Genomic DNA, 1,153,433 nt, shown 5'->3' with positions numbered 1-1,153,433 from the left:
TCTCTCTCTTAAAAATAAAGCAGAGATGTGGTAATGGCTTCACTCAGACATGCATTCCAGGGCTATAAAAGAATGCATGTGTAAAATTTAATATCTGGAAATTATTCCTTTAAAACCACTCATTCAGGGCTGGGGTTTTGGCTCAGCAGTAGAGTGCTCACCTAGCACGTGCAATCCTCAGTACCATATAAAAATAAATAAATAAAATAAAGGTATTGTGTCCAACTACAACTAAAAAATAAAAATATTTTTAAAATAAATAAATAAAACCACTCATTCCTATGTCTTCACATACTCTTGTGGTTTTAAAGGGAATATTAATTCTTTTTTTTTCAGTTCTACTGAATTTTAAATTTGGATAAAATGCTATTTATTTCTACTTGTTTTTTTCTGTCCATTTATCCGTTATGTTTTACATGTTAATTGACATTTTCCCCCATTAAATCTATCTGAATATTAATTGTTTTCCATATAAAAACTACTTTGACACCTACATCAGACTGTGATTTTTCTGTGTTTACTGAAGTCAGCCACAGATGTTTCTTATTCAGTGGCAGATTTAGGGGGCAATAAGAATGAAAACAAATTTTCAGTTGCTTGATGTCATTTAGAATCAGAAAGCTGCTTTCAAAGCTTCTATCAAAAAGTAAAATGGATTCATTATTCACCAAGTATTGAAAATGTCTACATATCTCATTTGTCAGGGGCCAACTTAATATTTTGGTATTTGCTTCAACTTCTGCTAAGGACAAAGATTTCATTCCTAATATTTGAGTACTAGGTCTTCTGGCTATTTTTTTAAATTGAAGTCACAACTTACTCTGCATGTCCACATTTTATTTTATTTCCACTATTTTGGCATTTGTTAGTGTTATTAAAAATAGTTTTGTTCAATATAATATACCCATGATATTTTTGGCCCAAGAGAGATATGATTTTTGTGTAACATTCAAAGGCCATCCTACTTTTTAGATGAATTTTTGAAACTGGATACCATGACTGTTTTGGTTAGCTTTTTGTCACTATGGCCAAAAGACCTGTAAAGAACAATGTAGAGAAAGAAACATTTATTTTGGCTGAATTTCAGTGGTCAGCCCATAGTTAGCTGACTCCATTGCTCTGGGGCATAGGTAAGGCAGAACTTGATGTTTTGATGTGTGAACAGAAGGGAAGCAAAAGGGCATGTGGAAGAAAGCAGCTCAGGACATTGCAAACACAAACAGTGGGTGAGGGGGGAGAGAGATCTGCTCACCATAGACAATATATAAACTTTAAAATCATGCACAAGCAACCTACATCCTCCAGTCACATCCTAATTGACTATAGTTACCAACCAATTAATCTTTAACCAAGAATCAATCCATGAATTAGGTTACAACTCTCATAACCCAATTATTTCAACCTGTGAATGTTCTTGCACTGTCTCATGCATGAATTTTTTGGGGTCACTTCATATCTAAACCATAGTAATGTTTATTGAGAAATTACATAAAATTCCATCTTGCTTTAAAGTCATAAATGTCACTTTATGTGTTTCTGAGACAAGAAGAAAGCTTGATCTTTTGATGTCTAAATATTATCTAACCTTCAAAAATATGTATTTAGTGTCAGAAGTTATGCTTCTCATAAAAATAAATTATAGGAAAAATGATAAAAATATATTTGTACTTGTACCCTAACTACATGTATGAAGACACAAATGTTGTGAATATACTTTGTATACAACGGGAGATCTGAACAATTGTGCTCTATATGTGTAATACGAATTGTAAAACTAAATAAAAATACTTTCAAAAAAAAAAACAAACATAGAAAGGGGATTGACTATGAAGAGTGACAGGGAAATATTTGAATGCAGGAAAAACATCTAGATCATTGTGATGAAGTTTTCAAAGTTGTATATTTTGTCAAAATCACATTGCACAAATCAGTGAATTTTACTGTTTTACATTAAGCTTTAAAATGTTTTCATAAGAATAAAGAACTTAATTTGAAAAAAAATGATAAATATATATTTGAAATAATGTTGACTAGAGATTTACTGTAGGAGTAGAATACATATTTTATGAAAACAGGAAAACAATACTATTATATATTCATATTTTAATTCTTAAGAAATTATATTTTAAGCATATCATCTTCAAATTCACAGACAATATTTGCTATCAAATATTGATTAGAAAAAATTTAAATGATAAATACTGAATCAAATAATTATTACCATTCTTTCTTTAGAAATTAAACAATGAGTTATACCTTGAAGTTGATTATCCATACTATTTCTAAAATATATTTCTAAATAATAGAATAATTTATTGTATACATTTTACAACTCATTTTTTCAGAATTATATAGATAAAATTATAATAATGCTTCATGTTTGAATACATTTGTAAAGTACTTCATCCATTTTATTATAAATCTAGTATAAAAAGTGATAAAGTTTAACATGTTCTTTTTACTTAAGATAAATGTGCAAGTCAGACTAGTCTATAAACAAGTTATTAATATTCAAACAGGATTACAAAACAAATGTTCTTAATAGATAATTTTATTTATTACTGTAATCTTAGATTATATTCAGAGTTTATTTTTTCCCTCATACTTCTATATTACTACTTTTCCCTTCTATCTTTTGAGGAACTGAATTTTTCTCCTTGAAATTTAGCAATATGGACTATAAAAGACCTATCATTCTTTTATTTGACACTGCCACCATAAAAGCCATTCATAGTAAAGGGATGAACCTTTAATCCAAATTGAGAGAAAGATGTGTGTGTGTGTGTGTGTGTGTGTGTGTGTGTGAGAGAGAGAGAGAGAGAGAGAGAAGATAGGTGGGTTATATCAAAATATCAATTAAGAAAATTAATAGCTCTTTCCATTTTGGTCACAAGATATAAGTATATATGTCTAGAGCTACTGATGGACATGATCCTTTTATAGAGAAAGTCATCATGTAGGACAAACCACACCAAATAAAGAAGACATAAAAGCTGAATATATCTCAGAAAGAATTAAAGCCCGTGGTGCTAGATTTTTCTGCCTTTCAAAAGGTTGTTTTCTTTTTAATCATTTACTTGAGGGTTTAGGTTTTTTTTTTTCCTTCAATAGCTATTTTTCTTCTTTTATTTTATACTGTGCTTAAACTTTCAAAGTTTGGTATTGTTACTTGGAAATCAAGAAGTCTAAATAACCTCCACAACAAATATACGTTTCTGTCTCTAAATATATTTGAAATTATTCACAGGGAGAGAAACTTTAAAAGCACTTCTTATGTTAGCTCCTGCCAATAACATAGGTTTGTCTGAAAAATTATGCTGTCATTCTATAACCAGCTTCATTTCAAAGAAGAAGCCCTAGGTTGTAATGCAGGGGTGCATTTTAACCAGCTCACTACCTGTCTTGAGCAGCACTGTTACTAATCATTTGGAGGTGGATTGTCTTTAATTCAAGCATATATTCCATCATACCACTCTTCAAACATAAGTAATTAATGCAAAAAGTGTTGGGTGTGCTGGTGTACCCCAACTAGCATTTAATGCACACTAATTAAACACTACAAGCAAATCACACACACAGTCTCAGGACAACCACAAGCCCCAAAATACCTACGATGCCACGTGACTTCTCTTAGCTGAAAAGCAGACATTGTCTTGTCTAGTTGTTCTCTCCAGCTGGCAGGTGGATGTCAGGGAATGGAGTTGATCTGGGTACAGACAGCAAGCCGGCTAGTCTTACTGATGTCTTCAGAGCAGCCTCCTTGATGTAGCAGGACAAGTGGTTTAAATATAGTTCCAGGTTGGTGATTTACGTTGGTGATTGGTTATACCCAGTTAAAGTCAATATCCATTGGCTATGTCTAGTTAAGTGATGTAATTGCAACTGGGCATGTTCCTTGTGCATGTCCACAGGGCTATGCTTCCTATCAATTGTATCCAGTCATTACTAAGCATGCCTATGGCTAGTGCCCCTTACAGCTACTTATCAATTGCAACCAGACATGACTGAGAATGCCTATGGCTTCTGTTCCTTATGGCCAGCAACTTAGTGAGTCCCAGCATGCCCCAACATGTCTATGGCAGATAATCTTTAAAGTGACCATACTCAGATGACCTAATCCTTGAGCTTCAGGCTCAAAAACAATCAATCCTCAGGGTCTGCAGTGACATAAACTTCTGATATGGAAATCTCTATCAAATTAGAGGCAATAAAATGTATTAAGTAAGGATACTCTAGAGGAAGAGAACCAACAGAATATATATATATATATATATATATATATATATATATATATTACATAATTAATGTATATAATGTAATATATACATAATCTGTAACATATAACATTTTATAATCATATAATATATATCATGTTAAAACACTATATAACAATATATGACATATATAATATATAAACATGTAATCATATATGTGACATTACAGATATATAATATATTACATATAGCACATGATATAAATATATACATAACATAATTAACATAAAATATATAGTGTATATTATATATAATATGTAACATAAAATTTAAAAATATTATATGATTAGAGATAGGGTAATTATTAAATTTGTTTATGTGACAAGAAGCTGGAGAGTCCCACATTGGCTGTCTGCAGACTGGAGAGCTGGAGGAACCAGTAGCTCCTCAGTCCAAGAAGATGGACCCTAAGAACAAGAGAAATCAATGAGGCAGGTGTGGTCACACACACCTGTAATGACAGTGGCTCTGGAGGCTGAGACAGGAGGACCATGAGATCAAAGCCAGCCTCAGCAACAGCAAGGCACTAAGCAACTCAGTAAGACCCTGTCTCTCAATAAAATACAAAATACGTCTGGGGATGTGGCTCAGCAGTCAAGTGCCCCTGAGTTCAGTCCCTGGTACCCTTGCCCCAACCCCCGCAAAAAAAAAAAAAAAAAAACAAAAAGAGGAACCAGTGATGAAACTCCAGTCTGGGACTAAAGGCCTGGAAAATCCCTAGAAAGTCACTGATCAGAGTCTGCTTTGGAAGAGTGAAGAATTTCAGGTGATCACTGAAGCAATTAAGGCACCCACCCAAGAAGCATTAAACTTCATGTCTTCTCCTGCTTCCTTGTTTTTCCAACTTTTTGTTCTGTCCTCCCAATCTACCAGACTGTTTCCAACACATAGGGACTACACATAGTTTCCTGTTTCACATGCCAATCATCCTTAGAAACACCCTCATTGAGATACCCAGAAGTCTCTTAGGTGTTTTTTAATTCAGGAGTGTTGCCAATTCAGGTTAACCATCATATAAACGAAGCATATCAGTTGCTGGCAAAAGGAAAGGTGATAGTGATTAATGGAAAAATCAAGTTATTAATAAACAGAAGCAGTAAGCAAAAAGATGCCATAGAAAAGATATAAAGCTAACAGATGTACAAAGTAGAGACTGAGAAAATTTGTTGGAGGTAAAAAGTTGTAGGAGAAGCAAACACAGAAGAATGTAAATGCCACAATGGAGAAATCATAATTAATTTATGCTGCAGGATTACAAATTAAATCATCTTGGGCATTTCAGTTGTTAAATTGCATTTCATCTTCACTTGTATAGCTGTAAACTTATTTTTTTGCAATTATACAAAATTGTTCTTTTCTGATATATGTGGCATTCATTATTTATCCCTAGGTAAATAATGGTAATTTGAGTGAGTTGGTTTTTTTACTAAAATTAACTAAATATCACAATTCTATATTTTTTCTTTATATCACACAATTATGAATTATGTAAAAATGCATTTTTTGACAAGATTTACTAAACCATAACAAGGAAGGAGATATCCATAAGCAATGTAACATACCAAATAGTTAAAGCATTATTTCTATTAGATGAAAAATTTTTATAGGTGAGAAAAGATTGTGTCTCTTCATTTTTAAGCATTTGTTTGCTTATAAAATCCATAAATATTGTTTGTATGTATTCCAATCTTGTTTCTGTTTCTTAATATATTATTTCAAAATGTGTATGTTCCATTGGACCATTGAATCTAAAAACTGCTTACTTTGGCCAAGAACATAGGTCCATGGGGACTTGTATTTGGGAATGTATTTGGGACATACTTTCATTGAAGGTTCATTAAAATAATCATGATGTCACTAATAGATAAAATTTTCACACAATTTACATACACGTGTTTACATATATTCACATATATATTCACATAATGTCTGAATGTGTTATGTATATTCATAAAGACCTTCACAAAAACTAATATAAAAGGACTACAAATGCATGGTTCAGAGCAAAATGAAAATAAGGAAACCAAAGACTAATAAATAACATGCATTATCATAAATGATTTTTCTTACAGAACATGGTTATTTTGACATACGTTTTAAAAGCAAGATAAAATTATTCTTACTTTCAGAGAATGACTGATAGAGTACTTGTTCTCCTGCTAGAAATAATAAGAAAACTGGGACATATAGATAAAATACTATGTTTTTAGACATTGGTCAACATAAAGTAAAGAACTGTGATCAGTGATGTTCCAGAGAGAGAAACGAGGAAGATGAGCCTAGGGAAGATGGGTACTCTCTCTACACTGAGAAGACAAAAACTGAATTTTAGTGAGGTTGAGATGGCTGAGATTTATACAGAAGTGTACCAGAGAGAAAGAAACAGCACAAAGGAAATGCTACAGGAATTTGTACAGAAAAGCCTTCTAGATTTTTTTTTAAAGCCATACATGCACAGGGGGAAATGTCATAAGGCTGAACAGACAACAAGTTTGGAAATTATGGTGTTAATGATTCTCAGAAATCATATTAGGTTTGGAGACATTTAAATTCTGACGATCCAGATTCACAAAATCTTATTGTACCATAGAATTAAAGTAACTTAACTAAATGTGTATATATAATTTAAAACACCTTAAGGTTGGGTCAAAACTATTGATACTCAAGAATATATTCACGGATGTCCATTTTATCATCAAAGATTAGTAGACATGTCAAGAAGCAAAATAATGTGACCAATAATAGGGGGTAAGTCTATCTATAGAAAAAGTAACATAAGTAATAGAGATAGTTCAATGATCAGAAAATACTTTTAAACAGCTGATACATATATATGTATATGTAAATATATATATATATATATATATATATATATATATATATGCTGAAGTGTAAATTAATAATAATTAACATAATGAGAGAAGCAAGGCAAATGCATAAAAGTAACAAAATTTCTAGGACTGAAATATATGTTAAATGAAACATTCTCTCAATGGACTAAATAGCAGAATAGACCCTGTTAAATAAAATAGCAAAAAAATTTAGTAAAAATCTTACTGAAAATATCCTCCATAATTCCTTTAATATATGAGTAAAATTGTAGTAATGTCCTTGAATAAGTTGATAAATTAGTTATGATAGATAGTAAATTTACTATTGCACTATATAATAAAGGGATTGTAAAGGGAAGAAGAGAAGGTAATGTGCAAAGACAGAAAAGAGAAGATAGAAAAATAATACTAGATAATATTAAAAGAAGAAAAATAGTGGGTGGATGGGGATTTGAGGCAGGAACAGGTAGGTAATGCAAGAGAGAAAACAGAGACTAAGAGAAGCAAGTATAAACCTGCTGTAGGAAAGCAAAGATAGAAGGAATAATTCCAGGCAATGTTTTAAAAAATAAAAAATACAATCAATTGATTTGGAGGCTATAATATTGAATAGGGGAATATGTATGGATCCAATACAAAAAGTAGTATTTGTAAAATCAAAATTGACATTAGAGCTATGTCAAGGTGCAGAGATTTCTTATTGAGTCTTCCTGATTTGGATTTCATCAGGATCTGGGACCTGTAGAAGATATCCACCACTCATCTGCTTTACCTCTACATTTCCTGCATAAGAAGATGGTGATCACACCAGTTCACCTGTGATAAAATTTGGGGAGGCCCACTCTGATTTTTGGTGTGCATAGGTACTTACTAGTGTTCTGGTGGGTCAAAGAAAACAGCTCTTAATTTTCTATAACTTTTTTTTTCTATAACTCACCAGAATACTCCCTGTTAGGGGTGCATGCAGCCTTTTGTCTTCTTCTGAAGGTTCTCTGTATCCCGTACTATCAAGTTTAATATGGGCACCCTATGTATATTTTGGAGTATGTGTAGTATGGCAATCTAAGTTAGAGGAATCATCTGGTTGGTGTGGTGGTAGGTGGTCCATGGAGTGGGGGGGGAAGGTGTAGGGCTTCTGCCTTCTCTTAAGTACAAACGTCACAGATCAGTGGGCTTGTATCTGGGCACATTGGACAGTGACTGGTGTCTGTGGGAAACACCTCTCTAAGCCCCTTTCTGGAGTGAAGTGATGTTGCATATGTGCTGAGGTTCTCCATTGGTTACTGGTGGTTATCCTCATGAAATTACATCTGTAGGGGCTGGGGATGTGGCTCAGGTGGTAGCGCGCTCGCCTGGCATGCGTGCGGCCCGGGTTCGATCCTCAGCACCACATACAAACAAAGATGTTGTGTCCACCGAAAAATAAATAAATAAATATTTTAAAAAAAAGAAATTACATCTGTAGATATACATTTCTGAATAACAATTGAGTTAGCTTGTAATTCTGAAAGTCATAGCTGTGGAACTTTCTAGAAGTGCTGGGGCACAAGATTTGTGGAATGTTGAACACCCATTCCCTTCTAAAGGGGCTTCTTTATAACAGCATAGAACTTGTGGCTGTCTGCAACTGTGGGGCCTGTGCATTGACTGTGCCATCGAAGCCTCCATTCGGACTTATGTAGATCACAATGGCATCATAGCTCTATCTGGGGTAGACTATCAGTTAGCCAGCTAATAATTGAGCACCTACAACTAGTGACTATGAATTGCTGAGTGCCAGTTCCCCTCCACTGCGACTTTGTTGCAGTTGTATCTAAGCTCTTGATGGCTGATTGCACCTGTGGAGCCTTTGTGAGTAGACTCTCTATTGGCAGTTTGTGACACAGAAGACATCACTGCATTTGATAAGTCAGTGTGAAAGAGATAGGGTGTTAGTTGTATTTGCTTGAGCTCCTGCACAGGGAGTTCTGGGTTGGGGTTAGCAGTACCTAGGAATGATTTGATCTTGGATCATCTCCACCCTTCCCAACTTTTCCTCAATTTGAGGGAGGGATGGATTTTGGTAACCTTCAGCTAGCAGCAATCCCTCTACAAGTTCCTTCTAGATGAATTATTGAGACAACATTTTTGAAAGTGTTCACCATGGTTTTATTTGTTACTCTCTGTAGATGGTGAGAATCTGTAGTGATTTAATTTCTACTATGGAGACTGACTAGCTGTGAACTCTACAAATGGATGCCCTAACTGGCACAGCTTTCAGCCCACAGTTTGAACAAAACTGTGTGATCTCCTTCTCTGTCTTTGCTGTTACTGTCCTGTTTTAACTTGGTCTGCTTTTCTTTATAATAGTTATTAAGGAAAAAACTTATGAGTTTTTCCGTCTCCCTCTTTCCATTACACCTCCCCCTGGGGCCCACCTTAGTCAGGGTTCAGTGTCAAGAAATTCTGTCCTTATTTACTGTTCCAGTAACAACATTATAAATTCCTCCAAGTCTCAAACTGTTCAATGTTGATTTTAGAGTTTTTACTCTGTCACTCACCTCTATTTTCAGCTGTTCTTTCATTGCTTCTCTTTTGGGCTGTGGAGAAGTTGAGGGTTACTGCCTAGATCTGCTCCATAATCTTCTGGGATCTCCAAATTAAAAAAAAAAAACAAATAAACAATTATTGTATGTATTTGTAATAATTTTTAGAAAGGTTGAAAGAAAACTAGTATGGTTATAGAATAGTTTAACAACCATGTCAACCAAATTGACATAATTTACATTTATAGAACACTACATTTAAAGTAGCAGACTACATATTCATTTCTATTACACCCTGATTTTTTTTTCCAAGACAGACATATTCCAGGACATAAAACAAAACACTAGTTGACACCTGGACTTGTATAACTAGAATTTTGGCTGCAAATGCCTTATAAACTGAGCTAGATATGGATGAACAAAGGCATTCATTTTTTACTCTATGAAATGTAGGTTAAATAGCATCCTCCATTAGTTAGCTTTTCACTTCTGTGACAAAATACCTGACAAGAGCTAGTTAGAGGAGAAGAGATTTACGTTGGCTTACAATTTCAGAGGTCTCTGCCCATGGTTGGCTGATTCATTGCATAAACACCATAGCAGAAGGTCATGACAGAGGAAAACTGTTCAGCTCATAGCAAACAGAAAGCAAAGGAGAGGTAGGGTAAAGGGGTTATGGACAAGACAAACCCTTTCAGGTTAGGCCTCTAATGACCTACTTCCTCCCAGTAGATGTGTGATCTCAGTATTCTATTCAGTTATCAATGGATTAATTCATTTGAAGAAGTCAGAGCACTTAGATCCAGTTATTAACTAAAATCCCCACCTCTGAGCCATGCTGCATTTGGGACCATGTTTTCTACATATAAGCTTTTCAGGAGATATTCTGGGTCCAAATTATAACATCTGCTTAAGTTAGGAATGCATATTTGTTGCTTCTTTGCTTTCTAATTTTCCCAGAGATGGAAAGATGACATAGATAAATTTTTCGAATGAAACATATTTGAGAAAGAAAAGATTTCTTCTAGAATAGTGAGTGTTTTTGAATTCCATGGGAAAAACACATACACATATAAATGAATTTTATCAAATGTCATGGCTTGGAAATTGAATATTCAAACAAATATTTATACACTAATATTTCAGAAAAATATCTGGGTAATGACAACATAATTCATTACTTTTATTTCATATGTAAATCATTAGTGTTGGTCTACTCTTTTTAATACACTATTTAAATACTTCTTTCTTCAGGTCAAAACTGTTTAACACAATGTCACCAAATCGAAGATTTTAGCTAAAAGTATTTTGATACTCATTTATAATTTTTTTTTGTGTTTTTTTCAGTAGTTTTGTATATGGATTCAAGAAGATGAAGTTATTTTGAAATAGTAGATTTAATGGCTCTGATTTTTAGTGCTCTGTTAAAATTATAAACCCACAGAAATAGACAGGGCACTAGGCTAAGTACCTTTTATATATGAACATAATTTCCTTTGACAAAAGATAAAGTTAAGAGGGTGTGCCAGAGAGAAAAGAAAAGATGAAACACTTCACAACACATTTTCTTAGGATGAAAAAGAATAGCACAATAAATGAAGAGGCTATAGTAGTTTTGCTATATATTATTGTCTGGACTGTGAACATCACTAAATTCCTATTCAGGGAAGGCTACTGGGATAGGAAACAGAATTCTGCCTTTAAATTTGAAGGGCAGAGTTGATGCATATCCCAAACTAAACCAACTGGATACACTAACAAGTAATTTGAAAATTGATTTACACAAAGATCCAAAGAGATTTAGAAATTATTCAGAGTACAGAATAGAGATTCCAGGCATATCAACAGTGATCAGAGGGGAAATCTTCAGGTAAGTTGTACTAACCAAACTTTAGTTAACTTCATTTTGCAACTTCTTAATTTCCTTTTGTTTCTTCTTCCTAAACCAGTTCGTTCATCTTCCTGTTCATTTTCTAACTTAGACATTTTCCTTCAAACAAGATAATTTTCTATGTAAGTTAACCAAAATACATGTCCATATGCAGCTTTAAAGCCATGCTTATAAAGTGAGCCTGGCATTATAGAATATGGACAGTAATTAATTTAATACGTTTTGGTGTGTTAAGAACTTACACTTTTCCTCGAGTATCATGTGTAAATTAGTGAAAGAGTAATGCCAATCTTGCCTCTTAAATAAAACTTCTCATATTTCCTTCTGCAAGTTCATTCAGCTTTATAATACATGGTGTCTATAACTATAAAATCGAGTGCCATGAAAAAGGCAGAGTAGGGAGCTCCAAGATTTGAGCAACCATGAACCTGGAAAAAAATTCAGAATCAATTTTTTGTAGTACTGAGATCCAAATAAAAAGTTATAGCAATATATATATATATATATATATATATATATATATATATATATAAAGAACAAGGCTGTTAAATTGCAGTAAGAATGCATGATAGTAATTTTGTTTATTCGTCTTTCTTATTCTCCATCTCAGTGGTGGCTATGGGTTGGTGGCCTACATTTCCACTTCAGCTTCCTGGTGCCAAAGAGGAGGTGGGGAGAAATATAGACCTTGTTCTCCAAAAAATTATGATTCTCTCTTCTGATTTCTTTGTCAGTTCTGTGAAAGACCAGAGCAGAAGCTTGCTTTCATCTCACTTACCCCCTCAATTTGGAACTATCTTGGAACTGAAACAGCTTTCTGATTGGCACCTATTAAAATAGGTTGAAGATACACACTACTTGCCAATTCCTGAAGCAAGGTATGACAGGCAAGAAAAGCAAGAGAGATACCCCCCAAAAAAAGGAAAACAGAAAGTTGAGGGGAAAGATATATGGGAAGGTAAATACTTTGAAGAATTCCTGCATATGTCACGGAGTCCTGATTTCAATATCTTTGCCCAGGTTCAGACACATATGGTCAGAGAAGATCATAGAGGAATGTCAGCTCATGTCTGGCTGAGGTTTAGGTTCCTGATGAGCAGTAGGTGAAGGATAAAAGAGAGTTGTAAGTAGTCTACTTAAGCACTGAGATGCTAACCAGAGAGCCAATCTGTAAAGAATGAAGTAGTATACATATATTCATAAATGTATGTTGTTTTTGGCAGCCTGCATTTAAGAAAATCTCCATCAGGGGCTGAGAGTGTAGCTCAGTGATAAAGCACTTGCCTAGTATGCATGAGAACCTGTCTTTGATTCACAACAATAACAACACATATAAATACATACACAAGCAAGGGTAAAGAAGAGAAATGAAAATTTCCATCAGGTCCCTGGATGACTAGTGAAATAATGGAATAGAAAGTTCAGTGACTTACAAGGCAAGGAATTCAGATCTAGCAAAAAGTACTTTCAGGATGCCACTAAGCAAATTTATGGCTGCAGCTCCCAACTGGCAACACAAGCCTGGAGTGGAAGAAAACATTCTAATTTTCAGAAATGCCACATTATAATATTCAAAATCCCTAATTTTCAACAAATAATTACAAGGAATACCAAAAAATTTGGGTTATTCACAGGAAAATGCCGAAACATTGACAGAAACTGTCTCTAAGAAATCTTAGAAAATGGATACACTAGATGAATAATTTTAATAACTGATTTAAATACATTTAACTAGTAAAGGAAAATATGGTTAAAATGAACAAATATAAAAGGACATAAGAACAATATTTCACTAAAATAAAATATCAATAAAGCTTAGAAATCATGTACATTTAAGTCCAATATTAATTCCACAGTGGAAACATAATAGCTTAAAATTTTAAAAAAATAACCAGCAGATGCAACAAAATTTTTGAGTGGGAAAATTAAAAAAAAATAGTGAATTTGAAGACAGAAAAATTTACAATATCTTATCTGAAGTACAGAATAAAATTAAAAATTAAAATTAAAAATTTAATGATTAAAAAATGAAATGATCCTTAGAGACCTGTGAGATACCATAAAGCACACCAACATATCTATATGAGAGTCCTAGAATGAGAAGAGTGAGAGAAGAGAAATGAATGAATATTTTAAGCCTAAACACTCAAATTTTAAGAACAACATGAATTTATACAATCAAGAAGTTCAAATAACTTCAATTAAGACATAGGCAAGGAAATGCACACTAACACACATGATAATCAAATTTTCAAAACAAAAGACATAGACTCTTGAAAACATTAACAGGAAAAAGGACAAAAAAAGAGAAAAAGGATTCTTCATATACACATTGTTTTCTATAAGATTTTTTTCCAGTTTCTCATCAGAAATTATGGAAACCTGATGTCAGTGAGAACACAGATATAAAATTTAAAAGGAAAAAATGTTCAAACAAGAATCTAATATACAGAAAAGCAATCCTTTAAACAAAAGTAGAAATTAAGACATCTCCAGCTACATGAAAAACTGAAGGAGAGTAACTCATAGCCAATAAAGTTAGTATGTAAAAACAGTAAATCAACTCCATATATTGAAATTAAGAACTCCAATACTAGTAACTACATAGGCAAGTAAAAAGCCAATATTGTTTCATTCATAGTTTGTAATATTTTTGTTTCTTCTATGATGTAAAATACAAAATGCATAAAATATTAATTATCAACCTAGGTTAATGGGTTCAGAGTATATAAAGATAAATTTGTAACAATAACAGCATTAAAGAGTGCATAACTCTGCAAATCCTGATGTACTGAGTGACTTACACAACATAAATGTATTGCTCCTGGCTATGGGGAATAGAATCCCCAGTTGAAGTTCTAGCAGGTCTTAGTTTCTGGCAGTCTCTTCCTTTATGATTTGCATATGGCTGAGTTATCCTTGCAGTCCTTTTATGACTTTTCATCTGAATACGCATGAAGAGAAAGGCATTCAATCTTATCATATTAGGGTCCCACCTGTATGACATATTTTAACCTTAGTTATTTCCTAAAGTCCTTATCTCTGAAATCAAACCAGACTTTGTCTTAAAGATTCATCATATGAATTTTAGAGGGACTCATTTCAGTCCATAGTATGAAGGTAGCATGATGGTGCAAAGCTTTATATACTAGACGTTTTTAATCTCTTAAATTATTATCAACTTATCCTAGACTTTTATAAATTTAAACCCACAAATATTGACAGCAATAAAGAAAAAGAAATTTCTAAAGTGCTAGACAATTCAGTGTTACACTTTTTTTAATATTTATTTTTAGTTGTAGTTGGACACAATACCTTTATTTTACTTACTTATTTTTATGTGGCGCTGAGGATCGAACCCAAGGCTTCACATGTGCTAGGCGAGCACACTACCACTGAGCCACAACCCCAGCCCTTACACTTTTGGTAATAGATAAAACATCTAAATAGGTGAATAAAGAAATGGAGGACTTGAACAACAGTAAACCAAATATCCAGAACAGAATTTAGAATAGTTCCAAATGTATATTGACAACACCAGGGAAAATACTAAAATTATTTTTTTAAATCATAATTGATATGCTAATCATGGAAAGAAAAATAATCACGTAAAATGATTAAGAACAGAAAGAGCTGAGTGTGGAACACAAGCAAACAAAAAACAAGGCAATGGGTGGAAAACAGAAATAATTTAGTGACTATTACAACTATATCAAATATCACTCTGAATATTCTAAATGCAATAGTTAAAAGAAATAGATTACTAAAGGGGATTTTTAAAAAGAAATCAACTATATATTGTTTACGTGATAATCACATTAAATATGAAGACACAGAGTAAAAGTAAAGTGGTAGAGAAAAATATACCATGCTAACAATATTAATCACAAGAAATCTGAATTAGATGTATTAATTTCAGGCAAAAGAGATTTCAGAGCAAAAAAAAAAAGTCATTGCTAAAGAGAGGGCTTACATAAATACAAAGGAGTAAATTATTCAAGAAGATATAATAATCCTTAATGTTCATGTGCTTAACACAAGAAAGAAAAATCAGTAAGGATATACTTGAATTGAACTATCAAATAAATTTATTTGACATTTATAGAACATTCAGCCCCCAAAAGCAGAATAAACATTTTCTCAAGCTGATATAGGATATTTACAAAATGCACAACATTCCAAGCCACAAAACACACTTTAATCAATTTAATGTGAGAGAAATCAGGCAAAGTGTGCTTTCAGATAATAAAGATACTAAACTAAAAATTGTTAACTTAAACATAGTTGAAGTAACCCCCAAATATTTTAATATTAAATGATACACAATAAAATAACATATGGATTAAAGGAGAGGTCTGGATATAAATTTTAAAATATTTTCAAAAAAATGAAAATGGAGCTTACTGAAATTTGTGTGCTGCAGTGAAAGCAGTACTTAGAGTGGAATGCATATACTGAATTCATATAATAAAAAAGAGAGTTTTAATATCTATCAAACTTTCAAATTGGTAAATTAGAGAAAGAAAAACAAATTATATACAATGTAATCAAGATAAAAGTAAAAATTATAAATTATATAAATAAAAATAATAAAGCTAGAACAGAAGGCAGTTAAATTGAAAACAGGAAATTAGTTGAAAATACTTCACATGTTACATGTTCTTATTACAGCATTTTTTTTATTAAGGATGAAATTGAACCTTGGATTTGATTATGTTTTCTGAGATATTACACTGAAACTATAACCAATAAATAATAAGCAAATCAAACCTCATCAAAATTAAAACTTTTGTGCATCATGGGAGAATCTCAAGAAAGTGCAAAGAAAACACACAAAATTGGGGAAAATATTTCTAAGTCATATATCTGGTATAAGACTTGCATTAAGAATATATATATATATATATATATATATATATATATATATATATATATATATATATATATATATTTACTAAAAAACTGAGCTACCAAATCATGAAGAGACATGGCAGACATTAAATGTATATTAGTAAGTAAAACAAGCCAGCCTTGATTCCAACTATATCACATTCTTAATGAGGCAAAACTGCAGAGACAATAGATCCATTATGTCATGGGCTCAGAGAGAGACAGATTGTGGATAAGCAAGTAAATAAAAGAGGATTTTTAAAGCAAGTCAGCCCTTCTGTATGATATTGTAATGTTGTGTATATGATATTATACCTTTGGAAAAACCCATAGAATCATACAACAACAAAAAGTAGCTTTAATATAGCCAGTGGTCTTGACTTAGTTTTAATGTACTAATATTGATTCATTGATTATAACAAATATACCACACACTGAAAAATATTAATAAGGAGACTGTGGTTGGGGGATAAGGTGTATAGAGCACCTCTCTATATTCTGTTCAGTTTTCCTGTAAACTCAAAATTTCTCTAAGAAATTGATTTAGTTTTAAAAAATAGGCAAAGCACTTGAATAAACATTTCCCTAAAGAAGATATACAAATAGCCAAATGCACACACAGAAAATGCTAAATATCATTAACAATTAGGTAAATACAAATCAGAATCACAATCAAATGTCAACTTGCACCACTAAGATAAAAAATAAGATAGAAAACAAAAAGTACTGGTAAATACTTGGAAATAATGCAAAACTTAATACATTGCTGACAGGTATGAAAATAATGTAGACTCTTTAAAAGCAATTTGGAAGGGGTGGGGGTATAGCTCAGTGGTAAATCACTTATCTAGCATGAGTGAGGCCCTCTGTTTTATTCCCAACAGCAGAAAAGACAAGTTTGACAGTTTTTCAGATAGTTAAACATGAAATAACTAGGATACAGCAATTAGTGGGAATGCACACAAAATGGTTGAAAACAGGTATTCTACAAAAAGTATTCCAAATCCTTTTCATAGAAACCCTATAAAAAACTGAAAACAATTCAAATGTTCATCAACTGAAAAACATAAAAATGTGCTATATATATATACACACACACAATGTAAATAAATGATACACTGATAGATACTCCATTTTTTGTGTTTGTTTCTTTTCTTTACTTCCTTATAATACTAGATACTAGGAATTGAACCCAGGGGCACTTTTTCTACTGAGCTACATAACACCATGTTCTTTCTTCTTTTCCTTTTTTTTTAGGGGGGAGGGACTCACTAAGTTGCTGAGGCTGGCTTCAAACTTGAGATCCTCTTGCCTTATTCTCCTGAGTCACTGACATTATACACATGTGCCATCATGCCTGGCTGTAGTACAATGTGAATGAACTGTAAAAACATTACACTAACTGAAAAACCCCAGATACAAAAGGTTACCTGATGTATGATCCCATTTACACGAAATATTTAGAGTTAGCAAATATATAGAAATGGAAAGCACACATATGATAGCCAAAGTTGTGGAGAATAGATCCTGGCTGGTTAATGGATATGGGTTTCCTTTGGGAATGCTAAATATTTTCTAGATAATGGTGATAGTCGCACAACACTGTGAATGTGTTAAATGACAATAATTATAAATTTATCATGTATTTTATCATACTGAAAAAAAATCAGACACCAATTATTTCCAACCCTCCTTTAAGTCTGAATGTTTATTGTAAATCCAGTCTGAAATTTTATATGTGTGAAATATATTGTAAACTGCTTATCTGAGCTCCCTTTAAAATATAGAAGCAATATTATCTTCAAATAAATTATTTAGAAAATAACTACTGTAAGTTCTATGAGCACATCTGTGATTGTTTTGTTCAATGTTATATTCCAAAGTACTTTGGGCAGGAAGTGCTCATTAAATATTGGTTTGGTAAAGAATGATCTATTTGTGCAGCCATATTCAATGGTATTTTGAAGGCAATATTTAGCTATGGAATACAAGAGTTGAATATTTAAATTAATGTCAATAAAGCCAATAAAATAGAAAGGTACCAAATAAATAAATACTCTAACACTACAAGTCTCTGGAAAATGAAGAACAAACTAATACCAAAATCAGAAGACAGGAAATTAAGTGCAGAGCTGAAATTAATGAAACTGAGAATAAAAAATACAAAGGATCACTAAAATAAAGATTTGGTTCTTTGAAAAGTTAAACAAGATTGATAAACCCTTAGCAAAACTAACCAAAAGAAAAAGAGTTAAGATCCAATTAAGAAAATCAGATGCATGACCTATGTTATTCTACAACATGTACACTAAAAAATGAGAAATTATATGCCATCTATGTATATCAAAGTACATAAATTTATCTTACTGTCATGTATAACTAATTAAAAGAAATAAAAATTTAAAAAAAGAAAATTAGAGTTGAAATAAAGGAATTATCACCACAGACACTATCCAGATCACTAGAAACTATTTTGAAAATAAATACTCCAATGAACTAGAAAATTTTGACGATATTGACACATTTCCAGAGACATTTGACCTACCCAAATTGGACCTTAATATATTGTAAAATATTTTACCTGCTAGTTTCTTCACCATATTTCAACAAGTCATAGAAAGAAAGGTGGGCTGATTTCATATAATTAACATATATCATTAAAGCTTCTTGGTTTAATTCCTAGGTCCTTGATACATTTTTAGTTAAGTTTTGTGCATGGTGAGAGATAGGGGTTCAATTTCATTTTCTTGCATATGAATTTTCAGTTTTCCCAGCACAATTTGTTGAAGGGGCTATCTTTTCTCCAGTGCTTGTTTTTGGCACCTTTGTCTAATATAAGATAATTGTAATTTTGTGGGTTAGTTTCTGTGTTCTTTATTCTGCACCATTGGTCTTCCTGTCTGTTTTGGTGCCAATACCATGCTTTTTTTGTTTCTATTGCTCTGTAGTATAGTCTAAGTTCTGGTATAGTGATGCCACCTGCTTCACTCTTCCTGCTTAGACTTGCTTTAGCTATTCTGGGTCTTATTTTTCCAGATGAATTTCATGATTACTTTTTCTATTTCTATGAAGAATTCCATTGGGATTTTGATGGAAATTGCATTAAACCTGTATAGTGCTTTTGGTAGTATGGTCATTTTGATAATATTAATTCTGCCTATCCATGAGAAAGGTAGATCTTTCCATCTTCTAAGGTCTTCCTTGATTTCTCTCTTTAGGGTTCTGTAGTTTTCATTGTATAGATCTTTCACCTCTTTTGTTTTAAGTTGATTCCAAAGTATCTTATTTTTTTGAGGATATTGTGAATGGGGCTAGGACCAGGTGTCCCCACACAAGTGGGCCCCAAAGGAAATTCTTGGGGTGCAGCCTTTAAACGGGGGCCAGAAGTGCTATATCCCACTTTCAGGAGTATACCTTCCTCTAGGACCAACCTTTCCACACTAATAAACTTCACCTCCCTGTGGGTGGAAATACCAGCAAATACCAGACAACCCCACCTACTGGATGAGAAGGGAAGAAGGGAAAATACTCAACTCCAACAGAAACAATCATTCAATTTTTCTTTGAGATTTTTTTCCTTTTCTTTTTCTTTTTTCTTTTATTTTTTCCCTCTCTCTTTTCCTGCCCTCACACCCCCAGCATTTGTGAAATCAAGTACTTTCCATGCATTTGGCTACTTAGGACTGAGATGTCTATTACAGTTTTGTTTTATATTTTATCTTTTATTGTCATATTTTTTCTCATTTTTTATTGTCATAATTTTGTTTGTATGTTTTTTGTACTCTCTCATTTCTTTTCCCAATTTTATGCCTCCCAAGAACCTCTTGCTCTCTTTTCCCCTAATAGCCAACTTCTTTTGATTCCTCATACACACACACTTCCTTAGATCTAATAGTTCTGTATCCTCACCTCTTTCCTCCTTAACATCTCATCCTACCCCGCCAGTTCTCTCTTTGTCAACCTTTAGAAACTGTAGACACTTTCAGAAACCTATTATTTGTATTGTAGATAATGATAGAATACATCATTTCTGTCTATTGTGACAAAATTGTTCACAATAGGAGCTATTTGGGTTAAGGCTGCATAATGTTTGCATTGAGACCTGTAAATTAATACTCCCCTCTAAAGGAAAGGAATTGGAAACCTGCAGGGACAGTTTAAGTCTATAGGGTAGAAACTGTAATACCTCAGGTCTGCACTGCTAGATGGGAAGACACACAACATAAAAAAAAAAAAAAACAAGGGAATAAAGTACCCCCAAACAAGCCAAGATAGTACATTAACTGAAACTATGGCCAGCACAGTAGAAGTCATGTCAGAGAAGAAGTTCAGGATATACATTATTAAAATGTTCTGTGAAGTAAAGGAAATACATAAAACAAAAGATCACTTTGATAAAGAATTATTGATCAAATACAGAAACAAAAGATTACTTTAATAAAGAGATAGAGATTCTGAAAAAAAAAAACAGGAATCCTTGAAATGAAGAAAACAATAAACAAAATTTAAAACTCAATAGAGAGTATCACCAAGAGACTTGATCACTTGGAAGACAGAACCTCAGACAATTAGGATAAAATGTATAATCTTGAAAATAAAGTTGATAAATCAGTAAAGATGGTAACAAACAATGAACAGAATATAAGTCAAAATTTAAGAATTATTGGGATATAGTAAGGCATAGAGATAGAAACCAAAGCAATGAACTATTTATTTAATAAAATAATTTCAGAATATTTCCCAAGCCTGAAGAATGAATGGGAAAATCAAGTACAAGAGGCTTATAAGACACAGATTATACAAAATCACAACAAATCTACACCAGGGATGTTATAATGAAAATGCCTAGCATACAGAATAAGGATAAAAATTTTAAAGGCCACAAGAGAAAGGAAGCAGATCACATATAGGAGGAGACCAATTCAGATCTCAACACATTTTTTTTTTCAGCAGAGACTCTCAAAGCTAGGAGGGCCTGGAATAACATGTACCAAACTCTGAATAAAAATGGATGCCAACCAAGAATTTTATATATGGTAAAATTAAGCTTTAAATTTGATGATTAAATAAAAACTTTCCATGACAAACAAAAGTTAAAAGAATTTACAACTAGAAAGCCTGCACTACAAAACATCCTCAGCAAAATATTCCATGAGGAGGAAATGAAAAGCAACAATGAAAATCAACAAGGGGAGGAAGAACACTAAAGGAAAAGCCTATCAAAGTCAAGTTTAAAACCAAAAGAAACCAAAACTACCAGAAATAAAAAAACATATATGAATAATAACCCTGGATGTGGATGACCTAAACCCATTAATCAAAAGATATTGACTGACAGGTTGGAATAAAAAAAAAAGACCCAACAATATGCTGCCTTCAACAGACTCATCTCATAGGAAAAGTCATCCACAGACTGAAGGTGAAAGGTTGGGAAAAAATAAATACCACTGGCATGGAATGCATAAACAAGCAGAAATTTACAGCCTTATATCAGATAAACTAGACTTCAAGCCAAAGTTAGTCAAAAGGGATAAAAAAAGACATTTCATATTGTAAATATATATGCCCCAAACAATGGACCATCTAAGTACAACAAAACACTCTTCTCAGTTTCAAGAATCAAATAGACCACAGCACAATACTACTGAGTGACTTTAACACACCCCTTTCACCACGTGATAGATCTTCCAAATTAAAACTAAACAAAGAAACTATAGATCTCAATAATAAAATCAATGTTAGACTTAACAGATATATGAATTTTTCATCCATCAAATGGTGAATAAATTTTCTTTTCAGCAGCACATGGATCCTTCTCGAAAATAGATCATATATTGGGCCACAAAGCTACTCATAGCAAAGAGAAAGAGAGAGAGAGAGAGAGAGAGAGAGAGAGATTACCTTACATTGTATCAGAACATAATGGAATGAAATTAGAAATCAATGGTAAAATAAACAATAGAAGCTACTCTAACATCTGGAGACTAAATAGCATGCAATTAAATGAAAAAAGGATACCAGAAGACATCAGATTGGAAACTAAAAAAATTGTAGAAGTAAATGAGAAGACTGATAAAAACATATCAAATCACTGGGGCACTATGAAGGCAGTAATAAGAGGAAAGATGATTGCATTGAGTCCATTTCTTAAAAGAATAAGAATGCAACAAATAAGTTATATGACATTATACCTCAAAACCCTAGAAAAAGAAGAACAAATCAACATCAAAAGTATCAGAAGACATAAAATAATTGAAATCAGAGATGAAATTAATGATGTTGAAACAAAAGTGACAATTTAAAATATTGACAGAAGAAAAAGTTGATTCTTTGAAAAAAGAAATAAAATTGATAAGCCCTTGGCCAGTCTAATGAAAAGAAGAGAGAATTTAAATTACTGAAATTCGTGATGAAAAAGGAAATATCACAATGGAAACTATTGAAATAGAGAAGATGATTAGGAAGTACTTTAAAAAATTATGCTCAAATAAAATAGAAAACCTTGAAAACATTGACAAATTTCTAGAGTCGTATGATCTACTCAATTAAAATGGAGCAATTTCAAGCAATGTAATAGAGGATGCCATCAAAAGCCCACCAACAAAGAAAAATCCAGGACCAGAAGGATTCTCAGCTGACTTTTCTAATATCTTCAAAGAAAATCTAACACCAATACTCTGCAAATCATTCCCTGAAATAAAAAGGAGGGATCCTTCCAAACTCATTATATGAGGCCAATAGCACTCTGATACCAAAACCAGACAAAGATACATCAAGGAAAGAAAAGTTCATACCACTATTTCTAATAAACATAGATGCAAAAAAGCTCAATAAAATTCTGGCAAATCAATTCAAAAACATATTAAAAAATATAGTGCACCACAATCAAGTGGGATTCATCCCAGGAATGCAAGTTTGGCTCAACATACGGAAATCAATAAACATAATTCATCACATCTATAGACTGAAAGATAAGAATCACATCATCATCTCAATGAATACAGAAAAAGCATTTGACAAAATAGAGCACCACTTCATGTTCAAAACACTAGAAAACTAGGAATACTAGGAACACCCCTCAACATTGTAAAATCTATCAATGCTAAGCCCAATGCCATATTTTTAAATGGAGAGAAATTTATAGAATTCCTCCTAAAGACTGAAATAAGACAGGGATAGTCTCTTTCACCACTTCTATTCAACATAGTCCTGGAAACTCTAGACAGAGCAATTAGATGAAGGAAATTAAAGGGATACAAATAGGAAAAAAAGAACTCAAACTATCACCATTTGCTGATGACATGATTCTATACCTAGAGAATCCAAAAAATTCCACGAGAAAACTTAGAGAACAAATAAATGAATTCAGCAAAGTAGCAGGATATAAAATCAGCACCCATAAATCAAATGCATTTTTGTATATCAGTGACAAATCTTCTGAAAGATAAATTGGGGAATCTACCCCATTTACAATAGCTAAAAAATTTAATTAAATACTTGGGAATCAATGTAACAAAAGAGGTGAAAAACCTCTACAGTGAAAACTACAGAACACTAAAGAAAGAAATTAAAGAAGACTTTAGAAGATGTAAAGATGTCCCTTGCTCTTGGATAGACAGAATTAATATTGTCAAAATAAGCATACTACCAAAAGCATTATATAGATTTAATGCAATTTCTATTAAAATCCCAAAGACATTCCTCATTGAAATAGAAAAATCAATATGAAATTTATTTGGACAAATAAGAGACTCAGAATAATCAAACAAATCCTTAGCAAAAAGAGTGAAGCAGGAGGCATCACAATACCAGACTGTAAACTATACTACAAAGCTACAGTAACAAAAATGGCCTGGTATTGGCAGCAAAACAGACATGTAGACCAATGGTACAGAATAGGAGACACAGAGAGAAACCCACATAAATACGTTTATTTCATACTAGACAAAGGTGTTAAAAACATACCTTGAAGAAAATGTTGCCTATTCAATAAATGGTACTGAGAAAATAGAGAGCCACATGTAACAAAATAAAATTAGACCTCTATCTCTCACCTAGCACAAAACTCAACTCAGACAGGATCAGAAACCTAGTAATTAGGCCAGAGACTCTGCTCCTAATAGAAAAATAACAGCAGTCCCAAATCTACACTATGTCTGGTTAGGACCTGACTTTCTTAACAAGACTCCTAAAGTGCAAGAAGTAAAATCAAGAATCGATAAATGAGATGAATTCCAACTAAAAAGCTTCTTCTCATCAAAAGAAACAATTAATAAAGTGAAGAGAGAGCCTACAGAATGGGAGCAAATTTTTATCACATGCACTTCAGATAGAGCACTAATCTCTAGGATATATAATGAACTCAAAAAACATAACACCAAAAACAAACAAACAAACAAACAAAAAAAGCAAATAACCCAATCAATAAATGGGTTAAGGAAATGAGCTGACAATTCACAGAAGAAAATATACAATTAATCAACTAATTTATAAAAAAAAAATGTTCAAAATCTCTAGCAATTAGAGAAATGCAAATTAAAACTAAGATTTCCTCTCACTCCATTCAGCATGGCAATTATCAAAAAATAAAGCAACAATGAATTTTGGTGAGAATGTAGGGGAAAAGGTACGATAATTCATTGCTGGTGTGATTGTAAAATGGTACAAGCACATTGGAAAGCAATATGGAGATACCTTAAAAAACTTGGAACATAGCTACCATTTGACCCAGGCATACCACTCCTTGGTCTATATCCAAAAGACTTAAAAGCAGCGTGCTACAGTGATGCAGCCACCTCAATGTTCATAGCAGCTCAATACACAAAAGCTAAACCATAGAAGCAGCCTAGAGTCCCTTAAATATATGAAAGAATAAGGAAACTGTGATATATATATATATAATGGAATACTGTGCAGCCTTAAAGAAGAATGGAATTATGGCATTTATGGGAAAATGGATGGAATTGGAGAACATCATGCTAAGTGAAGTAAGCCAATCCCCCCAAAAAAACAAATCAAAATGATTTCTCTAATAAGTGTATGCTGATCCATAATTAGTGGGGGGACAAGAGAAGAATGGATGAACTTTGGATTGAGCAGAGGGTAGAGAGGAGAGGGAGGAGAAGTGAGGAAGATGGTGTTGGGGGAAGATGGTAGAATAATATGGGCATTGTTACCATGATGTATGGGTAGGATTTCATAAATGGTGTAACTCTGCATCATGCACAACCAGACAAATGAAATTTTGTGCTACATTTATGAAAAAAAATAAAATTAATAATAAATTACAGAAACTGATTTTTATTGCCATCAAACAAAACTGTTCAAAACCTAACAGAAATGTTTTATATTCTTCAAAAATACATAAATTCTATTTTCTATTTGCTTTAAAAATACAAATTTTCATTTTCTGTTTTTAAATTAAAAAAATAGTTCCATTTAGGAATAAACTTATAGTATGAATAAAATAATTGCAATTTACGGAATATTAAACAGTATCCTCTTGGTTTTTTGAAGTAATTGCACTAATCAACCACAATAAGTAAGTAAATGCCATTTTAGAATTATTCCATAATAATTATATTCTTCAGGATTATCTTTAAAATCCTTTTAAAAACTCAACAATGAATTTGATAATCTTCAGAATATAATTTTATTACATTTTCAAAATGCATTCATCTTAATATTTATTTTTCTTAGATTAAACAACCATTTTATGCTTTGAATCTAATTTATTTGATATCTGTTGCTTAAGAAAGATGCATTTCAATGTTCTGTACATTTGCTACTCCAAATTTATTATTTATCATTTCATCTTCCCAGAATTCCAGACGCCATCATCTTTGTTTTTTCCTCTGTTGATGAAAATTATGTCACATTTCTGTTATAATGTACTGTTTCTTTTTGTGTGTGTGGGGGTTGCTATCTTTTATTTGTTCTACATGATAGTAGAATGTATTTATGCACTTTGATATATCATATACAAGTGGAGTATAATTTTTCTGATTGTATATTTTGTAGATTCACATCAGTTATTCCATCATATATGTACATAAGGTAATAATATCTGTTTCATTCTACCATCCTTCATAACTCTATTCTTCCCTGGTCCCCTTTCTTCTTGTGCATTAGATCCACATATTGCAGAAAAGTTTCAGCCTTTGGGATTTTGGAGGATTGGCTTATTTTGCTTAGCATGCGGTGTTCTCCAACTTCATCCATTTACCTAAAAATGACATAAATTTATTCTCTTTTAATGTTGAATAATGTTACATTGTGTATATATACCACAATTTCTTTATCCATTCATCAGTTGAAGGGCACCTAGGTTGGTTTCACAGTTTAGCTATTGTGAATTGAGCTGCTATAAACATTGAAGTGGCTGTGTCCCTGTAGTATGCTGAGTTTGAGTTCACTGAGTATAAACTGAAGAGTGGGCTGGCTGGGTCAAATAGTGGTTCCATTCCAAATTTTCTGAGGAATCTCCATACTACATTCCATAATGATTGCATCAATTTGCATTCCCACCAGCAATGTATAAGTGTACCTTTTTCCCCACATCTTTATCAACATTTATTGTTGTTTGTATTCTTCACAATTGCCATACTGACGGGAGTGAGATGAAATCTTATAGTAGTTTTTATTTGCATTTATCTAATTGCTAGAGATGTTGAACATTTTTTATATATTTGTTTAGCAATTGTATTTCTTCTTCTGTGAAGTGTTTGTTCAGTTCCATAGCCTATTTATTGATTATGTAATTTGTTTTTTTGCTGTTAAGTTTTTTGAGTTCTTTATATATCCTGGAGATTGATACTTTATCTCAGTACATATGGTAAAGATTTTCTCCCAATCTGTAGGCTCTTTCTTCAGTTAATTGATTGTTTCTTTTGGTGAAAATAGTTTTTAATTTGAATCCATCCCATTTATTGATTTTTTATTTTACTTCTTGCATTTTAGGGGTCTTGTTAGGCAAGTCAGTTCCTAAATTGACATAGTTAACATTTGAGACTACTTTTTCTTCTATTAGGGCAGGTCTCTGTTCTAGTGCCTAAGTCTTTGATACACTTTGCGTTGAGTTTCATGAAGTGTGAGAGATCGAGGTTTAATGTCATTTTGTTACATGTGGCTTTTCAATTTTCACAGTACCATTTGTAGAGTAGGCTATCTTTTCTCTAATGAATGTTTTTGTGCCTTTGTCTAGTATGAGATAACGGTATTTATATGGGTTTCTCTCTGTCTTTTATTCTATACCATTGGTTTACATGTCTGTTTGGTGCCAATACCATGCTGTTTTTGTTACTAGAGCTCTATAGTATAATTTAAGGTCTGGTATTGTGATACTTGCTGCTTCATTTTTCTTGCTAAGGATTGTTTTGGCTATTCTGGGTCTCTTATTTTTCCAAATGAATTTCATGATTGCTTTTTCAAGTTCTTTGAGGAATGTCATTGGGATTTAGTAGGAATTGCATATAATGCTTTTGGTAGTATGGTCATTTTGACAATATTAATTCTGTCTATCCAGGAGTATGAAAGGATTTTCTATCTTCTAAGGTCTTTTTCAGTTTCTTTCTTTAGTGGTCTGTAGTTTTAATTGTAGTTGCCTTTCACCTCTTTTTTAGATAGATTTTCTGGTATTTTTTTTTTCTTTTTTTAAGGCTATTATAGGCATTTTAAGGGTAATTTTCCTAATTTCTCTTTAAGTAGATTTATCACTGATGCATAGGAACACATTTGATTTATGGGTGTTAATTTTATATCCTGTTACCTTGCTGAATTCATTTATTAGTTCTAGAAATTTTCCTATGGAATTTTTTTGGATATTCAAGATAAAGAATCATGTAATTGGCAAATAGTGATAGTTTGTGTTCTTCTTTTCCTATTCATATCATTTAAATTTCTTTCTTCTGTCTAATTGCTCTAGCTAGATTTTCAAGGTTGATGTTGAATAAAAGTGGTGAAAGAGGGCATCCTTGTCTTGTTCCAGTTTTTAGAGGGAATGCTTTCAATATTTTCTCCATTTTGATTTATGTTTGCCTTTGCCTTTAGCATATATAATTTCCATTATGTTGAGGTTGGTTCCTACTATCCCTAGTTTTTATAATGTTTTGAGAATAAATGGGGTGCTGAATTTTGTCAAATGATTTTTCTGCATCTATTGAGATGATCTTATGATTTTTCTTTTTAAGTCTATTGATATGATGAATTATGTTTATTGATTTCCATATATTGAACCAACCCTGCATCCCTGGGATGAAACCCACTTGATCATGGTGCACTATCTTTTTAATGTGTTTTTGTATGCAATTTGACATAATTTTATTGAGGATTTTTGCATCTGTGTTCATCAGGGATATTGGTCTAAAGTTTTGTTTCCTTGATTTGTCTTTGTCTGGTTTTGGCATCAGAGTGATATTAGCCTCATAGAATGAGTTTGCAATTTCCTCTTCTTTTATAATGTACTGTTTTTAAAATCATCTTGAAAGTCATTGGAAGAGCAAAGGCTTTATGGATAGGATATATTTCAAAATGAGTAGAAATAAATTGAAGGAGCTCAGGAAGTTCAGAGATCCTCTGTGGTTAAGGCTTTGTACCAGGCATGTTTATATGAAGTATATTACATTGTCATTAACTTGTTGATTTCTCATCAATTTTTTTTATTAATTTATGGCCTCAAATTTTCTTACTACCTAAGTATAATAAGACTCTCATTAAGTGAAAATTATGTCTTATAAAATTTTAGTTATTATACCTTTTAAATACATACTTATATAAAATTTCAGAGTATTTTCCAGATGTGTATGGGTATAATGTTTTGTGTAGGTGATACATTCTAGCTTTTATCCAGGTTTAACTTAATAAAAAGGTTTAGTCATATTTTATATACTAAATATATTTTTCATAGTAATCTCGTGGTAATTAGAATTGTATACACACCTTCCTAAGTACCATAAACACAGAGATTCTTCACATATTTCCAACCCAAAATGTAAAAAGTAAATTTGACATTTTCTATCTCAATAACTCTTTTATTTACTCCTTTATCAGTGGTAACAAAATTCACTCATTTTCTCCATACTGGAACCCATCGTAGAATCCTCCATTTTTCTTTACCACCTACATTCATACAGTTATAAAATCTAATTTACATAAAATGTAACTCTTAAAAATTTTTCACACTAATTTTTGCCATCATCATCATTGCTTTTTCCTTAAATTGATGTATACCACATTTACACAAAATGATTATTTTCTGACAATTCTTCCAGTCTTAGCTCTTGACTACTATTTGTTCTTTTTAGAAAAATCACAATATATGTTTTATCATTCATCCCTTACTTTAATAATTTTGATAGCTAACCTTGCTATTCAGGATAAAATTCAACAAAATATATAAGGCACATTTTTATAGCTCCTATCTTCTTCAACACTTTTATTTCTGGAAACACACTCATAACAATTTTCTTTTCCTATATATATATATATATATATATATATATATATATATATATATATATCATAGTCTTTCTTACCTGTATGCTTTTGCCAGTGATATCCTCTCTTTATGAATTTCTTCCCCTTTCTCAGTCTCTTTTTGAATTATTCCTATTTGTCTCTCAAGACTCAACTGAAGTATCATATTCTCCAGGAAACATTTCCTGAGTTCTTCATGCTTTCATTCCCATCACAGACACATAGCTATATACATTTCTCATTTTTACATAGAATGTTTTATTTATCACCATAATATCTTGTGTTACACTGCATTTTAACTTTCAACTTCAGTTATCCTCTATCTTTGTTTCTGATATCCTTGAAGGGAGGAATTCTTCCTTATTTGTTGTTGTTTCTTAAGTACTTAAACTGGGTTAGCATAAAATATGTATTTAACAAGTATGTGTTGATGAATGAGTGAATTAAATATATTAACTGGAATAAGCAAAGTCTAATTATTAGAAATCTGAGCCTCTAGTTCTATTCTCTTACTGAATAATTTTGTAGCCAGAGACAAATAGACTAACCTTTGAACCTCAATTGTTTTATCTGTAATTTAAAAAGTTATATAAAATTTTTGAAGGCATCTTACACAAGGATACAGTACAATTTTCCCCATTTTTCCCAGATTTAACATACTATAATTAACTCATTGAAATTTCAGAGCTGAAACTTAGAGAAAAGAAAGTTTTCTATATATTAGGATGGTTTTAGTTACAAAGTAATGGTCAACTCTAAATCAAATTACTTTATAAAATAAAATAAAAATTATTGATTATTTCATGTATCTGAAATTCTCTAGGCAAGGTAAAATTCAGGGTTCATTGATTCAAAGATTCAATGTTTATTTTAGTACTGTTTGCTTCCACCTCTCCACATTGTCATCCTTACTGTGCCAACTGAATATTCTCATTGTTGCAAGATGACAGCCACAAAGAAGTGCTTAACAAACTTTCTTACTCTAATTTCACCAGGGAAGAGAAACTTCTTCAACTACTATGGTAATTCAATAACAATAGTTGAAAAACATCATCCAGGCATGATGGCACATGTTTATATTACTGATGACATTGGAGCGGAGGTAGGAGGATTGCAAGTTCGAGGCTAGCCTCAGAAATTTAGTTGGGACCTCAGCAACTTAGCATGACCCTATCTTGAAATAAAATTGAAAAAAAGTACTTGGGATGTATCTCAGTGGGAATTTGCCCTTTTATTCAATTCCCAGTACCCCCAAAACAAAATAAACAAACCACAATAGAGCCTTATAGGTGATTGATTCAGACTAACCAAGATACATAACTGGAGCTCTGGATGGGATTAACATCTTAAAATTATGTAGAAACAAAAGGCAGCATTTTGGTTTAGAAGGTAAAGGAAAATGGATGCTATTCAGACAATCAAGAAAAGTCATCATTGCATCTACATACTAGAAAAACTATTCTTTGTCCATCAATGAAACTCTTACACAAAAAAAGAGAGAGGCTGACAATGCTCCAAGCTAAAACACAAAGCACTTTCAAACAGTGGCAATGTGCTACAGGCTATATACATTGGTAAAATTCCAAGACACCATAAATATCATAGTTAAATAATAATGGTCATTATATTGACAAGATCATCTAGACTCATGGTTATATATGGTTGGCTTGCTGTCATTTCTTAATAAAGCATATTTGTATTTACAGATTCATTTCTAAATAATTAAGACACTCATTGCTGTAAGAGTTTGTTACCAGAAATACCAATATAATGAAATAGTCTATATGATCATTCTTATGATAAATCCTTGAATCTCAGAAAGTAGGCCTTAAAATTAGCAGAATTGCTTTCAGTATATATTCTAGGATCTAAAATCAATTTCCAAAATTGTGCTTTCATAATTCTATATACTTATTCTCTATATTTATTCCTGGTTGAAAACTATTTGTGCTATACGGTCCTTATGTGGGTTTAGTGTAATATTAAGCAACAAAGTTATTTTTACCCACCGCTCATATAGATATCTCAACACCTTTAACCACAATACTTTCATGACTCAAAATTGCCTACCAATGAAAAAATGAGAATTCATATTCTAGTAGGAAAAAAATGACTATTAAGGATATAGAACACATGATTTTTTTCTGCAAAAGGCTCAGAGCTCATTTTCTCTGTATGAACTAAACATGGAGACAATAGGCTAAATTCCTCTTATGATATCAGTTCTTATGGATTTTTAGCCAGATATTCGTTGAATTTTCTTTTCAAGAAGCAGAAAAGATGATTCAGAGAGACTATTAAAATTGTATTTTTCCTCTCAATTTTTTGGAAATTAAAATATAATGTGATTCTTTACAAAAACTCAATTAAATAGAATATTTCTAACAATATAAGAAAGCGATAGAGATGCATTTGTTAGATAGTTACCATGCATTTGGAAAGTATAAAGCTTTCTTTTTAATCTTATAAAAAATCCATATTTAAATATGAACTTGTAGTTTTAGCAAACAAATAATGTATAAAAAATCATTCTGCTTAGAGACTTAAGAAAGAAAAAAACTGCTTCTGAAAATCAATAGATACATGGTAAATTTAGAGTATGTGAATACTAGTGAAGTAAAGACAAATCAAAAGGTTTTCATCCTGTGAAAGTAATGTCTATCAAGAGTTAAGAAAAAAAAATGATGTTGATCTTTGGCGTCACATAAAAAAACAATATAAATTTCAGATTTTTTAAGCAAACACACAAATTTAATAGAATATAGTGCTAACAAGAAGTTTGAACCATTCTGAATATTTGATATATACTGCAAAATTCCTATTTTGCAACAAATATATGGATATTTAAATATAAAATCACTTTTATAAATTTTAAAGGAATATAATGACAGTCATCTTATTTTAGTTTACACTAAGATTCATTACAGAGGAATTATAAGTTAAGCAAAACATATATATGAATATGAATATATACATATATTCAAAAAGTTTTGTCTTATTTTGAGATAAAACTAATGAAGACAATAATTTTTCCTTGCACACTTTAAAAATCACATGTAAGGACACAGTGTGTTTCATTCACATTATATTGTTTAGATGCACTTATTTCTTACACAAAAAATCTGATATATTATGAATTATATAAGGTCACCAGATGATCTCATGAGACACTTACCTTTTTACAATAAGTGACTAGATAAGATATGATCCAAGTGTTTTAAATATTTAAAAGAAAATGGGTTTAATTTTCATGCTTTTTTCTCAGACTTCAAATCTGAACTCTATCACATATGATGATGAAGCCCTTGATGCTTAATATGGATAAGAGATTCCCTTGGCTATACATAAAAACAGGGTAATTTGAAAATATCTTACATGACAAGTCCTTCGAAAATGGCATTCAAATTGAACATCTCAAAAATACAATGAAAAAAATCAAAAACTTTTAAAATTACAGTTAGAATTTTTATCACTCATTTACATTTTTGTTGTTTATTATAGTAAAATATACACGACAGCACCATTTTAACCTTTATAACCATAAATTTCAATGGCATTTTTTATATTTGCAATGTGTACAACCATTACCACTGTTATGGCTTGAAAATTAAGTGTTCCCCCAAACCCCCTAAATTAATGCAGAAATGTTCAAAGGTGAAATGATTGGATTGTGATAGCTGCACTTAATCAGTCAATCCTAGTTTGGATGGACTAACTCCGTAGTGGCTATATGCAGGTGGGGTGTCGATGGAGCAGGTAATGTTCCTTGGAAGGGGTCATCTTCTCTGTGGCCCTTTCCCCTTTCTCTCTCTGCTTCCCATCTCTCATACATGGAGCAGCACTACTTCAGGATGCCCTTCTGCCATAATGTTCTGCCTCATATTGGGCTCAAAGCAATGGAGTTGTCCCACCATGAACTGAAGCCTGAAATTATGAGCCAAAATAAAATTTTCCTCTTCTAAGTTATTCTTGTCAGGTATTTTTGCCACAATATTGAAAAGTTGGCTAGCACAACCACTATTTACAAAAATCATTTTATTATATGAAATATAATCACTAATAATTAAGCAATAATTTCCTATTTTCATTTTCCTCTACCCTATTAATCTATGGTCTAATATCTTATGGTTCTTCTTCTAAGAACTTCAAATAGGTGTAGTCATGCTATTTTTGTATGTGTTTCTGCATTACTTCACTACTATAGCATATTTTACTCATTCATCTATCAATAGACACTTGAGTAATTCCACCTTTTGGCTTGTGTAGGTAAAGTTGCAATTAATATTCATTTCCAAACCTCACTCAAGTTTGTGCTTTCATTTTGGGGTACGCATGCTAAATCAAATGGTAATTCACCCAGCCCTAGACTCTTACAAAAAGAAACTCACTAAATAATCCCTTGCATAAAAGTATAAGTGATAATCACCTCAGCAGGTGGGTAGACATATAAGCAGTATAAAAAATGAAGGGAACAAACAAATGAAAATTTTTCAAAAACAGATCGATTGAGGGCTGGGGCTGTAGCTCAGTGGTAGAGTGCCTGCCTCACACATGTGAGGCACTGAGTTCAATCCTCAGCACCACATAATAATGAATAAAGATATTGTGTCCAACTATAACTAAAAAATAAATAAATGAAAAATAAACAGATCAGATTGACACCAAAGTGGATGAAATATCAGAGAGAGCATTGAGAACTCAGAAAGTTCATAGCTAAAATGTTCAATGAGCTAAAAAACGATGATGGAATGAACTTCGAGAAATAAAACAGGAAATGAAAAAAAAATAATTTCAATAAAGGGATAGAGGTTCTGAAAAAGAATCAAATGGAACCCTTGTAAATTAAGTATGTAATAAATCAAATTAAAAATTCAGTTGAAAGTGTCATCAATAGATTAGACCATTTTAAAGATAAATTCTCAGGCTTTATGACAAAATAAATAACCTTGAAAATAAAGCCAACAAAATAAATAACCTTGAAAATAAAACCAAAGGTGCTAAAAGATCATAATGGGAATACTCAAAAAATCTGGAATACCATTAGGAGACCAAATCTAAGAATCTTTGGCATAGATAAAGCTGTGAAAGACACTCTAAAGGAATGCACAAACTTTTGAATAAAATAATATTAGAAAATTTGCCAGATCTCAAGAAAAAGATGTAGGTTTATACACAAGAGGCTTATAGAACCCCAAATATGCATTATCAAAAAAAATATCCCCAGCAATATGCATTACAAATAAAATGCCTAATACCCAGAATAAGGATAAAATTTTAAAAGCTGTTTTAGATATAAAAATATATTTCTTTCTGGCCTTCAATTTTTCAGATAAGAAATAAACTGAAAACTTATTGAGCAAAACTTGCATGTCATGAGTCTCTTTCTATAACTGCTTTAAAGCTTCTCTCTGTCCTTGACTTTCAATAGTTTGATTATAATGTGTCTCAGTAAGGATTTTTTATTTCTACCCTTCTTGGAATTTTGTAAAATTTCTTTTATTTTCAAACACATGTTTTGCATTAAATTTCTTAAATTTTGTTATTATTCTTTCAGTAGTCTCTGTGTCCATTTCTGTCTCTCTCTCCCTCTCTCCCTCCCTCCTATCTCCTTTTGTAACACTAATAATTTATATGTTAGTCTGCTTTATATTGAATATGAATTCTTATTCTTACCTCTGTTAAGTTTTTTCAGACTTTTTTTTCTTTCTGCTTTTCAGAGTCAATAATTTCAAATTTGCTTATTCTTTCACCTGCTCAATCTTGCTGATAATTATTTATGGTGATTTAAAAAATTCAATTATTGCATATTGATCTCAACAATTTATTTGGTTCCTTCTTATGATTTCTACTTTTTTATCATTAATATTTTGTCCATGTAATTTTTCTTCCAATATCATTTCATTCTTTGTCAGTATATTCCTATAACTCTTTGTGCATATCTAAAACATTGCTTTGAAGTCTTTGCCTAGTAAATATGATACCTAGGATTAATCATGGATGGTTGTAGTGAGTATATTTTGTTCATTTAAATGGTCCAGGTGCTCCTGTTTCTTTGTATGCCTTGTGAATAATTTCTGGTTGAAGAGTGGGTATATTAAAAACACTCCTCTGCATATATGCAAAGGGCTTAAAATCAGCATCCTATAGTGACATGGCCACATCAATGTTTATAGCTGCTCAATTTACAATAGTTAACTATGGAACCAGTCTAGGTGCCCTTTAACAGATGAATAGATAAAGAAAATGTGGTATATATGCACAATGGAACATTACTGAGCCATAAAGAAGAAAGAAATTATGGCATTTCCAGTTAATATATGGAAGTGGAAATTATCATGCTAAGTAAAATGAGTCTATTCCCAAAACTCAAAGGCCAAATGTTCTCTCTGATATGGGGATGCTAACACAGTATAAGGGTGGGTAAAAGAATACTATAGGAATGAAGAGAAGGGAATGGTGATGGAAATAGGAAACATATTAGAATGAATCAGACATAACTTTCCTGTTTCTATATGAATACACTACCAGGGTAACTCTGTATCATGTACAATCACAAGAATGGGAAGCTACACTCCATGTATGTATAATATGTCAATAACATTCTACTTCCATGTATAACAAAACAAACAAACATTTAAAAAAATTCTTCTTTTAGTCTCTGCAGATTGGCTTGTTGCAGGGGAAATCATTCACAGATTAGCTTAATTTGCACTGAGCATAGTAACCAGCCTGAAACTAAAGTTTTCAGTGTTGTTTTCTGAACACACATATTACCTGGATCTTCATGTAGCTCTTTCAATATCTTGGTATATGTGACTGCTTTTTTATTTTTTTTAGTTGTAGATGGACACAATACCTTTATTTTATTTGTTTATTTTTATGTGGTGCCAGGGATCAAACTCAGTGCTTCACACATGCTAGGAAAGTGCTCTAACACTGAACCACAACTCCAGCTCATGTGTGACTGCTTTTTAATGTCTTACATTTTCTAATATTCTCTAGGCTCAACTATGATTTTCTTTGAAGCCATAGATGATCCTCTATAGGTCTCTATCCAAAAATGTCCTTTTTTCTTGCTTCTTCTCTTTCTCCCTCTTCCTCTTTCTTCTCCCTCTTTTCTCCTCTTCTTCCTCCTCCTCTTCCTCCTCCTCCTCCTTCCTTCTCTCTCTCTCTCTCTCTCTCTCTCTCTCTCTCTCTCTCTCTCTTTTATTTGAGTATATATATATATATATATATATATATATATATATATATATATATATATATATATATATATATATTACCAGAGATAGAACCCAGGGCCTCACACATAGTAATTAAGCATTCTATCACTGAACTACATACCGAACTACATTCCTAGCCCTTCATTTCATTTTTTGTTCTCAGTCAGACTGTTGCTAAGTTAATCAGGATCACCTGTAGCTTGCAATCCTCCTGCTTCAGCCTTCTGAATACCCGGGATTACATGTATGCTATCATGCCTGGCTAGCCATAATTTCTTTCCACAGGTTTATCCTGGTCTGTAGTCTTCTTGCAGGTTTCACAAACATTACCTGCCACATTTTCTGCCTAAATTTTAATGTCAGTAATACAGAGACCAGACATTTAGTACATCTCCACACATGTTAAAATGTAGCAAACAAGATGTGATCAATCCCCACATCGAATATAGTAAATCCACCAGTACAATAGCACAAACTGTGAATGAGGCTGAACAAATATTGATGCATATAGGTAAAAACTGGAATTTTCATACGTTGCTATCACAATGCAAGATGGGGCTAACACTTAGGAAAACAATTTGGCAGTTCCTTAACCATAAACTTGCCATATGAACCAGCAATTCCACTCTCAGTCACATACTTAAGAGACAGAAAAAAAAATAAGTATCTGCAATAAAATTTGTGCATAAATGTTCATACTTACATTCTTTATAGTAGATAGAAATTTAAAACATCCTAAATAGTTTTCTATTTATGATGATTAAACAAAATATTGCATATCTATTCAATGAAATACTTTTCAGCTATAAAAAGTGATGAAGTATTTTATATATGCTACAATATGAGTGAACCTTAAAAATATTGTAATAAGTGAGAGGTGCCAATCAAAAAAGTCAACATTATTTTGTTTCATTTTTATTTGCTGTACAGAAGAGAGAAATCTATAGAAGCATAAAGTATATTATAAATCTACAGTTGCAGGGAATGGGTAAAATGGAAGTGACTATAATGGATAGGAGTTTCTTTTGGAGTGATGAAAATTTTCTCTAATTAGATAGTAATAACTATTGTACTACTTTGTGATTATACTAAAGTATGCTGAATTGTATACTTGATGAAATTTTAATTACGTGAATTATAACAATAGTCCATTGTAAAAAAAAATCAATAAAACCAATGAAAATTGAAATGATTTTTTACTTTCCTTCAATGAATTCAATAGTAGGATATCATAAATGAAATTTGAAATTTGATGTATCACAAAATCTAATGTATTCCCTGATGATATAGTGTGAACGTCTAGAGCTTTTGGGTCCCTGGGTAAGGGTCGCGAAATAACCAGGACACAGGGGATGCAGAGCAAAGGCAGCAATTGAAACTGCATGCTGAGGTTTATTTGCAAGTTCCTTTTATATTCTTCTTCTAACAAAGCAAGCAATTCTTCAATAACACTTTACCCACATTGCCCAAATATCATGCCTCAGCGGATACACAGAGCTAAATTCAGATCTTTCCTGTTTATTTGATAAGTACCCTCTTAAAGTTCTTTGTAGACATTATCTAATCCCCTGAGGATGCATTTGTTTCTTTAGAATGTACTGTTCCCAGGACAAGTATGCAGGAAGCTTCTTCCTCTTGGCCAAATCATGCAGAACTTGTGACTTGCAATAAGGGGAAGAGAACTTTTCCTCCTCCTAACTGAGGTTTGCCTCAGCTGACCTAAATCACAGCCACAGCTCTTGCAAAATGTCAGGCCTGAGGGAGCTAAACTCTGCACACTCAAACCCCAACAATATAGGTAGAAAATAAGCAAGTTTTGAAAATAGGTAGAAGTTTACATGGGAAAAGGAACTGATATCATTGATAGGAATTATTCATGGAGGAGATTTTATTTGAGCAGTCTATGTTTCGGTGTTAACAAAAAACACTAGAATTCAGTGACTTAACAATAAACTTTAATTTCCTGCTCATGCAAAGTGTTCTACAGATCAATATGATGCCCAAGAACAACTGTCTTTTACATGGTGCATAGAGATCTATGTCACTTTTATTCTGTGGCCCTTTTTCTCATTACATGCTTTCAAGATAACTACAGCAGGGAAAGGAAGACAGACTTATGACTCACATAGACATTCATGCCTCAGTCTAGAAGTGGCACACATCATTTTCACCAACATCTTATAGAGCATATTTTTTTCTCCTGCCCCATCTAACCACAAGAAGGAAGATCATTACAGTTTTCCATGCATTGAGAGAAGGGGACCCAGATGTCAGTGAACACTGGTAGTATCTATCACAGTGAGTTATGCTGTAGGTCTTTTTTTCCTTTAACGTATTTCTGGGTCCTAACTTACCTCACTACAGGGTACAAACACATGAATCTCAATCCGTTTACACCCAGAGGTAGAAGCTAGTGCCACCGTCTGGCTTAAGTAGGAGATAAGTTAAAAGTGGATAAGATTAATCATGTACATTTCCTCCTCCTTCGTCTCTCTCACACAAACACCTCAAGAACTTCAAGAATTGGAAGTATTAGAAATTTCAATAAAGGAATGAGTTCTTTTTGTTTAGTGGGAGAGTGCATGGAAAAAGGGATAAAAAATACATAAATATGAAATACTAGAACTGAGAATATAACATTAGAGACTCTGTTATAAGGTATAAACTTCCCCTAAATTTCTTCAAGAAGGCCAGAGGCTAGGGCCTAAGCTTTAACTTGTATTTACACACATTATACAAGCAAGTATAATTCACATCTGAAGATATAGAGTGCTACATCTATAAAGGAAAATGAAAAATTAAGAATTATTTAATTAATCAAAAGAATTATTACAAAACCAAAAGAAATTAGAGTGTTGCTATTTCCTAGCTTCTCAATATTTTAATATACTAGTATATCAATTGCAGTATTCTAATTTATGCCTGGAGATAGGAAACTTGAGAAATAAAGCAGAGAAGTAGAAGAAGAAAGACAAAACATTTCTATTTTAAATGCTTTATTTTTATTTTTGTAGTGCCGGAGATCAAACTCAGGGCCTTGTCCATGCTAAGCAAATAGTCTACCACTGTGCTACATCCACAGTGCACCTATTTTAATTGTTATTGCTGGATTAGAATTATTTATGGCATTACTAATATGATTCCTCATGATCTAAAAATTGGTTATATCTCTACCTATTTTCATAGTGCTCCCTTTCCCTATACCAATAAATACATTTTACATACTCAACATATAATTTTGTGTGGGGGTTACTGGGGACTGAACTCAGGGGCACTCCACCAATGAGCCACATCCCCGGGCTTATTTTGTATTTTATTTAGAGACAGGGTCTCACTGGTTTGCTTAGTGCCTCACCATTTCTGAGGCTGTCTTTCAACTCTCAATTCTCCTGTCTCCGGCTCCCGAGCCACTGAGATTATAGGTGTGTGCCACCATGCCAGGCAACGTATAATTGTTTAACCATATAATCTTAAACACGTTATTTCCTTATTGAACCACCATTCATGTATTTCCTGTTTAAAAAAAATTATTTTTGCCCAAAATGTTCTGTGTGTTTTATATACAATTCCTTTGAAATCTTCAAGAATATATATGATCTGTCTGGAGTGTTATTAACTACCTTGATTTCAAAAAATAGAAATTCAATAAAATATCTTAGAAAAGAAATGTATATTTTTTATGTAATTTGGAAATCTTGGTCTACAGCTGGATTCAGGGACAGCTGATGCCATAGGCTCAAATAAATTCACTTGGCATCGGCTCTTGCTCAATCTTTCAAAATAGGCTTCCTCTAGATAGTGAACAATTTAGATGCCAGTGCCTTCAAACACATATCTTGCTAGTTTAACTGACTAGAAATGTTTTCTGGAATAAATCCAAGAGAATTTGCAAAATCAGGCCTAAGTCTTAGAGACATCCTTGTGTAAAAAAGGAAGGAGAGTAGTGGATATTAGTCTGATAACAAAATACAAAGTGAGTTCCACATTAGATATAAATATTCTTGTGTGACAAAACTTACATTTTGCTCCTCAGAGAAGGAATAGGGAATGGAGTGTTGAACAGACAAAACAGAGTCCCTCTTCACTATTCACCATGTTTCCTTTGCACAGAGTATATTTTTATGATATCAGCTACCCTTCTGTATTATAACTTTGTTTACCTATCTGTTTGATCCACAATACTTGAGATAAGAATGTGGTACAGATTTCTAGTGCATGCTGGTATCTAGTGGGAGTTTCTCTTTTTTCACACACATGGGAGGATTATGTCTTTTTTCCCCTTAGAATAAGGTAGAAGATGATGCCATAATTATAGCTAATGGTTTGTTTAAAAACAGCAGCAACAACAACAACAACAACAACAAAATAATTTGTAGTCTTTTCTTCCACTAGTATAGTAACAGACACATATTCTAAATTGTGTAGCTTCAAGACAGTGGAACATTTATCTGCCTGTATTCCTGGGTGATTGGGAAAATTACAGAAAGTTGGCAGTTTTGTAACTGCAACAAATTCCAACTTACTCTGACAAATACAAAAACTTCAACCTAATTTTGGGTGCAGCTGCAAAAAAGTAAAATAAAATAAAACATTATCATATAGCCTGGAAAGGTAACTAACTGAATTATGCAGTGACAAAATATTTGGAAAAAAAACTGTCATCCTTGATAAATTGTGAAGATGAACATAGAACAAATTAACTTGTAGCAAAGAAAAGATGTTGGGAAACAAAATAGAAAACCAAAGTGTTAGTAATCTTAGTTGTTATTTATTGTTTTAGATACAGAATTACAAGAAAAAGAGGAACTCTGGAGATAATTGGCAGTTTATAAGTAAAATAAGAATGGGAATAGAAGAGTCCAGAGATTCTAGACCTTTCAGTGTTTGAAAAGACTAGTGTTTCTGAGCTCCAAACATAGGAGTGATAAAGCTTTGAGGAGCAGAAGTCCAATAAAGCCTTTAATGTGATTTAAATTACCCCTGGGAAAAGTTCTATTTAAATATGTGACACTCAATAAAATCTTTTAATTGAATAAAGTAACTCCAACAAAGATCCCATTAAGTGTGTGGTCTTCCAAGAGAGGATAGACAGCCTCAAGGTGATCCCATTACATCATAAGAGAGAGAAGAGAGGATAGTGGAGAATCTTTCTCTCTCCCTTTTTTTTTTGTATATGTATATACAAACATATATACATAATAAAAATTAAAATAAATACAAATATATGACACAAATATATAAAATAATGTAATATGTAATATTAATATAACTTATATAATATTTGAGAATCTCCAGAAAAATTGAAAGGTATCACTATTGATTTTCTAAAACAATTTTAACCTTAGAAAGTCTCAAACATATAGTGAGGTACGGAGACCATATTTTAAAAATTTTTCATTCAACACCTATCATAGCATTTAAGCAATAAAGCTTCAGTATATGTATTTTAAAACTACATAAAATATTTTATTCCATATTTACAAATAAACATTTTAAATTTTTTAAGTTGTTGATAGACCTTTATCTTATTTATTTACATGTGATGCTTAGAATCAAACCCAGTGCCTCACACATGCTAGACAAGAGCTCTACCACTGAGCTATGACTTCAGCCTCCTACATATAAACATTAACAATAATTTCTAATATCAAGAATCATGAGCATATTTCTCCAATTTTTTCACATTTCTTTTCTTTTTTTTCCCCCAGTGGTTGATCCAAATCAGGATCCAAACAGCATGCATACATGCTGTTTAGCCACGATTCTTAAGTGTATGTTAATCTATAGTTTTTGCATATTTGTTAAGGAAGCCACTGGTTCTCCAAGTATAGTTCAAGGATCCGCAGCATCAGCATTTTGCTAGATATGCAAATTCTTGAGGCTTACCTATTGAATCAGAAATTCTGAGGGAGCAGCAACATGATCTTGTAAAGTTGGAGATCTACATAGTCAATATTCTGCAGGTTATAATTTCATGACATCATTGACTATGTTCATCAAGCTCCTGTATGTCATACAGATTGTGCATAGATCTAAAGACATCTTGGGCACCTTGGTTTGATAATAATATTTCATAGACAATGAACTTCTTTACCTTCCCATGAAATCCAAGGATTCATAAAATCCTATTGTCTTTTTTATAGTGATGCAAAGGTTGATCAGTAGATTAAATGTGTCAGGCTAATACATTAATTATAAAATTTTCCATCAACATTTCACAATATAGTTTCACCATTCATTACCCTAAACCATTATTTCTCTAGGTTTTGCCAAATGATAATGTGTTAATTCTGTCATTTATTCTTTTATTAGTTGAAGTAATTCTAAAGAATTCTTCTGCATTAGCTATTCAGTTACCCTGGGGTACAATTTGTATAATAGAAGCAGGAAAAGTGCTTTCTTGTTCTTTCCTTTTAGTTGCCATTTCCTAAGATTGTTTCCAAAAGAACTACAAAGTGAATTTAATTTTTAAATTAAAATAATTATTTCATGGATTTTAATATATTTGATGCTTCTATATATTGCAATTATTGATTTAGATACTCAAATGGTCCCAACCTTGCCTAGTAGAAAATATTTCAATCAGGCTCCTGCATCTTGTTAACATGATTCAAATATTTTTTCAACCTGGCTTTCTTATTTTCTGGCATGACAACATGCTTCAGGATCATTTTGTGCACCACACCTGTTACTGACTACTTCTCCAAGAATCTCTTGTTGTCTTAATTGATAAATCATATTTAAGATGACCATTTCAATATGAGGAACTCTTCTAACATCTAGGTTTGTTTTTATTTTCAATAAAAATCAAGGAAATATATGCATTTTAGTGAAAAATGCATTATAAATATTTACTGATCCTTGCAACTTAAAATTAGGAATTCTTTTATATCTCTGATCTTTTATGCAGCAAATATTGATTTCTAATGTTATTAAAATATTCATTTGCTTTGTCTTATAATGACTACATAGAAGTTTCTGAATAAAATATCTGTATTAATAAAAATACTATTATGAATCAATTTGAATGTTCTTTGCATGTTCTTTTGTCCTTAAGATGTATACTGAAGGTATACAGTTAATTACAACATTTTAAAACTAGTTGAAATGGTTCTTCTGAGTTTATGCAGCTAACAAGATAAATAATTCAGCTGATTTGATTTATTTCACTTTTATGTATTATTTTTTCATTTTGAATTAATTTATTATAATACGTAAGACATTTATATAATCCCAAGGTCAAATTTACAAACATGTTAGTCTAGCTTTCATTTCTCCACCCTATGCCCTCTCTACACTTCCTTTTGGTAAATTTTTGTTAGTATTTCAGTTTTATTTAACTTAAAATTCATATAAAAGATATATATATATATATATATATATATATATATATGTGTGTGTGTGTGTGTGTGTGTGTGTGTGTGTGTGTGTGTGTATGTATTTCAGGTATACTTTGGAAATCATTCCATATTGGTATATAGAAATTTTTCTTATTTCTGTTTATATCTATATAATATTTAATCATGTGATTTTTCAGTCCTTTTCTTAAACAGTTCCTTAATACTGGGAATTCAGATTGTTTCTGATTCTTTGCAATGACAAAAATAGTGATGCGAGGAATAATTGTGGCTATACATATATTCATCTTTGCTGGTGTAACTTTGAGATGGTCTCCTACAAGTGAGCTCTGAATCAAAAGTAAATAAATGTGTTTTGGCTATGAGACAAAGGTGCAAGAGAGTTATTTTATCAGTAGTGGACTTTTTCATACATAAGAGTGGCTTGAGAAAAGGGGAAAGGTACTGGCTCAGATTTTATGAGGCTAGAAGCTAGGCTAAGATAAGGGTTCCTGGGTGTAAGCTGACATTCATGTGGTCTGAACTTCTTTCATCTGGAACCAAAGGAGAAAGCAACAGAGTTTCTTATCTGCTTTAAATTATGTGCATAAAAAGTAAATAGTGGAATTTGAAAGATGTTTGGAGTCAACATCAAAAACTGAGTCACAGTTTTAAGAGAATAGTAAAAATGAATATGTGATTTTATTGGATTTGGACAAATTTTACCCAAAGTGGCTACTTTCCCATAGCTTTGTGGAAAAACAAAAGTTATGTTGTCAGACTTTTAAACTTATTATCTCTAAAAGAGAAATGGTATTTTAAAGTTACTTTAATTTTTTATTTATTCTAAGTGAGGTTGTATAATTTTATATGTTTAAGATGTGACCAATATGCTTTTATGCTTTTCTTACTTTTGGATGTTTGTTGTTATTTCCTTCATTTTAAAAGAAGTTCTTCATATGTTACTGATATTAACTTTTTTTTCCTTTCTTTGATATAGCTTACATGTATATTCTCTCTGCTTTTCAACTGATTTTTCTGTCTTATAGTTTTTTTCTTCTTGGTAAAATATTTTCTAGTTAAATATCAACAAATTTATCAATATTTTGTCTTATACTATCTGAATTTTAATTCACAGTGAAGAAACTATTTGTTACTGCAGTTACTATTTTAATTTATTCTTCTTTTCTTCTAATAATAGAAGAGTATTTGTTTTCACTTTTAAGTCTTTGATCTATTTCAAACATGTGTAAGGAGCAGATCTAATTTTGCCTTTTTTGGCACATGTTCTGGAGTTCTGCTGTTCTGCATTGAAAAAGTCCATTTTTCCCTCATTTTTTTGAGATGCCATAGTAATCATATACACTGTTTCCTAATTGCTTAAGTTTTGGGCCCATGGAACTGTATACCTTTTTATATGCTAGTACTCCACTGTTTTAATGAAATAAATATGATGATATATATTGGTGTTTGATAGGATTTGACAACATTGTTACCTTTTCAGGGTTCTCCTAGTATTCTTATCTGTTGATTTTACTAAGTGTACCATAAAACCCAGGTTCAGAAAAAATATTGGAATTACTTTAAAATTGGATAACATGGGGAAAACTCACATATTTATTATGTTGATTCCGACTAATTTTAAAAAAGAGTTTTACTGCCAAAGATATTCAGAAACTAGCATTACAAATGTCTACATTTTTGAGTTCCAAAATGTACTTTAGAAGCCACCTCTATTTAGGACAAAATCTGGAAAGGGCATATTTTTCTACAGTGACTTCACATGGGGTCAAGGAGGAAAATTGCAAATGTGGACATTACAAAGTATGGAGTTAGGGCTATAGAGAATGATGGACAAAGGAGCAGAAGAAGGACATAATTGAGCAACATTTTTTCTTTCTTAATGTTACTCTCCCCATTTCAAAATTTCAATATACCAATCACTTTTATTTGTATTTCATTATTTTCCATTCTTTCTCAGTGGGAATCTTTATTGCTGTTACAATTTATTGCTTAATTAATTTATGTTTTAATGTTAGATCACAAGAGAATGTTATGTGTTCCAAATGAGGAAAGGAGAATGAACTACACATTTGTTAATGAGAAGAAGGGGCTCCTTCATAGACTTATGTGACCAACCACCTATATTCAGTTTTTCTATGGTTTTGGCAATATAGAGTCTTTATATTTTTAATCTCTTATAGTAAAGTAATATCATCGATTACCATGACTTATTTATGTATTGTTACTAATACATAGGGACTGTGCATTTTCTGTTCTTTACCAATTGTAACGGGGACATTATAAAGACACTTAGAAAACACATATTAAAAGAATTAAGTTGTCATATCAGAAATTTTTCCAGCATAATTGCATGTACTTACACTTTTTGTAGATATAATTGATTTTCAAAGTTTTGTGATATCTTAATTTTACATAAACCTACAATTTTCTGAACATTGCTAAACATGCATTTAAGATGATTATTATACCATTTTCTGTACTCATCCTCTAGGAATTCTCATTGTCAATTAATTGTCTAGTCATGTCTAGGTATTGTATCATTATTTTGTTAAACAAAACTACATATAAAACTAAAGGACATTTCCAATCTTTAGCATATAAAAACACCAATAATTTTGCTAAGACAAGTCTAGAAATCATGTATAGCTCAGAAATAATTAGAAAATTGATTAATTGTGCCTATGTGGGTCATTGTATTTCAAATCTAATGATCTCCTTAATTAACCTGACAGGTAATACTTCCTTTAGGATGTTTTGAATGGAAATAAGTGTATTTTGAGCTTGACAAAGTGGTAATTGTATGACAGAGAAATTTAGATTCAACAGTTGTTAACTATATTTAAGGGAAGTGATTGCACATTCTCAAATTCTGTACTTATGGGAGATTCTATTCCCTAAAGTGAGTGTGGTAAAAGGAAGCTATCATTAAATCTTGTTGATCCAAGGACACCTGGAGTTATGTATCCTTCAAAGAACTACATAAGTAAGTAGTATTAAGTCTTTGGGGAAAATAAGGTGTTTTTTTTTTAATTCTTTGCACATACTTCTAAAGTAAACAACAACAATATACTTGCTCAAAGTACTCTTTCAGATGATCATGGCACTTATTATTTCAAAAATATTTTTTCTACAAACAAGATGCAGTATGTTTGTAAGCTCTAAAGTAAGCACTCAGTCATTTTTACATGGCATTATAAAAATCTACTTTTGTGTTATCTAGCTTCAGAAATCATCTGAAAAAAATTTGCATCTGAAAAACACATTGGCACAACTAAAGTGGGTTATTACATTACAGCAAAGCTTTTTACAAGCTTCTTTTCTAAAAGCAAGAAAGAAACCAAAGCTGACAATATGATTAAAAAGTTGCATATAGTACTTATGCTAAGGAACTCATGTAACAGCTTTCTATTACCCACAGTAATGGGTTCATGGAGAGCATACAATTAAACCACACAGATAATCATTTTAACCAGGAGTTTCAATCATATGAACTACTAGTAAATAGAAAATTTGTATTTCATTACTAATCTGACTTTCCTCAGTTGATGCGTTAAAAGAGACAGTCAATATTAACCAGGTGTCCCTTCCTTCCTCCCTCTCCCTTTTCTCCCTCTTTTATTCACCTGATCTTCCTTTCACACCTTTATTTATTTATTTTTTGATACTTTATATACAAAAAGTTATTTATGTATATAACATGATTCTATTCTATTCTAGTCATTCCACATTTCTTTCACTATCTTTTCCTTCCTCACTCACTCTCATCATTCAACTTCTACTCCAGTGATTTCCCTGTGTCCTTATGATATCTGACTTCCTTCCAGACTTCCTTCTTCCCCTTATTTTGCTTTAACCTCACATGTGAGAGAAAATATTCAACCTTTAATTTTCTGAGTCTGCATTATTTTACTTAACATTATTTTCTCCATTTTTATCCATTTACCTGCAAATGCCATTATTTCATTTCTTCTTTATGGCTGAATAAAACTATCGTATATATATGCCTCATCATCTTTACCCATTTGATGGATACCTGGACTGCCTTAAAAACTTAGTTAGCTATTGTAAATAGAAGTACATTAATGTGCCTGTATAGCCATAATATGCTAATTTTAGTTCTTTATGATAAATACCAAGGGCAGAAATTCTAGGTCATATATTGATTTCATTTCTAGGATTTCGAAGAATTTTAAAACTGATTTTCATAATAGTTGTACTAACTTAACAGACCTGCCAACAATGTATAAATATACGTTTTTCTCCACATCCTCACCAGTATTTATTATTATTTGTATTATTAATAATGTCATTCTGACTGGGGCGAAATGAAATCTTAGTGTGATTTTGATTTGCATTTTCCTGATTGTGAGAGAGGTTGAACTATTTTTTGTATATTTCTTGGAAATTTCTCTCTTCTTTTGAGAAGTGTCAGTTTAGTTTTGTTGCCCATTTATTGTTTCCATTTTTTGTGTTAAGGTTTTTGGCTTTTTATATATTGTGGATATTAATCCTTTGTCAGAGGAATAACAGGCAAAAATTCTCTCCCATTTTATAGGCTCACTCGTCACTCTGTTAGTTATTTGTTTGCAGGGCATACATGTTTTAATTTGATGCCATCCCACTTACTTATTCTTGGTTTTAATGCTTGGGCTTTAGAAATTCTGTTGAGGAAGTTGGTGCCTGCTCCTATGTGATGGAGTGTTAGCCCTATGTTTTCTTCTTGTAGCTTCAATGTTCCTGGCTTATTTCCTAAATCTTTAGTCCATTTGGATTTTATTTTTGTGAAGGTGAAAGATATGGATATAATTTCACTCTTCTACATTTCAATATTCAGTTTTCCACCAGAATTTGTTAAAAGGGCTGCTTTTCTCCAATATATATTTTTGTCACCATTGTGAAGAATTAGGTGGCTGTAAATATGTGACTTTGTATTTATGTCTTCAATCTATTCCTTTGGTCCTCATGTCTATTTTGATGCCAATGCCATGCTGGTTTTGATACTGTAGATTTGTAGTACAAATTGGGATCAGGTATTGTGATGCCTCCTACATTATTTTCTTATTGAGAATTGCTTGGGCTATTATGGGTTTCTTATTTTTACAAATGAATTGAAAGACATTTTTTTTCTAATTTTGTGAAGAATGTCATTGGTATTTTCATGTGGATTGCATTGAATGTACATATTGCTTTGGGTAGTATGGCCATTTTGACAATATTGATTTTACCTATCCAAGATCATGGGAGGTGTTTCCATTTTCTGAGGTCCTCTTCAATTTCTTTCTTCGGCATTCTGTAGTTTTCATTATAGAGATTTTTCTCTTCTTTGATTAGATTAAGTTCCAGGAATTTGATTTATTTATTTATTTTGTGGATATTGTGAAGGGGGTGATTTTCCTGTTTTATTTCTCAGATGAATCACCATTGAAATGTAGAATATCTATTTATTTATGAGTGTTTATCTAGTATACTGATACCTTGCTGTATTCATTCTGGTGGAACTTTTTGGGTCTTCTAGATATAGGATCATGTCCTCAGCAAACAGTAATAGTTGGCTTCTTACCATGTGCAGTGGCATACTCTTGTAATCTCAGTGGTTTGGGAGGCTGAGGTAGGAGGATCATGAGTTCAAAACAAGGCTGAGCAATTTAGCAAGGCTCTAAGCAACTTAGTGAGACCCTGTCTCTAAACAAAATATAAAAAGGGCTGAGGAAGTGGTTCAGCGGCTGAGTGCTCCTGGGTTCAATCCCTAGTACCAATTTTTAAAAAAAAAAGATAGTTGGCTTCTTTTCCTATTGATTTCCCTCTCTTGCCTGATGGCTAGAGTTTCAAGGACTGTATTGAAAAGAAGTGGAGAAAGTAAACATCATTGTCTGATTCCTGATTTTAGAGGAAATGCTTTCAGTTTTTCTGCATTCAGTATGATGGTGTCTTTGGTTTTTGTCATATATCTTCTTTATAATGATAAGGTCAATTCCTTCTTTCCTAAATTTCTTCAGTGTTTTTCACATGAATGGTTGCTCTATTTTATCAAAGGCTTTTCCTGCATTTATTGAGATGATCATATGACTCTTGTTCTTAATTCTATTTATGTTGTGAATTACATTTTTTTATTTGTGTATGTTGAATTACTTTGCATCCCTGGGATGAAGCCCCCAGGATCATGGTGTATTACCTTCTTAATATGGTTTTGAATGTAGTTTGTTAATATTTTATTAAGGATTTTTGCATCTATGTTCATTAGAGATATTGGTCTGTGGTATTCTTTCCTAGATTTTTTTTTAATTTTTATGTTCCGGTTTTAGTATCAGGTCATTATACTGGCTTCATAGAATGTATTTGGGAATGTTACCTCCCTTTCAATTTCATGGAATAATTTGAGAATGACTTGTGTTAAATCTTCTGTAAAGTCTGGTTGAACTTAGCTGAGAATCCATCTGGTCCTAGGTTTCTCTTTGTTGGTAGACTTTTAATTACTATTTCATTTTCAGTAGTTAATAGTGGTATGTTTAGATTTCATATATTGTCCAGGATCAATGTGGGCAGATCATATGTGTCTAGAAATTTGTTGATGTCTTCTAGATTTTGCATTTTAATGGAGTATAAATTTTAAAAATAAGTTCCAATGATCCCCTGGATTTCAGAGGTGTCTGTGGTGATTTTTCCTTTTTCTTCTCTAATTTTATTAATTTTCATCAACTCTCTTTTTCTTTTGGTTAGCTTTGCTTCAGGTTTTTTCAATCTATTAATATTTTTAAAGAATCAACACTTTGTTGCATTTATTCTAAATATCATTTTTTATTCTCCATATTATTGATTTGGCTTCTGATTTTTATAAATTTATACCTTCTACTGTTTGGGATATTAGCTTGCTCTTCCTATTCTAAGATCTTGAGGTAGAGTATAAGCTTAATTTTTGAATATATATTTTATATAGGATCTCAATGCAATAAATTTTACTCTCAGTACTTCTTTCATACTGTCCCAGAGATTTTGATATATTGTATCATTGCTTTCTAAAAATTTCTTGAATATTTTTGTCTCATTTCTTCTTTTACCTCCTCTTCATTTTAAGAGTATTTTTTCATCTCCACGTGTTTGGGTGGTTTCTATTTTTTTTCCTTGCTGTTAACTTCTAGATTTATTACATTATGGTCAGAAAGATGCATGGGATTATACCTATTTTTTGTATTTGCTAAGACATCCTGACCTAGAATATGGTGTATTATGGAAAAGTTTCTGTGAGCTGCTTACAAGAAGGTAAATTCAGTTATTTTGGAGTTATATATTCTGGAAATGTCTACTAGGAATATTTAATTTATAACATTATTTAGATTGCATATGGCTTTTTTTAATTTTATGATTTTTTGACCTGTCTATTGTTTACAGAGGTGTGTTGAGCTCACTATTATTGTATTGGAGTCTATCAGGAAATTAATGCCAAGAAGCTTTTGTTTGTTTGTTTGTTTTAATGCAATTGCTTGCACTGACAGTTGGGGCATATATGTTTACTACTGTTATTTCATCTTGTTGGATTATTCACTTTACTAAAATGTAATGACCTTTATGTCTCTTTTGATCAAAATTTGTTTGAAATCAACTTTGTTGGATATGAGGATATCTATTCTGGCTTATTTACAACTTTGAATCACATGGAATATTTTTTTTCCATTCATTTACATTCAGGTATAAGCATCTTTGCCTATGAGATGAGTCTCTCTTGCAGATAGCAAATAGCTGTATCTTGTTTTTTGAACAATTCTGCTAATCTATGACTTTAATAGGGGAGTTGAAATCATTTACATTCAATTATAATATGGATATGTAGATATATATTTGTTGTTGTTTACTGCCATTTTAATTTTTTGTTGTGTTTAATAATGACTTGAATTTCATTTACATAATTAGTCTTCTATTGATCTCCATGTATTTAGGAATTCTGGGATTTGCTTTTGGGTTCCTCTGTGTGCAGTTTATCTCTGATAATTCATTATAGTGATGGCTTAGTTGTCTTGAATTATTTAAATTTATCTTTGTCATAGACAATTTTTAATTTCCCCATCAAATATGAAGAAGACCTTTGCTGGGTATAATGATCTTGGGTGGCAAATCTTTTCTTTTAGAGCTTGAAATATCTCATTCTGGGTCCTCCTTGTTTTTAGTGTATGATTTAAGAAGTCAGAAGTTAACTTTACTGGTTTGCCTGTAAATATGACCTGATATTTCTCTCTTGTAACTTTTAATATTCTTTCCTTATTTTCTGTGTTAGGCATTTTGATTTTGATTATGATGTCTCTTGGAGAGCTTCTCTTCTGATTCAGTTCTACATGTGATTCTGTATGCCTCCTCTATGTGGATATCTATATCCTTGATGATGTGGAAAAAGTTTTATGTGACTATCATTAAAATGTCTGTAATACTTTTAGCTTCTATATCCATGTTCTCCTCTATCCCAATGATTCTCAGGTTGGTTCTCTCAATATTATCCTTGAATTCTTGTATATTCTGATCATGTTCGATTTTCTTCATTTATTTTGTTCTGTGTATTCAAATCCACATATCCTGTGATCAAGGAAGAAGGTTCTATATTGAAGTGTTGAAATGTCAATGCAATTTAATCTGTTGGTGATGCTTTTAAGTGGATTTTTTTAATTTGATTTTATTTTATTTGATTCACTGTGTCTTTCACTTACAGGAGTTCTAATTGTTTTTTTGATATTTATTTATTTATTGAAATGGTCTGTTATCTCCTGTATTTGCTCTCTTATCTCATTACTTAGATTTTAGTTCACTAAATATCTTAGCAATCATTTTTGTGTAATATTCCTCTGGAATTTCATTCATCCTCTTTCATATCTGTAGGGCTTATTGTTGGGGGATTGTAAATCTTGGTGATTGGTTTTTTTTGTGCTTTCATGTTTTCAGAGGTTCTGGACTTGCACAATAATTGAGATGAATTCAACTTAATCTTTTATATGAATTTTCTTACATGTATAGTTATTTTTTATTCCATAATTTCTCTCTAGTTTTGGTATATGAGTAGATATCAAGGGGTGGAACCTGAACTTCCCCTCTGTTTTTTCCTCCTTGTGGCCTGATTTTTTTGTGTGTGTGTTTGTGCTTTTTGTCCCCAATTCTGTGAGTTGAAGTAATATTTAGGCTCAAGTGGGGTTAGATCATGTATGGGGTGAGATTCATTTTAATGTGGCTGAGTTTACTTCTTAGGAGCAGGATCTCTACTCTGTGACCTTGACCTCACCCATCACTTCCAAACCCTGTTAGGTAGTGGGGAGCCAGAAGTAGCGCTAATGTTAGCCACAGATAATATAGTTTTGAGACATCTATAAAACTAATTGTTACCTACATAGAAATGGCAGGGTCAGCATTTAACATCACTGCCAGCAATACCAAATTGGACTAGTCAAGCATTCATTCAATATCAGATGTCTACTATGTCATCCACTATGTTAATAACCATAGCAACATTAATTGGCCATAAATTACATAAACTGTTTAATTTCATTAATTAGTGGGATTACACTTTTTTAAGCACAGAGAAAATAGTGTGGTAAACTGAAGGAAAGATAGAATTTTTTTAATGTGACCACAGGAGAAGCAAGTGATAGTTAGCAGATGCTTGCAGTGCAGATGAAGAAACAAAAGATTTATTGAAAGTAATACAATAAAGAAAAAAGTACATGGAAACAGGAAAATTTATTTGTTAGTGGGGAAAGAGAGTGATAAAAGAAAGGTACAGTGCCAAGAGTAGAGGTATAGACAAACCAATTGTGATATAGAAACAGTTTGATCTCTGAAACTGAATCCCACCTAAGATAAATCAAGGCTAAATGATAAATAGGTGCAGAGGGAAGCAATTAACATGAATATAAAATTACATGAGTACACATATTTTATAATCTATCCACAAAATCAGTACATATACTCCCTGACATACATACCTACATGCACACAAAATCAAACGAAGTGGAAAAAAAATATGAACTGTTTTAAACATTTTTTTAATTGTTAAATTTTTAAAAGGATTAAAATATGGATAAAAAGAAAAGAACAAAAATGAGGAAAAATGTAAAGAATAAATAAAATAATACAAAATGAAATATTGCTGAGAAATAAAAGGCTTATTTCTGCTAAGGTGGTCAAAACTGTTGGCAGTGAGGGATATTCATTCTTGTTATTTGTTTTTGACTTTTCAATCCTTATGTCAAGGATTGAAGTTATTAAACCTGACACCTTTGTATTTCACTCTTAGCTGCTGTTGGCTGTGAGGCAAAACAGGTTGTAGTAGATCTGGGCTTCCTGTTGCCTAGTATGCAATGCAATTAGTATAGTTTCAGGGTTGACAAATTGTGTTTTTCTGTGACAGGTGTGGTGCAGAGTTCTAAATTGGGAATTCTATAATTGGGTTAGTCTGAATCAAACTTTGGAACTCTGTGTTGGTTTTTTTTAACTTTATTTTGTTTATTTATTTTTTAACTGGTTCTGAAGATCATACCCATTGCCTCACATGTGCTAGGCAAGAGCTCTACCACTGAGCCATAATCCTAGCCCTGTAGATGGGTTTTTGAGACTTGCTCTATACTCTTTATTGGAGGGAAATGCTAATCTCAGCAGGATATCTGAAAATCTAGGGTCTCTGATAAAATCCACTTTTGGGTGATATGACAAAGGTCCACAGGTTTCACCCTCATCACTATGAATATAAAATTCTGGGTGTCTTCCCTGGAGTGTAAATGCCCCTGTGTAGCAACAGAGGGAGATATCTGTCTCTGGATCCAGAACCTGAATGGTCCAGACTAATTTTCATTGTGCCTATTTCAGTTTCTATGGTTCAAGTGTCTTCTGCAAATTTTGGTTAGCTGCAAGTATTCCCAATCTCTGCTTTCCTTGCTGTGGGAGTGGTGATGGTGGGGCTTTTGTAGGTGGTGGGAATGCAGTAAGGCCATGTGAGTACTGCTTTCCCCTTACCAGGAGTTTGCAAAGGGCCATCATTTTGGGGGCAGCTTGAGCACATGCTTTCCTCAGATGGAGGTTCAAGGTGGACAGCCTCCCTCTGGTTGCAAGGGCAAGAGTGCTCACGTTTTCCAGCCATGGGAACTCAGCAGTTAATCACTTTCTCCAGTGGGGTGATCACAATGAATGACCTCCTTCTCCAGTAGGGTGAATACTTCCATGGCAGTGAGAAGCTCTACTGGGAGCCCAGCAGCCTTTTACTTAGCCCAGAATACGTGCCTTCCCCAGGAGTTGTTTTTGAATTTGGTTTCACTGATTCACTTCCGCTACTGACTCTGTGTCTGTTAAACTCAGCCTTCCTCTCTAATCCACAGGTTACCACAAGTTGATTCTTTTTTTTTTTTTTTTAGTTTCTTCATTCATCAGTCACATTTCTTTCCTTTTTGTCTGTCTGTGATGCCCCTCCCCTTCCTACCACCACTGGCTGAGACATTTCTTTACTGAATTATTCCTTATATTCATGTTTCTGATTTCTGTGACTCAATAGAGTTTTAATTTTAATTTCGGTGTTAATTTTCAGTGAGATCCCTCAGTTACCCAGCTCACTGAGAAGACTTCTTCCCTCTTTTCATTCTGTATTGAGGCACTGTTGGGACTGTGCACTCTTCATCTAATATACTATCTTCTTAGCCACTAATATCCTATATTGCCACCTTGAAAATTAGTCATCACTTTTTGTCCATTTATTTTCTGCTGATTAAAATTTCAAATTGGCTCTCTTCCTATAACAAGTTAATCACCAAAAGAAACACTCAGCTTTCATTAGTAGCCTCTATTTAATTGTTCATGATAGTAAGTCAGAACATGATTTTCATTTTTATCTTCTGTTGTAGAAATGCAGTGAATGATAAAGATTATGTTAAACTAGACTTCACTCCAAACATTATGATTTCACTCCAATAATATAACTATTACTATGCTCCAGCTAATTATTCTCATTAAAAAATGTAAGTCCAGGTTTGTCAGATCTCCCTCTATTTCAGTAGAAGCCACTTAAAGCATTATTATAGTCACACAAACTAATATTTTCATCATTTATATGTTCTTATTGTCAGGAGCAGTGACTGAATTATGGTTCTTGAGCTGTCCTGCACCAGAGGAAATGTGTCTCCTAGAAACTTTCAGTATAAAGTTTCTGATTAAAGATTACCAGGTTACTATGGAGATCTCCTGGAAAAAAAGTAGGTTCTATGCCAGCCAAGGAGCTCTCAGTTCTTGACCTTGAAGTTCAGACCCCAGATGGCTAGGGGTAGAAAGTTATGGGCACAAGCTGATAATCATAATTGGGCCACTCATACCTATGACCTTGGTTCTGCTTGTTTTGAAGAAACATTTTCACAGTAAAACTTTAAAAAAAAAGATTGGGTATTTCTTTTTTTAACCTTTATTTTATTTATTTGTTTTTAAACGGTGCTGAGGATCAAACTCAGTGCCTCGCACATGCCAGGGGAGTGCTCTATCTCTGAGCCACAACACCAACCCTCACAGTAACACTTTTGATGTTGAAAACTATATAATAAATGTGCTGAGTTGGCTCTGGGTTGTCCACCCCTCATCAGGGGATGGAGAACCACTGGGCTGCAGCTTTTTCTCTATTTGTTTTTCTGTTTGTCTTTTCTTCATCCCTTTTTTGCCCCATTGGGTACCTGAATTAACAGCTGTGTAGTTTGTAAAACTTTACGCTTATGGAAGAAAGTGACATAGTAAAGGTAATCTAACCCTTAAATGTTTAATGAAAATTTTCATGTAGCTGCATAGTTTTCATACTTTGCAATATATATATATATATATATATATATATATATATATATATATTGCCCTTTGTCGTGGTTATTGCCAAATGCAGACTACATCAATTTACTAGGAAGATTTTACAAAACATAATAGTGCCATTTAAAATGATCTGATATACATTTCTCATTGTTCTACTCTATACACTTCTTTTTGTATAGTTATCTGTGCAACTAGAAAAAAATCACCAAAATAGAAAATAGAAATAAATAATTAACTAATATTTCTATGAAAATCTGGATAAATCCTATGATGTTAAGCAGAGGAAGTAAGCATATAATTTGTATGCTTTCTTTAGATTTATTGAGAAATACATATGCCTTTATCATCACGTAAGCTGACAAAAATTCAAAAACATGAAAAGTGGGAGTGTATGTGCCTATGTATGCATGTCAGAGAGAAAGAGAGACCTCTATTCTGAGATCAACACAAGATAAATATAAATTCCATCTTTTACATACAAACATATGTGTTTACACATATACATACACATAAATGTATAAACATCACCTTAGGTTCTTTTAATATCTGTTTAAAAAGGTTTTAGGAGAATACTAAATAATAGTACATTGATTTCCAGTTAGTCTCTGTTTGTAACAACATTATCAGTTCAGGATATAGGAGATCTAGGAGAAAATATTATAAGAAACATGTATTTTAAAATGTTGCTTTATAAAACCAGTTGCATATGCTTTACAGTAAGATGAGATTGCTTAGATAAACTTATCTCATTTAAACCTTGAAGAAAACCAAACATTAAAAATAAAGTGGACGTTGGGTGCCTTGGCACATGCTTGCAATTCCAGCAGCTCAGGAGGCTGAGGCAGGAGGATCATGAATTCAAAGCTAGCCTCAGCAAAAGTGGGGCACTAGGCAATTCAGTAAGACCCTGTCTCTAAATAAAATGCAAAATAAGGCTGAGGGTATGGCTCAATGTTCGAGTGCCCCTGAGTTCAATCCTTGGTACCCAAAAAGAATAAAATGAAAATAAAAAGTAAATAAAGTGTAGATTTCAAGTCTAGACAATACCATGATTTCTCTTCAAAATCCTTGCCCTTACGTAATGTATATGCTAGACATCATATTTTTGGAGGAAACATAGCAAAAAAAAAAAAACATGTCAATGTTCAAAATTAATTTTAAACTCCCATGAAACAGATTATTATAATGCCCATATGTGCATGTGTGTGCACACACAGGCACACACACACACACAGAGTGGAAATTAGGTTTTGATGCTGTAGGCTAACTGAATGCTAAGACCTAAGGAAAGCAGAAACCAAGAGAAAGATTTAAATGTTTAAAGGTGAACAGAAGGGAAGCAGTAGACCATTAGTACATGACAGCTATAAAAGTGAGAGAGTAAAAAAATACTTAAAAGCAATAGAGAAAAGAAAGAGAGGAAGATAGAACAGGAAAAAAAAAGTCTCAGTGGTGGAAGAAAGTGAAGAAGGGATAATATAGGGTCAAAGAACAAAGTATAAATTAACAAATTGAAAATCAAAAAAATTAAACACACATAAAATTTTAGACCACTAAAGTCGAGCCAAGGCTATGAAAAAGTATATGAACGTGTGTGTGTGTGTGTGCATGTACATTTTTTCTTCAAACATGCCCAAGCAGCAGAAACCCCCCCCACACACACACACACACTGTCAAGCAGAATTAAAAAAAAATACAAAGGATAAAATAGGTCTGGGGTTGTAGCTAAGTCGTAGAGCACTTGTGAAGCATGGGTGAGGCACTGGGTTTCATCCTCGGCACCATATGAAAAAAAATTAATAAAAAATGAAAGATTAAGGGCTGGGGTTGTGGCTCAGCCCTAGTGCACTTGCCTCACACACATAAGGCACTGGGTTCAATCCTCTGCACCACATAAAAATGAATAAACAAAACAAAGGTATTGTGTCCATCTACAACTAAAAAAATATTTAAAAAATGAAAGATAAAGGTTAAATTATTTTTAAAATGATAAAACAAAAATCAAAGAAATATAATTAAAATTAAAAAGATAGAAAAGTGGGTATAAGAAAAAGCATTCTTCTTTTTTTAAAGAGAGAGAGAGAGAGAGAGAGAGAGAGAGAGAGAGAGAATTTCAATATTTATTTTTCAGTTTTTGGTGGACACAACATCTTTGTTTGTATGTGGTGCTGAGGATCGAACCCGGGCCCACGCATGCCAGGCGAGCATGCTACCGCTTGAGCCACATCCCCAGCCAGGAAAAAGCATTCTTAACCAGAAATAAAGAGATTTTTTCCCACTGAGGTGCTTGAAATTTTTGGCTAGGATTGAGGATTCCTTGACTATGTTCTTGTGCCCTTCTTTGTATTTACTTTCAAGCTATGTAACACTGGGGAAAAGGGTTGGAGGTTGTTAAGTCTGACATATTGGTGTTTCTCATCTAGTTACTAGCCATTGTATCCAGGAGCCAAAACGTGTTTCAGTATCTCTCAGCTTCTCATCTCCCAGTATATAATATCCCAGACTGGGGTGTGCTGATAAGTGGTATATAGCAGAGCTGCTGCAGAGTTCTAAATTGAAAGTTCCAGTGGCTAAAGTTTGGTCTTTGTTGATCTTTGGAACTCTGTTGGAAGACATTTGAGTTTTGATCCATCATGTTCCCTGTTGCAGTGGAGATGCCAATCTCGGATGGATGTCTGGGTCTCAGAACCCTCCTAAAAATTCCACTTTTAGGGCAAGGATCCTAAAACTTGACAGGCTTTACAAATTCCATGTCCATGGATGTGGATTACCTAAGATCACAACTGGAGTGCAGATGCACCTGTCTGACTGGTTACTGACATTTTCCTTGATGCTTCTCTGGGATGTGACTATCAAAACAGGCTCTCTCTCTCTCCTTGTTATTTCCATTCTGTGCCATCCTAGGCACAATCCTCTCTGCACCTGTTTCAATTGTGCTTGCCCAGGCATGCTTTGAAACCCACAAAAAGTGACTGCTGGATCAGGCTTGCAATTTTCTTTATGACTTCCCAATCTCCCTCCTCTGCTCACTTTGGCGAGGCTACTCAATGTAGTTCCCGCCTTCATGACTCTGAATCCCGTTGGATTCCCCATCCTTCAGCCAAGTGATTTAAATCGCTTTTCACTCAACAACTCCCCCCCAACCATCTCTGGGTCAGTTAAGGTCAGCCTCCCTTGCTATTTCACAGGTTCTCAATAGCCAGTTTTGACCCATTTTCCTCTCTCTCTGCCTGTGCTTTGTCTCCCCACAGTGAAGCTGTGGGGCTAACATTGCAGCCAGCCAAGCTGGAACATCTCTAACATATTATTTTTTATATTACGTTAAAAGTTTCTGACTTTCTGTGTCTCTTTGATTATTTTGCTCTCCAATGTTGAATTTCAGTGAATTTCCTTAGACACACAGCTTGCTGAATTGTAGTCTGCTAATATTCATATATTGAGGAGAGAAACTGCTGGAGAATGCACATTTTTTTTTCTAATTTGCCTTGGAGTTGTGGCTTTTTCTTTAGTTTGTAAAATTTTTCTATATACATAGACAAAACACCTTTGTTCATAATATATAGGTCAAATTACATGTATTTCAAATGTTTAAGAACACTTTTTGGCTGGAATTTTCTTTTGCTTCATTATGCATTTTGCTTAAAAGAAGTTTTTATTTTTCTTTTTTTCTTTTCTTTTTCTTTTTTTTTTTTTTGGTACTGGGGATTGAACCCAGGGTGTTCAAACCACTGAGCCATATCCCAAATCCCTTTTTAAATATTTTTTTTTAAAGATGGGGTCTCACTGACTTGTTAAGTGCCTCTCTAAGTTGCTGAGGCTGGCTTTGAACATGCTATTCTCCTTCCTCAGCCTCCCAAGCTGTTGGTATTATAGGCAGGAACCATTGCACCCAGCAATTTTAATATAGTATAATTTATTGCTTACTTTATGGCTAATATTTATTTTTATTTTAATACATTTTTACCTATCACAAGATTATGAATAGATTTTTTTCCATGTTAATATTCAAAAAGATTCTAGTTTTGTATTTCCTAGAGCTTCTACACTGATATTAAGGATCACCAGGAATAGGCCTCTGATATGAAAAAATTAGATTTATTGAATCACTGCAAAGGAATGATATTTTAGAAGATCAGTGAAATGTCATTTAACAAGATGGAGGAGGGAAGTGTCTTTTCTAAGATTTGGATTATCATTGAAGGATTCCAAGGATAGTCTCAGAGAAGCATTGATTACTTCTGATGTATTTGCTCTTTCTGAGAATGGATTAAAAGTGCAAATCAACTAGAGATTGCTTACTGACAAGAAGTGAAAAAAGTTTACCAATTGGGGCTGTGGCTCAGTGGTAGAGTGCTCACCTAGCACGCATGAGGCCATGGGTTTGATCCTCAACACCACATTTTTAAAAAAAGTAAACAAATAAAGATATTCTGTCCAACTACAACTAAAAAATAAATTTAAAAAAAGTTTCTGCTTCGAATTAATCACATGAAAAAAGTTTATCAATTGGTCTCCCTAGTAACAAATAAGAATAGAAAAACTAGTCTGTGGATACCAATAGTAAGTAAGCTCCAATCATTTGAAGAAGTGGCTCTTATAGAATATTATAGTTGTTGTACGAACTTGAAAGAAATAAAGATTCCTTTTAAATACAGCTGACTATCCTGTCCTACCAAAGTAATTAACAGCAGAGCTGCTTTATTCTTCCCAATCCTGGACAAAGTTTTAATCTTTAGGGTCTTCACACACTTTTGGGTGGTATTTAAAAAGTATATTTTCCCCATAAGGATACCCTATTGATCCAGCATCATTTGTTGAAAGAAATTTTCTTTTCCCACAATTCAAACTTGTCATTTTTGAAGTAAATGACTACTTCCACTCTGTTTTGGGGCTCTGAGTTCTTTATTCAGTTTCCTTGGCCTGTTCTTTATATATTTTTAAGTACAACATTACCTTAATTATTATATTTTTAATAAAGCATGGATTTCTTTGTCAAATATTTTGGCTATTTTAGAATTTGCTAGTAAATATACATTTTACCTTTAATTAATTAATTAATTTATTAATTTATTAATTTATTCATTATGTGGTGCCAGGGATCAAGCCCAGAGCCTCATGCATGCTAGGCAAAGCCACTGAGCCACAACTCCAACCCCATAAATACACATTTATAATCATTTTTTTTTTCAATTTGATAAACAACTGGCTATGATTTTGATTAGGTTTTCTCTAAATTTATACACTGTTTTAGGAAGAAACAATAGTGAGCTAGAATTAGAAATGTCCCCAAAATTCCAGTAATTAGATATATACATATATATATATATATATATATATATATATATATATATATATATATTGCTTGGTTTGTATTGTTGACTCATCATCATTTTGCTATAGTGCCAGATCTGATAATGATGGGATCAAATTATTAGAGAATACCAAATAATGTGATACTGCAATTTCAGTTCAAAATGAAGATAATGACTTTAATCTAGAAATACTCTGCACTAAAGAAATTCCATAGTAAGACAACAGTACAAAATTCTTAGTATGAAAATGGAAATAGAAGCCACTGGAATAGGAAAATAAAAAATAGGTGACAACTCTGGAAAAGGTGGCCAGCTGATTATCAACTTAACAGGCAAACTAAGCATGTACAGATCATTTTGGACACTAGTAAATTAGAATTGGTCCTAAGAATCAGTCAAAATGGTGACAGAAAAATGATTATAAGATTTTCTCTGGCATCTGGTAAATAATAAAATATCTGTTTTAAGCCCTTTTCTGATTATTTAGAATATGGTCATTACCTCTTTTCCTCTATCTACATTTTTTTTCTAAATTTAACTTTCATCCTTACTTCCTTCCAGAAGAAAGCTCCTTTATCCCTACCCATTGGAATAACTTTTCAACAGTGTTTCACTAGGAATACTAAGACTCTTAGGAAAATTCTCATTAGATCATATAATAAATAACATTAAGAAATGTGAAATGTACCTAAGTATTTGCCCTATGTAACAAAAGGCAGGCTGTGAGACCAGTTAATTTTATGTGCTTATCTTATTTTTCTTCCTGCCTAATTAATGAAGTATTTTCTTATTGATAAAATAATTATAGTCCAATGTGATATTATTTATGATAAATCACAAAAACCAAAATCAGTCATGATCCTCCAGTTTTTCTTTGAATGGTAACTGAAGTATTTAGTGTAAGGTCAGATCAATGGTGGCAACCAAAAGGAGGCAGATTTAAAAAGACTGCTGAACAAGGCTTTATTAAGGCTTTATTGAGATTCCACTCCAGTGAAGAACTTTCTCTATCAAACCCACAGAGCAGATAGGAAGAGGATCTAAGGAGAAACCGCATAGGGGCTAGACTGGACAGGAAATTTAATGGGGCTTAAGGCAGGAAGGGAGGGCTTGGGACAGGAAAGGGGGTTTTTAGAGTCCCTTGTCCCACTGGAGTTGGTCAGGGGAACTGGCTAAGATCCAAAATTGGCCAGGAGACCCTGCTGATTGACAGGCAGTTCCATCTTGATTGAAGTTTCTTTCCTGTGCTGGTGCTGCTTGGTGCTTTGTTCCTAAGTCACCACCATTGACCTGACATTTAGTACCTTGTACATCTATCCCATTTCATGAAACAATGTTTGTTAGTATCTTCTTATGGTGAATTTCTTTTAAAAAATAAAACAAATTAGGGCTGGGATTGTGGCTCAGTGGTAGTGCATGTGTGAGGCACTGGGTTTGATCCTCAGCACCATATAAAAAGAAAATAAATAAATAAATAAATAAATAAATGAATTGTGTCCATCTACAATTTAAAAAAAATTAAAAAGTAATCCAAATTAAATGAATTCCTTCATTTCTCCAATACTATTTATTTGCAACTTTCCACTTCTAAATCTTCTAGGAAGTAAATTTCCTTAGTAAATATGATCAATTGCTTTGATCAATCATGGATAACAAAATTGACTTTCTTAAATTATTCAGAAAGAGAAGGGTTATTCAAGATCAGAGAAATGGATACTTTAATAATTCTAGCTCCAATTTAAGAAATCCAGAGGCAGATTTACTTTATATGATTATAAAATTTTGTGTAACAATATCTCCAAGGTGAGAAAAAGAAGGAAAACCAGCTCATTCTTATCCCAGTACATTCTGGGAAGGAAAATTGTGATGGAAGAAGTGTTAAGAGATCAGATATCGGAAGTTTCACAAACTCCTACTAGAACAAGCAGAAATGGATGGAGCAGCCAGGAAGACATACAGATTAGAACTTCTTGCACACTAGGCAGGGGTGGCAACCCTTTAAAAAAATCTCCATATGCCCCTTCCTTCAACACAACTGAAACTACGATGTTGAGTACTGCAAGTAATTTGATGAGCCTGAGGCAAAGTACCTATCTGCATGGCTTGACAATGGGGACCAGAATGCCTCATTGAGGGTGCTTATTTGTAGTTGATGAAACACTTTGGGAAAGCAGAAATCTGAGATTGCAATGAAGAGAGCTCATGATGGACTAGGATGTCCAGATCAGTGGCTTATATCTAAGAACATGAGCTGTAAAAGGTGCAGCATACCATGTAGCATATCACACCAGGGAAGGCAAATGAATCCAGTTTTGGATCAGCACTTTTCCAAGAAGTAGCATAATCTATTGAGCATTCAGAGAGACAAGAAGGTGTTCAAAGTGTTCCCTACAGATGCAAAAATTTCAGATATGTTGTTTAGTCTCCTGGGGCTTACATAAGTCTTGTTCACCTCCCTCACAAACATACTCACAAGCTGAATAAGAATCAAGATGAAGGATAGAGACCACTAGATTTTAAGCAGTTATTGATCATTCCAAAGAAAGACTGAATTACCAAAAGACACAGTTTAAGTTATGGCAGTGCATTGATTTATAGTGTAAGACGCCGCACCGCACTACGAATGGAAGATACCACATGAAACAAATCACCGGAGAGGTTCCGCTTTATTACAAAAGGCTGTGGGTTTATATAGATATAAGGAGAAGTAGCAGGGCTGAGGTAGATAACGGGTCACCTGTTTATTGGAAAGCTCTTCCATATGTCACTTCCGGAGCCCAAGAATTTAATTCTTATTGGGACTAAGGTTTCCCACCCACAGGATTTGAACATTGGCACTGGCGGGAACGTTTCGCGCCAGTGAAAGAAAAAAGAGGAGAAAGAGAGTCATTAGGTGCCATGTTGGGGTTTTTCTCTGGGGTGCTGCTGCCATCATATGTTTTCCCAACATTCCTTCCTTTTTGTTTTCTTAGGAATTGGGGCATCGTTGGTCAGATCTGGCTGCTTCCGGCTGTGTAGGGGCGGCATAGGGCCTAGAAGGGGAAATGGAGGAATGTTCTGGGGGCAGGTCTGGGGATATCATGGCAACCAGAAATAAAACCCAGTGGCTATAGACAGCTACTTCAGTAGGGGTGAAGTCTATAAAAGTTCCCTGAAACCACAAGTTGTCAATGGCATCAAACCAGTCCTGGATGGAGGAGATTGTTGGTATTAGCCACTGGTTCTGTAACAGAGACTCTAGGAAATATTGGAAGCGTTGCCTTGACATGGCATCACCAGCACCTGAAGAAGATCAGAGTGAACAAAAGCAGGATGAAGATAAAGATTAAAGCAAATGTCAGTTTTTGGCAGAAGTTCCATGTTGGGGGACTGACAGAGAAGAGGCCAAGGGCCATGAGGAGGCTTAAAAGGACATAAAGAGTCAAGAATCCAGAATGGCAGATTAAGAGGTTCTCCGGTCTCGTTGTCTCCCACTGTCCGATGTCTGTTGCATTCCATAGTGCCTGGCAGTGAGCTTCAGCAATGAGTAAGCTGTTCTCTTGAAGATGTTGGGGGTTCATTGGTCATCAGAGGCTGGTAGTGCCTAAGCAGAAGCTTGTTGAAAGTTTGATTAGAAATTTTCTGCAATTGGGTTTGAAAGAACTTCATTATGCAGGGCAAGAGAGTGCAAAAAAGGAACATCCCAATAAGGGGCCCCAAGAGAGGTAGCAAGTACGTGGTGAGAGAGGATTGGAAGAACCCCATTATGGGATTAGAGGAGGTGGGTTTGAGCAATTGGGTCGATAATTCCTGCAATTTAACAACATTTTGTTCTATTAGACCAGGTTCATTAATATAATCCCTGAGAAATAAGCAAGTACCTCCCTTTTCTGCTGTTAGAAGGTCAATTTGGTGTATGCTTGATTCTCATAGTGAGGCTTATCTAGAAAGCGTTTTTTGCATGAATTATAAGGGCATCTGCCATAGGTGTCAGGGATTCCTCAGTTTGATCTGCTATGAAGCATAGCTGTCGCGACCCCTTGCCCGCAAGGAAGACGCAACTCAGGAATCTTCTTTCAGCAGTTTATTCAGGCCCTTGATATTTCTTCTTCTTCCTCTCGGGTGCCCCTCCCAGCCTTAATAAAGCATCCCAAGCCCCAATGCAAAGCTGCCGCGTGGAACTTTCTCACAGGGTGGTGAAAAATCATGTGCCAACTTTCCCAGATAAGAAATTGTTTGTCACAGACCACAGCGGAGCCAGCGCCATCTTGTAATGGCGACCATAATCTGCAGAAACGGCAGAAGCGGCTCACCACAGTTCCCCCTTTTCTGTTTTATTAAAACAATACAGGCGAGAGTAGAGGTCCTATCCCACTGTGCAGAAGTGGCTGCATAGTATGGCTCAGTCCCAAGGAGGGCCCTTCCCCAGATCTGAGGCCATATCAGCCGACGCCTTTTTTCGTGGGGCGGGGCATGGACGCGTCTAACCCGCATGCAATAGGACATGCTCTCCTTGAGGTCCTCTTCAAGGATCACTCAAGTGCAGTGCCTTGCCTCGCATCCTGTATCGTGACGATGGTGGACGAAGGGGGATAGCTGAGGCTGAACTGTGGCTGTTTATAACGACAAACAAGTTGACAGCACCCTGAAAGAAAGGCACGAACTTCAAGGCGATAGAAAAGCACTAGTGTGGAAACCCATCTGCGTGCAATGGCAGTAAGACCGGCAGAGTGCAAGGGCTTTCCAACACTAAAAGAATAACAAGGAAAGTCATGTCGATCCCAGTGCAATGTTATAATAACTTGGGGTGTAACGACCATGACAAAGGTTTACTGCTTAAGATGCACAAGCCAGACTTGAGGTGAGTTGCCATTTTCTAAAGCTGCAAGAGCTTGTATGATCATAGCCTTTTCTTGTGCATGGCGAGTTTTAAGGCGACAGAGAAGCCACAAAGTACAACACCGAAGCAACACATTGCACCAAAAATGCCTACTCCCACCCACTCTTTGAAGAAGGAAAAAGCAGAAGATATCCAATCGGTGAATTGACCCAAAGTCACTGGTTCAACACGGGTACTATTCAAAACAGCAATCTGAGTTAGTTGAGACTGGATCAAATTTTCTGCTTCCATGGACCAGGTTCCGGATAAATACTCTCCAATGATGCGGGAGGCATTTCTGGAATCATAAAATCTGACAGAGGCTATACATAAATGTGCACGTTGATCAACACAACCCAAATGTACTAGGTCAGACAATTCCTCAACTTGAGCTTGAAGCAGATCTATCCTTTGATTAGCAGCCAGAATCCCAGATAAAATGTGTTGATTAATTCTACTTTGAGATTCAAGTATGGTGGATGTTTGTTGAATAACCTGATTAATAGTGGCAGCAGTTTGTACCTGGCTGGCCATGGCTACTCCAGCTGTAACTGCTGCAGCAGCAGATACCGCCACAGCTGTCACTATGGCTGCCGTAATTTCAAAATCTCTACGGGCTCTAATCAGTTCAACAATAGGAAATGACTCTGGATCTGCAGTAACCGGGATCGGGACAAAAGTTGGAATTTTCATAACCATTGCCGTAGTCCAGGAGCCATTCCAACACTCAGACAAATAACAGGTAATATTAGAACAATTAAGCATCCCCTGTAATGTAACATTAGCCAAAAGAAACAGGAACGGAGATTGGAGACAGACTGCTGTGGAGGGTAATGTAGCATTAGATAATTGTGAATTATTTGCAGAAATTTTAAGCCTCCTACCTCGCTCCGAGTCTTGGGTACTTCCAGAAACATTAAACAGCCAACTTTGGACTCCTAATATTTCCCTGGGGAAACACAAGCGCGGACTAGACTAGCCCAATCTGAGGGAGTCATGCAAAATCTAGTAAGTCCCTCCACCTGAGTGAGAGTGAAAGCGGCATCTATGCCATAAGTGCGGACAGATTCTGCCAAGGTTTTAATTATCTTAAAGTCTAAAGGCTCATGATATCTTCCCCTGTTATTGTCCTGAAATACAGGGTATGCAAGTCCCATATCTGTCTTAACTGTCCTCCAAACTTGTGCATGAAAAGATCTCCCGGAACCTTGGCTCCCCCCGACATACGGAGGTGGGGCAATCGGCACCATATCTTCTTCTAGATATTCTACCTCCTCCTCCTCAGAGTTTTGTTGACCGATGTTAACTCCCTTCCCCTTCTTACAGTAGGCCTGTGTGCCCTGTGTCTCCTTTTTCTTCTTTTTCATTTTTATCTTATGTAGTTGTTGTAACAATATATCAAGGTCCTCAGAACTCTCTGAGTCGCTTGTGTTCTCAGGCGTTTTTAATTCGGTCAAGTCTGGGTAGAGCCTTCTCCTATTTTTATCTTCAGGCTCTTTTGCCTTCTCACTACTGTTACTTTTAATACTCTCTGCCACTTCACTACATGATCCTTCAGATTTTTCCTCATGCAGTTGCTCGAGAATAGCTTGACCCTCACTCACAGCTTCCTGGCATTTACCATCTGTTATACATCCTCTAACTAACTTCCAAAGTGGTATAACGCCACCCTCTAAGGTGCCTTGCTCACGAGCGAAATCTAGATCTTTCCCTAATTTGTCCCAGCTGGGAACCGTAAGACTCCCTGAAAAAGCAAACCAAGGAGCCGCTATATCAGCTTCTCTTAAAAACATCTGCAAAGTACTCTGCTTTATCTTAAGTCCTTTTGAATGTAACAACCCATCTAGGGCCAACAAAATTGGGCTTGAAGAAGCAACACCCATAATATTTTTAGAACTATAAAGAAAGTGAAAGTACAAAAATCCCCGCTCTCTTCCTTTTACAGGGGAGCGTCCCTGTCGTCACAACAAAAGAAGCACAAAAAACAAAAGCGAAATGACACAGCAAAAGAAACACAGAAAACAAAAGCGAAAGTACACAGTGCAGCTGCAATAAAATGTAATGCTCTCTCTTTCTTTACAGAGGAGCTGCCCCGCTTTGGTCGCGGATCCCACTTACCTGGGACTAACCCCGCTTTGATAGCGGATCCCACTTATTGGGACTAACCCCGCTTTGGTCGCGGATCCCACTTACCTGGGACTAACCGGTGCACCACCCCTGACTGCTGAAAGTTCTGGTTCCCGGGTCTCAGCACCACTTGTCGCGACCCCTTGCCCGCAAGGAAGACGCAACTCAGGAATCTTCTTTCAGCAGTTTATTCAGGCCCTTGATATTTCTTCTTCTTCCTCTCGGGTGCCCCTCCCAGCCTTAATAAAGCATCCCAAGCCCCAATGCAAAGCTGCCGCGTGGAACTTTCTCACAGGGTGGTGAAAAATCATGTGCCAACTTTCCCAGATAAGAAATTGTTTGTCACAGACCACAGCGGAGCCAGCGCCATCTTGTAATGGCGACCATAATCTGCAGAAACGGCAGAAGCGGCTCACCACACATAGCATTGCTCAACATAAGTGGGATGAGGTGGCCTGATTGAATCCAGTAACATTAAGGGCCCAATTACAGCCAGTGAAAGGGCAATTGCTTTGACCCATAAACTGAGAGTGGATAGTGCCATCCTGTTGCCATGTCGCTTGAATGTAGAAGCTCCATCTGTGGGTTGGGATAGAAGCTTGAGAGAGATTCATGATTAGTAATAGGAGAGGTTTGGCAAGAAACTTTGAGTTTGGTGGGCCCCAGCATGGTGGAAATATGACTGTATGGGGTCCTGACAGCGAGGTTTCAATGACTGAGAATGTACCTCTAAAAGTAAGACTGCATCACCTGGTTGAAGAGGGTCCGATTTAATTCCTGGTTGTGCTGGAACAGAAGTAACAGATGGTGCAGGAAGACACCAGTCTGTGTGTTCTCTTAGGAGTTTGTATAGAACTATGAGATAGGGCAGGTAGGACACAAGGGGAGGAGGAGTGACAGGAAAGTTTTAGTTGATTAAGAAAGGCATCCATAGGATTCCTGGGAAAGCTGGGAATGGAACCACCATTTGACCCAGCTATTGCCCTTCTGGGACTTTTCCCTGAAGACCTTAAAAGAGCGTACTACAGGGATACTGCTACATCGATGTTCATAGCAGCACAATTCACAATTGCTAGACTGTGGAACCAACCCAGATGCCCTTCAATAGATGAATGGATAAAAAAAATGTGGCATTTATACACCATGGAGTATTACGCAGCACTTAAAAATGACAAAATCATAGAATTTGCAGGGAAATGGATGGCACTAGAGCAGATTATGCTTAGTGAAGCTAGCCAATCCCTAAAAAACAAATACCAAATGTCTTCTTTGATATAATGAGAGCAACTAAGAAGAGAGCAGGGAGGAAGAGCAGGAAGAAAGGATTAACATTAAACAATACATGAGGTGGGATGGAAAGGGAGAGAAAAGGGAAATTGCATGGTAATGGAGGGAGACCCTCATTGTTATACAAAATTACATATAAGAGGTTGTGAGGGGAATGGGAAAATAAACAAGGAGAGATATGAATTACAGTGGATGGGGTAGAGAGAGAGAAGATGGGAGGGGAGGGAGGGGGGATGGTAGAGGATAGGAAAGGTAGAAGAATACAACAGTTACTAATAGGGCATTATGTAAAAATGTGGATGTGTAACCGATGTGATTCTGCAATCTGTATTTGGGGTAAAATTGGGAGTTCATAACCAACAAGAATCTAATGTATGAAATATGATATGTCAAGAGCTCTATAATGTTTTGAACAACCAATAAAAAAAAAATTTTTTAAAAAGACAATAATATACACCATAAAGTAAAAAAAAAAAAAAAAAAGAAAAAAAAGAAAGGCATCCATAGAACAGCTCAAAGGGGCTAAGGCCTGAGGGAGCTCTAGGGGTTGCCCGAATTTGGGTAAGGGCCAAGGGCAAAATATTGGGCCAGGACAGTCTGAGTTCAATAGCAAGTTTAGTGAGATGATCCTTGAGAATGCCATTAGGCCTCTCAACCTTACCCGAGGATTGGGGTCAGTGGGGGATGTGGGGCCTCCAAGTGCTGTTAAGGCCTTTGGAAAATAGATAAACATTCTGAGAAGTGAAGGCTGGGCCATTGTCTGACTGGATGGAGGCAGGAAGTTCGAACCTAGGAATGATCTGCTCAATGAGGATTGAGGCGACAGTATCAGCAGTTTCCAATGGTGTCAGCAGTTTTCCTGGAGGTACGGAAGGCTTCTATCCAACTGTAAGAGAGTGCTATCCCCCAAATTACAAACAGTTAAATCCTGTATCAAGGCCTGACCAAAGTGGTAGGGACTGTCCCTGAGGCCTTGGGGTAGGCCTGTCCATGTCAGCTGTTGAAACCTAAAGAATGTAAGGTCTTCCTATGTGAAGGCAAAGAGGTAATAAGAGTCAGGATGCAGAGGCACTGTAAAGAAATCAGCTTTAAGATCCAGGACAGTAAAGCGAATGGTCAAAGGGGGATATGAGAAAGAAAAGCATGAGGGTTGGAAACCACCGAGTGGATGGGAATAACTGCCTCATTAATTAGATGGAGTTCCTGGACTAAGTGATAGGCTCCTAAGGGTTTGCATACCAGAAATATGGGAGTGTTGCAGGGGGAGTCTTAGGGACCCAAAGGAAATTTAGTTTGGGGTTTCAGCTGGATTTGGACTGGCTTGTGGTGGGAGGCTATGACCATCATGGAGATGTCCCAGATCTGGGGATCAACTAGGTCAGGGAGCAATGGCACAATAGGTACTGGCACGTTATTAGAGAGAGTAAGAATTAAAGAAAGAAGGAGTTGGGTGGTAGTATTCTTGGGGTGTAGTTGGAGGGTGGCTCCTAGTAATTGGAGAACATCTCTGCCTAGGAGAGGAACTGGACAGGATGGAATGACCAGAATAGTGAGTGAATGGGTGTTCCTCCAGGGCACAGGCCAGCTTTACAGTTCTGTTTGGGGGGGGAAGGTTTTGTCATTAATCCCCATAACTGAGACCTGGGAAGGAAACAGAGGCCTAGAATGGACAGGCAAGACAGAATAGGTAGCCCCTGTATCCACAAGGAAGGTTATGGTCTTACCCACTGCCTGGAGCATTACCCTGGGCTCAGAGAGGGCTGAGGGGGTCTTTGAATCTTGGCTTCTTCAGTCTTCTGCAAACCCTAAAAGTTCAGGAGAAGGGACTGCATGACTGGTCATACCCCTGCGTAGAGGCTCCGAGGAAGGGCCAGCCATGGGGCAATCTTCCAATGTCCTGTCTGCTTACAGGTGGGGCATGGCTTGGAAGGAGGCCGTGGGTTTGGGCATTGGCGAGCCCAGTGACCTTCACATCCATATTTGAGGCAAGCCTCTGGTGGAGAGGAATGCTGGTTCCCCTCTGAAACGTTTGCTGGAGATGTAGGCCTCAGGGCTGCTGTCAAAGGTGTTACCTTCTTTTCTGCGATGGAGCCTGCTTTAAAGGCCATTTTCACCAGATCTCAGATAGGGGTCTGAGAGTCCTCCTCAGCTCATTTTAGCTTTTTCTAATATCATGAGCCGATTGAGTAATGAAATGGGTTGCTAACACTGTAGCCCTGGTGGGAGACTAGAGATCCAGCTTAGTGTATTTGGTGAGAGCCTCTATAAGGCGGTTGAGAAATAAGGCTGGATTTTCATCAGGATTCTGGGTAATTTCCCTCAGTTTATCGAAGTTAACTACCTTATAAGAAACTGCTTGCATGCCTGCTATAAGATATTGGACCATGCCAGCACAGTGATGGCGACCTTGTTGGCCATCTTGATAGTCCCAGTTAGGTTCAGTTATGGGACGTGCACTCGGACTATCCCTTCAGTACCAGCTACTTCCCTGAGAGAACAAAGGAACTGTGAGTTATCTGATAAGAGGGATCAGTGGGACTGGTTGTGGGCACTGACAGGAGAAGAGAGGCATGAGTAGGGGGAGGGAAAGGGCTTATCAGTAGAAGAGGTGAGCAGAGTGGGGTGGGGAGGCTCGGAGGGATCCGGAGATCCCACCCATTGCAGCCAGGTGGGACCCATCCTGCCTGCCCCTTGGAACCCAGTGGCAAAAGGGAGGCGTGCGCGAGTCAAGGGCTAGTGCAAAAGCTGCCCTGGTGCAATGAAGGTGAAGGACGGCGGCTCACTTGCCAGCTGAGGTGGGATCCCGAGGCCTCTCCAGGCTGTCGAGGGCGCACTACCAGCCCGTTTTTCTTGCCGCACCGGGAAGGTGGAGCACCAGCGCACGTGTCTGGAGGCCAGGCAGACTGGAAGAGCGCAGACAGGGCCATGGGTGGCAGTGGCGGCGGATAGGAAGAAGAGGGAGGGGAGGGGGATGTCTCCACGGAGGAAGAGGAGGGGAAGGGTGCAGGCAGGGCCGCGGGCGGCAGCTGCAGCAGGGAGAGGGAGGGGACGCGGATGCAGTACCGCTGGGAGGGAGAGCAGACATGAAGAGGGGAGGGAAGGGCGCAGAAGGAAGATCGGGACCAGAGAGCAGAAGGCAGGACGGGAAGACCTGGGAACCTCCTTCTACCCTTTCAGGCACTGGCAATAGTTAAAAAGGTCCCGAAGGAGATTTGGATCTAATGAGCCTTCTGGAGGCCAATGATTGTCATTATCTAGCACATATGTGGGCCAATCTTGGGTACAGAATCTGATAAGAATTTTGGGCTTGAGATCTGGGGAAAGAGAGAGAGAGTAGCCAAATTCTTAAGGAGACACTTGAGTGGTGAGGTTTCGGGTATATATGAAGAGGCACCCATAGTTAAAGAATAGAGGAAGGGACAGCAAAGGGAGAAAAATAATTAACCCAGGCCGTAGGCGCTTCCTGGAAGCATAGAGCAGATGGAAGATCACATGGGCGTCCCCAAAGTGACCAGTCCACTGCGAGTAGGCACAGAGGGCACAGCTCGGTCTTCACCTATGAAGTGCAGTCTGTGTGACCCTGTAGGGTCGAGGCCATGGGCAACCTGACGTCAGGAAAGGTTTTTGACCGGAACAAGAGAGAGTCAAGAAAGGAAAGGGACAAAGCTGCAGCAGAATGCAGCTGCGGGCTGGAAGTTCAGCTCCGGGCTGAACACATCTCTGGTGGGGCGAGTTCCAGCAGGACGCGGCTTCCGTGGAGGAGGAAGAGACCAGGGAGCCTCTCATGTAAACCCAGAAGCCTCATGCCCCAAAGGGAAGCGGGTCGCCAGAGGGTCCACTGCGACCAGTGAAGGCCTTAGAGGGGTGCATTCCCTCCTCCCTACTGGGCGTCAGGAGAGTGCCGGACGATCACGGTCGTATTTCCTGCTGCTAGCCTGAAGGGAGTTGGTGAGCCGGGGAGGGGGAACTTACCTAAACCCGTTCAGTGGTGAGTGCAGGGAGCCAGCGCCCAAAAAGACAGACAAGGGCGAAATGTGTCGTTGGTGATGGCGGTGGCGGAGATGGGGCTCGGTTTGTCAAGCACACCATCTCCCGGGTTTTCGGCACCACTGTAAGACGCTGCACCACACTATGAATGGAAGATACCACACGACACAAATCACCGGAGAGGTTCCACTTTATTACAAAAGGCTGTGGGTTTATATAGGTCTAAGGAGAGGTCGCAGGGCTGAGGTAGATAACAGGTCACCCGTTTATTGGCAAGCTCTTCCATATGTCAGTTCCAGAGCCCAAGAAGTTAATTCTTATTGGGGCTAAGGTTTCCCACCCACAGGATTTGAACATTGGCACCGGTGGGAACGTTTCGCGCCAGTGAAAGAAAAAAGAGGAGAAAGAGGGTCGTTAGGCGCCATGTTGGGGTTTTTCTCTGGGGTGCTGCTGCTGTTATATGTTTTCCCAACATATAGCATTACACTCAATCTCTAGTGAAAGATACTTTATATTGTTTCTTTTCATTGCTATCCAATAGAGTCATGTATAGTCCCTGACTGAAAAAATTGAATATGCTCTGTATGATAACACTGGAATTTTATTTTAAATATTGTCTTTACATATCTAAAAATATTTTCAGACTGTTGGTAGAAAATTAAATATAAATTACATTATATCTCATAACCACACAAATTTTAAAATATTATATTGAATAACTATAACTGAACCAACATAATAGTGACAACCACATAAGGGAAATTCATATTCCATACAAGAGAATGAGGGCAACACACCTCACAGTGAATCAGCAGCAAAAGAATAAGGGAGATCAAAAAACAAACAAGAACCTTTAAATACCTTAGTTTAAGTATGCCTGAAACAAGGACTATTTTTAATTACCTCTATTACGCCAAATGATGCAGTTCCTGTCACTTGTTTGTAAGCTCTTTTGTGCTTGATTGTTTTCAATTATATTCAACAAAACTACAAATAATAAGGTGCTTTCATTTTCATAAATAAAATATTTTGAGACAGTGGGGATGCATGACAACATTAACTCTTGATGTTTATATGTATGTGTGTGTGTGTGTGTGTGTGTGTATATATATATATATATATATATATATATATATATATATATATATATAATTGCTGATCCTCAGCACCATGTAAAAATTATATATATCCACAAATTTTGGTGTCACTTTTACATGTGGACTTTTGGGATTTCTATATTTACTTACATACACATTTTCTCCTCAGTTGTATTGAGGCATAATTTAAAACAACTGAATATATTTAAGGTGTACAATGTGCTTTATCAATTTACATATATATTGGGAAATGAATACCACAATCAAGGTAAGGAACATCTCTATCACTTCAAAGTTACCTGTGTGTGTTTGTGTATGTGTGGTGGGAATATTTATTATTTACTCTTCGAAAATTTCAAGGACAAAAATGCAGTATTATTAGTGATAGTCACCAGAGTGTACTTTGGATCTCAAGAACTAATTCTTCCTGCATAACTGAAACTTTGTATACGTTGTCCAATGTCTCTTCCCATTTCCTCAAATAAAAAGCCCTTGAGAACAATTGATATAGTCATATGATAATCTATTCTATGATTATATTGTTTGGAAGGTCCAAAATATTTTTACACAGAGATTAAATATATATTCAACTAGAGTTTCTATATTTATTTTATATATTTGTTATGATAATAGTGAAATATTTGTTAAAGAAAATTTCAAGCATCACAATTACATTCCCCAATATTTTAGCATGAATTTCACAACTAAGAATACAACCACAATATACCATTGTAGCTAAAAGTACATTAGTAATCCTTGAAAGTGGTAAAATCCCAAGTCAATATGAAAATTTTTATTACTGATTCAATATGAACTTTTACAGTTGGTTTCTCTAGCCAAAATGCAAACAATGTGCATTTTATCAATATATAGCTTCACTTTATTATATTCAATTAGATTTCTATTTATGTTTCTACTATTTATCAATTGAACCAACAATTTGTTTTGTAGAATTTGCCATGTTCTGTATTTGCAGGATTGCATCATCTTGGTTTCCTTTAACATTAATTTGGTTTTAATTTTCTATAATCTGGCATATAGGTTTAAAAGCTTGATTAAAACTAGATTTGTCCTTTTCAAAAGATTGCTTTATGTGTGATGTTAAGTGCTTATATAATATCAAGAGTAACATAATATCTGGGGTTTTCGCTTTTATGTCACACGAAATTGGTTCGGGTGTTAAAGACCTCGTATATTCAGTATAAAATTACTTATCAGGTTAGTTATCTGATCTACTGATCAGCTAGATCAAGAGGACCCTAGAGGGGCCAGGGCTGTAGCTCAGTGGTAAAGTGCTTGCCTCGTATGTGTGAGGCACTGGGTTCGATCCTCAGCACCACATAAAAATAAATAAAGATACTATGTGTTCATCTACAACTAAAAAATAGTTTTTTAAACATATATTTGAAGAAAAAAAGAGGACCCTAGAGAACAGGAAGCCAACAAGTGCACATTCTGCAAAAAGGTGGGTCATTGGAGATGGAAATGCCCCTGATGCTTCCAAAAGAAGCTACATGAAGTCCATGGACTTCATTCTTTGAATTCACAAGACAAGAACTCTGAAAGAAGAAGAAATTAACAGTGAGCTGCAGGGTTCCCCTGCAACACTGGAGGGCATGGCCCACCATTAAATGCTGCAGCACTTCTCCACTGCAGAGGCCTGCAGCTTGCACAGAGAAAGGAAAATGTTCTGGGTTCTGAGAAAGTGTGATGCTTAATCTAGACTGTCAGCTTGGTTGGATTAAGAGATAGCCTAAGATTAAAAGACTTCTGGGTGTGTCGGGGCTGGGGATTCCAGAAGTCATCGGCCTGTGGGACAGCAAACTGAGGATGAGACCCACTCTGAATGTGGTGGCACCGTCCCACAGCTCAGGGGTCAGACAGAACAAAAAGCAGGAGAGGAAGCCCTGCAGACGCAAGCTCAATTCTTCTAGAACAGGTACCCTGATCACTGCTGCCATCGCCCAGGAACATGGGAGGACGGCTTCTGCACTCTTCCAACATGGATTTGATGCTATTCTCCAGGGAGTTTGCAGACCTTCAGTCTCTGACTGGGGCTGCATTATTGGTCCCTTTGGTTCTGAACCTCCAGCCTCTTGGACTGAGCACCTATGGGTTCCTCCAGGTCCTTAGCCTGCAGACAGCCATGGTGGGACAACCCAGCTTCCGATCCTGTAAGCCAGTTCCCCCTTTCTTTAAATACATGTGTGTGGATGAATGGATGAGTAGATAGATAGATAGATAGATAGATAGATAGATAGATAGATAGATAGGAGATAAATCGGTCAGTCCCATTGGTTCTGTTCCTCTAGACAGCCCTCACACAGATTTTGGACCCTGATTAAAACAGGAAGACGGTAATAAAAAAAATACTTTAAAACTCTTCTGCATTTGGTTAAAGGAACTGCTCAGTGGTGGATTCCTTGGACATGGCACAGCAGCAGAGCAAGAAGAATGTTGAAGAACCAATGCCAAGACCCGGGGTTCCCTGAGGCTGGAGCAGGGTCCCGGCCACTGGCTCACCTCACCTCCAAGATACCAGACAGCTACGTGCTTCAGCAGCATCTTCCTTGCTGTCCTGAGGCCAGTAACTCAACCAAGCTCCAAGGTCTGCAGCCCTTTCCTCTCAGCTCTACAGTCCACACAACAACCTGCCCTTCTCTGTCATGATGCAAATGCAAGACTAGCATAACTAGCCACTCCCAGTTTCAACGTCAGAAAAACTGAATGGCTTCAAGCAGAGGGTGGTCCCTAGTCCTCTTTCCACAACACACCATGGACACACACGCACTCTTTTGCTCCAAACAGCAATGTCACTCTGCCAGGATAAATCAGGATTCCAACACTGAACGACACTGTTGGGGTTGTGGCTCAGTGGTAGAGCACTTGTTGGAAGTGAGGATCTGTCTCTTGTGTTACAAATTCACACCTTGACACATATGGAAGTTTGTTATTCTGTTTCTACTGAAGAAGCTGAATTTAAACATTGCTATCCTAGGGATTATTAAAAAAAAACACTTCAATACTTTAAAAAAAAACAAAACAAAAAAAAAAAACAAAAGAAGCTACATATGGTCAGCAGGACCCTGACTCATCCTGGCAGATGGCACTGCTGATAGAGGAAAGCTAAAGGAGGCAAGAGGCTTCTCACACATTTTCAAGAGTGATAGCTGAGGAATCTTAGCTTACTCTTGAGAGTAGATATGAATAAGGTCAGTTTTGACCAACTTAGTTTTAAACACCTGGCAGGAGAGTATAGCCTAAGCACAGTCCTACATGGACATTTAAAAGGAAAAACAATGGTTTTATTAATGTAACTTAAGATATGAACTTGTGTCACCCTATCAAAAGCAAGTAAAGTGCAGGCTATAAAGGAAGGGTTCTTTGTGTGAGAGTGCCTAATAATAATGATCACAAAGTTCTCTAGAGTCAAATATTTGTCCTGAATTAATTTGAATCTGATCTCATAGACCTACAAATCTTCCTAAACCCCTACATTGATAAACTTGATCTGTTTTTCACTAATAAGATAATGAGTTACTATCCTCATGATTTTCAGAGACTGGCTGAAATACTAATTGCTTTTGTGCTAATTGTTTACAAAAAAAGTAATGTTTTTCTTTCTTCTTTATTGTTGTCTTAGCATGATCCCTGCCCTGTGTATGCTTTGTTCAGTCACCTGTCATCTGCAGTTGTGGACTTCTGGACTACTGTGATGCTGTATGCACTTAACTCTCCACACCCCATCTGATAGAGAACAAGGACTTAGGGTTACTTCCCCCAATTTTGCCCCCTTTCAGCAGGTAGAAGTTTGGAGATTCCATCACTCATTTTTCCATAGAAATGGAATGTACAAATTAACAGTAGAGAAATGTAATGGTAATCTATCTTATTCCTTGAATATATCCCTTGCTGCTGTGCCACTGCAACTTATTTTTAAAATAGATGTTTCTTTCTCCTCCTCTTTCCCTGCTCCTCCCTAATCTCTCCCACTTCCTAATCTCAGGGGAAACAGGTTTGACTTTCTTCTTCATCCTAGGCAGGTTTATCTGTCTTTTAGTACACACACATCATAGAAAAGAAGTAATCCAGACTTTAGGGATGGTACCAGAAAATCTCAGAAATCACTATCTCCCCAGTGAACAAGTGCATTACAGAGAAAACACAGAATGCAGTCTTTGCAAAACCTCTTTAAAAGTCCCATGTTGTTGATGGGCAGAATCACAGCCTCTGGGACAGGAGTCTGCTGTGTTTCTCCTTTGTTAGTGATAAACCTTCTTTTTCCTTTTGCTCAGAAAAAAAAAAAAAAAATTACTTACCAGCCTTTTACACTAACATTTTAGTGAACATTTATTATCTTTGCCTAAACTTATTATTTTTCTATTCTTCCACTGCCAAATTTTCTCTAATTTTAGGGTTTAGATGACCTTTCTTTAAAACAGTGTATAGATGAAATTTTTCTGATACTACTTTCTTTTCTATGTAGAGAATTTAATCCATTTATAATTTAAAAATAACCAACATATTTATGTTTTAACTAACTATATAGTTTTGTGGGGGTTTTTTCATACTGGGGATCAACCTCAGTGGAACTCAACCACTGAGCCACATCCCCAGCTCTATTTTGTATTTTATGTAGAGACAGGGACTCACTGAGTTGCTTAGTACCTTATTTTTTTTTAATACTTCAACAATATTTGTAAGACCCTTGCTTAGCATCTGGATGGCCATCTTAAATGACAGCCTGCATTTTAAGAAAATTTTGGCTTTCCTGCCCAAGGGCATTTCTGAGAAAAGCTCACCACTCCCTTATATCAACCCCACCCTTAACCACCTGCATTAGGACCCGCCTTACTCTAATCCCTGAGCCTGCCCCATAAAAATCCGGAGCCCCAAGCCTGTTTTTCCTTTATTTGTCTATGGAGAGATGGCCTTTATTTGTCAGCTCTGATAATAAACATTTGTATGTATCTTTGCCTTTCATTTTTTGCTTACCCATCTCCCGGATCCTTGCTTTCCTTTCAATCATCACAAGATATCAATAGCTAGAAGCTAACTCTAAATTTTTCCACTAACTCTAGAGTAAGTGGTTTTTCTCTGTGTACTCTAATTTGTATTAAAAATTGGTAAAGGGGGATATATTTAAAAAGATAATGTGAGCCACAAAATAATTTCATTTTCTGTTCTTTCCTCCTTTCCTCCTTTTTTTCTCTTTACCACCCCCCACCACCCCCACTTTAAAGAAGATCTTAGATTCAACAAGAGTTCCACTTAATGCAGTTCATTCTGTGTCTAGATAAGTGAAATAGGAAGTGAATGAATTTATTTTGCATGGGTAGAAGGCAGTGATTTTTATATGGTAAAAGTATTTCCCATTTTTAAACCAAACTCCAGATTTTATTTGGGTTTTGCTGTTATTTCCATTGATGTCATCTCTTTAAAATGGAATCTAGAATCTCACATTTGCATTTATCTGCCATGCCTATTTAGCATTTTCTGGTCACTGATAATTTCTCCATCTTTCCATGTTTTATGACCTTGATGGTTTTGAGGGGTCCTGGTCAGAGATTTTGTTGAATACCCTGAAATTTTGGATTGTTCTATGTTGATCTCATTTTGGTCTGAGTTCATGCTTTCTGAGGATGGATACAGGAGACATGAAGTGCACCTGTGACCTTGAAGCAGGAGTACTGATATCTACATGCCCTATCACATGATATTGTTCTTGCTCATTTGGCTGTAGTGCCCCACTTTTTCTGAGGCTGGCTTTGAACTCACAATCCTCTTGCTTTAGCTTCCCAAGCCACTAGGATTACAGGCATGTGCCACTGCATCTGGCATTAATAAACCACATTAACCTGTGCTTTCTTTATTGAAAGGTATTCTTTGTTTAATTGGTCTCTCTCTTTTGTTTTTGTTTTGTTTTGCCTTTCTTTATTGAAAGTACACTCATAGAGTCCACACCCTAGAATCTCATGCAAGAGATTTATTGTTGGTAACATGAGGCAAACCAACAAGGCTGCCCTCCGATAAGAGAAGCAGCATGTTGGCACTTATAGAGCAGCTTTATGGCCTGCAAGAGGAATTTCATAAGCTACTTAGGAGTTGCATCATAAACCAGTGTGGGGTTGATGTTAATCTGCTAGGAGTTTAAACTGGGGGGGGGGGGGCATTGATCATTTAGCAGGCACATGTTCTTACAGGAAGTTAAGCAGCATTGCCTCAGAATAGAAACTAGATAAAATGGCTCCTGACCTAAAATGGTGAATCTGATGCCAATATAGATCTGATGCCAATATTTATCCTTCAAGGTTTTCCTATTAATTTGAGAATTTTATTATTTTATGGTAACCTAGAAATTATATATGCCTACTTAATTAATTCTTAATATAATCACAATGTTTATTCATCCTTTTTGGTTAAACAAGAATCTCAATTTAATCACCTCCCAAAACATCTTTCATTTTTTCCATTTATTTTAATTCTCTATTTATATACACAAAATGTCATTTTTGTTGATAATTTATGGAGTGTTTATTTATATTTATCTATATTTTTGCCACTTTCCTTGTTCTTCACTTTTTCTTACATGCCAGACCTTCCATTACAGAATACTTTTCACCTGAAAAATAGCCTATAGAATATTTTTCATGAATTTTAATTAGTAAAAAATGCCAGGTTTTACGGCTTACAAAAGTCTTTGTTTTCTCTCATTTTTAAAATATATTTACTTAGTTAAAAATTGTGTTTTGAGAGCAAGTTTTTTTTTCATCAGTAAATGAAAGATGACATCCTGTAATCTTCTGAACATAATTCCAATTGAGTCAGATTTCCAATTACACTGTTACCTTTTAAAGGCAATCTGTTTTTTTTTTCCTCTAATTCCTTTAAAGCATTCTTCTCATCTTTGATGTTTAAAATCATATTAGAATGTCCCTAATGATGATTTATTTATATTTCCCATGCTTATACAATTCATTTGTTATCTTAAAATCTCTAAAAATATCTCAACTCCAGTCTTTTTTACTTTTTTTGAATTACATCCCTTGCTCCCTTAAAAGGAGGATGGAGATAAACATTTATTTAATGTCTTTTAAGGGATATATAGTTTCATAGATATGCCTCTTTATAGGATTGGTGTGAGAAGTTGATAAATTAATCCACATAAAACACTTAAAACCAGGTATGTTTTAGTAATTACATAATAAATTTTAATTATTCTTACCTCTTTGGATTCTTTCAAGAACTCAATGTTGGAACAATTGACATCCAATAAATACACTTGTTTGTTGGGGTGCTGAAGATTGAATTTGGGGCCTCCAACATGCTAAGCACTCACTCTACCACTGAATCACAACCCAGTCCTCAATAAAGTCTAGTCATTATAAACAGTTTAAGAAGCATTTTAAAATTATATTTAAGATCACACAAACACACAGAGGTGACTCCAACTTATGATAGCTCAAATCAATATTTATCAGTTTTACTATGGCTTAAAAGCAATATTGATTCAGTGGAAACCATACTTTAAGTTAGGAATTTTGATCTTTTTCTAAGCTACCTATTTGCTTTATTGTGATGCTGGCCAGAGCAGCAAACCACAGCTCCAAGTCAGTCATATAAGCATGAGGTTACTGTGAACTATTAAGAGTGTACTGTATTAATAAAATATTGTATTACTAAACTGTGATGTTAAGTAGTTTGGGTCTATTAAATCCCTATTTGATTTACAATATTTTAAATTTACAATGTGTTTATCCAGATGTAATCCTAAAGTAAGTCAAAAAGCATCTGGTCAGATAGATAATTTTATATATTTTCTGCAATATCTATATGACCATTACTGGAAATGGAAGACACAATTATCTGCTTCAATTTTGTCTTTTTGCCTTTAATACTTCATCTTCATTTTCTACTCATGACTGTAATCATTCCAATATTACAACTTCTCAGTCTACCTTTGACTTATTTAAGCCTCTTTTTCATGTTTTCCATCTTATATCTTTAACTCTGAACAGAATATATTATTGAAATATACTTTGTACTGCACTAATCATCTCTGCAAGACAACTGCTTTCTGCCATTTTATTCCACCATTGAGTTCTTATCATTTCAATGAATACCTAGTATTTCATTTCTGGAATTTTCATTTTTTTCAAATATGTCTATTGTTTCTTTTTAAAAAATATTTATTTTTTTTAGGTTTTTTAGATGGACACAATATCTTTATTTTTATGTGGTGCTGAGGATCAAACCCCAGTGCCTCATACATGCCAGGCGAGCGTGCTACCATTTGAGCCGCATCTCGAGCCCCCTATTTGTTTCTTGATATGTTTCTTGTTGAAATAATTTTGTAATTCTGCCCTTTATTTTTTGAAATATTTTATGTTTAAGTCTTCTATATTTCATGTCTGACAATGTATATCAATGAAGTTCTAAATAATTTTTCTTTTTCTCTGACTCAAAATTATAGCAACATATCTACTCAGGTGCTTGCTATTCTTTTAGAACTTGTGCATTCTGTTAATTATCTTATGTAGTAAAATATATACAATGTAAAATTTTCAATTTAATCTGGGAACCTCAAACCTGTAATCCCAGCTACTTGAAAGGCTGAGACATTTGGATGGCAGGTTTGAAACCAGCCTCAGCAACTTGGTGAGGTCCTGTCTTAAAATTTAAAAAAAATACTAAAAAAGAGCTGGGTATGTAGTCCAGTGGAAAAGCACTGCTTGCTTTATTCTCCAGTACAAAAACAATACAAACAGAAAACTAAAAAAAATAAAAACTTTCGATCTTAACTATTTTCAGATGTACAACTTAGTAGTATAACTTAATGTCATCAATTACATTCATAATGTTGTTTAGTTATTACCAGCATATATTTTTAGAAATTTTCATCACACCATAAAAAAAGCCCTATACCCATTTATCAATAAATACTGATTGCTTCTCCTAACAACCCCTGGTAAACTCTAATTTATTTTTCTATCAATATTCATTTGTATATTTTACATGTTTTATTTTTTGCCTTTTGTGTTTGTTTTGATTTATTTCGCAAATGCTTTTCAAGGTTTATCCATATTGCACCATGCATTTCAATATCATCTCTTGAGTCAGATAAAATTCCATTTTATGACTATAGTTTGAAAGATTTCATTTATCTGTTGATGAACATTTGAGTTATTTCCACCTATTGGCTATAATGAATGTTTATGACATAAGCATTCATACATTCTTATCTAAGTTAATTATGAGAATTTTACCCTTAATGTTTGGAGAATTCCCAAACAGTTTTACACAGAGACTGTACCATGTTTCATTCCCATTAGTAATGCCAAAATATTCCAATTATTCCATTTCTTGGATAATTTTTGCTACTTTGGTTAGTCATTCCAGTGTGTGAAAATGTATTTCTTATGACTATTGATATTGAGAATATTTTCATGTACTCGTAAGCCATTTTTATATATCTATTGAAGTTATTTGCCAATTTTAGCAGGTTGTTTTTCCCAAAAATCATGGCCCCAGTATGTAAAAACTGGCCACAAGATTCAGTGATACTGAAGAAAGGCAGACAGACCCAGGATTAAAGCTACACATACCAATCTAGTGTTTTTGTTTATTTATAGTAAGATTGGAAACTATGTGGAGAAAACCCAATAGGATTATTCAGGAGCAATCATAGCAGTTACAAATCAAGGTGGCTGTACTCTGATCAAGGTGAATCCCTAAATTTGTCTTTTTGTTGTTTAGATATAGGAATTCACTAGCACTATGTATATTAAATCTTTATTATTTATGCAATTTGCAGTTAATTTCTTCTGTAAGTCGTTTTTTTTTATTTTCTTGATAATGTCATTTGATATACAAAGTTCTTAATTTTAAGAGTTCTATCTTTTGTCAACTATATTCTTCATGTCACATTTAACAAAATGTTGCCATATATATTTACATGAAGATTTTCCCATTTATTTCTCTGTTTTAGAATTATAGTTTTTCAATTTAGATCATTCATCCATTTATCCATTCTTTTTTTTTGTATGTGTTGTAATGTAAGGATTCCGCTTCCTTATTTGTTTTAACACTGTTCTTCCATGTTGAATGCACTTATCACGTGGTTATAAATCAATAAACCCTAGATGTTGAAGCCAAATAGGCAAGGGTCAGAACCAGAGAATGGAGGAATTGAAACATTAATGTCTTCAGAGCCCTTCCTCCACCCTATAAAGATAACCTGTCCTTTCTCCAACCTGTTGCTAAGGTAACCTGTCCCAGGAATTACTTTTTCCAATAGGGAGATATAAAGTTAATTAATGTGTCCTTGGTTGCTCCATCCTGCCCTTCCCCCTTTAGTCCACCTATTTTCCACCTTTTAGCCATGGAGAGATAATGGGAAGAGAGCAGGAGAACAAAAGAAGCCTAGGACATATACAAAGGCAAAAGACCTTCACTTCTTGGGATACCAGGATACCAGCTATGGCCCTCTTCTCCCTCCCTGGAGAAGTCTATGTTACCCCTTTTTAAATAAGCCCTGCTTTATATGCTTGCCTTGGCGTGCTTCTCTAATGTGATACTTCAACATGTGAGGGAGCAGAACTCGTCACAGGTGAACATCAGTATCAATGTGAGGATTTACTTTTTGTGCTCTCATTTCTTTTTCATTGGTCTTTGTGTGTACTTCTATTTTCTTGCATAATTGTTCTGACTAAGACCTCCTGAACTATGCTGAGTAAAAGTAGCTTAAGCAGGCATCCTATCTTGTCCTTGATTTTAGGAGAAGACTCAGTATTTAGCAGTTATGATATTAGCTCAAGTTTTTTGTTATATAACCTTTATCGTGTTGAGGAATTTTCCTTTCATCCCTAGCTTGATGAGTGGCATTGTCCTAAAAGGGTAATGGATTTTATGAGGTATGTATTCTGTAAATCATATGGCTTTATTAATTCAGCCTATTAATGTAATGTATTACATTGACTAATTTCTTATGTTTGAATCACATCTTTATTTTGGGTTAAATAAATCCTGCAGTTTGGGACATCATGTGTAATCCCTTTAATAAGTTGCTGAATTAGAATGTTTAGTTTTTTGTTTTGAGTTTTTACATCTGTACTCATAAAGAAGCTAGTTTGTAGTTTTCTTGTCGTGTCATTATCCACTTTTCATATAAGATGAGATTGGCCTCATAAAAAGGCTTTGGAACTGATTCTATCTTTTCTAATTTTTGAAGAGATTAAAAAATTGATGTCAATGATTTCATCAAGGTTAGTCAAAGTGTGGGTGTAAAATTCCTCAGAGTATTGTATTTTATAACACAATTTCATTTTTTAAAGTAATTGGTAATGTTATAATTTTTATTTCTGAATTTGTTAATTTGAGTCATCCTTTTTTGTTAATCAATCTAGTTAGAGTTTAGTTAATTTTGTTAGCATTTTCAAAAACTAAGTTTTGGTCTCATTGATTTTTTTCTATTGTTTTTGCTCTATATTATATTGACTTCTCTTTTAATCTTTATTATTTCCTTCCTTTGCTATCTTTAGCTTTAGTTTGCTCCAATTTTTCAATGACAATATTAATTTGACACATTTTTGTTTTTAATTTTAGCCATATATTGTTATGAATTTCTTAGCACTGCTTTTTTCAGAATAGCAAATTTTGGCAGTGCCATGTTTACATTTCTCTTACTGTATTTCTAAATTTCTCTCATGATGTCTTCATTGATCCATTAGTTTTTTAAAATTTTTGCTTAATTTCCCCATTTTTAAAATTTTCCATTTTTGCTTCAGTTGGTGATGTCTCATTTTATTCCATTGTGAAGAGAAAATATATTTCATATAATTACATTGTTAATTTACTAATAACTATTTTGTGGCTTTATAAGTGGTCTGTTCTTTTGTACATTTCATGTACATTTGAGAAAAATTCATATTTTGTTCATTTTGACTGAATTTTTCAGTATATGTCTGTTAGGACTTATTGTATTATAAGGTTTCTCAAGTTGTCTCTTTTCTTATTGAAGTTATATTTACTAAATGTATAAAGTTTCCAAATATTGTAGGATTATTTTTTTCTTTAATTATTTTAATGGTACTTTGTATAATTTATGGCTCTCTTCTTAGTTGTATATATGTAAGAATTGCTATATCTTCTCAACATATTCAATCTTTCATCAATATAAATACTCTGTCTTTAGTACATTTTAGCTGATACTAATATGCCCATCCATCTCTCCTTTGCTTACTTCTTGGATTAAAAATAATATTCCATTTTAGTTTTAGTTCCAAACTCTTCATCTTTACATCTAAAATGGGTCTCTTATATTCAGAAGACAGATAAATTATGTCTCCTTATCCACGATGTTAATATATGATACTTAATTGGAGATTATAGTTCATTAGTATTTAAAGTAAATATTTATTAATATATTTAAAGTAAATTTAAATATTTAAAGTAAATATTTATTAATATAAAATCACTTAATTCTGACATCTATTTGTTTCTGTTTGTGTTATAAACTTTACCTATTACTGCTTTTTTCACATTTTTCATTTTTGTAATGCACGATTTTGATCCCCTTTTTCTTTCTTTTCTTCATATGTTTTGCTTATTTTCTTTTCGTTGTCCTGGGGGACTATAATTAGCATCTGAAACATATAACAACTTAGTTTCAATATACCAAATTAATTTCAATATTATGAAAACATTTATTCCTATGCATCTTTTTCACTATACCTTTATGTTTTTATTGTCACAGATACAATGTTTTCACATTGTATTACCATTAATGTAGGTTTATAATTAACATTTTATGAATTTATTTTCTAAATCATATGAGGAAAAAAGGAGTTAAAATCAAAAAGTATGATAATACTTCCTTTTATAATTATCTAAGTAGTTACTTTGATTAGTATTATTTATTTCCTCATATGCCTTAAAATTATTGTGTAGTATCTTTTTATTTCAGCTTTAGTTCTCCCTTTAGCATTTCTTCTAGGGACATTCTACTATTATTAAATTACCTGAGCTTTACTTATCTGACAATTTCTTAATTCAAATTCATTGTTTAAAGAGACTATTGTCAGATATAAAATTGTTTTCATTTCCTTTTATATCATCTCACTGCCTGCTTATCTTGATAGTGATTAATAAGAAATAATCTGTTAATCACATTGAGAATCTCCTACGTAGTAATGAATAATTTCTGACTTGCCATTTTCAAGAGTCTCTTTTGTTTTTTTTTTATTCCACAATTTTATTATAATAAGTCTAAATATAATATAATCTTATTTTATCTTGTTTGAGGTTTATTAGGCTTCTTGGATATTTAGATTTTTTTCTTTCATAAAATTTAGGTTTTCTCCTTTATTTATTTATTTATTTATCTATTTTAATTCGTAAATATTATATATTTTTAATATTGTTACTGCTTAATAAAAGGTAGCTATTAATATTTTAATTGCATAATAAAGAAACTCATTACATTAAAACTTGTAAGTTCATGTAGTCACACAGATAATACTTTGTGAATACACACAGGTAGCATGAAAAGATTTTGTTTACAATCTGTGATATTACCAAGAGTTGTAACAGTATTTCTTGAAAAATACTGAAAGTGTTTATACTTTTACAGGAATCATAGTGTCTTTCATTTAATCTGTACTATGTAGAATTTAATTATTCATTCTATAATAGAAGATATGCTTGCTTACCAACTGCTGACAGATTTCAAAATAGTTATATATTCATGATATTTACTTACATAGATATTTAATTAGTACTCAAAATGTCCAGATTATGAACTAGTACTTACAGCATCTAGTACTATGGTGAATCTTGTCTTTGTCAACATATTTGATAAAAATCATAAGTCTGGATAAACAAACTTCTGTAACCCATGTGCCTGAACCATGCTGTTAAATCAGTACAGATTTAACTTACATACATGCTAAGGAGTCCCATGTTAAATTTTTTTACCATAAACCTTTAGTGGGGCCTTCACACTACTAGGCAATCACATTATACACTGCAAATTCAGTCCCTCTCCCAATCTCTAACAACCATTTCAAATCTTTTCCTTTTTCCCAAATTCTCAACAACTCCCTCATCCTTACTCTCTAGTGATGACTTTATTTCTTGTTTTACTGGGAAAATGAAATAAATCATAGGTCAGATTGCAGAGCCTATCTTTTCACCCACCAGCATCTGTACATACCACAGTTGCCAGCATACCAACACCTGCATCTATCACACTTTCCCATCCACCAGCATCTGCACCCACCACACCTGCCCCCACACCAGTATCTGCATTCATCACACCTGCTGGCCTACCAACATCTGCACCCACACCTGTCCCCTCACCAGCATCCAAGTTCTGTCTTCTTGCCCAATACTGAGATAATCTCTCCATGGTCTTATCTAAAGTCAATTCCTCCTCTGTGCTCTAAAGATTTTCTTATCTCACCTCTTCAAGAGAACTTCAAAATTCTCCTGTCTGCCTCTGACATAATCACTTTTTACTTTGTTCAATCATTTCCATCACCATACAAATAGGCATTTATTCCTCCCATTTTAAAATTAAAATCAAAAGAAAATTATTTTTATCCTACTTCCATGTTACCCAGCCACTCCTTTCTTTAATTGGCTTCTGTGATACCACATTCTCTCTATTCCCTACCTTCCTCAGTGACCCTTTTCAGTCTTCTTTAGAAAAGGGAGAGGGACTTCATTGCATCCAGACTTCTTTTTTTTTTCTTTAATTTTTTTATTAGTTACTCAAAACATATCATACATTTGATTCAAATGGGCTACGTAATCTTATTTTTCCACATGTACAGATTGCAGGATCACATTGGTTATTTAGCCACATTTATACATAGGGCCATACTAGTGTCTATTGTATTCTGCTATTCTTTCTATCCCCCCTCCCCTACCCTCCCCTCCCATCACCTCTTTCTACCCAATCTACTGTGACACATTTCTCTCTACTTTCTTCCCCCTGACACCATTTTATATGTAACTTTGCATGACAATGAGGGTCTCCTATGATCTTCCATGCAATTCCCCTTCTCTCTCCCATTCCCACACACCTCTCGTCCCTATTTAATGCTAATCTTCTTCTCATGCTCCTCCTTCCTGCTCTGTTTTGAGTCGCCCCCTTATACCAAAGAAGACATTCTGCATTTGATTTTTAGGGATTGGCTAGCTTCACTTACCATAATCTGCTCTAATGTCATCCATTTCCCTGCAAATGCCATGATTTTGTCATTTTTTAGTGCTGAGTAATATTCCATTGTGTATATATGCCACATTTTTTTAATCCATTCATCTATTGAAGGGAATCTGGGTTGGTTCCATAGTCTAGCTATTGTGAATTGTGCTGCTATGAATATTGATGTAGCTGTGTCCCTGTTGTATGCTCTTTTAAAGTCTTTTGGGTATAGTCCGAGAAGGGGAATACCTGGGTCAAATGGTGGTTCCATTCACAGTTTTCCAAGGAATCTCCATACTGCTTTCCAAATTGGCTGCACCAATTTGCAGTCCCACAAGCAATGTACAAGTGTACACTTTTCCCCACATCCTCGCCAGCACTTGTTATTGTCTGACTTCATAATGGCTGCCATTCTTACTGGAGTGAGATGGTATCTTAGAGTGGTTTTAATTTGCATTTCTTTGATTGCTAGAGATGGTGAGCATTTTTTGGTGTACTTGTTGATTGATTGTATGTCCTCCTCTGAGAAGTGTCTGTTCAGGTCCTTGGCCCATTTGTTGATTGGGTTATTTGTTTTCTTGTTGTTTAATTTTTTGAGTTCTTTGTATACTCTAGAGATTAGAGCTCTATCTGAAGTGTGAGGGGTAAATATTTGTTCCCAGGATGTAGGCTCCCTATTTACCTCTCTTATTGTTTCTCTTGCTGAGAAAAAACTTTTTAGTTTGAATACATTCCATTACCATTTGTTGATTCTTGATTTTAACTCTTGTGCTATAGGTGTCCTATTAAAGAACTAGGAGCCCGACCCCAGGAGATGGAGATCAGGGCCAGCTTTATCTTCTATTAGATGCAGAGTCTCTGGTCTGATTTCTAGCTCCTTGATCCATTTTGAGTTCACTTTTGTGCATGGTGAGAGAAAGGGATTCAATTTCATTTTGTTGCATATGGATTTCCAGTTCTTCCAGCACCATTTGTTGAAGATGCTATCCTTTCTCCATTGCGTGCTTTTGGCACCTTTGTCTAATATAAGGTGGTTGTAATTTTGTGGATTGGCCTCTATGTCCTCTATTCTGTACCATTGGTCTACCCGTCTGTTTTGCTACCAGTACCATGCTGTTTTTGTTACTATTGCTCTGTAGTATAGTTTAAAATCTGGTATCGCTATACCGCCAGTTTCACTCTTCCTGCTTAGAATTGCTTTTGCTATTCTGGGTCTTTTATTTTTCCAGATGAATTTCATGATTGCTTTTTCTATTTCTGTGAGGAATGCCTTTGGGATTTTTATTGGCATTGCATTAAACCTATAGAGTACTTTTGGTAATATGGCCATTTTAATGATATTAGTTCTGCCTATTCATGAACCAGGTGTATCTTTCCATCTTCTAAAGTCTTATTCTATTTCTCTCTGTAGGGTACTGTATTTTTTTTTGTATAGTTCTTTCACCTCTTTTGTTAGGTTGATTCCCAAGTATTTAATTTTATTTTTTGGAGGATATTGTGAATGGGGTGGTTGTTCTCATTACCATTTCAGAGGATTTGTCACTGATATACAGGAATGCCTTTTACTTATGCATATTGATTTTGTATCCTGCCACTTTGCTGAATTCATTTACTAGCTCTAGAAGTTTCTTGGTAGAACCTTTTGGGTCTGCTAGACATAGGATCATGTCAACCGCAAATAGTGCTAATTTAAGTTCTTATTTTCCTATCTTTATGCATTTAATTTCTTTCATCTTTCTAATTGCTCTGGCCAGTGTTTTGAGAACTATGTTGAATAGAAGTGGTGAGAGAGGGCATCCCTGTCCTGTTCCAGATTTTAGAGGGAATGCCTTCAATTTTTCTCCATTCAGAATGATGCTAGCCTGAGGCTTAGCATAGATAGCTTTTACAATGTTGAGGTATGTTCCCATTATCCCTAGTTTTTCTAGTGTTTTGAACATAAAGGGATGCTGTACTTTGTCGAATGCTTTTTCTGCATCTATCGAGATGATCATATGGTTCTTATTTTTAAGTCTATTGATGTGGTGAATAACATTTATTGATTTCCGTATATTGAACCAGCCTTGCATCCCAGGGATGAATCCTACTTGATCATGGTGCACAATTTTTTGGATATGTTTTTGTATCTGATTCGCCAGAATTTTATTGAGGATTTTTGCATCTATGTTCATTAGAGATATTGGTCTGTAGTTTTCTTTCTTTAAAGTGTCTTTGTCTGGTTTAGGAATAAGGGTGATGTTGGCCTCATAGAATGAATTTGGAAGTGCTCACTCTTTTTCTATTTCCTTAAATAGCATGAAAAGTATTGGTATTATTTCTTCTAATTGATGTTCTTCTAATTGATTGCTTGATGTTGGGTGGTATATTCTATATATGTCAATTAAGTCTAGGTTATTAATTGTATTATTGAGTTCTATAGTTTCTTTATTCAACTTTTGTTTGGAAGATCTGTCCAGTGGCGAGAGAGGTGTGTTGAAGTCACCCATAATTATTGTATTGTGGTCTATTTGACTCTTGAACTTGAGACGAGTTTATGAACATAGCTGCACCATTGGGGGGGGCATATATATTTATGATTGTTATTTCTTGTTGGTGTATGGTTCCCTTGAGTAGTATGTAGTGTCCTTATTTATCCCTTTTGATTAAATATGGCTTGAAGTCTATTTTATTTGATATGAGTATGGACACTCCGGCTTGCTTCCAAGGTCCATATGAAGAATATGATTTTTCCCAACTTTTCACCTTCAGTCTATGTATGTCTTTTCCTATCAGATGTGTCTCCTGTAGGCAGCATATTGTTGGATTTTTTTTTTGATCCATTCTATTAGTCTGTGTCTCTTGATTGGTGAGTTTAAGCCATTAACATTTAGGGTTACTATTGAGGTATGGTTTGTACTTCCAGCCATATTTGTTTATTTTTGTTGCTTAACATGATTTGCTTTTCCTCTTTGATTATCAGTTTTTCCTTTACTGTACTACCTCCCACTGTTGGTTTTCATTGTTGTTTTTCATTTTCTCTTCGTGTAATGTTTTGCCAAGGATGTTTTGAAGCACTGTTTTTCTAGCTGCAAATTCTTTTAACTTTTGTTTATCATGGCAGGTTTTAACTTCATCTTCCATCCTGAAGCTTAATTTCACTGGATACATGATTCTTGGTTGGAACCCATTTTCTTTCAGCATTTGAAATATGTTGTTCCAGGATCTTCTAGCTTTCAGAGTCTGTGTTGAAAGATCAGCTGTTAACCTGATTGGTTTACCTCTAAATGTAATCTGTTTCCTTTCTCTTGTAGCTTTTAAAATTCTCTCCTTATTCTATATGTTGGGCATCTTCATTATAATGTGTCTTGGTGTGGATCTCTTGTGATTTCGCACATTCGGCGTCCTATAGCCTTCTAGGATTTGGAATTCTGTTTCATTCTTCAAGTCTGGGAAGTTTTCTAGTATTATTTCATTGAAAAGATTGCTCAATCCTTTGTTTTGGACCTCTATACCTTCCTGTATCCCAATAACTCTTAAGCTTGGTCTCTTTGTTAGTCCATATTTCTTGGATGTTCTGCCCATGGTTTCTTAACAGTCTCGCTAAGCTGTCTATGTTCTTTTCAAGTTGAAATACTTTGTCTTCATTGTCTGGTGTTCTGTCTTCTAAGTGTTCTACTCTGCTGGTAATACTCTCATTTGAGTTTTTAATTTGGTTTATTGTTTCTTGCATTCTACTCCCTATAGAGTTGATCTTTTGCTTCTTGGATTTGTTTATGTAATTCATTGTCAAAGTGATCTTTCATTGTCTGATTTTGCTGTCTAATGTCTTCCTTGAGACTCCGGATCATCTGAAGCATGTATATCCTGAACTCTTTATCTGACATTCCATCTGCTGCAGATATTACCTCTTCTAACGTTGAGTTGACCTGCAATGCTTGTGGTCCTTTCTTTCCTTGTCTTTTCATACTGTTCACATTTGTTTCCAGCTTTGTGAAACTGTTGTGTTATTGATTTTCCCCCTATATATTTATATTGCTCTTGTATAGTTCCAAAGTCTCTCTTTTGTGGAGAAAGACAATGTTAACAGTTCCCGATATCAATAGTACATCATCTAAGCACAAGGTTTTATTATTACTACATTTATAGCTAGACTCTATGTCTACAAATGTTGGCTTCAATTATCATTTAAAAATATAGTCATTAGTTTCATAAAGACATACTGTTTCTGGTAGCATGAAGAAAACTGAATTTCAGGTTTAGGATGTTATGTTTAGAGGAGAAGGAGTAAGGGTATGGGGTTAATCTAACTTAGTAACTTTGGAGAGCTCTAACCAATAGATGGGTAATTTATGGAAGAATGTATAGATTCAAACTCCTATCTGTATTTATAAGATTACCCTACTTATAAATAGTAAAATTTAGGGGCTTGCAAGTGGGATAGAGGGAGTAAGAAGGAGGATAAAATAACAAGGAAAGAAAGAGAAAAAAGAGAGTGGGAAAAAGAAAATAAAAGAAAAAAGAGAAAAAAGAAAAGAAAAAAGGGGGGGAGGGAGGTGGGGAATATGTAATTCCTCTATATTATATTCTGGTGATTTGGTTGTTAAAGACCTTTTTCATGCACAATTCTTGTTTCACATATGTTGAGGTTGTGAGGACCAGAGGGGGAAGGGTAGAGGAGACTTGATGAATGGATGAAAATAGAGAGAGAAGAGAAAGCAAAAAAAAAAAAATCTCTCAGAATTCTGTTTTCTTTTCTTCCAGTAGTTGGCATTGTCTATTCCTAGCTTGAGTCTCTGCATTCAGTGTGGTGGAGGTAGCCATTGTGAGAGGACTTAAGCTTCCACCTGTGGCCTCTCTACTCTTAGTCTCTGAGATATAAACCAGGTGCCTCATCCACTGCAGAACCAAGCTGGTAGCCACACCCACCAGTTGATGGGTTTTAAGGGTTGGTGGGAATTTCCAAGATGAGTTCCATCAGTTTTTCTTGTAAGGTGTTTGATGAGGTGGGGGATGTTGGGGAGACCTTATGTTTGTCCAGAGCTCCCGCAAGCCAAGCCTCTGCATTATGTGCCTCCTCTGGTCTGCACCCAGCGCCCCATGCCAGCCCCTCCTCCAGGTCTGCCATGGGCCAGCAGTGGCTGAGCCCCTCCTCTGGGTCGCGTGGTCTGTCTACCGCGCAGCCGGGCGGCTGGGCCCACCATTATTTATTTTTTAAGATATTTTTTTCTTCCCTTATGTTTTTTCTTCTGTTTGGTATTCCCCCATGATGTATATGTTGTTACTTTTCTTGCTATTCAACAGTGCCCTCAGTTTTTGTCCATTTTTAAGTTTTGTTTTTTCTTTATACTCATCAAATTTTAAATATCTGAGTTTCCTCAGAGATACTTTCTGTCAAATTTCTTTCTTCCTGTGAATGAGCTCTAATTTCCTGTTTCTTCTGTTTTGTGATTTTTTTATTTGTTTATTTCCATACATTTTAAGTACTATACTTTGGTGAAATATATTGGAAATTTTATAATGTACATATATAATTCAACTGGATATAGAATTATATTACTCCTAAGGAATTGCTGTTATTTGTTTGCTAAACGTTTTCATCATTTATTTGTGAGATTTTCAAACTATTTTTTTAAAGTTTGTATTTCTTGTAAACAATCTCTACCATTTCTGTTTCATTATCTATTAAGCTATTAATCTGACAGATGTTTATAGGTAATGTATATGTTACTTTTAAACCTATTTTTTTCTAGTGTCTGTTTAAGATCAAACAATTTGTATTTCTTTTTTTACTTACTTTTTTTGTGTATGTGATGTGAGTGATTGAAAACAGGGCATCATACTTCGCTAGGTAGGTACTGTACCAGTGAGCCACATCTCAGCCCAAGCTTATGCTTCTTAAATTTCCCATGATAGGTGATGGAAGGTGATGCCCAAGGTAGCTGAAACAAGGTCACATTATATGAACTAAATTCTCAAGGAACACCAGTCCAGCTGAAATGCATAACTTCAAATTTACAGAAGAAAAAGTTGTTATTTCTTTCTCTGGCACTGACCAGCTGCTCCCAATATGCAGGTCTCCATATTTGTGAGTGTCAAAGGGCTATGAGATAGTAACTATATGTGTTTCATATACTCTGATCTCTTTCCAAATTTCAGAATCATCTCCTTTCACTATTCTCTTTCATGGTAACTATAAGTGACTGATCTAGTTCCAGCATTTAAAAGGAGTTTATTCTGGTAATTTTAAAAGAACCACTTTAATGGTTATTTCCATGGAGGGAACAATTGCTTAGGCTTCCTACTTAGTTATTTATTATGTTATCCTCTTATAGTGCTTATTTTAAATTATAAGATACCCCATGGTTACAACTTACTGAATCTTTTCCCCAAATGAAAGTTTATTCTTTTTTATAGCTTACAGTGGAAATCTCCTATGTTACCTCAGCTAACCTTAAGGACTTGGATCAGAGTAAAAGTCTCAATATAAGAATTTGTAAGTCTGAGAATTTGCCTTTTTTAAAACATTCAAATCCAATCATAAACAGACAGCTGAACCACAAACCTATATTTCTCATATCAATAGCATTCTATCATGTTGGCTCTTCATTATAGTCATGAGTGAAAAATTTAATAAACTCTTTGTCACTGTATACAATGAACTAACAGTATTGTGTTTTCCAATAACAACAGGATTATACTTGCTTTTATACTCATGCTGGTAATACAACCAGTCCTAAATTCCTTATCTTGAAGTTTTGTTGCTTTCAATTACTTATAACATTAAACACACTATTAATCAGGGCTCAGTTTTAAGTAAAATAAACTTCTTTAAGCATTTTTAAGTAAATTCAGTATTTATGAGGTTATTGCAGAAATTGGAGAGTGCAGCTTAAGTTTGATCATTCAGTAACAAAATCTAGTGCCTCAAAAACTAGAGGTTGAATAATTTTATTTATAATTTCTGAAGATCTAATAGATAGCATGAGTAATGACAGAAGTGTTTATTTATTTGATTGCAATAATCATTATATAGTGTACACATCAAATCACATTCTACACCTTGAATATATATGATTTTTTCTTTTACTCTTTCTTTTTTTATTAATATATATATATATATATATATATATATATATATATATAAAATTTTTGAAAATTAAATATTTTAAAATTTATGAAAGACTTAATTGGGTCAGGTCCACCCAGATATTCATATGTTAACATCAACTGACTTGGGGCTTAAATTACATCTATAAAATAACTTCACAGCAATATTTATATTAATATTTTATTGAATTACCAAAGATGGGAATTGGCCAGATGGAACAGAGTACTCTGTATTACAGCTTCCATTTCTTAAGTTGCTACAGTTTTAAAATCAATTATAACATTACTGGTTAGGTATTATAGTGGCAAAATCCTCACCAGAATAAAATCTGAATTGTCTCATTTGAATATATGCAGCCTACAATGTTGGGAATAACTAAGATAATTTTTTAAAGTGGTATATTTAAGAAATTATAAAAAGTTCAGTGTGGTTAACTTGAAATATAATTACATAACAAAATTAAGAAGCAGAAAGTGAGCCTCTACATGTTAGATAAGGCAAATTGTGAAGAGGTGTATATATATATATACATATACCTCTTCACAATTTATATAAATTTATAAGAATTTTTAACTTTTTTCTGCAAGTGCTGGAAATGTGTTAAGATAGAATTTAAAATTATAAATACTGTGGTGATATTGAAGTTAATACACAATGTTTCACATCCTGATTTCATCACTTTCTTACTTTATGTACTTGCTCAAATTACTTGATTTTTTTTAGAATATCAGTATCCTTGTATATAGACGAGAATAATAATAACAATATATATGTTGAAAAAAATTCTAAAAAGACTTCACAGATTCTGTCAATAGCATATAGGTGTAAATTTTGAATGGTAAGTTTTATGAATATCCTGAAAAAGAAAGATATTATATTTTAGAAAGAAAAATACAAATCAATATATGCAATAGTTTAGAATGTAAAGAGACCAGAGCAGTGAAAAAAGTAGCAAAGTTCTAGGTAAGAGAAAAGAATGTGTAAAGTAAGACACTATTGATGAAAATCAAGAGGGAAAGACAGGAGTGGGAATTGTTTCATGAAGAGATTTTATGTGTATTAATGTACTTAATTCACAGGTGTTCTCAATCAGTCCATCATAGTGCCTACTAGATTATAGCCCACTCTATGGATTATTATAGTCACCAAGGCCCTTTCTGAAGAAATTACCCCTGGTTGTTTCTTAATTATGTACTTCCAAAAGGTTGTCTCACTATATGCTTCTGTATAACCAATACTCAGCTATGCTGAATTAGACTACAAATGGTCACTTGACCAAGATAAAGCATTCTGTAAACCAAACATCAGTGTATAAGCTGACAAACATGAATAATTCTTGACAAACATAGTAAACTTCATCACTTGGATTTGCTTTTAATGAAATTTAAACTAAGAATTTCAAAATGATGGCATAGTTAATTAGGGGAGCTAAAACTGAAAGCATGTACACAAAGTGGTGAAAAGAAAACTGGGGCCATGAAAAGGAAAAAAATGGCCTAAAGTTCATGAGTTTGTCAATATTTTAAGCAAGTAGAAAAGTTAAGTGGAGCTAGTGTTTTAGGATACCAATATTACAGACAAATAAAAAAAATGATAAAATTGCTTTTTACTATATTGGATTATGATGAGTTATGTGTAATAATACTGGTTAGCATCAGGGCAGAAAGAAAACATACTGAATAGAGGGTTAAATATTTAACTTACAGAAGAAAACTGAATAAAAATAAAGAAAACATTAAAAACAAAGAATAGTACTAGAATAAGTTCTAGATAGATTCCTAGAATAATCACTTATGGTCAATAACATACATTCATAATTATTTTTAGCTTCTGCATCTGTAAAACATACCTAGTATATAGTTTATGTTTTTAAATTTCTACAAAATTCCTACAATAACTTTTTACATATTTTTTCTTATAATATGCCTATAATGTGCACTAGTCTCTTGTTTGACGTAGAAGAGGCAGACATCTTCTCTGTTATTTGTATGCTGCTCTATTTATTATTCTATCACTTATATTTTAATATCTTAATATTTATGTTGCCAAGTATTGCTCATTTGTCTACAATCATTATTCAGCTATATTTAAACCCAAAACACATTTACATGTTCCCTTCTTATAATTAGTCTCTTAATAACAGTAAGCTACTGAAACTGGTTTATGAGCTATCACAAAGAACATTTTTGTTTCCAAATTCAATTGTTTTCTTGGATTAATTATTCTTGATGCTTCTGAATTATTTGAAGATGATAATGCCATACTTCTAGTCACTCTCCTTAGGCTTTTCTATTTGTTTGTTTGTTGTTCATATTTATTTTTTTAGTTCTAATCAGTTATACATTACAGTAAAAAGCCATTTATTGTACACATATGGAGCAGAAATTTTCATTTCTCTGGTTGTATATGGAGTATAGTCACACCATTCATGCAATCATACATGTACTGATGGTAATGATATCCATCTAATTCCACCAGCTTTCCTATCCCCTTAACCCATTCCCCTCTCCTGATTGCCCCATCCAAGTTCCTGTACTTATCCCAAATTCCCCCATTATGAATCAGCACCCACTTGTCAAAGAAAATATTCAGCCTTTGGTTTTCTGGGATTGGCCTATTTCACTTATCATGGTGTTCTCCAACTCCATTCATTTATCTGAAAAGGCCACTTTTTATTCTCTTTTAATGCTGAGTGATAGTCCATTGTGTATATGTACCACAGGTTCTTTATCTATTCACCTATTGAAGTACATATAGGTTGGTTCCACAGTTTAGCAATTGTGAATTATGCTTCTATAAACATTGAAGTGGCTGTATCACTATAGTATGCTGTTTTCAAGTACTTTGGGGATAGACCAAGGAGTGGGATAGCTGGGTCAAATGGTGGTTCTATTCCAAGTTTTCTAAGGAATCTCCATACTTCTTTCCAGATCGGTTTCATGAATTTGCAGTCCCACCAGTAATGTATGAATGTGCCTTTTTGCCCACATCCTCGCCAACACTTATTGTTGCTTCTATTCTCGATAACTGCCATTCTGACAGGAGTGAGATGAAATCTTAGTTTTGATTTGCATTTCTCTATTTATTAGAGATGTTGAATGTTTTTTTTTTTTCATATTTTGTTGATCGATTGTATATCTTCTTCTGAGAAGTGTCTGTTTAGCTCATTAGCCCATTGATTGTTTTTTTTTTTTTTTTATGGATGGGGTTTACATTTTTTGAGTTCTTTATATATCCAGGAGATTAATGCTCTGTCTGTGCATGTGACAAAAATTAACTTCCAAAATGTACACTCTCTCTTCACCTCATTGATTATTTCTTTTGCTAAGAAGAAGCCTTTTAGTTTGAATCCACTCCATTTACTGACTCTTGATTTTATTTCTTGTGCTTTAGGAGTTTTGTTAAGGAAGTCAGAGCCTAATCCAACATGATGAAGATGTGGACCTACTTTTTCCTCTATAAGGCATAGGGTTTCTGGTCTAATTCCTAGGTCCTTATCCAATTTAAGTTGAGTTTGATGCAAACGAGAGATAGGGGTTTAGTTTCATTTTGTGGATTTCCAGTTTTCCTAAGCAACATTTGTTGAAGAGGCTATCTTCTCCAATGCATGTTTTGGGCACCTTTGTCTAACATAAGATAATTGTAATTTTGTGGGTTAGTCTCTGTGTCCTATATTCTATACCATTGGTCTACCAATCTGTTTTGGTGCAAACACCATGATGTTTCTGTTACTATTGCTCTGTAGTATAGTATAAGGTCTGGTATAGTGATACCACCTGCTTCACTCTTCCTGCTAAGGATTGTTTTAGCTATTCTGGGTCTCTTATTTTTCCAGATGAATTTCATGATTACTTTTTCTATTTCTATGAGGAATGTCATTGGAATTTTGATCAGAATTTCATTAAATCTGTATAGCACTTTTGGTAGTATGGTAATTTTGATAATGATAATTCTGCCTATCCAAGAGCAAGGTAGATCCTTCCATTTTCAAAGGTCTTCTTTGATTTCTTTCTTCAGGGTTCTGTAATTTTTATTATATAGATCTTTCACCTTTTTCATTGATTCCCAAGTTTTTTTTTGAGGGTATTATAAATGGGGTAGTTTTCCTCATTTTCCTTTCTGAGAATTTGTCACTGATATACAGAAGTGCTTTTGGTTTATGGGTATTGATTTTATATCCAGCTACTTTATTAAATTCATTAACTAGTTCTAGAAGTTTTCTGGTGGAGCTTCTAGGTATAGAATCATATCATCAGCAAATAGTGCCAATTTGATTTCTTCTTTTCCTATGTATATCCCTTTAGTTTCTTTCATCTGGCTAATTTTTCTGGCCAGTATTTCAAGAACTATGTTAAATAGAAGTGGTAAAACAGGGCATCCCTGTCTTGTTCCAGGTTTTAGAGGGAATGCCTTAAATTTTTCTCCATTTAGAATGATGTTGTCCTGGGGCTTAGCATAGATAGCCTTTAAAATGCTGAGATATGTTCCTATTATCCATAGTTTTTCTAGTGTTTTGAACATAAAGGGGATCTGTATTTTGTCAAATGCTTTTTTTTTTTTTGGTTCTATTGAGATGATCGTATGATTCTTATCTTTAAGTCAACTGATGTGATGAATTACATCTATTGATTTCCATATGTTGAACCACCCTTGCATCCCTGGAATGAATCCCACTAAATCATGGTGCACAGTCTTTTTCATATGTGTTTGTATGCAATTTGCCAGAATTTTATTGAAAATTTTTGGATCTATGCTCATTAGAGATATTGGTCTGAAGTTTTCTCTTTTTTTAATGTGTCTTTGGTTTTGGAATCAGGGTGACATTGGCTTCATAGAATGAGTTTGGAAGTGCTGTCTCTTTTTCCATTTCCTGAAATAAATTAGAGAATATTGGAATTAATTCTTCTTTAAAGGTCTTGTAGAACTCTGCTGTGTATTCATTCCAACCTGGGCTTTTCTTGTTTGGTAGACTTTTGATGGTATCTGCTATTTTGTCACTTGAAATTGATCTGTTTAAATTGTGTATATCATTCTGATTCAATTCACATAAACTATATGAATCTAGAAATTATTCAAAGCCTTTGATATTTTCTATTTTATTGGAATACAAGTTTTTCAAAATAATTTCTAATTATCTTCTGTATTTTTGTAGTGTCTGTAGTGATATTTCCTTTTTCATCACATATGTTAGTAATTTGAGTTTTCTCTCTCCCTCTCTTCATTAGCATGGCTAAGGGTCGGCCAATTTTATTTATTTTTTCAAAGAACCAACTTTTTGTTCTGTCAATTTTTTCAATTGTTTATTCTGTTTCAAATTCATTGATTTCAGCTCTGATTTTACTTATTTCCTGTCCTCTGCTGCTTTAATGTTAATTTGTTCTTTTTCTAGGGCTTTGAGATCTACTATTAAGTCATTTATTTGTTAACTTTTTCTTCTTTTAAGGAATGAAATGCATGCAATAAACTTTCCTTTTAGAACTGCTTTCATAGTGTCACAGAGATTTTGATATGTTGTATCTGTGTTCTCATTAACCTCTAAAGATTTTTTAATCTCCTCCTTGATGTCTTCTGTCACCCATTGTTCATTCAGTAGCATATTATTTAGTCTCCAGGTGTTGGAGTGGATTTTATTTTTATTTTATCATTGATTTCTAATTTCATTCCATTATGATCTGATAGAATGCAGGGTAGTATCTCTACTTTTTTATATTTACTAAGAGTGGTTTTGTAGCATAATATATGTTCTATTTTAGAGAAGGATTTGTGGGATGGCTGAGAAGAAAGTGTATTCTCTCATTGAAGGTTGAAATATTCTATATATGTCACTTAAGTCTAAGTTATTGATTGTATTATTGAGTTCTATAGTTTCTTTGTTCAGCTTTTGTTTGGAAGATCTATCTTGTGATGAAACAGGTGTGTTAAAGTGACCCAAAATTATTGTGTTGTGGTCCCTTTGACTCTTGAACTTGGGAAGAGTTTGTTTGATAAATGTAGATGCTCCATTGTTTGGGGCATATATATTTATAATTGTTAAGTCTTGTTGGTGTATGCTTCCCTTGAACAGTATGTAGTGACCTTCTTTATCCTTTTTGATTGAATTTAGTTTGAAGTCTATTTAATAAGAGGATGGAAATCCCTGATTGCTTCCACAGTCCACGTGAGTGGTATGATTTTTCCCAACCCTTCACCTTCAGTCTGTGGATGTCTTTTCCTATGAGATGAATCTCTTCAAGGCAGCATATTGTTGTGTCTTTATTTTTGATATAATCTGCTAGTCTATGTCTTTTGATTGGTGAGTTTAGGACATTAACATTCAGGGTTATTATTGAGATATGATTTGTATTCCAGGGCCATTTTTGTTTATTTTTTGTATTTAATGTAATGTGGTTTCTCCTCTGATTAGATTTCCCTTTAGTGTAATACCTCCCTCTGCTGATTTTATCATTTTTTTTGGTTTCCTTTTCTTGGAATATTTTGCTGAGGAGGTTCTGTAGTGAATGCTTTCTAGTTGTAAATTCTTTTGACTTTTGGTTACCATGGAGGGTTTTTATTTTATCAACAAATCAAAAGTGTCATTTTGCTGGATATAGGATTCTTTGTTGACATCCATTTTCTTTCAGGGCTTAGGATATGTTGTTCCATGATCTCCTGGCATTGAGGGTCTGGGTTGAAAAATCTGCTGGGATATGAATTAGTGTCCACTATACATGATCTGATTCCTCTCTCTTGCAGCTATTAAGATTCTATCCTTATTCTGTGTGCTAGGTATTTTCATTATAATGTTTCTTGGTGTAAATCTGTTGTAATTTTGTACATTTGGTGACCTGTAAGCCTCTTGTATTGATTTTCCAATTCATTTATCATATTTGGGAAATATTATGACATTATTTTGTTGAAGAGATTGTGCATTTCTTTTGTTTGAATCTTTGTTTTTTCCTCTATCCTGATAAATCTTAGGTTTGGTCTTTTTGTGTTTTCCCACAACTCTTGGTTGTTCTGTTCATGGTTTCTTATCATCTTCATTTATTGGTCAACTTTATTTCAAGATTGTTTTTTGTTTGTTTGTTTGTTTGTTTTTATTTAATTGATTTTTTTAAATACATGACAGTGGAATGCATTACAATTCTTATTACACATATACAGCACAACTTTTCATATCTTTGTATATAAAGTATGTTCACACCAATTTATGTCTTTATACATGTACTTTGTTTTGTTTTGTTTTGCATTACAATTCTTATTACACATATATACCACAATATTTCATATCTCTCTTTGTATATAAAGTTGATTGACACCCAATTCATGTCTTCATATATGTACTTTGGATAATGATGTCCATCACATTCCACCATCTTTGCTAATTCCCTGCCTCTTCCCTTTCCCTCCCCCCTCTTCCCTATCTAGAATTCACTGATTCCTCCCCTGCTCCCCCTCCCTACCCCACTAGGAGTCATCCTCCTTATATCAGAGAGAACATTTGGCATTTGATTTTTGAGACTGGCTAACTTCACTTAGCATTATTTTCTCCAAAGCCATTCTTTTACCTGCAAATGCCATGATTTTATTCTCTTTTATTGCTGAGTAAAATTCTATTGTGTATATATGCCACACTTTTTTATCCATTTATCCACTGAAGGGCATCTAGGTTGGCACAACAGTTTAGTATTGTGAATTGTGCTGCTATAAACATTGATGTGGCTCTGTCCCTGTATTATGCTGTTTTTAAGTCCTTTGGATATAGTCTGAGGAGAGGGATATCTGGGTCAAATGGTGGTTCCATTCCTAGATTTCCAAGCAATCTCCATACTGATTTTCATATTGGCTGCAAGAATTTGAAGTCCCACCAGCAATATATGAGTGTGAATTTTTCCCCATATCCTCGCCAACACTTATTGTTGTTTGTCCTCATAATAGCTGCCATTCTAACTGGAGTGAGATGATATCTTAAAGATACTTGGGAATCAACATAAAGAAAGAGGTGAAAGATTTATACAATGAAAACTACAGAACCCTAAAGAGAGAAATCAAAGAAGACCTTAGAAGATGGAAAGATCTACCTTGCTCTTGGATAGGCAGAATTAATATTATCAAAATTGCAATACTTCAAAAAGCACTATATAGATTTAGTGCAATTCCAATCAAAATCCCAATGGAATTCCTCATAGAAATAGAAAAAGCAATCATGAAATTCATCTGGAAATATAAGAGACCCAGAATAGCTAAAGCAATTCTTAGCAGGAAGAGTGAAGCTGGTGGCATCCCAATACCAGAACTTAAACTATACTACAGAGCAATAGTAACAGAAACAGCATGCTATTAGAACCAAAGCAGACTAGTAAACCAATGATACAGAATAGAGGACCCAGAGACTAACCCATAAAATTACAATTATCTTATATAAGACAAAGTTTCTAAAAACACGCACTGGAGAAAAGATAGCATCTTCAACAAATGGTGCTGGGAAAACTGGAAATCCATATGCCAAAAAAAAATGAAATTAAATCCCTATCTCTCACCATGCACAAAACTTAACTCAAAATGTATCAAGGACCTAGGAATTAAACCAGAGATTCTGTGTCTAGTAGAAGAAAAAGTAGGCCCTATTCTTCATCATGTGGTATTAGGCCTCAACTTCCTTAATAAGACTCCTATAGTGCAAGAATTAAAACAAAGAATCAACAAATGGGATAGACTCAAACTAAAAAGTTTCTTCTCAGCAAAAGAAACAATCTGTGAAGTGAACAAAGAAAGCCTACATTCTGGGAGCAAATTTTCACTCCTCACACATCAGATAGAGCACTAATTTCTAGGGTATATAAAGAACTCAAAAAGCTAAGCACTGAAAAAATAAATAACCCAATCAACAAATGGGCCAAGGACCTGAACAGACACTTCTCAGATGAGGATATGCAATCAATCAACAATTATATGAAAAAATGCTCATCATCTCTAGAAATCAGAGAAATGCAAATTAAGATTGTATATTTTGTCTTTATTGTCTGAGGTTCTGTCTTCCAAGTGATCTAGTCTGTTGGTGATGCTTTCTATTGAGTTTTTAATTTGGTTTTTTGTTTCCCTTATTTCAAGAATTTCTGTTTTTTTTTTTTTTTCAGTATCTCTATCTCTTTCTTGAAGTAATCTTTTGTAACCTGCATTTGCTTTCTTATCTCTTTGTTGGAGTGATCAATTTTTGCCTGTTTTTGCTCTTAGGTCATTCTTTAATTCATAGGTCATTTTAGGTATGTACATTCTGAACTTCTTCTCTAACATTTCATCTACTAAACTGTCAATGGATTCTATTATTATTCTATTCTATATCTTGGTTTGTTTAGGGCACTTTTCTCATTTGTTTTTAATGTTGTCTATGTCTCTTGTTCTCTTGCAGTGTGATTCTGAGGCATAAAAATTTCTACCCTATAATCTTACAGTGTTCCTGCTGGTTACCCATACCTCACTTTAAGGGAGAGATTAATGCTTACAGCAGCCAATTGAACCAATATGCCTTCATAAATCAATTAGCTTCTGTTTAGACATTTACAGTTTTGTCACTATAAACCAAAATAATGAGTTCAGTTATCCTCTACCATATAGCCAGTAGGTTTGCATAGGTATTTACAGTTTGTAATTGTGGACAGAGAGAGAATGGGGTGGTGTAGCTTGTGATGTATATGAAGTAGGATGTAAGAATATAAAGGTATTATAGAATGAGTGAAAGGAGAATCCAAAGAAGTTGGCTGTTAGCAGGAAAAAAGAGAGAGGGAGGGAGAGAGAGAGAGAGAGAGAGAGAGAGAGAGAGAGAGAGAGGCAACTCCATGCAAGGCTTCATATTGCTTCTGCAATTGGAAGGTGCCTGTTAGTACACCTATTAGGGATACCTCTGGTGCAACTGAGCCCACAGGGACCTTGGTTACATTTTTCCCGGTTCTGGTTGTTGTCCCTAGATGGAAGCTCTCACATCCCTAATTGGTGGTGGTAGTAGTGTCAAGCCTGTAAGCACCTTTATGTTAGGCTTCCAGGCCCCAGTGTGTGTCCCAAGATGGAAGTTGCCCCAACCAAAGATGGCAGAAATGGTAGCAGAGGTAACCAAAGGTGGAGGTGGAGGTGTCCCAAGATGGAGGCAACCACTATCATAGATGGGGCTAGAAGGATGGGCTGTGCAATGGCACTGGGTGGCCTGTTTGGTGATGCTTCACTGTGTGCGGTGCTGCAATGAGCAGCTGCCTCCTGGCCCTGTCTGTTGTCCCAAGGTGGAGATTACCACAATGTCTCAAGATGGACGTGGTTTGGCTGGAGCCTCACATTGGTGGATAGGTATTCACAGCACATTGTTCCTATCCCTAGCAGGTGCGGTGTTCCTCTCCCTGGTAGGTGTAGTGTTCCATCCCCAGTGGGCAGGGCCTCCTTTGGCTTTTGTAAAACCATACTTTCCTCATTTCTCCCTGACTGATTTCCTGTCTCCTTTGTCAGCTTCTCTTTTTCTTCCAATTTACAAAATATATGCAACCCAAAATGTATTATCTTGTTATTACATGTGCTAACAAATCTAACTCTAGTCTGCTCTGATTAATTCTCATAGGCCATTAGGGCAATACCTTATATGTGCTCCACTTTCAAAGTATCTGCATTGTGCTATTAGGTGCTATAGTTACCCATGCTTCATTTAGGTAAAATAGCTTTAGTTTTGATGGCTGGCCCTCAGCCTAAGAGAACATGCATTGCTTTAATATCATAGATCATATGATTGCCTTTGACATGTCTCTGCTTTTTCTGAATACTGTAGTCTTTCTACTTGGTCTGCCAGGCACAACATTAATTTCTTCCAATACTAAATGTGAAAGGGTTTATGTTACAAAGTAATGGAGTGTAATTCCCTCTCCTTTATTTTACAATTTGTTCTAAAAATACCAAATAATCGATCTAGTACTCCATATCTTAAAGAATATTCAGTAAAACATTTCTCCATAGCTCTCAGGCAAATCACAGGATTAGAACCAGGAGTCTAAACATAATGAGTTGAGATCATTACTCTGAAAATCTAAAATTTTCCACAATGTGATATTTTTGAGTTCTGACCTAATGCTACAAGTAGAAAATTCCACACTTTCCTCAGATGATGGATAACAATCAAAATACAGGCATGGCAAAACTATTGTATAAATATATTTTCATGCTATGTTTAAGATATCATAAAACATAAAAATGTTTTGTATTTAGACTTGGTTCCCAACCCCAGTACATTTTATTATGTATATGCAAATACTTTAAGATCCAAAAATCCAAAATGAGGAGGCAGGTTTCCATTGCAGCATTGCACGTAATACAACATCACCCAACGGGCCACCCAATGCCATCACACAGCCCCTAGAATTTTGGACAAGGGATACTTACTGTGTAATAGCAACCATTTGTTGAACACTTCCTAAGTCTCCAGAACTGTACTATAAATTCATTGTATTTTTTAAAATTATTTCAACAAGTTTATGAGGTAGTATTCTTTTCTGAATTATACATTAGAAGATATGAGGAACAGAGAAGACACTTGCCAAAATCCACACAGCTAGTAAGTGTGTATTTTAAATGCATATTTTGACTCAAGAGACTATTTCTTAATCTCTAGACTTTTAAAGTCCATGTATGGACGTAGTATTTCTTTAGAGTGTGCTTTCCTAAATTAGCTAAGCTTTGTTACTGGGTCAGGCACAAAGGTTTTAAAACTCCCCACCAGGAAACTTCAGCTGCAAGAGCACACCAGTTGTCTGGACATGCCTAGCTATATCTGAATTGTTTGCCCAAATTCTCTTCACATAAATATTTTTCAGGGGAACATCACATGAATTATTTAGACATTTGCAGATATGCCCTAATCACTTTTAACTTTAAGCTGAATACCAGTATATTTATATATTTTTAAGATTCTATTCACATTCCTCTGATCATTTTTTCTTTTCTTTTCTTTTCTTTTTTTTTTAGAGAGAGAGGAGAGAGAGAGAGAAAAATTTTTTTATTTAATATTTATTTATTTATTTATTTTAGTTTTCAGTGGACACAACATCTTTGTATGTGGTGCTGAGGATCGAACCCGGGCTGCACACATGCCAGGCGAGCACGCTACCGCTTGAGCCACATCCCCAGCCCTCATTTTTCTTTTATAATGTATTTGTTGGAAAATACATCTATATTCATAGCTTTAACTATTGACTGTATGTAAGCATCCCTTATAAATATCTTCTCTCAAAAACAAAAAGAATTTCATAGCTAACTTCATTTTTTTTACATTTATACATCACTATACTAAAAATCTCACATTTTCAGAATTCAACTCATTTTATTGCTCAGGACAATTTATTGTCCTGATATTTCATTTACTCCAACAACTCTACTTGGCTTAAAATCTCTGTATCATTTTATTCTCCCACCATCTTATTCCCTATGGCCAATCATTTGCTGAATTATTTTGACTTTAGTTTCTCTATGGTACCTTTTATCCATTATTTTTTGTCTGCTTTATCTGCCAATGGTTAAGTTTAGGTTTTACTTACTTAATCTTTTTTTTTATTTAAATTTTAATACAAAACTTTCTTTTTTTTTCTTTTTCTATTAGCTACACATGACAGTACAATGATCTTGACATATCATACATTTGAATCAAATGGGGTGTAATTTCTCATTTTTCAGAGTGTACAGGTTGCAGAATCACATTGGTTATACAGTCACATGTAATCTTGTGCTAAGGAAAGTGCTTCTTAACTGGCCTTCATATCTTTAGTCACCTCAGTATAAATTAGCCTACAATGCTATAAGAGAAATGTTCCTTCAATAAACTTCCTATACTCTATAGCCCTACTGAAAATACTCAGCTATAAAATTATTTTGTAACTGTTCTTGACACTCACTATTTTGTTCCAAAGTACCTATTCATCTTATTATTTGTCTAATCTGCTAGATCCTCTACAAGGTATTACTTTGGATTGTACTTGGCTATGTGTTGCCTCTTGCTTTGTTTCTTCCATGCTCATTTCACTACATCTTTCTCGATTGACTTTGGTTCCCACCCTAAATTCCACATATCAAAATGCCACAATTATATATCACCACTTCATTAATGAAACTATTTTGATTCCCCTAACTAAATATATTTTTCCTTTGTTCCAATACAATTGTGTAAATATTTTAATATCACTCATACCAACTGATTTTTATTTTAGTTATTTTTTCACTTATCTACTTTCTAACACACCCTTTCCAGACCCACCTTCAATTTCATCTAAGCTAGTGTCTGATAAATTTAACAGTATGGATGAGCTTCCTCATGTTTGTGTTCCCTGTAGTGATTAACAGATTACACAAAAAGTACTCACTAAGATTATTTAGTTGAATTAAAATTTCAAATAAGTGAGACTTACTTACTTATAGGTTGGGGACATAAAACATCTCTTGCTGTTCATAGAGGGAGAAAGAAGTATACTAGTCTCCTGCTATACAATGGACTACTCCCTAGTGGTTTTCAGAGGACTTAAATGTATCAGTATATTAGGACTCACCAGAGAAACAGAGCCAATGGGCAATAGAGTATATATTGAATATATATATATATATATATATATATATATATATATATATATATATATATATATATATTCTATTAGTGATATTTACTGTGTAATAGCAACTACACACACAAATCTATTAATATATATGTTATATATGTATTAATTATGAAAATTGCTTTATTGATTATGAATTCTGAGAAGTCCTCTGATGTGCTACTGACAACCTGGGGAACCAGGGAAGCTTATGGTGTAACTTTCTGTCATTGTCTAAAAGTGTGATAATCTGGTACAAGTCTTAGAGTCCAAAGTCTAGAAACATGATGTACAAAGCCTGCATGAGATAAGATGGGTTTCCAAACTCCAGGAGAGAAACAAAATTTATTTTCCTCTGCCTTTTTTTTTTATCTAGGCCCTCAATGAATTGGATGATACCCAACCACATTACTTAAGGGCATATTTTTCATACTCAGTTTATTGATTAAAATGCCAAACTTATCCAGAAGCATCCTAATAGATACACTAAAAAATAATATTTTCCTAGATAAATTAGTACAGTTTAATCCATTCAGGTTGCTATTTCAAATTCTACATCACAGAGATGTTCATTGTACATAAATAAGAGGTTGTGAAGTAATATACAATCAATCATCTAGAATACTATGTGAAGCCCCTGAGGCCAGCATTTCTTTATTTTTCTCACTGTTGTGGCCTTCATAATAGAAGGACCACTTCTATTATGCATTCTTTACTTCAAATATTTATAGAGTGAATGAAGAAAAGTGAAAAAAATTGAATAAAGTGAGAGAACACTGTGAAGAAAGAGCCTTCCATTGTGGTACCCACTCAGATATTGCTCTTAGCTTATTGGAAATTTAGATTGGGGTAAGGAACTCTATGTAAAAAAAGGGTATAAAACAAAGATGTAAACAAATTTTAAACACAGTGGTTTGAGAACTTTGGAATTCAGTATTAAAGTTGGTAATCTCTATCAAAATAAATCATATTACTAAATTATAAATTATATTATAAATTTTTGTTGAAAATTATTAAAATTGCAAAACTTTGTTCAAAATGATTAATTTCACCAAATGTAGAAAAATGAAGGAAGACTTTTTCCCTGCCCCCCAAATCATATATCAAGTCTATAGAATTTGATAAACATGATACAATGAAACTAAACAGGAATTCTGCCTTAGACAATTAACAATTTTCAAGAATGCATTATTTTTTAAATAAATGTGGCACCTATAAAACTTACTTTTGGGGGGAGGTACCAGAAATTGAGCTCAGGGTCACTCAACCACTGAGCCACATCCCCAACCCTTATTTATATTTTATTTATAGATGGTGTATCACTGAGTTCCTTAGCACCTCTCTTTTGCTGAGGCTGGCTTTGAACTCAGTATCCTCCTGTCTCAGGCTCCCAAGCTGCTGGGATTCCAGGTGTGTGCCATCATGCCTGGATTAAAACTTACTTTTCAAATGTTGTAGAAAAATAAAATTAATTGTATTTCTTCTAAACAAGACAAAACATAATGTATCTATGTTTAAACATGGAAGAACCAGAAGAAATTACATTTTTTTATCAGTGCTTCTTCAGTTTATGCAGCCCTTTTGTCAAGGAAAAAATGAGTAAGTAAATATATTTAATGCTTTTCATTCAGGTTCAAAGTTGTAATTTTGATTTATGTGAAACTACTCAAGAGACAATTTATATGTAAAGTAAAATATGAAGAATCAGAAGTTTTTATTCCTGAGCCTTTTTGTGATTTATCAAAGGTTGAATCTCAATGTTACTTCAATACAAACTATTTATTTTTTAGATAAATTAAAGATGCATAAAATAGCAAATTTAAAATTTTCCTTTGGTGTGCTTAAATAGCTCTGTTAGTTATAGTTCAATGGAGAATGCAAAGAGAAAAAATATATATACACATATATATAGTGTGCATATATATATTATATTTATAATTATTGTGCATATTCATATATACATATAGTGCATATATATATGCACAATAATTAGCTGTTTAATTTTAATTTTGTTTTGTAATTGATCTTTTTGTTTTATTATATAAATACCAATCGACATTGTGAATTGAGTTGCCTTTTATCTAGAAATGCACTGGGTACTGCCCTTCCTCTTTGCAAAGATTAAAATAAGCTATAAATGATTTTTGTGTTTTTTCAAAGCCTAGGAAATTATTCAAATAAAGAAAGATCAGGAGCATTTTTTTCTATAAAGATGTTCCTGTGCAAAAATGAAATTGCCATTATACATGAAAATAAACATCTGTGAATGTGTATCCCCAATAATGCTTTGACCAAAAGAAAGGAGAAAGAAATGGCTTAGCTATAGATATCCATTGCAGCTGAGATGAGAACACAGGAATGAAAACCGTGTATCCATTGTATTGAATAGATCTGAATCCCTTTACAAGTTTGCCACAATAGAATTCTGACATACTTGAAAGACACAATTTAGTATTTCTTTTCCTTTCTTACTCCAGGATTTAGTGTAAATATATGATTTAGAACTGTGAAATTATGTTTTTGCTTTTGCTTTGTTTTGAGAGAGATGTTGAGTAAGAGTTAACTATGTTTTCTTAATTATTTAAATTTATGGTATACAAAATGTTTCCATATACATATAATGAAATAATTACTATAGGTAAGAAATTTAACATATTTCTCTTTCCTCACAGTTATCACGTGCATGTGTATGTGTGTGTATATTAAGAACAACAAAAATCTACTCTTAGAAAATTTCCAGAATACAACATAATAATATGAACTATAGTCCTCGTGCTATAATGCTTATGATTTCTACATTCAACTATTTGAATAATTACAATTTAATATTTTTGACTTATATCTCTCTACTGCTTCATTCACTATCTTCTCATACCACCTTAACCTCTGGTAAACACCATTCTATTTTTGTGTTCTATGTATTTAACATTTTTTATATTCTTCATGAAAGAAAAAAAAATAATGTAGTATTTTTTCTTTCTGTGCCTGTCTTACTGTACTCAGCATAATATACACTAATTTCACCCATGTTTTCACAAACAGCTAGATTTTCCTCTTATAAAGGTAGATATTTCATTAAGTGTGTATCACAATTTCTTCATCCAGTCATCCTTCAAAGTAAATTTAGAGTGGTTCCATATCTTGTATATTTTATATAATGCAATAAACATATAGGTACAGATAACGTTATCAGGTATTGATTTCCTTTCCTTTGGATATATACTCAGAATAGAGAGTACTGGATCATCTAATGATCCTTTTTTTTTGTTATTGTTGTTGTTTGGCTTTGTTTTGTTTTGTTTGGGTACCAGTGATTGAACTCAGGGGCACTCAACCACTGAGCCATATTCCCAGCCCTATTTTGCATTTTATTTAGAGACAGGGTCACTGAGTTTCTTAGCACCTCACCATTGCTGAGGTTGGCTTTGAACTCACAATACTCCTGTCTCAGCTTATAGAACCACTGGCATTACAGGCATGTGCCACCTTGCCCAGCTAGTATTCTTAATTCATTGAAGAATCTCCACATTGTTTTCCATAATAGCTATACCAATTTATATTCCAACCCACTTTTACAAGGATTCCCTGTTTCACACATACTCAACAACTGATACCAAAAGGTCAAAGCTTGCCCCAGATGCCAATCCAATAATGAGGACAAGTTTATGAGAAAAAGGAAAACAGAAGTTTTATTGTTTTGCTAGCAAAGGAGAAAGGCAACAGACTCATATCACAGAGAATGCCATTGGAATTTCCAGAGAGAATACAGGGCTTTAGAAAGATGAGTGCAAGGGCTATTTTCCAAGTACTGTTATAATTAGAACTAACTAATGTTTAAATTATGTCCTTAACAGAGCTTTTGTTTTATTTTCCAGGCCAGAGTGTTTTGGGGATTGAACCCACAGGCACTCCCCACTGAGCCACATCCCCAACTCTTCTTTTTTTTTTTTTTTGTATTCTATTTACAGACAGGGTCTCTCTGAGTTGCTCAGAGCCTTGCCAATTTGAGCCTGGCTTTGAACCCATGATCCTCCTGCCTCAGCCTCCCAAGCCACTGGGATTATAAGCATGTGCCACCCTGCCTAGCTCAGAGTTCTTTATTCTTGTGGACAGTGAGCAAAAGTCCAGATCACTAGGCTTATGGTAGGAAGAATGTTCTTCTTGCTTTCCCTGAAGTTGGATAGAGGAAGAGGAAGAGAAAGAAGAAAAAAATGTCAGTTTTCAAATAATTCACCAATGCCTTTTAATTTTATTTATTGTTTCCTTTAATGTACAGAAACTTTTAGATTTAATATTATCCCATTTGTATAATTTTGCTTTTTTGTGATATTGGTGTCTCTCTAAGGAATCATTTCTAACATTAAGGTCAAGCAGCTTCCTCTCTGTTTTCTTATACTAGTTTTATAATTTCTATTGTTATGTTTATGTTAATCAACTTTGTGTTTATTTTTGTATATGGATTAAGTTAATTTAAGGTTTCATTCTTTTGTGTGCATCCAACTTTCTCAGAACTATTTATTGAAGAAATAATCCTTTCTTCTTTTTGTGTTCTTGGGGTCCTTTACAAAAATTAGATGGCCATATAAGCTTGGAAATAAATCTGGGTCCTCTCTTTGTTGTTATCCATTAATCTATGTATCTGTTTTTATATCATTTCCACACTGTTTTGATAACTAAGCTTTGAAAGACCATTTTAAATCTCATAGTTGAATGTCTTCAAAAATTGTTTTTCATTCTCAGGATTACTTCAGTTTCTACATGTCTTTTGTGGTGCCATACAAATTTTGGAATTGTTTTTCTTTCTATTTCTATGAAAAGTGCCTTTGGACAATCATAAGAATCCCATTGAGTCTATAGTAGAATCTATGAGTAGAATGGACATTTTTATCATGTTGATTATTTAAACCCATAAAGATGTAATATATTTCCACTTAATTTGTGGAAAGATATGGTCTATTTTGGAGAAGGATCTGTGTGTTGCTAAGAAGAAAGTGCATTCACTCATTGATGGATGAAATATTCTATATATGACCATTAACTCTAAGTTATTGATTGTATTATTTAGTTCTAAAATTTCATTGTTTAATTTTTGTTTAGTAGATCTCTCCAGTAGTGAGAGAGGTATGTTAAAGTCATCCAGTATAATTGTGTTGTGGTCTATTTGATTCTTGAATTTGGGAAGGGGTTGTTTGATGTACATAGATGCTCCATTGTTTGGGTCATTAATATTCATAATTGTTATGTCTTGCTGATATATAATTCCCATAAGCAGTCTGAAATATCCTTCTTAGATCCTTCTGATTAACTTTGGCTTGAAATCCACTTTATCTCATATAAGGAGAAAAACCTCTGCTTGTGCACACAATCCATATGAGTAATGATTTTTCCCATCAATTCACCTTTGGTCTATGAATGTCTTTGCTTATGAGGTGAGTCTATTGGAAACAGCACAATAATGGGTCTTTTTTTTAAAATTCAATCTGCCAGTCTGTCTTTTGAATGATGTGTTTATGCTATTAACATTCAAGATTATTATTGAGATGTTATTAATTTTCATGTACTAGTTTCAGCCTGAAATTTGCAGATCTAAATACCTGTTTCAAGTGCACACACCACTTTTACATGGAGGTATATGAGTCTACATCCCTGTGCATGACTGGATGAGCTTTCCTTTTTGCTTACCAGTTTATTTGGCTGAATAGTCTCTGGATCTGCCCAGGATGGTTTGCACCTCCCACCCTGGGGTTCCCCACATCATAATATACCAGCACTTATAGATCACTTACTGCCCCCACCCCCCACACACACACACACAACTGAAGCCAGACTTAGGCAGATAGGCAAGGGTGGATCCTGAGAACGGAGGAATTAAAATGTTAATGCCTCCAGAGCCCTTCCTCCAGATAATCTGCACCTGCTCCAATCTTTTGCTAAGGTTACCAGTCCCAGGAATTGTCCCTCTCTATGGGGAATTGTAAAACTTGCTAATTATTCACCCCGGGCCCCTTTCCTGTCTGGATCACTCCTCCCTGGCCTCTCCAGCCCACCTACTTCCCACCTTTTGGCCATTCCACAGAGCTTTTCCTGGGCCTATTCATATAAGCTGGAAGGAGAGATAAGGGGAAGGGAGGAGAACAAAGGAAGACTGGAACCTATAGAAAGGCAGAACTCATGGGCTGGGGATATAATTTAGAGTGCTTGCCTTGCATGAACAAGGGCCTGGGTTCAATCCACACCGCTGCCAAAAAAAGAGAAAAAAAAAGGCAGAACTTCCTCACTTGGGGGGATACTGGGATACCAGGATACAAGCTATGGCCCTCTTCTCTCTACTGGGAGAAGTTTATGTTACCCATAACATTCCCGGCTCCTAAAGAGCTCTTTAGACTTATCTGGTGTACTCCAACTTTTTCAGTGTTCAAGGCTTTTTGTCCAATAGTGAGTATCAGTGTTTTCCCTCTGTTTCACTTACCACCCAGAAAAGTAATTTCTTCACTGAGTGTGTCCCAATTCACAAAGCTGTGCCAACTGCTACATTCCAGTAATCTGCCATCTTCCTCATTAGTCTCACCCTTATTTCTGAAGAGACTTATTGTCACAAGCTGTGCTATTAATAATTAATACTCGGAGGTGGGTTGTATTTAAATGCAAGTGTACATTCAACCACACCAATCATCAAATATGAACAATTAATACAAAAAAATTTTGGGTGTGCAAGATCACCCCAACTAGCATTAAATGCACACTAATTAAATCCTATAAGCAAATCACACAGTCCTAGGGCAACCACAAGTCCCAAAATACCTCCAATGCAACATGACTTTTTTTAGCCAAAAAGCAGACATTGCCCTTGTTTGGTGGTTCTCTCCAGCTGATGGCTGGATATCAGGGAATGGTGGAGTCAGTCCAGGGACCAACAGCAAGGCAGCCAGTCTCATCAATGTCCTTGGAGCAAAACTCTTCAATGTGTCAGGACCAGCAATTTAAATACATTTCCAAGTTGGTGGTGTACATTGGTGATTGAGTGCACACAGTGAAAGTCAATGTCCATTGTTGATGTCCAGTGAGGTGGTGTAATTGCACCTGGGCATGTTCTTTGTACGTGTCCATGGAGCTGGGCTCCCTGTCAGTTGTAACCAGTCATTGGTAAGCATGTCTATGGCTAGTGCCCCTAACAGCTCCTAATCAATTGCAAGTAGACATGATGAAGCAGTTCAGTGGCTGCTGTGTCTTATGGCCAGCAATTTAGTGAGTTCTAGTAAGTCCTAGCATGTATATGGCAGATTCTTCTTACACTTATAAAACAGAAAGTGGTGGATCTCTAGAGCCAAGTGAGTTTCCTCCTCAGGAGCTCCAGATTAGACAGAGGTACTCTTACCACTGTTTACCAGTGATGCGTCCTTGCATTCCCGAATGGTGAAGTATAACACCAGAGAAGCACACAGTGGGAAGAATGGAAAGTGGGAGGCTTTATTAAAGGATAGCAGAAAAGACTTCCTCCCTGGAGGAAGAAGGAGACCTGAAAGGGAAGGCAGAAGGCGGAATCCATGGAAGGGGGAGGTCTTCCCTTTTTTTTATATCTAAGGTCTTCTTATAGTCCTCTCACATTCCTGTCCTTTGTTTCCCTTTATCCTGCAGTAATAGAATGCAGGTGGGAAGGCCAAAAGATCAGAGATCTGTGGACTGGAGGACTAATCTGGGCAGGAAGGGCCTGGGGTGGTTTGATGAGCACCTTCCTGTTTGCTGGGAGCTACTTCATTAACAGTTCCTTAGGATAGGTTTGGGGCCTTGGGGACATTAATATTTCAATTTCCCCAGGTGCTGTTCTGGTTTCCTGGACTCCATTCTCTATAGTGGTCTCCATTTTCTTTATCTTACTCAATATTATACCCAATTTACTTAACTACACTAATTTACTTAACTACGTATCTTTAAATCTGGCTTCATTCCCCCCTCTAATTTTAGGAATTCCTTACTGCTGTAAGGAAAGGGGACAGCAACCTTTCTGGCTTCTTCAAGCTGGAAGGGGGCAGTGTGGAACAAGCAGTTTGGAAGTTCCTTTTTTAAAAACCTGGTCTATTGAGTGGTTCCTGATAGAAATCTGATAGAGAAGTAACAGGCTGGAGGGCCATTTGAGTGATGGGTGGTTCTATAAAAGAAACAAGAAGTTATTAGTACTGTGAGAAACTGATGTGACTCCACTTTTGAGAAACCAGACTCTACCTCAGAGCAAAACCTGTCCAATGGGGGGTGTGACCCTTGTCCTTGGAAAAACCCACAAAGAACTCCTAGGCACATAGCCACCCTGCTGAGTTGTTTGTCTGTAAATAACAGGAGATGTCTGAGGCGCCAGGTGTCCCTGACTCAGTTACCTAGGTGAGAACCCATAGCAACCCCCTAGAAACCACCAATCAGCATGAGACAGGGAAAATACCTGGGATGCCAGATAACTCACCCCCCCCAGTCTCGGTGATTGATAACATGTTAGGAAACCATGTAGTTTAGCATATACACCCCTCACAGATTAAACCAATCAGTTCAAATAAATCCCCCTCTTGTACTAACCAATCACCCCTACCCAACTTGTTCCCGCCAGTGAATGTGCTAATCAATATTAAGAGTTGTTGTTTGACTTTCCTGAAGTATGAAATGATTTGATGAGTGATGTTGTGACACATAGAATATCCCCCATAACCTATAAAATATCAATGAACAAAGGACCAGGACTCACAGTCCTCAGGACCACTACATCAGAAATGGTTGTGAGTCCAGGATCAAGCTTGCAATAAAGATTCTTGTGTGATTACATCTGATTTGGCTCCTAGAGGTCTATTGGGGTCCCATGAATCTTACATTACATCTGGGGGCACATCCTGGATCCCCCAGGCCCCAGGACTCCCAAACAGGAAAGTCTAACACCAGTGAGTCTTGTAATTCATGTGTCTGTTGTCTACTTTGTTCTGACTATGGCCCACAGACTCTGTATTCTGGGCTGGCAATTGGCCTTGGCAGACGCGCTGGAGAGTGACCAACTGGGGCTCCTGGGAGACATCACAGGCCCCTTCAGGGAGTCTTCTGACTCAATCTGAGGAGGATTCAGAGTCCCCCAATCTGTTTCTGTTTTTGATCTGACCCAGGAATCTGTGTTTTACCTTTTTTTCTGTGTTTCTGTTAAGTGTGATGGCATTGTTTTACTTTGGACTGACACAGTGTCCCAAGTCCTGATCTGCCTTAGATGTGTGGAGGTAACTTTAGCCAAATTTTAGCCTAAAAATGTCCCTAGTATGCTTCTCCTGCTTCCCTGTAAGAAACCAAAGGTCAATTTCCCCTCAAATAGAAATGACAACTTTTCTGTTCTCACCTCTTACACTCTTTTGAGCTGTGTTTTAAAGAGCTTTGATAAACTTTACCCCCCTTTGTTAAGTGGGATTTGGGAAGCAATGTTTTCTTTTCTTCCCCTAGTTGGCTGCCTTGAGTACAACCACTGCAGAGGGAAATGCCTGCTGGGGATCTAAGAACTGAATATCTCCTGAATTAACAAGTGAAACTCCTTTAAAACTCCCTTGTCCCTTCAGATCAAGAGAGTCACAACCTTTGGGACTGAGTCCCCTGTGTTTCTCCTTTGTTTTTCTTTTTCTCAAAACCCTGCCCTCATTATTAAATTGGCATTAATTGGCTTGGAGGACAGGAACCAAACTTTCAGTTACAAATTTTGATACCCCTGGGGGGACTCTAGAGGAGCCCCTGCTCCACTTTCTTGGGGAAGCCTAGCACTTCAAACAACTGCCTGCAGAGGATGTAAGATGAACTTTATGAGAGCTGACTACTGGAAAGTTAGGAGATATGTGAGCATGCCTGGGGTCAGACAGAACCAGAGGAGCTAATCCTGTAAGTAAAAGGAGGCACTGAGGGATTCCCAGCACCTGATGACTTCCCTTTTGCTTTGGGGAACTCCCACCATCCTTCCCTGCACTGTAAGAATTACTCCACCTCTATCTACTTAAAAAAGGGGGGCACTGAATGCATTAAAGTCGCCACACTGAGAACCTTGATTTTACACTTCTGGTTGCCCCTCTATGAGAAGATCTGGTCCACTCGTGGGGACATCTATGGTGACACTGATGTAGGAGTCATAATTAAATGGGATTTGAAAACTTTGGAAGATTTTTCTCTTATCTGGTCTGTCTGTTTTAAAGGTTCTTGTCTGTCAGCCATAGTCTGGAGCTCCTTTCTGTCTGTCTGTCATTGTGTCTTCGTATCTGTTTCTGGCCCTTTAAGACATGGGAAATAATGTGTTGATATTATAGATTGTTTCTTGGAAATGATCTTGGCAGAATGGGTACCTATAGATGTAAATGTGTCTAAAAGATGATGTTTTACTGTAACAATCTTGTATCTGAATGAGTTTTTGAAACATTGCACAGTCTTGCAGTTAAAAGTTGGGTTGTCAGAGATAAAATTAATAATAAGGAATGCATGATAGAAAATAAGGTATCATAATTTTCAACATCTAAACCTGTCCAATTACAGACTAAAAATGGTTAAAATGCCTTAGGCATGAGGTTTCTGCTCAGAATAGCAGTTTACCCTGCTCCTTCCAGACCTCAGCCAGGAGTTACATTGAAATGCAAATAGAAGAAGCCTGCGAGCTCAGTAGGAGACTGATCTGAGGCCTAAGGGGGGGGGGGGGGAAGTAAGAGTCTTTTACCTGAACTCAAAGAAGATTAAACAAAAAAGTAAATTGTATGATATTTACTAATTATTGGCCAGTCATTTTCTCCAGGACTCTTGCTTTTTCTTAAGTTCTGTATTTTTTTTAGTCATGATTTTGATCCTACAGACCTAGGCTAATGTTTTTCTGATCAGTTTTATTTTTATTCAACTGTGGAGTTTTTAAATATCGAAATGGAGATTTCACTTGCGAAAAGCTACACGGACTTTACTATTGTGTTATGTGTGCACGCTTGTGTTATATGTTGTATGCCTATATGTGTGTATGTCCATATATCATGTACATGATATAAAAATTGGCTAATATATAAGGCAATTGGCTCATGATTTTTTTTAAAATGGATCCAAATATCTTTAATTTACCTGATTTAAATTGTTCGATTTAAATTGAGTAAACAGATGAAAGTAAAGATTCTTTAAAATTAAGCTTACAAGTTTTTCTAGGTGTTCAAAAAAACTAATAAAATTTTGATGTCTATAAAATATCTGATATGCCTTGGTTCTAGGACTTTTCTTCAACAAGGAAGAAATGGCTAACACTGTTCAATATACTTGTCTGGTATTTTGATAAAATAAGTAAAGTTGGGGCTGGGGATGTGGCTCAAGTGGTAGCGCGCTCGCCTGGCATGCATGCGGCCCGAGTTGGATCCTCATCACCACATACAAACAAAGATGTTGTGTCTGCTGAAAACTAAAAAATAAATATTAAAAAAATTCTCTCTCTCTCTCTCTCTCTCTCTCTCTCTCTCTCTTCTCTCTCTTAAAAAAAATAAGTAAAGTAGATTTGACATGGGATTACTCGTTTATGAGTAATTTTGTTAGATATCTGATTGATTTATGAGGTTAAAATGCTAAATGTTAAATATACCATCGAGTACTCTTAACTCCTTGAATTGCATTGGGTAACATTATTGATGTTTTTGTAAGTTGGTAAATGAAGAAAAAAAAGTTGCTTTTTCATCACTGATACTTTGACATTATGTTTTCATGAATTGCTAAATAGATGTGATTCTATATTCAATGGTTTATAGAAGATTTCTATATACAAAGGCCCAAAAGTTTCAACTGTTCCAATTAAGACTACTGTAAGTAAAATCAAGTATTTCTTTTTATTAAAATGAAATAATTTGCCTAAATTCAGAAATTTACAAGGACTGTGACTCACTCCTCAAGACCGCTGTGTCGGCAATGGTTGTGAGTCCAGGCTTGAGCTTACAATAAAAACTCTTGTGTAATTGCATCAGATTCAGCTCCTGGAGGTCTATTGGGGTCCCACAAATCTGGCATTACACTGGAATGAGATTAATGCAACAATAATTGCCACAGCATAGGATTATGCCAATGAGTATGATGACAATGACAGAGACTAACAATGTTTTCCACAAGGAGGTACCATAGAACCAGGAGCTAAGACATTGTTCCCATGACAAGGTTGGTGAGGACATGGTTTCTATCTGAGCATGAAAATCTTTAAGGATATTTGTCACACTACCAGAATTGTCAGGGATGTAAACACAACATTTAGTTTTAATAATGGCACAAGTACCACTTTGGGCTTCAGTGAGGACATCTAAAGCCATCCAATTTTGTAAGATGGCCTTCCTCATAAGTGTCACTTCAGTGTTAAGGAGAGAGATGCTTCCCTCAACCTTGTGGAGGGCAGATTGAGTATAATTGTTTAAAGTTTATACATGCCACATTAAATCTTCTAAACCAATTTGTAGGATACACAGTGAAGCTAGATGATTATACCAATAAAACACAGATCATCCCCATCTATGTTTGAAATTGGGGAGGTTTTCTGGTTGTTCTATATTTGGGGACCATCTCCCCTGCATCCAGGGGTACCCAATAGTACATCTTTCTATCCACCCGGGGGGAAGCCAGGGCCATAAGTTAGTTCCACATATCCTTTGAGTCCCATTGGGTTGCTGGCCAAATAATTTTAGGTCTAGAGAGCCAATCTGTTCCAAACCAGTCATTGGCTTGTAAAAACCATAATTTGTTGGCATAGTGGCTCTGGGGTCCATCCTAATTCTCGAGTAGCATTAGACCATTTGTCATAGGTATAGTTTCATTGTTCCCAACAGATTGGGGCATCTTGATTTAAATGACCAGTAGTGGGATTTAAACGCCCAGTAGTGGGATTTAAACATAAATCTCTATCCCAAATCTGATAGTAACCACCCTTACACCTGTGACATACTGTCAGGATTGATGATAGAAGGTGAGAATTAGATGAGCCTATATGAGATTTAACAGTGGTAGAAATCTGAAGGTTGGTCTGTTCTAAAGTTAAAATCTTTCCATGACCTGGTTTTGATAAAGTTTCATTTATAGGCCATAAATTAACATCAGCATGAGAGGCATTTCATAAAGAGGTTCTTTATTTCTTTTGTTCTAACATAAAGGATTGTAAATTTATCCAATCATTTCCTTGGATAAAAACAGTCTAGAAGTGCTGTAAAGGGGTAATAGTCCACATATCCAGCAATTATCTTTCTGTAATGTAGTGGCATATTGCTGGGCCCACATTAGAAAAGAGTTAGTCTCAGTGGATCTGTTTATAGTAATAAAGAATGAGAGAAGGAAAAGTTTACATCTCATCATTCTTTCTGTGGAAGAGATATTTTAGGTCCTTTATTGGAGTACAGGAATATAATTCCTCAGTTCCTTGGGAAGAAGTCTCTTTGGGTATTGGCTCAGGATGGCAGGCTTTAATCAGAGAGTGATGGATCCAGTTCTCCTGTCCCAGCAATTTTACTGCAAAATGGGTGGATAAGATTACAGAAAAAAGTCCTTTACAAATGGGATCTAAGATTGGGGAGTTTGAAAGTATGGTCTTGATCATAACTAGATCTCCAGGCTCATATAGAGTTGGAGTAGGAACTGGCTCAGATATGGGATATTTACAAATTTCAGCTTGAAATTTGGCCAACTTTGTGATATGAGTCACAAACTCTGCAGTTTCCTGGTGTTTAAGTATATTATTTCTTAGGAATTGTCTCCTATATAAGAGCTCAAATGGGCTGAGCCCTAATGTTTTGGGGGTGTTTCTAATTCTGAGTAGTGCCAAAGGAAGCATGTTAGGCCATGGGTAGTGGGTTTCTTGAGTGAGTTTCCTTTAGATGTCTTTTTTAAATGCCATTAGTTTTCTCTACCCTTCCTGAGGATTGAAGTCTCCATGTACAATGGAGATGGTATTTGACACCTAAGGCTTTGGATATTCCCTGACTGACATTTGCCTTAAAGGCTGCTCCATTGTCACTCTCTAGACTTCAAGGCAACCCAAATCTTGGGATTATTTCCTGTAATAATGCTTTGACTACCTCTCCTGCCTATTCAGTTCGGGAAGGTTAGGCTTCAGTTCACCCAGTAAAAGTATCTATCATAACTAATAAATATTGGAATCCATTACTTTTGGGCATGTGGGTAAAATGAAGTTGCTAGTCTTCCCCAGGGAACTGTCCTGTCCTTTATAATCCTGGGGGCTTCTTGGCAGAATTGAGTGAATTATTTCTTTGGCATGTTTCACAGACTTTGACTATTTGGTGGATGGTCTTTGAAATATCTTTCCCTTCAATTATCTCTCAGGTTAATTTGAGAGTGTTTTCTTCTCCTAGGTGTAAAGATTGGTGTATATAAAAATCTTCCAAGGTCTTATCTCTGGGGGAGGGCCTGTCTATATCAAAGGTGCTAAGGTTATCATCAGTAAATTTCCCTTAGCGGCGTCTTTGGCTTATAGATCTGCTAGCCTGTTGCACTCTGTTATTTTATCTATCTCTTTTTGATGACCTTGACAGTGAATTACTGTTACCTCTTTGGGTAAATAAAGAGCTTCTAGAAGTTTTAAGATTTGTTCATAGTTCCTTATGGATGTTCCTCCAGTTGTTTGAAATCCTCTTTCCTTCCAAATTGCTGCATGTGCATGCAGGATTAGGTAGGTGTATTTAGAGTCAGTGTAAATATTAATTCTGTGTTGCTTCCCTATTTCAAGTGTTCTCCTTAGGGCTATCAATTCAGCTAGTTATGGGCTTGTGCTTGGGGGCAAATATTGTGTCTCTATGGTGTCATGTAAAGTCACCACAGTATATCCAGCTTTGCATTCTCCTTGTTCCATAGTAGAACTCCCATAAGTGAACATGGTGAGATCAGAATTGGACAGGGGAACATTTTGAAGGACCTTCTGCTCTGAGTAATTTATAGCTAGAACTTGTTGGCAGTCATGTTCAGGATTTCCTTCTAATTTTTCTGGGAGGAAGGTGGCTAGGTTTATTTGAGTTACAGGTCTTTATTTGAGTTACAGATTCATCTAAAAGTAAAGTTTGATATTATAGAAGGCAATTGTCTGAGAGCCATAGTTCTCCTTTTGTATTTAAAATCCCTGAGAGATTATGGGAGGTATAGACAATAAGGTCTCTTCCTAGAGTAATTTTAATTGCCTCAGGGACTAGTAGGGCTACTGCCTCTACTACTCTCAAACAGTGAGGCCATCCTCCAGACACTTGATCAAGCTCCTTATTGAGATAAGCTACTGGCTGTTGAGCAGGTCCCTTCTTTTGTGTGACCACTCCCAGGGCTATTCCTCCTCTCTCAGATACATATAGGTTGAATTTTTGTTCAGTAGGTAAGCTGAGGGCAGGGGCTTGGAGTAAGACCCCTGTTAATGCCTTAAAGCCTTTAATCTGTTCTGGTTTTCATGTCAGGGAAGTTATTCATTGGCATAGTGTCTCTCTGAGAAGGCTTTAAAGAGGCTTAGCTAATTCCCCATGTCCAGAGATCCAAAGCCTACAGTACCCAGTTATCCCTAGGAAGCCTCTAAGTTGCCTTATGGTTTGAGGTAGAAGATATTGTTCTACAGGGGTAATTCTTCCTGGTCCTAGTTTGTGGGTTCCTTGAGACAGCTGTAATCTTAAATATTGAACTTGTTTTTGGCACAATTGAGCTTTTTTCTTTGAGACTTTATAACTCTTATCAGTTAAGAAGTTTAAAAGTTCTTTAATGGCTTTTTAACATTTCTTTTGAGTGGAGGCACATAAAAGTATATCATTTACATATTGCAGGACAGTCAGAGATGTTTTTATCTCTGAATTCTGTTAAGTCCTTAGCTAGGGTTTGGCCAAACATAGGAGGGCTATCTCTGATTCCTTGGGGCAATACTGTCCAGGTTAATTGAGATCCGCTATCTGGTTCCTCAAAGGCAAAAGTACATTGCTATTGGGAGTCTAATGGTATACAGAAAAAGGCATCTTTTAAATTTAACACAGTAAACCAAGCAGTGGCTGCTGGAATCTCAGATAAGAGAGTGTATGTATTAGGAACTACAGGGTGGAGAGGAACAACTGCTTTGTTAATTATTCTGAGGTCCTAGACTAGACACCATTCCCCATTGTGTTTTTTAATTCCTAAGATGGGTGTGTTACACAGGCTGTTGCAGGGCACTAAAAGTTTCTGTCATTTGAGATTCTGAATGATCTTCAATAAGCCCTTTTTTGCTTCTGGGTGTAGGGGATATTGTCTCTGATGTGGAAAGAAAGAAGGATCTTTTAAGACTATTTTGATTGGAACTGTACTTTTTGACCATCCAATTTTGCCTTCAGTAGCCCACACTTCAGGGTTTATATTACATTCTAATAAAAGCAAACATAATGGTCCTTGCTGTCCCAAATTCATTGTAATGGGCGTCTGAAGTTTTGAAAGTAAGGCTCTTCCCAATAAAGAGGTAGGACATTCTGGGAAAATCAGAAATGCATGAGAAAACATCATCCCCTCCCACTCACAACTTAGTAGGGGAGTAAACTTTCTAGTAATAGGTCATCCAGACACTTCTTGCACCATTATAGTATTAGAGGAAAGAGGTCCAGGATAAGAAGTGAGCACAGAATAAATGGTGCTAGTATCTAAGAGGAAGTTGACTTCTTGGCTCCCTATGGAGAGGCATACATGGGGCTTATGTGTGGTGATAGGAATTATGGGAGCCAGAATTGACCCTGGGCCTATCAGACCTGTGTGAAGTAGTCTGGCTTCAAGGACCTATGCCCCTGAGCAGAGCCACTCTTCCAGTGATTGGCTTTACATTTAGCATAGGGGTTTGGGGGTGGTCACTTGGCTCGTGGGCAATCCCATTTGAAATGTTCTTCCTCTCCGCAATGGAAACAAGTCCCTTTTGTGGATTGAGGACCATTTTGTTTTCCTCCTTTTTCACCCTGGGAGTTTGCTCCTCTAAGAGCTAATACCAGTGCTTAGTTCTTTTTCTGTCTCTGCTCTCTTTCTTCTTCTTTTCCTCTTGATCTCTATTATAAAAAATGGAAGTAGCAAGTCGGAGGATGTCATCTAAAGATTGATCAGGGACATAAACTAATTTTTGTAACTTCTTCCAAGTGTCTGCGGCTGACTGAGTAATAAATTTTTCCTTTAAAAGTAGGTGGCACAGGCCAGAGTTGTAACTCAGTGGTAAGGTGCTTGCCTAGCATGTGTGAGGCACTGGGTTCAATCCCTGGCACCACATAAAAATAAATAAAATAAACATATAAAAATTTTTAAAAAGTAGGTGGCCCTCTGTGTATTTAGGATCCACAGTGGTGTGTTTTCTCATTGCCTTCCTGAGTTTCTTCATGAAAATAGTAGGGCTTTCCTGGGGGCCCTGACTAATTTCTGAAACCTTAGAATACTTAATGTGCTTTTGCTTGATTTTCTTGAGGGCCTCAAGACCAACATTTGGAAATGTCTAATTTTCCAAGCATCCTGTTCATCATTTGGGTCCCAGTCAGGATTGTTTCTGGGAACTGCCTGTACTCCAGATGGATAATTGGGTTTGCTCCTAGTCTGTGCTGCTGGGGCATGAGCAAAATGTAGGTCATCCCCAAACTCTTCAGCTGCTCTTAGGGCTGCTTTCTTCTCATTAGAGGTCAAAGTCTGGTTGAGTAATGGCATAATATCTTTCCAGGTGAGGTCAAACACCTGGCATAAGTTTTGAAAATACCTCAATATATTTATCTGGATCCTCCAAAAATATCCCTAAGTCTATTTTTATCTGTCTTAGGTCTTGAATGGAGAAGGGAGGATGTACTTTGATTGGTCCAAATTCTCCTGCTGGCATCCCCTGGATGGGTAATATATTTGATTTGTCTACTGGGAAAAATGGAGAGAGGCAAGGGTATGGGGGACAGGAGGGCTGCTGTCGCACATCAACAGGGGATGGAAATTTTGTGGGTCCACCTGATTCTTACTCCTCAGTAGGTGATCCCTTAAGATTTTCTCTCTTCATGGCAGATATCATAGCGAAGTCTACTTTTTTAAAAAAAATATTTTTTTTAGTTATACATGAACACAATATCTTAGTTTTGTTTATTTTTATTTTTATGTTGTGCTGAGGATTGAACCCAGGGTCCCACACATGCGAGGTGAGCATTCTACAGCTGAGCCACAACCCCAGCCCTAGCTAAGTCTACTTTACATTGTGGGCATAATTTGGGGTTTTCCCATAGAGCAAAGAAAACCTGGATATATGGCACCTCACACCATTTTCCTTCCCTTTTGCAAAATTTATCAAGCTGTAAAATTGTATTAAAATTGATATTTTCCTCTGGTAGCCAGGATTCCCCACCAGGGAGTTTGTATTGAGGCCAGGCCTGGTGGCAGAAGAAAATGAGGCACTTTTTCTTGAGCATCTGTGGGTCAAATTTATCCCAATTTTTCAATATGCAGGTAAGTGGTGTATAGAGCATATTGGAGAGAGAAGCTCCCATCTGAGTGAAAAAAAGAAAAAACTGGACTCGGGTGCCTGTGCCGGAAAAAACTGTTCTCATTAGGGATGTTTCCCTAAGTTTGGACTTCCTTATGGTCCAGAAAACCCATCTCTCATCTTGCTATGCCAAGGTTGTTTCTGGTCTCCTTTGGCAAAGTGCTAGATCCCAATTTGCCCTATGCCAGAGACCCTGGAGCATTCAGACTTAAGGGCATTACTACTTTCCTCCCTGTCACTATAAAACCCTCAACAAAAGAAAATTGCCCACTCTTCTTGTTTGCCTTTTTGCTCCATAGACTAAAGGAATCTCCTGAGGGTGAGGGATATCTACCAGTTGTAAGGCATATAGCACTTTCTATCAGAGCTTGGAAAGGTTGATTTTAAATTGCCTCCCTCTGGCAGCGTAAAGCACATTTCTAAGCATTGGAATGGTAATGGGAAATTTTTAAACAGACTAGTGAAAGTTATCTATGTGCATGAGGGGAACCTGGGCACCTTTTTACTAATTATCCCATGTCTTTCTCTCAGTCCTACAACCTAAATTGCTAATGTTTCTGACCAGCAAAGGAAGGGGAGCATCGAGGAGTGAATGGATGTGGGATTGGGAGTGTTGTATAGAGCACACAGAGGCAAATGTAATTGGGGCTTTCCCTCAGTGCCATTTATCTACTGATCACCCTAGAACAGGAACAGAGATAGATCGCCAAATGGTAAATAGCCTAGAGGGCCAAAGCAACTGCTCCCTCCAGACTTCTTAGTACTGATTCAATGTCCTTTCCTGTTATTGAACTGTTTAGATGTACATTGTATTTGTCTAGAAATTTACATTTTTTCTAGGTTGCCAAATATTTTGGTGTATAATTGTTAATAGTAGCCATTTATTATCCTTTGTTTTTTGGTGCTATCCACTTCAGTGTCCCTTCTTTAATTTCTGATGTATTTTAAGGACTTTATCTTTTATTTTTCCTAATTAAACTAACAAAGGCTTGTTGATTACATTTATATTTTCAAAACAGTTTTGTTGCTATTTTTCTTTTTTTAAAAAAAAATTGTAGTTGTAAATGGACAGAATGCCTTTATTTTATTTGTTTATTTTTATGTGGTGCTGAGGATCCAACATAGTGCCTCATACATGCTAGGCAAGCATTCTGCAGCTAAGCTACAGCCCCTGTTGATTTTTTTCTATGATCTTTCTAGTTTGTATTTCATTTATTTTTGCTCTAATCTGTTCTATTTCCTTCCTTCTGCTTACTTGGGATTGGCTTACTTTATCTAGTTCTTTAAGTTATAATATTAAATTATTGTAATCTTTTCTGATATAGGTACTTATTGTTCTAATTTTTCTTCTTAGGACTACATTTGTGTATCCTATAAGTTTGGTATGTTTTATTTCCATTTTAATTAATTTCACATATTTTAATTCCCTTTGATTTGTTTATTGACCAGTTGTGTTTTTAGGAATATATTGTTTAATTTTCTTCTATTTTTACACTTTTCAAGATTTCTACTGTGATTGATTTCTAGGTTCATGCCACTATGATGTGAAAGGATACTTGATATGGTTTCAATCCTCATAAATTCTTTTAAGTTTTGTTTTGTGGATTAAAATTGATCAATCCTGGAAAATATTTTGTGTAAATGTGAAAAGAATGTGTATTCAGTTTCTACTAGGTGAGTGTTCTGTATGTTTGTTAGGTCCTTTTGGTCCACAATATAATTTCAGTCCAAAGTTTCCTTGTTTGTTTTCTGTCTAAATGATCTTTTCATCATTGAAAGTGGGATATTGAGGTACCATTGAGATCATTCAGTAGTTGCTTTATATATTTGCTTCTATGTTGTGTGTATATACATTTGTATCATTAAATGTTCTGGTGGGAGGTATAGAGAGGGATAAGGTCAAAGCCTGAAGGCTCAGGAATAAGCTCCAATCTCTGAAGGGAGGAGAGGATGAATGTTTCAGCACAAAAAGAGTGAGTGAATTAGGGGCTAGTGTTGTGACTCAGCAATAGAACGCTTGCCTAGCATGTATGAGGCACTGGGTTCAATTCTCTGCACCACATATAAATAAATGAAATGAATGTCGATTGACAACTAAAAAATATTTTCAAAAAAGAACATTTGTATCATTAAAAAAAAAAAAAGAAAAATGTGAGCGAATTAAATCTATCCTCCACTGTTTTTTCTATTAAACCCTCAAAGACTGGTTGATGTTCACACATAACTGGTGTCAATCTTCTTTATGCAGTCGACCAATTCATTGTTGATATCTTTTGGAAACATTCTCACAGTCACAGGCAGATATAATGCTTTAAAAATTAGTTATCTGTGCATACCTTAACTCAATCAAGTTGATACATAAAATTAAACACACCCATTTTTGTCTGACTATTTTTATATTTGTGTCTTACTGTTCTGGGCTAGGTCATATAGCCATAATTATCTGAAATGAAATATGAGAGTGTAAGTGTTTTAGGTTTCTAGATAATACAGTAAATAAAGGTTGATAATGTGCTTTAAATGATGTTGCACAATTTTTTATATATTTGTTGGCCATTTGTTATTTATCTTTTGATAAATATCTGTTTAGCTATTTCACCCATTTACTAAGTGGGTTTTTGGTTTGGGTTTTTTTTTTTTTTTTTTTTTTTGGTACCGATATGAACCCCAATATTGTGTATAATTATAATTCACTAAAACACATTAAAAATGATTTTGAGCAGTAATTCTGCACTATCAGCATAATATAATAAATAGAATCTATTTGCAGTTCAGAGTATTTTACTAGGTTTATATTGTCTCGGATTACTATCTGAAATGTTAATTTTACTTGGAAAAATTTTAATCATTCTGGAATTTCTGGTCAGGTTATTTTAAAGTGTTAAAGAAAAAGACTCTTTTAAAAATCATAATAAATTATGTAGATCTAAGTAGAGCAAGCATTTCATTTTTAGCTTTTGAACACTAGAAAAATAAGAAAATGATGTGCAGAAAGACATGGGAATACTTAGAAATTTTGTGATAAAAACAAATTATAATAATAAATAGGGAATTTTGTAAGAGTTTGCTTGTGATTGTTTTACTTTAGGACAGACATGAAGAAGAACAAACTAAAATATATGACCTGAAATTGTTATAACAAAGTAAAATAAACACCTTGCATTAGTCAGTGACCTAAGGAATCTTTTGGTTAGTAATATTATTAAACTTACTTCACTAATCAGCATACAATAATTGAATCTTTAAGAACTGAGAACCCGTTTGTACTCAGGGCAATTTAAATTTAAGTAGTCCTATGTTAACTTAGTCCTTGAATCTGATGTAACAACATTTGGGTTTATGAATCAAGGAGAAGTAGGCCTTACTCTAGTAAAAGGAGCAGAGGAAAGAGGGGAGACAACCTGAAAAGACTGGCATTATTTTAGTCAGCTTTGTATCACTGTGACCGAATAGTGTATCACTGTAACAAGAACAATTTAGAAGCAGAAACTTTATTTTGGCTCAGCGATTCAGAGGTTCAGTCTATGGTTAGCTGACTCCATAGATTTGGGCCCAAGATAAAAGCAAACATTGTGACAAAGGGACATGGTGGAGAAAAGCAGTTCAGGGCATAACAACCAGGAAGCACAGAGAGTTCTGTGCTCACTATGGACAAAATATCAAAACAAAGTGAACTGCTTCCTTCAGTTATACCCTACCTGCCTACAGTTACTGCCCAATTAGTTCAAATTAGTGGATTAATCCACTGAGGAGGTTACAACTCTCATAATCTAATAATGTCATCTCTGAATATTCTTGTATTGTCTCAACACATGAGCTCTTAGGGGACAACACATATGGAAACCATAACAGGCATCTAGTGTGTGGTAGGGCCCTTTGAAGACACCTATCCTATTAGTTTGCACAACACATTGAAGCCTAAAGGAAACTCTTAGCTTTTCTATTTTGTATGAGAAACTAAAGATGGGAATGTAGCTATAGCTAAGATTGCTCCAAGATGATTTAATATTATAACAATAGCTAGAAACATCAATCTAAGAGTAGAAGACATAAATATACATCAATTGTGCCTGTGGTCAAAGGTGGAAGAATATGGGACAGGAAGTTTTGGCATAGTATCATTTTTCTTGCCTAACTTGCTTGGAGTATTTTATTTTATTAAGAGTATTTAGAGTATTAGAGTATTAGTATTATTAGTATTATTAGACTATTTACAGTATTAGTATTAGAGTATTTTATTTATTAACATTGCATGCTCATTTTGAAGAGCCAGGTTGGATGAGTCGTAAATGACCATGTAATTCTCTCCTTAATTATTCTGAGTAAATCAAAAATCAGCTAGAATGGTCACTAATCAAAATCATATCCAATCTTGCTTAGGACAAGAATTATAAATATACATATTCTGTTTTGATTTAGTAGATACATTATATTTGACTCAAATATAATAATTTTCATATATATATATATATATATATATATATATATATATATATGAAGATAAACAGGGCATTAAATAACATTGTATATCTAATGCAAAATAAGAGATGGAAAAGTGGAAATACAGCTTTAGATGTATCAGAAAATAAAAGAGATGTGGAAATTGAGAGTTTTGTTCAAACTTTGTCATTATCATTGTTCAGAATTACTTTTAACCTGATGAGAAAGCAATACTCCATGAAACAAAACAAGTGACTTAAATTTTAACACTACTAAAAAGCCACTAATTTAGTCTACTAAATTTATTTTTATATGTTCTTCTTTTTCCCCCAAGGTAGAGCTTATTTTTGTGTGATAGTTACACAAAGTATTAGAATAAATACTAACGCTTTTATTGTTTTTACCTTTTTCTCTCCCATTTTAAAACAAGCCCATTCTTTCTCTATGCAAGTTTCAGTATTTTTCAGTACTATTAAACCTTAGGAACACTTTGTGCACACAAGATAACAGTTGAAGAAAATATTCAAATAAAGTCCAGAAGTACTATAGTGATCTATAAAATAACATTTTGAAATACAATTGAGAGAAGGAGGAGAAGAGCTAGGAATTCAAAACCCTGTAGCAATACTTAATACAGTTGGGTTATAAGTGAGTATATAGGAGTTTACAAAGCAAAATTATAAAAAGTGAGATGTTTCAGCTGAGCAAGGAACAATTTTAGTACATTTGGAAGTCTATAATCCAAAATTAATGACACTGAAATCTTCAGTGGTTATTTACTTATATTTCTGGATTTTGTTTAATTTGTTAATCCTATTTAATTTCAAAACACAGTAGAGCTGACCATAGTGACAGATTTGGATTATGCACATTTAAATTTGTGTGTGTGTGTATGTGTGTGTGTTTTCTCTAAGTATGAAAATTATACCTCTTTATTTGACTAAATGAAATTAATATAGAAATGCAAAAAATCAAAATTGAAGAAAATATGTATTTTCATATAATTCTGAAAGCAGTGTAAAATGTTACAACAACTTTTGAATACTTAACATGGTGAAAATGGTTACACAGATTGTACTACACAATGCTTAAATGATATGTTGACATGAATAAATCAATAAAATATGAGACAAATTTGCAGAAAGTTGTATGAAAATTATGGTAGATGGCCAGTAAGATTGCCATTGATGACTCCCACCTTATGTAAAGCACTTATGTAATCCCCTCCAGAGTATACTCTGAACTTACTAGTAGTATTCTAATGAATAGAATATGGAAAATTAATAAGGTATTAGAATAGACTACTAAAATAACCTGGCTTTGGTCTTGCTCACATTTTCCTTTTCTCTCACCCAGTTTTCTGATGGAAATCAGCTACTGTTTCTGAGCTGCCATATAAAAAGTCAATGGGGTACAACCTTAAGGAGGTTTCTGATCAACAACAACTAGTAAATAACCAAGGCCTTTAGTCCAACAACTCACAAAGAATAGAATCCTGCTAACAACCATGTGAGGGAAATTGAAAGCCTGCTGTCCCCCTTTTGAACCTTCAGATGAAGATGCAACTGTGATCAATATCTTGTGAGAAGCCTTGAGGCAAAGGTCCCAAACTAAACCTGGGATGCTGATGCCCAGAAACTGAGATAATGTACAGCAACAGATTATGTAAAATTTTAAAATATTAAATTATATTGTTTATGTATGTGAAAAGAAAACATGAATCGGTATAAAATCAACTTTTGACTAATGCTGAATTCTCAGAATAAAGGAGAGAACAAGTTATTTGGGGATGATTGGCAAAACAAATAATTTCAAACTGTACCTGTAATATTTAAATACTTAAAGTGTTTCACTAGTACATATATTAAAGCTGAATGATAGGTAATTAGGTTTTTCTAACTTTCTGTTTTTCTTGTAATTTGGAAATATTTTATAAGTTTATAGGGCAATAATTATAATGAAACTTTATTTTGAAGATTCTCATGTATTATAGATGCTACTTTTCTTTCAGACATATACATTTATATATGTATTTTTCTTTTTCTTACTCATCAATTTGTGTATTATTTCATTGTCACGTAGATTTTAAAATATTTGCATTAATTCCTAAATTTCATCATTGAATTTCTAAACTTTGAATCATATTTATGTACATATTATCTAATATCTTAAGAATTTAAAAAATATACCATATTTTGTTTACACTCAAATCTTTTCTCCATTTGGAATCTATCTCGGTAAATGGTGATGTGAACAAAATATCTGACTTTATCCATTTTACAAATGATTCATTAGTTTAACAAAATTTATTAAATAATTCATTAATTTTAATTGCTTGAAATAATGCATGCTCTATATAAATTCCCATACACTTTTATTATATTTCTGGAAAATATTCTGCTAGTCAGTTTGCCTATCATTTTTTCTAAAATATTTACATATTCCCAAACTTTCATTTATCTAGTAATTTAATATATATTTGCTTAATCTGTAAAAGGCACTGTTTTATGTAGTGGAAATAAAATAGTGAACAAGCTACGAGTGGGGATGGATATATATATATATATATATATATATATATATATATATATATTTAATATATAAATATTTAATAAAATATCTATGTGAAAAAATAATAATATATATACCCATCCATATATTATATATATATATATATATATATATATATATATATATATATATATATATAGTAGTTGTTGATAGACCTTTATTTATTTATATGTGGTGCTGAGATCAAACCCAGTCCCTCACACATTCCAGGCAAGTGCAATATCACTGAGCCACAGCCACAGTCCACATGTGGGGACTTTTATGTAGTTATTTGCCAAATATGACATTAACAAAAGATTTTTTTTTGTATTTTTATATCGAGCATAATGTCTTTCACATCCAAGACTGTGAAATATGGGTCAAAAAGCCAGGCATGGTGGTGCACACTTATAATTCCAATAACTGAGACAGGAGGGTTGCAAGTTCAGGGTCAATCTCAGCAACTTAGCAAGGCCCTAAGAAACTTAGTGAGGTCCTGTCTCAAACTAAAAATTAAAATGGCTGGGATGTTTCACAGTGGTAAATTAACCTTGGGTGAAATTTGCAATATATATATATATATATATATATATATATATATATATATATATATATATATATTGCAATTTTATATATATATATATATATTGCAATTATATATATATGTATATGTATATGTATATATATGTATATTTTTTTAACCTAACGAAGATAGAACTTCTCTTCAGAAGTGAGTAAATCCTATTGTTAATTATTATTTTCTAAATGCATAATGTGTTATTATCAGTATTAGGATAGATTCATTAAAAAATTTGATTTGTTTCCTTATCTGTCTATGCTATAAAATGGTTTTAATAAAATATAACATTATTTATTACTTAAAAATTTGGTAAAACTTTATTCAAAGCAATCTGTCCATAAAACTTCAGTTTTTGAGGTAAATCTTTAAAACTTTTTCAATATTACACCTTGGGAAACATTCAAAACTGAATAAATTATTTATTGATGCTGTGTCCCACCATAAGTATTTTTAAAAAGTATTTCTAAAATGTAGAGAATAACAATACCAAACTTACAGAGTTATTGTGAGGATTTAATAAGATAATGTGTGAAAAGCACTTAACAAGTATTGGAGAATAGTAATTTTCTCTGTGGCTTAAATACATGACAACTACTTACAGTGTGCCATGAACACTTGAAGACAATATACTTTTTTCTTTTAAAACAAACTAGAGAGATAGATAGATAGATGATTTTGGTGATCTGTTTTCCATAACAGAATTCATATACTTATATACTTGTTCACAATTGAAAATCCCTAGAACACTAAGAAATTATTTCTTCTTTAAGAAAATCTGTATGTGTCCCCACATCCAGTACATTTCAGAATATATGACCCAGAATATTTTTAAAGCTTTCTCCTCTTTTCTCTATGAAACACCTTGCCACATTGGCCCTTTTGCCCTAAGTTGCCATATGAATCACTTTTTAAAATTACTGATACATGCAATGATTTTAATTTTGTGGTCCAATCCAGCTCAATAATCCCTAAACTGGAATCCTTTAGTTTGATACAACAGATATTGTTTATAGTTCACCATAGCCCTTATTTCACCTAATGTCTTCCATCCAAAGAATTTCACATACTTTCATTTCTTACTAATTCTCTAATGAGTTTGTTACTACTGGATTAAGTAAATCAGCATCATTAGTGGGTAGAAGTTCCTTCAAAACATATATGAATTTGCTTTTCTTATGTGCCCTGAAATAGATAAGCAGTAGATAAAGTATCTTACCTATTCCCTCAAGAATCAGTGTGTAATAACTTGACTAGGGTGAATGGAAGCTTTAAAGTTGTTTTATGCAGGTAGTGCCGTGATAGCATGATTCCTTCAAAATCTGTAGTCTTTTCCAGAAAATGAAGATAAACTTCTATCAATTACTAAATCAGCAAGGTAAGTGGGTGGCATGAGTCATTTCCAAATATGTGTATGAGCTTTGGGGTGTAGTACTATACATAAATTCTAGGAGGAGGAAGGAATAGTGGCTCATAGGTCCCCTCTCTGTATATACTTGGGTAAGAAATTTCCAGAATTTTCTCAAATGACAGGGTTCTAAGAGGGTCCATCATGTCACTTCTGTAGCATCCTGATTTAGAAGGGCTGCCATCAGCAGCCTGAGAGGACCCCTTCAAGCTCTCTAAGTTACATAATCATAATTTATTCTGCTCCATTCCCAGAATAGCTAACGACAAGTGTGCAGAAATATTTCCTGTTTTCTATTGGCTACAGGAGTAGAAATCTCTATAGCTGCTGTTCACTCTGAAAAATAGATTCTGAGGACTATGAATAAGAAAATGAGTTTGTTAAGTTATTCTAAAAGACAAGATTACCTATAGAGGTATCAACCATATGCTATATACATACACACACATATGCATGCAGAGAATTTGAGATTACAGTTTTTCTTCAGTATAACCAAATCAAATTCTTAGATGGGACTACCCTTATACTGGATAACTTTGTGTTTTTTTTCCTTATTCAGAAAATACCCCAATGGTGATGCTTTGTTTTCAAATGTTACATAATTAAAGATATACACAGGAATGTGTAGGTATAGAGATAGAGATATAGGCACAGAGCCAACTCTGTACATCTTCCTTATCTAAAAAAAAAAAAATCCGAAGTAAATTGAAACGGATCAAAATACATGACTGCTTAGCATATGTTATTGTCTCCTAAGCAGCTTTAAAAATAATGCAGGCAGAAGGTCGTGGATGTTCACTTGCCCCTTAAGCCACAGTAAATAAACTGCACAATACACAAGCAAGGATCTGTAAACATAGCTCCAGGGTCCTCCATTGTGTTAGCTCCTAATTCCTTGTCCCTCTTCTACACTTTAGGATAAATGTTGGTTCTATGAAAGGACACTATAACTGCTGAGATAATTTTAAAACAGCAGTATTTTAACTATTTCTAACCTGTTTTATTTTATTTTTTATTGTTTCTTTATAGTTATAAGAGACAATAGGAGTCATCTTGACATAATCATAAAAGCATAGGATATAATTTGTTCTAATTCAGTCCCCAGTACTTCCTCGTCCCCTTGCCTCCTCCTTCCCTGTGTTCCCATCCCTCTACTTAAATAATCTTTCTGATATATACTTACAGTGTTGTTGTTTTCAATTAGTGTCCTCTTGATATACATGATGGTGAGATCACTGTGATATATTATATATGTACATAGGAAAGTCAGGTCAGTTTCTTTTTTTTTATTTTTTTATTGGTTGTTCAAAACATTACAAAGCTCTTGACATATCATATTTCATACATTTGATTCAGGTGGGTTTTGAACTCCCAATTTTACCCCAAATACAGATTGCAGAATCATGTCGGTTACACATCTACATTTTTACATAATGCCCTATTAGTAACTGTTGTATTCTGCTACCTTTCCTATCCTCTACTATCTCCCCTCCCCTCCCCTCCCATCTTCTCTCTCTACCCCATCTACTGTAATTCATTTCTCTCCTTGTTTATTTTCCCATTCCCCTCACAACCTCTTATATGTAATTTTGTATAACAATGAGGATCTCCCTCCATTACCATGCAATTTCCCTTTTCTCTCCCTTTCCCTCCCACCTCATGTCTCTGTTTAACGTTAATCTTTTCTTCCTGCTCTTCCTCCCTGCTTTGTTCTTAGTTGCTCTCATTATATCAAAGAAGATATTTGGTATCTGTTTTTTAGGGATTGGCTAGCTTCACTAAGCATAATCTGCTCTAGTGCCATCCATTTCCCTGCAAATTCCATGATTTTGTCATTTTTTAGTGCTGTATAATACTCCATTGTGTATAAATGCCACATTTTTTTTATCCATTCATCTATTGAAGGGCATCTGGGTTGGTTCCACAGTCTAGCGATTGTGAATTGTGCTGCTATGAACATTGATGTAGCAGTATCCCTGTAGTACGCTCTTTTAAGGTCTTCAGGGAATAGTCCGAGAAGGGCAATAGCTGGGTCAAATGGTGGTTCCATTCCCAGCTTTCCCAGGAATCTCCATACTGCTTTCCAAATTGGCCACACCAGTTTGCAGTCCCACCAGCAATGTACAAGAGTACCCTTTTCCCCACATCCTCTCCAGCACTTGTTGTTGTTTGACTTCATAATGGCTGCCAATCTTACTGGAGTGAGATGGTATCTTAGGGTGGTTTTGATTTGCATTTCTCTGACTGCTAGTGATGGTGAGCATTTTTTCATGTACATGTTGATTGATTGTATGTCCTCCTCTGTGAAGTGTCTGTTCCGGTCCTTGGCCCATTTGTCGATTGGGTTATTTGTTTTCTTATTGTTTAATTTTTTGAGTTCTTTGTATACTCTGGATATTAGGGCTCTATCTGAAGTGTGAGGAGTAAAAATTTGTTCCCATGATGTAGGCTCCCTATTTACCTCTCGTATTGTTTCTCTTGCTGAGAAAAAACTTTTCAGTTTAAGTAGGTCCCATTTGTTGATTCTTGTTATTAACTTTTGTGCTATGGGTGTCCTATTAAGGAATTTGGAGCCCAACCCCACAATATGTAGATCGGAGCCAACTTTTTCTTCTATCAGACGTAGAGTCTCTGATTTGATATCTAGCTCCTTGATCCACTTTGAGTTAACTTTTGTGCATGGCGAGAGGAGGGGATTCAGTTTCATTTTGTTGCATATGGATTTCCAGTTTTCCCAACACCATTTGTTGAAGATGCAGTCCTTCCTCCATTGCATGCTTTTAGCTCCTTTATCAAATATAAGATAGCTGTAGCTTTGTGGATTAGTCTCTGTGTCCTCTATTCTGTACCTTTGGTCCACCCGCCTGTTTGGTACCAGTACCATGCTGTTTTTGTTACTATTGCTCTGTAATATAGTTTTAAATCCGGTATCGCTATACCACCTGATTCACACTTCCTGCTTAGAATTGCTTTTGCTATTCTTGGTCTTTTATTTTTCCATATGAATTTCATGATTGCTTTATCTATTTCTACAAGAAATGCCATTGGGATTTTGATTGGCATTGCATTAAACCTATAGAGAACTTTTGGTAATATCGCCATTTTGATGATGTTAGTTCTGACTATCCATGAACAGGGTATATTTTTCCATCTTCTAATATATTCTTCTACTTCTCTTTTTAGGGTTTTGTAGTTTTCATTGTATAAGTCCTTCACCTCTTTTGTTAGGTTGATTCCCAAGTATTTTATTTTTTTTGAGGATATTGTGAATGGAGTGTTTTTCCTCATTTCCGTTTCAGAGGTTTTGTCGCTGATATACAGAAATGCCTTTGATTTATGCGTGTTGATTTTATATCCTGCCACTTTGCTGAATTCATTTATTAGTTCTAGTAGTTTTTTTGTAGACCCTTTTGGGTCTTCTAGGTATAGAATCATGTCATCTGCAAATAATGATAATTTAAGTTCTTCCTTTCCTATTTTTATGCCTTTAAATTCTTTCGTCTGTCTAATTGCTCTGGCCAGTGTTTCGAGAACTATATTGAATAGAAGTGGTGATAGAGGGCATCCCTGTCTTGTTCCAGATTTTAGGGGGAATGCCTTCAATTTTTCTCCATTGAGAATGATGCTAGCCTGTGGCTTAGCATAGATAGCTTTTACAATGTTGAGGTATGTTCCTGTTATTCCTAGTTTTTCTAATATTTTGAACATAAAGGGATGCTGTACTTCGTCGAATGTTTTTTCTGCGTCTATTGAGATGATCATATGGTTCTTATCTTTAAGTCTATTGATGTGGTGAATAACATTTATTGATTTCCGTATATTGAACCATCCTTGCATCCCAGGGATGAATCCTACTTGATCATGGTGCACAATTTTTTTGATGTGCCTTTGTATCTGATTCGCCAGAATTTTATTGAGGATTTTTGCATCTAGGTTCATCAGAGATATTGGTCTGTAGTTTTCTTTCTTTGAGGTGTCTTTGTCTGGTTTCGGAATCAGGGTGATGTTGGCCTCATAGAATGAATTTGACAGAGCTCCCTCTTTTTCTATTTCCTGAAATAGCTTGAGAAGTATTGGTATTAATTCTTACTTAAAGGTTTTGTAAAACTCCGCTGTATACCCATCCGGTCCTGGGCTTTTCTTGCTTGGAAGTCTTTTGATTGCTTCTTCTATTTCATCTATTGATATTGGTCTGTTTAAGCTGTGAGTATCCTCCTGACTCAGTTTGGGCAAATCATATGACTTAAGGAATTTGTCGATGTCTTCACTATCTTCTATTTTAATGGAATATAGGTTTTCAAAATAATTTCTAATTGTCTTCTGTATTTCTGTAGCGTCTGTTGTGATATTGCCTTTTTCATCCCGTATGTTAGTAATTTGAGTTCTCTCTCTTCTTCTCTTCTTTAGCATGGCTAAGGGTCTGTCGATCTTATTTATTTTTTCAAAGAACCAACTTTTAGTTTTGTTAATTTTTTCAATAGTTTCTTTTGTTTCAATTTCGTTGATTTCCGCTCTGATTTTAATTATTTCTTGCCTTCTGCTACATTTGCTGTTGTTTTGCTCTTCCTTTTCTAGGGCTTTGAGATGAAGTGTGAGCTCATTTATTTGTTGGTTTTTCCTTTTTTTGAGGAATGACCTCCAGGCGATGAATTTCCCTCTTAAAACTGCTTTCATTGTGTCCCATAGATTCCGATATGTTGTGTCTGTATTTTCATTTATCTCTAAGAATTTTTTGATTTCCTCCTTTATGTCTTCTGTAACCCATTGATCATTCAGTAACATATTGTTCATTTTCCATGTGATGTAGGATTTTTCCTTCCTTCTTTTATCATTGATTTCCAGTTTCATTCCATTATGATCAGATAAAATGCATGGGATTATCTCCACCCCTGTATATTTACTGAGGGTTGCCCTATGGCATAATATATGGTCTATTTTTGAGAAGGATCCATGTGCTGCTGAGAAAAAAGTATATCCACTTGATGATGGTTGATATATTCTATATATGTCAGTTAAGTCTAGGTTGTTGATTGTGATATTGAGTTCTATAGTTTCTTTATTCAACTTTTGTTTGGAGGATCTGTCAAATGGTGAGAGAGGTGTGTTGAAGTCACCCATAATTATTGTGTTGTGGTCTATTTGATTCTTGAACTTGAGGAGAATTTGTTTTATGAACGTCGCAGCACCATTATTTGGTGCATAAATATTGATAATTGTTATGTCTTGTTGGTGAATGGTTCCTTTTAACAGTATATAATGTCCTTCCTTATCCCTTTTGATTAACTTAGTCTTGAAGTTGATTTTATTCGATATGAGGATGGCCACCCCTGCTTGCTTACGAGGACCATGTGCATGGTATATTTTTTCCCAACCTTTCACCTTCAGCCTGTGTATGTCTTTTGCAATCAGATGTGTCTCCTGGAGGCAGCATATTGTTGGATTTGTTTTTTTAATCCATGTTACCAGCCTATATCGCTTTATTGGAGAGTTTAAGCCATTAACGTTTAGAGTTACTATTGATATATGGTTTGTACTTCCAGCCATGTTTGATTATTTATCTTCTTTTTTTTAATTTAATTTAGTTTGTTTCTCCATGGTTAGCTTTCCCCCCGCCCTCTGTTTTTATAGAGGCACTTCCCACTAATGGTTTTGGTTATTGTTTTTCATTTCTTCCTCGTGTAGTGTTTTGCTCAAGATGCTTTGCAATGCTGGTTTTCTGGCTGCAAATTCTTTTAGCTTTTGTTTATCATGAAAGATTTTTATTTCATTGTCATACCTGAAGCTTAATTTTGCTGGATACAGAATTCTTGGTTGGCATCCATTGTCTTTCAGTGTTTGAAATACGTTGTTCCAGGATCTTCTCGCTTTCAGCATCTGTGATGAAAAATCCATTGTTAACCTTATTGGTTTACCCCTCAATGTAATCTGCCTCCTTTCTCTTGTAGCTTTTAATATTTTCTCTTTGTTCTGTATATTGGATATCTTCATAACAATGTGTCTTGGCGTTGGTCTACTGTGATTTTGTGTGCTCTGTGTCCTGTATGCATCTAAAATTTGTATATCCATTCCCTTTTTTATTTCTGGAAAGTTTTATGTAATTATTTCATTCAGCAGGCTACTCATTCCCTTGGTTTGAATCTCTGTACCTTCTTCTATCCCGATGACTCGTAGGTTTGGTTTTTTTATGTTATCCCATATCTCTTGGATGTTTCTCTCGTGATTTTTAACCAGCCTTTCTGAGTTGGCTAGGCTCTTTTCAAGATGATATATTTTGTCTTCATTATCTGACGTTCTGGCTTCTACTTGCTCCACTCTGTTGGTGATACTCTCAATTGAGTTTTTAATTTGGTTTATCGTTTCCTTCATTTCTAGAATTATTGTTTGATTTTTTTAAATAATCTCTATCTCCTGATAAAGATGCTTAACTTCTTCTTTTATCTGTTTATGTAATTGATTTTCAAAGTGTTCTTTCACTGTTTGGATTTGCTGTCTCGTATCCTCTTTAAGGTTCCATTCCATCTGTCTAAGGTGTTCCTTGAGTTCTTTATATGACCATTTTTCTGCTGACTCTAGGTCCTCCTGAATATTTAGGCTGTCCTTCATTGTTTGTACCCCTTTTCTTCCTTGCTTTTTTATGCTGCTCATGTTACTTCTTGTTCTGCTTGACTGCTGAGTTACTGTTTACTCTTATAAATTTATTTGATGCTTGGGAGGAAAGATATTAGAAGGGAAGGGAAGAAGTCACTAAAGAGAATGAGAGTAGGAAGGTAGAATTCAAGGAAGGGGGAATAAGAAAATTGAAAAGAAATGAAAAGACAAAAGAAACAAAAACAAAACACACACAAAAAAGTTAGAAAATAAAGAAAGAAAGAAAAGAAAAAAAATTTTTACAAAAATAATAATGATAATAAAAATAATGAAAATTAAAATTAAAAAAATTATAATAATAATTAAAAAAAATTAGAAACATTAAAAAAAGTTAAAGAACAACAATAAAAATTGAAAATGAAAGAAAAAAAAGAAAAAAATGATAATAATAATAATAATAAATGCAGTCATAGAGTTCGATTAATTTCTCTTCCAGTAGGTGGAGCTGTGCCCACTGGGTCAAGCTTCTCCTCTCACTAAGTGGGAACCAATCACTGTGTAGCAGCTCTTCCTCACAGACTGGGCAGGTCTCCAATCCTGAGTGCCTAGGGCCTTCTCTTGTGTTTCCTCAAGCCAGGCCGCGCTCACCTGTGACGCTCACCACAATACTGGCTACACGCCATGTCTGCTGCTCCTGGGAGCCCTGTTGTGCTGATTTCAATGCAGTTATCTCCTCCGCCCGTGACGTCAGATCTCTGCCAAGGTGGTATCACATGTAAATGGTGACCGTTCGTTCCCTTTGCCGGGTGACCAGTGCAACGGGTGGGTCCTGACTGTCTCTCCCAATCCCCGTTTCAATCCTGTGGCCACTGCCTATGAAGGCTCTGTTGGTTTTTACCTCTGAAAGTTCCTAAGGGCCAACCAGTTATTTCAGCGGGATTGTTAGTGCTGAGTCACGAGAAGCAGGCGAACCGGAGCTTGGATGCAGCCGATCCGGGCTCGGTGTGTGTGTTTTGAGGGGCCCAGACTGTACACCCCAGATCCACGTCAGCTCAGCATTGCCTAGTGATCCTGGGCAAACAGCATTTATACAGTTTACAGCTCCCTATGCCGGCGCAGTTGAAGAGGTCAGAGACTTGATCTCTCCCCGCCCGCTGCCATGTTAGATCTCCTCAATGATATTCATGTTGCCCTTACAGCTTCCAGGCATAAGCAAGTTCTTGGGATTATACAAACTGCTGCTTCTGTTTCCAGTCCAGATTTCTAGAAATTAAACCCTGTCGCCGTTGCCTCTTCCCCGGGGCCACGCTCAGGGGCGCCGCGCTCGTCCGCGACCGTAGCTGCGCCAAAGAACCGGTGCCCAGCCCCCGGGGCCCAAGCGGCTGCCGCCTCGGCTCTCCGGCTCCCTCCTCTGAAGCACAGGTCCCCTCGCAGGGGCATGCAGAACGACCCCAGAGCAGGCTCTGCCCGAGGGTGCAGCGGCGAACAGGTGACCCAGGCGCTCAAGGCTGCGGTCCAGCCTTTGGAGGACAGGGCTCGGCATGCAGCCCAGCTCCAACCTCTAGGTGCGGCTGCCGGACAATGTAGCCATAGCCATCAAGACAGCCGGCAGAAAGCAAATGGCGGCTCCCGCGGAGTGGATTTTCGGCACAGAAACCGCAGCCCAGCCAAGGATCCCAATCCACAAACTCTCCCTGTATAAAAAATATTCAAAAAAAAAAAAGGGGGCAGGGCGCACTGAGCTTTCTTTGCCTAGGGTACTTACAATCCACTGCTGATTACACATTCACCTTTTCTGCCCTGAGCGAAGAGAAAGAGCTCAGGTCAGTTTCTTACCACTGTCTTTCCCTAACCCATCATTCTTCCCTTCCCTTCATTCCCCTTTGTCTAATCCATTGATCTTTCTTCTATTCTTTATTCATCCCCCCATTTGGGATTTATATTGTTGGTGGGACTGCAAACTGGTGCAACCACTATTTAAAGAAGTATAGTGATTCCTCAATAACAGAAATGGAGCCAGGTGTGATGGTGCATGCCTGTAGTCCCAGCCACTTGGGAGGTTGAGACAGGATCCTGAGTTCAAAGCCAGCCTCAGCAAATTAGCAAGGCCGTAAACAACTTAGAACCTGTACCAGAATAAAAAAATTAAAAAATGGCTGGGGATGTGGCTCAGTGGTTAAGTGCCCCTGGGTTCAATCCCTGGTACAAATACAAAACAACCATATAGTCTAGCTATCCCACTCCTTGGTATACATCCAGAGAATTTAAAATCACCTTATGACAGTGACACAGTTACATTTTGATTCTAGAATATATGGATGTGATGAATTTTTAACCATATACAATGATATCAGTATTTACAGCAGCATGAATCACAAAAGCCAAGCTATGAAGTCAACCTAGATGACCTTCAACAGATGAATAGATAGAGAAAATGTGGTAAAAATACATAATAGAGTATTACTCAAACATAAAGAAGAATTACTTTATAGCATTTGCTTGTAAATGGAAATTACTGGAGACTATAATGCTAAGTAAAATAAGACAGTCCAAAAAATCAAAGATCATATGATTTATCTGATATGTGGAAGCTAAATCTCCACGCCAACAGTTATTAGATTTTAAGAGAGCACAATTGGAAATAGAATGATGTTGCTTAGTTTGATCTTTTCCCCAGTTCTCCAAGAACTGATCAAGTTGGAAAGAAAGAATTATTCATTTTCAAAAGTTGATTTTAGCAAATTTTTACCTCCCAAAAAGGAACTCTAGAAAATGATTATCCTTCTAAAAATAAATCAACATTTAAAAAGTTAATATCTTTTCTAGATATAAAATGAACACATTTCAGTGCAATTTGATTCTAGAATATATGGATATGATGAATTTTTAGCCATATACATTGACTATGCTTCATATATCTTTGAAAAAGTTATCATTTATGTTGTACAATGTTTTATATTTATTCATTAAAAAGGGTTAAATATAATTGCATTAACATTTAAACATAAAAAATATTTTTCATGTTTGGAAGTAATGCAAATAACAAAACATATATAACAAACAAAATGAATAAATTAAAAGAAGTCTAATGTATGAAATTCCAATATGGCAAAATGTAACAAAATGTGCAAGGTACTCAGGAAACACTTTTACTTGAATAGAATTCATCTTTGTCAATAGTTTTATTTATTCATATAATTAAAAATTACTTCGACCTTTAAATGCCAGTACTACAAAATAAGAGAGTATAGAAGGGATTAATTACCTACTTACCTGTTTATTTGTTGCTCTCAGTGCATCAATAAACAAAGCACACAAACACCGATTACTTGGCTAAGATAAAGATGTTTGCATAATTTGCTTGAACATGCATTTTTTAATGATCTATTATTATCCCTTATGGTTCAAACAATATATTTAGATAGGTAAATAGTGATTTTGTGGGTCTCCCATGTGTCTGGTGCTTTTTTACTTGTGTGTGGCAATTGATTCTGGCTCCTACCTGAAGCCTCAGTAATGGATGTCAACTAGAATATATAGACATGGCTTCTCCATGTGATCTGGGTTTCTTCCCAGCCTGGAAGCTGACTTTAAGAAACTAGTGTCACAAGAGGGATCCAGGTAGAAGTTCTATTGTCTTGTCAAGAACATAACATTATCAATGATATGAGCAATGTTTAAACCATATATAACATTAATTACACTGTAAAATCATTTCCATTGGGACTATAACATCATTTCAAGGGTGCTGTAACAGAGGACCACCCATGTTCAAGAAGATACCTCTTTTTAAAATTTTGTGTTAGTGGTGTATAGACAGAATGCCTTTATTTTATTTATTTTTATGCAGTGCTGAGGATTGAACCTAGTACCTCACACATGCTAGGCAAGCACTCTACCAGTGAGCTACAGCCCCAGTGAGAAAATGCCTCATTATAGGGTAGTAGCAAGGATCTGGAAAAGTATAGTGGTCTTAAATATTGTTGCAGTCATTGTGGAAAAACACAATTTGTCACAGGCATGTATAGAAAGCAATATTAGAGTAGTTAACTACAGTATAGTATCTGATACTTACTATGAGTTTAGGAGGGTAAATTGCTTTATCTTTCTAATATTTGGCACCTTCACCTATGAACTACACATAATAACCCCTAATTTATAATGATAATATGTGGAGATTAAATAATATAACATATTTACAGAACTCATACATTTGAATATTTACTAAATAGTAGCTCCATTATTTTTATTATACATTATTATTGCTATTATATATTGTACAGCTGTGGAAGTATGCTGAGCTTTACCTGGCTTCTTTCTGCCTAAGCTGATGCCAAGAAGCTTTCAAAAGGAAGTAAGCTGGGGAAACCAGAGGGATTACCTCATTTGTTTTTCATCTCTAAGGAATTACTGTCATGACTGTCCTGGATTCCAATGTTTTGAAAGCTCTTCTTTTCATACATTTTATCCAGTTCTGAGTTGTTTCAGCCAAGGAGATAAATATGGTCTCTATTACTTCATCAGGGTTAGATGGAGTGTTTAATTTGTTTTATTGCTATTTATTTATTGATATTTTATGTTCTAGTTTTCATAAAGAGTCAAAATTGATGTCCATGGTTAAGAATGAAAAATTAAAAACTTCTTTGAAATTCTACCTAGGTACATGAGGCTTGCTTACTGGTGAGTTTACAGAGTGTTCACTTTGATTTGACTAAGATGAGGCCATTAGGTTGGTGGATACGGAATTGCTAGAACTCAGAAATTTTCACTCTGCAATAGCTCAATTTTCATTGATTAGGACAATTTATTGTATCTGGAAGCTAGATATTGAGAGGCAGCAATTACTTTTTTTAGGATAGGAGGGTAAATTCATACTTAAATCAATTCTGTGTTCCAACCAAATGTTTCTAAAACTCTCTTATCTATTAGAAAAAGTACCAGTAAGTATTGTGACACTCCAATAAGACTTATTTCTTGAAAGTCCATATATGATTGATGGAAACTTGTCTGCTTGGCAGAATAATAGAAAGCTCTGCCCACAGTTACTTCAATAACTTCTTTAGGTATGGAGGTGAGTATAGGCATTCCAGGATATTTTAAAAATGATACGGTGATACTATTGTGAGTTTCAGGATTGGCTATTAAAGAGGAAGATTTTTTATATAATTGGAAAAATAAATAAATAAGTCAGAGGAAGTGCACCCTTACAGAAATGAATTTCCAGTCCAGCAAGAAATAGTGTAACCATGTCCTGTAAGGTACCTATGGCAAATCTTTTGAAGGATGAAAGAACAGTTTTATACAATATAGATGAGGGACTTATAAAAACATTATTTTTAAAGCACTGTGATTTGCATGTTCCAAATAATTTAATCTCTACAACAACACTTTAACACAATAAGATTTTATTTTTATATGCTATTTTTTAAAAAAAATATTTTTCATGATACATAAAAATTATACATATTAAATGGGCATCATAATGTTTTGATACATGTATACATTGCATAATTTTAAACAGATAAAACATCTTCTGAAATATCTGTCATTTTTTTATGGTGAATGTTTAAAATCCTTTCTTCTAGATTTTTGAAATGTTCAATTCATTGTTAATGTTTACAGTCACCCTATTATACAACACACCAGAACTTCTTGCTCCTGTATGCATCTTAGGACCAGTGATCAACCTTCTTCATCCTTTGCACTCCTTTCTTTCCCCAGGCTCTGGTAACCACTATTCTCAAAACTTTTATGAGATCAACTTTTTTATAGTCCACATACAAATGAGATCATGTGGTATAGGACTTTCTGTGTCTGATTTGTTTCACTTAACCTGATGATCTCTACGTCCATTCATATTGTTGCAAATGACAGGATTTCATTATTAAATAGCTTGATAGTGTTTTTTTTATTTATATGTACCACATTTAAAGATCTATTCATCAGTTGACATACACTGAGGTTGTTTCCATTTCTTGGTTATTGTGAATAGTGCTGTAATATTGGAGAAAAGATAGCCTCTTCAAGAAATGAAGCTGGGAAAACTAGAAAAACATATGCAGAAAATGAAATTAAGCCCCTATATCTCTCCATGCACAAAACTCAATTCAATGTGGATCAAGGACCAAGGAATTAGACCAGAGACCCTACGCCTAATATAAGACAAAGTAGGCCCAAATCTTCATCATGTCTGATTAGGCCCCAACTTCCTTAACAAGACTCCTAAAGCACAAGAAATAATATCAAGAATCAATAAATGGTATGGAGTCAAACTAAAAAGCTTCTTCTCAGCAAAAGAAACAACCAGTGAGATGAATATAGAGCCTACAGAATGGGAGAAAATTTTAACCACACACATCAGGTAGAGCACTAATCTCCAGGATATATAAAGAACTCAACAAACTTAACATTTCATTTCACTCTAGTAGGAATGGTAGTTATTAAGAATACAAACAGGGCCTGGGGTTGTGGCTCAGTGGAAGAGCACTCATCTAGCACATGCAAGGCGCTGGGTTTGATCTTCGGTACCACATGAAAATAAGTAAGTAAAATGCAGTGTTGTGTTCAACTACTACTAAAAAAAATATTTTTTTAAAAAAAGAGTACAAACAACAATAAGTGTGAGCGAGGATGTGGTGAGACAGGTACACTCATACATTGCTGGTTGGACTATAAATTGGTGCAATCAATCTGGAAAGCAGTATGGATATTCCTTTAAAAACATGGAATGGAACCACCATTTGACCCAGCTATCCCACTCTTAAGTCTATACACAAAGGATTTAAAAACAGCATACTATAGTGTCACAGTCACATCAATGTTTATAGCACCACAATTCACAATAGCTAAATTATGGAGCCAACCTAGGTACCCTTCTTTTGATGAATGGATAAAGAATCTGTGGTATATTTACCCAATGGAATATTACTCAGCATTTAGAGAGAATAAAATCATGGCATTTGTAGGTAAATGGATGGAGTTGAAGAATATTATGCAAAGTGAGTAAGCCAATCCCCAAAAAACAAAGGCTGAATGTTTCCTCTGATATGAGGATGCCTATCAATAATAGGGATGGGAGAGATCATGAGAGGAATGGAGGAACTTTTGATAGGGCAAAGGTGAAGGAGGGGAAGGGAGGGGCAGGGGGCAGAAAAGAGAGTGGAATAAGATGGATAATATTATCCTAACTACATGTATGAAAATACAAATGGTGTGTCTTTACATTGTGTACAACCAGAGACATGAAAAATTTGCTGTATATGTGTACTGTGAATTGAATGCATTCTGCTGTCATATATAACAAATTAGAATAAATATTTTTTTTAAAAAAAGGCTAAAGACAACAAGTGCTAGAGAGGATATGGATAAAGGAGAACACTTTCACACTGTTGGTGGAAATGAGAATTAGTACAGCCATTATGAAAAACAGCATGCTGTTTCCTTAACAAAATAAAACAGAATTATCATATGATCCAGAAATTCCACTTCTGGGTAAATATCTGAAGGAAATTAAATCATTATGTTGTACAGACCCCTGCACTCCTTGTTCATTGCAGCGCTATTCACAATAAGCTTTTAATTTTAATGTTATCTCTGTTTTCAGAATACTAGGATTAAACTAATTTTTTAACTAAAACAGATTAACCAATTAACCAAAACCATTAATATACATTTAGCATACCCATTCGACAGACTGAAAGCCTGGGACAAAATAAAGACTGGACATTATGAATCTAGGTTTGCTCTAACCCTAGATTCCAACAGCCCAAAGTAGTTATAGTATAAGCCTAGTACTCTCTCATAAGTATATGTGTTAGTCAGCTTTTTGTTTCTGTGAAAAATACATGGGAGAAACAACCAGAAGGATAAAAATATTATGAACTCATAATTTCAGAGATTTCAGTACATGGTCTGCTGGTTCCAAGGCAGAAGCATCATGACAGAAGGGCATGGCAGAGGATGATGCTTAGCTTTTCTCAGCCAGGAAACAAAGAAAGAAAGGGGCCAGGAACAAGATAAACCCTCCCAGGGTGTGACCCCAGGGACTCATGTTTGCCAACTAGGTCCTACATCCTCCATTTCTAATATCTCTCCAGAGTCCATTCAGCCATGATTGATTAATCATTTAGTGAGTTAAGCACTGTCATGATCCAATCACCATCTCAACATTGTTGCATTGGGGACCAAGACATTGATCTCTGGAAGATGCTTCATACCCAAACTGTTATGATCTCTGGAAGATGCTTCATACCCAAACTATAACAGTGTGAGAGATTTAATAAAGGTATTATTCTTTTTTGCATTTACATAAGTTCATATTTCAAGTAGTCATTGAGACTCACCAAAAGTAATAACCATCACTTACTATGGAAAGCTATCACATTATCATGGCAACCTTGATTGAAGTTTGGATGAAGGTATGGAATGGGAAGCTTTGGAATCTGACTTCTTCGGGTTCATCCTAGTATATAACCTTATAATGTCAAGATTACTGATTTTCTATTCTGTATTTCATGCAAATTTTCTAATTTATAAGATATTCTTTTCATTATAATTCATAAAGAATACACTGTTAAATGTTTCATGTAAGAAACTGACTGGTACCTTGTAAAAAAGTACAGGTTAATGTGAAGACTGTTCCCTTTTGTTACATTTTGAATAGAATATTCAAAATATTCAATTTGAGTACAATTTGTATAATTTTAGGTTCTTTGATGCATTCATTTATTCTTGATTAGCGAATCAAGATCTTAAAAAGAATGTATTTTACTTTATGACATGTGGCATTAATAATTTATTCCCTCACTCACAAATCTCTCTTTTAGGAAATCAGTGGGAAACATTCAGGGAAAGTAATTCTCAAAATCATAGATGTATTAATTCTAGGTAGCCACAGCATGATATGAAGAGCAATCTTGTTGGATTTGACAAGAGATTTTGGTGTTCTGACAAGCACAGCTCTATAAAAATGCATTTTTATATGAATTTAGAATGAGATCTTGTCTTTAGGATTATCTAGGTAACTGTATCTAGGTAAAATATCTTCTAATTATGGTTTATTCTTATAGTAGTCTCAGAGAATTTTCAATGTTACTATGCTTTTTAAAATCTTTTTAATATGATTATACGATGACTGAACAGATACACCAAAATGAAAATGACCCATTTTTTGCTCCAAAACACCTTATTAAACAACCACTGGATCTATGCAATGAAAAAATTGTGTTAAGCTCCATCATTATGACATAGATAATCAGTCATGTGTGCCATAAACCCTTTCCAATGTGTTGTCAAAGGCTTGTCAAAGTGTAACTTTTTTTGTTATAATTGAGCATACATACTTTTTATGACAAAGTCTGTCAGAAGAAATACTGAGTTGAGCAATGTGAGAAGGAAGTACAGAAAAACATCAAGCTGCTATTAAAGAGAAAAACTTGTGTTCAGTGAACCACTAGAGGAGTTTGCCTCATGGGTTTATGAGAGGGTAAAATAAAATCAATAAAAGAACAGTAATGATTTCACCAAAAATAAAAGTGAATAAATAGTGTGAAAAATATGAATGATATTGTAGACACTATAAAACAAATTTATAGTGTAGTGATGATTGTTTTAGAACTATTGTTTACTTGTGTCTTAGTCAGTTTTGTGATGCTATAACAAAATACCATAGACTGGGTAATTTATTAAAAAAAAACAGAAATTTATTTATTTATAGATGAAGGGACTGGTATCTGGAAAGATTCTTATTGCTGTGTTATCTCAGGGTGGAAGGTTAAATAGAGGGTGATAAAAAGAAAGAGATGAAATCTGAGCCTTAATTTATTTTATAATCTGCATTCATCTATTTTTAAGCATGGAATTCTCATTACCCAAATATCCATTAGACCTCACTTCCCAGTACTGTTGAATTGTGATTAAATTCCCAACATAAACTTTTTGTTGAAAACACACCATATCAAATGTTTAGTTATTATTTCAATGTTCTTAATTTCTATAACACTATCAAGTGTATTTTGTGAACAAAAATTATATATCAAGTGTATTTTGTGAAGCTTCCAAATCAAAACAGTGAACTAAACATATGTGTTTGTCAATTTGTTCTCCTTAGCAAATGCTACCATGGTTTTCATGGCTCTCTGAAAGTCTTTAAAATTCTTCATTAAAGATATTGTCAGTGAAAGGTTTGGAATGCTGGAAAGGATGCTATGCACAACATAAGGCAGAATATTTCCACACATGATGGTTTCCCTTGAAAATATCCTAATACTAAATCTATAAGAACCATTCTTTTCTTTAAAATTTAGTAAAAACTGAACTACTTCCATATTTTTTCATTATGGAAAGCTTAAATCCTATAGAAAAGTAAAGAGAATTTAATAATAAAGCCACATGGTGTCATTACCAGGTCTAAAATTAGCAAAAACTTGTCGTATCTTATACTACCTTTATGTTCACCCAATGTTTAAAGTTGGACTCATTTTAAAGCAAAAATATAAGTATATTATGCCCTATTTTATTGTATGTTTATACAACAGAAGAACTGTTTTTATACATACCCACAATGCAATCATCACTTTTATAATCAGTAATAAATCCTTAATATTATCAAATATCTATTAATATTAAATTTTCCTTCATAGTCATTTAAACGATACAGTGGGCATTTAAAGTATTTTTAAATTAAAAGTTGGGACTCTTTAGAGCTTAATTTTAGGTACCTTTTAGTATGAACAAAATCAAACATTTTTTTCTTTTACTACTGCTTCTTTGCACAGATGAATTAAATGACCCAGATGAAATAATTTCATGGGATGGGTGGAAATGATAAAGCAAAGAGACAAAAACATCATTCTGAGAGTTAAAGAAATAACTGGGGATAAAGAAAAAAAATAAAATGATATTTCTATAGTGTTACTTTTATCTTGTTTTAGCAGGCATAAAAGTATCTATACCCAAAATAAGAGCCATATAAGTAATACTCAACAACAACAAAATAGATTTCCATTTGCTTTTTAATTCACTAACTCCTTAATTCCCACAGTTACTGGAGTATAAATCCTGTGACAGTGTTTGAAATGAAAATGAAGGCAGCATGGGGGACAAAGTAAAGCCAAAATGTTTTTGAGAGAGATAGAGAGAGAAATCTTTTTTGTAGATGGACACAGCACAATGTCTTAATTTATTTGTGGTGCTGAGAATCGAACCCAGGTCGCGCCCGTGCTAGGAGAGCACTCTACCACTGAGCCACAATCCCAGCCCAGCCAAAATGTTTTGATCAGATTCCACTCTTTCCAAGCTAGATTTGGTCCTCAAACTTGACTTCAGCTACTTGAATTCAAAAATTTTGTCCTATTGTTTTCATGCCACAGCTAATATCTGAAATTGTTGCCTTCATATAAATGGATTTAAGCACACACATCTATAATTAGGAAATGGACAGAATATTTAATTTTTTAAAAAATTATACACATAGGAAAATTAAATTTTGAAAAGATTGATATGCTTTTAAAAGTCTTCATGTGAAGTATTCTTACCATCACATTAACACCCCACACTTAAAACAATGGCCTGTTAAATATGAATGAGTCTTTTAAAAGTTAAAGTGAGTGTAGGAGTAGGATTTATTGAAAAATAGAAATATGCTGAGAGCCATAGCCAAGTAGGAATTACGCATGGCAATTTCCTTGTCAGCCTACCCAATGTTGCTTAGAGGGAGGACTCTCCATTGTGGAAATGGGCTTGCCTTGGACCCAGGTCATTTGCAGTGACATTGCATGAATGTTTGAGAAAGGTTACCCAGCTCAAGGACCAGGGCGGATCCGGGTTTAGGGCGGTTCCAGGTTTAAGGTGGATCCTGCTGGGAATAGGGCGTATCCTGCTGCCTTGGGCGCCTGCTCCTTGAGTTCCCATTGAGTTCTCGCGGGATCCAGAGAGTATTTGGTATGCAGAGCCCGGTGGAGTGTGTGGATTTTTCCCCAGAACGTGCATGTAGAGTGCCGGTGACAGTTTGGGAATAAAGAGCTGCTGTTTGAATCTACAAGGCTTTTGTGATGGCTCGGTTATTTTGTGCCTAGCCAGACTGCGGCAGAAATAGAACTATTTCAGAGCAAGAAGAGACTCAACAACAGAATTTCTCCATGTGAGTGTGCTAGTCTAAGGGTTTATATAGCACTTGGGTCATTGCTATTGTTCAAAACATACACTAATTAGGGTTTGGAAAAGTACTAATAAAGCTATTAGTCCAAATTTATGCTAATTAGGGTTTGAAAATATACTAAGGCCTTCTGGTCAAATCTTGAATCCCAACTTCCATTCAGGTCTGTGCCATTTCTATTTTCTCTTTAGAGGTAAGGAAGCAGTGGTTGAGGTAGCTGGATGGTCCGTGCCTAATGGTTCCAGGCTGCAATGGTGCGTGGAGTGGGCTCATGGCTCCAAAGGGTGACTGGTCATGATGCTTTGGCTTGCAGCACCTCAGGACCTCCACACCTGCTTGATGGGCACCAACTGGTCAGAAGCCACGCTTGCTGCCCTTGATCCAACCTACCAGGGCTGCCACTATACTGTTGGCAGGGACCAGTAGGCCAGCTGAGGCTTGGCAGTCAGGGAACCATGTCACTTTTAAACTTTACCCATTCTTTTAATATTAAAAGAAAGGAATTGACCTTTCTTTTCTGAAAAGTTGCTTGAATTCATATTTTTTATTTGTTGTTTTTAAATATGCATAATAGTAGGATGTATTTTGACATATTATACATGCATGGAGAGCAACCCATTCCAATTTGGACCTGATTCTTGTGGCTGTACATGATGTGAAGTTACACTGGTTGTGTAACTTTCATATATGAGCATAGGAAAGTTATGTCCAATTCATTCTAATGTCTTTCCTATTCTCATCCCCACTCCTTATCCTTCATTCCCCTTTGTCTAATCCAAAGAACTTCTATATTTCCCTCCCTATGCTCCCTTGTTATGGGTTAACCTCCATATATCAGAGAGAGCATTCAGCCTTTTGTTTCTTGAGAATGTCTTATTTTACTTAGCATGATAGGCTCCAGTTATTTCCATTTACCAGCAAATGCCATAAAGTAATTCTTCTTTACAGTTGGGTAATACTCCATTATGTATATATACCACATTTTCTTTATCCATTCTTCTGTTGAAGGGCACCTAGGTTGGTTCCATAGCTTGGCTACTATAAATTGAGCTGCTATAAATATTGATGTGGCTGCATCAATACATAATTCATTGACATCAAATTTTCATCCCTCTGCATATATAAGAAAAATGGGGACAAGAAAAAATATCTGTAGCAGAAGCATTAAACAAAACCAACATTAAGGTTAATAATTTTAATGCTGTGTTCTTAACTATATCATTCATCTCCCCTTCTTCCCTCATGTCCTTGTATAAAAAGAGAAGGTGAAATTAACTTAGTTTGGAAATTATAAACTCTAAAGTTTACATCCCACTTAGAATGCTTTATAAGCTAAAACTTCCCAGTCTAATTTTTTTAGCCTGAAATTTGTTTTCTCTTTTTTCTTTTTCTTTTCTTTTATTTTTATTTATGTATTTATTTTAATTGCTTTTATCTTTAAATACATACACCAAAATGCATCACAATTCTTATTATACATATAGAATACAATTTTTCATATCTCTGTATATAAAGTATGTTCACACCAATTCACATCTTTATACATGTACTTTGTATAATGATGTCTATCATATACCTCCATCATTGCCCACTCCCTTCCCCTCCCACACCTCTGCCCTATCTAGAGTTTATCTATTCCTTCCATGCTCCCTCTCCCTACCCAACTATGAGTCAGTCACCTTATATCAGAGAAAACGTTTGCCATTTGTTTTTTTGGGATTGGCTAACTTCCTTTAGCATTATCTTCTCCAACTCCATCCATTTACCTGAAAATGCCATGATTTTATTCTATTTTATTGCTAAGTAATATTTCACTGTGTATATATGCCACATTTTTTAACCCATTCATCTACTGAAGGACATTTATGTTGGTTCCAACAATTTAGCTATTGTGAATTGTGTTGCTATAAACATTGATGTGGCTGTGTCCCTATAGTATGCTGTTTTTAAGTATTTTGGGTATAGATCAATCAGAGGGATAGCTGGTTCTATTCCAAGTTTTCTAAGGAAGTTCCATACTGTCTTCCATATTGGCTGCACTAATTTGCCATCCCACCAGCAATTTATGAGTGTGCCTTTTTCCCCACATCCTTGCCAACACATTTTGTTGTTTGTCTTCATAATACCTGCCATTCGAACTGGAGTGAGATAGTATCTTAGAGTAGTTTTGATTTGCATTTATCTAATTGGTAGAGATGATGAACATTTTTTCATATATTTGTTGATTTATTGAATATCCTCTTCTGAGAAGTTTCTGTTCATGTCCTTGACCCATTTGTTGATTGGGTTGTTTGTTTTTTCAGTGCTTAGCTTTTTGAGTTCTTTATATATCCTAGAGATTAGTGCTCTATCTGATGTGTGAGGGGTGAAAATTTGCTCCCAAGATGTAGGCTCTCTGTTCACCTTACAGATTGATTCTTTTGCTGAGAAGAAACTTTTTAGTTTGAGTCATCCCATTTGTTGATTCTTGGTTTCAATTCTTGCACTATAGAGTCTTATTAAGGAAGTCGGGGCCTAATCCCACATGATGAAGAATAGGGCCTACTTTTTCTTCTATTAGACGGAGAGTCTCTGGTTTAATTCCTAGGTTTTTGATCCACTTTGGGTTGAGTTTGAAATCAAAGAAGACCTCAGAAGATGGAAAGATCTACCTTGCTCTTGGATAGGCAGAATTAATATTATCAAAATGACCATACTTCAAAAAGCACTATACAGATTTAATGCAATTCTGATCAAAATCCTAATGGCATTCCTCATAGAAATAGAAAAAGCAGTCATGAAATTCATCTTAAAAAATAAGAGACCCAGAATAGCTAAAACAATCCTTAGCAGGAAGAGTGAAGCAGGTGGCATCACTATACCAGTCCTTAAACTACACTACAGAGCAATAGTAACAAAAACAGCATGGTATTGGAAGCAAAACTGACTGGTAGACCAATGGTACAGAATAGAGGACAAAGAGACTAACCCGCAAAATTACAAGTATCTGGGCTGGGGATGTGGCTCAAGCGGTAGCGCGCTCGCCTGGCATGCGTGCGGCCCGGGTTCGATCCTCAGCACCACATACAAAGATGTTGTGTCCGCAGAGAACTAAAGAATAAATATTAAAAATAAAAAATTTTCAAAAAAAAAAATTACAAGTATCTTATATTAGACAAAGGTGCCAAAAACATGCTTTGGATAAAAGGTAGCCTCTTCAACAAATGGTGCTGGGAAAACTGGAAATCCATATGCAACAACATGAAATTAAACCTCTATTTTCTTTTTTATACAAACTGTATAAACATATATCAAGGCATCACACAGTACCCCATAAATGACATTTTATTTGATGTTTCTCAACATGTAGGCCAAATGTATAAAGGACTAAAAAATACTAGGAACATTTCAAAGCATTTTTTAAAATTTTTAATTGACAAAATAAATATAACATATACATAATATAAAATTTACAATCTTACCCATTTCGAGTGTACATATCTGGTATTAAGTACATTCATATTGTGCCACTGTTAACTACATTCATCTCTAGAAATTTTTCCTTCTGCAAAACTGAATCTATGCCTATTACATAAAAACTTCCAATTCCCCGGTCTCCTTTGGCCCAGGCAACAAAAATTCTCCATCTCACCTCTATAAATTTGTTCTAGGTGCATTATATCATTGTAATCAAATGTGCAGACATGCATCACTTAACAATAAGAATATGTTGTTAGAAATGTGTCATTAGACAAGTTTATTATTTTATAAATAGCATAAAGTATACTTACAAAAACTAAGCTAGCTATGTTTTCACTGGGCTATATAATCTTAAGGTACTCAACAAATATTTGCAGTCTGTAACTAACGGTAACATCATTATATGATAAATATATTCCTTTGGTGTTACTGGTTTATTTCATTTAATATGTTATCAAGGTCCACCAATGTTACAATATGGTCAGAAATTCCTTCCTTTAGTGGGCTTAGTATGATTTCTTTCCAAGGATAGTCTACATCTTGTTTATGCATTTACACATTAATGGTCATGGGTTGTTTCCACAATTTTAGCCATTATGAATTATGGTGCTATTAACATGGAAGCACAAATACCTCTTTTAAGCCCTTGGTTTTGGTTCCAGGAGTGGAACCTGTGGATCAGATGGTCGTTTTATATTTATTTACCTGAGAAATTTCATGCTGTTATCCACAGTATCTACAGTATTTTACACTTCCATCAACAGGGAAGAGTTCCAGTTTATCCACATTCTTACCAATACTTTATATTTGCTGGTTTTGTTATTTATGTGTTGCTTTTATTATAGTAATAACCCTGCTAGTGAATATAAGGTAATATACAATTGTGGTTTTGATTTTCATTTCTCTAGTGATTAATTATACTGGTTATAAAGTCCCTTTTCCAATATTTAATTATGTTTTGTTGTTTTTGTTGATTTGCAGGAGTTCTTTATATATTCTACATATTAACACCTTATGAGACATAAAAATTTGAAGGATTTCTCCCCTTCTGTTGGCTGCATTTTTCCTATTGACTGTGTCTTTTGTGCCGTAGGTTTTAATATTGTATAGTAAAAGTTACCTAACTTTTATTTTGTCTATTTTTGGTGTCATACCCCCCAAAATAATCACCAAATCTAATATTTATAATAAAGCAATTACCATGTGTTTTTCTAAGAGTTTTGTAGTATTATTTTTTTTAATATTTATGACCTTGGTCCATTTTGAATAAATTTTATCTGTGGTATAAAAGGAGGGTTCACATTTACACATTACCAAAAGTTACATACATATTCATTGCAATACCCATCAAAATGCCAATTATATTCCTCACAGAACTAGAAAAAGCAATCCTAAAATTTGTATGGAAGGGCAAAAGACCCAGAATAGTCAAGGTAATCCTCTGCCAAAAGAACAATGATGAACACATCACCATACCCAATTCCAAATTATACTACAGAACCATAGTAACAAAAATAGCATGATACTAGAACAAATACAGACAAATAGGCCATGAGAATAAAATAGAAGTCACAGAGACAAATCCACACAGTTAAAGTCATCTAATAATTGACAAAGGTGCTAAAAATACATGTTGAAGAAAAGCCATCCTTCATAAAAAATGGTGCTGGGAAAAATGAATATCTACATATAGAAAAAGGAACCTAGATCCCCATCTCTCACTGCACAAAGGTCAATTCAAAATGGGTCAAACACCTAAATTAAAAAAAAAAAAAACAGAAACTCAGCAACTGCAAAAAGAAAACAACAACCTTCTGAGTAGGACTTATATAGTTCAGGATATATTACCAAGAATAGATAAATGAAATGGCATCAAATTAAAAAACAAAACAAAACAAAAGCATTCTTCACAGCACAGGAATCAAGAGTGTGAAAAGATAGCATATATATGGCGTGGTAGAAACTCTTTGCCAGTTTCTTTTCCAACAGAGGATTAATATACAGAATATATAAAGAATAAATACAAATTCAATATCCCAAAACCAAGTAACCCATTTGATAAATTGGCAAATGAACTTGACAGACACATTTCAAAATGAGAAGTACATATGGCCAATAATTTTATGAAAAAAAATGTTCAGTGCCTTTAGTCATCAGGGAAACGCAAATCAAAAGTTTATTGATATTCCATCTAATCCCTGTCAAAATGGCAATCATAAAGAATACAACTAAATATACACTGGTGAGGATGAAGAGGAAAGGAACTCTCTCTGAAACACTATTGTTAGGAAAGTAAATTCATTCAGCCATTATGAAAATCAGTATGGAGGTACCTCAAAAAACTAAAATTAGAACTATCATATAATCCAGATATACCACTCATTGGTATTTATGCAAAAGAATTGAAGTCAGTATATTTTAGATATACATTCACACCCATGTCCATCACAGCACAATTCACAATAACTAAGTTATGTAATCATCCTAGTTGTCCATCAGCATGTGAATAGATGTAAATAAAATTTAAATACACACACACAAAGGAGTTTTATTCAGCTATAAATTTCAGGAAAAATATCATTTGCAAGAAAATATTTTATTTTGAGCAAAATAAGTCAGGCTCTGAATATTACATGTTTTCTGTTATATGTGAGAGCTAGAAGAAAAAAAACAGGAAAAAAAGGGATACTATGAAAGTAGAAGAGAGATCATTAGGGCAGAGGAAGAAAATCAGGGGGAAAGAGAAGGGAAGGAGGTTTTGAGGACTGAAATTGATCAAAATGCATGTTTATTTATATATTATATACCACAATTAAACTCACCATTCAGTATGAATAAAATTCACCCTTCCAAAAAAACTAAATTAAAAAAAAATAAAGTGGAAGAAAAAAGGCTGTACTGTATGTAGCATGTGATATCCAGTTTTTAATGCACTATTTGTTTAAAAGACTGTCTTTTCCCCATGTAGTGGTGTTGGTACTGTGTCAAAATTCATTTGGCCATGCATGCTAGTGTTTATTTCTGAGTTCTGTATTATAATACATTGGTATAGCTGCCTGATAACTAGCTTTGTAATAAATTTGAAATTAGGAAATGTGAGAATTCGACTTGTTTCTTTACAAAAATTAATTTCACTGTTTAGAGTCCTTTGAAATTCCAGATGAATATTAGGGTGAACATTTATTTCTGAAATATACTGTGAGAATTTTGACAGAAATTGTATTGAATCTATACCCTTTAGGTATAACTGACATGTGAACAATATTATGTCTTCCAAGCTATGAACATGGATGTCAGTGTATAATTTATTATCCTCCTTGGTTAAACCTATTCAGTTTAAATATATCTATCTCCTCAAATATCTATCACTTCTTTATGGTGAAAATATTCATTCTTTTTTATAGCCAAGTAGTATTCCATTTGCATATGTGCCTTGTTTTCTTTTTGAGTTCACCAGTTGGTGGGCACTTAAGTTGTTTTCATTTCTTGGCTGTTGTGAAGAGTGCTAAAATGAACTCAGGAAAGCAGATGTCTCACCAACATAATGATTTCATTTCTTTGTATATGTACGTAGTAGTGACATTGATGGGACATATGGTAATCCCATTTTTTTATTTTTTGAGAAACTTTTATACTGTTTTCTATAATGGCTGTGCAAACTTAACATTCTCACTATTAGTGTGCAAAACTTCTCTTTTCTCTACATCTTCTCTTGCACTCCTTTTGTTTTGTCTTTTTCGTAATAGGAACTTTTACTGGAGTGAGGTGATACCACAGTATTACATTTTATTTCCTCAGAGACTGCCTTGTGACCAGTAATTCTGGAATTCCACCAGAGTGTGGGCAAAATCACCATGGATAAACCATCCTCATGGTCCTATCTTAAATCTGTGGTCACTGACACTGCCAAGCTAAGTCACACCTTGAAGCCACAGCTAACCAAGGACAGCAGAGCACTGGGATATGACTAGGGTCCTCAATGATATTTGCTGCTATTGCTTAGGTGGGCTTGTGGATAAATACTGCTACAACTGGCATTAGGAGATGCTGGCCAGAAGACTCAAGTCACATGTCTCTATTTGACACTGGGGCTGTTCCAGAGTCTCCATATGCAGTCACTAGTGTGAAGATGGGGAAGCGTTACTAGTATCTTCCTAATATGAAGTTTCACCACCACTCACTGAGTTCCAAGGCAAAGTCCTGTGCTTACTGCCCTTTCTGATCCTCAGTAAGCAAAGTTCTGCTCAGTACTATTGGTGAAGGCCGTCTCATGGCCACCAATGCCGACACTGAGTGGGGTCACACCTTAGTTTCACAGTCACAAGGACCAGCATAATTTCAGGGGTGCAGCCAAACTCATGCTACAGCTGGCAAGCAGGCCAAAACATAAGTCATCCCACCAGGTTGCAGTTTTCCTGTCTAGTTTGGGAAAGGTCTAGAACTCCACTTGAAAGCACTAGCTTAGGAATAACTGCACTTTTCAAGGTTGAGGGAAAGTTCATGGATATTATCCATTGGCCATCCATTTGGATGCTAATGCAAGTCACATCTGAGTCTCACAGCTACAGGGACTTGTATGGTTGGGTTTAGGTACCAAAGGTCCATTCCAAGGATGTCAAAGAAAATATATAGGCCAAAACTCAAGTCTGTTTTACTGGGATACAGGTCTCACCCATACTGTGGGAAATCTAAAGGCTCTGTCTCTGAGTTATGGCCTGGGTATGGGACCTCGGGTTTCTGCCTTGTTTTGGTTCTCTTTATAGTAGTCACATCACTGAGTTTCAAATGAAGTCCTATGCAACTTTCATGCCTAGTGAATGTAGTCTTGCTGCTCTCTGCTGCCTGAGATTTTGGTAAGGGATGTACTCGGACACCTGACTAACAGGTCACTGTAGGATCTTACTGAGTCACCTTGTTGCACTTCCTTGGGATGCAAATTCTCTAAATTTTGTTGTGAATTTTTGCATCAGTATTCATCAGGGTTTGGTCTATAATTTTCTTTTCTTCAATGTCTTTTCATGGTTTTGGTATAAGAGTAATGCTAGCCTCATAGAATATATTTATAAGTGTTCCCTGCACTTCAAAATTCTGTAAGAATATAGGGAGTGTTTCTATTATTTTTCTTTAAAGTTTCTTAGAATTCATCAATGAAATTACATTCTCCAGAACTTCTCATTTGGGGGAGATTTTGTATTATTTATTAAATCATCTTACTAGTTTCTAACAATTCTTCATAACTCTGTCCTGCTTTTGTGGTTTTTAAACAAATTTGTACATAATCTAGTTTGATTTGACAACTTACAGAAGTTCATAATAGGGCTGGGAATTTAATTCCACGATAAAGTGCTTATCTAACATTGTCAAGGTCCTGGTTCAATACCCAGTACTGCAAACCCCAACCTACACTCAAAACAGTTCATAACATTCTCTTTTAATGTGTTTTATGACTGTAAGATTATTCATAATGTTACTTGTTTCATTTATTTTTTTATTTATTTGAATCTCTTCTATTTTTTCTTAGTCAATCTAGCCAAAGTTTTGTACCTAACAGAAACATCAGAATACTCTATTCAATAAGAGAAGCGCACATTTTTCTCAAGCATGCCAGAAATAATATTTAGGATAGATTATATGTTAGATGACTAAATAAGTCAGGAACCTACTCTTGATTTCACTTTTTTTTTCTATTATTTTTCAACTTCACACTGTTTGTCATTGTTCTAACCCTTGTGATATCCATCCTTCTGCTAGCTTTGGATTAATTTTGTTCTTTTTTTCCTTATTCTTTGTGCTATAAATTTACTTTGTACATTTAATATTATTCATTATTAATATAAGCATTTGCAGCTGTAATTTTGTTTTTAGCACTGCTTTCATTACATACTATAAATTTTATTATAGTGTTTTCTTTGCCATTTTTTTCATGATATCTTCTTATTTCTCTTGTGATTTTTTTCTTTCATCCATTTATTTTTATTAGACTGGGTTGCTTAATTTCCACCCATTTGAAGACTCTAAAATTTTCTTTCTTATTTTGATTTCTAGTTCTATTCCATTATGAATTGAAAGAGATACCTGGCATAGTTTAACTATTTTAAAATGTATTAAGACTTGCTTTGTCACCTAACATTAAATCTATTTTGAAGAATAGTCCTGATATACTTGTTGCTATTGTTGGATGGAGTGTTCTGGCATTTCTTTTAGTTCCAATAGGTCTGTAGTTTATTTGCCTATTCTATTTCCACGTTAAAGCTCTGTCTGCTTGTTCTGTGTAACATGTCAGGCAGAGTACTAAAATTTCCTACTACTAATGCAGAACTCTCTATTTCTCCCTTCAGTTCCAGTCAACATATGTTTTATATCTTTGGGACCTCTTATATGCTGTTACATATATTTCTAATTATTTTATTATTTTGTCAAACTGTTTCATATAGCTATGTATTATACTTCTTTCTCTCCTATAATAGATTTTGACTAAATGTCTATTTTTTTTTCTGATATTAGAATAGTCACCTCCACTCTCTTTTGATTACTATTAGCATGGGATACTCCTTTCCATCTTTCCATTTCCAACCTGTGTTTTACCTTGGATATAAAATGATAACTTATAGATAGCATAAAATTAGATTCTTGCTTTTTAACTCATTATTCCATTCTATGCCTTTGCTTGAGGAATTTAATCTGTATATATTTTAATTAATTACTGATAATAAAAACTTCTAATTGCCATTTTGTTATTCATTTTCTGTATGACTTGTGAAATTTTTAGCCCTTAATTTTCTCCTCCACTACCTTTCCTTCTGGTTAATTGATTTTTTTGTAGCAAAATATTTTGATAACACTATCATTTATTTTTGTGTATATTCCATGGAAATTATCTTTGTGCTTTACCACAGTAATTATATAAAACATCCTAAAATTACATTAACTGTTTTATATTGATAATAATTTAAGCTTAATCATATATACAAACTTTGGGGATTTTTTATATATTTTCACCAGCCCTCTAAATTTAATTCTTATCACAAAATTATATTTCATATAATTTTTACGTGTGTTTGCATGTGTTTATAATTCTTATATGATTTTGTCTTCTAAATTCTCTAAAAGAATAAGAAATAAAATTACATGTGAAAATTATAATAATATATGTTTTAATATCTGTACATGTATTTACCTTTAAGGTGAACTTTATGGTTTCAAGTTACTATGTAGTAACTGTTCATTTCAACTTGCAGAACTTCTTTTAGCCCTTTTCCAGGGCAAGTCCAGTGACATTTAATTCCCTCAGCTACTATATATCTAAGAAGGTCTTTATTTATCCCTCATTGTTGAATGACAGTTTTGACAAAATAGAACTCTCAGATGACAGTGTTTTCTTTTCACACTTCAAATATATCATCCCAGTAACTTCTGCCTGCAAGATTTCTTCTGAGAAATCCACAGATAACCTAATTGAGGTTTCCATTTATACAATGAAGGATTTCTAATTTTGAGAATACCTCTTAGATTCACGGAGATGCAACTCAGTGGTAAACACATGTGACCAGCATGTACAAAGGTGTAAATTCCTGGATATGATCTTCAGCACTACACACACACACATACACACACACAAACACACACCAAGATTATATCTTTGTTTTTGAATTGCAACATTTTGATTGTGTATTCATATTTTATTTTTGGTGTGAGTCTATTTTATTTTATCCTATTATCAGCTCAATAAACTTCTAATTATGCATAGCCATGCTTTTCTTCAATTTGGGAAGTTTTTGCCCATTATTTCTTCAAATAATTCCTCAATGCATATTTTTCTTTCTTCTACTTCTGAAACTCCCACAAAATTTTAATTGGTTGTCTTAATGAGAATTTAAAAGTAACTTAGGCTTTCTTCCTTTCATTATTTCTTTTTCTTCTATTCATCTCATACAATAATTAAAACATCAATTTTACTTATTCTTGGAGATTGAACGCAGTGCCTAGCATATACTAGGTAAGTGTTCTATCACTGGGGTATAATTCCAGCCCCTTATTTTTTCTGCCAGTTTTGTTTATAGTTGAAACTCTTTAGTTAATCATTCAATTTAGTTATTATATATTTCATCTCCAGAATTTCTGTTTCATTTTTTATAGTTTTTATCTCTTTTTGATCTTCTGGTTTTAGTGTCATATTATTTTCCTGTAATTTATTTCTCTCTGCACTTTTTTCTCATATTCATTGAACATATTTAGAATTTTGAAGTCTTTATTAACTTAATTTTGAAATCTAGATTTATTTAGCCTGTGTTTAAAGAGACTTATTTTGTTCCTTTGGATGAGTCATGTTTTTTCTATTTTTTTCTGTTTTATTATCTTTTGTTGAATATTGGCATATGAAAAGTCAGTTTCTTCTCTCAATATTTTCCAAATGGCTCCATGCAAGGGATGAACTTCATTAATCAGCCTGGGATGAAAACTTAATGTCTTTTCTGGCTGTTTTAGGGCCCACATCTTCCAGTGTAAATGATTATTTTTCCCAATTCTCTCATAGATATTTGATACTTAATATCTACGAGTTCAACCAAATTTGGAATGAACATATATCTTAAACTGCATATGGTCTGAGCATGTAAAATCTTTTTGCCTTGTCATTATTCTTTAAACAGTGTAATAAAACAATAATTTATACAGTATTTACATTTTGTTTGTTATTCTAAGCAATTTGAAGATCAATTATAGCACAGTATATGCAATAGGTTGAGTTTTGGTTTCAATTTTTACTGTTCCTTGAAAAGCTTATGTATTAATGCAGAAATTTTCAGAGTTGTAACCTCATAAGTGGATTAATCCATTTGATAGGTTAATATTTTTAAGGGACTACTGGGTGGTAACCATATGTGCTTGGAGCATAGCTGGGAGAAGTTGGTCACTGGGGAACAGGTTTTTAGGTTTGTTGGGATTACAGTTTGTCCCTGCTCCCCCGCTTTTCCCTCTTCCTCTCCCTCTTCCTCTCTCTCTTTCCTATGTGCCATGAGCTGAGATTTCTACACCACATATCTCCACTATGATATTCTGCTTTAACTGAATCATCCAAACATGTACTGAAAACTCTGAAACAGTGAACCCAAAATAAATTTTTCCTTGTCAAGTGTTTTAGTCAGAGTGACAAAGAATTAATGCAAAAAAATTAGTACAGGGCTGGGGATGTGGCTCAAGTGGTAGTGTGCTCACCTGGCATGTGCAGGGCGCTGGGTTCGATCCTCAGCACCACATAAAAATAAAATAAAGATGTTGTGTCCACCGAAAAACTGAAAAATAAATATTAAAAAATTATCTCTCTCTCTCTCTCTCTCTCTCTCTCTCTCTCTCTCTCTCTCTCTCTCTCTTTCTTTAAAAAAATAGTACAAACAACTGGGGTCATTGCTGTGACTAATCTGACTATGTGGTTCAAAAGCCTTTGGAAATGGTTTGTGGTAGGATTAGAGAGGTTTGCAGATGTAGGCTTAAACAGTCTAAGAGTTTAGTAAGCAAAGCTTAATGGGTGATTTTAGCATGAGCTCAGAAGATCACAAGGTTGATAGTAAAGATCATGCTCATGAAGTTTCAGATGGTTTCAGATGAAAATGAGGGAATTGAACTAGAGACCTAATATTCCTTTCAGGCAAAGGACTTCAAAGAACTTTATATATATATATATATATATATATATATATATATATATATATATATATATATATATATATATATATATATATTTGTCATTAAACTTTGTGTGAGGCCAAATTGAAAGATTGGTGGGGCCTGGTGGTTCACATTTATAATGAAGAGGACTAGAGTTTTATAAGTGGTAGAGCACTCTTGGGTTCAATCTCTTGTCTGTCTCTCTCTCTCTCTCTCTCTCTCTCTCTCTCTCTCTCTCTCTCTCACACACACACACACACTGTAATGGACTAATTGAACTGGTAGAGAAAATTTTAAGGCAGCACAACACTCAGATGTTAGCATGGGTATGGCTGGTAGTTTTAGCCAGTTTTGCTGTTAGAATTGTGAGCATTCTCCAGAAAGCAGAGAATGTAGTTTTAAAACTTGCAGCTTGGACAAAAATGCAAAAGACAAACTGGGGCCAAGGAAGGTATGATTGCTGAAGCAATTACTGCCATTAAAGAGAAGCTAAGTACTTTGTATAGAGACAATAGGAAAGAGGATTTGAAGACATCTTAGGAACTAGCAAAACCACACCAACAACAGGCTCAAGGGTACTAAAGTTAAAACTAATTTCAGAGATGGTGTAGGCACTCTACTTCCATAAGCGCCCCAGGAAGTTGTTTCCCCAAGATTTAGTTCACCAAGCTCTGCTGCCCAAGCACTTGGAGGCTGCTGTATTCATGGTGCATGGGAGCACTGCTACTGTTCAAGCTAGCAGCAGAAATTGAAATCATCCAAATGGTGCTGAGTTCTGCAGGATAGCAGAATTCTTGAATTTGAGAGTTAACAACGGCTTCCACCAAGATTTCCAAGAAAGCCTGAAAGTTTAGGCAAAGTATTAGATTATAATAATCCCTGCATACAACCCCTGATAGGGTGATAAGTGAAAATATGAGAATGAAGCCAAAATTGCAGTACATATCCCAGTAATGAAGATATGCCAGTAATGTGAAATATTTGCTGAGGAAAGCTGAAGGAGGTGAACAGAGCCAGACTGAGAGAAATACCATGTGGACTACAAATGCAAAGTCAAGGGACAAGATTGTTCAAGCCCTTTGAAGACCACATGTCACTGCCACATGTCTCAGATGTTGATGTGGAGCTACAGGACTTGTTTGCCCTTCTGGGTTTAGTCTTGTTTGGGTTCCATCCTGCAGCCCCTGACCTGCACAGGCAACTGAACTTAAGATCGCTCATGTGAATTTTCAGGGACACCAAATAAAACACAGACACACTTTACCTTTAAACAAGCTTCAGGATGGCTTCTCCACTCTCAGCCCCAGATTCCCCAAAGGGGAGAGCAAGAAAATTTCACGAGAGTCTGGGGAGAGAGAGCAAGCACATTCGGAAGTGAGCTTTTATTGGGGGAACACTTGTTCTTAGAAAGTTCTATCCCAAAAAGGCCAGAAGTGGGGGCTGGGGTTGTGACTCAGTGGTAGTGTGTTTGCCTAGCACTCGTGAGGCACTGGGTTCAATCCTCAGTACCACATAAAGAAAAAATGAAATAAAGATATTGTGTCCGCCTACAACTAAAAAATAAATATTAAAAAAAGGCCAGATGGGGCAAGGTTACAAGCGACACATGAGTATAACTCAACCCTCGTAGGTAACAAACACATCTGAAGACCCAACTTTGCTATCCAAGCTGGGATAATGCCCAAGTCACCACAAATGTAGTGATTGGTCAGAGCCCCTTGCTTCAGGACTGGAAGATGTGGGGCATTCAGAGAGGCTTGCCACACCATCCCTTACTTCTTTTTTTTTAATATTTGTTTTTCAATTGTAGTTGGACACAATACCTTTATTTTATTTATTCATTTTTATATTGTGCTGAGGATCGAACTCAGGGCCTCGCACATGTGAGGCTACCACTGAACCACAACCCCAGCCTCACCATCCCTTACTTCTATGCCACTACTTCTCCCTTTTAGAATGAGAATGTTTGCATATTTCCATATACAATGGAAATATGGGTGGTGTAACATGCTTTTGATTTTTATAGGGGCCCATGGGCAAGAGTTTTCCTTGAGTCTTGGAGGGCACTTTGGACATGGACTTTTGAGCAATGATGGAACTGTTAAGAATATATGGACTCTTGGAGTTGGGCTGAATGCCTTTTTCATTGTGAGACTGGAATGAGGTTGTGGGTGCCAACAGTGAGATATTATGGTTTGCATCAATGTCCCCTGAAAAAGTTCATGTGTTAATGCAGGAATGGTTGGATGTTAACTGATTAGATTCCATAATGGGGGAGAGGGGCTTGGGAAGATTGTAGGAACTTTGGATTGGGCAAATGGAGGGCATGTGGGTAGGAAAGATGGTGGAATGAAAAGGACATAGTTACCATAAGTACACGTATGTTTGCACAAATGGCGACTTTACATCGTACAACCAGAGAAATGAAAAGTTGTGCTCCATTTGTGTACAATGAAAAGAAATGTATTTTGTGTCATATATAAATAATTAGAACAAAAATATGTTTAAAAAAATTCCAATAGGGCCATATTGACTCAATAGATAGAAGTATTTCCCCAACCTTCCCATGAAAAATTCTCAAAGATTTTTCCCTTTATTTGAAGCATTATTTCTTTAATTTGGGGAAGCGCTTTACATAATTTCTCATTTTTTATATTCTCAAATTTTATCAGTCTCATGTTTTGTGATATGGAAGCATGTGGATATTACATAATTCTTGAGCTCTTTTACAAACCAAAAGTAACTTTTGGAATCTTAAAAGAATACAAACAAACTAGCATATCTCAAACATTTTCAAAAATAATAAACCATTAATAATAAAAAACTGTATTAATTTGATAAATTATTTGATTGGACTACTGGATGGAAACTCTAGGCAAGTGGCACATGGCTGCAGGAAGTGGGTCAATGGAGGCATGATGTTGGGAATTATCCCTGGCTCCTTGCATTCTCTCTGCTTCCTGGCTACCATATGATGAGTAGCATTTTCCTGCCACATCTTTACACCATGATGTTCTGCTTATCCTCATGTCCAGAGCAATGGAGTAGGCTTACTATGAACTGAACCTGTGAAATAGCGCACCCAAAATAAACTTTTATTTCTCCAAATTGATCTTATTAGATATTTTGTTCTCAGCGACAAAAAGCTCACTAACACACCTTATATGGAAATATTGTGCCAGCTTATATAAGGGACTTGATCATCTGCTGATTTTTTTCACCTAGCAGAACTGATCCCCATGGATACAAAATAACAACTACCCATCACTATTTAAAAATGTCTTAATTTTCCTAAGAGTCTCACTCCTATTTCTTCTCAGCTCTAGACACTCTATTGCATTTTTCTACCTATAATCTCTTGCTCCCAGATGGCCATAGGTCTGCACTGCCCTTGAAGCTTACATAATGGCACTTTGACTCTGTTTTCAGTGGCCTAATATGGTATCCTAAGGTGCTATGCTCATTCACTTGTTTGAGTCAATCGAGACAACATCAGTTTCCTTGACAGCTTCCAAATAAGCTAGAAAGTTGCAAATAATTACAACTTTTCCCCTTCCTTCCTAAGAGAACCAGTGGGAATGTGGTGAATTTGTCTTGAATTTTCCATAAAATGCCATACAGAGAATTGAACAAGACTGAGCAAAATCTCTACAGTATTTCCTATTATTTTGAGTGTGACTTTTTCTTGGTTTGTTGTTCACTTGGTTGCTACAGATTCATAACTGGCTTTTAGCATTACTACATTAACTTAGATCTGTATCTTCTTGTTTATTCATTATTGCCATAGGGTAGGAAAGATCTAGAGCTTCTTAATCCATTATTTTGTTAACATTTTGAGTATTTTGCTTTTGTATTACTATTTACTCAATCTCTCTATTCATTTTAGATGGTCCTACCTATCTAATCTCATGTGTAAAGCCTTGTTTGTTGGTTATTCTTATCCTTATTGAACTTATATTTATATTTGGAATGTTTTTTCCCTGCCATTTCATTAAGCTACATATTGTATTTTCAAAGAACTCATCAGAATCCAATGACAATTTATCCTTCTACAGCACTTTTTACCCAAATTATTAAAACAGGATATTGCTAGTTTTCCTACTTTTATTCCAGACCAACGATAGTCTGTTTTCAACATAGGAACCAAATTAATAATGCATGATAATTTGATTTTTTTATTACCTGTTTCTCATATTCAGGTAAGTATAAATTTTTCCCACCTAAAATATAAATTTTTATTGGATTATCCACTGCCATATAACATTGAGAACAGCAAGAGCTGTCATATATTGAATATTTAGATTACCTAGGCATTATTTATGTCTAAATAGTCACAAAAGAGATCATCATTATTCCCCTTTAATAAATGAAGACCAAAACCCACAGATAAAATATCCTCTCTGATGTTACCAACCTCATAAATGTTAAAGCCATATCAGAAAAAAAAAAAGCCATATCAGAAATATGAGTTTCATTGACTCTACTAAATATACCATATTATTTTCAGAATCATATTGAGTTCTTAATAAATATTTATTAGAGATAAAAAATCAGTGACTTGTTAGCTTAGAGTTCTTCAAACTTCAGTAAATTAATTCCACTATTTTTTTAAAATAATGTCTTACCAAGTGACTAGGGAGGTTGAGACAGGAGGATTTTAAGTTTGAAACTAGCCTTGGCAACTTAGTAAGACCCTGTCTCAACATAAAACATTTTTTAAAAGGAGCTAGATATGTTTCTCAGTGGTTAAGTATCCCTAAGGTCAATCCCCTGCACTCAACATGTATAAATATATAAAATAAAAATAATGTTTTATTGGAACAAACCATATGAGACTTTTACAAGGGCAAACTTACCTGTGAAAGTGACTTGACTATTTTGTGTATATGGCTTTGGATGATGTATGGCTTAGGCTTTGGGAATTACACTTTCATTATAGTATGCTCTCAACAAATGATAGATTTATTATTTTTATAAGTAGATAGTCTGAAGTACAAGGTAGTAGCTGACATAAAAGTAGATAAAATAAGCCAAAAAAGAAGATAAATTACAAGATAATTAACCCAGAAAATGTGAAATGAGAAATGGATATAAAACTTAGTAACATATATAGCAAATTGGTAGGAAACGGAATAAGAGAAAGAAAAAAAAGTAATTTAAGTCTGTAGCAGATGAAACCACAGCTATCAGACAAAAACCTTGTATAATAAGCAAGAAAGAAATGAGGGAAAGAAAGAAAATGTGCACTATTTGCCACATTTCTGGAAAAACATAGCTCTTTGCTGCTGTAGGAGTCTTCCATTTCATAAAATTATTCCTATAAATGCAAGTGTTGACATATGACCACAAGGCTAAAGGAATAGCAGAATGTTACAGTACAGAATGTGGGTACCATTCTTATAGTGCACAGGCAAAGCTACCTGACCAGGGTATAGAAAGGTAAAGTGACAAAGTTAAAACATAATGAAAATCCAAGGATAAAAAGAGGCATAACTTAGATAAAGGAAAATAATGAGAAAGATACATTTTGAAAGAAATAGTATAAGAAAAAATATCAGATAAAATGTGGACAAAATGAAAAGTAGGTATGACAAAAGAAGGTGAAAAAGGTTAAGTACACAACAGTGGTAGCAAATGAGAAACAGACAATATTAAGCAAGTTGCAATTACTTATATTTTATATACATTATCAAATATATCTTATTATATATAATATTATATATATATAATTATAATTAATTACATTTTTTGTGGATCAATTGTTTAGTTCCAAATGGTAGCACTAATGGAAAAACAAATAATGATAGAAAATTAATTCAAAATTCCATCCAAAACCAAAAAACTATACTCAATTTCCCATGTTACCCAAAAATATTTATACATACTTATGTGGTATAGATAGGTAGCTAGATGGTAGATGGATAGATCATCAAATAATATATTTAATAATAATTATTTTTACTTTTTGTATGTCCATCATGTATATGTTAGCATATTTCAATACAGCTTTTATAATTATATATTTAAATAAATGTCTCCTTGGGTTTGAAATAAAACCTTTCATTAATTCTCCTGGTCACTCTTGCCCTCCAACAATCACCACCACTGATTCTGCTTGTATATAAAAATGATAATCTTTGCAAATGTTAACACATATTGTACAAAAGTATGTATAAAATGTATCCATTGTTTCCTGCTATAAGTGTATAATCATCTTTGTTAAATATGCACCTAATAATTGTTAATAACCCTTAACCAGTAGAGCTAAGGTTAGGTTCTGGTACAATTGAAGATACTTACCTTTTGTCCAATACCAGGTTTTTCCCTCCCAGAGTGTGTCTAATGTCTCCTTGCTTCAGGGCATTTGTGAACTAATTCTTTGTTTTCTTTATTAAGTACTTAACATTTGGACTTTATATATAGAATGTTTTATTGAATGTATCCTTCTCTTTTTCCCCCTCATCCCTATTGTTATACATTTAACTCCCTGCATCTACCTGCAAGTATCTCCTTTAGATAACCAATAATCACAACCTGGTTTATATTCTTCCGTACATTTGTCTACATTCATATTGATCATATACAAACATGTATTTATGTATGTACATTTTATAAATAAATAATATCTTATTACATTTATTTCTCTGCATATTTCTTTTTTCATCAGTCCAAACACATTGTAGAAATTATGCGAAATCTGTTAGTGTAGTACCAACTTATTTTTTGAATGGCCACATAATATAACATGTTTGATCTAAATTATATATCTTTTTTTCAATATTTGCCAATACAAAGAGTGCTGCAATTTTTCCTATGTATATTTATTTGTTGAATATATTTCTTCATGTTGGATTGAAGAAATATGCTAAATGAAGAGGATAGACCAAGAGAGCGAGAGAAGGAAGAGAATGGTGGAACTGGAAAAAAAGGGTCAGAAAGAAATGAGACAGAGAACCACATATATTAAGAGCAATAGAATACAAGGAGTATTTTCATTTTTTATATCTCATGTAATTACTTTCCAAGCAGAGTATAACAATTCACAAATCACTGGCAATGTAAAGAGTATTATGTTCCACAGCCACTTGGGAGAAATGTTTTAAGAGCTTTAGTTAATCTACCGGGTAAAAGCAATAGCTCACTATTATTTTAATTTTAATTTCTCTACTAAGGCAATAATCTATATATGTCTTGGCCATTTGGATTTGTCCTTGTGTTAATTTTCTAATTATAACTTTTTTCATTTTTCTATTCAAATTTTTTCTTTTGTTTTCAACTTGAAAAATGTGTACCTTTTGGGTATCAGTGTTTATATGTCAGCTGACTTACATGTATTTTTCCTAATATACCTTTTATTTTTTGATTTTGTACATTGTTCTCAGAAACATGTTAATTTCCAGAATGAAGTGTTTCTTTTTTTGTTACACCTTTTATATATCCTGTCCTAGAAAATTCTCCCAAAATTATTAATTGGATATATAATATAAAGTATCAAAATATTATTGTTTCAAAATTTACACTTACATATTTAATGTATCTGGGTTTAACCTCTTAATATTATGTTTTATAGAAGTCAAATTTTGTTTTCTTTCAGTTGGATAATAAGTTTATGCCAATTTTATTTATGGAATGATATGTATTTTACTATTTGAATAAAATATTTTTTCATGATATATTTATACATAATGGGATCTATCTCTGAGCCTTTTTTATTAGTAGTAGGGATTGAAATCAGGGGTGCTTTATGACTGAGTACATCCCTGGTCTTTTATTTTTATTTTTGAGATAGTATCTCCCTAAGTTGCTGAGGCTGGCCTCCAATTTGAGATCCTCTTGACTCAGTCCCCCAAGTCACTGGGATTACAGATCTGTACCACTGTGCCCAATTCTGAGCTGTTCTTCTGTCTCAATGATCTATTAATTCATATTTTGCCAGTATCATACCATTTTTCTATCAGAAATCTAAGTTCCTCCTTAGTTTTTCCATGTTTTTATATTTCTATAATTTTGGCTATTCTAAGTTACTTGATTTTCCAATAAATGTTAAGAAATTTCCTCTTAGAACTGCTTTCATAGTTTCACAGAGATTTCAATATGTTGTATCTGTGTTCTCATTCAACTCTAATTTTTTTTTAATTTCCTCCTTGATGTCTTCTGCAACCCATTGTTTACTCAATAGCATATTGTTTAGTCTCCAGGTGTTGGAGTAGCTTTTATTTTATTTCTTATTTTATCATTGATTTCTAATTTTATTTTATTATGATCTAATAGAATGCAGGTAGTATCTCTACTTTTTTATATTTGCTAAGAGTTGCTTTGTGGCATAATATATAGTGTATTTTTAGATAAGGTTCCATATGCTGCTGCAAAGAAAGTGTATTCTCTCATTAAAGGATGAAATATTATATATATATATATATATATATATATATATATATATATATATATGTATATATATATCAGTTAAGTCTAAGTTATTGATTGTATGATTGAGTTCAATATTTTGTTTGTTCAGATTTTGTTTTGAAGATCTATCTAGTAATGAAAGAGGTGTGTTAAGGACTGGGGTTGTAGCTCAGTGGAAGAGCACTTGCCTCGCACGCTTGAGGCTCTGGGTTCAATTTTAAGCACCACATAACAATAAACAAATAAAAATATTTTAAAAATTTACCAAAAATTTTGTCTATTTTGACTCTTGAACTTGAGAAGAGTTTGTTTGATGAATGTAGATGCTCCACTGTTTGGGGATTATATATTTATAACTGTTAAGTCTTGTTGGTGTATGGTTTCCTTGAGCAGTATGTAGTGTCCTTCTTTATCCTTTGTCATTGACTTCAGCTTGAAGTCTACTTTATTTGATATGATGATGGAAATCCCTGCTTGCTTCTGCAGTTCATAGGAGTAGTATGATTTTTCCCAACCTTTCACCTTCAGTCTGTGGATGTCTTTTCCTATAAGATGAGTCTCTTCAAGGCAGTATATTGTTGGGTCTTTGTTTTAATCCAGTCTGCTAGTCTGTGACTTTTGACTGGTGAGTTTAGGCCATTAACATTCAGGTTTATTATTGAGACATGATTTGTATTCCAGGCCATTTTTGTTTAGTTTTGGTATTTAATGTGACTTGGTCTCTCCTCTCATTAGATTTTCATTTAGTGTAATCCCTCCCTCTGCTTATTTTTATCATTGTTTTGCATTTCCTCTTCTTGAATATTTTACTTAGGGTGTTCTGTAGTGCAGGCTTTCTAGTTGTAAATTCTTTTACAACTATCATGAAAGGTTTTTATTTCATCATTAAATCTAAAGCTTAGTTTGCTGGATATAAGATTTTTGGTTGACATCTATTTTCTTTCAAATCTTGGGATATGTTGTTCCACAATCTCCTGGCATTGAGGATCTGGGTTGAAAAATCTGCTGAGATATGAATTTGTCTCCCCCTATATGTGATCTGATTCCTCTCTCTTGCAGCTTTTAAGATTCTATTCTTATTTTGTATACTAGACATTTTATTTATAATGTGTCTTGGTGTAGATCTGCTGTAATTCTGTACATTTGGTGTCCTGTAAGCCTCTGGTATTTGGTTTTTCAATTCATTCTTCATGCTTGGGAAATTTTCTGATATTATCTCATTGAAGAGATTGTGCATTCCTTTGGTTTGAAACTGTGCCTTCTTTTATCCAAATAACTCTTAGATCTGTCTTTTGATGCTGTCCTATAATTCTTGGATGTTCTGTTCATGGTTTCCTACCTTTCTTCACTGGGTGGTCAATTTTGTTTTCCAGATTTGTACTTTGTCTTTAATATCTGATGGTCTTTCTTCCAAGTGATCTAGTCTCTTGGTTATGCTTTCTATGGAATTTTTTATTTGGTTTATTGTATTCTTCATTTCACATATTTCTAATTTTTTTAGAATTTCTATCCCTCTCTTTAAGTAATCTTTTGATACTTGTATTTGTTCTCTTATTGTTGGAGTGATCAATTTTTGCCTGTATTTGCTCATTTAGGTCATTCTTCAATTCACAGATCATTTTAATTATGAACCTTCTGAACTCCTTCTCTGACATTTCATCAACTTCACTGTCCATAACTTCTGTTATTATAGTGTCCTGGTTTGTTTGGGGCACATTCCTCCTTTGTTTTTTTCATGTTGTCTGTGTGTCTTTTTTTCCTGCAGTGTGGATCTGAGATATTACAGGTTCTACCCTATGTTGTTGTAGTACCTGTGCAGACTGTGTGAACCTTACCTTGTTGGGCTTCCAGACCCAGCTGATGTCCCTCAATGTATGTTACTGCATCTAAAGGTGGTGGCGGCAATAGCCTAACTAGAGATAATGGTTGAGCTGCCCCAAGATGCAAACAATATCTTACAAAATGTGGCTGAAAGGGTGGGGCTCAAACTCTCTTTGGGATTCCTGCTGAGATGCAGCTGCTTCTAGGCCCTGTCTGTTGTTAAAAAGTTAGGACTATTGTATGGGGAAGGCTATGGCAATGTCTGCAGTGTCCCAAGATGGAAGTGGGTTAGGCTTAGGCTCCCAAGTGGGGGGAGACGCAAACATGGACCTATCATGGACCTGGGTCCTGTGCAAGGCAAATTGGTGTGGGCAGATCTGGGCCACGCCTGGGCTCCCGCAGTAGTCTGCTGGTTGGAAGACATGGTACTGTGCTAGAGGCTGAGCTCTGACTAGTGCCTGCCAGTCAGTCGAGGGGTGGACCTGGGCCTACTGTAAGCCTGGGTCCTAGGCAGGCCAGTGTGGGTGAATCTGGGCACTGGGCTTGATCTCCTATGGTAGTCTGCTAGTTGAAAGGGGTGGTCCTGTGCCAGAGGCTGGGGTCTGGCTGGTGCCTGAAGGTTGAGGGGTGGACCTGGGCCTACTATAATCCTGTGTCCCACACAGGCTGGTGTGGGCAGATCTGGGCTGGGCCTGGCCTCCTGGAGAAGTCTGATGTTTGGAAGAGGTTGTCCTGTGCCTGAGTCTGGGCTCCAGCGGATGTCTGCCCCGCCAGTGGAGGGGATGGACCTGGGCCTACTGTGAGCCTGGGTCCCATGAAGGCTGGTGTGGGTGAACCAGCCAAATGGTGTAATTTAGTACAAAAATAACTTGCGAAAAGTGGGATTGTCCAGAATTTCAGGTACTGTTTTTTTTTTTTCCTTTAAAAAATAAAAGTTATATACATTTAAGATTTACAATGTGATGTTTGACATACATAGTGAAATGTTTACTTCTGTCAAGCTAATTAACTTATCCATCTCTTCACATGATGAGAGTAACTGAAATTTATTTTTGGCAAATTTCCTCTATATACTACAATATTATTATTTATAATCATCATACTGTACACTAGATATCTGTAATTTTTCAGCCTATATAACTGCAACTTTGTACCCTTTGACCTATATATGCACATTTAGTCACTTCCCCACCCTGTAACTTTAATAATTGCTTCCATGAGATCAACTTCTTTAGTTCACCATGCAATACAGACATTGCAGCATTGCAGTACTTTTTATTGGGGGGGGGGGGCATCTGACTTGTTATACTTAACATAATGCCCTCCAGTTTTATCCATATTTTTGAAAATGGCAAGACCTTCTTTTTGAAGGCTTAATTTTGTCTATCTATCTATCCATCTATCTATCTATCTATCTGTCTGATTTATATATGATTTCTTTAGCCTCTCATCATTCAGTAGACAGGCCATTTCCATATCTTGATTACTGTGAAGAATGCTGCACTAAGCCTGGGAATGTAGATACCTCTACAAGGTGCTGATATTTCATGAATATCTCCAGCAGAGGGATTGCTAGGTCATATAGTAGTTATACTTTTTAAAAATTTTTGAGGAATAATCTCCATACTGTTTCTCCCTAATGGCTATACCAAAATAAAAAAAAAAAAACACCAAGATTGTACAAAGATTCTCATTTCTCTACAATCACCTCATTTATTTATTACCTCATCTTTTTTGATAATAGGCATTCTGACAGTTGTGAGGTCATATAACCTTGTTTTTCACTTGCATTTCCTTTCATATGCCTGTTGGCTATTTCTATGGTTTCTTTACAGAAATAGCTATGGACATTTTTTTGCCCATTATTTCATCAGGTTTTGCTATTGAGCTGTGTAAGTGCTTTATATAGTTTTATATTAACTCCTTGTCTATGTTTTGCAATAACTTTCTCCCAATGAATATCTTGCAGCTGTCTCTAATCAAAACAATTCTAAATAAAGCTTACAGCTGAGGAATATCTATGTCAAAACTCTTATTAGCTGTGTTATCACTTTTCTTAAAAGGAACCAGAGTGAACATTACCATGTCCACAGCAGAGTTCAACTTTATATTTCTGGAAATCCAAGACCAGATTGCGAACAAATTCCTTTTATCATGAATAGTATTTCAACCTTTACCTGTCGTCTGACACTTGGAAGTGTCTTTTCCAGTTATTTTTCATATTTTTCTATAATCTGTGTATGCCTAATTTCCTTATGATTAAATTTAGATTAAACATTTAAGTCAAGACTATTTTGCTATTATTTGAATATGTACTCCAAATTTTATGTGTTAAAACCCTAATTAATGCAACAGTGTTGAAATGTGGGGTCTTTAAGGAGTGATTAGGTAATGAGGGCTCTTTATTCATGAATAAATATATGCTGTTATTTCAGGAATGGGTTCCTTGTCAAATTGTAAATTGAGACCCCTGCTTTCTCTCTTACCCATGTGATAGCTTTTACCATGGGATGATTCAACTGTTTAACTTATACAACTTATTGAATTTTGAAATTATGAAGAAAATAAAATTTTAGTAAAGCTAAAAATAGATATTGATCAAATAATTTTATCACACAATTCATTTATAACAAATAAACAGCATAAATTTTACTCTCCACACATTGGGAGTTTAAATGTATCTGAACTCAGCTTAGGTGTCTGTCAACAGATAAATAAAGAAATAAAATGTATATATACACAATGGAATTTTATTCAGCCATAAAGAAGAATGAAATAATGGCATGTTTAGGAAAATAAATGAAACTTGAGAGAATTTTTAAGTGAAATGAGACTAATACAGAAAGTTACTAGTCATTTCTCACATATAGAAGTAGAGAAAAAAAAGAAAACAGTAAAGGAGGTGATCAAATGAAAATAGGGAATGGAAAGGGGAAGTTCCATTTACCAAATTATATTGTTATATTGTGTGCATGTATAAATGAGAAAATTTACACTATTAATTGTTAATTATCAATGACTATCCATTATTATATTTAATGGATTTCACTCTAATTTATAATTATAATGCATCCAAAAATAAATAAATGTGTCTGCTCTCCATTGCTTAGTTGTGTTTGGAGTAGATAACAGCACTCAAACTTCACTTCCATGGACTTTAAACTCTGCAGAGAATTTCTGGTTTATGGTATTAGTGAAGAAAATAACTATTGTGACTCTTTTTTATGACATCCTTCCTAGTCAAATTCTTTTAATACCACTTTTTCCTATTTTGAAAGTGTTGATATGTTTGCTTTGATTTTTAGGAGCAATATGTATATTAATGTGATTGAATCTTACTCTGTTATTTGATTTTCAAATATTTATTCTCAATTATTCATAAGTTGACTTCAAGATATCTTTACAAAATGACTTTAATCAAAATTTTCATGTTTTGGTGTATAGATAATGAATTCATTTACTAGATTAATAAATTCTCCCTCATTCTAAATTTATGCAAATATTTTACTAAATTTTCTCCTATTATTAACATTTGCTACTATTACTACACATTTGCTATTATAATTATTAATATTACTACTATTATCTATTACATGTATTGCTGTATCATAATTATTACTTTTTATATTTAATTGTGAAACATAATAAATTCATGTACATCATTTTCTGTATTACAAGGAAATAAATGGCATTGTCAATTCAACTGATAACAAATTTTTATCACTTATAATTTGTAACTTTTATTTTATTCCATAAGGTGTCTAAATATTAATTTATACATAGATTTTATACTATATCCCATTGTACATGCATAATAAAGGAAACATTGACAAAAGTACCACTAACATCCCTTTATTCCTGAAATCATTTTATACTGATAATGGAATTGTGTTGAGTCTTTCTCAACAACAACAACAAAAACAGATTTATGATTTTTTTCCACATAATATTGACTCCAATGTATTCTACCAGATTTTCTTGGTAAACTCAAGTAAGTTTAAATGAGTTATTTTCCTGACCTTACCAGTGGGGGTCAATGGATGCATATTCTAATATCAAATGGTTTTCATAATCCTTATTGAATGAAGCACTAACAAATACAGCTGTTACAATTTGGGTATGATTTTTAAAAATTTATTTTTTATTTGTTCTAATTAGTTATACATTACACCAGAAGGTATTTTAATTCAGAGTACTCAAATGGAGCACAATTTTTCAATTCTCTGGTTGTACACAAAGTCACACCATTCGTGTCATCATATATGTACCTATGGTGATGATGTCCATCTCATTCCACCATCTTTCCTTCTTCCATGTGCCCTCCCTTTCCCACCCTCCCCTTGACCTCTTTGGAGTTCCCCCATTCCTCCCATGCTCTCCCCCACCTCCATTATGGATTAGCATCCACTGATAAGAGAAAACATTTGGCATTTGATTTTTGGGGGATTGGCTTACTTCACTTACATGATATTCTCCAACTCCATCCATTTTATTCTCTTTGAATGCCAAGTAATATTCCATTGTGTATATATACCACAGTTTTTTTTATCCATTTATCTATCGAAGGGCATCTATGTTGGTTCCACAATTTAGCTACTATAAATTGTGCTCCTATAAACATTGATGTGGTTGTGTCCCTGTAGTATGCTGTTTTTAAGTCCTTTGGGTATAGACCTAGGAGTGGGATACCAGGGTCAAATGATGGTTGCTTTCCAAGTTTTCTAAGAAATGTTCATACTGCTTTCCAGATTTATTACACTAATTTGCAGTCCCACCAAAAATGTAAGAATGTGCCTTTCCCCCATATTCTCACCATCACTTATTGTTGTTTCTATTCTTAATAGCTGCCATTCCAACTGGAGTGAGATAAAATCTTAAGAGTAGTTTTGATTTGCATTGCTCTAATTGCTAGAGATGTTGACCTTTTTTTCATATATTCTTTGATCAATTGTATATATTAAAAAGTGTTCATTCAGTTCCATAGCCCATTTATTGATTGGTTTATTTGTTTTTTTGCTGTTGTTAAGTTCTTTATATATCCTGGAGATTAGTGCTCTATCTGATGTCCGTTTGGTAAAAATTTGCTCCCATTCTGTAGGTTCTCTCTTCACCTCATTGATTGTTTCTTTTTCTGAGAAGAAGTTTCTTAGTTTGACTTCATCCCATTTATTGATTCTTGACTTTATTTCTTGCAATTTAGGAGTCTGTTAAGGAAGTCAGGGCCTAATCTGACATGATGAAGATTTGGGCCTACTTTTTCTTATATTAGGCTCAGATTCTCTTGTATAATTCCTCGGTCTTTGATCCACTGTGAGTTGAGTTTTGTGCAGTGTGAAAGATAGGGGTTTATTTTCCTTTTGCTGCATATATATTCCCAGTTTTCCCAGCATCATTGATAAGAGGCTATCATTTCTCCAATATATGTTTTTGACACCTTTGTCTAGTACGAGATAACAGTATTTACATGAGTTTATCTCTATGTCCTCCATTCTGTACCATAGTTCTACAAGTCTACTTTGGTGCCAGTACCATGCCATTTTTGTTATTTTTACTCAGTAGTATACTTTAAGGTCTGGTATTGTGATGCCACCTGCTTCAATTTTCTTGCTAACAATTGCTTTGGCTATTCTGTGTCTCTTATTTTTCCAGATAAATTTCATGATTCTTTTTTCTATTTATATGAGGAATGTCATTGGGATTTTGATTGAGATTGCATTAAATCTGTACAAAGCTTTTGATAGTATGGTCATTTTGACAATATTAATTCTGCCTATCCAAGAACAAGGGAGATCTTTCTGTCTTCTAAGGTCTTCTTCAATTGCCTTCTTTAGTGTTCTGTGGTTTTCATTGTAGAGGTCTTTCACCTCTTTTGTTAATTTGATCCCCAAGTGTTGTTTTTTTTTTTTTTGAAGCTATTGTGAATGGGGTAGTTTTTTTAATTTCTCTTTCAGAGGATTTGTCACTAATCTACAGAAATGCATTTTATTCATGAGTGTTGATTTTATATCCTGCTACTTTTGTAAATTCATTTATTAGATCTAAAAGTTTTCTGGTGCAATTTTTGGATCTTCTATGTATAGATTCTTGTTGTTGGCAAATAGTAATATTTTGAATTCTTCTTTTTCTATTCATATCCCTTTAATTTCTTTTGTCTGTCTGGTTCATCTAGCTAGAGTTTCAAGGACTATGTTAAATAGAATTGTTGAAAGAGGTCATCCTTTTCTTGTTCCAGTTTGTAGAGAGAATACTTTCAATTTTTCTCTATTTAGAATGATGTTCACCTTGGGCTTAGCATAGGTAGCATTTAGAATGTTGAGATATATTCCTATTATCCCTAGTTTTTCTAGGGTTTTGAACATGAAGGGGTGCTGTATTTTTGTCAAATGTCTTTTCTTCCTCAATTGATATAATCATGATTCTTATATTTATGTCTACTGATGTAATGAATTTTGTTTAGTGATTTCCATATGTTGAACCAACCTTGCATCCCTGGAATGAACACAGGTATAATGGTGCACTATTTTTGTAATATGTTTTTGTATGTGATTTGCCAAAATTCTGTGGAGATTTTTCACATCTAGGTTCATTAGGTATATTGATCTGAAATTTTCTTTCTTTTATATGTCTTTGGCTTTAGCATCAGGATGACACTAGCCTCACAGAATGAGTTTGGAAGTGTTCCCTCATTTTCTATTTCATGGAATAATTTGAGGAGCATTGTATTCGTTATTCTTTGAATGTCTTATAGAACTAAACTGTGAATCTGTCTGGTCCTGGGCTTGTCTTGGTTGGTAGGGTTTTCATGGCATATTTTATTGCATTGCTTGAAATTGATCTGTTTAACTAGTAGACACTGTTCTGATTCAGTTTGGGTAAATCATATGGCTCTAGAAATTTGTTGATGTCTTAAATATTTTCTATTTTATTGGAGTATAAATTTTCAAAATAATTTCTGATTATCTTCTGTATTTCAGTATTGTTCATCATGGATTTTAGTAATTTGAGTTTTTTTCTCTCCTTCTCTTCATTAGAGTGACTAAGGGTTTATTAATTTTATTTATTTATTTATTTAAGGTAACAGAGATTTTGATATACTGTATTGGAGTTCTCATTTACTTGTAAGAATTTTTTTAATCTCCTCTCTTATGTCTTCTGCTATTCATTGTTCATTCATTGGCATATTGATTAGTTTCCAGGTGTTTGAATAGCTTCTATTATTTATTTTATCATTTATTTCTAATTTTATTCCACTATGATTGAGTATGATTTTAGTGCCCTCAAATTCTTCATTGTGATAAAGTTTGGTTCTTAAGTTGATGCTCTTGGGAGGTAATAGAGCTGTTAAGGGGTGGGGCCTACCGGGTGGGCCTTAAGTCACTGGGGCCTTAACCCCAAACCTTGGAACTTTGTTTGCATGTGACTCTGGTAGTTCTCCCTCAAAATTACAATAAAAGTCTGAATTTGGGAACACCCAGATCACTCTTATTTGCTCTTGTGCGCTCTCTCTCTCTTCTCTCTTCTCTTCTCTCTCTCTTTCTCTCTCTCTCTCTCTCTCTCTCTCTCTCTCTCTCTCTCCCCCCCCTTTTAATTTAAGATGTAATCTTTTTTACTCCCACATGTGTTCTTCCCATTAGTATCCATACCATAAGGTGATGGAACCAAGTGGTGGCCCTTTCGATACAGCCTGCCTTTGGACTTTTTGACTGCAAAACTGTGAGCTAAGTAAATCTCTTTTTCTTCATATGTATCCTGTGTCAGACATTTTGTTATAATGACAAAAGACTGAATAATACAGAAAATTGTCATGAGGAGTGGGGTCATTAACTATACTTGAAAATGTCTTAGTGTTTTTGGAAATAGTTTAGTGGAAGAGATTAGTAGGATTTGGAGGAGTAAGTTATAAAAGCATAGAATTCTATATAAATGGAATATTACCTTCTGATGAAGCCTTGTAATAAAGGCTCAGAATATCAGAAGGCTGAAATAAATATGGACAGTAAAATCTATGCTAATGAGATCCCATATGGAAATGAGAATTCCACTGGAAATCAGGGAAAAGGCCACTCTTGTTATATTATGGAAAATAATCTGCAAATATTGTGTTCATGCCCCAAGATGTTATAGAAAGACAAAGTTAAGAATGATGGACAAGTTTATTTGGTGGAGGATATTTCTAAACAGCAAGGAATTCAAGCTACAGCAAGGTATTATTGGCTACTTTTGGTCCGTTTAACAAGGAAAATGAAAGGCAAATGGGAGCAGAACAGTATGATTAGGAAAAATCAGTCTGACAAGGGAAAGAACAAAACATCATATAAGAATGTGGCTATGGAGGGCAGGGCAGATTGGCTACTAGCTAAAGTAATTAGGGTAGATAAAAAATAAGTCAAGAGGTTTACATTATAATATTAGGAAAGATGCCTCAAGGGAATCTCAATAATGTTTTAGGGTTCATTGTTTCAGGAAATTGCCCAGAGCACCTTGTATGCTCAGGGTCAATTCAGGATTCTAGCTTGCTCGTGAAGTGCTCCATGGCTTCTATGACAATAATTTAAGCCGGCCCACACATTGCTTAAGCTGGTGGCAAATTTTGGCACCATCCCCTTGATGTTGGTTTTTCTGGTGTACAAAATGCAGAAGTGATGATGGCAGCTTCCACCATAATTTCAAAGGAATGCTGTGAGGCTAGGCAGTATGTCACAGGATCACATTTCCTACAGGGAGCCCCTAATGGGGTGATGCCTAGTATTTTGGTGTAAAGCCAAGGTGGAGATTCCAGAAAAGCAGAGAAAAAATTTATTTGCCACAGCAATATTGGAGAGCATTAAAAAAAGCTGCATCTATTTGTCAATTCCCTCTTCTCCATTTCTCAGGGGTGACGTTCAGGGTAGGCCTGTTTTGTAGAGTTGAGCTTGACTAAGGGATCTGGTCATAAGCTCACTCAGGTTGGTATCAGAATTCAATGCCAATGCCCCAAGGTTGTGAGGCATCAGTTCACCAAAAGAAGAAACAAGATGTTAAGGAATTCTGTAGATTTAAAGGGTTTAAAAGATAAGACAAAGACATGCAATGCTTGATTACTAATTGGTTACTGGTTTTTAAAAACACACTCATGCTGCTTAGTCTGGATGGTGTCAGATAGTGACGTCTCCACTCACTGGGTGGGTACTTAGTTTACAATGATGGAAATGCTCTTTATTTTTATTTTCCTGTATTGTATCATCTAGCCATATTTAGCTATTGAACACTAGAAATATGGCTAGTGTGAATAAATAATAGATTTTTTTAAATCAAGGATTAAACTCACGTGTGTTTGACCACTGAACCACACACCTAGTGCCTCTTATTTATTTTGAGACAAGGTCTTGCTGAGTAGCTTAGGGTCTTGCTAAGTTGCTGGCTTTGAACTTGCAATCTCTTGCCTTAACCTCCTGATCCACTGGGATTACAGGTGTGTGCCACCATGTAAGGCTAAATTTTTAATTTAATTAAATTGAACCTAATTGAAATATAAATAGTGAATACTGTACTGATAGTTCAGGCCTAATTTATGACATTGACTCTATTCAATTAATAATTATGGACTAATTGATCTCATCCACCAAGTAACTATCTTTTCTTAAGAAAAAAGCATAAAATTAATGGATGGAGACTAGATTTTTTCCCTATTTGAGGGTCCACAACATGAAATCAATACATAGCAACTTGAGGCCAAAGAGAAATGAGGATTCCTTTATTATGCATAAGCAGGAGTTCTAGTGAGATAAGAAGGTAGACCACCAATATGTAGCCAGGAAAAGGATCTAGGAGAAGAAAAGGAGGAAGACAAGATTGATAAATTGAGCCTCTGGCCCCAACTGGTCCTAGCCAAAAAGATAGTTCATTAATGATCCATAGCTATGATCTACTACAAAATATTCCCTAAAAGGCACTTCTTCTTACAAACCACCACCCCTTCCCTTGTGCTGATAAAGACTTATAAATCACTTTTCTCCAGATTTGTTAAAGAAGAAAAAATAGAGAAAGCTGATTGGTCCCTTTCTGAATCCTACTTTTATATATCATCTCACTAGTCACCTATAACAACAGATCAAGTCCATAAAACCCCTAAACATAAGACAGTCAGAAGTACCCTCCCTTGGGATCCCTCCTGTACTGTGGGTATTTTTCCCTGCTTTAATTACATCTTACTATTCTACCCTCCACTTATTCATGGATCTCATTCTTTGAATTCACAAGACAAAGAACCCACCTGAGATCTATGGTCCCTATTACCCTAGTGCAATTTGTTAAATAAATCAGTAAACCTCACATACTAGTAGTATCAACATCAACTTGCGTAATTTAATTGTAAATTAATATGTCCTTATAGGCCGTCAGGTAAAGAGCCTTAATATTTTCTGGTTTTCAATCAGAGAACAACTTTAGTTCTCTCCCATGTGGCCCTTTCCAAAGGGAAGCTCACAACATGGAAACTTGCTTCTTAAGCCAATAACAGAAAGTTACATTCTGTGTAACACAATCATATGCACATAATCATATATTCCATGACTTTTGCTATATTCTATTGAATAGAAACAAAAATCACAGCTCCAGACTCCATTAGTAAGATGGAATTTTACAAAAGAAAGAATAATAAGTGGTGGGCATAATGAGGTATATCTTAAAGTCTTTCTATCTTATTATGGATTGTGTTACAAATTCAAATTCATGGAAACTTTCTTATACCTCAATCAGAAACTCCAGTGGTTGATTCCAGAAATTCATGATTTAACAAGTCTTTCACATGATTCTAGTGCATGTTCAATATTTAGAATCATTGAAATAACCCATATTTTTCCCAGTGAGTTGAATTTTTTACTTTGTCATATATGCATAAGAGATCACTGATTGTCTACTAACATGTTTTTCCCTTCCTTTTCAGTGGAGACACACGGTTGTCTAAAATAAATATTTCATTTTTGGCTTATCTTGCATTAGACATGGCCAGGGGGCCAAATTCCCTGGTAAGTGGAGGTGATATATAGACTTGTTAGAAAGTTCCCTTACAAGGAGTGGTTTTACAATTATTTTTCATTTTATCTTTCTAACTGAAACCATTGAAGGATGACTAGAGTTGAAGCAGCCAGTTTGGGTCATGAATGACATTGTATGGCACTATGAAACAATAAGAGAGAATGACAACATGAAATGATAGGAGGAGTCAATATTGCTGACAATAGTTTTTTTATAACAGAAATTAATTCCTTCAGATGAATTAGATAAATTAAATTGACTCTTCTAAATCCTGTTACTTAGAATCTTTTGCAGTTAAGCTTAACATAATGTGTCTACTTGTATCTATTAATCCAAACATTTTATATACACTTGTATCTATTTCTGGACTTTCTAATCTCTCCCTTTCAAAGATCTATTTTTTTCTATTTCTGTCTCAAACTTATAATACATGGACCATGAGAAGAAAATTTTAACATCTGGTGAGGCAAGTCTCTCCCATTATTATTCTTATTTTTTTAAATTACTTATTTAAACTTTAAAATAATTCTATGTAGACTCCACAAATAATAACTTCATGGGAATGATTAGTGAGTGCTGTACAGAGATGTATTCACTTATGATGTACTAATATTTTGATATTATTTATGTCTTCTCACTTGGGAATATGAATTGTGTCTCCATTTATAGATTTGTTTTTGCCCTTCTATGAAATTTCAAAGTCTTTTTCAAATAGTTTTGTTCCATTCCTTTTCTATATGACCCCAAATATTTTATGGTGATAGCATTAGTGTGAATTATTTTTTTTTTTTTACTTTTAATTGGGTGGGCTATAGAAAAAACTATTGATTATCAAATATTTAATTATAATTATAATTGAATTGTATTATTTCTAATAGATTTTTAGAACATAATCTGAAAATCCTAGAATAGTTTTCTTGTGGAATATAATTATTTAAATGTAAAATATTTATATTAAATGTTTGATTTTCTCATTGTATTAGCTAAACTCTCCAAAAATAATGTTGGCTAATAATTAGAATGGCAAATATGGTCCTTTTATGATTGTAATGGAAATAAATATGTAATTAATAACTATTTTTGCTTTGTGTTTTTCTGCAAAATGTATTTATACCATGCTTTATACTTCTCTTTTATGTCTCTTTATCTGCTTTTTTGGGGGGTGCATACCTGGGATTGAACTCAGAGGCACTTGATCACTGAGCCACACCCCCAGACTATTTTGTATTTTATTTAGAAACAGGATCTTACTGGGTTGCTTAGCACCTTGCTTTTGCTGAGGCTGGCTTTGAACTCTTGATCCTCTGTCTCAGCCTCCCAAGCCGCTGGGATTATAGGCATGTACCACCTTGCCTGGTTCATTACCTACATTTTATTTCAGTAAAGTTTTTTTTATCATTTTTCAGTTGCTGATAGATCTTTATTTTTTTAATACATGGTGCTGAGAATCGAACCCAGTGCCCCACACATATCAGGAACGTGCGCTACCACTGAGCCACAGCCACAGCCCCTAGTAAATGTTCAATTTTGATGTATTTTGTTGCAATCAGATACATATCACCTTTAATCCATTGATAAAGTAATTCATGTTGACAATTATATAAATATGAACAAATTTTGCATTTATGTAATAAAACATACCTAGTTATCATAATGTATCATTCTTTTAATTTAATACTCAATTTGGTTAATTTTTAATTCTTATTTGTACTTATAATTTAAATTTGTTTATTTTATGTTTTTATGCTTTTTTTGGTACTGGGAATTTAACCTAGGTGCCACATCCACAGCCTTTTTTAATATATATATATTAAAATTTAATATATATATTATATATATATATATATATATATATATATTATATATATATATATATATATATAGAGAGAGAGAGAGAGAGAGAGGGTCTTGCTAAGTTGCTTAGGGCCTCATAAAGTTGCTGAGTCTGGCTTGAATGTGTAAGTATTCTGACCCTGGAAATGTACAGGGAAGCATTCCTCTGGTGAGCAAACTGCCAGGAGGTAACAGGCACTCTGTTTCCTATACTTAGAATGCTCAGCAGTTTCTCCTTGAAGCAGTATCTAGTTACTATGGTAATATCCTTGCAGAAAAGGGCTCTGTGTAATAATTAGCCTGGACTTTGATCTCAGTTATCTAGTACCTGGGATTAAAAGAATATTAAATAATAATATAGTCATGGTACTAACGACCTAATATAACTTTTATTATAAATAAACATGGCTGCTTGGAGGGGCAGCCACTCTTTATTTCCCTTCTCTGCTTCTGCATCTTGTCTCTGTGTCTCCTTTTATTTTCCTTACATGAACTGGCAATTCTTCTCAGATACTCCCCAGCCACAGGTATTACAATCATGCACCACTATGATCAGCTATTTTATGCTATTTTCTAAATTGTATGGTACTTTGCCAGTTTTAGTTAGTAAGGTTTTTCAGGTTTCATAAAATTAATTTCAAAGCTTTTCAGGTTTTTCTATAGATGAAAAAGTATGAAAAATGTGGGAAAACATAGGGAGGAGGTTTCTTGACATTGATTTGTTGGCTACAAAACTAAAGGCATAGGCAAAAATAAATGAATAAATAAGCAAATGAAACTATAAAACCAAAAATGTTTCTACATAACAATGAACAAAATAAACTGGCAGCCTATAGATTGGAGGAAATATGTGCAAATGATCTGGTGATGGTTTAACATCCAAAATATATAAGAAACTCTTATAGATTAATGGAAGGTTATTACCTGGAACTTGGTGATGAAGGAGAGATGTCTTCAAAAGAATTGTGAGTCATTGTCATGATAGCAATTTCAGGAGAAGGGGCTCAATGATTTTGCATGAGGAGAAATGGAAGTCCTAAAAACAGAAATCTATAAAGCTCATTCCAAATTATCAGACTATATTTAGAACAGACTCCAGGGAAATTAAAGTTTACAAATCTGCTGAGCAATAGATATTTTAGTTACTGTAATGAAGAGGGACTGTTGGCTCCACAAAAGCAACAAGACAAACTCTAGACAACACAGAACTTTATCAGAAACAACAGGGAATGATTCAGCTAAAAGACATCTCCAGGGCTTATAAAAACATTAAAGACTACCACTGAAATGTACTTCTGCAAAGAGGCCAGCATTTAATTTCATTGGTCTGTGGAGCAATTGCTTTCCCAGAGTATTGTTAAAACCAATAAAGGAATAAGATGACAAGTTGATACTTAGTTGCCATCTTTGATGAAAAAACATTAGTTTTCATATTCAAGAAGCTCAGTGTACTCTAAGTAAACATAAAGATTACCACACATACACATAGCAGTAAAACTATCAAAAGCCCAACACAAAGAGGAAATCCTGAAAAGGCATAAGAACCGTAAGTCTTCATATGTGATAAGATTAACAACTGATCTCTTTGAGTGAAGTGGTAAAAGTAAAAAGAAAGGAGGAAGGAAGCAGGCAAGCAAGCAGGCAAGATTGTGTGTCAAGAAAATCATGTTGGGGCTGGGGATGTGGCTCAAGTGGTAACGTGCTCCCCTGGCATGTGTGAGGCTGGGGTTCGATCCTCAGCACCACATACAAACAAAGATGTTGTGTCCGCCGAAAACTGAAAAATAAATATTAAAAAAAAATTCTCTCTCTCTCTCTCTCTCTCTCTCTCTCAAAAAAAAAAAAAAAAGAAAAAGAAAATCATGTCATAACAAATCTACCTTATAAAAACAAAGGCAAAGCAAAGGGATTACCAGAAAATCAAAAAACAAAACAAAAAAATAGTTGCTGCTAGTAGACCCACCTAAAAGAAAATACTAAAAGAAATGTTTCAACCTGAAAGGACGTAACAACAGGTAGGAAGGAAAATCTGCATAAAATCAAAAAGAAGGCCAGTAAGTTTAAGGTAGTCATAAAAATATAATTACATTTTTCTTCTTAATGACTGTAAAAAACAATTTCATAAAGCAACATGTATATAATTTACAGTTTTATCTGTGATATATAGAAATTCAATCTATTTTAGAATAACAGCACAAAGCAGATAAACAGGAGCAAAGCTATGTTGGACTAAGGAAATTTCACTAGATGGTAACTCATATCTTAAAAACAAATGAGGATATCAGACATTTAAATAATAAAGTTAATAAACAAACTCTAAAAAGTAAATTTTACTATTCTATCTTCTCTCAATCTTAAGATAATATTATATAAAGTAATAATTATTGCCACATATTCTTAGATTTATAACATGTAGATATATTATGTATAATAATAATTATAATATAAAATCTAATATTTTATGTCAGGAATTAATTTATCATAAGTTTGAATTACATTTTGATAGGTTGAGAAATATAGCAAATTCTAGTATCCTTACTAAGAAAATAACTCAAAAAATATAGTGAAAAAAATTATTAAAATGCTACATGAGAATATATTTACTTAGTCCAAAACAAAATGGTAAAAAGAAAAACAGAAACAAAAACAAGAAGAGAAGAAGAAAACACAAAGTTAAATATACTCCTTGTGTGTATAATACATCAAAATATATTCTACTGTAATTTACAATCAATTAGAACAAGTTTTAAACATATACATATATATGTGTGTGTGTGTGTATAAATATATATATGCATATGTATTCAAATTATATAAATATATATACATGTATATATATATATATATATATATATATATATATATATATATATATTCTTGAAAAAATCCAATTAGGTGAATAATTCATTACATTCAAATGAACTAAACAATAAAATAAAATGCAAAGAAATCATTGGAAAAAAAGCAAATACAACTATTTGTTATTTAAAGGAGAGAACAATTAGATTTAAAGATGAAAAGAGTTTGTATGGAAAATATACATTATGTGAATCACAACCATGATAAAGTTGCAGTATTGAAACAAACATTAGAGAAATTTTACTTTGAGCCAAAATGCTAAGTGTTACTAGGGACAAAAAAATTACATTACATGAAGATAGCAGGCTCCATTCTATTAGGAAGATAAAATTATAAACATCAAAAAAAAATAAAAAAGAAGAAAAAGAAGAAGCAGAAGTAGCAAATCCTGAGAGAATATATGGGAGAAATGGACAACTTGATCATGAGTTGGAGATTTCAATACACTATATTAAAATAATTTTTAATTCTATACAATAACAGGATATATCCTGATATAATCATAAAAGAATGGAACACAACCAGCTCCAATTCAGTCCCTAGCACTTCCCAATTCATCAATTCCCCTCCTTTCACTCCAACAATCCCTATTCAGACCATTTACAGTTTCCTTTTAAAAAGTGTCCTTACACTGTTTTAATAATAAATAGAATAAGTAGGCAGAATGTCCACAAGAAAATAAAAGAGTTGATCAATAACTTGAAACAAACTGCTTCTCAAAGATCTATGGAACATTTACCACTTCTTTTTAAGTGTTCATAGAATATGCTTTAGTACAATCCATAGTCTGCTCCATTAAAAACAATCTTCAGTAAATATACAGAATTGAAATCATATGAAATATATTAACTAATCACAAAGTTAAAAAAAATAGAAATTAATAACAAAAGGGAATTTAGGAAATTCACATACAAATGGAAATTAATAATAATAATTCTAAATGACCAATGTATCAAGGAAAAAAATCACAATGAAAATTAGAATATACTTGATAGTGAAAGATCAAATAGTCTTTCTTTTAGTTAATGAACAAGACAAGTATATTCACTTTTGCCACTTCTATTCAATATTCTGTTGAAGGTTGCAAGCCAATGTTATCAGCTAAATTGTATAACCTGAAAATGCATATATTGAATTCCTACCCCTGAGTACTTCAGAATACAACTATATTTGGATTTAGAACTTTAAAAGTATTTAAGTAACAAAGAGATTAGAGTTAATCCTGTCCAACAACAAGAATCTATACATAGTGGATCCAAAAAATTGCACCAGAAATGTTCTAGATCTAATAAATGAATTTACAAAAGTAGCAGGATATAAAATCAACACTCAGGAATAAAATACATTTCTGTAGATCAGTGACAAATCCTCTGAAAGAGAAATTAGAAAAACTACCCCATTCACAATAGTCTCAAAAATGTGACTTCTTATTGGAATGGTGTTTGTTTTGGGGGTTAAGAAAATGTTCTGGAATTAAATAGTGGTATTGTTGCATAAATTTTTTAACAACTTACGAACATTAAATTGTTCAACTCAAAAAGGTATAATTTATGCTGTATGAATTATATGTCAAGAAAAACAAACTGTATAATTCAAAAATAAAGCTTGTGGACATGATGAGAACTCAGTTGAAGTAACAAAAGAAACAATTAGAAAAATATGAGGAAAATTATATGTGTATGATGGCATGCAATTCAAAGCATTCAAGGTAGAGAGCTTGAACAATTATATACAATTGAAAAAGTTTTGGTTGGAGAACTTGCTATTGTATTTAGAAGCATGGTATAGTTGTGGGACAAACACATGTTTAGAAAGAGTTAATGGCTTTATTTGGAATTATTGATTACAAATTGCTCTCTTGAAGAGATTTGGTAGAAGGGGAAGGATAGAAAGGAGATACTAACTGAAGAATGAAATGAGGTGAAAAGTGCATTTGCTTTTTTTTTTTAACCAGGGATTGAACCCAGGGGTGCTTTTACCACTGAACCACATCCCCAGCCGTGTTTATGTTTTATTTAGAGACAGGATCTTGCTGACTTGCTTAGGTTCTCATTAAGTTGCTGAGGTTGGCTTTGAACTTACAGTCCTCCTGCCTCAGCCTCCTGAGCCATTAGGATTATAGGCATGTGCTACCACACCCAGCTAAGAAAGATTTTTTAAATAGCAAAAGAATTGTACATTCTATGCTGAAGGGAATCATACACTAGAAAAGGAAAGATAATGATGCAAGGTAGAGTGGGTAAGATTGTTGAAGAAACATGCTTTAGGCAAGAAAAGATTAGCCTAATGCACATCTGTGATAACTGACCTTAATTCAGAGTTTGAACAGTTTATTGATGCTACCAGAAGAATAGGAAAACTATATGGTCATAGATATAGGTACTGGGAAGTAGGAATTGGTAGAATCTCACAGAAATACTGTTGGGTCACTCCAATATTATCATAGGAAGCAAGATTATCAACTGTGAGTGTATGAATGACCTAAAAGAGTATGAGAGGAAATAAACTAATATAGTATGATTGTAGAGTATCATTAATGTTCATTTGATGTATTAGATTCTCATGATTGGTCCAAAATACCTGAAAAAATAGAGGAGGAAAGATTGATTTTTGTTTCAGTTTTGTTGGATCCAGAATTATAGAAATGAAAAATGGACCCAGGAAAAATTTGAACAAAGGCAAGACTTTATTAAGGACTTTTACTTGAGCCAAAAGGGAGACATCATTTGGGGTACAAGGATTCCAGGCTCACTCAAACAAAAGACAAAAGGGAATATTATTATGGCAACTGGGATAAGCAGGAATTCTGTCCCTTGATTTCATTACATATAGAGATAGGACTTTAAATATGCCTGTGCTCTTCTTCATCACACTGCTTCATGTGACACGTTTTAAAACACATTACCATCAAAGTCTCCACCTATGAGTGTACATTTTATTATGCTAAAGTTTACAGATAACTGTGTGTTTCTTTAATGGCTATTCTACACATGCATTTATGCCTCACCATCTAGAGTGCTCTTTATTTTCTAGGAATGTCTCTGATGCCATTATTTTCAAAATAGTTCAGACCCTGCTTTGTCTGATTTTAGCTAGAAGTTTTGCTGACCACATAATCTCAGAAGGTTTGGCTGATTTTCTGAGCTTTCCATTTTCTGGTGTGTTATCTCATTCCCGCAGCCTTGAAAACTAGTCCACCTTTTAATTCCTAATTTAGACGAATGGTTATTAACCCTATAAAACTGAGAGGTATGGGGGCTGCCTTATTTCTCTAAGAACTGTTTATCCCTTAGTCCTGGGGGCCCTCTTTTTGTGGGGCAGTTTCATGTTGGCTAGCTATATTGCTTTGAGCCTGGCAGAAGGCAGAATATCATGACAGAAGCACATAGCACAGCAAAGCTGATGAACGTACAGCAGACAGAGAGCAGAGAGAACAAGTGTTGAATATATGAGCCTTCAGGGACATTCCAGACCTAAACCATAATACTGATCCCAATTTATCACGTTTTTAATTTATAGATTAGGCTTTTAAAGGCATAGTTAGCAATGCTGCCTAATCCAAAATCACAAAATATTTAACATTTGCTAATAGGAGTATTACAGTTTTACATTTTATATTTATGTATTTGATTGATTCTGTGTTAATGCTTTTTGTTTATGCAACTGTGATTATTTCAACAGCGTTTGTTGAAAAGTCTACATTTTCTCTATCAAATTCAAAACACTTAGTATAAAATCACTTTAATACATTTCTATTGATCTATTCCCGTATTGACTATGCTCTTCTATTGATCTATGTGTTTTTCATGCTGCTAATATTGCAACATTATGATTAGTGCTATTAGAGAGTAAATCTTGAAATTATATCATAAGAGTTTCCCCAAATTCTCTCATTTGTCAAATATTTTAACTATTCTAATTCATTTGCCTTTCCATTCAAATTATAGAATCATCTTGTTGATATACAACAACAAAAATGCATAAGGGATGTATTTGAGATTACATCTGGGAATTGTGTGGCTATATTTTATTCAATTACATTGAATCTGCATATCAATTTTGGGAGCACAGACATTATAACAACATTGAATCTTCCAAGCAGTGAATATGATATACCTTTCCATTTTTGGATAGTTATTAATTTCTTTCATCAGGGCTTTATTTTCAGCACACAGATGTTGTACATATTTTGTTAGTTTTGAGCAAAATGTGTCTGTGAATAGACAGTTATATTTCCTTCATTCCAATCTGTATGCCTTTCATTTCTTTTTCTTATTTTGTTGCCATATATAAGCCTTATAACACTACATTAAGTTAGAATTGTCAGAGTGGTCAACTACACTGTGTTTCCAATTTGGTGGGGGGTACCTTCAGTGTTTTGTGTTTAAGTAGGATGTGGCTCTTTTTTTTTTTTTTCCTTTTGATGCTCTGTGTCAGTTTGAGAAAGCTCCTTTGTTTCTAAATTTCTGAGAATGTAATTTCCTACAAATATCAATTTTAATCAAATTGAGGATACTCTTCAAGCCTTCTGTATGCTTATTAATTTTCTATTGTTCTACAAGTTCTGAGGAATTATGTGTTCTCCAATTTTTGTGGATGTATGCATTTCTGCTTTCTAACTGATTTCATTTCTTATAAATTGAAGTTTTCTTGTTAAGTTTATACACCTGTAAGATTGATACGTCTTCTTGGTCAATTGATCTTTTTATCTTTATAACAATGTTCTTAGTTATACTTGATAACATTCCTTGCTCTGAAGTCAACTTTTATATGCTTACCTTGACTCCATTTTATTTTTTTAGTCTTTCAGTGGTATACTTATTGCATCTTGATATATGAACATTTTTACACAAGCCTGTAAAAGTTTTAGAAGATATTATAGTTCACACCTGAATACCTTAGTTCTATAGTTTATGATGTAGCTAACCTCTGATTTATCATGATTTAAAAAAGAAGAAAAAGAATGTATAAATCAATTATCTTTAAAATCAGAGTGACTATATATCATCCTTAAAAGTAAAAGGCACAACTGAAGCTTCAATAAATTACATTCCCAAATTAATGAAATTTATTCTTAGCTAAATATTTGGTTAGCCACAATAGGTTAGTACTTTACATGTACTAACCTATTTTGATTTGTTTTCCCATTAATTTTATTTTTATGACCCATGTTAGTTTTCAGCCATATTTCAACTGACTTATATGTAAGAAATAGTGACACTTGTTTCCATTTAAAGTCACAAATCCTATTGAAAATATATATCATTATATTAGGCAAAAGGATCTTGAGAGAACTTCAACTTCAAATTCTGGCATTTAATACAATCAAATATTTACAATTTTTTGATAGTATTTTCTTCTTTGGCTTCCAGAAAATTACTCTTGCTAATTCTAAAATGATTGGCTTTTATAGATATATATGACCTCATTTTGATGAACAAAATTATTACCCAGGAGGTTCCTGAGAAATATTTTTTATTCTCAAAAAATGACATATCTTCTTTAGATGTATGGTGCTCTGTTTAGATGTGATAATGAAATAGCAACAGACTTCTATCATCATGAATATGAATCCAATATTATGTAAAATTTTTAAAAAATTATGTAAAAACTAATGGAATCACAAGCAGAGTCTGATCTTGATTATAAATCATGTCTGAAAATTTCTTACATTAGAAAATAAATAATACATAAAATAATGAAATTCCTAATCTTGGACCTGTGTTAAGTTGAAGTTTTTCTGTTGCTTTGAGTTAAAAACATCTTATTTACTATGCATCCTAGAAAAATAGCCTATACTATTTCATCTTGCTTAATTTTCCTTGCTCACTTATTTTAATAAGTTACTTCATATTCTTTTTTATTGTGTTTTGTCAACTGCATATCATTAGATTATGTGCTCCTAAAAAGCAGAATCTGATTTTCTTGACATAATTTTATTTTAGTGACTATAATGGTGCTTGCAATACTCTCACAGCCTGTCTATGTCCCAAATTATCAGTGAATTTGTGAATATTCTTATTTAGGCCTCTATGCTTTTCTTCCTTTCTTCAATATCTTTGGCCTAAAGTGTCGCGACCCCTTGCCCGCAAGGAAGACGCAACTCGGGAATCTTCTTTCAACAGTTTATTCAGGCCCTGGATATTTCTTCTTCTCCCTCTCGGATGCCCCTCCCAGCCTTAATAAAGCATCCCAAGCCCCAATGCAAAGCTGCCGCGTGGAGCTTTCTCACAGGGTGATGAAAAATCATGTGCCAACTTTCCCAGATAAGAAGTTGTTTGTCACAGACCACAGCGGAGCCAGCGTCATCTTGTAATGGCGACCATAATCTGCAGAAACGGCAGAAGCGGCTCACCACAGTTCCCCCTTTCTGTTTTCTTAAAACAACACAGGCGAGAGTAGAGGTCCTATCCCACTGTGCAGAAGTGGCTGCATAGTGTGGCTCAGTCCCAAGGAGGGCCCTTCCCCAGATCTGAAGCCATATCAGCCGATGCCTTTTTTCGTGGGGCGGGGCGTGGACGCGTCGAACCCCCATGCAATAGGACATGCTCTCCTTGAGGTCCACGTCAAGGATCACTCAAGTGCAGTGCCTTGCCTCGCATCCTGTATCGTGACGATGGTGGACGAAGGGGGATAGCTGAGGCTGAACTGTGGCTGTTTATAACTACAAACAAGTTGACAGCACCCTGAAAGAAAGGCACGAACTTCAAGGCGATAGAAAAGTACTAGTGTGGAAACCCATCTGCGTGCAATGGCAGTAAGACCGGCAGAGTGCAAGGGCTTTCCAACACTAAGAGAATAACAAGGAAAGTCATGTCGATCCCAGTGCAATGTTATAATAACTTGGGGTGTAACGACCATGACAAAGGTTTACTGCTTAAGATGCGCAAGCCAGACTTGAGGTGAGTTGCCATTTTCTAAAGCTGCAAGAGCTTGTATGATCATAGCCTTTTCTTGTGCATGGCGAGTTTTAAGGCGACAGAGAAGCCACAAACAAAGCACAACACTGAAGCAACACATTGCACCAAAAATGCCTACTCCCACCCACTCTTTGAAGAAGGAAAAAGCAGAAGATATCCAATCGGTGAATTGACCCAAAGTCACTGGTTCAACACGGGTACTATTCAAAACAGCAATCTGAGTTAGTTGAGACTGGATCAAGTTTTCTGCTTCCATGGACCAGGTTCTGGATAGATACTCCCCGATGATGCAGGAGGCATTTCTGGAATCATAAAATCTGACAGAGGTTATACATAAATGTGCACGTTGATCAATACAACCCAAACGTACTAGATCAGACAATTCCTCAACTTGAGCTTGAAGTAGATCTATCCTTTGATTAGCAGCCAGAATCCCAGATAAAATGTGTTGATTAATTCTACTTTGAGATTCAAGTATGGTGGATGTTTGTTGAATAACCTGATTAATAGTGGCAGCAGTTTGTACCTGGCTGGCCATGGCTACTCCAGCTATAACTGCTGCAGCAGCAGATACCGCCACAGCTGTCACTATAGCTGCCATAATTCCAAAATCTCTACGGGCTCTAATCAGTTCAACAATAGGAAAAGACTCTGTATCTGCAGTAACCGGGATCGAGACAAAAGTTGGAATTTTCATAACCACTGCCATAGGCCAGGATCCATTCCAACACTCAGACAAGTAACAGGTAATATTAGAACAATTAAGCATCCCCTGTAATGTAACATTAGCCAAAAGAAACAGGAACGGAGATTGGAGACAGACTGCTGCGGAGGGTAATGTAGCATTAGATAATTGTGAATTATTTGCAGAAATTTTAAGTCTCCTACCTCGCTCAGAGTCTTGGGTACTGCCAGAAACATTAAACAGCCAACTTTGGACTCCTAATATTTCCCTGGGGAAACACAAGCGCAGACTAGACTAGCCCAATCTGAGGGAGTCATGCAAAATCTAGTAAGTCCCTCCACCTGAGTGAGAGTGAAAGCGGCATCTATGCCATAAGTGCGGACAGATTCTGCCAAGGTTTTAATTATCTTAAAGTCTAAAGGCTCATGATATCTTCCCCTGGTATTGTCCTGAAATACAGGGTATGCAAGTCCCATATCTGTATTAACTGTCCTCCAAACTTGTGCATGAAAAGATCTCCCGGAACCTTGGCTCCCCCCACATACGGAGGTGGGGCAATCGGCACCATATCTTCTTCTAGATATTCTACCTCCTCCTCCTCAGAGTTTTGTTGACCGATGTTAACTCCCTTCCCCTTCTTACAGTAGGCCTGCATGCCCTGTGTCTCCTTTTTCTTCTTTTTCATTTTTATCTTATGTAGTTGTTGTAACAATATATCAAGGTCCTCAGAACTCTCTGAGTCGCTTGTGTTCTCAGGCGTTTTTAATTCGGTCAAGTCTGGGTAGAGCCTTCTCCTATTTTTATCTTCAGGCTCTTTTGCCTTCTCACTACTGTTACTTTTAATACTCTCTGCCACTTCACTACATGATCCTTCAGATTTTTCCTCATGCAGTTGCTCAAGAATAGCTTGACCCTCACTCACAGCTTCCTGGCATTTACCATCTGTTATACATCCTCTAACTAACTTCCAAAGTGGTATAATGCCACCCTGCAAGGTACCTTGCTCATGAGCGAAATCTAGATCTTTCCCTAATTTGTCCCAGCTGGGAACCGTAAGACTCCCTGAAAAAGCAAACCAAGGAGCCGTTATATCAGCTTCTCTTAAAAACATCTGCAAAGTACTCTGCTTTATCTTAAGTCCTTTTGAATGTAACAACCCATCTAGGGCCAACAAAATTGGGCTTGAAGAAGCAACACCCATAATGTTTTTAGAGCTATAAAGAAAGTGAAAGTACAAAAGTCCCCGCTCTCTTCCTTTTACAGGGGAGCGTTCCTGTCGTAACAACAACAAAAGAAGCACAAAAAACAAAAGCGAAAGTAGAAGCGAAAGTACACAGTGCAGCTGCAATAAAATGTAAGGCTCTCTCTGTGTTTACAGAGGAGCTGCCCCGCTTTGGTCGCGGATCCCACTTACCTGGGACTAACCCCGCTTTGATCGCGGATCCCACTTACCTGGGACTAACCGGTGCACCACCCCTGACTGTTGAAAGTTCTGGTTCCCGGGTTTCGGCACCACTTGTCGCGACCCCTTGCCCGCAAGGAAGACGCAACTCGGGAATCTTCTTTCAACAGTTTATTCAGGCCCTGGATATTTCTTCTTCTCCCTCTCGGATGCCCCTCCCAGCCTTAATAAAGCATCCCAAGCCCCAATGCAAAGCTGCCGCGTGGAGCTTTCTCACAGGGTGATGAAAAATCATGTGCCAACTTTCCCAGATAAGAAGTTGTTTGTCACAGACCACAGCGGAGCCAGCGTCATCTTGTAATGGCGACCATAATCTGCAGAAACGGCAGAAGCGGCTCACCACACTAAAGTATAAGTTTCCATAAGTTCTTTCCTAGGCTGCTTCCTCCACTAGTAATGTCACAAATGTAAAAGTTTGGCAAAATTAAAATGAACGTGGTCTGCTCAGGTATTTAAAAAGTTCCCATAAGGATTTCTTCAAGGTGCATGAGCTGAGATGCTCTTGGTTCTTCAGGTGATACTAGAGGATGAATGTTTTTATCTCCACAAAATTCACTTATTGAAACCCAATCACCAAGGTAACAGTATAAGAAGTGTAGCCCTTAATAGGTGATTAGATCATGAGAGTTCTGTCCTCATGAATGGGATTAGTGCTATTGTAAAATAGTCTTTAAGGAGACTTTTTGTCCCTTCTGTCATGTGAGAATATGTAGAAAGAACTATGAGGAACAGGTTCTTACCAAGCACAAAATCTGCTGGTGCCTCAATAGTGGATTTCCAAGCCTCCAGAAATATGAGCAATAAATTTCCATTGTTTGTAATTTATACAATTTAAGGAGTTGTGTTATAGCACCTAGCACCACAAATTGTCTGAGATTGAAACTGGTACCAAAAAATGAGATACTTCTAAAAATACCTAAAAATGTGGAAACAGTTTCAATGGGTAAAAGTATAGGTTGGTAGAATTTTTTGTTTGTTTGTTTTTGTTTTTGTTTATTTGTTTTTCCCCTTGATATTGGGGATTGAACTCCAGGGGTATGATACAACTGAGTTACAACTTCAGCCCTTTTTATTTTGAGACAGGGTCTCACTAAGTTGCTTAAATGTTTACTAAGTTGCTGAGGCTGGCCTTCAACTTCCTTATGTCTCAGCCTCCTGAATCACAGGATGATAGTTGTGCACCACCACATCCTTTTTAAGTTGGAAGAGTTTTGAAATGCATACTATAAAACATATATTTTGCTGTGAATGCAGCATAAAAGGTGATTCTGGCAAATGTTTTGAAGAAAAGGAGATCTACAGAAAAATCCTTGGTTTTCATAGAAATTAAAATAATGAAATTCCTAACCTTGGACCTGTGTTAAATTGAAGTTTTTCTGTTGCTTAAAATGGTCATCATTAAAATGTTGGTAGAAATATGGACAGTGAAGTTTATTACGATGAGTTATAAGATGGAAATGAGGATTATATTATTGGCAACTGATGTAAGGAACTTGATATGCAGTTTCAAAGAACTTGACTAATTGTGTTCATTTTCTCGTACTCTGTGAATGGAAAAAATTATGAATGATGAAAATAAGATATTTGGTGGAAAAATCTATAAACAGTGTTTAGGGTGAAATTCTTCTTTACTGGACTACTTACAGTAAAATCTGAGGAAAAAATGAATTAGACTTGATTCAAAATGACAGATTAAAGAAGGTTGCCTTCCTAGTTGCTTTGTGGTATGAATCCAAGAATACAGACATATAGCTTCTCAGCAAGGTGAGAAGGGGGATATTTTCTGGGAATTAAGTCTGGACGTTCAAAGCAGATCAGGGGCTCAGGTCATTGGATATGACAAAATAAAGAAGAAATCCCGAGTGCTGCTGCCTCCAGGAGTGGCATGAGTGGATGCAGTCTTCCCTGTGCTAAAATAGTGGAGTGATACATAAATCAAAGGAACCCACATTTTTAGATGGTCTGAGGCTTGTCTGGATGCAGAGAGATCATAGACACTGCCCAAGTGATCTGAAAAGTGTCCTGCACAGTATCTTGTACAGGAAATAAGCTGCATCTCCCATGGCTGCCAAGGAAATAAGAGGAACGAACCATTTTGCTATTCCCATGAAGGGAACTGCATCTGGGTGAACCCAATACTGACAACTGTGCATAACCAGAAATACAGGTCTGGGAAAATCACACTGCATGACATAGTGTATGCCTAAGTGGCCAGTAGAAAATCAAAGGTGGAGAGGAGTTTATACAGGGGAATACTGGTCATATAAACATACCCAGCTTCCCCCACCCCCTTCCAGACTGGTTGCTTGAAAGATCAGCTAGTAGAGAAATCCCAGCTGAGAATTCAAAAGAGTGTGATTGAAATTGATTGAGTTTGGAGTCTGAACCTGAGAGTCCAAAAACCACAAACTTCAAAAGTGACTGAGGGGAATTAGGATTGGACCCTCTACCACATTAGTGAAATCCAGGGTTCTTTCCTAGAGCACAGTCTCCCAGTGGGGTCCAGCAAATGCCTGGCCCTAGAGGTGCACTGATTCAATATCTTCAGTACAATCACCACTCAAAGAAGAACATGGAAGCTACCAAAGACTAAACCCTGCTGTTTAGAGTTCTGCATATGGGATCTCCCTTCACACTCCAGCAACCAAAAATAACACACCTGAGAATGGAGGCTGAGAACTTTTTGAACTCCAATAGAAACAATTAACTTCTCATCAAGATCCTTTTTTTTCTTTTTTCTTCTCTATGTTCAGTCATAACTAATGGTTCCTGGAAACCTATACATACTCATACTGTTTCTTTTTCTTATTCCTAGCATTTTTTTGAAGGCAGTTATTTTTCATAGATTATTATTTTGAGGACTAAGATGTTTGAATAGAATATATCAGTTTCATTCTTGTAGTGTTTTCTTTTTCTTTTTTTACTATTTTTTAAGAATTTTTATTTAATACACTTTTTTCTCACTCAACTTTTCCTTTGATTCTTTCTCTAATTGCCTCTACCAGAAGCCAATCATTATTGATTTCTCTTTCACTTTTCCTTTATTTTTTACATCTATTTTCTCTTCTCTCACAACTTACATCACTTTTTTTCTATCCATGTTTACACTTAATGTTGTAAACCCTTATGCGAACTTAATGTTTTTACCATGGGTAATAATTAATTATATCATTTCTGTTTTGTGATTATTATTTTATACATATATATTTATTTATATGTATTTTATTTTATTCACATATATATTTATATATTTACATATTTATTTATATATGACATTACAATTTTTATTACACATATACAGCCCAATTTTTCATATCTCTGGTTGTATACAAAGTATATTCACACCAATTTTTGCCTTTATACATGTACTTTGGATAATAATGAACATTATGTTTCACCATCATTTATAACCTCATACCCCCTCCCTTTTCCTCCAATCCCTCTGCCCTATCTAGTGTTTTTCTATTCCTCCCATGCTCCTCTTCCTATAACACTATGAATCAACCTCCTTATATCAAAGAAAACATTCAGCATTTGTTTTTTTGGGGGGATTGGCTAACCTCACTTAGCATTATCTTCTCTAACTCCATCCATTTACCTGCAAATGTCATGATGTATCCTCTTTTATTGCTGAGTAATATTCCATTGTGTATATATGCCACATTTATTTGTATACATTCATCTATTGAAGGGCATCTAGGTTGGTTCCACAGTTTAGCTATTGTGAATTGTGCTGCTATAAACATTGATGAGGCTGTGTCCCTGAAGTATGCTGTTTTTAAGTCCTTTGGGTATAGACAGAGGAGAGGGATAACTGGGTCAAATGGTGGTTTCATTTCCAATTTTCCAAGAAATCTCCATACTGCTTTCCATATTGGCTGCACCAATTTGCAGTCCCACCAGCAATGTATGAGTGTACCTTTTTCCCCACATCCTCGCCAACACTTATTGTTGTTTGTCTTCATAATACCTGCCATTCTGGCTAGAGATGAAATCTTAGAGTGGTTTTGATTTGCATTTTTCTAATTGCTAGTGATGATGAACATTTTTTCATATATTTGTTGATGGATTCTACATCCTCTTCTGAGAAGTGTCCCTTCAGGTCCTTGGCCTATTTATTGATTGGGTTATTTGTTTTTCTGGTGTTTAGCTTTTGGAGTTTTATATATATATATATATATATATATATATATATATATATATATATATATATATATATATACCCTAGAGATTAGTGCTCTATCTGATTGTGAAGGGTAAAGATTAGCTCTCAAGATGTAGGCTCTCTATTCACCTCACAGATTGTTTATTTTCCTGAGAAGAACTTTTTAGTTTGAGTTTATCCCATTTATTGATTCTTGATTTTAATTCTTGTGCCACAGGAGTCTTATTAAGGAAGTTGGGGCCTAATACCACATGATGGAGTTTAGGGCCTACTTTTTTTTCTATTAGACACAGGGTCTCTGGTTGTATTCCTAAGTCCTTGATCCATTTTGAGTTGAGTTTTGAGCATAGTGAGAGATGGGGTTTTAATTTCATTTTGTTGCATATGGATTTCCAGTTTTCCCAGCACCATTTGTTGAAGAGGCTACCTTTTATCCAATGCATGTTTTTGGCATCTTTGTCTAATATACTTGTAATTTTGTGGGTTAGTCTCTGTGTCCTCTATTCTGTACCATCGGTCTACCAGTCAGTTTTGCTTCCAATACCATGCTGTTTTTGTTACTATTGCTCTATAGTTTAGTTTAAGGTCTAGTATAGTGATACCACCTGCTTCACTCTTCCTGCTAAGGATTGTTTTAGCTATTCTGGGTCTCTTATTTTTCCAGATGAAATTCATAATTGCTTTTTCTACTATTTCTATGAGGAATGCCATTAGGATTTTGATCAGAATTGCATTAAATCTGTATAGTGCTTTTTGAACTATGGTAATTTTTTTTCTTTTTTTTTAATTTTTTATTGTTGGTTGTTCAAAACATTACATATTTCTTGATATATCATATTTCACACTTTGATTCAAGTGGGTTATGAGCTCCCATTTTTACCCCATATACAGATTGCAGAATCACATCAGTTACACATCCATTGATTTACATATTGCCATACTAGTGTCTGTTGTGTTCTGCTGCCTTTCCTATCCTCTACTATCCCCCCTCCCCTCCCCTCCCCTCTTCTCTCTCTGCCCCCTCTACTGACATTCATTTGTCCCCCCTTGTATTATTTTTCCCTTTCCCCTAATATTAATTCTGCCTAACCAAGAGCAAGGTAGATCTTTCCATCTTCTAAGGTCTTCCTTGATTTCTTTCTTTAGGGTTCTGTAATTTTCATTATGTAGATCTTTCACATATTTCATTAAGTTTATTCTGTAGTGGTTTTTTTTTAGGATATTTTAAGTGAGATAGTTTTCCTGATATACAGAAATGCCTTTGATTTATTGGTGATGGTTTTATATCCTGCTACTTTGCTGAATTTATATACTAGTTCTAGAAGTTTTCTGGCAAAACTTTTAGGGTCTTCTAGGTATAGAATAGTGCCAATTTGAGTTCTTCTTTTCTTGTGTGTATCACTTTATTTTTTTTCATCTGTCTAATTGTGCTGGCTAGTGTTTCAAGAACTATATTAAAGGGAAGTGGTGAAATAGGGCATCCCTTTCCTGTTCAGTTTTTAGAGGGAATGCCTTCAATTTTTCTCCATTTAGAATGACATTGGCCTGAGTCTTAGAATAGTTAGTCTTGATGGTGTTGTGATATGTTCCTGTTATCCCTAGTTTTTCTAGTGTTTTGAACATAAAGGGGTGCTGTGCTTTGTCAAATGCTTTTTTTGCATCTATTCAGATGATCATATGTGTATTGATGTGATGACTTACATTTATTGAACCAACCTTGCATCCCTGGGATGAATCCCACTTGATCATGGTGCATGACCTTTTTGATTTATTTTTGTATTCGATTTGCCAGAATTTTATTTAGAATTTTGTCATCTATGAAGTTTTCATTTTTTTATGTGTCTTTGCCTGGTTTTAGAATCAGAGTGATATTGGCCTCATAGAATGAGTTTGGAAGTGCTTCCTCTTTCTCTTTCTTGAAATAATTTGGAGAGTATTGGTATTAGTTTTTCTTTAAAGGTCTTGCAGAACTTGGCTGTGTATGTGTATGGTCCTGGGATTTTCTTGGTTGGTAGACCTTTGATGGCATCTTATATTTCATCACTTGAAATTGATCTGTGTAAATTGAGTATAACATCCTGATTCAATTTGGGAAAATTATATGACTTTAGAAATTTGTCAATGCCTTTGATATTTTCTATCTTACTGGAGTACAAGTTTTCAAAATAATTTCTAATTATCTTCTGTATTTTTGTAGTGTCTGTTGTGATATTTCCTTTTTCATCACATATGCTAATGATTAGAGTTTTATCTCTCCTTCTCTTCATTAGCCTGGCTAAGGGTCTGTCAAATTTATTTATTTTATCAAAGAACCAACTTTTTGTTCTGTCAATTTTTTCAATTGTTTATTTTGTTACCATTTTATCAATTTAAGCTCTGATTTTAATTATTTTCTGTCTTCTGCTGCTTTTGGTGTTGATTTGTTATTTTTTTTGTAGGGCTTTGAGATGTAATGTTAAGTCATTTATATGTTAACTTTTTCTTCTTTTAAGGAATGAACTGCATGCAATGAACTTTCCTTGAGCAGTATGTAGTGTCCTTCTTTATTCTTTTTGATTGACTTATTTTGAAGTCTCCTTTATTTGATATGAGGATGGAAACCCCTGCTTGCTTCTGCAGTCCAGGTGAGTGGTATGATTTTTCCCAACTCTTCACCTTCAGTCTGTGAATTTCTATTTCTATGAGATGAGTCTCTTGGAGGTAGCATATTGCTGGGTCTTTTTTTTCTTCCAATCTGCTAGTGTGTTCCTTTTTCTTGGGAAGTTTAGGCCATTAACATTCGGGGTTATTATTGAGACATGATTTTTATTCCCAGGCATTTTTGTTTATTTTTGGTATTTAATGTGACTTGGTTTCTCCTCGGATTAGATTTTCCTTTAGTGTAATCCTTCCCTCTGTGTATTTTCATCATTGTTTTACTATTCTTGGAATATTTTGCTGAGGATGTTCTGTAGTGCAGGCTTTCTAGGTGTAAATTCTTTTGACTATTTCATCATCAAATCTAAAGCTTAGTTTTGCTGGATATAAGATTCTTGGTTGACATCTATTTTCTTTTTATGATCTCCTGGTTTTGAGGGTCTGAGTTGAAAAATCTACTGAGATATGAATTGGTCTCCCCTTATATGTGGTCTGATTTCTGTCTCTTGTAACTTTTTAGATTCTATCCTTATTTTGTATACTAGACATTTTTATTATAATGTGCCTTGGTATTGATCTGTTGTAATTCTGTACATTTGGTGTCCTGTAAGCCTCTTGTATTTGGTTCTCCAATTTGTTCTTCATGCTTGGGAAATTTTCTGATATTATCTCATTGAAAATATTGTACATTCCTTTGGTTTGAAAATCTGTGCCTTCCTCTATTCCAATAACTCTTAGATCTGTCTTTCGATGCTATCTTATGATTCTTGGATGTTCTGTTCATGGTTTCTACCTTTCTTCACTGTGTGGTCAACTTTATTTTCCAGATTGTATACTTTGTCTTCATTATCTGACATTCTTTCTTCCAAGTGATCTAGTCTGTTGGTTATGCTTTCTATGGAGTTTTTTATTTGGTTTATGGTATCCTTCATTTCAAGGATTTCTGACTTTTTTTTCAGAGTCTCTATCTCTCACGTGAAGGTATCTTTTGCTACCTGTATTTGTTCTCTTATTTCATTGTTGGAGTGATCAATTTTTGTGTGTACTTGCACATTTAGGTCATTCTTAAATTCACAAATTATTTTAATTATGAACCTTCTGAACTTTTTCTCTGACATTTCATCAACTTTGCTGTTGGTTTGTTCTGTTATTATAATGTCCTGGTTTGTTTGGGGCCCTTCCTCCCTTGTTTTTTCATCTTGTCTGTGTGTCTTCCTTTCTTTCAATGTGGATCTGAGATATTACAGTTTATTTCCTATATTCTTGTAGTACCTGTGCAAATTGTGTGTACCTCACCTTGATGTTGGGCTTGCAGACCCTGCTGGTGTCCCTCAATGAATGCTACTGCTTCCTGGATCTGGGTTCTGCGTAATTTGGAGTGGGTGGATCTGGGCCACTGGGCTTGACCTCCCGTGGTAGTCTGCTATCTGCTGATTGAAAGTGGCAGTGTTTTGCCAGAGGCTAGGTTCAGGCAGGTGTCTGTCCCTCACGGGGAGTGGTGAACCAGGCCTACTGAGAGCCTGGATCCTGTGTGTCCTGGTGTGGACAGTCTGTAATGGATCTTGTCTCCCATGGTAGTTCACTGGTCAGACAGGGCAGTACTGCACCAGAATCTAGGCTCTGGTGTGTGTCTACCCCACTGGGGTTGGAGTGGACTGGTCCTGCTGTGTGCCTGGGAACCAAACAGGCCATTTGGGTGGATCTTGTTTATGTGATTATTAACATAGTAGATGTCCAAAAAAGTAACTGTTTCATTTAATGCTATAAATTGTTTGTATTGTTATTATCTGTCTCCTCCTAAATTGTGAAGTACTAGAAACATTCAAGGACACTCTAAGCCTCCAGGGTGGAAATTCTACTGCCTCAAAAATCATACAGTTGTATGGGTAGACACACAAACAACATGAAAAAGCAAGGGAACAAATCACCTAAAACAAAATTCAAGAAAAGAATCCACTGATGCCACAGTGGAAGAAATGTCAGAGAAGGTGTTTAGAATACTCATAGTTAAATTGATCTGTGAGATAAAACATAATGTAAGAAATGACTTTAGGCAGAAAATACAGGAAGCAAGATATCACTTCAATAAAGAGATAGATATTTTTTAAAAAATCAAATGGAAATACTTGAAATGAAGGAATCAATATGCCAAATAAAAAAATCATTGGAAACCATTATCAGAAGACTAGACCACATGGGAAATAGTTTTGGGCAATGAAGACAACATTTATAATCTTGAAAATAAGGTTGACCATGGAGAAAAGATGTTTAGAGGCCATGAATAGAATTTCCATGAAATATGGGACAACATGAAAAGACCAAACTTAAGATATATTGGGATAGATAAAGGCTAAGGGATATAAACCAAAGGAATGCACAATCTTTTCAAAGAAATAATATGTGAAAATTTCAAAATACTTAAATATAATATAGAAAACCAAATTTAGGAGGCCTACAGGACCCCAAATATACAAAATTACAACAGACTCACACCAAGGCACATTATTATAAAAATGCCTTAGATACAGAATAAAGATAGAATTTTAAAGGCTGCCGGAGAAAACAACAGGTCATAATTGGAAACCAATCTGGATTTCAGGTGATTTCTCAGTCCCTCAAAGTTAGCAGGTCTTGGAATAATATATTCCAAGCTGTAAAAAAAAAAAATGGATACCAACCCAGAGTACTATATCCAGCAAAATTAAGAATTGATAATGAATTAACCTTCCATGATAAACAAAAGTTAAAAAATTCACATATAGAAAGCCTACAGTATAAAACATATTCATTAAGATATTTCATGAGGGGCTGAGGCTGTGGTTCAGCGGTAACACACTTGCCTGGCATGTGTAAAGTTCTGGGTTCAATTCTCAGCACTATGTATAAATAAAGATTTATTAACAAAATAAAGATTTATCAACTAAAAAATAAAATAATTTTTAAAAAGATATTTCATGAAGAAAAAAGTGAAACATAAAAGTGAAAACCAGCAAAGAGATGAACTATGTTACAAGAATAGTCAATCAAAAGAGAGATGTGGACATCTATTTCATTCTTGAAATTGTTAAGTGTTTGTTTGCTATATGTAGATGCTCCATTGCTTCATGCATGAATATTTATGACTGTTAATGTCTTGTTGATAAATACTTCCCTTAAGCATTAAGTAATAACCTGAAATAAATCAAAATGACATGGAATAAGAATTATATCTCAATAATAACATTAAATGTAAATGGCCTAAACTCATCAATCAAATGACATAGACTGGCACATTGAAGTGTGAGCTAGCTGGCAAATTAAAAGTTTGAAATAATATTTAGAAATACAGACAAAAGACCCAGAAAATGGGTTCACAGCTAGGGCCTGGTGGGTTGAAGGATCTCATGGATCTGATCTCTAACAAAGATAGAAAGCCCACTAACCTTTATTTTATAGGGGAACACATCAAACATATTAATTGTTAGGAAAGGTTCTTTAAGATAAACAAGAGGTGAGAAGCTTTGGGAAATTTCTGGGTCGGGGCCTTATCACTTTCACAGTAATTCTTCCTCCTCCAGGCAGCTGGTGCCTCAAGGCTGTTCAGACTAGGTGCACACAGATATCTCTTTTACCCAAGGCAAGGAGGCATCTATATTTAAAGCTGATAAACTTTCCATGCCAGGCATTCCATGCCACCCCATTAACAACAGTTGCCTCCTAATGGGTATGTCTGTCTACACCTTCACATGGAACGATTCCCAGATTTGGCAGTCAAGCTGTCCAAGGTTATGGAGTTCAAAGCAATAATTTATTTGCCACTCCTACAACATATCAAAATTTCTGAAACAAAATGAAGGCAGTTCTAAGAGGAAAGTTTGGTGCATTGAGTGCATTCTTTAAAAGAACTGAAATTCACCAAATAAATAACGTAACATTAAACACCAAAGCACTAGAAAAAGAACAAATCAACACCAAAAGCAGTAGAAAACAGGAAATAATAAAAATCAGAGACAAAATGAATGAAATTGAAATACATAATACAGTTAAAATATTTGATGAAACAATTTTGTTCTTTGAGAAAATAAATAATATTGGTAAATCCTTATCCAAGCTTATAAAAATAAGAAAAGAAACTCAAATTTCTAAAATTGTGATTAAAAAAGGAAATATCAACTTGGACATTATTGAAATACAGATGATAATCAGAAATTGTTTTGAAAATCTATACTCCAAAAAAATAGAAAATCATTAAGACATCAAAAAATTTCTAGAGACATATGACCTACCTAAATTGAAACAGAAATACATACACAATTTAAACAGATCAATTTAACCAATGAAATTGACAACACCATAAAAAGCTACCAACAATGAAAAGCTCAAGACTAGATGGATTCTCACCTGAGTTCTACCAGACCATCAAACAAGAACTTACACCCATACTCCTCAAATTATTTCATGAAATAGAAAAGGAGGGAAACCTTCCAAACTCATTATATGGAGCTAGTATCACCCCCATACCAAAACCAGACAAAGACACATCAAGAAAAGAAAACTTTAGACTAATATCCCTGATGAAAATAGATGCAAAAATTCTTAATAAAATACTGGCAAATTGCATATAAAAACATATTAAAAAGATAGTGCACCATGATCAAATGAGGTTCATCCCAGGGATGCAAGGTTGGTTCAACATATGGAAATCAATAAACATAATTCATCACATTTATATACTTAAAAAAATCATAAGATCATCTGAATAGATGCAGAAAAGGCTTTTGACAAAATACAACACCCCTTCATGTTCAAAACACTGGAAAATCTAGGGATAGTAGGAATATATCTCAACATTGTAAAATGTATATATGTTAAACCCAAGGCCAATATAATTCTAAATAGAGGAAAATTAAAATAATTCCCTCTAAAACTGGAACAGAACAAGGATGTCATCTTTCAACATATTCAATATAGTTCTTGAAACTCTAGCCAGAGGAATTAGGCAAAAGAAAGAAATTAAAGGGATACGAATAGGAAAAGATGAGCTCAAGTTATCCCTATTTGCCAATGACATGATTATATATTTAAAAGAGCCCAAAACTCTACCAGAAAACTTCTACAACTTATAAGTGCATTCATCAAAATAACAGGATATAAAATTAACACCCATAAATCAATTGTGTTCCTACACACTAATGATGACTCAACTGAATGAGAAAATAGCAAAACTACCCTGTTCACAATAGTTTCAAAAATAAAAAAAAAAATACTTGAGAATCAATCAAACACAGTAGGTGAAAGACCTCTACAATGAAAACTAGACAACACTAAAGAAAGAAATTTAAGAAAACCTCAGAAAATGGAAAGATCTCCTATATTCTTGGTTAGGCAGGATTAATATAAAAAAATGGGCCATACTACTAAATTTGGTACACACATTCAGTGAGATTCTAATTAAAGTTCTCATGTTGTTCTTCGTGAAAATAGAAAAAGCAGTCATGAAATTCATTTGGAAAAACAAGAGGCAGAATAATAAAAGCAATATTTAGCAAGAAAAGTGAAGCTGGAAGCATCACAATAACTGACCTTAAATTATATTACAGGGCTTATAGTAACAAAAATGACATGGTATTAGCATAGTAACAGACATGAAGACCAATGGAACACAATAGAAGACACACTGACAAATCCATATAAATAGTTATCTCATCCTAGACAAAGGCACCATAAACATACATTGATAGCCATACATTCAATAAATGGTGCTGGGAAAACTGGCAATCTATATGTAGTAGAAAGAAATTTAACCCCTATCTCTCACCCTGCACAAAATTCAACTCAAAGTGGATTAATGACCTAGGCATTAGACTAGAGACCCAGCACCTACTACAAGAAAATGTAGGCCTAACCCTCCATCATGTTGGCTTAGGAGTAACTTCCTCAAAAAGACTCCTAAAATGCAAGAAGTAAAATCAAGAATCAATAAATGGGATGGTATCAGACTAAAAAGCTTCTTCCCAGAAAAAAACAAACAAACAACAACTACAACAACAACAAACAATCCAGATCATGAAGAAAGAGCCAACAGAATAGCAGAAAATCTTTGCCACCACCTCAGAAAGAGCCTTAATCTACAAGATATATGAAGGACTATAAAAAAATCCCAAAAACAAAACCAAATAATCTAATCAATAAATGGGCAAAAGAACTGAACAGGTATATTCAAAGAAGAAGTATGATTGGTCAATAAATATATGAAAAAATGTTCAGTATCTCTAGCAATTAGAGAAATGCAAAGGAAAACTATACTGAGATTCCCTCTAATTCCAGTCAGAATGGCAATTATCAAGAATACAAGTTACAATAAAAGTGGGTGAGTATGTGAAGGAAAAAGTTCACTCATATATTGAGAGTGGGAATGCTAATTGGTGCAACGACTATAGAAAACAGTATGGATATTCCTCAGGAATCTTCGAGTGGATCCACGATTTAACCAAGTTATCTCACTCCTCAGTATATATCGAAAGGATTTAAACTTAGCATACTACAGTGGCACAGCCATGTCAATATTTATAGCAGCTCAATTCACAATAGCTACACTATGGAACCAACCTAGGTACTCTTCAACAGATGGATTAAAAAAATATGGTGTACATACACAATGGAATTATACTCAGCCATAAAGAAGAATAAAATTATGCCATTTGCCAGTAAATTGATGAAACTAGAGACTATCATGCTAAGTGAAATAAGACAATCCCCCAAACTAAAGGTCAAAGGTTGTCTCTGTTGTGTTGATGCTGATACACAATAATGGGGGGGGGTAAAATTTCCTTGGATTAGAGAAAGGAAAATGAAGGGAAAGTTAGGGGACAGGAATTGGAAAGACAGTACAATGAATCAGACAGAACTTTCCTATATGCATACATGAATATACAACCAGTGAAACTACCCAACATGTACAACAAGAATTTGATCCTACTTAGAATAAGTCATACTCTATGTATGTATAATATGCTAAAATACACTCTACTGTCATATGTGTCTAAAAAGAATAAATAAATAATGAAATAAAGACAGATTTTTTTAGTAAAAAATAAGAATATAAAGACCTGGAAAATACTCAACCTGCCCATGTCACAAAGAATGGAAAGGGATTTTTATAAACAAACACCAAAATTGTAGCTAGGAAAATTTGTTGAGGATATTAGTATGAATAGAAGAAAATCAGTTGATATTTATTAAGACAATGGGAGAATGAACCCAAAAGGTATTTTAGAGACCTCTAAATTTGTTCCATATTTCACCAGTCCAGAATGCTAGGGCTTTGGGGCAGAATTGTTTCAAGACTTTGCTTTCCAAATTCCATTTCAATTTTCCTTGACTAACAACTGTGTCACAAACAGGTAGAGGTATGATTTGGAAGACATATGTAGTAAACCATGGATGCATCCACGCAGTGCCATTGCTAGGAGTAAACAGTGTACATATGGCTAACTGCATGTAAATTTAAAATGGTGTCCTATAGGCTGGGGTTGTAGCTCAGTGGTAGAGCTCTTGCCTAACATGTGTGATTCATTGGGTTTGTTCCTCATCACCAGATAAAAATAAATAAATAAATGTCCATCAACAACAACAAAAATATTTCACAAAAATAGTGTTCTAGAGAGTCTGGGGGTAGAGGCATAGAACTGCCATAGAGACAGTATCACAAAAGAGAACTGATTCAGTAAAAAATTTAGTATGTGTATATTCCAGGTGCTTTAGGGCCAAGATGGTCTCTCTAAGAGTAGATTAGGGCTGTTCAACTGATTTTCTTCTATTCATTCTTTTCATCTTACTCTCTATTGAATTACAAATTAAATCTAATGAGGTGAATTATATGTAGGTATTACTTCAGAGAAAACTTTTTCTCATTTTCTTCTTCACCATTTAGTACTTCCAACCAAAGTTCATAAATCAACATTGTCAATATTTTTCAAAACATTCAGAATATTAGCCTTATTTTTAAAATATGGAAAAGATATTTCAAAGTTCAAAAATTTCTCTATACTAACCTAGATTTCATGTGGAAGAACTGATATTTGAGTACAGATTTCTATGATTTTAAACCCTAAGAATTCAGTCACTTAGCAATTCTGCAGAAAGATAATTCTAGCTATGCCAAATTATGTACTGAAAGAACATACCTCTGTCAGAACAAGAATGCTCCATGGAACACTACTTTATTAAGCCTGATCATATTTAGGAAGAATTGTTTAAGATGTTTTATGCTTTATTAAATTGAAATCTGTATCAGTCTGGGTTCTCTGGGGAGAACAGAATAAAAGGAGAGAGAGAGAGAGAGAGAGAGAGAGATTGAGATTTTAAGGAATTGATTTACAAGCTTGTGAAGGCTGGCAAGTTCAAAATATGAATAGTAGACCCAGGGTAGAATTGATGCTATAGCTCAAATGGGAAGGCAATTGTTGAGGGCCACAGACAAGTCAAGATGGCGCCTGGCACTTTGCCAGGAGGAGTGGTTTGAGAAGTAATGCCAGCGAGCCATTAAGATGATGGAGATTCCTTAATGACTGACTGCTATGTCTAGATTATGTCAATTAAGTTAAGCTCTGTGTAATTATTAAGATGATGAGGATTCCTTAATGACTGATTGCTGTAACTGGATGATGCTAAATTGAGTCAAGCTGTGTATTCAGTTATGTATATATACCTCTGCTGTCCTACAATAAAGAGGCTCCCTCTGTTTCAATCTTCACAAGTTGCTTGTCACTGCCCCCCCACCCCACCCCACCCCACCCCACCCCCGGTTATTTTGCCCAGCCAGACTGAGGCAGGCAATTTGTTGGCAAACTTTTCTTTGGAGAAGGTCATTTTCTCTAAAGTTTTAAATTAATTTGATAACCCCATGCCCCCATACACATTAAGAACAATAATTCACGTTACCCAAAATGTGTTAATTGATAAGTTAATCTCAACTAAAAAATAAATACGTTTACAAGAACATCAGGACCTGTGGGTCAGCAAATATCTGGCACTGAAGCCTACTCAAGTTAAAATGTTAAACTAACCATCATGAGATCAGTACATTTGACTTTACTACAAATAATAGTGTGACATTTTTTATCTCAGAGAAAATAAGAGTTTATGAATTAAAAAATCTATTCCCTGAATTTATCCATTTGTTTCATAGTACACATAGTACACATATAGTTTTGGAGGTTCCAGTCCATGGTTCACCCTATCATTTGGGGCCTGTGACAAGGGAACAAAACACAGTGGGAGTGTTGCAGAGCAAAACTGCTCATATCATAAGCCAAGGGCCAGAGCTGCATTATACCCTGTGAGTGCAAACCCCCATTGACCTAAAGACCTCCCACTCAGGCCCACCTCTCAAACTTTTTACCACCTCCCAACAGTTTCACATTGGGAACCATGCCTTTAGCACATAGGTCTTTGGGGGGACATTCAAGATCCAAACTATAACCCAAATGAACTTCATGTCCTTGCTCTTTATAATTAAAGTTCAATTCCTTCAGTGTCATTCCTGGGCAAGAAACAGGCATGTTTATGCTAAAATTTTTGACACTTTAGTGAGCACAAGTGAGTAAGCTAAAACTAATCAGAGAGCTAAGAATTTTTTCTTTAAACAAATTCTCCTTTCCAGGCATGTAAATGAATTGTAATCTGTAGGAGAATGACTTTCAGTATTGGTAAAAGAGCAGCATATGTCTAAGGATTTTAGTTTCATTGTGTTTGAACACATGAATGCTTTTAGAGAAAAATATACTGTGACACAAATTATCATTTTGATACTCATATAAGTCATGCAGTAATTTATTTTTTCTAGTCTTATGAATAAATGATGCAATGGGAAATTTGAAGGGGGCTCTTGAAGTGTAATTTGCTCTATAAATATGAGCTGTTCTTATGGAGACATTATAAAGGCCACAAAGTCTTTCTTTCATGAAAAATTTCTACCCTCTCCTATCTTTAGAATTTTGTTTTCATAGTAAATTTTTATAATTTCCAGATATGTGGTATCAAAGGGTCAATTAGGCACAAACTGAAAAAAGAGTTAAGGAATCAGTGAATAGTTGTCTCTCAGTCATATCTTCAAAAGTATTTATTTCTTGACAAATCCAGTGATTACCTTCTAATAGAGAAAGTGCAACTTCATCAACATATCACATAATAATAAATCATTTCTGCACCACTCTGAAGAAAGTAAAACATGTCAGACTCTAACAAATTTTGTCTCCAACTTCAGAAATAATGAAAATTAACTTTTTGGATTGTATTTGTCTCCGTATCACCAGTTTCTCTGAATCTCCCTCTACTTGATAAGATTCCTGAATAGGAAGTTAATGGTGTTCCACATGAAACCAAGTGAAATTTAACCTATGCATTGGATTAATTGCTTTCTTATTTGCTAAAATCTTATACAATTAATCTGGGGAACATTAGTAAAATACCAGTAACTTGTTATTTTTTAAAATATTTTTGGTTATAGATGGACACAATACCTCTATTTTATCTATCTATGTATCTATGTATCTATCTATCTGTTTGTTTATTTTATGTGATGTTGAAGATTGAACCCAGTGCCCCACACGTGCTAGGCAAGGGTTCTACCACTGAGCTACAACTCCAGCACTCACTTTCTTATTTTTTAAAGATGAGAAGGGGAGCACATTTGCTTAATATTTTCTATTAAGATTTTAGTATAATCTATCTATTAGAGAACAGGAAAAAAGCACTAGAATATGCATTTTGTAATCCTTAATCAAATTTCAGGGTTAATAAAAATGCCATATAAATTGCATATTTAGTGATATTGTACCGTTTGAGAAATTTCAGTATTCTAGGATTCTCTCCATTAAGCCAGAGGGAAAATGAAACAAGGAGTGAAGTTATTTTGTTTCACAAATATTACTACCATTCTCCAGAAACTTATATAACCTGGATCTCCTCAGATTGCACAGATAAGTCCTTAGGTGGCTTTTATATTAAATGGGACTAATGTGGAATAAATAAATACCTCTTTCGTTTTACATGGAAGATGCAAAATAAATGTTTGAAAACATTACACTATTGTTCAACATTAAAAAGTGACTGAAATGAGGTTTAATAATAGAATTATATTAAATGCGTTGTAAGAGTAAATAAGAAAGTAATAAATCTCACAGAACTTTACCAGCAAAAATTGTATTTTGCTCTATATAAATTTAAAAACCAATTTAACATAAAATAAAACTTTTGCTTTTTGGTTAATGAACATACACATTAAAATGCATTCTTATTTCTCATAATTATTTTATTATTATCTATATTAATGAATAAGAAAACATGCAATACAGAACCTGAAATAGAACATTAATACACATTTGCCGCTGGACTACATACTGCCATCCTGGGCCATAGAATATCCAACCATCTCACGTCCAAAGCATGTTTAGAGCTGCCTTGAGATACTGTTCACTTTCAGATACTGTATGATGTCATAGAGGAGGAATCTTCCAAAAACACAAACATAAATACATATTTCATAAAATTCCAAATATTTTAAGTAGGGACAGCATAAATTTTACACATTTTATTCCTAAAAGCATCACATATAATCACTACACAATTGCCTTCATTTTTTTCATTTGTGCACACACATTTTTTTTGAGCAGCCTTTTCATTTCTACTCCTGCTGTTGTCAACTTTCACTGATTTTAAAAATCATATCTATGAAAAGCAGAAGGATGGTTAGTATAAGAAATCTAGTGTGAATGAATACTTTAAGGCCTCTGCATGAAATTTCTCCAGTGTGGCAATTGGCACATAATATAAATGGTTCGTATCTAAATATAGCTCATTTTCTCTTGCTTCCATGTTTTCTAGGCAAATTGAGCTAGTTGAAAATAGCCAAAATTATATCTAGTAATTGTGAGAAAAATTTACCTTAACATAGCTATAAATTTGGTTGGCAAAAAATATGAAAGATGAAAAACAAGAAATTATAATCACAGTGGAAAACAAAATGAAGAGAATAAATAAATAAAAACCTAAACTTGTAGATTTTTACAAGTGTATTTAGGAAATATATGCACATTTCAGCCTTAATACAGACAAAAAAAAAATAATGTTAAAATGTTTGTGAGTAAAACCCACTGAATTTCTAAATTTACCCAAGACTGAAAAGGTGTTTTTGAGTGCGATGTGATTACATTTTAAGGACTGCCCAATCTGCAATTTCTTTTTAGTCCATTTTCCCCATTTTAATGAAAGTGTGTGACAAATATGAGTTTGGGAAGGCAGATGTTCTTCATAACTGTCACCATTACACAATAGCACTAATCATTTTATAATAATTTTTCTAATCAAATTTACATAATTAAAAGTAAAATGTTAAATTATAAAATGAGACTATGCAAAATGTACTCTCTAAGTTTATTACATGGTTGGTATTATATGTAAAAGCTAGTTTTAATACACTGACACAATATTAGTAGAACTTGTTCAAGAAATTAATGTGTCTATATTTAGCATATGAGATACAGTGACAGCATACTTACAAATGTGGTATATTAATGCTATAACTAGAAAATTAATGATCAAAATGTAGGTGAATATGGCCACAAAACAGAATAACCAATATGGCTGAACATTTATTACAGTATCAAATCATTCAAATTGAAATTCTAATTTTAAACCAAATTGGATCTTCCTTTTTCTGAGGGAAACATTTCTTGATTGATAGTAAACTAAGACATTTTGCAGTTTTATAACTAGATATTTTGCATATCAGAAGAGCCACCTGTGAGCTTTGTCAACTTACAGCTCTATCCATCCAAAGAAAAAAATTGTAAGGTGATGAGAAAGATCTCATCAAATCTGAAGCCCCAGAAGTTACAGTTCTCCAAGGCCAGACTTAGTGGAAGCTTAGAAAGAGAATGCATAGGGGAGAATAACTGGGCTCACACCCCTTGCCTCTTTGGCTATTTCCAGCCTGCTTCCATTCAATTCCTCTCTGGTACAAACCCAGAAGAGGGTGCCCAGTTGTTTAATATTCTAAACACAATCTAAGTCTGATTACAAAATCAGAGTTAGAAAGGGTAATAAAAGCATATTTGTTCATTCCTATATTTCTAGGAAAGGTATCAAAACTTTACACCTTTTTAGACATGAGCTTTTAAGAGCCTTCCTAGTAAATCCATACTTTGCACTATCAGAAAAATTTCCCAAGTTATACAACTTTGATTTCTGTTTTTCATTAACAAGAGAGTAATCATTAGGATTAACAATAAAATTTTAATAATTTTTCAGCTTCTCTTTTTATCTACTTTAAAATTTGAGCATGTATAGATCACAACTAAAGTAAATAGAGAGGAAAATGTGGAAGTATTTGAAATACAAGAAAAAAAATTCTCACACAATCTGCAATTTTTGAAAGAAAAAAAAAATGTTCTAAAATCTACTGGAAGCACTGATTTTGTCATTCTGGGTTTCTTTATCTTCCCCAGGTTTAGATTCTTCATCAACAATAGCAATAGCAACAACAATATCAACACATACACTTAATCATATTTCAATAAACTTTCAAATATTCATGTGCACCTGGAAAACCAATATGCTCCAAATCACTTGGAACACTAACACACACAAAGGAGGAAAAAATAGTTCTAATTAATTTGAAAATTCACTAATTAAACTCTATTAGTTAAAAGTTAAGAGGTTATTCTATACACCAACTCAAATACAATTTAAACTGTTTCACAATGGGAACAATATATATTCTCAAAACGCTACTTAACCTGCTGGGCACATGAAGAGAAGCTTTCTCAACATCCAGTAGAATCCTTCACCAATGAAATTATACATTTACCACAGTTTATATTACAACATTTACACACTGTTTAATCATAAATTACATATCTTCAAGTTACACATTACAAAGTCTACATCTAATTTAATCAACAAGAAATATTGACCCTCCCCCCCATAAAAGATTAATGATCTCTTGGTTTAGTGTGATACTGAAACAAGACATTTTCTTGCTTTTGTTATGGAGGAAAGTTAACTTGGTGATGTTTCTGTTAATTTATGAAATGTGCACATAGAAGATAATGATCAGCTGAGCAGGTAAAACACAGAAAAATAAAGAATAGACAACAGAAGAAAACTACTGTTTCCTATGAATACTACTGTATTCTTTGCTTAGAAGGACATATTCTGTTTCATATGAGATTTTGTTGGATTTTTTTTTTGTGTGTGTGTGTGTGTGTTATTGGAGTATTTCTTATTTACCCCAAGTAGCAGTCATGAACTTTATTTCTCCCTCTGCACATCTGCTGGAAATTCTCTAATGTAATACTATCAATGTAGATTTATAATTACGTATATTGAAAAGTTCCTTTCTGACTTTCATCTTGTTAATCAGTGGTTTTCTTCAGTAAATTGAGCTAGAATGACAAAAATCCCTTAGTCTTATATGTTTAGTAGAGGGTTTTATCTACAGTTTCCTTTGTTTGTCTTTTGTACTGTACATCTTTTGGAACAGCCTATTGAGCTGTCAGATCATCATTTAAATCTTTCTGATTGTTTCTACCAAAGAGTAGTTTACAACAACAGCTGTAAATCAACCATGCATTGAATGCATCTACCTTCCTTATGATTTTTATATACAAATTCCAATTAATGATGGAATATAGGCTTAAAATGGCAGATATGATATTATTTCTGATGTACATTACACTACCTACAAAGATACACATTTTCTCTTTTTAAAAAAAAAATAAGCCCTTTTTGGCAAATAGTTGCCTAATATGGGCATATTATTGCACTTTAATGTCTCGAACTCTACTAAAGAGTAGAGAAATAGGTTTATAGATCTGTACAGATTATAAGTTCTGTTTGGAAAATGTGTGTACAAATTATATCAATATATTCTTGAAATAAAGGTAGAAAACATAAGAAAAACAGTGACAGACAAAACTGTAAGAGCTATTTACACTACCTAGTGTAGATTTTTGAAGATAGAAACACTAATAACAAAATATTAGAGACAAAAAATTAACAAAAATCAAATTAAAATGCAAACAAAAATTCTATAGTACTTATACCTTTTAATGTTATCTGAACCAATGTTTAGATAAACTAAAGATAAACTTGGAAAATAAGATATTTTCTAGTTTTCCATTTGCTACTTACTGAGTCCATGAAAATCAGAAAGGAAGAAATCAGTAATATTGCACATGGTAAAAAATGAAAAAAAAAACAGTACATCAGAAATAGTATACACTACATATTAATTTTTGTCATGATAAGCCTTGCTGTACAAAGGGATGTGAATTTTTAAATTTTGTTTCATTTTAAAACACATTCTCAATTAAAAATTTTAAATATATTTTTTAACTTTTGACTAAGGGTCTAGCTCTAGTCTTTTTCTGGTATCTGTTTCTATTTACAGAGCTATTTACAAACCTAGCAATTTGGAATATTCCTTGAAATTGGATCTTCAACTTTGAATATATACATCTGTCTGAAAATGTGAAATAGCTATTTTAACTTTACAAGGGATGTTCTTCCATAATGGGGGAATCACCCCTAGAGGGTCTGGCCTGTTGGCCTGGTGTGAAGGTTGTCAAGGGAATGACTTTAATTGAATCATCATTGGGATGAAGTCTTTCAGACATAGTGTAAAACTGAGATCTAGCACTACCTTGCACTCCCTGATCAAGAGAATGCAGTCCATCAGCTCCAGCACCTTGCACCCAACCTTGCTGCAAACCCATTGGTGGCTGGACTTGGCTGCGGTGGAGAGAGGCAGCCTGTGGCAGAGGCGGGCTGCGGCGAATTGCAGTAGCCTGAGCCAAGGGAGGGCTGTAACGGAGGGCTGAGGCCTGTGTGGGGGGTGGGCTGTGGTGAAGTCCAGTGGCCTGTGCTAGAGGAGGACTGTGGTGGAGAGCAGAGGCCTGTACTGTTGGAGGACTGTGGCACAAAGCGATAGCTTGGGTCACTGGAGGACTGTGGCAGAGAGCAATGGTCTGTGTCACTGGAGGGCTGAGGTGGTGAGCAGATGCCTGTGTCAGGGGTGGGCTGTGGCATAGAGCAGAGGTCTGTGCCTGTGAAGGGCTGGAATGGGTCAGAGAAGCTGGCATCCAGCAGGCATCAGAATGGCCCAAGATGAGACATTCTTGAGTGCAGTTGTCAGAAGCCTCTTCCACAGTTGGTTGCACAGTTATTTCTGCAGCTGTTGGGGTGGGGGAAACAAAAAAATAAAATTTATATTCCAAAAGCATATTTTTATTATCTACTTAAATCATATTGTTACATGAAAACTTAGCAATCTTTATATAAATACATCAGAGACTTCCAGTATTTTCACAGTTGTTACCTAATTTGTCAGGAAATAATTCATAGAGAAACATAAATATCAGAGAGTGGGTGGATGGGATTTCATTTTTATAATTATATTTGCTCTGTAAAATCAATGTAAAGAATGTAAAGACAAGATAAGGCACATACTAAGTGAAATAATTTACAAATCTTTTGACAATGAATTTGTGCATATAAAAGAAAAAAATCACCAATAGTAAGAAAACAGAGGATTCAACAAATGGGCAAAAGATATTTATAGACACATCACTATGGAAGATGTAAATATGTTTGATAAGCATATAAAAGGGGGCCTTACAGTATTGGATGCTAAAGCAATTCAAATTAAAACTACAAAGAAATATGCTTACAAATCTGTTAGAGTGATTAGAAAAAGAAACTAATAATACCGAGTGCTAATAGGAATACTCCAAGATTGCTGGTTGAAATGCAGAATGGCATAAGAAATTTGGATCACAATCTGTCAGTTTCTGATAAAGGAAAACATACACTTTTCAAAATAAGAACAAGCTGAGCACATGTGGCACTCGCCTATAAACCCAGAGACTGGGGTGGCTGAGGCAGGAGGATCACAAATTCAAGGCCAGCCTCAGCAAATTAGGAAGAACCTGTCTCAAAATAAAAAAGAGAAAGTGCTGGGAATGTAGCTCAGTTGTATAGAATAGTAAAACTATGGAATATGGGATTGGTTTATTTACATACTATTTACATACTATAACAATCCAATAAATTAAAAGTTATATATGACATTCAATCTTATACATTTTTAACTCTACAACATTTAAAAAGCGCAATTTTTGTTTTGGTACATGATATGAGGAGAAGAATAGCGTAGGGAGGTTGAATTTGGTTTATTAGAGAAAGAAACTATCCATTTATTTCTTCTTATTTTCTTAATTTCTAGTTGCAACAATATAGTTAATTAAATTTGACTAAAATTAGTTATACTAAATATTAAAATCAGATAATATCTAATTAAATTCAACTAATAGTTAATTAGAAATAACTTCAAAAATGATGAATATAATTTCTTTTCAGACTCTGATCCCAGAAAAAAAATACTTTTCAATTTTTTCTGTCTTTGCATGTGTGCTGAGTGATAAAAGCAATTCAGATTCTTGTGCAGAGTTTTAAAATTTAAAGATAAAGGTACAAGTTCCCATAAGTTCTCAACAAAATATGAAGTCCAGTTGGTGTCATTACACTTATTGTACTTAAAATCAAAACACAGAAATTATGAATGTAATGCACTCCACTATTGTCATGTATGTAAGAAATAATAATAAATAAAAAATTACATCATAAATAAAAGAATGAATTTTCAAAAAATAAATAAAATAAAATAAAAACACAGGGCCATAAAGAACTGAATCTCATTTAAGATTAATTTTCTCCATTAGACAGCCATTTACTTTCCTTTTAGAGAATACTACAAAAAGGGTCCTGATGCAATTAACATTTAAAAATGTTCTATACTCTTGCACAATTATGTCTGATAAATATTTGGGAGGGTGGAGTTTTATTCAATTTAGATGATATTAAATCATAAAAGCAAGCATGGAAATATATGAACATACGCATTACTATACTTTAAAACACAATTTAGTTTCTTGTTTATCAGAAAAGCAACTCATCTGGTACCATTAAATTTTACAACATAATACATCATAGTCTCCACATTAAGCAACTTGCCTACATATGATAAATAAATTGATTAAAATTTTATTATCACTAGCAGAGTGAATGATTTATCATCATTAGATTTATTGAAATATAATTCATATCTAAAAATGCACCCATTTAAAATGAATAGTCCAATGGTTTTTAGTATATTCATTGAGTTATAAAACCATCACCATAATCAATTTTGGGACATCCTTAAGATCTCCAAAATATCCCTAATATCCATAAGCAGTCACTGCCCATATCCTCCCCAACTGGTAGCCCTATGCAACCAAGAATTTACCTCTGTCTCTATAGATTTGTCTTTCTGAATATGTAATTTAAATGGGAATTTTTTCAGATTCTTTGATGACTGATCTGTTATATAATGCTTTTAAGATTAATCCATATTGTAGTAGTATGCATTAGTAATTCAGTTCTTCCAGTTGCTCAATATTTTCCTTTTTATGGAGATATCACATTTTATTTATCCATTCATCAGTTGATAGACATATGTGTTGTTTCCACTTTTGGACTATCATGAATAATGCTGCTATGAATATTATGTGAAAGTTTTGTGTGCTGGGTCATATGTCAACTCTGTTTAACTTTTGAGGAAATGTTCAATGTTTCCCCAAATGGGCTGCACCATTTTACATAAACATCAGAAACACATGAGGGCTCCAATTCATCTAAATATTTGACAACACTTGTTATTGAATTATTTTTTATTTATAGTCATCCTAGTGACTAAGAAATAGTATCTAATTATGGTTTTGATTTACATTTCACTGACTGCTAATGAAATTGAACATCTTGTCATGCACTTATTTGTCATTTATCATCTTTGGAGAAATGTCTATTCATATTTTTACCCATGTTAAATTAAGTTGACCTTTTTATTGTTGAGTTGTGCAATATATTTCTAGATATAAGTCCCTTATATAAAATTTGCAAATAGTTTCCCGCATTCTATTATTTATTTTTTTCAGTTTTTTTATGATGTTCTTTTGTACTAAAGTACAAAACTCTTGAAGTTAACAAAGATTAATTCATCTTTATGTTGTTTCTTGTACTTTTGTGTCAGATCTAAAAAAAAAAAAAATACTTAACGTGAGGACACAAAAACTTACCCCTGTGTTTTCCTTAATAATTTTAAAGTTTCAGCTCTTAAAACTGATTTCCATTTGGAATGACTTTTTTAGTGCATATTGTAAGGAAGGGGTTCAAAATCATTCTTTTGCATGTTGATAGACAGTTTTCACAATGCCATTTGTTAAAAGGTGATTCATTTCCCATTGTTTTTATTGGCATGCTTGTTGAAAATCAATTGACCATATATAGGAAAGTTTATTCATGAAATGTTAAGTCTATTGCACTGATACATATGTATTTCATTATGCTTTCATCATACTTACTCAGATGTTACAGTCTTGTGAGATGTTTTAAAATCAGAATGGTTGAGTCATCCAACTTTGTACTTATTTGTTTAAAAAATTCTGGCTATTCTAGTTCCCTTGAATTCTCATATTTTTTGGATCAGTTCCTCACTTTCTACAAAAATCCAGATAGAATGTTGATAAGGATATGTTGACTCCTAAGATGAATTTGTGGAGGACTATATCTTACAATATTAAAACTTCCAATCTATGGACATAGCTGTTTTTCCACTTATTTAGATTTTAATATATTTTACCAGTATCATGGAAGTTTCATACTAAAAGATATCTATTTTTTAAAAAATGTATTCCAAAGTATTTTATTTCACTTTATCCTATAAGAAATAAGATTGTTTTTTAAATTTATTTTTAGGAATTTTTATTGTTAGAGGATAGCAATACATTAGATTGTTTACATATTGCTTTCAACAGCCTACAATCTACTAAATTCAATCAATAGTATCTATAAGTTTTTAGTGTATTTCTTAGAATTTTTATATACAAGGTTATAACATGCAAACATATATAGTTTAAGTTCTTTCTTTGCAATTTGAGTGCTTTTTTATCTTTTTCCTGCCTAATTTTCATTGCTAAAATCTCTAATATATTGTTTAATAAATGTGGTGAGAGCAAACATCCTATCCAGGGATTTTGACAATTATTTCCTAATGTCTCTTATGGTTTCTTCTTTGATGGATTTATAATTTTGGGGAGTTATTTAATTTCCATGTATTTACTAATTTTCTAAGTTTCTTTTAGCTGTTAATTTAGAATTTTATTTTTTGTGGTCAAAGGAAATATTCTGGATGATTTTGATTCTTTCAGTATTTTAAGACTTTTTTTTATCCTGGAATATAGTCTATCCTGGAGAATTCATGTGCATACTTGCAGAGAACGTATGTTCTTCTCTTGTTGGATAAGTGTCTATTAGGTCTAGTTGGTTTAGTATGCTATTCAAGTCTATTTCTTTGTTGATCTGCATAGTTGTTCAATTTATTATCAACATTGCGAAATTGATATCCTTATTATTGAATTGTTAATTTCTTTTTTCAGTTCGCTCGATGTAATGTTTGCTTCATGAATTTTAGGGCACATTTTTTAAGTATATAGATGTTTGTAACTGTTATATATTCCTGATAGCTTTATCAGATTGTTTTGCCATAATAAAATGTTCTTTTTTATTTTTAGAAACCTTTAATGTCTTTCTTGTCTGGTATTGTGTTCAGCTATCTTCAGGTTACTGTTTGCACAATGTATCTTTTTGCATCATTTTACATTCAATGTATATGTATATTTGAATCTAAGGTGTATATAACATAAGGATATATTTGGATCTTTTTATTCATTCAATCTCACAATATATTCTTTGTTTTGAGGTGATTAGCCTACTCAATTTTTAACATTAAATATATATATATATATATATATTTGTAGATGGATAGCATGCCTTTATTCGTTCAGCTTTTTTTTTTTTTTTTTGCAGTGCTAAGGCTTGAACCTGGTGCCTCACACATGCTAGGCAAGAACTCCCACTGAGCTGCAACCCCAGCCCAATCCATTTACTTATTATTACAATTGCTATAGAAGATTTGTTTCATATTTTTGCCCTCTCTATTCCCCCAATATAGCTTTCTTTAACATTGGATAACTATTTTCTAATATAATATTTTAATTCTCTTAAAGTTTTTTTTCATTATTTATGTGTGTATGACTGGATGGTAATTTTCTTATTGGTTTCTAGTGCTTAAAATTTCAATTATCAGAATTAATTCATATTTCTTATAAATTAATTTATTAATTAATATACATTATGAAAAACTTTATGCTATTATTGATAAATTTTTATTTATTATAAAATAATACAATCTGCACTCACTATTTCTTTTTTGTAAAATATGTTAAAATTAAACAATGCACCAGGTGCAGTGGCCCATGTCTGTAATCCCAGGAGGCTGAGGCAGGAGTTTTGAGAGTTCAAAGTCAGCCTCAGCAAAAGTGAGGAGTTAAGCAACTTAGTGAGACTCTTTTTCTAAATAAAATACAAAATAAGACTGGGGATGTAGCTCAGTGGCCAAATACCCCTGAGTTCAATCCTTGGTACCAAGAAAAAAAATTAAACAATGCATTGCTATAACCATTACTTTATGTATTTGTCTTAATGAAATTGTGATAAGAAAAGGTGAATAAGTATATAATTATAGACGGTTTTTTTAACCTTTCTGTTTGCAATTTCTGGTTCCCTTAAATTTTCCTGTGAATTAGAGTTACTATCTGGTTCCATTTCCTTATATTAATGCTTTGTTTCTCTATCTACCATTTTGCAATTACTTCTGTAATAGGCCCAATTGATATTCTGCATATCAGTCCTTCATCAGATATATGATTTGCAAATATTTTTCCAACTCTGGAGGTTGTCATTTTACTTTGTTTACAGTGCCCTTCATGAATAAACTTTTTAATTGTGATGCAATCCGACTTATTTATTTTATCTATTTCCCAAAGAGAAATTGTGAAACTAGTAGAGATTAATTTAGTATAAGTTCAAAATAATAAGCATAGCAAAATAATGGGGTTCAAATTATCTACATTAAGAAAAATTCTCTGGGGCTGGAGATGTGACTCAAGTGGTAGTGTGCTCACCTAGCATGCGTGAGGCACTGGGTTTGATTCTCAGCACCACATAAAAATAAAATGAAGATATTGTGTCCACCTAAAACTAAAAAAAAGAAAATTCTCTGAAGGCTCCTGTAACTTATTAATAACAATTAACCTTAAAGAAATGACATTATCCTCACACAGTACCAAAATACCCTGTGGATATTATAGCAATGTTTCTGTAGGAAAATTGTGATGCATTCATATAGTTGATCATTTTATTATGCTGAAGGGGAAATTTAAACCAAAATTTAGATTTAAATAATGATACAAATTTTGACAACATGCACATCAGTGGCATACACTAAGAAGATGGAATATACCTGTGTAATAAATATTGATACTGAAAAAGAATATGTTTCAGAGAAGACTACCCCAATATCTCTCTTTGGAAACCATTTACAAGTTAACTGTTATAATCTACAGATGTTGATAAGGAGTAAGACAAAAAGATAATAAATTGATTATATTTTAGCACAATGAAATGAAGATTACTGTCAGATTATAATTCATCTGTTTTGGCTCAGAGAAAAAATGCATTCTCATGCTGTTAAATTCATTTGGACCAAATGATGAACTCTCATACAAACGAATGAAATATTGTTGCAAGTTTATCATTGATCTCCCTTTCTCTTTTACTTTCAGTAGATTTCAATTGCAGAACTGAATGTATGTAATGTCGTCTTTTAGGTAAATGTTGGATCATAACCAATAAACTAATTTCAGCTAAAATTTAATGTCCTGAAGAACTCATCATTTGGTTTTCCCAATTCAGTAACTGAGAAATATATGACTCAAATAATGATTTGACATGATAGAGTTTGGTTTAATATATTTCAAATGTATAGCAGAGGAATTTTAAGTACTCAATCTATATTTTAACCTTTTATTTTGCAATTTGTTTGATTTTAAGTTACACTTATATTGTGGAGGATAATGTGTCCATATTGATAACTTCAATTCGTTTGCATAGGCAAGCTAGCTGGAATTGCAGAAGAATATACTACAAACCAATATCATAAGATGATATTTCTACAATATATTGGAATTTGCTGTGAACATATTGAATAACGTGGGGGGTGCTTTACAAAGCTGGGGATCTAGTGAGAAGATGGATAAGCAAACAATTATAAAATAGTATGAAAGGGGCTGGAGTTGTGGCTCAGTGGTAGAGCACTTGCTTAGCATGTGTGAGGCCCTGGGTTTGGTTCTCAGCACCACATATAAATAAATGAATAAATCAACATCTTAAAAAAAAACATATTGAATAAAGTGATCATCACCAAAGATAGTAATTTGGACCCTACATTGGTAGGTAAATATAAGGAATTGAGTGCAGCTTGGGCCTTACTATGAATGAATCCTTATATTTGGTTACTTTATAGCTCTAAATATACCAACATTTTATGTTTTAGTTATTCTTGTTCTACTCAGAATTTTATGATTTAATAATCAATTTTAGGTTCAATTGTTAGAGTTCCTAGTGTTTTACTCATATATAACATAAAGGTTAAATTAAATGTTACCTAACTTAACAAAGACTAGGTTTAAGTAATGATATAGTTTGAATCTCAATGTCTCCCAAAGGTCCATATGTTAAAGGCTTGGTCCTAAGCTTGGTGTTGTGGGAAGTGGTGGAACCTCAAAGAGGTGGGGCTCAATGGGAGGTTTAAAGTCTTTGGGGTATGTCTTCCAAGCGGATTAGAGAACCCAGGTCTCTTTCTCTTTTTTTTTTTTTTTAACATCCTGGTCATTAAATGAATGTCTTTGCTATGGTACAGGCTCCCCACCATGATACACTGCTTCACTACAGATCCAAAAGCAATGGAGCCAACCAACTGTGGACTGAAACCTCCATGTCTGCAATAAATTGATTATCTCGTTGTTGTTTTTTTTAAGATGGACACAATATCTTTATTTATTTTATTTGTTTATTTTTATGTGGTGCTGAGGATCGAACCCAGTACCTCACAAGTATAAGACAAGCACTCTACCGCTGAGCTATAACCCCAGCCCCTCAGTAATTTTTTTTATAGAAATAGAAAGCTAACAGGCAAATTCTTTTTTGTTTATTTATTTATTTATTTGGTACCACAGTTTGCATTCAGGGGCACTAGACCACTAAGCCACATCCCCAACCCTATTTTGTATTTTATTTAGGGACAGGGTCTCACTGAGTTGCTTAGTGCCTTGCTTTCTCTGAGGTTGGCTTTGAACTCTTGATCTTCCTATCTCAGCCTCTTGAGCTCCTGGGATTATAGGCATGCACCCCTGTGCCTGGCCAGGCAAATTCTTAATAATAATCATTTAGAATAAAATTATGGAAAAAGCACAATTTCACACAATGAAACAAACTGTCCATAATTGCACCAAGATAGTTTTCAGATTTAAAAATAGTATACGTATTGGGCTGGGTATGTGGCTCAAGCGGTAGCACGCTCGCCTGGCATGTGTGCAGCCCGGGTTTGATCCTCAGCACCACATACAAAAAAACAAAGATGTTGTGTCCACTGAAAACTGAAAAATAAACATTAAAAAATTCTCTCTCTCTCTCTCTCTCTCTCTCTCTTTAAAAAAAATACTATACATACATAAATACGTAGCTTGTGGCATCATTACCCATCAAATTATGAGAAGTTCATTTGTAGAAGCATTTCTAATTAACTGACATATGTAGTATTTTCTATATGATCAGGTTATTAAGACCTTAACAAATTAACACACTTAATCAAATGATTCTGTTAGTGATAGTCACTAAGAAGATTGTTTGACCTCCCTTTAAATGTAGTATTTGATGAAAGTAGCAATTACACCCTGGTATAAGAAAAAATAAGGCATTTTGACTATCTCAACCAAAAATAACTCCATAGATAATATTATTCAATTTTTTGACATATTTTGTATAATAAGACTTGAAGTTTAATTTAGTTATTTATTTTGTGATGGTGGAGATAGAACCCAAGGCCTTGCATGTGCTAGGCAAGTACTCTACCACTGAGATATTTGAGCCCTATAAAATACTTTCAAATACATAAATGTATCCAATACTAAAAAGAAAAGTACATAAAGTCCCACTATTAATTTTCTTTGTCTTCTCATACTGTGGATATGGTTGAAATAGTGTACACATATTTGATTTAGAGACAATGAAAGGTACAAAATAATATCATGCTAGAGGTATTGTGATTCAGTCTTCTTACAAAGCCATTATTTGTATTTGGATCCTGAAATTGAAAAGCGCAATATTTTCCCTTTGTTGTATTTTTTGTTTTTGTTTTTGTGGTGCTAGGGATTGAACCCTGGGCCCTGTGCATGCAAGGCAGGCAATCTACCAATTGAGCTATATCCCCAGCCCTATTTTATTTTTTGGGGGGTGCGTTTAAAAAAAATCTGTGGTAAATTCAGTTTGTAACTGGGACCTAGAATTTACTAAAGTCCAGATCAGAACAAGGATATTGCTCTTTGGTTTGCCTTTCAACTTTGTTTAGTTTAATGGAGAGTTTCTCAGGCTAAATTCATCTTTAGGGTTATAGAGAAAGTGCTTTTTGATCTATGGCCACCAATAAAACAAATAGAATAAATTAATGATCAATTAATTGTTTTGTGGAAGAAAACAAGGGCACTAGACCACTAAGCCACATCCCCAACCCCATTTTGTATTTTATTTAGAGACAGGGTCACTGAGTTGCTTAGCACCTTGCTGTTGCTAAGGCTGGCTTTGAACTCTTGATCTTCCTGTCTCAGCCTCTTGAGCTCCTGGAATTACAGGCATTCACCACTGTACTCTGGAAGACAATTTATAAATATTTCAAAGGGAGAAAGAACTGGAAAGAATTTTCATGATTTCCAGAGTATAGTTGTGCAAGTACTATTTATGTTTACATATTTTATACTAATTGAACATGATATTCAATGATTTTTATTTAACTTTGTGAACCATCAGATATATTATCACTCATTCATGATTTTATATTTTAATTCATGAAACTAATATATTCCTATTTTCAGTACACAAATTGATTTTGAGTCAAAGGGAAAGCAATGTTATCTTTCCATTTTGAAGTAGAGAATGCCTGGTACATGTTTGACTGGTTGGTTCATATATATTTGAGATATATAGCATTGAAAATAATAAAACTTTTACAATTTTGTACTAGTACCATAAGTTCATTTTAATTGATCGAAAGATAAAGTTAATTGTTTCTCGTTCTTGAACTGTAAATATCATGTGACGATATTATTTTCTTTCAAATTAGTCTTTTAGGAATGACAATTGATTTCCAGATATACTAAGCATATTATATATTCAATATGCTCTTTGAAGTTTTGTAATGAGGAGGCATTAATCTGTTTTTTAAAATGTAAAATAGACAAGAACCGAATTCAGCATATATGTGCATGTGTGTGTGTGTTATTAGGCTGGACATTTATATATATATATATATATATACACATACATACATACATATACATATGTATATCGGCAGTGGGGATTAAGCCCAGGGGCACTTAACCATTGAGCTTGATGCTCAGACATTTTTACCTTTTATTTTGAAACAGGGTCTCACTAATTTTTTTAGGCTGGCCTTGAATTTAGGATTCTCCTGCTTTAGCCTCCTGAGTTGCTAGGATAACAGACATGCACCACCATGACTGGCTAATGACCCAAAACTTTTATGTTTGCTCAGATGACACCTTATAGTTTAATTACCTTATTCAAGATGTCAAAGGGTAATTGGCCAATCATATAGTACTTTAAAATGACTGAAAAACGATTGAGGGAAAGAAAATAAGATTCACCGAAATTTGTTTGACCCAAAGATTTGTAGGTAATTCATTCGTGACAACCAATTTCCTCCATACAAGAAGATGCTGAATAAGGTATGAGTATGTGTTAACAAATGTAAAAGATGTGTGTGTGTGTGCGTGCGCGCACGCGCGCACATGCACACGCGTCAAGAGGGTATTATAGTGTTAATGGTGGAAAAAGCCAATGTCCAGAGAGGATTGGAGATGGTGGAAATAAGGGAAGGATAGGAGAGAAATAAGTAAGTGGCAATTTACAGTATGCTAGTGTGTACAGCCTTTTGGACAGTTAATTGGGACTTCAAATGCAAAGAGAGTCCCAGAGACAGTATTCCTTCTCAATCTAGGGAAGTGAACCCAAAATAATCCTTGATATATTGGAACCGAAATAGATGAAACATGTGAATTGGGCACTGGCAGATTAAGAGTGAATATAAGGGGGTTGGGGTTGTTACTCAGAGGTAGCATGCTTGCCTAGCATGTGCAAGGCACTGGGTCCGATCCTTAGCACCACATAAAAATAAATAAAGGTATTGTGTCCATCTACAACTAAAAAAAAAATAGACTGAATATAAGGAAACATTCCCTGAATTGAGTAGAATAATTCTTTCATTATATTTTATTTCCTGAGATTGCCTTTTCTCACTATTTAAATTCATCCAAACTATGAATTTTATTATATATACATATATACATAATTCAACTTAAGTGCAATTCAGTATATATGCATGTACTTTCTTTTATTAAGAATGACTTCTCATTAACTTCACATTTTTATCCTTTCTATAACTTGTTAAGTTTCTTAGTGATATAATTTTTGAGTCTGTTTTGATGGATTTCCTCTAACTCACTATGGCAATAAAACTTTGGTTTTAAAATATTCACAGATGAACCAGGTTAATGATACTGCTTTTTCTTTTACCCCCACAAGGTGTTAATAGGGTGAGTTACAAATACATAATTTTTAAAGGTTAAAACAATCATGAATTCCTGGGATAAATCTCATCATCTCATCCTTCTCTCTCTCTCTCTCTCTCTCTCTCTCTCGTGTGTGTGTGTGTGTGTGTGTGTGTATCTAGATTACATTTGTTAGGATTTATGGACTATTTTCCTTAAAATTTGTTTTATATTTTTGAAGGATGTTATCCCTGTAGTTCTTTTTTTTATCTTTTGTCTTTATTTCTTAATATCTTTTCTTGAGTTTTGTATCAAAATAATGTTAGAAGTATAAATGAGTTGTAAGTCATCCCTTCCTCATATTTTCTGAAACTGTCTGTGTAGAATTTTGTTGTTTTCTATTCTTTTTAAAATATTTGCTAAAATTCACCTGTGAAGCAACCTGGGTATGGAACTTTCTTTGGGTGAAATTTTTAACAACTTAAATTTATTCAAAAATCATATAGTTGTTAAGAAGTATTTTCTTGAGAATGTTTGGTAGGCTATTTTTCAATGTTTTGTCTATATATTCTACATTGTTAAATACATTGAAAAATGTTTATTATGATTCTCTTAAAATTTTACTGTCTAGAATCTGTGAAGATGTGCTGTATTTTATTCTTAATGTTGGGGATGTTGGTTTCCAAGTCTTTCTTTCTTGATCAGTGTAGCTAAGGTATATTAGTAAATATTTCAAGCAATGGATATTTGGCTAATTAATGTTCTCAAATGTTGATTTTCTATTTTATTGAGAGTTATACTTTTATCTTTATTTTTTCTTTCTACTTGCTTTGGGTTTACTTTGCACATGTTTCTCTTGCTTCCTAAAGCATAGTCTTAGAGCATTATTTTTTTTACTTCTTTTTTTTTTTTTTTTTGTTACTTCTTCTCATCTAAAGCTATAATGCTTCCAAGGCCAATTTTAGTTGATTGCATCACATAAAGTTCTATATACTGTATTTTCATTAAAATTCAGTTTAAAATATTTTCTTTTTTTTTTCTTTGTATAGTGTTTATTTTCCAAGTATTGTGACTTTTTTCTATATAGCTTATTGTTATTCATGATATAGTTTCCTTGAGGTCAAAGAACATATTATTTGCACTTTTCATCTTTTTAAATTTATTAAGAATTATTTTAGAGTCAGCAAATTAACTTTTATGTACAATTAACACAAAACAGCATGCCTCATAATCTAAGGATGTAGTGTTCTTTAAGTATGTAGTTATCAAGTTAGATCAATATAGCTGATTGTATTGTTTGGGTCTTCTATTTTTCACTGATTTAAAAAATATATTTATCCCATCATTTGCAAAGGGAATTATGTTAAAAATATCCCATTATTTGTGGGGTTGTTCATTTCTCAATTTAATTTTATCATTTTTGCTTCATGTATTTTGAAGCAATAAGAAACAGACATTTGTGACTGACATATCTTCCTAATATTTTCTTTATCATTAAAATGTCTTTTTTATTTTTGGCTTTCCTATTTGGAAATATTTTTAATAATATTAATAGAGCCACTCTGGCTTTCTCCACACTTGCTTTTTGCATGATATATCTTTTTCATCAATTTATTTATATCTTCTCTTTTCTTTATTCAAAGTTCTCTCTTTGTGCACCATGATCAAGTGGGATTCATCTCAGGGATGCAAGATTGATTTAACATACAGAAATCAATAAATGTAATTCATCACATCAATAGACTTAAAGATAAGAATCATATGATCATCTCAATAGATGCAGAAAAAGCATTTGACAAAATACCACACCCCTTTATGTTCAAAACACTAGTAAAACTAGGGATAACAGGAACATATGTCAACATCATAAAGGCATTTATGCTAAGCCTCAGGTCAATATCATTCTAAATGGAGGAAAAATTGAAGGCATACCCTCTAAAAACTGCAACTACAGGAATGCCCTCTTTTCTTTTAGATAGCATAAAGAGGGATCATGCTTTCAGCCTTTATTTGAAGTGTTGAATCCAACATTTAATGTAATTACTGATATGATTTAATTCAGTTCCTCATTTTATTATTAATTTCTGGTCCATCACCTCTTCATGTTTTACCATCTGTTCTCCTTTGCCCTTTTTATGGTTATTTATTTTTTTTTACATTTTGATTTTATTGTTTCCTGGTTCATTTGCTAAATATCTGCAATTTTTAAAAGAGTGTTCTAGGAATTACTATACATACACACACACACACACACACATTTAAAATTAATGTTGTATTATTAAAGAAATATATTCTGATGCTTGTTAAAATGGTAAGAAAGAATTTACTCAGGACTACCCTGATAGGTAGTCTAATGCAATAGGGGGGAGAAAAAAGGGCTGAACATTGAAAGCAATGAAGAAAGATGGTTATTTATAACCAATTAGCAGAGTATATGTGGTAGGGATGCTGAGGAGCTGATGGATGGAAAATTATTAAGCGGCGATATCAAATATATGAGGATTCTTGCCAAACAAAGCTAACGTGTTTCTTGCTGAAGACTGGCCAGCATGATCAGATATTGATGTTGGGGATTGTCTTTTAATTGGCTAAACATGATTCTTGCTAACCTGGACTGAAGACAGTGACTTAGCCCAAGGTCTGGCTAAACTCTGATTAAAAGGAAGTCATTGTCAATACATGTTTAAATAAAATATAGTAACTTCCTGTGGTTAATATGACAGAATTCAGAAAACAGATACCAAAATACAAAACATTTAGCAAGAATTTGGAAGCCCTTTTCCATAACAATATTTTCAACTACTCACTTTTCTATAATGCACAAGTATACACACATACACACACACACACACACACACACACCTTGGGTAATAAAATATGAAAAATATGCCTATACTTTGTTTCTATCACTTTTCTGGGCAAATTGAACAATAATTCATAAATACCAACTGTGTTATTGAAATTTGCACATATACTAAGAAAGATATTATAATATTATTTTAGTTAATGCAAATATGAAATCAACATAGTATTCCAAGTCCACATTGTTAGGCTCAACACAAAGAAATTTGAAGGATGCTTCTTAACTGCAGCTGACAGATTTGTCATAAAAACAATGCACAGAATACCTAGCTAAATTAGAATTTCAAATAATTAAAACTAAAGTTTTAGTATAACTATGCCTCATGTAATATTTGAAATATTTTTTTAAATGCTATTTACATGAAATCTAAATTTAGCTGGACAACCTATATTCTTGACATTGATGTCCCAAGAAAATCTATGAATATTCTGAGTATACAACAAATGTAGAATAACAATGGTAATTTATTTACTTTTAATCATATGTTTTAGAGATTACTTAAAATAACCTCTCTATATGCATAGTTTGTATTTATATTTATGAATAAATTTATTATATTACTTATATACAATACACATCCTAACATTACATACTCTATTTTTGTGGTTGGAAGTAGAAATACATTCATAAAAAAAAATCTTTAATTTTTATACCTTGATGAAAACTCATTTTTCAACTTATCAAATTTGACTATCCCTCATCCTGATTCTCAAAAAAATGACTTAAGACTCCTGCAAGGTAGGCGGGCCTGCGACCCACCGGCAGAAGAGGAGCAGCGACCTGCTGAGAGGCAGAGCCGCCCCCTCCCCCTGCACTGGCAAGGTAGAGGGAACTGTGACCACGCACAGAGCAGGCCCAGCGGCCTGCTGAGGGGCAGAGCTGCCCCCCACCCCCCGCACCTGCCAGGTAGGGGAACTGTGACCACGGACAGAAAAGGCCCAGTGGCCCGTGGCGGGACAGAGCTTCCAATCACTCCTGCAAGGTATGCGGGCCTGCGATCCACCGGCAGAAGAGGAGCAGCGACCTGCTGAGAGGCAGAGCCGCCCCCTCCCCCTGCACCAGCAAGGTAGAGGGAACTGTGACCACGCACAGAGCAGGCCCAGCGGCCTGCTGAGGGGCAGAGCCACCCCCCACCCCCCGCGCCTGCCAGGTGACCACCGACAGAAAAGGCCCAGTGGCCCGTGGTGGGACAGAGCTTCCAATCACTCCTGCAAGGTAGGCGGGCCTGCGACCCACCAGCAGAAGAGGAGCAGCGGCCTGCTGATAGGCAGAGCCACCCCCTCCCCCTGCACCGGCAAGGTAGAGGGAACTGTGACCACGCACAGAGCAGGCCCAGCGGCCTGCTGAGGGGCAGAGCCGCCCCCCACCCCCCGCGCCTGCCAGGTAGGTGGAACTGTGACCACCGACAGAAAAGGCCCAGTGGCCCGCGGCGGGACAGAGCTTCCAATCACTCCTGCAAGGTAGGGGGGCCTGCGACCCACCGGCAGAAGAGGAGCAGCGACCTGCTGAGAGGCAGAGCCGCCCCCTCCCCCTGCACCGGCAAGGTAGAGGGAACTGTGACCACCCACAGAACAGGCCCAGCGGCCTGCTAAGGGGCAGAGCCGCCCCCCACCCCCCACGCCTGTCAGGTAGGCAGAACTGTGACCACTGACAGAAAAGGCCCAGTGGCCCGCAGAGTGGCAGAGCTTCCAATCACTCCTGCAAGGTAGGCGGGCCTGCGACCCACAGGCAGAAGAGGAGCAGCGGCCTGCTGAGAGGCAGAGCCGCCCCCTCCCCCCCGCGCCTGCAAGGTAGACGGAACTGTGACCACCATCAGAATAGGCCAGACCTGCAACCGAGAGACAGAACAGGCCCAGTGGCCTGAGGAAGGGTAGAGCCGCCCCCCCCGCGCCTGCAAGGTAGGCGCACCTGCGACCCACTGGCAGTACAGCCCCAGAGGCCTGCAGAGGGGCAGTGCCGCTGCCTGCACCTGCAAAGTAGACAGAACTGTGACCACCGACAGAACAAGCCTAGCGGCCCGCAGAGGGACAGAGCCGCCGCCCGCGCCTGCGAGGGAGACGTTGCAACTATACAAGACCAATATAAATATATAGGGGGAAAATTCAATAGCACAACAGTTTCACCAAGTAGAAAGGAACGCGAACAGTAAGAAGAGACAAGGAAAGAAAGGACCACAAGCATTGCAGGTCAACTCAACGTTAGAAGAGGTAATAGCTGCAGCAGATGGAATGTCAGATAAAGAATTCAGGATATACATGCTTCAGATGATCTGGAGCTTCAAGGAAGACATCAGACAGCAAAATCAGACAATGAAATATCACTTCAACAATGAATTACATAAACAAATCCAAGAAGCAAAAGATCAACTATACAGGGAAATAGAGGTTATAAAAAACAAACAAACAGAAATCCTAGAAATGCAGGAAGCAATAAGCCAACTTAAAAACTCAATTGAGAATACTACCAGCAGAGTAGAACACTTAGAAGACAGAACATCAGACAATGAAGATAAAGTATTTCAACTTGAAAAGAACATAGACAGCTCAGCAAGACTGTTAAGAAACCATGAGCAGAACATCCAAGAAATATGGGATAACATCAAGAGACCAAATTTAAGAGTCATTGGGATACAGGAAGGGACAGAGTTTCAAACCAAAGGAATGAGCAATCTATTCAATGAAATAATACGAGAAAACTTCCCAGACTTGAAGAATGAGACAGAACCCCAAATCCTAGAAGCCTACAGGACGCTGAATGTGCAAAATCATAAGAGACCCACACCTAGACACATTATAATGAAGATGCCCAACATACAGAATAAGGAGAGAATTTTAAAAGCTACAAGAGAAAGGAAGCAGATTACATTTAGGGGCAAGCCAATCAGGATAACAGCTGATCTTTCAACACAGACTCTGAAAGCTAGAAGATCCTGGAATAACATATTTCAAACACTGAAAGAAAATGGGTTCCAACCAAGAATTGTGTTTCCAGCGAAATTAAGCTTCAGGATGGAAGATGAAATTAAAACCTTCCACGATAAACAAAAGTTAAAAGAATTTGCAGCTGGAAAACCATCTCTTCAAAACATCCTTGGCAAAACATTACAGGAAGAGGAAATGGAAAATAACAATGAAAACCAACAGTGGGAGGTAGGACACTAAAGGTGGGAAAATAATCAAAGAGGAAAACAAACCATGTTTAGTAACAGAAATAAAGAAATATGGCTGGAAGAACAACCCATATCTCAATAATAACCCTAAATGTTAATGGCTTAAACTCACCAATCAAGAGACACAGGCTAGTAGAATGGATCACAAAACAAGACCCAACAATATGCTGCCTACAGGAGAGGCATTTGATAGGAAAAGACATACATAGGCTGAAGGTGAAAGGTTGGGAAAAATCATATCACTCATATGGACTTCGGAAACAAGCAGGAGTATCCATACTCATATCAAATAAAATAGATTTCAAGCCAAAGTTAATCAAAAGGGATAAAGAGGGACACTACATACTGCTCAAGGGAACCATACACCAACAAGACATAACAATCATAAATATTTATGCCCCAAACAATGGTGCAGCTATGTTCATCAAACAAACTCTTCTCAAGTTCAAGAGTCTAATAGACCACCATACAATAATCATGGGAGACTTCAACACACCTCTATCACCACTGGACAGATCTTCCAAACAAAAGTTGAATAAGGAAACTATAGAACTCAATAACACAATTAATAACCTAGACTTAATTGACATATATAGAATATACCACCCAACATCAAGCAGTTACACTTTTTTCTCAGCAGCACATGGATCCTTCTCAAAAATAGATCATATATTATGTCACAGGGAAACTCTTAGACAATATAAAGGAGTAGAGATAATACCATGCATCCTATCTGATCATAATGGAATGGAACTGAAAATCAACGATAAAAGAAGGAAGGGAAAAGAATACATCACTTGGAGAATGAACAATAGGTTACTGAATGATCAATGGGTTATAGAAGACATCAAGGAAGAAATTAAAAAATTCTTAGAGATTAATGAAAACACAGACACAACATATCGGAATCTATGGGACACATTGAAAGCAGTTCTAAGAGGAAAATTCACTGCTTGGAGTTCATTCCTTAAAAAAAGAAAAAACCAACAAATAAATGATCTCATACTTCATCTCAAAATCCTAGAAAAAGAAGAGCAAAACAACAGCAAAAGAAGTAGAAGGCAAGAAATAATTAAAATCAGAGCTGAAATTAATGAAATCGAAACAAAAGAAACAATTGAAAAAATTGACAAAGCTAAAAGTTGGTTCTTTGAAAAAATAAACAAAATTGACAGACCCTTAGCCATGCTAGCGAAGAGAAGAAGAGAGAGAACTCAAATTACTAACATACGGGATGAAAGAGGCAATATCACAACAGACACTTCAGAAATACAGAAGATAATCAAAAATTATTTTGAATCCTTATACTCCAATAAATTAGAAGATAGTGAAGGCATAGATAAATTTCTTAAGTCATATGATCTGCCCAGATTGAGTCAGGAGGATATAGACAACCTAAACAGACCAATATCAATTGAGGAAATAGAAGAAACCATCAAAAGACTACCAACTAAGAAAAGCCCAGGACCGGATGGGTATACAGCAGAGTTTTACAAAACCTTTAAAGAGGAACTAATACCAATACTTTTCAAGCTACTTCGGGAAATAGAAAAAGAGGGAGAACTTCCAAATTCATTCTACGAGGCCAACATCACCCTGATACCTAAACCAGACAAAGACACTTCAAAGAAAGAAAACTACAGACCAATATCTCTAATGAACCTAGATGCAAAAATCCTCAATAAAATTCTGGCCACTCGGATACAAAAACTTATCAAAAAAATTGTGCACCATGATCAAGTAGGATTCATCCCTGGGATGCAAGGCTGGTTCAATATACGGAAATCAATAAATGTTATTCACCACATCAATAGACTTAAAAATAAGAATCATATGATCATCTCGATAGATGCGGAAAAAGCATTTGACAAAGTACAGCATCCCTTTATGTTCAAAACTCTAGAAAAACTAGGGATAATAGGAACATACCTCAATATTGTAAAAGCAATCTATGCTAAGCCTCAGGCTAGCATCATTCTGAATGGAGAAAAATTGAAGGCATTCCCTCTAAAATCTGGAACAAGACAGGGATGCCCTCTCTCACCACTTCTGTTCAACATAGTTCTCGAAACACTGGCCAGAGCAATTAGACAGACGAAAGAAATTAAAGGCATCAAAATAGGAAAAGAAGAACTTAAATTATCACTATTTGCAGATGACATGATTCTATACCTAGCAGACCCAAAAGGGTCTACAAAGAAACTATTAGAGCTAATAAATGAATTCAGCAAAGTGGCAGGATATAAAATCAACATGCATAAATCAAAGGCATTCCTGTATATCAGCGACAAATCCTCTGAAATGGAAATGAGGACAACCACTCCATTCACAATATCTTCAAAAAAAATAAAATACTTGGGAATCAACCTAACAAAAGAGGTGAAAGACTTATACAATGAAAACTACAGAACCCTAAAGAGAGAAATAGAAGAAGATCTTAGAAGATGGAAAAATATACCCTGTTCATGGATAGGCAGAACTAACATCATCAAAATGGCGATATTACCAAAAGTTCTCTATAGGTTTAATGCAATGCCAATCAAAATCCCAACGGCATTTCTTGTAGAAATAGAGAAAGCAATCATGAAATTCATATGGAAAAACAAAAGACCCAGAATAGCAAAAACAATGCTAAGCAGGAAGTGTGAATCAGGCGGTATAGCGATACCAGACTTCAAACTATACTACAGAGCAATAGTAACAAAAACAGCATGGTACTGGTACCAAAACAGGCGGGTGGACCAATGGTACAGAATAGAGGATACAGAAACCAATCCACAAAACTACAACTACCTTATATTTGATAAAGGGGCTAAAAGCATGCAATGGAGGAAGGATAGCATCTTCAACAAATGGTGCTGGGAAAACTGGAAATCCATATGCAACAAAATGAAACTGAATCCCTTTCTCTCGCCATGCACAAAAGTGAATTCAAAATGGATCAAGGAGCTTGATATCAAATCAGAGACACGCCGTCTGATAGAAGAAAAAGTTGGCTACGATCTACATACTGTGGGGTCGGGCTCCAAGTTCCTCAATAGGACACCCATAGCACAAAAGTTAATAACTAGAATCAACAAATGGGACTTACTCAAACTAAAAAGTTTTTTCTCAGCAAAAGATACAATAAGAGAGGTAAATAGAGAGCCTACATCCTGGGAACAAATCTTTACTCCTCACACTTCAGATAGAGCCCTAATATCCAGAGTATACAAAGAACTCAAAAAATTAGACAATAAGAGAACAAACAACCCAATCAACAAATGGGCCAAGGACCTGAACAGACACTTCTCAGAGGAGGACATACAATCAATCAACAAGTACATGAAAAAATGCTCACCATCTTTAGCAGTCAGAGAAATGCAAATCAAAACCACCCTAAGATACCATCTCACTCCAGTAAGATTGGCAGCCATTATGAAGTCAAACAACAACAAGTGCTGGCGAGGATGTGGGGAAAAGGGTACACTTGTACATTGCTGGTGGGACTGCAAATTGGTGCAGCCAATTTGGAAAGCAGTATGGAGATTTCTTGGAAAGCTGGGAATGGAGCTACCATTTGACCCAGCTATTCCCCTTCTCGGTCTATTCCCTAAAGACCTAAAAAGAGCATGCTACAGGGACACTGCTACATTGATGTTCATAGCAGCACAATTCATAATAGCTAGACTGTGGAACCAACCTAGATGCCCTTCAATGGATGAATGGATAAAAAAAATGTGGCATTTATACATAATGGAGTATTACTCTGCATTAAAAAATGACAAAATCATAGAATTTACAGGGAAATGGATGGCATTAGAGCAGATTATGCTAAGTGAAGCTAGCCAATCCCTAAAAAACAAATGCCAAATGTCTTCTTTGATATAAGGAGAGTAACTAACAACAGAGTAGGGTCGAAGAGCATGAGAAGAAGATTAACATTAAACAGGGATGAGAGGTGGGAGGGAAAGGGAGAGAGAAGGGAAAATGCATGGAAATGGAAGGAGACCCTCAGAGTTATACAAAGTACATACAAGAGGAAGTGAGGGGAAGGGGAAAAATAATATAAGGGGGACAAATGAATGTCAGTAGAGGGAGCAGAGAGAGAAGAGGGGAGGGGAGGGGAGGGGGGGGGAGGGGAAGGGGGATAGTAGAGGATAGGAAAGGCAGCAGAATACAACAGACACTAGTATGGCAATATGTAAATCAATGGATGTGTAACTGATGTGATTCTGCAATCTGTATATGGGGTAAAAATGGGAGCTCATAACCCACTTGAATCAAATTGTGAAATATGATATATCAAGAACTATGTAATGTTTTGAACAGCCAACAATAAAAAATTTAAAAAAAATGGTTAAAATGACAGATTTTGTTATATATTTTACCACAACTTTGAAAAATGGAATATATTAAAATCCACTGAATTGTATACTATAAATGGGCAAATTATATGGTATGTGAATTATATATCATTAAATATGCTTTTAGAAAACCTCTATATGAAACCTCAGGAATTATGTAGTCCCCAAATTTCATTTTATAGTTGAGAAAATAGAGGCCCCAGAAAGGGGTAGGACTCCACAAAAGTTGTGCACTTTTTTCCTATTAAAAATACTTCACTTTAATTTGATGTCACGTATACTTTACCACAATAAGAAAGAAATACTTCATTTTGTATTTTGCCATGAGACTTGTAGAAATTCATTGCATCTTAATGAATCTCAGTGAATAAAATTGTAAGCTGTGACTGACTTATTAAGATTTTCCTGATGCCTAGACTGCTGAAGATATCTTAAATGAAATGTAGCTGAAGAATTTCTCTTTAATAATAAACTGTGAGACAACTGGAACTCCACGACCAAGGAGAGAAAGCACAGTTCCCCAGGAAGAAAGAAAAAAAATGCCCACCTATACCCTAACTTACACAGTCTTTTGGGGACCATCACAAAAGAACTCTGAGGTTTTTTGGCCTTTGGACCTTTGCCAAATGAATGTCACTAGACCCCATATGGTGTTGGCCCAAAAGAAGTCAATCACATCCCACGAACAATTTACATAATCGATTTTGAGTCAGAAACTAAAGAGATTATGGACCAAGTGAAGAATTTAGAAAACTTCCTCTATAATTCAAGCTAAAAATAAATGTTCCACCACTATAGAAATCAGTATGGAATTTCCTCAAAACACTAAAAAATAAAACTGCCATATGATCCTGCTATTCTACTCCTTGGTGTATACCTGAAGGAAGTAAAGTCAGCATACTACAGAAATACCTGTATGCCCATGTTTATTATGGCACAATTCCCAATAACCAAATTATGGAATCAGTCCAGATGCCTATCAATAGATGATAAATAAAGAAAATGTGGTGTGTAATATACACAGTGGAGCAGTATTCAGCCCTAAGGAAGAATTAAATCATGGCATTTGCAAGAAAATGGAACTAGAGATCATTGTGTTAAGTGAAACAAAGGAGACTCACAAAGACAAGATTGCATGTTTTCTCTTATATGTGGAATCTGGAAGAAAAGATGACATAAAGTAGAATAGAGACTCTTAAAGAAGAGAAAGGAGATGCAGGAGGGGTGGGTGGAGTAAAAGAGAGAAATAAAGGGGTTGAAATATGATCAAAGTATGTTATATGCATCTATAAATATGCTACAATGAAACACATTATTCTGTGTAAATCAATATGCATTAATAAAAATATGTTTAAAAATAAATGTTTATGTGGAAAAATAAAACAGAAAGTTTAACTAAAAAAAAAACAAAAAAAAACAAAAAACAAAACAAAAAAAAAAAGACTTAAATTTTCTGAGGGACATATGGATTTATTTTAGCAAAATCATATTCATTAATATTCATTGTTTCTAGTATTTTTTATATTTATGTAGGCTAGACCACACAGAATAACGCTAAATGTGCTGCTTTATATTTTGTGATCTCTTCTACCTCAGATCATATCTTAAAAGTGTTTTTCATAAATACATTCATTCTGATCATCTTAATTCCAACAAATAAATTATTATTAATTTATGTAAATAACTCTACTGATTCAAATATGATAGGAAAGACTAATTTTATTTTTGATGGGAGTCATAAATTATACCGTGATATTTATACTTTCTTCCTTGTCCTGTGATGAGGATTCACATTTTAAGAAAAGACTAATCTAACTTTGACTTTCTACCATTGAATGTTAACAAGCTGCAGGGGAAATTTTAGAGCTTTTGCACACTAAAATCTATTTAGACACAAGTGATATTATATTCCTATACTACTTGTTCTTACCAAAGCCATTAAAGGTAAAATTACATCTAAAGAATTCTAGACATAAAATCTATGTCTATGGTTTTGTATTTATCCCTAACATATTTCAACATAAAACAAGAATATATTTTTCCCAAGATTTAGTTCATCTATCAATTTCATAGAGTAATCATTATAAAATTGAAATAAACCCATGTTTAAATTAGCCACTTCATGATATTGTGTGGGGTTTTGTAAATTATAAAATGAAAATTACTCATTAAGACTACTTAAATATTTTATCAAATTCATTTAAGACATAGTTAATATACTGTTTTAGTACTCCCATTGAAAATATGCTTTATATACCAATGAATGCACATTTAAATACTTATTATAACTTTGTGGTAATGCATGCAATTTGTATATATGTAGTATATATTTCAAAACACAATTTGCCCTGATAATATCATACCTCTAAGAACAATATAAATCATTTAGTTTATAATATTTGACTATTGTATTTATTCCCTGATAGTCTTGCTAATTATTTATAATATATATAGCATTAGTAAAATATAATTGAAATTTATTATGTCTCTAAAGACATTCTGAATAGCATACCTTTTAGGAAATTTATTACATCCCATTGATAATATTCCAAAGAATATGAACATAACTAGTACAACACATGAATATTTAGTAAATACAATAAGAGTACATTATATTCATACCATTCAAAATAGTGATTTGATATTTTACATATGTATGTATACATGCATATATGTGTTCACAATTAATTTACACTTTGTAATTAATATACATAATTACCATGGGGTTCTTAATGTATGTCTTATGAATATTTTGAATGTTAACTGCACATATTATCAAATACAATAGGAATTTAATCTCATTTAAAAACAGATAAACTTCATTTTTCACAGATAATTTAAATAATTCTCATTTAAGTATAAATATATTCATTATTTATATAGGCATATGAGTATGAATAGGTCTAAGTAGGTATGAGTGTTGCATTTATTTATACAGGAGTGTGAGTATAAATAATAGGTAGGTATGAATATTTTAAATATATGATAATGCTATACAATACAATGGGAATACTGCATGACATATTTTTATTAGTATATCTTAGTATATCATCATACCTTACAGCATAAACATAAAATGAAAAATGCTTTGAAATAACAATTTAGTATTTTAAATTAAGGAAAAATTTCTAGTCAAATTGACAAATAGTAGTAATATGTGCTACAATTTTTTCACAAATCTGAACTAAAAATGTTTTGAATTATTGTCATTTTAATCCTATTTGGTAAAGAACATTATTTCAAATGTGTAATAATTTTAGATTTCATTGTGCCTCTATCAAAGGTTACATTATAAAAGTGTGTTTCTGAGTAATGTATAGTACCTTGCATTTCTGCATCATAGTTCAGATGCTCTGTGTTTAGTGCATTTGTGTACATTATTTGCATACTTGCATCCTTATTATCATAAGTAACTTTTTGCAGGATAGTTTTCATTTAATATATCAAACATTTTGCCAGTTATAAAGGTAAATAATTTGAACTTACATATATAGAAGCTTACCTGTGCTAATTATCAGTATTATACATTGTACTATGACAAAATAAGCAATGATAAATGCATAAGATTGACAAGATTGTGATAATGTAAAATGTATAAACAAATATTCCTCTTCATTATATAATTGCAGAGTTTGCCCGACAATTACTGTATACCTCCCCAGACACTCTGCAAATTTTTCTTCTGGAGATAGTTGGACTAAAGAGATTGATAAAATTTAACTGTGAAGTCTATTTGCTTCTTTTTCATACAGATAATAACTAAACACCTGGAGGAGGCTGATTCCTTAATTGTGTTCTGAAAATGTAGGAATTTGAGAGGCACAATGAGATTGAGTTAATAAGTGAATATAGTAATAATTTAAATTGTATTTAAACTAGAGGTATATTGTCTCATCTTAGTCATAACTCTACACATGCAGAGTAAAAATCAATTTCTTAATAGTAAGTAAATACTTTGATAATGAAATTATAATAATATATTATTCCATAAACCATAACCTAAGATAAAAGAAGAAAATGAAAATACTATGAAGTCTATTTTTGCACATGACCTTACTGTCAATGATTTCTATATTTCCTTCAACTTTCACAATCATTAGAAATTAAAAACAAACTGAAAATTTTAAAGATGGTTTGGCAAAAGCAGAGGTGGAAGTGTAGAATTTAATTTATAACCAAAGAGAAATAAAATAATCACTGTGATACTAGTTAGTTAGAATGGCATAGATAACATTGTTTAGGCAAATTAGCTATGAATTATTCAAATTATACATTCATTATTTGCATACTCATATATCATAATGCAATCTTAAAAATTACTTTCCACATGCATATTTCCAAATTTAAGTAATAATTTCATATATATAAACACAGAAACACATACATATATATGTATATATGTAAATATGTATATATGTTATGCTTGATTATTTGTAGATAGATTACTTGATCAAACTAACTAAAAAGATGAACTGATGTAAATAAAACTATGTCTGACTTTCTTATATTTTAAGCAATATGGAATATTTAACATATAAACTACAAAAAAAGTTTTAGCAGTCATATTAGAGGCATTGCTATATACTTAAAGATATTTTTATCAATACTTTCCCAGGTTTGAAATTAATATTCATGTTAGCTGCTGAACCAAATTTCTAAGCATTAAAAGAAATAACTACCAATTAAATACTGGATAATTTTATAGCAATCTTCAACAGAAAACCTGCTTATGAGGGTACCTAATACAATGAACAAACACAAACTTTTGTAAATTTATAAGCACTCACAGAAATCATATAAACAGCTATTCAGTAGTTAGAGCATCTGTTCACTCACACCTGAGCAATTGACATGGGAAAGAACAATCATATCAATTGTATTGGATGGTAATACAAATTGAAGAGTATTTCAATAATTGAAAATTAACTGAAGGGTTTGCTGTGTTAGTTTGAGAGAAGGAATTAATGTTCTCCTGTGTTCTAAATATATTCCATGCATGAGTTGGGAGAATATAAGTGGATTCTACAAGCATAATTTGAATTTTGGCTAAGGATTTTCATATCCCTTCTCTATGAAACCCCAATAAATACCTTAATTAACTTGGCACTTGGGTATTATCAGGCTGAGCTAATGCAATATAATGAAGGCATTTTGTATTTATATATTTTGATAAATTGAATATAAATCATCATGTTGAGCAGTTTCTGTCTTATATAAAGAAAATGTAAGGATTTCTCTCCAAAATAACTTGTAGATGAATTAGTCTGATCACCTTTTGTCAAATTCATTGAAACTTATAGTACTGAGTTTCATAAAAAGAAACCTCTTCATATTCAATATAACAGGACAGTTAAAAGCACTGGAAATGTGCTTCCCAGGCCATGACAATAATGCTTTTAGCACCGAAAAGTGAATCTCTTTTCAAAAGAAAACGATTTACATTAACTTTCTACTTTATGGTGTAAATAATTTAGAAGTTATTAGTATCCTAAAGTTGGTATCAACTGCACTGTTTGCAATATAGGAATGATTTCATGCACTCAAAATACTACAATTGTATCAGGAAAAGAAACTTAAAATCTTAAATGAGACACATAAATTACATTCAGTGTAATAACTACATTATTTTCCATGAACATGAATTTAAACTTTAGTTTTTCCTTTGGAATTTGGAATGCTCAATTTTAAATAAGATAAATCTTTGTAAAAGAACATAAATTTTTATTCTTCTGATGATTTCTGTTATTCTGTTCTTAAGCACATGCTTAAAATCAAAGAAAACCTACTTGGTTTTCTTTTATATTAGAATCCTAAAGAAATTTACCTTACTCCCTTATTATGTTCTATTCGTATTATTTCTAAGACAATATAAACATTTAAGGGCAAAATGGGTATTTGTAAAATACAGTTGTACTTGTAACTGAATTTATTTAAAGGATTTTGATGAAAATCTCTTTTTTTTATTGGTTGTTCAAAACATTACAAAGCTCATGACATATCATCTTTCATACATTTGATTCAAGTGGGTTATGAACTCCCATTTTTTACCCCAAATACAAGTTGCAGAATCACATCGGTTACTCATCCACATTTTTACATAATACCATATTAATGACTGTTGTATTCTGCTACCTTTCCTATCCCCTACTATCCACCCTCCCCTTCCCTCTCATCTTCCCTCTCTACCCCATCTGCTGTTGTTTAATTCTCTCCCTTGTTTTTTTTCCCCCTTTCCCCTCACAAACTCTTATATGCAAAATCGCATATAAGAGTTTGTGAAAATCTCTTTTGATTTCTTTTCATACATAATAATTTCAGAGTTCCTTTTTGACTAGAAGTGTAAATATGTATCAATATCATTCCATAAATGTTGCATGTGTTTTCAATATATTTTGAAATAAATACCATTTTAGATATCAAGGATGAATTTGTCTATTTTACTTTATAAAGATTGTTCAATCAATGCCAGGTCAGGTCCTGTCCTTGAACTCCAATTTCCCTGAATGAAATAGTAGCTTTTTCCCCCTTGTTTTCACAATGAATTGAAGACACCTTAAAGATCCACTAGTCTAGTAATTATTGCATAATAGGAAATCAAGGTCAAGAAAAGTTAAATGAACTGCCCATGTTTACAGATCTAGTTAGTTATAAGGACAGACTTAGAACCCAGTTCTTATTCTCAATCCAGTGTTTTTCTCCCTTGTGATACATTGTATTATATTAGCCATTCAAAACATTTGATTCACATTTTGAAAATGAAGAATGATTTTTAGAATTCATATTAGAATACAATATTCAAAATAACATCAAAACTTGCAGTCCAAGCTTTTGGAAAATAAGGTTAATTAATTCTCTAAATTCTTTAACTTTTTTTTTAATAATTACACTCAACTTTCTTATTTCCCATTATTCAACAAGAGATTAAATGATAATTAAGATACAAGTAAAATAGTATAATATATAATCTGCTGAAAAATGCCCTTGTATATTTCAGATATAAATTCATAAAATTCAATCATTCTTGAAATTGGTACTCACCATTCAGTCAAGCAACCTATTGCTTCTCTGACCAATGTAAGCCAAAACTGGCTAAATTTAAGTTGTATTTGCCAGTTCTCTGCTGTTCATGTCTACCGTATATGAAAGAAGTTTATATTGATAACTGCTCTCAACTCTCATAGAATCTAGAAATATGATAGGCAAACTTCTAATTTATAATCTTCAACAAGAAGTTTAATATTGAAATGACTTCAATTTAAGCTTTAACTCTAACACTATCTCATAGTACACATAATTATTAGAGTGTTGAGGATAACTGTTTTCCTTAATTTTTTATTTTGGCAGTGCTGGGATTGAACCCAGGGTCTTCAACATGCTAAGCACACGCTCTACCACTGAGCTATATACTTACCTTGAGGATGACTTTTAGGACATATTTTAACACTTATTTACATTTAAGAGTTTATCTACATATATACAGTCAAGTTTAATTGAAGATTAAATTTAGTCCTTTATTCACATGATGTCAAAATGCATTTGACTGAGATTTTTTTTTTGTTTCATTGTTCATTTGTTTGATATCAAGGTTTCCAAATATTCTATTAAACCCAATTTATTTATATTGGTCCCATTCCACATTGGTCATCTATAATGATCATTAAGGTCATTGAATTACTTTTTCTTACAGTGAAGAATTATAGTTTTATAATGTTTTCTTTTCATATGATTTTCAGTTATGGAAAAATATATTACATACAATTTAATTACATGTTATTATAATATCAAAAATCATATTCATAATTTCCACCAAATATATACCTTAATGCTGATTTAACATTTAGTTACTAAATATAATTTTTTATTCATTTTTTAAATTATGAAGAAAATTTTAACTAAAATGTAAACCATAGAAATTTATAATTTAATGGAGAATTACAGCTAGGTTTGTATACCCTAGAAAAAGCCATAAATTAAAACTAAACATACATTGCTCCTTATAAACATAAATAGAAATTGTAAGTTTCTGATGAAACACCATAGGAACAAAATGGGAGCTGATGTACTTATAACACTCATTCTGTGCAAGCTCACCATATGTGCTTGGGAATAAAAAGAGAAATTCTGACTTTATAAAACTTTAAATTAACTATACCATAAATCTGGAAAATGTGAGCCAGTTTATGTAAGTTCTAAAATTTTCTCAAAGAAATTCTTTATTATCTCTATTATTCCATTAAAATGTGAATTTAAAAAATACCTTAAAAGCGATATTATCCAACTGTTTATTATTTGTTCTCTGTTCTTATTTACCTTCCAATCTAAAAAATCTTCCCAAAATACCCTTTATATGTCTATCATTAATTTATTACAGCCCAATAGTTCCATTGAAGCATGCATAAAAATGTATCCAATATGCAAAGATGAATTTTATTTTATTTTTATTTGTAGATGGACACAATACACTTATATTATTTATTTATTTTTACGTGGTGCTGAGGATCAAACTCAATGTTTCACACTTGCCAGGCAAGTGTTCTACCATTGGTCTATGACCAAAGCCCCTCCTATATTTTGATTCTTTTAGGGAATAATTTATCATAGTTATGAGTAGCTTCCCACCAAATGGCCTGTTCAAAAGTTGGAAGATTGCAAAAATATATTAGGCTGCAGTACTCTGGGTAAGGACAATTAGAAAATTTGACAGAAATGAAATTAATAGGTTTCAGGTTGAATTTGAATACATTTTTTAAAATTATCCCCTCTGTACCCCCTATCATGAATCTATAATGATCATTAATGTCACTGAATTAATTTTGCATACAGTGAAGTATTATAGCCTTGTAATGTCACCTCAAAGGAACAACTTGATTGACAGTGAGTCATTTAGCTGTTCAAAAATACAATTGATTCACAGGGAGTTACAAGCTATTAATCAATAGACTAACACAGTCAAATGATTCACATTGGATGATACATCTTTTCTCTCTTGATATAATATCTATAATTGTATTTCATAAAATATGTATTAATATAAATCTAAGAAATGACAATTATGTCTACCAACTAAGGTTTCTAAGTAGGTATGCCAATAAGAATATATACATGTATACTGCTCTAAAGAAAACATTTTTATTGCATATTGCAAAAGGCAAAATTTAAACTCCTTTATTGAAAAACAAAAGTACATTCATGTAAGTTTATTGATGAGCTGTGGTTCCTGAAAAACTTTAATGATTTCCACTAGAGTTAAACTTATGTGGTACATGTGAACACACCACAAAATATTGCAATATTTTTAATGAATATAAAATTTGAAATAATAACTTACTGAAAAGGAAGCAAAATTCAGTGAAATGCATACAATGGAAGAGAGACTTAAAATCTGCATTTAAAAGCATACTTAATGACATTGGAAGAGCTCATGGTATAATGTTAAGTAAAAAAGAAGTGAAGATGTCAATACTATATTATCCCAATGTATCAAATCCAACCTCCCCCGACAAAAAATGCATTCTGTTATAAAAAATATTTGAATAAGTCAGTTTCACAGTAACATTTTAGCAGTAGTTATGTTTAAAAGATTTTTATTTTCAATGTTTTTACCAGCTTAATATCTTCTACAATACTACCAATGAACATGCACTAATGCATTAAACAAATAAATAAAAATTTAGTAGATATTTTTGTATGTAGAGGTGTGGCACAATATTCAACATGTAGTTGGCCCTCAATAAAAGATTAATAGCATTTATTAAGAATCAACTAAATGTCAAACACAGTGTCTGGAACATTTCATGTGATATTTCATTTAATCATTACAATAACCCTGTAAAATAAGTTTTTTTCTCAATCTATTAGATGGGAAAACTGAAATGAGAAGGTTAAATACATTTCGAAGGCCAAATAGCTTATTAAATGATAGAGACAGGAATTAAATCTCATTGCTTTTTACTCAAAATATTGTGCTCTTGGCATTTTAGCAAAATGCTGGCTCAATGATTACAAATCAATTGTACTAGGACCATACAACATTTCACTCTTTCTTTCCTTTGAAATTAAAGATTGATATTGAACCTGAAGAAAAAAATTAACTAGTGAAAATTCCCTGAGTAAAGGGTTGAAATACTTTATTTTCACTATCTTCCACTATGAGAGTGTGAGTAAATCACTGAAAATTGAATGCAATTTTAATTTTTAATCATCCTATTATAATAGGATTTTAAAACAATGCACAATTTTATAAACCTGCTTTTCTTACATTGGAAGCTTAGAAATTGATAACCAGCATTAACATACGTAAGGATGTAAAATAACTTGTCCTATATCTGTCGAATTTTCTCTGAAGGTTTTATTATTTATTGTTTCTCAGTTTTATTATAAAATACATTGCACAATTATGATTTTAAACAGTGCATGATATTTCCAGTATGATAACAAAATGATGCTGGCAGTAATATAATTATATTTAAAGATTCTATATAATTAAATATATTCTGTAAACAGTTTCATAGCCCTTTAAAATCACTATGTCACTCAAAAAGGCAGAGTTTTATCTGGAGCTCATTTATGGCTTACTTTATTATTTCTCATATATAGGTCTTAGCTCTGGTGAAGGTTGGTTCCCAAATCTGACTTTAAAATCTAGTGTAATTATAGTTATTTAATCAAACATCATTGAAATTTATAAAATACTCTACATGGCATTATAGGAAACCATAGAAAATCCAGTGGCATATGGTGCCGTAACTCAAGAAAATGTTGAAATTACATTTTTTAAATGGCAAGAAGGGGGATACTTAATGCTAACAGAAACTAAATGCTCAGTTGCCTTAAAAATACTTACTTTAAAAATATGAAATGATAATGTGTAAGTAGCCGATTTACACTTTTTATGCAGTTGAAATGTAGGCATATTTTGGAGGTAATAAATAAGGTGTCATCAAAGCATTAGTTTTACCATAATCCTCTGAGTAACAATGTATGTAATGTAGAAAACATTCATTTCATTTTTGCTTCAGAGCTAATATTTCTTTATTACATTTAGTTCATCAAAATGTGCTTAGACAGATGTGGATGCATATGTTTGTTTAAATAACTGAATATCCATGTGTACTTATATTTTGCATTTCTTTCTGCATTAATTACAATTCTAAAATATGTCAAGCTAACTCAATGTTTTAAATTAAATATTAATAGAACAAATTCATTGGTCATGCTTCGATATTGATTTAGTCCTTGTCTATTCTTAAATATATTTCACTTCACTTTTTAATGTTTAAATGACATAAAATTAGAGTTAATAACACCACATTCTTATATCTCCTAGAGTTAAATATTTTAATAGCTTATTATGGTTTTCTGGATTAATTTCAATTTTGTATAGCTGATTATTTGGTAACATTTCGATTAAAACAACTACCACAAAAAGTTAACTTGCTTTTGTTTAAATGATCATTTCCTGTGGAATCCTGTTGTCATTATTTGAATATAGATATTTTGTACAAAGTGATATTCACCAGATTAACTTTTCCAAAGATCTCTAGAATATGTGACATTAAAATTCATCCTTGGCTAATACAAGCTAAGCATATTGTTTATATTTTTTAAATGATATATTTAATAAGCTGCGATATTTAGTCATGAACATTTAGCTACACAGGTCACATTACATAGCATTACAAAACTGCTTTTCTTAATTGTGTAAATGATTGTTTTTCATAAATTTCCCAACACACTTCTTTTAATTAAACCAGAATACAATTTGCAAACAATTCGTTGATAAGTTTTGATGGAAAATCCTCCTAATTCTTTGCAAAATACCAAAATGTTCTCATACATAAATCCTAAATTACTTCTTATCACTTTGGATTAATGACAAGTAAAATAAACTACCTTCCCAATGTACAATTTGGCAAGGAGTATACAATTTAGATTTTAGTTGGCTTAAAAATTAAATTTTATAGGTGTTTACACAGTCTATGTTCTAAGCAGAATTTAATAATATGACTTGTAGTATCTCAAAAGTTCAGTGCACGACTGTAATCCCAACAGTTTGGGAGGCTGAGGCAGGAGGAGTTCAAAGTCAGCCTTAGCAATGGCAAAGCACTTTGCAACTGAATGAGACCCTGTCTTTAAATAAAATACAAAATAGGGCTGGGGATGTGGTTCAGTGGTCAAGCACCCCTGAGTTCAAACCCTGGTAACAACCCGCCAAAAAAAAAAAAAAAGAAGTTCAGTGCTGGAAATAAATCATAATACCAATCAAAGATATTTATGCTTGACTATTATTTATATGGCAATTCACAAATAAAACATACACACGATTAGCTAATTAAGAACTACTAATCAAGTTGTGTATCATTGAGTTCTCCCAAAGCTATCAATAATTCTTATATCAATAAGACACAAATACAAACAAAATACAGGTCTCTAGAACATCCAAATTTAAAAGTTAATCATCTCGAGTCAATTTCCATCTTTTCTACATATACTGTGGAAAAAAGACTTTTTATTATGAATATTCAGTATGGTTTCTGATTCTATAAAATGAACTAGACCAGTAAAGCAAACCAAGTCACTCAAGTTGAGTGCAATGGTGGATGTCCTTAATTTTTTGATTGTTGTTTCCATAGAGTAAGTTCTTGAGCCTTGATCTAACATACTCTTTAAGTAGTCGCTTCCCTGTGAACTGTATATAGTATTTTCAAATAGTTTGAAAACTATTTAGCATATTTTCATACTTGATATAATATCAAAATTCATAATAATATATGTATTTTTTTAAAGATAGTATATTATCCAGTAAGCAAATTAATTTATTTCCTGTATTATGAAGAAGTTCATAGGAAATGTACAGGTAAGAAATGATTCAATTTGTGTTATAATAGAAGTATAAACAAGTACAATGCCATGATTAAGGAGTGACAGATTAAATAGACCATATTCACATATTGAGTCTTCTAGGATATATGTATGTTTCTTCTGGCAAAGGGAAATGTCAAGGATTTCTAATGTAATAACTTATTAATTAAGATTTCTCATTAATAATTATTCTAACTATGAGGATAAAATCTTGCTAAAACCAAATAAAGGTTATGTTACTGCAAATGTTATGAAAACAGCCAGCAGTTGTACTATAAGGGAAATTATGGCTATAAAAACAAAATGCAATAACACTACTTTCTGAATACTTGAGTGTTTTCATTTAAGATGTCAGACTTCTCCACATCAGAAATGCTACCCAGAATGAGTCTTAAAATAAGCTATTAAAGTCTCCAAACCATATAATTCACATTCCCTTTGGTTATATCAAAATAATAGTACTACCATATCCAAGAAAATACCTGACATTTTTTGTAAAAATTACAAATCAGTTGATAAGTAGGTGAAGCATAAAATATTTATCTCCCCATTATGAACCTAATGTTTTTATCTGAATGCTTAGATACCATCATGAGAAATCCTACATGGATCTCTAAAACATATGGTTAAAGGCAAATATTTCTTCCATATTTTAGACAGTAAACTTGAATTAGAGAATCCTTTCCATACCAAATAATGTCTTAACCTTACAATCTGGGCAAATCACTTCTGCTGTCTGGTCCTCAACTTTCTTTTAAAAAAAAATATAGTACCAGTTGATCTCTTATATTTCTTTTTGACACTAATATTATTCAGCATGGCTTTTATAAAGCTATGAAGCTGCTGTCTTGCATCAAATATTGTGCTTATCATTGAAGAAAGAAAGATAAACATCAAACACTACTATTAAGGTTCTGATATTCTCATGAAAAACACAAATATTGTAAAAAAGTAATTATATTATAAAGAGTTTATTTGAGAATTGAGGTGTCTTTTAGTTTAAGATAATAAGTGAAGATGGAAACAGTATGGAAGTTTTGTTGGAAAGTGGGTCATTGGCAGTGGGAAGGACTGACCTCTATAAAGGCCCACAGGCAAGAAAGCACAGTTGGTTCCTTTGGAGCAACATAAAGTATAAAAGAAGAGACAAGGAAAAGAAAATCATAGGACACTAGGTACAGATAATAAAATACATGAAGGTATTTCAATAACTATTTAATGGAAATTTAAGAATAGAGAAGTGCTTTAGGTTAAACAATAGTCAGTTTACCTGAAATGGAAGATAACTAAAGGGGTGATTGTTGGATATCCATGTTTTAATTATGTAATTAATATAATCCCTCCTGCACTAAAGGTTTTTTAAGGTTTTAACCAAGATAGTTCTAGATGGAAGAAGGCCTTGAATGCCAGCCTAAATTTGAATAATCATATGTAAATAATGCAAGAAATTCGATGCTAATTAAAGGAAAGCAAAATGCATAAAATGTGGCATAAAATGGTTGTGCTCATTTGTTAATGCATAATAAACTTCGAGAAATATGAAGAATATCCTTCCTTGTTTATCAACAACTTAAAACATGACATTTAAATGAAATACTACATTTTTAGGGACTCTCATATTCTCAAACTGGTGGATTCACTCTCCTTTGTTGATGGAGTTACTTTGATGCAATATGTGAAGAATCAGGGTAGCTGATGTTCAAGAAATATTCTAATTTTAATACAGATTGATCTAGAATTGCAGGACTCTTCCTTGTTCTTTAACAATAATGTTGTTTGCTTTTACACTGGGTTTAAATAGATTCTTGATCAAGAAGAAATTCTGTCTACTATAGCAGAATGAGATAATAAATGTATCAAGTTTCTACTATTTATTCTTTGTCAGTTCTACAACACATACATAATACCTGTTTTGAATAATGCAAAAGGTTGCTTTGGAAGTTTATGTAGAATTCCAGAATGTATACTAAAGCAGTCATGCCTACTTCTTTGCAACTATATGAATCAGAAAAAAACCTAGATGTTCAGGAAAGATATTTATTATATTATTATTTCACAACTAATTTACACACGTTAAGAAACTGAGCTGAAGGGCAATGTAAACACTGTATAGAGTCATTTCATTTCAAATAGTATAGATAACACCCTTATATTGACCACAAATTAAATACTGTCTAAATAAGCAGACAATGAAATGAAATGAAAATCCATTTCATGCTCAAGATGAGATAAGTTAATGTATATAAAAGTCTTTACAAACTATAAATGATTCTTTCACAATAAGGCAATGCAAGGTATTAAATTTTAAATTAAGAAAGCAAAGTCAAACATGTACACACACACACACACACACGTGTGTGTGTGTGTGTGTGAGAGAGAGAGAGAGAGAGAGAGAAAGAGAGAAGCTCTGCAGTAAACAGTAGTATGATATTTGGCCTGGTGGGGAGGTGCACACCTGTAATCCCAATGGCTCAGGAGGCTGAGGCAGGAAGATTGAAAGTTCAAAGCCAACCTCAGCAACTTAGAGAGGGCCTAAGCCATTTAACAAGATCTTGTCTCTAAATAAAAAAAATAAAAATGTCTGGGGATATGTGTCCATAAGTTCATTCCTAAGTACCAATAGAAAAAAATAATAAACAAACAAACAAACAAAGATAAAGCAGTAAAATATTTGACAATCACAGCTTTGTGTCCCTCATAAAGTACTAAAAGCAGTATTTTAGTACTCTGTAATATTCTTTGTGAAAATATATGATGAGGGATTTTTAACACAGTATCTTATTCCATTGTAGTCAAATATATGTTGTATGTGCTTTAAAAGAGAATGTTCACTATTAGTCTGATTTTAATTAATTACAATTACAGTCTGTTTTTTTCCACACATTAAGGAAATCGACTAGACATTTCTAAAGACATCCTGACATTTTGGTTTATGTTTTGACTATTGCTTCATCTCACATAATTTGAATAACCCTAGTAATTCTTGCAGTATTCTCTAACAATGGATCAATCAAGTCAATGAAAGAAAGTGTACTTGTTCCTTCTTTGCTCTTATGAATAAGCAGTTCAAATAAAATTTATGACATTTGGTTTTGGTTCTGTCACCTTTTTTAAATTTATTTTTCTTAGTTGTTGATAGATCTTTATTTTATTTATTTATATGTGGTGCTGAGAATTGAACCCAATGCCTCACACTTGCCAGGTAAGTGCGCTACCACTGAGCCACCGTCCCAGCCCCACTCTCATCTTTCAAGGAGACTGCTTTCCATAGCATTCTTGGGACAAGGGAATGGCTAAAAGGAAAACTTGACACTGATATATTGAATTTGATTCACCTTCCAGAAGTGAAAAAAGCTACTTCTTTTTTGATAGGCTTCCCTAAAGGTTCAATAAATATGTCCATGCTGAAGAGGAATATAATATAAGGTTAAGTGAAATTAATTTGAGAATGTTCATCGTGCTATCACAGGTTAAACAACATCATCAAATGTCATTTTGAACACTGGTAATAAGATGCCAGGAGGCTAGAGAAAAGAGTAAAGAAATAAAACTTTAGGAGGAGACTGAGCTGCTCCCTTCAACAGTGTTCCATAGATTTAAAACTGGATTATGGAGGAGGAAGAAAACAGATCATATCTTTTAATCAAAGGCTTTAGTTTTAATCATATTTTATATGTATTGAAAATGTTGATGCTTTACACATATAGAATAAGAATTTTAATGTAATTTCTATGCTGCCAAAATGATATTTTAAAGGATGCTAAAAATCTTGCAGAGTTTACTGCCCATACAATGATGGTGAAATAAAATATTTTTCAAGGATTTGTCTAATTTATAGTATTATTTATATGTAGACCTGGTAAAATTATGCAGCAAAGAGAGAATTTGTTTAATATCAAGGAAAAAAGTAAAAGACTAACTATTATATTTTATGGAAAGGTAAGTGCATACTTTTTTAAAGCCTTGATAGGGAATAACAACACTAAATGTTAATTATCTTTATAGTATAAGGGAAGTTGCTAGCAGCATTTACAATGTTAAGGGGGGGACAGAGGAGGAAGGGAGATACAAAAGGAGGGAAACAAGGAGGGATATAAGGAAGGAAGGAAAGATATTTTCACTCACATTTCTTCTTGAGATCACAATTTAATTTTCCTTTGTGTGAAGTAGAATCTAGAATCTGCAGTTTAATATCATTTTTTTTCCAAAATAAATATTGCCATAAGCAACATTACATTACAAAAGATCTGCTGCTATTTCACTATGCTTTATTTTGTAACTTATTTCATTTATCACTAATTCTTATGATTCATGTCATATTTTTAAATAGTTTATCCAGGAATCTTGACAGTTATGAACCAATAAAGAAATCAACCACTAATTTTCATGGCTCTTGACAAACCACCACAAGTTACTATGATACACAGAAATGGTTAACAATTCCTAAAAGGAGAATTATGTAGAATTTCTGGTTGCAATAGTGTTTTCTAAGAGATCTATCTAGAAGCTACTGCTTTTTTGATAGGCTTCCCTAAAGGTTCAATAAATATGTCCATGCTGAAGAGGAATATAATTTCTTCCTGTCGTAGTGAATGATATTGGTACTCCAAGGAGGACTGTAAGACACTGTTTTGAAACATTGCAGAGAGAGTGAAGAGAACAACAGGTCAGCTTTTTGCCATCTGTTCAACATGCCCTTATAATATAATAATTAAATACTGAGTTGATGATCCAGGGTCTATGTGCTCCTAAAGTCATATATACAATATTAAGGGAAGTACTTAAAGGTCACTTTCAATTTTTTTTCAGAGAGAAGCAATATATTTGTGTAAATGGAAGATAGTAATAGAATAAATGTGCCATCTGAAATTATGCAAGGAAATATAAAATTTCATCGGTCACCTACAAATTTTACATAGTTCCTAATATATAAATAAATATGGATTCTGTTCATCATTTAAAATACTTTGTTACTATATAGCATCTGCAGTTATATTGAAGTAACATCTGTGATTTGTAAGAGAGGAAAATGGGGAATTGACATTATCTTATTTTTTGTGTAACATGAAAACTATTATTTCCTAGTTATTTATTATTCATTCTTAAGAATCGATAGCAAGAATAACACTAGTAATGTCATTTAGAATATTTATTGAAAGTATCATTTCTCATACATATTGTGGAAATGAGAATTTTCTAAGATCCCTCCTTCGTATGTGTTGACGGAAAATATTATTTGAATTTCATAATAATGTAGTCTTCACTGATAGTAGATAGTTTAATGTGAATGTAGCCAGTTTCATAGTTGAATATTAATATGTCCCATAATTTCTTTTCATTTCAATTGCTTATTTCACAACTAAATAAGTGTGTGATTGTTAGTAAGCTATATTCTCTCTAGGACTCTTTTCTCATTTATAAAATAAGGAATTTGAATTCTATTATTCTCAAGATTCTTTCAAATATAAAACTTTATTATTTTCCTTTTGTGTGTCTTTTTCTTTAAGAAAGAAAAGACTCTTACATATGAAAGGATCAGCCCTTCACATAATATCTTAAATTGACTCTAAAGGAATTTGTTTAAGTGAAGCAAATAGACATCAATAGGGCCTGAAGGCTAGTGATAATAATTTCTCTACTCTCTGTCATATAATTTAGGAGAAAAAGCTAACAGAAAAAATATAACCTTTAAACCAATGCCATTAAGTGTGAGCATGATTTTAAATTCCTTTTTGTTTGTTTGTTTGTTTGCTTATTTGTTTTTAGTTGTAGTTGGACACAATACCTTTATTTTATTTTTATGTGGTGCTGAGGATCAAACCCATCATCCTGCACGTGCTAGGCAAGGGCTCTACCACTGAGCCACAAACCCAGCCCTAAATTTATATGCTTAAATGTTAGAATGCAATAATACCTCTAAACTCATCCTACTGATTTTTTATCAGATTGTGATGCAAGAATGTTATTTAAAATTATACTAATGAACAGAGAACCCTAAGCATAAGTGGATTATAAATTCAATAATTTAACCCTTAGATTCTGTGATACTAGAATGCAGTTTTACAAAGATCCTTATCTGATAGGCTACATACCTCTTATGTGGTAATTTTTACTTGTCTTTCAAATAATAAATCCTCTAAATTGTAAATTAATATGGTAAAAAATAAATAATATGTGCTGAAGTAAATCATTATATGCTCCCCTAGTGGTCATCCCAAGCACAAAACTCACATATTTATTATCAAGATATCCCTCTCTCTTAATCATAATGGCCTTTTTAATCCATACCACCACATGGAAGACTGCTTTTGGGTAGCAGAATTTTCCCAATAACTTGTTAAAAACTACACTACTCGATGCCTAATCTGTCCATTTCAGAGTGTCTTAGTATCTGGGTGAAAGCAATAGGAAGAGACAGGTAACCATGCAGTCTGCGCAGAGTTTGAGGAATATGAATCTGGATGTCTAAACCTTGTAGTTCGGACAATAAGTAAAGACATGAAATCAAAATTGATTTTGAAAACTTTGCATCAGTTTTTCTTGCTTTTTAAAAATCACACCCATTATTTATACATATCAGTAAATTTTCTGTATTAGAGAAACACTAGAACATGGTATTATGGTGTTTTTATTTCAGCCAGACATATTCTACTTCATGAATTAAAATAAAACCACTAAGGATTATGCTGTTCTGATATTTAGAATAGTTAAGGAGTGAATTTATAATTAAAAAAAAAAAACAGAACCCTTTTAAATACTAATACAAATCAGATAATTTCACCAGCTTCTTATATTCTAAATTAAAAAGTACAAATGAGTGTTTTTAGAATCTAAATTTACAGAATATGTTTTTTTTAAGATGAAATTGTATGCTGTGGAATGTTGATGCCTTATGATGAATAATCCTGTTCAGGATCATTAATAACAGAATTGGTTGAAAGACTTCATTTTTCTTCTGCACTATGAAGTATCTAGAAATATGGCTCTCCAGAGAGTAAAATGATATTTTCTTTATTGCATCTTTAAAGAATATCATGTATTCTTTTCATTAAAACTACAATGAACTTTGTAGATTTTTGCCTCTAGAGAGGCTTTTACATTTTTCAGAAAATATACCAGTCACCAAAAAAATAAATTGCAATCTATTTTAATGTTAAAAATATTTCATTTGTTGAAGTTATTTTTTTATAATTTCTTAGAAAATAATGTTTTAGTTTTTCATCTGAAAGGACAATATTCTGTGTCTCACATATTATTTGACTTGAAATCATTTTCTCCTTCCAGATTATTTTTTAAGAATCATACATTGATAGTATACTATTAGCCCATAAAACTGTGTCTTTTAATATGAGCTTTTTAGAAAAAAGTATGAAAATATTATATTTAATGTAATTTTATTAAAATTTGTGGGAAATTTATAAGGTAATAATAGTCTTATTATTTATCAATAAAATATAGAGTATGGCATTACAGAAAGCTTTTAATGTCACATGAAGTTTGGGAACCATCAGAACTAATATTTATATTTGCTAACGTAACTATAGTCAAGTCACACAGCTTCTGTCTAACCTAATGAGCAACTATATTAGGAGTTTTTAATCTACTGCAAAATTTATAATTAATGTTTTTTTTCAAAGAGAAGGTTTATTTCAGCAATGTTTATATACTTATTAAGTAAAGGACAATTCATTTGAATAGGTATTGAATTTCACATTTTTCAGTTCAGGTATTTTTCAGCTAAATTTAATCACACTCATGTTTCACATAATTACATAGTGTGAGGATACACTATTTAAGAATTACATAAAATATAGTTGAACACAAGCTCTCTGACATAGAAATAAAAAACTGTAAAATAGTTTAAATTAAAAGACATTATGAAAATAATTTTACATGTGGTATTGTATAGCTTTGTCATAGTGAAAAGAAGTCTTTTATTTTTAAAAAGTCCTTTTATATAAGAACTTTAAAATAGAGGGGCTGGGGATGTGGCTCAAGCGATAGCAAGCTCGCTTGGCATGCGTGCGGCCCGGGTTCGATCCTCAGCACCACATACAAACAAAGATGTTGTGTCCACCAAAAACTGAAAAATAAATATTGAAATTCTCTCTCTCTCTCTCTCTCTCTCTCTCTCTCTCTCTCTTAAAAAAATAGAAATAAAATGTACAAGGAAATAAACTCTAAGAATTAATCTTAGAAAACTGAAAGTTTCATATTGGAAAATAACTTTGCATTTGAGCATTAAGTGGTATCACAAGAATAGGCAGTTACATACACAAACTACACAAACAGCCACAGATTATTTTTTATTGCAAATATTCAGTAAAAATCTGCTTAAATTCAAATACAATTGCAATGGTAAGTATGTGTTGTGTTACAAAATTTTGGCTTGTGGTCTGGATATATAATTTTCATAGGGTAATTTATTTTAAATAGATTTATTGGGTCCAAAAAACAACTTACAATGAAATTATAAAGTTAAAAATAAATTAGATAATAGTAAAATATTATTCAAATAGAAACTGATGCAAAAATATAAATGATTCCATATTAAGTTGTATTATGGGATCATATTCTTATTTATTTTCATATTTGAGAACACTCCCCTTACCTAGAATGATCTTAACTTCACAAATTTTTTTCTCAAGGTTTCTCACTTTATAACTATTTTGTATTAAACTGACAAATGATTTTAAAAGGCATAATCACTTTCTCAAATATTTCAGGTTGGATGGGTGAATAAAATAACATGTCAGAATTTTTCCTTTGACTTCGTATTCAGTCACTATAATGTATTTTGTTGTATGTGCTTGATATTCAATCTGTCCAGTAAGTTTGTGTTTCTCGTAATCTTTTGTTAACATGTCATTTTCCCCAAGGGAGTTTTATTTCCATGATTCACTGATTGTGAAGTTAAAGCAGGTGCCTTGAATTTTTTTAAAATGTAATAGTAGAATATGGTAGATTAGTTATTTCAACTAAGGCTTTAGGTAGTCTCACTTCTCTTCAATATCAGTACTTAACATTTTTCTGAAATTATCTGAACAATTAAAATTTTAGATATCACTATTAAATAAACAATCTATATATAGTAGTATGTTAATGTGAACAAACCATACTCTTCCTACAATATAATCAATATACTTTTAGAAACCATGGCAGCTCTCAGAATACAATTTTTATCTTCACATAGTAACCAAGAGTCATATTTGGAATATTCACTCTAAATTTCAACTGTTATAATCATTTTGCATGTCCTAATATTTTCACATTGGAGTTTGGCTTTTGCTGTTCAGCTTCATAAAGAAAGATATATAGTCTGCAGTCTCTTGATCAATGACACCCAATAACATTTAATGATAAATTTCTTATAAAATACTATCTATTATTGTTAGCTGAAATGTTACTCTTTAAGCACTACCATCCTACAATATAGCTTCTAATAAGCTCATACAATCTTTATATTTATATTATAGAGACTATTGTACTACTTGACTTAAATACCATCCAAGAAGTTCAGGAATGTTTGGAAATATAGTATTAATACCTTTGTTTAAAAATTAGTTATAAATGTTCTACTACCAGAGTTTGATAACTTATTATATTTTCAACAGTTGCATAGACTAAATAAATGTCAAATTTATGAACTATATTTAACAGATATGATCATCTACCCAGACAGAGCAGACCTATCCCTAAAAAAAAATCAACTCACAATCCTTTTTCCTTTGCACAACTTTTTTTCCACAGCACCTATCAAATTCTGCCATATTACAAAATTTACTTATTTCTTATATTATTTTCTCTCTCACTCATTCCAACTAATTACATTTTGTCCATTTTCATATATGTGTAGGCACAGTATAGACTTAGTTGATGATAACAATAATACAGTATACGTTAATGTATTAAGTATAAGGAAAATATTCTGTACAAAATCAAGGAAAATTAGAGCTTTTAACTTAAATAATGAATATATACCATTATGTCACCAATTTCTTAAGAGAAAAAGAGTATTAGAAATTTAGGTTGATTCAATAATCACTGTCTTGATAGAATTTAATATTGATGTCCTCCCTCCCCTTCTATTGGCCACTTGGGAAAAATGAGCACTATATTTATCAATAGTAATTCTTTATAGGTCATCTAAATAATGGACACTTGAAAGAGAAAAAAAGGCAGACCAAGTACCTTTAAGGTAGCATAGGTTTTACACATTTAAAATTGTATTTCTATGGGTATGCCTTTCTTTTCATGAAATTCCATATAGTAGACCTCATATTCCCCAGTGTCTACTTTGTCCCTATAGTAGGTTAACATGATTATTAAGGTGGCTGTATGGTATAATTACTAATATATTACTGTAGCATGACAGAAAAATCTCATTTATCCTCACAATGCCAGTGAAAAGTAGGTATTGTATTATCCACATAAGTGAAATTAATGAACTCAAAGATCTTTTCATTTCCAGTCCCTTAGGCATACTATTAGGCCATGATCTTTCATGATTTTCTCTCTGAAAAAGATAATTGACTTAATTTTTATGATAATATAAGGTTTTTGCTAAACTCAGAAAAGCTCAGAGCTAAGCAAGATTATATAAGTGGGTCAGTCACTTAATATTTTTCATGTCAAGCTCTCAGGTATATAAAATATTGTTAAAATTAATGTTATTTTCCATCTTAGTATCACTATTTACCTGCTTATTTTATTTTTCATAAAAATTTTCTAAGTCACTTTTTCATAAAATCTGGCTGAGCAATTTTTCAGAGTATGATACATATAATATGTTAATACTAAATTGCTTAATCAAATCATATGCAGGAATATATTTATGAATTAAACAAGTAAATTAACTAAAGGTATGCACATAGAGTTTATATCTTCTGCAGAAAACAGCAAACTTCATTCAGTGATTTATATCACAGGAAATTATATTCACTTATGGGAGAAATAATTTTGACATCTAAGATGATTTTTAAAATAGAACACTGTTAACAGGGGTAGGTTAGGCATTTTTTATAGTATCTATGAATGCCTTACCTATTCCCCTAGGTATATAGGCAATAGGGTTTTATTTTTAGTGTTGATTTTAATTTACGACATCATATTTAATCTAAAATCTTTGGAAGCATCCTCAAAGGAGTTGATAGACTTTCTGTGCATGCACTTTTAAATGCAATTTTAAATCATTGCTATACTACTATTGAACTGATTTTTTTTTTCCAATCCAAAGAAGCCTTTTCATTTCTAGTGTTTTTTTCACATATGGGAGTAGCACAGAAATGTTTCTCCCAGTAGAAGAAAAATAATTTTGGGGATAATGCATTAACTTGAAAATCACACGTATACACACACTCACACACACACACACAGAGTGAGTGAACACACACACACACATAATCTATACATACACTTATGTCCAATGAACTTTAAGACATACTGATATTGTCTCCATCTATAGTAATGTCCATCTAGAAAGGAAAAATTTAAAATTCTTGGAGTCTTCTGAAAAACCTTATTATTAAATCAGATACCTCCATGACTAATACAAACATTTCTATAGTAATCAGTTTCAAGAGAGATTTTTTAAAAAATAACTGAGCTAAAAAGAGTTGATTCACATATTCATCACCCAAGTGATATCACATTCTATCTTTGGAAACTTGTGGCAGAGACATTTTTTTATATACCCTTTTTAAAGTTTGTGATCTTATTGTTACAACAGAATCACCATGGAGTATTATTGTAATTTTTGTACTAAGAGGTTAAGGAGTCTTTGAAAGGACATGCTGCGTGACTAATTAGGAAAATGTTAAACATGCTGATAGCATTGCTGGTACACATTCCTGAGATTTTTCTTGCCTGATAGCTATACACTGAATCTGTCACTGGGGAAAAGCTTAATACTCTATAACTTGTACAACAATCATACAAGGCCATTTTTGTTTGGGGAAGATACTTTCTTCCCCATGTTTTAAGAAGTTTTGAATTCACAAACTTTACAAGTAAAATGAGGAGTGAGCCAAGATAAGCTTGTAAAATAGATAATGTTAATGGATTTTGAATCTCATTGGAACAATTTTCACTCCCTCACCTCAGATGAAGATTAGAGGGCTAATATGTGCCTTGAATTTGGGGTTGAAGAAAAAAGAAAAAACATACTAATCTTTTAAAAGTATTTTTTTATCTTTGAGGATCATCAACATTGGATGCTAATTTTCATGTTGAAACATTATTTTTCCTTATTAGAAAACATGGTGTTGTAAGGGTAAAAGAAATTGAAGTTAGCGTAAAAGTTAAAGGGTAAAAGACTGGGTGTTGTAAAGTTTCTAAGCTGCGAGGTCTGAGTTAAAATGTAAAGGATTAGGTATTGTTAGGTATCTATGCTACCTGCAAAACCTGAAATTTCTGTAGCTGTTGAGACAATGCTTGGAACTGCCCAGTAAATATTTCCCCTGACTATTGGTTGTTTAATAAGGGCTCTGTGTGGTCGCACGTAGGCATTGCAGGGCCTGGACCAATCAGTTTAAATGTAACCCCCTCCTTAGGAATGACCTATCACTCCAGCCTGACCTGTTCCCGCCAATGAATGAACCAATCATGTTTAGGAGTTGTTATTCAATTTTCCCGCGCCTAATGATGATTTGTTCTGATGTATACAAAGCCCTCCGCCCTCCCTAAAAAGTGTACTTAAGCAGTGCTCAGCCCCTGCTCGGGGCTCTGGGCTGCTTTCCCTTCTTGAGTGGGCACGAGCCCCAGCATGCTGGTTCAATAAATCTTCCTTCTGCCAATTGCATGAGTGGTCACTTGGTGGTCTCTTTCTCCGACATTTCGCGGGATCCTTACAGTGTCTGAGTACTTTAATCACTTGTTTTAATATCCTTAAGTCTATCATATTTTTTTTACAGTATTGTTTGACAAACAAGAGGTCAGACCTCTGTGAAGAATGGAATCTTATAAAGAAGCTCTTTGGCTATATATTTCCACTAAATATGGGAATAAGGTAACTTTAAATTATAATTTCTACCAAACCTAGAGAAGAACTATTATCAATGATGTGCTCCATTATTGACTCAGGCCATGTATAATTTTAGTTTTCAGTTTTAATTCCTAAACATAATAGACCAGACAACTGTTATTTATTCATTTTTACCTTTGAGATTGTCTCTTTCTATTAGCATCCCATAGAAAATTCTTTAGGAAATGCTGGTCTTGTCTTATAGGCCTTTGAGGAAACTTATTCTTTTTTTTTTCCTCAGCCAACAAAACATAAAGAACAAGTATGTGTGATCTATTCTTGGCTACTAATATCTAATTATTCATAATTTTAAATTCCTTAATCCTTGGCACATTCAGTCTTATCCCAATGCTGCTTTGGGCAAGAGCCACAACTGGCTATTGCTCATGTATTTGTTCTTTATTATCACAGTGTAAAGTCTACAATGCATTACCAAGTTTCATGAACACAAAAAAATAACAGAGAAATAAAAACCTGAGACGCTTTTGAAGCCAGATTTAAAGTTAGGTAGTCAGTGTAGTTAGGTAGATCGGGTCTAATGCCGAGTGAAATCTAAAATGGAGGCCATGCTGAGAATGATTCCGGGAAACGCAGGACAACTCATGGAATGTTAATGAAGTCCCGAAAAGGCCCTAGGCCAAAGTCCACCTCAAAGAAATGTTAATGAACAGCCCCCAGCAAAAAGGTGCTGACTCAGAAGTCCTTCCTGACCAGATTACTTCTTTGGCCCACCTGTGTCCCACCCCTCGGGCCTTCCAACCTACATTCCATCACCAAAACTATAAAAAGGGGAAACAACCGCACTTCCACGGATTCCACCTCTTGGGTCCCCTTCTTCCTCCGGGAGAAGTCTTTTCTGCTATCCTTTAATAATCTTCTAATTTCTACTCTGACCTTGCCTCGGCGTGCTTCTTTGGTGTTATTCTTCAACATTGGGGAAGCAAGGACTCATCACCGGTCAACAGCGGTAACACTTTGAGAGTAGTAATGACACTAAATAATACATACAGATTCAGTGGACTGTGATTAGCATTTCTCTGAAATGTATCACAGCCGTGTTCTGCTGTTAGAACAACATTTACAGGCATGGAATAAATCAAAATTAACACTGGAAACTCTAACTAATGCATATACCATGAATAACCCATCCAGAAACAAGCAATAGTGCTGTGCTTGTTACATCAACACAGATTGCACTCTAATAACTGCCTATTCTGTAAACATCAATCCTACTGTGTTCTTTTTTCCTGGTTTTCTTTTTAAAAAAATCAACCTCTAAAGCTATAAGAAGGGCAGCTTTCCACAGTGTGAAATATAATGCTTCAGGAAAAACTGGTATATTAAAAAGTTCTACCCTTCAGTTCAGCTAGCAATCTAAATCTAACATAGGTCTTTTTTGTTGCCTTCGCTTTTAGGTATATGAATATGATTGTGTCATGCAGTGATTCTCTCTGTGACCTTTATCAATCTTGCACTTATCTTTCATCAATTAATAATGCAACAAATACTAGGGCTTAATTTGGATCTCATTTCCTATATCTAAGTGATGATACCCATATTTCTTCAGTCAAGTTAGGGTATATATTCCTAGGTAGTGTTTCAAGGATAAAGACAACTGAATATTCTTTCTTTGAAACTCAAAAATATATAAAAATTTTACCTTTCCTTTTCCCAGAGTTTCTAACTATATAATAATTCAAATTCTTACAAAAATTGATATGGTCCTTCCAGGGTTATTGGAAATAAAGTGAACTGAAATTTCACTGAAGAATCCTGTCACAACCTAGGACTCATTAAAAATAAATGTGGAATGTGCATGTGTTTGTGGGAGTATGCAATTTTAATTTTCCTAAGAAAAGTTTCTTTTTAATTTGCTACCTGCATTATATAACTTTTGGTTCTTCGGGAGTTCCTTTAGCAAAACAAAGAGACAGCTTTCATTACTAGTTCCCCTCTTATCAATTTCATTTTGCTTTTGATTAGTATCTAAGGCTAGAAGTGCATTTCACTTCCATCAGTTCATCTGGGAATAGAGAATGTTTTTCACACTAAAACAGCTATTTGGAATTCTGTTAGATCACGGTCTGTTTAACTCACTCTTGCACTTTTTTATTACTTCATTATAAATCAATAATTTGCTTTTAAGTGTACTTACTTACTGAATGAAAGAAAAGAAGCTAGTTCTCTAAATGAAGTGCAATTCAAATATCTGGGTTAAACAATTTATTTGAACCTTGAAAGAATGAATCAATGTCCTTCTCATGGAATACTTAATTATATTAGGCACATTTTTATGCCCAAGATTCCTGAACTGGTAAATATATTTTATAATTTAATCTTGAAAAAGTCCTTCCACTTTAAATTTAGATCAGGACATGTTTTTAAAGTAAATTAATTTTGGTACTAATTTCCATTAACATTAAATAAACTGTTCAATTTGTGAAAGTGTTCTACACTTTAAAACATGCTTATTATAAAAATATGATAATACCATGTGTAATTTAAAAAGTATAAATGTGTCCAGTGATTTCAAATATACTTTATGGGAAATTGTACTCATAATACATGTATTGATTTCATTTTTATATATTAGATTAATTTTTAAAATGGAATCTTCATTTATGCATGTCATTTGTCAGAGGTATTTCTATGATTTATGAGTTATGATAAAAATACTTCAATCTTGTATTTCTCTCTAATCAGGCACTAAATGAAACTCCTTTATAAACTTTATACTTGTCAAAAACATTGCATCAGCTATTACACTGCTTGTTTAGTTAAATATATAAAGATTTCAATAACGATGAAATTATGATCATAATCATAATAATGTAAATATTTAGAAATTATGCATGTAAAATTAGCCACAAGTAAAAAAATCAAAAGTTCAGCTTTCACTATTAGAACAAAACACATATACATTTATACTGGCTGGGTAAAATCTACCCATTTTACATTTTTACAGATAACTTCAGGATTTTCCAGTAAAATATTTTTCTCTGTCACCAATTCTAGAGCATATAATCTCTCATTTTCAGGAAATGAAAGTTTTGTTTTAAAGTACGATGGTGTACTTTTATGAACTAGAACAAAGAATAATATGACCAAAACAATGACTCCCTAATGTAAATATGAGCTCTTAAGCAAGCAAGTGGAGCAGGACTCATAAAAAACTCAATTCACCTAAAGACTCAACTCCATGAAACAATTACAGATTTCTACTTTTCCCACCTGTCTTCCACTACCTACTGTACTCCAAAAACCACTAATGATCATAGAACTGGGACTATATATCAAATGTTACAGGTGGTGAAAGAAGAAAGGAAGGAAATGCTAAAGTCAGTCTACAAGGACATAAAACACTTGTGATGAATTAAGGATGGCTTTTATTTCAAGGACAGGTTCTCTTCCAAATTCAGATGCTGACCCATTATATTCTGACATCTGAGAAATATTTGGCTACAGGGAACAGCAGGGAATTTGCAGTCCAAGTACTGAGTTCTGTTTCTTAGTCTTGTACCCCAATTAACTCCTAGGTCACTTTGTAACACTTTATCTTCTCAGTTTAAAAAAAATGGAACAAAGGATTTGGAAATGACTCAAGGAATGAAGTCTATGTTCTACTCAAGCTGCATTACCAATCAAGTATTTTTCTTTTAGATAATTATTCATTAAAACTTAACAGACTAGCCTCAAGAATGGATATTTTGATTTTTTTCAAGGCAAAGTTGATAAATAATGTATGAAGCTTTTAATAAGCAGGTGTATACCAGTTTGGCAAAAAACTTATAATGAGTTCATGTTCAAAAAAGGCTTATTTTGGTAATGTCAAGTAGTAGCACTTTTCTGAATACCTTGAATTATTTTTATCTTCTTCTTGACATCTTGCCTGTGTCTATAAAGGATAAAAACAGGCAGTTTCTAAGCAAGTAATAAAGGAAGACATAATTCCAAAAGGAAGTTCTAAGTTATAAAAAGAGAATTCAAAATGGATAATAAGGATATGCTAATATTAATCATAACACCACAGAGATACTAAGTTTAAGTTCATTTTAGTGGGTTGATTGAAGACATGTAATAGTTTTGAATATTCTCCTCAGTTTCCATTTAAGGACTCCTTTCTGGCACTGTTTTACATTAATTGAGTGAGAAAAAGCTTTATAAGGTTGTTTCCCACTGTCAGATTTATATTTTGATAAGTTGGAGATCAAGTATGAGAAGTCATGGAGTTCCTCATAGCAGAAAAAACAGCATAATGGTCAGAAACATGAGCACAAATCCTGTACATACTAGACTGTAGGCATTACCATGTGCACTTGTAAAAATGATAGTTTCTGAGTTTCTATCCAGCTAATAAGTTATTTTTTGTAAGTAATTAGATCTCAAAGGAATGCATGACAAAAAAGCAAGAGTCTGAAACATGTATTTTTTGCAGGGAGGGAAAAAAAAAACCCAAAACCAGAGGACAAATTTGATAAGTATTCAGTCCTATTAAAAAAAAAGGGTCAAAATGACCCTGAAAACTACTGTTTGAATAAAAACTAAATACAAATCTTTCTGTAAGGATATTAAAATGGGAATGAGGCAACTGGTATTTGGGAGTTGCTATCCATATTGGATGGCAACATGTCAGAAGTCAGAGGATAAGTCAGATAAATACTATTGCTTCATTTACACTATAATATGTATTTGTAGGAGCCCCACCTTGGAAATGAGTAGGTAAACAATTCAGATTTGGAATAAAAGACAAAAAGCAAAATTTGGACATCAGAGAATTCTATACAGGATAAAAATGTAACAATGGTTCACTTTATGCTTTGAATAGCCTTTTCTGCTTTGCCACTGCAACTTATTTTTTAAATGGACAAGTTTCTTTCTCTTCCTCTCTCCTTCTTTCTCCCTAATCTCTACCCCTCCCTAATCTCAGGGGAAACAGGATTACCTTTCTTCCCCATTTTAGAAGGATTTATCTGTCCTTGAGTACACCTGCACCAATAAGTAATCCAGATGTTGGAGATGGTATCAAAAGATTTCAGGAATGACAATCTCCTAAATTAACAAGTAAATTATAACTCCAACAGAGAATACTGGGAATGCAGCCTTTGAATCACCTCTTTAAAAAAAACCCTGTTCCTGCTGATGGACAGAATCAAAGCCTCTGGGATAGAAGTCCCCTGTGTTTTTCCTTTGTTAGCAAAGCAATACCTTCTTTTTCCTTTTTCTCAAAATCATATCCTCATTATTGAATTGGCATGGGGGACAAGAACCAAGCTTTTGGCAACAGAGTCAATCTGGATTTGACCATATTAGCTCAATTTGATTTATAGCTTTTTGTGTTTGCTCCATATTATAAATGTCAATTCACAATTCCAGATCAACTTAAAGACAAAAGATAGAAAAGATATATATCTCAGAACATAAATTAGGCAAAAGTGAGTGAGATAAAGGAAAAAGCTGATACTGATGAAGTAAGATTTAAAGATAGGTGGTTAGTGTAGTTAGGTAAGCCGGGTCTAATATCCAGTAAGATGAAGATGAAATGGAGGCTATTATTGAGAAAGGAATCCAGGAAACCAGAGTAGCATTTGGGGGAACTGAAAAATGTTGCCAAGGCCCAGAGCCCATCCCAAGGAAATGTTAATGAAGCAGCTCCCAGCAAACAAGGAGATGTTAATCCAAAAATCCTTCCTGCCCAGATTACACCTTTGGCCCACCTGTCCCCCACCCTTTGGGCCTTCCCACCTACATTCCATCACTGCAAGATAACAGAACAAAGGACAGGAATGAGACAGGAATGTGGGAAAGCTGAAAGTAGACCTTAGCTATAAGAGAGGAAAGATTTCCTCCTTCCATGGACTCCATCTCTTGGGTCCTCAAGAAGTCTTTTCTGTTGTCCTTCTACTTTCCACTCTAAACTTGCCTCGGTGTGCTTCTCTGGTGTTATACTTCAGCATTGGGGAAGCAAGTAAACAGCGGTAACACTGAGACATTGCTATGGTTTGGATATGCATCCTCCCACACCGAAAAAAGCCTTGGGTTAGTGTTGCTTTCTGGGGTGGTGTTATTGGGAGGTGGTAGAACCTTTAAGAAGTGTGGCCTAATGGGAAGTCTCTAGGTCATGTGGGAGTGTATCCATAAGGGTTTTATGGGACCCCAGTCCCCTAGACTAGTTGTCTTCAGTTTCCCACCCATGAAGTGACAACCTCTAAAACTGAGCCAAAATAAATCCTTTATCTCACATATTTGGTGTAGTATCAAATATCTGGATAATACAGAAAATTTGGACTAGAAATGGGATTTACTATGACTATATACATGATGATGTAGAGAAGCTTTTAGATTTTGTTTGTAGGATGAATTTGCAAAAGTTTAGAGATGTGGTCTAGAAAAAGCTTAGAATATTGTAAGTGAAGCTGAATAGATGATTCTGGTGGATGCTCAGAAGACCAGAATGCTGTTAAGAACGCAGATAGGAAAGGCCAGGCTGATGAAGTTTCATATAGGAATGAGGACACTCAGAAATTGGACTGAAGGATATCTTGTCATACCATAGCAAAAATAACTGAATGCACTTTGTCCATGCCCTGATACCTTGTGATAGGATGAGCTTAAAAATGTGATGTACTCGTTTGCCTGGTGGAGGATTTTTCAAGGCAGCAAAACATTTATTCTGTGGCCTGGCTATTATTACTGGCTGCCTTTTGCCAAATTTAACTGAGAGAAAAAAAAAGAGCAGACCAGAAAGATTTTTAAATTTCACATTTTGCCCAGAAAAGTAGCGTGTAAATTTTTTTCTAAGAAGGGTGTGATTATTAGCACTAAGAAAAGAAACCCAAGTGCTTTTCACTAAAAGAGTAAGAAAGATGCCTCAAGGGCATTGAAGGAATCTAAAGCCCACTCTAACATCATAGGCTCAAAGGTGTAGAAATGCAAATTAGTTTCAAAGGAATTCCATTGAAAAGAGAGCCTTGAGATGTTCTGCATACTTAAAAGCAATCTTTTCTCCCTGTTGAGCTGGCTGGACACTCATGACAATGGCTGAAGTAGGTCCTGGAACAGCACACACATCTGGTCATCATCACCCACATGATATTCATTTTACATGCATGCAGAATGCGAGAGTTATGGGGGCATGATGGTTTCCACCAAAATTTCAAAGGAAAGCTTGGAAGCAAAGACAGATCTTTCAGGGGTCCAAGTCCTAAAAAGTAGGTCCCAGCAGAGCTGTACTTGAAACTTCAGGAGTGAAAACAAAGCTGCAATAGAGACTACAGAAATTTAGAGGTGTCGGGAATATGGAACACCCAAGTTATGATTTATATATTAGGTGACCCCAACAGCTCATTTGTAAGATAATACAAGAACATTCAGAGGTGAAATGATTAGATTTTGAGAGTTTTAACCTAAACAGTGGATTAATCCAATTATATAGATTAACTGGATGTCAGGAAGGGTGTAGCTGGAGGAGGTAGGTCACCTATCATGTGCCTTTGAATCTACATTTCTCTCTCTCTCTCTCTCTCTCTCTCTCTCTCTCTCTCTCTCTCTCTCTCCATTTCCTCATCCCCTCTTTCCTTTCTGATGTCTGTGTTCTGAGCTACTTTCTTCTACCATGCCTTTCTGCTTCCCCTTGGATCTAGAGCTATGGAATTGTTCATCTAGGGACTAAGACATCTGAAACCATAAGCCAAAATAAACTTTTCATCCTCTAATGGTTATTGTCAGGTCTTTTGCTCACAGTGACATAGTGACACAAAGTTGACTAAAACAACTTGTCAAGGGAAGCTATAAAGTAGCATGCAAAATTATCCAAAGCCCATATTCTTACATAGTGTGCCTGGATACTGGACAGAAAGACTGGGGATTTAATTTTTGCCTTGCTTGGTTTGCATTTTGCTTTGATATGATCCTTCCTTAATATTTTCCTATTTCTTCTTTTATAAGAATATTTACCATGTGCCTGTTGTACCATTATATCTTAAAAGTATATAATTTGGATTTTTTGTTTCTTGAAGGGGCTCACAGCTCAGAGTTTGCCTTCAGCATCAGAGGAGACTTTGAATATGAGCAATGTTGAAACAGTTAAGATTTTGGAGACTCCTAGGGATGCACTGAATGCATTTTATCCTGGAAGATGAGCATGATATTTTAGAGGTCAACAAGGAATGCTATGGTTTGGATTAGTATCCTCCAAAGATTCATTTGTTCCCAGAGTAGCACTGTTGGGAATTTGTGGAAACTTTAAGTGGTCAGAGGCCTATCAAGAGGTCTTTAGGTCTGTGGGGACATGCCCTCAATGGGAATTGTGAGACCTCAATTCTCTGTACTAGCTGTCTTTTGATTCCCAGCCATGAGGTAAGTGGTTTTGATCTTCCATGTGCTCCCTGCCATTGCCATTCAGTACTCCACCAGAATCCTAAAATCAGTGGTTCCACCTGATCATGGACTGAATACTCTAATACCATGGTCAAAATAAGCATTTTTTCTTTATCAGTTGATTATTAGAGGCATTTGTTATAACAGAAAGCTGACTAACATGACATTTTAAAGCCTTTTCCTTCAGAACAACATCACAGTAAAAGGCAACCTATTTTGAAATTGCTCTCTAATGTCATATAAACTTTTCTCAATGATTCACTACTTTTGAACAAAGTGATGATAATTATGTAATTATTTGTTCGGATGGGTTATGGGATGCAAACAAAACAAAACAAAAACAAATACTTCCCCCCAAAATAACAGTTATTTCAATTGAAAAACAGATATCAAAAAATATAAAGGAAAATAATTGAATGATGAATTGTGAAACAAAGGATAATAAAAAGAGAATAAAGAGTAAGGGCAAGCATTAGATTTGGATTTGGAAATTTAAAAAAAAATTGATCATGAGTTAAAAATAAGCAAATAAAAAACAACTTTGTGGTTATGTGAGCTGTTAAGTACCTGAAAGATTAGTTTACTGCTGCAAAATCTCTGTCCTGGGAAGTGTTTAAAAGAGAAGTTACATACCACTATGGTATATTAGCCCTCCCTTCAGGAGGCCCTATGAACTTTATGGGGAAGAGTGCCCAAATTAGAGAAGAGAAAGATGGAGAAAATGCCTGACACTGAGTCTGGAAGTGAATTTTGGTAGTTGGATATTTAAGATTGTGATAACGTTTATTTTCGTCAAACATCCATCTTCATTCAATACATCTTTTCCTCTGAGATGTAAGAAACAAGTAATATTAGACTTACTAATTATAGGAAGGAAGTGTAGCTCACAGTTATCTAGCAAATTATGAGAGAAAATAATGAGGAAATAAGTAGATAAAGCATTTGTGGAAAAGAGGAGGTCAATATTTTATTATGTTTTGATGCAGATGATAAATTTGAATTTGAAGCAAATTCCCTATATATCTAGAAAAGAATTTTATAAAGACTGTGGGAAGAATAGTAAGCAAAAATGGTGACTCAAACTAATAAACATCATTATTTTGGTCAAAAAAGCAGTGTGGCATTGAAAAAAGTTTATATGACATTAGATAGCAATGACAAAATGTATTGCCTATTGCTATGGTATTATTCTGAAGGAAAAGACTTTGAAATGAGACACCTTTTAAAGAATATGCATATTTATAAAATGTCTATGTGAACTGAATAATCATGTCAAAACAAATTTATAGTTTTCTAAAGCAGTGTTAGAGAACTTTAATTTTGCTACCTTCAGCCATATTATCTCTAAACACAACTTTTAATTAATGGTCATTAAAATAGTGCAGAAGGACTGTTTCCTTTCTTATATATTTAGCTCATTCTCTAAGTGGCCTATCTATGACTTACGTATCAGAAAGCCTGTCTTTCAGAATGGCTGAATTTTAACTGCTGACAAAAACTCTTGGATACATTTCATCCAAGTGTTGACGATTTCTGAGAAAAGCATTAGTATTTGCATCAGGGAGAACTTGAATCTATATATTTTATAATATAGAATAAAATTTTATAGATCCAACTCTAATTATATTTCATAATTTGTCATCATGGGAAAGTTAATTATATCTTTCAGAATACCTTACTCCCTTTCTCTTAAATTTTTTCTTAAACAGTGATTTTGTAATCCTTATTCTTGGATGAACTGTTTGGAAAATATGACGAAATGTGGGTAAATTGTTTATCAAAGGATCTAGTAAATACAATAAACTAACATTAACTCTAGCTAACTAACTAAATAAATACTAATGTTGATTAATTTCTATCTCTTTTCCCCATCCCTTAAAAGATCTGTACTTCTTAGAATTTATTTTTCTGCACTGAATCTTTTTCCAATTTGTACATAATTGCCAAATGTATCCCCTCTGTCATTTGTAATTAAAAGACAATCAGCCATTCCTCTATCCTATCCTACAGGGCAGAGAAAGTGTTCAATACTTGTCAGTATTATATCCCAACCACTAAGGTACAAACTTGAATCTACAAAAATATAGCTAATGATATCATCATCTCTGGTGGCAAAATCTCAATACCCCCCAAAATCAAGTAACGAAACAAGTACTTACTATTAAAAGGTCTTTGAAGGGGATGGTTTAAAGGTAAAGAGTGAGACTGATAAAGTGATAACATATCACTGTAATTACAACATGCTGAAGAAAAGTATACTACGTGAATGTACTGGAACTATTAAAAATTAATGATAGAAATATAGTTCGGATATCTTTTCCTGTTATAAATTTTAAAAACACAATATTATGGCATTATGGCATTTCCGCTTCCAGATTCTGACTATAAATTGAACAATTATAACTTAAAAGTCTTTTTGATATATGAGTCTATAGTCATTAATGACATTTTTATCTCTAGAAAGGAAAGACCAATAATAGTTGTACTTGAACACGTAACAATATAGGAAGTAGTATTATCTTAGAATGTAAAATAAAGACAGTGCACATTTTAGCTGGTATTCAAGGAAAAGAGGAGGTCAATATTTTATTATGTTTTGATGGAGATGATAAAGAAGCCTATTTTCTACTATAATAGAAAAATAAATACAAGTTTGGCTTCAATTATGAATGTGATAACCCTCAGTTCCACTACTTTCTATCTCTATGAGCTTCAGTGAGTATCCTAGCTTCTATGTACATATTTCTTTATCTGCCAATAAGTTGTATGAAGTGGTTTGTATGTGGTATTTTATGTATGATTATGAAAATAAAGTAGTTACTATTAAGGTCCTCATTTTATAGATGAGAAAATTGATTTCAGAGTGTACAATAACTTGTCAAAGGCCACACAGTAAGCAGCAGAACCAGGACTTGAAAGAGCTTTTTAATTGTAAGCCATATTGAATGTTCTTTAAAACATTTACTCTGTATCTAAAAAAAAAAAAAGTGTGCTTTTGTTAACATGGTCACAGAAAATCTTCAATAGATCAATTTAGGATATAATCATGAGGGGCTTGATCATTTTACTTTTTGTAATACTGAGAAATAAAACTTATACAAGCAAGTAAACTATATGACTTGACCAAGTGGAGCATATAAAACATAAATTCCTTCATATAATTAAGAGGGGTATGTTAAAATACCTGCCTAAGAAGGTAATCCAACGCAATTTAATTGATACAAATCAGACTCTCTAGTAATAACTGAACTGAATTTATAGAGTCTAATAGAGTTCAGAATAACTGAACTTAGTATTATTGGGTACATAGTCTATAATATCTATATGGTAAGTAAAAATGTAAACAAAAGTCATTGGAAATTTTTGACAAACATGAAAAGAAAGATATATCAAAAAAGATAAAATATGTCTCAGCATTTTAGTTCTCAATTTGGATGAGTTAATAGATATTTTTAAAGCCAAAAGTCCAGTTGAATTCAAATAGTTATAATGAACATATTTAAGGCAGATATTAAATAAATTCACCTTTGCTTTTGAAAAATATTGATATGATGATGACAGCTTTCACATACTAGTTGTTTTAAAACAACCAGGAGAGTGCAGGGGGTGGACAATGAGGAAAGAACAAGAACATGGAATTAATCTATCATCTTAGTATCTTAGTACAAGCAACATTCACAAAAGCAACAACAGAGCTGTACCCTAGTGAATAGATTATTATTGTACCCTGATAACATATTTTTTAAAAAACATAGTACTCAATGATTATATGATACACTTTAAATGAATTTAACATATTACAAGGATTACAAATAGAGAAAGTCTATGGAATCAGGTAGCATTGCTCAAGAACAATTGATTTGCCCAAAGTTTTATGGCAATAATTTTTCATGGTAGAAAGTATAGTTGGTAAAAAAGATGTAAATTTAATTTTATTAATTTCCAAATATTTTAATCAGTATATATTTACACATTAAAATAAAATTCCTGAGAGATCAATTTAATAAAAACACAATTGTCACTTAAAATGAGCAGTGTTTTTCATACAGCTGGCTATTCCTTGTGTTAGATATTTGGGACTAGTATTCTGGAGTAGTATATTTCACTTGAAAACTAATTGTTATTAATTTTTACCTACACATTTTTTTTCATTATGCATAAAGCAATCCATATTTGTATTATCAAAAAGGCTAAGGAAAGTTTATACCAAAAGTATGGTAATACAATGTAGTTATATCATGATTATCCATAATTGTTCTCAAGAGCCTTAATTGATCTGCAGAAAGATCTCTGATGCTATTAAAATTCACTTTTAAAACTTGGTGTACACACATGTACTCACATACATACATTTGAATTTTCCTTTTTAGGAATTTTGGATTTTTAAAAAAAATATACAGAAAATTTTAAAAAGGCAGGAGGAAAGTTATGGAATAGACAGGAATGATAGGAAAGAATTCAAATCATTGAGATTATTGTATGAGTTTTCCAATTTGCCCTTGAAAGAAAACAGAGTTAACAGAATCCCTGATAGTGTAAAGGATTATTTAGTTTATACTCTGGACAATAACTCATATAAATCAATCCAGGATTAGGTTCTCACAGTCCTTCACAAAAGGTCATTCCCTTATTCAGCAAGAGTCACTGTCAGAAAACACCCAGTCATCCCTAACATAGATCCCCTTATCTTGAGTTTATCTTGCCAAGTCAGTCCCTATCTTCTCCCTCAGTCCTGAGGATAGCAGATGGGAAATGTGACAAAGTTACTGTTCTCTGAAATGAATAGTAACTAGATAATTGTGTCTTTGATATAGATTGTTGTCATTTTTGTTTTATTTTTGTGTCTTTTGTTTTATATCAAGTAAGGAATTAAGAAAATAGTTGGAACATATAATTATAAGACAGAAATTTATTATATTCATTAAGAGAATGCAAACGCATGTTTCAAAAAGGGAATCACTGGTAAACATGGGATTCTAAACAAAGTATTTATAATGAACTGATTATATAAAATATAGCATAATTATATGATTCAATACTTTTTATTTCCATTCAGAATTTTTTATCAGTGTAAACACTGTGTGTTTTAAAAAGTTTTTGTTGTTGTTGTTGTTGTTAAACTATGTGAACTGGAAGGTTTTTTTTCAAAATACTTTTTTCCCTTGGAAGGTAAATCATATTCTCCTCATGATCCACTTCTGTTAACAACAACAACAACAACAAAAATGCTCATAAGTCAAACTCTAATCAAAGTGAAAGATTTCAATTTTATTTCTTCATCTCCCCAGGGGGTACACCAGTATATTTCACAGAATCTTTTATTTTCTAAATTTTTCCACATCAAGACTTTTGTTTAGACATCTTTTTTTTTATATTTAGAATCACCATCTTCTTCCTGTTTCTATTCTAAAATTTACATGCATTTTCAACCTCCTGCGACTAGAAATATTTTGAGCTCAGCAAACAGGTTGACACAAACATGTTGCCAAGGATTAACAACCACCCAATACAATAGGAATATATTCATGTAGCTGAGAAGATATGAATCAATCACTTCTCTAATTGTGTTCCAAGGCTGATGAAATTCTCACGATCTCACCCAGCAAAGAGATAAATTTATAGGAATATATATGTATCTGACTCTTTCCTCTTTATTTAAACATGATTTGAGCTATACACATTTACTAAAAGATGAACTATATAACAATCTGCAAGAGAACATTTTTTTTTTAAATTTGGTCTGTTGCTTTTCTAGGTATAATTTCAAAAGAAAGAAATTTTTCAATGGAAAATATCAGACATATGTACCCAAGATAAATATGTAATATTTATTTAAAGGGTGTATTATTACTATGGTACAGAAAAAATCAGTATTCCTTTTAATATGGTGGGTAAAGAGATTTCAACTCCACTTATTATCCTTTCTTTAAATACACATTAGAACATTTGGACATTAAATTGTGAACTCATTAACTTCAAACATTTGCAAAGATCTTCTTTATAAAATAATGAGAAACAAGGACTAAATGAAAGAAAATGTTCATCATGTATTTCACTGAAATACTTGCCATAATGGCTGTATTTTCCATTAATTGATAATATTTATTTGATAATATCACTTGAGGATTCTTTTTTTTTCCATGTAAGATAAAGCTATGACCCTGGCAAGAGTTAAAATCAATTTTGAAGGAAAAAGGTGATTTATAAATATTAATTTTTCACTTCAGTTAAGCAAGATGTTCTTTAATAATTATAAATAAAACAAATTTGATAAAACTAAACCTTCTCTAATCTTATTCAGCTTCTTTTTTCACAATATGCTAATGGGAATATAAAAATGGTACAGCTGCTTTGGAAAGAAATTTTATTTTCTCAAAATGTTAACATTAGTGCTATCTTATACCCAGGTATTCCTCTCCTGGGTTTATATCCAAGAGAAATTAAAACACAAGTTTCTAAACATAGGACCTTGTGCATAAATGTTTATACCAGCATTACTTATAGTAGCCCAAAAGTGGAAACAACCTAAATGACCATCAATTGATGGCATATACATATGATGGAATATTATTCTGTCTTAGAAATGGAGTGTGACTGATGCATGCTCCAACATGGATGAACCTTAAAAACATATTAAGTGAAACCAGATCACATATTGTGTGACTCTACTATATTAAATGATCAGAATAGGTCTACAGAAACACAAAGCAGATTGTTACTTTCCTGGATTTAAGAGCAGGCAAAAAGAATGTTGGAGGAGGTGATAAAAATACACTAAAATTGGATCAAGGTGATAGTTGTTCAATTATATAAATTTACTTAAAAATCATTGAATTGTACAACTAAAATAGGTTAATTTTATGACATGAAAATTATACTTCAATTAATCTGTAAAATATAAAAATCAAAATATTCAAAATTTAATGTGAGGAACTTTATGAGAACAAGAATACAAAAGGAAAAAAATTACGTTTTAAACTGGAAAATTCAAGTGAAAAGAATAAAAATATTTAAATAAGCCAACATTCAGAAGCTTCTCTCATATTTCAAGGCTGAGTTTTTAAGACCTTTAATAGATAAAATAATTATATATTAGAATTTTTTATTGCCACAAAGTCCTTATGAAATTTTATATTATTTGGTAGCCATATTTTCCCGTTATACAAAACATTAAGAAATTCCTTATTGTGCATTATTTTTGTTAGTTCCACAAACTATTTCTGTTTTTACTTCCAATGTTCCTTTAGTATTTTTGTACTAATATTTTAATCTAATTTTTAATGAAAAATGTTTTTTTTCTTATCATCCTCCATAAAAGAGCAATTTACTTTGTATATGTTTTTTAATGAAAGGATGGGCAATATCTCAAGTTGCAAGGGATGTGTGTCTACATGTATGTTCAAAATGCACTCACTAATTTTTTGGAATCTTAACAAAAATAGTAAGAATATACATATACTGTTCGTATACTTTATAATTATAAAAGAACCAACTCGTGTGGAATAAGCACTTTCCTAAGTGCTTTACAAACATTCCATCTCAATTAATCCTCAATGTAAATACAGCTGAAACTTAATGATGACCTAATATAGGCCAGGTACATTTCTAAACACATTATAATCCATCACCTCTAATTTAATCCCCAAAGCATTCTCATGAGAAAAGTATTAATATTATCTCTATTCTACAGATGGAAAAGTTGACACACAATTAAGTAACTTGTCTATCACCACACAGCTAATAATTGCATTGATAAGAGTAACAATTCAGTAACTTAGACTGTAGACCCATGGTCATAACCACCATACAATGTTTTCTAACTTTGTATTAAATTTTCAAGATCACATGTCAAAATAATCCGAAATACTTTGGTTTAATAAATTTACTCAAAAATCACTTTTTCAGAACTTTATACATCCACTATGAAGTGATGGTTTCATTTTGTGGCCTATATATAGAAAGGTAATAACTATGGTTTTAATTAAACATTTTTCTTTCTTTCATTTATCATCATTTAAACATTCCACTAGTCATTTCATCCTAGCTAAATAATTTAGTTCTCAAGAGAAACTTGTCTCAATTCCATATTTCATAAACCCAGTTTCCCCAAGACATTTTTAGTTGGCTCTCTAAAAATATTTTAACATGAGGAAGAACATTCTGATGAATTTAATATAATTATACTTAGCTTCTAAATAGTTTCTAGAATTAATATGTGAGCTACCATCTAATAATCTTGGAAATGCTGTAGTCATAAAAAGCTGCTACACATTCCAGTGATGTGTCTATCTTTTTATCACAAAAGGAAGCACTGATTCAATTCAGCAAACCATGTTGAAAATATTATTTTGCTTTCCAGTGCAGAGTTAGAAGGACAGGTATATGCATGAATGTGATGATGCCTTAGATAAATATACTATTATGTCAGTATGTCCTTCACATAGCAGATGGTATGTGAAATCAGCTTCAGGGATAATGAGGCTTCTAAAGATTCTGATTTGTAATCTATTGCTTTAACAGCAAGTAATAATACATACTCAAAGAAGAGGTTCCTCACAGCATATTATAATGATGCATATTTCAAGGAATATCGTTAAGCAGATGCACAGAGAAGCAATAGATATTATTATGTGATGCCACAGATAAAGGCCTTATTGAATTTCTGCAAAACTTGCCATCAAGGAGCTAGAGCTGTCAGACTCTTAGGCATGCCTTCATCTTCCAAGAGTGTGGAAGTTGCTTGATAGCTTTTGATAACAGTATGCACAACATCAAGAAGTGAAGAATGCAATGTGGAAGTTCAGGATTTTTTCTACTATGCTAAATTATGTCTTTAAAAACACAGGGAAAGCTGATTGCAGTGCCCAGCTTTGTTCTCTGTCACCAAAATACATCAAGTTGCAACTATACTGTATTGGAACTGGATTTCAGATCCATCGAGTTCAGTTAATTTCTCTGTGCTTCATTTTTGTCTATCTATAGAATAATAATGCTAACAGCAGCAATAACAATAGCTGCAATAAATTTGGAAAGCATTCTGTAACAAGCACGGCACTTAATGTTTTAACACACATTATTTCATTAAAATTGGTAGAATTATATCCACTTTGCATTGCTACAAAGTAGGCTAACAACTAATGAATACAATGTGCAAACTCAGACTAGACCCAGTTATCTGAAGCAACAATCTCCCAGCCACATTAATATTGCTTATTTGTCCCTTTATGACCTACAAATGTGATCATGAGCTTTAAGAGTTTTTGTTTTCCCTTTTGAGGTAAGTAACTGTCGGTAACATGTTCTAAAGGCTTTTTGGTACTGTCTCTTCCTGGGGTCAATATATTTTACTGAAAATCCTAAAATCATACAACTGCCATGGAAATGACTCTCTGACACGTATCACAAATTGTAGAAATTTTCATCTGCCCTAAGAGATTGCACAGGAATGTATGCTGGCCACATGCAAAGAGAGAAAGTCCAGTGAGAAACAGGAATTACTACCAACTATCCTTTTCTACTCCTAAATTACATCTTGGGAAATTGGCCTATAGCACCACCAACCACATTCAGTATTGCTGTCTGTGGTCTGATCATTCAGCAACTTTAAAAGGTATTGCTAAATGTGCACTTCTTAGAGATAAACACTTAAGATAATTGAAAGCCTGAGAATGGATTTCCATAATTTCAGAATACCTTTCATGCATGGTAATTGAAAAGCGGAATGAATCTGATGTATTTGGGGATGGTATATTTAAAAACCCAGAGATGAGTTAAGATAATGCAAACTGAATTTTTGCATTCTAATAAAAAGCACAAATGTATAAGAATTATATTAAGAGAGTGCATCTTCTAGAAATACCCAACAAGCTATAGTATGTTAACCCATTATGTCCCATCATCCTTTACAGAATTGAAAATGTGGTAATTAATTAATACAGGGAGGCACTGTTAGAAATATTAAACCAAATACCTGTACCATTCCCAAGTAATAAAAGTTAGGTTGTTCTGGCAGCATAGTACTCTTCTTAAGGCCTTTTCAGGACAATTTAGTGCCTTGAAAATTGGCAGTAATGCACTAAATGGCCTCAGGTTGTGTCTTAATATTTTAAGCAGAGTAGAGATTTGAGAAATTATTATATCAGTATAATACAGACAGTGCCTTTCCCTAATTTATATCAGTGTAATTCAGACAATGCCTTTCCCCTAATTTATAATGGTAGTTACTTTAAATGATTCAGGAACTGGCATTGGCAAGATTGCTGCCCTTTTATTTAATTCTTTTGATCATGTTGACATAGCCCCACTGCTTATCTTATTGACAAGTTTTTTAAAAGTTAAGGGAGAGGAGAAAACAACATTTAATATATATTACTAAGGAATGAAAGTACTCAGCTTAGGGCACCTGTACAGACAAGATATAAAAGCCTGGAGACGGTCACTAATAGTGAAATATCTCAATGCTGTCCTCAATAAGTTATAAATTCCAATAACATCAAGATTTAAGTTTTTGTGTATCAAGGAAATATTTGAACTCATTCAGTCTCAAATTGTATACTGCATCTTTACTTTCACACAACCAGAACAATTATAAGCTTTTATATTAAAATGTCTGAAAGGACAATATATTGTTACATTATTCTTTTGGACTCTGATTATAATGCTATGTTGTTATTTTAAATTGTAAAATTTTAAATTACTTTAATTTTAGGGGAAAGAGAGAGGGGAAATTGTAAGGCTACAATGAGCATATAGTTAAGAAAATTAAAAGGTTATCTCAAAGATTTTAGAGGATGTGAATTAATGGCTATTAAGCATTTCCTATGTACCCAAATATAAACTACAAATCAGATAACCTAACACCCAGCCCTGTAGTTTAGTTTTATTTATGTTTCGTTTTCCTTTAAACACGTTTCCTTTTGTGAAATAAGAAAAATTAAATAAACAAAATATTGTTCAGGCTATATTAGCTCTTCTAATGCATAACTAGGAAGGTGTCATTAATAAGAATGTAGACTGCTCTTAAATAATATTTATCTAGAAAGAAGAAGAAAATCTGAAGCAGAAACTATTTTGTAGTATTACAACAAGAAAAAAAGGTCTTAAAATATAAAAAAAAGATATTTCTTGTCACTATTAATGGCATTTTCTTTTATTTGACCTTTTTGTCCTTAAATAATCAGAATATCCAGAATCTCAAGTTATAATTTGTTTGAAGAAACAATACATCTAGTCACTGAGTGTCAATCATCATAGGAGTTAACATATGGACAAATCTGATACACCCATTCTTCATCACCCTCACCCTAACCTTAGATACACTATACAAATTCTATCCCTTCATTTCAGCTAAGAAGTAAATCTGACAATTTATTATAGCTCTTCTGCACCAGATAATGGTCCAATTGATGGTATGTGACAGAGCAGCTTAACTTCAAGAATTACTGCCACTTTCTGTAACTGCTGTTGCTTTTGCTTTCTTCAGTTTCACCTTAGTAAATTATTTCTTTGCTGCTGTTTTAATTGGATGTCTTGTTTCCTTGCAAAATTGCTATAAAAGTGAATAAAAATAGGTGGCTATGAAGTGTTTTTCTCCATATGAGCTGCAGTTTGTGTCTAACATAATCATAGTAGCAGAGCAGTAGCCAACATTAATAACATACATATATATATATATATATATATATATATATATATATATATATATATGGTTATATGTTATATTCAGAGTTATATATGTGTGCTATATATATGGTTATATGTATATTATCATATATGTATATTTTATATATTATATGTATATTACTGCCAATATGAATAAATGACCAGTGTCTCATCTTGGCAAATCTCTCATCTCATATTCCAGGTGATATATAATCTATTGAGGCAGAAAAAAAAAGTTTTAAGATTGTGTTTTTTGCTCTTAATAATAAATAAGAAAATTATATGTTCTTTATGTAACTTAAAATCTGTTTCAAGTTTTAAATGCAAAATTATTTTCAGTAAACTGTTATTTTTTAATTTTTCTGTCATTTTACTTTCTTTATTCTTGTATTGATTTATAATAAAGTGTTTTATTTAAATTTTAGCTTTATATCATTTGTAAAATATCAAGAAAATGTTGAGAAGGTTGATATATGTTGGTGGAAAGGATGTCTTATAGATCAATGTTAATATTCTTATTTCCTTTGGAATTCTTTTTCCTGTTTAGTTTCATTTTAATCCTGAAGCTCTTAGGATCATGCTAGCTCACAGAAATGCTTCCTCAGTAAAGGCTTTTGTCTAATCTTGCCTCTTAACTTGAATGACGCTATCTGTTAAACATCAGTTTATACATAAGTGTTTTTAGGTATGAGTCAAATATTTAATACCTATATTAAAAGTAGATGATTCAACTGCATTTGTGCAGGGAGTCTTGTTTGTAAATGAATAAATGTGAGTTTCTTAAGGAACTAATCTCAATTAAATAGGTATATTTCTGCTGTATGCAATGGTACATGCCTGTAATCCCAGCAATTTGTTAGGCTGCAACAGAGGGCTTGCAAGTTCAAGTCCAGCCTTACAATTCAGGGAGACTTTGTCTCAAAATAAAATTTGAAAAGGGTTGAAAATATAGCTCAGTGGTAGATCACTTGCTTTGTATGTATGAAGTCCTTGGTTCAATACCCAGTGCTATACACACAAACATGCACACAACACAAAGAAATGTGTATTTCTTATTGAAAAATAATTGAACTAGACAGCTCTCACAAATTTGGACCAACATTGAAGGATAATAACAATAATAAACCATAAAATAAAGGAAAAGATTTAATTTCAGAATGTAATTTTGACAATTTTTTTTTTTTTTTTTGCATTTGAGTGTTTTCTGATTTAGGGCATTTAATTCCAGCCATCATTTAGAGATATTATGAAGACCCAACCATGAAACTGCTAAATATCTACTCTGATCTGGATTCCCAGAATCCTTCCCCAGCCCACCTGATGGTCATATCAAATTTCTTCCTAAATCCTCCCTACATTGCTCAGGTACCTATGATTTCACAAGTTTCTGATATTGCCTCTTGAAGTTATAAGATCTTCCTTTAATGCATCCCTGACAGTTAAAAAAAAGGTGGATTTATGCTACTTTTCCTCAAGGATAACCAAGAAGATATATATTTACCCTCTCTGTTATATTTTATACCTTTTCAGGTAGAGGATAGAAATTGATATTTTGTACAGAATAATAAAAAGAAGAAGATATAATCTTCCTTTTTAGATTAAAGCATTTATTTTTTTCAAAATTAAACACTATCAACTACACTCAACTACAGATATCTACAAGAGAATCTTCATTCCTGTGGTACTCCCATTTGAAACATTAAAAAAAAAAACATTGTAAGGAGAAGTATGAGAAAGAGGAATAAAGCACATTAAAACATTTTCATTTTTATGTTTTAAGTCTAATTTTCAATTTTTGTCTCAAAGAACATTTTATTTGAGTATCAGTTATAAGAAAAGCTGTATAAACTGTAGAAACTATCATCAACAGATAACCTCTCTAGAGGTAAAATGTCTGCACTAGGAACATGTCTTACAAAATAAATACACTAAAGAATTGGATTCACAATTGAAAAATTAACCACATTAGAGGAACAACTAGCATATTGCAAAAGCCAGAGTATAATTGGAATTATGTATTCCTCTCTTTCTCAGTATTTTTAAAGTGCATTATTCATGGCAATGGCAATAACTGCATAGTGGTTTTTTGAAACTGTAAATGAAGAGAGGTATTTTATTGTATTCTTTTTTTCTTTTCTTACAACCTCTATCTAGGCAAAAAAGTACTGCAACAAATTTATGAATACAGAAAAATATATTTATTCTTTTCATATTTATTTGTGTAATCTCAAGTGAAATCTAAATTAATCAGGTGCCATATTGATAATGAGTAAATTTTCTTCTAAGTGGACATAGATACAGTGACAAGTTATACAGAACTACTAAATTTTGAATTTAGAAGGTTTTTACAGTATATTAAAGTAATTTAGATATTTAAGTAAAATGATAAGACATAAATGTAATTATAAAAAACTTATCAGGGAACATTTTATAAATGAAGGAAAAAAATTTATGGTATTAAAGGAATGTAAGTGTCTATAAACTTCTTTTCAGGAAAATTTAAAATAATCAGCTAGAAAAATTATGCTGATTCTCAGCATTGTCAACATACTGAAGAATATAGCACACTTTTTCAAGTTTTGGTATATCTAATATACCAATATCTAATATTGCTAATGACAATATGAGTAGAATAAAAATTAGGCTACCTAGCTGCCATGTAGCTTAATAGTAGAACAGTGATATAACATACATGAGGCCCTGAGTTCAATTTCCAACAAAGAAAGTAAGAAGAAAAAATTAAAAAAAAAACAAAGAAAGAGAAATAGAGAGAGAGAGAGAGAGAGAGAGAGAGAGAGAGAGAGAAGAAAGAAGGATAGGTGCTACTATTGAAGTTAAGGAAATTTATCTTCCATTGTGAATTTTGTAGTTACTGTGTCATATTTATATTTCATTTCTTATTTTAGAGTTGCATTTTATGTAGAAGAGTGTGATTACAGCTTTTCAACATTTCAAGAGTTTTACTTGCTGTATGTTATACAAGTATGAAGTACAATTACTGTTTGCAAATTTCATAATTACTACATTGTTTTATTTGTTTATCAGTGTACTTTAAGGATAAGTGTATGACTAATGAATAAATAGGATATAAGTTTCATTCTAGTGTCATGGCTGTTTATGTTTATAATAAATTAGGCAGTGGAATATTTGAGGAAAAAAACCCTCTAGTATACAAATGTAGCAGATTTGTTTTAAACTATAAAATGTCTGTATATTTAGCAGTAATCCAGCACATTCTGTTAGTGAACCACAGGTGTCTGTAAAGAGTGAGTAATTTGGCATACCATATGTGATGCCATGCTGTCTGAATAGGATAGTATCTTTGCTACAGAAAATTTGCAATTTACCATTATGCTTTTGATACTTTTGTAAATGGACTAATTTAACTCAAGTTAATATGAACTAAGCAATGTCTTTTAAAGAATATTCCTTTATAATATAACTTCAAAAGAATAAAAAGGAATATATTGCAGGGTACACTTAAATGAAAATATGTGATATAATGATGTAATTACAGAATTACCATTAGATTCTACTGAAAACTTGTTTTATTTTGTAGTTTAAGAAGTAACATGTTGTTATGCATGAATAAATAATTGAATGATGAACAATTAATTGAAAAAAGTTTACTGGGCATTTAACTTTTCCCACACTGTACAAATTAATCATATTTTTTGTCATTATGCAGATATTACTCTTAAATGAACAATATCTGTATGGAGCAATGAAGGTCATAGCAACATTTTAAATAATATTGGAGAAAATTTTGATAAGGTGGAATACTGGCATATTTGGCAAATAACTAGGGATATCTATTGAGTCCAAATAGCCTTGTTTGTCGTGTAAACAAGATCATTCTGTTATGAAAATTATTTGAAACAAAGCAGTCCTAAAAATTTTAGTATGTCACATAATTGATTAAACAGTTCCCATTATTCGTTTATTTATTTTATTTATAGTTTCCATTTTAATTACTAATGTGAATACACATAAAAATTGAGTCAAATGTTTATACTTGGAATTATTTATTATTTGATTATAGAATTCTAGCATCTAATTCTTAATGCATATCTGCCACTAAAGCTATAGTTGTGGGAAAATAGTAGCTTACATTTTTTATGCTCTGTACTTTAAAATTAATTTTAGATTAGCAATTATTGATCGAATGTACTAAATATTGTGTTATTTGATAATATTGAATGCAGAATATCTATCTTCCTGAAGCATTTTGTCTAGTGAGAAATGAAAAAAAACACCAAAAAACCTTTTAAAAATGTTATTTCAGTGGAGTGATGACTGTTATGATAATATTGAAGACTGTCACTTTGACCAAATTTTAGTCACACCTAAGTCCTCTTTTCAACTAGACCTAATGGTTGGGCCTTGTGTTCAGTCCTGATTACTCAACTTTCAGCAAGAATTACCCATCCTTCATTTCTGATCACCTGGTTTGCAAATATACTATTATGTCAATTTAGCAAAACTTTCCACTATGTTTGATGTCTCCTTTTAGTAATTTTCTATTCATGAACCCCCACCCTACTATAACCTGCTATGAATGCCTGATTATCTTTGATGTATTTAAAACAGCCCAGTTCTCAACTGAGTTCTGTGTTCTTCTATTGACACAGTTCCTGAATAAAATCTGTTTTTGCTACTGCTTTAATATCACCTGACTGTGTTTTTCTTTAACTATAATACTTCTGATTTCTACAGTGCACAAAGGTGAGGCTCCCAAATTGTTCATCCAGAAATGTCTTTTTATAACAGATAACTTCAAAATTAGAGATGAAGTCTGAAAGTTAATTAGGCAAAGAGATTTGAGTATGGGAGGGAAAATGTTCTAGAGAAGTTTGTGGCAAAGTCATATAAGGCCAGAATATAGCAGTTCTTAGAATTCTTATTTATTTAAAATACCTGGACTGTAACATGTTAGGGACTCAGTTGAAAGGTGAACATAGGTATGAAATGTGTTTCTATGTCTGGGCCTACTCTCAGAGAGGAAAAAATTACTTAAATAACTACATTAATATACCTTTATTCTTACCATATTCTAAGATCCATTGTCACCCTCTTGGAATATTTTTTAAAGCAGGTATACCTTATATAAGTGCCAAAGTCAAAGAGTACACATATCTGAAGGAAAAGCTTCTACATTTACCTTCACCTATTTGGTTGCTGACTGCTTTGTATAATACAACCTGAGTTTATTAAGGAAGCTCTGAAACCTAAGAATTATTTTTTTTCCAACAGTTAATTCCTAGATGCCCTGACTATAAGACTCATTTAATCTTCATTCATCACCACATTTTAGATTATAAAGTTATCTTATAATTAATCAGCCTGTTTAAAAAAAACTAAATTCCTCAGTTCAGGCTCAAATGCTGGGATATTTGAGGAATTCTTGATTTTTAATGTAGAAGAAATATATGGATAATTTGTCTCCTGTGCTTCCTAATTTTCAGAGATTCTTTTACAAGTTGTCATATTTGTAGGTATTAAAACCAATCTAAACTATACCATGGACCATAAAATTCTATATTATATATGCTACAAAATTATATGCTTAGGGCTGGGGTTGTGGCTCAGTGGTAGAGCACTCGCCTAGCACCTGTGAGGCTCTGGGTTTGATCCTCAGCACCACATAAAAATAAATAAATAAAATAAAAGGTATTGTGTCCAACTACAACTAAGAAATACATATCAAAAATATATTGCCTAAACTTACTACTTGTAGTCAGTGTATATTTACTGATAAATTGTTAGAATCAATGTAGTAGATGCTGGGAACATGAGTACACTTTGGGGAAAGACAAATATGTTCACTATTTTAATTACGATGATGGTTTCAAGTATATGCAAATATGTTTAAACTTATTGTCATGGTTTAGATGTGATATGTTCAGAAAAGATCATATGTAAGACAATACTAGAACGTTCAGAGGTGAAATATTGGGTTATGAAAACCTTAGCCTAATCAGTGGGTTAATTCACCGATAGGTATTAACTATAGGAAGGGAGGATATAACTAGAGGAGGTTGGTGACTGGGGGCATGACTTTGGAGTATGTATTTGTCTTTGTTGAGCAGAGCTCTCTCTCTGCTTACTGATTGTCATGTCCTGAGTTGCCTTCCTGTCTTACTTTTCTGCCTTGATGTTTTGTCTCACCTTGGGCCCAGAGTTATGCAGTTGGCTAAAGATGGATTGAGAACTCTGAAACCATGAGCACCAAATAAACTTTTTGTCTTCTAAATTGTTCTTGTCATGTCTTTTTTTCCCCCACAGCTGCAAAAAAAGCTGACTAAAAGAATAGATTGCACATAATACATCTGGACCATATGCAATGTGTCAATTATTTCTCAATAAAATTGTTAAAATATATAACAAAATGTTACCTTGTATGACAGGAGTCCATATAGCATATAGTGGGGTCACAATGGAGGAGTGCTCAATTCTAATTGGAAAAGGAGTCATAGAAAGAATTACAGAGATATTGACTCCAATTGTGTGTTGAAAGATGAGAAGTGTTTTCAAACTACTTTCAAATATAGTAGAATAGTAGCATACATAGGAAGTTACATGAATCATTAAGGAACTTTAAATTATTTGTATTATTTAAAGAATTGGGACTGAGGGACAAGAGAAAAAATGAGTATGGAGAAATAGGATGCAGATCATGGAAGACTTGTTATGCTAAGCAATTTGCATTAGTTGATGCAAGATAATATCAACTAGAGAAACGAGCTGCATGAATAAATAAAGAATTTATACAAATTTTAAAGGAAACTTACTAATAAATGTAGTTGGTATAATGAAAAAGAGCTTGGACAGAGCATAACAAAACAGGGTTTAAATATCAGTTTTTCTATTTAACAACTGTTTATAAGCAATTTATTTAACATCCTTAAACTCCTTTCCATAGTATCAAGTTATATTACATATTTATTGGGAATACTATATATTGTAATGGTATTTTTGTATCCATTGTAGAGTTATCAACAAAAAAAATGATACCCTGTGACTATATATACACCATAAAATAAGAAGCTAGCAGTGTAAATTGTTACTTCTGGTGTACTGACAATACCAGTGAACCATTCAAAAGTCTTAAGCATTTACTGATGCTTCATGTTAGATAAAAAATGCTCCCACCACTATTCAGCTCTGATGCCTTATTCCAGAAAGAGTACATAAATGTAGATCAATTCATTCTCTTGAATGCATTATGTAAATTCAGTATTGTCAGTGAGAAAGTATGGATTACACTGGTGCTGGCCTATAAAATTCACTGGAGAAAACAGACTAGGTTAAAAAAATCAAATGTCAGCCTCTCTCTCCTGAAAAAAGTGAAAGGTGAACTGTTTATACATATGTTATGACAGCCCCACTAACATATACTTCATTTTTTATAGGATAAACTGACAATGACATTTAATACTCATAACAGGGGCTAGATGTTCTGATCTATAAAACTGCTTGACAGTTCATGCAGAGAAGACAAAGGTGCACTGATATCCTTTGAGAGGCCAGGAGAAAATACATTTCTTGAATCATAAATGACATGGAAAGAACTTAGGAATGACTGTATTTACATGATATTCAGGTCATTTTATAATAAAAGGGTCTGAACAATATATACCATTTTACTATTTTATATCCAATACTTTGATCCTGATTTCAGTTAAGCGAATTGTTGAATTGTGTATGAGTTCAGGGTGTGGTTGTCCTAACTACCTTTGGAATATATAATGTGTAAAATTGCAAAACAAATTTTTTGATAAGGATTTGTGTTTGAGTGGTTGATTATTTAGCGGATGCCTCCCATTTTACTTTGCATTATATTATTTAGCTTGGGAAAAGAAAATGATATAAAAAACTGTTGGCATAACAGGGTTGTAAAAAATCAAGGGACAAACGTAGCTTTTACTATTTAAGTCCCCAGTTTATTATGTTATATGGAATCTAAGTATTGAATAAACCTTTCTTCAACTTCTTTGGCCCTATAAATGGATTTTGTACTGGAAATGAGCACACTAGATGTCTGTATTACTGGCTTAGTAAGACTTGAAAAGGACAAATATGTTAACTATCTTATTTACTATGTTAGTGTGCCAATACTGTCATTTATTTATGACATAATAATTTTTTTGTTTATTATGTGGTGCTGAGGATTGAGCCCAGTGCCTCATATGTGCTGGGCAAGTGCTCTACCACTGAGCCACAACCCAGCTCTAACAATTTTTTTTTAGTTATTTTATTGTGGTCAAAACACTTAACTTGAGATCTACTCTCTCAACAAACTTTTAGGTGTATATTATCACTCATTGATTGACTGTAGGCAAAATATTGTACAGCAGATACTACTCATCTTTTCTTGACATTCTAACTGAAATGATACTTCAGAAGTTTTTATTTTTCAAAAAAATAGCATCATGGGCCAGGGTTGTGGCTCAGTGGTAAAGTGCTTGCTTAGCATGTGTGAGGCACTAGGTTCAATCCTGGGCACCACATAAAAATAAACAAATAAAATAAAGGTGTTATGTCCAAAAAATAGCCTCACAATCAAAATAAAATATTTCACTGAACACTATTGTAGTCTTATTCAGTGTGATCTGCATTTATGACCATGTAGCTTATGTAATATGCAACCACATAGCCATATCACAAATAATTTAAAATACTTAGAAAACAAATGTTTGTTTCATGTGATTCTCTTCTTGAATGAAAACATAGATCAATTATCTGCATATTTTTAGAGAAATCACACACTATTCACTATCAAATAATGGGCTTTTAAGTGTGCTTTATAAGGTTGTTTGCATATTCTAGAACTTTTTCCCACTTTATAAATTATTACATAGTAACATGGTGGATAAGTTACAAAAATTCACATTAGACCTACTGGCAAATGAGTAAAATTTATATTAAAATTTAATCCCCCCAATACATGATTCAGAAGTTCCATTTATCTTCCATCCCAATGCTTTCTGTATTTTCATGTAAACTATTTAACAAATAACATGTAAATTGATAAATGTGTTTCTATGTCCCTTCTCTACATCTTTACACAGTGATATGATATATAAAATGTTATTTTTAGGTGCCTTAATTAATGACATTCTGCAGGCTCATTTTTCAGATGAAACTAAGCCAGGTTAAGGACTGTACATAAGGGCACACATTGCACATGAGCTAGTTACTGAGATTTAAATACTTAAATATTCTGCCTAGCCCACTAACTTATTTTGGCTCCCCAGGGAAGCAATTCTTAAGACACCATTAATACATGTGGAGGGCATCAAGGTGGTTGTATGCAGATAATTTTCAGAGGGCGTGGCTGTACTCAAAGTGAAAACCTACTGGTTGGTCCTTATTTTCATGTTAATGAACCAGCTCCATTACCCTTTTAGTATACCAATATGTAAAATGAACTGAAAATTTAAAAATATGAAGGGTTAGAAAAAACTTAAATATCTTTACAACTGAGTCACCTGAGAAATATAGCTATATTCATAATGATTTCAACTTTCATAATGAGTCTTTTGCCTCCTGTGTGAGTCTCACAACAATCCAGGCAATGAATCTAGGAAATCTAAGGTGATCTTCCTCTTCTGACAGAAGAGTAATTTAACCACATACAATCTGGAAGACTTTTTCTAAAACTATATGGTATAAAAAAAGAACTAGAATGCATATATCTAGGTTTCCTGCCCAGGCACAGTGAAGTTTGTGAAAAGTTGATGTAGTTATCTTGCCAATCTGTTATCAGGGCAAAAGAATTAATTGTCTTAAAATACATAGCTGCTTCAAATAATTAAAACACCTTTGTTTACTTTTATCAGGATAACAGACTTAATTTTAAACAAGAGAAAAGCTCATGGTTTAACTGAAACACGAATGGATTGATCTGGTCATATTTGTCATGTTTTCTGTGGGAAGAATTTAAAAGAAGGTGTGATGCCTCCCTAGTAGTGTTAGCCTGTGTAGTTAGCACTAATGATCTGAACAAAGTACTTTCCGTTCCTTTTTATGAACAGAATTAGATCTAAAACACACTTTCTCCCAAATTATGCATCCAGATGAGGGAAAATTTTGTTTCCAGAATTTCTAATCAATGAGACAATGAAATTTTGCATTCAACTTACCAATGCATAGGAAAGACAGCTTTCTCCAAAGTATGTCTAACTTTGAGAAATTCTGAGATACAGCAAAATGAAATGATCATCTGAAGTGAAAAAAATGAAAATATATATTTTTTGATATTTGGCATCTAGCTATTGTGAAGGGAAGATAATGTCACAGTGAAGTTGTTATGCTTGCAAATGCATATTTGAACTAATGTAATCATAGCAACTTATTTGTATAGACTACTAATGTAAAAATATTGTGTCATAATATGTTGTAGGTTATCTTAAAGTTTAAGTAGCTTATTATTTTTACATAGAAATATAAGTATTTTCTATATTTTGAGTTGTACCAAGAGACTCAGAACCAATTAGCAAAAATAAATAAATACACAAATACATGAAAATTAAAAGCTAATTAAAACAACTCAGTTAATACAAGAACCCAAAGGAACTTACATTTGAGGGCAAAAAGCAAACTTAAAATGAGTATGACTTGTCACTGCTAAAGCTGCAATTTTCTAATTAGTGAGCATTTTGCTGTACTAAATTCAAACACAAAGAGTTCTTTCACATTTGGGTACAGATATTGCAAGCATAAACTATATTATTCATGATAATAATAAGTTGAGACTTAATAGTCATGATATTATTCAGCATAAAAAGTATATATTATTATTTTCAGCAATATAGGTCAAACTGAAGGATATTTTGTGAGATAAAATAAGCTAAACACATGAAGAAATATATGCTGGGTATGGTGGCACATGCCTCACCTATAATCCCAGCAACTCCAGAGACGGAGGCAGAAGGATTGTAAGTTAAAGACCAGTTGTAAGTAACTTAGCAAGAGCCATATCAAAAAAAAAATAATAATAATAAAATAAAATAAATAAAAATTAAAAAAAAGAAAAAGAAAAAGAAAGTTCTGCAGTATAGCTCAGTGGTAAAGCACTCTTAGATTCAATCCTCAGTGCCAAGATAAATAATTAATAAATAAAAAATAAAAATACAAAGAAATATATCTTATGCACATATGAAATGTAAAAATAAATTGAATACATAGAAAGTAGAGACGAACAGTGGTTATCAGGGGGTAAGGCAGGGAGAAAATGGGGAGATATGAGCCAAAATGCAAACTGTTACAGTTCTGTGGAATGTGTAAGTCTAGAGAGCTAATGTATAACATGCAGACTACAGTTAACAAAACTGTATAGTATGCTAAAATTTTTCTAAGACAAGAGATTTTAAATGACTTTTCACAAACAAATATAATGATGGAATTGCATAAGAGGTTGATTTACTTGAATTACTGACATAATCATTTTGATTGATATATATATATATATATATATATATATATATATATATATATATATATATACATATACACACACCCACACATCTATACATATCTGTTGGATACCTTATATATTTGTATATATAGGGTATACATATCATGTTGTATATCTTAATACATATAAAATAAAACAAATAAATAAAATTAATTAATTAATTAATTAAATTGACTTAATAAATGATGTTTCTTCTGGACTATACAACATAGTCCTAGAATTACAGCACAAAAAGGAATGCACATTATTTGCTCCATTTCACTTATTGACAATATTATACTAGAGGGATTATGGGATATTTGAAGTATAATTTATTTTGTAGCATGTAAGCATATATTCCTAGGGCTTTCTTTCTCTTTCTAGTTCCTTTTTAAAATTTTTTTAATGACATTCAAAATAGGATTGTAAGAAGAACTGATATGACATTTTTGATGAATTTGAATAGACAAAATGTGCTCATTCATATTTTACTCAACTCTTTCTTCCTTTTGAAAGTAAGACCTGTTTCTGCTCATATAAAAATAGATCACAAGAGAAGCTTAACAAGAGCCTCCTGAAAGCCTGTGTCTTGTTTTCATATTTGATATTTTTATAGTTAATTATAGTCATTCAACTGTCAAAATTCCCAGCTTAAAATTCCCTAAGACTGCATCAAAAATCACTGTTGTCCTTAATTTCTCTCCTAGTTGTCATTTCAGTAAGTGTGCCAAAGACTGAATGGCTCAAAGGAGACTGAATTTTTGTGTGTCTCCTACAGCAAGGTCTCCAGGGCAAGCATGATAATGAGACAATGCACACAATTTCAGTGCCACTATGTCATTTCCATTCTATATCTTGTATAGAGAATTGTGATTTCTGGGCTCTCTCTCTCTCTGTGACATCTAACTTAAGTTCTATTAGTGACAGGTTCATTACAAATACATAGATCTTCCATGATGATTGAAATGGAATGTAGCCATTTACTTTCTAGAAGTGCACAATGTCAAACCTCATCCAACTTGATACTCTAGGTTTTGTTAATTGTAAATACCTATTACTGACATAAATCTGATGACTTCAGCACTCTAAAAATAAGGAGGAAAAATTAAGAAAAAATACATAGAGGAAAAAAATCTATAAATGCTTAGGATTCATAAACTACATTTGAAGTTTAGTGCTGTAAATACTATGATTAATAGATATGCTTCAAAGATAATTCATGTCTTTACCTCTCTACTAATTTGTCTCTAATATCATTATTACTCTTTGAGAACATGTAACTCTTCTCTTTTGTTCTAATTTTTAGCATCAGACACACTAATAATATATTGACTATCACTTCATTTATTAGCATCAGTTATAAGAATTGTTTCTATTCATCAGCAAAATAATTTTCTGTTTCATTTGTAAAATTTATTATATTATTTTTGTCACCAATATTAGAGGGAGCATTTTATTATTACTACAGAATTACATGTATTAAAATAACATTCCAGAGTTAATAATTATTGGGACCAAATATAATCAAATTGTTTAGTTTAGTAACCTATATGAGAATATTATCAATTTGAAGGATATATATGTTTGTGTTCATATAGTTACATAAATTTTGTAGCATAATTTCTATTACTTCAATAAGTGAAATGGCCCAAAGTAGGGAGAGTTAAAGAGTGTAGATATAGATTATAATTTAAGAAATTTTTTGATAGGTGCTGCATGTGGTGACAACCACTGTAATTCCAGCAACTTGGGAGGCTGAGGAAGAAGGACTGCAGGTTAAAAACCAGTCTCAGGCTGGGGATATAGCTCAGTTGGTAGAGTGCTTGCCTCAAATGCACAAAGCCCTGAATTCAATCCCTAGCACCACAAAAGAAACAAAAATAGTCTCAGCAATTTACAAAGCCCTAAGAAAATTAGTGAGACCCTGTCTCAAAATAAGAAATAATAAAAAAAAAATCCTGGGGATATAGAACAGTGGTTAAAGGCCCCTGGATTTAACCCCTGGTTCAAAAAATATATTTGTGATAGAAAAGAGTCAGAAAGAAGATGTATGAGATACTTAAGAGTATATTAAGTATTTCCAAATATTTGCAGATCCTTGAATTTTTTTGTTAAAAAGTTTTAAGAGTTATTTCTTTCTCATCTTAAGTATCTCATAGGTCAAATACAAAATCACAATGAAGTTTTGAAAGACTTTTGAATTAATTATTGACAAACATATGACATATCAAAGCTTATGTGATTTAGCTAAGGCAATGCTTAGAAGGATAGTAAATGTATGTATTTAAAATGGAAGACTGAGAAATCAATGATTCAAGCTTTCATATCAAGAAACTGCAGGAAAAAATCTAACTGAAACCAAGTAAGAAGTGGAGTCATAATAATGAGTAGGAATCAATAAAACAGAAAAGAAATATACAGAAAGGAAAAATTGACAAAATAATAAAAAATTATTTCTTAAGATCAATAAAATAGGATGTAATAATTTTTTGATTAATAATTAGAAACCATACAAATAAAAATACAAATATTCTCTATGTATTAAATAACTGTGTTGTTAAAAAAAAAAGAAGATGTATGCTATGTCCTCATTTTATCTGCATGACAATTTCAAAGGAAAAAGTGGAGTGGACATGTACAAAAATTACCCATTTAATCAGTAATCTCACATAATTTGGTTGTATCCAAGAAGAAAAATAAAGAAATGTTGTCAGAGAAGTGATAGACAAATAAATTCTGTGGTAAATGAGCATGCAGATATAAATATTTCTGGGATCTTAGGTGGAAGTCTCTATGAAGTCACCATCTTCCCTAAGCCTAATTTCTTTTTTAAGGCAGTGGTAGACATTTTGTCTCACAGATGATAATGCATGACTTTCACCAACCTATTGTCAGGGGCTAGAAGGAAATTCTCCTTCAAAGAATAGCCTGACAGCCCCCTGGGAGACATCCTGCCTGGGAGACATTCTGCAGCTACCTATCTCCCTGGAACATCCTGTGGTTATCAGGATCATCAGATATCTTGCAGCTGGCAGTTTTACCACCCACATCCAGCAATTGCTGATTAGAGAGCTTCCCCATCCCCAGCATATAAATACCCCTCTGTGAACAATAAAAGTTTGCAGCTTGATCAGAATTCCTGTCTTGCTGTCATCCCTTGTGTCTCTTGTCCCTTCATTCCTCCCCATCTAGGTTCGCTGCCCACGTTGATGTGTCCTGCCGGTCGGGACATTTGGCGCCCAATATGGGGCTCGAGCCTTTGACTGAGAAGGAACGCCGTCCTCCGGGAAGACTTGGCCAAGCGGAGCTCGCGATTGCCTCGGCAGACACGACCGGCAGACACGACCGAGAGACAGATCCAGGAGGAGAGTGGGGACGACGCACGATGAGTGACCCACCATGGGACAAGCAGTTTCATCACATGATTTGTTTTTGTCAGGCCTCAAGGAGGTCCTCAAGACACGGGGGCGCGTGTTAAGAAAAAGGAGTTAAAATTATTCTTTTCATACATAGGAGAATTGTGTCCGTGGTTTCCCCTTGAAGGGACCATTGATGGTAAAAGATGGCTTAGAGTAGGAGACTGTTTAAAAGATTATTATGAATCCGTTGGCCCAGAAAAGGTGCCTGTTCCCACCTTTTCTTACTGGAACTTAATTAATGAAATTCTTAAAAGTTCACCTTTTGACAATGGTACCTTAAAACTTGTCAGGATTGGGGAAGAGGCTATGCAAAAACCTCTCGTCCCCCTTCAGTTAGTATAGCATAGACTCTTCTCAGTCTCCCCAGGACCCTGGGAACCTTCTTGGTCCCCCTCAAAATCCCACCCTAATGAATAAGGCTCCAATGGTTACCAACCGCCTTTATCCAGTTTTAAATCCTGGAGACACATTGACCCCTGGGGAGGAGGCTACCTTGGAGAAAGAAGCAGCTTGCTACCATTCAGAAGACCCGCCACCTCTCAGGACCCTGCCACAGCCTATAGGACTTACACATCAACCTCCCTCCTATATCCCTCCTGCCTTTTGTGCTCCAGCCCTTCAGGGGCCAACTGCCCCCTCAGATATTGTTTCCCCACTTCCCTTGCCTAACCTGGCTCCCTTGCGAGAGTCTCTCCAACATAGACGGGAACAGATCCAACTTTTAAAAGAATTAAGATCCCTTGACTCTGAGCTCCCCTCATTAGCCTTAGGCATGGAGTCAACCCGAGCTGGCCCAAGGCGGTCTAATACAAAGGCTAAGCGGTGCCTTCCCAGTCACCCACAGTCAGATAGATAAGCCCGCCCAGGCTGAGAACAAAGACTCAGAGGAGGATCAAGAGGAGGAAGTGGGGGTAACGGATCAAGGGGACGAAGCGGGGTAATGGCAAGAGGAAGATCAGGACTCAGAGGATGAGGAGTTCACCCCTAGGCAGGAAGGCACCCAGAGTGTCTACAAATAATTAAGCCTACGTTTTCTTGAAAAACTTAAAAAGGCTTGTGCTCACTATGGCCCCACTGCACCTTACACATTGGCTTTATTAGAAAGCCACAGCTCACAATGGCTTACTCCTAATGATTGGAAATTTTTAGCCCGAGCTACCCTCAGTGCCGGAGACTTCCTGTTATGGAATGCAGATTTCAAAGAGCACTGTCAGGAAACTGCTCAAAAAAATTTTACTAAGGCCTCCTCTAAATCCTGGACTTATGTTAAGCTAGTGGGCAATATGCCTTTTGACACTAACCCTAAACAGGCGCGTTTCCTTGCTGGACTTTTGGCGCAGATTCAGACGGCTGGCTTACATGCTTGGAGACGCCTCCCTCAAAAGGGCTCGGCTACCACTTCCCTGGCAAAAATCCAACAAGGGCCTGAGGAGCCTTATAGCGACTTAACCTAGCCGGGGAACGCCTACTTGGACCAAGCGAAAGTGAAAGCACCTTTGTAAAACATCTTGCCTTTGAAAATGCCAACCCGGCATGTCAGGATGTTCTTTGACCCATAAGGATAAAGGGGAACTTTCTGACTTTATTAGACTCTGTGCCGGGGTGGGTGCAGCCCATGCCATGGGTCTAGCCATAGGTGCTGCCTTTACCAAGGCCTTGCGCAATCCTGGCTCAGGTACTTGCTTTATTTGTAAACAACCTGGCCATTTTGCACGCGAGTGTCCGACAAGCAAACAATGCCTAGGGATAGCATCTCCTCAAACCGGGACTAAATCACCCCCAGCCACCCTTTGCCCTAGATGTGGTAAAGGTCGTCACTGGGCCAATGAGTGTAGATCTAAGACAAATGCCCTTGGACAGCCTATTTCTTCCCGCTTCTTGGGAAACTCCTTTCGGGGCCAGCCCCCCAGGACAAACCCAGGGGCAATAAGGTTTGTTCCCTCCCAAACTCCCTCCTTGCTTAATAATTCCAACCCCAGCCTTGCTGGTGATTGCTGGCTCTGCATGACAACAGGGGCAATCATGCCTATGGCAGTTCCTATTAATTCTATCATAGACATGATAATACATGCCAACCCGGATTTCCTTTTAAAGTACAGCCTATAGGCACTTTTACATCATCTCTTTTAGGCGCGATGCAGAATAATACCTATGATATTGATGTTGGAGTTACTTCCTTTGGAAATTGCTCAACAGTACAAAATTATTCCTCACCCACCCCATCTCTTTGTCCCCCAATGGCACAGTTTTTATGTGTGGAGGAAACTCAGCCTTCCCCAGGCTTCCAGCGAATTGGACCCGTGGCTGTGTTCTTGCCTTATTACTCCCTGATATAACTATTGTCCCAGGAGATGAACCTCTACCCATTCCTAGCCTAGACACCTTAGTCAAAAGACACAGGCGGGCAATACAGGCCTTACCACTCCTTGCCAGCCTTGGAATAACAGCTGCTGTGGGCACAGGTACAGCTGGCTTAGGCACGGCTATACACTCTTACCATCGCCTATCTCAACAACTTATAGATGATGTACAAACTCTATCAGGAACCATTAAAGATTTACAGGACCAAATAGACTCCCTGGCAGAAGTGGTCCTTCAAAACAGATGAGGCTTAGATTTGCTGACAGCTAACCAGGGAGGTATTTGCTTGGCCCTAGGGGAAAGATGCTGCTTTTATGCCAATAAATCAGGCATAGTACACACTAAAATTAAGCAGATTCAAGAAGATTTAGAAAAGAGATGAAGGGAACTATTTGAAAATCCCCTCTGGACTGGGCTTAATGGATTTTTACCCTACCTTCTTCCACTATTAGGCCCTTTGTTGGGTTTACTTTTAATGGTGTCCATAGGACGCTGCATTATCACCCCCTAAAAACATGGCTGGTAAGGTATGGTCAAATATTTTATATAAGAAAGGGGGAGATGTCAGGGGCTAGATGGAAATTCTCCTTCAAAGAATAGCCTGACAGCCCCCTGGGAGACATCCTGCCTGGGAGACATTCTGCAGCTACCTATCTCCCTGGAACATCCTGTGGTTATCAGGATCATCAGACATCTTGCAGCTGGCAGTTTTACCACCCACATCCAGCAATTGCTGATTAGAGAGCTTCCCCATTGCCAACATATAAATACCCCTGTGTGAACAATAAAAGTTTGCAGCTTGATCAGAATTCCTGTCTTGTTGTCATCCTTCGTGTCTCTTGTCCCTTCATTCCTCCCCATCTAGGTTCGCTGCCCACGTTGATGTGTCCTGCCGGTCGGGACAACCTATTATGCCAGAAATATCATAGTTTTACCCCCCTCCCCCCACTTTTATTCAGGCATATGAGTAAACCAGCCAAGGCCAAAAGTGAGTAAAATGTCTCTCATTCACATTTATCTTTCTGATAGTGTAATACCTCTATAACTATCCTTAAGAATGTCAATCTAATCTATTATAATGCTAAAAATTAAATGAATGGTTCTGATGATTGTAGGTTAGAATTGTGAGTCAAGGAAGCTAAATCATCAGTTTGGATATAATCTTCAGCTATTAGCATATTTAAAAATGATGACTATGGGTTTGTACCCTTATTCAGGGTCAGGGTGCATCTGGCTATTTGGAAAAAGTACAAATTAGATCATGAATGAAATCATCTAGAAAAGATGCACATTTTACTTTCTTAAAAGTTGAACTAGAATAAGAATCTAAATAGCCATCTTGAAATTTGGTTATTTCATCCATGCTTATTCCTTCTATTTTCTTGTTCATGTAATGATAGAATCTAGATGAACCCATATATCATGGCTTTTGAATCAATTGAAATTTCTGAAGATGAGAATTTGCATGGTGTCTATCTGCTTTTTTGCAATAAGAATTATTTTGTTGTATCTAGATTTAGAACAATTTGGCCTTTTTTTTGTAGACCAGATTTTGAATATGAATTCTAAAATATAAGCAACAGCCTCCTTAAGTTTGAATGATATATATATATATATATATATATATATATATATATATATATATATATACACACACACACACACACACACACAAATATAAAATAAATATATATGTGTGTTTAAATAGAGAGAAAATAACATTTATGAATATATATTTAATACTTAGAGATTTTTACTAGGTAAATTAGCTCAAAAATTAAAACAAAACTTTAGTTATCATGCATATCCCTTTTATATATTTGATATTATGATAGCTATAATTAGGTAGAAATTCAACAGATGAATATTTATTGAAAATCTTCTATGTACTAGGTTATAGGCACTTGGGAAACATAAGTGAAAATCCTAGACAAGACCTCTGCTGTCATAGTTTATAATTTAGTGAGCTTACATTCAAGTAATTCTAGAAAAAAAATTACTTGAAATTAGCAAAGAAATTTCTTTGTTAATACTCGGGTCACTAAACAAAACCTTCCTACCAATACAACTTCCTAACATTTCTCACAACCTGCAGATGCTCCTTCACTTTAAAACGAAGTTACTTCTGCTAAGAGATTAACCAAGAAGAAGATTATGCTATGTGGCTCTAATAATAAATTAACTGAATCTGTCTCTCCCTGATAGTCAGGATTTGAGATTAATTGCAAGGTCACTCAATCACATCATGACAAGGTGTTCATTGAAAGATAAAGTATTCTTGTCAGTAGTATACACACATCATTAGTTTGTCAATATTAAAGATACAAAAAGAAAAAAAAAATAGTTGTCTGGGCTAGGAGTCAAAATAATCTTATTTTTACAGAGAACAAAGTCCTTTACATACATCTTCACTTACTATATTGTTTTGAAATTGTCAGTGTATGATCCTAAATCTCCCCTAAAGTCAGAGATTACAGTATATGTATTTCTGAACCTTAATTCCTACCATAATGTCTGATACATAGTAAGGGCTCAGAATTTTTAACTGGACTATTATTGGACAACAGACATACTCTCTTTCATAATTTAAGAGTTAAATACCCTTCATAAACAACTGTCTTCCTTTGCCATTTTTCTCTATATACACTAGTTAGGCATGCTAATGCACTAAATATTTAATAATGTATAACTGAATATTAGAAAATTGTATTATAATCTTGTATGATTTCAAAAACAAGATAAATGAGGCACTCTATCAGTCGTCCTTATAGAAGGCAACTGGAACTCAAGGAGACATGTAGCAGTGTCTGGATACATTTTGGTAGTCACAATTTGGGGGTGGTATGATGGTTTTACTGGTGTTACTCAGTAGAGGATAGAAACCAGGTATGCTACTTATCCTAAAATGTGTAGGAAAACTCCTCACAACAAGCAATTATCCAGTCCACAATAAAAATAGTACAAAGGATGATAAACACTGAATTAGATAAATTCAGGCTAACTTTGTAGAAAACAAAATACTAACATGATACTTTGTAGACATCCTGATTATGATGATAAGTAAACAGTCCAGTGAATATTATTAGTAAAAAAAATACTGGTAAGATAGGTAAAAGCTTTGCTTTATTTTTGACAGTCATTTTAAATGTTTACAGTTAAGTTTCAAAAAGCAGTTAATTTGCCTACTTACTGCAAAATGGTGGCAATGTATTCTAGCAGAAAGAACTCTGGGGAAAAGATTACTAAGCACTTTTTTCTTCTAAGTGAAAAACTTTTTTATTTTTCATAGTTTATATTAGGGCTTACTCTTGGTATTATACATTGTATGAGTTTGTACCAATTTATAATGACATGTACCCTCCATTATGGTATCATACACAGTATTTTTATTGCCCTAAACCTCTGTGTTCTGTCTTTTTCCCTCTTGAAGCCTCAAACCTCTGGCAACCACTGATATATTTTAATGTCTATAACTTTGCCTATTCCTGAATTTCATATATTTGGAACCATACTATGTGGAAAAATATAAGTTTCTTCTTTTTTTAATTTGATGCCTTTGATAGAGCTTTTCTTTTTCATGATGAGTAGTATGTCATTTGTAAACATACAACTTATTTAACAATTTACCTACTGAAGTACATCTTTGTTGCTTCTAGTTTGGACTACTATAATTAAAGCTGCTATGAACAACCATGTGCAAGTTTCTGGGTAGACAAATGTCATTATCTTTGGTTAAATATCAAGGATTATCATTGCTGGATTATATGGTAAGTGTATATTTAATTTTATAAGAAACTGCTAAACTGTCTTCCAGAGTGGCTGTACCATTTTGCCTTCCCAGCATTGAAGGAAAGCTCGTCTTGCTGCCTGTCCTCCTTAGCATTTAATGTTGTCAGTGTTCCAGATTTGGGGCATTCTTGAGTGCATTCTTCTGTGTAGAAACACTCTTAAGATCACAGTGAGGTCAGGTAGTTTCTAGGTTTGTTTCTGGGGTACGTCCTGATTTTGATCAATTAGTCCTCACTATCCCATCCTTTCCTCTGCAATAGCATTATTCAATAATAATATAATGAAATCTACACATACAAATCACACATATAACTTAAAATTTCAGGGCAGCCACATTTAAGAAGAGTTAAAATAAATAGGTGAAATTAATTTTAATAGTAGATATTAATATATCATATACAAAAAAGTCATCATTTCAAAATGGAACCAATAAAAAAATTATGAGTGAGGTACTTTACATACTTAAAATCTTATGTGCTTTTTAAAAATCCCATATGTATATTATAGCTAAAGAACACATAAATTCAAACTAACTTAATATTTCAAAGATTCAGTAACTACATGTGGCTGGCAGTTATCATTTTAGACAAATAGACTTTGATATTGAAACTTGAATTTTTTTCAGTGTTAGGAATCAAACCCAGGGCCGTATACAAGCTAATTAAGTCCTGTACCATTGAGCTATACCTGAGTCCAAATCTGAATCTTAAATTTGCCCATGAAGGCCTGAAGAAAAAAGAAACAAAAAAATAGGAAACATCATGCTATTATCACTATTAAAACGTCTTTTTTTTATGGGGCATTACTAGATAGTATAGGTAATTACTAGATAGTGAAAGGTAATCTGGAATTTTATGATTGAGCATCTGAAAGAAGTTACAATGGGCAGGTTCATATAGAACTCTGTTTTGAAGATATTCTCAGGTAATGGTTGCCAGAGACATTAAATAAACAAATAGGAACTGAGCCACAAGTCGTTAAGGAAAAAAGCTAATATTAAGTAGTAGCTCTGTGATCCTTTCCATCTTATATCCTTTACAAATGTTTAATAGCATAACCCAATAGAAAAATCTTGTGTTTTTTCTTTTTAAGTTCAAGTTTAAAAAAATAGTATATTTCTCAGAGTTGAAAAATTTGTAGATTACTCATGTCATTGAAGCTTTGCTAAGGAAAGCACTTTATCTAAAATCATATGGCATTCCATGGCTACACAATATAATGTTTCCATTTAAAATATAACGCTGGATTTGTATGACAATTGGAAAATTACTATACAATATCTCTAAGAGGATATACTGAAATCCTTCACTACAAGATGTCCTTAACCATTACTCAAAGACATGTTGAAAGTGTTGTTGTCAATTTGTGCAATTAATTGAGTAGGCAGTTATAAATAAAATTTACATAATATTTGGTAAGTTTATTTGCTATACTGGTATGTTTTCATAAGAAAAATATTTCTAAGGAAAGAAAATGGATTAGGATGGAAAAATAAATCAGTTATAAGCCATGATTCTATTTTGCTTAAAACAGATGGAATAAAATTAGAATATTTTCTTTTAAAATGGAAAATTGAATGTAGCAGTGTAGGGTGTATTAATTTGGGGATTGATATTCATTTCACTTTTAAGTAGCTTTTTATTGTATAATCATGAACTTTTGCTTTTATAATTATGTATCTATTTGTTATAATGAATAACTAATACATATTGAGAATTTGTGATGTAAATTTTTACAGATATAGTTCTAACATATCAGTATCTAATATTTTCTCATGAAGAAGATATATGGGAAAGAATTAGGGTCTGGAATATTATCCTGCTTATTATTTAATGTGTTTCACAGAGTTATTTCCATTAAAGCCTATTTTCAAACATTGTGAGGATGTTCATAAATTAGATGTTGATGAATATACCTTTTGTATCATTAAATCAATTGAATATTCCTCATCTTCACAGTACAATTAATATTTAAAGAAAGTAATATACATTATCTTATACTTTGTTTATTTGGGGGAAATAATAGTTTAACCTGATTGGGAAGCCATGTGTATGTTTTATTTTTAAATTGAAGTTAAACAAAAACTATAAAACATATTTCTCAAGATTTGAATATATATATATATATATATATATATATATATATATATATATATATATATATTCCACATGTTGTTTTATTTAATTATAGTAACAATTGGAATATTTCATTTTCTTGGTGTCAAGCTGGTGAAAATGCATCTAGATAACTAGCATTTGGTTTCTATACTCTGTTGTACATTCTGACAGTACTATTTAGTCTGTTGTCAAAGGAAAAGGAAGTTCTTTTCAAAATCTTTTTGGTACCAGGGATTGAACACAGGGTGCTATGTCACTGAGCTACATCCCCAGAGCTTTTTATTTGTTTTATTTTGAGATTGGGTCTTGCGAGGTTACTTAGGGCCTCACTGAATTGCTTAGGCTAGCCTCAAACTTGCTATCCCCTTTACCTTAGCCTCCTGATTCACTGGGATTACAGGCATGTGCCACCACTCCAGGCAAAAAGGCAGTTCTTGAGGCCAAGTCTCAGCCTTGGGTTCCTCTACATAAAGAATTAACACTTATCCTCATCATCCAAACCAGCTTTAATAAAACCACCCAAATCCTCTTAGCTGACTGGCTAGGCATTATCAATCAAAGTACTTGATGTTGCACTTGCTAATTCAATAGGGAGCATGAAAAGTCTTTCAGCTATTCATTTAATAGGATAATAAGGCCTTTTTTACATATTTTTAAATATTTTTGCTGTGTTCACTGAGTTTCAACAATTATGAGACTTTCTTCTCCAATAATAAATTTTCTTCAAAGTTGAACCTAATTGACCATTTCTTCAATCTTTCTATTATTATCCAAGTTTATTTCTTTGGAGAAAATAATATCAACTGTATTATCACAAGTAATTTAAACTTTATTGATTTTTTTATTTTTTGTTTGTTTTTTTAAAGTTTTTCTTTATTTAAAAATAAATGACAGCAGAATGCATTACAATTCTTATTACATGTATACAGCACAATTTTTCATATCTCTGGTTATATATAAAGTATGTTGACACCAATTTATAGATTGTCTCAGGTAGATAATGTGTTCTTTCAGGCCTTAAAATAGCTTTAATTGTTATGACTAATTATGCCATAGTGTTACACTATTAACATTTCTCTTATTACTAAAGATGAGATTATTCTTTTTTATAAATTTGCTTATGACATGAAAAAATATGAACAGTTTTAGATGAAATGTAAACTTTTCTTATATCATAATCATTAATCACTAATCTTTTTCTGAGGTAAATTAACTACTATATGTCTGTGTCCATTATCTTTTAAAATATTAACAAATTTTGTCACTTAACCAATGAGAAATTGTTGCAATTATGTATTTCTATAATATTTATAACTTTTACTCATATAATTATAACATAGGCACAAAATGTAAAATTATTTGCAAGATCTCAGACATATCTTTATAAGCAAATATACCTAAATAATTTTTAAAAGACAACACTGAAAATTTGCATTGGCCTTTGATGAAAATACGGAAGTTAAAATGTGCTTCAGAGATGCATATTTACAGTCTTAAATCATACGTTTGTTTTTTTAAAATATTGTTTCTATTTTATCAAACAATCTCTTTTTAAAGTTTAATTCATAAAAATTTATGAAAGATTTCCTAATGCATATTATTTATATGCATATCAATATAAGCAATAAACTCAAAGTTTTAATCTTTATTGATCTTAAAGGTGTGATTATCTAAGGTTGAACTTTTTATAGGTATATATAAAAATTGTGCTATACTGTTATAGCTAAATAGCTTTGTGAACTTGAATATGATGGCCAAGGTAAAAAAGCCAACTAAAACTTGTTCTTATCAAATTAACACCAGTTATTGTTAGTAAGAGCTACTGATTTGATGTCAAGTAGATATAGCTTATATGTGAATGAAGATTAAGTTCACCAAAATAGATTATCTACAAATCCTAGTACTTTTCTTTTTAAGTAAAATAATCAGTATGTAGGATGTGGGAATGGAAAAAGCAAAAACAGAAATATTATTTTAATGTTACTATGCATTTTGGTATCTGGGCACCGTAAAAATTTATCTGCAGGGTGTGGTGGTGTAAGCCTGCAATTCCAGCAACCTGGGAAGCTAATGCAGGAAGATTGTAATTCAGACATCTCCCTCAGCAATTTAGTGAGATCCTCAGCAACTGAGCAATACCCTGTCTTAAAATAAAAATTAAAAAGTACTGGGTGGTATTTCAATGGTAAAGTACCCCTAGATTCCATTCTTAGTAGCAATAAAAAAGAAAAACCTTGCCTAACAAAATATTAAGTCAATCATCTCCAATTTCTTTTATTTAATATTGCTTTGTGGCTTGTACATTACTTTTACAAGTATAAAAACACACTCTGATAGTCCAACTGTATTCTTTTTTAAGTTTTATTTATTCATTTATTTATTTTTTGTGGTGCTAAGGATTGAACACATTGCTTCACACAAGCTAGACAAGTGCTCTGCCACTGAGCAACAACCATTGTCAAAGTTTATTCTTAATTTCACTTCAAGCCATAATCTCTGAAATTAAAATTTAGTATTCTTTCTGGTGAATCAAGATGCTCCCCTAAACAATAATGCTTAGAAGATGTAGAGTTGGATCTTATAATATTTTGTTATTGTATCCTTAGGAGTTCACATTCTTTAACAAAAATCATATAAAATCAGAAATAATTTTATACTGGATTAAAAAATATGTCAAGTACCAAATACAGCTTACAAGTTTAACACAAATTTCTACCTATAAAGAAATAATTTCTCCCATGAAGTGGGTAAAGTAGGAATATAATAAAAGATAAACTTGCTTATAAAGGGAGGGGTTTAAAATTAACTAATGTTTATATACACAAAATGATAAAGATGTTGCAATGAAGAGTCTGAACTCCTTTTAATTACATGCTTCCTAGAGTTTACTTGTCATCTCTACTGGCTTTGAACAAGAATAACTGGAACTAAACACAGCAATGCAGACTGATTTCACAAAATTACCTGAAAATCAATATCTTTGACAAATCTGATTATAAATGGAACAATATTTAAATGGATCATGACTTATATAATGCTGTAATTGAAAAAATATGTTGTTAAGGGATGATTATCTACATAGCCAGTAAGCTTTTAAAAAGACAAGTAAAGAGAACCTATGGCTTTTTAGATTCCATCCACAATACATAAAAACAAACAAACAAACAAAAAAAGACCCCAAAAAACAGAAAAGCAATAAATTTCAATAAAAGGATGGGGAAAGACTCCATGACTTCAGCTTCTAAACACTAAATGAAATTAGCATTATATGGAATAAAACCCTCTTAAGTTAAAAGATGTGTGTTATGGTTTAGATGTGATATCCCCCAAAAGCTCACGTGTGAGACAATGCAAGAAGATTCAGAGGAGAAATTATTGGGTTATGAGAGCATTAACTCAATCAGTGAATTAATCCCCTGGTAGGGATTAACTGAGTGGTATTTGAAGTTGTATGGTGTGTCTGGAGAGGTGGGAATTGAGTCATGGCTTTGGGTTATATATTTGTTATCTAGCAAATGGAGTCTCTCTCTCTCTCTCTCTCTCTCTCTCTCTCTCTCTCTCTCTCTCTCTCTCTCTCTCCCTCCCTCTCTCCTTTGTGAAAACCATGTGACCAGCTTCCCTCTGCCACACTCTTCCACCACAATGTTCTCCCTCACCTGGAGCATGATGAATGCAGCCAGCCTTCAAAGGACTTAAACCTCTGAAATGATGAGCTCCCAAATAAACTTTTCATCCTCTAAAATTATTCTGGTCAAATCATTTAGTCACAAAAGCAAAAAAGCTAACTAAACACTGTGCTTCCATGTAAGTCTAAATTTAAGTAAAAAGAGTTTTAGAGATATTCTTTAAAGTTCATGTTACTGTGTGAAAGTAAAATGAATAAAATGTGTATAGAAATGTATGCTGAATCATATTCTGATAAAATGAAAGAGGATTATATTAAAATATACTATTGTAAAGTGTGAGCAGCATTTGACTCAAAAATTCTGAATCTTATTCTAAATCATCTATAGGTTAAGATATCATTGATCAATAATATATTCATTTTATAATATATATGTGTATATTGTTTAGTTGTTGATGGACCTTAATTAATTAATTTATTTATTTATACATGGTGCTGAGAATCGAACCCAGTGCCTCATACATGCTAGGCAAGCACTTTACCACTAAGCCACAATCCCAGACCAATAATATATTAATTTTTAATATCACCAAGTGCCCTAATACAAAAAATACAAAAAAAACCCCACAAAAAACCAAAGAGAGAAAGAAAAAACTACACACATATATTCTTCATGATTGTAAGTGCAAAATTCCTCAACAAAATACTAGCAAGCTGAATACAACAGGACCATAAAAATTGTTCAACACAATCAAGTGAGATTCAGGGATGCAAAGATGGTTCAATAAAGCCAAATCAATAAACATGATAAACCATATCAAAATAGTGAAGGAAAAAAAATGGTCATCTCAATTAAAGCAAAAATGGTATTTGAAAAATCCTGCATAATTCACTATAAAAATGCTGAACAAATTAGGCATATAAGGAACACTTCTCAACATAATAAGGACCATTTATAATAGGTCATCAGCTAACATATTGAAGGGTGAAAGCTGAAAGCCTTTTAAGATTAGGAAGAAGAAAAAGATTCCACTTTTACCACTTTCCCAGCTGGAAGGAAGTCCTAGCCAGAGCAATCACGCAAAAGAAAGAAATAAAGAACAAATAAACTGGAAAGGATGGAATTGAATTGACATTGTTTCCAGATGACATGATCTTCTGTATAAAAATCCCCCAAAACTCCAACAAAAATTATTAGAACTAATAAACAATTCAGGAAACTTGCAGAACACAAAGTCAACATTCAAAAATCAATAGTATTGGGGCTGGGGCTGGGGCTCAGCGGCAGAGCGCTCGCCTTGCATGTGTGAGGCCCTGGGTTCGATCCTCAGCACCACATAAAAATGGGTAAATAAAATAAAGGTATTGTGTCCAACTACAACTAAAAAATAAATATTTTAAAAAAATCAATAGTATTGCTATATGTCAATAGCAACTTTTCTGAAATGCAAATAAAAAACTAGCCCATTTATAATAACAATTAAAAATACTTTGGAATAAATTTAACCAAAGAAGTGAAAGATCTCTACAATGAAAATTAGAAAGGCCTAGTGAAAGAAATTGAATAGGACACAAAATTTGTAAAACATCCTGTGTTCATGGGCTGAAAGAAGTAACACTGCTAAAATGTCAATACTGCCCAAAGCAACTTACAAATTCCATGCAAATCCTAACATATAGCAATGGCATCTTTCACAAAACTAGGGAAAATGATAAAAGTTATATAAAACAATAAAAAACCTTGAATAACTGGAGCCATTTTGAGCAAAATAAACAAACCAGGAGGTATTATGCTACCTGACTCCAAAACATGCTACTTAACTATAATAACCATAGCAGCCTGGTATTGTGTTAAAAACAGACCAATGAAACAGAATAGAGAGTCTAGAAGTACACGCGTGCATCTACACCCCAATAATTTTTGACAAAAATGTTAAGAACATTCTTTGACAATGGACATTCACTTTAATAAAGATTTTGGGAAAATTACATATCCATATGCGGAAGAATGACAGTAGATCCCTAACTCTCACCAAAGATCAACTCAAAATACATTAAAGATTTAATTGTGTTACCTAAAATTATAAAACAGACAAAAGAAAACATAGGTAAAATTCTTCAGGATTTTGGAATGGGCTAGGGTATTTTAGAAAAAACCCAAAAGCACAGGAAACAACAAAAAACAATTGGCAAATGGCATTATATCCAACTAAAATGCTTCTGCATGGCAAAGGAAACCATGATTAGACAACTTAAGCATGGGATAAACTCTCTGCAATGTATATATCTGACAAGGGGTTGATATGCAGAATATATAAAGGTCTCCAAAAACTCAATAGAAATAATAATAATAATAATAATAATAATAATAATAATACCTGATTTAAAAGTGGGCAATAGAATTAAATAGTCATTTATCAAAAGAATGCATAGAAATAGCCAACAGATGACTGAAGAAATGCTCAATATCACTAATCATCAGGGAAATGCAAAAGAAGAACCATAATGAATATTATCTTACCCTGGTAAGAATGGCTAATATTAAAAGGGGCTGGGGTTGTCACTCAGTGGTAGAGCACTTGCCTAGCACATGTGAGGCACTGGGTTCAATCCTCAGTACCACATTAAAATAAATAAATGAAATAAAGGTATTGTGTTTATCTACAAGTAAAAAAATATTTAAAAAATATAACAAATGTGTCAAGGATGTGGAGAAAAGGGAACACCTTTACATTGTTAGTGGGAATGTAAATTAGTACAGAAATTAGATAAAACAGTATGGGCATTCCTCAAATTCTTAAAAATTGCACAACCTTATATTATCCAAAAATTCTACAATTAGATATATTTCTGAAGGAGAAAAATTCAGCATATTGAAGTGACATCTGCACTTCCATGTTCATTGCAGTCTTATTCACAATAGCCAAAGACAGATGAATGAATAAAGAAAATATGGCACATTTACAAAATGGACAACTATTTAACCATACAAATAATAAAATCCTATAGTTTGAGACAGAATGGATGGAAGTACAAGATCATTATATTTAAGTGAAATAAATGAGGTATAGAAACACAGTTACAATCTGACCTCCTTCATATGTGGAAATTAGAAATTTGGTTTCATAGAAATTGAGAATAGAATAATGTTTACCAAATTCTGGGAAAAATGAGGGTTGGGGTAGATGGAAAAAAGTTGATCAATGAACACTAGAGTTAGATAAGAGCAAGAATTTCCAGTGTGCTATTACAGAGTGTGATGACTATAGATATAAATTTTATACTGTACATTTCATAAAGCTAGAAGAAAGGATTTTGATAGTTTTTACCACAACAAAATAATAAATGATTTAAGAGATAAATATATTTAACCTGATTTAAACAGTGTACAATATATTCATGTATCAAATCACTTTGGAAATTGTTAATGTATACAATTTTATATTTTATATTCTTTTAAAATCAAAATAAAAAGGAAAAAGTAAAAATGCAAATAAAGATTAAAAATCAAAAACAAAACCATCAAATTAAAGTTTATTTTTTTCCTCAACAACAGAAATTTATTATATCAGAGTTATATAGGCTTGAAGTTTGAGATCAGGGGTTAGTAGGGTAGGTTATTTTTTTTTTAATTAGGTATATGTAACAGCAGAATGCATTTTGACTCATTGTACACAACTGCAACACAACTTTACATTTCTATGGTTGCACATGATGTAGCCTTGTACCATATGTGCAGACATACATGTACCTAGGGTAGCGATGTCCATCTCATTCCACCATCTTTCCTACCCCCATACCCTCCAAATTAAAGTTTTAATGTGAGGGATCACCTCTGATGACAACACAGAAATGATTCCAACTATATAATAGTTTTCTTACTATAGGCTCCCCACCTCCTCATCCCTTTACCTACTCAAATTTTTACTGCAGTTCCTGAAAGAGATTTGTTTCAGATACTCTCATTATGTCCAAAGTGCTGTAGTTCTACTTTAAGCTCAGAACACATTCCAAGTTCACACCCACATGTGCTATAACTTCACAGTAGTATAGTCATCTAACCCACTCATCTAACTCTGACTCAGAATTTCCATAGATACTTGGCATATGAATTTACACAAAACTGTAAATTAGAAACAGTAAAAATAACTCAATCTGTTTTTTTTTTCTGAAGCTATAAGCAATGGTAAAATGAAATATTGCATGTATAAGTTTTTTTATGCAAAGATAGTTCTTATTCTGTGTGATAAAACATAGAATAAAATTTTTCTTAAGTTTAAAATGATTAAAAGTATCTTAAATAAGTTAAAAATCAGGTGAATTTTATTTGTCCAATGTAGGGCATGATGTAACATATGGGGCATGTTGCATCAGAAAAGAGGAAACCTAACTTGCTAACTTGCTACCTGCTTCCTGGTCCTGGGGCCACGTGTGGCTAAGATGGCGCCTGGAATCAACCAGGAGGCGGTGCTGTGGGTGGTGACGAAAAATCAGATGACCTCTAGGATAGGCTCAGAACCCTTCTGATAGGCTCAGAACCCTTCCGCCCTGGTGGACAGCTCTGTCACCCATTATGGCCTGTAGGATGGGTGTACACATGAACTCTCCCCACCCTGCTGACCTTTATCCTGATTGGCTCCTGTACATTATATTAGCTGTGTGTGTTTTCTCAATAAGCTGAGATCCTGCTTTGACTGGTCTCCCTGGCGCGTCTGATTGTCCTTCTGCGAGGAAGGGCTGGGTGCCCGCGGCCAGTCAACCTTTGCCTTTCTTGGCTCTTCCTGATCGGGTGGGCGTGCTTTCTCCATCTCTCCTGCAGGTCAGGAGGAAAGGGGGGGGGCTAACCCCCCCACACACAGTCTTAGAAAAAAAATTGCTTTGCAAATTACCACAATATTTACATTCTATCATTTATTGTATCTTTTGGAAAGGGTATCATTGAATAGGAAGGGGAGTTCTAATAAAGTAGACTGATTTTGAACTATGAGATTGCTACTTAAAAACTGGAAGCATAGAGTAAGTGATTCATTCCCAAGACAAAGAATGTATAGCATTATCTATAGATTATTATTGCCATTAACTAGTTTAAGTTATAGAATTATTATATTTTTATTTCTTAGATATGGTTAATATTCTTAAAACTAAAAAGTAATATGTCTTTCTCTGTTAAATTCTTAATATCTACCACTTCACACTTCCAAATGTATTATATCCATGTATTCATAACATGGAACTATGCAAACTATATAACAATGTACCTGACAGATAAAAGGAGTTATAAATATTAGGCACTACAGTATTATATCGAAAGTTGTATATGTGAAGAATTCTGATCAGAAAGTAAAGAATAGAATGAAAGAAAATAAACAAAATTCCTAATTTTATATTGGTTAGGTCATGGGGTGTATTCACTTTCTCTTCATATTACTATTAGAGGTCGTACGAATATGTCACTGATAGTCACTGCATTTTCCCTTGCCTAATGCCCTAGAATACCAGGCAAGATAATTGTTCTGTCCTGATTGTTTTTAACACTATTTGCATCCAATAATATAAGTTTCAAATGTGTAAAATCATGTACTAACAAATGTTGAGGTAGAATTCTAGAAATTTTAAGCTTAATTAATTTATAAATATATTTAAAATATAATTTTATTTCTATATAATTCAATTCGGATAATGAACAGTCTTTATAACAAATTCTGCTGAGACAACCACACAAGAAAAGGAATGCAAATGGACCCTACCTCATGCCATATTCAAAATGCTCTCAAAGTGGATCATAGTCCTAAGTCTAAAACCTAATCATAAATTGAGTTCTGAAACAGAGAAAGAACATTATCAGAAAGAATGATTTAATCTGAATGGGGTCTATAGTTAAAGTTATAGTTTCAGATAAGATCTTGAAAAGCTACTTTCTATTTATGTACTCTGACCACACTTTCAATGCAAAATTATTTATATGCATAGTGACCATTAAAAAGCAATACCTGCATCACATGTGAAAGGGCTGAGGCAATTTGTTGACCAAGTGGCAACACAGCCATATCACTCACTGAAGGAACTCTGTCTTTAAGGAATAATTCAAATTCCAAAGCATGGAGAAAATACCACTTTCCTAGCAGTCCTTCACTACCTCTGACTGTAATCTGTGTAAAAAGTAATAAATTATTTGGCTATAAGAAATGTCAAACCATTTTCTAAAATTGTAAAAATTCTCTTTGTCTTCATAAAATTATGGTAACTCATGTTTCTTTGTTAATTTATAAATTTGTCCAATTATAATTTAAAAAAACAAATCTAGATTATCACAGTGTCATGTAAAAACCCCACAAAACCAGATTATTCATTTAATTTGAGATTAGTTATGTGTTATAAAACTTTAGGGAATTCAATATGTAACCTGATTATTTTTGAAGGATAAAAAGAAAAAAATAAATTGTGTGTAATCCTGGAAGAGGGAGGGGGGGAAGAAATCAAACATTCATCTCTTTTCAGGACAATGGATCCTGAATGGGGGAGGAAAATACTAAGCACTGTCACCCTTTCCCAGGGCCCATAATTCCTAGTGGAAAAAAGCAAACAGTGAGCTTGGGTATGATGGATCCCAGAGCAAGAAGATAAACAATGAGCTCTGGCAGGCTATGGATTTTCATCCCTTCCCAGTAACAATGAGTTTTGGACTTTCACGCCTTTTTTCCTGACTGCCCAAAGCAACATGTTCTACTTAAGTCTCCAATGATTAATTCACCTTCATTGTAACCTATAATGAACAGACCCCTTCTGTAACCAGCCGCCATTTTCTACCCTGAAAATGTGAACTTCCAGTGCCTGACTGATTGACTCCACACTTAATAAATGGTGTCCCTGCAACCTTTGAGGTCTGATCCCACCTTGGTTATTTGTTCTTACACTATGTTTAATGTTTAATCTTAAGTTAACATTAGATACATAAATCAGACAGACTACACATGGATGTAAATTGCAAATATTATTGCCTGATTGTGAAAGTGATACTTATTTTTTATTATTAAAAATCAGACTGAAAACAGCAAGGTGGTGCATGCTTGTAATTCCAGCTGTTTGAGAGGCTGAGGCAGGAGGATCGTGAGTTCAAAGCCAGCCTCAGCAAAAGCAACTCAGTGAGACTCTGTCTCTAAATAAAATACATAATAGGGCTGGGGATGTGGCTTAGTGGCTGAGTACCCCTGAATTCAATCCCTAGAACCCCCATGCCAAAAAAATTATATTGAAGGCTTGGGGCTGTAACTTGGTGGCATGTATGGCATGTGTGAGGCATTGGGTTTGATCCTTAGCATAACATAAAAAATAAGCAAATAAAATAAAAGCATACTGTCCATCTACAGCTACAAAAAAATTAAAACTCAGATTCAGACTAATAGGAATCTACACATAGAAATTTGAAGATTAAGAGAAAACATAGTAATCCAAGTATGTGCCCAATTATTTTAATAAAACATATGTGGGTAAGAAATGAAGATAATATAACCATAGATAAGATATCATTGATGAATATGCAAAGTCCATCAAGATTTTGCTTATTTTTTAAAAAATAAAAAGTAAACATTGCTACCTGGCTAATCTTCACAGTTGCACGTTAACAAGGAAGATGGTTTAGTTAAAGATAAAGGCAAATCTGGACTTAGTCCTTGGAATAGAGTATTGAAAACATATTTAACAATTACAAGCTTCTTCAATAAACACATAAAAAGCATTTCCCCTGTTTCTAAAACTAAAACATATATGTCTGAGAATAATAAGAATGATAAAATAACAATTATACTCACCACTATATTTTAAAAATTAATAGAAAAAAGTATTTAACATGTTAATGAAAATAAGGCACTTTTATTTATATTTGAAATAAAAATAAAATGAGATTTATCTTGCATCAGGGGCAAGCAGGTATACAGTAAAAATTCCATCAATGTAAGTGACAATAGGAAATGGTATTAATATATATTAGCACGATATTAAACATTTACAATATTCTAATGAGAATGCTAAATTTTTGCATACATAGATCCATTAATTTATCACCACAATATGAGACAGTTACTATTCCAATTTATATTTTACAAATATGAAAATTGAGAAATTAAAATCTTAAATGTATCCCTAAAATTAAAGGATCTTTATCTGTAATTGCAAATGATAAAGCAAGGAAAAATTTTTATAACTCAGTTATAATTTGCTGGAATGAGTCATTAAAAATTACTCAGGATTTAATATCCTGAAATTTGAGAGAACTTGGAATGTCAGAAATTATACTAATCCATAAGATAATTCTTGGATATATTTCTTAAAAACAAAAATTATTTAAAATCCTCTATAAACATAAATTTTGATTTCTTTTAAGCAACGTTACAGTACCAAAAATTGCTTCTCAAAGTATATTTAAAAGATGTTGCAGTAGGCAGAACAATGCCCTCACAAATATATATATATATATAATATAATATATATATATATATATATATATATATATATTATATATATATATATTAATCCTTAAAATATTTGAATATGGTTTAGATAAGTTGTTACATGGTGAGGCAAATTTAAGATTTCTGGAATTCATATTATTAATCAGATTACTTTAATTAAGAAATTTATCGCATAATATATCCATGGGACTAACCTAGTCAGAGAGGTCCTTCAAGGGAAGAGAAAGGAAGAAAAGTCACAACTAAATAGATGCAGAAACAATGCAGATGGACTCTAATCTTACACCACATAAATAATGAACTTAAAATTGATAAAAGCTCCAAGCGTAAGAGCAAAAAATAAAAATTCTTAGAGAAAAGGTATGAGTGTGAATCTTGAAGACCTTGCATTAAACAGTTATTTCTTGACATGAAAACTAAAGAATAAAAACAATTTAAAATGTATAAATCAGGCTTCATAAAAATATAAAAACTTTTGTTCTTCAAACAACATCAATAAGATGAAAAGACAATGTATATAGAGAGAGGAATTGTTTGTAGATCATATATATCATAAGGAACTGATATGTAGAATGTACAAAAAATTCTACAACTCAATAATAAAAAGACAAAAAGCCTAAGTAGAACTTAGCAAATTATTTAAATAGACTTTTCTCCAAAGATCATATATAAGTGGCCAATAAGAACATTTAAAGCTGTTTAACATTCTTAATTAGGGAAATGTAAATCAAATGAAAATGATATAATATTTCATATCTACTAGGATGGCTGCAATTAAAAAGACAGATATCAGCAAGTATTGATGGAATTGTAGAGATACTGGAAACCTGATGCAGTGCTGATGGGAATGTATAATGATGCAGTAACTTGAAAGGTTGACTATTTCTGAAAATTTTACACACATGGAAATTGATATGTGTGTGTGTATATATATATATATACATATACACACACACATATATATATGCATATGTACATACACATATATGTATATGTACACCCATGGAAATTGATATTTTATATATATATATATATATATATATATTTGTATATGAAAGTTTATAGCACTCTTACAGTAGTCAAAAGGTAGAAATGACCAAATGTATTAACTGATGTGCAGATAAACAAAAGATAAACAAGGTCTGGTATATCCTACAGTGGTGTGTAAAAGTTATGTAAATTTATGAATATATTAATAAAAGCATAGAATTTTATATTTACAAAGGGTAATTGTATGGTGTGTGAATTATATCTCAATAAACATGATGAATCAAAGTTTTATAGTATTCCTGCTCTATACACATTCAAAGAGAAAACATTTATACTGTTATATTCCAGTGAAAACACAGAAAGTTTGAATAAATTGTAACTAGCACTGCCACTAAATTTTACAACATTATAGCAAATCCTTAAAAATAGGATTTGTTAATGCTCTAGTAGAAAAGTGTCTCAGAGTAGCCATTAAAGGGTCTTTACAAATATTACTTATCTCAATTAATTGGACATATTTGTTAAGTAAACTTCAGGAAAAAAGCAAGTTTTTGTTATATAGTGCTCATTTTGAATTACTATCAGATTGTAAATAAGAATCATTATTATAATATTAGCATAAATGAAATGAAAATTTGAAGTTCTTGCATAGAAACCTAAAAGAAATAAATAAAAGCCTTGGTAGTATTTATTCTTTATAGCTATGCTGCCTTTTTTTGAGCATTTGCTACAGGAAAATATTAAGTTTAGGAGAGTCATAACACAAATTTCAAAAAATAAATTAAAGCATTTAAAAATGACTAAAGAAAGCAAATGACTGTACACTTGAACAATTAGATTAGGAAATTAAGCAGTTTTAAAAAAAATCCTGATGATTTTAGGAGCCTCAGGTAAAATAAGATGGACATCATTACCCTAGGTACATGTATGATTGCATATATAGTGAGACTCTACATCATGTACAACCAGAGAAATGAAAACTTGTGCTCCATTTGTGCAATGAATCAAAATGCATTCTGTTGTCATGTATAATTAAATAGAACAAATAAAAATTTAAAAAAAATAAAAATGTGGAAGAATGTGTTTATTATTAAAAAGTAGTTGTGTTTAAAATTGTAATATTACAATTTTTCATGAAGGAGTTATTCATATACTTTTTTATTATTTCTTACATACATGACAATAATGGAGTGCATTACATTTATAATTTTTGGCATTACAATTCTTAATACACCTTTATACCACAATTTATCAAATCTCTGTTTGTATATATGGTATGTTGAAAGCAGGCACGCAAGAGTGCATTCTCAAAATGGTTCACTCAGCCAGATTCTTGCTTTTATACTGTCCCTCTGAATGTATCGAGTGAATGTTTAAAATTATTATACAATTTTACTAGAAATCACATTCAAGATTCATCTTTATGTTATCCTGAGACATGGTTATAATATATCAAACATATTATAAGAGGGAATGGAAGGGAGAAATAAGTAGGACTGTGCAAAGATTCTAGGAAATGTTTTGCATTCAAGGTTCATTAACACTAAGAGAACAAAACGCCTACATCTACAAATTCTAACAAATTTGATCAAATATTGTTTGAAGAGATCATGTAAACATTTATTTTAAAAAAGCCTGATTTTTCAAAGTGCCTACATACATCTGTTGATGCTTTGAAATGTGAAAAATGAGGAATGTTTTATACCTGCTCATTGAAAGTTAATTATCATTAACATAAATATTCCTAAAAGTGAAAAGAGAATAATTATTACTTGGTTTAGAATAGCCTAACTTTTATAGTCTTTCAAGAGCTATATCTAAATTAATGACAACAAAATTACTCTAAAATTGAAACTTTTGGCAAAAAAACCAAAATTAACAATAATTTTTGTATCATCACCATGAGAACTAATTTCAGTAATTCAACTCAACAAACTATTTTAGATCTATTCTAGAACAATTTTGACATTAACTTTACAGATACTCATAAAATTTTAAAAATTCACCATCTTTTCATTGGTTAGTATTTCTTCTAAATTTTATGGCCTGAGGTCTTAGTCAGCTTTTAAATTTAATTTTCTTGGACCTGTATTTTATAGTGATTATCTTTTAAAAATATCTTGTCAATTTTCACAATGCTACTTAGTAATTCATAAGATTATTTCAAGTTTAGATTATTTTTAAATTATATGTCAAATTCATGTAAGTTTTATGTTGGGCTTCAGTTCAATTTTACCACATTGATCTCTCAGTTTCCTTACAGATGACATACATTAACTGGTTTTTATTGTCATAGGTTTACATATTCTGATATTCACTGACAGGAATACCTCCCCTTTTTCTTATTTTACAAAGTATTCATTTTTCCTTATCACACTGGGGATTGAACTCAGGGCTCCACACATGGTAGGCATATGTTTTACCTCTAAGTTACATGCTCAGCAATATTGTCATTATTAACATTTTATGTATGTTACAGTAAGCTTAATAAGGCACAAGTGAATATAATTTGATAATTTTTAATACAAGTTCTATAAACTTCTGCATTTTTTCCTTCTCATCTTTTAGTTTATTAAATTTGGAGCACAGAAACAAATAGTGACTGCAAAGAAAATATAACTTTGTTAATCTGGTGTAAATTCAAACTGTGTAAAGCACTCAACAGCTGCTTTCTTCAAGCAGCAAACTGTTAAAATGTATTTTCTAAATCTCACTGGGATCTGAATAATAGTTAAATCCTGACTTCTCCATTTTTCTCAATTAGCAATGTTATAATTAGATTTGATTGTGTTTAAGAATATAAAGCATTATCAATTTTCTTGAATGTGAACCTAATAAAAATAATTGCATTTCATCATTTTGCAGGGTATTTCCTGTTTTAGTTTGTTGATATTTTGGACCATTAATAAGTGATTATTAAGAGAAGAAATAAATACCTTAATCTATCTCTTATACACAGCATTATTTAATACCATAATTAGTAAGTCTACTAAATACATCCTGTGAACTTGATCACCATGAACACTACATAGATACGTAATTATATAATTAGATTTGCTTAAGATATAGGCTTTTATTTAACATTCCCAGAAATTCATGTACTTTACACTCATGTTAACATGTTAAATTATATAATAATATATTAACATTGAAATGTAACATTTTATATGAATAGGAGGAAATTTTAAAGACTTCTGGCTCCAAATTCTGGTAATGATACAAATCAGCTATTATAAAACACTGGACAGTATACTTTCTAAAATACATGCTTCTGTAAACTCCAGATTAACTAGTGCCATTCAGAGTTCTTTACCCAGGGCTCCTCTTGTAATCTATTCAAGTATTTCAAAGAGAGCAAAATAAATGAATCGTGGTTCTTAAGAGCCTCAAAGATATAACACAAAGTCTGCAATTGAAAGTGTCAACTTTGATCTATGCAGCCCTTTCTCCTTCACATTCAATATTTCTTTCTACCATCATTCATGGTAAGGAAAAACAAACCAGAGTTTACTGGGGATGTAGTTCAGTGGTAGAATGTGCATGTGTGAGACCCTAGATTGAAGCCTAGCACTTTTTCAAAATTTTTTTTTCTTGCAACTATGATAAGCCAGAAAGGGTAATGTTGATGGGCAAGCATAAATTCAAGGATTTCAAGGTTTCATTTGTTTGTTTTTTTCTTCCAGATATAATATCAAAGCAATGTATAACAAATTCAAACCCAACAGTTGATCCTTAATAATTGAAAAGAATCAAAAGCGAATACAGTAGCCATTGGTCATATATAGCTGCTTGAGAACATAACATATGAATAGCTGGAATTAAGATGTGTTATTATGTGTAAAATACATACCACATTTCAAGACTCACTATGTAAAAGAATAGAAAATCTATCTTTAACAATTTTATATATTAATTGCATGTTGGAATGGTAATATTTTAGATATATTATATAAAATAAAATATTTTATTGAACTTAATATCATCTAATTCTTTTTACATTTAAAAATGTGGTCACTGGGCAATACAAAATTACACATGTGGCTTCCATTATATTCCCATTTGATGATGGTGAGCAAAATCAATAGTAATAAATAAGCTGAAATACAATACTCCTGGCTCAGATTAATGAAAAAGTTACCTTTTCAATAATCAATTCTTCGTGTGATCCTAGGGAAAAAATATCCATTTGTAAAGTTCATTTCAAACAAATAAATCTGCTTCATAGTAGGCCCAGATAATAAGCAAAAAGTGATTAATTTTATGATTATTTCCAATCAAACAGAAAATTAATTAACATTCTTCTGGATGCTAATTTATCATTTGAAACTAACTTTAAAGCAAGATAAATAATAATAATTACCAAAAAGGATCGAAATGAAGAAAAAACGTAAGATTAAATTGATAAATAAGCACTGAATCTGTCATTTTTTTTTACTTAAAGTTTAACAACTAGGGATATGGTTCAGTGGTAGAGCACTTGCCTAGAATGAGAAGGCCTTGGGTTCAACCCCAAGACTGCAAAAGAAAAAGGAAAAGATTAAACTTTAAATATTCTTGAAAAGCATTTATTATACAACTTCTTCATGAATGAAAGCAATTCAGCCTTTAGCAATGCTTGAAATGGTTATTTGTTGTTGGTGATGGTTTGTTTGGTTTGCTACTTTTGGTTTTATAGATATGTTAAAAAATCAAAATATAATTGATCTCTTGCTTTTTGTTGATTGTTTTGCCTTTGTCTGCAGCTATATTTGGTTTTAGTGTTTTAATTTTGTAAGAACAAATGTTAAGAATATAAAATATGGATAAACCTTTTTAAAATGTAAACAAATGTAGCAATTAAAACAAGTCTTAATATTCTGTTAGTTTAGTTAAACAGCACAAATGAACAGTGGCATTTTCCAGAATTGTGAAAGATATATTTTAAGAATTGGGAAGGGGATACATATTCTGTCAATTGTATATATAGTATGTTAAAAATTAATAGATTTGACAATCGCTTACTTATAATGTTTTAAAAATGCAACCCAGATGCCCTTCAATAGATGAATGGATTAAAAAACTGTGGCATTTATACACAATGGAGTATTACGCAGCACTAAAAATGACAAAATCATGGATTTTGCAGGGAAATGGATGGCATTAGAGCAGATTATGCTAAGTGAAGCTAGCCAATCCTTAAAAAACAAATTCCAAATGTCTTCTTTGATATAAAGAGAGCAACTAAGATCAGAACAGGGAAGAAGAGCATGAGGAAAAGATTAACATTAAACAGAGACGAGTGGGGGGAGAGAAAGGGAGAGAGAAGGGAAACTATGGAAATGGAAGGAGACCCTCATTGTTACACAAAATTACATATAAGAGTTTGTGAGGGGAAAGGGGAAAAAAAACAAGGGAGAGAATTAAACAACAGCAGATGGGGTAGAGAGGGAAGATGAGAGGGAAGGGGAGGGGGGATAGTAGGGGATAGGAAAGGTAGCAGAATACAACAGTCATTAATATGGTATTATGTAAAAATGTGGATGTGTAACCGATGTGATTCTGCAACTTGTATTTGGGGTAAAAAAATGGGAGTTTATAACCCACTTGAGTCAAATGTATGGAAGATGATATGTCATGAGCTTTGTAATGTTTTGAACAACCAATTAAAAAAAATGCTGAGTTACAAGAAAATAAAATTGACAATATTTGAAACAATGAAAAATGTAAGATAATCAACCAATTTGGGGGAAGTCTCACAAAATATATGCAAAATGATTAGTATTTACAGTGTTTGATACTCTAAAATGTAATACAAATAATATCAGTAGCAAAGTATAACTAAATTTTCATAGAATGGGTCTTATTTTATGACTAGTAATACTAGTCATGATTCACTAATTAATTGACCAGTTAATTACTCTGAGCACATTTTTTTTCACTTCATAAATGCTTGTTGAGTACCTATAAGTTGCAAACAAGTGTAAGAAATGGTCTCCACTCTAGTTTCCTAGTTGTACATATATAAATAGCATAAAGTCATACATAAAATATGTGAACTAGAAATCTTGTACATGAAATTGACACTTGGACCAAGATAGCACTTCAGCTGGGTAATAATTGAAGCTTTACTCTATTAGGCCATGAGAGATGTATGGTATTTCAATAAATATGGAGAAGCAAAATGTTAATATATGGGGAGTGAAATAATAAAAACAGGTAACTTCTTGTAGAAAACAAAGTGCTTAGCCTATCATGGGTTAGCAAATAGGCCAGAGATTTTTAAATTATATACTCTATTCTATTTTATCTTGGCATGCTGCAAGTATTATACCTTCATAATTCTAGATTTTAAAAAAGGCCAATTCTTCATTAACTCCACTTAAAGGCTCATATTATTAACATGAGTTTTTGTATAAGAAAACTAAGAATACTGTATAAATAGTTTAAGCAAATTTTATGGGAGGATATGTTTTTATAATAGAATATATCAGTTGTGTTTCATTGTGACACTAATATTTTTCTGACATAGGAGATGTACTGATAAGCCACACAGTTTTTCTTGATATTTATAAGGGGGAAAAATAGCTTTTAATGTGATACCAGCAAAAAAGTGAGCAAATGTAATATTTTGTATTTTTTACCATGTCAGCCAAATAGAGTCAATCAAAACAATAAAAGCAGAAAATGATGTATATTAAAATTATGCTTTATAAAATGAGCATTACCATTCTAATTTGTAGCTAATGTAAGTATTTAGAAATTACACAATGTTTATGCTTCATTTAAACTTTTGCTAACAAGCAGCTGACTGTTAATTATAATGCCACTTATTTCAGGTACATGAAGAAACAAAAAAAGATGACAAGCATAAGTCCAAATCATGAAGTTTGAAGAACAAATTTTATCTTCAAACTTTATATACTAGTTTAAAGCAATGCCAAATGTTTTATCAGAATTAAAATACTACTAAGTACTGCAACCATTTTGTAACTTCAATAACTTTGCATTATACCAAAAATATAATTATTTTCCTCTAGTCCACTTTTGGATGATAAATAATATCAAATTTACTTTTCTCTTTTTAAAGAAAAAATTAGAAGGCAAGATAATTTTATTATGAAGCACATTTTTCATCTCCTTTTGTCAATGTATAATATGTAATGAAAATGGCAGAATTAACTTGTCATATATTATGTGAAGAAAGCAATTTTATATGTTAAAATATCTAAGTGCTAATACTTTATAAGACTTAATTCCTTTCGAAAATATTTTATATGATATTTTATAGCTTACTATTTGTAATATAAAATAAAACTAACAAAACCTCATACTGGTTTGGTCCCTTGGTGTGAGAATTTGGGGATATACAAAATTAGCATGAAGGAATTAATATTATTTTCATTAACTCCTGGTCATGTAAAAACTACTCTGTAAAAAGACATTATTTTTCTTACTAATTGACATACGGAAAACTCTGTATCTATCCTTCACAAAAATGAATTATGTTTGTGTTCACAAATTCTTATTAACTAAGTAGTCAAATGAAGATAAGTAGGTGATTCATTTGATCCAAGGAAAAATCAATTTCCCATAGTCTTCCTTATGTCTTTTCACCTCACCCTAATCCTCCCCCTTACACACACACTCTCTTGTTACTCAACAGTTATCCCCAGCTCAAATTCAACATTTAAAGTCTAAAGTAATGAACACCTAAATCACAGCAGACTCATGAATACTAACAATTATGGGAATGTAATTCAAGAACAGGACCCTTGTGGGTTAAGTGAGAGCCAAAGGGAAAGGTTTTCTGTTAAAACACTGTAAGAATGTGCTAAAAATCAGCTTGGGCAATTGAAATATTATTATAGAGAACACAAAAAAATGACTTCAGGTAGACAAACCAGTTAACATTCTACTGCTTGAAAACCATAACTCAAAGACAGCAGTAAGGACAAATCTAAAACTCTTGCTCTCGTGTTCAAACGTACAAAAAAAGCACTTGCAAGCAAATACAATAAAATATCAATTTATCAATGTATCTTAATATATTTTTACTAAAAAGCAGGTACTAGTGTATTTTCCCTGGATAAGTTTGAAAGTATATATCTGCAATTTTTTCTTTGGGGACAAATAAGGTATCCTGAAGTAGAAATCATACTCTTACTTCTAAGCATTTGCCTGCATATATCTAATTTACCATGAGAGAAAAAAGCACACATATTTTGAAATATTGTTTAATTTCATCCTTGGATGTCAGTCAGTCCTCAATGCAAATCTGAATGAATGAAATGATCCTACATTAATATTACCATTAGGGTCAGAGATGACTTTTCCTATTAAGATAAAATTTCATTATATGAGAAAATAGTACCAAGTGTACCAAAAATGAATTGAAGATGGAAGTTGTATATACAAAAATTGATATAAAAATTATCACAAAATAAAATACTATTGTTTTTAGTATAGTTCTGAGTCTGAGCCCAACTATATTACGAAGATACTAAACATATATTATTAAATAAACCAATTTTTAGTTATGAGTTTAATTGCAATTGTCATTACTCAGTGGTGTATTGATGATATTTCAAAGAATCTAAGTAATAGTATTCTAAAGTAGGTGTCATGCTTTAGAGATTATAGCATGGATTCTTATATTAACTTTTAATATAATACATATTATATTAACTTTGCATTGCTTTGGTTTCCATCTCTGAAAAAAAATGTGAATAACAATAGATCTACACCAAAATATGCTATAAGTTTTAAAAATATACATAGATTTAGCTACCAAGTCTAGAATATTGTACATATTAAAATAATAGCTATTGTTGGGTTTTATTATTATTATTATTATTATTATTATTATTATTATTCTATTATCATGTTTCAAATACATGATTTCCACAATTTTTAAAATGAGGAACAAAGAAAGTAGAGATTCTGTGAGTTTAAAAACTTTGCTAAATATGTACATATAGCTAGGTATAAGACTGTCATTAGAGTTTATGGTGTCCTGAGTCACCTTCAAATGCTCTTTGCACTGTAACTCTAAATAATTATGATTCAAACACTTTGCACCATAAACAGAAATAAGTTCCCATTACTATTAGATATCTATAGTTCTATGGTTCCTGAATAGTATCTGGTATCTAAAATTCTTTGAGAAGTGGTAAGACAAAATGAAAATCACATTAATGATAGCCAAAAATTTATTATGGAAATTAGAACTGAATATATAAGATCACAAGAGAAATACTCCAACTCACTTTAAAAAGTCTAAAGCAACATTTTTAATCATTTAAAATAACAACAAAAAAATACAGCGTATTCTTCGTGTAGTTCTTTCAAAATTAATGATTAAAGGTAAGGTTTGTTACAAAACAATTCAGATTTATGACTGATTTCAAGATGATTTATTCTATAAGTGCTATTTCTGTGTGATCAAAATAGCAATGGATTACAAATTGCAGTTGAAAAATATACAAAGTGAAATAAATTACTGTTTTAAATAGCAATGAAACAACATGAAGGTGAATCCCCAAATATGAAGTGGACAATAAAGAATTGCATGCAATACATAATTAATATAAAGGTATTTGGAAAATTCAGATTATCCTGTAGCATGAAAAATTTTATCAGCACAATAAAATTATACACATTTTAACTGATTGCTTAAACTCCATGTTTAAAGAAATCTGCTCTCAACCTTAACTTATTATGTATTCACATATAAACTATACATTAAAATTTGGCAAAGTAAATGCATCTTACATATTATATATGATTCACAAAGAATTTAAACTTAGATTATTTTGTTTAGTATGTATATAGCACATTCAATCTATAGATCAAATTGGAATAAAAATACAGAAAAGTAGAATTTTATCACACAAAATGCTGAAAATGCTTTCATTGTCAGTGGAAAAAAATGAATAATTAAGTCCATGGTGTAATTTGAAAGCAACTATGATAGATCAAATAAATGGCTATAGGATGATATTAATTTTGCTATCTAAAGACTGATGACATACAATTTGGAAAAGCATCCAGGTATGCAAGATATCCAACTGACTGTGCGCGCTTCCCACATATTTGTTCATTTGAAAAATATTAGAAATGTGTTTGAAGCAAACAGTTGAAATTGCAATGTTTTATGACAAGTGAAAAGGTCAAGAGTTTTTAAAACAAACACAAATCAGCAGTCCATTTTAAAATGAAACATGCATCATGGTTATGGTTTGTATTATTTTGTACTGTACCTTTCTTTAATCCAGGAATGAAAGCTAAAACGAGATTTTGATAAAGTTAGACACAATTAATAGCTCTCTTATTCACAACATATTATATTAGCATAACAAAATAATGTATTTTGTTACATATTGCATTATATTTTCAACCTTACTTTACAGAGGGCATGTTGACTGAGTTAGATAAGGATGCATAGTCCATGAAATTTGTCTTCTGTAATTTGTTTTTCTAAATTCACATCAAGCCAATGCCATATGCTGGCCTCTTGGGAGTAACTGTTGGTCCTTTCCCTAAAGGCAGTGTGTTTCATGTATTTTAGGGGCTCAACATTTTGTAAGAACTCAATACAATTTCTAGCTTCATTGCCTGTGATGGTGAAATACAGACCTCTATTGAGATATGAGTTTCTCTTATGGAACTTGCTACTTACTGGAAATGTAGTAAAAGGAAAAACAATGTGTTTGATTAACAGATTGCTCTGTCTCCAAATTATTATGGGGGAAAAATAATGGAAATGACCTTAACACAATAAGTGTCTTAATAGAATTAATCTTATCATGGATTAAGAAACTTTTGCTATGATAGAGCTGTCTTCACAAATAAAAAATTATTTTGTTTTATCACAATTAAAATATCAGAGATTAAGGGTCATTATCATTATTTTCTAGATAAATTCAGGAATTCCACTGCTAAGTGACTTCTATCAAACAGATCATGCTTGATCTGGAATTAAGTAGCCAAGTCTATTTTTAAACAAATCATATAGATGTCTATTTAAACCTGGATTTATATCAGTCTGGATGGATGGTTCAGATGTTCATTCTTTGTAAAATTTTAAAGTCAATCATAAAATTATTTCTTAATCATTTTTAAAATCTTAGTATACATTTAATAACATTCATATAAGGATGAAAGCTTAAACGATAAACACTTTGAACTTGTTTTAAATACACTTTGAATAAAATTGAACTATTATGAAACCAAAGATGTATGAAATGTTAATAGAAAATTAATAGGTCAGCAAGACAAAAACAGGAGTAAAAATATGAAAGTAATGTTTCTATACAATCATAAGCATTAATAAAAAGAACACTGTTGAATGTTTTTAAGTGTCATTGACATACACAGCACCTTTTATTTTTCATCACAAAGTGTTTCTTCTGTTAGCAATGCAATTTAACACTAATGAAAACTAAAGTAGAAGAGAAAAAATAACAGTACTTTCATATGACACTTGTGGTAGAATTGATCTTCTAAATAAAATTATACAATCATCTACTCCTTCAATGATATTCCCACCAGCACACAATATTTCAGTTATTTCAACAAATAATTAACTCTTGTAAAATTTAAATGTAATTGTCAAATATATTTAAATGAAAAGAGAAAGACTATTTTAGACAGATAAGCAATAAAGTACTTGCTTTTCATTTTTAAAACTCCAATTTCAGTCTGATATAGAACATAGAGATCAAAATTCTTTCTAATTTAATAACAGAAAAGGTCAAAAAATGGATGTGATGGGTATGGACTTATTTTTAATGATATGGAAATACAAATAAAAGAAACAAAACAAGTGTCATGAGAATAATAAAAATAAACCAACCACATTTACAAAACCTGTTTAAGACCTTTAGTTCCCAAGCTAAAAAGTGAAAATTGTCTTATGAATGACTAAAATCAAATATTGATCAATTTTCCTTAAAATTTGGGACAATAAGCAAATTCTGCACAAACTTTTCAAGATTGTCTCTGAGGAAACACTTAAATTCATCACTTAAACATGGCCAAAAAAATGGAACCATTTCTCCCATATAAGGCAGAATATATATTATTATATTTCAAGACAGTTATTCATAGATGCATTTATCATTAGTGAGTGTTCAAAAATAATTTCAGCATGTATAACTTACTTATCTTATTTGGTAAATAATAGAAATAATTGGGTTTTTGTACTAAAACATTAAGGCAACACATAATTTAAATTAAAAAGAGGCTTATATTTAAGTCATAAGTATCACAAAAAATTATAAAAAGAACAATACAAAAACATGCTACATTATCCAACGTACATATTTTAATATGTATTTCATAACCTAACACAAATATTTAAATACTCAATGTGCATTAGTAAAACCTGGCTCAATGTTCAAAATAATTACTGATAAGCAGATAATGCTTGAATAATTCAAATGTCACAGAGTACTACATAAAAATTGGTAATTCTGATATAATATTTGTTGATCAAATATCATGCATCAGTGTATAATTGCCATTTACTTCAATATAGAAATAAAATTATAGTTGTTTTGTTATGTACAATTTTTAAGGTTGTGTGATACATCTAATAAAGTCTTTCTTGAAATAAGGGTCATCATCTCTTAGGGCAAAGAAGAATTGAAATTTTTAAATTCTTTTTTAAAAAAATCATATATCTGCCACTACAATAAACAGAAAGAGAATATTTTATGTAAGTATTTATCTCTATGCATATACATATATCTATTTCCTCCTCAATTCAGAAAAAATTCCTTTATACTTCCTAGAACAGAGAAAAATCTAATAAATCAAGATTCAATTAATCTGAAACTTAACAGGTATTGTAAATTATTCTGGGCCAATTTTTGAGAACAATTTTGTCATTTATTTTCTTATAACAAGGCACTCCGTGGTTTGTATTGAAGGTCACAGAATAGAACAGAATTGGTACAGAAAAAATAAAAACTATGTACTCAAATACTGTAATGCCAAATTAATAGACCAAGACATGGTTTTGAGTATTGCTAAATTTAAAATATTCTATACTTTGTGCAAAAAAGATTAAATTCTTCTTGATATAAAATGCAAATCATCCCAGTGCTTTTCCTGATGATTACAAAACTAAAAAGCGTGGAGTTATTGTACTTATGTAGATTGCAGAGACTCTGAACTATAAAAATATTGAAGCTGAAATAAAATCTTTTATTAAAATTGTGTGAAAGGTTAAGTCCACAAAAGGAAATGCTGTTTGGTGATTAATATAATGAGCATCTTATTTACAATAAAAGAAATATTGCAAACATAAAATAACTTCTTCATTCTTGTATATTAAATTTCAGATTTATATCATATCCCTCTCTGTCAGAATTTGTCATAAGAGATAGGATACTACTGACTCAAAGTAGTCATTTCAATATTGAGAACAGCTAAAGTCATGGTGCTCACTTTATTACAGAGGTAATTAAAACCTGAAGAATTAAAACATTTTCAGTAAATATGCAATTACCATTTTCTACATTAACAATTTTGGTTGGCAATACTCATGCATAAAATCAAATGGCTTCTCTATCTTCACAGCCTAGATTCATACAGCTCCAATTCTTGAAATTAGCTTATTTTTCCCAGTGATCACACCAATTTTTAGTGCAATAGCTACTGGTTGTACTTTATGCCTTTTTATTTAGAGAAAATCTTTTGTACCACCATAAAAATATAAGCACTTTCAAAAGTCTTTTTTTTTTAATGTTGACAGTGTTCACATGCTTCAAAGATCATAAGAATACATTGCATTTTATCTAGAATACAAAAGACATACAGGCAAATGACCAGAATCATTTAGAAAGTCATCTGATTTAGCATCCTCAGTATATATATTAAGAAATAAGGTCAAGAGAAATGAAACAACCTTTCTAAGACCCACACAATTATTTAGCATTAGAATTAGAATTCAAGTTTTCGCTAGCAAAGAAGTCACTGTGAAACATTTATTGATCATTTTGAAGATATGGGAACAATGTGTGTACACACACCTATTTGCCCAGAACAACTCTTTATTTCAGGAAGGATCAAAATATCAGTGTTTTTAGAATATATATTTTAAGAAATTCCAACTTGATATTAGCTAGATGAAGTGATGCACACCTGCAATTCCAGCAGCTTGGGAGGCTGAGGAAGAGGACTGAGAGTTCAAAGCCACCCTCAGCAATTTAAGGAGGCCCTAAACAACTTACTGAGACCTTGTCTCTAAATAAAATATTCAAAAAGGGCTGGGGAAATTGCTCAGTGTTTAGGCACCCATGGTTTCAATCCCCAGTACCAAAAAAAATATATAATAATAATAAATGTAACAACTCCTCACATAACACACTAACTGCTAAGGAAAGAATAAAAGAAGAGCATACTTTAAGAATTAAAATATTGTGGGGCTGGGGATGTGGCTCAAGTAGTAGCGTGCTCGCCTGGCATGCGCGTGTCGCTGGGCTCGATCCTCAGCACCATATACAAATAAAAAAAATAAAGATGTTGTGTCCACCGAAAACTAAAAAATAAATATTAAAAAAAATTCTCTCTCTCTCTCTCTCTAAAAAAAAAAAAACAATTAAAATATTGTTTTGGCAAATTGAAAAAAATAATGCCTCTAAAAAAGTGAGAAGTCCTAACATAGCTATGTCAGGAGGAAAAGCAGAATGTAAACTCCTAAATTTTCATACAAATTTAAGGTGAAAAATTCAACCTCAAAATACAGACTTAGTGTTTTTTTTTTTTAATTGTAGTTGTAAATGGACAGAATGCCTTTATTTTATTTGTTTTTTATTTTTATGCAGTGCTGAGGTTCAAACCCAGTGCCTCATGCATGCTAGGCAATTGCTCTGCCACTGAGCTACAGCCCCAGTCCATAGCCTTAGTGTTTTAAATGGTTCATAGTCATATGGAGCAAATCTTAGCTATTCATAATTAATTCTGACAATAAAAACAAAGAAAAATTTTGTGAATACACAACTGAATAGGTTTATAAAAAAAGACTTATGTGATAGTGTTATTTTCTCAACTATTTTTCTGCAATCTAACTTTATTAATCATTGAAAAATTGTTATATTCTTGTGATTTAGTTCAAGTATTTAAGTGAGAAATTTCTTTTTTAAAGAATGTGTTTATGATATAAGGAGAGTAACTAAGAACAGAGTAGGGACGAAGAGCATGAGAAGAAGATTAACATTAAACAGGGATGAGAGGTGGGAGGGAAAGGGAGAGAGAAGGGAAAGTGCATGGAAATGGAAGGAGACCCTCAGAGTTATACAAAAGTACATACAAGAGGAAGTGAGGGGAAAGGGAAAAATAATACAAGGGGGAGAAATGAAGGTCAGTAGAGGGGGTAGAGAGAGAAGAGGGGAGGGGAAGGGAGGGGAGGGGGGATAGTAGAGGATAGGAAAGGCAGCAGAACACCACAGACACTAGTATGGCAATATGTAAATCAGTGGATGTGTAACTGATGTGATTCTGCAATCTGTATATGGGGTAAAAATGGGAGTTCATAACCCACTTGAATCAAAGTGTGAAATATGATATATCAAGAACTATGTAATGTTTTGAACAACCAACAATAAAAAATTAAAAAAAAAAAATAAAGAATGTGTTTATTTCCAAAAAGGAACTTAAGAAAAGTGATTCATAAAGGACTCTGCGTGTTTTAGAAATGTGAATTAGGGAATATAAATGCTTTCATCCTCTACAGAAAAGTTCCACCTAAGGCCCTGATAACACTGTTTTAGGAGGTGCATGAAGCAGTTATGATAATATATAAATTTTAATGACATTGTGAAATTCCAAAAGCAAAATATTGAGGGCTAGACCCTTAGTTATTTTAGAATGGCAAAGAAAATATTAGGAAACCGATATTTCTAAAATCTGCCACTAAGCTACTCAAAATGTTTGAAACAATTGTAGCTCTTAAACATTTCACAGTTTTTAATAATCTATTCTTGAGTGTATGAATTCTAATTTAAGACATTTTTAAAATTGGACTTGGTGGTATATCTGATCTTCCAGTCCATAGAGAGACTAATTTTTAAAGTATGCTCCTTTGCATGATTTAATGCTGATACAATACATACTTCAAAAGTAACAGCATACAATCTGCACTCTGTTACAATGGTTTAACTTTTAGAATCTCTTCCCTGTGAAATTTGGTACGATTTTCTTTTATCAGTTTACCCAGTATTAGCTCTGGATGGCTTGTCAATACACATTTTTGGGCTATTCACAGAAAAAAAAAAAAGCAGAAGTAAATATTTATTTATATATTTACTTACTTACTTACTTACTTACTTACTTAATTTTTTACTTGAGATTGAACACAGGGGCCCTTTAGCACTGAGCCACTTCCCCAGTTTTATTTATTTATTTTTATTTTGAGGTAGGGTCTTTCTAAGATTCCCAGGGATTCCTTAAGTTGCAAAGGCTGGCTTTAAACTTAAGATCATCCTGCCTTAGCCCCTAGAGTCTCTCAGTTTGCAGGCATCTGTCATTAATATTGGCTGGGAAACTTTAATTATAACTACAGAAATAAAGTACAAATCTCTAAAAAGCAACTTTTTTTTTTGCTTTTATTGATACATTATGGTTGTACATAATAGTTGTGAAGGGTTATTTTTAAAATAAATATTTTTAACTTTTCCCTCATATTCTTACCAATCTATTTATTCTGTTTCAAACTAATTTAATGATCCACTTTAATTTAAAAACAGATAATTTAAAAACTTTAAAGCATAAGTAGGCATGAGATTAATATAATACTTTTACTAAAACACTTGAGGTTATTTTGCCCATGTGGATGACTATAGGACTCCCTAAAAATATTAGGCTTTACACAGAACATAGGGCATAGCTTGAAGACAAAGAGATTCCATTTGAGAAGGATTTATAATACATTATATGCAGATCTACATTTATATTAAAACTATACTATATGTATTTCTATTACATATAGCATACATATTATAAAGAGAAATAGATGATATAATTTTTCTTTAAAAATATCTATATCAAGTCTATAGTTGCAAAAATTGATATATTTTTACAAACGAAATCCTTAGGATACATGAACTAGTTTTAATAACTGTCTTTCACTGTCATAAATATATTTCTCCCAAAACAATGTACTATCAATTTCAATTTGCAATTTACTACAAAATGAAAAGTATATTGTGAATTTTTCTGTTAATGTTTAATTTAGATACATGTATCTTTATGGATGACTTATAAAATTCCAAACAGATTCATTATTTTATGATATACATCTTAATATTTTTGTTTTACACATTTAAGCAGATAAATTGTGGAAAAGGAAAGTTTAATGTTGGAAGTAAAATCTGAATTGATAATTCTCTTTATGATTTTTTTTTCATATTTTCATTTGCTAGGTTAGTATCAACTAAAATTGTGATTTCTTTTAATCTCAGTGAACTAATGCCAGTTTAATGGTAGCGTTACTCTCTGATATTTTTAATGACTGAAGATTTTTAACTTATTTTCCAATATTTTATATTTTTTCTCTTTAATATATAATTTATTGGGAATTCTGTGACAGAGTTTGAACATAAGTTTGTGGGAAATTTTCATTTTAAAACCAATTGATTATGTGTTTTATTTTATCATTTGGGGAAAGGAATGGACCTCAAAATGATAGGCCACATCCAAAAATATAGTCTTAGGCTAACGTTGTTTAACAATTCTGACATTATTTTGAAGTAATATTAAAAACAACTATTGGACACTTATTTTTCCATTTTGATAATTATATGGATGAAATAAATTCCAAGTCCATGTTTTCTTGATATATAAAACAAGTATAGCATTTCTTTAGTTTAGATCTAAATGACTTTAAAATTCAGTATTGAATGGCAGTAGTCACACATAATTTTATGCATAAAATCATTTAATTTTACATTTCAAATATCAATGAACAAACCCAACATATGGGAATGTGGCTATAGATTTTAGAAATAAACAAGAAGAGACATTTTCCATGTGGTGAAACATATTGGGTATCTACTGTGGAGAACCGATCTTCCTAGATGATATGTTGATAAATATTTTATGTCAGCAAAGAACAAAGCATAGAAGACAGTGCTACAAACATGAAGAAGAAATAAAAAGTAGAAGCAAGCTATTTCAAACTGAATTAAATAAAAGCTTATATGCACAGCAAGAGGAGGAGTAGAGAGAACTTATTTTATCAGTCTGACAGATTAACTGACTGCACAAGACATGTTAAAAGGTTTTTTGAATAAACCAAATGCTATCTGCCTTAGAAATCATATGCACTTCATGATTAAAAGACAGAGATTCAAAGTAATGGCTCTTTGGATGCTCAAAATATAAATATTATATTTTTGGTATTTATAAAAGGAAAGCTTACCACTAAGAGATAAAATGTTGCTCAAGGTCTACTTTTTACATAACAAGGGAGAAGGTATAAATTTTTTATATACTATAAATTTGTTTCTGTATTTGCTTGAATTTCTAAGTATTAATCTCTCCTTTTACTTCTCTACTATCTTCAAACATAAAATGATATTTCTTCTAGCCAGTTTGAAGAATCCATATAATATTAACTCAAATATGCAGGTTAATATGACTAAGAATCTGACTGAAAATTAGCCCAAGAATCTAAACTATGACAAAACAATACATTTATTAAAAATGAAATGGACGTCGTTACCCTAAGTACATGTATGAAGATACAAATGGTGTGAATATACTTTGTATATAACCAGAGATATGAAAAAGTGTGCTCTAATATGTGTAATATGAACTAAAATACATTTTGCTGGGGCTGGGGTTGTGGCTCAGAGGTAGAGCGCTCGCCTAGCATGTGCAAGGCCCTGGGTTCGATTCTCAGCACCACATAAAAAAATAAATGAACAAAATAAAGATATTGTGTCCAACTACAACTAAAAATAAATAAAAAAATAATAAAATACATTTTGCTGTCATATAAATCAAATTAGAATAAACAAAATGCCAGTCTTATTCAGTCCTCTAATGTTTACTACATTTGGATGAAATATAACATGAGGATGTATTCCTGTTCCCAAGTAGCAATAGTTTCCTATTCAGTTTAAATATTTCTACTGTACCATGAAGAGATATTACCATTGTTCATCTATTTTGCATCATCACAACTCACTAAAAACTTCCCCAATGATTCTTTTTTTTAAGTAAAATTAACTTTCAGCTCAACATGTACTTTTGTTTACAGAAATTAGAAGAGAATTTTTTTTAATTCCGCTAAATACCCAAAATAAAATGTGAGTTTCCTAATGTACAACAATCAATTATTCTAATCTTCTCCCAGTACTCTGAAATTGTATAAGAGAATTGTCAAATGTCAGAAAGAAATATGCTCATATGATAAATACTATTTAAATAAAATCAAAGAATTATTTTTTTCCCTACTGGGGGAGATTTTTTTTTTTTTAAAGAATATCAACTAAGTTAAAAGAATATGCTATGTAAAAAAATAAATAAATAAAAGAATATGCGATGTGATTTTGAATTAGATAAGCATGAATGTCCTAATTACCTTATATTCTTTCCATTAAATATTTGCTACTCCTAAAATGGTCAGATGGATCACATAAAAAAGAACTAAATGTAATGCATCATTATTCATTCAACATAAAACTATATGCAAGTATCACTATTTTCTGAGAACTTATTATAAGCCCTCTCAATTAAAAAAATGAGCTCCTTTAACCATATACACATAATATTCTCAGCAATCGCTTTTCCCTTTGGTTCAAAATTTTTGAATGAGAGACACTGAAATATATAATTTATAATTAATTATATAACCTAAATAAAGGATTTAGGTGTCTTAAAATTATATAGAATGTAGCATTAACAATGCTAAACCTAAATTGCTAAAAAGTATATATGTTTTCTAGACAACAGATGTGAGAACAAAACATATTATAGTGAAAACATTTTTAGGCCATTAATAATCAAAAGCCAATCATAGTCTGAGGAAAAAATGATACATTGTAAGCAGGAGTATATAATTCAATAATAAATCCCCTCACAATAATTTTTGTCAAAACTTTTTGTTCAGAACTGATGGATTCTAGTACATTCAGGAAATTTTTATGTTAAAATAGATTAAATAGTGTCTAGTATGTCTAGTACCCTTCAGCACTTGATAAATACTTTTTGAATGAGTGAATATATGTGCCACAATTACCTTGCAGCTTTCATTCTAGTCCAGTAAAAAAGAAATAAAACCAAACCTAAGAACAAAAACAAGAAATATCTTTAGCCCATTTCTACATCTAGCCACTGTTCCATTTACATGGCTTGCTTGTTAGACTTTTGTGTTTACTCATTTCTTTCATAGAAAACATCCTTCAGTAGCATTATCTTTGTTTTCCAAACTATGAATTTTCTACCAATGAGAGCACCTGAAATCCTGTCCTGTTCATCATGTAGCAATGCCAATGCTACATTCTATATAACTTTAAGACACCTAAATCCTTTATTTAGGTAATATAAAAGAAAGAATTCTTTTATTTACTCTACCTTGTCTGGACAGAATTTCCAAACCTAAAACAGCAAAATAAAGCATTTCTGATATTCGATGAACTAACATACAATCATTGATTATTTATTATGTTTCAGGCCTTGCTACGCATTGGGAACACTGTAGTGAATAGAGGAAATGGTCCCAGATCATTTTTTAACAGTCTTGTCTTTGGTATGCTGTCTAAATGATTTTATTTCAGAAGCCATTTTTTTTTTCAGTATTGGGGAATGAACGCAGGGTTGCTCTGCCACTGAGCTACATTCCCATCCAGTTATTTATTTAGGTACTGGGGATGGAATCCAGGAACTCTTAACCACTGAGCAACATCCCCAGCCAATTTTATTTATACTTTATTTTGAGACAGGGTCTTGCGAAGTAGCTGAAGTCCTTACTAAGATGCTGAGACTGGCTGAATTTGCGATACTCCTACCTCAGCCTCTGGAGTCTCTGAGATTACATGCTACAGGCTTGCACCACCTCACCCAGCATTTATTTTGAGACATGGTTTTGCCAAATTGTTGAGGCTGGCCTTAAAGTTGCAATTCACCTGCACCAGCCTCCTGAGTCGCAGGGATTACAGGCATATGCCATCCTGCCAGCTACAAATTCCTTTTTTTCTAAATTGCCAATTGAGTTGGTATTTTCCAACAGGTGACTGATCCAAATTAATGTATGTATAAGTAAATTTGCCTATTCATTATATTTCACATAAATAAAATTTTACAATAAAAGAGATACAGAACATAAAACATCAGGCTATTAAATTATTGTTGATATTTAAAATTTAAGAAGAAGCTTAAACACCCTACATAAACATACATAAATATTACAAGTAGGTAAGGCTGTAATTGAAAATGTTATTAATATAACTATAACAAGAGTAAAAGGACCATAAAATTAGACCTGATTTGAAGATACATGCAATCATTTTATAAACTTGAACTTTAAGAAAGTGAATAATCTGAACACTATGTCAAACAGAAAAGTACCTTCTATGGTTTTCAAAAAACATAGATCATAAACTATCTTAGCAGGAAAAAATATTGAAAAATAATTCATTGGACAATTGAGGAAAGTAAAAAACAATATTATTTGTAGTGTCATAAGCAAGAAAAATAATTTAATTCTGTTGAGTAAATAATTGATGTAGATTCCATTTATATGACTGAATTTGACAGCAATTTTAAGTGCATAAATTTGACTATGGATTAGAAAGATAACTCATAGAGTTTACAATCATCTACCATCACATTACTTATTTGTAATGTAATCTCCACAACTTAATGTAACTTTTAAGATCCATGCATGTGTGTGTGTGTGTGTGTGTTTTATAGCCCTTTTGAATATTTTATTTAGAGACAGCATCTTGCTGAGTTGCTAAGTGCTTCACTAAGTTGCTGAGGCTGGCTTTGAACTCATGATCCTCCTGCCTCAGCCTCCAGAGTAGCTGAAATTACAGGCATGTGCCACTGTACTTGGCATCAGTACATATTTATACTTCAAATATCTAAGACAATAATTTACCCTCTTATATTTTTCATAGAACAATATTAATTAAGATCAAATTCAGAATAGTTAATCATGATTGTAATACTTGCTATGTTTTTCCATGTTTTTGTGCTGTAGAATGTAGTGGTCCAATTGAAATGTTTATCATCCAATAAGACAACAAAATAAACCACTTTACTAGTTCACATTGACTTAGCAATCAAGGAAGTCAGTTGGTCTATATCATTAATGTATAATCCCAAATTAATATTTCATACTGCATAAACAGTAGCATTAACATTTGCATAAATACAATAGGTTTAGGAGACGAACTGGTCTTCCTCAAACACTGTTATAAATATTGACATATCCATAAAAAGGCAACATAATTATAATTCTATATGTGTCATTCACTGTGTATATAACCTAATTTGTAAGAAAGGGACAGAAGAAAATAACTTCTATACTTCTACAAAAATATAGAAGTAAAAGAAGACAAATAATCCATTATTTTATTGTAATAGTTTGTTATATATATGTGTGTGTGTGTGTGTGTGTGTGTGTGTGTATATATTCATTGTATCTTTAGATATTTTCAGCTTTGAACTCTGCTATTCAATACCATTTCTTCTCCTTTTTCTCCCCCTCTCCCTCCCTTCTTCTTCTCTTCCTTCTCCTTCTTCTTGTACCAAGGATTGAACCCAGGGGTCATTGACCACTGATCTACATCCTCAGGCCATTTTAATTTTATTTTCAGACAGGGCCTTGCTAAGTTGCTTAGATACTGGCTGAATTGCTGAGGCTGGCTTTGAACTTATGATCCTTCTGCCTCAGCCTCCCCAACCACTGGTATTATAGGCATGCACTACCGTGTCCAGCTCTCAATACCATTTCTGTACTCATACTATCAGAGTGAGAGCTTAAACTTCTTTTCATTATTACGAAAGCTTTCACTTTAAATGGTAGAAAACTTAGAAAATGAGTGATTAAGAGAGGAGGAAAAGAGGTATCATTGGGGACTGAAATGGAGTAAATTAAATTCCATGCATATATGGTTTTGTCAAAATGAACCAAACTATTGTTTAACTATAACACACTAACAAAAAAAGAAAAAGACAGAAAATGAGTGATTAAATTTGCCCAAGTTTTCAAAGCTATTAGTATTTAGATCCAGACCATTTGGATCTGAGAGTGGTCTTTTGATATTTTTTTTTTGTTTTGCTAAATGAGTCTATACATAAATAAATAAGCTCTGAAAGCATTAATGCTGAATACAATATACATCTATCTCTATCCATCTGTGTATCCATTGACGTGTCTATCCATATTCACACTTAGATATTATTAATAAACAGAATTCACACAAATATGTGCACTAAAATATCATTTCTAACAGTCCTTCAGCTTTCATCTCAGTTCTTTTATAAATACATGTAGATTAATAAAATATTATGATGTAATTAAGCAGTTCATATTTTAATACCCATTCAAATAATTACTGATTGTCTCTTTGTTTCCTACATGTTAACCCTTAAAAATTATTGAATTTAGCCTAAGAAGAACTTGATATAATTAAAGAAAAATTTTTGTTTCAATGCATCCACTTAGTTTTATTTTGTGATTATCAAAAAAATGTTGTTAAGGCCTGATATTGTGGCTCAGTGGTACAGTGCTTGCATAGTATGTGTGAGGCACTGGGCTAAATTTCCAGCACCACATATAAATAAATAAAATAAAAGTTCATCAACAACTAATAAAAATTTTTAACAGGTTGTTAAAATTTTAATTATAAAAAATAGAAGGTTAGAAGTTTGTGGTTTTTTTACTATACCAATCCAATTAATCAGATTTCTTTGCTTTTCTTATCATGAAAATATTTCTAAATTATATTGAGTGCAACAAAATTTAAAGAATATATCTCTAAGCAAATATATATCATTTTCCCTATTAACAAAAATTGATGGAATCCAAGATAGAACTTTATTTTGTCCTAACCAGAATTCAAATGGTGAATAATTAGAAAATATTTGAAATTTTCCATTGCGATCAGTAGTTTCTAATTTTCCAATACTTAGAAAAAAATTGGATAACTTTACAAAAACTCATTTCCAGGCTCTACTCTCAGAGTAAAGATTATATTGATAGGATATGTCATCTATATATTCTTTGTATTTTACTGTGAAAAAATACACATAATATTTAGTAAATCAGAGCCTGAATTTTAACAAAATCCCAGAGGTAATTTATCTACACATAAGGACCCAAGGTGCTCTGATTTTAACTGTTTTAAAACCATGCATAACACTTTTTTTCATTCAAATTTGTAACTGTGATTACAGACTCATGCTGCTGTCATGTAGCAGTCAGATAACTGTGAATGTTTTGCACAGACTGCAAATACAATTATTGAGATATTAGAATGATCAAAAATTGAAAATTTTCACAACTGTATATCTTATTCTGATGTTGCAAATTCCACCATATTAACAAATTAGAAACTTTTGATGGACCTGTACTTAATCAACCCACTAGATTAAACAAATCACATTATTCACACAGTGAATAAAACATATTGACTAAATGAAGTCAGTGTGCTGGATGACCTCAAGTAGGATGCTGCCTTCTATGTATGATCACTTACTTCTGCTGCCAAAATGAGTTTTTTTTAATATTTATTTATTTTTTTAGTTATCTGCAGACACAACATCTTTGTTGGTATGTGGTGCTGAGGATCGAACCCGGGCAGCACGCATGCCAGGCGAGCGCGCTACCACTTGAGCCACATCCCCAGCCCCCAAAGTGAGTTTTATGCTTATGAAAAAGTAGATGTTTATATCAGCTGATCTTGCTATTGAAATTATTTAATTTATTTAAAATCTTATGTTAATTAACAAAATATAATTTATTATCTATATTATATATATATATATATATATATATATATATTAGATGGCATTGAATTTTACAGAAAGTCTTGTAAAGAGCAAAGTACAAAAAGACTTATCACAAAGAGAAATGCAGAAGGTTCAGGAAAAGCGCTATAAAATTCTAGAAGCATCCCATAATCAGAAAGCAGTTTAAGAGTGTTTAATTACATATTCCATTTTATGGGAATAAGAACTGGAAATAACAGACTGTACTATGGATGTGGTTTATAGAATAAAAATGGGGCATGGTTCTAATTAGTTAATGTGTATAAGACAAAGGCCCTATATCAAAATAAAGGGAGATAAATGTGCACTACTTTATTTCAAGTATTTATATATCTGATATATATATATATGTTTATATGCACATGAATATGTATATACATGTATATATACATATACACATATGTGGTATATATGAATTTTAAAATTATTTATGTCTTCATTCTGATTTCTTTAATGCACCATTCTATAACTTTTCCACTGTACTTGTTACTCCTATTGGAATATAATAAGGTTATGTACTTGTAAATAAAACCCTAATGTTCTATTTCTAACCCAAGAACGTTAACCTTCTGAATGAAATTTACGTCTAATTTCTGGTCTGTGCTATTGTATTCTTGGTGTGATTGTATGAGTGTGTTCTTGTATGGAAAAAAAATATTTCCAATAATCTAGAATGGCTATAAACTAGTAGACTTTTCTTTGTCATTTTCTAAACTCTATAATAAATATTTTATTCAATATAATATGAAATGTTATCTTTAAAAAATAACACAATTGTATAATTTCAATTTTTAGAAAAACTCTATAATATATTAATGTTTGTTATACATAGACTGTATCAAGAACTCTCTTTTTTCATGAATTATCCCTTCAACAACTCCATGACATGCCTTTAATTTCTGTTTAGTACATGAGAAAACTGAGGTTCAGATAGGACATAAAATAATAGAGCTGAAATTCAAACAAGATTATGACTCCAGAGCTCTTTGTGGGCTTAACCATTGAATGACAACAGCCCTCCTGAATATTTCTAGGCAGAATGGATGGAGTGCAATATAAATTGAGGTCTTATGCAAAATTTAAATGTAATTCTGAGACTGGGTTTTAGTCCATGTCCAATTATTACATTTGTGTATAAACTGTGCAAGTAATATATCCTTGTTTAATCCTCAATTTCCACAATTGTGAAATATTATATTTGTATATATTATTCAACATGTACATTCATTGAAAACCGAATATTTACACTCTCATATTACGGAATAAATATTGAATTAGTAGGTTGACAAGAGATCCAATTTCTCCCTTTTCTCTTGTTTGATGGCTCTTGTGCTTCTACATCTGGTGAGAATTAATATCTAAGACTAGTATGGAGTAAAACAAATTCAATTTAATAGCTTAATATAATCTATTATAGAGAAGATTCAAACTACTATATCAGAAATTGATTTAAAAGTTAGTACATTTCAAATATGTGCTTTGTCCTAATTCTGTTTTGTTGACTGTGATTATATGTTCATATTTTCAACACAAGAAATGCCAAAAGAAAATGCCTATGCTATGTAATAAGATTTTCCTCAAAAATGAAATTCCATACTTCACTTAGAGGCAAATGATCATGTTAATCAAGAATGGGCAAAAAAAAAAAATAAGATTATGCCTATGTTGATCTTTCTGTTCTCAACCAATTTTGTTCATTGAAGAATGTCAAACATTTACTGTTAAAGCTTGGGAAATAACAGTGATAACTTATATTTTATTTGAAGACAAGTTTTTAAAAATCCTATTTGCTATAGCATATTTAATTGGTGCTTCTCTGCAAAATGTCAAGGCCATCTGCAAAAGACCAGATTAACTTATGTGAATCATTCTAAAATGATATGAAAATCTGTTGCTATATATTTTTAAGTGCACTGTTTTTTTCTAGCTAATAATTCTCCAGAAGCTCTTGGTCTTGGAATAGGGTAGTACCATTGATCCTTCTTGTTCTGGAGCTTTAGCTTCTTGGACTGAGCAGCTACTGGTTCTTCCAGCTTTCCAGCCTACAGACAGCCATTGTGGACTATCCAGCTTCTAGTCTCATAAGCCAACCTAATAAATCTCCCTTTCATAAATGTACTTCCTGTTGATTCTGTTCCTCTAGAAAACCCTAATACAATATTGTGTAATGGAAATTTCCAAAGACTGTAGATTTATGTGCTCTTACCACACACAAAAAGCAACTATGTGAGATGATGGCTATTTTAATTTGGTACCTATAGTAACCATTTAACGATGTATATCATTGTCAAAATATCATGTGTACACTTTAAATTTATACAATAAGAAATGAATAAAAATATAGGGTGATATTCAGGGAGAAAATAGTATCCTTCTGTATTCTTTCTTTTGTTAATTCTGCTTTTTGATACTTTGAAGACGACTCTCAAATGTTAAATATAGGTGTTATTAAGTAATAATAAAGAAATTGAAATCTGGCTTGGCTTTAGCAAAACATACAACATGACAAAAAAAATGAGGGTAAATTAAAAACTTCCGTGAATTGAAGGCTTTTGATAACATGTTTTACTCTTTCAGAATTGTCATGCAATCAAAGGATAGAAACAAACATGAAATTATCCTAATCCTTCTCTTTCTTCACTGCAGGACTGAATTTCAGTCATTTGTGACAATGCTTCAAGTCCTACATTCAATTATATTTGGAAGAGATGACTCCATAACCTACTAAGCATATTTTTCCCAGTGGTCTATCTTACTATAAAGAATCAATTCCTCTCCCTACCCCACATGAGTCAGCCTCCTTATATCAGAGAAAACATTCGGCATTTGTTTTTTTGGGATTGGCTAACATCACTTAGCATTTTCTTCTCCAATGCCATCCATTTACCTGCAAATGCCATGATTTTATTCTCTTTTATTGCTGAGTAAAATTCCATTATGTATATATGCCACATTTTTTATCCACTCATCCACTGAAGGACATCTAATTTGGCTCTACAGTTTAGTTATTGTGAATTGTGCTGCTATAAACATTGATGTGGCTGTGTCCCTGTAGTATGCTGGTTTTTAGTCCTTTGGGTATAGGAGAATTAGATGAATTCTAGATAGGGAAGAGGGGTGGGAGGAAAAGTAATTGGGCAGGGGATTAGCAAGGGCAGTGGAATGTGATAGACATCATTATCCAAAGTACATGCATGAAGACTAGAATTGGGTGTCAGCATACTTTATATATAAACAGACATATGAAAAATTGTAGTATATATGTGCAATAAAAATTATAATGCAAAAAAACCCCAAAGTACAAGTTTAAAAGCATGAATTGGTGTGATCATACTTTATATACAATACTTTGTATTACACATATATACCACTGTATGTATAATAAGAATTGTAATACATTCTGCTGTCGTGTATTTAAAAATAAAATAAAATTAAATTAAATAAAAACCCCAGTTCTCTAGAGATAAAAGATACGAAAGATCTTCTGTTCAATATAATTTGTTATTTATAAATTTAAACCTTTCTAACTTAGTCCAAAGTATATGAACCTAATTCTTTATTGCCAGATGAATTTGAGGCATTATTCAAATCTATGCTATAATTTGTTGATATTTAAATAAGGTTACCTGTAGAATCATTCATTTTAACACATTGGAGAAGATAAATTAGATTTATCACACATGACTGGTGGATGAAAAAATCATGTTAGCTGGGGTGTCCTGTGCTGCGCTAAAAAATAAACAAAAATTCACTAACTTGAATCATATCTAATTTAATTATTTCTTCATTTATCTAAGTTTCTATATAGTTAGTACATTAAGGTTATATTTAGTGATAAGCACTTTGAGGATCTCTATCCAAGATCTGAATATTATATCTTTCATTCTGACAGTCTCTAAAATATTAATGGATTTACTGTTAAAATTTAAATATTTTAGAGTTCATATTATCCAACTTTATAAAGTAGCTTCCAAGCAATCTCTTCATTGATACACTTTGAAGTTAATTCTCAGAATTTTACTGATGGGAATTATTGAAATCCATGTTGGGATTAATTGGTATTTTTTATCCTTTTTTCTAAGCAATTTGTTATATTTAAAAATATAATATTGTGCATATTATAAATCATTGGGAGAATGGATTATAAAAGAAAAGTTAATCATTAACATTTTTGATGCTAAAATGATATTCACTCTGGAGAATCCAAAAGGGAAAAGCAAATTAGCATTCCATAATAAAAGAGAATGAAATTAAACTTAAAAAAAACTAGCTATCACAGGATGATGATTAAATATAATTATTAAGAAGAAATGTCTCTGAAAGGTAACTTTTTGCACTCAATGGTGTTATACAATATCCTGTAATTAACAACATCTTTTGATTTATTGTTTTAAAAATCTTTAATCTTCCAATGTTTCTGAGTGTATCATTCTGTTGGGACTCATTTTGCTTAAAATGTCTTTAGTACATCAGTAGATGAAACGAAAAGAAGGGGAAGAGGTAGAGGGAGGAGTTAGGGAAAGAGTTGAATTTCTTCACTGATGCCTCTTTACCTATATCAACCTGAACTCTCAAGAAATTCACAGAATGTTTAAAAATGCTTCAAGAAATTATTAAAGAGCATGTGTCTTTAAATGTAATGTGTGGGGTGTCCTGTGCTACACTAAAAAATAAACAAAAATTCACTAACTGGCATCATATCTAATTTAACTGTCTCTTCATTTACCTAAAATCCTATGTCCTGCCTTCATTTTTTAACTCAAGTACTTTTTTTATACTTTCCCATATACATATTTCTATGCTATGTTTTTATACCATATGCAAGTTGACTTGATTCACAGTCTTCCAGAAAAACTGCATTTTGGGGTCATCATATGGAGGAAGATCTTATGTCTCTGAATCAATGTGTCATCTGTCTATATTCCTTCAAGTTTAGGTCACATTTCTTTGTCCTTTTAAGTGCTAGACTCCTATTTTAATATACTAGAATTGGCCATAAAACAAGGAGATTGCTAGGACAATACAAGAGATAAATTATTTTTATTATTGTAGCCCACCTGGTGTTATTAGCTTCAGATATATGATCCTAAAGACACTCCTCTTTTCTTTATTTTTATGCCAGTTCATAACCTCTGTTTTATTACATAAGTGCTATTAATTCACAATCGCATCTAATACCCAGATTAATTCTCAGTTATGTATTTATGCATAGCTTGATATTCATTGAAAAGCCAGGTTTCTTCTTTGTGTTTTTCAAACACAAAAGCATTAAAAATCCCATGCATGTCTACCTACAATGTCACAACACAGAAGTATAAATATATCAGGTTTATCCTGTAGAAGAGGAGAAACATCTTTTCTTCATCCATTTTAGGATCATGACAAAGCACATATAAAAATGTCATATTAACAAGAGAAATACATACAGATTAACTTAATATAAGTGACACTGAAGACAATAATAAGGAGATGAAGGAATAAGTAAATGTATACTTTTATATTTAGGTCTGATGAAAAGTGGATATTTGTGGAGAAACGTGATTGGACAAAGGGAATATGATCTAATGGCAATAAACTGGAGGGAACAGTGAAGTTCATTTGTTCAGAGTCTTCTCTGTGACACTTTGTTTTCTGAGATAAACATGTTCTTTTCCTCTGGGTATATAATGGGATACTTCTCTAATGAATATCTTATGACCTGATTCAGGGGACAGACAGAAAATTGTCTTGACTTTCATGACCTGCTTCATGTGAGAAATGGGAGAGTGGTTAAGAATGATTTTCCTGCTTCTTCTGTTTCTCATATTTTTTCAGCTTAAAGTATTAAAAATGCAAAGGTACCATACTTTGAAGTAGAAGGTTATGAAGTTCATCAATCAATTCCAATGAATGCTTTATGCATAATTAATTTTTTAAAAAATTGAACACAACAAAATAATCTATTCCTTTAACAATAACTGCATTGGGTGGAAGCAATGACACTCAGATATGTTCATTCCATTGTATATGTAAAGTATGTATTGATGCAATATACATGAACTTTTTAAGGCAACAAAGGACATCTTTCATTTTGAGATTTGAATAGTTTTGTCATTATATTAGGATTATGGAAAATATCACTTATAGACTAGGCTGCATGACTGCATACGAAGATAAAATATATGACCTCTAAATTTCCTTACAATACCAAACTTCCATAGGCTTTAAAATATTTCCTCTCTCTTATTTTTGTCTTATTAATTATCACATTAAGTTCAAACCACGCAGCAGGCCATTCATTGTAGTATGATGAATGCATGATATTTTCTATTCAATCTTCCATTATTTAGCAGTTGTTGCCTTATTGTTTCCAATATACATAAATCATATTGCTGTTAACCTGTTACCCATATCTGTAGTAACTTTTTTATCTTTTATATCCTTCTTTTTAAAATCAATGTTTTAATCAAGAATTTTATTAGGGTCTATTTCTACTTTTGTAATCTTTCAGACTAATTTAGTTATATTTTCTCTTTTATAAAAATAATTTAAATGGAGATGTCTTGGAAAATTAAGAATGGAACCACCATTTGGCCCAGCTATCCCTCTCCTCAGTTTATACCCAAAGGACTTAAAAACAGCATTCTACAGGGACACAGCCACATCAATGTTTATAGCAGCACAATTTACAATAGCTAAACTGTGGAACCAACCCAGATGCCCTTCAATAGATGAATGAATAAAAAAATGTGGCATATATATATATATATATATATATATACATACAATGGAATTTTACTCAGCAATAAAAGAGAATAAAATCATGGCATTTGCAGGTAAAAGGATGGAGTTAGAGAAGATAATGCTAAGTGAAGTTAACCAATCCCAAATGCTGAATTTTTTCTCTGATATAAGGAGGCTGATTCATAGTGGGGTTGGGATGGGGAGCATGAAGGGAATAGATGAACTCTAGATAGAGCAGAGGGGTTGGAGGGGAAGGAAGGGGGCAGGGGGTTAGAAATGATGGTGGAATGTGATGGACACTATTATCCAAAGAATATGTATTAAGACATGAATCGGTGTGAATATACTTCATATACAACCAGAGATATGAAAAATTGTGCTCTCTATGTGTAATAAGAATTGTAATGCATTCTGCTGTCATATATAAATAAAAAAATAATAAAAAGAATACTTGAAGAGAAAATATATATTTCACAGCACCAAAAAAAAAATTCTGCATTTGTTGCAGGACTCCTATTTTCATTTAAAACTGTAGGCCATTTCATGTGAGAAATCTTTTCTTTTGCATCTTTAAAAGATTCAAAGGCAATAAAAGCACAGTGCTAAAGTGTGATACACTTAATAGAAGCCAGGAAAATTAATTAATGAGCAGATTCTAAGTTTAAAGGAAGAAGCAAGGGCACACATGGACAATTAACAAATTAATTATAGTCTTAGTTATCCCTCTATTATTAAGGTCATTTATGTTTATATTTTAAGTACAGTAAATTATTCTTAAGTATCAGACTCTGACTCACTAAAATTACTTTTATTTTTTAAATATTTTGCTTTTCTTTATAGATAGTCACTGAAACTGAGGCTATAAAATTTCACTGACACCTTTAGAATAAGAAGGGAATTTACTGAAATTATTATGTACTTATCTTTAATTATAATTATGGATAGCTTCCTCACTTACTATTTTGCTAATCATCCATTATTATTGTTGATGTTGATCTGTCATAGTATAAAACATATACACATCCAATATATTTGCCTCTTCACGTTTTCAAACATCCATTTTTTAAAATTGTCATCTAAAAGCCTGTGTTTCCAGCTTATGCAACACATTTATTGGTAACAAGGATTAAGTGTTTTAATTATACTCAAAAGGATTCATTTTAGGTGACCTGGCTTTGTGCTAAATTTCATGGGCACAAATTATATGAAAATTAAATACAGTGTTACCAACCTGAAACTACTTGCCACCACACATACCCCAACTTTCATTTGATGATTTCTCTCTCCTTGATGAAAACCATCAGGTGATAATCTCAAGAAAAAATATTTTAGGATTAATAGAAGATGGAAACTTTCAAGCCTTTGGTATTTTAACCAGATTTAACAATTTATGACATTACATTGTTTTGGTATGGGGAATGAATCCAGTGGTGCTTAAACACTGAGTCACATCCCCAATTCTTTTTTGATATTCTATTTGGGGTCAGGGTCTCACTGAATTGCTTAGGGTTCGCAATAAGTTGCTGAGGGTGGCTTTAAACTTGTGATCCTCTTGCCTCAGCCTCCTGAGACACTGGGATTATAGATGTGCACCACAATGACCAGCAAATTACCTTTTAATAGGTAAGTAGTTGATTCTTCTCTGAGACTAAATGTTCAGATATTATTTATTAAAAATACAAACACACAGCCAGTTGTAACTCACAGACAGGCAACAAAAATGTATCAATATGCACTTTTGAAAAAATTCAGAGTATATACCTTGTGCTATATGCCTTTCCTATTGTACTCTGATGAGATATTGCTATGAAGTATAGTTTCCTGAATAGTTGACAATGAAAATATACTATGTTCTTGAGTCTATGGAAGCAAGATGAATGATTATAAGATATACTATGTTGACATACTGAATATTTAATCATGAGAACTGAAGATCTTATGTATATTTCTAGTTTCTGGAATTATTGTTTTGTCCAATTCTTCCTAAAACTCACCTTACAATCATGTTTTGTAAGGGACTGTTTTCTAACTGTATGTTTTAATCTAATTAAAATATATGTCAGCTATTTGTTTCTCATTTTCTTTTGCTCATCTATAATTTTTTTTGTCATTCAGTTTTCTGCATACATATTTCATCCAAATTAGCATGAGAGATTTATTGTTTACACTGTTTTAAATTATCTAGAATTTCACACAGGTTTCCCTCTTTGTACAAAAGACACTATTAATTTGTTTTCTAAATTATTGAAGATTCTTTAATTTTACCTTCAGGTTATCTTCATTCTGAATTAATGGGTTTTCATTTTATTCTTTCCTGATGATTTTTTTTTCCTAAAGTGGTACTAGACAAAATACCAAAAATAAGGAAATTAAAATTTTGTATTTGGTTATGTATTATCATGTAAGTTATCTATTATGAGAGAACTTGTTTTAAAAATTTCAGCCTACATTTTCACATTTAAATTTAATTCACTATGAGTAAAGATATCACACTCTGCCAAAGACTGACACTTATGTTTTTTTCTTTTTCATTTCCCTTAAGCAACGCCAGTAAAAAAAGTGGCATCATCTAATTATAAAATTTTCCTGTGACATTTGAATAATATATATGTTTGTTATGAAAGATAGTTCATTCATATTCTTTCCATTCATATTTTTGCTAAAAATAAATGTTAAGTGACATACAGGTAAATGACACAAGTCTATTTAGACATCATGGCATGAATGTGTAAGTAGAAAAATAGATAAGTGGATAGATAGAAGGATAAAATAAAACCTAGGTTAAATACATCTGTAGGAATCTTATGCTGTGCTATCTTAGAGAAGAAAAAATGATGCACCAGATTGTTCTTGAATCCCAAATATGAAGCTAACTCTAGCAAATAAGATAGTTTGGGGTATTTTTGGCTTACAGGAATCTACTGTGTGTTCAGAGATGTTTCTCACTGTTTTCCCACTATTGACTTCACCAGTATTATTTGATCTTGAAAGAACATGTACATGTTGAGTTGCACCTGTATTCCAAACTCTTGATATAGCAAAAATTTTTTAAAAAGACAACAAAAATAAGTTATCATTCTCTGTAACCAAGTATTTTCAAACATTAAACTAGGAGTTTTACATACATTATGCCATTTTTTTCTGTATACCTACCATCTGAGGTAGGCATTATTATACCTAATTAAAATAAAATCAGTATTCATTTCCAGGATTGATTCCAAAACTGATGTTTCCTTCACTATTCTACACTGTTTCATTTTTTGAGATCATCTACAAGTTTTCACAATACTGATGTTTTGTCAACACTTTACTTCTAACATAGATGTTCTCAGAGTAAGAATCTAACAAAATGGAATAGGGTTTATAGGACACCTTCCATCTCCTTCATACATTGATAAGACGTTATGTAAACCATGATAAAGTGAGAATTGCTAAGTGTGAACATAAGCATCCACAGTGTGCCTCCAAAATGTATGTCACCTTCAGAAAGCAATCAAGAAAGAGGGTTGAAGATTATTTATTATTATTATTACTATTATTATCATTATTATTGCTGCAAATTATAAGCATTATTCATTTCCCAGCTATTTATATTTTTTGTTCAGGACAAGTGCATTAAGGAGATATTGAAGCTATCAAAGGGCAAATGATATATAGAACAATTTTTCAGATTGGCTTATAGTCCCTTGTAGTGTTACAATGATAGTGTTACAAGGATAGTGTTTTAAAAATCAAGAAACAAAACAATCAAAGTAAATACCAATATGAATCCCTCTCTATTTTATAGTGCAGAAATTGTCTGTCCCTTGTTAAACAAACTACATTTTTTATGTACAAATCTACATTAATGAATTTATGATATGCTTTGAAATAATACAACAGAGCTTACTATATCTCAACTGAAATAATGTTGAAGATGATTCAATTCAAAATTAAATTTTAATTAAGTCATAAATATGAAAAATATGTTTTGAAAACTTTAGAAAGTTTGCAAACCAAAGTTTTTGGTGAGTTTCTCTAATAATTCAGAGCTCTAATTATAACACTTCATTGCTACTAGAAATAAAATTATAATGATGTCAGCATACAAAGTAGTTAATTTTGTTAAATAATTATATTTTAATTTTATTTCACTGTCATATTTCTGGACAACTAAATTGAAACACTTCTCTTACATTTTTAACAAAGAGTGCCCATAGAATTTCTTTAGCAACAGTTTTGAATGCATATACTACCCATATTTAATCCACACTTACTTGATATATCAAGCACTGAATTACCTGCCCAGAGAAATGCAGAAAAAGAAAGAAAGGGAAGAGACAATTTTTGAGGAAGACAGGATATGATCTAATGACATCATATACTGGGGAATAAAATTCTAAAAGAGAAAACTGTTTTTAAATATCCTATTTAAAGTAGATCTGGCTGTTTAAAGTTGAATTAATTGGATTTTTTTTGAGCCAATATAAATGACATTTGTGTTTAAAGCTATATATATATATATATATATATATATATATATATATATATATGGTTATATAAAAAAATTAACCATAAAAATTTCACTAGAGCGATGCCACACTACTTGCAATGAACTAAAAATTAAAAAGTGACAATACAATTTCAAAAGACCCTAAATGAATGCTAAGAAACATGAAAAGTAAGAAAACAACAAGGAAAATCCTAATACAAAAATTCAAAGGGATCATGACGATTATATAAGAGCTAATTTGTTGTTACTATTTGAATTATGTTTTTTAATGGAAATTATTATTTTTAATACCTTTTTAAATTTTTATTTATTTATTTATTTATTTTCATGTGGTGCTGATGATTGAACCCAGGGCCTTGCACATGCTAGGCGAGTGCTCTACCACTGAGCCAGAACCCCAGCCCTTGAATTATGTTTTTATTCATTTTTATTAGATGGGGCATTTGGGGGCTAATCAAATTTTAATAAAAATGTATTGACAAACTATTTTTTCACTATAATATATTAGTGAAAATTGATTAAAAGTAATATTTCCTTTATTTTTTTTCTTTAAATGAAATTTTAAAATTATTTAGGATTCTAACCTTATTAATATAGTCAGAGGAATGAAAAGCAGATTGATTCTAAGGCATACAAATTAATTTCCATATAGGCGATATACAACGAGATAATTAACTTCTTTAGCTATAGGCAGTTTCCCAAATGTTTGCATTGATTTTATATTGTAAGTTGGTGATTCTCAGGTAACAAAGGATATGAAAAGATTGGTAGTTTGTTTTCAGACTGTCTAAAGATAATATTATTAAAATTGCTGAAGGTTGAATTAAAAGATATCTTAGCATGTGAGATAATACTTGCTTAACGACAATGTCCCCTATATTTCCCAATCCTTCTTAAATACATATATGTTCTGTGCATTTACAAATACTTTGGTTATTTGAAGTGCATTTTCTTCTTATTTCCTTAGAGATGTTAGTGTTTCTGTCAAAACTGGACATTGAGTTCTCTTAAACTCAAATAAAATTCTATGAAATCATTGCTATTTTTTATTATAATCCTAATTCAATGACAGCAGTATCATCTAGGGAAAACGTCCCACCTTTTAGATTACAATTATATAAGGTTCAAATATTTTAAATGGAAAGTTCCTATGAGTAAATTTTATAAATGCATTAATAAAACTACCTCAAATATCAACACATTTTCTTCACAATTGTGCAGATGTAGAGCTATGAGCATTAAAAAATTATGAAGGAGACTCACCTTTTTAAATTATAACCTGAGGGGGAGTATTAAAAATCATGCACATTAATTTTATTTCCAAGAGCCAAAATTATACAATAAAATTGAGGTTGGTTTCTATTTTTTAACAATTTTAACATTAACAAAAGGAAAAAAAAAGACTAAGTCCTCTAGTTAAAGCTGCATATTGCATACTGTACAATGGAATTCAATTTAGCTTGTAATTCAATATTAATTTCTCTCAGTGATTATATTTTAAAGCCAAGGTTTTAAAAATAAAAATATGCATTAACTTACAAACCAATACTATAAAAACATGCTATCATGCATAACAGATAGATGCAATGTTGTAAACTTGACTTATTTGGATTTATGTTTCAGATATAGTACTGCCTCTGTTATTACCTCAATGCTGAATGACAATGAGCCACATTTAACACACTACAGTATGATTATATTTTCAGAATAGTTCTAACGCATATTTTAAATCAAACTTCCGCAACAGAAATAACACAATTTTGTTCCTCCTATTGTGTTTTAGACATATTTTTTCTAACACTTTAATAGTTTCTCTTAACTTATGACTGAACTCAGTTGCAATGCAAATTATTTTCCAAGAAATGGTCAAAGTTCATTCACATAGCCAAGTTATTTACATCCACTAAGACCAAACTACCTAAAACCAAGCTGTTCTATTGGAAAGGTACCTCATCCTTGGACAGTTAGTCCAGAAACATTGTTTTTATCACAGAAAATTAACACTCTAAAGTGAAATGAATAAACTGCTCAATTGACATTGGAAATCAAAATTTTAGTCAAACAACTGTGCCAAGCTACTGAATAAATATGTAATCAATTGCCATGGAAAATTGTATAGTATATTTATTCTTCTTAACTCTTATTTTTCCATATTTAATATTTTTATTCTCAATCCTATTTAGCATTATCTCCATCATACTGATAAAAATAGAACACAAAAGTTCAAAAATGAATCAGAACATAAATATGCATATTGGAATGAACAGTCACAAAATTCAAGGCAGCCTGAAATTTGGCAGAATGCCATTTAGAGGATATGTTCACAATGGATGAAATCTTTTTTTTTTTTTTTTTGATTTTATCATAGTTTGTTTATTCATTTACCAGTTGGTGGACTTTGGATTTTTTTTTTCTTTTCAGTTTTTAGTTGTTAGGAATAAGGTCCTGTGAAGATTTGTGTCTTTGGTTAAGATGTATTTTTGTTTTCCTTGGATAAACACCTAGGAGTGGAAATCTTGGGTTGTATAACTTTAGAAGAAATGCTAACACTTCTCTAGAGTAGCTATTTACTTTTGCATTTCCAACAACCACATATAAGAGATCTTCTACTTCCATATCCTTGCTGAGAATTGGTCTTTAATTTTAGCCATGTTAGTGTATGTATAACAGTGATTTTGAGTCCTTGTCCAGTCTTAGTGTCAGAATAATGCTGTCTTCACAAATTGAATATGGAAATCTTTCCTTCTCTTGAATTCTTAGGAAAAATTTGAGGAGGACTGATGTTAATTTTCCTTCAAATTTTCAATAGAATTCTCCAGTGAATATAACTCTCTTGGGGCTTTGTTGAAAGTTTTTGATTACTGTTTCAATCTCTTTAATAATTACAGGACTTTTCATATGTAATTTTTTTTCTTCATGATTACATGATTTAGTCTTGGTAGATTATATATTTCTAGGAATTTATACAATTCTTCTAGGTTATCTAATTTGTTGATGGATAGTTCTTTTTAAAAATTTTTAATTTTTTTTTTTTTGGTACTGGGGATTGAACTTGGGAGCACTCAACCATTGAGCCACATCCCAGCCCTATTTTGTATTTTATTTAGAGACAGGGTTTCACAGAGTTATTTAGTATCTTGCCATTGCTGAGGCTGGCTTTGAACCTGTGATCCTCCTGTCTCAGCCTCCCAAGCTGCTGGGATTACAGGTGTGCCCCACCGTGCCAAGCTCGGATAGTTCTTAATATTATCCTTTCCTGCGTGCAATTAGTTGTATTGCTCCCAATTTAGTTATTTGAGTTTTCTGTTTTTTTTTTTTTTTCTTAGTCTCACTAGGGGTGGGTTAATTTTTTTTTTAAACAAAAACTAACTCTTGGTTGAATTTATTTTTTTCTGTTTTCTATTTCATTTATATCTTCTTTCATCTTCATTATTGCCTTCCTTTTTTTCTTATTAAGTTTAATTTTTAAAGTAAGTTTGTTTATTCATTTTTCCTGTGTTTACTGCTATAACATTTCCTCTTTGTATTGCTTTAGCTCCATCTCATAAGCTTAGGTATGATGTGTTTTCATTTTTATTTGTATTGAGATTTTTCTTAAATCTTAGTGATTTTCTCCTTGTTGGTTGTTTAAGAGATTAAGATTCAGTTGCATCAGTTTTAGATATTTGTGGATTTTTCTGTTTCTTGCTGGTATTGATTTCTGGTTTCATTCCATGGTGATGATACTTTGCATAATTAGAGTCATCTTAAACTGTTTTTTGGTTTAACCTGTATGAAATATGATATGTTAAGAGCTTTGTAATGTTTTGAAAAACCAATAAAAAAAAAATAAAAAATAAATAAATAAACCACAAAAAACAAAACAAAAAAAAAAAAAGAAAAAGACATTACGGCTGCTGGAATTTTGGCTCTGCAAAAATTAACTGTGTAATCTTAGACAAGTCACTCAATTAGCTGCATAGAAAAAGGAAGACACAAGATACTTAGTCTAGATGTGTCTTTCCTTAAATTTGTTTTTTTTTTAATTTTTTATTGTGGGTTGTTCAAAACATTACAAATTTCTTGACATATCATATTCCACACTTTGATTCAAGTGGGTTATGAACTCCCACCTTCACCCCATACACAGATTGCAGAATCACATCAGTTACACATCCATTGATTTACAAATTGCCATACTAGTGTCTGTTGTGCTCCTCTGCCTTTCCCATCCTCCACCCTCCCCCCTCCCCACCTCTCCCCTCCCCTCCCCTCCTCTCTCTCTACCTCCTCCACTGTATAACCCTGAGGGTCTCCTTCCATTACCATGCAATTTCCCTTCTCTCTCCCTTTCCCTCCCACCTCTCATCCCTGTTAAATGTTAATCTTCTTCTCCTGCTCTTAGTCCCTACTCTGATCTTAGTTACTCTCCTTATATCAAAGAAGACATTTGGCATTTGTTTTTTAGGGATTGGCTAGCTTCACTTAGCATAATCTGCTCTAATGCCATCCATTTCCCTGTAAATTCTATGATTTTGTCATTTTTTAATGCAGAGTAATACTCCATTGTGTATAAATGCCACATTTTTTATCCATTCGTCTATTGAAGGGCATCTAGGTTGGTTCCACAGTCTTGCTATTGTGAACTGTGCTGCTATGAACATCGATGTAGCAGTGTCCCTGTAGCATGCTCTTTTTAGGTCTTTAGGGAATAGACCAAGAAGGGGAATAGCTGGGTCAAATGGTGGCTCCATTCCCAGCTTTCAAAGAAATCTCCATACTGCTTTCCAAATTGGCTGCACCAATCTGCAGTCCCACCAGCAATGTACAAGTGTACCCTTTTCCCCACATCCTCGCCAGCACTTGTTGTTGTTTGACTTCATAATGGCTGCCAATCTTACTGGAGTGAGATGGTATCTTAGGGTGGTTTTGATTTGCATTTCTCTGACAGCTAGAGATGGTGAGCATTTTTTCATGTACTTGTTGATTGACTGTATGTCCTCCTCTGAGAAGTGTCTGTTCAGGTCCTAGGCCCATTTGTTGATTGGGTTGATTGTTCTCTTATTGTCTAATTTTTTGAGTTCTTTGTATACTCTAGATATTAGGGCTCTATCTGAAGTGTGAGGAGTAAAGATTTGTTCCCAGGGTGTAGGCTCCCTATTTACCTCTCTTATTGTTTCTTTTGCTGAGAAAAAACTTTTTAGTTTGAGTAAGTCCCATTTGTTGATTCTAGTTATTAACTTTTGTGCTATGGGTGTCCTATTGAGGAATTTGGAGCCCAACCCCACCGACTGTAGATCGTAGCCAACTTTTTCTTCTATCAGACGGCGTGTCTCTGATTTGATATCAAGCTCCTTGATCCATTTTGAATTCACTTTTGTGCATGGCGAGAGAAAGGGATTCAGTTTCATTTTGTTGCATATGGATTTCCAGTTTTCCCAGCACCATTTGTTGAAGATGCTATCCTTCCTCCATTGCATGCTTTTAGCCCCTTTATCAAATATAAGATAGTTGTAGTTTTGTGGATTGGTTTCTGTGTCCTCTATTCTGTACCATTGGTCCACCCGCCTGTTTTGGTACCAGTACCATGCTGTTTTTGTTACTATTGCTCTGTAGTATAGTTTGAAGTCTGGTATCGCTATACCGCCTGATTCACACTTCCTGCTTAGCATTGTTTTTGCTATTCTGGGTCTTTTATTTTTCCATATGAATTTCATGATTGCTTTCTCTATTTCTACAAGAAATGCCGTTGGGATTTTGATTGGCATTGCATTAAACCTATAGAGAACTTTTGGTAATATCGCCATTTTGATGATGTTAGTTCTGCCTATCCATGAACAGGGTATATTTTTCCATCTTCTAAGATCTTCTTCTATTTCTCTCTTTAGGGGTCTGTAGTTTTCATTGTATAAGTCTTTCACCTCTTTTGTTAGGTTGATTCCCAAGTATTTTATTTTTTTTTGAAGATATTTTGAATGGAGTGGTTATCCTCATTTCCATTTCAGAGGATTTGTCACTGATATACAGGAATGCCTTTGATTTATGCGTGTTGATTTTATATCCTGCCACTTTGCTGAATTCATTTATTAGCTCTAATAGTTTCTTTGTAGAGCCTTTTGGGTCTGCTAGGTATAGAATCATATCATCTGCAAATAGTGATAATTTAAGTTCTTCTTTTCCTATTTTTATGCCTTTAATTTCTTTCGTCTGTCTAATTGCTCTGGCCAGTGTTTCGAGAACTATGTTGAACAGAAGTGGAGAGAGAGGGCATCCCTGTCTTGTTCCAGATTTTAGAGGGAATGCCTTCAGTTTTTCTCCATTCAGAATTATGCTAGCCTGAGGCTTAGCATAGATTGCTTTTACAATATTGAGGTATGTTCCTGTTATCCCTAGTTTTTCTAAAGTTTTGAACACAAAGGGGTGCTGTACTTTGTCGAATGCTTTTTCCGCATCTATCAAGATGATCATATGGTTCTTATTTTTAAGTCTATTGATGTGGTGAATAACATTTATTGATTTCCGTATATTGAACCAGCCTTGCATCCCAGGGATGAATCCTACTTGATCATGGTGTACAATTTTTTTGATATGTTTTTGTATCCGATTCGCCAGAATTTTATTGAGGATTTTTGCATCTAGGTTCATTAGAGATATTGGTCTGTAGTTTTCTTTCTTTGAAGTGTCTTTGTCTGGTTTAGGTATCAGGGTGATGTTGGCCTCATAGAATGAATTTGGAAGTTCTCCCTCCTTTTCTATTTCCTGAAGTAGCTTGAAAAGTATTGGTATTAGATCTTCTTTAAAGGTTTTATAAAATTCTGCTGTATACCCATCCGGACCTGGGCTTTTCTTAGTTGGTAGTCTTTTTATGGTTTCTTCTATTTCCTCAATTGATATTGGTCTGTTTAGGTTTTCTATATCCTCCTGACTCAATCTGGGCAGATCATATGACTTAAGAAATTTATCTATGCCTTCACTATCTTCTATTTGTTGGAGTATAAGGATTCAAGATAGTTTTTGATTATCTTCTGTATTTCTGAAGTGTCTGTTGTGATATTGCCTTTTTCATCCCGTATGCTAGTAATTTGAGTTCTCTCTCTTCTTCTCTTCGCTAGCATCGCTAAGGGTCTGTCGATTTTGTTTATTTTTTCAAAGAACCAACTTTTAGTTTTGTCAATTTTTTCAATTGTTTCTTTTGTTTCGATTTCATTAATTTCAGCTCTGATTTTAATTATTTCTTGCCTTCTACTTCTTTTGCTGTTGTTTTGCTCTTCTTTTTCTAGGATTTTGAGATGAAGTATGAGATCATTTATTTGTTGGTTTTTTCTTTTTTTAAGGAATGAACTCCAAGCAATGAATTTTCCTCTTAGAACTGCTTTCAATGTGTCCCATAGATTCCGATATGTTGTGTCTGTGTTTTCATTTATCTCTAAGAATTTTTTAATTTCCTTCTTGATGTCTTCTATAACCCATTGATCATTCAGTAACCTATTGTTCATTCTCCAAGTGATGTATGCTTTTTCCTTCCTTCTTTTATCCTTGATTTTCAGTTTCATTCCATTATGATCAGATAAGATGCATGGTATTATCTCTACTCCTTTATATTGTCTAAGAGTTGCCCTGTGACATAATATATGATCTATTTTTGAGAAGGATCCATGTGCTTCTGAGAAAAAAGTGTAACTGCTTGATGTTGGGTGGTATACTCTATATATGTCAATTAGGTCTAGGTTATTAATAGTGTTATTGAGTTCTATAGTTTCCTTATTCAACTTTTGTTTGGAAGATCTGTCCAGTGGCGAGAGAGGTGTGTTGAAGTCTCCCATGATTATGGTATGGTGGTCTATTAGACTCTTGAACTTGAGAAGAGTTTGTTTGTCGAACATAGCTGCACCATTGTTTGGGGCATAAATATTTATGATTGTTATGTCTTGTTGGTGTATGGTTCCCTTAAGCAGTATGTAGTGTCCCTCTTTATCTCTTTTGATTAACTTTGGCTTGAAATCTATTTTATTTGATATGAGTATGGACACTCCTGCTTGTTTCCGAAGTCCATATGAGTGATATGATTTTTCCCAACCTTTCACCTTCAGCCTATGTATGTCTTTTCCTATCAAATGCGTCTCCTGTAGGCAGCATATTGTTGGGTCTTGTTTTGTGATCCATTCTACTAGCCTGTGTCTCTTAATTGGTGAGTTTAAGCCGTTAACATTTACGGTTATTATTGAGATATGGGTTGTTCTTCCAGCCATATTTGTTTATTTCTGTTACTAAACATGGTTTGTTTTCCTCTTTGATTATCCCCCCCCCTTTACTGTCCTACCTCCCACTGTTGGTTTTCATTGTTATTTTCCATTTCCTCTTCCTGTAATGCTTTAGCGAGGATGTTTTGAAGAGATGGTTTTCTAGCTGCGAATTCTTTAAACTTTTGTTTATTGTGGAAGGTTTTAATTTCATCCTCCATCCTGAAGCTTAATTTCGCTGGATACACAATTCTTGGTTGGAACCCATTTTCTTTCAGTGTTTGAAATATGTTATTCCAGGATCTTCTAGCTTTCAGAGTCTGTGTTGAAAGATCAGCTGTTATCCTGATTGGCTTACCCCTAAATGTAATCTGCTTCCTTTCTCTTGTAGCTTTTAAAATTCTCTCCTTATTCTGTATGTTGGGCATCTTCATTATAATGTGTCTAGGTGTGGATCTCTTATGATTTTGCACATTCGGCGTCCTGTAGGCTTCTAGGATTTGGGATTCTGTCTCATTCTTCAAGTCTGGGAAGTTTTCTTGTATTATTTCATTGAATAGACTGCTCATTCCTTTGGTTTGGAGCTCTGTACCTTCCTGTATCCCAATGACTCTTAAGTTTGGTCTCTTAATGTTATCCCTTATTTCTTGGATGTTCTGCTCATGGTTTCTTAACAGTCTTGCTGAGCTGTCTATGTTCTTTTCCAGTTGAAATACTTTGTCTTCATTGTCTGATGTTCTATCTTCTAAGTGTTCTACTCTGCTGGTAGTATTCTCCATTGAGTTTTTAAGTTGGTTTATTGCTTCCTGCATTTCTAGGATTACTGATTGTTTGTTTTTTATAACCTCTATCTCCCTGTATAGTTGATCCTTTGCTTCCTGGATTTGTTTGCGTAATTCGTTGTCGAAGTGATCTTTCATTGTCTGATTTTGCTGTTTAATGTCTTCCTTGATACTCCAGATCATCTGAAGCATGTATATCCTGAATTCTTTATCTGACATTCCATCTGCTGCAGCTGTTACCTCTTCTAAAGTTGCGTTGACCTGCATTGCTTGTGGTCCTTTCTTTCCTTGTCTTTTCATACTGCTTGCGTATCTTTCCTGCAGGTGCGGGCGGCGGCTCTGCTCTCTCCTTATTCCAATTGGGGTGTCGTGGCTACCACGCCGGCAGGTCACTGGGCCTGTTCTGGGAGCTGGCGGCGTCTCTGTTCTGCCCCTACTCCAATTGGGGTGACAAGTGTACCACGCCGGCAGGCCACCGGGCCTGATCCGCAGGTCGGTTGCAGGTTTGCCTACCCTGCAGGCGCGGGCGGCGGCTCTACTCTGCCCCTACTCCAAATGGGGTGACGTGTCTGTCGTACCGGCAGGCCACTGGGCCTGTCCTGCTGGTCGGTCGCAGATCTGCCCACCTTTCGGGCTCGGGTGGAGGCTCTGCTCTGCCCCTACTCCAATTGGGGTGTCGTGACCACCCCACCTGCAGGACGCTGGGCCTGTTCCTGGCACGGGTGGCGACTCTGCTCTGCCACTACTCCAATTAGGGTGGTGTTTGTACCACGCCGGCAGGCTCCTGGGCCTGATCCGCCGGTCTGTTGTAGGTCTGCCTACCTTGGAGGCGTGGGCGGCGGATCTGCCCTGCCCCTCCTACCACGCCTGCGGACCCCTGGGCCTGATCTGCAGGTTGATCACTGGTCTGCTCACCCTGCGGGCACAGGTGGTGGTTCTGCTCCGCCCCCACTCCAATTGGGGTCACGTGACCACCACACCGGCAGGGCCTGATCCGGGCGTGGGAGAAGGGTCTGCTCTGCCCCTACTCCAGTTGGGGTGACGTGTGTACCACGCTGGCAGGCCACTGGGCCTGACCCGCCAGTCTGTCACAGGTCTGCTTACCTTGCAAGCGCGGGCGGCGGCTCTGCCCTGCCCCTCCTACCACGCCCGTGTACCACTGGGTCGCGGGTCTGCCCACCTTGCGGGCGCGGGTGGCAGCTCCGCTCCGCCCCCTCTCCAATTGGGGTCACGCGGTCACCACGCTGGCGAGCCGCTTGGCCTGCTCCGGGCGCTGGCGGCGGCCCGGCTCCTCCCCTCTGGCTCGACAACAAATCGAGGAGACTCGGGTGTCTGTGCCTCACCCCCCACCAGGAGACCAACTGTTTCTGTTGCCGCTGGTATTGATGAAGTTCTCTCCTCCGCTGCTTTCTGATGACATCAGATCTCTGCCATGTTGGTATCCTATGCGAATGGCAGCATTTCGTTCCCCTTGCCGGGCAACCAAAGCAACGGGTGAGTCCTGACCGGCCCTCAGCAGGACCCGGACCGAGAAGCAGTTTCCGTGGGCTCCTAGCCCTGGGCCAGGGCAGTTCCGGGAGCCGGATCTCAGCCGCTCCGTGCTCGGTGTAAGCTCCTATAAGAGTAGTCTCCAAGAAGCAGTCCCCACGGGCTCAGTTCCGGGAGCCGGAATTCGGCCGCTTAGTGCTTGGTGTATGCTCTGATAGGAGCAGGGTCCAAGAAGCAGCCTCCGCAGGCTCCGCAGCCCTGGGCCAGGGCGGTTCCGGGACGGTTCCGGGAGCCGGAACTCCCCCGCCCCGCGCTCGGTGTTCGCTCCGATAAGATCAGGTTCTAAGAAGCACCCAGGCGCTGAACCCTAGCAATCTGTCTGCAAGCCGCAGGCGAATTGCAGCCTGAAATTACCTGATCTATGGCTGAATGAGCTGCGGTCAGTCAAAAACAGGGAAGGTGACGTCAGTTTACCAACATGGTGGCTGCTGGCCTCCTCTGTGGTCTGACCGGTGTGGAGAACCGAGATGGACCGCTTCCTTCCCCCGTCTCGAACCCAGAATTCAGCCCTGAGTACGGTGCTTGCGCGGCTGGCAGAAACTGCAGCGCTGTAACCCTGCGTCTCTATCCCAGCGCATGCTGCAGACTCTAGCCGCAGGGCGATTTGCTGAATAAGCAGTGTTACCCTCCATGCGACAAACCTCTCGCGTTTGAGTCCCCGTAGCCGATCCTCGTGCGATGGAAATCCTTCCTCCAGGTTCCGGAGCACCCCACTATTGCTGGAAATTCCTAACAAGATATCCTTTAGCCATCCTGACTTGTCATACTCCCACACAGTGAAGCAGCACACGGGGGCAATGCACTCCCCTCACCGCCATCTTCCTTCTCCTGGATGAAATCTTAAAGATGCTTTCAGTACAATAGGCTGAAGTCTATTAATTTTAACCCTGGAAGGCAGTCATTGATAACTGTTCTCCAAAGACATTAAACCAGATGGTAAGTCTCATACTCTCACATGAAACATACTTTATGCTTCTACACAGATGGAAACTGCTGAAATGGAAGGAGTTTCTTTCTTTATTGTTTAACAATATATTGGAAGTTATAAGAAAACATTTTGTCAGAAGATAATTCTTTAATTACATCTCAAACTTTCTTCCACCTCAATAATCACGAGTATGTTATCATCTTTCAGTGAAGCTCACTAGTCAGAGATTCTCAACAAGACTACACATCACACCACTGGAGCCTTCAGATAATTTAGGTAGTGATGAGGTGTAATTTGAAAGAGCTTATCACTTATCAGGACATATGTTCCCCTGCAGGACAGAGCATTCTCACCCACTCATCCTCCTTGAAAATCACTAATTTATTCCCCCCATAAAACTCAGAATACTATGGTAAAAGGCTTGAATATAGAAGCATATGAATCACTACTGATTACTAGCTTTTTGTTGTCCAGATTTAAATTATTCTAAAATCTCACTAATTTTGTGGCCTTGGTTTTCAGTGACGGCCTATTTGATCCCTAAAGGATATATGTGGCAGACACTATTAACAGACAACAAAGATATCTATGATACTAATGATCAGCCTGCTAGTTGCATCATCTGTGTTGTCTGGTCAGGGTGATTCCGTAGGAGTCTCTGCTTTTCTAGGGTTGACAGACTTCGTGAATTGTTTCTTTTTTATACAATGATGCATGGTAAAAATTGTCACTTTGAGATCTTAGTTTGCCTTCTACACACCCAGGAATTTCTTTTCAAATGTGGCATTTCTTATTGGTCAAGGTAAGCTTTATCACATAGGTGAAAGGGGAAAATCACGTTGCACTGAGTTAACTTCTCCTTAATATAAGCAAAAAGATATTTATGCCAGTTTCAGTCATTGACTCTTGCCAAGATATTTATCATTTTCCCTATATGTTAATATTTTTGTTTTTATTGAACAACACAGATGAAAAATACCAGCTTTGAAGCATCTACAATGGATTTAGCCCCAACCAGGCATCATCTGGTACAGGACACATTCAATTCATCACCCTCGATGGAGTGGTATCTGGGCTGTATTCAATGTTATCTCTTCTTGCCTTATTGAAAGCCAAAGAATATGAGTCCATCTGCTCCAGATTCACCCTACCATATGTGTTATAAAAGCTCTTCTGCCTCAGAAGAGAGGGTGAAACTATAAATACCCAGGTGCCTTGACAGCTGGATTTATTTAGTTTATGTTAATCATACCATCAAAAAAGCTAAAAGGTTACATTTTCAGATGGCACAACAGTGCAAGCATGATCACTGAAAGGAATATAAATAAGTAAATATATAAGGGTTCATGTATATGAAAAATTAAAAAGACATTTTCATACATATAGAAAGACAAAAGTTATTGTGTGCTAGACATTTGACCACCTGTCCTATCTGTAGGTGGGAGGGACCACATAACAAAATGTTATAAAAGTGCTTTACCTATAATTTCAAAAAGTTCAGAAGGAAATTTTAAAAAAAAAGAATATATAAGGGAAACTATGACAAGTACTTTGGCTTTGCACATGGTCCTGCTTACCTTCATTATCTCCAAAGAGAAAAACCAGGGGTAGAGGGGGAGTCACTCTCATGTGGATGGGCTGGAAGAGCAAATAGGCACAGCAGGGCGAACATAAGGCAAAGCACAGGGATGTGTACCAAGCAATCCACTGCCACATAGCTCAGTTGATTATGGACACAGATACACAGTTCAATTCATGCTAATAAGGATTATTAGTTCTCAGAGAAAAATCAGTGCCATTTTCTTTCTTTTTTTTAAAGAGAGAGAGAGAGAGAGAGAGAGAGAGAGAGAGAGAGAGAGAGAGAGAATTTTTAATATTTATTTTTTAGTTTTCGGCGGACACAACATCTTTGTTTGTATGTGGTGCTGAGGATTGAACCCAGGCCACACGCATGCCAGGAGAGCGTGCTACCGCTTGAGCCACATCCCCAGCCCCAGTGTTGTTTTCTTTATGATGCACGAACATGTTCTGAGTTTTATTACGACTGAATGTTGCACCTACAAGAGATGCTGCTATATCATTTGTACACCTGGGTGAGAAATTACAGTGGTGCCAGTTAATACTCAATTGCATAAATAATTCTTTTTCATATTATTTTTAGTCTCAAACCCAATTCAATATTATAGGTAAACACTCTAATAAGAAGATCAATTTGATTATAAGAAAAATTGAATTCCTTCAGATGGAATATGGATACATGCAAAAAGTCTTACAAGAAAGATAATATTTCTTTAGATTATGTATCATGTCCCCATTTATTTATGATGTCACTAGCTGAATTTTAAATTGACCAGCACCAGAATACTTTACAAGTATTACGTTTGGCTATTTTCTGAATCAGTAACTCTTATTATGCCCATGAATTTTTGGATAGATCTCTTTTTTTGAAAGAGTGTTATTAATGGTAATAAAACCAATAGTAATAATGTTAAAAATAATTAACACTTTGGAGTATTTATACTATGACAGGAATTCGAAGTTAGCAACAGCTTTATGAAATGGCAGTATTATTATTCCTATTCTCTATATTAGCAACCAGATGATCAGAGGTGTTAAAAAACCTTTTGCAAATTACAAAGAAAAACTGGTAACTATGAGGAGCAGAATTCAAAATCTTTCCTGCTTGCCTGTTTGCACACCTAAATCACTAACTTCTGGGTATATAGATCAATTATCAAGATAAAAGATAAACCTCATAAGATGATTGATCCAGAGTTTATGAAATAAACCTGTAGGGTTACTTTTGTTTCTTTCTTTTCCAGGATATTTGATCTATTTTATTCTATTGAATATAGAAATTTATTTTAAACTATAAATGATTTAGAAGTTTAGATCTTTTATTATTCCAAATGGCTTTTTTGTTCTTCCAAAAGACAGTAGGAATGTGTGAGTGTATATATGTGTGTGTACATGTGCAAAGTTAAAGAATTATGGGGAAAATACTACAATAATTCTTCTTTCAACCATAACGCACTTCATTAACACTTAAATATTCCCTTTTTTTAAAAAAAAACAATAAAAACTAAAGCTAAAATGGATTAGCAAGAAGATAAGAAAAAGAAGAAAAGGAAAAAGGCAGGTAGTAAATGGGAAGAGAGGAAAGAAGAGAAGGTAAAGTTTTCCTAATTTGTTTAAATATTTTCTCTAATATAATTCTGAATAGTAAAGTATCAAGAGTAATAAAAACCACAGGATACATTTAAACATTGTCAAAATTGGATAGGTTACTTTGGGCAAGTCACCATATCTAAATTTCTACATTTATAAACAAAGAAACTTGGACAAAACATTACCAAGCTCACTTTTAAATAAAATTGTACCCCATTTTCTCTAACAGTTTGAACTTAGATTATGATGAAAAATTATTATCTATAAAATGCATGTTAAAGATAAGCAGCAATCATTTTTTTTTATTTCACCATACTTTTAACATCAAGAATGTAAAGGAATTATATTAAATAACTTCCTAAAATAGTATTATTTTAGGAAATACCATGAATACATTGCTATTATTATAATATTATTCAAATTAAGATTTCATATTATTATCTATGTTTCTGTCATCTAAATGAATAATATAGTCTTGATTCAAATGCTTTCTTATTTTGAAATGTACATATCAGGCCTAAACATGTAGTCCTGAATTATTTTTGTTCAAATCATTATTGTAGTATTCATAACACTGAAGAAAATACATTTCTTATTCAATACTGGTACCTCTCTTTCTTTAACTTACATTGCCCTTTGAAGATAGAACAGTAATGTTTCAAACTGCTTAGAGCAATGCCTGAAGTCTGGAACTAACTAAAATGTCCTTCTATCTCTATGAATACTACTTATGCTCTATTTATTAGGAGCAGATAATTTTAGTCAATTCCATTATATTTTGAGGTTAATAGGTATTTATTGATTGTTTAATTGCTTTATAGTCAAAACACTAAAAGAAGCCACCATTAAGAGAAGCAATATAGTAATACTTTTTTATCAAATTACAAGTATATTTTTTTCCAAAAAATCCTTCCTTAAACTTATATAATTCCTTTATTCCCCTTTTATCAAGCTCTTCAAAATAATTGTCCATACTGACCATACCCAATATTTCTCTTCTCATTCTCTCATGAATCCACACCAATCAGACATTCACTCTCAATACTACACTGAAAGTTCTTAATGAAGGTCATAAATAATATAATATATCTGGTGCTAAAATCAAAAAGTTATGTCTCAGATCTAATTTTACTTGACAGATCTCATTTTCTTTACTTGATAGTTGACTTGTTGATCATACTCCCTTTTCTTGAAATACTTCCTTATATGGCTCCTTCTATGCCACTATTAGTTTTTATTTTACATTATATTTCCTTTTCATAGTGTACTTATTGATTTTCTTACCTGCTCTGCTATGAGAATAGGAATGTCCTAGAAGTAAGTCCTCATATCTATATCTATCCTCTTTTCCATCTATAACAATTCTCTAGATGATCCTGTCAATTTCTGTGGTTTTATATCCCATCTATATACTCTTAATTCCAATCCAACCCATTTCTCTTGAAATTCCAGGAATGAATAATGAATATATATATATATATATATATATATATATATATATATATATATATAATCTCAATTTGCAACTGATCAAGTTATCACAAACCAATTGTGCCTCCCACAACTTTTACTTTTAACTTCAAAATTTTTTCCCCAATAATCTTTACTACCTCGATTTTATAAATGCAATTTTATATTACCTTGGGTCAAAAAATTATAGTCACCCACGATTCTACTATTAGTTTCTAACCATGTATCCAATGTATTAGAAAAAAAAATGTTGGCTGTATCATCAAAAACATTGATAATTTGACAACTAGTTTACAAATCTACAGAAGACTAGAGCTAATAAATAAATTCAGCAAAATAGCAGGATATAAGATCAATATACAAAATTAGCAACTTTCCTATAATCCAATAATGAAAATTCTGAGAGAGAAATCAGGAAAACAACTCCATTCTGAATAGCCTCAACAACAATAACAGAACAACAAGAAAAACAAAAACAGTTGAGAATACAGACACTAGTATGGCAATACGTAAATCAATGGATGTGTAACTGATGTGATTCTGCAATTTGTATACGGGGTAAAAATGGGAGTTCATAACCCACTTGAATCAAAGTGTGAAATATGATATATCAAGAACTATGTAATGTTTTGAACAACCAACAATAAAAAATTTTAAAAAAACAGTTGAGAATAAATCTAACGAAAAATGTGAAATATCCCTATGATGGAAATTAACACTGAAGAAATAAATTTAAGACGACCTTAGAATATGGAAAGGCATCCTGTGTTCTTGGATGGGCAGAATTAACATTGCCAAAAAGGCCACATTACCAAAGTGATCTACGGATTCAATGTGATACCCATCAAAGTACTAATGTCATTCTTCATGGAACTAGAAAAAAATAGTCCTAAAATTCATATGAAAAAATAAATGACCCAGAAGGGTCAAATCAGTCCTCAGCAAGTCCTTGGAAGTATCACAATGCCTGTTCTCAAATTCTGTCACAGAGCTAAAGTAACAAACAAACAAACAAAAAACCATGGTATTAGCAAAAAACCAAAACAGAAATTAAAACCAATAGAATATAATAGAAGATACACAGTAAAATCTATATTACTATAATATAGCCATCTGATCCTTCTAGAAGGAAACACAGATTTAACACTTCAACATATCATCTCAGGCATCAATTTCCTTAATAAGACTACTAAGCCAGGCGAGATGGTGCACACCTATAATCCCAGTGGCTTGGGAGGCTGAGGCAGGAGGATCCTGAGTTCATAGCCAACCTCAGCAAAAGTGAAGCACTAAGCAACTCAGTAAGACCCTGTCTTTAAATAAATTACAAAATAGGGCTAGGGTCGTGGCTCAGTGGTTAAGTGCCCCTGAATTAAATCCCTGGACCTCTGTGAATACAAAGAAAGACTATTAAAACTAAAGAAATAAAGTCCAGAATCATGAAGTGCGATAATTTTAAATTAAAAAGCTTTTGCACACTTATAGGAAACAAGAATATGAAAAGATAGCCTTTGGAATGGGATAAATATTTTGCCCTTTCCTGTTCCAATTGGGGTATTAATATATAAAGAACAATATACATCAAGACTATATAAAGAACTCACATATATCCAGAATATATAAATAACTCACAAATTTTGACACCAAAAAATAAAATAACCCAATCAATAAATGGGCAAATTAACTAAGCTATTACGTACAATTACAATGCATGAATGAAAACATTTTAAAAACTTATTATATTATGTAACATATCTGCTCAAAATCCTAAAAGAGTGATCCCAGATGCTTTTTAATCATGCTAATGATAGTAGTTTGTTCCAGGAGTCACCACTAAAACCAGCTGGCATTTTTTTCTAACACTGGCAGAAACAGCTGTATCACACCCTTCTCATAGACACCAATACTTCTTGACTACCATCTGCTTCTCACAGGTCTAATTCTCAGGCCCAGATACTTCTCCACTGCATACATAGACATAAACACTAGCTGATATGTACCTTATCTTCAAATGATTCCAATTTTGTTCAAAAGGTATTAAGCCTAGTATGGCCTATAACTACCACTGATTATAATTAAAATATATAAAAAGCAAATATCTGAGGACACTGAAATACAAAGAAAAAGAGGAAAAATTGTGAAGTGGAATCAAAACATAGAGAAGCAACCCATTCAAAGATAAGTTCCCCTATACATTTTTTTCTTTGTCTCGTGGAGCTACCGAAATATAGGCTCCTATTGTGAAGCTGGACAGAAATGTGGAGTTGGATGCTAAAATGCTAATTGAAATTGCATTTTCTGGCCAGCCAGAATGACAGTAAAAGTTCAGATAATGTGTAAGAATGTCTAAAAACAAAAATGTTAATTACAAGATTTCCCTTCATTCTATGAATCTATACAAATATCAGGCTCACTACTGACTTCTTCCATCCAGAGATAGACCCAAAGCAGAATAGTAATGGGTTTTAAGAACTGAATTATAATATAAACTACAACCTAAACTGAGATTAATCCTTGAGTCACACATGTACTGGATTAATCCAAACATCATGAGAACTGAGATTAGAACAATTGCCTGCTAAGTAAAGAAGTAAAAATTTTAAAATATCAAGATAATTAAAATAGAACCAAGAGACTATACTACATATTTGACATACAAAGTCTTGAATGAATATTGTTTATTTTTAAGGAAAACTAATATTAACAAATGCCAATGCTAAGATGACCCAGATATTGTAATGGCCAAATATCTTAAATATTACAAATATGTAACAGCTCTATGGAATAAATAGAAAATACACAAGTTCTATTTCTCTCATAGAAATAGAAACTATTAAAATATAATCAAATGAAAATGTTAGAACTGAAAACCAAGATATAAATTAAACAATTCTTTTAATATAATCAATAACAGAATGGTGACAGCAGAGTTTAAGAATCAATATACAAGAGTATTAATCAATAGAAATTATCCATTCTAAAGAAAAGAGAAGAAAAAAAGATTGAAAAAGATGAAGAGAGCTTTATAGAAAAATAGGGCAATCTTGAATGTTCTAAGATATATATTACTAGAGTCTCAGAGAAAGAAATCAGTGCAGAAAAAAACATATAAATAAATTAGAACCAAAATGTTTACATTAATAAAATATAGGACATAATAGATTCATGAACCTTAGTAACCTCTAATCATGATAAGCTCAGAGAAAAATCAAACTTCTAAAAACAAAATCCTGAAAACACCTATATATAAAAAAAAAAAAAAACTATGATTATGGACTATCAAGAGTGGTGACTATATTATGGGTCTTGAACTGTCCTATGACAGAGGTGATACCTATCTTGGGAACTCTAGGTGAGAAGGTATCAATTTGAGACTGCCCAGTAGCTTTGGTGATGTCCTGTTTAATAGGAGGTTCTGTGCCAGTCAAGAAGCTTATTCAGTTCTTGATCTTGAATTTAGATGCCAACTGCTCAGGAGTAGAATGTTATGGGTGCAAGCTGATTATCTTAATCTGGCTGCTCTTATTCATAACATTGGTTCTTCTCACTTTGAAAAAATTTTCTTACAATAAATTATCTTGATGTTTAGACATGTATAATAAACATGCTGAACTTGTTGTGTGTCACTACCTCCCTACCAAGAAGAGTCAACCACTGAGAATGAGCATTTTCTTTATTTGTGTGTCTATTTGTCTTTTCTCCATTACCTCACTTCCCAGTCAGGAACCTGAATTAATGGCCATGCAGGTTATAGCAATGGACACAACTATTAAAATCTGCATTGATTTATAATTAAAAAACACACATGCCAGAAAATAGTGGAATGCATCTCAAAATGATGAAATAAAAGAACTGATAATCCAAAATTGTATGCCCACTGAAAAATATCTTACAAGATAAATAAGTCATCCTCAGCTGAGGAAAAAGTCAGAAAAGTCATTGGTAAGAGACCTCAGACTGAAAAGCAATGATATAAACTTGAATTTAATGAATGTCTTTCTTGAAAGAAAAAAATAAAATATTGTATTTTTAAGTAATGTAAGACTTAAATAAAGGTCAAAGGAAGGATATTTAACAACAAAGAGTAAGAGAAATAGTAAATTAATAAAATAAATTCAATTTTTTTCTTCTTAAACTCCTTAAATTATGTATTATTATTAACCTCAAATATATAAATGTGCCAGGTACAGTGGCACACACCTGTAATCCCAGGGGCTCAGGAGGTGGAGGCAGGAGAATCACAAGTTCAAAACCAGCCTCAGCAAAAGAGAGATGCTAAGCAACTCAGTGAGACCCTATCTCTAAATAAAATAAAAAATAGAACTGGGGATGTGGCTCTGTGGTTTAGTGCCTCTGAGTTTAATACCTGGTACCAGAAAGATTAACAAACAAACAAACAACAACTATATATATATATATATATATATATATATATATATATATATATATATATTGCATATGACATCTACAACAAAAAATTGGTAAGGAAGTATAAAATGAATCTACATGGTTACAAAACATACACTTTACTATAGTGATGAAATATAATTTTTGAGAATACTGACATGATATATATATATGTGTATATGTATATGTGTCTGCATATATACATATACACAAACAGTTCTATATGTGAGTATATATATATATATATATATATATATATATATATATATATATATATACACACACACACACACACACACACACAGAAACACATGGTAAGAAATAATCCAAGATACACAGATAAAGGTTAACACCTAAAGTTGAAAAGAATCTAAAAGGAACAAGAAAAAAAGGTAAGAAGAAAAGAGAAGAAATATAATGAAGACAAATAATAAAATACAGAATTAATTCTAATCATCAATAAATATATTACAATAAATAGATGCAATATGTTCATTACAAGATTTTCAGGTTGACTTAAACAAAACAAATACAGAGGCCCAATCATATCTGTCAACAAGTAAACAACTTTAAAAATATAAGTAGATTAAAAGCTAAAATTGATAGAGCTAGTATTTTATCTCAGTGGTGGAACCCTTGCCTATCATGTGTGAGGCACTAGGTTCAATCCTCAGTACCACGTACAAATAAATAAATGAATGCACAAACAAACAAAGGGTATTGTGTTCATCTACAACTAAAAAATATTTTTCAAAAATTTTAAATGGATAAAAGATAGAAAAAGATACATACACATTGCAAACCACAATAAAATCAAAATGGAAAAATCAATTTCAAAATCAGTAGTTTACAAAGCCCAAAATGACACCCAGGGATAAAGAAAAAATTGTATAATGATTAAAGTGTTAATTCACTAAGAAGACTTGACAATCCTTATGATAGGGCATTGAAATATATTAAACTATTACTAATGGAACTAGAAAGAATAAGCAAACAAAACACTTCTATATAATACAGAGGCCAAAACGGAAGCCTCAAGGGAAATTAGAAAAACATTGTGTTGAATATGAGTAAAAACAATGCATACCACAATTTTTAAGAATCAATGAAATCAGTAAAGAAAAAGTGCATTTAATACTACAAACTATAGAAGAAGACAGTTGTGAATTGTATCTCCTAAATTTCCACCTTGATATTAGAAGAACACCCAAAGCAAGTAAAAAGAAGGAAGTAATTTTATAAAATAATAGAAATGTATGAAATACAAAACAAAAAGTAATGGAAAATTATGAAATTAAAAGTAGGTTCTTAGAGAACTCCATGGTGGATAAAATAAAAAGGAACAATACACAGGATTTAATAAATGCAACATTTACTTGCAATGATTAGTTTTTCTCCTTGCAAAATAAATATGTGGAAAAGATGATCAGGCTTTTAGCTATCTTGTGCTTTCAAAAGAACAATTTGATTTTAGTTAATTCTATTTTTGTAGAATTTATGAAAATCACTATAAATATATAAGTCAGTTGATGGATGATGCATGATCATGGAAGTGTTCTTTGGGTTATCAAATCTGTGTGATCTAGTAATGCATCTCGAAGAAGTAAAATTAAAACTTTGGAGCATATAGGTTTCCATTCTCTAATGTTTTATTATTGTTGTTTTGTATCTTATACTATATTTGGTAGGAAACTTAAGTATTTTGTTAATGGTGCCTTATAACTCCTTTTTCCCTCCCTTTGGAAACAGTATTGGTGGTGCCTCCTAGTATGGAGCTGGAGGTAACAGAAGCCCAATTTAAACCCCTTGAAATTTCAGATTATGTAAATGATCAACACTTATCGATGGTGTCTCTCTATATATGCCAAAATAAAATGTTTTGGTCTTAACTTTTGTAAAAGAATGAAAACATTCTGAATATAATGATCACTAATGAGTAAAAATATGCAAGTTCTCAAATATGTAGAATGCTGTTGTAAATAAATCTGATTTTAATTTTGTAAAGAAGAAATGATAGCTGTAACAGCCTTGGTTCCATATGCTTTCATGACTTCAATAGTCATAGTACTGCCCCTACTTCACTATAATACAGTCCTAACATATCAAATATCAAAAGTTAATGGGAAGTGGGAAAAAAAAACAACATATTTGTTTTACCAGATAAACTTTAATAATGGTACTATAAGCTTGCTTAATTTTCTTCGTATATACTTTTTACTTTCTCATTCCTCTCACTGCTATGTTGTGTGCCTTCTCAATATAAACTTTCTTTTAAAACTTAAATTTACTTGGCATGTCAGCCAATGTTCACAATGAAATAGTAGAACCCAAGTTAAAGTTTTCTGTCTTTGTGCAAAGTTGGATGTTTGTACTGATTAGACTCTGTCTTGTGCTCCAAGAACGTATATCCATGAAATGATATTTGTCTGTCAATTTTCCTCTAGTAAACAAACTATTAAATGAATTATGACAATAAGTGAATATATGGAAACTGCAGCGGGAAACCAAGTGGTAAGCTATAAACACCCTGCTAAATAGATCATAAAAATTTTATCCTCTGGTGCTATTTTCTTACTATTCTAAAGATGACACATTCCGCTAAAAATGAAATTTACATAGCTATCATTTCTGTTGAAGTCCCTTATGCAGACAGCATAAGGTAATTTGATGTAATTTTAGGTGGATAATATGAATAATTTATGAAAAATCTCATGGGGACTAATCTTGTGTTATTCAAGGTTAAGAAATGTTTTCTCACTTCCATCCAAGGTTTATTGGCCTGATTATATTTTTTAAAAACCCTTTGATCTTAGTTACTATTTAAAAATAACTACATCTACATGAATTTACAAATTCATATTTTAAAGTCAACAGATAATATATTTAGCAAGCTTCAATCTGTTGGCAAGTTTTAAGACACAAAAATTTTTATTTTTACAACAATAAAATGATTTCTATTATATTCTGAAGGATTCAGCAGAAGAATAAGTATACAGAACTTTAGAGTACCCAAAATGTGCATAAAGTGCTTTGCAGGTTCCTAAAAGTTGCTATGTTCTAACACTTTCTCCAGATAAATAATCCATGTTTATTAAAAGGGAGGAGATACATAAAGAGTTTTGTCAAGTCACAAAATATGGGTTACCTATCATTTAAATATGATAGTATAACTCTAACTAAAATATTATATAGGAAATGACTCAAGAAATAATATCTGTGGTTGCTTCTGGCCAAGGAGTGGGTGACACATGATACATTTGAAGTGCAGACATGGTTTTGTGATTACATGGCTGTTTGTAGTTTTGATTGTTGTTATAATGATCAAAAATTTGCTCTGTTTTGGCAGCTTTGTCTCAGCAGACAGCAAGCTTTAATAGAAATTGAAACTCCAAAACTAGTAGAAACTACTATTGATATCAAGGGTGTTAAAACTGAATTAGTTAAAAAATAATTAGAATAATCAGTAGATAATAAAGAGAGCTAGCTTGGAGCAATAGAATTGTGTTGGAAGTCAAGTGGTGATAAGTAGTTCAGGTGTTTCCTAATATATTTCAATGGAATGTAAGTTGAATATTATTCAATATCATATTGAAAACAAATTTTTATCCAACTAGATTGAAAAACCTATGTTAAAAATACGCAAACTGAATAGCTATTATGCAGAAAACCAGGTGTTATTAGTGGGCCAGCCAATGCTTAATTTTCTAGTACAGAAAATAAACACAGGTTTTTGTATAAGGGAGGAAAGAAAGAAAAAAGAATGGGAGAAAAGAAGAATGAAAGAGTATGACCATGGCTATAAGCCAAGGTGATTTGGCAGTTGTTCAATAGTAATTAAACACTACAGACAACCAAGTAACCCTCTGCAATATTCACAGCCTATAATGGTTTCACAGTCTCCTTAACCATTTGTTTTTTGCCTTTAGAATGATCAAAGAACAGGAATATATTTAAAATTGCATGTATACATTAGAACTGAGTACTTCAATATACTTTTCTAATATGCACTGAATAGTCATTAATTATCTTTTAAGAAAAAAATAGAAAAACATTCTATTTCAATATTGTAAGTAATAAGACAATTTGTTCAAAGTCTAGAATGTAGGAAAAATAATTCAACCACTAAAATCATTGGGAGGCATGTCAACTAAGAAGAAGGTAAAACACATATCTTTTGTTTTAATACTAACTGAATTTATAATAACCTAAAATAAAAATTCTAATTTGGCAGCCATATGCTAGGAAAGCCATTAGTTCTCTTTTAGAAAAAAAATACAAATGAAAAGAAAATAATTGACACTTTGGAAATATCTACTTATATAAAATGTAACAAGCTAAACTAACATTTACTTGCTTTTTATAGTTCAAATTCAAATAACACAATTTGTTAAATTCTATTACAATTTTTATTTATTGTGACTCTTTCAACAAATCATTAATTTGTCCACAGACGGCAGTTGTTCCATTCATATTGCACACTATACCATCATTCAGGAAAGGACTACAATAGATTCAACAAAAGAAAACAAAGAATTCTGTTAGCCATGCACCTCTGTCTTGCCTAAAATGAATGAAATGCATTTAAAAGTATTCAATGAAATAATTGTCCATTATGCCGAAGCTATCATTAAGAGATGATGTTAAACAACAACAAAAAAGATGCCAATAAAGTATATTGGATCCTAAAAACCCAATATATTATGTACAACTTTTGTTCATATTTAACACATATTCAGTTAACAGAAGCACTGGATTTCATGTGCTCACAAAGAATTATTGCTCATTTAAATTTTTAAAAAAGGGAACATCACTTTCTAATTTTTATTCTCAATTTGACTTGATCTCCTTTTTAAATTTGTGCATTCCTGATCATTTCTAATTAAATGAATTTACAAGCGTTGTGTACACTAAATATTGATAGGCTGAATTAAGAAAAAGAAAATGTGTACATAGGTGTGAGCACACACACACACACACACACACACAATACCTGAAATTTTTAAGTGGTATAAGAATATTAGAAATATTTTGGATTAAAATAACTTGGGAAATGTCATTAAGTAAGTACAGCATAGTTAGAAATTTTTTAAAAGTTTGCTCCCATATAAACACAAAGAAAACAATTTTTCCAGTCATACAACATTGAAAAGTTATGAATATTCAGTCTTCCCTAATAAATAAAGTTTTAGAAAAAAGTGTTTTCCATTAATTTAAATGAGGTATATAATTTCAATAAATTGTATCAATATTTTAATTGTGCTATTTATAATTTTTCCCAGTTAACTTATCAATTGGAACACACATCCAATCTAAATTTTGTCATTAAATTTAATTTGCATGATTGTTATTGAGATTTCAAACATACCTCTCATTGTAGTGATAAACACAATAAGTATTTTTTTCTTAAATTCCTTACAATAATGTTACAAAGTCACTAAAATATTTTCTATTAGAAATATCTTCAAGTTATTTGCAATGTAACTTCTTATTTTAATGTAAATGAATACTGATCTATATCTTAGATTGTTTCTAAATTTTTTATTTCATACATATTTAAAGTGAAATATTATTTTCTGGATTATTTAGCAAATATATTTAATATCTGGAACAGATAATCCATAAAAATGTACATTTATTTAGAGAAAACTAATCTATACATGTAAAAAAGTGAAAATTAGGTTCTTTTTCATTCAATGACATAAAAGTACATTATTTTCATAAAGTAAAGGTCCACAATATTTTTGGAAGTTATTTTAAAAAGACAAAATAATAGTCACAGATATTTTCACCCATATGAGGTTAACCATCTCTTCTAGGAAGTTAAGTGGTACTTCTGAAAGCAATAATGTAACTCAGAGTAGAGCATTCTACTCTCATGAGATACATCACATTCTCATCTCAATGAGCTATAAACGGGTAATTATGAGTGAGTTATAGAACCTTTCACTCAATGACATCTGCTTCAGTGAACCAAAGTTTAAATAGTATAGGAAATTTTTAAATAGAAATTCATTTCAATCAAAATGCTTGTCAAGAAAAAATTTGTCTCTAATCTTGCATTATTTAATATAATTGAAAGTTGATCCTGAACTACATAAAAAAACACACTCTATTCAAAGGTAAATGTTGAGAACAGAATGTATTTTTTATTTTTTTTTTTAATTTGAAGATCAATGGATTTAGTTAAGAATAGAAATTCCAATGTGGTGAATAGAAATTCCACTACGGTGGCTTATGTTATTCTTTGGATAAGAATGGCATTCTAGAATTCAAGATTTGAGGTGATACTGATGCAACATATGACTTTTGTTCGCTAAGAGTGGTTGATTATTTTGAAAAATGTAATACTTTATAATAAAAATGTCCTCTATTGCATTATATGAAGACTATTGATAAAAATATATGCAGTATACATTTCAAGAAGGTAGAGCCAAACATGGTGGTGTATGCCTGTAATTCTAGTGTTTCTGGAGCCTGAGGCAGATGGATCACGAGTTCAAAGCCAGTCTCAGCAATTTAGCAAGGCCCTTAGCAACTTGGTGACACCCTGTCTCAAAATAAAATAAAATAACAGTTGGGATGTACCTCAGGAGTTAAGCACCACTAGGTTTAATTCCTAGTACAAAAATAAATGAAGGAAGGAAGGAAGGAGAAAAACGGTTTCTGAAAGTTTACACCATGAAGAATTGAATATTTGGGAAGGTAAGGTAAATTTGATCAACCTGATTTAAACATTACACAATATATATAAACATATCAAACTTCAGTTGGCACCACATTAATATGTAAGACATTTATATATTTGTGTATCAGTTAAAAATTAAAATATTAAAATAGCCAGAAAATCATAATCCTCTGAAATGCTTCATTATGTTTTAATTATAGTTCATTAATAGCTAATATGTATGTACTGATGTGGTAAACATGATACTGTTATGTGTCAGTATCACATAACAGTTGAAGATATTGGAGGCTAATGTACCACTGCTTCCATCATGTCCTAGTAGTGCATCTTTGACATCTAAATTTTGTCATTAAATTTAATTTGCATGATTGTTATTGAGATTTCAAACATACCTCTCATTGTAGTGATAAACACAAGTATTTTTTTTCTTAAATTCCATACAATAATGTTTCAAAGTCACTAAAATATTTTCTATTAGGAATATCTTCAAGTTGTTTGCAACATAACTTCTTATTTTAATGTAAATGAATACTGATATATATTTTATATTTTTTCTAAATTTTTTTATTTCATACTTATTTAAAGTGAAATATTATTTTCTGGATTATTTAGCAAATATATTTAATATTTGGAACAGATAATTTCTAAAAATGTGCTTTTATTTAGAGAAAAGTAATCTATTCATGTAAAGTCTCAGTTTAATAAATTTTAAGTCTCAGTTTAATTAATTTTAAAATTGAGATATAAAATTATATTTTGGGGATACAATGTTTGTTCCTTGAACACAAAAAATACATGATAAAAGGCATTGATGTAGTTGTTGTTATTATTATTATTATTATTATTATTATCAGTAGTAGTAGTATTTTGATTCTGAGAATTGAACTGAGAGGTGATTACCCACAGAGCCACATTCCCAGCCCATTTTATTCTTTTTATTTTAAGACATGGTCCCACTAAGATGTGCAGGGCCTCCCTAAATTGCTGAAGCTAACTTTGAATTTGTAATCCCTCTGCCTCCGCTTCCTGAGCTTCTGAGATTATAGGCTTGCATGCCACCATGCTCAGACATGCACTATATTGTTACTTACTACTTGTAGAACTTAAGTATTCAGTTTACACTTTTTTCCAAATTTTCCACAATAACCAGTACCCGATCTATTCCATGATGGTATCAAGCTATATTCAGAGACTTTGAGCTGAACAACTGTGTATAACTAAGCCTACTGAACCACTTTATGGTAATAAGACTTTTCTTAGACAAATATGTGCATCAAATTATAATATTTGATTCTTTTCAAAGACATGAAATGACAGTATTTTGAGTACTTGAGAAATAATAAATACATATAAATCTAAAGGTTGCCTATTCTTAATGAATTCTCAGTGCCTATGCTATTGAAAATTATTAAATATTGCTTATAATCTTCATGGATTTTTAAAATATTTTTTAGTTGTCAGTGGACCTTTATTTTATTTATTTATATGTGGTGCTGAAAATCAAACCAGTGCCTTACACATGCTAGGCAAGCACCCTACCACTGAGACACAACCCCAGCCCAAATCTTCATGGTTTTTAGTGAAACAATATGAAATTAACATGGGGATGTGGAGACTAAATCAGAAAAACAAAGCTAGGTTTCGATAACAAACACTCAAACTATTGTCTACTTTTCAATAAAAAGTGACACAGGATGCCAAAACCCATTGTAAAAACAGTTTTCAGAGAAAAATTATCAGAACTGGACATAGATATGGCATGGGTATTATAATTATCTGTCAGGAAATTTAAAATAATTATGACTTATATACTAAGAATAATAATGGAAAGATAGGCAACATTAAATAAGAGATGGTAATGAAAGCAGAGATATTCAAACTCTCAGAAAATAAGTAAGTAAGTAAATAAATAAATAAAATGCTGGAAACCAAAGCCACTGCAGCAAGAATGAAGAATTCTTTTGAAGGTTTTTTTCAGTAATCTGGACATGGCTGAGGGAAGAATCAGTGAATCTGATGACTGTCAATAGAAATGTCCCAAAATGAATTGCAAAGAGACAAAAAGAGGATGAAAAAAAATAAAAATGCATAGAGATCTCCTAATTGCAGAAATTAAAGAAAGGCACAAAAGCCCACAATGTAGTATGTCTAAGGGCCATAAGAGCCAACTTTGAAGAATTCTCAGTGTTCAAAGGTGAAATTATTTGAACAACAAAGTAAATAAAGTAGTATTGATTTATAATGTGGACCAAAATATTATATTCTATGGTCCAAGCTATTATAAAAATAGCGAAATGAATAAATAAATAAATGGAAGTGTCAAGACAAATCTCCTATAGGATAATGCCAAATAATTAATGTAGAACCCTGTCCTTAAGAAAGACAACCTGAAGTGTGGGCTCTTGTGTGATAAAAAGTGTGGGCTTTACTTGTGATAAAAAGGAGTAACTTTACTGTGGTGGAACCAGACAACCACTACCTCAGTTTTATGTTCTAGCTGACCATATCATCAGTGATAAATCATGTGGATAGTGTTTAATTTTGATATGATGTCATATAAATGATACCTTTACTATGTAGTCTTCCTTCCTAAATCATGAGAGAAACCTCAAAGGACTTAAAATCAGCATACTACAGGGACACAGCCACATCAATGTTTATAGCAGCTCAACTCACAATAGCTAAACTATGGAACTATCCTATGTGTAATTCAACAGATGAATAGATAAAGAAAATGTGGTATATATACACAATGGAATATTACTCAGTCATAAAGAAGAGTGAAATTAGGACATTTGCAAGTAAATGAATGGAGTTAGAGAATATCATGCTAAATGAAATAAGCTAATCACAGAAAACCAAAGGCTAAATGTTTTCTCTGATATCTGGATGCTAATTCACAATTAGAGGAGAGGGCTAGGGAAGAATAGAGTTACTTTGGATTAGGTAGGGGAGAGTGTAGGTATGGAAAGAATTATGAGGGTAGGACGAATAGTAGAATGAGTCAGACATTATTACCATATGTACTATGACTACTTGAACAGTGTGATTCTACATAATGTATAACCATAAGAATGAGAAATTATACTCCATTAACATATGATGTTAGTGCATTCTACCCTCATGTATAACTAATTGGAACAAATAAATAAATCATAAAGAGTGAAAAGAACAGGTGAAGCTATTCACAAATACAGTGTCTGACAAAAACTGGCATGCAAAATCACAGAAAAATAAAGTGTTTGAACAAAAGCTTCACACAACAGAATATCTAGATGGTTAATGAACCCATGAAAAGGTGCCGAAGTAAGTCATCAAAGAAATAGAAATTACTTACCTAAATGGATAAATTGTTAATACTACACAACCACTAGAATAGTTTAAAAAATGTAATAAGACAGAAACTACATATTGGCAAGGGTGTAAGGAAGAGGTACTCTCATGTTGCTAGTGGGAATATTCATTGGTCAACTATTTGGAACACCGTGTAGTAATGTTTCTTGTATTCTGAACTTGTGGGTATGGGGGTATGACCCAGCAAGTTAACTAGTAGTTATATATGCAAAAGAAATATGTTCATTAAATGATGTGTACTGAAATATTCATGGCATTATTTGAAATAACCCAAACTGAAAACTGTCCCAATGCCTATGATGTATAAAGCAGAAAAGTCAATTTTGAAAAAAAAATTAAGAAATATGAGAGAAATCCTAATTGGGAGGCATTCTATATAATACCAGCACAATAATCCTCAAGAAATCATCAAAATCAAGGAAAGTCCAAGAAACTGACATAATCAAGGGGAAACTAAGGAAACATGAATAAATGCAACATGATATCTCTATCTATGGTTGTATATTGGATCATAAAATGACACTAGTTTGAAAAATGAAGTAAATCTGAATAAAGCATGAACTTTATACTTAATGAATTATCCAATATTTATTTGCTCTCTTTAATGTATGTGCCATGTAAACAACATATGTTAATACTAGGAAAAACTGTTAAACAATAAAATTATTCCATACTGTTAGAACACAGAAAAGCTTCATTCAGGAACATTGAGATAGAGAAAGCACTGCAGTGAGGTTGCAGTGGGGTAGAGAGATTAGACACAAGTACAAACACAGGTTAAGCAAGTTGGAATTTTTAGCCAAGGACAAAGTGAACAGAAAATACTTCAAATGAAACTTCAGGAGTAAGGAGGATACTGGCTAAACTTACCTAACAAGGTTACTGCTGAGGACATGTCAGGTTTATCCAAAATCACATGGGGGAGGTAGAGGATAATAAACCTGATCAAATATTGCTGGTTTTCAAATATGGATATGAAAGGTTCTTGCTAATTTATCAGAGTTCTTGCTACAACTGTATTTTTCAAGAGAGCCCACAGCTGTATCTAGGAGAAGTTTCAGGATCCAGATTAACGTTTTGTTAAGGAAAGAATCACCAGCAAAACTCAGTGTATCCAGGCATGGTGGTGCACGCGTGTAATCCCAATGGCTCAAGAGGATGAGGCAAGAGGATCTAGAGTTCAAAATAAGCCTTAGCAATTTAGCCAGGCCCTAAGTAACTCAGACCCTGTCTCTAAATAACAAACATAAAAATGACTGGGGATGTGTCTCAGTGCTTAAGTATCCCTGGATCCATTCTGCAGTACCAAAAACAAAATACAAAAAAACTCAGTGTAGCTAGATGCAGGGGTACACACCTATAATCCTAGAAGCTCAGGAGGCTGAGCTAGGAATATCACAAGTTCAAAGCTACACTCAGTAAATTAGCAAAACATTAAGCAATTTACTGAGATCCTGTCTCAAGATAAAATTAATTAATTAAGTAAGTAAATAAACAATTATATGAATAAATAAGTAAATAAATTTTTAAAAGGCTGGGATGTGACTCAGTGTTTAATCATCCATGGGTTTAATCCTTGGTACCAAAAACAAAAAAACAAAAATAACAACAAACTCAGTGTAGTGTAGTATGTATAGGAACATGGTATTCTTCAAATCTAAAACTTCTCTCAAATAAAGAAACTTATTTTAAACATACTATCAGGCTGCCAGTTACTACATTTAAACTGATAAAAGTAAATACAAATATGTCATGCTCTACATTAAGGAATGTTCATGGCTTTGGTTATTAAGTATTTGGTAAAACAAAATTACCATTTGTTAAATAATAGATGAGATTTTGCCTAAGTGCAATCCAAAAATGTTTCTTTTTGAGAACAGAATTTCTAAGTGTATGTTCCTTCTAAAACCTATAAGATGTGAGAAATTTATACTTAATTATAAAATGAAAATATATTATCTTTTATTGAAGGTTAGTAACCCCTATAATAAGGGATAGAAAACTTCAGAAGTAGGAGGAAGCATCATATGAATGTTTAAATATAATTACATTTCAAACAGAATCGTAAATATGAACTTACATATAAATGTAGAGAAAACGCAACTCTCAATTACTAAAGGAGAGTTACACAGTAAATTCAATGAAGTGCATGTTGGCTTTTGCTTTGTTTGTTTTAGAAAAATGTGACTCATATTAGTTGAAAAATGAATATATATTAAATGCACAAATGAGCACTTTTTAAAAATAGTTTTTAAGTTGTATATGTAAAAATACCTTTATTTTGTTTATTTTTTTATGTGGTGCTGAAGAATGAACCCAGGGCCAGGCATATGCTAGGCAAGTGCTCTACCACTGAGCCACAACCTTAGCCCCAACAAATGAGCACTTTGATGGATCTTTTTTTCATTCTATTTTTATTTGTTCTTTATATATATATATATACATGACAGCAGAGTATATTTTGTCATTTTATACATACATGGAATACAACTTCCCATTCTTGTGGTTGTACATGATATGGAGTTATACTGGTTGTATATTCATATACGAACATATGAAAATTATGTCCAGTTCATTCTACTGTCTTTCCTAGTCTAATTCCCTCTCCCTTACCTTCATTCCCGTTTTTCTAATCCAATGAATTTATATTCTGCTCCCATTGTGTATGAGCATCCACATATCAGAGAGAGCAGTCTGCCTTTGGTATTTTGGTATTGTCTTATTTCACTTAGCATGATAGTTTTCTGTTCTTTCCTTGATGGATCTTGAATGAGAAAAATGAAGGATCATGTGAATCATTTTAGAAATCATTAAATTTGTATTTGAATCGATTTGTTTAATCTGTTCTTTTGGAAGTTCAGAACCCTAAAATAATTTTCATCAATGTCCCTATTCTCCTCTACTTCTCCATTTTCTCTCCTAGACTCAATTTCCAGATTAATAGAGAACATCAGACCTGAGTTTTTTATTACTTAGTGATTTCTTCCCTTCCTCAAGAATTTGGAAAACTAAGATACATTAGCATGACTGATTAGGGAGGGGAAAACTTGGATCTAGTTGATTAGCAATAAAGTAATTATGACTAGTTGAGGACAAGATAAGCCACAGTGTGAGCAATTCCCCCAGTGATATTGAAGAGATGGAATGTATATAATGTTTTTATTTAAAGATTCAATTAATCATATGCAAATTTACTTAATGTTTAAAGGAGTGAAGGACACATATTTTTCCTGGGTGTGAACACTATCAGATATCTACTATTGATTTGTGTGTTTTTATACTTACAAACTACCAAAATTATTTTCCTCACCATTAAAGAAAATCAAACATTTAAGGAAGAACCTAATATATAACAGAATGAAGTAGGTTAAAAAGTTTAAACTAGCAAAGAAAAAAAACCACGTTTGAACAAATCTAGAAATGTTGGCATTGCAATAATTAAATGCTATCTCCTTGTTCTCTATGGGCCAAATTTTTAGAAAACAACACATTCAAAAAGAGTATAAGCAGGTAAATTATTCATGTGATCCAAAAGAGAAAGTTAAATCAGTTTCTCAGGACAAACACAACTATCTTTGTGAGAAAATCACTTATCATATGTATTATTTAGCTCTTAGCTACCTGTCATAGAATAAGTATACTTAATTTTCTCTCTACCTAAAAATATATTTATACACACACATACACACATACACAAACACACACAGTTCCTTGAATCATAAAAACACATGTTAATAGGCACTGTAACCAAATAAATCTTTAAATGCATGTACTAAAGATGCAAGTCTGTGTGAAATTCTGTTGTGGCAATAATAGGTAACTCCAAGAGTATGACTATATTATATTTTTTCAAAGAAATAGAGTACATGTATACTACTATATATATATATATATATATATATATATATATATATATACTATATATTTGTACATTATGCATACATACACATGTACTTATATGAGTACATATATAGGTATTATGGTTTGAGTATGAGGCTTTGTCATAAAGCTCCTAAGTTAAATCAGGAATGTGTGGAGGTGAAAAGATTGAATTGTGAGAGCTGCAGTTTTAATCAGTGCATCCTAGTTTAAATGAATCAACTGGGTAATAACTAGGTGTAGGCAGATTTGGCATGAGTGGGGATAAGAAGGTAGGTCATTGTGAGAGTGCCCTAGAAGGGTTCATTTTCCTTGCAGCCCCTCCCCCTTGCTTTCTCTCTCTTTGTTTCTTAGATGCTAAAAGGGTATTTCTCCTTTATGCCATTCCATCATGATGTTGTGCCTCACTTTGGGTATAGAGCAATGAAATTGGCAGACCATGGACCAAACTTGAAACAGTTTTCACTCTTAAACAGCCAAATAAACTTTTCCTCCAATACGTTCTTCTTGTCAGATAATTTGTTCACAACAATGAAAAGCTAATACAGAAATTGGTATTAATAAGTAGGGTTGGTGCCATGATTGACCTGATGATGTGGTTCTGCAGTCTTTGGAAATGGTTTGCAGGAGGAGTTTGGAAAATATTGGAGATGCAGATTGGAAAAAACCTTGAATTCTTTAAGCAGAGAACTCACAAGATGAGAATGCAAACAGTAATGGCTATGCTCATGAGATTTCAAAGAGAAAAGGGGATTCTATATGAAATTGAACTAGAGGGCACTTGTGTTATATTCTGGAAAAAAAAAACATGCATGGACTGCTGAGAAAAGAAGCTGAATGTGGAAAGAGCCAGGCTAAAAGAGAGCCTGTGTGTACTGTAACACCAAAGGCTAAAGGGCTAATCTGCCCAAGCCCTTTTGAAAGCACATAAAAGTTGGATGTGTCCTAGAGGCTGTATGTGAGATATAGGACCTGTTTGCCCCAGCTGGATTTTGGTCTTGCTTTGACCTGATCCCTTTTTTCTATTCCCTATTCCTCCCAATTAGAAATGTAATGTTTATTCTGTGCCATTGTATATTGGATATACGTAATTTGCTTTTGATATTTTATAGGGCTCACGGCCAAGAGTTTCCCTGGAGTGTCAGATGAGACTTTTGATTTGGTCTTTTGAGCAACAATGTACTACTAAGATGCTGAAGATTTGAAAATAAACTAACTGCACTTTGCATTATAAAATGGACATGAGCTTTTGGGGGGTCAGAGATGGAATATTATGGTTTGGATATTAGGTGTCCCCAAGAAGCTCCTGTGTTAATGCAGGAATATTTGGAAGTGAAATGATGGAATTGTGAGAACTATAACCTAATCAGTTCATCCTAGTTTGAATGAACCAACTGTGTGGTAATTGTAGTCAGGTGGAGCACAGCTTGGGGAGGTGGGTCACTTCAGGTGTGTCCCAGAAGGATTCATCTACCCTATAGTCCTCCCTATTGTTCTCTCTCTCTGCTTCCTGGCTACCATGAGGTCAGCAGTGCTTCTCCACCACACCCTTCCACCATAATGTTCTGCTTCACCTTTTGCCCCAGAGCAAGGGACATAGCTGACAATTAACTCAAACTCTAAAACTATGGACCAAAATAAATTTTTATTCCTCTAAGTTGTTTTTGTCAGGTATTTTGGTCACAGGGAAGAAAAGCTGACCAACACAGTACACGCACACACACACACACACACACACACACACACTACTGTTTTATTTAAAGATCATTTTTAAATTTTTATATATTAAATCATCAACAATTTAAGTCTCATGTTACAATGAACCTCAATAGGTATGAGACAGACAATTGCATGATAGGTGCCTAGAGAACAAGGGAAAATCTCATTTTAAGAAAGTCAAAATGGAGGCAAACTACTGTGGTCAGGCATGTTACAAACAACTTTCATCCCATCTTTTTTTTTTTTTTAAGGCTTCTCTTGTAATTAGAAAACCAAGAAGGATCGATGTTTTGGCGATAGGAATCTCTCCCTCTCCCTCTCTCAAAATTTCACAGCAATATCCCTCTGTTTATCTGTTTATCTGCCTTTCTGAAAGAGAATGTTCTATTTGCATTTACTATAAACTCTTAGCTTCCCTTAAGAAAGTATACTCACAGATTTCTGCCAATTTATTCAACCAAAAGGTAGTTATCAGTTGAATGTGTCTTTATAGCACTGACCTACTCAAACTTTGACAATCGTCTCTTTTAATATGCTTGAATTTAAAATCTTTCTTACTCATGTGTTATATGAGCTTTGGAAATTAATGATATCACACAACCAAGAATAAAGAAAAGAAGAAATTATTTGTAATCTGCTGACTTTATTTACACAGCTTATATCAGAATGCAAATGGCTTTTCTTGAACTAAGCATTTTATATTCCTGATGACATATGGATTTATATTTCTTTTAAAAGAGTTTACAGATAATTTTTATTGTTAACCCCAAGACAGAGATTTTCTCCCTAATAGAAAAACAGTATCCCTCGATTGCCTTAAATGCCACTTGATCTTCCAGAGATCACTCAAGAATGTAGTCCTTACTACTTATGTAGATTGTTGTATTTTCCTCTGTGATATTGTATTCAAAATATGAGCTTATAAATTTCTGATATATCCTACTGGATTTTAGAATAATAAATATTATGCCTAGGTTTCTGGATTCATAGTCTATTAAACTCTTAATGCCAAATAGGCAAAAATTAATGATAATCACAAACAAGATTTTTCCTTTGTTTGTGAAAGGAGTTTACTACCTCTCCTCAAAGATAATCTCTTTGCCTCATTTCTGATCCTCTTTTTCATGCAACCATAGTTTTAGTATCCTCTTACCTTTTACCACAAGGGTAATTCTGAGTGAACATTAACACTCAAGTTGAAAACATCACAAGAATATATCTTGTGTTGCTGTACAACTAATTCTAAATATTGACAGTTGTCCCTAAGCATGGTGACACCCTAAATGTATTGAGAAAAGTGATTCACTCTATCTCTAGCTACACACCTGGAGGAATGCCTCCCAGCAAACAATGAGGCTAGAAGAAATAATCATGTTTGGTAATTACTAAGTGTGATTTCCTTTCTTAATTATATTCCTTTCTACCAATTTACTCAATGACAATGATTGGAAAAATGAAATGCATAAAGGACATTTCTTTAAAACAAATTATACTCGTGCCATTACAAGAGAGGTGATGGAAAAGAAAACCTTTATTCCCACAGGGTATGGTCTTATAAATTCCTCTGAAAGTAATTAAATCAATTATTACTATGGTCATACTTCTAGATTAAACTTTGCTATCATCAGGCCTCTTTGTAAATATGTTTATTTTAAACTGTTAAAGGATAGGCTTTTAATGTGCTGAAGAAAGATAAATATTTCACACTTCAAAGCATATGTCTTGAAAAAGCAATTTATTGGCATTGATTTTTCAGTAAATACAAATGTTAAGAGTCCACTAATTGAAATAGAATAAGCCCAAGCAAAATGAGGTAGAGTAAAGCAATTAACTAGGAGAAATTTCAATCAAATATACTTAACAATAAAATCTTCTCAAATTACCTACGGTTATTTTTAACCGAATTATAACAAAGCATGATTTCAATATAATGCACCTCTCAATTTTATGGACCATAGCATTTGAAATATTTTTAATCCAGAATTGGGGTTGAAAGTATTCTATACCTCTATCATTTCAATCAAACTGCATTCTCTTATTGTCTTCACCTGCCATATATACACTGTATTATATTAGTATATATAATTCACAAGGTGTAGTCATCAACTTAGAATTTGTCCTTTGAATAAAATATTAATAGTAACAAGAAAAATAGCAGTTTATAATTTTCCTTCTTCTTGAAACTTAACTAAGTATTATTAAAAGAGAAAGAAGTTTATAATTTTGATGATTTTAAACAGAGTATCACCCCAACATCTAGTTCAAATATTGTATGGTGTACATGTATTTATGTGTACATGACAGAGTTAGTATTTGAGACTGTCCTCTGCTGAACTATGACAACATATTGGATATTATTGGATGACACATATTATTGGATGACACATAATTTATGTTAATTCTAAAGCCCCATTTGGTTTTGTAAATAACGTCTCACAAATTAGTCTTGCATGATTAAAATAAGTATAGCCACAATCAAAGGAAGTCAAGCTAGCAAAATAAATTACACCAAAATACTTTAAAACATTTCAAATTAGCAATCAATGTCTCCCCCTCCACACTCAGTTCTCATGAACTATATAATACACCACATATTAATGTAGTGTCAGCACTTAGCAGCTTAAATTGCATCACTCTAAATACATTTAGCCATGGTATTTTTTTAAATTTCAATTTTAACCACACTTTTATATACATAAGATATATATAGAGAGAGATTTTATAAAACATGATTTTATTAGTCATTGTAATAAATGAGGCATATGTCATAGTGACATGCATTCCAGATAACTATGGCAAAGAAACATTTCAGGTGTTTCTTCCCATTTCCATATGAGCATGACAATACAAATTAGTGTCTGGTGCATCCAGCTGATATAAATGAAAAATTTTAAGAATGTTGTTAAAAAAGAACCTGCAGTAATTTATAAAAAATCATATTTTCAAAGTAATAATAATAAAGGAAATTTTATTTAGTTGGAATTAACATTCTGTTAAACATATGCTTAGATGTGCTAAGATGCTCTTCTTATACATAAATAAGTGAAAATATATCTCAACATCACTGAGACACTTTTTCATCTATCAGCTTACCAAAATTAAGAGTTTAATAATATCCAGAGTGTTGGAAAAGAGCAAAATCAAAAACACTTAATGGGATTGCAAATGAGTATACCCTTTAACTCAGGAAGCTGAACATTTTTAATTTACATACAGAAGATGAATAGGAGATCAAAAGATGATAGAGGCCATACACATGAAAAGGTTTATGTAAAGAATAAGAATGTAAATCAGAAAAAAATGATGATCCAATAAAATCTTGGCAATGTTTATGAACAGATAATAAGCAGAAGAAAAATTCCATAATAAATAATACATTTTTGAAAAGAGATTTGACCTTATAATTAAACAATAAAAGTATTAATAAAAGCCAAAATGATGTGCCATTTTGTACAGATCAGAATTTAAAAATTGAAATTAAAAAAATAAAATATTGAGTTTCAAATGACTATAGGATGTTAAGCAACAGAGACACTCCTGTATTGCTTAATGACTCCAGATAGTTGAACATGTTTATCTGCTACAACCCTACAATTCTAAACATAGCTAAATACTCAACATAACTTTCAACAAAAGCAACAACAAACATGTATAAGGGTGTTCTTTGAAGCGGTTTGGTTTTTGTAATGGTGAAGAACTGTAAACTACAAAACTTGGAAATTTCAATAAAGTCGTATTTAGAGGGTTAAAACTGTATCTATAATATTTTAATTTTAAAAAAATTAAGAAAAAATATGGCAATGTGGTGGCAGAGAGTAAGTTTAGAAAATATTAGAGGATGGATACAATGATGTTTTATTATTCTTTTTTCTTAGTTATTCAGTTATTTAATGATAAAAATTGCACATACCCTTTCACCCAACATTTCCATTGTTTCCACACAGATTGTCTAGTGATACAGTATTACAATGACTGTTCATGAATATTCATTGAATACTGACTGTTTTCTCAGACACCTTCACACTGCCAAAATTGTGATCAATAAGTTATAACTCAATTATTATTCATCAATTCTGTAGAACAGTATGCCTCCTCTAAATATACTGAAATAGATCCCTTCTTTAAATGTATAAATTATGCAAAATGTATTTAAGTGAATAATATAAGATGCAGACCTGTGTCTAGCATTTCCCATTTGAGTGATATTTTAAATATCATTTATATACATATGCATAAATACTAGTATATGTATTTGAGGGGAAAGAAAATAGAAAAAAAAAGCTATTAACCTAAATAATTGTGAGGAGTGACAAAGGTGCTAAGGGAGACACTGACTTTTCCTTTCATATCTTAGAGTGTTGTTTAAATGTTTTACTATATATCCACATTTTATTATTTTTATTTTAATATAACTGGTATTAACTTGGTTCTGAGGATTTAGTTCATATTTTGTTTATTCTTTTGTTGTTTTTGTTGTTGTTGCTGTTTTGTTTAGGCATTGAATCTATGGGTTCACTCTATTACTGAGCTACATCGCCAGTCATATTTATTATTTTGAAACAGGGTCTCGCTAAAGTGCTGAGGCTGGTCTTGAACTTGTGATCTTCCTTCCTCAGCCTACCAAGTCACTGGGTGTGTACCTCTGTACATGGTTTATTGTTTATTCTAAATTATAAAATGATGTTCTTTGTAATGGAATGTATAGTAAATCCACTTAAAACATTAAAGCTGAAGTTCTCTCTAAATGAAAAGAATTGATTAGTTAATTTAATACAAAATAAAAATCACATTCTATAATTCTAACTAAATCTCTTATTTACCTGAGTGCATTGATCTGGAATTACAAAATGATCAATGGAATTTATTTTATGTAAATGGATTAACATTTGTTGCCTTTCTCGTTGAGGCAGTGACATCAAAATCTTCATAGGCAAATTAAATCTCTCTCTCTCACCCTGCACAAAAATCAACTCAAAATGGATAAAAGACTTAAGCACTAGAACAGAGACCCTGTTCCTAATAGAAGAAAACATAGGCCCGAATCTTCACCAGAAGAAGAAATACAATTGATCAACAAATATATGAAAAAGTGTCCAACATCTCTAGCAATTAGAAAAATGCAAATCAAAATTACTCTAAGATTTCATCACACTCCTGTCAGAACTGCAATCATCAGGAATACAGGAAACAATAAATGTTGGTGAGGATGTGGTGAAAAAGGTACACTTATGCATTGCTGATGGGACTGCAAATTGGTACAACCACTGTGGAAAGCAGTATGGAGATTCCTCAAAAAAATTCGGAATGGAACCACTATTTGACCCAGCAATCCCAGTCCTTGGTTTATACCCAAAGGACTTAAAATCAGCATACTACAGTGACACAGCCACATCAATGTTTATAGCAGCTCAATTCACAATAGCTAGACTATGGAACCAACCTAGGTATCTCTCAGTAGATGAGTTGATAAAGAAAATGTGGTATATATACTCAATGGAATACTACTCACTTTTAAAGAAGAGTGAAATTATGGCATTTGCCAGTAAATGGTAGGAGTTAGAGAATATTGTGTTAAGTGAAATAAGTCAATCCCACAAAACTAAAGGCTGAATGTTTTCTCTAATATGAAGATGCTAATTTACAATAAGGCGAGAGGCACTAGGGAAGAATAATATTACCTTAGATCAGGAAGAGGGTAGTGATGGGGAGAGGATGTGGGGTAGGAAAGATAGTAGAATGAAACAGACATTATTACTGTATGTATATATATATATATATATATATATATATATATATATATATATAAAAAACCAATATGATTCTGTAACATGCACACTCAGAAAAATGAAATGATATCCCATCTTTGTGTAATATATCATTCTACTGTCATGTATAGCTAATTAAAACAAATTTAAAAATTAGAAAAAGAGAATACAATAAAAAATTTTTCACAGGCTTCACAGATTTCATGAAATCATATAAGAGGTATTACATATATATGCATTATACTGGGAAAGAGTCCATAGCTTCAATTTGATTATACATGTATCCATTATTAATACTGACACTTTACTAAATGTATAATGTGTCAGATTTAATGCTAAGCATTTTCCTTGTTCATGTTACTTGAGCTTTAAAATAATTCAATGAGGTAAGTGGTGATATATATATATATATATATATATATATATATATATATATATATATCAGAGGAACAAACTGGATCAAGCATGAGTGTATTCCTTCCTCCAAGTCACAACCACCCATCCTCTTGTAAAGTACATTATTTTTCTTCATAGAAAGTGTTGGGGAAAGTAATATCATTAATATAAAATATTAGAGTGCATTGGAAATTGCTCTGACACAACAAATCATCTACCTCTCTTAAAATCTTTCTGTTATATGTTTCCTATATCAAATGCTCAGACCATATCTGATTACAATAAGCATAATCAAGTCTATTGTTTAATATCTGCCTACCTTACTCATAAAACAGATGAGGAGTGAAATTTAGTGATTTGACTAAAAAATGCATGTGTAATATGTCAAAATAAACTCTATTGTCATGTATATCTAAAAAGAACAAATAAAAAAATAAAATGAACTCATCTAATGCCTAGTCAGCTATTCACAGTGCTACATAAACTGTGCTATGAATTCAAAGGTAAGTAAACAAAAAGGCAGTATAGGGATCCAGCTTCACAGGAATACAGTCCCCTTTGGTTTTAAGAGTCATTTTTGCCCTCCAGGTGACTCTGTCACAATTCCAAAATCTAAAGTTTGGTACAGTTTTTAAGAAAACCCAACATTTCATGCCATATTCAGGACTGTTTCTTAACTAATATTTAGCATATTAATAGCTTATGAGAAAGCCCAGATAAATTCCCATTGGCTGTGAGCCATATTTGTCTACCTTAACATATAAACCCCTTCTTCCTGCCTCAGGTGCAGTTATACCCATATTTTACTGCTACCATGACACACTTATGTCTGAAAGCACCTAATAAATTGCAATCCTTGTCCTGCTTGCCTCTTTGTTAGGTCTCATGGCAACTTACACCTTGGTAGCCAATTTTGTACATTGAGTTCTTCTGAAATAGGTGATAAATTATCATCTATTTGAACTCCTATTATGTATGTTTTCTTTAAAAGACGAAATTTTCATTTTAAAAAAGAATAAGACTCCCATTTCAACACATGTAACTAAAGATAAGTTACAAAAAGTAGTCATTTTTTTACCTCAAAATGTGCATACATGTTAAGGCTGAATGCCTTGGATAGGATGTTCTGAATTAGTCAACAGAATAGATATAACTGAAAATTTAAGTACATTTCTATGTGATCCAGAAAAAGACTTAATTTCCCTATCTAGTGACAATAGAGTAAAAAAGTCATTCATTCACTTATCTCACAATAGACATATGATATATGGACTCATAATTTGCCCTTACCATAAGGGTCCCAAAATATTCCTATGTGTCCCTAAAAATGAGAAAGTATACTTTTCTGTTTCTCATTATTTATCATCATTCTCAGTAATTAAACAATATTGGGTGTGCTTCATATTGGAAAATATTTAGTACGAGGGCATTTTAAAATCTCTGTTGCTATCTTCTTTCATAAATTTGGATTCTGGTGATAGTGAAATATAGTTTTGTAGATTCGTTAGCTTTTTGGTTTAAGTATTGATAAAAGTAGGAAATTTCTGCCAGGCATGGTGGCACACACCTGTAATCCCAACAGCTCATAAGTCTGAGAAATGAGGATTGCAAGTTCAAAGCTAGCCTCCACAATTTAGGGAGGCCCTAAACAACTTAGCAAGACCCTGTTTCAAAAAAAGGGGAGGGGTATGGGGATGTGGCTCTGTGTTTAAGAGCCCTGGATTCAATCCCTGGTACAAAAAAAAAAAAATGAGGGAAGGTCAATTACAAAATGTACAATTATCACAATAATTTAACTTTTTTTTTGAAACAGGGATTGAACTCAGGGCCACTCAACCACTGAGCCACATCTCCAGCCCTATTTTGTATTTTATTTAGAGACAGAGTCTCACTGAATTGCTTAGAACCTCACCTTGCTGAGGCTGGCTTTGAACTTGTGATCCTCCTGTCTCAGCCTCCCTAGCAGCTTGGATTACAGGTGTGCTCCACTGTGCCTGGTGGTATATTTAATTTTGATAAAGCTTCTTTTATCAAGAGGAATTATGCTTTTAATACTAAACAGTCTAACTTAAAAGTCTTTTTACTTAAATTCTTCCAGTATCACCATTGTGTAAAATTAATTCCAATCAGCGTCTCAAAGATAAGCCAGTGAATTGAATCAAATGAATTAGTCCTGTTTACCATTTTTTGAAAATGATGGCTCAAATGAGGAATTAAATCCTACAAAAGAAACTTGTAAATGCAAGTAACTTTGATTTTTTATTACATTTTCATCTAGGAGATAAAGCATGGCTTATCTCCCAGTCTTCTATTTTCCTGATTGTGATCGTATTTCCCTTGCCCTTGATAAGACATATTTGCAATGACCTCCAGCTTGTTAAATATTCAGCAGAAAGTTTATGGACTTTCCCATAACCTTGATTAAAAGCCTTTTGGGAAACTAAATGCTGAAATAAGAACTTTATTTGAAAAGAAGCTCTAGTGTTCCATGCTGATTTCTGTTTCACTAATAGTACTTATAATCAGCAGTTGGTGATATAAGATGAGACCAGAGGTAAAATATGGAAAAGCAACCTTTCTCTTCTTATGACTTAGTGTAGTAGCAGACTAAATGAGGTATTTACAACTTGATTTAGCAACCAGAAGAGATTTATTTTTAAACTCATGGGAGGAATGCATGAAGTACTTTATGGATTTATATTCTACAGAATAAATACCAAGTAAATACTCAACACATCCCTGCACACACATATAAACAGATATTTGGCATACATAAAAATAACTCATGAAACAATTCATAATGTATTTCAACCAAAATAACTAGGAGCTTTGCAGATTTTATAATTGGGGATGTAGGTGAAAATAATTCACACTGATTTCAGTTCATATGTAAAACAGAAAATTTTTGAATATCTGAGAAGATTCATTATCTCAAGACAGATAGTAATCTATCTAAATGTCTGAGTATGTCTTTTTTTTTAATTTAGTGGTTAATGGACACAAAACCTTTGTTTTATTTATTCATTTTTATGTGGTGCTGAGAATTGAACCCAGTGCCTCACACATGCTAGGCAAATGCTCTACCACTGAGATACAACCCCAGCCCCTCAGTATGTCTTCTTAATTTTAAATTGGATAAAAATTGGTTTCTTGTATTTACTAGTGATTTATAGTTTATCATTTTATGCTATAACAAAGTAACTTTGTTCTGGAAGTTCTCCATTATTAGTATTTCTAGAATCATTATAGTAAGATTTCTTGGATTTACGTATATTATTCACCTTCAAGTAGAATCTATGAAATCTAGTGCATATAGTTTTATAACTTCCCATATTTTGAGCCTATTTTATTTTTATTATGTGTGTAAAATAAGATAGTAAAAATATTACTTCCCACTAAATCTCTCCCTTTGATAAATATTTAGGTTGTAAAATATAAGCTAGAATTTCAGAAGGAAATTTGGTTGCCAAATAACATTTACAAAAAAGAAGTAAATAACTACTATTGTACTTAAAGAATATCTTAGCTATGATATTTATTTCCTTTTTTTCTATTCTTTCCTTTAAAGAATAAGTTTTCTATCCAAGTATTTATTTCTCGAATTATTTATAAATGATCTTAGATTAAATTTCTAATTAGTGTAAAAACTTGACACTTTTTTTTTTCAGCGGTCCTAAGGATTGAACCCAGGGCCTCCTTGCACATTAAGCAAGTGCTTTACCACTGAGCTACACCCCAACCCTGACACTAATTTTCTATCAAATTACAAAATAAGCAGAAGATTCACATTTTACATATAACATGATTTAAGGCATTATAATATGTATTTTTAAGTCCTATGACATACCACCCAGAGGTCATCCTTATAAATTTTGTTGAGGTCAGACGTAAGCTATACTTTCCGAGGTAAAGTTATTTCATTATTCCATACTGAGTTGTTAGGAATAAATGGTAAAATAGCTATAAATATACAGTACACTTTTGAAAAAATAGAAGATATTTTATGAAATTCTTCACAGATTTTAAAACACCCTACCATAATATGAAGGCCATTATAATTTCTACAGAAAACTCCACAGTACCTTGGAACTTAAACATGGTGAATGGCCTAACTTGAACTAAAGTTTCAAGATATTTAAGTGTATACATTAAAAAATGATCCATTAAAATAAATTAATGAAAATGAGAATAACAACTGTATTTTCTTTATATGGTAGGTGTTGTGTTTAAAATTCAATTAAGAATTAATAATATAATTGTCATATTAATACTCTAAGAAGAAAATTAAATTTTTAAGCATATTATATATTATATTTCTTTTTTTTCTTTTTGAGAGAGAGAGAGGGGGGGAGAGAGAGAGAGAGAGAGAGAGAGAGAGAGAGAGAGAATTTTAATCTTTATGTTTTAGTTTTTTCGGCGATCACAACATCTTTGTATGTGGTGCTGAGGATCGAACCCGGGCCACATGCATGCCAGGCGAGCGCACTACCACTTGAGTGGTATATATATATATACCATATATTTTATATATATATATATATATATATATATATATATATATATACCATATATTATATTTCTAAAAAAATTAAATTCATTTAAAGTTATATTAAAGTGATTTCGCATTGAGGATATGCCAAATATGTAGTATAAGTCTTTAATATAATATTCCATGGGTTTATAAGAACTTTCTTTGTGTGTCATTCCAGAAATACCACAAGACAAACAATTTTATTGAAATATATATATATATATATATATATATATATATATATATATATATCCCTGTGTATATTTGTGTGGTATAACTAGAATCTTTAATTGTTCCCAATGAGATAATATCTGTGTTCACATAAGGGTATTCATTATGGTTTTTTACCTGTATTCAATAATTTTAACTAAAATACAATCATTAAACACTATTACTAGTTCTAAACTGAATGAAGCAAGTTTCTGCATAGTGTATTTAAAAAGAATATACTATGTATCTAACTTTGCCTTTAACCACATACATCCTTCCTCCCACCTCCAATGAAATCTAATGAAAAAATCATCTCTATTTAACAACCCACATGGAGATAAGGCTTATCATTGACCAATAGAAAGCATAAGCCCTCAACAGTTTTATAGGAAGAAAAAGCATATATATTACATCATAATATTTGACTAGATAGTATTTTTTCAACTAATCAAAAATTTCTGAATGATGATATATATGTGTCTATACTTTTAGAAAAGGTAAGAAATAATAAACATGGAAAACAGCAAATGCAACAGAATCAGTTGAGAATACAATGTTTATTACTCATCTTGTATTTGCCCAAGAAGCAATTATAAAATTTAAGGTTTTTAAGAAAAATTCTAAGGAACATAGAAGTGTATGACAAAAATATACAAAGAAAAGGCATAAAAAGCCTTAGGCATTTCTGATAAAATAGCAGACAGTGTTACAATGACACAATGCATGAGCCAATTCTATGTGGCAGATAATAAATATGGGATATTTATTTAATATTTTACCAACAAATTCACCCTCCATACTTGAAGGAACACCAATTAGAGAACTTACCATATTTTTAATTCATTAAATAGTTCCTTAAAGCTAATGATTAATTTTTGATCATTTAAGATACCCCTCAAAATATTAAAATAAAAAATTCTCATATTGTAACAATTCTCTTGGTAATATCATTTACTTCTATTACTCTAAGTTTTAGAGAGTACTCTAGGAAATTTTTCTACTCTCCAAACTCATAAATGATTGATTTGGTACCAAGGAATCCTTGACACTGAATCAACCTGTAGAGTACATTAATAATCCTTTTTAGAAATATGTTTTATTAATGGTTGTGATCATTTAAGACATATCCTTTGTTTCTCTTTTATTTTTAAGTTAAACATATTTGTCTGCCAGAATTTCCCTTGAGGCTTAACCTGGATAATATAGTCTCCCAGTATTAAGCTGATGAGTTTTTTAAGATATTCTAAACTTTTCACCATCATCTATAAGTTATATTTTTAATATTCTCCACCATTTTTATTGCTCAGAAAGAAGATTCTGATTCAATCATTTGGCATGAACAACAAGCATTACAGATAGTTATTGTTCAACATTAACAAATTAATGTAATATACCAGAATAGAAAATTATAAAATTGTTATTTAAATGCAATATATTGTTATGTATGGAAAAACTGAACTGAAAAGCTGTACAGCTAGTCCACACTTGTTATTTTGCAAGTACATAACATAAAGAAAATAATATTTACTAACAGAATCTGGACTATATCTTCTTATTCTTAAAGCATGTTCTCTTTACTGAATATGCAGTAGTAAAGTAAGTAGATATTAATGAAATTATTCTATCCCTCAAAAGAAGGAAGAAATGACTTAAGAAGGATACTAGGATAAATTCCTGTATCCATCTAAGGACCATTTACTTTTCTACATAAATGATTATTTTCCTTAAAAGCCACTTTTATATTTACTTTAAGATGTAGATTCAAGAAGAGGAAAAAGAATACAAATGAGGGATTATCATCTATTCTACAGTAATTTGTCAAAACTACAAATCATTTCTTCAAGAACTCTCATGCATGCCTAACACTACCTTCATTAGATAATTGCTCCTTATAAATCAGCACAGGCTGCAGTCTGATAGGGTGTTCAGCATTCCAGAGGTACAGCAGTTTCCTTACTAAATTCAAGATATGATATTTTAAAATTAATTTTTATTGATGGAAAATATATGTTGGTGCTCATGCACAAAATATTTTTAGGAAAAAATGGCAATTTGCCCGCGAGTTACTAGCAATAAATCACATTAATATTACAAAGAAATCGCTTGGTCTTGTATAATATGGTCATTATAAAGAGAATTACAGAAATATACTTAAAATTCACAGTGGAATGCTCTTATAATAGAACTAAAAATTGGTAGCCATGTCTGCACAATATTCAAGATGGTTTATTCCTATGAAAATCTCATAAAGTTATAAAAGTACCAAGTACTCTAATTATTCTTTGCTGTTATGAGTTATTTTGCTTCAACTTCAATATGTTTAATCCATACCATGAGAAGTAACGTTTATTTTCATGTACGTCCATGGAGTGTGAGGGTAATCCTGATTTACAAATTAGCCATAACATATTCCTTATAAAATATCAGTCTACCAACTTATAAAGAAAGGAGTCTGTAAATTTAAACATGAACATTTTACTTTGAATATATGATCATAATTGCTGGTGCTGTTATTGTTGTTAAACTCCCCTGTTAATTTCTGGAAAAAGTTCTGATTGCTAACTTGAGAATCCTAAAATAATTTGAACTAAACAAAATATTAAATAAATTTGGAAGTTTTACTTCAAATAAGCTACAGTGTTGAATAGAATTGGCCATCTTTGATTTCTGCCATGGAATAGAAAAAGCCATACACTGTAAGAGATGGAAAGACATCTGCCTACAATTTCCCCAAAGCATCTATATTCAGAAAACTTCATGCATACTAAAAGCACAACTTCCCTTCATTTTACGTCCATTAGACTTGAGGCACAGAGCCTAGTAAAACAAATTGGGAGGGGGATATTACAAAGAAAATGAATGATGATAATAAAACAAGATCCAGGAACAAATAATCAGTCAATAATTCTTTACTCTTTCAAACTAAACTAGGATATATTAGTAAGCAATGAGATAAAGAAAGAAATAAAACTCAGACATAATCAGCAGTTACCCAATTAAAGTTCCTAGCATAGACTACATCCACATTGAATTGCTAAGCAAATATGCTTCCCAAAACTATTAGGACTTTAACAACAGGACATTTCTTTTTTATGACTCAATAGGCCTACACAAAAAGCAGAATTTTCAGGATACTTGCAAAACTAGTCAAATAAAACAGTACAACACCCCACATTCAATGAACTACATCTCTGTCTCTTCATCTATTTTCTGTGATGCTCTTGGCTTCCTTTGTTCACTTTATCCATTATGAAAATTGTTTGAAGAAATCAGAATATCAACACTAGCAATGATCCAGAAGAATTCTTAATCAGCTTGTGTGCAATGGGAAACATAATCTCCTCACATGCATAGAAGATATGTGTTGTCTTTATTTGACAATGCAACTAGTTCTCTACCTTGTTAATGCCCTATCAGTCCTATTTGTTGTTCTCCTGATTAGCTTCTTAGAAATGAATAGTTTGTGTATAGTTGCACATCAAAACCAAAAATAGCCTTTATCTTTACCTAGATTAGATGGGTCATGTATTATTGTGATGTATTGCTTTTCAAATAATGATTGTCAGATAGAGTAACTTGGGTGCTTTTGTATTTTTGTATGCATATGTGTGATGTACATGTGTAGGGACAGTAGAGACAGAAAGGAAAGGAATTCTGTTTATTGAAAACATGAAACAAGTAATCACTAAAATTTCAAAGCTTTTTTAAAATGTTTTTTATACCTTGGTATGAAGCATATAGTACACACAGGCATGTGTAATATTAACTCAAGTATGGGTAAAATTTAATAAATCTTAAAATAAAAATAATATTGTTTGAGGCTTTTTGATAGATCATTATTAGTTATTTAATTCCTTAATTGATCATGGCCTTGTTAAGACTTAGGTCCCAAAGTGTGATTCCCAACCAGGAACTGGGATATCAAGTGGGGGCTTAATAGAAATGCATAATCTCCAAAAACTAAATTTAAATAAGAAAAAAAAGTATAATCTCAAGTCCTCAAAACAACTGTGGAGTTTCATGTTTTTCAATATATCCAGGTGGTTTGTATAGACACAAATCTGAAAAGACCTAAGAATATTAATTAGCCCAAGAAAAAATATTTTAAATGCTGTAAACATAGGTCTATATTCAGAAAATATACTCTTACATGAAAATTTATTCCTTTAGTACAAGAATGCTTTGAGGCAGCTGCTACTAATATCTCCATTTTAAGGATAAGGAAAACTGAGGTATAGGGAATTTAAATGTCTTACTACATGCTAAACCACTTGTAAATGGGGCAGAGCTGAGACTCTAATCTAGGCAATCTTACTCTACTTCATTGGAATGCTTTTCTTCAAAATTAATTATTTAATTATGTATATTATAACAGAAACTGGGCTCTCCTTTATAAATGAAAATGAAAAGAAATAGGGGAGTGTGAAGCATATTTACATCTTACATAACTTAATGTTTTTTTTTAATTTTATGTAACTTAAAATTTTCTAATTTCAGATAAAAAGGTTTTTCTGGGAGTGGACAAACAAATAAATTCAAGGTCTTTAAAAAAACAAGGTCTCTGCCACATTTCTTTTTCCTTTTGTAAAAATAATATTGCTAAAGCAGCTCTGAGAATTCAGTTTAATGTATATGATTAATTTCACCTATGCAATGGTCTTTCTGTACCCTGAAAGGAGTCTGCTTTTACCCTATCTTGAGTAATAATGTACAGACAGATTCACTACAAACTGTTGGGCATTATGGGATCTTTCTAGATGAAAGGGTTTTGTTGTTGTTGTTGTTGTTGTTGTTGTTGTTTTCCCCTACAGTTCATATCCTTTAAAACCTGAGGGGATATTTCAAAGAGTTACATGGGTATTGAATTGGGCTCAGTGTATTTAAGATCTTTCCCCATGATATTTGGATTTTAGATATTATATTTTAGAAACTAAGCTGTTCTGCAAAAATGTAATGGCTAGTTCTTTCAGAAGATAAGACTTAAGAGTTCAATACGATGGCACTTTAATTCAAATTTCAATATTTGGTCTTAATTCTGGTTGAATCCTGAAACTCCAATTTTCTACTTGAATAAAAGCAGATATTTTTGTGACATTTTCCAATATTTCCTGTTTTCCTGTCCAATTCAAATCTCCATTAACTCTGAGAGGGAGGGGAAACACTAGAAAACATTAGCAATCCAGAAATGTTTACAATAGTTCTAACTGCTAAAAGTAGCAGTTACAGAAAATTTTCTGTGGGAAAGAAAAACAATTAAACACAAACAGCTGAATGAAAAGCATGATGATCCATCCAAAGAATGAGAAGGTTTTAGGTGCATTCATAATTCAAAAATATCTCTAATGAGTATGGTATCTTTTAAACTACAGTATAAATTAGGCAAAGAATTCATAAAGTTCTTGTTATTGTTTTAAAAAATAAATAAATTTTCTTCCTATATTCTTTAAAAGAATTTAGACAGCATTTATGTGCCTTTGTAAAATTGATAACTCCCTCAAATCAATGCCAAGAAACACTTATGCATTTTAGGTACACACACTTTCCAAATAGATAGGCATGGTATAGTTAAATAGAACTATCAATTAGGAAAGAATTATACAGTTCAGTTTTAGATTATGTTACACACAGTCTAATCCCAACCCTAAGAAACTACATAATTAAAACAATAATTATAGTCATTCAGTGAGCATTGCAATGCACTACTGATGAGCCTCAGAGTAGGAGGAGAATCTTCTAAAGACAATTAAATCTCACTATTTTTCATTTGCTTAGAAAATTTTGTTCTGTAAGCAGTGTTATTTTCAAGATAGTCAAGTATTTTTCTCAAAATATTTATATTTTGGCATGAGATTCCCAATTTAGAGCATCAGCTTCTGTGAAATCATCAGTTAATATAAAAAAAAACTAATAGAGTTTATATGTAAGACAAACTTTTTCTTATTATAGTTTGCATAAAGTGCAGTTCATTTTTAACTCCCGTATTTATAGTGCTTTCATCTCCAGTACTAATCATTGTCCATAAAAGACTATTATGATAATGTTTACTCCAGACGTTTTGAGTATATGACAAACTATTAGCTCAGTCAGATTGAATCTATCAAAATTAATACCCTGTTAACTATAACTTCGTGATTCTGCTAGACAATAGAAGTAGCACAGAACCAAAGACATAAGATTTTCAGGAGAGAAAAGATTGACTTCACAGAAGATTGGATAAGGGATATATTTATGTATTGATTCTGAATTTATCCTATTTAGGATTTTCTTTATATACTTTTCACCATATTCAGGGAAAATTTACTACTAAAATTCATTTCTAATTTCAAGTTGCTCTAATGTAGTACATACATCTATTTAAATATGTTGAAATATCAAGGAAGAACAGTAAACATTCTTTACAATGTGATCATTATCATTAGGCATGGATACAGTTCTTCCTCTAAAATATTCATTGTTTAGCTCTCAAAGTAATTTTAGAAATCAGTAGTTCATAATGCTCAAATTGCCCTTTTAGTTGTAGAATATTCTACAGGGGAAACTTTGTTTCAGTAAATGGACTTTTCACATATACAAGATGTTTTCCATATGGATCTAAGAATCCCCTTGGGCCATGATAACTATTTAAATTATATTCTAATTTACTGCCAATGAGTTGCTTCATTTAAATTGCAAAAGGTAGCTGCTTACAGACATTAGTGACTCTTCTCTTTTAGAACATGATAAATATCAAATCTTGGTTTAGAATATTAAATTGTAGCTTGAAAATGCTAAAACTCAGTTATCTCATTTGCATTATGAGGTTGTGAGACTAAATGAACTCCAACGTCCCTCAGAACTCTAAAATTCAAAGGCAATACAAAAGGCCACATCTTAAGAATAAATTAACAAGGACTCCATTTGGGGTTTCAATATTATAACCCTAGAAGGTGTATTGGAGATCAGTATGATGCCTTAGTTTTATAGCTAAGGAAAGGAGACACAGTGAGGTTAATTGTTCTATCCAAGGTCACAGAGCTAGATAAATGAAGTATGTGGATTAGAATCTTGTACTATATAAATGGATGGCCTAACATAGATTGTGTGCTATGCTCTGTAGTGAAAAGATTTCATGAATAGTGATTTCAAAATAAATTACTATAATAAAAATTTTTAGTCAGCATTCATATTTTAAAAGTATTATTTAATTAGATAGCAAAAAATAATATTTTAAATCACTAGTATTGTCATGGCTTTTGAGATATATACAAATAACAAAAGAAGAATTTTCCAGGACAAAAAATTAATTTCTATGGCTAATTTCATATATATTATTTTGAAGATTTTTTTCACATATCCTGCAATTTTTTCCAAAATAAAATTTATAAAAATAAGGTGTCAGATGAAGATAATGTACTTAGTTGAAACAACTGAGATTACTCATTAAAACAGGAAAAAATCGGTTCATTAAACACTGTCACTTCTAGTATCTATTAGTCATTTTCAACATTCAATAAAGATGTAAATTAACAAACTGCAGAAATCATGGTAAGACAAATTGTCCATAATTGTTCTTTATTTAATGAATTATTTGACATATTCACTAGATGTTGAGTGTTGTCAACAAGCAATTATGAGAGTTGCAAGTTATTGTAGAACTTAGTAGGTTCATGGAGATTATACATACATCATTGAATACTCCTTATTCATTAAAATTTATAAATTATGTTTAAGAAATTGGTGTGTGACTAACAGCACTAAATATTCTAAGACACCCAAAACTTGCATCTTGATTTACTGATTATACTGACTTTCCAAGAATTATAAAAAAGGAACAAATGGAAAATGTTCTTGTCTTATGAGAAAAAAAAGTGAGTGGTAAGGAAAAAGAGGAAAGACAGAAGAAGGTCATAAAATGAATTGCCTTGTGGCTCATAAATATTAGAAACATAAATGTCAAATGAACATTATTATATGGTGTAGGTAGCCTAATAAAAATTTAGAAGCAGAGGAAGGCTTATTGTGAAGAAAAGGCCACCTATTTTCTATCACTGAAAGCAGTTATTGAAGCTTACTGACATTCCAGACCTTATGGCATTGGTTTTCAATTGGCAGCTTGTGCCAACCTCCTAGTGCTTGTCATTTTCAAATAGAAAAGACAAGATAAGAGATTGCTTTACTTAGAGAGGCCTGCTTTTGAGTGATAAACCTCTATCTAATACATATTAGATTTAAGATACTAAAGATAACACTCATCTTAGTCTGTCACATAAATGGAATGCTGAAAATGTGTTCAAGTTTCCAACTTTAAAGATATACTTCTCATCTTGATTCATGACCTCTGCACTTTTTTTTAAACATTATCTCTAGTGCAAATCCTTCATTGCATTCAAAAAATCTAGACACTACAAATTAGGAGATATTTTTCAAGTGGTCTATATTGTTATTGTATTTCTTATAAGGGGAGTTAGATATGATAGAATTGTTTCATACATTTTTCATTTTGATATATTTTTAAACTTTAATAAGCTTTGTTATAAAAAGACTGACTTTTCTAAAGTATGCCACTTAAGCGGTAAAATTAATATACATCACAGAACACCTGCCACTTGATCACTGTTTACATCTGCCTAAGCACATTTATTATACAAACCTATTAATATCAAGTGTATCTTACATTCTCAAGCAATGACAGATGGCTAAACTCTTCATTCTTTTAACCTATTTATATGGAGATACTTTTCTAATATTATTACTTATATAATTACAGGTCTAAAATAAACTAATAGTCATAAAAATATTAATGATTGTAATGAATTTTACTCTAAAACAGGAAGAAAAGTGACTTTGATATTATTACATTAACATGAGATGAGAAGGAATTTTTATTATTTCATTGTCAACATAAAACTGTATATTATTTTCTGTTTGCAAGGAAAGGAAATTTAGCAGGCATTTGTCCTACATCTCCACCACCCAGGGACATTACATTTGGCCCCTTTATTCAAATAACTGTTATCATTGATAATTATAATATCATTCCTTAGACATAATGGCATATTTATTTTTCAGAATACATTATTTCATGTTTGTTGTGATTATTTAAATTATTTTACTTTTATCTCCATGAACTGACATTATGGTGCAGTCTCTAAGAATAAATACAGTTTGTTTTGGTTTGGGTATAAAGTGTTCCCAAAAGACTCATTCACTGAAGGCTTGGTTCACAATGCAATAATGTTCAGAGGTGAGAGGTTTGAGAAGTCATAGGATCATAAGGGCTTGATCTCATCCGTGGTATAATCCACTGATAGCTGAATGGATTGCTAGGGAAGAGGTGGAAACTGCAGGCATTTGATCCATGGATGGAGGAAGTGGAAGAGGTCACTGGTGGCATGCTCTTGTCCCTGAAACCTTCCCCTGTCTCCTCTACTTCCTGGCTGCCAGGAGCTGACCGCATTCCTCTGTTGCTCCCTTCTGCCATGATGTTTTGCCTTATCTCAGGCCCAAAGCATTGGAGCCAACTGACCATGAACCAAATCCTCTGAAGTCATGAGCCAAAATAATTCTTTCCTTTTCTAATTTTTTCCTCAGGTGTTTGTCACAGCAATAAAAATCTGACTATTGCACAATTTTAAGAAAGAATCTTTCATATACAGATTTTCCTTGACTTATGATGAGAGTTCATCCTTATTAATTCACCTTACATTGAAAATAATGTAAGTATATATATATATATATATATATATATATATATATATATATATATATATATATATTATATACCTAACCTAATGAATATAGTTTAGAAACACACTATACTATAGAGCCTGAATAGTTCACTCTTGTGATGTTGTGAGTGACTGGGAGCTGTGAATTATGGCTACTGCACAGTATGGTGAGAGTATTATACAGCATATCTCTAACCTGGAAAAAGATCAAAATTTAAAGTGTGGTTTATCTGAATATATATTGCTTTCTCAGTATTGTACAGTGTAAAACTCAAATGTTTAGCCATCTAATTTGGTATCATCTGTATATAGCCAGAAGAGATAGAATTGGCCTGACAGGATAATTAGCCTTTAAAAAGAACAAAACTTCTTTTTAGGTTGAATATATTTCATATTTCATGTAACAATATTAACAAATGATGACATTCTTTTGTGGTTTAATTGTAATATGCTAATTGACATGTGGCGTCCCTCAGCAATGCCTTTTAAATACATATTAGGTGGCTTATGGAGAGAATGTCCTCTGTATGTAATCACAAACAAAAAGCACCTAACACACACACACACACACACACACATAATACTTGTTAACCTGTGAATTCAGAAAAATTTCAGAATTTTTCTCTGGAAAGTGTTACTATTTCCTTAAATATGTAAATAAATGTTAATTTTATTCTAACTAATTGAATAATATTTTCTGCTTGAATTTTTAGTTGAATGACTAGCACAATCCTTCTGGATCACTGCTTTTCCTATGGTACTAATATTACAAAATTTGTCTGGAAAAATATTTGGATTCATTTTATTAGGTGATCCTTTTAAAATTTTAGTTTTTTTTTATTTTTTTGGCTTTTTTAATTTTGTCAATTGTCTACTTTAAAAATTAGAAGTTCAACTAATGAAACATTCAACTAAAAAGTACCCTAGTGTTATTCATGTCAACAGTCTTAACAGAACACAATATATTTAGCATTTCTCTGAATAGTACTCTAGTCGATCAAATTGGTCTCACATTTTTATACCAATTAATTAGATTATGGTACAGGATCAATCAAAGTGTGTTGTCAGGAAAAGATTAATTACTTCCTTTTTGTGAATTAATTAGTAGTGTATTAGAGTGCTAAGCAAACCAAATCTAGTGAAATAAAAATGAATGTTAAACAGATATGCTAACCTGAGAAATACTTTAGCAGATTTATCAATTTTAAGTAAATGACAAAGTATATTCCTCTTTATTTTAAATATAGAACTTCTTTAGCTTTAAATGTTCTTGGGACTTTTGTTTTTACCACAAAAATGAGTATGTTATAATAAAGAAAGAAAAAAACATTAACAAATAATTTTAAAATTTGATGAAAAATTTCATGCATTTTGTTTCTTTAGGCTCAAATACAAGACTGTGACATAATTATAACATTCTCAGATAGAGGGACTTCCTGTGTGAAATTACTATATCCAATGAAAAGGGTTTTTTAAATTTGTTTTTCTTAGTTGTTGACAGATCTTTATTTATTAATACGTGGTTCTGAGAATCGAACCAGTGTCTCACACATGCCAGGCAAGTGTGCTACTTCTGAGCTACAGTCCCAACCCAATGAAGAGGTTAGTAAAAATGAAGGTGACATAACTTTCAGTTGAAGAAAATTGAAACACTGATTAATCAAAGTCCCTGTCCCACTCACTTTTAGAGAATTTTTTCAGAAATGAAATGATTTGTCGCTGGTAAACTGAAGACAGATTTGAGGCTCTTCAGAAACTTCCCATCTATATCATCATTTCACTTCCTAAGAAGTATGGATATTATTTATGATCAGTCAAATTACAACATGGCAGTAGCTCAGTAGAAATCAGTACTTACCCTTTTCTCTCCGATTTATCCATAGTGAAAAAGTAGTAATATATTCTTAATTTAAGGGGAAAAAATCACAAACACTGGCTTCATATGCATGAGGTATTCATAAATCTCTGATGTTTAATGTGGTAGACATTTGTAAATACTTCTATGAGTCTCAGAACTAATTCTGAATTGTAATTCCAGAACAAAGTTTTACAAAATAAAGTTGGAAAACACTTTAAAATCTTCTCTTCTCAAATTATATTTTAACATAGACATGAACATAGAGCCATATATAGTTTATTATATTTAGAATAGTCTACTAAGGATTACAGGGTCCTCACAACTCTAGATTAATACTATACTGAACATCTAAAATTTCCAAAATATAGTTATGCCCTATTCTTTATGAGAACTATACACTGTGTTTCCACGAATATGTCTCCAGAAAGTCTTTGAAATCCAGATACTACTTGTTACAGTACGCACAATAAACCTAAAACAACCACTAGTGTTATTTTGGGGGTAGGTTTCTGTTTGGTTTTATTTTTACCAAATTAGCTAACTTCAAAGACTATGGTCCATTTTAAATGGTATACATAATTTGTTGGGGCTACTGTAGGAGGAATTTCCTGGAATATGAGACTGCTATCCTAAGAAGACAAAATTGCATAGAATATCACAAAGTAAGGAAATTGCAGTTGTGAAATTTAAAAATTCACAAAGCCTTCAAATGGAGTGATATGTTTTTATTAAGTTTGTCTCCTGAAAAATTAAAAATTGCATTGAGCTTTCTTATTTCTCATTTATCTAAAAAGGAAATTTAGTATTCTGAGCAAAAGACTTTACAGAATGCATTGTGATAATTTCTTCATCTCATCTGCAATTCTTATCAAGCAGGGAACTATATTTTTAACATAGTATTAATAAATCCCTCTAGCAAAAATTTTTTGGGAAAATCTTATTCATGAAAGTTCTATTTCGATCTGTTTTTGTGAACCTAAAAGGGATTTCAGAATTATATTCTATTTTGGGAAATTCATTAGTTGGAAAGAAAGCAGATTGAGGATGTAATGAATTTCAAAATATGAGATGGGAACTGCATAAATTAATTCCATTGCTTTAGGACAACATTTACTTCCTCTAACAGTTTACATTTTTATTTGTGGTGCTATTGAGTAACACTGCACAGTTTACTGACATCTGCTCTATGTCACAAAGCTCATTATTGTGTACTATTTCAGAGCTTTAGACTTTCTTTTGGAAGATTCATGAGTATTAGCCTAAAGAAGTTACTTTGCTTTGGTGAATTCTGCATCAGTTATTTTCTTTCTTTTTAATCAAAACATAATACATACATACATACATACATACATACATACCACGTATACTATGTTACAAATCTCACTAGCATGCTATATTTAAAAACATAATTTCACTTCAAGGTAAATATTGTACCTCTTGTGCTTAAAATACTATTATGCCTCTGTGCTTAAAATGCTAGAATTCTTCTCATCCAAAAAATGGAACACCTAACCAAACATTATCATGAAACATGATTTATAGGGAGGTTTCAGGTTTGGTAGGAAAGTAGGTTGTTAATATCATTCATGGTAAAAGTAACCTTTTAACATTGACTTAGTATTGTTAACCTTTTGCAGAAACAAATTCAGTTTTAAATATTTCTATACTTCGTATAAACTTATTAAAATAACTGTTAAAATGTAGTATTTGTCTTACTGATGTTATAGCTTATGGCCAGTTCCATTTAAAAAATAGAGCTTATTTATCATAGTTCTTTATTAACTTGTAATTTACAATTGCTTCATCCTCTGGAGTAAATATCAATAAAAGAACTCACACTCAAAATAATTGTGTCAATATGATTAGAGCAGAGAAATATTTAGTCACTAGAAGAAACAAGCCTCAAAAAAATAAAAATAAAAAACCCTGTATATATGTCAGCTAATACATTGTTGATGATACTTACATGATTAATTAAAAATAAAATCAATTCCTGTAAAGAATACTGAATTTAAATAATTTAAACAACTTTTAATACTAGATATAATTTGGTTCAACAAAGGTATTTTGAATTTCACATGTCTTATAATTTTAATGTATACTTATTTTCATATTACTATCAAATATATTCTAATTTGGTCTCATTTAATTTTAAAATTTATTTCAGGGTTAGAACCATGGATGTTTACTCTGAGTTATTCTTTAAATGTTGCTGTGCAATTCTATATCAAAGTGTCTTTGTAACATAGGTTATATGAAAAGGAATTAATTATTTCTAGTTTACAAAAATAATTATTCTCTCTATTCTTATCCATTAACATGGTCTGATAGGTCAGTAATTAAAATGGTAATTTATGAAGGGGAGAAATCAAGGACACCTATGCTTAATGCATATTTGTTACTTATAACCATGTTCTTATTAGAGATTGGCTTTGAGTTATTATAGTAGTAAATTATATAATCACAGCTCTGTATTTCTAAAAAAAGTTATTATGCTGTATTGTACAATGTAAATGAGGTAAACTGATGATGCATGTTACAGTCAATTTGTAATCCTTGAAATTAATGTTGATTGCCAGGCGCAGTGGCGTGCGCCTGTAATCCCAGTGGCTCAGGAGGCTGAGACAGGAGGATTGAGAGTTCAAAGCCAGTCTCAGCAAAAGAAGGAGCTAAGCAACTCAGTGGGGCCCAATCTCTAAATAAAATAAAAATAGGGCTGGGGATGTGGCTCAGTGGCTGAGTTCCCCTGAATTCGATCCCCAGTACTCCCCAAAAAGAAAATTAATACTAATCATTTATTCTAAGTATAAAATTTAAAATGGAGATAGTAGTAGATGTTTAGAACTTTTTGGTCTGAGTTTCTCAAATTTATCTAGTACTTTTATATTGTAAACACCTTTAGTATCCCACATCTACACTTGCAAAGAAAAAAAAAAGTTGATGCTAATTTATCATTCATTCTGTATGTTTAGTTTTAGGTTATACCTTGATGTTTAATCAATTTATTTCTCTTACAATGATAAGGAAGCCATTTTGTTCTAAAATCTGCATGTTTTATTTAAATTTATATAATCCATAATGCTTAATATAACCTTTTAATATTTTTAAATTATATTTCTTATTTGATATGATTATCTGGTTACTTGGTCCATTTCTTCATATTCTTCGTGATTTTATACCTGCCATTCTTCTCTATCACATATATGGTATGCTCCTTATTCTATACCAATTTTTTTATACTTTTATTTCATTTATATATTTTTATGTGGTGCTAAGGATCAACCCCAGTACCTCACACATGCAATAGGAGCACTCTACCACTGAGCCACAACCCCAGCCCTCCATACTCAATTTTATGTGCATAATTAATATCTGGGACAGATTATAATTTTTTGGAATTTTAATAATCTTCAAAGACATGTATACTTTATCAATTTTTATTTCTTCAAATTATAAGGCAGAAGAATGCTCATTATATGTTTATGATAATTAATACAATGAAATTTTTAATGTCAAATTCATGATCCTTTTTAAGAATTCAAGATCTTTGGAATTTGTAAAACTTAGCTTTTGTACCTTTTGTCTGGAGACCAAATCTGAACAGTATGTGATTGTAGTCCATTTTTTAAATAAGTGAATGAAAGAAAATAAAATGTTTGATTATATATGTGTATACATAAATGGAAAATCCCACCTATGTCCAAATAAAGTATTATGCATTTCATGATAAATTTCATTTAGAATAGCTATGTTAACACTTTTTGAATAGTATCACTTCCTGCCTTTAAGTTATCTACCTAATTTTTTATGTTTACTTTTAAGAATGTTATTATTCATAGTAACATAATAAACTGTTCTATACTATTACAGCCATGACAGTTTGACTTGTTTCTTTATTGGTTCTTTTTAGTTACACATGAAAGTAGAATGCATTTTGACATAATTATACAAGCATAGAATGTATCCTTGCTTTACATAGGATCCATTCTTATTGATATACAAGATGATGAGATTCACTATGGTGTACTAATATATGTACACAGTAAAATTATGTCAGATTCATTGCACTGTCTTTCCTTTTTTTATCTCCCCTCCCTTTCAAATACAGTAAACCCTTTCATATTGAGAGACTGGCAAAGTGATTACTTACTAGATTCAGGATCAGAGTTGCCATCTCCTTCAGTACGGTTGTTGGGTGCAGCATGATCAAAGTACTCCTCCTGAGGATAGCCAAGGGGCAGAGCATGGGATGTGCTGGGAAGGCTGCCTGCATCATGATCTCCCAGTCCACCATCACTGTTGCTTTCCTGAGAGCCTTCTGGTAGGTGAAATGTGACACGTCGCTGGGACTGAAAAATAGAAAGAAAATTATAGGGTTTCAGCAATGATCCAAATAATTGCTTAATGCACCCAATTTAGAAAATGTATTATTCAGCTATCTAGTGTAGCCATATTAACATTATCCTGGGTTACAAACAATTTCAGGCTTTTGTGAAGAGGCAGATCTGTGTTCAAACCTGCTTTACCAGGCAGTAGAGTTGCTTCTATTGTGTATCTACCCAGGGCATATCCAAATTCAGAATGTCAACTTGTTGTGCCCAAATACCTATAAAACCTGACACTATCAGGTTTTATAGGTATTTGGGCACATAGGAAATCCTGATCATCATTGAAATGTACATTTATTTTGCTATCACTTGGCAATAATTAATTTTTTAAGATAATAAACATAAATAAATATTAAAAATATTGCTTTATCTGTAAGATTCTGGTAAACCAAAACAGTAAATCAAATTTACTTAAATCAAATTTACTTAATCCTGCAGGCTTAAAAATTAAAAGTACAAATCATATTTTAGAATAATCTTAGGGAAGATATTTGATTAGAATTCATTTAAATTGATTTTACTCTTAAAAAACACAAATAATAGTCACATGGTATGGATAACAATTTTAACAGTTGATGGGAACTATAAAAACAAGCTATATATATATATGTGTGTGGGTGTGTGTGCGCGCGTGCATATATAAATATATATATATATATACACACACATATATATGATGGTAATAATAGCAGAATATAAAATATAAAGTTAAAGCATTTATTTCAAAAATAAGAGGATTATGATACCTAAGAAAGGTGATACCGGCACCAGATGAAGCAGCATTTGCATTTCAATATTGCTACACACAGTAGTCTCTGAAGACAATCTTCCTAATGAACCTTACCTCTTGCTATTCAGACCAGTATATAGTTTCCACCCATTGAATCTAGACAGGCCTGTGCAATCAAACCTTACAGTTTTTGCCTTCCTTTCTTTGGACTACTCACTATGGGGAAGACAAGTTACATTGAAAGATGTCTGTCTACTGGGAGACAGCCATACTCTGAGGAATCTCAACCAGCCATGTAGAATGAGCATATAAGAAGAAATTACACTGCCCAGAGAGGCCCAGCTGTTCTAGCCACACCAGCACAGGTGTCATATGTGTATTTGAAGAATTTGTTTTAGACTTCCTGCTGATAACCTCATTGGAGCCACCTTTAAAATTTGGACCAACTTATTCAAGGTACCAGTCATTCTGGAGCAAAGATAGTCATTTCTGGTATTCATTGCCCATATTCCTAACCTAAAAAAATTGAGAAACTTATTTGTTTCTATGTTCCCCCCAAAATAGGCATGATTTGTGATGTAGCAGATAAACCAAAACACTAAACTATTAGAAGCATGAAATATATCAATTAGAAACAATTATTTATATACATCAAAAGTCACATGAATTTAGGTACTAGACATTCATCTGTCAGAATGAAAATGCTTTCAAACATTCAGGTTAGACATTGAGAGATTCTTTCCAATGGACATATGAAAATATTTGTTTTCATTTTTCAGTATAATAATATATAATAAACTTTATGGATATATATAATATTTAAGAAGCAAATTTGAGTGTGCCTTTATTCATAGTCATTATCTATATGTTAAATTTTCAAAAAATATGAAGAAATTACTAATATATATGTAATATATAATATATGGAATATGTTTACAATCATAGAATCATTCTTTCTAATGAGAGTCTGCTTATTTTATATTTGTAAAAATATAAATTTATACTGATGTTTATTCAAATATCATAATAATTTTGTAAGGAGTGGATGGTGATGTTGAGGTAATACTTAGAAGAATTAGTCATGCAGAAAATCATCTAAATAATAGAAAATCCTGTTGAAACAGTTATACTAAGAAATTCAGAAGGCAGTTTTTTTTGGTTTTGAATTGTTTTATTATGTTTTTGGTGTATGTGTTATATCACAAGGAAGCCATGGAGAGTGACACTGAATGTGTTATGTGGTTAAACTACAGTGAACCTTCTAGGATTTAAAACATTGCTCAGGCCAGGCGCAGTAGTGCACACCTATAATCCCAGTGGCTCAGGAAGCTGAAACAGGAGGATTGAGAATTCAAAGCCAGCCTCAGCAAAAGCAAGGTTCTAAGCAACTCAGTGAGACCCTATTTCTAATAAAATACAAAATAGGGCTGGGGTGGGGATATGACTCAGTGGTTGAGTGCCCCTGAGTTCAATTCCTAGTACAAAACAAACAAAATCAAAACAAAAAACATTGCTTAGGAAAATTATAGGGCTGAAATCACTTTCTGTGCTTTTGGTTGCTCAATATCCTTCTTTCTATTAATCTTTGTATATAAAAACAGATGTTGAAAAGAGGAAAATAAAAGTTTTATGTATTTTATAATCATGTTTATAATAAAGCCATAATATGAATGGCACACTGATTTTTGATGTTTACATCTATCAGTCAGGTAACCATTGAGTCATGTTAGAGAGCTTTGAGATACATGAATTCCTTTGCCTGTCAGTTACCCTATTGATTATTAGTACTAAAGATATTTAGTAGCATGGGCAACAAAATAAGAACCCATGCTGTATTATTCTTTCAAAGCAACAGTTTCATACAAGTTTAGAAAAAGCTTAGCTTCTTACAGTGTAAAGTTTAAAAGCACTAAACAAGCTCTTGGGACCATAGTTTGCAGACCCCTAATCAACAAGGCTAATTTTGTCAATCCAGCACAGCTAGTTTTGATTGTTCTCTCTCCATAAGCCAGAAACTTATTTAGATTTAGGCTGTCATTTAATTCCCCAAATTATTTGATTGTTAACATGTTTTCAGCTACCTCAAGATTTATATATAAAATTTTAAAAAATTAAGAACCAGGAAAATAGCAACTGTTAAAAATGCCTGAAAAAATTATTGTTTAGAAATGAATCTACAATTATCTATTGTATGTAAAGTCAAAAATAATACTTAACATATAAAGAAAAAATATATGTTAAATAAACCAGTTTGGCACGAGACTAATTTATAATTGCTTTCACAACAAGAAGTAACTGTTCAGGGATATTTTAATTTTCTGTTAAGTCTCAAGTAATATATTTCAGTATGTATATTCTGGACACATAATATGTTATATGTCTAACATGTGTCTGTATGTGTGCACACTACTTTTTATCATTTATAGCATTTAAAAACATTAGATCTAGAAAATAGAATATATAAATAAGAAAACACTAGTGACAAAAAATGAATCTGAAATTTAAGATGTGCTGCTTAAACATTCATATATCTAAACAATTGATATTCCCAGTGGATAGCAAGTATGTTTGGGCCAAATAATTGAAGTAGAGAAGTACATGTTACTTTTTGATGTAAAGGAAATGGAGTTTTCTGTTCACTTGTTTATCTACACAGAAAATAGCAAGGCAATTTAAGTAAAATGATAACCTATCCCAGGACAACTGTGCTAGTTACTTACTAAAAGCCATTGCAAAGGAATGCCCTGGAATGAACCTATAATTAGTTTGGCTGTGTACTCACCTCCAACCCTTTTGACACTCATAAATTGAATTCCATTAGGGACAGATAAAAGAAAATGAGCAGGTTTGTGAGGACCCCTTTTAGTGAACATAGCTCACTGTTTTTTTATCCTTTCCTAAAGGCACATAAAGACACGACCAGTACAACCATGACTTCATTCTTAAAATGTAGTTTGTCCATTTGACATTTTCCCATATACATTTTTAGCTGTATTTTTTTAAATTTATTTTTATGTGGTGCTTAGAATCTAACCCAGTGCCTCACACTCTACCACTGTGCTAGAACCTCAACCCCTCCCATATACATTTGGAGGGTTTGAATACAGCACAGACATATTAATAAGACTTCTTGCTTATGTTAACTTTAACAATTATTAGGAGACTCACTGTGCATCATGGTGCATTGTCCACTCATGTTATTTATGACAAAATGATCTAATATTCAACCATATATTGGGGATTTGATTTTTTTGGTCTGTTATACTGTTTTATCTATTTCTATAATCTGTAGAAGGCAAGCAAATATAATCAATTAAATGTGATTTTATTATTCAATGAATCCACAAAAAAGCTCTATATTTGTATTTGTGTGACTAATTATGTTGTCCACTTCTTTATAAAAATCTCCATGAAATATTGTCTTAATTGGAACTACTAGACATTAATTTTTGAAAAATTGTTTAAAGGCTTCTGAAACTTGACTTTTGATGAGATAAGAACATTGAGCTCTTTTTCCCATCATTGCTATAATTATTCCTATTTTATATTGCATTTTATAATTTGTGACATTTCTGGAAAGAAATGAACATAAAATAATTGCATGAACTTTAGTAAATTATGAATCCTCTATAGCAAATTTTGGAAACTTTATTTAACTCATTTGACTTTTAGTTTTTCATGGATGATTGTAATGCATTCCACTATTATCATGTATGTAAGAAATAAAAAAAGAACTAATAAAAAAAAGAAAACTTCATGTCTGGTATTATTTTCTGCACAGATTCATAAAACAGGGGTATTCAAAACACAAATATATTCATCTTATTTAATATGTACACACACACACACATATATATATATATATATATATATATATATATAAACTATTTCATGAAAATTATTCCTTATGACTTACTGAGAAAAAAAATAATCATTTATGTGTTGAAGATGATCACTGTGCAGTATAAACAGGCTATTATGTTAATGATCATGTCATAATTTGTCTGTCTAAAGCCATTCAAGGAAGCTGTGGCATACAAATTAAAACAAATTTACTGTCTATAATGGTGACTTTATGGGATGAAAATAAATCATGAATAACTGTCTTCCCTATATGGTTAGTTGTTTTCTGCCAGTAACAGAGAAATCACACATGATGCTTCCCTTTAAAATCTATACACCTCATTTTTAGCTCAAATTAATCAAAATTTCAGGATATGAATACTCATAAACTCTATTGGTATTGCTTAAACGAATCAGTTACAGGTAAAATATCAAATCCTAACATGTTTTGTGTCCATTATACCTCAGGAACTCATAAGTCCATACTAAAAATCAGGAGAATATTGTTACATTTCCATAACATGATGCAAGTGACATTTAAGAAAAGTTAATCTGGCACCAGGGACTCTCCATATAGATAGGCCAGCCTGTGATTCTTATTATGGGGGGTTTGAATATCATATTCTAAAAGGCTCATTGGAGTTACCTATCAAAGATTTCAAACTTATTTTACAATGTTGCACTCCCCTTGACTCCAATTCTAATATACTCTGACACAGGCTTTCTTTAGATTAACTGTCATCACCAGTAATTCTTGTAAGAAATGGTAATAATAAATAGCCTTATTGTTTTTAAGGATTGACACGTGCAGGGTTCTTTTATTAATATGTAAAATATTCAGAATATAAACCTATTAAGCATATTTTAAGCTTTTGAGGTCCTGTATTCCATTATAACCAATTGCTTCATTCTGGATATCAGGGATTTCTGCATTTTCCCATGAGTATGGTTGCATAGACAAAGAATTTATAATTACTGAACATATCAGAAAGTAAAATGTGAAAATAACTTAGAAACAACTCAAATTTTTAATTTGCATTATATGACTGGCTCACATACCCACTGAAGAACCTAATTACTATTGTAAAAAAATTCTCATATGTCATAGCAGGCCTTCTTATTTTATAGCAGGAATTTACTATTTGATCCTGTAATTTGTTGTTGAAATCATGCTACTTTTCCAATTCAGGGTTCAGTCCATTTAATCATTTTTTCATTGTCTTGTTCCATAAAATTTGAATAGTTTCTCATTTCTCAATTTCCTTTTCACATTCTGCTCCTGAGTTATTTTTATACCCTTCTAGGATTTGTTTATTTTTAAGTATCATACCATATTACTACCCTGTACAGGAAGTTCTTCATGATGTGCAAATGTCTCCTTAGCTCTGAATATTCTGCCATCAAATTTTTCATGGTACTTGGATTTTGCATGTGTGTGTATAAGAGTCAGACATAATTTTTTGGTGGTTAGAAGATTACATGGCATGATATGAGGATATTTTTCCTTGAGTCATAATTAAATTCAGTTCAATCAGAATGAAATTATGTATTTTCATATAGACAGGATGGAGCTTCTTCTTTTAGTAATGTTGTAGATTATAAATTGTTAAATTTGGAATTACCAAAGTTATGTGAACATTGAAAATGAAGTAGAATTGGTGTAAATGTTTGAAAAACTACAATTGTTTGATTAGTAATTAAAATATGACAAAAGTAAAGCAATGTTCATTGAAACTAACTGGCATGTGTCCAAACATGCCACTAAGTATTATAAAACAACATATTTTAAAATATTATAAAAAGAAGTGACACGAAAGATGAAGCACTACCCAAAATAAAACTTGTAACTTCTTAAAATATTATAAAAGTTTTATATTTAACTTTAACAACCTTGGTTGTCTGGTATTCCAGTTCACAGTGTATTTAAAGGGTTGGTAGCTATTAGAAACAAAAACACTAAATGAAGAAATTTTCACCAATTATCCTTAGATCTGCCTTCAGTAGCTACATAGAATAAATGTGATTCTTCTACATGACATCACCTGGCCCCTGGATGGACAGGGAGTGTAATGACTGGGCCCACACTCTGCCACTTACTGCTTGCTATCTGATGTCTCCAGTTACCTGGCTCCCTAGGAATAGTGTTATCTAAAATGGGTTCAGGGAGGGAATAGCTGGGAAGAGATTAGGATATGAATGTCCAGGTCCTTGGGCTCCAAATGCCACTGTCCACTGTCTTCTCAGCTTGGAAAGCAGTGGGTGGGAGGGGCAGGTGTCTGCCAGGCAGCTTTGGTGGGCAGCACAGAGAGAGGCAGGCAGCAAACTAAAACCAGACTATATTCTCAATGAAAACCCCAAAAATCAGTCAAAACAAGCAAAAATAAATAAATAAATAAATAGGTAAAAGAAATGTTTACCTTGTTTTAGTACCTACTGCATCTATGTTTAGTGACTTACATTTAAATTTATGAATAAGCAAAGAACCTTGATTATCCAGAAGCAGTTATCTGATAGCCTCAACTATCCAAATCATAGCCATACACAAGGAGATAAAGGACAAATAAAGGAATGTGAATTTTCAACATATTTATCACAAAGTTCATGCTCATAACCACGTCTACTATACTCTTCTTTTATATTTAACTTTAACAACCTTGATTATCTGGTACTCCAGTTCACAGTTCATTTGAAGGGTTGGTAACTATTATAAACGAAAACACGGACAGGAAAAATTTTCACCAATTATCCTTGGATCTGCCTTCAGTAGCTACATAGAATAAATGTGATTCTTCTACATAACTGCCTTCCACTGTTTAAATATTATTAAGCCTTTGTACAATCTTCCTATTCCAACCTAAAATTCCTATCCTAATTTGACATGGCTTACAAAACTTTAACCATCTTAATTTTCTTTTGTCCATGTAATGTATTTGCATAATTAACAAGGTTAGGCTTAAATTATTTAAAATATCTATAATTAGTGATAAAATGAGCTTAGGAAATGTTGGAGTCATAGATTATACATAATACAAATATTCATTCTTTTGTTAGAATATTAGTCAATATTTTTTTCTAGTTGTTAAATTATTTGAACTTTTTGGCCATGAAAGAAGCTACAAGTTTTATTTTGATTATTGCTTCATCTCTGGTGTCACTTCTTTTTATTTGCAAAATAATTTCTCTATTGCCATAGTTACACAACATGTCTGTTTAATTGATGTGCTTTAAGCAAACCAAATGTCATTCAAGCAACAGATGGTTTCTGACTTGAATTATATAGGTTGGAACAATTATACAGGATACACTGAAAGAGGAAAAACCTGGAATTGTCATCAATTATTTAAACACTTGGATCAAAATATTCTCATTTAATGTTAGCAAAAATCACACTAAAAAGTATGTGATGGGAGAAAAAAGCCTTAAAATAATAAATATCAAAATATTTTCCTAAAATAATTGGAGAGTATTATGCACATTAGGTAGTATGTTAGTAATTTCTTTCATATGTTGAGTTTATACATATTGGTAATATATGTCTGTTAGATGTGTTTTGGTGTTCATGAAACATTTTTTAATCTTCTTTACCTGATATTATTGGCACATCAAAAACAACTGATACTCATGTAAAATGTGTCACCTCCTGGATATTAATATTAGATGAGAAGACCAATATTTCCTTTGAGTCTTATTATATTCTTAAAAATATTTGAAGCTTTGTAGTCTCCATAGGTAATCAAAGGGCGAATTAAAATATCTGCATTTTCCAGCAGCGGTATTTGCCAATGATGGGAAGTACTAGCAAGTAATGTTGAGGTAAACATAGTTGAGGGAGGAAAGAGGAGAAACTGCAATCAACTTGTATCGACAGTAATGATGTAGTCTTTTATTCGTTGACCTTTTTAAATACAGGTGCATTTTACTAAAAACAGACTTCTGTTTATTTTACATACAAACAAGAACGTTCCTAACATACCATCTACCACAATCATGTTCCCTACACACATACGCATGCACACACACACACACACAATTAAAAAGAACCTCAAAGTTATCCAGAGTTTAAAGAGTTTTTAAAAAGCCATTATTAAGCTAAATCTCCAGTAGTAGTTTTATATGCCATTATTCTTTCCATTATGCTTAATAAGTTATAAACTGTATACATTAAATATCTCTAAGTTAAGAATGGGAATAAAAACTACTAAGAAAATTCAGTCTCCAATTCTAAAACCCTCAAAACAATCTTACTTGTTTACCCTAAATATATTATTTGAACCTTTTGTAAAATTACTTTGGTGGCCTATCATTATTTTTGTAAATTAGAGAGAAATAGATGCAATTTTGATAAAATCAATCTATTGCAACCAGCATCATCCAGTGGTTTTCAAACCTTGGTTGCTTACAACTTAAGTCAATTTGTTAATAATGTAGATTCCCGTATTACAACTTTCCAATATTCTGATTTAGTAGGTTTAGGATTCATGTAGTTCATGTAGATATATGGTCTGCTGTAGAGTACATGTTTGTATCCCTTCAAAATTCATATTTTGAAGTCTAGTCCCTAATGTGATGGTATTTGGAGATGGGACTTTTGAAAGGTGCTTAAGTCAGGAGGGAAGAAACAGAGCTCTCTGAATGGGATTAGTGCCATTATAAAAGAGACCTTAGAAACCACATGACCCTTCTCTACACTCTGAGAATGTTGCTGGCTTTTAACCAGGAAGCAGAACTTTACAGGATACCAAATCTACCAATAACTTGACCTAGAATTTCTGATATTCCAGAATTATGAGAAATAAAACTTTCCTGTTCACAAATCACTAAGCCCATGACATTTTGTTATAGTAGCCTGATGGACTAAAACATTATCCTATGACCACAGTTTCAGAAAATAAAATATCTATACATATGAGAAAGCAGAATGTACTTGTTAAATTTTCTAAATACTTTTAAGACTATTTTTCTTAGTATTTGAAAATAAATTAATCACTTTGCAGTAATGAAATTCTAACAATATCATACTGTTTTCTGTTTTAAAAAATTTAGAAAACCATTATTTTGAAAAATATACATCTATCTCCTTTTACAACAATATTTTTTTGATTCACATTTGATAACTTGACACTGTGGGACCAACAAACAAAGACAGCTCATGGTATAGCCACAAAATGAGAACTGATAATTTTAAATTTTAAAACATTATTGTTCATACACACACACACACACACACACACATGGGTTGGGAGTGTAGCTCAGAGGTAGACCGCTTGTCTGAAGCCCAGGGTTCAGTTCCTAGAACTGAAAACAAAAAAGCAAACATACACACCACACACACACACACACACACACTTATATGTACATACATTTATGTGTGTGTGCGTGTGTGTGTGTGTATATCACAAAGAATGTCATACTTTATACTATTAGTCATTTCATGGAATTTGAAAACATCATGGATTTTTCTATAATTTCTTCTGTGTTTATACTCTTTTTGTATATTACAAATACATTTTTTTGATCAAGGAAATAATGATTATAAGTTCATCTGTTAAGTTCTATAACACTCAAGAGTCATAAGGTTATGTTAAAAATCAGAGTCACATTCTGAAACATGAATATATGTTTCCCTTAGATGTTTGCAAAGTTACCTCTGGATACATTTGTAGTTTCACATTTTCAAACTACTGTATCTACATAGTTTTATCAGTTTCCATTTTAGTCACTTTGATGATCACTATTGTTAGAAAAATTGTGCTTAGGAAGTGTCCCTGTTCAATTTTTATAAATTATATAACCGACATTATAAACATAGAGATGATTATGGCATTTTAAAAATTAATTTTAATTAGTTTTACATGACAGTAGAATGCAGTATGATATATCATACATAAATGGAGTATAATTTCTCATTTTTCTGGTTGTATATGATGTAGAAACTATTGGTTGTGTAGTCATATATGTACATAGGATAATGTCTGATAAATTCTATTATTCTTCCTGCTCCCATACCCTCTCCATCCCTTCACACCCCTCATCTAAAGTAACTCTATTCTTCCCTAGACATCCTTCCCTTATTGTGAGTTAGCATCCACTTAACAGAGAAGACATTCAGCCTTTGGTTTCTTGGTATTAGTTTATTTTGCTTGCCATGTTATTCTCCAGCTCCATCCATTTACCAGAAAATGCCATAATTTCATTCTTTTTTTAAAAAAGGCTGAGTAACATTTCATTGTGTATGTATATACCACATTTTCTTTATCCATTCATCTATTGAAGGGCATCTAGGTTGCTTTGATAGTTTACCTATTGTGAGTTATGCAGCTATAAACATTGATGTGGCTGCATCACTGTAATAATATGTATGTGGGGGAAGTGTCAAGATATGAAATTATCTCTGTGTATGGCTTAATCATACTAACACATGGTGCTGTTTAAAGATAAGCAATGTCAATAACAATGCCAGGTAGATTTAAATAAGATTATTAAAACATTTTCAGATCATATGTATGTGCATGATAGAATAATAACACATTGCATATTTAATAACGACTATTTTAAAATTTTTTGTTATTGTTGATGGACCTTTATTTATTTATTTATTTTAAAAATGGTGCTGACAATCAAATTCAGTGCCTCACACATGCTAGATAAATGCTCTACCACTGAGCTACAAACTAGGCCCAGGATTGATTATGGTTGGTACAGTTTTCATAATGAAATATTCTGGTTTTATTCATATGGAAGACACATTTAATCATAGGAATGTCAAAATTATAGCAATAAATCTGATGGCCTTATGGTATTAAAGAAAAAAACATTGCTCTATAACTATAATGTAGGGAGCAAATTCATTTGTTATATTTCTGAAGTAAATATAATAACTTCAGATCCATTACTGAAGTCAACAAATACTCAAGTTCAGTGAGTCTTCCCAAAGCACTGATTACTGAATTTCATTTTATTGTTTGGTTTAAGATGCATAAATTAAAAGAATAGATCCTATAAATTCGAGTAGGTCTTATTTTACAAGTTTAAAGCAGTAGTGTTATCTCTAGATTTGAGAAGTTCCTATTAGAGTTCAAAATTGCATTTTGCAATTCCCACTTGTACCTTGATAATTGTTCAGTAAATGATCATCACACAGAATTAATATAATTGTACCAATCAATTAGGTAGAATATTTTCTTGGATGTCTAAAAATGATTTAATATTACTGATTCTTAACAATAGGGATATATTTTGAAAGATTTAAAAAATTTTTCAAGAACTTAAAGTAAGACATAAGTGACTTAGTAGTAAACGAAGAGTCAAAACTGCTTGCACTTTCAAAATGTTGTTAACTTATAATATCTAAACTTAGAATTATTGTTAATGAGAAAGTCCAAATTAAAATTAATGAAATATTATGCCATTGACATAAACAAGTGAAGATGTTTATTTCATTTTTTTTTTTACAACAAGAAATAGCGAAAAGTGTTATGGAGAACCAAATGTTATTTCTTGTATTGACAGAAATACATTGTAGCACACCGATAATATTAGCTTCCATTTGGACAATAGTCCCTGAAAAACATTTTGCTAATCAAAACTTAAATTCACTTAAAAACCACAGGCAACCACCCAACTTAAAATCTTTTGCAACTATTAGATAAAAAATGTGGCACAAAAGAATTAATTTAGCTCTATTGTTAAAAGAAGATTTTGCTGTACATTAATGCTACTGGATATTCTGGGATCAATAGCATCATGAAAATTCAAATCTGTTCAGTGTATCAGTTTGAATTAGGCTAGTTTTTATGCTCCTCTAAAATTGCCTATCTGTGAACCTATTCAAATTTTATTGTGGTTTTGAGGCAAAATAATTATAGTACTTTGAGAAAATAATATAAATAATTTGGTGTAAAATAGGGCTCACTCTAAGGTTAGAAACTGTTCATAGGAGATGATCTAAATTCCAATTAAAGAAAATTGCTCATCCCACACTTGATTTTTAAGAACAATTTTGAATAGAGATTTTATTCTGATCTGAATTATAGAAAAATATTTTGTGATGCATCAATTTTAAAATATGACTCCAGAACTAATAGGGAATGGAAAGGCCAAAGGGAGATAATTGAGGTTATAGAATAGTACATGTGGTCACACACACACACACACACACACACATACAATCAGGATGCTTTTTAAAAAATCTAAGCACATGTATATTTTTTTATTTTTCTGATGGGGTTATTTTAAAATTACTTTTAACAAGCAGAACATATTAAGAATAACTTATACAAGTAAAAACTTCAAATTGAATATATTCATTAACTAAATAGCACTAGCAAGCATTGTTTAAAATAATAATTTAAATAAATAAAACAAACTAAATTTAAAAATATGAACTCATGGAAAATTTAACAAACAAAAAATGTGAACTCTTGAATTGTACATTTTATTTGATTTTTAATGATCCAAAATATGTTGTTATTTATTTTTTTAATGTGGTGCTGAGAATGGAACCTAGAGCCTCACACATGCAAGGCAAGTGCTTTACCAGAGAGCCACAACCCCAGCCCTTGAACCCAAATATTTTAAAGAAGTTTTATTATTTTAATCTCACTTTTTTCATAATGAGGATTGAACCCAGGGATGCTTTTTTTAAAATGCATAGAAAACAACAATGATCACTTCAAGCTAGAAAAATCAGATGCCTACAGAGTTGCATCTAATTTCTCCAAATAAATATCTCTAGAGACTGATTAAAATTTATCATATTGTACTTCACTTCTAATGTAGCTAATGCCACTGAACTCTATGACTTCATGACATGGAAACAACATGCATTAGCACAACTGAAGACTACATGTACATGTAATGTGCTTCTGTTACATTAGGAAGAAATAGAAAACATGATAACAACAACATTCCATGCCCTTTTAGGAGTAATTTCACCTATAGATTAATGGAATAAATATGACTCCAGCACAGCTAATAACAGCTGACCTTTTAAAATTTCTATTTGTTATTGATGGACCTTTATTCATTTATCTGTTTATACACGGTGCTGAGAATCAAACCCAGTGATTCACACATGCTAGGCAAGCGCACTACCACTGAGCCACAACCCCAGACCATACAGCTAACTTTTATTTCTTATAAATAAATTCAACTATCAACTGATTTTCCAAAAAGAAAAACATTTTGTTTCAAAACATACAGACATCCTTATGATTTAAACTCTAGGGAAGAATAAAACAAATCAAAATAGCGCATTATTAAACTTTGAAAATGAAATGACAGTAGATGTCACAATTCAGTTAGAAATACCAGATGAGTTACCATATGATCAATTGAAATTGATATTAGTTAGTCAAAAGGAATACATATAGTTGTGTAATCTTTATTTAAAATTAAAAGTACACCCATAATGTACCTAGTGTGATAACTTCCTAATAAATAGCAAAACATATTTTAGGTTCATATAGGTGTTTGAAGATTATCAACTCTGCATGACCTCAGTTATTAGGTAATATATATATATATATATATATATATATATATATATATATATATATATATATCATGAAATAGTCCCATATCCAACTTAATTCTTTTTGTATGTGTGTCGTTCTTATTATGATGCAGGCCTCTCTAAGTTGCTGAGACTGTGTCAAACATAGAATCCTTCTGCTTCATCTTCCTGAATAGTTTGGAATTAAGCTGTATGCAACCACATCTGACCTTTTTGTGACAAGAAAAAGGACAAAGGAAATTTATTATACCCTATATTAATTATTATTTCCTATTTAATCAAAGTTTATCGGCTTAAAATGAAGAATGTGCTATTTTTATTGATATCATCTGGTGGTTCCAATTTACCACTGTTCTCTCAGTATCAGATAATATTGTTTGAAAACGGGAAAGCGATCTGATTTAAAGAACTTTTGTTTTTTATTTATGAAATTGGGAGAAAGAAAATCAGGACAAAATGAAATATGTACCCAGGGAACATGAAACAATTGAGTAAGAAAATACATACAGTGTATGGAAATATAAATTGTACCAGGTTTACAATTATCAGGGAAGCTTAACTTTGCTTCTGATTTAACTTGAATGGAACAGAAATCTCCTGAGTCTATTGCATTTATAATACATTCACTATGATAAAAGAGTGCCATCAGAAAAACCAGCCTTTGTTCATGGTTCTAGAAAAAAACTAAGAATAGGATCTTCCTATTTCTATTGTCATATTTCATACACATCCAAGTTATATAATATGTATTCCCCTCTCAAAGTAAAGTATTATACTTAGTCAATTGCAACATATTACAAAAGAATCAATATGCATGACACTCTAAAGAAATATAGATGCAATAATTATAATAAACAATAAATAATTAAATGGCTGCTTATACTGGGAATTCAATCTAAAGGCAATATGATGCCCTAGAAAATATTGACATTAAGGGGCTGGGGTTGTAGCTCAGTGGGGCTGGGGTTGTAGCTCATTGATAAAGCACTTGCCTAGCACATGCAAGGCACTGGGTTCAATCCTGAGTACTGCATAATATATATATATATATATATATATATATATATATATATATATATATATATATATATATGTTGTATACATTCTCAGCTAAAAATATTTTTAAAAAAGAAAATATTAACATTACTTAAAATATAGGCACTAACTTTTAAAAGAGAATATACATGTATGGATATTGAAAATAACTTTATCATCTACCTATACATGACTGAATACTTTTACTCATGTGTCTTCTCCAACTTAACTGTTATACTTCTCATTGGAAAGAACAGTTTATAATATATGTATGCTAATGCATGGTGCCTGGCACATAGCTGACACTTAATGACAGTTTTCAAAATAGATGAATGTCATTACCTTCTTAGTGGAAAAGAGTTCAAGGAACACAAAGTTTTCATGGTGTCCTTTTTGGGACCACTAATTTAAAAATGCCTTGCTTGTACTTAATTCTAACTAATGTGGATTGTTCTGATAATATTCTATCATCTCAGGAGAATATGTTTGCACTCTGGATGTCACTTTTAATTTATATGATGGATGTTTGTATTATTACCAGGTGTTTAATTTTACCAGTTTGACATTCTCACATTTGGCCTCTTTGTCTCCTGAATTTATAAGCTCAATGGCAATTTTAATATTATACAATTTCATTTTCAAAGAGGTATTGAAAACTAAATGCTAGCCCAAGTAGTATACTACATGACATAGAGGCTTAAGGTGACTGAAAATTAATGGTAAGTTGTCTGAAGTGAAATAAATCAATCTCAAAGTGTGCCAGAATTAATGGAGACAGACATATTTATGACAGTTTTAGTGTGACAGTTTTAGTAACTCTCTTACAACTCACTTCAAAGGTAATTACTTTCAAGAAGTAACACAAGCAATCAACCTGTTTTTACCAGCTATTTTACTTTAATTTATTTGAATTCTATCTGAATCCATGGCTTCAGAGGTAATAATTGGAAAGTAAATAACAGTCTGGATAAAGACTATAATAACCAGATTCAGTGTTCTAAATGGACATTATATTTTATAGTTCTTTGAAACAATACAGGCAAAATCCATTGAGAAAGTTGCAGCACTTCATGAGAAAGAGCTGCAAACATGCACACACAAAAGTTCAAACAGATCCTTAGATAATAACATATAAAGTCATTTAGGATCTGAGTTGTTAAATATTACGAAATAATTTTGAAGGATTTTTGTTTCTGCTACAAATAAGATGTACTTAAAGCTGAGTTTTTTCATTGTTTATGCTATTACTAAATAAAGCAATGTTTAAAGTAGAAAAAGAGGATTCTTTTGGTGCATTCACTTTTATTATTAAATCAGTACAAATTTTCTTAAAACATATTATTTAAAACCACTTAAAATAGAGGGTTATATTATTGTTTTCTTTCAAATGAAAGTGACAAGTGATGCTTTATCACAAAAATAAGATAATTCTTCTTCCAAGAATGTTTAATTTTCCTTCATCTTGTACATCAGCATATATTTGTGAGGTCCTCTGAAAGGAGATTCTAATACTGATAGTTACTAATAACTCACCATTATACATAGATAGTGGCTTTAATGTCATATTTCCATTAACATACACTAATTGCACTGGAGCTTAAGACAGAGTTTATTCAGCCAGTTATTACTTGCTAGGAATCATAATAAATTAATGTTTTCCAAAGAATTGAAAGAATATATATATATGTACATATATATAATTTATATAGAAACAATAATTATATGCAATATGTATAATTTGTTTATAATTATATATAATTTATACTAAATATATGTAAAACAATTTTATGTATAATTCATTGAATTATAAAGATAATACAACTTTCATCTATATTGATAACATAATTATGATTATCTCATTCATAATCTACATTTTGTGATCCAAATGTGACTGTTTTCCTTATATACCTAAATCCTTCTATTAGAGAACCAATAAATCATGCACCTCACACTGGCACTACTGTTTCCATCTATAACTATCTAATTTATCTGTAGCACATAAACATCTTTTAATATATCATATAATTTATTTATTTATTATGTGTCATTTACCTCCATGGGGGTAGATATTTTTATTTGCCTTGTTTGCCATTATATACTGAGTATCAGAACAATTTTAAGAGCTTACTGTGTAGAAATCAATAAATATTTGTAAAATTAAGAAAGTAATTAATGAAATTTCAAGGACTGATATTCTTTAAAATTATGACAAGATGTGAGCTAAGTGACATATTTGAGGAATATAATGTTTTAATGAACAGCATCTTCCAGTATTTTAAATTAAATAATGCAAGAAAATTCTGAAAGTGACATCCTCTTTTCAACTCACATCAGTTCAGTAATGAACATACAAGTAGAAATGACAAGACAACTGAGTGGTTTTTTTTTTCAGGATCTCAGAAAAAAAGTAATCTGCATTCTAAAAGGTCAGGTTCAAACTCAGGGATAATAGGAAAGAAAATATAGTTTGAAAATTCAGTATTTATTGATTTCTAATTATCAGAAAGCAATTTTAATTTGGAGATCTGAAAATAGGAAAGGAAATGAAGAATATAACATGAAGTAGCTACAAAAGTTTTTTTAAAAGTACAATATCAGCTATACTTTGGTGATGTGAGCAGGATGGTGGACTAAGATGATCCAGATTAATTTCTCCACAGAAACACTAGAAAAAGAAAAACATGTTGACAGATTATGGAAACTAATATTCCTAGAAGACACCACCTCCCCCCCAGGAAAAATGGAGGGACAGTGTGGCTCAAGAGGAGGGAAGGGATCTCCATACTGCTTTCCAAATTGGCTGCACCAATTTGCAGTCCCACCAGCAATGTACAAGTGTACCCTTTTCCCCACATCCTCGCCAGCACTTGTTGTTGTTTGACTTCATAATGGCTGCCAATCTAACTGGAGTGAGATGGTATCTTAGGGTGGTTTTGATTTGCATTTCTCTGACAGCTAGAGATGGTGAGCATTTTTTCATGTACTTGTTGATTGATTGTATGTCCTCCTCTGAGAAGTGTCTGTTCAGGTCCTTGGCCCATTTGTTGATTGGGTTGTTTGTTCTCTTATTGTCTAATTTTTTGAGTTCTTTGTATACTCTGGATATTAGGGCTCTATCTGAAGTGTGAGGAGTAAAGATTTGTTCCCAGGATGTAGGCTCCCTATTTACCTCTCTTATTGTATCTTTTGCTGAGAAAAAACTTTTTAGTTTGAGTAAGTCCCATTTGTTGATTCTAGTTATTAACTTTTGTGCTATGGGTGTCCTATTGAGGAATTTGGAGCCCGACCCCACAGTATGTAGATCGTAGCCAACTTTTTCTTCTATCAGACGGCGTGTCTCTGATTTGATATCAAGCTCCTTGATCCATTTTGAATTCACTTTTGTGCATGGCGAGAGAAAGGGATTCAGTTTCATTTTGTTGCACATGGATTTCCAGTTTTCCCAGCACCATTTGTTGAAGATGCTATCCTTCCTCCATTGCATGCTTTTAGCCCCTTTATCAAATATAAGGTAGTTGTAGTTTTGTGGATTGGTTTCTGTGTCCTCTATTCTGTACCATTGGTCCACCCGCCTGTTTTGGTACCAGTACCATGCTGTTTTTGTTACTATTGCTCTGTAGTATAGTTTGAAGTCTGGTATCGCTATACCGCCTGATTCACACTTCCTGCTTAGCATTGTTTTTGCTATTCTGGGTCTTTTGTTTTTCCATATGAATTTCATGATTGCTTTCTCTATTTCTACAAGAAATGCCGTTGGGATTTTGATTGGCATTGCATTAAACCTATAGAGAACTTTTGGTAATATTGCCATTTGGATGATGTTAGTTCTGCCTATCCATGAACAGGGTATATTTTTCCATCTTCTAAGATCTTCTTCTATTTCTCTCTTTAGGGTTCTGTAGTTTTCATTGTATAAGTGTTAGGAAAGCAGTATGGAGATTTCTTGGAAAGCTGGGAATGGAGCCACCATTTGACCCAGCTATTCCCCTTCTCGGTCTATTCCCTAAAGACCTAAAAAGAGCATGCTACAGGGACACTGCTACATCGATGTTCATAGCAGCACAATTCACAATAGCTAGACTGTGGAACCAACCTAGATGCCCTTCAATGGATGAATGGATAAAAAAAATGTGGCATTTATACACAATGGAGTATTACTCTGCATTAAAAAATGACAAAATCATAGAATTTACAGGGAAATGGATGGCATTAGAGCAGATTATGCTAAGTGAAGCTAGCCAATCCCTAAAAAACAAATGCCAAATGTCTTCTTTGATATAAGGAGAGTAACTAAGAACAGAGTAGGGTCGAAGAGCATGAGAAGAAGATTAACATTAAACAGGGATGAGAGGTGGGAGGGAAAGGGAGAGAGAAGGGAAAATCAATGGAAATGGAAGGAGACCCTCAGGGTTATACAAAAGTACATACAAGAGGAAGTGAGGGGAAGGGGAAAAATAATATAAGGGGGACAAACGAATGTCAGTAGAGGGAGCAGAGAGAGAAGAGGGGAGGGGAGGGGAGGGGAGGGGGGATAGTAGAGGATAGGAAAGGCAGCAGAATACAACAGACACTAGTATGGCAATATGTAAATCAATGGATGTGTAACTGATGTGATTCTGCAATCTGTATATGGGGTAAAAATGGGAGCTCATAACCCACTTGAATCAAATTGTGAAATATGATATATCAAGAACTATGTAATGTTTTGAACAGCCAACAATAAAAAATTAAAAAAAAAAAGAGGAGGGAAGGGTAATTAGCTAAACATTAAACCTCTTCCAGTACATCCTTTCTCAATAACAAAGGGGACTAAGGGAGAAAACAAACTTTCATCCCTTCCCAGGTTCTTCCCCAGCATCTCCACCAAAAGCAAACATTTACCCCTTCCCAATCATAGTGGGTCCTGAAGGGAGGAGGCACATACACAAATGTGAACACCAAGTTGTGAGTTTTTCACAGTGACAATGAGTTTCAAACTTTTTACAACTGTCTTCCTGAGTTAAAATTATAACCTGAACCACTAGGTCCCTGACTGTCCCAACAACACATCCATAGTCCCCAATGATTAATCCACCACCATTGTAAACTATAAAACTCAGACTCTTATAACCCAGGCTATTTCCATACCCAGAAAGTGAACCCTCCCATGGCTGACTGATTGACTTCACTGCAGAATAAAGGAAAGTTTGTTGATCTGAGGTCTGCCTCCCATCCCCTGCCTCTGCCATTTGTCGGTCATGTGACCAAAGTAGCTTTGTGAGAACTCAGGAAAACAATTAAATCTTTTAAATTAAACACTAAGCCAAGAGGACTGGAAGAAAACTATTTCACAATTATGAGGTTATATATGAAAAACCTGTTGCTAATATTATACTCAATAATGAATGTGTATAATGTTCCCTTTGAAGTCAGGCATAAGATAAGGATGCCAATAATATAAGGATTCCAATATACTGTTGGAAATTCTGCACATAGTAAATGGGTAAGAAAATGGGAAGGAAGAAACAAGATTATCTCTATTTGTAGATGGCCTTAGCTTATACACAGAAAACTAAAGATTTAACAAAAATGAGATGTTGTTGTAGTTCAGTGGTAGAGCACTTGCCTAGCATGTGTGAGGCACTGGGTTTAATCCTCAGCACCACAGAAAAATAAAGGAAATAAAGGTATTGCGTCCATCTAAAATTAAAAAAACTTTAAAAAAGATTCAACAAAAATATTAAAACTAATAAATGAATTCAGGAAAGATGCATAATAGCAAATCAAGATGCAAAACCCAACTGAGTTGCTACACAAAAAAAGAACACCCCAAGGATTTAATTGTAAAAACAATTACATTTATAATAGCATAAAAAAACAATTTATGTATAAACTAAACCAAGGAAATAAAAGATGTGTACATCAAAAATGACTAAAAGTTTTTTTTTAAATTAAAACTGATACAATTAGAAAGAAAGATATCCCTTGTTCATAAATTGAAAGACTTATTGTTATTAATATGTTATTAATTCCCAACAAGATCAAGAGATTCAACTCAATATCTATAAAAATTTCAAAGGTATTTATTAACAAAAATTTAAAAATCTTATCCAATTTTTTATGGAATATCAAGAAACCTGAAATACGCAATACAATCTTGAAAACAAAAGCTAATTAAGGCTCATAGTTATTTATTTCCAAAATTAATACAAATTTAATGTAATTGAAATATATTATACTGTCATAAAGACAGATAAATAGAGCAAGGGAATGAAATAGAGAGCATGGAAATAACTTTGATGTTAACAGTCAAATGATTTTCAACAAAGGTTCCATGACCATTTAATTGGAAAACATCAGTCATTTTAACAAATGGCTCTGGGAAATTTTGATATACAAGCAAAAAGAAATAAATAAAGATGGACCCATGCCCCCCAATATCCAAAATAATAAAACTCAAAATGTACTAAAGACCTAAATATTAAACTTTAAATAATAAACCTACCAGAATAAATTAAAAGATAAAATATTCATGACATTGGAATTGCTAATCAGTTCTTTGACAGAAAACCAAAACACAGAAGCAAAAGAAAAAATAGATAAATTTGACCATATTGAAAATCAAAACTTCCATAAATTAAACAATCAACAGAGTGAAAATACAAATAATAAAAGGAATGAAAAAATTTTCAAATCATATATTTGATATGAGGTTAATATTAATATATAAATAACTCATATAATTCAGCACCAAAAAAAACACAAATGAACAAAAACAAAGCATGAATAACCCATTTTAAAAAATGGGCAAAGGGTATGAAAACACATTTCTCCAAGATAAATGTATGTCTAAGAAGCACAAGAAAAGATGTTCTACATAATTAATCTTTAGTAAATGCAAATCAAAGCTACATTGAGATATCATTTTTTAAACAGATACATTCTTTTAAATAACTTTATTTTATTTATTTTTATGTGGTGCTGAGGATCAAACCCAGCGCCTCGCACATGCTAGGCGAGCGCTCTACTTCTGAACCATAACCCCAGCCTGGAGATATCATTTTTCATCTATTTAAGTATCTACTATCAAACAAAACAGAAATTAAAAAATTATGATATGAATATACAGAAATTGGAACCACTGTATATTGTTGGTGAAAATAAAAAATTAAGAGTATTGTGACAGTTTCTAAAATAATTTAAACAAATTTATGATATGATTCAGAAATTCTACTTCCAGATGTAAAAACAAAAGAATTGAAACGAGGATCTCCAAAATATAATTGTAAACCCATGTTCATAGAACTTTTCAGAAAAGTCAAAAAGTGTCCATTAACAGATGAATGAATACACAAAATATGGCATACATAAAATAAAATATTATTCTGCATTATGAAAGAAATCCTGACAAACACTACATCATGGATGAAACTTGAGAATATCATACCAAATGAAATAAGCCAGTCACAAAAAGGCAAATATTGTATGAATATACTTAACTGAGATGAGTAAAGTAGTCAAAGTTATGGAGACAAACAGTTTAATGGTGTTTCCAAAGGGATTAGTTCAGGGGTGGAAAAAGATATCACTGTTTAGTGGGTGTAGAGTTGGAGTTTTGCAACATGAAAAGTAGTTTGTAGATGGATGATGGTAATGGATGCAGAACAAGGTGATATTCCATCTAACTCCAGTCAGAATAGCAACTATTAAGAATATAAACAACAGTAAGTGTTGGCGAGGATGTGGGGGAAAAGGCACACTCATACATTTCTGGTAGGACTGCAAATTAGTGCAGCCAATCTGAAAAGCAGTATGAAGATTCCTTGAAAAACTGGGAATGGACCCACCATTTGACCCAGCTATCCCACTCCTCAGTTTATACGCAAAGGACTTAAAAACAGCATACTACAGGGACACAGTCATATCAATGTTTATAGCAGCACAATTCACAATATTGGAAACAACCTAGATGCCCTTCAGTAGATAAATGGATAGGGAAACTTTGGTATATATACACAATGGAACATTACTCAGCATTAAAAGAGAATAAAATCATGGAATTTGCAGGTAAGTAGATGAAGTTGGAGAATATAATGCTAAGTGAAGCAATCCAATCTCAAAAAACCAAAGGCCAAATGTTTTCTTTGATATGAGGATGCAGATGCATAATGGTGATGGGTCGGGGATCATGGGAGGAATGGAGGAACTTCAGATAGGGGAAAGGGGAAGGAGGGGAAAGGAGGGGGAATGGAGTAGAAATGATGGTGGAATGAGTTAGAAATCATTACCCTAAGTACATGTATAAGACACGAATGGTGTGAAAATATTTTCTGTACAATCAGTGTCTTGAAAAATTGTGTTCTATATGTGTAATATGAAATGAATTGCATTCTTCCATCATGTATAACAAATCAGAATAAATTTTAAAAAGTGAATTGTATGCTTAAAATGATTAAGGTAGTCCTTTTCATGTTATTTGTACTTTGTAACACTTTTTAAAAAGCTTGCAGTAGAATATTACAAATGGTCAGTGAAGAAAGAGCAGTATAAATTGAAAACAAAAAGAAAAATGTCTAATAAATCAAAGATTTTCAACAAGTTGTGAAGTAAGAAATCAGTTGGGTTTGTTAAGCACTTGTTTTCTTTAAAAATATAAAATCAGGGAAATAGTGAAAGATAATTCCAATTAGCAAGTGTTTATATGCTATGACAACAGATCTAAAGTGATCTTTAGAATAGTTTGGAGTCAAAATACAGTGAGCTATCTCAGCAAAAATCTAAAGAAGAGACATTTTAGATGTTTAGTACTTTTATTTAATGGAGACATGGTCATGCATATAGATGTCAGAAGATCAAATGGAGAAATAGCTTAACTATGCAAAAAAAGGAATAAAAAGGAAGGATATATTTTTCCTCAAAGAGAGACAAGAAAATAGAGTGAATGAAAAGACTCTGAAGTCTTCTTAAGTGTACATGAGAGAAGATGAAAAAAACATATAAATTGTTTTGATATACTTAAATAAATAGTAGTCATAGAATCTCACAAATTTTGAGTGGTATAGGGTGAGAGCAGACAGTTGAAAGAAATAAAAATAAGATTCTGAAAATAACATGATAAGCAATAATAAAGGGCCTAATAAAAATTGGTGTCCAGAGGTACCATTACTTTAATATAACAAGAAAGCATGAAGTTGTAGTGGTTCCATGATGGCCACTTTTAAAAATATATTTTATAACCCTTTTTCGAAGTCTGGAGAAAGAAGAAAAAAATGAATATTGCTTGTTGCACTCATTTACTTTAATATAAATGATAACTTAGTTTCCTAATGAAGGCGTGCAGTACCCAGAATATTGTCTAGAGCATATAAACATTAAGGATATTTGTTGATTGATTAATAATATGATGTCTATTTAAAAGTGTGTAATGCAATGGAATACAAGTTTTATGAAAAAATAAATGGGTGGCTTTTCTGACATTAAAAAACAATTACCAGCAGAGTAGAACACTTAGAAGATAGAACATCAGACAATGAAGACAAAGTATTTCAACTGGAAAAGAACATAGACAGCTCAGCAAGACTGTTAAGAAACCATGAGCAGAACATCCAAGAAATAAGGGATAACATTAAGAGACCAAACCTAAGAGTCATTGGGATACAGGAAGGTACAGAGCTCCAAACCAAAGGAATGAGCAGTCTATTCAATGAAATAATATGAGAAAACTTCCCAGACTTGAAGAATGAGACAGAATCCCAAATCCTAGAAGCCTACAGGATGCCGAATGTGCAAAATCATAAGAGATCCACACCTAGACACATTATAATGAAGATGCCCAACATACAGAATAAGGAGAGAATTTTAAAAGCTACAAGAGAAAGGAAGCAGATTATATTTAGGGGTAAGCCAATCAGGATAACAGCTGATCTTTCAACACAGACTCTGAAAGCTAGAAGATCCTGGAATAACATATTTCAAACACTGAAAGAAAATGGGTTCCAACCAAGAATTGTGTATCCAGCGAAATTAAGCTTCAGGATGGAGGATGAAATTAAAACCTTCCACGATAAACAAAAGTTTAAAGAATTCGCAGCTAGAAAACCATCTCTTCAAAACATCCTGGCCAAAACATTACAGGAAGAGGAAATGGAAAATAACAATGAAAACCAACAGTGGGAGGTAGGACAGTAAAGGGGGGGAAAATAATCAAAGAGGAAAACAAACCATGTTTAGTAACAGAAATAAACAAATATGGCTGGAAGAACAACCCATATCTCAATAATAACCCTAAATGTTAATGGCTTAAACTCACCAATTAAGAGACACAGGCTAGTAGAATGGATCACAAAACAAGACCCAACAATATGCTGCCTACAGGAGACACATTTGATAGGAAAAGACATACATAGGCTGAAGGTGAAAGGTTGGGAAAAATCATATCACTCATATGGACTTCGGAAACAAGCAGGAGTGTCCATACTCATATCAAATAAAATAAATTTCAAGCCAAAGTTAATCAAAAGGGATAAAGAGGGACACTACATACTGCTTAAGGGAACCATACACCAACAAGACATAACAATCATAAATATTTATGCCCCAAACAATGGTGCAGCTATGTTCCACAAACAAACTCTTCTCAAGTTCAAGAGTCAAATAGACCACCATACAATAATCATGGGAGACTTCAACACACCTCTCTCGCCACTGGACAGATCTTCCAAACAAAAGTTGAATAAGGAAACTATTGAACTCAATAACACAATTAATAACCTAGACTTAATTGACATATATAGAATATACCACCCAACATCAAGCAGTTACACTTTTTTCTCAGCAGCACATGGATCCTTCTCAAAAATAGATCATATATTATGTCACAGGGCAACTCTTAGACAATATAAAGGAGTAGAGATAATACCATGCATCTTATCTGATCATAATGGAATGAAACTGAAAATCAACGATAAAAGAAGGAAGGAAAAAGCATACATCACTTGGAGAATGAACAATAGGTTACTGAATGATCAATGGGTTATACAAGACATCAAGAAGGAAGTTAAAAAATTCTTAGAGATAAATGAAAACACAGACACAACATATTGGAATCTATGGGACACACTGAAAGCAGTTCTAAGAGGAAAATTCATTGCTTGGAGTTCATTCCTTAAAAAAAGAAAAAAACAACAAATAAATGATCTCATACTTCACCTCAAAATCCTTGAAAAAGAAGAGCAAAACAACAGCAAAAGAAGTAGAAGGCAAGAAATAATTAAAATCAGAGCTGAAATTAATGAAATCGAAACAAAAGAAACAATTGAAAAAATTGACAAAACTAAAAGTTGGTTCTTTGAAAAAATAAACAAAATCGACAGACCCTTAGCCATGCTAGCGAAGAGAAGAAGAGAGAGAACTCAAATTACTAGCATACGGGATGAAAAAGGCAATATCACAACAGACACTTCAGAAATACAGAAGATAATCAAAACCTATTTTGAATCCTTATACTCCAATAAATTAGAAGATAGTGAAGGCATAGATAAATTTCTTAAGTCATATGATCTGCCCAGATTGAGTCAGGAGGATATAGAAAACCTAAACAGACCAATATCAATTGAGGAAATAGAAGAAACCATAAAAAGACTACCAACTAAGAAAAGCCCAGGACCGGATGGGTATACAGCAGAATTTTACAAAACCTTTAAAGAAGATCTAATACCAATACTTTTCAAGCTACTTCAGGAAATAGAAAAGGAGGGAGAACTTCCAAATTCATTCTATGAGGCCAACATCACCCTGATACCTAAACCAGACAAAGACACTTCAAAGAAAGAAAACTACAGACCAATATCTCTAATGAACCTAGATGCAAAAATCCTCAATAAAATTCTGGCGAATTGGATACAAAAACATATCAAAAAAATTGTGCAACATGATCAAGTAGGATTCATCCCTGGGATGCAAGGCTGGTTCAATATATGGAAATCAATAAATGTTACTCACCACATCAATAGACTTAAAAATAAGAACCATATGATCATCTCGATAGATGCGGAAAAAGCATTCGACAAAGTACAGCATCCCTTTATGTTCAAAACTCTAGAAAAACTAGGGATAACAGGAGCCTACCTCAATATTGTAAAAGCAATCTATGCTAAGCCTCAGGCTAGCGTCATTCTGAATGGAGAAAAACTGAAGGCATTCCCTCTAAAATCTGGAACAAGACAGGGATGCCCTCTCTCTCCACTTCTGTTCAACATAGTTCTCGAAACACTGGCCAGAGCAATTAGACAGATGAAAGAAATTAAAGGCATCAAAATAGGAAAAGAAGAACTTAAATTATCACTATTTGCAGATGATATGATTCTATACCTAGCAGACCCAAAAGGCTCTACAAAGAAACTATTAGAGCTAATAAATGAATTCAGCAAAGTGGCAGGATATAAAATCAACACGCATAAATCAAAGGCATTCCTGTATATCAGCGACAAATCCTCTGAAATGGAAGTGAGGACAACCACTCCATTCAAAATATCTTCAAAAAAAATAAAATACTTGGGAATCAACCTAACAAAAGAGGTGAAAGACTTATACAATGAAAACTACAGAACCCTAAAGAGAGAAATAGAAGAAGATCTTAGAAGATGGAAAAATATACCCTGTTCATGGATAGGCAGAACTAACATCATCCAGATGGCGATATTACCAAAAGTTCTCTATAGGTTTAATGCAATGCCAATCAAAATCCCAATGGCATTTCTTGTAGAAATAGAGAAAGCAATCATGAAATTCATATGGAAAAATAAAAGACCCAGAATAGCAAAAACAATGCTAAGCAGGAAGTGTGAATCAGGCGGTATAGCGATACCAGACTTCAAACTATACTACAGAGCAATAGTAACAAAAACAGCATGGTACTGGTACCAAAACAGGCGGGTGGACCAATGGTACAGAATAGAGGACACAGAAACCAATCCACAAAACTACAACTATCTTATATTTGATAAAGGGGCTAAAAGCATGCAATGGAGGAAGGATAGCATCTTCAACAAATGGTGCTGGGAAAACTGGAAATCCATATGCAACAAAATGAAACTGAATCCCTTTCTCTCGCCATGCACAAAAGTGAATTCAAAATGGATCAAGGAGCTTGATATCAAATCAGAGACACGCCGTCTGATAGAAGAAAAAGTTGGCTATGATCTACATACTGTGGGGTTGGGCTCCAAATTCCTCAATAGGACACCCATAGCACAAAAGTTAATAACTAGAATCAACAAATGGGACTTACTCAAACTAAAAAGTTTTTTCTCAGCAAAAGAAACAATAAGAGAGGTAAATAGGGAGCCTACACCCTGGGAACAAATCTTTACTCCTCACACTTCAGATAGAGCCCTAATATCCAGAGTATACAAAGAACTCAAAAAATTAGACAATAAGAGAACAAACAACCCAATCAACAAATGGGCCAAGGACCTGAACAGACACTTCTCAGAGTAGGACATACAGTCAATCAACAAGTACATGAAAAAATGCTCACCATCTCTAGCTGTCAGAGAAATGCAAATCAAAACCACCCTAAGATACCATCTCACTCCAGTAAGATTGGCAGCCATTATGAAGTCAAACAACAACAAGTGCTGGCAAGGATGTGGGGAAAAGGGTACACTTGTACATTGCTGGTGGGACTGCAAATTGGTGCAGCCAATTTGGAAAGCAGTATGGAGATTTCTTGGAAAGCTGGGAATGGAGCCACCATTTGACCCAGCTATTCCCCTTCTTGGTCTATTCCCTAAAGACCTAAAAAGAGCATGCTACAGGGACACTGCTACATCGATGTTCATAGCAGCACAGTTCACAATAGCAAGACTGTGGAACCAACCTAGATGCCCTTCAATAGACGAATGGATAAAAAAAATGTGGCATTTATACACAATGGAGTATTACTCTGCATTAAAAAATGACAAAATCATAGAATTTACAGGGAAATGGATGGCATTAGAGCAGATTATGCTAAGTGAAGCTAGCCAATCCCTAAAAAACAAATGCCAAATGTCTTCTTTGATATAAGGAGAGTAACTAAGATCAGAGTAGGGACGAAGAGCAGAAGATTAATATTTAACAAGGATGAGAGGTGGGAGGGAAAGGGAGAGAGAAGGGAAATTGCATGGTAATGGAAGGAGACCCTCAGGGTTATACAGTGGAGGAGGTAGAGAGAGAGGAGGGGAGGGGAGGGGAGAGGTGGGGAGGGGGGAGGGTGGAGGATGGGAAAGGCAGAGGAGCACAACAGACACTAGTATGGCAATATGTAAATCAATGGATGTGTAACTGATGTGATTCTGCAATCTGTGTATGGGGTGAAGGTGGGAGTTCATAACCCACTTGAATCAAAGTGTGGAATATGATATGTCAAGAAATTTGTAATGTTTTGAACAACCCACAATAAAAAATTAAAAATTAAAAAAAAAAAAAAAAACAATTACCAGGGCTGGGGCGATAGCTTAGTGGTAGAATACTTGCCTAGCATGTTTGAGGCACTAGGTTCAATCCTCAGCACCACATAAAAAAATAAATAAATTAAATAAAGGCATGCTGTCCATCTACAACTATTAAAAAATTACCAGATAAAAGGAAAGAAATGTAATTAAAAACTAGAGACAAAAAAACATCCTTTTGAGTTGGATGATCTCCAACTAAAGTTTTGTTAGGTATATTTTCAAAAGTTCCCGCACATAATCATTGCTTACCTGACTTATGGATATCAAATTTAGATAAGCACAATTCTTAGAAATGACTATTCTATTCATCATTTATGTGCAATATGCTCTACAAATACAAATATTTTGATTATAAAAGTTTTCAGTATTTGAATTGTTATAGAGATAGAAATTATTCTATCACCCTAATTTTTCTGTATAAGGTAATGGAACATCAGAAAAAACAAGAGATAGAGCTACATTTCACTTTCTTGAAGGAATAAAAGTAGTACACAAGCACTTATAAAAAGGGAAAACAATTCTAGTCAATGTAATTTTTTAGTGAGTTATATTTAAGCTTGATAATGCACTTTAGATCTTTCATACTCAGAAAATTTATAAAAAAATACTTCCTAATGAGTGAGAAAATAAGAATGCTAGCAATTGAATGATATGGGAATTAATTTAGGCTTGGACACATAGGTTTGTTTGTTCTTAGAGGCATCCCATTTAAAAAAAAAGCATTAATTACCAGGCTGGTGCAAGGCAATGAGGACTACCAAAATGCCCACTTTTTATGGAACAACATTGGGTTTTAAGAAGCATTTATGAATCAAAGAGTCGGTTCTTTAAAAACATAAACAAGATAAAAAAATCCTGGGCTGGGGTGGTGGCTCAGAGGTAGAGCGCTCACCTAGCATGTGTGAGGCACTGGGCTCGATCCTCAGCACCACATAAAGTAAAATTTAAAAAAAATATTGTGTCCACCTATAAATAAAAAAAAATAAATACTTAAAAAAATCCTTATACAAACTAACAAAAAGCAAGAGAGACAAGACCAAAACTAGACATGATAAATTAATTATCATCACAAATCATCCTGAAATCCAAATGATCATTAGAAATATTTTTAAAATATATACTCCAATAAACAGAAAAACCGAGAAGATACTGACAGATTTTTAGACACATATGATGTACCCAAATTGAGCCAATGAGTACTTAGAGAACATTAAGCATAGCAATATCAAGCAGTAAGGTTAAAGCAGCAATTAAAAACCGTCCAACATGGGCTGAGGTTGTACCTCAGTGGTAGAGCACTTGCCTAGAACTTTTGAGGTACTGGGTTTGATCATCTGAATCATATAGAAATGAATAAAATAAAGGTATTGTGCCCATATACAATTAAAATTATTTTTATAAAAAAGGTCTTCTAACAAAGAAAAGCCTTGGATGAGAAGAATTCTCAGTCATCTTCTCCTAAACTTTTAGAAGAAATAATGGCAATCTTCCTCAAATTATCTTGTGAAATAGAAAGGAAAGGGACACTCCTTAATTTATTCTATGAAGCCAGTAACACCCTGTACCAAAACTTGACCAAGACACACCAAGGAAAAAAATACTACAAATATCTCTGATAAACACAGACAACAAAAAACAAATAAATCCTTAATAAACTTTAAGAAACTGCACTCAAAACACATTAAGTAGTGTAAGAAGAGAGTATACCATTATCAAGTGAGTTTTATCCTAGTGAGTCAAAATTGGTTGAATACATGGAAATCAATAAATATAATTCATCATGTTAGAAGAATAAAGGAATAGAATCACATGAGTTTTCAACAATATATGCAGAAAATGTATTTGACAAATCCAGAACACATGTATGTGAAAAAGACTGGAGAAACTGAGGATAGAAGGAAATTACCTCAACATTATAAAGGCTATATATGATAAACCCAAAGCCAATATCATACTTTATAGAGAGAAACTGAAATTGTTTTCTTCTAAACCTGGAACAAGACAAGGATGTCCACTTTCACCACTTGTATCCAATACAGTTCTTGAGTATAGATAGAATCATTAAAGGTATATAAATAGGAAAACAACAACTCCAATTAAATGTTTGGTCATGATGTGATCTTATATTTAGAAAACTAACAAACAAACAAAAAAACTCCACCAGAACACTTCTAAAGCTGGTAAGTAAGTTCAGTAAAGTATCAGGATACAAGATCAACATTCAAAAAATCACTTGAGAATTAATATGACTAAGGAAGTGAAAGTCCCCTACAATGAAAACTTAGAACACTGAAGAAAGAAATTGAAGAAGACCTTAGAAGATGGAAAAACCTCCAATGTTCTTGAATAGGAAGATAATATTGCCCAAATGGATGTATTTCCAAAAGCATTATACAGATTAAATGCAACCCCCTTTAAAAGTCCAATGATATTCCTCATAGAACTAGAAAAAAAAAAAAAAAAACAGTCCTAAATTTCATTTGAAAGAGTAAGAATCAAAGGAGCCAAAGAAATCCTGAGCAAAATGAGTAATGCTGGAGGTATCACAATATGTAATCTCAAATTATATCACATAATTATAATAATAAAGACAGTATGATATTGATTTAGATGCCAGAGACATTAATGAACAAGGGCAAATTGTGGCAGCTGCAGTAAAACAGGCTTTAGATGCCAGGCCAAGAACATGCTACAATTGTGAACAAACAGGACATTTTAAAAGGAATTGCCCCATTGGAGGAAGGTTTAACAAAACTAGGTATCAAAGGAGTAGAATACCAGGTATTTGCCCACGATGCCGTAGAGGGAGACATTGGGCTAATGAATGCCATTCTCAAACCACCATAGAGGGTACTCCATTATCAAAAAACGAACAAGGACCAGGTGTTTATCCACGATATCGTGGAGAAAGGCATCGGGCTCCATTGCCAAAAAATGGACAGGGGGGCCCAATGCTCCGGGGCCCAAAACCACAAATATACGGAGCACTGGAGGAACCCAGCAACCCCATCAGGGTAGTGCCCAGGACACATTGTCCATCAGATCCCTCATCAGACAAACCAGAGGGAGCGCAGGGTTGGACATCTGCGCCTCCGCCAGAGCAGTACTAACTCCAGAGATGGGAGTTCAAATCATTCCCACAGGGGTGAAAGGACCTCTTCCCAAAGGAACAGTAGGCTTATTATTGGGACGCAGCTCTTCTACTCTAAAAGGACTTATGATAAGTCCTGGGGTAATTGATCCCGATTATGAAGGTGAAATAAAAATTATAGCCAGTTCTCCAAAGGGTATATCAGTAATTTCACCAGGAGATAGAATAGCACAGTTACTAATAATACCCAGCTTACATGATAAATTTTCCAGTCGTACTGTAGAAAGAGGTTCCAAGGGATTAGGCTCCACAGGTGTAGATTGGGCTATGCTTTCTTTAAATTTAGATTCTCGCCCCATGCTAAAACTAAATATTCAAGGACATGAATTTAATGGGCTACTGGATACAGGTGCAGACCTTAGCATCATCTCTCGTCAAGAATGGCCAAAACATTGGCCATTACAACAAGCCACTCAAACGCTTCGAGGCCTAGGAGTGGCAACTAATCCCCATAGAAGTGCAATGGTATTAGATTGGAAGGATCCTGAAGGATGTGAAGGAACTATACAGCCATATGTATTGGATCATCTTCCTATAAATTTATTGGGACGAGATGTCCTAGATCAATTAGGTTTGACATTAACAAATAACATCAACCAAAATGCACCCACTATTATGACTAGACAAGGTTTTAGGAAAGGAAAAAGATTAGAAAAACAAGAACAAGGTATAGCAGCACCAATACAAATAGATCAAGGAACAGACAGACATGGGTTGGATTTTCAGAAAGGGCCACTGAGACAATAAAAATTACTTGGAAATCAGAAAGACCAGTATGGGTTACTCAGTGGCCCCTGACTAAAGAAAACATACAAGCAGCCCATGACCTGGTCAAACAACAATTAGCAGAAGGACATATACAACCTTCTGTATCTCCCCATAATACTCCCATTTTTGTCATCAAAAAGAAATCTGGTAAATGGAGATTATTGCAAGATTTAAGAGCCATTAATAATGAGATGGTTATTATGGGACCTGCTCAATCAGGGATTCCTCAGTTGTCTGCTTTGCCAAAAACCTGGTATGTTTTAGTTATAGATATTAAAGATTGTTTTTTTTTCAATTCCAATTCATCCTGAGGATAGTCCACGTTTTGCATTTACTATCCCTGCACTGAATCATGAAGGTCCTGATCAGAGATATGAATGGAAAGTACTCCCTCAAGGGATGGCTAACAGCCCAACTATGTGTCAAATTTATGTTAACAAAGTAATCCAGCCACTTAGAAATCAAAATCCTGAACTACAAATATTTCACTATATGGATGATGTATTATTAGCACACAAAGATAAAAACACATTGCTAGAATGTTATGCCACACTTACAAACTTATTAAAAAATTATAATCTAGAGATAGCAATAGATAAAGTACAATTAAATTTTCCAATTAATTATTTAGGAGTTCTATTATCCTCAACCATGGTCCGTCCACCAAAAATTCAAATACGAGTAGATCAACTCAAATCACTTAATGACTTTCAAAAGTTATTAGGAGACATAAATTGGATAAGGCCTTATTTAGGTATACCAACAGGAGAGTTGGGACCTTTATTTGATATCCTAAAAGGTCCATCAGATCCAAATTCACCCCGAATGTTAACGCCTGAAGCAAGAAAGGCGTTAAAAATCATTGAAACATATATGGAAAATATGCATTTGGATAGAATTGATATAAGTTTGCCTTTATTATTTATTGTACTACCAACAAAAAATATTCCTACAGGAGTATTTTGGCAAGAAGGTCCATTATTATGGATACATTTATCTTATTCTCCTAACACTATTCTTACTAGGTATCCTGAGGCTGTAGGACAATTAATACTCAAAGGAATAAAAGCAGCAAAGGGAGTGTTTGGAATTTCTCCTAATAAAATTATTACTCCATATACAATGGATCAAATTGATGAGTTAGCTAATGAGTTAAATACTTGGGCAATAATCATGTGCAAATCTAATGTTTCATTTGATAACCACTTACCATCTAATCCTTTATTGTCTTTTTGGTCATTGCATCCTGTAATTTTTCTAAAAATGACAAGAAAAACACCTATCATGAATGCTCCAAATATATTCACTGATGGGTCAAATAATGGTACAGCAGCAATAGTTACCCCTGATCAAACTTTTACATTTTTAGTACCCAAACAATCAGCTCAAAAGGTAGAGCTTAATGCAGTTTTACAAGCTTTTGTGATGTTTAAAGATTCTGTATTTAATTTATTTTCTGATAGTCAGTATGTAGTTAATGCTATAGTATCTCTTGAAGATGCTGGTAGGATTTCCCCTTCTTCTACTGTTTTCTCTTTGCTTTCCACTATACAAAGTCTAATCTGGGACAGAAAAGATCCATTCTTTATAGGACATATCAGGGCACATACAGGATTGCCTGGAGCCCTTAGTTTGGGCAATGATTTAGCAGATAAAACTACACATGACATACATATTTTCTCTACACTACAAGAAGCTATAAATTTTCTTTAAAAGTTCCATGTCAATGCTAATACTTTACAAAAGCGTTTTAAAATAACTAAGGAACAAGCTAGACAAATAATAAAACAATGTCAAAATTGTGTGACCTTTTTACCACAAGTTAATCTTGGAGTCAATCCTAGAGGATTGATACCTAACCATATTTGGCAGATGGACGTCACACACTTGCCAGAATTTGGAAAATTAAAATATTTGCATGTTACAGTTGATACTTCTTCTGGATTTTTGATGGGCTCCCTTCATGCCGGAGAAAAAACTAAAGATGTTATAGCTCATTGCTTACAAAATTTTGCCACTGTGGGTGTTCCAAAACAGTTAAAAACAGATAATGCCCCTGGTTATACTTCTACCTCTTTTAAACAATTTTGCTCAACATTTGGCATTACTCATATAACAGGAATCCCATACAATCCACAGGGACAAGGCATAGTTGAAAGAGCTCATCAAACTATTAAAATGTACTTATTAAAGCAAAAAGAAGGAATTGGGAAGGGGTATATATTCCCCAAAGATAAACTTAAAATAACCCTTTTTACTCTAAACTTTTTAAATTTGGATTCATCAGGACTTAGTGCTGCGGAAAGGCATATGTGTCCAAAAAATGTACATAAGCCCAAGGTACTTTGGAAGGATATTCTAACAGGACAATGGAAAGGTCCTGACCCAGTAATTGTCTGGAGTCGGGGGTCTGTTTGTGTGTTTCCACAGGGAGAACAGCAGCCGATTTGGATTCCAGAGAGATTAACCAAGGTCCTGACCCAGTGATTGTCTGGAGTCGGGGGTCTGTTTATGTGTTTCCACAGGGAGAACAGCAGCCGATTTGGATTCCAGAAAGATTAACTAAAGCGATTTCTACAGACCAAAAAGAAGATGATTTGGCTCAAATCCATAACAACTGATATCCAAAACTCCAGTTTGGCTATTCTTACATCTGCAACAGAACCAGGATGCTTTTTTCAATATCTATTTTATTATTGCCCTTTGCCATATCATGATGTTCTATTTTGTTTTTTGAGCTCATACAGACCTAGGTTAATGTTTTGCTGATCAGTTCTATTTTTTGACTATAGAGTTTTTAAACATTGCAATGGAGATTTCACCTGTAAAAAGTTATAAGGCCTTTACTATAATGTTATGTGTTGTATGTATTATATTATGTGTGCACACTTGTGTTTTGTGTTATATGTTTGAATGTACGTATGTCCATATATCATATATGATGAGCTCTCATGATAAAATGGATCCAAATATTTTTTTTCACGTGATTTATATGGTTTAATTTAAATTGGGTAAACAACTGTTGAGGATTGTTTTAATATGTAAACAAAAAAGAAGGTTAACAGATCTGTTTGTTTACTTTCACCTTTCCTTTTCATTATATTTAATAATTCTCTTAAAGATAATGTAAATTGTTAAAAAAATTGTTTTCTTTTAGTGCCTTCTGTAATGTTACATAATTTTTTCTTTAGCCATTATTGCCAGAATTCCTATCTTCATCCCAGTGCTGGTGAAGACAATGTAAATTGTTAAGAAAATTATTTTCTTTTAGTGCCTTCTGTAATGTTACATAATTTTTTCTTTAGCCATTATTGCCAGAATTCCTATCTTAATCCCAGTGCCGGTGAAGACAATGTAAATTGTTAAGAAAATTGTTTTCTTTTAGTGCCTTCTGTAATGTTACATAATTTTTTCTTTAGCCATTATTGCCAGAATTCCTATCTTCATCCCAGTGCTGGTGAAGTCAAAGATAAAACCAATCTACAGCTTCTACAATAGCCATCACTGAACTGCTTGCAGAACTTGCCTGGACACATTGTGAGCTCACCTGTATGCATTGTGAACTATCTGTTGGTACAGCGAATTGTGGTAGTGCTGGAGTATTTTTGCTGATGGTGTCACCAGTGGTACAATTTTTCAAAGGAGCCCTCAATTGGCTTAATGTCATGGCATTTTGCATCCTCCTCTACTAGTGATGGTCTAAAATTTGGGGGCCAACAGAGGTGAGGCAAAGAACCTCACCCCCCCACAGGTGCAAAGGCCTATCCACAATTATGGCTGTATGCTGGACCGGTAGTCAGTGATGGGTATGATCCAATTGCAGTGGTACCAACCTAAGACAGGAGGCTGACGCCTAGAGGTCAGTTTATCCGATGACGGGTAAGGACCATATGTTGAATTGGACTGCCTAACAGGCACGGTCCCTAAGCCACATGCTTGTTGTTTAAACAGAGAGGGGGAGATGTTGAGAGCCACAGCCAAAGGGGCCCCAGCAAACTTCCAGCTGCCAGCAAACTTCCAGCTGCTGGCTGATGATTGGCTCACAGCAGCCCCAGCAACATCTAGCTGATTGGCCCCTCTGCGGTGATGCTCATTGGGCTGTTTCCCTGCCCTTTCAGACCACGGAGCTGCTCATTGGGGGACTTTTTTGGCTCCGCCCACGTGACCCAGCCAATCGGCCTCAAGAGCAGGAGGATTGTGGGAGGTGGAGAGAAGCTGGTGGGGGAGAGAGAGGCTTGTGAAAAGCCGGTGGTGGCAGTTGAGGCTCTGAGGGTTTTTCCTGAGAGGCTGTTTTGTTTGGCGTGTGTGGTTCTAAAAATAAAGTTAGTTTCTTTTGACAAGTGGCTCCTGATTGTGCCCAGCCAGACTGCAGCATAAAACAGACATAAAGACTGATGGTCTCGAAGATACAAAGACAAACCCGCATAGTTACATTCTTTTTATACTTGACAAAGGTGCCAAAAATATATGTGGGAAAAAAGACAGCCAGTTTTAACAAATGTTGCTGGGAAAACTGAGTATACACATGTTGAAGAATGAAACTAGATCCCTATCATTCATGCTACACAAAAGTCAACCCAAAGTGCATCAAATATCTAGAAGTTAAACCACAATTTTTGTAACTACTGGAAGAAAACAGGATCAACACTCCAATATATTGTTGCACATATCATCTTAATAAGTTCCCTAAAGTTCAAGAAATCAAATCAAGGGGCTGGGGTTGTAACTCAGTGGTAGACTACTTGCCTAGCCCATGTAAGGCACTGGGTTTTATCCTCTCAGCACTACAATAAATAAATAAATATATAAAATAAAAGTATTGTGTTCATCCTCAACTAAAAATATTTCTGAAGAGAAATAAAATCAAGAATCAATAAGTTGTACAGCATCAAATTTAACAGCTTCTACTCAGCAAAGGAAATGATTAATAACATGAGAAGGTAGTCCACAGAATGAGAGAAAATATTTGCCAGTTAAATCTCCACAAGGGGATTAATATAAAGAATATACAAAGAATTCAAAAAACAACCCCAAATCCCACAAATAACCCAAGCAATAAATGGGCAAATGAACTAAACAGACATTTCTTTAAAAATTCCAAAGGCCAATAAGTATATAAAAAAATGTCCATCATCCCTGACAATAAGCGAATTGCAAATCACAACTACTCTGAGATTTCATGTCACTAGAGTTACAATGGCAATCATAAAGAATTAAAATAATAATGTTGATGTGGTTGTGGGGGGGGGGGAAGTACAGTAACATATTGTTGTTTGGATTGCCAATAGGTACATTAACTCTGGAAAGCAGTATGAAGATTCCTCAAATGACTGGTAAAAGAATCACCATATCGCCTAGACAGCCCACTCCTTGATATTTATCCAAAAAATCCAAAGTCATCATGATACCAGGATATCAGTATAGCACCACATTTCACAGCAGCCAATGGAACCAGCCCAGATATCTCTCAACAGATGAATAAATAAAGAAAATGTGGTAGGTATGCCTGTGCATATGTATATATACATAAACACATCTGATGGAGTTTTACTCAGCCCCAAATAACATTGAAATTATGCATTTGTGATTAAATGGATGGAACTCAAGGACATCTTGTTAAGTGAAAAAAAATCAGACTCATAAAGTCAAGGGTTGAATGTTTTCTTTCATATGTGGAAACTAGCACAAAGGAAGGTGAAAAAAAAATAAAATAGATCCCACAAATTAAAGGTAAGGGGGAGGAAATTCAGAATGAAATATACCAAATTATGCTATGTATATATGTAAAGATACCACAGCAAATTCTACTATAAACAAATAGAAGGAAGACCATTAGAGCAGAAGAAGGTGAATAGGAGGAGGGGGATGGGAAGAAAAGAGGAAGCACTGAGGACTTAAATGGGGTAAAGTGTATCCCATGCATGCATGATTATGTCAAAATGAATTCTACTATGATGTATACCTATAATGTACTAATAAAATAATTTTTAAAAGAAATATTTGTATGATTAACAGAAGCACCAAATGATTTTATGATAGCATATCTGTGGTGTTACATCTATTTTTTTTTTTAAAAATTTAGTTGTTGATAGACCTTCATTTTATTTATTTATTTATGTGTGGTGGTGAGAATTGAACCAAGTGCCTCACACATGCCAGTCAAGTGCTCTACCACTGATCTACAATCCCAGCTCTGTCATATCTATTTATATAAGAATAATTCTATTTTTATGATGAACATTGGTAAGAGATTTGTTGGCTCATTCTAGTAAGATTTAGCTAATGCACACACAGGTCAAAATGTAATGATGAAGAGATAGATTTCAAGTACTAGTAGCCACTCAATCATACATACTTTAGATCATTTACCTACTCTGTATGTCTTAAATAGCAGAGTTGAACAAATCTATCATGTCATGAAATGAATCAGATGTAAAATCAGCTATGACACTGGTTTTTGATGCATGGAATTTTTTATAGATGCATACACTTTTCTTTAAACAAAAGTTTAAATTCCATTAGTTTGATTTTATTCTACTATGTAAGAAAATTAAAATAGCAATCTAAACTGTTCATTGTATCTATGTGGCAAGGGAAACATTTATCCTTGATTGTTGTGAAAATCTATTCAGATGTTTTAAACTAATGCAGTACCCTGTAAACTTTTAATTACAGTTCATTCTTACAGTGCCTTTTCTTTCCTTCTGGTCAATAAGTTTAAATAATGAGATAGTAAATTTTATTATATTAATGGTGATCACAAATAATGAATACTTTAAAATATCCCAATATATACAGGTAATTCACATGCAAATTGATTCTCATGAATGCTATTCCTTCCTAACCATTATATGTGTGGCACATATTAGGTACTATAAATCATTTGTTGAACTCATGAATAAATATATATATTAAGAGGATCTTAAATATCCCCTTAAGATTCATGGACTAAAGACCTAGTTCACAGCTTGGCACTATTGAGAAGCAGTGGAAATTTCAAGAGGTAATGCATAATGGATAGTATTTTGGTCATTAGAGGAATTACCTTAAATGGGATATTGAGATTCTGGCCCCTTCTTCCTCTGTTTCATGTTCTGGCCATAAGATGAATGATTTTCCTACATGTGGCTGCCAGTATGTGCTGTCTTGCCATAGGATCAAGAGTAATGAGGCCAACCAGTCATAGGTAAAGCCTTGAAAACTGTGAGCCAAAATCAGCATTTTCTCTTTATAAGTTAATAATTATCTCAGGTATTACATTACAGTATGAGAAATCTAAGTAACACAGGTTCAAAAATCTTTGTGTATTCTACAACTTCAATTACTGTCTCTGTCTAATGACTTTCAAATATTTACCTTCAGCCTAGTCGTATGTCACTTTTGAAATTGAGGCTTATTTTTCATCTATTTTTAAATCTATATATTGTATTTCTCCAACACACCTTTCATAGAATTTCAAAATTAACAAGTTCAAAATTAAATCCCTATTGTCTTTCTCTCAGCCTTCTCTTCTACTTCCTAATTCATATGCTTTGTAGTTCCCTGTGCTTTTCCCTTTATACAAGACATAACCAATTTTTAACCATACTGCACTCTAAATATGCCCCAGATTTCTCTCTTCCTATCCCCTGGACCTCTTCCTTTATTCAGACAGTCACTGCCTGTGACTAAAATTCTATTTTCAGTTAAAAAATGCAAAAAGGGGGTCTGGGGTTGTGGCTCAGCGGTAGAGCGCTCACCTAGCACATATGGGGTGCTGGGTTCAATACTCAGCAGCACATAAAAATAAAATAAATGTATGGTGTCCAACTAAAACAAAATGTTTTTAAAAATGCAAAAAAGGAAAATTTATGTCACTGACAATTAACTGTCATCATTTTCAATCATTTCAAGAACATAAAAGTAGGCAAAAAACTGAGAAAGGATAAAATAAAGACAGACGGATGTATATTTAATGAAATTGATATACATAATATAAAGATGCTATAATCTATTAGAGCTACCAGACAAAATGTATAAATGTGGTGGCTTACAAATAATATAAGTTTATTTGTCAAAATTCTGAAGGCTGGGACATCTAAGATCAAGGTACTAGTAGATACCATGTATATTAAGGCCCTTTCTCTGATTCATACAGGGCTCCTTCTTGCTGTGTTCCTCTGGCTTCCTTCACTCAGGCACAAATTCCTCTTAAAAGCCCTCAGACACCATGACATAATCATTCCCTGAAGCGTGCACATTCTCATACCATCATTTTAGTAGTATTTCAATATATTTAATTTGGGAGAATATAAACATTCAGATTATAGCATAAAGTAATATAAACACTAAGTTTTTATTATTTTTCTAAATTGCATAACTAAGATAAAGAATTACATCCTTGATTGTGAAAGTTAATGGCAAAGACAATATTAGGACATCAATTTCAAATTTTTCTTGGTTCTCAATTTTGGTGTCCAAATTCCAACTGTGTCTTTAGAATGAAACAAAGGTTAATAAGGAATTGTAATGGTCTACATTTTCTATTTTGAGAGGAGTCTAACTTCATACACTTTTATGAAAAACTGAACTTTGCATGATTCATTTAGCAAAACAATTAACCATTCTCCATCAAAAATCAAAGTGAGTTTTTGAACTTGGCTCCATACTGAGTCACCTGACTTTACTACTCAGTGTTTACTACATTTTCACTTTTACATAGGAGCTACAGTTCCTGAAAGGAGAGCATTAACTGTTTCTTTTCATAATTCCAATCCCCATTATGGTCCCCCAGTGACCTCGACTGGGTATAGTTATGTGGATCACCTCTGGATTGTGGCAATTGTTAATTAAAGATGACACTCACTTTAAGTAGATAAAGAAGGGAACTGGCATGGTCAAAGACTCTATTTCAAAGATTACAGCAATTCCCTACTAAAATACTGTGTACCCCTTTCATACTATTTTTGCTATATTTAACCTGTTAGGGATGAGAGAGATGTAGTTTAATCTATTTAAATTTTTATATCAAAAGATAATAAATGTATATTGTATAAATAGACAAATATGATATATGATAAGTTATCTCTCTATATAAAATATATTAAAATGATATACAAATATTTATATAATATATAACAATGATATTCAAATAAATGTATATCATTACTTGATTTATAAAAGGAAACATCCCCTCACACATCAATCAGACTTATATTTTCACTTTCACTCATGCTATTTTATTCTTAATATATTTATTGTATACTGAACCAAGAGAAAAGTATTGTAACTTGGTTTAAAATTTTGTTATTACAAGCAGATTCTACTCAAAATTATGTTGCAACTACAGGAGAATATTTTAAAGAATATATCACTTAACAGTTTTAAAGTTTGGAATAGTTAATGGCATTTATACAACATATAGTCAGGCACATCAGAGCTAAATTTGGCATTCTGTTTACCTCTCAAGAATTTAGTATTAGGTAATTATATATCACATTCTTAAAGACAAGAAACATTTTAATGTTGTTAATGGTTCTTTTCATAAAGCAATAAAAATTGTAGTTTCTTAACTGGCAAAGCAAGGCAAGTATGAGAAGGAAGTAAATGAATTCTTAGTGCATCAAAGAAACAGAAAAAAATGTTACAAGTTTTGCTTTGCTCTCCAAATTATTTCCTATGTTTCTCTCTAGGGAATAAAAGTTGAAGCATTTACCAGGAGCACTGACATAGAAGGAGCTCCTGGTGGTCTAATCAAAAGAGACAACAGGAGTTATTCTTTTCTTATTCATATGCACTGCTCTGTCAAGTTGAAATATGAGGCTTTAAAAGCAGCAATACTTGGGCATATTTAAAGAAACAGTGTTTTTTTTTATTTTAAAATACATATATGGAGATTCATGAAACAGCATATATTTACAAAGTCTCAAGATAAGAGAACATTTCTTTGATGGTAATGCTCAGTTACAAATGTGCAAAAATATTGTAATATAAATCTGTACTCCCTCCATATCCTTCCAAATAGATCCTTAAGGTACTAATGCATAAGTGGGTTCAAAATTAAGTATCTCTGAGCTTGTTGTTGAATATAAAATATCTACATTAGATCAATGGGATTTTTAAAAAATGCAAGGATTCTCAGAAATTAAAAATGACTATTTAATTTAAATGATGATAAAATTCACAATGTTATATTTTACTAATGTTATTATTATGAATCACATGTGTATTTTTATTTATATCTTTCAGGTATAGTAAAGAGTTTTGTTTTTCCATTATTTGTAATACAGAAGATTCTTTCAACAAACTTTTTTTTTCTGTAAAGTGATCATAATAGATTTTATCAGATGAAAGGGAGATAAAGATTGCTAGAATAGAAGTTCCTGTTATAAAGTGAAATCAATAACAATTACTAATTAATTAGAACTCTAATTACAGACTAGTATAAATGGAAGATATTTATTTATGCTGCTACTGTTCACAACATGTTGTTGTTTTTCTTTCAGATTAGTCATTAGTGCTATATTATAAGCCACAAAAGAAGACCATAATTATTATTTTATTGATTGACCTCACATTTTTCAAGACAACTTTACCCTGCTGAACTACTCTTTTTCAGTAGGTACCTACTAATGTTTGAGAATGTTCTTAGTGCCTTGTTTTTAACTGCTAATTCAAATACTCTATTTTCTCCTTGACTATGTATAACTCAATATCAACAGTCCTCAAAGGAAAATCTGAAAGATATAGTTTGTAATAAAAGGAGTTTTGTGAACTAGAAAAAGCTCTAGGTTGTGAATTAAGAGATCTAAGTTCCATATTCCAAGTGTAGTTCATGTAAATATGGATAATTCAAAACTCACTTGGCATCCACCAGTTTTCTGTCAATGAGAGGGTTGAACTTATGATTCCTTTCTAATAAGCCTTTCATTTCTAAAGTTCCAAGGCTTCTTTAGGAATACATGAACTCTATGCACACACATAAATCTTTTTAGGATGCAAGAGCAATAGATAATATACCAAAACAATATACACATCATCAAAATTAATATATTTTATCATATGAAATATAAAATTATGTTGATAACAGAAAATTCCTCTGTCAGTTGTGGAACAATTAGAAATAACTTAGTCTCTGTTATGGTTTAGATATGAGGTATCCTCCAAAAGCTCATGTGTGAGACAATGCAAGGAAGTTAGAGGTAAAATGATTGGGTTATGAGAGTTTTAACCTAATCAGTGAATTAAAGCCCTGACAGGAATTAATTTAGTGGTAATTGTAGGCAGGTAGGGTGTGGATGGAGGAGGTAGATCATCCCTGGGGGCATGCCTTTGGTAGTACATATTTTGTTCCTGCAGAGGAGAGCGCTCTCTCTCTCTCTCTCTCTCTCTCTCTCTCGCTCTCTCTCTCTCTCTCTCTCTCTCTCTCTCTCTCTCTCTCTCTCTCTTTCTCTCTCCTTCCTGATGGCATGTCCCCAGCTGCTTTCCTCTGCCATGCACTTCCACAATGATGATCAGTCTCACATCAGGCCCCAAGGAATGGAGTTGGCTGTCTATGGATTGAGAACTCTGAAACCATGAGCTCCTAAACAAATTTTTCCTCCTTAAAATTGTTCTTTTCAGGTCTATTGGTTACCACAGTGAAAAAGCTGATTAAAACACTGTCCAATTATGGTGTAGTCATCTAGTCAGATTGAGTTTGTCGCTTCCTTCTTGAAAATAACAGGGATTCCCATTTACATACTATAAAGTTCTTCTTCCAAATCTATATGAACCTTTATAAGCAAAGTTTAGGAGTGAAATTTTATCTTAAGGAAATACAACCTCCTATAATTTATTGGTACATTTAATAGTTGCTGTACTAGTAAATCAGGATGACTCAAACACTCCTGTGCTCACAAACACAGGAGCTAAAGTTTAGGCAAATTCATGTGGGTGAATATTGAAATCAGTCACAGTGAAGAATATGAAGTGAGTTGAAAAATGCATCTCACCTCATCTAATTATGACTCATGATACTTGCAGTAAATGAACATTAAATGTTCAATCACTGCGTGAGAAAATTTGGCCCAGGGCAAGTATGTCCCATGCAAACGTACAAGTAATATATTTAGTATGAGACTCTAACATTGATCACAGTGAAGAAAAATAATTTAGCATAGTTACAGATCTTAGAAAATTAATCATCTTGAATTTTGAAATGAAGGAAAACTCATTATTATACCTTCCCTGTAAATTTAGGTAATATAGCAGGGAATTTTAATAAAATTGAACTCTATTAGTACATATACAATTAAATTAGGCTATGTTTCTAGTCAAGCCCGGTAAGAGTTATTGTTGGGAAAATTATTCCAAAGGTAAAAAAAAAATGAAATTATTTATTTGGGAGCCAACACAAAAGAGCTTTGCTTGAGTATAATTCAGTTGAAAGGATGGTTCAAAGTAAGTGAGTCTTGTAAAATAGAGGTAATTTTAGTTCTTGAAACAGATGTACCTGATTAGGGATTATTGTCTCTTAGGACTGAAGAACAATGGATCTGTGATCATAGTAAATAAACATTCTGCTGAACAGAGGTTACTCAGAAGTTTGAAATCAACTCAAAAATCATTTCCTTCCCTTTGAATTGCAAAGTAGTCTAAGTTCAAAAGCTGTCAGCAGTGAAATGGAAAACCTAGAGAAGCATGCCAATTTTTGTTGTCTATCAGTGCACAGATATTTCAGGACAAAAAAAAATAGAATAATGGATGATATGGTTGGGATGGATATGTTTTGAAATACAGTAGCATAAAAATAAATGTAATAGGGCTGGGGTTGTAGATCAGCGGTAGAGGGTTTGCCCTGCATGTGTGAGGCACGGGGTTCAATCCTCAGCACCACATAAAAATAAATAAATAAAATATATTGTGTTCATCTACAACTAAAAACATATTGAAACTGTAATAACAGAATAAATGGTCAAAGGTCTACAATTTTTACTCACATATTGATAAGCTGTTCTTCTTCATTTATATACAAGTTATATACATAGGTTTATAGGAATCCAAATGAAGTATAAATTTTTCTAAATTTAGGAAGTGGATAGCAAATATTTTTGGATATTTGTCAGGATATCTTAGTTGTAGTTTCAGTTTTGTTACATGATACACTTTTGAGTCAGTTTTCAAATTTCCTTATCTAAGTAACTTAATCATCAATTAAAATTGATAGCAAGTATATTTATATTCATTAACCAGATCCAACTGTTTTATACAGTGAGGATACATCAGTGAAATACACACACAACAAACAAGTTTACTAGTCTTCCAAAAATGAAGAAAGACAAATAATGAGTCTGTAATATAATTTTATATCTATATTTATATAAACAAGTATAAGATACATAATAAATACTGCCAAGTGCAGTGAGAAAAATAAAGCAGAGAACTATGTAAGGAACATTAGGATGTAAAAGTTTTAAGTGGAGTCCAATAATAAAAAAACTTTCTGAAAATGTCACATTTTTGAGTGAGGAATTAAAGTAGGTGAGCATAGTGTATAAGTTTCCTATAGCTGTTATAAAAATGACTATAAAATGTGCCTTCAAACAACATATTATTATACTAAAGTTCTGTAGGTCAGAAGCATAACAAGGGTCTCACTGGACTTAAAACCATTGTGTCAACAGAGCTTCATTCTTTTCTGGAAACTTTATTGGGAGAATTCTTTCCCTTAACTCTTCCAGCTTCTAGATGCTGGCTGCATTCTTTGGTTTGTGGCACTTTCCTCCATCTTTAAATCCACCAACATTTAATTTCTCTAAATCTCCTTCAATCCTTGTATTTCCTGATTACCAATGAAAAAGATTTTCTACTTTTAAAGACTCCTATTCTCTTATCAGGCCTACCTGGGTGCTACAGTTTGAATGCATAACCCCTCTCAAACTGGTGTTAAAGTCTAAGAGTCCTTGTAGTATTATTGAGGTGAACCTTTAAGAGGTGATATAGGCCTAATGGCTCTGCCTTCATGTGTGTATTAATGCAAATATTACATGAGTAAATTAGCCCTCACTTCCACCTTCTATCATGGAATGATGTAGAAAAATGGTTCTCATTAGATACCAGTAGTCCCCAGCCTCCAGAACTGTGAACCAATAAATTTCTGTTCATTTTTAATTAACCATTTTATGGTATTCTGTTGACTAAGGCACCAGATAAACCAGGATGATCTCCACATTTTAGTGTCTATAACCTTAATCACATGGGTGAAGCTTACTTTGCTATATAAAATAACATATTTAAAGGTTCTAGGAATTAGTTGTCATCCATTTTTTTTGCCCATTATTTTCATTAGCCCATGTATAGATATGTGCTTACTTGGTGGTAAAGTATTCTCAGGGGGAATGAATAGAATGAACAAAGGCTCTGAAATTATTGGGTGTTTTCTCCAGAAATAGTAAGCAGACCAGTATAGCTAGACTGGAGGCAGTTAAGGAAACACTAGTAGGGAAGGGGTCACAAAAGTAATGGAAAGGGGAGAGGTCAAATAGCAAAGGGCCTTATAGGACATGATAAAAGTATTTCAACTCTGAGAGAGATGGGAAGCAATTGGTGGGTTGAGTGAAATAGTGATATGGCTGACTGATTTTTAAAGGAAGGTAGTGGAAGTTTGAGAAATTACTGAACATGGAGAGGTTAGAATCACTGAGGTAATTCTTTTCTAAATATGTCAAGGTGCATGAATTATTAGGTAAATAGATGAAATATAAGCAGTAAAGTGTATTATGCTCATATTGTAACAAATGTTATTAATTTGCTTTAAATTGGCCATTAATTCACAAAAGTTAATCCTTATTTGTCATAGAAGAAACATGAATTAGATAATTTTTCATAATTCTTGAATTTTAAATATCCAAACAAAAAAATCATCATTGTTTATAATTGTTATTTTATGCCTCATCTAAAAATTGGGTAATAATCATGAAATGCCTTTCATCATTTAAATATATGCATTCACATCCATTTCACTATAGTCTAAAAGTTATCAAATTTGAGATCCTGTGAGCTCTGTCATTCATAGCTACATGCACTGATCTGGAATTATACACTAATCCCCATATATATGTCAGATGCCCATGGATATTTTTAGAAAGAATATTTCACATTTGGAAAGCAAAAATGCATAAATTTTTAACTCCTATCAGAAACCTGTTGGCACTATAAACTGTATTCCATACTTTATTTGTCTAATATCATTTAATGAGCTTGATTTCTGAATTAAATCATCTTATAGATGACCGGCCTCAATCCCTCTAGGGTTTGGGAAAGTCATGAGAAAGTAGTTTAGCCTATTCATTGATATATTAGACTTGTGCTGTCAAACAGACCAAGATTAGAATCCAACTTCATGTATTTTCTAGTTTAGAAGAGCCTTGTTTACAAAATATATTTATTTGTATATTTTATTCTTGTTTCACCTTGCTTTTGCGAGCAAACCAGATTCTGAATCACTGGTTTATGATAGCCAACAACCTTACCATCAGAAATTGTCAAAGGTGAAAATGACAAAAATGCTTCTATTATTTAAGTAAACTCTTTGCTTAAGCTTGAGGAATCCAGGAGACAATATGGTGAATAAGAACAGATAAGTGCCACAATTTGGTGGAGGTGAGTGGATGCTATAGTATAACACACTAACAAGAAATCTCACGACACCAGACAGTGAAAATGAGGCTCTAATTAACATCAGTCATTGTTTTCTTGTTTATTTCTTTCTAGTTCTGATGTATGATGTCTTCCTGTATCATTTAATCACTATGTTCCACAACCTAAAACCATATTCATCATGGAGGGTAGCATTAAGACACAAAATATGCCTCTTGGAGACAATAATAAAAATTCATTCAGGGTTGGGGTTGTGGCTCAGTGGCAGAGCACTTGCCTAATATGTGTGCGATATTGGTTTTAAATCTCAGCACCACATAAAAATGGACAGATAAAATAAAGGCATTCTGTCCATCTACAACTACAATTTTTTTTCATAAAATCCTTCACAAATTAAAGTCCCAATTATTTCTGTGGAATCTATTGTGTTTATTCTATAATTTATAAATGAGCACAAATTATAATGGGTTATTTTTAAAATATATTTTAGTTGTAGATGGACACAATATCTTTATTTATTTTTATGTGGTGCTGAGGATCAAACCCAGTGCCTCACACTTGGTGGGTGCTCTACCACTGAGGTACAGCTCCAGCCCTGGGTTATTCTTAATATAAGGACATGCCTTGTCTGAAGATTTATTATACAAAAAATAATAATAAAGATCCATGAGATCTTAAAGGAAGCTATAGATATGATTCTACACCATCTAGAAGTTCAGAAATCCCAGCTACAAGCAATAAAAGTGTGGTGTGTCCAATAATATTGTTTACATATACCTGGATCTAAAACATTTAAAGTCCCTGAAAGTCAGCTGTTTTCCTTAACACACATACTTAACAAATTCATTTCTACCAGAAGCCTCATAGACATTGGATTATGATTTCAAGTGGTTTTTTTTTCCCTCTAGACAATTTTCTTCCTTTGCCTTTTGTCAGGTGTGGTTTTTTTTTTTGACTGTAAAATCATCTGAAGAGGAAAAATGTCTCTTTTTATTAACTATTAATGTCATGTTTAACATAAAACATTTCATTAAGTCAGACTATGTGAATATATATAATGACATCTAGTTTTCAATAATTTCTTAAATTACTTAATGGGTTACTTCTTTATGAAGAAGTTATTTATATGTTTATTGATTAATTTGACATATCACTGATAGTAATATGGTTTATGGCTGAGCTTGACATACACAAATATGTTCATATGTGCAAATAATTTAAAGATTATTTAGGGATCAAGGTATAGCTATAATTCAAAACACATAATTAAAAATATAAAAGGTAATCAAGCATATCTGAATAATTGAAAATATTATTTTAGCACAAAAAATATAAGTAGTTAGTTCAAATGAATTCCTTGAAAGTGATTTAATAAAATGAATCACTTTAGAACTTGAATTACCCCCAGGACCCATTTAATACAGGCTTTTTCCCCCAGTCCATAGAACTATTGGGAGCTGGTAGAGCCTTTAGGAACTGGTGCCTATGGGGTAGTTTTGGATCACTGGGGCAAGCTCTTAAAGAGATTGTGGTCTCCTGGTTTTCTTCTTATCTCTCTTTGCTTCTTATCCACCATGAAGAGACCCACTTGCTCTAATACATGCTCCTCGCCATGTTATGCTGCCTCTCCCCTGACCCAAAAGAAATGTGTCCTCCTGACCATGGACTAAAATCTCCAAAAATGTCAATCAAAATGAATCTGTTCTCTTGATAAACTGATTATCTCAGATTCTTTTTTTTCTTTTTGTGGTACAGGTGATTGAACAAAATGTACACTACCCCTCAGCTACACCCTTGACTTTATTTTTAATTTTTTTTAATTTGAGACAGCATCTCACCAAGTTGATGAAACTGACCTCAAGCTTTCATTCTTTTTGCCTCAGCCTTCCAGGCAGGAGCCACCATTTTTGGTTTGTTACACACACACACACACACACATTTTTACAGTGATGGAAATTTGACTAACATTTAAAACCTAATTGCTCTTACCTCTAGTTAACAGAAAATTAGAATGAAACCAATTTCAAAAAGTCAGGTTATATTGGATACGACACAGTACTTTGTCTAGGGCAAAATACGCTATAGGTCAACTTTAAGGTTTGAGTGTCCATAGATATAAGCATATAAAAAACTGTGACATAGCAATAAATTACAGCATTATTTATACCTATATTAAATAATTGCCTAAATCTGTCACCATGAGGTTGGACTAAGGCAGAGGCCCCTTTGATTAGAATGAATTACTAAACATCAAGTAAAAAATCCAATAGATTATTTGGCTATGCATAATTGTTTAGTAAAAAGCAAAGATAAACAGGGATCCATTCTTAGATGTTAGTTGTAAATTATTATATATTTTTCGTGGTTTCTCTTCCACATACAATTCTGTTCACTGATAATTTTAATACACAACCTTACTTTCATATTAGGTAATAAAGTAAGATTCAGTTTCCTGGATCTATGAAGAATTTACTTATATTATAGGAGGGGGAGCTTGAAAGGGAGAAATAACTTATCTTGTATAGAAAATTCATGTAGTAAGTGATTGAGTATTATATTATTGCAAAGTTTTAAAGATTCTGAATCTTGACCTGTAAAACGAGGCAAAAATGCTTTGCTTCAACAAATAACCCATGAATCCCCAACTGAGTTGTTCACTGACATTAAACAGACATTTCTATTTTACAGGACAATATGACTGACTGATAAGAATTCTATGACCTTTCCTTTTCCTCTTTTATTTATTCCACAACAAAAATGGTCTACTTCAAAATGTCATGGAAGTATCAGAACTTAATCTTGAATCTGTCATATGAGTTGATAAATTCATTTCCAATATAGAATCAAAAGTCTTTAATGCACATCTGAGTATCCCATCCATACTTGCTGTTTAAAAAAAGAAAAAAAAAATCTAAAAACCTGTCATTGGAAATTTAAAAACAAATTATTTAAAAATGAGTTATATTCATTTTCTTCTTAGATTTCTTATTTTAAGATTCCTTTGATATATTGGCTATTCACTCAGTAAAGCCAGTAATTTTAGCAAAAAACGTACAAGTATCATTATTTTCATATTATTTTGATATGTGCTCTGGAATAAATAATTAGCTATCAATAAAATATCTACTGTGTTTACACTTTCTGGAAAATAATAAATGAGTTCCAGCTTTAAGTCCAAAGGACAAATAAATATAGATTATAGAAATAACTGGTTGAATCTCTATAATGTGGGCAATAAGATAAATATCAAGTCTAAATTCCTTGTCCTTTTGATGCAAACCCATTGTGAAAATAGATTTTTCAAGTCTGAAAGTCTATTATACATTTAAAAGGAGGCAACAATTCGAGTTTCAAATAAAGTTGTTTAGCCCGATGCCAATTTTAGCAGTCTTCATCATGATTCTGATTAAATAAAAGTCAATTTAATTATAAACATTCTCTTAGTTGGTCAACAATTTATCAAAGAAAATGATTCAAATCAGCAATTGAAGAGCATATGATAGAAGTAATGCAATAATCTATCTGAAAAGAGAAATAGAATAATATAACTCTTGATTATTTTTATACATTTTATTTTGAATATTTGCCAAAGTCAGTAAATTCATTTGTGTAGCTTTAATCCACCAAGCAGTGATTAGGAATAGAGAGTAAGCAAACTACACACTTCAAACTTAGTTTTGACACCTATGGTTTAGAACATCAACTAACATGATCCAGCCACTTATGGTAGAGTAATTGGTAGAAATGCAAATTAACAATTTGATGTGATTGGGTATATTTTATTTATGATCATTTTTCATGATTTTATTTGTCTTTAAATGTTATTTGAAGATGAATATCATGTTATATAAAATTACTGCTATGGTCTCAATGAGTGAATGGAATTTTCTCTAATTGATGGCTGTAGATGGCAATGTACAACATAAATAAATAAATAAATAAATAACCAACCCAAGAGAGAAAAAAAAATCAGTAGATGATAGAGTACTTCTAATATTCCAACATTTCGTAAAAGAAAAAAAATGTATGTATAATCTCCTAATTTTGAGTAGATACTTTTCTTCTTTCAGTCTCCAGTATTGAATCACTCAGTTTAAAAAAGGAACACCCTCAGCTGCAAATACACTTTGCTTTTCCAGCATGCATTAATCAAATCAATACAGAATTAAGGGTGAATTCTCTGAAACAGCAGAAATTAAATTTATTAATTTGCCTAATTATGAAATATGAATTTAATCTGTCTCTCCTTTGTCTTTCTAGTCTCTTTCTCTTTCTCTCTTTCTAAAATTAAAAATAATAAAAAGATTTATATAATAGATTATTTATGGTACTTAGTTGCATATGAGGCTTCTATGTAAAAAGGTTGTCAACCTGGTCTATTGTTTTATTTGAAAAGGTGATTTGAATTTTGGTTGAGGCCCTAAAAGAATGAATTACATCTTGATTGTGTGAATAGAGGTCTTTTATGTCCAAACTTTTATAAAGAAAATTGCCTAAGCAAAAAATTGTTCTAGTTACTTAGGTATGGAAATAGATCTAAGAGGGTGCAAAACACTGAGTGACATTAGGCAAGCGTTTTGTACTCTTAAAACCACATTTTCCTTATCTTTTGGGTATACATTTAATTTATATATTCATATCTTGAAGGGATTTTTCTGTGCTTGTTTGTCTTCAATTACATCTCTGTTCCTTTGTGTGGTTCTTTGTACATAGTAAGCACTCTCATAAATGGTTGATATAAATAGATATAGGTATTCATTTTGCCCACAGTAAATCACCACCACCTTTTATACATTTACCAGTATTGAAGCCCTTTCAGAAATATGACCTGGTTATACTAATTGATCTCAAGAAATCTAACTAGTAAGACACATTTTATCACTTAATCCTTAATTACCTGTTAGGCCCTCATAATATCACTATTACACAATTTATTTACATTTTATTACATGTTTAAGTAGTCATGTCTTTCTTGATTACCTATGAACTTCACTCCAACTAGGACCTTATTCCATTAAGCTCTGTATTACAGGACTGAGAAAAATGAATAAATGGAAGACATTCAATAAATGTTTGCATGCATGAGTGCATGACCTATACACATAAACAACTTCCTCTAGTGTTGTTGATAACAATGTAGTGCATTCTCTGTAAAACTAATGTGATGGCTGAAACTATATGAAGTCTATTAACTTTCCAAAGGGAATAAGAGCACATATTTACTTATTATTTACTATAAGCAAGTAGGGCTAATTGCTTCACAAGAGAAATTGTAGAATTCATCAATATGCCAGTAGTGCATATAGCATTGGAATCTTGTAAAGCATGTGAGAGTTGCCTAATTAACCAATGCAGACAGCCTATCCTAAAATTCAATGCATGAATTGCATCATCCTGGCAACATAACTGGCCTCAGTGTTCCAGATATCTCCAGTCACTTTCAATCACCTAAAGATCACACATTGTACTATTATTTGCTGCCAAAAATTTTGTAGTTTAAATAGGATTAGAAGCATTACTTTGGAAACAGCTAATACTTTTATATGTCTGTTTTTTGAGAAACCCACTGTCACTATGGGTGGGACATCAAATATTTTTATCTAAAAACCCATTCATATATAGGAATAGTTAGGAGATAGCAGTATAAGAAACCAAATCCAGAGAATCACAGCCTTTGGGACAGTAGTCCCCTGTGTTTATCCTTTGGTAGCAAAACAATATACCTTCTTTCCCCTTTTTCTCAAAACAGTTTCCTCATTATTGGATTGGCATCAGGGACAAGCACTGAGCTTTAGGCAACAAATTTGGCACTGCAGATGGGACCTGAGAGCAGACCCTGTTCCAGCTTTCTTGGGCAGGCTTGGCTTTCCAAGGTACCCCACATTCATGCTGAGGATATAAGGTTCTGGGAATTTGTTAAGAGCCAAATGCAGTAGAGTTAGGATACAGGTGAATTTGCTTCCAGCAGAACCAGAGGAGCTGTTTCTGTGAGTAAAGGAAGGGATGGAGGGATCACTAGCAGCTGCTGAATCTCCTTTTGCTTTGGGGAACTCCTACCTTCTCTCCCTGAACAGTACAGGTTGCTCTATCATGGTCCACTTTTAGAAAAAGGATAGTGAACTCAATAGTGACAACTTTTGCCATTGGTAAGTTCCCCAGTGTGCACACCGAGACCCTTGATTTCACACATATGGTTCCTCTTTGTGGGAACATCTGGCCCCTCTTTGTGGAGACATCTGTGGTGCCTCTGTTGTAGGAGTCATGGTAAAGTAGGACTCAAGAACCTAGGGATATGTACTCCTTTCTGATCTGTTTTAGGTTCTCATCTGTTTGTTGACCTTGGACTTGGAAATTCCCTCTGGTTGTCTGTTTTATTTGTATCTGCTACTGCCCCTTTTAAGACATGGCCAGTATTGCCCCGTTTCTATAGGTAGTCTCTTGAGAAAGATCTTGGCTGTCAATTTAAAGGTTCCCATCAGTAAGCCAGGGTTTTGGGGCTCTTCTCCAATTGTCTCTCTTTATGCTTCTTTTTTGTATAATCTTGCAATTGGAGTTGGTCTGTCAGAGGTAAATGAGTTGAAGAAAGGGCCGTCTATGATAGTGTTTTACTGTAATGATCTGACTTTTAATAGTTTTCTGGATTATTGTACAATCCTACAGTTGGAGTTGCTGTGTCAAAAGTAAAGTGGAAGAAATATGTACCTGTAGGTCTTTCTGTTTTAAAGGTTCCTATCTGTCAGCCCTGGTTTCAGTGATCCTCTCTTGTCAGTTTTTTGTTTTTGTTTTTGTTTGTTATTACTGCCCTTTAAGACATGGGCATGCTGCATTGATCTTCCAGTAGTTTCTTGATCAGAGAGATCTTGGCTGCATGGATCATCTATAGGGATAAGCTTGTCTAAGAGAAAGAGGGTTTTCTATAACAAAATCTTAACTTTAAATGGTTTTTCTATATTATACAATCTTTACAATGAAGTTGGTGTCTCAGGGGCAAAGTGTATGAAAGAGATTCTATGTGTACAGGTATTTATGAAGTTGCATGATAAGGGGTCTCAACCATCAGGGACTAAGATGAAAGTGCCAAAAGGCACTGCCTCTGGTATGCAAGGATAGCAGGACACTAGAAGAAAGGGTTAAAATGACTTAAATCTTTTAAACTCAGTGCTGGCATTCCCAGCACTGTTTCTCATCCTGGCCCAGGCAGCTGGAGATCATCTCACTGTGGTCAAGGACATCAGCCCAAAACTCGGGGGAAAAAAAAAAGAAAAGCTGCCTGGGCTATGATAAATGGCAAAAGAGAACCTGGCCTCTTCCCTGCCTTCCACCCTCTTTGGCCCATGGAGGGTGGAAGCTGGCAACCACAAAGAATGTGGCAGTAGGTTCCAACACTGTCAGTTTATTACCTTGGGACAGAAATAGTCTCCCCTTTTAAGCTCTGACGGGACACCCCATTTGGCCAAGGGATATTCATCACTGGGGCAAGGCAATTTTTGCTATAATAGTATACCATCAAACTAAATGCCTGGGAAGATTGGCAGAATAAATATCTGGACCCAGAAAAGAGTAAGAAAGAAACTAAGGCCAACCTGTGTTTTGTAGGTAGCCTCTGCAAAGGCATCTAAAAGAAACCTAAAGGAAAGAATAAACAGGGCCACTTCCATTGCATATCAATATACCTAGTATAAGAAAAATACCTAAAATGAGCCTCTGGGTAAAATTGACAATGGAGAACTCACTTAAAGTTGATGTCATTATGATAATGATAATAGAGACAGGTCAGTCTTAAAAATATCCTTTTCTCCAATCCCTTGAATGCAACCTGGAAGGAAAAAGATTAGGCACAGTTTTTGTATATGCTGGATTGTCTAACCCTTTCCTATGATGAAATTTGTTGTGCAAATTAAATGCACAAATAATATTCATAAGGACTGTTTCAGAATATTAATTTAAGAAAGATTCCAAAACTAGAAGAAATAAAAGAAATTATAGATATGGAAATATATTTTAGTTCAGGAAATTTGAAGGTAAAAGAAATATTTCTGCAAGGGGAAGTATTTTGTCTGGTAAAGTAATATTCTTGGGCTAAAGTCCCAGATGAAAGAGGACAGAACTAAGGATGTTAAGTTGTGGATGTTTAATTAAATTGCAGACTGTTTTTGCAAGGTAAATCTAAAAAAAAAAAAAAAAAACATTGTGTTTGTGATTAAATTGACTATAATTAGCACAAAGTTATTTGAACTTTAATATACTGATATGAAACAAAGGCTGAAACATTGATCTACTCTTATCTATTGAGATCATTTTCCTCTATTTGTTAGGTTTTATTACTTGGGGAAACTAAATATAAAGGGAATTAGGTTTGGACCTGTTTTAGAGTTTTAAATGATCACTTTGTAACTGTTTACATAAACAACTGTTATTTAGGTTATAATAATACTGTTGACACCCAAAATATATGTGACTAAGTATATGTATGCATCTGAAAATTTTATCTGTCTTTGTCTAAATGTTATTTAAAAGTTTGTAAATTGAAAGTTTATGTAAGTTTACAGCCAAGATATTCAATACGTGCTCTCTTTTATACATTTTATGTGGCAAAAGAGCCATACTATCATTCTAAGACCTGTTTTATATTTGTTTGCTTTGTCTAAGTCAATTTCTGACAATTAGCAGTTTCCTAAATGTATAAGAGATTTAAGGTTATCCTTTAATTTTAGCTAACACATGCAGACCTGTAATTATTGTTACCTTATACTCTGTATTCTAAATTGTGCTTTAGCAATTAAACTTAGTTAAATGTAAAGCTTAGGAGAGTACTTTGCCAAGTTGGTGTTATCTGAACTAAAATTATCTGTGGCAAAATCTTTGATTAGTATAAAATAACAAATTTGCTTGGCATTTATTCATGTCATTTGATGTTTTATAGCTGTATAAAGTAACCTGTTGTAAATAAGTTATATTAAATTTTGTATTACTCTTCACACTGGAATTGGAATATAAATGCATTGTTGGAACATAATAAGGAGAGGCTCATCTGTTTAAAAGTGACATTGTAAAATATGGAAGCATTTTGTCTCTTTTTCCACACAAAAAAAGTTAAAAGCTCTCTTATCCTTTCTTAGATTCATGTTTCTTTTTTTTTTTTTAGATTCATGTTTCAAATATAATATTGTATTGTGTTATTTGTAAAGAGCCCCACCTTACCTGAGATAAGGCTCTGTCTCCACCTACCCCATATCAAAATGACTCCAAAATAGGTTAGACTTGAGCTCATTTAAAGCTGTGTTCGAATGATTGATTTTTTTGCAAAGATTACTATGATCTCAAACAAACAGCGAATATAATGTATAACTAGGTAAAAGTTCAAGATTATAAAAGTCATTTTTCTTGGTTAGTAGCTATTATACAAACTGAATATGTTTTTGCTCGGTTAATTTTGTATTTTCCTCTTAAACTTTATAACTATTGCCTCTTAGTGTTTTGCAGAGGTACTGCTTCTAAAAACAAACAAACATGAATATATAATGCTGACATCCAGTACTAATATTAACCCAAATTATATAAAATTAATATCTGTAAAATTATATATATTGTAGTTATAACCTGTTGTTCCTTCTTTAAGATTGGTGAAACTAGTTTGCAGGGTGTTTAAAATAAAAAATTTGGGGCTGGGGTTGTATCTCAGTGGTAGAGCACTAATCTAGCATGTGTCAGGTGCTGGGTTCAATCCTCATCACCAATAAATAAATAAATAAATAAATAAACAAGATAAAGGTAGTGTGTCCACCTACAACTAAAAATAATAATTAATAAATTAAATATTTAAAAAAATAAAAAGACTTGGTGACCAAAGTTAAGGAAGTAAATGGACCAAGGAAAAATCAATCAACATTTTGGCTTTTGCCCTCTACATTCAGCCAGGACCCAGAGAATGATGGGACCCCTCTTTGAACCCTGCAACTTTGGTGAGTCCCCCATTCTGCAGATCAGGGAGATCAAGAAGACCCTAGACGCCCACCAGTGTACATTCTGCAAAGAGGAGAGTCGTTGGAGATGGAAATGTCCTTAATGCTTCCAAAAGGAGGTATATATAGTCAACCAGACTCTGACCCATCCTGGAAAGTGGCACCACTGCTAGAGGAAAGCTAAAAGAGCTAGGAGGCTTCACATATGTCCCTAAGAGTAATGTCTGAAGAATCTCAACTGACTCTTAAGAGAAGATAGGAACAAGATCAGTTTTCACTAACTTAGTCTTAAACACCAGGAAGGAGAACACAGCCTAAAAGCACCGTACTACATGTTCATTTATAAGAAAAAAAATGTTAATGTAACTTAAAATGTACACTGGTGTCAGCCCTACCAAAAGTAAAGCTGGAGGCTATACAGGAAGGGTTCGCATGTGAGATTTCATAATAATAATAATCATAAGAGTCACAAATTTGTTCTGAAATATTTTGAATCTGGTTTCATAGACCTACAAAAATATTTCTAAACTCCTACATTGATGAACTTGATCTGTTTTTCAGTGATAAGTTTATGAGTCACTGTCCTTATGATTTTCAGAGACTGGCTGAAATACTAATTGTTTTTGTTCTAATTATTTACAAAATATTAATGTTTTGCTGTCTTTATTGCTGTCTTAGCATAATCCCTGACCTTTGTATGCCTTGACTAGCCACGTGCCATCTGCCACTGTGAACCTCTGGACTGCTCTCATGCTGCATGTCCTTAACTTTCCATGTCCCACCTGATAGAGAACAAAAAGTTAAGGTTACTTCCCCCAACTTTGCCTCTTTTCAGCAGGAAGCAGTTTGGAGCCCATTTTTCCATAGTATGGAATGTAGAAAGTGACAGTAGGGAAATATAACAGTGGTCCACTTTAAGCTTTGAATATAACCCTTGCTGCTCTGCCACTACAACTTATTTTTTAAATGAGCATGTTTCTTTCTCTTCCTCTCTCCTTGTTCTTCCCTGCTCTCTTCCCCCTCCCTAATCTCAGAGAAAATATGATTACCTTTCTTCCCCATGCCAGGCAGAGTTATCTGTCCCTGAGTACACACCCACCATAGGAACAAACTTTGGGGATGAAACCAGAAGATCTCAGAAATGACTGTCTCCCAAATTATCAAGTGAATTACAACTCCAACAGAGAACTCATGGAATGTAGCCTTTGAGTCAACTCTTTAAAAGCTTCCTATTCCTGCTGATGGGCAGACTCCACCTCTAGGAAAAAATTTGCTAGCAAAACAATAAACCTTCTTTTTTCCTTTTCCTCCAAAAAAGAAATAAAGGAAAAAATTAAAAGAAACTAAATACAAAAACGTGTGTTGCATGTATATTTGGTGGACTTGAGTTAATATGCACTCAGGCTCTGAGTTGATTTATGTTGAACACTTTGCTAGGAACTAATTGGCTCAAAATTTTACTATAAGAGACTCAAGTGCAAAGAGATATGTTGATAAACTTGTTCATGCATTGTGCATCTGTTAAATGTGATAAATGAGAACTTTAAAAATTTTGAGAGAATTTGAGGTAGAATATTGGTACAGCATACAGTTTTCATTACATCATACATGGCAAAAGTCAACAAATTCAAGACTTACCAAAAAAAAAAAAAACAAAGAAAAAATGCATGGGGAATATGTTATTTAATTTAGTGTAAAATATTCTTATGTTGTTGAACTTTATATTTTTATATTTACAAGGTCAAGATAATATGAACAATTATTAATAAAATACTTTGGCAATATTTTTAACGTACATAAGGTTATTAGTGTAATTACTTCAGAATCATGGAGTACCCATGGTTTATTTGATAAATGTTAACTATTTTAGTGTAGAAATGAAATCTTCCAAAGATTTGAAACACAAGATTCAATTTTATTTGACCTCAAAGGTACCTTTTTTCCAAATAAATTTGTGTGTGTATATTCTTGACAGATCCAATAAAAAAAAAAAAAACTTCCTGCATGTTAGAAATAGTATAAGAATTAATCAAAATATTTTCTGATAGTAGTTGTTATTATATAATTGTGACTAACATGTAGATGACAGTTACCTTATTACTGTAATATAATGACCAGAAGCAAAATCACTAAGATAATCACTAAGATAATTATCTCCTGTGGTGTTACCTACACAAGCTTAAAATATAACTAATTAATTTGTAAATGAAAACTTACAGATTTGCTAATATGATCACTACTGGACCCACTATACATGGGAAGTCTAAGCTTATTTTTCTGCCACCAACTGTACATATAGAGATCAGTTAAGATAAAACTTAAATATTTAATAAAAAAAGAAGTTAGATATTAACTGTTAATTTTAAGTATTCAGGAATTCAATTGCAAATGTGAATTGAACTGCAAATATTTTATAAACACACCCCCATAACCCTTATCTGTCTAGCTACACACACACACACACACACACAAACATTTAAAAGATACTGGCTATAAATAAATGACCTCATTATAGTAAAGTCTCAGCCTCACCAACAAAGTACATTTAAAGAAACTTTTCTGTACAATGTTTCTAGTAGATGCTTTCTTATTGTAAGTGTGATTTTCACACAGTTTGTAAAGCTCAAGAGTGTTGGCCTGCTCCATTAACAGATGGAACATTATTGATCTGATACTTGCAGATTAGAGAGGAGCTCATTTTCACTCTCAAGATTTGTTATCATTTGGTTGCTTCTAGTGCAACAATGGATTGGAAAACATGTGAAAGCATGCAAAGCCAGCTCAAAATGAATAGATTTCAATTTCCTACAAATGCCTTGATTTTCACTTATTTTCAGATAACTTTCAGTAATCAAAGCCTGGAGCACATTACTGTTAGTTTCCTGATTATAAATGGAAGTATGATTTAAACATAAGAAGCTACCTACAAGTGAAACAAATATAAAACCAATCTGTCATGTTGGATTAAGAGTCAATTGAGGTCTAAAATTATGGATTTTGGTACTCATTTAGAATTGAAAATAGTTATTTGTATGCCTTGGGCTACAAAAAATTGATTTCACATATAATCAAGGTGGTTACATGAATCCAATGTTGGAAAATAATTTCTCGTCTTCAACAAAGAAATGAAGGGTTATAGCATGTCAGGAATGGATTGAGTAAATTTTACTTTCTCCTAACTTGCAACTGATTGACCCTAAATCCCTGACCCCAAGAGGCAGAACAAAATAGTCTGAAAGCAAATGTTATTTTCAGTGCCTCAGATACAAATGGAAGCTGTCCAAGGCAGCTGAATTTAAAAAAGCACAAAGTTACAGTAGTAGATTCCAACTGGAACCTTTAACACTAGTGAAAATTTGCTTGTTTTCTATGAAGATAAAGTACTCTGTTTCTTCCATCATTAAAGATGTTAATAAATGTGTCTCACTTAACTGAATTTTACATTTTGTAAATATCCAAAATAATTTGTAAATACTAAATTACCAAAAACTGAATGGAACAGAATGTATTTAAACAAAATTGGGCAAATTATGACCTGATAAACTAGTAATCTGTACTGGCTGGCTACCATTTTTATTCAGACCACAAAAGTCTGCTCTTTTCCTATCTTCCCTCAAAAAATGTCTCAAAGTGAGTTTTTTGCTTATGTTATTGCACAGGACCATACACCAGAAAGTTCACTTGAAGTGAATTTCCAAATATTAAAAAATGACTTCCAAATCAATTTTTTGGAAATTGAGGTTTTTTTTAATAAAACAGTTCTTTAATGCAAACATGTATGAATGATTTAATCATTCCATAACCAATATATAGACATTTATTAACAGCTCTACAACAGAAATCACAATAAAAGCAAAAACAAAACATCTTCTCATGCAGTTTCTTAGATTTAAATTTTCTGCAACTCCAACAGTTCTAATCCTCATAGTACTTTTTATCAGGTGCCACTATCATCTTGTTCATTTTAGAGCCATGAAATACAAGCCATGAAATAAAATAGAATTTTTAAATAAATTAGCCAGGTGTAGTGGCGCATGATGTAATCCCAGCAGCTCCGGAGGCTGAGGCTAGAGGATTGTGAGTTCAAAGCCAGCCTCAACTCAGTGAGACCCCATCTCTAAATAAAATACAAAATAGAGCTGGAGATGTGGCTCAACAGTCAAATGCCCCTGAGTTCAACCCTGGTACCAAAAAAATAAAGAAAGAAATTTTATATAACGTTTTTAAGTTCTTATCACTAATTCATAGTGAGGTGGGCATGAGACTCTAGTAGTTTTAAACAAAAGCCCCACATATCTATGTTGCACTGTTGTTTCTACCCTCACTAATTCTTGCTCTAGGATTAATGTGACACTCTTTTAATTGGATAACAACTCTCAGTGCCCAGAAACACAGCCAAGTTGTTGATTTTCCACTTGATCTACTTCAAGTTCTCAACATTTTTCTCAACTTTAATTTGGATCAGAATAATTAGGAAGTCTCTCAAACTTTGATTGTTGGGGTTCATAACTGAGTTTTTTTAGGTCTGGGGTAGAATTTGAGAATGTGTATTTTCAATCAGATGCTATATTCTGCTGCTGATGTTATAAGAATGACGGTTTGAGAAGCATTGGTCTACTCAATCAATTCGCTGCCAATGAATAAATACTGTATTTTGTAAAAAAACTTATGATAAGGATAGATTATAATGTTTACTTTTAGAGCCTGTCAAGACATATTTGTAAATCAAAGCCAATAATTATAATTGTTGTTATTGATTTATGTTCCTTTATTAAAAAAATAAAAATGTATCAGTAATGGCAACAGCAATACTTTAAGAAACAAAGGGACTCAAACATCCAGAGACCCCTTATCTTATGTTCTTCTTAAGCATTTGGAACCTTTACATTTAAGAGACACATGTTATCATGTTATGCATGCACACAGGTGTACACTCACACACTCACACACTCACACATTTAGGAAAATAAGGCAAAAGTACAACTCAAATTTTCTCAACAATAAAGTTGTCCTGTGATACCAAAAATAAATACTTTTGAGAAGGGAAATGAAAAGAAAAGCATTTACTTTCTTTCTTTTTTTTTTGGTACCAGAGTTTGAACTCAGGGGCACTGGACCACTGAGCCACATCCCCAGACCTATTTTATATTTTATTTAGAGACAGGGTCTCACTGAGTTGTTTAGTGCCTCACCATTGCTGAGGCTGGTTTTGAACTCACGATCCTCCTGTCTCAGCCTCCTGAGCCTCTGTGATTACAGATGTGCTCCACTGTGGCAGCTTTATTTTTTTATTTTTTTGTTTACATAAGTCTTATTAAAATGAATATTAATTTCATTTTTTCCAAGAAGTTTAAGTAACCATAGGTCTTAAATATTCAGAAGTTTATTTGGAAATGGTAGTAATTTCACTGTAACTAAATTAATAGAACATTTTTAAATAGTCTATAATTTTAGATATTAAGTCATGAATGGAAACCCTAGTTTAGGAATGTATCATAATTAATTATGCAAGAAAATACTAGTTCTTGAATGCCTATTATTAGAAAGATATTCTCACATATTTTCTTATGAAAAGGTCATAGGTTTCTGTTTTACATTTAACTTTATGATTCATTTAAATTTTGTGCATTTTATATGGTGTGAGACATGAATTGAAGTTGATTCTTTCAGATGTGGATATCAAAAGTTTTAGTGAGGCTGGTAGCTTAGTTGGTAGGGTGCTTGCCTCACATGCACAAGGCCCTGGGTTCAGTCCTCAGTAACACACACACACACACACACACAATTTAGTACCATGTATTGGCAAAACTACAACTCATCGACAGGATTGCTTCTGTGCATTTAAGAAAAAAAATCATATATATATATATGATTATATGTGTGTCTGTGTGTGTGTACATATATTCTATTTCAGGACTCTGTTTTCTATTCCACTTATCTATTTGTCTACCTTCTACCCAAAACCACACAATATTGATCATAGCAACATTAATACATCTTTAACATAGGCACTTTAACTCAGTCACAATATTATTTTTCAAATATGTTTGTTATTTTTGTTCCTTCACTGGTATCCTACAACCCTGAAAAAGTCACTCATAACTTGTAGCAACTTTTGTATTTGATATTCTGCAGCATTTTCTACAGTGATTTGCATCATCTGTGAAAAGTACTGTACTTCTTCCTTTTCCAATATTTCTGTTTGTCACTATTAACAATGACTAATAGCTTCAGAATATATTGAATAGTAATGTTGTGAAAGGACATTTTTGCCTAGTTCCTGATCCCAGGAAGAAAGCATGTATTCTTTCATAATTTAGTATGTTGATAGCCAAAAGTTTTTCAGAAACTACCTTTGTTTATAAATTTTCTCTTGTATTCCTAGTCTGCTGAGAGTTCCCATAACAAATGATTGTTGATTTCTGTCGTATTAGTTTCCCACATTTATTGAGATTCCCATATTAATTTCCTTTTTTTAGTCTATTAATATTATGAATTGCACTGATTGATTTTAGAATGTTAAATCAATCTCACTATCCTAAGAAATCACTGGTTCACAAGATAGAATCCATCTCCTATATTGTCAAATATATTCACTAAACTTTTATTAAGATATTTTCATCTCAATTCACCAAATTATGAACATAATAATATATAAAAATTATTCCCACTATTAAATATAATATGTAAAGAAACATTTTTAAAGTTCAAGGAATATGATGGGGGGAAGTACGAAAAACAGAACCAGTTTTGGAGGACATTAGAGTAAATGAAATTAAACAGGCACAGAAATATAAATATGACATGTTCTCAGTTTTATGTGGAATCTAAATAAGGTGAATTCATAGAAGCTATGAGTAGAATTGTGTTTGCCAGGGACAGAGACAGGAAGGGAAGAATGGAAAGATATTGATCAAAGGGTACAAAATTTCAGTTAAACAGGAGAAATAAGTTCTGGAGATTTGCATGGCATAGTGACTATAGTTCATAATAATGTATTTTGTTCTTGAGAATTGTTAAAAGTGTAAATCTTAAGTCTTCTCATCACTAAAAATATATGGATGTCAGATGATAGTTATATTAACTAGCTGTATTTATTATTTCATGATGTATACATGTGTAAAAGCATCATGTTGTACACTGTAAGTATACAATCTTTATCAGTTATAACTTTAAAAAACACAAAATATTAGCTTGGTGTGATGGCTCACACAGTTAATCCTGACAATTTAGGAGGCTGAGGCAGAAGAATCATGAGTTCAAGCTCAACCCCAGGGACTCAGGGAGACCATGTCTCAGGTGGGAGAAAGGGAGCATCTGGGAAGTAGCTTAGTGGCAAAACGACCTTGGTTTCAATTCTTAATTTCAAAGAAGAAAAGAAAAGAAAAGTTAATTTAACAAGCAAGTATCAGTATAGACAAGATGATAAAAAATATTTTTTCATCAATGTTTATGAAGGTTATTAGTGTGCCAATTTTCTTGTTTTCCAACATTTGTTTCTATTGATGGTTTTGGAGTAATTACAGCCTTAAAGACTGAGTTAGGATATAGTCCCTACTCTTTAATTTTCTCAGTCTGTATAGAATTCATCTTATTTAGCTCTTAAATATTTCGTGGGATTTCCTAGTAAAGCCATCTGGGCTTAGAGTATTCTTTGTGAGAAAATTTAACTATGAATTAAATTTCTTTCTAATTGGTATAGAGTTACTCAGTTTCTTTTCCAAGTGGTCTTTGGTGGTTTTGTTTTAATGTACTTTGCACATTTCATAAAATTTGTCAAATGTATAAGGTATGGACAGTAATACTTTTCTTTTATACATATAATGTCTATATACTTTGGACTGATATCACTTTTTTCATTACTAATAGTAATTTTTTCCTTCTCTCTCTTTCTTCTAATTAGTTTAGGCAAACTTTAATTGAATTTATTATTCTTCTCTAAGAACAAGTTTTTGGTTTCACTGATTTTCTTCATTGTTTTTTTTTTACTTTTCATTACATTGATTCATGCTTTTATTACTCCCCCCCCCATTACCTTGGTTTTCTTTTGTTCTCTATTTTCTTACTGTGAAAATTTAGCTAACTTCAGACCTTTCTTATTTTCTGACATTGGATTTTTATGCCATAAATTCCCCTCTAGTTATTGACATGGTGTCCTGACAATTTTGACCTCCCTAAATATACGGTTCCAGTGGAACTGACTTCAAGAGTCAACTGTGCTATTCTTGGGCTTCCTTTCTGTGATACAGGCTAGAAATTTTATCCTAACAACAAACTAAGGAAATAGTAGGTATCACCTTGTTTTCATTTATGAATTACCAGGATCCTTACACATTCAGGTATAATATCTTCAGAATAATTATTTCATATGCATTTTGTATTTGTTTGTTATTTGGAACAGATGGCAAATCAATTCCCTGGTATTCAAACTTGGCAAGAGATAGAAGTTGTAAATGATTTATTACTTCATTTATTTAAATGTAAGTTTTACTTTAAAGTATCTTGGCTTATAAAAACTTTAAAAATTGAGCAATCTAAGTAAACAATTCCATAATCATCTAAGTTATATATCTGAGATTTTATTTTATACTTCTGTGGAAGAAATATTCATAGGTCTGATCTCATTTACATCTTAATTACCAATACCATTAGTTGCTCAAAAGAAAACACCTTTCCACTGGAAAGAATGTTCCCCAAGGAGAATCAAAATATCTTTTGATAATATAAGCTAGTGTCATTCAAATATTCCCATTTTTCTAATATCGAGTGTACACTAGGGAAAGTTTGAAATAACTTAATTAAAAAACAAAGAATCAAGATCAAATGCTGCTAGACCAAAAGTAAAATGGTGAAGTCAATTATTTCTTTTCAGAATGACAATTATCATTTCTTAGATAATATGTGTTATTATCTTCAGTAACAAAAAGAATATTGAACCTTAGGAGGTAATCTAAAATAAGCCTTTTTAGAATTCCTTTTAATAAACCTCCTTAATGTTTCAGAATATAGCTCAATATGTAGTCAATTGGACAGTTCAAATGCAAGTGACAAATCAAAAAAATTTGATACCAATTGAAGATGGTAAAACCTCAAAATAGATCAATATAAGATTGTTTATAACAGATGATTTTTGAATCATTATATATAGTTCAAACTCTCAAGATGTTAAAGGGTTTTTAAGCCTATCCTCAGGCCCTCCAATGTAAGATTTTTAGGTCCCATATTAATATCCTTATTTCTACACTATAATAATTTTCTGAAGATATGGCTTTTGAATCATGTAATTATGACCTAAAGATGTATGCAATATGTATGCTTTAGTTTATGACACCATTAGAACTAATACCTGAGAAGACTGATATTGGAATGTTTTGCCTCTCTTCACTGTATTACATTTGCAAATGGTAAGAGGAAAGTTTCGTATTTTTAAAAATTTTCATAATTTTTCTGTACTTTTGAAATAGATTCTTATTTTTCTTATATTGATATAGCTAAAAATGTCTTCATTGATTATGGCAAAATCAAATCCAAATTTACATATTTTTAGGAATTCTCCCAGGGATAAAAAATTAAGACTCTTAAGTGTCACTCAATCAATTTCCCTATCATTTTATTTTACATTATATATTAATTTTGATTTAAAATACTTGAAAAGAGTCTCAGGTGGGGCTGGGTTTGTGGCTCAAGTGGTAGAGTACTCACTTAGCACCTGTGAGGCACTGGGTTCAATCCTCAGCACCACATAAAAATAAAATAAAGATATTATATCCACCTAAAACTAAAATAAATAAATAAATATTAAAAAAAGAAAATAGTCTGTTAGAGAATAACAGAAAGAAGGACAAAACATGTCCTTATTACTAATTGGCAGATTTTACTTTCCAAAATGGCTAGAAAGATATCTCTTCTCCTTCATGTTATCCTAGAAACTTGTCACTCTACCATGAGGAGGAAGAGTATGTATTCCCTCCCCTTAAATCTCAGTGAGACTTTGTGCCTGCTTTTTCTAAAAATAATATAGCAGAAATTATGCTACATGAATTCCAATTCCTGGTCTTAAAAGTGCTATATACTTTCACCAGCTTCTCTGCTGGTAATCATTTTGGATCTTTCAGCTCCCTCTGAGAAATCTAATGACACTGAGGCTGGCACTCTGCAAGGAAGTCCAAACTCCTCCACATACAAAGACCTGAAATTGACATGAGCAGCATGTTAACAGCCACCTGCCTTTACAGCTCTAGTCAACTGAAAGCAAGCACAGAAGACACTACCAAGGCAGAACTGCCCAGCTTAGCCCTATCTAAATTTCTAACCCATAGATACTGTGAGATATAACTCAATAACTAATGTTCTTTTAGCCACTAAGTTTTGAAGTGATTTATTATGTAGAAATAGATTGCCATAGTAATTTTTCTTTTGCTTTAGCTCATTGATACCTGAAAGAGATAATATGATTCAATATCATCAACCATTACAACGTGGGATTAATTTCTCTTAGAAGCAACAGAATACAGTGGACATTGTGGGAACACCTCAGTTTCTACGGGGAAATGGAGCTCAGGAAAATTTGAAAGCAGTGCATAAAACTTAATATAAGACGGCTTTGTGCATGGGAGGAGGTACTAGATTAAGGGATGCATTGGAGGGTGAGACAGGCTTTGTCTGCTGAATCAAATTGTTAATAAAGTAGAAGTCAGGGTTTTGCTGACTGTGGCATTTGCCATAGCTATAAGGCTACTCAGGGTGGTGTTATAATCTGCATTATATATTCACAGGAAATAAACTGAAACAAGATGAGAAAATGGCCAGTTTTTTTTTTTCTATTATTTTGTGTAAGCCATGATTTAAAATAAAATTTGCTACTTAAATTGTAATGATGGGTTTCTTAAAATTTACTTATTAAAGTGTTGTTTTCCTTGATACGATTATTTTACTATAGAGACACTATTTTTTTAGTTATAGTTGGACACAATATGTTTATTTTATTCATTTTTTTAATATTTATTTTTTAGGTGTAGTTGGACACAATGCCTATTTTTTTGTTGTTTATTTATTTTTATGTGGTTCTGAGGATTGAACCCAGGGCCTTGCATGTGCTAGGCAAGTGCTCTACCACTGAGCCACAACCCCAGCCCCTAGAGACACTATTTTAAACCTTAAATTTTAGGTTGAGGATGCTGCTCAGTGGTAAAGTACTTCCCTAGAATTCTCGAGACTCTGATTTTAATACCCAGCAACATATAGCTTACTGCTTTTGTAATGTATAATACCTATGAAAACAATAAGGGTTCCTTTCTGTTTTCATTTATTTGATTTAACAACAGAGAATGCACTGTAAATAAGAATATTGTTACTTCTAGAATTCTTAGCCATCTAATGCTACCAAAATTGTCAATGTAGAAAACCATTTTCTTAAATTGTCAGTTATTCAGTTCTGTCCTTCCCAGCTGGATACCCCTTTGTTGCAAAGAACTGCAATATATTAATAACAGCACTCAAAGTGATGATGATAATATTATTATGTGCTACATTGTTATCTTCTCTATATTAGTATCTTAACTCTGTCATATATTTTATATAAACATTAGTCAGTATATTCTATCTTTAGGTTACCTAAAGGCCTTTAAAGAAAAACATAAGAATGTCACCAAGTTACTTCAATAATTCTGCAAAGTGCTGTGAAGTTCTAAAGCTATAAATGGAGGTAAATTTATCTGCCCTCTGAAGTCAGATTGTTCACTCTATTGACACTTCAGCAAGGGATTGCCAAGTTGAATTATAAGTACTGTGGGCAGCACCAAATTAACTTATTGCCTTCCAGCAACAGGTTGTTGTTTAAGCAGGAAAGTGTGTACCCTAGAGTGGCCTCATGCATGACCTGAGCACTCTAGCCAAGGCACTGAAGGCAATAATAACTTTAGCACAGGTTGTCAAAACCCTTAACAGTGCTAAAAATGTCACACTTCAACTTGTCACAAAAGTATATGAAGGATTTTTTTCTTATGCTCCATCATTTAGAAGCCAGTCTCACTCTAACATAACAGATTAAAGTAGAAACAAACTAATCACTATTCTCAAGATAATTTTAATAAAGAAATACAGATAGTAGAATGAAACAGACATTATTACTGAATGTATTTCTGTGGCTGCATGACCAATATGATTCTGCAACATATACACTCAGAAAAAGGAGAAATTATATCCCATCTATGTATGATATATCAAAGTGCATAAATGTATTCTACTGTCATGTATAACTAATTAAAATAAATAATAAAAAAAGAACTACAGAATATATGAACAGAGATTAGATCATGACCTAAATATACTATCTGAAATAATGATTGAGTTTTATTTTTAACATAATTAGTTTGTCCTAGATTGACAATAAGTATTTTATTAAATCCTAGAAAAAACTGAAATGTATGAAAATATCCCATTTCATTTCTATTACTGAAATTGAAAGATATCTACATATGTACCAGAAATGAATTTGACACTTTTAAAAGTAGGAAAACAGGGTGTGTCTGATGATGCTGAATGTAATGGGGGAGGTAGTCTTAATAAGTGATTACTAACCTCTGTTCTTTAGAGGCACACATCTGTATTCATAGTAGAATATCAATGTCTAAAATTTAATGAGAATATATGAGACCCCAAGATAAACACAGAACACCATCCTTTACAGGGTCTCACCAGGTCACCATTGAAGAAATATGCATGAAAGCCAGGATCCTACATGGATCTGTGGATTTATTGTTTCCTTATTTAGCTTATAATGAGAGGTAAATGACAAATTTACTAGGGTTACCCATCTTTCTGGTCCTAAAACAGTTTCAATATGAGCTTAAGTAATATAATAGCAGAAAAAAAAATCACAGCCTGCTAGCTTTTCAGCTTAGTTTTTATAATACTTCATAATTTTGAGTCTATTTAAGACCTAATTTCCATTTTTTAAAAATCTTTTATTTTGTTCACATAAGCATAATTGACAGAATTAAATGATAAAAGAGGCTTTTCCACAATGAAATCTTTATGAAGTATTTGTTTATTAAAATGCACTTGATTGTTAATTGGTTAGTTTCTTGCTTAAGCCAGCAGATAACCTAGGAACAATAATATCATTATTCAACAATTAAATGAAGTAGATATAAACATTTTGTAAATTTTAAGTTAATATCTTTCTAATGAATAGGCTATCTGGGAATTAAAATAAGTCCTATTTCAAATCTAAAGGACATAAAACCACTAACAGCAAGCTGAAACTTTTACTAAAGTAAAACAATATTAATGAATATGTCATTCATCATTTCAGGGTTCCTATCATTATTTGATTTTAAGATAATTCCATAATCTTTGTCATTCTTTTATCCTTAGAATGACAATATTCCTTTTACAATATGCCTTATTCATTCTATTAATAGTATTATTATTAATAGTTTTGTGCTAGCAATTGAATTAATATTGTTACCTTGGAAACAACTAATGTAAGTACTTTTCTTTGTCAGAAACTATTTTTAGAGTTTCTTGTTTATATGATGTATCATATATGTTTGTACTGGTATGAGAATAAACTTGATCAAATTACAGTAAAGATTTAATGACTTCATAAAATCATAGACAATATCCATGTCTCTATGATTAAGCTCAGATTCTTTTTCTATATTCTTGTATTACACTTAACCCATTTTAGCCTCGGTTTCATCATATGTAAAATAAAGACAAAAATATCCATTTTCCCTTATTATTTTGAATTATTTGAAGTAATGAATAGAAAGTACATAGCAATTACAGAATAAACATTGGTGTGTTTTTTGTTTGTTTTCTGGCTTTTACTGTTGTGTTTTTCATCATACTTACTTGGTATAGGCACCTTCCACTTGAACAATATTACATATGATTCTGGACAATATAATTCTGGTAGTCATTAGTTATCCTCAAGGTAATGTTGAATATTTCTAACTCTTTGTTTCTAGTAAATATATGTATATGTACAAGTTAAATATGCAATATTAAATTCCTGTGTTATGGTGGGTGCAGTGGCACATGTCTGTAATCACAGTGGCTCTGGAGGCTGAGGTAGGAGGATTGCAAGTTCAAAGCCAGCCTCAGCAGTGTAGCAAAGCCCTAAAGCAATTTAGTGAGAACCTGTTTCTAAATAAAATATAAAAAATGGCTGGGGATGTGGTTCAGTGGTTAAGTGCTTATGTTAAATGGTAAAGTTCAATTCCTAGTGCCAAAAAACAAACAAACATATTCTATTTGCTGAGTAAATTACCATCAGGTAACATCATTTGAAAGTTGTATAGACATTAATTATAATTTAAAAGGCCAAGCTTCAACAAAGTGTACAGGTTTCTTTTATAAATTACAAAAAATAGAAAATATTTTGCATTCTACATGTGCAAATATATAAAAACCTGATGGTAATATAGTAAAAAACTGAAACAGAAAAACGTGATGGTTAAGTAATGAGTATAAAGATATTATAAGAAAAAATTTCTTCTGTCCTAGTATCTTCAGATATTGTTATAATTTATTATGTGCAATGATTCATAATAACCAATTTAAAAACTGTATTTAGAATCCTCCTATTTGCTAGTGATATCAGTGATTTATGGGTCATATATTCTCTATACTGTTGATATTTTTGAGAAAACCTTGTGAATGTGTGTATGAAGGGGAGAGAGAGAAGAGAGACAGTGATAGATCATCATTTATTTTTTAGATCTGTCCATTTGAGTTGTATACTGCAAGTTCTATAACAGGAACAGAGAACAAGGGATATAAATCTCAGTAGAATTCTATAGAGAGCTACAAAAATCAGACAAGTGTGAGCCAGAACTTTCTCTACTACAATGGTTGTTCATAATCTTTTATTTTTCCCAATAGCCAATTATCATAGACATCTGCTGCATTTGTGTACCATCTAAAAATCTAAGCAGTATGAGAATGGTTCGAAAGGGCTGCTATTGTCTTTGTTTCAATGCATAGAATAATGTCACATTGCATAAGAATTTTGAAATCTACCCCAAATCCATTAATTGTGGTAGAAATTGTGATGTGGCCTGGAAACTTTAATTACCTTATGGAACATGTATGAACACTAATCAGAATTACACTATGATGTTTACTTAGCAAAATGGGAAAGAAACTATAATATCATAAAAAAACAAATAATATCTTATAATACTATAAATAGTGAAACTTCAAAATATATTCTGTATTCACTGGCACATACATTGAAAATATGTTGCTGTCTAATCAGTATTATTTTACATTTACCAATTTTAATTTACTATTAATAAACAGACCTAGGTCTTAACATTCAATCCAAATTATTTAATTCTATACTTTGTTCCCTCACAAAATGTTTAAAACTTCAAGTTCAAGTAATTCATTCATTAATATTTATTTTGAACAATCAAAAGCAAAATCAAGAATTTGGTGAGATAGATTGAAGATGTACTCTATAAACATTCATATACAATAAATGACCAAGAAACAGAGGAAGGTGAACTATACTCTCACTCTGAAAATAATCACAAGCCTTGCTTTGCTGGCAGCTGGAAGTTTGCTGGGGCCCCTGCAAACTTCCAGCTGCCAGCATTGCTCAAAGTTCTAAAGCACAAAATATGGCATTTAGAAAGAAAATAATATGGATGTCTAAGTTATATAAATATTTTCATAAACTGTTTTTACAATTAATGGAATCTTTGGGCTTACTTCATAGCTAGGTCCACATAACAATGAAGTTATTTGCAAAATGTTACTTTTATAAAATAGATTATTCTGTTAAGAACATTTTCTATACAAAGACAATCATAGCCAGATTCAATGAACAGGATTTGTTTGTTGTATAGTGACTTTGAAGTCTTTAAATGACTATGGATTTCCTTTATGGTTGTTGAGGATGTTAACAGTTTCCTTGCACTCTGGCTGACCAGTAAAACTGATATAAAAGTTACAATTACAGAATTCTTTGCCTTCACCTTGGATGATATTCTTTTTTTATTTTGTTCTAGAAAAGCCATATTTCCTATAATTAGAGAAACAGTAGAATAAAAGGGCTTTTTTGTAAATTGGGTATTAAAACCATCCAATTCTAAACTAATAGTGTGTCAAGATAATAAATGTGATGCCCTACACTCATGAAGATAATGTCAAACACTTACCTCATACCAATGCAAACATAAAAAGTATTCCACAAGAGACACAAAAGGGCTTATGCAATTGTGGGCTACGTTTTCTTTATCACAAATATCAATTACCTAGGCTCTGTATTTCAAAAGAAAATGATGAGCTTGGCTATGTAATCACAGTCTAGGCAAAACCATTTCATAATAACTATTGTATATTTTAATGTGATTTTGATTGTTGAATTACACGGGCAAGATTTTTCTTGTTGACAACTGTCAACGATCATGATAAACTTAAATTTAGTTAAAATAAATAATTTTTGCAAATGTGGCAAATCCTGAATCAAGGATAAAAACAGTTCAATTTTGAATTGCACACAGCCAATAAAAACATGCAGAAAAAAAATTGTATTCATATGGTGTATTTTGATAGAATGATTTCATTCAAAGAGGGTTTTACCCATGGGAATTGTAGTGCAAATTTGATTGCTCCAAATTTTTCTTAGGACCTAATAACGTGGCATCAAATTCTACACATGTAAAAATGAAAGAAACTAAAAGATGCTAAAAATAAATAAATAATAAGCTTACATTTTCAGAAATATTGCACTTCTTTTATTATTAATACTATTGCTAACTTGATTATCAATACTATTAATAATAATGTTTGATATAAATTATTGTAGGTTGAGTTATATCAAATCCATCATTACATTGAATGCTGACAATAACCTGAGGAGGCAGTTGCCATTATTTTTCTCATTTCTAGATGGGAAGGTCAAATTTTAAGCAACTAGTGAATTGAATATTCAGAAGCTAAACTCAAATACTTATAACTCAAAATCTGTGAGCCTTTCTACTACACTAAGTTGCTTTTTTACACTGAAATATTAGAAGAAATAGAAGCTCTTACATAACTTGGATTTGCTCTAGATTTAAAATTTTGATTTAAAATGCTCTATAGATGTTTATTCCTTTCTTTTATACCCTAACAATCACTCCAGCTGAGGAATAGTTAAGATGTTTTATGGAAAATATTCTAAATAACATGTAAATTCCATGACCTGACTTAATTTTCAAGATATAATGTGGGACTAACATTGTAGCTCAGTGATAGAGTGCATTTTTAATATGTGCAAGGTTCTGGGTTCAGTCCCCAATCTCACATGCACGTGCATGCACACACACACACACACACACACACATAAAGATACAGCATAAAATGGGTAATAGTATGAGAGGGATATTTATAAAAATAACAGCTCGTTCAACAAGTGAATTGATAGAATGATGAAGAAATCTGAGGAAGGAATGTGAATACATAAATTGTACAATAAGATGAAAAAGAAGTCCTCTAATGACAAAACTATTTTTTTTTTTTTTTAAAAAAAACAGATATTCAGATTTTCTTTTCTTGACCAAATGGTATCAAGGAACTGGTTTGCTGACTTCCTCTTCTTCATTTTTATTTTATTTTATTTTTTTTTTTTAAATTTTTTTTTATTGGTTGTTCAAAACATTATAAAGCTCTTGACATATCATATTTCATACATTAGATTCAAGTTGGTTATGAACTCCCAATTTTACCCCAAATACAGATTGCAGAATCACATCGGTTACACATCCACATTTTTACATAATGCCCTATTAGTAACTGTTGTATTCTGCTACCTTTCCTATCCTCTACCATCCCCCCTCCCTCCCCTCCCATCTTCTCTCTCTACCCCATCCACTGTAATTCATATCTCTCCTTGTTTATTTTCCCATTCCCCTCACAACCTCTTATATGTAATTTTGTATAACAATGAGGGTCTCCCTCCATTACCATGCAATTTCCCTTTTCTCTCCCTTTCCATCCCACCTCATGTATCTGTTTAATGTTAATCTTTTCTTCCTGCTCTTCCTCCCTGCTCTGTTCTTAGTTGCTCTCATTATATCAAAGAAGACATTTGGTATTCGTTTTTTAGGGATTGGCTAGCTTCACTAAGCATAATCTGCTCTAGTGCCATCCATTTCCCTGCAAAAAACTATTTTTATACCACTATAATTTTTTTGTCAGCTTTTGTGTTGCTGTGGCCAATATTTACAAAAAAAAAAAAATAGAAGAGAAAAAACATTTATTTGGGCTTATGGTTTCAGAGGTTCAGTCCATGATTGAATGACTCAAAGCTCTGGATCTGAGGTGATACAGAACATTATGGAGGAGGAAGACAGCTCAGTTCATGCATGACAGGAAGCAGAGAGAGCTTTGCTTACCAAAGACAAAATGTACTCCTTAAAGGCACACTTCCAGTGACCCACCTCATCCAATCACATCTTGCCTACCTAAGGTTCCTATCCAGTTAATCCTTATCAGTGGATTAAGTCATTGATTAGATTTTACCTATCATATTCTCATTTTACCTCTTGCATTGTTTAACACATGAGCTTTTAGGGGATACCACATATCTAAACCATAATATTCTGACTCTGGCCCCTGAAAGTTCATGCCCATTTCACAACACAAGATACTTATACTCCATTTCCAAAAATCCTATAATTTTAACAGTTTTAGTACAGTTCAAAAGTCCAAGTCCAAAGTCTTCTCTAAGACTCAAGACAAACTCTGTGAGTCTCTGTAAAAAGTATAAAGCAAGTTATATATATATATATATATATATATATATATATATATATATATATATATATATATATATATATATAATGACACCTAGTATGTATTTCCATTCTGCAAGGGGAAAACAGTGGCATAGGAAGAAGGGATAGACTAAAGCAAGACTAAACTCTGGCTGGGCAAATAAGTCCTATAGCTCCCCAGCCTACATCTGGCTCGTGATGTTATCACTAAATGCTTTTTTGGCCCTATGGCTTAACTGTGGCCCTATATAATCCACATGACTACTCTTTTTATTTTTCCCTGCTCAATTTCTGAAGCTGTCCTCAGCAGACATTCTACATTACTGGCACCTCTTAATGTTGAGAGTCTCCACTGCAGCTTTGGCTTCCACTTCTTCACTCATCACCCTCTCAGGGAAGCCTAGAGGGACTCCAATCCTGCTACATTTGCATGGCCTCCAAGCTCTTCCTTTGAAATGTCAATGGAAGCCTCCATGACCCCCCAATTCCAGCAGTCCATAATCCTGCAGAACCAACACCACATGGTTGACATCAAGGTCTGCCACTATCTTGAGCAGGAGCCAATCATCCTGGGAGTATCGCTGCAGAAGGCTCTAAGTGCCTTGGTGGTGGAGCACATTGAAACAAATTCCTAGCACCCATATCCCCACTCAAGCAGGCTGCTGAGTAGTCTCTTTTCAAAGGAAATTTTACTTTTACATCCTTGAGTCTAAGATGAATATGGTCTTGCTAATTCCCGAGATGCCCTCAAGCCATTTTTCCTCTTATTTCTAGGTAAATTACTTATCATCCCTTTAGTGTCTATAATCTTTTCAACGACTTCATCTTCTTTAGCCCCAATTTTACTTGCAATTTTCTGACAAAACTTCCAGTTTTTCAAATATTTTTGCTCCTCTTTCTGTCTGGTTATCATATTAAACTTGGCTAAAATCCACCAGCAATATGTAAGCCACTGCCAGAATTCTGTGGTATCTTGAAATTTTCTCTGCTAGATTACTTAAAGCATCACCTGTGTATTCAGCTTCATAGAAAGTGTCAGGGCATTAGCAAAATATAGTCAAATTCTTAGCCAGAATGTAACATGAGTGGTCTCCAGTCCAATTTCTAATAGAGTCCTTCTTCTTCTCTGAAACTTCATGAGTCAATTATTTACTGTCCACATTCCTATAAGCATTCTGAACATCTAGGCTTATACCAGAACCACCCATTAAGTTCCACTTAAAATACTTTAATGTTTTACCAGCTTGTATCTTTAATTTTTTTTCAAAATTCCTTTCCCTGAAAATCACCTCCAAAGACTTGTGAACCATTAGTTAAAGCAATAACCCATTTTTCAGCATCTATTTCTGATTTAGTTGGATTTTTTTTTTTTTTGTCACTGGGTCCAAAAGACCTGATAAGAAAAATGTAGAGAAGGAAAAAATAAATTTGGCTCATGGTTTCACAGTTTAAATCCATGGTTGGTTGTCTCCTTAGCTCTGGACCTGAGGTAAAGCAGTACATCATGACAGATGGATGTGGCAGAAGAAACTAAGGATGTAAAATCTAGGATTCAGAGAGCTGTGATCACCAGGGACAAGACATAATCCCCAAAGCTATGCCCCCACTCACGTGGTTCCTCCTGTCATCCACTATCCACTTACAGTTACCACCCAGTTCCTTCATACCATTGAATTAATCCACTGGTTAGGTTGCATCTCTCATAATCTACTCATTTAACCTCTGAATGGTCTTGCATTGTATCACATGAGTGTTGGGAAGATGCCACATAGCCAAACCATAATATATAATTTCACCCAAATCTCACATAAATATTACTTGGAAAGAATTCAAAACAAGTGAAAACAAATTATTTCCAAAAATGTTTCTATACTTTTGTTCTCATTATGTTACTATTGTTTAATCCCATTGTTTAAAGACTAACAATTTTGCAGCTGACTTTCTGCTCTTTCTTCTTTGAGTTCAATTGTTTCTGCCAGTATTTGTTTAGCTGTCATTGAGACATGAACATTTTAATTCCACTTTTGGCACAGAAGACTTCTATTGAGTTTTTCAATGTAGAAAGGCACAGTGAATACATGCCTATCAGAGACTAGTTCTTTAGTGACTGCAGGGACAGATGATTAAATATTCCAAAAGAAAGTTACTTGGTTTAGCAGAACTAATGGGAGAAGTTTTTAAAATATACTAGCTGTAAATCTCTTAGAATTTGAAATGCAAAGTATATAAACTCTTCGGAAATTTCTGATATCTGTGTCACATCAGTTTGACATAACAAAATTATTTTTGAAGTGTTCTAAATTAAATAAACTGATAATATAGGGTAATTAACAGGAATAAATTCTTGACATCACTTTGTTCATAATTTCATAAATAGTAACTTTTACAACAAACTAGAAATAATTAATAACGCATCATTAAAACTAAATACTGAATTATCAGGTATATAATTATCAATAATATCTTTTTATGAAAAGAAGTTTACAATTATGTAAAAAGAAAAATGTTACAACATATTTTAAGTCATCTGAGATATAAAGAAGAAACTAATTTAAGAACTCCTTCTGAAAAATAAGTTTTTGCTAACTGAATAATCAAACTCAGTATTTACTGTTCTATTTAAAGAGATCACTAGATTCTCTGAATCTTGAGCAATTTTCTAACAGGATTATGGAAAAATAGTTGCATTCAATGTGACAGCAGAGGAAAAGAATAATATATAATAATGATTCTATTTCTTTGGTTTATGTGGTGTTTCTTTAAAATAAAATCAGACACAGTGCTGGAAGTGAGTAAAAGTCATTGAAGATTCAACCTTGTACATTACATTTAAATCACAATTTCTACAATGACGGATTAGAATTAATGTGATTATTCTAAAGCCATTCAAATGATTATCTCATAATTCATAACTATGTGCATTTATAAGTCTGAAAACAATTTCCCTAAAAAATATTCCTGGTTTTTCATATGCATATTCATATTACACATGCACGTGTGTGTGTGTGTGCATGTGTGTGTATGAAAATGTAGGGTTGTGTGGCAAAGAAGAAAGGACAGAGAAATCTTCTGCCCCATCAACTCTTCCTACAATCTACATATATAAATACCAAATGAGCAAGTCAAGTTACACACATTTTTTTCTGATAATTTGGGAAACAAATATTAAATTTTCCTGAAGAGCCTTTAATGTAACTTTCCACAATTCATCCATCATTAATCTACTCCACCATAGTGTAATTAAAATCTTTCCTTTTTATTTCCTCTTTCCAGTTTTACCTATGCTGGCTTCATCCTAGAAGTTTCACACACACACAAAAAAAGATATTATTCTTTTACTCACCTCCTTCATAGTCCCCATGCATATTAGTATGTGACCTGAACTCCTGCTACACACAATCCTAGTAAATTCAGAGTAAGCCATACTCTATACCCATGTTATTGTTATTTTTTACCTATAAGGTGCTTCATTTTATCAATGCATCCTTCCATGATTTTTCCAGAGCAAATCAAATAAGCCTATCATATGATGAATTTAAGGCAAATATTAAAAATATTGTCTTTGGAATGGAACCACCATTTGACCCAGCTATCCCTCTCCTGGATCTATACTCAAAGGACTTAACAGCATACTATAGGGACACAGCCACATCAATGTTTATAGCAGCACAATTCACAATAGCTAAACTGTGGAACCAACCTAGATGCCCTTCAATAGATGAATGGATAAAAAATGTGGCATATATACACAATGGAATATTACTCAGCAATAAAAGAGAATAAAATCATGGTATTTGCAGGTAAATGGATGGTGTTGTGAAGATAATGCTAAGTGAATTTAGCCAATCCCTAAAAAACAAATGCTGAATGTTTTCTCTGATATAAGGTGCCTGACTCATAATGAGGTAGGTAGAGGGAGCAGGGGAGAAATAGACAAACTCTAGATAGGGCAGAGGGTTGGGAGGGGAAGAGAGGGGGTAGGGGGTTAGCAAGGATGGTGAAATGTGATGGACATCATTATCCAAAGTACATGTATGAAGACACGAATTAGTGTGAACATACTTTATATACAACCAGAGATACGAAAAATTTTGTTCTATATGTGTAACAAGAATTTTTATGCATTCCACTGTCATTTATTAAAAAATCAATAAAAATATTATCTTATATTTGATAGCTACTCTAGTTCCCTCCTACACTAAACATTGTTGTTTGTCTAAAGCAAGAACATGACCTGTTCATTTATAATCTGATGTATCCAGCACAATTCCAAGTTTAACAAAAAAGGTGCTCAGAAAATTTGATTACTGAGGCATATGTGGGGTACAATACTTCCTTTGACAATAGGGTTATACTAATAATTTTTCTATTGGAAAACATATTTTATACATTTGACAAGTGTAAAAGAGTAAGAATATAAAATAGAGTATATTCTCATTTTATTAATTGGCTGAGTAATTTTCTCCACTCTCCACTTGGTTTTGATTAAGAAAATATAGAAACAATAAGTGAAGATCAATGCTCCAAGATAACGATTCAGTCATTTCTATCAAGGATGTTATAATGTAAGTTCAAAGCTCTCTATTCATTTCTATGACACTGAAATTGTCGAAAGCAAGAGTTAATAAGCAAGCAAGCTGCATAGGTAGCAAATGAAACAAACAAAAAACGGCTGTTAAGAAAAGAGAGTTTGATATATTTAACCTGGTTCTCTGCTCATTAAAATTTAACAGACAGATGCCAATCCTCTACTGCACTTCATGCTATACAGGTCTTGCGTGAATAAATGGTACATGTTACAGAATATTTTAGTAAGGCATAGAGTTTGTGTGCCTAATATCACTGTGCACCCATGTGCATCTATAAAAGTTCAAAGATTTGAAAGGTGTTTAGTGATTCAGCTGGCTCAGGGCTCTCTGGGAGGTATACATATTGATTGCACTTTTTCTGTGGCATCCATGTCCCAGGGGCATGGATGGAGAATCTCAAAATTTGCGCTAGTACTTGAAAGAAAAATAAATGAAATGGAAGCTCAAATCATGGTATAATATAAGGCATTCAAATTTAAACATTTTGAAATTCAGACCTGTAGAGGCTGTCATGGAAATACTAATTCAACCTGGTCCCTAAACATTGCACTTTTAAAACTTCATAGACTGGTAAAGAGTTTTACTGCCCCATTCATGTAATGAACATTTATTGATCCTATCAATGCTTTAGGTATTGCATAAAACTTACCTAATTTAGTAAAACTTTGTGGTAAACACAAAGGGGCATGTGTGAAGTCAGTGTAATTTTAATGTAAATGATATAATCATAATTTATTCAAGAAAATTACATAGCTACAAGAATGTAAAGGCTATAAGAATTTTTTTTAATCTTGTCTTTAATTTGAAGGCAATCTATAATGATAGGAAGATAATAGGTAGTGTGTCAGGTAAATTTAGGATTGTCTTCTCCATTAGCCACTGACTATGACTTTGGCTGAGTTATTCAATCTTTCTATGGTTTTGTTTTTTCCACCTATATACAGATATAAAATACTTCCTCAAGCTACAGAACTTTGTAATATCCCTATCCTATAGTAGATACTACCTAAATATTAGCTATCTTTTTGTTGCACACACAACATACAAAAAAAACCCATATTTATGGAATTACAGACTGCAGAGGTTCTTTGTTCCTGTTTGGCTACTGTCATAGAGACAGATATGTTCCTCTTAACTTAAGACTAATGAAAATCTCCTTTTGCTAGGAAAACATGGACAATGATCAATACATAACAACCCAGCCATTAAAAAGAGACCATTATATAAGGGGAGAGCAGCATCAGGGAAATAAAGCATTTGCTCATCATTAATAGCTTTAGCTATTTGAATAATAACTACCTGTCCCCAAAGCACACAGGAGTAAGTCTCCATTCCTGAAAAATGTTAGGCATATGAGACCGTAGAAAGAGAAAAAGAAAGCACTTATATTAGCAGGAAAAATGATCTAACATAAAGCAGTAAGTTTTAACAGTAGAAAATGACTTCTTCAAAGAGCAAAATAATCCACTTGAATATAAATTTAAAACTGTTAAGATGATTTGTGGCTGTTGAAAATCCCATTGAAATTTTTCAGGTTTTAAAATTGTTTGCTATTCCTAAAAATGGAGAACTATTTGAGGTAGGCACTAGTCCTTCTTGTTTTTCTTCAGTGCTCTTATATATTTGAAAATAATACAGTGATTCTGTCAGTGATAATGTTAACATGGGTAGTAGATTAATCAAAACATTATTCCAGGTCACCCAATCTCTAACATGCACCTTGAAAAATATGATATAATTTTGACAACTTTAAAGGAATGCTGTATTGGAATAAAACTTTTATTAAATAGGAAACATCTACAGTAAAAACAAAATTTTTTCATACCATATGCTAAGCTTTCTGAACTTATTTGGCTATGATGTTAGATGTTTCTCAATTTTCCTATTTTGTTCTGCAAGTTTTCTAAGGGCTATCTATATACACATAATGCCATAATGCCAAGCATTCCACTACATCATTTAAAACTTGTTAAGCAGCTATGTTTTAGGGAAGGAACAAATTAGAAAAATTACTTTATCATGTTACAGTTTCATAACCATAAATGGAAAGAATCAGTGCATGGACAGGTTTTTTTAAGATTTTTTAGTTTTTGATGTACCTTTATTTTATTTATTTATTTGTATGTGGTGCTGAGTATCAAACCCAGTGCCTCACCAGTGTGCTACTACTGATCCACAACCAGAGCCCCTACATGGACAATTTTGACTCTTGTATTTCAAAGGACACCATGACATGTTTTTATACTTCAATTGTACTGCATTTTGTTATGCTAAATACTTTAAAACAATAATTTTTGTTTTGTCAATGCTTAGATTATCCATTCTCTAAAATTAACACATTTGATTTTCAAAAGATGACCTTTTTACCCTATTTTCTCAAAAATAGTAATTAATGTTTCTTTTCTATCACAAAAAGGCAAACTATCCTATTCTATGGAAATAATATTGATATTCTGTTGCTTCCAAATTATATACTTCATATATATTGTAATACACACAGAATGACAAAATATATTCTATTCCCATTTAAAGCACCATAGTGATTAAAACACCCGAATTTCCCTTGGTAAAATTATAAAACTGAATGTTAGAGACAAAAATTGTGCCATATACACCATAACTGCTTACTTTTTGGACTATATGAAGCAAGCAATAGTAGTAATGGGAGGAAAGTCCTATGAGCTACTGGGAAAAACATTTAATTGCATGGTGATTCTTGAGAATTTATAATCTTTTTTGTGAATTGACTTTAAATTTCCAAATATGATGTTTTTTTTTTTTTTAATTTTAACTTAACAATGTCAATCTGATATATTTGAATACTAGTGCTTTGGTTTCTCCCCTTTTATTTGGAAAATTAAATATTCAAAGAATAATTCTAGTGGCACATCATGTAAGATTACAAAATAATCTTTAAAAAGACAAGAAATATTAAATGCAAATATTTGGCACTACTTAGAAAACACTGAAAATTAACTAATACAGAATATATCTGTTCTTAGAAAGGTGGTTCTACCTTGAAATGCATTCAAGGTGAAAAATAAAACTGATTTAAAAACAGAAAAGAGCCTACCATAATTGAGTGCTTACTATGTAACATATAAGTTTTTGCATTATCTTATTTCCTACTTTATAAACTTGGAAAGATTGGTATCAAACACATTTTTCCATCTCTACTGTACTTAAATGTTTCACATATCAAGTTTATTCTCCATTCATTTTCATCTAATGAAAGAGGAACTGGAAGTTTACTAGAGACAAAAAAGTTATCATAAATAAAAATAACAATTTGAGCAACTCACAAATCTTAGCCCAAGAAATACATTAATTCATTTATTTTCATTGATTTAATGGTCTTTAACATATTAAACTGTTCAGATTATTTCACTCAGAAAGAAGATACTCAACTAAAATTTACAATATGTTAAATTTTAAAAAACCCTACACATTAACTATTTCTCAAAAATGTTTGAATGGCCGGGCAGGATAGTTCATGCCTGTAATTCCCATGGCCCGGGAATTTAGCAATCCCTGAGTAATTTACTGAGACACTGTCTCAAAATAAAAAAAAAAAAAAATGGATGTGATTTAGAAAAAAAATGAGGTTGATACAAAACCAAGTAGGGATACAACTTTCCAAAGGAAAAAGAAATTTTAGAATGTAACGATGTTGATAAATTAAAAAGTTCTACTGGCAAATTTTATTAAACATAACTTTCCCAGTCCAACCTACTTACTGCTCTTGCATTACAAACTAAACAGAAAAGCAAAATGTGAGAGAATATCTGAAATGACAAAGTTGTGTGCTATCAGGTCATAAGTGATAGTTGAAGAGAATAGTTTATAGCAAACAAGCAGCACAATAAAGACAACACCATAGTGAACTGGGCAGTGAAACAGGCCAGGAAATCCAAGTAAAGAAACAGGAATGATGGTTAAACCAAGGGATAATAGAATCCCCAAGATATGGCAATTGAGTTGCCCTCTTATTTTCCTGAAAAATTTAATAATACATTTTTAAAGTATTAATATGGAAATGAAGAAAAAATATTAGGAAAGTAGCATAATTAAAATGTAGCTCATAAATAGAAAACTATTGCTCTACAGGTAGTATTTGTTCTGCCTGTCACTGACTTGGAGAATCTTCCCTGGCTGTCAGGAGTGCACTGAAAACAAGTGCTTTCCTTTGTTTCCTTAATGGTGGGAAAGTCCCATATAATCTCAAACATGGTAGGAGCTTCAGGGTTGGTTTATTTTCTTTTTTAAAATATTTTTTAGTTGTAGATCAACACAGAATATCTTTATTTACTTTTATGTGGTGCTGAGGATCGAACACAGTACCTCTCATGTGCACTTTACCACTGAGCTACAGTCCCAGTCTAGAGTTACAGGTTTAAGTTTCGTTTTGCTTTATGTGTTTCTTTAAATTGTGGCAAAATACATATACCATAGAATTTATAATTTTAACCTTTTTTGTGGCAATAAATGTAAAACATAAAATTTCATATTTCAACCATTTTTAAGTATACCATTCAGTAGCATTACATACATGCACAATTTTTTGCAAATATCACCACCTTCCATTCCTCAAATATTTTTCATCTTTCCAAACAAAAATTCATACACTTTAAACAGTAACTCCCTATCCCTCCTTCCGTGCAGTCTCTAACAACCACCATTCTATTTAGTATCTCTAAGAAAGTGACTCACATAGGTAACTGATTAGGTGAGCAAAATGAAATCATACAGCATTATTTAATAATGACTCACTTAGCATTATATCTTCAAGTTTCCTTCATGTTCATGTTGTATCATATTGTAGAAATCCATTCATTTTAAAGTTAATATTCTTTGTATTTATATACCATTATTTATTTATATATTCATCCATCAATGGACATTTAGGTTTCTTCCTCATTTTGGATATTGTAAAAATGCTGTTATTAACATGGGTATACAAATATCTATATGAGTTCCTTCTTTCAGTTCTTCAGAGTTTATATTCAGAAATGGAATTGTATAATCAGGTTAATTATATGTTCAAATTTTGAGGAACTGCCAAATCGTTTTCCACAGCAGCTATACCATTTTACATCCCCATCAACAATGTACAAGGCTTCCAAATTGTCCAAATCTTCATCAACAGTTATTTCCATTATTTTTTGATAACAGCATTCCCCACAAGTGTGGTTTCTCAATGTCACTTCGATTTATGTTTTCCTAATGAGTAATGATATGGAACAATTTATCATGTGTGTATTGTTCATTTCTATGTCATCTTTGGAGAAATGTTTATTCAAATGCTTTGTCCATTTTTAATGGAGTTGATTAGCACTTTTTGTTGTTTTATGTATTCTAGGTATCAACTCCTTTTCCTATTTATGATATATATATATATATATATATATATATATATATATAAGGTAGCTTGTGGAATGATATATATATATATATATGATATATATATATACATATATGATATATATATATGATATATATATATACATATATGATATATATATATATATGATATATATATATATATATCATATATATATATCATTCCACAAGCTACCTTTTCATTCTATTTATAGTATTCTTTGAAGCACAAGATTTTTAATTTTAGTTGATCCTTATTTTGTTGACTATGCTTTCGAAATCATAATCATGAAATTATAGTCAAATGCAAAGCCATGATGTTTTCCTGTAATGATTTCTTCTAACAGTTTTATGTCTTACATCCTATGGTTAGGTCTGTGATACATCTTGAATTAATTTTTATTATGGTATAAAGTAAGTGTCTGATTTTATTCCTTTACATAAGAATATCCAGTTTTTCTATACCTATTTGTTGTATAGACTATATTTTCCCCTTAACTGATCTTGACAAACTTGGTGAAAATCATTTGATCATATACTTGACAAATTATTACTGGAATCTCTATTCCATTGGTTTGTACATCTATCTTTATGTCACTATTACATTATTTTGATTACTATAGCATCATAGCAAGATTATAAATCAGAAATCATGAGACCTCCAACTTATTTTTCATGATTATTTTTTGTTATTCAAGGTATCTTTGTATTCCAGAGGATTTGGGAGATTTTTTTATAAAACAGTACATGGATTTTGATAAGGATTGAATTGAATATGTAGATAATATTGGTGTTCAGAAATTAATACTCCAATGGAACTTTATCATGCTAATTACTTTGAAGTGAATGGTAGTGAAAGGGTCTCAGAAGCAAAGTATCTTTCTGATCTTCTTTTGCCCTTGCTTCTTCTACACTTCTTTATCCCACAAAGCAGATCAAAGAAACTAGAATTTCTTTTTTTCCAAGGTAGGTAATAGAAAGTATATCCCCCTCTCCCCAAAGACAACCACAAAACCTAGAAATACTATGCTAACTTCCCCCTGCCTTTCTGTGTAAGAGCTAGCAAAAGAAATTCTCTGACCTGCCTTGCTTGACAGAATATAAGAACCTCATCCCAGAGGGGTCCTTCACCACAACACGGAGAAAGGAATGTAGCTCAGAAAAGTCAAAAAGAAGAAGCTGAATATATAAGCTTTACTGGGGTGTCCCCCACTGGTCTATTACCATTAGTAAAACCATTTTGTCCAATCATATTACTATATGGCTATTTTTCATCAAATCTAATCTTTAAAAGATGAGTTTTCACTGGATATTTCGGTCATTCTTCATTTCAGAAGTTTCCCAATGTCACAAAAAAATTATGAGCAAATGCATTTATAATGTTTTACCCTTGTTAATCTGTTGCTATAGTTTTGATTTTGAATGTTCTCCAAAGGTCCTTGTGTTAAATAAAGGCTTGGTCCTCACAGTGGCTCTATTAGGAGTAGAATCTTTAAGAGATGAGGCCTAATGGAAGGTCTTTGAGTTATTACAGGCATGCTCTTGAAGGGGATTGTGAAACTGCAACCCTTTTCCTACCTTTTTTTGCGTCCTATACATGATATAATAAGTTTGTTCTGCCATGTTCTTCTCCCATGATAGGCTTCCTCATCAGAGGCCCAAAACATTGGAGAAAACAATCATGGACTGGAACCAATAAAACTGTGAGACAGAATACATCTTTTCTCATTAAAAGTTAATTATTTCATTATATTAATTTCATTATATTAATAAGTAACACTGTTATATTTTGTTATTGGAGCACTGATGATGATCCTTACAATGGACAGGAAATGTGTCATTATTTCCACCCCTATAATAGCTTTGATGAGTATTGACATATTAACAAGGCTAAATCTTCCAGTCCATAAACTTAGATGTCTTCCTATTTATTGTTGTCTTCTTTAATATCTTTTGACAACATTTTGTAATTTTTAGTCTTCAAGTCTTCCACTACCCTGGTTAAGTTTGTTCATCAGTATTTTGTTCTTATTGATACTCTTTTAAATGGTGTTGGTTACTCAAATTCCTTTAATATATGCTTTACTTGAACTTTAAAAAATATTTTTAGTTATACATGGACAAAATATCTTTGTTTATTTACTTTTATGTGGTGCTGAGGATCGAACCCAGTGCCTCACATGTGAGAGGCAAGCGCTCTGCCACTGAGTCACAACCCCAGCCCCCTTGAACTTTTTTAAATGGTACTAAAGAGAGTAGCCATAGTTCCTCTGTCACTAAAACACACCCCTAGCCCTTTTGATTCTTCTTTAATACAGGGTCTTCTAAGTTACTTAAGTTGTCCTCAAACTTGAGATACTCCTGCCTCAGCCTTCCAGGAAGCTGGGACTATAGGTGTGTTCCCACACACATACCTAGCTAATATTCATTTTAATGTATAGAAATATAATTTTGGGGTGTTGATTTTATATCCTGTGATTTTACTGAATTCATTTTTTTTTAATTTTAAAAGGGCTTTTTTGTGGTTTCTAAGATTTTATACAAACAAGATTTTGTCAAATGTGCTTGGAGACAATTTAATATCTTTCTTTAAAATCCAGATGCATTTTGTTTCATTTTCTTTTTTAATTACCAAGGATTTCCATTGAGATACTTAAATAAGAGAGGGTTAGAGCAGATACCATTATCTTATTCATATGCTATTATAGGAAAATAATTTAGAAATTTATATTTAGTATAATATTAGCTGTGCTTTTTCATATATGGCCTCTATTTTATTGAAATAGTTTCCTTCTTTTCTATATTTTGATTTTTTCCCTCATTAATTTAATTGTACATCAAGATGATCATTTAGTTTTTCTTTGTTCTGTTAATATGATCTATTACATTCTGTTTATTTTTGTATGTTGGAAATCATTGCATTCAATGAATATATCTTACTTGTTTATGCTGTATAATGCCTTCAGTATGCTTTCAAACATGGTTTGCCAGTATTTATTGAGAAATGTTCATCAATATTTACCAAGGTATTGGTCTATAGCTTTTTTTTTTGTAGTGCCTTTATCTGATTTTGATAATCAGAGTAATGTTGAATGTTTGATACAATTCATCAGTAAAGTTATTCTGTGTTCTGGTATTTTTTTGACAAAAGTTTTTTTTCTACTTTTTATTTGTTGGGAGTTTTTATTATAAACTCAAACTCTATAATAGTTGTAGTCCCATTCAGGTGTTATATTTCTTCATGATTCAGCTTGGGATATTAGTTATTATAGTCTAATCTTTATGTCTTAGTAAATTTAAAATATTTATTTTTTACTTGTAGTTGGACACAATACATTTGTTTTATTTATTTATGTTTATGTGGTGCTGAGGATTGATCCAGGGCCTCACACGTGCTAGGCAAGTGCTCTACCACCGAGCCACAACCCCAGCCCTTATGTGTTAGTAAATTTAGACAAAATTTGTTAATTTTGTTGATATCTTCAGTGCTGCAACTCTTGATTTCAAGAATGTTCTCAACTTATTGACCTTCTCTCAGGTTGTTTCATGTTTGAGTTTTTAAATTTCTTACTCTTACTATATAGTTTGGTAAGATCTATTGTTATATATCTTATACCTGAAAAACATCATGCAAAAAATTATCAAGAAATATATTCACACATTGAAAATGATCAATTTTTCCATGTTTCGTTTAGCATTTGTGGACTATCTTCAGTTAACTTTTACCTTTCTTATTTCTTTATACATAATTTTCTTTTTTTATCACTGAGATAACTAACTAGTACTATGGTACACTGATGCCATGCCATACCAATGTGCTAATCATATATACTAATTTGAAATCAAAAGATTTTTATTTTCTCTCTTTCTGTCTTTATTTGGTTGAGTGTGTTTGTATGTGTTTCTGTCTCTTTCTCCATAAATAGTTTCCTTCCTAACAGTCATAAATCTCTACTTCTGTATCACTAAAACAATACAAAACTGACTTCCTTAGGAACTGTAATGCAAACATTCTGAATAATGTATGTGCTTATTGCTTCATATTTAAATAAAAGCAGCCTGCAAAGACACTTGAGTATGTTTCAAAAAGGTTTTCTTTATAAGAGTATAGAATTACGCTCCAACACAACTGGGAACATTCTTCATTTTTACTGTGTTCTGAATGATCACTACAAACAAAGTATACAAAATATTGAGAAGAAATCAAACTCACTTTGTAACAGTGTTACAAATAATTAGAAAAATAACACACAAAATCTGTTCACTGCCATTGTCACCCATTTTATACTGGTTCAAATTTTCCATAAATTTTTAAAAGTTTCTTTATGTTGGTTATATATTGCTATGGGTAAATACACCAAAAAAGTAAGAAATAAAAAAGTAGTGGGTAGTTGAATAGTAACACAAGAAAATGTCAATTCTTCCTCTAGATAGATTCCAATTTAAATCTTTATGAATAGCAAAGGTGATAATGAAAAAAAAAACACAGTGAATTCTTATGTTTAACAGTATGAATTCAAGTGTGTCCTCCTCGTATTCATATCTTGGAGCTCTAATGTCCAATGTGATTGTACTGGTGTATATGGCCCTCAGGGAAGTATTTAAGGTTAAATGTAGTCATTCATAAGGGTTGGATCCCATTCTTATGAAGAGAAAAATATCAACAATCTCACTCTTCTTGGGAACAGAAAAGAGGCCATGTGAGGACAGAACAAGAAGGCTGTTACAGTGTGCATCTGCAATGTTCCCCAAAGCCTCACTTGTTTAATGCTTGGTCCCTAATGCTCCAATGTTTAGAGGTGGGTCTTTGAAGGGGTGCTTGAATAATGAGGGCTCTGACTTTATCAGTGGATTAATCCATTGATAGCTGAATCCGATTACTGGGAGGCACTGGGGCATAGTTTGTGGGTAAAAACAACAACAAGTGCTGGCGAGGATGTGGGGAAAAGGGTACATTTGTACATTGCTGGTGGGACTGCAAATTGGTGCAGCCAATTTGGAAAGCAGTATGGAGATTTCTTGGAAAGCTGGGAATGGAGCCACCATTTGACCCAGCTATTCCCCTTCTCGGTCTATTCCCTGAAGACCTAAAAAGAGCATGCTACAGGGACACTGCTACATCGATGTTCATAGCAGCACAATTCACAATAGCTAGACTGTGGAACCAACCTAGATGCCCTTCAATGGATGAATGGATAAAAATAATGTGGCATTTATACACAATGGAGTATTACTCTGCATTAAAAAATGACAAAATCATAGAATTTACAGGGAAATGGATGGCATTAGAGCAGATTATGCTAAGTGAAGCTAGCCAATCCCTAAAAAACAAATGCCAAATGTCTTCTTTGATATAAGGAGAGTAACTAAGAACAGAGTAGGGTCGAAGAGCATGAGAAGAAGATTAACATTAAACAGGGATGAGAGGTGGGAGGGAAAGGGAGAGAGAAGGGAAAATGCATGGAAATGGAAGGAGACCCTCAGAGTTATACAAAAGTACATACAAGAGGAAGTGAGGGGAAGGGGAAAAATAATATAAGGGGGACAAACGAATGTCAGTAGAGGGGGCAGAGAGAGAAGAGGGGAGGGGAGGGGAGGGGAGGGGGGATAGTAGAGGATAGGAAAGGCAGCAGAATACAACAGACACTAGTATGGCAATATGTAAATCAATGGATGTGTAACTGATGTGATTCTGCAATCTGTATATGGGGTAAAAATGGGAGCTCATAACCCACTTGAATCAAATTGTGAAATATGATATATCAAGAACTATGTAAGGTTTTGAACAGCCAACAATAAAAAATTTAAAAAAAAAAGGTCAAATGGGGAGTGCACTTGGGGACTACAACTTTTCTCTGGACAAATCTTAATCAATCTCTCTCTCTCTCTCTCTCTCTCTCTCTCTCTCTCTCTCTCTCTCTTTCTCTCTCTCTCTCCTTCCTGGCTGCCATGAGGTAAGCAGTTTTTCTTTGCCACACCCTTTTGCTATGATGTTTCTGCCTCGGAGCCACCTGGATAAGAAATGAAAATTTTGAAACTGTGAACTACACTAAGGCCTTCCAGCCTTAAGTTGTTTATGCCAGGTATTTTTAGTCACATGATGAAGATTTGAAAATCACAAAGGCAAACATCAAGCTAGCAAGAAAGACCTCACCATAAAATAACCATGATGTGATGGTACAATGAATGTGGACTTGCAGTCTTCAAACCTGTGAGAAAATATATTTCTATTGTTTAGGTCACCCAGTTTGTGATATTTTGTTATAGTAGTCCTAGCAGATTAATACAACTGGTTGTAGGCTGTGTCTATGTGCTACACCATAATAAATAATTTCTGGATTTATTCAGAAGTTTTATATAGTATCTGATGTTATCTGCTTCTAAGTGCAATCAGTAAAATATATAAAACTACAAGAAAAATTATTTAATTGGCTGGGGATAGAGAGATGTGAGTATTACAGATTGCTTTCAAATATTCCTATTTCCTAAATCATCTCCTGGGAAACAATAAAAAAAGCCTTCAGGATTACATTTATCACAAACAGTGATCTTAAGAGGACTGGGAAACTGTCATTATTCTAAGTTCATCTCAATTCAACATTATCCTATTTTCATCTCAAATTCACTAGAATTGGTCAACGTAGTGTCTCATTTTACTGCTTTTTTGAAGAAAACCTATTATGATTTTTTAACATAAGGGGGAGTAGTGTAAAAAGAATATTGGAGATGGTAGAAAGCAATCAGAACATAAGTACAGTGTCGCATTTCTGAAAACATTATATTTTGTGAACCAGGGTATCTCACTTAATATCCCTTAACCAAATTTTCATCATCTGAAAAATTGATGTGAATTGAGTAAACTAGATAATCTCTAAGTGTTTCCCATCTTTGTCAAGGTATTATCTTAAGAATAATGTTTTTCTTTTATAATGTCTCCCTTTATTTTATTTAAATTGAATTTTACGAGTCACAAATGAACATATTAGGAAAGATATACAAATCATAAGTAGAATGTTCCTACCATTGGAGAATTACTTTCCAATATTATAAATACATATCAATTAATAATAAAAATAACATTTGTGCAGCAATTTTTCAATTTAATAAATTCCAGTAAACTTGAATCACTTTTTATTTTTGAGAGAATTTCCCATTCCATTGGGAATTAAGTGTCATCATGCTTACAACATAAAACATCTCAACTTAGTCATTTAAACTCATGTTGCATTGTGAAAAATATCTGAACTCATTAAGTGTTGTTTATCTTAGAAGGCATGATTATAAAACACCAGTATCAATGGATTATAAAGGATTATCGTGAATTGTTATTCAAATATTATTGTTAGTTGTAAGTTACATGGGTGAGAAAAGCAGCTTCTTACTATGTAAAAATAATCTTTTCAAATGAGAATAAAGTTTTCCACTTTTTTAGGCTTGACAGATATCACTTCTTAAATATCTGGGACCCTGAGAAACATTTAAGAACACGATTTCAGGTGCTTAACATATGCATATATATTCATAGTTTGAGATATAAAATTGGACCTGTACACAACACATAAAATTACCAAACACAATCATTGCTATATAGCATTTTAAACAAAACTATATGGACATAACATTCTGCCAAGAATGCTCATCTTGCTCACATTTATCTCAATTGCAGTTTCTCTATGACAATATATAAATTATCATCATCTTAGAGAAGAAGACATAAAAACCAGTGAATTTTAGAATTCTGTGTTGAAAGGCCAATCACATTTTACTTCTATAATCCTGACATTTTCCTCTGTTCTACTTTATATTTTTCCTGAGAACAGAATTTCTGACTCTTCTTCAAATCAGATCATTAAAAGAATTTCACTCAGTTCTATTGTTGTTCTTCTTCTCCTTCTCCCACTCCTCCTCCCCTCCTCCTCCCTTCTCTTTCTTCTTCCTCCTCATTGTCTTCACCTCTGCCTCCTCCTTCCTCTTCTATGTCTACTTGGGTAATGTCATCTGTTCCAATAACTTTAAATGTTATACATCTTACTATGCCTCCCATTTTCCTTTCCAAGTTTAAATGCTTTCAAGCCTCAAGAAACACACTTCTAGATATCTCCCAAATATCTTCATCATCATTGTTCTATAATCACATCAAAAGAGTATCCCCAAAGCCATACTCATTACTGTTTGCTTCCAGTTTATTCTCGCTGCTATATGTCTCACCTATGGTAAAGTCACAGCTTGGCTACAAAGTGTTGTTCCATTATCAGATTTTAACTTTTCCTATATTCAGTTTTCTTTTTCAATCAGTAATTTCTCAGTTTTTGTATCTTATACATCTCTTGAATTCATAATCAGTTCTTATACTTGGAGTCAAGAGTTTATGCTTTTAAAATAATATGTACACCTGGGTTTACTTACTCCAATTTCTTTTCCATACACCTGCTAGAATTATTTTTAAAAACACAATACTGATCGTGTATCTTGGGTTCTCATAGGGCACAAGAGTACCACATTGTTTAAAGTAGTTTTCATATTTGTTACTATGATACACAAGGCTCTTCAAATTCTGCAGTAGCTTCATATCCTAAGTCCTAGCCTGTTAATAAAAAGTATCTATCCAATATAATCTGATTTATATTGTTTTGACTTAAAATAATAGGATGAAAATTTAAAAAAAAAAAAAAAACAACTTTCAGCAGGATATCCAAGGAGCTCCAGAAACCAACTCCTTAGGAAAACTGGGAAAAGTTCTAAAAAAACAGTCATTTGATGTCTCTGAAAATTTTTCTACAATAATCAGCAAATGAATAAATACTTGTTTAAGAAAACCGATTAAGGGATGGGGTTGTATCTCAGCAGTAGAGCATTCATAATATAAAAATAAATAAGTAAAATAAAGATATTGTGTCCAATTAAAAAATAAATATTAAAGAAATTTGAAAAAGAAAACCTATTAAAACTCTATAAAGAGAGTAAGAATCACTGGTATTTGCATGCAGATATGTTCTTTCCTTTCTCCTCTCATATAAGTGATATTAAAACTCTTTTAATATAGTAGCAAGCAAGAACATGGTGTTCTTTTCTGCCCAGCTTCCCATTGGAGAAAATAACCACTAATAATACTAGAGTCCAAGTCTGTTTTTCCTAGACTCATAGGGTGGTGATTTCACACTCAGAGAGGAAGGCCAAAGAATTGAAACCATAATTATTTTTTACTCCTGCTACTACTTAAGCACTCAGTTCCTAAAGCAGGAGTACCACTCAAAGAGAAGTGAGCCATTCAAGGACCAGATGGTTCCACTATTGAATTCTAACAAATATTGAAAGAATAATTAATACCAGTTCTTCACAGACTCTTTAAAAAATAGAATAGATGAAGAACATTTCTTAACTCATCCTATGGGTCCATATTATCTTAAATATCAATACCAGACAAAAACATCAAAAGAAAAGAACATTGTAAGCCAATATGGACAGATAACTCTCAAAAAATAACAAACTAAATACAGCAATATATATAAATAAATATACACTATGACCAAGTGGAATGTATTCAAGTTATGCAAAAGTGGTTTAAGATATGAAAATTAACCATACGTTGTGTCACTAAAATGTACATGACTATCTCAAAAAAATACAGGGAAAACATTTTCTAAAATAAAATACCCTTTAGTAGAAAAATTCCTCAACAAACTATGTATCAAAAGAAACTTCCCCAACTTAATAAGGGACATTTAGGGAAAAAAAAAAAAAACATAGGTAACACCATAATTAACAGCAAAAGACTGGATGCTTTCTTGCTAAGACTAGGAACACAAAAGCAATGTCTTCTCTTGTTGCATATATTCAAAATTGCTGCAATATCTAGCCAGGACAATTATGCAATAATAATAACAATAATAAAAAATAAATAATAAATACATAAAATGCACTCATATTAGAAAAGAAAGAAACTCATCTTTATTTGAAGATGACATGACCTCATGTATAGAAAATCCTAAAGAAGCCACTAAAAATAATTAGAACTAATAAAAAAGTTCATCAAGTTACTGCAAGATTGGTATATAAAAATCAGTTCTATTTTTTGATTCATTTACTTCTCATTCACCATTATATATGACAAATATTGTGACATCACATATTTAATGTTGGGCAATTTCTATCATTTTAATTCTTTCTGAATTCTACAATTATTTACAATTGAGTGTTTATCATTTTTATCACACTTCATGTTTGTATTTGTTCTCCACAAAAGCTAGGATCCTATTGTGCTGATTTTCTTAATATTTTTGTTGTTTGAGTAAATATTTTATTAGCCATTCAACAAACTACATTTACCTATTTGTAACTAATTAACAAACATAATATATGACTTCCTTTTCAATATCTAGTGCTTCAGTTTTATGAGGATAGTTGAAAATAGTTGAAGCTGAAATAACTTCAAAACTTCTGCATCTCTCAGTTTTTACAATGTGAGATGGCTGATTGTGTAAAAAATTAATGGTAGCATCCTGCATACCAAAGATGGCTAACATATGTTTATGTAGGGCCTTGAATCTATCAATCAATAATCAATTTTTATGTACCTTCAAATAGTCCTCTGAGAAGATGTCCTTGTTTACAAGTGAAAACACTAAGGCATTCTTCCAAACTAGGATGTAGAATCATTTTAAATTTCTAGAAAAGCTACCAAGCTAGTATAAATATTTTTCTTAAAATTTACACCTATTACCTTATTATTCACATTTTAAATTAGCATGATACATTTTGCAACATCTAATGCAAACATCTAATGTTTATGTGCTCTTATTAATGAATTTATTCTTTTTATTTCCTTAATTTTTTTTTTATTCCTCAGGATTTCATCCATTATTCCACTTTATATTTAGCCAATATATCTCCTTAGACTCATCCTGGCTGTGCCAGTTTTTTAATACTTTCCATGTTTTGATGACCTTGATAATTTTGATGATTGCTACTGAGATTTTTTGTAGAAGGCCGTTCAACTTGGGAAAAGCTTGCTGGTTTTAAATTCAGGTTTTAGAGCAAGAGACACAAATGCGTTTCTACATGCCAATATAGTCTTTGAAAATGTGTTTACCAATTTAGTTCTATGTTTAAAGGAGACCATAGAAATGATATATATTTTCAACCTTCAATTCTAAGTCTACCTATAACAAAATTAACTGATATTTTATTTCTTAAGGTGTATAAAAACTTGAGTCTTTTGTCTTCAATGTGTTTGATTTTTATTCAATTACCATACTAAGTGTCTTCTCATTAGAATGTTCCATTTATTTTATTTCTCTCTGGTTTTTAATTATACTTTTTTATTTTTATGACATGACTGAAATATTATCTTGGCATAAGCATATATTATAGATATCAATATAAGGAGAACTATATTTGAAAGTACACAATTCTGGTCCAAATTCCCATCTAATTAGAATTTGTTTTTAAGCCCTTAACATTTTAAGAGAACTTAAATCACAAAGAAACAAATGTGTAGCAGTTATTTGTTTCCCAAAAAGCTTTCAGATTATCTTCTTAATCAGGGGATTAATTTCAATATCCTACACTTTGTACACCTATATTGCCATTATATATTCTGTTTGATTTTGCCATTTAATTTGATACCAACACTACTTAATATACTTGTAGTTATATTTTATGCCAATGAGTAATTATCCTAATGCATCAACAGGTATATTGCATCATTTATTTTATTTATTCACAAATTTTGTCACTAAATATAATGCTTCCAGTGTTATTGATTTACTTTTTCTTCCATAAAATGGTAGTCATAACTTCAAAGTAAAAAAATATTAAAGGATCAAAGGTATTTGCCTAACATATTTTTGTAATTAATTTATAAGATAGATATATTAGGGTTAAGTACAACTAAGTAATTTATCAACTAATTATTTGGATGGAATTTTGTATATCAAGGAAAACATGTTAGCCATTGTGTCTTTTCAAAGTAATAATATATCTTCCCTTATGCATCTAGTGCAGATAGCAACAACAGGGAACTTAGAGGGCTCCAAAATCTTTATAACAAAATATATACATGCAATATACATAATCAAGTAATTAATGAAACATTTAAGTAAGTCCATACTCTCAATAGAATAGAAATGGACTCACGTTTATAAAGGTGATTGTTTATATTACAATTCCAAAGTGGTTCACAAAGTTTCACTCAATGTTGCTTTAAGTTTTACTATTAGTCACACTACAATGTTTTATTTAAACAAAAAACTATGTCAATCACTACTCCCCTCAGCCAATATTTTAAACTTGGCATCAAAATGGCACCACTGTGTCATTGAGATGTCATGGTTAATTCATTTGTATTCTTGCTTTATTTTCTATAGAAGAACCTTTTTTTTTTTTTGGTACCATGTACCAGGGACTGAACCCAGAACCCAGGGGCCCTTAACACTGAACCACATCCCCAGCCCTTTTTTTTTTCCTTTTATTTAGAAACAGGGTCTTGCTGAGTTGATAAAGATGGCTTTGAACTCAGGATCCTCATGCCTCAGGATCCTCCTGCCTCAGCCTCTGGAGCCACTAGGATTATAGGAGTGTGCCACTGTGCCAGGTTAAAGAATCTTTTCTGCCGCAGTCTGGCTGGGCACAATTCAGGAGCCACTTGTCAAAAGAAACGAACTTTATTTTTAGAACACACACACCACGCCACACAGCTCTTCAGGAATTCCCTCAGAGCCCAACTGCCACCACCGGCTTCCCACAAGCCTCTCAACCTCCCCCACTCCTCCTGCTCTTGAGGCCGATTGGCTGGGTCGCATGGGCGGAGCCAAAAAAAGTCCCCCAATGAGCAGCTCCGTGGTCTGAAAGGGCAGGGAAACAGCCCAATAAGCATCACCGCAGAGGAGCCAATCAGTTGGCAACTAGAAGTTTGCTGGGGCTGCTGTGAGCCAATCATCAGCTGGCAGCTGGAAGTTTGCTGGCAGCTAGAAGTTTGCTGGGGCCCCTTCGGCTATAGCTCTCAACATCTCCCCCTCTCTGTTTAAACAACAAACATGTGGCTTAGGGACTGTGCCTGCCTTAGGTTGTCCAGTACTACATATGGTCCTTACCCGTCATCGGATGAGCTGACCTCAAGGTGTCAGCCTCCTGTCTTAGGTTGGTACCATTGCAATTGGATCTTACCCGTCATTGACTACCGGTCCAGCATACAGCCACACCTGTGGATAGGTCTTTGTACCAGCTGGGGGGGGGTGAGGTTCTTTACCTCACCTCTGTTGGCCCCCAAATTTTAGCTGAACGACCATCACAAGCAGAAGGGAGGAAGATACACCAATCTTTTCTATTCCAAAACATTAGCTGGTGCAGGCACATGATTAAGTACTGCTTTGGTCATTGTTAGCCCACTCGAAGACACTAGAAGGATCCAACTGATGTTTTCAGAAACTTATGGAATGTAACATATCACACACATGTTTAAAGATTTTTTTTTCTTGTCAGCTCAGCTTTTTATAAGTGGACATAAAATGTTACTCCTTCCTTAGAATTTTTAGCCATGAGTTGAGATTTGTATGATACATAGAACTATAAAATTGTTCAAAAGTCCATAAAGGAAATGCAAATTTTAATTCAGTTATCTCCCTAAAATTGTTTGGTAATTGCTATTACAGACACAGCACAGACATTCATTGGTTATAATTATAGTATTAGTCAGTTTAACAAATTGTTACTTTCCTCTACACTTACCAACCATTTTCTCTTTTCTTTTTTGAAAGGTTGAATTTAAAACTCCCTGCACAAATGCACACATGTATAGCATGAAAATTCCCTTGGCAAAGAGCCCTTTGTTTTCCTGAATGGTTCCATTATGATCTTTAGTCACTGGCTGTTATTGATTCCTCCAACAAATATGATTCTTTCTTGGTTTTATTAGGCAGGCTTTCTCTTGTTAATTACTCTTAGTCCAAATCACTTTGCATTCATTAAGGTCAACAAATTGAAGGAACTGAATAATTCATGCTGGATTAACACTACAATTTTCTTTCCTCTACTTCTCATTTCTTTGAATACCAATAAATAATAAGGCAATTATCATCTTTGTCTATTGCTCCCAATAGTGTGTGTGGATGTATGTGTAGATGATATCAGGGAAGGGTTCAGTGTTTCAGTGCTGTGGGGCACCAACAGTAAAGATTGCATAGCGAGAGAGAGAAAGACATTACATTCCTTGAACATTTATATATATATATATATATATATATATATATATATATATATATATATATATATATCCCCCTTCTCAGGAGGTTGTTTTCCTATGTAAGAGTTTCATTTGATTATTAAATGATGAATTTTTTTTGTAAATTCACCCTCTATATTCCAAACTTTATAGGATCTCCTGAATTCTTTCAACTAAATACAACCAGTGGTAATCTGACTTATCAGGTTATACATAAAAATTATTTCAATGAAAAGATTGTATAAGTAGAAATAAAATCAGAGTATTGAACAGACAGCATACAGGTAAAATGCCTTAAAGACACGTGGGAAAAATAAGAATTCATACCCCATTTGAATCAAATGTATGATATATGATATGTCAAGATCGTTGTAATGTTTTGAGCAACTAATAAAAAAAAAAGAGAAAAAAAATTTACCACATTATCACTGAAAAATAAAAAAGGAACAAAAGTGAGTATATGTAATAATTGGTAAATCTATGTAAAATTTATAATTTTACTAATCATATTGTACCAATGTCCATTTCCTGGCTTTGAAAATAGATTATGCCTATTTTAAATGTTGCCATTGATAAAAGATGGATCAGCATTAAAAAAAAAAGACAAGCAAATCCATTAATGATAGTTATAATTTATAAATTCCTGTTGTTTTCACTAAAAATGCACCTGTTGAATGTTATGGCAGTTTAAATAACTTTTCCAAAATATTCTTTTCCTGCAGCAGAGTATGAGAATTATTTACACATTGATCAAGCAAGATTAGCCACTTCATTAGTTCTAAAATGCAAATGGTTCTTTGCATCCACAATTCAGAAAGACATGATTAACTCTATGCTTATATGTTTTATAAAGCTAATGTAAATATTATATATAATTTTCAATAGAATATATTTTCCATGTTTTCTTGGAATGTATATGGTCATCTGTTAGTACTTAATCATAGAGGTTACAGTAGCTGTCACGTTAACAAATATTTGAGACAATCAACATATAAAGAGAAAAGATTTATTTCTTTCATAGTTTCAGAAGTTTCAGCTGTTCCCATTGCTCTTGGGCCTGAGACAAGGTAGCATGACATGTTGGGGAGTATGTGAAGGAAAAAGCCATTCTCCTCATTGCCAGGAATCAAAAGAGAATGAGGAAATAGCTGGGGTCCCACAATCTCCCTTAAGTACATGCCTACCAAGACCTGAAGACCTCCCACTCAGCCCTGCATCTTAAAGGTTTCAGCACCTCCCAATAGTTTCACTCTGCATAACAAGCCTTTGACCCATATGCCTTTGGGAAACAGTTAAGATTCAAACTATAGAAGAGGAATATGTCAAACTACATTTTTTCTACTGAAAGTTTATTTTTTTCAAATAATTTCTATGGTAGATATATATATGTATAAATATAAATAAATTGCATTCATTGGTGTTCATACATTCTGGAATACTAAAAAGCACAAAGCCCCACATCATTTATGTTTGTTCATAAAAAGAGAGGCAATGCCTTCTCTGTCTCAGGTATAGTTTTTTTTTTTTTTTTTTTTTTTTTTTTCTAAAATTTCAGGTTAAAGAAATTGATTATGTGAGTACCTGGTTAAAATGAACTTGATTGGAAGTTCTAAAAACAATTTAACATTATAACTCCTAAAATGATAAATAATAATCTGTAGCACTGTACTTTACAAATCTAAATCAGTAACTATATTTTCAAAGACATGTCTTCAAGGATGAGTAGTTTTACACAAAATTTTGAAATGATCAGACTCATATGAATATTTGAATAAATTAGATACAACATTGTATGTGCTTGCATATCCCAAATATCTATAAATATCTGACAATCAGAAATGTTCCTAAGCCAAAGCCAAACAATATCAAAAAGGAATGAAACAATGTATTCCTAGAAGATCATAACATGTTTTCACCTAAAAATTCTTCAAGTATATGTGCAATTTTAATTGATATTTGTTTTTCTTGAAAAACATTATCTTCACATTTTTGAATACTTCATAAACTAAAAACCAGCAGTATTTACCATATCCTTTTGACCGCAAATTAATTGGAGGAGAGTAAATTATATTTTCAGATGCCCTTATTTGTGGCATAGTTCTGCTATTATTAAATCGGACTAACTGTATTTTCCATCTAGTTCCAATCACTAATGGACATGCCAGACATATATTCTCTTCTTTATTTTCCTGGTTTTCTTATCCTGTTCAAATGTTTTCACATTCCTTCCTCAATGTCCATTAGAAAAATTCAGCCTGAATTAATATAACATAGAAAATACTCTACACTACTTGGTGCTTGCTGTTGGTTTACTTCTTTAAGCTTAGTGAAAATAAATATTCTGACCAAAATTGTTGAACAGTATCCTCCTGTATTCTATACTCAGGAACAGTTTACATACAGAAGGCAATGTCAGCACAGTGATATATTAGAGGAATCAAGGGGGAGGGGGAACCAATTTGCCAAATAACCCCCATCTCACATCTGTCCTCCCATACACAAATGTTCCATAACAATGATGACCATAGTTAATAGATACAAATTCTTTATTTAAGTCACTAAATATATAAGTGTAGTTTAGACTGAAAAGAGGAAATAATATAAGTATAGTTTAGACTGAAAGAGAAAAAATTAAGCCCAAATATGAGGAATGAAATCATAATGAAGAAAGCTAAGTAGGCAGAATCCCATAACATACAAAATATATTGTGAGAGAAAGGCTTTCAAAAAGGAGTGGGGGTGATAATCTGGACTATTTCAAATTTTGGAATAAACCAGATTATTATTTATTATAAATTAAGAGACACCTCAAAAAAGCCTCTCTAATACATGATTGGGCTAAATATGCTTCACAATAGATGAACACTACGTAAAGTGAATAGTCTATATTTCAGTTTATAATCTAGTTTTGTAACTACAGTTCTGCCTCTGTTGATGTTTGACACAGCAGAGAGATGAGTCACATCAGATGTACAATAGCCTATAATAACTTATGTTCCTTTTTTGTAAGAAGTACTCCATGAAATGCTTTAACACAAGTTAGTGTTTTTTTTTTTCTTTTCATTTGTAATGAAGGAAAAATTAGAATCAATGTAAAACTATTTTTAGTTTCTCCTTTTTACACTTTTTATCCTTTCCCTCTTTAAGCTTTTGACCTTAATTATATGGGTAAACATGGTAGAGCAAAAGGGTATAGAATTAAGGTATTGATTTTGAAGAAAAGAATTAGGCTTGTAGACATGTAATAAGACCTGTTTGAGGGGCTGAGAGTGGTATATATTTTTCATATTCAAAACTGTATGTTTAGTATTGGGTATCATTTTAAAATTTATTTGTTTTAGTTGACAAATAGTAATCATATATACTTATGGAGTACAATGTGATATTTTGACATATGTATACACTGTAGAAAGATTTAATCAAATTAATTAACATATCCATCCTCTCACCAATTTACCATTTTTGTAGAGTTTGAACATTAAAAAACTATTCTTTCAGCCAGTATTAAATCTATAAGTTATTAACTGTGGTCATTTTGTAGTACAATAGATCACTAAAACTTATTCTTCTAGTCTAAAGGAAGCTTTGTACCTTTTAATCAAAGTCTCTTTTTTCCATCTCTCTACCCACCAGCCTTTCTAATGTGGAATCAAAAAAAGTTATCTCATAGAAACATAACAGTGGTTCCTTCACCTTCTGAATATAACCCTCCTTTCTCTAAGGGTTATTTTTTAAAAGAACATTTTTTTTCTCTCTTCTCCCCCTTCTCCCCATCCCTTACAAGATTAGGAAGACTGTGCTATCATTTCTTCCCCTAGTTAATTGTCCTTAAACATACCCACTACAGGAAGGAGATGCCTGCTGAGGATCTGGGAAGTGAATATCTCCCAAATTAACAAGTGAATCCTAACACCCAATGAGGGCCCCTAGTACCCCTAACAGTGCAGCACACCTGGAATGTAACTCCTCAAGAGTTTCTTTAAAATCCCCTTGACCTTCCTGATGGAGAGAAGTCACAGCCTTTGGGACAGGAGTCCCCAGTGTTTCTTCTTTGCTAGCAAAGCAATAAACCTTCTTTTTCCTTTTCCTCAAAACTGTGTCCTCATTATTAAATTGGCATTAATGTGCACTGGGGACAGGGACTAAGCTTTCAGTTACAGAAACACATAAGACTGGCACTATTTAAAATGAAAAATCATTCTCACAATTAGAGGCAGGTATTTTTTCTTTCTTTTTATTTTTTTTTCTTTCTTTCTTTTTTTTTTTTTTTTTAAGAAATCTACGTGGAGGTTCGACCACAAATAGTTCATTTAAAATTGTGACAGGGTTTGAAAGTTTATTGAAAAGAAACACACCTTGTCAAAATGATCAGTAGTAAGTTTTAGTTAACTATGTCAAACATCAGAATTAGTTTCTAGAGATATATATAAAATATCATGTATATCACAGTTACATATGTATATTTTCAAGTTGGTAGAGTAATCTTTTTGGCCACTACCTATGTTCCTGGTCATTCTTGTGTTTTATGTGATAACTGGTCTTAGACTAACTTCTGACATTTTATACCAGAATAAAATCATAGTGCTGTTTTATTAAAATTCATTAGAAAAAAAAATCCAATTTTTCCATGAATTTTGGAAAAATTTACCAGAGAAAAAGTTTACCAGAGAAACAAAAAAAAAATATATAAAATCCAAATTAAAGATAAAAGGAGGGTAATCTGTTATGTTAGTAAGAAGATGCACTCCTTGAAGCATTATGCACTTCAAGGAGAATGCTCAACTCTTAAATCAATGTTTAAAATATATTTGGATAATAATACTTCTTCTTCATAAATAATAAAACAAGCTGTTAAAGGGTATCTGATTAATACTTTAGGCCAAGAGGAGTCAAGTGTAATGGGAAGGGTGATGTCATTTGAACAAAATAAAAATGCAATGTCTTATATGACTGACAAACTGAGACTGAAATACAGATGCTCTAAATCATGAGTATAAACAGAAATGCAATATATTTTAAACAAATGTTAGTGAATTCATGGAAACCATCACCTCTAAATAAGCAAGTCCAACTGAGAATATATGTATATGTAAATGGAATTTAGTTTTATGTAAGAATAATGTTCTATAGTAGGTTATAATAGTGAATTAAACTAATTATAGCAGAATTAATTTTTGATTTACATGCTTACATTACTAGACAATAAGGTCCATGCTGTCACAAAAACCTATCTCATTCCTTCAGATTCTTTTATCAGCAAGCACTGGATCTGACACATAGAAACTATTCCATGTATTTATTAAATAAATAACAACAAATATTCATTAAATATTTACTAAGTTTCAAGTGGTTTGTTAGACATAGGTTAGAGAAAATTACAAGACATCTTCAGACATTAATTCTCTATATCCCAACATTAGATGGTAGACTTTACCACATTAATACCTTTATAGCTTAAAAATTAATCCTAGAAACTTATGAGTACTAAAAATAATTCACATAAGCAAGGAAGACTAGATTGACATTGATCCTGAAGGAATAGACTAGGAAATTAACTAGTATATTTACAATCCTTTAATAAAATGCCACCTGATAATTATTTACCAGAGATTTCCTTGTGAGTTACCTGTGAGTTAAATGGGAGCCATGCCTTACTTTATAATTAAATGTATGATAAGAGAAAATATATGGGAAGTAAATGAATGCAAATAGATATACCAAAGGTAATATAACTAATTTAATGATCATAAGTATGAGATTTTTAAATAAAAATTCTCTTTTATTAATATTCCTATATTTGACCCCAAAACCCCTGCTAAATCTATTAGCAAAACACGTCAGAATAAATGTTAATATTCTATTATAAAAGTGCTTGATAGATAAGAGAGGACTCTAAGTTACAATTAACAAGGACTCCACTTACATTACATTCTTTTTTTTTAGAGAGAAAGAGAGAGAATTTTTTAATATTTATTTTTTTAGTTTTTGGTGGACACAACATCTTTTATTTTATTTTTATGTGGTTCTGAGGATCGAACCCAGCACCCCGCACATGCCAGGTGAGCACGTTACTGCTTGAGCCACATCCGCAGCCCAACATTCTTTTTGTAATATTTATTTTTTAGTTATCATTGGACACAATACCTTTATTTTATTTATTTATTTTTATGTGGTACTAAGGATCAAACCCAGGGCCTTGCATGTGCTAGGTGAATACTCTATAGCTGAGCCACAACCCCAGCACCTACATTGCATTCTTAATCCAAATGTTTTGTAACAGAAACAAATAAACTATTTGTATCAGTAATATATTTCCAAACTTCACTCACCTCTATGGGTCTAATCTATAAACACCATTTCCCTGGACATTTAACATATGCTTGTTCTGGACCTAAAATCATAATACTAGAAGGACATATGTGTAATAAATTGTCTTTACAAGAATGAAGGGTGTTAATTTAGAGGTGAAATGATTGGGTTATGAGAGCCTTAACTTAATCAGTGCATTAATCCAGTGATAGGGCTTAACTATGTGATAACTATAGGCAAGTATTGTGTAGCTAGGAAGTGGGTCACAGGGGGTATGATCTTAGAGTTTATATTTTGTCCCTGAGGAGCAGAGTTCTCTGTCTCTGGTTTGTGGTTGCCATGTTCTGAGCTGCTTCCCTCCTCTACACCTTTCTGCTGTGATGTTCTGCCACACCTCCAACCCAGAGCAATGGAGTCAGCCATGCATGGACTGAGACCTCTGAAATGATGATCCTCTAGTAAACTTGTCTTCCTCTAAAATTGTCTTCTCAGCTCCTTTGGTTGCAGCAGTGACAAAGCTGACTAAAACAAAGGGCTTTTCATCCTGGAAGAACACATTAAAGATCCTAGTATGTTATTACTATAAAACAAACAAAATTATGAATATGAAAATGCTGTGAGGGTTGGGGTTTGGGGATGCAGCTTAGTGGTAAAGCATTTGACTAGCATGTGTGAGGCCCTAAATTCAATCCACAGCACAAAATAAAAATGCTATGAAAAGCTAGCATCATTGCAAAAGAACATGATGATGTAATTTAGGTCATGCCACACCAAAATAAGACTGTAAAAAATTAAAATATGCAGCTCCAAAATATGCCTTCATGGCAAAGGGATTGTTTTGAGTTATTCTTTTGAGAAACTATAGACACTGGAAAAGCTCTGAGAAGTTAATCTTTTACAAGGGAAATTTAAGTCTATAAAGGAAATTTCCAGTTTTAAAGATGTTTTCCTCTCTGTACCAAGAAGAAAAGGATGACAAAAATCACTAGAGACTCTTAATCAATGGGAAAGCATTGACTTAAATATACATAGTATACCACCATTGTTTGTTTTAAGGTGCTTTTCCTGATCATATGAGAGAGAGAGAGAGAGAGAGAGAGAGAGAGAGAGAGAGAGAGAGAGAGAGAGAGAGAGGGAGGTGGGGATTGAACCCAGGCAACTATAGTGTTTCACTAAGTTGCTGAGGCTGGAAGTGAGTTTGCCACATCCTCTTACTTTGGCTCCCCAGTGGTTGGGATTAGAGAAATGTACCACCATGCCTGACTCTATCTAACCTTAACCATTCCTTTACTTATATCCTTCTTTTTCTGTTTCAGAGAATCATGATATTTAAGCCTGAAATCAAGCCATTTCTTTGAGATCCATATTAGAGATGGGACATGTCTCTAGGTTATCTCACAAGAAAACAGGAGATAATCATGCTATTGACTCGCTGATTTTCTCTTATTTGTTTGCTTTTTGTTTCAGAGAGTCCCAGGTAATAATTCCTGAAAGGTGGAGGAGAAAGTTATTTTTTTTTCTCCCCACAATGGTATATAATGCAAAAGGTACTGAAAAAGACTCTTCTTAATGGTGGCATAATAAGAGATAATGAAATAACTAAATCCTAGCCATTCTTAGCCCAGCCATATGGTTTCATGGATTAGACATGGTTTGTTTATTTATTATACCAAAGAAGAGGGGTCATCAGATATCCCAATATCTATGACATTAATTTAGTTTAAATTAGAAAACATTATCTAATGTTTAGCCTTTAGGAAGGCTTTCCCGGTTAGTTTCTTATAGAAATCAAAAGATAGGAATTAAGAAGGTGAAACTAAATTGATTTGTTCTCCCCAAATTGGGGGCATTTTACATTTCAAAGGTATCATTAACATAGAAGTGAAAACATCTGTGTCACTGTTTCTGAAACTGGCTGTGACCTAGGCACAACTAGACATATATTCCTTAAATATCAATAATTTTAAGTTTTCTTTCAGTAAAGTCTTCCAGAATCCACATGCAGACAGTTTGGAACCTATTTTTTTTTTAAGAACAGACATGTAGCTGGGCATGGTGGTGCATGACAGTAATCCCAGAGGCTCAGGAGGTTGAGGCAGGAGGATCGAAAATTCAATGCCAGCCTCAACAATGGCCAGGTGCTAAGCAACTCAGTGAGACCTTGTCTATAAATAAAATACAAAATAAGGCTGGTGATGTACCTCAGAGATTGAGTGTCCCTGAGTTCAATCCCCAGTACCAAAAAGGAAAAGAAAAGTGTGGGGGTTTGCTGAGGATATGGCTGGTTCACAGGTTAAGCACCCATGGGTTCAATCCCTGGTTTTAAAAAAATGCTGTACAGAAAATCATGTTTGCCAGTTTGGGTTGTCAATGACTACTGTGTCACAAGCTGAAAATCCCTAGAAGAGAGCATAAAAACTACCCATAAAAAGAAACATGTGCCCTGGGGCTAGGAATGAACCATAGAAGCACTGGGTTCAATCCCTAGTACCATAAAAGAAAGAAAAGAAAAGGAAAGGAATGGAAAGGAAAGGATCCCATGAAGAGGCATGATGAATATTTTCATGCTTGTGCAAAGGTGCCCCAAAAGTCCTCTTTCTTGCCATCTAATTGACAAGAAAATTTTCCCCTGCACTTTGCTAAAAATTCCCTCTTTACCAACTGATCCAGGATGCACATTTGAGCTACTTTTTAGCTGCTGGACTCCTTGCTGATTGACCATGCAATAAAGCATTTTTATTTTTGCAAAAATCCAGTGCTATAATAATGGCTTCTATGTGCTTCGAAACTGAACCTTTGCTTGATAACATTTCTGTAATGAATATCTAAATTTAGTATAGAATTAATCATTTTAGTCATTTGGTTGATATCAAAGATAAAATTCTAATCAGAGCTCTATACTTTGGAGTATCAATTTCAATTTATTAGTCATTGAGTTAGTTAAAATATTATCACCAAGGATTCTTAATTATGTACTGACTCAAATTCATATGGCATAGAAAATAAAGGAATGGAAAAATGCCCACTCTGTGACAATAGAAAGAGCACTTATGCAAAAGTCTAAATTTGTAAGGGCACTCAACAATAGTATAAAACTAAAAACCTGGAAATATCCTGTTTAATACGTAAAGTGCTATGCAGATAAACCTTTAAAATTCTTTTCTCTTTTCTATTGCTTTGAATAAAATATAGTTTCAATGCCTTTTAAAACATTGACTTATTTTACTTAAGGTTTTAAGGCTATTGTTGCCAGTATATTCAGAATAAGGCATAGAACTGTAATGAATATGGATGATTTTGTTTCAGAATGTGCTCAATACAATGCCACAAACAGAATAAGAACATCTGTTTTTCAGAGATATAACGGGTGGATTTTGATGCTGTAAAGTGAGACAATGGTAGGTATGAGAGATTAGTATATTTTGATGTGAGGTTTAGAGATTTCAGTAAGGGATGTGGTGTGATCATGTAGTCCCTACCCCCCTTTTGCCAAAGATCAAAGAGATACTTTTTGAAACAAATAAAGAATCCCAATTGAACAGATCAACCAATTGGGATGTTATAGAAAAACACTTGAAAATATAATTAGCACATCAGATCATATTAAAAATAACACTCAGCATTTATTTTTTTCCTGGAATACTTTTGTAGACATAAAACAGGATTACAACTATCTGAATTGCATCTAAGGAATTTTTTATCATTTACAATACACATTTCTTTGTTTTACATGAAGCCAGTGGACTCTGAAAGATTTATTTTTAAATACCTATATAATAAACATTGATTTTACATTGGTAGACTATTATACATTTGATGCTGGAAGATCAGAAATCAGTTTCCTTTGGATTAAGCCAGTTCTGTTACACTTATATTAAAATTTGGATATTAAAAATAAAACAAGCATACCAAGTATTGATAGAAATAAAATATGATATTGTATTAGGAATTAAGATACAGAAAAATATGTACTTAATAAATATGACACAATCAAGGTGTGGACATTACAGTCCTGTGTAAAAATGGGCAGAGAGATCACAGAAAGGTTTCTAGAAAGACCAAAAAAGAACCCAAAGTTAAAATGTCAAAAATAATAGAAAGTTCTGGATGGACTCAGCAGAGAAACTTGTGCAAATGATAACGTTTCTCTTTCAATTTGGAGGGAAAGATAATCAATTACAGCAGAGAATGTGCAGTAAGGAAATATAATCTAATGAGGGTGAGAGATGGAGTGACTTTTTTTTTATATTTTTAATTTTTTATTGTGGGTTGTTCAAAACATTACAAATTTCTTGACATATCATATTCCACACTTTGATTCAAGTGGGTTATGAACTCCCACCTTCACCCCATACACAGATTGCAGAATCACATCAGTTACACATCCATTGATTTACATATTGCCATACTAGTGTCTGTTGTGCTCCACTGCCTTTCCCATCCTCCACCCTCCCCCCTCCCCACCACTCCCCTCCCCTCCCCTCCTCTCTCTCTACCCCCTCCACTGTATAACCCTGAGGGTCTCCTTCCATTACCATGCAATTTCCCTTCTCTCTCCCTTTCCCTCCTGCTGATAGCAGGCCCGCCCTGGCCCCTGGGGACTCAACCCCCAGTTCTTTGTTATGCATGTCAATGTGGCCAGCTCACAGGGCCATGACGCAGGCTTGCGGTTCCCTGTTTATCTGCCTCGCACATATGTGTCTCTCGGGAATATCTTGACCTGTTCGAGCCTCCTGATAGGGGACGGTGACGTGACAGTAACCCAAGGACGCAGTTATTACTCTCCCCTCCTCACTTTTGAGTAATTTCCCGCAGCTGTTAAAAAGATATATAAGGGGAACAAATTTGGCAATAAAGCGCGCACACGCTCCCTCCTGGATGAAGAACCTTGGTGTCCTGTGTATTTTTAACCCCGCCGTCCCTCGCCGGACTGGGCTCCGTTAGCCAGACGCGGCACCCTCCCACCTCTCATCCCTGTTAAATGTTAATCTTCTTCTCCTGCTCTTAGTCCCTACTCTGATCTTAGTTACTCTCCTTATATCAAAGAATACATTTGGCATTTGTTTTTTAGGGATTGGCTAGCTTCACTTAGCATAATCTGCTCTAATGCCATCCATTTCCCTGTAAATTCTATGATTTTGTCATTTTTTAATGCAGAGTAATACTCCATTGTGTATAAATGCCACATTTTTTTTATCCATTCGTCTATTGAAGGGCATTTAGGTTGGTTCCACAGTCTTTCTATTGTGAATTGTGCTGCTATGAACATCAATGTAGCAGTGTCCCTGTAGCATGCTCTTTTTAGGTCTTTAGGGAATAGACCAAGAAGGGGAATAGCTGGGTCAAATGGTGGCTCCATTCCCAGCTTTCCAAGAAATCTCCATACTGCTTTCCAAATTGGCTGCAGCAATCTGCAGTCCCACCAGCAATGAACAAGTGTACCCTTTCCCCACATCCTCGCCAGCACTTGTTGTTGTTTGACTTCATAATGGCTGCCAATCTTACTGGAGTGAGATGGTATCTTAGGGTGGTTTTGATTTGCATTTCTCTGACAGCTAGAGATGGTGAGCATTTTTTCATGTACTTGTTGATTGACTGTATGTCCTCCTCTGAGAAGTGTCTGTTCAGGTCCTTGGCCCATTTGTTGATTGGGTTGTTTGTTCTCTTATTGTCTAATTTTTTGAGTTCTTTGTATACTCTGGATATTAGGGCTCTATCTGAAGTGTGAGGAGTAAAGATTTGTTCCCAGGGTGTAGGCTCCCTATTTACCTCTCTTATTGTTTCTTTTGCTGAGAAAAAAAACTTTTTAGTTTGAGTAAGTCCCATTTGTTGATTCTAGTTATTAACTTTTGTGCTATGGGTGTCCTATTGAGGAATTTGGAGCCCAACCCCACCGACTGTAGATCGTAGCCAACTTTTTCTTCTATCAGACGGCGCGTCTCTGATTTGATATCAAGCTCCTTGATCCATTTTGAATTCACTTTTGTGCATGGCGAGAGAAAGGGATTCAGTTTCATTTTGTTGCATATGGATTTCCAGTTTTCCCAGCACCATTTGTTGAAGATGCTATCCTTCCTCCATTGCATGCTTTTAGCCCCTTTATCAAATATAAGATAGTTGTAGTTTTGTGGATTGGTTTCTGTGTCCTCTATTCTGTACCATTGGTCCACCCGCCTGTTTTGGTACCAGTACCATGATGTTTTTGTTACTATTGCTCTGTAGTATAGTTTGAAGTCTGGTATCGCTATACCGCCTGATTCACACTTCCTGCTTAGCATTGTTTTTGCTATTCTGGGTCTTTTATTTTTCCATATGAATTTCATGATTGCTTTCTCTATTTCTACAAGAAATGCCGTTGGGATTTTGATTGGCATTGCATTAAACCTATAGAGAACTTTTGGTAATATTGCCATTTGGATGATGTTAGTTCTGCCTATCCATGAACAGGGTATATTTTTCCATCTTCTAAGATCTTCTTCTATTTCTCTCTTTAGGGTTCTGTAGTTTTCATTGTATAAGTCTTTCACCTCTTTTGTTAGGTTGATTCCCAAGTATTTTATTTTTTTTGAAGATATTTTGAATGGAGTGGTTGTCCTCACTTCCATTTCAGAGGATTTGTCGCTGATATACAGGAATGCCTTTGATTTATGCGTGTTGATTTTATATCCTGCCACTTTGCTGAATTCATTTATTGTGATTTTTTATAATATGTTTTTCTTAGAAAATGACATTCATTTCTTTCATTCATTTATTTTTTTAAATATTTATTTTTTAGGTGTAGATGGACACAACATAATACTTTTATTTTTATGTGCTGCTGAGGATCCAACCCCGGCCCCGACCATGCTAGGGGAGCACTTTACCACTGAGCCACAATCCCAGCCCCTATTTTTAAAGGAAAAGGAGCCTGGGAACATAGAAAGAGACTAAAGAACTAAAAGAGTTGATAAGGAATCTATGAGAGATTATAAGGGGCCTCAGAAATATATTGGGGTTACAAAAATGCTTTCTATATTAGGATAGTACAATTTAATGTAAATCTACTGAAAATTCAGGGCTTTGTATTGGGAAAGGAATTAGAAGATGTTTGAAAATGTTTGGACAGTTATTCAAGGCATGGGATAGAAAAAACTAATAAGAGAGAAATATAATGATTTCTGAACAGTATCTAGAGTCCCATTGTAGCTTAATAGTATTAATATGTAGTACGCTTATTTTTCAATACAATTTTGTGGATTTTTTCCCCAAATAGGGCTCAGTGGCTTGTGAAGAATACAATCTGTAAAGGCAATCCACATTTATAAATCAGTACTGTGAACAATGTAGGAAGCCAAGGATAATGAAGAAATAGATAATTATAATCAGGAAGGTGTTTTACAAAGTGTGTAAAACGGAGAGTAAATGAATGATTCGAAAATGAAAGCAAAGCTCAAGTTAACTAAACAGTACAACATAAAGCAATAGAGTTGTGATCATAAATAGTGAAGATTCTGTTCACAATCTTGAAACCTGTGTAATCACATGAAAATCAGGCCCAAGGAATGCATATATATATACATATAAGAGCTAGAGAATCAATAAAAAAAAAGCATGCAAAGATACAGTACAAAATACCTATGATGGTGGCTACCTTAACAGTTAATAACAAGTTATTTACAAGCATGAGTTTTCAATAAGCATGAAATAGGCATGGAAGGGGAATACAGAAGGATCAAAAGTATCCTTTAAATTGCTTGCCACTTTTAGCCACAGACCAAATTTTCAGTCACAGCCCATTGAGATGAATTAAAAATCAATTCTAAAACAAAATAAAAAGCTTTAAAACAGTGTAAAAGGCCTCACAGTGCACCTTGTATACAATGTCCCCAGAAGAGTATATCTAGGGAATGTACACAGGATGTGGGTAAATGGTTTACCTTAGGTGATAATGCTATATTAGAGCCCTTCATGGAATTTAATTTTTCCACAACACTAGAAACACTACACTAATGTTAATAAAGAAAACTGCTAAAAGAAGCAGAAGAAATTGCATTCATAATTGCTGTAGATTTGGCCTCATACATTTGCTACATTATAATGCTACAAAAAGTAACATGAAAATAATTTTTCATTAAGGGCCAAGACATGTGGATATACCTATTTAGTAGCATACCAAAACAGTTAGATTCATTTAGAAATAGTTTTTTTTTAAAAAAATCTCAATGTGCCATTCCATACTCAAATTCCTAAATTATGCTTTCAAAAGATTTTTTAAAGAAAGATCTTCCAAACATTTCTGGACTGTTGAACAGAATAGAAGTTGAAGAAGTATTATAAGTATTATAATACATGTTCCCTCTAAAATTCTCATTGCCCAGCTGTCTTGTCTTCATGTAACCTTTGAGCAAATGACTGCACAAATGACAGAGATCTGGAAGAAGATAGTCATATGACAGAGAATAGCTTTTACTTGAAATAGGACTATAGCTACTGTTATCCATTATGTTAGTTAGAAATAAGCCACTTTATAAATTCACCTCAGGCAGATACAAAGAAATGAGAAACATTCTCCTTTGAGAATCTCAGTTAGTTCTGTTTCTGCCATCTTTAGTTTAGCACTTTGGTGAACACACTCTTTAACAAGCGTAGCTATTTGTGCAAACCCTGAGGGCAATTTAAACTCAGACATAGTCAAAGAGGGGAGGGATCTTTAAGAAAAATGTCTATATGGAAATTTTCAGGTAAATGCTAAGTAAAAGAAGGTTAGTAGATTAAACCTACAAAGTTTGAGTTTATATAAGGAATTTTTGTCACTATTAACTAGGTTCAAAAAATTGTACTTCTTTTAGTTGAACATAAATATTTCTTACAATATTAAGGGTAACTGTGTGTTGAAATACATTTTCCTTCTAATTAGCTATTAGCCAGCTGAATATAAACCAGATAAAGAAAGAAAAAACAGTAGAGAGTGGCATTTGCTTTTATTCTAGCATTTAAATGTGCCACTAGGTTCTTGGTGAAATATCTTTTTAAGAGGAGGTAGAAAAATGTGTCTATTTCTGCAACCTAAGCCTCTGATTCAGATTCTAAAAATATGTCCTGTTTGGTAAGGCCTCTGAAGTCATTTAAATTTAAATCCAGAGAAGTCATTGAGAAATTCTCTTGTCCTTTGAAGTTTTAAGATCTAAAAGATAATAAAGTACTCATCTAGATACTATATTCTTAGCTAAGATAATGTGTTGCCTTACATTTTTACAAATTTAGGATCTGAAGGAAACTGAATATAAAAGTCATATTTAAGAATTCATTTAAAAAAACTAAATAGGTGAAGTTCAGGGGTTCAAGAGATTAATTCAACTTTTTATGGAAACATTTGCAATAAATCCAAAGTTAATGAACATTCTGACACTTAATATATTTAAGGTTTATAGCTTCTTGAATTTAATATCCAAAATACCCTTCAAAAGGTATACATAAATGCAATGAACCAAAAATAAAGGGCATCAGAGGACAGACCTAATCTCCATGGTATGTGTTAGCCACATTATATCAGGTTGGGAATAGAAAGTGTATAGATTAGTAGAAACAGCGTGATGATGTATCTGTGGCAGGATTTAGTTGACAGAAAAATGGTTTTTAAATAATTTCTCTTTCAGAAACCTCTTTATCAACTTATAACATTAAATATATTAAATGTTATTACAAAAGTATAATAAAATTTACAGGTATTTGAGATAAATGAGTATTTGCTCTATAATCTCAAGTTTTTGTCTTTTCCTTTCCAAAACAAGGATTTTAGAGACAGACTGGCTGGGTTCAAAATCTGATTCTTCTACTCATAATTCCACAACTTTAAGTTAATCACTTAAGCTCTCTGTACCTTCTTTACCTCATCTGTAAAGAGTTTATAGAGTTATTATGATGATTAATATGCATACATTTATTATTTACATATTTAATATTCACTATTAAATATTTATTATTATGCACATATTTATAGGCATGTAAACATAACTGTAAATGTCTTCACCAATATACATACACCTATATTTCTGTATAACTGTAGAACATATATATGTATATACATATATATAGGTTCACATATGCATACACATATAGTGTGTGGAATTGAGAAAAGAATAAGTAATTTATTTTTATTTTCATCATTCTTACTTTGTTACAGAAAGCTAATGAATGGAAGGGAGGGGAAATAGGATTAGGAAAAACAGTGTAATGAATCTGAAATAACTTTTTTATGTACGTATATGAATACACCATAGTGAATTGCCACATCATGTACAACCACAAGACTGGGATCCTAATTAGAATAAGATATACCCCATGTTTGTGTGTATATGTCAAAATAGACTCTACTATCATGCATACCCAAATGAAAATTTTTAAGGATAAATATAGAAAAATAAAGCTAATGAGAAAAAAAAAAAGATCAAATGTTCACAGTTGCCAAATTTTAACCCTTCTTTTTGGCTTGATCAAACTTTAGTCCCATTTCTTTCATTCCTGAAGTTGGCTTGACCCCAAACCTGAACAAACTATGAAAAAGTAAAATGTGTCCCTATCGTCTGTCAGCTTCTCTTAGGACCACAGCAAAACCCTTTTCCTATTGGACCACAATAAATATTTCTCTTGCTTGTCCAGGTTCTTCTTAAGAGTCTGTTTATCTTTGTTCTCCCCTGCTGAACTTATGAAAGAAAAACCTTGCCTATTGGATGTTGTGACCTTATAGAGTTCCACAATTGGAGCCTTCTCCCCTACCACAATAATCTTTCTTCTGAATAAAGTCTTCCTATATGTAAGTTCAGGTTTGTTTTTATTTGAAAAACAAAAATCATCCCCAAAAACATTGCTTTCTATTGGTTTTCATATTATGATTATATTGATGTTTTACTTTTACTAAAGTGTTTTATATTGAAATATCGTGACCTATAGGTTTTCTGAGTTGGAACATGGATGGGTTCATTCCAGAGTGCTATATACAGAGTCTAACTTCTTAATAAAATATTTTCCTAAATATAGACTCACTACTTTAGATAAAATTTTCCAATATTTGTGTTCTTGACAATTATTTTAAATAATTGATCAATTGATTCATATTCAAATTTACCAGAATTATTGAGAATTTTAGAACACTGTTATGGTTTGGGTCTCGAATGTCTCCCAAAAGATCATATGTTATATAATGCACCAATGTTCCAAAGTTGAATCATAAGGGCTCTGACAGCATTAGAGGATTAATCTCTCTCATGAATTAATAATTTGAATGGGCTACTTAGAGGTGATGAAAACTGTAGACAGGTGGAGCATGGGTGGAGGTAATAGTTCACTGTGGAAATGTCTTGGGGACTATATATGTCCCTTTCTCTGCTTCCCAGCTACCATGAGTTGAGCAACTTTTATCTACCACACAGTTCTATCATAATGTTCTGCCTTAGAACCAGCCAACCATGGACTGAATTCTCTGAAACTGAGAACCAAAATAAATCTTTCATCTTCTAAGTTGTTCTTGTCAGATGTTTTTTCACAGCAATGCAAAGATGACATAAACACCTAAAATCAGTAAAGCCTCTCTCTCTCCTTATGTCACAGTGTGTGCATGTATATTAATATATATTTAAATATGTATACATACATATGTATGTATATAATTCTACAGTACACAGTAGCAGCCAGTGACATTTTATTACTGCTGATTTCCTGCTTTGAATTGGAGAACTGTTCTTTGAACTTTTGCCTTCTGGGTGGAGCTGACTTTCAAAACCTCATCATTCCCAGGTCACAGTGTTACTCAAGATAATTTAGAGAGGTATTTGAAAACTCTCAGAAAAGCATATTGATTTTAAAATATAATGCTGTTATTTTAGTTTATTTCTCAAACATTAATTCAAATTCATTTTGACATTCTAGTCAAATTCCTTTCTAAGGTAGTCCTCACATTTAATAAAGACACATAAGGGTAACAGATTCCTTTATGATATAACGTAGATCACCCTCTGGGAAGTTCTTTTTCAAATGTCAAATTTGGCCTATCAAACCAGAACAGGATAATTCATCTTAAAGATTATACACATTTAACTGAGCAACAGTAATGGCAAGATTTTGATGAGTAATATGAGTAGTTTCTTAAGGCTTAATGAATTGAATTTCCAAAATATCTTCCATCAAAAGTTTAAGGGAAACTCAGTTCTTTCAACCTCAAAATATGGTTTATTTAAAAAGGCATAAATGTTGGGAAAAACATGTCATGAAATATTGAAAATCTCTTTTAGAGGTGGTACAGTTTAACTTGGGAGGTAACAAACATTTAATAATAAATGTGAAATAGATTATTTTTACCAATATAAAATTATTTTTGTTCTAGAAAACAGTGTTCACACCATTTGACCCAGCTATCTCTCTCCTCAGTCTATACCCAAAGGACTTAAAAACAGCATACTATAGGGACACAGCCACATCAATGTTTATAGCAGCACAATTCACAATAGCTAAACTGTGGAACCAACCTAGATGCCCTTCAGTGGATGAATAGATAAAGAAAATGTGGCATAATACACAATGGAATATTACTCAGCAATAAAAGAGAATAAAATCATGGCATTTGCAGGTAAATGGATGCCATTGGAGAAGACAATGCTAAGTGAAGTTAGCCAGTCTCCAAAAAACAAATGCCAAATGTTTTCTCTGTATAAAGAGGCTCATTCATGGTGGAGTAGGGAGGGAGAGCATGGGAGGAATAGAGGAACTCTAAATAGGGCTGAGGGGTGGGAGGGGAAGGGAAGGGGGTATGGGGTTAGAAATGATGGTAGAATGTGATGGACATTATTATTCAAAGTACATGTATAAAGACAAAAATTGGTGTGAATATACTTTGTATACAACCAGAGATATGAAAAATTGTGCTCTATTTGTATAATAAGAATTGGAATGTATTCTACTGTCATGTATAAATTAAAAAATAATCAGAAAAAGAAAACAGTGCTCACATATATTTGAGCAGAATGTATTTTTTTCACATTGAAAGATGATTTTCTAAAGCCCCATTTCTCAAAGAATATAATTTTGCTGATTAACCATGTCTCTTTTACTTCTAGCATTTTTCCCTCTGATCCTAACATATACTCATGGTTTATATTCACTAACTTTTTGCTATCACTGCTAAAATGTGTATTGTCACTAAAATGCTTCTTTTTAATTGCTAAAATTCATCACAAAATAACTATATTACTGGAACATTCACAAAATGATACTGTTATAGTATGTTGTTTTGGCACAGTGGGAAAAGAAAGTATTGGTGAAAAATAAAATAAAATAAGACTTGAAAATTGTTTCCAGGACTGTGTAAGTGATACAAAATATGGAGACAGCTCGGCTTGAATCTCTTTTAAGGCAGAACTATAACATATGTCATCTTAAATACTTACAATTTTAACTCCATGGAGTAACTACTGTAACTTCAGGAGTTTAAGGGAAAAAATGGTACAACATATTTTGAAATCAATTTTTTTTTTGAAATTTACAATCTTACCTTTCCTGCCTTTTTCCCCTCGGATTTCCGCTGATTTGGGATAAAATGGAGGCAAGGGAAGCAAAACAAAACAAAACAAAACAAAAACAAAAACAAAAACAAAAATAAAAATCAGCTACAATTTGGTTACTGCAAATGCATATTCTTTAAAAAGCATGTCAATATTCCCAGTGCAATACTATGCTTTTTTTCCCCCTAAATGCTTTCATCTTCTAGATTCTTCAGTGGTTTCAGTGAAGTGGTATAAGAACATTGTCAATTTCATGCAAAAATATGAAGTGACATATAAAATCTTCAATTGACATCAAAAAATTAAGTTATATGCTTAGGCAACATAGGCATTAATCAAGAAAAGGCATCCTTTCAATTGGATATTTTCTTATGATATCACTTATTTCTTATCTATTTTAAATGAAGGGGCCTTTATTTCAAGCATGAATGTATTTCTTAAAACAAAAACTAGCCAACTTGGAAATTCATGAATTGGAAGCAAACATTAGAAATATCTATACTATATCAGGATACTATCTCTAAATGTTCTATCAGTTTTATTGGATCTTAGTTCCATTCTGTTTAACTAAATCCTTTCTACTATTTCTAAATGTTCTATCAGTTTTATTGGTTTTTAGTTCTATTCTGTTTAACTAAATCCATTCTAAATCTATCATGATAAAGTAGCAAGTTACTTCAATTTTTAAGATTCAAGAAACATTTGGGTCATCTGTCCTTATAGATTCACTCTCCTTTGTAGATATTCACAAAAGTCCTCCTGCTCATTTTTTTCCTTTCTACAGAAAGGCAAAAGTTCTTTAGAGGGTATTGTTGAGTACAAAGAATCAGAAAATTGAGATGAGGGTAGTATTTATTCTGAAATAAGGGTAAATAAAAAGGGAAACATAGCCAACATAATATGAGGATAAATGCTCTGTATTTTTATCTAATTGTTTTATCAGATATTACCTGGCCAAGAGTCTATATATTTTTCTCTCATTTTAATATAATTGAGTTAAACAATTAAAATTGCAATGAGTATCCAAAATCATCCTAAAAATAAAATTGTACTTTTTGTTCTTTTACATTGTGTATTTAATTTAAGCATAAGATATCAATAATGTCCATCTACATCCATCAAATCCAATCAGCAATGGATCAAAGTTAGAACTTGATTTATCTGTGAAGCCATAGCCTGAGGATAATACCTTGAGTATTCTCTTCCAATAAAGTGTTCTTACATTTCAGTATCTTTAACCAACCAGTATTTAAAGCTCTCTTTATTATGAATGAGAATGTTTTAATAACAGATTCAAATTTTTAATTTTCCAAATGAAAAAAATCTCACAGACCAAAAATCCCTAAAACTTCAACCAATATCTAAAAATATAACATTGAAAATACCTATTCTGTAAAATCATAATGGATGATTTTGTATTTGTTCCAGTAGAAATTACTCAAGAACATAATACATGTTAGCTATTAGATGTTTTACCATTTATCACTGAGCAATCCAAAAGCATTCAGATATTTAGTGAGCCAAGTAAAGGTATAAAAATGTTAATCATCTCTATCTTGGTAAAGCATTTAGTGAACTATTAAAAATTGAATGACAACCAATACTTAAGGCTAGTAAACATTTGGAGGTTACAATGCCACATCTACTAAATTTCTTAATTGAGAGTTCTAACTGAATATAACTGATAAAAAAGAGACATGAAATATAGTATGTAAGGGAAGTTACAAAGTTTGTTAATGTCAAGAGTATAACCCAATGAAAGGAATATCCTAAATTTTCAGTAATTTCTCTATTAAATTGCATAGTATTAGTCAATATAGTAGAAAATTATGTCAGGTAAGTCACCACAGTGAAATATTATTCATGTATGCTTTGATGCAGCAGTTCTGTTAACACACTTTAAAAAAAAATCAAAACCAAGTAATTTTGGTATTCCTCAATATCTATGTACTTTTGTGATCAGTGGGAACAAGACATATTATATTTGTCTGTTTGGGTATGTGTATTCAAACCACAAGCACAAAGGGTGAGGTCAATAAAAGATAAAATCTATAACCCAAAATAGTATTGCTATTGTGTAGTCTCTGAATACTCTTTTTTCCCATCCCCAGGTTTATAACTTCTCTTTTTTCTTTACCTATCTGTATAAAGTACAGCTATTATCTACATTCTGGCTTCAAGTAGGACATTTTTGTGCATTGCTTCTGCTTACAGTGTGATGGTCCTCTGAACATAAGAATTAGAAGATTAATGATAGACGAAAGAGAGAAAGTTGGAATTGGAAGTCAAGGAAGCTATACCTATACACACAATTACCAGAAAGGGGAAGAAACCTACTAGAGAACCTATCTTGAATCACTTTCTGCAGATTAGAAACAAAGTAGAAGAGGGCACAGAAGAAACAATGTATTTGATGAGTGCTGATTTACTTTAAAAGATGACTTCCATCTCACCCAATAAAGCACCAATCATCATTAAATATTTGTCCAATGGGTCATGTACATTATCAACTTGAGATATCCTTTAATGATTAATATTTAACAACAAACACCAGAATGTCATTGACCGTCTTCTGTAGGACCCACAGTACTGATGATGGTAACTCTTCTGAACGTCATGATCAAAATGAAAATGTTTATCACTGTGAACACATAGTAGATCCTTAATATTTGTCTAATGGATACATGAAACTGGGTAAGAAACTTTGTGTGTGTGTGTGTGTGTACTATGAAAAAGTAGCAGCTTGTAAAGTGTGTGATACCATCCATTGTGGAACACCTTTCTCCAGTATGCACTTAAAAATAAAGTACATAGATGCTGCAACTGAGAAAAATGTCACAATTTTAACCTCAATTTGTATTTGGTTTAAATCCATATAACTACTATGTTCAAGTTCATTTGTTTTGGTAGAAGGACACATGTGGCATGATATTTCAGAGATTTATTCAGTTATCTCCTCAGAGTGTTGGTGGCTTTAAAGAAAAGCCACTAGTAAATCTAATAACAAACAAGCCTAAATTTCTTTCTCAGAATGTTTCATTATTATGTCTTTCCTTTCTAAAATGTAAATTGCCACTTCAGAAGAATAAACTTATCAAAATGTATCTAGACATTACTACTGCCTTATTCTGCTTTTCCTAAATTTAAGATTGGCATAAAGATTGTATAGGTAGTGTCTACAAAACAGTAAAGAGTATGGAACATTTGAAATAAGATTCAGGTTTGGGCTGGGGATGTGGCTCAAGCAGTAGCGTGCTCGCCTGGCATGCATGTGGCCTGGGTTCGATCCTCAGCACCACATACAAAGATGCTGTGTCCGCAGAAAAACTAAAAAACAAATAATTATTAAAATTCTCTCTCTCTCTAAGACTCTCTCTATCTAAAAAATAAAAAAAAATTCATGTTTCAGTTCTGGTTCAACAAGTAGCTATATATTCTTATATAAGCAAACTTTGGAAGAATATATATTTACCTCAAACATCAAAGCTATGACTTAACTACATTTTTAGTGCTATTGGTAATGACAATGATTATATCAATTATAGGAGCACTAAAACTATAACCACCATTGTAACTGTTATTATTATATTTCATTTATTGTGTGAGAGGAATTCCAGTATATTCTTTCCTATATCATCTCATTTACTTCTTATAGTGACCCTATGATTGTGGGCATATCATTCTCATATTACATACTAGAAAGATGTATATCAAAGAAGTTAAGAAACCTACTTAGATCCTCTATTTGTGAGGGACAAAGCTGAGGTTTGAAACCAAGTCTACTGGATTCTTAATATTCTAGAATGTAAGGTGCATGGCAACTGGGACTTTTATCATTTTGGATTTAGAATACTGCTATATTCTCAAAGCCTAAAAACATGCCTGGCACAATGGAGACCTACAATGAATATTTGCAGAATATTTAAAGAACAAAATATACTCTTTTATCCTCTATATTTGTGATTATACATAATTATAGCCAGGGTATAATAATTATGAATATTAGTTAAAATAATAAATTTGCAAGCCATACTGTTTGGTTTCAACTGCTGGCTGTATACCTTATTATCTGTTACCTAATAAATGTTTCTTTTTGTCTTTTTGTCTTAGTGCCATCATTTGTAGAATGGAAAATTAGGATTTCCTAATTCACAGTATGTTTAAGGAGGATAAATTGGGTAAATTTAGTACTTCAAAGAGTAGCTGCTACTTGTTTGAGCTATCTACTATTAGTGATAATTTATTTTATCCTCTTCAATGATACATAATTTCAATGTCATACAATCCTACCATTTAAACTGTGAAGTCAACATTTTTAGTATACTCAGAACTCTGTAACCATCACTGCAGTAAATTTTAGAATATTCTCATTACTCAGAGATTCTCATTACTATCATCCCCTTATGTTCCTAGCCATGCCCTCAGATATAAGTAACTATTAACATATTTTCTGTCTCTATAAATGTCCCTCTTATAGAAAAATAAGTAGAGTCATGATCTTTTTTATTGAATTCTTTCACTTTGCATAATGATTTCAAGGTTCATTTATGTTGTAGCATATTTCAGTAATTTGTACTTTTTATGGTTAAATAATACTTAGTTGCAAATATTACCATTTTGTTTAAACATTCATTCATTGGTGGATGTTTGAATCATACATTTGGGCTATTATTAATGATACTGCTATAAACATTCATGTGTAAGTTTATATATGAATGTCTGTTTTTATTTGCTGTAAGTATATTTCTTGGTGTGAAATTAATAAGTCAAACAGTAATCCTATAACCATCTGAGGAACTTCTAGATAGTTTTCCAAAGCAACTGAACCATTTTATATTCCTTCCAGTAGCATAAGAGGGTTCTAATTTCTCCACATCCTCACCAACAAGATAATTTATTTATTTATTTTTTAAACATTTTTTAGTTGTAGATGTACAAAATATCTTTATTTTTATTTATGTTTTATATGGTGCTGAGGATCAAACCCATGGCCTCACATGTGCAAGGTAAGTGCTCTACCCCTGAGCTACAACCCCAGCCCAAGATAATTGATTTTGAACTCTTTAACTTAACAAAGAATTTTTCTATCCAAATATTTTTAAACACTATAGGCTGATATTCAAAATTCATTTAGTTATATTCATATATTTATGTAATATGGCTATTCTACTATCTGATTTAAATGAACTATTCCAGGATGCTAAGGTACCAGTCAAGAAATTGCTAAACTTATCTTTTCAGAGGATTGAAAAGTTGCCTAATTCTTGATATTAATCCCCCATCAATTAAATATGTATTTCAAATAATAAAATTTTCTCAATTAAAGCAAAATGCACTTTTTAAAATAGCTATCAAAGTACTAAAATCCAAACTACAATTTATCACTGTTAAAATTGGAAGGAAAGGAACGTCGAAAGAAGAGATAGGAGATAATGAGACAAAGATATTGCAGTTGTTGGGCAAAGAGTGACGAATGAAGAACACTCGATTAAAAGTATTTGAAATGGTGTTTCATGGACTCTCCATCTTTGAATTGGAATTTGACTTTAATTTCCCTTTCATTATATTCTTATAAGAATAAAATGAATTATCAGACTAGAATAAAATGAAAGGGAAATTAAAGTCATGCTTTTTTCAAGCTGGATACTGGATTCAATCTAACAAAACTGTGCAAAATCAAAATATTTTCAAAATGACCTAGGAGCAGAGTATTATGGATGACAATAAACTTCTATCTTCTTACCAGGAGTCACAGATGAGTTAGAATACAATTGCACCATTTTATCACATAATCCTTTTGATTTATTCAAAACCCCACTCTTGCTCTAGAATATCTTTATACCATGACAGTAACAAAAAGCAATGTGACATACTTATCTGCTTTCTGAAAATATTATGTCAATAGAAACAATGTTTCATTTTTAATTATTTGAATTTTACATAAAGATAACTCTGCTACCAAAGATGTATGCAATTGTCTCCCATATCACTTTAAATTACAGATCATTTTAACATGTCATTCTTGCAAATGTGAAAAATCTGAGTATGTTGTATTGTGTCTATTAAAGCTTGTAGATGTTTACAAAATGAACATCAAAGCAATAAAGGGATTATGAGTATAAACGACAGAATACAAATTATCATTCTTATTTACTACAACGAATGCATTCCTTTTAAGTGCAACAGCTACTGGATTGGTTAGTTATGTAAATTCCCAGTTTTCATACTAGATGAAAGCATGATAAAGAAATAAAAATTAAAAATCCAACTATCACACTTCAGGATAGACAGGGTATTTTAAAATACTACTACTAGCTTACTAGCACAGGTTTCAAGTGGAAGCTAAACTCTAATATAGTCAATCTATGTAACTACTAATTAAGTTTATAACTTTCTGATAGTGTCTTGAACCTAAATTATAATTACATTTCTTTTAATCTATCTCTAAAGTTTGAGTTTCAATTAGTATGTCCTAACTTTAAATTAGAATTTATAATTATAAAATGCTCAATACCAGTATTTTAGGGTTGTCTGTTGATTATTTGTTATGTCAGAAAAACTTTATCCTCTGGAATTGTCATATAGTTTCCTTGAGTTCTTGGCTCTGATATATTCTGCCAGTTCTAACCCCAATAGCAATTCCATGCTGAATTTCTTTTAGTGTATTTCTGTGGAATTTTCAGCCTATTTCAAATTATAAAAGGAAACTGACAGGATAAATCTGTTTCACATTATGTGTTTTTGTTCTTGTTGTTTGTTTTGCTTTGCTTTTGTCTTCCTTTCTTTTTTGCAGTGATGGTGATCAAACCCAAACATTCATTCATACTAGGCAAGCACTCCACCACTGCCTTATATCACTGGTCTATTCATTTCTCTAGCTGATTTTTAATTTTTTTTTAAATATTTGTGAGGTTTCAAGTGCGTCTCAACTCTCCAAAGTGAAGCTGACTAGCTGTAGTGGATGGAATAGTGTTCTCCAAAAATTCATGTTCACTTCAACCTTGAAGTTTGACCTCACTTGAAAATAGAAACTTTATATACAATAACTAAGAATCCAGATTTTAATTGGTCTTGGATTTAGGGGGAACTCATATCCAATTACTGATTACCTTGTAAAAGATGAAACACAAATTCTCAAAGAGAAAAAGTCCAGGTGAAGATGAAAGAAGAATTTGAAATGATGAAGCTATAAGCCAAGGAATGTCAAGGACTGCAGGTGTAACCAGAAGTGGAAAGGATTCCTCCCACAATTTTTCAGAGAGAACCTGGCCCTGAGAATACCGTGACTTCAAATCTTTAGCTTGTAGGACTATCAAAGAATAAAATTTATGTTATTTTAAGCCATATAACTTTGTGATAATTTGTTCTGGGATACCTAGGGCTAATATAAACATCCCAAATAATATGTTTTCATTTCAGGTAAAGAACTAGCTGGCTAGGTCAAAATATGGGTTGTTCTATCAGGTAATGAATTTATCAAACCAAAATGCTTTGAAAGACTTTTGAGCACAAATCATTGTTTTCTAGGTATTATGCACGTTTCTGGATGACTGGGATGGATAAGTAAGTATGGTACATGGAAAAAGCATCAGTTTTTGAATAACTAGATATAGGTTATAGTCCTTGATCACTCATTCATTTATGAAATATTTAGGAAGAGCCTATTTGGGAGTATGTGTAAATTTTTTTCATAAAAAAATGAGTGGGATAAGTTTCTAAAGGAACTCATAGTTTAACAAGGAATGCAGACACAGAAACAAATAATTATAATCTAACATTTTAGGTTTTATAATGAGCAGATAAATTGCTTTCACACAGAAAAAGAATAGAGTTGCATAACACTGACTTCTATGAATCTCAGTTTATTAATCTATAAAATGAGGACAAAGATAACAATCCATGTCTTTCCTATTGTTAGAGGTTATTTTGGAAGTTAAATAAAATCCTTTCTTCCTGTCCCTCTGTTCTTCTTAACTCTCCCTACAAAACAAATTTTGGCATCTAATATTTTTAAATGTCTTCTGAATTTAGTATTTTATATACATTGTCTCAATTAATCTTTAAATATTTAATTATGGTAAAAATATTAACCTACATTAACATTTTTGGAAACTGAGGAACTGAGATTTCTTCTACTTTCAAAAACCAGGGTATAAATAGTATATATATATATATATATATATATATATATATATATATATATATATATATCTTTTCACAATGTTCTGCTATAAAAATAGACACAGATACATTCTATTTGAAGTTAATGTGTTTTGTGCCCTAATACCAAGCAATAGAAAAATTAGGTGATAAATATTTCAAATATGTATGAATAATTGTGAATACATGAAAATTGTATATTTCTTATATAGTACTTTGTTTCCTTACTAAATTATTATCCATGATAGAGAAAAACATTAAAATGTATTTCTGCAGGACAACATTTGTATTGGTCTTTATGTTAAGCAAATGCATTTGTATTTATCTAGTGGAGTTTCCTAAGTTGATTTTCCCTCAAAAATTTATATTCAGATTTATTTTTGCTAATTTTACTTATGCAAGTTATTTCACATATGGAAACAACATATCCAACTCCATAACATGGAGCCTTGAGTATTAATCAGTTTACTTATTAATACAACGTAGGCAAACTACTACATTGAAAAATTGACAACATTTCCAATTTAATTATTTCAGTTCTCTGCCCAGTTTCAGATACATTATGTAGAAAGATAGCATCCTATGTATGGAGAAAAGGCCCAGAATCAAAAATCTTTCTCATTTTCAGGTGGCAGGGACTGTCCAATGAGACAAAGCGGGAAATACACTGCATTAAATGAATTCATATCTTATACACCATTTCTAACATATTCATTCATTTCCTCATTCACTAAGCTAGCTAGTGATTACAGTCTCTATAAGGGAATAAAGGCAAGACTGTGGATCCTTACAATACTTGTGGTATTGAAATAGCAGTTTTTCTTCATTAATAGAGGTATAGTTGCATAATTTTATCTTTCAGAGAACAATTTACAAATATTTAGTTACAGCTTTAGCAGAGAAAATGAACATTAATTAAAGGTACATCTTATTATTTACCACAGCTAAACTCCAATATATATGATGCTGACAGATTTCTATGAGACAGAAATAAAAGCACTCCTCCTGAGTGATCTACGAAGTCTTGAATTATCAAAGGCTTGCATTAAAACTGCATAAGGTAGGGTCTGAGCTTTATTTAAAAAGGTATTTCATTCCCCTAGAGGCTCATCTGCCTCAGGCATCTCCCCAGTATTTAGCTCTTAAAGTATCTAGAATAGTTTAAGCTTGTACATATTTTACTGCTTTGTGAAGCTATCAAGTAGATTTTTTTTCCAATTTACCATATTGAAGTTGTTATTTTCAGCTTCCAATTCAACATAAAACAGCCAATGGTTCCATTTATCTCTCTGAGTTTATTCTCAGCAGAGTTCTATATTCAGGGCAGTTTTATTTTTATTATTGGTTATTTATCTTTGGTATTTTTGGAAGACGGAAAGAGTTACAATTCTTTGGGAGCTTTTACTATGGAATTTTACCAATCAACAAGTATTTATTGAGTATCTACTGGGTAACAGGAATTGTACTTAAGATCTTCAGCTCTGAAAGTGGACTGCCTGGCTCAAAATAATTTCCTTACTATTAATGCCATGACCTTGGGTAAATTTCCCAGTCATGCTAACTACTTTGCTCAAGTCTGTTTATCTGAAAAGAACAGCATTAATAATGGTAACTACATGACAAGGTGGTTGTGAGCACTAATTGATACAGTAAAGCACTTAACACACTGCCTTGTCAGCACTCAAAAATACTGGCAATTATCTTTATTGCCATCATTATTATTTTAGTGGTACACTATGTGAAACCTTGAAATGACTATAATACATTAGGAGGTATTTTACAATCTTCTGACCAAATTAGCTACTGAAAAATATTAAGAGATTATCAATTAATTTCTGGTATGTGTTATAGCAACTCCAGTGGTAATGAAAGACTATGTGTGGAAAAACTTTTGCTTTGGACTCCTAAGTGAATCACTACCTCATGAAAATGAATTATAGAAAACTGTATAATACCGATTTAGTTTGCCTGAAGCACATAAAATATATTTTTAGAAAAATCAAACATTTTATTCAGCTAGGTACTATGGTCCAAAAGCAAAAGGCTAAGTTTATTAAGACTTTTAAATATTTATAAATCTATAGAGCCATATGATTTGATGTATTGTCCTTACTGTTAAATCGGTAGTAAAACAGAGGTTTCTATCTTAGGCTCATGAGATCAGAATCTTGACCCAGATAAGGAGCTCTTTTTCATATTCATTCTAATTCTGGCTCATCTTGAAATGATTAGATCTATTGTTAGAAAAAGGCAACATCAGCACTAAGGATGCAGTGATTAATTTAAAAATCAGTTTAATTCCTTTGGATATATATCTAATGTTTCAAATTAACCATGTACCCAAATTATTAAGTGATTAAAGAAAATGTAATTGTCATCCATTATTCATATTCATCACCTGAATACAAAGTAATTGTTGCAAGCAAAAACAGCACAAAGTAAAATATTTTATAAGCTCTACTATACAGATAGATAGAAAAACTTAAAAATGGGTTATAGGGACAACCTTTGATGTAATAAATCAGGGCATCAGTATAAATGCCCTAACAAAATCTGGTTTAATTTAGATGAAGGTCAAATTTACCCTTGGGAGCATGAGGACCTTTTTTCTCCCACTATTATGGCAACCTTAATTATTTTCCTTTATTCCAAGAAAGGGCAGAAAATGAATCTCAGTCAGCCCTGACTGATAATCTCTAAAAGATTCATACAAATAGCACTGGTGCTATTGGTAGGTGAGTTGCCACTGACTTCTTTATCACAAAGACATGTTTCCAAGTAGCAGCATTTTCAACATTAAAATATTATCACTGTTCTATTGTTTTTACAACTAAGGTCATGGCTAAACTGAGCAGAATTTAATGTACATTCATTACCTTGGAATAGAGAATATGTCAAAATAAGAGACAAGAAGAGCCTTCTCTTATGGCTGAAAAGGGACAATGGTATATATTTTGTTAATTGCATTTGTGTTCCTTACATAATAAATATTCTAACCTCTCCAGATTAAAAAGAAAGATTGTTCAAAAAAACAAAGTCAGACATGTAGAAAAACTTAAAAGTCCTTTAGACTATACTTACTTGGCTGCAGACATCATGATCATGAAGGTGGATTTCCCAAGGGGACTCATCTATTTTATCTTGATATATAGATTCCTACAATATCCTCAAATTAAAAAAAAAAAAAAAACCTAAAAGATTCTAAATGAATCTGAGGCTTCCACACATCTCTTGAAGTGGACTTCAAGTGAATTCACAACAACTGGTAAGAAAATACACAAACATATATACTAAAAATTGTATAAATAAATCAAGATTAAATCCTCAAAAATATTCGATAACCCACAGGAAGACAAGAAAAGAAAATCAGAAGAATTAAAGTCAAAGAAAAAAACAGAAAACAGATAATAAAATGGCAGAGTTGAGCTAACTGACATATCAATAATTACCTTAAAAGTAAAAAAAAAAAAAACTAATCAAAAGACAGAAATTGGTACAGTGTTTTCCAAAAAGAACAAACACTCAACCCAACTCTATGCTGCTTATAAGATACTCACTTCAAATTATTGATTTAGGTAGAAATTAAATGAATGAATATATATATATATATATATATATATATATATATATATATATATCATATAAACATTAATCTAAAGAAATCATGTATGTGTCTATATTAATAACACATAAGGTGATTTCATAAGAAAAAAGTTATTATAGATAAACAGAAGTATGACATAGTAATAAAGGCTCTATCTAATAAGAGGGCGTAGAGATAAAAAATGAGTATGGAATAATAAAAAAGCCTTAAAGCATATGAACCAAAACTTTCTGATAGAGCTGACAAATCCTCAAATATATCTAGGGACTTCAACATCTCATTCTCATTATATAAGAGACAGAAAATAACCAAAGGCAGAAAATATGAATAACACCATCAACCAGTACTGTCTAATTGATACAAATAGCATTAATAAGACATTGAAATATTGAACATTCCACCCATGCAGGTCAGAAGACACAATATTTTTAAACAGCCCAAAACCATGTCACCAAGATAGACCCTATTTGGAGACAAAAAATATCAATTTATAATTAGTTTAAAAATTAAAAATTTTCAGTGATTAACTATATGACATTAAACTAGAAATCAGTAAAAGAAAAGCAAAAGAACAATGTTTAAATATGTAAAATATGCTTCTATGTTACCTGGGTGTCAAACAGGAAATCTACAAAGAAATAAAAACATATACCAAGCTAAATCAAAACCAATAAACAACCTATCAAAATTTGCAAGTAACAGTCAACACAGTGCTAAGATGGAAATTTATAGGACTCTTTACACTGGATGAGGAAGGGACTCAAACACATACTCTAAGTGTGTTCTTTAAGAAATATGAAAAGAGTAAAGCAAATCCAAAGTAAGAAAAATGAAGAAAAGATAAAGGTAGAAATCAATGAAGTTGAATATAAGAAAACCTTAGAGAATATTAATGTAATACACAACTAGTTCTTTACAAAAGATAAAAATCAATATTTGAAAGCATGTAGCAAGGCCCAGAAAAATATTAATAGAGGATATAAAATTCTAATATCAGTTCTGAATTAGAAAACATCTTTATAGAACAGCCATTAAAAGTAAATAAGGGAACACTATAAACAAATTTACACTCATAAATTTGACAATTGAAAGAAATTGATAAATTCCACAAAAAATTACAAACTTAGAAAATACAACCAAGAAAAAATAGACCATCTTAATAGTCTTAAAACCATTAAAGAAGAAATTGAATTTTTAATTTAAAAGTTCCACTTCCCCCAAAAATAAACCTCTCCAGGTCTAGATGATTTCACTACAGAATTTGGCCAAAATTTTTAAAGACAAATTGATGTCAATCTTAAATGTATTTTCCAAGAAAAAAAAAGTAAGAATGTTTATCAATTTATTTTATAAGGCTATTATTATCCGGATACCAACTAAAAAGACAATAGAAAAATACTAAACAATAACTCTCATGTATATAGGTGCAAAAATACTAAACAATATATTAGCAAATCAAATCAAACTTTGTATAGAAAGAATTATACACTATGACCAAGAGCATTTCAGATATGCAGGATTTGTTCAACATCGCAAAACCAACATAATGCACATTAACAAACTAAAGAAGAAAAATCATATGAGCCTATTAACTGATGCAGAAAAAAAAAAACATTTGATCAAAGTCAATACACATTCATTAGGAAAACTTACAGCAGGTTACGGACACAAGTACTACGTCTACAATTGAAAGAGCATCTACCAAAAAAATCAATATCTAACATTATATTTAATGGGAAAGACTAAACATTATTTTGCTATAATTGAGAAGAAAGCAAAGATATCCAGTTTCAGCAATTTTATTAAATATAGAACTAGAATTTCTAGCCTTGTAATAAGGCAAGATAATGAAATAAAAGACATAAAATGGCAAAAATATCATTTTTTATAGATAATGTGATTTCTTACCCAGGAAATCCAAGCAATATACCAAAAACAAACAAACAAAAACTTTTCCAGAACTAATAAGCATGTTTAGCAATGTTACCCAATATAAGACAAACACACAAAACAAAATTACATTTCTATGTATCAAAAATGAGCATGAAATTTAAATATAATTTTTTCTTTGAGATGGCTCCAGAGATAATGAAATAATCAGGTATACACCTATCAAAATACATATATTTGGAAGCAGAAAAATGCTAACTACTGATTAAAAATATATACTAGTCTCACCAAAAATACTATACAGGTGGTACATACACATTTTCAAATATAATTAGTGCTAAGGTTATATAGCTCAGTGGTACAGTAGTGCCTACTTAGCATGTGTGAGGCTCTGGGTTGAATCCTCAGCACTATGAAAACAAAGTTACCCATCAGGGAAATGCAAATTTAAACAACAATGAGGTATGACTACACATTTATCCGAATTCTAAAATTAATAAAAAGAGTAATACCAAATGTTGGAGAGGTTGCAGAGAAAATGAATCATTCATACACTTCTGATAGCAAGAAAAATGATACAGACACTCTGGAAAACACATCGGCAGTTTCAAAACTAACTATATGGTGTGGCAATTACACTTTTGAACACTTATCTTAGACAAACTGAAACTTATGTTCACACAAAAATTTATACAATAATACTCATAGCTTAATTCTTAATAGTAAATAAGAGGAAATAGTACAGATGCCCTTTCATGGGTGAATGGGAGACAATCTGGGGTACAATTATACCAGGAAATATTATCCAGCAATAAAAGGGAGTGAGCAATTCAACCCCCAAATAATTATCCAAAGTAAAAAATCCAATCCAAATGGTTATACACTAAAATAATCCATTCTTATAATTTCACAATTATAAATGTTGCCACTATACATGGTGGCATATACCTGTAATCTCAGTGACTAAGGAGGCTAAGGAGAAATGGTTGAAAATTCAAGGATAGGAAGCCAGCCTGGGGAACAAGATGAGACTTTGTCTCAAAATAAAAAATAAAAAGGGTAAGTGTATATATCACTGCTAGAGCACACCTGAGTTCACCAGTATCCAAAAAAGATTTATATATATAATTATATTATATAATAATCATGTATTATATAACTATGATTATATATTATATTACATATAATTATTAGAAACAAGGGGCCAGATCTTGGGCATGAAAAAAGATAGTAGGAAGGAAATGAGCATGGTTTATAAAAGGGCAACAGGAGAGATGACTTTGGTGATGGAATTGTTCAACATTTTGACTGTGGTGGTAGATACATGAATATACAAATGTGATAGTATTGTATAGAACTGAATACACACAAATGAGTGTTTGTAAACTGGTAGAATCTGAATAAAGTTGGTGTCAATATCCTGGGTGTGATATTATACTACAGTAGTATGAGATGTTAAACAACATAAGAAAACGGTCCAGGGAATCTCTGTATTTTATCTTACAACTTCCTGCATATCTAAAATTATCTCCACAAAATTTATAACTTAAAAAAAATAATTCTGGAGGCTAGAGTTGTGGCTCAGTGAGAGAGTACCCACCTAGCATGTGTGAGGTACTAGATTTGATCCTCAGCACCATGTTAAAAAATAAAATAAATAAAAGGTATTATATCCAACTACAGGTTAAAAAAATTTAAAAAGGTCATTCTGAGTTAAAAAAATTAACCATGAAAAAGTATAATTTTAAGGAGCCAACAAGTTTCCACATCTAGGATAAATTATATTGACTCTGAACACTATGTCTGGTGCACCAGACATCCACTGGTAGGGATGTCCACATTTTACAGTTTTAACAAACCTCTTCATAACTAGAGTTTCTGTAATGCTTGGTGGTTTTAAAGAAATGAAAAAAGATAATAAAAAGGAGAAAAATTAAATAAGGTATAACTAAGAAAGTGGAAAGATCTCATCAGGAAAATGAGTGCATTTAGACTCCATTGTAGCATCCCCTTCATGTGTGTCATTAGTGACAAGATTCGATATATTGAGAAGAAAATATTGTTTTTCATAAGTCACTGCACACCATTTCTTTATTGATGCATTTGTTCTATTCCTTCTAATTTTATATGGCATTTTGTTGGAGAAAAAAAATATAAGATATGTATCTCCATTTTTTCAGAACTATATTCATTTGTATTTGCCCTCAATAACATCAAAGCCAACTCATCTCCTTTATTACTTCTTGCAAGGTGACCCTAATTTATAATAACTCTTTTGAAAATATGATGGAATTTATTTGGATCACTATTCTCATTTATATTTAAATGCATACCATTAAAAATCAGTGCAACTTTATCATTACTATTTTAACATCAGTCCCTGTGTATCATCACATGAATATATACTAAGCAACATTCTTGTAAGGCAATGTAAGTGCATTAAAAATGCATATACAAAATATCTTATGCATAATTTCAAGATTTTTTGCTGAGATTAATTAAAAAAAACCCCTAGATCAGTGTAAAATTGTGACTGCCTGTCATGGAGACAGTTCTAATAATTATCAATCAAACTTTAAGTGATAGAGAAAAATTAGATGCTAAAAATGAGCTCGCTGTTTATATTACAGAAAATTCTAAAATCAGATGTGTACAACTTTCCATTTGCAGAGACACATACTTGATCATTATAGTAATGTTTTGATTAGAAAAATTAACCAATGCTTATTAAATTATAAAATTATTTTAAAATCCAAGCTTTGGAATTTAAGATGTAATAGGTAAATTTTACCTTATCTACTTATACTTCAATTTATCTGTGAATAGTTTCAATCACAGAATATAGGTGGTGAATTTTGATAAACAATATTTTAAAATTACTCCCAATTATTCCTATTCTTGTATAACCCCAGAGTTTTAGTCAACTTTTTCATTGCTATAACCAAAAACCTGATAAGAACAACATAAGGAGGAAAAGTGTAGTTTGGTTCATGGTTTCAGAGGTTTACTCCATGGTTGGCCATCTCCATTGTTCCTGTGAGGAAGAATATCACGGTAGAGGACATAAAGGAAAGAAACAGCTCACAACATGAACAAGGAAGCAGAGAGAGAGAGAGCTCTGCTCACCAGGGACAAAATATAAACCTCAAAGTCATCCCCCCCTATTGACCCACCTCCTCCAGTCACACCCTACACACCTACAGTTACCACTCAGTTAATCCCTATTAGTGAATCAATGCACAGATTAGATTAAGACTCTTATAATCCAATCATTTTTTACCTCTAAACTTTCTTATATTGTCTGACACATTACCTTTTGGGGACATCTCATATCTAACCATAAAACCAATTGTACTTTAAACATGGATACAACCTGTCAATATGATGAGACACATCAAAAATGATTATGTGGAATTTATAACATAAAAGACTATCCTTTGGGTCTCCTAAATCAGGTTCACTTTTAGAAACAGAATTTTCTCCACTTGGTCAAAGAAAAGGAGATTAGTAAGGCTCAGAGTAGGTGTTATAAAAGAAAACGAGTATCCATGTTGGGGGCTACCCATTTTGAGACATGGGTTAGAAATCTGTGAATGTTTTTTTCTCAGCCTGTAGCTCCCTTGTATGAGGCCCTCAGTCCTGCAAAGGCAAAGAAATGAATTTTGAAAACAGTGTATTTTAAAACTCAGGTCCCAGATAAGAGCCACAGTCCTGGTGAATACCTTGATTTAAACAAAGTGAAACCTTGAGCAGAGCTCAATTCATTCTATGCCTGAATTCCTGTCTTCAGAAACTGTAAGATTATAAAATTGTATTTGGTGGGGGTAACGGGAGATTGAACTAAGGGGCACTTGACTTCTGAGCCATATCCCAAGCCTTATTTTGTATTTAATTTAGAGACAGTGTCTCACTGAATTGCTTAGTGCCTCGCTGCTGCTAAGGCTGGCTTTGAAATCTTGATCCTCCTATCTCAGCCTCCTGAACTTCTGAGATAACAGGCTTGAGATAAAATTGTATTTTAAAGCCACTAAGTAATATGTTAGCTCACATGGAAAACTAGTAAGTGGGTATACAAATATTCACCATAAAATTATTTCAACTTTGTTGTATGCTTGAAAATTCTCTTAATTGAATTTTGAAATAAGAAAAAATCTAAAAGGGTAATCAATATCAGAGAAGAGGCTTGTTAATCTTCACAACAACAAGCTTTGGTCTCAGTGGGAAAATAAAGGGTACTACTCACTAATCTTAGGCGTAATTCATCTGAGTATGTGGCAGAAGGTACTGAAACATATAATGAAAGATAATAAATAACTACGGTGTATAGTGCATGATGAAATAGAAATAAAGTGCTCTGCATTACATTTCAAGGTTCAATCAGACAGTTGGGTCAATTAATGTATGAACTAAAGGTGGGAACATCAATCTCCTTTATTGTCTGGAGAGAGTAATGTGTATTTTCAGTAATACAGAATTGCACAATTCAATGAAGGTATTTTTAAGAGTTTTATAGACAAAAATTAACATTTCAAATGCAGTTCTTCTACATCCATACTGATGTTACTTTTCAATAATAGGTATATTAAAATTGATAGAAAGTGAAATTTCCCATGAATATTACCTAGCATCTGTGATTCCCATTTAAAATTGATTTATCTCTCAATAGGACGGGTTTTAAATTTGGCATGTGAATAATACTGACCATCTATATTAGTGACATATCTTTTTCTGGTGGACCCCAGTACCACAATTTCTATGTGAATAACCAAGAAGAAAAAATGACCAAATGTCAGTGATAAATAGAATTATTTTTGAATAAAAGATGATATATTTTTAACACAGCACACAGAATTCATCTTCTTGAATAAATATTTAAGGAGCAGTCCACTAATTTCAAAGAATCTTATTCCCAAATCTAATATATGAGACATAAGTGGAAAATAAATATGATAGCAATGAATGATGAGAGGAAATAAAGGCAGATGATATCTGGAGAGATGAAGTGAAATGACTGCAAAGGAGATTTATAAAACACAAATTTCAAAGATATGTAGAAATGTAACATCTATATCTAAGGATTAGAAAAGAAACATGAAAAGCTAACTAATTTGTTTTTCTAGAATAAAGTTTGAAATACTTTGCTGTGAGCATGTGATCCACGACCAAATTTCATGCAAGACTCTACCAATAGCTGATGAATAGTGGGTGTAAGAAAAGTGCAGTATTCATATTTTTAAGATGCAGTTTATTAAGTATTTATTATTTATTAGGTGCTGTTATTATATGTGTACTTTATATGAATGATTCATTTAACTGTATGAGTTTAGCACAATTATTATCCATGTCTAGGGAGCTATAAACTACTCAATTGCATAGATGAAAAAAGGCAAAAAAATTTTAATCAACAGTTATGCCTAGAGTGTACAAGAGTCAAACATAAACGAATTTGTATTTATCAGTATCATCTCATTTAATCTTTGCAAGAATCCAATAGAGAGTTTTTAATCCACTCCTATTATATAAAATAAAAAAGTGTAGATGAGAGATGTGATAAACTCATCCCAATCAGTCACCTTCTAAATGAGAGAAATAAAACTTCAATGTTGATCTTTCTGAATTCTATTTATTATCATGCATTCATGCTACCTATTGAATATGATGCAATCTCAAAGACAATGGTATATAAATATGATAGTAGAGAATTAATTGCCTATGTAAAATGTTCACTACATATATACACACATTAAAATTATTAATTCTTGAAAATTTTTTTAATCTTATAATCCCCAAGCAATATAAATAAGCAGAGGGCTTTTTGTTTGTTTGTTTGCTTTTAGTTTTCAAAAAACCTTTGGGCATATTGTGTATGAGGCCTGGGTTCAATGAACCCTCAGCACTGCAAAAAATCCCTGAAATTTTGAAAGTATATCATGATTCTCAGAAACAAAATTTTGGTAAGCTTTGTTTTCATTCAAAGATGTAAAAACTTGTAGAAAATGTACTTTTCAAAGTCTATGAACATTTTGTGTAAAATATTGAGATAGACTTTGTTTATGCCAGTTAAGAATATGAAAATATTAGAGCATTCTATAACAGATTAATGTCATCAGTTGGTATACTTATCACTCTTCTGAAGATCTATCTATTGTCTATTGTATTATTCTACCCAACAAATTGCTGATCGGTTTTATCCATTCTTTGCCATAAGCGATTTTATAAATGATGGACCTTTTTTCATCAGCAGCACTTAAATATGAGTAATGAAACCAAAGGAAACAAAAACCAAACATAACTCTAGATTGAAGAGTCACTGCTGTGGAACTTTTAGAGAGTAAGGCAATACAGTATTCATTGTAACTATTAGGACAGTATGGATAAGCCCCTAAAGAGAATTTTGAATTTATTTTATTGGCAGTTGTACTACAACAATAATGGAAAATTCATGATAAAAAGTCAGAATTTTAATTGAGAAGTTGCCATGTTCCCGGCCTTATGCTCAATCTTACATGGACTTCTTTTTAAATTCTCCAAATATACCTCTGTGTTTGGACATGTGACTATCACATTTTACAGATGAGTTAATTGAAGCATACAGAGTTAAAACTTGTTTTTTGACAAGGCTAAAATTAGCAGAGACAGGATTCCAATCCAAATCCATCTGAGTCTGAAACCTGCTGTACTGATAACATTATAGTAATTGACAATGTTAGTGACCCTTATAGCATTTATTTTCTTTCATCTAAGTCCAATTATAAATTTCAGGTAAAGAGTAAAGGATATTTGCTATATTAATCAACTTTAAAAATACATTTTAAAAGCCAAATACTTCCTCCTTTGTCCTAGAAAAATGAAAAAGAATATCACAATTGAAATAAGTAAAAACATAAATAAACCAATAAAAACAAAATGTAGAAGAAAATATTAAATGATAATATGAACAATCAGGAAAGTAGAAAAACAGGGAATGAAATATTACAATTTTCAAGAACAATGAAATCTTCTCAAAATGCCTTTTTATTACTTAGATTTTTAAAATAATGAGAGTTATATAATGCTATTGTTTAAATCACTAATGTCACTCTACCAATATCTACCAGGATACTTTGCTGGCTTGATTCTTACTAGTTTCTTGGGAAGTGATTTTTAGTTTATTTTATAAATATATATCTACTTTATTTTCTATAGATTTTTTTTTGTCACAAACTCATTCCTGTATCTTTCTTCTGGAGTATCAGGGCAGTCTTATAGAATTGCAGCAATGGTAAAATATACTAATGAATTATGGGAACTATTTAACTGGTTAAGACAGGATTACTTTTACGTATTTAAAAATAATTAGTATTAAAGGTATACAAAATTAATATTTTGACGTTATATACTTGATCTCTCATAATGCAAGTAAATTTACAAAATCACTTTTTATTTAAAAAAACTGCTTTCCCATCTCTGCATATCCAGTCCCATTCATCAATAGTATGTAGCCCAGACTTAAAGAAGGGATTCTGGAATGGTTTCTCAGATTGCACTTGACAATGTCTAAACATGATTATCTTCCTGTCATGTGAATTCTTTGCTCTTCCTATCTGCAAAGTAGTTATAATAAATCTATTTAAAATTCTTAACAAAACTTCCAGATTTATTTGACGAAACTGTGATAAAAATATCAATACAGATTGTTAGTTTTTATAAATTATTTTTTGTGGTGCTGAGGATTGAACTTTGGGCATTGTGCTAAGCACACACTTGAGCATTGAGCTAGTAAGTCCATCTAGGAAGCTAGGAAGCTAGGAAGTCCATCTGCAGTCCATCCCCAGTTGTGTTAATTTCTTAACATCTGAAAATAATGAAATTTGTTTTATAATTCTATTAGCACATGGAATATCAATATATAGATTGGTGGTGAAAGTTGGTTAGGTTATCTAAGCCAATACTATCTGTATTTTTTTTTTAAAAAGCATGAATTCAATCCCAAGTTAACAAAATTTTCAAAAAAAGAAAATCAATGTTCTGTCCATGGCTGTACATGAGGAATAACAGCCCATTCTGAGATGTATTGCAAGCCATTGTTTGATCACTACTCATTTGGTTTTGTGTTGTAGTTCAAGTAAGGGAAAAGCCAAATTCCTCCCAATGTGATACCATTCCAAGGGATTCTAAATTGATTTTTTAAAAAATGTTGATCTCTTACTTCTTTTTCTCCCTCTAATAAAAAAAGAGTTAAAGACAGCTTTGAATATTGGAATCTTCCTCTGCAGACCTAATTAAACCTAGACTTGCAAACCAATATTGTTGTTTTATGCAATCATAAAAATTATAAGATGAAGAAGAAGGAAGAAGAGGAGGAAGAGGAGGAGGAGGAGTTCCAATTGCAGAAAAGCCAGCTATAGTAAGCAAAAGAACACATGTACTAAAAGAAAGAGCATGATTTAGTTTCCTTTTATTATTTACATTATATCACTTTCATTAGAAAATATTTGTCTTAAGATTAAAGAACCATATTTGTCAAAAAACATACATAAATAATTGGCAAAAATTAATATTGTCACTGAAATCATAACCTACAATTGACAGCTAGAATTCAATGCAAATTTTCAGGGAGTCTCAGGGTTACTTCTGAAAATCTAAGTATATGACTGAGAGTCATTATCAGTAAGCTACTGGATTTATGAACTGTAACAGAGCTATATTAAAAATGGAAACTATTTGTGATTATATTTCTTTTTTATTTTATTCATATAAACTTTCAATTTAGAAATATTCCATCCTTCGGAAACATTTTTTCTGAAAAGCAGTTTCTTCATCTTGTTTTTTTTTTTCAAATGTACTTTAAATTTTAAAAGAATGAATTGTATCTGAAGCCTCTTCTGTAAAATGTACATTGGAATACATTTTGGAGGCATCGGCTAAATTAAAGAATGTTTTTGTCTTTACAGTTAAAAAAGCATGTGAAAGAAGGCATTATATTTTATTTTAATGTGCAGCATCTTAATTAGACATGATTTAAATGATTATTTTAAAAATTCTTCCTTCTGAAGACATGAGTGAAATGCATTGGCTCCTTCTGCATGGATCACTTAAGAATATAAGAGTTGTCTCCAAATGTAGATACCCAGAATAGGAAAGAACAAAAAGAAAAAGAAATGCTTTGAAGCTGAGTACAATAATCCCTATATTAGTCATCTTGTAATCTAAATCAAGCAATGTAATATTCTGAGTACTGTATTAATTTTTTCATGAAGCATTATACGATATTTGTGTGCATTTTTATGTGTGAGTGTGTAAAAGTAACTTGAAAGAGAGAACCTAACATGTAAAAATCCCAATGGGTTTATCAGAATGCATGATTACTCTACCTTATATGTTATATTTTATATCATCTGGTTTTAAAAATACATTGAGTACATATAGCCATATACCAATAATTCATAATTCTGTCCATGGATATTGTCCCCTGTATCTGTTCTGGTATGGTTGCAAGAACCCTTTCATTTACCACCCTGCCAAACTGTTGCCCTAGTTCTCCTGTCAAAGGTATTGTTATAGTTATTACTTCATTTGCACACCCTTACTACTCAAAATCTTCTCATTGTAGGTAACTTTTAGTTCTATCACTATTGACATGTGTCTTAGGCAAGCTACAATAAAGATTATGCTATTCAATGCTGTATACTTTATACTAATATAAAACAAGAGATGCATTTAAAAAGAACATCATTTTTCTAGAAAGCGGCAAGTCCTTCTCCCATTTTAGACGTTAATTATAGAAATATTATTGAAATATATCAATTTATTTGACTCCTTGATGGCATTCTTAAACATTACTTCTAGAGATATTGCATTACTTTATGAAAGTCAAGCTGCTAAAAGCATGCCAGGTTTGCTGTAGAAAATTGAAATCACTATGTCTTCATATGCTCATAAAACTGGAGTTACATTTCATTTGGGAGTATACCTCTTTTAAACCTATGAATATGACAATGAGAATGAAGTATAATGTAAAAAATATTTAATAAATGTATAATTTAAAAATGATTAGTTTTGTATCAAAGACCCCCCCATGGCCATTGCTAGTTAAGTTGTAAATACCCTTGAAATTCTTGAGGATAGTTTAACAACTCTGCATTCGAGAATATCTGTAGCCTTAATGTATATTCTTCATTATGTTGGTCACAAGTAAATATTTCTATAAATAAAATATTGTTTTCTACAGACTAAAATATATTCACAAACAAACATGCATATTAACACATCCATAATGCATGTCATAAAATTAGTTCCAACATTGATTTCAATTAGCCTTCCACAATAAGTACAACATAAAATTGGTTAAAATTAAGCAAAAATAATAAAATTGAAACATCAGAGATTGAGACAGGAAAACTATCATAATTCATAGATATTTTAATTTTATGGTTAAGCAATTAATTTAGTTCTGAATTTACATGACAATTAAAGCACAAAGAGAAACTTCTAAGTTTCTATCTATGCCATATTATTCATATAATTTATGAGGAGTTGAATATTAAATATTATGCATGGTGTTATGTTATGCTTTCCATATTTTAAAGCAAAAGTGAGAAGATTAGGTATTATTAGCTACTATGTGTAACAATAGGGGCAAATACACATGATAAGATCATGAATTATTACTATACATTATATTACCAATATAAGCAAATAGTCTATAATAGGAGATATTATAGCAGAGAATAGAATTTAGTTAGGCTCCAGGAGACATTGGGTGGAGTGTAAGAGGCAGGGAATCAACAAAATCAATGTGGTAAGTAAGTATCAATGAGAAAGAAGGTGGTTTGGAGTCAAATTTAAGTACTGAATCATATTTAACGTGTGTTTTAAGATCAGAGCTAGCAACTTTTCTTCTAAATTTGAGATTCTAAAATACATTTTCAGCCTTGAATTTATTGCCTATATTGATAATATCTGAAAAAAAGAAATGAGTGCATGTATGCATGAACAAGTGTAATTCTCCAGAGTCAACATATCCATATTAATTCATGAGAAGAGATGTATACTCTAACCTTTAGAAAGTTGCTATAAGATATTCCATATTTCTAATAGTTTTTAGAAAGAACATGTAAATATTTTGTGTAACAACGTGCTTGGGTTATTTTTTTTTTCAAAATTTGAGAAAAATATGAAATCAACAGAGTTGCAGAGTGCACCATCTAGTGGTTGAGTATAGTGACTGACAATATGTTCTAATGGACTGTTAAATTGTACAGGGTTCTTGATTTATAATTTTGGTTCACAGAAGTCTTATGTCTTCTCTTTTCCTCAGTTGCCATTGACCATTCTATTCCATTATTGTGAAGAGAAATGAAAACAGTGACCATGGGTTTTACAATATACACTGCCATAAATCTGTTCTATGTCTTTGTTCATAGAAAACCAGAGAATTTTGTATCAAAGAACTACTCAACAATTAATTAATACAATAATAATGGCTGAAATAGAGAGCATGGTCAAAGAATAAATGGGTTGCAAGTTTATTCATCAATCATTCTTTGCAAAGTTGGTATAACATTTGGACTTGCCCTCCCAGAAGTTCCCCAAAACTCTAAGGGTGACCAAAGATGCAAATTACTCTACATAGTTACAATGACTTGAAATAAGTCTTCTCTATTCTCTCTAGCTCAGATATCTACTCAAGAGACTATGGAAGTGGCCCCATAACATTTGCATAATTCAATATTATGGACTGTGACATCTCTTAGCTAAATAAAATCCTTGGGGAGAAGTGTACCTTACTAGCTTATGCCAATAAGAACTTAAAATTGCCATAAGCCTAGTTATATCCTAGCAGTATATGATGACATCTCTACAGAACTGCAAAGTGTCCATACAAACCTAGTGGTAACCTTATAAGTCCAATATGAATAATATTCTTCCTAGCACTTTGGGTTATTTTTATAAGTATTAATACATATAAAAAGGGAATTTCCCCAGTTCTCCTACTTATCTTCCTATTGACAGCTTTTAACTCTCATTCTTATGACTGTTTAAAATCATGAAAAAATGGAAATTTACAAGAATGGCTTTTTCCCAAAAATAATCAGGCAATTTTACTCTTAGATCCTCAGATATAAAGTAACAAATTTTACTCATAAAAATTACCAAATTTTGAATGACTGAAAAATTTTCCTCACTAGCTTCCTTTTAAAATTAATAAATAATCAGAAATGGTTTATTTTTAATTATCTTCTGTTATATTAAAATGGGCACACTTATAAAACAAACAGAAAAAAATATCTTTCTCTTCTATGAAAGACTAAGAAAAATAACACCTAGTTCTCTTTCTGTTTCTAGTTAGAGTGAAGCTATCTGTGATACATAAATTATCTACTAGAAAGTGAGGTATCTATTGAAAACTGCCTAAAGCTGATAATTTCACTCTATATACTCTCAAATGTTAGTGAAAAATTGCAATGATTTTACCACCAATTCCCTATGGCCAGGTTTTGTAACTCCAGACTGTATTTTGTGGTTGTGGCAGACTGAAAGTAAGACTCAGAAATAATGAAAAATGTACTTCATGGCCTTTCTGCAGTGCCATAGTCTCTTGTGGTATGACTAGCAATGGAGAATCAAATTGGAACTTCCCTGTAGTGTATGGATTCTCTAGAATATTTACTGACTGTAGCAGAACATTTATCAACAGCTCTGGCAGTTGTAGAACAACTTCTTCCTGTTATCTTTTTGTCACTGAAAAGTAAGGGGCAAGTTTCCAGCATACCAACTCTACTGATCATTCTAGCAATACCCATATTCACCAAACTAAATGGAATTCTGTGCAGAGAGATGCATTTGTCTTCTACCATGAGAGATAGATGTGTGTTCACATGAATGGATAGAAATTCATGAAAACAAAATTAAAATATATAAATGAAAATTAATACAATGAGAAAACTTGAGTTCTAGGGGACACTGTAAGTATGTTCAAACTGTCTGAAGGTTAGGTTTTACTTCATCTTGTATGAAAAATTCATGAAAAAAATCAACCGATGTTTCCTGGACAATTATATTCTATTAAATATCTTTATACATAAAAATGTTTTATATATTTTTAGGATAAATATATTTCAAAATATAACAAGGATATTTTTGTCATACAAAGATAAGATGCTGTCTCACTCTAAGATTATCCAAATTTTTAGCAACTGCCCTCCATCAATTTTAATTGCCAAGTGTTATTCACAGTATATTAGTTCAAAGCAGTAAAGTTTCTAATCCTCAGGGTGAGTTTAACTCATTTTTATAAGTTATTATGAACTGTATCTAAGTAAGCATTTGGCTTTTCTTTGTAACCCATTTCTAAGGGTGACCCCCCCCCCCCGCCAAACTATTTTTCATTTAAGTGAGATGTAAACCCAAAATCACATAATTTCTCTGTTTACTTGCACAGTTTCTTCTTTGTTTTGATTTCAATTCATACATATTAAAATCTTATTTTAGACTTGTCAGTGGCCTGCATACCTAAAGACTAAATATAAAATTGGAAAAGTTATAATGTAATTATACCCAGAAAAATTCATGTCAACTCTGCCACTCCTTTGATATTAGCTAACAATTTATTTCAGGTGCTGTCATGAAAGTTTCAAGTCTGGAGTTTCTCTCCTCTCTAGGCTGTTAATGCATTCTGACATTATTAATGACTCCCTTATGAAATCTCACAGTAAGCTGAAAGCCCAACTCTCTAGGTGTTAGCATTTATATTTCAGAATCACTTAGCAGGGAAGAAAACAAATTTAAACTCTTCTGTGCAGCAATTCCTCCACTCAGTCATCTTTGGGAATTGTCTGAGAAGAAAAATGAGACCTTGGTAAAATGAGGGAAGACCTGATAGCTATTGCATGTTGTCCTTATAATTTGACTGCTACTCCCTCTTTCTTAAATGCCATGTTTGTTTCCTCTGCTATATCTTTGCTAATGCTATTGACAATCTCCCACTTTACAAGCCAATAGAATATTTCTCTTATTCTTTTTCTCCCATATGCATAACACCTATCTGTTAAAGCTTAGCTCAAATCTCACCTTTCTAAGTGTGTTTACTGAGTTCTATAGCCCACATCAGCCTCACTAGACATTAAATCTTACAGTACCCTAGATCAACAATGCACAATTTAGCACTCTTAATTAAAGGGGATAAGCTATTTTTAATGGGAATATGTTCTCCTCAACCAAGGCATGGATGGGTTTGTTGGAAAAAAAGGAAAATATTTATTGCTAATCCTTGAAGATAAATAATACAAGCATCCCAGATAATATCTTTCCTTAATATGAAAAATTAAGGAATAAAAACAATTACCCTTTTAAAGTTTTGACTGTATCCTAGAACTGGCCTCAATGCTTCACAGACATTTTTTACTTGAATCTCTTCAATATCCCTATGCCATAGGTATGGTAGAAACATCTCCATTTTACTAATAAGAAAAGCAAGACTTAGAGAAACTAATTTGTTAATTGTTTTATAGTTAATAAGGATCAAACTAAGACTGAAACCCAGGTCTGTCTATTTGTAAATCCAAGTTTTTAAGGCACTGAATATGTTCTCTGACTCCCTCAAGATGAAAAAAATTCAATGGAGAGGAAACAAATACAGAAATTTTCCTGTCAGATTCAAATGTAGATAAAATCACTTGAGTAGACCTTACCTTGTGGTCTTAATATTCAAATTTTAAACACCCATTTTCTGTCTTGCCAAGAGTTAAAGTACTCCCCAAATATATGTTGGAGAATCTGGGAAACATCATTCATTAGCAGATATAACCATTTTCTTGCCTTTTCAATCAATTTCTATATCATTTTCGTTTTTTTAAAGACAGAGTGAAAGAGAGAGAGAGAGAATTTTTTTTTAATATTTATTTTTTAGTTTTCGGCAGACACAACATCTTTGTTTGTATGTGGTGCTGAGGATCGAATCCGGGCCGCACGCATGCCAGGCAAGCTCGCTACCTCTTGAGCCACAACCCCAGCCCACTATATAATTTTCATTTCATTATGGTATGAACTTAACTTACTTCATATAACTGCTTGTTATATGTTTCGCTTTCAGGAACAGTCTATTTGATAATGTATACACGTCTTTTCATTTTTTTGAGAAAACAATATTCATTGTTAAATGGATATGTTGGCTTAGTTTTCTAAGTTTCTTTATGTTTGCAGAATTGTTGTCCATTATATTATCTCAGAAATTGTAAACATGAATTTAAAGCTCCCAGGTCTGAATCATTAAAATCCCCACAAATACACAAATCAGTTTCTCACCCTGAAGAAATACAAAATCAGAAATATAACAATTTAAATTATAGATTTCATTTTAAAAGGATCACAGAAATACTATTTAAGTTTAAGTGGTAAAACAAGCTAATTGCAAGATTTTATTTGAATGAACAAAAGAGATAGATTTATTTGTTGAAGATTTAAAATCAAATTAACATATGACAGGAAACAACAGCTTTAGGACTTTTAGGCATAATCAGAAGCATTGTCTCATTATCTTAGAGAATATATTTCTCATTAGAAAAAAATCTTGGGTGAATGTAAATGACTGAAAAGTATTAAAACTCTCATCAAATTTATAAATCTTGAGAAATTAAGCAATGCCAGAAAAAAAATCTAGAAAATGGGAGCTAAAGTTAGCATATTGTCTTGAATCAATGAAAGGATATAAAAGAAGTAGAGGAAAGTAATATGAGGAATAAAATTCAGATTCAGGAGTTATAAGTGCTCTCGTTGGAGGTAAATTGATAAAAGTAGGTAAGTACAAGTGAGTGACAAGACAGATATGTAAATATACACATATGTAAAATTACTTTCAAACTTGCTGATGTACACAATGTATACTTCATCTATTCACTATCAAAACTAAATTAATAAAGATGGTGGAATGAGATGGACATTATTACCCTAGGAATATGTATGACTGCACTTATGGTGCAATGCTACATCATGTACAAACAGAGAAATTCAAAGTTGTGCTCTAATTATGTACAATGAATCAAAAATGCATTCTGCTGTCATATATACCTAATTAAAATAAATTAATTAATGAAAAAAACTAAATTCATCCTGAAATTATATTCACAGTATAGATTAACTGGGTGATATTTCTTTATCTGCTATAAAAATTTATTCTAAGGATTTAATTTTAAAATAGGGAAAAACAGGCCACTTATAAGCTCACTGGCTTTGGCCTCTTTATCTCTGAAATATTTCATTTCATCTATGATCAAATTTTGAGATTAAAAGCATGTAATTAACATTAATTGCATGTATATGTCTTCATACTCCCCAAAATGTTATTTTGTATTGGGGCAAAATAATGAAAACAAATATTAATTTGTGTCCAAATAACATTTCAATACTTGACAATCAAGTATGATGTTTGATCTTTAATCTATTGGCATCTGTTTAATCTGCAAATGTTTCAGGATATTAAAATGGGCAAGAAATTTTTGGAAAAGATCCCAAAAGCACAGGAAATAAAAGCTAATAATGGACAAATGAGATTACATCAAATTAAAAACCTTCTACTCAGCAAAGGAAACAGTCAAGAAAGTAAAGAGTCAACCCAAATCATGGGAGATTTATAAGTTTTATGTCAGAAAAGGGGTTAATATCCATAATATATAAGGAACTCAAAAAACTCTGTAGCAAATAATGCAAATAAACCAATCAAACATAAGTAATAAGTAATAAACATTTCTCAAGAGAAGACATACAAATAGCCAATAGATATTTTAGAAATTCAATATCATTAATCATCAGATAAATGCAGACTGAAACCATGATGAACTATCACCTCACTCCAGGAAGAATTACTAGTATCAAAAAGAGAACAAATAACAAGTGCTAGTGGAGATGTGAAGAAAAGAGATCACATGCATGGTACCTGTAGGAGTATAAATTAATATAGACATTTTGAAAGACAGTAGGGAAGTTCTTAAAAAAAAACAGAACTACCATATGATGAAGTAATGACACTCCTTGTACTCTTTCCAAAGAAATTGAATTATGAATGTGAAAGAGACATCTGCAGTCCCATGTTCATTACACAGCACTCTTCAAAATAGCAAGAAATGGAGACACCATATTTATCCTTCAGTAGATGAGTGGATAAAGAAAATGTGGTGCATGTGCACAATGGAATACATTCAGCCTTTAAAAATAAACATATCCTGCCATTTGCAAAAACATGAATAGAACTGGAGACTACTATGTTGAGTTAAATAAGCCAGGCACAGGAAAACAAGTACTGCATGATCTCACTAATGTGTGGAATCATAAAAAAAAAAAAAATCTCATATAAGTTGAATAGAAGTAAAGAGTAGAATGGTGGTTGCCAGAATCTGGATAGAATATAAGAGAAGGAAGGATAGATAAATGTTGATATGGGTAGTAAATTACAGTTAGATTAAGAACCCCCATAAAAAAGCATAATTTTTATGTTTTTAGGTATCAGTTAAAATAAATTTAAAATAAAAATATAAGACATTTAATAATCATGACTCATTTTGATCTTTATTTTTGTCTCATACTTGTTCTCAAAAATGAAAGTTCTATAGATGATCCAAGTTCATCTAAAATTGATGGAGTTCAATTTAAGTCACTGATACAACTCTATTTATCAGGGCAACCTTCTTAAGAAGAAAATTTTGCTTTAGAAGTGGAGCTATAATGTACACTCGATATTGGTTTCCAACTCTGCCACTGACTACCTATAAGAGTGTGGAAAATAATAGCTATTACCGTAAATTGAAGGTCTATAAAGTTCAAAACACTCTGCTTGCTTTTTTTTATTTCTATAAAATGTTAAGTTATTAATCCTAACCCCATCCTCAGCATCCTAATCTTTGAATTCTAATTTCAGTGCCATTATCAACAAGAAATCTTTCCTGATCTCCACTTAAAGTCAAATGGGATCAATTTCTTTGCATGGTCACAGCATGCTACTTTTTCAACCATTTAGCATCTTTTAATTTGCCATCATGTTTATAATTAGTAGTTGGCACATTATTTTTACTAACCTGTGAGCTACTGGAGATAGGGCCTATACTATTTTTTCCCATTCTTTTTTAATGATTATATTTGTTTGCCCTAGAACTTGGCATGAATCAGCCTCTCAATAAATGTTTTTTTTTCTTTGAATTATTGTTTTGAGTGACAATAAAGCAAAGGAAAAACACTACAAACAGCTTACGATGAAAAATGTGAAACAAGCAGAGAGAGTGGGACATATGGTACAAATAATTTATTTACCTTCATTTAGAGCAATATGCATTTTGTACAGGTGTAAATTATAATGCCTCAGAAGAGCAACTCTCAAAGATGTTTTTATTAGAATATTAAAAGAAAAAAATTTGCATCTGACATGTTGTAAAACTCCCTTTTAAACTAACAATGATGGAACTTTTAAAAATTGTCGCAATTGAAAAAATATCAACAGAAGCCCAATATGTTTCTACACTACATATTAACAACTATGCCAAACACTCAAAGGTGATGCAAAGGAGAAACAGAAGAAAAGCAATTGTGTGGGTGGAGGACACCCACAGAATACTCAAAGCATACCCAATTTGCCAAGACATAACCATTCTAGACAGAGTGAATGTAAATGACAACTACAATGGCACCTGTCAGTGATTAAGTATGAATTTTAAGAGGTTGTTATGTTTGTTGTTCATTCAATTATTTTCTTTCAGAAATTTGTGTCAGACACCTTCAAGGATCAAAAAAGTCTACAGTTTTTTGTTTTGTTTTTAATAATTTCCTTCTCATATATACAATCTCTCCTGGGTCTATACCCAAAAGATTTAAAAACAGCATACTACAGGGACACAGCCACATCAATGTTTATAGCAGCAAAATTCAATAGCTAAACTGTGGATCCAACTTAGAAGCCTTTCAGTAAATGAATGGATTAAAAAAATGTGGCATATATACACAATGGAATATTACTCAGCAATAAAATCACGGCATTTGGAGGTAAATGGATAGCATTGGAGAAGATAATGCTAAGTGAAGTTAGTCAATCCCAAAAAAAACAAATTCTGAATGTTTTCTCTGAAATGAGGTGACTGACTCATAGTGAGGTAGGCAGGGGGAACATGGGAGGAATAGATAAACTTTAGATAGGGCAGAGGGGTGGGAGGGGAAGGGAGGGGACAGGGGGTTAGCAATGATGGTGGAATGTGATGGACATCATTATCCAAAGTACCTGTATGAAGACATGAATTGGTGTCAACATACTTTATATACAAACAGAGATGAAAAATTGTGTTCTATATATGTAATAAGAATTGTGATGCATTCCACTGTCATGTAATTAAAAAATAAAAGCAATTTTAAAAAAAGAACAAAGGACAGGCAGTTAGTGTAGATAGATGTTTGGTTCAGGCTGGGAAGATTGAAGCTGATTCAAAAGGAATGGAATGTTAATACCTTCAGGACACTTCCCTCTCCTCCTCACCTGTGGCCAAAGTCATCTGCCTCCAGGGAATTGTTCCTCCTGGCAAAGAGGTGTTAATGAGTACCCATTGGGCAGCTCTCCTCCTGCCTTTCTGGGGAGACAATGGAAAATTGGGAGAGACAGCCCTGGATCACCCCTTCCCACCTTCTATCCATATGGGCTGGATAGGAAGGAGGGGACATTAGAAGTAAGAAATTTGGAAACTAGAAGAGGACAAGATTCACCCCCTCCACTAGGTGGGGGGTACTAGGTCTGGATCCCCTTCTCCCTCCCAAGAAATCTGTCTTTATTCTATCCTTTAAATAAATCTTTTCGGCTCTTGCCTCAGTGTTTCTCAAGTGTACAATCTTCAACTCCCGGGGGAACAGGACTGTGGACTTCCAAGGATAGTATCATTACCATATTTTTAAAGCAAAAAAGAGAAGACATGCTATCCTGGTAAAATGACTCCAGTGTTGCCTTCAGTAGCATTTTAGTAACATTAGCCAACATAAACATCACTACCTAGAAGAAGAATCAGTACAAATAGCTTTGTGACTGAATATTCATCTTGACTTAACCATCCCTAGGCCTTAAACAGATACTTCTTCAGGATGCCCTACTATCAATGGGCAGAGGGAATAATGTAGAGGCTTTACAAGTTCTTATTCCTTGCATCAGAATATTTAAAAAGTTTCTTATAGGACACAATTATTTGTACAGGCAAAGGCAAATGGCCAAAGAGATGCTCAATTATATCCCTCTCAGTACACACAACATTGTACATTAAAGAACCAAGGCAGATCACTAAATATCTTGCTTGTTTAACTTTAATATTTATGCCTCGGAGGCAGTTTCTCATTTAGTAAACAGAATATAAAAAATAGCTAACATGTATGTTAGAAATACCCCACTCCTAAAATTGTTTTATACAGTTTTTAAGAGGTTACTTGATAGTCTTGAATAAATTAGTTATAGTTGATTTTTTATTTTTTTATTGGTTATTCAAAACATTACAAAACTCTAGACATATCATATTTCATACATTCGATTCAAGTGGGTTATGAACTCCCATTTTTACCCCAAATACAGATTGCAGAATCACATCGGTTACACATCCACATTTTTACATAATGCCATTCTAGTGACTGTTGTATTCTGCTACCTTTCCTATCCTCTACTATCCCCCCTCCCCTCCCCTCCCATCTTTTCTCTCTACCCCATCTGTTGTAATTTAATTCTTTCCCTTGTTTTTTTTTCCCCTTCCCCCTCACAACCTCTTACATGTAATTTTGTATAACAATAAGGGTCTCCTTCTATTTCCATGCAAGTTCCCTTTTCTCTCCCTTTCCCTCCCACCTCATGTCTCTGTTTAAAGTTGATCTTTTCCTCCTGCTCTTCCTCCCTGCTCTGTTCTTAGTTTCTCTCATTATATCAAAGAAGACATTTGGTATTTGTTTTTTAGGGATTGGCTAGCTTCACTTAGCATAATCTGCTCTAATGCCATCCATTTCCCTGCAAATTCCATGATTTTTTCATTTTTAGTGCTGCATAATATTCCATTGTGTATAAATGCCCCATTTTTTAATCCATTCATCTATTGAAGGGCATCTAGGTTGGTTCCACAGTGTAGCTATTGTGAATAGTGCTGCTATGAACATGGATGTGGCAGTATCCCTGTAGTAAGCTCTTTTAAGTTCTTCAGGGAATAGTCCGAGAAGGGCAATAGCTGGGTCAAATGGTGGTTCCATTCCCAGCCTTCCCAGGAATCTCCATACTGCTTTCCAAATTGGCTGCACCAGTTTGCAGTCCCACCAGCAATGTACAAGAGTACCCTTTTCCCCACATCCTCTCCAGCACTTGTTATTGTTTGACTTCATAATGGCTGCCATTCTTACTGGAGTGAGATGGTATCTTAGGGTGGTTTTGATTTGCATTTCTCTGACTGCTAGAGATGGTGAGCATTTTTTCGTGTACTTGTTGACTGATTGTATGTCGTCCTCTGAGAAGTGTCTGTTCAGGTCTTTGACCCATTTGTTGATTGGGTTATTTGTTATCTTACTGTTTAATTTTTTGAGTTCTTTGTATACTCTGAATATTAGGGCTCTATCTGAAGTGTGAGGAGTAAAGATTTGTTCCCAGGATGTAGGTTCCTTATTTACCTCTCTTATTGTTTCTCTTGCTGAGAAAAACTTTTTAGTTTGAGTAAGTCCCATTTGTTGATTCTTGTTATTAACTCTTCTGCTATGGGTGTCCTATTAAGGAATTTGGAGCCCGACCCCACCGAATGTAGATCGTAGCCAACTTTTTCTTCTATCAGACGGCGTGTCTCTGATTTGATATCAAGCTCCTTGATCCATTTTGAATTCACTTTTGTGCATGGCGAGAGAAAGGGATTCAGTTTCATTTTGTTGCATATGGATTTCCAGTTTTCCCAGCACCATTTGTTGAAGATGCTATCCTACCTCCATTGCATGCTTTTAGCCCCTTTATCAAATATAAGAAAGTTGTAATTTTGTGGATTGGTCTCTGTGTCCTCTATTCTGTACCATTGGTCCACCGGCCTATCTTTAATTAGGATGTCTTTTGAGGTCTCCATGCAGAAGGCCACATTTTTTCCCAAAGTTTTTATTGGTGCATTATATCTGTACATTATTATGGGATTTGTTGTTGCATATTTGCACATGCACACAATGTAACAATATAATTTGATCAATATCTCTCCCCGTACCCCACTACCACTTCTTAGTCCCTTTCCTCTACTGGTCTCCATTTGATTTTCATGAGATACTCAACTTTCTTTCCCCTTTTCATCTCTAGCTTCCACATATGATAGAAAACATGTGACACTTGACCTTCTCAGTTTGACTTATTTCACTTAACATCATGGTCTCCAGTTCCATCCATTTTCCAGCAAATGCCATAATTTAATTTTTCTTCATGGCCAAATAAAATTCAATGTGTTTGTATACCACATTTTTTATCCATTCATGCATTCATAGATACCTAGAAGGGTCCCACAGTTTCATTATTGTGAATTATGAGAAGGCTACATTTGATCTTGTTTCAATTTTTTTCTTCATGTACCAAGGACACTGGTGGAGTTCAGGATGGCAGGAGTGATGATAGGTAACAAAATCAAATAGTCAGCTTTGCTTCTTGGGTTACTTGTTTTATCAAGTGCTACCATTCTACCATTGCCAAAGAAGGGAGGAGTTTAATAAGCTAAGCATTTTGGATGCTAAGTTATCTCTCTCTTTGGACACTTTAAAATGAAGAAAAAGGGACTTGTGGGTCAGTGGTGAAGCACTTTCTTAGCATGTGTGAGGCACTGGGTTTAATTCTCAGCACAACATATAAATAAATGAATAAAATAAAGGTCCATCAACATCTAAAAAATATTAAAAATAAATAAATAAAACTATCTGTGTGATGACATAGGCTTAAAAATACAGCAGCACAGACATTTTTGAGAATAAATGGATAAAGAAATAAAACTTCTTTAAAATATTAAATTCTGATTTGTGGCCGAGAGCTCAACAGATAAAATAGCTGCCAAACATTGTACTAAGTGATTTGTATAAGTTATATAATATAATCCCCATCAATTCCTGATGAAATAAGTATAATTATTATTGCATGACCAATGAGAAAAATAAAGCTCAGAGCTATTAAATAGTGCAGTGAGGATCATATAACTAATCAGTGGCAATGCTGGTATTTAAGTCCAGAATTAGCAGACACCAAAACCAAGCTCTTATTCAATGATGAATTATTACCTCTTTACAAAATGTGTAGGTGGATACCATTGCTTATGTGAGAGAAGAATGTTGTGTCTGGCACAGGATAAAACATATTGAGTGCAAGATACTATGCTAGGGATGAAGCCTTAAGTTGAAGGTTATCCCTGATCTCAAGAACTCACATTATAGTAGAGGAATAAAACATGGAACACAGATACTTCAAATATAAGTCTATATATGATATGCTTTGAGGGCTGAAGATTTAGTGTTGGAGGAGGTAAAGGAATGGAGCACTCATAGCCAACTGGGTGCCTTGAAAATGAGTTAAAGCCCATGATTAAACACAGGTAGAGACAAAGGAAGAACTGACTGGGAAGGAAGGGAGAAATATATACAAATAAATAGTTAAGGATGAATAGGGAAATTTAAAATACAAGCAGATCAATTTTATTGGAACTGAAGTATGGATTAAATAATTCACAGATTATAAGACCAGAATGAAAGGTGTAGGATAAAACAGAGTCCTGAATGTAAATAAACTTATTTCAACAACCAATGGGAGACAACTGAAGACTTTTGAAGTTGGAATGATCCATAATCTGTGCTGGAATATAGACTGAAAAATAATAGCCACTTGAGAATGGACTAATAGTATGAGTCTAGAAGAGAGAGAAATTGGAGTGCTACAGCATCACTCAAGGTGATATGTTTTGCAACCATCCTGTAAGAATACACAGATGAAACAGATTTGGGAACTCACCCTTGTGAATACGTATGGGTAAGCCAAACCTGACCAAAGATCTTTGTAAAAACCTGGTGAGAATTTCCATATGCACAGAAAGTCTTGTCCTACCTTATTTTCAATAACTTCAGTTAAGGGAAAAGAAAAGCACTATATCATAGAGGAGGGCTGACAACTGCAGAAAGATCAGGATGCTATGCTATGTTCACTAATAGGAATTATCAGCAGGAAATAACAGCAGGGGAGAAGGACTATACTACAAAGTCAAACAAAACAAAACAAAAAAAAAATAGGAAAATCTTTAAAGTCTCAGAAGCATGAAACTTACTAAATTGTTCCAGCATTGCCTGACATCTGGGCACAACATTAAGTAGAGCAATTTGGCACTATTACATGTGACACAGAATGTGTCCTGAAGATATAAGTCCCAGGATGACAGATACAATATTCCGATTGAGTAATCTAATCATGAGGAAAAATACTTCCACACCATAGCAAGGAGCTCCCTATCATTGCATATACCTTTAAAAAAATCTTTTGAGAATAATGGTTTGCTCTACAGTTGTGCTGGAAATCAAAGAATGATATAATCATTAGATCATATAATAGATACAGTTTTTAAGATGGTTCCATTTTCTTTTTATTATTTATTACATAGCTTTAGATCACATCAGCAGACATATCAAACTAATTAGAAACTCGTATATTGGCTACCACAGATCTGAGCAATCTAAGCAGTGTGTCCTCCAAGATTACATTTTGAATTTGCTTATAATAGTTTTAGAACAGCAAAAATGAAGTATTTTAGCATATAATTTTATGCTTGTTTGAGAAACTGATATAAACTTAAGGTAAACAGATTTCATTCTTTTTTTCCATTGTGATAATTACTGCCAAAATCAATGAAAGGCAAGGGCATATTATATCTCTGGGACTTGTCTAATTTCCTTCTATAGATACTTGTGAATGTTCTCAGCTTGTTCAACTGTGTGAAGTGAAAAACATCTCTACTTTAGACCAGAACCAATCTGCACCATTCACTTGGAATACTTTAAGATTCCTATTCTTACTAAGTACAAAATTTAATGCACGAATGTGGATATATATATATATATATATATATATATATATATATATATATATATATATATATATAATATATATATTTGAATGTACCTGTTTGCTAACCCAATTTTATTTCCCCAAATCATATGTCTTAGAGGTTTCTCTGCTTCCTGCTATAATTTTTAATTTTTATATTGATTGGGACAAAATAAAAATTTGTTGAACATCTACTATATTCCAACTTCAAAGTTTTTTTATGTTAACCCTCGTAGAAATTATATGAAAATTATATTAATATACCCAGCTTGCAAATGTGGAAACAAACTCAAACAATTTCTCACTTGTCCAAGGCTCTGTCTATAGTTAATAGGAGAATTATTAGTTGGAATCTCACTGCAAAGAGAATCAGATAGTATGGTTGCTTGACCATGAGTATCAACTCTGCTTACATATTTTTTTTTTTTGGACTTTCTCCACCAGATCAGAACCTGAAAGATAATCTAAATTAGTCATAATCCCTCTTGGGAATTCTACCATGCCTTACAGGGCTCTCTCCTTTCAGGATCATACCTTCATCACAATGATGTCCCAGCTCTATTCCTAGTGTTTATCCTCTCTCAGGTGGCCTCCATTTCACTGTGAAAGTGCTTTTCTTATGATTCCACATGATAAACCAAGTGATGAGCTTTTAGCACCTTGATTTCAGTGTGATCAACAAGACTCCCTCTGTGATTACAATTTTTTTTTTTTTTAAGTTGGGTGCTAGGCATTGCTAGAAGACTCAGGCACAAGTTGATGAGTCATAATCCAAAACTCTATATAAACAAATGATTCATATAATATGGGTATACTATTTTGATTTCTTCCCATATTTGAAAAATAAGAATTTATATTTTTCAATTTGTATTATTATTATACTGAATGGTAAATTCTGTATTTATTTTCTGAAGCCTAATTAATAGTAGATATGAACACCATAGTTAATGACTTCTTTTCAAAGTTGGTTGCAATATTTTGTGATTCAAGAGCTCCAGAAGAATGGTCTCCATCTATTGTACTGTATATTCACCTGCTGTGGGTGCTCAAAAGCTTTCATCTGTGTATATGACACCTATATTTGATGCTGCTGATTTTTATTAACATGACAAATTAATCATGGGTTGTCATATCATACTTGTGATATATGTTCACTGAGAAACCATTCCATATGAATATGACAAGATGTGAGGGAAAGTATGATTGAGCAAAGAGCATGTACTTTAGAATCAGAGGATTTTTTTTAATCTAACACTTTAAGCTGTGCAATCTTATTTAGATTATTTAACCTCCCTGAGGCTCAGTTTGCTCAACTAAAAGATACCTCAACAAAGCTATTATAAGGACAAAATAAAAGGAAATAATTACTGTAGAGCACTTAGTATGATGTCTTTAATAATCAGTTAAAAATAAAAGTTATTAATAATTAAAAGTAAAGCACTCAAACTGCTAAAGGTCAAGGACAATGGCAAAAATCTTAGGTCTCTGGTTGGAGAACAATGTTAAGAATTTTCCCTATGTCTAAAAATAACATCCATCACTTATAAATAATGTTGTCACATTAGAGTATGTTGATTTTCTTTTTAAATTAGGCTTCCTATTGTGTAAAGAGTTACATCTAAATTTGGCTTGGCATTTAATGCCATTCACAAAATAGCTCTTAAATATGAAAATAATTCTCTAAAGTTTACAGTTTAAGCTCTGGAAAAAGTCTGATCTCAAAACTTCATGGCAATGGTTACCTTATACTTCCTAGAATGTATGTTTTTCCTTACAAAATAGAGAAGTCATAACAAAAAAAAAATCCTGAATTTCTAAGAAAAAGATTAAGTACTCTAGTCTTTGAGGAAAACATGAATTATGAAATGTGTGGTTTGAAAAGTTTTTTTTTAATATATAAGTGGGTATCTTAAAAGCATTATAAAAATACCATGTGATGTGAAACTGGCTGGCAATTGAAGATAGTTAATGGAATGTGCAACTTGGAAAATGTTAAGTGGTTTCATGACCCCAGTGAACGTTTTTCAGGATAGGTCTGTTACTAATGAAAAAACATTACAAGTGGTCCCCACCCGCCCCCATAGACACATTGATAGCAATAGAAAAGGTTGTCCATGTATAGTCTAATATTTGATGATTCAATCATGCATATTCTAGGAAGGCAATTTTCTGGAATTATCTATTTTGTTTTCCTTATTAAAGAAGAGCAGTGTTGACCCTAAACCTGAGCATCAAAACTTCCATTTGTAGTGTTTACAAAAACTCAAACTTGTGTCACTCACTTTGTCTGCAATTGTAGGTCATATGAAAGAATTATTAAGAGCTGATTATATTTTATGAAAATTGATTAACCAAACTCCTGTGGATTTCTTAAACTGTACTGTGGTAAAATATATTATTGTAACAATTCCTCCATCAAATGAATTTGATGTTAATATATTGAATTTGTGATCCTGTTAGTCATAATTCCAAGATTAGAAGGCAATTTTAAAAACTGTGGAAATTCTCACATTCTATCACTGTTAATTAGCCTTTCTTGTCCTGCAGAAAGACTTTCATTAAAGATTATCATAGTAGATTTAACATCTCTACAAACTGCATTTGGGGAATTATTTCAACATTCTTTATGGTTTGCAGTTATTTTTCTTTTCATTTTAGCATCATAAAGGGGTCATCTTACATTATCATGTGCAAATGTATACAAAATATACTTCTGGCTGAACAGAAAATTATATTTGATTAACATCGGAAAAAGCTTCCATTTAAAATATTTCTTGTACCCAGGACTACCTTCCACTCTTTCATTTCACTCTTGAAAAAATTTCCCATAGTGGTTAGGAAAATGAGTGTTGGAGTCACACACAAGGAATATGCATTCAACTTTAAATATATTCTAGTATATTTCTGTGCCACATTTTTTTATTTATAAAATAAAAAATTAATAATAGATTTAAAAATAAGCATAGATTTGTAATGGAAATTAAACAAGTTAACTGTTTAAGAGATTATACTGTACATAGTAAATTTATAAAAGTTTTGTTAAATTATGGGGCTGGGGATGTTGCTCAAGCGGTAGAGCGCTCGCCTGGCATGTGCGCGGCGCTGGGTTCGAACCTAAGCACCACATACAAATAAAGATGTTGTGTCTGATGAATTAGGAAGATGGCGGCGAGGGGAGTGCATTGCCCCCGTGTGCTGCTTCACTGTGTGGGAGTATGACAAGTCAGGACGGCTAAAGGCTATCTTGTTAGGAATTTCCAGCAATAGTGGGGTGCTCCAGAACCTGGAGGAAGGATTTCCATCACACGAGGATCGGCTATAGGGACTCAAACGCGAGAGGTTTGTCGCACGGAGGGTAACACTGCTTATTCAGCAAATCGCCCCGCGGCTAGAGTCTGCAGCGCGCTGGGAAACGAGGAGATAGCGACGCAGGAATACAGTGCTGCAGTTTCTGCCAGCCGTGCAAGCACCGTACTCAGGGCTGAATTCTGGGTTCGAGACGGGGGAAGGAAGCGGTCCATCTCGGTTCTCCACACCAGTCAGACCACAGAGGAGGCCAGCGGCCACCATGTTGGAAAGCTGACGTCACCATCCCTGTTTTCGACTAACCGCAGCTCATTCAGCCATAGAACAGGTAATTTCAGGCTGCCATTCGCCTGCGGCTTGCAGACAGATTGCTCGGGCTCAGTGCCTGGGTGCTTCTTAGAACCTGCTCTTATCGGAGCGAGCACCGAGCGCGGGGCGGCCGAGTTCCAGCTCCCGGAACTGCCCTGGCCCAGGGCTGGGGAGCCTGCGGAGGCTGCTTCTTGGACCCTGCTCTTATCAGAGCATACACCGAGCACTAAGCGGCCGAGTTCCGGCTCCCGGAATTGAGCCCGCGGGGGCTGCTTCTTGGAGCCTACTCTTATCGGAGCATACACCGAACACGGAGTGGCCGAGTTCCGGCTCCCGGAACTGCCCTGGCCCAGGGCTAGGAGCCCGCGGAAACTGCTTCTCGGTCCGGGTCCTGCTGAGGGCCGGTCAGGACTCACCCGTTGCTTTGGTTGCCCGGCAAGGGGAACGAAATGCTGCCATTCGCATAGGATACCAACATGGCAGAGATCTGATGTCATCAGAAAGCGGCGGAGGAGAGAACTTCATCAATACCAGCGGCGACAGAAACAGTTGGTCTCCTGGTAGGGGGGGTGAGGCACAGACACCCGAGTCTCCTCGATTTGTCGTCGAGCCAGAGGGGAGGAGCCGGGCTGCCGCCAGCGCCCGGAGCAGGCCAAGTGGCTCGCCAGCGTGGTGACCGCGTGACCCCAATTGGAGAGGGGGCGGAGCGGAGCCGCCACCCATACCCGCAAGGTGGGCAGACCCGCGACCCAGTGGTACACGGGCGTGGTAGGAGGGGCAGGGCAGAGCCGCCGCCCGCGCTTGCAAGGTAAGCAGATCTGTGACAGACTGGCGGGTCAGGCCCAGTGGCCTGCCAGCGTGGTACACACGTCACCCCAACTGGAGTAGGGGCAGAGCAGATCCTTCGCCCACGCCCGGATCAGGCCCTGCCAGTGTGGTGGTCACGTTACCCCAATTGGAGTGGGGGCGGAGCGGAACCGCCACCCGTGCCCGCAGGGTGAGCAGACCTGTGACCAACCTGCAGATCAGGCCCAGCGGTCCGCAGGCGTGGTAGGAGGGGCAGGGCAGATCCGCCGCCCGCGCCTGCAAGGTAGGCAGACCTGCGACAGACCGGCGGATCAGGCCCAGGAGCCTGCCTGCGTGGTACACACACCACTCTAATTGGAGTAGGGGCAGAGCAGAGTCGCCGCCCATGCCAGGAACAGGCCCAGAGACCTGCAGGCGGGGTAGTCACGACACCCCAATTGGAGTAGGGGCAGAGCAGAGCCACCACCCGTGCCCGAAAGGTGGGCAGATCTGCGACCAACCAGCAGGACAGGCCCAGTGGCCTGCCGGTACGACAGACACGTCACCCCATTTGGAGTAGGGGCAGAGTAGAGCCGCCGCCCGCGCCTGCAGGGTAGGCAAACATGCAACCGACCGGGGGATCAGGCCCGGTGGCCTGCCGGCGTGGTACACTCGTCACCCCAATTGGAGTAGGGGCAGAACAGAGCCGCCGCCAGCACCCAGAACAGGCCCAGTGACCTGCCGGCGTGGTAGTCACGACACCCCAATTGGAATAAGGAGAGAGCAGAGCCACCGCCCGCGCCTGCAGGAAAGATACGCAAGCAGTATGAAAAGACAAGGAAAGAAAGGACCACAAGCAATGCAGGTCAATGCAACTTTAGAAGAGGTAACAGCTGCAGCAGATGGAATGTCAGATAAAGAATTCAGGATATACATGCTTCAGATGATCTGGAGTATCAAGGAAGACATTAAACAGCAAAATCAGACAATGAAAGATCACTTCGACAACGAATTACGCAAACAAATCCAGGAAGCAAAGGATCAACTATACAGGGAGATAGAGGTTATAAAAAACAAGCAATCAGAAATCCTAGAAATGCAGGAAGCAATAAACCAAGTTAAAAACTCAATGGAGAATACTACCAACAGAGTAGAACACTTAGAAGATAGAACATCAGACAATGAAGACAAAGTATTTCAACTGGAAAAGAACATAGACAGCTCAGCAAGACTGTTAAGAAACCATGAGCAGAACATCCAAGAAATATGGGATAACATTAAGAGACCAAACTTAAGAGTCATTGGGATACAGGAAGGTACAGAGCTCCAAACCAAAGGAATGAGCAGTCTATTCCATGAAATAATACAAGAAAACTTCCCAGACTTGAAGAATGAGACAGAATCCCAAATCCTAGAAGCCTACAGGACGCCGAATGTGCAAAATCATAAGAGATCCACACCTAGACACATTATAATGAAGATGCCCAACATACAGAATAAGGAGAGAATTTTAAAAGCTACAAGAGAAAGGAAGCAGATTACATTTAGGGGTAAGCCAATCAGGATAACAGCTGATCTTTCAACACAGACTCTGAAAGCTAGAAAATCCTGGAATAACATATTTCAAACACTGAAAGAAAATGGGTTCCAACTAAGAATTGTGTATCCAGTGAAATTAAGCTTCAGGATGGAAGATGAAATTAAAACCTTCCACGATAAACAAAAGTTTAAAGAATTCACAGCTAGAAAACCATCTCTTCAAAACATCCTGGCCAAAACATTACAGGAAGAGGAAATGGAAAATAACAATGAAAACCAACAGTGGGAGGTAGGACAGTAAAGGGGGGGAAAATAATCAAAGAGGAAAACAAACCATGTTTAGTAACAGAAATAAACAAATATGGCTGGAAGAACAACCCATATCTCAATAATAACCCTAAATGTCAATGGCTTAAACTCACCAATTAAGAGACACAGGCTAGTAGAATGGATCACAAAACAAGACCCAACAATATGCTGCCTACAGGAGACACATTTGATAGGAAAAGACATACATAGGCTGAAGGTGAAAGGTTGGGAAAAATCATATCACTCATATGGACTTCACAAACAAGCAGGAGTGTCCATACTCATATCAAATAAAATAGATTTCAAGCCAAAGTTAATCAAAAGGGATAAAGAGGGACACTACATACTGCTTAAGGGAACCATACACCAACAAGACATAACAATCATAAATATTTATGCCCCAAACAATGGTGCAGCTATGTTCGACAAACAAACTCTTCTCAAGTTCAAGAGTCAAATAGACCACCATACAATAATCATGGGAGACTTCAACACACCTCTCTCGCCACTGGACAGATCTTCCAAACAAAAGTTGAATAAGGAAACTATAGAACTCAATAACACAATTAATAACCTAGACTTAATTGACATATATAGAATATACCACCCAACATCAAGCAGTTACACTTTTTTCTCAGCAGCACATGGATCCTTCTCAAAAATAGATTATATATTATGTCACAGGGCAACTCTTAGACAATATAAAGGAGTAGAGATAATACCATGCATCTTATCTGATCATAATGGAATGAAACTGAAAATCAACGATAAAAGAAGGAAGGAAAAAGCATACATCACTTGGAGAATGAATAATAGGTTACTGAATGATCAATGGGTTATAGAAGACATCAAGGAGGAAATTAAAAAATTCTTAGAGATAAATGAAAACACAGACACAACATATCGGAATCTATGGGAGACATTGAAAGCATTTCTAAGAGGAAAATTCATTGCTTGGAGTTCATTCCTTAAAAAAAGAAAAAAACAACAAATAAATGATCTCATACTTCACCTCAAAATCCTTGAAAAAGAAGAGCAAAACAACAGCAAAAGAAGTAGAAGGCAAGAAATAATTAAAATCAGAGCTGAAATTAATGAAATCGAAACAAAAGAAACAATTGAAAAAATTGACAAAACTAAAAGTTGGTTCTTTGAAAAAATAAACAAAATCGACAGACCCTTAGCCATGCTAGCGAAGAGAAGAAGAGAGAGAACTCAAATTACTAACATACGGGATGAAAAAGGCAATATCACAACAGACACTTCAGAAATACAGAAGATAATCAAAACCTATTTTGAATCCTTATACTCCAATAAATTAGAAGATAGTGAAGGCATAGATAAATTTCTTAAGTCATATGATCTGCCCAGATTGAGTCAGGAGGATATAGAAAACCTAAACAGACCAATATCAATTGAGGAAATAGAAGAAACCATCAAAAGACTGCCAACTAAGAAAAGCCCAGGACCAGATGGATATACAGCAGAGTTTTACAAAACCTTTAAAGAGGAAATAATACCACTACTTTTCAAGCTATTTCAGGAAATCGAAAAAGAGGGAGAACTTCCAAATTCATTCTATGAGGCCAACATCACCCTGATACCTAAACCAGAAAAAGACACTTCAAAGAAAGAAAACTACAGACCAATATCTCTAATGAACCTAGATGCAAAAATCCTCAATAAAATTCTGGCGAATCGGATACAAAAACATATCAAAAAAATTGTGCACCATGATCAAGTAGGATTCATCCCTGGGATGCAAGGCTGGTTCAATATACGGAAATCAATAAATGTTATTCACCACATCAATAGACTTAAAAATAAGAACCATGTGATCATCTCGATAGATGCGGAAAAAGCATTCGACAAAGTACAGCATCCCTTTATGTTCAAAACTCTAGAAAAACTAGGGATAACAGGAACATACCTCAATATTGTAAAAGCAATCTATGCTAAGCCTCAGGCTAGCATCATTCTGAATGGAGAAAAACTGAAGGCATTCCCTCTAAAATCTGGAACAAGACATGGATGCCCTCTCTCTCCACTTCTGTTCAACATAGTTCTCGAAACACTGGCCAGAGCAATTAGACAGACGAAAGAAATTAAAGGCATAAAAATAGGAAAAGAAGAACTTAAATTATCACTATTTGCAGATGATATGATTCTATACCTAGCAGACCCAAAAGGCTCTACAAAGAAACTACTAGAGCTAATAAATGAATTCAGCAAAGTGGCAGGATATAAAATCAACACGCATAAATCAAAGGCATTCCTGTATATCAGCGACAAATCCTCTGAAATGGAAATGAGGACAACCACTCCATTCACAATATCTTCAAAAAAAATAAAATACTTGGGAATTAACCTAACAAAAGAGGTGAAAGACTTATACAATGAAAACTACAGAACCCTAAAGAGAGAAATAGAAGAAGATCTTAGAAGATGGAAAAATATACCCTGTTCATGGATAGGCAGAACTAACATCATCAAAATGGCGATATTACCAAAAGTTCTCTATAGGTTTAATGCAATGCCAATCAAAATCTCAACGGCATTTCTTGTAGAAATAGAGAAAGCAATCATGAAATTCATATGGAAAAATAAAAGACCCAGAATAGCAAAAACAATGCTAAGCAGGAAGTGTGAATCAGGTGGTATAGCGATACCAGACTTCAAACTATACTACAGAGCAATAGTAACAAAAACAGCATGGTACTGGTACCAAAACAGGCAGGTGGACCAATGGTACAGAATAGAGGACACAGAAACCAATCCACAAAACTACAACTATCTTATATTTGATAAAGGGGCTAAAAGCATGCAATGGAGGTAGGATAGCATCTTCAACAAATGGTGCTGGGAAAACTGGAAATCCATATGCAACAAAATGAAACTGAATCCCTTTCTCTCGCCATGCACAAAAGTGAATTCAAAATGGATCAAGGAGCTTGATATCAAATCAGAGACACGCCGTCTGATAGAAGAAAAAGTTGGCTACGATCTACATTCGGTGGGGTCGGGCTCCAAATTCCTCAATAGGACACCCATAGCACAAAAGTTAATAACTAGAATCAACAAATGGGACTTACTCAAACTAAAAAGTTTTTTCTCAGCAAAAGAAACAATAAGAGAGGTGAATAGGGAGCCTACACCCTGGGAACAAATCTTTACTCCTCACACTTCAGATAGAGCCCTAATATCCAGAGTATACGAAGAACTCAAAAAATTGGACAATAAGAGAACAAACAACCCAATCAACAAATGGGCCAAGGACCTGAACAGACACTTCTCAGAGGAGGACATACAATCAATCAACAAGTACATGAAAAAATGCTCACCATCTCTAGCTGTCAGAGAAATGCAAATCAAAACCACCCTAAGATACCATCTCACTCCAGTAAGATTGGCAGCCATTATGAAGTCAAACAACAACAAGTGCTGGCGAGGATGTGGGGAAAAGGGTACACTTGTACATTGCTGGTGGGACTGCAGATTGGTGCAGCCAATTTGGAAAGCAGTATGGAGATTTCTTTGAAAGCTGGGAATGGAGCCACCATTTGACCCAGCTATTCCCCTTCTTGGTCTATTCCCTAAAGACCTAAAAAGAGCATGCTACAGGGACACTGCTACATCGATGTTCATAGCAGCACAGTTCACAATAGCAAGACTGTGGAACCAACCTAGATGCCCTTCAATAGACGAATGGATAAAAAAATGTGGCATTTATACACAATGGAGTATTACTCTGCATTAAAAAATGACAAAATCATAGAATTTGCAGGGAAATGGATGGCATTAGAGCAGATTATGCTAAGTGAAGCTAGCCAATCCCTGAAAAACAAATGCCAAATGTCTTCTTTGATATAAGGAGAGTAACTAAGATCAGAGTAGGGATGAAGAGCAGGAGAAGAAGATTAACATTTAACAGGGATGAGAGGTGGGAGGGAAAGGGGGAGAGAAGGGAAATTGCATGGAAATGGAAGGAGACCCTCAGGGTTATACAGTGGAGGGGGTAGAGAGAGAGGAGGGGAGGGGAGGGGAGAGGTGGGGAGGGGGGATGGTGGAGGATGGGAAAGGCAGCGGAGAACAACAGACACTAGTATGGCAATATGTAAATCAATGGATGTGTAACTGTTGTGATTCTGCAATCTGTGTATGGGGTGAAGTTGGGAGTTCATAACCCACTTGAATCAAAGTGTGGAATATGATATGTCAAGAAATTTGTAATGTTTTGAACAACCAACAATAAAAAATTTAAAAATAAAAAAACAGATGTTGTGTCTGCCGAAAACTGGACAATAAATATTTAAAAATTCTCTCTCTCTCTCTCAAAAAGTTTTGTTAAATTAAAAAATTAAATTCAATTGTAATATTTCACTTCCTTCCATCAGCCTTTCCAATTAGTCTTTACTTGTACTTTCCTTATTTCTCTTGAATAACTCAACAGCTTTGCACTATTTTATTTACTGTCTGAGTCAAAATTAGTAATGGTCTTTGTTAAATATATATGACTCATTCATTAGCTGTGGCTAATAGATTTGGGGAATTAAAATCAAACAGTATAATGTATACAAGCCAAACATTCTACCTAAGTTTTGCAGTACTATCATGCTGAACTGTTTATGTTTCCATGAATATAAGATCTGATAACAAAATATCTGTTTTTTTATGAAATGCAGTGACAGTCAAGACATTTTCTATATTCATAATCATAATACTATCTTAGTGACAAAAGTTTTTTTCACAAGCAATGCAATTACTACTGACAAGTCAGAAAAGTATGAAAAGCCTCAAGAAATATACTAATTTTATTTTGTTTCAATTTGAAAGAATATAATTCAGCTTTAGATTTGCTAGCTCATTAAGCATTATAATTGCTATAAATCAGAGGCAAGGATAATGGAGGGAGAATTCATTATGAAAAGGGAAAAGATCAAGCCACTATAAATGCCACATTACAAAAAAATAAGAGCCTCAGACAAACTGACATATGCATTCAGCATATGTAAAGCTGGTCAAAAACCAGTTTTTGAATAGCTCTCTATTTCATCTATGTACTCTACCAATGCTACAATATTCCCTGGTGAACATTTATGATCCCAGTTATGCACCAAATCCAGCTATTTAAATATTTTATTAAGACTAACAAAAATGTATTTCCTCTTATAAGGAAATGGACACTCTCATTTGATCTACTTTATCCATATGATAAGTTGATCTATGATTTCATGGTTCACATACTACTTTAATTAGTTGAATAGTTGGCTTTTATTGCCAGGAACCATTGTGCTATAAAAGATACAACTATAGCACTTGCCCATGTGTTTAAAAGTAAACTGTCAAATTCACTGCCTGTATGAAGGATTCTAATTAGTGACATCTGAATATTTGATGTATTTAAAGATTTCAATGGATAAATGGAAATAATTTTCAGAATGACTCTAGTTTTAGTCATTTCTTTTCTCAGAAAATTGCTTTTTTTGTGGGGGGAGGCGGTACTGAGGACTGAACCCAGGGGTGCTCAACCTCTGAGCCACATCCCCAGCCCATTTTTATATTTTATTTAGAGACAGGGTCTTGCTGAGTTGCTAAGTGCTTTGTTAAATTGCTGAGGCTGGCTTTAAACTTGCAATCCCCTGCCTCAGCCTCTCAAACTGCTGGTATTACAGGAGTGCGCCACCACACCTGGCTCAGAATTTTTTTTAAATCCCCCAAATGAGTAATGAATATCTTATTGAAGATGAGATATTTCATAAAGAAGCATAAAAGCTCAATCATAGAAAAGTATTTTCTTTAAACTTTTCTGAGGCCAGCACAATATTTATCAAAACTAAGGTTGAAAAGTTCCTATTTGTACCTTATGCATAGTAATACTACATGTGCAATGTAACTTACCACTATACAGCTTATTTTAACTTTTTAATTTTTTTCACTTTTATAATGCATGTCAAATTGCAATTGAAGCCTCAGGCAGTAAGGACAATCAAGGCTATCAGATACTTAAAAGACTTATGAAATAAAAGATCCTCGAGCAAAAAGAAACCACTATGTAGGCACCCATTATTCTCTATGGAGATTTTAACTTGGTTAAAAATTGAAAAAAAATCAGTAATTGGTAAGAAATTAGTAAGTTATATGGCATTTGATTTAGTAGAATACAATCAGTAGTAAGTACTTGACTAAACAAAATATTACTGATAGAGCATCTTCTTATTCATGGAGGACATATGTTACATAACAATGTTTAATTCCATCTGACTTCTAAATAATTATACCAGTTATAAGCTATGTCATACTAGTAAGCCAAATTTTGGGACCTTAATTTATATACCATAAAATTGTATAAGGCTCAGGGTGTAGCTCAGTGGCACAGTACTTGCCCAGGAAGTGTCAAGTCCTGAAGCTGTGAAAAATAAATAAAGAAAAATATATTGTGTACTTTTCTTCAAAACTTTTAAAGACAGAGTTTTTTGTTTGTTTGTTTTAACATCAAGGAGTCAATAAAACTGATGCTGAACGTATGAGAGGCATCTTGGATAAAAATGTAGAAAATCATTATATTATGGTTCACCTCATATTCTATTTCTTCACCAATTTTCTTGAGGAAAAATCAGAGGTGCCAGACATGAGAATCTGAATATGAAATTTGACAAAAAAAAACCAAATTCAGGTTGAATGATTTAAAACTTGTGATAATTTGGATAGATACTATGTTATAATTTACCTTTATGAAATTATTTCTTCCCACAGTACACCTAAAAAATAAATATTAAAAAAATAGTTCTATAAGTCTACCAAAGAGCATAAACTATGTGAAATACTGTAGGATGTGATAATTGTAAAACACGTGGTTTTTGTGAATTTTGGAAGCACACATGAAATAATAAACAAATTTGATTCTCTTTCCACTTTTATATTGCAGATCTCTATTTATGTATCAAAATTTCTGAATTTATTTCCCTTGTAACACACAATAGGGTTGTTCAATTATTTTAGTTATAGATGGACATAATACTTTATTTTATTATTTTTTTAATGTAGTGCTGAGGATCAAACCCAGTGCCTTACATATGCTAGGCAAGTGCTCTACCACTGAGCCACAACACCAGCCCTAAACAATGATATTTGAAAATAACTGGACGGAAAACAATTTATGGCTAGTCATCTGGCAACCAAGCTATTAGATTCAGGACTTTTACCATATTAACATAACAACAGTAAATTAACCAGACACAGAATATTGAATGATATAGAATTTTTAGATATTGGTCTCCTCACATTAGTTTTTAAAAGTACCCTTATAGCCTTTATTAGGAAAACAAATTTAAATGTATTTATTAGTCACATTTTGGGCTATCTTGACTGAGATGGGTGAAATTAGTTTCTTTAAAACTACCCCATATTTTGATGTTAAAAATAAAAGCTCAAATGCATTTCTCCTAATTTATTTTACTGAGATTTCACTAATATTTGCCTAATTAACATAAAACAAATTGTGCTTTATTATACTAAGACTTAAATTTGCCATATTATAAAACATTTCTCAATTTGTTTCAACCCATTATCCTAGAACTCTCCTAAACATTGGTAAAAGAGACAATCATTTAATAGATATTTTGAAAGGAAAAATTGTAACTGATCAAACAAATAAACTAACTATACTATTATTATCAAACCGTCTGCCTCAGCTTCCTGAGTCACTGGGATTACAGGTGTGTACCACCACACCCAGCTATGTCTGTACCTATTTACAGCTTCCTGAGAGACTATAGTTGCAAAAAAATTAAGAACAAAAAAAAAACAAAAACCACTTTTGTTGGTACTGTAGTTCTATCTCTCACTTTAGTTCTATCTCTCATTTATTGCAATTTGTCCACCTCATTCATAACTCAGAGCAACTTTGTCTCAGGCTACTATCTGTCCTTGGGACCCATTCATTTCTCCTAAAAAGTATTTATTACTTGTCTAAAATTGCATACACCTTCCTATGTCCTTTTCCCCTATGAAGAGAGTATTTAAGGCACAACTATCTGGCCCTTTTTCGAGTTTTCATATTTTTGTAGGGCTCCTATGTACATATGTATGTTAATACACTTCCATGCTATTTCTTCTGATGAGCTATTACCGGTCTCTTCCACCTGATTCAAATACTGAAACTTCAGAGGGAAAGTATGAACTTTCTTACATAAGGAATAGGGAGAAAATATCAAAAGTAATGTCTCATTCATACCTGTGGTTGAGGATGAGTCCAGATTTCAACAGTTGTTGGCTCTTTCATGGGGGTGCGAGATCTTACAACCTCCTTCATTGGCTTTAGAAAGAGGGGGGAAATAAGTACTTTTAAGTTTTATGATAAAAGTTAAAAAATGCATTTCACAAAAGCATTACACATACATAATATTCTGCTTGAGGAAATTATCATTTTCGAGACATCACATTTTATTTATTCAACAAACAGGTAATTGAGGTGAAAATGTGCCAGGTACAGCTCTAGATACTAAAAATAAAAGGAGTATAAAAAAGAAATGAAATACTTTTCTTATGAAAGTTATGTACTAGTGTTACATTTTAGTGTTCATTTAAGCATATGCAAAGTTGTGGAAGACAATTTAAAATACTTAAATAAATCAAATTAAGGTATAGAGAATTTTAGTCCAATTCTTTTACAACGTAATGGCCTTAAGAGCTATATTTATGAATGCACCATTGTCTCATCCTAAAATCTATCCTGTGTGTGCTACAATAGAAATTTACATTGTGTTTATAAGGGTATTTAATATATGTAATAAAAATCAAGAATTTATCAATGAATTCACAGATGCTAATGTATCAACCCAGAACAATGATAAACATCTTGAAAAGATGATGCCTGTAACACATTTAATTTTTTTCCCTCAGGATATAGAATATTTTTTGTTTTTAATATACTGAAGGAATATAATACATAATTTTTCTCTATGAGATTTTGGGATATGTAGGAATAGATTTGGTAAGAAGTTACTTGATCCATAAAGAGGAAATATTTTTCAAAGAAGCTGAGAAATTCCGATTCAGTGACTGCTGGATGTTTTTGTGCTAATATAACAAAGTAGAGTAGTTGTGTCAAAGACCTTATGTTACACTCTAATGATTTTGTATTGCTGTTTAGAGCACTAAAAATTGAAGTGATGCAGCTATTACTTGACAGGGTTTCAAGTGCTACATGTATTACTATGACAGTTTACTTTATTTCTTTATTTTTATTACCAGTGCATGCCCATCATGTCAAAATAAGAAGAAAACATCAAACTTGGAACATCACAACTTCAAAGCAATTGGGCAGAAATTATTCTCTTACCAATTTAAATGACAAGTCATGTTTATTATGCAATGACACTGTAACAGTGAAAAAATGATACTATACAAATTGACATTAGCAAACTAAGCACTCATTGCAGTATCACAACTCACAGAAAAGCAATAGTCACAAAAATTAGAAAGTTAAAATGTAATATCTCATCACACCAGAACTTCTTCACAAAAATAAAATAGCAATAAAAATTAGGCTGTGACCAAAGTTAAATTCTGAAAGGCTCAATTGTTGTCCAAACAAAGAAAGCCAGTTCTGATGGAGAGTTAATTAAATCATGTATGCTTACAGTAGCTGAAGAAAGGTTTTCAGAGAATATAAACTTTAAATTAGCCTTTTGGCAAATACAGTGACTCAAAAAGTTCAGAACATCAATCACAACTACAATTGCAGCTATAAAAAATAAGGGCAAATGATTTAGAATAAGTTTCATTGTCTCTTCATGAGTTAAAATATTTTACCAACAATGAACAGTTGCTCTTTGTGTGAAGAAGCAATGCCAAATTTGATGCAACTAAATAATTAGCATCTATGGATGGTTTGCATGGAGAAGAATAGACAAGAACATTTTCAAAGTAGTTGAGAAAACACAAAATTCAATAATAACTGAAGGGGGTGTACTAAAAATTTTATGACTGATAGTTGTTAAAACATGTGTGGGGCAAAAAGAAGTTTAGTTTAACAAAACAAATTTGTGAAAATATGAGGTCTTCAAGTCTATGGTTACTTGTTGCATTATACATCAACATATTTTGTGGGAAGTATTTTACTCTATCTTGTATTATTGAATCTATAGGGTCAAGAGTGAATTTTATTCACTCTGTGAACCAAATCACTGTCAGGTGTATTAACTTATCAAAATGACAAATTGAATATCCTGACTTGTCCTCCCAAATAAGTGCCGGATTGCTTAACATTAACAAAATTTTATGGGCATATTTCGAGCTCAAGTCCAAGATAGCAATTTTATTAAATGAAAAGAAGCAACCTCAACTATTATTTCCAAACATTGAATCACTTCAGAAAATAAATTTTGTACATACTTAATATCTTTTAATCAATCAGTTTACAAATCACAAGGTAAAAGAATGCTTACATGTGAAACTTACAATTCAGTAAAATCATTTTGACAAGTTCTCCATATCACAAGTCATATCAAGTTACTTTATATATGTCAAGGCTGTCAAAAGTTAAAAAATATATATGTATATATATATATATATATATATATATATATATACATATATATGTGTATATATATATATATATATATATATATATGAGTATCTCAATCCCAATACAAATTTGATATAAGTTGTGACAAAATAAAATTTAAGAGGTTTACCTGGCTTTTAGTTGGAAATTACTAATCTTCAATGTAATGATATGCTAAGTGGTAAAGCCAAAAAAATAATCTAATATAATTTTTCAAATAACTTTTAAGAGATATATACATTTATACTAAACTAAAATCACATACTCCTGGATTGATATTAGAATTTGAGAGTTCCCTTCTTTGTAAGAAGATATTTTCAGAGGTGAGATACAGAAATTCATTAATTTCCATAACAGACCTGTATTCCATCAAAATTATACTTTATTACAATTATTATTTTATTTTAATTAATAAAAAATTTGTGAAAATTCACTTTCTCTCGCTTTAAAAATATCTCTGGCCCTTTAAAGGGAAATATTTCTCACCTCTCAACTAGGTAAGAAGGGAAGAAATAGCAGTAACTGTCATTAATGGATAATTCTTAAAATAAGTAAAGTCTGATAGACTTTGGATGCAGTGGATAAAACATATGGAGGCCTCTTTTGGCAAAGTGAGCAAGCAACATGGTCTAAAGCACAGAGAACCAATAGGTATCCCAGAGAACAGAAATGCCAAAAGAGATGCAGCAGAATGGGGGACAAATGTATACAAAAATGAATTAAGCTCATACTCTAGATGGACTTGCAAAATTAACTGTTTATACTGATACAGGAAGCAAAGTAGAAAAACTCAAATATGCTTGAGCAGCATGTCATAGGCTATAGAGGTTTCTCATCAGAACTGTGCTCAGAACTTTCATTTAACTTTTTTTTTTTAATAAAACAAGTCTTTTTGAGTTGTCTTTTGTATGCACATTTTAAGCACTTGACTTAAACATTTTTTGTTAATCGTGAGCATTCAATGTCTATCTGGTCTGTCCTCTGTCAAATACATAATGCTTGTATTTTAATGTCTATTGTATTAATCATGGATGGCATTTTAGGTGGCTAAAATGAAAAATATGCTTCAATATTCAGAATAATATTAGAAAAAATATTTAAATTTATTTTGTATACAATAGCAACTTAATGGTAAAATCACACCCCATTCATACCAATGTTCTTCCCATCTCTCCTCCACTCCCACCAAAGCCTTATATTTCTAAGAATAAAAACCAGGGAATTGTCTCATACAATGCTTCCAATATAAAGAACTTCTGAGGATTCACTATAATGCAAGTGATAAAAATTGCAATTTAGGAAATCTTATTGTTCAAATACATTTATGTTTAACTGTTTTAAGATAATAAAATGCGGTTGATCAGTGACACCTGAGAAATAAAATGCAGATACACATTTCAGTTTCTTCATATGTACCATGTACTGAATGAGACTGCATCTTCCCTTTTATGGAATTAGGTGTCAAGCTGTCAGGAAAAGAGTAAAATGCTTTATAATAATCACAGTCTTTGTAGATTTAAGCTCATTTTAATCCAGTTCATATTAAGATGATACTCAGTGCCAAAAAGTGCGAAGTGCCTCATACCAATGATCTTACAGAATTTTGAAAAGTGTCAGGGGCATTATTGCTAATAATAAAAATAACATTTCAAAGAGGAAGATAGGTAGATATTTGATTGCATTATTATTTCCAAGTTAGAGATTACTAGTTCATAGTTTAGACATTGGAAGGGAATTTGATGCTGTTTAAAATTGCATTAACTCTTGTAAGCACGGATACATTGTCTCATCAGTGATGCCCTGTTGGCCTAAAAAATAGATATAAGTGAAAACAAAGGTGTCCATTTATATTACTTTACCTTTAAGGATCTTCTAATTTCAAATTTTAAAAATTGTTTATAATGTGTTTGAATTTTATTTGTGGAGAATGTGGGAAGACAATGGTTCATAAAGTGTACTGATTGAGAGAAAATGCCCAAATTCTATGAAATCTCCCTCTTTTTTTCTAAAGCAAGAAGTAAGGAAAATTTAAGGCAAATTTCCATTTATGGGGATGTAAATGTTTAGCTCAAAATATATACAGTAATATAGCATTTGTGATAAATTGGTGAAAAACATAGTTAGCTGCCAAAGGATTTAGTCTTTCAGGAAAATAGTAAGAGATTGCTAAGGGTGACCTAAAAGAGTAAAATGCATTTACCAAAATATAATTACCTTGCAAAAATAAAAAGCTTATGAAGCACTCTAATTCAATCAAACTTCCTAAATCTGGCAGGTCCTTCTAGTTGTTCTTCTCAATTGTTTTCCTGACAATGACTCACAGAATCTGAGCCTTAGTGACATGATTCATGAACTGCATTCCTCAATCTGACTAATCTCAAAGATACTGGGCCAGATATACCCAGATTAATTTTGTAATCATTTTAAGAAGAAATGTGGGATGCAAAATTTCTTTTCTTACTTGGAAATTTTATTGCCACTCAAACCTAATGGTAAGAAAATCATTGACAGAATAAAGATCATGATGCTTTTGATTGCAGTCTCAACATTACATTATTGTTTCAAAAACTATCAAGAAGAGAATTCACAGAAGCCTCAATGTATTCAGCAATTATATTTCTTTCTCAAATGTGGCAGGTTTTCCAGTAGAATGTAAGTCTGATACCATTTTCTAGGTAATCATATACATCCCAGAAATCTCAGGTTTTTACAAAGATGTGACATTTTAAAACTATCACAATCATCACTATATTTTAGATACCAAAAACCATAAGTGAGTTTAACTGATAGATTATTGCTATTTTATTGCCATCTAGTTGACATATTGACATGATAGAGAAAATAAATCTTCTCAAACCTGCATGTAAGACATTTTCTGGAGAATCCTGTGGAATATCAAGCATAGTGATACATACTACATTAGTAAGATTTTTGTCACTGTGACCAAAATACTTGCCTATAATAACTTAAGATAGTAAAAATTATTTGGCTCATAGTTTCAGAGGATCAATCCATGGTGGGCTGAGTTGATACCTCTTGGTCTAAGGGGAGACAGAACTTCATGGTGGAATGGAGTGATGGAGAAGTGCTGTTCCACTCATGGCTGACTAGGAACCAGAGAAAGGGAAGGGGCCACAGGGAAGATAAATCCTTATTGTCACACACTCAGTGACCCGCCTCTTCCAGCCACAACCAGTCTGCCCACAGTTCCCTCCCAATCTATCTATTTAAACTACTGTGGACTGATTTGATTACAGTTCTCACAATACAATAATTTCACCTCTGAATATCCCTGTATTTAGCAGGAATTTGGGGGAGGACACCTCACATCCAAATGACAGAATTAACTAAATGCATGTAAGTATGTGGATTGTGTTTCTAAATGATTACATTTTTAAAATTTTTATTTTTTTGTAAAATAAGTTATACATGACAGCAAAATGCTCTTAAATTCATTATAAATGATAAAATTTATAGAAAATTTCCCTCATTTTCATTTACTTTCATTCATGGTACTTACTATGGAAATAATATCCATCAAAAGTATGCCCAAAATTACAAATGCAATGTATAACTTGCTTACCATTGTACATGACACATAGATTTGAATGATTTCCATTAAAAGCCTCAATACAATATAAAGTTTTATTTTTATAAAAAAACTGCAAGGCATGTTTTCTTTCTTTTTTTTCAATTTATTTTTAGTCATAGATGGGCACAATACTTTAATTTATTATTTTACTTGGTGCTGAGGTTTGAACCCCAGTGTCTCACACATGCTAGGCAAGTGCTCTACCTCTGAGCTACAGCCCTAACCCACATGTTTTCTAATTGCAGTGAGTATACTCCAATAAATTTCTTTAAAAAGAAGAAACCTTCATTAGTTACTACTCTGCTTAATGTTTCTTAAAGTCTTCTTGGCAATATCTAAGAAGAAAAAGATAGGTATTTTAAAAAGGTTAAAATCTATTCAACAATATGGTACAACAAAGGAATATGTAGGGCCTTTATACCTCATCTGACTCTTCAGTCTACAAGTTTTATGAAATTCTTGAGTTACTTAAGACAACTCTCAATTTCATCATCTTTGAAATGGATATAATAGTATAAGCCTTATGTAATCACTGTGTGAAACTAAGTTACTACAAAATGTTTGGCACTTTATGATTATCTTCTTGACATTCAGTATTAGGGCTATATCTTCCCTAACAACATGAAGCAGAAGCAATCTGGATTCATGAAGCATGTGTTGCACCCCTCAGTCTCTCCTAAATTAAACTATCACATTAATAGAATAGAAAGGCCCTGAGTAGTTCTTCCTATGAAGGATAATGGCCCCATAATCTTCTGTTCTTACTCACAAATAAACCTTAATTCTCCTCAGTTAGATACTATGAAGCAAATCAAAATTTTTGAAATTAGAAATTCAAGTATGTTATATTTGTGTTTTTGTATATCTAAAAATTGAAAATTCACTGCCGTTACAATAAATAGCCCAGTAATATGATAGGTGAAGAAATAGAATGAATAGAAAAGGTAAACATTTCATTTTTTAAAAATATTTATTTTTAAGTTGTATTTGGATACAATATCTTTATTTGTTTATTTTTATGTGGTGCTGGGGATCGAACCCAGGGCCTCGCATATGCTAGGCGAGCACTCTACTGCTAAGCCACAATCCCAGCCCGATATTATATGTTATACTTTTTCCAATTATTATATAACTTTTAGTTAAGGCAGAACTCTTTTGATTATAAATTTATCATTTTTAAAATTTCATTTACAATTGACACATAATAAATGTGCACATTTGTGGAATAAAGGGTGATATTTAAGCACATATACAATGAATCTTAGTATATCTGGATTTATGATTAGCATATCTTTCACCTCAAAATTTATCATTGTTTTCTGTCTTGAAATATATAGTTCTCAGGTAAAAATAAGGCATTTTGTAAATTTAGTTGACATTCCAAAGAAAAAGTTGTATTATAAACTTGAGAATTCCCTCAGAACTTCAGAATTTGGCAACCAATAGGAATTAAATTCTTGGAAGCTTATAATAAAAATAAATTTAAGCTCAAATTGATCGTTGAAAGTTTAAAATGTATTAGCTAGATAATTATTTTTAAAACAAGTAAATTTACTTAAAATATCAATGAGGGCTGGGGATGTGGCTCAGTGGTAGAGTACTTGTCTAGCATGTGCAAGGCACTGGTTCAATTCTCAGCATCCCATATAAATAAGTAAATAAAATTATGGTCCATGAACAACAAATAAAAATATTTGAGGAAAAAATCAATGAAAGGTTTGGGTGGAGCCACATAGTAGAGATAGTGGAATGAATACATTTAAAATTAGAGCTTGATACTTGGTATGTGGCTTAACATTGCAAGTGTCCTTAAGTCTCCTAAAATTACTGTATAGTTGAAGAAATATGACTGCTTTAAATATTCATATTAAGCTACAAAGAGTAACATATTCCAATATAGACTCATAAACCAAAATATTACCATGGTTTTGAGTTACATGGCCAGACAAGAAAATACAAATTTTCTAACATTTTCTGTCCACAGGGCAATTGACACACATTCATCAGAATTAAAGGGACATGTAAAACTATATTTATCATCATTCTGGCATTGACAGGGCATTGTGAATCTGAACCACCTATGTCCTATGATTAATCATTCTTTATTGTTTCCATAGTTTTTTGGTGTGTGGGGGGTTGTGGTTGCTTTATCTTTCTTGCAAATTATTGTCAAAAGACCTGGATTTCTAGCCAGGCATGGTGGCCGACTTCTGTAATTTCAGGGCCTCAGGAGGCTGAGGCAGAATAGCAAGTTCAAAGCCAGCCTCAGAAACTTAATGAGGTCCTAAAGCAACTCAGTGAGACCCTGTCTCCAAATAAAATATAAAAAAGGGCTGGGAACGTGGCTCACTGATTAAACACCACTGGGTTTAATCCTTATTGTCAAAAAAAAAAAAAAAGACATGGATTTCTAAACATAAAATACAACTTGATACCCATGGATGGAATGATTTCTCGATGATTTAAACCAGGTTAATATAAAAACTACAATTTAAGACTTTTTTTCTTAAAACTACAATTTAAGACTTTTGTTTTTCTTGGATAACTGCCATCATCAAAACTACCACGATGAAGTCTTAAGGAAAATAAAATCGAATTATTCTATGGTCTTGTCCAATGATAAATATTTGAGGTGAAAGATATGCTAATCAAAATCCTGATTTATCAAGATTCATTATATATGTGTTTAAATATCACCCTTTATTCCACAAATGTGCACACTTATTATGTGTCAATTGTAAAATTAATATTTTCCAGAACGATCTGAGTCCCTCTGAAGCAGTTTGGCATCACAAGAAAGTATTTATCTTCCTACTGAATGTAGTTAGACTCAAAGGAAATGTAGGAAAAGAGAGCAATAATTTGGGAGGAATATATTCACTTATCCATAAGGATTCCAATAGTTCTGCCAAAAGCTATTTTGAAATTGTCTTCAAGGTTAACAAATCACCAGGTGGAAAAATCAACAAGCATGGAGCACTTAATTAGATCTTTTATCTTAGTCATCAAGTGTGTGTGTGTGTGTGTGTGTGTGTGTGTGTGTGTGTGCGCGCGCGCGCGCGCGTTTGCATGAAGAGAAGGGTAAATGTTACAGAAGAGGAATGAATTAACACTTAGAAAGCTCTGAGGTTTAACAAAACCTGACATGAGATTTGCCAGATGGTTTGGTATCGGATTGTAAAACTTGAAACTAATCTTCATTTAAGAGTTTTAATGGTTGTATCCCTCTTATAAAGCCTCCTGCTCTTCTGCTAGGGTGATTCTGAAAAATTATAGATCAGGCGTTAAAGAACAGCTTCTATGAACAGAGTTTCCTTAAACCTCAGCTAAACTGAGCAAGAAGATTACTTGTTATTATGATGTAGCACAGCGGGATTTTCCCCTAGCAAACATAATGATGTGAAAAAGGATAAAGCTATCATTCTGTGCAAAGAGGTCATCCATAGAAGCATAGAAGAACAATGCTTTTCACACAGATTGTCCAGACATGTCGAAATTTTCACATTGCAAAAGCTCTTTCTTAATGTTTCTATAAAGAGCTCTGATTCTGATAAGCCTTTAGATCTAGATAGCAAGATACAATGTTTATATCTCTACGAGGTAGTCTGCCTAGGGCACCTGGGAGAGACTGTCACTGACATTACTGGAAAAGTATATAATTTTTATTTCTCAGGTGATTTATATTTATTTACAGCTCATGAATTTTATTTCAAGTGGAAAACACTTTCCCATCTTTTATTAAGTTTACTAAAGTTTAAAAATAAACTTTTTATTAGCACACGAATGCACACAAATAACAACCAGAAACCATGATGCTGTGTATATTTTCTTTTTCTATTTTTTAAAATTATTTTGTTTATTTTTATGTGGTGCTGAGGATCGAACCCAGTGCCTCACACGTGCTAGTCAAACACTCTGCCACTGAGCCACAACCCCAGCCCTATGTATATTTTCATATTTACATAATCCTGCTAAAATCCAATCAAGACATATGCCATAAAAATGAAACTGTATTAAATGTATGGGCTTCAAATATTCAGTAGAAGAATGTTGAGTTATGAGTAGATGAGTTAAATCCATTAGTTTACTTAATATCAGATCATTAGAACTTCTCTATTTTAAAAAGCAAAGCTTTTCAAAGATATCAGTAAATTATACTTCATACATTAAAAGAATAATTTGTTTGCTTTTTCATTAGACTATTTCTTACTTACACCTTTCTGAGAGTGACTTAACATTACTACTCAATGTAGACACAAATACTTCAAACTAATGGCATCAATACTTTTAAAGAACTAGACCCAAACAAAGATAAATGCACACGCCCACACACAAATAATATAAACTTCATTTATTTTATTTTTAATGTAATTAGTTTATCATTGTTGTTACCCTAAATTCCTAAAAATATAGTATGTAAGAGTACCTCGTTAATGTCTTGAATGGTTAATAATTCTTTAAAGGTGGCTATTAATACATTAAAAACATGTTTAAAAGTATGAGTCAGAAATAACTTATATATTTACCAAGTTTTTATATAATGTTAGAGCATGGGTAAGGTTAGTGGTAGACTGTTTTGCAAAAAATTATTTTTTTCCAATAGGAACTGAAAGAAGTCAAGAGTGAAATCAACTGATTTATATTTATAGAGATATTCATTAATATTATTTCTTAAAATAACTTTAATTTATTGGTTGATATCAATAAACCAATAAAGAACTGACTTAAGATGATTCCTACAGTTAAAAAATATTAGACAAAAATACTGGTAAATCTGACTTATTTGTAGAAACCTGAAGAATATGCATTATGATTATATTAAAGCCCTTGTGTAATAATATTTCTAATTCCTAAGAGATCTTTCTAGGAATCTATTTTTAATTTCAAGAGGTCCTTATAGAAATTTCAAATGAAATGCCAAGAAAATATTTTGCCTTGAATTGGTCTACAATCTACTTCAATAGCTAAGAATTTGTGCAAATAATATAAGAAGGAATACAGAATAAATCTAGTAAGTAAGATGGGAAAATATTAATTATATGTACTAGAAAGAGAAATTTCACTGTCTATGAAAAAAATATAGGTAAAATGACTTGTGGCCTATGTAACTGCACTCCAACCCTGATCAATTTTCTATTTAATTTAGGAGAATAGCTATGGAAAAGGACAATATTTTAAGGCTAACAAGAAAATTGAATCCATGTTAGTTTAATTAAAGCAAATTTACCTTGACCAAAACAAAAAGAATCACAAACAAATATGAAAATGGATTTGTAAATTGGGAGTTAATTTGTACAACAATAGTAAAATTAGCACTGGTCATTTTTTAGGATGTTAGAAATATTTGACAATTACACTAAAATAAAAATTAAAAACATGAGAAAAATACTGAGAATGATCAGGTCTTTCTACTAGAAATGCTAAACTTGAAAAACTAGATTAAAAGTGCTTTGGTATAATTTATACCATCTTTTATAATAAGCAGTCTATAAGGACTAGTTAACATGGTGAAAAAGTAAAGGTGATTTGTCTATATTTCCGAGAAAGCAAACAATTTATAAATCAGTAGCTTATTATCGTTTTTTATATTAGTATTTTCCTATCAAATGTAATGAAGAAATATTTACACTAGACTCACTGAAATTTTATTTAAAAAATGCAAACTAACTATATACCACCTACAAAGGAAGAATATTGAGACTGATGAGTAAGGTATATTGAAATCGTTTTGAAGTCAAGGGAGAATATAATTGCCTGGCAGTATTGACTGCTATGGTGATTGGAGAAATAAATGAAATTAATAGCAAATGTTTCAAGTTATTATTTTGTAAACTGCCAATTTCACCCTAAGCCTGACATAAGTAAATGATATGCTGAACAAGGGTTTTCTAAGGATATAAGGAAATAAAAAGTCTTTAATTCAGAACCTACAGATTATATACTAATTTTTAAGTATCTAATCAATTTAGTTTCTTACTTGTAATAAGTATTTTTAATCAATAGTTTAGGTACATAGGTCACAATAAAAGTAGAATTTGTGAACACAGACTTTGAAGTCAGTCAGATCTGAATTCAAATGCCATTTGTGAAAACTAATATATTGTAAAACCTTGTACAAGTTAGTTAACATACTTGGATCTCAGTTTACTTACCCTTAATAAAGAGAATGGATTTATAGGAGTTCTGTATACATAACAATTAGAATAGTATGTGCCTTTATCCCAAATATTTAACAAATAGTAATATTTATTTCAAATTAGTCAAAAGCAAAAGTAATAACTTTGATAGACAATCATTTGGAAGCAAGAGTGTTTATTTTAGCTTCTTGGACATTCCTAGTTAATTCATTCCTAGGAGTACCAACATGTATGGGTGGTTGATTTGTCAGAGATTAACCACCTGATGTAAAGACTGTAGTTTTAGGGGAAACAGGGACTTTATTTATTTTTTATTTTTCTCTTATTTTTAAATATTTTCTACAGTACTGGACATTGAACCCAGGTTCTTATTCTTACTGGGTAAGTACTCTACAATTAAGGTATATCGCTATCTCTTTTTATTTTTATTTTTGAGACAGGATTTTCCTAAATTGCCCAGTCTTCCTTCAAAGTTGCAATTTTCTTGCCAGAACCTCCCAAGTGGTTGGGGTTACAGGCATGCAATATTATGCACAATGGAATAATGTTTTTTTTTTTTTAAATTACTGAAGTAACATCACCTGAGCACCTATTATGTGCCTAATTTATTCGTAGGATGTACAGTAAAAGGTGATATCTGATTTTGGGTCACATTATATACATATATTTAATGTACTTCTGTTTAATTTCATAGTCTCAAAGATCTAGAAACAATGAGAAATTAATAAATCCCTCTATCCATGTTCATTGTGATATTCAGTATCTTATAGACAAAAGCCAAAACAAGAAGTATTAAGAATAAGAGATGAAGATAAATGAGTAGCTTGGGAAGATGACTATAATTAAAAAGTGCAAAAGACAAAAAAACATGATATAAAACTTTAAATGATATTATTAAGTGATATACTAAGATTAAAGTGAGAAGATAATATGTTTAGTAGTATATACTTTTTGAAATATTTGACATAAAAATGAAGTAGTATCTGTTAATTAAATAAGGTGTATTTTTAGATTTCAAGAACTTCATCAACAGAGGAACTTGCTTCAGACTTACACAGAGCCAATATTCAGACAATATTTAACTACTGTTATCTCAGTATCTGTATGATATTTGCATAGATAATAAATGCAATTTTACTGTTACATTTAAATTATAAATGTCACTGCTCCCCAGTACCATTGTGATAGAAACTTAAAACAAATCACATTTCTGCCAAGTACTAAGATGATTTAATGTATAAACACTGCTTTTAACAATGACTACAGGTTTTAGCATTTGACTCATGTAAATAAATTAAAATTTACTTATATTATAGTTTTGTGCCGATCAAATTGACTGTAGTAAATTATATTCTAAGTATACATAATCATGATAAAAGTCACACAAATCTGTGATTGCACTGAAGACATATATGAATGCAAAAACGTATTCAATTTCTTCCTCTGAAGTCATAAAACAAAAGCTTTTGGATTCATCTTGAGATTACTTTTATGTATAAATCTAATAAACATCTATGTTTTAATAAGTTGAAAGAGCAGAAACTTGCAAAAATATTTACACTAACTTTTTTGACATTAGAAAATAGTTTTCTTTTTAAAACTTTTATCTTATTGGTTCTTCTAAGTTATACATGACGATAGAATCCATTGTGATAAAATCATACAAGCATAGCATATATATTTATTTTAATCAGGATCCCTTTCTAATGGGTGGCCACCATGGTGGTACCTTTAAAAATTTTAGAGTCTCAGAAGTTCTTTAAGTCTCGCTCCATCCATTGTCTCCCTTGGCGAAATATAAAAAAATAATGAAATAAATAGGAAAATTAATAGACAATAAAATTATCCTATACAATCTCTTTTACATATTTTAATGATGTAATTTTCTTCTAAACATGATAGTAAGTCCTTGTATGGCTGTTCCAGATTTACAATCCTTTTAATACACTTTTTGGGCTTTTTCTCCCTCAGTAGATCTCCAAGATGTTTCCTTTCTTATATCCAATATATCATCTTAGGATTTATTTTTTTCAGGGTTTTCTTTAGTGAATAATAGTTTAATTTGATTAATCTATCCTCAAATGTCAATGCCTTATTATGCTAATTCATCCCTGGTAAATTTGCAGTTGTTTAGGAAACAGTATTGAGTAACTGTAATAATGAGAAATGTAGAGGCTGGGCAGACTGTTAAGGGAAGAGCCTAGAAAACAAAGAATTTGGAAAAAGAGCTACTTACAGTCATGTCTCATCATTTTCCCAATCACTTCATTCAAAGTTCCTAGTTTCAGCTTTCCTGACATCTCCAGTTTAGATTACCAGAATCACTACTCTCTTCAGTGGGTAAATATGATAGTAAATCATTCCCTGGAAGGAGGTGATAATTGTCTCAACTATATACTTGGTCCCCCCTTTGCTCTTTAAGAACATTTTGTTTTCAGTTCTTATATAAGTTCCATTAACCAAGGCAGTTCATCCAAAAGTCCTTACCTTTAGATTCCTATGTTTTACTGCGTATAAAAACCAATACATGGGCCGGGGTTCTGGCTCAGTGGTAGAACACTTATCTAGCATGGGTGAGGCACCAAGTTCAATCTCTGGCACCACATTAAAAAAATAAAAGAAAATAAAGGTATTTTTAAAAAATCAATATAGAGGATCTAGAGGTTTATTATAACACAGAAAAGAACAAATATCATTATCTTTATATTCAGGATTAGCTAACGTTTAGAGCAAATATAGTCACTTGATCCTTCATCATAGACAAGAAACAATTCATTTATGGTGTTTAACAAAGAACTGATGATATTCTGAATCAAGTTTTCAGATGTCTCTGATTTTCTTTCTCTGCTAAACTGAAAGCCTGGACATACTGACTACTTTGCAACATCTATTGTTTCAACAGTACTGGCAGATAAGATAAACAATACAAAAAAAGTAATGATTTTAGTGAGATTCATACGTTACCTTGGGACTTGTTTCATTATTTGCTCAGATTTTGTAAGTTTTCTGTTATCAATTTAAAATCATTTCATTCAAAATCAAACCCTTTATAGTAGACAGAATAATTTCCCCTTTAAAATAAAGTTCACATCCTAACCCACCAAGTTGTAATTATGTTAAATGATACAGCAAAAGGGACTTAATAGCTATGACTAAATTAAGTTTCTTGAGGTGGGAAGATTATATTTGAATTGCCAGTATAGATGCATTGTAGTATAAAGGGTCCTTGCAAAGGAAATAGTGAAAGAGAGTGAGAGAATATGTGAAGAGAGAAACAAAGGTCAGATTGATGTATCCATGATCCAAGGAATTCTGGCAGACTCTAAAAGCTGGGTAAGTCAAGAAGAAAGTTGTACCCATAGTGTCTCCAGAAGGAATGCAGCCTTCTGATGCCTTGATTTCAGCTTCATAGGACCCATTTTTTTTCAACTTTTGATCTCAAGAAATATAAAAGAACATTTCTTGTTTGAAGTCATTAGGTTTTCAATATATGTTACAGCAGCAACAGAAAACAAATGCACTTATGAAAAGTTTACTTAAACTCAAAACACTGATATTTTGAAACCACTGATATGTAGTGTAACAGATTAGACTCAAAAACATTGGGGAGGGGGACCAGGAATTGAAATAAGGGGCACAACTGAGCCACATTCACAGCCTTATTTTCTATCAACTCAGTGACAACTCTCACTGAGTTGCTTAGCACCTCAATTTTGCTGAGGCTGGCTTTGAATTTGCAATTCTGTCTCAGCCTCCTGAGCCACTGGGTTTACGGGTGTGCACCTGCACCTGGCTGACACAGAAAAATTTAAATGAAAACACAGCCTTGAAATCACTGGCTACCAATAAATGAAAATATGTCACGATCTAAGAAGACTTAGAAGGTTTTGCAGTATCTACATCTTCACCAAAGCTCAAAAATGTATAAAACATTTACAAGACCAGTGAATTGTGTGGAACAAAAAAGACAATGATATTCCAGATGAACACCCTTACACTTATTTATTCTGTAATTGTTTATTGAATAACTACTACATGGCATACAGTGTTCAACATTCTTAGAATACATCTATGAAGAAAGCCATAAAAACTCTGCACTCATAGAGATTATATCCTATAAGAGATGTAAAAGGTAATAAACAAACTATAAACTAAATACAAGGAGTTCATATATATAGTGGTGATATAGTGACCAGTATTGTAGGAAAATCTTCAGATAAACAATGAGGATAGAAAATTCTGAAGTTAGGTGGCTGTTTTACACAGTGATGAAGGAATGCTTATTGTTGACGAGCTTATAATATTAATCAGTGTTTTAGTTGGCTTTTTTTGCTCCTGCAATGAAAAGACCTTACAAGAAAATTTTTGGAGGAAGAAAAGATTATTTGGGTCTTACAGCTTCAGAATCAGTACATGCATGGCCAGCTCCAAGGCTCTGTCCCCAAAGTGTAGCAGAACATCATGACAGAGGACTGTGGTAGAGGAAAGTAGCTCAGGACATGACCACCAGTAAGCAGAAGGAGACAGCTCCCCTCACCACAGACAAAATATAAACTGCAAAGACATGTCCTTTTCCTCCTCCAGCCACACCCTACCTACCTACAGTTACAACTCAGTTTATCCATATAAGTGGATTATTTCACTGATTGGGTTAAAGTTCTAATAGCCTAATCATTTCACCTCTAAACTTCCTTACATTGTCTCACACAAGAGCTTTCGGGTGCCACCTCATATATACACCATAAGCAGCAGAGATCTAAAGAAAGCTAAAGAATCTCAGGCAGTTAGAACTGAAAAAAAAATGTTTCTGACATGTGACCATGTTTGGTGTGGCTGGTGTGTCTACTGGCAATGCTACATCAAAATGATTAAGGACAATAGAAACATATAAGATCAGAGAAGACACACGAGGCCTGATGGAGTATATATGGTCATTCCGACCATTACATTAACATTTACTCTGAAAGCGTTTACTGGAAATTTTTGAGTAAAGTCATAACATGATTTAAATTGAATTTTTAAAGGACTTCTGTAGCTGTCATGTAAATACATTGCAGGACAATTGCCAATGGGGAGACACCTATTAGGAAACTACTTTAATAAACTTGGAGAGAGATGGTGGTGGTTCACACAAGAGTAGTAGGAGTGGAGGTAGTCACAAGTGGCTATTAAAATCCATGAGACCTGTGGAAAAATTTGATGTGTTTTGAGCAGAAACAGTAGGCAAGAATGACCCAAAGTTTTTCCAAGAGCAACTGGGATTTTAAAGAATTTGAATAGGTTGTGAAGTAGGAAATCTGGAATTGAGTCTTGGGCATGTGACAGTAATAGTGGCTATAAGACATCTAAGTGGAATCTCTGGAGTTTGAGGATAAGTATGAGATGGGGATAAACATTTGGGGTCAAGTATATATAATCTACATAGTTCATAGTTTCATGTAACTATATACCATATATAAAACCATGAAATTATGAGCTCACTAAGAGCTTAAAACTTGTGCTGGTGTTGTGGCTCAGCAGTAGAGTGCTTGCCTAGCACGTATGAGGTCCTGGGTTCGATCCTCAGCACCACATAAAAATAACTAAATAGAATAAAGGTATTGTGTCCAACTACAACTAAAAATAAATAAATAAATCTATTTTTTACATAGCTTGAAACTAGATAGAAAAGTGATTTGAGAATTGAGCCTTGGGACACTGTAATGTTTAGAGGAAGATTCATTAAATAGACTGAGAATAAATGGCTTTGAGGTTAAAGCAACAAGAAAGAGTGAGCTCCAGGGAACCAACTGAATAAAGTTTATTCTACTATTAGTGATCTACTGATCCAGCTGTTGCAGGTAGCTTAAGTGAGAATTGAAGATTTATAACTGGATAGTATAACAGAGTGTCAAACTTGATGATTGTTGCTTTGGTGAAGTGGTAGGGAGAAGTCCTGATTAGAGGGATTAAAAGATACTTTTGCAACAGCATCCCCAAACATTTTTCAGATTCCTACATTTGTATTATATCTAATTTCATTTTTGGTTAGGTCAAGAGGATGGTGCAATGCAAGTGTGGACTTAATTTTTAGCATTTCCTGTTTCATTAAGCACTTTATATACAAAGTAATAATCATTTCCCTGATGAAGAAATGTGTCCTATTCCAAAGCCTTTTCATTGAAATTGAACTTTTTTTTTCACTATCTTTATTTCTCTGTATCACTCCAATATTTGACTGAGCAATTGAAACACACGTCTTTATTATCCTCAAATCTATATGGTCAGTGGTAACATGATTTTTATATTCATTTTTTAAAATTCAAATGGGATAAGATTTTCATGTTTGTTATACATAGTAATGGATATATAAAATTACACAAAGGGAAAGAAAAAAAAATGTTTCTGAAATAGAAGCATTTGAATTATTGAACAGGCCTTAGAACACAGGATAGGATAGCTTTATGTATTTTGCCTTCTAAGAGAATTCAATTACATGTTTTATGGCTTTATATCCTCTATAAATGTCATATTATAACTAGTAATGTTCACTTACTTTAAATTGTCCACAATGTCTTCTTTTCATGTACAAAGTCAAATGGAAATTAAAATGATAATTCAGATAATTTAAGATCAAAATAGGCATTTTTTACTTATTTTGATTACAAATTTCAGGAAATGTGATCATTTGGCATGGATTGGTGAAATTGTTTCATTTTTCTACCTTTTTTTGCACATAGAATTACATGAGAGGTATTATTTATTAGAAAGCTAGTTGTCTCGGAGAATTAACCATATAAACTAATGGATTAATATATATGCTGGAGAAAAGCATAAAGTTATTCTTTAAAAACATTTTATCTGAATCCATGTGTTATAAATAATAATTATTTTAATGGCAGTGAATAATGCCCCTGCTCATGTTCTATGTCACTGAACTAAATTTGAAACAAAAATATTTTTCATTATAACTTCTATTTTTAATAATAATATATTTTGTTTGATGTGTAATAAAGGTATATAATGCATTTTATTAATTAGATGGAAATTTTTCAACCTTGGGAAATAACTGTTACAAAGGAACATTTTTCCTCTACCCTTGGTACATCGAAATTAAAGTCAACAATATTTGAATTATTGAACAGGCCTTAGAACACAGAGACTTTGCAATATAAGCCATGGGAAGATAAAAGTAGGATAATTATCTGAAAAATTTTAAGCAGCATAAATAGTCAATTTAGAGAACATTTTTTTCAATGTATATATTTCCCAAATTGAATGAATTTACTGTAACATTTTGGCACTTTCAAAATGTTAAAGTATGGAGACAATCACTGCATTAAATAATACAGAATAATATCACAAGACTATGAATATCAAATAAATTACGTTTTTAATTTTTATTCATGTCTATAGCTAAATGAAATAATTTGGTTATAATATTTTGAAGGTAGAAAAAATGTATGCAAATAGTGAACATAAATTGAACATCTGCAGCCATCCGTGTATACTAAATAATATTCGCTGTTCTGTGTTTACAATAAGCAAAAAAAAAAATCCAGACATTATTATCAATGTTCATTATCTTGAGAATTACTATGGATCTTTGTGATTGCAGCAAGAATTTAAGTGTTCTCAATCTACCAAAGGTTCCTATCATTCAAGAGGTAAATTTCAAATTTCTTTTAAAAATGTTCTTGGTTCTGTACTTGTGAATTTTTGTCAACAAAATTGTGGAGGAAAATCAAACTGAATTCCTCAAACCACTAATTATTCAAGGTTTCTAATACTTAAACAAATGAAGATTCCATGGATTTAAATTCAGGGGTTAAAAAGTAGATGACATTGGTGGTGGCTAGTGCCTAAACTACAAAAATACTTCAGCACTAATACATATAGAACATTTTCCACATTGTGTATATATTACAATAATAAATAATAATCTTCTCAATTATTTATATAAGTAAATTAAATTTTAGAGATATATGTACATACATAAATAAAAATCTTGAAGTGATTATGATCATATGCAATCCTTACATATTATCTAAAATCATGTACCAAAAAATTCGTTCAACCAGTGTTTTCTGGGTTTGTTTGAATGTTTCTCTAAAATTCAGGAATGTAACTCATAAAATGACTATCAGGTTTGCACATGTTCCAGTACTAAACACATGAAAATCCATTTCCAAAATTTATATTGGCAGAGCAAATGGGAAAAAAATTGTCCAAATCATACCAAACTTAAAAATGGCTTCATCATTCAACTCACTTGTTCTAAGATTTACTGCCTATTAGGAAATAGGCCTTCTTACAGTGATTGTTATAGACCATTTCAATTCATAATTCTAGCCTCAAAGATTTTGTGTGTGCGTGATAAAATCAGAATATCCTATTTGCTGAGTGTTTGACCCCTGCTCTCAAAGGGTTAGGATCTTTTTTTTTATCCAAGAACTCTCCCAAAGGAATTTAAACATAAGGTACTATGCTCCTAAATAAATTTGGATTAAGAAGCACTGCCTTGTACTTTAAAGCTGAAACTAACTGCTATTTACAGTGAGTCCTTCACTTTCAATCCAAACAAAAGTGTGGAAACCTGCTCTAAATATCTGTAATATATAGACTACAGAACACAAAGGATATAGTATAGGCTGCTAACCTATATATTATAATATCACCATGTATACAATTTTCTCTCCTTTGCCTTCTTCAAAAAATGCTTACAATATTTTGGGAAATTTATTGTATGTTTATCTGTACTTAGATACCCTTGTATAAAAGAAGCATTGAGTATTTTAAATTATCTATTTCATTAGTAGATGGTTTGAATTACAAAATGTATATGATTTCAAATGCTCTGCATGTTGAATCTGGATCTCATTCTTGAAGCTATAATATTCCTTAATATATTGCAAACTAAATGAATATACGCATTGGCAGGTGTTGTAAGAATAGAAGAAAGTTACACTTGGAAGATTAAGGAGGCTTTACTTTTCAAGCAATTCAGCACATTGCCAGAAAATATCTACAAGCCTGTGATTTGACTAATCCATTAAATTCCTGTGGCATTTTCAGTGAAGATCTTAATGACCTATTCAAATCCATCACAACAAATGATATCAATTACCTCAAAATATCTCCAAATCTAGTAATTTTGTCCAGACTCCATTTGAGAAATTGGTTTCCAGATACATCTTAAAAACCAAAGTACACCTTGAAACTAGGGTGACATTCAATTAATACATCCATATGTCAATGTTCTTGTTCACTTTGCTTCATTCTTCTAAGTTCATAAAGTCACAGTGCATTGTTGTGAAAGGATGGCATTAATAAATCAAAAGTTTTAATTTTATTTTTTTTCTGACTTTTCTAAGGTCATCTTGATTGTTAAATAGGAAAATTGCAATATTTTATGAAAAAAGGAAATCAATTGGGGTAATTTACCTTCTTGGGATTATAGATAGGAAAGTTCTTAATCTGGGAATTTTAATTCATTGTAGAGTTGTGTGAAAACCTAGGAAGTGCATATTTATTTTGTATATGAGATAAAACTTTCTTTAGTTAGCAGTAAGCTCAAAAATTTTGAAATTTTTCACTAGAGGTGCCTACCATTTGAATTCTATATACCTAGTAGGCAATTTAATTACTCATCCAAAATAATGTCTTACACTTCATAGCTTTTTTTGCAAATTCAGGCTTTTTTCCTGTAAGTTGAACTTTATGGTAGGTTGTAGCAGTATTTTCAGGGAAGTGGCAGATGTACAGTATCTACCTTTCTTCTTCCTGAATGATTAAATGACATTTTAAAAGTTTTGTATATTTTATATGGTTTTATGTCGGAAATAAGTTTCTTTGGATTATTCTGTTGTGGCTAACCACATTTAATAGCTTCTGGGAAACTATCATTTTTCATTACTGAAGCACTAGTAGCTATAAAGTTATAACTTTGCATACTTTGTAGAACAAAAAGTGGTTGAGACTCTAGATGACTCAGAAATATAGATGAATGGTAGATGGTATGAAAAGTTACACATTGTAAGTATCATAAGTTTGGAGGATGCACCAAAGCTGACATCACTAGAGAACTTGATCTCCTTTCTTTTCTAATCAGACATTCCCTTAGGTTCATCTTGCAATCTTCTCAACTCTACAATTCCAGTTTTTACTTAGGTCTTTATTTAACATTTGATTCTGAATATTGCCTGCCTCTCACACATCTATGCCATTGATATCCAGGACCCAGTAAAAGCTGAACTTATCATGCTCCCTCAGTACTCAGCTATCCCCTGCTTTCTCATAAACATCACAATCAGTATTATCAGCATGCAGTGGAAATGCCACAAAGATAGTCTTCCCTTCAAGAGCATGAATTCAATATCAACAACGATGCTAGTAAACTCATCACATTCTCCTCCAAGCCAAACATAAATATTTTCCATTTTTTGTTCATTTATCCTCTTTAACTATTTAAAACCGGGTTTATTTTATTTGTGTAACATTCCTTTTAATAACTCATTTCTGCAGTCTCTTGTTGGGAAGTAAACCATTCACAATAGAAGTAAAAGTACCTTCTTCTTTGCTCTGATTTCCCTCCAAGATTCTGTGAATCATTTTATCTGATCCCTTCCTTAATAGGTCTGCTTTGATTCTACTGCCGTTTTACAAAAGCCTCTTGTTTAGATGAGCAATTGATTTCCTTATTTCTGTTTCTCATTACAGTTTTAAAAGATAGAACTGCAAAATGCATTTGGAAGTCCCAGGATTTAAAATCAGTCTTGCCAGGAAAACAAATCACTTAAGCCAATTAAATTGAAAAGAGGGTCTCCATATTCCTTTTTCTCTGTGACTATTTCCCTAGTGTCTGCTGGGGTCATAAATAATATGTGACCTGATCAATTCTGGCTGCTTAAAAACAAAGATGCTCTACATAGTATTATTTGTCTTATCAGATTATATCATTATCTTCTTCTAACAAATTGAGAAATTACAAGAAGAAATTTAAAGCTGTGATTGCCTCAAACAACAAGAACAACAAAATCGACGCGCACACACACACACACACACATATGTTTTTTTTTAATCTTCTTTCTATAAAACCACATACTGGGGGTTAATTCATGGTTGAGCAAGCATTTAGCACTGAGATCAGGACATATCTACCTGTAATAAGTTCTAGAGTCAGGATATGTCATCTAAAAGCAATCTAATCAAAGTCAATAGCATTGCTTAATAGTTTTAAACTCCTGAAAACAAAGACTAATGCTTTTCCTGGCATTATTTAGATAACACATTTCTTCAGTGACAACCTAAATCCAGGAAATATAATTTGATATATTCTGTCTGGTCATGGAAGAGTAAGAAAATGAAACGATTTCAATTTGCCATCTTAACCTTGTATAGATAAAACTAAAACAGAAAAATAATAGAAAATTTTAAATTTTCATGTACTAAGGTAAATTTCTTGAGGAATCAATGATACATTTCTTGATTATTTGGGCATTTTATTGAAAATAATCTTAGAATATAAGTCAGTAACTATAATTATATGGACAGTTTTCTTAAATACTGCCTGAATAATCACATAGACTCTAGTGACTATGTCATTTCCATAAATGCAAATTTAATACTCATCCACTTTTATATATATTTAAATACCTTTTTTTTTTATTTTTTTAATGTGGTGCTGAGTATCGAACCCAGTGTCTCACGCATGCGAGGCAAGTGCTCTACTGCTGAGCCACAACCCTAGCACCAACTCATCCATTTTAACATAGACAAAACCTACATTTCTTCAAAAATAATATCATGATTTTTATAGGAGTTCAGTTTCCCTTGAGCCCATCAATTGCCCATATCAAAGTTCTACATTTAGCCAAAGTAATTAATCAAAGTAATTATGTAATGTTATGTCCATTGGATTTGATTTTGTCTCATAAGGATTTTGTTTTGCTTTGCTTTGCTTTGTTTTGCTTGTACAGAATGTTGAGCAATGTATTTTCACTAGTAATCTAATGCTAATTAAGTTTTTAAATGAAAATGCAATGATTCCAAAACACCTTGGTGATAAAAATTATAAGTGTACAAGATTATAAAGAAATTTACTATAAATTTGATAAATGGTGTCTATAAAGCAACCAGTTAACATGACAATTGATGATGAAAGTTGAAATCCTTCCACACTAAGATCAGGGACAAGACAAAGATATCTGTTCTCACACTTCAATTCAGCATTGCACTGGAGGATCTAGTTAGAACAATTATGTAAGAAAAGAACAGAAACAGAATCCATATTTGAAAATCTATTTAAAAATGATAAGATCTTAGATATAGAAAAGAGTAAATTCTGGTGACTCAAAATGGGGTAGGGAGGAAAAGCATGAGAAGAAAATTACCTCTAGATAGGGAAGAGAGGTGGGAGGGAAAGGGAGGGAGAAGGAGAATTGCATGGAAGATGGAAGGAGACCCTCATCATTATACAGAATACATGTATAACGATATGAGGGAAAAAAAAAGAAGTGGGTCACATTAGATTGGGTAGAGAGAAGTGATGGGAGGGGAGGGGAGGGGAAGTGGGGAATGGAAGGACAGCAGAATAAAATAGACATTATTATTGCTGTGGGTATATACGTGACTGCATGACCAATATAATTCTGCAACCTGTACACTCAGAAAAAATGAGAAATTATATCTCATCTGATTCAAATGTATGATATGTCAAGATCATTGTACTGTCATGTATAACTAAAAACAAATTTAAAAAAGTAAATTTTGTAGAGTAGCAGTGAGTGATCTAAAATGAAATTAAGAAAATAATCCTATTTATAATGGGATTTAAAAATGATAATACATTTAGGAATAAATTTAATAAGAGTGCAAAATGTGTCTATTGGATATCAAAATATTCCAGAAATAAATAAGTCCTAAATAAATGAAAAGATATCACATGTTCACAGACCAGAATACTTACTATTGTCAAGATGCCAAAGAAAAATAACAAAATGATTATTACTGGTCTACAGATTTAGCATAATTTCTACCAAATTCCTAATGTACTTTTGTTATAGAAATTGGCAAAATAGTCTAAAATTCAAATATAAATATAAGGATTCCAGAATAGCCAAAATGATCTTCCAAAAATGAAATTACTCACACTTCTCAATTTGAAAACTTACTTCAAGGTTATCAATAAAGTGTGGTACTGACTATAAGACAGAGATATATACATCAGTGTAATATAATTAAGAACATATAAGTAAACACGGTTGTAGTCAATTGCTTTTTCACAATGGTTTCAAGGCAATCCAATGAAGAAATATTAGCCTTTTAAACAAACGGGGCTAAAAGAAACTGAATGCCAACATAACAAAAAACAAACAAACAAACAAACAAAAAAAACCCTGATGTTGAGCCCTCTTTTCAAATCACATAGAAATATTAACCCAAACACATTATAGACCTAAATTTAATAGTAAAACTATCAACATTTATCAAAAAGTATAACAGTAAGTTTCTGTGACTTTCACTAAGACAAAGCCTACTTAGATATAACACTGAAAGCACAAGTGACAAAAAGAAAATAAATAAATCTGTTCTCATCAAAATTAGTTATATGCTTCACCTTATACCATAAATAAAGTGAAAACAAATTTCACAGAATGAGAAAAAATATTTTCACATCATATATTTGACAAGGACCTAGTATCCAGAATATATCAAGAAATTTAGAGGTTTTTAAATGGATATAATTCTGTTTGACTATAAAGGCATAGATAAATCATAAAATATTCATAGAATTAATATTTTCTATTAAATATTTATATTTACTATTAGGTATGAGACTATAGTGAAATAGTTTATTCATCATAGATCTGAGTATCTTGAGAAAATTATAAATACAACTTTCAGTTAGAAATTAAGTTGGCTTGTAGGCTTATGGTGATGAAATAGATATAGAAGTATTTTAATGTTATTTCTATATCTATATTTTTATGAAATATATCTTATATGAAGTAATTTGATGTTACTCATAGAATCATGGAAATTACTTTGCATAAATTTCTCTAACCTAAGTTAATTGTAACTACTTTTGAGTCTCCACTGCCCTCTGTTCATACTCTGCTGGTATAAAACATGGCTATTCCAATTAAAATCAATTATATATAAATAGGTTTTCTCCCAACTAGATTGTGAAGTCCCTGATCATAGGAACTATTTTTATTGCCAATCACTGTGTTAACAATTTATAATATTTTTTTCTGAGTACCTATTTCTTATGAACAGATAAAGTGCCAGGTGGTCAGAATTCAGTGAAATTAGTGTTTAGCAAAAATTCCTTCCTGACTTATAGAAAGCACTCAATAAATGTTTGTGATACTTGAAAAAGGACAAAATATAATATATCCCACTGCTTCAATGACACAAAATAGGAGAAAGAGTTTATCCTATGAAATCAACCATTTAGTCATGAAAGTGGCTAAGCTAATTCTAAGGACTAGATAATTGGTACCAAAAGTATATGGGGCTGGAGATCCTTATGACAATAGATATCAATTGAATTAAAACCCAAATCCACCCAGTGGCTTGGAAAATGGATGCACAAGGATCACAAGTTCAAAGCCAATCTTGGTAACTTATTGAAATTCTGTCTCAAAATAAAAATCCCCAGTTTTTAAAAAAATGCAGTAACCATTTTCCTATAAAATTTAAATTATTGTGTCTTTCAATCTCTATGTGTTTTGAGCAAAGATTGGATGAAAGTATTCAGAAGAGTAAAAAATGGCTCTAAAATTAATTCTAAGTTATACAATATTTTGTTGAATAAATTTGGTGGAAAAGCATTTTGGGAAAATCTCTGAAAAAAATATAGAGTATATTTTCCTTACTCATTTAAGAGTTACAAAAGTCAATTCAGGTCTGTATTTCTTATAGTGTTCCAAGGTATTGAACAAGTTTAGAGATACATTGAAAGTTAATGTAACTAAATTTTAATGTGCAAAAGAGAGACAACATGTATCAGATTAAGATAGGGAAAATAAAATAAAATGGAGCTTCCGTATTTCTACAACTGTATATTGTAACTGCCTTATAACCCTCCAAGTGGATTTGAACATGCTCAGCTTTTGACATTATACACAAACATTTTTCCTAGAAATGATGTCATCTAATAAGTCTCTCCCTCTCCCATTCAGCTTGAGAAAGTATTTGAGTACAGACTCTTTTCAGTCCAAAGGGGCAAAACATGAAGAACATGGTTTGTTGGATTTTCATTAGTAAGAGTCCTTCAAAATCATATGAAATGTTATTAAAAATAGTTTTATAGAATACATACATAAAGGGGCTGGGCATGTGGTTCAAGTGGTAATGCGCTCTCCTGGCATGTGCGGGGCACTGGGTTCAATCCTCAGCACCACATAAAAATAAAATAAAGATGTTGTGTCCACTGAAAAACTGAAAAATAAATATTAAAAAATTCTCTCTCTCTTTCTCTCTTCTCTCTCTCTCTCTCTCTTTAAAAAAAAAGAGTACATACATACACACACAGGAACACACACATACATGTTTCAAACACAGCACTATTAACAAAGTAAAAATTTGACAAAAAAAAATTGACATCCCAATGAAATTAGCTCCCAGGCTGAGCTCAAGACAGCCCGAAAGTATACTGAAACCAATAGCAAGGGTGTATTATACTTTTAGTGCATCTATGTTCCCTTTAGTTAGAAAAGTAATTTCATCTCTCTGAGCCTAATTTTTTAAAATGAGATTATTGGACAGATGATATATAAAATAATTTTGAATTGTACAACTCAACAATTTTAAGGTGAATAACAGAATACTGATTTTTTCTTCCTTATAATCACAAAGAAAGAGCACATTTACAGGTCATTTATTTTCTGTCAACATTTTAGCATCTACATAGTTTAAAAATTTATATAGTTTGTAGGCAAAGTTCTCATATCAGGAACATCTAACTTGCTTTCTTCCTTCAAAAATCTCGATCAGGACTCATGAGATATGCACTTACGTGTTTTCTATCATACAATGAACAATTTCACTTAAGCATTAATTTATTATGAGACTATAGTGATCATAATTTCTAAATTTTAACAATTGTCCCATATGTAGGACAGAATAAAATATATGACCTATAATTATGGTGAGAAAACATAAAATAACAAAGCAAACAGCAATATCTTTCCAATTTCTTTTCTAGATAGACAAAGCAATTTACCACTGAAAAGTATTCATCTAAGCATATTCTATAACATGATTTATCTTTTCATCCTAAAACAATATGGGAAATTCAGTTACAGGTACAAACACCATGGACAAAAACTGACACATGAATTTTTATTTTCACTCCTCCAAGATCCATAAAATTCCCTAAAATTTAATGTAATTAGAAAGTTGCCTATGGAATGGACACTTACAGAACAAATTTTTAATAAAAATACACTATTAAATTACTATTTTAACTAAAACAAGAATGAGCATTTCCTTTTATGATTCTAAGTTTTGCTAGCCCCAAGGTGGCTTACTTTTTGGACTAGATTAAAATTGTTCATCTGCAATGTCTATCTATGTCTAATTTAAAGTTTCTTCAGGGATCTGCTGTCAGCAATATAACTTCCAGTTTCGTAGTTTTTAGAGACCTTTTTATAATACACTTTAGGGATTAATATAGCACTTTAGAATGAATGAGGAAAAGAAAGCAAAAATTATCATGTAAAACTACAATATACAACTGAATTTAGGATGTTTCAGTGAAGAGAAAAGCAGGTGAAGTTTTATATTACAGGAAAGTGATACTTTTAATGTTCATAACAAGGAGAGTTGCCAATATAATAATGAGTAGAACCATCAGTTTCCAGCCACTGGTGACATTTCCCCTTGTCATTCAGCAAACTAATTGTCTCTTCTGTCAAGATGAATTTCTTATAACAGACATGTTATAGGAAATTGCATGTGGGATAAAAATTGTTGTGATATTTTAAAACTTCTACTTATATCATTTGTTTTGATATATGGGTACTGCATAAATGATTGAAATTAATATTATTAGCAAGACCTTTGGGCACAATATTATAGGAGGTACAGAATTGTGCAATGTCTGGAAAACTCACATTTTAAATAATAGCTTTATGATATTAGAAACTATTTTCTAATATTCAAAGACCTGTATAATTATTACTCTATGTAGAAAAGTATTATGTATACAAAATAACACTATATTGAACAGAACATCATTTTATGATTAAAAATTTCAGTAGAGATTTGTACAAACACTGTGTTAACAAACAAAAGTGAAGTGTGCATATTTTCTAAACATTTAATCTCACACATGCTAATTTAAGTTTGTGAGAAATATTTTTTTATCTTTGAAATATATTAAATACATTTTATTACAGTATGATGAAGAAATACAATAGTTAGCTTCTGAAAATTAATGAGAAAAGATGGTATGTACAAGTTATTAGAAACACATTACATTTAAATATTAATTCTACCATACATTGTATTTAACTGGATATATGTTATTGAATACTGACTCTCATTAGTTTACATCAAATAAGTAATGTATTCAAAAATCTTATCAAAATACTAACTAAAAGAGCAGTGTTGACCATTTGAACCTTTATGTAATTATGCATATAATCTTTATGAGTTGCACTATTATTTTTGGCTAAATTCCCTTTTCAAATCCTGTGAATCTAGTAACAGTCGCATAATCCTTTAAGGAATTTCATGAAAATTATTTCCTGTTATGGCAGATGCATTTATAACAGGAAGTACTAGAAATGCAAAAGTGCAAACAATGATTTTTCATTAGCTTGAAAACCATTCCTAACCATTTAAATAAAACACAGACACATTACCAAAGCAATTACAGTGCACATAGCTACTCCAATCTGAACATGGACCAGTTCTAAATTGCTTTAAAATCAATAATATATATCACTGGTCATAATTACCGAACATCAGAAGCAATGTAGGGCTGTATATAATAATGGTACATCCGTGGCACTTTACAATAAAGCCAATAGCCTCTTGAACTGAATCACTTTCACTTGTGCTGCCCAATTCTGTTTAAGTGGGGAATTACATATGTAATACAGCAAGAATAAGGGAGAGGTTTTGTAATGACAAATGCCCTGTACAAACATCAAAATCACTTGGGCAGAATGACAAGAAAATACATTAAGAGATTGCAGAGGCTGCATTATTCAAGGGGGTTCTTGTTCATTGTAAACAGTATTAATCAAATCAGATTGTGATCTTCGTTCATTTTTGCCTTTAAAAATACACAGATTGCTGCTTATCAGAGCATCTTTAAATTACAAAGATTTAACAAGGAAGCTGTAGCAAGAATCTCTCAATAGTCAATATATGTCAAGATTGATCTTCATTGTATCTATAAATGATGCCTTAAATTCATTACATTATTTTTATTGAGTCAAGTATTGTTAATTCTATAATACCATCATGAGAAAAATTATTTCTCATGCATCATAAAATACATGGAATTATTGAATCTAAGTTACAAAAATGCCACTTTTATTTTAATTCAAGGACTTTGTTGTGAAATATGTTAGTATTTATGGAAAGAAATAGCCTTGTTTTCAATTTTATTCTCATTTTGATTCCTTTTCTATATATGTTCACATTTCTCTTTAAACCTTGTTCGTTCAAGAATACTCATAAATACATGTAATTTCTGTATATTTCAGATCATTTCTAAGGAAATAACATTCAGCACAATATAAACACTTCTAATTAGGAACACCCACCACTAAAAATAGTTATCTTAGAGCCTTCACATCCATTTTTCAGATTGTGGCATACTCTTCCCTAAAAACTTTCTTCCTTTTCCTTCTTTATATGCACTAAACTTTACTTTTAACATTGTGACTATAGCAAAGTCCATCTATTTATTATGCCCAAACAAAACAAAACAAATAACCAAAATAACAAAAGAGGGATAAGTTTCACTATATCTTTGTAAAGAAAATGAAGCTTCTACACATTATTTCTAACTTTGAAATTATAAGGTACTTGAAACCAGATGAAAATTGTACTTAAAAAGTATTTTCAGCAAAAATGTATCAAGTTAAATGTGAAAAACTGCCTTTGCCTAGGCTAAATTACAGATTATTAAAGGTGGCAACATAATTTAATTAATAAAGATTTTTTTTCTTTTTGTCAAGATATTTGACATGTTTTCAAATTGTAGTCTCTTTAGAAGAGAATTTGATTTTTAATTTTTTTGTAGTTGTAGATAAACAGAATGCCTTTATTTTATTTATTTATTTTTATGTGGTGCTACAGATCAAACTGCGTGCCTCACACATGTGAGGCAAGAGATGTGCCACTGTGCTACAGTCCCAGCACTAATTTGATTTTTTAAACTGTGAAACAGCTGAATGCTTGTTTCTTGCCAGACTGTAGAATATTAAAACCAATATCCTGTTAAATAATATATATTGAAAGTCATTGCTTTGAATTGATACCCTATAATAATCCACAACAGACTAAACCAAAAAGGAGTCACTTATGTTAAATGCTATATAATCAAAGTGAAACTTTAAGGAAGCAGGTAAATCCCTAGACAGACCAGATTTTTATGAAAGCAGGAAATTCACAGCAACGGATTGTTATGGAAATTTCCCCATTATATATAAAACACACAGACTTTTAAAAAACTTTTTTCTGAAAAAACAAATATTTTCCTAAGGAATTATAACATTAAATTATACTAATGGTTCCTCAAATAAAATACGGAAATTTTAAAAATGATAATATTATGTATTTATTCCATATAAACAAAGAATTCACAGATATTCTTCCCACTATGTTGGATGATTTCCTGCATAATGCTAAATCTTTTGCAATGGGAAATATGAGAAAGAACACAGTAAACTGTCCTATGTTCACCTCTGAAAACACAACAGGCTGGGATAGTCTACCTACATATTAATCACTCTAACTCAGATTTCCAAGCATTCTTTATTCATTCATTCACTATTATTTCATATGTCCCTGTATATTATGGGACTGTATATTGGCTACATTTTTAAAAAAACTTTTAAATTTACATTACGATTGTAAAAATTTGGTTTTTAGTAATTTAATTTAATAGTATCTACAAAATCCATGAGACATTAAGGTTTTTTTTTCATAATGTATACTTGTTTTTGTCTTTGAAATCTTAGAGACACTCAGTGCAGAACAATACAGGCAAATAAAACAAATGAAGCTCACTAAATATGGCAATTATATATTTGGAAAGAAAGAGTAGGTAACATTATCATTCAAGCAGTCTTAAAACCCAAGTTAATGATCACAAAGACAAATAAGTTGAATACAGGCAGTTAACAATAAAATACATTGTCTGTGGAAGTTTAGACTATTTGTAAATCATTGATAGTACAACTAAACCAGCATCTACCATGATCATCAGAGGAATAGTAGAAGACAATACATTTAATAAGTTTAAGGTGAGTAAGGATAGGGTCACATAATAGGAAACAGTTTTAACTAGGATATTCATAAAAGGCACAATCCTACACACCAGGAAAGTGCCTTATTTTATGGTTCCCAAAGCTAAGAGACACTGAGTAGGACCATTGCTGAGTTTTGTATGAAAAATGTCTTCTAATGGTCTTCTAAATAATTGAATCTATGCATTGATATAGAATATTCAACAACCCCTGTATTTTCTGTTCCAGAAACAGATTTTTGAAAGTGGTAATGCACTCATTAAATAAAACACCTGCCTTATTTAATTTAAAGTGTATCCAAATCTCTCATATGGAAGTCATTATAAACTCATCCAAGGAGAAGTTAATTTAAGTATCATTGCTGTAATTTGACTTCTTATGCAGAAAGGATGTAAGAATGTTTATTTTACAAGTGGGAATTGATTATTTATATGTGATTTTAACCAATTAAAACCATATATACTCTCTCTCATATATACATGTGTGTGTGTGTGTGTGTGTGTGTGTATATATATATATATATATATATATATATATATATATATATATATATATTTAGTATATAAATGCTAAATACATCAAATTAAATAAAACTGTGTGAGAATTAGAAATTCCTATAGGAACAGAAAAACAAATCTAAGTTAGAAATGTGATAATCAGATATGTTACATTTCTTCATTTAGAAATATTTATTGAGCACCTATGGTAAGCCATACTTTACTCTAAGAGCTGGCAATTTACAAATGTCTGTCCTCCTGGTGATTTTAGTGAGAAGGAGGGTATCAAACACATAAATTCAAAAGTAGTAAATTATATATTATGCTATATGGTTATACTGCTATGGAAAAAATTAAAGAATAATTATGAGGATTTCAGTGTGTGTGTACTTGTGTGTGTGGAGGGGAGGGGAATTTACAATTCTATACAGGATGGTCAGGGAAAGTCTCATTATAAAATTAACCCTTAAGCAAAGGTTTGAAAGTATGAGAGACTGTACCAAATGAATATCTTATGAATACAGTTTTAAGCAATACATTCAGTCAATGCAAGGTCCTAAGTTAGGACCCTGCCCAGAAGCTTCACGAAACGAGGAGCCTAAGGTGGCTAGAGCTAAGTGAGAAAGGAGTAGAGGAGTAAGAGATGAAATTTGAGTAGTAACTGTAGGGGATGCAGATCAAGTAAGTCCTTCAGCATGATGTGCCTGTTATTAGCACTTTGTGTTTTATTCAATGTGAGCTGAAAAATCATAGAGTATTGTGAACATAAATAACATGAGCTCAGTTATATCTTACCAGAATCACTCTAGCTGCTGTGTTGAGGTTGACATGGAAGACCAGGAGTGGAAGCAGAGGGATGGGTTAGGAAGTTATTAAAGCAATCCAGGTGTTAGTCAATAGAAGCTTAGACCAGGGTGGTAGTGGTAGAGGTAATAAGAAGTGAGAATTTTCAAGGTGTATTTTGAAAAAAATGATCCAAAAATGGATGGGGATGTAGATCTGTGGTAATTCCACTGGGTTAGAGCCCCACTACAAGAAAACAAAAAATCCAAAGGGATTTTTTCCCTGTTGTTGTTTTGGTTTTTCTGGTACTGGGGATTAAACCCAGGAGCACTTTTACCACTGAACTACATCCCCAGTTCTTTTTATTTTGCAACAAAGTCTCACTAAACTGCTAAGGCTTTCCTGAAGTTGTGATGCGCCTACCTTAGCTTCCCTAGTCCCTAGGATTAAAGATTTATACCAGGCCCCAAAAGGATTTTTGATGAATGAGTGTGAGTGTGAAAAAGAAAGAGGGGAGAATCACAACCTTTGGGGCAGGAATCCTATGTTTCTCCTTTGCTAACAAAGCAATAAACCTTCTTTTTTCCTTTTTCCCAAAACCGTGTTCTTATTATTGGATTAGCATTGGGTACAAGGACCCAGCTTTCAGCAACAAATTTCGTGACCCAAATGGGACCTAAGAGCAGCCCCAATTCCAGCTTTCCTGGGCAGGACTGGATCTCCAAAGAATCCCACATTCATGCTGAGGATGCGAGGCGCTGGCAAACTTGTTAAGAGCCAACTGCAGGAGAATTACGAGACGGATGAGTTTTACTTGGGAGGAACCAGAGAAGCTGTAGCTGTTAGTAAAGGGAGGGACTGAGGGACTATTCCAGCAGCTGCCAAAGCTCCTTTGGCTTCAGGGAATTTCTGAACAGTACAGGTTGCTCAATCATGGTCCACTTTGAGAAAAAGGAAACAACTCAGGAAATTTGTGACAACTTTGGCCATTTGCATAATCCTTGCTCTCTGTGTGTGCCTTGTCTGGTCACGTGCCATCTACCACTGTGACCTCTGGACTGTTCTGAGTTTGAATGCCCTTAACCATCCCTGACCTACCTGATAGAAAATAAGGACTTTAGGTTACTTCCTCCAACTTCATCCCCTTTCAGCAGGAAGCAGTTTGGAGATATCATCACCTATTTTTCCATAGAAATGGAATGTAGAAATTGACAGAGGGGAAATGTAACAGTGATTCACTTTATGTTTTGAATATAACCCTTGCAGCTCTGCCACTGCAACTTCTTTTTAAAATCACATGTTTCTTTCTTTTCTACTCTTCCTGCTCCTCCCTAATCTCTCCCCGTCCCTTATTTCAAGGGAAACAGGAGTACCTTTCTTCCCCATTTTAGGCAGATTTGTCTGTCTTTGAGTACACATCCACCCTAAGAATGAAGTAATCGTACCTTGTGGATGGTACCAGAAGATCTCAAAAATGACTATCCCCCAAATTATCAAGTGAATTACAACTCCAACGGAGAACACATGGAATGTAGCCTCTTTAAAAGCCAACTGGCTCTGGTGGGCAGAATCACAGTCTTTGGGACAAGAGTCCCATGTGTTCTTCTTTTGCTAGCAAAATAATAAACCTTCTTTCTCTTTTTGCTCAAAAAGAAAAAGAAAAAGAAAAAGGGCAACTCAAGAGTTTTGGCTGGAGACTTGGAAAGATGGTATTGATATTTGTTGAGATTTAAAAAAAAAATGTTAAAGGACCATGTATGATGGTACGAGGTTAATTTGGAATAGCAAAAAAAAAAAAAAAAAAGATTTCACTTCAATTTAACCTAGATATAATCTTTCTTGACATAGATTTTGAGTTCCCCTTGAAGCAATTTATTATAAGAAAGTAATATATAAAGAGACCATGGGCTTAATCATTCTACCAGTACACTCTTGAGAGTGAAAGTCTTTATTAATATAAAGTACTGTAACAACAATCTTAAACTAGATTGTTCCAGGATCATTGACAAAAATAGATCAAAATAAAGAGTAATAACTCTTTTGAATTTAACTTTCATTTGTTATAACCATTTTTTCTTAATGTCACAAAATGTCTTAAATGTAATAGCCCAAATTATCTTAAATCACTTAACCATTTAATATTTTTATAGAGTAGACTTTATTTATAATGGGATAAAACCTTAGAAATCTGGTGGTAAAATTTGCTACTTCACAATCAATTGATAGGTAAACGAATTACTATTTACAAATGCACATCTAATCAGAGCAGAGTTCATTTATCAAAATTGAATAAAAAATTTATAGTACAGTTATTATGTAATTTCCCAATGTATTTTGGTGCTGAACTCACATTTAGACTTCTCATTTATACTCTACATTTCTGCAATCACTGGTTTTTGGAGTTTTTCTCCCAGTGTAATTAACTTTTTTGTTGTTTATAGTAATGGTGTTTTTTTCTTCTTTTGTTTTTGTGTTCATAACAAAATAATAAAGTAATTTATAATTAAAAAAAACTTTAAAGAGAAGAGCACTTTGTTCTTATCATTGTTTATCATTGTTTCTGCTGCCTGTTTCTTAGAGGATTAGTATTGGTATAAAAATAAATAGTCCTGGTGCTGGGATTGTGGTTCAGCAGTAGAGCGCTTGCCTAGCACGGGCGGAACCGGGGTTCCATCCTCAGCACCACATAAAAATAAAGGCATTTGTTGTGTCCATCTGCACCTAAAAAATAAATATAAAAAATAATAAAATAATAAATAGTCCTTAAAAAATGCTAAATTTACTCCATGATATAATTATTCTTGTACCTGCCATGCTCACCATTCTAATACACTTCAGCCCCTTCTGTGCCTCCCAGGTGTAGTGAATGGAAGATACTCTTTAAATAATGAAAAAAACACACAGCTTGAAATACACATAAGGATATAGATAGCATGCACAATGTTACCATCCACTAAGTAGACTAATCAACTATAAGAGAAGTGCTTGGGAATTCAATACAAACCTAATTTTACTTAAATTTTATCGTAGATAGGACCATCATTCCTGCTGGTAGCAGAATCACAGTCTTTGGGACAGGTGTCCCATGTGTTTCTCTTTTGCTAACAAAGAATTAAACGTTTTATTATAAATCACTTTGCTTACTTTGTAAGTGTGACTTAAAAAATACAGCACATGGGCTGGGTTTGTGGCTCAAGCGGTAGCAAGCTCGCCTGGCATGCGTGCGGCCCTGGTTCGATCCTCAGCACCACATACAAACAAAGATGTTGTGTCTGCCGAAAACTAAAAAATAAATATTAAAATTCTCTCTCTCTCTCTCTCTCTCTCTCTCTCTCTCTCTCTCTCTCTTAAAAAAAAAACAGCACAATGATTCACTAAAAACATCATTTTAGGTTGCATACAAAGTTGGATGAGGTTTCATTTTAGAGGATTATCTTCCCTTTGTGAATGTTGTGTATGTGTTTGTATGTATGTGTGTGTGCTTGTCATATGATGGCAACATGATCTATCATAGGAATGGCATTTATTTCAGTTGGACTTGGTTCATGAAAAAGGAAGTTCAAATTCTACCTGAGGACCTGTATCACCTTATTGCATGTCAAGTATCAAAATTTCTGATATAATTTTTAATGTGCTCTAAACTACATTTTGTAGGACTAAAGCTGCTTTTAGGAGAATTTCAATGAACCCCTAAATAGTAACTGTATTCTTAACATCAAAAGAAAGAACGAACCTTTAACTTTTTAAATGAAAAAAAGGCAGTCTTTTTAAATTTTTTTAAATGCATGGACATTTATTTTATTCATTTATTTATATGTGGTGCTGAGAATCAAACCCAGTACCTCACACATGCTAGGTAAGTGCTCTACCACTGAGCTACAGCCTCAGCCCACCTTTAACTTTTTGACTAAATTAAAATTGAAGCATTTTACTATTTTTGACTTTGTTAATGACACTTTTTGAAAGTATTGGCATTCTGAAGTGAGTTTCACAGATTATCCTTTCAACATTTTGTGATTTTTGTACACATAAACATACAAAATTATTCATCTGTTTTAAATAATGGCTCTTGAAAACATTTTAAAGTGCAATTCTAAAGCACATTGTCTTAATTTACTTCTACCATTTGAAATATTTTAGTGTTTCAAATAATCATGAAGTGCTTTTGAAGTGTAACTGAGGCAAAACAAAAAAATGTCAATCTACTTTTGATTTTTTTTCTGGGGAAGAGGAGATTCTCTTATTTTGCACTGTAATTAAATAGTGCATAGAATTATTTTGAATGCACTATGTGATTAATATTAAAAATAAACCAATAATAGATGATATCTGAATCAGATAATGGCATAGAATGGTTTTGTTTCTGACTTTAGTATGGTATAGAACTATACAAATATAAATGCATACATATTCATGTTTATTAAAACAATTTCATACTACAGCACAGTCCTCTTAATCACCGCCACAATCCTTTGTTGCTTTTATGTACATTCTTTTTCCTTGGAAGTTCTACATAATCAACCCATCTGATAGTATAGCAGGATGCCCATCCAGAAATTTGAATGCTGAAGTCAAAAGATACAGGTGCAGGTGTGATTTTAGAGTACATCAACACAAATATAGTCTGTTTTCCTCACCTACATGCTTTTCTTATTTCTTCATGTAATGACATTATAGCATCCTATCTGTAATATCAAAAAGTACATAGTGTCAGCCACATCTAAAATCAATTTATGGAAAAAGTTCTAGAGAAATTTAATATATAAATAGATGTGTTTTAATACATAGATGAATTCTAAGATTTGCTTGTAATGATGAAAAACATTTTTTTTCCTTTTTTGTTACTATGCATTAATTGCACAAATTAATAGTTTGGGTTGGGACATTTTCATACATGCATATATCACACATTGATCCTGCTTACCCTCCCTTCTATCCATCCTCTCTCCTGTTTTTGCACTTTCCCCTTTCTCTACTCTCCCAGGGTTCCGTTTGCCAGTCACAAATAGTCCTTTTGGCACTTTTAGGTCTTTCTCTTTTTTCTTTTCTTTTCTTTTTTCTTTTTTTAGTTTCCGACATGAGAGAAAACACACAACATTTGTCTTCCAATGTCTAAAATTTTGTTCAAAAGGATACCCTTAAATTCCATCCATCTTTAAATGAGTCATTACTTTCTTATTTATGTCTGGATAATAAATTTTCATTTGTATCTATAATGTATTTTCTTTATATAAACGTATGTATAATATATTTTCTTTATCCATTCATCTCTTGACAGGCACCTGGGCTGATTCCACATTTCTGTACTGGCTTTATTAATTTACATTCCCATCAACAGTGTATGAGTCTTCTTTCTTCTCTACAAGCTTGCCAGCATTTGTGATATTTAAACAAATAAATAAACATTCTAACTGGGTAAGTGGAATCTAATTTTTATTTGCATTTTTGTGATGACTAAAAACATTGAGCATTTTGTTGTTGTTTTATATTTATTGGCCATTTATACTTTTTATTTCAATAAGTGTCTATTCAGGTCACTGGCCCATTTTTTGATTATATCGCTTTTTTTATAGTTAAGATTTTTGAGTCTTTATATGTTAATTGATTTGTCAGATGAATACCTGGTAAAGATTTTCTTCCATGCTGCAGGGTGTCTCTTCATTCAGTTGATTATTTTCTTAGTTGTGGAGAAGCTTTTTAATTTGATGTAATCCCATTTTTAAAATCTTATTATTTCTTCTAATGGTTTCAAGCTTGGGGTCTTACATAAAGGTCATTCATCCATTTTGAGTTGATTTTCATACAACGTGAGAGACAGCAGAATGCTCTTCAATTCATGGTACAAAGATGAAGCACAATTTTTTCAATTCTCTAGTTGTACATGAAGTAGGGTCACACCATTCATGCAATCATACATGTACATTGGATAATGATGTCCATCTCATTCCACCATCTCTCCCAACCCTGAGTCTCCTCCCCACCACTCCCTCCCCTTTGCCCAATCCAAAGTACCTCTACTCATACCACGACCCCCCCCATTATAGGTTAGTATCCACTTATCAGAGAAAACATTCAGCTTTTGGTTTGGGGGGATTGGTTTACTTTACTTAGCATGATATTCTCTAACTCCATCTATTTATCTATAAATGCCATAATTTTATTCTCTTTTATTGCTGAGTAATAGTCCATTGTGTATATATACCACAGTTTCTTTATCCATTCATCTATTGAAGGGCATCTAGGTTGGCTCCACAGTTTGACAAAAAAATCAATCAATAAATGAGCTAAGAAACTGACCAGACACTTCTCAGAAAGAGATATACAATTGATCAACAAATATATGAAAGAGTGTTCAACACCTCTAGCAATTAGAGAAATGCAAATCAAAACTATTCTAATATTTGATCTCTCTTCAGTCAGAATGGCAGTCAAGAATACAAACAACAATAAGTGTTGTTGAGGATGTGGAGAAAAAGGCACACTCATACACTGCTGGTGGGACTACAAATTGGCGCAACCAATTTGGAATATCCTATTTTCTCAGCACCACTTCTTGAAGATGTTGTCCTTTTCTCAATGTATGCTTTTAGCTCCTTTGTCAATAATGAGTTAGCTGAATATGTGCAAATTTATTTCTGGGTCCTCCATTCTGTTTCATTGATCTATGTGTCTATTTTTATGCAAATACCATTCTGTTTTAATTGCTATGGCTCTGTGGTATATCTTGAAATCAGGTATTTTGAAGCCTCCAGCATTGCTCTTTTTGGTAAGGATTGCTTTGACTACTCAGAGTTTTTGGTTCTTCCATATGAATTTTTAGGATATTTTTTCTAGTTCTGCAAAGAATGTGATTGGAGGTTTTTGTAGGCATTGTATTGAATCTGTAGATCACTTGGATAATATGGACATTTTAACAATATTAATTCTTCCAATCTATGAACACTGAGGGTCTTTCTATCTTCTAATGTCGTCTTCGATTTCTTTCTGCAACCGTTTATATTTCATTGTAGAAGACTTTCACGTTGTTAGGTTTATTCCTAGGTATTTTATTTCTTTGTGGCTATTGTGAGTGGGGATTTGTTTCCTGATTTCTTTCTTAATAAATTAATTATTGTTATATAGAAATCCTATTGATTTTTGTATGTTGATTTTGGATCCTGCTACTTGACTGAATTATCAGATCCAGAGGTCATTTGGTGGAGTTTTTAAGTTGTTTTCGTTTTTGTTTTGTTTTGATTTTGTAGAAGCATCAGCAAACAGATCATATGACTTCCTCCCTTCTTATTTGTATATATTTATTTCTCCCTCTTGACTAGCTGATTGCTCTGATTAAAATTTCTAGCCCTGTATTGAGTAAGAGTGGTGAGAGTGGACACCTTTGTCTAGTTCTTGACCTTAGAGGAGATACTTTTAGTTTTCCCCCATTTGGTATTACATTAGCTATGGTTTTATCACACACAGCCTGTATTATCTTGAGGTGTGATTCTTATCTACCTAATTCAGGGCTTTTTTTTCATCCTTTTGAAAGGATGTTTAATTTCATGAAAGGCTTTCTCTGCGTCTATTGAGATGATTGTATGATTTTTATCCTTAATTCTATTTCTGTGCTATATTATGACAAACCTTTTTTAGCAATACTAAATACTACATATAAATAAATTCTAGTAAAGTGTGGTTATTCACTTGTTATCATTGAAGAATAACTCCAGTTTCAAAATCAGATTAATGAATGTTGTATATAATATTAACAAAAGTAGGGAAATATTTCAACTAATGCAGAAAAATATTTGACAAAATTCAACATCCATTCATATTTTTCAAAATCTCAGAAACCTCAGAATGGCAGGCAAGTTCCTCAAATTGCAAAGGGCTTCAGGAAAAATCTCAGTTGAGATCATACTTAAATTTTAAAACTGAATACTTTCCTTCTGAATCTGGGAGCAAGGCAAGGATACTTGTTCTTGTTACTCTTGTTTAACATTGCTCTGAAAGTGATAACAATTAGAATAAAGAAAAAGAAAAACAAAATAAAGCTTTAAAGATCTGAAAAGAGTAGAATCATATTCATTTTCAATTACTACAACTATTTATAAGAAATAACCTAAAGAACATGAAACACAATTAATGAATAAATAAATCCAGTGAGGTTACATGATATAAGATTATATATTCATAAATCACTTGTATTCTTATACATTAACAGCAAGTAAATAGAACACAAAACTTAAGGAAACTATTTATGTTAATGCCAAACAACAAAATATCTTAGGAACAAATCTAATAATGTTGCCTATGATTTCTAAACTAAAAACTTTAAAATATTGTCAAAAGAAATTAAATAAGACCTAAGTACACATATGTACAGATGCTCCTTGATTTATGATATTGTTAGATTCTGATAAATCCATGATTAGTTAAAAATACTATATATCAAAAAAGTTTTAATATACCTAAGTTACTCAACATCATAGCTCAGCAACACAGTGCACTGTAAAGAAACAGTTGTTTATCCTTTGATTGTATGGTTTACTGGGAGTTATAATCCACTGCCTCTGCCTAGCATAATGAGAGTATCATATCACATATCACCAGCCTACACAAAGACCAAACTTTAAAATTTGAAGTATGGTTTCTACTGAATGTGTATTGTTTTCACAAAACTGTAAATTTGAAAATTGTAGTTGAAATACTCATTGCAAGTCAGGACTCATTTGTATACTATGCTCATGTATTAGAAGGCTCAATATCAAAAAGATGGAATTTTTCTGTTTTTAAAATCTATATTTAAATGCAAAGGACCTAGAATAATCCAAGAATTTCATAAATTTTTAAACTCAAGACTTACTGTAAAGCTGCAGTTAATTAAGAGTTAATTAAGAGTGAAAAAAGTTAATTAAAAGTGAAAAATTAGACATGCTAATCAATGGAACAAAACAGAGTGTACAGAAATATAACTAAATATAAAAGATCAATTGATATTTGACAAAGATGCCAAGGTAATTCAATGGAGAAAACAATGTTTTTCAACAAATGGCATAGGATCAATATGAATAATCATATATCTTTAAATATATATTGGATGTGAGGTATCCCTCAAAAGCTCATGTGTGAGACAATGCAAGAAGGTTTAGAGGAGAAATGATTGGATTTTGAGAGCCTTAACCCAGTCAGTGAACTGATCCTCTGATGGGATTAACTGAATGGTAACTGAAGGTGGATAGGATGTGACAGAGGAGGTAGGTCCCTGGGGGCATGCCTCTGGGGTATATATTTTATTCTAGTGAGTGGAATCTCCCTGTTATCTGATCATCATGTGACCTGCTTCCCTCCACTACCCTCTTCTGCTGTGATATTCTGTCTTACCTAAACACCATCTAAATCTATTACATTTTTAGGAAACAAAATTTTAGAAAAAAATCACTAGAGAAAATCTGTGTGATCTTGGGATAGGCAATATTCTACTTGAACACATGAAGTCAAAAATTATAAGAAAAATATTACAAATGAACTTCAAAAAATGAAAAGTTTTGCTTTTAATATTTAATCACTGACCAAATAAAAAGTCAAGTCATAGACAAGGAAAAGTATTCACAACATGGATGATAAATAAGCATATGATGCTTAACATCTGCAGTTATTAGCCAAAGGTAAATGTAAGTCATAGTATCATACTACTATACATCTACTACAATGGCTATTTTAGTCACCTTTTTTGTTGCTGGGACCAAAACACTTGATAAGAAAAATTTTAGGAGGAAACGTTTATTTGTAGGATCACAGTTTCAGAGATCTCAGTCCATAGATAGCTGACTCCCTTCCTCAGGGCATGAGGTGAAACACAACATCAGAATGGAAGAATGTGGCAGAAAAGGGCAGCAGGTAACACAGCACCAGAAAACAGAGAGGGAACAAGTGACCACTCCCTTCACCAAGGACAAAATACCAACCCCAAGGGCACACCCCCATCTACACACATTCTCTAGCCACACTCTACCTGCCTACAGTTACCACCCTGCTAATCCATATCAAGGGATTAATGCCTATAATCAGTGTAATCAGGCTCTCATAATTCAATCACTTCATCTGTAAACTTTCTTGCATTGTCTCACACATAACACTTTGGGGGACCTCATGTCTAAACCCTAATAATGGCTAAAATTAAAAAGATGGACATACCAAATGTTGGTGAGGATGTGAAATAACTAGAACCCATATATACAGGGTTGAGAATGCAAATAGATAGCTATGAAAAATAGTTTGTCAGTTTCTCAAATAGTTAACATGATACACCTATTATATGATCAGCCATTCCCCACTTTACATGTTTTTCCAAGGAAAAGAAAGCACATGTTTAAACAAAAAATCAAATGAATTCTTATATCAAAGATCATTCCTAATAGAAAAATAAAATAACAAATTCTCATGAACTGAATAATGGATAAATAATATGAGGTTCATCTAAATAAAAATATTATTCAGCAATAAAAAGCAATGAGATATGTGTTACAACATGGATAAATCATCAATCACTCCAATTCATGTGAGTGTCCCCAGCTGTGTCCCACGGCCCAGGCTTGGCCCTATTTGATCTCATTGAATCCTTGCAACCTCTATGTGGTTATGTGAAACCTCTCTGCTTTACAAATGGGGAAGAGAGGTTCAGAGGTGCTGAGCATTGGCTCCACTGTGCAGCTTTTCACAAACAAATCAGGCACAAAAACCCCACACATGTTGTATGATTCTATTGATATAAAATTCTTGAAAATATAAACTAATGCATAATGATAAAAAGCAGATCAATGTTTGGATCAGGGTGGAGGGAAGGAAAAAGGTATTACAAAGGTATATGAAAAAAATCTGATTATGATGGATATGTTAATTATCTTAATTCTGGCAATGTTTTCACATGTCAATGCAGTTCAAAATGTACATTTTGAATTTTAAGTATTTCCAGTTTATTCTTCTGCAATTGTACATTAGTAGACAATTTATTTTAAAAATTCCTGGGAACATGTTTGTGATTATGCTTTAAAAAAAAAAGAAAAACAAGATTCCAACATATACCCTTGGCACAAAATGGATTTTGTAAGTTTTATGAAAAGTATACACATACTTTTTATTTTGCGACTCTTTCTCTGATATAAATGCAATACATTGATCTAAACATATACATATATTCTCTATAACTGAACAGTAAATGGACATTAATACCCTAAAAATGGTTCAGTTGCTATACCAAGTCCAATCTTCATAATTTCAATAAAATACTGCAGAGATATCTGGCTTAGTTATGCATAGCTATAATTAGGAATGGCAGGGAAAAGCAGTGTCCATCTGCTTTGCTAGGCAAACTTTCATTTCCACAGTTGGGGGGTATATGTTTTACAAGATAGTCACTCTTTTTTTGGAAAATAAGAGTGACAAAGTTGAAATATGTATTTTGTTAATTGAAATGCTCTATTTCATTCATTTAATCAAAGTTTCAACAACATTAAAACTATAAATCATACAAAATATGATATGGGGAAAATCATCTATGTTTGTGATTAACTCTGATACATAGGTCCATTGTATTTCACTTTCAAATAATTCTGCAAATTCTTGACAATAAATTCCCTAAATAAATAGAGTATGTGGTATATGCAAAGTCTGATGTAGCAATAATTTTTCATGGTTTAGTCTTTTCACTCCAAAAAATATTCTCTCTCTCTCACACACACACACACACACACACAAACATTTAAATACAAACATGCACACACACACACACACACACACACACACTTGTAAATTTATCCAAGGCAATTTCCTGAAATTATGCTTGTAGTTTATCTCAGAAAAGGGAAAATAATGTTCTCTATGTATCTGAAGAACATGTATGTGAAATAAAATAATAATTTCCTAATGTATATTTTATGTAACTCTACATGTACCTATGTAGAGTTATGATAAGCAACCAGATCTAATGTATTCTAGCATAGGTGCTATTTATTTATATTAATGAGAAATTCAGCAAATGATAACTGTGAATATATAAAAGAAGGAAAAGTCTTGATAGGATTTATACTAGGGAAATATATACCATTTTTAAAACAAATTACTAGAAATTAGTTCAGATGATTACTTAAATGTTTCTTTCAACAGAATCAATGTTATTCCATAATCACTCTGTTGCTAATGAAAATCTATTTGCCCTGTATTCAAGAAAATTAAATAAATACACTCCTAAATTGCTGACTTCCTCCTTCAAGTTAAAGAGAAAATACGAACATAAAACCTTGCTCATTCAATATATATCGGTATATGTACACTTTAAAATGACAAATCAAATCAGATAACATTGCAAATTTCATTGTAATGTGGCCAATATGGGGCCTTGTTTTAGAAGCTGTTTAGATTTTAGATTGAATGAATATTCCTTCAAGTCAGTTGAAGTTCTTAGACTTATATTTTCCAAATCACATTTTATCTAGGCTGTCTTTTTGAGATGAATGCATGGGTCTACCAATGAAATTGCCACAATCAACCAAACCACCATCCTATACCTGTCTTCATTTCTGTTTGCATTTTTATTATCTTTTCATCTCTGCTTTGTCCTCATTTATGCCTACTAAATCTCTAATTTACAAAGCACACAAAAATCTTTCCAGATAACCTAGAGTGTCCTGCTACCATCCCTCCATTAGAAGTTTTATTACCTTTGAAAATCACTTGGTTTCTCCCTTTAGACCAGCACTGTCCAACAGAAATATAACATAAATCTCAAACGCAAGCCATATTTATACCTTAAGATGTGCTTCTAGCCACATTATAAAAAGTAAAAAGAAATAGAAGAAATTAATTATAATAGTACATTTTCATTTAACTCAGTTTATACAAAGCATTATTTGAATGTCATCAGTATCAAAAGTAATAACCTATAGTTCACATCTTTGTACAAATTATTTGACACTCAGTATGTATCTTAAACTTGTACCACATCTCAATCCAGACTTCCCTCGTTTCAAATGTTCAGTGCCAGATTAAGAATGTTTTAAAATCCTTTCCTGAATTAAAGACACTGGAATATACTAGTGCATTTATTGTGTGGCTAGGTACTACAAGAAAAGTTTAGTTGTTACAAGAAAAACAGACATAGAACTTAGAATTTAGTACAGAGAAGACACAACTACATTATTTTAGAACACAGACTTATGAAACTTGTACTTACTTATATTTATCTAATAGTTTCTATGATTCATTGACTATGGCAATAAATTTTTCATTTTTTGGAAAAATAGAAAAAGGTGGAAAATGAGAATCATTGTCTTTAGTCAGAGGTCAGACATTTTTCTGATGCTCTGCTTCAAAGTTGTCCACTTGCTTTTGATAAACTTTATAATCTCTCTCTTAATGCATAGATGTGTTGCAAATTAATCACTGATTTATTGTTGGAAGCAGTTAAACTGCAATCAAGTTCCTGCTGGATATTAGAAAGACCTGAGAACATCTTGCCAGTTGATTAAATAGTAGTAAGATTTACAAGGAAATATTCTCCTTTTACTTTTCCCCAGCCCTTCAATTATTTGTCATTGCACTGTCAAGTCTGCTGGCATGAGTCAGTGGCAGTCTTGCTTTCAAATATACATTAGAGTGGTGGCTTTAAAGAAGGTCCCTGAGAATGAAATTTGAAAAAGTTTCCAAGACAGTCTGAAAATATAACATACAATTATACATTAGGTATATACTGAGAATATATTGCAATTAGGAACTTTGAACAAATAAGGGAAACTAGTTTAATAGATTATATCTAATGTTTTTAAAGATTAATAATTCCATATTTCAATTCCTTTTGTTTCAAAACAAAATAATAATAAAAATATAAAAGTCTGCTGAGCTATTTATCTCTTTTTTATTTAACGGAAATAAAAATGTATCACAGAACATATTTTCTTATATGTATTATTTCCATTCTCTGATAACGTATAATTACAGTTCTTTAACTTTCCATTAATCCAAACCTCAAATTCTTTGCTGCATTTATAGATAAATAAGTTTTTTTTTTTCACGAATTTAAGAGTGAGTATACTCATCAAACAAAAAACTACCAGGAGAATTCTGCAATCCCCAGTTGTTTATAGAGATACATTACAAATCACTTAATGTTGTTTTCTAGGAAAAAACATACATTAGAAAATAAAGCATTATTTGGATGCTGCTTTTATTGGGAGGAGACTCCTAATTGTAGTACAAGTTATACTTATAGAAAAGGATTTATAGTCTGCTCCACCACTTCTATCACAAAAAAGTAAGCAGTTATAAGCAGCAACAGTGATTTCCAGTTTAGTAGACTCCCATGATGAATGGAAAGATTGTTGTACTTGATTAGAGTGTCTTTAAGGATTTTCAGTAGGCGAAATTAAATTTCAAAATAATAGTTCAGTTTTTATTGGCCTAATCTTTGTATTAGGCAAGAAGAAAAGAGAAGTATGCTAAAACACTTCATAAATGTGATATTTATGAAAAAATATCATTCTCAGTAGTTCTATAGTATGTTTTGTGGGTCTTATGATTTTGATTTTTAAGAATGTCCGGGGGTTGTCTCTCAATTGCTAAGTATATTTGGAAGGCACTAGACCAGAGGCAGTGCAACAATTTAATGTTCTTGCCCTCTCCAAATGGATGTATTATACATTAAAAAAAAAACTTTGAAACAGCTTGACATTTTTATTTGAAAAATAGTTTCTATGCATGTGGAACTGAAACATCTTTCAAGATATCATGAAACTGCTGAAAATATATTAAGTCATCGTGAAGTATATATTCAAAAGACCAGTGGGGGTGGGGAAATTCTGAAGTGAAAAAAGTTGAATGTGAGTTTGAAGGCTCTGTTTCATTATTATAGTTTTAAAATAACAGTTTAATTGGATCACAGCATTTATTCACCTATTTATTCACAAATTTGGAGTGCTTGCAGTATCAGGCACTGATAGGCACTAAGACTTATAGTAATATTATGTTATAACTGACAATATTGAAAAGTAGTTTCAATCTGCCATATCTAATTAAAATACACACATTTATTTGTTACAATTTTATATATATATTTTCCTTTTTGTACCCAGTTGTTAAGTTGTTAAGTCAGGGGTGCTTAACACGTGAAACACATACCCAGACTTTTGTTTTTATAAATTTTATTTAGAGACAGGGTATCACTGAGTTGCTTAGGGCCTCACTAAGTTGCTGAGGCTGGCTTTGATCTTGTGACCCTAGTGCCTCAGCCTTCTGAGCTGCTGGGATTACAGGTGTGTGCCAGCCCACATGACTTTACATGCTTTTTAAAATAAATCAGCTATCTTTATATGTTCCATTTATAAAGCAAAGGCATTTCATTTGATACAAGAGCCTTTGCTAATACTTTTTTAAGCTCTGGTAAATGTTGCTTTTATATGCACTGTCAGGTGATTTCTGTGAAGCCCAAATTATGTTTTATAGTTTTCTGCTCCTGGAGCATACCCTAAAATAAGTAATAAAAGTGGAAAACCAATAACATCTGTAGACATTTGGGCTGTTAAATATAAACCAAGTAACTACAGTGATACTTCTCTGAAAGTTCCAACTCTTTAATTAGTTCTAGGTCTGTCCTCCCATTTTTTCTGATTCCCTTTGTTCATATTTGTTATATATAAAACTGGAGACATTGTATACTTATTTGAGTTAAATAAAAGCAGTTTATTTACTTTGCACAATCATCTCATTGTATATAAGTTATATTCATTTGAAAGCCAAGCCTATTAACCAAACTGACACTATGGTGATTATGCAATGGTTTAATAGAGTAATCGAAATAGATCAATAGTACTTAGAAGAATAAATGTTGAGTAGAGTACAGCATGATTTGGCAGCTCCCCAGAGACATTTATATACAACTCATTAATACTATGTCATTTAGATTTCTGTGTACATAAAAAGTGATTTTGTAAATCCAGTTTAAATTTCAGATATTTAAATCAATTTGCCAAAATCATATGTAGAAAATGACCAATGTTTAAATTTCAAATACATGTAAATGTTATTCCTTCATGTCTCTTCATTGATTTCATAAAGAAGGATAAATAAAAATGGAAAGCTAAATTATGTAATTACATAACCTGATGAAAAGCTTCTACTAATGATTTCACGTTTGCTGGACATACAGAACTCTAATATATGAGGAGCGCAAACCTGGAATCAAGTACTAGGTTCTACAACCTGAAAATGCCAAAGTACAAACATGCAAAATAACCAAAATAAAGTAGAAATCAACAATATTATGTATTTTAATGGTATTTTAAATTTTCATATATTTGTGTGTAGAATTAATAGAACAATACTCAAAATGTGCAATATAAATTATACATAGCCTATTTTTTCTTTTCTTTCTTTTGATTACTTTTACTCTATTCTATTCTTGCCTGATTAAATTAAGTCTCACCTTTTGTGGGGTTCTGTGGCTGGAATTATAAATTTAGTTAAAAATAATCTCTAAAATCTGTTCTGGTTGAGGCATGTTCTGGTTGAGGCATTTTATCTTTCTATTGCTCTTGGTTACATGAAGGAAGATTCTGTTTCAATGCAAAATTAAACTTGCTAAGAATGAAGGTCATTGAGCTCTTTGCTTATTAGCACACATAAAAAACAACCAGATTTGACAAGAGCACAATGAACATAGTAAGGATTTATATATCAATAGAGGTTAGTCATTATGATCATAAAGGATCATTTCAACCCTGAAATTCTATGATTTTGTTTATATTTTGCTCTCAAAATTGGGCTCAGTAATCACATTTTTTTAATTGAAAACTTCTGTGGGAAACATTTGTAAATAGGAATTTAATGCCTGCAAATAAGCTCATAGCAGAGCTAGTGATATCCTTTAAATAAGTCTTCTGTTTCATTTGGCTCCTCTAGGTAATTTTACGTTTTGCAAAGTATAAGAGACAGACATTTCTCTTGGCACAAAGAAAATTTATAAATTAGTTTGACTTAGTATTTGTATGAATGATGATGATATCAATATGCTCCTATAAAATGAAATGTGAAATAACAAATTTTATATTCTTCATTGACATAAATATCTGAAAACTCCACCTCTCTATAAATTGCTGAAAGTATTTATAAATATGTGTATATAGAATGTCATATGTACACATAACATTGATTATTAAAGTATAGATATTTTTAATATTTATTTTTTAGTTATAGGTAGACACAATATCTTTATTCTATTTGTATGTGGTTCTGAGGATCGAATCCAGTGCCTCAGGCATGGTAGGTGAAGGCTTTACCACTGAGCCACAACCCCAGCCCATAACGTATAGGTCTCCATCCAAAGTTACTTCACATATCTGATTTACTATTTTCTGTGAAAAAAATATACATTTTTACAAATATTAGCAAATTGAATAAAATAATTTATATAAGCGGCAGTATTCTTTTTTACTTGACATTATTTCAAAAGCAAAATGCTAACATATGATTTCTGTGTTATATCAAAGCAATGTTTAAAATTATGTTCAGAAGAATATTTTTTCTGAAGTAGATTCAAATTCTATTGGCTTCTGGAATAGAAAGAAATTCCAGGAAATTGGTTTTCTTTTTCTACTAAAGAAAAGAAAAATGTTTGGCAATAGAAATGGCCTTTCTGTAGTTTCCTGTTTGAATTCATCAGTATCATTGTTAAAAACCTGGAGGCAGAAAAGAAATTTAAAACTTAATAGAAATACTCATCTAACTTAGTTGTTTCTATTGTCAGTATGTAATTTAAACCTTGAGATCAGTGTGACCTCACACAAAATCAGGGTTTTGATTTTAAATTTTTCTATGGTTGTGCTAACTGAATTTTCTTTTATGGGTGGAATAATAATTTTAAACCTTTATAATATTGGGAGGCTTATTTTGTATGTTTTAAAATTATGTAAATGGATTTGCTCATGTGAAAAAGGCACAGACAAGTATATAGTAAAGTAATTCCTATATATTCTTACAAAATAATCAGTGATGATCTTAAATTATACCATAAAATTAATATGTGATATATTTGAAATAATTTGTAACATTAATATTGAAACAGTAAAAATCTAAATCAACCCTCTAACTTCACTTGCAGTTAGTCCCTTTCAGTTGACTTTAAAAATTCCAAAATTTGAAGGTCACCCTGCTGATCTATATATTATTAAACTCCCAAAAGCTTTATTGTGGGCAATATCTCCATCATTATGATAATGGTTGCCTGAGGCTTCTTTTCAGGGACTCAAAGTTGCTTGTCTAAACAACTAACCCTTCACTTGGTCCTTTTCAGGTGTCTGGATGGGTGATAATTTGACATCAGGAGACTGCAAACTTCACCCCAAATCATGCCAATGCCTCCATTTTCTGAACACATCTCATGAAGAGATATGAAGATTGTTTATAAACATGACATCAATGAGTGCTACACCTCCAATGATATTTCTCCATGCCTTGAATCACCCTGTTTTATTATTCCATAAATATCCCCAAACCCTATCCTTCAGAAGGTGGTTTGAGACATGTTTCCAAACACAGCACTTGATCACATCGTGAATAAACTCATTTTTGCAAATCTAATTGTTTCAGTGATTGGTGCACTTTGCAGCAGGCAAAATGGGCCTGTTTATATTTTGTCAAGTATTTGACACTCGTAAGAGAGGAAGGAAGAAAAAGGAAAACTAAGAAATTAGGAAAACTAGGATGAGGAAAATTAGTTGGATAGCATTTAAAATGCTTATATAGGCCTGTACTTGTATGTGCATTGTGCTAAATATGTGTGTATGAATATGTGTGTACCTACATGTATATCTTTGTATACACAGGCACATATACAATTTAGGATAAAATTGTGAGATAAATATTGGAAACTGCTCAGAGGATACAGCTCAGTGGTAGAGCACATTCTTAGCATGTCCAGCACATTGGGTTCAAGCACCAGTATCACAAACTACAAAAACAAAAGTGAACCTTGAAACCATAAGGCTGTCAAAATGTTAAAAGTTAAGGCACCACCATAAAAATGTTGGATCACCCAGAATTTCACTCACTCTGCCTAAGTAAGTACTTTAGTTAAGTGTTAAATCTGTGAAACACTTGGGTTACCAATTTGTGCTTTGATTATTTCATTCATGGAGAAGACTCATTCAATCCCTACCTCTACATTTGAACCAGAAAGAAATGAGTACTTGATTATCTGAAAGATCTGGTCTACATGGTAATATTACATAGTAATATTAGAACAGGAGTATTTTTTAATTATCTGAATTTTAGATAATTGCTAAAATTTATTCAACTAAATGTATACAATGTGTACTTACTTTATACTTTTATAAATTGTTTCTGCCTTTTCCAATAAGATTTACCCAAGCAATAAAACAAAACCATATTTAATAATCATACAGATCTTTATGGAGTAAACAGTCCCATCTTAAAACTCACATACAGTATTAGGACAAATGAAATATCCAGATTACAAGCAAATACCTGCACTTAAAGATAGGGAAAAATGTCGAGGTATGTACATTACACTTGTAATCCCAGTGGCTCTGAAGGCAGAAGGATCATGAGTTCAAAGCCAGCCTCAGCAAAAGTGAGGCACTAAGCAACTTAGTGAGACACTGTCTCTAAATAAAATACAAAAGAAGAAGAAGAAGAAGAGCTGGGGATATGGCTCAGTGGGTGAGTGCCCCTGAGTTTAATCCCTGCTGCAAAAAAAGAAAGAGGGCTGGGGTTGTGGCTTAGTGGTAGAACACCTGCCTCGCATGTGCAAAACCCTGGGTTCAATCCTCAGCACCACATACAAATATATGAATAAAATAAAGGTATTGTGTCCAACTACAACTAAAAAAATAAATATTTAAAAAAAGAAAAAGATGATAGTATAATCATAAATTTGTTTTTATATACTGTTTTATTTCATTTTTCTTTCTTGGGTAAATTACACAAAAGCTTTCAAAAACATATATTGTGTTTTTCCTAATTAAAATTGATAGCTAGCACAGTATTTTGCAAGTAGCTTCTTGTAAAGGTAACCCTATTCTAATATTAAAACACATCAAAATAAATATTTATATATGGTTTTCAATAAAGATTGAATTAAATGTCTACTTAGATGTTGAACTGAAATCAATACTAATAAAGTAGCTTTTGGACTAATTATTTAACTCATGTCTCCTATTTTGTAGAAAATAACTGGTTCTTTTTACAAACATTCTGCAATAATTTATGGAAATGAAAATAGATTCTGATATTAGAGTAAAACTGAAGGAATGCCAGTCTTTGTAATGTGTCATTAAAAATCCTTGATATAAAACATTAATATATATATCGTGATAAATGTCATATACATTTATGTACACCCATAGTTTTTCCATGTACATGCATATATTTAAACTGCATATTTAAAAATTCAATTTTTGAAAACATAAATTTTGAAAATACTATATATATTTGCATCTATACTTTAAAAGTTATTTTCTTTAAATTATTTATTCATCCTGATTCTTACTTCCTCTCAAATTTTTCTTTGAACCAAAAAAAAATGTGAAAGGAGTAGAAGCACCTGGACAATAGATAACTGTTATATTTTCTTAAAACTGATGTTATAGGTGCTGGAGTTATACCTTGGTGATAGAACACTTGCCTTGTACACGTGAGGTACTGCGTTCAATTCCCAGCACCACATAAAAATAAGCAAAATAAAACAAAGGACCATCAACAACTAAAAAAAAACTGATGTTACAAATAGAGTTAAAACAAATATAATATGAATAACAGAGCATAATATAGACAAACTATCTCCTCTTTATTAATAGATCCTGGATACTATAAAAGCATTTAAATAATAGAGGTATATGTATCCATTCATTGAGTCATGCCATATAGCCTCTTATTTATATGTTGTTTCTTTATTAACAATTAACAAATTATTTAAAATTTGGTTAGATGACTCAGTGCAATAGTGCATCGTTTATTTTTTCTGATGAAGATTTCTTACAGTTGGCTTGCAGATAAACGATTCATAGAGAAAAACTATAGCTTATATTTGAGTAATTAAGGAATATGTCCCTACAACTACTGCCATTTTGATAAAAAATTTTAAAGATGTCTTTTAAACATCACCAGATAGTAGCTGTAGATAATCTTAGTATTAAATATTTGTAAAAAGGAAAAAAAAGTGAACTGAATTTTCTCAAAAAACAAGATATTTATTTGCTAAGTCTACATTACCAATCAAAGAAAAGAGGTGAAAATAATCTCTATGTAAATGCATTTTCAAGGACATATACCCTGCTACTGCCATTAACAATTGGCCAAAACATTTGCATCCAGATTGAACATTTTGTCCTCTGTCCAATAAAATTCAAATGTATTGTGAATATTATAAGAAGCCTAGAAAAATTGTTAGGGAAGAAGATAATGATGATAGATTTCTGAGATTTTTTAATGCCTACTGCCTTTAGTATTCAAAAGTTGATACAGTGAAATAATTAATTTTCTACAGAATAATTATATAATATATATTATATATAATATAATTATATATATATATTATATTATATAATTATACAATAAATATACAATAATAATTTTGTATATATTTTCAATATATTATGAAAATGACTAAAGAAACAAATTAGGTAAGTTATTAAGTAACTAAATATTTGGATCTAAGAATAATACTATTACATATTATAATTAATTTGAATGTTCATTTAATTTCAGAGTTGTGGTATATTGAACACTTATTTAAGCCATGATTATATAAGAAGCAGTAATTACAATTTGTTCTGATAATCTAAGCTATTTTGATATTCAGAGAATATACTATATGCCCCAGTTGATATTATATTTCCAATGGACATATTAATGTGTACTCAAGGAAAACTATCCTTCACTTTTGTCTTAATCTTAATTTAATTTTTATAATTTTAAAGGATTTTGAGTCTTTAATTTTAATATCATGATGTGTACATTCTGCGATAATTTATGGAAATGAAAATAGATTCTGATATTAGAGTAAAACTGAAGGAATGCCAGTCTTTATAATGTGTCATTAAAAATCCTTGATATAAAACATTATGCTAAGTGAAATGAGCCAGTAATAAAACACCACACATTGTACTATGCCATTTATTTGAACTATTTAGACCAGGCATATACATAAGGACAGGATGTAGATTAATGGTTAACAGGAACCAGGGACTGGGGATGAATTGGAAGAAAGAGGACACACCTTTTAAAGGTATTCTGTTCTTTTTAGTATTGGAGAACATATTGTAAAATTAATCATGGTGATTATTGCACAATGGTGTGAAAACATTAAAAATCATTTCTTTGTGCACTGTAAATGGATGGTTGAATGTTATATGATTTACGTAAATGTGTTGCCAAAACAAAATCTTCATATATCAAAGTCTGTAAGGGAACTTTATCGTATTTTAATAGCATCATATGAAAAGACTGTATGCTATACTGTTTGATAAAACAAAGAACAGGGAATTTTGTAAACACTAAAGTTGCTTAAAGTTCATCTTTGCTATTGCAGAAATTCTTCAACTTGAATTGCAAGTTCTCCAAGGGGACTGTTTTAAAAGGACAAGAAAACAAAATGTTTCTATCATTCCACAGTTTAACAAAACTCAACTATGCTTATTTTTAACCATATTTAACATATTCTAATGATATGCATGAGTCTATTTGTTTATACTCTAAGAAAACTGACAAGTAGAGGGAAAGGGAAGAACTATTAGATTTTCTTTTGTGAAGATAGACACTTAGAGAAAATGAAAATATAAAGTTATTAACATAGCGGATAGCAAAGTTGTCCTGTTTAAAAATGAAACAATCTGATGTCATTCCTTTTGCTTAAAAACCATCCAAGGTATTCCCATGTCACTCTAATTAAAAGTTTTAAAATGTCTTGCAAGGCTCCACATGAAGTGGCTATAGGTGGGCAAATATTTTCTGTCAAGGGGCTGATAATAAATATTTCAGGCTCCATGGGGCCCTACTATATCTGTTAAAACTGCTGAATTTGCTTTTGTGCGGGTGAAAACAGTTGCAGGCCACACAAAAAGGAATGAGTATGGCTGTGTTCCAATAAACTTTTATTTATGGAACCAAAATTTGCATTTCACAAGGTTTTTACATGTGAAGTAATTTTTTGGGAATTTGTTTAACCTTTTAAACATGTAAAAATCATTCTAGCTCTTAGGCTATCCAAAACAGTTTGCTGATGCTTAGTCAATATGAGATCTGATGCTGTGTCTCTTTGACCTTATTTTTGCCTCTTTTTCCTCTTGCCAGGAACTCTCCAGAGATACTGGTCCTACTGGTGTTTATATCAGGCATATATCTAGTGCCTTTGTTTTTGTGTTCCTTCTGCTTAGAATAGGCTTACTCGAAATAGACACATGGTTTACTCCCTCATCTCTTTCAAATCTTTTCTCAGATGTCACCTACAATATCCACAACAAGATGTTTGACTTTTATTTCTTTGCTCAGCTAATAAATAGTACTTAATGGTTAATGTGGGACTAATTAGCATTCCAGTGTCTTAATTTGAACATATAAGAAAACTTCCTTGCCATGTGCTTATAATTTGCAAATGAAAACCAATTATTGACTGAATAATTGCAAGTGTGCAACCTATCACCTGCTCCCAAATATTTCTGTTTAGAGCTAATGACATTTTTCGCATATGTCATCTTCAAATTACAGTATGTGTATTCTCAACTCTATTATTACTTAGTCATTAGCAGAGATTGACAGACCAAATTTTCGTCACCAAGATTATAATTTTCATTTCAATTATCATACAGTAACGGCCTCTTCCAATTGACTTCATATATTCCACCATACACACACCCACACCCCCACACACTCACAAACACACATTCTCACACACTCATATACATACACAATAATTTCATACACATACATGCATAATAATAATGACTTAAGTCAGAGCTATGGAGTAATGCACAACTTGTTTTTTGTTACTATACTGTTTTCTCTAAGAAGACATATGATAATTTCCTTAGGTTGTGTTCAAAATAACATTTATTTCCAAATAGGAACTCTACTCTTACATTAGCCATTGAGGGATATATTCTAGCATTCTTTTTTTTTTTTTTTTTTTTTTATTATTTGGATGTAAGAGGCTAATTTATTTCATTTAAAAATTTATCAATGGTTGTATGAAAAGAAGAGATATCTGGCAACTCTGATTATTTTGTATCCACTTAACTGTTTGTGATTGACTTCTATTGACATTTTGGAGATGGCTATTTTAAAATATTAGTCGATTTGTCTTTCAGACTTTCAAAAAGGATTATAAGTATCCTGAGTCACTAGACATATTGTCCAACATTGGATGTGCCCTGTCCATTACTGGTCTGGCTCTCACAATTATCTTTCAGATTGTCACCAGGTAAGGGAAATTATAAGGGAAATTGTGAATCATATACAATTAACTCTGCATAGTCTCATGTGAATGCAGTTTTTCTGAACTGGAAGGGAACTCAGTTCAACATGCTCATTTTAAGAAGAAGACATTCACACCAGGAGAGGCTAAGGGATACATGCTCAAAAAATATAACTACAAAGGTGGCAAGTGCCTTGAAAGAAAATTGCATCCCATATAATTACAACTATGTCATGTAAAATTTATGTGGTCCCACAACTCACAAATGCCACACTTCCTTAGTGTTGAGAAGAACCACGTCTATTAATTTGCATCGTAAAGGAAAAAAAGTCTCTGAACAGCAAGTTTTTGAAAATAAGATAATTTAAAAATACACTGTTTTCGAATGGTGAACATCTCTCCCTCCACCTTAGCTCCCTCACTCAGTGTTCAATTTTGCATGCCTTTTGTTATTTTTTTTATAATCTGTAATCTCTTATAAGATTATTCATTTATTTATTTACTTGTTTACTGTCTGTTTTCCTCATTGGCATCGGAATGTATGACAGGGACCTCCTCTAGTTTCGCTGCTGTCATTGTTTGCTTTGCTTTGTTTCCATCTCTGTACCCCTGTGCATGTAATTGGCTGATAGTAGAGCTGTATCTGAGGAATGGATCTATTGGGCATTCCTATCTAGGTCTCCTCGAAAACTGAAAATGTCTCAAGATTAATTCATCTTTCCTTTGGAATCCCTTCTCTCCATTCAATTCACTCCCAAGTGTTTTCTTAGATGTGTAGAGTCAGATTTTTTTTTTAAAGTTATTGCTGTTTTGACTTTTTCATGTTGTTTTCTTTAAAAAATTTTTTAAAACCTACAGAAAAGTTGAAAGAAAATGTTGACCACCCATATAGATGTCACCTAGATTCACTAATTCTTAATATTTTGCATTATCTTTTAAATTTTTTTTTCCTGAATTTCCAAAGTAAGTAAGTTGTATACATCATGGCTGTCATCTCTGAATTCTTCAAGCACATATTTCCTAAGAAATGCCTTGTTTAAAGTAGTGGCTGCCAGATATCTATATTGTCAAGGCTCATTTTCTCCTGTGTGTCAATGATCAGTAATCCACGAGGAACTGCCTTAAGAATGTGCAGTGTTCTTTTTCCCAATAATCTTTTTTTTTTTTTTTTTTTTTTTTTTTAATTTTTTATTGTTGGCTGTTCAAAACATTACATAGTTCTATTCTATTCACAATAGCTAGACTGTGGAACCAACCTAGATGCCCTTCAATGGATGAATGGATAAAAAAAATGTGGCATTTATACACAATGGAGTATTACTCTGCATTAAAAAATGACAAAATCATAGAATTTACAGGGAAATGGATGGCATTAGAGCAGATTATGCTAAGTGAAGCTAGCCAATCCCTAAAAAACAAATGCCAAATGTCTTCTTTGATATAAGGAGAGTAACTAAGAACAGAGTAGGGTCGAAGAGCAGGAGAAGAAGATTAACATTAAACAGGGATGAGAGGTGGGAGGGAAAGGGAGAGAGAAGGGAAAATGCATGGAAATGGAAGGAGACCCTCAGAGTTATACAAAAGTACATACAAGAGGAAGTGAGGGGAAGGGGAAAAATAATATAAGGGGGACAAACGAATGTCAGTAGAGGGAGCAGAGAGAGAAGAGGGGAGGGGAGGGGAGGGGAGGGGAGGGGGGATAGTAGAGGATAGGAAAGGCAGCAGAATACAACAGACACTAGTATGGCAATATGTAAATCAATGGATGTGTAACTGATGTGATTCTGCAATCTGTATATGGGGTAAAAATGGGAGCTCATAACCCACTTGAATCAAATTGTGAAATATGATATATCAAGAACTATATTCTAGCATTCTTATTGAAATAATAAAACATTATTAATGAGATACAGTGTCTTCCTTTAAAAAAAATTAAGCCTTTGACACAGGACCCTTTACTGAACAAAAGCATTATAGCCCCCATAGTAACAAACATTGTTAGTATACTTGATTAATATATTTATTCTTGGACAGAATATTCACTGATTATAAATAATGCACTTTATTAAAATACCACTGTGATAAATTGGATATGATGAGACAATGAAGGATGCTAATCTTCCTTTTTAGGTAAACAGCAATGAAGAGTAGGACAGAAGATAGTATAATAAACTCTGGTCACAGAGAAGATCAATAACTCAATTTTTCATTGCAAAATACAATAAAGTTGCCATCTTATTGGTTCAGAGTAAAATAGGGAACAAAAATTCAAGGAGAGTGCCACCTTTTAATACAGTGAAAACACTCTCAGGAATCTCATTTTTATTTTCAAATATTTATTTATTTGTACTGTCTATAAACCTTCTTTCCTGTAAGATAACATAAATTTCTAATTTTTAGTTTAGTTTTGTTTTGGTAAAACATACAGACAGAGCAATAGTTTCATTACAAAGGCAGCAACATCCATTTCCAGCATATATATTCTGTTCCCCTCCAAAGCAGTCTCCTCATCTTTATGCATAGAGATCACTTGTCCTTGTATATTAAGGTAAGTGGTTTCTACATTTATCAAAATAAATAGCAAAATATTCACATCTACCTTTAACATGAGATATCTATGAAAATTTTCAAAATGATTTTTTTAAAGTATCTGAATTTTTTCAGGATTAACATGAACAAAAACTTCAGATTTAATAGTAACAAAAATATAAATAATTATTCCCAATTCATAGAGGAAGTCAAACTAGTCAGCATAATGGCATTAGACATCTTTGTAAGCTAATTACCATGATTTTTAAAGACTAAAATCCACTTGATATGATTATATTCTCTTCATATATAAACCAATGTACAATGTCATTAATTGTGGAATTATTTTAGATGAAATGAAACAGTCATTTTCAAGAAACTCTCACAAAACCAAAGTCATGAATATTGATTTGTGTTGTCTTCCTTCTAAATATAAACTGACTTGATGGCATTTTTAAATGCTAAGAAATGTCAGATTTTTAAATTATTAATTGAAAAACCTATAAATTCTTCTTAATCCAAATAATTAATTTTTCTATTAATCTTTAGATTACAAACTGTGAATGAAGCCAGAAATTAAACAGAATTATTCCATGTCACACCAGGTTTTTATCTTACCATACCTGAGAGAAAGTCTATAGCTCTTGCTGTGTCTCATGTAAGTAAATCCTCTTTAACCTTTATTTATTTTTTTCTGTTTCTTGATTTAACATTCAAATCCATAAAAAAATTTAGCCTGACCTTTGGAATTTGAAAGGTGAAGTGAATACTGTACATATCTTTAAGTTCAATTAATACTAATCATATGTTAACATAATAGAATAAAACTATTCATTTTTAATACTGTTATAAGACATTAGAAAATAATCTTGTCCAGGAAATAATTTAGTGTGGTAAATTCATGTATATATTATGAATCAGTGTGTATTGTTTTTTAGTATTCTGAGGGCATTCTCTTAAGTGATAAAGTATTTTGTACCCATAACTGAAATTTTCCCCAAAACTCATAAAAAACAGAAAATATTCTAACTTGATACTTGAATACCCCATTATAATTATTTTAGCTCTATAATATAAAAATTGCTTCAATTACTCCTGCCCAAAACTTGCCCCCATATTTATATATATTTATATTTTTGAACTAAATATTTTTTACCAAATTTCCATTGAAATGGTACAATTATTAATTCATGCAAGAAACTTTTAGGAATGCATATCATGTACCAGGAACTCTGCTTGTTCTTAGAAATTTAGGGGCAAACAATGTAGACATTATCATAGTCTTAAATTACTTCTTAAAATAAGGAAGTTTATTTATACTAATGTAGGAGAGAAGGTATTCCAATGTGTAGATTAAAAAGGCAGATGTAAATCTTTCTTTTACATATTTCCATGGATAAATATATTATTTAAATAGTAGCAAGATATCTTTACAATAAATGACTTAATATTTTTCCAAGTTACTGTACCTTCTTTACAAGAAAGAGAATTCTAACTATATCATACAACAGGGATGTAGTGCTTCATTAACATAAAAATAATGTTCTAATCATAAGGCATTGGGTATGTGAATCATAATTAATATGATACTGATACAAAATTAATTGTTCCAAAAAATTTTAAAAGCCTACTATTTTATTTAATAATCTTGAAACTCATTAAATAATAAAAATTTCTTTTTTTTTAAATTTTTTATTGTGAAAAATTTCTTAAAATACATAAACTGATAACAGTTTGTTCACTGATTTAGTAGGAAGATACTCATATGTGGTTCAGATTACATGGTTATTCAAATGATTTTTGTAAAAAAATGTGAATATAGAAGCAAATAAATGAAATATTTTATAATAATAGTACAAAAGAATAATCTTGCCAACATGTACAAACATTAATTATTTAATGAACAGATTACCAATCTTCATTTTTTTTCTTATTTTCCTATTACATATATGCATATACTACAATATATTTTATATATACATGTGTATGGATTGTCATGGTTTAGATGTAAAGTTTCCTCCAATAGATCATGTGTGAAACGATGCAAGAAAATTTAGAGATGAAATGATTGGTTTATGAAAACCTTAATCTAATCAGTGTGTTGTTTCTGAACAGGTTAATTAGGTTGTAACTGTAGGCAGATAAGGAGTGACTTCAATAGGTCATTGAGGGCATGACCTTGGGGTATATATTTTGTTCTTATTGAGCAGAGTTCTCTCTCTGGTTCCTGGTACTATGTCTCCAGGAATAAAGTTGGCTATCCATGAACTGAGACTTCTGAAACCCTGTTGTTATGTTCTAAGCTGCTTTTCTTCTCCATGCCCTTCTGCCATATGTTCTGACTTATCTAGGGAGCAGAGCAATGGAGTCAGCCATCTATAGACTGAGACCTCTGGAATCATGTGTGCCAAATATACTTTTCCTCCTCTAAATTTATTCTTGTCAGGATTTTTGTTCACAGCAATTAAGAGGCTGATTTAAAAAGAGATGTATTACGTTGAGAAAATCAGATCTTAAATTTGTGTATATACAAAAATGTAGACACACATATATATGCTGTTTATGCACAGAAAAGTTACACTGCAACAGTATTAAAACAATCTTGCAAAATGATATTGTTGGGGTTCAGAACACACTAACCCATAATATGCCATCTTGAGGTATTGAATATTTTAAGCTGAAGTACTTTGAGAAATAGTAGGTTCAGGAAGAACTTTGACCTTCCTTTCACTCATGAAGCAGGTTGTAAACATACATGTGAGAAGTGTCCTATCTATACACTTAGGACAGGAGCATCCTCTCTCCAAAGACAGAGGGAAGCCAAGAGGATCTGAACAAATAGGCCCTGGTCGTTTCTCCCACTTTACTATTCTTAGCTTGCACTTCTTTTGTCCTATAACTCTTCCCCACAAATTTCCAACTTCATCAAACTTAGTATAAAACAGTTCAGGCTTACCACTTCTTCAGGTCTTCATTTCCTTATGAAGATTGCCTTGTCATAGGAAACATATTAAATAATTTTTTGTGCTTTTCTCTTTTCAATCTATCTTTTATAGTTCTATTTAAATGACCCCAGGCAAAGAACCTAAGATAGGTAACATGAAAAAAAAATAAATGGATGAATAAAGTATTCATCATATTCATTTCTATATGAAAACTGAATAAGAATAATAATTCATTATTTTTATTTATTTTCTTATTTTCTGGGTATAAATTGCAAATGTCAATTCCAACAGTGATAACTATAATATACGCAATGTCATGTTTATGTCTGCAATTTTAGATATGTGTATTTGGAGCACTGTGTTCTCCTAATGCTTATTATATCACCTGCAAAATTTGTTCTAATAATAGGAAATATTATATTAGAACATGTGAAATTAATTCATTTTGACAAATAATCGCACTTCTGTAAAATATTTGTATAATTTCTGAAAAAAATAGCTTCTTGTTAGTAGGGAATCATCTTATAAAACTAAAATTAAGAGAGGTTGTAGGCAAAGGTCACATTTTTTTAATCTGCCTTCTTTCTCTATTCTTAGAACATAATTTCTTTATCAGATATGTTTCTTACTGGCTAAGACTCAAGGAAATGAACTCAGAGATGTCAAATCAATAATTTATTTTCTTTTTCAGTAAATACTATTTAGCTCATACTCGTGCAAAATGAATGGTTTACATTTAGACAGCATTTAATAGTATCCCAAATTGCTCCCACATTCATTATAATTAACTGCAACATTTTGCTTGGTAGATTCATTGGTTCAAGAATTTGAAGAATATAGATTTTAAGTATCACAAAATCTTCACATTTAAAATACAGAATATAAAATAGAGAATCAGCCTAATTCTACTCAAAATATTCTTTTCTGAAACAAAATGAAGTATTTGATTGTTTACTTGTTTCTTCCTTCCTTTGGGCCTAGCTATTTACTCTTCTAATAACCAGGTTCTCCATTTCAATTACAGTTTACATTATTCAATAATCATCATAATAGTAACATAAAACCAATAGCTCTACATTGACTTAACATTTTTCATTTCGGTAGTTATGGAATTCTTAGAAAGTATAACTATGTGGCTGCTCCAAATGTGACATTTAAATAATTATTTTTAATCTTGCCTTATTTCAAAAGGATTTAAAACTGATGTTTCAATACCAAAAATAGAATTTAGCAAAATCATAACCGAATTCTTTAAAATAATCAATCTAACACAACAGTGGAGGAAATAATACAAATTATTACAAGAACTGAGTCACTTAGCATCAACTTCTACATTAGAGGAAAGTGAAAATACCAATAAGTTACATGAAATATTATGGATATTCCTAATATTTACAACTGATATTTTAATAAATATACTTTTAACAAAATTTTAGGGACTTGGAAAGAATACATTAGATAAATCATCCATATTTACTATCAATAATTATTTCCACATATCTCACTTTCTCACACCATCCTGAAAACATTTTCATTATTTACATAGGCTCTGCTTTTAATCAATTATCAATATTTTGGAATCTGATATGTCCATTAAGAAAGGTTAAAGTCAAAAAGGAAAAACTGTCTTGGATTAAATCTGACTCAAATGATGCAATTAATAAAAAATGTTTGTAGAACTATTAATTTGAAAAGACATGTGCAATTCATATTCTACAGCACACATGTAGGAGGGCTGTGAGGGTGGGCTGGTCTGTCAAAACTTGTTAAAAATGGAGGAGATAGCTGATATATTAATGTTGTTTTCTGGTTTTAAAGTCTTTAGGGTTGCTTTGGGATGAATGAATACATGAGTATTTTCTACCCTATTCCCTTCTTATGGGTTTGGAGGTTTTATATTGGGGAGATCTCAGGCTGCTAGTAAAGGAGAAAACCATATTATAATTCCAGCATTTAGAGTTTTGTTTAGTTACATGTTACTTAATGTAGGGAATCATCTTATAAAACTAAAAATAAGAGAGGTTGTAGGCAAAGGTTTCCTACTCCTCACTACAGAATTCTGTATAGTATTTTTTCTGACATCTTAGTTTGCCACCTTTAAATGAAAGATTTTTATGAAACATTCAGATAATGTGCATTATTATGGCAGAAAAAACAAAATTGCATTATTTCTGAAGGGCATATGGCTTCATAAAACTGTTGGTGGTAGATCTGTGCTGTAGGCTTGAAATCTATAGCAAAAGTAATCTGTGGCTCAAGAAATAAGGTAGGTGCCAACTACCTGCATATAAATGGGACATTTGTGGCTGTTAAGAGAATACTGTTTTAAACAGCAGTATGCATGGCTATAAATCCATTTGACACTTATATAACCCAGCTCTAATCTCAATGTTCCCTGCATATGGAACAGCAAGAGCCATAAATGTTATTACACATTGCTCATTAATATGCAAAGGTGAACCTGTATACTCAGTGCATATTGCCTCAGCTTATTAATGAGCATTTCATGGACTGTGTAACTGCTGAACCACATTTTGATAGAAACATTGAGTTGTTTCTTCAGGCCTTATGTTTCAGCGTGCTTGTTCTTACTTTGATGTATAAATTAGAGTACTACATTGAAGGGACCCAGGGGTTGCTAGAGATGTTGAATCTTTCCTGTAAAATTGAATATAGCTCCATTAAAATGGACTTCTGAGGCATTTTTTTCCTCCTCTATTTAATGCGTGGGAGAATTTCTACTGCCACAGAAATCAACCTCTAGATTTAAAATTACTTTTATATTCTTTATTTAACAAAAAGTTGATCTATAACCTTTCCCATGTGTTATATGAAGAAATAAGAGCAAATTTCAAAGAAAAAAATCCTCTACTATTCACAGATACTTTTGTATTTGTTCTTCTGGAAAACAGGTGCATATGTGTGGTAGCATTATTTCAGGATTTTTTTTCCATCTTTCACAAACCTACTCGTATTGAATTACCATAATTTTCCCCATAAAGAAATACAAATATTGTGCCTCAATAAAAAGTAGAAACATGAGATGACTGAACTGAATAAAATCTCAGAAATCCCCATGTTTTCTTCTCTCCTTTACAGAAAAGAGAACTGCATATAAGGAAACAGCCATTCCTGAAGACAAACAATTTCCATCCAGGTTTCCTACTCCTCACTACAGTATTCTGTATAGTATGTAATACAGCACCCCTATTACTGATATTTTAAATTATAAACTTCATTTGCTGAAAGGAAAAAATACAGGATGTTTGTCTAAAATTTTTCTAAAAATTTTTCTTATACTTTTCTACATCTTTCTACAATTGCATTAATGCTAACATAAATATTTCTTCTGTCGTCCATAGCTACTAAAGTTGTAATGGATCAATTTGATAACCCAGAAAGATGATAGAAAAAACTCTGTTTCTTGAGCCTCTGTTAAATTCAATAATTTTATCTAGGTGACATCATGAGTCAATATTAAAGGTAAAACTGAACTTTTAATTAAATCAAATGTTTTACCTTACAAAGAAAACACACCTTCAAAATGATATGTGAATATCAGACTTACATCTAAATGGATTGATCTCAGTTTTGGTCAAAGTCTCAGGAATAATTAAAAAATATATTCCAAGTACAGCATTCTAAGTGTCACAAAGCTAATTGTTGAAGAGCTAATTAAAAATATACACTATAGTTATTACAAAACACACTGTTAGGACTGGAGCTGCAGCTCAGTGGCAGAGCACTTGCCTAGCATGCGTGAGGCACTGGGTTTGATCCTCAGCACAACATAAAAAATAAACAAATGAAATAAAGGCATTCTGTCCATCTACAACTATTAAAAAAACTTTTAAAAAACCACACTGTTGCAGAGCAATAATTTTAAAATTTTAAAATAGAGGTAACTCTCATACATAGTCACTAAATCATGCAGTCTAGGGCCACTATGGATTCGTAGAGTTATAACATTATGTGATGGAGATTTATTAGAAACTTTGTTAAACACATATTTTCACTGTATTCTTTCCACTTAAAACCAGAATAATATAACTAAATTGCATTGTTTTTGTAAAACTTGCACTACATGAACACCTAACATTGTTTTTTCACTCAGCACATATTAATTGAGTGAATATATGAGGAAATTTTGATTTAATCTTCATAGATAACTGCAATATAATGTAGCCAAAAGAATGAGTGAAGATTGGTATCAGTATTTGTTTTAATTAGCTTTTTCTCTGCTGTGACTAAATGACCCTACTTACCAGAACTACAGAGAAGGAAAAGTTTATATGAGGGCTCACAGTTTCAGAGGCCTTAATCCATAGAAGGTGCTCCATTTCTCGGAACTCAAGGTGAGGCAGGGCTTTATGGTGGAAGAGTGTCGCAGCAGGAAGCAGCTCACATGATGATCAGAAGGGAGAAAGAGACTCCACTCTCCAGATACAAAATATATACCCCATAGCCACACCCCCAATGAACTGCTTCCTTCAGCCACACCCCACCTGCCTCTTAGTTACCACTCAGTTAATATCATCAAGGATTAAGTCACTTATTAGATTAGAGCTATAACCCATTTTTTTCTCCTTCAAACCTTCTTGCATTATCTCACATGTGAGCTTTTGGGGGACACCACATCTAAACCATAACAGTATTCAATAGGTAGAAAGATAACTTCTACTTATTATGATTTAGAAGACTACATGGGGGGAAGGTTTTACTTTAAAACATAAAAGGACAGATGAAATGTTGATAGGGTCAAGTTGGAAAGTAGAAAACAAGAAATTTCAAGTTGGAGGTTATGAGTCTATGCAAAGGCAGAGGCAAGAAGACAAGAGGTTATGTCTAGGCAATGTCCAGGAAAAACATTTGCAGGGCATGATGTAACGTGCGGCATGTTGCATCACAAAAGAGGAAACTTAACTTGCTGGCTGCTACCTGCTTCCCAGTCCTGGGGCCACATGTGGCTAAGAGAGCACCTAGCGATTAGCCAGAAGGCATTGCCGAGGGTTGTGATGAAGAATCAGACCACCTCTAGGATAGGCTCAGAACCCTTCTGCCCTCATGGACATTACTGCCTGTAGGATGGGTGTAGATGTAAATTCTCCCCATCCTGCTGACCTTTACCCTGATTGGCTCCTGTACTTTATATTAGCTGTGTGTGTTTTCTCAATAAACAAGCTCTTGCTTTGACTGCTCTCCCTGACACATCTGATTGTGTCCTCCTGCAAGGGAGGGCTGGGTGCAGGCAGTCAGTCGGCCCTCTCCTTAGAAGCAGAAAATATCATTAGATCTGTGAGAACTTTGAATGTCTTTATCTCCTATAGTAAAGTGATTGTCAAAAATTTGAAAAGTTTATGGGCTGTGATGTAGCTCAGTGGCAAAGCGTCTGCCTTACATTCACAAACACCTGGGTTCGACCCCCAGTTCCAAAAAAAAAAAAAAAAAGACAAAAAAAAGAACCCCACCCAAAAAAAAATAAGATTAAAACAAAAATTTGAAAAGTTTAAACTTTGCAACAGGCCTCCTCACTTTTTTATGGAAAAATAACTGAACAAAAGAAACAATATAAAAAAAATACCTTAACACATATCTGTTATAATTGAAGTAGGAGTTCTACCCCTTCTCCTGTACTAACCCACATACATTCACTGACATTTCTCAAACATTTCAGATCTGTAAATAGTTTTAGAATATTTGTTAAAGTTAAAAAGTATAACCATGTGGTCTTGTGCAGGGAAGCTGAACAAGAAAATATATGTTTTAAATAAAATATTCTACCACCAGTATTAATCTCTTGTTCCCCAAGTAAAAAATGTAAATCATTGTCTTCTTTAGAGTTAATTAATTTACACTGAAAATAGCTGAGTAATTCTTCAAGGAATTTCCAAATGATCAACTCTAACAATTATTTATAATTAGGACTTAAATGTCATGATAAAAAAAATAGTTGACAACAGCTGAACAAATTAATCACACAGATTTTCTTAATTATAAACACATTATTAGGAACCTAATAATAGTGAATTAAAATCATGAATGAAAATTCATGGTAGAATAAAACAGAGAAGTAAATATTTTTAAAAGCATGATGATTTCAAAATGGAACATTAAAACTTTTAAATAAATCCTTAGCTATAAATGAACATACTTATTCAGATTATTCACACAAATGACAGTAAGTAGCAATTTTATGATAAAAATCATTATTACTTTAATTGATTTTTATTTCTCATCTAAATAAAATAGTAAAGTATCAGATACTTCTTCGACTCTTTGAGAAATTATTTTTTTCAAAATTTGAAAATAGTACGACACTATGATAACTTTAAAGTACTTTTTTCTACCATAGCCTCACCCTACTTCAAATTTGCTATTACTCATTTGCTAAACTTTTCACAATACTAAAAGTCTGAAAGGATGTATATATCTTCTGGGCATTTGGTATCTATTCATCTTATTAAATTATTTATCTATAATATCATAGATTATTGCTTGTATATTTTATGTGACATATCCCATAATGACTATTGAGTGATAATCAATGCAGTTTATCAAAATTACATTAGAGTGGGGTTTATGAGTTAGGTAGGTGTTAGCTCCAGTTCTGAAGCTAAGTATTTTTATTGGTAAAACTATTTTATCTTTTGCAATATCATTTTTCCCATTCTTAAAATGATGGAATTGGGCTACATATTATAATTTTTTAACTTCGTGATTCTATGGCTAAAGAAAAATGGACAAGTACATGATTTTTATTCTTTTTGTTTTCTACACATTTTCCACTTTCTTACATGCTATCTTAAATACAAATATGGAATATTGATTATAATTTGAGAAAATTTACTTCCATCAAGTATCATTAAATTTTTATTTTGAACCAAGTAGATACCACACAGAAATAGCATTTGTCTAAGAGACCCAAATTGAGTTCAGAAAGTTGAAGGCTTAATATGGTTCTTATTTTCATATCCCTCAAAATTACAGAGAATTCCGGTAATAAAATATCACTGACTCAGCTTAAACTAAATAAGACCAAAATCGTTCCTTTCCCGACAAGTCTCTCTCCCAGTGAAAATATTTGCTGTTTTGGAGCTAGAAAAGGCCTACAATGCCTCAGATACTGATGGGATATTTATATTGGCTCCCTCAATAAAAGTTATCTGGATGCTCTGATCAAATAACAAAAAAGGACCTGACAAGGATTTTTGGAGCTGTTAAGAATATGGTAACTACTGAAATTCAAACTTGTGTCTTTGATTTTTAGATATCCAGTCTATACTGGCAATCATACTGTGAGATTTTAAGCTAGATTTTATTTTCTCTATCTTTGAAAGATTCTGAGATTTACATATTCCAACTAAACGACTTAGGCTGTATGTAAAAAAATCTTAATTATCAATATGTTGAAATTTTCTTAGCATTCCTAATTTGTTTTGTCCACAAAATTTTTAAGTATAAATTTAAAATTTTTGCCCTTTTGAACATATGGTAGTTTCATATATAGGGACTAATCAAAGCATAATAATAGTTATTTCAATTATGAAGTATGATTTAGAAAAGTTTAAGGGCTGAGAAGAATTATAGCTCCATTGACCAATAGCTAAATGATATAGTGCCTCCTTCAAAAAATGGATATCCAAAGAATAACTTCATAATATTATTAAATTTATAATGGTAATTTTATTGTTATAAAAAACTTTTACATAACGTTATTCAGTGTTCAGAAATACACATTTTAGGTTAATCTCAAATAATTCTGGCAATAATTACTTGTGTATTTTAATTATATGCTCCTACATCTTATGGCTCATTGAAAACCAAAAGGAATAGCATATTCTATAGCAAAGTTGACACTTAGTAGTTCAAAGAATAAAAGGTTATGTTTACAGATGCATTATTGGAATTCTATCTTAAAAGTATCTCCTCCCTCACTTTGCTATTAAAAAAAATCCAGTTTTGTGGTAAAGGTCACAATGGGACATAGAATACTGCATTATTCAGATCATAATGGTAAAACATTAGTCTATATTGATAGATTGAGGGAATGTTTTCATCATATTAAGGTATGAAATGTAAAACTCAACTGAATAGAAAACTAATTTCAAAAATGAAAGTGTATTATATTATTCTAAGTTTCCAAAATTCATTTATTTTCCTACTTAATATCTAAAATTGATGTAAGCTTATTTGAAGCACAGTGTTTTCCCAAGAGAGTCAATTTTTGAAACAGAATCACAAGTCCATGATGAATGAATATAGTTGCCGGTCTATTGCCATCCCAGCACATTAATGTAAAAATAAGATTAAACCAGTGCACATCATCATATATCTTCTTTGATATTAATGTAGACATTTAAAAAATCAGTATTTTTCACCAGGTATATTTTCAGAGACAGATCTTTGACTGTTGCTTGCCAACTAAACAGAAACCAACACTCCTTCATTATTGCTTTTCATTCTTGGATTGCCAAAAAAAAAATCTGCTTCCTAATATTACATTTTTTATTTGTCAGTTTGTATTATTTCAACACAAACACATTTTGCAAACTATCAACTGGCACTCATAAATTAATTATCTAAAGATTTCCTAGGCATATGATATTAGTTACTTGCTCAAGTTATACTTTGTAAATCTGGTAATATAAAATTCTCTCTCTCTCTCTCTCTCTCTCTCTCTCTCTCTCTATATATATATATATATATATATATATATATATATATATATTCTAAGACTTTGTTATCCCATACTTAAATTGAACTTTGCCATTATATTTCTTTATTTAACTACCATCCTTTCTATTCCTCCTGCCAATTGTTAAGATTATTCTCACTGAGCAAAAGGGAGTCTAGTATAGTTGAGGAATGAGAAGGGGAGGGCAGGGAAAGAAGGAGGGAATAGGGGGTATCATGAACTGAAAACGATTTACATATATGTGTGAGTTTGTTGGGATGAACTGAACTACTACATATAATCACAAAGCTCCAATAAAAAATAAAAATAAAAAGGGCTGGAAATGTAGCTTTGTGGTAGAGCACCCTGAGTTCAAGCCCCAGTAATCCCCCCAAAAAATAAAAAGAAAGAAAAAGATTATTCTTGCTTCCAACATTTGTGGAATAAGGATTGTTATGAACAAGTAAAATAAAGATGAAGATATGATTTATTAAATAAAATAACTATTTTTAAATGCCTTTACATTTTGCAGAATCTATTTAAACTGAAGAGGATCTGTATTGTTCTATAAAAACTAGGAGAGAGATAAAAGAAATTGGTAAGGTAAACACAGCAGGTCCAAGGATATCCCTGCTAACTTATAGGCTAGGCAATTGAGAGTTTAATAAAGTGTTGATACACATTGCACTGATTTTCCTACCTCAAGTTTTCACTCCTGACTTGGTTTATGCCTACAATGAACAGGAGTCTGATTAAAATAACCAGCTTTTATTTTAATTTTATAGATTACTTGACCCCACTATTTGAGAGTTCTTTAATTAAAATGAGGGCAAAATTATTTACCTCTTTATAAATGTGTTAGATTTAATGAGTTAACTAATGAAAAGTGATTTAAAGATTAAAAAGTGCTTAATATTACTATTATATGATTATATGTCTATTTATACAAACATGAAAGAAATGAACTGGATAAAGAAAACTAAAAAAAAATACAGCAGCTGTGATATTACTGCCTCACAGACATATTAAATTTCCAAGCTGCTCATGGAGATTTAGGCAATGGATCCCATTAACATCAAAGGGTGTCACAAGCTAAATCCCAGAGGACAGCTTAGAAAGTGTAAGGGATACCTTGTTAACTATGGGATAATTCAGAATTTGAATTTTTTAAAGAGATAAATTACTAAATGACAAAATGACTCTTTTTATTTTCACTAATTATGAAACTTTATAAAAACATATTAATCAGCAGATATCTGAGGAATGTTCAGTCCTATACTAGATACCATAAACATAGTAAGAAAAATAATTATTCCCTGAATATAAATACAATAAATATTTGGATTAGCACATGTGATAAAATTATTCTATGTTCTGCTTTCAATTTTGCTCAGTGTCTTAATATTTCTTCCATTTGCAATACTTACTTCACTAAGACTGCAAGAATATTTACAATAGCTATAATGAAAAGATAAAATACAAATGAATAACCATAATCAGAATTGTTCAAAGGTCATAAGAAAAATCTTTACAATAATTTCAGACACAAATAGAGGATTGAACAAAGGAAAATACATGATATAATCTTAGATAGAAAGGCTCAGTATCATAAAGGTGTTGATTCTCCCTAAGATAGTATTTAAACTGGTATTATTCCAATAAGAAAAGCAACATTTCTCTAGAATGAGATGAATTGATTTAAAGCTCATTTTGACTAAACAATCACACTTTTAGGAATATGTATAAATGATATGTGTGTAATGATTTTTGTTACAACACTATTTACCATTTTAAAATAAAACTCAGTGTCTATTTGTAAGGGTCTGTTTATAACAACTATGACATACTGCATGAATATTTGTTTATATCCACATGAAAAAATGCTGGAAGCATATACAAGAACCTAGTGAAAGTGCTTACCTATGGAGGGAAGGATAAATGAGATAAACAGAGACAAGAATAGAAGTAATAAGGCCTTTTCATATGTATCCTATTACATTACTTAGATTTTAGAACCATTTGAAATCATCATCTATACAAACCCCCCAAAAGATAAGTTAAAAAATTAAAAACTTGAAAGAAAAAGCATTTCAGGGAACATATACAAACTATACACACTGCTAAATGCTGTAAATGCTAGTACTGTCAATATGGTAGCATTTTGTCTTGAATCCTATTTTCTTTAGTCAGAACTTGAATTAAACTACTGAGTTCAGCCATCAGTCTTCCTTGGCCATGTTAAGCACAGGGCTGATTTTCAGAATAATTATAGAAAACACGACTTCTTTCACCTAGACATCATATCATATTGCACATTAAAACTGGTTTTGATGATTATAAAGTAGTAAAGTTTCCAGACAATTTTTAGTCAATAAGCATAAAGAGATTTTTCACTGAGTGACAATAGGATGTCTAACAATTTTTTAGTTTTGTGTAACAATAGGGTTCTTGCCCCTGGTCAAGGTGCTCATGCTCAATTTATTCAAACACATATTGACTGCATCCATGAGCCAAAAACTGGGCCTCATTCTACCTCTATTTTTATTCCAGGCAAAAGATATAACAGAATTCATGAGTGGGAGAAATGAAAATCTCCGCAACCATAGTTTCACTGAGGTTTAAGTTTACTCAATTTTGGAGAATTTTATTCAAAAGATTAAAATGATTAATGCAGCTCAGCATATGACCTGCAATTGAAGACACCTGGCTCACAGCTTGCTATAAGCTTGATACATGAGGTTCCTTGGCATTTACTGCCATGAAGTTTGAAGGAAGCATAATGAAAAGAATACACAGCAACAAACTTTTGGCAATACTTTCTCTCACAGTTTCTGCCAAACTGGAAAGAAATGTCATTTATATTTCTTAATTGGATTCATTTCCAAACAAATACAGACTTTGAGTAAAAGTTTCTAAACAGCTGTACACATGGAATTAATAACAACAAAAAGCATTCACTGAGCCAAGTTGTGAATGAATAATTTTAACAGAGAAAATATAAAGAAAACCAAGACCAAAAAATGATTAAGATAGGAAAGCAGTTTTTAGATATGTTTTTATAAAATGCATGTGAATACAAAATTTGTAATTTCTGAACTTGCTTGATATGGCCGACACCACATGGCATTGTGCTTTTAGGAGTATGCAGATATATATGTATTTGAAATTATTAAATAAATAGGCCATTTGGAGCTTCACTGGCCAACCACAGCCAGCTCAGTGAATTTCTGGCAATACTAAGAGCATTTCAAGAATCATGCCTGTGCTTTATCCACAGATGAGTTTGTTTGTTTTCATACTGGGGACTGAACCCAGTGGCAATTTACAACTGAGCTACATCCCCAGTTTTATTTATGTTTTATATTTGGGAGAGGGGCTCACTAAATTGCTGAGGTTGGCCTCAAATTTGTCATCTTCCTGCCTTAGCTTCCAGAGTTGCTGCGATTACAGGCAGGCATCATCTTGCTCAGCCAGAAATGAGATTCTTTTTTTTTAAATATTTTTTAAGTTGTAGGTATACATGATACCTTGATTTTATTTATTTATTTTAATGGGGTAGTTTATAGTATTTAATAAAAACAAAATATAAATAAAGATACATGGAATCTCAATCATTTTTTATTACTTCTATGTGTCTACCTATGAAAACACATTTACCGAGTGCTCAGATATCATTAGAATTGAATTTAAACCCACCTTAATTTTTTCCTGTGATTAATTTCTGAACAGATAACCTCACAACTTAAAATGTAATTTTGACTACTTTAGTGCAGGTCAATAAATTCTGGTGCAAGAAAGAAAAAATAAAATTCTTAGGATCAATGAATCATCATCTGCTAAGATCTATGCTTTAGGGTTGACCCAAATGAATATGTATGTGTTTACGAATATGTAAAACACATACATAAATAAAATGAAAATTCATGTCTCAGAATTCTATGGAGTTTTACAAAACTAATTTTTACTCTCCAATAATAATCTGCAGTTCTGCATATTAATTATGTTAAATAATGAATTTTCTCCATGAATATACATCATCAATAGAGATGTGGATGCTTAGAGATGAAATGAAAAAGAAAATGCACTGGTATTGAAGGAATGGTGCAATTAAAGAATTGTTTCTTTGCTTCTTCCTCATGGACTTTGTCAATTTTGATTTCTAATTTGAAAGAAGCAAATAAAATTAAAGAGGGATGCAAACAAGATTATCAATATTTTCTACCTTCCTTTAAAATAGACAAGATGGACATCTCCATCTAATAGAGATTGGTGTTAGGCAGATTTGTTAGGTTCAGTTGCACTTTAATTTGAATTTTTCCCAGATAGTCATCACATAATTTGTACTTAATTTTGTTTAGGTTATATGTTATGTATTTATACATATACATTTACATAAAGTGTAAATATATAAGTGTATATACACACACATCACTACTCAGGACCTTTAAATTGTATATAAGTTTAGCTGCTCAATCAGGGCTTTTACATAATCTTCAAGAGAGCAAGTGAATGTAATGTCACATATTTTCAAAGTGTCTCATTAAGGTGAAAGAGGCCTTCATAGATCATTGAGAATGGTTCTCCTACTGGTTTTAGGCTGTAAATTCAGTGGGTAATCCCTATTTATCTTAAAGTTAAATAAAGTTTGATATTCTAACAAATGCCTTGCATTATGGAAAATATTAAATATTTCAATTATACCTTATTTTCTTCTTAAAATACATGTAAGATAATTACTTGTACTTGATTTCCTCTGCAATAAAATATGTAGGTGACTGGTTCTATTACTTGCAATTTTATAATACTTTTAAAAATTACTTTCAAGAACTTGCCAAAAAATGTGGAACACCTTTTTTTCTGAAAATAATATGCATAATCATCTCTCTAAAAGTGCCCGATGATTTGCTTTGTCCACGAAACTGAATAGTGGAAAGTAATTCTGAGTCAACTCTTTTGCTCTTTAAAGAATATTTCTAATATTTTTTCCAGAAAAAAAGGAAAATGTCCCATTGTGAATATTTCTGGCTTGTCAATATCCATAAGCAATTTCACTATCTGTACAAATTTAATTATTAAAAAGCACAAAGTGGGCTGGTGTTGTGGCTCAGTAGTAGCACACTCATCTGGCATGTGTGAAACACTGGGTTCAATCCTCAGCACCATATAAAAATAAATAAATAAAATAAAGGCACTGTGTCCAACTACAACTCAAAAAATATTTTTTAAAAAACACAAAGTCACTATGGTTTATATCTCTGACATCAGATTTAAAAGGCACATCCTTTTATATTATGGGTCATTTAAATTTCAAAGAGATATGAGGAACTGCCAAGGAATCTCTTTATTCGAATTTTCATTGTTTGAATCTTGGAAGTTGACTTAGGTTAGGACATTTATGAAAACATGAAAAAGAACCAACTTCTGGATGAGAAACCCAAAATAAATTACACGGTGAGATTAAAATGTGAGTTTGATCCCTTGGGATGTGTCATAATTATGTCAGAAATAAATATTGTTATTTTATTAAGCATATTTTGAAGATTATAACTTATTAATGAGTATATATTTGTCAACAACAACCCAGGATATTCTGAAGAAAATTAAGAATACAATGCTTCACAAAAGTTACCAGAGAAGACAAAGGCAGGAAAAGAGGCAATGAAAGGATATGAAATGCAGAAAATGCCTGAAAAATAGTGGGCAATAGAAATCAAATGGATTAGATTTTACAAGAAAAATTTTGACAATGTATAAATTTCTGGGGTGAAAATGTCATTTTGACAGTGGGGGCTGACTTAGAATTTTGTCTTAAATTTTCATCCTGTCAGATTTCAGGTAAAGCTTTATTATTTATTAAATTATTTTATTATTTATTATTTATTATTATTTATTATTTATTAAAGCTTTATTATTTATTATTATCTAATGAAAATGTTATCATGTATCCATGTACACTATAAGGAAATGCCTTTGCTTGTGGATAGAATATCCTTAATGTGACTGAAATACTTGTTACTGAATTTTCCTCTTTTTTTTGGGGGGAGGCACTGGGGATTGAACCCCAGGGGCACTTTACTATTGAGCTATATCACCACCAGTCCTATTTATTTATTTATTTATTTATACCACTGGTGAGTGGTTCTCTTCACTGAGTCACATCCCCAGTCCTTTTCCTTTTATTTTGAGACAGGATCTCAATAAGTGGTTTAGGGCCTTGCTAAATTTCTGAGGCTAGCCTCAAGATATGAATCTCCTGCCTCAGCCTCTCACATCACTGGGATTACAGGTGTGCACACCATGCCCAACTATATATATATATATATATATATATATATATATATATATATATATATATATATATATATTTAATTTTTGAGACAAGGTCTCACTAATTTGCTGTGACTGGCCTAGAATTTGACATCAACCTGCCTCAGCCTCCCAAGTGACATAATAATGTGAGAATGTGAACTGCCAAGGAATCTCTTTATTTGAATTTTCATTGTTTGAATCTTGGAAGATTCAAACAATGATAATAATGTGAGAATGTGAATCTTAAATGTTAAAATTAAACTAAAGAAGCATTTTAGCTTTTTTCAATCTCTAGATTGCATAAAACACTATGTTACTTATTTCAAAAGATTTTTCAAGCAAACAAAAAGCAGTAACCTTTTCCCCAAATAATAGTAAGTACTCCTGATGGCACCTCACATTGTCCTGGTAAATTCTGTTGGCAAATGAAACTATTCTAAACACTGAATTACTAGGAGATAGGTCAATTGGAAACTATGGTCATCCGACTGGCAGACAGTCAATGGAGATGATAAAGCAGATGAAAGTAAGACTGGGAGTCTCAGATTTCCCTATATTATAATATTGGAGACAAATAAGACATTTTATCATATCCTATTCTTTTACATATCCCTTTAGGAAGAGAAAAAATAAATGAGATTACACTCAGTTATACCTATGTACCCTTAAAGATACAGATAAGTCATAATTTCTAAAGAATACTTGCATATCATGTCATAAATGATTTTTTAAATTAATTTATTGATACATAATTTAATATAATAAAGACATTCTTTGCTACATATTCATAGATGCACACAATAGAACAATATAAATATATAACAATATAATACAAAGATAACCATAACCTCCTCTCTGGTCCACTTCCTCTACTCTATTGGTATCCCTTCCATTTTTATGACATTTTTCCCACCACCACTACCACTTATTTTTTCCATTTTATCTCTGTAGATTCCATATATGAGAGAAAATATACCTTGACTTTCTAAGTTTGGCAAGAGATTATATTTCAAAATCAAATTTTATTTCTAATATCTACTAGAAATAGATTCTAGACTGTTAGTAATTTATCTGTACTCATTTCATTGTAAAATTCCAACGTTTTTGAAAAGGAAAGGCTTGATAAATTGTTATTATCCATTTTTAGCTATTTCAACTAATACACGTGGGATTTCAACCAAGTATGGGTGAAATAAATGAAGCTTAAAATGAAATATTCATATATAATGTCTGCATAATCAAAATATATAGCTTTGGGACAAAAATTAAGCCATGAATTTAAGCAAACATGAATTTAATTATTTACACAGGTAATAAGCTAACTAAAATAAAAATGTAGAAATTTTAATATACTGGACCAAATGGTTTTTCAAATACTTTAGAGGATCAGTCTCTTCCATATCACTATATATTTGTACAACAAATGCTGATATGCTGGAAAATTGGGTCACTTTATTTGATCAATCTGTGGATTTACTGTGCCTCATTTCTACTCCACTAGAGACATTTGCCATTCTTGATGGCAAATGTGCAACTAATTTTTCAAAGCTACTGCTTTCCATTACAGGTATATTCCTGAAGAATTGCCAGTAAAAGGGCTGAGTGCTCCTGGATGAGTCTCTAGAGAAAAAATGATTAGGTTTGAAATCATGAGACATTTGTGCCTATTTACTTCTTACTAGGGTAAGTCTGTCTCAAAAATAGGGGTAGTTTCACACATGGAATTCTTACCACTATAATGTAAATCCCTCATTCATATGTGAAATGATCTATTTAAACATGGTCCAGCTCACGTGAACAAAGTCATAATTTCTCCTATACTTCAAATTGTCCCTAAAACTCTCATCATTACTAATACTTTCTCTTCTGCTTAAATGGATATCTATTTTAAAATATGCAAATTACACTAAAAGAGAAAAGCGGTGAAATGGTATCTATATATGAAAACATATTCTCAAATGGGTTTCTCTTCTCACTGTTCTGCAAGTGAAACCTACCTCTTGCTACACAATAATCACATTTCTCCATATACATGAGATCACTAGTATACCATTTGTCCTCCTTAGAGAAAGAATGGTGTGTTTGGTGCATTACCTTGTCAGGTCCTAGAGAAAATAAATAACATTTCTTTTTGCCTGGTGACATATTGGGCAATTATATAACCACATCAACCTTCCTAGTTTTGAGAATAATTATGCACAGAGTTAAAAATGCAAAGATAGACATATCTGACAACAGAGAAGACAAGAAGTCTGAGAAGAAATCTATACTGGCAGCCTAATCTGAGAATTTAAATGGAATATGCAAACAGTTGTAAGGATGTACTTCATAGCCTTCTGCTACCACTGAAGTTGGATTCATAACTCCGCAATCTTCTAAACTGATTTCCTGTTTTAAGAACTAGAAATCCCTGAATGATTTGATCGACAATTGCAGAACAGCAAAAAAAAGAAAAAAAAAAAAAACCCTCACTAAAGCATGCTACTTATGTTAATATGATAGCAACTCAATTTATTCAAGTGCTGATCAATGCTAAACAATCAGAAAGGTTCATGAATTATGTATTTTAAAAAATCTTGTGCTTTTTAGTGGAATGTCACAAGGTTAACAACTGGTAGACATGGGTTCCCATGGGCACAATTTCAGCTGTAGTGCTCACTACTCCAGTCGATAGAAGAACAATAGCAAAATAGAGCTTTGTTTGAAATACCTAATGAACTGCTCTCAAAAACCTCAACCTTCAAAAGTCATTATACACTAGAGTTTAATACTGCAGACAATTACTGGACCTCCATTTGTCTAACATCATCTGTTGTTGCTTTGTCTCTTCCTAAACCATATCTCAGAAATTATTGATAGCACAATTGTCATAGATTGCCTTGTTAATACAAATGCATTAGCAATTAAAATAACTTGTTATGTATTTTCTACTTCAGGGTTCTCAAGTCCACTTCAAATCTGTCTCCATTTCTCAATAATGCTTAATTTTGTAAAACCTGAAGATCTGGTCTCCACCTTCTTGTGTCTGATTCCTTCTTAGAACTAATTCTCCAATTTTCATTTTTATTAAAAATCATGTCAGTATTTCTTTACCCTGCCATTTTTTAAAATCAAGGACAATTACATTTGAAGCTGAACTTGGAATATTGAGAAATCAGTACTGGCATTTTTCTAGGTCTTTGTAAAAGGTAGAAAGCTGTGTATAATACCAATGAGGTTAGAATCTTAATTAATTCTAAGACCATTTGAAATTCACTTTTGCAAGTGTGTCATATCATGCTGGTCTTCTTATTAAAACTCTTCCCATTATTCAGAATTCTTTGAAAAATTGCAGTATCAATAGCTTCTCGGGCCTCCATAAAAGTCAGCAATGTATGTAAACTATATCTGAAAGCTTTCTATTCTATGTATAGTGCTTTATACATGCAATGGTATATTTTGACATTTCCAACACCTATTCCCCATGAATAGTCTATTTTTTTTTTCAAAATGCAGTTCACAATATAGATAGTAGAAAAAATTAAATGAAATATGTATTTGATTTCAGTAACACTAAAATGGGATGCCGATCTTGAGAAAAAAATGGTAACATTTTACAAGATTTATTGTAATAAAATTAAAATGCTGAATCAGACTCTGAGAAGTATGTCACTTCATTTAATCAAACTTTAAATCACCTATAGTGACAAAGATTTCTTTCTAAATAACTGGGGAATGGCTTAAGAAAATAATTTAAACTTACAGTGTCTTTTATTTTATTTCAAATGTCCTTCAGAGGCTAAGTTCAAGAGACAGTGAAACATTGATTTAAAAGTTTATTCTAGTTATTAACTCTTGTGCTATGGGTGTCCTATTAAGGAATTTGGATCCCAACCCCACAATATGTAGATCGGAGCCAACTTTTTCTTCTATCAGGCGCAGAGTCTCTGATTTGATATCAAGCTCCTTGATCCATTTTGAATTCACTTTTGTGCATGGCGAGAGAAAGGGATTCAGTTTCATTTTGTTGCATATGGATTTCCAGTTTTCCCAGCACCATTTGTTGAAGATGCTATCCTTCCTCCATTGCATGCTTTTAGCCCCTTTATCAAATATAAGATAGTTGTAGTTTTGTGGATTGGTCTCTGTGTCCTCTATTTTGTACCATTGGTCCACCCGCCTGTTTTGGTACCAGTGCCATGCTGTTTTTGTTACTATTGCTCTGTAGTACAGATTGAAATCTGGTATCGCTATACCTCCAGATTCACACTTCCTGCTTAGAATTGTTTTTGCTATTCTGGGTCTTTTGTTTTTCCATATGAATTTCATGATCGCTTTATCTATTTCTACAAGAAATGCCGTTGGGATTTTGATTGGCATTGCATTAAACCTATAGAGAACTTTTTGTAATATCGCCATTTTGATGTTAGTTCTTCCTATCCATGAACAGGGTATACTTTTCCATCTTCTAAGGTCTTCTTCTATTTCTCTCTTTAGGGTTCTGTAGTTTTCCTTGTATAAATCTTTCACCCCTTTTGTTAGGTTGATTCCCAAGTATTTTTTTTTTGAGGATATTGTGAATGGGGTGGTTGTCCTCATTTCCATTTCAGAAGATTTGTCGCTGATATACAGGAATGCCTTTGATTTATGCGTGTTGATTTTATATCCTGCCACTTTGCTGAATTTACTTATTGGCTCTAGTAGTTTCTTTGTAGACCCTTTTGGGTCTGTTAGATATAGTATCATATCGTCCGCAAATAGTGATAATTTAAGTTCTTCTTTTCCTATTTTGATGCCTTTAATTTCTTTCGTCTGTCTAATTACTCTGGCCAGTGTTTCAAGAACTATGTTGAACAGAAGTGGAGAGAGAGGGCATCCCTGTCTTGTTCCAGATTTTAGAGGGAATGCCTTCAGTTTTTCTCCATTCAGAATGATGCTAGCCTGAGGCTTAGCATATATAGCTTTTACAATGTTGAGGTAAGTTCCTGTTATCCCTAGTTTTTCTAGAGTTTTGAACATAAAGGGATGCTGAACTTTGTCGAATGTTTTTTCTGCATCTATCGAGATGATCATGTGGTTCTTATGGTTAAGTCTATTGATGTGGTGAATAACATTTACTGATTTCCGTATATTGAACCAGCCTTGCATCCCAGGGATGAATCCTACTTGATCATGGTGCACAATTTTTTTGATATGCTTTTGTATTTGATTCGCCAGGATTTTATTGAGGATTTTTGCATCTAGGTTCATTAGAGATATTGGTCTGTAGTTTTCTTTCTTTGAAGTGTCTTTGTCTGGTTTCGGGATCAGGGTGATGTTGGCCTCATAGAATGAATTTGGAAGAGCTCCTTCTTTTTCTATTTATTGAAATAACTTGAAAAGTATTGGTATTAATTCTTCTTTGAAGGTTTTGTAAAACTCTGCTGTATATCCATCCAGTCCAGGGCTTTTCTTGGTTGGTAGTCTTTTGATGGCTTCTTCAATTTCCTCCTTTGTTATTGGTCTGTCTAAATTGTGTGTATCTTCCTGACTCAATCTGGGCAAATCATATGACTTAAGAAATTTATCAATATCTTTGCTATCTTCTATTTTATTGGAATATAGGGTTTCAAAATAATTTCTAATTATCTTCTGTATTTTTGTAGTGTCCGCTGTGATATTGCCTTTTTCATCCCGTATGTTAGTAATTTGAGCTCTCTCTCTTCTTCTCTTCGTTAGCATGGCTAAGGGTCTGTCGATCTTATTTATTATTTCAAAAAACCAAATTTTAGTTTTATCAATTTTTTCAATGGTTTTTTTTTTGTTTCAATTTCATTGATTTCTGCTCTGATTTTAATTGTTTCTTGCCTTCTACTACATTTGCTGTTGTTTTGCTCTTCCTTTTCTAGGGTTTTGAGATGAAATGTGAGTTCATTTATTTGTTGTTTTTTTTTCTTTTTTTTGAGGAATGAACTCCAGGAAATGAATTTCCCTCTTAAAACTGCTTTCATTGTGTTCCATAGATTCCAATATGTTGTGTCTGTATTTTCATTTATCTCCAAGAATTTTTTGATTTCCTCCTTTATGTCTTCTGTAACCCATTGATAATTCAGTAACATATTTTTCATTTTCCAGGTGATGCAGGATTTTTCCTTCCTTTTTTTATCATTGATTTCCAGTTTCATTCCATTATGATCAGACACTTCAGATAGAGCCCTAATATCCAGAGTATACAAAGAACTCAAAAAATTAAACAATAAGATAACAAATAACCCAATCAACAAATGGGCCAAAGACCTGAATAGACACTTCTCAGAGGACAACATAAAATCAATCAACAAGTACATGAAAAAATGCTCACCATCTCTAGCAGTCAGAGAAATGCAAATCAAAACCACCCTAAGATACCATCTCACTCCAGTAAGATTAGTAGCCATTATGAAGTCAAACAACAACAAGTGCTGAGAGGATGTGGGGAAAAGGGTACTCTTGTACATTGCTGGTGGGACTGCAAACTGGTGCGGCCAATTTGGAAAGCAGTATGGAGATTTCTGGGAAAGCTGGGAATGGAACCACCATTTGACCCAGCTATTGCCCTTCTCGGACTATTCCCTGAAGACCTTATAAGAGCGTACTACAGGGATACTGCCACATCGATGTTCATAGCAGCACAATTCACAATAGCTAGACTGTGGAACCAACCCACATGCCCTTCAATAGATGAATGGATAAAAAAACGTGGCATTTATACACAACGGCGTATTACGCAGTACTAAAAAATGACAAAATCATGGAATTTGCAGGGAAATGGATGGCATTAGAGCAGATTATGCTAAGTGAAGCTAGCCAATCCCTAAAAAACAAATGCCAAAAGTCTTCTTTGATATAATGAGAGAAACTAAGAACAGAGCAGGGAAGAAGAGCAGGAGGAAAACACTAACATTAAACAGAGACATGAGGTGGGAGGGAAAGGGAGAGAAAAGGGAAATTGCATGGAAATGGAAAGAGACCCTCATTGTTACACAAAATTACATATAAGAGGTTGTGAGGGGAAAGGAAAAAAAAAAACAAGGGAGAGAATTAAATTACAGCAGAGGGGGTAGAGAGCGAAGATGGGAGGGGAGGGGAGGGGGGATAGTAGAGGATAGGAAAGGTAGTGGAATACAACAGTTACTAATATGGCATTATGTAAAAATGTGGATGTGTAACCGATGTGATTCTGCAATCTGTATTTGGGGTAAAAATGGGAGCTCATAACCCACTTGAATTGAATGTATGAAATATGATATGTCAAGAGCTTTGTAATGTTTTGAATGACCAATAAAAAAAAAGTTTAATGACACAAAAAACATAAAATTGTGTATGACCATGTGGGCAATAATGACTAAATATCTTCCCAGATTAGGTTATCCAGAAACCATATTAGTACATAATATTTACATTGTTCATCATTTAGGAAGATTACATGTTCTCAGTCATTATATATATATATATATATATATATATATATATATATATATTACCATTAATAAATGATGCCATAATTCTATTTATATTAAAGCATGGTGTTGCCTCCTATATTATAGAATGTGTATAGTTATATCACAACTTACAATTATCTTGTAAGAATTTTATATTTGAGCTATAAAGTTAGAAAAATCAATGTATTTATGCTTCTCATGAATGTGAGTTATATTACACATGCATACATCTGAAAAAATGTTGTATAATACACAGTTACAGGAAATGGACTCCAGATGGATAGATGAGATGCTTTCTTAACCTAAGGGATATTTTATCTTCTTTTTTTTTTCCTCTCAAGTAAAGCAATCTGTTTCAAGTTTTTGTTTTGTGATTTGTTGTTGCTATTGTCAGATTTTTTTGTTTATTTTATTTTGGGAATATCTTGTCTCCTGGTATCTGAGTATGACAATGTGAAAATATTAGAAGATTAATATATAAATTAATTGTTACCTTTATGAGGCTCTATGATCTTCAAAACTGGTAAGCAATCGAAAAAAAAGAATAAATTGTTCTAAGGCAGTAAAGGGAAAGAAAGCTCAATTCTGATAAAATTGGAAAAATAAAAATAATATAAAAATTGTTGCAGGAGTTTCCACTCATGCCATAAAAAGAAACATACTTTACACTAGAAATCCAGATAGTTATTCTCTCTCTGTGTTGCATTCTGATTTGAATCTATATTTCCCAGATGTATGTTGGCTCCTCCAATCACACACTAGCTAATAAATTGAAAGTGTCTTTGAGTTTCAGAGCATAATTTTTGTGAACTGTAATAAGCAAAAGTAATTTCTCTTCTTATAAAACATTTTCTTCTTATTTAAAATGAGAATTGTCAGATAATTAAAGGACTAACTAAATGAACAGACTTGCACATGACTTCCCAGGACTCAGATCAAAGTATTGAAAAAAGAAAAATTCCTTCAAGAAAGAATATCTAATACTGGATCAAAACAGTGATATAGTAGTTGCTATGATTTTTTAAAATATATATATAAAAGATGAGAACTGTTAAATCTATTAAGACAATTGAAAGAATATTCAAGGGGAAATATGTTACTCAGAATTATATATTTCAAAGATCCTATCACTAAGAAAGTTTATCAAATTTTTTAACCTCTTCATTTTAAATGCAGTTTTATAGTATATACTTCCTAATTTAATTCTACTTAATATAGTTGTGATAATTTCAAACTTAAATGGATATAGTCAAATCAAAATTTTCATACTTAAGATGATTGGAACTTTAAAATGACCCCAATGTTCAAGTTCTTATAATTTAAGCAGTTAAATTGTTTACTATACAACTATGATATTTTCAAACTAATTAGTTAAAATCAGCTTTCTTTAACACCCATTAATCATCCAGGTTAAATCATTATTCACCACTGCAAATATATACTTGGAGTGCAAAATAATATTAGACATGATATATAATTAGTTCCTTTTTTAGCTGCCACAATCATACTTTAGAAATTAATTGATACAGAAGTCCAGAAAGCATTTGAAAATACTTACATGACTTGAGCATGTATGAGCCATGTTCAAATCTGCCCTTCAAAATACATTTAATATACTACAATAAAGAAATGTGTGTGTTTTCCTTTATAGTAAATTCAGAAATATTTTAAAATAGTTGTATACTGAAATACTGATTATGTCTTTTATTGCAAAAAACCCACAAACTTCATGGAACTTGTGTCTACTCATAGTTTATTAATGTTTATTTACATAATCTATGTTGTCCTGTTTATTTACTCCTTTGAAGTTCAGATTTTTTAATTATCAATAGACAAAGGTTTTATAAACATTGACATTAATGGAGTTATCCCCATTTCTGCAGCCCAAAGCATAATTCCATTCTAAGATGTTGTAAGGAGAGATGAAATTCCTAATTAAGTTTCGAGATTTGGGACTGTTAAAACATATTTAATGTCAATGTACATGTAATTCATATCCATAACCATAATTTCATCCAAATGTTTAGTATGAAAATTTAATCACAGTACAAGCCTTTGGTTTTAGATTTTAAATCATCTGTCCCATAAGAAATAGGAAAGTGTCAGCATCAAACTACCTTAAAACAAAAACCTACCTTACTGCTTTTTGATATAGAAGAGAAACATTAAAAAAAAAAGTTCAGACGACCTAATATAAAATTTCTGGTAGCCACAGGGAAAGAAAAGGCAAGACAGAAACGGGTAAGATTAATTTTAATAATTTATTTCTTAACCCAGTATACATACCTAAAGTAGCATTATTTCAACATGCAATCCACATGAAATTATCAATGAGATGTTTCATATTTTTATCCATACTGTTATCACAACTTGATACATATTTTAAACTTACAGTGCATCTCAATTCTGACTAGCTAGCTGTATTTCAGGTGCTCTATAGCTACAAACAGCTACTAGCTCCTATGGTATATATTACTGGTGGCATAGAATGAATATCCCTGCCAAGGAATTGTACTTATTATAGATATGAGTGAATTGAGCCCATGCAGTCTCAGCTTTGTTTTATTTCTGTTTCTCATTTTTTCTTACATAGGTGCTACTTGGGAAGAGAGAAAATATTCTGATCAAAACTTAACTTTTCCTCTTTAATTTTCAAAGTCTCAATATGCCAGATGGCAGAATTTCTTGGGATTTTTTTTTTTTTTTGCCTCTACAATATGAATAGAGTGGGGTTGTAAAAGATTTAACATAGTTGAGCACATACTGTTAAGTAATGGCAGAATTCCAGGGTAAGAGAACACAGGCAGTCATGGCATGTGGGTGGCTTTTTTTTTTTTTTAAACCAAGAAAAGAATTTTCCAGAATGAATTTCTAGCATAAGAGAAGTCAGACAGAAGAGGTAGTTTTAGACTAAATCTTCAGGACCCAGTGAAAGTTTAATTTGCTAAAATGAAATAAGCAGGAGGCCATTAGCCTGAGACTGTCACTGTATTTTTAATTTCAGTGTAACCCACAAACTACCTTGGTATATAAACACAACAAAACCCAACTTAGGTGTATATTCTGTAACAAACAGCCAAATTACTGCCAATGACTTGCAAATGAGCTTCAGCTAAGTGATTAGACCTATCTCAAATAAGGCAAACATCTAGGTGAAGCCAATCAGATTATTTCTCTACTTCGTTTCTGTGCTCAGCCTGTTTTAAGAATGTGGTCCTTATACTTCTGAGTGGAGCTTTCAGAATTTCTTCTGTTTTTGAGTCCTACTGGGTTCATGAATCATTTTAATTCAAATAAACAGTTACATTTAAACTGTCTAAAGTTTTTATTTTATAAATTTTAACTCTCCTCAATTAGAGCTACATGTAGCAAATCATGTTTATCTTATATCAGTAAAGAAACCAATGAGGAAGTGAATAATTGATGCAGATGGTATTCATAGAAAATAGCCTAAGGTCATTTCTGGTTAAAATTATGGCTATAAGCAATTAAATGACTATATTCACTGAAGCAACACTGTATATTAACTACTCTTAAAATCCCTATAAATTCAAGACATAGTCTGACTCTAGTAGTCCAACCAAGTGTTTGTGTTCTCTGGAGGTACAATTACCTACATTTTCAGAGTTTTCTTATGATTATCAACAAAATCTCTTTCAAATTTATCTATAAATTATTTAAATAAGAATTTTGATGAAGTTAAAGAGTTATTTAATATTGGGCTATTTCAATTATGTGAGATGTTCATAAATTAATTCAGTCACTATTCACTGAATTCTTCCAAATTCTCCAAAAATAACTAGACTATTTTGATTTAAAAAGGACAGCTTTAAAAAAATTGTTCTAATGAACTGTATAAATAAAGTGCTATTCAAATGATAGCTTTTCAATCAAATGCTCCCATTCTCTGCAAGATATCATTTATAAAATCATGGCCATTGCATACCTAGATTTTTAAATTATTTATTAATTATAAAATAATCAACCAAGGTCTTAGAAAGGAGGACTTGTGAGTTTAAAAATGGTGTAATGCCTAACACAATCCAAAATAATAGTAAAACAAACACTTAAAGGTTTTTGACCTTTGTTAGTGCAGATTTCAGAGACTGCTATGTAAAGAAACACTATGCTTAAAATTTGTACAGTTTTCTAGTTTGTAGTTTACAATGCTATGTATTTGAAAATTCTTCTCTGCCGCAGTCCGGCTGCAGCAAAATAACCGGGGGGTGACGAACAACTTGTGTACATTGATACAGCAGGAGTGGGAGCCATTTATTGTAGGGCCAGAGCGGTATATATACATTCCACACAGCTTATCTTAATTAACATAAACTAGATACAGCAGTCAATGAATAAGGAATCTCCACACTTAATGGCTCGCTGGCGTTACTTCACAAAGCACTCCCTCTCGCAAAATGCCAGGCGCCATCTTGACTTGTTTACAGACTCTAACACTTCTCATGTCTGAAATAGACAGAGTGCTACAATTTCTTTTCTAAAATATGTGGAGAAAGTGTTACTTAGCATCATTTCCGAAGTCATAAATTCCTTGAAGTTGTAATTTTGCGTGTTTGTTCCAATTGATCAGTTTATTCTGTACTTTTTTTTTTAAATGGGCACATAGCTTAAGTTTTAGGTGTAGCTTTCAAGGCTGGGATATATTTCTCTTAACTAGTAGAGTGAGTCAAGAAGCTATTACAGTAGAGTTTTTATAAGACACAGTGTCGGCACTTAGTAAAATTTTAAAATAAATATGAACTGAAGGACTGGATACTTTACATAAATTCCTGGTGACTCTTGCCTGCTCTGACACAGTTCCATCCAACCATATATTTCTTGAACAAATACATTATTCCTGAAAAGATACTCATTCCTAATCTCACAGTATTAGTGTTAACTGCACAAGAAGTATGGTTTAGCCCCTCAATCATAACTAGGGGTTTGTCATCTAAGCATTGTGGTTCTGACATGATACACATTTTAAATCTCGATTCATCAAACACATTAATATAAGTGTCATCATATAATTTAAAATTTTAAGAGTAAACGTTTTAAACAGCTAATGATCACTTCATCATTTCTCCTTTGTTTCTTCTTGCAGTTAATAGTTCATGATTTCTATGAACTGCAAATATCTAAGAAAATTGTGTTTTTACCAACATATAAAAAAATCAATGTGCCCATTTTACTTCTCAAATACAGCCAAGTGTATTTTATACCTTCTATAGTAAATGTGCAATAACTTAGTATCATACAATGTCAATGAAATCAAAGGATCTTAGAACTGTAGAGTGAGAAGTACACTGAATAAAAATCTAATCAACAACCTCACTTCACAGATAAGAAAATGAGGTTTCTGGAAGTGAGAAGTCCATTTTTTTAGGGCTTTACTAGATGCTTTGGTCTTACAAGAGAACAAACATCCTTGATTGTAAAATCAAGACATAACATTGATTGTTCAGATTATTCTGAAATAAGACAATCCTGATGATTCATAACAATTAACTTATTTAAATATAGTAGTCACATTTATTGATTTAATACAAACAATATACATAACAGGACTCATTTTCCCAAGCTGATTTCTTATCACATGGAAACACATACAGAATATTGACAGGTTCTTTGTTCTTTTACAAAGTAACACTAGTGCTCTCAAAGTTGATGCAGTTTCTAATATCTAATATAGTTCCTTACTTTAAATATTTGGTGAGCTCAAATTCACCACACATCAAATTTTACATATTCACAGTTACATATTTTGAATATATTGAAAAAGTTAGGTGACTAAAATTTGAATATTTGTGGAAGTAATAATTAATTTTGTGTAAACTAAATGAAACAAAAGTTGGGAAGCCAGAAGAAACATGTTGTCAAAATATATATTTTTTTCGAGTTATTTTCTACCTGAGATGGATAGTAGATGCCATCACCTGTTAATACCTTCATAATTCTTAACAAACTTAATAATATTGGGTATATTATAAAGCATTTTATAACTAACTCTTAAATAATAATTTGGGTTTTATTGACTTTTAGTCATATATTACCTTTCATATGCAGTAAAATGACTCCAATTCAGGTCATCTGCCCATTTTGCTTTGAGCATCACTGACAGACATTTTAATGCTTCTAATGAATACACTCCTAATTCTCTTAGTATGACTTAGGAAGTATTTAATTTAATATGATTATCTTATCATATATATTGAAATACTCTATATCATCCTTGTGATATAATGAGCAAAATCTATCATGGTTGACTCCATTTCTATGACATTTGTACAAATTATTTTTAGATGTTAACATGTATTTCAACAATTTTCATAGTTATGTCAAAGAAATATGGAAGCTTCTAGGAAAGTAGTAATCCATCAAATAAATATTTTCTCAAAGGTTAGGTATGATATGTTCAAATAGAAGTATGGTTACCTATAAACTTAAGCCTTTTCTAAATCTTTGAAACTACTCCAAACTTTTCTCTCTCTGTATCAACTCCTCAGGTCTGTTATAATAGATGAAGTGTTATAAAATAGGCTTACATTTAAGGCCTGGCTTGGTCACACAATAGATCTTTGACCTTGGAAAAATTATTACACCATTCTACATCTGAGTTTCCCCAAATGTGAAGCAAAGATTGTAAGTAGACCCTACCCCAGAGGTTTGCTGCAAACACAAATTGAAATAAATGTAAGGCATTAAGCCTGACAAGTGCACTTACTTTTTAAAATGACCATTAATTTAGTATTCATAAAACAACATGTTTTCTATCAATTGTGTCATTATTTGAGTCATTGTTGCATATTAAATAGCATATTAAATATAGTAATCATACCTTGAGAATTCAGTTGAGTGTGTGTGTGTGTGCACCTGCACACGTTCATGCACTTCTCCCATATTGTCTCAGCATATGCTGTACCTTATATTGTTCTCTATTTTCCAGTGCCTTACTTATTAGTGCTTAATTATATATTACATCATACTAATGATGATGTGTCTGTGTGCATTTTATCTTCTCAATTAGACTGCAAGTTATTAGTGAAATTGGAGTGAGTCATAGATCTCTCTCATAGCCCACAATGATTAGCCATATAGTAAGTACTTAACTGATGAATTATTAATTTGGTACCAGTTCCCTATCCCTATCCAACTCCTCATATATCATTGTGTTATGAATCTTCCTCAATAGAAAGTATGTTTGGGGAAGAAAATACATTCAGGTGTATGTGGGACACAGGTGTTTCATTTTTTTAGGCCCTGAAAATCATATGATATGAAGGGCACTCTAATATTAATATTTTAATATACAATGTTTGCAATTTTACAAAATCATATAACCCATGTGACCTATTTATAGGATACCAAGCCTCCTCTGGGACTTGAATGAATGTAGTGTATTTTATTGGTATTGAAGTTATGTCATTTTTGTAAAAGAATTATTTTGAGCTAAAGGCACTTAAAAATCAGCAGGAGCAAGAAGACCACTCTGACCTTTGTTTCATTTCCTAGAAGAAGGAGATAAAATTCCCATGTGAATGATATTCTTCCTACACCAAAAGGAAAATATCATCCTTATCATCAAGGAATGGAAGTTGTGGCTGAGGAAATCTATACAAACAAACTTTGTTTTCCATTATATTTCTAATCTCTTCACACAATTAATTGCTCTAAATGCAGCCTCTGCTTAGTCACATTTTCACAATTTACTACTGTTTATCTAATTTAGTACGTAATGTCCAACTCTATTCGTGTCTTTGGGTCTTCATTTCCTTCTGAAGACTTTTATACCATGTAAAACTTATATTGAATAACTTTGTATGATTTTCTCCTGTTAATATTTCTTATGTCAGTTTAATTTTCAGGCCTGGCCAAAAAACCTACAAGGGTAGAGAGAGAATTTTCCTTCCCCTATAATATCAAGGTAAACAAACCTCTCCTATATCTAATATTTGCTTCTGGTATTACCAAATTGTGTTTTCATGTGCATTATTATTTTCTCTATTATGAAAAAAAAATTGAAGAACTATTTTGAGCTAAAATTTATTCTCATTTGAACATTTAATACCAGGTTAATTTTAGATATTTGACTCAAATAACATAAAAAAAATCAACTTACCTTTTGAAGGCATTTGTATTTGTTTCCTGTTACTGTAACAAATCACTAGGAATTTCATGGTTTAAAACAGCACAGATTTCTTAGCTTGCAGTTCTGGAGCTGAGAAATCTAGTATATGTTCCACTGGGACAAAATCAAGGTACCAAGGTATCAAAGTAGCTGTATTCCTTTCTGGAGACTCTAGGGGAGAAACCATTTCCCTGCCTTTTCCTGATTCCATGAATCATTGTCCCCTTGCATCTTCAGAGGCAGCAGTATTGGGCCAAGTATTTGTTATACTACATCTGTTTCTCCCCTTCTGCCAACCTTTTCTATATTAATGGAGCCTTATTATTATACTGGGCCCACAAATATAATCCAAGATTATCTCTTTATTTTAAAGTCCAATTAATGATAACTTATAATATAACCATGATTTTCATTAACCATGTAATCTAACATATTCACAAGTCCTAGAGAAAAAAATGTGGACATCCTTGAGAGAAACATTATTATGCCTACCACATCATCCTTAGAGAATCTATTCATATAAAATAGTCATACAATAAAAACTAGTGATTACACCTTCTGGACAAGTGTTTTATTCCTTTATTCATCAAATACCATTGGTTACTTTTATTCACATATTCTATGTAATAGCCAAGAACACTGAATTAACCAATACTAAATTATTGCTCATAAGTGATTCATATATACACACTATATGTACACATCTCATGTTATCAACTTAAAGCCTAAAAATAATTCTTCCTTCAAGATTCTATTTTATTTAAAAAAGCAGATAATGATATTTTCTAGTTTTAGATAACTTGCAAGAAGACACCTCAATATCAGACAAAGTTGGTAACAGGGCCCCCAGTTAGTTTCATGTGTGTGTGTGATACTGGTTATCAAACCAAGGGCTGCAGACATGCAAGGTAAATGTTCTACCATGGAGCTAGATCCACAGCTTCCAGAGGAGGCTGCATTGCCCCCTACCACTCTATCTTTATCTGCTGGTCATTTTTGTATTAGAGCTGAAACACTGTTTAGAGCAGCCCAAATAAACTTCATCTGGAAACCTACACGTGAAGATTCTCAAATTCGTGGTTGCTCTGTTCATGTCTGTGAACGACTGTGAAAATGCCTAGAGTAGTTATTTTGAAATTAAAAATAAATTTGAGTGAGTAAGCACAGTTACAAATACAGACGCAAATAATGAATATCAGTTCTATTTTTTGAGCACCTACTATGCACCAATTCTTGTTCTAGGATATGAGAAGAGAAGCAGAGTCTTTGGTCTTATACTTTGGGGAGTCTAACAGTAAGGAAGTATTTAGAATGATAAATATCCATGATAGTTCTGTGTGCTTGAGTGTGTGTATGTGTGTGCGTGTGTGTGTGTGTATACTCATGAAAGAGCTAGAGTTAGAAAAAAGATCCCCAGAGAAATAAACAAGAAATAAACATACAAGAAAATCCTTAGTGACAATACCAATGAAATAGCCATGTGATCTCATTTCCACTGACCTTGAAAATTTTCATTTTCTCATGCTATTCCTAGCTAGCAGACTTAGGAAAAAATGAGTATGTCTTAACACAACTCTGCAGAATTAGCGTAGTCAGCTGCTCAGCTGAGCAAAAGTTTTAATGTAAAGTACTGTTAATCAAGAGAGTGGTGCCATGCTATACAGTATTGCTGTTCCTTTTTATAACTGTCCTCATTCTGCCCAAAATCCTAAGAATCACTCATTAGTACCCTTAAAACAACTTGAAGATGGTACCCTGTGCGAATATTATATGCTTGTCTCAAGAAAACTTACCTAAATCAATAGCACTTGTATACACATATTAAATGTTAAATTTCAAAAATGTGGAGCAAAAGTTATGTAAAATACATGTGCTTTCTGCACAAGTAAAAATGAAGAATCAAAATGAAGAAGTATTTAAGCTTTCTGTGCTATTTGGATTTAATTACATTAGATAAAACATTTTATAAATATTTTGCAACGTGAGCAGATCCTTTGGAATGCTTAAACTGAAATATTGTAAAGATGCCAGGTCTTTTAGCATTTTCATTTTTATGGGAAAAAAAGACCCTGAAGTTAAATTTTCTGAAAATAGACACATTTATACACAACTAAATGAATTATTACAAAATTAAATCAAGGTGAATGCATATGTGTGTGTGTGTATATATATATATATATATATATATATATATATATTTATATTTATACTTATATATATATTTCTGTCCAAGCATCAGATGACTATATTAATTTTTTAAAGTGTTCAGGAAAGAGCCAAAATAGTTTTAATAATCTATTGATTCCACAGAGAAATACTACTCTACTTTGTTTCCAGGAACAAGTACAGTACTAATGGTAACAGTAATAATAATATTTATAAAGCATTCATCCTCCCTACCGAGGACTCAAGATGTGACAGTTTAAATATGATCATAAATACTAACTTAACTTATTATCATAGTGAAGAAATTTTGAAAATATACACTTAAGTTTTTGAAGTGCCAAAGTCCTAACAGAAATAAATCTATTACTGAATTTTCCAAACTGGTAGTACTTGAATCTGACCTTTTGTTTAAGTTCCCTAAAGAAACTGTCAAAGATTTAGCCATATATATTTTTCAGTTTTTTTTTAATTTATGTACCATACATGGGATTATGTACTATACATGGGATTTACATGACAAATTTGTTTTAAATTGATATTTCTTTTTTTCCCCTTATACCTCCCTCCATTCCTTCCTCTCTCTTTGTTTTTTTAAGAACTTATTATGAGCAGCCAAAAGAAATAATGTCGGGTATGGAAGCAATTAGAAATATGTTAATTGAAACAATTTGAAAATGATATTTTCAGAATCCTATGGTTACATGTCACTGGATGTAGAATGAAATAAAATTCATGAACTAGATTATCCAGATTTAACAGTTAAGGAAAGTGAACTTCATGAAATGAAAGCAATTTTGCATACTTCATATGGTGATTCAACAATACAATTGATATTTCCTTATATCTGCTCAGATTGTCCTTCACTGTGTTGTGTTGTTTTCAAAACAAACAATAAGCATGCAATCATTATCTAATATTTCCAGGTATCATGTGAAAGTTACAGAAAAATGCATGGATTATCTTCAAAGTTTACTATCATTGAGGAGGAGCTTGTTCATCTCTTTGTCCTCAGATGTCCCAGATTGTGATTAAAAATTGTTGTCATTAGAATTTAGTATTAAACATCTAGAAGACTCTGTGATGATTCAAGATATGAATGAATTTGCCAAAGAAATTTGCATGCTAAGATAACAGTTTTCTGGCCACAAAACTAGCCATATGTGACTAGCTATATATGTCAGAGACAGAGTCTGGTTACCATAGTACTGCCAAAAAGTACTTAATGAGAGCGTTTAATAGCTGTTGAGATTTTTGAAAAGTTGTCCAAGATAGTATATAAACTCTATGAAGGCCAGTACCATTTTTGTCCTATTCACCAATATTCCTTTGCACAATGCTTAGTCCATGGTAACTGTTAAGTAGTTTCATTTTATGAATGGTGTGTGTAAAAAGGTGTTTTTACCTAAAACCATAAGATTATTTCATTGAGCATCAATATTTCAGAACTTAAAGGGATTTTATAAAACTATTTCCAATCTTTCAAGGGAAAAATTAATTATCAAACAAGTACCTTCATCCCAAATTATTTTTAGCACATACTTCTAGTACACTAGATCTAACCTACCATCTAGATCATTTGAAAGCACAATGTAAGGTTTTTATGTACTTTTAGTTCATAAAACAAAAAAACGAGTATCTAGAAACATTGAGTAAACCCAGCTGGGCAGATGTCAATTTTATTGTATTTATGTATTCAGCTCATAATATTGTGTTAACTGGCAGGAAACAAAAAATCCAAATACCGATAAAAATGAATGATTCAATTTGGGTTTTGGTGAAATAATATAACTTGAGGATTTTACTGATTTGATGAGGGAACCCTTAGTCCCACAAAGACTATGGGGCTTCAGTTATTTGTCCCTTTTGGTATAATTCTGCCTTTATGATACTGATCCTTTTCCAATGCTTCTAACAAGTCTGTTCCACATTGTGAGCATCAAAGTTTGATCTGTTATAAAATCCAACAGAGCAACCACTTAATTGATCACAAACCTTACTGGAACCATTCCTAAAAAAACTATAGCTGAGTCCTTTGCTTCCTTTCTGGATGATAAACATTGCTTCTCACTACATTGCACTAGAAATGATCTCTAAGTTTTGGCTCATTTTCAGTTGATCATGACAATTACAAACAATTGCTGTGGTTTCTCATTGGTTTTCTCTCAGAGACAGGCAAAATGTTAGAGAAAGAATCAAGGAAAATGATGCATGACCTTGTTTTAGAGAGTATAAACCTGCTGTCATTGGAACAATGTTTAGGCTAGAGGATAACATATTTCTTTACACAGACTTCTTTTCTGTTTATCCCAGTCTGTATAACATCTCCTATGCCCATTCAGATAAATAGTTGCTGTCACAAAGTTGGTACAAGTATAACTTCCTACTGAATTAATTTTGCTGAAGTAGTACTATTTCTTCATTTCCATAGTAATGCACTGCATACCAAGAAGTCATTTTCTCCTTCCCCACAGACTGTGATTATTATCCTTGATATCTTTGTATATCATTGCTTAGTACAATGAGAAAAAAACTGAGTCATGGTCCAAAGTGTATGTATTTGAAAAATGGATTCGCGTTTACTAAAGGATCCTCATGGGGAAATTGACCATAATGAAGCTCAATTTTCCCATTTGTGAAATTAGTAAGTGATAGTTATGCTCAGATAAATCAGATAAAACTGTGGTTGAAATTTGTTCAGTTCTTACAACTCCATTTTATGGATGATGAGGTAGAATTGTTGAAGAAGCAGAATAACCCAAAAAAGAAACTTTAAGTCTAAAAAACTGAAAATACACTCAAACATGAAGGTTGATATTTTTTTTTAAATTAAGATAATATCTAATTTGAGTCATGACAGTTTGTTCTGGTGCTTTGTTTCAGTTTAACATATGGATTATTGATATGGCAACAATATGCCACAGAGGTGAATATTATTTGTTCATTTGGATAAAAATGCCCTAAAAGGTATTTACTCAGTGTAGGCCTAACCTAAATCCATTTTTGTCAGCCAAGTCCAATAATCACCTGCATCTATATGTACCAAGCTACCTATTCACAATGCAGATTCCTGAACTTTATTTCTGAGGCACCAAATTATACTTTCTGGGTGTGAAGCCTTGAAATAAGCATGCTGTCAAGAGCATCAGGTGACTTTTCTGAACATTAAATGTTTGGAGCCTATTGAAGAGGAAATAACATGGCTGGTTATTATATAATTCCAACATAGGCCTCTATGAAAGCTAAATACACACTAGAAAATACACTTCAAATATATTTGAAATCTGGACTTTAGTATAACATGAAGGGGAACATTGTTCCTCTGGTAATGACTACAAATAATGGAAGTATTCCCAGTGCAAATATTGTGAAACTTTGTTTTGCTTCATTATTTATATATCATATTTACTCCTAAGCTTTGTATACTTTGAATGCTTCATTACAGGCACAGGATTGGGAACAGTTGCTACTTTGTGTAAGGTTTATGAATGTGACCTCACACATACACTGCTTTTAACCCTATGGTTGGTAGAATTATGAGTGAACGAAAAATACTAAGAAAGGAATACAAGAAAGAAGAAATCAAAATTATTATATATGCAAAATTAAAGGGCAATCTTATTTATTCATTTATATATTTCTTTGTTTTTTGTTTTGGTACCAGGGATTGAACCCAGGGCACTTAACCACATCACCAGCCAATATTTTTTAAATATATTATTTATAGACAGGGTCTTATTAAGTTACTTAGGGTCTCTCTAAGTTGCTGATGCTGGCTTTGAATCCATGATCCTTCTGCCTCAGCCTCCTAAGCCATTGGGATTACTGGGATACACCATTGTGCCCAGCTAAAAGGACAATTTTAGCTAAATTAAAACGTACATATTATGGAGCTGGGGTTGTGGCTCAGAGGTAGAGCGCTTGTCTAGCATGTGTGAGGCACTGGGTTCGATCCTCAGCACCACATAAATATAAAATAAGGGTATTGCATCCACCTATAACTAAAAAATAAATATTAAAATACCTTCCATATTAATAGATTATTTATTACTTATAAAATTAAATATTAGGAAAACTCTCAAAGGAGTATTATATATTTTTTTTCTTCGCAGATGGAATAGGTGATCTATTGCATTATTTTCATTCTTGATTTATTTCCCTATACCTGCAGTTTCAAGCAAAGAAATCTGTTTTCCAATAAACTAAATTGAATGATCAGTAGGTAAATAGGGCTGGGCTTGTGGCTCAGTGGTAGAGTGCTTGCCTAGCATGTGTGAGGCACTGGGTTTGATCCTCAGCACCACATTAAAAATAAATAAATAAATAAATAAATAAATAAAATGAAATTTTAAATAAATAAATACGACAATTTTTCAAATAATATAAACCTATAGGCAGTGGAGAATGAGGATAGAAACACACCAAAATAATTCTATTATTAAAGATACCTTAAGACATTTATAGTTTTTAGCAGCAGATCAGTGTGTACAATAGCATACATGCAAGTTTGTTTTTTCTCTTCATTTTCATAGTTAATTAGTTGATTTAAATTTCTTAAAAATATCAAGCATTGGTACCACAAAGTTAACTTCCTATCTGAACTTAATCACATCTTTTAATATGGCTTAATTTTTATTAAAGTACATTGGAATATGGAAAAATTGTCATAATTTCTGTTTTTTCCAAAGTACAAAGCCATAGTTTATTGTAAAGATGTCTTTATTTACTGAAGTATTATATTAAATTGATAATAAGTAAAATATTAGTAAAAAGCAGCACCATGACAAAAAAGAATCAGAGGTCGGTGTTTTACATCTTGGATACAAAAATCACCTGAACCAACATTTTACTTTTAACATGCTCCCAAGGGAATTCTAATTCAGTTTTTAATAAGATCATGCCTTGTGACAAGTTTATTTCCCTTCCATCACTTACTAGGTTTTCTATAATTGCTTTGCAGATACTTAGAATATATAAGTTACATAAAATGGATGGAACATGATGAGACATTCTATTTTATTCTATTTACAAAGGTTAATTTTTCAGTTTCCATTCAATGTATTAGATATGGAATGAGAAATGTTTGTCTTATTTACAACATAGGCTCAAAGTAAAAGAAGCATGATTTTTTTTATCTTCAAGAATATTGCTGCCTCTGATGATCTATCATCAGTGCATAGTCTATCCTGCCCTATGTTATCACTTCTATATGGTTTAAACTTTATTTCTGAAAAATTTCTAAATAATTTATATCAGTGACCATATTTTGAAAAGCTGAAGCACAAAATTGGGAGCATAAAATTATAATAAACTGAGCTTTGTAAATTTTATAAACCATTGTCCTTAGGCATGTCCAACTATATAAACCAATTTTTCATGTCACTTCAAGATCTATAGTTGTCAGTCATTTTAGAGACACTTTAAACACACTTTCAAAAATTACATGTAAAAGATATTTATTTTAAAGTAAGCACAGAACATAGTGTGGTGGTGCACTTCTATAATCCCAGTTACTACGAAGGCTGAGGTGGGGATTGCCAGTTCAAGGGCATGCCAGCAATTTAGGAAGGTCCTAAACAACTTAGTGGGATCCTGCCTCAAAATAAAAATAAATAAATTATTTAAAAAGGGCTGGGGAAGTAGTTACATAGTAAAGTAGCTCAGGATTAAATCCTCCATCCAAAATAAATGAATAAATAAGTAGAAATAAAAAATCTTAAACATCTACAGTCTTAATATGCCTTTAGGGGTTTAATGATTGAATAGATAAATGGTGGCAAATGTAAGCATTACTTTTATAAATGCTTGGGAAAAGAAAACATGTTTGATTTACAACAATAAATGTTATATTTGGAAAATGATTTTTATTCCATGGGAAAGTGATTGATATAGATAAACACAGGTATGGTATTAGATGAGATTGAGTCCAATGTGCTTTTCTAAGAATAGTAAACTTTTCTGCTGATTATACTGTTTCAGTGCAGGTATATACTGAATTAAATATATACTTTATGGAACTGAGCTTATCATCAGAATGTAAAAATAATTAAGAATTTCTTTAAAGAAGATATCCAAATAGGATCATTTGGATAAGTATAAGGAAGAACAGTGGTTCTAGGATGTCTAAGCTTTGATATTATTAACATAGATAGATGGGTGGGTATATTTTCTCATACATAATTGAGTGTTAAGAAAAACCTCTTGAAGAAGGTATATTAGATTGTATCTTTAACACTTAGAACAGAAGTCCACACAGGTAAAGTTAATGGTTCAAGGATATAATGAATGTTGGAACCAAGACTAGAACTATGGCACTTGACGGGTATCAAGGCCTATTTACTATTTCCAAACAACATGATCTATCTTATGTTGTTTTATGTCTGATAAATATTTTCCAAGTTAGTAAAATACTATCTGATAACTAGTACCAAATGCTTCAACATTCTAGGAAATATTTAGATTGTTATTACATCATCAATAGATTTTTAAAAAAAATAATCATAGTTCTTCTTTCTGATGTGAAAAATGTCAGATAACTGAGTTGCAGAAAGGCTCAAAAAATTTTAAAAGCCCAAGTATACTCAAATATTATGGATTTGTCCATTACTCTCCCTATAATGTTATAGCAATATAGACCAAAGGAAAGAGGGGTAGGAATTATCTTCTCTAAGTTTTATTCTAAACTTATTAAAGTCACACAAAGGAAAGACTCTTGGGGTCTGTCTTAGTGACTAGATCCAGGATTCTCAAATTCAGCTACATATTAGAATGACCAGAAGGCCATCATTATATTTTAGTGCATTCAGGAAATTCTAATATGCAAAGTTGAGAGTCACTGCTCTAGCCACAAAGGCCATAGTCATGAAGGAAAGTCTCAAGTATACATAGGCTCTTTCCCTTCCAACCCATGAAATTCTGTCATTTCTGACAAAATTAATGGCTGGGTGCAAAATCATAAGTAAAATAATTTGATCACAGAAACAAAAGTACTTCATGATGCCACTCATACATAAACTAAAAAAAAATTATCTCAACAAAGTTGGGAGCAGAATAGTTTAGGAGACTGAGGAGAGTAGTTGGAAGGAGGGAGAGGAAGAGGTTGATCTATGGGTATGATGTTATAACTAGATAGGAGGAATAAGCTCTGATGTTCTAGGGCACAACAGAATGAATTTAATTAAGAAAAAAGCACTATGTATCTTAAAATAATTACAAGAGAAGAATTTGAGTATACTTATGACAAAGAAATGATAAAAGTTTAAAGTGATAAAAATGCTAATTAATTACCCTTATACACCACTACCAAATGTACATATGAATCGAAACATCACATTACACTGTATAAATATGAATACATATTTTGCATCAATCAATAGATTTGGAAAAAATATTAAGACTATTTTTTCCAACCTAACTGATGAAGAAACTTAGGATCACAAACAGTTAAGGTACATAAAGATTCAGTCTATTGTTTCTCACTGCTAGTTATACAACTGAATAATCTAGGGAGCTTTTCTTTGTTTTGATACTGGGGACTAAACTCAGGGGCACTTAAACAATAAGTTCCATCTCTAGCTATTTTTATTTTTATTTTTATTTTTGGAACAGGGTCTTGCTAAGTTGCTTAGGGCCTCGATAAATTATTGAGGCTGCCTTTGAACTCATGAACCTCCTGCCTCAGCCTCTTAAGCTGCTGGGATTATAGGCATGCACCACCACTCCTGGCTAGGCTAGGAAGCTTTCAAAATATATCAATGCCTAGGTACAACCCAAATGCACAAAATGGAACATCTAGCTTTGGAGCCTGGATATTAGTATTTCCTATAATCTACTAAAGTAATTCTAACACATGGCCAATATTAAGAATCATTGTATGAGTTTTTCAATAATTCATAATCAAGGACTTACTATTATTTCTTGGAAAACAAAGATGAATTAGCTGGGATGAATAATTGTCTTTTTAGTTAAAATAATAATATGCCTCTAAATCAAAAACTTTTCTTAACATTTTAACATTAAGGATTGCTAATATGTTCTAGTACATTTATCAAATGTAAAAAATATGTATTTTTGTTGACATCCTATCTTTATATTTTATAAGCACAAATATACATAACATATATATTGTCATTCAAGATATTAATACATTTAGTGAAAAAGAAAGACTCATTCCATAGATGCTGAGAAAACCTAAGATTTACTATTTCTCCTTCATATTAATCTTTTTGAGAAAACTCATACTTATTTTCTTCCACTTATTTTATAATATCAAGGATCAAAATCCTTGATAATAATGATTTTCATAAAACAAGTTATTGTGTGGTATAGTTCAAATATATTAAATTCCTATGTTTATATAATATTTGTAATTTTAATTCAGCTGGTCATATCAACATTTTTCTTCACATACATAATATACTCATAATATTTAAATTTTGGTAATTATGTTTATCAATAGATATAAGAGATTTTAAAATATTTTTTGTTCTTTAGAACCTTGAAAGGATACAAGCTCTTTACAAGGTTTACAATAGATACATAAAGCAGAGCACTGAAATTTGGAAGTTGGGATGGGTATGCACTTTCCATGAAATCTTCAGTATTCAATAGAGTAGTGGAACTAGAATTCTATGCATTATTTAGAAAATGCAGTTGATGATGTCAGATATATCCAGGAAATAAGTTTTCATAATATTACTAAGCCTAGATAGTAGTGTTCCTTTAAAAAATATTATTGCATAGTTTAATTTATAACTATTAAGTTTCTTCATTATTATGTAATCACAAATATATATTTACTGTGTAATTCCATTTATATGAATTTATATGAAATTTTAGAATAGAAAAAAAAATAACCTATAGTGGCAGAAATCAGATCAATAATTGCCTGAGACAGGAAAGAGGAAAGACTGACTAAAAAGTGACATGAGGAAATTATTTAGCTTGATGGAAATGTTTCATACCTTGGTTGCATGAGTGTGACATTTGTTATACATATAGAAACTGCAGAATCAAAATTCGTGCATTGTATTGTATAAAAATTATTTCTGAATAAATTAGATTTTTTCAGGGAGAAATTATGTATATAGTTATAGGTCATTCAAAAGGTTGTAAAAATGACCATAAAATTATAAAATCATCTATAACATAGAGAAACTGTCCCGTTTCATATAGAAGTATTTTTATCTTACTTTATTATATACAGAATAAGAATTTTAAAATCATTTTTCAATATGTTTAAATTGGATGTTAATCAGATAATGGATGAAACTGTCTCAAAGTGCCAGGTAATTAGCTAATCTATATTTTTAGAGGCAAACTTTTTTTTTCACACAAGTAATTTTAGTTCTTGTAACAATCTGTACCTATGATTAAAACAGAAGAGCCTAACTGGATCAAGAGAAGCACTTACATATTCCATTAGTTGTACATATCACACTGCATATGCATGAAAGCAGATTCATTTAGTTGGCATTAGAATTATATATGCATGATATATAATACATATATAACTTTTTTTCCAAATGATGAGTAAAATGGACACTTAACACTGTGAAATAATAAGCAGAAGGGCTTAGTAGTAGCTTTCCCCAGTATTTCAGAGTGATCATAAATTTATTTTATTGAAGAAGTCTGAATTACATGGTTATAATTCCAGGATCAAAAGTTCTGTTTTTGGGCTGGAGATGTGGCTCAAGTGGTAGCGTGCTCACCTGGCATGCGTGCAGCCCGGGTTTGATCCTGAGCACCACATACAAATAAAGGTCCCCGAAGACTAAAAAATAAATATTAAAAAATTCTCTCTCTCTCTCTCTCTCTCTCTCTCTCTCTCTCTCTCTCTCTTTAAAAAAAAAGTTCTGTTTTGTTCCTCATCATAAAAATCAATGTGTCATGCCTTCTTCTTTGCAGGTATGATATTGATTTTCTTTCCAAATGTGACAGTCACATAAAAGTTATGTTGAAAATAGATAATGAACCAAGATTGGACACTTAGCTGCTGAAATTCCTTTGCTTTAGAATTTATTTGATATATAAAAGCCTTATTCACACTACTGACCCTTCATATCTACACATATATTATAAAGATATATTGGGCTTTATATTTGTTCCTTACCCTTGATTAGGTGAAAATGAGATTCTGAATACTGAAAAGCAATATTGAAAATATCACTAGGTGTAAAGTTGTATCCTATGAAAGTCCAAAAGCTTCTTAAAATTCAGTTTTCCCATTTTCAGCGAAAATTAATAAATTCTGCCTTACCTAACTTACAACAGAATTGTGAGGAAAATCTAATGTAACATCTGGAAGGTCCTGAAAAAATGAGGTAGTGTCTTTATTATGCTTAGTTTTTCTGGCATGGAATATTTATTATGAAGAAGTATTTATCAGGTGGGTGTGGTGGCGCACATCTGTAACCCCAGCAGCTTGGGAGGCTGAGGCAGGAGGATCGTGAGTTCGAAGCCAGCCTCAGCAAAAGCATGGTGCTATGCAACTCAGTGAGACTCTGTCTCTAAATGAAATCGAAAATAGGGCTGGGGATGTGGCACAGTGGCTGACTGCCCCTGGGTTCAATCCCTGGTAACTGCCCCCACCCCCCATCCAAAGAAGTATTTATTATATTCTTTCTATGTTTACATGCTATTTGGAACTTTAACTCAGTCATTTTTCTTTTAAGCACAAACTAATGCACCCATGTCATGTGACCAGATGTTTATTAGAGACACAGAATCAGCATTTTAAGAGCTTTTAATAGCTGTATAGCAACACCATATCAAAATCTTCAGCTTGCATTAGATCAAAAACCTAAATCAACCTTTTGGATTTTTATTTTTAGATATACTTAGAAACATAAATTTTTCACCCCACTCTAAGAGCGCACCATTATTAATGACCAATATAAACCATTCATACAAGAAAGGAATCTATGAACTTTGATTCACACTATCAAATTTCATTACACAAATTCCCATCCCACTGTTATGGTTTGCATCTGAAGTTCACCAGAAGAGTTATGTGCTGAAAGTTTGGTCTCAAATACAGCAATATTCAGAGGTATCTCTTGGGAAATAATTGAAAAAAATGAGGGCTCTGATATCATCAATGGATTAATCCATTGATGGGTTCATAGCTTATAGTATTATTGACAGGAGGTAGAAACATTTTGAGTTGGTGCTTATTTTGAAGGAAGTAGGTCAATGTGGGATTGCCTGGAAGGATATTTCTTGGCCCTGGCCTTCCCCTCTGCATCCTTCTGAGCCATCATGAGTTGAGTAGCTCTGTTCTACCATGCCCTCTCCACTATGAAGCTTTGCCTTGCCACAGACCTAAAAGTAATGGAGCCAACCATACTGTGAGATCATGAGCCAAAATAAATCTTTACTCCTGTATAGTCATTCATTCAGGTATTATGTTCACAACAACAGGAAAAAATTACTAATACACCCACCATAATTTTGGAAGATTATAAATCACAGCAATTGAAATAAAGATCAATGTCTTGAATCTGAATATTAGGTTGTGTTTTTTTAAGCTATAAGTGAATTCTGATCAGTATTTATTAACCTAAAGAGACATATATTCATGAACTTGAAATATGAAATATAATATTGATACAATGACTAAGTATAAAATCACTTATTTAGTCCAAAAAATTTTAAAGTTTTTTATATACCCATGATGATTTGGCTGTAGTCACTATACAAATAATGTCTTGTTTATATAAACTAATTAGAGACAGTTTAAGGATTAAACACATATATACATAAACATATAGCTTTACATATATATATATATATATATATATATATATATATATATATATATATATATGATTTTACTCATAGCATTTGTAATCTCTTAAGACCCATATAGAAAAGTTCCTAAAATATACACTGTAAACAGATTCTAGCATCCATATAATCTCTCACCACATGCGCTTCCCCTTTTAAGTATTAGTTGCAGTAACAGAAACAAATGAAAATAGCTTATTTTAATATACTCATCCATGTGACTATTTTATTTACTTAGTTGTGAAGCTGTTGAGTAAGTGACAATATATAGACCTGAGAAAAGTGGAGAGAGATTTCCAGAAGGTTATGCAGCAAGACATGAGTATCCAAGATGGACACTGAAGTGTGGGAAAAAGCATGGGAAAAAGTAGTTAGATAGGAGAAGAATTAGTGGCAGGTTAAATAGATTGCAATTTTTTTATATGTCACTGAGAAATCAACTATTATTATGATGGTATAAACAAATAATTTCAATTCTAATTACAAAAATAAGCAGCTTCAGAATTGAATTCACAATAGAATGAAAAAAAATTCACTAAAGAATTCCAGTATACACATCAAGACACTTATCTAAAAGATAAGCAATAAATCTTGCCCTCAAGATAAGTGATATAACTTTATAAAATTAGCTATCCTATGTAAGTTCAATTTATACACATGACAAATAGAACATGTACAAAATTGAAAATAAAATATACAAAAAATTATGATGTTGCTATTATAATAACTGAGCCAAGTATCATTAATGCCATTAATTTCATTTATTATATTTGTGTTTTGAAACTTTCAGTCCCTGGTTCCATAATAAAATGAAAGCTTAGTATGAATTGGAAGATCTTGAAATACCTGAAAGATGTTAAGAAAGTATAGTTTCTAATTGTCAAATTAAAGCAAACTTCAATATCAGATGCCCAACCCAATGCATTCAGATTCAGTATCATGTTTTGATAGAGTATATGTTGTATTCAATCACACTGTGTAGAAGAATCCTTTAACAGGATTCTGTGACACTAAATGGAAATAGACACCAACTACCAACTCTGGCTCCCAATTATCTAAGATAAATAGGAGCTTCATTATAAAGAGCAGGGCTTGATATCCATCTGATTTAAAACACAGGATTCCTAGATCATCTCTATAGTTATATATTTTAGTTGGTTGCTTTTTTATTTCAAAATACCTCATCCTTGAATTTGTGGAGAAGGAGAATTAACTACATTAAGCATCGGAAAAAGTACACATTTTTTTACTGTTGAGGCTTTGAATAATAAGATTAAAATTTCTCACATGAAATTTCTGATTGCATTTCCACAAAACCCTGAATTGGGCATGATTATTGTCATGGGCCCTTCAATAAATAAATGAGTTCAAAAGTTACACAATCAGGAAATTCCAAGAATACTAATCTTGCCTATTCCTTGTTAAATTTACATTACTTCATTTCTAGATCCCAAGTAGACATAAGGAGATCAACCTAAGCTTTAGCAACTAATGAGGCATTTATGTAAGCTCTTGGCACACCTAAAATTATTCTCATAGCAATGTTGGGTGTTAAAAAGCTAGACATTTTCAATAAAATGGTTGTATGTGAAATGGAATTAAAAATACAGGGGCCTGTACCCAGGTTCTACTAAGTGTAAGTTCTGAGACCTTGGCTAAGTTTCCTATTCCTCACCCTTAATTTCCTCATTTGGAAAATAGAGATAACAGTGCTGAAGTCAGCCAATTATCTGAAAATCAAATGGTATATCAAGGACACTTAAAAAACCTTTGGCATGGTGCTTAAAGATATTGGACTCTCAATTTAATGTTAGTTTCTCCTCTCTTTTTTTTTAAATTTTTTATTGTGGGTTGTTCAAAACATTACAAATTTCTTGACATATCATATTCCTCACTTTGATTCAAGTGGGTTATGAACTCCCACCTTCACCCCATACACAGATTGCAGAATCACATCAGTTACACATCCATTGATTTACATATTGCCATACTAGTGTCTGTTGTGCTCCGCTGCCTTTCCCATCCTCCACCCTCCCCCCTCCCCACCTCTCCCCTCCCCTCCTCTCTCTCTACCTCCTCCACTGTATAACCCTGAGGGTCTCCTTCCATTACCATGCAATTTCCCTTCTCTCTCCCTTTCCCTCCCACCTCTCATCCCTGTTAAATGTTAATCTTCTTCTCCTGCTCTTCGTCCCTACTCTGATCTTAGTTACTCTCCTTATATCAAAGAAGACATTTGGCATTTGTTTTTTAGGGATTGGCTAGCTTCACTTAGCATAATCTGCTCTAATGCCATCCATTTCCCTGTAAATTCCATGATTTTGTCATTTTTTAATGCAAAGTAATACTCCATTGTGTATAAATGCCACATTTTTTTTATCCATTCGTCTATTGAAGGGCATCTAGGTTGGTTCCACAGTCTTGCTATTGTGAACTGTGCTGCTATGAACATCAATGTAGCAGTGTCCCTGTAGCATGCTCTTTTTAGGTCTTTAGGGAATAGACCAAGAAGGGGAATAGCTGGGTCAAATGGTGGCTCCATTCCCAGCTTTCCAAGAAATCTCCATACTGCTTTCCAAATTGGCTGCACCAATCTTTAGTCCCACCAGCAATGTACAAGTGTACCCTTTTCCCCACATCCTCGTCAGCACTTGTTGTTGTTTGACTTCCTAATGGCTGCCAATCTTACTGGAGTGAGATGGTATCTTAGGGTGGTTTTGATTTGCATTTCTCTGACAGCTAGAGATGGTGAGCATTTTTTCATGTACTTGTTGATTGACTGTATGTCCTCCTCTGAGAAGTGTCTGTTCAGGTCCTTGGCCCATTTGTTGATTGGGTTGTTTGTTCTCTTATTGTCTAATTTTTTGAGTTCTTTGTATACTCTGGATATTAGGGCTCTATCTGAAGTGTGAGGAGTAAAGATTTGTTCCCAGGGTGTAGGCTCCCTATTTACCTCTCTTATTGTTTCTTTTGCTGAGAAAAAACTTTTTAGTTTGAGTAAGTCCCATTTGTTGATTCTAGTTATTAACTTTTGTGCTATGGGTGTCCTATTGAGGAATTTGGAGCCCGACCCCACCGACTGTAGATCGTAGCCAACTTTTTCTTCTATCAGACGGTGTGTCTCTGATTTGGTATCAAGTTCCTTGATCCATTTTGAATTCACTTTTGTGCATGGCGAGAGAAAGGGATTCAATTTCATTTTGTTGCATATGGATTTCCAGTTTTCCCAGCACCATTTGTTGAAGATGCTATCCTTCCTCCATTGCATGCTTTTAGCCCCTTTATCAAAAGTTTCTCCTCTCTTATCTGAAAACTAATAATCATAAAAATTGTATCTAGCATACAACAGCCCACACGAATCCAGGATCTCAGTAGGCCAGGTTTACCCCTCCCCCAGCAGGACAGACACTGCCAGAGCCTAGCCTTTGCAGCCCCTTCCTACCAGCAGACTACTGTGGGAGGTCAAGCCCAGCAGCCCAGATGCACCCACTCCAACTTATGCGGGTCCCAGACCCAGGATGCAGTAGCATCCATTGAGGGACACCAGCAGGATCTGGAAGCCAAACGTCAAGGTGAAGTACAAACAATCTGTACAGGTACTACAAGAACATAGGGAGGAAACTGTAATATCTCAGATCCACACTGCAAGAAAGGAAGACACATAGACAACGTGAAAAAACAAGGGAGGAAAGTGTACCAAACAAACCAGGATACTATAATAACAGAACCTATGGACAATGAAGTTGATGAAATTTCAGAGAAGGAGTTCAGAAGGTTCATAATTAAAATGATCTGAGAATTAAAGAATGACCTAAATGAGCAAACACAAGCAAAAATTGATCACTCCAACAATGAGATAAGAGAGTAACTACAGGTAGCAAAGGATTATTACATCGAGACAGAGAGAGAGAGAGAGAGAGAGAGAGAGAGAGAGAGAGAGACCCTGAAAAAAAAACAGTCAGAAATCCTTGAAATGAAGGATACAATAAATCAAATAAAAAACTCAATAGAAAACATAACCAACAGACCAACAGACTAGATTTACTTGGAAGAAAGAACGTCAGATAATGAAGACAAAGTATACAATTTGGAAAATAAAGTTGATCACACAGTGAAGAAAGGTAGAAACCATGAACAGAACATCCAAGAATTATGGGACAACAACAAAAGACTAAATCTAAGAGTTATTGGGATAGAGGAAGGCACAGAATTTCAAACCAAAGGAATGCACAATCTCTTCAATGAGATAATATTAGAAAATTTCCCAAGCATGAAGAACAAATTGGAAAACCAAATACAAGAGGCTTACAGGACACCAAATGTACAGAATTACAACAGATGTACACCAAGGCACATTATAATGAAAATGCTTAGCATACAGAATAAGGATAGAATCTTAAAAGCTGCAAGAGAGAGGAATCAGATCACATATAGGGGGGGAGACCAATTCGTATCTTAGTAGATTTTGCAACCCAGACCCTCAAAGGCAGGAGATCGTGAAATAACATATATCAAGCTCTGAAAGATAATGGATGCCAACCAAGAATCTTATATCCAGCAAAACTAAGCTTTAGATTTGATGATGAAATAAAAGCCTTCCATGATAAACAAAGGTTAAAAGAATTTTACAACTAGAAAGCCTGCACTACAGAACATCCTCAGCAACATATTCCAAGAAAAGGAAATGAAAAACAATGATGAAAATCAGCAGAGGGAGAGATTACAATAAAGGAAAATCTAATCAGAGGAGAAACCAAGTCAAGTTAAACACCAAAAATAAACAAAAATGGCTAGGGATACAAATCATGTCTCAATAATAACCCTGAATGTTAATGGCCTAAACTCACCAATTAAAAGGCATAGATTAGCATATTGGATAAAAAATATACCCCAAAATATGCTGCCTCCAAGAGACTCATCTCATAGAAATAGACATTCACAGACTGAAGGTGAAGAGTTTGGAAAAATCATATCACTCACATGAACTGCAGAAACAAGCAGGGATTCCATTCTCATATCAAATAAAGTAGACTTCAAACTAAAGTCAATCAAAAATGAAAAAGAAGGACACTACATACAGCTCAAGGGAATTGTACACCAAGAAGACTTAACAATTATAAATATATATGCCCCAAACAATGGAGCAGCTATGTTCATCAAACAAATGCTTCTCAAGTTCAAGAGTCAAATACACCACAATAAAATAATTTTGGGTGACTCTGACAAACCTCTTTCTTCACTAGATAGATCTTCAAAACAAAAACTAAACAAAGAAACTATAGAACTCAATAATACAATCAATTACTTAACTGACATATATAGAATATTCCAACCTTCAATGAGAGAATATACTTCTCAGAAGCACATGGATCCTTCTCTAAAATAGACCATATACTTTGCCACAAAGAAACTCTTAGCAAATGTAAAAAAGTAAAGACACTACCCTGCATTCTATCATATCATAATGGAAAGAAATTAGAAATCAATGATAAAATAAGAAGTAAAATCCACTCTGACACCTGGAGACTAAATAATGTGCTACTGAATGAACAATGGGTGACAGAAGACATCAAGGAGGAGATTAAAACAATTTTAGAGGTGAATGAGAACACAGATACAACATATTAAAATCTCTGGGACACTATGAAAGTAGTTCTAAGAGGAAAGTTCATTGCATGGAGTTGATTCCCTAAAAGAAGAAAAAGTTAACAAATAAATGACTTAACATTACATCTCAAAGCCCTAAAAAAAGAAGAAAAAATCATCACCAAAAGCAGCAGAAGACAAGAACTAATTAAAATCAGAGCTGAAATCCATGAAATTGAAACAAAAGAAACAATTGTAAAAATGACAGAACAAAAAAATTGGTTATTTGAAAAAATAAATAAAATTGACAGGCCCTTAGCCATGCTAACAAAGAGAGGAAGAGAGAAAACTCAAATCACTAACATATGAGATGAAAAACGAAATATCACAACAGACACTACAGAAATACAGACGATAATTAGAAATCATTTTGAAAACTTGTACTCCAATAAAATAGAAAACATTAAAGGTATCGACAAATTTCTAGAGTCATATAATTTGCCCAAAATAAATCAGGATGATATACACAATTTAAACAGATTAATTCCAAGTGACGAAATAGCAGATGCCATCAAAAGTCTACCAACCAAGAAAAGCCCAGGACTGGAAGGATACACAGCCAAGTTCTACAAGATCTTTAAAGAAGAATGAATACCAATACTCTCCAATTTATTTCAGGGAATAGAAAAAGAGGCAGCACGTCCAAACTCATTCTATGAGGCCGAAATCACTCTGATTCCAAAATCAGGCAAAGACACATCAAAAGAAAACTTCAGACCAATATCTCTAATGAACATAGATGCAAAAATCCTTAATAAAATTCTGGCAAATTGAATACAAAAACATATCAAAAAGATTGTGCACCATGATCAAGTGGGATTCTGTATGATTTCTATATGGTTCAACATAAGGAAATCAATAAATATAATTCATCACATCAATAGACTTAAAGATAAGAATCATATGATCATCTCAATAGATACAGAAAAAGCATTTGACAAAATACAGTACCCCTTTATGTTCAAAACACTAGAAAAACTTGTGATAACAGGAACATAACTCAACATCATAAAAGCTATCTACATTAAGCCCCAGGCCAACATCATTCTAAATGGAGAAAAATTGAAGGCATTCCCTCTAAAAACTGGAACAAGACAGGGATGCCCTCTTTCATCACTTCTATTTAACATAGTTCTTGAAACACTGGCCAGAGCAATTAGATAGATGAAAGAAATTAAAGGGATACACACAGAAAAAGAACAACTCAAATTAGCACTATTTGCTGATGATACGAATGATTCTAAACCTGGAAGATCCTAAAAGATCCACCAGAAAATTCCTAGAACTAGTAAATGAATCAGCAAAGTAGCAGGATATAAAATCAACACCCATAATTCAAAGGCATTTCTGTATATCAGTGACAAAACCTCAGAAATGGAAATGAGGAAAACTACCCAGTTCTCAATAGTCTCAAAAAAAAAAAAAAAAACTTGGGAATCAATTTAATGAAAGAGGTGAAAGATCTATATAATGAAAATTACAAACCCTAAAGAAAGAAACCAAAGAAGACCTTAGAAGATGGAAAAATCTGCCTTGCTCTTGGATATGCAGAATTAATAATATCAAAATGAGCATACTTCCAAAAGCACTATACAGATTTAATGCAATTCCAATCAAAACTCCAATGACATTCCTCATAGAAATAGAAAAATCAATTGTGAAATTCATCTGGAAAAATAAGAGACTCAAAAATACTAAAGCAATTCTTAGCAGGAAGACTGAAGCAGGTAGCATCACTATGCCAGACCTTAAACTATACTACAGAGCAATATTAGCAAAAACAGCATGGTATTGGCACCAAAACAGACTGGTAGACCAATGGCACAGAATAGAGGACACAGAGACTGACCCACAAAACTACAATTATCTTATATTAGACAAAGGTGCCAAGAACATGCATTAGTGAAAAGATAGCCTCTTCAACAAATGGTGCTGGGAAAACTGGGAATCCATATGCAGCAAAATGAAATTAAACCCCTATCTCTCACCATGCACAAAACTCAACTCAAAATGGATCAAGGACCTAGGAATACAACCAGAGACTCTGCGTCTAATAGAAGAAAAAGTAGGCCTTAATCTCCATCATTCGGGATTAGGTCCCAACTTCCTTAATAAGAATCCTATAGCACAAGACTTAAAATCAATAATCAATAAATGGAATGGACTCAAACTAAAAAGTTTCTTTGCAGCAAAAGAAACAATCTGTGAGGTGAATTGAGAGCCTACATCTTGGGAGCAAATCTTTACTCCTCACACATCAGATAGAGCACTAATCTCTAGGGTATATAAAGAACTCAAAAAGCTAAACACCAAAAAAACAAATAACCCAATCAATAAATGGGCCAAGGACCCGAACAGACACTTCTCAGAAGATGATGTACAATCAATCAACAGATACATGAAAAAATACTCATCATCACTAGCAATTAGAGAAATGCAAATCAAAACTACTCTAAGATATCATCTCACTCCAGTCAGAATGGCAGCTATTATGCATACAAACAACAATAAGTGTTGAGAAGGATGTGGGGGAAAAGGTACATTCATACACTGCTGGAGGGACTGCAAATTGGTCCCATATGGAAAGCAGTATGGAGATTTCTTGGAAAATTGGGAATGGAACCACCATTTGACCCAGCTATCCCTCTCCTTGGTCTATACCCAAAGAACTTAAAAAACAGCATTATACAGGGACACAGCCACGTCAATGTTTATAGCAGCAAAATTCACAATAGCTAAACTGTGGAACCAACCTAGATGCCCTTCAGTAGATGAATGGAAAAAAAAAAAAAGCAATGTGGCATAATACACAACGGACTATTACTCAGCAATAAAAGAGAATAAAATCATGTCATTTCCAGGTAAATGGATAGAGTTAGAGAAGATAATGCTAAGTGAAATTAGCCAATCCCCCCCCAAAAAAAAAACATATTCCTAATGTTTTCTTTGATATAAGGAGGCTGATTCATAGTGGGATAGGGAGCAGGAACATGGGAGCAATAGATGAACTCTAGATATGGCAGAGGGATTGGAGAGGAAGCGAGGGGGCATGGAGTAATTCATGATGGTGGAATGTGATGTTCATTACTATCCAAAGCACAGGTATGAAGACACAAATTGGTGTGAATATAGTATGTATACAATCAGAGATATGAAAAATCGTGCTCTATGTGTGTAATAAGAATTGTAATGCATTCTGCTGTCATATATAAATAAAAAAATACATGAAAAAATTCTACCTAACCTAAAAATTCTAGTTTGACAATTTTCAGAATACCCCTGATGATTGCATTCTTATTTTCTAATTACAGAAGGTAAGGTATAGATAAATGAATTGCCTTCATAAACAATACCCAAACAAGGTTAATATAACAAATGCAAAACCTTGAAAATGTGACTTTAAGTTGACTCAAAGTTAGTTTTAAAAGTAGTAGGTTGACATATTGGGGTTTATTATCATGCTGCTCTCTGTTGAGTACGTGATTTGAGGCCCTGTGCTCCATACTATACCTATAGTATGTATTCATACCAATAAATATAAATTGTCTTCCACGAATGCAATAAAGCACACTCAGGAGATTTGAGAAACACCTGAAAGGTAATAAAGTAGTTTCTAGTAGCATATTAAATTCAAATGACAACTTAAGTATATAAATATGCGAATAGTACTATAATTAATATTTAGTACCCAGGAAAGAATTACTGTTGTGAATACAAATATATTTAGCATTCAATGAACATTTATGAATAAAATAAATTTTATAGATGTTTCTCACAGTGGGGTAATATTTGTGTCTAATTGTAGCAGTAAAAATATAATGGTTTTATTGGTAAAATTTGTTATTCTATAATCCAGACAAAATAGTAAATAATAAAATTTTCTCACATCATAAAGTTTTGATTGTATATATTTCAGAGAGTCTCAGTAGAGAAAAAAGCTAGGAATTTTAGGAAAAGTGATATATTTTCATAGACTAGAAATTGCAGACATGATATAACCCAAATGTATCACAAGCATAAAGAATATATCTTAAAATTGATAATATGTAATGTTTACTATAATTTAGAGAAAAATAAAGTAAGTAAATTGTAAGCAAATCTATAGCTACTACATTGATTAAGATCTTGTGGAATGTGTCAATCTGTAATAGTTTCTACTCTGTTTGAGATACTTAGTAAAAATGCAGAAATAACATGACAAAGATAGAATGAATTGAAAATTCTAACTGGGATACACATATGATTCTGTTTTTCAATATATTTTCCCCCAAGTTGGTTATATATTCACCACAACTTTTTTGTTCCTCTGTGATTTATAATACATAAAAAGGAGAATATCAATCAATGTAGACTTGAAAATCACCATGGTTATGCATTCTTTTTAAAATATATGATTTTAATTTCAGTATTAACCATTCTCACCTCATTCCAAAAAAACCTCACTGAAAAAGACAATTTAAAAATTGAACATTTATAAGTTCTTTCTTCATTTTCTTTCAATATTTAATAGTTTTTTAAAAATATTGTGTGTACTATTGTGTTTTTAATCATAAGGAATCTAAATTCCAAAGCATAGACCAGATCATACCAGCTAAATATGCAGGTTTACTAAAGCAGGAGTGGGGGATGGGACATTTATTCTAACTCCTGTGTGTTACTAAGAGGATATAAATGATTTGAGAAGTAAATTGTGAAGGAAAGTGGATATAGAACTTTACCTCTTTGTTACTCCTCACTATGCATGAGGCAGCTTTCTTTGGAGTTGGGTAGAAACTAAGGAAATTATATTGTATGACAGTTAGATCAAAGTATTTGTAACAGTGTTTACACTTCCAAAATTATTTAAGTATTTTATTTAGCCATAATTCATGTGCAATAATGTTTACATTTTAACAAACACAGTCCATGAGTGTTTTTTTAGAGTATTTGTGGAGGTATACAGCAATGAGCAGTATCAAACATTTTTTTGTTGTTAATCACCTGAATGCCTAGAATTATTTAGCCAGGTTCTCTCTAACACTTTAACAGTTAATTTCTATTTGATTAACTCTTAACCTAATAGCCATCTCATTCTTTGGGAATTTATTGAAACCAATATTATACAATTTTATTAGTGAAGCTCTATCTACCCTTGCATCTTCCCCTGCAGCTGGAAAAGAAATGTAGATTTGTATATTTTTCAATATATTGTTAATAGTAGAGCAAAATAACAATGTAACCTACACATTAGAATGTATCTCAATGACTTGTGATATTTTGTTTCTGCTCACAAATAATAAACATCTAATTAGTATATAGGTGTATTTTTACCCATTTGGTATACTGTATTCAGAATTGTGGCTGGATCATTTTTCATGCCACAGTCATAAAGAAACAGTTTCTTTATTGATGTACCTATGCCTTGAAACATTAAAGGTTTAAAGACAATTTAGTCATCCAATTTCTAGTAATGAAGAAGGTATGTAATCATTTGTAAAAAAACACTGGGTAGTTAGAAATGACATGTTAGAATACAAAGATTTATAATGTGCGGATGAAGAAAAGAAGAAGAAATGGAAGAAAACTTTACTGATTTAATGCTTGGAATTGGATGGTTACTGACATTTTCAAACTATATTTCACATAAAGTATTTGTTCACATACTCTTCTATCCATCCATCTTTGCATTACTCCATACTTTAGCCCATTATTTGGTTCTGTGAAATATGTTGAAAGTTATTTGTTGTGGTGTACTAATTTTTATGAATATACTTTTGAACATTAATGTGATTTACTAAAAAGCATGCCATCTAGTTGGGTTGATGCAAGCAGACTATTCCACACTATGCTACAAATTCTTTTTTTAAACAAATACAACATTTTTTATACCTTTATTTTATTTACCCATTTTTATGTAGTGCTGAGGATCAAACCCAGTGCCTTGCACATGCTACGCAAAGCACTCTACCACTGAGCCACAACCCCAGCCCCCATATGCTATAATTTTTTTAACAAATATTTATCCCATTGGAATGTGAATTAGTAGAGAGAATTAAATTTCCTGTCATATTGGAAAACCAGTGTAATCTGGATAAGAATTTGCAAGGGAATTATAATCAACTTCTAACATTCAATAGAACTTTTAGCTTTATTCAAAATACATATTATTTGCATAATCTGTATGTTAGAATCTATTGTAGGTACTAGGACTATAAAGATGTATATGCTACAATATACATTACACTTGAACTATTTACAATCTACTTTTCTGATACTTAGCTTAACTACTCTATGTGATAAGTTCTATTGTGTCTTCATTTTAAAACGTAAGAAAACTGGGGTACAGAATAATTGTCCAAGATCATACAATTAGAAAGTGTCAAAAAGCAAAACTTGGAGCTCAGAAAGTCTAGCTCCCATCCGTACATTTAAAAAGTGTGTTGAGAGCATTCTCAAGTGACTAATGAATAAATGGACAAAGCATAAAAACAGGCTTCCAATAAACTCTTAATTTCATGCGGAGAGATTATTCTACCATCTTTCATATTTATGCTAATGAGATGATAAGAAATACAAGAAAAACAAACCTTTAATTTACATCAATATTGTGCGTGTTTAAAAAAATATTTTTATTGATGTACAAATGTCTGGTTACTAATAAATAAAGGAAATTTAATTTCTTATAATAATAACACTCAAGATTTTACCAGTAATGGGAAGAACAGAATCAATGTGTGTTTCTGGATCTTCAAAAAATTGATATGCATATACCAATAAGAAAAATATTTTAAAACCAAATATTTTCTAAACATTGATATTAAAATCACATTAACAAGCAGGATAAATATTCGAAATACAAAAATCAATGACTTTTCTCTAGACAAATCATGACTTCACAGAGAAATCAGGAAAACAATTCATTTGTAGGCTCTTCAGAAAGAATAAAATACTGAGGAATAAAGTATACAAGGCAGGTGAAAATTAAAGAACACTAAAATGAAAATTGTAGAATACTGAAGAAATAAATTGAAGAAGATACTAGATGATGGAAAGATCTCTCATGTTCATAGACAGGCAGAATTAATATTGTTTAAATGTCCATAATAACCACAGTGTTGTATAGATTCAATTCAATCCCCATCAAAATATGAATGATATTCTTTATAGAACTAGATAAACAATCCTTTGTATGGAAGAACAAATGACCCCAAATAACCAAAGCAATCTTGATGTGAAAGATCAATACTGAGAACATCATAATACTTGATTTCAAATTATAATTCTGAGCTACAGGAACAAAAGCCATATGATACTTACATAAACACTGACATGTAGACTGATGGAGAATAGAAGATATAGATACACACCCACACACTTAGAGCCACCTGATTCTTGACGTGACTGCCAAAAACCCACACTGGATAAAGGACAACCTCTTTAACAATTGGGGCTGAGAAAAATGGATATCTGTATGTAGGAAACTGAAACCAGATCTTTATCTCTTGCCCTGTACAAAAGTGAACACAAAATGGATCAAAGACCAAAGTATAAGACCAGAACTTTGAAATTGTGAGAGGGGAAAAAAAGAGGAAAGACTTTTAACACATTGGTGTAGGCAAAGACCTCTTGAATACAACCCCTATAGCTCAGGCAATAAGAGAAAGAATCAGTAAATGGGATGACTTTTACAAGGAAAAAAAAAACAGGGAAATGTGCTATACATATACACAATTTAGTTTTATTTAGCTATAAGTAAAATGAAATTATGTAATTTGCAGGAAAACTCATGGAACTGGAGATTTGAAATTTGAGTGGAATAAGTCTAATTCAGAGAGAAAAGGTTTATATATTTTCCCTCATATGTGGAAACTAGAGGGAAAAAGGACTACATAAAAAGTATAGAAGATTATTAGGATTTCAAATTTCTCACCATTAGAATAGAGGAAAGGGATGGGGAAACTGAGTAAGGAATGTGGAGGAAGTATTACAGAGTGAAATTATTCCACTTGAGTTTTTACACATGTGTGAATATGCCACAATGTAATCCACCATGCTGTATTATTGACATACACTAATAAAAATAAAAAAATACAATAAATCATACTAAAAATCATTGGTGCTAAGATAAGCTTAATTTTGGGTAATGAAGTATGGAAAATAGAGTAACTAAATACAAAAGAAACTATCAACTTTAGTAAATATGAAATATGAAGTTTTAATTAAAAGCTTATCTACAGATCTTATTTTCTTTTTCCATCTACAAACGCAATTTGAATCCTTCAATGTTCAACTGAAGTTTACTAAAATTGAAATCCTAATTATAAAAATTGCCTTAAATTTCATAGGAGATCCTTTAAAACTGTATATGATATGAAATGATGAACTGTCAATGCCACAGGATGAATTTGTTTTCTAACAATTTTTTTGTTTCTGGTACCAAGGATTGAATCCAGGGGTACCTAATCACTGAACCACATCCTCAGCCATTTTTATTTTTTTATTTTGAGACAGGGCTCGCTAAGTTGCTTAGGGCCTTGCTAAGTTGCTGAGGCTAGCTTTGGACTTGGAATTCTCCTGCCTCATCCTCTGGAGCCACTGGGATTACACGCATGTACCACCATGCCCAGCTCTAATAGATATTTTTAACATACTACTTTTAAATTTAAAAAGTATTATTTCATTTAAAATAATCATTTTTTCTACTTAAAATTCAGGCTTCTGCTACATTTAGCTTCTGTGGATAAGAAACTATGCAAAAAATAACAAGATATGTTATTTTTAGTAATTATAATAACTTAGGGGCAAATTGTTTAGTAATTAATTATCTGACTTATAAATAAGGTTACGTGCCTAGTGCATCTACTTATCAAAACTGGATAGCTTACTCTCCAAAACATATCACTTTTGTTTCATTTACTTTGAGTTATATCTTAAGAAATGGAGGTCCTCTTGTACCAAAGTTTTAAAAATTTTGAGAGAGAGTACACTCTGAATGTAACCAAAGTGAGAAAGAAGACAATGGAAAGAAAGAGAAAGTCATTTTTCTTTAAAAAGATAGATGTCACTTGTTAAGTAATAATTATTTGTATTTTGAAATGATGTGTTCTCAGAAGATTGTATATCTCCACCAAGCCTCAGAAAGTTAGATTATCTGGCATTTCTTCTGAACTATTAAATTCCTGCATTTTAAGAAATTAATAAGCATGGTATATAACTAATACTGATATGAATGACATACTTTAGCCTGACCTGGAAAAAAATATAGTCAGCAAGTATTCTCTTCCCTCCCATACAGCCCTCAACCCTGCACTTAAGGCTCATCCATGAAGGGAATGGATAATCCAAAGTAGCTCCTGTGTTTATAGCTACTTTGACTTTGACAATTCATTGAGCTGGATAAAGTTTTTTTTTCCCCCCCTGGGATATTAAACCTTTTCTCCTCATTACTTGGAAATACATTGTGTGCATGTTTTAAAATTAGACTTCAAAAAATCTGTCTCTGTATTATTCCTACCCAATGTATTTCAAATTTCTGTCTGAAAGATGAGAAGATGGGGAAAACCATTTAGTCTGACTTCTAAGAAGCAAAAACAACAACAATATATATATATATATATATATATATATATATATATATATATATATATATATATATATTATTTACTTGTTCACTCTTTTATATGTAACCTAGAAATCTCAGCCATAAATATACTGTGTTTAGGTTTCACTGTGCCATATATCATGTTTCAGTATTCAACACAATAGCAGCATCACATCCCAAAGTGAAAACAGTGCTAAGTATAGATTCAAAGTAAAACTGCATGAAAGATTGGTAATTTTAATTATATTGATTATCAAAAAGGGATGGAGACTGTATCAGTTCACACACCCAGTTAGTGACTCAAGCCATGCCTACAAAATAATAATAATAATAATAATAATAATAATAATAATAATAATAATAGCATAAAAAGAATTACTGAGGCAGAATCACAGTTTTTATAGATTATACCCACAGAAGACAAAAACCAAATGTTTTTTATATTGCTATAAAAGAAGGGGAAAGTGGAACACAAAGTATATTTCAAAACATAAATTACATTTTAAAACACAAATTGTGCAATATTATTACTATAATCATTTAGTGTATTTTCTATGTCCTATGCTTCACGTTACAATAGAAGAATATCATGCAAAGAAGATGGTGTTTGTTTGAAAACCATTATAATGTATGATATCATTTCAAAGATATCTTACTACTCTGAAGGTATAATCTAGAGAAGAGAAAATAAATAATTTTTTCCTGTTGTCTCTGCTTTGTATTTTACTGTTTGTTTCTATGTACGTGTATGTATACATGAACATTCAGTTTCCTCCTTTTATTGTTCTATCTTAATTAAATTTTGTGAACTCCAAAGAAAAGCTTTATAATAAGTTTTAGATGTGAGGGTAACATTACTTAATCCCATGAGAAAGTATGTTGGAGGCAATTATACGTGAAAAGAGCTTTGAATCAAGGCAAAAATATTTTTCTGTATTCTTCATATTAATATGTATCTTTTAGTCAAATTGACTATAAAATGTATCTTCTATAAATACAATGCCATTTTAAATAAAATATTTGATAAAATAATGACACTCTTTTTTCAATGACGCTCTAGGCATATTTGTTGCTCATTTGATCCTCTCAATAAAAAATAGTACTTATTTCCCTTGGCACCCATGTCATGCTTATTATATTTAGAACAACCCACACAAACTATCTGGAGAAACAAACAGAGTCTACCACATTACCAATACTGAAGTAAAACAAACAACAAAGTATTTTTAATTAATTCCTCCAAAGAATTGGTAGAGTTTAACATTTAAATTTACCAAGAGTTTTAATTCTTTAGAGGATAAAATTGTAATTCTAAGTTTTGTAGATTATGATCTCCTTTTTGTAACAAAGGCAACAATTATAATAATCACATATTCTCTCAAATGTCTTTCATCAATTTTAAAGGTTTAATGAGATTTAAAGTCTGCACACAAAAAAATCAATAGTGTAAACTAACATAGTGTCATGTTCATCCAATAGTGTATTGGTCAAAATTTAATGGATAGTTCTCAGGGCAGAAAAACAAACCTGTTTTAACATTTGTCAGTTTCTGTGGTGTAAATACTTCCATTGTTTTCTGTTTGAATCTAACAACTTGCTATCACTGGATGGAGTTGGAAAAAGAAGTGCACAGTTGGTTCTAAGAAAGAAGTACTAGTGAGCTCCAGCACGCCATTGTCAGTATACATTTAATAGTGATGTTTATAACTATAATCAAGCCAATAGACTTTTATTCACCCATAAAGAAGAACAGAATTATTGTATTTGTAGTAAAATAGATGGAACTGGAGACCATAATTTGGGGTGATATAGACAATACTCAGAAATCATCTTGTTTTCTCTCATATGTGGAAACTATGAGGAAATATAAGGGATGCCATAAAAGCATAAGTGAGACCATTAAGCTAGAGGAAGGAGAACAGGAGAAGAAGAGGGTAGAGAAGGTATTGGGGGATAATATGGATCAAATTACCTTTTTATGTGCATAGGAATATGCTACAATAAAACCTATTATTCTGTATAATTACCTACCATTCTATTGCATCAAAAGAAAAAAAATATAGTTAATCATATGGAAAACAGATTCTTTAATGGTTTCCCTGCCAAAATAAATTCCCTAAAGCATAGTTCTGACTCTCTAGTTCCTAAACTATATATGTCAAATGAGCTATTCCACCTGACATCCAAGACCTAAAACTAACCTTTCAAATTTCCTTTCAACAACCTTGTTTCATATATTTAACTTAACAAACCTGAACTGTTTTCTGTGTATCATTGCACATCAGAGATTCCCTGTGTTTGGTCCTTTAATAGTACCATTCTTACTTTTGAAACACCTTTTTTACTGATGACCCACATGTCTAAACTTGATTCCATACTAGGAATCCTTCTTCTGCCTAAATGGAAGTCTCCTTCCTACCATCTCCAATGGCTGAGACTCTTTGTATTTCTGGAATCAACCAGTTTTTCCTTTAATTTACATTTATTTGTCTATATTTCTTATCTCCCCTAAAATGAGCTCCCTCAGGGAAAGTGCCAGGTGTAATTCATCTTTTTATCCCCCAGAGTTTGTGAGGCACTATGAACTTCTTGAAATTCATATTTTTGCTAAATTCCTTTATTAGATCAGAAGGAGAAAACAGTGTATGTTGTCAATATTTTTAAAAAGTATTTTTAACTTTATCAAGATTTAATTTAAAGTTTATCTTTTCTGGTAATTGCCAATTATGAATTTAGGAACAATGTGGCTTTCTCCCTAAGAATCCTTTCTATAATTCCATGAAAGAAATAATGGACATGAATGGGCTGAGAACATGTGATCATGTAATTGTGGTTACATGCCATGCACATTATTTGATTAATATAAAGGATTCTCTGCCCCAAAATTATTTTCATACTTATTATTTTGAATTTTATCTACATTGTATTTACACTAATCTGGAAAAAATGTACTGGTATCTCTTTAAGTCAAAAGACGTATTTTTGTATAACAAGAATTCATGAGTTTAGTTTTAATAATAGCTTGATAAGGATGATATCTAAGATTTAAGATTTGAAACCCAATAATAGATACTAATGTGACTGGAATCAGGTGTTTACCTTACAGAGAACAATAACACCAATACAAACTTTATAAAATAAATAGTATATGGTAGATAAAAACTAAGACACAAAGTCAGATGCTAAATGTATATGTGTTTTAAAATATCATATTTATGCTTCAGAAGTCTATGCTTACTAACAATGTCTCTTCTTACTCATATCATGAATTATTTCTTAAGAAATTCAGGAGTTTCTTTTGTAAACTTTGTTACTATGTATGCCCATTCAATATGCAAATACATGCACTCATTTTTCTGAAAAGGGAGGTATTGCTGAAATTTTAAAACATTTAAAACTGAGTTTCTTTCTGGAAAACAAAACTAAAAATCCAATAAACAAAAGTAAATTTATTCATCTAAATTCAGTTTTCAGTTCATATCAGTGAAAACTTTCATAGAGAACATATTCATCAGAACTATTGTGTCACAATTCTACAGAGATTTTGCTAATTCTTTTCAAGTCCATTTCTTTAGTTGGAAAAAAATCAATATTTTAAAAATTCAAATCCTGATTTAATAAGTGAGGGATTTAAATAAATTACATACTTCCTATGTTCAGTGAACTTTAAATGAATTTCTCAACAATCCATTGCCAGGCAACTAGACAATATCCTTAGGAATTTCAACAAAATACTTATGTTAAATTGACAAGTTGAACAAATAGTTTACTGAATATTTCAGCCTTGCAAGATTAAATACAAGTTGGGATTTTTCTCATTAACTCTATGAACCATCTATAAATGCAAGATTATACTTAATACATTGATGCTGCTATTTTAAACCTCAAGAAAGTTATGCCTATGATGGTATATTTGTCAATGAAGCTCAAACCACTTAAATGCAAATTAAAATTTAATATTAGGATTTATATGATTGAACTTTTTCAGGGATTATATGTCATTTTGACTGATAAATTGACAACTTACTATTTCTGTGAGGTATTTTTTAATACAGTGAACTCTTAGTAATAAATCATAGCAGCTGAGGGATTATCTTTTTGCATATATTCACTTCCTTTTCCTAGTTTCAGGTTTTAGCTCCATAACTGAGGACCAGTGGCCTGTGAAAGTACAAAAGGCAAAGAACATTTACTATTATGAAGAAGAGCTAAGAGAATATCAGTATATCTATTTTTCAAAAATATTCACTCCTAAAGACAAGCTTTGAAATGTTTTAACAATAGTCAGCCTCAGGAAATAATAGTCAATCTTATGGGATAGCAATCTTGACAATCTTCTAGAGATTTTTAGACCCTAGCTCTATTTAGATTCAATGATTTACAGTACAGTTCTCTATATTTTTCTCAACCACTACTTATTTGCACAAACAGGGAAAAATTAGAGCAATAATCACTAACTGCAGAAATTGCATGCAACTTCAAGTAAGGTGGAAGACAAAGAAGTACAGCATGTTAAAGATATTATTTGACTTCTTTTATTTATTTGTTTATTGTTTATTTTATTTATTCTAATTTGTTATATACAACAGCAGAATGCAATTTAATTCATATTACACAAACAGAGCACAAGCTTTCATGTCTCTGGTTATACAAAATAGTCACAGCATTCATGTTTTCATACATATACTTAGAGTAATGATATCCATCCCATTCCACTGTCTTTCCTGCCCCCATGCCCCTCCCTTCACCTCCCTCCCCTTTGCCCTATCTAACATTCATCTATTAATCAAATTCTCCCCCCTGCCCCTGTCTCCATTATGAATCAGCATCCTTATATCAGAGAATACATTTGGCATTTGGTTTTTTGGGATTGGCTTACTTCTCTTAGCATTATATCCTCCAACTCCATCCATTTACCTGCAAATGCCATTTTTTTATTCTCTTTTAATGGTGAGTGATATTCCATTGTGTATATATACCACATTTTCTTTATCCATTCATCTTATCTCAGTTGGTAAAGTGTTTGCCTAGCATGCACAAGGCCCTGGGTTTAATCCCCAGCACCATCTTTAAAAAAATTATCTTCTTATGTGTTAGTTTTCTCATGTTCCAATATGCCAAATGAGGCAATATCTAATTTACAAAAAAGCATCCTATACTTTTAAACCACATATATATTAATATACAAATATCATCACTTTCAAGAAAAAGTTAGGGCATCTTACTTCAATAATATAAAAAACTAATATATGAAACAGATATTTAATTTTGGGTCACCTACAATAATATAATTAGCTGAAAATTATTGAAATGTACTCCTAAATAATGAGCTACAAATATGTAATTTCCTAAACTACAATTTTTATTCAAAAAGTTATTTCTGTATATTTGGAAATGGCCACTGAATAGCAAAATGTGGTTCGTTAACTGAAAATTGTTTTATATGTATTTTAAAAGCCCCTGATAGGTGGTTATAAAAAACCTAGAGAATTTGTCAAAATTTTTATAGTCAGAAATTATAGATTTTTAGCATTATCTTCTCTAACTCCATCCATTTACCTGAAAATGCCAGAGAATATGGTTTTATTCTCTTTTATTGCTGAGGAATATTCCATTGTGTATATATGCCAAATCTTTTTATCCATTCATTTATTGAAGGGCATCTAGGCTGGTTCCCCAGTTTAGCTATTGTGAATTGTGCTGCTATAAAATTTGATGTGGCTGTGTCCCTGTAGTATTCTATTTTTAAGTCCTTTGTGTGTAGACCAAGGAGAGGGATTACCAAATGCTGATTCATAGTGGGATAGGGAGAGGGAGCATGGGAGGAACTCTAGATAGGGCAGAGGGGTTGGAAGGGAAGGGAGGGAGCATGGGGTTATTAATGATGGTGGAATGTGATGATCATTATTATCCAAAGTACAAGTATGAAGACATGAATTAGTGTGAATATACTTTGTATATAACTGCAGATATGAAAAATTGTGCTCTATATGTGTAATAAGAATTGTAATGCATTCCACTGTCATATATAAATAAAAAAATAAAAAATGACTTAGGCATATTGCATTTAATTTCTGATACTATTGCTAAACTCCTCTGGCATATATGAAAAGTGGCTAAAATCTAGGTAAATATTTGAAATAAAATAAGTTGCATTAAAAAAAAAGAAATTATAGATTTTAAAGTATGTTTTAATCAGTCATTACATTTGATTAACTGAAGTATTCAGAAAAATACAGTGATTTAAGAGATTAATTTCCCACTAACATATATGCATGTATTTAATAAAGTAAATGTGTTTAGTTGATAATTTAATCAAGCCAAAGATTTCTGATTGTTCACTGAATGATGCTACTGTATCTTCCATTGTTTTTAATTTAATAATTTAATATCTTTTTAGCTATTTATAGACAATGTTTCTTAAATTTGACCATTAAATTTCAAAGAATCACATAAGAAATATTTGCATTCATGTGCTCATCACATAATACTGTAATTAAAAACATAAATCTGATATAATTTTCCTACTTATATATATGAATACACCATAGTGAATCTCAACATCATGTGCATTCACAAGACTGGGATCCTAATTAGAATAAGATATATTTCATGTTTTCATAAATATGTCAAAATAGATTCTGTCATGTATACCTAAAAAGAATAAAAACTGTAAAAAATATTTAAAATATAAGTTTTGCTTAATAATCTATTTGCTTTATGATGCCATTGTATTTATTGAAATTGACTTATTAATATTCTTATTTCACTTGTGTGTTGAGGCTGTTTATTAAACTGTGGTACTGGTTATGTCATACTAATACTTTTGCAGCTATATATTGATAACCTAGTGGAAGTAGTAATCTCTCACAGATGGTAGATGTAGACAAATTATGATAAAATAATCTGAATAGATAGCAGCTCCACATTCTCATATCCATATAAGCCACTGATTTCCTCCAGCTTCTGATGATGTCACATATTTTAGGTTTTAACTAGAAACTGGAGAAATTTCAGGCTCACTTGACTGCTCAAAACTGAAGTGGAGAGAGTGTAGACTCATAGTAATTTAGTGAACTCGGAGGGAAAGTCAGCTTATAAGCAATAGGGAGAAAGATTCAGGCATATAAAATAATGCCAATTACATTCATTTAATTACCTGTGGGAGTAGTGATAAAAAGCACATTGGACTTTATTATTATATTATATTTAAGCACTTTATAATCAGTAAAGTTACTCTGATAGTGCTCTCCTAGGGAGCAAATCCACTGTAGTCTCCTTTAATAGCTGATGTCCCTATCCTTCCCTGCAGCAGATGTCAGATGTGCGTTTTTACCAACAAACTGAGCCAAGTTCTCCTAATGCATAAGCTACTCCCATGGAGTGTAATAAGCATTTCTGGAAGCTACATTAACTCTTTCAAGCACTGAAGCAAAAATTTTCAATGGTACCCTTATGTCCCACCAAAAAGACATGAAAATATCAAAACCAACAGTGTGTGTAGGTTGCTCACAATGGCTCATTGATTCCCCATTCCAACCTGGCATAAACAACAACAACAACAAAAAAGTAGTTTCAGCAAAAAAATAAATAAATAAAAAATCTCAAGAGAACAAAGATAGCTTATAGTTGCTATTGTTATAGCTGTGGTTTCGGTGTTCTTCATATCAATATTTATACTGTTGAGTCCTAAAGAAACTATCCAGTGGGCAATTAAGTAAAAAAAAAAATTATTTGAGTATTTTGGATTCACAGCATTTTTAAAAGGAAATGTGAAAATACAATATAAAATGACAGTTCATAGAGAAAAGCTAGGTGGCTAATATAAGTGAGGGAGAAAATAGTAAGATATGACATTCACACTTTGAACCTCAGGGAAGATATTATTAGGCTTCATAGACCATGTTAAGTACCTTGGGTTTTTACCCTGAATGAGAAGGGGATCCACTGGAGACTTGAATAGAGGAATTAGAAGACTTCCTTTTAAACAGGAACTATGTTGAGAAATGAGTGTGAAGACACAAGTAGAAAAACAAGGATACAATTATGGAGACTATTGGAATAATCCAGATGAGAGATAAATGGGTGCTGGAATCAGGATAGAAATAGAAAAAGTGGTATGAAATAGTTGGTTAGTAAATTCTATTCTGACTTCAATTCACAAAAAGCTTAAAAGTAAGAATCATATTTTTGCTAGGTGCAATGACACATGCCTGCAATCCCAGCATCTCTGGAGACTGAGACAGGAAGGTAGTGAGTTAAAAGACAGCCAAAACAAATTAGTGAGGCCCTAAGCAACTCAGCAAGATCATGATTCAAAATAAAAAAAAAAAATTAAAAATGCCTGGGGATGTGATTCAATGGTTAACCATCCCTGGGTTCAATCCCAAGTACTAAAAAAGAAAAAAAAAAAAAGAATCAGGTTTTCAAATCTGCTCTAGATGTTAGGAAAGCTGGTACAACTATTAAGGAACTTAATGAGAAAGAGACAGCAGGGTCAAGATATATCTGTGACAAATTATAAGAGAAAATTTAGTCAAATGGTAAAAGGCCAATAGATTTTTGAAAGAAGAAAACATTAAATATTAAATATGTATAATACAGATGGTAAGAAAATTACATAGTAAAATGAATTTCCTTGCAATTCAGTGACATGGCAATTATTATAAACACTTTTTTATAACAATAATTTAAATATCATATCCTGGCTGAAACATGGAATGTTAAGTCAGTACCCTGTGTTTTATTATAGTTTTGGTTTATATAAGTGAGTGTCAGACACTTAACTATATTTTGCAGCTACATTGTAGGATTGTGTGAATTTTATAATCCCTCTTTCATGCATGGACTAACCACTAAGCATAATTGATAAATCTAATATTCATGGATGAATGCAAAGCATAGCTTTATGGTATCACTTTCATGCCTCTCTGGCTATACCATATACCAGATCTAATAAACTTAATTTATGACTTAGATTTCTCTTTCTTGGCCGTAACACACATTGGTCCCTAGAGCTATTTAAAGTATTCTGCATATCTCCTGTCCTTCAGTTATGAAATTATCAATGTAAATGGCTTTGGACCTCTATTTTCTATATTGTTTGGTGTCTGTACAACTAGTAGATGAAAATTTAGCTACTATGAGAGCATTTAGGTGTTATTTAGGACTTTTCTTATACTGATCAACAAGCCCATTGATAATTGCATTCCAATGAAATAAAGCTAAATTTTCATAGATTATGCCAATAATTATCACATTGTTATGGCAATAACAATATCATTGGGATAAAAATGCATAAATACAATATGCAAATAGCATATAGTGTATGTAGGGATATACTGTGCATTCTATGACTGTGTATATATACATACTAACATTATAGATTTTAGGACACAGAAGAAATTGAAAGCACATTCCTTGATAATATATCAGATATGTCACTAAAATGGCAACATACAGCCCCAGTAATCATTTGGAATAAATACATATCACAGTCACACTTCAATAGAAGAAAGGGCAAAATCTGAAGAGATATAAGTGAAATTCCACTGGATAGTTTTCTCCTGTGAACCTCAAAGCACTCCCTTTTGTCTTCAGAGCAGTCATTTACTTCCCCTACATGTACCTTCTAGTTAGATAATTGGACTTTCATGAACAAACTATGCTCATATTGAAGGAGATACAGGTTCCATCCTGAATGAAGAATGGAGAATTAATCAGGTAATAGAATAGAATCACAAATTTTATTTTCTTTAATTTCACCCATGTTCTATCCTATGCATTGTTTGATATAAAAATTATAGTACACAGAAACATGTGTTCATAATAGATTGTCTAAAGTTGGAAAATTATTCCTTGTGTTTCCAAAGAGTAAGCCACAAAGATATCATTTTGCTTCATTCATATCACTTGTTAAGCAAATTTAATTTCCTCTCAAAACTGGATAACTAGTGTTCCTTGAGACCTGGTGGAAATTTGGCTTTCCTGGTACCCTCACATTTCATTCAAAATAGGTGATCTACAGCAGGAGTCAGCAATGATTTTTCCTGTAAAGGACCAGAGGGTAAATAATTTATGCACATTTGACCATATGGTTTCCATTTTCAACTACTCAATTCTGCCATTTTAGCATGAAAGCAGCAATACAAAATACATAAATGGTTGTATTCCAATAAAACTTTATTTATGCACACTAAATTTTTTCTTTCATGTATTACAAAACATAAATCTTCTTCTGATTGTTTACAATATTCAAAAATGTTCGAGAAAACATTTATACCTCCTAAACAGGCTGAATGTGGCCAGGAGTTTGCTGACCCTGGATTTATGGCACAAGGTTCTTTCTCACAAATGTAAGATGACAGATAAAGGTATAGTGGAACCTAAAGACTTGCAATAAGGTTCTTCACATTTCCAACCAAGCATTGTGTGTGTATGTGTGTGCACACTTGCACACATATACATTCTCTTCATATACAATTACATACTGCCATATTTTTTATCTGAACTGTTGCTTGAAGCCCTGTAGGTTCAAGCCTTAATTCCAAGCCTGTTGCTATTGGGAGATGTTGAAAACTCTAATAAGATGTTGGGCCTAGTGGGAGATCTTCTGGTTATTGGGTCATACCTTTGAAGGAGAGAGTGAGATCCCAACCTCTTCCTTTTGCTCTGTTTTTCACTTTCCAGTAATGAGGTGAGTAGATTTGCTTCACCACATATTCCCTGCCATGATGTGCTGCTTTGCCACAGGCCCAAAAGCAATAGGGCCTAATGATCATGAACTAAAACTGTTGAACCACTGAGTCAAGATAAAGCTTGCTTCATTGTAAGTTACTTATCTCAGGTATTTGTGACAGTAGTAGAAAACTGACTAACATAGATACTAATGTACAGAGGCAGGGCTTTGCATCAATATGAGTAGTTTCAGTAAACTTATTAAAATATACATATTTGAACAAATAGCAATCATCTGCAGGTAGATACTATATACACTATTCAAAAAGACACTCTGAATTTTCCACTTTTTTGGAGTGGTCCATTGGAAAGTTTATTCCAAATAGCTGCTATGAAGGCAACTGCATTTTTAACTACATATTCTGGTAAATTTCTTTAAAACTGATAAGATTACCTTTATAATCGTATTGAGAAATGAGCATTAATTACAATTTCATTTAAGATTTCTCAGATGATAATGATTACTTGTTTGTTGTTATATCTTCTTAAATTACATTTTTTTAAATCAAAGAGGATCTGCACACTGTTATTGACATATATTTTCCTAATAAATATCTGAAAAACAAATTTTAATATCATTTGTGTTTGAGCCTCAATCAATACATAATGGCTTTAGATAATCCTTTTTTAGTCATTACTAGGATGAACTTCTTTTATTTTCCATCACGTATGATAGAAAACTGTAAGAAAGAGATAAATAGATAAGCATCTATTTGCATCAGTAAAACCATTTGGTTGCTTGTTACAGTCATTGGTATCCATATATTTCATAATATGGTAAAAAATGAGTGTATACTATTTTGTACTAATCATCATTTTAATAAAAGCACAATAATACTTTTTATCAAATCCAAAGAAGTATTCCCAGTGGGATTACAGACCTGTACAAGGTCTACTTTTATAAGTTCCCAAGATATTTTAGGCCAGAATTTTATATAGAAAGGCATATACTAGTTTGGCTAATTATTTAACACTGCTTATACTTATCTCTGAACAAATAGTGTTATGAATTTAAACTTTCAAGAAAACTATATTTGAAAAATATATTTTTAAAATCCTCATTTCAATTATTTTTTAAAATTTTATAAATTCAGTTTTCTATGTATTATATTCAAGAAAAAAAATGCTCTTATAGATGCCAGTTAGGAAAATAATATGCTTCATAAAGAAGCACAGATGTGTAGAACAATTTTACATATGGGATAACTTTTCTTTCCCCATCTAAGAAAGTATCATATACTCACAGCTGGAATTTCTCTAGTAAGAGGTCTTCTAGGGTAAAACCAGTTGCCATTTTACTGTCTCCCAAAGACAAGCCACTTGACAGCGCACCAAAACATAACTACATTAAACAAAAATAACATATGGTCTTTATGAACACACAGCTGTTCTATGTATTCACCACCACTTCATTATTTTTATATAAAGCAAAAAATCAAGTTGAGAGTAAAAATCTTATAATACAGAGGATATATGCTAGGTGTAGAGATTAATTTTTTCTAACCATTACCAAAAGCAATAATTGCCCTTTAGATATTAAAAGATCTACTAGCAAGAATTAAACATGTATTAAAACTACTGTATAGGGAAATTAGAACTGGACTCTAAGCCTGGCTCCACCAATAAGATGTCTTACTTTAGGCATTCACTGTCCTTTGGGTTTCAGTTAAAAGACTGGTTTCCACTAAATGATTTTCAGGGTCATTTCTAGTACTAATTCTAACAATTGAGTGATATTGTTCCTTCTGTTTGTAACAATGAAGCTATCATCTACTACATATCTAACCATACATCTATCCACCAATTTACCTTAAGTGTTAAGGTAAATAGGTAATAGAATAGCATCACAAGTCTTCTTTTAGTCAGGGGTGGGGAAATGAGGAATGATATCATCTACTCTGAAAATATTTTTATTAGAACATTAGAGTTATACATAGTAATTGGGTTCATTTTGACAGTTATACATGCATAGAATTTGATTATACCATTCCAGTCCCTGTTCCCTCCCTTCTCCCTCTCCCCTATTCTACTTCCTCTACTCGACTGATCTTCCTTTCATTCATTTGTTATTTTAGATTGGTGCTTTCTATTTGGACCAAAAGGTACAATTCACTCTGGTATATTTATATATATGCATATAGCATGGTTTTGTTAAATTCATTTTTCATCGCCCCCTTTCTCATCCCTCCTCTCTCCCTATCAATATCCTTCTTCTATTATACTTACTACCCTATATTTTTATGATATTTGATCCAGCCTTTTCCCCCTTATTTTGCCGTAGCTTCCATATATGATAGAAAACATTTGATCCTTGATTTTTTGAGTCTGTATTGATCTTCTCTCTCTCTCTCTCTCTCTCTCTCTCTCTCTCTCTCTGTATGTGCACATGCACATGTGTATATATATGTTTATATATTTCATTTTATTAATACTTCATCTATTAATGGGCATCTGAACTGGATCCATAACTTAGCTATTGTGAATTGTGCTCCTATAAATATTGATGTGGTTGTATCTTTATGCATGTTGGTTTTAGTTATTTTAAACACCAAGCAGAGGGACAGCTGGTTCATAAGGTGGTTCCATTCCTAGTTTTTTTGAGGAATTTCCTACTCTGAAAATATTTTTGATATATAGAACTTACAATTTCTTCATATGTCATAAGGTTATTCAAGGCCATTAATCCCCTTCTCTATATACTACTGTACACTTTATGTATTATATTAGTCTCTTGAAATAAGAAGCTAATCCAGTAAATTACAACCTATTTGCTTTTAGAAATATACCTCTTCTCAAGATTGAAGCACATTTTATATTATGTGATATTCTGTGAAACCAGGGCCTTTCACTAAAAATAGTGATTATTGTTTTTTCTCTCTTATGACTTCTCTAGTAGTCATCTGAAATAAAACAGAGCTACTATCTGTACATATCAAACTTGTAGAATTATTTTATCAAATATTTTGAAAACACAAGACCAAACTATTCTGTACACATTGGGGAAAAAAATGTGTGGATCATGAATTAATAAGGCAATGAGAGAACTTATTGAGAAGGTAAAATAATCATGTCTGTCATTTTGATGAATTTATAATATCTCTAGAGAGAAAGCCTTGTTATTGGCTCCATCTGTAAGCACCGAATTAGTAAGAATAGAAATTAGAGATGTAATTACTTAGGATATTTTAATGATCATACTATATGATATGTTTGTTGACAGATCTCTGTAAATTAATTTAAGTGTCCAAAACATGAAGTACCATGCACATTTGAGGAGCAATGCAATTTATATTCCATCTATTTCAAATGACAGGAATAACCTGCAAAATATTCCTTTTGTCTTTCACAGTTTGATGTTTGTCTATTTTGATGAAAGTGAACATTGCTTTCCATCACCGTAAAAATACATTTCTATAATAGCATTTCTTTGTAGAAAAACAAAAAACAAACAAACAAAAATCCCTGAAGATAATCAGTGTATTTAAAACACCAAAATAATTAGGAATGTATTTTAATTGCATTCTAATACTAATTTTATTTATCCACACATTATAAATACCAATGGGAAAAGTTTCTGGTAACTTTTAAAATATACTTACTACAAAATAAAATTTGCAGTATTTTAAATATGTTTACAAGAAATAAAAATATAAATACTATTAAAATTATCTGTAAACTTATACTCTTCAAAAATCCTTTTATATAAGAATGTCCTATAATATTACTTGTGAAATAAAAATAATTTTTTTCCATAAGGAATTGCTTAATCTAAAATATTTAATGAATTATATGTAGATCATAGCCATCTATTTTATGGAAAGCTAAAACTATAGTCAATGTTTAAAATAAAAATTTTAAGTCTATTGATGTGGTGAATAACATTTATTGATTTCCGTATATTGAACCAGCCTTGCATCCCAGGGATGAATCCTACTTGATCATGGTGCACAATTTTTTTGATAAGTTTTTGTATCCGAGTGGCCAGAATTTTATTGAGGATTTTTGCATCTAGGTTCATTAGAGATATTGGTCTGTAGTTTTCTTTCTTTGAAGTGTCTTTGTCTGGTTTAGGTATCAGGGTGATGTTGGCCTCGTAGAATGAATTTGGAAGTTCTCCCTCTTTTTCTATTTCCCGAAGTAGCTTGAAAAGTATTGGTATTAGTTCCTCTTTAAAGGTTTTGTAAAACTCTGCTGTATACCCATCCGGTCCTGGGCTTTTCTTAGTTGGTAGTCTTTTGATGGTTTCTTCTATTTCCTCAATTGATATTGGTCTGTTTAGGTTGTCTATATCCTCCTGACTCAATCTGGGCAGATCATATGACTTAAGAAATTTATCTATGCCTTCACTATCTTCTAATTTATTGGAGTATAAGGATTCAAAATAATTTTTGATTATCTTCTGTATTTCTGAAGTGTCTGTTGTGATATTGCCTCTTTCATCCCGTATGTTAGTAATTTGAGTTCTCTCTCTTCTTCTCTTCGCTAGCATGGCTAAGGGTCTGTCGATTTTGTTTATTTTTTCAAAGAACCAACTTTTAGTTTTGTCAATTTTTTCAATTGTTTCTTTTGTTTCGATTTCATTAATTTCAGCTCTGATTTTAATTATTTCTTGCCTTCTACTTCTTTTGCTGTTGTTTTGCTCTTCTTTTTCTAGGATTTTGAGATGAAGTATGAGATCATTTATTTGTTGGTTTTTTCTTTTTTTAAGGAATGAACTCCAAGCAATGAATTTTCCTCTTAGAACTGCTTTCAATGTGTCCCATAGATTCCGATATGTTGTGTCTGTGTTTTCATTAATCTCTAAGAATTTTTTAATTTCTTCCTTGATGTCTTCTATAACCCATTGATCATTCAGTAACCTATTGTTCATTCTCCAAGTGATGTATTCTTTTCCCTTCCTTCTTTTATCGTTGATTTTCAGTTCCATTCCATTATGATCAGATTTGGAAAGCAGTATGGAGATTTCTTGGAAAGCTGGGAATGGAGCCACCATTTGACCCAGCTATTCCCCTTCTCAGTCTATTCCCTAAAGACCTAAAAAGAGCATGCTACAGGGACACTGCTACATCGATGTTCATAGCAGCACAATTCACAATAGCTAGACTGTGGAACCAACCTAGATGCCCTTCAATAGACGAATGGATAAAAAAAATGTGGCATTTATACACAATGGAGTATTACTCTGCATTAAAAAATGACAAAATCATAGAATTTACAGGGAAATGGATGGCATTAGAGCAGATTATGCTAAGTGAAGCTAGCCAATCCCTAAAAAACAAATGCCAAATGTCTTCTTTGATATAAGGAAAGTAAGAACAGAGTAGGGTCGAAGAGAATGAGAAGAAGATTAACATTAAACAGGGATGAGAGGTGGGAGGGAAAGGGAGAGAGAAGGGAAAATGCATGGAAATGGAAGGAGACCCTCAGAGTTATACAAAAGTACATACAAGAGGAAGTGAGGGGAAGGGGAAAAATAATATAAGGGGGACAAACGAATGTCAGTAGAGGGGGCAGAGAGAGAAGAGGGGAGGGGAGGGGAGGGGAGGGGGGATAGTAGAGGATAGGAAAGGCAGCAGAATACAACAGACACTAGTATGGCAATATGTAAATCAATGGATGTGTAACTGATGTGATTCTGCAATCTGTATATGGGGTAAAAATGGGAGCTCATAACCCACTTGAATCAAATTGTGAAATATGATATATCAAGAACTATGTAATGTTTTGAACAGCCAACAATAAAAAATTTAAAAAAAATAAAAAAATAAAATAAAATAAAAATTTTAGAACTTTTGATACTAAGATAGAAGAAAAATAGACAGAAAATATTGAAGGAAAAAACCAATCAATAATAAAAATTTTCTGGGCTGGGGGTGTGGGTTCAGCAGCAGAGCACTTGCCCCTCACATATAAGGCCCTGGGTTCAATCCTCAGCACCACATAAAATAAATAAATAAATAAAGGTATGGTGTTCATGTCCAACTAAAACAAATTTAAAAAAATAATAATAAAAATTTTCCATTTTGCTTTTAGCATGCGATTATAGCAATGCCTTAGTATGGCATATGTAAGAAACCACATACTTCATTGTTTCCAAATTTTCCTTAACATTAGTGTTATTCTATGCCATTTTCTTGTTGTTTAATATACTTAAGATTTAGAATAGTGTATCTTTTAAAAAATTAATTTTCAAAGTCTTGAAAATATGATCTTAATAATTTTTTAGCTCAAACACAAAATCCCTGTATAATTATAGCAGACAACAATGGTATTTTAATATTTCCATTATTCTTACCTGGAAACTGAGAAAATTAATTCAAAGTACTTTTTTTGAAGGGAAATGCAGTCATAACCATGTCCAATCTTAATGGGAGTAGACTTACTTTTTTAATACAGTTTATGAAAGTTAAATCATTGAAAATGTTCTGATTATCTAGAAAACATAGCTAAAAACTATTGTATTCACATTTTTCTAAAATTATCATTTTTGTAAAATAAATTATTTGTAGAATAATTTTGCTTGGTTATTTTTTGGGGGGGTGGTATTGTTTTTTCTGTTTTATATATTAGTGCTAAATGTAAAAGGTATACCCATACAGCACAATTTTGTTCAAGTTCACCTATTATCTAAAGAGGACATGTTGGTGTCCCTTAACTGGTAAATTCACTCTACTTTTGATCATTGCAATTGTTTGTGTCACTTATAAGTAATAATGCAAATTTCATCAACTGAGATAGGTATAATAAGAAAATTAATATATTAAACAAGAAAAAGATGGAAATTAAATGCAACTTTAAATATAATAGAAACTGAATTTACAAAATGTCAAATATGGTTGAATTTCACTGAATAAAATAGTACCATAGTTAATTAGAACCATTTCTACAGGCATCTTATCAAATCTGTATGTAAAAAATAACTAGGGGAAAAATATAAACACAGAAGAACTAAATATCTGGACTCAAATGTAGATTTTTTGAAAGTATAAGAAAAGCTGGTAATCTCACCCAATCGTAGAGAGCCCACATGATCCTGGATTCAATCCCCAACATCCCCCCCCCACCACCACCACCACAGATAAAAACAGAAAGAAAAAAAGAAATATATTATCTGGCACAATATCTAAGTCACACTTATAGTCACAGTATACATTAGTTACATTAATTATGAAGTTTAACTTAGATATAGCTTATATATGATCTAGCCCCAGACATATGTTATTATTTTTTATTTGAGGAGGATAGAACACTTGCCTTCCTGTTATCTCATCATTTTTTGTTGTTGTTTTTTTGTGGTTTTTTTTGGTGCTGGAGATTAAACTCATGGCCTTATGCATGTGAGGCAAGCACTCTATCATCTGAGCTATATCCTCAGCCTAGCCTCATGTTTTAAAATCTTACCTACATAAAAAAAATAATTCTTTCAGTCACAAGCCTGGGTTAGTTTGTCAGGTAAGACAATGAGAGCCAATATTAGATTTTTATTATACTCCTATTTAATACTATTGCTTGAAATCTGTTTACTTTGGACTAATGTGAGTGGGGTAACTACTTCAGTAGCCTTAAGTAAAGAACATACAAATTTGATAAGGAGACATAAGAAATAAGAAAAAATATACAACGCTAAGTTATTTGAATCAACACCAGTAATAGGATCACAGATATCATAAATGGTTCACTCTCCTATCTATTTGGTTCTGAGAAATTCCCAGTTTCTCCATCTTTCTGATTCAACCTGTACTAGCTTTTATTCTTCAAGTAAAAGCTATGAAGCTGTCATTTATTATGAAGTCTCTTCTTTTAAACCATATGTATTTTGGAGGAAATATTTTATTTTTTCTTCTAAGTCTATGGTGACCATGTAATATTTTTAGTAACAACTTTGAATATTTTGAAATGGACTCTTTCCAAACGTATTGCTCTGATTGAAGTTTCACGAGAAATATAGCTGTCTTCCAAAAAATGATAATTAAGAGTTTTGGTGGTTGAGTCCAATATTCTATGCAAGGAATAGCCCCCCTTAAAGAATTTCACCAAATAAAATGATGAAAATTTTAAAATGTAAAAGCCATTAATAAAAATGCATCTGCTCCCAATATGACAGTTAATTGAAGTGTTATTGTATTATTCTTCTACTGAAGCATGCTGTCAACTAGGCAACAGATTTACTGAGTAAGTATTGTATGCTCATTACTTACTCAGTAAATATTAGAAATATTGGAATAATAAATATAGAAATAGAAACAGTACAGAAAAATCTAACACAGGAGCCCTACCCCCTTGAAGAGGTTATAATTTGGATAGAGATGAAAAAAATGCATGAGAGAAAATTATATGTACATATACAAAATGGTATAATATGTACCTTAGAGAAATGATTAATCAGAATGGGATTAGAGTCAATATATAGATTGAATTAGATTTTTGTAATATTAATAAATATCACTATAGTCATAGAAAAAACACTAGTAGATGTGAAAAAACAAAATTATTACAAATATCATTTAAAGTATATATTATGTTCAATAGAAAAATAATGAAATACAGTATGTCTATAACCTCTGCTCTTCAGGAGCTTTCATTCTAAAACATGACAGTATACACAGAAAGTATACTGTATACATATGAAAATTTTTATTTTAGTAAAATACACATAATTAATTTTAAAATTAAAATTAATTTTATGAAATCTCCTAATGAAATCTCCTAATCTTTACAGACTTCATGATGAAGGATGCTCATGAACTGTTTAACATACTCAAACATCTTATAGAAAAGTTCTCTCCCTTTCCATATTTTCCTATTAATAGATCCTAGTTTAAATTATAATACTTAAAATTTGCATGTGCTTGTCATTTTATTTTACTTCATATAAATGTAAAGGGTACTCTGGAGCTTTCAAACTGAGTTTATGTTTCTTTCTTTGCTTAATAAAATTAATATTTTAGGCAATTCCCAAGTAGTAAAGAATAGTTAAATTTGACCTATCTGAAATTTAAAACTTCACAAATAAAAAAAGAGGGGAATGACATCAGCAAGATGGCAGAATAGGTGTTTTCTACCAATATCTCCCCCAAAACATTGCTGTTGACAAATGCCCATAGAAAAGAATACCATCATAGTAATATGGAGTACAGTGGAGTCCTATACTGTTGGAGCAAAAAAAAAAAAAAAATTCTACAACAGATGCTTTAAAGAGGTTAAGAGGAATAGTTTCACCTTGCCCACATCACTAGTCCCTCGTTATGGCACAACTCAGGGTGAAGAGAGCTGCCCTTATCCTCAGTTTCTCCCACTGGAGGGTTGCTCAGTTTCCCCAGTCATGAAGGATGCAGCACAAGAGGCACACTTCTTTCTCCTACCACTCAGAATACTGAAGGTATGATTCAGTAGTTGGAAGAAGTTGGAAGCAGAGAAGAAAGATGGAGACTCACAACAACTAGGACAACCAAGCATTGAAATTCCTGCAAAGGGCTATGAACTCCTAATCTTTACAGAATTCATGATGAAGGATGCTCATGAACTGTTTAACATACCTGGATTAAACTCCCCCCAAACGGCCCACAGGCATTCTTAACACTCAGGGTGTCTTATCCACCTCCGGCCACATGTATCTCTATGGAAATTAGACAGCTCAAAAGTATATGCAGACAGCTGGTCTCACTGCTGGATTGGGAGAGGCATATAAACTCAAGTGTTTATAGGAGTAACAACCAGAGGCTCTCAGTACCCAACTACATTTATAGGTTCAAGAGAGGATATAAAATCTTAAGAAACCTCCTCAAGGAAGGAAGAAGAAAGCTGAGTGGGTGCATCCACAAAAAAGGCCTGAGAAGGCCTCAGAATCTCTACCTGGGCTGATTGGTGAAGCATGATAATGTATTGCCTCATACCTGTTAGATTGGCTAGTATCAATAAGGAAAAAGGGAATGCTTACATACTCTTGGTAGAATTGTAAATTAGTGCAGCCATCATGGAAAACAGAATGTAGGTTCCTTAAAAAATTAAAATTAGATCTACCATATGATCTGACATTCCCAATGTTGTGTATATATACAAAAGCAGTAGAATCAGTACATTGAAGTGTCATCTGCACTCCCATGTTTATTGCAGAACTATTCACAAAAGCTATAAAGATATAGAATCAACCTAACTGTCCAGCAGTAGATAAATGGATAAAGAAAATGTGGTATATGTATGAATGTATGCATGTATGTATGTATGTATATATACATACTCATGAAATATCATTTAGCCTTTAAAAGTAGATCCTGCCATCTGTAACAACATGAATGAAGCTGGAAAACATTCTGCTAAGTGAAATAATCTAGACACATAAAGAAATACTTCACATTCTCCCTTAATGTGGAATCTAAAATAAATCTAACATAGAAACAGATTGCAGAATAGTGGTTATCAGAGGCCGGAATGTTAGATAAAATAGGGGGATCTTGATCAAAAGGCATAAACTTTCAGTTATAAGATTAATGAATTCTGAGACCTAAGGTACAGCCTGGTAAGTATAGTTAATTATAATAAAATATATACCTGAAATTTTCAGTGAGAATAGATCTCAAATATTCTTGCCACATGAAGAAGCAACTATGAAAGGTAATTTGTATATTAATTAGATTCATTACATATTCATTTCACAATGTGTATGTGTATCAAAACATCACTTTGGATCACTTAAGTATATGTAATTTTCATCAATCTTATCTCAACAAAGTTGGGTGAAAAAAGAAAGAAAAAGAAAAGCAGAGGTAGGTATAGATATAACATCCTTTTTCTGTCAGTTCCACTAAGAAAAATTTGAAAAGAATAAGCACTGTACAATAATTGGTAAAATGCTGTAGAGGAACAGTTTGTACCAAATAAGCACAGCAGGAGAAAATTTTATTCTTGACATTACTAATAAATATAAGTATAAATGGAGTCAGACCAATTACCAGAAAGAAACATTACTTCTTTAGCCAAGCAGAAGGGAAGAAGATCCTTACAGGCTCATTTCTTTATATTTCTTTGAAAGCAGTCTGGATAAGCAGTTTTGTCAGTCTTTCAGCAGATTTTCAGGTTCTGTCAAAATTAGTTTTTCCCAATTTCATCAACTCTACATTTATAACTTCACAGGAACAGAACTTTAAATAGTAGCAACCCAACCCTCAACTTCTTTTTCTCAAACAGAGGAAAAGAAAGCCAAGAAACAAACCTGAATTTTAGCAGAATTTGTAGCTTTAAGATTTACAATACTCAATTAACCTGCAGCTTCCCATTTGAAAAATGATAATTCAAAACAGTGGTAGTCATAGCAGCTTTTCTCTAATTTTTGAAATGAAATCACAGTCCTTACAGGTGAGGAAAATGTTAATAAAGGATATACTGTTCTAATTTCTGTTTGGGTGTTAAAAGTACTAGGTAATATATGTTCAAAATTGCTTTTCATAGAATACAAACCAGTCTACTATTAACACATCACATTGTGAAACTAATTAACAAGAACACATCTTTTGCAAACTTGATAATCTGAAAAGATCTAAACTTCAACAAATTTCACCTTATTTTGTTCAGTATGTTATCTTTTCAAACAGATCTAAGCTGGTTTGCAAAATGTTTAGTTATACCTGCAAAGTAACATTGGCAAACCTATGTGGTCATGACATCTTATTTAAAAATTTCAGTTGCATTTTGATAACAAGAGTCTCATCACTAATTTTCACTATTATATTCCCCAGGATAAGATCAATACCTAGTATATTGTAAGTGCTCATTAAATATTTGATGGAAGGATAAATTAATTAATGAAAATCATAGGTTTTTGCTCTCAAGCTCAACCTCAAACTAGATCCCTGTTTATACCAGTAGAGAAGTAGTGTCTATAATAGTGAAAGGCATAGGGTATAATGTTAGCATTTCTGACATGAGTCTTGCTCCACCAGTTATTAGTTGTGTTACTTAATCTTAGCCTCAGTTATCCCAACCAAAATATAGATGATATTTTGCAGCCATGGAACTTCTGTGAGTCCAAAATAACATAATTTTTCTCAAGCTATGAGCACAGACTAAATGTAAAAATCAATGATTCTATGATAATGATGCTGGTGAAAATTGGTAGCAGTTTTCAAAACTCCCAGAATCTACTTAGAAAAATGCCTAGATCAAGTAGGTAGCAAAACCAAAATCCAGGGACAATATTTACAACTATACTTGGGGACAAGGTATTTCTGTGATTTTCAAAATTCAAGAAAAATCTTCAATAACCATAATACCAACAAGTTATCAAGGTATGTTTGGGAAGTAGCAGAGAGGAGCAACAGTGTGGACTGATAGACCTCAGAAAATAAGACTGCTAAGGTAGCAAACAATTGTTCATAGGAAAGTACAGTGGGCAAAGTTGAGACAGCAACTGAAATTGAGAGGCGTTGGTCTACCTCCAAAAGTGAATGATTGCAAGGATTCAGCATTTATAATGGATGGGATTTTAGTAGAATTGTAACATAATAACCTTTTGAAAATGACTGGCCAGGACTTCCTTCCAGAACAAGGCACTACTTTGAGACAAAGCTTCCAGTTATGAAATAAACTTTGAACAGAATAGGGAACATTAACAACAAAGGATATATAAAGCCCAGACAAAGTAGAGGTGGAAAGAGTTCACCAAAATATCTGAGAAGGCAAGTCACTATATTTTAATATAACAACAGTAAAGCTTATGTATAAAATCTGGTCCCATTAACTTTACTGTATCCTTCATCTATCTAAATGTAAAAAAATACAAATTATTTATAAGAATGAGCAATGAGGGGCTGGCGCCCGTGGCTCAGTGGTGAAGCACTTGCCTGGCATGTGTAAGGCACTAGGTTCAATTCTCTGCACACATATGAATAAAAAAATAAAATAAAGGTCCATCAATATCTAAAAATAGGTTTTTTAAAAAAAATAAGCAATGAAGTATCATTGAAGAAAAGTTCTGTTGGGTTAAACACCAATCAGTGCTTAGGAAGGCTTGCAATAAGATAAGTACTCTTTAAGAATGTGGTAATAAAGGAAATGGAGAGGGGAAACTGTCCATTTCCTCTATATCCAGTCTTTAGGAGAAGATCTAAACAGAATGTCATTGGCTGTAAGGAGTTTACTCATAGAACATCTGAAGAATCCACATGAACAGTGAGCATGCAACCTATACTATATATTCCCCCTCCTTATAGGTGTTTTGTGGCCTTCCAATGTATCCAGGCCCACCACCACTGAAGAGTGAGTAAATGATAAAATGTCCAAAACCTCTCCATTGAGTCTTCCAAGTTCTTCCTGCGGGATCAACAAACAGGATGCTGGGCCCTTGCAGCCTAGGGGAGAACAATTGACATAGTCTGCAGGATCCCAATGGAGGGAGGATGAGCTGAGTTGATGTGGAGCTGAGAAAGGGAATAGCATTTTGGAAGGAAATCCCAATTGGGGGCTGGCCACAAGTTTTAATGTGGTTGGAGATGGCTTTTCTATTTAGAGATGGGGACTACCATGTTAGTATGGGAATGCCCTGAAAATGCAAAGAGGGGTGTTGTAAGTGTTGGAAACAACATACAAACTAGTCAAGGGAAAGAAAGAAAGAAAGAAGAAAGAAAGAAAGAAAGAAAGAAAGAAAGAAAGAAAGAAAGAAAGAAAGAGAGAGAGAGAAAGAAAGAGAGAGAGAAAGAGAGAAAGAAAGAGAGAGAGAGAAAGAGAGAAAGAAAAAGAAAGAAAGAAAGAAAGAAAGAAAGAAAGAAAGAAAGAAAGAAAGAAAGAAAGAAAGAAGAAAGAAAGAAAGAAAACAAACAAAACAATGCTGCTGCAGTTGTGGAAAAGTCTCTGCTCTGTGCATTAAAGTTAGCCACAGACTAGGCTCGGACTTAGCTAGGAGACACAGAAACAGTTAAAATTATAGAGTCTCATTTTCTACTTGTTGGCAGCATGGATGTGCTGTCAAGGCATTCAGAAGTTATAGATGACTACCTACAGGTTGTGGCATGCCATTATGCTAAAATGAGGGGACATTGTGAGTCCAGGGCCTATATAAGGGCATTGGTGACTAGTGAAAATTGGCATGTTCAGGCATGGGATTTACTCAGGGAGTCCACTAGTTCTAGTCACTCAGACACTGATCTGGAGGTTGAAGATATAATAGAAACTGGTAATGGTCATAATAGATTGGTAATGGTCCAAAAGTTAAAGACCCAGCAGCAGTGTCCTTGAGTGGCAGATTCAACTTGGTTTATTACCTCCAGAGAGATATTTACATACCACTATGAGACCTTATACTCTTGGGTAGCCCATGGAACCAAGGTCTAAGTTCAGGCAGTAAACAAAAGAAAGTCTACCTGCATGGTTGCTCTGTTTGTGGGACACTGGAGCAGATGGGGTAATGTTGAATGGTATAGAATTATCGATAATGGTTTCAGTCACTATTCACCCTGCTTGACATCAGTGGCTTTACACCAGTGCCATTGATGAAAGTGTGGGATTGTTACTACCTTGGCTGCTTCTTTGCCACTTTCAATACATTCATAAATTCAGGAGATAGATGTCCAGAGGCACCAGGGCCTCTATGAAAGAACTATTTTTGAGAACTGAGAATGAAACATATTATTTATTTGCAGCCTTCCCAGGACTGGACAGTATGACTTTTAATGCCTTGATAAGGAACGCAGTGTTACACGCAGACCCTCTGTCCATTTATGGTGCCCTAGTGTCAATATTTTCTCCATTAGTAAGGCAGATCCTCCAGCAACCAGTGCAACTGACAGCAGATCTAGAGGAGGCAGAAAGATTGTGCAGAAATCAGGAGTCCATAAAACCCAGTTAAAACTGGAAGGGACTCTTTGAGTTTCTCATAGACAAATATGGGTAGACTTACTAGCAGCAGGAGGGGATGGAAGGAAAACAGATAAACAATCTAATGCCACACTGGTACAGTTATGGGAAAATTGCTGATAGACAAGAGATTTCAGCTATTATCTTTCAATAAGAAAATAAAAGGGAGGCAATAGAGGGTAGAATGGACTCTTACTCCAAAAAAAAAAAAAAGAGACAAGCCTCTTTTGTTTGAATAAGCAATGAAAGGAGATCCCAGGCTCCCTCAGGTGGTTCTGAGCCCTTCACTGTGGAACAACTACACCAAAGGTCAAAGTTCAGGGATCCAAGTCATGTCTCTGGATCAGAGACCATATATAGAATTGATAATGCATTGGCCTTTAAAAAATATTCAGAGTAGCAGCATTGGTGGACTTGGCAACTGAATGTATATTTATATATGGTAATTCCAACAAATTCTCAGGCAGGTTAATCATTATTGATAAATACAGAAGAGAACAGGTAATAACTTACTGTAATGTTGATACTCTTACATAGATGCCATCTGATCTTCCCCTACCCAGTATTCATAGCTCCTATTCTTAAATATGTAATATGTGTTGATATCTTATGGGGTAACTACCTACAAACTACCTTAAATGAGTTTCATTTGTATTACTGGAAAATTAAGCATGTGTTGTTTGTAAAGTCAATATTAAGATGGCATGCCAAATACCCCTGTTGTTTGTCCTACATCCCACCCAACTGTTGCGTCTAAACAACATTAGGTCCCCAGTGATCATCAAGAGATAACAGAGGCCATATGTGAATTGGCTGAAGTTAAAATAATTCACCCAACCTATTGCTGAGAGCCATAGCCAAGTAGGAATGACATGGCATTTTTAATTGAAAGGTGACCCTGCTCAGGGATTAGGGTGGATCCTGCTGGATTAGGGTGGCTCCAGGTTTAGTGTATATCCTGCTGGATTAGGGTGGTTCCAGGTTTAGGGTGGATCCTGCTGGGAATAGGGCGTATCCTTCTGCCTCAGGCGCCCGCTCCTTGAGTTCTCTCAGGATTCAGAGAATATTTGGTATGCAGAGACCGGTGGAGTGAATTTTCCCCAGAACATGCGTGTAGAGTGCCGGTGACAGTTCGGAAATAAAGAGTTGCTGTTTGAATCTACAAGGCTTATGTGGTGGCTCGGTTATTTTGTGCCCAGCCAGACTGCGGCAACCTATAGTCCTTTTAACTCACCTATGTGACCAATAAGGAAGCAGGATAAAACTTGGCACACGACAGTGGATCATAGAAAATTAAATAAGGTGATTATTCAATTTCATGCAGCCATTCCTAATATTTCCACTATTCTGAAGTAGAAAAATACACATTTGGGAATATATCACCATATGCTGGATCTTTGTAATGCTTTATTTATCATAGATAAAGTTCCTAAGAATTAAGACTCATTTGCCTTCATGTGGAAAGGCCTAGAGTAGTTGCTTACAGAGTTACCTCAAGGATATCTCCATCATTCAACCTTGTGCCTTGGTATGGTAACAAACCATGTGTCAACCTTAGCAAGCAAAAATTTTTACAGAATGATCATATATGATTCTTTTTCAGTGCTTGGCAAGGTTACCCTTTTGATTTATTTGCAAAGGAGAGAATGGGCTGCAAACAGTGATAAAGTGAAAGGCCCAGTCTTAGCAGTGAAATTCTTGGGTGTTGTTTTGTCAGGTAAAACAAAGATTATACCTCAGGCTATAGTAGATAAATTTCAGGCATTTTTGCTTCCCAAAATAGTAAAGCAAATACAAGAATTCTTGGTACAACTGGGTTATTGGAGGGCTTTCATTCCTCATCTGGTTCAGTTATAATGACTCCTAGATAATTTGTATAGGAGGAGTACACTATGGGACTGAACTGACTGGCATACTGAGGCATTTAATCAGGCCAATCAGACAGTAAAACAGGTCTGAGCCTTTGGGACACTAGATAGATCAAAACCTGCTGAGCTTGCCATGGAACTCCAGATGGCTTTGGATGGGGTTCATGGCAGCAGATGAAGGGATATAAGACCCCTGTTGGATTTTGGTCACTGTCATGGAAGGGGACAAAAGAATGTTATAGATTGTTAGAAAGACAACTGTTTGCCACTTATACTTCCCTTCTTCCAAAAGAGCCCATCACCAAGAAAACACCAGCTTAAGTCATATAACCAGCAAAGATACAATGGCTAAGGAAGCCCCAGACAAAGAAATTATCCCTTAGCTACATTGTAGATTAAATCATGCAGTAAAAATATAATGGGGGCAGCTGTGACATGCTGGGGACAGCCCATAAAGATGTCTGATGTTGTTATTGCTTTTCAAAACTGTCTTGCCTAGCCTTAGTGCTACTCATTATGACTGGATGTAACTGAGGTACATAGCAAGTGAAGCGGTGTCTGTCTTCAATGATAGCAGAGAGACTGCATTGACCTTCTCCTAATATCAGAAAGATCAAAATATGCATTGATTTGTTTGAATAGTTATAGGCTTGATGCAACCCTTTCCCATCAAAAGAGTCAACCAAAAGGCAGATATCAAGGGACTTATCCAGTCTGTATTCTTGTAGTTTAGATATTAGATGTCTCCCAAAAGCTGTGTGTGTAAGATAATGCAAGAAAGTTAAAGGTGAAATGAGAGTTATGAGAGTTTTGACATATTCAGTGCATTGGTTCCCTGTTAACTTTGTGGTAACTGTAGGCAGGTAGGGTGTGGCTAGAGGAGGTGAGCCATTGTGGGGGTGTCTTTGGTGTTTGTATTTTGTCCTTGTTGAGGAGATCTTTCTCTCTCTGATTCTGATGCCATGTTCCCAGCTGTTTTCCTCTGTCACATGATACCATGATGTTCTGCCTTACCTCAGGCACAGAGAGATGAAGTCAGCTTTCTAAGGACTGTGACCTCTGAAACTATGATCTCTCAAATAAAAATTTCCTCCTCTAAAATTGTTCTTGTCAGGTCTTTTTGTAACAGTAGCAAAATACCTGACTAAAATATCCATACATGGCATGCTACAGGTAATCAAGAATCACAAGGAACTCATTTCACAGACCATGACTTACAACAGTAGACTCAAGACCAGGAAATATTATAGATTTTCGACCTTTCATACAACCTAACAGAAGCTGTATTAATTTAAAGAATGAATAGCCTGCTGATACAAACCTTAAGGGTTGACAGTAACTCTATCAGGAGCGGGCTGCTTGTCTGTCTGAGGCACTGAAGACACTACATGAGAAACCTAGACATAAGTGACCTTGCAGCCATTTCTATGTTATCTTGCCATGGATGCTAGCAGTAAGGTTAAGAATAAGGGAGATTTCCACTGAACATTTTCTTAAACCATTCTGGGGCACAACTAACAATTTACTGTTGCTGGCTCTATAAGATATCACATCAGATAAGGAGTATTAGTTGGCTATGGTCAGTACAAGTACCCCTGGTTGTTTGCTTTAATGACTTCATGGGGGAGGGGACAATGTCTAAATTCACAAGTAAATCCCACTATTTTGAGAATCTGAACTTTACATTACAGGTGATATTACTCTAGTGTGTCATAACCCTGAGGAATATTTTATATCAAATTTATGTTAGTTATATATTCCAGAGGTATCTGATTCTTTCTATACCCCAAAAGTTCAAACCAATAGAATAGTATGGTGTACTTGCCTGGGCAAATCTACAATGAAGGACACTTTACTAACATAACACTAGACAATAGCCTGTATACTGCCTCCTAGAGCTGATTTGCCATTATTGGTACTTATTATACATTTGTCCTATTCTCCATAAGTTATTAACAAACTTTATTCCTGGATTGGGCAATGGAAGTTGCCAATGAGACTCACCATTTAATCTACTCAGAATTCCCTGTGACTGCAGCACACAGACTTCCCTGGGTAGTCCAACCACAAATGAGATGGAATACACATGGTTAAAACAAAACACAACATCATTCATGCTTTAACCCAAGTTTCTAAACAAATTAGTGCCATCTTAATAACCTTAGTATACTAGCTGATAGGTTCTTTCTTCTTCTTTGTACTGCTATTGTGGAATATGGATGCAATGCATCCAGAGTCCTATCTCAAGGGCTTCATGGAAGACATGGGACAGTCTGAGATTATGAAGGATATGAAGGAGCTTCTGAGGCTCTGAAGTGGTGGAGTATTGGGTTAAACACTAATCAGTGTCTAGGAAATCTTGCAGTAAGATAAGGACTCTTTAAGGATGTGATAATGAAGGAAATGGAGAGGGGAAATCTACTTCCTTTATCTCCAGTCTTTAGGAGAGGACCTAAACAGAGTGTTCCTGGTTGTTAAGTAATGTACTTACTGAACATGTGATAAATCCACCCATGCAGTGGGTATGCATCCTATCCTATATATTGCCCCTGCTTGGAGGCAGGGTGTGGCTACCCCAATATATTCCTGTCCACTGATGCTGATGAGTAATAAAATGTCCAAAGCCTCTCCTTCAAATTCCTTCAAATTCTTCCTTTGGGATCAGTAAACACTATGCTGGGGTCCTTGCAGCCTTGGGGTTGAAGAAACTCACACAAAGATTTATAAAATTAAAAAATTAAGGAGCAGAATAGCATTTTTTACAGCTCATAAAATGAATTAAAATTAATACTCAATATTTAAAAATAATTGTAAAACACTAAGAAAGTGATAAAAGACATTAAGGAATAATATAAAGCAGTATTAGAAATTCTTTGAAAAACCAAGGTGACAGAAGTCAGGAAAAAGTTATAAATGAAAGAATAAATTTTATTACAAAAAGCTTCTTCTAAATTCAAGTGAACAAAAAAACAATAGGCATAATAGACATATAAATAACAAATAAAAACATTTTTCAAATGGAAAAAATGAAATTATAAAACACATGATGATTTAATAGAAAGTGCAAACTACTGAAGTTCATAAAGTAAATTAACACACAAATAATGTCACCAGGGTAGAAACCAAACCAAGCGAACATAGTGAATATAAAATGAACGAAAAAAATTTAAGCTATATATTGAAAGTTCACACCACATACCTAAAAATATTAACCCAAAATGATTAGCATAAAAAAGGTTTTTAAAAGATACTAGCATTTGTGGGTTGGGGTTGTGGCTTAGTGGTGGAGTACTTGCCTAGCATGTGTGATCACTGGGTTCAATTCTCAGCATTGCATATAAACAAATAAATAAAATAAAGGTCCATCAACAACTAAAACAATATATTTTTAAGAAAAGTTTAAAAAAAGATACTAGTGTTTGCCAGGTATAGTGGTGCTATACACCTATAATCTCAGCTACTTGGGAGGTTGATACAGGAGGATCATAAGTTCAAGGCTAGTCTTAGCTACTTGGTGACTCCCTAAGCATCTTAGTGAGACCCTGTCTCAAGACAAAAAATAAAAAGGGCTGGAAGGCATCTCAGTGGTAAAACACCTCTGGGTTAAAACTTTAGTACAAAAAAAATTCTAGAATTAGAAATGAGGAGAGAAAATCCTCAGAACATCTAAGAGAAAGTTATTTGTTAGGAGATGAAACATTACCATAAGACTTTTTAGTAAGGATTTTATGTCAAAAAAAGGAAAACGTTTCAAGTTTTTATATATTAGAGACACAAACCATTATCAATGTTCCCATGAGAGATCCCTGAACATTGCCCTGGAAAATGAGCTTCAGATAATCAAAATAATCTAAGAGACATGAAAAAACCCACTAGTTGTAAGCATTAAATATATAGTTATATAGAATGAAGACCAAAGTAGTATTAAACTAAGAGAATTGGTAAGGACAGTTACAAAAATCAATGTAACTATAGTAAATTTTTTTAAAAAGTTGAACAAAGGGGAAAAAGGTGAAAACATTTTAACTTGTTTTGATTACATTGGTCATTATTTGTTTATGTATTATAATTATTTTGAAACTGCTGATCATGTAATATGGGATGAAGCAAATCATTGTGCCCATTTCTGATTCACACCTGCTGTCCTGGATAACTAGTTTTATACACATGGAAGGAAGAGGATGCCCTTATAATTAAAAACAATTATATATATATGAAAGTGTGTATCCCTGACTTTGAATTACACACACTTTATATCTCTAGCCATATAAAAGGCCTCTAAACAATTAATGACTCATCCAGTAGCAATAAGAACCTACAGCTTCAGTTTCATTTCAAACTTTCAATGACTATTAAAAGAAGCCTTTGCAGAATGATGGAAGTTTCAAGGTCTAAGTCAGGATATATACAAGGTGATCCTCAATCATCTTATCTTACCTGATAGTAAGTAAACTGTCAAGACTAGTAAAGTCTTTTCAATAGTACTTAAGATCTAACATGAAGAGGTTATCATGGCCAAATTTAGACAATTTAACCTTCAAAAATGGTAAGACTTACAATGGAATGAAACATATTAAATATGTTTAAATCAGTAAATTTATAGTATTATGAAAATAATCCATTTAGTATCTCTTTGAGAATGATAGAATCACTTCAGTATCATAGAAACTAGTAAATAGAAGGGAAGAATCATGCACTTATCTTGCCTTTCCTTTGTGAATTATAAGACTGAATAACCAAATGGTAAATGAGTGGAAACGTCTCTTTATACATGTGTCAACCTAATAATGAAAGCAATGATAGGATTAGAATACTACCATGTTGTTACCACCAGTTTATTAATGTATCTGAACACTAAGCATCAAATTTGTTATATCCAACTAAGCATCAAAATTTGTTATATCACACAAAAAATATAGAGTGGATGTTTCCTATTCCTCCTGCTAAGCACAGCTGCAAACCTGGAAATTACTATAAAAGAAATCTAAAAGGACTCTGGAAGGCAAGACAGATCAATGACTAGGGATCTCAGAAACCAAAGAAAGATATGATGGTGAGACCTATGGGTTTTATTTCTGCCTCATATATCTCAGATTGATTATTGAAAAAAGTCAGTAACCTGCAAACATCTACAGACACAGATCAAAAAATACCCAAAAAAGCATGTTCTCAGTAGCCAAAGATACTAGAAAATCACAGCCTAGCAGGGGATAAATATTAGAAAATAACTTCTTGACTATAGCCAAACACTGCTGAAAGAAAAAAAAAAATTGCACTATTCCTTTAATACTCTCCATCCTAGGGGAGGGTTTAGAGTTTCACTCTTGCCAGATGAGTTAGTTGGCATTCCACCACTGGAACAAAATATCTGACAAGAAAACTTAGAGGGAGAAAAATTTATTTTGAGATCAGGGTTTCAGAGGTCCAGGACATGGTTGGTTGAATCCATTGCTCTGGGCCACAAGATGAGGCAGAGCATTATGGTAGAAGAACATGTGAGAATACAGCTGCTCAGCTCAAGGAAGTCAGGAAGCAGAGAGAGAAGGAAGAGACAGGAACAAAATATGATATCCAAAGTCATGCCCCCAGTGACCTACTTCCTCCATATATGCACAACCTACCTGTAAGTATCACACTGTAAGTCTATTCAAATTATTAATCCATTGATTAGGTTACATCTCTAATAATCTATTCATTACACCTATGAGCATTCCTGCATTGCCTCATACATGAATTGGGGGGCACCTCATATATAAACCATAATACCAGACTATAATATACATCCTTAACCTATGCTTTCCTGCTCTCAGGGTAATATCAGAAAAGGCTGAAGGGAGAATGTAGTAAGCAACTCTTACCCTATCTAGCCAGGGAGGGATCAGTGGATATTTAGTGAAGAACCAGAACTCACACTTCAAACCAGTGCAGAGTAGGCAACTCAGAATTTTACACTCCCACACAAAACTGGCAGTAATGAAATGCTTTTCTCTTTCTTCAATTGGGTAGATGGTATCAGAGAAGACCTAGTGAAATGTAAGGTTGCTGACCACTGGCACAACATTAGTGAGATCAGCAACCCATAGCACTTATGAGGGCTAAATAGGAAGTAGGAATGAGGCCTGTTCCAATGTGGGCAATATTAGCAAAGGCATATTAAGTATCCCTTAAACCCACTGAAAAATAAGATAGAACTTCTGCTTCTTCTGTATGTCAACAGAGACTGAGAATAGAACTGGAACTTCCACCACAATCTGGCAAGAATAAGGCAACACTCCATTTCCCACTAGAATGGTGTTCAATAAGACCTGATAAAATATATATTTAAATAAAATTCAGAATTTCATTGTATAATATGCAAAATGTCCAGATTTAAATTAAAAACTACTCATCATACCTAGAAGCAGGAATATCTCCACTTGAATAGAAAGATAATCAACAGACACCAACACCAATATGTCAGGATTATTAAAATTATCTGAAAAAGACTTCAACACGGCCATCATGAAAATATCCTTCAATGAGCAATCACAAACCTACTTTAAATAAATTAAAAAATAAAATTCTGTATAAGGATATAAAAAGTCACAGAAAAAGGTAAAATATATAAGAAAAGTCAAACTCTAGTATTGAAACCCCAAAATTGAAAACCCTAGAATCAAAAAACTCATTAAGAAAAAAGAAAGAAAGAAGAATGAAAGGGAAGAAGGGAGAAATGGGAAGGAGGAGGAGGAGAAGCAGAAGGAGAAGAGAAGGTGAAGGTGAAGGAGAAGGAGAAGGAGAAAGAAAAGGAGAAGCTCAATGGGTAGGTTTAATAACAGAATGGAGAAGGGAATGTTGAAAGATATTTTGGAGAGGAAAGAATCCAATTTGAACAGCAGAAAGAAAGTAAACCACTAAAATTAACAGAGCCTCAGAGACTTATAGAACTATAGCAAAGATTTAATGTTCATGTCATCACAGTTTTGGAGAAAAGATAGAAGGGAGAGCTGAAATGGTATCTGAGAAATAATAACTGAAAATATTCCATATTTGGCAATTTTTTTAAAACCAAAACACATAAACCTACAGATTATTAGAGCTGAGTGAATACATTTTAATCTATTTTCATCAGAACACATTGTGACCTGGAATATGTAATTATGCATTATTAAGTCAGAATTTAATAAATTGATGAGATGTACAACCACTTTTTCATAATTGTAGTTAGAGGCCATGCCACCTCATAAATTAAATTTACAGTCTGCATTGTTTCTGTGCTTTTTCTTTTCTTTCTTTTTATTTTTAATAGTTTTTTAGTTGTAGGTGGTCACAATAACTTTGTTTATTTATATGTGGTACTGAGGATTGAATCCAGGGCCTCACACATGCTAGCCACAACCCCAGCCCTTTCTTTCTTTCTTTCTTTGACAAGGAAATTATTTGGGGGGCTGTGGTTGTGGCTCAGAGATAGAGCACTCGCCTAGCATGCATGAGGCACTGGGTTTGATCCTCAGCACCACATAAAAATAAAATAAAGATATTGTGTCCACTTATAACTAAAAAAAAGTTTAAAAATTATTTTGGATATAAATAAGTAGCTTTTATTTAAGAAATGTAAACAACATCAGCATCAGGAAGAATGGACTTTTTTTGGAGTCTTCTAGCATCCTGGATGTAGCCTCTCCCTTGAAGATATATAAGAAACATTTTTGTCTAATAAAAGAGGTTCACATCAGGACATCTGTGGTAAAGATGCCCTAATTCCTTGTGGTAGATTTCTGGTTAGTAAAGGTAATGGTGAATCTTGGTATGTGGTAATGGATGCAAAATCCAAAATTTACTCAGAGTTCCTTGAGTCAGTTGATACCTGGGCAATAGATGTATATTTATTTATTTATTTATTTTTAAATTTTTTTATTTTATTTTTTTATTATTAGTTGTTCAAAACATTACAAAGCTCTTGACATATCATATTTCATACATTTGATTCAAGCAGATTATGAACTCCCAGTTTTACCCCATATACATATTGCAGATTCACATCGGTTATACATCCACTTTTTTACATACTGCCATACTAGTGTCTATATATTTAAATCAAGAAGAAGTAAACTTTTTAGAAGCCCAAGAATGGGTGGCTTTGGACTGATTAGATTATTTTATGCTGAGTATTATGCACATTTTCTTTGAAGAATCCTAAGAGATTGTGTTTAATTCTGGATCTTTACTGTATCATCATAACACCAGCCTGGGTCCCCTAGCAAGCAGGCTGTGTAGGAATAGTGTTGAACAACTGTACTTTATTAAATGGCAAGCAGAAACAGTGGCCATAGTGTACTGAATACATTTCAAGTCTTGGATTTGGGATTCAAAAATGTCCCAAATTAGACTGCATAGGGCACCATAACATTATCGGTTAATTTGAGGAGGAGACAGGGAAGACCATCATTAATAAAAATGTAAAGTGAGAATTTACATTACTTAGATTTAAGAACATTTATTACTCTTTGAAGTCATTCCAATGTTCAAATGCAATTTCAGTCATTCGGTAAATATTAACTGACAGCCTACTATGTTTCAGGCACAGTGAAATGTGTGAGAACTGCTGATATAATTTATACATTTCACAGATATTTGTTGACTGACAGGCAGAGACTACAGAAGTAAATGTCACAGCCACAGCTCCCAAGTACTCAAAATATAGTCAGATGTAATTATAAACATATACATTAGGGTACAGTATGATAAGTACTATAGAATAGAAATGAACAAATTGCCATAAGAACATAAAAACGCAATGATTTTCTCAGCCTGTGAGACCAACTATAGGAAGTATTCACATAGCAGACTGTGGAAAGAGCCCCAACAGACCCACATAAAAATTTACCATAAAATTTTTGTAGTCTAAAAGAAATATAAAACATTAAGAAGTGAGATAATGTCCTTTTCTCAACTAGAATATTTTATAGAATTTACCTTGTAAGCAAATATAATTACCAATAGTACTGAAGCCCCTTAAGTAAAGATAAATTCCCAAGATGGCTAAGGATTTTGATTTTAAAATAATACTCAGTGAGTCCAAAATTAACTTTATGTCTTATATACCCTAACTTCTTAATCAGTACTTGTCCTGACAAGGACTCTAATCATGCTGTTAAAATCAAGCTTTAAGAAGCAGCCACAATTTATTACTGACCCAATTCATTGACTAAGTTTATAATCTTGAACTCATTACTGAATATGATTTTATATGTTAAACTTAAAATATTCCCAAAATGTTATCTACTTCTTTTTTGTGCACTTTAGTGATTCATGCTACTGCTTTCAAAGGAAACAAATTTTCTATAACCTATGCTAATAAATCCTAATGGAAGTCTATTATGCCTTCAATATGTATCTTCAACATGTACCTACCAACTTAAGGTGGCTTCATGGACATGGACCAATCCCTCCCTTCCTGCTTTTTTATAGTTTTCACTCTCTTGGAAAGCTCTACTGAGTCTCCACTTGCCCTACTGCCTACTTCCTCCTCATTCTCCCTTTATAATGCCCCCTGAACTTTGGTCCAGATCAGCATTGAGGTCAGTTCATTCTGGATTATCTTCCTATTACAATATTACATGTGTGTGTGTCTATGTGTGTGTTTGGAGTGGGGATTGAACCCAGGGGTGCTTCTTTAGCACTGAGCTACATCCCCAGTCCTTTTTATTTTTATCTTTTTAATTTTGATGAGGGTCTTGCTAAATTGCTGAGGCTGGCCTCAAACTTGTAATCCTGCTGCCTAAGCCTCCAATATCACAGAGATTACAAGAGTGCACCACCAGGCCCAGCTTCTTATTGCAATAGTATATTATTAAATAAAATATATCATTATGACTTTAAAAACAACAGCAACAACTAAAAGACTATGGCAAATGGCTTAATTTGAAAAAGGATTTAGTGAAAATATGGGTTACACTGACTCTTTTTCTGAAATGAATATGTTATTTAATGCTGTAGATAAATCATAAACATACATTTTCTTACATTTGACATGGAGGCATGGGAAGACACATGGAGGTTCTAAATAATGTGAATTCCATCAAAAAGTAATGAGAGTGCTACAAAGATTAAAACAAATAGGATGTTCTAATTTAGATTTGTTATAAATATCTTCTATTTTGCAAATCAAATGTAATCGTAAAATATCCAGTTCATTGAATCAAATGCTGCCTAATCTCTGATCACTTGAACATCTAATCAGCTTCACATTTTTGCCCACTTGAAAATTATTTATTTTTGCTATTAAAACAAATGCAGTTATAGGTGATTCATATTATAATTATCACAGCTTCACATTTTTGCCCACTTGAAAATTATTTATTCTTCCTATTAAAACAAATACAGATATAGGTGATACACATTATAATTATCACAGCCAATGTGATTACTGTATGCAAATTAATTAGAGAAGTAAATTATCTGCAATATTTTAGAGAAAAGACAAATTAAGACAACCTATCCCTGAGCAAAAATAAAGGGCAAACCACATTAACATTATATGTTATTATTACAAATGTTTTGAAATATATTAACTAAGCATTTTTCTGTAGCAGGTTTTGAATGACTTCAGTATGAGGAAAAGAGGGAAGGAAAAGATGTGGAAAAGATAAGAGATTATGGGAAAAGGGGAAAGAAAAAAAGAAGGAAAATGGACCATTGAAGGAAAAGGAGATAAAAGGGAAGAGAAAGCAAATACCAGTTTTCACATAGAATATTAATCTAATGTTGCAATAATAGTGCTATCTCTTACATTATAACTACTGAGAAGAAGTATGATAATAGAATTCTATTTCAGATATTTTTCTCTGTTTCAAAATTTTAACTTCTAAAAAGGAATTGGCTTTGATACCTTCACAGCTCATAAATTAAACAATATAACTACAATAAAAAATCACCATCACACTGTGGGAGACATAAAGATGAATAAGGCATGGTTGCTTTCGAAAGGAAATTATCTTTTCTATTATGAGACAGTTATTTTTGTAGAAAACAGAGTGTTTCAAAATGCTACAACTCTTAAATTTTATGGAAACATAAGATAACTAATTATTTTAAATTGTTTTGCAGTTGTAGATGGATACAATACCTTTATTTTATGTATTTATTATCATGTGGTGTTGAGGATCGAACCTAGTGCCTCATACTTGCTGGGAAACTGCTCTACCACTGAGCTAAATACAACCCAGCCCAGTTAACTAATTCTTAAAAGTTTATTATGTTGACTAAAATTCTCACAAAGGAAAAACGAAAATGAATGTTACTTGATATTATAATATTTTATTTCAGCATATAGTGTCCAATTGTGAAAACAGAATGACTTACTACATTAAGTCATAATAATGCCCTTTACAACAAATTCTGTTTTTTAGATGGGATAATTCTGATTTTTTGTCAGTATGTGTTTCAAGTATTTTTTGGTAGTATGTGTTTCAAGTATTTTTTCCTTTTTTCTAAAGAATCAATTTGTATTTTACTTGTTAAAATAAAATGAGTTTTACTATAAAATATCAAGTATTTAGTACAAGTGAATTCTGAAATTATTTCTACATATAATGTAAAATAGACATAGTGAGTAGTATGAATAATGTATCAGAAAATTTTATAAATATAAACTTTAAAAAATACTAACAGGAGTTTAAAGATTCACTTAAATATTTACTAGCTTTAGAATATATAACAATTTGCTCATTGCAAACAGTTTCAAGGTAAATTGTAGACACTCATTAAAGTCTAGAATATCTAACCCAATTTAACGTTATTTCATTAAGAGCCCATAGTACAATTTAAGTGTTCAACAAACATTAGTTAAATATTAAAATCATTCCTTTTGAACAAAGTAGTTTTCATTTATAGTCAAACTCTACCTAAAATATTTCAGTTAAATTTTTATCATGATGACACCATTGAGTGAATTGGATTGATTAAATCATGAATTCTTTTGCTCAGGCAAATTTTAGACAGCTGAGAAAAATATTTTAATTGCACATACTGTGTTAAAGCAGAATGGTCACTACCAAACCTGTCCATGTTCCATTTACAAAACCTATGATTAGGTTATTTTACATAGCAAAAGTGTCTTTACTGATGTTATTAAGGTTAAACTCTCTGAGGTATGGAGAATATCCTGGATTATGTGACCAATCCCAGTTTAATCACTTGAGTGCTTAAAGGGAAATAATCTCTTTGATTTAGTCTAAGGGACATAGATGTAAAGAGGAGAGATAGAGAAATGCATAGTTGTTGCTCTGAAGATAAAGGAAGGGTCATGAGACAAGTAAAGTGAGATATCTTTAGAAGGTGGAAAAGGCAGGCAAGGAAATAGGTTCTCCCTTACAGCATTCTAAAAGGAGTATAAAGCCATCAACAACACGATGATCTTAGTACATTGAGATTTGTGTTTGACTTCTAACCTTTAAAACTATAACTTAACAGATTTGTGCTGTTTTTAATAATTAAACATGTAACAGTCTGTCACAGTACAATACAAAATTAATACATATGAATATGATTCAGTTGTTACTGACTGATAGTAATAGTGTCAATGACATATATAAAGACTGAGTTTTAAAATGGTTAATTAATACATAATTTAAAATAAATTCAGTACTGATTCAATTAACTTAAATCTATATTAAACTTATCTTCCTAGAGTAATCTGAGTTATTAGATATTTACTTTTTTGGTGGGCATATTTTAAGATGGTGCCCAAAGAAATACTGTTAGTCATCAGTGCCAGAAGTTTTAGATGAGTAGGTCTATTTTTTTTACCTGGCCCCATAAAAATCTGGTTTCAAGAAGAGGCGGAGGTTAACTGCGCTGAAACAAGCTTATTTGAGCTAATCACTGAAAGAAATAGATTCCTTAGGAATGAAGCCAGATATGAAAGTGGGAGAATAGGCATCTGCTGTCCTCAGTGTGGTGGTATATGTCCCTGTGGGAGGCTGAAAAACATCTGTGCTTCATAAAACTCTTCCATGAAAGAATTATGCTTCTTCACCAGACATTTCAGACTCTTAAAAAAAGATGCATTTTAAAAAGACAATTTTCCATACTCACGATTAACTTAGAATTTAACTTATTTTTATTCTGAATTAAATTTTCCTATAAAGTAGATTTAAAGCTAGATGTGGATTTTTTTTGCTAGTTTTATAAAGCAAACACTTTCCCTTTGAAATAGTAACCATATGAACATGGAAGACAAGGAAGAAGACAAAAAGGGGTGTATTTCAAAAGTAAAGACGAAGCAAAGCAAAACAAAAATCTCAGTAATCCCCACCTTTCTATTGGAGTATGACAATATTTTTTGAAAAGTGCAAATAATACAAAGAAAAAATTGGTTTTCTTTATGTATGTATTTCCTTGGATATCACAAAATGTAACCTTTGAAAGTGAAAACAGCACATTTCCATTCTAGTAACATAGTAGAATAGATAACCGGAAAACTCTGCTGCTATTATGAAACTCATAGAAATGCTAAATAAAATATAACAACACTCCTTTAAATGTACTACTCAAATAACAAAGAAAAAGTATACTTAGAGGAACAAGACAAAGAAAGACCTGGCACCTAAGCTACCCCTTGTGTGGTGATGTTGGGGGGGAAAGAATTTACAGGTTCTCAAATCCAGGGTATTATGTTTCCATTGTGAGGAAGGGGATAAGGCTAAGTTTTAAGTTCAGTTGAGGAGGAAAGTTAGAAATGAGATTCCTGATCAAAGCCAAGACCTTTGAAGAACTAAACATAGATGGAGTTTTAAAAATTTCTCATCAGAACAGTGAAATTCCAAGGAATTGTGCCTAATATCAGTCTGGACTCTGGGGAAAATTTTTCTCCTGAGAACTATAAATACAGATCTGCATTTTAACAGGTTGTGATCTGAGTTTATGAAACTCACATGGACTAGGAATGCTCAAAGTAAAAATTTAAAGTAAAAAAGTAATTGTCAGAATACTCCTGAGTTGCCTAGCAGTCGTAAACTTAAAAAAAAAAAAAAAAAAAAAAAACTTGTCTAGAAGGATGAATGTTCAATCTTGGCAGAAAAGGATTTCTACAGATAAATCACCTTCAAAGATTAGCTCAGAGCTCAAAATTTGCAGTAAAAAGGAGTCAGTAGCCACAACATACAATCCTGGTGCTACCTCAAGAAATTTTAACAATCATTGGATAGATAAAAATGAGTATTTTAAAATTGATTAAAGAATTTAAAAAAATATAACAAAAATTCATTATCACAAAACACATATTTTAAAAGAAATTAAACTAATAAAATAAGCATATAATTACTGGAAATTAAAATCTATCAGAATATTTACTCAAATACTAAAAATCTCTTGAGTGATATGATTCTAATGAGAAAAATATATTGAAACTTTTAAATAAGGTTTTATAGTAAAAATCAGGGCAAAAATGCCACATGGATCTCACATTATTTAAATATTTTTCCTGATTTTTAAACTACTATAACAATCCCATGGTTAAAGGACATCACTGAGTTGAAAAAAAATCTAGATGTAAATTTTGTAGCTTAAAAATGAAAAGCAAATTCCATATGAAGTTTGCAGTAATAAATTAGGATGATTTTCAAGATTCAACTCAAGGACTTGAAATGTAATGTTAAATACAAATAGTGAAATAACAAAACAGTGTATATTTATAGGATAAATAAAAGCAATTTTCTATAACATTTTGTCTGTAGTTTATAACATAATAGTATGTATAGCTCACAGGTATATGTACTGTTTTATTAAATTTGCTTTACTGATGATTTAAAATGTAAACTGGTAGATCCAGAAATAGAACCTATGATTTCTAATTCTGAATTCTTTTTTTAAATAATGTATCATTTTTCACAATAACAGGCAGTAGATAACTTATCTGACAGCCACTCATCTTGTATATTTTATCTTATGTCATTGTAGACGTCTAGATCATTTAAGAAACCACAATTATAGCCAGGCATGGTGGCACACACCTATAATCTCAGCAACTTAGGAGGCTGAGGCAGGAGTACCCCAATTTCAAAGCTAGTCACAGCAACTTAGCAAGGGCCTAAGCAACTTAGCAAGACCATTGTCTCAAAATAAAAATAATTAAATAAATAAAAAAGAGCTGGGGATATAGCTTACTGGTTAAGCACCCCTGAGTTCAATCCCCAGTACAGAAAGAAAGAAAGAAAGAAGAAAGAAAGAAAGAAAGAAAGAAAGAAAGAAAGAAAGAAAGAAAGAAAGAAACCATAATTAATAAATTCCTGTTGAATATTTGATTTCTACTGGGATAGGTTTCTCTTGACCAATGGTGAAGAAAATCAATTTGTTAAGATAGTGAATCATTTGATGGAATCTGGTTCCCCTTCATTTTTCCCTTATTTGATTTCCCATTCAATAATTCAATGGGAAGTGAGGTATAATAAAAAGTAACATGTCAGTCATCACAGAACTTTAGAATTAGGTATTAAGTATTTATTAAATGTAAGATTATCATTATACAGTGAGCTTTTTTGAAACAGGGAACAAATCTTCCTCCCTATAATATCTTGGCCCTCACACAGAACTTCAAAAATAGCTGTCATTCAATGATACTTAATGAATTAACAAATTAAAGAATTTCAACTGTTATTCCTTTTTATCATTCCTTTTTTAATATGAAATAAGTATTAATGCAGTTTCATGACTTTTAACACATAGCCATCATAGCAACACAAAATGGTATACAAAATTCCTAGCATTTTATCACTTGTTAAAACTGCTTTCCTAAGATAAGCCATTAAAAGATACAATACAGAGCTAGAAACACCTTGAATACTGTCAAGAAGCCAATGAAATATGATTGGCCAAGGAAAAATTCCTGCTTTGGGTCAGCTGAATTCTGCTTTAAAAATGTGCTGCATGTCATTGGTGGAGAACTGCAGATAGGACAGTTCAAGAAAGGAGTGGCTTGATCTAGGGTTCCAGAACTATTTTAAGAAGATAAATACTGTGGTTCAGGTTAGAGCTGTCAGCTTTTAAAATGCTAAAATTTCTAATCCATTTCTTGCTTTCATTCAATTCAATTTGTGCTAAACTTAGGGTAAAAAACCACAGCTGTCTTTACTTCTCAGAAATTAGAGACCCAGCATAATCTTGCTAATTTTAAGCTGGGGCAATTCAGGATAAGATATACTATTTTGTTATCTCATCAGTTCCTACCCAGTTTCTGATGCAATCCTCAAACTGTTGGTTATTGAGAACTTCAGTTTGTGTTTGATGAGTCTGAATTGAAAAATTATATTAATTCATTGCTTTTTAAATTGCTTGCCTGTAGACAGAGCTTTAAACAATTAGACTACTTGTTATAGGTCTGTTTTGTTATTCAGTCCATAATTGCCATTTGGTTAGACTTCCATTGGCAGTGAAGATAAAGTATTTTCAATATTTTTCATTTTAGTCATTTGTAGGAACCACTCTGATGACTGTACTTTCACATAGTTTGTAAACACTTTACAGAGAAATAGAGTAACTTTTCTGCATAATCTCTGGGAGGGGGAGGCTAAAACGATGGAAAACAACATAAAAAAGCATTGAGATCCTCAGTCTAGGAGCAAAAGTTTCTGAATTTTAGTCCTGATCCTCTCAGTAACTAGTTGTATGTCTTTAAGCAAGTCACATTGATTCCCTGAGCTTCTCTTTCTTTATCTATAGCATCATGTGTTGTATTTTCGTTGTAAAAATAATATAATATGAATTTTGTTGATAGGAAAGAAAAATGCAAGAACCTTAAAGAAGACCCCATTAAAAGTAACAGCCAGGGCCAGGGTTGTGGCTCAGTGGTAGAGCACTTGCCTAGCATGTGTGAGGCCCTGAGTTCAATTCTCAGCACCACATATAAATAAATAAATAAAATAAAGGTCCATGAACAACTAATAAAAATATTAAAAAATAAAAATAACTGCCAGCCATTAGTCTTTCTAGTCTTGCACTTACACTTTAGCAAAAGCATTAAGTTGCCTTTAATATTTTTAAGCAATGCAAATTATTACATGCTAATTTAAACTCCAGAAGGCTAACTTTGCCAGGTTTATCTTCTACATCCTGCCAAGTAACCGATTTGTCCTTTTAGAATTTGTGTGATCTTATTCTGAGGAATAAACCTACTGTTTTTTATGGTTATTTATTAACAATTGATATCCTATTCACATTTGTTACATAAAAAAAGATTTCATTAGTATAGTGTCTTTTCAATCTGAATTTTTTCTGGAAACCATTAAAATTTTCACAATAATACATCCACATTTACAGAAAATTCAGTTTCTGATTTATTATTAAATTGTTAATAGACAAACTGCCTTTACGGAAGTCCAATATCATATGATAAATGTAGATATAAAGTACTGAATTACACATAACATAAGCCTCCAACCATCAAGGATAACTGTGGAATTAGACTATGCCCTGAGATATTGGAAGAAATCCCAGAAACTGAAAAATGAAGGCAGCTGCTATCACTGATGCTGGCACAAAACCAAACTGCAATGTCTACAAGTCATCAATCATGTAGCCCTGGCCCAATCTATATATCACCATCTTCACTATCAGAGACTGTGGGTATAAAATGACTGAGCAAAATATCATGAGAAAGTTTCAGAGGTGAAATGAGGAAGAGATCCATAATCAGACAGATAATAAGGGGACTACAGCTGTCCACAGAATGTAAGTAAAAGTAAGATCACCCTTTACCTACTCAATAAACATCCTGTGTGCCCTTAATATATGCCAAACCCTACTGGATGCTGTTGATACAAAAATGAATTAGTTCCGACCTTGCTTATTACAGAGCTCCCAGTATAGCAAAGTGACACAGAAATACATAAATCTTAAAATATATTGTGATAATGGAAGTACCTGTAATAAGTGTTACGATAAAGCTATGAGTAAAGTATGATTGGTAACCCTGAAAAAAAATCATCTGCCCAGGCGATTCAGGAAACTCTTCACAAAAGAAGTGTTATATGAAGTTTGGGCTTAGTAGAACAAGACTTTTCCAGATAAGGGAAGAAACCAAAGGGAGTATAGGCAGAGAAGAGCTCAGATAAAAGAAAGGGACATGAAAGAACACTCAGGCTAAAGAGACTAGGTGTGATGTGCTCTGCTGGAGCTCTTGGTGTAAGTTGTGGAGACAGGAATTTAAGAAAAAAAATGAAAATGAAAGCAATAGAAAAAGAAGATTGGAACTATATGATGAAACTTCTCATCTTCCATGTCCGAGCCTCTCTCTTACCTGATATGCAATAGGGAAGCCAACAGATATGTAAAGGAGAGTTATATGTTTAGAAGTGTTGTATTAGAATTTTATATCCTGGGAAAGACTGCAGGGTTAATATGAATTAATATAAATTATTAATTTAGAATTGATGACTTGAAGGAAAAATACCAATTAGGAGACTGGGTTACAATAGTATAGTGAAGGCTTTCAAGACCAAAGGCTTTCAAAGTTCCCACAAATCATGTAAAAATGAAGCTGACTATTCTGGCCAAGAATCACTTAAAACAAAATTTGGTTTAAGGGTGCCTTTTTAAAACTATATGCAGTACAAATGATGGTGATATTTTGAATTACGGAATGGAGAAAAAAAGAATTGAACAATGAAAGGATAATTTCAGATCCATTTGGGGGAAATACTCTTCCTGGTATTCCTGAATCACTAGGAAACCAGCATCTTCACTACAAATGCCATGATGTACTGACTTCATCTAGTAAAGATTAAGGAGAAAGCAAGAGAGAAATCTTTGTCCTTTATTTGTTGCCACTGAAAAAATTATGCATATATACTTATAGTTATAAGTCTGTGTGGTTTGGGTTCATGTTGTTTAGTGTTGTTAACATATGGAAACCATAGTTTGGCACTAGTGATACAGTAATTTTCCTAGCCTCAGAAGCATGATTAATTTTTACAGTTATCTATTTTTATAAGGTGTTGAGCAGTGGCTGGATTAAACACCTGGGCAAAACAAATAAACACACTATGCTATAGCAGTGAGAGTCTGTAATGAGTATGTAATTAAAAGTAGGTTTGCCAGGTGCAGTGGCACACACTTGTAATCTCAGTGACTCAGGAGTCTGAGGCAAGAGGATCAAAAGTTCAAAGCCAGCCTCAGCAATTTAACAAGGGCCTAAGCAACTTAGCAAGACCCTGTCTCCAAAATTAAAAAAGGCTGGGATGTGTCTCAATGGTTAAGTGCCTCTGGGTTTGATCCCTGGTACAAAAAAAGTTATTTTCAATTGCAACTCTAGTATGACTTTATACAACTAATTCTCTTACTCTATAGCTATATCTAAATCAATATATATTATCTACAACCATGGTGCAGCAGGAAAATTGCAGACAGGTTGCTACTCAGACTTGAGGTGTGGGAAACAAATGAGGAAACACAAAGACTTAATGCTAAGGGTTGAATATTTTCTGAACAAAAGAGGAATTCTAAAGGATAAAATAAAAGACTATATGCAGTTGAAAAACCAAAAGTGAAACTTTAGTATTACTTTTCCTCACTTAAACTAATCTGATAATAAATAATTATCAAGGTAATAATGAATGAAGATAATCTTAAAAACTTCTATATGTGATAAAAAGCACCATATGGAATTCTGATACACTGAAGGGCACAAGGTAAGTGTATCCCCTAGTTTTAAAAGTGACTGTAATTTACATGTATTACTGACATACACATAATATACCTCCTATCTACTAGATATTAATGAATAGGTTAACTGAACAAATGGCTGGATAACATAATACAAAGAACAGTAAAATTCATGTCAAAAGACCCATATGATGCTTCATAAAAATTTCAAGGGCTGAATGACAATGCAGAATTCCAATAATACCACAGCTGGTCTTTTGTCACATGACCTTAAGCAAAACACTTAAACACTGATTCAGATCCCTCTTTTGTAAATAAAGATGAGGAAATGCCAAATTACAAACCAAGAGTTTCTTCTAATAGAATATCTATTATTTAGTACCCTTATACAAAAAAAGAGAAAGTATGTCCAGCCTTGAAGAGGAACATGAATTTAACTAAAAATTCCAATTATTCCAAACTATAAATCAAGGACCTTTATATCTATAATAATGGAAACATATGTGCTTTCAAAATTACATCAGATTATGTCGGGCAGGGTGGTGGATGCCTGTAATCCCAGTGACTCAGCTGGCTGAGGAAGGAGGATTAAAAGTTTGAAGCTAGCCTCAGAAACTTAGTGAGGTGAGGACTGAAAAAACTTAGTAAAACTCTGTCTCAAAATAAAAAATAAAAATGCCTGGGGATGTTTCTCAGTAGATAAGTGACCCTGGGTTCCAAGTATGGGGAAAATTTTTAAATCAGATTATATTCTCTGTGGCAAGGCTAAAGAAAACCTCATAACCAGGAGTTGCAAACTCAAAGCAGCCAAGCTCATCAGGAACCAAGAAAATATCATAAATATGGAAGACCCCCAAATATAAGATGAGATGATGGGGTCTGTTGCCAGTATTAGAATACATATTTCCCAATATCATTCACATTAAATTATTATTTTTATCCTAAATACTGCCCCTGAAAGTCCATCTTTGTCTAAATGTGGACAATGGGCCATATAATTATAACCCCCGATTTTGAAGTCATCTATTATCAATGACATTAAAGTATCTTCTTTCACATGGATATTTATGTTGCTTCTCACAGGTCAGTAAAATATCTTACCAATGGTCAATTTCTTCTTCATCTTGATACTATTTCTGCATTGAACCCATTTGATCACTCCATCCTGCTTGTTAGCTTTCTTTACCTGGCTTCCAAATACCAGATACTCATTTTTCCTTCTTACCAGTGGAACCATGTCTCAGTCTCCTTGCCCAGCTCATCTTCTTTTCCTAGATCTCAAAAGTTTAAATACTCTAAGGTTTCCTCCTTTTTTCTGTGTACACACTTGCTCCTTAGGTGATATCTGAACATTTCTTTCAAACTTCAGATTCTTAGATCCAATCACCTACTCAACATCTCCACACAAATGTCTAAAATACACATCAAACTTAGGATGTGTGAAACTGTCTCTTCCACAAATGTGCCACACCTGCATTTTTTACAATCTCAGTTGATAAGAAATTAATTCTTCAGTTGTCAAAGCTAAAGATACTGGTGGTGTCTTGACAACTCTACTTTTCTCACATCTCACATCTTAGTCTACCAGAACATCACTCTAGTTTTCGTCCAAAGAAATACAAAATCTGAACACTTTTATTATCTCCACTGTCTGCAGGAAATTACTGCAATAGGTTTCTGTTTGTCTCATTATCTACAGTACACTATTCTCAACACAGCAAACAAAGTCAGCCTTTTAATTCTGAAGTAAAATTATTTTGTCTTGAGATCAAAGCTTGCCATAACTCCCCATCTGACTTTGAGTTAAGCAACTGTCCTTATAGTGGCTTCTTACAAGACCCTTCAAAGTATCTTCCATGTCACCAACATCAACCATTCTTCCTGTATTATTTTCACCACTGAAAATAAGATTTCAATGCTCTTTAGTCACACTGGCCTCTCCACCATTTCTTGAATATGCTTTTTCATTCAATGACCTCCTCGTGCCTGGAAAATTTTTCCCCTTGATGTTTACTTGGCAAACTTCCTCAACCACATTTAGTACTTGCTTGAAAATCACCTTCTCAATGAATTAAATGCTGACCACTTACAAAACAGCCTCAACATCCTTGGCACTCTTAATCCCATTTAAAATACTTCAAAAATATTAAAACTTTCTAATAGTTGCTATAATTTAGTAATTAGATTAATATTTAATATATTTCTCCCCTGCTAGATTGTGAGTGCTGTGAAGAAAGCCATCTTTTGTTGTTATATTCTTAAACAAAACATCTCAAGCCCCTGAAAAATCTCTGAAACATATTATTTCAATAGACATTTGTTGTAATTTACTCAATTATCAGATAAGACAACTTATCAGGTTCTTTTAATTTAATATTTAGACTACTGATATTATTTTCACTACTGAAATTTATTCCCTTCAGCAAACATCTCCCTAATTGACTGACCTCCCAGACTCTGGTAATCATCATTCCTATTAATTTTATTTTTAAAGTATATCTTAACATATGAATACCAGTTAATATATAGCCAATATAGAGAAATTTAGGAAAATAATCTCCAAAAGAGTAAAATAAGTTTTATCCCAATTTCACCTAAGCTTTCAATGCTTAAAATTGAACAAAACAGGTACTAGAAGAACTAACGAGGGCTTTTCTGTCATTTTATGTTCATTGTCAGAATTTTGCCAAACAGTTTTTAGAACAGGTAAAAAAAATGTCACTTAAAAGGCCAATGCATTAAGCCTAAAAGACACATTGCTCACCACCAGGGAGGTAACTGTTTTCAAAAGGAAACAGCTTTTTTTTTTTTTTACAAGAAGTAACGCTGTTTGTTCATATGGCCATTTATATCAGAAATTCAGCCACCATTTCCTTCAGTAAACAGCCTAACTCTCATACAAGACTCATTGTTTATGTAATTGACAAAATTACCTGATTTGGAGTTATTCACTTGCTGAAAACTTGGTAACATTTTCATCCAGATATAAATGTCTAAGAGCTCTTTCATAACATGAACTGTCAAGTGTCCTTTCCAACCTTGCTTAAACACTAAGATGTACTGCGTAAGCTTAATTGAATTATTTTGTTTTACTGAAGTATGCAAAGTCATTCAGTTTCTCTCTCTCTCTCTCTCTCTCTCTCTCTCTCTCTCTCTCTCTCTCTCTCTTTCTTTCTTTCTTTCTTGTAATAAGCATGGCCTGAGGCTTTCATAAATGAATTTTCTGCTCCCTTTGAAGAAAAAGATCAAGAAAAATTCCCCAAGTACAAATTCAAAAAGAAAGCTTTCTTTGCTTACTTGAACTATCCGTCTTAATGTGCCTTTAATGTTTCCTTAAATAATGAAAATAAAGCTAAGAACAGGTAGTTATGCTTTTTACCTTTATCCATTTTTATAAGGGAACAAACATATAAAATTTCAAGGTACTTTAAACTATAATAATAGTAAGTAGCATTTGTATAACAGTACAGTTCACAATGCCTTTCACCTTCACTTGCATTTGGTCTTTATAATCCATTGAAATTCTGAAAGTAACTAACAGTTATTGAAAGATTGTGAGGTTTATATGAATACACCTCAAGTGATTGCCACTATTGTGTACATCCACAAGAATGGAGTCCTAATTAGAATAGGATATATTCCATGCTTGTATAATTATGTCAAAATTGATTCTACTGTCAAGTATAACTAAAAAGAAACAATTAAAAAATAAAGTTTATGAAATCAAAGATTGTATTAGGTACATTCACCATATCACATCTCACTGATGTAGGTTTTATTATAACTCAGTTTTTAAAAGTGGAAACTGAGTCATAGAAAGTGAACTAAATCACAAGGGACCATACAACAAATAAAACAATGAACTAGATTTTATATCATCATAGAATTATGTTGGCTCTAAAAGGTATTCTTGATTATACTTATAAATTAGACACCTTGTCCCATTTTTTTGATTTCTAAACTAAAGTTGTTGCTGCATTCCTGTTGCATCATGTTTTATGGATGCTGATGCTTTGGACAATCAGAATAAACATCAGAGTTACCTTCACTGAGTACCTACTAGGTACTGTGTTGTAAACTTTACCTTATTGCTAATTTTCACTAAAGCCATAAAAGCTAAGTATTACTAAACTTATTTCAGAGATGAAGAAACTAAGCCTTAGTGAGATTATATATATAATCCCAGGTCATATCACAGCAACGACCTTAATCAGGATTCTAGGCCATACTCTTTCCACCAGACCATGCTAACAGTGATGCTTCTTTGATCATCCTCATCATCTGAATAGTTTGTGAATTCTAAACAATGTATCTTGAATTTTACTAACATGATGCTACATTTTAAAGCAGTCATAATAGGTTTTTTCCATGTAAGCAGGCACTAGTTTCCAAGTGATGTACATAAAGTTTTATTTGACCCAAAGTCTTATTTGGGTAAGAATTTTACAGTGCAAATTGGTACAAGGAAAGCTGCTTGACATGTGGATATATTTATACATGTTGCCCTTGGCTTTCAAAGTATTATTCTCCAGACAACAAAATGCTTGTATAATTAAGCTACCAGTTTTGTAGTGACAGCTTTTTAACAAACTACATTCCTTTGGGAAATAATGGGAGATCTAGTATTGTACAATAATGCTGTATAGTATCTTGATTAAAAGATGTATTACTGAATATGTAATATGAATACTGAATACATAAACATTCTGAGTCTGCCAGAATTTATAATCATTATGCAAATGGAAGGGAGTAAGAAAAGAAAACAAACATTTTTTTTTTCTGTTTATATTTCAATTAGAATGTGAAAGCTCATTCCTGAAACTGAAGATTTCACATTTTGCAACACAAAAAAATGGTAAGGCATGCCACTTTTAGTTTTTAAGGTGCACCAAATTCTACCAACTTTAAATAATGGCATGTGCATGTTGCATTTGAATCCACAAAATACAACTGAAGTAGGTTACCCATTTTTCGATTTCAACAAATTGGTGTCATAAATCACAATGTTTTATTTTAATATTTCAAAGTGGCATAGTGAACTAAATCTTTCCAAATTGATAAGTTCTGGAGTTTAAAATAAGACTTCTTAAAAGGTATACATACATTTTTCAGATAATCAGGACATTTGATAATGTGGAACAGAAAAAATGATTAAGTGTGCTTGAAACAAAAAGTCCTATTAGCGTAAGGACAACTAAGCTGAGGATGCAAAATTGGAGATTAATAATAGAAATAAAAAATAACTTTTGCTACCACAAGAGCTACATTCTAGAATCAGGAATCTGATATTTATTCTATACACAAATTAGATGTGATACTTTAGGCAATACTATTTGATTGTGACTTAGTCGCTTTAATTGTTGAATGAATAACAAAGTAAAAAGTAATAAAACAGGTGTGGTATTCTGAGAGAGTTAAATATTATATATAAATCTAAAGTATTTATAATTTAATTTTACTGTTTATATTACTACAGATGGATTAAAAACATAGACTTAATAGTATATGTCTATTGAAAAAATATGAAACCAGCACAGAATAGAATATAAAGAAAACTAATCTCTCATGCTGAATCCACTCTCTAGAAATAACTACTACAAATTCTTTTTTTATCAGATTTTTAAAGATTTTTTATCCTGTTATTTTTTTAACCAGCTCATATTTGAAGGTTTGATTTTTCAATCTATGGTGACACTTAAATTTTGATTCATAAAGTAGATCAGAGGTGAAGAAATGAACATGCTTGTACTCAGAAGACCTTGCTCAAATCCTGATTTTGCTCCTTTTTAGCTTCATAAAAGAGTGAAAACCCTGAGTATAAATTTCTCATCATTAAAATCAAAATAATATTTCCTCACAGGCTTGTTAATTATATAAGAGAACATGAACATGTTTTTAAAATACTAAGTGAAATACTAGTTCAAGAGATCAGTTGTACAGCATAACCATAGTTTAATAAAATGTATTATCTATTTGAAAATTGCTGAGAGTTGATTTTTTTAAGAGTTTTACCACAAGTAAACATGTGAAATGATCCATGTTAGCTTGATTTAGTCATTCCACAATGTATAATTTTTTTCAAAATACATGCTTTATACCATAAACATATAATTTTTGTCTATTAAAAATAATTGAGGGCTGGGATTGTGGCTCAGTGGTAGAGCACTTGCCTAGCGCGGGCGGGACCTGGGTTCTATTCTCAGCACCACATAAAAAAATAAATAAATAAAATAAAGGCATTGTGTTGTGTCCATCTACAAAAAAGATTCTCTCTCTCTCTCTCTCTCTCTCTCTCTCTCTCCCCTCTCTCCTCTCTCTCTCTAAAATAAATAAATAAATAAATAAGATTTAAAAGAATAAAAAAAAATGAGAGGCTGGGGTTGTGGCTCAGTGATAGAGCTCACGCTTTGCACTTGTGATGCAATGAGTTCGATCCTCAGCACCACACACCACATAAATAATAAATAAAAGTATTGTGCTCATCTACAACTAAAATAAATATATAAATAAATGAAAAGACAAACCAAAACATAAAAGAGGGAAATACTGGGTAGTAATTTGTGGGAAACCATTCTCTCACGTGATTGGGCACCTCCGGGATTGGGTGTGAGGCGCTCTGGCTAAACTGTGTCAGAGCTTTCCCCACCCTCTCCAGGTGCTAGAGCCTGTCCATGTGGGGGTGTGACTGACCACTGACCCTGAGGCCAATCACTGACCCTGACCTTGGAATGCTTCCCCCCTCGACCTTCATTGGATGGAATTTTCCCCTGAATTTCTTGTTCTCCAATAAAAGGCCACTCCCTGGCGTGCTCTCTCTCTTTCTCCTGCTAGCCCTGAGTAAGCCTTGCTGTCCTACCAGGTGGTTCGAGGTGTGAGCCAGAGAGGTGAGAGCCATCTCGGACCTGGTCATAGAAAAAGGTAATTGAGTCTGTGTGTTTTATTTTGATCTCACTAGTTAGCTTTTATGCCACGAACCTCTTTAATGAAACCAGTGTGCTGGTCGCCTGGTGGAAGTAATTGTTGACATAGTTTTCAATAGGCTAAATACTGATCTATCTAGATAGGGATAATGGAATAAAGTACTCATGCTTACTCATGTCATATTGCTAAGGTTTTCTACCTCTTTTTCACATGTTAATTCTATGGTAATGATAAAAACTTCACTATGAGACAATGAAATATTTCTTATCCCCTTTACACACAGCATTCTTACACAGAGTATGAACAGCTTTCTAATCAAACACAGGTATCTGAGAAAACAAAGAAAAAAGGAGAAAAAAATAATAGAAAAAGAAGTTCCTTCCAATACCAATCCCTTAAATTTAATTTCTCTTCATAGGACAAACTGTCAAAACCAATAAAAAAAATATGATGAACTCTGAAAGTATCATTTCCTCTATATTCTAGACAATAATATTCTAAGCTAATTCACCATCATAAACATCTACTCATCATGCCTTCCTCTAAAAATTAGAGGAAAGTACGATTTTTATAACATTCTATTCTTTAGTAAAAATTAGAGGAAAGTACGATTTTTATAACATTCTCTTCTTCAGTAAAACAATGTATTTAACTTCTCAAAGACATAATAACAATTGCTGGAAGAACTTTATTAATTTAAGCAGGATTTTTATTAAAACAAAGAAAAGTTGACTGAGAATCATTCTAAACTGGGGCAAATAAATCAGGTTCTAAGAGTTCTAAAACTGTGTTCTGTGTCAAGTCATTTAATCATCTGGACCCTTGCTTACTTAAATATAAATTCAGTTTAACTCAAAAGTGTGTCCCATAATGCCTGTCTTCAACAAAGCTAGTTTGGGGAATTGCAAATATGATGAACACACCAATAATTGTTAATTTGGCTATGAATGCAGAGAGAAAAGAAGTCACTGTCAAAAACTGAGTTTGCAAGGATACATTAGCATGCTTGACATGTAAGAATGATAATCTGCATCCAGACACTGTGGCACTCACCTGTAATCCCAGTAACTCAGGAGAATGGACAGGAGGATCATAAGTTCAAGGCCAGCCTCAGAAATTTAGCAAGACCCTCAGAAACTTAATAAAATACTGCCTCAAATAAAAAAGAAAGGGCTAGGGACGTAGTCCAGTGCTAAAGCATTCCTTGGGTTCAATCCCCAGTACCAAAGGAAAAAAAAATGATAAACTGTGTGAATGAACTCTCTCTTATTTCTACACCTCTGTGCTCTAAAATGTAACCGACTCTTACAAACAGAATAAAATTAAGAATAATCATGTTAGCCATTATAATTTTGCTGAACACTCCATATTATTCTTTCTCACTATTTATATTATCTCCTACTCTTATTATAACTTGTCAAAATAGAAGACTGTCATAAATTTTCATCTTTAGTCATTTCTTCTATTTGCAATAACTAAATATATTTTCTATTTATAAAAAAGAACTGAATACATTTTAAACTAGTGAGAACAAAGTAAATACAATACTTCTCTTTTTCATGCATCATTACAACTTTAAAGATATTACAAATTTAGTATCTGTCCTGGTGAGGTAAAAATATCTAAGAAAGTTGGAAACTCAGTGACCCACAAATAATAGCAAGATTTGGCACGATTTAAACTAAATTCAAGCATGCCTTTATTATTTCTTCTGTTCTTGAGAGTTCTCTACTGAAGATACTAAGGGTCTAAGCCTGTAAACTAGTCATTATAGGTCATCTCATATTGCCTGTTGCTAAGCCAGGGCGTCAGAGAAAAAAGATACAGTATTATTTAGTACAATCTTTTAGTTCTCTAAAGAAAGCACATGTAACGTCTGCTGATGGAGAAAGGTTTGGAAGACAAAACCACACTTCAGCAAAAGTATGTTCAAATATAAAAGACAATGTAAAACAATATTAAATTTCAAAAAGTATGATTTTTTTCTTTTGTACAGGGGATTGAACCCAGGGGGACTTTACCACTAAATTACACAGCCCTTTTGAATTTTGACACAGGGTCTTGTTTTGTTTTGAAGTTCCACACATATTTTATGATTGTTTTTCATTATTTCTGTGAAAAAATGTCATTAAAATTTTCATATGGATTATATTGAAACTATAAATTGCCTTGTGTAATATGGATATTTTGAAAAAAATAATTCTTTCAGTTCAAGAATACAAGTCATCATACCATTTACTTGTGTCTCTTCTAGTTTCTTTCATTGATATCTTAGTTCCCAATGCATATATATTCATGTTACCAGATAAATTTATTCATAAAATTTGTCATTTGAGATGCTATTTTAAATGACATTTTTTTCTTAATTTTTTAGCAGGAATTTCTTTGTTAGTAAATAAAAATGCAACTGATTTTTCAATGTACATTTTGTATCAAATAAATTTACTGAATTCATTTTTGGTAGGCTTTGGGTTTTTGTATAAAAGAACATGTTATTTGCAGAAAGAAAATTTTACTTCTTCCTTTTAAATTTGGATACTTTTCATTACTTTTTCTCACAGAATTGCTGTGGCTAGGACTCCCAGTACTATGTTGAATAGAAGTGGGAAGAGTAGGCATCTTTTTCTTTTTCCTGATCTTAGAAACCTTCTACTTTCACTGTGGAATATGCTGCGAGCTGTTTGCTTATCATATATAACCTTCATTACATTGAAGTATATTTTATACCTAAGTTTTTGAGAGTTTTTATCATGGAAGAATGTGAATATTAACAAATGCTATTTCTGCATTTATTAAGAGGGTAATATGATTTATATCCTCCATTCTTTTAATAGTATCTATCATATTTAGAGATTTGTATGGGTTAAACCAAGTTTGCATCACAGGGATAAATTTTATTTGATCATGGTGTATGATTGTCTTTTTTAAATTTTATTGATTCTTTTTAGTAATACATGACAGTAGAGTCCATTTTGATAAAATTATACAAGCATGGAATATATCTTATTCTAATTAGGACCCCAGTCTTGTGTATGTACAGGATGGTGAGATTCACTGTAGTGTATTCATATATGTGCATAGTAAAATTACGTCAGATTCATTGCACTGTCTTTTGTTTTCTTATCCCCTTCCCTTCATTCCTCTTGTCTGTCCTCTTAATGTGTAGTTGAATTAAGTTTGCAAGTATTTTGTTGAAAATTAAAAAAAAAAATTAGTTGTTGATAGTCCTTTATTTATTTTATGTGATGCTGAGAATCAAACCCAGTGCCTCACACATGCCAGGCAAGTGCGCTACTGCTGAGTCATAGCCCCAGACTGAAAACTTTTTTATCTATGTCACTCAGGTATATTGGTCTATGATTACAAACCTGGAAACATCATACTTTGTGATTTTAAAGTATATTTCAAAGCTATATTAATCAAAATAAGGGGTATTGGCATTAATATCAGATACATAGACCAATGGATCTGAATAGAGAGCACAGAAATATACTTGCATATATATAGTGAACTACTCTTTGACAAGGGCACCAAGAATATATAATGGGCAAATGACAGTCTTTTCAATAAATAGTATTGGGAGAACTGTATTTATACCCACAAAAATTGAAACTTGTTGGGCTGGGATTATGGCTCAGCGGTAGAGAGCTCGCCTAGCACAGGTGGGACCCGGGTTCGATCCTCAGCACCACATAAAAATAAAGGCATTGTGTTTTTGTTGTGTCCATCTACACCTTAAAAAAAAAAAAAAAAAAAGATTACAGGCACAAGCCATGGTGCCAGCTATAAAAAAAAAAAAAAAAAAATTGAAACTTGCCCATGATCTCACACCACATGCAACAATAAACTCCAAATGGATTAAAGACTTAAACATAGCAATGAAAATGTAAAATTCCTGGAAGAAAGCAGGAAAAAAAGCTACTTGGCAATGTTCTTCACAAATATTTCTTTGGGGGAGGTGAGACCTCAAAAGCACAGTCAACAAAAGCAAAAATAACAAGTGAAACTATATTAAACTAAGAAGCTTCTGCACAATAAAAGAAATATTAAGCAAAATGAAAAGGCAACCTAGAATATGAGAGAAAAATGTTTTCAAACCATATATCTGATGGGAGTCATTATCTAAAATATATAAGAAATTAATATAACTTAATAACAAACCAAAAATCTGAATAAAAATGGGCAAAAGACCTGAATAGATATTTTTTCTAAAGAAATATACAAATGACATGAAAAGGTGGTCATCTTTACAAATTATCAGAGAATGTGAATTAGAACTATAGTAAATTATCACCTCATACCTGCAAGGATGGCCATTATCAAAAAGTTAAAAGGTTACAAGCATTGGTAATCATGTAAAGACAAAGGAGCACTTGCATACTTGTCACTGGAAATGAAAACTGGCACAGCCATTATGGAAAACGGCATGGAGTTTCCTCAAAAAATTAAAAATAACTCATCCTGTGATCCAGCAACACCACTTCCAGGTATACATCCAAAGCAAATGAAATTATTATGTCAGATATATCTGTACTTCCATGTTCATTGCAGCACTATTCACAACAGCTAAGGTATAGAAACAACCTAAGCATCTATTGCTAGAAAAATGGATAAATAAAATTTAGTTTATGATGAAATGCTTTTCAGCCGTAATAAAAGAGAAAACTCTTGCTCTTTGCAATGACATGGATGGACCTGGAGGGAATTACATTAATTGAAATAAACCAGAAAGAGAAAGACAAATACTTTTTGAGATCACTTTATATTGAAAATAAAAAAGAAAACAATAAAGCCAGACTCATAAAAATAGAGTAGAATGGTGATTGACCAGGGCTGGGTAGTGAGAGAGAAAAAGGGAGATTTTGGTCAAAAGTTATGAATTTTTATTTATAAGGCAAATGTGTTCTAAAAAGTTCGTGTACAGAATGGTGATTATAGTTAACAATATTTGTCCTATATCCTTGAAATTTATTTAAAAAATAATATTTGAAGAGTACTCATTAAAAAAGAAAGGGCATCATTTAAGGTAATGTATGCATTAACTTAATGTTGTAATCATTTCATAATGTATATTTTTATCAAATCATAAATTTCTACACATGAAATATATATGATTTTGTTAATTATACATCAATAAAGCTTGAAAAACAGACGATAGAGAAACACATATTGTGAAATTTTTACATTTTTAACCAAAAGTTAGACTTCTTTATTTCAGACAGAAAAGAGAAAGGCCTTATATGTACCTGTAATTTTTTATATAGATGCTATCAATGGCTAGTCAAAGTTTATTATCTAGTTGGAACTGTGCCAGTTTGTTCAAAGGCCTTACTTATTGGAATTTCTTCCCAATATTTTCTATTATCAATTGCAAAGTATGTCAGAATTGAAAGCTAAAATATATTCCAAAACCATCACCTCTACTGTAATGCTGCAATTCATATATATAATTGACATCGATCTTATGTTCTTGGAGATGCCAACATGTCTCATAGTATATCAGTGCTAAACAGAGAAACTCCATAAGAAACAACCTGATTTCTAGACTCCACTTTCAAGCATCAACAATCGAACAAACTGTTTTTACCAGCTTCCCAGTCTAATTAGAGAATATTAAATCAGTATACAATGATCAGGATTCATGATGTAGTTTTAGAAAAGTAAAAACTAAAGGTAATATACTAAAATGTATGTCTAAATTTCACAGATAGAAGAAAATTTGTAGTTAAAACCTTTATGAGAATAAACAATTACAAGAAATTACTGGTAGATGCTGAATTTCCAAACTTTCCCTGCTGTGCCAGCTTGCATTGAGATAGCAAGGGCAGAAGTGTAACTGAGGTAGCCTGGTAATTATTTAGTTACCATATCTTCCATTTTAAAAAGTCCCTCTGCATTTCTTCAGCATAGGTTGTGATTAGATTCTCTAGTGGTTGTTATATCCCAAAGCAGACATGTTTTCCCATTCCAATATAGTTATACAAACAACATATTACAAAAGCTATTATATCCTAGCTTTATTCCTTCTTTGATTGTTTAATATTTTTTCAAAGTTCACAAATGGTAACTTCTTTTCAGTAAAAACAAAAAAAAAACTGTTCAAACTGACTACAGAAAAGGAACAAAAAGAAAAAAGATATTGCTTGTTGCTGAATTTTAAAAGTTAAGAAAAAATCATACAACTGCTTTTCTTCAATTTACCTCAAACATTATGTCTCAAAGTAGAACAGGAGGAGGTGCTATTATTTTTACACTGAAAGGACTACTGATTAAAAAATCATCCATTGTCAAATTCTAACATACAGGAAATGTCTAATTCATCTGTTTTGTAGTTATACGTAAACATGAAAGCAACAGTCATTTTAAAGTGTATTTTCAGTATATATTTTTCATATGAGATGGATATTCAGGAAAATTTGTTACAGTATTACTTTCCATAATGCCTGTTTCCTTCCTATAGAAAGGAATGGAAAAGAGGTAGAAAATGTTGGGGAGCTTAGGGTAGTTTTATTTTTGGCATCCAACTCTGAAGATTATTAGCAAAAGATGTGGAAGAACCAGTTACAACACCCATAAAAGTGCCATAATAGCATCCATACCAACAAGTAGGCCTGGCCATTGCTAGTTCAACTTCCTTGAAGGACTTCTAATGGAGAAACTGGAATCATTCTTTCCCACCAGTGCTGATGGATAACTTATCTTCTTTAATAATAAAAACATAAGAAATTTCCATATCCTTAGCTGAAAATTATCAGAAAATGTCATTTTCTCCATAGCTTCATTACCTCAATGAGAAAAACAAATCATGAATATTGATTTATTGTTTATTATACAATTTTTTGACAGGGACAGTTATGAAAAACCCCTGGGAATCAGGAGTCACATTGCTTTCTCTGGAAATTATGTTTTGCTAAAAATGAATTTCAGGGAATTTTAATATTTCACATACAAAAAGTTCAACATGGATAACATTTCTTTAAAATGGAAAATGAATACATAGAACTCCCAAATTTTAGAAACCATCTATCATGCTAATCCATGGTCAAAGAATGTCTGCCCTTTTATTCTCAATAGTGATGGGTACGAAAACACTATCTAGATCTCTTATGAATGCTTACATATTATAACTGTAGCTTTAAAAATCACATGGAAGAATAAAAAGACTACTTTCCAGGGCTGCAGAATGTGAACGCCACACAAATTCTGTTACTATCAATAGAACTGCTGTCCTGCTGTTTTAAACTGCTTCAAATAGTACTCTTCCACAGTGTTCTATAGCAAACAGCAGTTGTAGTGTGCTTTCAAATAGCTTTCATTCTAGTAGCAGAGGTTGTTTTATAGTGTAGGTACACTCCCATTTAAAACAGTGTCCTGAAAAAAAAATAAACCATGGATGGCTAGCTACGATTTCTACTTGAAAAATGAAGATCCATTAGTTACTAATACTTAGAATATAGTCATAAATGCCTTCAGCTGAAAAACTACAAAAATGTCTAGTTCTCCTTTTGAAAAAATAATAATGTTGCTCATAGAAATTGTATCTTTCTTATGTCTCTATACATGGGAGTGATTTTACAAGGCTCCTTTAATGTACAATATCCCATTTTTCAAGATGTGAAAATCAATTCTGACTGATCGAAAGCAAACTTGAACATGGGCAAAACATATTCATATTCCAACCAATATTCTAAATGCTAGGAATTCAGAAGGAGCAAAGCAGAAAATAATCACATGGAGCTTAAACCTAATAAAGAGAGCAAAATATTCTACTTCATGACTCAATGTTTTTAAAGTATTTTGTGCTTTGAAATGTATTTTGGTCTTGAAACTCATTCGGTGAGAACTTATGCTAGAATAAATTCTTAACGCACATGATCCCGATCTGATGAATCATTTTTAACTCTGGATTAGTCTCTTTATTGGCCCACCTACAAACAATTCCCTTGTTCTTACTTAGTCCCTTATATTTCCTACTAGAATTCTCAATTTTGTCCACCTTTTTCTGTCTGCCTGCAAATATATCAGCTTTTAAGGCAACTCTATGATCTACTTAGTTTAAATTCTACCTGTTTCTAAATACATGCTTGACTTCTATGTTTTCTTGTTTTTTCCTCTTTGGAATTTTTATAATATCAATTAATTACAGATGGTCTTTTTCTGGTTAAATTCACAAACATAAAATCATTAAAATATATCTGGAATGGATTTTAAAGAACATCTAACATAACCTCATTTCACGGAAGAAAAAAAGCCAAGTTCTACAAGCTGAAGATTTATTCACAGTCACACAGGTTATAAACAGAGTATTGGATTTGAATTCTCAATATTTGACTTCCAATAAAGTATTATCCCATTCCACCAAACTCTTGTCATGTTGCTGGGTTTTTTCCTGGTTATTAATCTTTATTTTATAATGATCAGATGCAAATTCCGAATGCTTTAGCCTATGATAATATGATTCTCACAGTTACTTTTGTAACCCACAGTATTTTCTCTTGTAAGATTTTCCCTCTACATCTGCCTTCCTAAAAAATGCTTGAAAATTGTTAGCAGATTAACTATGAATCAGTTCTTTTAGTCTTCCCCTGTACTTTTTAAGCTGCCATTACTTGAGCTCATCTTTGCAAGAATTTTCATTGAGATAATCCTCATATGTCATAATGCTTTCTTACCACCCCTTCCATGTACTTTAGACTTCAATATGACATCCTATAATAAATAATGCTAGACATTAAAATTTTAAACATATCTGGGGCCTCAGGAGCCTAGAGTAGGAAGGTGATATGGGTGGAGTAGAACTGCTCATAACAGAATGCCTAGAAGGCACTTCCATCCTTGTGACTGGGTCTGATTTTAGACATAGAAACAAGATTGCCTTCTGATGCCCAGAAGTTTGAGCAATCAGGAGGATATGAGCATGCTGCCTAAGTTACTAGAAGTTTATACCCAGAGAGAATATGGTTTAAGGCAGCCATATCCCACATGCCAACAGCAAATTGGAAAAGACAACAGTCACTGATTTTTGTGCATTTCCCATGCAAGACCTGGGGCAAAATCACTCTATATGCCCACAAGAGAGCAGTAGAGGAAGGAATTCCTAAGAATAAGTCCCACCCTGTAGCTCCTTGAGGAAAAAAGATCTTTATAAGCACTTCCTGCTTCCTATTTTTTTTCTTTTAAATCTCAAACTGCAAATTATATTACAATTTAATTGTGAACTTAAATCAGTTATATCTAAAATAACCATATAGAATTTAAGAGTATCAAACATAAAACTCCCTACAACTACTAAGTGTATATTTAAAAATAATGACATTTTGTCTATAGTGTATTTATGCAAAACACATCATGCAAGTGCACATATGTTCCCAAAATGTGAATCCAGAGAAGTAAATGACTTCCGTACTTACTATTCTTAAATTGCTTTGAAGCAAGAATTAAGGACAGGCAGTTAGTGTAGATAGATGATAGTTGGATAGGTGAAATAAAAACTAATTTGGGTCTGGTTGGAGACTTCCTCTAGGTGATTGAAATGTTAATGCCTCCAGAATCCTCCCTTCCTTCCATTATCAAGGTTACTTGCCTTTCCTGTTCTTCCTAAAAGCTGTTAATGAAGCACCTCTTTGGATGCCTCTCCCTTCCTGCCTGGGATCACTCCACCTTTGGCCCTTCCAGCCCATCTGCTTCTCACTTTTTGGCCATCCCACCAGCATATCCCAGGAGCACTGGTCTTGTACATTGGATGAGGAAAGGAAGGATCATTATAAGGGGGAAGAGGGCAGGAGAACAAGAGAATCTAAGATGTATAAAAGAGGCAGGACACTCCCGCTTCTTTGAATACCAGCTATGGCCGCCTTCTTCCTCACAGGAGGAAGTATAGCCTGTAGTACTATACTTTAAATAAAACTTGCCTTCTATACTTGGGTGGGTGCTTCTCTGGTATTCAAACTTCAACATCTGGGAAGCAAAACTTTTTACCAGTAACCAGTGGTAACAACTTCTTACCTTCTGTGTCTTGTATCTCATTTACATCAAGATTTTCACCTGGGTGAAGTTGAAAAGGATCATTTCTGTAAATTAGGTATCAAGATATTTTAGATGTCTATACCCTACATATACACTTTTCCCTAGTTACACACTCAAGTGCATGGACACATGTCAAAAATTTTGTAGGAAGTCCTAATCTGAGTACAGAATGTCCTGGAGCATTCTTTAATAGCACAAGTTTTATAGCAGCAGCACCCCCCTCCGCGGTTGATTACTCAGAATCTTCCTTGTGCTTGTGAACCTGAGGTCTTTTGTTCTCTAGGGATACCTATACAATACATGTTTCAGAATTAAATTACAGGCTCTTCACTCAAAATATATAGAGTCATGTACTCAGGCTGGAAAATATATGTGTGCCCTCAGTATAATGTTGTATTGAGGTACAACTTTAAGAATTTTAACCTGGCCTCCTGTGGTTTAAACACCAAAGAGTACACCTTATGAATTGTCTTCATAAATGTGGGAAATTTGAATAACTAAAGTGGATAAATGCAAAAGAAAAAAAGAATGAAAATTGAACAAAGACAACAAAAATCAGAGTGAACAAAATGTAAAATGCAAATCATTGCTAAATTTTAAAATATACATTATTTCAACCTGTACTTCACTTAAAGTTATCACAAATCTTTCCTAGTTTAATATTTTAAATAGCAAAATATATAAAAAGGAAACAGGCTTGAATCCAAATCTGAATATCCAAATTCAAAATCCAAATCCAAACCCTAAGCACAGTTGACAGTTTCCTTATATTTTTTAATCGTAATTAACGTTTACAGTAAAACATGTTTTTTTAAATAAATGATTCATAACAGTTATACATTTGAATTTATTTTGACATAAATGCATGAGATATATTATGTTTTATCAGTCCCCAATACTTCCCCATACTAACCCAGTCCTACTTCCCCTGATTCTTGCCCCTCCTCTAATGATATTTTGTTTAATTATTTATTTACATTTTCAAAATAAAAGCAGTGTCTTGTGGATATACATGTTGGTGAGATTCACTGTAGTATATTTATAAATGTACATTGGAAAGGTGTGTCAGATTCATTTCACAAACAGTGCTTTTTAATTAACTTGTTGGATTGCAACATTTTGCAGTTCAAAGTATGGGTTATGAATAAGATTATGTTACTGAAAAAGCTTCTTCAATGTCAATACTTTACTCTAACAGTATAATGCTGAAAGGGGAAATTATTAAATCCCCAACAACAGGAGTGTAAAAAAAAGCAAAATTTAATAACTACTTGAACCAAAATAAATATTCTTTCAAAATGCCTCATAGATATATGAAATGGAGACAGTAATTCAACTTACTTATTTCTCCATATCTGTGAAATGGGTATAACAATAGTATCTATATGAAAAGTAGTATTGTGAAGAGTATAATCAATAGAAAATACCAAAATATATCTTAGTTTACTTAATGAAATAGATCAGAGTATTCAGTTTTACCACAAAGAGGATTTAGCATGAGTGTGTGTATATGTGTGCATATAAAGTCTTATTTATATTTTCATTTCTATGTGTCTCTATTAAAAAATATTACATGTTGGTTGGCACAGTGGTGCATGCCTCTAATTCCAGTGGGGAGGAGGCTGAGACAGGAGAATTGAGAGTTCAAAACTAGCCTCAGCAACAGCCAGGTGCTAAGCAACTCAGTGAAACCCTGTCTCTAAATAAAATACAAAATAGGGCTGGTGATGTGGATCAGTGGTTGAGTGCCCCTGAGTTCAATTCTCAATACCCCCCACCCCCGCAAAATTACATGTTTATAGCACCTACATCCTAAAAATTTCTAGCTATCTGAATTACTGGTTCATATTACAGTGGGTCATATTTAAAAATACATATAAATTTCCAAACAGTTAAAAGTTTAAACTAACCCTAAAATTATATATGCTTAGAAGACAATTTTTAGTTCTCATAAAAGCCTGATTATTCTTTGTATCAAAAGTATAAGTTTGTTATTTTTCATATTTGTTATTATTTTAAACATGATATTTATCATATAATTCTGCAGATAGGCTACATTTTTAGAATACTAGAAAATATTTTGTTCTTAATAATCTCAGAGATTTATTATAATGCATCTGTCTTCTAACTTAAGAAGATATTTAGGATTGAGAATTTCATTCTTTCAAGTTTAAGATATAAAAAAAAAATTATACCTCTAATTCATCATATGCAACAAAAGTGGCCTTTATATTTTGGGATTAAAGAGGCCCTATAATTTAGGAATTAATTTAAGGTTATCATTGACTTTAATTATAAAGCTAGAGTTACTTTATTCTTGACATCATAAAATCTTATTCTTTCAGTTTTGACTGTCACCACATTAGCAAAACAAATTGGCATAGCATTCTAATACTTTCACACTATTTAGTGGTGTATTTTAGAGATAGGGTTTAGAGATTTAGTTCTGAAGGATTATATAGTGGAAATAAAACTAGTCACTTCCCAGAGCTTTCATCTTATACCTGGAAAGTATTTTTCCTTAATTTAAATTTTCAGAGATTAATTTTCCCTCTGAGCAGTATATGATTTCCAAAATATATGAAAACAATGACATCATTCTGACATTTAAGAAGATATACAAGATGTCTATGAAAACTTGGAGGAAAAAAAGTGAGATAACTGCAATTGTAAGCAGTTAATATAAAGCCTTTCAGAGAAGAATATTTTATGCCTAATGTTGTACTACTATATGTCATGTGATAGTTTTGTCCTAATTATTAATGTAATCACACTTAATGGATTAATGTATTTGACGTGTGTTTTGAAAACCATATTTTAATAGTATGAAATGTCTTTAAAGTTTCACAAAAGAATTATTTTCTGTCAACTAATTATAACATTATCATAAATAACCTAGTTTTACATTACATACTTTTCTTAAATGTGTACATATATTTCTAAAGTAAACCTATATATAATCTTTGACTATTACTGAAGAACTTTGAAGAATGAGCTAAAGTAAATTATTTTATTTTATTTTCCCCACATTTTTATTGATATATTATAGTTGTAGATAAGATGGGATTTGTTGTTACATATTCATACATGCATACAATGTAACATAATTTGGCCAATATCACTTCCTTATACTTCCTTCCATCCATTCCCTGGTCCCTTCCCTCTATTCTATGGATATCCCTTTGATTTTCATGAGCTCTCTTCCCAACTTTCTTTTTCATTTTCCTCTCTATCTTCCACAAATGAAAGAAAGCACATCACCTTGACCTTCTGAGTTTGGCTTATTTCATTTAACATAATGGTCTCAAGTTCCATCCATTTTCCTGCAAATAGCATAATTTTATAAAATGAAATATTTTAATTTCCATGCTGTAGAAAATTTCCCTTCCAACCTGTTTTCTACAGACACAGCTTGGAAATAAAAATCCAAGGGAAAGGAGGAAATATCAAAGGATTATTTGATGTTACATAATGATGCACTACATTATTCATCTGAAAAAATTACTTTATGTATTTTATATGTCTTAATTTTCAACACATGATTTATGTATAATTTTTGTGACTATTCCTATTGTGTGAGGTCAGATACATGCATTTTAGACAACTTTTGATGTGCCACTAGCTTTCATCACAACAGTTTTGATGTAGCTCTGTTTTTGTGGAGTATCAGCAAATGTAATGAATTCTAACCACACGCAAAACTGTTCTTATTAAAATTTCAAACTAAGCCACTTATTTCTGTGTAAGCCACTTGTTTCTTACCAAAAAAATCCAGTTAGTTTTACGTACTTCACACAATATTTTCAATTTTCTCTTTTGTGTGAGAAGTAGTTAACCCTAATTTTAGCATGATGAGATCAAGGAAGTCTAATGGTGTAGTAAAAGGGCAAAGCTGTTTTAGGTCTAATACTAAGTACAGAAGAGAACTCCCCCCACATTAAGAACAAGATACACTTTAGGGAACTTGAGTTGCTGCTCAGTGGTAGAGCATTTGCCTGGCATGTGTGAAGCCCTGGTTTAAATCCTCAGCATGGCATATAAATAAATAAATATCCGTTGACAACAAAAAACATATTTAAAAAAGATATAGCTTTGGGACATGCACCTCTGAAAAGAGAAAAACAGAAGTAAATTGAAATCATAGATGGTTTTCACCAATTATATGAGATTTTTTTATTGTTATATGAAACAGTGGAAATCAGCCTATGGCTTATTGGTGTTATCTATTTCTTTAGTCTGTAAAAATGTGGAGTATTAGCATTATTAAAATTTTTATGTTTCCCTCTAACTATGTCAGGACTGTTAATTCCCTTTTCAAATGCCAGATGTCAAAAGATTACACAGTAAATTTCTAATACAATTGTAGCTTAATAATTGCTGCGTTGTTCTTCATATTCAAGGGAAATCAGTCAATTTTTTACCATTTTTATATTAATGGTAGGTTTTTCATTAGTGTTCTATATTTGGTTGTGGTATTTCTTTTCTATTCTTATTTTGCTAAGAATTTTTATAAGTATTGTATGGTAATTTTATCAAATGATTTTTTTCCATTTGTTGTGATGCTCATGTGCTTTTCATTTTTTGGTTTTTACAATGTGGTAAATACATTAAATTTTTTTAATAGACTCTATTTTAGAACAGTTTTAGGCTCAAATCAAAGTTGAGAGAAAGGTACAGAGATTTCCAGTACATTCACTACCTCCCTACATGCATTGTCTCTTACATAATCAATTTTCCCCATTAGAGTTGTACATTTGTTGTAATCGATGAACCTACATTGACACATCAATCTCACCTGAAGTTCAGAGTTTATATTATGGTTCAATGTTGGTGCTGTACATTTTACGGGTTTAGACAAATATATAAAGACATATATCCATCATTATATTATTACAGAGTAGTTTCACTGATCTAACAATTCTCCAAGCCCCACCTTTCCTTTCCACTGTCAATATTTCATCTATTTATTCTCTACCTGCTCAACCTATGGCAACCATTGACTTTTTTTCTGTCTCCATAGCTTTACCTTTTCCATAAAGTCATATAGTAGGAATCATGTTCTGAGTAGCCTTTCATATTGGCTTTTTTCATTTAGTATGAATTTAGGTTTCTTCCATCTCTTTTTGTGACTTCATGAATCAATTGTTTTCAATGCTTTAATAATATTGATAATTTCTGAAAACACTCACACACTGATAGTGGGAATATAAAATACTCTCAGAAAAAGGCTAGCAGTTCTTCAAACTCCAAAATGTAAGGTAACCATATAACCTATCAATTATTTTTTATTTGTTTCTTTTTTGTTTTTTGTTTGGTGGGGGGAGGATATCCTTTTATAATGTAACATTTATACTCTGGGTCAGTTTTTACTAACTGATTATTCTCATCATAGGCAATGTTTACTTGTTTGTTTATATGCTCAGTACTCTTAGTTTTCATGTCATTCATTTAGAATTTTAGTGTGTTAGCTTCTGGGTATTTTTGTATTTCTATAAATATCATCAAAATTTTCTCTGCTAGGGCTGGGGTTATGACTCAGTAGTAGAGCGCTCACCTAGCACAAGCGAGGTCCCAGGTTCAATCCTCAGCACCACATAAAAATAAATAAATAAAATAAAGGTATAAAAACAAAAAAAAATCTCTGGTATAAATTTAAGTTACTTAGAAAGTCTTTGCTACTTTTTCAGAATGTCATATAGTAGGAATCATGTAATGTGAAGACTTTAGTCCAGATGTTCTGCCTTGGTCTTATTACTTTCTATTGAGAAACACTTTACTATATAGTTTTCTCAGTACCCTAGAAGTACAATTTTTTTTCTTGATAGGCTCATAAAAACAAATATTATTCCCATTCTTGTGTAAGCACTGAAAACTATTCTACAATACTAATGATTTTTAACTGATTTCAGATGGTTTCTCCACATACACACTGATTAGTAAATGATGTATAACTATGGGAAACCTATTAACCCCCAGAGTTTCCTTTATATGTAGTTCTTTTATTTTTAATACTCTGTCCCCAAAACTCTAGAAATCATGGTCTTTTCAGATTCTCATCTCTGTCTCTTCAATTCAGGGAGTTCTACATTGTGTTATGACAACTCCTTCAAGATTATAAACTATGAGGGCTGGAGATATAGTTTAATGATAGAGCACTTGCTTAGCAGGTATGAGTCCCTGGGTTCAATACCTAGCATCAACCACAAACAAAAAGTTTGTAAACTGTGGCAATCTTAGGTTTACCTCCATGTTTTTCAGGGATCATTGTTAGTGATGTTCACAGCTCATAAAAATATCATTTCATATATTCTCGCTGTCTCACTCTTTCTCTTCATTGTTTCACAGTGTAGGGAAAACCTGGTCCCTGTTATTTCAACTTGGGCAGATGTATACATTTTCAAGTGCTTTTTTAAAACTGAAGATATGCATGTGAGGGTGGATCTTGTGAAAACATGAAGGTTCCAATTTAGAAGTTTGAGGCTACTTTGACTCCTCCAACCTTCAGATATTAAAAGGAAGTTGTAGCAACTTTAGTTAAGAGACAATATTTATTCATGCATATTGCTCTCCTTTTGGGAATAGGACATAAAGACATATACATAATAGAAGCTTATGCATTTTTAAAGGGAACTAGCATTGTTTCATTATGTCATGTTCTAATTCTAGTTTTCTCAATGTGAGAAAAAAAGGCATAATGTCAAATAGTCAATTTAAAATTAAAGGTGACTTTATTGCCCCAACTAGAAAAATAGACATACAAAATTAATTTAATTTAATGGCATGACATATAAAGGTCATGTTGCATGAGGAAATTGAGTTAAATTTTTAAAATTTGATGAAGAAAAGTAAAATGGTTGAGGCCATACAATATGTTAAAATTAAACTAGTGATAAAGGAAAATCTATACTAAAGTCAAAGAGAGAAAGTATATGGTAGTTTCAGAATAATCAAATCTGAAATCTGTTTTTCAGGGATCATTGTTAGTGATGTTCACAGCTCAGAAAAATATCATTTCACATATTCTCGCTGTCTCACTCTTTCTCTTTATTGTTTCACAGTGTAGGGAAAATCTGGTCCCCATTATTTCTGGTTAATAAATCTAATCACTATTCAACACAAACAATAAATTATGCATGCCATAACCATACTTACAAATCAGAGAATTAGGGATTATTGAATGTAATATTATTATCAAATATATTTCCTCATATTTAGTGTTTATATATTAATAACAGTTTGTGTAAAATGAATTTATAGCAGTCAATCTAAAAGGAACCAGCAGGTACAACTCTTCAATTTTGTTAGTCATTTGAAATAAAGTATATTTTACCTTTCTCATAATGAAAAAGTTGAACATTTCACATTTGCTCCTGATTGAGGCACCGAAAAGTTATTCTGACTTTACTCTCTTGATATGTTCATTTTATAAGTGGCATATGAAAATTAGGGAGAAAGTACTTTAAAAGCAAGGGAAAGTTTTTTTAAAATAGGTAAGAAAACAATTTTAAATTCTACCATGCTTGTGAAACTAAAACAGCACTGTTTTACATTATTATTTAAAAGGAAAAAATAGTCATCTATAAAGCATTATAGACAAAGGATTTACTCTATTTTAATCCTCTTCGTTATTCAATTTAAAAATGTCATTTAGTCTAAACCTTTCTCCACTCACAAAATCTATATATAGTTTTAGAAAGATGGATTCATAATAAGTGGCACATTTAATAATAGTTATGCAGCATTTTAACCCAGAATTATTAATTATTAACCTAGAAAAATTGATTAATAAAGTGATTAATAGATCAATAAAGTGATTCCTCTGCCAGTTATGACTCTGAGTAAAGCCACTTATACTACCACCTGAACAACTTCAGTAACATATAATGAATTTAAATATATCAAAATAATATAGTTTAATTAAATATGTATATAGTAGGTATCTGCTTTATTCAGCTTCGCATTGCTGTGGCCAAAATACATGACAAGATTAACTTAGAGAAGGGAAAGTTTATTATGGCTCATAGTTTCAGAGATATAGTCCATGGTGGGCTAACTCCATTGTTTTGGACCCAAAGTGAGGCAGCATATCATGGCAGAAGAGCATGGCGGCAGAGGGAAGCTCTTCAGGACATGGCACATCTCCATGGACCAGTGTCCTCCAGCCATGCTCCATTTGCCTATAATTACCACCTAAGTAATTTAAACTAGGATGGACTGAGTAGATTAGAGTTCTCCCAATTCAATCATTTCACCTCCAAAAATCTTGCATTAACATAGGAAGATTTGGGGGAACACCTTATATCCAAACCATAACAGCATCCTCATTGAATACTCTAAATAATAGAAAATATTAAGCCCATATTATGATCACATCCTTAATAAAACTTTGATGAATGTAAGCCATGAATCTTACTCAAGCATAGCTCAATACTATGATACACCAAAAAGTTAGCCTAATTGAGCTTAAACCATGAATCAATCTGAAATAAACCATAAATCATTTCTTTAAATAAATAAGTAAATAAAGAAATACTTTCACTTTTATATGTAAGCTATTGGCAAATGTCAAAAGTAATTTTAGGCAATGAACCATTCCCAGTATTGGATAAGCAATAGGCCACTACTTTGGTTTCAAAAAGAGTTGTGTTTCAGAGAGAAGCATGTAAGAAATGAAAATTCAAATTTAATATGTAAGAATTTGAGATAATTATAAGGGGTCAAATGTGTATCTGTGTATCAGTTAACATTACTCAGGTAAATTAAATTTTCATTTCAGACGACTGCCAATTATAGTTTAAATTCACTGTTTTCCAAATCCTTAGGCACTATTAATTGATGAATACTGAAGAGAAATATTGCCCCAGTAGACCCCACCATCCTGAAATATCCTGCTTTCTTCCTGGATTATAAATAAATTGGTTGAAGTACATAAATAACCTGAATATGAAAAGAAATGTACTTTATCAATGGACAGTAACAAAAATAAATGTGACAGTGTTTGATAAATATCTTTAGCACTGGGTCACTAATGGAGATTTAATTCTGTACCTTTAAATTATCTGAAGCTTGCTGATAAAATTGCATATAAATTCAATAATAAAGGCTGTTGAGGAAAAATATATTTCTATGAAAAGTGACAATCTGAAGTTGGGAAGTTTCAGTGTAAGTGATAGGTAAAAGACAGATGGGAGTGGTGGGAACATGAAATTAAAGGAAAATTCTATAGACAGGGCCTACTGTGCTGACCCCACATGATTTCTTTTAAAAACATTTACCTGTGACCTTGTCCTAGTTTAAGTCAATAGAATATGCTATATTCTCAGGGAACAACTTGCTTTCTGAAGGACAACATGGGGGACCAAAAACGCCTCCCTGCCAATAAGAACCCAAGTCACTCTGAGTTGGGAGACTTTTATGACCTTTGTACTGACCAAAGTTTCCAGGACTAAGAAAGACAGGATTTTACAGGTTTGGCTTCTTTCTAGTCCAGGATCATTCCAATCAACTCAAAAAGGAGGAAGATATCCTGGGGTGGACAACTTTGTCTTCAGAGAAAAGAGTGTATTTCCAAATTCAGTTAGTTTCAAACACCTTAAATGTCCCCAAGACTGTGAAAAATACCCCTTCATCTTTGGAGCCAGTCAGGGTCACTGAGTATTCTGTACTATGTGCTTATCTCACTTTCCCAAATAAACTTATGCTTGTTGTGCTTAATGACCCATTAGTGATCCTTCCTGCAAGTTCCCAAAGAACTGGCAGTCTTTAGGAACCTGATCCTGTGTTGGATATTGGTCAGAAGGAAGCTACTTTGGCTCTGGCTAGCTGGTGAAGTCTCAGGCTGCAGCCTCTTTTCCTAGGTCAGGAGGTCCCACACTACATCATAAGGAATTGCACAAAATTACAAATTATAAGAGAATAATTTAGCTGTCCATGAAAATTGATGATTTGAAAACTATGAAAAGTGAAATATTTTCTTCAATCTATTTCTTATTTCTGTATATTACTTTCACTTATTCCTTTGGGGAAAGTCCCACTCCTAATATCTCAAGGCTCTTGTAACTGATAAGGATCACACAGATGTAACAGTGGAAACATGAGGTTAAGGAGACAATTCCATAAACTACTCCCACTGTGCTTACCCTCAACTGCTTTCTTTCTTTTTTTTTATAAAGCTCTTGACATATCATATTTCATACATTAGATTCAAGTGGGTTATGAACTCCCATTTTTACCCCAATTACAGATTGCAGAATCACATCGGTTACACATCCACATTTTTACATGATGCCATATTCGTGACTGTTGTATTCTGCTACCTTTCCTATCCTCTACTATCCCCCCTCCCCTCCCCTCCCCTCCCCTCCCCTCCCATCTTCTCTCTCTACCCCATCTACTGTAATTCATTTCTCTCCTTGTTTTTTTCCCATTCCCCTCACAACCTCTTATATGTACTTTTGTGTAACAATGAGGGTCTCCTTCCATTTCCATGCAATTTCCCTTTTCTCTCCCTTTCCCTCCAACCTCATGTCTCTGTTTAATGTTAGTGTTTTCCTCCTGGTCTTCCTCCCTGCTCTGTTCTTAGTTGCTCTCATTCTATCAAAGAAGACATTTGGCATTTGTTTTTTAGGGATTGGCTAGCTTCACTTAGCATAATCTGCTCTAAGGCCATCCATTTCCCTGCAAATGCCATGATTTTGTCATTTTTTAGTGCTGCGTAATACTCCATGGTGTATAAATGCCACATTTTTTTTATCCATTCATCTATTGAAGGGCATCTGGGTTGGTTCCACAGTCTAGCTATTGTGAATTGTGCTGCTATGAACATTGATGTGGCAGTATCCCTGTAGTGCGCTCTTTTAAGGTCTTCAGGGAATAGTCCGAGAAGGGCAATAGCTGGGTCAAATGGTGGTTCCATTCCCAGCTTTCCCAGGAATCTCCATACAACTGCTTTCTTTAAAAAAAATACACACACACACACACACACACAATTTATCTACAGCTTTGTGTGACTGAAATCAATAGGATGTATTCATCACCCAAAAACATGTTATTTGCACAGAAATGCAGGCCTGAAATGTCTATAAGAACATAAGGTACTGTGAATAGGGCATTTTTGTAACCCTTACACAGACAAGAAACTAGAACTCTGGGAGATAAGGATAATTCTTCCTAACCATAAAATCTGTAAAAATAGGTTCCAATTAGAACTAGTCAGCATGGGCCAAAGTGACCTAGATTTGTCTTTGCAGTGGAGACTTGAAAATCTGATGTCATCCTACTCTCAGTCAAAAGTCAAGAGGAGGATGTGGGTCAGATCCTTGAGAAACTTCTGTGTGACCACTAAGAAAATTAGAGGGCAGGAGAACCACGATGTTCTTCCCCTAAGAGGACCTACTCTTTCTCTTACAAAGAGGGGCACTTGAGAGTGCCCCTATTTCCCTTTTTCCTATCCCTTCAATAAACTAATGCCTCTTCTTCTTCTCCTTCTCCTTCTCCTTCTTTCTTCTTTCTTCTTTCTTCTTTCTTCTTTTTAAAAATACTGGAAATTGAACCAGAGTGGTTTAACACCTGAGCCACATTCCCAGCCCCCATTTTTGGTTTATTTATTTTCTTTTAGAGACAGGGACTCACTAAATTGCTAAGGCCTGTGCTAAATTGCTGAAAATGGCTTTGAATTTGAGATCCTCCTGCCTCAGCCTCCCAAGCTGCTAGAATTACAGGTGTTGGCCATCATAGGCAGCCTAATGCCTACTATTCTGAGTGATATGTCTAAAATCTATATGGAGAGATCACAAGAATTGGTGGCTGACTCAGCTGGGAAGCATGACTCATAATCCTATAACAATAACATGTCTTATCCAGTAAAATACATTTCTTAGTTTTATAGCCATGACTAGCTGAAAATGTGTTTCAATATTCTCTCCCATTTGTATTTTTCATCTTTTGAAACAATAGGGTTTTAAAACTTGAATTCCCTAGATTTGATATGTAATTGGGATAATATATCTTGTTCAGATTTTTTCTACCTGAATAGGATGCACTGAAAAATAGTTATTCCCCTTTAAGTTTCTGATCTTCATTAAGCTGTTTATGGAATGGCATTGCTTTGTGAGTTTCAGAGTTTCAGAATTTCATCTTACAAAATAAATTCCCCAAAACTTACACCTATTCATTTTCTAGCTTTGGGTGATTCATTTGAGACACAGAATTATATCAGTTTAAATTTACTATAGAGGGATTCCAATCTGATTTCTATAATTTCCCTAATATTGTCAAGTGGAAAAATGCAAAACTCAAGCTCCCTTTAATTCAGCAAAGAACAACAACCATAACAATAGAAATTCATTGAGTAAGAAACAATGAAAGTGGCAGTTGGAATTACTGATGTATCAGGCAAATGAAAATTAGTAGCATTAGTGTAAAGGATTCATTGAGCTAACCTGTCCCAAAGTAAAATTTTAAAATCATATATTGACTGGAAACCTAATTTAAACAATTTCCATACATTTCTGAAGAACTGGATAAAGTTTTCCTAGTCTATTTTACAGTGTCCCAGAGAGATGCATAGAAGGTACCCTGGAAATAATGTAAATAAACCTCAAGTATACTCAGGGAAAAAAAATAAAACTTGCTAATGGAATGTTGGAGTGTTGCACAAAGAATTTACAATTTTAGCAAGAAACAAAGGGTGGTCTGTAATTCTCAGAAGAAAAAAAAGAGGTATTCTCTCCAAGAAATCACATTATCTTTCTTAAACTTTAAGACTAGAGGCATAACTACATTGACAGACATCTTTAATTATTGGTGCTATTTTACCCCAAGCCTGAAGAAAGTAAGTATTCCTCTGGTGCTGCAAAAATTTGAATGCTACTAATCAATGATTCTTATCACTTGGGCTTTGAAATTCCTCTACAATGACATTCCCATGGTTAGGGGACAATTAACAAAAGGAACAGCTAAGAGTAAGACAGACAAAGCCCATTTTAAAAGGAAATAAAGATTTAAATAGCTAAGGTAAAATATTTAGCTATCTTTTAAGAGAAGAATAATGTGTCTAGATGTGTCTGGATGTCTGCAATGTTAGTTCTATTGTTGTCCTAATTAACAGATTTAGAATGTTTTCATTGGATAGAGACATATCCTTAACTACAACTTTGCTATCTCCTGCCCACCCCCACCCCCATTTTTAAACAGCTCAACAAAAGGGCCTTTAAGGATGTCTCTACTTGGAAACCAGATTTTTTGGTGTGATTTGTATTAATCATTCACCTTATGATTGTTATTACTTGCTCAACAGAACGTTTTGAGGGAGAGAATTTAATAATGACTTTAAGCAAAATTTGATTAGGAATGTCTGACATATAAAATAATCACTTATTCACACCAACTATCTTATTCAGCAATTCTTATTCACTGACAAATTTAGAAATAATTGCATACTACCTAAGCAGTTCATAAATATGCATTAATTTTATCAATAAACTAAGAAACTACAGTATATTTTCATAAAAATGCATTTAAATATATCAGGATTACTAGCTAATATTAATGTTGTCTTTCCTAAATAAGCTACCTTCCTGTTTCTTACTAAAAGAAATTTCCTTTAAGATTTATCAGGGGTAGAAATATCTTCAAATATTTGCTTTAGATAATTGCTAAATCATGTTTGAAGGTTGAAATAATGGATTGTAGGTATTTGAATTTCTAATATGAAAATAAAAATTCACTACAAAAATATGTGTGTGTACCTATTATTTTCTTCTTTTTCTTTAAGGTGACCGATTCAATGAGGAACTCATCTCTCTACCAAGGCTAATAGTAAAAGAGGAGATAATTTGTCTGGCTGTGTCTGAACTTCATGAATAAAGCTTGGCCTGCTAATTATTGCAGTCACTTAATTAGCACTACCCAGAAGTAAATGAGTCATTATAATATAAACATAGGAGGATTTTTAGATCCAAAGATATCAGGAATCAAGGTGAACTAAAGGTAGCAATTTCAGAGATTTATCCTCTGTGAGATTTTTTGGGGAAAGCATGCATTATAATGAAATCATAAGATTAATATAGGAAGTTTGTAAGATGTTAATAAAAATATTTTAACTTAATTAAATAGATACTTCCAAAAATGGTTTCAGTATAGAATACCTCCGGAAATCACCCACACAACTCATCTATGGACACATCTCAGTTTCTTCCTTTTCACTGCATTACCTCAATTTTTGCCCTCTTCCCTTTCTTTCCTCTCTTGATCATATTCTGTCTGCCTCTCTTCATCTCCGCTACATTTTCTCTCCTTCTCTTATTCTTTTTAACTTCCCTATTTCCTTCCACTTTCCTCTTCCCATCTTTCTCCACTTTTAGTTTACTTATAATCTCCCTACTTCACTCCCTGTCTCCAACCTCTCTCCTGCTGTCTCATCTGCTACTCTTCTCTTTTTTTTTTCTCTCTCTCTCTCTCAATTTCTTGCTCCCCAAATCACAAAGGGACATACCATCTTTATCCCTTTTTTTCACATTCAGACTTATTCTTTTTCAGTGTTCCACAGCTATAATTTTGTTTGGTTTAGCATTGGTCAGGAACAGACCATAAAACAACAGTGTACTTTTCTACTGAGTGGATAATTTTTAACTCCTTAAAACATGACTTCTCTGTGGGAATTAAGTTAATTAAATCAAGTCAACTTGATTCAATTAAGTTAACCAGCGAAGGAATTTTTTCTTTTTTTTTTTTTTAGTGCTGGGACCCAAAGCCTTGCATAAATATTACTTTAAACTCCTTTGCAGATACAACACTGTCAAGAGACAACATACTGCATATCTAAAATGCTGTTTCTTTTATAGCTAGATGTATTTAAATAAATCATAGAATTACAAAACACAGAGGTAGAAACAGATATGTAATTCATATATAATTCATGTGAAGCTATTAAAATGAATCCTCTGTAAATGGCCTATTATTTACTTTTTCACCTATTATTTACTTTTTCAATTCCAGTGTTGGGAATCTCATATCTCATTAGAAAAAAACATTTCATTTTATTAAAATATATCTGACTTCTAATGAAATAAAATCTGTGCAAACTCCACTTATAGGTAACTATTAATTACTCATAGTACATTACTATACATTTTCAGCTTACTTAATTCACATTTTATAATTTGTTCTAGCAGCCCTGCATTTATGATCTTACTGCCTCTGAAATAAAAGTTAATCAGAATAATCTAAAAACTTTCAAAAAGGTTTAATTTCATGTCATCATTATGTTGACATTTAATTTGTTATTAAAGATCACCTACATACTATAGTTTATTGAAAAAGGAAAGAAAAATGAAAACTTTACCTGTAATGAACCATTAAAGACTGAGAACCTAAGCTGCATTCCTGTACAGTTTCTAAAGATTTCCTCTAAGTTTTCTTGGAATTTTAAATGCTACATATTGCAAGGTCTAAATCTATCAGTAGTCTCCAAGCTGGGCACAGTGGTGCATGCCTGTAATACCAGCAGCTCGAGATTCTGAGACAGGAGGATTGCTAATTCAAAGCCAACCTCAGCAAAAGTGAGGTGCTAAGCCACTCAGTGAAACCCTGACTAAATAAAATACAAAATAGGTTCAGTGGGCAAGTGCTCCTGAGTTCAACCCCCAGGACCACCCTCCCCTTGCAAAAAAAAAAAAAAGTCTTCATAAGCATAGTGACATAGAATTTCTCCTTCTACATATGCATCTTTCACTTAGACTTCAAGTATGGTTATTATCATAACCACAGTGAAATTTATAGGGTGACAACCAACTCTAAGAAGACACAAGTCCATTTCTAATGCTTAAACTAGGCCCACTGATTCCAGCCTAAAGGGCTAACTTGTGGCATCAAATCTATTTCCAAGTCAATGTGAATTGTTTAATGATATTGGGAATTACATGAACAACTAAGTTCTAAACAGGCTAGGGTTTATGTTAGAGTACTAGTTCTGTTGCATTTAGAAGCTAAGGTTTATTGACCCAATTTTTCACTTTCATGAACCCAAGTTGGACCACAAAATTTCCCTTTTTTCTGATCAAGAAATTAAAAATGTCTCTTGGAAGGTGATTTATCGATTGATTGATAATAATAAGGATGGAATCTAGGGTCACTCTACCACTGAGAACTGAGTTACATCCTGCCCCTTCTTGTCTCTATTTTTTATTTTGAGATAGGGTTACTGAGGCTCCATTGATCTTGGGATCCTCCGGCCTCAGCCTCTCAAGTTGCTAGAATTACAGGCATGTGGAATTACACCATGGTTCTTTTGCCAAAACTCTTTTCCTCCTGCTTTGCCTGATCTTTTATTCTAGAAAATTATATGACCCTATATTCCTTCATACTGCCTTTGGAGAGATGATTTTTTAAAACAAATTTTCCTAATACTATTTATCACACATGCACAGACACACATATAGCCATTTGCCACTAGTATCAGGAATTATGCTTGATTTGCAATGCTTACATATTTTGTCCATTTTTTTTTTTACATTTAAAAGAGATTTCTACTAATTTTTTATCATTATAATCACTGACTATGTTCTATTTCAGAACTAGCTACAGATATCTGGGCCTAATTTGATACCTACCAAAATGTTTTGGCCTAAAGAAATTTCTCTTACTTAGACATATTTTCTCTTATTGTCTTTCTAATTCCAGGATTTATTCTGAGAGATGATGCATATATAAAACTAATTAATAATGCATATAATGCATTATTAATTAGTTGTATTACTACTTTATTGATTTCAACTTTTAGTCATTTCTGATTTCCTCTTTTTAAGGAAATAATGCATTCTCCTCCTCAATGTAGGCTTTTTATGAGTTTGTCAAGTATCTGAAGAACACATAATTTCCAACATACTGTTTGTATAACACTGATAGAAGTAAATTAGTACAAATAAACTAGCAAACTTTCTAGAATAAAATTCTTTAAAGTTGACTAAATGATTACCATATATCTTTCCATTTGGACTGCTGAAAACTATTTGAGCAACAAAGTCATTAAATATGACAAATTTTATGTTACTTCCTTTGCATTTTCTCTGATATTAATTCAGCTTCATTATTTCCCTCAGATTTCCACTTTTAATAGCACGTCTAAATCTTTTATAAGTTTACTGGTAAGAATGCTATATGTTTTGTTGACCAATATGGCCAGAGTAATCAATCATGATAGTTAAAATAGGATTCTTGGAGCCAGCCTGCCTGGGCTTGAATTCTAGCTTCACTATTTCCTATGTTGGTGATCTTAGTAATTTACTTAGCATTTCTCAGTTTCAGTTTCCTTACCAGAAAAAAAAAATGGGACAAAAAAGAATGTATTTCATATGGCTCTTGTGATTACATGTTCAAGTTCTGAAATTAGTATTTGGCATATAGACATCACAGAACTTGTTTATCCTCTTATTTAATCACTAGACTTTCTGTACACAGGTAGATTGTTAATGTAATTGTAGCTATAGCTGAATATAGACCAAATAATTCACATCATCAAATAGTTTGAGTTGATTTTTCTCAATATCTGAAATGCAGGTCATTCATGTTTCAAAAAGAAAAAACAATGCATTGATTTGTCAGAATTTAATTTATTACTTCATTTTATAATTCAAATTTATTAAAATGTATGTGGAATAGACTTTTCATTACCTTTTAGGCTAAGCATCATTTAATCACATTCAGTTTATGGATTTTTAAGAACTCTAACTCATATTTTGTAAAAGGCCCAAAGATATCCAAATATACAGCATTACCTAAACCAAACAAAATTTATTTATATACATTATAACTAAGGATTTAATTAATTGTTCATATTTTATTTTGTTCATATGCTTATGTAATTAATTTTTTCTTTAATCTATTCATGGCATTTGGTTAATTCTATGCTATGTCAGAGCAGTATATTCCATATATTGAAAATATGGTATATAATGTAAAATATAAGAATATTATATCAGACCACAATACTTTATAACAAATCAACATTCATCTCTATCTTTTTCAGGACATGTATCATTCATTAATGAATGATAACAATGTTATCCATTACATCTGCATGCTCAGCTAGGGTATAGCAGTCATTCATTTCCCTGTATAAAGACATTTGCTCACACATCAAACCACTAATTGTTGAGTTGCAATTTGAGGATATCTGAAAGCATGCTGTCTGGACAAACTCCTGTTAAATGTAAGGACTAGTAAATGTAATAAAGTCTTTATTTCCTTCCTCTCATAGCAATACTTGTGTTTGACTTAGGATACAAATTTGTTTCTTAATTTATAGTAATATTTGTATATCTTATCATATCTGACAAATTTTATCAGAGCCCTTTTAGCATCTTCTTAATTCAAAGTGATCACTCTATATAACATATGTGAATAATGATGTTGCTTAACAGGATATTAGGCTGTATTTTTGCTGTGGGTGCCTCTAAAGAAAAAATAAACTACAAGAGCCAACTTTGATTCGGTTGTTCATTTACCAAAGCCCCACAAAAGAATACTTTAGTATTTTTTATATGCATAGTGAGGAAAGTGTTACTCAGTGAAATAGTCAGGAATATATTCACAGTCTTCTGTCAGTAGTCAGTACAGGTAAATGGAATCACTATCTGGCTTTCTTTTTAATTCTTAGAGTTTATGTCTCTCTGCTTATATTTCCCAATTGTTTTGCATGTTGTTCAGCCCTTCAGCTCTTAACATATTATTATTGTATTTTAAATTCTAGATCTTATATTTCCAAAATCTCTGCTGTATCAGAGGCCAATTCTGATTCTTGCTCTGTCTCTTCAGTGCTCTTTTGTGTTTTAGTTTGCCTTATGATTAAGAGTAAACATGAAAAAAAAAGAGAGTGAACATGATGTATTAAGTAAAAGGAATGGAAATTTAAAAAAAAAAAAAAAAAAAAAACAAAAAAAAAAAACTAACACTGAAAGGTAATTTCCAGGCTAGGTATCTGTTAGTCTCAACTTTATTCAACGGAAATAGATGCAGAGAAATGCATATAATGTTATCTAGCAATTTCTTTGGACTATAAATTAGACTAAATCTACTTTTTAACACTAGACGTATTATTAGGACTTCTCTAGTAACCTATGGAACTCTGAGTACATCCTCTCTTTCCAACCCTTGTGAATTATGAAACGTACGCCAAATGTCTAAGCCAATACCTATTTAAACAGCAGCAGAGCAGAACCCCAAAACGAATAATGTAGGTGGTACATTGTTTCTCTCAGTATTTTTTTTGTTCTCCTTTTTCTCTCTCTGCCTTTAACCTTCTGCAGTTGGGGAACTTCTCAGAAAGAGGACAGCATAGTCTTATTGCATGAGCTTAGACAACTGATTTAACTTCTCTGGCTCCTGAGACTCTTCAATGACAAAATGAAGGAACTGAACAAGAAAGCTATTCAAGCCTGTGACTTTACTATTTCTACCATTTATATTGTTTATAGAATCAGTCACATAGCAAGGATTTTTAAATAATCTCATTTGAATCAGTATACATCAATGATTAAGACTATGGAATATAGGGCCAAAAAGCCTGAATACCTTACCATTTACAGATGTGAGAACTTGAGCATATTATTGAAACTACCTATTCCTCAGTTTTCTCATTAAAAATGCCTTTCACATAAGGCATACTAAAATACAAAATAAAACAGCAGTGAAGAGACAGAGCAAGAATCAGTTTGTCATCAACTATAATGGAACATATTTCATACTGTTATGAGAGTTAAATGAGTGAACACACATATAATAATAATGAAATTGTTTGATACTTACTTAGATGTTGAATTTGCCATTTTATTCAACTGCTGGTGACAATAATCAGGAATCATATATACTACATTTTCACTATTTTGCTGAGCATTTCTCAAAATATTTTTTTTGTATTGAGGAATGTAGATATTTAGGACACATACATGGCAAGTATCTAGATTATTTAGATAATGTGTGTTCAAGATAGTTTTTAAATCTTATTACAATAAGAATTATATATGTAATATATAGATATTTAAAATATATATCTGCTTTATTTCGATCAACTGGATGTCCTATGTAACAATAAGCTTTTAAAATCTACAACATTAAAAAATACAGAGAAGACATGATAAAATCACAACCTCATCAAAAGAAATGAAAATGGTGAATCTACAGTAGTATGAAATATTTTATAATTCACTGTGGTGGTTAATTTATTAGTCAACTTGAAAACTGTTTTTCAATAAGATTAAAATCTAAATAATGAATTTGGGGTAGAGCAGATTGACTTCCATAATCTGGGTGGGCCTCCTCTAATCAATTGAAAGCCTAAATAAAAAGACTAGCCTCTATGTTCAAGAAGAACTGCCTTCTCCAATAAACTGCCTTCAGATAATGCCAGAATGATAAACTCTCTTGGGTCTACAGTTTTCAGACAACTACTGCTGAATTTGGAGTTACTAGATTCCATAATCTTATGAGCCAATTCCTTATAATAAAATCCTTCTCTCTCTCTCTCTCTCTCTCTCTCTCTCTCATATATATATATATATATATATATATATATATATATATATATATATATATATATATATATATATTTCTTATTCTGATTTTTTTAGATAACCCTAAATAGTACAGGCAATTTTTGCACATTCTTCTAGGTGTCTCAACTCACAAAATGTAACCAGCACTAGGAGAATGTGTCATCAAGAAATTCCTTTGCATCCTAAGCCAAAAAATGCAAACTATCTGCATGCTTTAAATTAAAAGGGGAAATTAGTTAAGGAGTGATAACTCCAACATATTAACTTTAAACTCAAACTTTTTAAAGCCGTGTACTGCCTGAAATAAATTGCACTAATGTCCACCCCCAACCCTCACTTTATTTTTTGTTTTTTTGGGGTTTTTTTGGTACTGGGGACTGAACCGAGTGGCAATTAACCTCTGAGTCATATCCCTAGCACTTAAAAAATTGTGACAGGGTCTCACTAAATTTCTGATGCTGGCTTTGAACTCGCCATCTTCCTGCCTCAGCATCCTGAGTTGATAAAATTACAGGTATGAATAAGCCACTGTGCTTGGCTATATTTTATTTATTTTTATTTATTTATTTGGTGCTGGGAACTGAACCCAGGGCCTTGTGGATGCAAGGCAGGCACTCTATCAGCTGAGCTAAATCCCCAGCCCCCTATATTTTATTTCTCAATCCTGAGAGCCTAGCTTAATAGGAGGAAACATATTATTAACTATGAGTAAACTCTATGTGAAGCTTACCAACTTTACCTGAGATAAACTTTAAGTTGAATGGTAACTTATTCACTGAGAATTTTGAAAACTACCTATGTGCGTTTTAGCATGCCTTAATTATCTTCTCGTCATTTTCTCTGAAAATCTGTGTTATATACAGATAATGACTAATACCAAGGAATGTTAAGATACAATGTGTTTAGTGAGATGTACAAGTCTGTTTTTGCCCAAGAATAATGGGACAAAATTATAGCTAGATCATAGATTAATATTACAATGAAAATATAGTTTATTTCTAATGTCTGCTTTTCTATATTTGTAATATTTATAATGTTTGCATAGTTGATTCTTATTATTGGTAGTTTCTCCAAAAAATAACATTATTTGTCAAACTCTGAGGAAGATGACACTGCTATATCTACATTTAAGTTAAGCATCAGTGGTCCATTTTCTTGGAAATTAGATGATTACTAATGTTTCTTAACATTTTAGGTATTAAGTGGTATCTTTAAAAATATTTCCAATAGCTATTAAGATGTATAAACATTAAGTGGTATCTTTAAAAATATTTCCAATAGCTATTCAAATGTATAGACATGAGTTTTGTGTCTGACTACACAGTCACAATTAATGTAGAACAGCTAGAGAAAGGAGTGTATTTAAATAGGCTAAAAGAACAACAAACAAAACAAACAAAAAGACACCTTCTTTCTTATTTCCCACAATCAGAAGAATGAGAATTGTAAGTTTCCCCAAAAAACAAAGTCAGTAATAGATTGTAGAAAGATGCAAGGATTACAGAACTTGAATAGATTGAAAATGAAAAACTGTCCAAGTAAATTATGCATATGGCTCAACTTATCAAAAATACAGTTTCTAATTCAAACCAAATAATGTGTGTATTAATTTTCTATCATAGTTATAACAAATTGCCACAAATGAATAGCTTAACAAAACATAAATGTATATTACCATTCTGGAGGCTAGAGGTCCAACATGAATCTTACTGGGCTAAAATCAAGATGTTAGCAGGATGTATTTCTTTGTGGAGACTGTAGGAAAGAAATCTCTTTCCAGTTTCTAAAGACCATCACATTCCTTGGAGTTTGGCACTTTCCTCCATCTTTAAAAGTAATGGAAGCATTATGATCTCCTTTTTTGCCTCCCTCCCTCACACTTTAAGAGCCTGTCGATAAAGTGGACCCACCTGGAAAATTCCAATACTACACCTATCTTAAGGTCCTTCAATTAGCAACTTTACTCCATCTGGAAACTTAATTGACCTTTCTTCTTTTTTTTAGATAGAAGAGAAAGAGAATTTTTAATATTTATTTTTCAGTTTTCGGTGGACACAACATCTTTATTTATTTTTATGTGGTGCTGAGAATCGAACCCAGCGCCCTGCACATGCAAGGCGAGCATGTTACCACTTGAGCCACATCCCCAGCCCAACTGACCTTTCTTTATTGAGGCATCACATTAACAGATTCTGGGGATTAGGGCATAGGCATTTTTGAGAGTCTATTGTTTTTCAGACTACAGTATGTATATATTATTTACACAGACATTCAAAATATTAATTTGTTATTATTAATTCAAGAACATATTTCTTTTTATGCATATCTCCATAAAGTGTTCTGGAGTCTATGTGAAATAACAGATCCTCTGAATCTGCCTTAGGAGTTTGAAATACCTTACATCATTCACATTTGTTAAAAGTTACATACACCAAAAGTGATTTAAGCTCTAAAAGGCATTTATAGTACAAACTTAAAATTCTGTCAACCAAATATCTTGAGAATGCCTACTAGAATCTTAAAGCATGGACTCTAGAGCTAGACTGACTCTGTTTAAATCCAAGTTTTAACACCCACTAGTTTTTCATCTTCAACAACATCATTAAAAACTCTACACTTGAGATTGATAACTTGAAAAACATAACACAAAATATTACCTCAATGAGATAATAAATATATGTCAAAAGAACAGTGCCTGGCACAAAACTGTTATATACATGTTAGTGATTATTATAAAGTTATAATAAATTTTTAAACTATCCATCTAAAATGTCTAATAAAATGCACTGCCAACTTTAACAGAAATAAATCTTAACTGATTTCACAACCACTAACTGTATTATAGAACAAAGATGCATTTTAAAAATGGAAAATTTTTACATACATATATAATGTCAAATGTTAACTGATATAAAGATGATTCTAATATGATAGAAAATACTGAGTTGTAAAATGGCCAAGATATTATGAGCTACCATCCTCAAAATGGATGTAATGTGGAGCCATTTTGGAAAAGAGTTTGACAGTTTTCGTAAAACTAAACATACTTTTTAGTTTATATAAGATTTAGGAACTGTATTACTTGATATTTATCTAAAGGATTTGAAAATGTATATCCATACAAAAACCTGCACACAGATGTTTATGGCAGTTTTGTTCCTAACTGCTAAAATTGCAACCAAAACTTCCTTAAGTAGGTGACTGGATAAATAAACTGTGTAGGCATAGAAATAGGCTATTATTCACTGCTAAAACAATTAGCTTTCAAGCCATGAAAATATGTAGAACCAAAATGAGTATTACTAAGTGAAAGAAGCCAATTTGAAAAGACCATAAACTGTATGATTTCAACTATTTGATACTATAGAGAATTCAAAATTATGAAGACAATAAAAAGATCACTGGCTTCCAGGAACTGGGAGTGAGGGTGGGTTAAAAGGTGAATCATAGAGAACTTTTAGGTCTGTGAAACTACTCTTTAATGGTACAATGACTGATACTTGTCATTATACATTTTTCCAAACCCATAAAAAGTATAACCAAGAGTAATGTAAACTATGTAACCTAATGTAAACTATGGGCTTTGGATGATATTGCTTGGTTAATTAAGCTCACCAATTTTCACAAGTATTCAACACTGGTGAGTGGAAGTTGTGGGAGGCAAAGATGTGTGAGAGTAGGGGTATGGAAAAATGTCTGGACCTTGCACTCAACTTTGCTATGACTATAAAATTTCTCTAAAGACTCAAATTTTTTTAAAGTGAATCAAATATTTTAAGGGTGTTCTGGGAGCAAAGTTGTAAATGCTAAATGGCTTTGTAACAAGTTTTATTAGCACTGTTTTGGATGTTAATATTATTTTATCTTGACATTCATATGGCTAGAAGTTTTTAAGTGTGTACTTTATGTATGTACTCAGATTATGAGGTTGGTTAGTAAAACTGGATATATGGGTCAAATTGAGATTTGCCTAAAATTATGGGCATTCTAAAGAACAAGTAAGGGGCTGGAGTTGTGGATCAGTGGTAGAGCATCTGCCTCACATATGTGAGGCTCTGGGTTTGATCCTCAGCACCACATAAAAATAAAGAAAATAAAGGTATTGTGTCCATTTACAACTAAAAATTTTTTTTTTCAAAAAAGAAAAAAAAAAAAGAACCAGGAAAATAATTCAGATGAATCCAGGATTACTTAAGACTCAGACTACTTTTTCAAATTATGAGTGCAGTATAAATATAGTTAGTGGAAGAAAAAATTAACAAAAAGTGAAACTAATTTCAGCATTTTGTTTCCTAAACAATTTTTTCTTATTACTGTATTATGATCATGCAAAAAATGTAAATGATAAATGCAGTAAAAAGTTGTCTCAATTGTCTGTCAAAAAATATTATAAAGCAAAGTATAGCAACAAAGATAAAAAAAAAATTTACTTGTTTTGTAGAGTGTCAGATTTCTCTTACACCTGGCAATTTGGAGTCATTTTACATATTTCACCTTCCTTTTTAAATGGAAGAAATATACTGACTGAGCAAAATTACTTTTCAAAAACTTCATTTCCTTTTGTTTCACTTGTTTACTGAATGCAAAATAAATTTTTGAATTATTTACCATAGAAGGGACTTATTGAGGGCACTAGAGAAAATGCCTATGGTACACTATAGTGCATCCCTATTTTATCCACCATTGAATAAAACATCTATAAATGGCCCCAGTGCTTGCACAATGCTGTAGGGCTCATTCCCATTATCCCTGAGCTGTGGTTACTTCAAATGCTCTGCTAAACATTCTGTACTCTAACATGCTCTAGAGGAAAATCTAAATGCTCCCACAAAGTCAAAGTGAAATCCCACTAATGAAATTAAGAGAATAAAATGTGATTTTTTCAATTTAGGCCCCTTAAGCTAAAATTTTGGAAGGTGATGCACAGGGATTATTCAATAGAAACACTTTTAATTAGCATTACTTTACACTTATTCTGAAAAGAGCAAAAGTAATGAAAACAGTTCAACAGACTTGTTGAATGTGTAACTAAGAAAGTTTTCAACAAGCTGAGTTCATATTTGTTATGTATTTTTAGAGTATGTGTTATGGTTTGTATTTGAGGTGTTCCCCCCAAATCTCATGGGTGAGATAATGTGAGAGGGTTCAGAGGGGAAATGATTATGTTAAGAGAGCCTTATTCAGTGAATTAATCCCTAATGGGATTAAGTGAATGGTAACTGGAGGCAGGTGGAGTGTGGCCAGAGCAAGTGGGGCATTGCAGGTGTGAATTTGGGTTATATATTTTCATCTGGCAAGTGGAGTCTCCCTCTAGGCTTTCTGATCATTATGTGAGCTTGCTTCCCTCTGCCACACTCTTCCACCATGATGTTCTGCCTCACCTGAGCTCTTAGGAACGGAACTTGCTGTCTATGTACTGAGACCTCTGAAACTATGAGTCCCCAAATAATCTTTTCCTCCTCTATAAATATGCAGGTAGAGTCTCTAAGTTGCAGTGGCAAAAAAGCTCATTAACATGGTGTCTGAAAGTTAATTCAAGAGAAATTTCAAGGAACAACGGATTAAGTTCTTCCAGAGGACACATACTTTGTTCTTTTAATATTTGATATAAGTAATTTTATCAAGCCTATTTTTTTCATTTTATATCTAATGCTTGTTTCCATATTTTTCTGATAGGGTTCTATTATCAATATCTCATTCTTTATCTCTTGGTGGTAGGTATCAAGTGCATTGAAAAACAATGATTTCCAAAAGCTTTGATGAGGATGTCATGATAGAGAAAAAAACATGCAAATATTCTGACTCTGCTTCAATATTGATTTCTAACCAGCCTGATTTGTTAATGTAATTGCTGTAATGGACATTTGTCTCCACCTTGTAAACATGAATCAAACGATATCACTCTTACACTACAGTGCCTAAAACATTATTGATTCAAATACTGTACCTCGAAACAAAGATAATCATTTTTGAGACTTCAAATTTAATTTATAGAATGTATATAAGTGACACTAGGTCAGTGCTGCTATCAGCTCAACACCAACTAACCTTGACAACTCTGACATTTTAAACAGGCAGTTGGTAGTTGGTAGTGATTGACCCACTAGAGAGCAGCTCATTATTTAGAGTGTCATCTCTTACGGAAATGACTTGATTCTGACCTCAGTAGTTTTCATCTGGACCTGAGCAGTGTAGAATTACAGATCCCTACTGAAGTGAAAAGTAATGTGTTCCTTTGTATTGTCTAATTTTAAGGCTTTCATTTTCCAGTCTTCCTGCAGGGCTGTATCCCTTCCTATGGGTGAAATCTATCTAGACTGGCCCAGCAGGAAGTACTGCTGGTACATGCACTTCTCTTATCTATACTGTCCTACATACCATTCTGTGATTTAAAATTCTTGATAATGCCTGAACACAGAGAGAGACTGAACACTAATGGTTGTTTAAAGAGGGGATTTATCATGTGTCCATGATCAAATTAAATAAAACTACATACATGACCTATAAAACCTGATCTGACATATAAGGAGATGTAATAAGGCAAAAATTCCCTGAAGAAATTAAGAACTTCCCTGATTAAAAGTGGAAAATCCACAATTAGTACATAATGTGAAAAAAAGTTCCAGGAAATAACACTGGAGCAATATTTCCCAACAGATTTCAGACCTGATAGAATGTCTTGCTCAACTATATCACAGTCTGCACATAACTCATAGTTATCTAGATGTCTTTGTCCTCTTATCCTCTGATATTTTGGTGATAAATAAACTTATAGTCTTCCGGAAAGGTAAGCAAATATATAGTGTTGAAAAAATATTATGTTTAGAAAAACATTGAAAACAGAAATTCAATTAATAATATGTGGCATTTTGCTTATCCTATCATCCAGTAAGTGCAGAACACTTTTGTACTGGATCCCTATTAAAGATCAAAACAATAAAGTGAAAAATTATAGAACATACTATAAAGCCCAATTCTTCCCAAGAAAACTCAGTCCAGGAGATTAAAAGACTTGAACAAATTCACAGTTCTACAATATGTCTTAATAGGCTCTAACTTCAATGCTATTTTTTTCTATGTAACCCACCAATTTAAGGATAAGTACAGCACCAAACACACTGATATTTTAAGTAAAAATAATTGTTGTGGTTTGTGTTGCCTAAAAGTGTTGCCTAAAACCCATGTGTTACAGGCTTTGTCCCAGGATGGTGCTATTGGAGATAGTCTGCACCTTTAGGAGGTGGGTCCTTATGGGAGGTCCTTAGGTGATTGGGGATGTGACTTCAGGGAATATGTGTGACTCCAGCCAGTCCTTATTCTCTTTGCTTCCTTGCAATGAAGTAAGCAGCTTGCCTGATCACATGCTACCTGCTACTGCCATACAGTATCCCACCAGAGGCCCCAAGCAATGGATCTGCCCAATCTTGGACTGAAACTTCCAGAACTGTGAGATAAAGTAAAACTTTACTCTTTGTAACTTAATTATCTTGAGTATTTTGTTATAGTGACAGGAAGCTAATTAACACAGTAATTTTTACAGGACTAGTAATTGTGGGACAGCCCTTAACTCTCTGCCCCAGCCCATCAGTCACATGTTCACATATGTTTGTGCAGGCTTACACCAACACACACACACACACACACACACACACACACACACCATTGGAAGGAGACAAGATTGACCATTTACTAAGTAGTAATTTCCTGGGGAAGACCAAAAATCTGGCTATAATGTGGAAACAATACATCTTAATAAAACAAATTGTGTTAAAGGTAAGTGCCAAGTAAATAGTAAAAAGAAATCTGGTCAGAGGTGTTTAATCTTTGTCAACAACTATGAGTGAATCAACAAATATAGCTTCAAAATGTCTCTCAAAATTAATCAATTAACCAAAGATCTCAGGGCACACTTCCTCTGCCAAGCATTAAACTCCACATATGCACAATAATTATATTGGAAGACCAGGTTTCTGTAGCAAGGCACAATGTTCAATAATTTTTGCAAGATATCTACTTCTCCCTAAAAGTTTAGGAATAAACATTTCATTTGATTATTTTTTGCTCCTTCATTTGCTACTATATCAAAGTATGATAAAAAAATTGAACAGGAAAAGTACATCAGCAAGACAATCTACGATTTTAATTCAACAATCTACTGATAAAAGGAGCTTATAGGTTTTCAATTCACTAATATTATATGTATAAGGAACTCAGTTCTCTATGTGCTTTACAGTGCTAAACAAACAAAAGATTTTATGCTGATGATGAAACTGTATGTATTTCAGGAATTTGAGGAAATATATTGTGCTTTACAGAATATTCTTTTACTAATTATATACTACTTTCCATATTAATAAGTTTTTATGAAATATTTTATAGATACACAACTTAATTTCTATATGAAAATATAGACTTCATAAGAGATTTCCACGAGTTTAAATTCTAAGATTTAGCTCCTTTATTGTATAAAGCACCAATATTTTAAGAATACAGAATACTATTATAGAATAAATGTGTTGCCTCATATTGCTATTTCAACATAGAATTTAAAATACTCTTTTTTCTTAATAATTTTATTATAAGTTAAGTATTATAATCCTAGAATAAAATTCTAAAATCCATAATTTTCGTAGGAAAATTCTAGTAATTTTAGTAGTCTTTAAGTTGAATATGCTCTATAGTCTCTATCTACTATATTTAGATTGTGTGCTATAGAAGGTAGGTGATTTTGAGAAGTGAATTGGAAATTTCAGCTTGGAATCAGATCATGGAGGGACTTAGATACAAGACAAGGAACTTTGGATTCTCTTCACTTTGGAGTAGATACATTAGAACATGAGTATAAGAAGATTCTGACACTATTTGGTTGGATAAAATGAAAAGGAGACAGTTTAGAGCCAGAGAAAACAATTGGAAAATCATTTAAAATTAAGGTGAAAGACAGCTGCAATTGTAGGCTTTACTTCAATACAAATATATATGATAAAATAAATATAAGAATACTGAGGCCTCAATTAAGCTGGCAGCACTGATAATGAAAATATATGAGCTATTTTTTTAGTTATAATTGAAAGAACATGGGACCTTAGTGGATATGAAGATGATGGAGACTGATGTTTGCCAACTATAGTTACTACTACTTATTGACAATACTTTAGTGACATTAGAAACCCATTAATTTATGGTTAAAATACTGTAAATGAAATAAAATTAAATAAGCAAACATATAAATGAAAACATCTTAATGTGAGTGAAACATATGCAGGTGTCCCAAATTAACTTTTTTCATAGAAATGGACGTGTCTTGGGCTTTATGACTGCTGTGTTTTTCGACTCCTACCTGTGAATAATTCACATATTTTTTAGAATTAAACTAAAAACTATGAGATCACTTCCTATATTTAATTCAAGGATTCAATGATCATTTCAAAAATTTGTATCAAGGCACTTATTTTATTTAAAACAATAATAACTGAAAGAACAAGTTTCAGGAAACCAAGGTAACAGAAACCTCATTGGCCTGATTGTATAAATTTCATTACTTTACAGGAATTCACCAAGTCAACTATTAATAGTAAAGAAAGTCTTTAGGATAACAAAGAAACTTTCTTAATGAATGTAAATGATGGATGGCTATAGTTTGAATTTAGAAGATTATTTTCATAATATAAATTGCTTAAGATGTGATTAAAGAGAAATGATATTTGAAGATGTTTGATACTTTACCACCTAATTATATTTACAATATAAAAATACACATTGAAATGTCTACATTATAATTATTTATACTCCAGAATTTTTATTTTTATTAAATATTACATTACAATGATAATTTACTTGATCATAATTTTAGAATATTTCAATTGAATTTGAAGAATTTTTATAAGAGCTTGTTTTATCACTAATTTTAGCTTTATTTTATGAAATTCTAAAGTATGGTTTAGCTTTGGAGTTTAATTCATAAGAGTTGTGGGCTGCAAATATCATTGTTCTCTCCTTTTTGCTACCAAAATCTTCTAGATAATTTTAAAAAAGTGAGCTTCATTAAGTGGATGTTGAAAGCTATCAAAACATTCTTTAAAGTTGCTATATATAACACAAAAGTTTAGGGATACCTTATCCTTGTTCACTAGACTATCAACATCCAAAAGGGAACATAATTTATCAATCTTTATACTGCAAATACTCAGCATGGGATCTGATATATAACAGATGCTTACTACATAACTCAGTTGTTTTATGTGACCCCTATTAATCCAAAGGAATATACATGATCAGACAAAAAAATTGTAATAGTCTTTCTATGGGACAGATTTTTCTCTGAAAAGTTATCAAAAAATCATTGGCGGTATGGAATTATAAAGTGCCATAAATATCTTTAGGTTATTTTGAGAACGTTGAATTTAACCACTGAAAATTTCTAAATGATTTGATTTGAAGATCTAAAATTCTTATTATAGATCTAATTTAAATAATTTCAAAAATGTATTTCACTTTCCAAACCATTTTGCATATTAACTAATCAGTCATGGCATGGGATTGTTCACAAAACTGGAACAGATATAACTATCTAAAAATTTACAATTTACAAATCACTCTATTGTAAGTGTCATCACTTCTTCCAAATGACTACTTTAGAACATTTAATTTCATTACATTGTTAGTACTTTCCATGTTTCTATTTTCTTGGTGGGTTAACAAATATTATAAAAATAGTGGTTAAATTTATAAAAGTATGTGAAATAAGTTTCTAATAATATTGCAAATTCTTTTAAATTGTCATATAAATATAGCACACTAAATGAAAGTGATGGGAAGATTTAGCAAAAAACATTGAAAATAAACATATCCATGGACAAAAAAGTTAATAATGGCAGATATTTTCAAACAGAAATGTTATATAGCATTAGAATATCACAAATTGAAATAAACATTCCAAAATACATGGTAAAATGTTCATCTAATAGAATTTTATGTAATATGGATTAAATTGTGTTATATTGTGAAATGTGATTCTATGCTGGGCTGAGGTAATAAGATTAAATATATGTAAATTGTATTTCATGTACATACACAAAATAAATTTCTGAATACTTAGAGACATCAGGCAGTTTTAGCATCCCTCTGACAAAACATTACTCATCCAATATACTATGTGATATATGATGAGGATATAGAAATATATAATATATAATATGTAATATAAAATCACAAGACTCCTTAGATGAATGTGACAAATACAATGCTCAATTCAAATGAAATGTCTCTCCTTTCCTCTCTTTCCTTATTTGAACAATTTTGCAAACTATAATTTATTTTTAAATAGGCAACTTTAACTTTTGGGTAAGGCTTAAATTCCTATTTGTTATTAATGGAGTATAATATATAGTTTTCCTACCTCTTATAAAGTTATTTATTGAACTAAATCTCTCATTAAATCAGTCAAAGAACACAGAATGGTATAATTTGTTTTTTTCTTCAGCTGATACAAAATAAACAGAATCATCCCCCCCAAAATGGTACAAATAATAAATTATCCAATGTCCAGTCTATTTCATGTGAACAATTTAGTTAAACTCAGAATATTTAGAAATGAATAGACCTTTTTCAGTCAATTCTTTTGTGATAGGCAGAATTCTAAAACGTCCCCACAATATGTGTGTGTGTGTGTGTGTGTGCACGCATGTAATCTGAGGGTGTATGATGAGATGTACATAAATATGTTACATTAAATGGCAAAAAGAATTTTACTGATGCAATTAAGTTACTAATCAGTTAATTTAGAATTCAGCAAAGAGATTATCTGGGTAGGCCTAATCTAATTATGGAAGCCCTTCAAAATCAGTATTTTTTTCTCTGGCTGAAAGTAGATGTCAGAGATGTTGTAAGTGTGAGAGGGATCCAATATGTAGGGGATATTTCCATTGCAGTGACGAATGGGGTCATGGACCAAATACCTGAGAGTTTTCCCTAGAAACTAAGAATGGTCCCTGGCTAATAGTCAGGAAAAAAAAAAGACCTCAGTTAAGGAACTAACCTCAACAACTTAGTTCCTTAAGTGAATGAGCTTGGAACTGGGACTCCAGATTTAAAACTCCATATATATATATATATATATATATATATATATATATCTCAGCTGACACTTTAAGTTGAGTTTGGCCTTCTTTCACCCTAAGTTAAGAACTTGGTCAAGCTTGCCTGGACTTCTGACCTACAGAACTCTGAGTCTATAAATGAATATTTTTAAGTGGCTAACAAATTGATAATGTATTTATTATACAAGTAGAAAAACTAATGCAGCTGTGTGTGTGTCTGTGTGTATGATATATATATAACTAGAGAGGTCTACAGACAGGCCCACAAATAGAAAATGATGTGCCTCTCTTTACTGGTCACATATCCCTTAGTACATGCATTGTGTTTCTTTATTGGCAACTGTATTCCTTTATTGTTCATTCTGTAACATAAAAATAAATTTTTAAATAGTAAAACATCCATAATCCCCCTCAAAAAATTGGCAGGAAAATAATACATGAATTACTGTTATAAAATATGCTAATGAGGGAATTATTGCTATATAACACCATAACCTAATTAATTGAAAATATTTTACATTTGTCTTAGCAGTTTGAAGCTGATCAGACTCTCCTTTTTGATAGTTTCAGAGTCTTTTAGTATTCATAATAGCTCTTCTATATATGCATTCATTTAATTATTTAAAAATAAACTCTGGAGATAAACTTAACTATTCTCACTTAGCTAGTTTCATGATTTCACATTAAATGAACATGCAAAAGTCCCTATGTGTTTGGAAATTTGAGAGATAAATGTAAAATCAATTATTTGTATAAACCTAAATGAGATTTAAAAATACATTGTATCAACTTTTTGAAGTTTCAGAAATCCTATTGAGGAAAAGAGAAACTGATGATGTGATTCTGTAATCTATCATTTGCTTGAGTTAGAAAGTATTTATTGTAAACAGCTTGCTAGGCATAAGAAAAATATCAAGTTGTGGCTATGTCAAGATCCTATAACCAAAGGAAATGGAAAAATTCAAGTAAAATTTCAGGGTGTTTCCAAATACTAGATTATTTAGGATTATTCTGGGATCAAGTATATGTATGAATGTTTAAATTTGTTTGCATGTGCTTCTTAATATTAAATACAGGTAAACTAAGGGATAAGACTCAAGGAGGCAGGTTAATGTTAAAAAAAAAATCACTAAGAGAGTAGCAGTGAGTAGATTTTACCAGTCTCTCACAAACTCTGTTTCTGAATCTGCTTTCTATTACATGGTTTGTAATGGCCTTTCCACTTTATAGATACATTTTAGAGGTGGGGCTAATAAGCTGCATTTGCATATATTTAATTTTTAAAATTTCATTTGTAAGCCCTATTCTTTCTCCACAATTATAGCATTTCTAATGGTGATAACATTATACTTGTGTTTAAGATTATAAGGATGCACTTATAATTTTTAGTCAGTGGAACTTGAATCTGATCTATCTCCTTTTGTTTCTATACAATTTTGCACAAATTATTTTAAAACTTGTTCAAATTTTTCAGGCTCTCTGTTCTTCAATTATTGAATTTCCCTTATCTCGAATCATGATACACAGGGTTTTTAATTTGTATAAAAATAAATCATTATTATTGAGAAAATGTTTCTACTTTTATGTGGATCTGTGTTTCAGTATTTGGGACACAAAAATATAGTTGGTATGCTTTATGACAAATGTTCATATTATATTAACTGAGAGTTGTGATCTATAATCCTCATTTTCTTGGATCAAGTATGAGAATTTGCTCTGATAAGATTAAGTTTACTTTTTAAATGAAGCAATAAAAATAATTAATTTTCTACATGTCTGATTCAATGTACCAGGGCTGGGTGGTCCAAGTGATACAGGGTGCTTCTGTCACAGCACTTACACAAATTTGATAGTGAATTGGCTTTGAATTTTGTGACCTGGGTGCTTGCTCACCTCAAACTAGTCCAGCCCCTGTGAGATATTTTGACAGATTTTTATATTAGTTTTAAATATTTTCTAATTATTTAATTATTACATTTTAATATTCTTTAATTTTGCATCACTTTTTCTGCTCAGATGCTATTTTGAACAGCTTATGTGTAAAATGGCCAACTTTGAATTATCAATATTTGGAAAGAAAAGGACAAAAATGTGATAATTTATACAGAATGTATAATAATAAAAATGATCACTAAACTTTTTTTAAAAAATCATGGAGCATTTATTTTTTATAAAAATAAGAAGGAAATATGTGTATCCTTGTGGACTTATGAAGTAGATTTGACTGAATATAATTACAGGCTGAGTATCTCCTATCAAAAAGCTTCAGAAGTGTTGTAGATTCCAGATTATTTTCAGATTTTGGAATATTTGCAAATACATAATGAGACCTTGGAGAGGAGACCCCACTATGTTCTTTATGTTTCTTATACACCTTAGACACATGGCCTGGACTTCTGACTTAAAATAAGTTGCAAATTAGTGACAATCATATAAAGTCAATATTAAACTATTAGATAGACTTAGTTGATTTTTATCCCAAAGTTTTGTATGGTTAATATGAAAGCTAGCCAAACTTCCTTATATGTCATTTATTAAACCAGTTATGGTTCAGGAAATAAGGTCAGAGTGTCATTTTCAATGAAGGTCAAATACTTTCATCAGAGAAAACAATGTGTATTTGACACCACTGAACTTGACAAACTAGACAAGGATATTGGTAAATGTAATCTGATACAAAACTCTTTAAACTTTTTTTCTGTACTTGAAGATTACTTTATTATAACTTCAGCATGGTTTTCAAATTCCAATGTAAAGATGTAACTTATTGTAAGAAATCAAATTATATATATATCTATATATATATATATACACACACACAAAATTATATTTATTTGTTTTAGTTAATATTTGTATAAATATTATGAACTTGCTTAAATTTGTGGATAAATATACCTTCCCATGACAACTGGAGCTTTCTTATACAAATATTTCATTGCATATGCAAATGACAAAGTTCAAACTGTAAAATATTTTGGCAGTACCTATAAAAGAAATGTATATAATAATGTAATACTAGTATCAACTTCTTGCAACTTCTAATTTCTTCTACTCCCACATTAGGTAGTCTTTATGGGAACTAAAATGGTTCAACAAGGCAATATAAATTTTATTATTTTTAAAAATCACTTAAAATGAATTTTTATCTTGGTAATATAAGTAGAGAAAAACAGATAGGTGAAGATGTTCATCAGCAATCCTTTCTAATTACTGGTGATTTTTTTTTTGCTGAACAGTGCTACAAAAAGTGCATACTCTAGGGGTGATATCTTAATAAAATTGGCTTAAATGGCTAAGTACCATTGGACAATGATTTTCAGTGAGCCTAAAATAGCAGATATTATAAAGCAAGTGGTCTACAGTTCTGGAGACCTAATATACAGCATGATCACTATAGTTAATAATATTGTATTCTATACTTGAAATTTGCTAACAGATTGGACCTCAAGTAAGCTCACCACAAAACAAAAAATATATATGAGGTTTTGTTTATGTTACTTAACTTCACTGTCACAATCATTTATATAAATATATGTAAACATAATTTGTACACTTTGCATATATGTAATTTTTGTCTGTTCATTATATCTCAGCAAGCTGAGAGAATAAGTTAATCAAATCATATAATATACCATCTTTCCAGACATATTAGTAAACTGATGTTTTCTAATACTAATTTCCAAACCAATTTCTAATGTCTTTCTTGAACTGAATGTTTCAACTATCTGTAATGCCAGATAGGATTCTAACTCTAGAAAAGCATAGTCAAATGTTAAGGCTCAATGGCTCTCTTTTTAAATCAGCTAAGCCATAATAAATATCTACCACATTCTTTTGTTATATCAGCTAGATGTTTGTAAACCAGAAAACTACTGCAAGTCCTTTAAGGGAATTCCTTCAACATAGGAGATGCCAAATGTAATTTTAATGTGTTTCACAATGGATGCATCAAGGTGGATCTCTCATTACTGTAAAATATCTAGAAGAGAGCACATATTAACAACATATAAGATACTAATTATGCCAGGACGAGAGGATCAATAATATAGATGCAGATAGCAGCATTCAATTGTGCAAACTAATTTCCTCTCTTTAACTATATCACTTTAAATTTATTCTTCACCCCCCCCCCAAAAAAAAAAAAGATTTGGCTTACAGATGGTGACCAAATTTCCACTTAACTTTAAATTAGATACAAACTTTGGAGCAATCCATTAGAATAGTTTCTTTTGAATAGGCCTACCTCTTCTTAAATGAATGAAATACTTTTAAAAATGTGTTATTATCTATTTTATTTTGTACATTGTATAGTTTGTTTTAGATTGTATAACTATATGTGCTTGTTTGGAAAAAAACTACTAAAGAAATAACAGAAGTATTAACTAAAGAGAATAAATTTGTCCTTTACACTGATAAGATATTATACATCTTTTCAAAATTACAAACTTAAAAACATCAGTGCTTTTCAAACCATGACAACTTGAAAATCTATTATAATTCTTACAATAAATTTAGGCCAATGTTTGGCTGTGTGTGTGTGCATGTGAGTTTGTTTTGGTGTGTCACGGACAATACATTTATCAGCCAGTGATTGCTTTTTGGACCATAATTAAAATTGAAAGCCAATCAGCAAATAAAAAATAAATACCAGACTCACTTTAACTCCATCTACAAATCATCTATTTATGAAATCACTAAAATCACTGTAATGCTAACAAATGTTTTGGAATTATACTAGTAAAATACTAATAAAGGTATGCACATGTTTTATATATCCACTAGATATATTTTATCTCATTTGAAAAATAGAATTAAATAGCAAACCTTACCTGTGTGAGATTGACTTAGCAGACTTACCTAAAGTTTATTTCTTGAGCTATGAGCACTGTGTCCATTATCACCTGAATAGTAAAAATGCATTTATGGCATTTTTTGTTTTGTTTTCCTCAAAGGACTAAAACCTTCTTAGAAAAGCAGAATAAAAGTTAATGATAATATATTTCCAAAAGTAATTTTTCTTTGATATTTAAATAGAATTTTCTTCAATGTTTTTTCACAGTCTGTGACTCTAACCAATGGTATCATGTTTTATTAATTTAACAATTTCTTATAATTAAAATCAATTAAATTTCCTCAGTGCCTACACATACTAAAAACTAAGACAGTTACATGGGATATAAACCTAATAAAGACATTATGTCTGCCTATTAAATATTCAGTCTACTGAGTATAACCTTATTAATGAGCAATGTTTCAAATATGTGGATGAGGACTCAACTAATGGATGTGTGTTTCTGCTCAAAGATTATCATCTCTGTTTGCACATCCAAACCACCTGTCAAGCTGATGAAAAAATAAAGATAGCTAGGCTTCAACTCAGACCTATTCCATCATTTCCTCATGGGATAAATTCTAACTTCCACATGCAATTTTAATGCACAGCTGGTGTTGTGAATCACTGTTCTAGACAGTGATCAAATAAAAGGTCAGTTTTATCAAAGTGGTTAATATACCGGGCTACTGATGATTCATTTTGTTTTTCACATACTAATTAATAATGGAAAAAGGTTAGGTTCTTTTTTTCTATAAATTACAACAAAATGGGAAAATGATGAAGAATATTCAACATATAATTGTTTATTAGATAGCTTACCCATGCCTACCACATGAAACAAATTTTCAATGTGCGGAATTTTATTAACAGAATAAAGTTAGCTTTACATATTTGTAGTAATTTAATGTCAATTTCCACAGTGATTTGTAAGTCAAAATTGTCTTTTCTATTATAATATTGTAATATATGGGTCAACTGCTCCACTATATAATTTTTTATCAACCATTTATATTTTTTATAATCTTTTATATGTTAATGTCTAATTTAAACAGGGTCTAGACCAATGAATTCGTCTAGTCTTGAATATGTTTGTTTCTTCGCCAAGTATGATTCATGACTTGAAAGATATTGCAAGTACATAGAAAACCATACCCTATATAATTATACTATATGACTTCTAGGGCAGTAATTTGAAGTATATGAATAAAATATGAATAAAGACTAAGAATTAATGAATTCTACACATCTTTAATTTACATAAAATTTGCCAGTAAAACTACTTTTGTAAAGCAAACATATATTTTTTTCTTCTCTGTATTGAATTATGGTGTGACTTAACACATAGAAAATGGCAAAATTAAGTTAATAATTTTAGGAAAAATTTCAAATCATGAGAAAATTAGTTGATAGTCATTTTATACCTGCAAGTAAAAAATGTGTTGAATTAACAAAAAAATAAAATAAAGATATCATAATTGCTTTTAAAAATCAGCATCTTAAGCATTATTTCCCAAAAAGGCATAAAAAAAGTTTAAAAAATTGTAAATCTAAACTTTGTACACTGAGTTTGGTGATAAGAATTACTTTATTGCAAAAGTATATACAATATAAAAACTGAAAAAGAGGAAGTTGTTTAATAAGAATACATTATCTTTTAGAGCAACTTATTTCATGAGATGATATATAAATATCTTCTAAAATTCAAGTTACATGTAAGAATGTTTCTTATTTATCTGCTTAATAAATTTCTGGAAATGGATTTCATAACCTCTGTTACATATCACCAAAGTTAAAAACTGTTACATTTTATATAAGCAGAAGGTTTCCTTGGGATTTCTTGATAGATAATCATTACATAACCAAATATTAATAGCACTATGTTTTCCTTTTTCACATTTATTAATTTCCCTGTACTGTTGTTTTGAATAGAATATACAAAAGAATTTTAAACAAATAGTGATCTTAATTTATTACTGATTTTATTTATTTATTATTTCTTATATACATCACAATAGAGGAGTTCATTACATTCATAATTTTTTGCATTGCAATTCTTAATACACTTTTATACCACAATTTATCAAATATCTGTTTGTATATAAGGTATGTTGACACCAAATTCACATCTTCATACATGAATACCTCTAGATAGGGAATAGGGGAATAGGGGTGGGAGGGAAAGGGAGGGAGAATGGGAATAGCAAGAACAGTGGAAGGAGACAATCATTATTACTGATTTTAATGGAACTGCCTCCAGTGTTTCTCCAAGAATTATAATGTTGTCTGTTGGTTAAATGCAAAGATTTATGCTAAAGATTCATTATAGCATTGTTTATAATAGAATAAAAATGAAAATATTCAGCAGTGAATGAGTACTAAATATGTTGTGCAATGCATAATATAAAAATACCATATTATATAGTCATCAAAAATTTGATTCTAATGAGTATTTAACAAAATAAGAGAATGTTTTCCCTCTTTCTCTTGGTTGACTTAGCTAAGAGTTTACAATTTTATTTTTTTTAAGAACCAACTTTTTGTTTTATTGATTTTTTTTTCATTCATACATTGCTCTTTGGACTGCAAACTGGTGCAACCACTCTGAAAAGCAGCATGGAGATTCTTCAGAAAACTTGGAATGGAGCCACCATTCAACCCAGTTATTGAGCTCCTTAGCATACATCCAAAGGACTTAAAACCAGCATACTGCAGTAACACCACCACATCAGTGTTTATAGCAGCTCACTTCACAATAGGTAAGCTATGGAACCAACACAGGTGGCCTTCAACAGATGAATGGATAAAGAATATGTGGTATACATACACAAAGAGATATTACTCAGGAATAAAAAAGAATGACTTTAAGACTTTTTCCAGTAAATGGATGGATCTGGAGACTCTCATGCTAAGTGAAATAAGCCAATTCCAAAAAAACAAAGGTCAAATGTTCTACTTGATATGCAGATGCTAACACATAGAAAGAGGGGAAGGAGTAGTAGAATAGAAGTCAACTGGATTATAAAAAGGTGAATGAAGGAAGAGAGTGGGCAGAGTAGTAAGAAATACAGTAGAATGAATCTGACAATACTTTCCTATGTTCATATATGAATACACCAAAGTGAATCTCACCATTGTGTACATCCACAAGACTGGGATCCTAATTAGAATAAGTTGTACTCCACAAATGTATACTATGTCAAACTATACTCTACTGTCATGTATATTTAAAAAGAAAAAAGGATCTGATATTTAAAAAATAAATAAGTAAAATGGGAGAATGGTTATCCCTATTTTATAAGAACAAAAAAAATCACTGGAGTTTGTATTTAAGAAATTGAGGGAAGAATATGCACTAAAGTATCATTTATTATAATTGACATGGTAGGCTTATAGGTCATTTTTATTTTTCTTATCTATTATATTTATTCTTTGGTACTTTTGAAACTTACTACAGTCAATGCATGCCATTTTATAGTCCAAAAAGTGTCAATTAACAACAAATAAAAGTTATTTTAGTGATATATAATGTTCATATTGGGTACTAGTTGAAGAAAAAATGCTCATTAATACATTGTTCCTAGTTGGATTTCTTCCACTAAATAGTAATGAAATATAAACATATGCCTTTATTGTTGACTTTAACTGCTGCATATGTTTCCATCATATGAAAACCTTTGCTAAATATCCATCTACTTAAAATATTACAGCTTTCTCACAAGCTATCTTCTTCAGTTCAAAATATATAGTCCTTGCACCCATCTTCACACACTTTTTTCTTACAGTTAAAAGAACCTAGTTTCACCCTATTTACATGGAAAACAAATACACATTTGTCTCCAGCTCCACAATGTCCACTTTTTAAAAGAACTATTCTTAGTTCAAATTCTAACTATAATCTCCAATCAAGTGGATATTAAATTCTATAATCATGTTATAAATTTTAATCTTTTGACCGTAATCATATTTGTCATCTCATTTCTCTCATCTCATTTTTCAATTTCTGTTTTTAAATACCATGTTTCCTACCCGAATTCTCTCCCTTTTACCTTGTTCTGGGTTTAATGCAAGATTCTTCTAGATCTCTTATTTTCTTACCTTCAACTTGCCTTGCATTCTCTATTATCCTTAGTTAATTGTCTCAAAACATTTTATAATATTATTTCCTACTCAAATATTTATCTCTCATATCTCCTTCCCTCCCTCCTTCTCTCTCTCTCTCTCTCTCTCTCTCTCTCTCTCTCTCTCTCACACACACACACACACACACTCATATATATACAGGATCCTGAGCTGAGTCACAAATAATTAGTGAAACTGAATCATATAAATAGAATGGCAAAGCATAGGCTTTCACTCAAACAAACAAACACATGAATCTTCAGAAACTAAAACTAGCATGCTGTGTAGTTGAAAATTTCAAGCAATTTGATATCCCTGAAGCAAAAACTATGACCCAGGGACAGCTGAGACTAAAGGATGGATAGTAAGTACAGATCACATCATAGAGAGATTTGTATGCTACACTTAAAAACTAGGTTATTTATCTTGACTTTAATGAAAACTCAATTAAGAAAATGAAGTATAATAGTGATATAAGATCTTCAAGTGAAACAGAATATATATTGGCTGTGTGGAGGTTGATTTGAGCAGAACAATTCTACAGATATGATGAATGTCATCTTAGCTGCTATTGCAATTGTCCATGTAAAAAATGAAATAGACTTAAATTGAAAAGTGGATTAGAGGTAGGAAATAATAAATGCTACCATTGTATTTTGAATGTGGTATTAAAATATTTTTATTTAAATATAAGCTTTACAGATTATTATCTGTGTGACATACAGTAAATGCACTGAATAGTCTTAGGTCCCATTTTCCCCATAAGTGGGAAAATAGTAGTTGTGAACTGAGAGTTAATTAAATAATGCCCATAACATTCTTGGCACCATGCCTGCCATGTAGTCAATTCTCCAAAATATTATCTGCAGTTATTTTCATTATTTAGCAACACATTGAATTAAGCTAAAAAAAAAAAAACTGTTGAGTTGTTATAATAAGAGACAGATAAAAGACTAAGGTGTGACACATGATTTTAATCTGAGTGATTTGAGCCAATCAGTTATTATAGGTGGTGGACCAGATTTGTGAAAAGGGAGTTGAAAGTAACCAATTCCATTTGGAGCAAGTTAAGCTTGATGCTGCGTATACCATCGACAGGGAGATGTTCATAGGAGAGTTTGATATTATGTTCAAAATTCTGTGAGAGGCCAGAAGTACATATGGACATTGGAATTTATAAGACCGTAGGTCATAAATAAAACAACAGGAAAAGTATAAAGCAATGAGAATAGCAAGCTGCAGAAATAGCACCAAGAAAAATCAATACTTACACCAAGGATGAAGTACCCACATTAAAAAAATGGAATTGTCAGAAGGCACAATAAAAATCACAAGAGAATATCACCACAGAAACCAAGAAAAGAGAACTTCAAATGAAGTGTGTGAATAAAGAAAAGTGTCAAATCAGCAGAAAGGTATGTAAATGAAAGTGTCTACTGAGTTTATCAAAAAGTAAGCCTCTGCTAGTCACATGAAGAATGTAGGTAGTGAGCACATGGGGTATAGACTAGATTACAAAGTCTTGTGGAGTTAATGGGAAATTATAAAGTAGTAGATGGTTAATGTAACTTTTCCATTTTAGTAGGATATATGAGTAACAGTATTCCAAAAATATATATCAAAATTATAGACTGCTAGTTATTGATTCCACAGCATTGTCAACAATATGGCTTTAAAATTTCGCTAAATTTATCTAAAAGGTAACCAAAAACACTGTTCCAAAAATATAACCCGAACTTTAGCTTAGTTAATTCCTCCCAATTAGAACTTTTTTTTTTCCATTTTTTGAGTCTTATTTTAAGGACCAGATTATATTCAATCTCCTTTATGAATCTTTCCCAGTCTACCCCATAATGATTCCTTTTTTAAAACACACAATGGCAATTAGTCATGCATCACCTTGTATTTAGGGTATTTATGTTTTGTGGGTATACAACTTGTGAGAATAAGTAATATGGTTTGAGTTCCAAAAATAGAATTTAATTGATAATTTTTAAATGAAGAATGCAACAGAATGATATGTAAAGTTAAAGTACAGTCAGAAATTTGCCATTTTAAAAACTACACAAGTTTTAAACATATAAACTTATCCTTGGAAAATAATTAAGAGGCTATTTATCAAAAAATAATATAGGGCATTAATTTTGAATGACATGATTAGAAAATTACCTATTCTATGTTTTTCTTTATTTTCTAAAATGTCTATCATGAACTTCTATAATAAGAAAAATTAAATGGACATAAAATAAAACAATTGAACTGAAAAAAGTATAAACCTTTCTTTAAAATTTTATGGATGTACAACTGATTTGATAAACCAATAAAAACAATTTGATTATAATTCAGGTGTGATGGAAAAACATAAGGCCTTCATTGAAAAATTATTTGACAAATTCTAGGTGATATGCAGTATAATTTAAAGCTTCCTACAATATTTTGGGCAATTTGAGTTCTGTGGGGTATGCATTCTGATCATTTCAAACCTAGACTAATAATACTCATATTGAGACTTGTGTATTATTATAAATGTATTTGATAACCAGTTTCTGACCAATGAACTGATTTTTAACATGACTTAGATAAACAAATGTAAAGACGTCAACCCAAAACTGGCAAATAAATTTGCATGTGTATTCTGTGAGACACATCACAGTTCTAAACAATGCCGTATTCAAATTTTAAAAATTGTCTTCATGTTTTATCTTGGGATATCTATTTTAATTAGTGCAATTTTTGTATGATATCAAACCGCATACATGGAATAAAATGTTTTCAATTTTAGAATCTGTAGAATAAAATGGCTAATATTTAAACTCCTTATTAAGTCAGATATTTGTTGTTGCATCATAGAATCCCCCCAAAGTGATTTATTCATTTTCAGAAAATAGTTGTTTATATCAAATATCCCTATGTCTAAAGAAAGCAGAATGTTAAAAAAGTAGTTAATCATATATTTAATATCATACATAATGCCTTGAATTCGCCTGTGTTTCTGAAATGCACCTTATAATTCAAGAACTAGTTTTTAAACTTCCCATGAACAAAGGTATTTAGGGGCTTATGCTATTTGTAAAATGGTGCACATGAAAGGATTGAGAATTGAGAGATGCCCTAATCTTGGTAACATTCTAGATAGGATACTTAACCAGTTAGTTGCCTGAGCTTGAGCAAATCGGTCTTATAGTTTAGTTTCTGATTTGGTGGTGATGCCCACCAGGTAGTTGGGTGAGTTACCTTAGATAACTGATAAAGAGGTAGCACTTACTAAGTATCTATCACATTCCAGTCACATTTTATAGATTATTTTATTTAATTATCCATATAACTGTATGAATTTGATATTATTTTTGCCATTTTAACGGTTGAATGTATATATATATATATATATATATATATATATATATATATATATATAGTTGTAGATGGACATAATATCTTTATTATTTATTTTTATGTGGTGCTGAGGATCAAGCCCAGGTTCTCACACCTGCAAGGCTAGCACTCTACCACTGAGCTACAGCCCCAACCACATGCTTGAAGATTTTAAGACTCAGTAACATTAAAAAATTTTATGCAAGGCCAAATAGCCACAGACCTCAAAGTCAGTCATGTCCCTTGATTCTTTTTTATTTATATATGACTGTGGAATGCATTACAATTCTTATTACATATATAGAGTACAATTTTTCATATCTCTAGTTGTATACATAGTATATTCACACCAATTCATGTCTTAATACCTGTACTTTGGATAATAATGATCATCACATTCCACCATCATTAATAACCCCATTCCCCCTCCTTTCACCTCCAACCCCTCTGCCCTATCTAGAGTAGCTTACCCACTTCCTGCTGCCTCAGTGTGCCTGATACTGTTTAGACACACAGTAAAAAAATTGTCCCTCTCTTCCTTTGAATCACTAAAGTTATTTTAAAAATGTCCCCTGAGTGACACTGAATTTGCTTCAGCTTCCTTTATTAAGTGCCATGAAAAACCTATGTTTATAAGGAATTTGGTTCCACATGTTTATGAACTATTCTAAGAAATTCTTGATATAAATTTGGTTCATAAATTATAAGGTGCATTTCAGAAACACAAGAGTCTTCTAGTCTCCCTGTATAATAAAAAATTGGCCATTTTGAACACTTGCATGAAATATTAATGAGATATTTGTAATCAAAAACTCATAATTTTCTGTATCGTATGATGGAGGAAATTTGTAGAATGGTTTAAAGACTCATTAAGTTATACAGTATTGGTAGCAATTATTATTTACAATGCTCACAATGTTCAAATGTTTTTTTTTACCTCATCTCATTTGAGGTTTGGAGCTGTCCATCAATCTCCATTTTATACAAAAGTAATCAAATATGAGAGATAATGAGTGATCTTCCATTAACATAGTTAATATATCACACTTGATATCTTAGAAAGGAGACTGAAACTTCAACCATAGGCTGGTACCTAGAACTGTTTCGTTTTTGTTAGCTCCATTTTTTCTTCATAATCATATTATTCAGTACTATTTCATACAGTTCTTATTCCAGACACAAAGATATCACATACTAAACATTTATACATAGTGTTAAGGAGCTTGTACTGAAATTCAGGAGGTGAACACTCATCATCTTCTTCTCTTAAAATGTAGCTATATTATTTTAAGTAAATCACCATCTGAGTCTTACCTTCATCTGAAATTTTATGATTCCAACACTGTCAGCTTATCAATAGTTTTCACAATCACTTGAATGCAAAATTTTATTTCTGCCCTCTATATTTAAAAAAATGTTCACCCATCTAAAACTAAAAGGATTTTAAAGTTAACATTAGTGCCTATACCAATACTTGCTATTTCTATTCAGGCTCCCGTAAAGTACACATAGGACAGGGTTGAAGAGACAACCATCTTACCATGCAGATAAACTCTAATTAACTGTTAAGAAAATAGCATTTGCCTAGCTTGTGTGAGGCACTGAGTCTTATCCTTAGCACCACATTAAAAAAAGATATATAAAATAAAGGCATTGTGTCCATCTACAACTAAAAAAATAAAATAAAATAAATAGGGTTGAGATTGGGGAATATTGCTTGGTGGTAGAATACTTGCCTATTATCTGTGAGGCCCAGGGTTCCCTCCCCAGTGTTGAAAAAAAGATAGACAGAAAAGAAGAAAAATAGACTTAGATCCCTGATTAGAGACAGCTGTGGTAGAGGGGAAAGAGCATTTAAATAAGTTGTAGTGGGCTTGGGCAAATTATTGAAGCTCCCTGAGATCCAGTTTGTTTGTTTTAAATCTATAAAATGGCTATGACATCAATAAGTTAGCTCATAATATTATAAGATTAAATAAATTCAATAGAAAAGATGACTTATCTACTTTATGCTGCACTTGGTCATTTTTGTACATTATCTCATTTAATCCTCAGTTACAATTATATTACTTGGACATCTTGAAATCACTGGAAAGATGAAAATCCTCAGGCTCGAAGAGGATAAAGACCATATAGCTAAAATCTGCAGCACTTGTAAAAAGATCACCATGTTTGGGGAAAAAAATTCTATCTGGCCAGCCATATCCTGCCACCATTTGCTTTCCAGTGTACCTAACAATATGCCTGGTACCTAGAGGACACTGATAATTTTTTCCTTGAATTAACCCTTCCCTTCTTTCTTTTATTTTACAATCCCATATTTCCCAAACTTAATTTAGCGCAGGCATCTGATGTATGTTCCCTAAATAATCTTAAGGTGTTAGTGCAGTTTTTTAAATAAGTGCTATGTCTATTTGAAATCAAATGCATTTTAAAATATGCTATATTGTACAGAATTAATAATTAATGTTTCAATTACTACATATAAATTGAATGGTTAAATTAGGAATCGCAATTTAGAAACAAAATAGTCCTCCAATTTCTTCTGTGTAAGCAAAAGCTACTAATCTTAAATGATTAAAGTGAAAACACATTGTACATGAATAAATGACTTCTCATGCCTTTTAGATATCTTCTAATCTATATTTGATAAATATTTCTTGGTATTTCCTATGTGTCTAATAAGGTTTAGAAATTCATAACTATAACAACTGCATTAAATAATAAATTAATTTAAAATTTACCTTTAGATTTGGTGATAAATGCCTATGACCTCTTCTGCCAAATTTGTCTTGTGGCTTACCAACTGCGGAGCATTAGACTCATATTATGTTTTAAATATTGCAAAGACAGAGTGAAAAGATGTGGTATGGCTCCTATCATACTATCTGAAGAAAGTTGAACTAAACACTTTTGAATAGCCACAATGTTCAGAGTTCTAGGAGTGGGAGCAGATGGAAAAAGAATGATCCTTCCTTCCTCCCTCCCTCCCTTCTTCCCTCCCCCCCCCTCCTATCTTCCCTTCCTTCCTGAGGTTTAAACTCAGGGCCATGTTACAAGGTCTGATTATGTTGCCAGGCTTCAAACATGTGATTTCATTTTTCATCCTTCTGAGTTGCTGGTATTATAGACAAATACCATGGTGTCTATTAAGAGATTTTGTTATCTATGCTATTTGCAATTTCCCTACTGACCTGGTGATAGGAAATTATGTCCCATGACATATATCTGTCAATAACAGTAGTTTCTCAAATTAACATGATGCTTGGTAACTTTATAAAACCCTAATATAAAGAATCATCTATAAGATTATCTACCTGAGATTAATGGAAGAGAATGAGTCTAGGAAGGGTCAAAAAAGGTTAGGAAAATCTACTTGACGGTTATAGATTTATGAAGCAGAGGAGAAATTTAATAGGAAAATGCGAAAAGCAGAAGGCCTACCTCAGGGTTTCAATTCAGGAAATCTATGAACTATAGCAACACCAGAATTTGGATATGATATATCAGAAAAGAAACTGAAAATCATTTAGAGTTAGCCATAGATCCTCACTTCACCACTTAGTAACTGCACTAAGTTCTATGAGATAAATTAACATTTGTAGGGTGCCTAGCACACTACCTGACATAAAATAGGTGTTTAATAAAGTTCAGTTCTTTTGTTGGATCTAGATATTATCATTTGTCAAATAACAGGGGCAGACTAGGTTACAACATGATCTCTAAGGTACCATTCCATCTCTAAAATAGAAGCAGATCACAGGTAAAACTATAAATTTCATTCAGATTTAAAGAAATACGATAGACCTAAGAATTTTATTGGTCATCATAATATAACCATAAGACTGGAAAGTATTTGAAATATACTTCAAGTTAAATAATTATCCAAATCCAAAACAAAAATTTGCTCCCATTTGAGAATATAATCTTCGTCTTCTCATTTTTTAAATTGGGAAAAGATTTAATCTCTATTAACTCAATTTTAGTTATATATATATATATATATATATATATATATATATATATATATATATTTATATATGTATATATGAATATACATATATAAAATTATATGTGTATGAATTATGTGCTTGTATTTTCTATGCATGTGTAACTATATGACATATGATGTATTGTATATATTCCTTATATATAACATTACATATGACATGTTTTACATATGTACTACATACTGTAATGTGTATTATATATATTAATATTATATGAATCTGTATGTAAATGGAGCCTATGTAGAGATCTTTCTGACTGTATGATTTCCTTGAACAAAGGGAAATTTTAGGGGGAATTTGATTATTTGATGTTTCTACCAAAGAAGAGAGAAAGGGTAAATTTTGGAGGGATGAAAATGTGAACTTTCAGGAATGGTGATGTGTACAAAGGCCAATATTAGGCATTACCAGGTAGAGGCAAACTAAGGTAAAGGTTGATTAAACTTAGAAAAATTTAGAGGGAATTCATAGTTCTAGTTATTTGCCTCTTATCAGCTCTTTTTCTTTTCCTGTTAGGCTTTTGATCTTTTTAGTAATAACACCCCCTTGCTGTCTCAGTTTCTTTTTTCACAAGGCTCAACCATTGTTGAATTAGCTATGCAAACTACATTTCTCTCAATATGAGATACATATATTTCTAAATTGCAGGTTATATTATATGGGTAGATAAAAACTCTATTCAGTGAATTTCTGCATTGTGATAAGTAGACAGACCACTGCTGAGAGAATGTGAGTGTGCAGATGGTTCTATTGAAGTACATTAGAAAGTGAGAGAGTACTAAGAAAAACTGATAAAAATGTATGATATGAAAGAATTTTCAGAGGCCTGTTTTCCAGAGTAAAAGAGATCACTTTATCCAGAAGGTGCTTAGGTGACTGTGCTTTTCTTCTATTGGGTTAATAGAGATTAGATAAAAATCAAGGTATCTGTCTCTATGTGAATATGGGATCATAAGTGTTCCCCAGAGAATAGGTAAGCCTGACCTAAAGTTTGTTTTCTTAATGTGTTGAGGACAAGGCTTCAACCTTTTGTATGTCCAGAATTTCTTATGCCCATATGTGGGAGTGAATCTGTGATTCTAGCACATTTCTATGTGCCACACTAACCTAAAAAAGAAAGGGAATGTTGACAAATCTCTCTTCAGAGTTTTCCCTTAGGATTTTATATCAGAAGGGATATGCTATTTTTCTCCATGAAACCAAAATAGACTGTAAAATTTTAACACACAAGCACAATGAAGTTGAGGTATGGAAAGAGTTAGGCAGATTTGGCATATAGTTATAGTAGTTGTTCAGCTATATTCACTTTAGATAGAATTATTCTAAAAAGTAAACACTGTAGGAAATACTTTTTGGCTCTATCAAAATCAAAAAGTAAACGGGTAAATTTTATGAATGATAACACTCCCACTGTCCTGATGGAAACATTTCAAAAATATGTAAAACATCACACAAACATAAGAAGGAAGTGTGTTCATTAGAAATTTAGCAATATGCTATTCTTGCTATTTTGCATGTTACTGAGTCCTTAGCTTCATCTTTATATTGAATATTACATTTTATTTCCTCTTTATAATGGTTATATGTCCCAACAGTGTATGCACTGAGAAAAACAGCCACTGACTTTAAGAATGTTAATGTCTGCTTTTATCTTATCTGGGTGGTATCCTCACTAATTACAATTTAAGAAACACTATTTGCCAAACCATGAAGGTGTTCATTCCTTTTACAAAAAGAGGTGAAGTGATAGATTTTGTAAAACATTAGGTACTATGAAAATGTTTTATACTAAAATTGATGCTCCAGCATCCTGATATAAGACTGTCAAGCAAAGACATGAAATATAAACTACAATAAAACTTCAATCTGGGCTAGGGTTGTGGCTCAGTTGTAGAGTGATTGCCTAGCATGTATTAGGCATTGGGTTTGAGTCTCAGCACCACATAAAACAATAAATATATAAAATAAAGTTTAAAAAACCCCAGTATCCCAGGATATTTCCTGTATATAATGTAGAAATACATTTTATCATAATGAGGATACAAGAAAAAGTCTAAACTAAAAAGAAGGTGGTTTATTTTCATCCCTTCTAGGAAGTGCTATATTTGCTTGCAACATGCATGTCAAGAAATGCATTCCTTAAAATTTTATATATATATATATATATATATATATATATATATATATATGTGTGTGTGTGTGTCTGTGTGTGTGTGACACACACATATGTATACATGTATATATGTATGTGTGTATATATATTTTCCCCTCAGTTTTGAGTAGAGATATGTGGTCTTTGAATAGAGATATTCTGGATTTCAAGATAATTCCACCATGTTGCGATGTGGGCACTATCTGTATTTGATGGTTTATGGTTTGCTCTCTGTTCCTCTTCCCACAGAATTGATAACTTTGATGGAATCATAGAGGGGAAAAGAGAAAATGATTTCTATTTGGGGTGACCATTTCATCTCAGTAATTCAATGACATAATTTATGTACACACAAACACATTCTAACAAGAGAAGTGTCAGTGTCTGTTTGGACAATTCACTATGGAAAATATTCCTCTATTGAGTACAATAACACTTTTTTCTTGTGATAGAACATACTAGCAATATATTTCTTTAAAGAAGCACTAGAGTGGTTGCTTTGCTAAAATGCCTAATAACAGAATATTGTTCTCATATCCCTATGTATGTGGAGTATATATAGATCAACAAAGGGTTTAAGTTTTTATTTGATATTTTTTGTTATAACTCATGAATAGGAAATGTAAAAAGAATCAAAATATCTGAAATCAGTGTTTAAATTTTTTTCTAGGAGTAGTTTCCAGAAACTACCATTTAAAGATTGTGTGAAAGAAAAAAAAAAGGTTGTATGGTCTACGCATTTACCTGAGGAAGATTAATTAACACATACAAATATGTGATTAATTCCAAGAAATTAGATGTGGAAGAAAAGAGTATCATCCCAGCTTCCTCTATTTTTGATTAAATAAATAAATAAATAATATACTCATTTTTTTATCTGGCATTTTTGTAATTAAAACTATTTGAAATTTCTTAAAACCAAAGCCTGAGTGCTTCCTCTGATATGCAGATGCTAATTCATAATAAGGGAGGGGAGCTATGGAACAATAGGGGTACTTTGGGTTAGGCAGAGGGGAGTGAAGGAAGGGGAGGGGGCATGGGGGTAGAAAGGATAGTAGAATTAATTGGTCATTATTAACCTACTTTACATATATGATTACATGAGCAGTGTGATTCTACATCATGTACAACTAGAAGAATTAGAAGTTATAGTCCATTTATGCATGATGTGTCAAAATGCATTATACTGTCACGTATAACTAATGTGAACAAAAAAAGTACTTGCATACTTGCCCTATCTGCACCATTACAATTCTACTTCACTGACCATAGCTTAGTTAATCCAGTTGTTCACAGAACAGTGTCTTAACTAAAGCAGGTACCCAATGTAATTTTGGTAAATTGTGACAATTTATGCATCAAAGTACAAGGTTTTGTCAGGGAGCAGAGGGAAGTGTGTTAAAAATATACAGTGCATGCAGTGGTGGAAATAGGATGAAAATGTAGACAGGCTAAGACTGCAAAGTCTCTTGAAATGTACACTAATTGAAGCTTTATTCTCTATGTAATGGAGAAAGACTCAAGACATATTCTGCCATAGACTTCATCTGATCATATGTATGTTTCAGAAAGAATACTTTGGATACTGTGTAAAAAATTGATTAGACAGATGAAAGTTCAAAGTAAGACAACCTGTTAGTTATAAAACAGGAAACTCATGATCAAATCTTCATAAAGGAAATGGCAAAGGGACAAATGTGGGAGGTATTTTAGAAGTAACATTAATAAGATTTAATTGCTACTTGAATATGACCGAGTATTGCTAATTGTAGTGTGATTACTGAAGCGGATTAGGTACTTGCCTGCTCATACCTAATGCATACTTTCCAGCTTATTTACTAGTGATATTCATGGACACACACACACCACCACCACCACCACCACCACCACACACTCTTAATTATTGTAACAAAATTTGAAGTTTTGTATTGTGCCATTTTAATGTGATTTTTAAAAATCTTAATCCATTATATTTGGAGATTTTTCAGCTCTGGAAAATGAAAGATTATTTTCTAACATAATTACAGTTAAATTCATTGTCAGGGGCTTTTTACACTAATAGCAACAAGGGGAGAACTGCTATTGTCCCATATTCTTACCCCAATAGACCCCAATTCTCCAAAATGTCTTCCTTTATCACAGTAAAAGATTGAGAAATGTTTTTCTACTCTTGTTTGAACTGATGGTTAACTGCATTATTTGTGATGTTTTACCAAATAACAACTTTTGATAAATGATAGTCCTTTTTACCAATATTCAAAGACTCTGAGAACAATACATGCACAAAACTAAAACTTTAGTAAATATAATTTACCACTATCTAATTGATTGATTTGGTTTGACTAAAAGGGATCAGTTACCTCACAATGTTGGTAAATAAGAATGCCAATGTATAAAGTTCAGTTTAATTCAGTTTAGATAATGAAGTACACTATGAAGAGTGTAGGATGTTACTGTATTTAAAATATTTTAGGATCCTGGAAGACTGTTAATAAAATTGTTAGCCTCTGCTGACAATGAGCACTTCAAAAAATATCAGAAGATGTGTTATTGCAATGCAGAAACAACTTTATTTATATATATTTCACTTAGTACAGATTACACACACTTTATGCACTGAAAGTACATCAAATTCAATCAGGTGTTAGTATCTACACGTATTCCAGTTGAAATATGCTCTATAATATTCATTCTAACATATTCATACAAAACCTGTTTACTTTTTTATTACAGCTACAAAGTACAAAGCAAAAAGAAAAATTTAAAAACGTTATGAATCCTCGTGTCTATTAAATTTTCACAGTTTTAACATACATAATTTTTCTTCAGCTGCCATTTTTAGATCTAACTGTTCAAACACAGAAATTACACTGAATTGTATGCATTGCCCAATCTGAAATCTGGACCTATCCTCATAAATATTCCTTTGATGTATGTCAATCCATAGTCCACACTTAGATAATCACAAAAACGAGTGTTTTAAAAGACACAGACAAACATATATGGAAATAGAGAATGATGGTAAATCCATATCAAAACCCCTTTATGAAAACATAAATTACACCAATAAAATTGTAGATGCATGAAACTGCCAATCTGACATTGTACAGAGCATGAACAGAGATCCACTTGACTCTTTTGTTTTTCATAGATATAAAATTAAAGTGTTAATGAAAAATGAAGGTGGCAGTGTTAATAGACATTTATGTTTATGTTTTGGCCATAACAACTGAGAAAAAGATACATATCGACAATGCAAATTTGTCTTTGTTTTGTGCAAAAGCAGAACTTGAACATTTAAGTAAAAAAAAGTAGATTGATCTTTTTTTCATATATATTCTAATATTAGAGGATTTTAGATCATTCATAAAACAGAAAACTTTATTAAGTACCGCTTATATATTAAAGCCAAATATCTTAATTGAAAGGAATAAAACACATGAGCACATATTTATAATGCATTGAGTATGACAGAAATCTTTACTAAATGACACAGAGAGAGTAAATAGGATCATATGAAGGATACAGGATGATTGTACTTTGGGAGTGAGGACAACAGTTTAAAGGAGCCAGTAGCACTGTGAATGTAGATTCATGATATTTTAAAAAATTGTTTTTAGGTTAAAGTTTATATCACTTTTTCCTGTTAGAAACTTTATAAGCACAAATAAACATGCAAATGTATGCTTATATAGGTACTAACACTTTTTGACCCCATTGTATTAGAAACTACTTAGCATATTAAAACACATTTTACCTAAAGAGCCACAATCAAATATATCAATTTATAAACATGAGCTTGATGTTGTTATCTTTCAATTCTCCAACCAAGGAAGATTTAATATTATATTCCTTTTCATTTCCATAATTTGTGTAAATTTTGAAATAAATGTGTATATGGCCTTATAAACAACAAATATTTATACATGTAAAGTGGAATTGTAGCACCATTTGAAACTTTCTTTTAAAATATTATCAATTATTCTATATTTGGAAATAATTATCATATCAAACTATTCTTTCTATGTAAAATAAAACTATTAAAATATAGTTCTGCAGTATTAAGGTCTGTATCATTATGAAGTTAAACAATTTCTTGAGTTGACAATATATCACCAGGCAGAGTGAAAATTACATTTTGCATCCAGATATTTTGGTATCATGTAGAAACATGATAGTTAACCTGGAGGAGAACTCAGCACCTTCTCTTGAATAACTGAATTTGTGTTAAAAAATCATAATTATTTAATCTGAACATCACAAATGATGTGCACAATTGTTTTTCAAAGAATGTTACTAGTACATAATTTTGAATGAGAAAATGATCAAATGTATATAAATAATGAAATATAGTTTCTAATTTAGGAGCTCATAAAGTAGTTTTCCAGGATCCATGAAATTCCATTTTTGTATGTTTGTTCCACCTTTAAATATGAGATTATGTTTGTGTTTACATGACAAAAGTGCAGGTCAAAATTATTTTAAAACTTTAATTACTTCAAGGTTGTGACCCTGAATATGTCTTTGAGCAGCATGTTTGATTTTCTGGAAATATTTTTGTGTAAGGGAATCAATCAATCAATTTTTTTCAATTACATTATTGAAATGATGATCTCTATCAATTTTGTAACTGATGTTAGATCAGACACAGATTTAAACAAGTAAATAAATATTAAAGTTTATTGTATAAATTTTGTAAATAATATTTTTCATCAGAATTTGAGATTTGTTTCCTTTTAACTACCATCAAGTAAAAGCAGTACTATTTAAAATTTTCTCTGAGTATCTAATGAAAACATTATTTTGTTATGTATTGGTTAAGCCAAGCTTTAAGAGAAAAAGAATGAGATGCTTTTAAAAGTCAACTGCATTTCAAAAACAATAACATCTTATGAAGTAAATCAATGAATAATTAACATATATAAGGCTAAATAATAAGGGACAAACATGAAAATATTTCTAGAAAATCAATTGAAATACTTCATTTTCGTTATGTCAATTTAAATATATTAAATCTAAAGAAATGTGATTGTTTCACTTGACAAAAGTTTTATTCCTAATTGCAGGGTACCAGTGTATTATGGATAATTTAATATAATTATACACTTTAAAAGGAACAGCTAAAACTATTTCAATTGAGAATATATAGAATACACAAGAGGTAAGAGTTGGTTATGAGAATTCTTTAAATAAATCAATTGGTTGTTAATGCTAAGGGAACTTTTAGTGGAAATGTAGATGCTATTTTTTAACCAAAAAAGTGCTTTCTCATGAAGACTTGATGTTTTCACTGAAAAGAGGTTAGTCTCATATGTATAGAGAGATTTGTAGAATGCCTGTGTACTACACCATTAACTAAACAACTGCTATTACATGTATTTACTCAATTACACATCTATAAAAATAAACAAAATTCATAATAAATAAGTCAATCTTTAAATCATGTAAAAATCCTGTATAATTTATAATATAAAACAAAGGTAATAATTCTGTAAACTTAAAATGCACCAATTCCAAAAGTTAAAGAATAATTCTGTAAACATAAAATGTACCACTTTCAAAAATTAAAGAGTTTTCAAACCAAATGATGAAATAAATTATAAAGAACTTACTGATATAGCTAGAAATAAAAAAAAAAATTGAAAATTCATCTATAATCTAACAACATTTTTTAAAAACTTATATGACAAGTATGTATTACATGTGCAATAAAAAAATGAAAGCCTATGGCTACTCTAGAATTTTAAAAGTCTACTCCTTTTTCTAAATATCACATTAAACCATGGATGTCATGTTTGAACACCCATAATGCATGAAAAAAACAAATTGTACATTAGTTCTTTTTAAAAAATCCACTAATTATATATAGCACACAATGCTATGTTATCACAGCACCTTTGAATATACTAGAAAACTAAATCTAAAGCAAAATATTTAAGTAAAAAAAAACCTAAGCTTCAAAATATCTTTAAAAAATATGTATACTGCACAAGAGCACCTATGTAAGCATTTATGAAGTGTGGCTTAAGTTCATAAAAGATTTCTTAGGATATGCTTGTCCTGTACTATTTTGGTTGATATCAGGTTTCACATTACATCTACTAGGCACATTATTATAAAACCTAGTTAAATAGTGAAAAGTGCAAGTGGTTAAATAGTAAAATGAGGCAGTAGTATTTTGTATTGAAATTAAAACCTTAGTAAATATTATCCAAAATAGTGAATTTAAAATCATCTTTTTAAAAATTAATCTGTTTTATGCATTTTTTAATATTTTTTAATTGTCAATGGACATTTATTTTACTTATTGATACATGGTGCTGAGAATCGAACCCAGTGCTTCACACATGCTAGGCACACACTCTGCCACTGAGCCACAATCCCAGCCCAGTTTTATGCATTTTTAATGATAAATGTGGATGAGTGCCAACAGAAAATAGAAGACATATAAACATTAATGTATTGAATTTAAATTGTTTTATAAATTTTAGACATCTATCCCTGAATACAACAATAATTTCAGAAATAAAATGGCTTAAATATCTTAGTTTTAGAAAATATTTTTTATTTAAACTAAAATAAGGCAAAGTATTTCACTATTTTCAAGTTATGAATTGTGAATTTTATCCAAAAGAAAATACTTTTTAGTGAGCTTTCAGGGCAGAAACTGCACAGTACATTGTAGCTTACTAATTAAATAGCATACTTATGATTCAGTAGAACAGGTTCACTAAAAGTTACTTTTATTTATTTATGATGATGAGTCTTAGATTTGCTATTCTTTATTTGTTGACTAAAATAAGAACCAGAGAGACTTTTAAGGACACTTAAACTGAGAATATTACACAAATCCATTAAGTTCAACACAAAGACTGGAAAATATCTGAGACAGTGTATGGCAGACATATAATAATTATGACAATTCAGTTGAATATACCACCAAATCAAATGCTAAGATGAAACTAAGTGTAGAGATATGTATTTTTTCCTATTTATCTTTTGTAGAAAACTGTTTCAATGCCTTCCATATTGTTCTCAGATGTAAATATTCCCTCAGACACAAGGAAAGGAGAGATCAAGGATAGTTCATAGTCATAAGTTGTATCTATTTCCATATATGATTCAATTTTAAATACTGGTAAATGTCAATTATCATTGGCTTATATGAGTAAATATTTTATCACAAAGATCTGGAAGGAAATAATTTTAGAAGATCTTTTCTCACAGAAGCTGCATTCTGTGAGATGGAGTCATAAATAAATTTTTAAAATAAATTTTCTATTTTCATCACCTGCAAAGACAACACTCATAAAACCATTGAGAGAGGTTTTAAAAAACTGCACATAAAAGTTTCAATATATTTTCACCTTTACACATACAAAGGAACAATTAGGAGTTATTCTCACTGTGGTCATAAAGGAATGATCACCAAAGTAGGAAAAAATTAGATACTCTTCCTTAACTCACAGAGTGTGTAGAAAAGAAGAGACCAGGGTAGTCATGACACATGCATTTAAAATGCATTTATTTAATAAGTGAATACATAAATGGTCATGAAGCCATGGTAGGATATTATGGGAGGCCTGTTCTTGGGCCTCATCAGGTTATTTACAATTAAATTGAGATATGGATTTTAGACACTCTCACTACTCGTATATCTTAGTATCTGCAGGGCACTGATATTAGGAATATACTAAGTTGGGTCAATTTTTTACATTTCTTAGAATGATTTGAATTAAACTGAAATATTTATCTAGAAGGAATGGGGTAGCACTATAAAGTTATTCTATGTGAGGAAGTTGTACAAGTGTAAGTTTTACTAGAAAGTATTTTTTTCTACATCAGTTGTTTATAGCATGTAATATAATACTGCACCTTACATGACATTTCTTATTACCATAACTAGTTCTACTCAAACTTGTTTTAATCAATAACATAATGTTTAAACAGCCAGATAGCAAAAACATATGTTCAATTAATTTGACGTCATTGGAGATACAGAAGATTCTGTATCAAGTCAATGGGAACATAAAATGTAGCAGAAACTTGTTTAGAATATTACCTATATATCACATATCCAAGAATTATACAATTTGAAATGCTAAATAGAGCATTAATGTCTTCTAAATATCTTTACATTGCAGAACACTTAAAATAATACACTACTTTTACTATACATACATAACAGAACATATCCTTCTCATATTTTTCAAGGACAAATGATACATAATCGAGAATTTGAATGAAAATTCAGGAAGCATGTTATGTCATGATTATAAGGGTCCTTTATACTCCCTTTATTTACTAAGAAGTTAAAGGTTTTTTTTTTTAAAAAAAAAAAACTGTTAGTAATGTTAGTAAGTCAAAAGCAATTTAAAGAACATACCATAAAATTGAAGCATGTCATTCTTCAATAAAATATAATGTATACCCAAATTGAGGCATTTATTCATTTGTGTAGGAAATGAGTTAACTGAAATACTGTATAAAGTGAGTGAAGTTTATCAAGCAAATTACTCAAAGCAATGTTACTTATTCAATATTTTCATGTCAGAAAAGTAAAAATCTAATGTCACTCTAGTGCATTATTTTTTGCTAGGTAGTTTCAAAATTAAGATATAATCATTTTTGAAATATCTAATTTCATGCTTGTTTCTACCCTCAGATGACTGTAGTTATGCTTCATAATACAAGAAATGTAAATGCATATCCCCCAAATACCAGGGAGTATAAAGAACCTTACATTCTCCTTTCAATAGAGAAAATATCAAGGACTTCTTTTTAAATATTTGTAGGAAAAGGAAACATAATGATAATAAAAATAATCTGTTTAATGGTTAAAGTAGTGGAGCTGTGTAATTATAATCAATAGGAAAACCCCAAAAGTTTATTTTTTATTATCCAACTTTTAAGCAGAGCGGTATGTAAATAAAATGGTTTTATTAGCAAAAAACATATTATATTAGTGTATATTTTGAAAACATTCTACCAGAAGTTTTCTGATTTGGTTGGTTTGTTTGCTGGTCTTAAAATAATCTCTTGCCCTGGACACCTTTCAGAGGGTAGCTTGGAGTGTTCACCATCACTCTCAAACTCCCGGAGGTATTTAAACTTTTCTGCAATCAGAGCAAGTAATTTCATGTTTCATGACTAATACATTACCCGTCAGTGTGTACACCAAAACAGAATTATATTATATCACAGTTGTTGACATTCAGAGCAAGCAAACAGAAAAACAGCATGATAGAACTCAGATACTGTAATGCATTGTTTCTTCCATAAATTTTAAATTTAAATTTCCAGATTACAGCTAAATAAAGCAAAGCAGAATCATTGCTGTGTTTACCAGGTTCCCAGTAACGTTTACTGAGACATTATTTTTTAAGGTAGTTTTGTTTTGCTTGCTGTTATAATGGGAAATCCAGATAACAAAATTAATAGTCTTAGTCTAATTTTGAAATCACAAATCACTAAATTTGGGGGGAAATGAATAGAATTATGTTATTGCTAGAAAGTTATATCTCACTGCAGATTTCAATAGTTGATGTCCTGGAATCAGTCTAGGACAAGAAAAATAACATGTTATCAAAATCAGATGGTTGTGTTCTAGGAATCTTATTTGCCAAGCATGCTACAAGGCTAAATTCACATACCAAAATATAGATGTACTTAATCAAAGTTACTGAACTTAACCATAGTGAATACTAATTCTATTTCAGGCCAATTCAGATTATTGTTATTATTTGAATTGATGTATCACATATCTACAGCATGATTTCATCCATGAATTATAATTTTCCAAAAGATTCACCTTTTTTTTACCTTATTTCTGAAATTGAAAAACTATTTCAACTCAAATCACAAAAAAAAAAAAAAATTTATAGTTTTTTTGGAGGGGAAAAATGAAATACTTCAAATATATGTGTAAGACAGTAACTAACATATAGAAGGCCCTCAAAAATGGTGCTTTTATTTTTATTCTCCTCAAGGTTTTTTTAATACCTTTATTTTATTTAGTTATTCATTTCTATGTGGTCCTGAGGATACAACCCAGGGTCAGTGCTCTACTGCTGAGCCACAACCCCAGCCCCCTTCTCTCTGTTTTTTTTAAATGCAAAGTCTTCACATATTTTAGTGGAACAGTTGTGTTAAGCAAGACTTGTTTTTGCCAATACATATCTTCTGTATGAAAATTAACAAAACTGATTCTAAAATAGCTATATTTATTTATTAGTTTTGTTGGGTCATATATACCAAATGTTATCTGATTGCTCTGGGATTTGTTAATAGAAATTAATCTGTGAAATCATCTTAAATTTCATGTTTTATATTTCTACTACTATATGTACAAAAATGCCTTCCATAATACATATAGAAACTTATGCCAAAGAGGAGCATCATATTCATCAGGTATAGACGGCTTCATGCAATGGATGCACACCTATATAATGAATGTTCCATATTTTTTTCCTGAGCTCCACAGTAAAAAAGAAAAATCTGAAGAAAGCATTTGATACCGTTTTTAAAATGTAAAATTTATGGAAGGTTCCTTGTATCTTACATCATACTAGAGCTGTTTTATTACTCTACATGCATATTTCTAATCAGATGAGTAATGAACTAAATGTAAATATCACTGCAAGACCTCCTTTTTAAAGTTTATTTTCTCACTTTGTTTAAAATAAATTGGAATATTTCTGTTTCCTTCTAACAGTAATATTTTATTTTCACTGTCAGAATTTCCTTAAGGAACGACAGATTTTTATTCAATTGACTGACACTTCCATCTGTTTTGTGTGATGTTTATTTAGAAAGAATACACCTGCTGTATTTGAAGTTTTAAATATGTAATTTTTTTCAGTTTTCACTACTCTTTTAGTATTCTGCAATATCAGTGAATATAAGATTCCTTTCTTAGTGTTAATTACCACAACTTGAAGAATATAGAGAGAGTAAAGAGTATTGTGAATGTAACACAAATGTAAAATTCAAATGATATTTAGTATTAATCTCGCTAAGTTCATGAATTCATGTTGAGAAGATATTTACTAATTAATATGAAAGAACTATAAGCCAATGACAAAATGTGTAATTTATTTATTTTTAAGATGTGAAAAAAATCAAATAAGTCACCTGATACTCACTGATTTTAAGTTAGTGCTTTTAATTAATAAAAACCTAACCATGACCAACAACTCATTCACAGTTGTACATGCTTTTAGTATTTTACCTAACTCATGAAGCTATTTGTCCTATGCTTAGGAAAAAGTCTCTTCACTGTATAAAATATAGTGACATAATGGGAAGGAATTTTTAATTTTATTTACTTCTTAATAATTACAAATTATCAACAAAAAATGGAAAGATGGATATTTTCAAAATACTTCATTTTTTATATATCCATACCTTCCTTACTGTATGATCATATACTCAAGTAAAATTAGTGTAGCTCATAAAATGTATCTGAACCTTTGTAAACAGTTGAAATCAGAATTTGCTGTATTAACAAAATTCATAAGCCAATCTATTAAAAATGATAATTCACAAATGTAATTCACAAACCACATCATTTATATACTGTCTTAAGAAAGTCACAGGTTTATCCCAGAAAAAAAATTCTATCAGGATGTTCATCAAAGAAAGTGTTATTAATAAAGAATACCTTACTGTTGAGAAAGGTCTTCGATAAGAGAATAATAAGGATAAGAATTAGAAAATAGAGTTCCCTTTTGAGTCATTAAGCATAAAGAAAAATACAACCTGAGGAGATGTCAAGCATCTACTATGTTTGTCCTCCAACAAATGCAGAGAAACATGGAAATCATCAGAACTGTGAAAATAACTGCTGGCCTGCAAATTCATTCAAAGCATTACAGGAACTCTACACAGAGCCTACGGTTCTATTTTACAAATTAATTATGGATCTGTTAGGAAAAAATGCACCCACAAGTGAATTAGTACCTTACATTTTCTGTGACTAAAAAAGAAAGTTTCAAGTTATTGTATTATTTAACTATGTATATCCTCAAAAGATCTCCATTCTTAAAACAATTTCCAAAATTACGGTAAATTATTTGCACTATTATCTTGAATCTGGAAGACTTCTTTAATATTTTCAGATTTTGAATCTCTTTTGACTTTCACATTGCAATCATTTTATTAAACCTAAATATGTTTTCAAATCACTTTATTTACTCAAATAGATTAATACTTTTCTAAGACCTACACAGACAAAATAATAAAGTCAACATGTGACATGACTTTGAAAGAAAAATGTAGATAAATTCTATAACTTTATTAAGAAAACAACAATACTTATATGATTTAATATACTCATGAACTTTGAGAAAAAAATTGTCTTCATTGTTCTATGGAATATAGAATATAAAAAGCATGTATGTAGGCTTGTTTTCACAAATGAATTGAATTTAAAAATTATTTTGCACAGATTTCTTGGATCTTTATATGCTCTTATTTCCCTTCCTGCACATTAGAGAAAGAAAAATTACTCCATTTCCCAAAAGGCATTATCTCTCTCTCTTTTTTTTTTAGTTTTAGGTGGACACAATATCTCAATTTTATTTTTATATGATGCTGAGAATCGAACCCAGTGCCTCACACATGCTAGGCAAGCGTGCTACCACTTGAGCCACATCCCCAGCCCAAAGGCATTATCTTTTAAGAATGTCTTCTGAAGGGCTCTGAATACCATGCATAAATATGTACACATTTAACTGATTATCTAAAATAGAGATCTTATATAAATTTCAGTTGCTGGCTTGAAATTGAGAATGAGCATCCTTCGTTTTTATAATCCCATTATTGCTATATTGTGTGAATATAGATTTATTGTACCAAAATAATTTTGAGTTCCTAATCTTCAAATTCTTCATTGTGGAGACGTGTAGGCATTATGGGATATGGGTGAGAGGATAACTTGCTGCCATTTAATTACTTTTCTCCAAGTGAAACTGGGGTTCCCAACATCATTAGTGTTAAAATATGTTCAATAGATTCTAAAAAGCTTTATTGTATGGTAGCTAGCACAGATCTTTCTGATCCTCAATACACAATAGTAGTGAAGACAATGCTATAACCCTTGTTATAGAGGTTTCCCAGTCTATTTTCTAGCATAAAGCATTATACTGTCATCTACAGACAAAACTGCCCCCCTATTATAATCATGATTCTGCACCCATTTTTCCTATAACCAACAGTCATTTTATTCTGATTTTCTATCAGTCTTAATTCAATTCATATATCTATTTGGATGTTTCCATACAATATGATCGTTTTGATCCCTCTTGGAGGTCAATAGTTTCTGTAAAGTTCTACATCAACTGAAAATAAGAAGAACATAAATTTAGAAAGGTCAGTTAGAAATGGGATTACCTACCGGTCTGGTGTGTACAGACACAGGAGTCTTGAAGGTTGTCACTGGATAGCTGCACTCAGAAACACTATAGGGATCAGAACTGCTGGAGGAACACTTGGAGATGGAATCACAGGCCACGAAAGTGTTATCAAGAGGCAGTTCCTGGATGATGTGGTGCTTTGAATTCAGGGGCGTTTCAGGCTGAATCTGGAAGGCTGGCTGTGGAGACGCAGATTTGTAGTGTCGGGCCAAATCAGGGCTGTCAGGCTTGAAGGTGGTAGGCGTAGTGCCCCAGTTGTATTTGCCCATGGTTTGCTCTTCCAGTTCAATGGGAAGGTCTAGTGTAACACTGTTTCCATCATTGTCAGCATCATCTGCCTTTGTTTCTTCAATAGTGACAAAGTTAAGCAGCAAGTTCTTAGGGGCATGCTTCTTCTTCTTCTTCTTCTTCTTTTTCTTCATCATTATCATCTGCCTGTTTTCTGGGTTTGGAGTAACCCATTCAGAATTCTGCTTGTTTTTCTGAGCAGCCTTAAGGTGTGGTGGTTGGCGACATCTTACTACAGCAGTGATGAAAATCACTAGTATAACAGTTATAGTGCCAGCAACAATGGCAACCATGATCTTGACATAGTCACTGGTTGGTGAGGATGTATCAGCTGTCTCAATATTTTGGGTCGCTGGTGCTTCAATGCTTTTGCGCACCAATTCATGAATGAGTGTAGCGTTGGTCACTGTCTCATTCACAAACAGATTGACAATTACAACATTGAAGAGAGAATCAGGTTGTCCTAAGTCTTTAGCTTTAACTACCAATCTGTGTAAACCAAGATCTGCAACCACACATTTCTCCTTCAGTGTGATGTTGCCAGTTGTTTGGTCAATTACAAACAGTCCCTTTGTGTTTCCCCCTACAATGCTGTAGTGAAGCTCTGCATTCATTCCAGTGTCATTGTCAATGGCAACTACCTTAAAGACCACTGTGCCTGGATTAGTGGATGGGAGAACCAGTTCATAAGAATAGTTGGAAGGAGGGACAACAAACACTGGTTTGTTGTCATTGACATCAACTACATTTATGGTTACTTTTGCAGTTGAAGAGCGTGATACCCTACCACCATCCTCTGCCTTTACATAAAAAGTGTAAGATTCTTGTTTTTCTCGATCAAATGAAATATTTGGCCTAATGACACCAGTCTGTGGGTCAATGGTGAAGTCATCATTCACATCTAAAATGGAGAGAGTGACTGCAGAATTCTCTCCATAATCAGGATCAGTTACGGTGATTAGTCCTACTGTGCCATGTCTTGGAAGGTTTTCTGGGACATAGAAGTTGTACTCATTGTGAGTGAAAATTGGGCTGTTATCATTCTGATCAAGGACGGTTACTAAGACTGTGGCATTAGTCATTAATGGTGGCATCCCATTATCTTTTGCCAGAACAGTGAAATAATATTTTTCCTGTTTTTCTCTATCTAATTTTTTCACTGCAGTCAGAATGCCTGTTCGATGATCCAGGTTGAATTCAGATGGGGCATCAGTACCTAGAAGGTAACTGATTTCAGCATTACGTCCACTGTCTGCATCTGTTGCACTTATTTTGGTCAGCTGTGTGCCAGGGGAGTTATTCTCAGGAACAGAAAGACTTATGAAGGGCTGGGTGAAAACTGGAGCATTGTCATTTTCATCTTTCACTTTGACGAGAAGCATTGATGACTGATTCAAAGGAGGTTTGCCAGCATCTGCGGCCAGTAATTTAATGGCATATTCTCTTGTGGACTCATAGTCAAGATATGCAGCAGTTTCCAGGAGGAACTGATTACTGAATACTGGCCTTAATCTGAAAGGAACTTCATGATCTGTGAAGCATGTCACTCTACCATTATGGTCGGCATCCTTATCCATTACAGTAATGAGAGCAACTTTGGTGTTAAGTGGAGCATTTTCTGAAAGAACCACAGTGCCATTGGTTGGATTGATAATATATCTTATATCAATTGATGGGACATTATCATTGATATCTGTAACATTTACCAGGACCATTGCTCTTGCTGGCACTGATCCACCATCACTTGCCAAAACCAGTAACTTATGACTTGGTGATTCTTCTCTATCCAGGGGTTCTTTGACTGTGATGAGTCCAGTGGTGGTGTTAAGGTGAAATAATCTCTTGGCAATATTGGAGACTAGATTGCTGAAATAGAAGTGAATCTTGGCATTTTCACCTATGTCAGCATCTGTAGCATGGAGTTGTGTCACTGAAGTTCCTACAGGAGCATTTTCTGGTATACTAACTTCAATTTCCTTCTCCTTAAACACAGGGCGGTTGTCATTTGTATCAGCAACACTTACTTGCAAAATAGCAGTACTGGATCGTTGAGGAAAGCCACCATCTTCAACCTTTACTTTCATTACATAGGTATCCTTCTCTTCCCTATCTAACTCCTTTTGAACAATCAGTTGTGGCATCTTGTCTCCTTCTGGTGTCTCTATGACATCAAGCCCAAAAATATTTTGACCCTGGAAAACACATAATGAAATACACTTTTACTTATTTAATACAAAATAATATATGTTAACAAAATAATAATTATAATATATAAGTCAGATTATGTTATTTTATGAATTAGAACAATTTTCATTTTCTTAAATCACATGACATAGTAAGGTAAGTTCATAGGTGCTAGAAAACTTTGGGTCTAAGTCTCAACTCTGCCTAAAAACTAATATTATGACCACAAGCCAATGGCTTAAAAGTTGCAGGTATTTATAAAATTAAAGAGTTGTTCTAGAAGATATTCTGGAGGAGTTTTAGTTTGTACGATTTTATGATAATAAATGAAACCCATTTATACAAATTATTGAAATTTTCAAAAGGAAAACTTGTATAGAATTTTTTAAAGAGAGAGAGAGAGAATTTTTTAATATTTATGTATTTATTTTTAGTTTTCGGCAGACACAACATCTTTGTTTGTATGTGGTGCTGAGGATCGAACCCAGGCCGCACACATGCCAGGCGAGTGCGCTACTGCTTGAGCCACATCCCCAGCCCAACTTGTATAGAATTTTAAAAAGAATTGTCACTAAACTGCACACGATAAATGAAGCTAGAAGTGAATTACCCATGATCAATCCAACTGAATTAAAACTTTTTTTACACTTGAATTTATTGTTTAAGATACCTTTTTATGACCAAAAGAAACCAGAAAGTATAAAATACTCAGCCAAGGCAATAGCATACATAACATATAAATGTAGTTAAAACCTTTGGCAGATAAAGAAAAAACACAAACTCTGATTAGAATATAAACTTGGGTAAAGTGCATACAAATTTTCATTTATTTTCCTGTAGAAACATTATAAAAATGAAATTATCTTGGGAATTAATAATTAAATATTATTTTATTAAATCTTAATAAAAAATACAATGGACAAAAACTCACATGCTGAAATATCACATTGAAAAAGTTAGTATGGGGCAATACCTATTTTCTCTTTATGCCCATGAAGTCAAAATATGGGCCTGTCACAAAAAAGAGTCCTATCTCTGAACTATAGTAAGATGAACCCTACACAAATCGAAATATTGCCAGCTGACTGAGTAATTTGGGCTGGCTCTCAAAGAGAGATCTAACTAGTGTTACTTGAAGCATTTGAATAGAAATTAATAACATAAAAGTCACTGGAGGGTATGAAGAAAATACTGGAAAATAACCTTAAGCTTCCTATCAAATAACTGACTTAAGAATATATATGTATATATGAACAAACAGAAATATATAAGTAAATGATTTTAATTCATTAATACATTTTTAACATAAAAGTTGATGATTCATGGGAAGTGCCAGACACTGATCTTTCACTTAGGTGCTCTGTCATAAAAGAACAGGGAAACATCTTATTTTTTCATAGATTTTTATACCATTGTCTAAACAAGATCTTATAAAATAGAAGTTAATAAAAGATACCAGGTTTTCAGGGACTGTTAGTTGTCAGTTTATAAACATATTCCATATCACATTATCTATGTTTTATAGTTCTGGGGATTGAAGCCGGGGCCTCACACATGCTAAGCAAGAACTCTGCTATTGAACCAAATTCCCAGTCCCACATTATCTTTTAAAATTTAACTTAATTGTTATATTTGCTTATATGTAATTTAATATAATAATACCCTACTACACATATCTTTTTCCTCTTGTGAATTAAAGATATTTCTGCAAACTTTAGGAATTTTTCCTTTTTGACTCAGATCCACTTTTATTTTTTTTTAATTTTTATTGTTGGTTGTTCAAAACATTACAAATTTCTTGATATATCATATTTCACACTTTGATTCAAGTGGGTTATGAACTCCCATTTTTACCCCGTATACAGATTGCAGAATCACATCGGTTACACATCCATTGATTTACATATTGCCATACTAGTGTCTGTTGTATTCTGCTGCCTTTCCTATCCTCTACTATCCCCCCTCCCCTCCCCTCCCCTCTTCTCTCTCTACCCCCTCTACTGTAATTCATTTCTCCCCCTTGTATTATTTCCCCCTTTCCCCTCACTTCCTCTTGTATGAAATTTTGTATAACCCTGAGGGTCTCCTTCCATTTCCATGCAATTTCCCTTCTCTCTCCCTTTCCCTCCCACCTCTCATCCCTGTTTAATGTTAATCTTCTTCTCATGCTCTTCCTCCCTACTCTGTTCTTAGTTACTCTCCTTATATCAAAGAAGACATTTGGCATTTGTTTTTTAGGGATTGGCTAGCTTCACTTAGCATAATCTGCTCTAATGCCATCCGTTTCCCTGCAAATTCTATGATTTTGTCATTTTTTAATGCAGAGTAATACTCCATTGTGTATAAATGCCACATTTTTTTTTATCCATTCGTCTATTGAAGGGCATCTAGGTTGGTTCCACAGTCTTGCTATTGTGAATTGTGCTGCTATGAACATCGATGTAGCAGTGTCCCTGTAGTATGCTCTTTTTAATATCCTCAAAAAAAATAAAATACTTGGGAATCAACCTAACAAAAGAGGTGAAAGACTTATACAATGAAAACTACAGAACCCTAAAGAGAGAAATAGAAAAAGATCTTAGAAGATGGAAAAATATACCCTGTTCATGGATAGGCAGCACTTATACTTTAAATTACATATAAAAATACAATTTGCTTTGGGCTGGGGATGTGGCTCAAGTGGTAACGTGCTCGCCTGGCATGCACGGGGCGCTGGGTTCGATCCTCAGCACCACATAAAAATAAAATAAAGATGTTGTATCCACTGAAAATTGAAAAATAAATATTAAAAAAAATCTCTCTTTCTCTCCTCTCTCTTGCTCTCTCTCTCTAAAAAAAAAACACTACAATATGCTATGGTAGAAGCATTAGATGCTTATTATGAAATTTAAGGTAGCATATCAGAAATATTAATTTAAATCATCAGTTTGGTAAATTGTGATTTAAAAAATTATATGAATTAAACAATGTGTACTTGTTATTATATTGTTTTTAAATGATACAATATAATTTTATATGTCAATTAAATGAATAAAAAGAAAAAGTGAGCATTCATTCCATTTATATTTTGTCAATATAAAACAATAAATAATCTGACTTTTCTTTGAATAGACAACAAGAGAAAAATTTTTCATGTTTTAACTATTACAGTGTAAAAATTAACAAGCCAGAATCTATTATCTCTAATATGGCATATTTCAAGAAAAGGAGAATTTTATGACAAAAATATCCTATATGAATACGGTATACATTATGAAAACTGACCCAAAGAAGCGATTAATCATAATTAATGACTTATTTTTGAAATATTATTCCAAAAGGCTTTTATGTGAGCTCAAATCAAGATGTCTCATTCATGGATGGAAAAATAGTTTCTAAATTGAAATTCATAAACATCTCTAGTACTTAACACTATTTTGTTAATTCTTAAGATGCCAATATTAAGTGGCTATCATAGTCAGAGTCTTCTTCTCAGTACAGGGCACATATGGTGGTGAGTAAACGTTTTACTAACATAATGGGAATTAAATTCTAGCTAAAGTGAAAGACAAATCAATGACTAAGTACTTAATTATGGTATTGATATTAGCAGATTAATAAAAATTATATTTTAATAAGAGCTCTAAAGGAAGATTATAAGGTATTGGGTTATATAAAGGGAAAATAACATATAAAATATACCATAAAATAATGTGTAAAGGTTCTGAAGTTATGTTTATGTATTTCCTGCTCATATTTTAAAAAATTAATCCTGTGTTTGCCCAAATTTTGAGTTGGGCTTTGCTTTGCCATGAAAATTCAGGCAAGTTTATGTCGGTTGAAAACTTCAAGAATAGCATACTCACTGTCTTTTATTTATTTGAAATTGTAGTAAAAGACAAAACTTTCTAATAATCAAGGTGATACTGAAGTGTATGTATACATACACACACACACACACACACACACACACACCAGCTAATGGATAATGTTCCTATTACTCTTCTTTCTTCTATGACTGCTCTGTTCAATATGATACTGATTAGTTCTAAGGGAGTATTTAAATTTAAACTTTAATTAATAAAAATTAGATAAAATTGAAAAATCATTTCTTAGTTACACTAGCCACATTTTAAGTTCTCAATAGCGACTGTGTTGGAAAGCAGAAAATGAACATTTCCATTATTGTACAAGGTTCTATTAAATCATAGTGTTCCAAGATGCCACAATGTTTTTGTTTGTCAAGAAAACTCTATGTCCACGTAGGCGAGTGCATGTATAATGCTTCCTCCCCACAAATATTTAGATCCCAACCAGTGACCTTCCAGTTGAAGTATTTAAACTTTTATTGTTCAAGGAATTTGAGGCAATACATGACAGACATAATTTTCAACAAACTTTGTTTTTTAAACTTTTCAAAAATATTTTTGGTATCTGTGATCGAATCCAGGTGTGCTTAAAAACTGAGACACATCCCCAGTCCTTTTATTTTATTTTTTTTAATTTTGAGATAGGGTCTTTCTAAGTTGCTCAGGGCTTCACTAAATTGCTGAGGCTATCTTCGAACTTGTGATCCTCCTGCCTCAGCCTCCTGAGCTGCTGGGATTAGAGGAGTGCACCACCTCTTCTGGATAAAAAAATATTTTAGAGAGATATCTAAGTTTATGTAAAATATGGTGTCAATATGAGCTTGGAATCATTGAATGACTATTCCAAGAATGGTTTGTCCAACTCCTTGAGAAATGAAGAATAATTAACACAGAGAATCAACATTAGTCCTACCCCATTGTAGTTAGCTCAACTGAAATGCAAACATGAACAATGAAAAAAATTAAAGCCCTTTGCCCTTCATTTGATCAGGACATGTTAGTGAAAAAAATGAGAAAGGAAAAAAGAAGATGTATAGTTCCTTAATCCATCTTCTCCCTTACTTTAACAAAGATCTAAGGTATATACAAAAAGAAGTAAAAAATAATCCAGATAATTGACTTATAAGTACCCAAAATTCTAAACCTACCTAAAGTTATTATTGTTATTCTTTTTTATAGGGGCATACTAAGAAAAACTTTGGTATTTCACTAAAATGTTCATCCATTGGTGAAATCACTAGTTATCATTCATGTGGGTGCATCTCTAGGTAATTTATTTAAGCCTTAATAATGGATGTGAATACATGGTAACATGACATGTATTTTTGTTTATATGTATACTTTCTAAGGACATAGCATCTGGCATATATGCACACACCCAGTAAACATTTGTTTAATTAATAAATGTATGCATTAAAAGGATGGTTCCTATTTTTAAAAATAAAAGAAAAAATAGCAGTGCTTAATTGTTCTTGCTTATAAATCTCAGTGTAGGTAGCCACAAGAATACTCTGTAATTGTTGACTTAGGGAATTTTTTTTGCTTTAACCTTAGTATAACTGTCCAGAGAACAATTTATGAATTATTTTCTGAAACAACTACTATTTTTCTGTCAAAAATGTAATAAAGGCCAAAGTGTGAATAGTTACTAAAATTTTATAATCTAGTTGTAAATCTTTATTTCAGAAGAAATTATCACAAATATGAAGTGTCATATGTGACAAGGGCAATACTTGTAAAATATAAGGCCCTATGCCTGTCAAACATATGTATACATGTACAATCAAAAAAGAGAATAAAAACTTAGAAAGAAATAAAATACCATTTTAATGGAACACAAGAATCATTTACACAGGGTATGTTGATTTGGGATTCTGATATCATAAACTACTTTGATCTCAAGTACACAAAATTACCAATTCCAGTTATGGTCAAGAAACAAATTATGAAATTTCTAATAATCTGATCTATTGCAAAACTCTGGTGAATGATATTTATTCCAAAATTTAAAAATGAGCTTTGGGGTTAAAAAACGTAGGACAAAACCAAAGTAATAAGCAAAATCTTAAGCCTGTCTGAGATTTAATTCTTTGTAGGAATTTTGTAATCTAAGAAAAGAAAATTAATGCTGGATATAAAACTCCCAAGAGACACATTTTTTTTCTTTTGAAAAAAAGTAAAGGATATTTGTTGCCAAATAAAATCTATATTTTTTTGCTTATTGTTCTGGGAAAGAATTAACTGAATCACTGTAGTAAACTTTAATATTTTTGACATAACCATGTGCAAGACACCACTTCATTGCCTATTGTAAGGTAATAAATAACACAGCACTTTCAGAGCTATAAATGTGGTACAGTTGCCCAGATACATAGAGTGCCAGTAAGTACTAAAAATAGTTCCAAAGAGGTTGAATTCTAAAACTGATTAAATAAACGCTGTTTACTCTGTACATCTAGGAATACTGGTTGAAAGACTAAGAATTTATTTCTGAGCTTTGGCTACTGCTTGATTAATCATAAACCAACCTAATTTTAATATTTTCCATTGTTTTCTTACTTTATGATACTGATCCATCTTTGGGTCACAGAAATATAAGAAAAAGAGTTTCAAATGGATAAAACCAAAATGATATGGCTATTTTATAAAAGGTAGGGAATACATTTAATATTCTAAATTCAAATATTAAAAACTTGCAAAGATTGAATGTACTTTATAGCACAGAAAAATTGTTTAATACTATGTTAATATTTAAAATAAAAATTCAACTTGACCCAGAGGATTTATCATTGTACATTTTGTTTGAAAATATTTACCTTTAGAGAAAATATTGTCAAGCATGTGATTTTAATCACTGTTTTTAATAGAAAATACATGGAAAACAAATGAAATGTCACTCTTAATTGTTGCTAATCAGCTCTTTTTAGAAGATGTTCCCTTGTGTTCAAGTTAGATTAATGGGAATTATAAGAAAATAAGAACATGATATATTGAATCACTGAACATAATATATTAGAATATACTTTAAGCAATATCTAAGCTTACTTTTCCTTTTACAAAAGGGACTCTGAGACTCAAGGAAATTAGGTGAATTGCCCATGATTACTAAATGAGTTTATTACAGACTCAAGTTTGACAGCTAAGTGGTTTAACTATGAGTTCAATGGTTTTCCACTAAACTACAGCTACCTTTAAAAGGTAGGCTTTTTAAAATATTTTATTTTATTTTTTTAGTTTTCGGTGGACACAACATCTTTGTTTGTATGTGGTGCTGAGGATCGAACCCTGGCCGCACGCATGCCAGGGGAGCTCGATACCACTTGAGCCACAACCCCAGCCCAAATGTAGGCTTTTTTGATGTTGGCAAGAACTCTTTACTATGGACAATTCTCTGCCTAAGATAATCATCAGGTAATTACTTTTCAAATTAGAGCAAAAACAAAACCAAACAAACAAAACCCTTGTTTCCTTATTCCAGAACATTGAGCAACCAACAAAATAGTTTCTTCCCTATCCCTTTAAAAACTATATTATCCCTAAGAAGTAATATTTAGTGATAAAAAATGAAATATCACTTAAAATAATGAGGGTTCATGAATAGGTTTTGATTGCTTGTCAATTTATTAATATTACTTAAATTCTCAAAATGGAATTCAGTATCAGTAGTTAACAAAAAATATTTCACAATTTGTAGATTTTTCTTTAAAAAAAGCAACTTCTTAATGAGGCTGGGTTGTGGTTCAGTGGTAGAGCACTTGCCCTCATGTGTGAGGCACTGAGTTCGGTCCTCAGCACCACATATAAATAAACAAAAATAAATAAAGGTACATCAACAACTAAAAAATATTTTAATTAGAGAAATGCAAATCAAAACTATTCAAATATTTCATCTCACTCCCGTCAGCATAGCAGCTATTAAGAATATAAACAACAATAAGTGTTGGCGAGGATGTGGGGAAAAAAGCACACTGGTACATTGCTGGTGGAACTGCAAAATGGTGCAGCCAATATGGAAAGCAGTATGGAGATTCCTTGGAAAACTGGGAATGGAACCACCATTTGACCCAGCTATCCCACTCTTTGGTCTACACCCAACGTACTTAAAAACAGCACACATCAATGTTTATAATAGCACAATTCACAATAGCTAAACTGTGGAACCAAACTAGATGGCCTTTAGTAGTAGATGAATGGATAAAAAATTGTGGTATACATACACAATGGAATATTACTTCAGCAATAAAAGAGAATAAAAGCATGAGGTTTGCAGGTAAATTAATGGAGTTAGAGAATATAATGCTAAATGAATTTACCCAATCCCCCAAAACCAAAAGCCAAATGTTTTCTCTGATATAAGGAGGATGATTAATAGTGGGGTTGGAAGGGCCTTGCAGAATAATTATAAGATGCTAAAATATTATTTACATATATGAATCAAAATCTTATGATTTCTCAGTTATCTGTATTTTTTTTTTCAAGAAGAAGGCTGTAGTCTAGCATGTACATTCAGATTTCCCACAAGTGTGCATAGGAGGCACGGTAAACCTGTGTCTTTTCTCCCATGCATGTTTCAAACAGATCAAAAAGTATTTTTTTCCCAGAAAAGTGGAGGATTGGAAATATAGATGTGTCCTTTTATCAATCTTGATTTCAAACTCAATATTCTTTTTGTTGAAGATAAAATTAGTCAAGAAATAGAGAGCATGGGAGAGTTATTATATGCATCCAGGATACAGAATGATAGGAAAAAAAAAGAGAATGTTCAGGACAAACAATACCAGGCCATGTACAGAGAGGAGACCCTTGTCCACTAAGTCAGAGAAAGTGTCAGGTAAGGCCATTTGTGTTCAGAATAATTATGATAATCCAATCCCTACCCAGTTAGCTCTGACCCCTCTTGAGGTGAAAAGTGACTTACATGACCCATGCCTATTTCAATAAAGATGAATAAAGATACTGTGGTATATATACACAAAGGAATGTTACTCAGCATTAAAAGATAATAAAATCATGGCATTTGCAGGTAAATGGATGGAGCTGGAGAATATCATGCTAAGTGATGTAAGCCCATCCCAAAAAACCAAAGATCAAATGTTTTCTCTGATAAGTGGATGCTGATCCATAATGGGGTGGGGAGTATGGGAGGAATGGAGGGAATTTGGATAGGGCAAAGGGGAGGGAGGGGAAGGAAGGGCCATCGGGGTAGAAAAGATGGTGGAATGAGATGGTCATCATTACCTTAGGTATGCATATAAAGACATGAATGGTGTAACTCTACTTTGTGTATAACCAAAGAAATGAAAAATTGTGCTCCATTTGTGTACTATGAATTAAAATGCATTCTGCTGTCATGTATAACAAATTAGAACAAATAAATTACAAAAGAGTGAATTGTAATTCATTTCCATTTGTCTAAATGTTGTCTCAGTCTGTTTTAGAATGAAGTGCCATGTCTTCTAAGATGATTTCTAAATCTTAATTATATCTGATTCTTCTTAAAACAACTTCTTGATAAGAAAAATGCTATCAGAATTCTAGAAGCATAACTACCATTTATATATTTAAGGAGACTTAAACCTACTCAAATGTTAGAAGTATTGAATAACATAAAATACTATGCTCCATGGCAGTGATGCTAGGAGTGATTTATGTTTGAGATCAGTTTGAATTAGGACATACAATGATTTTAGAACACCAGTGTTTCATTTTTTCCTTAGGTTCAATTAATAACTCTTTAATAAGGTTCTCAATACACTATAATATCTAACCACCAAGAGAATAGTAATGTTTCTGAAATTTCTCCAAAATTAATAAAAATGACACCTTGAAAATAGAACTAGTATTTTCATAGCATAATATCTAGCAAGTATATAGTCTAATCAAACAACTAAAATTTCCATTCATATACAACTAATAAGCTCTTTATAGACTCAAGCAGAGGTAGGGCTAACCAAACAGGTCCCTGTCTGCTCATTTATGCAAGGACATTGTCAATGACTAGTATCATTTTACATAAAAATGATTATGGAAATACAGTCAAAATATTTTTCATAAGCCATAATACTAAATAAAAAAACCTGCAAATTCATGAACTAGAAGTGGCTTTTCATAAATAAAGCCACTAATAAAATATTAGCTTAATAAGTGGTTGTTTACAAGGTAGACATATTTGTTCTAACTTACCCAAAATTTACATTTATGTTTCATTTATATACTGAAACTTGAATTTTTTTTAATTCACCTAATTTTTTATATATTGGATTTTTTAAAATATATTTTTATTTGTTCTAGTTAGTTATACATGACAGTAGAATGCATTTTGACACATGTACACAAATGGATCATAACTTTTCATTCCTCTGGCTGTACATGGTACTTAGTCACACCAGTAGTGTAACCACATATATATATATATATATAGTCATATGTCTGTCTTATTCTTCTTTTATTTATATATGACAGCAGAATGCATTATAATTCTTATTACACATATAGAGCCCAATTTTTCATATTTCTGGCTGTATACAAAGTATATTCACACCAATTTATGTCTTTATATATGCACTTTGGATAATAATGATCATCACATTCCACCATCATTTATAATTCCATGCCCCCTCCCAAGAACTCTGCCCTATCTAGAATTCGCCTAATTCTAATAGAGGTTAATTTAATCATTTCTTATCCATATTAACAATTTAAGAGTTTTTTTCAAAATTTACTATTTTGATATTTATTATAACTATTATACAACCATTAAATCAAATTAAAATAATGATTTTACTTATGAAAAGAACAATCTTTTCTTTACTAGCTGAGCTACAATCATTTTACACATATACAAACAAATTTACTTACATTTGTATCAATTTTCTCCTCTCCAAATTTTATTTTAAGACTAGAAACAAGGTTAGCAAAGGACACTTACATTTGATTAATATGAATATTCAATTTATGAAGCTGACTCATTTAATAATATTTTGCTGGTGCTAATAAAACTGTGTTTTGGGGGCTGGGGTTGTGGTTAAGTGGTAGAGTGCTCACCTCGCACATGCGAGGTCCTGGGTTCGATCCTCAGCACCACATAAAGATGAATAAATAAAATAAAGGTATTGTGTTCAACTACCACTAAAAAACAAATGTTAAAAAAATAAAAAATTTGTTTTTCAGGTATATGATAAAACAGAATAAATATAGAAAAAACATTTTTTAAATTAATGAAACATAAATCCCACCTACAATTAGAGAATCACCTCTTAGAAGACTCTATAATTTAGCATTACGTTCCCGTTCCCATTCCATTAAATAGTTAAGAAAGTAACTTCTACATTTAAAATTAATTATAATAATGTTGCAAATTTTAGCAAACCACGATTACTTCATGAAAATCTCTTATTATCAAAGGACTTGTTATATGTGCTAATACTATTCCACTTATGACACCTAGGCATGATTCTTCCAAATTGTACTTATTATTTTGAAATTTTTGAAATATTTTCTTATTTGAAAATGTTAATCATTTGAAGATGGGGGGTAGATTTCAAAACAACATGAATCCATCATAGAGTTACAAAAATCTTTCTATAAAAGACAAAATCTCTTATTACCTGAGGATATATAGGATAGGCTAAAGCAACGGTTCCCTCCAGGGAAATTTATTATTTGGTACATCTGGAGATATATTTGGAATGTAATAAACGGTCAAAAGTGTACTACTGGGATCTAGTTGATAGGGCACAAGACAGACCCTACCCTACCTCACAAGAAAGTTATCTACTCACAAAAATCAATAATGTCAAGGTTGAGAAACCCTGGAGAAATATAATGAAAATTGCAAACCTGAAAGTAAAAGATTACATTGTTTCCAAATACATATTTATTATGCATTCTATGTAACTGGAATTATATATTTAAAGTCCACCAAATAACCAGAAAAGACCCTGAGAAATACCAATGGAGAGAGAAGCTAATAATATCTATACATAAGAACAGCTTACACAAACATCAGTCTTTTAGGGCAGTGAGCAGACTATAACTAAATTTATTTTTGATTAGCCTTTTTTATCTTGTGGTTAATAAAATATTTAGAAATTCTGAAGTCACCAACGAGTAATATGTAATTTTATGAGAATGAAGATGGATTAACTGCTTTGAGAAGGAGAAGCATTGAACTTAGATTATTTGTATGGTAGGGCAGAAGAGAAGCAAACTGGTTTCTATTTGTGACCAAAGGAGGTACCACTTAAAAGTTTTAAGATTTTACACAACAGCTTAAATATAAAAATGACAAAAATATATGCACATGTAAATATAATATTCAAACTTAAGTGAGTTCTGCTAATTTAATTATCAGAACACTTAAGTGTAGAACAGAAGAAATTTTGATTTCATCAACTGACGTTTGGTTTTCAACTAAAGTTTTAAAAATAAGACTTTTATCAGCTTCTAATACACGTTTTTATTCAATCAGATCTAAAACCAAAGATGACAAAAAAACTTAAAATGTGGGAAAGAATATGTATACATATAAGAAATTATAAATGTCCAACTCTTCAATTGTTCTTCAAATGCAATTTCAAAATATAATGTCCACAAAACTTTTTGTAGCATTAACAAATTACTATGATTAAAGAATGACAACTGAACAATGTGACAAAAACTTATTAAAAGTACATTTATTCCTAAATAAAAATTAATGTAAAGATCTTATATGCCACAGTATAATATATAGACTTTTCTTATGGGAATGAAAGATGAAGCTAAAATTATAGGTATCTAAAATCTCTATATGTTATTATAGCATTGGTAAACAGCCAATAGTTGCAAGAAAATTGCCTAAAGAAATGTATGAAAGACCACCAAAAATCTTCAAAGGAAGTGTATTTATACCAATGTAAATTGTTAAGATTCTCTTTATTAGTGTCTGTTGGAGTCAGTCCTGTGTTGATATATAAGGAAGTTCATTTTGAAATTCCCTTTAAAAATACTTATTATTCTGTGGATAAAGAAAATATGTTATACATATACAATGGAACATTACTCAGCTATAAAGAAGGATGAAATTATTGTGTTTGCCAGTAAATGGATGGAACTGCAGACTATCATGCTAAGTGAAATAAGCCAATCCCCCCCAAAACAAATGCCAAATGTTCTTTTTTTTTTTTTAAAGAGAGAGAGGGAGAGAGAGAGAGAATTTTTTTTTAATATTTATTTTTTAGTTTTCGGCGGACACATCTTTGTTTGTATGTGGTGCCAAGGATCGAACCCGGGCCGCACGCATGCCAGATGAGCGCGCTACCACTTGAGCCACATCCCCAGCCCCCCAAATGTTCTTTTTGATATGTGGATGCTGACTCCTAATAGGAAGGAGGTTGGGAGGAGTGGAGGGTCACTGGACTGGATAGGGTGGGGGAATGGGAATGGGAAAGACAGTAGGATGAATTGGACACAATTTTCCTATGTTCATATGTGAATACATGACCAGTGTAACTCCACATCATGTACAACCACAAGAATGGGAAGTTATACTCCTTGTATATATGCTATGTCAAAATACACTCTACTATCATATATAACTAAAAAGAACAGATTATTTTTTTAAATCCTTACTATTCTAAATAAGCACTCCTATTTGCTCTTTTCTACCCTTTTAGAAGAGGAAAGGTGCTCCTCCTTGCAAGATAATCTGTACATAACGGTAACCAAGAACAAACATGCTACAGCATGGATCTAAACTAATGACAAAAGCACACTAGAAACTGGAAAGTATATTTAAAGAAGATTTAAGCTTATCTAGTTTTACAAAAATTTTATATTTTTAAAGAATGCTTTTTAGGAATTTTGATATAAATTTGCTGAATTAGATAATTACTAGGAACAATATTTAAAGTATTTTGAAGAAAAATAAAATGTAATATGGAGGGATATGATTCACTCAAATTTGATTATTAACTATTGAACAGTAAAGTACTGACTATGGCTTTTAAAGAACGAATTATGTGGAACTATGATAAATCATTTGCATGCCCAAAGAAGCATAGACATTAAATCAGCACTCAGGTAGACTTTGAAATTATGCTTTGATTATCAAACTCCAATTTAATGAAATCACAATTTTTCACAAATCTGACAACACTGGGCTACATTTTTTAATCCATAGCAAAACCTATCCATGATAGTATACTGATAAACATTTAGTAAATGCTGACTTTATCTTCTGACAAAGATTTTTTCTCTAATCAATATCCAGTTTGTGATTTGGCAAATCACCAAGAGGTAGAAGAAAAAAAAAATAATATAAATTTAAGGAACCTAGTAATAAGTGATTTGCCTTTTATAATATCATTACTCTAAGATCATATGTGTACTCTAAACCATTATCAAGATTATCAAGCTAACTGAGCTCTATATCACATTTTTTATTTAAATTGATTTTTATTATCACTAGAATTATTTACATGTGTAGCAATTGTAATTAACTCTATTAACTAGATACTTACTTAAATTTCATTAAATTATTTTTATTCAGGACTATGCTAAAATATTCAAGCTATTGCTAAAATTTAAAGGTAAGTTTCATAATAAACATATTTACAATTTGTTTATTAATTTATTTAATCACAGCTTTTCATGAATAATGTCATATAAAAGATATAAGTGACACTCATATACATATTTTATAAGTAAAATAGAAATCTGCATCATACCTGCTTCAAAGAGTCAATCTATGTAGAGTATTTTTTTTGATTAAGTTTAAATTTCTTTTGGGAAAATAATTAGTTGTACTAGAATAGTATATAGGCACTATATACAAATCTGTGAGTGAAAAATCTAAGATTCCATGAAGAAAAACAAAACATCTGATATAAAAATAGTTATGTAATTATTGGTGATATTATGCTTTGTAATGCTGATGAATGGGGGAAAACAAAATACAATTTTTTTGTGGGGGGGTACTGGGAATTGAACTCAGTGGCACTCCGCCACTGAACGACATCCCCAGCCCTATTTTGTATTTTATTTAAAGACAGAGGTTCACCGAGTCACTTAGCATCTTGCTGTTGTGGAGCCTGGCTTTGAACTCATCATCCTCCTCACTCAGCCTCCCCAGACACTGAGATTACAGGCATGTGCCAACACATCTGGCACAAAATACAAATTTAATCATGTATTGATGGTATCAATTATTCTCACACCAGTATAACAAAGAAAAATATAAACTGTTTTATTATAAATATTTATGAAGAATATGTCCAAGCAGCTAAATTCACCATTCCTCTCCTCAGAAAATACTCAAAAGTTCTTCTATCCACAACCTAATTCCTATTTTGGAAAGATGTTCAAGCAGTTATGAAGCTCATCCTCTCTTCAGGCTATACTCAAATGGCCTCCAGACAAATGACTATTTAGAGAAAAATGTGTAGAAGAGAAATTCAATAACACAGTTAATTTCAAAAAGCTTTCATTATTTAGAATCTTGGCCAGAAGTCTAATCCCTCCTACTTTTTGTGGGTCAGTGCATGGAAGCAAATAATAGATAGTCTGCATATATTTGAATAATGATGAAGAAAATGGAAATCTTATGTCCAAAATTAAAGGAATTCTTAGTGCAATGAAATCTGTTTTCCATGTAATTTTCTTGACTACCTATCTTTAATGAATACTACAAAATATGAACAATGCCAGTTGAGAAAAGGATTCACCCAGTATAAATTTGATGAAAGCCTGTGTGCTGCCATATAATTCTTCACAAGCTAATCTTTTGCCAGCTGAGCTGTCAGCCTGAGATATGTTCAGATAAATGAAACAAGAGTGCAGCTTGAATTTGTGCAAGTAATAGTTGACTATATTGCTGTCATGAAGAAAATGGCAGCTCTCGGGCTCAAGGTAAATCTGAATTTCAGGAATAAAAGGAAATGGAATGTAAAATGGAAAAGAAGAAACTAGTCTACAAATTTTAGGTTTTTAAATGGTATTACTATATATTCTGGTTATCCCCATTTAACTATAATTTTAAAATTGTCCTGGATTGTAGGATAAATTATATGGTCATCTTCATTTCATGAAATTCGAGTAGATAACACAAAATCAAATGAAGATAAAATAGAGGTAAAATGTATACACAAATATTTGTATAATACACAAATGATTTTTTAATCTACAAATTAAAAAAATATTTTTAACTATAAATATATACATTATCTTTATTTTGTTTGTTCATTTTTATGTGGTTCTGAGGATAGAACCAAGTGCCTCAAATGTGCAAGGAAAGTGCTCTGTCACTGAGATTATTAACTATAAAACATCTACAAAAGACATAGTAAAGAATTTGAAATTACTTAAATTATTCATAGTATAATTGTACTAGATGAATACAGCTCTTGAAGTCTTATCTATTAAGTAAATAATTCTAAAAATCAAATTTCCAAGAGATTAAGGTATTTAAACCTCAGTTTTATTGATCTGGATATTTTACATGTAAATACATAATTTTTCTGTGTGAAAGTTCCAGTTCAATAAAAATTCTTTCATTATACCAGTTAGGAATTTTATCTTAAACATTTGAAGGTCTAAAGTAAAACTTCATTCAACTTGGTATACCAGCAAAACTCATGTAAGGATTTTTGGAAAAAATAGATTTCAGAGAAATATTTAAAATACTAAAACCTGCAGATAGAGTCCATACAGAAGCCAGCCAACAATGTTCCAATTAAGGACCATATAACCTCCCACCAGTGAGGACTTGGGTAGCTAAAACTGGAAGATCACAAAGTCTAGGGCAGGCTCAGGAATTTAGCCAGACCCTCTCTCAAAATGCTTGGGATATAGCTGTAGCTCTCAAGTGGTAAAGCTATGGTTCTGGTCGTTGCTACTTTTTCAACATGGATAGTTCTATACTGGATTTGCAATCTGGATAAACAATATGTTTGATGGAGATATGGCTGTAGTTGATAACTTAAGATAAAATTCCTCATGGTAAAATTAAAAGATTTAAATGCCTCTGAAAATACACAAAATCTGTTAAATATGTAAGTCCTCAGACAAAAAGCAGTGTGAGATCACTTAATAGAGTATGAAATATTCTACATAGCAATCTTATAATCTTATTGTTTATTCAAAAATCATAACTAGCCCTCATTTTATATTTATTTATTTATTTATTATATTTCAATTTCTGGAAGTTAATTGACTATTGATTGTAACTAAACATGATATCTATGTGAACTTTCATATTAATTGATGTAACCATGCAGTGACTTAAATAAAGCATTATATTCAAATAAAAGTAACCTGTAAAGTCTATACTTCTTAATTTATTTATAATCCATTAAATTGTTTTTTTTTTAATTTATGCATCCCTGGATTACTTAGACTACCATTTTCTTCTGTTAACCATTTACTTTTTAATTTTCCTTACTGACAACAAATATTTCCTTGTTACATTGTCCTTAGGGATCAGGCTATTTATTCTGTTATGTTTCCCCAGCCAAGTTTACATGGATGCTTCTAATCCAATGCTTGTCTTCAGAGGTTATCTTGGACCTCTCATAGACCAGGAAGAAACACTAATTTATATGAAAAGCTTATTCAAACAAATCTCCTGCTAGAAAATGTTATTTAAAATGTATTTCATTTAGAATGATTAATGATAAATATGATATTTGAGCTCTTTTTAAAAAATCCACTGCAAAAAGACAACCATGATAGAAAAGGGATAGGAAAACACAAAAGTTTTCAGCATGAAAAAAGAAAAGACTAGAAATTAAATTGATTTTTTTGAAAAAATGGCATATGAATGAGATGTAAATAAAGCAATTCCAGATGGTAGAAGCAGTATATGAAAAAGTACTCATATTAGCAGTATCACAGTCATGTGGAGGGCCAGGAGGAAGCAGAGAAAAATGAAAAGGAGACATTTGATTCAAGAGATAAGCTAAAGAAGGTAAATGGAAGACATTTTTAATTGAACTAGATCCAGAAGTAAATGTGGAGCCAGTGGCATTGATTGAGAAATAGAATAATGCAGTCATATTCTTCTCTGTACACATCATAAAATATGTATGAAATACTAAGTTTAGGTTATAAAATGAGCTTTTTAAAGAGTAGAAAGCATCAGGTCTTGGAAAAATTGGGAAAGACTATAATCCTAAATTATACAGTAAAACAAATAAGTACTGTATATAGAACACTTTTCTTCAAGGCACTCAGGAAATCTTATGGATTTTTCTTATTTCATCAATTCTTATGCTTATTAAATTAATTTTCATTTTCTTTATTAAATAGGAGGGAAATTGTAAACAAATATACCAAGTTTTAGAATTAAGATAATAAAAACTCATATAATTACCACCACTAACTCAGAAATTAGTGTTGTCATCCAAATGTTTTACTTCTGGTCTGAAAGAGATTTTGCAGAGAAATGTTGGCAAAAATGTCACTTCCATAATTGCAGACCCAGTAACTAAATAGAATGCCATAAATTACTGGAATATTCTTGGTAAACATCTCCTAAAAGTAGACTTTTATATTTCTGTGAATATAAAGACTTAAAATAATCCCTTGTTCTTAATGGCTGCATTAACAATTCAAGGTAAAATGTTCTTTTAATATAATAAATGGGTTTTTTTCTGCTTACTATCATTAGTATAAAAACATTCACAATAATGCCTATTATTAAGCTCCTTGGGGAGAGTGGTTATTTTTCAAACATATTTTTATCCCTTAAGAATTTGTATGTTGGTCACTCATTAAATTTGTGTTAAATGTTGATGATGGGAATTAAGACTAAAATGTTCGTAGTCAGTTCCTGTTACAACTAAGACAAAATAACAGAACAGCTTTCCATTATTTACAATTTTACTTCATTCTATTCGAGAAGATTCTGATGATGGAGTTTTATATATAAAATAAGCAAAAGGGTGAGAAATGTTCATCACAATTCTCTACATAAGATCTCAGATTATAGGAGATTTAGAAACAAGCTAGTGGGGCATGGTGGTGCACACCCATAATCCCAGGGACTCTGGGGCTTGATAAAGGAAGATTTCACTTTCAAGACTAGACTCAGCAACTTAGTGAGGCCCTCAGCAGAAATTCAAAATAAAGAGCCAGGAATATGGTTCAATGGTTAAGAGTTCCTGGGTTCAATCCCTAGTGAAACAACAAAAGCTTAAATTTAGTTGGATATTCTGAAGAACTGTAGTACTAAAGTTTTTCATTTCATTTAATAATGCAAAGTTCACACTATTCTAATATTTATTTTCCTGTTATGTAAGTTCATACTACTTTTCTTTTCCTACAAATATAAAGGTATATGCATGCAGCAATTAAAATATAATAGCACTAAACATTCTTCCAATGTATTAAAAACTAAGCAACAGATTTCTAATGATTATATATCAAGAATTATCTCCTACATATCATATCAAATGAGAAATATATGAACAGCTATATTTGCAACATTTTATTGCTGGAATATGCATCTTTGTGTGTATGTGTGTTTGTATGTGCTTTGTTTTGTTGTAGTTAGCTCTCTAGTAATGAATATCTAGCATTTTTATGGACAAAACACTTTGTAATATATGTGTAGAATAAGATTAGTGAATATATAATCTGTACAAGAAAAATAAATTAGTAAAGAACATTTTTAAACAGTTAAGAAAATTAGGCTGAGATATGTAATTAAACTCAATATTGGCCTTCCTCCAGTAACTTCTACTTGCATTAGGAAACTAAAAGACACTTCAACAAAAGTCTAGTAAAATTTAACATGTGGTCAAAATAATCAATGTGATCTATTATATTATCTACTGATTTATTTACCACAGTTTATTAATTTTATGAAGATGAGAGAATATTAATTCCTGTAGTATTTTATTTTTAAATGGGAACTACATTTCTTTTTATATTTTTAGCTACAGAAAAATATTCATCAAAACTGATCCAAGCCTACAGAGCTTGATAAAAGTTTATGCTAAAGTTTTCCCCAGAATGATATTATTGTTTTGAACATCACTTGTGATAAAGGTATTATTTTTTTTAAAAAAGAGAGAGAGAGAGAGAGAGAGAGAGAATTTTAATATTTATTTTTTAGTTTTCGGTGGACACAACATCTTTGTTTGTGGTGCTGAGGATCGAACCCGGGCCGCACGCATGCCAGGCGAGCGCGCTACCGCTTGAGCCACATCCCCAGCCCCTGATAAAGGTATTATTATCACCTCTGATATAAAAACTTTACCCACTCATTATTTTTTAAAATCTAAGATTAAAATATTATATTTCAGTTACTAAAAGGGTGTTTACCAACACCTAACAAGATTTTCATCATTATTTTCAATAGAAAATTGTGTAGACAAAAAAGAAAAATTTATGCCAAGCAAATTATACACCTTAAATATTGATTATCTTAGATTATTAGCATTAACCAGAATTATGAAAAGCAGCTCAATCTGAGTAACCAAATGCAATGTTATAATTAAGTTCCATATCAATTAATTTTGTTTTGTTTAAATATATTTTATCTTCAGTTTTAAGTTATTACCTTTGGCAGCCATAAAAGTAAGCAATTAAAAGATTATTAGTTAGAAATGTAAGTAGTGGAATAATGGACTGATAAGTCTGAACCTAAAATTAACAAAATTTAACAGTGCTTTTTATAGTTAGTTGCTAATATTATGTTAAGGTGAACAATGTGAAAAATTAATCAGATGTAGAAATGAATTTGTTCTTGAGAGTTTCAATTTATACACTTATGAATTTATAAATTGATACTCTAGAATTGAGCAATATAAAGCATCCAGCACATATTATTTCATGTGGAACTATTAATAACAGGTATATTTAATATCAACCATTTTTGAACTATGAATACTAACCAGGTTTCTGAATAAAGTCAAATGTTACTTAATCCTATTAGTGTTATGCTCTCATTTAAATAAGACCTGACAGCATTAATAAAGAGTCATTTATGAAAAGAATGAATATTATGTGTTGTTTTTCCCCACTGGAGGTACTCTATGATAACCTCAGCTTTCAGGGACCTAATAGTCATTAGCATTTGATTGTCCTCTTTTTTGCTTTTCGGCAGATCAAAACTGTTAATCTGCACATCACAGAGTTCAGAGAATATCAAATCAAGTAATCTTAAAGCTGAAAGCTTGAACTTCTAAGTGAAACTTCACTTTATACTTGGAAAAAACGAGGAAATAATTTTACTCAACTCTTCTGACTCCCTTGGAATCAAGTAAAGCAATCTAACACTGTTATACACATTGTTGTACATTCTGCCCATAATAGCATTAATGAATCTTTACTCCTTTCTTATGTTACACACCTTTTTGAACTCTGGTTAAAATATATTATTCTCTCAGAATAATAATGTTCTTTTGATGTTTGTCTCCATGATAAATAATTTGATGCCTCATACTCAACAATCTGAATCAATATTAATAAATCTAATGATATAAGAAATTTTCACAATTTGTATTTTCTAACCCAAGATTTCAAAACAAATCTAACTCAAATTTAGTATTGTAAGTCCAAGTCTGAAGATTTTTAATTAAAATAGAAAAAAGCGGCCTGAAGATCTTGTCTAGGTAAAAGGACTATGCCAGTTTAAATTATCTTCTGAGGTCAATGTTAAAGATGAGGCTTGTTTATGGGATTGCAGAAACACGTTGGGGATTTGGGTGAAATCACTAATCTGGGGAAAAAATAGTTGATCTTCATGCTCTGTCAGCCCAAATGTCAGTCTTGGAAACATTTTCATGCCTCTCACAATGAAACGCATACTGTCACTGAGCCAGTATGGGAATTTAACCGCTGATACCTGACAGGGAAGATGGAAATCTGAAGCAGAAAATGAAGATGTATGTAACATCATTACACAAACTAATTTCCCCTGAGTTCCAATCATAGAAAGAAGTACGACGTCTCTGTGGTTTATATACATATCCTAAGTCAGATTGGGTGCTTTAAGTATATTTATCTTAGTGAAAATGCTGGCTTCTTGTCAATAAAACTTAGAATATGAAAAAGAGCTTTTAAAATAACAAGGCATTGGAATACTAAACATTTTTAGAGATTAAGTACTGTAATTTCCTATTCCTGACTGATAACTCCTTCAAATACCAATATGTACAGTGTACTATGAATATGTATGTATGTATGTGCAGACTTATGTGTATACACTCAAGTGCATATGCATATACACTTATGTGTTTGTGTGTGTGTGTGTGTGTGTGTATGTGAATACCTAGATAAATGTATGTAGATATCACTATTAACAGAGTGCAAATTAAGGGAAATTATACCAAATATCATGGAGGATTCTCATCTCATTGCAGCATGACTTTACTTGAAATCCTGGAAAAGGATATGTCAGAACTAAATTTATTTAAAATTGCCAATTCAAGAATTCCTAGAGATAACTTTTTTTCTGTAGAAAATAATATGATATCATTTTAAAGTCAAAATTATCCTTACAAAGGTCAAACCGATACATTTGTTTTAACCTATTTTTCCTTTTATCATTTGGAATTAATTAGTAATAACTTTAATCTTTCATTGCACACTCTCTCTGTTCTTTTTCTTCTTTCACTGTCTTCCTCTTGTATCATGAATTGGCTATGATTCCTCTCTCAGGGATATCTGTTAATAAAATCTAGGAGTCTACCGTATTCTGTTTTCATTTATATATTTTATGATCATAAGCAAAACATACTAATACTCTGAATTTCATTTTCCAACTATTTTAAATGTGGAATAATAATACATCTCTTGTTTATGATAAGGTGTTGAGAGCCACAGCCGAAGGGGCCCCAGCAAACTTCCAGCTGCCAGCAAACTTCCAGCTGCCGGCTGATGATTGGCTCACAGCGGCCCCAGCAACATCTAGCTGATTGGCTCCTCTGCGGTGATGCTCATTGGGCTGTTTCCCTGCCCTTTCAGACCACGGAGCTGCTCATTGGGGGACTTTTTTGGCTCCGCCCATGTGACCCAGCCAATCGGCCTCAAGAGCAGGAGGATTGTGGGAGGTGGAGAGAAGCTTGTGTGGGAGAGAGAGGATTGTGGGAAGCCGGTGGTGGCAGTTGAGGCTCTGAGGGTTTTTCCTGAGAGGCTGTTTTGTTTGGCGTGTGTGGTTCTAAAAATAAAGTTAGTTTCTTTTGACAAGTGGCTCCTAATTGTGCCCAGCCAGACTGCGGCATTTGGTGGCTCGCACGGGGAGCGACTGAGGGTAAGTGAAACTGCTCGCCCCTGAGGGCAGGGCGAGAGGATGGGTAGCCATTTTAAGATTCCTCTTTTATTTTGCTTCACTTTTGTTTTAAGTTGCCTGTCCCTGGAGATGAGTGAGACGGAAGAAAAACCACTCACATCTGAGGAAAAACTATTTACATCTGAGGAACAGATAGGGAGAAAGGACGGATGCACATGTCAGGAGGATAGAAAGGCTATAATGACTTTTTGTTGTTCCCTTTTTATTTCATTCTGTCTCGGTTTTGTTTGGCGTCATCTTGTTGGGTTGTATTATAGTAGAAATACGGGATCAGAAATTAGTAAAAAACAAACTGAAAGAGTGTTAAGTAAATTGTTAGAGGAAGGACGCATCTCAGTAAAATCAAGAGCAGTCAGGGCATACGTTGATACAATACAAAAATGTAGCCCATGGTTTTTTAAGGAGGAGTTGTTAAATATATCACAATGGAACCATCATGGTGAAGATTTAAAAAGAATAGAAAAGAAAAGCCCAGGGACTCTGCCAGATGGCACATTGCCATTGTGGACGTTCATATCTTGTTTGCTTAGTCCAAAGCCTTCAGTTCAGACAATGGTAGAGGAAGGAGAAGACATAATGATTCAAGTAAAAGAGAAGGTCTCTCAAGTTAGTCAGACAGAGAAAGAAAGTGTAAAACAGAAAAAGCCATCAGGGGGAAAGTTACAACAGGAGACTGCTACTAACACCTTTCTATCACCAGAGGGTGTAAGTGTCCAACCAACAGCACCACCTCTACAGGAGACTGCTACTAACACCTTTCTATCACCAGAGGACATAAGTGTCCAACGAACAAGGTCACCTCCATATGCTGGGAGGTCCCCAACCCCCGCAGTTGATAGTTGGGATCCTGAGACAAGATCTCAAATATTAACATGCCCTGTATTTGAGGCAGGAGGGCAGCGATTTTACCAAGTTTTAAATTTCAAAACAGTGAAGCAGCTAAAAGAGGCTGTAACAACCTATGGTCCTCAAGCACCCTTCACTGTAAGCATGGTCGAATCCATTAACAACTTGAACATGACGCCAGCAGATTGGGCTAATATGTGTAAAGCTGTGCTAAATGGAGGACAATACCTGTTATGGAAGGTTGCCAATGAGGAATTTTGCAAGGAGACGGCTAGGCGAAATGCAGCAGCTGGTTATCCTCAGAGAAATCTAGATATGTTGTTAGGAAAGGGACCTTATGAGGATCAGCAGCAACAAATTGCATATGATCCTGGTGTATATGCACAAATTGCTGTAGATGCAATTAAGGCATGGAAGACTTTACAAGGACATGGAGGTTTACAAAGTCTAATCTGGGACAGAAAAGATCCATTCTTTATAGGACATATCAGGGCACATATAGGATTGCCTGGAGCCCTTAGTTTGGGCAATGATTTAGCAGATAAAACTACACATGACATACATATTTTCTCTACACTAGAAGAAGCTATAAATTTTCTTAAAAAGTTCCATGTCAATGCTAATACTTTACAAAAGCGCTTTAAAATAACTAAGGAACAAGCTAGACAAATAATAAAACAATGTCAAAATTGTGTGACCCTTTTACCACAAGTTAATCTTGGAGTCAATCCTAGAGGATTGATACCTAACCATATTTGGCAGATGGACGTCACACACTTGCCAGAATTTGGAAAATTAAAATATTTGCATGTTACAGTTGATACTTCTTCTGGATTTTTGATGGGCTCCCTTCATGCCGGAGAAAAAACTAAAGATGTTATAGCTCATTGCTTACAAAATTTTGCCACTGTGGGTGTTCCAAAACAGTTAAAAACAGATAATGCCCCTGGTTATTCTTCTACCTCTTTTAAACAATTTTGCTCAACATTTGGCATTACTCATATAACAGGAATCCCATACAATCCACAGGGACAAGGCATAGTTGAAAGAGCTCATCAAACTATTAAAATGTACTTATTAAAGCAAAAAGAAGGAATTGGGAAGGGGTATATATTCCCCAAAGATAAACGTAAAATAACGCTTTTTACTCTAAACTTTTTAAATTTGGATTCATCAGGACTTAGTGCTGCGGAAAGGCATATGTGTCCAAAAAATGTGCATAAGCCCAAGGTACTTTGGAAGGATATTCTAACAGGACAATGGAAAGGTCCTGACCCAGTAATTGTCTGGAGTCGAGGGTCTGTTTGTGTGTTTCCACAGGGAGAACAGCAGCCGATTTGGATTCCAGAGAGATTAACCAAGGTCTTGACCCAGTGATTGTCTGGAGTCGGGGGTCTGTTTATGTGTTCCCACAGGGAGAACAGCAGCCGATTTGGATTCCAGAAAGATTAACTAAAGCGATTTCTACAGACCAAAAAGAAGATGATTTGGCTCAAATCCATAACAACTGATATCCAAAACTCCAGTTTGGCTATTCTTACATCTGCAACAGAACCAGGATGCTTTTTTCAATATCTATTTTATTATTGCCCTTTGCCATATCATGAAGTTCTATTTTGTTTTTTGAGCTCATACAGACCTAGGTTAATGTTTTGCTGATCAGTTCTATTTTTTGACTATAGAGTTTTTAAACATTGCAATGGAGATTTCACCTGTAAAAAGTTATAAGGCCTTTACTATAATGTTATGTGTTGTATATATTATATTATGTGTGCACACTTGTGTTTTGTGTTATATGTTTGAATGTACGTATGTCCATATATCATATATGATGAGCGCTCATGATAAAATGGATCCAAATATTTTTTTTTCACGTGATTTATATGGTTTAATTTAAATTGGGTAAACAACTGTTGAGGATTGTTTTAATATGTAAACAAAAAAGAAGGTTAACAGATCTGTTTGTTTACTTTCACCTTTCCTTTTCATTATATTTAATAATTCCCTTAAAGATAATGTAAATTGTTAAGAAAATTGTTTTCTTTTAGTGCCTTCTGTAATGTTACATAATTTTTTCTTTAGCCATTATTGCCAGAATTCCTATCTTCATCCCAGTGCCGGTGAAGACAATGTAAATTGTTAAGAAAATTGTTTTCTTTTAGTGCCTTCTGTAATGTTACATAATTGTTTCTTTAGCCATTATTGCCAGAATTCCTATCTTCATCCCAGTGCTGGTGAAGTCAAAGATAAAACCAATCTACAGCTTCTACAATAGCCATCACTGAACTGCTTGCAGAACTTGCCTGGACACATTGTGAGCTCACCTGTATGCATTGTGAACTATCTGTTGGTGCAGCGACTTGTGGTAGTGTTGGGGTATTTTTGCTGATGATGTCATTGGTGGTACAATTTTTCCAAAAGGAGCCGTCAATTGGCTTGGTGTATCTTCCTCCCTTCTGCTTGTCATGATCGTCCAGCTAAAATTTGGGGGCCAACAGAGGTGAGGCAAAGAACCTCACCCCCCCGCTGGTACAAAGACCTCTCCACAGGTGTGGCTGTATACTGGACCGGTAGTCAGTGACGGGTAAGATCCAATTGCAATGGTACCAACCTAAGGACCATATGTACTATTGGACAACCTAAGGCAGGCACGGTCCCTAAGCCACATGCTTGTTGTTTAAACAGAGAGGGGGAGATGTTGAGAGCCACAGCCAAAGGGGCCCCAGCAAACTTCCAGCTGCCGGCTGATGATTGGCTCACAGCGGCCCCAGCAACATCTAGCTGATTGGCTCCTCTGCGGTGATGCTCATTGGGCTGTTTCCCTGCCCTTTCAGACCACGGAGCTGCTCATTGGGGGACTTTTTTGGCTCCGCCCATGTGACCCAGCCAATCGGCCTCAAGAGCAGGAGGATTGTGGGAGGTGGAGAGAAGCTTGTGTGGGAGAGAGAGGCTTGTGGGAAGCCGGTGGTGGCAGTTGAGGCTCTGAGGGTTTTTCCTGAGAGGCTGTTTTGTTTGGCGTGTGTGGTTCTAAAAATAAAGTTAGTTTCTTTTGACAAGTGGCTCCTGATTGTGCCCAGCCAGACTGAGGCAATAAGGCATACCCAAAGTAACAAAATATAAACTAAATTAAATATTTATATATTAATTAAAATTTTAGAAATAAATTATCTGTTTTAAGTCTTTATGATTTATTATGTACAGTTTTGATATTTAATAAATCTTTTCTACCACTAATTTTAATTTCAGTGAGTTATAATATTGTCAGTAGCAGAACCCTTTTATATCTATGAATTGACCTAATTTTTCCTCGAATATTTCTCTACTTTTCCCCCTTTCTCTCCCTTTGCTATTTGAACTTTTCATATACATTTTAGATTACCCTAGTTAGCATAAACTGTGATTTTGCTATTCTTATCTATTCAACAAAAGTAGAGCTAATTAATATTAATTAAATTCTCATCCTATCTTTCAAGACAGGGGGTCTTTTAAAATAAATTTTTATGGTTGGCCTACTTACTTTCAAATTGTAAAATTTAGTAAAGTTTACTGATGAATCAAAACATGTTTCTTTTTCTTTAACTCTCCTTTCCCCAGCATACATGCCACTTTCATGATAGGGCCTTTTTGCAAGTCAAAGTGCATTCTGTGAATGTAACCCATATCATGGCCCTCTGCTCACCTGGGGCTATGCTTTGTGTTCTATTCTCATTATTTTTAACAAGCTCTCAGAAAAGTTCATTTGTCCATGAGGCCATGGAGATGCCCCAGTGTTTTAGGTATACTGTATAGTTACTTTAGGCTTGTTACTCCTTCTAGTGCAGAAAGAAACTTTAGAGCATTACTATTTCTACTTATCTTAAAAACCTATAGTGAGCCTGTCTTTTTGTCATTAGTTGACTTACTTTCAACATAAGTCAAAGGAAAATACTTTTTAATAAAGCTGAAATTATGTCAGCAGGTTGACTTGTTATATTTGAATTTGTTTAGTAGCTTTCAAAAATAATCAGAATTTTCTTGAAAGTTCATTAATCTGAGGGAAAAATAACAAAATTATTCCTTGCACAAAAAAAATGAATTTTAAGAAGATGTTTGTCACAATATCAGGTGGAGAGATCTTTTTGCTAATAGTTGATTTCAATTTGCTAAGGTCCCATTTTTTTATTTGGCCTTCCAGTTACAATTTCAAAATAAATTATTTTTGTTTAGGCTTTGCTTTCCAACATGCTAACCAGTAACTACTTATGGCTATTAAAATTAAAACAAAATTTAATTAAAATTTAATTCCTTAATAGTGCTACCATATTTCAACTACTCAGTAGCCACATGGTCCTAGTGGCTACCATTTTGGATATCACAGATTACAGAATGTCTATCAATGACCAAAAATCATATAGCTAATAGGGGTATCCATTCTGATACACAATTTATAAATTAAGGTGATAAGCCTCACATTTCTATAAGTAGTCTAATATTATAAAGCATCTCCAAAAACATTTAATGCTGATATATCTACTCTATAATTAGTGCTTATCTTCCCAATTTTGCTTCTATAAGAATTATGTCATCATTCACATATTTCAATTGAAGAAATTAAAAATCAGAAGGATTAAGTAGGAGGTAGCATATTTAGGAAGAGTTTAGCACAAAACTGTGATCTGTATCTTTCTCACTTCCACATATACTTTTCATTTCATGAGATAAGGAGATGGACTGTAGGGTTCTGACCTATAAAAGCTTATTTATGGATATTCTAACCCTTCTCTAATTTTACCTCATATACTCAGACAAATATGTCTTTTACTTGAATAATTCACTCAAGAGATTTGTAGCCTTCAATTTCTGAACTTATTTGTTATGGTTTGGATAGAAATGTCCCCCCAAAACTCATGTGTTGAAGGCTTGTTTGTCAGTATAGCAATGTTCAGAGGTGAGGCTTTCAGGAAATGATTGGATCTTGAAGGTTCTAAACTTGTCAGAGGATTTATCCATTTGATGATTTAATAATTCAACAGACTATTTGGAGGTAATGGAAACTGTAGGAGGTGGGACCTAATTGGAGGAAGTATGTTTCTAGGGACATGCCCTCTAAGGGTATTTTATGAGCAGACTTTTTTTACACTCTTCTGCCATATTGTTCTGTATTGCTTCAGGCCAAAACAATAAAGCCCAAAGATCATGGAATGAAAGATGTGAAATTATAAGACAAAATAAATCCTTCCTCCTCTAAATTGTTTTCTTTGGGAAGGTGGTTTAGCCACAATGACAAAAAGCTGATTAATACAGTACATATAAACAAATATGTATCTTTATAATATACATTGTCATTTGTTGATCAGTTTTCTCATAATATACATACTACAGGCCTAAAACCTTAAGATAATACATGTCAGAATATCATAGTTATGTGTTCTTTGAATACTTTAAAACAGTCATGTCAATCATAGTCTTACATTAAGTAAACAAAGAATATTTATAAATTTTAAAAATCCTCTCATTATATCAGTATGAAAGCTGTACACTTGTTCTTTTATATGTATTTTCCAAGAACAATAAAGTAAATTCTAGTATTTCACATACCCAAATCTGAGGTTTCTACTATTGTCTATTGATAATTTTTAGTAATTTCCCATGTACTTAGTAAATGTGGCCCTTCTGTACCTACATTGAAGGATACCACATATTCTACTATTCTTCCCCTCCCCAGGCTGAAATCTAGTCAAAACTGAATCTTTGGGGCTAAATGGAAAAATTACGTTTTGTATTAATTGAATAATGTGTCTTCAAGGAATTGAAACAAAATGAAAATATTTTAATAGTAAATTTTCTAAAATTTAATTTTACTTTAATGATTCAAAAGATACTTAAAGATCTTATGTCAACTTGAAATCACATCAAAAATGTCTCATTAATCTATACATATTCAGAAATGCTGGTGATAAAAATGTTTTATTCACCCCTCATATAGATTATTTGACATCTTTTCAAATGACAAGATATAGTTCCTATTTAACATAACCAAAAAAAAATTTTTGATAGTTTTGTTGATTCATTCTTAATGCTTTGATTTGCTTATTTTGGTCAAATTTCTGGCAGAGTCATGACTATACAGATTAAAATTAAGATATTGGGCAAGCTTAAGTAGCCGAGCTTAATTCCTTGTCTAACCTCTATAATTATTTAAGGAAATACAAATGTTTGGAAATGATTATAGGTACAATGAAAATTAATAAGTCCCTTGGGCTGGGGTTGTGGCTCAGCAGTACAGCCATTGCCTCACACATGTGAGACCCTGGGTTCGATCCTCAGCACCACATAAAAATAAATAAGTAAAATAAAGGTATTGTATTCAACTACAACTAGAATATATATTTTTTAAAAGAAAGTTAATAAATCCCATGTAATTGCACAAAGTGTATTGATGAATTTTCTCGAGTATGCTTTGCTTAAACTTTGAAAAACTGGGGTGATGGCTTACTCAAAATTTGAAGTATAATAAGATCCTTTCTATCTTTTAAAAATGAAATAACATCTTCAACAAAAAGTGGTTTAAAAACGTACCTTAATTAGTTGGTAATTTTGAACTCCGTTTATTCCTATGTCAGGATCAATGGCCGCTGGGAGAGCATACCGAGAGTTTATAGCCGAATTCTCTGGAATTGAGATGTTGATAACCGTCGCTGGGAATAACGGTGCATTATCATTTATGTCTTCTATCAGAAAACGTATCTTAACCAGTCTAAATATTTCATCCGGCAAAACAGCAACCTCCACTTCGTAAAAGCAATGGGCATCCATCATGATACCAGCACATAATTTCTCACGATCAATGCGAGCGCCAGTAGTGAAGATCTCACCAGTACCCTCTTCAATACGAATCAGTGGCACATCCCCTGTCTTGTACACGAGCTTGAACTGCATTGGAGACGTTAAGGACTTGTCGGGAATTAGCGACAAATTGAGGTCTTTCAACAAGTCGCCTATCAGGACGTTTTCTGGCATTTCTTCTCGGACGGTGTAATTTTTCTCCTGGGCGCCAGACTGAAACACGACGCATGCTAACAGGACCGCAAATATATACGTCCCGGACAACAAGTCCATACCAGGCACGATTGTGATGGTTCTCTGTATCAACCCACAGAAAACTGACAAATAGAAGAGAGAGGAGAGAGAGGAGAGAGAGACAGAGAGAGGAGAGAGAGGAGAGAGAGACAGAGAGAGGAGAGAGAGGAGGGAGAGGGAGAGGGAGAGGGAGAGGGAAGAAGAAGAAGAAAAAAAAAGAAGAAGAAGGAGAAGGAGAAGGAGAAGGAGAAGAAAAGAAGAAGAAGAAGAAGAAGAAGAAGAAGAAGAAGAAGAGGAGGAGGAGGAGGAGGAGGAGGAGGAGGAGGAGGAGGAGGAGGAGGGGGGGCAGGGGGAAGAGGAGAGGAGAAAAAAGAAGAGGGAGAAAAATAAATTATTAGGCAGCCAATCATAAAAATGCATGTTATGTGAAGACTTCTTTGTAAATTAAAAATGATTAAATAAAATATTAGCAAAATTAAAAGTGTTAAATAAATTAACAACAAATTGTTTTAAATCAAATATACATTTTTATATTAACAAGAAAAATAAAGGAAACAAGATATCTATAGTAATTAAGAGACATAAGGTATTTGTAAGTGTCCATTATTGATAAAATACATAAAAGATATTTTAATTTACCAAAATACTTAAAGCTAAAACAAATAATTGAAATATTTAATTCAATAGTTATTGAAAATAAAATATTTGTTACTAATCAAAAAATATTTTTTGTTATAATATGAATTTCAAATTCAATTATTTTATTTTCAATATGTATTTTATGCAATAGTCCATATTTTAAGATTTAGGCTCCAAACAGTAAAACTTTATTTCCATAAAAGTAGTCAATGACAAATGAAGGACTCAGGAAATTTGAATTGAAAAAAAAAGTGTTTGGGAAGAGAAGAGGAGTTAATTTGCCAATGGCTAAACTCGGAGGAAACCATTATATGTCAAGGGTGTTGGAGCTTGCTTTCTTTGGATGAGAAAAACAAAAATAGATATAAGTTACAAACAGGCAACATTTTAACAACATAAACATCTGCTTATTCAAGCATTCTGTGGGAAAAAAAAACATTTTTGAGGTGATAGTAAATCCCTTATCTTTGCAGGTATTAATGACACAGAAGCATAGGTATTTATGTCTAATTTTGCAAGAGTCTAATTTAGGCATTAGGTCTACATACTGAGATTAGATTATAGATTTGGTAGGTGACATCCTACAACTCAAGGAATTTGAATTGAACAACATTCTTATTCTGAGAATTTATGTTTTCATATTATAGAAGATAGTCCATAGGAAAGTGAAATTTCACATCTACAAACTGACAGGAGTTGACCAAATACGAAGAACACCTCAACTAGGGGTTAAAAATCTAAAGGCATTGTTTTGTATATTTGAAAACTGCTAAAAGAATAGCTAGATATTCTCACTACAAAACACATATTGATGAGGTGTCATATATATATTAATTAACTTGATCAAATCTTTCTAAAATGATTACATATATTAAAAATTCATATTGTTCCCCAAAATATACATAATTATTTGTCAAAAAATGAATATTTTTAAAAAACATTAAAAATAAGGCACTTAATATCATTTTGGCCAGGGCAAAGTGAATCAAAACAATATCTTTGGTTGATTTTTTTTAACCCCTTGCTTATTGTTTGCATTCACTGAATTATTCCAGATTGTTTTCGTTCTCATTCTTATGGTCAAATTCAATAAAGAATTCTAATTTTCTTATAATTTGAAAATTATTTTCTTCATTTTCCTTTCTTAATTACCAATTCATATTTTCAGTTTGATTAGCTTCATATAATCTTAATTTGACATATTAGAATTTCTTTATCTCTAGCATCACAAAGTTTTCTAACGTGCTTCCAGATGTTAGTGGTAGGTAAAATGGTAACACAAAATAAAATTTGTATTCCACTGCACTGAACCAAATCAGATTTTATATATATATAAACAAGGGTTAATGCAGCTATCAAAGCATTCCATAGTTTTAAAAGATAGGTGTGGAAAGATGGTCCTTTGAGATTCCATTACAGAAAAGTATCAATGCATACAAACATCTAATTAAGGGAGTTCTCAATTTTTATTGGTAATCAATAATATTAACAAAGTTTTAGTAATGGTTCTAAAAAAGGAGGATTTGTGATTATATATATCACAAAATATATATAGCTAAGGATAATGTGCTATGATTATGCCAGAAAATGTATTATATTAAAATGCCCCACTGCATAGATATACATCTGCATTTTTAAAACAGGCATGCAGAAATGTTGAAAAACAGAAAAGGGAAAAAAAGAAATCCTTCTTTTTGCAATCAGTAACAGAATAAATGGATACGTTGCAACAATTGAGATAGTTTAGGTCATGAATGATACCAAGAGATGAAGTAGATGAATGTTAAACTTCTCATTTTATGAATTTTGTTGGCAAAATTTGATAAATATATATTATAGGTATATTGAAAATTATATACTATAGGTACCTTCTTGTTGATTACTTGGTGTCATTTATAAAACCTTTTCAGTGTAATAGTTAAAAATACACTTCTCAGAGGAGGACATACAATCAATCAACAAGTACATGAAAAAATGCTCACCATCTCTAGCAGTCAGAGAAATGCAAATCAAAACCACCCTAAGATACCATCTCACTCCAGTAAGATTGGCAGCCATTATGAAGTCAAACAACAACAAGTGCTGGAGAGGATGTGGGGAAAAGGGTACTCTTGTACATTGGTGGTGGGACTGCAAACTGGTGCGGCCAATCTGGAAAGCAGTATGGAGATTCCTGGGAAAGCTGGGAATGGAACCACCATTTGACCCAGCTATTGCCCTTCTTGGACTTTTCCCTGAAGACCTTAAAAGAGCGTACTACAGGGATACTGCTACATCGATGTTCATAGCAGCACAATTCACAATTGCTAGACTGTGGAACCAACCCAGATGCCCTTCAATAGATGAATGGATAAAAAAAATGTGGCATTTATACACCATGGAGTATTACGCAGCACTAAAAAATGACAAAATCATAGAATTTGCAGGGAAATCGATGGCACTAGAGCAGATTATGCTTAGTGAAGCTAGCCAATCCCTAAAAAACAAATACCAAATGTCTTCTTTGATATAATGAGAGCAACTAATAACAGAGCAGGGAGGAAGAGCAGGAAGAAAAGATTAACATTAAACAGATACATGAGGTGGGATGGAAAGGGAGAGAAAAGGGAAATTGCATGGTAATGGAGGGAGACCCTCATTGTTATACAAAATTACATATAAGAGGTTGTGAGGGGAATGGTAAAATAAACAAGGAGAGATATGAATTACAGTGGATGGGGTAGAGAGAGAAGATGGGAGGGGAGGGAGGGGGGATGGTAGAGGATAGGAAAGGTAGCAGAATACAACAGTTACTAATAGGGCATTATGTAAAAATGTGGATGTGTAACCGATGTGATTCTGCAAGCTGTATTTGGGGTAAAATTGGGAGTTCATAACCAACTTGAATCTAATGTATGAAATATGATATGTCAAGAGCTTTATAATGTTTTGAACAACCAATAAAAAAAATTAAAAAAAAAATATGATATTTCAGTAGATACAATATATACTGATTAAATCATGGTAATTAAAAAAAATACTAACGCTGAAAACATTCTCTATAATAGTAAACAACGTGAATAGACTGTAGTATATTTTTAGCAACATTTGCTCAATGATGAGCATAGGGACTACATAATATAGAAACCTGTTCTCAAGACTTGGTCTCTTGTGAATTATTAGTTTTCTACTCTGTTATGAATGTGAGATTTTAAATATCTCATTGATGCTATAAGTTCATATGCACACATCCATGCATGTCTTATACACTATGAATCTAGGACCTCTAAAATTTTAATTACTGTGTGATTTTATAAATACCATGCAAACATAAGGAAAAATAAAAATGAGATGGTGACAACTGGAATTGAAACTATCACTATTCTTATTCTACCCTTAGGTATTACAGATTATTACAACTGGTAGTAGAATACTACATACCATTTTTAAAAACATTACATGCATGTTGCAGTATCTACACAAGAAAAAGAATTAAGATCCTGACTTAATTCCTAGAAGTCCCCTTCTACTCTGTTCTACACTACCTTAAATAACATTATCTAATCAAACATTTTAAAATGTGTTTCATCACTTTAAATTATTACAGGGGTATTCAAAATCAATAAAAAATGTTATAGAAAAAGAAATATATTTTTAAAGCTTAAGTGGATACACATTTAACACCTAAAAAGGATATTTACCCTCTATTTTATAATTAGTTTTGGGTGAATTGAATTCATGAGGGTGTATTCACTTATCCAACAAATATTTATAAATCGAATTCTAAAACAAACACTATTATAGGCACTAAGAGATCATCAGTGAACAAAACAGATGAAATTCCTGTTTTTTAGACCTTATATATGATAATGCAAATATTCTAGCATGTCTTTATTTATGTTTACAATCTACTGAATAATTAGTTTAACTCTGCCTCTTCTGGGATGTAAATATACATGTTTAAATAAAGTCACATCTAGATTTCTATTCTAACCCTTATATTTATTACTTGAAAATTTATTTTTATCTTTAATATTAAAAGGAGTTTCCTTGAAAATGCTGAATTTAATTCTTTAATGACCACTACAGAAATTTAGCTACTTGGACTGGGGATGTAGCTCAAGCGGTAATGTGCTCGCCTGGAATGCGTGGGGCACTGGGTTAGAGCCTCAGCACAACATAAAATCAAATAAAGATGTTGTGTCCACCAAAAACTGAAAAATAAATATTAAAAACTCTCTCTCTCTCTTCTCTCTCTCTTGAAAAAAAAGAAAGAAATTTATCTACTACATATGGGTATGAACAGTCATTGCTTAGTTTTATGGAAGCATTATAAATTTAACGCAGACATCCAAGGAAAATATGTCTACACACGTAACTTTTCTTGACTCTAATTTTTCTCTCAAAATGATAAGTTTAGATGTCTTTCCCTTTCCTGCCCTCACAAACCATTCTTACTATAGACTATGGTTAGTTTGAATGAAAATAAATAAATGAAAATAAATAAACAGAATTTAAAAAGTTCTACAAGTTCCAATAGAGCCTTTATTATTTCAGTGATGCCTCTTTTTAACAATACATAGTGATTGAGTAGGTAATAATTGTACTCAGAAGGACAGAATATAGACAACCAGAGAAAGCAAAAGGATAAATAACATAAACACCTTAAAAATTTAAAGATAAACAAAGATGGAAGCCATTTTATAATCTCTAATAAATTAGTTTAAAATGTAATTAGGCAAAGAATGTAAACCTCATGTATACAATTCTAGCATGTTCAATCCACAAAAGCGATGTTTAAATGATTTGCCTTTATTGTTGCTATTCTTGTTATGTTTTGTTTTTTGAGGCAGAGTTCTTAGATTGATGCATAGTCAGTCTTGAACTCCTGGGCTCAAGCAATACTCCTGCCTCAGCTTTCCAAGTAGCTGAGACAACAGCCGCATGTCAAGACACCTGACAATTCAAATAGTTTTTCAGAAGAATCCCAAGGCATGATTTCCTTCAAGTTCTTGTTACATTTTCATTAATTATAGTGCTGATTTCATTGTGGCATATTTAAATTAATTCCATGTCAATAGCTGGTTCATAGACTACAAAAACTAATTATTAAAATAGTACAAATATAAGTATTACATTAAAATAAGTCAGCTAGGGGCTGTGGCTGTGGCTCAGTGGTAGAGTGTTCGCCTGTCATGCATCATGCATGAGGCACTGGGTTCTATCTTCAGCACCACATTAAAAAATAAAATAAAAGTATTGTGTCCATCTACAACTAATATATATATATATATATATATATATATATATATATATATATATATATGCAGTCCATTATCCTAACTCCTCTTGGCTCTCACCATTCTAATTAATTTAATGCCTCATGAAGTAAATATATACACCATTCAACATCCCTAATATTTCATGTCACTTCTGTATTGGTGTTCTCATGCACAAGCAAAACTTCTTTCACATCCTGGATAAACAATAAGATAATACTCACAATGAAAGGAAGGAAACTAGACCATTGCAAAAAAGATAACAACATTGGGAGAAAGACAAACTGGAACAATTGATGAATGCAAATCTTTCCAAGGGATTGGTCACAGCAAGCAGAATGGGGGAAGATGCATTTGTTGACCTATCTGACATGACTCCTTCCCATATACTTTGAATATTGAAATATCCAAATGAAAGATTCACTAATGTACTAAAATTATATACATAGTATTTTCACTAAATGTCATTACACAAAGGATTTATTTATTGTACTCCTTTCAAGATGTATCTAATCTTCCCATCTGTGTCTGAACTTATCTGAGAAGTGGATTCCATCATTGCTGCTTTCTTCTCTAAAATATTTACTGTTGAGTCATTCTAACACTTCACAACAGTTAGTTCAGCGTTCTCTACCAGAGCTTCAAAATCAGTGAATAAACAATGCTCAGACAGCACTTATAATAATTTAGAAAGATTGCTCTTCATGGCAAAAATAAAATGCTCTGCCATCATCATATATTCCTCTGCAATATTGAGGCAAATTTAATCATGATTATTTCAATATCTAATAATTATTTTAATGCTGTTGGTAATTAAGTACCAGATCATCATAACACATAAATCCTAAATTCAACTAAGTTCAAAGGATAATTTCCATTTTTTTATGATTTTAATTGCTCTAAATGATTCAGGTCGGTTATTTCACTTAATCCTTATTAACAACTATGCTATATACATAAATATCTTCAGGCATTAATTTATATCTTAAGCATATAAACAGTGTATAAAACTATGAACAAGTCATTAATCTCATACTTCATATATCCTCTAGATGATCATGCTTTAAGAAAGTAAAAGTTGCCTAGCTACATGATCCCCATGTGTAAAGATAAAGAGATTGTAAAAGAAAAGAGATGGAGCAGAAAGAAATGGACTTGGCATCTATTATGTGGAGTAAAAAGATTGAGGTAATAGGGCATCATAAATACCAAAGACATCGAGGGGTACAGAGAGGTGCTATTTAATAATGTAACATTTAGGCATGACCATTTTGGTTATTTCTTAACAAAATATAGTTTCTAGGAATATATAGTCTTAGAATAAATTTGTGATATCACTGGGTATTTGTTGAATAGTCTATTTTGAGTTTTAGATATGTAAGGGTAAGTGATAAATTTTATTAATTGTTGTTCCCATGATTTATTTAAAAAGTACAGGTCTAAGCAGAAAAAAAATAAGTGATATTATGTTTGTCATATTAATATTTAAATTAACTATGAGTAAAAATTAATAGGTATTCTAATATTGTAGGTATGTTGATACACACCTGTAATCCCAGCAACTAGGGAGGTTGAGGCAAAAGTATCACAGGTTCAAAGCCAGCCTCAGCAACTTAACAAGGCCCTAAACAACTTAGTGAGACCCTGTCTCAAAATTAAAAAAAAAAAATAAGGCCTGGGAATGTAGTTCTCTGGTAAAGAGCTGCTGGGTTCAATCTCCAAGATCAAAAAAGTTTTTTGTTTTTTTTTTTTAAAACTTGTTATTGATTGCTAAGTTCCCTATGCTTATATACTAAATACAATATTGGCTCAAAGTATTATATCAGACAATTCTGCTACTTACATGCATATACCAGCATGATTTAATATACAATTTTGTTTTTCTCAGTTGCTAATTTATCAAAATCATGATGCAATAAAATCAATAATTAAAAGAAAATGATGTACACCAGCAGAATCTTGGAAATGGTGTTTCACATATACTTTAATGCTATTTCTGTGATTTTGGTTTCATTTCACTTGAAAACCAAAAACAAACTAGATAACCAGATAAAATAACATTAATTAATAAATGAATACAAAAAAATTGAACTGTATGTAAAAGGTACATACATACTGATCACATTTGAAACTTATGATACATTTAAGGAAGAAAAACAATGATTCAGAATCATATTTAATAATGGAATCAGAACTTATAAGTTAAACACTACTTCTTGATTTCTTCATTTATGCAATAAGTTCATATACAGGGTTAAGACTGGTTTTCACAAAGATATAAGGTCTGTAACAGATACCAGTCAAATGCATTTACAAGTTGCTCACACAAAGACAAAGTTTTTTTTTTATATTTTTCCTTTATCATTCCTTTATTATAAAGGAAAAATACTTAAGAAAATATTTTGTTGATTGAGCAATATTTTTCAAATCTATAATAAGTTATTATTTTAGTTTTGTCTTAATGGATTTTAATTTCATATACAAATGCAATACTAACCATTCAAACATCAATTTGGGTATTCAAAAACACCTTGACAAATTTGAGAAATTCTAATTTTAGAAGTCTATTGGGTACTTCTTGAATATTATTAATATATTTGAAAGTGTACAAATACCAACAGTAAAATATAAACATTTTTCAACGGAACTCTCTTTACCACATGTAAAATCCTACAAAGTACTTGAAGATTCCTCTCTTCAAAAAATAGAAATTTGAGTTTAAAATTACTCCACCTATTTCTGAATTGAATAATTACATAGATCCATATTTTGTACTAAAATTATCCACTCTTAAAGCAAATTAATTATTTTAAGTACATATCAAAAATTAGTAAACCATTATATTTAATTTAGTAGTATATGTGCACTGTGCTAAATATATAAGTACTTAGGAAATGTTTCCTGCAGATTTTGGTCTCCAATTCTTTTGTTTTGAACTCTTCCCACCCCTACCTTCCAGATTGTATCAGTACAGAGACAAGCAAAGATTTCAAGAAACAAAAGAAATTGTTTACTAAAACTCAAAGGGTTCATTACTTCATGAATTCTCTTTTATTCAATGATCTCAATTTTCCTAGGAGTATATTTTATGTAATACCTTTACTTGCAGTTATTTTCATTACAAATCATGTTAAGCTGTCCTTGGGAAAACAGTTTCCTATCACTAAACAAAATTTTGAATTAATTATGTGGTCCTGCACCTTTTGAAAATATTTATAGGTTCCTCTTATTTAAAATTTTTATTTTCTTTTTTCATGTTTACCACTTTGGATAACCATAAACCATGTGGTATTATTAATTCCTCTTATAAAATAATTAAAAGTGATTCCTTTTACAGTTAAGTTTCATTCCTTATACTCTATGGTTTCTCACCACAAGTAAAAAGGACACTTCCCTGTATGAGGTAATATTCTATCAAACTAAAAGAAGAGTTATATGCTACTATTTCTTTTTTTCTTTATAAAAGAAGCAATATATTAACCTCAAATTGTCCTTAGGTAGTGTCAAATGAGAAATCAAGAACATACAAGTTCTTCCTCTACAGAGCTGGATATTTGGACAAATAAACAATAGCCAAACCATAATTATGGAATATATATGATATGCTTTGCTTTCATGTTTAAAATAATAATCTTAATAATCTTTATTTTTCACTGTGAATGTATGTCCTGGGCATGCACAAACATATCACTTTAAGGAAAATTGGCAATTGAAAAGACATATTTTTAAAAATAATTGAAATGCAAGTGGTGTGGTAAGGGTTACTCTCATATTAAGTTGGTTACATAATGTAGTGTTTTTACTGTATTCAACATAAAAGTTTGAAAAAATATTGAAATATAATCTTCTCAAAATTCGATTTCACATTGACTTTGGAAAAAAAAAGAATTACAAGAAAGAATGAAATTAACATTCTTTTTAGTAGGTAGTAGATGCTCAAATTATTTGTGATACTTTATCTCTCAAAATTTTTGGTATGTAGAAATGCAACATGCACTGTAATCCTATCAATTTCAAATATATATGAAATAGATGAAAATTGCTGTTTTCTCATTCTTGTTAAATTATTATCTCTATATAGTGATAAAACATACTATCCTGTATTTTCATATTATTACAAGAAATATTAGAAATAATAAAAATTTGGTTCTACTTTCCTTTTCAGGAATATTCCACTTCTTAATGGAAATCAGAATAAGCTATCACAATGAGAAATATTTTACTCTTGCTATAACTTGCACTCATGAAAATTTTAATCATTTGTGGTATTATTAATTCCTCTTATAAACTGACAACCTTGGAAAATAAAGTTCTGTGCTATTCATGATAAAAAATAAATTCCATAGTGCAGGTATTAATAGTATAGATAACATAAGAGCAAAAGTTTAGAAGCAAAGGTGACAGTCTAATTTCCACAATATAGTCCCATTCAGTCCAATGTAGTAGCCCTCACTATATGTAAATGTGGAAATAAAAAATTAACTTAAAAATTCAATTATTTTATTGCAGTAGACACATTTCAAAATGTAATAATGGAAGTATAACTAGTATGGCTAAGGGCTATGGCACTGCAGGTGCATTTAAACATTTACATCATTACAGAATATTCCATTGGACAGTGCTGATCTAGATCAAGAAGTATAAGAAGTCAATAATCTTGAGCTGTGTGTGCATTTGGGACAGTGAAATGATGTCTGGTGTACTCAATTCATATGCAGGAGACAAAAAAGCATAAAATGAGATGGTACAGTGAGATTTATTATTAAACCCTTTATGGATGAGATTTTAAATCTTGAAATAATAGGTAATGTTTTTAAGAAATTGTTAACTTGTTAGTTCAATGAAAATGAACAGAATTCCTCTTCATTTTAAATTGAAATTGCATTACTTGACATTCTCTAAGAGAAAGTTAATGCACCATTTTATACATATGAGTAAATAGTTTCTTAAAATAGAATTATTTTCATAAAAATAATATGTTCCCAGTAAAACCTATGAGATGCTATATAAATAAATGTACCATATCTTAGATGTTAACATTACAAAAAGCAACATACCAATACAACTAGCCACCAGATAATTTCAAGTATATTGGGTAGGGCTAATAGATATGTGTGTACTCACCATGTTCTTCTCATTTACCATCATAATCCTTACATGGATAGTATGAAAAATATGATGCATCATAGAAAATATTAATTCTTTTAAAACGTCAGACAGGAAAGTAAAGGAAATAGTGAAAATATTGTAACAGACGACTATTAGTATAATTTTACCACCATCTTGCTCTATGTAATATCAAAAACACATGCATACTCCAAATAAGTAGCTATGATGCAGAACCTTGCAATGGAAGACATTTTTATTGATGTATTCAAGTATGACTTCACGTTCATCCTTTTATTTGTCCCCAGGTCCTTATTGCCTCTTCCCTCTCTGAATATACAGCCACAGCACTGATATATATTGACTGCTACAGTTTACAAATTTCTTCATATTTCTGTTTTTTTTTTTTCAGATTTAGCCTTGATCTCCAAATTCTCCATGGTGCTGCATACAGTCTTAATGAATGCTGATAATTTGTTATTTTTATTTTATCATATGTGTGTGTGTGTGTGTTTTCTAAGGAAATAATAGTTAATGAAGAAAAAGACTCTGAGAGTTTAAATAACTTAGAAAAACTAATTAAGCCATTAAGCACTGAAATGGAAGTGGAATCCTTCAGTTTTCCCTCTCCACACTTATATCCTTAAAAAATAATATTAGAAAAAGTAACAGAGGGATTCATTCTTATATTTTATTTTACTTTTTCCATTCCTATGTTTTATGAATCAACTATTTTCTATTTAATTTTCTATTATTATTTGAAGAAAATATGAGCAAATAGAGGTAATGACTGAAAGATCTAATATTATAACATTTACTAATATTTGAGCTTTTTATTATGGTAATTTCTAGACTTTATTATCTCATTACACATAAGATGGTGATTCTTAAATTTTTATTTTTAGTTGTAGATGGACACAACACCTTTATTTTGTTTATTTAGTTTTTTTTTTTTTTTATGTTGTGCTGGGGATTGAACCCAGTGCTATGCTAGGCAACCTCTACCACTGAGCCACAACCCTAGTGCATAAAATGGTAAAATTATATAGATATTTTGTACATTACAAATTGATTTTTTTTGCTTTTTCCATATCCACTATATAATTTTGCTACAAGTGTTTTTAATTTACAGTTACTTTCCCATATGCCACATCAGCATATCAAAGTATCCTGTCTTTTATGGAGCATCATTTTTCTCAATATTACTTTCATTTTAGTTGTTTAGTCCACAGGCTACAACAAGGGAGAGAAAATAGGGCTTTTATTTCTGCATTGTATATCACATTGAGGAGAAAATGTAAAATGTTTATATTATTATCAGATACATAAAAACATAGTTGATAGCTAAATCTACCATGGTCACAAAAGATGCCATTTCATGGAAGCATTATTTCAATATATTTTGGGTTTGATAATTTAGTTTTTAAAATAAGTGAAAATGTCTCCTTACAGAATGAAATGCAGAACTCCATAGAGATCCATTTTTGCAACTGTCTTGATGAATATTGATGACTTCTGAGAAATCATTCATTTAAAGATTCACATATATTGTTGCAGAATCATTCATTTAAAACTATTACTAAAAGTCTTTTTAACTTTTTAAATTTTTAGTTGTAGATAAACACAATATCTTTTGTTTATTTATTTGTTTGTTTGTTTATTTATTTATTTATTTTTATGTGGTGCTGAGTTTTGAACCCAGTGCCTTAAGTGTGATAAGTAAGTACTCTACCACTGAGCCATAACCCCAGACCTACAAAAGGTATTTGACATGGAAACTAAGACAATCTTTATTTCCAGTACTCTCAAAATTTGTCACAAGATATTGTTATACATAAATATAAACCACTCTGCAAAAGTGAATTTATTTTATTAACAGTGTAGAATGGATTATGGAGCAAGATTTCCTAATTTTTAATCCAAAATGTACCAGTTATTAGTTAGGTGATTTTATGTAAGCTGTTCAAATTTCTTGTGACTGTTTAAAATGTGGATATTAATAGCTTCTACCTCATATTGTTACTATGAAAACTAGGTGAATTAATATATGTAAAGCTCATAGAATAGTTCCTGGAACATATATACATGTTATAACTTGTGCTGCAATTATTAAACTGAAATATAAAATAAATAAAATGTTTGTATATCTCTACTCACAAAAATATTTCTAATCCCATGGTAAAAATTATTAGACTTGAATTATTACTATTTCGAATTATACATTATTATTATTTTGAATTATGCATTTAGAAAGTTGTGATTTGCTGGGCATGGTGTACTGAGGCAGGAGGATCATGAGTTCAAAGCCAGCCTCAACAATTTAGCGAGACCCTAAGAAACTTAGGGAGACCTTGTCTCTAAATAAAAGAAAAGTGGGTTTGTGATGTGGCTCAATGTTTAAGCACCCCAGGGTTCAATGCCTGGTACCAGAAAAAAAAAAAAAAACAGACTTGGGCAAAGTAATTTAATCATTCTATGACTCACCAACCTCCCTGAAGGTGAGTAGGTTTGGGGCTCATTTTTTCTTTTCTTTCTGGTTTCAGCATTCCATGATTGAAATAAACTTCAATCATAAATCTGTAATCATTAGGGTAACTGATCTTAATTATGATTAATGCTACAGTTGTAAAAGTTTTTGCATCAAAATTCTCTTTGTAAAGCCAGACTATCTGATTCTCAATTGCATATTTCATATAATTTTAATTGATTTTAAATTATGTTTGTAATTTTTAAAGACCATGTGTTTTGTTTTTGGAAAACAGTGATATTAAAGTTTTTTTCAATTTAGCAACAAATAATTTTCTCATATAATTTAAAATGAAAACCTTTGTTTAAAAAGGGTACTTTAAAAAGGTATAGGAGATTAGCAGAATAGCTAAAGGGGAATGAAAGGATGAGAGAGGTGATGGGAAAAGGAAAGACAGTGGAATAAATGTAACACAAATTTCCTACATAAATATATGAATATATCACAGTGAGTCTCACTATCATGTACATCCACAAGAAATTAATTAAAAAAGAAAACTCTGGGTAAATGGCAGTAAGATCAATAGAGTAGGGAAAGTAGAGTAGGGGAGTAAGAACAGTAGAGGAGGGGAAGGAAAGATACTAGGTACTGAAATAGAACAAGATATATTCCATGCTTTTGTAATGGGCATAATGCATCCTATTGTCATGTATAAAAAAGAGTAATTTAATGATTACTTTCCAACTGCAATGTATTTTTGACAATATTTTCCTAACAAACTTTCCATTTAAAACTTTATAACTTTTGATAACATTTTCAAAAAGTATATATCCCACTGACATTTTCATTCAGATATTATTATTTTTTATTTCCAAATGCTTATGTTGACCAACATGTTATTTTGATGCAATAGGAAACATTGACTCATTGGAAGGTTTTATTTGATAATTACATGTTTAAAAAACAAGTTAGGGAAAATAAGGAGTTTTAATAGCATGATTCTAAAACTTCTCAATTCTGTGTCATCCATCACTGTGTTGAAAATATTAAAGCAAATGAATCTCACAAAATAAGTGATTTTTGAAGTAGTATTGGCAACTAAAATATGTAAGTTATGTCTTCAATATTTTGTACTGAAAATAAAAAAAATTAACTTCTCTAAAGTTGATCACTTTAAAATTAAAAAATAACACTACAACATTGCACCTTTAAAATTTTTCACTAATTTCATCTGCTAATTTTCAAGAGGAACTGTTAAAGTGAGTCAGATTTGACATAAGCAATGTTTCTTAACCTCTTTCTAAAATTTCAGAATAAAAGTTTTTTAAAACAACCATGGCCAAATATATTATCTATCCAACCAGTATTTTTTGATTATTTTTTTTTTAGTTATAGAGGGACACAATACCTTTATTTTATTTTATTTTATGTGGTGCCAGGGTTTGAACCCAGTGCCTCATGCATGCTAAGAAGATCTCTATCACTGAGCCACAACCCAGGCCCCAGGCAAACAGTGTTTTTATATATTATGTTTTAAAAAATATTTTTAGATTTAAATAGACACAATACCTTTATTTATTTATTTATTTATCTATTTATCTAGTTATTTATTTATTTATTTATGTGTAGTGCTGAGGATTGAACCCAATACCTGACATTAGCTAGACATGTGCTCTACCACTGAGCTACAACCCCACCCAGGATTACTTTTACATTTTTAAAGTATTGAAAAATAAATAAAACTATTTTGGAAAACATTATATGCAATAACCAAAACAAAACAACCACAAAAATTAAAAACAATTATCGCTCTTTGTTACCTATTGAAATTTATAGGTTCTAAACTCTGAGGTGTACCATTTGAGGTCCTAATTATCTGCTTCCAACAAACACCTTTCTCTTAAATTCATTACATATGACCTCTCCTCTTCAGTCAAGCCAGCACCTATTCTCTAGCCATTACTTTTTCCACATCTTCTTTGGTCATCCAAGGTAATCATCTGCTTCAGAGCAATTCAGAATTGATTTCCTCTAAAAGACTTTCAGAGATTAATATCACATGGAATTATTGGAATAAACCTAAGAGTAAAGGTAATGTTAAATATAAATCTATAAGGGACTATAGTTAAAATAAGACATTTAAGGTGAAGGCAGTCAGCAAAGATTTGGAGAAAATTGTTTTTTCTAATTTAAATTTGGAAACAGAATCTCTTTAATAGTTACTATGCATCATGTGCATTCATATAGAACATCCTCTTACTCATCTATTCTTTCTTTCCCCCCCCCCATGAAAAAAGTGCACAGAACATCATTTTGATCTGAATGAACTTAATTTCTTTGTGTACAAAAATTACCTTGTTTTTATTTGGCTTTGCTATATTAACAATAAACCAGTACTAAGAAGACAAGGACTGTTCCTTCTAATTTTTTTTTGTAATTCCCCTTGATTATCTGTAGTTCTCTTTCAAGTGAACATGCTATAAATGTCAAGTCTGTAAAATGCTGTGTGCATATTTGGTAGCAATAAAGAAAAAAAAAAACTGAAATCAAGGTGCCAAAAATTGAGCTACAAACTCTTTCAATAATGGCAGTTTGTGGGGCTGGATTTGTGGCTTAGTGGTAGAGCACTTGCCTAGCATGTGTGAGGCACTGGGTTTCATTCTCAGCATGGCATATAAATAAATGAACAAAATAAAGGTCCATCAACATCTTAAAAAACTAATGGCAGTTGTAAATTTGAACCATTTCTAATTATAGTAAAATGGGATGAATTATGCTCCAACTACTTGTAGGGGTCTTGAGTAATTTGAGGAGGACATGACCCACTAGGGTAAACTGGGAGGAACAGAGGACTAGTAAGAGAGTTATGGAAGAAAGAATGAGAGTACTGAGAAGAGGGAAGGAATGACTGAGAGGTAAAGAATGATTCTGAGCATTTGGGAGGGACTAAGAGAAAGAATAAATTTTTATATAATATAGACAGGTCAAGGAGTGATAGAAATTTCAGTGGGAGTATTTCAGGTAACAAAGATGGAAAACTTAAGGATTGTGTAGAGACTTTAAAGAATTATAAAACTCAAAACCAAAGGAGGTATTTGGGGAAACTAATGGAAATGAGCATGACTTCAGTGAATGAAGACCTGAGGACTGAAAGGAGAGGGTGGGGAGATTTGTTGGATATGGCAGGTTCTGGGCACCAGAAATGTGGATTTGAATGATGGGATTAAGAGGCAAGTAATGGAGAGAATAATGAAAAAAAAAAGACATATAAAATAAAGATGGTTACTTAAATCTTTTCTTTCTTAAATAAAATTAGAAATGCCTGAGAAATTTAATGTTGAATAAATCTATTAAAATGTTTCTTCTTTCAGCAATGCCAGGGTCAGAGAAATATCCTTTTTTTTCTAGCTCCATGGATAGAAGAAACTCAGAATAGTTATTTGTGACAATATATTATTCAAAAATACATTGTATCATATCAGGGATATTGGAACAAGGTTATGGGGGTGCACTTGGCACAATAATCACAAATGTACATGATTGGGGGGAAAATTAAAATCTCCATGGAGCTGAACACGGTGTCGCATGCCTATAATCCCAGCAGCTCAGGAGGCTGAGGCAGGAGGTTCATGAGTTCAAAGCCATTCTCAGCAAAAGCAAGGTGCTAAGCAACTCAGTGAGACCCTGTCTCTAAACAAAATACAAAATAGGGCTGGAGATGTGGCTCAGTGGTTGAGTGCCTCTGAGTTCAATAACTGGGACCAAAATATTTATAATAATAAATAAAATCTCCTTGAGAGATGTACTGAACATTATTCCCAAAATTTATTAGATACAACAAAATTCTGAATAGCTTTCATTCATTTACATATGAAGATTTAGGGGAGATGTACTAAAACTTATTTAACCAACTCATCCTCCTGTCAGAAAAATAAAGTTCTTATTTTTATTCATTAGAACACCCTCACTTGTTAGTTTGGAATATATTTGTTGAGTACATTTTATAAGTCAAGCATTGGAAATGGGAAGAATGGTCCCTCTACTCTGGGTGTTAATAATCCGCAGAAGTATTTTTTCCCAAAATAAGCATTTTCCTGATTTATCAATACATGAATAACTAATGATTCTAATCATATCTCAGCACGACCCAGAAAGACTTTGTATATTCCTTGTTTACAATTAGTAGGATTCTGGTGTTGTCTTTTCTCATAATTAATTCTTTAGGAATTGACAATTCATTTATGATACATGTAGTCATTCAGGCCAAAGGAGCATTATCATAATTTGTGGGATTTCTGTTGTTGTTTTGCATCTCCACACATTATATCAACCAGCATAATGGAATAAAGACTTCCCTTTCTTCTAACCCAGTCTCACTCACTATTAACATTTTAACCTTGAAGTAAATCTTATAACACAAGGAAAAGTTCAACCACAAAAATTGGAGTTCAGATAAAGTTAGTACTCCTGAAAATAACCAGAAGAAAGCATACTTATATGATATTTAACATATATAAAACTCACCTTGAAATATCTGAATTAAAACCCACTTTCGTATAGTCGCCATAGTGCTCTGCAATCAGCTGTGGGTGGAGGATAAAAAGAGGGAGGAGAAAGAAAAAGGTCTTTGCCTCCAGTACAATGTAATCATTTGTAACTTAAATAAAATAGATCCACTGAAAAGAAAGGGCTTCAATAACTCAAATTTTGTACTAGATAGGAGGTTGCATGGTGATTCCTCCAAGGTTACTTTAGTTTCAGGGATGCAATGATTCTGTATTCCCTGATGGATAAGATGAAGTGCCATTAGCAGCAAATTATCCAAGATTCTATGTAAGCACAAAATATTTCATGAATTTAAACTGTAGTGAAATATCTTCTATCCTCACTGGTCTATGAAGGAAAGCTTAAATAAAAATTGTCATTTCTACTAAATGGATTTTATCCTTTGGATAATGATACAAGTTCTAAAAATCTGATACACAGAATTGGGAATTTGCAGTAGTTTTGTGAAGCAGTAAAAAGCATAGATTCAAGGGACTATAAATATAGACTAGTTGGTACTATCTTCCCCTCATTGGCTAATAGTATTTATTTTCTGACTCTGAGGAAAATGGTCATGCTGCCCTTAAATAATAAGCACATATTATGTCACTAAGAGTTATTAATTACCCACTTATCAATTTCAAATTTCTTTAGTTATGAAAATGATCTTAACTATAATGTCTCTTGATATCAATGCACACTATCTCAGAGAGGAATTTCTAATTCTTTAAGGAGGATAGCAAAACATTGTCTCACCCAAGCTTGTCAGCTTCTTCACAAGATTACAAAGTTGAGAGCAGTTGAGGCAAGACCTCTCTGGCATGTGATCTGTGGAATCCTTATTCACAAAAGGATTTTCCTGTGATAGGTCAAACACTTTGAGTTGGATTTCAAGAAACTGCAAATCTAAATTCAACATGCAAATAACATATGACAGAGGTCTATCATTTTATGGTAGGATCCTCCAATTTGCTGTATAACTATGAATAAGAAATTTATAAATTTCTGCACAATTTTAGATCTTGGATAAGGGGAAACAGGGATTATAAAGATTATGTTTTTGTTTTTGGTACCAGGGATTGAACCTGGGACACCTAACCCCTGAACCACTTTATTTTGATACAGGGTCTCACTAATTTGCTTAGGGCCTTCCTAAGTTGTTGAGGCTGGCTTTGGGCTTGTGATCCTCCTGGCTCAGCCTCCCGGGCCATTGGGATTACAATAGTGCACTACTACACCTGGCTAATATTATGTTGTGTTGTGTTTTGTTTTGTTTTAATATTTGTTTTTTAGGTGTAGTTGGACACAATGCCTTTATTTTATTTACTTATTTTTATGTGGTGTTGAGGATCTAATCCAGAGCCTCTTATGTGTTAGGTGAGCTCTCTACTGCTGAGCTACAACCCCAGCCCCAGATTGTGTTTTTAAATATGTTATCATAGACACCATTTTAATTTAAAAAATTCTGCAATACCTTTTAGAGGTAGGGTATGCAGGAAAGGTATTTCTGGAATCTAACAAAGAAGTGTTTTTAATCTTTGAAAAAATCCAGGCTATATTTTTGAATTCTCAATTCCAATTAAGTCATATTTGGTAAAGCATTTAATGAATATTTATATATAAATTATGATAGCTTGCTGCTTGTTTAAATATATGTTGTGTTTTATATTATTAGTGTTTTGCCAAAAAGTATAGATTACAATTTTTAAAAAGACAAGGTGCTGATGTAAATGTTCCTTTTTGGGGAATAGGTGCTTATAGTGTAAATGCCTATAAATTATGCTTTCTAATGTAGGAAATGGAATCCCTATGTCATATATATATATATATATATATATATATATATATGTCAGTTTCATATCAATTACTCCATCAAAAATCTAGATCAGGGGTAACCAATAGAAGTTTCTTCAGTTATAGAAATATTCTGTACCTCTTAATTATTGTTTAGGTTCTTAATGGGAAGTGTAAGATAAACCAAGATTTATTATTTGTTTTTTCATTTCCTAAGAGAGTGCCTTAAGTACTTCACCTACTATGACATTTCATATCAACCTAAAAGCAAGGATCAAAACACTTTGGGGAAATATGGAGCCTTATAATGTGATATGGAAAATTAATCAAATGCCATAAACATAGAATCTTAATGATGTACTAATCCCAGATCCATAACACATAGTTTTGACTATTTTTATTAATGTATGGATATAGATCAATTTGAAGAATTTCTTCATAGTCTGAGCAAATGAGTTTACACAATTACATATGTAATACAAAATACATTAACAGTTTGAATATATGTCAAAGTGGGGGAGATAGGCAGTGTTAGATCTTTGCCTTTAATAATAGTCCTAGAATGTGCTAAACTGATTTCCCTATGTAAACTTCAACTGTGGATTTAAGAAGCTAATGTATGAGTTTAAGTCTGTTGAGGCAATTATAAATTTCAGATATTTAAATTAATGAGTTTGCATTTTTCATTAATGTTTATATTAAAATTATAAAATTAAAAAGTTGTAGCCCTTAGTCAGGCATGGTGGCACATATCTAAAATCTTAGCCACTCAGGAAGCTGAGTCAGGAAGATCACAATTGGAGGCAAGCCTGGGCAACTTAGTGAGATGCTGTCTCAAAATAAAAATTAAAAAAGACAGGGGGTATATCCCAGTGGTAGAGCACCCTTGGAGCTAATCCCCAAACAAAATTAAAAATAAAGGAATTTTTCAGCCCACTACATTTAATATTGTGTGAACCTGTCAGAAGTGGCACTTTCTTACTTAGGGGCTCTTCTTTTCTTGGTAATTCTTCCTCCTGCAATGATATATGAGAGAAAACTAGTTGTGTATACGTAAATTCTGGAATTTCTGACCCTTAATAAAAAATCTCTACATGCTTTGTCATTCAATAGAATGTTGGGAAGTGAATTAAAATACTATTTTCTGATATTTCTCTTTCATGCACAATAATATTTTTATTATTAAGGACATAAATGACAAACGTCTGAGAATTGAATAATTTTTACCCATATAAATATGTTTGGTTCTTGATAAGCAAACAGGCCAATGTGACTAATTCAGTCCAAACTAGATGCTGAATATATACCTATGAGAATACTTTAATCAGTAATTGACTCAAAGGGGCATATTTAGAATATGTATATTTTAACACCCGTTGGTCTGAAATTCAATATGTATTTGCACAACACTTGTCCTGAATACCAGCCAAATTATAACTAACTATAGTTGACTTCCTCTCAGAAAATAGATTTCTTCTTGATAAGTCCTGTTACAATAAATCTGGGATGGTCAATATTTATGCTTTAGTTTCTTTAGTTTTAACCCTGCTAGCTGGTTGACTTACTAGAAATTAATATGCCTGTAAAATGAAGCAAAATTACTTGTTTAAGAACATTTATTGGTGTAACACTGGATATTGGATAGAATACCAAACCTCAGGTATGACATTATTACAATGAATTACCTGTCAAGAGTGTGTCTAATAGTTATTGTAGTATGTGTGAATTATAGCAAGGGATGATGCAAATTTTCAGTGTATGAAAAAAAGACTATAGTAATATTAAAAGATATTTGAAAGTTTAACTCAAATAATATGTTACATTTGTAAGTTACATTCTTTTATTTGGTTAAATTTTTTTCACCGTGTCAAATAATGAAATTACTCAATTTCTGTTCATAAGACTCTGAGAATTTACTAAAGATTATTTGTGTTAAAATATATAAAGCAATTTTAAAATAATTAATCATAAGAATTTCTGTGTGTAAGAAAACGTACTAGTAATGATTTTTAAGGTTAAGAAAGTCAAACCAACTGCAAAATCAAGAGGTTGAAAAATCTGACTTAAGAATTTGCTAATAGTACAAATAAAGTCAGAAAATGATTACTGAGGAGAGAGGAAACTAACATATCTGCTAAAGGAAACATACTGCTCTTCAATAGACAATCATCTTCTCTATAGACAATCATCCTCGTTGGTTGATTCAAGCTTATGAAATTAATTTATCAAATTAAGTTGCTGTCTGACTTAGTTATTAATTCTCTGCACCCTTTACATCAATAAGGGTTGTGGAGACATTTCTGATATTATTTAAACTATTTGAACTTTGTTCAGTTCAGAGTATTTATCTTATTGCCTCTCCTTAGAATGCATAGTTGTATAAGAGGACACCTTTGGTGTTACTAATAGTATAATATATTCACTTCTATTCAGGTTTTACAACACCCATTGGAGTAATATTGTGTATTATCTGCTCTTGGACATGATTAATGGCATGATAGCCTGGATACAGTTGAGAGAAAACTACTAAGTATAAAAACATTGGCCTCTAACAATAGTTAGTTCCTTTCCTGTAATTATAACTCAGCAGTAGAATCTTTGCCTAGCATGCAGAGTTGTGGATTCCCTGGTGAGAGAATCCAATGCTACCAGAAAATAAAAATAAAATAGATAAATAAATAAAAGTTTCTGAATATATCATTGTTATTGTTCTTTATTCTGCACTCAGTGTGATCAAGTGTCAAATTCTAAATCGCCTATTCTCTCTCAGTCAGTTCAGGCCTAAGCTTAAACTCAAGTGTATCTTACTTTTGCAGGTTAAATTTGCATAGAGAAATAAACTTTTTCAGTGAGACTGAAATTCCCCATAATCTGGGTGAATTGTTATTTGAAAAGTATTAGGAAAAGCAATTCCCAGCTGGATGCTATGGTGCACACCTATAATCTCAGCAATATTCCAAGTTCAAGGCCAGCCTCAGAACTTAGTGAGTCCCTAAACAAGTTAGCCAGAGTCTATATCAAGAAAAAAAATAAAATTAAATAAAAAGGGCAGGGACGGAGCTCAGTGGTAAAGCACCCCAGTCTTCAATCCTCAGTACCAAGATATTCTGACAAATAAGAGGTAACTAAATATTATTATCTTAAGAAAAGTTTCCTTTATAGTTGTAGATTTATGTGGACTATAATTTTTAAACACATGTACTGTGAAGATTATGACAAAACATTTAGAAAATTTAAGACAGCTAAGAGAAATGCCACAGCCACGAAAAGTTTAGAAACATTACACGCCCATTCTCTTTTTTCACAACAACATTCTCTAGTGGAAAACAAACCCTTTAAGTAGTTGTTTTAGCACACACAAGCCATTCCTTCACTTTCGTTTTCTTTTTCTAGCAAGTTTTAATTTCGGTATACCTCAAAACAGAAAACAAATGAGTATTTTCTCCCAATTTTCAAAAATTAGTAAACCCTTAGAATACTCATTATAAGTAGGTAAAAATATTCACCCACACATCATTACAAAGACAGATAATTTATATCAGATTTGAACAGTATCCTTTCTTTTCCAGTCTTATTTTACGGTCCTGTTGTCTCCCAACTTTATAGTTCTTTAAATTATTCACATATTATATACTAAATTATTCAAGGAAAAACTCCTAGGCACTTCACTTACTCAATGTCACTTTCATATAAACAAATCTTATTTTACTTTTCCAAAAGAAAAGTAAAAGAGCGTACTACAGGGATACTGCTACATCGATGTTCATAGCAGCACAATTCACAATTGCTAGACTGTGGAACCAACCCAGATGCCCTTCAATAGATGAATGGATAAAAAAAATGTGGCATTTATACACCATGGAGTATTACGCAGCACTAAAAAATGACAAAATCATAGAATTTGCAGGGAAATGGATGGCACTAGAGCAGATTATGCTAAGTGAAGCTAGCCAATCCCTAAAAAACAATTGCCAAATGTCTTCTTTGATATAATGAGAGCAACTAAGAACAGAGCAGGGAGGAAGAGCAGGAAGAAAAGATTAACATTAAACAGATACATGAGGTGGGATGGAAAGGGAGAGAAAAGGGAAATTGCATGGTAATGGAGGGAGACCCTCATTGTTATACAAAATTACATATAAGAGGTTGTGAGGGGAATGGGAAAATAAACAAGGAGAGATATGAATTACAGTGGATGGGGTAGAGAGAGAAGATGGGAGGGGAGGGAGGGGGGATGGTAGAGGATAGGAAAGGTAGCAGAATACAACAGTTACTAATAGGGCATTATGTAAAAATGTGGATGTGTAACCGATGTGATTCTGCAATCTGTATTTGGGGTAAAATTGGGAGTTCATAACCAACTTGAATCTAATGTATGAAATATGATATGTCAAGAGCTTTATAATGTTTTGAACAACCAATAAAAAAATATATATATATATAAAGAAAAGAAATAAAAAAATATGATAATCAAAAAAAATATATAATATGTGCATCGTGCAATATCAAGATGTTTTAAAGAATGCTAGAGATCTGATGATAAAATAAGATTTTGGTGAGAAAAAGTGTTCTGAGTCTCAAAAATTCAGCTTCTATATGTTTCTTTACCTTGGGGGATGAAGTTCTGCAAAATAACTATGACATTTAAATATGCTGCAATAAGCATTTTTAAACAGAGAAAATAGAAAGAGAAGTGGTGGGAATAAACTTAAGCTTTTGCCGCAGTCTGGCTGGGCACAATCAGGAGCCACTTGTCAAAAGAAACTAACTTTATTTTTAGAACCACACACTACAAACAAAATAGTCTCTCAGGAAAAACCCTCAGAGCCTCAACTGCCACCACCGGCTTTCCCCAAGCCTCTCTCTCCCCCCCAAGCTTCTCTCCACCTCCCACAATCCTCCTGCTCTTGAGGCCGATTGGCTGGGTCATGTGGGCGGAGCCAAAAAAGTCCCCCAATGAGCAGCTCCGTGGTCTGAAAGGGCAGGGAAACAGTCCACTGAGCATCACCGCAGAGGAGCCAATCAGCTAGATGTTGCTGGGGCTGCTGTGAGCCAATCGTCAGCCGGCAGCTGGAAGTTTGCTGGCAGCTGGAAGTTTGCTGGGGCCCCTTCGGCTGTGGCTCTCAACAAGCTTTATATTATCCTTTAAATTAAAAAAAAACCCCTCTTCCTTAGAATGAAGTTTGAAATTTTGATCATTTTTAATACACCACCAAGGTAAAATGCAACCTCTTAGAATAATGACAGCAAATGATTTTAACAATGTTTGTGTCATTTCAGTTATCAAAGATATAAATTTAATATTTTTCTTAACCATTTTACTGTAGGTTATATTTACTAGTTTTCAAAACACTCAGAATTTAAAAAAGAAAAAGCTTAATAAATGAAAGAACAGCATTTTTTCTTGGATTTCTACTGAAGACTGAACAGTTTCTCAGGAAAACTAGACTTTCTAAGTGGGATCAATTTATATGTCTTTGGTTGTTTTGTGTCATGAGAAAAATCTGCATCCTTAAGTTACTTAAATGTCTGGTGGTTCAAATGTAAATGTTTGTAAATATGCAATTTAACAACAAATATAATTTAAATTATATGTTTTGATCAGATACTGGCATAAAAGAAAGGAAATCCTCCACCATATACATGTTGTCTGTAGGTTGTTTGAGAATGATGAAGTAACATCTATTTTAAAATAGAATTTATTCGGACAAGCAATAAATATATCACTCTAGTAAGGCCTTTATTATATATATATTTAAAATTTTAATCTAATGAATTAATGACATTTATAATTGGTCTTTAATTTCTTTTTACTTCCCTACTGGCTCATTATAAAACACAGAGCAACTTGAAATATAACATTGCCATTTCATGTTTTGTGACATTCTTATTAAAAATAATTTCTAAATCACAACAAATATCTCAACTAAAATTGCATATTTCAAAGATATTCTTAATAATATTTTAGGGGGTACTAGGGATGGAACTCAGGGGCATTTAACCACTGAGCCATATCCCCATCCTTAGTTAATCTTCAGAGACAGGGTCTCACTCAGTTGTTTAGTGCCTTGCCATTGCTGAGGCTGGCTTTGAACTCACAATCCTCCTGCCTCAGCCTCCCAAGCTGCTGAGATCATAGTCATGCATGCTGCACCCAGCTTAACAATAATTTTGATGATTACTTTTAAATCAAAATTAGCTGGGCAGGTAGTACTTACTTGTAAGGCCAGCTACTTGGGAAGCTGAAGCAAGAGGATCCCAATTTTTAGGCCAGCATGAGAAAGTTTAACAAGACCTTGTATCAAAATAGAACTGAAAAAGATTGGATACATAGTTCAGAGGTAGAATGTCCTGAGTTCAATCCCCAGTACTGCAAAATACATACATACTTACATACATACATACATATATAAAAGACTGAAGATTAATTTTGCTAAAAGTTCAAAAATACACTTGGTAAAATGAGAGAATACATTAAATTAACATTCCTTAAGTTTTCAAGAAAGACTATTCTTTATTTGCATTCACTACTATTGCCAGAATTGTCTCCTATTTAAGAAGAGTTAAATTTTTATTATTTAGCAACAGGTAGGCTTTACCACTCATCACACTATCAATATGTAATAGAAAAATTGTGAAAATACAATACTTCCACTTGCACTACCTATTTTCACATTTTCAAAGTCCTGAAAGTCATAATCTTATTAACGTGAAATATAAAGGAAATAAAAGCCCAGCATGGTGGTGGACACCTGTAATCCCAGTGGTTTAGGAGACTGAAGCAGGAGGATTGCAAATTCAAAGCCAGTCTCAGCAATTTAGCAAGGCTCTAAGCAATTTAGTAAGACCCTGTCCCTAAATAAAATACTAAAAAGGGGTAGGGACATGGCTCAGTAGTTAAGTGACCCTGAGTTCAATCCCCAATACAAAAAACAAAACAAAACAAAAAAGAAAAAAGAAATAAAAATCCATTTTTTCTGCAAATTTCTATGGTCAAATATTATTGTAGATTCAGCAACTGAATTAATTTTAATTCCAAAGTATGTTGTCAATTATTTAAATGATGGTAGCTACCATTAATTGAGTTCTTAATATATACCAAGCTTTGTGCTAAATGAATTTAATACAACAATCCTCTGATACATGTGCTGCTATTGTCACTTCCACTTACATATGTGGAAACTGAGATCTAAATGTTTAAGTAACTTGCTCAAGGTCATAGAGCTATTAAGGTGTGAAGGTAGAATTTAAAAGCTGATATACCTGACTCCAAAGCTTAAGCTTTTACTTACAGCACACACTTTAAACAACATACAATGTTTTTGTGTTCACTTATACTGAAACAAACAAACAAAAAACTAGCAATGTTTTGGCATTGGAAATGATATCGACCAGTGAAGAGCTGTTTGCATGAAAATGTAAAAATAAGAAAGACACATGATGGCAAACAATTTTGATAGGTTTAACTTTTTCCCAGGAATCAAATTTTCTAACTTTTTAAAAATAATGAGATAAATAATTACATGGAAGTCTCATTTATGTGTTTGTATTGCCCAAGATAAATTTCAAATATATCTTCTGCAGAAAGGATTAGATACAATTTTTTTTTATATTTTTAATTTTTTATTGTGGGTTGTTCAAAACATTACAAATTTCTTGACATATCATATTCCACACTTTGATTCAAGTGGGTTATGAACTCCCACCTTCACCCCATACACAGATTGCAGAATCACATCAGTTACACATCCATTGATTTACATATTGCCATACTAGTGTCTGTTGTGCTCCACTGCCTTTCCCATCCTCCACCCTCCCCCCTCCCCACCTCTCCCCTCCCCTCCCCTCCTCTCTCTTTACCCCCTCCACTGTATAACCCTGAGGGTCTCCTTCCATTACCATGCAATTTCCCTTCTCTCTCCCTTTCCCTCCCACCTCTCATCCCTGTTAAATGTTAATCTTCTTCTCCTGCTCTTCGTCCCTACTCTGATCTTAGTTACTCTCCTTATATCAAAGAATACATTTGGCATTTGTTTTTTAGGGATTGGCTAGCTTCACTTAGCATAATCTGCTCTAATGCCATCCATTTCCCTGTAAATTCTATGATTTTGTCATTTTTTAATGCAGAGTAATACTCCATAGTCCAAATGTATATCTTCCTATTAGAAAAATGTCTACTCATTCAATAAATAATTGAGCTGGAAAATAAACTTACTAGATTCCACATCTCATTGAACTTGATGTTGCATAACTGGATAATTTGCACTAAAGACATTTAATGGAATTATATTTCATTTTCTTTGGGAACTTATGTTAAAATTAGATCAGAAGTCCCAACTTTACAAATCTCATTTTCTCCAGATATGCATTATGCATAAACACGTTTCCAGCACTAATTTTTACTTAAGCTTTATGTAATGGTTTTGACAAATTTGCATAGATGAGGAGGAATTAAAAAATATCTTTACTGATAATTTATCATACTTGGGGGTTATTTATAGTAAAAGTATAATTTTACTCTCTTTCAACAAATCTTCTGGACTGTGACCTCTGATTATTAGGTTGAATCATATGAAGCTGCTGATATTCAACAAATTTTGATGTAAAAAAGAGCAACGTCACATGGTCCAAAGTCACATATTCTGTGTAGATATTTAGTCAGAATTTCTATCAATATTCAATTCTCTATGTAGATCACTACATTAATTAGAAAGTATTTATTTTAAATACCTAGGGAATACACACATCAGATATTAGGAAAACTTATTTCAAGCAGATAGAAATTACCAAACTGTGTGGACCTTTATAATAATGTAACTTTGAAGTGAGGTGAGCAACAGGATGCTTAAATAAGCAAAGTGAAATTACTTATCTGAGAGCTGTTAAATAAGCAGTCAAAATAGAAGGTGTGGTGATGAGAAGCAAGAAATAAAAGAGAACCAAAAAAGATATGCTTTAGTAGACAGAATTAATTGGTTCAAACTATCTGTGGTATACTAGCATAGGTAACTATAAAGAAGAAATGACAAAACCATAAATACAAAGCAAAGCTGAAAAGCATCCTTGTTTTATACATAAAAAAACATATTTAATTTGGATGAGTTTCTGTGGAACACAGCATGCCAACAACAACTAGGATAACAATGTTTCTCCATCTTTTCTAATGTATGCATACAGTTCCATGTGTATATCTGTCAGCACTGCTGCGTTATCATACAGTGTCCTATAAATTTGAACAAGAAAAGTATCTGTCCCACTTGAAAGAAGACCAGTTTTTGAGTTTCCTCACTTACATGTTTTCGTAAGTGACCAGCACTTCAAAGAAGCCCATTTTTACCAAATCAATATGCTTTCACGTCATCATAATTTTATTGATTCATTTTAAGCTTTTTAACATATTTTGGCCTTCCAGATATTTGCCTCTCCTTAGCATCTTTTCCTTATAAAGCTGTCTAAGCGTGACTGTTAGTCACTTGTAACACCTGGAGGATTGATGACAAATGCCATTCTTAATACAGTCTGAAAGTTTGATATTGAGTCTAGGATGAATCCATTTACACAATGAAGAATCTTTATCAAAACTAGTTCTTGATATTTAATGTTATATAAAATGTTAATGTCCATATAGTTTTAGCTTTCTCAATGTCCAAATTTTCTTAGTTTTCAAATGCAAATTTACTTTGAATTTACTTTGTAGATATAGTTTTAAAAAGTACTCATCTCATTCCAAATGAAAGGTAAATGTGACTTTCACAAATGAAAGCTTTTTTTGATATTCAGGAAAATCATGCTTGTTTATTTCCTTCCCCCTGAATATAATCAAGGATAAATCAACTATTTCTATGAAAATGATTTTTAATCTGATTATTTGAAGAAATTTCTCTTCAGGTATAACATACCTGCATCTTAATTTTTGTTAATGAATTAAAAATCTAGAAGCCCTCTTCTGGACTCTAGAGACTCTTTTTTATTGACTAACAAGTGTAGAAAATAAATTCTTCTTTTTAAATTTAGTTTAAATATTTATTTTAAATTATTCAGAGCTGAATAAGTAAACACCTCTACTTTTTAAGGTTATTTTATTTCAGACTCAGATGAAATAATAAACTTTTTTAGAACAGGCATTTCTACTTTTAATAAAAAGATAACTTCTAAAATTTAAATCAAGTATTCCTAAAATTAAATATAACACCATGTGCCTTAAAAGACATGATGAATTGAATGTACTTATCATAGGATTAGTTTTAGATTTGTCTTTTTTCAAGTCATTGATAGCACCAGGACAGGTATTCATTTTCAAAAGAAAGCAATTACTGCCTCATGCTAGATGAAAAACAAAGGGGGTTACATAAACATTAAATTATACATAGCCATTTAATTACAGCAAAAGTATATATTTCATATCACCTTTGTTCAAAGTGCTATTTGAAAACTATTTATATATTTGTCTTGATTTTTTTCAGACAGTATTTGTGTATATATCAAATCCTTATTCTCTTATTGTGCATTTCAAAGGCAACTAAGAATCAGCAGGTAAGTAAATTCATAGTGTTATGCAAACAGTAGCCTTAAAAAGCCTAAGCATGTAGTCTTAATTGTTAATTTTATTTTTACTTTTAGAAAAAAAAATTACTTAAAAACAGGATTAGAAAGGATATTTTCAAGTTGATTTTTTGGCATAGATATACACATGTAGAACGGAAGTAGAAAATAAAGTGACCTGTAGTAAAATATTCACTCTTTCAAGAACTCATTTTATGAAGAATGAGTGGTGAAAACTCAGTGGAGTAAAGGGAAAAAAATACAGTATAGTGAAAGGAAAAGAAAAGGAAAAATGGAAGTAAATTAAACCTGTTGCTCAAAAACTTCGGGGAGTCATCAAGTCATTATGAATTTGGCAACTCTCTCTGGTCTTCTCACTCCCCTGACATGGAATGTGGTGGAGCTTACTACTAAGGGATTAAAGTGCTACTAGTGTGGAGACAACAAAAATATATTTGTAATTGATTAATGGATGAGAACTTAAAAGATCTAGTTTGTTTTCTTTTCTTAGTGTATATGATGATTGCAAATTCTTATTTAGGAACACGTGTGTAATCATATTGCCATTTGTCTTTGTAAATAAGCCTTTCTATAAATAATAATATTTAAAATGTAAATAATGTTTAAAATGTGAATAATATACATATTTTGTAACTACACAAATGCACTTGCAAAAATATTTAGAAAAATATACAATAAAATTATGTACTGTATCATCTGGTTTTATAAGTAGTTTTATGCAATGCTTAATTTTAAAAACTGATACATGAACATATATCAGTATTTATAGTAATTTTATGAACATAAACACATAAAATTTGAAGACTCATACCTCTGAATTCTATTATTCTAAGTAACACATTTTTTTGTGCTTTATCACTTATTTGCACAGGCTCACAGAAAAATAGCTGAATGGCCATTATTTTTATTTCACAGGCAGGAAACTATTTGAAAAGATCTGCAGAAATTCATTGTAAATCAAGTGCAAGGCCAGAAATCTACCTTCTCTTATGACTCTTTAAACAATCAGCTCAGTTATAGCATCTTTTATACTATACTAAAAATGTTAAATGTTTGATTCCCCAGAACTTTCTTTTAATACACTTTTGGTATTTATTAGACTAGTATGATATCTCAATAGAAATAGGATCTTTCATTTAATAGAGCTACATGACTTCATGATTTATCATTAATGGGAGGATGCTAGAAATTTAATTGTAGACATAGCTTTTTAATGTAGAAGGTCAAGATTAAATCTCCATTCTATTTTGTATATATTCTTCTAAAATTTCAATTTTAAATATCCATGTATGTAAGATCATTTTGAAAAGATAATTCAAGAAAATACTACATATGGAGTAAATAAAAAATAAGCTAATAAAAATCTTTGGGGAAGAATAGCATCTGACTATGTATTAACTGATGATATAAAATAAGAAAATATAATAAGTTGGGATTGAATAATTACTTTTACATATCTGCTTGGGATATATACATTATATTGCTTATTATATAATTTCATATATATGTATTTATATATACACACACATTACAAAGGAAGAAATAATACATGCCTTAGTGAAATACATTCCAACAAGGATTAGCTCTTACAACATCTCTGCTGTTTGGCAGTAAAATATACTAACAACAAGAAGACAGCCTAAGTACTATAAAATATATTCTGTGCTGTGAAAATTAGAATACTCAAGTAACAAAGTAGCACTGCATACTTAAAAAAGAAATATACTGTGTGTGTGTGTGTGTGTGTGTGTGTACAGGGGATTGTACTTGGGCTCACTGGACCACTGTGTCATATTCCCAGCCCTATTTTGTATTTTATTTAGAGACAGACTCCCACTTACTTGTTTAGCACCTCACTTTTGCTGAGACTGGCTTTGAACTCATGATCCTCCTGCCTCAGCCTCCCCAGCCTCTAGGATTACAGGAGTATGCCACCATGCCCAGCAAGAAATACAATTTTTAAGCATTTGCTTAAACCTAATTTGAAGGCCATTATGTATCAAAAATTTCAAAAACTATGTATTTGTACCTGTATTTTACAAAAGTAATTCTATCGATTCTATTTTTTTCAAGAATTTTAAAATATGTTAGGAAAGAACACATAATGTTTACCTACTAGAATTCTGCCATGCTAATTTGCCTTGTACTTATCAAGCAAAAGCATTAGTGTTCATCTATGTTTTTTTTAATATATTTGCACTTTATGTTTATTATAATTGCAGGATAATTGTGTTAGTTAAGAATATAAGTACAAGAGAAAATATTTAAACATTTGCCTGGTCTTTGATCAATATCTGTGACTCACAATATTCCATTCTGGCTGATAAGCCCTATGGATACGATTAATGAATAAGAAATCCCTGCCTTTGACTTGTTTAAATCAGAAATATAGACTGTTATTTAGACAATAAGGCAAATGTCCACATAAAAATAAAACTAACAGTTAATTTGAAAGAAAATCAGTTAAAATAATTGATTGATTCAACTAGATGTGATACTGTGCAGATGAATTGTAAATAAGCTCAATTCTCTTTGTGGTTCAAGAGAATGTTATTTAGTTATTAAATGCTGTGAGATATTTTATCCCTCTAGTATTTATCTGATATGATGTGTCAGGATTTCTGAACATACACTAGAATTGAAAGGTATTATTTTAACTTGAAATTGTCCAAGAAAATCCATAAAAGCCCTAGATAAACCTTGTCAAATTTCTAATAAAAATGAAATAAAAAATGCAATAACCTTTGGTGAGAAAGATCAGAAGGCAGCTCTGGTTTTAATTTGCTTACACTGATTATATAAACTACAACAAAAATAGAATTATCAAAGGAAAAAGTCTAGGTTTTAAGTTAGACACTTAATGTGTGTGTTTATATTTTTTCACACAGTTACTGAATTTTTAATGATAGGTGATTTCATAGAAAATATATTTCTTTTACAATTAAGATGTCCATAAGAAAGGAAAGCCTTAATATTCAGTTTAACTACTGTAGTTTTTGTTTACTTGTTTATTTGTTTCCTCAAGTTATGATTTTGTATAGCCCTAGCACAGTTATATACAACTGAGATATGAAAATAATAGGAAACATATATCTAAAGAGAAATAAAATAAAATGTCCATGTGCATAGCCATTATTAATATAGTTAAATTGGATTTCAAAAACGTTGGCAAAAATAAATTTATATTTTTCATTCTGGTTAAAAATGGGGCTATGAAGACAAAAATATATGAATGATTCCTGATGTGGCCACTTGCTATCTTTGTACCTGTAGGCAAATCTCAATTTTCATATTTATAATATGAAGATAATTAGAATACCTCCTACTCACAGGGGCACAGATATGGACATATAAGGTATAAGTAACTAAAGAACAGAGCAACCTTGTGAGTAATTTGGACTGGACCAACTTTTGGTGTGTGTGTGTGTGTGTGTGTGTCTCTGTGTGTGTGTATATATTTATATATATATATATATATATATATATATGTTTATATATTATATATTATATATTTATATTATATGAGTATATATATATATATATATATATATATATATATGATTATCAATTGTGCAAAACACAATTTTTTGGTAATTAGTTATTACTATTTTAACCATAACTTTTGGCTACATAACTCTGGATTTTTCAGTTTCTGTGAACTTAGTAGTTTTGAGAATTAACTTATCAAGGAAATTATTTCTAGAAAAACAGCTAAAATAAAATGCTATTGACAATTTTTGTTCCTTCTTCAGTCCTTTAACAGTTGCAAACTTTACCTGTCTTCAGTAGTTTCTGAGAAATTCTTCCCCATTAATCTTTTCCACCGCATAACTACAATTTAAAAATTTATCTCAAATAAATCTCAAGCTAAAATTTCAAAACAGTCATTTTCTTTAAAGGAAACAAAACTACACCAAGAACTTTTATGTGGAAATTTAGTTAAAGATATTCAAATCAATTATTAATTTACTCTTACAACTTATACTATGAGAAAGAATGTATATTTCTGGTAGAGTGGAAAGGAAGGAAGGGAAGGAAAAGGAAAAGGAGAAGGGAGAATTCATAAATCAATACGTGTTACAGATACAATGCTTTCTGCTCATAATGAAAATCCTTTAAATTTTGAGAAACCAAAACAGATAGAATCTCAACTACATAAAATTAATTTTCAATCAAACAATAACTAGTAGGGCAAAATATAACTATGTTTGCTGGATTTTACATTTAACCAAAAGTTGTTAAAACAGCATGACCTTTAAAGGTGTGTTTGCTGAGCAAAAGTTTGCAACTCTTTTCCATTAATCTATTAAAAGCCTAATGTGTTAGACATTTTTAGCAGGAGAGCAAACACCTTTAGAATAAACATGGAAAATATTCAATTTTCTTTAAATAAGCAAAAAGTAAGTTCCATAATTTGGATATTTAGTAGTTTTTATGGAACTTTAAAGCTTTACATCAATGTATTTTGAAGTCCTAATTCACAGAGTCATGCTATTCAAGTTGAGTCTACTATAAAATTGTCAGTATTTCTTCAAACACATTTCTAGGATTCAAGACATATGTTGAAGTAGAGCAATTTCAATACATTTTAACTTGTAATTCAAAACCTGGTTAAGGACATATATCTTACATTCAAGATGGCAAATGCTATAAATTATGTATTATCACCTTATGTAATTTAGATTTTATTCAGAAAGTTAATGAGTAAGTATTTTTAAGTCTTTAGTTGTACAAAAAGAGTCCATTTTGCTACTTAATGCACTTGTACTTGGTATTTACTATTCAAATCTACAAAATGAATTGTAGCACTTAAAACATTTCAGGCTACATAGTCATCATACTTTTATTTTTTTTTAATTTTGTTATCACTTTTCCTATAGCAAAGTAGGTGTAACTGACCTTAACTTACACTTAAATAGCATTTGCATTTTAGTAAGTTACTTCAGAAAGTGCATAAGTTATGCACAAACAAAAAACTATAACATTGTAAGTTTGTTTAAAAAAATCAAATAATTTAGAAATTCCAGGAAATTACATGATTAGGAACATGCATTTCAATGAAATAGTGCTAGAATCTCCATATGAAGCCAGTAATAATAAGAACAGATAGAAAAGCCTAGCAGCAAACAAATTGAATATAGTTTCCTGGAAGTATTGCTAGTTGTGAATTACTTCAGCATACTATAATTCAGTCAAGCTTGAGTATCTTATCAAAATTTCCATTTTGTATAGAGAAAAGTTAACTCTAACTTTGATTCCCTACCTAAGAAGCATCTTCTTCCTTTTACTTCATTTTTTTTGAAAAATTCAAGTCACCAAATAATTCCCAAGCTAAGTTATCCATAAGTAGTAACCCAAACTATATGACCTAGTAAACAGTTCAAGGAATTTTAAATTACTCCTAACTAACTTGTTGACTGAGATAAACCATTAAACTAATCTGGACAAACCTGATCCTTCCTTTTGTAAAAAGGAAATTAGAAAGAGAAAAAGGAGAGGATTAAGTATGGCTACCCCACCTAACTCACAAGTTAGTTTGATTTGTTAAGAATAGGCTCACAAATAAATACCAATGCTCTGTAGAAGAACAGTAGTTTTAAGGAAACTTTATGAAAAGGATAGGTTTTATCTTTTATATTCAGTAGCCCTTTGACTGAATATATGTCATCACTTATACTTTTAAGTCTTCTAATTTTCTCAGGAGATTCATTAGGAAAGCTAAACAAGGTTTGTTTCTCCGACAACAAGATATTTTTGTAATACCTTCTAATAATCTAGTTCTTCCAAGGGAAAAAGAAGTGTGAGTCTCCTAGTGGGTAAAACACTTCACCCCATGTGGTTAACTACTATTAAAAAAATTTATATTGTGAAAATGCTTAAATATATTTCAGATAAAAGGAGAAACCTGAAACCTCCCGAATTTGGTAATAATTGCAAGCATTGCTAAGACTGAGTTAAAGTAATGTATTTTAGTTTTTTATTTAACACTTTGTATATGAATTTATAGCAGTAATAGATTTTCTTTTTTCTCCCACATACTCTCCCTCCAGGCCTATTCTCTCAAATATTTTTACCTTCACATGGAAGAAAACTCTTAAAGAGTTTGTCTTTGTTTTCTGGGCCTATTTTAAATTGAAATTAAATCTTATTTTTCTCCATATTAGTACTCATGTCTTATTAATTTGATCAGAGCCTTATTTTCTATTCCATTATGATTATTATATTGTTATATATTTATGTTATCACATGTTTTAAATCTCCAGGGTAGCTATGTTACCCTAATTATGCCTAATAAAATTATATGAGTGCTCTCCAAAACTTTTAAATACAAATTCAAAACTTCTAAATGATTAAATATAATACATTGTTATTTTTTCTTTGATATATATATATATATATATATATATATATATATATATATATCCTTAATCATATGTGGACCTAAAAATTAGTGCATACATTGATTGATAAAATGAACATTACTTCAGGGATCACAAGACTGAGTACTGTCTATGATACTTAAAAGGTATATAGCCTTTAGAAAAAAAAAGTTGTCTGTGTTTCATTTCTCATGTGTCAAAAGACATAATGGCAATAATAGCTGTTTGATAAGATTGTTTTGAGATCAAATCCACAAAATCCTAAAATGTAAGCAAAACAATTTTACAACGAAATTGTAATTAATTATTCACATAGTTAAAACCAACCTGTGGTATTGCCATTTCTTGTTATTGTGAAGTGCTCTTTCGAGTACATTAGCCCCCCTTATGTGTGATTTGGCTTTCTGTAGTTTGTTTTCAATGGCCAACTGAAGTCCAAAAATATTAAGTAAAAAATTTCAGAAATAGATAATTCATAAATTTTAAATTACACTTATTAGAATATATTATAATTGTTCTTATTAATTATTACTGTTAACCTCTTACTGTGCCTAAGTTATATTTTGAACTTTTTCATAGGTATGTACATACAGGAAAAATATAAAATATCACTCTACATATAGGGATTGGTTCTACACATAGTTTCAGGCATCTTTTCATAAGAGAGATCTACTGTGTGTGTGTGTGTGTGTGTGTGTGTATACATTTTTTGATTTAATAGAAAGTTTCATGAGAATGTACTTTTTTAGTTCATATGTTTGAAAACAAAAGCTTTAGTTAGCACTAAAGCATGTTCTTAGGTGATTTCATTGTTATCACTGTTTTAGTGTTTAAAGAAGTTATAAAGTCTAATAATATTTTAAAGGAAATGTTAATATTACATCTTCAGAGTATCTCACATTTCTTTAAAGCATGGTGATTATCTGAATTTTCAATCCTTATCCTTCAATCTGATTTTAATGTGGAATTTCAAATTTTTTCCTAATGAGTATAATAAAGTCAGTTCCTTACTAATACAACTACAGATTTTTTGTAATCCTGTCATATTATTAGCTATTTTTTGTACTTTGACATTTGATTTACATTATATGGTATCATCTGGCTAATTTTTCTCAACTTTCACTGTTTTGTAAAAATATATACTAAAATTATGTTATTTATAATAAAAATCCCATAATTATCAGTATTTTCCTCTATTTAAAAAAATCTCATACCATTAAGTTATATTTATATTGAATCTGAAGCAGGAAAAGGGAAAACTGACTCAATATTACATAACTGAATTGGATTACAATAATAGCATTTTATTTAATATATTTAACATTTCTAATATTTGCTAGATAAGTCTCATATTTTTCTAGTTATAATCCTGAGAAAATCTGTTTTTTCATTTTATTCAATTTGAAAATTTTTAATATTTTAATTGCCATTGAAATTAGTTTTTTCTCAGTATGTCTTAAATGTGAATAACATGTGAAAAGTTCATAGAAATAATATTTCTACCTTTAGAGGGGTGGATTTTTTTATTCCTTGAAAATAGAGTCGAAGATGGTTTGTTATTTTTTATGTTTATTTTGTTTCCCATATTTCTTTCCTTTGTTGTATATTTTTTGGGAAAAAAAAGCTATATGGTATTTTGGTTGTTATATACCCCTCCTCAGGCACACTAAGTAATGTTAAGAGTAATGAAATCCAAGGCAATTTTGGCAGACACCCAAGTTCATTTAGCACTTAAAAAAAAGCACTGTTATCCAATTGGCCCTGTAGTTCACTGAGATCCTTATGTTGCCACCAAACAAGCTCAGCTGTTGCTATTAAATTATCAGAGCTTACAAAAAACATACAGTTTCACTGGGAAGGTGTTGGCTTCTGAATCCCAATGCCACAATTAAGACATGAATATCATTTTTGAAGTGATAACTATTTCAGATGTTTCTCTAACTCTGCCACAACTAAAATGTGCCTCCTAAAAAATAGTTTAAACATCCACACTTGATTCATTTCAGTAGCTAGATTTCATGTTTTAATTTGAGTCTGGTTCCACACAGAGATGAACTGCACTTAAAGAAATAGAACTATGGAGGCTGGGGTTGTGGCTCAGCGATAGAATGCTTGCCTAGCACATGTGAGGCCCTGGGTTCAATCCTCAGCACCACATATAAATAAATGAGTAGAATAAAGGTATTGTGTCAACTCATAACTAATATATATAAAGAAATAGAACTATGGAAGTTGTCCTAGACTGATTATGAATGAATGGTTCACCTACATTAAGGAGCTATATTCTAATATAAGAATCCAGTTATGATGAAAGGAATAAGCATGATGTCTATTTAAAATTTCTTCCTGCTTTTAGGAGTATCCTTAGGCAAATAGTGAGTACAATATAATAACATCTTTCCTTGCCTGCTTTTGTTGTTGTTGCTGCTGTCCTGCAAAATGTGAGACACTAATAAGAAAAAAAATTTTCAAATAAGGTAAATGAAAACTCAGCTGCCTATTTTGTTCTGAATCTGAATTATTAACTGAAATATTAACATTCAATATTTTACAAATTAGGATCTTCAAGGAACTGTACTATACTTAAACTGCTCAAAGCTTTTCAAAATGTTTGAGATTATAGATAGATAGATAGATAGATAGATAGATAGATAGACAGACAGACAGACATATGTATATGTAAACTGGTGACACTGTGTGGCCAGCCAGTGTTTTCATTTTCTAAACAATATAAATGTATTCATATACAGCCTATGAAATAGAGATAACAATAAAATGGGAAAGTAACTGGTTTTATTCAGAACTACAACTGTGACTGATATAGTTATGCCAAAGGTTAAAAATCATTTTTAACATCCAAATGCAGATAATTATATATCTATTCGAACTCTTAAATTTATTTTTTTTTGCAAAATACCTAAACTGAATCTTTTTTTAAAAAAAATCTGTTACTGTTGGTTTATTTCACCTTTGTCATGATTCTTTACCAGATTATGAGCTGGCTCCTAAAAATGCAGAATTTGAGGCCTCAAATAGAAGTTACAAATTCAGAATCTGCATTTTAACAACATTTCTAGAGGATCCCTTTGCACATTAAAGTTTTAGAAGCACAGGAATAGAGTCTAACGTCCTATAAATTGGAGTTTAACACATCATTAGCAGTGATGATGATTGATTAGAATGTCCTTTGATTCTGTTATAGCTACTAAACTATATAATTTTTTACCATTATCCTTATTTTTGCACATTTCCATATTCTAATATGCAAACCTGAGGCATTCAGAAAGAGTGGTATTTAAGAGATTCATATTCCCCCTCCAAATAATCAGGCTTTGCATTCATTCACATTATGAAATGGCCCAGATATATTGTAACTGCTTTATCTCATGGACATTAAAACTAAGGTCATGGACTAAGAAAAGCTGCAGACAAGGAGAGCTATAAGAACTATGAAGCCTGAGTGAAGGCTAAAATGTTAGTATTAAACTATGCAAATTATTTTCTGTTTTAAAGAGAAAAACAATGGAAATATTGCCTAATGACCACAGAGCCAGGTCAGAGCACATGTAAAGGTTTCCTCTTGTATGTATGTGTGTGTGTGTGTGTGTGTGTTTTATTACCCATTCTTAAGCTTCTTTTTAAAAAATAATGTATTGACATGGTATGGAAGATTTTTGATTCTAGTAAATTAGTGAAAATCGTCAATTCCACTTAATACATTCTAAACCTATAATATTAGAAGTGAAAGAGAGAAGCCAGCATAGGTGGTTTCAAAAAGGTTGCATGTTTCACTCTAAACTGAAATCCAGGCCCTATCACATAACACTCTCGCAGCTCTCTTTCTTCTCCAGTTGACTTCCTCTCTCCTCCCGCTTCCCTTCTTTCTTTAAGTAAATTAAAGCACTGTGCAGTGTAAGGTTATTCAGGAAAAAAAAAAGGAATGCTTTGCTTTAACATATATTGCCTGCCTACCTTTGCATGACCTATACTCCCTAACACACACACACACATACACACACACACACACTTTGGCATAGGGAATAAGATCATGTAGTAAATAGATTAAATTTTAGGAAATTTACTCAAAATATTCACTAAGTTAAATTTAAACCTTCAGGAAAATGTACATTTTGTCCATAAGGTAAATAGGCACTTCCAAAAATAATACCATCCTTCCAGGAATATACATTTCTAGCCATCTTCAGTAAATGGCTTTTCCAGTCATTTTTTAAACTTAAATTATTTATATCATTTAATGCATTGATAATTTATTTTATCTACTTAGTCTGAAAGTCAAGACCTCATTTAGTATATTTCATAACCTAATATGCACCAATCAGAGGCTTTTAATAATCTCAATTTGAAACAAGGTATATAAATCATTATAGTGTAAATCTTAATCTGAAGGTGAAATTGCTTAATAAAATCAGACAAACAAATCTTGGATATACTTAACTTGCTGAAAAGATTTGAAATTATTATTGCATTTTAGCAAAACATAATTAAAAAGCTCTACATGATAGAGTTGGATTTCTAGACATATTGGAAAGTAGGAGTACATATACATAGGAAGCAAATCAATCTCTACTCAATACCTTAAGTATTGGGCACTCATTACACATCTGTGAGCTTTAGTTTAGTTTTTGTTTTGTTTTGTTTTGTTTTTCTGTAAACTATAGGGTTTAGAATAAATTATCTTTCTGGTCTCTTCCACTTCCAGAATCTATCAACTATAATGCATAGAGTGATGCACAATAAATATGTTTTGAATTCAATTTAATGTGACTATATATTATTGTGTTGTTGTTTCTTGCTCCTGCCCTACTGGAATGTAAACTTCTTAAAGAAGTTTCTTTCTTAAATTTCTTTAAGATCTATTCTTCACAATCCTGTCCAACACCCACAACTAAAGTATTGCAATGCTGGATAAGCTGTAGGTTTTAGTTATCAATGTTTAATGAAACAATGCAGTGAAGCTGGTAATACCTGCAAAGCCAAACAAAGGACAAGGAAAAAATGCATTATGTACCGCGGTTTGTAAACCATTACATGATCCCTCCCCCCTTCTGGAAAGAGCCTTGAAATAATTTACAACTCTTTCATTTCACTTTTGGGGAAACTAGTCCAAGGAGGTGAAATTATTTGCCCAAGACCACTTTCTAGATATAATGAAATAATAAAATGTCTGATATTCACACAATTTAAATAAACCCTTTGCTCTCATTTACCATTTACCTCAAAACAGGTGAAGAAGAGTTTATAATCCTGAAGACAACAAACAATGATTTCCGTATTGGAAGTTTCATATCCTTTTGGTCAACATGATACAAATCTACATACAATTGGCTACAAAATCATGTTGTCTCAAAGATGATATGTCAAAATAAAAATGCTATTTAAAAACAGTGACCAATATCTCCTAAAATAAATCACATGTAAAAAAATAGATGTTTTAAAAATATAAATTAGGATAAAGCACTAAATATTTGCCACATTAAGTTAACTCCAACATTATAAAGTGGCATTAGGATGGGTTACGATTTGAATTATCCTTATAAATAAAATGAAGGGAATGGATGAATATGTATACAGTTAACATTTCAATAGTCTATTATTTCACTACATAGTTTTTAAATGATAAAGACATCTAAGAATATAATGAAAATAGCCAATCAGTTGATAAACTTATTTTAATAATCTTAAGTATACACATCTTTGAGATTTTTAGTTTTTAATCCAAGTTGCATTTTATTCCCTTTTCACATTCAGAACTTTGAAAAAGTATGCTAAAGGAAACAAGAGAGGATGTTAGGAAAAGCCTAAGGCATTCCCTCTTTCCTAACTGCATAGCTTTAACTGATTTCACCCACCTGACTTTCAGTCTCTCCACTGGTCGAAGAGGTGTAACCATACAGTATTTTTTTTTCTATTCAATGTTTTTATGAGACTATAATAATATAATTAATTCCTAAAAAAATATAGAATACATATTGAAGGTGCTAACTAGGATAATAAATCAAACAAAAGTGTGGCAGAAAACAATGTAAGATTTTTTTTATACAATAACAGTAACCGAATTATAAGATCAATTTCAAATATAAATTTGCATTCTAATCACTTAAATACCTTAAAAATGAATTTATCATTTTATTTAGTTAAAATACATCAGCAAATTAATTTCATTATTGCCTTGATAAAAGAAATGTTAGATGATTAAAACATTTTTAACAGAGAAAAATTCTCTGCAGGGATTTTTTTTCTCTCTTTTTTTTCTTTGCTTTTTTATTTGTTTACACAAATCACAGCAGTCACAATTAGCAGATTAGGTGGACAAAATCATTCTTTCTGCTTTGTGCTGGAAATGATTATAACCATTACCATTCTTACTTTCAAAATGTATTATATTGACCTGATGTTTAACATATTAGAGACAATTAAAAGGGCAGTTTAAATCTTTGAGCAGTTGAGGATTTTTAGAGTGTAAAAGATAATAGAAACATTTATGATTTCTGGCAAGTCACTCTTCCAATTCAAAGTCTTAACTCTAAAAGATTCTTTTTTTTCCATTCTTTTACCGTTTGATAATGAAAATGCAGACTTTCCACACATGTAAGAATCTCAAAAGATTCCTTTCACCCTAAAATAGCTTTCTCTATCACTAAACCCTATGTTTTATAATTAACATTGCATAGGGCATAAATCTTGCAGGACCATGGCACATAGGTCAATTGATGTTTTCTTTTAACAAAAGAGGGCCACATTTTAGGGATGATGCTTTCATTATGAACTTCTATAGAAAAATAACATCATTTTCAAACATTATTAGATTAATTTAATTAATTTAACATTGTGGATCAGTCTAGAATATCAAGGCATCTTACCTAGTTTTCTTCATTCTGGATACTGACTGATCAATAAAGTCCTCAGACAATAGAATTCTGCTCAGATAATAACATATGATTTGGAATGCTATAAAGTCAATCCAATTAAATGTACATATATATTTTATTTTTTCCCATAGGTAAAACTCACATCTTTGATGTTTTTATGTATATTCTTTATTTCTTCCCCAATTCCCACAATGTTGAGTCAACCTCTCTGAATGTGGAGAAAAGGACAATGTGAGAATCATGTCTTTTCTACACACACACACACACACACACACACAGAACTTTCTAAGAATGTAGTTTAAAAAAAGCAAGGGTTCCTTTGTCTCTGAAGACATGTTAACTGTGTATGTTGGTATAAACACATTGACAAAGGCCTTAAAATTCTGTGTGAGGGCAGATGGAGGGATCTGCTGGGGAGGGGCACCCTCTCGAAATATTTCAACTAAGTAAAAAGAAAAAAGGATTAAAAAAAGAAGTTTACAGAAAACATAAACAGAATGACCCACTGGAAGAAAGCACACCAGAAAGGATGGGTTGCAGAAAAACGATGTCAGGAGTATGGGGTGAGAAATTCAAGAAAAGTATGAAATAGTCCCCAGAGTATGACTGAAACCAAAGGAAAACTGATATTCACAGGCATAACAACAAAAAAAAAAAAAAAACAGAGGAATTCCACTAAATATCTTGTTTGAAATTAAAACAGCAAAAGACAGCAAATCTTCATGGTAAAGAAAATTTGACAAATCTGTAAGCAACTCTGAAATAAATGTTGCTGTTTTTATTTGTTTAAAGTTTCTTTGAAGTCACTAGAAAAGACTCCAATTGGCTAATGGGGAGGAGGTTATAAAAGGGGGATAGGAATGGAAAAATTAGTGGGGTAATTTATATAGGGAAGAATGGGTGAGGGAAGACTGAGGAAAGGAAAAAGAAGCAAGATAGAGCTTTTTGTTAGTATGTAGAGTAGGAAAAATCCAAGCTCTAAAATTATGGTAGACAGAAATCTAAAGTGAGTGGTGCAGGGATGAAGCAAGAATATGTGTGCAAAATGGTGACGCAGGAAATAAGTATGCTTCAAAATGCCTAAAGGAGTGCAAGAATGCATTTATTGTTTTGGTGGAATAGGAAGTATATGGAAGGCTGGATCAGGAAATTGTGATAAGTAAAATGATAAAATTAGATGTCGCTGACTAAAGAAACATTTTCTTCCCCAAAGAATCATTCTCTCCTTCATTGATTTATTTAGGCTCTCAGTGTTTGCCCTGTTTGCTTGGTGTTATAAAATCTTCTTAACTTGGTGGCCTATTTCAATACACCAGTTTATACAATTATTTATTAAAAGAAAAACAATATTTCTACTGTGTGCCGCCTACTGTGGAAGAGTCCCACTTTGTTTTGTTGCTGCTAATACATATCTGATTGAAATTTTTGTAAAGGTGGCCTGTATCTATAAAGCACAGATACTCTTTAATTCCAAAGCCCCTCTGGACAACACACAGACCCTTCTTTAGTATGTGTACAGCACAACCTTCCAAATTTACTTCCTGGCTAGCCACTAACTAGAGTAGCTGTGTTTTAAAGTCAGAGCAACACAGATTTTATGAATCTCTTCTAAACCTCTTAACAAAAATTAATTCTTCCTTCCACTGTACTCAGCTAGAACATTTATCACATTGTATCCTGGCTCCTGTAATCTTCTGGATCAAAGAGAGCCATGCCACGTTATTTTCATAATTTTTTTTTTTTATTCCTGGAACCTATCACATTGTCTGGCACAGCCGTAGGTGACTAATTAATGTCTGTAGATTCTTTGGTGAATAAATAAAGGATGAGACCTTCTTTAAAATATGTGAAGCAAGATTATTGGAAAGAGCAATCAAATTTTCATCCTCTGAAAAATTTCCTTTCCTAGTAATAGAAAACGTGGCCACCATACCTATTTTGTCAATGTAACTCAAAGCCATTCTTTATATAAAGTCTCCTCGTCTGTGTGCCTCCCCTTGCTCCCCCAAGAATCTTATAAATCCTGGCTTGAAGGCTGTTGTGGGCTGCTTGCACAGAGAGAAGAGAGAAAAGAAATGTTTTATGCTTTCTAAATCCCTTCCTGCCACTAGCAGTCTGATAGCTCTCTATCAGGAATTTCTCTCTCTCTCTCTCTCTCTCTCTCTCTCTCTCTCTCTCTCTCTCTCTCTCACACACACACACACACACAAATAAATAAGTAAATAAGTAAATAAATAAATAAAAAGTTTTGAATACCAAGAGAAAGAATAATGTGAAATCTGCAATCCCTTCTTCCAGAGCTTCCAGCTGCCAATACCCAACAGCACTTGGAAGTCCATCAAAATAGCATTCTGGTGATAAAAGGGGGGCGGGCCTTTAGATCCTTAGAAAATGATTGAAATCTAGAAAATGTGTGTTTATGCTTGGTCTGAATTTATTTCCCATTTATGTATTTCAAACGCACAGCAACTTTAATTTTGCTGCCAGTGATATATCATGCAAAGGAAGCCTTCCAAAAGGGAGAGGAAAAATAAGTGGGGAGAACTGAGGAATTTTTAGCTCCTGCTCCCTTTACCCCCACATCTCCCACCTGCCTCCAAACCAAAATACAGTAGCTAAGCAGTTTGTTGTGAGCCTCCTGGAATGTAATTTCCTTAGTAAAGTAACTCAGCTCTAGGACCCAGATGCCCCCAACGCGCCCAGCCTCCATCCTCTCCCTCTGGCCCTGTGCAACCTTGTCCCACTGCATTCTATGGCCCTTCTCTGGGAGCTTTATAAAGAATGAATTGTCCGCAATCAGGGAAAACGGATTAGCGTCAAATTAGGAAAGTGGGGGGTTACTCCTTAAAAAGACAGGGGCAAGCTCAGTAGGGAAGCCGCAGCGGGCTTGTGTCTTGTAAACCTATTCCGGAATCTTCCCAATTTGGCTCGCCAGTTTGTAGAAGTGACTGCACAGTCTTACAATAAAGAGCACGGTGGCCTCTCCTCTGCAGTAGCAGCAGCAGGGACTGGAGCCTCTCTCTCCTCAACTTCCAATTTTCAGTTCCTTCTTTCAGTTAAGGGGACTTCCAACCCTGAGCGTCTGCCTTCGATCTTTCCCTCCCCCACCGCACCATTTCTTTGGGAAGACAAATCTCCCCTTCTAGGGAGCTTGCTTTGTGGAAGACAAGAGACTGCCGCACGGTTTTAAAGAAGCTGTAGTCTTCACATCCTCTTCCTTTCCGCGGGCGGGGGAGAAAACAGCGGAAATTTAGCACTGGTAACTATTATTATTACATCTGAAAAACTTGCCCTCTAAAATGCCGCTAAATGTACTTTCATTGTGAATAGTGAAGGTGCGAGCTGAAGGGGAGAAAAGGGAGCGCTAGGAGAAGGAGGAAAAAGGGTGGGGGAAGACCCTGATCTCGGTGTGATCCCGGGGTTCGAAATCCGTGGTGGCCCACAGTGGCAGCCCCCATCCTCAGCACCAAAGCGCACTTCTGGGGAGTCAGGGAGCTGGAGGGAGGGGCCGTGAGCTGGAGCGCGGGAAGGAACTAAGGGAAGCAAGGGCGGCTGCGCGCAGGGAGCGCGCGGGGCAGAGCTGGGACTCGCCACTCAGCCTCCTCTCTGCCCGCCAAGCCTCTCTGCCGCTGACATCATTGCCAGAAGGAGGGGCTGCCCGAGCAAAGGCGACTGGAGAAAGGGTTCTATGGCCTCACTCGCGGAGGCGCTCCAGTGCTGCTTGGCAAGCTCAGCGCCCTGGCAGTGGCGGCGGGACTCGGATCACCGAGCTGCGCGCGGCAGTTCTTAATTTAGCAGAGGGAAGAAAGGTATCTTTAGACCTTAGCACGCCCATCTCTCGGTTCTTTCGTCAAAACCGCCCTCACACAGTCCATGCTGTCTCAGATGAACCAGACAAAGACAAGAAAGGGGGGAACGTACATATACTGTTACTTCGACTTGCATTCAAATGCGCCTTCCCCAACACACACACACACACACACACACACACACACACACGAAAGAATAACACAGAGGTTTAGATTTCCCGCCTTGATTCTGAGAATTTGTCTCAAACAAGATTAAAAGTGGAATTCCATTTAGTCTTTTACCAAGTTACAAAGGTGCCTGCAAGTAAACCCCTCCCCATTTTTTTAAGTCACACCGTTTTACTTTTTAGGGAGGTGGAGGAAGATGGTCGCTTTAAGTTACAAAGCGCTGACACCTTCTTGGGTATTGTGCTCAGCGTTCCCAATTCTTCTCCGCAAGCTCCTCAGGTTGTTTTCTGGTCGCTGCGCTAGGACTATGCATGCGGCTCCTCAGAATTGCTCTGTTCCCATCTTTCCCGTCTAGCCGGATTTTTTTACCACTTTTGTACCCCCACTCAAATATCCTTTGTACAGAAACAGCTCCTAGACTAGGTTTAAATCCATCCCGTTTGGGGATGTTTCTTCGCAAGCAAGGACACTTTTTGGGTAATTTTTGTTACTCTTTGGGTGTACTTTTATTTTTTTCTTTTGTTTTGGCTTCTCTTCTCTCCTGACTTTGCTTTGTGGATGTGTGCCGCAGTAGCGCAAGTTTGTATTCCCAGGCCCCAAGGTAACATTTCGGAAGGGCACTCCGTTCACAGACATGAGGGATAGCCCTCAGGCACGCGCACACACTCATACTTCACAGGCACACCCCAGCTCCCTGCACCTCAAGCCTCAAAGGCGTCTAAAAGAGCGACCTTGCAATATATCATTCTGAAAGCAAAGGAGCCTTCATCAGTTAAGCTCTGAAAGTCCTTCCTTGGAGGAGGCAAAGAAGTGGCTTCTGCTATTTGGTCTGGGATAGTGACTGCCCCCGGGAGGCGAAATTTGTTACCAAGTGCTCATCTGTAAGTCATGTCTTCAACCCAGGACTTGTCGCTCTGCTTTTTTGAGTCTCTAAAGAAATATGCTCTTTTCCAGGTACCTGCTTTTTAAGTCACCTTTTTCCGATGACGCTCTTAAGAGGCATTTCTTTTTGTGAAAAGGAGACGGTTTTTGGCTACACGCTTCTGGAAACCCCTTTGTGGAGAGAGAAACATTTTTTCGGGTCTCTTAGAAAACGTCATGTTTATGGGATAGGTGGGAGTTTTTGGCTAAGGGAATACAAGTCATTTCTTTAGAGAAAGAGGAACCCTTTATGGTTCAGCTACACTCTTAGAAGTCATTTTTAAAAAAATGGAAACAGTACTCCGTTTTTCAGCGATGCAAATATAAGAAGTTGCTTTAGAAATAAGAGGCAGAAATTTCCACACCTACCCTCTCCATATCCAGCAGGTGTGGCCTTGCAAGTAGGGCGGGAAGGAAGGGCCAGGAGGTGAGCACCGGAAGGAATGGTCAGAGGGATCCTATGTGCCACATGGTATGCAGAACTCTTTAGCTCTGCGCCAAGGGTCGCATACCCAAGGGTTAGAGCCAGTGTGTAAGGGATCCAAACCCAAGCGCCCAGAGAAAGGAGCGCAAAGGGGCTGGCCTGGCAAAGTCCGAGTCTGATGCCAAGCTTCTGGCATTGCCCTTCAGCTCGGACCGCTCCCCAGGACTCTGGGGAGCGATCTTTTCTAGGCACCTGCCCCAATCTTAGAGTTTCATTCAGCCAAGCCGAAACTGTCCATATCTGTTAAAGTGAAAGACATTTTTGCACAGCCAATGCAGGGAAATTAATGTGTGGACACTTTTCTGACAAAAGTAAGAGTTGTCACAAAGTAACTAAACCAAGCGCGGCAGTGCCAAAAAAGATTCTTTCTGAGCTCACCTACTGGATTTGCTCTTTCTCTTACCTCTAGGGAAGAGAAGGGGAAAGGGGGAAGCGAGGACACCAGTAGCATCTTTGAAACCACCCTGTGTGCATAGTCCAGACCCCAGGCATAGGCAGCAGGCAATCTCCACGCACTAAATGCGGGACATGTCATGCCTCCCCGGCCGCAGTCTGTTCTGGCACCCAGACAGAATACTTACCCAGTGAACGACGCCTTTTGAGTAGAATGAAGAGGTAAACGAAAGAGAGAAAAGGCTTCCGCCCGCTCCACGGAGACTGCGATTGCTGTAGCGGGCTCTACCGCTACAGCTCGCAGTCCGCGGAGCAGCTGGAGTAGTAGAGGTTGTTTCTGAGGCTGTTTGGGCTGCCCGGACTGCCTGGGCTGCCTGTGCCACCGCTGCCACTGCCACTCAGTGCACTCTGTTAGGCTTGCTTTCTGCTTTGCCGCGCGGGCCACTGCGTGCTGCTCAGGCTCACGGATCCTCCCGCCCTGACAGTTCGCCGACTGCAAGGAGCCAGAGCCGAGCCAGCCCTTTTTATTGGCGAGGGGGTGGGACTATACAGAGGGGGAGAAGGGGGAAGGAAAGGGGGTGAGCGAGTGGAAGGAGTGGGGAGGAAAAAGTGAACCAGTGCCCGGGCCGCCTGCTGGGAGGGGATGGCGCAGCACCAACTGCCGGGTACCCCCCTCTGGCCCCCACTCCCAGCACCCAACATACCCCGTCGCTCTGGAGGCGGCCCCTCCCGGCTGACGGAGAACCCAGGGAGACGGGCGGGGGCGAGATAGAGGTAAGATTAGGAAGTTACTGCTCGCTGCCCTGGGAAAAAGGCGGAATGCGTGCTGGTGGCACACTCGCGTGCGGGACGAGCTGCTGGGAAAAATGCGCCGCTTTCAGGGAACATGCTTTCAGGAGCAAAAAACGAGGACATTCATTGCTCCCTCAGTCCTCCGCTCATTGCTCTCTTAGTCATCCCTTTAAGTTTCACTCATTGACATTATCTTAGAGAAGTTTGATTTTTTTCTGTTTTGTGTGCTTTTCTCAAGATCCCCCTGCTCGCCCTGACTCCATATAGAGAACAAGCACCATTTTCTCATACAAAGGATACTTAAGGCAGAATAGTGGAAGTAGGGGCAGGAGCCAGGCAAAGACGCAGTTTGAACCTACAGGCTATTTTTGCGTATATTGTATTCAATTGTTAGCGGTGTCTGTACCTTGGTTGCCTTTCCAGATTCATTGTCTGGAGGTGAAAAAGAGGGATTTGAGGGAGAGATCTGCGTTTGGCTACCCCAGAGGGCAAGTAAGAGTGAGCTTATGCAGGTATGTTGCCTGAGGGATGCTTTGGTGGGGGTCTGGTCGCTTCGCTGCTGGGGACGAGGAATCATCACGGGTGTGGACAGCGCGTTTTCAAGGTAGAAAAGGATGCAAGAGAGTTAGGAACCCAGCCCAGAGCTTCAAGGCTGGTGCTTGTCGCACACTTTCGCTGCCTAGTGGGCGACACCAGGGCGGGCATCAGGGTGCCAGTTTTCCCAAGACCATAAGAGCGACTAGGGACAATGTTTATGGATTATGGGTCAGATGTGTGGTGAGTATCAAGAATCAAGGGCAGCAATATCAAAACCTGCCCAGCTTGTCTGCTCTGATTGTTGTTTCACTATCCAAGTCTTTAAATTGACCCAGAGGCCAGAGAACGATACAGGTAAATTCTCTAAATTACCTTCTCCAAAGGTGTTGAGTTTGGGGGGAATAATTCATCTTCTGTGTTTAACCTGTAGAAAAACTTAATTTTTTTCTGGTGCTGTGCTTCGATTTTGAAAGGAGACTTTCTTTCCAGAAATAAAAGGAGAAAAAAGTAGACTGTTTTCTGCACCTCGAGCACAGGATCCATTTTTAAAATTTATTGCTTAGTGAATGGAATGAGAAATAACATCTTCATAGGGATAGAATATCAAGAAGGAAATATTTTTCTAATTATTATGAGTTGATTTTCTCTAAGAGCTTTTTCACAGAAAGTTTTTTTAATTGAAGGGAAAATCTTTATGACTTTTCCCCCAGCATGTTCCTCTCCATATTCTTAACTGCCTTCCTTCCAATTTCTGATATTTTTAAAGGCTAAAATCTTGGTTTAAATTTTCCTCACATCACTTTTTTTTTCTGCAGCATTATTTTTTACACCTAAAACCACTACAGGGAGAAACATCAGCACTGCAGTTCTGTGCAGTCTGCATGAAGGAAAACAAAAGCAAGTATTTGCTTGCACAGGTCTAGGGAGACACTTTAACATTACATTTTATTCCCCTTTGAACTCTACCTCTATTATTCATAATATCTAGTACATGCATTGCCTTCTTCTTGGGAGCAAAGAAATGTCTGGGTAATGAAATAAGAAGCTGTCAAATGGTTGCTGCTCTGACTATTGGGATTTGCACAGCTAGATGAGACTCTGTCATAGGGGATGGCAGATACTCAAAGAAAATAAAATCAGTGATCTAGCCCAGTGTGGCAAAGCCACACCATGATTACTTTAAGAGTTCTACTAATTATTCACAACACCCACTTTAGACCCCAATGAGTAGATTTCTTAGGATTTTCATCCCAATCTGGGGCAAGGGAAGAGAACTATTCAGTGGCTGTTCTGAAGAATTTGAAGTTATAATCATGACAGAATTATGTTCATATGACATTTGCTGAAACTGAAGCGCTCATAGTGTTTGGGAAATTTGCACAAAAATGTGGAGCTAAATAGTACAGACTTTTCATTTCTATTCAGACTGTATAAATCCTAAATGCAACTACAGGGACCTTGATAATCTGGATTCCTCAGTAGCCTAGACTACAACCTTTAGTATTAAGTGTATAGTACAATAAAAAAAAATAGTTTCTCTAGAGTAGAATCATTATTTATGGGCCAAGGAGATTCTACTAGTTGAACTGAGTAACCTAGAAAATCATTCAAGAAATTTAGTTTGTTGAAAAGACTGACAGAATTCCACATCTGAAAATAATGGAAAAAAAAATCCTATTTTCTCTTCTCTTGTGTTCTGACTGATGGTGGCACCAATGAGCAATGGAATAGCCAAAAGCCAGAACACCTTGCAAAAACTCTTGGCATTATAACTCTAAAAGGACTGATGAAGACTCTGTTCTGCTTACAGAGAGAAGGACTTTACTTTATTGAATGCATTTGTGCACCATCTGCATTATATAAATTGTCCTATTAATTCTTGTAATCATTTTTATGAGGTGGATATTATTAGTTTCATTTTTTAAGCAAATCAGGATGCAGGGACTAGGTAAAATGCCTAAGATTTTATAGCTATATAAATAGATTGGGAAATTCAAACTCATATTATTTCCAGTCCATTTTGCTGTCTCTCAGCATATGGTCATCAGATTGTGTGGTTACATGTTTTCAGGATGTATTTTGCATTAAAAATTGTAATTAGAGAAAAAAATACTGTGAGAATCTGTTTTTTTGAGCTACTATAAAATAACTATGATATTTATTGCATTTTGTTTTTTTCAATGTGTCAATTTGGAATCTGAACCTTGATTCTGCTATGATCATAAAAGTGAAATTATGGTAATATATATCCCGTAAACATGGAAACATGCCTACTCTCTTAGGATTAAGCTAAAAAGCCATTATATGATTATATAATGGATCAAAACAGAGATTTTTACAAACTTATGTGAGTAAGGATGTTTTTTAGGCCTGTAAAAATCGATTAAAACTGAGAAATAATGTGTTAATCTGAAAAAGGATTGATTGTGTACTAGTAAAGGAAGACACAAAGAGAAGAGCATTGGAACTGCTTTTCCATGTACATTTTATCTCTATGGCAAAATCACTTTGAAAATAAGATTGATAAGGCCAATCAAACATTCCATTATTTCAATTGTCCTTACATGGAAACACCTCTTATCAAGCAATCTATATCTGATTGTGATTTACCTACACAGAGAGAATATACCCTTAAGGGAATAGATAACAAGTACATTTTATCCATCATACAACTTTGCATTAAACCAAATTCCTTTAATTTTTGTGCTGTACATAACAACTTGCAGTGTATATTGTGCATAAATTTTGTAATCAGTAGATCATAATTGCTACTGAGAAAGTAGGTAAGACTGGATACAATACTTTCCATATATTTTTTATGTTTTATGTTAAACTATCAACGATAATTATAATTAGTAGAGGCTATAGTACCTAATAGTTAAGAAAAGGACTTTAGACTTTCAGGTCTTCCACTTTCTAGGTGTGTGACTACAGATAAATTGACCTCTAGTTCTTTACTTTCTAATAAGATAATCACTAGACACATGTGGCTATTGAATACATGGAATGTGGCTGACCCCACTTGAGATGCGATGGGAGTATACAATTTACACTTTATTTTGAAGACAGCACATGGACACACACACATATGTTATATATATCATTTATATTGCATATCACCTACATGATGAAATGATAATATTTTCTGTAGGTAATGAAATAAATATATTATTCAAATTAATTTCATCTGTTTTTTTAACATTTTAAAGTGTCTGCTGGTGGAGCTGGGGTTGTGGCTCAGTGGCAGAGCACTCGCTTAGCACGTGAGGCACTGAGTTTAATCCTCAGCACCACATAAAAATAAACAAATAAATATCCAACTACAACTAAAAGACAATTTGGTTTAAAAAAATGTCTGCTGGAAAATTTAAAGCTAACACATTTAGATTGTATTATATACTTTGGGGACAAAGATGTCCTAAAAAGCTTTAGTTTCTTCATCTAAAAATGAGGATAGGGGCTGGGGATGTTGTTCAAGCGGTAATGCGCTTGCCTGGCATGCGCAGGATGCTGGGTTCGATCCTTAGCACCCCATAAAAATAAAATAAAGATGTTTGGTCCACCGAAAACTAAAAAAAATATTAAAAATCCTCTCTCTCTCTCTCTCTCTCTCTCTCTCTCTCTCTCTTTAAAAAATAAATGATAAAATAAAAATGAGAGTAGTGACCTATCCACCTCAAAATGTAAGATAATGTACCTAAAATGCTTAGCACAATGACCAGTATTAAGTTAAAGAGTTGTCACTTTGCAAGACTTATGAAATAAAGCATTATATAAGGTTAAAAGATAATATAAAATTTAACTGGGATAGGGACTGCCTAAACTGAAAATCTTAATTAAGAATTTATTTCTTTGTATCTCAAGTAAAATCATTCTATTTTTCTAAGAGTAAAACCAAACATATATTTGTGGTAAAAAGTATATTGTGACATACAAAAATGGTAAACGATAAGCAAGTACTTTGAAAGTCAAAAGGACTTTTTTCAATTCCAAGCATCTTTACTAACATTAGTGTGGGTGCTTTTGTATTTAATTGGTAGAAAATTGTAGTGTTTAGGCACTCTAGTCACAATTGAAAGTAAGTCTGAAACTGATACAGGTATAAAAACAGCAAATAAATTTCTGCTGAAACTAAAAATGTAGAGATGGGAGAAAGCTTGGTATTTACAGAGATCTGAACTGTCAGTAGTTTCAACTGCAGTTTTTGTACTTAGCTGATAACCAATGCATAGCTCTCCTGGAGACACTAGAGGGTGCTATTAGTGAAAGCTTAGAAAGATGAATAAAGTCTTCAATATCCTTCCCTCTCTCCACTACTATATATTATAAGAATTTGAAAAGGGCATACCTGTGAAATGAAACTAACACTTCTCCATTTCCTCCTGGATATGACTTGTAAATTTTCTTTTTAGTTTTTTTCTGGTACTGGTATTAGCTTTAAAACATTACCAAAATAATAAACATTTTAATAAACTTTTTTTTTCAGTTTTTTGTTTTAATTAGTTACACATAACAGTACAATGACCTTGACACATCATACATTTGAATCAGATGGGATATAATTTCTCATTTTTCTGAAAAAAAAGGCATTGTGTTAGTATCTACACCTAAAAAATAAATAATAAACACTTTAAAGTGTCTGCTGGCGGAGCTGGGGTTGTGGCTCAGTGGCAGAGCACTCGCCTAGCGTGTGTTTTTTAGTAAAGACTGTTAGAAGTTTGCTATAGTGCTTGAGTGAAAAATTGGGAAAAGTTTGAAATGGCTTTCTGCTTTGAGAAAAACTTAAAAGCTCAAGGAGGGGAGGATGAGATAAAAAAATAAAAGAACCCGAAAAAGGACCTTCCAAGGAGGACGTATTTCTTCAGAAATGCCTGATTACTCAAGCAACTAACTTCTGCAGTTACATAGTGGTGGGGGCAATCATATGGTAATCAAGTCCTATAAGATTCTTTCCCCTCTAGACATGAACAGCTTCACACTTGTAGTAGACAGAAGCTGAAGCCAAGCTTCTTTCATAAGAATTCGGAAATTATGGATGAACTTGGCTAAAATACTGAACTCTGATGAGTGCGATTAAATGTATAAGGGTATATGGTGTTGTCAATAAGTATGCTGTTTTTTAGTACAGACTGTTACTCCTACTGTACTATCATTTTTTCTCAGATGAGTACTTGCAGACTGTATCAGATGAGGCTTTCCATCTATGTATCTGCCTGCATTTTGGTAGCAGCACATGAGCAGGGGAAATAATTGTCTTTTAAGGAACAGAAAGATCAGAATGCTATTAACAGTTTCTGTCCTTGTTTCCTTAGGGGCAGGCTTTGGCAAGAGTTTTCCAGATGTTGCATGGTGAGGTAAAAGGTTCCCAGAGATTTTGATTGTTGAGAAAAGCAGAATTTCCTTGTTGTTTTTTTAAATATTAGAATGAATTTTTCGATCCTACCAAAATTCTTATCTAGTCATCTCTTTAGGAAAAGTATATCAGACACCGCCCTAAATTTAGAAAACACACAGGCATATGAAAATAATCACATATTTCCAAAACATTAAATAGAGATTGATGAAAATATACATTTTTTTCAGGAATCTTGGACTAATCTCATACTATTCAGAGCCTTTCTTACTTTTTAAGCCTGTTTATTTCTAAGATATAACTATGAGCTAAGCCAATTTAACTTTTGTATTGTTTGTGAAATCAGTTCTATTTTCTGATGTATGATAACAAACACACTGTGTAATTTATTGAAATGAAAGAAAACTACTTTAACTTTTTGAAACAATGATGGTTGTGATTTAGTCAGCAAAGTGTTTAATGGATGACTGTTTTGAGCCATATTTCATTGATTGGACTACTGCTGATTAGACCTGCATTTAGATAATAAATGTAGGATTTCTGTTTTTTATTTCAGATTGAACAGTTTTTATTTCATCATCACCAAAACTTAGCTAAATGTCAGTTTCTGTCTTTGGGTAAAATATAAACAGGATTCTTCTCAATTGCCAAAATGCATCTGCTCTCAACTATTCCGTTTAGATTTCCTTTCACATAAGGTAAAGAATACTGACCCATTGTACTTTCCAGTGAAAGGAAAGATAGTTTACATTTTTAATTAATTGTTCTTTCTTGAGTATCTTATAAATAAATTGAAACCACAATTGCAGTTTTGCACACTATTGATCCAATTGGAGTTATCTTTTTTGACAGGCTAGATAGTGAAGGGAACGGGTTTGAAGCATAGAAGTTTCTCCTTTTAAGGAATAAAAATATTACCAAAACAGGCAATAAAAATGAAATATTGTATCTAGATCCTTTCTGCTGTGAATATTATTATTACCCTCCATCTTCTCTAGTACAAAGAATCTTTCAAACATCTCCACCTTTCCAACTGATTTTATTTTTGGTACTGGGGATTGAACTCAAGGACACTCAACTACTGAGCCACATCCACAGCACTATTTTTTTTTTTTCCTTTGGAGACAGGGTTTCACTGAGTTGCTTAGCCCATTGCTTCTGCTGAGGCCAGCTTTGAACTTGTGATACTCCTGCCTCACCTTCCCAAGCCACTGAGATTACAGGTGTATGCCACCATGCCCAGCTCCAACTGAACTTTTTAAAACTCAATCTCTTTTTGGTGTTCAGTTTTTCTTGTGGTGACTCCAATAATCTTAAGTTTTACTGTATGTCCAAACCACTTGCCTAGTTTGTACAATCAGTCATCTACCTCAGTTATCTGAGAACACTCTAGTACTCACTGCTAGTGCCATTGGTCAGGTTCCGATACTTAGAACCTTGCTTAGTTTTCACCAATCCTTTTTCCTGTGTCTCTAGGCTTACTATCAGTGAAATATCATCTGTTTCACTGCTGGAAAAGGACAACATTCTTAGCACTGTCTTAATAATAATAAAATATCATGAATTTAACTTTACATTTTATGCTTTACATTCTTGTACCAGTTTTTCTATGTAAATTGCAGAAGTGGATAGGCTATGTTGATAAGCGTTTTGAAATTCATCACAATAAATGATATGTTATTCAAAGAAATTTATTATTTTGAACAGTGCAACTGAATTTCTTTATACCTGCACTTCCACCTCCATCAATTATAAATTATTCTCTAAAAAATACATGTGGATATAACAATCATTTTTATATATTAAATAAAATGTTATAAAATATGAAATTAGTTTTGTCATAGTTGTTAAGTAGCCAGGTTTCAAAAAATCCTGTGAATTATTGAATTTACTACTTTTTTTTTAAAACAAGGATCACTTGGAGAAGAGCTTGAATGGATTTCTGAAAAGGCTATAATATTTTAAAAGCCCATTTATAAGACAAGATGTATGATAACTTAAAGCTTATCAATAACAGACAGTGAAGCATGTATCTTCAAAGTTAGTTAACAATCTTAAGAATTATATACTTATCATGAAAATATTGCAAGCATTAGGCTGAATTTGTCAGCGAATATTATGAACTAACATTTCATGAAGGATTAAGTGTTACTAAAGTCTTTACTAAATTAACTATTGTTTTTAATTTTGTGTCATCCTAGTCTGTTCATCTTCAAAAGTGTCTCTGAGTTAACCATTCATAAAATAATATAAATTTCTCTGAAATGCAGTGCTTGTTTGTTGAAATTTATAGAGCCATTTGGGCCTGATATGGAATCTACAACTATGAAATTTTCAGATAAACAATATCTTATTGTCAAATTAGATTTGCTGTCCCAAGAAGCTATAAATTATAGTCCAATAAAATCTTAACAAAGTTAACTTAGAGTTCTATTCAACTACTAGGAAAAGAATAACCAGCAATGTAGCTCAGTGACAAAACACATTTATAGCAGTCCAGAGATCCTGGGTTCAATCCCATGTACCACAAATAAACAAAGACCAAAAATCACAAAAGATAATCTTCTGTCTCTAAGGCTTATGTAGGAACCAGTAACCTGGGATCTCATAGAAGGAAGATAAGGAAGAAGAAGAAGGAACATTAAAAATAGAAAAAAAAATTGAAAATTAAGGACCTGAGGAAGGGAAGGCAGTAGGAATTCTTTATTTTTTCTCTCTCTTCTTTTAAACTTCTTTTCTCTCTTTCAACATCACTACCATTAATTTTACAATTTATTGCGTTTCACTTTCTTTTATGTTTTCTCCATGTACTTCAGTATGGTAAAGTGCTCCTTTCTAAGATTTCATCTCACTCTAATCAGAATGGCAGCTATTATGCATACAAACAACAAGTATTGGTGAGGATGTGGGGGAAAATGTACACTCATACACTGCTGGTGGGAATGCAAATTGGTGCAGCCAATATGGAAAGCAGTATGGAGATTTCTTGGAAAATCGGGAATGGAACCACCATTTGACCCAGCTATCCCTCTCCTTGGTCTATACCCAAAGGACTTAAAAACAGCATACTACGGGGACACAGCCAATCAATGTTTATAGCAGCACAATTCACAATAGCTAAACTGTGGAACCAATCCAGATGTCCTTCAATAGATGAATGGATAAAAAAATGTGGCATGTACACACAATGGAATATTACTCAGCAATAAAAGAGAATAAAATCATGGCATTTTCAGGTAAATGGATGGAGTTAGAGAAGATAATGCTAAGTGAAGGTATCCAATCCCCCCCCCCAAAAAAATGCTGAATGTTTTCTTTGATATAAGGAGGCTGATTCATAGCAGGATAGGGAGAGGGAGCATGGGAGGAATAGATGAACTCTGGACAGGGCATAGGGGTTGGAGGGGAAGGGAGGAGGCATGGGGTTATTAATAATGGTGGAATGTGATGATCATTATTATCCAAAGTACATGTATGAAGACAACAAATTGGTATGAATATACTTTGTATACAACCAGAGATATGAAAAACTGTGCTCTATATGTGTAATAAGAATTGTAATGCATTTCGCTGTCATATATATAACAAAATAAATAAATAAATAAAATGAAAAAAAAAAGAGTAGTAGGGTGAGAAGCTAAAGTGATAGCAAAAAAAAAGGGAGTTAAAGGTACCATTACCTTCAAAAAAATTTCCAACCTGCAAATTCTAGAAAGACAAGAAAGATGTTAGCAGTCAGACAATGGTGAAAATTTACAAACTCATCTTCAAAGTCTATCCCAAAATTCCTAACTTCTTTCAACTTGCCAGACTCTACTTCAGGTAGTGAAGACTGAGATATGAAGAGGAATTATGAGGGGAGAAGGTAATGATGATGATGGGTGTGTTGTGGTCCAAAAGCTCTATGGGGCAGTAGAGGAACAAATTGGAGTTAGGTTGGATTGATACAGAGGTGGGAAACAGGTTTATGTAGAGGACCTCCTCTGTTTTAATATGTAAATATGTGTTGTAACTTTTCTGTGAGGCATTTGAAGAGTTTATTCAACCATGGAACCCTTTTGAAGTAGTAGGGAAAATGTTGCTAAGCAGTTGTAAAAGTACTGTTGACTCTTTAAACTTGGCAGCCCCATTATGATGAGGTCAACTGTACCCCACATAGCTGTGTCAGGCTATTAACATTCATGTTACACTGAATGTGCTGCGTTCCAAAACAGATCAGATTAAATTTCAAAACCGGGGGTACAAAGAGAAACTTATTGACATGAAAATGAAAGTGAATAAATTGAAGAAATCTGTACATTGTAATACATCAGGAGATTTCATTATAACAATCTGTGACATATTATTTTTCCATTCCCAATTTTCCAAGAATTTGTGATATATAACAATCTTAATTTAATAAATTCCTTTTTTGAACTTAACTTTTTATAGTATAGCATGAAGGGAACAGGAATAGTTAACATGTATATTCATTGAGAATCTATAAAGCCTGGATCCAATTTGTCACTCCATGACATTCTATCTGTAGAACATTTGTAAGTTAGTTTTACTCTCTAAATTCCAATTTCAACAGCTATGTAATGAGGAATAAAATTTCTTTGACAATTGTTGTGAAAAATAATGGTTAATGAACAAAAAATTGCTGATGGAATTTCAACATAAATATTTTAATGTAATTTAACATCCCAAAAACTGAATTTATTAGACATGTAGTCTCTGAAGTTGGAAAAAAGGGAGGAAGAAATTAATAACTATATACTTCAGTTTCTTGTTATTTCACTTATTCATTTATGAACAAATATTGATTGAGGAATATAAATTTGAGGAATTTTCAAAGCATATTAATTCTTTAAATAACCTTTCTATTTATATGTGTTTTATAGCTCTACGTGATAAGTTATATACTGCTGAGTATACCCACATTAATTGACATAGGCAGGGATAAAGGATTGGAAACATCTACTAATTTGAAGAAAATTAAATATCACTGCTCAGCTCCATAATTTGCATTTCCCCTGAGAAATTATTGCATTATTAAATACATTCCAAGATTAATACTAATGATTAATATTAATGATTTATTTCTCCTTACTTTGAAGATATTGGTTCCAAAACCTCCAATGGTTATTAGGAACCACATATAGTACCAGATAGTTATATCAGGAAAGTTACAACACACATTTATATACTAAAAACAGAGGAAGTCAATAAATGTGTTGTTTACAAAAAATTCTACAAAATAATTTATTTTTTGTTAAATTTAAAAAACCCAGGTATTTATTTATTTATTTATTTTTTTATTCATTAGTTTTAGGTGGACACAATATCTTTATTTAATTTTTTTTCTTTATTTAATTAAAAAAAATTTTTTTTAGTTGTAGATGGACACAATAACTTTGTTTTTATTTGTTTATTTTTATGTGGTGCTGAGGATCGAACCCAGGGTCTTGTACATGCAAGGAAAGCACTCTACCACTGAGCTACAACCCCAGCCCCTCTTTATTTAATTTTTATGTGGTGCTAAGGATCAAACCCAGTGCCTCACGCATGCCAGGTAAGCATGCTACCACTTGAGCCACATCCCCAGCCCTAAGCCTCAGGTTTTAAAAACTATGATTCACTCCTATTTGTCAATTTTTGTGTATATATATATATATATATATATATATATATATATACACACACACACACACACACACACACACACACTTTTATTTACTCTGTTGGAGGAAATATACAGTATCTTTCAAATGAAAGTTAAGTTATAAATTAGTGCCTATAGTAAGTGGGTAATTTAGGCCTACAAAATAACTTTATTTTTAATTCTAAAAAAATTTAGTAGTTTCTGTACACTGCTGGAATATGATTGTAAACCACATCAGAAATAAAATGGAAAATAAAACAAAATCTCCATAAACTTGTGGGAGAGAGTTTAGTCCTTTAATTAAAGCACATAAATATACAATATGTTACCATATAGAGCTCTGTAAACTACAAGTGGCCTTTATCAATTTGGAAATTATAGAATCTGTTCAAGTTTTGGACTCTTGGTCATAAGACATTTTTTTTTCTCAGACTATCTTCTGTCATGTTTAAAGGATTTATAAAATTCCTAAGAAATCAAATGAAATGAAATTTTGTATTGAACATAAAATATAAAACTATCAAATCAATCTTGTGAGTTCAGTGATGACAATCCTCTCGGATTAGATTTTTTTGGACTTTGAACTGGTAAGTATATTATATTTCACACAAAAGGATCATTAGTCAAACTTCAAAACTTTTTTTTCAAACCAGTTATCAGTTTTGTTATTTTTAAATGACAAGAGATAGAAAGCAATTGCAATGTTTTTCTACATTCCAGTTGAAGTTCTGTGCTTTTACTTATAATATTCTATGAGTGCAAGATTTCATTGTGTTACTCAAAACAACACACAATTTAAAACATATGAATTGTTAGATTCTGGAATTTTCCATTTCATATTTTCAGATCATATTGTGCTGCAGTTGACTATAGTTAATAGAGCACAGAAAGTGAAACCATGGATAAGGGAAGACTACTATGTGTGTGTGTGTATGTGTGTGTGTGTGTGTGTGTAGATGTACATATAGAGATCTATAGACATATATTAAATGGAATTATAATTATCATAAAATGGAATTATAATTTACAGACCAAATTAAAATGATTGGGATTTGTTTAAGAAAATATAGAATAACTAGACTTTAGAGAGTAATAATAGCCTATGAATATCACACTTGTTTTTATGTTTGTTGTAACACTGCATTTATTTTTTTTTATTTTTATTTTTTTCAGGGCCCAGGACAAAATTCAGGCCCTTCTGCTCTAGGCAAGCATGCTGCCTTGGGGCTAAATCCCCAAACCCAGCCCTGCATTTTTATATTTGAAACAAATGTTAATACTTGTCTTGTCTAAGAAAATGAATAATTTGAAATTTATTAGCTAAAATGGAACATTTTTTTGATTAAAAGCTGGTTCAGTCTTAAGGTTTTTTCCTTTGGGAAAGTGGCTTTAGGAGTAATAAAGGTGTTTAGAGATATAGAAGCATGGCTGAAGAGCTGTTGTTAATAATGATGAACAAATGTACTACCCACATATGCATATGATCCAACTTGCTCCCTTTTTCTTAACATCAGTGATAGGTTTCCTTTATGATCAAAGAATAGACATTCGTTAGAGGCTTGGTTAATGGCAAAGGGCCTAGTGTGGGTGGAAACAAAATATTTTTTTCTCTACACAATTAACTGGCCTAAATGTGACTCAAATCCATGGCCTTGGACTCATTAGTACAATGCTCTAACTAATTAAACTAATGAATCTCAAAATAATGACAAATTCTTTTTGAAAGGAGAAGGTTCTTCTTTAACTTGGCTTGTTAAAACTGATGCAGACTATTAAGCAAGGATGCCAAAAATGTGCTAATAATTTCTGAAATCACAATGACAATAGAGAGAATGTCATTTTTTCTCCCTATTCTTGTTCATAAATGCAGAGAATGTCATAAATTGGTATTCTGTATTCTACTGACCAAGTGTTATTAGTAACAATAAATGTAAAAGCTGATAGGAAAAAATAAAAAAAAAAGGAAGACAAATCAGAAATGCAGGATATGGCTAAAATACTATGTGTGCATGTACCCACAAATAATGAGCACTCATGAAATCTAATATATTTTCTCTTGTGACTCATTTGGTGCAGAATCTGAGACCAAATGAATATAAAACCACCAAATCTGGTATTAGGAGATCATCAAATAAACTGAGTAATTAATTTATTTGAGTCATTGATCAATTTGGAGATCCTAATACCCACTGCAAGAAGACTGAAGCAGATGCATCATTTTGCTTATTATGTTACCTTAAGGATTCATCCAGACAACCATAGAATCCTTTGCCCATTACTCATTAGCTAAGTGATGCATTTAAATAAAATGGTGTTTTCTGAAGCATGTCCCTTGGATTTGCAATTAATATTTGCTTTAAAGACCTTGATATGTATTCCAGTAAAGAAACTGTGTAATATTTTCTAACCCAGAATTTACCAAAATTAATTGCCTGTGGAGTCTTTTTTTCTTTTTATCAGTGACAACTATTATTGTACTTCTAAACCCACTTTGAGAGATGGTGACGTAAAATGTGCTTGTATTCCTACTGAGAAAGCATGTAAAAATAAATGAAAATTACTTTTATATTGTAGAAGTATCACAAGAGAGAAATTGAGGCCCAATTTTGTTTAGAGTAACTTCTTTATGTCTATAAATTTTATATTTTTATATTTTAACATGTATAATTTAATACAGTTTAGATGAAAGTAATTCAAATATCTTTAAATTTCTAGGCAGAGACTAGAGAATCTTCATATTACTATAATACACTAATAAAAACATTAAAAACAACAAAAACTTGACAAGTATAGATTTTTTTCCCTATGCTGGGGATCAATCCCAGAGCCTGTGCATACTAGGTAATTATTCTACCACTGGGCTACATCCCCATTCCACATTCATGAGTATAAGTGAATGAACTCTAGTTACTTTGTCAAATTTCAGTTTTTGCCAAATTACATTTTGTCTAATAAAATTCCCTTGTCTTTTACTTGCTGCCGTAAACCTTTATATTGTATCACCTTATGTCATTTACTTGCTAAGTTGTACTACAGATGATTGTAATATTGGTTGGTTTGTAAAGTAACTTTAGATGGGTAAGAGTGTTGTGCAAATCAAATTCAGCAAGAGAACAGACACCACTCAGAGGATTAGAAAACTCATGTTTATTATGGAAACTGACCCAGATGAGCTAGTGCTCTGAATTTCTGGGTCCTGGTCTGAGGTTACAAAGGACTTTTATAGGAAATTTTACTTCCTTTTTTAACCATTACAACATTGGTGGGTTTGAATTATTGGCCATGATACCAAGGACCATGAGCAGTAATTCTTGTGATAAGCAGTTTACCAAAGAAGAATGAAGGCAGAGAAACATTTGCAAATTATATCAGGAAGTGGCCTTTACCACAGGCAGCAGTTTCTCAAATAAATGCATGCTTACACTCTTAAATACAGATCTAGTATAGAAATGTTACAATTTAAGCAAGCACTTAAACAACACTCTTACAGAGACCAATAATTAAGTAACACTCATAAAAAATCAAGGCTATAAAGTAATAGTTCCCTCTTCATTCTCCTATTTTGATGCCTGTTAATATCATATAAGGCATAAACCTTTTTCAGTCTGGATATTTAAAGTCTTCTTGTTGTATTGCCTGATTGGGTCCAGAAGTCAAGAACATCTGTAGTTTTATTGCCTCTTGACATAACAAACTAGACCAGGCAGTTTTAAATGAAAGAACCCTGAATATCAGGCCTACAAGTATTGTAACAAGGGTTCCTGCCAAGGACAAGAGCCAGGCTTCCCAACGCCAGTAGTTTCCCTAAATTGACCAGGAGTTTTCTTATTCTCTTCTGCACTCCAGTTTTATTGGGATTCCAGAGAAATTTCCAGAAAGTCCCACCCAGGTTCACCACTTGACTTTTGACTGACAGCAAGGTGACATTAGACTTTCAAGTCCCCACTATCATGTCAACTCTATGTCACCTGGACAATGCTGACCAGTTCTAATTGGATTCTTAACCATACATTTTTACAGATTTTATGGTTAAGAGGAACTATCCTTAACTCCCAAAGGTTAAACTGCTTCTTGGAAAAGAAAGCATGTTAGGGTCAGCACAGTGGGACCATTTTATAGAATTATTCTCTTAACCTCATGTTTCCACCATCCTCATCTGTCTGTCCCCTAACAGGGAAGGAAAATCTTTTCTTCTATGCTCTCAATATCAGGGTCTGGGCCTCACAAATTAAACTGACAAAAGACAAGCTAAAAGGAGAAAGGATTATTGATTTTAATAGTTCTGTATGGACTAAGGCTTCACAGAAAAGAAAGAAAAGAAAAAAAAAATTCAGAGAGGTGATTAGAACAAGGTGCTTATAAGCCCTTTAGACAATGTGTGATAAATAGAAATTGGGGAGAATTGACTGCACAAAGGGAAAAAGTTTAGGGGCTTTCAGGAGAGTAAATTGTGGGAAAGTGACTAGGAAATATATGAAAGAACTAAGAGTAGATGTGGGTTTATTCTAATGTATCTTGGTTCCTTCCATCTCTAGTGATAACAGTCTTTCTCTTCTTTCTGGTACAGAAGAGGAATGGAAATTTTATTTATAAGTGAAAATTGCCTTTATTAAAGAGAAATTTATTTCTTGCTTCTTGTCAGAGGGAGGGCAGACAACTCCTCCTGTGTCTGCTATTTCTCAATTGTCTTTAGCTCAAAATAATCTTTATACAAAAATATCATATCTGGGGGTGGCATCTTCTGATCTCCTTCAGATGTGTAAGTGTGAGGATGGCCTTAGGCCTGAGCCTAATCAACTCCATTTTAAAAACTCCAGTTTGAAACCTGCAGTCTCACCAGGCACACCCACAGACCCCTCCAGTATGGCCTCAAACAAGTTACTTCCCCTCACCCTGATACACAGAGTGAAGCCACTGGCAGATTGTCCTTGCCTGATAAGAGGAAAAGGCTAGAAGATCAGGGTAGAGACCATCGGACCAGATGTTTCGGACCCCAAGGTAAATGATGTCACTGAGAAATCTGATGGTAGCTGATAAGGATTGAAAGGGGCGTCAAAAGCCCCCAACATTTAGTATAAATAATAGAGCTGATGAACAGGGATTCAGCCAGCGGAAACAAGGATGTACTCAAGCTGGAGAGCCTAATGCGGACCTTACATCCCATCACTTGTCATCGTTCCTGATCCTCTGTGTGATCCTCACTTCTCTCAAACTCTACCGCCTCATCTGAACCTTGGTGAGAGCCACAACTTCTCCCTACGACCCTCTCCTCAACTGGTCATCCACTCCACACCAGGCAAAGCCTGCCTTGGTTCCAGACCTGATCACCATAGTCTCAGTGAGTGTGCATCTGCTGGACATAAAACCTAAGGTTTAAGACTTTTGAACTTAGCATGCAGAGGAAATGTCTGTCATTAGCCTATCACGATTAAGTGTGTTTTCAGTGCTTAGAATTAATCTATAATTGTTTGCTGTGAATTAATTAGTCTAGAATTATTTGCTATGAATTGAGTATGTCTATTGCAGTGCCTAGCATTAAGGATTGTTGTTTTCTTGATTAAGAACCTATAGAGTGAAAATGTATTGAGTAACTTGAGTGAATAAAGCATTGAAAGGGGCAGAAGCACGTGGACATTCTTTATTTCTCCCCTTGACTGCATATATGTTGCAATTTTACCCCCTCGTGGCAGTAAGTGAAACTCATTACTTGGTCATAATTTCTTTGTTAATTTTCTTTTATATTTGTTTCTTAAAGAGATTATTTTTTAAGGACATGAAAGGGAGCTGGTATATATTCCAATATATGTAGTTGAGAAGATGAGGTCAGTGATTTCTCATAAACTAATTTCAGTTGAGATTATTGACATGCTATGTGATATTTGGTGTGGCATATCAATTTCTCCATCACCAGTCAAACATGCCACGTATTTAAACCACTGCTTCTTTGGATTCAGGCGAAAAATAATTTTTAGCATAGGGGATTGTTTTAGTTGGCTTTTTCACTGCTGTGACCAAAAGACCTGACCAGCAAAATTGTAGGGGAGAAAAAGTTTATTTTAGCACTCATGGTTTCAGAGGTCTTAGTACATAGACAGCCAGCTCCATTCCTCAGCGTTCCAGATGAGGCTGAACATCATGGTAGAAGACTGTGGCAGAGGGAAGCAGCTCACATGATGATCAGAGAGCAGACAGAAAGATCTCCACTTGCCAAATACAAAAGTTTACCCCAAAGCCATAACGCCAATACCCCACCTCCTCTAGCCACACCCCACATGCCTCCAATCATTTCTAAATTAATCCCATCAGGTGGTTAATTTACCAATTAGGTTAAGACTTTCTTAACCCAATCATTTCTCCTCTAAACTTTCTTGCATTGTCTCATAAATGAGCTTTTGGGAGACACCTCACTTCCAAGTCATAGCCTTCTACTCCTGGCTCCAAAAAGCTCATGACCATCTCACAATGGAAAATATATTTAGTCCATTTCCAAGAGTTCTCATAATCTCAACAATTCCAAGATTGCCCAAAAGTTCAAGTCCAAAGTCTCCAGGGCAAATTCACATTGTGAGCTCCCATAAAATCCAAAAGCTATTTATGAGTGTCACATATATAAAGGTATGGAATAAACATTTCCATTTATAAAAAACAGGGGCATAGAAAGAAAAAAAAATGGAACAAAATAAGGCTGAAACATAGCTGGCAAACAACTCCTGTATTTATGGAACTTCTGAAGCATATGGCTTCTGAAGCATATGGTGAAGTTCTGTCCAAAGGGCTTGTGTAGCTCCACCCCTGGGGCCTTGAGGGATGCAGCCCAACTGGCCTTTCTGTTGGCTTGTCTCAGCTGGATTCTTGCAGCTTTCCTCAGCGGACATTCTATGGTACTATCATTTCTTAATCTTGGGGGTCTCCACTGCTGCTTCAGCTTCTTCCTCACATCTCCATACATGGCCCTCTCAGGGGGTATCTCCAGGGATTCTGACCCTGTTGCATTTTGCCTGGCTTCCTAAGCCTTCTTTTTAAATCTTGGTGTAAACATCTAGGACCCCTTAATTCCAGTATCCTGCATTCTGGGGAAACCAGCACCACGTCATTGATGCCAAAGTTTTTTGCCACCTTGAGCAATAACAATGCCTTAGAGACCCTGGCTTCAGCAGCCTCTGAGTGCCTGGGTAACTGAGCACATTGAAAAAACTTTCTAGGCTCCCTTGTGCAAGAAGAGTCCCCCACTTAACTCTTCTCAAGAGAATTTTCACCTTTACTTCCTTGGGTTTGAGATGGATATGATCTTGCTAATTCCTGAAATGCCCTTAAGCTGTCTTTCCTATTGTCTCTAGGTAAAGTCTTTAGCATTTCTTTAGTGACAGTAAAGTCTTTGAAAACTGCAAGGCAACTTCCTTAGCCCAGTCTACCTTTCAAGTCCAAGTTATTCAAATCTTTCTGCTCTGGTTTCTTCTCATTGTTAAAGTAAATTTGGCTAAATGCCACCAGCAAAATTCATGCCACTGCCTGAATGCTATGTCATCTAGAAATTTCTTCCACCAGATTAAGAAGTTCATCTCTTTTAAAATCAGCCTCAAGAAATTCTCAGGATAAGGGCAAAATGTAGACAACTTCTCAGCCTGAATATAACAGGAATGGCCTCTAGTTCAATCAACAATAGTGTCCTCCTTCTCTGAACACTCTTGAGACTGTCTTCACTGTCCACAGTCCTATTGGCACTGTGGTCTTCTGAACTCCCAGCTTAATTGGCCATTAAGCTCCAATTAATACAACCTAAAGCATTTCCAGCTTGCACTGCTAAGCATCTCAAAATTACTCCCACCAATTTGAAAAATTCCAAAATCTTCTGAACCAAGGTCAGGTTAGTCACAGAAAAGACCCGACTTTTAGGTAACAATTTGAGGCTTAGTCACTTTTTTTTTGCTTCTGTCACTAAAGTACCTGACTAGAACAACTGCAGAGGAGGAAACTTTTATTTGAGGAATCAGGGTTTCAGAGGTCTCAGCCCATAGACAGCTGGCTCCATTCCCTGGGGCTCTAGGAGAAAGCAGCCAGACAGATCTCTACTTGCCTAATACAAACTGGCCATGCCCCGGATGCCCTGCCTCCATCCACACACCATCTACCTTTTTTTTTTCTTTTTTTTTATTGGTTGTTCAAAACATTACATAGTTCTTGACATATCATATTTCATACATTAGATTCAAGTTGCTTATGAACTCCCAATTTTACCCCAAATACAGATTGCAGAAACACATCAGTTACACATCCACATTTTTACATAATGCCCTATCAGTAACTGTTGTATTCTGCTACCTTTCCTATCCTCTACTATTCCCCCCTCCCCGCCCCTCCCATCTTCTCTCTCTACCCCATCTACTGTAATTCATTTCTCTCCTTGTTTATTTTCCCATTCAGCTCACAACCTCTTATATGTAATTTTGTATAACAATGAGGGTCTCCCTCAGTTACCATGCAATTTCCCTTTTCTCTCCCTTTCCCTCCCACCTCATGTCTCTGTTTAATGTTAATCTTTTCTTCCTGCTCTTCCTTCCTGCTCTGTTCTTAGTTGCTCTCATTATATCAAAGAAGACATTTGGTATTTGTTTTTTAGGGATTGGCTAGCTTCACTAAGCATAATCTGCTCTAGTGCCATCCATTTCCCTGCAAATTCCATGATTTTGTCATTTTTTAGTGCTGCGTAATACTCCATGGTGTATAAATGCCACATTTTTTTTTTATCCATTCATCTATTGAAGGGCATCTGGGTTGGTTCCACAGTCTAGCAATTGTGAATTGTGCTGCTATGAACATTGATGTGGCAGTATCCCTGTAGTACGTTCCTTTAAGGTCTTCAGGGAATAGTCCGAGAAAGACAATACTGGGTCAAATGGTGGTTCCATTCCCAGCTTTCCCAGGAATCTCCATACTGCTTTCCAAATTGGCTGCACCAATTTGCAGTCCCACCAGCAATGTACAAGAGTACCCTTTTCCCCACATCCTCGCCAGCACTTGTTGTTGTTTGACTTCATAATGGCTGCCAATCTTACTGGAGTGAGATGGTATCTTAGGGTGGTTTTGATTTGCATTTCTCTGACTGCTAGAGATGGTGAGCATTTTTTCATGTACTTGTTGATTGATTGTATGTCCTCCTCTGAGAAGGTCTGTTCAGGTCCTTGGCCCATTTGTTGATTGGGTTGTTTGTTATCTTATTGTCTAATTTTTTGAGTTCTTTGTATACTCTGGATATTAGGGCTCTATCTGAAGTGTGAGGAGTAAAAATTTGTTCCCATGATGTAGGCTCCCTATTTACCTCTCATTGTTTCTCTTGCTGAGAAAAAAAACATTTTATTTTAAGTAAGTCCCATTTGTTGATTCTTGTTATTAACTCTTGTGCTATGGGTGTCCTATTAAGGAATTTGGAGCCCGACCCCACAATATGTAGATTGGAGCCAACTTTTTCTTTTATCAGACGCAGAGTCTCTGATTTGATATCTAGCTCCTTGATCCACTTTGAGTTAACTTTTGTGCATGGAGAGAGGAGGGGATTCAGTTTCATTTTGTTGCATATGGATTTCCAGTTTTCCCAACACCATTTGTTGAAGATGCTATCCTTCCTCCATTGCATGCTTTTAGCTCCTTTATCAAATATAAGATAGTTGTAGCTTTGTGGATTAGTCTCTGTGTCCTCTATTCTGTACCATTGGTCCACCTGCCTGTTTTGGTACCAGTACCATGCTGTTTTTGTTACTATTGCTCTGTAATATAGTTTGAAATCTGGTATCGCTATACCTCCTGATTCACACTTCCTGCTTATAATTGCTTTTGCTATTCTGGGTCTTTTATTTTTCCATATGAATTTCATGATATCTTTATCTATTTCTACAAGAAATGCCATTGGGATTTTGATTGGCATTGCATTAAACCTATAGAGAACTTTGGGTAATATCGCCATTTTGATGTTAGTTCTTCCTATCCATGAACAGGGTATACTTTTCCATCTTCTAAGATCTTCTTCTATTTCTCTCTTTAGGGTTCTGTAGTTTTCCTTGTATAAATCTTTCACCTCTTTTGTTAGGTTGATTCCCAAGTATTTTTTTTTTTTGAGGATATTGTGAATGGGGTGGTTGTCCTCATTTCCATTTCAGAAGATTTGTCACTGATATACAGGAATGCCTTTGATTTATGTGTGTTGATTTTATATCCTGCCACTTTGCTGAATTCACTTATTGGCTCTAGTAGTTTCTTTGTAGACCCTTTTGGGTCTGTTAGTTATAGTATCATATCATCCGCAAATAGTGATAATTTAAGTTCTTCTTTTCCTATTTTTATGCCTTTAATTTCTTTCATCTGTCTAATTGCTCTAAGTACCATTCAGTTAATCCTATCATGTGATTAAGACTCAAATCAGTTCTCCTCTAAATCATCTTACCTTGTCTCATACATGAACTTTTAGGGGACAGCTCACATCCAAACCATCACAGAGATATTGAAGCAAAACACTTATTTTTAGTATTTTTATTAAACTCTCCACAGGAAATAATATACTTAATAGATCAATGACATTTGGAATTTCATTCTGTTAACCAAATTCTTTCTTGAAATATTACAAAGGAATTTATAGTATCAACTTTGTTATTGCTATTTGCATTCCTGTTTAAACCCATCAGATAAATTCTTTTCTAAAATTAACCTGACTCAGATATGCATATAGTCTTTCGGTTAGTTTTAGAATTATGTTTCTAATTGGATAGAATAATATCCCCATGTAGCTGTAAATGGTATCTCCTGTGATAAACTTTGTCATATGTTTAAAGACAAATGCAGTTCTTCTTTCAAGTGTAATTCTGAACCTATGAAGCATATGTGCTGATTTAAAAAAAGTGCTTATTCATTAATTAGATATCTTGTTTGGATAGTGGCATTACTTATTTTTAGTTTACTAAAAATACATAGTTTTCTTATAACCAAATATTTTCAATATATTTTTGAGATGAGTACTCCACAACTGTATAATTCCATGGTCATGAATTTAGTTTTTATAAGTTAGAAAGAAATAAAATATTGCGTATTAAATGGGTAAGCCTAATGGTTTCTAGGACTTTCTACCAACATCATTATCGTATTAACTTTTCTTGATAAATATTTATTGTGGAATTCATCAGTGGTGCTACACAAATTTCACAGTCATTTTTGGAGCTGGTAATAACTTCTTGTGATGACAGCACTAGAATTAGCCATTTTATGATGATGTTCTAAAAGAAAAATTGATTTATCTGCTTTAATTACTAACCATTGGAGTAGGAATAGTGAATACATTTATGACAACAAGCTTCATTAGTAATTGGGAATACACTGTGGTATTTTAAAGTATGAAAATCAAAAGACAAAAAAGTTGCTATAAGATTGTTAAATTTACTTCTTTTTTTATTAGAACACAAGAACTGTTCATGTGAAAACTAGTTTCATAATGTTAAAAGGGTATTTGAAACTGGAAGACATATGAAGGATCATTTGGTCCAGACATTTTCACACTGTATTCCACAAAGTGCTAGAGTTTCATGTATGTGCCTTAGAAACTAGAATATGGGGTAAAGTGAAGAAAAAAATGGGTGGACAAAGCCCTGGGTCATCTTCAGGTAAAATTGCTATGATTTTTGCTGATATATATGTAAGGTCCCGCTTAATATGTTTTATGAAGTCAGAGTTCTGCCATTAATAACCAAAAACTACCTTAAGAAAATCACTGATCTAGGCTATAGTCTTCATTTTACATTTGAGAACACTGAGGCATAGTGGATTTAAATGACTAATTCATAAATATATAAATTTACTGAATAGCTGAACAAATTGTTCATCAAAGAATCTTGCCAAGATATATTTATTATTCTTTATATTTATACATGCTTTTGAGCTTTTCAAAGCAATAACATGTCTTTTATTTGATTTTATCCTCAGAAAATAACAATTTTAAGTGGTCATACATAAAAAGTCTTAGCCCAATTTTAGAGATGATGAGATGAGGTTGAAAAGAACACCACCACCTGGGTTATACTATATTACTGGTAAACTCAGATTGATCACTCTTCTCTCTCAACTCCCAGAAGATTGTCCTAAACTACAGCTTGTTCTATAAATAGCTTACTAATGTTATGCTTGAATTCGGGACCTCCAAAAGACCACCAGAGACCAAAATCAATGTAAGCAGCAAAGAGGTGTTTATTGCGAGCTAGCTCAGTCCTTTGTGCACACAGAAACTGGTGACCCTGAGAGGCCCTGAGCCCAGGATTTGCAGCAGTTTTATACATTCTTTGGAGAAGGCAGGGACCCCCACATACATCATAGCATCTCTTAGCAAATCATCACACACAGAGGGAAAATCAAATAACAACTCTAAAACATGATTAGCATATCAAGTGGTGGGAAAGAATCTGGAAAGAATTATTGGTTAGTTTAAGGGGTTGACACACTTAAAATTGATTGGTTTAAATCGTGAGGATGTTGCAAAGGGGGGGGGGTACGTGCCAAGCTGCAGGGGTTCTAGTTTATATATTGGTCACCACACCTAGGTGGGGGCCATCTGGAATTTCAGATATTTCAATATCTTGGCCTATCTTAGGTGATCACCATCTGCAGCTTTTCAGAGAACTGTTTCCACAGAGCTTTTCTGTGGTATTTTTCTGACTTTAGGACTGCAGTAGGTCAGAGGTTAAGTTTCAGAGCAAAATGAAGTCCCAAGTAGAATGAGATTGCTTATGTCTTTCACTAAGAATGTGCCACATTTGCCAAAGTGTGTCAAAATACTTACCACCAATCAATGAATGATGCTGTCACCATAGAATCTCTAATCACTGAGCCTTTAAAAAACATGTAAGCCTGCATTCCCATTTTACTGATGAAGACACTGAGACTCAAGCTAAATAAAAGAGTTTATAATTAGAACAGGGCTTGAATTAAGATCCTCATATTTTAAATTAAAATTATTGTTTTTTCCTACCAAACTGCATTGCATATTAATGTGTAATATATGCTAAGTAGTGAAAACACACATTCATGCTAGTGTTCTCTATGCTTTTAATTAACTAGTTTTTCTGTCTTAGATGTCAAAAACCTTGCAGTAGTAGACTTAATAAAATTTCTGAGATGGATGTGATAAACTTATTTTATGAACCGCAATGTCCCAAAAGAAGATTTGAATGTTCATTGTGTGAGGAGGAATTATAGTCATCTAACATGTGCAAACAATTATAGTTTTCTTGACCATTACTGTGAGAGCTTACAAGTGATGAAGTAAATGTTTACTTTCCTGTCCAGAATATAGATACAATCCTTTCCTTTTCTAGATTAAGTTGAATTACCTAAAGGCTTAATTCCCTTGAAAGGTAAAATTCTTTTTAGTTACCAGAAAATTTGGACACAAAGAAACTTAAACAACTATTTTTTTTTCTGAATCTCTACTAGATTAATTAATTAAAAAGTTTTTTGAGTTCTTTATACCCTAGAGATTAGTGCTCTATCTGGTGTGTGAGGGGTAAAAATTTGCTCCCAGGATGTAGGCTCTCTGTTCTCCTCACAGATTGTTTCTTTTCTTGAGAAGAAGCTTTTTAGTTTGATTCTATCCCATTTATTGATTCTTGGTTTTAATTCTTTCTCTACAGGAGTCTTATTAAGGAAGTTGGGTCCTAATCCCACATGATGAATATTAGGGCCTACTTTTTCTTCTGTTAGTCTCTGTCCTCTATTCTGTACCATTGGTCTATGAGTCTGTTTTGGTGCCAAATACCATGAGGATTTTGTTACTATTGCTCTGTAGTGTAGTATAGCCTCCACATTTCCGACAACTTCTTAAGATAGTAATAGAAAACTGATAGAGGTGGTTTTTAAAAAATCACCTAAATAAACCTTATTTCCTAGTAGTAGTTCCTTCTATGGCTTTATGACAAAGCTCTTCAGACTATCAGAGGAAAATCTTAGAGGTGGCCAATTGTGTTTTCCTCTTGTTTTCTCACTTAAAGTAGCATTATTTTCAGAGACAGTTGTGACAATTGTTAGTTTAATTACTGATCTAAAAATCTCAATCAAAAGTAGAGGATTTGTTCTCATCTTCATTTTTCTCTTTTAAATTTACTTCCTGCTTCACCTTTAATCTCTTCCACAGAACATCATTAAGAATGTCTTCATAACAAACATGTTAATGAGGCTAATACTTCCATAAACAGATTTTAAGGAAAGATTTATAATTGTGAATGTCATTAAGTAATTCTTAGAACTAGCATCCTGCTTATTAGAAAGAGGTGATAATTCATTAGGGCTTTGGTTGGTATCAAATTTGACACCTGACCTTGTCAACTAAAAAAACCCAAGCCTTACAGCTAAATAGACTCTGAAATAAGGGAAAGTTGAATACTTGTGACTCATCACGTCTTTTGTGCATTGATAGGCTATGCTATTTTTGTTTTTGTTTTTCACAAAGTGGCATAATTTTAATATATAAGAAGAAAATTAGAGAAGAGTTCCAGTTAACTCAATTAGCTGGAAAGTTAACCTTCAAGTTCCACTTCTCTCTCAGTACTTTTTTTATTGCAAAAATAAAATTATATGAAACCAAATAAAAAAGGAAGAGTGTAATGCCATATCTTTAAAAATATTTTTAAAAATTTACTTATTTAATTTTGTGGTGCTGGGAATTGAACGCACAGTCAACATACTAGGCAAGTACTATTACCGAGTTACATCTCAAGCCCCAATGCTGAATCTTATAAGCAGATTTCTTTGCTTTTTTGGTGTAAATTATTGTATTAATATTTTGTCAGATTTAGTGATTTCAGATTTTCTGACAAAATGCCACTATAATTTGAACTCCTGAAATATGAACTCCTGAAATATGAATTACCAGCAACATGTTTAACTTATGAATATATCTTAAAAGTTACCATATATTTGTTTAATATTTTATGATGAAATTGAGCACATGCTTAGGCATAGCTCACTGACTTTCATTTCTTAATATACTCTGAGGAAAAAAAAAATCTCTGTTACCTAATGTTATAATCTCTAATAAAATGGATAAAAATGAAAGAATCAGATATTCTATGACAAGATGATAAATTTTATTATAAATAAAGTGTTATTATGGCAAAAGCAATATTAGTCTTGTTATGTAGTAATTGCTAGTCACTATATTTAAATAATAGTACATCTTAACAGAGGGATGATGGTACAAAAATATTGTACTCAAGCTGGATGCACTCTGGCAGTGTTTAAAATAATACATATATTCAGGCATATAAAGTGCTTACCCTGACACTTTTTCCATTCATGAACTTTTGTTTAGGCATCACTTCTCATTCCTAGGATTTAATGACTGGATTGTCCTTTGAATCAGTCTCCTTTATCTAATTTGTGGGCCTCCATTCCACTTCATCTAAACTACCTCTTAGAAATGGAAAATATAACAACATGTAAGAAAACATGCTTTATCTCTTTAATAAACACTCTCAAAATAAATGTGATTCTGGATTATGTTTACTTTGGACTATAAATATTGATTATTCATATGACATGGTGAAAAACTGATAAAGGTTCCTCTTTTTCTCTATGAACAGAAAATGAAAAATTCTGAAGTTGTATCTTTTTATGTTTAGATATACCACTGTGGGGCAGTCACAACAGCTAAAATAAACTGCTTTAAACAAGTTGTTTGTGGCTTTCAAATAAAACTGTACAAAAAACTGTGCATGCTTGAATTTAGATACAATCTACATATAATCTTTTTTCTGAGATCTCGAAAATTCTGTAGCTCATTTTGCTAATGAACTTTTAAGAGTTTGTTTTATTTTTTACCCTTTGGTTTATTTTTTGCTTATGCTTACCATTTTTTCTTTCTAAAATTACCCCTTAGTTGCAACGGAGCTGAAATACCAAAGTAATTATTCGTCATTATTTTTTTAAAACAGAAATGCTGAATTGGGAAATGTCAGATAGTGAATGGAATCCAATCTACATGTTCCAAGTGCTGCATTTACTTTCTTCTGCATCATTTAAGAAGCTTAGATACTAAAAAAAGATATTATAATTATTTTCACAAATTAATCATAGATTTGGGCTAAATAGAATTTGTAAGAGTCTTTGTTACCACACTGTTTATGTCAGAGAACTATTCCCAAGAGTATAACTGATAGGACTTTTAAAATGAATGCTTATTTTGAATTGGTTTTTCCACATAATCACAATGTCAACTTCAAGAAAATGCAGGTAACTCTGTACACAGGTTGAGAACAAAATTAGAAAATCCCGAACCTGGTAAGTGTAAGGGAAGTCTGATAGATAATATGGATACCAGTTGTAGAAAATTGTGAGGAAGATGTAGGAACTGACAACAAACAGGAATAACATAAACTGTTAGCTCTTGCATCACTGCAGTATTTAAGACTCTGCCACAAAATGTAGAGCAAAACCCAGTTATCAGGGCATCAAGTCAAGTTGGATCCCAACTATGTAAAGATGAGATTGAGCTTAATAATTGAGAAATTGCTAAGCCAGCAGGTAGAGGGCAACAACTGAATCTGAGGAAAGGGGAAAAACATTTTTTTATGGGGGACTATATAGGGAAGGATAAGATATTTAGCAAGATCTCTGGCCTGTATCAGATGCCAATAGCACTCCCCTCTCTGCAGTTTTGACTGCGTAAAATATCTCTAGACATTAGAAAATATTCCCTGAGGATCAAAATTGCCTTAGATCGAGAATCATTTTTTAGAGTAGAGGAAAGAATTAGTCTACTGTAGAGTCAATCCTGACCACATGGCTGGCTAGAATTTGAAGTGGAAAGAAAGGGTAAATTTCTGACTATTAATAAAAAAAAATCCACTGAAAATACATTAAAATTTTCTAGTATCTGTCCTTGAATAGATATTGACACAAATGTTATTTATAGCAATGATTAATTATGTTTTACTACAATATACATTTGTTAGATAAGATATTCATTGTAAAGTCAAAAGTAAAGGTACAGTTACTAGTTAATTTGATTGTTTGGTATGGTAAATCAACATCAGTCTATCAATGCATAAGCAGCAACATAAAATAAAATAGAATAATGTTTATTGACTATATATAAGGTGAGTTACTATAGAAAAATTGTGCAATATTTTATAATTATCTAAACAAAGTTAAATTTTTTATGGGGGGCAGTTAAGATGTGTGTGATTCCATAAAATTTAAATAATAATAATATAAAATTTTGAAGATAAAACATAATTGATTAATTACAAAATTAATAGCAATTCATGCTTCAATTAGGAGTTATAACTGTAAAATAAGTGGCCAGATTTTGGAGCCAGATGGCATAGATTCATTGAAAAATGTTGAGTATAAGAATGATTTGATGAATCTATTTTTCAGTAGCTTCATTTAATAATGGTTAGCATAATGAATCTGTGGTAGAGTGAGACTGCAGAAAGCAAGCCTAGTTAGAGCATTTTTATAGGGATCCAGTGGTGAGAATAAAAGGATATGTGCTATAGAGTAATAATAAATGCACGTCAAAAAGAGATAAACAATCAAAGAAGCAATAAAGAAAAATTTATAAGGCCTGGGAAGTCATAAAATAAAGAATTTACTGTGACTTAGTTCAAGTGTCTAATTAATGATGATACCACTAATAAAAATGGAAAATTCTAGGAAGGGGAGTTGAAATGGAGGGAACTGCTGGCATCTATGGTCAATTAGTACAAAGAAAAATAATAATCCTCATAGGTTCTTAGTTGAAATGGACTCTTGTTACAAAGGTATATCAATAGAAGGAAAACAAAAGTTTACTACTAGGCATACTTCCTATAAACCTGAGAGATGGCCAGGATGAGAGTATGTCTCAAAAGGGTGGCTTTGCATTTCAGGTTGTAGAAATTTTCAGAAAGTAGAGTAAAATTTTAAAAGTAAAAAAAAAAAAAGAAAGAAAGAAAAAGAAAGAAAAGAAAAGGGACTTGGAGTCTCTACAGGGACATATTTGGGGCAGGCAATAACTTCTTAACTAGATTTATATGGTATCACCAGGATGATAAGCATCCAAAGATGTCTTCAGTGATTTACATTTCTTTTTTCTCCTGGGAGAATAGCTCAGGGGAGAAAGATTACTTCTGTCTTTGTAAATCTGTATCTTGCTTTTAGGCAAATAGAGGGAAGACAAAAAGCTTTCCTGAGAGCCAGGCATGGTAGTATATGCCTATAATCCTAGCAGTTTGGAGGCTGAAGCAGGATGATCACAAGCTCAAAGCCAGCCTCTGCAACTCAGGAAGGCTCTGAGCATTTTGGTGAGACTCTGTCTCAAATAAAAAATAAAAAAGGGTTTGCAGGGGATGTAGCTCAGTGGTTCAGCACCCCTGGGTTTAATCCCTGGTACGAAAAAAAAAAAAAAGCTTTCCTGCATCTGCTTCCTCTTTATTGTCTTCAACTCAGTAATTCTTCATATTTTGCAGAGGCATATTCTGGCTTCCTACTGTTGAATACAAGAGGAAAACAAGTCATTTTTTTTCGTAGTGGGGATTGAAACCAGGGGCACTGAACCACTGATCCACATCCCTAGACACTTTTTGTATTTGATTTAGAGATAGTGTCTCCCTAAGTTGCTTAGGGCTTTCCTAAATTGTTGCAGCTGACTTTGAACTCACAATCCTCCTATCTCAGCCTCCTGAGCCACTGGGATTACAGTGGTAATAACAAATAACTAGAACACTGGTGTGATTCACATGCCTGGTGAAAGCAAGTCATTTTATGTTGTTGTGTCTAATATAACATTGAATAGTTTGGAGCTTGGAAGAATTTCCAGAAAGAACATAAACACAGAGTTGCAAAACATTCATGTGCTTTCAACATGCCATGCACTGTTAAAAGTGATTCATATATATATATATACCTAATTAAAATTTTTTAATAGTGATGTCTTTACAAAATTATTGTTCCTATCCTGCATATGAGAAAGGTGAGGCAGCAGAATGTTAAGACATTTGTCCAGGGTCACATACTAAGACGAGATCTGTAAGGAAATATATGAAAAAAAGAGCAGAAGAACTGTAGAATACTTACAGACATATCTTCAGAATGTTGATGCAGAAGGTGGGCCTGAAAAAGAGTCAAGAAAGGCTTGTCAATGTGATGGGGGATAGAGTAAGATAGTGCAGCATCATGTAAACTGAGTGAATATCAAGACAAAGAGTGGGGCAGTCTCATCTATTACCTACAATAAACAGGAGCCAAAACATGTCCTTTAAATATATCCTTCATGGTAAAATAACTATATAACACACTGAAGGCATTATTTATATTCTGAAGAACTAAATTCTTTGTTTGCAGCCCAATAATTGAATAAATGCACACAGTATCCTTGACTTTGGGTGGACAAATAACTAGAACACTCTAAGAACCTGGAAATGGATTCTGGGTATTATTGGAAATAAGGATTTCTAGAAATTATTGTGGATCAAACCAGCTTCTTCCAATATCAAAATTATGGCAATGCTTATTCACACTAAAATAATAATTTATAATTTATTAATGTTAATACAGAAGGTCTGAAGGAGTGATGTAGAATTCAAAGATAATTTAGTTTACAGTAATGATTTATTTATTGGATAATAGGTTGGTATACTTGAATTACTCTCAAAAGTAAAAAAAAAAAAAAAAGCAACAATGTTTCCTGACATGTTTATTTATAATTTTTTATTAAGTAATGTGTATGTTTGGTACTGGGGATTGAACCCAGGGGTGCTTTACCATTGAGCTATATCCCCAGCCATTTTTATTTTTTATTTCAAGACGGGGTCTCCCTTAGTTGCTGAGATGGCTTTGAACCTATGACCCACCTGCCTCAGCCTCCCGAGCTACTGTGATCACAGGCATGTACCACCATGCTTAGCTTGGAGGAGTATTTTTTAAGAAGTGCTTCTCAGACTTGAACATGCACACAAATCATCTATGATGAGGTTCTTGTTCAAAATGCATATTCTGATTTTGTGTCAGAGGTGAAGCCAGAAATTCTGCATTTCTAAAATCCTCCCAGTTGATGTTTATAATTTTGGTCCACAGACTACACTTGGGATAGTAAGGACTTCAATTCACTAGTGTAACTTCTTTATCCACAAAATAAAGGGTATATAGTTTATAAATATATGGTTTCTTTTAGCCATAATATTTGCTACTCTACTTGATCTTGAATTTTTACCTTTTTATGCTATTTTTGTTTTCATTTGGTTTGCTGTGAGACAGTATTATTTTCACAATTTTGTTGAATTTTTCATTTGTTCCCGGTTTAATTAAATACTGTGAGAGCTTAAAGGAAGAACTTAGTTTTTTCTTTCTAACCAAATACAGAAATCTGGAAGAAAGTGCTTTTTAAATAAAGAATTTAGCTTTTCGCTCTAAGAATGTTGGCAAAAAAGCAACTATCAATCCAAATAATAATTTCCCATATGGTTTGAAAAGGAAGAAAGTAGAATTTGGAAGCTGGTTAACTTTCTAAACTTGATTACCAGAAGAATAGGTAAGTCAGCTTCTTTATAGTAGATGCACAAATGCATGCTAAATTTTATTACTATACAAATCTAGATCCAGAGAAATCAAACTCCAATACTGAGGTACTTTTTAGTATCCAAAATTATTAATTTTCTGTGTGATATCAATAACAGGAAATTGACTCTGTACACTCAATTTGTTTCATGTAAAGCCTTTTTCCTGTTCATTCTCATTTTCAATTCTGAAATACGTTGCCATTCTTGAATTTCAGCTGATTAGCAGTTCCTAAATAAAAGACTTCATTTTGATTCTTTGGAATATTATATCCTTGTACAAGGTGCAGTTTTGCATTACATTGGTTAAGATACCAGACACAGTCAAATATACTTTGCTACTTATTACAATTTTTATTTGAGAAGCACATAATCCAGGTACAGATGCAATCTGTGTTATCTTGCAAACCTACAAAAACCTTTTTTTATTCATATTTAGTTACTATAAATTAGATTATTCTTTTAGATATGTATTCCCAACTCCTGTCAACATCAGTGTGTGTCACATGTATGTTGATAATCAAACATAGATTTATTTTTACATAGTTTTATTTTTCCTGTAGTAATTTCTCCCTTAATTGTTGGGACAAGAAGGAATGCTAAAACAGAGAAAGTGGAAAGAAGACAGGGAAGAGAGCTTCACAGAGAAGAGTGAAGGTCTAAATGTTTTTCTTTTTATGTTAAAATTATTTTTAGTTGTAGATGAGAACATCGCATTTACTTATTTGTTTATTTATTTATTTATGTTTATGTAATGCTGAGGATTGAACCCAATGCCAAACATGTACTAACCAAGTGCTCTACCATTGAGTCCCAGCCCCAGCCCCTCTAAATGTTTTTCTATCCATCATATCCAGACTTTAATGGGAGGCTTGGGATCATAAAAGGAATATTTTATATGTAAAATTTCCAAAATGTCACTATAATTCTTATGATCCATAACTCTCTGTTATCTCCCAAAAAGGACTAAGATACATTTTGTTTTAGAATGCTATTGCTTATTAATTTATCATTGGATTTTTTACAAAATACATGGCAGTCATAAAAGTCTCACATATAGTTAAAAAAACAACAAAACAAAACAACATAGATATAAATTTGCCTTCTAAAACATTGAGTGTTCGAAATAGTTCTTGGTTGGCCTTTTTGTGTGCGTGGGGGGGATGTTGTAGGGGAGGCAGATATAATCATGAGTATTTGGGCACATAATAATGGTAAAGAATTAAATACATTTTATACTTTACATAGTTTTAGTTTTCCTGTACTCATTAATCCCTTAATTGTTGGGGAAGAAGGAATGCTAAAACAGAGAAAGTAGAAATAAGACAGGGAAGAGAGCTCCACAGAGAAGTGTGAAGGTCTGGGACAGAAATTAAGTTTGTTTTAAAGGACAAGAGTGCATCCTCAGTCATAAATTTTGTGGGATTCCTTGCTCTGTTTCTGCCATGCATATGGTACATTGACAGGAGAGATATTTTATGAAACAAATGTGCTCCCTTTTGTTAGCTAGCTTATCCATTTTAAAATCTGTGTATTATAATAATGTTGGATAGCTCAGAACTACTGCTTTAATATCCTTCTAAACAAAGGCTATAGAAATCCTGTAGTAATAAGCATGGTTTGTCAGTTTATGTAAACACATTTGTGATAAATGGCAGCAGGTTATTTTGTCAGAACCTTTATCACATTTAAATTCTCATATTGCAATGTCTAAATTACCTGACAGGAACCTATCCTTGACAGTGATTTATTCCTTTCCTTCTTTCTTTTTTTGTTATTGTTGATCCTGTTTCTCTGTGTTCTCCCTGATTGCCCTGGCTTACCTAAGCTGGACAGCTGGAATATGTTAGAGAGCAGATTGCTCAGTGAAACAAAATTGTTCCTTTCATAAAATTTCCAGGTTACTCCTGGGAGATCTCTAAGGTCCCTTTGATTTCAAAAAGACCTGGATTCTACATTTAGTATAATCTTTCTTTTATTTGAATTTATCTCCTTTAACAAGAAGAATACTCTCTGGAGGCAGCTTAATAAATTGGCTATATTTTTTTTCTTTGAATGCCTTTCATTACTACTGAGACCATAAAAATTTTTTAACAAAATATGCAATAAAGAAATTATATTAATTGAAATTTTTCAGAATATATATTTTTTGAACTTCTCAGGTCTATTAACTAAGAACTCTTATTTATGGTTTCCACCCCAATCCATACTAGAGTACAAGTTCCCTAATAGCATTATCTGGACTTTTTTTTTTTAAAGGCTATGGCTTTGCTGGTTAAAAGACCTGTAACTAAGAAAAGAGAGATGTTTTATATTTCAGTGAAATACAATAAGTGAATGTTAATGGAATTTTATTTTGTTAAAATAAAGCACGTAAATGTGATATCTTTTTTAATTTCATATTTTGCCACGGTAATATTTTAGTGCATTCACTTCAGTCTTGCTAGAGCTAAAAATAAATGCTTAGTAAATTTGATGCTTCCTGTGTTTTTGCCATGACTGACTTCTTTGTTCTTACTCACATTCATTAAAACTCTATTTCCCTGTAATAAGCTCTAAAAACAGATTATTTTTTCTTTTATTTTTTTCCTATTGTCTCCTTCACTCAGGAGGTAGGTAAGCTGCTCTTTGCTTGTTTAGTAATTCTGTTGAAATTTGATGTTTACTACTATTTTACACAGTGCCTGAATAGCAAAGAACAAATCTTATAGGATGACCTCCTGGGGAGATTTTATCCTAACCTCATTAGCTTTGCAACCAACATCTAGAAAAACAGTTCACCAGATGTGTGGTTTTTAATTGCTTGATAGCTCTTTCTCCCTGCAAATGCTTTAAGACTCTTAGTTCACACCCTATGTAGACAATAATTTGGGGGGTTCAAATAGCAATCACACATCCCTGTCACTGGTGCCAGTGATTCTTTGTACCTGAGCTGTGCAGTGTACCATCTCATTACTGACAGTTGAGTTGTAGCATACCAGCTCTTAGAAATCATTTCTTAATAACTGCCATGTATTATTCAATTAGCACTGCTTCATAATTAATAACTCTGTGAACACACTTGTATCACGATGGTAATTTCTTCCTCACACATGAAACAATATAGATATTCTCAGAGGAGTTTTTATCCAATGCTGTTATTTTTAGAGACAAGATCCTCCTTACTAGTCAAATCTGTGATGGCAGGGGTGGGGTGGGAGGTGGTAAATAATTCATATATCTTAATCTTTTACGTCCCACCAACAGGAAAAATAAAGCTAACATTTATTCATTTTGTCAAGCTGTTGGATGAGGTATTAGAAAATAATTTAGACTGTATTTTGTGGCTGGTTATTGGCTTTGCAGAATCAGGCATTTAGAGTTATATAAAGCTCACATGTATGTGAGCTATGTTCACTATGCACTTTTACAGATGCAAAAACTGAGGTTCTTGAAAGTTGGCTTCCAGGTAGTTAGAGGTGGGAGTCAGCTCTTCTGACCCCAATCAAGACTTTTCAACATGAAACACTTAAGTTTTTATCGTCAAAAGGGTACTCTTTGACGATAAAAAGGATAAGGGGCTGTGGTTGTAATTGAATGGTAGAGTGCTTGCCCAACATGTGAGGCACTGAGTTCAATTCTCAGCACTACATAAAAATAAAAAAAAAAGATATAAAAATTGCAAAAACATTATTAAAAATATCCTAGGACTTAACAAAACTATATTGTATCATCAAGCATTTTACACATGCATTATAAAACCCTACTGAAACATTCTAGTGATTAAAGGATGTCTTTGAGAGTTATTACCTTGGTATCCTTTGGTTGGCTATGTAAAATATATCTGGAAAGTAATATTGTTAATTTTTTTTTAAATTATTGGGCCCCACTGCAAAAAAGAGTCACCTTGTATGTGTAAGTTCTTTGAATACAATTGATTGACAAATGAGAATTTTTAGCATTGCCTTTTATTAGTTAAGCAATATCTATTTCTCAGGAAGAAAGAGATCTTCTTGGTTCATGCCTTCTGCCAAAATCTTAGCAATGTGGGGATTATTAGTGTTTGTTATGCTTACATCATTCAGTTGTTGAATAATAGTTTTGAGATTTAATGCATTAACATATTTACATAAATTAGAACAATGACTTATGAATGATATATTCTATGTCAGTATTATGTATTTATGTTTTTAATAGTAATTAAGAAACTTGACACTGGAGTGAGATTGCATGGATACAAATTGGTTCTAAAATTTACTTCCTATATTACTTTGCCCTTAGTTTATGTTCTTCACATCAGTTTTTGATCTACAAAATGGGAATATCAATAGAATGTAGTATGGTTTTTTTGTAAGGGTATGAATTAATGTATATAAAGTATTAAAACAGTCCCTGGCAGACCAGAAACACTTTAAGTTTTAGGCATTATTATAATTTTATGTTTGATATTTTCAAGATTATTCATGTGTTAATTTATCCTAAAATACCATTTGTACCCCTGCTATGTTTTCCACATGATGAGGATATAGTCTATTAGGGTAAGTAGGCAAGTAAATAAGCACTCTGTGATGTCATTAATCATACGCTGTTGGATATGTAATGTTTTCAGGCAGCATTTTAAAAGTTACTTATCCTGTTTGTGTATGTGAACGGAAGGAGGGCAGAGAAGTAGAATGATAAGTGTATGATGAGAGATCAGTGGCCCAAAGATAGGTTCCTGGAGGAGATTTCATTTAGTGTGAAAGAAAAAGCATGAATTGGAGTCAAGATAGAGTATGAAGGCTAGAAGAGAGAATTCAGGAGCAAAGAGAAAGCACAGAAAGTCAAGAAAATAAAATAAATTCAGAATAGTTAGGACATACAGTATATGATGGAAAGTGAAGAAGAATGAGAATGGAGACTTAGATAGGGATGGAGTTAGATCACAGCAAGGTCCTGAAAGCAATGATAATGTGTTCAAGGGAGAAACTGGAGAATCAGTTAACTGTTTTAAGAAAGGAAATGAGGTGATAAGATTTGTCTTTTTGAAAATATTACTTGGCCTCTAATGTGTAAAACAGTTGTGTAGGACTTGAAGTGGGCAGAGCACTTAGAATGCAGTTACAGTAGTTAAAGTGACAGATGATGGTACCCCATACTAGGGAACAGGAAATAAAATTACACAGAAGCAGATTCTAGACATATTTAAGAGATCAAAACAACAACAACAAAAAAACTTATGGTGGATAGAAGAATGTGAAGAGTTTGAGACCCTCCCCCACCATTATTAGCTTGGCAATCTAGGTTGTTGGTAATACCATCTCATCTCATTAGAAAGTCACAAAAAAGAAACATTTTTTATAGGAGAGAGGGAAATGGGGATCATCATCTTCCATTTTAGATCTGCTTTGAGGCATCTAAGTGGAAATGTGAGGTAACTACTTGTATATGTATATATGTAATTTAGAGGAGAGATTGGGACTGGAGATTTGGTAATCAATGTGTAGAGATGGTTAATGAAGTCATGGAGAACAAATGAGATGATTCAGAGAGAATGCACAAACTCACAAGAGAAAATAATGTAGGCTAGAGGTAATGGTTCTTATCCTTTTTTATTCCATCAAATTCTTTGTGGGGCTGAAATTTTGACTCATTGATAGAGTGCTTACATAGCATATGTGAGGCATGGTGTTTGATTCTTAGCAGCACATATAAATAAATAAAATAAAGGCCAATTAACAACTAAAAATATTTTTAAAAATTTAAAAAATATTTAAAAAATCACCTCTGTTACTTTAGTGAAGTCTAAGGAATTATGTATCTTAATTATTTGTTGTTTGTATATGTGAGTGTATATGATATATAATGTACACATTTTATAAAACAAAGTTATGTACCTACAATACTTATTTTAGTGTATAATGTATATAATATTAATGATACACAAAACAATTACATTTAATTGGTTATTAAAATATTTTAATGTGCATTTGTTGTAAGCAAATATATGTTCTTTTTACTGACACATTAAATAACAATACCTAGTAGGTTTAATAAACAATATTAAAGTAATAAAGATGCTAAATGTATTTTGAAACATATTTACCTATTATAATTGATATGAAATGATCTGATTTCTATTAGTGATGAAGTTACAGGTTTTGTTCATAATATTTTGGTTTTCTGAAGTATCACTAATTTTTATTTAGATTCTAAGAGGTTATTGAAAATAAAGAATTTTTCACCATTTTTTTTTACATCTGGCCTGTAAGTTTGCTCTGATGCCTGGAAAATAGTAAGTGCTTAAAAATATTTGCTATTACAATATACCCCAAATGCTTCATTTTATTAAATATGAATCTATTGGACATAGACCAACATGCTAATTGGGTGTTTTGGACTAAATAATGGCTTCTAAAAATACATGTGCACTTCCTAATCCCTGGAAACTCTACATGCTATCTTATATGGTAAAAGAGTGAATACTATATTCCATGGCAAAAGATGTATAATAAGGATTCTGAGTGGAGATTATGGATTATTCCTAAGGGCCTTAAATCAAGTGACAAATATCCTTATAAGAGACAGGCAGAGAGACATTAGACCTAACTAATAAGAAGAGGCAATGTGAACATGGAAGTATTGATATGCCCACAAGAAAAGGGTGGATTATTACTGAGAGACTTCTGAAGAAGTGTAGCCTTATGACACCTTGATTTTTTTTTTACATCTGGCCTTCAGAACTAAGAAAAAAAATAAATATTTCCTGTTTTAAATCACCATTTTTTTGAAAAAATTTATGACATGTAGGAAACTATTATAGAGTGGCATGTTGTTTAGTTGCATTAGGGTGGGCTTTTTTGTTATTGTTGTTAACATATTGCTCCTCATATTTTACCTTTTTTTCTCTTCCCTATTGACTACTACAACATTTACGGATTGGGTACAGGGAACCAGTTTCAGTATCAATTTATCAGTATACACAAAGAAAAAGTAATTTAGATTTCACATTAAATATTTCACTGTTTTTAAAAATCATTATTTTCTTATAATGATCATCTTCAACATTATTATTTTTTTTAGTGGGAAAGGACCTTTTTTTTTGGAAAGTAGAATTGTGTGATTTCACACTTTTTTCTTTTACAATATTGCTTTCCCTTAGCTTTTTGGTAAGCATTGATTCATTACTCACCTTCCTACCTGTTTTTTCTTTGCTTTAATTCTTCACCCTTGAATCTTTTCTATGATCCACCACCATATCATTTAAAACTTTTTAATGTGTTTTATTTCATATTTTCAAATAAATGCTAATTTGACCCATATATTAACTCTGAGGTAGTCTTATCAGAATTATAATCACTATTTATAAAGGAAGGAAATGGAGACTTAGAAAACCCAAAGGAGTAGAAATAGGTTTAGAACCTGTTTATTGTTCTTCCTGTTATGTCAAATGTAGGCAAAGAAATAACCTGGTACTTTGTTAAAATACAGATTATGATTTCGTTCATCCATGATGGCACCTGAGATTGTGCATTTCAGTAAAGTTCCCTGGTCACTTAAATGGTGCTTATCTGAGGAGCACACTCTAAGTAGAAGGAAGAATGTAGGTGATAAATTTATGAGATTTAAAATAGAAATTAGAAGTTCAAACTAAAACACTTCAAATAACTATAGCTTTAAACTTAACATATCTGGTTTGTATTCACATATTACAAGGCACAAGAAAATTAAAGGTATCTGAATGTCAGAAAATTTAATGTAGGCATTTTTATAAGTGCTTCAAACTTCCCATTGTAATTGTTTTCAGATGTTTGTGAAAATGACATATTTATCATATATTTGTTTATACAGACATATTCATATACAAACCTCTGATTATACATAATATGAATAAAATCATATGTGGCTTATAAACTCTTACAGAACAAATCAATGATATGATATTTTTCAACTTGGAAGGGTAGCTGTTCATCCAGCCTATTTGCCATTTATGAAGCATTGTGTTAGTATTGCATTAGTTTACATATTGTTTTAATATGACTTAGAGCAGTAGGGTGTGTAATTGTTTGAATGTTTCTTTCAACTGACTGCACAGCATTGCTTCTTCCTGCACCTGAGAAAGTGTTTTCTTCTACTTGACACTTAAAAAGCACATTTTCAGTCATTTGGCAACAATGCATACAATTTAGAACACATCTCATTCATATAATTATTATTTAAAATGAAGCAGATTGCCAATTAGTATTAGGACAACAGATGCACAAGGACAATTGTCTCCTTGTTATTCTGTAGTCTATTATGCATTTTCCTTCTCTCTCTCTCTCTCTCTCTCTCTCTCTCTCTCTCTCTCTCTCTCTCTCTGATGTACTAGGATCATAGAAGTAAATGAAACCAATGAGTCAGTTTTGTCTTTCACCAAGATTGTAATGGTAGATAAATCAAGAAAAAGACTAAAAGTAAATGGGCTCTTCTTAGTTTTCTCTTGTAATTTCAATTATTTAAAATGTCATTGGAAAGATTCATTACAGACTTATAGTATTCTCTAGAATGAAGTCAAGAATTTCTAATCAACCATAACACATCCCCTTGAGTGATATGTTTTGAGTGAACATTGTTTTGTACATTTAGAAAAAGAAATTCCTTAAAAACCTAAATGATTAGGAAATCTCTCAGACATAATAAAGGGTTATGTCCTTGAGTATTAATTATATAAAGGTATTTTGGTCATCAACTTGCTGTTACTCTGGGAAACAGCAGTTATAAAGGTCTAATCTTAGATATTTCTAGAAAATCAATGAATACACTATATATTTATATTTAAATCCCCATCTCCGATTTTAAAACATACTCCATTTCCCCCATTTATATTTACCTGTGATAGTTTTATCTTTAGGAGGGCAAATGTCTGTATACCAAGATGATCTACTTTTCCGTATTTATCTACTCATATAATGGCATGCACAAAGCATTCTTAAAAACATAGGAAGATTTCTATATATTCCATATGTTCTAAAGTGAAAAGTAAACTCCTCTTTTTGTATTTAAGAATTCATAATAAATATATTCAGTCTCCTGAACTAATTTGTTTTTACCTAACTGCTCCTTTGCTCACCTACCCCAGAGTGTTTTGAAAGATTCCTTACTGTTCTTGATATAGATTTGTCTTCCCTCCTGGAAAGATCTCAGTCAGATGGAAAGAGGAGATAGGCTTTTAAATTGTCCCAGATTCAAATGTAACAGTGGGATCCATCTGGTGGGAGGAAAAAAGAGAATGATTCTGAAATAGATGTTTCTGCACCAATTCTGACATGCAAATACTTATTTTTTTCTAACTATACACAATTGAGAGTAATGTGTTAAAATTTTCTCATGTTGTTTACTTTTATTAAAATGTACGTATTTGTAAATTATTAATTTGCCACTATTTTTAGACATCAATTCATCATATTTATATCAATGATAAACCATTTGTATATTATTTTAAAAGATAAGCATTTATGGTGCAAATTTATAGGAGTGGATATCTTAAAAAGGATAAATTTTCCATGAGCATTAAACAAAAATCAATTTCTTACTGTTAGAAGTTTCACAAAATGTAATTGTGCATGCATATGGCAAACTAATAAGATCATTTTAATCTTAGTTAATTAGGGAGCAAAGATGATGAAGATTAATCCTGATCTATGCCACCGGCTTCCTTTGTGAACATCACCTCACATTTCCTGGCTTCTTTTTATACTTGGAATGATGATAATAAGCCTAATGTTTCTTAGAAGGATTTGATATAAAAGTACAGAGTGCTTCCTCCTCTTAACACTCACTGAATCTTCTTAGAAGAATAAAGGGTCTAAGTCATCAAATCAGCAGTGAACAAAATGAAATTGCCTCACAATGTCGGCTACATCAGTTCAAGGCTCCCATTGACCATGAAAGATTTATCTTCAATATAAAGACACACACTGATAAAAGAAGAGGAAAGCAAACTCAGGTAAGATAGAAACTGAAGGAATTATTTTGAAGGGAAATGGCGCTAAGGGACCAGGAAAGAAAAATGCACCCTTTACTTCTTGAAATTCAGGATCAATGTCTTATTTAACTTTGCATTCACAAAGTCTAGTCTAGTGCCTGACATATACGAGATTGTATACAAATTTTTGTTGCATAGAATTGAGAACAAATATTAAACTTTTTGAATTAGGAAAGGTTTTTTGCTTTGAAGAAAATGTTTCACAAGGCCATTTTTATGTTGAATTATTTAGAGGTTTGCGTAGCAGATGTTAGCCATTGCACTTGGAAATTAGGCCTTTTTGTAAAATGAAGCAATATGTTGCTAAATTTGTCTAATCCAATTTCCTGGCATTGATTGCTGTCAGCTCCATCCTTTGAGTAATATTAAACGAACTGTGACTATATAGCAAAAAGAAAACTTGGACATTTATTAGAACATTAAAAATAAATCATATCTTTGATGTAGCTAATATAAAACCAATATTAATGTAACATTTTTGAGCTCTGACACCCCAACTCCCCAAATTACAGGGATCCTGATTACAGGCAGTTCATCAAATTAAGCATAGTTTTAAAAGGTGCTGATATGGGAGCTTAACCTATAATTGAGGACAACATTAAAAAATAGTGTAGCCAGGCATGGGTGGCACACACTTGTAATCCCAGGTGCTCCGGAGGCTTAAGTAGGAGGATCACAGATTCAAAGCCAGCTTCAGCAAATTAGTGAGGTCCAAAACAACTTGCTGAAACCCTGTTTCTAAATAAAAATATGAAATGTGCTATGGATGTGTTTTAGTGGTTAAGCACTCCTGGGTTAAGAAAAAATAGGTAGGGACCAGTTGAGGTTCCATCCCTTGGGAACAAATGGAGTAGTCCTTTGTGAAAAGTAAAATGACTCTTATTGAACAGGGAATGATGCTTAACTAAAAAATTAGGGCATCATCCCAATAGATGTGTATGAATTTGTGGCAATTTCTTCAAAATCCAAAATACAATATTGTTTCATTTTGTATGACACCACAAGCTCTACCATAGTGTAACCACTGATTTTTGTAGTTGACCAATGTTTCTAGGTAAAGTTGCATATAGATGGAAACTCTTAACAAGATAGAGGACTCTTTCATTGTGAAGAAAATAAGTTTTTCTTGGAATTGTTATTTACTGCCTCTTTTAGAAGACATTTTCAAACTTTCCTCTGAGTTCTTTGTATTAGAAGAGAATATGAATGTACTTGTAATGCCATTGAGAGTTCTGAGGGCCACCATAATGTATAAAGAAATTCATTACATCTAGAATGGGACCATGTTTGTGGTGGTTGTTACATAGTTATTTCTTGTAGTGAAAACTGTAAGATGATTTAGTAGGCTGTATTTTTAAATTTTAAATAGATTTTATTGTATATAAAGGCTTAAAATCCATATGCTTGAATCCATATTCCATCTCTTTCTCTCTTTTTCTATCTCTTTAACTGATTTTTGATGAAGGAAATGTTGAGTGTGCTAAAGTAGGACATATTTAGAATTGCTAGACTGAGAAGAATTCTTGTAACCTGAGTGTCCCTGTCTGATATTCCTGTAGTTGTACAATGAGAAGCCTTCTCAGAGAGATATATTCTAATTTTGCACTTTCAGTATACTGTAGCCAAGGCAAAGGAAGGGATATCAAAAAGGGTTTGAAAGTGATTTATTGTAAAACACAGTTCTTGACTACTAGATAGTAGCACTACGAAAGGAGCTACAATTTTATGGGATGAATATAAAATAGGAGGTGAATCAGCTTTGGAGTCCTCAAAGGTACCTTTATCAGTTACCACATATATCCTTCAGAAAGAAGTTTTCATTTTTCCAAAGCAAGCATACTCAATGTTTTCTATGCAGACTAATAAAAGACTTTTTTTTACTGATAAATTCTCAAGCCTCAGTGGAAAATTCTTTGCAAGGTACTTCAATTTTAAAGAAGGGTTAGAGAAAATAGAGTAAATGAAGAATTGTTTATTTGTAGTTATTGTTTCAGAGGGGTAGTTCAGCTCCTGTTACAATCCACCAATTAGTCAGTGTTTTAAATGAAAGATGCTATAAAATATCAGGAGCATTTGGAAACATAACAGATTCTGTGAAATTGCACATCTGATATCTAACATAAAGCATTGTAACTGTTCTCCTCTGGTACCCATCATATGGCAAATCAAATTATTACAGAACAAAAGTTTAAGCCAGAACAGGCAGGGACTCTCAGTCCTATTTGAAATGGTAATACTACTTTCTCAAAGGTTTACTGGCAAACCAAATATGATAATATACATGAACATGCCTTGTGAAGTATAAAATGCTCTTCAGATATTTGTCCTAATTACATTGTCACATACAATAATCATTATTATCCTTTTGTTCTAGTAAATGATCTTATTTTTAAATGAGAGAATACTTTTTTTTCACCAATCTCCTGGGTGTGTGTGTGTGTAGTGCGTGTGTGTGTAGTGCGTGTGTGTGTGTATGTGTAAAACCAGTTGTGTGCCTATGCCATTTGATTGTGGAAAGTGAAAAAAGGGAAATTATTCCCTATAACCAATTTATGTATAGATAGATCAATATATATATATATATATATATACAGATAGATAAGAAAGGATAGTAGAATGAAACATATATGTACATATAAGACTGCCTGCATGACTGATATGACTCTACAAACAACATGTACAATCAGAAAAATGAGAAATTATACCTCATTTATGTATGATATATCAAATTGCATAAATGCATTCTAATTTCATGTATAAGTAATTAAAAAAACTTTAAAAATAAAAAAACTATGTTTGGACATGTAAGGCATGTATTCAAATAATTAAATATCTGGCCATGTATTATAAAACATACTACATTATTTTCAACTAAGATTTCATATTTGTAAACAAAATATTTTCATTTTATTTGTGGAATTGAAGTTTCAGCTCTGGTTTACTCTCATGTAAAAATTATTTATATTGACTTAATCAAAATTTGAGCCTTCAGACATGTGTTATTCAGCCTCATGTATCTATTAAACTTTCTATTAATATGATATGCAGTTTGAATGTAGACATTTCTAAAAAAAGTAAAAGTTGAAATGATACTTTTCTTAGACTTGGATAACAGACAAGATATTTTATAGTCTTTCTTTATTTCAAACTTGGCAAAGCGGTGATGGTGACCAAAACTTTCATTTACAGATTGTTTCCCTATTATAAACAAGTGATTTCATTGATAATTCTTGCAAGGACAAGAACCAGAGTATGCTTCCATTTTACTTGTCAATCTCATTTCTTTCTTGGAAAAGGTGGACTTTTTATTGGAGAAAAAAGGAAGGAAGTGGCATTTTCACAGTGCCATGCACACTGTAAATTCTCAATATACAAATGCAAAATAATTGCACATCCTTCTAATGGTTGCCTTAATTATCATGTCGTTACCATAAAATATATTTACATTCATACAACTGCATGTGTAGAAATACAAAAATATTCATCTTTATTTAAATTATGAGAATTGAAAGCAGTAGCTGACTATCACAAATATAAACTTTTAGAGAATGACAGATTTGTGGCAGTTTGTGCGATAGAATGGTGTGATATGTCTGCATACTCTAAAAGGAAAAGTAATTATGGCTCTTTTTATCAGTGTGAAAAAACACTGCTGGGAGCATGATGTAAAAGCTGTGTAGAAAGTGTAAATGCAGGAAAATCAAGAAGGAAAATACACAACTGACAATAACAATCCCTGCATTTGTTTATTAGCTATACTGAAATAAAAATTAAAGATGTATTTTACCTATGACATTTAAAACCACTTGATTTCATTGAAATCATGTTAAATTTACTTATTTATTTTAGTGAATTTATTTTTAATTAAAAAAATAAAACATTTATGTGCAGTTTCTAAAATAAGATCTTATAAAGGCTTTAAAATATTTAGTTAGGAACATGTTATCTTTTATTATATTTCTTATTTAACATAACAACAGAGGAGGTTTGTATTTATGTAGCTGTCACTGATTATCCAAAGTATTTTTATTTTTCTCATATGTGAATTATACCTTAAAATGTCTAGTTCATGGGGCTGGAGTTGTGGCTCAGTGGTAAAGCACTCTCCTATCATGTGTGAGGCATTGGGTTCGATTCTCAGCACCACATACAAATAAATTCATTAAATAAAGGTCCATTGACAACCAAAAAAATTTTTAAAAAGCTACTTTATGTGGTAGAGTTGAATTAGGGTAATACATGTAAAGTTCAGAAGAAAGTGCCTGATATTAAATTATAGTGGTCTAGTTGTTGTTCTTTCCCCTCCCTCTCTTCTTCTTCTCCTTCTCCTCTTTCCTCTTTCATAGATCAAGGCATTAGTCTGGAATAGTGGTGCATGCCTGTAATCCTAACAACTCTGCAGACTGAGTCAGGAGGATCACAAGTTGAAAGCCAGCTTCAGCATCTTAGCCAGGCCCTCAGAAACTTATTGACACTCTGCCTTAATATAATAATAATAATAATAATAATAATAATAATAATAATAATAATGGCTGGGGATGTGACTCAGCAACCCTGGCTTCAATCTGTAGTACAAAAAAAGAAAAGAAAAGAAAAGAAAGATCAAGGAATACACTTTAATTTTATTTTGTTCTTTGTCTTTTCTTGAATTTTAATTTATGGAGAAACAATAATTAGCATCTTTTGAATTCCATGACATGCTCTTCTTTAATGGTTTCTTTTTCTGTTTCTAGTTCTACAGTAGCAGTTCCATATTTAGTGTAGTGTAAGTGTAACAAAACTACCATTATAGTATTCAGGAATACCAGATTAAGTAAAGTTCCTTTTTTGCATTGTTGTTTTGAGTAATTTATAATTAACTGTGACCTAATGCTGTTCTGATGCCTTAAAGGACAATATTTACTTTTCTTAAAACTTTTCAGGGGCTGGGGATGTGGCTCAAGCGGTAGCATGCTCGCCTGGCATGCGTGCGGCCCGGGTTCGATCCTCAGCACCACATACAAACAAAGATGTTGTGTCCGCCGAAAACTAAAATAAATAAATATTAAAAAAAAAAAAAAAAAAAAAAAAACTTTTCAAATGCTTTTGTGTCAACTCAAATAGTCATATTATTGTCCTTATTGTTTAACAGACCCATAAAAATTGGCATTTCTCTTTTTTCATTTTCTCTGTATCACTGAAATTATCTGATGGGTAGGTAACAGTTAGATAACTGTGTACTCTGTTTTGTGAGATTCCTAAAGACTTGTCCTAAATAATTTAAGAGATAGGTATCTTTCAAGTAGACAGACTGTATTTGTGCTATCATTTCATGTATATTCCTTGTTACATTAAAAAAAAATGGGGACATCCTCAACTTTCTGTATGGTGAGTATGTTTAAAAACTTAGCATACTTTATGTCCTGATGACTTTACTGGGATTGGGAGATGGTTATTAATCATTGAAGACTCAAATTTAATTTTCTCTAGGAATGACAATTTATTTATTTATTTTTCTATCTATCTATCTATCTATCTATCTATCTATCTATCTATCTATTTATTTGACACAGATTCTCACCATGTTGCTCAGGGTTTCTCTAAGTTGTTGAGGCTGCCCTGGAACTTGTGATCCTTCTACCTCAGCCACCTGAGTCGCTGAGATTACAGGGAACACCATTATACCCAGTGCTCTCTAGGAATACCTGTTTGACTCCTCCAAGCAGTTATGCTTTACTTCACCCTCCTAAAGCTCCATGTTCACACTTTTGTTGCAGCATTAGATGTTCTCATGGTATTTAACACAGCCTGAAAGAGAAATGCTCAATATATATGTACAAATAAATAAAAAAAATAAAAATGGAGACAAATATTTAGGGGAATGATTTTATTTTAAGGGTTGAATATCTCAGCAGGGAACTGTGGGAAGCCGTTCTTGCACCTTGCACGTGATTTGAGCTACCACCCTAGCTGGGTGTGAGGTGCTCAGACAAGCTGTGTCAGAGCCTTCCCCACCCTTCCCCAGGTGCAAGGGCTTGTCTGTGTGGGGGTGTGACTGACCACTGACCTGAAAACCAATCACTGACACTGACCTTGGAATGCTGCCCCCCTCGACCTTCAGTGGATGGAATGTTCCCCTGAATTTTTTGTTCCCCAATAAAAGCTCACTCCCTGGCGTGTTTCTCTCTCTCTTGCTGGCCTCTTGTGTAAACCTCACTAACGCATCAGGTGGCTAGACACAGGAGCTGGGAGGAGCCGTCTCTGAGCTGGGAAGAAAGGTAAGTTGAGAGTCATGTTTCTTTAATTTGAACTCACTAGTTAATTTCTATGTTTTGAACCTCTATTATGAAGCTAGCATGCTGGTCACATGGCTGACTCTACTACTGGTGTCCCTTGTGTTTTTGTGAGATACCTTTTTAAATGCATTTTCCCCTGGAGATAGAAAATATACAATAAAAGAAAACTGATACCAACACAAATGAATGTAAGGTCAAGTGTTATACATTGAAATAAAGAACATGCTTTTAGGATTGTGACTAAGGAATGCTGAAACATAACATAAAATATAAAAATCTGTATTTGAATATTTCAAGAAAAAGGTTCTCTGTCCCTCATATATGTTTTGAAAATTGTGATCATGTTTCGATGAGGAATGTCACCCTTAAATCTTTTCCTTCTAATAGTATTTCCAGTTGTGTCGGCCTTTTCAAAGCAATTTTCTATAACTAAGGGCATTTTCTCAAAATTAACATGTGGAAAATAGAGCGTGATTAGGGGAGGATGTACTTTTCTTCCTAGCTGAACTTTAAGCACATTTTCCATATTTCTAGCATTATTCTACTCATCTCATCAGGAAGAAATAGTCCATTTTATTCTCTCATCATTTGGACCAGACGGCCTGTCCTTATGAATAAATAGCTACCTATGTGGCATGATGTGAAAAATACTGACATGCTTCTTAGTTTGTTAATATCTTCCTTGTGTATGCTGCTGATAATCTTGACAAGTCCTTTTTGCCATTCCTATTTTAATTTTGAGGAAACATTATAATGTTTGTTAGCTTCACTATCTTTATATGTATAATGAAAATAATAATAGGAATTATTCTGAGTTTTAAGTGAGATTAATGTATAGAATGCTTAGGCAGAGCAGATATGATGCTATGGCTCAAATGTGTGCTCTTCAATATTCAGGTGTTGCCAATGTGACAGTATTAAGAATGGGACCTTTATAAGGTGTTTAAGTCAAGAGGGCCCTTCCCTTGTGAATGGAATTAAAAACTCTTATAAAAGAGGATTTAGTAGGCATTATGACTGTTAGATTTTCTGCCTTACATTTTTATGCATAAGATGACAAAAACTGTGCAAAAACGGCATTCCACCCCTCCAGAGGATGTAGCAGTAACGTTCCATCTTGGAAACACTGAGCAGTCCTGACCCTACACCCAAACCTACTAGTACCTTGATCTTGGACTTTTCAGCCTCCAGACCTGTGATACATTTCTGCTTTTAAAAATTACCTAGGTTTAGGCATTCTTTTATAATAACATAAATGGACTATGGAAGATAATAATAATAGCTATTATATAAATATATACATATATTTTACATAAATTTTATATATAATTGCAAATGTATTACTAATAGTCAACAATTGTTAGGATAATTTCCATTTATTTTTATGGAAGACATTAATACTACTCACAATTATTTTTCATTACTCTTTCTGGGGACAATGGAAAATTGTACTGCCCTTTCTCTTTGAAAATTGTTGTATATATGAGACTTGTCTTGAGCAGGCATTTGTTACTTTTGAGTGAGTTGTTTTCTGGTTTCTTTGCATACCCTTTGATTATATTTATTATATTTTAATATATTATATTCATTATAGTATTATAATTTTTGATTGAAAATTTGTTTTTTGGAAAAAACAAGCAGAAGCCTTGTGTCTGGTATGTCATCCACTAATTAACTGGTTGATTATGAAACTTAAAACCAGTCTAATAGGAAAATTAATGTGCCTTCAGGCTTTTTTTTTCCAGGGATTTTTATTTGACTTGCGTATGACTTATTTTTATTTATTTTTTTGTCATACCCCCAACACCATTGACACTTTTAAATGTCTTCATTTAAAGAGTTTTACCACAGCTTCTCTTCAGGGCTTTGATGATTTAGTGTACTTCTTTTTCCAGAATATTTGGGCCCAGTTTTTGCCATCTTATGCATAAAAATATAATTTTTCTAGCTGACCATACAGATCTGTTGCACTTATGTAGCTCTTAACAATCAGCGCTACCCAATTTGTACCTTACCTAAGATCTTAGATTTGCTGCTTCTCCACACCTGAGCTCATTATTAAATAAAATGTAGGTCATTTCTTCAGTCTGCTCCCAGACAGGTTGGAACATTGAACATAATGTCTGACCTGCCCTCTAGTTAAGTTTGGCAGTAACTGAGAACTGATCTGGAAACTTTTCTAGACCAAGAACATATTGTATGAAGGAGGGGTAGGACAAGGAAGAACAAAATTACCATAAAATTTCCTACCATATATCCTTTTCTTTCCTTTTTTAATTTGTTCCATTTAGTTACACATAACAACATAATGCATTTGACTCATTGTATACACATGGAGCACAACTTTTCATTTCTTTGGTTGTATGCCATGCAGAGTCATGCCATTCATGCAGTCAAATATGTACACAGGGTAATAATTACAGTCCCATTCCACCATCCTTCCCACCCCTATTTTTCACACTGTCTCCTCCTCTTCCCTTGCCCTCCCCACCCCATTATGGATCATTATCCACAAATCAGAGAAAACATTTGGCTCTTGGTTTAGGGGCTTGGCTCATTTCACTTAGCATGATATTCTCCAACTCCATCCAAATGCCATAATTTACCATGTATTCTTTTCTTGACTAGACATTTGAGTGGTTGATACAGTCCTTTAATTATTTTTCAGAGCATCTATAAAGTTAATCTAGCCAGTCCTTTTTTTTTCTTGGCAAAACAAAGGTCTAAAGCTCTCTAATTCTCAATTTTACTTGAGTGTTTTTTAAATTGTTTATCTTTACTGTACGTATCTGCTTTGTGATTTGCAGTGTATGCTATTTTCTATTGAACAGGGAAAGACCATGCACAAAGGCCTATGACTTACTCTAGATGTATTTTTCCAATAGTGTCAATAGTCGATTAAATAATGTTGTAAATATGAGTTATAAACTAGGTTAAAAATCCCCTTAATTCTGTTATGTAAGCCGTATTTTTGTATTATTATTTTTCTTTATTCAAGACAATAAGTAATGCCTTGAACCTTGATCTGATCTGTTTATAAGCAAATTTAGAAAAAAGTTAACTTGATTTCCCTCACTCTCAATCCTTTCTGGTCACCTAGTAACCATTAATTTCTTTGATACATCCTCTTACACTGTGCATTTGATGTTCTTTTTAATGTTGCCATTAATCTCAACTCTTTTTTTTTTGGGGGGGGGGGTGGACTGGGGATTGAACTCAGTGGCACTTGGACACTGAGCCACATCCCAAACCCTATTTTGTATTTTATTTAGAGACAGGGTCTCACTGAGCTGCTTTTGCTGAGGCTTATTTATGAACTCATGATCCTACTGCCCCAGCCTCCTGAGCTGTTGGGATTACAGGCATGTGCCACGGTGCCTGGATAATCTCAATTCTTGAATTTTCTTCTCAAACTTGCTTCTGCCTGTAATGGAGAAAAAACTATAAATATTGCTACTAGGCAACAGTAGTAGAACAGTACATCCAAATGGTTCAAGCTGGAAGCCATAGATAAAAATGGAGGCTGGTATGATGGAACATGCCTGTAATCCCAGTAGTTTGGGAGGCTGATGCGGATGATCTCAGGTTCAAAGACAACTTTAGCAATTTAGCAAGTCCCTATACAACTTAGCAAGACCCTTTCTCAAAATAAAAAAATAAAAACTAAAAAGGCTGGGTATGTGGCTCTGTGGTTAAATACCCTTGGATTCAATACCTGATTGAAAAAAAAAAAGAATTTAGGGGAATCTTTCTCACCTGGCAAACTGAGCTCCCTGCTTTCTTGTCACTTCTTTAAATGGGTCATTCACCCCCAAATTTTAAGAATCTACATTATATTTACTTCTAGATTTTTTACTCTCTGTCTCCCCAAACTCTTCATTCCTCTCTCACATGCACATTAGAAGGAAGACTGCCTTCCTGAAATCATTGTATCCTCCTGGCCTAGCATATGTAGGATCTGTATGTTAAAGTCTTTGAAAATGTTTCTAGTTTTGCTAGTGTATTGATTTTTGCTGAACACTGATTTGGTGTACTGATTTGTGAAGAACCAAGGTCTGCACCAGAATGGGTTTTCCCCAGGTTGCTAGGAACCATACGTTATTGTATTCCCAGCACTGAACTCATGATAAGCTTGGCATAAACTGGACATGTGATTTATACAAATTCCAGGATGCTTTCTTTCTGCCAGTATAAACAAGCGACCTGTGTGACAGACTATTAATGAGCATGGGGCAAACAACAAGGCATTAGGCTATCTGTCGGGTAAAAGGAGTACCCCATGAAAGGCACACTTTAAACTCCACATCCAGCTCCTTTTCGTTTTGCATTATGCTGGAGTTGCTAGCTACTCCAGCAATGGAACTTCAATTAAGCTGAGGGCTCTTAAAGCATCCTTCCAGTTTTTTCATATCACGAATGGCAATGTTTCCAGATACTCATGCCAAAAATTTTAGAGTAAATCTTGACTCCTATTTCTCACACTCCTCACTTATTAATAGTCGTTCAAAACAGAGCTAAATATTGTCAGTTTTTGTCAAATGTTTATTCATTTCTTCTTCATCTACAAGTTCTTTTATGTGACAGTTTATCCCAATAAGACAGAAACCATTATTGACTCTATGAACTTCTTTAGCAAGTGAACATTTCTTTATGGAATTAAGAATTATTTCTATTACTATTATTCTCCATCACATACTTTAATAAGAAATTTGTCCCCTTTTTGGAGACTTGAAGTATTATTTCATTTCATATTATCTCACTTTCACAAATATTGGAAAAATATATTTTATAACCAAAAAGGATTTAAATGTTGCAAACCACAAATTTTTACATTATATTTAAGTATTAACAAAATAAATTCCTGAAAGTCTATAAAACGAAGTAATCTTCGGTATTTCAAGATATTGTAACTATTTTGTTCATAAAAATAAAAGGTGTATTTATTTTTATGCACATGAATAAAGTCACTAATACACTTCAATTGAGCAAATACAATTAGTATTTTACTGGTGCACAGAGGTTTGAAAATAAGTAATGCAGCTTAATAGCTTGAATTTCTTTGTGACAAATAATTTGCATCTAGTATTCCGCAAAATAGTAAGGAAAAATTGTGGGAACAAACACTTGTAAGCAATGTTGGTATTACTTCCAGGAAGAGGAATTGTAGAGTGATTGTAGCTATTTCCCTGCTAAGATGTGAGTGACTGAGATAAATGATTACAAGGAATTAGTAAACTTTGAAGCACAGTTGTAGTAGTAGTTTTAATTTTGACTTTTAGCAAATATGGTAATAGTTAATAATATCTGTTAAACAGACATTCTTAATTAAAAATTAAATCAAGAGCTGCTATGCCCTAGGCAGAAGTAAAAGAGTATGGAATTGATAGCTCAGGTTTTAGAGACCAACCATCTAAATTCAAATTAGACATAGTAACTAATATAATTTTTATTTTCTAGATAAATGCTTAGAATGCTTAGTTTAAGAGGACTTTCGAAGACCATATTGGGAGTAGCACAGCAATACTTTCCACCTAGGGCTTTTTGACATAGAACTTAGACATTAAAACCAGTATTTGATTTTCCAAATGTGCTATATACTTTCATATCTCCACACTCTTATTGGTATTATTTATTGGTGTTATTCCAGATAAAATACCTGTAAAGCTCTTCCCCAGGCTTCTATTCTGGGAGAATTCCTAATCTTCCTGAAGAGCCTAAACTTATAATAATAGCTAAGCTTCTTTAAATTCACTCCATATGCCAAGTAACATTTTAATTTACACATAACGAATATGTTAACTAGTTCTTCTTTTATCTGGTCTTTGCTTTGTTCTATTACTGCCATAATATGGTTTTAAAACTTTCAAATTTAATTGCATTAGTCAGAGTTCTTCAGAGAAACAGAACCACACAAATGAGCACAGACTGATGATTTTTTCCAAATGAAACACCAACAAACACCAAAATCAAGATATCAGCTTCTTTCATACCCTACACCTCACCTGTCATCTGTCTTACTTCAAGGTAATAATTCTGGATTGTATAGCTAAAGTAATTAGTATTTAATACTGTGAATTGAACCCAGAACATTTAAGCACTAAATCACATCCCAAGCACTTTATATTTTAGATTTTGAGACAGGGTCTCAATAAATTGCTTGGGGCCTTGCTAAGGTGCTGGGTCAAGCCTCAAACTTTCTATCCTCCTGTCTCAGCCTCCCAAGTCACTGGGGTTACAGGCCTGTGCCACTGCACCGGGCCCCAAATTATTTTTGCATGTAAAAATATATAATTAGCATTATATACTAGAGTTTCTTTGGTGCCTGACTTTTTACATTTAATACTATATTTGTGAGAATCTTCCACGATATGTTTATGTGTGTATGAATTCCTATTTCATACCTGGATATTAATCCATTGTGTGGACAAATTCCAATATATTTTTCTGATCTATTGTTTATGAATATTTGTACCCCTCATCTTATATCTATTAAAAATGGTTCTACTTTGATCATCTTTTTTACATCTCTTTTATGTACATGTATCTTTGCTACAATAGCATTTTTATTAAATATTATGATATTCTATTATTTATCACCAAATTTTATTATATTAGTACATTACATGTATCTCTTTACCCTGCAAGGTTTCCAAGCTACTGTCACTGTGTTTGGATTGTAGGTAAATTCAACAAATATTTATATAATGAATGAAAGGACGATCAATTGCTTGATAATTTTTACTAATTTTTCCAGGAAAAAAAGGTAATTAATAACAACATTTGAAATCTGCAAACTATTTGTAATAAAACAAGTTATCTTATAAAAGCAACTATCAGAAACCTTACCAATTATGTTTTTCTTATATTAAAATTGTTGTCTTTTTCTAATTTAATGTTAAAATAGTAACAATGATCTCATGGAGAATAAAGATGCAGGAAAAATGGTGAATGTCTGTGTGTCTTACTTTTTTAAACTTATAACAGTAATTCCTCTCTCAATTCTTCTGTCAGCAGATAGTAATTATTGAGCTCATTTATGGTTTATATGTGAAAATGGTAGAATGATTATTTGTATAGCATCTTAAGAGTTTTTTGTTTAAATAAAGGCTTGAATTATTTGCTTTAATTTCCTCATATAATTGTATGAATAATTCTTTGTTGTCCATTTATATCATCCATGTTAGTTTTCAACATCCTTCTTTAACATGATGAAATTACTATTATTTGACTACTTGCAGAAAAGTTTTGGAGCTCAAAGTAGGTACTATAGAAAAATTATTTTTTTCTCCCAACATTTTCAAAGATTAGTGAGAATAATTTATTTCTTGAAATATTGGATCATTAAAATGGATAAATATATTGATGCTTTTTAAAGATAAAACCTAAAACAATAATTATTCATGGTACTATCAATTAATATAGCTGTTTCTGGTGATTGACTATAAAAAGTATAACTTTATTTTACAAAACCAAAAAGCTGAGAAGAGTTATAATTAAATTCTACATATCTATACCAACTAAGTGTAGACATTTTCACAGCATGATGGAGTAATGAAACCTGGGAACATTATGATGACAAAAGAAAAACAAGGTAAGTTAAAAAAATAGTTATAGTGTCTGGGCTTTGTATTTTTGGTGAAAACTACAAAAAGAACACATAGAATAATTTAAATGAACGTTTAGACAGCTATAGTAGTGATAGAGTTAAAACTTTTTTTTAGGGAAACTTCCTCTCTCTTGGCTTAATTTTACAAATCTTCATATTATTCAAAAATCACTGAAAAATTTATGAGAACATAAAGGTTAGATGATTGAGAGACTCTTTAGAATAAACAAACTATTCTATGAAATGTGTGCTATACTTATACAGTATTTTTTTAAATAAAAGACTTGAGAAAAATACCTAGATACGTGGATATTCCATGCCATATGAAAACCATGATTTAAAATATCTATAGAATTGTGCTTAAATATTTACTTCTTTGTATATGTTTTATCAGGTTTTGCCTCAATTTTCTCTTATAGACATAGTCACAAATAACATTTCAGAATCTATTTTGTTTATTTTGTTTTGCTTTGAATTTTAACAAGTAAGTGAGGATGTTTTCATATTGTACATGTTGCAAAGTGTGTAATGCTGCCAGTTGTATCAAGTTAGACAGATATCGTTCTGCCTGTTGAAATCAGATGAAGGGATTTGATATAAAATGTTTACCTCATGTGTCAGACCAGAACAGAATAGCATATTATAATTCTGAATCTGGTTGAATTCGCTCATCCTCTGCTTTATGAAACTTGGCTGGAAACAGTAAATAATGCTAGATTTCAGATCTGTCTTGCTGTTTCTGAATTTGGAATAAGTAACTGAATGTGATGGTAGCAATATTGTATGTCCATATGACAAACATAAATTTAAATTTTCTCCACAATACTTCCTAGAAATACTTTTGGTGCATTCAATAGAATTTCAAGTGATGCTTATGAATTCATACACCTTTTCTGCCTGAGGAGAGAGATAAATTGATTAATTTGCATATTTATTAAATATATCTTACTAAGATGCACACATCTGAGATATTTCATCTCATTTACAGGGACACTTTAGTTGTACCAAGTCATTAAATGGAACACATGAAACAAAACCCCACATAAACTGAATATCTAAAACAAAAAATAGAATGTGTAAAGCACATAGACACATCAGATTTAATGAATACAACTAACAACAAATATAAAGCAAACAAACCATAAGGCTTAAAAGAATCTCAGCTATATATTTTAAATTTAGAAATGTTAAAATAAATCTGAGTGCCTTAAATTTTGTAAAATATTAGCCTTAAATATTATCTACAACATATCATTTAAGTTTTCTAGCTTATCTTGAAAAGAAAAGTAGGAACTATATTCTAAATCTTTTTGCAATTTTTAAAGTGGTTATTTCTATTAATAGCATGAATTAAAGATTAAGTTTAATAATCAGTAAGTATTCATTTTTGTATTTCTGTGGCTGCAACATTCACTTTCTGTATTAAAAAGATATATACATAAATACATTTCCATAAAGTATAATTTACCTCATAAATTAGAATAAACACTGAAAGCCCATACTTTCTCCTTCTACATGCAAGAGTAAATTCTTTACATTGTGAGGTGTGAATTAAATCTGGGGATTTATTGACCTAAGTTTTAAGTTTAAATAGTGTCTGTAATGATTCATTAGCGACATTGTCATAGAACAAGAACTCATATTTCATGGATTCAGAGACTAAGACTTTAATAATTTAAATACAGAAGTTCCTTCTTACCTCTGGAGATATGTCCTAACATCTATAGGGGGATTCCTGAAACTACAGATAATACAGAGCTCTATATTAGCACTATATTTTCTCCTTTATGCATGTACTATGATAAACTTTAATTTATAATATAGTCTTCAATAAGAGATTAACAACAACAACAATTAAACCAGAAAATTAGAATAATATAATGTAATAGAAGTTATGAATTGACTATTTCTGGAGTTTTCCATTTAATATTTTTGAGCTTTGGTTGAGCACTGATAACTGAAACTATGGAAAGTAAAACTGTGCTTAAGAAGGGACTACATTAGGTTATAAAAAAATACTGCCTAAATTAGTTGAATTCTATCTTTCAAAAGACACAATATATGGAAAGGAATTTGATACTTTCTAAGTAGGAAAGATACTTGAACACCAAATAACACAAAACTTGATAGGACCATGTAATTTGTGTTAGTAAACTTTTAAAGTAAAGCCATGTGAAGAAGGAGGTACTTTACAGATTATACATGTTTAAACTAGAATAAGTGCACTGCCCCATATGAATAATCATTTTCTTTCATGGCACCTTTGGCATCATGTTCTGGGTCATTATATGTCTATGTCCTTTTGAACTGCAGAGAATAAAAGTTATTGTTTTCCTAGACTTGGTTTGATTATTTACTTTAATTAATTTCAGGACTTTATTTAGAACTCCAGTTTACTTAGGGGTTAAATTCTAAAATACTATGTCACAGTATATATTTGGGAATTAAAGTTTGCTTGAAAATTATCACTTCTTCTGTCAGAGAATCTAGAGGCCAAACTATTCTTATTTTAAGTGATATCAAATATAGAAATTATAAGTTTTTTTTGTATGAAGACCAGGGTTTGAAAATTATCTCTGCTATATACTAATTGAACAACTATGAGCAGGATAATTAACTTGTTGGAACCACAGATGAAGTATAATAACCTACCTCTCCCTGATATAATTTATTATCATGAGGAACACATAAGACAATATGTGGAAAATGACTACTTCAGAGTCTGACCTATATAAGGAATCTCTCAAATATTATTATTTTCCTGCCAATGTTTAACTAATTTTTCTCCAAAATCTTAAATCTCCTGAAGCATTAGCATCATAATGTAGAATGGCTGACCATTGCAAAAAAAGAGACTGGCTATTTAGATGTGCAGATTATTAGGACCTTTGTTTTTTAAAATTTATTCTTATTAGTTACATGAGAGTAGAATGTATTTTGACATATTATACATATACGGAGTATAACTTCCCATTCTCTTGGATGTACATGATGTGGGGTTACACTGATCATGTATTCATATATGTATATAGGACAGTTATGCCTGATTCATTCTACTATCTTTCCTATTCCCATTTCCCCTCCCTTCCCTTTGTTCCCCTTTGTCTAATCCAAAATACTTCTATTCTTCCCTACCTCCTGCCTTATTGTGAATTAGCATCTGCTTATCAGAGAGAACACCTGGGATTTGTTTTTTGGGGATTGGCTTTTTTCACTTAGCATGATATCCTTCAGATCTGTCCATTTACTAACAAATGCCTTAATTTCATTTCTTTTTATGGCTGAATAACATTCCATTGTGTAAATATACCATATTTTCTTTGTTCATTCATCCATTGAAGGGAACCTAGACTGGTTCCATAGATTAACTATTGTGAATTGAGCTGCTATAAACACGGATGTGGCTGTGTCACTGAAGTGTGCTGAGTTTCAGTGCTTTGGGTATAGACCAAGGAGTTGAATAACTGGGTCAAATTGTGGTTCAATTCCAGATTTTCTGAGGAATCTCCATACTGCTTTCCAGAGTGGTTGCATCAATTTGCAGTCCCACCACCAATGTATGAGAGTACCTTTTTCCCCACATCCTCACCAACACTTATTGTTAGTTGCATTCTTGATAATTGCCATTCTGACTGGAGTGAGATGAATCTGAGTGTAGTTTTAATTTGCATTTCTCTAACTGCTAGAGATGTTAAACAAATTTTCATATATTTGTTGATTGATTATATTTCTTCTTCTGTGAGGTGCCTGTTCAGTTCCTTTGTCAATTTATTAATTGTGTTATTTGTTTTTCCTATGTTAAGATTTTTTTTTTTAGTTCTTTATATATCCTGGAGATTAAGGCTCTATCTGAGTTGTTGGTGGCAAAGAATTTTTCACATTCTATAGGTTCTGTCTTTACATTCTTGTTTCCTTTGTTGTGAAGAAGCTTTTTAGTTTGATTCCACCCCATTTGTTGATACTTGGTTTTACTTCTTGTGCTTTAGGAGTCTTGTTAAGTAAGACAATTCCTAAGCCAACATGCTGTAGATTTGGGCCTACTTTTTCTTCTACTAGGTGCAAGGTCTCTGGTTTGGTACTCAAATTCTTGATCTCCATTGAGTTTAGTTTTGTTCAGGGTGAGAGATAGAGGTTTACTTTAATTTTGCTACATATAGAGTTCCAGTTTTCCCAGCACCATTTGTTAAGGAGGTTATCTTTTCTCCAATGAATGTTTTTAGTGCCTTTGTCTAGTATGAGATAACTGTATTTATATGGGTTTGTCTCAGTGTCTTTTATTCTGTACCATTGGTTTATATGTCTGTTTTGGTGCCAATATCATGCTGGTTTTGTTACTATTGCTCTGTAGTATAATTTAGGTTTGGCATTATTATGCCTTTTGCTTCACTTGTCTTGCTAAGGATTGCTTTGGCTATTCTGGGTCTCTTATTTTTCCAAATGAATTTCATGAATGCTTTTTCTATTTCTATGAAGAATGTCATTGGGATTTTAATATGAATGCAATAAATCTGTATACCACATTAGTAGTATGGCCATTTTGGCCATGTTAATTCTGTTTATCCAAGAACATGGGAGAGCTTTCCATCTCCCAATATTTTCCTAATTTCTCTTTCAGTTGATTCATCACTGTTGTATAGGAACACAATTGATCTATGGGTGTTAATTTTGTATCCTGCTAGTTTGCTGAATTTATTTATGACCCTTCGAGGTTTTCTGTTGGGGGTTTTGGGGTCTTTTAAATATAGAATCATGTCATTGGACAATAGGTATATTTTCAGTTCTTCTTTTCCTAAACATATCCCTTTGATTTCTTTCTTCTATTTAATTGCTCTGGCTAGAGTTTGAAGGATGATATTAAATATAAGTGGTAAAAGAGGGAATTCTTGCCTTGTTCGAGGTTTTAGAAGAAATGCTTTCAATTTTTCTCCATTTAGAATGATGCTGACATTAGGTTTAGCATCTATACTTTTACAATGTTGAGGTATGTTTCTACTATCCTTAGTTTTTCTAGTGTTTTAAACTCAGTGGGTGCTGTGTTTTGTCAAATGCTTTTTTTTTGTATCTATTGAGATAATCATATACTTCTTGTTTTTATGTCCATTGCTGTGATGAATTATGTTTATTGATTTCTGTATGTAGAACCATCTTCCATCCCTTGACTGAGCCCCACGTGATCATAGTGCATTATGTTCTTAATACATTTTGTATGTGATTTGCTAGAATTTTATTAACAATTTTTGCATCTATGTTCATCAGTGATATTCATCAGAAGTTTCCTTTCCTTGATGTGGCTTTGTCTGGTTTTGGTATCAGGATGATACTAACTTCATAGAATAAGTTTGTAATGGTTCCCTCCTTTTTATTTAATGGAATAATTTGAAGAGTATTGGTGTTAATTATTTGAAGGTCTGGTAAACTCAGCTGAGGATCTGTATGGTCTTGGGCTTTTCCTGATTCAATTTGGGTATGTCATATGTCTCTAGAACTTTTTTGATGTCTTCAAGATTTTCTATTTTATAGAGTATATATTTTCAAAGTAATTTCTGATTATTGTGTGTATTTCAGTAATGCCCGTCATATTTCCCTTTCATCATGAATTTTAGTAATTTGAGTTTTCTCTGTCTTTATTAGTGTGGCTAAGATTTTATCCGTTTTATTTATTTTTTCAAAGAGAAAAATTTTTTTGTTGATTTCTTAAATTATTTCTTCTGTTTCAATTTCATTGATTTTGGCTTTTATTTTAATTATTCTTTGTCTTCTATTCTTTTGGTTTTTGTTTGTTCTTCATTTTTCAGATTTTGAGTTGTAATATTATATTATTTGTTTGGTGATTTATTATTATTTTAATGAATGAACTCATTGTAATGCACTTTCCTCTTAGAACTGCCTTCGTAGTGTCCCAGAGCTGGTGATATGTTATGTTGATATTCTCATTTACTTTTCAGTATTTTAAAATTCTATCCCTGATTTCTTCTGCTACAACCAATTCCATTATCAGCATCAACTAAATACTTTGCAAATATCATCTTTAAATCATATAAATCAGGTGTTGTGGAGATTCTTCTTATGTTCCATTCTGGGGCAAACTTCTTCATTTGTGACCTTGTGAAACCTGGAAAATAAAAGCCATCTGCTTTTATCATACAATGATGGGAAAGTCATAAGAAAGATGCTACTAATGCAAAAGGAATATACTTGGAAAAAAAGAGGTTATATATCAACATGTCCAAAATCTACCTGGAAAAATTTCATGAGATTTCAAAGTCTGAGAAACAGTACCTATGACTTGACGTTTAGTTCTCTGGCCTCTTGGGGTGGAGTTTCAATGAGGTACTATCAGTCCCATCTTCTACATCCATATTTCTGCCTTTGGAACGATTTGACCTTCATTCCTTCTGTCTCTACTGATTTTGGTTAATGCCAGCAGTTTTTCTGCTGATACAAAATCCTCAAAAATCTTGTCACTCTTCCCTGGATATCAAAGAGGTCTTCCTCATTAAACACAAGATTTTACAAAGAAACTTCCTGGAAAACATCTGTATAACTTGATGCTTCTGAGATGAGTATTTTTGTCCATAAATCACATGCATAATTTGTTCTGAAATGCTTGTTCTGCTACACTCTTGGGTTAATTTCCAGAACACATTATTTGGTTGAGTTCAGAATTTCCACACAAAGTACTTGTTCTTTTGTACTTTTTGCTGTGCAGTTCCTTCCTAAATTTTTCTCTTTCCTCTCATTCATTTATTATATATGGCAAGGAAATACAAGGGTGCATAATTTACACTTTGGAAATCTCTTCAAATATACAAGTTTATGGTTACAAGTTATGTTTTGCACTCAACAGAGAACATGATTCAGATGAGTTATCTGGCATTTTATAACACAGATCACCTCTTCTCCAGTGTCTAATAACAGGGTCTTCATTTTCATCAAAGAACACCTCAGGAATACCTTGAATTCATATGTCTAGCAACATTCTGTTCATGATTACACATGTATTCACAAAGATGATAGCAACTTTCTCTAAGGCTCTTCTTTCTTATTTCTGAGACCTCATTAACACATCCTACAATAACCTTATTTATATCAACAGTCTCCACAAGTCAATTATTTTATTTATTAACTGTTTCAAACTCATTCCAGCTTCTACTCATTACTCATTACAAAAACCACCTCCAATTCTTTAATTACTTCTTACAGCTGTACTCTGCCTATCATTACCAGGATGTATATTGGTTTCCTAGGATTTCTCTAACAAAGTACAACAAATTGCATGCTTAAAACAATAGAAGTATATTTTTCCACAGTTATGGAGACTCAAAGTCTAATTCAATATCTGCAGGACTGTGCTCCTTCCAAATCCTTTACAGGAGAATCCTTTCATGCCTCTTCCAGCTTTGGGAAGCCCCAGTGTTTCCTGTCTTGTGGAAGCATAAATTTAATCTCTGCCTCTGTTTTTGTATGGCTGTCTGCCTTTGGAATCAGTCCCTGATCCTCTTATAAGGATACCAACCATATAACCTTATCTTAATTAATTACATTTTCAATTACCCTAGTTCCAATTAAGTTCACATTTTGATGTACTGGGATTTAGGACTTCAACATATCTTTTGTGGAGATAACAATTCAACCTATAACAATGGATGATGTGTGAAATGAGTTCTTTTAAAAATGAATGCTATTTCAGTGCTTTGAGTTATCTTCATACCATATATGTATCTTTCTTAATACTTACTACTTTACTTTTCCTGTCTGGCTACATTTAGGAGTTAATAATAGGGCTTCTCAGCATGTATTCTAAAAGTCAGAGAAGATTGAAAAGATTAAAGTTTCTGAGAGTTTTGGATAGTGGAGGTCATAGGAGGATATTTTAGACATCATATAAACTAGCATGTCAGCTCAGAGTACAATATTTTAAGAGGAAGACATGATTTAAGTTTAAGTATTTTTTTTCAAATATTGGCTTTTGAAACATGTGAAGTTTTTCATCCATATTTCCACTTTCATTTTTTTCCTTCAAAAGTTTATGTATTAGTTACCTATTGCTGTGTAACAAATTAGCACAAACTTGGTGGCTTAAGATAGCATCTGTTTTGTAGACAAATATTCTGTAGTTCAGAAATACAACATGACCTGGCTGGGTTCTCTGCTTATAATAAAATCAAAGTGTCATTCAGGCTGAGTCATTGCCTGGTGGTTCTGGGGAAACATCTTTTTTTGAGCTCATTCACATTGTTGGGAGAATGTAGTTCCTTGCAGTTTAGACTGAATTTCCTTACTGGCAGTCAGTCACAGGCTATTTATTCTCTATTAAAGAGGACACCCATATTCTTTCTCAGATGTACCCGCTCCAGCAACAGCATGTTGAATCTTATATTTCACATTTCTGACATCCTCCTTAATGACTAGAATATCATCTGCTTTTAAATCAGGCTCACCTGAATATTCTCCTTATTTCACGATTACCTATGCCAAATTATCTAACCATGGGGGTAAAATGCATTACATTCTTAAAACAGTTAAAAAGTGGAAAATGTGAATATAATCACAATGAAGAAATGATTAAAGTTTAAGGTGATAGATATGTTAATTACCCTGAATTGATCATTAGTCAATATACACATGAATCAAAACATCACATTATACTTCACACACACACACACTATATATATATATATATATATATATATATATATATATATATATATATATATATATATATAATGTCAATAAAATTAATTAGAAATGATCAAATTTACTCTCCTAAGGATTATGGAGTTTGTCTACATCAAAGGGCAGGAAATACTGTGGGCCACCTTAGAATTCTGCTGCCTTTAACTTAACTTTTAATATTTAGTATTATTAATTGTAATAAAAATTTGGAGTGAATAGAGGGAACAGATTCATTGTGTTTGTCTTTCTTTTGTATAACAAAATTTTATTACATTTTAAATAAATATTTGCTACATAAATTAACATATTTCATATATTATGATATTTACTTTATTTGTATATATATTTATGTACTATATAAAATATATCATTATATATACACATTTTAAGAATTTTTTAGTTGTAGGTAAACACAATAGCTTTATTTTATTTATTTTATGTGGTGCTGAGGATTGAACCTAGAGCCTTACATGTGTGAGGCAAGATCTCTACCACTGAGCTACAACCCTAACCCTATATATACATATTTAATCAATAATTAAATGAACAGGTCTTACACCCCAAGAATTTGAATGTTGCCAATACCTGCATCAATTTCTGTGAAATGCAATCTTTTATAATTTTTCTTTTAGCTTAAAGAGAAAAATTGTAATCAAGATGTCTTAAATGTGCTATGATGTACTCTCAATGTACCTTTATGCCCCTTGAAGACAAAATTCAGAAACATTGGTGTAAAATCAAAGTTCATAGCAGTTCAAAGAAGAAACACATTATCTGTAAAAATCAGGGACAATTTTATGACAGAGCAGAGGTATGATTTCTTACTGACTGTGGTTGGACAATGAATAGTGGTTTCTTATCAAGAAAATAATGGGGCTGGGGTTGTGGCTCAATGGTGGAGCGCTCGCCTAGCATGGGCAAGGGCCTAAGTTCATTCCCCAGCACCACATAAAAATAAACAAATAAAATAAAGGTATTGTGCCCAATACAACTAAGAAGTAAATATTAGAAAAATTCAGATGGAGGAAACACACTGAGAAATAGTACAGATTTAAGAAAAATGTATTGTATTTGAAGCATAATGAGATTTTAAAAATTTGTTCTTATTAGTTTTATATGACAGTAGAATGTATTTTGACATATTATACATATAAGAAGTATAACTTCCCATTCTGCTTCTTGTACACGATGTGTATTCATATATGCATATAGGAAAATTATGTCCAATTCATTCTACTACCTTTCCTATTCCCATTTCCCCTTCCTTCCCTTCATTCTCCTTTGTCTAATCCAAAGAATTTCTAATCTTCCCTACTCCTCCTATCATTGTGATTTAGCATCCACACATCCACATATCAGAAAAAAACTTTTAAACTTTGTTTTTTTTTTGGGGGTGGGGGTGGTTTATTTCACTCAGCAAATTATTCTTCAATTCCATCCGTTTACCAGCAAGTGCCAATTTCATTTCTCTTTATGGATGAGTAATATTCCATTGTGTAAATATACCACATTTTCCTTAGGATAATGAGATTTTCCTTACCATTTGAGAGTTTGTGTTGGCTAGTATTAAAATAAATACATGGAAAATGAGCTTGGGGCCATATTTTGAAGTACTTTAAATACTAAGTTGTAGAACTTGAAATTGTGTCAAAACAGTAGGATCCATTTCAGAGTTTTGTTGTTGTTGCTGTTGTTGTTACAGTACTGGGGATTGAATCCAAGGGCACTCTACTCCTGAGCTCTACCCTTGCCTTTTTTTTTTTTTTTGCTTTTTAGTTTTTATTTTGAGACAGAATCTTGCTAAATTGCTGAGGTTGGCCTTGAACTTCCAATCCTCTTGCCTCAGCTTCTTGAGTCACTGATTACTGGCATGTACCAATGTGCCTGGAAAATTTTAGGTTCTTAATTAGAGGCATTCTCAGTATTTAAGCTCTATAAGACCATGAGTCAATGGAATCAGTCTCTCTTTTGTTCACTGTATCTACAATACCTGGTATTTAGTAAATGCTCAACTAATATTTCTTGAATGAGCAAATTATAAGATGGAAGATACAAGATTCAAAGAGATAATATTTGAGGCTATTAAATAAAATGTATAGCCCTGAGTAGCAGCAGTAGGAAGAAAAAATGAAAGTTGAGACAAATAAGGTAAGTACAATGGAAGACTTTAGTTGGACGAGAACAAGTGTTGACTCAAGTCAACACTGAGTCAGGTAAATGAACAATTTACTTGGAGTATGGAATTCTTGTGTTAAAATGCAGGATGAAGTTCATGCTTTTGAGGAATTTGAAGTCCCATGTAAAGTTATAAACCAGGTTCAGTGAGTTTGAGTACTTGGATATATTTTTATTTTTATTTATTTATTTATTTTGGTACCAGGGTGGGAACCCGAGGGCTCTTAACAACTGAGCCACATCCCAAGCCTTTGTAAATTTTTATCTGAGGCAGGGTCTTGCTAAGTTTCTTAAGGTGGATACATTTTTAAATTTAAATTATTTCATTTGGGAATGTGAAAGCTAGGGAAAGGCCATAATTATTATCAGACTAAATAATGTATTTTAGACTTCATAAAGAGTGGTTATTATTTTATATACCTTGCAATATACCAGTAAACATACTGCTTTTAACATTATTTTTATTTGAACAGTAAGGGTGATAATAGTTACTTTACAGGGTTTTTATGAGAATGAAATGAGTGAATAAATGCAAAATATTTAGTAGAACACTTGACACATGGAAATAGTTTAATGAATATTTCTTAGTATAATTAGTATTACTAATTTAATACTAACTCCTGGTTGAACATTTGTCTGATTGATTGTTATTAAAACTCTACCAGTCTTAGAAATTTGGGGGTTCATTAGGTGTAGAGAACAACACATTTTACATCTTTCTTGCATACTTTTTGTCCTTGGATAGGATCTATATTAAGAAAAGTATTGGTGACCTTAATGTGTTATATTTTGATTGACCCTATCTGTGAGAAAATAAGCAATTAGTGCCTTTCTAAATAGTGTCATAAGCACTTTGCTTATCTGATTAGGGCACATTCATTTTTTTTGAAGTAAATTAGGCATCAAGCCAATGGGATTTTGTATTTCTGCCAATTTTGAAATCTGCTTCTGATTTCTAAAAGTATAATAAAAAAGAAAAACAAAGAAAAAGAAATAGCTTCAAATATCCTGAGTGATATATAAACCAGGGTACTTCCTTTAAAGGCTTCTCTTTTGGAAAAAAATGATAATCTTTAATGCTTAGGGTTATTTTTAGTAAATCAGACAATTCTGGAGATTAATTTGATGTGGAAATTCAGTGAATGAATATTATGATTAAAGATATAATAGAATATATTAAGCCATTCTTTAAGTTATACTTACACTTATAAAAAATTCCCAAGGGCTATACTTGAATATATTTATTGTAAATATTATACATCTTAAATAAGTGTTTCAGTTGTTGAATTTTCAGCAAATATTATTTTTAAATAGAGTTACAGTTTCTAGGAAAAAATGGCATGAGGAACAGACTTCCAGTTTGAATCCTTCTACAAAGTTTAACATCATTTTTCCCAGTTGAGAAATAGGCATGATGACAAGTATCAATCTCATATGTTTATTGTGAGAATTAAGTGAGTTACTACATATGAAACACTGAAATAAATACCCAGCATATATTAAAGGCCCTACATATATTATCTATATTATTTACATCTGATTTCCCCCAAATTATCACAATTGTGTGCTAATATTTAGGTTTTTCATGTCACAATGTGTATGTAAAATATTGCAAATGATTTCTTCAGGATGTCAATTTTCAAGTTCTAGCTTGCTGTTGAAAGGCTATTTAAGTCATATATGAAACAAAATGTTCCAGTGTTGAAGACTGAATTTCCTTTTCATGTATAGAAGAAATAGTTTTCTTTCTTCATTCTAACAACTTGAGACTATGTTTCTTTTATAGTTTCCTGACTTTCCAAAATTCTTAAACAGTATAAGACTACATAATGATACTATTCATAGATGCCTTTGGGTATCAAGATAAGAGATTACTTTTTGAAGGAGGCAGTTGTTGTCTTTAGTTGAATGGTTTTTAAAAAAAATTAAATAATGTTATATATATTTATTTGTGTATCAAAAGAACATTTACAGTTAAGATTGCATACTAGATGAGAGGTTATCCAACATATCTTTATAATGAGAATAAGGCACTTAGAACCTTAAAAAATGATGATTGTATCAAAAGATAGTAATAGACCAAACTTTAATTTCATGTGTATTATCAGTTTTATAGTTATCTTTTAAAATTGTTTTGCTTGATCTTTGGCCTTGGTAGCACTTGTAATTCACTATATAGAGGTTTATTATGCCTCTTAAAACATCATCTTCTTTGGGAATAAATAAGATGATTTTTCTTCAGTTTTCTGGATTCTCTTTCTTCCATTGTTCAGAAATTGTCTCAAAGAATGTGTTCAACATTTCCTTAAAAAGTCTAATCTGCAGTATATTTATCATCAGAGAGAAAAAAATATTTTATTTGCAACTGATAGAAATGGATTTACTTTAGTAATTTTAAGTCTAATATGATAGTCATTTAAAGTCAATAAATTTTTTTGTTATACACTTGGCTTTTAAAGCAATTAATAATTTTAATGTTTAGATGTTTTATCATATAAAACACACAAAACCACTCAGCATGTTATTTATAACTATAAGCTCATTCATACTGGAATATTTAACCATGGCTTTTATTAAATGTGTATAAAAATAATCAATATCTATCTATATGTCTATCTATCTCTCTTTATATGTCTTAAAATGTCCATGTATTTTAAAGTTTACACTAGGGTCATTGATTTCACATTTAAAATACTATTTTGTTATGAAATGTGGAAATTTAATTTTTCTTATTGTAGACATTCAGAATTTTTACCATTTTCAATCATTTACCATTGTTTCTTTTGATCATATACAAGCTATGGTTCATGTAAAACAGGAAAATTATTCTTAGTAAAAATACATTATTGTGGAACTGTGATTGTGTTCAATGGTAGAGCACTTGCCTTGCATATATGAGGTACTGGATTCAATCCTCAGCACCACATAAAAATAAATAAACAAAATACAGGTATTGTGTCCATCTACAACTAAAACAAATTAAAAAAATACATAACTAGGAAACTTTCCTTCATTAATGATGTATTTCATGGTACTTTTAATATTTTAATTTCAAGTTTTCTCAGTTGTTTCTCAATTTCCATTTCGTTTTCAAATACCTATGGGGCCTGTCAATGAAGATCAATTTTTTTGTAGTGATTTTTAATTTTATCTGCAGTCAAGTGAAATGTAATGTAGTTTTGTTTATTAAGTAAGAAATTTGCAGGAAACTGAATAATCATGATTACCTCTAAACCAGAGGAATAAACAAAAAAGGAGATACCATGTTCTTGCATTTGACTGGAATGTAGTACATTCTACCAGCATGGGAAAATAAAAATTGAACAGTTTTACTTTGTCCTTATTTTTTCCATAAATTTCATTTCTAACTTTTTTCAGGATTGAAAGTTCAACAAATGGAAAATGTAGAAGTAGAAAATAGACGGAAAGAAAGATTTTATGGCTGAGTTGGTGTAGACTAAACTTTAGAAAGGTTTAGAAACCTATAGAAAGCCAAGATTTCAAAATACAAATGGAATGTTTTTTTTCTCCTCTTCACATCTCCTTACTTCTCTATTATCCCTTAAGCAGCACTAAGCCCAAATTTTATGTGTCCTATAGTGTCTTTCTTTATAATGGATACATAAAGTGTGATTTAGATATATTTTCATATTAGATGATATCACCGAATTGCAATGCAATTTTTTTAGATGAATGTATTCTTGTAAAACATAAATTTTACATTATTTACACAATTCTAGAGAATCTTGGGAGTCATTTCATTTATATGGTACTGCATTAATCAGAATCCCTGGTTAATTAGAACTGTTATGTTAACAAAAGTGATTAGTGTTTGTATCAATTAAGATACTTTTAACCATTTTATTGTTTTATCAGATACTCATAACTACCCTATGGAAAATAAAAATTTTAGTATCCATATTTTAAAGGTGAATAAATTGAGTCAGTGAGCATAGTATGACAAGAAGCAAAACTGAAATTAGATTAAAAACAAAGAAAAACTCTTATGTTACATCACTGAAATTCTCTAAATCACTGACTAGTTTATGAATATTGTGTCACATGTCCAAAGAATTTCACTGACTCTTGCATTATTTTCTTCAAGTTCATATATTGCAATCACCAGTTTTCTTGGACATCTTTCATAATTACTGCAAATAATACTGCTGTACTTTATATTAGATTATGTTATTATATTAATCAATTTTGAAAATTTTAAATAACATAAATAGTTAATAACAAATTTGAAATTGATTTCTAAATGCAGTCATAACACTGCATTTACACCTGCTTCACTCTTCCTTCTAAGGATTGCTTTAGATATTCTGGGTCTCTTAATTTTCCAGATGAATTTCATGACTGCTTTTTCTATTTATATGAAGAATGTTATTGGGATTTTGACCAGAGTTGCATTAAATCTGTGTAGTGCTTTTGTGTAGTATGGTCATTTTGACAATAATAATTGTGCCTATCCAAGAACAAGGTAGATCTTTCCATCTTCTAAGGTCTTCTTTGATCTCTTTCTTTAGGGTTCTGTAGTTTTCATTATATACATCTTTCACCTCTTTTTTGTTGATTCCCAAGTATTTTATTTATTTTTTTTGAGGCTATTGTAAATGGAGGGGGTTTCCTTGTTTCCCTTTCTGAGGATTTGTCACTGATATACAGAAATGCATATATATATATATATATATATATATATATATATATATACACACACACACACAGAGTGGGGGGCAGGTATATGATATATGAATGTGCATGGAGATTTTTATGCTCATTACTGAAAGAGACTTGTCAAATGATGACTATATATTAATTTATCTTGTTTCTATTACTTTAGTTCCCATGAACTCTATAATGATTTTTACTACACATGACATTTTTTGACCTGGATGTAGTTACGCAATGCCAAGTAACGCTCCCTATTGATTCTTCATTGATTTGACTCCTCATCTAATTTCCTTAAGAAAATAATGTATCTAATTTGGAAAAGTCCCATGACATTAGTATTATTGCTGCAGGTTCCTACTGTAGTTTCCTCCTCCGAAATAGCTCTACTTTGACCATTATTTTTTTGGTGCCTTTATTTATTTATTTTTGGTTAATGAATCTTTATTTTCGGTTAATTAATTAATTTATTTTTGGTTAATGACAGCAATCCCCTGTTTAACTTTTAGTTTCAAATATTCAGAATTACATCAAGAATGCAAATAAAACATAAAATTGACTTCTTTCTCAAGTTTTTGTAGGAAGTTTCAGCAAGAGTTGATTATATAAACAAAATGGTTATATATTTAATAAATTTATTTCTTTATTAAAATTAAATGAAATAGTATAAACTTGTATATTAAAATTGCAACAAAAATAAACTCTGGGATTATCTATGCTATCAATAGATTAATCATTTCTATTCCTTGAAATAATAAACATACTTCCTTAGAGTTACAAAATGTTCAGTATTATTTATAATCTTGAAATTAATTCACTGAGTTGATCAGTAAAGTAACTCCTGGTAATTTCTCTTATCTAAAAGGTTAGAAAAGTCTCTTTACATCTCATTTATATATTTCAGTAGTATAAAATTATAACATTACTATAATATTTTATATTTATCAACATCAATGGTGCCATAAACATATATTGGAGAAATGACTGGGTTATAGCCTTAACCTATTCAGTGAAATAATTCTTTATGGAATTAACTGAGTCGCAACTGTAGGCAAGAGCAGTGTGCCTGGAGGAAGTTGTTCATTTAGGGCATGGCTATATATTTTGTATCTGGAGAGTGGAGTCTCTCTGTGTGCTTTCTGATCGTAATGTGGGCTGCATCACTCTCCAATGATGTGCAGCTTCACCTTGAGCTCTTGAAAAATGGAGTCTGCTATCTATGGCTCAAGATCTCTAAAACCTTGAGCCTCTAAATAAACTTCTTCCCTTACAATTATTCTGGTGGGATCTTTTTGTCACATTGGGGAAAAAAGCTGACTAAAACAGTTATACGCTCTATATAAATTGCCAAAATACATTCTACTGTTATATAACTAAAAAGAACAAATAAAAAACAAATATATCAACATATAACTGATGTAAATCCCCAGTTTGAGGTACTATTATTATACCACTTCAACAGTTCACCTTTAGAATGGTATCAATTTCAGGTAAGTAAAACACAATTCAGTGATATGGACAATCAAAAGTATTACCCTTAATTGAATCAATTATTTTCCAATAATGGCTTCATTTTAAATGGGATTGGATATCCCCAAATCAGATTCCCTAAGTCTTTTCAGGAGCAACAAGATTGAACTACAAAAATTTAGAAAAGCTGTATATATTTTAATTTTCCTTTTTAAAAAATTTATACTCCAACATAATGTTATTAAATTTATCTTAGACATTTGGATACACTAAAATGTAAATATTGGGTTTTCTCCTTTTATTGTGACAATTTTGTTTTGGATTTAATACACAATAAATAAGATTGTTTTGAGTTGAAGTAATTTATTATACCTTGAGGGTAAATTATTCCCCTTCTTCCTTCATCTATTTTTTTTTCTTTTTTATGTTTTCCATAAGTTAAGAATGATAGCAAATTATGTTAGTGGTAACTAATATACATCTTTTGCTTATTCTGAAATTCCACTTTAAGCATCCATTTTCCCCATTATTAAATTTGCTTCATATGAAAAAAGGATAAATAAATTCAAAGTTGTGCCTTTGACTCCAAATTCATCATCTGGGTAAATTATCATTATTCATTTTTTTTCTGACTAGAGTCATCACTTTTATTTAATAGACTTGGTCTGAGACTTATGGAATTCTACCTGCTTCTTTGTATTTTAGTCTCTTCATCTGAAATTACATATTAAAAGTCTTCCCATCTATTAAATGATCATGATGGGAATAATAATGAGATAGAGGAACAATGTGTCAAACTAACATGAAGCATATTGCCATATACTATAAGCAAGAAACATTATTAGTGAGTGAACCATATTCATTGAATGCCTCCATTAATACCAAAGTCAAGTGCAGATTTACTTTTTAGGACAAGAGATTTAAAGTTATGAACTATACTTTCTAGAAAACTGTAAATATGCCTTTAATCACTTAATAAATATTATTAAGAAAACTGGCAGTGTATTCTTCAGAAGTCAAAAAAATCTTGAGAATTTCAGTGAATAAAATAAAAATTGGGGGGCTGGGGTTTTGGCTCAGAGGTAGAGTGCTTGCCTAGCATGCATGAGGCACCGGGTTCAATCCTCAGCACCACATAAAAATAAAATAAAGATATTGTGTCCACCTACAATTAAAAATAAACCTTTTAAAAAATAAAATTTGTTCAATATAATAGGAAACATTCCTAGCTCAAGAACAATATATTGTCTCATTTTTAATATTGGAGGGAAATATAATTGCTTTTGTTCCTTACTTCATTTCTTGGAACAACTAAGCAGGAAAAAAAAGAGGAAGGAAAGAAGAAAGAAAAAAGAAAGAAAAAAAGGAATTTGACAGTTGTAGACTGTATCTGGAATATCCCCCAAATGCCCATATGTTAAAGGCTTGATCTTCAGCTTGACACTATTGGGAGGTGATGGAAACATTAAGAGGTGGGGCCTTTCAGGAGGGGCTTTTATGTATCTGAAAGAGTGTCCTGGAAAAGAGGATCAGAGAGGGCTGAGGATGTGGCTCAAGCGGTAGCACACTCACTTGGCATGCGTAGGGCCCAAGTTTGATCCTCAGCACCACATACAAACAACAATGTTGTGTCCGCCGAAAACTAAAAAAAATAAATATTGAAATTCTCTCTCTCTCTCTCTCTCTCTCTCTCTCAAAAAAAAAAAATGAGGATCAGAGTAAAGAAGGAAATATAGGGAAACTGGCTCCTCTCTCTTCCTCTTTATTTCATCCAGGCCATGAGATAAGCAACTTTGCTCCTTCACATGCTCCTCACCATCATGTGCTGCCTTGTCAAAGGACTCAATGCAACAAAGCCAATTGACCTTAGACTGATTCCTCCTACCCTGTGAGCCAAAATATACCTTTTCTCTTTGTATGTTGCTTATCTCAGTTATTTTGTTACAGCAATGCAAAACTAATACAGTCACTAAATACTATGACATCTTCGAATATAAATAACTAGTCTCAGATGATTCCATTCATGTCTTTAAAGAGAGAGTGACTGGCATAATGAGGCATAAAATATTAAGTGAAATAAGCCACACAAAGAAAAACCTGTATCTCATATTTTTTTTCATATGTGGAAAATAAGTTCTTAAAAGATGAGTTGAAAATAGAAGGTGAATATAAGAGCAGGGAATGAAGAGAAGGTGGGGAGAGGAAGGCAACAAAGGATAGTAAAAGGAAGGTGATACTTCAAAGTATGATATATGCTTGTATGAAAATTTTACAATCTCATTAATTTGTATAATTAATATGAGTTAATAATAAAATTGAAAATTACATTTATTTTAATAAATCTTTTTAAGACACTAATTAAACAATTTATATTAATAATTCAATATACAGTTGTAGTATATGTAATATAATAATATATAAAAGCTTCTACATAAAAAAACTTTAGTAATAATTAAAAAAAATTATCTGGGAACAAAGGTGAAACTGGGTAATAAGATTAATATAATGAATCATCCTTCATTATGCAATATACAATTAACATTCTAAGCACATCAGTTACCCTAACTATTTCATGTATATTCTTCTTATCCTTGCCTGTGTAGCTTTGCTAATATTATGCACGTCCTAAGAAATTCCTTTCCATCCCTGATTTTTAAAACATACCTTCCTTGGCAAGTTCCATAATTTTGTGTGTTGGGGGGGGGATGGGGGAGGGTTCCCTGACTACATCAATCTTTAAATAAGTATCTTTTTTTTTTTTCCAAACCCACCAACAGTATTTTTGGTTTGTCATACAATTTTTATTATATATATTTTTTCTTATAATTTCACTAGTAATCTAGTTGCATCAGCTACATTGTAAAGTGGCTAGGAACATGTTTGCATTTTTGTGTTTTCAGTGTCTATCACAGTTCTCAAAAAGTTGCAAATACAGACATATTGTTATTTTCTAAATGAAATATATGTAATTTCTATATCCTACCAGGAAAACTGCCAACTGATTGTTTTAGTTGGGTCTTTGAGTTTAATTCTATTCTCCAAAATCAACTACAATGTTTTGTAGAATTTGCATTAATAATAGATCATTAGTTTGTAATGTCTACTTCTTGATATTCATAAGTTTGATATATATTTGTTGAACATCTAATATGTAGTAGATGGTGTATTTGATACTAGAATAAAAGAATAATAACACATAACACCAGCCCTAAAATCTCATAATTTATTGGGGAAGAGAATGCATAGGCCCATGAAACTAAATGTATTAATCCTTTTGTATTCACGGGCCTCAATTTTTTATTGAATGTTAGTGAGATTCATTATAACATATATGAACATTCACATAATTAGAACAATCTTGTTCTCCAATGCCTTCCCTATATTTCTTTCCTTTCTTCTCTGATACTCTTGCTTAACTCTATTGATCTCCCTTCTATTATTGTATGTATAAAATTAGTGTAATATAAATACATATATGCATTTAATTAGTGTAATATATTTGCATAATGTATATAATGTATATCTATAATATATTTACTATAATATAATGCTATTATAATATAATATATATTATATACACATGTTATGCATTATATATTATTGCATATATTATAGGTATATATTATTATATATATTACAGGTATATATTATTTATGCTGTATATCTATAATTTATATTTTTACATTTCATTGTGGTATATTGGTACTTGGACATAGCATAATTTGCAAGGTTTCATTCCTGAGTACTTGCTTAGTCCTCCCCTCCTCCCTCCCTTTTGATCGCCTTCCTCTACTCTGTTTGTCTCCTTTCTATTTCCTTGAGATCCCATATTTTATTTTTCTCTTTTTTTTTCTATTCACCATATATTAGAGAAAGCATTTGACATTTACTTTCTGAGTCTGGTGTTTTTCATTTAACATGATATTCTCTAGTTCCATACATTTTCAACAAATGATATAATTTTATTCTTCTTTATGACTGAGCCAAAATCCATTTTTTGTGTCTATATATATATACACACACAGACATATGTATGTGCGTTCTCTCTCTCTCTCTCTCTCTCTCTATATATATATATATATATATATATATATATATATATATATAAAATCACATTTTCTTTACCCATTAATCTTTTAGTTTGGTTCCATAACTTGGAGATTATGAATTGTGCTGCTGTAAAAATTGGTATGCATTCACACTATAATATGCTGATTTTATTTCTTTGTGAAGAATATCAAGGATTAGATAGCTGGGTCATATGGGGGTTCCATTCCTAATCCATTTTGAGGACTGTCATAGACATTGAAAACACAAGTATTTTGAGGAAACTCCATACTTCTTTCCAAAGTGGTTATACTAATCTGCAGACCCACCAACAATGTATAAGTATACGTTGGCGTTTTTCTCACATCCTTATTAGCAATTGTAATTTCTATTCTCAATGATTGCCATTCTAACTGAAGAGAGAGATAATTTCAATGTACTTTTGATTTTCATTTCTCTAGTTGCTAAAAATGTTGAAAATTTTTTATATATTTGCTGGCCATTTGTATTTCTTCTTTTGAGAAATGTCTGTTTAGTTCATTAGCCTTATTATTGTTTTGTTTATTGTTTTTTTCCCTTTGGTTGTTGTTGTTTTTGTTATGTTTCCTAGAAATCTTTACATATTCTGAATATTAATACCCACTCAGAAGAGTAACTGACATATATTTTCTCCAATTCTTTAGGCTCTTTTTCCATGTTCTTGTTTCCTTGGCTACACAGTCTTTTTAATTTAATGCCATCACACTTATTTATTCTTTTTTTTTTTAGAGAGAGAGAGAGAGAGAATTTTTTAATATTTAATTTTTAGTTTTCGGCGGACACAACATCTTTGTTTGTATGTGGTGTTGAGGATTGAACCTGGGCCGCACGCATGCCAGGCCAGCGTGCTACCGCTTGAGCCACATCCCCACATCCCCAGCCCACATTTATTGATTCTTGGTTTTATTTTGGGGAAGCTGATGCCTGCATCAACATGTTGGTATGCGTCTTCTATATTTTCTTTCAGCACTTGCAGTGATTCTAGTCTAATTCATAGGTCTTTGATCCATTTTTAGTTGACTTTTTTGCAAGTTAAGAGACAGGGATTCTAGTTTCACTTATTGACATATGGATATCCAGTTTTCCCAGCACCATGTATTAAAAAGGCTACCTTTTCTCCAACATGAGATTTTGGCATCTTTGTTGAGTATTGGACGACTATGTGAATTTGTCTCTGTCTTTCACCATATTATGTTGGTCTTTATGTCTTCTTTGATGCTAATACCATGGTGTTTTTGTAGCTCTGTTATATGATTTCAAATTGGATATTGGTAATGGCAGAAACATTGCTCTTATTACTCAGGATAGCTTTGGGTATTGTGGGTACTTAATTCTTCCATATCTGTGTTTTTTTTAATTGTAGATTGACATAATACCTTTATTTCATTTATTTATTTTTACGTGATGCTGAGGATGGAACACTCCAGTGCCTTATGTATGCTAGGCAAGTGCTCTGCCACTGAGCTACAAACCCAAATCTAAATTTTAGAATTTTGTTTTTCTAGCTCTGTAAATAATGTTATTGATATTTTGATGGGGATTGCATTGAGTCTGTAAATCACTTTGGGTAATGTAATAATTTTCAACAATATTAATTCTGCCTAGTCAAGAATATGGGAGATCTTTTCATCTTTAATTTCTTTCTTTCAATGTTCTCTAATTTTAATTGTACAAGTATTTCACCTCTTTGGTTAAATTTATTCACAAATTCTTTAGGATATTGTGAATAGAACTGTTTTTCTGATTTTTTTCTTATCTGATTAATTATTGGAGTATAGGAAATTTATTGAATTTGTACATTGATCTTGTATCCTACTACTTTGCTCAATTTCTTCATTAGCTCTTAAAGTCTTCTGGGGCAGGTTTTTTTTTTTTTGTTTGTTTGTTTGTTTGTTTGTTTTTCAGTCTTTTAGATATAGGAACATGTCATCAGCAAACATATAATTTGACTTACTTTTCTATCTGTACACATTTATTTTCTTCTATGGCCAGAATGCTTTGGCTAGAGTTTAAAAAACATTGAATTGGTGTGGTAATAGTGGATATCCTTGTTTTGTTCCTGATTTTGGAGGAAATACTTTCAGTTGTATCTATTCAGTATGATGTTGGCTTTGTTTTGATATATGTAGCCTTTATAATGTTGAGATAAGTTTTCTTCAATGTTTTAAATATTAATGGGAGCTGCTTTTGGGGGGGATGTTTTTGAAATCGTCATGTAATTTTTCCTTAATTGAAAATTGTTTGAATAATTATCTATGGATTTCTTTGTGTTGAACCCATCTTGCATCCCAGAGATGAAATCAACTTCATGATCATGTATAATCTTCTTAATGTGTTTTGGACCTAATGTAGACTGCTAATATTTTATTAAGGATTTTGCATCTATATTTTCAGGGATATCGGTCTAAAGTTTTTTTTTTTTCCTTAATGTGCCTTTATCTGGTTTTGGTATCAAAGTGATACTGGCTTCACTAAGTGAGTTTCAGAGTGTTCCCTCCTATTTTATGGAATAATTTAAATAGTGTTGTCATTAGTTCTCCTTTAAAAGTCTGATAAAACTCTGATGAGCATCAATCTGGTCCTGGGTTTTCTTTGTTGGAAGGCTTTTTATTACCTCTAAATTTATTGCTTAAGATTAGTTTGTCTAGGTTCTCTATATTCCTGGTTAAATTTGGGTAAGTCATGTGTGTCTAGTAATTTGTTAATATCTTCTAGATATTCCAATTTATGGAATACACATCATTTATAATAGTCTCTAATAATTTCTGTATTTGAAAAGTGTCTGTGGTGACATCTCCTTCTATTTTTGTTGATATAAATATTCTCTTTCCTTCCTCTCATTACTTTGGCTAAGGGCTTATCCATCTTGTTTATATTTTCAAAGAACCGACTCTTTGTTACATTGACATTTTGCATTGTTTTTTTTTTTCTTCTCTATTTCATTAATTTCAGCTCTGATCTTAAGTTTTGAGGATCTATCATACAATAACTTCAATAGATGTAATTAGAGATTTAGGAAGAGACTACAGAGAGAACAGTGTCTCAGAAATTATAGGAGATAATTAAAGAATGGGAATGTGGTCAGCATGTCATGTGCAAAATGACATTAAGTGAAATGAGAAATGAAATGGAATTTTCAATTATATTTAGCAGTTAGGCTATTACTGTTGATCTTTGTGAATGTAGTTTAATTGGAATGACAAGAACATAAACAAGAATGCAGTGGTCTCAAAAATAAATGTTAAATGGGATTTTTTTCTTCTTGAAGAGAGAGAAATGGAAGGAAAGACATTAAACTATAGCAACATATGCGTTACATCATAACTTGTGCATTGAAAGATAACTGCAGTAGTCACTTCTTCCAAACAGCATCATAAAATATAATAAAATAAGATATCTTCCACCTAGAAAAAAAACCCAAAACACTATTAAATATGGTGTAATATAATTACATCTAGAAAAATTATGAGGACTATACCAGATTACAATCTTTATAAGAAGTTGGACACTATTCTATTTGTTTTATAAAATATGTATTTCCTGGAGCAATAGAACTGATACTGATAACAGCATTATTTCTACCAGAATCTTTGTGATCATTAAATAAGATAATGGCTAGAAAATGCCCATCACAACCTCAAGCACATAATAAAAACTATTGGAAATTAGATAGTAATAATGATGATAATAGTTTGAAATATATTACTAAAGTATTTTATTAGCGAATCAGTGAGCTTCAGGTAAGTAAATATTAATCTATCCTCTTTATATGAAAATTATAGTAATTAAATATTTTTGAATTTATTTTTTAGTTATAGTTGAACACAATACATTTATTTCACTTATTTATTTTTATGTGAGGCTGAGGATCAAACCCAGGACCTTGTGAGTGCGAGGCGAGTGCTCTACTGCTGAGCCACAACCCCAGCCCCTATTTTTAATTTAATATAACTTGCTAGGAGCTTTTAAATTCTGTTTCAGTGAGATTCAAACAGCCTATTTGAATTAAAGGAAAAAGCTAGTATTTAGAATGACTTTTTTGGTATTTAGCAATTTAAAACAATTGGATTTGATCTTGATTAAAGAAATTGGTATGCTATGTTAAATCATAATATGCTTGAGGCTAATCTTGGATACCTATCTATTCTACACAGCCTATGCATAGTAAAAGTTATCACTGAAATATGTTAATTACTAGAATTTCATTCTCCACATTATGAATTGTTACTATAGTTATCAACAATCAACATTTTTCAATATTTTCTCATTTATAATTTCAACCTTTTGTGTTATTTTGATATTTCTGGAATATATCTTTAACTGAGGTTAACAAATTTACTTTTCTATTTTATTCATAAGTAAGAACACAGATAATAATTTAAGTCATTCACCCAAATTTACCAGCAATAATTAAGGATGTAGTATAACAAGGCAGTGAAAAATAAAACTTTGGTATAAAGTAGACCTGAAATACAGTACTGCCTCTGTCCTTGCCAACTATTTCTCAATTTCCTCATTGATGAAGTGTGAAAAATAATTGTATCTTCATTAAATAAAGTAATGTATTACATTGTTTACTCTTGTGCTTAACACAACATAAAAAACAATGTGTTAGTTATTATCATTATTTGAAAAAATATGAGATCTCATGCTTGTGATATATTATTAATAATATCACATTTGTGTAGATATTGAATAACTCAAGCACTCTGTGGCAAAATCTTGATCTAGCCTGGTGTGGTGGTGCACACCTGTAATCCTAGTGGCTCCGGAGACTGAGGTAGGAGGATCGCAAGTTCAAAGACAACCTCAGCAATGGTGAGGCACTAAGCAACTCTGTGAGATCCTGTCTCTACATAAAACACAAAATAGGGCTGTGGATGTGGCTCAGTGGTCGAGTATACCTGAGTTCAATCCCTGCTACCAATAAATAAATAAATAAAATAAAATAAAATAAAATCTTGATTTAAATTGTTCACACATGTTAATCTTAGCTTTGGTGACTTGAAAGTTTTTTGATGTGCTTTCTTATCTGATTTTAAAATGTAGTTCTTGTGATTATTATAATTTTATTCAAATTCATCAAAGATGTATTATGTACTAATAATTTTGTGTATGATACCTGGTTCAACTCTGTTAGCTAAAAGATTGTAGTTATGTGTTGAAGAATATATCTTGCTTTTAAAATATTGATTTTAGTTATGTGTTGAAGAATATATCTTGCTTTTAAAATATTGATTTGATTTTTGGAAACATCAAAATACTAAATATTATATTTTATACCTAAGAGAACTATTGTCCAGAAAAGTGATGAAATAGTATCACCAACAGGCTAAACACTCAATTTTAAAAATCTTTTAAAAAATTTCTTGTTGTTGTATTTATTTTATTTGTTTTTTTTTTTTTTTGGTTGTTTGTTTATTTTTTTGTGGTGCTGAGGATCGAACCCAGTGCCTCACACATATCAGGCAAGTGCTCTATCATTGAGTCACAATCCCAGAGCTAAAAATCTTAATATGATTAGGAGTTCCACATCTCTGGTGAGTCAAGGTATGTGTAAGTAAGGCAGGGATATATATATATACTTTCATATTTTCTTTCCAGTTTCAACAATATTTTAGTTCATTATTGGAAACATTTCATTTAAAAATAGTACAGTAGTCAACAAGATAAAAATCAGAAATGTGTTAGAATTCACTTTCTTAATTGCATTATTAATATTTTTAATTCATACAAACCAGCTTATTTCTCTTTATCCTGCCCCTTTCTCTATTTCCCACACACTCTCTCTTTCTCTGGAATATAACACTAATTCTGGGGTGGTAGGAGATGTTGTATGGTGAAAAAGGATATACTCATGGGCTTTGGTGTTGGATATATGAATCTGAAAATATTCCTGAAATCAGGATGTAGACCTTAGTTTATTATACATGCCACATATATAACAATGTGAGAATGAAATTAATTACTTTAGGCTTATTACAAACTACTAAATGACTAGTCACTATTTGAATTAATTGTTATTAGCATCATTATCACCATCAGTGGCTATGCAGTTTTGAAACATTCTGATTATTGCTATTAAGCTTCCATTTTTCCCATGTAAATACTGTTCTGTAAGATTACAGATCCAATAGTAAAACATTTTGAGGTAAATTCAATATGCTTATGTATTAGTTTCTAATGCTGCTATCACAAATTACCACAAACTTACTGGCTTAAGAAGCACACTTTTGGGCTGGGGATGTGGCTCAAGCGGTAGCACGCTCGCCTGGCATGCGTGCGGCCCGGGTTCGATCCTCAGCACCACATACATACAAAGATGTTGTGTCCACTGAAAACTAAAAAAAAAAAAAATAAAATAAATATTAAGAAAAAAATGTGCTGCTCTATCCTATATTTAAAAAAAAAAAAAAAAAAAAAAAAAAAGAAGCACACTTTTATAATTTTATATCTATAAAGTAATAAGAAAATTTTTGCTAGTTTAAAATCAAGTTGGTGCTGGGGCTGTATTCCTAGAGAGAATCCATTCCCTTGCTTTTTCCAGCTTCTAGATGCTGCCCACATTTATTGGCATTAGGTCCAGCATCACACTCACAACTCTTACATAATCACAACCATGCTTCCAAATCTGACACTTCTTTCTGCTTAGAGAACTTTGTGATTTTTAGGGGTAATTCTCCTATCTCAGGATCAATAATTCATTTCCATCTGCAAAGTCTTTTTATTATGTAGGGAAACATTCATGAGTTCCAGGGATTAGTAGGTGAATATATTTGGGAAGAAATTATTAGGCCTAAGATAGCTTATGTTTTTTTTCAAAGGATGAAAATTTCAGTGATTTATCACATGGATGTACTCTTTAAGTATTCATCTTTTGATAGAATGGATGTAAGGTCATTTTTGGTCTCCTGTTGCATGTGAAAAACTAGTGCTTTAAATTTTCACAATTATACTAATAGTTATATTTTCACAGTTTTATCAATTACATATAATTTTGGCTATTATAATACTAGTTAAAATTAATCATATTCATCAATTACTGTTGTTCATTTGTAGATGAGGTAATCAAATATTTCTAATGATTAATTAATTATCCTTTATTCCTTTCTGGCATACATATTTTTAATTAATTTATTGCAATAGCCTTTTAGTCCAAATTAACCAAAATATATTTCAGCAGTTTATTCTTTTGCTTTATTCAATTGTGTTTCCTGGGATTTGGTTAGCTCAGTAGAACAAAATAATTTTGTCTCAGAATAGTTAACAATGTATTTAATATTCCTGTCTATTTCTAGAGGAAGAGAGACTTGCTTTTTTCTTTTTTTAAAATAGCTTCAACTGGATGTTTTGTAGTTGTTGTCTATCAGCTTCATAGGTCATGGGCAAGGCCAAGCCTAAATCTCAGAGAATGTTTACCAGTATTTTAAATAACTTAAAAATGGACTAAATTGTTTTCACTTGACAGGAGTAAAGGTCACAGAGAAAATTAAGTTTTGTAAGTCTTATCTAGTTCCTAAGTACACATAGTAAAATATGACATAAAGTATAGTGAGAAACTTTTATTTTTAAAATAAATGGGTGGCCAGGTGATTAGAAAACATATCATTTTTAAAAATTGCTGGATAAGCATTTTTCAAGAAGGGTTATTATTAAAAGTTTCAGACCAATCACTCTTAATTTTCCCTTTTATATTGCTTCTGTCAATCACATTAAAGTACATTATTTATTTTAAAATATTCTGATTTATGACTTTTTCAAGTTATTGTGTGTAGTGAGAGGAAAGAGAAAGGAAGACATTTATGATTTTCACTAGCTTTAATTAATGACTGTTACATGCATGGTTTGAAAGCTTATATACTCCTGTTTAGGATTTGATTACTTATTTACAGGAATAATTTAAGAACAAAAATAAATAAATAAACTACTGTCTCCTGTAGCTTCATCTGAGTCAGCTTGCTCAGTTTGTGCAATTTTAATCCAACAAAATGTCAATTCAAAAAATACCTCAGATGGATTGTTAACATTAGTTAGTTTCTTCTAGCTGACTTCTGCTATTATATTGGCACAATCTATGAAAATAGGATTTCTTAATACAATTATAACTTGTTCATTAGTCAGAGTGCTACTTATTTAGACTGTCAGCAATTACACAAATTTTCAAATAAGGTTTAAAGCACGTGATTAGATATAGTTGAAATACAAAAGTAAGAAGATTTTATTGTGAGCTCAGCTCAGAATATTTTAATGATGTTTCTGGGTTTGAGAATGGACAAAAAGCAATGATTTTCTTGCTGCAAGTCATCTTATTGTAGTGTGAGATGAATATTTGAGGAAAAATGTTAGAAAAAAGACAGATTCTTGCATTAACTCCCTCTAGCTCACTAGGCTCCTTCCTCTAAGAGGCAGGCCAGGAAACTTGCCTTTGAAACAAATTAATGTGATGTCTAATTAAGCACATATGTGTATAACAGTACCTTATTATATCTAAGGCATATGGTCTTGAAAAAATATTATTTCCATGAGTAAAATTCCCAACTTTGTGTACCCTTTGCACTCCTTTCCAGATTTGACTGTTTCTGTTTAAATCCTTGTTTCCCATCAAATTTCTAATTCCTCTGTTCTGTTTACCACTCAGCTTGAGAAATAAAAAAAAATAAAACGATTGAACTCCCTTTCTCTTAAACTCTTATGAAATTTATTTCTCTTCTTCCCCCCACGTAAAGTAACTATGCTGAATTTATATAGCATCACTAAACAGTTATTCTTTTCACACATATATATGTATTCTGAATACTTTCATAGTACTGAGATCCAAAATTTTATGAAAATTTTCATTCAGCAAATTTGAAGCACTTTATTATTAACACTATCATATACAATACCAGCTTTTACCAATAATCTCTTACTCTATTTGCTTTGTCATATATTTATATTTATATGTTTTAGAATTGTTTTGTGTTTTGAAACTATTTGTAAATTGTTCCTATTTTTCTTTTCAGAGAGCAGATTCATGCCTTAGTCCTCCTATTTCATTATTATTGCTATCATCATAATTTTATTGTATTTGTGCCTTATTTTGTTTCAGGGAGGTTCTAATTGACTTAAATGTTGATACTAGAAAAAATTTAAATACAAAAGATTAAGAATCTGGACAAAAGTACAATAAACATAGAATTATAAGATGCAGTAAACAAATTATACATTGTGAAGGTCTGTACACTTTCTGGAGTAGGTTTACACATTTGACTCAATATTTTAAACTGGAGAATAAAAAAAGTTATTCATTTATTTCAAAAGCATTCACTGAATTCCATTAAAAACTTTCTTAAAAGCCTCAGTACACCCCAAAATAAAACAAACTAATGTCTCAGAAGAAGCATAGCTCTCCACAGTACTGACACAAGAGTGAATTTTTTTTTTGTGAGCCATTATAAAGAGAATAATGTGTAATTTGGTGGAAATCATACTCAAGAATATTCTCACAGTAAACAGAATGAATTTTAGGATAGTTATTATAATGTCCTTTGGTATTGGTTGATTACCTAATACCAGAGACCAGTAGAAGGAAAGCAAGTATTTGTGAATTCAAAATAATTTATCCCCACTCACATTTCTCTGGTAGTCTGGATTCCTCTAGGGATAGATTTTAAAGTATAGTCAGTTTGGCTATAACATGACTTTAAAATTGTACAGTACAAAGCTTAGACCTCATGGGAAAATAGAATTAAAGGTGTAATATTTAAAAATGTTTCTCAGGTGATTTCATGTGTTTTCATTTACTTCCATTGGATTTTTCTTTGTAGTTATTTTTAAAATTCTTATTTTGATTTGCTTAGGATATTAGTTTTGAATCTTTTTCCCTTTTCATTTAAGGCTATGCATTTATAAGTAGCACATCTTATAAATGTTGAAATGCCATGTTTCTGTTGTCATTTGATTTTAAATGTAAAGTGAGAATTGATTCATAGGATATTTTGAGGTAGAATGGTATTTTAATTTTCCAAACCTACAGGAAATTTGCTATCTATTAATTCTTTCCACTCGAATAGAATTATTTCTATGATTGTAGTCTATACGATATTAGATTTTCAGTATTGGTTAGACTTGGTTTTTAATTCATTTTAATTGGTTTTTAATGAATTTTGCAAATGTTTTTATGTGTGCTAACAATGAATAAATATTTTTCAATTGTTAAGTACAGGGTTGCATGCATACCTTTAAACCGATCTTATTAATTCTCACCATATATTTATTCTTTCACATATTTCAAGTATTCTGAAAGAGTTTAAATTTCAAGATTTTTGTAGATTATCCAATCAATAATTTTAAAATAATGTAATATATTTTAGTTGTAATTAGATATATTTTACCATTAATTTTTAAAAACAGATAGCATTTTTACCCAAATAATGAATTTGTTCTTGATATAAATTGATATGAAATTGTTACAATATATTATATCAGTTTTAATACAGCTAACAAGCTTTACTGTATCACATTTCATGTGTGTCTTACATTAAAAAACTGTATTTTTCTTCATTATTTACTTTTATTTAATTTGGTTTTAGCAAATTCTGATTTTGTTAATTTTTATTTTTAATTATGTGATTAGAGTTTTTAATAGTCATATTTTGTGGTTTTTATTCACTGTCTTTTTGCTTTATTTATTTTTCCTCTTGTACTATTATGGATTAATCATATTTTATGAATCCTTTTTTTCTCCCTGGCATTTGGATCCTCTACATTTTACTTCTATTTTTTGGTGGATAGTCTTAAATTTTTACAGAATCTTTGTCTAGACAAGTCTATACTTTTATCTCAACAATAACTTGGAATATTTTATATGTAATCACGTCTTCCCTTTTCTGAAAGTTTTTGTTGCCTTATTGTTTAGTTCTCCTTTGTTGCCAGTTCCCTTAAGTTGAACATTTGTATTATGTGTTGCAAGCAGGCCTTGCTTCTTTAGATCTGTACAGATAGTAAATTATTTACTAGTACTTTTGGTATATTCAGCTGTATTTATGGATTCATTTTCTTGAATAATTTTCTGAGAGTTCATACAGCAAAGCTATATTACTGGAAAATTGCTTCATTTGCAGTCATTGCTGTTCTCTGCAATTTAAAGATTTTGCTCTTTTTTTGTTTTTAAGAACTGCATTTGTCCAATGATCTTTCTAAATGTGGTGGTTTTTAAGACTTGTTTTTTTATTTTTGTTTTTTAAGATATTTTCTCCATTTTGTTTTTCAATTTAAGAGTTATAAACGTGTGTTAATTCATCCTGCCGATGATATTTTTTGGCTTTCCTGAATCTGACACTTCCCATCTATTTTCACATATGAAAAAATATTATCACTCATTTTCTCTTCACTATTTCTCCCTTTATGTTTTGTTTTAGATTTGTCATGTCTACATATTGATTCTTTCATATCAACCCTGTCATTTATTTCATACTTTGCACAACCTCATCTATGTATGTTGTGTCATGTGGATTTATTCAGACATTTTTCAATTTGATAATTAGCTCTTTGATTATGTCAAACATTGTCTGTGACCATTTTGTATGATGTGTTAATTTCTTTTTTTTTTCAGGTTTTTAAAATAATTTTTATTTTTTAAAAGTAAATTGTACATTACAGGAAAAACACACACACACACACACAAGCAAAGAACAAAGTCATCCAGTCACAAGAAGCTTAGTTGGACGTGTCCCTCTAGGTTGTATGCATATATACACAATATCCCATTTTGTGTGATTGAGATTGTGGTGTGTGCTTTTCCACACATCATGAATATTCACCAATTCAAAATCCCGAAGCTACATGAGTATTTTTTGATAACCAAGAATACACTACACCAACTCAATCTGTTATCCTTTCTTGGGGACAAAAAATTTCACTGAAGACAGAAATGGCAACAGGCCTCTAGATAGACATATTGGCAGAGTTACAACTAAAACAATTCATTCCCTTAATGCTCAATTTAAAATGAAACAGCAACAGAATACACCAAGCTTGTTTCATTAACAGATTTCTACTACTAAAATATTAGCAATAATGCATGTTCCCAGTGAATTAAAATATTCCTATAGTACAGCCAGAAGATGCACACACACCAGTGGCTTACATCAAAATGTAAATCTTTGAGCACTTGCTTCGATGTGTTAATTTCTAAGTGACACAAAAACCTTAATGTTAAGAACATAATAAATATGGTATCATGCTTTTACATTTATTTTATATTTTTTACAGACTTTTACATTTGAAATTTGTAGCATCAGATGAATGATTATGGTTGATTGTTCTGGATTTGCCAATGTTACCAAATATCAGTTAAGAATCTTTCATAAATGGCAATTTTCAAGAATAAAAGAAACAATAAATGTTGGCTAGGATGTAGGGAAAAAAGGTACACTCATACATTGCTGATGGGACTGCAAATTGGTGCAACCACTCTGGAAAGCAGTATGTAGATTCCTCAGAAACCTTGGAATGGAACTGCCATTTGACCAAGCTCTCCCACTCCTTGGTCTATAACCAAAGGACTTAAAATCAGCATACTACAGTGACCCAGTCACATCAATGTTTATAATAGTTAATTTACAGTAACTGAACTATGCAAACAACCTAAGTTCCATTCAACTGATAAATGGATAAAGAAAATATGGTATATATAAACAATGGAATATTACTCAGCCATAAAGAAGAATTAAATAATGTCATTCCAGTAAATGGATGGAGCTGGAGAATATCATTCTAAGAGAAATATGACAATCTAAAAAACCAAAGGCCAAATGTTTTCTCAGGCATAAAGATGCTAATTCATAATAAGGCTAGGGGCAGGCCAGGAAACAATAGAGTTATTTTGGATTAGACAGAGGGAAGTAAAGGAAAGGAGAGAGTATGAGGGTAAAAAAGATAGTAGAATGGACCAGACATTATTACCCTTGTATATTTATGATTACAGGACTGGTAATTCTACATCATGTACAACCAGAAGAATGAGAAATTATACTCCACTTATGTACAAAGTGTCAAAATGCATTCTACTGTCATATATAACTAATTAGAACAAATAAAAAAAGAATGTTTCACAGCCTTAAATTCTGGGCTTTTGCCTTTTTTTATCTCAGGATTTCAGATACAGATCTTTTTTTAAGGGCATGAGTTTACAATAGTCACCTCTTTAATCAAAATTGAGATTTTAAACTGAAACTGAAGTAATGGATCATTTGTGGGAATTATTTTGTGAATTCATAGCTTCTCTGGACAGCTGAAGTCTGAAATTTGTGGAGATGTTTGACAAAGTAGCCACCACCAGGGTTACACAAGTTCCTTCTGTAGGATTCTGCAATTTGTACTTAAGATTATTGTTTACACCTAGTCTTTTCTTTTTTAGTGAGAAATTTTTTTTTCTGATTCTTTCACTGTTTGGTCTAGAATCAGAATTCTCATCAATCCGATAATATCTTCAGTTTCTTTTAGGCTTTGTTACAGATTTTGCACCAGTATTTGAATTTGTTCTAACCTGTATGAAGTTGTTCTATATCAACAAACAGTTGTCTAATTCTTTCACATCAAATGGATGTCTAACAATTCCATTCAATTCTAGTACTGTCTACCTGTCATTAAAACCAGATCACAAAATTTACAGGGCTTGAGTACACAAAATGATCCCTACATCAGACACCATTTGAAGCTTTCTTTTCAGGTTTGGCAATTTACTAAAATTACTCACAGACTCCAGGAAAATAGTTCACTTATATTTATTCATTTATTATAATGGATAAAGGAACAATTAAATGAGAGAAATAAAGAAAGGTATTGGGAAGGGTATGATGGAACTTTCCTGCATTCTCCTTGCATGCCACCATTTGAGAATTCCATGCGTTGATCAACCTAGCAGTTCCCTGAGTTTTTCATAGAGCCAAATCTTTTAACTCCTAGTACCCTCACTTGGAGATCAGTAAGTAGGGTTAAAAATTCTCAAGTTTCCAATTACTTGGTCTTTCTGGTGACCAGTATAAACTCAAGTGTGATCAAAACGGACTCATGAATTATAAGAAAACACTCCTATCACTCAGGAAATTCCACGAGTTTTAGGAGCTCTATGCTAGGAAGCAGGGAAAAAGGCCAAATATATTTTTATATACCATGTAGCCGTAGACATTTCTTTTGTTTTTGGCAAGTTGTCACTGATAGGCTACAAATGGGATTGCTTTCCTGTCTTTACTTGGAAAAGATCATATTTTCTCTTATTTTGAAATACTTTTGTTATTTAAACTTTTCCTCAACATTTAAAATTTTCCTTTCCTGTACTACTTGGCATTTTTGAAACAATACTCACTTGTCTTGTGGATATTCATTTTATAATATGAAAACATTCAAAAATGTAAAGCATAACAAAATGTAATATGGTAGAATAATGTATGTAGCGAATTAAGTTACTGGTAGTTTCATGAGCTTTGTATGAGTTTTGCTGTGTTTGCCTAAATATTTTTAGAGTATAATCAATGTGACTTTCTCTTGTTGCTCAAATCGTTTCCTGATATATATCATTTTGGAACAAATTAATGTCTTTAAAACATGTTATAGAAGAACTGGCTGCATCTTGAAGAATGGATGTGCAGTATATACTAAAGAAAATTCTGTCTAAATTATTGATATATTTTCCAGCAAGGTTTATATAATTTGAGAGAGTTTAAAATTATCTTCTCTATTAAGTAACTAAAAAGTGACTGAAATGTATTGCTATTTGCATGATGCTTTAACTGAGGACTTTAACTAGTGTGTGGGACGCAATAATCTTTTCTCTATAATTGTCAAAGCATTGGTTAGATACTGTTTGAAACTTCCTCAAAGAAGAAAAAAATATAGGAGAAACTGACTTCCAATGTTACTGCTATTCCTTACATATTTTAAAATTTAATACAGTTTATAATGCATTTTCAAATACATAAGTCAACATTTACAAAGTTTTTATAAAGTTCAGAAGGACAAGTTTTATTATCTAGCTATCAATCAATATATATCACAGTTTAAGTGTGGACAATAAGTTTAAACTCCTTTTGAAGCTTATACATTTTATATATTTGCTGCACTTGTCAATATATTACTAATACCATAGTGTGATGAGCATCTTTTTGTTTTTTTAACCACCATTAGAAGTTGGCCCATAATGGACTATGTGTAACTTAGCTCTGGAGTTCATTGTATGAAAATTACTGTAGAAATTTTTACCTTTGAAGAAATTACCATGTTATGGTTATATCATATTTTATCAGCTCATCTCTTACAGAAAAAAATACTTTGAGGGTTCCTTGTTTTGGCATTACATAATTTATCATATAAATTGAACACTATAAGCAAGGTATATGTGAATTACTGAGTGACTGATTTGAACATTAGACCCAAACTATTCCCTTTCTTGTCATTTCCAGGAGGCAGCATGAAACAAATGTGAAAGCTTTCTGTTTAGCAGAACGTTTGAAATAATTCAACTACCCTTAGTGTGTGGAAATATATGTTTTGGTTATACCTAATAGGAAAGTACTTCAATATGAGTAAAAGCCACCATTTAGAATAATTTCCAGTATATAGACAGAGGTGGGGGCTACAACACTTGAAATACTGACAGAAAAAAAATAGTGAGTTTTTCAAAGAAATCCACAATACAACAAAACAGACAAAAGGATCGTGTTTTTCAGTAATTTCTAATTGGAAGGGCAACATTCCTTAAAATGTTTTGAAATGTTGACAAAAAGAGAGGTATTTTGTGAAATATAAATTTAAAAGAGCTCTGAGGAAAAGAGAAAATTATCGAAACCTAGAATTTTCATCTTATTCTTTGTAAGAAATAGCAAAACATTTACACTTTTCATCTTAAAACAGAAAAAGAAGAAGATTGACAAATATTATTTTAAGAATGAATTTTTTATTAAGTTGGAGCAGTGTAAAATGGAAAAATATTTACACAGGGAAAATCCCTAAGGCAATAAGCCAATATGCTAATATGCTTAATTATATATTTTTAAATATTTTAATGGGATATTTACATGGTATGTTTTTAACAAAATAACTGTCAATGTGTACTTTATAGTCATTGGCAATTTTGCCTGGCTATTTAGACACTATTGAAACTTTTATTCAGTAAATATTTTTGAAGAACAACTACTTGTTGGGGATTCTGCTAGACATTGAGGATATAAATAATAATAGATATGTCTTCACACGTTGGAATTCACAATAGAGCAGGAAGTTCCACAGATTCTCTTATGTATCCTGGTATTACCAATTGAATACAAACTAAATTTGTGCCTTGAATAACATCAATGTGAAAGAGGATGTAGCAGATTTCTAAGAATCATCATTAGCATATTTCTTAATTAAATCTCAGACATTTAAAATATGGTATTTCATTATTGATTTGGACATAAGTGTTATATTACTACTATGTTCTATATGTTTAATAAATAAAAGAAAGGTCTGAAATAGAATGTTTTCTTTGAATGGTACATAATGTAAGAATTTATTTGGAAACTCTCTCCTTTATTACTCATCTATTCAAAATTGATTGCATTATCTGTTTTATTTATTAATTGGCTTGTTGAGTCATTTATCAAGTGATGCCACAATTGCAGATACAAAAAGAGATAGCACCAATGGTCTCTGTCCTCCAACATCTCAATTTCTTAGCTTGTCATCAATATTCTTGTTTCTTAAATAACAGTACCTCTGCAAGTTTTTACAATAGCAGCACACAACCAAGCAGTTTAGTTTGAAGCAAAGAAGTCAGACTATAGGAAAGAGGTAGGTGAAAAGAGACAAATCCTTTATTTTTTCATAGACTATTGACAATACTAGGTAAATATTGTACACTAATTATAAAAGAGAAAGATTAGTCCAGAGATTTCACATGAATTCTAAGTCTTTCTTTACAAAGCAACTTATTTAATTTAGTCATTTACCAGAACTTAAATAGCACTTAGGACTTAAAATATTCCTTACACTATCTTAGGCAGGCCCTGGGCTTAAAATGATATATGCTATTGCAAGTGGGTAGAACTGACCTATGTGAAAATGATCATATTGTTAATAATAATGACTAAAACTACATTTGCCTGGGACTTTACATATAATTCTCTTACTTCTTATTATTAACATTATAGATAGATCCAATTGTCAACTCTGATTTACCATTGAGTAAAATATAGGTTAAATAAAATATTCTAAGTCACAAAGTAATTGTTGGAGCCTGGATTCAAACTCACATCTGTTTGACTCCAAAGCTCATTACCCATCACCATAATAATGTCAGGGCTTGTTAAATGAGACTTGAGATGATATTCATTCATTCTCCTAATGAGCAATATGTATTCCTCCTGTCATTATGTTATAAATTGAAGTAATAAGCTTGTGATAGAGTTATTTACTTTAACACAAAAGTATTAATTTTGTCACACTGGATTTTTTTTAATCAGAGAGTAAATTAGCAAAAGTGATGTATAAGGAAAATAAGTTTTAAAATGTTTTTATTTAGAACTTAATTGGTCTCTAATGTGGATACCATTTTCTTTTTTCCTTTATGTCTTGCCACACAGATCAGAGCCACTGTTCTTATTAAAATATTATGTCCTGAAATTTCCATTCGTCTACTATTGTAGTTGCACTATTTATCCTCTACATTAGTAAACAGTAGTGCTTAGATCTTTCATATATATATATATATATATATATATATATATATATATATATATATACACATATATATTCAACAGACCTTTATTTTACTCATTTATATGCAGTGCTGAGAATCAAGCTCAGAGCCTCACATATACTAAGCAACCTCCCTACCACTGAGTTACAACCTTAGCCCTCATTTATTTCTTAATCTGTGTCAATTTAAATCTGATGTATACATTTAATGTGTATCCATATACTTCTCTGCTTTAAACTGTCCAATGGCTTCTCATCTCAGAAATGGTGAAAGTCAAAGTCCAGTAATATTTTCTATGATTTGAATATTCTGAATGGTTATCCTAGCAAGGAAAAACAAGAATGGAAGATAATATCTTCAAGCCTTTCAGTACTTTTCTAAAATCCTTCTGATGTTCCCCTAAACATAAAATGGTTTATTTTAAAGATTATTTTAGGAATAGTGTTTTTCTTTTTAAACTATAACTGTCATACTTCAGCCCAAGCATACCACTATCCTATTAATCAAATCATGATGAAAATATCTTTGGCTTCAGCAAGCGTACATTTCCTGCACAATTTACTTAAATACAGTGGTAATTATGAAGTTTTTATTAATACATTTATATTCCAAAAATAACACAGAACTAACAGGACATTTCCCTTTTCCTCCACTCCTTCTCAAATGGAAAGTCTAAATCTTTTAGCAATAAGAAAATAAAGATTCTTTCTGTCTTACAACATCACTTATACACACTACTGATGATAAAATTTAAAGAAAAATTGAATTCCATTCTGGACATAGCTACATTTTGTGAAAGCCTGTGGCCATGCAGTAATGAACATCATAGTAATATGAGCCTTTTGCTCATAATTATGAAGTTTTGAATTCATAATTTACTAGTGTGTTGTTATGGATTTGTATTTAATTTGTCTACTGAGATAATAAACAACATAAAATACAATCACAGAAAAGCAGTGGGAGAAAAAAAATAGTGGCAATTCCTACACAGATATGAACAGAGATTCCTGTTTTACTGAAAAGAAATAAAGATCCCCACAGAGTCCAAGAAATATACTTTAACTAGTAAGATTTGCTAAACCTTACTTTTGATATCAGAGGCATGTAGAATCGTTATTCATCTGCACAAAATCCTCCAATGACTTCCCATTTCAGTGGAGATAATGACAAAAAGTAGACTCTGTAATATCTAAAACCTTTATTTCTCCGACCTCATCTTCTCTATCTTCTTTGCTCAGCGTACTCAATCAGTATTGGCCTCCTTGATGTTCTTCCACAGGCAAGTTCAAGCTGTTGTTCCTCCTTGTAGCTGAAGTTCTCTTTCCCCAGATGTCCATTTGGTTCATCATATTGCCTCCTATTTCTCATTCAGATGTTAAGATCTCAGTGATTTTTTTTTCTCTGATCATACTGTATAAATATATATCCCACCAATTACTCTTGCTGCATTGTTGTCGTCTTCTTCTTTTTGGTGGTGGTGGCGGCGGGGGGATACTGGGAATTGAACCTAGGGTTGCTTAACAACTGAGCCACATCCCCAGAACTTTTCTTTTTTCCTTAGATCACTTTATTAGGCAGAAACTACATGTATCCCACAAGTGTTATGACTAGCTCTTCTATGGAGTTTTCATTTCATTGTGAAATTGAACAACTGGGACACACCAGAATTTTGCACTACAAAAAAATCCCTAATATTATTTGCAAAAATATATCTGAAAGTATATATTTCAAATAATATAATTGTAGGTGAAGACTCTAGTTAACCTATAATTTTATTTTTTGGTGTCTAGATTTTAGTTGTCAATATTATATGATGAGGTTAATATTGTTCTTTGTATGTGATAAGTAATCTATTTGCTACTCTAATGACATGTATTATAATCCATTGATTAAACAGGACAAACAAAGCATTTAAATGAATGATATGCTAGGAGAAAATCTGCTAAAATACTATTATTTATACATATTTTTCACATGCTAATTGTTATTCTGACATTGGAACTTTCTAAAATAAATAATGACTTTTTAATTGATTTTATTTTTTTAGATACATAACAGCGGTATGCTTTACAATTCTTATTTCACATACAGAGCACAATTTTTCATATCTTTGTACATAAGTATGTTCATGCCAATTCATGCCTTTATACATGTAATTTGTGTATTTTTTGGCATTATAACTCTTATATACCACAATTTTTTATGTCTCTGTTTGTATATAAAGTAGGTTGACATCCAATTTGTGTCTTCATACATGTACTTTGGATAATGATGTCCATCACATTCCACCATCCTTGCTAATCCCCTGCCTCCTCCCTTTCCCTCCATCCCCTCTTCCCTACCTAGAATTCATCTATTCCTCCTATGTTCCCCCTCCCTACCCCACTATGAGTCAGCCTCCTTATATCAGAGAAAATATTCCACATTTGTTTTTTGGGGATTGGCTAACTTCACTTAGCACTGTATTCTCCAATGCCATCCATTTACGTGCAAATGCAATGATTTTATTATCTTTTATAGCTAAGTAAAATTCCATTGAGTATATATACCACATTTTTTTAATCCATTCATCCATTGAAGGGCATCTAGTTTGGCTCCACAGTTTAGCTATTGTGAATTGTGCTGCTATAAACATTGATGTGGCTGTGTCCCTGTAGTATGCTGTTTTTAAATTCTTTGGGTATAGTCCAAAGAGAGGGATAGCTGGGTCAAATGGTGGTTACATTCCCAGATTTCCAAGGAATCTCCATACTGCTTTCCATATTGGCTGCACCAATTTGCCATCCTACCAGCAATGTATGAGTGTACCTTTTTCCCTACATCCTCGCCAACACTTATTGTTGTTTGTCTTCATAATAGCTGTCATTCTGAATGGAGTGAGATGATATCTTAGAGTAATTTTGATTTGCATTGCTCTGATTGCTAGAGATGATGAGCATTTTTCAAATATTTGTTGATTGATTGTATATCCTCTTCTGAGAAGTGTCTGTTCAGGTCCTTGGCCCATTTGTTGGTTGGGTTATTTGTTTTTACAGTGCATAGCTTTTTGACTTCTTTACATACCCTAGAGATTAGTGCTCTGTCTGATGTGTGAGGGGTAGGGATTTGCTCCCAGAATGTAAGCTCTATGTTCACCTCATAGATTGTTTCTTTTGCTGAGAAAAAAAAATAATTTGATTCCATCCCATTTATTAATTCTTGGTTTTAATTCTTGCAATATACAAGTCTTATTAAGAAAGTTGTGGCCTAATCCCACATGGTGAAGATTAGGGCCTACTTTTTCTTTTATTAGATGCAGAGTGTCTGGTTTAATTCCTAGGTCCTTGATCCATTTTGAGTTAAGTTTTGTGCATGGTGAGAGATATGGATTTAATTTCATCTTGTTGCATATGGATTTCCAGTTTTCCCAGCACCATTTGTTGAAGATGCTATCTTTTCTCCAGTACATGTTTTTGGCACCTTTGTAACTTTTCTTTTCTTTTTTTTTTTTTTGCATACTACTTTTTTTGTCTATTGTATCATTGTGCCACGTATAGTTTTTTGTTTTGGTGGAGGAGGAAAATAACATGGAGTTGATATTTTTGTTATTTGATAATATTTGAAGTCTATATCCGTTTGTTTTGAAATTGAAGGCATTTTTACACAATAGCCTATCAAGAGCAGTGTGAGATTTAGACTTCATGAGTCTTAAGAATAGTTTTCCTGTATGAGGTGAAATAAAATTTCTGGAGCAGGTCATTAACTTTTACCAAGGTATAAAGTATAATGAACACAATTCACATTACCACTCCACTAGAAACTATTGATAACCTTGTGGTTTTAAGGTCTCATAATAAGGGAACTAATTATTTTTCCCAGTTGGTGGAACTTATGAGGTTGGTTGATTGGTATTACAATTGTGGGTAGTTTTTTTTTTCTCTCATTGTCATTGAGAAAAAGAATATTTTTAAGTTAAAAAGAATATTTTTAAGTTACACAGGACTCACTGGATTTATACTTGCTATATCCTACTACAGTTGTATTTGTTTACCTTTGTAACTTTTCATATTTTATTTTTAGACAGGGTCTCACAGAGTTGCTTAGGGCCTTGTAAGTTGCTGAAGCAGGATTTGAACTCTTGATCCTCTTTCCTAAACCTCTCAAGCCACTTCTGCTTCATTTTTATAAATTCTCCTTTCACCTTCTAATATGTTATGTAACTTGTATATAGTGCTTATATTCTTTTTTCTCCATGAGTATATAAGCTTTGTGAGGACAGAGATTTTGTCCATTTGTTTTTTTTAATTGCTAATTTTATTGGTGCATTATAATTATACCTAATGGGATTCATTATCTCATATCCATACATGTACATAACTTTATTTGATCAATCTCATTTCCCAGTACCTTTCTTTCTTTCCCTCCTTGCTCCACCTGACCACTTGCTCTAGTCTACTGATCTCTTGCTCTATTCTACTGATCATCATCATCATCATCATCATTATTTTAAAGCATTATATATATATAAATGGAATTCATTGTGGTATATTTGTGCATGGATGAAGCATATTACAGCGTTCCCCAGTACTGCCCCTTGCTCTTTCTTTCTCACTCCCCTTCAGTATCAATCTTCTATTCTATTGGTCTCACTTCTGATTTTTTTTAACTGCTATTTCTTATGTGCCTGGAACAATGTCAGGCATATAATAGGTGCTCATAAATATTTGTTTTATGAATGAGTGATAGAATTGTAAATAGAAAACTTAAAAGAAAACACTATTCTACCTACACTGTTCAAGTTTTCTCTCAGTTAAATAGATGCAATATTTCCAGAAAAAATCTTTTGTATGTTTACCACTACTTTTCTTTCTGAATTCATTTTTGCATATCTTCAATCAACTGATTTGCACTTCCCATTGGAGAATAAACTGAAATTGTTGCAAAGGGAAAGATAATCTCATAAACAAAACTATGTTTGAAACCCAAAATATAAATAACATTTCAGTGTTCTTGATAAGATAAAATATTACAGGAAGCTAAATGTCAAAGTACAGAATCTCTTCCTCTCCTGTCATGTAATTAGCCCTAAGAATATGTTCTAAACAGTTTGAAAATTGAAAATCATTCATATTCTAAATGAAACATCCAGAAAAGCATGAATATATTGCGGGAGGGGTGTGTAGATAAGTTTGGGAAATGTCCTCAAAAAGTAATAGAAGTCCATCTGATCCAAGATCAATGACTTTTATTCTTATAACTTTCAGAATAGAGCTTATAGGAAATATTTATTTAGCAGTATGTCATTGACTGAAAGCAACTGCTAAGTACAGTAAATAATTTATAACCATTTTGAACAAATACAAGCTTTTTAATCAGTTGGCTGCTAAAGAATCTCTTAGCATAAAATAATAGGTATACTGCCAACTTGGAAATTGTCAGTGTATTTTTTAGAAATAATTCTATGATGCTCCTGATTTTTTACAGAAAAGGTTCTTAATTCATTCTTGAAAGTCAGTTCATTCACTATTATCAGGCACAAATGCTAATAATGTTTTAAGATTATTGTGAGAGAGGAGCGACTATTGTCTGCACAATATGAATGAGTAGATTTAAATGCTATTAATATAAATAACCTAATTTGGATTATTTTTTTCATGAAAAACTTTTATTATTACACCCTTAAAAAACACTTCATTTTTGCGATATGCTGCTAGCACTCTACTTAACAAATGGAATCCCGTGTACTAGGCAGTGTCCTGCATATCACACTTGCTCCATATTCTTAAGACTAGAAAAATTCTGTTTGCACAGTTGTTTATGGGACATTTTTCTGAAAAAAAAATTTCAAGTATTCTTTCTCCCCCCTCCTCCTTCTTTCCTCCTCCTCCTCCTTCTCCTCCTCTTCTTCTTCTTTGTAGGAGGGATTGAACTCAAAGTCACTTACCCACTGAATTACATCCCAGTATAATAGAAATTTAGGAAGAACAATCGGTAAAAAGAGAGACAGTGGGTTTAATATATCCTAGTTTAATGTAAGTCTTTTAAGTGACAACGCATTGGCTAAGCCTGTATTTACCTTAGAAAGCTATAACAAAACATATTGGCATTGTGGTGGCAGTTTAATATTTCATTAGGTTTAAACTAAGAGCATGCTATAACTTTATTTAAATCAGATTTCTAAGAATACCGTAAACTATCATTAACTAATAATCAAGAATGCTTCATCATTGTTTGACAAGCTCTCTACAAGTATTTTCTCAAAGCAAGGAGAGTGGGTTGAGAGAATTAACATTTTCATCCAAACACAATTTTGAGGTTTGAACATTCAGATAATTGAAATAAAAATAAAATTTATGTATAGAGGATGAATGCTATCCTCTCAATTTGTTCAGTTGTGAAGCCAGACTAGTAAAGGAAGCAATGATAGTGTGTGAATTTATCCAGGGATAATATATTGAGTGAGATGAGAATTGAAGGTAAAACCCTAAAAACACTTACATTAAATAGAAAAAAAATATGGTAAGGACTGGGATCATGGCTCAGTGGTAGAGCACTTGCCTAGCATGCATGAGGTACTGGGTTTGATCCTCAGCACCACATACAAATAAATAAAACAAAATAAATTTCACCAACAACTAATAAAAATATTTTTAAAAATAAAAAAAAATGGTAAACAGGGAAAGAAATGCCTCCTGTCATCTTCATCAATGATAAAATGTAAGAAAAGAATCAGGGTAGTGTGTTATCAAGGAAACCTAATATAAGAGACTGAAGTAAAAAAGGAGTAGGTAATCATATCAAATAACGTAGCACAATAATATCCATTGGGTGGTTGTATGCCAGAAGGAGTTGAAAAGTAATATTTGTAGTTATTTACTTCTTACACAGCTTAGCTATCAAAAACTGATGTTGAAACAAAAATATGTTTCAACATATTTTTACCCTTTATTATTCCTGAGAAATTATAATGCAATGAGAATACAAGCAAAAGGAAAATAAAGATTGGTCTGATGTATGTAGATTTTTTAAAAGTGTTTTAATTTGTTCTAATTAGATATACATGGCAGTAGTGATGATGTTGATGATAGTACATAAGTCATCCTTTACAAGGTTGGGATGTGTTGTGCAGTCAAATGTTGATACAAACTAATTTACAGCCAATAGTTTCTAAGTTCAAAAGTGAATGTGATATGGACTTAGCCTTTAAAGAGCTTATAGTCTAACAAAGGAAAGAAGATAGATTTTTAATTCTGATAAAAGAAAATGAGAAGTTCTAGAAACATTACATGCTTAAAGAATTTATTTTAGTTCTCTAGTTCTCTCTGATTTAGTGTTTAGAGTATATTATTTACAGTTTGTTTGAAGTGTTAAGCATTGAAAAACACTAAGTATGTTCAAAAGTGTGTATATATGTGTGTGTGTGTGTGTGTGTATATATATATATATAAAATTTTAAAACATTTATTCTATGGATATAAATTTCTTGTTATCCCAGTGTGATTTTCTTGATCTGTTATCTAATGTAACTACTTCAAAATAGTTTATCTATCTATCTATCTAGATATAGCAAAGGGCCCTCTGTAAGTTTCTCCCAAGAGAAAAAACAAGGGGAAAAATAATCATTGCATTTTTAATAGTTACATTGTTCTGTATATATTCTCTCTCATCTAGAATTGGAGCTTAACCCACCGAAAATTTTAATAGCTGCAAAAATAAATGAATTATGCATTTTTACGCAATGAAAGTGAAACAAAATGCACCTTATTCTGGTAGGCAAGCCACTAATATCATTGGCTTATATCAAAATAATAAAAAATAGCAATTTTCAAGCTGAATTGTATTCAGACATATGATTTTTGTCTGTAGTGTTTAGACTAGTAAAGTAATTTGTCTGTCTGGCTAATCACCCAGCCCCGCCACTTCACAATCAATGGAAAATAAAGAATGTTCCCAAATTATATTTTTTTTCATTATTTTTCTCACTTCAATACTCCAATTTTTCTCTACCTTGGGAACCATAAACTAAAAGATTGATATTAAAATGAAGAGGTAAATTCATGTAGTGAATAATATAGCCTATGTAGGGCATAAAACCTGAAAGTTGTGGAGTAATATCTAAACTTCAAACCAAATATCTTCCTGAAAACAGATTTTGTGCATTGGAAAGGATTTTGACTGAGAATATTTTGGCTTGTGGTTGTATCTGTAGCACTGGGACTTTCTTTTCTAGCCTTGTAAATTAGACCTTGGTTAAACATTCAATTTCTATGTCTGAAATTCATGTTCTCCCCTTTTAATTTCTGACATACATTTATTACAGCCAGCTATCCACTTAATTATTCATCTAAGAAAATGATTTAAATCTCATCTGTAGAAGTTTTTAGTGTATAATTTATTTTTGGATGTGATTTGGAAGACAGTGTTTCAAGGAGAAGGATACTTTTTTGTTATCATGCAAAGAATTAAAAGGTGACTTTATTTTGGCTTTGACCAACACAACATTTCCTTTGGAGTGTGGTAAATCCAAAATCTAATTAATACACATCCAGTGGAGCTTTTATATGAAATTATATACAACTTGAACATGGAAGGTCAAAAAGGAATAGACCAATTCAATGAGGGTAAGATAAGTATCTATAAATCATATCTAAAAATGAAGTTAAACATTATGACATTCAAATTTAAAGAGATTCTTGTGAATAGTTGTGACTGAATTCAATCATTGTTCAATATTCTTGTAAATTCTTAGAAAGAATAACTTTTGCATGTTCAAGTCACCATGTAATAACACAAAAAGTTTAAGCTGTCACTCCCAAGCCCAGGAGGATATAAGGAAAAGAGCCAGCTAGAGTATAGTGCATCCTGAGGACAACTATCATGCTTTCTAGTCATCTCTCACATCAACCCTTAGAGGGAAAATCAACAGTGTCTGTCCTCAGAGGTTTCTAGCAGCTGTTCTTCCAAAACCTCAGAAAAGCTGGAGAGTGAGGTTGGAACCACATCAGAAATTTATATTTAAAGTTTTGCATTGGACATTTCTGGCATTCCAAGAGCCTATCACTTGTTTAATTTAAAATAATAGATCTTTTTCTATTCAGAAGCTAGAGACAACTTCATTTCATCAAACTAATTATGAAAAATTTAATTAAGCAATAAATATTTTTTATTATGCATCCTTTAACTTTATTTTAATTGAAAAAGTTGGACTGGAAGTAGTATAAGAGCAAAAAATGCCAGGTAGATAATGAATGAAAGGTAAGACGAAAATAGTTATAAAACCTATGATTCATCTCCTATATTGATGTATTTACATGTGTATGGAAATCAATCATTTAGTTCATAGGTTGACGACATATACCTAATTTTTAATATTAAACACAATGTTTACATCATCTAAACAGTATTTACCCAATAATCATGCCTAGTCAAAGAAATCATTTGATAACAATGAAATTTAAATATTAAAATCTTTGTACAACTAATCACTGATTGATTTTATGAAACTAATTTTTAAATAAATGTGTGTAAAACATTGGTTTTATACTTAATTTTGATTTTAGTACATTCCTCCCTCTTGCTATATTCCATCAGCTGTTCTTTAATAGATATTATATTTAGTAATTTACTTCACTCTGATCCTCCTAGTCAGTCTGTCAACTTCACTGGGCTTTTGCACTCCGTTGTAATATTCCTTTCTTCCATCACTCACTCCTATTACTCTTTTAATTCTCAAGTGAAGTTTCCTTGTGAAAAGCTTCCTTTGGCTTCTTGATCAAGTAGAATCTTCATATGCTCCCATAGTACTCTGTTTCCTTCTTTTCTTTTTTTTAGGAGAGAGAGAGAGAGAGAGAGGAGAGAGAGAGAGAGAGAGAGAGAGAGAGAGAGAGAGAGAGAGAGAGAGAGAGAGAGAATTTTAATATTTATTTTTTAATTTTCGGCGGACACAACATCTTTGTTTGTATGTGGTGCTGAGGATCGAACCTGGGCCGCACGCATGCCCAGGGAGTGCGCTACCGCTTGAGCCACATCCCCAGCCCCTCTGTTTCCTTCTTTATAGCAATTTTCACACTTCTAACGTTATGGTTATCAGTGTCCTAATTTTGTTAATATCCTTTTTCCTAACCAGTCAGATAAGTGAAATAGATTTTGCTTGTTTTAACCCTCCATTATTTATTTCTCCTTCCTCTGTTACAAAATTTCATGTCAAGAAGGTTTGCAATGTGTGTGATAGAAAGGAAGGACTGGAAGGAGAGAGGAAGGGAAATTTGTACAGGAGGAATAAAAATGCCAAAGTAAAGTTTTTTGTTTAGTGGAAGTACAATTGAAACAGACTTTGTTTTCCTCCTTTGATAATAAAGGTAGTTAAAATGACTTTTGTATATGTAATTTGTTAAGCAATATAAATCTGTAGGGCTGGTCAGTTATCCAGAGAGACAACCTAAACTGAGGGGAAAAAAAAAAGGAAGGGCATACCTATTGATCTCTGTTTAGTGGTGAAATCGATGGTGGAAACCATGTTGACTATTTTGATTTGTTTACATATGAGAAAGATTGATTTCAAGTACAAAGTTATAAAAGTATTTCTCCTACTCCTTTTAAGAAAATATTATGGAAACATAATTAATGTATAAACATGAATGAGAGCCTTTACATTTCCAAATGCTCAGCTGTGCCTCTGATGTTTTGAGAGGTTAGTTGGCTCTTCCATTAAGGATCACAATTCAGCTGGAGTTTGAACCTTTTTAATATTATTTCTAAATGTTGATCAGGCATCCCTTAGCTTTAGGAGTCCTTATTCAAATTTTACTTTGACACTGATTGCTTTTATTTTTCCATATAGAAGTTACCAATCCTATTTTAAGTTTTATTTCAAGTTTTTGCATTTATATGTAACATAACATTTTAAATTTTATTAATAATAACATCTGTATTGCCTTTATAAATTCCAGTACAATGTTAATTGGTTATAGAAGTGGATGTGGAGAGTGGGTGGTGATAAAATTTAAAGACACATAGTGCATATTTAATTGATGATTGATTGAATATAACTTGAGAAAGAGTGCCAAGATGCATAAGTCACTTTATCAAGCTTTCCCTTCATATGGTCTCTTTCTATTTTAGAAGTAGTTTAACAGAGATGGTTACAAAGTGCAGGAAAACAGGCTCCCTAAGCAAAACCAAATGATATTGACTAAGTGTTGTGTCACTAGAAGCAGACATTCAGACTCCCTGATGTTTTAATTTTTGATTTAATTTCTTGATAATGCAGCACAGTTGCAGCTCTGTGTCTCAGAAAGGAAAGAAAAAAAATGAGAAGCTAAACCATTAGGGAGTTTGTATCTACTTACCAGTTTTTTTTATACGTTCTCTATTTTTAATATCCCAAATCTCTAGGCCTCCCTGGATAATAAAAGAGATGTGATTGGGTTATTATCTGTCAAAGATAAAATACAGTGACTCATACAAAATTAAATCAAAGAGAATTGTAAAGCCTGAAATGATATCACTTTCCCCACATTCTCATAATCAAGTTCTCATTTAACTTGGGTATATAAATATGAAGTTAGATGCTCTATCTTTTCTTATTTCCTGCACTCTTATCAATGTCTCTATGACCTATTGCTATGTAGAGCACATCTAATTCACAAACATTTATTTCAGTTGCAAAATGAAACAAATAGAAAAATATTTTTATACTGATAGCATCCATTTGTTTTTTTAAAAAGTCAAACCTACTGTAAGGCTTCCAACTGTTTCATTTCCAAAATTAAGGCCAAGGTCCAACTCTTTGTTTTAGCTGTTAAGAAAGTTTTGTTTTGAATGTTTCAATCTGAATCACTTGATTTTGTAACTCAAGTTCTTATCTTTTGCTATTTTGTTCTACTAACATTAATGTACTTAAATTGCCACTTTCTCACACTTATCAAAATCTCTCTCAGCTTTAGAATGAGAACTAGCCAGTGGTGAGAAGATTTTAGGAGGTAGAAAAATAAATAATGACCACTGTTATTATTTATTTTTTGGTATTGGTGCTTGATCCCAGGACACTCAAACACCAAGCTACATTCACAGTCCTATTTATTTATTTATTTATTTATTTTGAAACATAGTATCACTAAATTGTGGAGGCTGGCCTCAAACTTGAAATATTTCTACCTCAGCCTCCAGAGTGACTGGAATTACCAGTGTGTGACACTGTACCCACATACACAAAAAGTAAAAGTGAAGTCTGGTATCATAATTATTCTGCTTACTACGTAAGCAGTAAATGATGAACACAAAATGAACACCACCCTTCTTTAAACAATGCCTATTATGTGCCATTAACTGTGCATTAAATATCCACATATGGGGGCTGGGATTGTGGCTCAGTGGTAGAGCACAGGTCTAGCACATGTGAGGTCCTGGGTTCGATATTCAGCACCACATAACAATAAACAAAATAAAGGTATTGTGTCCAGCTAGTTCTAAAAAATAAATACAAAAAATATATCCACATATGATATATCTGAGTAATTAGACCTTTACTCTCTCAACTAGTAATTGACTAAAATTAAACCCAATTTTGTCAAATATTGAGGTCTGCCCTTATTTATTTATTTATTTATTGTTCTGTACTGGCAGAGTAGGGTGTATCCATGATATTGGTAAAGTTCAACTTCCTTCTTAGTTCAAAATGTATGAATATGCATCTTCTAATAAAGGACTGTAATTTACCACTGTAATTTATCACTTAATATGTCCAAATGAAGATGAACTTTATTTTAATACTTGGTGAAAGAAATTTAAGAGGTGACTTAATTCAAACACATAAAGGTTTTCAAAATTAAAGGTTTGTGTTTGTGTTTGTTTGTGTTTGTGTGTGTTTTAGAGAATATATATACATTTAGAATAGGAGTGTTAAAAACCCACTGAGGTCAAGTTGGGGATTTTTTGTTGTTGTTATAGAAGAAACTTTATTTCAATCAAAGTAGGAGGCCAAGGAAAGAAATACAACAATTTAGCACAGCACTCTTTAACAATCTCTCTTAAAAATAATATTTCAGGGAAGCATTTCCAGGCTACAAACTGGGAAGTTGTGTAATTTTGACCTATCTGTACTGTAGCTTCTGCTCACTCTCCCTATTAGCAAGTTTTGCTTTAATAAGTACTTACAAACTGTTAGTGACTTTTGAATAGCTCAAGTCCCAGGTCTCATAGACATCTGTTAGGGAAAGCATGGCAAAGTGTTGATTCTGTAAGAAGTAAAAAACTAGGAGGCACAGAGTTGCCTAGAGACCTAGATAACTTCTTGCAGTACATTCTGATGCTATGATTGCATGAGTCTATGGTAGTGGTTATGGTGATGATTTCTGTTCTTTTCAGCTCCCCAAACCCATTGCAGAACAGAACACATTCTGAAATTTCCCAGATGATGGAAGTTAAAGTTTGATTAAATTGGGAGTTGTGAAATAGTGGCTAGAGGGTATATAGCACAGTTAGAGCAAGAATAAATCTCAAGTGAGAGTTTATTGTCTTCCTCAAAAGAGGGCCTAAGGTTATGGTTCTATTCTTGCTCCATGAATACCTGTAGTGCCAGGTCTTGTATTTTCCAAAAGCCTGATTAGTACCATGGAGAAAAATGTGAAGATTATTTATAGAAAGTTCAAATTTGAAAATGATTAAATTATTTTATCTGTGTTTCACATTGAACTAAAATAAGGTGGGGGAATGATTTGAATTCTGACATAGGCAATTCTATAGAGAATTAAAAAACATAGGAATGGACTAAATTTTTTAAATATTTTTTTTCCATCACAGTATCTTTGCTTTAGGTTGGGATAATTTATCCAAACAAGGAAGAAAATAAAGTTACTTTAGAACACATTTGAGTGATTATTATATATTAGAGGGATGGAAGGATTATGCTGTTATGAGTTACAAGAGATCCTTCCTTACCTTTGAGGAGTTCACAGCATAGGTGGAATACTAGTATCAAAAATATGAAATTTGTTTAACCTAAATTTAATAAGCATTCAAATTATATTATTTAAGTGTTCTCTGAGAATAATCCTAGAAAGTACTGTGAAACCTGAATTCAATGACCTATTAAGTAAAACTGTAGCCAGAAAAAAGTTTAATACTCTGTTTTTTTTTCCAAAAGGCCCAGAAAAATTTGCACATCTTTCACAAAGTTTGAAATATTTGTTTCAAAGTTCACACTTAAAAAAAATATTGTATTGTATATTCCCTAAACAATTGCTTATCTGTTCTGTTCTGTTTTTAATTATTGACATCTTTATTAATGAATAATTTTGCATTAAAATATAAGCAATATGAAAAAAATATCATTTTTTGTCTGCTTGGTATACTACAGTATGTAGCACATAATAAGGTTTTATAACATTTGTTAAGTGAATGAATAAATTAATGAAAGGAGGTATTATATTATTTATTAAATAGCTTAACACATAATGCATTCTGGTTTAAAAAAATCAGCCAAGGTATATTTTAAAATAGGCTAATTCTGTTTTTTTTCTCTTGCTTTAGAGCTGTAGGAAACAAGCAGACGCTTAATATATTCTCTGTATCTAATATGAATTTAACATAAATATAAGCAAAGTAACTTTAAATTATAATGGAATAAAGTGTGCTGAGAAATCTAGTAACAATATTATAGCTTTCTTAAGATGTATTTTGACTTAAAGCTATTACTAACTCCTCTGCTAATTGTTTTTTTTAGATTAAATGATACTGAGAAAAATAGAATTTTATGTATAGGTACATATGTATACACACAAATTTGTTTGCATATTTGTGCATCTCTCTCTCTCTCTCTCTCTCTCTCTATATATATATATATATATATATATATATATATATATATATATATACACACACACACACACACATGATATACATAGACATTTATATGTATATCAGCACCTGAAGTTGAGCCAGATAAAATCCATCACCAAGCTCCAATTTTCTCTTGTTCCCTTAGGTAGAGGCCATCCTTGCTGTATGGACCTCTCCTTGCTGTATCACTGTCCTGTGGAACAGCAGCACACTTTACAGATTTTTTTTGTTCTTATTGGCCCCCATGCACTTAGAGTATGCAGGTTCCTATCAATGATCTGAGATAGGCAAGATACAAACAAGTTTATTGTGCAGCCTGACGCAAATGTTGGACCTTATGGTCCGTTATTACTGCCTATAAGATTTTTTAAACCATCATCATAGAAAAATACATTATACACACACACACACACACACATTTATAACAGAGTGTTAAAAACATTGAGGTTTCAGGTTGGGACTTTTTTAAATGTTAGAGTTGTGTTTTAGTCAGTGTTTTCACTGCTGTAATAAAGGACCCAACCAGAACAACTGTAAAGAAGGAGAGTTTTATTTGAGCACTCACAGTTTTAAAGTTCTCAATCCATAGATAGCAGTTTCTATTTCTTGGAGCTCATGGTGAGTCTGAACATCAAGGCAGAAGAGTGTGGCAGAAGGAGGTGGCTCACATGGTGATCAGAAAGCAGAGAGAGAGAGAGAGAGAGAGAGAGAGAGAGGTCTCCACTTGCCAGATACAAATATATACCCAAAGCCACATCCCCATTTCCCACCTCCTCCAGCCACAACCCACCAGTTACCTGTCAGTTAATTCCTATCAGGGGATTAATTCAATGATTCGGTTAAGACTCACAACCCAATTATTTCTCCTCTGAACCTTCTTGCATAGTCTCACATGTGAGCTTTTGGGTGATAACTCACATCCAAACTATAACAAGTTGTTTAGTGATATTTTTCAAGTTTAAAATTTATGTTTAAAACCTAAAATATCTTGAAAATAAAAAAAAATTGTTCTAGTTGTCTTCAGAAACCTTGTACCTTTCAGAATACAACACATAAAATTGAAGAACATTAATGTTTCTTATCACATAAAACCACACAAAAATACAAAATATAGCTTGATAACCTCTAACACCAATAAAAGCTCTCAATGTTATAAAATGGGAAACCAAGAATTCCTCTTGCTAATGCCAATGCTACATTGGTTGCATATGCATTTTGACTAGTAAGATGAAAGAGATGTTGCAGACATGAAAATGCAATTCTCAGATTTCCAACTGCAAGACATAATTGATTCATAGCCCTGGCTACTGTGCTGTAAGACCATACTCCCCAGGGGCTGCAGCAAGTTGATGGATGTACTAGGGATTATTAGTAAACTAAAGTAGAACAATTCACAGGAAAATTGAATCTCCACATATGGGCAACTGCTCTGAGAGGTAACTTTGGCTTCAGGGCTCTGAATCAGTATTGATGAACTTTCTTAGAACTCCTCTGGAGTCTAAAACTAACACAAGTTTCCTCCCTTCCTTCTTTCTCCCACAAAAACAGCTTTTCAGATGCCCAAAGGCTTGTGTAACCCTCCAGGGATTTACCCTAATAAATCACTTGCATGTGTAATCACATTTTGGCTTCTGTTTTTGAAGAACTGTTATGGTTTGAACCTTAAATGTTCACTTCAAACCTTGGGTGTTGAAGATTTGGTCCCCAGATAATGTTGGTATTGGGATTTAGTGGAAATATTTGGTAGTGAATCCTAGTTGGAGAAAGTAAGAGCATTGGGTACTTGGCCTTGTAGGGTATATTGGGATCCTGGCCCCAACAGTTTTCTTTCACTTCTCAGTTGCCATAATGTAAACAGGCTTGCTGCACCATGCGCTCACTGCCATACTGTTTGTCCTCAACATAGGCCCAGATTGATGGGGGAAAGTGACTATGGACTGAACCTATGAGATAAAATAAGTTTTCTTTAAGTTGTTTATCTCGGGTATTTTGTCACAGTAATGAAAACTAATTAACACAAGGACCCAGACCAACAGAAGCATCAAAAGTAGTAGAAAATAACAAAAAAATTCTATTTCAATTTGATTTTTAATGAGTATTGTATTTTGCTTTATTTTGTTTGAAACAAGTGTCCCTTGACAAAAAAGGCAAGCTTAACATTAAATTGAGTAATTGTGATGACCAGATCTGTGGTACACATTTCACATACGATCATATAAAATACTTCTCTTTGATGACCTTGAATGTTTGAAAGTAAAATATCTATAAATTTTCAGTCAGTTCTCACAGTAGTTAGCGAATATTTCTAATGTTATAGTTATAAAGTGGTGTTGGAATAATTTGTTTCAATAGATTTCTTGTACTATTTTATGAGATTCTCAAAGTGGGAAAATGTACTTTATTTTTGTTTATATCATTAATGGCCGTCAGAATCTGTAACACATAGTTTTTCTTCACAAATGTTTATTGAATAATGGAGAATATTAAACTTCAATAAGTCCTGAATGACTTTTATCTTTTAGTTGACACATAATGTATGTATATATTTATACAGTACATTATGATAATTAAAACATATAAAAGTGTAATGATCAATCAGGATAATTGGCATTTCCATCTCCTCATTTATCATTTCTATATGTTGGGAAACTTCAGACTCTTCTATTTATTTTGAAATATAAACTAAAGTTACACTACTGTGCTTTAGAACGCCAGAAAATTCCTCTATATAACACTATTTTGATACTAGTTATCTAATTTCTCTCCTTCCTTCATCCCCACTACTCTCCTCCATGTCTAGTGACCATTATACTATGCTTTTTTTTTCCTGTTGGATCATTTCCTCAATTTAAATGTGACATTTGTTTTATTCTGTCTGGCTTATTTAACATAATGTTCTCTAGTTCTATCCATGCTGCCACAAGTAACACAATTTCATGGAAAAACATTTAATTATGTTAATATGTCTCATTTTCTATATTGAAAGACACCTTGGTTCATTCCATATCTTGAATATAGTGACTAAAGTGATTATATAGAGACTATAATGCTGCAATAAATATGGGAGTGCAGTTATCTCTTAGATATGCTGATTTCATTTTCTATGAATATATACATTAAATTGGGATATTTGGGTACTATGACTGTTCAATTTTTTAAGGAAACTCCCAACTATTTTCCATAATGGCTATACTAATTATGTTCCCCCTAATAGTGTAGAAGTGTTCTCCATTCTTCACATCTTTGCTAGCATTTATTATTTTGTGTCTTTTGTATAATAGCCACTCTAACTAGACTGAGATAATATCTTATAGTGGTTATGATTTGCATTTTCACTAATACTTAGTAATACAGAGTTTTTTTCCCCTATATGTGTTGGCTATTTGTATGAGTTCTTTTGAGAAATGTCTGTTCAGATAATTTGCCCATTTTTTAATTCATTCTAGTTAGTTGTACAAGACAGTAGAATGCATTTTGACACATCATACATACATGGGATATAACTACTTCTTATTCTGGTTGTGCACGATGTATAATCACACTCGTCATGTAATCATATATGAACATAGGGTAATGTCCAATTTACACTACTACCATAAGCTCATTTTTAAAACTGATGATTTTTTCATATTATTGTTTCAGTTTCTTACGTATGCAGGATACTAATACCTTGTTGATGAGTAGTTTGCAAATGTTTACTTTCATTTTGTTGGTGGTCTCTTCATTCTATTGATAGTTTACTTTGCTCTAGAGAAGCTTCTTAGTTTGATATCGCCCCTTTATCTATTTTTGCTTCGGTTGCCTGTGCTTTTGGGGTCTTAATTTTTTTTCATATACCAATGTCTTGGAATATTTATCTTATGTTTTCCTCTAGTAGTTTCACAGTTGGTCTTTATTTAAAACCTGAGTATTAAGACAACTTAAGATCAGTACAAGAGAGCTGTAAGTTAGAGAAAATGAAATTGTTGAAATTATTTTATTTTGAAATATGTAATTATTTCTGTCAAATATATAAAAACATATGATTAAGCAAATTACACATATACTTATTATTGAAATAGAAAAACATGTATCCTTCATTTTTTTATGTAAATAGTCTTTCTTTTAACACTGGGCCCAGTCAAGGAAACATTCATCCTTAAAAATCACATTTTTGTCAATCGTACTGTTTTTCTATGTATTAAGCTAAAAGCAGCAAATATTTTGCTGTTTCCTACCAGGAAAAACATGGAAGATTCCAGGTTTAGATCTTTGTATTTCAAATTTTCTAAGCATATTCATTGTGTTGCAAAACCTTGAAGAATTTCAAATAAGGTTCCCTTTTTCAACAAGAAATAATGGAGAACAACAATTTACTTATTTCATATTCTTGTTTTAAATTTTTTGATGAACATTTATTTTATTAATATGTGGTGCTGAGAATTGAACCCAGTGCCTCACATGTGCTAGGAAAATGCTCTACTACTGAGCTACAGCTACAGCCCCTATTTTATATTCTTAAAAATTCATGAAATAATTTCTTTTTTTCCAATCAGTGTGTCTTTAAAGACTTTTTTTCTGTCTTCTTGTGGGGCAAGAAAATCCAGTGTTAAATTGAGTAAGATGTTTCCTATAATCCTCAGCTTGTTTGTGAGCCTAAAGGGGAAATAATTGTTCACTAGTAAGTATGACATAAGCTGTAGGTATTTTGTAGATGCTCTTTATCAAGGGGAGGTAGTTTCTCACTTTTCCCAATTTGTCTAAAAATTTTTATCATGCATGGGTTTTGTGAAATGTCTCTTCACTTTCTCTTTCTCACTTGCCTTTTCACCTTGTGCCATCGACAATACAATACAAAGGCCTTTGCCAGATTCATACTTCCTAAATATTTAGCATCCCAGGCTCCAGAAGCTCCAAAAGCTTCTCTTCATTATAAATTACCCATAGCAGCCCAAAATTGATTAAAGTACCTGGTTTTGCCAAAATGACTCATTCAATCAAGGTGAATAATTAATCTACCTGGGTTGTCTTCTGTAGCTACAGTGTTTTCTGGAATTACTGAGACTGTATTATTTTATTAGTTTCCTAAGCTATTGTAAAAATTATCTAAAACTTGTTAGCTTAAGACAATACAAGTTTATTATCTTATAATTGTAGAGATCACAACCATAAATCAGTTAACTGTGCAAAAAAGTCAAGGTAGCAGCAGTGTCTATACTGAACTCTGGGGAGAATCCATTTATTTGTCTTTTCCTACTTCTAAGAAGCAGGACACATTTTTTAACATATTACCCCCACAACTCTCCCTCTGGTGCTGCCACAGTCACATCACCTATTATGTCTCATTATGGCTGTCTTGCTTCTCTCATGTAAGGAATTTTGTGGTTTTACTTTACCACCAGATAATTCAGGAAAATCCCCACATCTCATGGACCTCAATCACATCAGAAAATCCCTTTTTACCCTGTAAGGCAATATATTTGTAGGTTTCAGACATTCATTTGTAAATAGCTTTTTGAGAGAGAAATTTTCTATTACAGTTGTCTTCTTCTCTCCAGTGGAAATGTCATAAAATATTCTGTCAGTCTTGGATTTCTTAACTACTTGCCTTTCTCCTGTTGATATTTCTTTGGCTGTCCCTTCCATCAGTTCTAGGTCCTATCATTGTATTAAGCAGGAGTGAGCTTGGAAAATGAGATATGACATCTTATTTTTATGACAAAAAGCCCTATTATATTTTATCCATCTTAAATTGTATTTCTGGTGACTTAAGGCCCTATATTTTTGGCTATTGAATATTTAATCACGTTCTCTGCCAGTACTCTAGACTGAATCACCACCACCATGTTTCTGAACACTCCAAAATCAAGGTTCTTGAACAAAACAACTTAATGAGGCTGCCCTTCATCTTACATATTACACTTAATTCAAAGGGTCCTCAGTGTTACTCAGTTGTTTTATTGTTGAGAACTTAGAATAAACTCTGCTGTTCTCCCTTTTATTTTCATGATATCCTTCAAAATTTTCTGTTAATATTCTCTTTTAAAATTTAATATGATGAGCTTATTCCGAGGTGTACCTGTCTCTTTTTCAGAGTGGTAGACCTCATGAAATTAAAAGGGAGACCAATAGAGGAAAGAATCAAGAGGGAGGAATGAGGGGAGAGCATGCGTATGTACTGGGAAATTAAATCTACTAAACCATGCTAAGTCCATTTGTAAATATACCACAATTAATCCCATTATATATATATATGATAATGAATTAATTAAAATGATGATGATGATGATGATGATGATGATGATAGAAGGGACATCAGTAGAGTAGGGCTAGGACATCAGAGGAGGAAAGAGGAGAGAGAAAGGGAAGGTATTGTAAATGATACTGATCAAATTATGTTATGTACATGTAAGAATATGGCATAATTAATCCTTCTATTATGTATGATTAATTATAATGCACTAATATAAGTGAACTAAATATATATATATATATATATATATATATATATATATATATATATATAAATTAAAAAGATTAAGACCTACTGGATATAGTACAGATTTATTCCTTTTCCTTTTATTCTACAATTTGCTTCTACACCAGGCAGATATTATTCATGTTTTCTATTATTGAGATCATAGAAGTCAGGCTTGTCCTAGCCCGTTTCTTCATCATACCTTTTTCTTCTCATGATACTTTTTCTTACAGGTTGAGGGGAAGAAACATGCTTCTTATTTCTAAATGTAACATTATCCCATTTACTTATGACACCATTTCCTCTAACTTCACATTTTTGCTAAATGTAACTTCCTCTTTTAGGCTGCCTTACACGCATATGTCTTCTTTTCTCAAAAAATACTTTGTGGGCAAAAATAAAGAGAGGTATCTAAATTACTGGATCTAAAATCCAGTAATTCTGCTACTGAATTTTACTTATAGCTCTTACTTTTATGGAAGCTTCTAATATCCCTTTCTTACATCATGATAGCAATGGTTCCTCATAAAATTGAGGCAATGAAAATAGGCATACAAAATACTTCATGGAATCCAATAAATGAATGGTATCTATCATTATTAATGTCACTATTATCATTTTTATAACCTGCACATACCAGTCAGGTCCTTTTATTATTTTATTTGACTTCTTTATTGCTCTGTCTTTCTCCTGTATCCCTCCTGCATATGGACAACATTACTAAATTTGATACCTGAACTTTCTGTTCTATAGTCTCTACCATTTTCTTGGATATTTACAGATGGCTCTAAATTTTATGTCAGCTGCTGTCTCATGAGAACCAATTACCAAATCCTTATTAATTCTTTTTTTCAATATATTTTTCCACATTACTGGAGTTATTTCCACTTTCAACATTCCAAATCATTGCATAAGGCTACGAATTGACCTCTCTGCTACTAATCTTTGGCTGTTAATTATTCTTAGATTATGGCTTTTACATGCTCAAAAGCTTTAATGCTTATTTGTATATGATAAATATCACACTATTTGATTGACATTTAAATTTCTCCAGCATTTACCCTAGTGCTTATTTCAGCCCTTTTCTTACAAATCCAATACCTGAGAATGCTACTTCAACTGAACTGTTGACCATTCACTATCCTCTAAATGTACTGAGTGCTTTGAAATGCTCATCTTTCTATGTCATTCAGTTTCCTCAACTGGAAATTTTTTCCCTCCTGACTTAAATTTGTACAGATTCTTCAAAGTTAAGCTTCAATCATCTTGGTGAAGTTTCACCTCTCTAATGCTTTTCCTTGGAATTCAATCTCATTTGAACTTCACTTGCATTTAATGTTTTTCCTTATTTTTGCACTTGTAGTTAATATTCTGTGGTACACCTTTATTATGTAGACATTTCTGAATGACTCCTTACATGAATGACACTGCTGGGAGAAAATAATGTTAGTTGCTCAGTAATTTCTCTATGTCAGTTTATATTGTTTTCACATTCATGGTGGATAGGCTTTAATCTTATAACCTAATGCTGATTACTCAGCTATCCAAGCCATGGTCAACTAAATAAAGTGTGTTACTTCAGGTAATCTTCCAATATCTGATCTATATTACACCAGCCCACATAAAAAGGCACTCTGACAAAGGCCACTCTGACATTCAATATCATTCTAGGAGTCTTCCCTCCATATACCAGCCATCAATAAATCAGTGGCAGAAGTCTGCTTTGTGCAATCACAGGAAGATGACCATAGGAATAAGATACTATTATTAGTCCACTGAACTTCCTAGGAAAGGCTAGGTATAGGTAAATAGGCCTGCATTTTATGGCACTTTCATGGCACAGACTTTGAACCTGGCCATAGTAATATCCCTGACTGTGGCTCCTAATATTCTTATTCTTGCAAGAAATCATCATGCTGCTTGCCACATGGAATGTTTTGTGTATCTACTTTCAATAAAAAATAAAATGAAACATTGTTAAAATTAAAAATGACCTCTTATGCTCAGTGATGTGCCATGCATGATACTAAATTATCAATAAATATTTATTGATTACTAAGTTTTTTTAAGAAGATAAGTTTTTGTAATAAGGAAGTTGTATAAACAGCGTTTGTTTTAGATATGTTAGAGAAAATGTTTCAACATTGGAGAGATTTCTTATTTGTTGGCATGTATTAGTATGTTGACCAGTACATGATAAAATAAAAGTCAACTGGATGGAATTATCAATGTGTGAAAAATGAAGAAATCAATAATCATTGTAATATAAACTTGTAGCATAGGCTGATTTGCCATACAGACTAAAGGACACATTTTTCTATTAATACAAAGGTACTCAAGAGTTAGTAAGGCTGCCTTTCTTACTCCACCTTATTGTACTACACCTATAGCTATTTCAATTGTTTTGCCATTTCAGTGTCAGCCTAATGGATTGGTGAATGCACTGTATGATGGCAACAACTGGACAACTGCTGGAGTGCTGTGTCTAATTATGCTAGCAGATGGCTTTGATATGACAATTACTCTTGAAATGTGCAACATGCTGAGGATATGAATTTTATTTTATTTATATTCATAGTGTTAATATATAAGAATGATAAGGAAGAGTGCATTTTAATTAATAAGTATTTTGGTAAAACAACTATTGTTAAGGTAGATATTTTCATAGAAGTAAAAATAATCCTGATAATGGAATCATCCCTTTAAATCCTGCTCTAATTAACATCAATGCTTTAATGATAGTTATAGAATGTTATGAATTTGACATTTTCCCCCTAATGGATTCACAAGAATTTTATGAAGAAATATATTTTCCTACAAAATAGGAACTACTTATCCCAGAAATGATTAAATAATCTCTTAAAATACATACTTGAATTTATCAAAAATCTGATAATCTGCAATGATGAAATTCCTATAAAAGGAGAGGTCATTCAAGATATAATTAGGTTCACAAAATACTTTTATAATAAGAGAATTATAATGAGGTAATTATTTACATGACCAATTTTACCTTAGTCACAGTGAATTTTTTTTCTAATGATATTAAACATCAGTAAATAAAATAAATCCTATCAGGTACTAGGGATGTTCATTTCTAAGTTAAAAGTTCTTTTTTCTGTAATATAATCACTAAGCCTGTATTATTTAATTCATGTTAATTCTTTTTCTAGAAATTGTCCCTTACAGGAAAGCAATATGTTTTAGTGGAAAGATCAATGAATTAGGAGTCAGGAAAAAAAGTTTTCAGTAAGGTCTTTGGCTAATGCCAGGTGAGTAAGACACAATTCTGTGGAATTTCAGGTTTCTAATCCGTAAAATAACGGTTTCCTCGTGGTTGTTCTGATTATCATATAAAGTCATGCCAATTAGAGCCCTTTGAAAGTGTAAATACTACTATAAATATAAGAAGAATATTTTGTCATTCATTTATTTGGGCTGTTTTTATATTTGAGGTATTTAGAAGCTTTTAACTATTGCTTATTTAGAAACAGTTATCAAAACACCTGAATCTGAAGAAATTGACCCATGTCCTCCATATTCACTGGCATATCAAATTGTGTTCAATATAATTCAACATGTGTTCAATTGTGTTCAATATAATTATAAATGGTGAGGTATATTTATACTTAATTTCAAAAAAGGTATTTAACCTTTTCTCCTCTTCCCCTCCACAAATAATGCTAAAATATTTACAGGCAATTTGGACTTAAATATCTCACATGTTTGCAGATATATATATATATATATATATATATATATATATATACTCACACACACATACATATATATCTGCATATTATAGATAATATTTCTAACATAGAGTCTTAATCTCATGGACTATTTGAATAAGAGACCTTCAAATTACAATAAAATAACATATTCTCTTATATGACTTTGATTATTTGTGATCTAGCCTGTGCTCAAATATCTGGAGTAATAGTGAGTTTATGTACTGAAGTAAATATTAAGAAAAGATTCTTTATTTGTCTCCCCAAACTGCCTCTGGATATCTTCAATCCTCTGGGATCTGAGCTTTCTTGGAGACCATACAAAATAGTTCTACTCCCTTTCTCCATGACAGCTTTTCAGATATATAAAGGTAGTTTTCAAGACCACCACTTTTCTTATTCCTGGTTGCACTTTTGATGATTTATCAAAGACTTTCCATGTGACACAATTAATTTCACTAGGAAGCTGTTGCTGTGATTCAAAAGAAAGTAACTCAGAACTTAACCTATAGTACTTGATCTGGGAATGATAAAGAAGTATCAATGCAAAAATATATTACAGTGCTAGAACCAACAGGGATTGAAAAACAATTTTTTTTGGAAAGGAGGAAATCAAAGAGGACACTGATCTTTTAAGTTGAAGTCAATGGGAAGATATAAGGTATAACAGTATGGGCACCATTAGCATAAATGAAGCAAACAAGAAAGATTATTTCATTTGAGAGTGAACAAGATACATCGGTGCTTATACATACAGTTTTAGATGCTGATAAGTTGTGCAAGTTGAAAAGGGCAACACAGAGTTGAAAAATATATACTTAGTACTTGAGAGAGTTTGCAAGGCTAAAGATTTAAAGGGCAAAATATTGAAAGCTACTGATAATATTAAATATTTAAAATAGTTCACTTATAACATAAATAATAGGAGTTGTTAAGGTTTGTATTAAATTGGAAAATACATGTTAAGTTTGATTGTTGACCCACTAACCATATTTTTGAATCATGCTTGGTGTGAAGATTGCTAAAAAGAGAGCTAAGAAAAAATTCCCAGGGGGGAAAAATGCTTTCATAGCAGTAGGCAAAAGGACCATTGAAACAAAATGCAAATATTGCATAAGACTTTAAAGAAGTGGTCTGCAGACGAGAAAGAGGAGAGCAAAGAACTGATACAGAATCACAGCAACCAGAAAAAATCAAGGGAGTAACATGGTCAAATGACAAAAAGAACTAAAATGAAGAAAGATAAAAGACTACTATGCTTTTTAGCTCGTGATCTTTGAGTGATATAGTATATTTTATTTAGAATGACGTGACAGGGACCTACAGACGCAATTGAATGCCATGGAAGCATAAACAGATAACTAAAGAATATTGAAGAGAAGATATTGAAATACAGCATTGTATCTTGAGGTGGAATCAGGAATTAAAGGCTTGTTTGTCTTTATAAATAAATAAAGGAAAAGGCTGACATCAGGGAAGCAAAGAAGAAGGAATCTAGGGACTTAGAGACAAAATATTTTCTCTGAAATGGGAGAAAATAAATGATCAGTTTATATGTATGTAGATTTTGAAACTGAGAAGAGAGACATTGAGAGATGTCATGATGTGATGATACTTCCAACCCAGACTAGATCTGGATTATGTTTGATAATATGTAACTCTAAAAGAACTAGAAATACATTTAAACAGCAAAAGAATATGAGTCAAACATGTTCCACTGTGTTTTAAATTACCTATAATAATAATTAGTTTTCTGATAAAGGGGTAAACCTAATTGCCCTAATCAAAAGTCTAGAATTATACTCATTATTCTTCTCAATAATGAGAATAATGAGGTATATTTATTACTTTACTTGCAAAAAAGGCCTTTAAACACAAAACAAAAAATGAAACAAAATTCCAGGATACCAATTTATTTTGAATGTCTAATATTTAATGTTTTACATTTTAAAATAAAACATTAGTTTTTCATCCTTTTATTTTTCTTTAAAACTAAAAATCTAAAGAATACTGTTACAAATTTTGAAAAACCAGTATATCTCTAATGGTAAAGCAGAAAAACCCAGAGATATAGTTACAATGTGATATATTTCAGTTCATAACATCTCAGTGGACCTAGCACAACACAGTCTCTCTCTCTCTCCCCCCCTTTTTTTTACTAAAATTTCTTGAAAACTGCATCACCCAGATCAGCCTTTGAATCAATGGGTTGATACTGCTTTATGCCAGTTGGAGACAAATTTATATGCTGTATGTGGCAATAAATATGTCAACTAAATTAATTGATTTTTTATTTTCTCTTGATATAATTTTCCCATATATTCTTAGATAAGGCCACTTATATATATATATATATATATGCAAAAAACTGTGCAAATTAATTACCTACTCTCCGACTGGGAGCGGTTTAAGATAAAATAAAATCTAGGGACCTCAAGGAGAATACTTTTATTTTACATACTGTGTACTTTGACGTGATATTTACTTTAGAGAAATATAATTTTGTGATAGTTTGGACATGGCCAGCCTTGGAAAGGTGTGTTTATTCTATATTTCATAAATTGTATTGAATATTCAGGTTTCTATTTACAGATATAATTACTTACAAAAATGCCAACATTCCACTACATCATTTTTTTTTCATTACAAAGGAAATAAATTGAAGGGAATCCATTTCTCCTAATTTTTAAAAAAAGTAAATATTTTATCTAGGGCTCATTAATAATGATGTTCTATTATTTAGTTAATAACTTAGTAATGAATAATAATCTAGATATTGGCATAAACAGTCACATAATTATGTGTGAAATCTCCACAGAGGGAAGGTAAACCAAAAACTATCACTTCAAACAATAAAGCTGAAAACACTGTAAAGTAAGTTATCTTGCATACCTAGTGTCTTATTCATTAAAATCAAAGTACCAGAGTTATGCTGGTACTACATAGTTCTGCTGCCAAATAATATAACACTTGCATACAACACCTGAGCCATTAGAAGTCCCCAACTATTGTTCTAACAGGAAGAGAGCAATATACTATATATATATAAGTAGGTTTTGTACTGCAGTGAAAAATAACCTTTCCATTAAAGGATACACACAAAAAAAGTACAATAATGGAGAGGCCATTTTTCATTTCTTGGAAGTAATGAAGTACTTTGTTATAAAATAAAAACTCTTGTGTATTTTAAACTATGTGGAGAATAAACTTCTAACTTCAGACAGCACAAAGAGTTATTATATAAGCAAAATTTTACATACTTCAAAAGTCATTAGTTCCTATTAACATACTTCCTTTCATAACCATTTCGAGTTATAAACTACTTCATAATGTTTTTCTGAAATAGAAGTGCTTTATTTTCTAATCAATAGTGTTTCTAAAATATTTTTTTAGCTGTAGATGTACACAATACCTTTATTTATTTTATGTGCTGCTAAGGATTGAACCCAGTTACTCAAACACGTGAGGCAAGTGCTACACCACTGAGCTACAACCTCAGCCCTTAATCAACAGTTTTAAAAGTGCTAAAGCAAGTGGATATCTAAAACTCCTACATACCCACGTTTTATTGAACAATAATCTCTACCCCAAGAATAATGTTTACGTGACTTACATTTGTCTTCAGGTAAAATATTTTCTCAAATTAAATTAATTTTCTTAATGATCTGAAACTGTTATTTGTTTTCCAAAAGTTTTTGAAGAAAATATGAAAATGGCTCAGAGAAATCTTGGTGAGGTCCTAGTGAAAATAGATTATCTTTATAATTGATAAAAATTAGTATTTTGCATTATGTATTTTGTCATAACATCTTTGCATCTGAACTATTTAAACAATATTTTGAATATTATTTTGTGGAAAAGTATAGGGTCTTATCATGTGGACCTTTGATATTAAATTCTTGTTTTGAACTTAGAGCAAAAGAGACACTAATATTAACTTTTAAATACCTGCCTTGTTCTGATATCTACTTTTACAATTCCAGTGTTCTCTAGGATTTCATTTGCATGGCCCTTAATTGGCACATTATTTGATCAGTAAATAAAGTTTCTCTTATATCTCAATTGAAGAAGGTGGCCTGATTTAGGTCCTAATTTAGCTGGTAATATTGAGAACTTACTGATGGTAGAGGTGAACTACATTTGGCTCAGCTCAATCTGATGAAATTCCAAGCTCAGCCAGAACAAATAAAGGTGATAAGTGAAAGTTTTTATTCATTCACAATACAGGATAATGGCTAAAGAACAAAAACTCTAGAGTTACATTATTGGGTTCAAATCCAAGCTTCATCACTTAATAGCTGTGTGTAATCTTAGGCATGTAAATTATGAGTGCCTTGTTTTCACTATCAGTAAAATGGGATCAATAATAAAGTATTAAATGAGAATTAAGGACACTGTTATGTGTTAGATGTTTGTTAAAATATTTGTTGTATAAAAACTTTTGATATTTCAACTTTTTCTATTAGTATTAATTAGACTATTGGATGTCCTGCAATCTTATTGAGTATATTACAATACTCTTACTGGTTTATCTGCTTTCTCTAGAGAATGATATCAAGGTCTATTTTAAAGCAACAATTTCTCAATTAACAAGAATGTGTGTAGAACAGTTAATTTATGGAGATATTTCTCCAAAAAATTATGGTTCTGTATTCTGGAAATAAAATTGTGTTTCACTGTTCACTGGGTGGTCATGCTGTGCTGCATGATAGAATGCAACATGAGTATGACCATGGACAAAATATAGATAACTGCCACTCAGAGAAAAGACCTGAGTGTTATTGAAAGTAGCTGAGAACAGACAATGTGAACACCAATCTCAAATGGGAAAGCATTTATTAACATCAAGAGAAAAGGTAGAATGCATAAGACCTAGTACCTTGCAATGTGTTGATTCTCCATGGCTAGTGGATCCAGTGCAGCCTTTGTGGATGCTGAGGTTGTATACATTCTCCATCATGCTGCAGTAAAAAGATCACATTCCCTCCCACCTTGGATTAGACATAGCCTTGGGGTTGGCCAGGAGACAAATGTTGCAACTTTAAGCAAAAGAAAAAAGTACACATCAAGCTTGGAATAAAAATATTCACATACAAAGAGATTTGGCTATTATAGGCTGTGAAAGCTCTTTCTCTCTTTGCAGTAAAATGTTGCAGGCCAAGAGCTATTCTTACATCACCATGCACAAGGTTACCTTTCTCAACCAAAGGCTTTTTAAAAGATGGGGAAATATACATATATTTGTATTGGGAATTGAATTCAGGAGTACTTGACCACTCAGCCACATCACGAGCCATATTTTTATTTATAGACAGGGTCTCACTGAGTTGCTTAGCTCCTTGCCGTTGCTGAGTCAGGCTTTGAACTCACAATTCTCCTGTCTTGGCCTCCGGAGTCGCTGGGACTACAGGTGTGCAATACCACACCTGGTTCAAGGTCTGAAATATTAAAAGATGTTTTTGTTGATTTAGGTGATCTAGCAGAGAACTAAGAATTGTTAATCTAAGAAAGAATGGTGATGATTTCAGGAATAGTTTGGGGTCAGAAGAGAATGGGATTCAGTATGAATTCATTAACCAAGAACAGGGACAGAATAGACTATATGGGCCCATGGAAAGACGAAGAAATACTCTACTGTCTGTATTATGAGAGAAACAAGAAAGCAATAACATGAGCTGAGAATGAAAAGGGGTTGTGTTAGAGGTTGGAGGAGAAGAAGGTGGTGAAAAATAGTGACCTTTTGAGAGGTGAGAATTTTTTTTTAGAGAGAGAGAGAGAGTTAATTTTTTTAATATTTATTTTTTTAGTTTTCGGTGGACAACATCTTTATTTTATTTTTATGTGGTGCTGAGGATCGAACCCAGTGTCCTGTGCATGCCAGGCGAGTGCTTTACTGCTTGAGCCACTTCCCCAGCCCCAAGAGGTGAGAAATTTTATCAGCAAGGGAAAAGAAATATCATTGCCAGGCTACATTAAAGTTCATTTCAGGTTTGTATCCCTAAGTCAAAGTAGAAACAATCAATATGCTGGGATATTTCTTCCATATTCAGTTCTTCAACTTTGGATATAGAGTAGGAGGATAGTTGGGTTTAGCCATATAATTATGTTGGAGTTAACAGAAGGGGAAGGTAGTTCAGGATACACTTTAAGGAGTATAGAAGTCTTCCCTTATTTGCAGAGGATATATTTCAAGACCCCAGTGGATGCCTCCATTGATAAGACCCAACCATACATATACAATATTTTTCTTACCCATGCATACTTATGATGATGTTTAATTTATAAATTTGGCAGATTAAGAAGATAACAACAATAATAAAATAGAAAAATTAAAACAATATCCCATATTTTGGGAATGTGCTCTCTCTGAAAATATCTTAGTGTATTTTCATTTAAAAGAAACACTTTATGGCTTATCTTTTTTCCTTCCTTATTGCCAGCATCTCTACTCTTATGTTTTGTCACCATTATTCAATAAAACAGAGGTTCCTTAAATACAAGTTCTGCAATACTCTGAAAGTCAATCTGATAACTGAGACAGCTATTATGTGATTGATAGGTGGAAAGCTTATACATCATGGATATTCTGGGAGAAAGGAATGATTTATGTTCCTGGTGGGATGGAATGAATGATGTTAGATTTCATCATACTAGTTCAGGATGGTGTGCAATTTAAAACTTATTGCATTGTTTATTTCTGGAATTTTTCATCATGTACTTAAGACTCACTTGTCTGCTCCCCTGTCACCCTTCTTCCCCTGTCAAATATTCATGCTCGTTCACCATAATGGTTTTCAAATGGCTACCAGCTGGTATCTGTATCTGGTGAGATGAATCTCTGGATATACTTATTAGTGAAACTTCTCTTTCTTTCATCTCACTTGTTAAAACCAAGATACTGCTTATCTATGAATTTGAGTAATGCTTAATGTAAAGAAAAATGTCTTAAACTTGGGTGTATTTCACCTGCAAATATTCTGGAGGCTTTGTATGCTGCCAGGTTAGAATGCCATCTTCATGCTTTTGTATGTATCAGCATAATGCCCTCTTTATAATATCTGTTATCTTTGTATAACTTCCCTTTGAAGGGGCAAAAATTCATTTGATGTTGCTTTCAATTAATCATTTCCATTTTGTTTGTTTATTTACCTATTAATGGACATTATGTTTATTGAACTGAACCAGTCATAGAAAGGAAAATATTGCATGAGTCCATTCGTGTGAGATATCTAAAATAGTGAAATTCATAAAATCAGATAATTTAATTATGATCACTTAGGGTGTTGGAGAGGGGGAAAAGGAAATTGATAATCAAGGGACATAAAACTTCACTTATGCCTATTGTTAACAGTACTGTATTGTGCACATAAATTTTTGTTGAAAGTGTACATCTCATGTTAAATAATCTCACTATTACATCACAACAGCAACAACAAAAAAACCAAGCTGGGCACAATGCTCCACATCTGTAATCCCGGTGTTCCCAGAGGCAGGAATATTCCAAGTTCAAAGCCAGCCTCAGCAATTTAGTGAAGCCCTAAGCACGTTAGTGAGACCTTGTCTCTAAATAAAAAATAAAAAGGGGGCTGGGGATGTGGCTCAAGTGGTAACATGCTCTCCTAGCATGCATGAGGCACTGTGTGCGATTCTCAGCACTACATAAAAATAAAATAAAGATATTGTGTCCACCTAAAACTAAAAAGTAATTTTTTTTTTTAAATAAAAAGGGCAGGAGATGTTGCTTAGTGTTCAATCTTCAGTTCAAAATTTTAAAATAAAACTTGTACAAATATTAGTTTCTCAGAGGTACAATGTATTGTTTTTTTAATTTTTAGTTGTGGATGAACATAATACCTTTATTTTATTTGTTTATTTTTATATGGTGCTGGGGTTCAAAGCCAGTGCCTCCTGCATGCTAGGCAAACACTCTACACTGAGCCACAACCCCAGCCCTACAATGTAGTATTTACATTTCTGCTAAGTACATATGTTGTTTCATTTAAAGTATTAAGCAAAGTCATGCAAAGTAAATCCATGATAACTTTACTCAATAAATATAATGGCTCTGTAATAACAAAATAGCAATAGTTTTTATGTGTATAAAATATTAAGATTGTTATATATGTTATATATATTGTTATATATACATTTAGTGCCTAATAAATGTTCCAGAAGTGATAGAATTTTTGAAGTGGTTAGAAAAAATTAAATTTTAAATGAAACAACTTCAAATCATGTTACTCTAAGAATAAAGGGCCATATAACTTTTTAGTGATTTTTTTTTAGTTGTAGATGGACACAATGCCTTTATTTGTTTTTATTTTTTTAATGTGTTGCCGGGGATGGAACCCAGTGCCTTATACAGGCTAGGTAAGCATTCTACCACTGAGCCACAATCTCGACTCACCATATAACTTTTTTTTTTAAAGGGAGAGAGAGAGAGAGAGAGAGAGAGAGAGAGAGAGAGAGAGAGAGAGAGAGAGAGAGAGAGAGAGAAATTTTCGGCGGACCACAACATCTCTGTTTTGTATGGGGTGCTGAGGATCGAACCCAGGCTGCACGCATGCCAGGCGAGCAAGCTACCGCTTGAGCCACATCCCCAGCCCACCATATAACCTTTAATGTGTTGTTTTATGTATAGTCTAGAGTGGTTAACACTTTTAGAAATTGAATAGTTGCAAAAATAAAACCACTTTCCTAATTTAAAATTGAAAGTTTGATAAGTTTGATTGTTTCATCTCTGACTATAATTAAATGTAGACATGTAAAAATATATCTACAATTTTTTTTTACTTCAGTTTGTAGTGATAGATCAGTGTTGGCCTAAAGTACACCAAATCTTGATCAGCAACCACAAAATTCCTAGAATACATACAAATGGATTTGTTTGTATTTTAAGGAGCTCAGCCTTTTGAGACATAAATAGAGTATTACTAGGAGATACTTAATAGCTATGAGAACCAATTTGTTGAGAAAATATAGCTACAGGTATTAGATACAAAGCATCTTTTAGATGTTATTTCACATGTGTGAGAGTATGCATGTTTGTATGTGAATACCTGAAGATTTCACTAATTCATTATTTACATTAAACATAGGGAGAAAGGACACAGGGAAGGAAGGTGAGACATTTTATTAGTTAATTGAAGGAGCTGAAGATTTCTGAGCTCCTATCTAGCTTTTGATTTTAAAATGATGTAAATAAAAGTAATAATAACAAAAGCTTCATTTACTTGATATTTACTGCATGTTAGGCATTTTATATATTTTATGAATTCACAACAACAGTGCATTTTTTTACCTTATGAGTGCCCTTTGACATATGACAAAAACTGAACCAAGAGGTTTAGTAACTTGCTTATATACAATAGATAGTTAATAGTGGAAACAAATGAGCTTCAGTTGTGCTTTTCCATGACTTATTTTTTAATATTGAAATATAATTTTATACCCACAAATTAATTGTTTTAATGTGTTAAATTCAGTAGTTTCTAGTATATTCAAAAAGTTGTGTCATTTGTGCACTATTTAATTCCAGAACATTCCATGAGAAAACCTGTACTCATTAGAAGTCATTGACTATTCCCTCCTTTCCTAGACACTGTGAACTTTCTCTATGAATGGGCTGATTCTGAACATTTCATATAAATGGCATCATAAAATACAGACAATTTTGTGCCTGGCTTCTTTCACTTAGCATAAGATTTTCAAGGTACACACATGTTACAGCATATATCACTAATTCAATATTTGTTCAGTGATAAATAATATTCCATTGCATGGATACTCTGTAGTTAAATTATTCATTAATTAGTTGATGGTCATTTTGGTTTTCTTTACTTTCCAATTATTATGAATAATATTGCTGCTGTTACTGGAGTTTTAGGGTGAAGGCCCCAGCTACGGGGTTCCCAAAAATTAGTTTCTAAAATACATCCGAGGATGACAGTTGAAGTGATGAGCAGTGGTAAAGGCAGGCAAGGAACTTTAATCATATATCTATACTAGGAAGGTAAAAGGACCAGTGTCTTCAACCCTGTTTTGGGGGGGTATTAACATGAACATTAGGTTTAAAGAGAAAAGGAACAGAAGAAGGGTACAAGAAGCATGCAAAATTAGTCTTCATCAACCTGGTCTTTTATCATTATCTCAGTTCTCATTCTGTGAGGTGACTCCAGAGAAGTCTTACCACTTGAGGAGGCAATTTGTTTGCCTCGAGATGACTGCTCCTGTTTAGCGGGAAGCTTCAATTCCCATCATGAAGTAATTACTCCAACCTGGGGATGCAGTTTTATCATGGGATTATTTCCTTACAATGCTCACTATTCCTGACAGGCTTACGTTAATGACCAGAGACTTCTAGGTATCACTCTGGATGTCTGGAATAGGACATTATAAAAGCTGTTAGTTGACAAATCTGTGTATTATGATGTCACAGTATCTTAGTTACCCTTATTTTGGTGCCTTCAGTCTTGAAAGAAGATGAGAAATGTTAGGGAAATTTAGGGCTAATCAATCTCATATGACCAGTTTTTAGATAAAGACACTCCTTTAGTGATTGCCATGTCTATGTGCAGAGCTAAGCAAGAATTTGACCCAAAGATTGAGGTAATAAAGGAGCCAGATACAAAATAAAGGCAGGTATGCCAAAATTTTATTTTCCTTCTACTTACCCATTTGACATTTACAGGCCCAAATAAAGAGTCAGCAATTTAGCCAAAGCAGCCTCTAAGTCCTTGTTATACTACAAACAATTACATACAAGCTTTTTTGTTGACTTGTATTTTCAGTTATTTTGGATATTTACCTAGGAATCAAATCACTTAGTCAAATATAACAGTATGGCTAACTTTTTATTTTAATTTTAATTTTTTGGCGGTGCTGGGAATCAAACCTAAGTCCTTATACATGCTAGGACAGTGTTCTACTACTGAGCTATATATCCAGATTGTTAGACTTATTTTTTATTAGTTCATATGACTAACTTTTGGAAAACTTCTAAACTGCATGTCACAGTTCAACTGAGTTTTTGAAAACATTTTAATACTTAAAAGTGTTCTTTATTATTATGCAAATAAAAAGACACCAGTTCAATTTAATGAAGTTTATTTGAGGGGAAAACCAAGGGCTACAACCAGGAAGCATTCTAGACAGAAGATGATTCAGAATGCTCATTTTATAATATGATGAGCTACTTTAATTAATTAGTTAATTAATTACTATGCTAGTGATCAAACCCAGGACTTTGGACATGCTATGCAAGTGTTCTACCATTGAGATACTATCTAGATCATGGTGAGCTACTTTTATAACTAGAAAAACAACAACAACAAAAAATGACTTATAGTGATTATGTTAGTGTTGCAGTTTGGCATGTGTCTCATTTGGGCATACTGTTTTAATTATCATCCTGGAATTGCCTAGAAGTTTGCTTGCTTTGGCTTCCTGAGATCTGAGTTTCTTAGCTACAAGAGAAAGCTCTCATTTTAGGATCCAATCTGATTAGGCATCAAACTAGTTTGTAGTTCACCAAATACGGTGGCCCCTAGGGAGAAAATTCATTGTTCAAGTACAGAGGCTGGATTAGAGTAATGTATTCCATTGCAGCAAGAAGTAATAGTCAATAATAGCCTCTCAAATTCATAACAAAATTGAGATTTAAAAATCCCTGTTGTTTTCTTTTTTAATAAAGGAAAAATGCCAAAATGTAACTTAATGGATTGAGTGATAAATGATTATCCTATTGCTTATGTAAATGTTGACCAATCAGCAGTTGGAATTTGAGGATTTAAAAATGATACAAGAAAGGAGAAACCTCCATAGAGAATATCTGCTTGTTTTTCTACTGTAAAATCTCATATTTCTTTTGTTTTTTTTTACTTTTATCTTAAATATGTATGCTATTTTCAATAGATGTCCATATAGCATTCAAACATCTGCACATGCTTAGAATTATTGATTGCTCTATTTAAAGCTGTGTTTCAAAATCCAGTATTAATTTGCAAGTTTTACCAATAGATAAAATCCATGTTTTGTTGCATACTTGCAGAGAATCAAAAGAAGAAAATTCTTGCCAAAAGAATTTATAAATAAATAGTCAGTGGATTTTAGTATTCTTTTTTGTATTTTTGTATGGATACAGTTTATTGTTTCTGGAGTATTCTTTCTGTTGTTTGTTTTACAGTGCTGGCGATTAAAACTGGAGCCCTGTAGATGCTAGGCAGGTGCTCTTCCACTGAGCTGTATACTCAGCCTAGTTTATTATTTTTAAAAGACAGTAGAACATTTATTTTATGTATAAGTAACTATATTTATTAGAATTTATCTTAAAATTAGCAAGTTGGAAGCATCAAACTCTATAGTTCCTTCTATTTCTTGGACTTTTTAAAATTGGGACCAATAATGTTAAAAAATTGATAGTTAAATTATTTACCCAAGATCCCAAAGCAAATATGCTTGATGGAGGACTTGAATTTATTCTTCCATATAGAAATATAAACCTGTAGCTTTTCTTTTCTTTTTTTTTTGAAAGCACTCTTTCATGCTTCCAATATTGGAGTTCTAAAGACAGAGTTCTGAGATGGGTCTCTGGGAAGTATGCTAGGAGCTGAATTCTCATCTGACAGATGCAGAGAATGTGAGCTTTGAATGGAATCCTGGGTTTGATCCTCAGCACCACAAAAACAATATATAGAAGAAACTGTTTCTTTTTTACTATACCAATATAAGATAGTGAAGGTAAGAACTTTATTTAATTTTAGTAAAACCATTTTATTGATTTATTTTCTCATTATTTTTAAAGAATAATGTGTTATACCAAATAAAAATTTTAGGTAAGAAAGGTGATGGAGGGCTGGGGTTGTGGCTCAGAAGCAGAGTGCCTGCCTAGCACATGGAAGGTCCTGGTTTGATCCTCAGCACCACATATAAATAAATAAAATAAAGGTATTGCATCCAACTACAACTAAAAAAATAAATAATTTTTTTTAAAAAGAACGGATATGGTTAATAGATTGGCTTAATCAACCTACATTTTATAAATATTTCAAAACATCATATCAACCAGGTACAATACACATGGCTGTAATCCCAGTGGCTTGGGAGGCTGAGGCAGGAGCATTGAGAGTTCAAAGCCAGCCTTGACAACTTAATGAGGCCCTAAGAAACTCAATGAGACCCTGTGTCTAAATAAAATACAAAAAAAGGCAGGGGATGTGGCTAAGTTGTTGAGTACCCCTGATTTCATAACCCTATATGAAAAAAATCATTCCCCATAAATCTACACCATCATAATTTCTCAAATAGAAGTGTAGTATTAATTTAAAAAGAAAAAAAAGAACAATACGACTATAATTTAAACTCCTTTAAGGATTAAACTTTTTTCTCTCTTTTGCATACTGCTACATCTACAGCACAAATAATATTGGATTTGATACATGGGAAATACTTGGTAAACATCTGTTGAATAAATGGTATAATAGCTAATTGATAATAAAAGTTATTAAGAATAATATATTAAAATATTATTGCCGCAGTCTGTCTGGGCACAATCAGGAGCCACTTGTCAAAAGAAACTAACTTTATTTTTAGAACCACACACGCCAAACAAAACAGCCTCTCAGGAAAAACCCTCAGAGCCTCAACTGCCACCACCGGCTTTCCACAAGCCTCTCTCTCCCTCACAAGCTTCTCTCCACCTCCCACAATCCTCCTGCTCTTGAGGCCGATTGGCTGGGTCATGTGGGCGGAGCCAAAAAAGTCCCCCAATGAGCAGCTCCGTGGTCTGAAAGGGCAGGGAAACAGCCCAATGAGCATCACCGCAGAGGAGCCAATCAGCTAGATGTTGCTGGGGCCGCTGTGAGCCAATCATCAGCCGGCAGCTGGAAGTTTGCTGGGGCCCCTTCGGCTGTGGCTCTCAACATATTATTAGGATCAGCTATTGAAAATTGAGATTCCCAAAAGAGTAAAAGTGTGGTGCTTTTAATAAAATGTGAACTCAAATAAAATGAAACAGATTTGTGCCAAGAATATTTACTTTTGTAAATAAATCAGCAATGTTCTAGGTGGCAACTAAATATAAACAGAAAATCACAACTCTAGGGTGCAAAGTTCTGATAGTTAAACTCCCAAGATGTAGGGAAGGTAAGGGGCACTACTTTTATCAAGGCCAAGAGTGTTGCACATTTTCTTACTTTGAATTCATGGTAAATACTCTAGGTGATTCGCTTTATTTTGGGTTGCACCTCTAAGAACAAATGTCTATATTTTGAGTGTCTTTTATGGATTTGTTTATTTATTTCCATTTTACCTTTTCTTTTCCAACACAAACAGCTTAGACTATCTTCAAATAATATTGATTTTTTATAGAATTTCAAACTATTGCAATATTAGAAATTTCTTTTCAAAAAAGAGAAACCTTTTTTTTTGTAAATTGTGATTTTAATTATAAAAGTGAATTTTAAAAAATCTCTTCATTTTGGGATAACTTTAAACATACTGGAAAGTTACAAACCTAGTATGGAGTTCCTGCACATCCCTTATTCATTTTCATCCATTGTTAACATTTTATACCAACATTTTATACCAACATGTCAAAACTAAGAAATTGACATTGACATATTACTATTAATACTATTACATATAATAGTAATACATACTACTATTAATTACTATTAATATGAATGATGTGACATTTCAATAACTCTTCTTAGCTTCTTTGATATATAGAAAATGATTTTGAAAATAGAGTCTTCAAAAGCAAACAACCAAAAATCAGTTGATGATTAAGACTTTCATTGATTATACTTCTAGAGCTAATTTTCTTTTAAAACAATTGAAACTATGGAGTTTTGCATTAAAATGTTTGTACAGGAAACACAAGCAGGGTGATTATTAATTTAAAAACTATATGAGTCATGTGGACTATTGAATTCACCTTTTGTGTTATGTATAATTGGCAGCATTTTGTAAATTTGAACTTAATGGCTACATTTTTTTTTCTTACAAATTTTGGAAACTGAGAATGAATTACTGATTTTCTTTTTATTGATAATTTATGCCGCTGAGTAGCCATTATCCTTGTTTTTTTTTCCTCTGACTAGTTAATGATGGTAGAATAATTAAAATCCATATATCCTTCACTGTTTCTGCCAAGTAAAGTAGTTTAAGTTTATTTTAGCATATGAAAAGATTGGTTTCTAGGATAGGGCATAGAATTTTTAGAAAAATAATGTATATTACTTTTTCTGAGTTCCTTTGTCTACACATAATATTAAGGTGCATTTTGACATAATTACAAAATCATGGATTATAATTTGCTCCAATTCAGCCCCTAGTACTTTTACATTCCCTTTACTTCTCTCTCTTCCTATTCCCTTTCCTCTACAATACTGATCTTTGTACTATTTATTGTTTTTTGTTTTAATTAGTACCTTGTGTATATACACAAAGGTGAAATTCACTGTGGTATATTAATGTATATACATAAGAAACTTAGTTCAGATTCATTATACCACTTTTCCTTGTTCTTTCCTTCATTTATATATAATAATATCTTCATTTCAAATCCCTTTCAATCCCCTTTCTCTACTTCACTGATCTCCTATTTTCATATAATTCCCTTTATTTTTCTAATAAATTCTATCATATCCACAATGATTAAAGTGTCTACCAGAGCAATTATGAATTTAAATCCCCATGTTCACTCTACTGTTTAATGTCCTTTGGGATTCTTTAAAAAAAAATAACATGCAATGTCATATGAAATTTGGGAACCAGTTTTATTATTGGGCTTTGGTTCAGATTTTTTAAAATCTATTAAGCACTCCCCTAAAATGTGTTAATATATTAACATGCATTGGCTATAAATTTTCATTTGGAACACAGTATGCTTTTTTCCTTGATGCATTGTATTTCTGATTATTAAAAATTAATGCTATATATAGAAATTCCCATAAATTTAGTTATATTCAAAATGGATATTTCAAAGTAGAACTGATTTGAAGTCTAGTGACCTATGTTAATTTATTCTTTGTCAAAATCAGAGAAAATTATTTTTTAAAAGAGACAAATTTGAAATGTCTAGATGAAAGAAAGTGTTCAGAAGCATAAGTCCCAAAATGAGATTTATGTGATGGGAAAATCTGCTTGTCCCTCATTCCAAATATATGTAGACAGAAGTAGTTAGCTTTGGTGTTCAGTGGCCTAGTAGACAGACAGTTCTATGACAAGCTACAGTCTATTTCAAAACAAATAGAAGAGCCTGATGGTTTCCGAAACACAAAAAATTATTATTGTGTATAGAGATGAAGATGCAAACAATCATGATTAGATTATTACACATTGTATACAAGTATCAAATTATTATACATAACTTATAAGAATGTTCAGTAATTATTTGCCAATAAAACTAAAAATCTAATTTTCCCCTTTAAAATGGACAACTAAAATTTTGGATTTTTCCCCTTTACTTTGCATTAATGGCAGAAGTGATTAATATTGAACATAATCATAACCTACTAAGAGGAAGTCTCTTTATTTTTTTAAATTCCAAATGAAATAATAATTGGTTTCCTGAACTTGGTCAGAAAGAAATCTGTGTGCATGTGTGTGTGTGTATGTGTGTGTGTATGTGTGTATCCATGCATGCAAGCACGTGGGTATGTCTTATTTTTATTAAAGAAGGTTACTGTTTCATTGAAAACTGAGTCAAACCATATTTTCTATTTTTTTAAAATAAAAATTTTCATTTGACTACACTTATGGAAATATTATTCGAGGAAATGAACTTTCTTAAACTACAGAGTTTGACTGTCCATTAAATGTTTCAGATAGGGAAGCAAATTGTTGAGTTTTTCAATTGTTTGCTTCATTGTCTACAAAAAGGGAAAAGCCATAATTCGGGTGAAGAAGTACACTAAATTTCTCATCATTGTCACTAGAAGCCATTTAATACAATATGAATAATATCTTCATTTCAAAAGATTTGCTTGTATTACTTTGGGAACTTCCCAGCTGCCTCCCACTCTCCCCAATCAAAGTAGAGTTTATACAATATGGTTTTAGTCTTTTTTATTTGAATCTTAAATATTGCCAAGTGTGAGTTTTACTCTCTTCTTGCACTGAAATCTTTGGAGAACTGAAATCTTTGGAGAAAAGTGAGCACAAATTTTATCTCACTCCAGTCCACATCACAAAATGGAGTCTTAGTCAACCATAAAGAACAGTGAAACTATGGCATTTGCATGTATGCGGGAATAGATATGATCAGTGTGAACATTAAGGTAATATAGAATGTTCTGTATATGGGACAATGGGTTGGCCAGAGGCTGAGTTCATGATAAATTTTCACTGGCCTCTATTTTGTCAGAAGATGCATTAAAATTAAGCTAAACTTGATCATATCCCTCATTATTTACTTAACATAAAAAATAAAAATATTTGTACTTTTAAAATAATTGGATAAATCCATAACTGAACACTGAATTGTCAAATTTTTCTAAGATATAAAGATTATTTGGAGATATGAATCTGAAGTATATATAAATCCTTGATAATGTATATATTCTCTAAACACCAACACTTTATATTCTTTATAAAGCAGGTTTCAATAGATAAAATTTCAATTTCCAATGAGTAGGTAATCTGAAGTATTCAATAAAATGTATTATTACAATTATAGTTTTTAAAATAGTAATTTTGCTAGAAAAATATTTGATACGAATAGTACATTTTCATTTTTTTTCCTTAGATAGCATCGAATTTCATGATACTTTTGACACAATGAAAAGACAAAGCCTGGAATTAGTCTAATACTGAACCATAAAAGAAATATTCAAAAGAAACTTTTGGCAGTAGATGAAAATACAAAGAGGGCTAATTCTACCTTTATTTATATACAATAGACAAAAAAATGAACTCATAGAACAAAATGAAATTGTCATACCACACATACAATGATAATAATCCTTTTAATTTGAGGGAAGTTATATTAAATCTAGGAACAGGTTATACTTGTGGACACCAGTCATGAAATCAAGAAGAAAAATTATTAGGAAAAAAGAGAGAGATCTCAAATTTACATTTAAAAGAAAGAATAAGAACAAAAATTGTACTGGAAAATCCAGGAATTTTAAATTTGAAAAGATCATACAAACCCACTCAGATGAAGTCATCTGATCTTTGACAAAGGTGCCTAAAATAAACAATGGAGAAAGGAAGGCCTTTTTAAAAATGGCACAGGGAAAACTGTTTTTCCATATGTAGAAGAATGAGAATAAACCCTTATTTCTCCTTCACCCCAAAACCAATTCAAAATGGATCAAAGCCTTAGGAAATAGTTCATAAATAATGCAACTCCTGGAAGAAAATGAAGTTTTAACACTCCAACATATATTCAAAACGATGACTTTCTCAATAGAACCCCTGAAGCTCAAGAAATAATGAAAAGAATTCATAAATGGGATATCAATTTTTTAGAAAAAAAAACTTCTGCACAGCAAAGGAAATAATTAAGAATGTGAAGAATGATGGGTGCAGTAGCACATGCTTTTAATACGAGCTTCTCAGGAGGCTCAGGGAGGAGAATTGTGAGTTCAAAGTCAACCTCAGCAATTTAATGAGCTCATAAGCAACTCAGTGAGACCCTGTCTCTAAATAAATTATAAAGAAAAGGCTGGGGATGTAGGGATGTGGCTCAGTGGTTAAGTGTCCCTGGGTTCAATCCTCCATTAAAAAAAGGAAAAAAGAAAAACACCACAATATGAAGAGAGAACCTACAGAATAGGAGAAGATGTTTGCTAGCTGCTCCTCCAACAATATATAAAGAAATCAAAACCTTAACATGAAAACAAAAACAATTAGTAAATGGTCAAATTAAATAAAGGGACAATTCTAAAGAAGAAGAAATACAAATGGTCAACAAATACAACACTTGAAAAAAATGTTCAACATCATTAGCAATAAGGAGAAGGAAAATAAAATTACCCTGAAATTTTATCTCACTCCAGTCCACATCACAAAATGGAGTCTCAGTCAACCATAAAGAACAGTGAAACTTTGGCTTTTGCTGGTAAATTTATGGAATTTGAGACCATCATGCTAAATGAAATAAACCAGGAACAGAAATTCCAATGTTGAATGATGCTTTCTCTGATATGTGGAAGATAATTCAAAATAAGCATAAAAGAAAAGCAACAAAGAGTGGGGGCTTGGTTCATCAAAATAGAAGATCCATTGAGTAGAGAAAGGAGATTGAGCAGGTGGTAGGAGGGACAGACAGTATAAGGGAATAACAATTGAATGAATCTGGCCTAAACTTCCTATGCTCATATATGAATATAACACAGTGAATCTCATCATCGTGTGTATCCACAGGCACTAATTAACAAAAATTCTGTAAGTAAATTAGCAGTCAAGTATAAGGAAGGGAATAGGGGAAAGAAAATAGGGAAAGGGGAAGTGCTAGGTACTGACTTAGAGAAAATTATATTCTATGGTTTTATAATTGTGTCAAAATGAATCCTAAAATTATGTATAGCTAAAAGGAACAATAAAAAATAAAAATAAAACAAGAAGAATACAAACAATAATAAATGTTAGAGAAGATATGGGGAAAAAAGGAATGCCTTTACACAGTTACTAGGATTCTAAATTAGTACAACCACTATGGAGATTCCTGAAAAGAGTAGAAATCGAACCACCATATGACCCAACTATACTACTCCTTGGTATTTATCTTAAGGAATTAAAATCAGCATACTATAGTGATACATGCATAACCATGTTTATAGCAGCACAATATACAATAGCCAAACTTTGGAACCAGCTTTTGCCCATCAACAAATCAAATTAATGGATAAAGAAAACATGGCATGTATATGAATGAGATTTATTCAGCCATAAATTAAAAAATGGAATGATATCTTTTGCAAAACAAATGGATGAAATTTGAGACCATTATGTTAAGCAAAATAAGTCAAAATCGGTAAATGTCTAGGGTTACCTGTTTTCTCTCATATGTGGAGTCTAGAAAAGAAAAAGGAAAAGAAGGGTGGAGGGAGGGGGTCTCATGATAATTGAAGGGAGGTTGTTACAGGAAATGGACCCAGGGAGGGGGAAGAGAGGGAAAAGTGAAATACTGGAGAAAGATATTGGCCAAATTATACTGTTGTATGTTGTGCATGTATGAATAAATATTATCAAATCCCACTGTTATGTACAGTTATAACTAATATAATATGAAAAAAAACCTTAAAAAATGAATATATTTAAACACTAGTTTGGAAAGTGGAGTTTGGGACACCATTGAATTACATCCCTTAGGACAACATTGTGTGTGAATTGCTTTATTTAGAACACATTTGGAAAGAAACATATTTGTAGTAGCTTGCATGAAGTTTAATTAAAAATCATGTTTCTTTTTTTATCCCCTTTATTCAAAAGAACTGTTGCCACTCCTAAATGGCAGCTCAGCTGTTAATATTTTCTCAGTGACTTCATAAGACTATTCACAGTATTCAATTACACTTGGATATAGAATAAACTGAGAAAAAGTATGCATAATTTAAGCAAAAGACAGAATGCTTAGTTATAATATTAGTACTTTCATGAAAATTGGTAAGATTCAAGCTTCCCAGTGTTTCAAAGGACAAATGCATTACTGCTATAGTTGAAAACTTTTACTCCTGTTTTAAATGTTAAATTTGGGATTATCTTCACTTAAATTACCCTCATGTTGTTCTTTTTTTCTTATCCCAGAGGCAACATATACTTTTAAGCTGCTTTTGAAGCACTGAGTAAATTTCCTGACTCCCCATTTATATACAGGGAATTTGTTTTATTTTAATGGTAATTGGATTTTCATCTATTTTTATGGCACTCAGTAGTTATATCAAGTTTTCATTTTTAAATTGTTTGATGGTAATTATTTTATTTAAACATGACCAAGAGTACCCATTACATTTGAAATGATGGGAAATGTGTGCCATTTTATGTTAAGTGCCCCTAAGGGAAATAAGAGACAGAAATTTAATATCCACTTGAGACACTGTGAACAGACAACTCACATACACATTTTTTGGTGTTTATTTAGAGACCATAAATATGTAATACTAAGCAAAAAATTTTCTTATATCATACATATTATACTTGAAAACTTTGTTTGCTTTTCATATATACTTGAATGTCCCACACAAAATGTAAAATTAAGACTATGTATACAATCCAATAAGTGTCAAAATAGAAGGTACACTGACTCCAGTGAAGTTTAATAAAATTAAATTACTTTGTGCCTTATATATCAATGTAAGCACAAATAATTCTGCTTTCTAAAAGACTATTTTTCCTTTTATATACTCTTAGCTTGTTAGAAACATGAGTGAACTTTTGCAATATTTTAATTTAAAACTCAGATATTTCTTTAGGTGATGCAATATAAGCAATTAGTTAATTACCCAGCAAAGATTAAAGGAGGCATGCAATACAAAATTCAATTAAATTGCATATGATTGCTTAATATGTTGAGAGCTGTTTCTCCAGGCAACCAAAATTATAATTATATAGTTCACAAAGTATTGTTTTATCTTCCATATCTATACTTCCCACTGACTCAGAGAGATTTTGCTCCATTTTAATGTGATCCCTTTCCATGAAAATATAAAAAAAAATTATTGCTATAGTCATCGTCTTAGTAATTCTACTACAATACTTGCCCTGGTAGATTTATAAAATCAGAGGCAACTGCTTAACCATCAGGATATTATTAAAGTGCTTTAAATTGCCAACCATGAAAAAGATGATAAAGCTACCTATAAGTCATATTTACGTATTTGACTGAACAATTATATATTTCAGGTATTGGTGAGACTACTTTGTTCTCTAGTGAAGTTGCTAGTTGTTCTTTATACTCTAAGTGAAAAAGAAAGAAAAATAAAAAGAAAGAAAGAAAAGAGATAAATACTAGATTTTAGCTTTTTATTGAATTTCATGGTTTTGGGTTTCCAGCCAGTGACTAAAAGAGAAAACAATATGCATAGTGTTACTTTCTAGGTAGAATGGTAAATAGACCATTGTGTAAATGCAGAAGTCTTCTTAACAGGATTTTGTTTCTGCAGATAAATTTAAAAGGCTATATGCTGAAGCATACACTCCAAACTGTAAATAAAGACTAGTACATCTGAAGAATAAAATTAGGAAGGGAAATAGAACCTTGGAGATTTTGTTTTTTTACACATTGCTGCATTGATAAAATGATTGCAATGAACACATCACTTGTAATGATTCCCTTTCTATAAGCAGGGAAACAAAATGTCTAATAACCATCAAATTTCAGTCTCCTCCAGATCTAATCTATATGGTGTCTAATTTGTCTCAATTTTCCATACTTACCCTCCTCATAGTCTGTATAGTTCCCTAAAATGCACATGCCTAGAAACACATGTCTGGTAAATTTACATTTTACATTTTTAGTATTAATCTGATAAATTTATGTTTGTTAAGGTATTTCTACAGGTATTTTTTGTTCTATAAATCCTTCTCAAATATTAGCTCTAGGAACTTATAGTCTGAAATAAGAGCCCTTTATGTGTCTGAATTTCAAGTCAGAACCAAAGCATGGGTGTGAAGTATTTAGTAACTCTTAAATTAAATTAAACCGTGGAAGTACCCATTTATTGGCTGCCTCTAAGACTAATCTTGGTACTGTGATGGTGTAATAATAACTATGGAATTGAACTTTCTTTTTATTATAACTTCAAAATATGCCAAGTTATTAAAAACTACATAAAATATAACCTCCCATGAATCCACTTCTGACTTACAATTTTACTTTTATTTTAAATTGTAATTTTCTAATTATATAGAATTTTCACTCATTGTTATAATATTTTTCGGAGTTTAGGACAAAACTATGCCTGATTTCTTCATGGGAAGTGAAAAAATCTCATTATAATGAAGGGAAACTTTCAGATGAGTTGAAGAAAGAGATAACATATTGAGTCTTGATGCCTTAGTGAAAATTAGGTTTATATTAGTTTAGAGAGTTTTGAAGAAGAAAAGTGATTGTTTATCACTTAAAAAGATATGTTTATATTAGATAAACATAAAAAGTTATGTTTATATAACATATTTATTCTCCAAATTTGCAGAAAAGCACTGCATTTTCCAAGCTATAGATTTGATTTAACAGCTTGACAGAAATGTCCCTGGACACTAAAAGTTCACAGTGATTTACACCTTACAAAAGACTAACTTGACAAATCTTGTTTCAAATATGTTTATACATTCTTGCAGTCTTTGGCAAACAAGAGTTCAAATAGTACCAGCTCCAGTTTCTTACTCCTAGTAACATAGGAAGCTTTGGGAATGTTTGAAAGAAACCAACAAGGATTTACAATGTTGAAGGCTTTTTTTTCCTGATTATCATATTTGTGCTCCATAAATTTGCCTAAATTTTCTGATTAAAAAGATGATGGCTGTACCAATTCTTTTCTTTCAGTAGCTCAGGAGCATCTTGTTATTTATGTAAGGTAAATTTAGATGTGTAACACGAAATTTTGGAAAAAGACTTTGTAAGGATAATATGGAGAAATAGTACTGACAGATGTAAGAAGCTTCACTGTTTTCTCAAGGGATTATGTGCTGCTAAAGAAAACAGGAGTGGTTTGTTTTTATACTAATTATCTTGCTGCTCCCTGCTTTCTCAGATTTCCATGAATATGTTTCTTTTTGCAGTTTTTGACTTGTCCATCTTCTTTCTCCCAGTACATTTTTCATAATTCATGATGTCTGAATGAGTTTCTTTGTTGGTTAGTTGTCTACCTACATAGCTTTTTTATTTTTTATTTTTATTTTAGGTGTAGTTGGATACAATGCCTTTATTTTATTTATTTATTTTTATGTGGTGCTGAGGATCAAACCCAGGGCCTCTTGTGTGCTAGGCAAGCACTCTGTCACTGAGCTACAACCCAAGCCTCCCATCCCCCCAAGTAGCTCTTTAAGAACTGGAATTTAGGCAATTTTAGACAGTTTACATTTTTACTCTCTCCATAATCCCCCTTCCTCCCCCCCCCCCCGTCTCTCACAAACACACACACACACACACACACACACACCTGAAAGTACTTTGTTCCAAGCAAATTAGCTGTGATCTATTTGTATATCACAATGTATACATTTTTTTTCTTCTAGCCATTTTTCAATTAGTATATTTTGAATGAGAATAATAAGAATTTTGAATTGAAGGGTTTTTCCTTCCTCAAATCAAAATTTTACAACTGCCTTTCCCTGAAAGTTTTCAAGAGAATTGGTAAGAATGCCTTTTCTGGCCTGGGGTTGTTGCTCAGCACTTACTTTGCACATATGAGGCACTGGGTTTGAACCTCAGCACCACATAAAATAAATAAATAAAATAATGTTATTATGTCCCTTTACACCTAAACAAAAAAAGTTTTGTTTTTTTTAAAAAGATTGCCTTTTCTGCCTTCATAGACTTATGTCTAGAATCAGAGAAATTAAACATCTCGGAAACATTCCATTTGCCCAGTCAGAGATTTTAATGATGAAAGTGTTACAATTTTCCATATGTTTCTGAGTTTGAGGAGGTACCAAATTAAGGAACCAAATTAAGATGGAACAGGGAGATCAGAAGAAATGTTTCAGAGTAATCTTTGCATCGTGACAAATTGAGGAAGGAGAATTAAATTTGCTGAAAGAATATATGAATTTACTCTTTCTTTTTCATTTAATGTTGGACATACCTTCAATGATTTCCATAAAATTTTAAGTCAGAGTTTTTTTGCAATTACCTACTATGATAGTGTATTCTATGTATAATATATTATAGATTGATCTATAATGTATTATATTTATAAATTGATTTCTAAACACAAAGTAAGGAGGATCTCTCTTTGAGTATCTGACCCTCCACTGTTGATTTGGAGAGCAGTATGAATCATTGCACATCTGAAAGCATCAGTTTCCTACTCTTTATGCATGAGGAGGAAATACCCACTCACAAACATTTTATGGGGATTACATGTGATAACTTGTGCAAAAATTCTTTCTATATAGTAAAAAGCCATTTAAATGTAAATTCAACATTCTCTGGACTCTGATCATCTCTCCAAGCATGTCCAATTATAATCTTTCTTTCTTTCCTTCATCTCTACTGGTTTTCCTTATGTTCCTTAAACACACTGAATTTATTTCTGCCCTAAGGCTTTTGTATATGCTGTTTCTCCTTCCTAGAATGTGAACAGTATGTATATGTAAAATTACGTGTCTGTTTTATATTTTTCTTCATGTCTGAGGTCATCTACACTTTTGGTACAGTCATCTTTTCCTATCTTGAAACATAATACATTTTATTGTTCTTTTATGGACGTGATCTCATTTAAACAATAAAATTTTCTTTTATTTCCATCTCTCTTATACTTAGAATCTATGGCAAGTAGGCGCTGTTTTCATTGAAGGACTGATGGAGAGTTTAGATAGATACTCATTTTATTCATTCATTAACATGTTAAAGTAAAAAAATCCACATTTTAAAAAGTTCATCAAATGTCTTTTTCTTCCCATTTTTTTTACTAGAAATATGTTACCTATTTTCAAAGGTAAAATAAATATGTTCAAATGACCAGAGAAATTAAAGTTGGGGACTTTATTGCTTCTGGATGAAATTTAAAACCTATGTGCTCTCAGATATTAGAAAAAACTCAGGCAGCTACTAATGTGCTGAATAACCATGTAGTTTTGACTAATATTTTGGGTCACACTAAATTACATAGTTAAATGATATATCTGGTTAGAAGGCTTGATAGAATTATTCTTGTGACATATCTCAAAACAGTTTCACCTCCATGTGAGTGAACATTCTTGTCCTAAAACAAGAGGAATCCAGGCTACTAAATCAGAAAGCTGGGAAATTATTATGAATGCTGGAACAAAAGACTGTAAAATATTGAAAGAACTCAATCTTGTACTGTGGAATCTTGTAAGGCTGTAAGGCAAAGATTGGTTTCTTTCATTTCAATTAGAGATAGTAAAATATGTTTAAATGATGATAAATTGTGAGGCCAGTTTTTTACAGTAAGAGGAGTGATCTTGGAATCTCGAGTGCTGAGTTTTTTGTACTTATTGAAGAAGGTGAGTCACGAACACATTTACTCATTATTTTAATAATTTCACAGATTATACAAGCCAACTGGGAAAATTAGGTTTAAGTAGAATTACATTTTTCAGATAAGTGGAAGAAATAATGATTGAATTTAATTTTTTAAGTTTTAACCATAAGGCAATGAAATTAGAAAGTAGGGAAAACATAAGAACAATGTGTAATATTTCCTAATTTTATCTCTAATCATACAAATCCATAAAAAGTTAAATTGTTTTTTGTAGTATTATAAGATAAAACTTATGTTAACTTGGTTTAAAATGAGAATCAATATGGGTGCATATGAAAAAATATATAAATAGGACTATATATAAAACATACACAACTAAAATTTTTTTAAAAAGTTTGTTACAGGGAACATACATCTGGGATAGAATTAAATTTGGGGGAGATAATGATTGAGTAAGGTATACTAATTTGAAACTGTTTTTACAGTCCATAGTAGAGATGCACTGGATGTGTATTTTGACAAAAGTCCCAAATGACTAAATAATAAAATTAGTATTGTTCAAAGTTTCAGTCATGGAACATCCTTATTTTAAAATATAAAATACTATAATTTATTACTAATGTTCAAACAGTCTGTGACAGTATGATGTTTTTAAATTATTTATGAATATACAACTGAATGATATAAATAAAAACGTGTTTATAAATTATTAATCAATAAATCTCTTTAGAGAAATTTTAGAAATTGCATAGTTATTTTTTTCAACAGAATTCCATTCTATAAACATTGCTTACCATTACTTTTGCTTGTGGCAAAATCAACAAGTGAGTTCTACATTTATCTTCTGTTTTTCTTTCCCATTAATCTGGGGATCCCCTTAAAAAGGAAAAATCTTTTGTGCTTTCCTGCAATTTATCTGTCTCTTTCTTCCTCTGGGTCTCCTCTCCCCTCTCTTCAGGTTAATGATAGAATTGTTGTTTTCATATTTCGATGTGGACACTTAGAGTAGCCCCAACTTAACCAAAAAGCTAAAACTCCGGTATTTTCTTTTTTTTTCTTCCATAAGATTTGGTCTCACTTTGTTGACTAAGCTGGCCCTGAACTTGTGGGTTCAAGTAATTCTTCTGCCTCAATTTCCAGAGTAGATGGGTTCAAAAACACATAACACTGTGCCAATCAACAAAATGCAAGTGTTTCATAATTAGTGTAGAAACTGAAATTTTATGTTAAGTAATAGTTACATTGCAGTTGTATGAGAGAGATAAAGAAAGAGAATAAATAGACATATAACTTCTCTCATAAAAGAATCACTAAAATGCAGAAAGGAAACTACTTTGCTAAGTAAAGCAATGAGATACTGCATTTAGTGAGGAAAAATATAATGGTAATTGGTGGGAGAATCAGATTACAAGTTGATTACAAGAGATTTTACTTAGACTAAAAACATACTCTTATTTTTTGTGGGGGGTGGTACTGGGGATTAAACTCAGGGGCGCTCAACCACTGAGCCACATCCCCAGCCCTATTTTGTATTGTATTTACAGATATTGTCTCACTGAGTTGCTTAGCACTTTGCTTTTGCTGAGGCTGACTTTGAATTCTTCATCCTCTTGTCTCAGCCTCCCAACCTGCTGGGATTACAGGTGTGTGCTACCATGTTCAGCAAAAACATACTCTTAGTTACTTCATTCTCAACTGTAGTTATATCATCTTAAAACATTAACAGAGGATGGTAACTGATGCTCAGCATCTGTAATGTCTGAGAGAAATAATTTCAGTGTGTAAATTGGCTTACATTCAAAAAATAATTTTTCTATTTAAAGAGTAAATGCAGAAGAGCTAAAGTAAGTAACAAGAACACATTTCAGAAGATAAATTAGATAAAGTAATTTAGAAATGTGTACAGATGGGTAAAGGAAAGTATATTCAAGAATGACTGAACAGGAGCTCATGATAGTTTCTTTTAATTTGATTGTTTCTGTCATAATAGTACTTATTGTTTTCATACTTAATATAGACACTTAGAATAGTCCCAACATAAAAGGCTAAAGCTCAAGTATTTTCTTTTTTTTCCATAATATTTGCTCTCACTTTGTTGACTAAGCTGGCCTGGAACTCTTGGGTTCAAGCAATCCCTCTGCTTGATTGATAATTGTTTCTGTCATACAAAATAAAATCAATTTAAAAAACCCATGCATTTTAAGGAAAGATAGAAAAGACTTTTTTTCACCCTGACCTGAAAATAATCTTCCAAATGTAAAAAAAAGAATTAGATGTAGACAAACATTTATATTTGGGTATATGATGAATAATCTATTTGCTTTCTAATCATGTAAACAAAATGTTTATATTGCAGTTGTTAGCTTTTCCAAAGTATTCTATTTTAGACTCAGTTTTATTGAGAGTAAAATTGGAAATGGGCTCTGTAATTGATAGAGATCAAGAATGCCCTATTCTAATGGAAATATTGCTTTCAGTTTTGTAGTTATATATAATCCTATTCTGTACCCTTTATGGAATCATTTTTTATGGAATCATCAACTTTTTCAAGACATTGAGGAATACTTACAAATTAAATTCCGCAAAATCCTAGAAGAATGAAAACACAATATAATTCCAAATCTATACTTGTCAAATCTAGTTCACTGTTATAAATTCTTTGTGGTTACACAATCAGTTGCTGATTAAATAAGATTTACATAGGATTAAATGTTCGGTATATTTCCAATATACTATTATGGTATTTATAAATGTTAGGATTGATTTTAGTTCACTTTCAACTAAATCCAATTAAGAAACAATTTTTTAATAGTATTCCTAAGCCAACAAATTTTGTTTATCTTATTTTCTTTTTTTCCCTATTCTCCTTTCTTTTCTCTCTGCTTTTATTTCTCTTTGTTTAATCGTGTATTTTCTCTACCAAATTGTATCCATTCTATAAAATCATTTTTGAATAAAACAAAAGAATATTTAAATGTTTCTTTTTCATGAAACAATCCACTAGTCAGCTAGAGACAGATAATTTGAATTGCAAAATATAGTTTTTATCTTCTATCCATTTTTATCTGGGAAAACTGTTTTCTTTGAAAATAAATGTGTAGTCAGAATGTGTACACTTCTGCAAAATTAACAACTTTTTCCTAAAAATGTTTCAAACACTATCTTTAGAATAAATCAATGGAAATTAACACAAATATTACTAAAGTAATGTTATTTGTTTATACTGACTGGTTATAAAATGGCATTTGCAGTAATGAGAGCAAGCTATAGAATTTCAACAAAATTATGAAAGGTAAATGACTACAACAACAGTTTTTTCTTAATTAATTTGAAGCTGAGTTTGAGAATTTGTTTTTAGTAGGAGTCATGGAATTCCTATGCTGTCAAAAATGTTGCCTAACTCTATGTACTTTCTGTTGTGATAGCATTTGTACTTTTAAATTATATTGTTATGAGTATAGAATAGAGGAAAATTTCATGATAAAATAATAATAAAATGAGATTGATTGAAGGTATTAAAGGAACATTTTTTTCAGATGAGATTTCAATGGGTTACTAAACTTAAGAATAAATATTTTGTGGGATATAGAGGCCATGTCCTCTGTGATTACTCCTGATTATTCCTTGAGCTTTTGATTTAAATACCTAAAATCATTTTCCCATGAATATTCTATCTATAATGGAATAATATGGCAAAGTACACCCAAGTGATTTATTTTTAAAATGCATACTGACACAAATGTAAAAGGGAAAATTGTTTATGTATTTAATATATCCATATATTTTGGGTACATTCCTGTAATCTCCTGTCTTTAAATCATATAGAAATATTTTGCATACATTTCACAGCAAAGTAGCTAAGATAACATCACAGTGTGAATAAAGCACTTACATATTCTCAGGCTAAATGTGAGTGAGATTGAGGAATTCTTTAATGAGGCCTAGAGTATGTGTATGTGGCACAAGTAGAAAACTGTTATGTATAATATACACTTTAAGGAATTATTGTATTACACTTACCATGAGAAACAGCAAGTATATTATTCTTCTTAAAATTTTAAACAGAATGATAGTGAAGTTTATGAAAATGTCATCTCTCTAACAGCTATGAAAATCCGTAACAGTAGCTGATGAACTCTGTTTGGTAAGGTAATATCAGTTTCAATTACTTGCCTTTTAAATGTCGAATGTCAAGTCTGAACAGAAACTGTCAAACTGTCAAAAATATATATTGTAGGGATTTCTTTCTTATCATTGTTAAGAAGTATGCAAATATACTATAGTATTTCTCTTCTTAGAGCTAATTCTGTTTCTTCCTTTTGAGTAATAACATTTTGCAGAGTGAAAGTTGCTGAAATGTATTCTGTTCTTAAATGAAATTTTTCTGGGGTTGGCATAGAGAAGAATCTCAGATATGGTAGTTAACTATTTATTGATTGGGTATTCTTTTTTTAAGCACACAAAAAGTTAGGAAATGTTCGATCTGTCAATATGGCAAGAGGAAACTTAATATTAGGAAAATTATTCAGCCTATAAATAAATTGTCCAGTGCTGCCCCAATTGTGTTCTAGAGTTGACATCTATGATGACCATGTTAATGTTATAGGAATATATGACCTGTTTTAGATAGGACTAATGTGACCTTAGCCCCTAAGAATCTGAACTAAATCCAGTTTCAAAATCAATAGGATTACTTCAATTTCTATATTTCTGAATTTAAAAAATAAAAATATTTAATTGTTTTAATAAAATTAGGAGGCATAGAAATGAAGAGAATTGTGAAAAATATAGGATTCATATACCTTTTCATGTATTCATTTCATATTTTACAACTTAAATTCTTCAGCAGCTAAGTCTGCATACTGTAGATGGGCTTCTGCATGTGGTGTTGGTGCAATCAAAAACAAAGACTATTTTCTCAATGAACTCCCTATCTCCAGGATATTTACCACTTTCATCCAAACTACTTGTGTGAATAATATGTAATAAGTAAAAAGTATGTACATATTATATATTTTTTTTATTATATACATCAAAGAATGTTAAAAATAAAAACATCACTGTCACCAGAGTCAAGAGTAGATTCTGCTTACTACATCCCTGTCATGATTGCAGCAAGTGGGCAGGCTGGTCTTATAAACTTGTAAATAAACATTCATAGATTGTTAATGTTCATGTCATAAAACTATGCCCAAGGCCAGAGGCAAAACTTTAGTTTTATCATTTGGCTCTCACTCAAATGACTTTTATTGCACTTTCATTGTGAAAAGTGCTAGTTCTTCATTTCTTTGTCTCCTAATTTATCTTCTTGTCCTTCTTGTTCAGGAAGTTATGTTATAATACTCAGTGTGTGACATTCTTTTTACTATAGCTCTGATTATAATCGTAATTCTGAAAGCTGTGATTTATGAACAGTGATCAGTATAGTTTTCCAAATGAAGAGATGAATTAGCAAATGCATTTTTAAAAAGTCATCAATAAAAGTTCTATAATTGTGAAGTTAAATTAAACATAATTACATACTTGACATTATATAACTTTAACATATTATAGAAGAAAGTCCTTGAACTTCTATAGTTTTTATAACTAAGATATTGATTAGATCAAAAAAGTATCTGTTAGAGTAATTTTACATTTTTAAATTTTTGCAAGAGGTTATTAGGGAATATTTTTTATCTGAAATCCTAAATCAACTCCTTATTTTACAGTTGTCACTGGGGTGAAAATCATCCAGCTATTGAGGTATTTAAGCACAAGTATCTTCTTTTGTTTTCTGTCTTTTAGATATTTTTTACCTACACATGTTTTGAGAAATAAGTAAACAAAAATACATATATATGTCGTGTGTCTACCTGAGATCTATTTTTCTAGAAATAATGTCCTTTTACTTCTAGTGCATGCCCATGAAACAGAAAGCAAACTAAAACAAACAAAAAAGAATACCAGCAATTACTTTAATAACAAATCTAAAAATCACCAGTGTTTGCTCTTAGGACAGTTTCCTGCTCTAGTGACAAATCTCAGGAACAGAACATTAAATGAAGCAATTAGGCTTTTATTAAACAGCCTTCATTTTTTTTAAAAAAATGTGTAGTTGTAGATGGATAGAGTTACCTTTATTTTATTTATTTTTATGTGGTGTTAAGGATTGAACCCAGTGTCTCAAACATGCTGAGCAAGCACTCTACACTGAGGTATAGCCCCTGGCCAAGGGGCCTTCATTTTTATATTTAAAGTATCTAACTTGCTCTATAGTTCATTGTGTTTAGAAAACCACTAGAATCATCACTATGATTATTAATGATTATGAAGATGGTTTCACTACCAGGAAGACTATTTCAACAGCTACATTTCTGAGATAAAAGTAAATATTCAATGGTTTTAAGAACATTTTTAAACCACTATTAAGTAAATAAAGTAAATGTCAAGCAAAAGTCTTCATAACCATATTGGCTCCCCTGGCTTAGACAGATTTGAAACATAATCAAGAGTCTATCTGTTTTATCACTTTAATCAATTTTCTTATGTACTCTAGATATACTCAAAAGTACCCAATTATCCATGTCTATCAAACCATATTACTTTAAACCTGGCAGAAGGTACTTACTCTGATGAGGCCTTGGTAAGAAACCATTCCTAAAAGCAATAAATCCAAGGTTGGAATTTGATCCAACAATACAGAATATAAATAATTAAAAACTTTAAAATCTTACTAATTTATGAAAATTTTCTCTCTTCCCCCTCTCCCCAGCTTTCTTTCACAGTCTCTTTCTCACACCTACACACACACACTCAAACATATATGTGCAGACACACATACATAGTGTCATTTCTTGAGGTAAGATCTAATCTTCCCCACCCCAAAAAATATATTTTTGAAAGAAAAATGACAAAATTATCTATTTTCAGAGAAGTACATATTTCAGAGAGCATATTGTAAAATTTATTTTTTTATGCTACAACTTGCAATCTTTTTCACCTTCATTGGAATTAAGAACAGTTTATTAGGGCTTGCATTTTTGCTCAGTGGTAGAGTGCTTGCCTAGTACATGTGAGGCACTGGGTTTGATTCTCAGTACCACATAAAAGTGAATAAATAAAATAAAGGTATTGTGTCCATCTACCATTAAAATATTTTAAAAAGAACAATTTGCCATTTCTTTCTGGTGATCATTTTTCACATCCTTATAATGACTGATATTATGCTACTACTTTTTTTTAATCTCCAGGATGAATAATTGCAAATTTTAAAGCTTGTTCCTGATCCTTGTTTTTACAGTTCTTTCCTTAGATGAATGGTTCTTCTCTGAATTGTTTTTAAATCTCTAATTATAGGACCATAGAAATTGCCTTGTTATCTTCTCAGGGTTTGTTGAGGGATGAATAATATTGAAGGTTGGCTAACACAGTTTCTATTTTAAAAATTAAATTTTGTTTATTTTTAATGTAGTATGAATACTTACCATGAGATTTACCCTCAATAATATTTAAGTGCACAATACAATATTTTAAACTATAGGCACTACATTTTATGGAAGTTTTATTGAATAACTGAAATATTCTAATTGTTGAATAATTCTCCATTTCCTTCCACCCTTACCTCCTGACATTCTGCTCTCTGTTTCTATGAGTTTAACTACTTTAAATACCTCATACAAATGAACTCATCTAGTATATATCTTTCTGTGGCTGGTTTATTTATTTTTTTGTCCTAATGTCTACTGGGTTCATCCTTGTTGCTGCATATGATAGGGCTTCCTTCTGTTTTAGGGCTTAATACCATTTTATTGTGTATTTATATTGCATTTCCTTTAACCATTCATCTGCCCATGAACATTTGGGCTGTTTTAGCATCTTGTTGTATAAAGAGTGTTGCAATGAACACATAGGACTACCAACATTCTTTTATTTTTTTTATTTTTTTTAGATATTTATTATTTTATTGAAAAAATATATTAAACAAAGCAACTGTTTAAGAAAATGCTGTTCTCTAAGTATCTGAGGGAGACAGTCAAAAAAATAATTTCTGAAAGGAAATCAGGAAACAAAAAAGAACTGAAGGAATCATAATCAGTTTCATAATCATAAATTGCCTAGATAGCCTTTGATTGGATGCCATTTTTTGAAGGAATCAATGTTGTGGCAGATGTTTGGAGAACACATCCTATACATGTTTTACATGATCTTACTCTGCCAAGGTCTATAAAATTATCTTTTTAAAGTATAACTTTGAAATTTGCATATGTTTTCTTTTTTTTTTAAATTTTTTATTGTTGGTTGTTCAAAACATTACATAGTTCTTGATATATCATATTTCACACTTTGATTCAAGCGGGTTATGAACTCCCATTTTTACCCCATATACAGATTGCAGAATCACATCAGTTACACATCCATTGATTTACATATTGCCATACTAGTGTCTGCTGTGTTCTGCTGCCTTTCCTATCCTCTACTATCCCCCCTCCCCTCCCCTCCCCTCCCCTCTTCTCTCTCTGCCCCCTCTACTGACATTCATTTGTCCCCCTTGTATTATTTTTCCCTTTCCCCTCACTTCCTCTTGTATGTACTTTTGTATAACCCTGAGGGTCTCCTTCCATTTCCATGCAATTTCCCTTTTCTCTCCCTTTCCCTCCCACCTCTCATCCCTGTTTAATGTTAATCTTCTTCTCATGCTCTTCGACCCTACTCTGTTCTTAGTTACTCTCCTTATATCAAAGAATACATTTGGCATTTGTTTTTTAGGGATTGGCTAGCTTCACTTAGCATAATCTGCTCTAATGCCATCCATTTCCCTGCAAATTCTATGATTTTGTCATTTTTTAATGCAGAGTTTATACACTCCATTGTGTATAAATGCCACATTTTTTTATCCATTCGTCTATTGAAGGGCATCTAGGTTGGTTCCACAGTCTTGCTATTGTGAACTGTGCTGCTATGAACATCGATGTAGCAGTGTCCCTGTAGCATGCTCTTTTTAGGTCTTTAGGGAATAGACCGAGAAGGGGAATAGCTGGGTCAAATGGTGGCTCCATTCCCAGCTTTCCCAGAAATCTCCATACTGCTTTCCAAATTGGCTGCACCAATTTGCAGTCCCACCAGCAATGTACAAGTGTACCCTTTTCCCCACATCCTCGCCAGCACTTGTTGTTGTTTGACTTCATAATGGCTGCCAATCTTACTGGAGTGAGATGGTATCTTAGGGTGGTTTTGATTTGCATTTCTCTGACTGCTAGAGATGGTAAGCATTTTTTCATGTACTTGTTGATTGATTGTATGTCCTCCTCTGAGAAGTGTCTGTTCAGGTCCTTGGCCCATTTGTTGATTGGGTTGTTTGTTATTTTATTGTCTAATTTTTTGAGTTCTTTGTATACTCTGGATATTAGGGCTCTACCAACATTCTTTTAGGATTCTGAATTTAATTATATTGAATATATACTCATAAGTGGGGCTTCTGTATTATATAGTAGTTTTATTTTTATTTTTAAAAGAACTCCCATACTGTTGTCCACAATGATTGCATCATTTTAAATTCCCACCATATGTATACAAGGGTTTCAACTTTCCCGCATCCTCACCAACAATCATTATTTTTATTTTCTTATAATTGCTATCCTAACAGGAGTGAGCTGTTATCCTATGATTTTGATTTGCATTTTCCTGATGTTTAGGGATATTGAGCATCTTTTCTTACATATATTGGCCATCTGTATGTTTGTTTTTTAGAAATGTCTATTCAAGTTATTTGTTTTCTTGATAATGTGTTGTAGGATTTCCTTACACCTTTGGATATTAATTTCTTATCATATGTACTGTTTAGAAATATTTTTCCTATTTCATGTGTTCTTTTATTACTCTGTTAATTATTTCCTTTACTTTCCAGATCTTCTTCTGAGTTAGACATAGTCCCACTTTTTTATGTTTGCTTTTGGTGAATTCTTTCATTAATCAATGGGTGCAGCAAACTTTATATACACTAGGCAATATTTAAAATGCTATGGATACACTGCTATACAAGACAGACACAGAAATGACATTTAAAAGAGTCTGGGACTTCACATCTATTGAAAATCTTAAAAAATATATTTATTTAATATCAGCGTTCCTAATTATAGTATTCTTCCTTACACAAATGATCTCTTAAGTGTCTTTCCCTGTATTGAATCTGTGGTGGTAGTTAATTAGGAGAAGATCAAGGTGATACCACTGAGTTTACTGCACAGATTGATAATTGAAAATCATGTACATCCACAAGAATGGGATTTTTATTAGAATAAAGTAGTATATCTTGTGTAATTTATCAAAATGGATTCGACTGTCATATAACTAAAAAGAACTAATAAAAAAGTAAAAAAATAGATTGATAATATTGGAACAATAGAATTACAGAAACGTTGAAATTAAGACTCCTTTATTCTTTCCAGTCATTGAAAAAAAGAAAAGAAAGAATTCCTTCAAATAAAAGAAGAAGCATAATGTGAATTCTAGTTTTTAGATTCTGATTTCAAGCCTCATAGCATATCAAATTGCATATCAGAAATGTGCACATCTCACCCAGGCTTTAAATCCATTCATTCCCATTAGTATCTGGCCTTCCTTTTATAGTCTTTCTCTGTTTTTAAGAGCCCTGGTGTCAGTGTGAAGGTTTTAGAAATTCAATCATCATTTTATCTGAAATCTTATAAATAAAACCTTTTTTAATGAAAATGCTAATAATCATAACATTGGCAGCCACTGACATTTATTAGGTGACTGTTCTATAACCCACATTGATTTGTTTAATCCTTACAACTTTCATGCAAAAGTTGATCATGTTATCACAATTTTACAGATGGAGAAGCTGAGACTTAGAGAGGTTAATTTACCCCAAAGTCAAACAATAAGTGTCAATATCCATGAGTACTAGCTCAAAATCCCATGTTTCTTGTTTATCATCCTTTTGGTTTTTTTAGTACCGTTCTGGTAAATTCCATAATCTGTGAACCATCCCACTAACAGCTCCCATTTCTGTGGATTTACCTAAGAAACATAAAAGAATGTCATTGAGATTTTAATAGGAATTGAATTAAATCTGTATAGCGTTTTTGGTAGTATGGCCACTTTGACAATGTTACTTCTGCCTAAGAGCATGGGAGATCTTTCCATCTTCTAAGGTCTTCTTCAATTAAAAAAAAAAACAGTATGGAGATTCCTCAGAAAACTTGGAATAGATCCACCATTTGACCCAGTTGTGCCACTCCTTGGTTTATACTCAAAGTACTTAAAATCAATACTACATTAATGCAGCCACATCACTGTTTATAGCAGCTCATTTCACAACTGTGGAACCAAACTATGTGCCCTTCCATAGATGAATGGGTGAAGAAAATATATATATTCACACAATGGAATGTTACTCAGAAATTTAAAAATAACAAAATTATGGCATTTGCCTGTATATGTATGGAACTAAAGAATATAATGCTAAGTGAATTAAGCCAATCCCAAAAAATCAAAGGTGAAATGTTTTCTCTGATATACAGATTCTAATTTCACAATAAGATGAGGAGGATTAAGGAAAAATAGAAGTATGTTGGATTAGAGAAAGGGGGATGAAGGAAGGGAGGGGGAGTGGGAATAGGAAAGATAGAAGGAATGTGACATTACTATCCTTTGTGCATATATGAATACATGACCAATATAATTCTACATCATACACAACCAGAAGAATGAGAAATTATACTCCCCATATGTATAATATGTCAAAAATATTCTACTGTAACTAATAAGAACAAATAATAAAATGAAACATACAGCATATATGCCTTTGCAGTGTGGGTATGATTTAAAATCAAGAAACAAAGATACCTTAGTAATAAAGGGAGGGGTTTAGCAAAGGCTTGGAGAAATTATTGAAGATCAGGAATGTGATTATAGAGAGCTTATATATTTTCTAATAAGCAACAGATAACAATGGAAAGATTTTTAATTGGGGGATTAGTTAATAAATTTTAATTCCATATTGCTGCTTTGTAGGATGAGTTACAGGAGGTAAGGTGGAAAAAAGTTAGTATGCAGAAAGAATAGTTGGGAAGCTACTAAGAAAACATAATGATTGGATGTCTAGCCTAAAGTAATACTCTTAGTATAACTTGTAGAATAATGATGAAACAAAATAGATACTTTGCAAATAAATCAAGATGACTTGGTGATGGGATAATATTTTTAGATTTCTCTAAGAGGCATAAAACTATTATGATTTATTGTCTAAATGGAGGACAAGAAAAAGAAAAATCAAAAAACGTTTTAAGAAATTAGCCCAAATAACTATAGTTATAACATTCTGGAAACTGCAGAATTATGCTCAATATCAAACATGCATTGATTTGGTCCCATTAGATTTATTATTTTTAATGATCATTTTAAAGATTATTTCTTATCATATAAACATTTTAAACAACTATTTTATAATAAACCACAAATCTTTATCATTACTGATGGGTCTTTGTTATTCAATAAGCTCACTGAATAAGTTTAGTAACTACAGTTGTCTTGGTAAGTTCAGGCTGGTACAACAGAATATAGTAGACTGGGTATCTTAAACAACAGAACTTTTTTCTTATGTTCCTGTAGACTGAGAAGTCTAAGGTCAAGGCAAATGCGGACCTGGTGTCTAGTGAGGGCACACTTCCTGGTTTGTAGATGGCTTTCTGTTAACATCATATAGTGTAGAGCAGAGAGAAAGAAAGCTCTCTCCTCTCTTTCTACTAGGGACCCACCCTCATGACTTAACTACTTCCCCAAACCTCACTTTCTGATACCATTGCATTTCAACATGAGAATTCAGGGGAGTGTACAAATATTCAGTCTTTTTGTCAGGGGCCAAATGGTTCTTCGATTTTTCATATATGAAAAGTGATGAAGTGACCATTCATTTCATCTGTTTACTCTATCCAAGTGTTTTAGTACTAGGGTTTAAAAATATTTACTATGAAAATTCATGATGTAGACATTAGAAACTCATAAGTATTTAATATTTGGTATTATTCCACAAACATTTCTTTGCTGTTTTGCTCTTTTAAGAATTTTCATTTTTTAATGCTTTCACCTTACTGTGATTTCAGCTGCTCTTTTAGTAAAAATGAAATAATTGTTGCACAAAACCACCTTATTTTTGTTCTTTTCAAATAAATCTACAGGTTTATATAGACCAGACATTTTTGTTGTTATTTGGGAATAGGCAATTTAAAGTATATGAGCTTCTGTAGTTTTTTTTGTTTTGTTTTGTTTGTTTTGGTACCAGGATTGAACCCAGGGGCACTTAACCACTGGGCCACATCCCCAGCCTTCTTTTGTATTTTATTTAAAGACAGAGTCTCGCTGAGTTGCTCAGTGCCTCACAAAATTGCTGAGGCTGGCTTTGAACTCGCAATCCTCCTGCCTCAGCCTCCCTAGTTGCAAGGATTACAAGTGTGTGCCACCACAGCCGGCTAAGCTTCTGGAAATTTTAAAACTTATGTGTCTAACATCTTGACTTAAATTAACAACCTAATTTCAGACTTGCAAAAAGTGTGAATATATTTCAAGTAGAGAGTTTATATATTTTCTAATAAGCACATATGCAAATATGCTTTTTAAAAAAAGTATGATAAATAATGTTCTTATATGTGATATATAATGCCTAGTATGTTCAATAAGTATGTTTAGCCAGTAGTACTGCTTTCATTATTATCCTCTCCATCAATACTTAAAAATTATAGTTACATTTTATATTTAATAAAAGGAACAAAATTGTTAGATAATACCCCGGCTTTATTAGCTTATACAATAACAAAATACTACTTAACAATTTCTTCATAGGATAACAAAAAGTTATATTTTTCAATACAGACTATAATATGTAAATGGGAAGAAGAGCAGATTTAGGTATTCATTCATGTTTAACAAACCAGGAAAAGCTGAATGGATTTGGTGAGTTGATATTATCCCCAAATTATGATTTTACAAGAATTTAAGAATTTAATAAGGGCTATATATCAAGACATTTAAAATCTTAATTAACTAGACTTATCATATGAAAACAAGTGTATGGTTAAACTAATGACTTTAATAGTTTTGTTAAGATATACATCACATATCATACAAATAGTTATTGGTTTTAATGTATTCACAGATATGTGCAAGCACTACCACAGTCAATTTTAAGATATTTTCATCACTTTAAAAAGGAACCAGTCTCAGATAATTGATAATGTAGTTTTTGCCTCAATAGATTTTCACATCCTGGACTTTCATATGAATAGAATAATATGGTATGTGGTCTTTTGTAACTATCTTCTTTCCCTTAACTTTATTTTCTCAAATTTCATCAAATTTGTGCCATACAATAGACTTCAATTATTTTAAATACTGAATAATATCCCATTGTATGGATAATCCATGTTTTTATCTACTCACATACTGAAGTACATTTGGGTTGTTAACACATTTTTATTATGAGTAATGTTGCTGTGAACATTTGTGTACATTTTGCTGTGTGAGTTTTTTAACTTATAAAAAGAAAATTTTAGCTCACAGTTTTGGAGCTTCCAATCTAAGATTGGTTGAACTCATTGTGTTGAGCTTCTGGTGGCAGGCAATAGATGGCAATGACAAGTAGCATGTGGTGCAACAAACTGTTCATCTCATGGCCAGGAAGCAAGGAGAATAAAGAAGTCTGGATCCCACAGAACTCTTCAAGAGCATGTGCAACATGGCTTTATTGTTTCAGGTTAATAACTCAAACTAAAAACACTGTCCTATGGTAACTCTATATTGAATTGTTTGATAACTTGGCAGATTTCCAAATTGGAGGGAACATTCAGCATTTCCATCAGCTTTATATGAAGGTTGTGATCTCTCTATATCTTCTTCAACAGTCATTATTATTTGACTGATCTTAGCCATCCTAGTGAATGTGAGGTGGTTTTTCCTTGTGGCATTGAATGCATTTACCTGATGATTAATGATATCAAGCACTATTATTTGCTTATTGGCCACTTATATATCTTCTTTGAAGAAATATCTATTTAGATTGTTTGCTCATTCTTAAATTAGGAAATTTTTGTTTTACTATTGAATTATAAGAATTTTTAAAAAATATATTCTAGATATAAACTCTGTAAAATTCGTGATTTCCAAATATTTCTCCCACTCTGTGGGTCATGTTTTCATTTTCTTCATAATGTGTTTTGAGATAAGAACATTAAATTTTGACAGTCATTATTATCTATTTTTTGTTGCTTATGATTCTGATGTCATATTTAAGAATTATATGCCAAATCTGAAAGAATAAAATTTACTCCTATACTTTCTTCTAAGAATTTAATATTTTTGCTCTTAACAGGATGCTCCATTTTGAGTTTTTTTTCCTGATGAAAGATAGGGGTCCAAATTAATTCTTTTTTATGTGGATATCCATTTGACCCAGTACCATTTGTTGAAAACACTATTCTTTTCCTTATTGAGTAATCTAGCACCTTTATTAAAATCAGTTGACCATAGATGTGTGGATTGATTTTTGGATGCTCCATTATATTTTTATTATTCATGTCTGTCCTTTCACCAGTAATATAGTGTCTTGATTGCCATTGCTTTCAAGTAAGTATTTAAATGAGAAAAAAGAGTCTTCCTGCAATTTTTTCCACCAGAATTGCTTTGATTATTCTAGGTCCCATGCAATTCTATATGAATTTTAGAATCAGTGTTCCAGTCTATAAAAAGAAGTCAGCTGAGATTCTGATTGCCTTGAATCTGTGTAACAGTTTGGAGAATATTGCCATCGCAACAATGTTGACTCCTTTAATCTATGAGCATAAGATGCTTTTCCTTTTGTTCAGATCTTTCTTAATTTCTTTGATCATAATGTCATAGATTTCAGAGTATAAATTTCACACTTTTGTTAAATATCTTTAAGGATTTTATTACTTTTGATGTTATTGTGAATTGTTTTCCTAATTTAATTATCAGATTATTCATTAAGAGTATCTAGAAATACAATGGATTTTTGTATGTCAATGTTATCCTGTAGCCTTGCTGAAATCATTTATTATATATAATTTTAATAGAGTACTTAGGAGTTTCCGCTCATCTGCAAATAGACATTAGTCTTCCTTTCTAATTTCAATGCTTTTTATTTTGTTTACTTGCCTAAATAACACAGCTAGAACCTCTATTACATTGTTGAGTAGAAGTGGAAAACACACTCATTCTTGTCTTGTTCTTGACCTTAGGGAGAAACATCGACATTTTAAACATGAAACAGGATGTTAACTGTGTTTATTACTCTTCCAAGTTTTAATATTTTTATCATGAAAGAAAGTTGGATTTTATTAAATGTTTTTCTGCATCTATTGAGATAATTATGTAAGTATTGTTTTTATTCTACTCATGTGGGGTATTATATTAATTTATTTTCAGCTGTTAAACCACAATGGCACCAACTAGCTTAGCCCTATCCCAGAAGGTTCTCACTCAGAAAAGCAGAGCATCAATGAGGTCAAACCCATGCAGTGTGGTTAGGACTTGATAACATACTGCCTATTTGGCACATATTTATTTTCTAGTCGCTTCTGGGGGATCAAGATAATACATATATTCACTAGTTATTCTGGAAGTTGGAACAGATATTGTGTGTCCCCAAGTTCACATTATGGATCAATCTTTCATTTCTGATTCTAGTAATTTCAGTAATTTTCTTGGTTGAACTAAAAAAAATAAATGTATCATTTTTTTTCTATAAATAATCAGTTTTTGGTTTTATCATTTCTATTCTATATACAATTAATTTCTATTCTTTCTCCCTTATTGTTTCCTGTCTTCTTATTGATTTAGATCTGTTTTACTTTTCTTTTCCTGTGTCTTAAAGTAGAAGATTAGCTTATTGATTTGAGATCTTTCTTTTTAATATACTCATTTACAGCTATTAATCTCCTTCCATGCAATGCTTTAGCTACATCATATAAATTTGATACATTATCATATTTATTCTTCTCAAAGTAGTTTTTGATTTCATTTTTGGTTTATTCTTTTACTTATATCATTATTTGGGACTATATTTTTAAATTTCCACATATTATCCACAAATTTCCTTATTCATATTTTATTTTGTTGTGATGTGATAATATTATTTATATCTCTTTAATTTATTGACTATTATTTTATTGTCCAATATATTGCATTTCATAGATAACATTCCATGTTCTTGTTGAAAGAATGCATATTCTATTTTTATTGGGTGGAATGTTCCATAGATGTATTTTAATCATAATTGACTTATAGTGTTATTCAGGTCTTTTATTTTTTGTTGATATTCTGTACAATTATTTGTCCACTGTTAAAAATGGTATATAAAATTCTTCAACTGTTAATTAACAGTTCAAAATTAAACTGTTTAATTTTCCTTTATATATTCATCAGCTTTTGCTTTAGTTATCTTGAAACTCTGTTATTAGTACATACATGTTTTGGGCTTTACTTCCTAGTGTAGTGACCGTTTTGCCATCATAAAATGCCCCCCCTCTCTATGTATAGTAGAATTCGTGCTTTAAATTCTATTTTATCTGATATTTGTATAGCCACTCAAGTTTTCTAATGTTTGAAGTTTGTATAAAATATTTTTCTATTCTTTAACTTTTAATTTATGTGTATTTTTTATTCTAAAATGTGTTACCTCTAGACAGCACAAAATATATTTAGTTTTTTTTTTTCTTGTTGGTCTGAGGATCTCTACTTCTTAATTGTATTGTTTGACTCATTCATGGTTATTGTTTTTATTGGAAGAGTTGGATTTATATATGACATTTTAATAATTTTCCCCATATTTCTCAATGTCATTTTTTCTACCCAATTTTCCCTTACTGCTTTTTGTTTCACTGAATGCATATTTATTATACTTTTGGACTTGAGATTTCCAGTTCAGCTATTTTTGGAAATTTCTATCTATCTATCTATCTATTTATTTATTTATTTTTTTTAAATTAGTTACACATGACAGTACAATGATCTTGACATATCATACATTTGAATCAAATGGGGTATAATTTCTCATTTTCTGAGTCTATTTATTTATTATTACTTTAGATCTGATACAACATATCATCACACTTGATTTTACTTTTTCTTGCTTTCCTTTAGTTCTGCAAAATATATTTATAGTGGCTACTTTGAAATTGTTTTTGACAAATCTGAAATCTGATCATTCATGGTAATTCCTATCACCCATGACTTTACTGGTATATGAGTTATACCTCTACTTTTGTGCATCATAACTAGGCATTTTTGATAAAATATTGAGATATATCTGGTTATTGTTGTTCCCCTTTGGCCCTGAGTTTATTGTTGTTATTTGCTTTTTTAATTATTTTAGTAATTAACTAGATAATTCTAACAAAGTCATCCTCTATGTTGTACAGCTTTGTATTACTCTAACAAAATATATAAATTATGATTAACTTATAAAGATAAAAACTTTATTTTATCTCATGTGTTTGGAGGTTACAGTCAAAGACCAAGTGTATCTTTAACTTTGGGTCTCTGACTAGGTAGAACACCATTGTGGGATCATGTTACAAAGCAAAACTGAGTATGTCATTAACCAGAAAGTATAACAGGAAGAGACTAGGTTTTCACAATCATTTTCAAGTGCATTCTACTAGTGACCTCCAGACCTTTCATTAATCCCTACTTCCTAAGTGATCTACTGTCTCCCAATAGTTCCACTCTGGAGACCAAGCCTTTAACTAATGGACATTTGGGAGACATCCAAACCATAACACCACCCTTTCAATTCCCTTACCCCTTGCTAGGCATGGTGTTAAATTTCTGATATTTCTCCCCAATAAGATACAGCTTTGTGTATACCCATAGCCACACTGTGATGACAAAGATACTAATCAGGTTCTCATTAAAATTTTCCAAATGGCTGTTATTGCTGGCAAATTACTCTGTTGTTTTCAGGAATGTCCTGTAGCATTAATTCAATCAAAAGGAGCTCTTTGAATGGATTGTGTTTTGAGATTAGTGTTGGCTATTTGTTCTCATTCTAAGTGGGCTCTTCCCAGCTATCTTATTCTCATTATTGTTCTACAAATTAGCAAGCTTTTCATCTATTCTTTAGTTCATTGAAACCCATGAATTTCCTTTAATTGCTGTTTAGCACAACCTCCACTGCTCTGGAAGGACCTTTAGGTTTAAGTTTCTCCAATTTTTGTGGCAAATGAGGTCAGGGTTTTTTTTTAAATTTAAATAATATTATTGTATTTTTATACCTTTATTTAATTAATCTATTTATTTGTATGTGGTGCTGAGGAAAGAACCCAGTGCTTCATGCATGCTAGCAAGAATTCTACCACTGAGATACAGCCTCAGCCCCATGAAGTCAGTTTATAAAGAAGAGATTAGAAACTATCTGTTTTACAGCCTATTTTCCTTCCAGGCAAAAATCTCTGAGCTATGATTCTGGAGCTGGAATGGGGGCAATGTCAGCCTTATTTTCAAGTAACATCTCAGCTCTAGGAGCTAAGTGCTAAGTGTTAGAAGGAGCAAAAACTTGAGATTCTCTCTGTTTTCCTGGTACAGAACTACTGTTCATAAGCTGAGGAAGAGCTACCAGGGCTCTAGTATTATCAGTGAGCTATACCCAAAGTCCAGCTTCTATTCCACTATTAGGGGAAAGCACCCCCCTCCAAAGTGTTTTGAATAGATTTAACTGGGCCTTGCCTCAGCCACCAGGAGTGACAGGATGAGAAATGCTTACTTCCTATTGCATTGAGGAAGAAATTCTCAAGAAGCTGAGGGGAAGAGATAGACCTATATTTACAGTTGTAGCAGTCTGGAGGAAAAACTCTGACTTACTTCGATGGGAGGAAATAGAAAGGAATTACTGGGTTTAACTATTTGTAAACTTTGACTTCTTACCAATTTACATAGATTTTTCTTGAATAGATGTATTCACTGTTTGCTTATAGGACCATTACCAGAGACTTTATATGTTTGCAAGTGTGTGTGTGTGTAAATATTTTTCTACAGATTCACTGAATTGTGGTTTAGTTGAGCTTGTCATACTGTCTTTCGTGGGTGTCAATCTATGTTCCAGTGATTTATGCTTTAGAAGAGTACTTCTTTCTTTTTAACTGCTACTAAATGTATGTTTATAAAATAATTGTTTATGTGTTTGTCTCATCATAAGTTTTATTGTAATGGTCATGTAAAGATGCAAGGTACAAGTTTTATATATATATATATATATATATATATATATATATATATATATATATATATATATGAAAACCCCTTATATCAGCCTGCGTGATATTGTGATATAATAAGCAATACTTTATGCATTTGATCTTCATAATCTGAAGCTCCTAAACCATTAAGAATATCTAAAATGGCAAGTCTTTTTCATGCTAGTGAGATGACTCTGCTTGTGGGTTCCTGCACAGCCTCAGGATGAGAACTTACTGCTAGAGAAACCAAGTATGTATTAGAGGATTGGAACTTTCTACCTCAGCCACAGATATCCAGAATGTAAAGAGAAACTGAGGTTGAGTGGATCAATAATATAGCCAAAGACTTTAGTCAACTGTACTAGCATAAGGAAACCATCTTAACGTGCCCCGCACAAAGAAAGGAATTAAATGGTTTTCAGTGTTTAAAAAAACAATATACATGGCACTGTTGGGAGGGCACTGTAAGGTCAGGCACTGGTGACCAAAAGGAGGCAGATTAAAAGGCTGCTGAACAAGGCTTTATTGAGATTCACTCCCCGGCGAGATCCTCCAGTATAACAGAGCAGGTGCAGGTGAGTTGCCTGGCTCAGCTCAATTGGAATTTTTTCTGGGCTTAGGGCAGGAAGGGAGGGCTTGGGACAGGAAAGGGAGGTTTTTAGAGTCCCTTTTCCTACTGGGATTGGTCGCGGGAGCTTGCTGAGATCCAGGATTGGTCAGGAGACCTCACTGATTGACAGGTATTTCTGTCAGTGCCTGATTGGTTGTTCTTTCACCCACATGGGTTGCCTGGTGCTTTGTTCCCTTAGCTACCTCAAAGTGACCTAACTATGTACCATCACTGGAGAGGACATTAAATCTCTGTTCCTCCATTCCTTAGCCTATATATCTCATATATCTTACTGTTTGTGAGTTGTACCCTTTTTAATAAGGAGGTAATTTATTGGGCAAACTATTTTACTGGGTTCTGTGAGCCATTCTAGAATATGTCAAAACCTGGTGGGCAGTCATGGGAACAAATGGTTTCTAGCCATTGGTCAGAAATGTGGATAATAACCTGGATACAAATGGGTAAGTTAAGTGGGTCAATCTTGTGGTACTGAGGCCCTATCTTGTGTGATATGACACTAACTCTAGGTAGATAGTGTAAGAATTGAAGTAAATATTAGAATACTCAGCTGATGTCCACAGAGAATTGAAGAATTATTTGGTGTGGAAAAAAACTCACACATTTAGTATCAGAAGTAAAGTCTCTAGTTGTAATTAATAGATATAAGTAAAACAGTTGGGTTTTTCTACATACACTGCTTTCTATTTTGTTTTCATAATTTGTGGTAAAGTAATTTCTACTACCCTACTATAGTGTGCCAAAAGTGTATTTTACAGTATTTTCACATTGTAATGGTTAAATTAAGAAAAAATCTGTAATTTATTGAATGAATGTATAATATAGATAGGACATAATGTAGGACCTGAGTTTAACTTTAAAAGAAAAATATACATGGACTCTGCAGTGAAAATCTTAGTGGAAAATCCAAACAAATATACCATCAATTACAATACAGCATGATAAAAACTATTCAGGAAATGAATGCACAGGAATGATATTTAATATATAGTGATTAACCCATTCACAAACAGGAACAAGTGAGGAAAAGAAAAAAGCTTATTAATAATATAGAAAATGCAAATCAAAATACTATATCAAGTTCCAGCCTGGACAAGATGATCCAGATTTTTTTTTACTTTCCCTCCTTCTATTAAGTGTAACTATAAAACCTAGACATAGTACAAGAATTCCAGAAAGATAGGAAGAAAAGGTATTTTGGCTTGGGACCATAGCTGCATGTCATTATCCCTCCTCCTATACAACAGAAGCTGAACCAGACCCAGGGCAACTCAGATAAGTCCATTCCTCTGTTCAACAACTTGCTAAGCAAGCCTGGTATCACCCATAACAGGGATCAGTTTGAGTCCCAACAACACTAAATAACTGGACAAATTGCTTCCTTTCTTTTAAGGCCTGGGATTTCTTTTCCCTGCTCACAGATACTAAGGTGAAAGAAATAAAAAGGACCCTACAAAATGTTTGGTCTGGAAAGTCTGTCTTTCCAATGTGTCTGGGAATCCCCTCATTTTCTTATAAATGTTATGAAAACTGTGGAACATAGATAAGGGAATCCCTCCCCTCAAAAACTGACCTTGCTCAAAAAGATGTTTCCATACCAAACAAGCCAGGCAAATCCTAACAAAACAAACTTCCAGTCAGAAAATCCAGTCACAGGCTTTATACTCCCTTCTGCTGCTTAGAGATGCAGTATCAGGCAAGCTGACTATTCAGGAAGAACCCAACCACAGTGTGTTGCCATCCCTAGATAGTCCCTTTGTCTCCGTGAACCAGAGACTACCTTCCTCAACCTAGTGATAAAAAGATAACTGGAAGGCTCTGTTAGGATTTATTTGTTTCTCTATTTTTTTTTACTGGTGCATTATAGTTGTATGTAGTGATGGGAATAGTTGCTGTATAATCATACATGTTCAAAGCAATAGGGAATTACTAGGGAGTTGTCTTAACCCCAGTGGACCTGAGATCCCTTTTCATACTTAGAGACACCCAGTATCATAGGCTGAGAAAACATCTTCTGCACATTTAGACATCACTAGCATAGAAAATTGGGAGACCCTATAGTCTCACCCACAACCTGCACAGAAGAAATGAACTGAGGTTAAAAGACCTAAGTGTTCGGGGCTGGGGATGTGGCTCAAGCGGTAGTGTGCTCGCCTGGCATGCGTGCGGCCTGGGTTCGATCCTCAGCACCACATACAAACAAAGGTGTTGTGTCCTCCGAGAACTAAAAAATAAATATTAAAGCTCTCTCTCTCTCTGTCTCTATTAAAAAAAAAGACCTAAGTGCAACATTAAACTAAGAAAGCAGAGAAAAAACAGGCAACACAGACAAACGTTTTTCAAATCCAAAGTGGGATGGCTCTGAGACTTAAGGGTCAGCTTCCACGCTGCTGCAAAGAGAGTGCAAGCCCACATTTCCTTCATTTTATAGCAGGGACATCAGAGGCAGGGGTAAGGTTTCAAGGGTAGAGACTTGCTTCCTGATGTCTTGTGATCAGCAGATTGATTGACATCTTGGCAAGTCACACCCATATCAGGTGCTGTGTGGGATCTTAGAGCTAGAGGTGGAGATGCACCTGCATCACTTGATCACTCCCTGCCAGGGACCTCACAATGCCAGGCCTATCCTGTCATTTGGCTACTATGCACAATAGTTGACACACATAGCTGGTGGATGGCTTGTGACACTACAGCATCAGATAACCTGAGCAAAACAAAATAATACTTACTACAAAGGCATCAAAAATTAAATTTATTGTAATTTCAGACCAGAGTATAGACTAGGACCTGCATGCTGAATAGAAACACAATAAAGACCCGATAACATAAAAGATTTAAAGGGACCCATAGCCTGCTAACATAATGGAAGACATATCCAGGATACAATTGAAAATCATGGTCATACAGAAAATGAAGAAAATCACAACTTGAATGTGATAAAATAAAATGAAATGATGCCACTATTTAGATATAATTAATTATTTATTTTTCTAACAAGGCTTTTAAAGCAGAGATCATACAAATGTTTCATATTTGTTGCATATTCATATTTATTGCATATTCTCCTGACATAAATGAAAAATACAAGTTTTTAATAGAAATAAAAGTTATTTTAAGAAGAAATGAAAATTGTAGAACCAAAAAAAAACATGAAAAAATCTAAAAGATTAGATAAATAGCATTCACTTTTTCTGAACAAAAGAGAAAAAAGAAAACAGAATGAAGGGAAATAGAGCATATCCTTAGTGCCCCATAGAAAAATAACAACAAAAAAATGACTTGCATCACTGTAATCCTTCATGGAGAGGAGAAAGAAGGCTGAGATATGGTACAGGGAAATAATGGCTTAAAATATTCAAAATTTGGTGAAAAACAGTAACTCAAATTTAAGATGAGTGGAATCTAATAGGATAAATGGAAAGAATCCCACATATCATAATCATACTTCTAGAAAGTAAACTAAAGACAAAACAGTCTTTCAAGCATCCAAAAAATAAGATGCATTTCTGGTAGAAGAGCATTAATAATAATGACAATAGTTTTCTTATCTTAAATTCTGGATCCAAGAAGTTAAATGTCACAACAGTTTAGAGATGATAAAGAAAGAAAAATTAATTCTGAATTCTATGTCTAGCAAAACTATCCTTCAGGAATTGTGAAGCAAATAAAACTTTTTTAGGTTAAGGAAAGCTAAAAGAATTTGTCTCTAGCACACGTACCCTTAAAAGTTAAAAAGAGTTTGTAAAAGTAGATGTGATTTAAAAAAACTTAAATTAACTGGAAGGAAAAGGAATAAAGGAAAGAGTAGATACATGGATAAAATATACTATTGTTTTATTCAATAGTAGTGCTTTTTTGCAAGGGAGGGTGTGTTTGTTTTTGTTTGTAAGATGGAATCTCAATATATTGCCCAGGCTGGTCTTGAACTTTCACACTCAAGTGATATTCCAATCTCAGTATCTCTAGTAGCTGGAACTATAGGCACACACCAAGCACCCTGACTTCTCATGACTTTTAAAAATTATATCAAGTCAATGCTATTTGAAAATGAAGAATGGCAAAGACATAAATGACAATGAGATGTCCACATTTCACTTGACATAGGAAATTGTCAATACCAGTAGATTAAATTTTATATTTATATCATAATACCTAGAATATATAGTATGATAGATATACAAAGAGATATCAAGAAAATACATAGTTTATAAATAAACCAAGAAAAGGTAGAAGGGATAATCTGGCCTAATGAAGACTGGGGGAATAGAAATTCTGCATATTTCTAGCATTCTGATTCTGTGCAATTCTCTCCTCTTTAATACTCTGTCCTCTGAATTCTTGTACCTTTAACATATTCAAATTTTCAGCTATATTTCCTAAACTCAGGAAGATGAGCATGCTTTAACTGGGTTCCCCTCCTTGCACCATGGCCTAGAAAACTCTCTCTAGGCAGTCAGCTCAGCATTCATTTGGTTTGGATTCTTTGATTCCCATCTCTAAACTGTTGATCCTTTGTGCTTTGATCTTCGGTATGTTAAAAGACATTGTTTCATTCATTTTTCTAACATTTTCTCTGTGGAAGTATTAAGCTAATCCCTGTTTTTAATAAATGACTTATGTGGCAATATCAATATTTCTCACAGAAATCTCTTAAGAAAATTGTAAAACATTAAAAACAGAGCAAGAAATTATTTTGTTTTTATTTAGTGGGTGAAACATTCATGTTTAAAGGGTTATACTAAGTTAGTTTTTGAAAATAATTTTACCTGACATTTTATGTTAAATAATTTTCAAATTTTATATGGATTGTTTCATTTGATTTTCAAGTAAAGCAGAATGGCAAGTGGCATTTTTTGTTCTCATTATTATTCTTGCCTATTCAACAGCCTTTTATTCAAGAGGAGATTTCAACTTTTAATGAATATTTGTGAATGATACTTAAGACTTTATTAGGTAGAGCAGAGATAGAGTTCTGCTTAATTAAACTGCAACTACCACCATTTACAGATAACTTATTAGAAGTGACTTTTTTTTAAATAGCCATGTGGCTGGAACATGGTATAGCTAATAAAACACGTAAAAAATGATAGACATGTGTCTTCCTGTTGTTTTTTAAGATGACTACTGGTAAGCTGGCTATAGTTATAAGGTTGCATATTGCTCATTGGTAAATATGAACTTCTACTATGACTTTTGATGAATCATGTGGAAATTATTCATAGAAGAAGAAGGAAAAAAACATATGGCACATCATCTGTTGAGTATATCTGTGTTTAATGATGCCCTTTGTCATATCCTTAGCAGCAAATCATTACATGCTGTTGGTTACTCAGAGAGTAAGTAAAATGAATTGTTAGTCTCAGTTCAGTGCCAATAGAACCTTGTTTACACCATAGAATTACCTGATAGACTCCATTTAACTGACTGTTGACCAAGCTATGAGGTTAAAGCTGACTAAGGAAGATTTAACCATTATACATATAGTTTCCTTGGAATAAAATCAAGGCTATAAAAAAATGTACTGACTTAAGGCACTTACCAAACTTAGCAATTAGAAAATGTCATTAGCTAATTGTGAAATTTTGAGTCTTTAAATTTATTTAAAGCTATAACCTTTCATTCCTGCTTATAGATTTTAATTAGTTTTAATTACCCAATTTTGCACCATTTATAATATTTATGGCCAAGAAAGTATTAGCAGACAACTGATTGAAAATGTGTGTAGAAGAAATCTCCTTAAGCAGGAGATAAGCTACAGTAATTATTTTAAATATGACCCTAAAAATAATCAGCACTCTCTAATTTTTTCTAAAAGAAAAGTATGAAAGAGACTTACTAAAACATCTAATTGTATCTAAGACATAAAATATAAGATAGTTTTGAGTTACTAATTAATTGAATCAAATGTCTCATTGATTGTAAACAAAATAACCTGAGGATTTAGGGAATTCCAGGCATCAATGAAAATAGAGTAACAAATCATTTATACAAGCATTTATTTCTTTCATTAGTTGATATGCAATTTATTCCTTCATTCATTTGCATATATGTATTTTCATACAGTAAGTTCATACTTTATTACAATGCACTATTATACTCCTTGGCGAATGAAAAAATGAAGAAGAAAGGATGTTTTCAACATAGTTAAGGAAACTCAAATTGCTGTGAATTGAAGGCTAATTTAGGTAGCAGAGTAGAATAGGCAAAATGTTTTTCGAACATAAAGAAGGGGTTGCTGAAATCGATGGGGTAGACAAATGAAAGATTTCACATGGGAGTTGAAATTTGATGGGCATTTAAAAATAAGTCAGATTATCTGTAGGAGAATGAAACCACATACATATCAGGAAGAACAAATAGTATTATAAAGTCAGAGAGTCAAGGTGAAGATGAGGAAAAAAATGAATAGCTAATTGTCATTACAGTTTAAACGTCTTTTGTGAAGAAGGGTAAGATGGATGAATATTACCTACTTGTAGAATGGAAAAACAAGCAAGCCTATAGAAAATAACTTGAATTCTGAAGTGAGTAATTTTTTAAAATGATCAAGATTTGTTAGCCAGAAGGATCATTTTAGGTTTCCTTTGGAGCTTTGTGTAGCAGAAATACAGAGAGATCTCTACTTATAATGGTTTGACTTACAATGACTTGACTTTACAATCGTGTGAAAGTGAAATGCATTGAGCTAGAACCATACTTTGAATTTTGATATTTTTCCTGGCCAGCAATATGAAATATGCTACTTTCTCACAGTGCTGGGCAACTGTAGGGAGCCACACCTTCCAAATAGCTCATGAGGGTAAATAGCCAATACTCTACAGTATAGTTTGTTGCTGAACCACAATGTCTGGTGGGTTAGGTGTATTAATAAAATTTTTTTACTATGAGATTTTCAACTTCTGATGGTTTCTCAGGTTTCAACCCATTTCAAGTAGAGGAGAATCTGTACAGAGCATTTTTGAAAGACTATGTACTAATTTTTATCATTTTGAGGTGACAGATTAGCAGAAATGTACATGTAATATGTCTTTTTCTCCCTAGTAGTTATTTTGCTACAAATCTTGAAGGACTTATCAGTCAGCTCAGACTGCCATTAAAAATATTATAGACTGGGTAATTTAAAGAAAAAGAAATTGTTTATCTTACCAATCTTAAGACTAGAAGACCAGATCAAGGTTCTAGAAAATTCCATTTCTGTGAAGGCTCTCCTAATGGCTTGTGGATTACTACCTACTTTACCTACTTTCTATGCCTTCAAATGGCAGAGAGATAAAGAGATAGAGAGATAGAGAGGGAGAAAGAGAGAGAGAGAGGGAGAGAGAGGAGAGAGAGAGAGAGAAAATAAAGTGGTGCCTGGTGTCCTGCTGTCTCTTCTTGTAAAGGTACTAATTGTAAGGAACACACCTTCACCTAGTTCTAATCACCTCCTAAAGCCCCATCTCCCAATACGGTGGAATTGAATCTTAGGTCTTCAACATATGAATTTGGGAGGGACAAAGACCTTAGGTCCATAAGAATTGGTGGCCTGGTGTATTTTATCCGGATAAGAATAAGAAATCTTCAGCAAAATTTCCTATTTACATGTGTATATGTATTTTTTTTCTTTTGAGAATGTCCAAAACCTTCACCATATTCTCAAAAGACAAGTAACACAGAAATATAGAAACCACTGGAATGTAGGAATTTCCCTCAATTTTTTTGAAGAAATAGCTTTAGCATGATTGAAACTAGTGAACACTTAGATTGATTCTCTTTCATTTTTCCATGCTCCATTCAATTATTTCTATCTCATCCTTCAAGTCTCAGTTTAACTGACATATATTTAGTTTCCCTTCATAATCACCAAAATAAAATATTTCTCACATTTTTTACTGTTCTTTTTGTTTCCTTCAAGGTACACAATTTATACCTTGCAATTATTTTATTCAATTTTGGCTTGTTTATTTAGGCATTGTCTTCATCACTCTTGCATCCAGTGTCTACACATATTAGTCACTGTAAAAACCTTTTTTTTTTTTAATTATAAATAAATACATGAGCAGATGCATACAATGGCTAGGAGTTTACATAAATGATTACATCTTTAAATATTTATCTACTTTATTACAGGAATATATCAGACATATGACATATTCCAATGCTTTGTCACAGTTCTTACATGTTTTGTTCAGTGTATTTTTTATGTTTGTTTGGGAAGGTTTTATTTGAATGGTAGGAAGAATTCACTTACTCCTATGAAAATGTTTTAGTATTGACCTTTATGAAAGTCCTTCTGTTTGGAGAGTAGGTTTTTAACAGAGAATGATCTGGTATTCAAAAGAGGTATTCTCTGATTCTCCTGTTAGGTCCTAAGGGGATCTTCTCAGATCCTTATTAAGAGAAACTAGTGTGGTTCCTGGTGACTGGGGGAGGAGTTACTGGGAAAGTGTGAAGACCCTTTTATGACTGGGGCCCCTAGGAATTTCACATTTTCTGCTAGTCCAAAACTCAGCCTTCTGCAGTTTATCATAGATGCTCATCAAGTAAGTGGTCCTACCAATTATGACTTCTAGCAGCTTTTGGTCCTTATGACCAAAAGCGTGAATGAACTGTTAAATGAACTTTTTTTTCTCCTATTTTAAGGTGGCATTTTGCCAGCAAACTCAGTTTTTAATAGATCCAAGAAAAGTTCTTGATTTTCTGTTTGTCTATTGTTTTCTTGTTGTAAAATGAGTTCTGACCTCTGAAGTCATTACATGTCAGAGCAAAATTGGAAGTCTAGGTTCACTTCTAATATGTTTTGTTTGTTGGCCCTTCTGATTCACGAAATCAGTGCTATTCCTTTCTCCTTTTCATTTCTAACTATGGTAAGAAATCTTAATCATTTAGTGGTCAGTAAAAAATTGATTCTTTTCCAGACACTTTATAAGCCACTCAAAATGAGACAAAAAAAAATTGGAGGTTTAGGGTAATTTACTTTGGGACAACTGACAGATTTACCTTAACGTTCTGGGGTGTTTTCCCTTTCTTTATTGGTTTTAGATCATAGTTTATTTTCCTGTCTTAACTGTTGTCATATGCCCAGAAATAAAAACTGGAATTGCAAATTATTGCTTTCCTCTAAAGAGTTCATATCTCCAATTCTAGATTAATATTTTAATCATCCATTCTGGAGAAATAATTGAGGGGTATTTTGGGAATACAAAAATATTTGTAAACTTGATAAATACTGTAACAAAAAAGTCATTATTATTTGTAAACAATTGATACTTTTCAAGCATAAATTACCAGAGTAGCAAGAATTAGATTATTTTAGTGATCACAATATTTATGTTAAAGCATTCCATTTTTTTCATATGTATAAATCTTCATAAGATAATTAAATAATGTTAAATCAGAAACATAAGAAATTTTAAAATATAGAAAAGAACACAAACAATTAGCATAAACCAAGTATATAGTTCTCACATACATTCTAGAATATTTTATATGTTCATCCTCTCTTCTTGTGGTATAATCTAGTGCTGTACCAGCAACAATTTTACTATTATTGGGAAGCTTTCTGCCATATATATGTGAGCTAAGCCAAGTCCTGAATTATAGATTGTTCTTCCTTAAAGGAACCTGACAGGGGAACCAATTTTTTTCCAGATAGATTGTTTAAAGAGAAATATCATAGTTTGCCAAAATGAAGGGACAGAGTATTCCAAGGTTAACTAAATTATTGCTTTCCAGTAGATGTCTATAGTATTGATTGCTGAGAGTGGGAGGTACTTAATAAAATGTTTAATTATTGTCAAATAAAAAACAAATTAAAACTCAGGTAAGGATAGATTTTATTCAAAAAGAAAATTGCATAAAAATAAGGGGGACTATTGCAGTAATAAGGTGAAAAATTTCCAAGTCTCAACCTTCTCAGATGTCAAACATAAAGGGCTCTTCTTTCATAGGGAGGAGTAAACAAAGGTAGAGAGAAACTGAGGTGAGATTGTGGAAAAAACAGTTGCTTCATAGTTCATCAGGCAATCTTTTTTCTATAGTCAGTATCTTGGGAGGAACTGTTAAAGAAAGACTGGCTGTTCCACATTTAGATGTTGGCTCAGACTGAGTGTGGGCCAAAGTTCAGATGCTTCACAGGAGAAAACAAACTGAACTAAAATTTGGTCAAGTCAATTTAGTGAGTTTTTGTACAGATTGGCCAGTGGAGAGATACAATTTACCTAATAAGTTGTGACATAAGTAATAGAAACTTGGAGAATCTGTATTTGCCCTTCAAATGTAACCAAAGGAGTCATATGCTAATATGCTATTTTGTTTTTCAGAAGTACATGCCCTATGTAAACTTGAAACTTGTCGGTATTATTTTTTTTCAAGCTGCCACTAGTGTAGTAAAAGGATCCACATTTGGTGATACATTCCTTGGGAAGAATTCTTGAAGTAATTTATTCCTGTAAGGTTCTTCTCATTGTTTCTTTTCATAAGGTGAATCTCATTGAATATCAAATTAACAAATACATTGTCCATTGCTTCTCTGAACTGATCCATTTTTATAAGAAGCAATATAATATTCTAGAATTCCTCTTTAAAGAAAAGGCCAGATTTCTTATGATATACAAATCTTTTCAGGATATTTTTAACAGAAGAATAAAAAATATTTTGCCATAAATAGCAAATTCTATTAAATAAACAAAATACCACAGACTTGAAAACAATACCACCCCATTTTGTGGTTCATAATTTATGATAGAGACTTAGGGAAAGTGAGGTTCTGGATTAACAATCCTCATTTCTATTTCCAACAAGATATAGAACTTTGGCAAAATATGTAAAAGGAAAATGCATATTGTTTAGCAGTTCTTTCCTTTTTGCATAATTTACACTATATAATTTGAACATGATCTTAGGATAAAACATTATCACATGGTCTCTATCATAATTTTTATTTCTGCTTGTTTTAATAATTTAGTCTTCAACCTGTCCTCAGTGTAGAGCATAAAGAATGTCTGTATATCATAGTTTGTGCTGTGTTAACCTTGCCCTGGCAGTAAACTTCAGTGTAGGGAAAGTTCATAGCTTAAGAGAGACAGGCCTAAGCCTGAGCTGTAAGCATGTAGCTCTAAGAACATGCGATTTTATTTTACTCTAAGCACATGTGATTTTATTTTCAGTTTTCAGATGTGCTGTCACACACGCATTGGTTTGAATTCTGCACAGCTTTTGTGTTGATTGCTACCATTCATGTGATAATGCATTTTCTCTTTATAAATGACTGATCTGGTTGTCTAGACTTTATGGATCCTCTCCATTGATTCCCATGTTAAATTATCTTACCACATGCTCAGCAGAGTGGGAACAAATGATTCATTTGGTACATCTTCAATGTACTGAATAGTCCAATAGTGTATATCATATAAGGTTTTGTTTTTCTACTTTCTGTCCTATGAACATGGTTGTGTTGTTTGAGACAGATTTTGGTGACCTGGAATACAAGCATAGTATTTTGTAATATAAAATCTTTATAGATCAGACAGTGTTTGGGTGTATGTTAAATAATTTTATAAAGTATTCTTCCAAAATATTTATGGACAAAATTTTGGTGTAAATGAGCACCAGATTAGTACTCTTTTTTGTTGTATCAGTGGCTATGGACATTAAAAAGTGAGTTGCCAAGTAGAGATTTCTTTAAAAGAAAACCTTGCCAAGTGCAGTAGAGCATGCCTGCAATCCCAATGACTCAGGATGTTGAGGCAGGAGAATAGTGAGTTCAAAGTCAGCCTCCGCAACTCAGTGAGACCCTTTCTTTAAATAAAACACAAAATAGGGCTGGGGATGTGGCTCAGTGGTCAATTGCCTGTGAATTCAATCCCCCATGAAAAAAGAAAGTAAAATGATAAAATTATGAACTTCCTGAAAAGATTAAGATATCTTACATCATTTATTCTGTTCTTGTTTACATGTGCTCTAATGTGTTACTTGATTGCAAGTCATTTCATAAATTAGCTGCAGTAAAATTTAGTGTTCAAAGTAAATGAAACAATGAATTTTTACTTCTGATAGCCACAATGTGACTATAATTATTTCACTTAATTAATTAATTGTTTTTATAATAAAATTTAATTTGTGATTTATCTTATTTTTTCCAGAATAGAAATTGCCACCTGACTTTGCTTAAAATCCTTGTAAGTCAACATCTTTCAAACCCAAAATTTATGTTGGTTCATGTAAAATATGATGAGATTGGAAAGAGTGCCACAATGAAATTGGTTCCACCATAATTCACTTTAATGTAATCCAGACATTATTTTGTCACATTCTCTTCTTTTATCTTTTAAATTCTATAGAAAAGTAGTAGAGAAAATTATAACAGATCAAGGATGTGGAACATTTTAGCAACAGCATAATTGTGCTTATAATATCATAAAACACTAATTACTGCAGAAATTTCACTAATTTTAAACTCTTATGATGGGGATATTCCATTCACCAAAATAAGGCCTGATATATGATTTAGTTATAACTAAGTAAATTTCAGTGATCAGAATCATGATGGCTACCTTCAGTATTCTTGTCCACATCTCAGAGATCAAGTTGCTTATTAAGGTTTGGGTCTTAATATATCCTATAGATTAGTGCTCTATCTGATGTGCATGTGGTAAAAATTTGCTCCCATTGTGTAGTCTCTCGGTTCACCTCACTGATTATTTCCTATGCTGAGAAGAGTTTTTTTAGTTTGAATTCCTCCAATTTATTGATTCTTGATTTTATTTCTTGCAATTTAGGAGTCTTATTAAGGAAGTCGAGTCCTAGTCCAACATGATGAAGATTTGGCCTACTTTTTCTTCTATTAGTCACAGAGTCTCTGGTTTAATTCCTAGGTCTTTGAGCCACTTTGAATTGACTTTTGTGCATGTCAAGAGATAGAGGGTTAATTTCATTTTGCTGCATATATATTTCCAGTTTTCCCAGCACCATTTGTTGAGGAGGTTATCTTTTCCCCAATACATGTTTTGGCACCTTTGTCTAGTATGAGATAAATGCATTTATGTCAGTTTATCTCTGTACCATTGGTCTATAAATCTATTTTGGTGCCATGCCTGTACCATGCTGTTTTTGTTACTATTGCTCTAAAGTAGATTTTTAGGTCTGGTATAGTGATGCCACCTGCTTCACTCTCCCTGCTAAGTATTGGTTTGGCTATTCTGGGTCTCTTATTTTTCCAGATGAATTTCATGATTGCTTTTTTATATTTCTATGAGGAAGATCATTGAGATTTTGTTTGGAATTGCATTAAGTCTGTATAGTGCTTTTGGCAGTACGGTCATTTTCACAACTCAAAAAACTTAACACCCCCAAAATACCCAAACAACCCAATCAGTAAATGGGCCAATGAACTGTGCAGATACTTCTCAGAAGATGATATACAATCAATCAACAAATCTATGAAAAACTGTCCAACATTTCTAGCAATTTGAGAGATGCAAATAAAAACTACTCTAAGATTTCTAAGTCAGAATGACAGCTATTAAGAATACAAACAACAATAAGTGTTGGCAAGGATGTAGGGAAAAAAGGTACATTCATACATTGCTGGTGGGACTGGTGCAACCAATATGGAAAACAGTATGGAGACCAAATTGGTGCAACCAATATGGAAAGCAGTGTGAAGATTCCTTGGAAAACTTGAAATGTAACCACCATTAACCCAGTTATCCCACTTCTCAGTTTATACCAAAAGGACTTAAAAACAGCATATTGGAGTGACACAGCCATGTCAATGTTTGTAGCAGCACAATCCAAAAGAGCTAAATTGTGGAACCAGCTTAGATGCAGTATATATACAAAATGGAATATTACTCAGCATTAAAATATAATGAAATCACAACATTTGCAGGTAAATGGATGGAGTTGGAGAACATGATGCTAAGTGAAGCAAGACAATGCCCCCAAACCAAAGGCCACATGTTTTATCTGGATGCTCATCCATAATGGGGTTGAGGAAGAGAACATGGTGGAAGTGGAGAAATTTTAGGTAGGGCAAAGGGAAGGAAGGGGAATGAGGGGGGGATGGGGGTAGGAAAGATGGTGGAATGAGATGGACATCATTACCCTAAGTACATGTATGTAGACACAAATGGTGTGACTCTACTTTGTGAACAACCAGAGACATGAATAATTGTGTTCTGTATGTGTATTATGAATTGAAATGTATTCTGCTGTCATGTATAGCAAATTAGAATAAATTAACAAATTTAAAATAAAATAAAATAGGTAAAATATCTAAAAAATTAAAAATTGGATCTTGTCATTAGAATGTAACATCAAGTGGTAAGTTGAATTTCTTTCTAATCCATGATGTAAATTTAGTATATTTTTATTAGCCAACTATAAAACTGTGTTTTTCGTCTCTTCCAAATCTTATATAAAATAAGGTAGAAACCACTGAATTTGCAAGTAATTAAAAAGATAAAATTAAGAAGCAATCAGTGAAATATCTCTGCTCATTTACAGCAACTAGGGTATAATTAGTTAACTTACTCAGCTATGATTCACACTTAATAAAATGCAATTAATACTATAGAAACCCATGATAGTGTATTTTTGCTCCTAGTTGGCATAAATGTCTCACAGAGTCTTTTAAAAATATATACTTAAAAATTTAGATAATGTAGAAACAAATAACATAAATGTCTCACAGAGTTTTTTAAAAATATATACTTAAAAATTTAGATAATGTAGAAACAAATAACATAAAATGTTTAGTTTCAAGACAGTAATAGACTCAGAAATGAAAATTGTCTATTTATAGAGAGAATATTTGACCACAATAATAATATAATTTCTTATAAAAAGAATAAAAGAAGAGTATTTTCTTATATATGTATTGATGTTCTAGTAAATTTTGCCAAAATACTTAATCTTTCATCACATTTTTTTACTGTCAAGATCCCATCTCTGTGGGTAATCGGAGCTTGATGATGCTGGAAAAATAATACTTATATTTATGATAGATCAGTGCAAGTTTTTATAATCATGTAAACTCATTCTCTGATTTTGTATCAAGCTATTCATAGTCATATGCCATAATACATATTTGTAAAAACATTGTCCATAATATACCTCAGAATATTCCCAGGTGGAAATAGAGACAATAGAAGAGAATTAAAAAATTATACATGCCCATTAAAATTATAGCATTGAAGAGTTAATTCATGGATACCCTTTTGCTCTTTTATCTTCTGTTATTTATTGCTCTTTTCTCTGATTTTTTTCCCTACAGACTTTGATTTGAAACTAGAAACTTTTACCATACCCATACATTTATCATCTTTTTTTCCCTTTTCACCTTATACAAATTATGAAATCCATAGAAAAGGAATGGACAGTTTAATCTTTACCACAGCACAGGAAACCAGGAAGTCAATAAGGTTATCTTTATTGATGAAACATTTTAAATATATTATTTTAGATGTTGGTGGACCTTTATTTTCTATTTATTTATATGTGATGCTAAGAATTGAACCCAGTGCCTTACACATGAGATGCAATTGCTTTACCAATGAGCTTCAACCCCAGCCCTTGATGAAACTCTTGAAGCACAGAGGTTTGATTATATGTCTGTGGTTACAGAACTGTTAGGTAACAACTTATTCTGCAATTTAAACACTCCCCTTTGTGTAGCTCTCCCTTGAATGTAGATCAGGAAATAAAAAAAAAAAAAAAAAAAACTAAGTAGAATAAAGATAATATTAAATGTCATTGTGGCTCAGGTATTTAAGGCAGCAAACATATAGAAAGTGAACTGATGAGAAAATGCAAAATAATGTAAAACATTAAAATGAACAAAACCTTAGAAATAACAACTGAAGAAATATATTGTATTTCTTATTTTCTGGCTTCAATATATACTATTCATTTAAAATAAATAGTGGTAAGATAAGTGAGATATTATAGCTGCTGTTTCCCTGATATATATAACTGATATATTTAATTCTCATATACACATAAGATTTACTGTTAAAAACATAGGATTTATTAGATTGTTGTATCTCAATGTCTTAGAATGTATAAGTAGTATTATTTAAGATACTTGAAAAGAAACCATTACACACATTTCTTTTTGTCAGGTTTCATAGTGAATGGTTAATGATAGAAATGTAGCAGTATGAACGATCAAAATGTCTTGAGTTTTTAGAATCTTACAGGTAAATGATCCTTTTCTAATAAGAAGTGACTCATAGTCCCAACTTCAATAATTATTACCTTTATGACCACCACAGAGATTACACACATTTAGCTAAATTCAAAGAGGTTTTTTTTTTCCTTAAAATGAAATAGGCAAAAACCCCCACTGACCCACTTACTGAAGTGTGGGAAGCCCATGAGATCAGTCAAGCATTGTAGATATTTGTGTTAAAGACTTATGTGACCACTGGGAGCCATCGTGGGATTAGTTTAGCATGGATTTTGTGAGCAATTTATTCAAGAACTTATTCTCATTCACACAAGACTGCTTAAAAATACATCTTTGATTCTCTGGAATGAAAAGGTGAGTAGCACGTGAATGCCATTTGGTGCTATGGTAATCTGTACCCTCAAAATCCCCTATATCCTAGCATTTGATTAATATGGGGGAAAATAAAAAAGCATTTGCATAGACAGTGACTGTTTTAGAATAGTGGAGGAAACTGGGTCATTCCTGGTCTAATTTAACCTTTATCTACTTTACAAATTGTTTTTCTTCACTTGTAAAGTTTTGCTAAAACCACAAAACATACTTTACTAGTAGTTTACCTTTTGAAAACACTAAAGTTCATGTTGCAAACCAACATATTATCTTTCTCAAATAGAAATATACTTCGAGATGGCTTAATTTTAGGGCATATATTTCTCTATGGGATTTTTCCCAGAATCTTTTTGCTAACTAATTGTATCCATATTCTCAGTGTCAGAATATGACTACTTTCATTAATAAGAAGTATGAAAGAGGAAAAATAGCTGAGCTGGATGGTGTTCACCTGTAATCTCAGTGACTCATGAGGCTGAGTTATTAGGATTGTGAGTTCAAATCCAGTCTCAGCAATTTAGCAAAGCTCTATCCAACTTTGTGAGACCCTGCCTCAAAAGGAAACAAATAAAAAAGTGTTTAAGCACTGCTGACCAAAAAAAAAACAAAAACAAACAAACAAACAAAAAACAGAGAGAGAGATGAAAAATTGATTAAATCTTGAGTCCATCTTGTTTGCATAATTTCCTGCTTAATTGTATTGTTACTATTCAGAATTTTATTTAATAATTTATTGTCCATCCACACTGTGTTGATATGAACTGGAATTCCAAGATGAGTCAGGCATTTCATTTTAAACTCAAAATATTCTAAGAGAAAATCATACACGTTTTAAGTATAGTGTGATAAAATCAGTGTTTTGCCTCCACTTACCCATCCTTCCACCCTGACTCTCAGTCTCCATCTTCTACACTACTGATCTTCCCTATATCTTTATGATAACCTCTTTCTTTTTCTTTATTTTACTCTAGCTTCCACATAAGTGAGAAACCACTCAACCTTTGAGTTTCTGAGTCTGGCTTATTTCACTTAGCATGATTTTCTCCATTTCTATCAATTTACCAGCAAATGCCTTAATTTCACTATTCTTTATGGCTGAGTAGGACTCCATTGTGTATATATACCCCAATTTCTTAATCTATTGACAGGCACTTAGGTGTGATTAAATGATTTTGCTATTGTGAATTGTGCTGCTATAAACATTGAGGTGGCTGTACTGCTATAGTATGTTGATTTTAGCTCTTTGGGGTAGATATCAAGTTGTGGGATAGCTGGGTCATATGATGGTTTCTTCCCTAGTTTTTCAAGTAATCTCTATACTACTTTCCAGAGTGGTTCCATTTGTCTGCAGTCTCATCAACAGTGTACAAGTGTAATTTTGCCCCCACAACCTCTATAAGCACTTATTATTGTTTGTATTATTGATAATTGCCATTCTGACTGGAGTTAGATGAATTCTTAGTGTAGTTTTGATTTGCATTTCCTGATTACTAGAGATGTTGAACATTTTCTCATATATTTGTTGGTCATTTGTGTTTTCTTTTGAGAAGTTTCTGTTTAGTTCTTTTGTCCATTTATTGATAGACATGAAGACCAATGAAACAGAATAGAAGACAAAGACAAATCCACATACCTATAGTCACCTAATGATACATTACAAAGGTGCCAAAAAAAAAACACCCTTTAAACAAATGGGGATGGAAAAACTTTGTGGCTATATGTAAAAAAATAAAAATTTATACCTATGTCTTATACTGAATAAAACTATAATCAAAATGGATGAAAAACCTAAGAATTAGACCAGAAATATTATACCTACTAGAAGAAAACATGGGGTCTAAAATTCAACATACTGACATAGGCAACAACTTCCTTAACAAAACTCCTAAAGTATAATAAAGTTTATAAAAATCAATAAGTGGGATGGTAAAAGAAACAAGACCATGAAAAGAGAGTCTACATAATGTGTCAAAATCATGGCCAGCTGAGTAGGGTATTAACATCTAGAATATATAAAGAACTAAAAAATATTACACCAGAAAACCAAGCAACCCAATGAATAAGTGGGTAAACTGTAATGTTTAATACCCAAAACAAAAAATAATAGCGTGCTACAGGAAGGAATGGAACATCTTTCTGAGCCTGGAGAATTATATATACAAAGATACATTAATATAAAAACACTTAAGAGTTCAGTATAGCATTCATGAAAAAAAGTAGAATGAGAAGAGATTAAAATTGGTCTGCATTTTATTACTTAGTGACTTTGCATTCCAAGTATTTTATCATTTATTAGGTATTTGTTAGCTCTCTGTCAGTAAATAAATTTATGGCAGACATTTGTATTTGAGAAATATTCTGCTGACTTTACAGGGAAGATACATGGAAGAGGTAAAAATCAGGGGGGTTGTGTGGGTTGGCAAATAAACTGGTTTAGGAAGCTGATAACACTGTCCAGTAAATATATATCATCAATACAAAGCCAGTGACATACATGAAGAAAAGTCAGAAACAAAAGTTATTTCAGAAACAGAGTTTGCCAATCTTTGATTCTTTTTTCATGAGAAAGTCGGGTCTACCATAGTTCAAGAGTATCTTTGGATTTTTATTACTGGGGATAACAAAGTATGAAATCACATCATCACCACCACCACCACCATCATCATCATCATCGTCATCATCATCACAGTATGTTCCCATTTGCATTTATTTATTCAATAAATATTTATTTATGAACAATTATGAGCCAAATTGATCATTCTCTTTTCTATATATGCTCCAAATGACATATAGTAACCAATCAATGTGACCTCTGATATGAAATACAATTCTCTAATTTTGCTATATCCATCATAGCAGAGACAACTGGAGAAGTTAAAATAAAGAACTGCAACTGAATACCTGTTTTAAACAGAATTTTCTTAGTTTCTAGTACAGTGACTGCAAGTATTTAGTGGCCATAAAAATCTTTATGACTAATGTTTTAAAATGCATAATGTAGGGTACCATCTTAAGAAATTAGGTTCCATTGTGAATTGAACTGCTGTAAACACTGAGGTGGCTGCATCACTCTAAGGTGCTGATTTGAAGTCCTTTGGTATAGATAATGGAGTGGGATAGCTGGGTCAAATGGTGGTTCCATTCTAAGTTTTCCAAGGAATCTCCATACTGATTTCCAAAGTGGTTACACCATTTTGCAACATCACCAGCAATGAATCAGTGTACCTTTTCCCCCACATCATTGCCAGCATTTAGTTTCTAATTGTTGTTCAAATTCTTGATAATTGCCTTTCTGACTGGAGTGAGATGAAATCTTAGAGTAATTTTGATTTTCATTAAACTTATTGCTAGAGATGTTGAACATTTTTTTTCAGAAATATGTTGTTCAATTGTATATCTTCTTCTGGGAAGTGTTTGCTCATTTCCTTAGCCCATTTATTGAATGGGTTATTTGTTGTTTTTTTTTAATTTTTTAAAATTTTTTGGTGTTAAGGTTTTTGAGTTCTTTGTATATCCTGGAGATTCATGATCTATCTGATGTGCATGTGTAAAAATTTGCTCCTATTCTGTAGGCTGTATCTTTACTTCAATAATTGTTTCTTTTGCTGAAAAGAAGCTTTTTTAGTTTGAATTTATCCCATTTATTAATTTTTGATTTAATTTCTTGCACTTTAGGAATATTACTGAGGAAATCAGGTCCTAAAACAACATGAAGAAAATTTTGGCCTATTTTTTCTTCTATTAGGTGCAAAGACTCTCATGTAATTCCTAGGTCCTTGATCCACTATGAGTTTTTTTTTTCAGGGTGAGAGAATTTTTAATTATATTTTGCTGCATATGGATTTCCAATTTTCCCAGCACCATTTGTTGAAGAGGCTATCTTTTCTCCAATATATGCTTTTGGCACCTTCATCTAGTATGAGATAACTGTATTTATGTGGGTTTGTCTCCATGTCCTCTATTCTGTACCATTGGTCTACATGTCTGTTTTGGTGCCAGTACCATGCTGTTTTTGTTACTATAGCTCTGTAATATAGTTTAAAATATGGTATTGTAATGCCTCCTGATTCACTCTTCTTGCTAAGGATTGCTTTGGCTATTCTGGGTCTCTTATTTTTCCAGATGAATTTCATGTTTGCTTTTTCTATTGCTATGAATAATGTCATTGGGATTTTTATTGGAATTGCATTAAAGCTGTATAACACCTTTGGTAGTAGGTCATTTCAACAATATTAATTCTTCCCATCGAAGAACAATGTAGATATTTCCATCTTGTAAGGTCTTCTTAAATTTCTTTCTTCAGTGTTGTGTAGTTTTCATTGTAGAGGTCTTTCAAGTCTTTTGTTAGGTTAACTCCAAAATATTTTATTTTTTGAGGCTATTATAAATATAGTATTCCTAATTTCTCTTTGAGAAGTTTTATCACTGATGTACAGAAATACATTTGATTTATGGGTGTTGATTTTATATCCTGTTACTTTGCTGAATTCATTTATTAGTTCTCCAAGTTTCCTGGTGGAATGTTTTGGATACTCTCAGTATAGAATCATGTCATTAGCAAATAGTGACAGTGTATTTCTTTTTTTCCTATTAATATCCTTCATATCCCTTTCATTTCTTATGTGTTTTTAATTGCTATGGCTAGAGTTTCCAGGAATATGTTGAATAGAAGTGGTGAAAGAGGGCATCTGTGTCTTGTTACAGTTTTAGGGGGAATGCTTTCAATTTTTCTCTATTTAGAATGATATTGGCATTGGGCTTAGCATAGATTGTTTTTACAATGTTGAGATATGTTTCTATTATCCCTAGTTTTTCTATTGCTTTGAACATAAGGGGGTTCTGTATTTTGTTGAATGCTTTTTTCTGAATTCATTGAGATGATCATGTGATCTTTATGTTTAAGTCCATTGATATGTGATGAATTATGTTTGTTGATTTCCAAATGTTGAAACAATCTTGTGTCCCTGAGATGAACCCCACATGATTGTGGTGCACTATCTCTTTAATATGCATTTGTATTCAATTTGCCAGAATTTTATTGAGAATTTTTGTATCTATGTTCATTAGAGATATTGGTCTGAAGTTTTTTTCTTTGTTGTGTCTTTGTCGAGTTTTGGTATTAGGGTGACATTGGCCTCATAGAATGAGATTGGAAGGGTTCCCTTTTTTTCTATTTCATGAAATAATTTGAGCTGTATTGGTATTAGAGCTCCTTTGAAAGCTTATAGAACTTGGTTGTGAATCTGTCTGGTCCTAGGCTTTTCTTTGTTGCTAGGCTTTTCAGGGCATCTTCTATTTCATTGCTTGAAATTGCTCTGTTTAAATTGTGCATATTCTCCTGGTTCAGTTTGGGCAGATCATATGACTTTAGAAATTTGTTGATGTCTTCAAGATTTTGTATTTTATTAGAGTATAAATTTTCATAATATTTTCCAACTATCTTCTGTATTTCAAAAGTGTCCATTGTGATATTTCCTTTTTCATCACAAATTTTAGTAATTTGATTTTTCTCTTTCCTTCTCCTCTTTAGCGCCGTTAAGGGTTTATTAATTTTATTTATTTATTAAAGAACCAACTTTTCATTATATCAATTTTTTTTCAATTTTTCTTTTGTTTCAATGTCATTGATTTCAGCTCTGGTTTTAATTATTTTCTATCTTCTGCTACATTTGGTGTTGTTTTTTCCTTACTTTTCTAGGGCTTTGGGATGTAATGTTGGGTCATTTATTTGTTGACATCATATTCTTCTAAGAAATAAACTCAATGAAATGAACTTTCCTCTTAGCACTGCATTCATAGTGTCCCAGAGATTTTGATATGTTGTATCAGTGTTCTCATTTGCCTTTAAGAATTTTTAAATATCCACTCTGATGTCTTCTGCTATCTATTCTTCATTTAATAGCATACTCCAGGTGTTGGAGTATCTTCTATTATTTTTTTATCATTGATTAATAATTTCATTCCATCATGATCTCATAGAATGCAGGATGGAATCTCTATTTTTTTGTATTTGTTTAGAGTAGCTTTGTGGTATAATATATGGTCTATTTTAGAGAAGGATACATATGCTGATGAGAAAAAAAGTGTATTCATTCGCTGATGGACGAAATATTCTATATATGTCTGTTAAGTCTAAATTATTAATTGTATTATTGAGTTCTATAGTTTCTTTGTTTTTTCTCTAGAAGATCTATCCAGTGGTGAGAGAGGTGTGTAAAATTATTATCATGTTTTGGTCTATTTGATTTTTGAAATTGAGAAGAGTTTGTTTGATGTATGTATATGCTCCATTGTTTGTTGAATATATATTTATAATTGTTATATCTTGCTGATGCATGATTCCCTTAAGCAGTAGGAAATTTCTTTCTTTATCCCTTCTAACTTTGGTTTGAAGTCTACTTTATCTGATATGAGGATGGAAACCCCTGCTTATTTAGACAGTCCATGTAAGGGCTATGTTTTTTCCCAAAGTTTCACCTTCAGTCTGTGGATATGTTTTCTTATGTGGATGGCTTTTCCTAGTGTGTTGTAAGCAGCATATTGTTGGTTCTTTTTTAAATACAATCTGCCAGCCTACATCGTTTTTATTGATGAATTTAGGGCATTAACATTCAGTGTTAATATTGAAACATGGTTTTTATTCCTAGTCATTTTGGTTTATTTTTGGTTTTTAATTTAACATGATTATTCCTTTGATTAGTTTTTCCTATAATGTACTTCTCCCTTTTGCTGATTTTCATTGTTGTTTTTCATTTCCTCCTCATGGAATATTTTGCTGAGGATGTTCTCTAGTGCAGACTTTCTAGTTGTAATTTTTTTTTACTTTTGTTTTACATGGAAAGTTTTTATTTTGTCATCAAATATAAAGCTTAATTTTTCTGGATATAAGATTCTTGGTTGGCATCCATTTTTTTTTTCAGATCTTGGTATATTTTATTCTGGAACCTTCTAGTTTTGAGGGTCTATGCTTGAAAATCTGCTGAGATCTGAATGGGTCTCCCCGTATAGGTAATCTGATGCCTTTCTAATGAAGGCTTTAAAATTCCATCCTTATTCTGTATGCTAGATATTTTCATTATAATGTGCCTTGCTGTGGATCTGTTTTGATTTTGTACATTTGCTGTCCTATAAGCCTCTTGTATTTGATTTTCTAATTTGTTTTTCAGAGTTGGGAAATTTTTTTCTGAATATTATTTCATGGAATAGATTGTTCAGTCCTTTGGTATGTAACTCTATGCCTTCCTCTATGCCAATAATTCTTAAATTTGGTCTTTTTATGCAATCCTATAATTCTTGGATGTTCTACTCATGGTTTCTTACCATATTTACTGTTTGGTCAACTTTATTTTCAATATTATATGTTTTATGTTCATTGACTGAGGTTCTGTCTTCCAATTAATCTGTTCTGTTAGTTATGCTTTCTACTGAGTTTTTTTTTATTTTATTTATTTTTTATTAGTTGTTCAAAACATTACAAAGCTCTTGACATATCATATTTCATACATTAGATTCAAGTTGGTTATGAACTCCCAATTTTACCCCAAATACAGATTGCAGAATCACATCGCTTACACATCCACATTTTTACATAATGCCCTATTAGTAACTGTTGTATTCTGATACCTTTCCTATCCTCAACTATCCCCCCTCCCCTCCCCTCCCATCTTCTCTCTCTACCCCATTTACTGTAATTCATTTCTCTCCTTGTTTATTTTCCCATTCCCCTCACAACCTCTTATATGTAATTTTGTATAACAATGAGGGTCTCCCTCCATTACCATGCAATTTCCCTTTTCTCTCCCTTTGCCTCCCACCTCATGTCTCTGTTTAATATTAATCTTTTCTTCCTGCTCTTCCTCCCTGCTCTGTTCTTAGTTGCTCTCATTATATCAAAGAAGACATTTGGTATTTGTTTTTTAGGGATTGGCTAGCTTCACTAAGCATAATCTGTTCTAGTGCCATCCATTTCCCTGCAAATTCCATGATTTTGTCATTTTTTAGTGCTGCATAATGCTCCATGGTGTATAAATGCCACATTTTTTTTTATCCATTCATCTATTGAAGGGCATCTGGGTTGGTTCCACAGTCTAGCAATTGTGAATTGTGCTGCTATGAACATCGATGTAGCAGTATCCCTGTAGTAAGCTCTTTTAAGGTCTTCAGGGAATAGTCCAAGAAGGGCAATAGCTGGGTAAAATGGTGGTTCCATTCCCAGCTTTCCCAGAAATCTCCATACTGCTTTCCAAATTGGCCGCACCATTTTGCAGTCCCACCAGCAATGTACAAGAGTACCCTTTTCCCCACATCCTCGCCAGCACTTGTTGTTGTTTGACTTCATAATGGCTGCCAATCTTACTGGAGTGAGATGGTATCTTAGGGTGGTTTTGATTTGCATTTCTCTGACTGCTAGAGATGGTGAGCATTTTTTCATGTACTTGTTGATTGATTGTATGGCCTCCTCTGAGAAGTGTCTGTTCAGGTCCTTGGCCCATTTGTTGACTGGGTTATTTGTTATCTTATTGTCTAATTTTTTGAGTTCTTTGTATACTCTGGATATTAGGGCTCTATCTGAAGTGTGAGGAGTAAAAATTTGTTCCCATGTTGTAGGCTCCCTATTTACCTCTCTTATTGTTTCTCTTGCTGAGAAAAAACTTTTCAGTTTAAATAAGTCCCATTTGTTGATTCTTGTTATTAACTCTTGTGCTATGGGTGACCTATTAAGGAATTTGGAGCCCGACCCCACATTATGTAGATCGGAGCCAACATTTTCTTCTATCAGACGCAGAGTCTCTGATTTGATATCTAGCTCCTTGATCCACTTTGAGTTAACTTTTGTGCATGGCGAGAGGAGGGGATTCAGTTTCATTTGGTTGCATATGAATTTCCAGTTTTCCCAGCACCATTTGTTGAAGATGCTATCCTTCCTCCATTGCATGCTTTTAGCTCCTTTATCAAATATAAGATAGTTGTAGCTTTGTAGATTAGTCTCTGTGTCCTCTATTCTGTACCATTGGTCCACCCACCTGTTTTGGTACCAGTACCATGCTGTTTTTGTTACTATTGCTCTGTAATATAGTTTGAAATCTGGTATCGCTATACCGCCTGATTCACACTTCCTGCTAAGAATTGCTTTTGCTATTCTGGGTCTTTTATTTTTCCATATGAATTTCATGATGGCTTTCTCTATTTCTACAAGAAATGCCGTTGGGATTTTGATTGGCATTGCATTAAACCTATAAAGAACTTTTGGTAATATCGCCATTTTGATGATGTTAGTTCTGCCTATCCATGAACAGGGTATATTTTTCCATCTTCTAAGATCTTCTTCTACTTCTCTTTTTAGGGTTCTGTAGTTTTCATTGTATAGATCTTTCACCTCTTTTGTTAGGTTGATTCCCAAGTATTTTATTGTTTTGAGGATATTGTGAATGGAGTGTTTTTCCTCATTTCCGTTTCAGAAGTTTTGTCGCTGATATACAGAAATGCCTTTGATTTTTGCGTGTTGATTTTATATCCTGCCACTTTGCTGAATTCATTTATTAGTTCTAGTATTTTTTTTGTAGACCCAAAAGGGTCTTCTAGGTATAGAATCATATCATCCGCAAATATTGATAATTTAAGTTCTTCTTTTCCTATTTTTATGCCTTTAATTTCTTTCGTCTGTCTAATTGCTCTGGCCACTGTTTTGAGAACTATATTGAATAGAAGTGGTGATAGAGGGCACCCCTGTCTTGTTCCAGATTTTAGAGGGAATGCCTTCAATTTTTCTCCATTGAGAATGATGCTAGCCTGAGGCTTAGCATATATAGCTTTTACTATGTCAAGGTAAGTTCCTGTTATCCCTAGTTTTTCTAATGTTTTGAACATAAAGGGACGCTGTACTTTGTCGAATGCTTTTTCTGCGTCTATCGAGATGATCATATGGTTCTTATCTTTAAGTCTATTGATGTGGTGTATAACATTTATTGATTTCCGTATATTGAACCATCCTTGCATCCCAGGTATGAATCCTACTTGATCATGGTGCACAATTTTTTTGATGTGCCTTTGTATCTGATTCACCAGAATTTTATTGGGGATATTTGCATCTAGGTTCATCAGAGATATTGGTCTGTAGTGTTCTTTCTTTGAGGTGTCTTTGTCTGGTTTCGGAATCAGGGTGATGTTGGCCTCATAGAATGAATTTGGCAGAGCTCCCTCTTTTTCTATTTCCTGAAATAACTTGAAAAGTATTGGTAATAATTCTTCTTTAAAGGTTTTGTAAAACTCCGCTGTATACCCATCTGGTCCTGGGCTTTTCTTGGTTGGTAGTCTTTTGATTGCTTCTTCTATTTCATCCATTGTTATAGGTCTATGTAAGTTGTGAGTATCCTCCTGACTCAGTCTGGGCAAATCATATGACTTAAGAAGTTTATCGATGTCTTCACTATCTTCTATTTTATTGGAATATAGGTTTTCAAAATAATTTCTAATTGTCTTCTGTATTTCTGTAGCATCTGTTGTGATATTGCGTTTTTCATCCCGTATGTTAGTAATTTGAGTTCTCTCTCTTCTTCTCTTCCTTAGCATGGCTAAGGGTCTGTCAATCTTATTTATTTTTTCAAAGAACCAACTTTTAGTTTTGTTAATTTTTTCAATAGTTTCTTTTGTTTCAATTTCGTTGATTTCCGCTCTGATTTTAATCATTTCTTGCCTTCTGCTACATTTGCTGTTGTTTTGCTCTTCCTTTTCTAGGGCTTTGAGATGAAGTGTAAGCTCATTTATTTGTTGGTTTTTCCTTTTTTTGAGGAATGACCTCCAGGCGATGAATTTCCCTCTTAAAACTGCTTTCATTGTGTCCCATAGATTCCGATATGTTGTGTCTGCATTTTCATTTATCTCTAAGAATTTTTTGATTTCCTCCTTTATGTCTTCTGTAACCCATTGATCATTCAGTAACATATTGTTCATTTTCCATGTGGTGTAGGATTTTTCCTTCCTTCTTTTATCATTGATTTCCAGTTTCATTCCATTATGATCAGATAAAATGCATGGTATTATCTCCACCCCTTTATATTTACTGAGAGTTGCCCTATGGCATAATATATGGTCTATTTTTGAGAAGGATCCATGTACTGCTGAGAAAAAAGTATATCCACTAGATGATGGTAGATATATTCTGTATATGTCAGTTAAGTCAAGGTTATTGATTGTGTTATTGAGTTCTATAGTTTCTTTATTCAACTTTTGTTTGGAGGATCTGTCCAATGGTGAGAGAGGTGTGTTGAAGTCACCCATGATTATTGTGTTGTGGTCTCTTTGATTCTTGAACTTGAGGAGAATTTGTTTTATGAAAACAAATCGCAGCACCATTATTTGGTGCATAAATATTGATAATTGTTATATCTTGCTGGTGAATGGTTCCTTTTAACAGTATATAATGTTCTTCCTTATCCATTTTGATTAACTTAGTCTTGAAGTCGATTTTATTCGATATGAGGATGGCCACACCTGCTTGCTTACGAGGACCGTGTGCGTGGTATATTTTTTCTCAACCTTTCACCTTCAGCCTGTGTATGTCTTTTCCAATTAGATGTGTCTCCTGGAGGCAGCATATTGTTGGATTTGTTTTTTTAATCCATGTTACCAGCCTATGTCGCTTTATTGGAGAGTTTAAGCCATTAATGTTTAGAGTTACTATTGATATATGGTTTGTACTTCCAGCCATGTTTGATTATTTATCTTCTTCCTTTTTTTTTAAATTAGTTTGTTTCTCCATGATTAGCTTTCCCCCGCCCTCTGTCTTTACAGAGGCACTTCCCACTGATGGTTTTGGTTATTGTTTTTCATTTCTTCCTCGTGTAGTGTTATAAATTTATTTGATGCTTGGGAGTAAGTATAATAGAAGGGAAGGGAAGAAGTCACTAAAGAGAACGAGAGTAGGCAGGTAGAATTCAAGGAAGGGGTAATAAGAAAATTGAAAAGAAATGAAAAGACAAAAGAAAAAAAATAGAAAATAAAGAAAGAAAGAAAACAATTTTTTTAAAATAATAAAGATAATAAAAAAATGAAAATTAAAATTTAAAGAAATAATACTAATAATAATAAAATAGAAAAATTTAAAAAAAATTAAAAACATTAAAAAAAGTTAAAGAACAACAACACCAACCAAAAAATGAAAATGAAAGAAAAAGAAAAAAAAATAATAAATGCAGTCATAGAGTTCGATTAACTTCTCTTCCAGTAGGTGGAGCTGTGCCCACTGGGCCAAGCTTCTCCTCTCAATAGGTGGGAACCATTCACTGTGCAGCAGTTCTTCGTCCCAGACTGGGCAGGTCTCCAATCCTGAGTGCCTAGGGCCTTCTCTTGTGTTTCCTCAAGCCAGGCCCCGCTCACCTGTGACGCTTACCACAATACTGGTTACATGCCAGGTCTGCTGCTCCTGGGAGCCCTGTTTTCATGAACGCCTGGGCACACTCTCCCTGTTTGCCTCCCTCAGACCCTAAGTTTGTAGAGCTTGGGGGTGAGAACCCCCAGCGAATTTGCTTGCGCTCCAGTAGCCACGCCCCCGGTAGCCGGTGCAAGAGGCCTCAGTTGTCAGCACTGGTGGGAGCGGTAGCCGGGAGTTCTGGGCCGTGAGTCCCGTGCCACTCCTGATTCCCTTGGTCTGGCTATGGAGCTCACAGGAGAGCTTGGAGGGGCTCTTAAGGTTCCCTGCTGTGTGGAGAGAGATGGCTAGGGGATTACACACCTGTCGTGCTGGTTTCAATGAAGTTATCTCCTCCGCCCATGAAGTCAGCTGTCTGCCAAGGTGGTATCCCGTTCGCGTGGTGTTCGCGGGGCTGTTCGCAGTGCGGGGCGGGTGGGGCTGTTCGCAGAGCTGGGGGTCGGGAGCTGTTCACCCGAGCGGGGGGAGGGAGTGTCGTTTGCAGCTCCGAACCGCCAGGGGCGGTTTACAGAGCCGGGCCGGCAGGTGCCCGGGCAGGCAGTGGCTGTTTGAATGTTCGCCGCTGGGCTGGCAGCGGCCTTTAGGCGGCCGCCGGTGGGACTGGGCCCCTGCACCTCGTGGCCGAGACAAACTGATACTTCCAATAGACTTACTAATTCCTGGCAGGTCTCCTTTCAGCGGAATTTTGCTAGAGGTTTCTCAGCAGGTAGCATGTAGGTGTCTCTCTGATCCCATTACTGTGGAGGTATTGAAAGTGCTGCTTCCTCCCCAGCCGCCATGTTGGGTCCCTCTCTATTGAGTTTTTAATTTGATTCATTGTTTCTTTCATTTCAAGAATCTCTTTTGTTTTTTTTCAGAATCTCTCTTTATTGAAGTAATCTTTGGCTTCCTGTATTTTTTCATTTATTTTTTTATCAAAATTTTCTTTTGATGCCTGTATTTTTCTCTTATCATCCTTTAATTCACAGAAAATTTTAATTATGTACATCCTGAACTCCTTCTCTGACATTTTTTCTCCTATGCTGGTCATGGATTCTAATGATGTAGTATCTTGGCTTGTTTGGGGTACTTTTTTCCCATGTTGTTCATGTGCCTTCCCTTCTACCAGTGCAAACCCAAGTTATCACAGTTTGCATCCTATAGACTTATAGTTTCCCTTCAGGTTTCACATACCTCTCCTTTAAGGGGGAGATCAGTATTATCAAGTTTCAATGCAAACAGTATGCAGCCTTAAACCAAATAGCTATTTATTTTAAACCTTCTAGTTACATTCCAAATCAAAACAATTGAAGATTGCATAACATTACCTCTACTAATACAGTTTTATAGTTCGTTTTATCTAAATACATGTGACATTGGAGACGTTTTCATCCACTGGAAGAATATATTTTATGTACTTAGATCCATAATAATTATCCAACAAATACATATCCCCTGCATTTGCCAATTTTATTCTTGAATGTTTTAGCCACAGGATGAATGATTATTTATTTACCATTTTAAAAACTGAAATAGATAAAAATGCAATAGTTGTTGGAACAAAAGTTTGAAAGATGCTAATATCAGGTTAAAATGTGTAAGTAATTTTTTTTGAAAAATCTTTCCTAGATTATAATAAAATAAGAATTTTTTCTATTTATTCAAAAAGCTTATTATAACTTTAGCATTATTAGGTTTGATATGATTATCATATCTGAAATGAGCTAGGTAAAATAATAACATGAAAAGTAATTACATCCAGAGGCAACTTCTATTTTAATCATATTATGCATTGTTCTGACAAATTAATCTTAATGAATCAGAGTTGACTTTGAATCATGATAAAGTATACAAAACTAGCTTGTATAAAACTCACAAGCACTGAAGTGATAAATTATTATTTTTTTCTTACGGGATGCTATTTTCAATTATCGACCTTTCAGATGCTCTTTTATTTAGTAATTGCTGCTCAAATGTTTATGTTAATTGTTGTCATTTTCATATAATTAGTATTTATGCATGCAGAATTTACTATATTATAATTTTTTTATCATGAGAAACCTCATATAAATATGACAGAGAGAGAGAGAGAGGGAGAGGGAAAGAAGAGAGAGAAATAAGACTATTAAACTAACCTTAATGTACCTATCATCCAGTTACAAAAATTTCAACTCTAATCTTATTTCATCTATAATGTATAACACCATAACTCATTTTCCTTCTCTCTCAATTATTCAAAAAACAATCCTGAACATTACATAATACTTTCACTTATTTTAAAAGTCAATCCTATAGTGCAGAACCTTTTTTTACTGTATTTTGAGTAAAAGGACTCATCAGAGATTATGTAAATGCCTCACTGAGCATAAACATTTATTCTATAATGGGACTTGTCAAGGTTTGAACTGATATCAACATGGTATTTAGGTGTTTAAATTTCTTTCAAAATTGCTGTATATTTCAAATTCTACAATGAAATGTTGACATGATATAAAAAGGTCAAACTAACAAATGTTTCATATTGATTGCCTGTTTGCCTATTTTGTGAAAGAAGGCATTTTTTATTATACTGTATTACAGAAAAATAAACATATAATCCCAAGAAATAACTTCAAAATAATCATTCAATTTGAACCCAAAAGCTAATGACTCCCAAGATTACTTTTCTTCTGAGATCTCTCTCCTGTGATCATATTTTTATTGCCAATATATTCACTGATGTTACCTTCTCTGCATATGCATGTGATCAATTATAAATCAAACTTGTCATCTTTGCTCCAAATATTATTTAATTATCTATTCAGGTTAGAAAGCTGATAATTTACTTACCAATTTTCTTTCATATCTCACCTATGTTTGTTCAGCACAACCAATGGATTCTACATTTAAATATTTCTACAACTTGAGCCCTTGTATTCATTTCATGGACATTGCCTTTCTCTAACTACACTTATCTAAATCATTGCAAAACATGCCTAACCAATCTTTGTAACTGCAATCTGGCTCCTTCTAATCACTTACTCTGCTGGCTTAATGATCTTTTAAAATTATAAATCTAGCAATATCAGGCTTGCTAAAATTCCTTCAGTGAGCTTCTTAGCATATGATGGATAGTGTGATCTGGCTTTGGCTTCCTTCCCAGTCCTATGTAAAAATCTTATTTTCTTCATGAACACATTCCTTGCTATCCCTAACTACTGTAGTGTCAATATGCCATACTTTTTCTTAACCCCAGGGCTTTGTACATGTTATCTACTGTCAAAGAAATGTACATCTCTACCTTCCTTTCTGCATCAGTTCTCCACTCAGAAACTTTACAGTTGGATCATGAAAATATATCCTCAGGAAAGAGTGCACAATTGTGCACCCACTTCCAATAGCAATATACATTTTTAAAGCAAAAGAAAATATGCTTGTCTTGATGGAGAAAAGTCAAAGACATCTGAATTGAACATGATTTTTCAGATTTGAACACCAATAAAACATTGTTGTTTTTCCTTATACAAACATTTTCCTGTTGAATTAGAAGAAACAATGCTTTGAGAAATAAATCTTCGTGACAGGCACAATGGTGAACTTCTATGATCCCAGTGACTTGGGATCTGAGGCCAGAATTTTCCAAGTTTGAGGCCAGCCTCAGCAATTCAACAAGACTCTTAACTTAGTGATACCTTGTATCAAAATAAAAATAACTCAGGTTATAGCTCAGTGTAAAGTGCCCCTTGGTTCAATCCCCTGTAGTCTTTCTTATTTATCTCCCAAAGAAATCCACATTTTTTCAGATAGCTTCATAGATAAAACATTTCTGAAATCTATGATTTAATCCAAAATCTTTTGCATCTCTAATCTACTTATATTACCTGGATTGGTGATGGTTTCTCACTGTCACTGCATAGCTATAATTTGGATCACCATAGGTCAAATGTTACTCTTCTATTCCTCTAATTCATTGTACCAAGTTTTATTATTGTTTATACAACATGACAACAAAGTCTCACTGTTTTTTTTATAACATGATGTATTCCTGAGATAATTCCTTTTATGAAAACAACTTTGGGTGCTTATGGTGTTTTGCAATTTTAATAATCATTAGAGTGACTCTTTTTGGCAATTTTCTTCCCAAATGAAGCTTCTGTAACCACAGTGCTCAGGACTAATGCAGGTTATATAAGAAATAGAGATTTTACAACTCAAACATAAAGCATTCTGTCATTTTGTATTAATCTGTATAGATCGTATAACTTTCTAAATACATAAAAGAGTCAAGTTTTCATGTTTTTATTTTTCAAGAAAGTCTCAAATCTCAAAGGTAATATTTATTACATAAAAATTACCCATCTTGAAATCTCACTGGTCTAGAGTAACTCTTTGTCCCATTAACAATTGCTAAATGCTGATTTCCAAAAGCAACTGTGCCAAGTATTGTTTAAAGGCATTAAGCACTAATGGATTTAGTGAACTATATTTAGAGGAAAAAAATTTTCCTCTAAAGCTATTTAGATGTATACATTGAAGTATCCACAAATTTGGAGGGTCACAATGCAGTATGTTTTTGCTTTATCGCAATTATTGAGAAGAAAATATCAGTTAGTGACATAGCTGAGTAGTTATTGATTCATCTTCATGTTGGATTCTAAAACCAGGTAAAATAATATTAAAATTATAAAGATCACAGATTGAGACTTTTCAATAACCTTGAGTGATTTGTAGGAAAAATGATTAGTGGTTTCTCTTGAAGCTATTAATATGAAAAAAAGTTGTGTGAAGGGTGTCACACAACTCTTAGACACTTTCTTCTTTGTTTTTATAGCATAATTGAGTTGCATCATTTAAGAACAAAGTTCTTATACAGAGATAATTTTTGTGTAAGTTTCTATCCCTTCTTTGTTTTTAGATATAATAAAGCTATGATATAAATATTAGGTCTAATTGTCCTTATTCTCAAAGGTCACTATGATAAAATGTATATTTATGTATATGGTTGCTACAGCTTTATGTTTAATATCCAAATATTTCTCCCAGTTATATATTTGGTATCAAATATTTAAAAAGTTTTGTCATAACTTAAAATGTGCAGTAAATGTACGGATTTTTAATTTTTTTTAGTTGTAGATGGATACAATACCTTTTATTTATTTATTTATTTTTATGTGGTACTGAGGATACTACCCAGTGCCTCACACATGCTAGGCAATTGCTTTACCACTGAGCCACAACTCCAGCCCCTGAAGTACAGACTTTTGTTAAAGCAAAGGATGAACATAATGGGCTGGGGTTGTGGCTCAAGTGATAGAGTGCTTGCCTAGCACACATGAGGCACTGGATTTAATATTCAGCACCACATAAAAATAAAATAAAGATATTATGTTTATCTAAAACTAAAAAATAAATATTTTTTAAAAAAGATGAGCATAATAATAAAATATATACTTAAAGTTGTTTTAAATTGTTATAATATGTAATAAAGATCTCAGATTATATTTGAGCACTTCCTGAAGATTTGTAGAAATAGTAAAACAATTTGCATAAGTTGGGTGAAATGCTGAGCAATAGAGAGATCTCATATCAATAATTTATAAAAAGTAAACAGATTTAGCATGATAGTATTCTTTATTGCCTACTTTTTCTTGGAAAATATTCTTTTCCAAAGAACGTTTATGTATGTCATTCAATAAATGATGAATAACTGAATATAGGAAACTCATAATAACCTTTCAACCTTCTGATGAAACTGTAATCTTTGAAGTCTCAGAGGAAGAGAAGCTGTCCTAATGTGATGTATCATTTTCAGCTCTACAAGATGAAGATTTGTTGCATTAAAAAAGTCTCATCCTTATGAGGAAAGAATGGAAGATGAACTTTATTACTCTAAAGCAATTAAGTGAAAATTAGATAATCACAAGGTGAGCAAAGCTCATTAATTAGAAGACCTGAAAAACACAGCAGGCTGTCAAAGCTGAAAAACTGAAAAAACAGATACATGTAACAGTCTTTGTGATAGAGTCAACATTAATTGCAAAGTTTCTAAATATTAGAATAATGAATTCTTTATAAAAACACAAAATGATACTTTTTTTTGGAAAATGACATCCTTGTATATCTTACATCTGAAGAGGATTATTTTATGTTCACCTTATTTTCACTTTCTATTTGTTCTCTTTAACGGTGTCCTTAAGCAATAATGTTTTGTTCCTTGTAGATAGTAAAGAATATACACATATTCCATTTCTACATCAATCCATTTTTAAATGGAAATAAATCTCATTTCAGTGTAAAAGGTCAGATTTAAGAAACCAGAATGTGTTTGAAATTGGTTATGCTTATGAACAATTTCAAATGCTAGTTTAGAAGCTAAAAACAGAAATATATTTGTAACTTTTGAATTATATCTTAGTCTATTTATTGAACATACATGTCCAAAACACATGGTGACAGTTTTGAATCTATTCCAATATGTATTTTACAAGATAGCCAATGAATTTCATTAGCTACTAATCAAATTATGTTTTAAAATATATTTAAATACTGGTGTTATTAGTATGTGAAGAAACATCATATGTACAAAATATTAAACATCTTCTTGTGAAATGAACACTATTTATTGTTTTTGAAAACCCCAGATCCTCTCCTGGGAATTTCTGTTCCTTGGTAACTTATCTGGCAAAGTGGGAAGGAGTTGGTACCTGGTGACTAATTCCACTTTTATAAATTGCTTATTGGAAAAAATTAAAATCTTTCTCATACTTAGACATAAATATTGATCAATATAGTGCACCATTAGAAAGGATTAATTTCAAACAATTTAAGTTTCATTAATTCTGTGCTTGAACAATTATCTGCTTAGAGGGGATAGTTTCCTTGATTGAATCACAGGCATTTTTCCATGAGAATGATTTTGAGATTTTTAGGATTGGTAGGAACAAATACCTAAAACATACAATTTGCTTTGAGGACATATTATGAATAATATGTACTTATTGGTTTTGTTAACAAAGAATTATTACAAATTATAAATAATTTATTTATTTTATGTTATGACAATAAAACCCTTTTGGAGTTGATGTTAATGAAAAATAAATATGAAATTTATACTGGCTACGGGGTAGGCACATTGTTGTTGTTAAAAATTCATTTGTTTCAAAGTGTTTAAGAAAACACGGAAATAAATTCTCACGTATAGAGCATAATGCATTTCTTTTTCATTGTTAAGTTAGTATTTTAAATATTTTACATTTTGTGTAAGAATTGTTCTCGGAGATTTTTATAAGTTAATTGTATACAATAAAATACAACCACAATTCAAAATACTTGAGAACAAGTTAACATAAATTAATAACAGGACGGCAAATGTGCACCAAAGATGTGTGTAGAACTATTCAATAGTGAAACCAGCATGTTCTCAGTACCTTCTTAAAGGGAATTTGAAATATTTAAATAGAACTTTAAAAAGTCAGCCACATCAAGATGCTCTCTTTTCTGATAATTTTCAGAATCAATCTGCTTTTAGTCCATTTTTGAACGGGAATGGCATTTGTGTAGATGTCTTAGACACTTCTATGGTGTATATATTCATTGAAGTAAAGGAGTAGGAGATAAGAAAACATTTAGCTTTACTATATTTTTATTAGGTCGTTTTGTTATACATAACATTGGAGTTCATTTTGACATAATTATACAAGCCTGGAAAAAAATTTGTTCCACTTCAGTCCCCAATACTACTTCTTTCCCTCTCCTGTTTTCTCCTTTGTTCTACTTTACTGATCTTACTTCTATTTATAGCTTTTAAAAATTAGTTCATTATGGATGTATAAAAAAGTGAAATTAGGGGCTGGGGATGTGGCTTAAGCGGTAGCGCGCTTGCCTGGCATGCATGCGGCCCGGGTTCGATCCTCAGCACTACATACAAACAAAGATGTTTTATCTGCTGAAAACTAAATAATAATAATAATAATAATAATAATAATAATAATAATAATAATAAATATTTAAAATTTCTCTCTCTCTAAAAAAAGTGAAATTAACTGTGGTATATTCATATATGTACATAGGAAAATTTGATCAGATTCATTTTACAATTTCCCATTTTTCCTGTTTGTACTCCCACCTTCTCAATCTTCTACTCCATTGATCATTCTTCTGTTTTCATGGGAGTCCCTCCTTTACTTTTCTTTCTCCTCCCCTCCTTATTTTGCTGTAATTTTTTCATATGAGAGAAAACATTCACATTTTTGATATTCTGAATTTGGCTTATTTCACTTAGGATGGTGTTCTCTGGTTCCATCTATTTACCAGCAAATGCCATTATCTCATTCTTCTTTATGCCAGAGTAAAACTCTGTTGAGTATACATGCAACATTTTCTTTATCTACTTACCAGTTGATGGGCAACTGGGTTGGTTCCCTAACTTGGCTATTGTGAATTGTGCTGTTATAAATATCGATGTGACTGTATTCTTATAGCATGCTTAGCATCTGAATTTTTATAGAAACTGGTAGTTTTGCCAATGCTTTTACAACCATTCACTTGAAAGTGACTATTTACTTCAAGTCCAGATACAATATTTTAAAAGATCTTAATTCTAAGGTACAAATACCATGTTTAAAAGCTGACTCTGGTGCTGTAATTAAATGGTAGTACACTTGTCTAGCAAGTGCAAGGCCTTGTGTTCAAGGAAATAAAAATATGACTCTGCATTCAACAAGTATACGTTCCACCTTTCATTAAGCCATAATTCAGAACTTCTTTTATGTTTGGGCTTATATTTATTGGTGAAAATACAGAGATAATAAACACACAAATCACTCTCCGTATAGTGCAGTTTACTTGGTGAGGAAAACATGAAAATATAGTTTCATTACATTGTGTGAGTTGGAATGTAAAGTATTAATGAATTGTTTAAAATCAAAGGAAATATTTAAAACACTCTTTAAGAGGTCATAGGAGCCATTTATAGAAAAGTTAAAGTGTACAGTACCCCAAATTATAAACTTGTCACCTGGTAAATGAAAATTAAAGAACAAAAACCAAAAGCAAACAAACAAAACAAAACAAGGTGTCTTAGAACTTTTGTTCATGAAGTAATTTCCCCAGTTTTGTTCATAGAATCATTTTTCTTATGTTTTGTCAGTGTTTTAAATTAATTCTAATAAAAAATTTAAAGTATATTTTGGAGAATGAAAGATATTTTAAAAATATTTTAAACAAGATATATTAATTTGGTTATTGTTTAAAATGCAACTTTTCACATAATTAACCTCACTGCAGAAAACTCCTGCTCCCATTAGTTAATATTTACTTTGGGGAAGCTGGCAAAGAGAATTCCAGCTGGTATGTTGATCATCCTGTTTAGAGGCAGCACGCTTGGTAGACACCATTTATTTCTTGAGTTTCTTCACTTATTTTCTCATAATTCAACAAATGAAAGTTTTCTGACATCTGGGAGGCAATATATTCTGTGATTAAGAGCAAGCCGCAGGACAAAACTAGCTGCATTCAAACTCCACACTACTATTTGATGGCAGCATAATCTTGGAAAAGTGCACTTCAGTGTCGGAGTTTAAGATTCTTCAGACCTGAAAAAAAGGTACTAGTATCTCTTAATAAATATTAAGTGATTTCATCTCCATGAAACCCATGACACTACACCTGGCCAACAGTATTGACCAAACTTTCCATTTTATTGATTTGAGTAGAAAAAAAAAAAAAAAAACATTTTGCCCTTGTCTTCAACCCTGAGAATACTCAATATTTTTATACATATCAATATGCTCTATACATATCTGTTAATATTGAATCATTTTCTTAATGAGAGAGAAGAAAGAGAGAGAGAGATAATTTTTTATTTATTTTTCAGTTTTCGGTGGACACAACATCTTTATTTTATTTTTATGTGGTGCTGAGGATTGAACCCAGCGTCCCACGCATGCCAGACAAGCAAATGTGATTTTCTCCACCAGTAGAAAGAATTATCCCTTTGAGTCTATAAATACTCTTCAGTCATTTTTTAGTAACCAAAAAGTTAAGTTTATGCCTTAAGGAGCATGTTCATTTGTTTGTTGTTATTTCTCTTTTAAAATGGAAATATGTATAAATAAGATACAGGTAATTGTTAAAATATAAATAGTGTAAATAGAAATAATATAAAGCATAATTTTAATAATAAGGGAAATAATTATTTTATACATGCATAAATTCGTAAAATTTACATAACAGACATTGAAGAAATGAAAAATAAATCAAAGGTGCCTACAACTACAGATCTGACATTTTTCAAATATCTTATTAATTATAATATTTAGAAAAGAAAATGCTATTTATGTTTCAAAGGTTCATAGCTGTCAAATTGTGTATAGCTATACAAAATTTATACCTTTTAGATACATATTTGAATATGTAATGTGTGCTAGAAGATTTTGTCACCTATCAATAACCAGGGGGCCTGGTAACAACTGCTTATGTAAAGTATCACATGTTGCAATTGAGGTATTCAGATGGATTGTAGGTGCACACATTCACCTAGTATGTAAATTAACAATGTCTCCCTATTTCTTGAGTTAACCAAATGCATTATAGGAACTATAGTCTTTAAGAATCATTGAGAATGATATACTGCAATATTCTACACAGTTAGCTGACTTTATGAGGTTTAATTCTCAGTTCAGAAGCTAACAGTAATAACTTTGGCATATATACTAAATTAGCATGAATGTCCATGGTAGCAGCACTAATGTAAAAGTGACAGTGATGCATATCAGGCTACTAAAAGTTTGGAATTACTGAGCCTGAAGAATAAAAAGGTGAAACCTATAGGACCTTAATGCAATACTCATACTTTCCAAAGGTAAACACTAATTTGTTGTTCAATCTATATATCAGGCATTAATATTAAACAATATACAAAATACACCAATTCTGTTTCAAAATATTTTACTGGGTGAAAAGTCCTCCTTTATATAATGGAAATGCTGGTTTCTTATGATCGGTAATGATAGTGAGCCTGCCATAATTTTGCTCAGGACACTAATATGCCTGTCAGTAATAAAAATTAGCAGGTGGATTTCTCTAAAGAGCTATAATTTACTATAATATGTAACCAAAATATTGCCTTAATATGACTGTAGCACAGAACTTTCTAAAAACACTTTGTGAAAATCTGGAAATATCCATTCTATTTTCCCCCCAAAACAAGAAACTTTAAATAATTTCTCATTCATTAATCCCTCGAGAGACTCATTACAAAGATGACACAAATGTTTTTTAATTATTTTCTGTCAAAAAATAAGAATATTTCAATATTCTAGCAGTCATATTATTTACTTTGGATATTTTCTAGGTTTATCCATTTTGCTCACTCTCTAACTTTATGCCTGGGAAACTTAATAGACACCTACCTATATGAGCTACTTCAGAACAGGTAAACAACAGTGACCTTAGATGTTGTCTTCTGATTCTGTGATTGGACACTGAATAAGTAGCATGTGAGCACGATTTATTTCAAGACCAACTGGGCTATGTCATGGTAAAGAAATATAAATAGGAAAAAAAGGGTTCCATAGGGTTCTGCAGGGATAAAGTATAGACTGGGCTGGTGAAGAGAGTATATAAATCTCTAAAGGAATATAGAAGCTACACCATAATTTTTATGGATCATGTTGAAGATTTTAAAGTAATAGATTTAATATTATTTACAAATAACCAATGTTATGAATTTTCTATTTGCAAGATACTATCATTAGCATTATATAATATAATATTTATACATAAAATATTATCATTTTATCCTTGTCTTGCAGATGAGAAACTGAAAAGAAGATAATCCAAATAAGATAACAACTCATCAAAGTTCAAACAGTTAATAACATTGAAAATAGGATTAAAATACAGTAAATTTGCTTTCAGAGCTTACATTTCTAGTCTATATAGGATATGCAGCAGGATGAAGGAAAATATGTTGAATTTGCTTAATAAAGAAAGAAAAATTATGAAAATGCTTGTGGGACTGAAGATTAAATCCTTGACTAGGGATACATAAGTTTTGCATATGAAAAAAAAAGAAAGGTGATGATGTGGGTAGAATTAAAAAATAAAACGTGTAGTTGGAAATATTATAAATCAGAAGCAAGTAGAGAAAGAAGAACAAGAAACAAAGCATTTATCATGCAATATTTCATTTAATGTTGATATTATAGTAGCACTATGAATTAGGTATTGTTGTCACCAATAATTGGAAGCACAAGGTTAATTAACTTGATCTTGATTACACAACAAATAAGTGGTAGAGCTGAAATTAGAACCCGGATAAAACTGACTCTTCCCCTAGAGACTGTTTTTTTCTTTTGTTGATGTTTTTGTTTCTATATTCAGTTTTCTTACAGTGTAACTTTCTTATATGAAGCCTAAGATATATATATATATATATATATATATATATATATATATATATATATATATATATATATATTATATATACACACACACACACACACAAGGCTTCAAGTGATTCAGTTTCACTAGCAACCTATTTTCTGATGGATCATCTTTTTCTTTTTTGGAAGAATATTTTTAATACTTTATTGAGATGACATGAAGTTCATCTTTTTACTGTGTATGAGTAACTAGTTTTTAGAATATACTCAGAATTGTGAAACTATCATCATAAGCTGACCTTGAGACAGTTTTATTAGTCCACAGAGAAATCTCAGAACTATTAAAAGTCACTTTCTAACCCTTTCCTCCTAAACTGAGGGCAACTGCTAGTCTTTGTAGATTTCCCTGTTTGAAATATTTCATATCTTGCCCTTGTCCTTGGGATTAAAATACATATACACACACATTCCACATAAAATAGCTTTTCTTAGTTTCTGTATATTACTTTAGTAGTTCTTACAGCATCTTGGGGAAAGCTGAGGTAGATGAAACTATTCCAATAGAAAAGCAATTTTCACATAAGTTATATAGTTTTAGTTTCAATAAATACAGAGGGAATTGGAAAAGTGGAAGGATAATGTTGTGGAAAGAATCATACTCATTAAAAATTAGAGTCCACATTATTTTTCCATTTAATAGTCTTGTTCAGGTTATAAATGTTTTTTGAAATGTACCAAGCAGGACATATATCCATGTGAATGCAAATGGGAATCAAAAAAGATATCTCTTCTCAAAGAGTATATTGTCAAATAAATGGACCAAATGATAAACAAATTCAGTAAAAGATAGAACAGAATTAGAGATATGTGTGAGTGTTTAGCAGGAAAAGAAAGAAGCATTTAGTTTATAATTTGGAGGTGGGGAGAACATTAAATCAAAGGCTGATTTTTATGATAAATGATTATTCCTAAAAATCTTTGAAATAGGATTTAATTTTTAATAAACTTGACTTTTATTTTTTTTAATTTTGTGGGGTTGTTTTTGGTACTGAGTATTGAACCCAGGGATGCTCTGTCACTGAGATATATCCCAGCCCTCTTTATTTTTTGAGACAGGGTACACTAAGTTGCTTAGGTCCTCCATAAACTGCTGAGGCTGGCCTTGAACTTGCCATCCTCCTACCTCAGCCTCCCAAGCTGCTGGAATTACAAGAGTGTACCACCATGCCTGGCTATACTGATTTTATTTTTTAAAGATAAGATCATTTATGAAACAAGATTTTTCAGGACCCTTTTCTGTTCTGCAATCCTAAGTGAGAGTAAGAAATAGCCTTACTTTATTTAATTCCTTTCACTCCAAACAAATCTATAACAAAAATAATAGAAATGAATAATAAAATTTACAATTTAGAAATTGCATATTACAAAATTACATATCTAGATATTACATATTACAAAATTGCATGCTTATGTATTACAGCTCAGCTTGTGTGTATGTGTGTGTGTATGTGTGTATAAGTCTAAATCAGAGGAATTTGAGATTTAGTATTTTAGTTAATTAAAACTTCAGATTGCTTCTATCATATATTCATTTATTCATTCATTTAGTAATATTGAGTGCTTAACATTACCAGATGCTGATCTAAGTACTGATATTACAGTACTGAACAAATTGACTAAATATTACATAATTTATCTACTTTTATTCTTGTAGCTTTTAATGTATTACAATATATTTCATATGTTATAGGCATCAATTTTCCAGATTTCTCAGGCTTGAAAAATGTGTACACCTGCTTCGGAAAAAAATGAAGTTTTTAGAGCTACACTACATAAAACATTGTTAACAGTTGCTTGAGAATTTCTAATAGCCTTTCCTGTTTCACCAACTACTCTATCAACTTCATATGAATGAATGTTTAAGAATGATTTCTCTATTAGATTCATTTCATTCAGTTACTATTTGTTGTCTAGAAAGTAGCCCAGAAATTTAACAGAATTGAGATATTTGTA

General features: G+C 32.7%; 1 protein-coding gene across 6 annotated transcripts; it reads right to left on the bottom strand.

Annotated features, from left to right (window-relative positions):
• Positions 1-224,217: 224,217 nt before the first annotated feature.
• Positions 224,218-943,041, bottom strand: Pcdh11x (protocadherin 11 X-linked). 6 transcript variants are annotated; one of them, XM_058573732.1, is made up of 10 exons: positions 942,746-943,041; positions 911,912-912,014; positions 911,135-911,193; positions 892,640-893,223; positions 859,624-862,122; positions 607,583-607,663; positions 554,383-554,412; positions 432,257-432,455; positions 343,517-343,540; positions 224,218-229,149 (listed from the first exon to the last, which is right to left on the bottom strand). In XM_058573732.1, exons 3-10 carry the CDS (start codon positions 911,175-911,177, stop codon positions 228,467-228,469), a joined length of 4,143 nt encoding a protein of 1,380 aa, XP_058429715.1. In that variant the 5' UTR covers positions 911,178-911,193; positions 911,912-912,014; positions 942,746-943,041; the 3' UTR covers positions 224,218-228,466. The 6 variants fall into 6 exon arrangements, with proteins under 6 accessions (XP_058429715.1, XP_058429716.1, XP_058429717.1 ...); XM_058573733.1 differs by lacking the exon at positions 343,517-343,540; XM_058573734.1 differs by lacking the exon at positions 554,383-554,412.
• Positions 943,042-1,153,433: the final 210,392 nt, after the last annotated feature.

Source organism: Marmota monax, unplaced genomic scaffold (assembly GCF_021218885.2).
Source record: "Marmota monax isolate L192 unplaced genomic scaffold, Marmota_monax_Labrador192_F-V1.1 WCK01_AAM20220418_F8-fsc00067, whole genome shotgun sequence".
NCBI classification, from domain to species: domain Eukaryota; kingdom Metazoa; phylum Chordata; class Mammalia; order Rodentia; family Sciuridae; genus Marmota; species Marmota monax.
This window is presented reverse-complemented; position numbering and strand designations above follow the sequence as displayed.

Bases quoted from the DNA above. Each gene is read 5' to 3' on its own strand.
- Pcdh11x (XM_058573732.1), bottom strand. From the start codon at position 911,177: ATGGCGACTATACGAAAGTGGGTTTTAATTCAGATATTTCAAG. The intron at 432,456-554,382 runs GTAAGATTGTAA...TCTATTTTTCAG, and splicing joins AGGGGAAAAAGGCAGGAAAG to TCCCAGCGACGTGTCACATT. The intron at 343,541-432,256 runs GTAAGTAATCAC...ATCTCGTTTTAG, and splicing joins CAACTCTGATCCTGAATCTA to CTTTCATTCCTGGATTAAAG.